This window comes from Ursus americanus, chromosome 23, assembly GCF_024610735.1.
Source record: "Ursus americanus isolate L20-20 chromosome 23, mUrsAme1.1.p, whole genome shotgun sequence".
NCBI classification, from domain to species: Eukaryota; Metazoa; Chordata; class Mammalia; order Carnivora; family Ursidae; genus Ursus; species Ursus americanus.
The window spans coordinates 31,323,995-32,453,766 of NC_142149.1; the positions used below are offsets into that span (position 1 = coordinate 31,323,995).

General features: G+C 40.0%; 16 protein-coding genes, 8 non-coding genes and 5 pseudogenes across 61 annotated transcripts; 10 read left to right on the plus strand and 19 right to left on the minus strand.

Annotated features, from left to right (window-relative positions):
• Positions 1-215: 215 nt before the first annotated feature.
• On the minus strand, positions 216-64,388 carry RNF43 (ring finger protein 43). 3 transcript variants are annotated; one of them, XM_087854539.1, is made up of 11 exons: positions 63,758-64,388; positions 62,048-62,686; positions 18,668-18,766; positions 16,845-16,967; positions 9,749-9,823; positions 9,517-9,648; positions 8,814-8,918; positions 7,540-7,701; positions 6,908-7,010; positions 4,930-6,276; positions 216-2,505 (listed from the first exon to the last, which is right to left on the minus strand). In XM_087854539.1, the coding sequence occupies exons 2-11, from the start codon at positions 62,297-62,299 to the stop codon at positions 2,462-2,464; spliced, it is 2,442 nt and encodes an 813-aa protein (XP_087710665.1). In that variant the 5' UTR covers positions 62,300-62,686; positions 63,758-64,388; the 3' UTR covers positions 216-2,461. The 3 variants fall into 3 exon arrangements, with proteins under 3 accessions (XP_087710665.1, XP_087710664.1, XP_045629081.2); XM_087854538.1 differs by having other exon boundaries at positions 62,048-64,388; XM_045773125.2 differs by lacking the exon at positions 18,668-18,766 and having other exon boundaries at positions 62,048-64,388.
• A 45-nt stretch (positions 64,389-64,433) lies between these two features.
• HSF5 (heat shock transcription factor 5) lies at positions 64,434-109,254 on the minus strand. The gene is given in 7 exon segments (XM_045773366.2): positions 64,434-68,885; positions 88,740-88,917; positions 91,049-91,570; positions 94,045-94,142; positions 102,744-103,118; positions 108,568-108,995; positions 108,997-109,254. Coding segments are annotated over 7 exon segments (1,869 nt in total). The 5' UTR covers positions 109,194-109,254; the 3' UTR covers positions 64,434-68,814.
• A 990-nt stretch (positions 109,255-110,244) lies between these two features.
• MTMR4 (myotubularin related protein 4) lies at positions 110,245-134,132 on the minus strand. 5 transcript variants are annotated; one of them, XM_045773253.2, is made up of 19 exons: positions 134,111-134,132; positions 132,622-132,660; positions 128,892-128,981; positions 128,423-128,539; positions 127,806-127,888; positions 125,867-126,027; positions 125,654-125,750; positions 125,360-125,473; positions 124,297-124,493; positions 123,941-124,069; positions 123,389-123,500; positions 122,725-122,920; positions 122,307-122,492; positions 122,048-122,218; positions 121,752-121,906; positions 114,940-116,338; positions 113,069-113,179; positions 112,748-112,836; positions 110,245-112,526 (listed from the first exon to the last, which is right to left on the minus strand). In XM_045773253.2, exons 2-19 carry the CDS (start codon positions 132,622-132,624, stop codon positions 112,349-112,351), a joined length of 3,588 nt encoding a protein of 1,195 aa, XP_045629209.1. In that variant the 5' UTR covers positions 132,625-132,660; positions 134,111-134,132; the 3' UTR covers positions 110,245-112,348. The 5 variants fall into 5 exon arrangements, with proteins under 5 accessions (XP_045629209.1, XP_045629208.1, XP_045629211.1 ...); XM_045773252.2 differs by lacking the exon at positions 134,111-134,132 and adding an exon at positions 133,836-133,968; XM_045773255.2 differs by lacking the exon at positions 134,111-134,132 and adding an exon at positions 133,027-133,804.
• A 1,432-nt stretch (positions 134,133-135,564) lies between these two features.
• Positions 135,565-158,653, minus strand: SEPTIN4 (septin 4). Of its 7 annotated transcripts, XM_045773377.2 has the most exons (14): positions 157,081-158,653; positions 156,387-156,431; positions 155,002-155,009; positions 141,446-141,739; positions 140,950-141,043; positions 140,427-140,513; positions 139,800-139,923; positions 137,272-137,406; positions 137,042-137,159; positions 136,851-136,952; positions 136,569-136,665; positions 136,318-136,480; positions 136,053-136,152; positions 135,565-135,782 (listed from the first exon to the last, which is right to left on the minus strand). In XM_045773377.2, exons 1-14 carry the CDS (start codon positions 158,636-158,638, stop codon positions 135,723-135,725), a joined length of 2,985 nt encoding a protein of 994 aa, XP_045629333.1. In that variant the 5' UTR covers positions 158,639-158,653; the 3' UTR covers positions 135,565-135,722. The 7 variants fall into 7 exon arrangements, with proteins under 7 accessions (XP_045629333.1, XP_087710666.1, XP_087710668.1 ...); XM_087854540.1 differs by lacking the exon at positions 155,002-155,009 and having other exon boundaries at positions 141,446-141,746; positions 156,386-156,431; XM_087854542.1 differs by lacking the exons at positions 155,002-155,009; positions 156,387-156,431; positions 157,081-158,653 and adding an exon at positions 146,684-146,765 and having other exon boundaries at positions 141,696-141,739.
• Positions 158,654-171,746: 13,093 nt separating this feature from the next.
• Positions 171,747-260,029, minus strand: TEX14 (testis expressed 14, intercellular bridge forming factor). 7 transcript variants are annotated; one of them, XM_087854546.1, is made up of 32 exons: positions 259,894-260,029; positions 231,322-231,436; positions 228,084-228,249; positions 226,285-226,421; positions 222,726-222,807; positions 221,318-221,448; positions 220,047-220,160; positions 218,907-219,030; positions 215,355-215,533; positions 210,466-210,617; positions 208,635-208,825; positions 207,729-207,879; positions 205,609-206,519; positions 202,598-202,704; positions 200,246-200,371; positions 199,955-200,043; positions 198,187-198,468; positions 197,227-197,327; positions 195,301-195,420; positions 193,498-193,564; positions 191,048-191,129; positions 188,256-188,318; positions 187,421-187,548; positions 186,387-186,592; positions 185,057-185,153; positions 183,531-183,605; positions 180,270-180,347; positions 179,423-179,522; positions 176,102-176,194; positions 173,880-173,989; positions 172,566-172,617; positions 171,747-172,110 (listed from the first exon to the last, which is right to left on the minus strand). In XM_087854546.1, the coding sequence occupies exons 1-32, from the start codon at positions 260,027-260,029 to the stop codon at positions 172,074-172,076; spliced, it is 4,602 nt and encodes a 1,533-aa protein (XP_087710672.1). In that variant the 3' UTR covers positions 171,747-172,073. The 7 variants fall into 7 exon arrangements, 6 of the variants coding, with proteins under 6 accessions (XP_087710672.1, XP_087710673.1, XP_087710669.1 ...); XM_087854547.1 differs by having other exon boundaries at positions 205,609-206,522; XM_087854543.1 differs by lacking the exon at positions 259,894-260,029 and adding an exon at positions 231,837-232,299.
• Positions 232,087-232,301, minus strand: LOC123777203 (small nucleolar RNA U3). Its single transcript, XR_006775597.2, has one exon. It is a non-coding gene; the product is annotated as a small nucleolar RNA U3 (small nucleolar RNA).
• Positions 242,021-242,189, minus strand: LOC123777207 (small nucleolar RNA U3; annotated as a pseudogene).
• On the minus strand, positions 246,842-247,056 carry LOC123777205 (small nucleolar RNA U3). Its single transcript, XR_006775599.2, has one exon. It is a non-coding gene; the product is annotated as a small nucleolar RNA U3 (small nucleolar RNA).
• On the minus strand, positions 255,035-255,251 carry LOC123777204 (small nucleolar RNA U3). The gene has a single exon (XR_006775598.2). It is a non-coding gene; the product is annotated as a small nucleolar RNA U3 (small nucleolar RNA).
• A 3,022-nt stretch (positions 260,030-263,051) lies between the features above and the next one.
• On the minus strand, positions 263,052-263,215 carry LOC123777229 (U1 spliceosomal RNA). Its single transcript, XR_006775619.2, has one exon. It is a non-coding gene; the product is annotated as a U1 spliceosomal RNA (small nuclear RNA).
• A 3,559-nt stretch (positions 263,216-266,774) lies between these two features.
• LOC123777224 (U1 spliceosomal RNA) lies at positions 266,775-266,938 on the minus strand. Its single transcript, XR_006775614.1, has one exon. It is a non-coding gene; the product is annotated as a U1 spliceosomal RNA (small nuclear RNA).
• An 8,417-nt stretch (positions 266,939-275,355) lies between these two features.
• LOC123777213 (U1 spliceosomal RNA) lies at positions 275,356-275,519 on the minus strand. Its single transcript, XR_006775606.1, has one exon. It is a non-coding gene; the product is annotated as a U1 spliceosomal RNA (small nuclear RNA).
• A 7,676-nt stretch (positions 275,520-283,195) lies between these two features.
• On the plus strand, positions 283,196-318,853 carry RAD51C (RAD51 paralog C). Of its 2 annotated transcripts, XM_045773339.2 has the most exons (9): positions 283,196-283,393; positions 285,742-286,000; positions 286,562-286,728; positions 288,639-288,772; positions 300,843-300,974; positions 308,667-308,733; positions 309,584-309,644; positions 317,366-317,426; positions 318,386-318,853. In XM_045773339.2, the coding sequence occupies exons 1-9, from the start codon at positions 283,276-283,278 to the stop codon at positions 318,497-318,499; spliced, it is 1,113 nt and encodes a 370-aa protein (XP_045629295.1). In that variant the 5' UTR covers positions 283,196-283,275; the 3' UTR covers positions 318,500-318,853. The 2 variants fall into 2 exon arrangements, with proteins under 2 accessions (XP_045629295.1, XP_045629296.1); XM_045773340.2 differs by lacking the exon at positions 309,584-309,644.
• Positions 309,651-317,350, plus strand: LOC148107975 (pancreatic progenitor cell differentiation and proliferation factor pseudogene; annotated as a pseudogene).
• An 87-nt stretch (positions 318,854-318,940) lies between the features above and the next one.
• LOC123776952 (large ribosomal subunit protein eL32 pseudogene) lies at positions 318,941-319,735 on the plus strand (annotated as a pseudogene).
• Positions 319,736-338,211: 18,476 nt separating this feature from the next.
• PPM1E (protein phosphatase, Mg2+/Mn2+ dependent 1E) lies at positions 338,212-529,813 on the plus strand. The gene is made up of 7 exons (XM_045773545.2): positions 338,212-338,807; positions 505,409-505,527; positions 511,901-512,100; positions 515,944-516,132; positions 518,701-518,844; positions 519,069-519,162; positions 524,584-529,813. The coding sequence occupies exons 1-7, from the start codon at positions 338,356-338,358 to the stop codon at positions 525,639-525,641; spliced, it is 2,256 nt and encodes a 751-aa protein (XP_045629501.2). The 5' UTR covers positions 338,212-338,355; the 3' UTR covers positions 525,642-529,813.
• Positions 406,133-406,205, minus strand: TRNAR-CCU (transfer RNA arginine (anticodon CCU)). The gene has a single exon. It is a non-coding gene; the product is annotated as a tRNA-Arg (tRNA).
• TRIM37 (tripartite motif containing 37) lies at positions 527,288-663,046 on the minus strand. 6 transcript variants are annotated; one of them, XM_045773543.2, is made up of 25 exons: positions 662,592-663,046; positions 660,553-660,654; positions 648,869-648,909; positions 646,701-646,817; positions 642,905-642,992; positions 641,063-641,185; positions 639,533-639,656; positions 638,488-638,555; positions 626,353-626,477; positions 620,633-620,683; positions 619,199-619,280; positions 612,201-612,277; positions 601,031-601,210; positions 597,803-597,917; positions 596,671-596,889; positions 595,269-595,405; positions 583,524-583,609; positions 574,353-574,547; positions 567,545-567,853; positions 558,604-558,732; positions 558,063-558,252; positions 549,505-549,641; positions 540,214-540,324; positions 538,870-538,948; positions 527,288-527,562 (listed from the first exon to the last, which is right to left on the minus strand). In XM_045773543.2, exons 1-25 carry the CDS (start codon positions 662,610-662,612, stop codon positions 527,559-527,561), a joined length of 2,910 nt encoding a protein of 969 aa, XP_045629499.1. In that variant the 5' UTR covers positions 662,613-663,046; the 3' UTR covers positions 527,288-527,558. The 6 variants fall into 6 exon arrangements, 5 of the variants coding, with proteins under 5 accessions (XP_045629499.1, XP_045629500.1, XP_045629498.1 ...); XM_045773544.2 differs by lacking the exon at positions 527,288-527,562 and having other exon boundaries at positions 537,755-538,948; positions 549,505-549,623; XM_045773542.2 differs by lacking the exon at positions 527,288-527,562 and having other exon boundaries at positions 537,755-538,948.
• Positions 663,047-666,716: 3,670 nt separating this feature from the next.
• On the minus strand, positions 666,717-697,615 carry SKA2 (spindle and kinetochore associated complex subunit 2). Its single transcript, XM_045773327.1, has 4 exons — positions 697,482-697,615; positions 679,789-679,875; positions 671,731-671,907; positions 666,717-667,357 (listed from the first exon to the last, which is right to left on the minus strand). Exons 1-4 carry the CDS (start codon positions 697,512-697,514, stop codon positions 667,289-667,291), a joined length of 366 nt encoding a protein of 121 aa, XP_045629283.1. The 5' UTR covers positions 697,515-697,615; the 3' UTR covers positions 666,717-667,288.
• Positions 697,616-698,050: 435 nt separating this feature from the next.
• Positions 698,051-722,326, plus strand: PRR11 (proline rich 11). Of its 9 annotated transcripts, XM_087854552.1 has the most exons (12): positions 698,051-698,155; positions 698,842-699,092; positions 702,271-702,326; positions 707,575-707,707; positions 710,518-710,668; positions 711,156-711,278; positions 714,014-714,280; positions 715,442-715,540; positions 715,905-716,017; positions 717,621-717,680; positions 717,770-717,866; positions 719,913-722,326. In XM_087854552.1, the coding sequence occupies exons 4-12, from the start codon at positions 707,580-707,582 to the stop codon at positions 719,979-719,981; spliced, it is 1,107 nt and encodes a 368-aa protein (XP_087710678.1). In that variant the 5' UTR covers positions 698,051-698,155; positions 698,842-699,092; positions 702,271-702,326; positions 707,575-707,579; the 3' UTR covers positions 719,982-722,326. The 9 variants fall into 9 exon arrangements, with proteins under 9 accessions (XP_087710678.1, XP_087710677.1, XP_087710679.1 ...); XM_087854551.1 differs by lacking the exon at positions 702,271-702,326; XM_087854553.1 differs by lacking the exon at positions 702,271-702,326 and having other exon boundaries at positions 698,842-699,046.
• Positions 722,327-725,314: 2,988 nt separating this feature from the next.
• SMG8 (SMG8 nonsense mediated mRNA decay factor) lies at positions 725,315-730,775 on the plus strand. The gene is made up of 4 exons (XM_045773502.2): positions 725,315-727,097; positions 727,791-727,936; positions 728,430-729,302; positions 729,719-730,775. The coding sequence occupies exons 1-4, from the start codon at positions 725,339-725,341 to the stop codon at positions 729,914-729,916; spliced, it is 2,976 nt and encodes a 991-aa protein (XP_045629458.2). The 5' UTR covers positions 725,315-725,338; the 3' UTR covers positions 729,917-730,775.
• Positions 730,776-739,054: 8,279 nt separating this feature from the next.
• GDPD1 (glycerophosphodiester phosphodiesterase domain containing 1) lies at positions 739,055-789,339 on the plus strand. Its single transcript, XM_045773439.2, has 10 exons — positions 739,055-739,293; positions 752,504-752,546; positions 768,235-768,370; positions 770,614-770,659; positions 776,204-776,322; positions 776,845-776,934; positions 782,046-782,179; positions 786,656-786,715; positions 788,224-788,275; positions 788,677-789,339. Exons 1-10 carry the CDS (start codon positions 739,152-739,154, stop codon positions 788,797-788,799), a joined length of 945 nt encoding a protein of 314 aa, XP_045629395.1. The 5' UTR covers positions 739,055-739,151; the 3' UTR covers positions 788,800-789,339.
• Positions 789,340-832,606: 43,267 nt separating this feature from the next.
• On the plus strand, positions 832,607-894,122 carry YPEL2 (yippee like 2). 4 transcript variants are annotated; one of them, XM_045773681.2, is made up of 6 exons: positions 832,772-832,906; positions 842,159-842,298; positions 852,568-852,881; positions 884,577-884,620; positions 885,583-885,691; positions 889,346-894,122. In XM_045773681.2, exons 3-6 carry the CDS (start codon positions 852,765-852,767, stop codon positions 889,433-889,435), a joined length of 360 nt encoding a protein of 119 aa, XP_045629637.1. In that variant the 5' UTR covers positions 832,772-832,906; positions 842,159-842,298; positions 852,568-852,764; the 3' UTR covers positions 889,436-894,122. The 4 variants fall into 4 exon arrangements, 3 of the variants coding, with proteins under 3 accessions (XP_045629637.1, XP_045629636.1, XP_087710682.1); XM_045773680.2 differs by lacking the exon at positions 842,159-842,298 and adding an exon at positions 838,811-838,958 and having other exon boundaries at positions 832,799-832,906; XM_087854556.1 differs by lacking the exon at positions 842,159-842,298 and adding an exon at positions 836,897-838,958 and having other exon boundaries at positions 832,874-832,906.
• On the minus strand, positions 879,499-880,518 carry LOC123776932 (glyceraldehyde-3-phosphate dehydrogenase pseudogene; annotated as a pseudogene).
• Positions 894,123-938,153: 44,031 nt separating the features above from the next.
• LOC123777210 (U6 spliceosomal RNA) lies at positions 938,154-938,259 on the minus strand. The gene has a single exon (XR_006775603.1). It is a non-coding gene; the product is annotated as a U6 spliceosomal RNA (small nuclear RNA).
• Positions 938,260-1,004,180: 65,921 nt separating this feature from the next.
• On the minus strand, positions 1,004,181-1,005,103 carry LOC123777162 (ATP synthase F(0) complex subunit j, mitochondrial pseudogene; annotated as a pseudogene).
• A 3,431-nt stretch (positions 1,005,104-1,008,534) lies between these two features.
• Positions 1,008,535-1,056,473, plus strand: DHX40 (DEAH-box helicase 40). The gene is made up of 18 exons (XM_045773269.2): positions 1,008,535-1,008,719; positions 1,009,569-1,009,736; positions 1,010,793-1,010,938; positions 1,012,837-1,012,956; positions 1,013,158-1,013,385; positions 1,013,607-1,013,673; positions 1,014,631-1,014,762; positions 1,024,832-1,024,931; positions 1,026,967-1,027,053; positions 1,027,196-1,027,378; positions 1,031,527-1,031,607; positions 1,032,569-1,032,726; positions 1,047,217-1,047,331; positions 1,047,858-1,047,966; positions 1,049,099-1,049,193; positions 1,052,339-1,052,408; positions 1,052,694-1,052,922; positions 1,055,117-1,056,473. Exons 1-18 carry the CDS (start codon positions 1,008,608-1,008,610, stop codon positions 1,055,254-1,055,256), a joined length of 2,340 nt encoding a protein of 779 aa, XP_045629225.1. The 5' UTR covers positions 1,008,535-1,008,607; the 3' UTR covers positions 1,055,257-1,056,473.
• A 3,522-nt stretch (positions 1,056,474-1,059,995) lies between these two features.
• Positions 1,059,996-1,065,569, minus strand: LOC148107976 (uncharacterized). Of its 2 annotated transcripts, none has more exons than XM_087854558.1 (3): positions 1,065,177-1,065,569; positions 1,062,719-1,062,881; positions 1,059,996-1,060,452 (listed from the first exon to the last, which is right to left on the minus strand). In XM_087854558.1, the coding sequence occupies exons 1-2, from the start codon at positions 1,065,567-1,065,569 to the stop codon at positions 1,062,750-1,062,752; spliced, it is 525 nt and encodes a 174-aa protein (XP_087710684.1). In that variant the 3' UTR covers positions 1,059,996-1,060,452; positions 1,062,719-1,062,749. The 2 variants fall into 2 exon arrangements, with proteins under 2 accessions (XP_087710684.1, XP_087710683.1); XM_087854557.1 differs by having other exon boundaries at positions 1,062,719-1,062,893.
• Positions 1,065,475-1,125,259, plus strand: CLTC (clathrin heavy chain). Of its 2 annotated transcripts, XM_045773744.2 has the most exons (33): positions 1,065,475-1,065,609; positions 1,084,895-1,085,102; positions 1,087,886-1,088,154; positions 1,088,626-1,088,787; positions 1,091,369-1,091,482; positions 1,091,902-1,092,075; positions 1,095,403-1,095,600; positions 1,096,334-1,096,534; positions 1,098,627-1,098,779; positions 1,099,420-1,099,542; positions 1,100,247-1,100,384; positions 1,100,583-1,100,747; positions 1,100,899-1,101,079; positions 1,102,440-1,102,603; positions 1,107,336-1,107,461; positions 1,108,080-1,108,222; positions 1,110,079-1,110,313; positions 1,111,000-1,111,122; positions 1,111,888-1,112,033; positions 1,112,257-1,112,440; positions 1,112,612-1,112,804; positions 1,113,478-1,113,635; positions 1,113,826-1,113,990; positions 1,114,110-1,114,217; positions 1,114,299-1,114,466; positions 1,114,597-1,114,746; positions 1,114,840-1,114,971; positions 1,115,481-1,115,591; positions 1,116,388-1,116,558; positions 1,116,915-1,117,136; positions 1,118,376-1,118,396; positions 1,122,034-1,122,109; positions 1,124,229-1,125,259. In XM_045773744.2, exons 1-33 carry the CDS (start codon positions 1,065,568-1,065,570, stop codon positions 1,124,351-1,124,353), a joined length of 5,049 nt encoding a protein of 1,682 aa, XP_045629700.1. In that variant the 5' UTR covers positions 1,065,475-1,065,567; the 3' UTR covers positions 1,124,354-1,125,259. The 2 variants fall into 2 exon arrangements, with proteins under 2 accessions (XP_045629700.1, XP_045629701.1); XM_045773745.2 differs by lacking the exon at positions 1,118,376-1,118,396.
• Positions 1,125,260-1,129,772: the final 4,513 nt, after the last annotated feature.

The window sequence follows — 1,129,772 nt, forward strand, 5'->3', positions numbered from 1 at the left end:
ATCAGGGACAGCCCCTTTCTTCCCGAGAGCAGTATAGGGTTTCCGTTTGCCGTCCGCCGGAGTGCTGGCTTGTGAGCCGATGGCGCTTAACAGGAGTATTTATTTTTTAAAACTCTTCGCGTACTTTCCTTGTTCCAGCTGATAATTTAGGCTCTGTGCAGCTTTTAGCATTTAGAAAGTTCCTTTACTTGAGAACATCTGTAGGGGATAGGAGATTGTGTCTTTTTTTTTTTTTTTTCATTTCACCTTATAGGAAGCTAGATTCTTCTTTGCTCTGTGGTTCAAAACTGGGCAACGGACAGTGACTACCCCTGTGAAAGCTTTCCTGGAGAAACAGAGGGGAAATGTGCTTTGTGAGGATGGGAGCAAAGGCTGCCCCAGGCTCTGTGGAATTCCTACCGACTTAGCACCGGCTCTTGAGCCTCACAGTAGTCCCCTGAGTAGAGAGCACAGTCATTTGTGTTTATCAGAATTGGAGCTCTGGGATATAAATAGTTTCAGGCCCTGCTGTTCTATCCTCCCAACCAGGCCTCCCAGCTGAAACAGAGCTTCTTCAAGCGGGGGGCCTGCTTCTTGTGCCCATGCCATGCTGTGTTCAGATGGGCTCTGACTGGGGTGAGAATGTTCTTCAGCACTGGATACTTTTCCACCTCCAAACATGCTTTCACTCTTATCTCTGGGGAGCCCTGCAACAACTCAGGGAAGTAGGCCTATTTTATGGGCGGAAAAAGAGAGGCACAGAGTATTTGCCCAAGGTCACAAAGTCACGGAAGCATCACAAATAAGAGTGTGAAGTAAAAGAATAATAATACAGATAACAACTGGACCACAGAATCCAGTCATGCTTTCCCCCTTCCCTGATCTCATAAACCATGCTTTTAGGGGCTTACAAACCAATTCTTGTTGCCTAGCCCACCACTCTGTCCTATCCTTTCATACATCATAGCCTAACCTCTGCCAGAAATAATTTATTTCTGTCAATGTAGAAGATGAAGCTGTTACCCCGAGTGACAGTCATGACAGAACAAAACCACGAGACCAGACCGCATTTATGGATAAATATATTAGCAAATAAATACATTTCTCAACATAGTGCCTGATTCAAGCGTCTTTCTGTCTGGTTCAGAATATAAATACCCATGTGGGTGCCTAGGTGCTAGTTCCCCACTGACTCTGAGGGAAGAAGATTCCCAGGTAGGGTCCTGTGCCCACTTAGCTCCCACATTCACATTCCAAATGGGATAATGCCTGAGGAGCCGGCAATGGTCCAGCTGCCCTGAGGTGAATGTCACCCTCAGGATGCCCCTCAGCCTTTGCCCACTCGGTACCAGCTACCCGGGCCAGATGTCCTGCACGCACAGCCTCTTGCATGCATACCTTCCTGGGTGTCCCTGGCCTGTGTGGCTTATCACGGGACGCTGGGCCTCAGAACCATCTAAACCCAAATGTCCCACTTTGCTTTTCCTTTGTTTTCCCCTGTTCCTCATCCCTGCTCCGAGAGAAAACTCCCAGAGAAGAATTTGTTGTTGTCCTTGTTCAGCTGTAATTCTGTCTTTTCTACCTTCATTCCATCCTCCCTCTTCTAGATGAAGTCCAGCAGAAATCCTTTCTTTCCACCTCCTTTGGGACTTTGAGATAGGCAATCTCCAGGAAAGAATTATTCCCTCCCCACTACCCCCACCCCCACCCCCAAGAGGAACTGGGGCTGCTGGAGTGACAAGGGACTTTGAAAGTCAGAGGCTTCATCCCAGGTTCTTCAGGGTGCTGTACCACTTTAGGGACAGAACTGCACACCCTGGCTTCCCAGAGCCTCCCCTCTGACTTCATATAGTGGATCTGACCATTAAGGACAAGAAGGGAAAAACATTCTCCCTTATGCACCAGGGCAGGTACTGCCTGGAGAAGCTGCAGGGCCTCCCTTTCTAGGGCTCGGCGCTCACCTATGTTCCTGATCCTTTCGCAAAGAAGGAAAATGATAAAAGCCAGGGTTGCTGCTGATGCAGCAGCTTTACCGAAGAGTCAAAGCTGGTGTGTAGGACTCACCCAAGAAAGGAGGTAAGAAGGACCCCATTGGCAGGTATGTCATGAGACTTGGGATGAGGAAGACCTGCTGGGCCTGGGGAAAGGAGCAGCACCTTTATAACACCTAGTTACCCATATCTAGCTTCCTGTTCTCAAAAAACAGCCTTTAGGGGAGCCAGCCCACACAGGTAGTAGCTGGTTGCCTGGCCGGACACCGACTTGCTGCACTGCAGATGCGTTCTGCACACAAGGTCCAGAGCTGGGAGCAGGGAACACCTGCCACCCACCATCACCACTCCTCTTCCGGAGCTCCCAGGCAGTATGGCAAAAAACAGGGCTGTTTTCTGAGGTCCTTTCTTCTCTCAGGAGCAAGACTCTGTGCCAGGTAGGGCCCGAGTCATCCGGCGCACACTCTTGGTTGGAGCTAGGTCTGAGCATCTCACACGGCCTGTTCGCACAGCTCCTCAATCTCCTCTTCTGAGCCTGCGTGTAGAGAGAGGGGAGGAAAGAGGTCACCGAGGGTCAGGCCAGCCTCTTTCCTGTTCCACCTGCAAGTACGGCTGGGAGAGGACCACAGAGAGGGAGGAGCAGGGAATGTGCCCAGAAGGGGCAATTAGACTGAAAGCTGGGAGGGGCCCCAGTTGGGATACAGGGGAGAGAAAAACAAAAAAGCTAAAGAAAGAGAAACATACAGCAATCAGTGTGTTACAAATACTATTCGCTCATTAACCCAATAAACACTTATGAAGCACTTGTGAATCTGGCCTGTTACCATGTGCCACATAGAAGAATAAGCAGGGACCTCACAATCTTACAGCAGAGAAGGTGTGCATGCAAAGGGAAATTATGCAGTGGGACAGGACCGGATCATAAGACCTTTCCTGGAAAAGGGAAAGATCACATTCAAGTGGAGCAATCAGGAAGGGCTTCGTGAAAGCGAAGATAAATGAGCTGGTCCTGCAGAAATAGATAAGAATTGGATTTATAGGAATAGGAAGGCAGCAGAATATTCTGGATTATAGGAACCACAAGAAGTGTTTACTAGGTTTGGCTAAAGCATGGGGCAGGAGAAGGGAAGGGGAAGAGTGAAAAGAAAAGTGGGGAAGGAAGATGGGGGCTCGCTGGTGCTAGAGCCTTGAAGGCCAAACCAGGCTCAGTTTTTCTTTACTGTGGACAAAACAGAGGACGTGGAAATTTCTGGACAGTTTATTTGAGGGAGGTGAGTCTGGCAGCAGCAGGTGAACAGGGTCACTGTGCTGCACGACTCCGCAGAACAGCCTGTATGTGCAGGGCCCAGCCTTCGTGGCCCTCCCTGTAAGAGGGGAGGGGAGAGCTGGGAGGCTCTTTAGGGTTAGGGCCATCATTCTGAAGGAGAAGGTAAAAAAGCTCTCAGGGACGGCGTTAAGAGAACCTGGCGCTGACTGGATTTGAGGAGCAGGGAAGAGGGAGGCATTGGAACTAGTTCTAAGTACGGCAGACAGGGGAGGTGGTGGTCTGGCTCCAGCAGCCCCGAAAGCACACATGTGACAGGGTCCTAATGGATCATCAAACACACGACCAAAGCTTGCTTTACATGGCTCCGTGGAAGCCATGATTTTCTCTACTGTAATTGTGTACATGCCTGTGACCCCACAGACCTGGATCTCCTGGTTGACAAACCATGTCCTCAGAGCCTAGCCTGGAACCTAGCCCATAGCAAGCATCCAATGCAGGAAGGAAAAAGGAGGGAAGTGAATGAATGAATGAATGAATGATAACAGCTCTAGGTCTCGACTGTAGGGTTCCTAGACTGTGAGGTCTTATATTTCCGGACCTTTGGGTTCCCTTTTGGGGTGCCTAGTGATAGCTGTAGGCAAAGAGCTGTGTCATCCACACCATGGGGGAAAGTGGGGGAGGGGTGCTCTGGAGGAGGAAGAGGAGGATTTGAGCAAATAAACACCACGTTAAAATTGAGGATTTACGTTATCACCATTGGTTGTAATACAATTATCAGGGAAGCACTGAGGCCCGAGGAAAATGGGGTTGGTCTTATTAACAAGGGTGCTTAGAAAGGAAGCCTTAGTTGTTCTTTTACCCCAGGGGGAGAGGAGAAAACCTAAGGACCCACAGGGCTGCTGGGAACCACCCATGATCTTTTTTTTTTCTTTGCTTTGCTTTCTTTCTTTCTTCCTTTTTTTTTTTTTTTTAATCATTTACATAGGTCTTCTCGTATGGCCTAGTGTTATGGATATCTGCAATTATTTCTCCTACAAGACCTCATATTGCCTAGGATTACAGCTATCAGTAATTACTTCTCCATGCTCTCCTCAAGAGCAAGGAACACTTCTTGGCCTTCTTTGTATTTAAAGCTGATAATTGGGGGCGGCTGGGTGGTTCAGTCAGTTAAGCACCTGACTCTTGGCTTCTGCTCAGGTCATGATCTTGGGGTTGCGGGATCATGATCCTGGGGTCATGGGATCGAGCCCCACATCAGACTCTGCACTCAGCAGGGAGTCTGCTTGAATATTCTCTCCCTCTGCCCCTCCCCACTCACCCCCCTCAAATAAATAAATAAATACATCTTTAGAGCTGATAACTGAACTGGGTGCACACCTTTACTCATTATTATAATACTGAAACACTTACATTTGAGCTGCTGCCTCAAACCACTGCAAGTGCTTTCTGATGTTTCACCCACATGGCCGCTTCCCCTGAGCCTCCCTCTGGTCTGGCAACTAAAGGAGTAACACCTGGCGGAGTCAGAGTCCTTCAGCCAGCATCCTATGCTATGCCTGTTGTTCAATATTTTGTATGTTACCCCACTGCACCTTCTCAGCTTCTGTCAACCCCTTGTTGGCTGACTTCACCCATTCTGCAATAACCTCTGGTACCTTCTCCAAACCACACTCTCTTCCCCTGCAAACTCACCAGGCTGGGCTGGCGGCACCTGGCAGTGTGGGTAAGGGCACGGCCTGCCCTCTGGGGTGCCAGAACTCCATTCGGAAGGCCCCTCTCCAGGTGGGTGTGGTCCTAGGGACTGGCGTGGAGTCAGACACAACCACACTGGCTGTGAACTTGAGTAACAAGAACCTGGGCTTTCTGGTAGCAGCCTCCTGTCCACGCCTGGAGGTCCAAAGATCAACGGGTGGGCCTCCGGGGACCAAGGGTATGCCAAGCTGGTACTGTAATGGGGAAAAATCTGGCAAGCTGGGTGTGCAGTCAAGTCCTGGGGCCGAGAAGCTGGGGTGGGCTCTGAGAGGCCCCCCCGCCTTTTCCTCTGTGGGTGTCGAACAGGGAGGCTGGATTTCTGCAGATGGAAGAGGCTGCTAGGACTGGGGTTGGCAGCATCAGCTGGGCCTGGGGCTGCCTCCATGAGGGCCCTGGACCATTGTGGGTTGGGGAGCTGCCCTGAAGGGGCCGTTGGGTTGGATCTGGCACCTTGCTGATCAGAGGAAGGTGGCTCTGGCTGGGGCTGTGTCTGAGGAAAGGCAAGCCTGGCCTGGGGGGCCCCAGTTTCTGGGCCAGGCTTCCGGCCATGCCACTGGAAGCGTTTTTTGTAGTGGTGCCGGTGGCGGTGGTAGTGGACGTGGCTGGAAACCTGGGTTTCCCCTGTGGGCACCACTGAGTCCAAAGAACGGGGCCGAGAGGTCACACTAGGCTGAGTCTCCTCCCCCCGGGGCTCCCCTTCCGGGCTGCAGTACACCAAGGGATCAAAGTCACTGCTCAGGGAGCTGCGGAAGGTAGAGCTGCTGCCGTGGATGCCCTGCAGACTGATGTCCGTGCAGTTGACCACCGAGTCACTCGAGGAGCCGTGACAGGGCCCCGAACTGGAGTCACTGGCGGGCCCATCGGCCATGTAGCCGCTGCGTTCTGTGCGGTAGCTTTCTCCAGAACCACTGCTGTCATGAGGCCTGGCCCGGCGTGGGGGTGCTGGGCAAGCAGAAAGGTGCTGCGAGGTGCACCGGAGGTGGCTCAGTCCCCAGCCCTGCGCATAGGGGTGCTGGGCCCCTGCCAGGCGCTGCTGCTCGCCTGGAGCCCTGGGATGTGCAGCTCTGGGGAGGCGGTGGTGCCGGGGGGCCATGCCTGGTTCCTGGGATGTTAGGAAGGGGCCAGGTCGTGGGGGCTGAGCCACTGCGCTCCGGGAAGGGCCCAACAGGTAGGCAGCGGGTAGGTGGTAGTGGGCATGGCCAGGATGCTGGCGAATGAGGTGGAGTCTCCGGCCTGGTTCCTGGTAAGACCGAGAGGGTCCCAGGGACTGAGAAAACGAATCTCCCTCTGGAAGAAAGAACCAAGAGCACAGGTGTTTGACTCCACCGACCTCCTCCGGAGGGTGGCTAGAGCAGCCGTTCAAGCCTACGGAGCCTGCGCGTCCAGTCCGAGTTGGGGGCCAAGGACACTCCTACTCTGCCTGCGCCCTGGCACACCGCGGCTCCTTGCAGCCAGTCTCTCCCTGGGAGCTCCACTAAGCACGTCCACCCTGCTCCCCCCAGCAGCCCTCACGGGAGGGCTCTCTCACTCAGGGCCTCCACAGGCCAGTAGTGCACCTTGGGGTAAATTAGAAAAAGGCTCTTCTTCCTCAAGGCACTTCACTTGCACCTTTTAGGAAATTTTCATATTATCCTGGTCTTGTTATATTAAGATACTTTATTGCCACAAAATCAGAATTATAAATACACAGACCACCGAGATTTAACTTCAACAAAGTTGTCATAGAAATACAAACCATTTTAAAGTAATAAAGAAGCCTACGATGTGAATGGTGCCCCCCTTCATACGAGTCCCTCTAAAGAACTATTAAGGCAAAGCTGCTTTCTCCTCAGCTTCCAGGCAACACCCTTCGGCAGAAGGCAGCCTTGTCCTAGACCCCTCTGGCTGCACACAGGGGAGGGCTCGGCCCACCTCCTACCTACGATGTTGAACATGCAGAGAGGGCAAGTCCGATGCTGATGCAGCCAGGGGTCCACACACACACGATGGAACTCATGGAGGCAGGAAATGACCCGCAGCTCCTGCAGAACACAAGGGGTCCAAACCCAAGTTATCTGTAGCCACAGCAGTAAAACCAGGATTCCCCCAACTCCCTCCCGCCTCTCCTTCCTGCTCTGACCTTCTTGTAAAATACCACATAGTAGAATAGAAACAGTAAGGGCTTTGGTGTCAGGTAAACCTGGATTTTGCCACTCAGCTGCATGACCTTGGGCAAGTTCCTTAACAGATAGTTTTCTGCTCCAAAGCGAGGATGAAAGCCGAACCTGCCCCCACCGAGCGCCGTCAGGAGGCTAAAGTGAGCTCATGCACCTAAAGCACTCCCTGCAGGGCCTGGCACGCGGTACACACTCGGCAAGGACCAGCTCTCTTCCCCTGGAAGACCAGGAAAACAGCCAGACCTCGGGGCTGCTCCTCCCTCTGCCTCACGAGAGATACACAGCACAGACGCAGCCGGAGCACCCGCAGCGGCCTGCAGTGCCTCGCACAGCCTCCCGCTCTCCCCCTTCCCTCCGCAGCCTGGTCACCGAGGGCGAGCAAGCCCGGCCTTACCTGGCCCTCAGAGAACTCCTCCAGGCAGATGGCACACACGGGCGCGGAGCCACAGCTGCTACTGGAGTCCGGCCACTCAGCCCGCGCCCTCCTGCAGCTGGCCCGGTACCTCCTGGTGGCCAGCTGGCTGATGGCCCAGGCTGTTCGCTGTTGAAGGGGATCCTGGGAAGAGGGGTGGGCCTCAGACTAGGGCAAGGGCTCCTCTTCCCCCACCCCGGGACCTCAGTTTGTACTTGGTTCCCAGTCACCCAGTGAGATAGATCATAGGGCCGACTGACTGCCCCTAGGAGTCTGGCCCCTTCGAGCTCACACAGGGCTCTGCCAAGCTGGCCACACCCTCGCACCCACCCCCCTTCATACCTTCTCGCTTTCCTTCCCTTGATGGCCCAGGAGAGAAGTTTTTCATCCAAACACCTGCTTGACATCTTAACTTGGCTATCTAATAGCCCATCAAACTGAATTCCTAATCCCATTAACCACCCAATGACGCACCCATCCTCGCCCCTTGAAACTTAAGTCAGATCGTGGTACTACTTCTGCTCCAAATCCTCTAGCCACTCCCACTTCGCCCAGGGTGAAAAACACAGGCCCTGCCAATGGCCTCAGCAGTCCGGCACACTCCTGTCCCAACCTCCCGCTCTGCCCTTTCACTAGCTCTATTCCGGCCACATGGCCGCCTGGCTATCCCTCAGACACACTGGGCACACTTCTGCCTCAAGGCCTTTGCCTCTACTGTGCTCTCTGTCCGACCACACTCTCCCCAGATATCTGCACATACGACCCCCTCACCCACTGAGGGTCTTTCCTGTAAATGCTGTCCTCCCAGTAAAGCCTTCTCTGGCTTTGCTTTTAAAAATTAACCCTTTCCCTTTACATTCCCTCTTTCCTCTTCTATTTTATTTTTCTCTCTGGAACACACCACCATCCAAAATACTACATAGTTGATTCATTTATTTTGTTTAGTGTCTGTCTCTTCCCGTTAGAATGAAAGCTCCCCCAGGGACGGGATCTTCCTTTTGTTCACTGTGCTACTGCCAACACCTGGACCCGGGCCTGGCCCATACGAGGAGCTCTCTCTCTGCTGAATAAATAAATGAATGGACAATCCTACGTGGAGGGGCTGCTGGAGACCAACAAGTCAGTGCCAGGGTATTTAGATGGAAACGGCTTCAAGAGCATAAGGGCACCTTCTTTCCTCCCTTTTCCCTTCCTGCTCTTTCCCCTCCCCCACACACGAACATGCCCACTTCTGCCAGGGAGCCCGCTCCGCTCACCGGCCTGCTGTGGCGGGGGCGGCACCGGACGCGCAGCACTGAAGCCAGGATGACCACGAAGATGGTGCCCACCACTGTCAGGAGGATCCACACGTCGTAATCTGGCTGCGGGAGTGAGCGGAGGTGGAAAGAGTCATAGCTCTGGAAGGAGCTGGGCCAGTCTGGGAGAAAGTCAGGTGCCCAGGAGACAGATAGCTAGAGGTCCCCTTGAGTCTTCCAGCAGAGGGGACGAGGTGGGGAGGAACGTGCAGGTGGGGTTAGGTGGTGGCTCTCTGCCCACGGGCACTCATAGGAGAGGCTCCTCCAGATGTGCGCTGGGAGAGGTCCTATCTGAAGATCTGTGTGCTTGGGGAAAGGAGGAAATGGACCCCCTGCAGAGCGGGAGCCTCCCAGTGGCCAGCTGCGGGGCATCGGGGGCTGGGGGCCAGGGTTTTATTCAGGCTCTGCTACTCTGCGCCCTGAAACCACAGAGCAGAAAACAACTTCAGAACTCAGCGGGCCTCATCTATTCATTCTGCAGACGAAGCCCAGGGGGAGAAGAAACTTGTCCAGAAGCACACAGCTGGTGGGTGAAGTTGAGCTATAGGGTTTCTAAATTCTCTTTAGCTCCAGGAGTCCCAGGGCTTTCGATGGGAGTTGCCTCAGGACAAAGTGGTGGTGAGAACGGGTGCTAGGGCAGGGTCTGGAGATCTGGCGCACTTACCCAGGTTGGGGGCTCCTTCAGCTCAATCCTAACGTGGGCCTTTCGGTTCTTGTACACAAACTCCATCAGCTTCTCAGCGTCCTTACCCCAGATCAACACCACCGGCCAAGTCAGCCCCAGGGGCTGCTGCAGCTGCATGAGGGGAAAGTGCCCACAAGGGCTGCTGTGTCCTGACTTGTCTTTCCGCAGGTGACTTTACTCCCTCCTCAAACACCCCAGTGTCCCTGGGTACCTGCTCAGCAGCTGCTCGATCCTCCGTGATGTCAAAAAGGACGGCGCTAGCGCCTCGCTCCCCTGCCATCCGGGCCTGCAGAGACACAGCAGAGGTCCCGCTGGGGTCAGAGGAGGACATAGCCCGTCCATGCCCTGGCCTCACCCTCACGCATCTATGCGTTCCGGGGACATTGCACACCCGTAGGTCTGCACGCTCGTATATGACACATGCGAGGGGGCAGTGGGACTAGGTCCCTGTCCTGCCCTGAGCTCACCCAGCTCCCACTGCCTTCAAGGACAACATTCAAGCCTTCCTTGTGTAATCAAGTCAACCCTTAACAAGGATTTAGCAGGTGCCAGGTAGTGGAATAGACTCTAGACCTAAGGACAAATGAGACCTCTCCCGGCTCAAAGCTCCACAAGTCTGCCTTCACTAAGAGCTGGGAGAACAGAAAGCAGGGAATGACCAGCACCCCGAGGGAGTGGGGAAGGGTGACCAGTCCCCAGTACAGAGAGGGAGAAGGGGTGCAAGACAGGTGGAGAGCTCCTTGAGAATAGAGCTGGGCTTTCCAAGGGTCAACCATGCCTGACAAGAGGAGCCTGCAGGGCATCCCCCAAAGGCCCGGGACCCTGCTGCCACCCAAGGTCTCCATGGCAGAGCCCTAGGCTCAGCCTATTTCTTGGTGTCTCTCTCCCTGCCACAGTCTAATTTGCCAACACATTTCCTGGCTCCAATTCAAGGACTTAATGGGGCCCCTTTCCAGCGTTTTGTCCCTGCACCCCCTCCCTGAGGTGGCACTGGAGATTCGATGGGGAGGGACCTGAGGGGCTGTTCCCACAAGGGCACAACTGTGCGTGCATGCTTGCCAAGGCTCCAAGAGCAGGCATGGGACAGCAGAACCTAGCCAGCCGGGCAGAGCAGAGCCAAAAAGAGAAAAAAAAGCAGGAATCTAGCAGCTCTGGGTGTGGGGTAAGAGAAGGGAGATAAGAGCAAGGGGTGGGTGGAGGCGCAAGGGCAAAGGAGCGAGACAGATACTGTCCTGCCTTGGCATCGGGCCGCCCTGCCCGGCACCACCACTCACCAGCCTTTCTCCCCAAAGCAGAGGCTCATCTCGTAAGGGTATCAGGCTGGGGCCTCTTGCCCCTGGGGACCTGCTGAGTCTTTGGGGCTGGGCTGCAGGCACCGAAGGAGTTAATCCCTCTGCCAGCAGTGGTGGCAGGCAGAGGAGCCAGTGCTGGGGCTTACTCACACGCTCAGGCCTTTGATCTCTGCTTTCCTTCCCTGGGGAGAGCCTGTCCGGGCAGGTCTCCTGCCTGGCAGGCCAGGGGAGCGGCTCCTTGCTCCCGTTCCTCACTCCCCAGGAGGCAGCAGGGACCAGGGGCCCCTCAGAACTGGCAGCCTGCAGGCAGGGGAGCCCTGGAAGGTGGTGAAGACTCTCTAGCGAGGCCCCATTTTGGGTCAGGAGGGTAACTGTCCCCCTTCTTCCTTCCCTCCCTCCCTCCCTCCCTCCCTGAGTTGCTGAGGAGCTGGGCTGGACTGTCTAACAGCACCTAGGCCCAGCCCAGGCTCAGGCTCAGGCTCGCCAGCCTAAATGACTGGAAATTCACAAGACTCCAGAGTGGAATTGTTGAAGAAATTGAGAGGTCACAGCCTTCAGTGTCCTCCTGCCCATTTACTCCCAGGAAGTCCAGCCCAACTAGGTGACCCCAGGCAAAGAGAAGCTCTCCCGTTTTCAGAAACCCTCCAACCAGGGTATGGGAGCAGCTCCAGAGAACAAGGAGAGGGGCTCCCACTGCTAATGTCACCGTCTAGGACTTGGCTAAGGCATGAGGAGGTCACCCCAGTAGTGAAAGAATTGAAACTCCTGGACCCTGCCTGCTACCCAGGCCTCATGTTTCTCATGCCCAGATTGAGACCCTACACCCAGCCCAGCCTGGAAGAGCATGAGGGAAGGGCACAGGCTTCCTTCTCCAGAGATTTTCTTAGTCCTCCCCCTCCAACCCCGTCTTTGAAGGATTGGGGTAGGAACAGTGGAAAGTAATTACCCTGATGTTCAAACACCCCAGCCCATTACAGCCCATAATTACAAAGTTGTAAAAGAGATCAAAGAGAGAGTACTGGCCAACAGGACTTTCAAGCAGTGGGTACCTGTGTCCAGAGTTCTAGGAATCAAAAAGCAAGACTTGGGGCCAGATGGCAGCCCACCCTGGGGCTGGAGTTTCCCTCCAGCCACCTGCACCCAAGAAGGTAGGAGAGAGGGAGAGAAAGAAGCACTTCTTGGGAGACTGGAAGCTGGAAGGCAGAGAGGGTGGGTAGGCCTTCTGCATGGGAAGACTGGGCTCTAGAAAAACAATGCAGAGATCTCTTTTGGAGCTGCAAAGAGACAGCCAGCCCCCTTGCTGGCTGCCCAAGGCTTCTAGCCACTGGAAGCAGTGCACTGCGGGAATTGAAGACAACTCCCTGCACCTGTCTGGGCTGTAGGTTTCCTCTCCAGACACAGCGGCAGTCTCTGTCACCGCATCCTCATCAAAGACTGACCGAGGACCTACTGTGCCCAGGGCACCTAGCAAGGGAAGGCCAGGCCCTCTAGAACAACTCATCATCTAGTTGTAGAGACAAGGCATATACATAATAGAATGCTGATAACATTCTAGAGTACAAATGAATGAAACAGACCAGTAGTTCCCACATCTTGTTTCACTGCAGAAAGTCCTTCCCTCCACTCCCCCCCCCCGACACAATCTGACACAAATTTTCAATACACAATAAAAGCGAGCTGAGTTTGAGGATGGGGGTGGAGTTAAGGGCCTTGGTTTCCCCCTCCCCTGAAACCTGGTGTGTAAAGCACAGACAGAGACCCTGGCAACCTGCCAAAATAGAGGTATTTCTACCCCTAATGGGCTAGCTGAGCTGGGCCAGTCAGGCAAGATTCAGTAGAAGAGATGGAATTCATCTGGGCTTGAAAGCAAGGGTAAGAGAAAGTAGAAGGGATATAACCTTTATTGAGGCCCACTCTGCCCAGACTGCTCAGGTTTGAGTCCTGAATTTGCTACCAACTATTAGCTGTGAGGCTTTGAGCATGTCACTTAACTGCTGTATGCCTCAGTTTTCCTTTCTGTAAGCTGGGAATAATAATAGGATCTACTTCGTAGGGTTGTTTTGCAGACTATATAAGTTAATCCACGTAAAGCCTTATAATACTACCTGGTACATGGTCAGTGTCCCGTAAGCATTAGTTATTGTCATATCAGCTATTACTACGTGCTTTGGGTACATGATTTCATTTACTCCTCACAACTCTATAAATAGACAGTCATCCAGTTTTGAGTTGAGGAAACCGAGACTCAGAGAGACCAAACAACGTGCCCAGGATCACATAGCTGATAAGCAATGGAGGCAGGATTCCCGCTCAGGACTTCCGTCTTCCAAGTGCCTGGTTATCAGGTAGTGGTCTTTATGGTAAGAGAGGCAGGGGCTTGTCTCCAGAGCCAGCTGCTTCCACCAGGTAGAAGGCCACTGCTCTAGTCCAGGCATGAGGTGATTAGGGCCTGGGTAATCACAAGGATGGCTGTGGAGTTGCTAATAGAGAAACAGAAACCAATTTGGATGACTAGATGGGGGAGGGGGGTGGGGGCGGTGACAGGAACAGAAGAGTCCAGAAAAATTATGGTGAGAGTTTCAGGGAAGACCAAGAGAGGTACCAATGAAAGAAAAAACCCCAATTTTGTTAACTATAAAAGCATGGGATGATGATGCCAATGAGGACAATAGTGATAACTGTGATCATTTGTTGAGTGATTCCTATATGCCTGGCATGGGGCTGAGAGCTGCCATCTGTACTGTCCCATTAAATCCTCGTAACTACTTTATGATGTAAGTCCCATTATCATTCCCCTTTTACGGATGAGGAAACAAGAGGCCCAGAGAGGTGAGCTAAAATGTCCAGGTCACACTGAGGGGCATAGGAGATGTCAGGCTTCAGGGCCAGGGCTGTCTAGCTCCAGAGCCCCAGCTCTGTTGACCCTGATGACACCATTAACACTAACTGATTGAAGTCAGCAATTTTCACACTTTTATCACTAAAACCCACCTTTCCCCTATGTCTCCCACGAGCCATATAGTTTTTACTTTTTAAATTTTCTTTAAAGATTTTATTTGAGATAGAGAGTGCGTGTGCTCGAGAGAGAGAGAGAGAGAGAGAGAGAGAGAGCAGGAGCAGGGGAAGGGCAGACGCAGAGGGAGAAGCAGACTCCCTGCTGAGCAGGGAGCCCAGCGTGGGGCTCGATCCCAGGACCTGAACTGAAGGCAGACACTTAACCCACTGGGCCACCGGGGCGCCCCGAGCCATATTTTCTTAACATTTACCAAACTAACTGCCTTTATTATGTACAGTTCATTTTCCTGGGAGATAATCTGTAACCAAAAGCAACAAATAAACAGTTCAGTTAAGCCTGTGGGGCATATGAAATCTTAGAAGCAGCTCCGAGACCTCCATTACTACCTTCGCGGACCTCCTCCGGGCCAGGGGATCCCAGGGAGGAGCTGCTTGGCGAGGTCGAAGGACGAGGCCCGAGGGAAGCCTTGGACCCCAAGGCCGGGAGCACGCGGGGCAGAGCAGGCTCACAGCGAGGAGCCAGCGCCTGCCCAGCCCGGTGTGAGGAAGCTGAGGCACGGGCGGCGGAGCGAGCGTGACCGCAAAGGCTGTGGGAGAGAGCAGATCCCAGGGCAGCAGCCAAGGCACTTCTTCTAAACCCCTGATGGATTTTGTTCCGGTGTTTGTTTTAGCTCAGGCACTGTTTGGGACTTGACACACATCATTTTTAGCCTCACAATGATCTCCGGGGGAGAAAATCAAAGTCCCATCTTACGCTGGAGGAAACAAAGGCGCCAACAGGCCGAAGTGCCTCAGGGAGCACCGACCACGTGTTCCTCTGGCCACGGGTCCTATTTCTCCCCCAGGAGCGCGATCCTCCCGCGTGGACGGCATCCTGGGGGGGCCGGGGTCCGCAGGTACCCGCAATCATACAGTGCGTTCTGAGCCCCTCTTCCCCCACCTCTCCTGCCCCGCCGCGGCCTTGCACGCACGCACTTACGTACGCAGGCACGTACGCACGCACGCACGCGCTCTCTGCCCTCACACTCATGCTACCAAACACTGGGCGCGCGTCTACCCAGTGAATACATGAATGACGTCTGCCCATATTCTGTAAAGCAAGGGAAATAGAAGAGCCAAAAGCAAGGTAGCTTCAACCTAACAAAATTCTGCCGCCATTAAGGACCCACATAGTCTTTTTTTTTTTTTAAATTTATTTATTTTTTGAGGTGGGGTGGGCAGAGGGAGAGAGAATCCTGAAGCAGAGTCCCCACTAAGCGCGGAGCCCAAGGTAGGGGTCTCCACGTGGGGCTTGATCTCATCACCCCAAGATCATGATCTGAGCCGAAACCAAGAATCGGCTACTAAACCAACTGAGTCATCCAGGTGCCCCAAGACCCACACAGTCTTGCATAGAAACCACGCTCTCCCCTCTTCCAGGTGTGTCCTGGCCCCCATTTCCCACATCCTCCCGTGGCCCCTCTCTGCATCAGCATGGCCAGGCTGGCAGAATATCTTCACCCATCTGTGGGGTCACATTCGAATCCTGCTCACATCCCTGCCCCCTCCGTGGCTCGCGTAAGAACCCAGGCTGTTTCCTTGAGACTCCAGGCTCAGGAAGCGGACCTCAGGAGAATCAGGAAACCCCCAGGGGGATCTGGGCCTGAGTACAATGAGCAGGCGCACAGGCTGGGACGGGCCGCTTCCTCTTTTACCGCACCGAGGAGCTGGACCCCTTCCCTCAAGTCGACCTGAGTATGCCGCACAGAATCTAACTACACTCTGGCTTAGGTCACCATGAGAATCTTTTCATATACATTCAGTGTCCCCAGCCAGAATGGGAGGCAACAGAGCAGGGAGATTAAAAGCCCAGGTTTGGGAACTAGACAAGACTCAGTTCAAATCACAGCTCTACCCCTTCCTAGCTATGTAACCCTAGCAAGTTACTTAGTTGTTTTTCTCTCTCTCTTTTTTTTTTTTTAAAGATTTTATTTATTTAACAGAGAGAGACAGCCAGTGAGAGAGGGAACACAAGCAGGGGGAGTGGGAGAGGAAGAAGCAGGCTCCCAGCGGAGGAGCCTGATGCGGGGCTCGATCCCATAACGCCGGGATCACGCCCTGAGCCGAAGGCAGACACCCAACCGCTGTGCCACCCAGGCGCCCCTCTTTTTTTTTTTTTTAAGTTTCTTTATTTTTTTAGTAATCTCTACACCCAAGGTGGGGCTCGAACTCACAACCCTGAGATCAAGAGTGGCATGCTCCACTGACTGAGCCAGCCAGGCGCCCCAGTTACTTCAGTTTCCTGACCCTCACTTGCCTCATATGTCAAATAGAAAATAAAAACGTCTAGCTTTCCTGACTGTTGCGCAAAGTAAACGAGATAATATATAAAGAATGTGTCCCACCTGGCCCACAGTCAGCGCCCAGAGAACAGTAACTAACGTTAGAACAGGGATCACAAATGCACGTGGTCATTTGAGGACCTTTGAGGCAGCAGGCCAGGCAGGTGCACGGCAAACTGGAGAGCCCAGGACAGTGGCGAGGTGGCAGCTGCTGCCAGCCCCAGCCAGCGGTGCCCCATGGAAATACGGAGCCACTGATCTGCAATCTTGGAGGAAGAACGTGAACGGTTTACGGATAGGGCAATGGCTTATGTTTCTGCTATTCTTGCATATGTTCAGTTAATATCTCTGACAGGTGGAAAAGCCCTTCAACTGACCCCTCCTTGCTCTGCTGCTGGGCAGGGGAAGGGGTTTAGGAACTTCCAGATGGTGGGGGAGGTTATGGGGCAGGTAGCATGTCCTAGATGACAGTCAGAAGGGTCTGCTGGGAGATGATGGTTGGTGGGGAAAGGACAGAGGCCTGAAGTTCCACCCGTCTCAGACCCATCATGAGTTAGGAAAACCTGAGTGAATTGGGCACATGATTCCTAGGCGACAAGGGGACAGAGAACAAAGGTGCCCCTCATGGCCTGGAGCTGGGTGAAGTTCAGAGTGTGTGTGGAGTCAGGTGTGAACCCACCTTGCTGGCCAGGGACAGGCAGGGGCGGGGGGCCCGTTGGGGACTCTCCAGCTTGACAATGCTGATGAATCCAGGCTCCAGATTGTCGTCATCACTGGCATTGCACAGGTACAGGGGGTGGGACTGCAGAGAGAGGCAGAGAGAGAGGTTAGGGAGGCCCTAGGGGTTAGCAGTAAGCTATGGGAGCCAAGCAATTGCCCACTGTTCCAGGGAGGGACCAGGCAGGTCTCCTAGTGCTATGAAAGAGTGGGCCTTCTTATCTGATGGCCTCAGAGGAAGCTAGTAACCATCAGTTGTCATTTCAGGGGTACCAGGGCCAAGAATACATGGAGGTGGGAGGCAGGTAGGCAGGAGGGTGTCCAAAAGGGGGACCTCCATGAAGAGTCTGCTGCAAAGCCACTCCGACAACCCTCACACTGCCCCAGCCTCTCTCCCCTCCTACTTTGCCCACCTGCTCCAAAACCCCAGGCTAAGAGCCCACATCAGTACCTTCAGAAGCTTGCTTTCCCTCCGTGCCCTCCCAGGGCAGTGCTGGGTGCTACCAGTGCCTCCTGCCTCCTCGGGGTGCCCCCTGAGATCCCCATCTCTCATGTGGCTTGGGTCTTCGCACTCGGTGCTGCCTCAGTCCTCTCAGTATCTCCCTTTGTCCCTGCCCTGTGCCCATCCTGAGATGAAGCAGGGCACGGGCAGGGAGAAGACACTACTTGGGAGTGAGGCGTGGCTAACAGCCTTGAACCTCACACTTCCTAGGAGCTTGTCCTGTCCTCAGGAATGATGCAGTGGAGAGGAGCCAGCCCAGCGCCTCTGCTCTGAGGGTGTGGCAGGGCCAGTCCAAGAACCTGTGCCCCTAGCCCAGTCGGTGCGGAGCAATGAGTCAGGGGCAAGTGGGCCCAATGTGTGCAGACAGGAGTCAGGAGTGCCCTTCTGTATACTTGCTTGTCATTCAAGGTGACTCAAATGCCCACTTGAATCTAATTTTCCCAGAGTGCTGAGAACACAGTATGATTTATTTGGCCCTAGATAATCCTATGGGCCAGAGGTTCTTATGTGCTGGAAGCCCAGTATATGCTGCAGAAAGGGGATTTTGTATGAGGGAGGTGCAGTTACTTCCTTCTCTGCTGCTGCTGAAGTCTAAAGGACTTCCAGAAAGAACCATCAGAGGAACCAGAAAGCATTTTGAATTTATGAAGATGACAATGCTGATGATGGATTTAGGAGCCCAGTCATTTTTTGAGGGCACTTTCATGCTATTTCTTCTCACTGTGTCACTGCAGTCCCTTGAACATATTGGGTTCTCAAACACATATACCACCTTGCTTTGAATTCTAGCCTTTTGAATATACATCTTTGGGCAGGGGGTGTTGAGATAGGAGTGCCATTCTTGGTCCCAGAATTTAAGGAGTACTAGTCTGGTGGTGATCAAAGTTTAGTGTGGGAGAAATGTTATGAACATCCCCCCACCCACCCCCCAAAAAGGCGAGGGCCCAGGTTGTTCTCACTTCAGTGCGCCTGTAGCCCCTGTCTCAACAAGTTCCATTTGTCTTGTCTGTCTGCCCATTTGCCCAACCACACATCCCTTCATTTCTTCAGTCTACCAACACTGAAAGCCTCCTTGGTGCCAGGCACTGTACGATCCACTGGGGAGTCAACAATAAATAAGATAAGCTCTTCGCCTTAAAGAAGCTCAGAAGACAAGTGTACACACACATTGTATTGTGATGTTATGACGCAGGTTCATTCAAGGGCCTGTGGGAGGCCACAAGAAGGCGGGACTAACAATCCTATGTGGGGGGGCAGCGGGGACTGAACAGGTATGTACTCACCCACTGGATCCCCAGGAAGGGGAAGGTACGTTCCTGGCAGAGGAAGCAGCCTGTGCCCGGCATCGGCAGGGGGCTGGGAGGGACTGCAGGCAGGTAGGTCTGGTGGGGAGGGGAAGGTAGGAGACGAGGCTGGAAAGGTCAGTATGCACCAGACCAAGGAGCAGAGACTGCAGATCTGCATTTGAGAAGGATCACCCTGGTGCTGACAGAAAACTGTCTGGTGTGGTAAGGAGGCAGAAGTCAGCTGTTCCCACAGAACAAAAAGGTGCTAGATCCTTCTTCAGGAAAGGCAAATTGCAGCCATGGGAGTCTACCGCTTTGCTTGCTCCCCTACCACGACCCACGGTCAGCTTTCTTCAGAGAACTCCAACATGCCTCTCACTGACCAGGGGGTCAACTGAGGGGGAAAGTCACCTCAGAGAAGAGTTGTTTGTAGAGAAAGCTATGCAAATATTTAACCACCCCTCTCCCCCCAGACCTCCGCAGAGGGAATCAGCGTATACTAAGCAGTGCTCTATTGTAGGGTGCCTCTGATGAGATGCAGGAGAAGAAGCGTAGTGTCAGAGTCACCAGACTTGTCTGGTCCTGAACAAAAAGCTATGGAAGAGGGAAGGGGAGGAAATTAGCTATTAGTAAACGCCTCTTGCATACCAGGCCCTCTAGATGTTATCTCACTATGAGGTAGCTGTGATCATCTCCATCTAAAGAAGAAAATGAAGCTTGAGGCACAGGGAAGTGAAGGTCACACCAGATTAGAACCCAGCTCTATCTCACTCCAGCCTCTGGAGTCACGTAACTTCAAATGAACGCAGAGTCAGCCCTCCATTGTCCATGCTAATGATGATGACGAGAATGCTAGAAACTACTGTCTCCATTTTAAACATGAGGAAACTGAGGCAATAAGTGGTTAAGTAACCAGCAAGGAAGAAGTCAAACTTTCATTACTGCAGATGACATGATACTATATGTAGGAAACCCAAAAGACTCCACCAAAAAACTGCCAGAACGGATACGTGGATTCAGTAAAGTCACAGGATACAAAATCAACAGAAATCTGTTGCATTTCTATACACCAATAATGAAGCAGCAGAAAGAAAAAGTAAGAAATCAATCCCATTTGGGGTGCCCGCGTGGCTCAGTTTGGTTGGGCGTCTGCCTTCGGCTCAGGTTATGATCCTGGGGGGTCCTGCGATTAAGCCCCATGTTGGGCTCCCTGCTCAGCGGGGAGCCTGTTTCTCCCTCTGCCCCTGCTTGTGCGCTCTCTCTCTCAAATAAGTAAATAACATTTTTAAAAATAAAAAAAGAAATCAATCCCATTTACAATTGCACCAAAAACAACAAGATACCTAAGAATAAACTTAACCAAATAACTGAAAGACCTGTACTCTGAAAACTATAAAATGCTAATGAAAGAAAATGAAGATGACACAAAGAAATGGAAAGACATTCGCTCATGGATTGAAAGAACGAATGTTGTTAAAATGTCTATACTACCTAAAGCAATCTACAGATTCATTTATTCTTTTTTAAAGATTTTATTTATTTATATGACAGAGAGAGAGAGAGCATGAACGGGCAGAGGGAGAGGGAGAAGCAGGGTCCCCACTGAGCAGGAAGCTTGATGCAGGGCTGGACCCTAAGATCATGACCTGAGCTGAAGCCAGATGCTTAACCGACTAAGCCACCCAGGCACCCCAGCAATCTACAGGTTTAATGCAATCCATATCAAAATACCACCAGCATTTTTCACAGAGCTAGAACAAATAATCCTAAAATTTGTATGGAACCTCAGAAGATCCCAAATAGCCAAAGGAATCTTGAAAAAGAAAAACACAGCTGGAGGCGTCACAATTCTGGACTTCAAGTTATATTATAAAGCTGTAGTCATCAAAACAGTATGGTACTGGCACAAAAATCTTTGACACACAGGTCAATGGATCAGAATAGAAAACCCAGAAATGAACCCACAAGTATATGGTCAATTAATCTTTGACAAAGCAGAGAAGCATAACCAATGGGAAAAAGAATGTCTTTTCAACAAATTGTGTTGGGAAAATTGGACAGCTACATGCAAAAGAATGAAACTGGACCACTTTCTTGTACCATACACAAAAATAAACTCAAAATGGATTACAGACCTAAATGTGAGACCTGAAATTATAAAAATCCTAGAAGAGAGCACAAATAGTATCTTCTTTGACATTGGCCATAGCAACTTCTTTCTAGATATGTCTCCTGAGGCAAGGGAAACAAATAAAAAGTAAACTGTTCAGACCACATCAAAATAAAAAGCTCCTGCACAGTGAAGGAAACAGTCAACAAAACTAAAAGGCAACCTGTGAATGGGAGAAGATATTTGCAAATGACAGATCTGATAAAGGGTTAGTATCCAAAACGTATAAAGAAATTATATGAGAGAGAGAGAGAGAGAAACAAATCATAAGAGACTTATAAAGATAGAGAATAAACTGAGGGTTGATGGAGGGAGGTGAGCGGGGGATGGGCTAGACGGGTGATGGGTATTAAGGAGGGCACTTGTGACGAGCGCTGGGTGCTGTATGTAAGTGATGAATCACTGAATTCTACTTCTGAAACCAGTATTGCACTATGTGTCGATTAACTAGAATTTAAATAAAATTTTGAAGGAAAAATAAGAATTTATACAACTCCACATCCAGAAAATGAATAATCTAATTAAAAAATAGAAGACATGAATAGACATTTTTCCAAAGAAGGTCTACAGATGGTCAACAGACACATAGGAAAATGCTCATCATCACTCATCATCGGGGAAATGCCAATCAAAACCACAATGAGATATCACCTCACACCGGTCAGAATGGCTAAAATCAACAACACAAGAAACAATAGGTGTTGGTGAGGATGTGAGGAAAGGGGAAGCCTCTTACACTCTTGGTGGGAATGCAAACTGGTGCAGCCACTGCAGAAAACAGTATGGAGGTTCCTCAAGAAGTTAAAAATAGAAATACTCTACAATCAGCAATCAACACTACTGGGTATTTACCCAAAGAATACAAAAATACTAATTCAAAGGGATACATGCACCCTGATGTTTACGGCAGCGTGATCTACAATAGCTAACTTACAGCAACAGCCCAACCGTCCACGGATTGAAGAATGGGTAAAGAAGATGTGGTGTATGAAGACAATGGACTATCATTCATAAAAAAGGATGAAATCTTGCCACTTTCAACAAGATGGATAGATCTAGAGGGTATAATGCTAAGTCAAAGAGAAAGACAAATACCATATGATTTCACTCATATGTGGAATTTAAGAAACAAAACAAATGAGCAAAGGGAGAAAAAGAAGAGAGAGGCAAACCAAGGAACAGACTCTTAACTGTAGAGAAGTGATGGTCCCCAGGGGGGAGTAAACGAGTCCCTGAAATACTGGTGGTGACTTCCAGGATTCTGTCCTAGGCCCTCCACTCTTTTTACTATCCATGCACCCCCTGGGTGACTTCAGCCAGTGCATGGCTTTGGTTTCCACACAGAGATCACTGATTACATATGTGCAGCCCGGACGCCTCTTGAGTTCCAGACCAAATGTCCAACACGTAGGGCCTGGACGTTTCTGCCTGAAGAAACTTAAGTGAGACATCTCGAACTCTGCATGTTTGAAATTGAACTAATCATTTTACCCCTCAAAACTGCTCCTCCTGTGTTCCCTATTTTAGGGATTGGAACCACTAGCCACCTACTACCCAAGCCAGATGGTGTCCTCCTAGCCTCCTCTCTCTCCTTCACCCCTACCCCTACTACCAACAGCCACCGATCACCAGATTCTAACAATTCTATCTCCCAAACATGTCTCCTATTTGTCCTTTTTCCTCCGTTCCCACTCTGGCTACTCTAATCAGGCCGCCATCACTGCCGTTCCAATTTACTGAAATAACCTCTTAACTGGGGTCATCTCACCCTTCTCAGTTCTATACACTGAAGCCAGAGTGATCTAAAATGCTAACCTGAGTGTGTCACTCTTCCACTTTAAGCTCTTAAAAGGCTTCTCATAGCTCTTGGAATAAAGTCTGTATTTATAAACACAGCTTAGAAGGCTCTGCCTGGTCTGGGCTTACCATGCCCTTCCCATACTTCTTCCCCCATTGCAACCCATGGTCCAGAAATAACGTGTTTCATGTCTCCAAACACTTTTGGCATTTGCTGCTCTGTCAGGATAGGTCAGAGGCCTCTCCTCTGGGCCCTCTTAGCACCCTGGATTCCCCTCATCACAGACTCGTGCAGTGGTATTTCGGTTGTCTGCTTACTTCCCTGTCCCCCCAGGCTATAACTGACCCCACGCCCTTCAGTGCTTGCCACACAGTAAGTACTCGATCAACATTTTTTCTCTTAAATATTAAAGGTCTACAAGCAGATATCTAACAGTGAACTATAAAGGCAACACAATGCACACCAAAACTCTGATAACGCCAGCTTTGGGAGAGGATTTAGAGAGAGACAGTGAAGAGAGACTTTGGTGTTTTGCTTTCAACATTTCCATCATAGGATGATATACCAAGATATTAATTTGAGTTTTGCTTTTTTGCTATCGTGGAAGGACAGAAAAGAAAGAGAGCTATTTATATTTTGTTCTCTGTCTTTCCTCTCCTGCCATTCCAAGAAGAGAGCCTCTCCGTCTGTTTCCCTACCTCAGGGGCACTTGCACAAAGCTAGTGTTGCTAAAGTCCTACCTTCCTGGCTTTTGTGAAAGACTGAGCTCCTTGAGGAAAACTGAGTGTCCTGAAGGCAGAAAGAAGTGTGTATGGAGGGGGGCATTGGAGTCCCTGGAATCCTAGGGAATTGGGGGCGGAGCCTGGGGATATGCCAAGTTGTGGGAATCGGCAGACTGGGCCCCAGGAGCAGTAGACCCCAGAAGGCTGGGCCCAGGCAAAGATGATGCACTTCCATGGATTTCAAAGGACCACTTGTGCCTGGACAATGGGCACATTTGTGGTGACCAGTGTGGACAAGTAGCAGAGGGGTCTCTCAGATATTTCTGTTCAGCTGCTTGGTGAGGGGAAGCTCTCAAGAAAACATATTTCTTGTATAGTCATATTTGTGGCATGAAAACCATACTCACTACACTTTTTTTTTTTAAAGATTTTATTTATTTATTGGACAGAGAGAGAGACAGCCAGCGAGAGAGGGAACACAAGCAGGGGGAGTGGGAGAGGAAGAAGCAGGCTCCCAGGGGAGGAGCCTGATGTGGGGCTCCATCCTAGAATGCCGGGATCACGCCCTGAGCCGAAGGCAGACACTTAATGACTGAGCCACCCAGGCGCCCCCTCACTACACTTTTGTATGGTTTGACTCTTTTACAGTAAGTAAGACTTTTTCGAGTATTCTCAGATTAAAAACAAAACCAAAAAAAAAAGAAAGAAAAGAAAAGAAAAGAAAGAAAGAAAGAAAGAAAGAAAGAAAGAAAGAAAGAAAGAAAAGAAAAAAAGAAAGAAAAAGAAAAGAGAAAAAAAAAAAAGGGGGTCATTCAACCAGGACACTGTTCATTACCTAGCAAAGCAGTTTTAGTCTTCCTTGGGTGTGACACGGACTGTCTTTGCTCCCTCCTCCAGGGGATTTTCAGCTGGGAAGAGGGCCCCTGAGAAGAAAATAGATCCAAAAGGTCTCCTAATAAGGAGGTGTCACCTGTCCTCTCAGTGACACCAGGAGAGAGCCAAGAAAAGAGGCTTGTAGCATTCAGGGAGGGTGTGGCTGGGGAGGGCCCCTGAAAACTCGATGGGCTTGAGGATTGGCTATCTGTATCTTCCCAAAATGTCAAGAGTTGGGACACCCTGTCCCAGATGCTGCCATGAGGGGCAAATGAAGAGGATCCTGAGCTTGCTCCTAGGGTCCAAGCCACTCTGGCTGAGTACTCAGCTTTGCACATGTATTTTACACACCTATGTAAAGACATGAATACTGTCCTTTAGTGGTATATGTTGTACTTCCTTATTCTTAGATCTGTTCTCTATGTCTCTGTCTTCCTCCTTCAACTTGTTGGTTCTGATTTTCCCCCCCTCCCTTCCAAAATAGACCTAAGTCTCCAATTCTGGCTCCATCATTTGCCTGTGTGGCCCTGGGCAGTTTACTTAACCTTTCTGAGCCTCACATTCTTCACCTACAGAATGGGATATTTTCATGAAGACAGGGGATAATGGATAATGGATAATGCCTAGCACCGAGCCCAACACTCAGTAAATGCTCATTAAATGGTAGTTGTTTTATTATTGCATTTGCAACAGTAAAATCCCTCCTCATTGCTGGAAGGGACCAAGACCTTTCTGAGAGCTACTCCCTTGGTGATTGTCAACAGTGCCTCTGAATGCCAGTGTTCTACAAGGCGCAGTCTGGGACAGCTCATTATCCACGGTCACTTCCCTCCTGTACTCAGCCCTCCAAACCCCACTGAACAAGCTCTTCCAGTTCTCAGCCCGCCTCCTTCCCATGAAGGAGGCCATGTGATCTCATTACCTCCTCACAAAGGGCATTCCAGGGCTCAACCGAGCCCCAAACTTAATGCTGGTCTTTCTTTATCCGCGGCATCTCCTCATCTTAGGGTGTGTGCTTTTGCAAGCAATTCTTTACTGTCTCTTGTTTCCAGCCACCCTCCTCCCCCCACCTCTGCTGCAATAATCTCTTAGTTCTCTGATTCCACATGCGGACCTTCACCCAGGCCTTGGACAGGTAACTTTACTGCCTGCTACAATTTTGCCTTTGTAATCAGGAACATTGGCCAGGCATCAAAGGCACCTTTCTCCCCATTTCCTCTTTTCAGATTTTATAATCAATCTCTCCTGTGCAACCTCCATTACCTGCACTTAGAACTACCTCACTCTTATCTCCAGCAGTAGGACACGCCAGTATCATAAAGCCAAGCTCCTGCAGCTCCGGAGTTGGGAAACACGGATCGGCCTGAAGTGGCTGCATCCTGCCCGCAGCACCAGAATAGCCTCGGAGGCCCAGTTTGGTCACCTTGTCCTTTACTGAAAGAGGTCAATATTCACAACCACAGTGTGGTTGTGTGGTTGGATCCTAATGGTGATTGATTAGGCTTGGATTTGGAAACCTCCAGACCTCATTCTCTTCCTTACCTTAGCCTGTCACTACTGTCTTTGGGATGGCCAAGTTTCCTACTGAATTAAGCTGGGAGGCTGAGAAATTGTCAAAAGGAGTTTCCCTTTACTCTGTTAATTTTTTTTTGACAAGGAAAATGTATCCCTGCTTAACTGTGTAATTTTTTAAGGTACAAAAGAAAATAATATTGGTGGGGCTAGAGAAGCACCCCCTTGGGCTCCCAGCTGAGAGTGGACTGGCAGAGAGAGGATGGGTGACAGAAGACTCCTGACAGAGTCTTGTTAAAAGAAGTCATTGCAGAAGAGCTGAGGTCTCAGCACAGGTGGCAGATCTCATTTTCTGGATCTCATTTGATCCAGAAAACCTCCCAGAAGACAGGTAAGTGTTGGTGAGCAAGAGTTCGGACAAAAGAACGGAAATGATGTGCTGGCTTCCAACAGGAAGCAAGGGGACAAAGTCTGAGAGGCGAAAAGAGCTCATCAAAAGTCCAGCCTGAGGTCCTTAGTATTTGCTGAAAGAACTAATCAAATTTCATTTGAATCCAGGGGCCATACAGTTTGTAAAGAGATGTGAATTGCTAATAGATGGGCCTGGTTCATGCCTCCAAGGGTCCTTCAAAACTTCCTTTTTACAGCTGAGGAATATGAGACTCAAGTCACAGACTGCCCATGGTCATACAGCTAGTTAGAGGAGGGGGAGGTCTCCAGAATCCAATCCCAGCACCAGGTGTATGCACTGGGAGGTATTCTGTGCGGTACAGCAAACGTTAGCCGAGTATGGCAATGCATGGATGGAAGGGTTCAGGACCTCTAACTGTAGAATGTTCAAACTTGAATCCTTCTTAGCAACAACACAGAAGCAAGATCTGTTTGCTCATCTTCCCTCTGGGCCTCGGCTTTTTCTGCCCAGCAGCCCCAGCCTCCTTTCTCTCCCCTAGGGCTTATCTCATCTCTTCTCCTAGCCACAACAAAGGCAGCCAGACCCAGACACTGCTCAGAGATGCTTTCCCAGGGAATAGTCCATGTTTGTTTAGGATGAGAAAGGTGAGTCCTGAAATTAGAGGTCACAGAAGCTCGGATCCAAATAATGGTCATTCAGCCAGACTACAATCTCCCTCACTGTCTTGCTCCACACTAAAGTCTTCATTCTTCAGCTTTAAAATTCACCTATCCTCGTCCCGGATCCTGGCCAAGCTTCATGATGTAAATGGACCTCATAACACTAAAATGGCCTCCACGGCGGGCTTTTCCTGACCCCACACCCTGCTTGGCATCTATGGGTGGGTGGTTCACAGGGTCATGAGCAGAGTCATGAGCAGGAAGAAGGGAGGAGAAAAAAGAAAGAGCTAACTGTCTAAGTTGCTTTCGAAATAAATTGATATCAGAGTAGAAGCTTATGTGCAATAATCAGATAGAGAAAAGGAGGAAAATCTCAGCCTCCCAAGAGGCAGAGCTACTGTCCGTTCCATTCTCACACAGAAACAGGGTTTGTTCTGACTCAGCCCAGAATGACCCCTGGTTACAGGGGCACCAGGAAGCTATTCACGAAGTCGGGAGCAAAGGAGAGGGAGCTCACCAAATATCATTTCAGTTACATCCATGCTCTTTAGAAGGAAAGCTATGAAATAGGTTGCCAAGGTTCTGAGGCCCATGAAGGTCAAGCTCTTAGAAGACACCCTAGTCATGCAGTTTGAACTCCTTTCCTCCACCAGATGAGGAGCTCAGGGATCAAAACTCTAAGAATCCTACACTAAGAGGTCCTGAGACGTCAGCTGAGTTCTGCCACTCAGTTAGTGACCACTGTCCCTGGAAGACCCTACCACCTTCACTGACCTCCATCCTTCAGGAAGCACCCCTTGAGGCCCCTCATTTACCTAAGTCTTGTTAAAAGGAGTCATCGCAGAAGAGCTGAGGTCTCGGCACGGGCGGCAGTGTTGCTAGGGAAATACCCGCCCTCTCGTTTCCAGGATAAGGGTCTAAGGAGGCTTCGGCCAGGGCCCTTCCTGGGGACGGCCTTCACTCTCACCGCAGTGAGGTAGTTAACAGCACTCCCACAGGCGCTCCAGCTTGGCCCAGTGTGCCACAGGGTGAGGACAGCCTCGACACAGTCTGCTTTACGATTCTGCTGTTCTTGCTGTGGCCAAACTCATGCCAGACTGGAGGAATTTAGAAACCTGCTGGAACCAGGTAGTGGCCTTGTCGTTATTGTTTTTTAAGTAATTATCTGTGTTAAGATTTTACTGCTGAAAAGGCCAAAGACTAAAACCAGACAGCCTTTGGGAAAAAAGACCAAAGAAACGAAACTTGAGGAAATCAGATTACTCACTTCAATACGCCAGAGGCAGATCAGGACTACCAGCAGAGCTACTCAAGCACTGCTGAGGCTGGTGACTTTAACGCAAGAGCGTGAAATAGCTCAATTAATCTGGTTATTTCACACATTCTATGTCTTTCAGGCCTAGTCTGCTGCTCAGAGGTTGTAGGGATTTCAAGTTGCCCCGCAAACTCTGTGCCAGCCGTCCACAGCCTGCTTGCCACAGGGCTCATATGTCCTTTGAGGGCAGATACTCTATCCAGATGGGCCAGCCCAACTAAATCTATGCTCAGGTTTTAACTGTCACCTTGTGAGTGCGGATGGGAAGTTATGGCATTTGCTTGGCTGATCCCAGGCTCCAGCTCCTGGGCAGTAACACACAAGACTGCATTTACGCTGGAAAGTGAGCGGGGAGAAAATGGAGCCTGCGCCCGTGCTTTGTAAAGAAGCAATAGAGAGGGTATAAGGTAGTTGCACTAGGAAATTATATTAGGAGGAGAAGGACGAAATTATTCAAGGCAGCAGCCAACTCAGATGCCCAGAGTCTCTCCTCAGAAGCCACTGGGGGTTGAGATCGGGCCAAGGAGGCTTCTGTTCCGAAGAGGCAACAGTCAGAAGAGGCTTGTGTTGGAGACAACCCAAAGGCTCCAGCCTGACTGCTGACAGCCCTCTGACCACAGCTCTGAATCCCTGTCCGTGGGGTGGCCCTGGGGAAGCGGCCTGCTCTGGGGGGACTGTTTAATGATTTGCCAGTAAAGAACAAGGCCAACAGACTGCTGGCAGGGGCCTGGATGCCACAGGAGAGTAGATTTTTACCCCCACCCACGGTGGTGACTTCCAGGCAGGAGATAAAAGAAAAAGTGAAAGATGGTGTCGCGAGAGGCTGGAAAGGATCGCATCTGGGAATCAGCACTCACTGGGTCTCCGTGGATAGTGCCTGGGTATCTTGGCACTGGTGCCAGTTGGTATTTCCATCCTCTGAATATTTTAGTAATTCCTCACAGCACATCTCTTGGGCTCCGAGGAACTCAAGAGTAAGATCTATAAGAGGCCTCTTCTGGCAGGGTTCTAGCATTAAAGAGAATGAAACCAGAAAAACATGTCTTGGCTCTTAAGTAGTCTTTTACCAAAAAAAATGTATGAGCTGGGAAAGTAGTTTGGTTCTCTGCTAAATTCCTATTACTTTCCTCTCATGCGCCTTTCCCTACCTCCTTGGCTTTACAGAGAAAAAAAGTGGCACCTCTCCTTACCCTGTGAGCCAGTCTCCAAGGTCTAAGTCCTGCAGCTGGCCACCTCTGTTCACCCTCAACCTCTCAGTCCAGTCCTTCTGTAATCTCCTGAGCAGACTTCAGTCCTCAGAATCAAACACTTTCCCCACCAGTCCCCTGAAGTGAAAGATGCAAAATTCTTACACAACCTCTTACAGTTGAATCAATACAGCGCCTGGGTCTTAGATTTCAGTAAAATATTAGTCCTTTTCTTCTCCCTCTAAAGTAGATTCTGAGCTATTTCAAGCCAGGAACTAGGACTTATTCATCACTGAGCATAATGCCAGGCACATAGCCCATGTGAAGAAAAACACACATGCATGTAGAATTACCTGTTTTAATAAATGGATGTGAGATCAAATAAATTTGGTGGTTTCTTTGTCAGTTGATCAGGATATGCTTATTTTCATATTTCTGCTTTCTCTTCGAAACCTTCTGTATACTCCGTGTAAGTTTAGGTTTTAAAGTCAGCTTTACAGTATTTTGACCTCTTAGCAAGGGAGAGTTTGCTTCCTTCCTTTTATATTACTCCTAAATCTCCTCCATAACCCTCAACAAAAGTCACTTCTTTAAGGAAAATCTTCCTGCGTAATTTGGACATCCCAGTTCCTCTTTTATTGTCTTTCCTCAGTAGCAATGTGCTGGGTTGAACATAATCCCTAATGGGAGAGAAAGCACCCCCTGTAAAAAAATGGAGTGGGCTCCTGCTCTCAAGAGACTAAAGCCTAACTATAAATCTATGGCCATGCACACGCACACGCACACGCACACGCACACACACGGGGGGCTCAAGGCCATTTGTCCAACCACACAGGGAATGCAAATTCACAGATCACAGCACACCCGCACGGAGACAATGCAGAGTGAATGGGCAGACTAACTTACTCTTTCGATATTATTTTGGAAGTGCCCTCTTGTCCTTTTGGGTCCTTTTGTCTAATCTCCCAGATCTGATGGGAAGCTCCTTCAGGATAGGAACCAATTAAGAGACTATTAAAAACAATTTTATTGATCTTTTTATCCCTACAGTATTGACTCAAAGAAACTCTTGGCCCCCACTAGCCTCAGGCCATGGTATTGGCTGAGTGTCTCTGGTGAGCTTCAGTTCCTACCAAGATCTTATGAGAACTCAGGCCAGTGATCTGCACAGAAAAGGTCTGGAAAAGGTCTGGAAAAACTCTGAGCTGATTTACTCCTGACAGCACTCCATATTTTTTCTGAGTGGGTCAGATTAACATTAAATGAAATAACATATTTAAATAACATTTTTCTTACCTTAAGTGGAATGAGAGATGAATTCTATTTCTTTTCTCCATCCTTCTACTCTGAAAAGCTGATGTGTCTGCAGCCCAAATTTTAAAGGCTTCAGCTGAAGAGCCACTTGGTATCATCGCCTTTCCTGTTTCAGCTTCCCCGCAGCCTGCTCAGTCCTCCAGCCCACTCGGGGCCTGAGGATGTAGGCAGGCCACCTCACGCCAGAGGTGCTCGTATGCTCAAATATTCCAAGCATCCCTTGATTCGCTCTTTGTGAACTATGCATTCTTTGTTACTTCCTAATTGCTCAGACCTCTTTATTTTTCTTGTTAAGCGCAGATAGTAAAAGATATGAAAAGATAATCAAGGTGCTGATACATGGAAGAGGAATCTTCTCAGTTATCAGGTTGGCTCTGCTGAACAGAAGTTCCTGTTTGCGTTTGTCAGGACATTTGGAGAGGTGCCATCACCAGACTTAGTGGGTAAGGGAAGTACTTGGTTAGTTAGGAAGGAGCGGAGCCAAATTTCTGGGTTGAGAGTTCACGGGCAATCCGGATCAATAGCAGCACTTCTGATTTGTACACTGTTATCAAGGTACAAAGCAACACTACCCTTTGTCCTTTTTATTTTTACTCTGCTAATGGAACCCTTCGCCCTGAATTAAGACTATTATTCGGCTTTGATGTTGCGTCTTATATTAGCAAAGTACTTTACAATCCTTCATTAGCTATTTTATTCTCCCTTTATTAGTACCACCCATTTTACAAATTAGGTTGAAGAGACAACACAATGCATATTGGGCTCGCAACCAGGAATCCCGAATTCTGGGCATGGATTGCATGTATTAAATATAATGAAAGGAGATGTGGCAGACCATAGGAAGAGCCACAGAGTAAAGGAAATAAAAGCACCAAAATTCTAAGAGCCTTCTTGGGAACTAAACCTCCAATGATTTAGAGCAAGACCTGAAGTGTGCACTCCATTTTGCCAGCAGCAAAACTGAGAGCTCTCACTAGCTTAAATTTAAAATGTGATCACCAAACACATCTTTCATAGGAAAACAGTTCTCCTGGTTGACCAATTGCCTCCATAACAGAGTTGAAAGCAGGGGGGACAAAGGATGGTGCCAGTTGTTTTAAAAGAAATCGGAATGATGCTAAAGCAAGACAAATGCCCTGACTTCCTTCTGACTTGTTGAACACCCCTTCTTGACTCTCCCTGCTTGCTGTTCGTGCCGTAATGCTGCTCTGGCTCTTCCACTCCTCTGTCCCTCATCTGTTGCCAATGCCTTCCTCTTCTCTTCTTCTTCCTTTCATTTAAATATAAGGAGAAGCAGGGGCACCTGGGTGGCTCAGTCGGTTAATCAGTTAAACGTCTGCCTTCTGCTCAGGTCATGATGTCCTGGGACAGAGCCCCCACCCCCTCCCCACTGGACTTCCTGCTCAGCAGGGGGTCTGCTTCTCCCTCTCCCTCTGCTGCTTCCCCTGCTCGGTGCTAGTTCTCTCTCTCTCTCTCTCAAATAAATAAATAAAATCTTAAAAATAAATAAATAAATATAAGGAGATGTTCTCTGATTTCCATTACCTTTCTTCTGGGGTTCTTATTCACTCCAGCATCTTCACAAATTCCAAAATTTGTCTCCCAAGTCAAATTATCCTTCACTACAAAATGCCTGTTACACATTATTTCTTTGAAGTCTTTCTGGTACCTCAAACTCAAATATACCAAACGTACATATCATCTTCTTCCTGCACTCCACCCTAAACCAGTAACTTCTCTTAACTCATCTGTTCTTGTTAATGGCATTGTCATTAGAGACCCAGGCTGAGCACCTCAGAGTCATTAGGATCCCCCCTTCCTGCAGCCAATCACTCAAACTCCTCTTTGGGAACCGACCTTCTCTATGTCCCTGGAATCTGAAGCATTACAATAGACTTTAACTAGTCTGCAGTCTCTCGCCATTCTAAAGCTCTTTCTATATCTCTGCAAGAGCAATCTTCCTAAATAGAGCCCCAATCATATCGTCCTGTTCAAACACCATCAGGGACTCTCCACTGCCTTCTGAATTAAATTCAAACTCCTTAGCCTACCAAATCAAGGCTTCAGTGCTCTCTGCACTGGCTTCGCAATCAGACGGCCTGGTTTCACATTTCAGCTCTGTCACTTGAAAGATGTGTGTGACTTCGAGTGGGTACCTTAACCTCTTGAGTCTTGGTTTCTTTATGGGTAAAAAAATGCAGGTACCACTACCCACCCAAGAATATCATTGTAGAGATTAAATAACATATTTAAAGTACCAGCATTTCCTGTACGTAGTAGGCACTCAAAAACTATTAATTCCCTCCTCTTCCCCTCTGCTTTTTCAGCTTTATCCCCACTTCTCTCCTAAATGTACTGCTTGTCCAAACCAAACTGTCTTACTCTTCTCTCACGTCCTCTTGGAATGCCTTTGCTCCTAACCTGTCACTTTTTAAAATGCTACTTATCACTCAAGGGCACATTTTTCTTTGCTACCTTTCCACGAAGAATCTCTTCTTCGTCTGAAATGTCCCAATCAACTTGTTTGTATTTATTGTGTGGCACTTTTCACCTTCTGCTTTAGGTTCTTACCTACTAAATTGAGGGCAGGGTTTTCTTTATATCCCACAGAGCACAATGCCCTAATGTAACAGGCAACTAATAAATACAGGCTGAATTAATATTGAAAGCTTGTGCTTTTGGTCTCCCGAGAGTCCATTTGCTTGTGATTCATACTTCATGCTGAGAACTCTTTAGAAATAATCTCTGGCGGGATATCAGAATTTCAAACAACTTTAACAGAGAAGCTGAGTCAGTCTAGAATTAAGTTCAGTCCTAGTTCAGCCAACAGGAATTGTCTGGACCCTGTTCCTCATTGAGATATCATAATTTGGCAATTTGTGAACCATGGAGCTCATTTGAATAAATTCAGATAAGAACATATCTGTTTAGGAATAGGCAAGCAAAAATGCATGATACCTATAAAAAATCAACTACTGTGAGGTTGACAATGACAATAGCTTCACTGGCATAGGGAGAAGTCCCCCAAAGCCATCTGGTTTCATAGGTTCTGACTGTGGCTCAGCTACAAGGTAATGATACCTTACTCTGGCTTTCATCCAATCCATTTCCTCTCGGCCCAGTTAGTAAATGGGTAATTATATGACATCAGCCACCATGGGGCGGCTGGAACATAAGGTGGCTTCATGGTGCCGTATAATGTGGCACCAAGTTTCTGAATCACCAGCCACAGGTGCGTCGACTCTTCCCCCCACCCCACCCCACCCCCATAAAAATCACCTTATCTGATATTGCTGTTGACACAGTGACTACGTTTAGGTTCTGGGCACTTTCCTTTGCTTCTTCATAGTGTTTGTTCGGGTGGGTACCGCCGTGTAGCCTATGAGTGAGAACTCACAGTGCGGGAGTGATCGCCCGGTCATCAAGCCATGCTTTTGCCTTTCGGTAGGCTTACTTCAGAAAGGAGCAACGTATCTAATTGCTCAGTTCACACCTACCTGAAATACTTCGAAGGCTGAACTCCCTTCCCAGACAAATACCTAACTGGTACAGTTGCTCTCTGTCACTAAGTTTGATTCTTAGCCTGGACGCTATCAGGTCTATTTCTGGGGTCATCTTTCTCCCTAAAATAGCAGCTGCTACAATTTCTTCCCAAACCCTATGTTGCAGAGAAGACCAACAGCTCCCAAATGCTCCTTGTCAAGATACAGAGAGTCACACAACGCTGCTATTGAGTAGGATACTGGCTGGGCACACGTGAAGGTTTGCCCCATGGGCACATCAGCATGGGCCTGAAATATGGCCTCTTAGTTCGCAAGTGTTTGATGAACATCTGTCTTCTTCCCAAAATTATGTTAGATCCAGCCCAGGGCTTATAGTCTTCCTAGGGAGGCAACACGTGAGCACAACTAAATGGTGGCGTAAAATGGGATACGATCAAGTGTCACCTTGCGCGGCACAGCCAGTAGGTCCCGCAGGCTTTGTGGCGGTGATGAATCTTAAGGTAGCCTCTAAGGAAGACTGAATTGAATACGATTTGAATAAGAGAAGAATAACCACATACGTAAAATGAGGGCATACAGATCCATAGGCTCTGTCAAATAGATTTGGGGAACTTCAAGCTACAGCCTTGAGAAAAAACATGGGGCCAAGTAAGGGGAAAAGTAGTGCTCTTTTTTTTTTAAAAGATTTTATTTATTTATTTATTTGACAGAGATAGAGACAGCCAGCGAGAGAGGGAACACAAGCAGGGGGAGTGGGAGAGGAAGAAGCAGGCTCCCAGCGGAGGAGCCCGACATGGGGCTTGATCCCAGAACCCCGGGATTCCGCCCTGAGCCGAAGGCAGACGCTTAACGACTGAGCCACCCAGGCGCCCCAAAAGTAGGGTTCTCTACCAGTTTCTCTCAAGTCTCCAAAGTACAAGAAGACTTATGTGACTGAAAAGTAGACCCGCTGAGATAGTTTAGATAGCTGAGGTAGGGTCATATTGTGAAAGCCGCTGAATGCTGAGATAAGAGCTAGACCTTGCTGGCAAATGAGAAAAACGAATCACTCTAAATTCTTAAGCAAGGGGATCTCATGATAACAGTATTTTAAACACAACTGAGTCTCAGAGTAAAAACTATAGTGGAATGAAAAGAAACTGAGGGTAGGAAAGCCAGTTAGAGAGCTGTTCCAGGACCTAGCATGGCACCCTGAGAGCTTGAGCTCTGGTGGCAACAGTTAAAAGGTGAAAGGAGGAATCACAGAAATTATGAAGGAAGTGTTGAAAGTACTTGCTGACAGACTGAACTATAAGAATAAAGGAGCTAGGGGCGCCTGGGTGGCACAGCGGTTAAGCGTCTGCCTTTGGCTCAGGGCGTGATCCCAGCGATCTGGGGTCGAGCCCCACATCAGGCTCTTCTGCTATGAGCCTGCTTCTTCCTCTCCCACTCCCCCTGCTTGTGTTCCCTCTCTCGCTGGCTGTCTCTATCTCTGTCAAATAAATAAAATCTTAAAAAAAAAAAAAAAAGAATAAAGGAGCTAAAGGTTCTACACCTGGAGAATTAGTGGGGGGTGGCGGGAGAGGGGGGAGGTGCTTCAACCCAAAGAAGAATATTGGAAAAATAAGTTAACATTGCACAGGGAAAATTAATTTGTTCTTGGAAATGCTGAATTAGAGATGAACATTTAAATCCTATAGGCAATTTGAAATAAGAATCAGAGTTTGAGGGACGCCTGGGTGGCTCAGTCGTTAAGCGTCTGCCTTCGGCTCAGGGCGTGATCCTGGAGTTCTGGGATCGAGCCCCACGTCAGGCTCTTCTGCTGGGAGCCTGCTTCTTCCTCTCCCACTCCCCCTGCTTGTGTTCCCTCTCTCGCTGGATGTCTCTCTCTCTGTTAAATAAATAAAATAAAATAAAATAAAATCTTAAAAAAAAAAAAGAATCAGAGTTTGAGTGAAAGGACAGGACTGGAGACACAAATCTGCCAAATACTGTTTATGTCTTCAGATTTGGTACTATTGCTATAACATTTTAAATATTACATTAGAAAAAGTTAAAATGGCTACATCAGTGAATCCAATTAAAAGAAGAGCTTGTGGTAGTTGGTTCGCTTGAACTAGTCCCACTGCAACAAATCCAGAAGGGATGGGGCTGTGCAGCCTGCCTCACAAGAGTGAAATCCCCCTCACTTAGCTTCTAAAATCATCTCATGTACAACCTAAAAGGTTCTGTGGCTCAGGGAAGTGGAGAGAAGAAAAATGAAAACTCCCAAAGGCAAGGCAACCTTGAAATCTTCTCTTTGAGAAAAACACAGAAGCTAATCAAAAGCGTTGGTTGCATTCTCCTTATGTCCTCTTGCTGGTTCTGTAGGCCAGCTAGTAGTTCTTCTAAAGGGAAGCTCCCACAAGCTACCTGCTGCTTGAAAGAGTCAGTAAGCCATTTGCCAGGGACCCATAGGTAAATGATCTAGCCTTCAGGCCACTTAGTCCCTGCAAGTAGGACAAATTCTCTCATCACTAAGTGTTCACTTTCAGGTAGGAAAGCCAGGATGCAAGCAGGATGCTGTGGATATCGGTTAAAGTCCTCATGGTTCTAAAGGAGGCGGTAGCCTAGAGCAGTGGGTCTCAAAATCTGGTCCCCAAGACCCAGCAGCAGGAGGACCACTTGGGAATTTGTTAGACATGCAAAATTTCAGGCCTTACCTCAGGCATAGGGAATCAGAAACTCTGGGGATAGGGCCCAGCGATCTGTGTTTTAACAAGCCTTCAAAAACTGACCCTGATATACCTTAAAACCTGTGAAGCACTGGTGTAGAGGGACCAAAATGACTCCAGGCAGTTGCCTTACTACATGCATAAGGAAGAGGATGAGGATGAGAAGCCAAAATTCAAGAATGATTATTTCCCAAAAAACAGACTATATTCGGGTAGAAGAGCAAGGACTTCCCCCACTGTTTCCTCCTGTTCAACCTTACTGTAAGTGACCTCCGGATTGGCCAGGGCATTGAATTGGGTGGATCAGATAGCAAGCGGCAAAGCTTCCTTGTGTACGTACCTTATACATTTTGTGTTTCTACAACTCTACTGTATAAATGTGATTTAACACGTCCTTTCAAATAGCCACTCTCCTGTTTACCATGAACAAATAACAAGGCTGAGCAAATGGTAAAGAAACTTGGATTTGTTTTCTCTAGTGCTTGTTTTCTTCTAAAGGACTTGATTTCTTTTTTTAAGACTGAGCTGGGTTTTTTCCCTATGAATTAGGGGAAAGTATTAGTCGTCCTGGATAACAGAAAGGGCTCACCCTCAGCCAGTTGGTAAGTCGGGGGCAGAACACAGGAGGGAGTACAAGTTACGCATCCTCAAGCCACGCCTTCTCTTTTATATCCGTGCTCCCCTAACGCTACATTCAGAATCAGCAAAGGAAACCCGGATAGTAAGTCAGAAACAAACCCCAAAATATGTAAAGGGAATGAAAAGGTGATCCAGAAAGCTGAGCAAAATGGAAAATGAAACAAAGAAAACAAAGAGGCCCGAGATCAGAGCTTTCTAACTAACCCGGTCAAGCTCCCCCACCACCCTGGCTTTTTTTCTGGAAGAATGTCTTATGGCTGTATCCTTTTCCTCCAGTTGAAGTAAATGAGGCAAGTGTCAAGATACTGTTTAGTAGAGAAAAAGAATCTAGCTGCTTGACACTTGGGATTCTGGTGTAAGGGGCAAATTCTGGGGCTTTGGCGCTCACCTTGAATACGATGAGTGCAGGATTTTATTTCTCTCGTTCACTTAAAACCTATGGCCGGATCTAACTGTTGCTCCTGAGGTACCATAAGCTGCTTCAGCAACGATAGTTAAAACTAATCTGAACATCTTTAGAAATACTCATCAGGAATGGGTCTTCCTCAGTGAAGATGCTTAGAGTAAGCTGTGCTCGGTATCAGGATGCCCCGTGGGAAGGCAGGTCTCCTAACTCCACCTCTACAAAATCCTATTCATCAGAAAAATTCTAAAAGAGGCTTAACATTCCATTTACTATATGCCTACAACACTCAATATCTGGCTAGCAAAATTAGTGATTTAATGAAAAAGGCAAAAGAAAATTGATGAGAAATATGAAAGAAAAGAAACTAGTAAAAAGAAAAGGACTGAGAAAAATTCTCTCACGGAACTGGCAAGGAGTTTCCCTGATCACTTTTGTCCACACTGCTGTTCTTTGTCCTTTCTGTGAACTCCCACAGAAACTCACTGTATGCCTTAGCTGGCACTCCTTACAAACTCTCATGATGGTAGTTATCTCTAGTATATATCTAGTATTATCTTAAGGTCTCAATTAGTAAGCACCTTGAGGGCAGGATGTCTGTTATCTTATGCTCCTTTGGGCCCTCTCCAGGGCCCAGCATTGTACCTTGTGCTTGGGGTCCAGTACTACTGAATAACTGTGGAGCTAATGGGAGACATGGGGTATACTAGAGACCAAAGCTGGATTCAATGTGGAGCAAAGGAGCAAAATAAAAACATCAATGATGGGCTTGTAAAGGTTTCAGAACATGAATGTGGGTAGGAAAATTGAGCTGAAAATGAAATTTCTAATCTCTGATGATAATTCCTTCCCCACTATGTATTCCTGGTCAAGGTCTTCTTTCTTTCTTTCTTTCTTTCTTTCTTTCTTTCTTTCTTTCTTTCTTTTCTTTTCTTTCTTTCTTTCTTTCTTTCTTTCTTTCTTTCTTTCTTTCTTTCTTCCTTCCTTCCTTCCTTCCTTCCTTCCTTCCTTCCTTCCTTCCTTTTTCTTTCTTTCTCTTTCTTTCTTTCTTTCTTTCTTTCTTTCTTTCTTTCTTTTCTTTTCTTTCTTTCTTCCTTCCTTCCTTCCTTCCTTCCTTCCTTCCTTCCTTCCTTTTTCTTTCTTTCTCTCTCTTTCTTTCTTTCTTTCTTTCTTTCTTTCTTTCTTTCTTTTCTTTTCTTTTCTTTCTTTCTTCCTTCCTTCCTTCCTTCCTTCCTTCCTTCCTTCCTTCCTTCCTTTTTCTTTCTTTCTCTTTCTCTTTCTTTCTTTCTTTCTTTCTTTCTTTCTTTCTTTCTTTCTTCTTTCTTTCTTTCTTTCTTTCTTTCTTTCTTTCTTTCTTTCTTTCTTTCTTTCTTTCTTTCTTTCTTTCTTTCTTTCTTTCTTTCTTTTTTCTTCCAGCATCAGCCAGGTGCAGAACAAAAGAAAATGAATGATTTGGTTATTGCTCCAATGCTGAAAGTTTGGAAGTCAGTCAGTCGGAGCGGGTTCCATTGTACGGCCCTGCACGTCTCGGGCCTTGGTGGCCATGCACAGAGCACTGTGCTTCCCATCGCCACAGTGGGGGCCAACGCTGGACGCCCGGCCTCTAAGCAAGAGAGATGAAAGGCTTCTTCTAATGTAATAACTGACGGCCTCTCAGTGCCGTTTGAACTGTTTACAGACTGAGTTAACGATTACAGGCTATGTGTATCTTGGCCAGGTGCCCGAAATTCTTACCCACCCGTCAGATATTATCAAAGAGCCCTTCCATGCCTGGCTGGAGTCCTTCCAAAGCACCTCACAGAGATGCCGACACAAAAGGAGTGTTCAGAATGCGCTCTCTCTCCTGAGGCCGGGGCAAGAAAGTAGAGTATCAGGCATGAATTAGGTGCTGAGGGGGCAGTTTCCAGGCCTGCTCAGGACTGGAGAAAGGGTCAAGGTCAGCACTGAGGCCAGAAGAACCGGATTCCTCTCTAAGCAGTTTAGGAGGTGGAGGTAAGTAAGAGTCTTCGCTGCAGGCAGCTGGAGGTTGAGGAGAGTAGGGAAACAAGACCCTTGAAATGAAGCAGAAATCTGCACTACCACATGAAACAGAAGCCCCTAAGATGTCACATCCGCAAGCCTGGATTTCTTATGGCGCAGCATACAGAGGGCGGAGGGAAGTACGTTGTTTTTTCTGAGAGCAATACACACGTTGAAAAAGAACATCATCTCAAGACCAACAAAGAATAAGAGACTTCAAAAATGACAGTAAATAAAGTTAAGGGAAGCTAAGAAGACGCCTCTTTATTGAGGTGAGTCTCAAGAGACCAAATGACATCTGCTCGAGCATTGTCAAAATGTTTTTCACAAAAATACAGACAGTTAATCATGAGATATAATGGAAAACTGGCTAGCTTACGACTGAAAAAGAGACTTAACACCTAGAATGCCCGACAAGCTTTCTGGGGGCAGCAAATGTCTTTTACTCAAGCCAGGGAACACCAAGTCTAGTTATTATTTAACTATATGCTAACTTGTGGACTCCAAAGGAAGATAGCAGGGACTTTCTGCTCTTTCTTTATTAAGTACCTATTGGCCCCTGAATACATTTGGAAGTGGAGTGAATGGCACCCCCCACAACTAAGTCTTGTAAATCTAAAGTCAATATATAAGACACTTGCACATTCACTCCAGAACTTTTATCCTTACCACAACTCTCTCAAAGAGGAATACCTGTCTTCAAAGGCTAAGGAAGGGTTATATGGCTATTTGATTTCCACACATGGCCTCAGGAGAGAATAGACATTACATAACTTATCACAAAACGCTCTCACAAGAAAATTTGGGGATAACACATGCAATTCATATTCTTCTATCCATATATGAATATAATCATCATTATTACATTGCGTTTCCTTGAATTTTCTTTGCAGCCTCGACTGGATATGGTTGTTCTGTTCTCCTGTCCCAACTTGCTGAGCAACATTGCTATTTTGGAGCAGCTGGTGACCTACCCTGTGCCGCGGGGGATAGGACATCGTGTTAGAAGATAATTCTTCACGCTGTCTACCTTGAGGTGGGGGTGAACTGGACATTACTATTTTGATTGCAGTATAGATCAGGAAACTGACCTGGTTTTTGAGACTCATGGTAATGCTTATATTTTCTACAACAGACCACAACCCATGTGCATTTACCTGCACAAGGCTCGACTAGAAACACAACTAAATATCGATGACTTGCTTCAAAAAAGCACTTCCAACAGTCTCTAGACTACTGTCTATGTGGGGATACTCTTCTCTCCTGGGGTAAGATTAGATAGAGGTCAGTTAGATTTTTAGAATTAAAAAAAAAAAAAAGAATACAAATCAAAATCTTGTTTGCACTGAAATTGTAGAAAGAATATGACTCAGTGGTAAACTTGAGAGGTAAAATTATAAAAGTAAATCCCATCAGTTGATGTTGGATTTTATGAAGAAATTCCAGATAATCCCATAGAATTTGGCCCCATAATCTCATAGAAAATAGCTTCAAAGAAGGAAGAGAAGATGCCAATAGCCTCTCTAAATAGGTGGTTGATACCAGGTAGAATGAAAAGAAGTAATGCACCGGATATTGTACAAATGAAAATAATTTAGAAAATCATTAGGAAACAGAAGAAGTTAAGTGTACAAGAGTCTAAGAACTCAGGATGATGCTATTGCAGTTTTTTGGGTTTTTTTTTAAAGATTTTATTTTTATTTATTTGGAGAGAGAGAGAGCAGCTCAAGTGGGGAGAGGGGCAGAGGGGGAGAGACAGAGAGAGAGACAGAATCCTCAAGCAGACTCCCCACCCAGCAGTAAGCCCAACGCAGGGCTCAATCGCATGACCCTGCGATCAGGACCTGAGCTGAAATCAAGAGTCAGACACTCAACCGAATGAGCCACCCAGGTGCCCTTGCAGGTTTTTTATGCAGAAACAAGATAGTTCAACAATCCTCCTCAACCTGGGTGGTCGAGAGCACACCGGCAGTACTTACTATCCACTGCTTACAGCCCTTTCTTAGTAAAAGAGATTAATACACAAGAAGTTCAAAGCAGGCCAACTAAAGGATAGAAAGACTTGAGATGATTCCCAGGGAAGGGCAAGGGCCAGGAAATGAGTACTTTAGAGGACACCAGGAAGGCTGGAGTGTTACCTCTCTAGCCGTTGGACTGCTCCAGGTGCATGGGTTCCACTGGAACACCAGCTGTGTCTTTGCACTTTAGGAGTCTTGGGGGTAGGGAGATGGCCCTCTTTCATCCTCCCAACTCCTCTCACCTTCAGGGTTGTGCAAATCTATGGAGGCGCAATGGTTTGGCTATTTTACAGAGATTCCAGCTTACCTGGAGAGCCGACACTCTACCACAGGGTTCTCCAACGTGGGGCATGGTGCTGGGCAGGCAAGTATATCAAGAAGAAAACAAAGTTCCTTATCAGTTTTCCATATAATAGGTTTACTTGGACAGATTGACAATAAATGGAAAATAGATAAGAAACACCAATTTCCTTCTTCACAAGATTACTACTACAACCTCTGTGCCTTCACTACTTAGTAAAACTAGCAAATATTAAACAGGATCTGAAATTCCTTTGAGGGAAAATATAAGGTAATGGCTTTAAGGCCGCCAAATGGTCTGTCACAGCACGACCTGCCTAGCCAAAGACCGTGGAAAGGGCAGCGTCAATGTGAGGCAATGTAATGTGCTGCTAAGTTCCCTAGCTTTAAACATACATATGACTCAGTGATTTCTGATTAGAGCTCTGGAGCCGCGGTAGGATGCGTCCAAACCTACTATCATAGCAACAGCATGAAGGTATTCCTTCTTTATGAAAGACAGTTTATTATTGTGCACACTTGAACTCCTGGAGACATTCACACTTCCCTGACAAGTAAACCTAGGATGGCAATGAAATCAAAAAGCTATGAAACACAAAAATCCGAGAAACATTCTTTTGGAAGGAAGATCATGTAACTTAGTCCCTCACCATAAAGATCAAGTATTAAACAAACTCAAAAATAATAATAATAAGAAGAAGACCGGTTCTGCCGCTTGAGAAAGAAAAGAAATGTGGTTTCCCCAGCTACAAGTGTTCTAGATGATGCAGGAACTGCTGCTTAGAAACTACTCTCTAAACAAACTGCACAGGGATGACTAGAAACTTCATCAGCATGTCACCATACAATTCTCTAGGAAGCCGCTCTCCCATTAAGGATGGAGAAAACCACAGATACTGGGATCTCAGTTCTTCTCTTTCACTTGCTGTCTTTTGTAATTTTCTCTAAAATCTAAGATTTCATTGGACAGGGAGGAAAAAGGATCTTTTTTTCTGATGGGAAGACACAGCTGTCAGCATGTAACCCGACGTGCAGTTGCCTGTTAGCGCGGCCTGCAGAACAGTCTCCAGATGAAAATGGCAGCAACACACCAACTTATTCAACACAATTGTGAGTGAACATATACAGCGAATCTGGTGCACTACATGACATACCAAGGAACAGGCTAGGTCATCAAAATCCCAACCTACAATAAGACCAGCATAATGTGGAGGATACAAAAGTGGTAGCAAAATTTCACAGTGAGAAGAGACTTTTGACAGTGGGCACAGATTTTTTTTTTTAAAGATTTTATTTATTTATTCGACAGAGATAGAGACAGCCAGCGAGAGAGGGAACACAAGCAGGGGGAGTGGGAGAGGAAGAAGCAGGCTCATAGCAGAAGAGCCTGATGTGGGGCTCGATCCCACAATGCCGGATCACGCCCTGAGCCTAAGGCAGACGCCCAACCGCTGTGCCACCCAGGCGCCCTACAGATCTTTTTTTAATGACCCCAAAATGAAAATGAGGAAAACGTCATAGAAGGACCATTATGTAGGTAAAAATTCTTTTTTTAAGGGGGGAGGGGCAGAGGAAGAGAGAGAGAGAGAGAATCTGAAGCAACCACAACCCCAGATCACGACCTGAGCCGAAATCAAGAGTCAGATGCTTAACTGACTGAGCCACCATGGTAAAAATTCCTAAGGAGAGAGACAGTCCACACAACTAGGGAGAGATGAGCGAGCAGAAATTAACAAGAAAGAGAAGAAAGCCAGCTCCAACACGCTGAATCTGAGACAAGGCTGAGACAGTGTAAAAGACATCAGTTTGAGGTTAGAATTGATCATTTTCTGCTAAGTAAATTTAACTGCAATTATGGGTGGAAGAGCGCGGGTGTCAGGGAAAAGAACACAGGGGGGAATGTCCTAAGGTTATCCATTTTGCCTGTGACCATCCTTTCTCTCAATAGGCAAAATTTCAAAAGCCAGGTAAGTAATTTGGCTTTAGGGTCTTGAAAGGCAATTATTTTCAGAGACTGGTCCAAGGTTTGCATAGAGGAAGTAGCTTCCCCTAAAGGATGGAAAATAAGTAGAATACGTGCATATATTCTATATCCCATATATATGTTCTATGTATAATATGTATATTCTATATATAGCATATACAATGCTATTTATAAGTACATATCTAATATATATTATTCATTCTAATCTAAACACTCATTTTCAATCCTTCATGTGTATATAGACACAAACACATATTATTACCATTATTAGTAGTTTCAGGATGGTTGCTTTTGCTAAACATGATGTTAATTTCAAATAATTTTCTATAGTGGTTGGCATAATGTATTCCATCCTCCTATCCAATTTTCTGTAGAATCTGTTGAGTTTCCTCTGGTTCGGATGAATATTTTCAATCTTCTTCTACTTTACCTTTCTTTGGTGAAAGCTAAGCTTAGAAGTACAAAAATCTGTGTGTGTAGAGATGCAGAAATTGAGGTTGGGATTGAAAAAAAAACTCAGCTGAAAAGCTAGAAAGGAAAAAAATATATGTGTGTATACAAGCAAACTTTATTGTAGAATAACCATTTAAAATCTAAAACGAATAAACAACTCATCAACTAGGGTTGCCTTTTCTTTTCTTTTTAATGAAACACATAGCAACCTCACGAACTAAAAGGGAAGACCAATGGCATTAAAAAAAGAAACTGAGCATTAATTTTACTCAATTCTTAAATATAGCTGCCAATCAGGGAAGAGAATATTCTGATTAGCACAAGTCCTTGAAAACAGAAGGCACAAAATAAAAGTTTGTGATTTACTTATTTTGCCAAGGACCAGAAGGAAGTCTTTTAAATTTTTTTTTAAACTTTATTTTATTTATTTATTTGACAGAGATAGAGACAGCCAGCAAGAGAGGGAACACAAGCAGGGGGAGTGGGAGAGGAAGAAGCAGGCTCATAGCGGAGGAGCCTGATGTGGGGCTGGATCCCAGAACGCCGGGATCACGCCCTGAGCCTAAGGCAGACGCTTTAACGACTGAGCCACCCAGGCGCCCCTAAAATTTAATCTGTACCATAGAAACCCTTTCTAAAACATATTGGTACATTTTCCTGTCTAAATACATTATAACTGAACATAGTTAGTCTTTATTTTTTATCTTTGATATAAGGATATCATCATGATCATTTTTAGCATGAAATAATTTATATTCTGAAGTATAGGAGATTGGCTGAACTTACTATGGCGCCCCTAGGAAGTTCGTATATTATTTGTTTTTTAGATCCTTTATATCTGCTTCTTCCTTTTAATTTATCTCCAACTCATAAACATAATACGGATGGATATCCCAGTTTATTTGGTATTTATTCTAGTTGGTGAAAATTTTCCTATAAAACTCAGGAAGGAATAGAATTGGAAATAAAAATTCAAGTGATCAGATATTAAATTTGCCATCAGGGGCGCCTGGGTGGCTCAGTCGTTAAGCGTCTGCCTTCGGCTCAGGGCGTGATCCCGGCGTTCTGGGATCGAGCCCCATATCAGGCTCCTCCGCTGGGAGTCTGCTTCTTCCTCTCCCACTCCCCCTGCTTGTGTTTCCTCTCTCGCTGGCTGTCTCTCTCTCTGTCAAATGAATAAATAAAATCTTTTTAAAAAAAAAATAAAAATAAAAAAATAAATTTGCCATCAAGATTACCAAACTTGAACAATAAAGGTATCCAAAGGCAGAAACCTGACTATTTATTTTTTTTCAAAGGTTTTTATTTATTTGAGAGAGAGCGAGCGCTGGCGCACACACACAGAGGCACGAATGGGGGGAGGGGCAGAAGGAGAAGCAGACTCCTCACTGAGCAGGAAGCCTGATGTGGGGCTCGATCCCAGGACTTGAGCTGAAGGCAGATGCTTAACCGACTGGGCCACCCAGGTGCCCCCAACTATATACTTTAAACACATTTTCAGACATTCTACCCATAGAAATGGAGGCTAGCAGACATTCATTCTTAACACCCTATTACTTAGCATTTCAAGACTTTGTCCAACAGCGTCAATAAATGTATAAAGATATCAAGAGGTAAAGGTCAAAAAAGAAATCATGAACATCAAAAAAGCCCGCTGGAAGTGACCCAAAGCATCACATGCTGGGCTTTCCTTTTGAATGATAATAACAATGATACTGAGTGTTTATCCACGCCTTCATTTCAAAGAGCTTCAAATGCTTCGCAGACATCTCTCACTAATCTTTATTCGGCCTGGGGAAGAAAACAGATTTCCCCAAGAAGTACCTTCAGAGAAGGACTCTTCCCAAAACCAATACAAGGGAAAACATTCGCCCCCTCATCTTCCCCACACACACTTGTCTCCTGACTCCCACTATGTCGCACTGTGATAGAAATGGATTATAATACCATGCAAGTGTTGAAAGGGTAATAATGGTAATTCAGTTTGATTCTAAAAGAGTTATAAGCTACGTGTGTTTAATCACAACAAGGAACAGGTAAGTAGAAAAGATGAGAAAACCCATAATTACCCGTTATCCCATTATTTACTTGTGTTGGGGAGAGACTTCAAGCTGGTAAAGTCACAGTGTGGAATACAGATTTTTCCACACTGCAGAATATTAGTCTCTGAGATGCCTCAGAGGTTATCTTTACCCAAAAATGATTTCCAGGCCACAAATACCGGATAGGTGCTATGACTGAAGCTGCTTATTCTCATTTTGATCTAACACTTCTCAGATGGGGACAGGGAGTCTCAGGGACTTGTGGGGTAATTTCCAAGCAGGCTAGAGAAACTTATCTGCTGAGCTTCAAAGAACAACATGTTGGGACCAGCACAGCACAAGTATAATGAACTGGGTGAATTAGTTCCCTTCACAGTCCTGACGCCTCTCCTCCTACCCCTCGGAACACAGCTGCGAAGCTACACAGGAAGCTGAGCGCTTCTGCGTTCTGAGCAGTTGTTTCAGGGTAGCAGCAATTGTAAGGATACTCCACAGTTTCAGAAAGGGAAAATGTAAGAGTGATAGGTAACGTGGTTCTAGGATCCCTCTGACTCTGAGTAGTAAAAACTTAGGAAATTAGCTATTTTGCGTCGTGTCAGTGATCACCTCACTGACCCTGGAAGGAAGCTAATGGGCTCACCAATATGGACCAGCTACTGTACCAAGGTCCAGGGAGGGCAGGTGATTCACTGTGGCACAAGCAAGGCAGTGAGAGAACCTAAGTTCCCACCCTAGAACTCACGCGCCATTAGTCGTTGTCTGATCCATTAAGGCTACCTGTTACTGCCTTATGGTAACGTTTCATCTGCCCTTTGGCCCGCAGAATTTTGAATCTAAAACACTGTCTTTTTAGCTACATTAAAAAACAGAAATAGTCTTATTCCTAGTTATTTTAGGATAATACCAAATTGAATTCAAATAGGTTAACTGAGCTTAAATCAATAACCCTCAAACTTAATGATTTTTTTTTAATTTTTTTAAAGATTTTATTTATTTATTTGACAGAGAGAGACAGCGAGAGAGAGAACACAAGCAAAGGGAGTATGAGAGGGAGAAGCAGGCTTCCTGCTGAGCAGGGAGCCCGACTCAGGGCTCGATCCCAGGACCCTGGGATCATGACCTGAGCCGAAGGCAGACGCTTAATGGCTGAGACACCCAGTCACCCCAATATTTCTTATAGTAATTAGGTGAATGAGAAAGAGCTCAAGTCTAATTACTGTTAATAATAACAATACCTTATATTTGCAATTTTCAAAGACAATTCTCATTTCATTTCAGGTTGGTAGACTATTACTATTATCCCCATTTCATTTTATTTTTAAAAAAGATTTATTTATTTATTTATTTGAGAGAGAACAAGCACGAGTAGGGGGAGGGGCAGAGGAAGAGGGAAAAAGAGAGGGAGAGAAGCAGACTCCACGCTGCGTGTGGAACCCAATGCGGGGCTCAATCTCATGACCCTGAGATCATGACCTGAGCCGAAATCAAGAGTTGGACATTTAACCAACTGAGCCACCCAGACCTATTATCCTCATTTTACTCATGAGGACGCAGGCTCAAAGAAGTTAAGCATTTTTCCTCTAGGATCAGAGCTGAGATTAAAACACTACTGGGGTGCCTGAGTAGCTCAGTTGGTTAAGCATCAGACACTTGGTTTTGGCTCAGGTGATCTCAGGGTTGTGATCTCAGGGTCATGAGATCGAGCCCCACATCAGGCCCACATTGGGCCCCATGTTGGGCTCCATGCTCAGTGTGGAGTCTGCTAAGCTTCTCTCTCCCTCTCTCTCTACACCCCTGTCTCTGCACATGCGCTCTATCTCTCTCGCTCTCTAAAATAAATAAATCTTTACAAAATCCAAACCAATACACAAGACTACTGAGAGCTCTGTTCACTGTAGGATGTTGTCACTCACTTTAGAACACCCTTAATGCCTTATTATTATATCATTATATGTGAATATTGTGCAAAGAGCACTATTTGGTAGGGAATATTATTTTCAATTATCTGATTGGTGACAGAAATTATGTTCTTAGGCCAGAAGGCCTTCGGTTGTACATAAAGTTAGAACATAATGAAGCAACTCTGCCTTAAAGGAGCCCAAGATATACTCTGATAATTCAAAAGGACAACGTCCTCATCACGGAAGTTAGATGGCCTCCAAAACAATTGCCTAATCAAAGAGCGTTCAAATGGTGACCTACAGGGTAGCTTACATTTCTGGGAAATGGAAAAAGAAGCAGGGACGAATGGTAGATTCTTCTCCTGAAAAACACTGCATGGTGTTCTGACTTTGGAACTAATGTTCCTGATGTCTTTTAAGGAGATCATATTCTCCTTCATGCTTACCAGAGGCATAATTGCGCAAGACAATGTCTAAATAATAAATTACCAAACGATCCATCATCACTGGTAGATCCTGACAAAAATCTTGAAAACCAGTGAACCAGAAAGCTACATCTCCTCCGTTTGATAAGCAGTAAAATAATCATTGGATATAATGCAAAAGACTACTAGTAGTACCAGTCCTCCTTAAATTGGGACATCCATGTTTTTGGGTATATGCGCCCACTGTTTGGGTGCCAATTACTATAGTTTCTGGGTAGAGTTTGGCTACAGGAGAAAATCAGATCTTCTGGCAGCACTTACAAGGCAGGTGCAGTCATAAAGAACTTGACTTTTGATTCCATTGTCTCTGCCAGGACAGGTGGTTTGGTAGAAGTATGGAATCCTGCCAGACAGGCTCCAACTCAAACTTCCCTTTAGAAAACAAAACAATAAAAATGGAAACAAAATGCCAAAACCTGTTCCATGCCTTTAAGATTGATATTGCTGGAAAAACTAGGGCATTTCATATAATGTTATTAATTTGGTTCAAGTATCCATCAACTCAGGAGAAATAAGATTATGATAATGGAAGGTTGCAGGTTAGGCTCTTCCCTTACAGTTCAATTCCCTACTCCCCTTTATAAACTTTTAAAAGGGACATTCTTAAATTTCAGGGAATTTTACCCATATATTCTTAGTGTAACCCCCCCCCCCCAACTGTAATCGAATACCAGTAACACAGGCAAGTTAGTTTAACACTGCAGAGAGGAATAAAGGCCTCTGGCAAATCCTGCCTCCCACGCACATCCTGACTTATCTTCCTAGAACAGACTAGTGCTCTTAAAATTTTGTGCGAATGTCAGCTGATGATTCCTCCAAAGAAACTGTCTTTTCTCTAAAAACCTAGAGCATATTAGTTTAGAACAGAGTAAAAATATGAAGGATTGTTTTTGGTGGCGAAGATAGGCAACTGACATTTTTACCAGGTTTGTCTTCAGGGCAAGACTTTGTGATTGACGATGTAGGCCCCTAACCACAAGGACACCACAAGAAGGCTGTGAGGAAGAGTGCTCAAAGAATCCTTGTGGGGGCACTGGAGCTGCCACTATTGGAAACTGTGAGCATTTTTGGTGTTCCTGGAATTCTATTTCCAACCACTACTTTGTGGTTGCAATGAAGGGACAGAAGAGATTGGAAGTCTCCTAGACCAAATACTCTCTTCTGCTCATAACCACAGAGCCAAGATTAAAATAACAAGAATGTACTTTGTCCAGGGCATAACTCTGCCTCAATCTGTCCTATCCATCACTTTATTTTTTCTAATTCTTGTTTTTGTTGTTGTTAATCTACTCTAGGAAGGAAAGTCAGATAATCTATCAATGGATTCCAGAAAAGCTTGGAAAAATTCATGGATTCAGAGGATATTTAAGAAGGAGCCATAATCTCTTAGAACAATGGCCTATAAATGTCCCGACTGCAAGAATCAAAATATTAAATTAATCATCGTTCTGATCCAGAAAATAATTTCTTAAAGTTACAGTGTTAATTCTCCCTAAATAATAAATGGTGTATTCAGGCCCCAGAGATGAGGCTGTGAAGCTAGTATTTAACATGGTTGTGCCTCTTTATGCCTGAGTCAATCAAACAGTTTAAATCCAGAAGTAAGTTCCTCCTTCATTTACCTGCCAAGACCTGAGTTCAGGCCCTCAGGGTGCTGAGGTTTTCCTTTGTGAGAGAAAATGACATCATCAACACCTCAGAGACAGCAGAGAATGCAGGGAATGTGGCTCCCGACATTGGTGATATCATCAATGGCCCTGGGAGAAACCCCAAATTCCCAAAAAGTTGAAGTACTGAGGGTTAAAAAGATTTTTTTGTTGTTTCAAGTTAACTAGTAGATCCTCACGTTTCCTGATATCGGGTTTTAAAAGGCAGGTAGAGTAAGAGCCCTTCTTCCAATAAGAACCTGAAGAACCGAGCTACAGGAATTAAGTCCAGATAGAACTGTTCATCTCATCCGTATCTTACTGGGTTACATCCAACCAAGGAGGAACACACTTAAGTTATATTAGGCTCTTTCCCGACTCTGAGATGAGTATATTCTTTGGGGAGACTTGCTAATGTTTGAGTTTGCATTCAAAATAAATTCTAGGCACTCACATAATCCCCCAGTCTCCTCCAAACTTTCTTTGATGTCCGACAACTAAGGACAAGGATCTTTGATTATAAAACAATTTCTTTGGTTGGAAGAAAATTCTTTGCAGGGCGTGAACAGCAGGAGAAAGAAAAGATTTTTCTGAAGTGCAAACTAGTTGGAAACCCCCTGGGGAAAGAATCGGATTCCCAGTCTTTGAGAGGACCGGGCCTGCCTGTACAGGCTGCGTCCGCCGCAGGCCTGTGAGAAGGCGCTTTTGTGTCTACTGTATGGCCCTCAGCAACAGCTCGGCAGCCCTTCTCTTTTTTTTGCCAGCGGAAGTTTTCCAGCTCTGGGGGATATACAATACAGAAAGTCACGGTTTAATAACAAGGCATAGTTACTAATCAGATGGCCCCATTTCCACTCCTTCCCAGATGACTCCACATGCTTACAGACTAGAGCTCTATCCCCTAGCCCCACACGGGAACACCGACCAGCTGCTCTGAGATCCTTATTTCTAGCGTAATTATTCCGCTTGTCTCTGATAATTCAACTTCACAAAGTGCTTCAGAATCAGACACATCATCCTTTTACCGCTATGGCCCAGACTGGCTCTAGGCTATCTATGGCTTTTCCAAACCTTTCCCGAGGTTCCGACTGCTATGGCCCAGACTGGTTCTAGGCTATCTATGGCTTTTCCAAACCTTTCCCGAGGTTCCGATTCACTCAGATGTAGGCTCGTGATTGAAGTCAGTGTGGTTTGGTCGCGGAGACACCTTGATGAAGAATTTAGAATAGAGGTCCTCAATCCACTACAGATATTTTAAAATATAAATCTCCAGAGAAAAGCTCATTTTTGTGTCTTTTAACTGAATGTAAAGACAGTATAGGACCAGAGGGCTGGGAGCGCACCTGAGTCTGATGCTCCGTTTTGCTACCAATTTGTTGTGTGACTTTGAGAAACTTGGTCAGATTTTTTGCACTACCTACCAAATAATTTTTTTTTTAATTTTATTTATTCGACAGAGATAGAGACAGCCAGAGAGAGAGGGAACACAAGCAGGGGGAGTGGGAGAGAAAGAAGCAGGCTCATAGCAGAAGAGCCTGATGTGGGGCTCGATCCCATAACGCCGGGATCACGCCCTGAGCCGAAGGCAGACGCCCAACCGCTGTGCCACCCAGGCGCCCCCCTACCAAATAAATTTTATCTCAGGGAAAAGAAATGAATAAGCAAGTTACATGTCCCTTTAATACAATGTCTATTTCTAGGGCAAACATAAACTCTGTTTAGAGCTAGAAAGGATCTTAAAGATTATTTTTTTAAAGATCTTATTTATTTATTTGAGAGAGAGAGAGACAAAGAAAGCGCACATGAGCAAAGGGAGGGGCAGAGGGAGAGGGGGCCCACTGAGCAGGGAGCCTGATGTGGGGGCCTGATCCCAGGGCCCATGCAGGGCTCGATCCCAGGACCCCAAGATCAGGACCTGAGCCAAAGGCAGGCACTCAACCAACTGAACCACCCAGGTGCCCCAGGATCTTAAAAATTATTTAGTTACCCTACCAACTGTACCCCAACAGATGATAGGTTATATGACTTACTCTCACTTTTTAAATGGTCATAAGGCACCTATGGACTTTTCATATACCCAAAGGGGACAACTAAATTCCACATAATCTCTAATGGTAATAAAAATATCTGATGTATAACCATAGAGTTTACTAACTTCGGAACAGGTAATAGCCTACTGTCGTTGTCATAGCAGACACGTACATTCTTCTAGAGTTAGCGTCTATATCCCTCATAATATACTAAGTCACAACACATTTTAGAAAATGGAAATAACAGATACTAATGACTATAGTCAATAGTTTTTTAAAACCTCAGCATTAGAAATAAATTTTGCTGAATAGGGATTGACAGGGCTTTCTTGTACATTTTAGAAAGTTTGCAATTTGAGAAGAAAACCATGGTGTTTATTTGAAATTCGAATGCAAATGCAACAGATGAGCAGATGCATACAGGACTATTTATCCAGGCAATGCTATAACCTATACTTAACTGATAACAGGGGAAATTAGAAGGTATGACTATCTGGCTTGCAGCTGTCCTCTAGCTTTAAGCTACTTGAAGTTGCCTGGGTTAAAATCCTATGTTCTTTTTGTTTGTTGTTTCTGCAGTCCTAGGGGACTATGAAACAGAACTACCACAGTCATTTGAAAGACTCCCGAGAGAATCAAAATCGGCATTCTAACGCATCCATGCTTGCACCTCTTGCTGGCATTTATCTCGCACTGTCTTCTGCTGTTTTCCTCAGTAGGACTAGGCTAGCGTGCTGGTCTTTGTATTCCTCAGGACCTGCCACAGTGTTTGGCACACAGTAGGAAACCCATATTATAAGACATTGAGAGAATCCAGTGCAGCCCCCAGTCCCGGTAAGGTTCTTGGCCTAGATTTCATAAAAAGTCTCTACTGCTTTGAGGAGACAATCCAGGTCAACAGGCTATCTGGTATACAGTGATTTTACAGCAGAATAAATGACATAGGCACCATGCAAAGTAACGCTAAGTTGCGGCAAGGTATTTCTTGTTTTTTCACTTATTTTAAAGTATGCCTTCTGGTTGACTAGGGATCAAAGAGGAAAGAGACCCTCTGGCAATCTATAATATCTTCTTAATGGAACGCTCAGGGGGAAATCTCTGCCAACATCTGCTTTTTAATCTCCCTGCAATGACCCAAAAAAAGTTTAAAATAAGTAAACAAGGTTTGCTAAAAATGCTGGCCAGCAAGATATGGCAGTAGATTGGCAGCTCTTTGGCAAACTACTAATCTCTTTATTTCTTCATCTGTAAAATGAAATGATTGGATTAGGTGTTTTTTCTAGCTTGAAATGTGATGATTATATTTTACAAATGGAATAGCCTGCCCTGTATTTTACCCTAGGTATGGAAAACTGAATAGGATTTAATTCTAGTATAAGGCCAATAAAGTCCTTCACAAAGTTTTAAAAAAAACTTGGCCACAGTAAATTCAGATTCCAACATGATTCTAAGCAGAAGATACAAAAATGAAAGAACCTGAAACTTGAATCACATAAAAGATTTCTTTCTTGTTCTTCTTTTTCTTTTCTTTTTCCTTTTTTTTTTTTTTTTGAGTGGATAATTCACAAGCCTGTACAAAATGGTTTACGGAAAAAAGAATGGGAATCCATAATCAGTTTTTAGGAAATAGCAAGATCAATAGGCATAAAACATAAAGCCTGCAGTCTCATCCACATTATTCTACAGAAATAACAACAGGGGGGCACCTGGGTGGCTCAGTCGTTAAGCGTCTGCCTTCGGCTCAGGGCATGATCCCAGCGTTATGGGATCGAGCCCCACATCAGTCCCCTCCGATAGGAGCCTGCTTCTTCCTCTCCCACTCCCCCTGCTTGTGTTCCCTCTCTTGCTGGCTATCTCTATCTCTGTTAAATAAATAAATTCTTGAAAAAAAAAAGAAATAACAATAGGAACAGTATTTCCCAATTATCATAGCTGATAATTATCAAGCTGATCCTTGTCATATGCCAATTTTTACATCTGAGGTCATCTTAGGTCAGGCCAACCTTCTTATAACTGCATCATAATATTGTTGTCTATCTGACAGTAATGTATACAAACACTTGTTTTTTGAAGATTTGATTTGTTTATTTTAGAGAGAGAGAGTATGCGTGAATGGGGGGAGGGGCAGGGAGAGGGACAAGCAGACTCTACACCAAGCACAGAGCCCGACAGGGGCTCAATCTCAGGACCCAAAATCAAATCAAGAGTCAGCTGCCCAACCAAATGAGCCACTCAGGCGCCCCTATACAAATGCTTTTTAAGTTAAATAATCTGAGGGTAAACTTGTTTTGAGAATTTGGTAATGTTTCTTGAAATAACTGGGATTATTCTAGGATAGCAGCCCGTAATCTGGAGCCCTTAGATCCCTATAGCTCAAAGACTCTGAACTCCCTGAGATTTTATGCAAAATTGTATGTTAAGTACATGTGGTCAGCAACTTTTCTCAAATCCTCAAAGGAGTCTGTGACACCAAAAAAAAAAAAAGATTAAAAACCAGAATTGGGAATCACAAGCTTAAGGACTAAGAAGGTGAGTTTCTTTATATATATGCCGATATCTTATAATCACAGATTTAAAGTAGTACCCCAATAAATCTTTCTTGGAAAATCAGAATTTCCTAAAAAGCAGAGGTTGAGCTATCTATTAAACCAAATAAACGCTGTGTAAAAATGCTGTGTAAAGGAGCACCTCAAACATATTGATTATAGCCATGTTCACAATCTGGAAGCAGCAATCAAGGAGATACTATGCTGTCCGTAAGTCAGAGGAGTAAAGAGCATGTTATATCAAACCCAAAGCACTCAAAATAATTGACCTCATAGTATACTTGGAAATGTGATGACATGAACAAATCTGTTTCATCCTAAAGTTATCTCCCAGCTATCAGAGTTACTCAGCACCACCATCATGTTCTGTACATTTATTCAATAAATACTTACTGAGTACCTATTAGGTCTAAGGCACTAAGTATATATTAAGGCACTACTCCCAAGAGAACTAAAGAGACAAAAATCCCTATTTTCACAGAGTTTATATTCCACCGAGGGGACAAAGACAAGTACAGAAGTAATATATTACTGTATGTCACGTGGCAATGTTTATAAAGAAAAACAAAGCAGGGAAGGAGAATATGACCAGGAGGAAATAGGAAGAGCCCTTCAGAATAGGACAGTCTAGGAAGGCCTCACTGAGAAGGTATATTTGATACTTGGGGGTGACATCTTAAAGATTACGAGAAGAAAAATACCTGGGGTATAAGTGGGACTAACGTGTGGAAAGGCCCTGAGGTGGGAGTATGCCTGGCTTACCTGAAGGACGACAAGGAGGTCAGAGTGACTAAGGCAAAGCGAGGGGAGAGGAAGTAAAAGGTCGGGGTGCCAGGCAGATCCTGATGGGCTTTACAGGTCGTTGTAAAGACTTTGGCTTTTGCCCCAATAACAGTGCGGAAAAGAACAATGAATGCAGGTCAGAGCACGGGCTCACAGGGCTTTTTGAGACATAAAGTTGGCAAACCGCTTCACCAATAGTTTTTTTGACTGAATCATTACACTGAGCAACATAGGCCCAAAGAGAGTAGATACCTCAGCCTTTGACAATATTTTAGCTTTTTAGAATTCCCAATCCATATAACTGATCCCAGAGAAATGCACGTCCTTGGAAACCTTAAAAATTGGATTACTCGTCTATCTCCTGCAAAGCAGATTGGGTCCATCTCTGTGCAACTTTGTTCCTGGATCATTTATTTGCTTTCCATCCACCATTATGTTTCCTTTTCTGTAAAATAGAGTAAATATCACTTGTTCTTATTTGGCTTGTGGGTATTTGTGAATCATTTTAAGCTTCTTGGAAGAAAACTACTTTGTAAATTCAATGGAACATCATTATCACATTCTTCTCTAACAATACCCTGCTCTACCAATTCTGGTTCCTAACAGGACATTTACAATGGTACAGTGCTCATTTATAACATCTTTTCCCTCTACTGTACTTAGCAATTTGAAGGGAATAAGAGAAAAAAAAAGCGCAAAAAAAATTCCAACACTTCCCAGTGAATAAAATGTAAAAGCCCTTCTATTAAGAACAAAAACAAACAGGGCGCCTGCGTGGCTCGGTCAGTTAAGCATCTGACTCTTGATGTCGGCTCATGTCTTGATCTCAAGGTCATGAGTTCAAGCCCTCCATCGGGCTCCACACACGGTATAGAGCTACTTAAAAAACAACAACAACAAAACCCAGGAGCTCCAGAAATGTCTTTAATATTGTATAAAAAGTAAAGTATGGCTGGGGAGCCTGTGTGACACGGTTGGTTAAACATCCGATTCTTGGTTTCAGCTCAGCTAATGATCTCAGGATCATGAGATCGAGCCCCGTGTGAAGCCCCACATCAAGCCCTGCGTTGGGCTCCATGCTCATCACAGAGTCTGCTTAGGATTCTCTCTCCCTCTCCCCCTCCCCCTCCCCTGCTCACATTCTCTCTCTCTCTCAAATAGATAATCTTAAAAAAAAAAGTAAACTGTGGCTAATTTTTACATAAAGAAAATTACAACACACACAAACCCTTTACTGTAAAAACCAAAGAAAAGTCTACCCCCAGAATCAGCTAAATAGCCCAATAGGTGTAATAGCCAGAGGTACAGTTCATTTATTGCCTCCTATTAACCACAGCGATTTATGAATTTGAATTTACAAAATATTTGCTGGATTTCCACAAGAAATAAAGAACTATTACGTGCACAAAGCTGTTTGATGGGTGCTTACAAAAGAGGTATCTTCTTAACTTGAAAAATTATCGTTAAACATATTTTGTAGCTTCCTTCTCTCCTCTGGGCGCCAGGCTTCTAACAACAAAGCCAAGTCAAGAGAGCCTCTGAGCTGGGACTGAAGAAGGCAAGCACCTAAGACTGTTAGTGCACACAGCGAAAACTATGTCTGATAGTGTACTTCTGACTCCGTTCCAAAGTCAATTATAAATTAATTGGATTTTCTGCACCTCCATTAATATAAATAACTGAGGGTTGACTGTGCCTTGAATATTTATACTTCTTTTAAAGGCAGCCTCAAAACAAAATCCCAAAACTTTGAAATCTCTGCTTCCAAGGAGCTCCAACTTGTGCAAAGCAATGCATATGCTATTTCAAAATTTATGATGTCAGTTTCCTGTATTAGATAACTTACCACGGTCTGTTATAAAATCAATAGAAAGATAATGAAAGTTATTACATAAAAAGGTAGATACTGATTAAATCAACATTCTGATTTACAAATATCTTTGCAAATGAAACACAAATGAAAGAAACAGAAGGAAGACAGAGATCATTAGAAATCAGCAGGATATTGGGTATTCTGGGTCAACCTCAGAAAACAGTACTCATCATTTTCATTCCTTTCTAGTCTGGAAATAAATGAATCATGTATACAAAACCCACACTGGTGTTCTGTTCATCTGTGGCATTCTTTGATATACAGAATTTTAGAGCTGGAAAAGCTTGGGCTCTAGGGTTCAAGTTCCAACTGTGCCACCTACTAGCCACATGACCTTGGCAGATAATAACACTTTGAGTCTCAGTGTCCTTATCTGTAAAATGTGAAGAATAAAAGTATTGTACTTTTCTCACAAAGTTCTTTTGAGGATGCAATGAGCTAATATATGTAAAGTGAACAGCACAAGTTTGCAATGCACTATTATATTTGAATCTCTCATTTTTATAGACGGGGAATCTAAAGCCTAGAAAGGTAAAAACCATTTTGTCCCAAATCACCCAACTACACAGTTACAGAGTCAGAGCTAAAAGTCGAGCCCCTTGAGTCACAGTGTAGTCACTTTGTCAACTACAGTTTGCTAAAGCATTATCTCTCTGGCTTTGGCCAAAACTTTAATTATAAATATTTCTCTCCCTCCAAAAATAATTCATTTCAGGCCCTGACTACAAATAAAGCAAAAATGCGAAGATAAGGACAGCTCCGCGTTGACTAGTAGGTAAATCAAGGGGCAAGCAGAGACATTGCGCAAGGGGGAATTTGTCCAGGAGGTGTGCACTGCTAGTGGCCAGATGCTAAACCACCACAGTTGCCACTGTAGGTCTGAAGCCTCAGGACAGTACATTCTAATCTCGATCATAACTTTATCCTAGAGTCTAAGAAAATCCAGGACAACCCGCTGAGCAGGAAGAGTGTGACAGTCAAAGAACTGTTGACCTCTCTTGTGCTACGCTACAATCCTCTCGCTCTTTTGCGTCGACAAAAAAGATTGATTTTGAGTTGTCCTTCTGAGTGACATTTATAAATAAGGAACAAGACTTGAAAAAGAAAATAGGACTGTAATCATTTATAGAAGTGGTAGCAACAATATTAACAGAAATAATAGAAACAAACCTTGACGAGAGGTAAATAGGCCAGAAAACTGGACAGTTAGACAATGCATAAGCTCTACCACATTTTCCACCTACAGTGGCATAAACCAGGAGAAAAAAATACATTCAAATGAAAAACAGAAACAGTAAGAAGTTATAATCACTATCATTTGTCCTTTTTATCAGACACAGACAAGGAATTAGGAGATCCGGAAAGTTTCCGTGACATGGATTAATTGAACAAAATGTAAAGAGATGTCAGATTTTCTGAAACTCTATGGGAATTTCAGAAACCACAACAAGGTTACTATTTTTTTTAAAATCACTGTTCTTGTACCTTTACATTTCCCAATGCAGAGCATCCCCAATTTTACAAAGGCCTGACATCTTTGGAGACAATCAAACTTAACAGGCAGCTAGAATAATTCTTGGACGGAAGGATACAGAGAATTATCTAAAATTCCTCAAAGCCAATAGAGAAGACTGCCTTTGGATCTGTGACCCCAGGGTACAGCTATCTATCAAGCAAGCTGAAGTGCAGCAAAGCACGACTCTGGGAGATAGAAACTTCAGTTACATGGAAGGCTTGGTTAACCACAGTTGAGTAAACCTGAGCTGCAGTGTAATCTGATAAGGAACAAACAGCATGGATTCTAGAAGTGTAAACCATGTGTTCCTAACACACTAGAGTTCTTTGAAAGAATTAATCAAATAGCAGATAAAGAAGAACTGGTGCATATCATCCAAAAGGCTGTTTTTGTATTTTTAAAATAAAGTCTCTCCTAAAACTTTGGTAACTATTGTGGATTAAAATTTGATTAATAGACAATAAACCAGGACCAATACTGAAGGTATCCAGGGATTAAGACTAGGTTAGTGTACAAATTTATTGATGACCTAAAAGAAGCTTATGTGAACAGAAAAAAGTGAAGAAAGACTAAAAATTGCCAATGATGCAAACCACCGTATAATAAGACATGAAAGCCCTTGTTAAATAATAGATACAATGAAATTCCCTCTTCACAAAGTAAAGAAACAACATTTTTAAAAAGTTAATGGCTAAAAAGAAAAAAAAAAAAAGAATTGGCAGCATTTACCAGAGTAAGACAAAGGGTAGAATAAGCAAAGATGTGATAAAGATTGGTAAAATAATGAATGCAAACAGAATGCCAGCTAGTCTCTGTTATATGCCTTTTTCTTTCTGAATACACAGAGCTTTATGATAACAGAAGACAACACATTTAAAATACAAGGGACACTATTTTATGAAGCATATAATTAACCCACTGAACGTGCTGCCACAGGACATTAATAAGACACAAAGCTTAGTACGGCTCCCAAAGACCTCAGAGATATCAAAATACGGTTTTATAGTAAAATTACTTATGGAGAAAAATGAAAATGGAGCAAAAACCTCATGCTTCATGGCATCAGCTAGGCAAGGTCAGGAAGAAAGTTTCCTTTCCAGTTACAATCAAAACGATTTGTGATTTCAACTTTTAAATATTCCTAATTCCATCCTAGAGTTCAGATTAAATGAGTAGACTTTAATCCAAAAATTCTTTTGCCATTTTTTCCAGATACATTCTTTTTGCCTGTTTATTTTTCTGAATAGCCAAGTCCTCCATTTCATCTAATTCTTCTCCCACTTCATTTATCCCAGTTTCAAAATATTGCCGAAAACGTGACCATGAAGAACCACAAAATCATACACATAAAAATGCATGTTTGGAAGAGTTCTATAATTTGTTAAACTTTCTCACCTTTTTTAAGTAGACAAAAATTTGAATTCATACAATACTTTGGTTCTGTCCACATCACGCGATTAAAATCTGAGGCTAGGTATGAAGTAATCATATTTAATAAGATTTTAACCTATGCCCAAGAGCTACAACAAGAAGTGACCTTTTACAATATGAATTTTAATCAATAAGGAACATAATTCTATGGAATAAGAAACTAGAATGCCACAGTAAAAATGTACAGCCCTTTGGGCTCTATCTTCACCATGGGGAATGAGCAACTCATCTGTGAAAAGCTATGGCCCCAGTCAGTTCATAAATTCCATACATAAAGAATAGGCTATGAATGAATTATCGACAAAATTCACAGCCTGAAAGCCCAAGAAACTGTGTCTGAAAAGCTTCGTGGGTCAATTAAAAAAAACAGATGTTAAATTAAAATTCCTTCAAAAATAAAATTATGTGTAGACAAGACCAAAGGAGGCAAGTTTACATCTTGTGTCCATTTTGTAATGCAGTCCTCTCCATTTTGGGCTTAGCAATAGGGTGCTACACGTGGTATAAAGCCAGCCGTAGCATTCAAGCTTGACTGAATTTTAAAAGTGACACAGTGATCAAATACGCTCCAAGGACATTCTAGAATTTCAGGGTGCTGCTGACCATTGTAACTTCCTCACGATTGTATGGTAACAGATGGTAACTAGACTTATTGTGGTCATCACTTTGTAATGCATACACTATCAAATTATTATGTTGTACACCTGAAACTAAATAATGTTATATACCAATCTTACTTCAATAAAAAAAAATAATCAACCGCTTCAGTGTTCACTTCAAATTTAAACAGACTATAAAGTACGATCCTCATGTCAATTAAATACAAGTCCACATATTTCATCTACCAAAAAATAGTGTCCAGAATACGTCACTTGCAAAGGATGGCCTTATTACGTGGATCTAAAATGGCAATGTAATGTCAGAGTTAAAAATAACCAGATGATCTTCTAAAATGTGGAATTTTCTATGCTTCTTCTTTAGCATAAAATAAGGATTTGTTTTAGAACGCCAATAAGGCAGTATCCTTAAAAGACTAAACAAACAGAAAACTAAACAGCAGAAGCTCTTGTATGGTATTTGGTTTGAGAGACAAAAGAAGAAAGGCATAGTTCGAACAGATGGGAAGTGAAATATAATAAATTATCCTTACCTGCATTAATTTTCCTTCTGCTGGAGTTATTTCAGCAACACCAGCAAAAACACCTTCCAAAGTGAGATTCAGTTTTCCTGTGGGGTCCATTTTCAAGGGGATCACTTTGATAATAGCTTTCTGCTCCGCGGATCTTTCCGACTCCACCGCTGCTGCCGGGACCAGTCCTGTGCGTGCGAAGCCTGCCTGCAGGGTGGCCATCAGCAGCCAGGGCCAGAGGGCAGCCGGCTGCAGCTGGTGGCCACCACTCATGCTACCAGCCGCAGCAACGCGCTCCAGCCACGCATACTGCTTCCACCAGCCAGCTCCAGATGCAGCTTCTCAGAGCCAGACAAATGGAGGGAAAGAACTGATGCTTCAGTTTCTGAAAGCCAAGTCGTAGTGTTGGCCCTTCCTTTCTTTAAATGAGTATATTTCCAAGAACAGGTGGCACTCCTGCTCTGGCAGGGCAGACGGTGTTTTCAGCCCACTTCTGCTGCAGGTCTGTCATTTTCTCCCATCTTCACTGTGATTAGGAAAGATCTCACCACTTCTCTTTGGAATTTCCAACTTTGCTTGAGGTGGAATGTCACATCCTGAATCTTTATTATGTCAGTTCACTTGGTGCTGGTCTTCCATATGCATCATGTTGCTGAACCACTAAACCCGATGTTAATGAACAAAACAAGGCAAAGTAAGTAACGAAGGCCATGCGTCGAAGGTGAGAGTGAAAAACGCCAGCTCGGAAAATGAGGAGTTGGTCCGTTTTAAGCCGCAAAGTTTGTCAATGGTAAAAGACTAAAGATCACAGGGGGGAAAGGTGTGTGTTTTTTTTTAATGGAGAAGGAAAGGGTACGATACTTCAGGCTACACCTTGAGAGATGTCCAGGGATGCTATAACATGTATTCATAAAAGTTTCCACATTAAACTGTATTTCAGTGTAACCAAAGTTCTAGGCCCATTGCATTTATAATATACTTTTCATGAAGTTAAATATGCTATCATTTTTAATGTTCTATCTAAGTTTGCCCATAAATTAGATGCTAATTTATGTCTTCACAGATTATAGGATAATCCTGAGTATCACTGCCTTTTCCAATTTTCAGAATTAGAAGAGTATTTGAAAAGGTTAGCTTTCCAATTATTTTTCCCAGTTAAATGATATTTCTATCTTTATTTTCCGTTCTGTCTTAGGGATTCCAGCTTTTATGCTCCTGCTTGAGAATGCCAAGCGCTTGGATTTCCCATGAGATGTTTTTGGAAACTACTTTATTATCCAGATCTTATAATCTGTAATTTTCTACGTTCTTAAGTAAAACAAAGGACTATTCCTAACACGTTTTCAAATTCCTTGAGGGGGTGGGGAATATAAGATAGGGGGAGTAGGGAGGTGATTAGTCTACAGGCTCTAAGTAGAACATCCTAAAAAAGTAAAAATAAGCCTGAGTAGAGTAGATCTCTGCTATTTCTAGGCACAGCTGAGAATTTGGGTCTTTTTACAAACAAAATCTTAGTTCCAAGATATTAAAAATGTGCACCCTTAAGTAAATATAAATGCACTTCAACCACAAAGCCCGCCGTGTTCAGAGGTCAAATTAAAAAAAATCTTATAAAGTCTTCAGAATAAGTGCTGAAAAGCCAAGCAACTGAACATGAACCTGTTATATAGATACTTCTCTTTTGCTGAGGCAGAGGGAGAAAAATAAGAATTTCAAAAGAAATCTGCAAACCTGTTGCGCTGTCGGGCCCACCGGAATCCACGGGGGTGAAACAAATTCAATTATGCTTTTATAGGTCCTGCTCAAAAAAAGGTTTCAACTGCTTAACCAAGTACAGCTCATTCTTCCACCTTCTTACTCTGCAACCAGACCAGGGGCCCCACACTGCAGGTAGGTGCCGAGAAATTCCGCAGCCTGAAAAAATAATCCATGCAGGTCAAAGGCAAACATTGACTCCAGGCTTAGAGCTACTGTTCCCAAGAACTCTAAAAAGCACTTATAGAGGATCCAAAATCATTTCTGAAATCTCCTTTCTAACAAAAGTTCTTTTTCTCCCCGAACAGCGTATAAAATGATCAAATCTTGAGAGAGAAAAGGAGCAAAGGAGCAAATACATCAGCAACAATTCACTACCAGGAACACAGAAAATCCCAGAGGGAGAAAGCAGTATCTCTGAATCATGGATGGGCTTGGAAAGTTCGGAAAGATTCGAGTGCTTCCCTTCCAGAAAGACAATTCTGGATCAACTCCCTAGAGGAGGAAGCCTGTGGTTTGTAATTGGTGTTCTAGCTCTGACTCCCTCCCCTGGGACTGCAATCACGCTCTCTACCTGCTGACACAAAGTGAGGGTGGAGCAGCTAAAGGCCCCCACCCCCACCCTCCCACCCCCGCCCCGCCCCTCCTCCTGGCGAGCTGCTAGGGCTAGGGCTGGAGTGCGCGCACACTTACTGAGCCAGGCACGTTCTTCTGCTCTCTCTGCTCTCTCAGCTCCTCTACTCCCTCTATTGAGCCACAGCCAAACTGCACCCAATTCAAGGCTCAGTCACTTTCTCTAGGTAAGCAAGCTACGAGTAAATCAAGTCCACTCAAACAGATATCTAAGCAGCTTCTGCACCCAAGAGAACATACATGGTGGTATGAGGAAAGAAAGAGAATAAAATGGTGAAAACCCAGAACATGAAAGAGCAGACACAAGATTTTTTGCAAATATGAGTTCAGAAGGGTTTCTGCTCTTCTCGGGTTTTAGTGTCTATAAACAGCACGATGCTAGAATAGTGATCCAGTGCTGTGGTCCTTATTGCTGTCTCAAGTCTGCTACCCCGGCAAGAACCCTGTCTGTTTCACACATAGTTTTTCTTCAGCTTTTGCTTATTTAAATTCAGTAGCTCTTTTCTAAACTGTGCCTGTATGGAGCTTTTAGATCAGGGCGACACCAGAGGTCTGGAACCTGCTGTTTTCTTCTCACATCTTTGGAGAGTGAAATACTATGGATCACACCTGTGCCCTCAATGTAAGATTGCAAGTAAGTCTATGTCGTAAATATAAGCAAAGGGGTAAAATATATATGCTTCATGAGAAGCATGGAGGCAAAAGGAAAACCAATGTTTGGCTAACTACCACAATCATGAACTATAACCCTTTTAGTTACCTTGTCATTAGAATGCAAAAATTTCTAATATTTAATGTTTCTACAATTTGAATTTTCAGATTTACCAGATTATATTTGACTGTGTCCATTTTATTTTTGACCTATCGCCAATAGTATCTCCAAACTGTACAAATGTACAGTGTGAACGTGGTTAACACTATCGAAGTGTACACTTAAATTGTTTTTACACTTAAATTTTAATTGTGGTCAGAAGCATAGAAGATTAAAAAGTGTTTTAATTGTACAAATGAGAGTATACAAATTGATCATCTGTAAAATGTGGATAACAATAATTGCATTGTAGGTTGGTTATAAAACTTAACTGACATAATGCCTCTGAAAGCAAAAAAGTATGAGTGCTTTCTCCACCTTGAGCATCTTTCCCCTAAAGAAGGTTTATGGGAATAGTTTTAGCATTTTAGGCCTAATAACTGACATAGAGCAGAGAAATAAGCTCTAAAATAAATTCTTAATTTAGCACGTTTTCTTTATTGGTTGGACCGTAAGAACATAATGCAAGTATAGACCTTTACAGCTCTTGTCAAAAGAATTTTTCTAAATCTTCTATGGTTTTATATTTTTTAATTTTGTTTTATGTATATTGTGTAATAGTATACATAAATAATGCAAAATATACATCACCGTATATTTGATAGATGCAAAAACATCTGTAAACAAAAAGTGACCTACCTATGGACTTGCCTCAGCTGTTCCTGCTTGAAACTTGCAAAGGAGTTAAGAGAACTAAACAAACCTAAGAGTTAATATACACACTTAGTTGAAAGAAGGAAAAAAGTATAGATGTGGTTGCTCTCTCTTGAGAAACTCCAAGATCTAGGAATGATGATAATATGTATCATGAACCTGGGCATCCCATGAGATACTCAGGATCAAACCAAACAGCGCTATGTAGTTTATCTCACTGATATACTGTGCTTACTAGGTCACCAGAATTGACAAGCAAGAGAAATTATTCTCTGGCTTATCCCTCAGGGGTTGATATACCACAGCTTCCACAGAGACGTCATAAAGATGTCATTACTGTGGTAATGAAAGGCCCATCCATCTCACTGACACCTGCTACCTAATCTTACCCATGAGAATGACCATCTTTCAGGATCTATTTCCACATCTGGACTGACTAAAGTTACTGAAGACTATTCATCCTTTTACTTAAAACACAGGTTTCTATAAACAAGTCCAAGAACTGTCCTTATCCCTAATGGCATTTTAAAGATTCAATCTCTGTTCAATTGCAAATGAAAACAAAACAAAACAAAACAAAACAAAAACACGCTGACACTTCTTTTAAAGTTAGATTCTCTGAAAAAACAGAATGCATTCTCTTTTAAATTTTGCTATTATTAATAATAGTCATGACGACTGAGATTTCTATTGATCACCAATAAAATAGTAAAAACAAGTAAGACAAGTCCAGTTGAAACACTCACTTTATTGTTGACTGATTGAAATTTATCGTGCTTAAGGTGCTGAAATACTGAGGTGCTAGTCAGAAACCTTGTTAGTATGTGTCCGACCCTACTGGCTAATTCACACAAAGATTTTATTTTATCTTTTGCCATTTTTCCCAAGTCAGTGATGATAGCTTTAGTTGATAGGTAGCAGGCATGTGAGTATAGCAGGAGATCCAGCTCCTTAGTCTGTTGTATTCATATATAAAAAAGTTTGGAAAGCTGATAAAGGTATTTCATTAATTAAGCCTTAAAACCACTGAAACCAAATCCATGCCAAGGTTTCTGCTTGACACATGTTCCTCAAAAGATATTATTTCTCTCAACATATACGAAGCTAAAAAGGCATATTAAGGGAAGGAATGTCACCTACACAGTTTATCAGCTTCTCAACATGACAGAGAAAAGGCAAAGTTCCTTCATTTGGAAATTGGGTCTCCTCTTCACATACTCTGCCAAAATACATAGTCTGGCCAAAAGATGGAGGAGGCTTGATAATTTGTTCATCTTTTAAACCTTGCTAATAAAGATGAATAAATGCCCACCACATGGACATCAACTAGTCTAATCAGATGGACCAAACACGTCACTTTTCAGAACCTACTTTCATATCTAAACTGAGTCACTGCACACCAATACAGAACTCATCCTTTTCCAAAAAACTACTATCTCTGTAACATTTCTATGGTTTGACATCATTGGGAAGGCACAATGCAATTTAAGAAATGAATTGTTACACCCACAAAGAGTAGCATAGTATTTATGTCGTATCACTAAGTGCCTTTTCTTTTTAATTAGTTTCATATTCCTAGGCTTTCCTTTTGTTCCTGCAATTCTTATTAGGACAACTGAAACAGAATTCAATAAGAAAGTTCTAGCCGGTTTAAAAGACTTTAAAATCAGAACGTTCCTTGCTGTCATTGGATGAGCAAGTGAGGGATCAACCACAGAAAGAGGACACCCAAGATACCTCTCCTAAAAACCGGTCCCACAATCCTATTTGAATTTAGAATCCTACACAGGGGATAAAATAAAAATGTTATGGTCTATCCCACAATCCAAAATTCTTTCAGAAGCTTAAACCGGACATAAATTATTAAAAATGTCAGAGGTACAGCTTCTGTTAAATGACTACTAATCAGTTCTTCCCAAAATTGGCACACAATGTCTCATACGGATGAGAATTTATACATACTGAATATAAAAAGCTAAAGCAAGAAAAACGTCAAATCTCTTAATGTTTTTGTTCACACATTTTCCCCTTCAAAATAAATATCTTACACACGCATCCTTTATCCTTCTATCCTGCAATATTAATAAAAATATAAGGCTTTAAAACTTTTAAATCTACCAGCATTTATAAATATAATAAACCAGTTAAATACTTTTCTTTAGAAGATATTTAAATAAGTGGATATATAACAAAACCTTCTTACCATTTATGATAATGTATCATTAAAATTAAAAAAAGACATGAAAATAGAAGAATGCTCCCGTTAATATAAAAGAATCAGGGGCTGTTAAGTGTGATGGATGGTCCAAGTCCGGATGCCTTGCTTTTGAAACAGAATGCTGGGTTAGGAAGTAAGAGCATTTCCTGGTTAATCACTTAGAAAATTAGCTCTTTCTCAGAGTTTCTTCCCTGTAATTCCTGACCCATTTAGACCTGTGATCTTGGTGACCTCACATGCCTTTGTTTCTCACACAATCTTCTCTAAAAGGATCACACTGTGACTTGAAACAGATAGACTGAACTCCCCACTGGAGTTGTGCTGACTACGGGTTGAGAGTGGCAAGACAGCAAATCAGCGCACACACACAGATTATTCTCCAGTACATGGATGCAGCAGTTTTTAGATGCTTCTCGACTGTAACAGAAGGCCAGGACTTTTCATTTGAAAGGGATCTGGGCTGCAAAAAAGAAAAAAAAAAAAAAAAAAAAAAAGGCTGCTTGATGTTTAGTAGTTTGTCAAGGTAAATAATCTGAACTGAACAGCTGTAGTAAATACCAAAGTCCCAATTCTCAATTAACAAAATTCTCAATTAACAAAACAAAAATACTTTTTTTTCCTTAACAGAACTGAAAAAATCCCAACAGTGTGTCATGTGCAAGGCTAGTCTGCCTCCAGCTACAGCTAGTGCACGATGTCACATTTGTCATCCATTCCTCACTCTTTTAATTCTTCCTCCTTTGGAAAGTGCTCCTGCTTGCAGGCCACGTCCACCAGCAGATGAAGATCTAGAAAGAAAGAAAGGTTTGTTTACTCACTATTAGTTTCTCGGACTGTAGAGTTCGATAGATAAGTCTTCAGACAAGAAGAACAAGTTGCTCGTGTTTAAATGTAGAATTGGATCTAAAATTTTATTATCTCATCAGATTCTCAGTTTTTGGTCATTCCTGTACCTCTAAAGAACACAGGTGCAGCCCAGTTGCTAACCCAATGAGACCAACAAAGCGTACAGTTTATATCTTTTCAGTGATGTGGCTGAGCCTCTTTTCATTTCAACTGCCTTTTATTATCAGTGAAAATTTAAGGAAAAGTGTCAAAGGGATCAAAGTGAAATATACACACACAAATGAAAATTCCTTTCTTTGATTCTATAACAATGAGTGGGTGGGTGGCTCATGGGAATATAAAAAAGTCATGCCTTCAGAAATACAATGTTAAAATAAGTAGTCACTACTTTTCCAAAGTTGATTGACTCCATAAAATTTCCACTTACTGACAACACAGCTGCTCTCTTGTAGAAACACCTATCTGAACTGTCTGTAAAAAAGACACATACCCTTCATGGAAGTCAAGGGACAAAGAGGGTTGGTTCACCAAGAATGGAAAGAACTAGGGGCGCCTAGGTGGCGCAGTCGGTTAAGCATCTGACTCTTGGTTTCGGCTCAGGTTGTGATCTCTGGATCGTGACCTCAGGGCTCCGCCTCCAGCTCTGAGCTCAGCGCAGAGTCTGCTTGGGTTTCTCTCTCCCTCTCCGGTACTAGATTTTGTAATACAAAAAACTAAGACCGTGTATAGAAGTAGAGCTAAAGAGCCTGAGTAACACGGGCAGAAGTAAAAAGATCCTAATGTGGCTGCTAGACTCAAGCTAATTAGTTTACAACTTCTAGAGCAATATACGTACTTCTGGTTTATAACTTCTAGACCAGGGAGCACTTTCAGGTTTGTTTTGAAGCTTACGATTTTGCTGTAGTAGCGCCTGGGAATTAAACTAAACTATATAGCATGAGTCCTTTATTTAATTCTAGACACAGATTTTTATCATTACATTTCTAGAACATAGCTTCTGTGGGATTGACCGACAGAGCGGGCAAGAGAGCTGATTCAATAAAATAATCCTACCACCATATTTGAGAAAATCTAGAAAGCATATGGAATAGTAACTAATTTTTGCCATACTTTGTAAAAGGGAGACCAGACACTAGGGGCAGGTGAACTCATCTGGTGAACTACACTACAACCTATCCATAAAGAACAAGTGATTTGGGGCGCCTGGGTGGCTCTGCCTTTGGCTCAGGTTATGATCCCAGGGTCCCCAGATCGAGCCCGCATCCCTGCTCAGAGGGGAATCTGCTTGTCCCTCTCCCCCACTGCCCCCTGCTGGTGCTTCTCTCTCTCTCTCTCTCTCTCTCTCTCTCTCTCTCTCTCTCACTCTTGAATAAATAAATAAAATAAATCTCAAATAAAATCTTAAAAAAAAAGAGCAAGCAATTTATCCAGATGAGCATCTTATTTATCACTTAAAACTCCCTTCTTGTACATCCATGATCACAGCAGCATCATTCACAATGGCCAAAAGATGGAAGCAGTCCAAGCGCCCGAGGACGGATGAATGGATAAACAAAACGTGGTACATACATACAGTGGAATGTTAGTTAGCTTTAAAAAATTAGGAAATTCTGACACATGCTACAACATGGCTGAGCCTTGAAGACATTATGCTAATTGAAATAAGTCAGTCACAAAAAGACAAATACTGTATAATTCCACTTACACGAGTACCCAGAGCAGTCAAAGTTATGGAGAGAGAAAGCGGCATGGTAGCTGCCACGGGCTGCAGGCGATTATGGGAGTTACTGAAAATGGACACAGTTTCAGTTTAGGAAGATGAAAAAAGTTCTGGAGATGGATGGTGGTGACGGTAGTGCAACAATGTGAAGGTACTTTAATCCACTGAACTGTACAAAATGGTTAACGTGCGAAATTTTGTGTTATGTATAATTTGCCACAAAACAGTGCTTCTTTACAGTCTATATAATAACAAAAAACCGTACTGTCTTTTATTTATGTAACATCTTTTTTTTTCAAGTAGTTAAAATGCATTATCTTAAGGTCATTTAATTAATCCTGAGGAGTAAATTGGTGCCAGGAGCAGGAACCTCTACTCTAAGCTATATGGTTAACAAGTAAAGCCAGTGGTTTCTCAACCTTGTGCCACATTGGAATCACCTGCGGATCTTTTAAAAAATACTGAGGCCTAGGGCTCCTACCGCCAACATTCTGATTTAATCGGTGTGGGGTGCTACCTAGGCATCGGGATATCTAACAGCTGACCAAAAGATGTAGGAATAACACCTAATTATGAACATTCTCTAAACACCTCAGCTCCGTATCAGAAGAACAGGCCATATGGTAATAGGACATAGTAAAGGTAAAGGCTAGTAAAGCCACTAGAGATTCCACATGGGCAGGCAGACTGAAGAATAGCACCGATAAGCCCTCTGTTTTTTTTTCCCCAGTGAACAAATATCACTGATATCACGCTTATTAAGACTTTATCATATTGGGGGCGCCTGGGTGGCTCAGCCGTTAAGCGTCTGCCTTCGGCTCAGGTCATGATCCCAGGGTGCTGGGATCGAGCCCCGCATCAGGCTCCCTGCTCGGCGGGAAGCCTGCTTCTCCCTCTCACACTCCCCTTGCTTGTGTTCCCTCTCTCGCCGTCTCTCTCTGTCAAATAAATAAATAAAATCTTAAAAAAGGAAAAGACTTTATCACATTGATAGGTTCAAATGATGGAAAAGAATACACCAAAGACAGGCATGTTTAAAAAAGCAATGGTCTGTATGGCTCTATAACAGCCTCAGAATGAGTTATGTAAAGGAGTGTGCACAACAAACCCTCTTAACCTTAACGAGTGGGCTTTAAATTAGCATTTGGCACGCAGCTTCTAATAACTAGCACCTAAACATAGTAATTTTGTTAAAGTGAGCTTCCTTCATTAACAAAGCTGCCAGTCAAGGAGTCAAGAGTATAGAGACCAATAAAAATACAAAAAGACATAGACTAGCCTGGTGCTACTAGAGGTTTATATGACTTCATTTAGAAGAGAAGCTTGTGTACTCATCAGAGAAGGTAAGTATTTGGGGATTACAGGAGCTCAGCTGGTTGGAGAGCTGAAAGGCCTTGAGGGACAAGAGGCTGCATCTACTTGTTTGGGAATGTTAATTCCCACCGAGAGCACCCTCTAGGGTTTAGGGATTATTATCTTAATGAAGTCTCCTCCATAACCCAATAGCTACAAAATGGGAAGTCCTTTCTTTAGGAATGAATTGAACTTTGCTTGTAAACATTCACTTTCCCTTAACCAGAAAGTAAATATCCCATCAAAACAGGAGTATAGATTTTACCATAAGATTAATATTTGGCTATATCCAGTTTAGGGTGATATCATTACAGAAATTGGTGAAACATGACTGAATCTAATTTTCTTTACCCCTGGTATTTTTGATCCCAAACGTATTTCCTGAAGTTAACATGTGCTCAAAAAGCCTACACACAGCACGGCAATGACTGTGATTGACAATCTCCTTCTAACAACACACACATCTATTAAAGTCAATACAATCTGGATACTTAATCAACTTGAAGTCTCTTACTTGAAAAAAAAAAATTCAAAGAAAGCTTGAAATGTGAGAAGATGCTCCTACTTAAGCAGGGCAGACACATTTTCAAAATAATTCAGTTCCAGAAGGGCACTGAGAAATCCTGGAATACAGGATGCCCCTCTTCAATGGGATATTGAGCAACACAAAGACATTCCAACAGTCAATGTGAGAATCATAGTATTTCAGAATTTGGAGGCAAAGCAGTCTTTAGAGGTGAGTTCATGAAATTTCTTTATTTTTATCATAAATAATGTATTGTGGAAGTTGAAACTTTGTTGAGGGGAGATACTTCTAACGATAGTGACAGTTGAAATTTAAGTGATACTTTAGGAATTTTACATCTGGTTCCTATCATTACTACTTTAATCTTGGAGTTTAATATCAAAATAAAAAACATTTGGTCATCTATGAGAACTAAACTGAACACTAGCCGACTTTGAGGCCTCCTTAGTACCTCCTTACTCTCTTAAGTAAGAGAGCTTCTCTGCTCATCAAGACTCAGAAGCTAAGGACAAAACTTTCTAATACAGGTGCAATAGACTAAATGTTTATCTCCCTGAAATTCATAGGCTGAAACCTAACCCCAGTGTGATGGTGTTAGAAAGCGGGAACTTGGGGAGGTCAATAGGTCATGAAGTGGAACTTTATGAATGATATCAGTGCCCCTGTAAGAGATCCCAGAGAGCTCCCTCATCCCTTCAGCCCTGGGAGAGACAGCAGGAAGATGGCCGTCTATGAACCAGACAGCAGGCTCCCACCAGACACTGAATTTACTGTGCCTTGATCTTGGGCTTCCCAGCCTCCAGAACTGTGAGGAATACATTTCTGTTGTTCATAAGCTAGCTACTCTGTAGTGTTTCTGTTATAGCAACCTAAACAGAATAAGCCACAGAGGAGGCAAACTTGTTCTGTAAAGAGCCAGACAGTAAACATCTTTGGTTTTGTGGGCCCTATGGCCTCAATTACAACTGCTCAGCTCTGCTGTTGTAGTGTGAAAGCAGTCACAGACAATACATAAATGAATGGGTGTGGCTGTGTGTTCCAATTAAACTTTATTTATTACAGACACTGAAATCGGAATTTCATATCATTTTTACGTGACATGAAATATTTTTCTTTTGGTTTTCCTCCAGCCATTTAAAATGTAAAAGCCACCTTAGCTTGCAGGCCATATAAAAAAACAGGCAGTGTGCTAGATTTGGTTCACAGGCTACAGTTTACTAACTTGTAGCACTCACTAGGGCTATAATCAAGAGAGATTGAAACAGAACAGAAGATTTCATCAAATAGAATATTGTTGTAATAGTTGTAAAAAAATTATCTTTTCCACAAGAAGATATACAAATGGCCAAGAAGCATATGAAGAGATGTTCAACATCACTAATCATTAGGGAAATGCAATCAAAACCACAATGAGAAAACACTTCACACCTACTAGGATGGATGTAACAATAATAAAAATAATGGCTGTAACAATAATAAAAAGTGGAAAATAACAAGTGTTAATGAGGATATGGAAAAATAGGAACCCTTGTACATCGCTGTAGGCAATATAAAATGGTGCAGCTGTTATGGAAAATAGTTTGGCCAATAGTTAAACACAGAATTACCATATGACCCAGCAATTCCACCCCTAGGTATATACCCAAAAGACCTGTAAACAGATACTCAAATACCTGTACACGTATGTTCACAGCAGCACTATTCACAATAGCCGAAAGGCAGAAACAGCTCAAACGTCCATCAGCAGATGAATAGATAAATGAATTGTGGCATATACATATGATACAATATTATTTCACCATAAAAAGAAAGTTCTGATACAAATGCTACAATTTGGATGAACCTTGAAAACATTATGCTAAGTAAAATAAGCCAGACACAAAAGGTCACATATTGCATTATTTCATTTATATGAAATATCCCAGAAGAGATAAATCCATAGAGACAGAACACAGATTGGTGGCTGCCAAGGGCGTAGGGTAAGAGGCAATGAAAATAACTGCTTAAGGAATATGGGGTTTTCCTTTGGAGTGATGAAAATGTTTGGGAGCTAGATAGAGGTAAAGGTTGCACAGTATTGTTACTATACTAAATGCCACTGAACTCTGCACTTTAAAATGGGTAATCTTATGTTTCGTGAATTTTATCCAAAAATGTATATTTTCTTATTAATTTGAAATGACCAGACAAAAAGACAGGGGAAGCAGAAAATGGCTACAAGAAGTGAAATTCATAACCAAACATTCCTCGGTTTTAAATGTCAGAGCATAATAACAAGATATGAAATGGCATCTTAGTAAGATAGACACGATTCTTGGTACCAGAAGAATAGAACTGTAGAGGACGCTACAGTGTCCCTGTCGTACTGAGCGTGGTCCAAGCCGAAGGCATTGTTCAGTAAGTACTTGTTAAAAGAAACCTGAGGGGTGGTTTGACTCCTCATATGTTTAAGACTTATCTTTTGGTGGCTAATTAAAAGATTGCTCAGAGAGACAGAAAGTAGAATAGTGGTTTCCAGTGGCTGGGGGGTGAGGAGGACTAGGGAGTTATTGTTTAACGAGTACAGAGTTTCAGTTTTGCAAAATGAAAAGAGCTCTAGAGACAGATGGTAGTGATGGCAGCAGCACAATGTGAATGTGCTTAATGCCACTGAAGTATACACTTAAAAATGGTTAGGATGGTAAACTGTAGGGTATGTATATTTGACCACAATTTTTTTAAAAGACTGCTTTTTTCCAAGGATTTTTTAAATCTTACATCAGTAAGAGTGGGGAAAAAAGCAATTCATTCGCTAACAAACACTGAGTGCCACAGCTAACCCCTAGGTGCTGAGGATACAGCAAGTAACAAAATGAGTCCTTGCCCTCATGGAACCAACCATCAAGGGGGAGAAAAAGAATAAACAGAAGATGTCAAATAGTGATAAGTCCTATAAAAGAAAACCAAAAAGGGATAAAAAGTAGAGACTGAGGGAGGGCAGGACATGGGGAATAGGGTGCTATTTCAGATAGCACGGCCAGGAAGATTTCTATGATGAGCTGGCATTGGAGGAGAGAACTGAATGAAATAAAGGAGCCAGCCCTGTAAATGTCTGGGTGAAGCACATTTCAGGCACAGAGAACAGCAAGTGTGAAGGCAAGAACGTGCCAGGTGTGTTCAAAGACTATTGAAGAGACTGCTGTGGCTGGAAGAGATGAGGGGACGCGAGGTGGGAGAAGATGAAGTCAGAGCAGTTGCCATGAGCCAAATCACTCAGCATCTTGCAGACCATAGTAAGTAAGGATTTTTAGAGTTTATTCTAAATGTGATGGAAAACCACTGGAAAAATTTAAACAGGGAAAGAATTAATGTTTTAAAAGGATGATTCTGCTGTGTGAAGAAAAGGCTTTCGGGGCCAGCAATGGAGCAGGAAGACCGGTTAAGAAGCTACCGCAATCATCTAGGCAAGAGATGGTAGTGCTCGGACCATGGTGATAGCTTGCAAGGGTGAGGAGAAATGGTCAGATTCCGGATCTACACTGATGTCAAGCTGACAGAAGTTGCTGATGGGATGGATGTGAGAGAAGAGAGTCAAGATTTTTGGCTGACTAGAGGTGATTAGAGGTACTACTTCCTAAAATTAGTAAAATTGGGGAAAGGATGGAATATTCTAAGCTTGGAACACCTGTGAGACATCCAAACAAAGAGGTAGCATAGGCAATAACGTATGCAAGTCTGGAGTTCAGAGGATTGAGACTTCAGATATAAATTTAGGAGCCATCACTATAAAGATGATAATAAAAGCAATGAGATTGGTTGGGATTACCTAGGAACTGACGAAGAAGAGAAGAGGCCCAAGAATTGAGCTCTGGGACTCATCAATAATTAGAAGTCAGGAAAGACAAAGAAGAGTCAGTAAAAGAAACTACGGAGTGGCCAGGAAGGTGAAGGAAAACCAGGAACGGGTGATACTGCAGAAGCCAAGCGAAGAAAGTACTTCAGGAAGGGTGAAGTGGTCTGTTCCAATGCCACTGAGGCCTAGTAAAATGGGGACTGAGAACCTGATAACATGGCAGTCAATGGAAACCTTGACAAGAGCAGTTTCATCTGAGTAACAGGAATGAAAGCCCAAATGAGGAAAGGATATGCTTTCAAGGAGCTTTTCTCTAAGGGAGACACAAAAATGGAGTAATAGCTGGATGGAGGTATGAATGAAGGAAAGGTGAAAGAATTTCTTTTATCATAGAACCTACGACGGCATGTTTGTATGCTGATGGGGATTAGCTTACATAAAAGGTGAAGAGTGATTATTAAAAAGTAAAGGGGGATAACTGTAAGTGCTAAGTCCGTAAGTACACGGGATTCTGTACACGAATGGAAGGATGGGCCTTTTCCCATTGTAATAAGAGGAAAGGCAGACTGTAGGGTTACAACTGGACGTAGACTGATAGGGTTGCTGGTGGGAAAATATGAAAGTCCTCTTTTAGCTGCTTCTATTTTCTCAGTAAGAAACAAGGTTACAGCTAAGAATGTAAAGAGGACGTTGGAAGTAGAAGCAGAAAAGATATGGTAGAGTGGCTTTGGAAAATGGGGAGTATACTAAGGAAATATTATAGGATGCTGGCAACACTGGGAGCCCACGTGAATTTAAAGTGACATCACTCATTTGAAAAATATTTAACAGTAATAAACATAATAATATATATTACGAAAATGATAATTATTGCTAAAATTCCATTGCTACCATGTGCTGACTACTCAGCACTATACCAGGCTGGTTATATGTTTTATATCATCATCATTATCTTCATTTTATAGATGAAGAAACTGAGGTTCAGTAAAACAATATACCTAAGATTACCATGGTAAATGCTTCCAGATTTTAATTTAGAATTTTTATTTAGGAGTGCCTGGGTGGCTCAGTAGGTTAAGCGTCTGCCTTTGGCTTAGGTCATGATCCCAGGGTCCTGGGATTGAGTCCGCATTGGGTTCCCTGCTCAGTGGGGAGTCTGGTTCTCCCTTTCCCTCTGCCCCTCCCCCTCACTTGTGCGATCTCTCTCTCTCTCTCAAAATAAATAATAAAATTAAAAAATCTTTTAAAAAAAGAATTTTTATTTAATTTAGGTTTTAATTTTCATGTAGGTTTTTCTAAAACCCAAAGCTTTCTTCCTACCAACTACGCATACTGCCTCCAGTAGACAGTACATAAATCTAACACGGACTTTGGTTAAGGTCCTCTGATCCCACAAAACCCTATTATACAGCCATGTTTTCATAGACCATTAGGTTAAGTTCTATCAAGGTAGAATAATTTTATACTTCATTAATTGTATTTCTGCTTACATTCTCATTACAAAAGCTAACTTTTTAGCAGAGGTTCTAGTTTAAGCATAAGTTGTTTACTCCTTGCCCCTAATAAATGGAAATGTGATTAGATGTCCTAATAATGCCAATATGTCACAACTCTTCTTTTTCACAGCCAAGGTCACTTAAGACTCGGCTATCAACATCACCGACCAAAGGATAAGATTTTACTTAGGGGAAAAAAAACCAACATGAAGAGTTAATAAAGATAATTAATGTGTTAATTATTTTATCAGTTACACTTATAACAATAATAGTGAAAGAGATGAAATTATTATTTTAACAGCAGGTACCAGAATTCCTCATGGAGAAGTTACCGTCTTTGTAGAGACTGTATCTTGACAGGTTGTTTTGGGTGGGGAAGATAAGGCCTCAAAGACACTAGGAAATAAATGAAATACCTAACTTCTCTCCTTAAGTAAGAAAAAAAAAAAAAAGACCAGAGAAGAGAAGGTATAGGGCCAGTACAAGGGAAGACAACAACGTGGTGAAGGCCATAGTGATTAGTGACAAGAAAGGTGAGAAAGTGGTAATGTGACTGAAGGCCTTTTAAAAAGAAAGGTGGAGGGGCGCCTGGGTGACTGGGTTGGTTAAGCGTCTGACTCTTAATTTCAGCTCAGATCATGATCTCAGGGTCATGAGACTCCTTGGACTCCAAGCTCAGGGTGGAGTTTGCTTGTCCATCTCCCTCTGCTCCTTACCCAACTTGCTCGCTCTCTCTACCCCAAATAAATAAAATCTTTTTAAAAAGTGAAAACATAAAAAGAAAGATGGATAACATTCCATTTAAAATTATTGGCAGTATTCTAAATGCAAACCCTTTCTACCTCTCCTTCAGAAAACTGTTGAACACATACAAATGCCTAATGTAAATGCTTGGGGGAGGGTGGAAATCAAAGGACGAGCGCTAAGTTCTACATCTGGTTACAGCATGGAGCAGACAGGAGAGAAGAGTTGTTAGAGGTGAGAAATGGATGAACTGGAATTACACAAACAGAAACTTTAAACGCCACTGTAAGCCCTAGAAATTCTACAAAATCTTGGAAAAATATATATTTTTTAAAGATTTTATTTATTTATTTAACACAGATAGAGACAGCCAGCAAGAGAGGGAACACAAGCAGGGGGAGTGGGAAAGGAAGAAGCAGGCTCATAGCGGAGGAGCCTGATGTGGGGCTCGATCCCATAATGCTGGGATCACGCCCTGAGCCGAAGGCAGACGCTTAACCGCTGTGCCACCCAGGCGCCCCTGGAAAAACATTTTAGGTGTGGGATGAGTTTAGCTTGAGTCAATCATATCTAAACCTCAAAAGTCAGGTTAATAACTGGGATATAGGGGCGACTGGTGGTGCAGTCAGTTTAGCGTCTGACTCTTGGTTTTGGCTCAGGGTCATGAAATCAAGCCCTACATCAGGCTCCACGCTCAGCATAGAGTCTGCTTATGTTTCTCTCTCCCTCTGCCCCTCCCCACTGCATGCGCTCTCTCTCTCAAATAAATAAATCTTTAAAAAAAATAGCAACTGGGATATAAATATTTTTTCAAAATATTCTTTAAATTGCCCATTCTTATTATCTTAATGCTTTTATACTTATACCATAGGAACACTTTAAAATATTTAAACACTCTTTAATATTTTTTCTTTTTTCTTCAATTTAAAAAATCTAGAAAACACAAAAAGGGAGTGAAAATTTCCCATAATTCCACCACTGTGTATATTCATACACAAATTGAAAGGTAAAAAAGTACCTCTCTACACCTCCAATTCTACTTTCCCAGAGGTAACCGTTGTTACATGAATCAGTTTTATCATATACTTCCCTATTTTTTTCTATAATTATATAATATATGCCTTTTTTTTTCTAGAAAGGAGGTTGTCCCAGACATACTGTGCTGCAACGTGCTTCATCCACTTAACATATTATGAACACTTACTATCTTTCCGAATAACAACATTATCAAGCTACTTTATATTCTTAAATGGTTGCACAGTATTTCATTACGTTAATTTTTCATATCTAGGTCCCTCTTGTCAGGCATTTATGCTTTTTCCAATTTTTTTGCTATCATAAATGACACAATAGTAAACTCTATAGGAGAGATACCTAAGAGTGGAATTCCTAAGTCAAAGCACACAGGAGTTTTAATTATTTACAGATAATGACTAATTGCCCTCCAAAAGGCTATACAAATTTATATTCCAGTTACATTATAGAAAAGTTTCCTTTTTTCCTAAACTTTTTTTTTAAATTTTTTTGTTGTTTGTTTTTGTTTTGTTTTTTTTAAGGATTTTATTTATTTATTTGACAGAGAGAGAGACAGCCAGCAAGAGAGGGAACACAAGCAGGGGGAGTGGGAGAGGAAGAAGCAGGCTCATAGCGGAGGAGCCTGATGTGGGGCTCGATCCCATAACGCCAGGATCACGCCCTGAGCTGAAGGCAGACGCTTAACCGCTGTGCCACCCAGGCGCCCCACATCATTAGTATTTTATTTACTTTTATTGGGTTGCCTTTTTCTTATTGGTTTGTAGAAGCTTTTATGTATTATGAATACGATACTTTATATTTTGTTGTAAATATTTTCTTGGTCCATACAACAGAGACTTCTAGTTGTCTCCTAATATTTATTCTCCTTTTAAATCATGGTGGTGATTAAATGGGCAAGTGGTCCCCAGCTAAAGACGACATTTCCAAGCTCCCCTGCAGCCAGTTTGCCCGTGTGACTAAGTTCTAGTCAAACTGGTGTGAGCATAAGCGATGATTATGCTCATAAAAGGAAAGGGTATTTATAGCAGGCTGCTGGCTGACATACTGACAGAGTGGTGAGCTGTTTTTAACCACGCAGTACCTGAAGGGCTACCAGAGCGAGTGCCACGTCGGCTCTCGACAGCTTATTCTCAGACTGAGAAGAACAAGCTTCTAAACTGCTTAAGCTACTGGTTTTTTGTTTTGTTTGTTACAGTAGCCTAAGTTATATGTGGACTAATACAGAATTTGGAATCTAGAAGTGAAGTGCTGCTACTATTCAAATTAAAATACGTGGTATTGGTTCAGTAGTCAGACAGCAAGTAATTAAGATACAGCAGGCTAGAACACTGATGATCTTTGTAATCCATATCAAAACATTTGATAAAATTGTTGCTGTGATACTCTGGAAGGCAGACCACATGCCAAGTAACCACAGGGGGAAAGGCTGACAAAAATTCACAGTCCTAAAACAAGAGATGAACTTGTAGAGGTAGCCAGAGTACAAGCAGAGATGGAAGGGAGTGTTTCTCTGCCTCTGGTTGGTAACCTATTGTCTAGAGTTCAGTAATTTGGATTATGCACCCAATTGCTTCATTATTCCAACTTGAAATAGCGGTAAGAGGTCCTCAAGCTTTTCTCAAGTACTACCGATAGGCAATGAGAGAGAGCTCTGTGGCAAAGATCAGATTAAGGATGCTATCTTTCCAATGAAACCCATTCTTTTAGATGATCTCAATATAGGTTCCATTAGGTTGAATGAAGGGGATGGGCAAAGTATAGACAGTAAGTAAAATACCAGACTTGTCAGGTTTAAAAACTACCTAAATGAGATCCCTGTTATAATTCACATCTGGAAAATGACCAAAGGCAAACAAAGCAGTAGTCTTTTCTCTTTTTTTTAAAGAATTGAAATTCCAGTTAAGTAACAAGCCTGGCCTGCTAAGATGTGTGACTGTTCAGACTCTGAAGTAATCCTCAGGCCTTTTAGATACACTCTAGCAAAAGTAGGCAACAAAAACTGGATTGCTCCAAAGAAATGTATGCTTCAGAAGTCCCTGTCTGGCTCAGTCTGTAAGGCATCTGCCCCTTGATCTCAGGGTTGTGAGTTTGAGACCCACATTGGGTATAGAGATTACTTTAAAAAATAAAATCTTAAAAAAGAGAGTGAAGAAAAGAAATGTATATTCACCAAGGACCACATCAACATAATGATTTGTATATAACAATAACGTGTACCTTTTTATTGCTGAGAAGTATTCTGTTGTTGTATGGATATACTGTAATTTGTATGTAATTCGTAATTTGTGAGGCGTGTATCTTTAACTTAATTCTTAAGAAAATGCCAAATGGTTTCCAAAAATGGTTACACTATTTTTTAATTGCCACTAGCAATGTATGAAGAGTTCTAGCTGCCTCATCAACACTTAGCATAGTCATGTTTTTTTCTTTAACCATTCTAATGGGTGTGTAGTGATATCTCATTATAGTTTAAATCTGACTTCCCTAATGATTAAACATGTTACATTTCTTCACATGCTTATTGGCCACTTGTATATCTTTTGTGAAATATCTGTTCATATATCCTTCCCATTTTTGAATTGCATTGTAAGAGTTCTTTCTACATTCTAAATATGTCCTTTGTTTGATATATGCGTTGTCAATATTTTCTTTTCATTTTCTTAATGTTGTCTTAATGGTGTCTTTCAAAGAGCAAAAGTTTTATATTTTGATGAAATCTAATTTATCAATCTTTTTCTTTTTTTTTTAAAGATTTTATTTATTCATTTGACAGAGATAGAGACAGCCAGCAAGAGAGGAAACACAAGCAGGGGGAGTGGGAGAGGAAGAAGCAGGCTTCCAGTGGAGGAGCCTGATGTGGGGCTTGATCCCAGAACGCCAAGATCACGTCCTGAGCCGAAGGCAGACGCTTAACGACTGAGCCACCCAGGCGCCCCATCAATCTTTTTCTTTATTAATCATTGTTTTTTTGTGTTCTAAGATATCTTGGTCCACTCCAAAGCTTTTCCTCTTATTTTTCTTCAAGAAGTTTTATATGTTTGGGTTTTATATTTACGTCTGTAATTCATTTTAAGTTAATTTTTATTTATGGTGTGAGATATGGGTCAATGCTAATTTTTGTTGAAAAGACTTTCCTTTCTCCACTATATTGCCTTGGCACCATAGTTGAAAATCAATTGACCACATATGTATGGATCTATTTCTGGATTATTTTGTACCATTCATCTATATGTCTATCTTTTCTTTTCACCAATATCAAATTATTTTAATTATTGTAGCTTTATGGTAAGTCTTGAAATCAGATAAAATCTCCTCTAGCGTTTTGTTCTTAAAGATTACTTTGGTAATTCTCTGGCTTGTGCATTTCTTTTTAAATCTTAGAATCAGCTTGTAACTAAAAAAAAAAAGTCCACTGGAATTTTGATTGGGATTGCACTGAGTTTATGGATCAATTTGGAAAGAACTGTCACTTTAAGGAAATTGGATCTTCTTATCCATGAATATGGCATATCTTTCCATTTATGTCTTCTTTAATCGCTTTCAGCAAAATTTATAGTTTTCAATTTTGTTCAATTTATTTCTAGGTATCTTACGATTTTGGTCTTACTGTTATTTTTTAAATTTCATTTTCCAATTGTGCGCTGCTAGTTTAGAAAAATACAATTGATTTTTGTTTATCAATCTTATGTCCTACAACCTTGCTAAATTCATGTATTGGTTCTAGCAGTTGCTTTGCAGATTCCCTAGATTTTTTTTTACGTAAGTAATCATATCATCTGCAAATACTTTTACTTCTTCCTTTTCAATCTTTATGCCTTTTATTCCTTTTTCTTGCCTATTGCAATGGTAGGCCCACCAGTACAATACTGAATGAGTGGTGAAAGTGGGTATGCTTGCCTTATTCCCAGTCTCCAACGTACATAGTTTAGTCATTCACCATTAACCAAAATCTTTGTTATACTATCTTAGAGATGTTATTTATCATTTGAGAAATTTTCTACTATTCCTACTTCATTGAGAGTTTTACTATGAGTAAGTGCTGAATTTTGTCAAGTGCCTTCTCTGCACCTATTGAAATCATCATAGAGTTTTTCTCCTTTATTCTGTTACTATAACAAGTAACATTGTTTAACATTTGAAAATCGATCAAGCCTTACATTCCTGAGACAAACTCTATTTGGTTGTGGAGTATTATCCTTTTAAAATATTGTTGGACTCAATCTGCTAATATTTTGTTAATGATTTTTGCATCTATATTCATGAGGATTCTACTTTAAGAAAAGTCTTTGATAACCAATTCAACTTCTTTAATAGATGCAGGGCTATTCATCTGGCTCTTGTGCGAATTTTGTTAAGTTGTATTTTTCAAAATACTTGTGTCTATTCCATTTAAGTTGTGTTCACTGATGTAAGACTGTCCCCAGTATTCTCTTGTTATCCTTTTAATATCCATAAATTCTAAGGTTTGTAATCTCTTTTTCATTCTTGATAGTTATGATTTGGGTTCTCTTTTTTCTTGATCAGTCTAGCTAGAGGTTTGTCAATTTTGCTTATCTTTTCAAAGAGCCAGTTTTATATGTTAATTTTCTCAACTGTTTTCTATTTCCCTGATTTCTACTCTTATTTTTATCATTTCCTTCCTCATGTTTACTTTGGGTTTACTTTCCTCTTTTTTTTTTTTTCTAGTTTCTTATAGTGAAACTTCAGATCACTGATTTTAGATCTTACTTCTTTTCTTTTTTTTTCTTTTTAAGATTTTATTTATTTATTTGACAGAGATAGAGACAGCCAGCGAGAGAGGGAACACAAGCAGGGGGAGTGGGAGAGGAAGAAGCAGGCTCATAGCGGAAGAGCCTGATGTGGGGCTCGATCCCGGGAACACCGGGATCACGCCCTGAGCTGAAGGCAGACGCTTAACTGCTGTGCCACCCAGGCGCCCCAGATCTTACTTCTTTTCTAATACTACCATTTAAAGCTACACATTTTGGGTCACCTGGGTGGCTCAGTTGGTTAAGTGTCTGGCTCTTGGTTTTGGCTCAGGTCACGATCCCATGGATTATGATCTCATGGGTTGTGAGATCGAGCCCCACATCTGGCCCCACTGGCACATGCGCACTCTCTCTCTAAAATAAATACATCTTCCAAAAAAGAAATAAAGCTACACATTTCATGCTAACATTGTTTAAATGCATCTTGCAAACTGATATATTTTCATTATCACTCAGTTACAAATATTTTCCAATTTTTCCTGAGATTTTATCTTTGAGTTATGAATTACTTAGAAGTATGTCATTGTATTTCAGATATTGGAGGTTTTCCTAGGTATTTTATTGTCACTTATTTCTTTGTTTTTTAAGTTGTATTTATTCACCTTAGAGAGAGAGAAAAAGAGCATGAGCAGGAGAGGGGAAAGAGAGTTTCAAGCAGACTCCACACTGAGTGCAGAGCCTGTCATCGCAGGGCTTGATCTCATGACCCCCGAGATCACAACCTGAGCTAAAACCAAGAGTCAGACACTTAACTGACTGTGCCACCCAGGTACCCAATTGTCACTGATTTCTAATTTAATTCTGTTGTATTCAGAGAATACACTTTGTATGATTTTAATTCTTGTAAATTTATTGAGACTTGTTTTATGGCCCTGTATATGACCTATCTTGGTGAATGTACTATGTGCACTTGAAAATAATGCATATGCTATAGTTTTTGGCTGCAGTGTTCTATAAATGCCAATTAGATCAAGGTGGCTGATTATGTTTTTCAGATCTCCTATGTCGTTACCAATATTTTGTCTTGTTATTTCATCAATCACTTACATAGTATGTTAAAATATCCTACTATAGGGATGCCTGGGTGGCTCAGTGGGTTGAGCATCCAGCTCTTGGTTTTGGCTCAGGTCATGATCTCATGGGTCATCAGATAGGGCTCCATGCTCAGTGAGGAGTCTGCTTGAGGATTCTCTCCCTCTGCCCGCCCCCCACGCACGTGCATGTGATCTCTCTAAAATAAATAAATAAATCTTTTAAAAAATCCTACTATATTGAGGAATTATCTAGTTCTCCTTTTGTCAATATCTGCTTCATATATTTTGAGGCTCTTATTACACAAAAACACTTATAATTGATATGCTTCTGTGATGAACTGTTCACCATATGATGCAGACCCCTTATAATGCTCTGTCTTAAAGTCTGTTTTATCTGATATTTAAAAATAACCATTCCAGCCTTCTCATAGTTCCTGTTTGCATGTTGTATCTTTTCCCATCCACTTACTTTTAACCTACACGTCTCCTATAGGCAGCCTATTTTAGGAATTTGCTCTTTTATCCATTCTAGCAATTTCTGCCTTTGAATTAAAGTTTTTAAGACCCTTTACATATAATCATTGTACTGGCTGAATTTGGGTCCACCATTTTTTTATTTGTTTTCTGTGTGTTCTTTATTTTCCTTCCTTTTTTCCCCCTTTCCTGCCTTCTTTTGGATTATTTCTATTGTGTTGGTGATTACCCTAAAAACTACATTATGTTCTGATTCATCAAAGCCTATATTAGTCAATACATTTGCCACAGTTTCCTTCTGCCTGAAGAACACCCTGTAGAATTTCCTTTAGTGCTGATCTGCTGTGGCACATGCTCTCAATTTTGTGTTTATCTAAATATGTTTTCATCATCTTGCCTTCATTCTTGAAAGATCTTTTTGCTGGTAGAGACTTCTAGGATTGCAGTTTTCTTTCAGCAAAATGTGATTCCACCCTTTTCTGGTTTCCATTGTTGCTGTTCAGAAAGAAGCTGTTAGTTTAATTCAGGTGTTGGCAAATTATGACCTCTGGGTTAAATTGGGCCCAGCACCTGTATTTGTAAATACTGCTTTACTGGAACACCACCATAACCATTCACCTGTGTATTCTCTATGGCTGGTTTTGTGTTACAAGGGCAGAATTGAGAGGTTAAACAGATCATACGGTACTAGCATAAAGACAGACAAACAGACCAATGGTCTAGAATAGAGAAGCCAGAAACAAATGCTCAGTTATATGGGCAGATGATCTTCCACTAAGATGCTAATAAGACCACTCAATGGGGAAAGGACAATCTCTTCAACAAATGGTGCTAGGAAAACTGTATATCCACATGCAAAAAATGAAGTTGGACTCTTATCTTACATCATATAAAAAAATTAACTCAAAGTGGACTAAAGGCCTAAGTGTAAGACCTAAACTATAAGACTCCTGGAAGAAAACATAGAGGAAAAACTTCATGACATTGGACTCGGCAATGATTTCTTGGATATGACACCAGAAGAACAGGCAACAAAAGAAAAAAAAAAAAAACACAAAACACAAAAAACAAAACACCCAAAAAACCAAAAGAACCCAAAAACAAAAAACCAAATGGGACTACATGAAACTTAAAAACTTTCATGTATTCAAGGATACAATCAACAGTGATTGTGAGTAGAATATTAGCTACATTAATTAATGTGTGACCTAATATTTGCTTTTCTTTGTGAACAAGTTACTTATCCTCTCCAAGCCTAAGTTTCCCAATCTTTAAAGTGATGACAATACCACTTTCGATGTTTGTTTATGGCAATAAAAATGGGTATGCAGTGAATATTAGCTCCTGTCCTTTTCTAAATTGCCTTCAAAGTTTATGCCATTGTCTTAAACATTTTCAGTGGTGAGAAATCTTAATCTTTCATCATGGATTGGGCCATATATTCAACGAAAAGTGACTGTACAAGCTAAGTTGAATAAATAAGATGAGTGATCTAGATAGTTCTTCATCTAAAAGATGTTTTGCAGAAAGAACCCTATGAGTCTGAGCAAGATCTTGATCATATCACTATTAGTTTACTTTTTGGAGAATTTCTCAGAGAAGTTCTCAATATTTTTCAATTTTTATAGGCCAAAACGATTGTCTGACCTGATTAATGCTACCTGAATTACATGCTTCTGTCATGCATACAATTTGAGAATATTAAAGTTGGCCACTGGAGACTTTGATGACTTGTTTTTGGATCACATAAAGAAACATGTTTTATTAGATGTTACTATTTTCTTTAAAAATGGTTTTGTCCAAGTGCCTTACAACCAGCAGAACGGGGGCGCTCGGGTGGCTCAGTCTGTTGAGTGTCTGATACTTGATTTTGGTTCAGGTTATGATCTCAGGATCATGAGATTGAGCCCCGTGCCAGGCTCCATGCTGAGCGTAGAGCATGCTTAAGATTCTCTCCCTCTGGTGTCTGGTGGCGCAGTCGGTTAAGTGTCTGACTCTTGGTTTCGGCTCAGGTGATGATCTTGGGGTGGTGAGATGGAGCCCCGTGTCGGGCTCTGTGCTCACCATGGAGTGTGCTTGAGACTCTCTCTCCCTCTGTCCCTCCTGCTCATGCAATCTCTCTCTCTAAAATAAAATTTTTTTAAATTATCTTCTTCTCCCTCTGTTCATCCTGCCCCCAATCTTGTGCACTCCCTCTCGCCCTCTCTAAAAAAAATTAAAATAAATAAATGAAACAGTAGAACCAACTCTATGTGCCTAAAACAATCATTAATTCTGGGTTCTTACAAACCATAAGAAAAACAATCCCACTGATACAAAGTCATACTTTATGCTACCTTTATAATGTGCTCAGGTTAATGTCATTGCTGACCATCTAATTCTTTTCTGCCACAATTTAAGCACATTTGCTCTTGTCCTACAGTTTGTTAATAAGAGAACAAGTAGATCAGATCAATAATTACAAAGTCTTTGGCACCTGAAGCAGCTATTAAATCACCCTTCATCCTTGCCTTCTCCAAGTTAAATTACCCAAATTCCTTTGCTTTTACTTAAAATGCTTTATCTCTTTGAAAGCTCAAATTTGCAATAGTAGGAAAATACATGCAATACTAGGAAAACAACTTTTACAGACTTTACAAGGATAATTAAGAAAACATATAGAGTTAGAATTACAGACATGTAAAAAAAAAACAATGTGGTAAGTATAATATAATTACGAATAAAAAATGAAGACTCAGAAAAAACCTGTCATTCATATATTAATTCTACAGCATGGTTCTAATTCTAGTACTCTAGAGCACAACAATCCTTACCAGGGGACTTTCCTTGCTGTGAGTTGCTTCTTCGCTCTCTGTATCTGGCTGGAGTGGATAAACCTGTGTCTTTACTAGGCTTGCTAGCAGGCCCCATTTCTGAAATAAGGAATCCCATCTGTTCTGAAGGCAAGATATTCTCAGGTGGATTGGTCTGGCATTTTATACTGGCATCCACCTAAAATATTAAACCCACTCATTATTCTGAATCTACCCCAAATATATACTAAAAGTTAAGATATTTCATCAGAGGAGTTCTATTATTGAAACATGACCCAACAAACATACCTGTAAAAGGCTTTCCATTCTTATGAGGGATACCACCTTTGATTTTGTTGAACTAATCTGAATATTCAGTAGTAGGGTATATAGTCCCCATGTATAAACCATTGAAATGCATATGGAGCTAAAACATTTACTTATGATCAGAGGAAGATTAACCATGAAGCTTGTTGATTTTTCTTTTTTTTTTTTTTTTTTTGGTAAAATTCACACACACACAAATTTACAATTGGTTAAGACCACTATCTTTTTCCACTCTAGTATCCCTTCCATCAGATTTCCACCCCTATTGGTAATATTGAAATGGTTACTGGCATAATCCTGTTGAATGATGTCAGTGGAACTGAGGACACTTTACTCTACTAATTTTGCATTCTTTGTCTTAAAGAGTTAAAGAGGTCCTCAAAATTGTATAAGCTTCAGCCCCTATAAAATCTCGATCTGTTCTACTTATGAGATTTGAGTTTGGAGTTTCTAAGTTTTCTTTGGAATGCAAATCCCTTCATCAAGGTGACCAACTTCTGAAATACTCTTATTTCTCTGAATTTATTTTAAATAAAACTATGTAATGAAATAAAGCTAAAAGTTAAAAACATAGCTTTTAAAAGCTCTGATGTTCAAATATATTTTTTAAAGATCTTGAAAGTAATTATCTGAATGCAATTTTAAGGTATGAAATCTAATATTTTGGATGTGATTATGAAGGAACAAAAACAAATTTTATGTTCTTTCCAGTCATATTTGAAACACAATGGGCCTATCTTTGCTCTACTGAATTTATAATATTATTTTAACACATGATATAATGGGTCTCAACGGTTGGGCTCAAAAAGGACAATGAGTTGATAGATACCTTAAGACATTTGGATCTAAAATTAGAGCTAAAAAAAGAATGCATTAAAAAAACACAACTGTCAAAAAGTTATCTTAGGAATCTAATAGTGATGATATTTTCCATCCCATTAAAGAAAATAAAATAAAATATATATATAATATAAAATATACATATTTTAATAAAATAAAACATACATATTTAATTTAATTTTGGATTTATATATACATATACATGATTTATATATACATTTACATGTATATATATATATATAAAATAAAGTAGAGAAATATAAGTTAATTCACAAAGAGTGATTTTAATTTAGGTGTACTTTTATTTAGAACCAAACTTCATTCATTTTCTGGCCATAAACCAGCAGCAGTAAAGAAATTAGCTTCTACCCTCAGAATATGTCTCTCAAACTAGAGTCAGAATTCTGCTTTAAGAATGTAGATAACCACAAAAAGAATGTAGATATTAGTAATGAAATTCAAACACAGTATGCTCATAAGTCAAATGAGAACTCAATAATGCTGTAAGAAAGTATGAAAAGACCCCTAACCATCTCCTTACCCCCATGCTACAAATGGCTAGGAAAATCCTGATATTATCTGCCAGATAAACCATTCTTTCTGAGTAGTGGATTTTAATCAGCCAGGCACACCTAGTCCATCCAAATTAAGATAGGAAGCAAAACTCAAGGGGTGCTTTTAACATGAAAATAAGTTTTATACCATAATGTTCCTACTGACTCTAGAGGTTGACTTCAGATCATTACAGAGTAAGAAGATGTCTGGGGTTTAAGGTTACTTCTTTCTGAATTTTTGTGCATTATCACTGGGACATGATCCTTCTGGAAAGCATAATGGGACCACCTGGGTGGCTCAGTCGGTTAACTGTCTGACTTTGGCTCAGGTCATGATCTCAGGGTCCTGGGATCGAGCCCCATGTCAGGTTCTGCACTCAGCCTGGAGTCTGCTTGTCTTTCTTCCTCCCCTCCCCACACCCCCAGTTTAGGCTCTGGCACACAAGTGCTCTCTCTCTAATAAACAAATAAAATCTTAAAAAAAAAAAAAAGAAAGCATAATGAACTGGTAATAAACCCAAATAAAATGTGAACAAACTTTCACTAGAATGGTCTTTAGCAAGAAGCACTAGCACTCTGAGCTTTTTTAGGATTTTTTCTTTGCCTTACCTGGTGTGTGCTGAATGGTAGCCCTTCCTGCACAAATACTACTGAAGATGGAGATGGATTATGACTTAGCTGCTCCTTCAGTTTGACGTGAGCTTGTTGGATGGCTGCAGGTTCCTGCATTGCAGTATTTTCAACAGGCTGAGCTGTGTGGATGGTGTAGATGTACTCAGGTGACTGTGGCAGAGAGCAGGTAATTGCTTGTTCTGATCCAACTACAAAAGATGTAATATCTGAGCCTACAGGAGTAAGTGGCTCCAGCTGGCTAGCCTGACTTGTGGAAGATGGATTGCTGTTGTTTGAATTAGCTAGGACATGTTGGCCTCTGTTAGACTGAGATGTTGGGCACTGATTCTCAACAGGCTCCACCTTCACCATCTCCAATTTAGGGGAGGAATGCAACTCATCTACTATCTGAAAAACAGCCTCTAGGTTTACTTCTGTCTTTTTATTTTCATCAGTAGCACTGCAAGGCCAATTAGAAGGCAGAAATTCAACTGGATAGGAGGATTGCATTGGAGGATTCTGGGAAAAGAGAAAATAGGACTGTTTGGATAGAAAATTGAATATGAGATTAAGAAGGAAAGCAGCAATGTTTAGGCTGATAAATGTTAAAACAAATAGATTACATTTTAACTAAGGCTCACTAGGAAAACTTGAACACCAATCAGCTTTTCAGCAATGGTAGCTTCAATTCTATTGTTAACATTTACTTAGTGACTAATAAATGTCAACTGCTATGCTAAGTTTAATACTGGAAAGGACCAATAATTCTCAGGGTTAAAGTATACAAAATCAAAAAGCTATAGTACCCAAATACCTATTTGCTGATAAAATGTCTATACACCCAATTCTTCCATAAAATTGACAGACAAAAACACCACTTATATCTATCATATACTATTTCAGGAATGTAGTAGGAAATTTCAAACACAGGATGCTCACAAGTCCACCAATGCTTCTACAGATTCAGGGGGAGGTACTGACATTCTGTTCCAAATGATCTGGGAAAAAATGGATGGAATATCGAATGTCCTTTGGTTCCTGAGATCATTTATTTTTAATAATAAAATAATAGATTTAAAAAAGCTGCCACTTTTAGATGTATTCTTTATATCTTTAAGATGTATTCTCTTATACATAGTACTTTGCACACAGTAGGCATTCAACTACATGTTTGGTGATAAATAATCTCAAGTTATGAATATAAAATACTGAAGAAGAATAATTAAATAAAACATGTAATGGGTTGATGTTGCCAAATACACAGCAAAGACTGGGTCAATTATTCAAAGGACATTAATACCAAACAATATAAATTTCAATGGTTTAAGCATCAAGCTGCTTTACTCTAGCCAATAGCGCCATTTATTGAGTTCTTACTATGTGCCAAGCACATGCAAAGTACTTTATATACATTATTCCATTTAATCCTCTCAAGAGGTCTATAAAAGGTGATCATTTCCATTTCCAAATGATGAAACTGAAGGTCAGAGAAACTGTAATTTACCCAAAGTCACAATGAAATAACTGACAGATCCAGGTTTCAAGCATAGGTTGCCTGACCCAAGAGCTCTTACTCTTAACCATTACAGTATAATGATCATTCATGCACACTCTCATCAATATCTATGATCCAACGAAACCAATTTCATTTATTTCCAGAATCACACCTAAAATATGTTCTTTTTTTTTTCATTTTAAAAATGTTATGTCCTGGGTGCCTGGGTGGCTCAGTCAGTTAAGCATCTGCCTTCAGCTCAGGTCATGATCCCAGAGTCCCTGGATCAGCCCTACATCAGGCTCCCTGCTCAGCAGGGAGTCTGCTTCTCCCTCTGCCACTCCCTCTGATCATGCTCTCTCTCTCTCAAATAAATAAAATCTTTAAAAAAATGTTATGTCCACCTATCTTTATTTTCTTGTAACAAACATGTATTGTCTTTCTAGTAAGAATATTTCGAAGGATATACTAAATAATTTAAAACATAAACATAATCAAGACATAAACACCATCAGAGTATTTCCAGTATCATCCAAGGGAGAGAGTGTCTAGATCCACAAACAAGAGCACGAGATATGTCCCCTTGGTGAAGATGAACAGACTGGACTATCATGCTTGGTGGTACCTGCCATTAACAATGTCCAACTAAGTCCCTTTGCTCTGATTCTACACTCTTCAAACAACAATCTGATTATCATTTGACTTCCCATGTAATTTTCTCAAAAAAAAAAAAAAAAGGGAATGTTCGCTTCAGTACTGGAATGCCATTGGTAAGATATTCTCTTAAAAATAGAGGCTTTCTCAACTACATGATATCAAAGGCAAACACATAATTCCAATCTTCAAACAATTATAGCATAAAACTACAAAGCAAGGAATTTAATCTTATCCCAGAAATAGCAGTCTAAAACATTTAAACCAACGCAATTGCTTTCCAATAAATAATGAGAAAATAACCGAATTATAGTGTTAACAATATGGGGGCAAAAGGGATCACCACTTAAGTTTCTCATTTTTTATTTCATTTTTCCTTTCTCACTAAAAAAAGTAATTATCTGTATCATCTTGGAAGAAACTGTCATTTGGTGACTTACGTACTTTTAAGGTTTATCTGGTATTCATTTTGCCATAGAAGAGCCTGGAACAGCAATGCTCAAACTACCTTTCAGGAATGAGGAAAACGTTCTCAGTGTTGTACAGTTTGGTAGCCACTAGCCATATGAGGTTTTGAGCACTAGAAAGGAATTTTAGATTTTATTTCATTTTAATTAAATAGCTACATATAACTAGTGCCTACTGTTTGGGACAGCACAGGCCTGGAAGAATCCTCAGATATCATTTATATCAACTCCCTTTTTTTTAGAACTGAGAACACTGAAGTCATAATCCACAGTGACCTCTGGCTACTCATTAAGATAAAATTACACTTTAAAACTGTGCAAGGTCAATAATACGCCACGTGAAGTACAGAGTGCGTCCATTGCTCCAAGAATCTTACCTGGAAGTAGTTGCAGTGTGCATAGGAAGAGGCAGTGGGGGTGACACAACTACTTAGAGCATCCATGTGGGTAGAAGGAGAGCAGCACTGCAGCACAGCTGGGACAGATTCAAACAGAGAAGAGTCAGCAACCACAATTCACCGCTGGTGGCATTTTAGGCACTACCTTCTTTCAACTTGGAAAGAAAAATTCCAAAAGTTTTCCTTTGTGGATGCAATAAAATTATATTTATTTCAATTAGGTGCTAGTATTTGTTGAAAACAACGTGGTAAATAAACTAATTTTAAAAAATTACTTTAAAGGGTTATGTCTACTTTTCTAAATGATTTCTTTAGCACCTAAACATTTTGTTACCTTTCTAACCAAACATTTATGCTTATTGAAAGTAATTTCATTTTACTGAAAATATCAGAACATATTTGGAATTCCAAAATAATTGCTTCAATCATTTTAATAGTAACAAACATTTGGAGGAGGGTGTGTTTTAAGGATAAAATAAGTGAAATACTCTTCAAACATTCCTACCATTATACAATGTATCTAGTAAAATCCAGACAAAAATGTTTTAGCCATGTAAACAAATGGTTAAGAATTTGAATCCAAGAGCCAGACTGGCTTTGGAGCCCAGTTTTAAAATTTTACTAGCTGTATAAACTTGAGCAAGGTTAATCTCTTAGGGCCTCAGTTTCTGCATCTTAATAAAATAGGGATAATAATAGTACATACCCTACTATGTTTGTTGTGAGGAATGAATGAGCTAATATGCATAAAGCACTTAGAACAGTACTGGCATACAGTAGGCAATCAAAAAATGAATAGCTAATGCTGCTATTATTTTAACTAAAGAAGTATATTTTCCAAGCTTTCTCTTTATAGTTAGGATACCATGAAAAGATTAACTCTTTGTACTGGGATAGTTATACTTACAGATGCAGTCTTAATAATAGGTTGAGTCTCCTCTTTTCCAGAGAGAGACTCTCCAGAACGAATGAGAATCAGTTATAACACATCACACCTTTGGATTAAACAGAGGATGACATTTATTGAGCACCTACCATGTTCCAGGCACAGTACTAGGTGCTTTACATATATTGCTTCATTTAATCCAAACAACAATTGAATGAGGTATTAACATTACTTTACAAAATTAAGGAAACTAAAGCTCAGAGATGTTAAATAATTTGTTGAAAGTCACAAAGCTAATAGTGACAGAGCCGGCAATCAAACCAATACAAGTACAATACTTCCCTAATCTTTCCTTCTTCCTAAAATGTTATAATTTAATTTTACTAGAACTCCACTTGATGAATATATATTTTAAGTTGTCTTTATTATAAGGCGGCAACTTTCTATGTCCACATTTTTAGTATTTTGTGTATGCTAATAAAATTACTAAACAATCTTATTCTATGATCTTGGAAAGTAAATTAGCCTAAGGATTATAAAATTTCATTGCAATGTTTCCCTATCTCTCTATTATTTTTTTTTTAAGATTTTATTTATTTATTTGACAGAGATAGAGACAGCCAGTGAGAGAGGGAACACAAGCAGGGGGAGTGGGAGAGGAAGAAGCAGGCTCATAGCAGAGGAGCCTGATGTGGGGCTCGATCCCATAACGCCGGGATCACGCCCTGAGCCGAAGGCAGACGCTCTAACCGCTGTGCCACCCAGGCGCCCCAATCCCTATCTCTCTATTATTGACAACTGATTTTTAAAATGTCAGAAGTTCACGAAGGTATACTAGAAATAAATATTTTCTTTTGGGGGGAAAATAAATATTTTCTAATATCATATGCAATTTAAGCCATTAAATTCTGCACATGAAGGAAAAATTTGAAATAATGGACAAAATTCTAGTTTAGATACACATGTAAGGGTTGATGTTTTCTGAATTATATCATTTTAACAATTCCAGGGATTAAAAAAGTCAGACATCACTAAGATGGCCACATGAAATTCATGCTCTTATCACTAAGCAGGCTCTTAACACTTTAACATTTGGAGATTATTCAAATATACAATTTCAATGTTTTGGATTTGAATTTGATTTCCCAGAATATTTGAAAGCATAAGTATCCTGGGAAAGAACTTAAATCCAAAAAGGAAAACACCAAGGAGAGGTCTGCTGGGTTTGCCAAAACTCTGAAAAGCACTGGGGCATTTTTCTAGAGTTTTAACAGCTAAGGAAACCCTAGCCCCCTAGTGGCAAGAAAAGACAGTCAGCAGCTGCAGGTTTGCACTCATCAGGGTACCATGAAATAGTATTTCATTACAAATAAATCAACGGAAGGTATTAGGTTTATTTTTCTGATATTGTTCTGATTCCACCGCTTACACATTTTAAGTTGTTGTTAAAGTGTACTTTAAAATAAATTTCTTGAATAAATAAAGTAAAATATACGACAGAGAGTATATTAATATACAGCCGATAGCTGATTTGGTATCTAAGGAAACAGCAAAACGGTGAGTCTTTTTAAGTGTCCAGTAACAAATGGAAAGGGGGACATGCAAAGGGGGACATGAATAGATAATCCGAAAAGATTCCTCAGTGGCTATTTCCTTACCAATGCAGTCATACTTTGTACAGTCAACAAAATAGAACAAAGTAAGATACTAGGAAGTTTACCGAATATGAAAAACCTAACTATAGAAATGCAACTGTGTGCTTAATACATGACAAATTAACCCAGTGTATATTATGAAAGCATTGTGAAAGCACTGACATTTATAAAACTGAGTTTATCACTATATCTTAAGGCACATTCATCTGCATAACGATCTTCCACTGTCTTCCTGAAGGCAGTATTCACTTAAGGCATTACATTGTACGGAGAACGAAGAACTGGGAATAATGGACAGAATTCTATTTCAGATATAAATATAATAGTTAATGACATTTTTAAAAACAATTCTGGTAATTTAAAAAATCCAGGAGTAGGAGTGCCTGGGTGGCTCAGTCGGTTAAGTGTCTGCCTTTGGGATCGGTCCTGGGATCCAGCTCCATGTCAGGCTCCCTGCTCAGCAGGAGGCCTGCTTCTTCCTTTCCCTTTGCCTCTCCCCCTGCTTGCACTTTTCTCTCCCTCCCCCCCCCACCCCGGTCAAATAAATAAAAATAAAAATCTTAAAAAAAAAAAATCCAGGAGTACTAAAAATTACCTAACAGTAAAAATTTTCACTCCCACTGTGGGTTAGGAAAACAACTTCATACTCCTTTATCCTATGGAGGTAATACAAATATATAATTAAAATGTTTTAGACTTGAATCTACTCCAGAATCGTACAGTGTCAACAGAGAGAAAATGCCCAATATAAATGCTCAACAGGAAAAACAGCCTAATAGTAAATTTAGTTTCAAGAAAAGTTACTACACATCTAGAACCCCAATACTTCCTCACTTATAGTAGGGTAGAGATCTATACCCAAAAAAAGTGAAGACAGGCACTCAAATATATATTTGTGCAACCATGTTCACAGCAGCATTATTCACAATAGTCAAAAGGTGGAAGCAACCCCGTGTCTATCAACAGATGAATGGATGAACAAAATGTGGTACATATATACAATGGAAAATTATTCAGCCTTAAAAAATAAGGAAATTTTGACCCATGCTATAGTATCAATGAACATTGAAAACAGTATGCTTAATAAGCCAATCACAAAAGGGCGAATATCGTATGATTCCTCTTATATGAGTTTCAGACAGTTGTCAAATTCATAGGGACAGAAAGTAGAATGGTGGTTGCCAGGAGCTGGGGGGAGAGGGGAGTGTGAAGTTAGTGCTTAATGGGTATGGAGTCTCAGTTGGGGAAGAGAAAAAAGTTCTGGAAATGGAAGGTAGAAATGCTAGTACAACAATGTGAACGTATTTAACGCCACAGAATTGTAGACTTAAAAATGGTTAATATGGTAAACTCTATGTTATTTATATTTTACCTTAATAAAAAGAAAGGCAAATATAATTGTGCTTTTGCTTAGTTTCTTCTGGCAGCTAAAGAGAACTTCCTGTCCCTCTTGCCATAAGAACAAAATCGGGCCTTTTCAAAGAAACTGACAATAGAGGCTACCTGAGCACAAAAACGACAGCATTCAAAGCTCTTCTAACTCCAGGTGCTGTATCTGTTTATGTACACTATATAGAATTAAAAGCCTAAAAGAAAAATCTTTAGAATTTAAATGTACTTTAAAACAATAATAGGGCTGCCTGGATGGCGCAGTCAGTTAAGCATCCAACTCTTGATCTCAGGGTTTGAGTTCAAGCTCCTCACTGGGCTCCATGATGGGCATGGAACCTACTTAAAAAACAACAGAAACCCACAATAATAAGCAATTCTTTTTGCCCAAGATTCAAGTCAAAAAAAATTTTTTTAAATAATGATACAATATGTATTTTTTCAATAAAAAATAAAAACATCATATGTACCTTGCAGAAGTTGTATATTCTTAAAAATTACTGTATTTAGACTTTAGGATGTTAATATGTAGGTTCATTTGAAAGACAGCTTTTAAAATACTTTATGCTTTCTATGTAAATAGTATTTTAAATTTTATAAAGTCTATTTACATACATTAAATTCATTTAATCCCTGACCTGAACTACTATTGCCACTTTATAGGAAGGGAAATTGAGGAGGAGTGTCATGAAATTATTCACTGAAGATCAGGTTAAATGATTAACTACAAAGCTGAGACTAGACTTATTTCATTCCACTCAATACACTATTTACTAGGAAATCATTATAGCCAAGCACTATGCTAGGCAGAGGGCTATACAGAAATGAATTAGAGGCAGCCCCACTCTTCAGAGGCCCCAAACCGGACCTCCCACTCTAGCAGTTGGGACTATGTTCTCACAGCTTGGGTAGGATGAGTCAATAATGCGGGGTAGTCCCACTGCCACAGAAGCATAGAAGGGTAGGTCCCTCCATCATTTTCTGTTGTCTATCCTATCTGGGAGTAACTAACTCTGGGGAGGAGACATACTAGGAAAGAGTCTCTCAAAAGAAAAAACAACAAGTCCCTCTCTATATGAGAGGCAGGCATGTAGCAGAGCACCATGACCGAAAGAATGGACTCCTGAGTCAGTCTGACTGGGTTTGTTCGCCAGCCTTGCCTCTGACTAGTTGCGTTTCAGTTTCCTAACCTATAAAATGGGGATAATTAAATTTCTAACCTTTAAGGTTGCTGTGAGGATTAAATGAATTGATATTTGGAAAATACTCAGAACAATGCTTGGTCATAGTGACTGCTATATAAATAACATCAGAGGGAAAAAAAATGAACCCGAGATAAAGAGAGACTAAAAAGAGTCAATCAATACTGGATCTACAACATTTTGTCTTTGAAGGAGTGATAAGAGTGGAAAAAATGTAGTGAGTTAGGCAAAGAAAACAGGCGCTTCAAGAGGGGAATGACGAACGTAAGCACAGATCCGGGTGAGTCATTTTATGAGTCAGTCTGCCGGCAGTTTTCCAGTCTCAATCTTTGGCTTTACTAGAGAAATTGATTTGTAAAATATCACGACATTCAAAATTTACTGGTTATACTATTTGAAGACCAGATCCAAATTTATTATTAATACAATTTTTAAATGAAGTCAGGTGTTGCTGCTACTAATTTTGATCCAAACCTCAAATCCTTGAAAAGGATTCAAGTTGGACCATTATTCCAAAATTAGTTCCTTCGTTATTACTTGAAGAGCTGGATTTGGGAGTGATTATTATCCTGCCTCTGAGAATAATATTCTATTTAACTTCGGAAAAGTCATTTGTAACGTTCTACATAAACAGGTACTCACTAAATATTGGCTCGGCTGCTCACTACGTTTTGCTTCCTTCACCTAAAATTTGGAGGAATCAAATACTTCCACAGTATTTTTATGGCATTTTCTTTTCCATAGCAAATCTTTTATATTTAATACAGCCTTTTATTTATATAGTACTTCAGAATGTTCCAAGCAGTTTTGCTTATTACACTATATCATAGACCTACTCTATGTATTAGATGTCATCATGAATAAATGACATTTCTTATTCTTCGAACCTCAGAAACATTATAGACATTTCAATTATCCTATTAAAGAAGACAAAACAAAAATTCAGGTAACGTAAGATTCTATTTCACATGCCCTGTAAGCTATCGAAACAACAGCAGCACCTATTCTTTTAATGTCTCTTTTCTAGTTCTTACCTTGAACTCTTGGAGACAATTTTTAATTTATAATTTTACATCCAAGCTAACATAAAATGTTTTAAAAATAATACATCTTAAATCATAATTTAACAAGTAGTATTTCTATAATGAATGAACATCATTAACTATTTGTAGTGTTTTCTGGTACATAATACATAAGTGGTTCTCATAAAATTTGGAGCCAGGTTATTTCCGAGAGGATTGTCTGGAACTTGAAATACATTTTCCCATAGAAACAACATCACATAGGCTAATTTGGCTCCTAATCCAGATTATAACCACCTGTACCATAGTGTATGACTAATAGTAATATAGAATAACCACCCTATCTAACATGTCCATAGGAAAATGCCTCCAAAATTACAAATTGGAAGGTTAAGCACATTTCTACATCTCTCTTGCTGCAGTTCTTCCAAATTGAAACTCCCCAGAAGCTTCCGAGTCTTTAGTAGTTTGAGGAGGGGGGTTTGGAAGGAGTTTAGGCAAGGATTGAGAAACACTGGTAAAAGGAAGAAGCTAGGGGTATTAGCCAGCTGATGGGCTACAGGACGGAAAGCAAGTGTAAGGAAGACACAGACTGTCTCTATGTATGTATATACATTCTATGCATACCTGGAATGCGGCTGAAATTATAATTTAGATAGTAACATCTAATCTGTTTATTAAAATGTTGAATTAAACTATTCACTAATAAAAATCTGACCCTATTTGTTGCTATACATAAGATCTAAAACTTCGAACATGAATTTAGTCATCTTCTATTTTTCAAGATCACACAGACAGTTTTGTTTTTCAAAGAAGTAGCTGAAAATCTGGAAAAATAGTAGACTTCAACCTTTTTCTATATAGGAAGGCCAAAAAAAAAAAATTTAGATTTCTAATAGGCAAAATGAATAAAAGTGCCAAGTCACCCTTAACCCACATACTTCCTTTGCCTTTTCCTTCTCAACTCCATCCACCCAAACAGTATATACCTAAAAATATAGAAAACCCAATCTAATTTAAACTCCTATTATTTTAATATTAAAATAGGAAATATTTTGGGAAAATAAAACAATCCCTTTTACTGCTATATTTTGGTAGAATGCAATAAGCTGATAATAAAAGAATACGATTGGATGTTACAGCTAGAAAATAGTGAGTCCTGTTACAAACAGAAGTTACCGGCTTTATAACTCGTAAAAGTCAACAATTATTTTATTTCCTTATCAAATTTACATTCCTTCCACTTATTTTAGCTTTTGATTTCCTCCTGCCTGGGAGAAGCGGTCTAACAAAATACCTCTAGAGATTGCTTCCAGATCCACATATTTGAGAAAATTAATACTCCTAGAGTCTTAACAAAGGAATGCCCTCTTTCTACTCTCTCTGGTCTTTTCTGAAAGCCTTGACCCTTGTCTTATTTCCATTGCCCCGTTCTGTCACTCAGTATGAAAGCACTCTTCACGATGAAACACACCATGACTACATGGTACATTTGAATGGAAAGGAAAGGCTATTATCTTGCAAAACTGTACCCCTCCCAAAAGACACTCCCCTCCCCCCAAGAAGCTAAACATGTGGTCACTATCATAAGGATTCCTGATTAGTGGCTTGAGATCTACAGTATGTCTTCAATGACCTTGGCTGAGCTTTAGGTCAATTGTCATTATCAGGTTCTCTTCTCTGCTACTCCCCACTTCTTAGTTGGCTGGGATTAACACTGCAGGGCCTGCACTGTCAAATCACACCATCGTGTTTTAAGAAATTGAGAGTATGTTCTTTTATTAAACGTCCTTACTGATACACTAAAATTATTTCATTATGAGGTAATCTCACCTATAACATTCAAAAATACAGTATATACAGCTGACCCTTGAACGTAAGCTTGAACTACATGGGTCCACTTATACGTGAATTTTTTTGATAGAACACAGTATTGTAAATGTATTTTTTCTTATGATTTTCTTAATAACATTTTCTTGTCTCTAGCTTATTGTAAGAATACAGTACATAACACATAAAACATACAAACTATGAGCTAATCAACTCTTAATGTTATCTTAGGTAAGGCTTCCAGTCAACAATAGGTAATTAGAAGTTAAGTTTTGGGGCAAAAGTTATACAGTTTTTCAACTGTATGGGGGTCAGTACCCCAATCCTGCATTGTTCAAGGGTCAACTATAATATGTATGTGATTTTTTTTAAGAAAAGAAACAAAATATTGCACCAGCAGCGAAGTTAAGACAAGGTCCCAACGTACTATATCCTAATTTCATTACATAGGACACATTTCAAAGATACAAAAGTTTCACCAAAAACATATACTTTTATGTACCCATCAGAATTTTCACAATCCTTAAGAACACAATGAAATTTTATATATTGCTTTAAAAATATGCCTCATGAGGAAATTTTGACATTTCTTAGGTGCATATTCCTATTTTTAAGCATGCAGAAATGCATTAAAAATATAAATGTTCATTATAAAGTACTTTAAGAGAAGCCACCGAACTTGAATTTCTCCTACCTGTTGGATAGTAGGCTTGGGAGTACTGCGCTGAGGGTGTGTAGTTACTGTATTTTTGGGAGGAGCTGACCATTGTTTGAGGACCTTGCTGAACGTGTACGGATGTGGCGCTGGGCTGCAGGGTGTAGGTAACCTCAGTTGGAAACCTCTGCAGTACAGGAAATGGAACCCCTTTATCTGAAAAAGTGGGAGACGTTTCCACTTGTCCCGGGTGCATTCCAAGGGAGTTCTGCCATGTTCTAGGAGGAATCGGGGTCCGATCTAAACCTTTCAGAGGGAAAGTACTGTGGTTGTGGGATGAAGTCGATACGTAGGAGTAAGGAGACAAACTATCTCGCCGGAATGACCGGTGGAATTGTCCTACAGCCACTGGTCCTGCATAAGAAAGGAAGAACACATTTACTAATTTTACATTATACCACTGGATGTAGTAACCCAAAAGTCACAAAATATGAATATGTTGAATTCTCAGCCATTTTTAACACAACAGAAATTTAGTTCTGATAAAAACAAGCTCAGAATCCAGAATACACATAATAATCCTAAGAAAATAATCAAATAAGCTTTTGCTTGGTTCTCAATATTACTGTCATAAGAGACAAAGTAGCTATACTCTAATATTAAGTCAATTGTTAAAATAAATTCAACGTTCAAGCCTTTTATAGACGATTCAGTCATCTTACATTTTTTACCTCAACTGATTGACCCAGATTTTTCCAATCTGTAAGCTACTTCCTAGAAGTTTTAGAAATTCCATTTAGTCTTTCAAATCATTTAGAAACCTTAATAATAGGCACGAAAGTAAACACTCAACTGTATATATAAAAGACATGTGTACATCAAAAAAGAACGATAACACAAACCAAAAGACAGTTAATGTTCTTTACTCCCCTGCAGTTGTTTTGTTTGTTTGTTTGTTTTTATGATAATCTCTGCCGAAAAGTCAGGCTTGAAAACTTTGACTCAGTTGTCTTCTTCCTTTCTTAAATTAATCAAAAATTTTCCATGGCCTTTTGTTCTTAAAGGATCTCCAGTAGAGTCCCTTCCTAGATATCAGCAGCTCTCAAACATTGATTTACATCTGAAATCACCTGAGAGTTTGTTAAAAATCCACACGCTCAGGCCCAAAGATTCTGATATTTGCTTTCTCTTATCTAATAAGGTAGAAAGGAATTAAAAAGTGGAGACGATGAAGAGAAACGGCAATACTATGTAAAGAGGAAAAAGAAAACACGCATTTTTCAGACTGTAATTCTTGAACATAAAGCTAGGCTAATTTATTCCCAGGAAGGCGTCATGTATTAAATTATGTGGTTCACAAATTCCTTTCAATTTGTTTTATTAAACGAATCTATAAAACAGAGGGAAACTCTAATTTATGTGCTACTCATCTGTTAAACTACGTGGTAAAAGATGGCACTCAAAAACCTACTTTTCCAAATATTTAAACTGCAAACCCATTTAACATGTGTAAACATCTTTCATTCTATTTCTTTGATGTTTAATTTCCTCTAAAAATAAAGCATTAGGGGGCGCTGGGTGGCTCAGTCGGTTAAGCATCCAACTCTTAATTTTGGCTCCGGTTGTGAGTCCTGGGATGGAGCCCCACAGGGGGCTCTGTGCCAGGTGTGGAGCTTGCTTATAAACTCGATCTCTCTCTCTCTCTCTCTCTCTCTCTCTCTCTCGGCGCCTGGGTGGCTCAGATGGTTAAGCGTTTGCCTTTGGCTCAGGGCATGATCTCTGGGTCCTGGGATCGAGCCCCTCATCAGGCTCCAGGATCAGCGAGAAGTCTGCTTCTCCCCCTCCCTCTGCCTCTCTCCCCTGCTCATGCGCGTGTGCTCGCTCGCTCTCTCCCTCTCTGTGTGTGTTGGTCTCTGTCTCAAATGAATAAAAAAAAAAAAAAAAATCTTAAAAAAAAATTCTTTCTCTCCCTCTGCACATCCAATCCACTTGCTGTCTCTCTCAAAAAAATAAAATAAAATAAAAATAAAGCATTAGGAGCACTCCTAACCACTTCTGGTTTGGCACTGCCTGATTCAAATCAATTTTCTTAAAATAAACTCTTAAAAATGATAAAAATTTTAAAAGGAATAAAGCATTTACCAAAAACAAATACATACATACTTATATACACAAAAATTCTAGAGCCCTGGAAATCAAGAGGTCTAAACCTCATGGGGAAAAAACTCTTAGTTCAGAAGATTGAATGTATTCAAATGATATATACCTCTTAAAAACTGCTTTTCCTCTTTTCCTCTAAAGTACAAAAAATAGTTTTAACGGTATTTGACTAGCAATTCTATATGTATACATACTTTGACCTACCAGTACAATCCTTTAAGACCTAAAGTAACATTTTTTGCTCTTTAGAACAGCTGTTTCTGAGGTCTAAAACTACCCACCACTTGAGTCCTCCTTGGATTCTTCGCATACTACAACTACATATCGCTGCAGTGTGCAAGAGTTAACACTTCTACTTTTCTTTACAGTTAAGCTGTTAATGAATCTGCAGATTGTCAATAACTTAAGCAGCTAATTCCTTAATTACTTTGATTTCTCAAATTAAAATATAAATTCTACTTCTATCACAATAAACTCTTAGTGATCGCCAAAACACAGATTTTTAGACGCTGCTAACATAAGAATGCTGATAGGATTAGAAAGGCATTCCTTTGCATTTGTTTTTTTAAAATAAAGAACTAAAACACGTTCAGCTCTTATTTACTGTTAAGGGTTATCTCATAGGTTTCTATTCTGACCAACTTCACAGAATATCATCTACATGTTTTCAGAACACCTTCAAGATATATTTGGCAACGTTTAAATCCAGAATTCTGGAAATGCAAGGCAAGATGGATTTCTGTTCTTAAAAATCCTATTCCTTCTATATAAATGAATCTGAGCTAATCAATTCCCAGGAAAAACTTGCCTCCTGCGAGCTTGGTATTCCCAGGCCAAAACAGATTATCTACTATTTCTCACACTTGTTACTTAATTTAGAAAGTTTTAACAAATATTGTTAACAAACACTGTAAAATAAATTGCCGCTCAAGAGCAAAATAACAAAAGTGGACCAAAAAAAAAAAAAAGGGAAAAACATGTGATCTTCATATTTCTTATCAAGTACATTCCTGAAAGGTGCACAAGACAGCTAGTTCAAAGGATCTAGATAAGACAAGTAGTTACTAAAACAAAGGAGTCTATTGTAAAGAAAAAAAAAAAAGAAGTATTCAAACCATAAGCTGCAGTAGAACACAGTAAACAAAGTAGAAACTGAAAAGCAACAGTATAGTCAGGCATATAACTAATGAAAGAGTCAAGAAGAATAAAAATTACATAAAGACAAATAGAAGAGCCAAGGGCTTAGAACATAGAATTAAAACAAACAAAGTTGGCTCAGTATTTTTTTTTTTTAAGATTTTATTTATTTGACAGATAGTGAGACAGCGAGAGAGGGAACACAAGCAGGGGGAGTGGGAGAGGGAGAAGCAGGCTTCCCTCTGAGCGGGGAGCCCGATGCGGGGCTCGATCCCACTATCCTGGAATCATGACCTGAGCTGAAGGCAGACGCTTAACGACTGAGCCACCCAGGCTCCCCTGGCCCACTATTCTTGAACTTACATCCCGCCCACACGAGTCACTCAATTGCCTAGTGAATCAAGCCTATGGTATAGACAATCCACAAATGACAAACCTTCTGCACATACCAACAGGCAGACCAGTAAAAAACAGTAAATGCATGAAAACTACAATGATCTAGTTATGTCGATTGATGTATTATTGATACTGTAAAAGTATGAATTAAATTTGTTATTCAACAAATAATCTTTAAAGTGCCACCCAACTAAACTATAAGTGAAGAAAATCAGACCATAGGCAGCCCCTGTATTTCTTTAATTAAAATGGACTCTATCCGGGGCTCCTGGGTGGCTCAGCTGGTTAAGCATCTGCCTTCAATTCAGGTCATGATCACGGGGTCCTGGGATGGAGAGCCGAGTGTTGGGCTCCCTCCTCAGCGGGGAGTCTGCTTCTCCCTCTTCCTTTGCCCTTCCCCCAACTCGTGCTGTCTCTTGTGCCCTTCCCACCACTTGTGCTCTCTCGCAAATAAATAAATAAATAAATATCTTTTTAAATAAATAAATAAATAAAAATCAAAGAAAATAAAATAGACTCTATCCTTAGAATACAACTGGGTTTAACACTGGTGAGGGAAAAAGTCAGAGAAGTGAAAAAAGTGAGCAAGACCTTCTTTTTATGTATGCACATATATGTTTCTCTGTTTGAAGTGGTTATCCTATTTCTCCCAAGAACACACTTCCCAGTCTTTTCTCCATATGCCCACCAGATACACAACCTGAAAAACAAATATCCACGTCAGAGATTCTGCCAAATGTATGCCATGGTATTATCTCCATTGCCTTTCCCCATTCAATTCCCCACCAAAATCAATGGCCATCACATGGAAGCAGCTTAATACTCCTTTAGAATTCCTTTAGAACATTCCTACGCCACTGCTATTTTTCCATCTTGTTACTAGAACTCTAACCTAATCCCTTATCTTCTAAACTCCACAGACACACAAGTTTATAATCCCTTATCTTCTAAATTTCAAATAAACAAAATGCTGTCTCATTCATATCCCTGGGCCTAGGTTAAACTGAACAAAGAGCTAATTTCATTTGTATATTTTTTAAGTTTCCCATAACTGAAAAATAATCCTTACACATTATGTTAAATCCAAATTAACATGGTGAAAATGTTTCTACTGAAGGCAAAGAATGAATTCTCATTATTATATCCAGTTGCTGTCTTGGAATACTGCCTCATATCGTGGATTCTTTAAACAGAGAAGGAATATTGCCACCCTCACCTTCCCAGAAGAGGGGGAAGAGCACCAGAAATCAAGTTGATAGTTTTCTATCAGAGAATTTTTGAGCTCTTAGTAAATACACAGTTATATAAAGTTTTTTCAATACCAAAAGGTGTAGAGTGAAAGAGTCAAAGATTGTAAATGTGAACTTTCTAAAATTCTTTTCAACTACAACTTGACAGTAAAGAAAACCATTTTTGCCTCATGTTTACCTAACCATAACACCTAAGTAAACATCAGCTCTAATTAGTTACAATGAACAAAATGTTTAGCCAATTCATTGTATGCAGGAACAACATCTTAAGACAATTAAAAATATTACTGTTTTTGCTCTTAAGATATATAAACAACGTCGACTTTTCTATACTACGATTACTATCAGGACACCTCTTCTAAGATTTCTTACGTGTGTCAAAGGGGTGGAAGATGGCCGGTCCCTTCAAGGACACACTTCCACTCGAGGTACCTTGTTCACTTTCCCTCGGTCGGTATAAACGTTCTAAGTTTCCTTGGCTGTGGCTCTGTTTCTTCCTCCCTTGACCATCATATTCTTACCCTCTAGAGCAAGGGAGACCCTTCGGTGTTTCCTCCCGACCTGGAGCTTCGACAAAGGGCTACTTATTCTAGACGTTCAAGGTAAGGTAAGGGTCTCAAGAAGGTAAATGGCCATGGAGGCTTGGAGTTCAAGAGGGGCCGGGGAGAGCAGAAAGCCTACAGCAGAGGTCCCTTCGGCCGCCAGTGGGCAACTAGCCAGAAGGGACTCGACGCTTACGGCCTCTTTGGGGGGACCTGCTGGCGGAAAGGGGTGCTGGAAACGGTGGAGGTGACGTGGCTTATTTCTCCGGAAGCACAGCAGCAAGTGGATCACCTCACGGGGCAGGATGTGCGGAATGCCCTCGCAAGTGGCGGTTGCTCCCTGGCGCCCCATGTGCCCTGCCGCGGGCGAGGACTCACCGTGCGGCTCTGGCCGGGGCCCCGCGGGCGGCGGCGGCTCCTGGGGCTGCAGCGGGGAGGTGGAGGCGGAGGCCGAGGCCGAGGCTGACGTGATGAGGAGCCTCTGGAAGCGGTTGGGCGGCCGGCACGGCACCTCCAGGCCGGCCGCCAGCTTGGCCTTGTTGGCGCTGGTGAGCCTCTTGAGGTGCACGAGCAGCTGCGGCTGGTCGCGGCGGAAGTGCGGGCTGTGGAAGTGGTGGAGCGGCCCGTCGCCCGCCGGCCCGCCGCCCCCTGGCCCCGGCCCGGGCCCCGCCGCGCCCGGCCCGCCCAGCACCACCTTGCGGAAGCCGTAGAGGTTGAGCTGGCGGATGAAGCTGGTGAAGTTGGTGGTTTTGAAGAGCTCGGGCTCGGCCCCGGCGCCCCCCACGCCGCCCCCGCCGCTGCCCCCCGCCGCCGCCGCCCCCGGCCCCGGCCCCGGCCCCGGGCGGGCTGAGCAGCTCGGCCTCGAAGAGCGGCTGGTCGATGAGCAGCCCCTCGCCACGGCCGTCCCAGCGGATCGAGCGGTACCGGGGACTGTTCACCAACCGCCACAGCTTGGCGGGGAAGTTGTTGGGGTTGATGGGGGTGGAGAGCAGCGCCTCCTCCATCGCCCCCGCCCGGGCACTGGGATTCACCCCGCCGAGCCTGGCTCTCCCACCCCGTTCTCGATCCCCCCTCCCACTCGTCCGGCCTTCGCTGCGCCCTGCCCCCCCCCTCCTGCCTGCGCCGGGGCCGCCGCGGACCCTGGGACCGTTGGAGCACGAGCCCCCGCCGCGCCTTCCAGCGCGGCCAATGGGGCCTCGAGTTCCCGCCGCGCGGGCCGGTCGCCGCACGAGCCGACCCGCCTCCTGGACGCCGCGCCGCAGGCCCGCCCGACGCCGCCGCGTTGAGCCCAGCCGCGTGCAGCAGCGTGGGGCGCAGCCGCGCCAAGTCGCGTTCCCTCGTTCCCTCGGCGGCGTCCCCGAACCGCCGGACTGGGGCGGAGTTGCTGCCCACCAGGTAGGGTTAAATCCTGCAAAGAAATAAGCCCGATTATCCGGCGTGGACTACGAAGATTCGTGTTTATCACCACAACCAGCGTGTGGGGATTTCGAATTCTGAGAGTGTGCACTTGGCAGTTCAAAGGCAGCCATTCTGGAGAACAAAGGGCCTAACTCTACAATCTGAGGAACTATAAGTACACGCTAACAGTTGAATTGCTTGTCTAAGATAAAAGTGGCGGTGGGGGCATGGCATCCCGAGTGAACGAGTCACCTTTTGGATAGTACCATTTTATGTGTTTTTTAATGGATCTTTTTACGGCAATATTTTGCTGAGGACAGGTTTACTGAGAACGGAGGTGCCTATGAGGAGGGAATCGGAAGAATATAAATATAATCCTGTGTGCCTGGTCATCCAGCTGGTGCAGTTTTAGACATTCAACAGAAATAAACCTCACATGAGATAGGATACAATTCTACAGTATCCGTAAGGACAAATCCCTATCCAATGCATAAATAAGAATATAGCAGGTGCTATGCTGATTAAAGAAAGGTCCATTTAGAAATGGAAATGGCTAGGAGGAAGGAGTATGTTTTAGTCCTTTCTTGTGGTCAAAGCAAAAATGAGTATTAAGTTTTCTTAGAAATTAAAATGAATAAAAAGACCCAACAAAGCAGCACTAATATAGAGATTTTATTTAAATTGTATTGAGTTTTTACAGCACATTGCATGTTTGTCACAACGCAACTGCACAGTTTGGATTTTTGGCCACATCATGTCACTTACACCCACAAGAGCTCTGAAAGGAGTATTTGATGAATACATCTGAGCTGAGAGCCCAGAGTCTCTCTCCAAGGCCATGCAGTATGTTCACTGATGGGACAGTCCCTTAAAACAGCCACACAAAAGTAGACAGATACAGTCTCCTCCAATGTTACCAATCTTACTCCCCCTGAAAATGGGCAGAGTGAAGTGCAATGAAAGTCAGGTTAATTAAAAAGCCACTCGCAACTGGCAGTAAATTTTAATGATTGAGAAAATGCTTAGGAGAATTTTACATATCAGAGATGAGGAATAGTTTGTTACTTTTTCAATGATCTCAGGAATTTCCCAGACACAAATCTCCATTATTCAACTCCATTTAAACGAGAAAAAAGTTCTGCTAGGCTGACCTAAATACGCCAAAACTTTTTAGGTTACATCCATGACAAGTATAAAAGCACAGACGCTTCTCTGTAGGACTAAAGAAAAGGTCAGGACAAATAACAATTCTTGTTCTAAATGCAGATCCTAGTTATTTTCAAATGAAAATTTTATTTCTAGGAAGCAACATGAAAGTAGCAGCTAGACAGACAGCTACCATAGTTTTAAAACAGGATAAGCCTAAGTGTAATTCACCTTTTATACACCAATGGATTAAGGAAAATGTATAAAGGAAATACTAGTGGTTTCATTATAGGTCAAGGAGACTATATCTGTCCCAACCACAGTACATGGCTATGTCACTGTATCTTTTGGTTAAGTGCCACTGGTACATATTAAGATGAAACAAAACAAAAACAAAAACAAAAAAATAACCAATGTTTGGTCCAAATGGACACATTTTCTCTCCCAATTTTGGTATCAAGGCTTTATTTTCTTCTGTTTGGGTTCCATTGTTAAGTGCACAGAAATAGACAGCAGCATTTGTACTGAAACCCTCACATACCAAACAGCATATTCTAGGAGGTAAAAACCAAATGCTAAATTCTACCCTCAAGGTGTCAAGTGTTCAGGATAAGAAGCAGTGTGACCCAGAGGAGGCAGCAGCCAAGGGAAAGACAACATGAGGGAAGTGGGCAATGGAACAACAACAAAAAAAAAACCATTGTTTTATTTTCATGCCAGGAGAGGATCAAGGTGTAACTCCTGTGTTAGCACCAGGACAACTAGGAAAAGTCAGGCGCAAAGGGCAGGGCACAATCAGCAAATATTTGACAAGGATCATTTCTGCTTTTCCCTTCTCATTCTTCACAGTGCATACCTCAAGAGCTGCCACTGAGTAACAGAGACTACTGCCTTCACAGCTCAAAATAGCTGATTTTTGCCAGAACCGAACATCAGCAGAGTTTTCCTCTGCTCCCAAAAATGTCTCACTCCTTAGAACTGTCCCTCCAAGCTGAATATTCACTGATGCTGGCTGATGAGCCAAGTGAAAAATACAGCAAAACCTCCACTTGCTGAACCAGTCTTTAAACCAAACTCCACAGAAAGAACTACTGCAACTAGAGGGAGCGCCTCTAACGACTGAGCCTTCATGCACAGACACAGAGCACAGAGGAACAGGATATAGTTCATTTCAAATAGGATAGGAATTCCTATCTTATATACTAGAATCTGCTTTTTTCAAGGTGGAGGAGAGATGGATCTGTTTATCACTTGGAGTTTGGTTATACATATGCCTTTCTATTGCTGTTTGGGGCACATCATCAGGCAGTATCTATGAAATCATCATCTTGTGACCCCAGGAGAAAAGCGGGAGGCACCAACTCAACATTAAGCTTCCAGACTCTGGGTCTGGATCCAGGACCATTACCCCAAGGTGAGGCTCTCACCAGTAGAAGACCTCCTGCCAAATTGGAATTCCTCTGCTCCAGTCTCATGGTACCAAGGAGGATTTCTCAAGACGGTATCTTTGAGCTCTGTGATTTCATGAGCCATACCAAGGAACCTTCAAAACTACACCTGAAGCAGATCCTCCCTTCAAACCTGCTAAAATTGGACAGGTCATCTCCTCTGGCATTCAGCTGGAAGCTGTAGCAATGGGTTTCTTCAGATGTTGGCTCATGAGTTCCCTGGCACGAGATACTTGGATGTGTTCGTAACACGAGTTACAGACGAGAACTGGGTCATAGAGTTGTTGATCAGGAATGGGCAACTTCAGGTGGCAGCAGGTAGCACAAAACACATTCCCACAATTTCTGCCAAAGCACAAAGAGGGTAGAGTTCATCAGAAATGCCCATATACCGAGAACGAATGATACTCGAAAAGGCCTTACATGAGTAAATAAAGAGAAAAGTTGGCCGAAAACAAAAAATCGTCCCTATAAAGATATCTCCGTTTTCAGATTAACTCAATTTAGCTCACATATATGTATGTCACTGCTTTATGAGCCATACAGAATCCTACAGAACATCTTACCTGCAATGGTGTCTTCGTTTGGCTAACCAGAATTCACAGTCACAGTTATAGCAATGTGATGCCATATGGTCTGGAACCCAGCGAGTCACCTAACAGAAGGCACAAGGAAAAATTCCAGGTCCTTGTCAACCAACTGGAAGAGCAAGACTGCAACAAGGAAAGCATCTCAGGAGAAAACAACCAGGTCTGTCTTTCTGGTTGGCCACTACTTGCCTAAAAAGACAATCATCTAGGAGAAAGCTCCATCTATAGCATGTCACTCTTCTCTGAGACATATGAGAACTCAGTGCCTCTCGTAAGTATGCGTTTGCCTGCACATACCTCAGTCTCTTTCTTATCAACAGGTTCCCAGCTTGCTTCTGAAAGGCAGTCCTCACTGTGATCAGAGCCAAAATCTTCTATATCACTGCCATCTGACTCCTTCAAACATGTCTGAAGAAAAGGCAAAGATATCAATGTCCACGATCACTGGCCTTTACTGTTTACTATGCATCAGGTACTATTCTAAGTACATTACACGCATGAACTTCCTTAATCCCTCCCAAGAAGCTTATGATGTATATTATTATTATTATAAATAAGGAAACTAAGCATTAAGAAAGTCAAGAGACAGTAAGTAGTAAACTGGAATTTAAACCTAGTACAGTTGACCCTTGAACAACACAGGTTTGAATTGCATGGGTCCACTTGTATGCAGATATTTTTCAAGAAATACAGTACAGTACTATGTATTTTTTCCTTCTTATGATCTTAGTAACATTTTCTTTTCTTTTCTCCAGCTTGCTTTACTGTAAGAACACAGCATACAATATATCTAACATACAAAATGTATGTTAATTGACTTTATATTATCAGTAATGCTTCTGGTCAACAGGAGGCTATTAGTAGTTAAGTTTTGAGGACTCAAAAGTTACATGTGGATTTTTGACTACATGAGAGGTTGGCACCCAAACCCCTGCATTGTTCAAGGGTCAACTGTACTTTGGCTTCAGACCCATGTTTTTAACCAATATGCTTTATCACAGCATGGAAATATTTCTCATTATATTCTACACCAGGGGCTCACAAACTATGGCCCATAGGCCAAATCTAGCCCACTGCCTGTTTTTGTAAATCAAGTTTTATTGGAAGACTCATTTATTTACGTATTGTCTACGGCTGTTTTTGTGCTGTAACAGCAGAGTCGAACAGGTGGGACACAGACTGTATGTCCCACGAAGTCTAAAGTATATAACATATGGCCCTTTATCAAGAAAGTTTGCTGACTCCTGTTTTAAATCATCACCCTGAATAGTAAGAAGTTATTAGCCCTGAACATCCCATCCCAGCAAGCAGGCAACAGGCCAGTGGGAATGTCTTAACAGAAGGGAAGTGCCTGTGTTCGTGACAGGATACTGTAGCCAAGGAGCTGACTCCTAAAAGCTCCCCAAGAACTGTGCCCAAACCGGAGGGCTCCCAACAGCAAAGCCTAGACAGTTCTCATCATCTCTCACTTGGATTACTCCAAAACATCTTAACCAGACTCCCAACCTGGGTTTCAACTGCCTCATCCACTTGACACACTATCGCTAGAGTAGTATTCTTAAAATACGGATCCGATCATGATAGTGGCCAAAAATTGTGCTGCCTTGAGGGTAGAACCCAAACAAGAAGGGATCTCGAGCTGACCTTTCCAATCCCTGTCTACTTCTCCAATATCAGCTCCCACCTCACTACCCAACTCCCTCCCTCATGGCCCCAGCACACCCGTACATGCATATACACATGCACACACACATATACAAACACACACACACACACCCTGCCCCTCTGTTCAAGCCATCCCATTGGAGTATTTATTGCCTTCATGCTTTTGAGAATGGTATTTCCTTTTCCCTGTCTACCTAGCCAGATATGACAAATTCTTCAGCACTCAGCTCAAACATTATCTTCTCAGGAAAGCCTTCGCTCTACCCCAGCCCCCAACACCTGATGCGTCCTTCCACGGTAACACTTAAGACCATCATTCTAGTCGTCTTATCTCTCCCAATACACTGTGAGCCCCTTTAGAGTGGAGACTATGTCCTTCATCCTACAGCCCAACCACCTAACACAGTGGCGCACAGCAAGTACCCAGTGAATAAATGTTGAATGGATGGAAGGCTAGATGGACAGAATAAACGAACAGATGGATAGCAGTGGTGAATACTCACGAAATCATCCTCATAGTCCATGGGGGGCTCTGCTGGAGGGGCACAGCAGTGACGGATATCCAGCCTCATCTGAAGCTCACGCACTTGTCGACGTAGCTGCTCCACCTCTTGCTTGTACCCTGCTTCGATTTGCCGTAATCTATGCTGGATCACATCCGTGGGAAAGGGGAGTCCATCATCATCCAGGTAGAGAGGAGGCACTGGAGAAGGGCAGCTCAGTGGAACAGGCTTTGTGCTGGAGACCTGCTTTGGATGACCGGACAGCCACATCCGGTTATTTTTTCCTCCTGGACCAGTACAGTGTCCGTTGGAATGACTAGAACAGACAGGTGACTTCATCCCTTCTCTCTGAGCCCACTGGCCCCCAAAGCAGGGCCCTGTTGCCCGCACCTGCTTGTTGCTTGACCTCTTGCTACAACAGCCATAGGAAAGCAGCCGCCGAGGGGTGGTCTCCCCACTTGGGAATGAAGTCACCATCCCTTGGAAGCTGTCCCAGTTGGATCCTAAAAAAGAGAACTCACTGATCTGGCTCTGAGAAATTGGCTTTCGGGCCAATTCCAATGGCACTTTCCCAAAGCGAGGATTTTCCAATAACTGCCCATTCCTATGATTCCCTCTTTTGCCAGTGTATTCCTCCTTTTGAATCAGATCTGGCACAGAACTGGGCTGCTCCTGGTGGGAGATACTTGCCCCAGACCCCGGGGGATCTTGGCTGAGGAAGTCAGTGCTTGGCTCTGGAGGAATTTGGCAGGTAGCACTCGGTGGGTTGCAGAGGGTGCCCAGACTGTGATCTGGAGCACGTCTGGAGGGCACATCTAGCATGGAATCTAGCAGGGCCCGTTGGGGGACACCTGTAAGGGAGTCCTGGGAAAACTCAGGAAAATCACAAACTCCATTACACTTGTTAGAAACAACTTCAGAGAGTGCACTGCCAGCTTCTTTTTCAGGACAAGGTTCAGGTGGCTCCTCCGTGCCATCTAAAGTCCTACTCAGCTCACTGTGGGCAGGAGGGTCTGGAGCTGGTGCCTTAGTCTCTTCCAGGACTTTGATCTCAGGATCAGAGATGTTGCTTTTCATCTCCTGGGGCACTGCAGCACTAAGCAGTTTGTAACTTGGAGAACAACTTCCATGACTCTTGAAAGGTTTATTGCTCAAGTAGTCTTTCTGGCTGCTGGGCAGAGGGGAAGGAAGACCCATTTCTCCTATAGTCTGCTGAGGACCTCCTACCCCAGATTCCACGAAGGTCTCTGATTCCTCAGGATTGCTATGCCAGGGCTCCAGGCCTACTCTGGCCTCCTGACAGTGGTTATTGAGGTTCGGGTCACTGGATGTGCGAGTCAGGGGGCTGCTTGTGTCACAGGCAGAAAGCAGATCATCCATAGATCTGGTTTTAGGTAATCTGGAATAACAAACACAACGTCTCCAGGTCAGTAAATGCGAGCCACCTCCAATATATAGAATCAGACCATCAAAGCCAGAGTTCATAAGAAATAACATTTAAGATTACAAATAACCAATGTTCACTGCAACAAGTCTACTGTGCAAAACGTGAAGGACATGAACTCTGTCTTCCAGAACCCAAGATCTGTCCCCAGCTTTTATCAATCTTCACTCTCCACAATCTCCCTGGGCAATCTCAGCCACTCCCATGATTTCAATGCCTTCTATGTTGATGTCTTCTAAACCCACTCTGCCAGCCAGGACTATACCTGAGTCTCAAACCTAATGTCCAACTGCGTCCATCATATACGGTAAGACAGAAGACAATTTTGGAGCTAGATGATATTGATTCTGACACTGATTATGACCACATAATCACATATGACCACAATTAAGTTATTTAACCTTTCAGACATGTGCTTTCTTCCTCTATAAAATGACCATCATAAATTATACCTTATAGAGATGCTATGAGGACACAAAGTATAGGCAGCCAACAACAAACTTACGGACTACACTCACGACTTGTCACTTTTACTACTTTCCTTATTATAAATGCTCCCTTCATCACAGTAGAAACTTAGACAGCCTTTTACAACCACTTAGCAGCAGTGCGTGCCTTGGAGTCCTAAGTCACCATGGAGACTTCCCCAAGTATAAAGCACTCAAGAGTTCTAGAGGCATTCGTGCACACCAAATGGGTAACAGACATTTTCAAGAACATCTGATTTTTAACACATTTCAAAAGTCCTTACAGCAACGAAAGCTTCAGGGAAACTTGCCAGGAAACAGTGGAGACTTAACCAGACTCCTATTTTCAGATGCCTCAGTCAGTCCAGCCCATGCAGAAAAATTCCTCAAAGATTGACTTAAAATACGGCTGATTCTTTTTTAAGTGTTTGGTTTTTGAAACGTACTATGTTTTTTAAAGATTTTTATGTGTGATTTTACTTTTCTGATCAATCTTGATTTTGTTTTGTTTTGTGGTATAAAATTCCAGGAAGCCAATAGCAATGCTTATGATTACAGTCTTTGGGGTCCCATAGCCTGGGCTCAAATCCCAGCTTGGCGATTTTTTAACTATGCGAACTTAACTTCTCTAAGCCTCAGTTCCCTCATCTATCCGAGAAAGGTAATAGTACCTACCGCTTAAAGCCATGGTAAAGATTAAACAAAATAATCCATTTCAAAGCTCACTGCTTAGTACTTCCCATATTGTTCCACTTACTGTTTACTTGTTTATCTCCTGCTTTGAAAGTGCCTTGAGGGCAGCACTGTGTCTTATTTGAATCCCCAGCACCAGCCAATCAAACAATTTGAAAAATGAATCAATGAGCTTAAAACCTAACATCAAGTGTCCACTGCTAGGTACCAACTGAATGCAACAGACCATTGGGGTTCAATATTTGGTGTACATTAGGAGCTCCTACAGATCTTCCAGATACCCAGACAACCAGGCCCACCTAAGACCTATGAATGAGAATGGCCAAGAGTGAGAACCAGACACCTGTATTTTTAAAAAGTACCACAGCTAACTTTGTCTTTTTTTTTTTCCTTTTTTTGTTTTACTTTTTTATTATGGAAACTTCCAAACATAGAAAAGTAGAAGAGTGTGAAGACCTCCCATGTACTCTTGACCCAAATTCAACAATATCAACAGTCTCCTATCTTCCACCGCTTATTCCTACCTGCACAAAAGATTTAATCAATAATGCTGGTTAAGGGGCACCTGGGTGAGTGAGTCAGTTAAGCTTCCAACTCTTGGTTTCGGCTCAGGTCATGACCTCAGGGTCCTGGGATCGAGCGAGCCCTGTGTTGGGATTCTCTCCCTATCCCTTTGCCCCTCCCCTTGCTCACACATGCATACTCTCTCTCTCTCTCTCAAATAAATAAATATAATATTTTATAATAATAGTAATAATAATGCTGGTAGAGACAATAGTGCCTGAGGAGATTAGAACAAAGACAACTCATCCTGCTAGGGTGGTCAAGGAAGGCTACACAGAGAGGGTAGGATTTGAGCTGGGAATAGCAGAATGTGTTGGACTTCAATGGCAAAAGAGAAAAGAGCGTAGGGCATTTTTGATCTAGGGAAAGGTAGAACCGAAGGTAAGTCAGGTCGGGTGTTAAAGCACTTTTTACTCGCGCACTACTTGGTCCTCCAAATCCCACTCTCCATCTCGAATGGCCTATAGCGTACCTTCTCTTTGCTAATATTTCAATCCCAACCTGCCTGTCTCTCCTCCTCCTGCCCAAACTGACTCTTCTCAACTTCCCAGTGTCTTTGGGTTGGTACCAATATCCACCTATTTTCTAAGCTCAGAGACTCCTCTACTCTTCACTTCTACCCTCCCATTCAGTCACTCCATAGTCTGCTAATGACTTCCCTACAGTGTCTCTGACTTTAATCCTTTCTCTTTTCCAAACTCTTCTCTTCATATCTGAATTACCATAGTGTTGGCTGATCTCTATGCTTCCAACTACCCACCTCACTGACTCATTCCCCAAAAATCACAATGACTTCCTACAATAACTTACTATTGACAACCGAATCTAAATAAATTCCTCAGGATACTGTTTAAAGCCCTGCATGAACTATCCTTTCTTTCTTTCTTTCTATTCCTCAAAATGGCCCCTTCCTAACGCCTGCCAGCTCTAGAGAGGTTCTACTTTGAACTATCTTTCATGTATCCAATTCCTTTGGACCCCTCTCCACTACCTTGTTACCAAGCTCACAACTCTCTTTATTCCATTCATTTGTTTGTTCATTTAAGCATTTACTAAAGCACCTATTATGTGCCAGGCCACGCTAAATGCTAGAGACACAAAAAAGCCAAGGCTCCTGCCTGGTCTTCCATGAAAACTTCTCTAAGTAAACAGTCATCAAATGACCCCTTTCTAACTTCTCATTTCTCCCAATAGCTTTGAACTACACACATTCTTATTTGCTTAGATGTTAACTTAGAACTGATCTCTAGTTGTCCTATGTCTGTCTTATAGCTTTTAAAAAGTATCTTAAATAGGATTAATATCGTCTATTTCTTTGGTACAGCCCACAAACCTGTACAGTACTAGGCAGCTAGTAGTTATTAAAGAAACTTTGACTGAATTGAAAAATTAGATATTGGGGCACCTGGGTGGCTCAGTCAGTTAAGCATCCGACTTCGGCTCGGGTCATGATCTTGGGGTCCTGGGATCGAGCCCCACATGGGACTCCCTGCTCAGGAGGGAGTCTGCCTATCCCTCTGCCCCTCCCCCTGCTTGCGCTTGCTCTCTCCCTCTCAAATAAATAAATAAAATCTTTATTTTTTTAAGATTTTATTTATTTATTTGACAGCACAAGCAGGGGGAGAGGCAGAGGGAAAGGGAAAAGCAGGCTCCCCACTGAGCAGGGAGTCCCACACGGGTCTCGATCCCAGGATTCCGGGATCATGACCTGAGCCAAAGGCAGAAGCTTAACCAACTGAACCACCCAAGCACCCCAATAAATAAAATCTTTAGAAGATAGAAAGAAGAGATATTAGTTTAAGGCAGTGACTATTAAATGGGTGATAGAACTTATTCAGAATTTGATAATAAGTTCTGGGCCCTCTCCCTGGAAAAGTAGACCTATGAACCTATACCCAAATTCTGCGTAGTTTGGGGAAGGAAGAAAATCACAGAATTCCTGAAACCTGTCCATGGGCCCCTGACCATGGACTCAAAACCCTAAAACCAATAATTTAGGGGTTTTTTGTTTTCCTTTATAATATTCAACAAATAATTTAAGTTATATTTTAACTTTAAGAATCCTCCACCAATAAACAAAGATCAAAATTTGAAATGTACATATCCTTCGAACCCAACATTTTCATTTCTAGGAATTCATCTGGCAAAAATATTAGCACAAATGTAAAGATAACACATACAAGGTAATATTACTGAACTGTACACTTAAAAATAGTTCAGATGGTAAATATTACCCACAATTGTTTTAAAAAAACATACACATAGTTAAGAATGTTAATTAAAGCACTCCCAATAACAATTAAAAAAAACAAACAAACCAGAAATCACCTAAATGACCAATAGGAAAATGGTTATGTAAGTTACGCTACAATCTAATGTTGGACTGTTACATGCGTCGCTAAAGCACTAAAAGAGCTTTATATGTGCTTTAGAGGGGTGACAGCCTAATGCGACGTGGGAAGAACAACTTGCAGAACAGTAGGCAAAATATGATTCTGTTTTTGCATCTTAAAAATGTTTCTTTTTTTAAGTTATTTATTTATTTGAGAGAGAGAGCATGTATGCACATGGGAGGGAGGGGCAGAGGAAGAGGGAGACAGAGAATCTCAAGCAGACTCCCCACTGAACACAGAGCCAAGTGCAGGGGTCGATCCCATGACTGATGCTGAAATCATGAACCTGAGCGGAAATCAAGAGTCGGAAGCTTAACCGTCTGAGCCACCCAAGTGCCCCAAGAAAGTTTCTACATGCAAGTCTGACAGTATGGCTACATCTATGTAGAAATAAACATCTGGAAGGACAGGCACCAAAGTGTTAGCAGTGGACGCCTTGGGGACACGGGTCTGAGAGGGAGGACTTTCATTTTCTACTTTTACATTGTTTGGCTTTTTTTTAAATAGGAACATGCATTATAATGTAACCAACATCCATTCTACTTTCCCCAAGTACTTACCCAGAAGATAACTTAATTTTTATGTCCGCCTTTAAATTTTGGCCTTTTTCTGAGGGAGAATGTGAAGGCCATCCCTCTTTTGGGAACCCACTGTCCTGAGAATCAGATGCTTCTGGAAGCTACTGCTGCATATAGCAAAGGTCATTGCTAAGATAGCAAGTGCCTCCATGTCTTCTATCAGTGAACATAAATCAAGACCATTCCCACAAACCTTCCTGAAATAGTCCTTTCTGTTCTGTTTTCCTCTCTCCTGCTTGACTATGTCACATAGGGTGAAAGCAGCTCCAGGAAAGAAGGGAACCAGTCTTATCTTAAGAGAGGACCTTGAAAACACACAGAGTGTACTTCAGGCTAGCTACAAGTTCTGGGCCAAGTTTCTTCTTCAACTGAGTCAAGAAGTTGCTTTTAGGGGCGCCTGGGTGGCTCAGTTATTAAGCATCTGACTCTTGACTTCTGCTCAGGTCATGGTCTCACGGTTGTGGGATCGAGCCCCACGTTGGGCTCCCTGCTTAGTGGGGAGTCTGCTTGAGAATCTCTCTCTCCCTCTGCCCCTCCCCCAATAAATAAATAAATCTTTACCCCAAAAAAAGTTGCTTTTAAATATCTTATAAAATAAGGAGAACATGAGGGGTGAGACAAAGCAATTGTTGCCTTCCTGGCAGAGAGAGAGAGCAAGAAGGACTCTCCTTACCTGTCCAGAGAGCGGCCAGAAAACTCCTGGCTCTGAGCCACCGGGGAAAGGTAAAGATCCATGGTCTCCTCCCCAAGTGTACATGGAGACGATGCTGGCAAATAAACAGCCGTCCAGAGGTGCAGGGCCCGTACGTGACACACAGGATGCAGGACCTAGGGAAGCAGCCCCATACGAGTGTTTTGTGAGCTGTTCCAGGACCCTCTTCCTTCTCTCAACCCACATTCTCCCCACTTCTCAGCCTGTTCTCCCTGTAGGTCTCCAACAGCACCGACGGGACAAGGGTTGGGACTTACCATGTCGGACCCAGGTGTGTAGAGGAAGTTATGAAAGTTCTTATTGCCGGCTCGCAGGAGAGCCCACACAGAGCAGGTCCGCTTGTAGATGTTGCGCTTCTCTCGCTCACAGGGGTTGTTGGCCAGGAACGTGCCATAGAGGCAGGAGTACGTGTGCTGCACCAGTTTGACCTAGAAGGCCGAGAAAGTTTGCACCTGGGAGCCTCAGCCACCTTCCCCCCCCCACCCCCCAACCCTGGTCACAGGCTTTAGGACTTACCAGGAATGCTTCATTAAACTCAAACAGGCAGGGGAACTGCTTGAGCAGCTGATGAACAGAATCGAGCCACTGGAGGAACACCGGGCATTGCTCATTTTGGTCCTCTGCATTCTCCTGGTGGCCGCAGCGATCTCCAAACTTGTGCCCAAAATCTAGCCAGTCAGACTCTACTAAAACTTGGAAGCCCTGCAGAAAAGAAAGTCCAAGCATAGGGCCCTTCTGGAAGGGCTAGTGTGCTACTCCTCAGGGGATGCCCAAAGCAGGGAGCTGGCAGCTTCAGAGAAGAGAACTGATCGTAGAAGGGGGCTCAAAGCCACCAACGTCCTCTACTGAAAGATCCCCCAGACAGATCCAGAGGGTCCAACACCTTCCCCACCCCCTTTTCCTCCAGTCTTTCCCACCCAACCCCACTCAGTACCTCCAGGGTCCTGTAATATGGGTCCAGTAGTATCTTGGCCAGGGCTACGATCTGCGGCGTCCGGTCCCAGCCGTCTGAGCAGTGCACCAACACGGGCCGGCCTTCCCGGTCTACGGTATTAGCCACAAGCACGGCGGCCTTGAGCATCACCGACAAGTGCTGCAGCCATTTGGTGCTCTCCAGGGCTGACAACCAGCTACACAAGAGCAGAAATCAAGTCTGTCACCAAGGGCGCCCACGGCCAGCCACACCGAATGAAGTCCCCAGTGAGGGCTGGAGCCAAGAGGTCCAGTCTGTGGCCTTTCTGCCAGGAGCTCTCTGGCAGGAAGGTAAAGAAGACAAGATCCGAGGCACACAAGAGACTCGGGACCAAGGGAGGAACGGGAAGCATCGCGTGCACATTTAGCCACCGTTCCCCAGCTCTCTGTGTGCTTTAAGTAGGACATCGGATCCAAACCAAAGGAACCCGGTGTACTGTGGCCGTTCCAAAGTGCTGGCTGAGGAGCAGAAGATGTGCTCCTGGAACTGGCCCACTGCACCAGGCCCTCGGGTCTCCTGCACCTCCACACTTCCCATCTCCCTAGCTCATCTTGTAAGAACTAGAAGAACTGAGTGAAGGTCAAGACGAGGGAGGACGGAACGGGGGCAGGCAGGGACCACCTACTTGCTGGGATCAGGCATCTGGCTACACACAGCCCGGAGGTACTGGAAGCTGTTCCGGATGGCATGGATGTTGGCCATTCCCATGAACACGACCTCACAGTTGGGGTAGTATTCTGTAGACATACAGACGAGGGTGGAGCATAAGAGCGTGTCCTAGAAACAGGCATCCAGAACAAGAGTAGTCTCCACGGACCAGGCTTCCCAGGCTGGGCGGACCACTCAGCTCTGGATACTCAGCTGCCATTTACTCACAGTAGAAATGAGGATATTAATGACAAATGACAGTCATGGTACTATAGTAATGACAGCATACAGTAAACTCTCAGTATACGGTAGCTGCTCTATGGCAGTAATTTTTATTATCATCCCCATTTTACAGATAAGACAATAAAATTTAGACAAAGCAAATGAGTCACAGCTAGTTAACTGGCAGAGACCTGATTCCAAGCCAAGTTTGTTTGGCTCTTTCCACTACACAAGCTGCCCCCAAGCCCCTCTCACCGAAGCCACCCAGAGCACAGACCGGCTATGGACGGCGGGGGAACAGCAGTACCTTCGCACTCACAGCCTCCACCCTTGGCTCGGTTGGCCACTGCTGCCGTGTAGGATCGAGCGTCCAGGATCAGCAGCTTCTGAGGGGCTGCTGTGCTCTCCACTCCAGAGCATGCAGTCAAGGAGGAATCTAAACACGCAGCAGGGAAAAGGCCCTGGGTCAGCCAGCCCAGCCTCACCCTACCCCGGGACACACTCTTCCAGCAGAGAACATACAACTGGAGACCCCTGCCCTCCCGCAGCCTCCCAAAGGGTGCTGTCAGCCTTCTTCCCATCCTCTCACAGGGGGCTCCCTGAAAGCCAATGAGGCCAAGGTGGGGGCTCTCCAGGGGATCAGCACCACCCGCAACACCTTACCAAAGTCCGTGTCACATGCCTCGCTGGCATCACTATTCCCAGTGCTGAGGGAGCCCCCAGTGGCCCTTGTCCCCGGGTCCAGGGCGCAGGCTTTAGCGATGGACGTGACCAGGTACTCATCATCAGCATTGCGCCAGCCCCACCAGCTGATCTCCGGCTGGCTGCAGCGGGCAATTGCAGCCCCATTGCGTAGGTGTCTGACAAAATGGAAGAAACCATCATGCCCTTGCCGTTTGCAGCCCCCACCGACCCCCCAGGCCTACTACCAAGGCCCCAGGGAGCCAGACCAAGATCTCCAGAGCCAACAGGGGCCACCAGTTCACTCAGGCGATGCTATAAAAACAACCAAAAGCCCTTGACATATCTAGAGGGCTTTACAGTTTACAAAGCGCTGTCACACACATTTCTCAAATGCTGTGTTCCCAAGGTGACCTTGACTTCTTGAATCTGTACAGCACCTGCTCCAGGTACAGACACCCCCCTGGAGAACGAGCCTAAGCCCAGAGCGGAACAACTCCAAACCTCATAGCTACTATCTGTCTCACTCCATTTTAGCTACAATGTTCTAGTGCAGGGGAATCGGCAAGCTTTTTCAGTAAAGAAACAATAAATGTTCAGCTTCACATGTCACAGCCTGTCTCTGTCACACATTCTTCTTTCTTCTTGGTTTGTTCAAAAGAAAACAAATAAGCAATGCTTTAAAAATGCAAAAATGATTCAGAGCGCTGGGCCCTACATAAAACAGGCTGCAGGCTGGATTTGGTTCACTGGGCAATAGTTTACCAACCCCTGTTCTAATGCAACGATTTACACACACAACACTGTACACAGGTTAATGCAACATTTTATACACACACACACACATCCTCCAAAAACATAAAGTGAATGTATTCTCCAAAAGTCTGGTCTTTAAAAGAAAAAAGCTGAGGCAGTTTTTGACTGGAAATTATTTCATTAACTGCAGGGTGTCAATCCCCAGTCAACCAGGCAAAATCTCCACTTTTGACTCTTTCCTTACTGCATAAAAAGTGTCCTCCCTACTTCCTGTCCCCTACTGCCTCACCTATACACAACCACAGGGATCCGCTTCCAGGAGCGGAAGGAAGCCACGTTCTCCAACTCTTTGTCTGTGATCCACACAGGAACCAGCAGCTTCTGGGGGTAACTGGGGCACAATCTGCAAAGAGACCAGATGGGGTCACCAAGGGAGATCTAAGACCTGTGATAACAAGATCCCCAGGGATGGCTTTGTGGGAAGAGAGACCAGGAGTCCTCCTCTCTCACAGAACCAGGGGCTTGGCCCAGCGAGGTCTCAGTCTGGATTGGTATTTTGGTTCTCCACCCCCTGCCCTCTCACTTGTAGTTGCTGTTGATGTGGGAGACTCTCCAGACATTCTGCAGATCAAAGCCCATCCTCGTGAGCTCAGCCTCCTGCCGACATCGTATGTGCTCTCCTGCAACACAGCCCCCATGCCTGCCTGTCAGCATTCAAGTGCACCATGTCCGTGGGTGGAGGAGGGTTAAGAACCAAGAGATATGAAGTCTCCCAAATAAAACAGCCTGGTCTTACCTGGCTGACACAGGTGGGTGTGCTGGTCCTCCTCAGTCAGCCCCAGGCACCAGGCATGGTAGGCGAAGGCAAAGAGGTCTTCAGGCTTGGCAGGTCTCGCCGTGGCCCGGCTTAGCCGTGACAGCCACTCTTGGCACTGCTTGAAAGTGGAGAAGTGGCACCTGCCAGGCAAGAAGCCACAGAGTGAGACAAGACGCAGGTGTGCCTTGGGGCCATAAGGATCAAACATAAGGCCACAGGAAGGCTGTGGAGAGGGGAGGCTTTAAAGCAGGAGGTAAGGCATGGGGACCCTGGGGAGGACCAGGGATACTGGCCAACACCCAAGAGAACTTATCTTTGTGACAACTGTCTTCCCAGGAACTCTGGTCCTTGGGACACACTTATCCCTTTGAATGGGGCCCTACCATTTCTTGTATCTAAACTCCACCACATGTCCCTCAATGTCTGGTACTCCGTGTTCTCTCGTGACTCCTGCTGCAGGCAGGAAGTCCTGTTCACACCATTCCTGTCTCCTTGTTTGTTCACTTCCGCTTGATAATGCCTCCTCTCGGCCAAGCCACATTCTCCTGACACTTTGAAGACAGTTCCAATCCCCCCTCTTCTTTGAAGCCTTCCCAGCCCACTCCATTTTACAGACCCCTTCCTCTCTTAGTCTTAATACGCTTAGAGTATTAAACAGTAAGTTTTCCCATAGCATATTGCCACCGTTAAGTCTTCCTTCAGCAACTAGACCTCAACTCCCTGAAGGGAAGGCCACTGTGGATTCTCCTTCTGAATCCCTACAGACCTGAGCACCTGACAGGCTCTAAACCAGACGCTCTTTTAATGATCCTTGGAGTTGTTCCAGACTCCTCTTTCTCTCATATCCAATCTGTCAGCAAATCCTGCATCTTTCCCTCCAAAAATCTGAACGCTTCCCGCCATTTTGGCTACTGCCACCCTAGCCAGGCCACCATGCTCTCTCACTGGGCTAACTACAATAGCTTCTTAACTAGTCCCTCTGCTTGTGCCCTGGCCTTTGCACCTGACCCCCCCTTCCATCTATTCTCAATAGAGCAGCCAGAGCAATTCTATAAAACATTAATCAGATCATATCCCTCCTTTGCTCAAAACCCTGCAGTGGTTTCTCATTTCCCTCAAAGTAAAAGCTAGTCAGTGTGATACTTTGATAGCCCCCCCTTACCTCTCAGATCTTATATCCCACTACCCTCACCCACATGCACTCCACTCCAGCTACACTAGCCTCCTTGCTATTCTTCCAATATGCCAAGGTACAATACCCATCTCAGGGCCTTTGCACTCACCGTTCTGTCTGGCACCCTCTTCACTCAAATATCCACATGGTCACTTTCTTCAGGTCTTGACTCAAACGTCACCTTTTCAATGCAACCTTCTCTGATCCTATTGTTTGGAGCTACGACCTTTACCCCCATAGCACTCCATATCCCCTTTCCCTGCTTTAGTTTTCACCTTTACATTTACTATCATTTAACATATTTTACTCATTATTTACTGCTGGTAACTACCCATTGGAATATAAGCTGCATGAGGGCAGGAAGTTCTTTCTACTAGTTCCCTGCTATATCCCCAATGCCTATACCAGTCTGCCATAGAGGGCTCAATAAATGTATGTTAAGTGAATTAATAAATGAACCCATAATCATGCAAGTGCTGTATGCCAATCCTAGGCACCTTCACATTCGCTACCCTCCTTAATCCCTATGACAATTCTATAAGCCATGCACTAACCCCATTTTTTCAGATCAAGATACTGTGGGTCAGGAAACTGACCTCCTAACCGAGACAGGGTTTCTACCTTTTCCTCCACATGGGCAAAGTGAGGCAGTATTTTTCCTTCTTGCTTCAGAGAAACCCTGCATCACAGAGGACTGGGCAAGACTAGGGCCAAAGGACCTGAGTGGAGCCCCACTGTTCTCACCTCACCACTTTGGAGTCCTTGCAGGCAATGTGCAACTGGAACATATCACGGCTCTCCACACTGTCAATCATCCGGAGGGGGACCTTTAGAGGAAGGGCAAACTGAAGCTCAGATCCCCACTCTCATCACTCCTCATGCCCACCCCGGCCTAGAGGCTGATATCCATACAAGGAAGGAAGCTGACATTTACTGAGGGCCAGTTAAGTGCCTGGGAACTGTGCGGGGTCCTCTACATATGTGACCTTAAAGAATAATCACGAGAACCCTGTAAGGCAGATATTTTCACACCAGATTATTCGGGAGGAAATTGAGCCTCAATTCGGTGGCTTAACTAAGGCCACACAGTTGGTAAGCGGCACTTGTCCCCAAAATGCCACTGTGCCCCTGAGAAGGGTCAGCAACAGAGTAAGGGAAAGAGAAAAGAGAGGAAGGAAGAATAAGACAGAGGCAGAAAGACAGACCCACAGCCAGAAGAATAAAGCAGGAAAACAAAAAATTAGCAAAAGAAGGGAACCCCAACTTTTTGGAGACATGATCAAGTCCAGCACTGGAGCAATTCCACCTTGAACCAGGCAGGGATTCTGCCTTGGGTGTGGGAGAACAAGACAGGAACTCACGTTGATGACAGAATCTTTGAACTTGATATGTAGCCGGTAGTTGGAGATGGCAATGAGGGCATCGGCTGCCCGGCCCAGGAACTCCACTCCCTCACCCTGCAGCACTGTAAAGGGCACCTGTCGGGGGGCAGAGGAACCTTCAGTCCAGAAGTGAGTCACCCCTTCATACCCCTCCCCAAACCTGACCTGTGGGATCGCCTCTGGAAAAGCTGGGCCAAGGCAAAACAGAAGAGTCCTTTCCACGGTAACATCACCAGGCAACAGCTGTACAGGAAAGCTGCCTTTCCTTCCCTGGGGCCAAAGGCTCCTTAACGCAAAGACAGATTCCCCTCCCTCTAGAGACCCGGAAACAGGAAGCCAAAGCCCCAGTACTAGATCTCCTTGGAGATGTTTTTGGGGGGAGGGAAGGAAAGGTGTTTTTAATTGGGCAGAACGCTCCACCCACCCTGGGCCCCCAACTCCTCCTTACCTGCAGATTCTCCTCCTCTTTCACTAGTTCCTTGGGGGGGAACAGATCCTTGGCTTGGATGTACTCCAGGCTGGGGGGCCCCTCCTCACCCTGTGGGGAAGGCCTCAGCCCTAAGTCACCAGGCTCCACTCGGCCCACCAGACCTCATTCTGCTCCCCTCCCCTCAATAAACCTGCACACACCCCATACACACTTATAAAGGTTTGGTCACCTGAGGACGGAAAAGAGGCCTGGCTTGGTGGGAGGGGTGAGGTGGAGAGGGTACTCAAGCCTATTCAGCCTAAGGGAAGAGTAAGGTCCAAAGAGGAACTGGGAATCTGCGCTCCTCGAAGAGCAGCAGACCGAATAGAACCAAAATTTCCCAAATGGAAGAAGAGAGAAAACTAAGAAAGACAGAAAACAATGTGAAGGTAAGACAGAAGTGGGAATGGGAAGTGCTGCCCTAAGAAAAAGGAACCAGGTGTGGCAGCTGGTTACAGAGACAGGAGGGAAAGCAGGCACCTAAGGCCACAGACACTTCAATCTGGTAGGTGAAGAAGACAAAGAGGAGTGGGTTGGGGGATTCAGTCCCATGCCTCTAGAGGGCCTTCATGGATGCTTTCAAAAGCAGGATGTGTTTTGGAGCTGAGCTTATCTTCCAATTAGGCCCACACTGCTAAAGAGCCCCCATCACCTACCAAGCAACCTGCCCTGCCGGCTGATCAGAGGGGAATTCCTAAGGAATACCCACAGCAAGCAGAAGTAACTCCTCTCCCCACCACCAGGGAGGGGTGAAGAGGGGATCCACGGGTCTGGGAGAAACCAGAAGACCCAAGGAAGGCCAGGGGAGAGAAAGAGAGAGGAGGCCTGGCAGCCACCCACGGGGGGGGGGGGGGGGGGGCGGGGTAAGGAGGGGAGGGGTGGGAACATCTGAGAGGACAGATGGGGAAAGCTGGGAAGGAGAATTAAGCCAGAGGGGGGAGGAGGGGAGGATTGGGAATGATGCAGAGGTACGGAGCCCTGCAGAGGCAGGGAAGATGGAGAAGAGAGGCTGTCTGGGGGACAGTCAAGGAGAAAAGACTGGCGTGTCAGGTGAGGTATGGAGTGGTGGAAGGGGGAGGGGACTGGAGCCAGGGAAACAGCTCAGACATCCTGTGCTCCCCAAATGGCCCCTAACATCCCAGACCAGCCACATTCCACATCCCCAGGCAAGGATGCTGCGGGTGGGACCAAGATGGAGAGGCGGAGGTAAAGGGATGTACCCCTGCAGGGCGGGGCCTGGAAATCTGCAGTCAAGGGCAGTGGCTGCGGGGCCAAGATGGGTCACAGAATTTCCACCCCCCGGCTTTCCATAATCTCCGGCACCAGAAGATGAAAGCAAGTCCAAGAAAGAAAAGGGAACCCCCCCTCCCCTGCCAGGGGCCTCAGGAAGGGGGATGGGCTAAAATTCGGAATCGCAAGGCCTGGTCCTGGGCGGGGCTGCGGGTGCAGCAAGCACTGGGACCCCCAGGCCCCCGCAGACCAGGCCAACACTTACGAAGCAGCTGAGCATGGAGCAGGAGACACGGGCGGTCAGGCTCATGGTCGCGGGCGGTCTGGGCCAGCACACATGTCCCCGGAGCTGCTGCGCTGCCCGCCAGTGCCAGGCGCCCGCCGCATCCCGGCTGCGGGGCCCGCCAGGTGCAGCCGCGGCGACCAGGAGGTTAGCGCTCTGGCGGCGGGGCCTCGGCGCGGCTCCCGCGCGCCTCTCCCCTCCTCTCCACAATGGAGCGAGCCCGGCTCCGCCCTCCGGCACGAGCGCGGAAGGGAGGGGAGCCAGACGACGGGAGCGCCCCGGGCCGGGAGAGGAGGGGGGTGTGGATCCTCACGGCCCCGCCCACCGCTCCAGGCTCCTCCCTCCTCGCGGCCCCTAGGCCTTGCGCGAGGGCGTCCTCAGGGGACATCTGGGGGCTTTCGCAGTTTGGGCTGCGGGACTGCCCCCAGACCGCGTGAGAGCGTAAAGCAAGCCCTCCTACATCTTTTCATTTCCCATATTCGCAGGTGAGCCAGCCCACACCCCTCTCTTCACACTCTGTCCCCATGCCCTCCCCATTCTGAGTTCCCCCAGTGCCCGTCCTGAATTCCCAAGATAAAGCTCACCTACAGTTTCAAGACTACCACCCACCATACTCCTGACCACCAATGTCCTCCAATCCTGTGACGTCACTAAATCCCACTCCCTTTTTTGCCCCTTAGAACAGACCCTGGTCTATGCCAGGTTGGTCACTCCACACTCCTGAAAGGGAAGTTCTGTAAGTGTTTTATTTCATGACCCCTGCCCAACCCTACTCCTCCAGCTCCATCTCTCCCTTGTTTCACATCCTCTGACATCTGGATAAGAAAGTCCTTCTTGGAGAAAAATTTTTTAGGCTGGGAAAGAGAAGACTGGAACTACGAACCACAAAAGCTATGCAAAAACAAAACTTGATACCCAAGAGTAGGGTATGGAGGGAGTTGGTTAGAAGGCCAAGGAATAAAGAGCAGTCAGGCTCAAAGTGTCACCAAGAGTCACAGAAGGAGCTGGTCAGAACCCCACACTTACTGTGCCTGGTAACTTTCAGAAACCAGAGCTTTGGTTTTGCTGGGGGGAGGGAGGGCGGGGGGGAGGGGAATAAGAGAAAACCTGACATTGTATTAAGCATCTATGATGAGCCAGACAGGTTTCAAACATTATCTCACTAAAAACTTTCAACTCACCAAGAATTAACCTGTTTTGCTGGTGAGAGGTCAGGCTTAGAAAGAAAATATGCGAGTTACCTAAGCTATTTAAGTGGTGGTGCTAGGCTAACTCTGAAGTCCATGGTCTTTTGGGAGAGTCACAGAAGAAAAAAAGGAAGGGGGCTATCAGTTGGTGGGGACCAAGACCAGCAGGCTTTCTAGGAAGACACCAGAATCACATACCCACATGCCTATGGAGGGAAGGAGAGAGTCCTCTCACCAACTGAATTCCTTAACCTGCACAGGGGACGCCTGAAGAAACTGAAAAGATACAGCCAGAGCAAGGACCCGGTATGGGCCAGGGCCTGCAACTCTCCACTCTCTTTTCATCTCACTGCTTCCGCCTCCTAGTTCTTGGGGGTTAGGTAAGGGGTTCCCTGAACGTGAGGTGAGAGAAGGGCATTTACAGTTAATGGAAGGTATACAGGATCATTATCACTCCCACCCCTGTGCAACCCAGTGATATTCTGGGCCCCTTGAGGCTGCTATCCTACTATATATCCAGTCAGCTATTGAGTGCAGTAGATTAAAAGACAGCAGCATCTTAGAGCTGGAGAAGCCCCACCGTTTTGGTGGAGTCACTCCTAATTCAGCACCCACAATATTCAAGCGGCCCACTAGGAAGTGCAAGGATCTTGAAATAAAGGAGCCCTGGTTTTTCAGACCAGAACAGAGAGCTTCAACCAGGGCCCCAAGAAAAGCAAGAGAAGGGCCATTATGAAAGGCTAAGAGAGCCAGTGGTAGCATAGGGAAGGTATGGCATACATAGCATGTGCGGGAAAAGACTTCTAGAGGCTTCCTGTCCCAGTGCTGTATATTGGCAGATGTTTTGCAATCTAAAGAAACCCTAATTTATTTCCAGGAGAGATGAACCTTTTAGAGGCTGAACAGAGTAGCATGGAGCTCAAGGTCCAGGAGGGGCAGAGCAGCTTCACAGAGAAAGACAGGAGGATTACAGGAAACACAATGGTCTGAGGAAAGAGAGAATACTCACCATTCTACTGTGGTGAGGGTCCTGGCTGCCTGCTTCTTACTGTAAAAAGACAGAAATGTAAGATTAAAGAGCACCATTAACATTACCTTAGAATCAGCCAATGCCACACATCCAATCCTAACCTCTACAGCGAATTTCACAGAGAATCCAGCCTCTCCACAAAGTCCCCGTGCTAGACAGAGGCGATGTGAGCTACGTGGGGAGAAAGCAACAAGTGATTCTGCAGGGCATGGAGTCGGCCACAACGTTCTGGAGCAGGAGTGAGTGTCATCCAAGATTATTCGGCAGAACTCAAAGAGTCCTGATTCCCAGACCAGAAAGAGAAGAACGCTCCAAACACGTTCTTTTGGGGAAAGCAAAAGAACTGCCAACTCTGAAAAGAGAGACTGCCCAACCAGGACTTACTTCTGGCCCTGGAGGGACATGAATCCACAGGAACTCTCTGCAGCCTCTAAATCTGGGAATAGCACACAACTGACCTGTTTACTGGGGGCAGAGTCCAGAGCAGAGGACAAGAGGGAGGGGACCACAACCTGTGAGCAGAATGCCTTCTGGCAGCAAGACTGAATAGGTCCTGCTGAAAGTATCTGACGCCAAGTGGGGTGCAGGTTTGTGGGAGGAGGCCACACAACAGGGACAAAATCAGGCCAGCCCGGGCCTCAGAGTCAGTACCTGTCAAATGGGCCCAAGAAACAGAAATTCAGGATGGGCTTCCTTGGCCCACTTAGGGAGCCAGGCCCAGGTTTTACTGACACTTTCCTTCATGCCTGCTATCCGAGCTCAGGAGCAGTCCAGCAGTACCCTGCGGAAGGCTGCAGGAATAAAAGCCTTCATCTGTGGTCCTGCCTGCCTCCCTGATCACAGCCCACCCTTCCTCACGGGGGAGCCAGCAAGAAGCAAGCCAGAGGTGCTGCCTCACCGCCCACTGGCACGCAGCCTCAGGGAAATGGAGGGAGGGAGAGGAAAAGGACCAGGCCTGGGATGCCCAGGGCTCCCGGACCAAGGGGATCTGGCCCCCGGGGGAGGGGGGGCGGGCCAGGCTGGCAGAAGAGCCCAGGTGTCCAGGTTCTAGAGGCGGAGCCTAAAGATTCGGAGGCGGGGCCCCGAATGACAGAGGGCGGGGCCCATGAAAGCCGGAGGGATTGGGGCGGGGCGGGGCAAGACGCGGTCGTTGCGGTTCCCAGACTGGCAGTGCACGGGGCACGGTGACTCACCCAGGCGGCGTCCGCCCGACCCTCCGAGGCCGCGCTCTCACCACTTCCGTCTCCCCCAGCTGCCGAGGCCGCGCAGCTTCGACCCCACCACGGTGCCTCTTTCCCCAACCAATCGTATCTCCGGTCTGTGCCCGCCCTGACCAATAGCCACACCAAGCCCCGCCCTGCCCCCACCACGCAGCCGCCGCCCTCACTCTTCACTCCGCTCATTGGTCAAGTAGGGCAGACGCCCTCCCAGCCTTTAGCCTATCGAGTGCCGGAAGACAAGACAGTACCTGGAGGGAGGAGGCACGGCCCCGGAGAGGAGGCTCGACCAATGGGAAATCACAGCGCGTCCCAGCACCAGCCAATGAGAGAGCAGTAAAAGGGGGGTGGCTGGATGAAGCTCCAGGGGCCGGAAGTGGGGGTGGCTGTCGCCTACTGGTAGCGCAACCGGAGGCGGAGCCTTGTGGGGGCACAGGCCTTACAGCCACTTCCGGCGACGACCACGCCTTGGGTGTAGTTCTCAAATAGATCCCGTTGGCGCCTCAGTTTATCGATTTCCAGTTTTGGTTTCGCTGCGTTCATGTCGTCCCAAACCCGGAAAGGGAGAAAAGACCCCGCAAGCTAAGAGAGGAGGGAGGCCTGGGCGCGAGGTTCTGTCTTCGGTCTTCTCCGACTGGAGGCGGGAGGGTTTCCTCTCTTCTGCGTGGTGACGGGTTCCTCCGACCCTTACTTCGCATCAGCGAACCGACCCTGCCGTCCTTCAGCACCTGCATGGTGCCGTCAGTCCCGAGTAAAGATCTCTCACTTGAGAGAGATGAAATCTGGATCTCAGATTGCCACTAGCTAGCGGCGACCTCCTGGTCTGTAAAGAGAGTGGGAACAGGACTCACCCAGCTCTTTGCTCCTCCCTTTCTCTCTCCCCTCTGGGGAGCAGGAGCAGGCAGCATGGCGGAGGGTGGCCGCTGGAGGTCGCCGTGGCCATGCGGTACCACCAACCCGGCAGAAATAGAGAACCACTGATTCAGACTCTCAACCGGTAGCTTCTCTTTAGTGGTTGGCCTGAATGCTTTAAATACCAGGCCCCAAGGCCAAAATGTCTTCACTTGTCTCTGTTTACAGAACATTGGAACTTTTACTACAGCTGGTAAATTCCAGCAAAACCGGAATCTTGCCCGTGTTCACTGCTTTAACTCCAGGGTCTAGAACAGCGTCTGCAACTTAACAGATGCTTGATATTTGTTACACGAATATTGAACTCTTCCAGGACAACGATTGTACTTTACTCATTCCCAGCACTTACTATAGTGTCTGATGATCACAAGGGTTTCAGTATTTGTTCAGGCTTCCTAGAATGCTGAGCTTAATTCTGTATATCCCTTTCCCCAAATCAGGGGAAATAGAAAGTCAGGAGGCTGCATGCTGATACCATGTTTTCCCAAGAGCAGATATCAGATCCAAAGCTTCTATAGAACTGAAAATACCGTATGTGGAAAAGATGGAGAGAGGATCAGGCCCCAGTTAGAGAGGCGGGATAGATGTGGTCAGTACGATGGAGAGGCCAGGTTGGGTTCTAGGCAGAGACTGAACCCTGTCATAAGAGAGGAAAGTTTCCCCAACTCCCCCTTTCCTACTAAAAGCCGGAAACCAGCACCCTCCTTCAGCACCCTTTCGAAGGTGGATCCTAGGATCTTCTTGGTCTCCAGAAGGTAGTAAACATACAGACAGCGACACCAGAAGGCAGCTATAGATTTGTTAAACTTTATTTCCTCTGAGTCTCTGGGGAGGCAGCAGGGATGTAAGGCGAAGTGGCAGTAGCTGCAGGGGCCTGAGCAGAGCTTGTGCTGGGAGGGGCTGGCTGGGCAGGACAAAGAGGAGATTTAAATATCCAGGATTGAAAGCCAGCTAATGGGTCTCCTTCATCTGTCTTTGGATTTTGTGCAGCATCTCCTGCATCCGCCGCAGCTGGAATGGGCACAGACAGCAAAATGGGGCCTTTTAGAGTCCCACAGTGTTAGGGAAGTGCCCCCACACTCTGATCCCTTAGCCAGGGTCATGGTAGTAGCCCAGAGGTGTGATGGAGACCCTGGGTAGAACAATCAATCCACCAATCCAGGACCCAGATAGGTACCGGGGCCAGGAACCTTCTTACTCCCAAACCAAGAAATACTGAGGTTTATAATTAAGCAGGAACCCTCCATGCTGTCAGTCCCTACCACCCCATACTGCTCTCACCTCCTCATCTTTCTCTCGGATCAGCCTCTCCGTTTCTGGATCTGTCCCTGGTGGGACAGCAGGGATGGGGAAATCGGTACCACTCTCTCGAGTCAGTTTGCTGAGGGGAAGGGGGAAAGGGGCTTGGTAAGGCTAGGGGGACCCCTGCTTGGACTGAGCCCAAGGCCTGTAGAACAAAGGAAGAGCTTGCTCTCACCCAAGGCTGCACTTGGGATTCCCCCCCACACCCCGCCCCCGCCAGCTCTGTCCTGGCTTCTGGCCATACTTGCGATTCCTTTCTTTCACCACCAGGCGGGTCATGCTCTGGATGCACTGCGCCCGGTAGTTCTCATAATGTGTCTCCCGCGTCACATCCTTCAGGTCCTGCATATGAGTACGCACCAGCATTGTCCTCAGCTTCACAAAGTCGCAGTGTCCTGGGTTTTCCACTGCATAGCAAGGCTAGGGGTCAGCCAGGAGCATAGGGAGAGCCGCTGAGGGCAAGGAGATACCCTGGTCACAAGCTCAGTGCTTTACCTTCCACGATGCCCCAGGGGTAGAGCCGGCCCCGAACTCGCCGCCCTCTGGCCTCTACCACAGTGTTGCTGCCAATTACAGCAAATGGGATGCTTTCCTGGAAGAAGTTGAGGGGGCCTGTCAATACCCCCCGCTCTCACCTGTTCCTTTCCACCTTTATTTGTATTTTCTCTGCTTCGTTCTAGGAACCAGGGTCCTCTCCCACCCCTTAAAAAGAATTCTACTTCCCTCTTCTGCCCCAAAGAAGCAAGATGGAAAAGGGGTGCCTTGGGGTGGCCCCACCTTTAGGGCTTGGTCCTGTAATTTGAAGTCCTCATCCTCATCAGAGTCACAGTCTGGGAACTGATAGACCTTGATTCCAAAGCGCTCAATCTCCTCTCGGATCTGGCAAACACATGAGGGGCCCACAGTTCTGGAGACCCCGTCCTTTCCGGAAGCCCACCTGCTCCCCCGCCCCCACCAGCTTCCCTCACTTTGCGTTTCTTGCGCTCCACTTCAGGAGGTGTCAGCGTGTCCGCCTTAGCCAAGATAGGCACGATGTTGACCCGCTGATGCAGGGCCTTCATGAATTCCACATCCAGGGGCCGGAGCCTGGAGAACAGGGATGTGTGACCACGGGCGAGCGGCAGCCCTGCCCTGGCGCTCTCAGACTGTTCCCTCGGCAGCACCTGGTGGTGTCAGGAGCCTCAGGCTCAGACCGTACCCGTGGCCGAAGGGGGAGATGAAGTACAGGCAGCAGTGCACCCTGTTGTCTTGGATGTTCTTGCGGTTCAGACCACTCTCGTCTCGGAAATACTGCTCAAACTGCTGGTCGATGTATTCGGCCACAGGCTTCCAGCTACGGCAGGGACAGACAAGCAGAGAAACTGTGGGAGTGGGGGCTGCCTCAGGAGCTCTGGGACTACAGAGTAGCCCACGCCCTGGGCAGGGTCCTCAGGGCTCTGTTAGTCCCTGGCTTGCCTTCCCACATCTTCAGGGAGGTACCTGGGCGCGGCGGGGATGTATCTCACCTGTCCCACTAGAAAACCCGACTAAACACACAGGCCAAGTTCAATAAATACTAGTTCGATGAGAGGAAAAGACCAAGGTGAAAACAAATCCAATAAGAATAAGGCGCCTGCAGGTGAACGCCAACTGGAAGCCAGGGCGGCCCTCAGTCGGGTTCACAGTCCAGCCCCAGAACCTTTGTTCATGTGCTTCTACCGTCGCCTCCACCTCTCTAAACCACCCCATCCTTCAAGGCCACGGCTAAGAGCTATCTCTTCCAGTGTACATCAGCGCTCTCCCCTTCTCTCCACCACACGGTGAAATCATACATGTTATAGTCAAGAGCTCCAATTGTCAAGTCTTTTGCTCTTCTGTTACTTAGCTTCATCCTCACTGACAGGTGCCTGATAGGTGGACACATAAGCATCGTCACTTTCATTTCGTGCATGAAGGAACTAAATCTACAGCAGCTAAGAGACAATCCAGATCATTCTGGCTAGCAAATTCTCTACCCAGCCACGCCCTTGACCTTCTGACTCCTCAGTGTGCTTGCTGCTACGCTACCTGACCTCTTTCCTAACTTGACTTGATTGCCACACATGTGAGAGAACTGCTGCCCCCACCCCCCCCCACTACCACTAGACCATAAGCCTCTCAGCGACCAGGATGACACATACTTGTTCTGTATCCCTTAAGATGCCCAGCACTGGCTGGACACCTAGTGTATGCTCAATAAACTCCTGCTGGTTGACTAAACAAGCATATGTGCAGGCGCACTGTATACCGTGAGGCCGAGCAAATGAATTATTATCGTTAGGGAAGGGACGAGGAGGTAAGTAGATTGATTGAAGGTGGGGATGCTACTTGGTAGAGTAGGAACCAGGTGCTTGTTGGGGTAGAGTTTCATGGCAAGCCCCAGGTGCTGAGACATATACCTAGCGATGATGACACAGAGGCCCCCTCGATCCATCAGGAATATTTCCATCAGAAGACCGCGTACAGTGCCAGCACAAGACTAAAGAAGAAATGCCCCCTCACCCCCCCCAAGGCTAAGACTCTGCAGTTGAAGACGAATCCGTGTGCTAAGCCAAAATCACATACAGTAATGATAAAGCATGTCATGGGGATCCAGAGCACAGAAAGGTCTATAAGGGTCTGATGAGTCTGTGGGGCAATTACCCAGGGTCAGCTTTCTGGGTGTGCCACCGGTGCAGTCAGCACAGGGCCCTGATCTCAGAAGGACCCACCCTTGGTTTGCTTCTCTGCTGTGGCCATCTTGAAATTCATCATCATTTTCAACAGGCAGCCCCGCCCTTATATTTTGCACTGGTGCTGCAATTATAATCTTAAAATCCATGAGTGTAATGTAAACAGCTCTTTACTTTTGTTTTTAATGCACATTCACATGCATCATTCAGGGTGATTTTCAGATCAACTGGGCAAGGTGGTAAGGGCCAGTATCTTTCAGCTGAAGAAAGAGGAATGCAGTCATTTGCTTGAGCCCTCACAGTTACTAAATGCTGAATCAAGGTCTGAACTCGGTCTAGTGGTCTTAGCACCCCTTGCCTGACTTCATCAAGGGCACCACCTCCTCTCCTGTCTTCATCATTCATTCTCCTTCTCATCTACTCACTTGGGTCTGACCATTATCTAAGCATCCTTCCAGTTCCTGAAAAAAGAAAGTCAAGGATGATGGCATATGTGGCAAAGTCACCTGTTCTTCTAGCCTAGAGGGTTCCTGTAGTTTAAACAAATTTCAACCCAATTGTCTCCCCTTCACCTCTTCTTTCTCCTCCTCACCCCTTCCTCAAGGCACTCTCATTCCTTTAATAAAAGTGGTTTGTGGCACCTAGAATGTGGCTGGTGAAAGAAAAGGAAGGAGGGAGGGGGGTGTTTATTGAGCAACTACTAGGTGTCAGGCCCTGTGCTACTTGTTTTCACATGGGTTTGCTTTTTTGAGGCTTTCTTATCTTGTGTCTTCATCCCCATTATGGAATTATAGGTCAGAGTCAGAAAGGACATTAAAGAGCATCTATTCCAACCCTTTCCCTCTCATTTTACAGGAGGAGACAGCCGCTCAGTAAGGGCAGTGGCATGCTCAAGGCCACAAACTTTCCTCCTGAGAATTTTGGTTATATCTGTGCCTGTGGGTGCACCCGTGTGTGTGTGCGTGTGTGCGTGTGTGCGTGTGTGTGTGTGTGTAATACGAAGAGGGAAGCTGGGGCTGTGCTTGGTCAGACATACCACTCTGTGTTGTTGACTGCATCCCCAAAACCCGGTGTGTCCACAATGGTGAGCCGCAGCCTCACACCCTTCTCTTCTATGTCCACTGCATGTTTTGTGATCTCCACAGTTTGCACGATCCGTTCTGGAGAAGGGGGAAACTGAGGCCAGGGCGAGGGCAAGGACCTGCCCAGTCAGGACAAACCACCCACCCCAACCAGCTTTGCTGCCCAGACTGCCTCATCCACACTGCCCCCCTTCCCACCCCAGGCTGCCTGGGGGCCTGTTCTCTGGGAACCAGCAAGGAGCACATTTCCCAACACAGGAAATGCCGGTGGCTGTTGGCTCTGGCCCCAGCCTCTTCTCTGCTCCCGGCTCTTTTCTTGGATTCCTGGAATCCTTTGGGGGTCAGAGACTCACTCAGAGAGAAGGATTCTGGTCCCTGCCCTGCTTCGGCACCCAACTCTTTAGGGAGCTGGCTGGTGGGCTGCCAGGCTAGATAGGCCTATGGAGAGATGCCGTCAATCCCTCTAGGAAGCCATGGTTTCCTGCCTGCTGGAGAAGGCCCCAGCCCCCAGGGTCTGGCATGGATTTGATTTCCCAGGTCAAGTCTACATGCCTGTCTTCATGCCCCTCTCCTTTCCTTACCTTCGGCACTGAGTAGTTTCCGGTCCCGGTACAGATCAGTGAGGAAGAGGCTATTGACAAGAGTGGACTTCCCCAGGCCAGACTCTCCTGACGGGGCAGAGAGGACAGAAGATAAGAGCTATGGCCAAGAGGCAACCCCACTAGAACAAGGTATGGAGGGAGCTGCTTTCTTATCTAATTGGGAAGAGACAAGCAACCATAGCATTTTAGAGCTGGAAGGAAGCAGAGAGAACAGCTTGTCCAGCCTTCTTATTTGAATGAGGCCCAGCGAGGGTAAGAGATTGCCCAAGGTTACACCGAAAAAGGCATATATTAGAAAGCTGTTGATCAAGTGTTCTTTGTACCACTCAGCACCCTCTCACCCCCCACATGTATACTTTTGGCCACCCACAGCTCCTGGGTATTTTGCAAAAAGGCATAGCCACTAGCTGCTTTCTCCTTCCTTACCCATACCCCCACCCCACATATATACCATCCCCACCTGCAACACCCCCTACCCAGCCCAGCCCTTCCCCTGCTCTACCTGCCACCATGAGGGTAAAGTCAAAGCCCTTCTTCACAGACTTCCGGTGAACTTGATTGGGGAGGGTCGCAAAGCCCACATACTCCTTGTCGTCCTAATGGACAGGAAGGCAGAGTGCATCAGAGCGAGAGGCAGGAAGGGCCCCAGGACCCAACACCAGCCTTCTCCCTCCCTCCTAGGTCTCTGCCCCCACCCTAGAGCAGCATGGTCAGACTCCTTTGAGACCCATCTGGGGCCACCAGCTAGGCTCCTGCCCCTACTAATATCAGTTTCCAATGCACATGAGAGTCAACGCCACAGAGCTGGGGCTGACACAAGACAGAGGGGCCCCAGCTCAACATGCACGCGTGCGTGTGCGCACACCTACACACACACACACACACACACACGCACACGTGCACGCACACACACACAGACACTCGGGATCTCTCTGCTCCCTCCCTGGGTCTTCCTGCACCAGCCCACTGAAAGGCCAAGGCAGGGCTGGCAGCTCTACCTCAGAGGAGTCATAGGGATCAAGCTTGCCCCAGGGGCTGCGGGGCCGGGCTGAGGGGCTGAGAGGGGCCGAGGCAGAGAAGTACTGCTGGCTGTCAGAGGCCTGGGGCCATGAAGGGGGTCTGAACTCCAGGTCATCCTGGCAGAGGTCCGGGGCCTGGGGCCTTGGCTCCAGGACTTGGGGCCTGGACCCCCAGATCTTGCCCTCTGGCTGGTGGCAGCTCTCGCTTCCTGGGAAATCCTTCACGAACTTGTTCAGTTCTGCATCATCCGTGTCCTCCAGGAAGCGCTTGATCTGGGGGTTGGAGGGTGGGGCGGGGTGGGGTGGTGGGTAGGTGGCACAAAGGGGAGAATGAAGGAGGAAGACCGGAGAAGGCGAGAGGGAGAGAGAGGAAAGCGCTTGCTGTTAGAAGGGAAAGAAACTGCACTAGCAGCTAAGCCAGAGGAAGTGTTCCCCATCCCTCCTTCACCTGCTCCTGTGCCTCCCCAGCTGCGACGCCAGGAGAGACCCCAGGATCCAGGAGCAGCCCTGGGCAGCCCCCAAAGTCCTTGCAACTGCTGTTGGGATCTGAGTACTCCCGTCCTGACGCTCCCTCTTAACAGGGTGCTCACCGCCCTGCCCTTCCCGGGGGTCTGGCCAAGCCAGGGGCCAGGGACTGCCCTAAAGGCCAGGAAGCCAGACTGAATAAGGGGGAGCAATAGAGGCGTTAGAGCTGAGCGGAGGTCATGGTTCAGGATTCAAGGAGAGTGGCAGACGGTCAGGCAGAATGGGGCAGGGGCAGGGGCAGGGGCGGGAGGGAAGTAGGGCGGGGTGAAGGGAGCTGCCGGGCCCCAGGTAAATCAAGGGCCAGCAGGGGGCTCTGTGCCAGCCGGCACTGCGGGTCAGTGAGCTCTAACACCGAGGCTCAGACTCTACAGGAGGCGCGTACTTCCCAGGGCTCACCGCAAAGAGCTCAGTAGAGCCCATCGGACCCCCCTTATCCAGACACTGTGCCACACCTGCGCCGAGGCCCCAGGACAGAAGGGTAAGCCTGCCAGTGGATGCTGAGCTCGGGGAGCAAGGGAGCTGGGACGGACCCAGTGAAGGAAGATAGGAGGACACTAGGCTGCTGACAGCCCCTGACTAGGGGGGACACACAGGAGGAAGCGCCCATTGTCTCTTGCCCTCTCTGCCTGGGGTAAGCTTCAGCCAGCAGTGCAGGAGGGGATCTGGCCTGAGCCATGATGGGTAGGCAAAGAATGGCCAGCTCCTCTGTAGAGACCTGTTCCCCCCATCTCCAACTTGGACAAGAGGCCGCTTCCCCCCCCCCCACCCATCAACTCAAGACCCGAAAACTTCCCCTCTCCTTTGGGAGTCAGCCCCCTTTGTGGAGTGCCTGGCAGTGCTGGGCTCAGCTCTGCCTCACAATACCCACATGCCACCTCCAGACAATGGACAAGGGCCGGCTTCAGCAGCTGACTCACTCTCTGGGGACTGGCCAAGCCAGTGGGGGCTATCCCAGACCACTGTGGAGTCCCGGCCAGGGTGAGGGGAGATAAGATGGCCAACCTCCTGCAGGTCCCCAGTTTACAGAAGGAAGAATTGAGGGAGGCAGACATGCACATTGCCAGGTTTATGTCAGAGGAAAGGGACTGAGATAGAAAGGCTGCAGGGAAAAGTCCCCTAAGAACTACCTCCAGGCTGTCATCTCTCACGTCCCCACACCTGCTTGTAGCCAGTCTCCAGGGCCCGCCTGGACAGAGGGAAGGAAAGAGGCCCTTTAGCTGGCAACTGGAACCAGCATGTGGGGCTGGGAACTGAACCAGCAAAAGAGGCTGTCCTGAAGCAAGCCTAACAGGCTTTTCTCACCCATAATATTTGTGGGGTCCCAGGGGAGTAACTGTCCATCCTAGTTTGTTTGTTGTCCTAGCATAGTGATGAATTGTGCCCCTTTTCACTCTCAAAGTGTCCCAGCTTGGAGAATTCATTATATGGCAACAGAGAGGAGATGGGGCTGGAGCTGAGGGGGATGGGGTACAGCAGGTCTTGTTTTCTGGCAGTTCGAGTCTGGGGAATTCCAGGAAATCCTGCCTCTCTGCATAACCCCACAGTGACCCAGCACTTGGTCCCAGCGAAAGAGAGAAGACTGTCCTCCACCTGGTTTCCCCAAGGGCACTGAGCAGAGGGGCAGCAGTTAAGGGAGAAAAGAAGACACTGATGGGGACTCCTACCATCCCCCATCTTCCATAGTCACCAGGAACCAGCATTCCTGGGTTCCCTGCCAGTCTTGGCTGCTCATCAGGAGGGATCCACAGGGGCTCTAGACAAGGAGTCAGGACACTAGGGTCTTCACCTCCTATCTGTCCTCCCTCACCCCCAGCTTTCACAGTGACCAAATCATTTTTTGACTTTGAGCCCCAATCCCCATCAAGGCAGGGGGAAGACAGGTCAGGTCCCCCCCATCTCCCAGAGTAGCACCTTACCCCAGCTTCAGTCCTGTCCTCGGGGACAGAACTGCCTTGCCATCCCAGTGAGCGGTCCATGTCCCACGCTTCGGACACCCTGTCGGCAAGCTCTAGGTCTAATTTTATCTCCCAGGCAAAGTTCCTCACACACAGAAACAGCTTAGTCTCGATGCTCTTGTTGTAATCCAGCTTCCTGGCTTGCTCCTTTCCCTTTCTCTTTGACCCCCCCTGTCTCTGTCAGGGGCCAAAAAAGCCTGTGGAATGTCGTTCCCCACCCCCTCCTCCTCCCTTTCCCTTGGCTCCCACCCTCCAAGGACAGCTCAGCTGCAGCAGGATCACTGTTTCTCTGCAGTCCCCTCCTCCTCTGATTGGCTGTCCCATGACGCCTGCCCGCCGCCTACCCCGGTGGGCACAGCACCAGCCTCCCCAGTCTGTCTGCAGCACAGGCTCTTGATCAACCTGGCCTCTCCTATTAACCCCCAAGGACCTCGAGGCCTGCCAGAGGGTTGTGAGCTGTCCCCAAGGTGACCTGGCCTATCAGTACCTGGGGACAGCCACCCAGGAGACTCCACTCCCAAAGGACTCCAATCTCTTTCACCGTAACTTTAAGCAGCGCTGAAGTAGGGTGAGAGGCCTTATAATCCCCTGGAAATATGTTCTCATGGGGACAGCCCTGCTTTTCTTTCCAAGTGTCCCTTTGTGTTTTCCCAGCAGAGAACCCCACTGTCTTCAGGAATCTGCCCCTAGATTTCCCTGCAGAGTCCCAGCCACAGGGGCACTCCGCCCACCCTAGGATACCTGATCTCTGACTCATGAGGACCTTCCAGAGAATCAGTGGAGGAGCTGCTAGCACTTAGTCTCTGACGGGCATGAGTTCGGGCCCAAGGGAGGCTGGCATCCCAGAGGCTTCAGAGTTGCCAGTTAGGTGGGAGACAAACTGAGGGGCCTGGCTGGGAGTGTGCACATGGAGTCAGAAGACCAGTGTTTCAGGTTTGGCCAGAAACAGCCTCTGTGATTTTGAATATTATCTTAATTTCAGGGCTTAATGTCCAGTTGTGGATGGCCCTGTCTTGACTCCCAGGAAGGCTGGGGAGAGATACCTCAAGCTGTTTTTGAACTGAGGAGAGATGGTACATTTCAAGTCACAGGGTAATTATTAATGTGGCCTGTCATTCTTTTCCCATGCAAACTAAAACCCCATTGGGCTCCTGGGCTGGGGAGCTCTCCCCACCTTACCCACTGACCTCCAAAGTAGCTGGGACACTGATCTCCTTTCAGAGAGAGACCCCTTATAGACCAGTCTGGCTTGACATGAATCCATCAGCCTAAGACATGAGTCTAAAGGGCCTACAGCCGAGGACTCTGGTGGTTGTGGGGTATCTTTTAATTAGAGAGCAACAGGGTGGCTTCAGCCAAGCTGAAAGCACCAAGACCTCAGCTGAACTGAACTTAGTGTGTGGCAGAAAAAGCCCCTCTTGGTCCCTGCTGGGCTTGGCACTGGGGACAGTCAGTGCTCCTCCAGGCTTCCAGCACTGGAACAATCGCTGAGTCCATACCCATGTGGGGAGAAGGGGGGCAGGGATAAAGACAAGCACCACTTGGCCTCTCCCAGGAACCCCCCTCTGGGGAAGGTCACAAGGTCACCCAGACTTCCTAGCCAAGGCTTGGGCCTCAGCCTGGACACAGCTTGAAAGACAAAAGCCCAAAACGTTGGCCTTTTCAGACCTGGAAGCTTCTGATTCCAGTGGGCCCAGGGAGTTCCCTTCTGGAGGCTGCCCACAGCCAACATCCTGTCCCATAGGCTGGTCACGGATCTCCTGCTTCTGTAAACAGCCTGTGCGTCCCAGTGCGGAGGGCAAAGGCTGGGGGGCTTCCAAACTGGGAGGGGTGGCTGGCATGGGTCCTGGAGGCCCTGACCCCCGGCATGTGTCTGTGGCAGGCTCTGGCAAGGATGGCAGGAGAAGAGCTGGCACCCTTACAGCCAGACATCAAAGCTTCCCACCTGAGGGCCCCAGGAGGCTGGCTGGGGTGACTATTTCTCCTCCAGACATGTGGCAGGAATGAGCTCCCCCACCCACCACTACTGCAGAGGGACCCCGTTTGGGAGTGGGGGAGTGTAGGATGCAGCAGGAGGAAGATTCCCCATGGTTCCTATCTCAGAGGCAGAGGGATAGAGCTGATCCCACGGGTAGGATGGTGGGCTGGGCTTCCCTCTCTCAGGGGTCCCCGGGCAGAGGGCGCAGTGGGAAGAGCCTGGGAGCGGCTCTGTGCCAGGCTGCAGGAAGGAAGGCCCAAGCGTCTCACCACCCCTCCTGGGGAGGCAGGCAGTGTTTGTAGGCCTCTTCTGTGTGTTTTCCAAAGGAAGTTGGTACTGGCCCCTGAACCCAGGCTAGGTGGGTGAGGAGGGGTCACCCAGGTAACAGCTGACCCAAGCAAGGGCGGGGGACCCTCAGCTCCGCCTGTCGCAGACGCGCCCTCCCCAGCCCAACCTGCGCGTCTCTGCTGGCGCCCCCCCACCCCGCCACCTCCGCCCAGCACCGACCCAGCCCTCGGTCCAAGAACACCGGCAGCACCCCGGGGTTCGGGGCCCGCTCCGTCGCTGCTCGGATCTGAGGGCGAAACTTGGAAGCGGCGACGTAGCGCCGTCCACCAGCAGTGTCCGCCTGTGCCCGCAGCCGGAGACAGCACCTCCCGCCCCGCACAGCCAGGGCTGCAGAGCCGCGGGTCCCCGCGGAGCCGCCGGGAGCAGCGGGCCCTGAGCGCCCCGGCCCTGCCCCGCGCCCGTGCGCCTTACCATGGCTGCAGCCCGGGTCGGGCCAGCTCCGCCTGGACAGCGCCCGAGCGACCCGCGGCCGGAGCTGCGAGCCGACCTCGCCGGACCGCCGGCCCCCGCCCGCCGCCCAGAGTGCGGACCGGCCGGGGGCGGGGCCTGGCGGCGGGGGCGGGGCGAGCCGGCCCGGGGGCGGGGCCTGCCCTCAGAGATCTCGGGCGCCCGCCCGGGTGCCGGCGGCCCGCGGTGGGTGGTCGGTGGGGGTGGGCCTTGCAGCCCGAGACCCCGGGAAGCGCAGGGTGCGCAGGGGCGCTCAGGACAGCGCTGCACGGGTCACCTGGCTCTTCCTTACTCAGCGCCTAAGAGTGACCTCTTCAGGCAGCACATCACAGTGGGGGCTTGAGCAAATCCCCAAAGAAAAAGGAAGGGCCCACCTGGCATCCCCAGGAGGAAATGTTTTTGGAAGGAGAGGGAGTTGGCCCCATGAGTTGGGAGGGAAACCATTCGTTACCAAAGGTTTGCGGAAAATGCCCCAGCAGATGTCCAAGTTAAAGGATTGACCCTACCCACTCCGCACCTCCTGCCGTAGAATGTCGGACGCCTACCTTTACCCAAGCTATGGAGAAGACAAGAGGTTCCCTTCCTGCAGGACCCTAGATTAAAGATTAAAGAGGGTTTGCTGCATAAATTATCCAGGGACCATCTGCTGGAAGGGTGGAAGGGAAGAGGCCTAGTGGCCTTTAAGGGGCAGTAGAGCCTTGTCTGGGGCTGAGAAAAGTAGGAGGGCCTCGGGAGAGGCCAGCCCAGGCCTGAGCCAGTTCTGTGCTGGGCAAGCAGGTGAGATGCTTTGGGGACAGATGCCCTAGCAGCTTTAGAGGCATTAGAGGCTCAGAAGGGTCATAGCAGCAAGGGAGAAGTAGATGCTTAGAGGGTGGGGAATTGGTAGGGATTTCCTGAGCTAATACAGGTCTGAGCTGGTCAGGCTTCTGTGGAAGTTTCCAGAAGCATGCCTCTCTCTGACTCCCAAGAGCCTTCCTTCAGGGCAGGCTGACTGGCCTGACTACACATTAGACAAAACTGAGGCCCACGCACAACATGGCTCTCTCTCTTGGTAGAAGGGCCAGAGCCTCCCTACCCTATTTCAGTCCAATCTGTGACCAGTGGTCATGGTTGGGATCAAGTTAGAACTTAGCAGAGGGAGGGAAAGGGGCCTAGGTATGCAGATGAGACCAGGCTCAGAAAACATGGCGTGGCTATTGGAGATGTTATTGGATATTTGGCACTGGTGGACTGAAGAATGGAAGGGGGAGTGCCATTGCTTAAAGAAATTGGGGGCATTCATAAGCTAGCAAGTTGAGGAGAAACCTGCCCAGCTGGGTGACCTTGGGCAGCTCACTTTACCTCTCTGGACCTCGTTTCCCACACCAGAAAATGAGGGGATTAAACTAGGATAGGGGTCAGCACCTTGGCTCGGATAAGAGGGAACCTCTGAAGGTATAGAGTAGTTCCTGGAAAAGGCCTGGGCTAGATCAAGAGATCTGAAGCTGTACTCAGGAAAACAAAGACATGAAAGAGTTTCTTTAGAAAAAAGCCAATGGCTATTGGAAGGCTGCAGAAGTAGCAGCAGCTGCTGCCGTCAGAACCAAACATCCACTCGGGCTACACAAAGCCCCACTGTTGGGAACTAGCTGTAGGCCACTAGTACTCATGCGTGCACTCATAAGACTACCTCTTGGGTGCCTCCACTGGCATTCTGCACGGGGGTGCTGGGCCAAGGGGAGAAAACCTATGTTAAGGAAGACAGGCCCCATCCCAAAGCCTTGTTTTCCACAATTAGAAGTTCCCTCCTCCCCGCCAGCCCTGGCTGTGGTCCAAGAGTGGACACGGACACATCTCAGAAAGCAGCTCAGCCAGCTCATCCTCAGCTGCGGCTGGAATCCCGGCTCTGCTCTGGCACCTGCTGCTCAGGCCCCAGCAAGCCGTGTGTCCCCTGAGGCACGTTGGTGCCAGCTTGGTTGAGGGAAGTGAGCCCCTAGGCGAGGCCTGGGACTGTGGAACTCACCCCTAAGCCAAGACTCTTAGGGTCTTGGTGCTTTAGTACCTTCGTAATTACTGTATCAGAGCCCGACAGGAAGCATGCTGGGCTAAACAAGAGCTAGAGGCAGACTTTGAGCCATTCCACCTGCACAAACCTCGAAGGCTAACCCTGCCACGCTCTAGGTTTCTGAGAGAACTTGGCCTACGCTTAGGAGCCCATGCCAGCTTTGGTGATTATCTCACTGCCTGAATGTCCCTCCCCTCCCTAGGCCTCTGTTTCTCCCATTGAAAGGTAGGCTTGGACTCCCCACAACTCCAGCTCTCGTGTTCTGGGTCGGTGCAGGTAGAGTCTGACACATGGGGCGGAAGTGGGGCCGAGATGGAGCAGCCGTTGTATGAGTCACTGACCACTGAGTGTCCTCCCCACCTCCAGTTAGCATGTGGCCGGCCAACCTTGCCTCAGTGCCCCTCAGCTCCTGGAGCTCTGACTCTTCCTTAAAATTCAACATCCCACCAGGAATTGATATCCTGGACTAGAGTACAATTTCCCAGGCACTGCAGGAGTGGGGGTACTCAGGTCAAGGCTCTGGTGAGTGGACACTTTGGTTGGCACAAAGCCTGACTCTCCTGAGAAACTCAGATCAGTGCACACCTCCAGCCCACTGGCCAGGGCTCCCTCTGCTTTGGTCAGGCCAATGTGAAAAAACTCCTGCCCTCCCCCCATTGGATCTTTCCTGCCTACCCACAGGTGAAGATTGTGTGGCACTGAACTAAACAAGGATGCTGCACGTGGGCCAAGCCAAGGCCCAGTTTCAGAAGCCAAGAATAAATAGTGATTACCACAGGAAATCCGGATTTCAGATCTGTATGACTAGCAAAGGTCTGGGTAACAGAGTTTCTCTTAAGTGGTTCAAGAACTATTTGTACCTCCCTTCCTTCAGAGGTGATGAATCACTGAGGATATAGTCCAAGGGCCCTAGTGGGGCCAAAGGGCTAGCACTGGGTTGTGTCTTTCAAGGAAACCTTAGCTAGTCTGTCCAGAAAGGTCTGTGGCAAGAAAACAAAACACGCTAAGCCCCTCCCCTGCTGCTATGTTTCCCCAGTGTCCCGGGATCCTGGGGCCTGACATGTGGGTGGCCAGGCCAGGGAGCCTGTGTTTCCTGGCACCTGCTGGATGGCTGTGGTGAGGGGCAGTTCTGGAGCCAGCAGAGGGCTAGAGGCCAGCCAGAGGGCCTTTCCAACACCTTCTCTGCAGTAGGGCAGGGCACAGGAGCTGAGAGATGGAAGGGACTTACAGAGGCACTGGAGTGTGACCCCCTTCAAGAGCCCCCACCTCACCTCCCAGCTTCTTCTTGAATACCTCCCATGGCTGAAGACTCACTGACTCTACTGCCCTTCAGTCTTTGGGCAGTAATTTATCAAAGGTCTTCATCATACAGAGACAAAATTTGTGTCTACGTGGACTTCACCCTCCCAGCGCCTTTATACTAGAAGCTTTGCTATCTCATTTCACTAGACTTTGTTTTGTTCTTCGATGTCCACCCCCTTTCAAGTAACCCATCTGTATACTTTTCTCTCCCAAACTAACCAAAAGGCCCTCAAGGACAGGGAGTATGTCTTCTATTTTAACCTCTACTCATTTCAATTCAGTGAACATGTGATGTAATGTCTTCCCGGATGACCAGGCCTCTGCCCCCAGGAGGTGTCTGATCAATATGAATTGACTGAAAGGATTCATTGATCAGTTTTCCACTCTGATTTTTGGAACACAGACAAGCCTTGAGGCTCTGGGCTTCACTGACCCATAATTTGCCCTTCATTCTGGCTGCTTACCAGCTCATACTCACCTCCCAGCCTCATAGTTCACATGCAAAGACACAAATGTTACCCTCACTAAAGCCTTTCCCTTCATAATCTGTGATATCTGACAGTACTGCTGAAATACTGAGAAGTTACTTCCCAGGAAGATGTGGCTGTGGAAGAAGGGTTTCTACATCGTGTGTGAATCCCTAGGGCAGGATGCTCCCTAAAGGGCTCCCAGTTTTGAGGAGCCAGCTCTGAGCCTCAGTTTCTTCATCCATGAAATAGGGAGAAAAAGTCCACCGCATGAGGCTGCCGTAGAGTCACTACGGTAACACGCTTAGAATGGTGTAGCCACTAAAATGATAGCTATTATTTCAGCTAATGAGAAAATTATCAACACCAAATCAGCAACTGTCAGCTGTCAGAATGTCAAATGCTTTCCCTCCGAAACATGAGGAATGTGCGTGTGTAATGGGTGTAGAGGCATGGCAGAAGAACCTGAGACTAAAGTGACATTGGAATGCCCATGCTGCCACCAACTGTAGAGTCAGCCTCTCCAGCTAAATGGCACTCCAGTCTCTAGAAAGCAGGTCTTGGTTTCAGACTTACTGAGCCAAATTCCCAAGAACAGCCATTGTGGAGACTCCAGGAGCTAAATGACTTTGCCTGTGGTGGGCGTGCCGAGGAAGTGGCTCTGGCCAGCCCTGTCCTCCCACCTCAGTGCCAGAGCCCGGGCTTCTCTCAGGAACTGCCTCACATTCTGTCCCCCTCCTCCGGGCGTTCCTTCAGCCCCTAAGGTGCAGCTGTCTCTCGCCTCTCCCCTCATGGCAGCTGGGCCAAAGGCAGCTGAGCAGAGGAGGGCAAAGGGACATGGTCATTTCTGTCACTCAGGATAACCTTCCTGTGGCTGAGCAGCTGTCCGGGTGGCTTCTGTGTTACAGATTTTCTTCCTCACCCAAGGATGCTGCCGGCCCTCTGAAGCTCCCTCATCTGCCCAGTTCTGCTGTTTCTCCTCTTACTGGAAAAACCCACCAACTCAAACACCACCAAGCTAGTCTGGCAGCAAGATACAACGTCGGAGATGGGTTCCAGGCAGGCAACCAAGGAGCTTCTGGAAACACACCAGAGAGTCCAAAATAAATGTGGCAGATTCTTCCCTATGTGGGATCATTCTGAGAAGAACAGAAAACCAAGGGATTCTGGCCTAAGTTCTGCCGTCAAGCCCAAGAGAGAGGCTTAGGACTTTCCTGCCCCCATTTCACAGCAGAGGAACAATTTGCTCAGGTCTCACGGTGCAGGCAGGATGTCATCCCCCTGCCCTGTGCTTCCAGTGGCTCCTGCTGACGTACACTGCACCCGAGCCTGTCCTGGGGCCACCATTCGTCCTAGTTTGCCCAGGACCAGTAGGCATCCCAGGACACAGGCTGCTAAACCAGGCACATCCCAGGCAAACCCCGATGAGTTGGTCAACCTAGCCTGTCTCCAAAATAGCAAGTGTGGGTCAGAGGTTACCAGCCTCCCATTCAGCTCTGGACTTCGCTGCCCATGGTAGCTGGAAATGAACAAGGCACCGTCTGACAGGAAAAGCAGCTGGGGCAGGGGTCAGGCTGCTATGAAAAGTCCCCCAAGGTGCCCTGCCCCATTTTCAGCAGCTCTGCTCCATTCTTTCAATTCCCTCTCTTTTCAACTATAAGCCTCTGTACAAAGCAAGAGAAAATGAGGGCAGTGGGAAAGATGGTCCTAGGGTTCCTTTCAGATAGCCCACCTGCCGGGATTCTGTTAACACCCCCATGAATGACCCTGCATTCCTCCTAGACTCTGGATTTTTCTCTGTCGAGGAAGTCTACCTGAGCAGAACTTCCCCAAGGCTCAAGAGCCAACAGGAGGCTAGCCATACAATCCCCAGAGGCCAAACGACATGTCACTTTAAAGACACCGAAGTCGGCCTTAGGTATCACTGAGATGGCCTCACCTGGTTCCTGGCCTGTTTTCCAGAGTTGGTTTCTTGCATAATTGATAGAGATAGAAGGGAGTAAACCACCTTGTCTGCTGACAGCCTGAGAAGTCATTTTCAAGGGCAAGTAGGTTAGGCGCCTTGAGGACCAGGGGTCTTGGGGCCAAGGCAGCCCCATCCATCAGAGGCGTTGCAGCCCTTCCCATCAAGAGCTGCTTTATCCCAAGGAATTCCCCAGAGCTGTGTGAGAAGACAGCCCCAGCTGACCCCGTAGGGGACCTTCCTGTTGAGCTCCTGCTAGTTCTTTTTTTTTTTTTATTTTTAAAGATTTTATTTATTTATTTATTTGACAGAGATAGAGACAGCCAGCGAGAGAGGGAACACAAGCAGGGGGAGTGGGAGAGGAAGAAGCAGGCCCATAGCGGAGGAGCCTGATGTGGGGCTCGATCCCAGAACACCGGGATCACGCCCTGAGCCGAAGGCAGACGCTTAACCGCTGTGCCACCCAGGCGCCCCTAGCTCCTGCTAGTTCTGATACCAAAAACAAAACCATTAGGAATGTTTCCCTCAGTCCAGCATAACCTTCTCTGGGGAGATTCCAGCCCCTAGTGTACCAATCCAAGGATGAGAAGCATCTATAAGCCCTGCTCCTTAGACAAAAGGGCCTTGAGGAGTCACTTGGGAGGGACTGACACTTGAGAAATGGTTGAATCAGCCTCTGTCCCCAGCTGTGGACCCAGAGGGCTTGTGAAGCTCAACAACAGACATGCAGCCGTCCACAAGCCAGGAGCTGTGGCTGGCCACCAGAGAACTCCTGCCAGGAATGGACTCTGGAACACACTCTACAGTCAACCCTTCCCAGATCAGAAGAACCAGATGCCTCGGGCACCAGCACCACAGATTCTCTATTGTGGCATGGCCTGTGGGCCCTGCTGCCTGGAGGACAGGCTGGGGAAGGCCTAGAACTCTCACACTTGGAGAGGAGTCCTCGCTCTCCTCCATGCCACCTCACTTCCAAAGAGCCAGAGAACACCAGCAGGCCAAGCTAGTCTCTCCCCAGCTTCTGGGGAGCAGCCCTGCTGCTGAACAGGGCTGGAGAGCTGCAATTATCGAGACAGGATAAGAGCTATTTTGGGAAGGAGCCGTCCTGCTGCCAAGGCTTTTGACTTCCTAAACTAAAACAAGATGCACCAAGAAAGGGGATGAAGGTGGGGGAGAACAGGGAGGAACTTGCTCAGTGAAAACCATCATATCCCGAATGAGGGAAAACACTAACCCCTTCCCAAAGGTACGTAAGTGCATCAAAGGAGCGAGCAAGGGGCTATTAAGATACCCCTGGCTTTGAGAAGGGGGGTGTAACTTGACTCCCCACCACACACACACATCCCCTGATGACTCCCTCTCTCCCAAGATCTGGTAAGAGCACTTATTCAGGCTGCTGCGTTTATTTGGACTTTTGAGCACAAACTATTTCATATTGTTGTTTAAATGTTTCCTGTCCATGTCTTATCTCCCCAACCAGATGGTAAGTTTCTCATGGCCAAAGAATGTGTGCGCTCTGAGGTTCAATGCTTTGCCCGCCAGGAGTGCCTAGCAGAGTGCTAGGCATCTGAATAAAGTTGTTTATGGAAGGAAGGGATAGAGGGAGGAAGGAAGGAAGAGAAGGGAAGAGGGAGAAAAGGATTTACAGTCTTGCATGGAGGTAATCTCTACAAGTAGCTGTTCCCACCCACAGCAGAGCTCAGGGCACGGGGCTGAATAGGAAGCCATGGCAGAGGGGGTGGCAGCCACATTTCTGGCACCTCCCCTTCAGCTGTTTCGTTATCTGAGCTCAGGTTGTCCTGCCCCACCTCCCTTGTTTGTCTTCTATGTGTAATTAACTGTCCATCCTGGGCTAGGCCATGGATGGGACCCACTAGAAGCCATGCTAGGCTTTGGGTAAGGGAGAGATAGGGTGAGAGAAAGAATGGAGGCAGGAAAAGCTCAGACTATCTTATCAAACATGGGCCAAGAAGAACTAAAGTACTTAGAGGAACAACGCACTGTGAAATCAGGACACTCTTTGTCATATTCAGGACACGGGGCTGCCCAGAGCAGCGTTCACCTTGTGCCTTTCCAAGTTGAGGACTCAAATAGTGTGTAACCCAGAAAAGTGTTCCCTTTCTGGAGTGCCCTAGGCTGGAGAGATGAGAGCCAAGTGGAGACTGATCCAATGTATGGCTTCCCAGACAGCCTTCCCACAGAGCACTTGGCAGGATTTATCATCTCTCCAGGGCTGCAACTAGCTCGTATAGCGCCTTTGTGCAAATCTGCCTCTGGGGAGATGCAGCCCCACAAGTGCACAGTATGGCAACTGGAGCGCAGGCTAGATTTCAGCCCCACTCGCCCTCTCAGTTAGGTGCCCTTGTGCGTGAACAACTTGCCCAACCATAGGGAGCAGTTCTGTCTGTCTCCCTCCGTTCCTACTTCCATGAGAGGTTAAGAGAGGGACTTGGATAAGGGGGAGCCCAGGAAGGTACTGGGAGTAACTTTCCAGGAGTGTTCTTACCTCCTCATCTGTCATAATGGAGAAGTAGAAGTCGGGCATTCCCAGGGGGCAGCAAATGGAATTCAGAGAGTACCAACAGGAGGGGAAAAAGAGAATTTTACTAAAGATGTTCAGTGGACTTGGGCATAACCTGGCCCAGCATCCTTCCTAGCGCAAGTGGCCCAAAGAGCAATAGCTACCATTTACTGAGGGCTCACTGTTGCCAGGCACCATGCTGAGTGCTGGTCAGTCCTTATAAGGACCTAAGAGGTTGCCATTGTTCTCATTAACAGGGAAGCTAATTATCGGAGAGAGAAAATAACTTACCCAAGGTCATTGTGAGAAAATAGACACAGGGCTCAAACCCAATACTTATAACTCGAGTCCATGCTCTACTAAACCTCAACTTTATAGAGCTTTGCTCCCTTTGAGGGGCAGGGATGCCCTTCTCTGCTGTTTGCTGCCCATCACTTAGAGGGCTTATGCTGGTTGGGACTGGATTGCATTCCCAGGGCTCTCTCCTCCCCAGGAACTTCCTCATCCAGAGCCCTGGCCTCCCTCGTGCTCACAGACTAAAGCATATTTTGGGCTACAACATTCAAAGCAGACACTCCTTGCTACTAAGATTCACTAAATGAGGCTTGGTCCCCACCTTCCCTCCCACTAGAGAGGTCAAGGGAACAAAGTGGGAGGTGGGGTGTCTGGGGACACTTCTCTTAAGGATCCTAGAGTTGGGGGTGGCTGGCTGGCTAAGCTGGTAGAGCATGCAACTCTTGGTCTCAGGGTTGTGAGTTCGAGCCCCATGCTGGGTGTAGAGATTACTTAAAAATAAAATCTTAAAAAAAAAAAAAAAAAGAAAAAGGATTCTAGAGTTGGCTATAGGACCCACTGATGGCCTCAAGGCAAATGCCTGACATTCCTGGAGACACTACTGGGTAGCAGCCAATGCCTCCCAGGTCCAGCTATGGGGGCTTGAAGAGAGTTCTGAAGAACCAGAAAGAGACAAGAGGAGACCCATCAACCTGAGTTAGTGCGGAGTCAGCCCTGAGGAAGACTGTGAAACAGGTAGTTTGTCTTGGTGACTTGTTTTTTGGTTTTTTAAAAAAATCACATGAGAGGTAAGTCCAGCTGAACTGAAAGGCATGGGCTTAAACTGTTTTCCATTCCAGAAGTGACTACTTCCCATTGAAAGGAGGCTCTTGAAAATGAAAAAAGTTCTAAGTCCCAAAAGAATGACTCTAATGGTGGAATTATAGACAAGAAGTTCCTCTGCTTCTTCAAGTCTAACCCCCAGTATGTACGGTCCTGATAGACCTAGTTCTATAAATATGTAGAGGTCACCCTCCCACCTGTCCTACTGCCTCCCAGACCCCTACAATGGATCCATAGGGGGGAAAAGCACAGACCTTTTAGCCACCAGATGACACGATTGTACATTTCCTCAGAGACATCTGAAAGTAATAGAGATTGTTGCTTTTTTTCACTCTGTGGGATGTGCATCCCTCCCCCCACTACTTAACATCTCCCTTTCTACCTCCACATTTCTCCCCTCATAGGTGCCCTCAGCCCTTGATTGTCTCCAAGAAGCCCCTGCAGACTAGGACTAAACTCCCCTCTCCCTTTTCTCCACCCTCTTTGTACCACTATTAATGCCTTTCCCCTCTCGGAAGTCTGGGTCCTTGCATGTCTATGCCCTCACCTTCTCCACCTTGCGGTCAAAATATTTACCTGTGAATCTTATTTTCTTTACTAGTCCTTACCAGCCCTCACCCCAGCTCAGTTCTTCATTTCCATTCTTGGGAAGCACTTCCCACCCTGAAAACCACTCTCTACTATCTTCCATTGAAAGGTTAAGCAGCGTTGCCTGGAAAAGTCAATGCCTGATGCCAGCCCAAGCATCGTCACCGATGTCATTAGCTTGGAGCTCAGAGAAGCTGGCAGGGAAGGAATGGACCAATGGGCTCAAGGATGGGACTAGCTTTAGCACTGGCAGGAGGGCAGCTCTGAGGTCCGGAATGAAGAAGGGGCCTTTCCTGCCCACCCTAAAATCCCACCTCACTAAATTGGGACTGCACCTGGGCAGTCTGCTTCTTCACATACCCAAGAAGAAAGCACTAAACCTTTGAATGGGTTGTTTGGAGGTGCACTTGAGGGCCTGTGGCACTTCCCTCAATGGTGCCTGGTTTGGAGACTCCCTTGGTAATGATAGTGGTGGTGGTGTTGCTGGTGCTGGTGGTGGTGATGGACTTGCCCTCTCTCTCTGGAACATCATTTCCTCACAGAAAGGACTTGAGTCCATTTCAAAAAAGGACAATAAAGGATCTGGGGGAGGAGAGGACTTATACTCAAAATCAGGTGTTGTTGGCCGGCTTTGGGGTGTTTCAGCTTCAGGATTGAGTAAGGTCCACCATGAGGAATCAGGCCCATACCTGGGTAAGGACCGAGGGGGTAAGGGCCGAGGGGTCAGTTCCAGTTCTACATGGGCAGAGGGCTTTCGGGAGGGTCCAGGGGACATGCAGACACTTTCTGAAGGCCTTTCGGTGTGCTGCTTATAGCTGTGCTCTGGAGTGACAAACGTAGGTTTGGAGGGGCTCTCAGACACTGCTCGAGCTGTCACACGGGGTGCTGAGTATAGTAACTGTCCCGCTGGGGAGATGGTGACCCTGCGGCCAACCTCGCTGTTTCCTCGGGTTGAGGACCTGAGGTTGGACTCTACTTCTGATGATATTAAGACCTTTGGGGAGGGCTTGATGTCAGCATAGACAGAATGCTTGCGGATAGACTCAGGATCTGGACGTATAGAAACTCGGTGTCCACCATCCAAATCCTTAAGGATAGAGAGTCTGAGGGATGATTCCATGTTCATATTCCTATGCAAAGACTTGGGTTCTGTATAGATTGAGTTGAGACGACTCATTTCATACTCTTGGCCAGGGATCCTTCTCTGGGCTGTCCGAGAGTCTGCACTGACACGGCCACTGCTATGTTCTGGGCTACAGGGTCTCATTGAAGATCTGATCTCAGTAGCAGTCAAACCCTTTCGGATGGGCTCAGTTTGGACTGCTTCATCCTTTGGGCAAACCAAAGTCCTACGGCGAGTTCTGACCCCTTGTGGGTACCGGACCTTGGAGGGTGGGTCGTCTTCTTGTAAGGTTTGTAAGTTATCCTTCTGGTCTACAAAACTCAACCGGCGAGAGGATTTGGCATCTGGGATTAATGAGTAGCGATTACTGATGTCACGCCCTGGCTTGCTCTCACCCCCTCTTCGTGTTGATTCATCTCTAGATGGACTAATGTTCCGATGCATCTGGACAGCATGGGAAGCTGTCTGAATTTGCTGGCTCTTTCGATGAAGAGAGGGATGGCGGTATGTTTCTGATTTTGATCGAGTCTCATTTCCTCGAGGGGTGGGTGTTCCAGCAAGGCCAGGCCCTGCCTGGGGGGAGCTAGATCGAGGATAATCTGATGTTGAATAGAGAGTGGTGAGATGCCCAGGTTCTGATCTTCGGTGTGGCGGAGGGCTTACGGGGGCTGTAGCACTTCGTGAGCTCGAGGCAAGAATGTGCCCTTGTCCCCGCTGAGGAGATGTGTTAGTATCCTCAGACCCTTTTGGTGCTGAAACTGCTACCTTGGAGCCAGTTTTATTAGTCTTGACCATCCGATACACTGAGCTCCTCTGGGTAGATCCCATATTTTACCGGCTGGCTTGTATTGAGGGTCTTAATGAAGTCTGGAAATTTACCCTCAGTTTTAAATGCTTCTGTTCTTGCACTCCCACAAAAGTGGCTGTTATTCTAAGAGTGTCTCAAATAGTCCCCTTAGCTACCTGCCTGGTGATGTCATAAAGGAAGGAGCTTCCTACTAAACATCCTGGCACACAGCCACAATTTTTTTTAAGTAGACTCCATGCCCAATGTGGGGTTAGAAATCACGACCTTGAGATCAAGAGTTGCAATGGTCTACCGACTGAGCCAACCAGATGCCCCTTCAAGCAACAATTCTTCAGAGAATCTCAAGCAGTAATTGCAAGGAAACTGAGGATTTGTCTTTGCAGTTGACACCACCAAATCTTTGGCCAAGTTCTTAGCAAAACCAGATTTTCCTAGTACACAGAGAAGGCTCCAGACTCTCTTTTACTCTCCCCAGATTCTAGGAATTCCCAGACGCATCCAGAGAAGGACTCGGGCTTCTTGTCCTACTAAGACAAGGCTACTCAACTCAATCACTCAGTGTTAGTCCCAGTTTTAGTAAGATGCAAGTACAAAGTTGTCCCAATTTAGTTTGGAACTGCACTGTATAAAAGTTAAAAAAAAAATAGAGCTCCAGGCTTTTCTAGGTTTCAGAGGTGGTTTGGTTGACCCTGGGGTAAAAATCCAGATTGCTCAAATCATTAATTCTCACATTCTTGGCCCAGGAGTGAATGTAGGATTTTAGGAAGGATTTGGAGTTAGTTATTGGTTTCAATCATAAATGACTAGTTGTGCACCTTAGACAAGTTACTTGACTTTCCTGAGCTTTGGTTTCTTCATCTGGAAACCAATGTCTGGTAGGTGTCAAATAACAAACGTTAGTGTCCTTTCTCACAATCCTCTCCCCTCAGCCATCCTAATTAGATGGATTCTGGTTCTTTCTTGATTTGCATCTTGGATGACCATTCTGGGTGAGAGACAGGATCATCTTGATTTCCCTTTCACAGGCTCCTCTCTACCATATCCACATCCCACTATTGACTCTGAAGGATCATCGTGGTTATCTGAGGGTCAGATTCATTGTTTGTGGATCTTTCAATTCACCTTGATTAAAGACAAAGTTGAAACGAAAACCAACATATTTTTAGGTAACAGGAATCTCGATAGACTGAGAAACCTTGAGCTACTGACACAAGTCTTTAGAATATAAAACACTTGGCTAACCATTATATCTTATTTTACAGGAAAGGATAAAAGTAGAAGAATATTTACAAGTCAGATATCTTGAAAATACTAAGGGTAAGCCAGGTTGAAGTGAAGACGGTTCCTATTAATAATTATTTGATATCTATAGTTATAAAATTGAGACTGGCTGACTTGAACAAAGCTTTCCTGTGAGATTCTACTTTCTTCTCCTTTTCTTTTTTTTTTTCAAAGAGAGAGAGGGAGGGGTGGGGAGGGACAGAGGGAGAGAGAGAATTTTAGCAGTTTCCACTTCCAGCGTGGCCCGATGGGGGCCTCGATCTCACAATCCTGACATCCTGACCTGATCCGAAATCAAGAGTCAAGATGCTTAACCCACTGAACCACCCAGACACCCCTGAGATTCTACTTTCAATGCAATGACTTATTGATATATAACCTTTTTTTTAAAAAGATTATTTATTTATTTATTTGACAGAGATAGCCAGTGAGAGAGGGAACACAAGCAGGGGGAGTGGGAGAGGAAGAAGCAGGCTCCCAGCAGAGGAGCCCGATGTGGGACTTGATCCTGGAACCCCGGGATCACGCCCCGAGCCGAAGGCAGACGCCTAACAACTGCGCTACCCAGGCGCCCCATATTGATATATAACCTTTAACCATGAGACTATAATGCTTATTTGTTTGCCTGGGAAGATTATATTTCTCTTTATAAATTTATTGAGAAAGTGAATTTGAATTTCCCTATCAACATGTAATATTAAGACTGTTATCACTTTTTTGATCTTATTAAAATCAGCTCAGTTGTTTAACTGTTTGTTTTCTCTTAATATTGGGGAAAATATATACATTTTCCTTTCAGTGTTCAATTTCAGTATAAGTAAACACAAAAGGGTGATTTTTGCAGAAATGTTGCAAAACACACAGAATCCTGATATTTTCCTCATCATAAATAGTCTAACTTGAATCAATCCGTGCGTGAGTCACAGGTGGGTTCTTTGAGGGTGATCCTCCCTCACTTCTCTTGCTTTTCCTACTGGCAGGGGTATGATGAAGATAAAATGTGATGACAGGTGTAAAAGCGATATTAAACTATTTTATTTTTAATGGAAGGCGTATAGCAAGTGACAGGATTGCCAGGGATGGCCACTTGGTTGATGGGCTCTGTGGTAGCCTGTCTCCAGATGGCCCCCAGTGGTTCTCACCTTTTGTGTAGTCCCCTCATTCTGAATCAGGGCTTGCCTTCTGTGACCAATAGAATATAGCAGAAATGATGGTATGTGACTTCTTTTTTCAAAAAGGTTTATTTATTTAGGAGTGCCTGAGTGGCTCCGTCATTTGAGCAACCAACCCTTGGTTTCGGCTCAGGTCATGATCTCGGAGTCCTGGGATGGAGCCCCACAACGGCTCCACACTCAGTGGGGAGTCTGCTTGAGGATTCTTTCTCTCCCTCTCCCCTCTCCACCCTGCACCCCCTGGCTCACACTCTTCTCTCTCTCTCTCACTAATAAATAAATCTTTATTTGAGAGAGCAAGAGCACAAGCAGGAGGGGCAGAGGGAGAAGAGAGAGAATCCCAAGCGGCCTCTGCACTGAGTCCAGAGCCCAATGCAGGGCTTGATCTCAAGACCCCAAGATCACGACCTGAGCCAAAACCAAGAGTCAGAAACTCAACCCACTGTGCCACCCAGGTGCCCCAATGGTATGTGATTTCTGAAGCTAGATCATAATGGCATTGCACCTTTTGCCTTGGTCTCTTGGATTGCTCACTCTGGGGAAAACCAGCTGCCATGTGGTGAGGACACTCAATGGGAGACCCAGGTAGAAAGGAACTGAGGTCCCTAGTTAACAGCCAAGATCAATTTGCCAGTCATGTGAGTGAGCCAAATTGGAGATGCATCAAACTGTAACCTCAGGAGAGACCCTGAGCCACAACTGCCCAGCTGAGCCACTTCAGAATTCCTGACATATAAATACTGTTAGAGACAATACATGGTTATTTCTGGGGCACCTGGGTGGTTCAGTCAGTTAAGCATCTGCCTTCAGCTCCAGCCGTGATCCTGGGGTCCTGGGATGGAGCCCTGAGTCAGGCTCCCTGCTCAGGGAGAGTCTGCTTCCCTCTCTGCCCATCCCCGTGATCATGCTTGGGCTCTCCCTTCCTCTCCCCGCCCCTCTCTCTCAAATAAATAAATAAAATAAAATTAAATGGTTATTGCTATTTTAAGTCACTAAGATTTGGAGGTGACTTCTTATGTAGCAGATTATGTAGAATCGATTTCTCTAGCGTTGACTCTCATTAACCAAGCACAGAGCCCAATATATAAACCAGAATAGCAATTTACTAATATACTTTGAGACACACAAGTATGGAGCGGATTGAAAAGCCCCGTCATTCTCTCCCTATAGACAGACCAACTTCAAGAGGAGGAAAAGTTGCTCGATGAACATGGAATTGGATCAGGAAGTTAGTATGATGATCCACAAGAGGGCAACACCTGTCACAGAGCACTAGACATAGATAGTGCACCCCCCATACACACACACCCACAATGCTTTGGCTGAGCACCCACTCCCTGTGTCTGGCTCCTATAACATCATTTTTCTACGCTTTACACTAACTTTTCCTTTTTTGTTAAGCAGTTTTTCTTCAAGTGAATCCTAATAAATTTGACTACATTTATGGTTACTTAATTATAATGACACTGTAGTTCTGCCTCCAACTGATTTAAGTATTCCTAAACCCCTTCTATTCTCCAAACTGAAAATAGCTTAAAGAGAATTATAAAAAGTTGAAATCACCTGAAATGACCATTTTACTACTTTAATAAGCATCTTTCTAGATATCTATGCATTTGTCCCATGTAGACATTTATTCACACATTTTCATGGGGTCATAATGTACCTACTAGCATACTACTACTAGCATTAGTGAGTAATTTGTCATGGACACCTTTCTGTGTCAGTAAATCTATATGACACAATTTCTAATTAGCCCACTTATGGTTGTTTCATAATTTAAAAACATTATTGTGGTAAAACACACATAACGTTTACCATCTTAACTATTCTGAAGTGTATAGTTCAGTGGTATTAAATACATTCACACTATTATGCAAACATCATCACCATCCATCCCCCAACTCTTTTCATCTTGTAAATTTACCATTTTAGCCATTTTTAAGTGTACAATGCATTGTCATTAAGTACATTAACAATGTTATGCAACCATCACCACTCTATCCATTTCCAGAACTTTTTCATCATCCGCAAAACTCTATACCTGTTAAACGGTAACACCCCAGCCCTGACAACCAGCATTATACTTTCTGTCTTTAACATTTGGACTACTGTAAGTAACTCGTATAAGTGGAATCATATGGTATTTTCTTTTTGTGATTGTCTTATTTCACTCAGCATAATGTCCTCAAGGTTCACCTATGTTGTAGCTTTATCGCAGAATTTCTTTCCTTTTTAAAGCTGAATAATATTCCATCGTATTTACATTTTGCTTATCCCTTCATCCATTTATGGACACTGTTGGTTCCACATTTTAGCTATAAGGCTGCTATGAACATTGCTATAGAAATATCTGTTGGGAGACACTGCTTTCAATTCTTTTGGGTACATACTCAGAAGTGGAATATATTGCTGGGTTATATGGTCATTCTACTTTTAATTTTTTGAGGAACCGCCATACTGCTTTCCACAATCACTATACCACCTTACATTCCCACCAATAGTGCACAGGAGGTCTAATTTGAAAACATTTTTGCCAACACTCGTTTTCTGTTTTTTTCCATAATAACCATCTTAAAGAACATGAGGTGGTATCTCATTGTAATTTTGATTTTCATTTCCCTAATAATTGATGTTGAGCATCTTTTCACGTGCTTACTGACAATTCATGTATCTTCTTTGGAGAAATGTGTATTCAAGTCCTTGCCCAATTTTGAATTGGATTGGTTTTTGTTGTTGAATTTTAGGAGTTCTCTATATATTCTGGATATAAATCTTTATCAGATATATGATTTGCAAATTATTTCTCCCATTCTATGGGTTGCCTTTTTACTCTGTGGATAGTGAAATTTTAAATTTTCATTAAGTCCAACATGTCTACTTTTTACTTTGTTGCCTGTACCTTTGATGTCATATCCAAGAAATCATTACCAAATCCAATGCTGTAAAATTTTTGTCCTACATTTTCTTCTAAGAGTTTTATTGTTTTCAGCCTTAGATTTAGGTGATCCGTTTTGAATTAATTTTTGCATATGGTGTTAGATAAATATTAGATAAGAATCTCATTCTTTTGGGGCGCCTGGGTGGCTCAGCGGTTAAGCATCTGCCTTCGGCTCAGGGCATGATCCTGGCGTTCTGGGATCGAGCCCCACATCAGGCTCCTCCGCTGGGAGCCTGCTTCTTCCTCTCCCACTCCCCCTGTGTTCCCTCTCTCGCTGGCTGTCTCTCTCTCTCTGTCAAATAAATAGATAAAAATCTTAAAAAAAAAAAAAAAAGAATCTCATTCTTTTGCATGTGCGTATCCAGTTTTCCCAGCATCATTTGTTGAAGAGATTGTTCTTTCCCCAAGGTCTCGGCATCCTTGTCAAAAATCATTTGACTGTATGTACAAAGTTTTTTTTCTCGGCCCTCTCTTCTATTCCATTGATCTACATGTCTGTCTTTACACTAGTACCACATTGTTTTGATTACTGTAGCTTTGCAAGTTTTGAAGTCAGGAAGTGTGGGTCCTCCAATTTTGTTGTTCTTTTGTAAGATTGCTTTGGCTATTTGGGGTCCATTGAGATTTCATATGAATTTTAGGAAAGATTTTTCTATTTCTGAAAAAAAAAGTCACTGAGGGGGCAACCCTCTTGGGTTCCCTCCCTCCTCAGGAGCTTTGTACTATCACTTTGCTAATGCTCAATAAACCTTGCTTTGCTGCCGACCACTCTGTCTGATCTACCTCTCCATTCTTCAAAGCAGCATGACCAAGAACCACAGGCACCAATGGAGAAAAAAATTCTGCAACAATCCCCAGGTCCTGGAATTGAGTTCTGCCTTGGACTCCTTGCTCAGAGGGGAGCCTGCTTCTCCCTCTGCCTGCGGCTCCCTCTGCTTGTGCTCTCTCACTTTTTCTGACAAATAAAATCTTCATTTTTAAAAAAGTCATTGTGTTGGGGCGCCTGGGTGGCACAGCGGTTAAGCGTCTGCCTTCGGCTCAGGGCGTGATCCTGGCATTCTGGGATCGAGCCCCACATCAGGCTCCTCTGCTGGGAGCCTGCTTCTTCCTCTCCCACTCCCCCTGCTTGTGTTCCGTCTCTCACTAGCTGTCTCTATCCTGTCAAATAAATAAATAAAATCTTTAAAAAAAATAAAAATAAAAAAAATAAAAAAGTCATTGTGGTTTTGATAAGAGATTGCATTGGCTCTATAGATTGCTTTACGTAGTATTGACATGTTAACAATATAAAGTCTTCCATTACATGAACATGGGATATATTTCCATTTATTTGTCTTCTTCAATTTCTTTCTGCAATGTTTTGTAGTTTTCATAGTACAAGTGTTTCACGTCCTTGGTTAATTCCTAAGTATTTTATTGTTTGTGATGCTACTGTAAATGGAATTGTTTTTGTAATTTCCCTTTCAGATTTTTTCTTGTTCACATATGGAAATGCAATGGAATCTTGTGTATTGCCTTTGTATTCTGCCACTTCGCTGAAGTCATTTATTGGTTCTAACAGTTTTTTGGTGAAATCTTTAGAGTTTTCTACATAATAAGTTCATATCATCTACAAACAGATACAGTATTTACTTTTTCCTTTCTAATTAGGATAACTTTTCTTTTCCTTGCCTAAGTGTTCTGGCTAGAACTCCAATACTATGTTAAATAGACGTGGTGAAAGCAGGCATCCTCTCTAGTTCCTGATTTTGGAGGAAAAGATCTCAGCCTTTCAATACCATTGGGTATGATATTTGCCATGGGTTTTTCATATGTGGCTTTTATCATATTGAGATAGTTTCCTTCTACTCCTAGTTTGTTGAGTGTTTTTGTCACAAAAGGGTATTAACTTTGTTAAATGCTTTTTCTGCATCGAATTAAAATGATGATACTTTCTTTCCTCTTCATTCTATTGACGTGGCATATCATAACAGCACATGGGATTTTCATACTTTCAGCCATCCTTGTGTTCCAGGAATAAATCCCACTTGGTTATGGTGTATAATCTTTTCAATATGCTGCTAAATTTTTGCTAGTATTTTGTTGAGGATTTTTGCATCCATGTTCCTATGAGATACTGATTTGTAGTTTTGGGTCTTTATCTGGCTTTGGTACCGGGGTAATGCTGGCCTCAGAACGAGTTAGACAGTGTTTCTTCTTCAATTTTTTGGAAAAATTTCAGAAGGATTGGTAGTAGAAGGATTGAGATATTTGGTAGAATTCACCCGTGAAGCCATCAGGTCCAGGGCTTTTCTTTCTTGGGAGGTTTTGGATTACTGATTCAATCTCCTTCCTAGTTACAGGTCTATTTGGATTTTCTCTTTATTATTAAGTCTTGCAGGTTTTGTGTTTCTAGGAATTGTTCATTTCATCTGAGTTATTCAATTTGTTGGCATACAATTGTTTATAGTACTCCCTTATAATCCTTTTTATAACTGTAGAATCAGTAGTATTATCTCCACTTTAATTTTTTTTTTTAAGATTTATTTGAGAGAGAGAGCACGTGCACTCTTGCAGTGGAGAGGGCCAGAGGAAGAGGAAGAATCTCAAGCAGAATCTGTGCTAAGTGGAGTCCGCTGTGGGGCTCAATCTCACTACCCTGAGATCATGACCTGAGCTGAAACCAAGAGTTGGACACTTAACCGACGGCGCCACCCAGGCATCCCCCCACTTTATTTTCTGATTTTAGTAATTTAAGTCTTCCTTCTTTTTTTCTTAGTCCATCTAGCTACAGGTTTGTCAATTTTGTGATCTTTTTGAAGAATCAACTTTTGGTTTCATTGATTTTCTCAATTGTTTTTATATACTCTATTTATCTCTGCTCTGATCTTTATTATTTCTTTCCTTCTGCTAGCCTTGGGTTTAGTTTGTTCTTTTTCTAGTTCCCTAAGGTATAAAGTTAGATTGTTGATTTGAGATCTTTCTTAATTTTTAATATGTTTATTTTTTTAATCTGTGTGATTTTTTTTCTTAACATATAATGTATTATTTGTTTCAGGGGTACAGGTCTGTGATTCATCAGTCTTACACAATACCCAGTACTCACCACAACACATTAACCTCCCCAGTGTCCATCACCCGGCCACCCTATCCCTCCACCCCCCTCCCCTCCAGCAACACTCAGTCTGTTTCCTAAGATTAAGAGTCTCTTATAGTTGGTCTCCCTCTCTGGTTTCGTCTTGTTTCATTTTTTCCTTTCTTCCTCTATGATCCTCTGCCTTATTTCTTAAATTATACCTACAAATTTCCCTCTTGGCACAGCTTTTGCTGCATCCCTAAGTTTTAGTATGTTGTGTTTTTGTCTTCATTCATCTCTAAGTATTTTCTAATTTCCTTGTGATACTTTTTATCCCTTGGTTGTTTTAAAAATGTGTTATTTAGGGGCACCTGGGTGGCTCAGTTGCTTAAGCATCTGACTCTTGGTTTTGGCTCAGGTCATGATCTCAAGGGTCATGGGACTGAGCTGTGCATCCAGCTCCACATTCAGCAGGGAGTCCGCTTGAAGATTCTTTCCCTCTGCCCCTCCCCCCACTCACATTCTCTCTAAAATAAATAATCTTAAAAAAAAATACAGCTCCCTGGAGCATAACGATATCTTGGGGCGGGGGGAAGCATAGGGGCGCCTGGGTGGCTCAGTTGGTTAAGTGTCTGACTCTTGATTTCCACTCAGGTCATGATCTCCGGGTCAAGCCCTGTTTCAAGCTCTGTGCTCAGCATGGAGTCTGCTTGTCCCTCTTCCTCTGCTCCTCCCGCTCTGCACTCATCACTCTAATAGGTAAAAATCTTTTTTAAAAAAGTGTGTTATTTAATTCCCACGATTTTATGAATTTTCCAGTTTTCCTTTTGTTACTAGCTTCTAGCTTCATCCTGTTGTGGTCAGAGAAGATACTCTGTATGATATCTTTTAAAATCTATTGAGACTTAAGTGGACTAACATATGGTCTATCCTAAAAAATGTCTGTGTGTACTTGAGAAGAATATATATCCTGTTGTTGTTGAATAGAGTGTTCTGTGTATGTCTGTCAGATCTAATTGGTTTGTTGTGTGACCTCCTCTATTTCCTTACCTCTCTCCTGTCGGGTTGGTCTATCCATTATTGTGAGTGGGTTTTTGAAGTCTCCAATTGTTATTACAGAATTGTCTATTTCTCCTTTGAATTTTGTCCATTTTTATTTCCTATATTTTGGTGGTCTGTCATTAGGTACATAAATTGTTATACGTTCCCTACTGAACCTTTTATTAATATATAACGTCCTTGTTTCTTATAACCTTTTTTGATTTAAAGTCTCTCTTGTCTAATATTAGTATAGCCACCCTGCTCTTTTGGTTACTAGTTGTATGGAGTATCTTCTTCCATCCTTTCACTTTCAATCTGTTTGTGTCTTTGGATCTCAACTGAGACTCTTACAGACAGCATTTAGTTAGATCATGTATTTTTATCCATTCTGCCAACCTGTGTCTTTTGGAGAGTTTGATTCATTTACGCTTATTACTGATACTACTAATACTGATATTACTAATTACTGATAAGGAGGCCTTATTTTTGTCATTATGTTATTTATTTTTTGTTTTGTTTTGTTTTTTTTTAAGATTTTATTTATTTATTCAATAGAGACAGCCAGCGAGAGAGGGAACACAAGCAGGGGGAGTGGGAGAGGAAGAAGCAGGCTCACAGCGGAGGAGCCTGATGTGGGGCTCGATCCCACAACACCGGGATCACGCCCTGAGCCAAAGGCAGTCACTCAACCGCTGTGCCACCCAGGCGCCCCTATGTTATTTGTTTTTTTATATGCCTTTATAGTTTTGTCCCACATTTTCTGCATTATTGTCTCCTTTTGTATTTAGTTGATTTTCCGTAGTGAAATGTTTAAATTCCCTTTTCATTTCCTTTTCTGTATATTCCATAACTATTTTCTTTGTGGTAACCATGGGGATTACACTTTGCACCCTAAGTTTATAACATCCTAATTTGAATTTATACCACCTTAACTTCAATAACAATCAAAAACTCAGGGCACCTGGTTGGCTCGGTTGAGCATTAGTCTTTGGCTCAGGTCATGACCTCAGGGTCCTGGGATCGAGCCCCGTGTCTGACTCCCTCCTCAGCAGGGAGCCTGCTCCTCCCTCTCCCTGTGCCCCTCCATCACCCCTTCACTCGTGCGCCAGATTTTGGTACATGGGCAATTTTGACTACAACAGTTACAATGGTTTGTAACTGAACTTTTTGTTTTCTACATGATTTAAGAGATGAATACATTTAAAGAAAGAAAACAGTTATTAGTATAAAAGCTAGGGTTACTATAACTTTGGTTTGTAACTCCAAATCTTGGTTTATTTTTTACATGATTTAGGAGACTAATGTATTTTTAAAAATTATTAGCTCATGTTTTTGGCCACACTTTATATAGAGATGCAATTGCATAACATCAACAACTGAAAGGGGAGGAGATGGAGCTATAAAGAAACAGGTTTCCATTCTGATGTCAATACCATATTCTGTTAATTACTGCAGCTTTATACTATGCTTTCATATCTGGTAGAATACATCCCTCCTCTTTGCTCTACTTTTTCAGTATTATTTCCAAATGTCTGTTAAGTCACATGTTTATAGAAGATCCTTTAATTTTACTTCACTATATAATTAAGCATATTCAGTAGGAAAGTGGATTTTACTTATATTACTCCCAGAGGACCAACTTATTTCTAAGTCTTGAGAGGGACCTCACTAAAACCCCTTTCTTCTCCTTCTTCTTTTAAGGTTTATTTATTTAAGTAATCTCAGCACCCAACATGAGGCTCAAACTCAGGACCCTGAGATCAGGAGTTGCATGCTCTTCTGACTGAGCCAGGCTGGTGCCCTTAAAACCCACTTCTAATAGCAATATATACAACATTACCATTAGCATTCAGGAAAGGGCAAAAAGTAATGCACTTGGGGGGAAAAATAACGACTGAAATCTAATCTGGAAATTTCTAATAATCCAAATTCCTAAGGGGAAAATTTCATTCAATAGTGAGCCGACATTGGGGCACCTAGGTGGCTCAGTCCATTAAGTGTCTGCCTTCGGCTCAGGTCATGATTCCAGGGTCCTGGGATCAAGCCCCACATCAGGCTCCTTGTTCAGCAGGGAGTCAGCTTCTTCCTCTGCCTCTTCCCCTGCTTGTGCTCTCTCTTTTGCTCACTCTCTCTCTCTTTCTCAAATAAATAAATAAAATCTTTAAAAAAATAGTGAGCCAACATTTAACCATCTCCTATGTGTCTGGAACTGTTTCCATATTCTCTGCTTCCTCATACTGAGGAAAAATGAAGGATTCAGTATACTCCAAAAACTCAGCACCAAACCCACAGAACAGATGTGAGGATGGGGGACTAAGTTCATAAAGGATATATCACCATCAGTTTTAACCTAAAGTTAGCTCTTGGTTCACTTCCACAATCCTTATACTTTGCTTAGGGCACTCTTGAACCACAGTCTCAGGGAAAGCTACTATGTTTTACTGTAAGTTTGCAATTATGTTTGCTCCAGTATGATCTTGGGCAGGTCATGGAACCCTGCACCTAACAGTTGCTCCATAACCAATAAACATCATCTACCAACATTATTATTGTTAATGTTGGCCAATATTACATAGTCACTGGCCAGCTAGAAGAGTCTACTCTACTGACATTGTAGACAAAAGATTACAAATCGTATCTGTGGGAGTTTACGTAGGACTTGTAGCCTTTATGAATACTAACAGATAATGCTGTGATATCACAACTCACTATTTCTCATGCTATATCTGCTATCAGTCCTTATATTTTTACATATGTTGGTTCTGTCTCACCAATTAAAGGTTTATGAGAGGAACGACTATATATTACAAGTCTCTGTTTCCTCCAAGTTTCTTATACATAGTATTATTTGTAAAGTAATTTGCTTTGGTTTTCTTCTGGTTACAACGACAAACAACTCTCTCTTGCTTCAAAATGGTCAAACAGATTTGTACTTTCCTATTTTATTTGTGCAGGGTAAAATTCTGTGGTGCTAATAACTGTATGAATAGGACCATCCTCAAGAGGAACAATTCAGTTTTCAAAAACAAAAGACCTATTATTTATTTGCTAAGAATAAAATGTTAGCTGGCTAGTCCTTCACAACAGCACACAGCTTCTAAGAAAAGGTTTTCATTCACATGTGAAGGCTCCAAACTTGAGGTAGATGAAGGTATATCGCTCTTCTAAAAACCAGGCTAGACACGTGTATGCATCTGGCCAGTAGTCACTAGAGGCTGAATTAGAAAAAAGGTTGTGATCTTCATCTTACCACAATTTCATTCCTCTAAGGCACTAATGATGTGAGGCAGGTATACAATCTGAAATATACAGAAATGATGTTTGTTCACCGTAAAGAGTTCAAAATATCTTGGGCTTTTATTCCTACCTGTACGTTCATGATGTAAGTCAATTGTAGCTGGAATGGGAATATGGCAATCCTAGCCAACAGGAAGGCAGTATTTCTGTTCTAAAAATACAGACAACTGGTGCCGGTTTATATGAGAGATGGTAGCAGTAGCTGCTTATATGTCAAACGTTGTAACAGAAATTGAAGCCTCTTGGGTGGCAGTTCCTCTCTCAATAACTAAAACACAGAAATATCTCTTATACAGCTAAAACCTAAATGGTATTAAAAGTAAACATTTTATTATATAACAGGAGTTAAAGTTTTCAAAAATCTTAAACAACAAAACCAAAAGCCAGTCTGCAAACAATGAAGAAATCTTACAATAAAAGCTACCTTTCAATTTTCAGAAATCTGAACTAAAAACAAACTGTTAAATGTGCTGCAAACAGACGGGGCCAGTGGTTCTGTCTACCGTGGCGGCCGAACAAAGTGTGAGCTACGGAATCCCTGCCCTGCTGGTGACTGAAGCAGATGAGGAGAGGCGGGAGCTCACAAGCAGGACACTCACACTCAGGCCAGGAGTCCACCTATGATCCAATTCCCATCAGTCTGACAAGTCACTCTGATCCAGCACGATTATCCTGTGGGTGTATTTTTTAAAGAACAACAACAACAAAAGAGGAGTTTCAAGTTGGTGTACATGTTTTTTAAAGACACAAACAGCAGTTTCTTTCTATTCAACTGAATTCAAGGGAAAGGGATTTTGATCTTTTTATTCAAAGGAGATAATCATGGGAATGCGCAATGACTGCAAACCAACTGAGAGCAGCATTCTGTCCTCCCTCTGTCTAAACTGCTCTTGCACTGACTCTACTGACTACTTCACCAAAGTTGGCATGAATTTCACCTTATATTTTAATGAACTATTAACATTAACAGATAAAAAACTGAGCAACTCTGAATTCATTATCATTTAAAGAAATTTATCAGTAACTTTATCATTAATATTTATTTAGATGCTGGTGAATGTTTAAAGCCTGCTTCTGTTGTCTACAGACAGTGAACTTTGACCTAGAAGTATAAGCCAACTCATTACCTGGATGGTTCAGACCAACCCAGTCGCTTCCAAAAACAGGGTTTTAGTTCCTCTTGATGAAATATAGAAAGAAGAAAACACAACCAGATTACTGTCTGGGTCAAAGGGGGCCAGTATTCAGAAGTCACATTAGTGTTCTCTCTCTAGTTTAGGGTGGACTGTTTTACCAACCACAGTTGTTTTCTTCTAAGAGAGAGAATCTTCCTAAAAACACGGTTAATGGGCTTCCCCTCCTAACATTCTGCAGCTCCCTGTCACAGCATCGGACACTAATGATGCTGATTCACAAAGTCCCTGCATTATGTTCTCGGTGAATTCAACACTAGCTAAATGCTCACACACTCTGGGCCCTGTGCCAGTCCGGGTCGCAGAGGAAATCAAATGCACCCCCAAGCCCTTCAACGAAGTGACTATTTACACAGGTACAGTCAGAGTTAAGGGAGCAGACAACGCATGGCAAGACATCCAGTGACTAGCAGCCATGGGAGGCCATTATCACTCCAAAGTCTAAAGGGACTGGGGGGGGGGGGCGGCGGAACAGTTACTGGAACCCAGTGACAGCTGGAACTGAGAAGGACAAGCTGCCTTACAGAGGCTGTGTTTCTGGAGGGACACCACTTCTGTGCAGAGATGAGGTGTTGGAAGAAGGCAGGCAGGGGAAGTAATACCCCACCTACTCTTCTGCCCTCTTCCCACTGACCAGTGGGAAGCCTGCTGGCCAGAAAGCCCAGGAGATACAGTCCACAAAGCACAAAACAGGGCAGAGAAAGGAGGAGAATGAGAATGAACCAGGGAAGGGATGCAAGGGATACCAGATATTCTGAAAGAGTTAATATTTCTAACTTCCTAAAAGTAGGAGGAACTTAGATATAGGAGGGTGTCATATGTGAATGACGCCTAAGGCTCTGTCGAAATAGTTTTGGAATAAGATTAATTTATACCTTTCACATTACTTGTAGACTCCATATAAATTCCACAGTTTATGATTTCTTATCAGATTCTGCAGCCTCTGTGTGAGCTAAATTTAGAACTCTTTTGAAGACACTAGACAATTAGAAGCAAAACATCTTTCCAGACAGTGTGCTAGATAGGATGATGAGACTGGCCAAAGGCTTGCTTTAGAAATAGAATTGGATGTTGTTACTGTTTTGTGATGAAGCTATGATTGGCAATGAACAGAAAACGTGGGCTGAACTACAGGAGAAGAGCATAGAAGGATTATGTATAGCATCTGCGAAACATTTCTAAATAACTCGGATGCTCATCACAGCCCAAGGACTCCAGGCTACATTATAAACAGTCATTCATTCATACCTTCTTCAGAAGTTCCTAAAAAGCTGTCTGATTTCCTCCTCTCTGATTTGATCCTTTCTTCCCCTTTTCTCTTCTTTTCACCAGCTTCTTCATCCTTGATATTTGCCTCCCTTCAATGACAATGATTTTGAGCATCAAACCATATGCATGATGGCCAGGAGAACAAGACTGCTCCAAAGGAATCATAATAGGTAGCACTAGTGGCCAGCATTGGCTGGTGCACTATCATGCACATTAACTCATTTAATCCTTATTACAACTATATGAGGTAGTTACCATTACCATTACCATCCCCATTAAGTGATGAGGAAACTGAGGCACACAGAAGTTAAGTTACAGGCCCCGTAAGTCCGACCTAAGCCGCCTGTCTCAGACGCTGCTCTCAGCCTCTAGCCTATATTATTCACCTCCACCCAACCCCCACAAAGCATTCCACTTATGTTCTAATTGGTGTCCTTTTTATAACCACCATTTATTTTATTACCTTACTTCATGTCCTGAAACTCTCTCTGAAGTATCTCTGACTGAAGTATCTAATGACTTAAGACCATGTCTGCCAAACTAGTAAGCAGAAAGCATCTCTCCCACTCAACTGTAAGCTCCTGAAGGGCAGAGACACCCTACCCTCTGCTTCTCCAGCACAGCACTTGGCTCACTGTCAGTGCTCAACAGATGCTGGCTCAACCAATTTGACACTGTTTAGGGATTTTTCTTCTGTTTTCATTTGCTAAATATTCAAAACAAAATATGTGAAACAAGAGAGAAAATAAAGCCAGGTAGAGCAAAAACGACGTTTTCCCTCCTAACCTCTCATCGCTAATAGAATCATAGGCTCTAGCATTGGAGGAAGCCTTCGGGGTCTCTTCCACCTCCGTCCAAATGCCCGGACCCAGGGTTGTCTAGCCTGTGCTTGAGTGGGAGGAGCTGTTGGTCAAGGGAGTGTAAAGGCAGTTGTCTTCTCTATCGGATAGCAATGGCTCTTAGAAAGCGTGTGCTTTGCAGAATAAAAATACCTTACTCTGCAGTTTCTAGTCACTAGCTCTGTCCTTTGGGCAGAAGAGAGTAAGCAGACTCTCTTCACTTTACAGTATCTCGGGTATTTGAGGGCAGCTATCAAATTCTCCACCCCATCTGTGTTTCTCAGGCTAAGCCTCCCCAGCTTCTTCAGCTGTTCTCATAGGACATGGTTGCCATGCATCTGACTGTTCTAGGGCCACCTTCTTCTGTTTGTCAACATCCCTTTTAAAATATGGCACCCAGAAAGACATCCCACCCTGTGTCCTAGGAGTCCTCTCTCTAGCATGAGACATCACCTTGCCCCAGACTATACGTCTGTTCAGAATCAATGTTGCATTGACCTTTTTAGCAACTACATCAAACTGAGAATTCATGGAGTCATTATTTATGCCCTCTTCAAGAAAAATTTCTTGAATTCTTACCATGTCTCAAAATGCATGCTAAATGCCAAGCATATAAAAATAAGACACACTTCCTCCCTTCAATGGAACTCCAGTGAGGAGGATCTTCCAATAAAAAATTCTCCATTAGGTCAGATCCCTCACACTGTACACATCTCAATGCTCACTTTCATCTTTTAGAGGAATCTAACATTTCCACCTGCCAAGACCATTTTGAATCTACAGTCTATCACCTACCACATTAGCATTCATTCTGAGATTTGTGTTATCTAAAAACTTGATAAGCATGCCTTTTTTGATTTAATTCAAATGGCTGGTGAAAATGTTGAAGGTGACAAGGGCCAAGGTACAGCAATCGCAGAGGCTTCTCTGTATACTGATATCAATCTGCTAATCAATATCTTGAGTGCTGTGGGTGGTTGGAGGAAGAGGGGCAGACAGGAGCCAACGCTGGCTTAACAACAGCAATGTAATGACATCGCCAGACACTCATTCTTCAAGGAGCTGAGGTATTTTTTTTAAAAAACCTAAAATCTAGGGGCGCCTGGGGGGCACAGCGGTTAAGCATCTGCCTTCGGCTCAGGGCGTGATCCCGGCCTTCTGGGATCGAGCCCCATATCAGGTTTCTCCACTATGAGCCTGCTTCTTCCTCTCCCACTTCCCCTGCTTATGTTCCGTCTCTCGCTGGCTGTCTCTATCTCTGTCAAATAAACAAATAAAATCTTAAAAAAAAAAAAAAAACCTAAAATCTAGACCTCCTTTCTGAAAAGTAAGAAAATGATCCCCTGATGGGAGAACAATAACCTTGTAGAGCCTTCGGGGAGATCTTGTAGCTCCGTGCTGTCCTCAGGGGGCTGTAGCCATCTTTCTAGGTCCTCATCGAGAGTAGAGTGAGCTCTGTCCAAGGGCAAGCAAAGACAATTGAGACAATCCTTGTCCCATGTCAAAGAGACACAGTGTTTTAGAGTGGGAAAGGCCCTTCAAACCTGCGCTTTCACTGTACACATGAGAGCTCGGTGAGATTGTAACTAGAGTAGCAGAGTTCACTTAGATCCGATTTAAATGCAGACCCAGACTCTTCTTTAGCTCCTTGATCAAAAGCCTCAGCACCCATAAGAATAGTTACCTCCCAAAGTCCCATGCTAGACAGTCTCAGTTCCAGGTCATTAAGTCAATTTCCACCTGAGGCTAGAACTGTATGCTCATTCCTACAACTTTTTTGGATGAAGAACTGCCTCTGAGGCTAGAGGATGCAGAGAGTGCTTTCGGAAGGCCTGAAAAGTCCCACCGTGGGCATCTATCTGTGTCCAGCACAGCCAGCCCTTTTGGGAAACAGTAATACTAGCTAACTTTTGATCACAAGCAAAGCACTTTATAAAGTGCCAACCAAATTTAACTTGGCCTTTTTGAGCTAATCTTCTTTTGCTTAAATAACGGTATACATTTTTACTAAAGGTGTTTTGGGGAGATGGAAGGGCTGGAGTTACATCATACATTATAGAAAAAAGATTTATTTTTTTAAATTATTTTTTATTTAAAGATTTTATTTATTTATTTGTCAGAGAGAGAGCTTGCACAAGCATGGGGAGCAGCAGGCTCCCCGCTGAGTAAGGAGCCCATTGTGGGACTTGATCCCAGGACCCTGGGATCATGACCTGAGCCTAAGGCAGATGCTTAACCGACTAAGCCACGCAGGCATCCCTAGAAAAAAGATTTCTAAAAATTTTAAAAAGTATTTATCTTCCTCCTCCTTTGCCTCTTTGTCTTTTCTATCTCCCCAGGACCTTCCTTGCAGGTCCCAGGGCTCCAGTCTCCTCCTCCACTTCCCAGACCTTCCCTTCCAGGTCTCTTTCTTTTCCTTCCTCATACAGAATAATTTAGCCCTTGAAGAGTGTGACAGAAACTGGATTCACTACCTAAAAGGTATTCATAGCACTCTTCTCCCTTCCCTTCCTCTTCTATAGCAGATAAAAAGCTAAAAACTCAATTTCTAGTCTCCCTTGCAACTGAGGGTGGTCATGCATCACATTTGGCCAGTGAGATATAAGTGGGCACTACTGGGGAGGACTTCCGGGAAAGTTCCTGCTTTCCAGGTAAAAAGGGGCAGAATCAGAATATTCCTTTGCCCCACCCTTTAATCTCTGCTTGGTGTGTGGACTGCAGCCATCTTGCAACCAGGAGGTAACAAGCCTGAAAATAAAGGTCAACACGTTAAGGTGGCAAAGCAGGAATATCCAAAGAGCCTAAGTCCCTGGTCGCATCACTGAGCTGCAATACCAGGTATGCTCTGCCAACCGGGGGGACTGCCTCTTGTTGTGTGAGACAAACTCATCTAAGCACAATGGTGGGGTTTTCTATCATTTGCAGCTGAAAGAATTCTGCAGGCTACCCTAAGGATCCACAGGACCAGGATTAGGATAAGGTGAATGGTACAAGGGTAGATTCGGATCCTCTTTTTCTTCAAAATTTAGACATTTTGCTCAACGTGGATTTTTTTGGCATCAATTTTCATTTAAAAAATATTGCATTAAAATAATTTATCTTGACTCCTGCGTTTTTTGGTGTCTCCTTCAATTTTGTGCCCAAGGAGTGTGTCTCATTCACCTCATGCCAGTCCTGGCCCCAAATGACGGTTAGGACAAGGCAAGAGAAGTTGAAGGCACAAGAGGTGAGCTGAAGTGGTTTACCTTACAGCATGGGTCAAAGGAGAGCTCTGAATCAGGAGTGGAATGGGGTTTCTTGAGGCAACCTTGTGTTTTTAGACTCAGCTGTCTGGATGATTGCCCCCTTTTTCTCTTATTTGGCTACAAAGATCTAAACATTCTCTTCCGACGCCTTTAATTGAAACATTTTTGAAAAAAGGTGAAACCTATGTTTGCCTCACAAAATGAAGTAAAAACAAACAAAAACAAAAAACGACTAGAAAAAAAATCCTATTAAAAAATGGGCAAAGGACTTGAACAGTTATTTGTCCAGAGAAAATATACAAATGGCCATGGACCATATGAAAAGGTGCTCAACATCACTCATCACTGGGGAAATGCAAATCAAAACCACAATGAGCTATCACCTCCCACTCATTCCATTAGAGTGACTACTATAAAAAAAAAAAAAAAAAAAACCAAAAAACAGAAAATAACAAGTATTGGCAAGGATGCGAAGAAATTGGAGCTCTTGTGCACTGTTGGTAGGAATGTAAAATGGTGCAGCTGCTGTGGAAAACAGTATGGTATTTCCTCAAAAAATTAAAAATAGATTTACCATGTGATCCAGCAATACCACTTCAGGGTATGTGTCCAAAATAATTGAAAGCAGGATGTTCAGAAGAGATATTTGTACACTCGTGTTCATAGCAGCATTATTCACAGTAGGCAAAGGTGGAAGTAACCCAGTGTCTACCAATAAATGAAAGGATAAACAAAATGTAACACACACACAGAAGAATTCAGCCTTAGAAAAGAAGGAAATTCTGGGGCGCCTGGGTGGCTCAATTAGTTAAGCATCTGCCTTCAGCTCAGATCACAATCCTGGGTCCCAGGATCGAGCCCCACATCAGCTCCTTGCTCAGTGGGGAGCTTGCTTCTCCCTCTCCCTCTGCCACTCCTCCTTGCTTTTGTGCTCTGTCAAATGAATAAAATCTTTACAAAAAAATGGAGGAAATTCTGACCATGTTGCATGGATGAACCTTGAGGATATTACACTAAGTGAAATAAACCAGTTACAAAAAGACAAATACTGTATGACTTCACTTATATGAGGTATCAAGAGGAGTCAGACTCATAGAAAGTAGAATGGCGGTTGCTAGGAACTGAGGAAAGGGGGAATGGGCAGTTGGTTTTTAATGAGTACGGAGTTTCAGTTTTGTAAGATGAATGAGTTCAAGAGATCGGATGCACAACAATGTGAATATACTTAACACTACTGCACAGTACACTGGAAAATTCATGTTATGTTTATCTTATGACGATTACAATTAAAAGCAAAAAACTTTTAGGAATAGGGGCTATTAGAATAGTATGAAGATAGACCTTTCCTTCCCGTCTTATTGGTCAATACCAGAAGAAAAACTAATACAAACTAATACAGTATATTAAATCCTTTCAGAAGTCCAGCTTTTTCTGTTACCTCTCTGTATCCTCTTCTAGATCCTGAGTTTCTTTGGTCCAAAGCATACTGCTATCTTCTTTTTCACAGTGAGTTTCTTGTTCTTCTAAGTGCCTTTGATCTAAAAACAGTTGAAAGACTTAATTAGAACAACATCAAAAAACAATTGAGAAAGCTGCCTTAAAATGGAGTGTAAAAAATTAAGGCTAATCAGTGGTCCCTGAAGTATGCATTGCACGACTTCTTCACAGGAGAACCAGGGACCAGGTGGCAGTCTGCAGGGCGCCTGCACTCACAGCAGCTGCTTCTGGGGTCTTGGGAGCTCTCTGGTGCCAGGTGAACCAATAGGAAACCTTACCTGTGCCAAGACTCAAGGGAGACAGAGGAAGCAGAGGAAAGAAAGGGCACATAGAAGAGGAGGCAGGAGACCCTGAAAACAAATTGCCCAGATTTACTTTGGGGGACTACCCTGTTCTCACTTGTTAGCTGTTTCTAGGTTGAAGCCCTAAGGAAGGAATTTGGGTGGGGAAGGGTAGTACCCTTTAACGTATGCCAAGCATTTCTAATGCTATCTCATTTCATCCTGCCAGCAGTCCTCTGAAGGGAAAGTTTGCTCAGTATCTTACAATGCAGCAGGCACTGTGCATAGCGCAATTGCGTACATCAGGAGGTAGGAATTATCATCCCCATCTTACAGATGAGGATGACTGAGGCTCGGAGACATTAAACAGTTTGCAGTACGAAAGTGGCAACCGAGGTGGAATTGTGCCTGACTTCAAGGTCCACAGTCCCCCAGATGTACCAATGTGCTGTTAAGGACAGTGTTACAGCAAGGACCTGATGAAAAAGATCTGGGTAGTTGGCTTACCATTTGCAGTGATGCCCAGATGACTTGCTGTGTTCTCCCCCAACACTGTGGATGAGGCCTGCTGCTGCTTCAAGTGCTCTGTCACAATAATACAAAAGCAGAACACAATTTATTTCTTCCTTTACATATCACACCATCTCTAGGGCAGTGGTTCTCCAAGGGGGGCCCTAGGATCAGCAGCCTCAGTATACTTAGTTATACTCAGTATACTCTGACTTAGATATGCAGATTCTCAGGCCTCATCCCAGATCTACTGAACCAGAAACTCTGGGGGTGGGGCCAAGCAATCATATTTTACAAGCCCTCCAGGTGACTCTGAGAGCTGATAAAGTTTGAGAACCACTGGTCTAGGGCATTCAATCCCCTCCAACACTAAAAATAAAAACAAAAATGGTAACGATAGGTCACATTTGCAGAGCCCTATGTGGCAAGTACTTTAACTTACACACATTCATTCAAGATTAATGTCTCCAATCTTCACAACAACCCTACAAGATTGATCATGCGATTGCCATTCCTATTTAGCAGATGAGGAAATGAAGGTAAAGAAAGGCTGGGGGGGCGCCTGGGTGGCACAGCGGTTAAGCGTCTGCCTTCGGCTCAGGGCGTGATCCCGGCGTTCTGGGATCGAGCCCCACATCAGGCTCCTCCGCTGGGAGCCTGCTTCTTCCTCTCCCACTCCCCCTGCTTGTGTTACCTCTCTCTCTGGCTGTCTCTATCTCTGTCGAATAAATACATAAAATATTAGAAAGAAAGAAAGAAAGAAAGAAAGAAAGAAAGAAAGAAAGAAAGAAAGAAAGAAAGAAAGAAAGAAAGAAAGGAAGGAAGGAAGGAAGGAAGAAAGAAAGGCTGGGGACCTTGCCTGGAATCACACAGAGAGTAAAATGCAGAGCTGGGATTTGAACCTAAGTGGTCCAGCTCTAAGATCTACGCACCTAATCTTTATTTTATCCTCTCTCAAAAAGTGTGGAACAACATCAGAGCAACTTCCAATTTTGCCCATCTTTAGGGCCTATATTTCATATTTTTAACCTAGTTTATGAAAAGACAGAAGGCAAAGAATATCTATAATTTCCAGTTCCTAAAGAACTGACCACAAGACCAAGACAAGCATCTGCTAAGCCCCACGTACTGCTTTGCATTTGTTAGTTGCACAGTATGTTTCAAGTGCTCCCCACAGCAGAGCAGGGAGATTGCTGGAAGGCAGCACGCACAGGGACGCCGGGTTCACTGATGCAGCCCTGTTGTGCACAGGCACAGGGCGCTCTCTTTCTGCCGGTCAGGAAGCATGCCCTTCCTGGCAGCTCCTAAGCATCCAGGGGCCCCATTTGATCATTTCAAATAATTTGAAATAAAAAATCCATTTTTTTATCCGTAGTAAAAGTAGTCCCTTGTTGATCTTAAAGGATCATCTATATCCTATGGTTCTAGAGGATCCTTCCCTTTAGGCTGTCGTCGGAAGCCTAGAGTTTTGGATGTGGGGTCCTCCAAAAGAACAGGTGTCAGCACCAGGTCACTCCCCAAAGCGTTCTTGAGGTGGGACAACAGAATGATGATACAAAATAATTGTGTGAGAGTGCCCATTATTAGTGCCCTCTCGCTTTTGTCTTTCTGGGAAATTACTGACCCATGTCAAAGTATAGATGTCACCTAGAAACCTGGTCCAGATAATTCACATAAGTAAAATGAGGGAGGGTTTCTGCAGAGTGTACTGGGGTACAGCTGTGCCATGAGTCTGGAGCCCAGGAGGAAGCCTGTTAACAGCTGCTGAAATGGGGGAGTCCATATGGTGACTGAGAAAGAAGACAGCAGGATCCAGAGGGAAAGTATTGCTAAGGGCAAACTGCAAAGGTACCTACAAATACTTCCTTAAGTCATGACCAAGGAACAAATGACACTGAGAATTTACCTGAGCTGGACATGTGTAGGTGACCTCTATTCTTTTTTTTTTTTTAAAGATTTTATTTATTTATTTGACAGGATAGAGACAGCCAGCGAGAGAGGGAACACAAGCAGGGGGAGTGGCAGAGGAAGAAGCAGGCTCATAGCGGAGGAGCCTGATGTGGGGCTCGATCCCATAACGCCAGGATCACGCCCTGAGCCGAAGGCAGACGCTTAACCGCTGTGCCACCCAGGCGCCCCGGTGACCTCTATTCTTATAAGCAGCGGTTCTATTGCTATACTAAGAAGGGCAACTAGAGAGGAAGAATTTGCAAAGACTCCCTGGGGATTTCTAGAGAAGGAAAGGGTGTGTGGGGGGGAGCCCTAAGAGCTTAACCTAACCACCCTGTGACCCTGTGGCACTGGGGGAGAGCTGTGATGAGGTGAGAAGGACCTATGAGCACAGAAAAAGAAACTAAGGAAGGTTCTGGCAGTTCTGAGTGGCTCCACCCTAGTTCTTCAGACCCACAGTCAGGGGCTTAGGGTTGTGACAGCCATCCACTGAGTCAGACCACATAGGTCTTCATTTACCTCCCTCTTCCTGATGAGACACAAACCTCAGAGACCCTGAAAACCAGCTGGTTCATCTCAGGAAACTCTCCAGAGGCCCCATACCAAGAATTGGGCCATCAGAGGTCTGACAAGATGTGCCCTCTCAGGGGAAGGGGCTGGTCAGCCAGGCTGTCAAGAAGAGAACAGTCGGGTCTTTCCTGGATGAGGAAAGTACCTGCCCCAATGCTTCCATTTACTTTCAGCATTGGCTCAGCTGGGCAGCGCCAGCCAACGCAGCCGATCCAGCTGATCAACTAAAATTGAGCTGGTACAGCTGGGTCTCTGTCTGAAATGGAAAATTCTGGTCTCTTTAGGTCTTGTGCCACTGACTTCCCTGCCCCTGGAAAAGTGGTTCATCCATGATGCCAATACCTTTAATACCCTCTGCTAATGGCAAAACTGAAAGTACGGGATGTCTTGGCCTCAGTAGCCAGACAACAGGCCTCCAAGGTATGGCTGGTTTGGTTCAAAAAGGAAGTGAAAAATTCCTTTAATAAAAGAATTTCATCATAACAAACCACTCAAATGTTGTTATTTCTCTTAGAATCATTACCATAGGCCCTTTAAGTAACAAAGTGACAACAGACACTGGCTAATTACCCTGGCTAGGTTTCAGTAGTAGTGCAAGGCCCATTTTATTGGAAAACTGCTCCTTCCTGAATTGTGCACCTTCAGTCAGACCTTCTGAGGGTCTTCTGTACTAGTGTTTACACCTGAGACCGTAACGAGCAGGGCCACGGAGCGCATTCGGTGCTGAACGTCCCTTACCGATTTCGTCAAGCAGCTCCTGAGACGGCGGCGGGAGCTCATCAGTGCTGCGCTGTGAAATGGCTTCTACTAGCGCTTAAAAAAGATAAAGGGGGACATGACTTAACACCTTCCTGGCCCTGAACTGGATTGTCGCGGCTTCCACACAGACTTGACTTAAGACCTCTCAACAGTAAAACAGACTAAGGCAGGGAGACAGCCTTTCACATTAGCAGTGCTGGTTGAGATCTCCTCACATGAGAAATGGTGAACTCCCTTCTTTACTACAAACGCTTTCCTACTTTGCCCCTGATGCCGGTACTGCTTCATCTGTGGCCTTTCCTCCCCAAGGATATTGGGGTAGGTGATGTACAAATTCTCACGGAGCGGCTGGGGGCCCAATATGGAACAGGGCTCCTGGAGGGATACAGAGGCTCTGGACCACTCAAAATGAACAAACCATAAAGTGGGGGGGTCTTTCCCTATAGATTGTCAGGCCAGGAGATACAGAAGCAACCATTCTTTGGGCCTTTCCCTAACTGCTCAGTTATAACACTAACGAAAGCCCTCAGCATAATTCACAAAATCCAAGAACTGTACCAAAACATAAGACATTAAAATTAATATTGCAGGGGCGCCTGGGTGGCACAGCGGTTAAGCATCTGCCTTCAGCTCAGGGCGTGATCCCGGCGTTCTGGGATCGAGCCCCACACCAGGCTCCTCCGCTGGGAGCCTGCTTCTTCCTCACCCACTCCCCCTGCTTGTGATCCTTCTCTCGCTGGCTGTCTCTATCTCTGTCGAATAAATAAATAAAATCTTTTAAAAAAATTAATATTGCAAAAGCAATACACCTCAAGAGCTGTTAACATTCTCGTACCTTTTGATTTGAAAACCATCTCCTAAGAATCTATCCTAAGAAAGGGATCAGAGGTACAAAGATTTCTGTACAAACGGCAACAATTAGAAAACAATATAAATCTTCAACATAAGGGCATGGTTAAGCAACATACGTAGAATGGGCTATTATGAAGCCATTACATATATTTACAAATAACTTCAACTGACTAAGGGGAAAGACTCAAAATATAGCATCGAGGAAAAAAAAAAAGACCAGAGCTGACAACACAATTTTGATCTCGACTATGCTAAAAATATATACATTTTTGTATATTTCTAGAAATATGAAATTAGAGGGGTGCCTGAAAGGCCCAGTCAGTGAAACATGCAACCCTTCATCTCACGGTCATGAGTTTGAGCCCCACACGTTGGGCAAAGAGTTTATTTAAAAAAAATAAAATAAAAAAGATACATATCAAAATAGTACAAGAAGTTAAAAAATGGTGGTAGAATTAATGGTAGTTTTTTTAAAGCTCTTTTTAATTCTCTAAGTTTAATGAGTATGTTTTACTTTTATAATCAGAGGGAAAATAGCACTTCTATTTCAATCTAATGTAGCATCAATGATGAGACTAAGGCTCCTTTGAATCGGCTTTTTTTTTTTTTTTTTTTTGCATTTTGGTTCTATTTTGATATTAAACACAGGGTACCTTTTGGCAGGCTCCTCCTCTGGGTGGCATGGGACAATGCATCAGGTGACTTAGCAATGCTGGAGGAACTGGCCCCAGTAAATGCAGACAATCTTTTCTATAAGTAAGACACAAATATGGTAATTGACACGTGTATTAAACTCAAAAGACCCATGCAGTTCAGTCATTTCCAAGATAAAGCCTGTGTTTCACTGATGGAAGAAGCCACTTGTTTTGTTGTGTGAGTCAAACTCATTCCAATGGGGGCGACTGGGTGGCTCAGTCCTTAAGTGTCTGCCTTCTGCTTGGATCATGATCCCAGCATTCTAGGATCGAGCCCCCTGCTTCTCCCTCTCACACTCCCCCCCCCCCCGACCTTGTGTTCCCTCTCTCTCTGTCTCTCTGTCAAATAAATAAATAAAATCTTAAAACAAACAAACAAAACTCATTCCAATGGCCCCTCCTCTGCAATCCCTTCTCACTCTTTGCCTCCGCAGTACCCAGCACCTACCCCTGTGTTGGATCACGCCAGCCTTTCTCACTAGATGGGGAGCTCCTCCGGGACAGGGACTAGGTCTATCTTATTTATATTTGGATGCCTTTATAGAAGAGGGCCTGGCGGGCTACCTGGCACTTAGAACCTGCCCAATTAACAGATGGTTGAATGAAGCATAAAGTTCTTTACCTCCCTACTTCAGAGTGGACCTTTTGTGAGTCAAATGTCCAGAGAAGATGACAGTTGGTTTTTAATTGAGGGCCAAAGCAAGTCATCAATCTGCCTATAGAATGGTCAACAGATTTTTAATGAGCAGTGTCAAGTAAGGAATTTGTAGTTTTCTTGAAGAGACTATACATATGAAATATGAGGGAGAGAGAAGAGGAAAAATACAACAGCAGGGAGAGAAGGAGGAGGAGAGGAGAAAGTAGTACACAAATATGTGTTTTTACTGCAGATTATTAGTTCAGGAGTTCAGAGAAGGTGGAGATCAATCAAAATGCTCAGGGACCAAGCAGAGGGGGCATCAAAGAAGCAGAATTCAAGCCTCCTCAAGTGAGTAGGATACGTGTAGACAGAAAGTACACTGCAGGTGAAGGTATATCATAAGCTATAGCAGTTTGGCTCTTTAAAGAAATTGCCAGACATTATCTCTTGTGGGTGGGGGGGAGGAACAAAAACCCAAGATCTAGCTTATAATATAGACTCAGAGACAAACCCCAAGGAGGCCTAGAGAAGATCCAGCTTATTTCTTGCTTTCTTTGTAAAATGGACTTGGAGAAATCTTCATACTTTGGATACCTAAGGCCTTTGGGCTGACTCCATGAGTATGACCAGCAGAGTCGGTATACTTACAAGATCAGTCAGTCTTGAAGGGACGGTTTCAGAGGAAGTAAGAAAGGAATCTAGGCTCTTTCCTTTCTCTCGAACAGTTGAAAATCTATCAGATGTAGTTTGGATAGATTCTTGACTGTTCCAGCACGAGGTAGAGCCTGTTTTAGTCTGAAATGTGATACTTTCAAGGCAGTCTTTATACCGACTGGCAGCTGAAGAACTTGACCCTGTAAAAAAAAAAAAAAAAAAAAAAAAAAAAAGAGGGCAATTAGTGTCCAAATCCTTTACATTATTTAAAAACAAAAATACAAAACTCTATATCTATACCAGGGATTCTCCAAATTGTTAATAACTAAAATAACTGCTGATATGAGACATAGCTCTTCAAAGTATATTTTAAAAAAATGACAGTCTTTGAACTTGGCCACCAAAATAAAGGGAGATTATTTGAACTACAAATATACTGGAACTAAGGACACCAGAGAGAGGCTATTTGATGTTGGCTGTTGAGGCTGCAGGACTCAAAACCACGTATGTTTAAGCATGATGGGTTTTGAATTACAAACTCCAGAGAATCCAATGTATTTGCACTAAATTCACAGTACAAAATACAGTTTGCATTTGCGTGTCTCTGCCACCAAAGTAAAAAAATTCCCTATAGCTGCTTAATAACCACCACCACCAACCCCTGCCTGGCCCCCCAGTGGATTATCCCCTTCAGCTCTGGCACTAAAGGGACGCCTGGGTGGCACAGCGGTTAAGCGTCTGCCTTCAGCTCAGGGCGTGATCCCGGTGTTATGGGATCGAGCCCCACATCAGGCTCCTCCACTATGAGCCTGCTTCTTCCTCTCCCACTCCCCCTGCTTGTGTTCCCTCTCTCTCTGGCTGTCTCTATCTCTGTCGAATAAATAAAATCTTTAAAAATAAAATAAAATAAAGAGACACCTCTGCACTGTGAGGAAACACCTGCCCATCTGTTTTCATGGGCTGGCTTCCCAAAACTAGTGGGGCAGGAACCGTTCTTCTCCACACACACTTCTCCCTGCAAGGATTACCTGGGCTGAGCGGAGTGCTGACACTTGTAGGTGCGTGGTTTATTTTGGGTGTTTTGCATGAGGCTTCCTTAAAAGAACCATCTTGTCCATAGGAGATACTAGACAGGTCTTGAATGTCTGTCAGTGATCTAAGAAATTAAAAGCACAAAGTAATTAGGAGATGTTAAGAAAAATAAAACAATATATTCCCAAGGGGTACTTTTTAAGGATGCTCTTGATAAGAATTTTTAGTTGGCATTAGGCCAGAATTAGACTATCTAGAATATCTTATGTATCTGAAAGAGAATATAAGAGAATATCCTAAAAAGAGATACTAACTTTAAACATATCTCAGCAGCTAAAAATAAACTATTTCCACAGATGAAAGTATATTTATGTGGAAAACAGATTTCATCTACTTCAAGTGTAAACTTATTAATATCATCATCATCATTACTATCACTGTATTTCCTTGATTATAAGATGCTATTAATCTAGGGGTGCCTGAGTGGCTCAGTTGGCTGGGCGTCTGCCTTCGGCTCAGGTCATGATCCCGCGCTGGTGGGACTGAGCCCCACATCAGGCTCCCTGCTCAGTGGGGAGTCTGCGTCTCCCTCTGCCCCTCCCCCACATGTGTGCACATAAGTGCATGCACACTCTAAGAAATAAAATCTTTAAAAAAAAGATGCTATTAATTTAGATCATACCATAGCAGCTTTTTGCGAAAGCAGAAACACGCTCACATTAAATGTATACATAAAACTGGGAAGAAAGTATTCTCTTACAAATAAGGAAATACTATTCCCCTAAAACCAAGACTACACAGCATCCTTAGGCAACCCTTTGGTGGCCCTACATGTCTTTGTCTTTCAGCTCCTTTGGTGATTCCTTTAACGTCTCCTCCTGTTCACCTTCAGTACTGTAAGAGAGAAAGTGAGAAAATTATATGAATCCCCTGTCAGCAGAGTGCACTGACCTGGTACAAGGGACCAGTTTATCAGCCGTGTGAGAAGCAGCAGCAAGGGCACTAAGCTCAGAAGTGGAAAGTAGGTTCTGGTCCTGGGCCTGCCACTGACTAGCCATATGTTCTCAGGCATGTTTGGGCCTTGCTCTGGGCCTCAGTTTCCTCTCCAGAGACTGAATAAATACCCTCTAAGCGTCAGCCCATCTGAAATCAGCCAATGATGCTATAGACAGTGAGAAGTTCCTGAGGAAATCAAGAGAGCACAGGAAATCTGCTGGGGATGGAGGCTGGAGCAAAGGGCATAGCCGTCGGGTCTTTCCAACTGTGAGACAGCTTCCTGCATGGATCATCAGGCGAGGCCAAGAGAGACTTATGCCAAAAAATGACCGGAAAAGAACACTGAAGACAAACTTAACCTGTTTCTACTTTAACCACTATCTAGGATTCAATTTCAATATCTGTTGAATACAAACTATAAGCCAGATCCCATGCTAAATTCTTCCATGTTTTCATATTTTTAATCTTTGCAATATTCCTAGGAAACCAATGGTACAAAGGAAAGAGCACAGATTTTGGATTGAGTTGTGACTTTATTAATTCTGTTCACTGGAGTATTTGTTTCTCTTCCAAGCATACAGTAGGACGGCACTTTTCGGCCCTCCTAATTTATATAAATGGCTGCATGGCTTCTTTTAACCAGTGAAAGTGATTCACTTTCAGGCAGAAACCTTAAGGACAGCGCACAATTCATATTCCCTTTTTCCTGCCTCAGCAATCAAGGAAACACAAGGTTGGGGTCTTCCTCAGTCTGGCTCTTGGATAGAAGGTAATATAGCACAGAACGCTCCTAGCCAATCCACAATGGACATGGAGCATGAGCAAAAAATAAATTTTTGCTGTTTTAAGCCACTAAAATCTGGGAGTTGTTTGTTATATAGCATGATCTAGCGTATCCTGACTGATATATCCACTTACTAACTGCAGCCTTAGAAAAAATAAACTTCGCTTTCCTTATTTACAAAATGGAGATAACAGCATATACTTCAGAGGGCTGTTACATAAGTTAAATTTGAGAAAACTGAGTACCTGGTATATAGTAGCTGCTTAGGAAATACTAAGCTATAATTATTATAGAAAAAAAAGTTGAGAACTAGAGATAGGGAAAATAAATAGAATGTTATGGTATCAGGCACTTTACACCTATTATTAGTTTTTTTAATTAAACTTTTTAATTTGAGGTTACTGCATATTCACATGAAGTTTAAAGAAACATACTTTACCCATGTAAATAAAGTAAATGCATTTTTTTCCTGAATTTTTGCCAACTCAGATTATTATTTTCATTCCCCAGAATTTCCCTTGGTCTGGTCCAGAATAAGAAATAATCTGAATAAACAAAGTGCTTCCTTATTGGGTTTGGATTGAGTGCTGAATGGTAACATCTTGCAAATCTATAGAACAATGTCGCAACCAAGATACCCACATTGATACAGTCAAGATACAGAACATTTCCACCACCACAGGGATCCCTCATGCTGCTCTTTTATTTTTTTTAAATATTTTATTTATTTATTAGAGAGAAAGAGAGAAAGGACAAGCAAGGGGAGCAGCAGGCAGAGGGAGAAGCAGACTCCCCACTGAGCAAGGAGCACTATGCGGGGCTTGATCACAGGGTCCTGGAATCATGACCCGAGCTCAAGGCAGATGCTTAACTGACTGAGCCACCCAGGGTCCCCTCATGCTGCCCTTTTGTAGGCATGTCTACTTCCCTCCTACTGCCTGCCTCTACCTTATCCCCTGGAAACTACTCAAATAATTTTATAATTTCAAGAATGTTATATAAGTGGAATCATACAGTAAATAACTTTGGGGGATTGTTCTTTTCACCCAGCACAATTCTCTGGAGATATATCTAGGTTGTTGCATGTATCAATAATTCATTCTCTTTTATTGCTGAGGAGTATTCCATAGTATGGATGTACTAATCTGTTAAATCATTTACTTGTTAGACAACATTTGGGTTTCTGGTTTTTGGTTATTACAAATAAAGTTGCAAAAATAGGAAAATAAATAAATAAAGTTGCTATAAACATTCATGTATGTGTTTCTTTTTTTAAGATTTAATTATTTATTTGAGACAGTGAGAGAGAACACAAGTACGAGCAGGAGGGGCAAAGAAAGAGGGAGAGAGAGAATCCCAAGCAGACTCCATGCTCACGACCTGAGATCACGACCCAAGGGGAAACCAAGAGTTGGATACTCAACCAACGGTACCATCCAGGCGCCCCTACGTATATATTTTTATATGAACGTTAAGTCTTCGTTTCTCTGTAATTAATGCCAGGAGTTATATTATTACTTTCAATCTCTATGTCAACATTCTTTGTAAGGATTCTTATTCCTACTCTACAAATGGGGAAACAGAAGAGAAGGGTTGAGAAACTTGACCAAAGTCACAGGGATAGAAAGGCAGAGTCAGGATTTGAATACAGATAATGACTTCTCTTCACAATCCCTCAGAATCCTGCTGAACAAGTCCTAAGAAAGCTAAGACGTTTAAAGCTCATTTTTATGACATGCTGGCTAAAACATTTGAGCACAAGCAATATATAAATATGGGATATTATCATTATTTAACATTACTTCTGTGAGTCTGAAACTGTGAATAAAATATTAGCACATACCTTCGTATAGGTTGGAATGGAGACCTGGTCAAAATTTCAGCATTCCTTCCAAGGCTTTTTCTCATCTGGAACTTTTCTTCATCTGAAAGAATAAAGTAAATACATTTTTTTCCTGAATTTTTGCCAACTCAGATTATTATTTTCATTCCCTAGAATTTCCCTTGGTCTGGTCCAGAATAAGAAATAATCTGAATAAACAAAGTGCTTCCTAATTGGGTTTGGATTGAGTGCTGTAGGAGAGGTTTTGCTCTGAAAGTTTATTTTCCTTGCTCAGAGGGGGTAACTACATTCTGACACTCAGAATACAATCAAGCCATTTACTGGCCTTTCAATTATAACCACTCAGTTATTTCTGGAGACAAATGTTGTTTTGTTTTTTCAGGAAGGCAAACTGACCTGGTTCCTGTCAACAGACACCAGGGGGCGTTGAAACCAAGAACTGTTTGTTCACTGAGGATTCCAAATAAAAAAGACCATTAGCTGAGCATTCCCAGAGGGCTAACGGGGCCTCTTGGCCATCAGACTCCACTTAAAGCATGGGGGGGGGGGGGCGGGGGGACACGGACATGACACGACTAATTCAACTATTTTCTATTCTCCTTGACCTCAAGTGTCCGAAGTTACTCCCCACCAGTTCTCAGTAAGACACTTTGCAGACCTCAGGGCAGACAGTACTAACTACCCATTTTCCTTCCCACCACTATACTGCTCTGATTTATGGAGAAGGGGACAGACAGAGCAGCCTGCCCCCTTGGCAAATGCTCATGATCCCCTTGCCATTCCTTAGGAACACTGGTCTGGTGGGCAATGGGGAGGCCCACCAAAGCAGTGTCACCTTTAGCAGGTACCAAGGAGGTCTGAAACCCCACCAGTAGAGAAGCACTGGGGTTCTTCTTCCCATGACCCTCTTTGAAATACCTAGAAAGCATAAACACCTAGAAAGCATAAAGGAATTCCTAATAAGCACAATTAGAGCTGGAGGAACACTTAGAGATTTTAGAGTCTCTCTTCTTTACTTTATACAAAGGGAGGGTGGGGCTCTGGGGTAAAATGACTTGCCCAAGGTCATGCATGGGGGGAAAAATCAGTGGCAGAACTGGGCTTGGAACCCAGCATGTGTCCAGTTGTTACCCGTGGCATCACCTGGTATGGAAGGGGTTTATGTCAGAGCCCTATTGGAAACGGGGAGAGAGAAAGGCCAAAAGCAGGAAATGAGTGGAAATCAGAGGCTTCTTCATGTACTTCAGATGTCTGTACCAAACTCGTCCTGGATTTCTGACCTACCTGCCCCACAACTTCTCTATCCCACTCAACCCTCTTCCAAACAGAAGTGAAATGGCTACATGCAGGCAAGGCTCACAAAGAACGTGATCATGGGTGGAGGCTCCAGAGAGAGAAGTGGACAACCCAAGACGCAGGTCTGGGGACTTTTAATACATGTTGTCCTGAGGATTTAACTGCTCATCTAAAAGCTTATTGCTTCTTAAAATGGTCTTGGCTGCGACAGGGGCATGAATCAGGTTAGAGACAGAAGACAGCGTGTGCAGCAGGAGGAAGGGAGTAAGTTCAGAACCCAAGCACACCATGCCTGGGTTCAGAATGTCGAGACATGACCACAGACAGCTACCTGGCTCAGTAGGTGCAAAACTCTGGCTTTAAAATAGATGGCTGTATACCATAAAAGAGTAAAAGTGTACAATTTTTTAAATGTCTGTATCAGAACCAGTGGTTCACTTATATCTTATCTTGTGCCACACCCAGGCTGCTGATCCAAGGTTAACTTCCCACGTAACGTAACGGAAAGCAGTTGCTGAGTTATATAGAACCCAAGGCCTCCCAAGGGAAGGATGTTATGTTGACTGTGCACTATTGGCTGTTATTAACTCCTTGCCAAGATGCTAAGCCAACAAAGGAAAATGTCTTTTGGGGTGGAGAAGAACATGAAGATCAAGTTCTAGTTTTTGTTGTGTGAATAACCAGTTGTATGGCCTGGGCAAATCCCTCAAGTCAGCTCAGTGAAGATAACCAAACACCTGTTATGTGCCACAAAGGGGTCAGAAATCTAATGAAAGACTAGAGAAGGAAAAGAAGAAGGAGAAGAAGGAGAAGGAGGAAAAGGGAGGAGGAGGGAGAAGGAGAAGAAAAAGAAGAGGAAGAAGAAGGGGAGGGGGGGAGGACAGGGAGAACGGAGAGCAGCAGCAGCAAGCACTAAACATATGCTCTAAGAATGCAAGGGGAAGTACAGATAACACAATATGTGGCTGTCAGGAGGCTGGTGAGGGGCAGGAGACTCATTCTAATGAATGGAAATCCCTGAGCCTAGGTTCCCTCATCTGTAAAATCAAAGGCCTGGAGGAGATTATCTCTAAGGACTGTTCCAGCTCTAAAGATCTGTCATCCAACAGAAACTGAAGGCAAGTGAAAAGGAATTTGCTTTAAGAGCTTATTACCAGAGCCTGGAGGTTGGGCAAACGCATCTTGTATTCCTTCAAAGTCCTCTTCTATGGGACTTGAAGTCTACAAAAGAATAAAAGAGCAAAGGAAGAAGGGTCACTGGAGGCCGACATATAATCAAAAGGTAGAAGGAGAATTTCTTGATGTTCTTAAACCTTGAAAATCTTTATAAGGTTCCTGCATCTTTAATAGAAAAAGAACAAACCTGTTTCGAAGACATTAAGGATCATTTGTACTTTATGTTCCTCCTCAGCAAGCCCTCCCCTGCCTCCCACTGTGAGGAGGAATTGTGTGACTTTTCCCTTCTTTATGTCATTATCCCCTCCTCTTCCCAACCTTCCAACAAAGATGTTTTGATTCTTAGGACCTTCATCAGGAAAGCCTAAGAAAGTTGGGGGGGCGCCTGGGTGGCTCGGTCAGTTAAGCGTCTGCTTTTGGCTTAAGTCATGATCTCAGGGTCCAGGGATGGAGCCCGACATCGAGCCCTGCAATTGGGCTCCCTGCTTAGCTGAGAGTCTTCTCCCTCTCCCTCTGCCACCCTCCGCTGGTTCGTGCTCTCTCTCTCTCCCTCTCTCTCAAATAAATGAATAAAATCTTTAAATAAATAAATAAATAAATAAATAAATAAATAAATAAATAAAATAAGGAAAAAAGAAAAGCCAAAGAAGGTTGCAAAATGGCCCAGACTGCAAAGTTACTTTCTGGGGTGAGAAGTCAAAATACTGGTTCCTTTGAGAGGGTGCAGTGACTGGGAGGAGACCCCCGGGGTGGGGGGGTGTCTTCTGGAGGACTGCTTTGTATCTTTTTATTAAAGATTTTCTTTTTTTTTATTTTATTTTATTTATTTATTTAACACAGATAGAGACAGCCAGCGAGAGAGGGAACACAAGAAGGGGAGTGGGAGAGGAAGAAGCAGGCTCACAGCGGAGGAGCCCGATGTGGGGCTCGATCCCATAACGCCGGGATCACGCCCTGAGCCGAAGGCAGACGCTCAACCGCTATGCCACCCAGGCGCCCCTATTAAAGATTTTCTTAACATCCCAGTCTGCTCAAGTAAAATCAAGAACAGCTGAAGGATTAATAATGAAAAACTTCTCTGAGTTATTAGAAGTGCACAATAGTGTAAATGATGCTTTTGTTGCATCACTGAATTCTTGTCAGTCAAATGTTGTGTTTAAGACATACAATCAATCCTCCCTTTCCTCCACCCCACCTTCCATATTGGTAAAAGGTCCAAAAAAGGTGGCAGGTTAGTAGGAAGGTGAGGCAGTAATTATATAAATAAATAAGAAAATCCAACCAGCTTCATTTTACAAATGAAAATACTCTGTGCAAAGACGTGCTTGCCAAAGCTGGGCTGGTTCCCGAGAAAGCCCCACGCACTGCCCAGCACCATATTCATGCTGAGCCTGGCTTCTGATCCTGGCTCCCTGGACACGGAAGCTTGGCAGGCCAGGGCTAATTCCCTACATGTGCCGATCACCACTTCTTCACACAGAGGAAGAACGGCAGGCCTTCTTCTCTTCTCCACAGGAAGAATAGGTGAATTAGGTAACATGAAGAAAGGTGTTTTGAAAAAAAGTACAAAGTGCTGTACAAACACAGGAACCACCGTTTTGGGAGAAACTGCACATGACCTTCCATTCTCAAATATCTTATTTTTCAGATGTCTTTTCAAAACATGAAAACACTGCTAAGTTAACATTATACACTTTCATGTGTAAGCTATTTTTCCTCAATAAAAATAACTTAAAAGGAATAAGGCAATAGAGAAAGCTGAAAAGTACTGTGGTTTTTACCTCTAGAGCTAAGTTTTCTTGAGCAGTCGAGGAATAAAAATATTCATGGTCTGGAGTTAAAAATTCATCTGTTATGTCCTCAGAAGATTCTGGTGAACAAGTTGATCGCACGGACTGATCCTATTAATAATGTAGGAGATCACTTTTAGGTTGGTGTCCATTATAAACAAATCCCTTCATAGTTGGATGCTGTGTTAATAATGGGGTTAGCTAAAATTACCCAGCAGTCAGGGTTGACACTCCCTGAGCCAGCCCTCCCTGCCTGCTTGCACACCTGCCTCTGCCCTCCTTCCCCACAGTGAGCTGTGAACCCCGTGCAGCAAGTGAGGCAAATGACAGTCCTGAGACTCATCACCCTCATCGTTACAATGGAGGGAGAGGGAGCTGGGCAACCTTTCTGCTCTGAAATTCTAAGAAGAAAGGCCCTAGACAACTCAAGCTGGGACTGAGCTTGAACAGCCACAGATGGTTCGTCCTCCAGACGAGGAAGCTGAGGCCGCTCAGAACTGAGGAGTCCCATGGGTGTTACAGTTTAAAAGCAAGCGAAGGAACATGATGTTAAAAATAGCAATGCAGGGGTGCCTGGGTGGCTTAGTCAGATAAGCATCTGACTCTTGATTTTGGCTCAGGTCATGATCTCAGGGTCCTGGGATCCAGCCCCACTTCTTTGGGCTCCAAGCTCAGGGGGGAGCCTGCTCCAGGATTCTCTCTCCCCCTCTGCCCCTCCCCCACTCATGCCAGCTTGTGCACATGTGCACTCTCTCAAATAAATAAATCTTCTGAAAAAAATAGCAATGCAATCTCAATAAGAAAAATACACTTGAAAATTCAAAAGTACCAGTTAATTCTTCAGCATCTCTGTTCCACCCTTTCCTTTTCTGCTCGTTTCTCCATGTTCAGGCCCTGATCCCCACATGGGCAGGCTACTAGCTCCTCTCCACACCTTCAGTCATCTCTTTGCAGAGGTTTTTTCATTTACTTCCTTGGATGCTGCTTTTGCCACACACTTGATCTTCCCATGCGCTTGGCAGATGCTCCCCTTTACCTCTCATATCAAATTGAAACTTCTCAGATAAGACTGGCCTCACATACCCTCACCACTTCCCTGACAGACTTGCTTCTCCAGCCAAGCCAGTATGCTTAACATGGCCTATCCTTCCAGCCCCCATGTGAGAAAACGAATAAATTGTCTTAAATTATCCTTGTGAGTGGTTTGTGTGCTATGATTAAATTCAACAGTATGTTCGTTGAAAGACCTTAAATGTTATCACAATTGTATTTTTATATTACTTCATTTTTAGTTGCTGTGTATATTCTTTAAGTGGTTGTGTCCTCGTATCATAATGATAAAAGATTCTGGCTCCTTAGCCTGGCTGGACTGTGGCCCAACTTGCATGCCTCAAGGGTGTATTAAACCCCTGAAGCAGGGCTGGAGCCTCAATGCATTGATCCTGCTGGGGTGCGGTTGTCAGGCATGAACACATGCCTTCCACTGAGAGCTGAATTTGGGTCTTAGAGGACATTCTAGGTGAAGGCACTCTCATCACAACACTAGCCTTGCTCTTCCTACTCCAATCAGACCTCAGTCACCTGCTGGCCATGAGCTTTGATACCTGACCTCACACTGCACTTCCAGAGTTGGTCTTATCTATCCAACTAGACAGGAAGTTCCAGGGCTTCCTGAAGCTGACATTTGCCTGTGTTCTGCACAAGCTCCAAGATACAGTGTGCTTTGAGTTGAACTGACTCAAAAAGTATTTAGGCAGGGAAGAAAGACTTCTTCATTCATGTCAGAGGCATGAGAGCACATACTTCAACAAAAAAGAACTACTACAGATATTATTTCACTGGCATAGTACGTAACAACTCAGTTCTACTTTATTAGGTCCTTGGGTTCAACCTGGCTCTGCAAGCCATATTACTTACGCTGTAAGATTTCTCAATAACCACAGAGGCATCAGAACTTGCTTGAAAGACTTCATTGTGCTCTGGATGCTCATTTTTTCTGGGAGACAGGTGCCCGATACCTAATGATTTTAACACAACCAGGGCCATAGTCATTCAGTGATATTTAGATGGCATGGAAGGGGAGAAGAGCGGCGTGAGTGAAGAGATGTGTGACTGTTCTGCCAAGGGTAGCCATGTCCCATTTGTCAGGTTCAGTCCAGAAAGCAGAGACTGTTAGTTTGGCCTGGCCCCAACACACGGTCCTGTATCATCAATCCTTTTGCCCATGCATTCAAGAACATGCTTGAAAAGGAACAGATTCTAAAAACTGAAAGTACCCAAGCCAGTAGATTTTCTACCTAAGATAAGTGATAATTTTAGATGCATCTTTCTTTGACTTGTAAACAATCGTGAAATAATATTCCATGCCCTGCTTGCAAGCAAACTACCAAGTGGAACTACATGGCCTTCAGTCTTAACCTATAAATCTATAAAGTAATGACAGTCAATGCCATTTGCCTCTAGGTTCTTCTGGCACAGAATCTCTGGGAGCCAGTGGAGTTTTTCTGGCTTAAAATGCAATGCAAGGAAATGGGCAGTAGGGAATGGGCATCTACCACTGCACTCAGGTAAGAAAGGTTCATCTCCCTGCCAGCTTAGAGCCAGAACGGGGTCACTGTATAGAGATTATTTTACTTCCTTTGAGCAAATGGGTCTGCTCCAGTAACAGAAAAACTCACGAATCTTTGGACTTCTTTACCTTCAGGAAGGCCAGTGGAATCAAAAGAGAATGCTGCTTTCCCCTGCAATTCAGGGTTCCCAGAGAGATGAGAAAAGAGAGAAGACCAAGCAAAGGACATATGCTAGGAGGCTTACTTATTTTTGAGAGCTAATAACTTGATAGAGCTCACCTATCCCAGTTCCTCCAACTGAACTTACTGGTGAAGCTTTGAGGCCCAGGCTGTCTGCCACGCTGGTCACTGTCACGGTCACTGTTGTCCATTCTGCCACACTTGCCATATCCTCCTGGCTCATCATTTTTCCTGGGATACTCTACAATGCACTGCCAGCCCACCTTCTCAGGGTCCCTTAGCAGGGGCTGCAGCAGGGGATCAGGCTCATTTTTAGCCTCACCCTCTAAAGTCACACTACTCTGAGGATGCCAAGGTGGTACCGCCAGCTGCCCAGTAGCTGCTCTCTCTGCCATTTCTTTCACTTCCACTGGAGAGAAGGGAAAACAGCATTTAAAATGAACATTGGAAACTAAAGCTTTTGCTTCTTAAAGAGCTATATAATACTTTCATAGTTGCCTTTTTAGAAATGCATCATACATACTTGCTCTGTTTGGCTTGAAGGAGAAAAGAAAAGAGAATTGGTAACACAGGGAAGGGCAGAATTTCAGTTCATTTCTGAATTTTGGAATGGAAGGTAGAAGAAAACTTGTAGATAGACCTTCTTGTTGTGAAGATTTTATAAGAAAATAACATCTGCAGCCCCCAGTCTGTAGAGACTAATGGAAAGGATTCTATTTGAGTTTGTCTAGCATCTTTAGACTATGCAGAGCTCATATTATGGGAGTGTGTGTGTGTGTATATATATATGTTTATATGTGTATCTGCATAAGCATGTCTTCATTACAAATGTTCTATACTTTTGCTTATGTCATTTAACATTAGTATTGAAAAAACATAGACACCATATCCTTTTAAGCTTCTAAAACTGATATAAAAGGAAATGCCCACAGGATATGCAAAAGTGACACTTCACGCTCTCTACTTTCATAATGAATGTTGCACATTAAATTTCCACTGTGGAGGCGCCTGGGAGGCTCAGTCATTAAGCGTCTGCCTTCAGCCCGGGGTCATGATCTCAGGGTCCTGGGATGGAGCCCCACATCGCGCTCCCTGCTCTGCTGGGAGCCTGCTTCTTCCTCTCCCACTCCCCCAGCTTGTGTTCCCTCTCTCACTAGCTGTCTCTCTGTCAAATAAATAAAATCAAATCTTAAAAAAAAAAAAAAAATTCCACTGTGTATTGTTTTGCTACACTTGTTACATAATATGTGTGTGTGTGTGTGTATATATATATATGTATATATATATATAAATGTATATGTATAATATGTGTAATATCCATTTTGTATAATATACATCCACATATGTATAATATGTGTGTGTGTGTATATATATATATATATATATATATATATATATATATATATATATAAAATGGAAATATTTCCTATAAAGCCTAGAAATGAAAAAAGTTTTTCCCAGAAAAACAAATCACTGAACAGAACAGTATACACAGTGGCAGGCTTGACAGTCTCTTTTCTTTGGACTACTAACACAAAACATGTTCATTTAAACAATGTTAAAAGACCCATCTTAATAAAAGCTTATCTTTCCTACGTGGTAAACCAAAAAACGAAGAAGGAGAAGGAGGAGAAGAAGGAGGAGGAGAAGAAGGAGGAGGAGGAGAAGGGGGAGTGGGAGGGGAGGAGGAGGAGAAGGAGAAGAAGAAAGAAAAAAGCATTTCCTTTCTGCAATTTGTAATCAGAAAGGCCTTGCTTTTAAACTAGAATGATCCAACAGAAGAAAAGAACGTGGGAGGCTGTGCAATATGGGCTGTGTACTTAGAGGTAACAAGCAGGTTAGAAATATACTTTAAATTTCATTTGGCCCAACAGAACCTATGACTCTTTACTCACTTTTCCATTTTAAATGTACCTCTCCATCATCTTCATTATTTCTTGACTTTGCGTTACAGATTTCAGAAGATACAGACTCCATACTGATCCTAAATTATATAGGTTTGGGGGAAGGGGAGCAGGGTGGACACAAATACACCAGTTTGCTCAAGTTCCTGACACAAGCCTAAGCCCACCAGCCCACCCAGAGACCAGCCCCTACTCTCAGAGCCATTCCTGGGGCTGCACTGACTCCTGCCTACCACCAGAGAGCCCCAGACTCCCCAACGTCCAGACCACACGACTCCTTACCTAGTAGAGCCCTGGCCAGGGCTGGATGATGCGGGAGGTCCCTTGGGGTGGCTTGGCACAGTGACAAATGCACTATTAAGCTGAGTCAGCATGGTTCGGGCACTGGACTCTTTAGGCCTTCCCTGGCTAAGAAATGAAAGGACTGGGTTAGAAGACCTCTAAGGGTTTTTTCAGCTTCCAAGTTCAGATTTCATGATTCTAAAAGTACTGAAAAATTTTCACAGGAAGAAGGAACCCACAATTGAAACCCAGTTTCACCAGACAGACTTCTGAGCCCTAGAAGAGCCCCCCCACCCCAACTATGCCACAGAACACAGGTGATGGTTCAGTAACTGTTCCTGCCCTACGATCAGAATTCTCCAGTAAGAGGCACACCTGCATATCAGTGAGAGCACAATAACTAACATTTGCAAACATGGCCTTAAGGCACCAGGGAGCCTGAAGGACTTTCAGAGCTCTTCAGCCTAGTCTCACTGAGCTCTAGACCCTACCTGCCACTAACCAGCTGCCTGCCTCTGGCATACTTCAATCTCTGTGGACCAACGTTTCCTCATCTGAAAAACAAGGGAGTCTTTCTTCCTCTACATATCCATGATCATACAGACATTTCATCGTCTATTAAAGTAACTCCTCAAAAACATGTGACCTGTGGCATAGGTATGAATTCCTCGTTATCTTGAACGTCCCACTTGCCCACTGGACCAGAACACAGAGAGGCTGCCGAACTGGAAAGGTCAGATCTGGTTGGCTTCTTTAAAGAGCAATTTGGCAGCAGCTATCAAGAATCTTTAAGATGTTTAAATCCTTTGGCCTAGTAACTCTGCTTGCGGTAACCTGTCAAGGACATAATCCAGAGTGCAGAAAAAGTTTCACTAACAAGTCACTGCGGCCCTATTCAAAATGGGTAAAAGCAGGAAACAACCTAAAATTCAACAATGAGGGAAATCCAACAAGTCCAAATTCAGAAGATGTTTTCTTTTTTTAATCTTTATTTAAGTAATCTTTACACCCAACATGGGGCTCAAACTCACAACCTTGAGATCAAGTGTGGCACACTCTTCCAACTGAGCCATCAGGTGCCCCCATCCCGCGATGTTATTTAATAATGTGGGATAATGCTCTTGTTCTAATGTAGGATGAAAAATCAGGATATAAAAGCAGCTATGTGGGGGCACCTAGGTGACTCAGTTGGTTAAGCTTCTGACTCTTGATCTCAGCTCAGGTCTTGATCTCAGGGTTGTGAGCTCAAGCCCTATGCTGGGCTTCACACTGGGTGTGGTGCCTACTTATAAATAAATACATAAATAAATGTAGCAATATGCATATAATTATAATTTTATCTTTTAAAAGCATACAAAAAGACTAGGTGGATTGGCAGCAAAATGTCAAACTTTTCTTTGATCTGTGTTTTGTTCTTTTGAGGGAACAGGGTGAATGGGTGTAGCAGAGGCCACAACTATGGCTTTGCTTTGTCATCTAATGGCCTTACTGTCACCCCATCTGCTTCTCTCAATGATGTGAGCTCTAACCCCTTCGATGCCAGTTAGTTGGTTCTCTAATAATTCTCTCTGTAAAGGTAAACTACATTGAACTAAAATGTCTGGGCATTTTCCTTGGTTCTCCCTAGTGGACACATTTACGAACTGAGTGTCAGTCACCACTGGGAGAGAGACAAAAAATTACGTTTTTCCCAGAAGAACTGACTTCAAAACCATGGTTTAAAGCTACCATTTAACCACAGAAAAGGAAAGCTGAAATTGTTAGATTAGTCTATCTTGAAACACAATTATTGGCCCTATAATAATTGCTCCTATGCAAAATAAAATTTGTTTTCCCTAAATTCTTAAAAATTCAGTGTACACATATGCTTTCCTTCCTATGATCTGTGCTGAAGCCAATTCATTTCACTGATTTGGCTGGAAATCAGAGGCTTCACTGTAACAGTTAAACTGTTCAACCCCTGCTCTGGCGTCAGGGATGCTTATTTTGAACCCTGTTCCAAACAGTTTGGCTTCTGGAGCACTGACAAATGGAATACCTGGCATTTCTTTTTATAAGAAGAACAATCCGGGCAGGTTTGGAAAGGCAAGGTGCTTTGCTTTTGACAAATGATGAGTTCTGTCTGATTAACCTGCCAGCTCCTTTACCTTTGATGTTTTCTCCTACAGGTTTCCGTTACACAGCTCTTTCCACTCACCTGAAGGAGAAAACCTGCCAAGATCTGTTTCTGTGTCAGAATTCTTCATCACTCACAGTCTCTTTGTCATAAGACACATGAAGATCATTAAGGGGCTTTGGGGTCACACAGGAGTCTAAAGGCATGGTGACACAAAGAACAAAATGTTAACCCACCTGCTGGTATTGGGGCTCCTGTTTCTTTCCAAACTCCGCTTGGCTCCTTGAGTGGGCTGCGATTGTTCACTTGTGCTCTGTTTTCCGGGCCCACAAAAAGTGGGCAGCTTAAAAAGCAGTAAACATGTTTCAGTGCTTTAATGAAGGAATTCCTCTTCACTCTCACATTCTATTTTTTAAGCTATTCTTACTAATTATGCAGAAATAACCAGACCTACTAAGATGATTTCCCTTTGCACATTTCATTTCTAGTAACTCATCTCTTGGCTGGAGGTCTTTACACAGAAATGTTGGCCCCCAGAAACCCAGTCCAGACTAGGAGCAGACAAGACAGACTTCAAAAACCCACTAACTTTCAGGATGCCTGGGTGGCTCAGTGGTGAAGCATCTGCTTTGGCTCAGGTCATGACCCTGTAGTCCTGGGATTAAGCCCTGTTCAGGCTCCCTGCTCAGTGGGGGGCCTGCTCCTTCCTCTCCCACTCCCCCTGCTTGTGCTCTGTCAAATAAATGAATAAAATCCTTTTAAAAATCCAATAACTTTCCCCTATATTATTATTAAGGCAGCAAGCTTTGTGGCAGGAGCCTTGGGCCTTGGGTTCTAGTCTAATCCTTACTCAAAATAACCTAAGAGAGTCTTCTGCTTCAGCTCCTTCATCCACAAAACAGGGAAAATAGTATCTACCTGAATCCACCCGTGGGGATGTTATAAAAATAAGACACAATAAAATAAAAGCTACAATACTTTGGAAATAGAAGAAAATTAAATTAAAGCCCATGTATTTTATTCCAAAGAGAAAATTCTGGATCTGCTTAATCTGATTTTAACAAACTTAGTTCATTATATTTCCTAACCTGCAGCAAGTTAAGGCAACAAATGTGGTGCGCTGGGATGGCGGCAAGATGCCCAAAGGTGAGAGGATGCATAAAAATGGTCATAAGCTCCCTGAAGTATGAGCTCCAGAGGCCTTTGTGTGGGGACAAAGATTCCTTAGCAGGGGCTGAAGACAACAACTTTATTATAGAGCATCAAATAACACATGTTCTGAAAAATGTCATGGTCACCAGGGAAAGATTAGACTATATTGAGAAATGTAGTCAAAATAGGTATTTAGAATAATGGGAAGTTTGTTAATGTTTTCATTTGGCACGATTAAAAATTTAGGAACTGAGAAATTAAAGGAATGACCCAAGGCACCAGGCATATAAATGAGGCAGGCCTTGGACCTTCTTGCCCAGCCCAGCCTTCAGTTGAATACAGTCAAGGGAGTGATCCCGGCCCATGCCACATGGAGTAAAAGAATCGTCCTGGTTAGCCCTAACATATTCCTGACCCACAAAATTGCAAAAAATAATATATCACTGTTATTTTAAGCCACTAAGTTTGGGCTATTGTTGTTACTACACAGCAACAGATAAGCAAAACATAATATACAAGAAAAGTTATTTCTAATAGTTTTCTAGCAAATCTGAATTTTCAACAGAAACAGAAATATTAGTCTAAGTAAATTCTTTTTGCCTTCTCTTTATACAAAAACAAATGCCAGTGCTTTTCCAAATGTTTTAAGCGAGGACTGCAGTCTCACTGAAGTTCAGCAAGGCACAGTGAAAGCACAGCAGACAAGGCATGAAGAAACCTGCCCTTAATCAGCCGTGGGCCTTGGCAGTGGCACGGTAAGGGCTGCGGGTGGTGGGAGTTGTCTGCCCTGTGCGGGCAATAAAGGGATGCACTAGAGGTGGAGAAGTTTAAAACTATAATAAAACCCACTAAAAGCTGACCAGCTTTTTATCACCACAGGCCAGCAATCCTAGATAACTTCAGTGATAAAATCCTTCTCCTAATGGGGCTGACCTCTCCTATCCCAACCTCACCTCGGGAACACCTGGACCTTAGGAAGGTTAAGCCACTGAGCTTGAGCCTCACACTCTGTAAAATGACGGGGCTGATTGTCTCTAAAATTCTGATTCAGGAGACAGCCACAATGAATCACGGAACACTACGTCAAAAACTGACGCTGTACTGTATGGTGACTAACATATATCATAATAAAAAATTAAAAAAAAAAAAGAGAGACAGTCAGCTCTCTATATGTGACCTTGTTCAAATTCATTAATTTATTCATTCCTTCAATGACCATTTATCAAGTACCTTCTGTGTGCCAGGTACCCCTACAAGGGCACAGAATGAGTAAGACCCAGGCCCTTTAGGAGCTCATGCAGGAGCCACTCTGCAACCTCACTAAGCCTCAAGCTACACCTCCTAGAACGGTTCCCGTGGTGTCTTCTCACCTCCTTTGAGGTGTCTTCTTTGATGACCAGGCCCCTCTGTCCCACACTGGAGCTACACGTAAGTACAGCCTGTAGCTCAATCATCATCATACCCCAGGGTCTAACGTATAGCCTCTGGCTCTATACATGTTTACTGAATGAGTGAGTAAATGAATAAACAATTGAGAATGGGAATTAATACCTGCCCAAAATACCATATTTAGTAAGTGAATCATGTAAAATTGTCAATACTTGAATATTCTGACCTATAAAACAGCAATTTCATATGGTCCAATCTGATGCACAGGATTTATAAAGAAGAACATGGGCTGTGTGTTGGGTTTGGAATGAGAGATGAAGAGTATCTACCTTCGAATCCCTTCCTAGAGGCCTTATTTCCCAAAGCCAAGAGGACCCCTCTGAGATGGTTATATTTATGTCAGTCCTTGCACGGGGGTTGGTGCCATGCTGACCCATGTTCCAGATCCTGCTCATGTAGCCCTGCCTCCTACTTCTTTTTTTTTTTTTTTTTAAAGATTTTATTTATTTATTCGACAGAGATCGAGACAGCCAGCGAGAGAGGGAACACAAGCAGGGGGAATGGGAGAAGAAGAAGCAGGCTCATAGCGGAGGAGCCTGATGTGGGGCTTGATCCCATAACGCCGGGATCACGCCCTGAGCCGAAGGCAGACGCTTAACCGCTGTGCCACCCAGGCGCCCCACTGCCTCCTACTTCTTAGCTGTACCTGATGGCTCTTCTCTGACTGATCTCCAGTGCTTTCTTCAGAGACTTGGGTGACAGGTTTCCAGCCACAGCCACTTCTTTTCCTGGACCTTTTGCCAAAATGTCCCCCTTGAAAATCTTTCACTATGGAAGACCTTGTCAGGGTTAGACAACGGCCACTGGTGTAAGGCTGCTGGCCTCCTGGAAGCTGCACAACAGGAGGTACGTATCTGGAAGCTGGTGGGCCCAAGGCTGAAGGGGAGTCAGAGACGTTTGCAAACTCCCTTGAGGAAGCCCACCAAGACCTACACTCTTCCTGCTCCTTCTGTATCATCTCAAGCTGACCGATCTTTCGCTGGATGTTCCCGAGCAGATCGGCATTCTGCTGCATTAATGTCTGTGAGATCTTTAGATTCAGCACACACTTACTGATGTACTCCTCAGTCATGCACCTATCGCTCACAATGCCCTTGGCTTCTCTGGCTGGCGCAGGCAGGTCGGGGGAACTAGGAGAACCATTTTGCCAATCCCAGTCCTCAAAGGAAAGCTCTGTGCTGGCTTCTGAAGAGCTCTCGTCCTCATCGTAAAAACAGCATGCCTCTCTCTCCATCTTTTCCAGCTCTTCTTCCATGGACTTCAGTTCATCTGCCTGGCTTGGTCCAGCCCCCTCAAAGGATGAACCGGCTCCCGGGGGCTCCTCCTCATCAGCTCCCCTGTCCAGGCAGCCTGAGTAGATCTCATTGATTTCGAAGCTACTGAGGCTTGCCTGACCTGGGCTGGGGCTCCTAGCCTCTTCTGCCACAGACCCAGCAGGAGAAGCAGCATGTTGGTTTGGAGTCTCCTTGGCCATCATACTTGAATCTAGAACCCGAGGATCTGGTGTTGCTTTCTCGGTGGGAGAAGGGGGACCCCTGGGTGAATGAAGTCGACTGCCTGCTGGAAAGAATGACAACATGCCACTGATTAAAGTGTTCACATGCAGCAGCTAAGCAGCCTTGGCATGCTGCTCAAGTGCAGTGAGAACAGAGAAAACAGCTTTTTATTTTCCCATTCCCTTCATAGGTGTGCAAGACTACCAGATACACTCATGGAGGGTGTGAGGGTATTTCTAACAGATGAAAATTTCCATTTTGACATGAGTTGAGGTAGAAAATTGGGAAGAGATCAAACCTTGGGGAAAATGTTCTAAGTTTAAGTTATAGTGTGTTCAAAACACACATAACTGTCAGGACATGGAAATTACCGACCCCTAAATCTTAAGGACTAAATCCACAGTTTTTTTTACATACACAGGAGTTTGAATATTCATGTCAGTTAAAGTTATGCTCTTGGTGAGTATCTGATAAAAGTAGCCAAAACACTTCCCAAGAGGCCCCTGCATTACGGGAAGAATCATAATTCAAAAAATAACACCAGAGCTGACCACCCATCCCCCCTGGTTGATGGTGTATAGCTTGCAGAGAACAGGACAGAGGAGCCAAAGTAATGAGAGTTGGGGGGGGGGGTCTTGCCATTCTGGAGGCTTCCAGCCCTGTCCAAAGAGAGACAGAGAGAATGGTCACTTGGCCTGGATTCCAGTGCTGTAATAAGCTCTGGAGTCCTAAGCAAACCTCAACTTCTCTGGCCCTTAGTTTTCTCATCAGGAATATGAGAATATTAAGCTGGATAATTGCAAGGTCGTTTTTAGCTCTGAATTCTAAGATTTCTAAATGTACTAAAAAGCTTTAAGGCTATAGGAAAAGGCTGGAGGGAAACATCAAAATATTAACAAATTATTTCTAAGTGGCAGAATTAAAATGGTAAGTAATGTTCTTCTCTGTATGATTTTGTTTTCTATAATGAACAGGTAATAGTTTTGAATCTAAAAATCACCATTTTTATTTGTGAAGCAATTAAATCAATTCCTAAGAACATCATGCTAGAAATAAACTAGTTGTTACTGTTTAGTTCTGGATCCAACCAAGGTGTACATGGAGCCAAAAAAATTTAACTTAGTAATTTCAAGGACCTTGACCTCCCCTAAGGCATCCACCATTTCCAAGTGTAAGTGACGCGCAGTGCGGAGGCGTTGATTGGTTGTAGCTGCAACTCGCATAGCACAGTCATGTCCAATAATGCTTAACCTGTGGGTTCAGGCCATACCCGTTTCCTTCAGCTCTTTTATTTCCAAGTTAGGGGTCTCTTTCAGATGTTCTGAGGTCAGTCCTAGATAGACATTGACATCAGGATGGAGTTCATATCTCTGCCCCTTGGGGCTCTCAGTTGGCTGAGTTCTCTGGGTTCCAAGAAAATCCTTTAACAAGGGAAATATTATTAAAGACATATTTATAATCATCTGAATGTCACTGTTTGTTTTTTTTACGTTTATTATTTAAGTAATCTCCACACCCAATGTGGGTCTCAAACTCACAACCCTGAGATCAAGAGTCCCATGCTCTTCCAATTGAGCCAGCTAGGCGCCCTGACACAGATGTTTTTGAAACAGATCTAGGTATCAAATACATTCCCTCTTCCTCCTGTTGGACAGACTGACTATAACTCAAATTAGCTAATTCATTGTTATTATCAATATTTTTAAAATAATAACAATAGGGGTGCCTGGATGGCTCAGCCAGTTAAGCATCTGGGATCCTGGGACCAAGCCCCATGTTGGGCTCCCTGCTCAGCAGGGAATCTGCTGTCTCCCTCTGCCCCTCCCTACTTGTGTTCTCTCTCTCTCTTACTCGTTCTCTCTCTCAAACAAAAAAAAATCTTTAAAAATAAAATTAAGTTAAATTACATAATAACAAAAGCTCCCAGTCACTGAATCGCATCATGTGCCTATGCTCCTCTATGTGCTGACCTTCCCCAGCCTCCTTCATCAATTCCCTGTTGCTCTCACCAAGTGAAGCAGTTAGGAGTTCCTTTTCTGGGGAGCCCAGAAAGGGTGTGATGAAATGAGAATTTCCCAAACTTCTTACAACTTGATCTCTAGCTTCTTCCTGATCTCTAAGCCCCTACACCACTGTGATGAGTAAGCTGAAATAAACTAACAGCTTCAGAGCTTACCTTTAAGTCATTTTTCAGAATGTACCGGATATCTTGAAGGTTCATAATTCGGTCTTTCTGCTTGACTTGGATGCCTGACTTAACAATATCATAGTAAGGTTTTGGAAGCCTGACGTCAGCTTCTAAATAATTTCCCAAGACTACAGCTTCTTTGATAACTGAGCCATCTAAACCATTCCAGGGTATGTTATCTGTTAAGGAAAAAGTCATAGGAAAGAGTAGCATTAAATCCTACTAGCATTAAGAAATCATGTTTAAAAAAAAATCAGGTAACAATAGGTAACCTTAGTCAAGTCACTCAACCCCTTTAAATATTAATTTCTTTTTATAGAAAAAACTGCCTGTAAGTCCAGTCATATAAACAAGAAGGCCACTTTACCCATTTACGAGGGAAATCCCTGCGGCAGAGATAGGAAGAAGTACTGTTGGCATCATGTGCGCGTGGGCTCCCTGCTGGCAGACCTGGGCACCACAGGGGATGTGTCATGGCTTCAGGATGGGTAGGCCAATGCATTCCTCTCATGGAAGGTGTGGTTTTGCCTCCCAGCCTGTAAACACTGCTAAACGGAAAGGGACTCTCACTTACCCCCTCAGTGAATGTGGTTTTACTGAATGTGTGTTTGTGTGTTCCCCTCTCCTGAAAGATTCCTTGTGTCTTCAGATATGTGATCACTTCCTTCACATTAGGGTCCTGCAGGTTTGGAAGGGCTTCCACGTCTTTCAAGTGACACTGCTTATATACACAAGGAACGCTAGGTGTGTTTGATTTCATAGTTTACTTCTCTAAGGCCAGTCTTTTCCCCTCATTTACCAGTTCTTCTTTTAATTTTTTTTAAAGATTTTATTTATTTATTTGAGAGACACAGAATGAGAGCAAGAGACAGAGCACGAGCAGGGGGAGGGTCAGAGGGAGAAGAAGGAGAAGCAGACTCCCCACTGAGCAGGAAGCCTGCCAATATGGGGCTTGATCCCATGACCCCCCCCATCATGACCTAAGCTGAACTGACTGAGCCACCCAGGTGTCCCTCATTTACAAGTTCCTTAAGGGACATCTCTCAGAGACCCCTAAGCATTGACAGCAATATTCAGTTTAAAAACTTTGCTTGGGGGGCACGTGGGTGGCTCAGTTGGTTAAGCAGCTGACTTCTGGGGCACCTGGGTGGCTCATGGGGCACCTGGGTGGCTCAATTGTTAAGCATCTGCCTTCGGCTCAGGGCGTGATCCCGGAGTCCTGGGATCGAGCCCCACATTGGGCTCCTCCACTGGGAGCCTGCTTCTCCCTCTCCCACTCCCCCTGCTTGTGTTCCCTCTCTTGCTGGCTGTCTCTCTCTCTCTCTGTCAAAGAAATAAATAAAATCTTTAAAAAAAAAAAAAAAAAAGCAGCTGACTTCAGCTCAGGTCATGACCCCAGGGTCCTGGGATCGAGCCCCGTGTCAGGCTCTCTACTCAGTGGGGAGCCTGCTTGTCCCTCTCTCCCTCTGCCTGCCCCTCCCCCTGCTTGTGCTACACGCTGTCTCTCTGTCAAATAAATACAATCTTTTAAATAAATAAATAAATAAATAAATAAAAATAAATAAAAACTTCTCTTAGGTTAAATGTATTACCATTGACAGGATGATAGGTGGGCTTTGCTAAGTCTCAAAGAACAGGTTAAAAGAGAAAGACTTCTGGGACATCATCTCATATCTTCCATAAACACAAAGAAGTTTCCTTGAAGCAATCTTTTTCTTTTATGTCCTGCATTTTCATAAAACTAAGTAACTCTTGGGGGAAAAAAAATCCAACCTAAGAACAGAGACTCTGGTCACAGTCAATGTGTTCTTGGATCTACCTGTTAAAATTTCCTGTATGATCATAGAAAAGCTGTAAATGTCCGACTTCACTGTGGCTGCCTTCTGTAAGATCACCTCTGGGGCAGCCCAGTTGTACAGCTGGGTCGGCAGGGGCACTCGAGTCAGGTCCCTGTGTACACGTCCATCTTGGCTGCAGGAGGAAACACAAAGTCAGGTTCATGTCTTAAAGGATCGTCGTGACCATCATACAGTCCATTTGTGAAACATCTGCTCTGAACACCGGCAACCTCCTTGAGCTTCTAGAAACCCAGCTAGACCCTGAGCTAACCCTTACCGCCTGCTGTTCCAATCTACCAGAGTGGGCTCTGCCCACCCTCACCGCATCTGACTGTTCTCTCTTGCTCATTCACTCAAGTCACAGGGGCCGGCTCTGAGTTTCTCCAGTACGTCACCACTTCAGGTCTTTGCACTGCAAACTGGCTTCTTCTGTATGGCATGCTCTACCCAGAGCTCCCACGGTGACTGGCTGCTTCTTGTAACAAAGTTAGTAGCTCAAAAATCACCTCAGAGAGGCCTTCCCTGACCACCTAGAGTCCTATTTTACTGGCTTCAGAGCACTTATTTTCTGAAGGTTTGTTCATTTATTTACTGTTTATTTTCTTCTCCCCTCTGCTAGAGTCAACTCCATGAGAAGAGGCACCTTATCTGTCTTTTATATCACGTATAAAACTTACACAAAGGCTTCAACGCCTACTTTTGAATAAATGGGGATAAGACTCTTTCAAGACCACTCCTCAAGCCCCATCTGCTTTATCAAAGTCTTGTGGGACTCTTCCAATTCCTCGTGATTGTTTCTTTTCTAAACTCTGCCCTCTTGGGAAAAAGCCTTCTCAGTCCAGCACTCAAAAGTTTCACTGATTGGCTTGAAAAACTCAACTTCCCAACTAGATTCCTTGAGAATTAAGTCAGAACATCCTAAATGTCTCTTGGGCCAACAAGAGTCCTCAGGGTGAGGTCAGCACCGAATTCTGTCTACAGCTGTCAGGAGCATCTAATGAGATCTTGTGTGTGAGCCATAAAGCACTATACAAGTAAGTTATTAACATGAATGTCATGGTAGGTATTTGGTAAAGACTGTGAAAGCTAGTAGATCGTTTTTTTAAAGATTCATTTATTTCAGGGGCACCTGGGTGGCCCAGATGGTTGGGCATCTGCCTTCAGCTCAGGTCGTGATCTCCAGGTCCTGGGATCAAGCTGCATGTCAGGCTCCCAGCTCAGTGGGGAGTCTGCTTCTGCCTCTCCCCCTGCCTCTCTCCTTGCTTGTGCTCTCTCTCAAATGAATAAACAAAGTCTTTTTAAAAAATGAAAAAAAAAATGAAGATTCATTTCAGAGAGAGAGCATGTGCTGGGGGGGGGGTGGCGAGGGAGCGGGAGAGAGAGAATCTTAAGCAGAATTCCTGCTAAGCGTGGATCCTGATGTGGGGCTCAATCTCATGACCCTGAGATCATGACCCGAGACAAATCAAGAGTCAGACATTTAACCGATTGAGCCACCCTGGTGCCCCAATAATTAAATTTTTTTTAAAAAGCAAGTGATCAGAAGTTCTTTGCTGGTCTGGCAAAAGATAGATTTGAGGATGGGATGGGTGTCTCAGACTTTCAGCAAAATTCCCTAAATAATATTTTTTTCAGCAGAGCTTTTGGTAGATGATAGTGAGTCCAGGAAGCCATCAAGTTAGAAAAGTTGGTATTGACTTTTTGGTTGTATTGCTGAATAGTTAGGTGTGGCCCAGTATAGTATGAACAGCCTAGAGGCATGTCAATATCATATTAGTATCACAGGAAAAGCAATGGAGTGTTTTACTCTCAGAGATATACTCTGAGGACCTAGCATGCTTGACTCTTCACCTTGTGGGGTGATTCTTCAAGGGAAACACTCACCTACCTTCCCAGGCCTTTCAGGCTTATCTAAGGCTCTGGTAAGGGACAAGTTACTTACAACCAGCATTTATATTCTTTCTACTTCCACTCACCTTCTTCTCTTACAATTCCCCTTACTTCTCTGTTAAAGCTAGTTGCAGCGGGGGCGGGGGGGGGGGCTTCTTTTCTGGTTGTCATTCTGGGACAGTTATTTTTCTAGGCTTCAGCTCTGACATCATTAAAATTACATTTGGCTATGGCTATGTGATACCACTTGCAAGGTCAATTCCAGTTTTAAAAATTCCATTAAGAAGGAGTTGAAGAGTAAAAAAACTGCTGTATCATTTTTATACCACGAGATGGAGTGATACCCTTGACAATGACATTCAACAAACCAACCAGCCCAGATAGAGTGTTACCAAAAATAAATGTGGAATTGAAAGTTATTCTGGATTCTTGGATCTCAGCTCATGTTATCAGTTGCAAAGAAGGGTATGCTGTTGTAGCTGTAACTGCTTGCTGATTGACGTCTCTACCTGAAGTTCCATTCTGAGGTCAATAAATCCAAAAGAAAACGCAACCTAACTACTCAGTTACCTCCCAGCGCCTTACCTGACCAATCTGTGGACCCCAGCTCCTCAGTGCATCTCCCATTTTTCGCTTCTATTCTGATTCCTTAGTCACCACCAGGCCCTGCAGTACAGCCTCCTAGCTGGACTTCCAACCCTTAACTTCCAATCCATTCTGCCCCTATAGCCAGGAAACATCCTCTACCACTTTGTTCTAGCCACAGCTGGGTAACTTGAGACCATCTCTTCCCCTCCCTGGGCCTCAGTTTCCTCATCTGTAAAAGACAAGTTTGGGCTGAGCCATCTCCAAAGTTCTATTTCACTCTAGGATTCACATTTCTATTGGAGAGCTCAGGCAGAGGAAACAGTCATGCCTCCATGTTAACAAGAGATGGCGCTCCATCACCAGCAAAATAGCTTGGACTCCACCACAGCCTTCCTGAAAAGCCTCTGCTGTTATCAAAGGCAAAAATGTCCAAACCCCTTAGCTTCTACTGTTCCTGCACACATAGCCAAAGTGCTCAATCCCATTCTGAACCATTTAAAGTTCTCCCATCATCTAGACTCTTCTGTCCACTTAACCAACATTCAACTGAGCACTTACTATGTGGCAGGCCCTGAGTGGACAAGGAACATGCAGAGTCCCTGGCCTCCCAGAGGTTACCCTCTGGTGGGGCAGACACACTTGGCTGCGGAGGGCTGGAATACGCAAAGTGCTGTGGGGTCCAAGGCTTCAGTATAGGCTTCATGGGTGTGGTGGGTGCTTGTGCCTGAGGTGAGTTTGAAAGGATAAACAGGCGAGTGCCAACTATTCCAGACGCAGGGAGCAGCACCCAGAAATGGCCAAGACTGAAAGCGGCTTCAGATGCCCAGCAGGGAGTGGGAAGCAACAAGGCTGGCACTGTGGGCAGAGCCCCACCTTGGATGGCTTCCATACCCTGCAAAGTGCCTGGACTTAATCTTGTAGGCAACGAGGTTGAAACTGGAACTAAGCATGGACCAGATTTCAGGCTGAGCAGCTTGACTGGAGATAGTACTCACATGGAGAACTGCTGCAGTCACATCCTAACTGCTCCCCTGCCCCTCTCTTGTCCCCTCTCAGCCCCTTCTTTACATGCAGGAGCCACAGGAACCTTCTTAGCCTGTCAATCATCCATAACACCATCTTGCTCAAAAAAAAAAAAAGGAAAAAAAAAGCCCTTCATGTCACCCCGGTGTTCTTAGGGTAAAAAATTCAAACTCTTCACCAAGGCCCATGGGGGCCAAATACAACCAAGCCCCCTGACTCTCCTCCGCAGGCAGAAGGACTAGGGGCATACGCAGTCTGGGAAGTGAGTCTTTCTGTTTCATTCATTCAAAAAACATATGTTGAGCACTTACTATGTGAAGGCCTGTTTTAGGCATTTGAGATACAGCAGTGGATAAAACAGAAATCCCTGCCCTCACAGAGCTTTTCACATGGTGAGAAAAATACATGACAGAGTAGACGAGGAGCAATGACCAGTGAGAGACTCTGAAACAAAGCCTCAGTGACTGGGGAGTAGGTGGGTGCAGGGCTGAGCAAGAGGTCTGCCCAATGGCTGAAGCTTCACAGCGGAGCAGAACCAACAACGGGCTAAAGGCCCAGAGCTGTGGAAGGCAACAAGGAAGCACAGGAGAGATCCTCTGCCTTCCAGAGCCCAGGGACAGGAGATGGGAGGTACCCCCAACTCTCAGGAGGACTTTGACTCCTGCCAAACAGGAAATGAAGCCCACCCACCAACCCTCGAATGAGGGCGTTGTTTTTGTCTCTGTCCCCTCACTGCGCTGAGCCCCTCAAGGGGAGGAAATGCCCTTAGTGCCTACCCAACCAACTACCTGGCCCAGGAGTAGGAGGAGTGACCGATTGTGAGGCTCATCAGCAGCCATCACCTTCTCTCTCCTTCCAGGATGCACAGCTATGACACATTTCCCAGCCTCCCTGCAGTGAGGAGGGGACTACAAAGCGGGAAGCAATGATACAGCCACTTCAGGCTGGCCCCTAAATACCATGTGCCCCTCCAGGCTCTCTCTTCACTGAGCAGCAGCACAGAGAACACAGTGGGGGACTGAGGCTTGGGGACACCAGAACTATAGATGGGAGGAACCTGGAACACAGTGGGTGCCCCCCTCCAAAACACACACGACACTGCAATGTGAGTGAGAAACACACCTTACTTGTGTTAAACCACTGAAAATTTTGAAGTAGATAGAGCATTTACACATATTGGCTAATAGGGGCCCTTGCTTGTTAAACGTTTATTAAAATGAGAATGTCCTGAGCAGAAGTAACTTCCCCAAAGTCCCTCTAACCTTGGCAGACAGGGCAAGACATTTGGGAAACCTCTTTCCCCAACGATGAACAATTCAGCCCACCAATGAGGCCTGCCCAGACAAGATTCTTTCTCTACAACACCCACCTTTCCATCATATATTCCAGGTTGGTTAGCCTTGCTTCCCCTGTGGAGACGATGTGGACGGCGTAGGAGCTGAGGGAGCGGTGGATAAACCCCCGGGAATGCAAGTATCTCAGGGCGTCGGAAATCTGGAGCAGCAGGTGCACGATCACCTCCATGTGCAGCACGGGGAACTGGGAGCGCTGGAATCAGGGGATAAAACTGCCAGGACAGGGACTGGGCCCTGGATGCTGCAGAATGCTTTGCAGTTTCCAAAGCCTTTTCAGCTGATCCTCAGAGCTACCTAGAGTCCCCATTTTACAAACGGGGAACCTAAAGCTCAGGGAGCTGACTGGCCTCGAGTCCCACTGACCCAGGGCCCTCCGGCTCCAAAGCTGGACTCCTCTCCCTGAACTGAGCCACTTCACACCACAAAAAACGGGCAGAATGTTCTCAAAACCTGGTATGTGTTTCCAGGGTGGGCTCACCACCACCATACCGCCACCAATGAACCTGCCCTGCACCCTGCACCCCGCCCCATTCAAGCCTGTGCTGCTTGGGAGAGCCTGGAAGCTTAAAGGACCAGTCCAGCCCCGGCCCCAGTGAGATGACTGATCCTAAGAGGAAAGAAATTCACTCACATCAATGTATCTGGCTGATTAAAGTCACATTGGTCTCTCCCCAGAGAAATGGTGTTCTTTTGAAAAAGAACTTATTATTGAAGTATGGTTGACATACAATGTTGCATTAGTTTCATGTGTACAACACAGTAATTCAACAATTCTAGATGTTATATAATGCTCACCACAGTAAGTGTAGTCACCACCTGTCACCATACACTATTACTGACTACATTCCCTACGCTATACTTTTCATCCCCATGATTTATTTTATAACTGTTAAGCTTGTACCTCTTAATTCCCTTCATTTTGCCCATTTCCCACCTTAAGCCCCTCCGGCAACCACGAGTTTGGTGTCTATATTGTAAGTCTGGTTTTGGTTGGTTGGTTGGTTGTTTTTTTAGTTTCCACATACAAGTGAAATGATATATTTGTCTTTCTCTGTCTGACTTATTTCTTTTTTTAAGATTTTATTTATTTAACAGAGAGAGAGAGAGAGGGAGAACACAAGTAGGCAGAGAGGCAGGCAGAGGGAGAGGGAGAAGCAGGCTCCCCGCTGAGCAGGGAGCCCAACGTGGGGCTCGATCCCAGGACCCAGGGGTCATGACCTAAGCCGGAGGCAGACGCTTAACCAACTGAGCCACCCAGGCACCCCTGTCTGACTTACTTCACTTAGCATAATATCCTCTCTAGGTCCATCCACATTGTTGAAAATGGCAAGACCTCATTCTTTTCTTTTATGGCTGAATAATATTCCATATGTGAGATATATATCTCACATTATAATAATCTCATGTTATACATATGTACATACATATATCATATATATTATACACACATATATACATGTCATATATATTATATAAACATATATACACACACACACACACACACACACATATATATCTCTCACATCTTCTTTACCCATTCATCTATTCATGGATACTTAGGTTGCTTCCATATCTTGGCTTCTTGGCTATTATAAATAATGCTGCAATAAATATAGGGGTGCATATGTCTTTTTGAACTGGTATTTTCATTTTCTCTTTTTTTTTCTTAAGATTTTATTTATGTATTTGAGAGAGAGAGAGAGCACGAGCAGGCAGAGGGGCAGAGGGAGAAGCAGATTCCCTGCTGAGCAGGGAGCCTGACATTGGGCTCTATCCCAGGACCCTGAGACCATGACCTGAGGTAAAGGCAGACGCTTGACTGACTGAGCCACACAGGTGTCCCGGTATTTTCATTTTCTTTGCATAAAAACCTAGTAGTGGAATTGCTAAATCATATAGTTGTTCTATTTTTAATTTTTTGAGAAATCTCCTAGCATTTTCCAGTGGTTGCAGCAATTTACATGCCCACCAACAGTGTACAAGGGTTCCTTTTTCTCCACATCCTCGCCAATTTTTGTCATTCTGATTCTAGCCATTCTGACCGGTATGAGGTGAGATCTCACTATAGTTTTGATTTGCATGTCCCTAATGATGAGTGATGTTGAACATCTTCTCATGTGTCTGTTTGCCATCTGTATGTCTTCTTTGGAAAAATGTCTATTCAGGTCCTCTGTCCATTTTGATGGGATTATTTGGCTTTTTTTGTAGCCAGCTGTATAAGTCTTTTATGTATTTTGAATATTAACTCCTTATCAGATATTTCATTTGTAAATATCTTCTTCCATTTAGTCGGTTGCCTTTTTGTTTTGTTGATGGTTTCCCTGGCTGCACAAAAGCTTTTTATTTTGGTGTAGTTCCAATAGTTTATTTTTGCTTTTGTTTCCCTTGCCTGTGGAGACATATCCTTAAATATGTTGCTAAAGCCCATATCCAAGAGATTACTGCCTGTGATTTCTTTTAGGAGTTTGATGGTTTCAAGGCTCACATTTAGGTCTGTAAACCATTCTGAGTTTATTTTTGTGTATGCTGTTAACAAAGTGGTCCAACTTCATTCTCTGCATGTGGCTGTCCAATGTTCCCAACATCTGATAAAGAGACTCTCTTTTCCCTACTGTATGTTCCTGCTTCCTGTATTGCACATTAACTGACCACGTAAGCGTGGTTTTATTTCTGGGCTCTCTATCCTGTTCCCCAGAGAAATGGCATTTTAAGGTAATGCCTTCACCAAATGACAAGAGAGGAGAGGGGAGGGGAGGGAAGGAGAAATGACACTGCAGGAAGTCCTCAGGCAGGAGGAAAAGCTAGCCATTTTGGGGAAGGGCCCGTCCTGGAGGGTCTCTTCTCATTCCTGCCCAGGGTCTTGAGAACAAAGTCATGGAGGAAGAAAAGCAAATGCTCCAGGACCTCTCTGAAGCCACATCTCAACCCAAAGCACACTTCCTAGGGAGTCTGTGGGCCCTGGAAGATGTTCCCACAAGGAAATTTGAAAAGCGAGAGGGAGTGGTACAGGTCTGTATATAAACAAACCTCTCTGTACAGCAAAGGTCCTGAAAGGCCCAAGTGAAAATACAGGGAATTAAAGCCAGGGGTTGGTGCATCTGGGTGACTCAGTTGGTTAAGCAACTGCCTTTGGCTCAGGTCAATGCAGCGGAGCCTGCTTCTCCCGCTCCTTCTGCCTGCCACTCCCCATGCTTGTGCACATGTACTCTCTCTCTTTGTCAAGTAAATAGATAAAATCTGTAAAAAATAAATAAATAAAACAAGCAAGCAAGCCAGGGGCTGCTTGATTACAGTTAGCTAGAAATGCATCTGTTTGTTTTCTGGGTCTGTTGAGCTCTTAGAGTTCTGATGAAAAAACAGGACAGACAACAATAAAATCACACTAATTCCAAACAGGTGCTTATCAGCCTTAAATGGTGCATATGCAGCCCTAGAAAGTAAAGAATAACGAGGTTTATCTTCCCCGCATACATAAATGGAAACTTCACTGCTGGGGTAGGGGTAAGAGGGCAGTAGGGAGAAGTGGGGAGGGCAGCAAGAGAAAATCCTCAGAAACAGCCATTTACCCGTTCATGGAGGACACCGAACAGTGTGCCGACAGTGATGCGCTCATACACAAGGCGGGTCTTCTCTAGGTCCTGGGACAGGCACACGGCCATCAGCTGCAGCAGGTGGGGGTGCCGGAGCTTGCTACAAAACAAAAGCAGCTTCAGATGCAGAGAGAGAAGGAAGACATGAGGAAAAAATGGGTACTTTCCTTCCTTCTAGGCTCTTTGAACACATTCTACACAAACACCATTTGTACATTATGTCTTTCTAAGAAAACAGGATGGGTGGGGGTATGGGGGTGGGGGAATCTATGGTCTCTCACTGATCGGACCCTGAGGGCTCAGAGTCACCAGTAACAACGACAATGTCACCATGGGCTACTGATCACGGCACTTTACACACGTCATCCACATCCTAGCAACCACCTGTAAGAAATATATCATTATACTCATTTTTGAGATAAAGAAACCAAGGTCAGGGAGATGTGAGGAACTTGCCCAAGGTCACACATCCCTCAGTCTCATGTCAAAGTCCACATTGTGTACATGTGCCCGTCCAGCTTCCTTGGGTCCTTTACGCTGACTTCCCCTTGCAGGGTCTGAGTGGCATACTCAAGGAACTGGGTCCATTCACTCAGCATTCCTGGAGTGAAACCATGAACCAAGATCCTGCCTCAGCAAGAGCTGAAGGGCTAACCCTGGAGCCAAAGGAAACCTAGGGTACTAAGGTACACCCAAGGGCACGTTCTCAATGGCAGAGACTCAGTTCCTCAGTTGTGTGGATCCCATGCACAGCCATGGTCTATGAAGCAGGTCTACGAAGATGTCCTGATGGGTACAAGGCCATAAAGGAGAAGGGCCTTGGGGGGTTGCCGGACAGAGGCTGGACCATCAGAGACATAGGTTATGGGAAGTCAATCAGCTAACAGAATTAAGCCCCTCACCACCACCATCCCCACCTCTCAGGCTATCCATTAATTCCCCCTTCTCTCTCTTGGTAGCCCTTGGCCGTCAAATGAACCCATTCCAACAGGCAAGAAATACTGCGGCTGAGGGGGCTGGTCTCCACACCCCAGGGACAGTATTGTATAGCCCCGAACCTGGGTCTGTAAAGAGACCTGGACTGTAATGCACCAGGCCCCTGGACTTCCTTCTCACCTGCTGTGTTCCTGCTCCGCAATTAACAGGTCAGCCAGCCTAAGTTTGCTGCAGTGAGGGTGGGTGGGGAGATTCAGCTCCTTCACCGTGACCCTGCTCCCATTCCACACCAAGCTACAAGGACAGGAGAAAGTGTGAGCAGCAGGGAATGAGCAGCTCTCCCAGCCAAAGACCAGAGAAGCAGTGTTACATAGAATCTATAAAGCACCCCCCACCCTGCACCCTTGAGTCCTCCCTTCCCTCCCTCTCTCCTCCTATCCTTACCCCCATATCCTAAAGTTCCCGTGGGGAACTTAGTATAGGTGGTAAGAAGTCACTGAAGGATTCAAGGGAGAGAGTGACTCAATCAGGTCTGCATTTTAGAAAGACAACAGCACCAGCAGTGTGGGGAATGGTAGGAAGGGGTGTCAGAGAATGGGGGGCTGGCTAGGAGGCCAGTCTGGGTGAGGGTTACTGATGACTTGGACAAAGACCACAGCAGTAGGACAGAGAGGAGGGAGGATCTGGCTACAAATCTGTGGCACAGGCAGGAAACAAGGGCTGTATCTGCAGGAGGCACAGGGCCTCAGGAGGCTGGCAGAGGCCTTTTTGGAAGAGTGTTTCTTTGAGGCAGGGAAGAAGCATCCAGGTTCAAGGAGGGCAAGAGACCTTGGCCAGGACAACTCTCAGGACCTGCAGGGGCCAGGTCTCTGAGGACTGAGAACACCCCAGGGACCTTTGTCATAGCCAGATCCCCTTACTGTTGCCCCTGCTGCAGTTGGCTGCTGAGAGCTGCAGCTGATGCCGGTTCTGGCTTCCATGGACCTCAATCAATAGCCTCTGGCCTACATCAGAGGCCAGACATCACTACTAAGCTGCCTCAAACTCTCTAGAAAACAGAGAGGTTAGAACAGCATCATGAGTAATCTTTTAGAGGAGGCGTTCTCAATGGGGTGGAGGTGGAGGGGGTGGAATCTGGCAATGTCTGTAATACTCTGGTTGTCACAGTCACAACTGTGGGGAAAGGGGGTCAGTGGAGACTGCTACTGGCATCTAGGAGTAGAAACCAGAGATGCTCTTAAACCTCCTACAATGCACAGGCTAGCCCCCAATGACAAAGGATACCAGCCAAAAACATTAATGGTGTCTGGGCTGAGAAACCCTAATTTAGACATCTGTTCTTCACGTTTCCTTGCGTTGGAGGAGAAAGCCTCCACACACAAGGGAGTCACATGAAGCTCACCCTTCCTGCGGGACTACATCAGACCTCCCACAGGCCAGCTTCTGCTTACTTGGTCATGACCATGTATGGGCCACTGAAAAAAGAGAAGGTAGGCTCATCATCAGCTTGAATCACTTCCTTTTCTCCGATTACTGGGAGAGATCCTAGGTAGGCCAGCTGTGCTCCCCCTGTGAGATAAAACTGAAAGCAGAGCACAGCTTCAAATCAAGGGGAGGAAAAGAAAAATGCCCCAAGAATCTGGTCAGCCAGCTAAAAATAACAATAGCTGCTACTGACCAACTTGCTGAACTCCCTTATGCTCTGGACACTATTCTTTAATTCGTACTATCTTTAATCTGCCTAGAAACCCTGCAAGGTTTTAACAGTCTTTCTCTTTGACTAGTGAGGAAACCAAGGCTCATGAAAAGAGCTCAGACGCCTGTCTGAAGTACCAGGCTGAGGCTCAGGGGCCTCTTGTGGCCCCCACAAAACCCTGGCCCGCATGCGACCAAAGACAACGCTCCTTCTCCCCCCTCCCCAGCAAGGCTGCCTTGGCACAACCAACAGACGCAGGGCTAGAGACTAAACTGTCAGCAAGCAGCACCCAGACACCCAGCTACATGCCCAAATGTCTCTTTTTGATGGGCAGAACCAAGAACCCAAAAGATACTATTTTCCCTCAAAACATTTCTCAGTTCAAAATGTCAATTCCTTAGGGGCGCCTGGGTGGCGCAGTCGTTAAGCGTCTGCCTTCGGCTCAGGGCGTGATCCTGGCATTCTGGGATCGAGCCCCACATCAGGCTCCTCCACTAGGAGCCTGCTTCTTCCTCTCCCACTCCCCCTGCCTGTGTTCCCTCTCTCGCTGGCTGTCTCTCTCTGTCAAATAAATAAAATCTTGAAAAACAAAAAAAAACCCAAAATGTCAATTCCTTAAAGGCATTCCAACAAAAACTTATGGAGGGCAAGTCAATCACAAATAAGACCCGAGGGTGGGAGGGTGCCTGGCTGGCTCAGTCAGAAGAACCTGAGACTCTTCAGCTCTTGGACTCTTGATCTCCTGATCTCAGGCTCCTGAGTTCAAGCCCCACACTGGGTGCAGAATTACTTAAATAAATACATAAATAAACTTAAAAAAAAAAAAAACCTGCACAAATAAGACCCGGGCGTCAGTGTAGCTCTCTACTTGTCTTCAAGGAGACAAGTCTGGGCCCTCACTGGGAATGAATTAAAGGATCATTTTCTAAATTCCCCAAATGTAGCCCAAGGTCAGTCAAGGGAACTTTCTGGGGCTTTCTCCATTTTTCAGTAAGGACAAGAGCACTGAGGGGTCTCTGTCCTGCAGCAGTGGTAAAAGAAGAGAACTACTTCTCTGGAGAGGATAAGGAAGGAAGAGCTGCACAAAGTTGGGGTAAGGGCCCAGAGCCAGGTGGCTCTCCAGTTGGCCCCGAAAATGCTGGGTGTCCATGGCAACCTCTTACCTTCCCAAAGCCAAAGCTGTAGATATTTTGCGCAGAAATGACTCCAGCTTTAAGCAGTCGATTAGGAGAGCCATTAGGGTTTCTAGAAATAGTTTTAAATGGAAGAAAAGTTAAGAATTAACCACCCATATCCAGAGGAACAATGCCGAACCAAGCTATGAAAATATATAGTTCATTTTGTCTTGACTACTTGACTTTTTATGATGGAACTACAGGTGATATAATAGCCAGCCTGTGAGAGGGCCCTGTGATTTCTACCTCCTGGCAATTCTGCCTTTGTGAAACCCCTTACAGGTCAGATAGGGCAGACCTGTTAGCCCACTGGACACTGAAGAAATGACGGAGTGGTTGAATTCCAAGACTAGATCCATCAGGGCTTCTGTTCTGATGATGCTCTGATTACAGTGGCCAGCTTCCATGCTGTGAGGACACTCAAGCAGCCCTATGGAGAGGCCCAACACTCTCTCCCAATTTGCCAGCCATGTGAGAATGCCATCTTGGAACTGGATCTTCCAGTCCCAGTCAAACCTTCAGATGATAAAGCCCCACCTGACATCCTGACTACAACTTTGTAAGAAACCCTGAGTCAGATCCATACAGCTAAGCCATACCCTGAGTCCTGACCCAAAGAAATTGTATGAGATACAAGTGTTTATTGCCATTTGAAACTGCTAAGTTTGGGGGGGTTGGGGTCGATTCATTATACAGCAGTAGATAACGAATCCAGACGGTCAAAGCTGGAAAGAATCAAAACATATCTTATTCAACTTTTATGTTTACAGATGGGACAAACGAAGCCCAGAGAGGGGGAACCTGCTGGCCTGGGCTCACAGAGTAGCAGGAGGGACCAGACCCTGATGCTGCTCATTCCAGCCACTGCTCTTCCCACATACCACACCCAAACCACCACCTGCACACTGGGGCTCCCATTAACTGAAGGCGTCTTGAAGGGAGCGGCCTGTATTTCTTTCACTCCCAGAGGCTGACGCAGTGCCACGCATGCAGCAGGTGCTCAGTTAATGCTTTCTGATTCAGTAGTTTAGGCTCAGACTGAAGGACAAAATATTCTGCTACTGCTGGAGCCATGTTCCCTTCCTCAGCAAATGGCAAAGGAGCTGTGGGTGACAGAGTGTACCCATCCTCACCCCATGTGAGCTCTGTGAGGCTCCATGTGCCCACTTTTCATGAACAGAAGTAAATTCTTTACTTCTGCTTTCGGGAGTACTTTTAGGCTCTATCTCCTTGGCAACTCGGGCCAGGCTGTCCCTTCCGCACTTTAAGCTGCTGTGAGGTTTAAGTGAGGATCCGGGGGATAGCAACTGTTTTCATGCGCAGGGGAACAGATTCTGAGGTGGCAGCAAGGGCAGGCCTCCCCGCTGACGTGGCTCCCCCTTCCCACCTGGGGCCACCTGCCTGTGTGAGTGGCTCCTGGGGGGGGTGGGTATTAGCGCTGTTTAAGCAGAGGAGCCCGCTGTTCCCCAGGAGGGACCTGGGCAACAACTGCACTCAGACCAACCACATCTCTTCCTCTTTTACCTAAATTCCTCAGGCCACGTCTATGTAAGCGAACTCAACTGGGTGGAGGGGAGAAAACAGACTCCTGTTATCTACCACCATAGAACCATGTGTTCTTCTCAACTGAGTGCTTTGCTTTGCTTTTCCCCAACGAGGCTCTGTGTAAACGCCTATCTGTGAGGAGTCTTATCTGACATGGCCCCACTCAGATCTGAGAGGCCAGTTCTCATCTCATGGACTCATGTGCTCTCTTTACGTTAAAAAAGCGGGATGTGTGTACTTCCACTCTACTTTCCGTTAGGCACTCTGCGGTCCAACCCCATAAAAAGAATAACGTTTCATCTAACTATAAAGTAGATGCTACATCAAGATTAGTAACTTAAGTTTTTTAAGTTTCTCAACACTTCACTTTGATTTTCCTTGAGGCTGGCCCACCGTCCAACAGGCCGTGAACGGCTGGTAGTGAGTGAGACAAACACAGGGCTTGGCCTCTTGGTGTTGTGGAATTGTATAAAATTTCTGGACATGAAAGACTCCATTTTGAAGTTCCGTCTTCCTTCCTAACTAGTGAACTCCTGAACTGGGCCAGAAGCAGCAATGGTTTTACAAGCAGTTGCCCATAAAATTCAACAGAACAAATGGCATTTACTCCATAAAACTGTTGGTATGAACTTTAAGATAGAATAGTTAACGAATGCCTACCAAGAACAGTTTCATTTGATAGCACCAATAAAATAGAGAATAATCAAAAACAGTTCAAGCAGTTAGCACTGGTGAACAGGTTTTTTTCCCTCTTCTCTTCTTTATCTAAGTTATATAATTACCCTCTCCTTCTTTCTCATAAAAAAGGCTCATTTTCCTCACTTTTTGGTTGCTACCAGAATCTGTGCTCCGTGAACTGCAATTCTGAGACCCCTAAATAAAAGGCCTTTGTCTCTTGTTCAGTTTTACCTCCTTTTCTCAGTTGGCAGTGTTCAGTCTTATTAGAAACAGGGAAGAACATATGTAAATAAAATCACTGCAAACTGGGACAAGTCTCTCCAAACCCTGAACGAGGGAGCTCCACACAAGGGGGAGTGGCAGGGGCAAGCAAGGAGGGGCAGGAGTTGAACCCAGTAGGGCCTCCAAGGTCAGATAAGGGATTTGGGAGTTCATCCTGATAGCTATGGAGAATGCCCAAAAGGGTTTTTAGCAGAGTGGCACAGCTCGATTTCCATTTTTAAAAGGCTGTTCTAGATGCTGACCCACAAGAGTGGCAGCAGGAGGAGCAGTTAGGAGTAACTAGTCCTCGAGGGAATTAACTCATCTTTCCTGAAAAGCCAGTGATACACAGCTCATCGGAAGAAAACCAGGACTTGCTCAGGGAAGGACAGGAATGGGGAGCCCGTGAGGGTGTGACAAGTATAGCAACCCTGATTACAGAAAGTGATGCCATCAGACAAAATCAAAAGGGAAAGGATTCCGATCATAAAAACCCCAAGTCCATAAAGCCCTAAGACTTTAAAAGAGCTAGGTAGTTAAGCATGGAAAGAAGCCTGCGCCTGCCTCCTGCAGCTGTGATGGGGGCAGGGAGGCTGCCCACCCAGCGAGCAGCAGCTGTCTCACACCAGCTGGAAACAGACCGAGGAAGGTAAGCTAAGTCTTCGTGTTCTTTTGCAATCTTAAGAATAAAGGAGCATTCTTTCCATGGTTTGGGAGATGACACGGAAGCCAGCTGGCTACTCTGCTGAGGAGTTTTCTGCTGGGCTGCTCAGACCTGCAAAGTTCTTTCTTTGCTAAGCACTAACCACAGGGTGGTTCACACTAGAGCCTAGAACTCATTTCCCGCCCCCCCACTTCCTGCGTGGGGGCAGGGTGGCCGAAGGTGCTCTTCTGGCCACTTCTGCAGCGGCCACATTCTCTCTGTCAGAGTTCGCCGCTGAGAGTGGGCCAGATGCTGGATGGGACCAACGTGGAAGGAATCTTGGTGGCCCACACTGCAGGGCTCCTACAAGGAAGGCTGGGGTGATGCCAGATAGCCCACTCCGCTCAAGACAGCACTCACCCCTGTATGAGACCGCCAAACCGGGGTGGGCTGCAGATGAGCCGCTGAGGGGAGTCGATCTTCTTCAGGAGGTCATAGGAGAAACCCTGGATGATGGCCTGCATGTGCGAGGCACAGCGCTGCATGAACTCCACCATCTGCAACACACCATGAAGACGTTCAAAGCTGCAGAGAACTAAGAGCCACCCTGGCCTTCCGTGGACCTGGGCAGTCTGACCTGAATGATCTGAGGAGCCAGGAGCCCCTGACAGGGAAATCTCTGGAAAGAATAGTACCCAGGTGGTTTTTTACAGGTATGGAACGTTTCCAGGGAGGTGATTTGGCAATAATTTCCTCCAACTCCCTGGTTCCTCAAAAAGTTGAAAATAGAGCTACCCTACCACCTGGCAATTGTACTACTAGGGATTTACCCCAAAGATACAAATATTGTGATCCTAAGGGGCACAAGCACCCCAATGTTTATAGGAGCAATGTCCACAACAGCCAAACTATGGAAAGAGCCCAGATGTCCATTGACCAATGACTGGATAAAGATGTGGTATATATATACAATGGAATACTACTCAGCCATCAAAAAAAATGAAATCTTGGGGCGCCTGGGTAGCGCAGTCGTTAGGCGGCTGCCTTCGGCTCAGGGCGTGATCCTGGCATTCCAGGATCGAGTCCCACATCGGGCTCCTCTGCTGGGAGCCTGCTTCTTCCTCTCCCACTCCCCCTGCTTGTGTTCCCTCTCTCGCTGGCTGTCTCTCTCTGTCAAAATAAATAAATAAAATCTTAAAAAAAAAAAAAATGAAATCTTGCCATTTGCACCAACATGAATGGAACTAGAGGGTATTATGCTAAGCGAAGTAAGTCAACCAGAGAAAGACAACTATCATACGATCTCACTCATATGTGGAATTTAAGAAACAAAAGACAGGGGAAAATAAAACGACGAAATCAGAAAGGGAGATAAACCATAAGAAACTCTTAATCATAGGAAACAAACTGAGGGTTGCTGGAGGGGAGGAACTGAGGGATTGGGGTAACTGGGTAAGAGGGCACGTGATGTAATGAGCACTAGGTGTTATATAAGACTGATGAATCACTGAACTCGCCCTCTGAAACTAATAACACATGTAGAATCCAATCTACAATCCATATGTTCATTAATTGAATTTAAATAAATTTTTTAAAAAAGGAAAAAAAATTTCATCCAACTCCCTCCTTCAACAGATGAGGAAACTGAGGCAGAAGGAGCAAAATTACTTTACCAAGGCCAACAGCTAATGAGTTGGAGAACCAGAGGGAGGGAACGGAGGACTCTGCCCTTTTCCCTCCATGTGCTCAGTATCGGGTCTGCACTCTATGCTTTATATTTGTTATGTTATTTAGACCTCATCTGAACACATCACACCTGCCAGTGTGTGGCCTCAGCAAGTTACAAAATGTCAACAGGCCTCAGTTTCCCCATCTGTGAAATGGGGACAATAACAGTACCTACTGACAGAGTTACTGTGAAGATTAAATGACTTACTATTTAATTCAGAACATCTGATGTGTAGTAAGCGCTAGTTAAGGGTCAAAATTACAACTGTTCTCTCTCCTCACTGAATGGATGACCAAAAAGGTTCACTAGAGTTGTCTGAGGTTTTATAGCTGGTTAACTTGCTTCAACCCAGGTCTCTATATTTAGCGCCAATGGCAAGGCCACTGCAAGGCCTGTGCTGTCCCCAGGCTCAGCCCCTCCCTGCCCCCTGGGCCTCTGACTCCCAGCTCGGTCGGCCTTGGCTGCAGCTACAGAGTGGGCCCAGTCTTACCGTGGTGCTGCGCTCCTTCCCTGCCGTCAGGGCCCAGGTCTGAGGGTTTCGACCCTTCTCGTCATGGAGTCGAAGATCACCCCCTGCATCCAGCAGTTTGCTGAGGATCCACTGATTGCCTGAAAACGCTGCTGCATGAACAGGAGTGCTTCCATCAAAGCAGCGGCTGGAGGGGGAGGTGTTAGTATCAGTGTCCATAACACTCCTCCCTTCCACAGAGTGGGGCAGGGGGATTCAATGGCTGACACAAGGCTCCCTTTCTACAAAAGCACCCTTTGGGAGGAGGATTATAATACCATTTGTGAGGCTGTGCCAATAGGAGCTTTATAGACATCCCCTTTTTCCACCCTTACCTCTACCCTTCAAGGTGGTATCATGTTCCAATTAATAGATGAGGAAACAAAAGGGCAAAGCTGAGATTCATACCCAGGTATGGGTCTGGTTCTAAATCTGGTGTTCCTTTTCCCATTGCCCCTTGATACTGGCTGCTCTGAAACAATTTCTTCATGTCTGTAGTGTCCTGGAGTCAGGGTGGTGAAGCACAGCCTAACCAGAGACATCTCTTTAATGTGAGGATGTCTCTATCTCCCAAACCCTACAGTAGAGGCCTGCAAAACCCTGGCACCAGCAATGTGATTAAGAATCTACAACTCAGGGGCGCCTGGGTGGCTCAGTCGTTCAGCATCTGCCTTCTGCTCAGGGCGTGATCCTGGCGTTCTGGGATCGAGCCCTGTATCAGGCTCCTCCGCCGGGAGCCTGTTTCTTCCTCTCCCACTCCCCCTGCTTGTGTTCCCTCTCTCACTGGCTGTCTCTCTGTCAAATAAAGAAATAAAATCTTTTTAAAAATAAAAGAATCTACAACTCAGGGATGCCTGGATGGTTCAGTCGGTTAAGCATCTGCCTTCAGCTCAGGTCATGATCCCAGGGTCCTGGGATGGAGCCCCGCATAATGTCCTCCTAGAGGTTGAAACTAGAGGCCTGCAGAGTGACTTGGCAACCCAGAGGCATGTTTTATTTGGTCTATACAGTGTTTTAAAAAGGAATTTAAAATAATGGACATGGGGTACATGTGTGGCTCAGTAGGTTAAGCATGCAACTCTTAATCCCAGCTCAGGTCTTGATCTCAGGGTCGTGAGTTCAAGCCCTGTGTTGGGTTCCACACTAGGTGCACAGCCTACTTTAAAAAATATAAATAAATGGACAATATTTAACATTTCGAAGATTTCACGTTAAAAATTCGGATTTTCAGGGGCACCTGGGTGGCTCAGTCAGCTAAGCGTCTGCCTTCAGCTCAGGTCACGATCTCGGGGTCCTAGGATCAAGCCCCACGTCAAGCTCCCTGCTCTGTGGGCAGCCTGCTTCTCCCTCTCCCTCTGCTCATGTTCTCTCTCTCTCTTGCTCGCTCACTCTCTCTCTCTCAAATAAATAAATAAAATCTAAAAAAAAAAAAAATTGGGATTTTCGACCTCTTGGAAATTTAGAAGATCTGGCCTTCCTGGCTCCCTTTCCTACCCAGGAGCAACAAATGCCTAACCCTTCTTAGAGATAGCCTGTGCCCACTGACTCCACTTGGTCCCGCAGGCATCTGACTCTGTGAGTTCAACACATTCCTGCCATCACAGCATTTCCTTTGAGCACTTGGTAATACAACCTCCGCCCCAGAAATTTCCCTTTCACCTTGATCAGGAAGATAAAATTTTAAGTCACATGAAAATGGTCCTATCACAAAATATAAAGCCAAGGGGTTTGCTTTCCCCTCTTTGACAATATCCTTTCCTACATTCCCCTGGAATCATGAGGACTTTTTTTTTTTTTAAGATTTTATTTTATTTATTTGACAGAGATAGAGACAGCCAGTGAGAGAGGGAACACAAGCAGGGGCAGTGGGAGAGGAAGAAGCAGGCCCCCAGCGGAGGAGCCTGATGTGGGGCTCGATCCCATAACGCCGGGATCACACCCTGAGCTGAAGGCAGACGCTTAACCGCTGTGCCACCCAGGCGCCCCCATGAGGACTTCTAAAAGAGAAAAGTCAAACTGAGTTCTTAAGGCCTGGGCTACCGGTCTCAGTTCTAATCATTAACACACCATTATAGGCCAGTCACTTAAATTTTTTGGGCCTCAGCTCCCTAACCTAGAATATTAAATGTTTGAATGATTTGCTCTTTAAAGAGTCCAGCTCTCAGCCTCCACAAAACTGACATAATTGCAGATGAGTGGAAAATGCTGCATTTTTGCTGAGAACTCCAGGGATTCCCGGTGTGGCCTCCTACAACACTGTTACCTGCAAACAGGTGAGCCAGCCCTTTCTTTCTGAGCTTTGAAATTAAACATTGATACTAGACAGGAGAGTGTATGTGAGTCTAGAAGGAAGCAGCAAAATGTTCACTGTATTAATTTATATCTGGGTTATAGAATTCTAATACCAATTCGTGTTTTTTCTTTATACTTTTGCAAGCTTCCAAGTTTTCTCCCACTAAGCAAGCACCCCTATAAAAAACAAAGAGCAAAAGAAAAAAAAAAAACCCCAAAATCTCCTGACATCAATAGTTTTTCTTCTAAAAGTACATTAAACAGGGCCTCCTTGTGTAAGATGGGAATGCTATTTTATGACTTAAATGATCATATTCTGGAATTCCTGCAGAAATCAGCTGGAATCATATTAAGTGTTCAAAATCCGTTTCTGGTTCTGTCCAATACGAGCTGTAAAAGCACCTGCTGTCCCCTCCCTCTCGAGGAGGTGATTGTGAAGATCAAGTGAGCTGGTGCCTGGGAAAGCCCCAGGAAAAGCAAAAGTGCTACACTGTTCCATGTTAAAAGCTGGGCCAACTGTTAAACTCAGATTCTTTTGGCCACAATTACAAGGGCAACGCAAGTGATCCTGATAAAGTGATGCCAAGTATATTAATGAACTTGGTTGGTGGGTATGTTAAATTGTTTAAGTGAATCATTATATATATATACATTATATATAATTACAAATTATAACCTGGGATGGAAATATGTAAACTGTACTATTTAATAAATAACAGTCAAGTTCCCCTTATTTCACTGACCTAATAAAACTGCTCAGAAAACTTTATTAGCAGTTAAAAGTATGCTTCAACATAGCTATGCAACTGTATTTTATTGATATAAATTAGTAAAGCCTCTTTTAATATCTTCTCAAATTGTTTTCCAAATGTCCCAACTCATTTTAAAAAACATACTATTTTCTAGATAGCAATATTTTTATACTTACTGATTTGGATCCGATCCATAATCCACCAGAACGTCAACTAATTTCGTAAGGCCTAATAATGCTGCAACAAAAAGTGCAGTCTGGCCCAGGGAGTTAACTGCATCAACATAAATTCCTGCAAAGTAAATGCAAAGATCAAGTATCAGGAGACTTCCTAAGATAAAACTAGAGAAGTTCATACAGGAGACAACTAAAATTCCTTTCCACAATACTTTCATATATTAATAATAAATGTAAACTTTTCTCAAAAAGGAAAAAAAAGGCTTCATTAATCCCACAAACATAAAAGAACACAGATCATCAACTAAAACACAACCAACATTTATTTATCAAAAATATTTTTTACAAAACTTGCAAAAGAGTCGCCTGAGTCAGTGGGTTAAAGTCTGCCTTGTTTCTGCTCAGGTCCTGATTTCACTGTCTCTAACTCAACCTCAACCCGCATTGGGCGCTCTGCTCAGCAAAGACACTATGCTACTCATTCCTCAAAAAACAAAAACCATATAATAACTCACCAGACACAATTTTTGTACACCAAAAAGTCATATAAACGCTACAAGAGTACAAATGGGAAAAAAACACCCCCCAAAAACACAATATCTACGGGAAAAAAAACAAACCCCCAAAAAACACAGTATCTACAGAAAAAAACACGATTCAAAAAAAAAAACCACACACAAAAAAACACTCTGCAGCGAACGTTGTTTCAACAAAATACACTACATAAAACACCTTAATCTTCTCGTTTACCGCATATAAAGAAAAACCACTCAGACTGCGTCCTCTCCCTCTCACTTCCCCCGAAGGAGAAGAAGAACGATCATCAATGGTAATTGACAGTTGCATAAGCAACATCAAGAACCAGCTTCACGCTCAGGAGAGAACACTGCGCCTCCTCCTCGTGGTTTCGGGTACTCTACACGTTCAGAGAAACTTCTCTAGTAACAAACTATAGAAATGATCCCTGAAAGTATAGTCTTAACTTTTTGCACCCCGACTTTCCGGAGTGGAAGAAACCCATATACATTACACTGATGGTGACTTTTTTCTTGTCACTATTTTTTACAAATGTAGACTAGAATGTGTTTTCCAAAAAACTGTTCCATTACCAAAGTTCGACAAAGCGTTTTTGCACATAATGCAAATGTAAGAAGACATGTCATGTTATCACTTTAATTAACATATGGCTGATAAACAGCCAATCGCACGACATTTTTCCCCACCCTCCCCGTTGCCCGGCAGTTCCGACTCGTCAGGGTTACGGGGACTGTTGACGACTACAAAGCGCGCCGGAACTCCAGGACGCGCCTCAGTTTAGACCGACAGCGGGAGAGGAATCCTTTCTCGCAAGAAAAACGGAAGTGGGTGATGAAACGGATGACGCAAAGACAGAGACTTTGTAAAGCACTCCCGGTTTTTAAACTCAATCCCGTGATCTGAATACTAGCCATATAAATGTTCTTTTGGATGTTTTTTTTAAACAAATCAAGATATTTTTATTTACATAAAAAGTGTGTTTAAACAAAACAATACATAATTCTGCTTAAAGCGTCAGGAGCTCTCAGCTCTTGGGCTAAAGACAAAACTCCACATAGCCTACCAGGCCGTCCATGGTCTGGCCCCCACACCAGCTCTCCAGCCTTATCTGGCACCAAATTCCCTCTTGCTTCAGCCAAACTGAACTTCAGCCCTTTTGCTCACCATATTCCCTTCTGCCACAGAACCTTTGCACAAGCTGTTCCCTCAGGCAGGAATTCTCTCCCAATCTCTTCCCCAGCTTAACTGCAGTTCATCATTATGACATCTGTCCAAGTGTCATTGTCTCAGGGAACCCTTCCCTGACCTCCTTAACCAGACCCAACATCTTCTCTGTGTGATTATTTGACTTACGCCTGCTCTTTGCATGAGACTATGTTTCAGAAGGGCAGAGCCTATGAAATGACCTTGTATACCCACAATATCCCAAACACCTGGTACTAAATGAATGAATCCAAGCAAAGGTGTCCAGTGCAGAGAACTGGGCAAGATAGGGGTCCTTAACATTGTAATCTGTCATTTTAAAGCCATGGGGGGAAACACGCCACAAAACATTCTACCTATTTAAAATAGACAGCTGAGGATGGGGTCCCGAGGCCCACTAACATCTTAAGGGGCAGGCTGAAAGGACAAAGCCAAAAAATAGGGAAAGAAGGAAACCAAAAGAGAGAAGGGGAAAACCTGGAACAAATGGGTCATAGTGACAAGGGAGATAAGAATTTTAAAAAGGGGGGCGCCTGGGTGGCACAGCGGTTAAGCATCTGCCTTCGGCTCAGGGCGTGATCCCGCTGTTCTGGGTTCGAGCCCCACATCAGGCTCTTCCGCTATGAGCCTGCTTCTTCCTCTCCCACTCCCCCTGCTTGTGTTCCCTCTCTCGCTGGCTGTCACTATCTCTGTTAAATAAATAAAATCTTTAAAAAATTTTTTTCAAAAAGGAGGATCAGTCAACAGCATCAGACTGGAGAAATCCAAGAAGGGTCAGTGTTCTTGATGAGACCAGTGCTAGTGGGGTTCACATTTCTCACTGCTCAGTTCTCACTCTGTTACAAGTATTTGTGGCATGTCTTCTTCCCTACCAGACTGTGTCCCCTAACCTTCAGGGCAGAAACTGCCAAATTTATCTCTCTTCGGTGTCAGGTAAACTTACTTGACCTAAGCAAGCCTAAGAGTAGAGAAGAGCAGCAAAGAACAACGTGGGAGGACAATTCTCCATGGATGGCTCCTGTGTCTCCATGTCAGGAAAGTAAGGCACTAACTGCCCTGTGTTCTAGACTACATTTTGAAGATGTTTGTATACCAAACTTTGGAATATACACTATCTTCCGTTAGAGCAGAGGGAAGGCATACTTACTGTCCATTATAATAAAGATAATAACTTCTTCTGGAGCAAAGGATATATTGTCCGTCATAGAAGATAAGCTCAGGGTGCGTCTGCTGTAAAGCAACCCACCACATGTGCAGTGTTATATAGCTCTTTCCATGGCTCTGTAGAAATTAGTGCTTGAGGAAACAGCACCAAAAAAGCTAAAGTCTAACTACTGTTGTTGCTATGAGTAATAAACTATCCCTTAATTCTGTGACCCAGGAATCTCCTGTCTTCTGCCTGCCTCCATATACCTGAAGCAGGCTAACTTATAAAATCACAGATTATTCATAATTCTTGATAGGAAGGAACTACCATTTAGGGAAGCAGATTGGTTAATTCCTGGAGCTCATAAAGTAAAAAATTAAATCAACCAGGGCCTCCAAAGGCTTAAGGAAGCACTTAGGGAGGCAATGACCAACAATTCTTGAGAAGACACAGATGGCTGCAGAAAAAAATAGGTTGAAAACCACTGTCCCCACAATTTACATAACAGCCCTTTGGTGTTTTCCTAGTAGAAATCACTCATTCAACAAATATTTATTTCAGGCCAGCCCACTGTAGCCATGTTGTGAGCGATATAAAGGTGACCAAAATAAGTCCCCCAAGAAGTAACCAAAGGCAGCTTTGACATGGTACAAAGACTGACTAGAAAGGTTAAAAGACCTGGGTTCAAGTGTTGAAGTCCTAATGACAACCCTTTTTAGCCTGGAGCTTCCAGATGGGTCAGTCACTGGGCCTCCTAGGAAGCAAGATCTGATATTAATAATAACGACGTGTGCCAGGCACCATTCTAACGCAATCCTTACAACAGTACCATGCAATAGGAGGAAGGTACTATTATCACTGTTTTATGGATGGAAAAACCTAGATTTAGAGAGGGTAGGCAATTTGCCAGAGATCACACAACAATCTGGCTCCAAAGTCCCTGCACTACAACATACTGTCTCTCTCCCATCCAAATTCCTCAGCCTTGCTGCTCAGAATTGCAGAAGGCTTTAGTCACTAAACAATGCTGTCCATGGCATTAAACACAAAGGGGAGATAAAGTATTAATTTCTGAGAGTAGGAAACCTAGATAGCTTTGGGAGAAAGTGGAATGATGGGGTGTAAAGGGAATGAGAGGCTAAATAATGTGTGTATAGGAAGGATGGGTATTTCACCCTACTCTGCAATATTCAATAAACCAACAAAATGGTGCCTGAGTTGAAATAGTGGGGAAAAAAACTTCCTGTGATGCTTGAAAAAAATAAAAAATAAGAAAACATTCAGAACTGGAGAAGAGGTGGGAAAACAGACACTTTCCTAAATGCAGTTAGGAGTGTGAAGTGTTACAATGTTTTTGGAAAGCAATGTGGCAGTATCTATGAAAAGCTAGACCCAGAAATCCCACTTTGAATATTAAAAACCCATTACGTAGGGCGCCTGGGTGGCTCAGTCGGTTAAGCGTGGGCCTTTGGCTCAGGTCATGATCCCAGAGTCCTGGGATCAAGTTCTGCATCGGGCTCCCTGCTCAGTGGGGAGCCTGCTTCTCTCTCTGACTGCTCCTCCCCCTGCTTATAGTATGTGTGCTCTCTTGCTCTCGCTCTCGTAACTAACGAACTAACTAGCTAAATAAATAAAATCTTTTTTAAAAAGTAAATATTTTACTTTTAAGTAATCTCTACACCCAATGTGAGGTTTAAACCCACAACCCCAAGACCAGGAGTCTCATGCAATACTGACTGAGTCAGCCAGCCACCCCTTTTGGGAGTTTTTTTGATTACTGATTCAGCTTCTTTGCTGGTTATCAGTCTGTTCAAATTTTCTATTTCTTTCTGTTTCACTTTTGGTAGTTTATATGTTTCTAGGACTTTATCCTTTCTTTGAGGTTGTCCAATTTGTTGGCATACAGTTTTTCATAATAAGGTTCTCTTATAATTGTCTGCATTTCTGTGGTGTTGTTATTTCTTCTCTCTCATTTGTGATGTTACTTGAGTCCTTTCTCTTTTTTCTTGAAAAGTCTGACAAGAAGTTTATCCATCTTATTGATTTTTTTTTTCTTTTCTCAAAAAACCAGCTCCTGGAGATGCCTGCGTGGCTCAGTTGGTTAAGCATCTGCCTTCGGCTCAGGTCATGATCCCAAGGTCCTGGGATCGAGTCCCGCATCAGGCTCCCTGCTCAGCAGGGAGCCTGCTTCTCCCTCTACCTGTTTCTGTCTTTGTCTTCTGCTCCCCCTGCTTGTGCTCTCTCTCTCTCTCTGACAAATAAATAAAATCTTAAAAAAACAAAAACAAAAAACCTAGCTCCTGGTTTCACTGATTTATTCTATTGTTTTTTTAGTTTCTATGTCATTTATTTCTACTCTAACCTTTATTATTTCCTTCTGTCTGCTGGTTTTCGGTTTTCTTTGTTCTTTTTCTAGCTCCTTTAGGTGTAAGGTTAGGTTGTTGATTTGAGATTTTTCTTGCTTCTTGAAACAGGCCTGTATTGCTAGCAGCTTCACTCTTAGAACCACTTTTGATGCATCCCAGATGTTTTGGACTTCTGTGGTTTCATTTTCATTTGTTTCGCCTTTTTTATTTCTTCTTGTATTTCCTGGTTGACCCATTCATTGTTTACTAGCTAATCAAAACAGTGTGGTACCGGCACAAACATAGTCACAGATCAATGGAACAGAATAGAAAACCAGGAACAAACCCACAACTATATGGTAAATTAATCTTCAACAAAGCAAGAAAGGATATCCAATGGGAAAAGGACAGTATCTTCAACAAATTGTATTGGGGAAACTGGACAGCAACATAGAAAAGAAAAAACTGGACCACTTTTTTTTTTAAGAGAGAGAGTGCACAAGCCAGAGCAGTGGGGGGGCAGGGGCAGAGAGAGGAAGAGGGAGAGAGAGAATCTTAAGCAGGTCCTACGCCCAGCGCAGAGCCCAACACAGGGTTTGATCTCATGGCCCTGAGATCATGACCTGAGCCAAAATCAAGAGTCCGACGCTTAACTGACTGAGCCACCCAGGCACCCATGGAATACTTTCTTAAACCATAGCAAAAATGAATTCAAAATGCATTACAGACCTAAATGTGAGACCTGAAACCGTAAAAATCCTAGAAGAGAGCACAGGCAGTAACCGCTTTGACATTAGCTGTAGCAACTTTTTTCTAGATATGTCTCCTGAGGCAAGGGAAACAAAAGCAAAAATAAACTTTTGGGACTTCATCAAAATAATAAAACTTCTGCATGGTGAAGGAAACAATCAAGAAAACTACAAGGCAGGGGCGCCTGGGTGGCACAGCGGTTAATCGTCTGCCTTCGGCTCGGGGCGTGATCCCGGCGTTCCGGGATCGAGTCCCACATCAGGCTCTTCCGCTATGAGCCTGCTTCTTCCTCTCCCACTCCCCCTGCTTGTGTTCCCTCTCTCGCTGGCTGTCTCTCTCTGTCGAATAAATAAATAAAATCTTTAAAAAAAAAAAAAAAAGAAAACTACAAGGCAACCTACAGAATGGGAGAAGATAGCTGCGAGTGACATATCTGATAAAGGGTTAGTAATCCAAAATATATAAAGAACTTACACAACTCAACGCCCAAAACCCAAATAATCCAATTTAAAAATGGGCAGAAGACATGAATACACATTTCTCCAAAGAAGACATCCAGATGGCCAACAGACACATGAAAAAATGTTCATCATTATCACTTACCAACAGGGAAATGCAAATCAAAACTACAATGAGATATCACCTCATACCTATCAGAATGGCTAAACTCAACAACACAAGAAACAACAGGTGTTGGTGAGGATGTGGAGAAAAAGGAACACTGTTGCACTGTTGGTGTTAACGTAAACTGGTACAGCCCTCTGGAAAACAGTATGGAGGTTCATCAAAAAGTTAAAAATGAATACCCTACAATCCAGCAATTGCTCTACTGGGTATCTACCCAAAGAATACAAAAACACTAATTCAAAGGGATACATGCACCCCTCTGTTTATAGCAGCATTATTCACCATAGCCAAGACATGGAAGCAGTCCAAGTATCCACTGATTGATGAATGGATAAAGAAGATGTAGTATATATGTATGTATGTATATATATATATATATATATATATACAAAGGAATGTTACTCAGCCATAAAAAAGAATGGAATCTTGCCATGTGCAACAACATGGATGGATCTAGAGGATACGATGCTAAGTGAAATAAGTAAGTCAAAGAAAGACAAACACCATATGATTTCACTCACATGTGGAATTTAAGAAACAAAACAAGCAAAGAGAAAAAAAGAGAGAGAGAAAGACAAAAAACCAGACTCTTAACTAGAGAGGACACACTGGTGGTTAACAGAGGGGAGGTGGGTAGGGGTGGGTGAACTAGGTGATGCAGATGAAGGAATGCACTTGTGGTGATGAGCACAGGGAGATGTATGGAGCTGTTGAATCACTACTGTACACCTGAAACTAATATAACACTGTATGTGAACTAACTGGAATTAAAATAAAAATTTAAAAAAAAGATATTCAAATACAGTGTTTAGAGTGAGGAAGCTTACATTGTGGTAACACACAAGAAACTTTTTTTTTTCACATGAAACAAAGAGTGGAACAAAGCAATAAGCAATAAAATGATTGAACTGTCAAATCCACTGCCTAAAGTTTTGGCAATACAAAAGAACAAACAAATATTATGAAATTTTAAGGACTTAAAAACATGAGTGTCCAGGTTCAAAGACCCCACTAAGTACACATCACAATGGAGGTACACAGATCTATGCTGAAGCATTATCATGACATTTAAGACCAGGGATAAAGAGAAGAACATTAAAATCTCCAAAAAAATCAGGAATCTGAATGGCATCAGGGTTCTCAATAAAAAGATTGAAAGCTAAGAGACAAAAGACTAGCTTTAAATCCTCGAGGAATTTATTTCAACCTAGAATTTTGTGCCTTCCGAACTATCAATCCGGTATGAGGATGGGGGAGAACACTTTTCAGATTTTCATATTTCTTTCTTTTTTTTCATATCTCAAAGTAATTACCTTCAATGCACCCTTTTTCTTTGTTTCAGTAAAATGTAAGAATGGACTAAGATAGAGGAATAGAATCCAAAAAAGACAGCTGAAACCCAGGGTAAGGGAATTCCCAAAGTGGTAGCTGAGAGAAAAACATGGGTTCAAGTTGTTCTAGAGAAATGGCCGTCCAGCTTGGTGGCTGTCTCCACCAGAAGAGTGGAGAAATGTCTTCAAGAAAATATCAAAACCAAGAGATTATATATTTGACATTGGAAAAAGATGTACAGAAAGTGTTCTGAAGAGTTATTAAAATGTGTGGCAGGAGTTCAATGATTTACATAAAGCTGAGCAATAAGAGTCCATTTAAACTCCAGGTAGTCTGAAATTAGATTTGCCAACTTTGCAGCTCCTATCAGATGTCTGCTTTTTATTTTTTAAATTTTACTTATTTGAGAGAGAGAAAGAGTAAGCAAGAGAGAGCACAAGCCAGGGGGAGAGGAAGAAGAAAAAGCTGAGCAGGGAGCCCAATGCAGGGCTTGAACCCAGGGCCCTGAAATCATGACCTGAGCTGAAGGCACACGCTTAACTGACTGAGCCACCCAGGCATCCCAGATGTCTGCTTTTTAAAGAAGAGATTTTTCAGACTTTGAGCCCGAGACTTTCAGCTCCTAGGGACTGTGGCCACCATTTTCATTTCTCAAAGCAGTAGGAACTCTTGGGTCCTCTTTCACAACTGTTAATGATGTGGGAAACAAAGGCAGAAAAAAAATCATTAAATTTCCTTACTACTACTTACAGTCCTTGGACAAGTCCTTGAAACAGGCAGAGTGACATTCCTCTAGGGACTCAACTGCCTCGATGTTATTTAGTATTTTGCTAAGGGCAAAAGGCAATCCCAGCCTGAGCGTTCCCTCCCCCAGGATCTTGTAAGTCTTCTTTTCTTTTTTTTTTTAAAGAATTTATTTATTTGAGAGACAGAGAGAGCACAAGCAGGGGGAAAGCGAGAAGCAGACTCCCTGCCAAGCAAGGAGCCGGATGCAGGGACTTGATCCCAGGACCCTGAGATCATGACCTGAGCAGAAGGCAGATGCTTAACCGACTGAGCCGCCCAGGCGCCCCCTGTAAGTCTACCTTAACATATAAAAATTCCTTTGGAAACTTCCTTTATCTCTAAAGCCCCCAAGATAAGTGTTGGCAATCATCCCCCAAGCACATGACCCACCAATATATATCTGAAGGGTTTCACGACTAAGGTTTTATTAGATGGCAATAAATGACCTTTTCCCAACAATAGCTAGCCCCCTCAGGGTCCTGGAAACCTTGCTTCCAAACTTCCTTAGAGACTTACACTATCCCTAACCCCCTCCCAACCTGAAAGTATATAATGGGCCTCTCCTCATGACCCCATTGCAGCTCTTTCTGTCCACGGGTCCTGTCCCCGTGCTTTAATAAAACCACCTTTTTGTACCAAAGACATCTCAAGAATTCTTTCTTGGCCGTCGGCTATCATCTTTCCTACATCATTAACAGTGGAGCTGTTGCATCAAAGCACTCAGCTCTCTCCCATAGGATCTGTCAGCACCAGAATCCTGGAGCTGTGGACAAAGTCCAGTACAACGGTGCTGAGTCTGGGTGTAAATGGTTTTGATGAGGGAGCAGAAGGCAAGCTAAGCATAGGCAGAGGCTGACACCCCACAACACCCCCCCACCTTGAGATATAAGTGACATTTCTCAGGCACTCCTGGTTGCCCTAAAGCTAAGGAAAGGAAAAACAAATAGTTAACCTACAGAGACCACAATCCTGCAAGACCTGAGTCTCCCTCAGTTTACAAATGTCTTAGCAATCTACAAGAACAAAGCATTCCTATCAATAACCTAGATTCTGGAAGGGAATGTAGATACAATTAAATGTATGTCCTTAGAACCTGCAGCCCCATTGACAGATATTTGAAGAGGGCAGAGTGTAATGTTCCTCCAGGAAGCTCCCAGCTGGCTTACTGTTAATGCCTTACTAGAGGGGTAAACAACCTTAACTTGAAAATGGTGAGGCCTCAGGTATCCTGTGAGTCTTCCTTAACATATGAAAGTTCTTTCGAAACCTCCCTTTTTCCTTACCTCCCCCAACCCCATAGTATATAATCAGGCACCCCTCACAACCCGGGGCAGCAGCTCTTTCTGCCCAAGGGTCCTGTCCCCATGCTTTAATAAATTACCATTTTGCACCAAAGACTTTGTCGGCGCCAGACTCCACCCCACTGAACCTCACCTATACTCCAAAACCCCATCAGTTTTACCTGGAAATGACCAAATTATTTAAATGAGTATGTGTTTATACTCAGATTCATCCGGGCATTTGGTGGAGAGTATAAAAATAAAGATGGAAAAGGAATGGAAATACTGTCAGTAGGAAGACATCTTTAATTCTCATCCCTCCCTTTCTTCACTCATTCATTCAACAAAAAAAACACAACAACTCTGGGGTGTCTGGGAATAAGGCAACTAAGCAAATGACTCTTGATTTCAGCTCGGGTCATGATCTTAGGGTTGTGAGATGGAGCCCCTCATCTCACGGGGGAGGGGGGGCGGGGGTGGAGTCTGCTTAAGACTCTCTCTCCCTCTGCCCTTCCTGCTCTTCCCCCTTTCTTTAAAAAAAAAAAAAAAAAAAAAAAAGCCCCACATGCTGAAAGTAAAAAGGAACATCTCTTAAAGAGAAAATAAAACACCAAAATGCCGTAGACAAACCAGCCACTACTTACAGAGCAAGGTTAATAAAATGCTTTCTATTAAACCAAGGGAAAACAGAAACCCCTCAGAGAGTGTCCCCTGTCTCTTAATGCCCCAAAGGAGGAAAAGAACTATCATCAACGGGAGAGAGCAGCTAGCACCTCTCCCTCTTGGTTTTGGGTACTCTACACATTCAGAGATACTTCTCTAGTAACAAACCATAAAAATGGTCCCTGAAAGTATAGTCTTGACCTTGAACTCGCAGTCTCTGTTGGGTCTATGGCAGCCAGACAATCTTTACTAATGGCAAGATAGTTAGCCCATTTCTCATTCTACTGGAAAAAGAGAAAGAGGCTTTGTGATACAATCTTTCAAATACTATCACTTAAAGATGCATTTTAGTGTTTTAAGCGGAAATGCAAGACTGAAAAAAAAAACTAGGGCGCCTAGGTGGCTCAGTCAGTTAAGCAGCTGCTTTCGGTTCAGGTCATGATACTGGAGTCCCAAGATCGAGTCCAGCATCTGGCTTCCTGCTCAGCGGGGAGTCTGCTTCTCTCTCTGTCCTTCTCCCCCACTTGTGCACTCACGTTCTCTCTCAAATAAATAAAATATTTTTAAAAAAATTAGTGGCCACACTTAATTAACGTAATACTGACTGACAGCCATCCAAAGCCTGCATCTTTAAAGCCTAGGAGGCATTCCCTCCGCAGTTCTAGTAAAGCAGCCTTACCCCTGAAAGCTAAAGGAAATGACAGGCCTTAACGTTTGCTAGTGAGAAGCAAGCTGGTTCAAGTGATCAGTAAACAATAGCAGTTGCATGAAATGGCTGCCCTAAGAGTTTGACTTTCCAATGCTGGTAAATTAGAGACGGGGTACCATGACTGTGTCAGGGAGGGGAACTGGGTGGCTGAGAACCAACGCCAAGAATCAAAGCCTTTGGGGTTTTGTACCATAGTTTGCACTACCTGTTCACACTTTTTAGTATGTATATATGTATGTATTTTTAAAGTAAATTCAATGCCCAAGGTGGGGCTTGAAACTTGCAACCCTGAGATTAAGAGTTGCATGCTCTACTGACTGAGCCAGCCAATTACCTCACCTTTCGAGTTTTTAAAATAAAACCAGTTTGGTGGACTTAACATCATTACTTTGAAAGAGGACTTTTCCGGCCTCCATTTTCACCTCAAACTTTTTTTTTTTTTTAAGATTTTACTTTTAAGTAATCTCTCCACCCAACGTGGGGCTCAAACTTGCAAACCAGAGATCAAGAGTCACATGCTCTACTGACTGAGCCAGCCAGGCACCCACGACCGTAAACTTCCTAAGTTTTTTGTTACAGTTATCTCTTAAGCCAGGCAAAAGACCCTGCGGAAAAAACATAACCTATTGGGAACCAAAACCACTCCCTCAACCTACTCCCTGAGCCAGCAAGACCCCACCCAGGGCTGCCTCCACAATGATCCCTTTAACCTTCACTGCCTACCTGCATGTACCCACCCACTTTTGCCCTCCATTTTCTTTATACAAACCTGGAAGTATTTTGGGCATTTTGGAGATCTTAGACACCTGTTTCCTGTGGTATTTCACAGTGGTGAGACAGCCTCACTGAAATAAATTCCTTTCTTGTTCTACCACCATTTGTTTCTCTGCCTTTGGGTTCTGTCGGCGACAAGTGGCTGAACCTGGTCTGTTTGGGAATCCCCAGAGCCAGGTATTCCTGCACCCCTTACACCCCTGTGCGCCGGCTACAACTTGAGTGCCAACTCCTAACACTGTTAGCTGCTATTTATTGAGGGCTTGCCAGGTACCAGGCATCATTCTAAGTGCTTTACATATTAGATAAATGAAATTGTCATCCTAGTCTTATGGATGGAGAAACTAAGACACAGAAAGATTAGGTAACTTGCCAAATGTCACACAGCTGTTAAACAGCAGAGCTGGTGTTACCTTAACCATTATCCCACTTTGCTATTTGCTAAAATAGTATTCTAGGTCCTGAGCATACAGAGGTATGGAGGTGAGTAAAGGTCCCTACTCTCACTCTGAGTTTACACTCTAGTGGGGGAGAGAGAAGACAGCAACAAATACCCAAGACAGTGTTAGATAATGAGGCATGCCAAGGATTTTAAATGTTGAAACAGAGAGAGATTGGTGGCTACTTTAGATTTGGGTGGTCGAAGAAAGGCCTCTCTTTGGAGGTTACATTTACACAGAGAAAACAACTAATGCAAAGATTCAAAGAAAGAACAAAATGGTATGTTCTGTCAACTTGAAGACAGAAAGCGTAAGGGTATGAGGGAGAGGGGAGGTGCAGGCAGGGGCCAGATATCTGAGGGTTTTCTAGGCAAGGGTGAGGCCAAGGGAGTCTGGATTTTAAGTGTGAAGGGAAGCCACTGAGAGGTTTAAACCTGTGAAGACCAGTTTTGAGGCCACTGCCTCAGGTGTCTGTGGGAGAGATCGTGCTTGCATTTGGGTATATGTAGCAAGGAAGGAGAAACTTGGGCTGTTCTGGAAGTCGAGTCAATAGGATACACTGATGGGCTTGGTGAGGGAAGGTGAGGGAAAGAGGTTTCAAAGGTGACAAGTTAGTTTGTGCCTGGAACAACCTGGTAGACGGTGATGCTAATAGGGAAGACTGTGGAAAAGACAGGGGTTTCTCATCTAAGGGAAGGGCTTTTTCAGAATGGGGGAAAGGAGCCTTCAACCACTATACTTGCTTTATCTAATTTAACCCTTACAACAATCCCGTGTGTTGATGCTATCACTACTACATCTACCTATGCTAGAGGGACAGACTGAAGTTAAGAAATTTCCCCAGAACCCACAGCTAGTAAATAGCAGACCAAGGCGTCAACTCCAGAACATACGCTTCCCTCACAGCCCAAAACCTTTAAAGACGACCAAGAACTAATTTAGGGCTCAGAGTGAAAGCTTGGCTACTATAGATCCAAAAGGAGAAAATCAAGGAGGAAATACATGGCAGGTAGCTAGAGTGGAAGAAAGAGAAATTAACTGTGATCTGGGGAGGTACTTCCAAAATTCCAAGACCAGGAAGCAATCTCAAAGCTTCAACAGCAGGGAAGGAAAGGAAGCACACTCTCAGGAGATCTGTCTTCCTTCCTTCCTCCCCTCCCATCCCCTCCCCTCCCTCCTTTCTTCCTTCCTCCCTTCCTTTCTTTCTTAATTTGATTTCTTTTAGGTTTAAGTAATCTCTACATCCAATGTGGGGCTCAAACTCACAACCCCAAGATCAAGTCGCATGCTTTTCCTACTGGGCCAGCCAGATGACCCTTTTAAATTGTATTTTTAAGAATCTCTATACCCAGTGTGGGGCTCTAACTCACAACCTTTGAGATCAAGAGCCACATGCTACACCAACTGAGCCAGCCATGCACCCCTCAGGAGATACCTTTTTCACACCTGCACCCTGGAATGATTATTTCATTCCCTCTTTTTTTTTTTTAAGATTTTTTTCTTAAGTAATGTCTAGACCCAACATGGACTCGAACTCACAACCCTGAGATCAAGGGTTACATGCTCTACTGACTCAGCCAGCCCAGCACCCCTCATTCCTTCTTTATTCTCATCTCTCCTATCCTTCCTCACCAGCTTCCCTAAGCAATGATTTTGCCTCACACTTGGCACAGAAATAGAAGCTATCATTTGAAAAACCCTCACTCTGGTCTCATTACATGGACAAACCACCTACATCTGCACTCCGCATCAACTCTGGCCAACTCAAAGGCCTGTCCTTGGGAGATGCTCTCTCCTAAATCTCAGTTTCTCCTGCTCTACCCAGTCCTTCCATCTGCACTTAGACTTGTTCTCCCATCTCTAATTCTCCCCTCTCCCTATCTACATCTCACATTCTACACCACCACCACCACCACCACCACCACCACCCCCCCGTGCATACCTACCCGGATACTCTCCATCACAGCTTGATCTCCTGGGAGCTCTTTCCACCCAGGGGCAAGCCCTCACATCCCTTCATTGATCAGCCCATCCCAAACCAGTTTCTATCTCTACCACAAGACCAATAAAGTTACCACTAAATGCCATGGATACCTTTCTTAATCTCTCATATGTTTTCTACACATCTTCCTTCCCTTGGCTTTGATCAAGCACATTCATCTGGTTTCTGTCCTGTTTGGCCGCCCCTTCTCAGTCTGCTTTGGGAATTCTGTTAAAGGTCAGAAATTTCTAAATGTGCCCTAAACTGAACTCTACTATCACTTCCCACTCCATTGCCCTAATTCAGTTACTCCTCTATTCTCCCCATCTGAACATAGGGAACCATTTGCTCAAGCCTGACAACTATCCCTCACTCATATCTATACTGAATCAATCCCCCAAGTCCTGCTACTATTAAATATCTTTCAGATCTAGTCAGACTCTCTTTTCTCCTTCACCACCACTACCTTCCCTCCTATCTAGATGAATGCAATAGGTACCCAACCAGGCCTCACACTTGCCACCTCAGCCCCGGCCCCAACCACCACAGAGCAGATCAACACCCTTAGAACTGTAGGGGAAACTATCTCAGGCTCTCTAAGTGCTATGACTCAACACTTCTAACACTTCTTTCATTCTTCTTTACTTTCAAGATTTATTATATAAAACTCTTAGAACTACATTTTTACTGAGAAGGAAAAACAAGAAGTGGGCTATTCCTATTAGTGCAAAAACGACTTGGACACTTCATACTTCAATAACCTTAAAACACCCCAAACAGTTGCCACGGGAAAAAAAAAACAAAAAAACAAAATAAGTAGTTACTTTCCCACGCTAAACAAGAAAGCTCTCAACACACTAAGAGTTCCTATAGTGCAAGACTCACTGAGACATTGCTAAACCCAAAAAGCTTGTCTATTTTTAACAACAAAAAAAATCTACCAAAAACCACTCAGACGGTGTCCTTCCCCTCTAACTTCTCCGGAAGAGAAATAAGAACGATCATCAACGACAAAGGGCAGTTATAAGAACAACACCCAGAGCCCAATTCACGCTCAGGAAAGGACACTGCGCCTCCTCCTCGTGGTTTCGGGTGCTCTACACATTCAGAGAAACTTCTCTAGTAACAAACTATAGAAATGATCCCTGAAAGTATAGTCTTAACGTTGAACTACGCCCCTCTGCTAGGTCTAGGCAGCCGCACACTTTTAGTTGATGGCGACATTTTTCTCACGTTCTTCATTTTCAGAAATATCACATAAACATATTTTCAAAGTATTGTTTTATGCACCGCATTTTAAAACATTCTGAATACTCTTAAGAGTCTTTTTCCTTTAAGAAAACTAAGTCCTCTAGTTCTTAATTAGCCTATTACGGACCAACAGCCAATCAGAAGTTCTTGTCTTTCTGACGCTAACACTTCCAGACTGGCTCAGGATAAGGGTGCGCTGGGGGCGACAAGTAGTACCAGTATCTCGGGTATTACACGCCCCGTCTTTGGGCGGGATTTTTTTTTTTTTTTTCCCAAACCTCTAAGACCCTAAATTTGGGAAGCTAATAGGTAAATTAATTTGACATTGTTACTCTGAGACCATCTACTGGTTACTCACTTGTGTGTGGACCTGAGGGGCACACAATGGACTCACCGGGGTAGGTTTTCTTTTCTTTCTTTTTTTTTTTTTCTTTTCAAGACTTTATTTATTTGACAGACAGACAGCGAGAGAGGGAACAGAAGCAGGGGGAGTGGGAGAGGGAGAAGCAGACTGCCCTCTGAGCAGGGAGCCCTACACAGAGCTTGATCCCAGGACCCCAGGATCACCACCCAAGCAGAAAGCAGACACTTATGTGAGTCACCCAGATGCCTTTCCTTCCTTCCTTCCTTCCTTCCTTCCTTCCTTCCTTCCTTCCTTCCTTCCTTCCTTCCTTCCTTTCTTTTCTTTCTTTCTTTCTTTCTTTCTTTCTTTCTTTCTTTCTCTCTCTCTCTCTCTCTCTCTCTCTCTCTCTCTTTCTTTTTTAAGATTTTGGGTTGCTTTTCAAAACAATGTATCCAGGTGTGGAGAGCAAAATTGAGTCTCTCATGTCAGGCAGGGGCCTGTGTCAAGCAATGAGGCAAGCAGTTAAGGTACTGCAGCTAGAAGATCTCGTCCAGACCAACGTCAGCTGATACCCTAGAACTGATAACAAGTAGAACCAGAGGAGGTCTGCAGAGACCCAAAACTGATTAAATCCCTTAAAAAGGGAAGGATTTTGGCAGGAAACTGTCAGATTCTTCAGACCTGACCCTTCTATGTTTGACCGCTTGAAAAAGGCAACTGCCCCTGACGGCTCTGCTGGACTGATCTCCAAAGAGCACCGAGATCCTTCACTGCTTGAACATCAGAAATAGTTAAGTGCAGGGGTACCTGGGTGGCTCAATCGTTAACCGTCTGCCTTCAGCTCAGGGCCTGATCCCAGTCCTGGGATTGAGCCCCACATCGGGCTCCCTGCTCCACTGGGAGCCTGCTTCTTCCTCTCCCACTCCCCCTGCTTGTGTTCCCTCTCTTGGGGGCTCTCTCTCTCTGTGTCAAATAAATAAATAAAAAATATATTTTTTAAAAAAAGTAGAAATAGTTAAGTGCAGAGAGCTGACCCGGACCAGACCGAGGTCTGTCCTGCTCTGTGTGCTGGGTAAGAAGCCGAGCTTAATCCCATGGCGAATCGTCATTGCATCTGGAATCCTGAATCTGCTTTGCAATTGTGATTTGACTTTGCTTTATGATTGAATAAAGCTGACACTGTGGAAAGACACAACTTGTGTGTGAGCCTTCATAGCATGCTCATGACACCAGGCCAGTCTTACATGGGGGAATGTGGAAATTTATTTTGAAAAGCGATTTTGCCCTCCATTTTTTTAAGGTTTTATTTATTTATTTGAGAGAGAGCATGAGCGGTGGGGAGGGGCAGAGGGATAGGGAGAAGCAGACTGCCCGCTGAGCAGGGAGCACGACAAGGGGCTGGATCCCAGGACCCCAAGATCACGACCTGAGCCAAAGGCAGATGCTTAACCAACTAAGTTACCCAGGTACCCCCATTTATTTTTTTAATTAAGGAAAAAGTAACAAGTGTAGTGTGGTTACTTTGGGAGTTTTGGGGGGTGGGAGGGTCTGCTTTAATTGGTAATTATGTATATTTTCATATTGTTTGTAATTTTTAAATCTTAAATTGTATCACCTTTATTTTAAATATCATCGGTCAATCTAGACAGAGAGCACAACTTTTTTAGTTTTCTTCTTGGTGCTGCTCAGTATTTAAATAAATAAAATTCAATCTAAATAAGTCTTATATTATCATTTTTTTTTAAATAACTTGCCAGGTGAGTCTGACAGGTTGCACACTTCTACCCTCCCCCGCCAAAAAACGGACTTAAATGTGATTTCTCTTGTTCATCAAAAAAGAAACAAACATAAAAACAGAAACAAAACTAAAAAACCCTATAATTTCTCCAGCACTTTAATATGTTCCAGGCCTTTTACTAAACCCTTCACATAGATGATCCCATTTCATCTTGGAACTAACCCTAAGAGTTTGAGGAAATGGAAACTTAGAATGTTAAGTGACTCACCCAGGCCACAAGGATGTCTCCTGCTGGCCTTGAGCACTGACATTCCACCCTTCTGTATCTTTTAAGTCCTTACCTCCTTCCATGTAACCCACAGAAGAGGCTTTTTGTGTTTTGCCTAAGACTAGAACAAGGTAAAACTTAATAAACTGATCTGACTAAAGTAAACCCATAAGGAAAAAAGTAGGCAGTAGAGTACTGGGGGAGGGGGGCAGTGCAGAAGTTGCAAAGAGAGGGGCGCCTGGGTGGCTCGGTTGTTAACCATCTGCCTTCGGCTCAGGTCCTGATCTCAGGGGAGCCCCGCATAGGGCTCCCCGCTGGAGGGGGGGGAAGGGCTGCTTCTCTCCCTCCCTCTGTGTGCTTCTCCCCCTGCTTGTGCTCACTCTCTCTCTGTCAAATAAACAAACAAAATCTTAAAAAAAAAAAAAAAAGTTGCAAAGGGAGAAAAGGGGGAATCCAGGGTGCAATGTCTGAGGAGCAGCGAGATATCATTTAGGCATTTCTTACAAATGCTAAGGAAGCAAATCATAGGGCTGCCATTCCTGAGAAAGGGTGACTGGGGATGAACTACTTATTGATGGGAGTCAACTAAGCAATCAGAGGTGCTATGAAGAGGAAAAGGCTAAGAATACACCCTGTGTCCTGACTAGAAGGCCCTTTGGCCATTTCCTGACAGACAACACCCAAGTATTTGCCCAGTGAATAGCACTCAGCAACTCTGTGACAGATCAAAAAGAAAAAGATCCGAAACTCCTGTCCTCAAGATTACTAATAGAGTGAGTCACCAACTGGGTACTCAGTGACAAGCTAGGACCCCCTAAAGGAACCTGAGACCTCACCCTGCATATCTCACATTCATGTGATACACACACACACACACACACACACACACACACACACACACACCCTACTTCTGAGCACTAAAAAGAGAGTAGGGTAAAAGCGGGGGGGGGGGGGGGCGTGTCCCTTAACTACAAAATGTTGAAATAAGGAATTGGACTAAATAACCTGCTTTGAAAGTTCCTTCTAGCTCTGATGTTCTCAAATTGCCTTATTCAATACTCTCAACACCTCTACGAGGGAGGTTATTATTATTACCCCTGTTTTACAGACAAAGAAACGGAGGCACAGAGAACCTTATTAAGAAACTTCTGTTTGGTCAGCAACAGTGCCAGACCATGTCTGACACTAGCATGCAGCACATAGCAGATGCCAGACCTCAGCTGCAGATCTGCCGGACATCTAGTTGACTGACCTCTGGAGACCTCTTGAATGTCTCAAAAGCACCTTGAATTCAACATGTCCAGGCTAGTCTTGCCTGCTCCCTAAAACTAGGCCTCTTCCAGTTTCCTACTTCAGTGATGCTACCACTGCCCACCCGTCCAGCGGCACAAACCACTGTTCAAAATCCCAACCAGGAGCACAAAACAAGGGTCATCTCTGACACCTTCCTTCACACCAACCTGTCATAAGGCTGATGATTTACCTTCCACATACCTCTCAGATTCCTCCACCTTTCTTCACTTCTACTATCTCCCTGGCTGGTCAAGTGATCATCTTTCAGCGGGACAGAGCTTAACCTACACTCACCATTGCCCTTCTCCAATCCGCTTCCCAAGCAGTGGCCAGGTTTCCTTTCAAACTTTTTTTTTTAGGTTTTATTTATTTAAGTACACCCCACATGGGGCTCAAACTCACGACTCCTAGATCAAGAGTTGCCTGCTCCTCCAACTGACCCAGCCAGGTGCCCCAGGAAGCGTTCTTTTTTTTTCTTTACTTTTTTTTTTTTAAGTAATTTCCATACCCAATGTGGGGCTCAAACTCATGGCCCTGAGATCAAGAGTCATATGCTCTTCTGACTGAGCCAGCAGGCACCCTCCCTTTCAAAGTTTAAATCCAATCATGTCCCCTTTGAGAAGCAATTCTCTGTTTCTCTCCCATTTCTGCACATCAGCTTTTGTTCTGGAGCATCTTCTCTAGGATGTGTGTACCGTGACCAGGCTTGAGAGCTAGAGACAGTGTCTCCCTCCAGAGCAAAGAGCAGGTTTGTTTCCTATCCAATATAATAAAGACTACGTCTCCGTCTGGGGACAATGGCAGGCAGGTGTTTGCCCATTATAAAAGACACAGTTTCCCTGCTCTTGGGTCTCCAAAGCCCCTCCTCTGTCTTGCAGTCTATGTCGTGTGGAGGCAGCACTTTGCCCTCTTTGCGTCACCCTCTGGGAACTGGGGCTCCAGTATAAATATTACAATACTTTAGCTACTGCTACTGTTGGGAATAATCAACTGTCCTTTATCTCTGACCCAGGAATCTAGTATCCTGTGCCACCATCCACAAAACTGTGACAGGCTGACTTGGCAGCTTGCAAATAGAGTAGAACCTCAGATCGTGACAGTTACCTTACACACGTGCCTCTACCCCGCTGAAAATACTTCACTGGCATCTCTGTGCTCTCAGGAGGAAGGTGAAACACCTCACGATGGCTTCTAAAGCCCTATATATCTTGGCTCTCCTCTTGTCTCTCCAATCTCATGCTTTAGCTCACATCTCCAGTTCTCGTTGTCCCATACTCACCCACTTTCTTGGAGTTTCTCATATTTGTGATGCTTCTACCAAAGAAGACCTTCTTGCCTATTGTTACCTTTGCTAGAAATGCACTTTCTTGCCCTCTTTCCCTGGTTAACCTGTGATACAATAAGAAATATATATTTTGGTCTTCATCCTGACTCCTGACCAGAGCTCCTAAAACTTTTGTAATTTCCTAAGCAATAATGGTGCTAGGAGCATCTTTTGTTTTAATATTTAGTCTTTGACCCTGGTTCTTGACATATCTCCTGGGTGATAGAAGTATCTTTTCTTCTGATGAGACTACTCTTCATGGGATTCAGGGTGGAAGTTGGTCACCAGAAGGTAAAAGCCAAGATTAGAGGCTTGGAACTTTGAGGGGCACCTGGGCGGCTCAGTCAACTTAAGCGTCCAAATCTTAATTTCAGCTCAGGTCATGATCTCAGGGTCATGAAATCGACCCCGAGAGACTCTGCACTGGGCGTGGAGCCTACTTAAGATTCTCTCTCTCTCCCTCTCTCTGCCCCTCTTCCGCCTCTTGGAAAAAGAAAAAGCAGCAGCTTGGAACTTTGAGCCCCACCCTTGATCCTCTGGGGAGTGGGAGAGAAGCTAGAAATGTGGCTAATGATCTGTTGTGTTTGTGTGATGAAGCCTCCAGAAAAATTCCTGAAGTATGAGTTCGGAGAGCTTCTGGGCTGGTGAACACATGGAGGTGCTGAGGAGTGTGGCACACTTGGGCTGGGAACGTAAGCTCCACACCCCTTCCTCATACCACACCCTAAGCATCTCTTCCTCTGGCCATTCCTGAGTTGTATCCTTTTACAATAAACTGCTGATCTAATAAGTAAATTGTTTTCCTGAGTTCTGTGAACTGTTCTAGCAAATTATCAAACCTGAGGAGTGAGTTGTGGAAACCTCTGGCTTGTAGTCAAGTCAGATAAAGTTTTGTGTAACCTGAAGACCTACTACTTAGGTCTGGTGTCCAAGGTGTTGGGCAGGGGAGTTTTGTGAGACTTGAGTGCTTAACATGTGGGATCTGATGCTATCTCCAGGTAAACAATGTCAGAATTTAATCGAATTGTAGGACACTCACCTAGATGAATGGATAAACTGCGGTACCTTGAAACAATAAAATATTATTCAGCAATAAAAATGAATGAGCCATGAAGCTAACAAATGACACAAAGGAACTTTAAATTGCTAAAAGAAAGAAGCCACTCTGAAAGGCTACATCCTGTATGGTTTCAACTATACGATATTCTGGAAAAGACAAAAATATGGAGACGGTTAAAAAAAAAAAATCAGTGGCTGCCACGGTTCACATAGAGGGATAAACAGGAGGAGCATAAAGGATTTTTAGGGCAGTGAAATTACTCTGTATGATACTTAATGGTGGAAATAACATATACCCATCAAAAACCATGGAACTATATAGCACAAAGAGTGAATCCTAGTGTAAACTATGAACTTTCGTTAATAATTTTAAAAAAACTATGAACTAGTGTAAACTATGAACTCTAGCTCAATATTCACGAGCATTAAAACTATACATTAAACCTGTGGTTTCAGGGATATCTTACTCAAAACACAGATGAAGTAAATAGTGGGATTACCCACTGCAAGCAGACCCAGAACTGAAGGGTGAGATGCCTGGTGCGCCAGTGAATGATTTATGAACCACGTATCTTCATAATGTAAAATACTGATAACAGGCCTTAAAATGACTAAGCATGTATTCCCCCAGGCAGACCATTAGAGTTTTCTCAGGAAAAAAAACAAAAAACAGAAAAGGAGAGGAAAAAATAGAAGCCCTGGGGGGGGGGATATAAAAAGACCTCCACCTGCACCCCCCAGGGGGCACGCTGAGTCTACTTTCAAGCCGACTCCCCACTGAGCAGGGAGCCTGATGTGGGGCTTGATACCAGGAAGGACCTTCGCCACCCCAGGCTTCCCTGTACAGCACAGTATAGTTAATAATACTGTACTGAATATTTAAAAGTTATTAATATTATCTTGAATGTGCTCTGGGCTCATCACAAGGGAAAATCTCTGTAACTATGTATGGTGGCATGTTAACTGGACATTGTGGTTATCATTTTGCAATATATACAAACATGGAATCATGTTGTATAGAAACTAATATGTGTGTGTTTTTTTTTAAAGGTTTTATTCATTTATTAGAGAGAGAGACAGCCAGCGAGAGAGGGAACACAAGCAGGGCGAGTGGGAGAGGAAGAAGCAGGCTCCCAGCGGAGGAGCCTGACGTGGGGCTCGATCCCAGAACCCCGGGACCATGCCCTGAGCCGAAGGCAGACACCTAACGAGTGAGCCACCCAGGCGCCCCAGAAACTAATATAATGTTTATGCCAATTACAGCAAATCTTTAAAATATTCACAATCAAAAGTTAAAATTTAATAGAAAACTTAGCAGTAAAAGTCAATAGCCCAGAGAATATTACAAACTGAAGAGAGACTTAAAAAAATATCAAGGATTAATTTAGAAGGTCCAATATCTGCCTAAAGCAAGTTCTATGAAGAAGACCTGAGTGTAGTAAAGGTGGAGAGAAACAATTTATATATGAAATACAATTAAGAGGCGTCTGGGTAGCTGAGTCAGTTAAGCCTGAGGCTTTTGTTTCTGAGGAAAGCTTCCCTCTGCCCTTTCCAGCCCACGCTTGTGCTCCCCTTCTCCAAAACAAAAACAAAAACCAACCCACAGAAAAGAACAAAAATCAAAAAACAAAAACCTAACCTCTAAAGATCAGTTACCACACATAAAGCACTTCCTCTCCACACAACCAAGAAAAACACAAAAAAAGCAAACTCCCACTAAATACCCCCCCAGAATCGACAGACACCTTTTTCAAAAAAAACAAAAAAAATTTCTTACCACTAACAACTATACCTAAATCAATCACTTAGACTCAGGTAGTGACAATACACCTAACGTTGTAACCAACCAAAATTATTGGAGAAACCACTCAGACCACGTTCTTTCCCTCTAATTTCTCCGGAAGAGAAATAAGAACGATCATCAACGACAAAGGGCAGTTATAATAAAACAACACCCAGAGCCAAATTCACGCTCAGGAAAGAACGCTACGCCTCCTCCTCGTGGTTTCGGGTACTCTACACATTCAGAGAAACTTCTCTAGCAACAAACTATAGAAATGATCCCTGAAAGTATAGTCTTAACGTGGAACTCCGCCCCTCTGCTAGGTCTATGGCAGCCGCACACTTAGCATTCATGGCGACATTTTTCTCAACTCATTTGCTTATTCACATACATTTTCTTTTATATTTCATAACAATTCGGTCAAATAGCAAGTTCAAAACACCATTTTTTGCCTGTAAATCTTCCAGCAACACTTAAATCAGTAACAAGCCTTATTAGCATGCGGCTTCCTAGCAGCCAATCACACACGGTATGCCTCTGACTCCAACCCGGAGGGACCGGTATTGCCCCGCCCACCTGGGGGTCCCGGTCGCGTCGCGTCGCCCCACTAATAGGCTAAGAAAACGCTGTTGACGCCGCTGGTCAGCGTTGGACCCCCTCTCGCTCGCTACAAAAGTCCACTGACTTGGACTAGGTTTCCATCGCCTTGAAAGAGGCATGAGGAGGAGGCAAAGAGACAGGTAAGAACTGGTGTACACTTCTAATACTACATAATAATCATAACCATGATGATTTATTGAATACCTACCTGATGACAGGCATTTTAATCTGTTGTTTCACTTCATCCTCTAAACAACTGAACAAGGATGTCATTACTTCCTCATTCTCACAGATGCAGGCTATGAGGTCACACAGCTGGGGAAACCACTGTGGGAACCTAGGTGTATATCTGATACTAAATCAAGTCCGGATTCTTTCTGGTAGGCCAAACTGGTCTTCCTCAGGAGGTCTAGTCTCCAATCAAATCAATTTCTCTAATAAAGCACTAAATACATCATCACTCAAAGTTCAGTCCTGAATGTTGAGCCTTCCTGGCTTGTACAGAAGCAGCTTTCCCGTTTATGTGTGCCAAAAGTTAATCCCAGTTTCTCCTCAAAGAACCTTATACATGAACCACCTTATACATGATGTGTGTAACTGTCTTCATCACTTAACTCTTTTTTTTAAGATTTTATTTATTTGACAGAGAGAGAGACAGCGAGAGAGGGAACACAGCAGAGGGAGAGGGAGAAGCAGACTTCCCGCTGAGCGGGGAGCCCGACATGGGGCTGGATCCCAGGACCTTGGGATCATGACCCCAACCGAAGGCAGAGGCTTAATGGCTGAGCCACCCAGGCGTCCCCATCACTTAACTCTTGTAAAAACACTTCCACCTCACATCTTACAGGATGCCAGGAAGCACAGTGCCACGTGGACATGCACATGGTTTTCTGAATCAATATTTCCACATTTTTCAGTGCTTTGTAGTAACATGACTAATATAACCATCGGGTTCATATCATCTAACCACTTCTAACAGAATCTCCTCAGAGTCAGTCAAATGCTCTGTACTTAAATTCCGTCAGAAAGGGACAGTGTTTGGGCAATCTGCCCCAGTCTGAGATATATCCCCTGGTGTCAGAGCACTTTCTTGTATCTTGAAATTAAAAAGTGCCTTTCAGGGGCGCCTGGGTGGCTCAGTGGTTAAGCGTCTGCCTTCGGCTCAGGGCGTGATCCCAGCATTCTGGGATCGAGCCCCACATCAGGCTCCTCCGCTGGAAGCCTGCTTCTTCCTCTACCTCTCCCCCTGCTTGTGTTCCCTCTCTCGCTGGCTGTCTCTGTCAAATAAATAAATAAAATCTTTAAAAAAAAAAAAAAAAAGAAAGTGCCTTTCAATCACTTTCACCCAAGAGCCTGTCTCTGGTCTGGACCCTTCCATATCTAACACTTTTCCATTCTCCATTCCTCCAACGTTTCTAGGAACCCCTCACCATCCATGCCATGTGCTGGTCTCTTAAGAGCAGACTCTCCAACTGCATATGGGTCTATCACTCCGGCACATTCAATTTTTTTTTGAAGATTTTATTTTTTTAAGTAATCGCTACACCCAATGTGGGGTTTGAACTCACAACCCTGAGATCAAGAGTCACATGCTCCACTGACTGAGCCAGCCAGGTGCCCCCAACTCACTTTTTTTTCTTGTTAACATCCTGGACTAAATAAAGCTTCCTCTAAGAGGTTTCCCTTGATTACTTCCCAGACAAGGAGGCTGAGATGTACCTGCTGTACTTTTTTGCCTCCTGCCCTTCTGAGTACTTTAATTACTTTTATGTCTGCTTCTTCTGCTGGATTATACTCCTGGAAGGCAAGGCCACACATCTATCCTTAGTGTTCTTTTTTTTTTTTTTAATATTTTATTTATTCGTCTGACAGAGAGAGCACAAGCAGGGAGAGCAGCAGGCAGAGGGAGAGGGAGAAGCAGGCCTCCCAATGGGCAGGTTGCCTGACACAGGGCTCCATCCCAGGACCCTGGGATCATAACCTGAGCCAAAGGCAGATGCCTAACCAACTGAGCCACCCAGGCGCCCCAGTCCTTGGTGTTCTAACCCCAAGGCTCAATTAATATACGTGTAATAAAAAAAATGAATAGTCTGGGTTGAGGTTCTGGAACTCAGGAACTCATCTTTTGGGCTTTAGAACTCATATAATCTATATAACTGAACTAAGTAGGATACAATCAGGAAACAATTTTTTCCCTTTTAATGCCCTCAAGTACACTCCTTTGGTTGGCTTTTCCTTTCCCTCACTGGAGAGGCATCTCAGGCAGATTCCATAGTCTTCAAGTCACTTTCAGGCCTTCAAGCACAGTCTCATTTCAGGTAATAAACTGTCCAGTCGAAATCAAAACCTCTTCCTTGCTCTTCCACTCCTCTGATTTCAAGGCTATTTCTGGCAACTCCAGAGCTGGAGGGGAGGACCAATAAGATGACAAGGTGCAAGGCCTTCAAACGTAGCTGATCCTCTTTGTAGCTTTCGGCTTCTTCCTAATGCCTACTCTTCTGTGGGAGGGGTTAGTGGGCCCTTCAGGTAACTCCACTCCACTTCACAGCACCCTAATGTGGGCCAGTGTCCTCTCCTGCTGACTTCTTGTGTTTCTCAGCCTCTGTTGCAATTCTTCCTGTCTTCACAGGTGAGGTCCTTTAGATGGCCAAGCTACCCTCTACAGAGTCTACTTACCCCACTAACTGGTGCAAGTGTGTAGCTAATCCAGCTGCTGGTCTCTTATGTTTACCCAGTCATCAAAGGCTGCTTTAGGAAGGAGGCAGATGGCAAGGCCCTCCTGACCCTTAAATTCCAGGTAACATGCCAGGTTCTCTTCACACCACCTTGGTGGCAGCTGGCGTGGGCTGACACTTCTACTATTCAGCAGGCTGAACAGGCTCCCAGCTACCCTGCTTGCAAGTGCTACAATTCTCTCCATGAGGTTCACCCGAAGGACCTCTTATTTGGCTTGAAGCTGGGAAGGAGGAGGAAAGCCACGGTTTTCAATTCCTATGAATGTCTTTTAAAGAATCTTTTCCCCTGACACCCCCACCACTACCCCACTGCCTTCTCCTATGTAGGCCTGACGTGGATGATGGAGTTAAAGATCCATTTTGGCCATCCCCTAAGAAGCCCTGCTTTAGACTGTCGGGGAACTTGTTACCTTGTCACCCCTTGTTCTCCACCCTGAGGCTTTAGATGAAATTCCAGACACAGATGAAATCCTGCTTCATATCCAGTTATACCTGTCAACCCCATCCCCCGTAGCTTAATGGTAAGAATTTGAACATGCAGAACGTTCAGATGTCTAAGATATAATAAATGTTCTAATACTCTGCTTTTCACACTGGAGAGTTGGATAGAAGACACTAGAAGTCACAGCATACCTATGCTGAACATCCATTTTCATGTTAACACACACATGAATGTGTTATGGAATAAAATGCAAAATTCTGAGGCGGGGGGGAAACAACAGGACCTTTCAAATAAGTTACTGAACTCACTATGAGCTACCTCATCAATAGACTCTAGGGGTGGTACATGGAAACATTTGGGAACTTTCTGAGTGAATTATTTTGTGGGATAGTTGGATCCTGCAAAAATTGGAGTTACCTTTCTGGAAGTCCTCAGGAATGCTGCTGAAATAAATGGAGAAACACTGCAGAGAAATTAGGCTACCCTGACTGTTTCACAAACAGCTGAGAGAAGCTTCATAAACCTCTCTTTATACTAAGAAGGAAGAGGGGGAATTCAGCAGGACTTCCGGTTACTCCAGGAAAAAAAAAAAAAAAATGCAGGTCTGGATCTGTAGATCAAGGGCCAAATGCCAGCAGTTTTGTCCATGTAAGGTTTAGTGTTTGATTGCCTGAGCTACATTTGCTATTTCCACCTGCCTCATAGGCTGAGCTGCCTGTAACATCCAGAAAAAAAACAAAAAAACAAAAGAACAAACCCCTGGAAACAAAAGCACCAAGTCCCTGGGAGGAGCAAAGAAGGGGAGAGCTGTGAAAGCTGGTCTCTTCACTCCACCACAGGCTTTGGAAGACTCAGTAGATGGTGTAGATTAAAGGAGAAAAAGGAATCAATCACGCAGAATTAAAGGTGGGTGGCTGGGGCCTGAGGAGAAATCTTAGGAGTCTAAAAGCTGGAAGACCTTATGGTTCCCTACAAAAAACAAAACAGTCTCCAAACAACAATTTAAGATCTCTGTTAAGCAGTATGAAGGGAACGTCTCATCTCTAAGCTTAACTTTCAATTTCCCCAAGAACTCATAGCTTTATGATGTACCTGATTTTCCTTCCAACACTATTCAGAAATGTGAACCAAGTTGCATCTGCAATTTTAACACAGTGCTTACCTTTCTTAAGAATCTTCTTCACTTTCATATAGTTTCCTTGTTTGACATACTCATGAAGCTGAGCTTCCAAAGAGTCATTTCTTAAGGAACCAAGCTGAACGGGACAGGGGACTGAAAGATGAACAGCCCGAGACATCCTAATTGAAAAGAAAGAAACATGCTTATTTTAACTCAATCAGAAATGCAATGAAGCAACTTAGATTCTTTCACATTTCTTTCACATCTTGTCCACTTTCATTTATAATGAACAGAATTAGGGGAACAATTACTGAACTTCTACAAGATTTTTTTTTAAGATTTTATTTATTCATTTGAGAGAGAGCATGAGTGGGGTAGAGAGGCAGAGGGACAGGGAGAAGCAGACTCCCCGCTGAGCAGGAAGACCGATGTGGGACTCGATCCCAGGACCCTGAGACCATGACCTGAGCCAAAGGCAGACACTTAACTGCCTGAGCCACCCAGGCGCCCAAAACTCTACAAGATTAATATTTATTCTCAATATTACTGGTGAAATTGAAAAACTGAATATATTTAGCACTAATTCTCTGGACCAAAAAGAGATGGCTACTGGGAAGTAAAATTAGAAATATACATGTTTGTGGGGGCGCCTGGGTAGCGCAGTCGTTAAGCGTCTGCCTTCGGCTCAGGGCGTGATCCCGGCGTTCCGGGATCGAGTCCCACATCGGGCTCCTCCACTGGGAGCCTGCTTCTTCCTCTCCCTCTCCCCTGCTGTGTTCCCTCTCTCACTGGCTGTCTCTCTATCACATAAATAAATAAAATCTTTAAAAAAAAAAAAAAGAAATATACATGTTTGTGGTATCATTAAGAAAACTAGGAGCCTATTAATTTTGAAAAGTTCATACATAAGTGCAGTCACTATGTGGGGATATAGAGAGTATAAGGTAGTGGGTTAGGTTCACAGTTCAGGCTCTGGTCCTGGCCCTGTCACCTCCACCTCCTTGGAGAAATTATGTAACCTTGATAGACCTCAATTTCTTCATCTGTAAATGGAGAGAGTAATAACCAGAGGGTTGCTGAGGGCCTTAAATGAGCTAGTATGTGTAAAGTGCTTAGAACTGTGCCCGGCACCAAGCCAGCTCTGTGTAGTTGTTAGCTGTTAGTATGCACAATAAAATCCACGCAGAGAAATTTTTACTTTCCAAATATGGCATCCACACCTGACCATCATACAATCAAGTGTTTGTGGTATACCTGCCATGTGTCCTCAAGCGTGACCGGTTTGACACCTAAAATTGGATCCCTGCGATCACAATGCTTGGTATAGCAGGGCAGACATGAGGTGCTATGTTGGTGCTCCATAGACAGGGGATAAGAGAGGGAAGCCCCGTCCACAAGAATCAGCAAACATGCATGCCAGGGGCATAACTGTTACACGGAGAGACACAGAGGGTGTGAAAAGAGGTGAAGCAAAAGAAAAAGACAAGAAGGCTAACACATTTGGTGGGTCTTCACCAGCCAGAAAGCTTATGTCAGAATTTCTTTCCTTTTTAAGGATGAATAGTATTTTGTTTATCTACTTATCCGTCAATGGACACTTTGGTTGGTTCTACCTTTGACTATTGTAAATAACACTGCTATGGACATTTTAGTGTACAGTATCTCTTCAAATCCCTGTTTTCAATTCTTTTGGGTATATACCCAAGAAGTAGGATTACTGGATCACATGGTAATTCTTTTTTCTTTTTTGCGGGTGGGGGAGAGGCAGAGGGAGAGGGAGAGAGAGAATCCCAAGCACACTCCACACCCAGTGCAAAGCCCGATGTGGGGCTTGATTTCACAACCCTGAGATCATGACCGGAACTGAAACCAAGATTTGGATGCTTAACCGACTGAGCCACCCAGATGCCCCTCACATGGTAATTCTATGTTTAATTTCTTGAGGAACTGCCATACTGTTTTCTATACTGGCTACACCATTTTACATTCCCGCCACCAGTGCACAAAGTTTCCAGCTTTCCAGTTCCTCACCAACACTCGTTATTTCCTGGGTTTTTTTCCCCTTTAAAAAAAAGGAAAGAAAAGACTGACTTATTTGGGAGACAGAGAAAGAGAACCGGCAGGAAGGGCAGAAGAAGAGAGAATCTCAAGGCTCGATCCCATGACCTGAGCTGAAACCAAGAGTGGACGCTCAACCCACTGCACCACCAGGTGCCCGTTTTTTCCCTTAATAGCCATCTTAATGATTCCTGATCTCTTTAAAGTTTTTATTTAATTGCATTTTCGCAAATACATAACTATATTCTTGATATGGGAAGTTCAAATAATGGGGCACCTGGGTTGCTCAGCTTGTTAAGTGTCTGCCTTCAGCTCAGGAGGTGATCTTAAGGTCCTGGGATGGAGCCCTGAATACAGCTCCCTGCTCAGTTGGGAGTAGACTTCTCCCTTTCCCTCCCCTCCCCGCCTCCCACCACCCCCACCCCCACCCCCACCCCCACCCCCACCCCCACCGCTTGTGCTCTCTCTCTCTCAAATAAAATCTTGAAAAAATAAAGTTCAAATAAAACACATAAAACCGAGACCCACTTCAGTGTCACAGGATTTTTTCCTAAAGCTAGAATACACACATCCCTTGAGGACCAAAGCATGAATTGCGCTATTTACACACTAACAGTCACTCCCACACTAACATTCACTCCCTTAGTATTTCTAGTCTTTTTTTCCAATAACCGTCAGAACTTATTCTAAGAAACTAGTCTCTAGGGAATGATGGGCCTAAAATGCTATCTAAGGTTCGAAATCCACACTGGAGGAGCAAGGTCAAAGTCCAACATCTTTTGTTTTATTCTTTTTAAAAATTTTTATTTATTTGAGAGAGCACAAGCAGGAGGACAGGTAATGAAAGAAAGACAAGCAGTGGATTTCTCACTGAGCAAAGGTAAGGTCCGCTAGATCCCAGAACCCTAAGGTCATCATCACAGGTAAAGGTAAATCTTCAAATCTGCGGCTCTCCAGACATTCTCAGGTAAAAACTTTGTAACAATCCTACTTCTTCAATTAATCTGCCTTCCGGCTCCCCTAAAGACTCAATTCTTCCACCCCCAGAAACAACAAGACTCTAATGCCACAATCAATTTCACAAGAATCAAAGCGTTACAATTACTGGACCACAGCAGTCTGCTTTTTAGAACATTTATCATCAGGGGAAAGCGCGAACGCAGTCCCCCACTACCACAAATTATGCGGTCGAGTTTCCCACATTTGGGGAAATCGCAGGGGTCAGTACATCCGGAGTGCAATGGATGAGCCTCGCCCTGGGAAAACCACCTTCGTGATCATGGTATCTCCCCTGCCAGGTAAGTATGAGTTACAAAGTTTGCCTGGCACTTCACCCTTGTCCTCAACACACTATACAGTCATGGTCAATTACATTCCGAGTTCTTTAGGCTTTCGGTTACAAACGCCAAGGTTATTTACATGATATTGACCAGCGCACACCAGTGGCTATGTAGTGGAAACTCTAAACTCTACCTCCTGAAGAATGAACTTGAACACGCAGCCACTGCGCCCTTCATCTCCATATGCCCGCCTCTTGTCTCTTGTCGTCACTCTTGACGTCACTTAGCTTGTTGGAGAAATGGATAAATTCGTTCTAGCTATGCTTCGCAGCGATTTAAAAAGACGGTCACCAACAGGTGTAGCTGGGGGTGGTTTTTAAAATTCTTTGCCTACGCGGGCGTACGCAAAACTTCCTGTGTGCATTTGTTACGAGTCTGAATTCTGCGCGGCAGGGCAGGGCAATTTGGAGGGCGGTGGCCTGCAGCCGCGGAGGGCAAGACAGCACAGTCGGTTACACTGGTCTGAATCACTGTTCATCTCTGGGATAGGTCATATCCTCAGTCTCTCTCAGCCTCCATTTGCCTAAGTTGTAAAGAAATAATACTGCCTGCCTACCCCCACAAGGTTTCTGTGAGGACGGAATAAGAGAATGCAGGTGAAATGCAGCTTCAACGCTCCCCCCCACCCACCACCCACCGCCAGCCACGCTCCAGGACAGGTGCCTTGTGTAGTTGGGGAATCAAAGCTGGCCTCCCCAAGATTCGAGTCTGCAGTTTTCCGCACAAAGGGAAGCGCATCCGGCCTGGATTTGGTAACAAACCGAGTGCCCCTCCCTTCATTTTAGACAACAAAAACAGAGGACACTTTAGGGTTTTTTTCCCTTTCTGCCCTTGCTGGCTAGGTGCTCTACGGTGTTTGCAGGAACTGTAGTATCAAAAGCTTTGATGGTCTAGAGGCAAAACTTTACCTCTGCCCTGTTAGCATCTCTGGCTGGGCGTGAGAATTAAATTGGCATCGACAGTTTAACAAGATAAAAGCATTAAAAAAATTTTTTTAAATATTTATTTGTCAGAGAGATAGAAAGCACTAGCGGGGGAGCGGCAGGCAGAGGAAGGAGCAGGCTTCCCGCTGAGGAAGAAGCCCGATGGGGAACTTGATCCCAGGACCCTGGGATCATGACCTGAGCTGGAGGCAGACGCTTAATCGACTGAGCCACGCAGGCATCCCCAAAACATACAAAATTTAACATAAATTTATCCAACACAGAAGCTCTTAAAAGGAAATGAAGACCCAAAGCAATGGCAGAACTAAATGCTTTCATATTAGGTTGAACAAAGACAACTGTGTTTTGTTTCTGCTTTTGTCTTTGGTTTTTCTTTTTCTTTATTTTGGGCAATTATGGAAAAGTAACATATATGGGGGGGTTTACATAGACATGAATTCTTTTTAACAATGTGTGTACAGAATTCTCTCAGGTTTGACTCCCCTTCTTTGGGAATATTTCTTCCCCCCTGATCTAAGGAGGATATCTTTTACATGAGAGTTTTATCTCCTGATCTCAGGAAGAAAAGGGTAGATCAGGACCTACGGTTAGATCTGCTGTTTTTGAAGTGCTTTTAGCTCAAAGGAATCCTTATGCCAAAGTGGCATATTTGGGGGTGGCATATTTTGCTACCCTTCAATGGTATTTCCCCTCTTAGTACATATGATTTTTTTAGTCATCTCTGAGCACAACGTGGGGCTTGAACTCACAACTCCAAAATCACAGTCTCATGCTCTACCAACTGAGCCAGCCAGGCACCCCAGAACATGTGATTTTTTAAAAAGCTTTGCTTTAGAGCGCCTCGGTGGCTCAGTCAGTTCAGTGTCCGCCCTGGGCTCTGGTTGTGATCCTGGGGTCCTGGGACTGAGTCCCATGTCTGGCTCCCTGCTCAGCGGGGATTCTGTTTCTCCCTCTTCCCTTCCAGGAAAGCATAAGTAACTCTCTACAGCCACTCTACAAGCACCCTGGGTTGCTCGTAGCTGAACCCATTCACTCCTGACACACACTGGCCCTGTCTCTGCAATATAAATCACAGTCATGCTATTCAGACATTTGCTAGATAACATCATCCACAAAGTGTGACCCGGCCCACTTCAGTTATATAATATCATTTTGTTATTGAACTACCTTCCTAATTTCATTCCAGGAGTCTTGATTTCACAGAAGGAAGACAAAATTTTGGCTGTTTTCATGGTATCCATGAATGCCAGGCTGGCCACAGCCCTGAGACCCCTCTAGAATTATTTGTGTCCCCCACAGATTTGATTTCACAGGTACTCAGAGACTTTTTGCTATTCTGAGGGCTGCACTGTCTACTCCAGTCTCTTCGGCATTCACTAAGTATTTTTGAATTTCTTCAAGTGCTGCTAATGATTAAAAAAACAAAAACCTATTCTCAAGTCATTATACATATGTAGTGCACACTTCTCACAGCCACCTAAGCTTTTAATGTGGCAGCCACTAGCTTAAGCACTAAGAGAAATAATGTAGAGATAGATTCTGTGGTAAGATCACAACCTGTAGGGAAAACAGATCTGCCCGCCAGAACTATACAAAAAGTGGTGAGAACTAATAAAAAAGTCAGGTTCAGTCAAGACCACCTAATGATTTTGAAGGGCCTACACACCTTTGCCTTTGTGGGACCCTTCCTCATTAAAAATAAAAATAATGTGACTGCACTGATAAGATGAATATATTATTATATACGAAATTTCCTTCCTTTTTTAAAAAAAGTAAACTCTACTCCCAACGTGGGTCTCCGAACTCAGGAACCTGAGATCAAAAGTCAAATACTCTCCTACTGAGTCAACCAAGCACCCCCTAAATGACATTTTTTTTTCCCTAAGATTTTATTTCTTTGAGAGAGACTGTGAGAAAGAGCACAAACAGAGAGAGGGAGAAGCAGACTCCCTGGACTTGCGATCTCAGTACCCTGAGATCATGACCTGAGGCAAAAGGCAGACCCTTAACGGACTGAGCCACACAGGCGCCCCTAGGACATCTTCCACCTAAAAATTCACTTTTTTCTGTGGTTTAAAAATGCTATTTAGGCGCCATGCCTACAGTACCTAAATGTTTAAACAATCCTGAATTCGGTGGCGGTTTGGGGGGACACCAGGTAACTTCACAAAAAAAAAGCTGAACACTGAAGTAAGTACTCTCCAAACATAGTGAAGAAAAACCAGTCATTCCCGAGAATTCGGCAGGTGAATTTTATGGAAATTAACACAACAAGGCTTTCCTAGAATATAAAAACAAGGTAGAAACACAGACCACCCAAACACAAAAAAACTAGAAAAAAAGTTTGAAATAAAATGACAGAAACCACTATTAGAAATAAACTTACCTTACAAAATACAAAACAATCTTCGGAATAAAGTTCACTTACTCTCACCATGGAAATACTACCACTAAAACAAACAAACAAAAAAAGCCAAAAACGGTGCCAAAAAAAAAACAACTCAATAAAAAAAAAACTAAATACGAACTATTACACATAAACGCTACCAACCACCCAACGCCTTTCTTTAGACCAACCATACAGGGGAGAGCGCGAACGCAGTCCCCCACTACCACAAATTATGCAGTCGAGTTTCCCACATTTGGGGAAATCGCAGGGGTCAGCACATCCGGAGTGCAATGGATAAGCCTCGCCCTGGGAAAACCACCTTCGTGATCATGGTATCTCCCCTGCCAGGTAAGTATGACCATTAACCAAACACAGCAATACCCGCTGCTGTACACACCACTCTAAGGTTGGGGTCACTTCTGAAACGACTCTAATTGGCCTTTATCTACAAATAACGACACTCAAAACCAAATTTTCGTACCACATATCTTAGTTTTGGGAACATAATCATGCACATCTTTTCAGGAAAACTCGGTTCCCAAAGGCCCTGAGTCCTGAATCTACATACTCCACCTCACGGCATAACGTCACGCGCGCTCGGCCCGGCAGAGCCAGCAGCTGCGCCCCCTTGAGGCTGGCTTGCAGACCGGTTTCTCCTCCCATTTGCTCCAACCTAATTCTCCTGACAAAAATCCATCCCTCTCCCAACTTTTGGCGTAGCCGAAGGTCTTCAGATCTCCCTGTGTGACGTACTCTTCAGCAAACGAACACAAGTGAGCTTTTAACCGCAAGCCAGCTTAGCTTCAGGCTCCACACCAGCCCGGCACTAGTTCCTCCTGTTCCAGGAGGTGGAGGAACAAGGGTTTCCAGGAGAAACTGTCCTGGCTACGTGTTAGCAGGGTGTACTACAGAGCAAGAGTTTTGGAATCCAAGATTTTGACTGAAATTCAGTGTACACGCTGCACGACTCTAGATGGGCTTCTATCTTCTGAATCTCTTCTTCAGTTTGTACAGAATGGGGAAGAACTATTCAGTCAGACCTCCCACCCAGCTCAGGCCCCAGACTTTGTCTCCTACCCCTCCCTGCCCATGGTCTGTTAGTAACACCTAGCCCCTAACGATGAACTGCTTTCCTTGAGAGCAGTCTAGCCTGTGCCTATATTGCTGCTTTTCTTTCTGCCTGGCATTCAGTTACCTCACCCACTAGACTGTGGGCCTCTAGAGCAGGGTTTTTCTTGTTTGTTTCTTTTAAAATAGTCAAGACAGCACGACATATAATTACTGCACATATTATTTTGCCAACTAATTTTATTCTCTCATTAAAAATATATAGGAAGCATGATTTTAAATTTCTGCATCTCTGGAGCTCACTGGAAAAGCTCAGATGAAAACTTAAAACATTTACTGAAAAGAAAATGTACGTACACATTCCAAAGACTGAATGCTGAGACCTCCCTCTCATATTCCATTTGGTTTCCAGGACCCTGGCAACTAAGCCTTTACCTTCTAGGATACTGGAAGTTTCCTCTAAAGAATGTAATCACCATAAAACAAAGTCCCAAAGATGTCGGCCATGGGCTTTCAGAAACACTACTATGAAAATTATTCTGCAGGGAAGTAGAAAGGCCAAACACCTCACCTTGGCCCTCAGAGCTTCCAATCAACTTGTTAATATAATTTTAAATTTCTTCATGACAGTCCATCTTAAGAATGGCCCATAATTTATATAATCGTTCCCCTGTTGCTGGACACTTAGGTTGCTTCAATATTTCACTACACTAAATAATTCTGGGTGATGCGTAGAGATGGTATATTGAACATCTATAAAATAATCAAGGAACACTGAACCACCAAGAATGACCAGACGTCTGATGAAAGCCTCCAACGTGAAAGCTAGTAGCTAAATCAACCAACCAAAAGTAGACAATTTGGAGGAAACAGATTATGCAAAGGGAAGAAAACTAAAAACAAAAATAAAAACTATCACTAAAGTCCTCAGAGAGCTAAAAGACCTTGCATCTGAAAAATAAGTATAAGAAACTATACAAATAGGGGCGCCTGGGTGGCGCAGTTGTTAAGCGTCTGCCTTCGGCTCAGGGCATGATCCCAGCGATCTGGGATCGAACCCCGCATCAGGCTTCTCCGCTGGGAGCCTGCTTCTTCCTCTCCCACTCCCCCTGCTTGTGTTCCCTCTCTCGCTGGCTGTCTCTGTCAAATAAATAAATAAAATCTTTAAAAAAAAAAAAAAGGCGATACAAATAGAAAATAAGAAAAAAAGAGGTCTTAAGTATGATTGCAGAAGTAATAAATTGAATATATGCATTGAGCAAAAAATATGAATAGATGGAAAACAAAAAAATTTTTTTAATTAGAGGACCATTGTAGAGGTTCTAAATTTCAAAATATGGAGAATTCTAGAAAATTAAAAATAAGGAGGGGAAATCACCAATGAAATAATGCAAGAGAATTTCCCAACATGAAAGTTTCCTGGTTGAAAGGGCCCTTGTTGGGGCGCCTGGGTGGCTCAGTCACTGAGCATCTGCCTTCAGCTTAGGGAGTGATCCCAGAGTCCTGGGATCGAGCCCCACATCAGGCTCCTCCACTGGGAACCTGCTTCTTCCTCTCCCACCCGCCCTGCCTGTGTTCCCTCTCTCTCTGGCTGTCTCTCTCTCTGTCAAATGAATAAATAAAATCTTTAAAAAAAAAAAGAAAGGGCCCTTGTCAAGCGCCCCATAAAATGAACGACAATATGACAAACTAAGGCATATCATTAGGAAATTACAGAATAATAGAAAGAAGATGATTCTTCAGCTTTTCCAAGAGAGAATTAAAGGTTAGTCACATATGTCACATTAAAAAGATCAGGAATCAGAAAGCCTTCTCAGTAACTTTTGGAGAGCAGAAGTCAATAAAGTGATGTCTTTGTCATGATGAAGGAAAATGTTAACTCCAATACAGAATATGATTCCCATTTAAACTACTACCTATGCAGTAGGGTAGTAGGCTAGAAGACTGACGGGTTTAGGGGCTCCTGGCTGGCTCAATCAGTAGAGCATGCGACTCTTGATCTCGGGGTCAGGAGTTCAAGCTTCACATTGGGTGTAGAGATTACTTAAATAAATAAACTTTTTAAAAAAGTTGATGGGTTTACATAGGAGAAAAATAGAAGTAGACAGATCTCCAGAAAGAATATCTGGTATGACTTTCTTTGTAGAGAACAATAGGCTATTGGAAGGTGTGGGAACAATTAGGCCATTCCCAACTGAGGGAAAAGTAACCAAGTGAAAAAAGGTAAAATTAAACAGAGAAAAAAAACTAAAAAGAGAAAAAACAAAATTAAAGGAAACTTAATGACATTCGGTGACAACACTCCGTGGTGCATAATGTTTGCATGAGAAATATAAATACTGAATATTGATTTAACCAAGTGATTTAATCAACTGGTTTTAAACTATATTAGGAAAAATAGAAAAAAGATGGTGGTCCAAGAGAGCTAAATCCTCCTTTACTATTTTTTTTAAAGTAAGCTCTACGCCAATGTGGGGCTTGAACTCATGACCCTGAGATCAATAATCGCATGCTCTACTGACTGAGCCACCCAGGCACCCCACTATTTGAGTTTTTAAATGAAGTGTATATGTTACTTTGAAAGAAAATTCAAAAGTATGTTGTGCAACATCCGTACTTTGGGTCTGTCATCATTTAGTTTTAAACAAAGTACCAGAAATAGTACTCAGGTGACTACATTTAATTAGCAGGTAAGTTTTACACTTAGAAGCCAACGAGATTGTATTTTTACATACCAGGCCCCTGGAGATAAACTTTAACCTGGTCAGATTGTGAGAATTAGGAAGGGACTGGAAGTACAGGTGCACAAGGATTTGTTCTAGGAAGCAGCAGCAAGAATTAAGCATGGAGGTGAGCTAGATCTGGGACCTAGGAAGAACCAGAACATACCATACCCTGAAACTGAAACATAATCAGCAGAATAAAAAGGTTAACAGTTGTCTGCAGACATATCCAGTTGCCAGCAATACCTTCTCAAAGACATAACTAAGAAGCTTTTTTTTTTTTTAAGATTTTATTTACTTGTCAGAAAGACAGAGAAAGAGAGCACAAGCAGGGGGAGAAGCAGGCTGAGGGAGAAGCAGGCTCCCCACTGAGCAAGAAGCCCGATGTGGGACTCGGTCTGAGCTGAAAGCAGACACACAATTGACCGAGGTGCCCAGGCATCCCAAGAAGCTTTTAAAAATACCCAGATCTGGCCGACTGGCTCAGTCGGTGGAACATGTGACACTTGATCCTGGGGTTGTGAGGTTGAGCCCTACATTGGGTGTAGAGATTATGTAAAAAAAATAAAATCTTAAAAAACAAAAACAGAAACCCAAGGGCACCTGGGTGGCTCAGTTGGTTAAGTGTCTGCCTTTGGCTCAGGTCATGATCCTGGAGTCCTGGAATCGAGCCCTGCATCAGGCACTCTGCTCAGCCAGGAGTCTGCTTCTCCCTCTCCCTCTGCATGACACTCCCCCTGCTTGTGCTCTCTCTGTCTCCATCAAATGAATAAATAAAATCTTAAAAAAAAATACTCAGATCTAATCCTGGTGTAGTGTCCTATAATAAAAGAGAGCCGAAATTATTCTGCATAATTGTTAACTGTCTCAAGTAGAAAGGATTAACTGAAGTGGTCTCCTCCCTCCCCAGGGCTCAGAAGTCCCAAATGGCTGCATGGCAGATGAAAATAGCTATTTAAGAGGGTAATATATCCGGGTTATTTTAACAGCCTCAAGAGTCCAGAATTCAAACGGACCCAGAGAATAACAAACCAGCCAGAAATAAACCTTAATCCTCCTTTCTCACAAGAGATAAAATCAGGAGAAACAACAAAGAAAGTTAGCATACCAATTCCACAAATTAGGTTTACTTGCTTGATAAAAATAGAGAATAACAGAAAAAATGCAGAATAACAGAATATTATTTAGCAATGAAGAGGAATAATAATATGTATTAATGATTAATATATGTAAAATAATAATAAATGTATCAGTATGAAAGCTCAAAAACATTATGACATGCAAGAAGTCAGACACAACACACTCTTGACTATTCCATTTTATATGAAATTTCTAAACAAGGCAAATCTATAAGAGACAGGAAGATCTGTTGTTGCCTATGGCTAGGGTAGGGGCATGGGAATCAGGAGCAACTGGGCACAGGAGAATTTGGGGGCGGTGGTCATAAAAATGTGCTAAAACTGGATTGTGGTAATGGTTGGCCAATTGTGTAAAATACTAATAGTTAAACCAAATGAGTGAATGTTATGTGTATATTATACTCCAATAAAGCAGTTAAAAATGTCAAGAAAAAGAGCTGTTATCTTTAGAAATACATACCGAAATCATCATGGCTGAAATACTATTATATATGGGATTTCCTTCAAAACAGGTTTGGGGGTTTAGGATGTGGAGGTATAAATGAAACGAGATTGGCCTTGAGTTGATCATTGCTGAAGTTTGGTGTGGCTAAATGGGAGAATACTATATCAATCTATTTTAGTTTACATTAGACGTTTTTCATAATATAAAGGAGACCATCCTTTCCCTAATGATTTTAGTACACTGAGATGTTGATACCCTGGCCTCCCCGTTTGTGAATAAGAATGCATGGAGAGGAGGGGCAGGAGGTACAAACGGCTGGATTCTATATTTAATAGGTGAAAAAAGAATCAAAGAATTTAAAGAATTAAAGATTCATTCATACAGATCAGATTTAGGGGTCATATTTTTCTCCTTTCTTTCTTCTCAAATCACACATTCAATCCACAGTCTTTATCGTTTTTCTTAAAAAAATAGTAAGAATCTGACCACTTCTCACCATCTACAGTGCTACAACTTTGGTAAAAGCCATTCTCATCTCCTGCCTAGAAGACTGGAGTAACTTAAATCATCTCCCTTCTTCCAATCTAGTAACACAGTAGCCAAGTATCCCGCTAAAGCCTAAATCCAATCGTGTCACTCTTCTGCTCAAATAACGAATCTAACCTAACTCTGAGAAAACAGAAGAGAAGGAAACATTTCCCACTGTCCCAATTTTTTGTGGACAAGAAGTAGGATTTATTGGTGGGTGTAAGGAGGGGCAGTGCTGAAACCCTCACACAACTAACACCATTGGCCTTTTTCTGTCCCATGTGACACCAAGAATCTTCAGTGGTACACACAAGGGAAAGACACAATTTATTTTATGAAGCCAGAATTACTCTGATACCTAAACCAGATGAAGACCACGTAAGAAAAGTACAGACTATTATCCATCATGGACATAGATACAAAATTACTTAAATTCCTTTAAAACTGCAAACCAAATCTAGCAATAAACAAAAAGGGTAATACATCACGATCACGTGGGGCTTATCCCGGGAATACAAAGTTAGTTTAACATTAGAAAATCAAGCCATATAATTCATCATATTTACAAATTAAGAAGTAGTTGCAGAAAAAGTAGTTAACAAAATTCAGCACCCATTTATGATTTTTTAAAAAAATGTAGCAAGCTATCATTAGTTTGATAAATGGTAACTATGAAAATCCTATAGCTAATATACTTCATGGTGAAAATCTTTCTTCCAGATAAAGAACAAAACAAGAATACCAATAGAGAGAACAGATTGATGGTTGGTTGTCAGAGGGGAGGAGAGCAGAGGGTAAAATGGATGAAGGGGATTAGGAAGTACAAACTTCCAGGGGCTCCTGGGTGGCTCAGTCATTAAGCGTCTGCCTTCGGCTCAGGTCACGAACCCAGCGTTCTGCATCAAGCCCCACATCGGGCTCCCCGCTCAGCGGGAAGCCTGCTTCTCCCTCTCCCACTCCCGCTGCTTGTGTTCCCTCTCTCTGCCTCTCTGTCAAATAAATAAAATCTTAAGAAAAAAAGAAATACAAACTTCCAGCTACAAAATAAATAAGTCATGGGGATGTAATGTACAGTATGGGGAATCTGGTCAATAATATCGTATTAACAATAATATTGTATTAACTTTGCTGACAGATAGTAACTAGACTTATTGTGATGACTTTTTCACAATGTATACAAATGCTGTGCACCTAAAACTAATCTAATATTGAATGTCAATTATACCTGAATGAATAAAAGAATAAAAGAAAATGAAATTTCAAAATACTATTTGTAAGTGGCAAATACTTCATATTTTCCTACCACTCACATTTCTTCCGGTCTTTGCTTCTATCACTCTACGTAGTCTACAACAATATTAACAAATTCCTTTTTTTAATGATTGGAAGGGGCAAAATCCTAACATTTTCTTTTAAAACCCAAAGGTCTTGCTAATATCCTTATCTTTCCAAGTGTGGAGCTAACAAGTAATAAAGAGATGTGATTTAAAATTACCAAGATAAGGGGTGGGGTGCCTGGGCGGGTCAGTCGGTTAAGCCTCCGACTCTTGGTTTCACCTCAGGTCTTAATCTTGGTTTAGGGTCATAGGAGGGAGCCCTGCTTGAGTTTTTCTCCCTCTTCCTCCCTCCATTCAAGCGTGCACTCGAGCTCTTTCTCTAAAATAAATAAATCTTTAAATAAAATTACTAAAGGAACTGACCGAAGAACAGAAAATTGTTCCATAGGGGCGCCTGGGTGGCGCAGTCGTTAGTCGTCTGCCTTCGGCTCAGGGCGTGATCCTGGCGTTCTGGGATCGAGCCCCACATCAGGCTCCTCCACTCGGAGCCTGCTTCTTCCTCTCCCACTCCCCCTGCTTGTGTCCCCTCTCTCACTGGCTGTCTCTCTCTGTCTAATAAATAAATAAATAAATCTTTAAAAAAAAAATTGTTCCATAAATAAAAGGATAGAGGAAGGCATGTTCTGGGATCCTCAGTATAAACCTCAGCACAAACATTATTGAGGCAACTATGAGACAGCCGAACAAGTTTTACAAGTAGTACTCTGGGGGTCACCTGGCTGGCTCAATAGGTAGAGCATGCCAGTCTTGATCTGGGGTTGTGAGTTCAAGCACCATGTTGGGCCTAGAGCATACTTTAAAAAAAAAAAAAAAAGTGCTCTGGGGAGAAGAATGGGGCAGGGTGAGAAAGGGTGGATCAGGGAGTGTTATTCAGGTTGAATCTTTCTGTATGATGGTTTCACATCCATAGTGCTACTTTAATAAAATTATTTGGGGGTAAAAATCAAGGTCTCAGAGAAAAACACTTTCACTAGCAGAGATTATACTATAGTCCAGTTCCTCATTTTCGGGAAAATCTTAGATTCCAGCTCATGAGACATCACTAATTACTGCACACATCCTTATATTATCATAGATAATAGAATGATTACAGAAAGCCATATTGATGAACTAAAAGCCAAGCAGTAATAAACGAATCATTTAAGTGCAAGTTACCAATGAAAAGTTCAAATGCAGTCCCCCTCTACCAAAAATCATGCAGCCCAGTTTTCCATATTTGAGAAAATTACAAAGATCACATCTAGAGTACAGTAACAAATATATGCACAATGTAAACAACAAAAACACACATTCTAAGCTTAGAATTTATGACTTAATGACACGTTCTACAAGTGCTGGTTTTCTTGACGTTATACACTAAGTAACATAATACACCCACAGAAAACATCAGTGTCTTAAAACCAGGCACTGATAAAAGTTTACCTCACTTGAGAATATTAACACACACTTACACTGAAAAACACACAAAAACTCCCTACAACAAAAGTAAACATGCAAAACCTGTAACACGTTCTATTTTTAAAACACACAAATCAGGGGAAAGCGCGAACGCAGTCCCCCACTACCACAAATTATGCAGTCGAGTTTCCCACATTTGGGGAAATCGCAGGGGTCAGCACATCCGGAGTGCAATGGATAAGCCTCGCCCTGGGAAAACCACCTTCGTGATCATGGTATCTCCCCTGCCAGGTAAGTATGAGTTGTAAAGTTTGCCTGGCACTTCACCCTCAGATTAAAGGCACTCTTAACATAGGGTCAACTTTTCTCATGCATTCTATCGGTCCCGTTCCTTCTGAAATAGAGACTTTCCAAATTATATGTCCTATGCAGCAATATTTTGTATATCTGGATATTGCCAAAATCTTAGGAAATATATGCCCATTGTAAGCACGACCAGCAGTCACTGCGTTTATCTACATATTCCACACCCCTTCTGCTGATCTCATTTAGCGCTTCCTACTGCCTAGCTACTGGTGCTGTTCGAATGAAATTTAAAGGTAAAGACACTCTACAGATTTAAAGAAAAACGACATAAATTAGTTCCTTCTTTCAAGGTGTAGGAGTTAATGATGTCACTGGTGTCTGGCGCAGTTCAGCAAGCCACGTAATTGAAACGTCAAGTCTAAAAAGATTAAATTTGGCAAAACTAGGTATGAAAATCCAGTCCGTGTATTGCTAAAAACGGGTTGTTCAAGGCTTCAAGCACAAGTACAAAATATGCTCTCTTTCAAATACACAGCAAATCATTACCCTTATTTGATAAAGCAGTTGTATAAACACTAGTTCTAATTCTGAGGCAAGCTAACTAGGCTAGCCTCAGGCAGCGCCCCCTTCCTACACAGACGGTTGGGGGAAGCCCCAGGGGTCTTCAGAGCTGGAGTGTGACGATGGTCCACACGACTGGAAACTGCCTGCTGACCAGAATGTCTCCCTTCCCTAGCATCAATAAATTTCTAAGTACCCTTAACCCCGCCCATCCCCCATGCCAACTCCCCTGTGTTCTACACTACAAGCCGTCATCCATTTCTTTCTCATGGGTGAAATTCAGAACAAGACTACTGGAGACTACATCCTACAAGAAACTGCCCAGCCCTCCTTGACTCATATTAGACCCTTAAAAAAGAGCAAATTCCGTCTCAGGCAATGGTTAATAATTCCAATATTTCATATCCATATGAAATTATTAGTCTTAATCCTATCCCTCCTTTTTTTTTTTTTTAAAGATTTTATTTATTTATTTGACAGAGACAGCCAGCGAGAGAGGGAACACAAGCAGGGGGAGTGGGATAGGAAGAATCAGGCTCCTAGCAGAGGAGCCTGATGTGGGGCTCGATCCCAGAACGTTGGGATCACGCCCTGAGCCGAAGGCAGCCACTTAACGACTGCGCCACCCAGGCGCCCCAACCATCAAATAACTCTTAAATTCAAACTGCCATTCTCAGATTTGTGACTAGCAGTGCTTTCTTTTTTTTTTTTTTAATTTATTTATTAGAGAGAGAACATGAGAGAGAGAGAGAGATCACAGCAAGGGGGAGAGGTAGACAGAGAAGCAGGCTCCCCACTGAGCAAGGAGCCTGATGTGATGCAGGACTCCATCCCAGGACCGTAGGATCATGACCTGAGCCGAAGGCAGATGCTTAACCGACTGAGCCACCCAGGCAGCACCCTTACGAATATATATTTTAAATTAAATTACCTGAGTTATAAAGTGGGAAAGAATGTACAGACGTTTATAGCACCATTATTCACAACAGCCAAGAGGTGGAAGCAACCCAAGTGTCTATCCACAGATGAATGGATAAACAAAATGTGGTATACACATACAATTGAATATTATTCAGACTTAAAAAGGGAGGAAATTGACACATGCTACAACATTGATAAGCCTTCAGGACACTATGTTAAGTGAAATAAAACAGTCACAAAAAGACAAAAACTACATGATTTCACTTCTGTAAGGTATCAAGGGTAGTCAAACTCATAGAAACAGAAAGTAGAATGGTGGTTGCCAGTGGCTGAGGGAAGGGGAAATGAGGAGTTGCTGTGTAATGGGTACATAGTTTCAGGTTTGCAAGATTAAAAAAGTTCTGGAGATCACCTGCACAACATTGTGAAGATAATTAACACTATTGAACTGTATGTAAAAATGGGTGAGATGGTAAATTTCATGTTATGTGTATTTTACCATTTTTACAAATTAAAAGTGGGCAAGGGATATAAATGAGATAGTACAATAAGGTACATTTGCCCAATAAAACTATATGAAAAAAATTTTAACCTTTCTTAGTAATAAAAGATAATAACCAGTTAAAATCAATTATACCTCAATAACAAAGGGGAAAAAAACATTTAAAGACTCTGAAGGCCAGTGTTGGGGTGGAGATGGGAAAATTAGCCCTCATATGCTGTGAGTAGGAGTATAAGTGGTACAAACATTTGGCAGTATGATTCAAAGTGAAAATGTGTATACTCTCTGACCCAGGAATTCTACTTTCAGAAATGTATCGAGAGAGAGACAGAGACAGAATGCTATTTCATCACAGCAAAAAAAACAGGAAATAATTCAACTGCACAGTTATAGGCCAGATTAGAAAGATGGGCTTCAGGACAGAACGTATACAACCACTAAATTTAATTTTCCAAATAATCTGTAAATACACAGGAGAAAGCTTCTGACAAAATATTCAGTGAAAAACAAAAGATATACAAATTTCTTCACAATTTGACCACAAATGTGTAACATACATTATATGAATTTGTAGACAGATTAAAATAAACCAAAATGTTAACATCATTTTGTGTAAGTTAAATAGAAAATTTATGAACCAGTTTTATTTCCTTCTTTATATATTCTATATTTTGTTTTTTACAAGTATATACTTCCTACCAGCTTATATTTTTCACCATATTTAAAGTACAAAATAGAAAAATATACAGAGGGAGGTACAGGTCAATCACCTAATCGTCCATTCTTTTCACAAATATCTACTGAGCACCTACTAAAGCCATACACTGGGCTAGGGGCTCTAGGAAAACAACAGGGAGTAAAATCCACATGGTCCTGCTCTACTGAAGCTTTCTATCTATTCGGGGAGATGTACATTTAATAAATGATCACACAGAGGCATTTGCTGCTGTAAGAGCCTTAAAAGGGAGACTTGCGTCTTACCAAGAAATCTGGTCTGTATCCTAAGGGCAAAATGGGAAGTGAAATGAGCTGAAATATAGAACTGTACTGTAGAAAGAACATTCTGGCTGCAGCATGGGAGAACAGACTAGAGGGGAGAAGACAAGATGCAGAGACCAGCTAAAAGGATCTTGAGTACCTACAAGCAAAATGGTGGGAGCTTGGCCTAGAGGAGGAGGCATGAACAGAATCAAGATATGTTAAAGAGAAAATTGATAGGATCTGTGTATGCATTGAACACAGGGACTGAAAAGGGAAGGAGGTATTGAGAATGATTTCTAGGTTTCTAGTCTGTGCACATGAAGCATGGATATTCAACTCATGGAGGTAAGGAATACAGAAAGAGGACAAGGTTTTGGGAGTGGGCTGAAGAAGATAAATGAGATAGGTTTAAAATATATTTTTTAAAGATCTTGTTTATTTATTTGAGAGAGAGAGAGAAAGGGGGGGCAGAAGGAGAAGCAGACTCCCCACTGAGCAGGGAGCCTGATGCAGGCTCCATCCCAGGACCTTAGGACTATGACCTGAGCTGAAGGCAGAGGCTTAACTTAACGGACTGAACCACCCAGATGACCCTGAATTAGGTTTAAGATAGGCTGAGCTGGAGGGGCACCTAGTGTATCAGCTGGTAAAGCATTTGCTTTCAGCTCAGGTCATGATCCTAGGGTCCTGGAATTGAGCCCCACCTTGGGCTCTCTGCTCACCGTGGAGTCTGTTTTTCCTTCTCCCTCTGCCCCTCCCCCACACTCATGTGTGCGCTCTCTCTCGCTCTCTCTCAAAAAATAAACAAAATCTTTAAAAAAACATATAGGCTGAGTTGGAGACCTTTGCCCTGTCCAGTAGGAAATCAGATATTTGCATTTGGAGGTGAGAGAACAGGGCAAGGCTAGAAATATAAATTTAAGAATCGGGTGCCTGGGATGCCTGGGGCGCTGGGGTGGCTCAGTCTTTAAGCATCTGCCTTCAGCCCAGGGCATGATCCCAGGGTCCTGGGATCAAGCCCCGCATCGGGCTCCCTACTCCGCTGGGAACCTGCTTCTTCCTCTCCCACTCCCCCTTGCTTGTGTTCCCTCTCTCACTGGCTGTCTCTCTCTCTGTCAAATAAATAAATAAAATCTTTAAAAAAAATCGGGGTTCCTGGGTGGCTCAGTCAGTAAAGTGTCTGACTTCTATGGAGGTCATGATCCCTCATGATCTCAGGGTCCTGGGATTGTGCCCTGCACAATCCTGCATTGGGCTCTTCTCTTAATGGGGAGTCTGCTTGTCCCTCTCCCTCTCCTTCTGCCCCTTTCCCTCCTAGTGCTTTGCCTCTCTCTTAAAATCTTTTTTAAAAAGTTTTAAAAAAATCATTGGCATATAGTCTCTGAACTATGAATAAGATAGCAGAGAGAGACAGAATGAGAGAACAAGAGAAGAGAAAAAACAGAATAATCAGCAAAAGGTCAGCTATGGGGTATTAAAAGAACTGTAACGTTTCAGGACCAGGTTATGAAAGATGAGCTTCCAAGGGAGACAGAAAAGCCAGATTGACATGAAAGAAATCAGGAGTGTGGCATCACAGAAATGAGAAGGTTTCAAGAGTTTGTGGACAACAAATATTGATCTCCTACTATGTATAAGGCTTTGTACAATTGATATTGATACTCCAAATATATGTGTCTGAGGCTTTAAGTTTTATCACAACCACCTTTAAAGCCACAGCTTGATTCAAAGTTTTTTCTCAGTCAAAACAGCACTCATTTTTCTCTCCATTTCCAAGTCCACTTAAACATTCAAGGTCACCAATTTTAGAATTCTGTATTTTTAGGTTAAAAGAAAATAAATTTCTCCTCAGCTACAAGAGAAATACTCCAATTACTCCTCTCCCGCATCTCTAGAAAATAGTCCATTTAGCATGAAAATATCTCTTTATTTGAATACTGAGGTTAACTATAGATATTGGCAGAAATAGCTCACTCCTACCCTTAGTATCTTATCTAGATCGCAATGAAAGCCAGAAATACTCAATAATGATCCTGGTTGATGATAGGCTCCACAAGGCAGAGATTCTGTCATTTGCCCCGTCACCATCCACATACCTAGCACTTAATAAATATTTAATCTTGCTTAAATGATCTAATCTTAATAATTTTATCCAGGAACCCAAGTACACTGTTCACAGGATTATTGCGAGCATCAAGTTAAATGAAATATGTAAAAGCACTTTCCTTTGACACTTTACAATGGCAGGCACTTAAAAAATGTCTCACAGCATTAGCACGTTACCGAGCAAGCTGTTTAATAAAGCTGTACTCAACTGAAGACACATATAGAGTATTTTAAAATGGAGAAACTAAAATTATGTACCTTTTCTGTGCCTAACACTTTATATTTGTTAATTTGATCTTTCCAATAATCCCATGAATTATTTTCTTTTACTTGCAGGTGAGGAAACTGAGTAACTTGCTGCAAGGCTCAAAGTTGGTAATTTCCAGAGATGTGATACAAACCCAGATTTGTAGGACTCCAAGGCTCATGCTCATCTGTCCATAGCAGTGCCTCTCAAACTTTTTCATCAAGTAACCCCAAATTGCAACGGAAAAACAAACACAAAACATATTCCTAGGCGGCTCTGGGAGACTATTGGGGTATCCAGTTTAAACTGGATCTTTCCAGGCACCTGGGTGGCTCAGTCAATAGCTGTCTGTCTTTGGCTCAGGTCATGATCCCAGGGTCCTGGGATGGAGCCCTGCATTGGGCTCCCCACTCAGCGGGGAGCCTGCTTCTCCCTCTCCCTCTGCCTGCTGCTCCCCCTACTTGTGCTCACGCTCTCTGACAAATAAACAAAATCTTAAAAAAAATAAATAAATAAATTTGATCTTTCTTCAAAATCTTATACTTATTCGAAAATTTATTTTTGTTTGCATTTTACTTAACAATATATTGTTTATTTACTATAAAATATTTTAAATGGCTTACCAGTTAAATCATTCAATTCTTCCCTCTCTAAAAAAAAATTGAGCGAATCTGACACCATAGGCAGGTGTACCTTCCATAAAAATCCCATAGTTTTGTTTTGTTCTTGGTGCCTGGCCTCATAAACCTGGATCCTAGTTTGAAAGCCTGACTATAGAGCACACTGTATTAAAGAAATCTGAAGAATGATGAGAATACAATAATTATAGACAACTCAAGGCTCAGAATAAGATATTAATAACACATAACTGTATGACTACAGATAGTCAACTACTTTCTTAACCCTCTACTGCCAGTGAAACAAAGCTCTAAACACGATTGATTCCACTGAATTTGAGCAAACTAACTGAAGCACTAACTTTGAATATGTTAACACCATTTCTTCTTCACCCAAGATCCTGGTTGCTTTATAAGCATAAATCCTCCCTGCGGACATTTATGTTATGCCCACTGTGTGCCCAGAAGTGACTCATATTAGTAGTTAAGCAAGGTATTGAGTAGCAAACAATCCACATTTTGACCAGTCCTACCAGACTTTTCCTGTCCTCCAAATGGGGGATAAAACACTTCTCAAATTCTTCCCCGCAAACCCCCCACCCAAAAGGGGCTCCCAATTTGGAGGTAGTTCGGGGTAGAAGAAAGAGTACCAGGTTTTAATTCTGGCTTGGAGAAAACTATGCTGTAAGCTTCTGTGTCCTTGTTTTCCTCATGGTACGGTTGTGAGCATTTGAAATGTGTGGGATTTGCTAAAGTGCTCAACATATGTTTCCTTCCTTAGATCTTAGATACTTAAAGGGCTCTGATTTGCAATATTTAGGGAGCTCCTTTAAGCTAGGGAAAAAAATTTTAAGGCTAAGGCTAAGAATCTTAACAAATGTAGTGAACGAGTTACTCCCCAAAAGAAATCACATTCACTTAGGCAAAGAAAGACTTTGTAACCCACCTTCCAAACCGTCTCAATTCCCCCAAAGTCCTCTATTTTATAAGGCGTCCCTTCTCAACTAGGTACCAGAGCGGGAGCTCTTGCGTAGCCCAATTACTCCCTCGGGACCGGGAGCCCATGCCTAGCCCACTACGGGGACATTACTTGCTTACTTTTCCAGGTACTTCTTAAGTTACGCAGGCCGTGAACCAACGGTCTCAGAAACCACCATGCTCCAGACTGGACTCGCGGGGAAGGCGTGGGTGGGTGCGGGGATTGGGCGCCTAGCGCTCTCCGAGGCGGTGGGGGGCTGGCCCACAATTCCTCGCGCGGGCGAGGCCGAGGGCAAGGGCGGGAAAGGCGAAGGGGGAAAGCAAGGGGGACACCCGACGAGAAAAGGTGGGAAACTGGAACCCTATAATGGAGAAGCCGATTATTCCTTATATGACCATTTCAGACCCCAAACCGGTAATTGGTTAGTGTGTGCGTTACCCCTACTTGGGGATAGATCCTTCCTATTAATAACCTTGAGGTTCCACCCACCAGGCCAGGGCTGAGGTATGTAGGTGTGGCGTGTAGGGCCTGGCTCTCCATTTTGCAGTCTCCACCCATCTTTTTACTCTCAGGATGTATGTTTGAGGGGGAAACCCTAAGTGAGATTTGTAAGAATCACAACAGAAATGGTGCGGGTGCGAGAAAATACAACATTCCTCCTCAGAGGGGCCAAGCCCCAGGCCGCGTGCAGTCAGGCCAGAGACTCCGCCCCTTCCGCCTTACGTCTCACGTCACATGGCGCGCGCGCGCTCGCGCGCGCCGGCGTACAAAATTAAGACGGGGGTTTAGGTACTCTGGTTACGCGGGACGGAGCGCGTAGGCGTCCAGCTTTGAAATGCAGCGGGACTTAGTGAGCTTCCCGCTATCCCCAGCAGTGCGGGTGAAGCTGGTGTCTGCAGGATTCCAGACTGCTGAGGAACTCCTAGAGATGAAACCATCCGAGCTCAGCAAAGGTAACGACTCCTGACGGCAAGTTGAGGCACACGGGCCGCCGTCTGTGCCGCCTCCATCTCGGTTCTTCCGCCTTCAGACTTCCACCCAGTCTCCGCCAATTTCCTCCGCCCAAGGCTGCATTTGCAACGTGAAACCGCTCCTTGACTCCAATTAAACATGGTGTGAATGGTTAGAGCTATGGTCCTGAAAACATTTACTAATTGCTTTCTCTACTCGTGCCTGCTGAATCCTGCTGAGGATTACCTAATTTATTACTCAAAAGAACTCTGTTAACGTGGATTATTATGTCCAATATACTGATGAAGGAAGGAACAGATGCTTGGGAAGGTTCAGTAACTTTTCATGATGTCTGAGCTAGGAAATTGTGGAGTCAGGATTGGTACCCAGACAGCTGGTCTAGTTTTAGCTGTTCCATAATCCAAAGGGCCTGGGATTACATTTGAGAAATGGAGGACTCGTGATAGGACTAGAGACACTAGGCGAGAAAGGGAGCAGAATCCTCAGCACCTGGAGAAAGCAATAGAAAGAAGACATTGCTTCTCTTCTGTAATTCGCTGGGAAAACAAAACAAGAAACCCCAAGCCTCTCATTCCGGAACACTGTAGATTATACATTGGTGGGAACCCCTGTATCATGAGGTGTATACAAAAATGAAGCTGTCTGCAGTCAGTCTCACTGTACATACTACACGGCCGTGTGCTTTGAACTGTTCTTAAGATAGAAAATTTTAAGCCCTTGCCCTTAACAATGGAAAATAAGGAGGTTTCAACTTGCCACTCTAGAATAAATGTTGTAGACCCGTTAACTGTTTGTTTTAAATCTTACACGGCATACTGTTTCCCAATGTTTTGGTTGGTTGGTTGGTTTTAAAAGTTTTATTTATTTTTTTAGAGAGAACTAGCAGAAGGAGCTGCAGAGGGAGAGCGAAAAGCAGGGAGCCAGATATGGACGTGATCCCAGGACCCTGGGATCATGACTTGAGCAGAAGGTAGACGCTTAAAGTACTGAGCGACCCAGGCACCCCTGTCTCCCAAAGTTTGGTGGGCTCTTTTTTCTCTCAACAAGTTGGTTTAACAGAAAAAAAAAATGAGAGAATCTGCATGATAATGATAGCTAACAATTATTGAGCGTTTTGGATAGCCTCGGTATTCTGCCCACCATTCAACGTGTATTGTCTCTGCCCACCATTCAACGTGTATTGTCTCATTCCCGTTTTACAGAAGAAAAGATCTGAGGCAAAAAAAAAAAAAGTAACTCGCCCATACTAAGTAACTTCATAATAAGTGGTTCAGTCAGGGTTTACAAACCCAAGAAATCTGACTCCAGAGTTTAGGCTTTTTAATTGGATAGGATTTTCCTTTCCTTATCACTACTATTGTCTTTTATTAGTGCCAAATTTATATTCATATCCTAACCAAATCAGGCACTGACGTATCAAACTCATAAGTGATGTCACCCTCACCTTTCATTCTTTTCATTAGAAACTTGTTTCGTAATTGCCATTTTCTCTTCTCAAGCCATATTGTCTGATAGAAATGATATTGTATAGTTGAGGAAGCATAATTGTATTGTTTAAAATACTTGTACATCAAATAATTTTATTAAAAATTTTGGAGTGATATGTGAATTTTTCATGGCACCGTTTCTATGAAGAGTTTTTATTATGAATAATACATGCACATGCACTTCATTTTTTTTTTTAAGGTTTTATTTTTTCATTTGACAGAGAGGCAGCCAGCGAGAGAGGGAACACAAGCAGGGGGAGTGGGAGCGGAAGAAGCAGGCTCCCAGCAGAGGGGCCTGATGTGGGGCTGGATCCCAGAACGCTGGGATCACGCCCTGAGCCGAAGGCAGATGCCCAACAACTGCGCCACCCAGGCGCCCCATGCACATGCACTTCTTAAAGTTAAATCTTGTTTTAGGCAGTTAGAGGCCATTGTCATTCTCTTCTGAAAAATAATTTAGATGCTTTGTTAGCTCAAGATAACTATGACTTCATAAAAGCAAAAGGGATAGTAAAAGGACTGACTGGTGGTACATTTTTATTTCTACCTTCTGAGATACTCTTGTAGGTACCCATATACTTTAGAGGTTTAGGTTTCTGAATTCTGTTTTTGAGGTAATAAATCTTTGAAGTATGTAAAAACTAAGAAAACATAGATGAATGCCTTTATTAACTTGAAAAATTCAATAGTTAATGGAATGTTTTATTTTTATGTTTCTTTACTCTTGACATCACTCTTGTTATCTAAAAATTAAAATTAATGAAGACAACCCAATAGCATGTTAAGACTTAAATTTCTAAAATCAGGATTTGGGTTTTTTTTTTTTCTTCTTTTACTTTCAGAAGTTGGGATATCTAAAGAGGAAGCCTTAGAAACTCTGCAAATTATAAGAAGAGAATGTCTCACAAATAAACCAAGATATGCTGCTACCGCTGAGTCAGGCAAGAAGTGTACAGCACTGGAACTTCTTGAGCAGGAGCATACCCAAAGCTTCATAATTACCTTCTGTTCAGCACTAGATAATATTCTTGGGGGTGGAATACCCTTAACCAAAACAACAGAAATTTGTGGTGTACCAGGTGTTGGAAAAACACAATTATGGTAAAGTAAAATGTTCCCCTCTTAACGGTAGACTTAATGACATTTTATGTAAGTAATAGAATGTGGTGCTGTGGGTCTACATTCAGGAGACCAAAAAAGCATGTATGTGCCCTTAATTTTTTGTGTGTGTATGCATGCACATCAAACAAAAATCAGTTTACAATTTGTGTTAATTCAGTACTCCATCTTTAAATTGATATAATTATTTTGGTATCCAAAAAATTTTTTTTGCAACATTGTAATGTGATCATTAGGGTAAGCAGGTAATCTTCTATTTTATTATATAATTAATTCTTGGGAATATATTTGAAGGTAGGCTTAGTATAAGAAAGGGTTTCATTCCCAGAGGCCTAAAAACCACTAAAAAGTCCTTAATCATGGTTTTATGGGTCCACCCTCCCCCTAGTCCGAATATCAATTGATTCACATATATTTGGAGCAGAAAGTTAGCCATTGCTGTTTGCCTAATGGTGGTACCTAATGGGCGGTGATGTGGAGTTTGAAAAACACTGCCTTAGATGATTATGATAATGATTTGGTCATTCAGCTTTCTCTTGACAGTATGCAGTTGGCAGTAGATGTGCAGATACCAGAATGTTTTGGAGGAGTGGAAGGTGAAGCAGTTTTTATTGATACTGAAGGAAGTTTTATGGTTGATAGAGTGGTAGACCTTGCTACTGCCTGCATTCAGCACCTTCACCTTATAGCAGGAACACATATGGGAGAGGGTAAGTTAGCAAGTGATTCTCTTTTTCTCTATAATAAAAGTAATTAGCATTGGTACCTCTCTAGACTCAGGAAGAAACCATTTGGAACATGAAGCTTAATGACTTGACAGTGTCCTAGTGTTAAACTCTCAGATCTTTCTTTTAGACTTGGAAATGCCACAACCGAGACTGGCCTTTTCTTCTCCTTTTATGGCCCTCACTTCTTATTCTTTTTTTTTTTTTTTTTTTTTAAGATTTTATCTATCTATTTGAGAGAGAGAGCAAGAGCAAGCACAAGTCGGGGGAGGGGCAGAGGGAGAGGGAGAAGCAGACTCCTAACTGAGCAGGGAGCCAGAGGTGGGGCCTGGATCCCTGGACCTTGAGATCATGACCTGAGCTAAACGCAGATGTCCGGCTGACTGAGCCACCTAGGAGTCCCACCGAAGGTAGCTTTGAAAAACCATGTTGGAAATATTTAGAACATTAAGCCGATTGACCTTAGGGGCTCTGAGTAGAATGTAATTAACTTCATGACTGTGTTAAGTTTTTTAAATTGTTGTCATGTAGAAATATTGTTTGATTTTTTTAAGAAAATATATAAAGGTAATTTCAATTTAAATAAATACTCAAAGGTATTCAAGTTCTTACCCTTTTACTTTTAAATTAAATGGTTTCTGGTTTGACTGTTTTAGTTTATTTTTTGGGTGTGCAGTACTCATTCTTTAATTACTTATTTACTTATTTTTAAATATTTATTTGAGAGAGAGAGCACAAGCGAGGGGGAGAGACAGAGAGAGAAACAGACCCCCTGCTGAGCAGGGAGCCCGATGCAGGACTCTATCCCAAGATCCTGGGATCATGACCCAAGTGGAAGGCAGACACTTAACCAACTGAGCCATCCAGGTGCCCCTAAGTGTCCTTTTTAACTAATGACCAGTTTATCTACTGAAAGTCCTTACAGCTACCCATGTCACAATGTATATTTATAATAGTGTCTTAACCTTACTGTGAATATTGTACGTGTAGCACTGGGATATAAAGTTTTTAATGATTGCTGTGTGATTAAGCTGTTATTTTCTGGTTAAAAATGAACTTTTATATTTTTTGATAGGCAGTGCTTTCTGAAATTTAATTTCTTGTGGTTTATTTTTTCAAAACTTAAGTATATTTTGAAGTGCAGTAATTTTTAACTGTTTTCTGTCTGAAATATGTATAAAACCAAACTGTTTTTTCTTTTTAAGATTTGTTTGTTTATTTGAGAGAGCACGAGCTAGGGGGAGCGGCAGAGGGAGAGAATCTCAAGCAGACTCCCTCCTGAGTGCAGAGCCGGGTGAGGGACTTGATCTCGCGACCCTGAGATCATGACCTGAGCCGAAACTGAGTTGGATGCTTAACCAACTGAGCCACCCAGGCCCTCCCCCCCCCAAAAAACTGGTTTTTTAAAATATATATAATCTAAGGAGAATCTTATATTGTTTCTACTTAAAAATCAAATTATGCTACATTAATAATGGAAAAAAGTTACCATAAGGGAAAAAGATGCTTTCTTTGAGCATTTTTCCTTTTAACTCTTAATTTGCAGTCCTGTAAAAAAAAAAAAAAAAAAACAAGAAAAGAGAAGTTCCATTATCTTCTATTAAATGGAAGCCAATAACTAGAAATATGAAAAGGCAGGCATTAAAATTCTAGTTGTGTATGTGTATAAACAATTTCTAGATAGCCTAGCATGTAAGGAAATAGTGGCAAAGGTGAAAATAAGAGGTCAGGAATTATACAATGATAGTTTATAGTAATTTTGTTATCTTTCAATTAAAGTGAAGAGTTGTGCTATTCACAGTGAAGCATTTTGTTATTCAAAGGTATTGTTTTCCTACAATCACCAATATATCAAAACAAGTAAAACTATTTTAAGATTGTTTTGTTTATTCTAGAGCACCCAAAAGCTTTGGAGGATTTCACTCTTGAAAATATTCTTTCCCATATTTACTATTTTCGTTGCCGTGACTACACAGAGCTATTGGCACAAGTTTATCTCCTTCCAGACTTCCTTTCAGAACACTCCAAGGTATGGCTCAAACTACTGAAGTACAGCTAACCTTTGGAATATCTTTGGAGGTGTCGGATTAGCATGAAAAATAAGTAAATAGTATAGTGGCATAAGCCTGTTCAAAAATGTCTTTCTTCCTTGTCCTACAATTTACTTATATTTACACATATTTAGCATATATACATATTTAATTTATGCCCAAAGTAAGAAATTGAAATAACACAGAAAGAGATTCTGCCTCCAGTAATGGTGGAATAGCTTCTACCAAACTCTTTAGAAAGGTATAAAATGAAAAAACTTCCCTTCTACGGCTTCCTAGTACCTCTCCCTAAAGTTGACCACTATTAATTGTTTCTTGTGTCTTCTCAAAAAAATTTTTATACATGTTGCAATATCTATCTACCCATTTTTAGTTATTTGTTAGTGGGATAATACTGTAATATGGTTCTGTACCTTTCTTTTTGCTTAGTGTTTTGCATGACTTTCTATATCACCACATGTGGATAAACCTCATTCTTTTTTTCAGCTACATAGTATTTCATTTTAAGAAGGTGCTTTTGCTGTTGGTGGGAATGTAAAATGGTACAGTTGCCTCAAAAAACTGTATCGTGGTTCCTCAAGAAATTGAAAATAGAATTACCCTATCATCCAGCAATTCCACTTCTGTATTTATCACCAAAAGAATTGAAAGCAGGGTCTTGAAAAGATATTTGTAAACCTGTGTTCATAGCAGCATTATTCATATTACCTAAAATGCGGAAGCAGCCCAAGTGTCCATTGATGAATGACTAGCAAAATGTGGTATACACATACAATGTAATATTATTCATCCTTAAAAAGGAAAGAATTTCTGACATATGCTACAACTTGGATGAATCTTGAGGACATTCTGTTAAGTGAAATAAGCCAGTCAAAAAAAGACATACTGTATGATTCTACTTATATGAAGTGTGAAGAGTAGTCACACTCAGACATAAAATAGAATGGTGGTTACAAGGGCCTTGGGGGAGAAGGGGGAAATGGGCAGTTATTGTTTAATGGGAATAGAATTTTAGCTCTACAAGATAAATGTTCTGTGTATTCTACATTTAAAAAGTCGGGGGGAAAAGACTAAGTACCTTAATTTATTTAACTAATCCTCTTATTGGTGGTCTTTTAGATACTATTAACAATGGTTTGGAGATAATCCTTATACATACCATCTTGGGGTACATTTTTAAGTATGTTTATGGGATAAATCCTTTTTTTTTTTTTTTTTAAGATTTTATTTGTTTGAGAGAGAGAAAGCAAGCATGAGCTGGGGGAGGAGCAGAGGGAGAGGGAGAAGCGGACTCCCCACTGAGCACAGATCTGGAACTCCATTCCAAGATCTGAGATCATGACCTGAGCTGAACTCATATGCTTAACCAACTGAGCCACCCACGTGCCCCTGTTTATGGGATAAATTCTAAGTATGGAATTATATTAAAGAATATGTGCATGTTTAATTTTGATAAATATTACACATGACAGAGACTCTCTTTGGCCAAACTTCAGTCAGCCTCCTCTGAGCCTTTTTGAATAAGCTTTGACCTTCACCCACATCCTGTCTTTGGCCTGACCAATCCAGTTCATTATTGTGAATAATGCTGCTGTGAACATAGGGGTACAATAGTAAAGAATCCTGTAAATTAGTTTAGAGAGAATCTCCCACTTTTAATTTCTGGTCACCCTTGATATCTCAAGTTCCTCATTCCCCACTTTCAGTGTTATGTCTTTGACCTGCCTATAGCAAGAATTCTATTGGGTCACGTTAGCAAGAATCCTACTCTTGATGTCTCCTCCCAGTAATTTTCCATTCACTGACACTCACCCGGCTCCTTGGCTATAAATCCCCACTTGTCCTTGTTGTATTTGGGGATAAGCCCAACTTCTCTTCCCTATTACAAAACCCCTATTGCTATCTTCTTGAATGAAGTCTTCCTTACTATTTTAACAGGTGTCAATAACTTTTTTTTTTTATTTTAACACAAATTGCCTTTCAAAAAGTTTGTACCAGTGGGTCAAAAACAAGACTGAACTATATGTTGACTACAAGAAACCCATTTTAAGGGTGCCTGGCTGGCTCAGTCAGTGGAGTGTGGGACTCTTTTTTTTTTTTTTTTTTAAAGATTGAGAGAGAGAGAGAGTGCAAGCACGAAGGGGCAGAGGGAGAAGGAGAATGTTAAGCAGGTTCCACTCCTAAGTGGGGCTGGATTTCACGACCCTGAGATCATGACCTGAACGAGAATCAAGAGTCAGACGCTTAACCAACTGACCTACCCGGGTGCTCTAAGTGTGCTTAGAAAGCTCTTGATGTCAGGGTTGTATGTTAGGTGTAGAGATTACTTAAAAAAAATAAAATCTTTAAAAAAAACCCACTTTAGATATAAAGATATCTGTAGATTAAAAGTAAATGATCAGAGAAAGATCTACCATGTTAACACTAATCAAAAGAAAGTAAGAGTAGCTATATTTTAAAGAGTAGACATCAGACCAAGGAAAGTTATCAGGGATAAAGAGGGACATTACACAATGATAAAAAGGTCAGTTCCCCCAAAAGATTTAACAGTTTGTAACATGTATGTGCCTGACAACAAAACATGAAACTACATGAGGCAAAAACTGATAGAACTGCAAGGAGAAATAGATGACTTCACTATATTTGGAGTCTTTAGCAGCTAATAGAAATGGGCAGATACAGCAGACAAAACCAGTAAGAACATAGATGAACTCAATAACACCATCAAACAACTGGATATAATGGATATCTGTAGACTACTTTGTCCAATAACAGAATATATGTTCTAAGTTCATGTGGAACTTTCATCAAGATAGACATTTTCACAGAACTATCAAATCTCCCACCTGTTCTCCTAAGGGCCCATTTATCTTCCCAAAAGTCATTTGTTTTCCTGTAAATACCCTTTCTCCATTCTGTGAATTTTCTTTTCATTTTCTTGACAGTGCCTTTTGATACACAAAAGTGTTAAATTTTGGTGAAGTCCAAGTATCCTTTGGTTGTTGCTTACGTTTTTGGTGTCATGTATGAGAATCCATTGCCAAGGGGCACCTGGGTGGCTCAATTGTTTAAGTATCTGACTCTTGATTTTGACTCAGGTCATAATCTCAGGGTTGTGAGATTGAGCCCCACATCAGGCTCTTCGCTGGGCATTGGAGCCTGCTTAAGGTTTTCTCTCTCCCTCTGCCCCTCCTGACTCATGTGTGCTCTTTCTCTCTTTTATTAGTTTTATTTTTTTAAATATTTTATTTATTTGAGAGAGAGACAGGACACAAGTAGGGGGAGTGACAGGCAGAAGGAGAAGCAGGTTCTCCACTGAGCAAGGAGCCTGATGCAGGACTCCATTCCAGGACCCTGGGATCATGAGCTGAGCTGAAGGCAGACACTTAACTGACTGAGCCACCCAGGCCCCCACCCCCCTTTTTTTTTAGAAAGAAAAAGAATCCATTGCTAAGTCCAAGACAATGAAAATTTATTTTTAAGACTTTGTAGGGGAGGAAAAAGCTTTCCTCAACCCTCTTACCATTCCTGGCTGGGTCTGAAAATTAAACTGACAAAGGCAGAGTAGCAGGAGAAAAGCACATACATATTACTGAACTTTCACATGTACATGGGATCCTTCTACAAAACAATAAAAACACAAAGAAGTGACTAGAACAGGAAGCTTTTATACCTTTTAGGCAAAAACAGTAAATTTCTGAAGAATTGATAAGACAAAGGGGTTTGAGCTAGAAGTGGTAAATTGTGAAGTAACTTGGAAGATAATTAGTTTAACAAGGTTTGTTTTACCTTCTCAGCTCTAAATTCCCTGTCTGTCGTGATAAGGGTGTCTCCTTTTCTGATAGAGGGTATCTTTCACACAAGAAATTTATCTCCTGCTTTCTGGGAAGAAGAAAGAGACTAGGAGGTCAAAGTAACCTTCCTGCTTCTGTTGCTTTCTCAAACTTCTACTTAAGATTTTCAGTATGCCAGGGGCATCTGGGTGGCTCAGTCGGTTAAGTGTCCGATTCTTGGTTTTGGGTCGAGGTCTCAGGGTCTTAGGATGGAGCCCTCTGTCCAAGCCCCTTGTCGGGCTTTGTGCTTAGTGTGGAATCTGCTTCTCTCTCTCTCTTTCTGCCCCTCCCCCCATGCATGTACACTCTGCATGCTTTCTCTCTCTCTCTCTCAAATAAGTAGTTAAAAAAGATAATCAGTGTGCCAAGTTGCCAAATTTTGGGGTAGCATGTCCTGAACTCCATCCAGTTTAATAGCTTTAGCTTTTTTATTTGGGACTTTGATCCATGTTGAGTTAATTTTTTATACGTAGTCTGAAGTAAGTGCTCAGCTTCATTTGTATGCAGACATCTAGTTGTCCCAGCACCATTTGTTGAAAAGACTATTCTTTCCCCATTGAATGTGCTTAGCATCCTTGTTGAAAATCCGTTGACCATAGATGTGTGGGTTAATTTCTGGACTCTTCTATTAATGTATATGTCTGTTCTATGCCAGTATCACACGATTTTGATTAGTAGCTTCATAGTATGTTCTGAAATTGGGACATGTGAGTCTTCCAACGTTGTTATTTTCAAGATTGTTTTGGCTATTCAGGCCCCCTTGCAATTCCATCTGAATTTGATCCATATGAATGGAGTCTTGTTTATTTCTGCAGAAATGCAGTTGGAATTTTGATAGAAATTATATTGAATCTGTGGATTTAACCATGGTATAAATCCTTTAAAAAAAAAAAAGATTTTATTTTTAAGTGATCTCTACCCCCAACATGGGGTTCAAACTCAACCCTGAGATCAAGAGTCACATGTTCAACTGACTGAGCCAGCCAGGTACCCCGTATTTCATTAAATTTAATTAATATACCACTATATTTCATATATTTTCCACTAGATGTATTACTGGCTTATAAATTTTGAAATAATTGTCCAGCATTTCTTTAGTCACTAAAAGAAAATGAGAATATAGATCTGCTTTTTTTTTTTTTTTGGTCTTGCACATTTATTTATTTACCAAATATTTACTGAGAGTCTACTTTGGCCAGACACTATTGTATAAATCCTTTTAATATGCTGCAGGGTTACATTTGGTAGTATATTTGTTGAGAATTTTTGCATCTGTAATTGGTCTGTAGTTTTCTTTACTGGTGATGTCTTTATCTAGCTTTGGTATCAGTATGATACTGGCTTCATAGAATGAATTAGGAAGTATTCCCTCTATTTTTAGAAAAGTTTGAGAAGAATTGGTATAAATTCTTTTTACTTATTTATTTATTTATTTATTTATTTGAGAAAGAGAGAGAGAGCACAAGCAGGGGAAGGGGCAGAGGGAGAGGAAGAAGAAGACTCCCTGCTAAGCATGGTGCCTGATGTGGGGCTTGGAGCTCTATCCCAGGACCCTGGGATTGTGACCTGAGCTTAAGGCAGACACTTAACTGACCGAGCCACCCAGGCACCACTGGTGTAAATTCTTTAAACGTTTTATAAAATTCACCAGTGAAGTGGCACCTGGCTGGCTCGGTCAGTACATCATGTGACTCTTAATCTCGGGGTTGTGAGTTTGAGCTCCACAATGGGGGTAGAGTCTACTTAAAAAAAAAAAAATCTGCCAGTGAAGCTCTCTGGTCCTGGTCTTTTTTTATTGTTGTTAGAAGGCTTTTGATTACTGATTCAATCCATTCTGTTTTTCTATTCTTCAGACAGTTTTGATAGTTTGTGTATTTCAGTGAATTTGTTCATTTTACCCAGGTTATCTATTTTTTTTGCATACAAATGTTCATTATATTCTGTTTTTATTTCTATAAGGTTGGTATAGTGTCCCCATTTTCATTCCTGATTTGAGTAATTTGAGTTTTTGTTTTTGTTTTTTTTTAAAGATTTATTTATTTATTTTTTTTTTTTAAAAGATTTTATTTATTTATTCGACAGAGATAGAGACAGCCAGCGAGAGAGGGAACACAAGCAGGGGGAGTGGGAGAGGAAGAAGCAGGCTCATAGCAGAGGAGCCTGAAGTGGGGCTCGATCCCATAACGCCGGGATCACGCCCTGAGCCGAAGGCAGATGCTTAACCGCTGTGCCACCCAGGCGCCCTAAAGATTTATTTCTTAAAGAGAGGGTGGTTGCGAGCAGGGGGAGGGTCAGAGGGAGAGGAGAGAGAGAATCTCAAGTAGACTCCCCATTGAGTGCAGAGCCTGGAGTCCAGAGCCCAACAGGGGCCTCGATTCCTCGACCATGAGATCATGACCTGAGCCAAAATCAAGAGTTGACACTTAACCGACTGAGCCACCCAGGTGCCCAAGTCTTCTCCCTTTTTTTTGTTTGTTTAAAGGTTTTTCAGTTTTGTTGATCTTTTCAAGGAATCAACTTTGGATTTCACTCATTTTCCCCATTGTTTCTTTCTTGTCTTATTTTGATTATTTCCACCTAATTTTTTTAAGATTTTATTTATTTGACAGAGATAGCGAGAGAGGGAACACAAGCACAGGGAGCTGGAAGGGGAGAAGCAGGCCCCCCGACAGAGCAGGGAGCCCAATGCAGGGCTCAATCCCAGGACACCAGGATCATGACCCGAGCGAGCCGAAGGTAGATGCCCAACGGCTGAGCCACCCAGGCATCCCTCTTTCCACCTAATTTTTATTACTTCTTTTGTTTTGCCTTCTTTGAGTTTAGTTTGCTCTTTTTTCTAGTTCCTTAAGGTACAAGTTTTGAATATTGGTTTGAGATCTTTCTTCCTTTCTTTCTTTTAAAATATAGTCGTTTAGAGCTCCACATTTCCTGTGGAGCACTACTTACACTGTATTTTATAACTTGGTATATTGTGTTTTTATATTCATTCATCTTTAAGTATTTTCTAATTTCCCTTGTAATGTCTTCTTTGACTCATTCGTTATTTAAGGATGTGTTGTTTAGGGCTACTTGGCTCACTCAGTTGATAGAGCATGTGACTCTTGATCTCAGAGTTGTGAGTTTTTTGTTGTTATTTTGAGGTTTTTATGTTTGTTTTTTTAAAGTTTATTTAAGTAATCTCTATACCCAATGTGAGACTTGAACTCATGACCCCAAGATCAAGAGTTGCATGCTCTTCCAACTGAGTCAACCAAGTGCTCTTGGGGTCATGAGTTTAAGTTAAGCCCCATGTTGGGTGTAGAGATTACTTAAAAAAAAAAAAAAAAAAAGAGTGTGTTGTTTAATTTCCATTTATTTGTTAACTTTCCAAATTTCCTTCTGATGCTGGTTTCTAATTCCATTCCATTTTGGTCAGAGAAGATACTTTATATATGATTCCATGTTTATACATTTATTGAGACTTATTTTGTTACCTAATATCTAGGTCTATCCAGGCAAATGTTCCATGTGCACTTGAGAAGAATGTGTATTCTGTTGAGTGGAGCGTTTTATATATATTTATGTATCTGTTTCTTTTTTTTTTTTTTTTTTTTATGGGTCAACCTTTATTGGTGAGCAGGCAGGTGGTGGGTGAGTCAGGACACTGGGGAGCATCTGGGGAGGAGGTTCTGCAGTTGCCATCACAGCATATAATTGCTACATCTTCTTGATGAATTGAGCCTTTTATTATTATACAATTTTTATATTATACAAATTATTATTTATTGTTACCCTTCTTTGTCTCTTGTAACAAGTGTTCTCTTGAAGTCTCTTTTGTCTGATATTAGTATAGCCACTACAGCTCTGTTCTGGTTACTGTTTCCAGGGAATATCTTTTTCTATCCTTTCACTCTTATTTGCATCTTTGTTTTGTTTTTAAGTTTTATTTATATAAGTAATATTTACACCCAACATGGGGCTCAAGCTCATGACCCTGAGATCAAGAGTCACATGCTCCTCCAACTGAGCCAGCCAGGTGCCCCACTTAATTGTATCTTTGGATCTAAAGTGAGTCTCTTGTAGAAAGTCTATAGTTAGATCATTTTAAAAAATCCGTTCTGCCAGTCTGTGCCTAAGTCTCTGACTTAGGATGGTTCGACTTACAAGTTTTTAATTTTAATTATTTATTTATTTATTAGTCTTAAAGATTTTATTTATTTATTTGACAGCGCACACACACGAGCGCACGCACAAGCAGGGGGAGCAGCAGAGGAAGAGGGAGAAACAGGCTCTCTGCTGAGCAGGGCTCAATCCCAGGACCCTAGGATCATGACCTGAGCCAAAGGCAGGCGCTTAACCCACTGAGTCATGCAGGCGTCCCAAGTTTTTTAATTTTACAGTGGTGCAAAAGTGATACGTATTCAGTAAAAACTGTACATCAGATTTTGATCTTTTCCTAGGCTAGTGATACTCTGTACAGTACTCTTCCGTGATGCTGGACAGTGGCAGCGAGCCACAGCTTTCCATCAGCCATGCAAGCACGAGGGTAAACAAGCAATACACTTACAACCGTTCTGTACCCATATAACCATTCTATTTTTTACTTTCAGTACAGTATTCAGTACATTACATGAAATTTTCAGTGCTTTATTATAAAACAGGCTTTGTGTTAGATGATTTTGCCCAGGTGTGGACTAATGTAAGTGTTCTGAGCATATTTAAGTTAGGCTATACTAAACTATGATGTGTGGTATGTTAAGTGTATTAAATGCATTTTCGACTTAACAATATTTTCGACTTGGTGTGGGTTTATTGGAGTGTAACCCCAATGTAAGTTGAGGAAGATCTGTATCTTGTTTCTCAATTTCTTCATTCCTGCTTTCTTTTTTGTTAGGTATTTTCCAGTGTACCGTGTTGATTCCCTTCTCGTTTCTTTTATCATATATTTTTTAGTTATTTTCTTAGTTGCTCTGGGGATTATGATTAACATCCTAATTCATAGCGGTCTAGTTTAAATTAATACCAAATTAATTTCAACAGTATACAAAAACCTTGTTGCTTTATAGCTCCATTTATCCCCCTTTATGTTGTTACTGTCACAGATTACATCTTTATACATTGTGTGACCATCAATATAGATTTATAATTATTTTTTCTATAGTTGTTTTTTAAATCATATAAGAAAATAAGAGGGGTTACAAACCAAAAATACATTAATGCTGACTTTTAGATATGTAGTTACATTTACTGGTATTATTTATTTCTGTGTGTGGATTTGAGTTACTGTCTGGTGTTCTTTCATTTTCAGTCTGAAGGACTCTGTTTAGCATTTCTTATAGGATAGATCTACTAGCAATGAATTCTCTATCTGAATGATCTTAATTTTTTTTTTAAGTAGGCTCCATGCTTGATGTGGGGCCCAACATGGAGCTTGAGCTCATGACCCTGAGATCAAGACCTGAGCTAAGACCAATAGTTAGGCACTCGACCAACTGAGCCACTCAGACACCCTGGGAATGTGTTAATTTCTGCTTTATTTTCGAAGAATCCTTCTGCTTGGTTGACAGTATTTTTTCTTTCAACAATTTGTATATATCATCCTATCACTTTCTGGCCTTTGGGAACCACAGTGGTTCCCAATGAATGAATGAATGTATAAATGAATAAATATACACACACACACACACACAAAATCTGATTCTTCTTACCTCTTAATTGGCATGCTGGTAAATGCTTAGTGCCTGGCTTACCTGGAAAAAAAGTGTATATACATATATACATACATAAGTTTATTATAAAGTTGCTGATATAAAAGAGGTATAGCACACCATTTACAAATAATAATAAAACGTACAATACTCTTTATTGCAAATATGTGTAGCCAACTGGGTCTTACAGAAAGCTTTCATTGATTTGATTTTTCTATTGATGTTAATTTTACATAATAAGATTCACCATTTATTTATTTGAGATTTAAGATTCTGTTTATTTATTTGAGAGAGAGAGAGAGAGAGAACACATGCACACAAGTGGTAGGGGAAGGGAGAGGGAGAAGCAGATTCCCTGCCGAGCGGGGAGCCAGACTGGCAGCTCAGCTCGATCCCAGGACACCGAGACCACTACCCAAGCCGAAAGCAGACGCTTAACCAACTGAGCCACCCAGGTGCCTCCAAAATTTACCATTTAAAAGTGAACGATTCAGTGCAGTTAGTACATTCACAATGTTGACAACCACTACCTTTAGTTCCAAAATGTTTTTATTACCCTAAAAGGAAACTCATACCCTTTAAAGAGTTGCTTCCTTTCCTCCCTCCCCGCAAAGACCCTGGCAACCACCAATCTGTATTCCGTCTCTACAGATTTACCAATTTTGGATATTGCATATAAATGGAATCATATGATACGTGATCTTCTTGGTCTCGCTCTTTTATGTAGCATAATATGGTCAAAATTCATCTGCTTTGTAGCTTGTACCTGTACTTCATTTTATGGTAGAACAGTATTCTGTTATATGTATACAGCACAGTCTGTTTATCCTTGGATGGATATTTGGGATGTTTCTACCTTTTGATTATTGTGAATTGTGGCTGCTATGAACATGTATGTACATACATTTGTCTTAGTACCATTTTTAGTTCTTTGGTGCATGTACCTAGAAGTGAAATTGCTGGGTCATATGGTAATACTGTTTAATTTTTTGAGGAACCACCAAAATGTTTTTTCATAGTTGCCGAACAGTTTTGCATTCTTACTGCCAGCATATGAGGTTTTTCTTAATTTTAATTTTGCTAAACTTATGCATCTATATTTGACCTATAGCAAAATTATACTACCAGTGAGCACTTGATTGCTGTCCAATTCAAAAGAAGTTGCTCACCTTGTTACAAACAAGTACTGTTTTAACATGAATGCTGGTTGATATTTTTGTTTATGTTAACACATGTGATGAAAGTGAAACAGCAAAGGTGTATTTTTTTTAGTTGAAGTATAATTGATGTACAATATCCTGTTAGTTTCAGGTGTACATTGTAGTGACTTGATATTTTTACACATTATGAAAGAATCCCCACTATATGTCTAGTTACCGTGTGCCACAATACACAGAAGTATGTGTGCATTTCCTTATATGTGGGCTCTCTTTCCGTCCTAGAGGTACTTACCCAGGACTCAGTTCTGTTGCCTCCCTTTTCATTGACGCTTTCCCTTACATCTAGTCTAAGTTAGCCTCCCTCTACTTTATCACCTACTTATTCATCATCATTTCACCCAGTTTCGTCTCTTTATAAACTCCTATCATTATCAGAAATTATTCGTGTATTTGTTTGCATGTTAATTGTCCTTTACTCCGCTAGAACGTAAACTCCAAGAAAGCAGGAACCTTGTCTCTTGTTCTCTGCTGCCTGGAACAGTGACTAACATATAGTAGGTATCAATAAGCACATGCTGAATGAAGGAATGAATACTCTAAATAAATTACTTAGACATGGGGTCATCAAATCCCCTTCTTTAGTCTAATCCTTTTTAGATAGAAAAATATATAATCTCACACGTTTTTTTGGTTTATATTTGGATTAGTTTCCAAATTCTGTTTGTTCTTGGATGTGAGGTTTATATATTATTCTAACGTCACTGTAGGAGCCATTATTTGGATTATATTAGAAATGCAACTGTCATGAAAATGTTTATCATCTATAAGTGAACCTCGATTGGATTTCAAGACAAACCTGCCTCATGCTGAATTCTATATTACAACATTTTGTAATGATTAGTTGCCTTATAGTATATTTAAAATTAAGGAGGAAAAGTATACGAAGAATTTGAAGTTTTTGAAGAAGATATAATAATTTAATATTTGAAGAGTTTTTTAAACATAAAAAAATCTCGAAGGTAAAATTGAAATATTGAAAATTTGTTTTACTAAGACTTCAGAAGTTCTTTTTATCAGTGTAAAATGCCTCTGTAACGATTGTGTATAGTGGTAAAATATAAGAAAATTATAATTGCTTCTTTATGTTGAATTACTTTTTCAAGTTGATAAATTATCAAACCAGAGTACATTTTAACTTTTGCTGATTAATGCAGAAAGCATTGGGTGAATACATTTATTTTGGAGAGTTAGAAATAGAACTCTGGATTTTAAGGATTTTTTTTTCCTGCAGAACATGCTTTTGGGATGCCATTTTTAAAATTTTATTATTAATACCAAACCTAATATCATTATCTCTTCTGTATTTAGGTTCGATTAGTGATAGTGGATGGTATTGCTTTTCCTTTTCGTCATGACCTAGATGACCTATCCCTTCGTACTCGATTACTAAATGGCCTCGCCCAGCAAATGATCAGCCTTGCAAATAGCCACAGATTAGCTGTAAGTATTGTTAGCAGAGCATTTTATAATAAAGTCAAGCTTGTATAAAATATCAATATCTAGAAATAGCTAAATAGAATTTGACCAAAAGCACATAATACAAACACACAGTTTTGGATGTAGTTTTTGTTTGATTTTTAGGAAAAAATAATTCCAGTCATAAGTGTTGTATATCAGTTTTCCTAGAAAATAATAAGCATAATCAAGATGCCATATTTTAAAATGGACTTGTTCGATAAAGAAATGCCACCTTTGGTAATTGCAATGTTTGAGGGGTTTTTTGGTCTAAATATACTTGATGTTTTTCAGGTAAGCTCTTCTAACTTCCCCGTTTTTCTTTTACTCTGTGTCTTTTAGTATTACATGTTGTATAGTCACAGACTCAGATAGATAGAAAAATTACATGGTGTGAACATCCTAGATGTTTGGAGGTAGAGTGAACTCTTCTAGATTTGAAATGTGAGGTTAGATAGGAAGATAAGTTTGGAAGTGATGAGACAGAAAGGAGTGAGGTAACGACTTTTTTTTTTTTTTTAAACTGCCTATTTGCCATCACTTTCCACTCTGCAACCCCGTGCCACATCTCACACCAATACACACACTTGTCCAGGAGGGAGATGGGAAAAGATCAAGCCACTTAACTTAATTTTCTTGTATTTATCCTGACTAGAGAGTCATTAGTGCATATCTGTAATATAGCATAAGTAGATAAATAATTTATCTCAAAACATACATTTTTTCTTTTGAGTTTTTAGATTTTTTTTCCATATACTGAAAAGTATAGTCTCCTGTGTTTGAATCATTTCTTGTATTAATTTGTAATTTAGCATTCTGTTAATGTCAATGTAGAGCCCCCAGTAGGGGGCACTCAAGACTAATGGGTTCCTTAGGTTTGGTTTGGTTTGTTTGTTGAACAGAAATAGCTTTATCTATTCTGATTAAAAAAGTAATCTAAACAGTAACATGGAATATTATGCAGTGTTTAAGAAGAATAATGTAAATATACACGTAATAACACAGAACAAGATATATTCAGATATATGATTAAGTAAAAAGATTCAAGTCGCATAACAGTATATTTTATGTGATCCCACTTTTGAGAAAAATAAAAATTATATATGTGCATTTATATTTATATATATGAACAAAAAGATCTGAAAGGATTGAAATGTTCATAATGACTTCTTCTAGAAATAGGATTTTGTGGGCTTGAGGGCATACTTTTACCTCTTTATAAATTCTTCTTTACTTGATTTTTTTTAATTTCCCAGTTACAATATGGAAGCATTTAGGACCTTTGATAATAAATACATTTCACAATTTTAAGTATATATACTTTCTGTAAAAGAAATTCTAAACAATCAAAAGTGTAGAAAGTAAGTGAATTATCTTTTACACAGAGATGATTATTCTTGAGTTTGGTGTACCTATTTTTCCAAACTTACTAAGTTTTTTTTTTAATTTTTTGTTTTTATTTTAATGTTATCTCTACACCTAACATGGGGCTTGAACTCACAACCCTGAGATCAAGAGTTGCATGCTCTACCGACTGAGTCAGCCAGGCGCCCCTATATAGACATATTTTTTAAAGTAAGATCATATTATGCTTGCTATTATACAAAGCAGTTTTTTGTTTTTCGCTTAATATTTTGTGAACATTTTTCCATATATGCTACTTAATGAGTGTACTTATCAGCTTATATAGTGTTCTATTGTATGATTATAGCATAGGTTTTTAATCACCCCCCCATTGTCTTTAAAGTTGGCTTCAGGGGCGCCTGGGTGGCACAGCGGTTAAGCGTCTGCCTTCAGCTCAGGGCGTGATCCCCGCGTTATGGGATCGAGCCCCACATCAGGCTCCTCCGCCATGAGCCTGCTTCTTCCTTTCCCACTCCCACTGCTTGTATTCCCTCTCTCACTGGCTGTCTCTATCTCTGTCAAATAAATTAAAAAAATAATAATAATAATAATAAAAAAAGTTGGCTTCAGTTTTCACATTTAAAAAATTGTAGTCGGGACGCCTGGGTGGCTCAGTCGGGAGAGTGTCTGCCTTCAGCTCGGGTCATGACCCCCAGGGTCCTGGGATCGAGTCCTGCATCTGGCTCCTTGTTCAGTGGGGAGCCTACTTCTTCCTCTGCCTGCCTCTCCCCCTGCTTGTGTTCTCTCTCTCTCTTTGTCTCTGACAAATAAGTAAAATCTTTAAAAAATTAAATAAATAAATAAATTTTAAAAATAAAAAACTAGTCGACAATTTATATATGCTTTTTTGCCCATTTATCTAGTTATTTCTGGAATTATTAAGTCAAAAGGATATCTCTGTTTTTATTTTTATTTTTATTGAGGTATAATTTGACAAACAACATTATATAAGTTGTTTTTTTTTTAAGAGTTTTTTATTTGAGAGAGAGAGAGGGAGAGCGAGAAAGAGCACAAGCAGGGTGAAGGGCAAAGGGAGAAGCAGACTCCCCACTGAGCAGGGAGCGCAGTTAGGGTTAAGGTTAGGCTTAACCGACTGAGCCACCCAGGTGTCCCAGCAGAAATGTTTTTTTAACAGCTTTATTGAGATTTAATTAGCATACCATAAAATTCACTCTTTAAATGTGTACATTTCAGTGGTTTGTAGTATATTTACAGATTTGTGCAACCATCACTGTCTAATTTTAGAACATTTCCACCACCCCCAAAAGAAATCTGATGCCCATTAGCCATCACTCCCCATTGCACCTTCTCGTCAGCCCCTAAGAACCATTAGTCTGCTTTCTGTCTGCATGGGTTCATCTTTTCTGGATAGTTTATATAAATAGAATCATTCAGTATATGGTCTTTTATGTCTGGCCTCTTTCACTTAGCATAATGTTTTCAAGATTCATCCATATTTTAGCATATATCAGTATCCTTTTTATGACTGATTAACTTTGCGTTTTTCTTAATGTATCACATTTTCCTTATTCATCAATTGAAGGACATTTGGGTAATAGAAGTATTTTTAAAGCAGCGAAGTTCATAATTTAAAAGTGATTGTTACTTCACTAATTTAAAGATTTGTTCTTTAGTATCATGGTAAACCCAGTGCTTTTGCAGAGGTCATGTAATTCTTCTATAAGTAATTGCTAGACGAGAAAATTCTGATTTTGGAATGTTGGGAATTTTTTAACAGTTGATAAGCCAGTACATGGTTTACATTTTCCTGGAGAGGTGTAATGGGTAAATTAAATCCAGGTTTCCCTCACTATCCAAAAATAGAGCATTCTAAGGAAAACCTTTAGTAAGCCAAAAGGCATAAAATGAAGAAGCAATTACCAGGAATTTATATGGAAAATTATTTTAGTGTTCCCAGACTCAAAAAATAACTTTTCTCAGGCTTTTCTGATACCTTAGTGCAGATGTTGCTAAAGAATGCACAAAGTAAATCCGGATAAAGCACAGATGCTCACAGACACAGTTCAAAGCTCCGGCAGCTTAATGCTAAGATGCTGAGTATCATTCCCACAGAAAGGAGCGTGGTGATGCTGCTCTCCCTGCCTGGGTGCACTCTGCCTCTATAACGGTTCTCTGCAAAACAAATGCTGAATACTATATTTGCTTTTCACTTTTTTTTCGTAAAAGTGAAAGTTCTCTTTAGATTTTTTTTTGGTTAGCAAAAAACAGGTACATATAGGTCTTTCATAAAAGTGAAGTGGCATAACGGGAATTTTTGAAAAGTAGGGGATACCTGTACCCTGTAAACTGGTGCTGTCTGATAGGACTGTCCGGGAAGATGAAAATGCTCAGTCTAATACAGCAGTTGCATGGCTGTTGAGCACTTGAGAAATGGTTACTGCTACTGAGGAACTGAATGTCTAATTTTAATTTAATTTTTAAAAGCTGTGTATGTGCCTAATGGCTGCAGAATTGGATGGCGCACCTCTAACCAAAAAGCGATAGTATAAATATCCCAGTTGTTAGAGCTTAAACACTTGGTAGTCTGTAAAGGGTATTATTCTGCGTGTTGGGGATGCCAGTGAGTCACATATTTCAGTTGATTACCAATTTAAATTCCTGCTTAGCTTTTTCTAAGATGCCCGATGTGAGGTAATACATGGGGAAGCCGCTGTGGCACTCAAGGGAAGATCAAATGATCAGCCTTGCAAATAGCCACAAATTAGCTGTATTATTAGCAGAGAATTTTATAATAAAGTCAAGCTTGTATAAAATATCAATGTCTAGAAATAGCTAAATAGAATTTAACTAGAAGAAAGTCATGTCACCCAGTTTGGGCCTAATTGAAACCTAGATGGAGCACAGTTTTCTCCTTTGTAGACAAACAAAAATTTTAGGGTGTTATCAGTGCAGTGGGAATAGCCAAACATCCTTTTCTTTCTCAGTTTTCTTATGGAACTGATACCTTTTTCAGAGTAGGTACCTTTTCTCATTGCTTTTCATAGAAATTCTTTATCATTGTCAGCTTGCAATAGTATCTGTCATATTTCTGGAGGGAAGATCTGTATTGGAAGAATATTTAAAATTACTCTTTCTGAAGAATTTGGGGCTGGGAGGGACCAGATAATCTTATACTGTATTCAGTCAGCCTTAAACACTCTTTTTCTCTACTTTAAAATTACTGTCCTTCATTTTGAGGCAAGGGAAACAAAAACAAAAATAAATTATTGGAGCTACATCAAAATAAAAAGCTTTTGCATAGCAAAGGAAACAATCAACAAAACTAAAAGGCAACTTACTGAATGGGAAAAGATACTTGTAAATGATATATCCAATAAGGGGTTAGTATCCAAAATATATAAAGAATTTATACAACTCAGTGCTTATAGGGCAGAATAAATGTCTTTTGGCTTTAGGGCAGTGTAAAAAAATTTATACAGTTCAATACCCAAAAAACAAATAATCCAATTAAAAAACAGGCAGAAGACATGAACATGCATTTCTCCAAAGAAGATGTACAAATGGCCAACAGACACATGAAAAGATGCTCAACATCACTCATCATCAGGGAAATCTGAATCAAAACCACAATGAGATACCACCTTATACTGTCAGAATGGCTAAAATAAAAAACACAAAAAAACAGCCAAGTAAGTGCTAGCAAACATGTGGGGAAAAAGGAACCTCGTGCACTGTTGGTGGGCATGCAAACTGTTGTGGTCACTGTGGAAAACAGTATGGAGGTTCCTCAAAAAACTAAAAATAGAATTAACCTATGATCCAGTAATGCACTACTGGATATTTACCCAAAGAATAAGAAAACACTAATTCAAAAGGATATGTGCACCCCCATGTTTATAGCAGTGTTATTTATAATAGCCAAGATATGGAAGCAGCCCAAGTGTCCATTGACAGATGAATGGATAAAGAAGATGTGTGTGTGTGTGTGTGTGTGTATGTGTGTATATATATATATATATATCTCCAGACTCTTAACTATAGAGAACAAACAGATGGTTGCCAGAGGGGAGGTGGGTGGGGGAATGGGTGAAATAGGCAAAAAGGATTAAAAGTACATTTGTCTTGGGGCACTTGAGTGGCTCAGTCGCTTAAGCATCCGACTCTTGGTTTAAGCTCAGGTCATGGTCTCAGGGTCCTGGGATCGAGCCCCATGTTAGGTTCTACACTCAGTGGGGAGTCTGCTCAAGGATTCTCTCTCTCCCTCTCCTTCTGCCCTCCTCCTGCTTGCTCGCATTCTCTCTCTCTAAAATAAATCTTTAAATAAAGAGTACACTTAATGAGCACTGAGTAATGTATAGAATTGTTGAATCACTATATTGTACACCTGAACGTAATATAACACTACGTTAACTAAACTGGAATTAAAATTTAAACATAACAAAAAAATTACTATCTTTCAAAACATGGAATCTTTTCTATAGGTCACTATTTAATCCAAAAGAATCAGTACAATTTTTAGCCTTGAGGGCCATCTTTGAGTAAAGCAACACCTATATCTATTATCAGACTAGTATAGTTATAATTTGGGGTCATTTGACCTGATTACGGGGTTTTATTTTTTACCACTTCTCTGTATTTTGTTTATGATTTTAAGTCTTTTCTCATAATTTTTGCCTCCGTTTCTTCTTTTTCCTATAAAACCAGAAATGGTAATAGTGTATTTTTCTCTTTCCTAAAAATGCAAACAGTGAGTTATTTATTAAATATCTCACACTCGAGGTGAGTTCTCAACACTTGCTACAACATGGACGGCACTGGAGGAGATAATGCTTAGTGAAATAAGTCAAGCAGAGAAAGACAGCTATCATATGATTTCTCTCATCTATGGAACATAAGAACTAGAATGATCAGTAGGGGAAGAAAGGGATAAAGAAAGGGGGGGTAATCAGAAGGGGGAATGAAACATGAGAGACTATGGACTATGAGAAACAAACTGAGGGCTACAGAGGGGAGGGGGGTGGGGGAATGGGATAGACCGGTGATGGGTAGTAAGGAGGGCACATATTGCATGGTGCACTGGGTGTTATACACAACTAATGAATCATCGAGCCTTACATCGAAAACCGGGGATGTACTGTATGGTGACTAACATAATATAATAAAAAATCATTATAAAAAAATAAAAATAAAAAAAAAATAAATATCTCACACTCGAGGCACCTGTGTGGCTCAGTCATTGAGCATCTGCCTTCGGCTCGGATCATGGTCCCAGGGTATCTCACACTCTTTTGATTAAATATATTCTAGAGAGGCAACAGTGGTAGAAAAAACAAAAACACCAGACTCAATCTTTCTAAGCTTCTGATTTCTCATGTGTTAAACTGGAATAATAATATCAAAAAATATTGATAATAATACCTCATTCATGGAGTTGTGAAGGCTAGATAAGATAATGAAGGTAAAGCACTTAGCATAGTTTCTGGCATGTATTAAGTACTCAATAAATGTTTATCACCACTGCTGATACAGCTGCTGTTGGTCTGGTGGTGTTTTGTTTTTAAGATTTTTTTTTTTTTAAGATTTTATTTATTTATCCGACAGAGAGAGACAGCCAGCGAGAGAGGGAACACAAGCAGGGGGAGTGGGAGAGGAAGAAGCAGGCTCATAGCAGAAGAGCCTGATGTGGGGCTCGATCCCATAACGCGGGGATCACGCCCTGAGCCGAAGGCAGACGATTAACCGCTGTGCCACCCAGGCGCCCCTGTTTTTAAGATTTTATTTATTTATTTGACAGAGAAAGAGATAGCACAAGCAGGGAGAGCAGCAGGTAGAGAGAGAGGGAGAAGCAGACTCCCCGCTGAGCAGGGAGCCCGCCTCAGGACTCCATCCCAGGACCCTGGGATCATGACCTGAGCTGCAGGCAGCCGCTTAACTGACTGAGCCACCCGTGTGCCCCTGGTCTGGTGGTTTCTACTGGCTTATCCAAAACGTAAATTTTAAAAGTGAGGTTTTTCCCATGCTCGCAGTTATGAAGTTTTCATACATGATCTCTTTACACCTTTATGTATTTGTTATCTGTTATATTTTTATTCTTCCATTTTCACAATTGTTCTTATTTGTTAAAAATGTTTATGTTCAATAGAATCATGTTTTCAGATAATTTTATGGGCAAATTAAAAAAAAATTTATCAGAATAGTTTTCATTACCTAAATATATTTTTCTTTAAATTGTATTCAGAATACTAAAATCACAGGACTATTTCCTTGGTAATTTGGGGTAGAGATTCACCTAATTTTCTCACTTTTTTTAAGGTACTTTTAACTAATCAGATGACAACAAAAATTGATGGAAATCAGGCCTTGCTGGTTCCTGCGTTGGGTGGGTAATTAATCAGATAAGCATTTTTTAAAGTTTTTTATTTATTTAAATAATCTCTACAGGCAACATGGGGCTTGAACTCATGACACCAAGATTAAGAATCACATGCTCTTCTGACCTAGCCAGCCAGGCACCCCCAGATAAGGATTTTTAACTTAACACATTTTTTCAGCCTCTTTCATGCGATGCTTGTTGAGAACTGTAAGCTCCATGAAAGCAGAGATTGTATCTGATTATTCACTGATAAGTCTTAGCATGGAGCACAGTACCCTTAGATACCCACTCATCCTTTCAGTTATTTAACAAATATTTATTGAGCATCTACTATTTGTTAACTATTGTTAGGTACCGAGCATATAAATATTCATTAGATGATTCTTGCCCTCAGAAAGTCTTAGGCAGGAAGAAGGGTGAATCCATTTAAATAGAGATCACACTACAGCGAATAGACTTATGACTCCTTCTAACCTCAGTCATGGTTTTGTTAGGACACAGTGCTTCGAGATTTTTCTTTTACTAAATTCTTTAAGAATATTTTGTCAGAATTTTTGCTTTTCTTGTAGCCAGAAATATGTTAGTAGGTCTGATGATATGGAAGACTGACAAAATGTTGACTCAAATTATAAAGTTTTCTGAAAGCAAATAAAGGATAATGATCTTCAGTATTTCCACAGATAGGTAAAAATCTAATCTCAGGATGTTACTCATGTGTACAAGGGGTTTTGAAAGTATAAGTATATTCTCGTGTTAAATTAGGTAAAATAAAACTGTTTTGGTCAGGGGCATTCTGAGAGACTTCTAACCTTGTCAGTAAGGCAGTATACAGTTGTTCTGTTCTTGTTCCCACCAGGGGAAAGTTGGGGACATGCTGCTACAATACGACTAATCTTTCACTGGGACCAAAAGCAAAGGTCAGTATAGAAACAAGCTAATAATTCTGAATATTGGGTTAATTACACTGAAGGGTTGTATTTTCTTAGATCTACTCCAGTGGATGAAATCTACAGTGACTCAAAAGCCGAAAGCTTTTGTTGCCTTGTCCTCAATCACCTAGAGAAAACATAGAAACATGTTGTTAAACTGCACATTTAGCTAACATAGGAAATTCTTTGGAATATTTAAATGATGGGGTGCACTTGAAATGAGTAGGTGGCCAAGGAATGCTCCTTCTAAACCTCTTTGAAATCAAGTTCCATTTATTAGCCTTGCAGGAGGTGGGTACTTTGTGTTCCTAGAAGGGATTGAAAGAAGAAAATCAAGACAAAAGGAAAATTTTCTGAGGTTAGCTTTAGGACTAATTTATGTGGAAAATGGGATGGCTTTTCTTAGTTGCTTAATGTATTTCTTATATGAAATTGTATCTATTTTTGTTTTCTTTTGTATTTTGCTATCCTACTTTTGTTATCCAGTTACTTACCTGCCTTCTACAAGTATTGTTCTTTAAAATAAAACTATGACAGCATGAAACCTTTGTATTTGTTTTTAAAGCTGCTGAGCAAGTGAACAAACCAGCTTTCATTTTCTTTAAAATAGGCAAATGAAAGCTGTGGCGTCTTTTATTCTACATTTCTAGAAATGACAAATATATGCCAGCCCCTCTGCTTTGAGATTAATTTGTATAACTGAAAGAACTTAGTTTGGAAATGCTCTAATGAAAGGGAGAAATTGAGAAAGCATGTGGGCAAAGATGGAAAAAAGGGTTGCTTTGGGGTGCCTGGGTGGCACAGCGGTTAAGCGTCTGCCTTCGGCTCAGGGTGTGATCCCGGCATTATGGGATCGAGCCCCACATCAGGCTGCTCTGCTGGGAGCCTGCTTCTTCCTCTCCCACTCCCCCTGCTTGTGTTCCCTCTCTCGCTGACTGTCTCTATCTCTGTCAAATAAATAAATAAAATCTTTAAAAATAAAAAAAAGAAAAAAAAGAAAAAAGGGTTGCTTAAATATATCAGGTTTGGTCAGTGATAATTGTCTTAGTTCTTTACCTACATTTTTTTGTTCTCCAAACTGAAAAAAAATCATGCCTGACCAAATTAGGTTTTACTTACTCTGAGCTCATAGCAGAATTTATTACACTTACATACATCTTTGGAAACTCATTCATGTGGTTTGTATCTCTTTTAAAAATAGCATTTCCATGGGGCACCAGGTGGCTCAGTCGGTTGAGCGTCTGCCTTTGGCTAGGGTCATGGTCCCGGGGTCCTGAGATGGAGCTTCGCCCTCTGCCTCTGTCTACCGCTCTGCCTGCTTGTGCACGCGTGCGCGCTCTCTCTCTGTCAAATAAATAAATAAAACCTTTTAAAAAAGTAGCATTTCCGAAGAGCTCAGGTAACTTTTTTTTTCTCATAACACATAGTGCTTTACAATTGACTTCCATCCCCCAGTTCTGTAAATAAGTCATTGTATTCTGGATCACAAAAGGAATTCTTTCCTCAGCAACAAACCCTATTGTAAAGATTTGGTAACAGTTCTCCAGATGAGAATCTTTTGAACATATTGCTTATACTTTCCCAGATTTAAGTTTTCTGTAAAGTGCATCCCACTGTTCAAATGTTTTTAGGGATTCTCCTTGAACTCGTATATAGTAGTAGTCATCCACTCTTATTCTACTATTAAATATTCACTATTAAAATACATCTAAAAAATAAGAAAAATAATATGAGCAAAGCAAAATGTTTCATCTTTTAATGCATTCATCAGAAGGAGATGTTTGCCTTCTTAGTCAAATTCCAGAAGTTAGCATTGGTTAGGTACCCATGAGATCAGAAAATTATGCTTATTTTTTAAGAGTTAAACATTTTGTGATTTTCAGCTTCTTACTCATCCTTTCCAAGAAAGTGGACAATGGTGTTGAACACAGACATTGAATTAGATTTTTTTTTAAGATTTTATTTATTTTTTTTGAGAGAGAGATAGCGAGAGAGAGCACGAGAGGGGAAGAGAGGAAGAGGCCAACCCCGGGATCATGACCTTAGCCGAAGGCAGATGCTTAACCGACTGAGCCACCCAGGTGCCCTGAATTAGATTTAGGGGAACTCTGTTCCATAACTTTTTTCTATATCCCAAACTACCATTTTAGAACTGCTTGCTTATGATAGGTATTTAACTGGGAAGTTTATATACAGCATTTCATATAATCCCTTCAATAACTCTTTGAAGGATCTATACCTACATAGAAGTGAGAAGACCAAGGCTTCCCAGAAAGATTAAGAGTAATTAATAGCTACTACCTATTGAATTTTTATTAAGTGCCTTTTATTGTGCTAAGCATTGTTTATTTGTTTGTGTATGTGTGTGGGTATATATATATATTTCATTTTATTTTCCAAATAACTCTATGAAATAAGTAGTAGCATCCAAATTTTATAGCTGACTCCATAATAGGGTCTGTTTCTTTTCCTATAATTGCTCTTTCTATAATGTAATTACAGTATTGTGTTGATTGCCAGCAAATCTGAAAGTATGGCTCTTATCCTCCTTTTTAGATAAAATCCTTTTTCTCCAAACTGTTTTTTCCCCCCAGGCTGGGGATATATGATAAGTAATGTGCATATTTTATTACAATCAAAATAAGTTGATCTCATTTAATGGAATTAAAATATTTATTCATTGTTTGAAACCAGGTATCTTTTAAAAAAAAAAGAAAGTTATCTTTAAGTCATTGAAGTTGTATGAAAGCTCGTATGTGTTTTAAAATTTAGTTTATCTTGAAAGGACAAAAATAGAAATTCACACTGGGGAAAAGTAGTTATAAAGATGAACACTTCCAGTTTGAGCAGAAAAGTAAAAACCTTGACTAGCCAAATTTATATTGAGAATTGAACCTGAGTGTCCCATCTTATACTCCAGTCCCCATCTTTCACCGGAAACACCTGGCTTTTACTCTTTGACTAACAATGAAATGACATCCCAACAGTTATTCAAATAAGTACTTTTGTCTCTGTCCTGTATATTGTGAGGGTTTTCCTCCAGTTTGCAATTCATGATAATATGAGGCTGAAATTGTTCAGAATTATATCACTCTTTGCCAAGAAGATCTGGTGGTAGAGTGGAGTAATATATCAACACCCCCACACAGTGTTTCATATGTGTGCTTAGCTTTAGAGCACAAATTGTGCTTCTGTCTTATTTCTTCCTGACCCAAACTGTGTAGTTCAGCCATATGTTAAGCTTCATCTCAGCTGCGGCCATGAGCCAAGTGATTCTTTGGTTTAGTTTGTTGTTTAAAAAGATGTCTTAAGATGCAGATATGAAATATAAAATTATTTTATTTTTACTTAGGAATTTGAGGAAATTTTTCACCCTGAATATTTAATGCCCACTTGACTTTAGGATTTTTAATAAACATGTAAAAGCTTCTTTTTTTTTTTTTAAAGATTTTATTTATTTATTTGACAGAGCGAGAGACAGCCACCGAGAGAGGGAATGCAAGTAGGGGGAGTGGGAGAGGAAGAAGCAGGCTCCCAGTGGAGCAGGGAGCCCGATGTGGGGCTCAATCCCAGGACCCTGGGATCACGCCCTGAGCCGAAGGCAGACGCTTAACGACTGAGCCAGGCGCCCCAAACATGTGAAAGCTTCTTAAAAGCTTATTTACTTTTTTTTTTTTTTTTTAAAGATTTTATGTATTTACTTGACAGAGAGGGAGGGAGTGAGTGCAAGTAGGGGGAGCAGTAGGCAGAGAGAGAGGGAGAAGCGGGCTCCCCGCTGAGCCGGAAGCCTGCTGCGCGACTCCATCCCAGGACCCTGGGATCATGACCCAAGCCGAAGGCAAACACCTAACGACTGAGCCACCCAGGGACCCCAAAAGCTTATTTACTTTTTAATAATTTTCTCAGAATATTCAGAGTATTGGGTATCTTTTTGGACATATGATGATATAAGGTGATTTAGATACTAATTTTTCAGAAGGTTAGTTAAATTTTGTTTTATTGAATCAAAAAGAGTGATTTTTTAAAAAAAAATAAGGCCGGTTAAAATACACCATGCTTCTATCTTTCCGTTATTTAAATATATATGTATATTTTTGAAATTTTATTTATTTTTATTTACTTTTTTTTTTAAGTAATCTCTGTGCCCAAATTGGGGCTCCAACTTAGAACTTGGAGATCAAGAGTTACATGTTCTACCAACTGAGCCAGCCAAGCACCCCAATTTTTCTGTTATATTTTGTATTAAAGATAGAATTATCTACACTAAAGCATTGTAAAAATTTATAATCTCTGTCCCTAACACAACTATTCTCATATTACATATTACACAACAAATACTTCATTTTTGCCTATAATTACAATTACAGAGTATATGACGTTTTGGATTCTGCTATTTTTGTCCCAAAAGTACAAATCTAAAACATTAAGCTAATGGACTGTGATCTCTGATTGCTTCTCTTTTTTATTTTGAAGATTTATTTATTCATTTGAGAGAATGTGTGTGTGTGCCAGAAGCAAGGGGCAGAGGGAGAAGGAGAGAGTCTCATGCGGGCTTAGCGCTCAGTGGGATTTGGTCCCAGGACTGTGAGATCATGACCTGAGCCGAAATCAAGAGTCAGATACTTAACCAGCTGCACCACCCAGGCACCCCTGATTGCTTCTCTTTTGAATTGTGGCTGAGTAGAGGGGCAATTTCAAACTTTGAAGAGTAACATCATAAACCAAGGTGTCCTTTTTGAATTGTCTTTGAAAACAATCCAACACTCCTCCCACCTCTGTTGTGGAGCAGCCTTCCAGGGCCTCCTCTGCAAATGGGCTCCATGGCCTAGCATCCTGGTCCCTGCCACCCATGATCACGTGCCAAGGGCCATAAGGGGTTACTGCCAAGGTTTCCACCAGTCCACAGGTGACAACATGGCTGCTATCTCCTCCAGCAGCTCACTCATGGCTGCTTACAGCTATTACCAGTACATCCTGTGTTCCACTTCTGGTAACAGCTCCTGTACAAGTGCACCCATCCCTCACCACCCTGGTCTCCGCAAGGCTGACTTGGGTCACTGGTGGGCAAGGTTCTTTTTCAGGATGTCCGATTTCCCGTTCATTGCTACAGTGTTGGAGTCCCCAGAATGCTCAGAATCTCCTCAGGCCTCCAATAGCACAATCACCTGTGACTTGGCTCTGGAAGCCATGAGGAAGCAGCCTGGTGACCAGCCTGGCAAAGCCAACACTAGGCCCCAATCCTGAGTGGCCACCACCAGCCACCAGGCTCATTCAGGAAGTACTAGGCGCATGAGAGCTCTTCTCCCCTCCCGGTAGGCTAAGCAGGCTGCAGTGAGCAGAAGCAGTTGGGTTCTTTTATATCAAAACAGCAAAACACCAAAAGGGAAGTTGAGAGAACCCCATTGTTTACTGACCAAGCCACACTCAAGCCTTCCTGACACCCTGTAACCATGTGCCTCAAACAAAGTAGAAAATAAACTCCAAGCATCCAGTAAAAAAAATCAACATCGTATTGTATGTAAATAAGTGATCCTTTTAACTGTGAGAGATTGTGATTTTTCTCTAAGTTAGAATCTGCTTTTTGTGCAGTTATATCAATTTGGGGGGGATATGGTATTCTTTAAAATTTAAATTCAATTAGCCATCATATGGTACATTATTAGTTTCAGATGTAATGTTCAACAATCCATTAGTTGAGTATAATACCCAGTGCTCATCACATCATATATCAGTATTTTATTTTTATTTTTTTATTTTTTAAAAAGATTTTATTTATTTATTTGACAGCCAGCGAGAGAGGGAACACAAGCAGGGGGAGTGGGAGAGGAAGAAGCAGGCTCTCAGCGGAGGAGCCCAATGTGTGGCTTGATCCCAGAACTCTGGGATCATGCCCTGAGCCGAAGGCAGAAACTTAACGACTGAGCCGCCCAGGCGCCCCCATATATCAGTATTTTAAAAACTGGTAAATTGTGGGGCACTTGGCTGGCTCAGTCAGTAGATCATGCAACTCTTGATCTTGGCATTGTGAGTTCAGGCCCCACATTGGGTATAGAGCCTACTTAAAAAAAAAAATTTTTTTTTTAAATTAGAGTGTAGTAAATTGTACATATAATAAAATGTATCACTTTAATCGTTTAAGTGTACAGTTTAGTGACATGCAGCACATTCACATTACTGTGCAGTCATCACCACCATCCATCTCCAGAACTTTTTCATCTTCCCCAACTGAAACTGTTCCCATTAAATACTAACCCCTATTCTCCCCTCCTCCCCGCCTATGGCAACCACCATTCTGTCTTCTATGAATTTGACTACTCTAGGTACCTCATGTAAGTGGAATGACACAATATTTGTCCTATTGTGCCTGGCCTTTTTTTCACTTAGCATAGTTTTCAGCGTTCACTGTTACATATGACAAGAACTTCCCTTTACAAGATTAAATATTCCGTTATATGTATAAACTACATTTTATTTATCCATCCCTCCGTCAGACACTTAGGTTGTTTCTGTCTTTTGACTATTGTGAATAAGTTATATCAGTTTTAAAGTAATTTTGAAATGCACTTTAATAGTTTTTGCTTAGAAGGTGCCTGGGTAGCTCAGTCAGTTAAGCATCCAACTCTTGGTTTCAGCTCAGGTCATGATCTCAGGGTCGTGGGATTGAACCCCACATCTGGCCCCATGTTCAGTGCAGAGATTGCTTGAGATTCTCTCCCTCTCCCTCTGCTCCTCCCCTTGCTCTCTCTCCTCTCACTCTCTCTCAAATTAAATAAATAAATAAAATCTTTTAAAAAAAAAAGATTTTGCATAGGCCAGTTGGCTGGCTCAGTCTATAGAGCATAAGCCTCTTGATCTTGGGGTCATGGGTTCGAGCCCCACGTTGGACATAGAGATTACTTAGTTAAAATTTTTTTAATAATTTAATAAAAGTTTTTGCTTATATTTGTTGCTAGTACAGTATTTGAGCAAACTTAATAAGAGCTTAGAATTTTATATCTAACTACTTTCAACTTTCAATTTTATATTACTTTGTACATAATAAGATTCTACCTAAACAGACCTTGTTCTGTCATTACAGTGATTCTTCTGGATATAATCATTTTGAAAGAATGTGTCTTCCTTGCTTATTTGTACTAGTATGATATGAGTATGTGCTCCTCATTTATAGCCCAAGAAATTGTCTTAATACTTCTATCGTAACACACAAAAAAGTATACAGTTACTTCAGAAAGTTGGAAAAACATAAAGAAAAAACAATCTTTATCTTGTAATAACGACTTAACTTTTTGATTGTAGTTTTCTAGTAATTTTTCTATATATGTGCATTTACTAACTTATAAATGGGGGCTCATACAGCATAACTTAATATATTATTATTTTCTTATCTCATTAAATATTTTCTTCCACTTTATCTTCTTAAGCATCAGCAGTATTTTGTCATGTAGAAATTTATTTTGAATTACTCATTGGATGTTTAGGTTGCTTTAAAATTCCACTTATATAAACAACTCTATTGTTATATGTAATAATTATTATATGCATACATATAGCTATTGAGTCTTTTGATATTTCTTTGCTTTCTGTGTCCTTAGGGAACAAAACAATAGAATTGTAGTGAAAAACTATAAATTTAAATGATTAAATCAGTCATCTGAACTAATTAATTAAGATCATGTATTTGTGTATATTTATTCTTTTTCTCTAAGCAGGTTGGCAACATTGTACAAATCACCAAGCCAGAAGGAATCTACAGTACTGTTTCAAATCACAGTCAGTATTATTTGATTAGAGTGGGGTTTTGGTGTTGGTGGGCAGTAATTATCTGAAGAGAGCATTTACAAATTGCTTCTGTTAACTTCTGTAGGCAGCAGGCATATTTGAGGACAGCTTTTGATGCTTAGAACATTATCCCCAAAATAGTAGTATATATACAGAATATTCTAGTGACAATTGGACTGAAATTTATTCTTAAGAACAGAGGAAATACTTATTTGTAGGCTAGTGTGTTCCATGCCATATGTAATGTCAGGATATTAAAAAATTTTAAAGTGAAAGCTGTTAAAGATTTTCCAAGAAAAAATACTAACATTACTCATTTTAATCTGTAGATATTATAGATCTATCATAGCCACCAAATATATCCTGTTTTAAAATGTTAATTTTCCTATAATTTAAAATCATAGAACACACTTTTTTGGCTGAAATATGCATATTTATCAGTGGTATTGAGCCAAATATATTCTTGGCATCTCATTTTTTAAGGACCGAAACAGAAATAGAGATTCTGAAACCGAATTATTGACTTAGTCTTTGTACTGCTTAGGTGCATTTAAAGTATACTAATTGGAAAACTAAATTTAGACTATTTAATTGTGAAAATAAATTTGTAAAGCACCTAAGTAATTAGTACATGTTACTTCCTTTTACTCGTCAATAGAGTCACCATAAAGTTTGTTAAGATTTTCTTTTAGAGTGCATTTTTATAATGCATTGTTATTTCTGTGTGTGTGTGTATAAACAATGTATAAATAAATACAGATATAAAATACGCTAGTACAGCTTTGGCTTGGACACCTATTCATGAGGTTTAACCTCTTCATTTGCAGTGGTTAATAACCGCTGTCTCAAGAATAAAGTAGCTCTTTTATCAATTACTTAAAAATATTTGGAAAACCAATCGCTATTTTAGGTGTTCTTAAACCATACTTCTGTATTTTTTTATCTTCCAGCCTCAGGGATTTAGAGATGCTGTTGTTGCTCCTGCATCTTCTTTGCAAACAGGTTCATTGAATTCCCGGAAACGGTCACGAGAAGCAGAGGAAGAACAGGAATCCAACGACTAGTCTTACAGTATGCGTATGTGTTGATACTGTGAGATGTAATATATACAAGCAGTAGACTCTTTACTTTAAAATATAAACACTATGGCATATATGAATCAAGAACATATGAAGTGAATGTGGAAAACATTAAATGAGTATGATTCTCTGAATTTTTCTAAAGCAGTTCTACAGTTATATTTTGCCCTGTTTTCATTTTTCGTAACAGTCAGCAGAGATGATACAGGTATTGTATTTTTGCAAATGTGGAAAGCTGATCTCATGTGGCCAATCTGAATTGACCATTGATACTGTTTTTTCCTCTTTTCTTTGCTAATTGCATAGAAAAATCTTAGGAAGAAAAGATTTTTTTTTTTTTCATATTCGTGTTGGGTTCTCCTCTTTAAATGTAGTTTTGGTAATTCTTAAAAATGACCTGTTTTGAGCCATCTCTTACTTGGCATCATGGCTGCCCTCAGACCTCTGGTAAAGCCCAGTACCATTAAAAAGAGAATCAAGAAGTTCATCCAGCACCAGACAGACCGAAACGTCAAAATTAAGCACAACTGGCAGAAACCCAGAGTCATTGACAATAGGGTGCACAGAAGATTCAAGAGCCAGATCTTGATGCGCAGAACTGGTTATAGGAGCAACAAGAAAACAAAGCACATGCTTCCCCGTGGCTTCTGAAGTTACTAGGCCACAATGTCAAGGAGCTTGAAGTGCTGCTGATGTGCAGCAAGTCTACTGTGCAGAGCTTGCTCACAGTGTCTCCTCCAAGAACCACAAAGCCACTGGAAAGAGCAGCCCCGCTGGCCGTCAGAGGCACCAAGCCCAAAGCCAGGCTGCACAGTCAAGAAAATGAATAGACAGCTATGTGCTCATTGTATTTGTGTTAATAAAACCATAAAACCACAAAAAAAGAAAAAGCCTTGTTTTTACTGTTACAAAGAAAAGCCAGCACTGTGAGTCAGCATATTAGGATACAAATTTTAGATGACCAATCAGATTTTAGTGACCCCAATCCTAAATCTAAGCCATTTGCTTCTTTTTAATGTTATTTTATGTTAAGGGAAGGACTTTGGAGCCATTACCCTATCTAGAAATTGTCTAGAACATTCATCTTCCAGAATAGTCAAGTCGATAAACTCACAATTATTTATTTCTACACTTTCGAAACATGGTGAGATCCATTCTAGAATTCTAGATGTATTGACATTTTCCTTTGAATAATCTTGAAACTGCTTGAATAAATTAAAAATTTGGATTCTTGAGTGGTTTTAAAATCATCTAAAAATGTTTTGGCACCTGATTCTTCTTAGTACTTCTCAATTCATTCACAAAATTTACTCTGGTTCCCAGTGGAAGAAAATTATTTAAATAATTCAGTATTATATACTGTGACACCATGTTCTCCAGATTTTAGTGTCAATTGGTATTTACTGTCCCAGACTGAACACTAAATTCATAAAATTTTTAAAATACAATTATTCTGTAATTGATTATATATAGAATAACCATAGTTTGCCAGGACTTTTTTGAGAATGAAAGTAGACACTGCTAACAATTACACCAGGACAGTGGACATAAATCAGGACCATCCCAGGCAAATCAGGCATATGGTCATCCAATTATATAAGACTGATTTCAAAGGACTAATTTAGTGTAGGATGACTGATTGTAATTATTTTTGAGGTCTTTAAGGCATATATTTTTATTAATGCAGCGATTATAAAACAATTACCCATCATTTTATATTCTCTCTGCTCAGATCATAAAATCAAGAGAGTGAGGGGGTTGTAAGTGATAACTATCAGTGTTACTAGGCATCAGAACTGTAGGAATCTCATAAAGCATCATAACACTGTACTTTAAAGAACTATAGGACCTGGAATATAGACAAAGCCAAGTGTATTTGTTTGCAACTCTTTTAGGTAAGCTTTATGTAAAATAACCTTTCAGGGCGCCTGGTGGCGTCTGCCTTTGGCTCAGGTCCTGATCCCCAGTCCCCGGATCAATGGAGCCCCACGTCCAGCTCCGTGCTCAGCAGGGGGTCTCCCTCTCACTCTCCCTCTGCGCCCCCCCCCCGGAATAAATAAATAAAATCTTTAAAATAGCCTTTCAAAGTCGTCGCTATTGCTAAAAAGGTAATTATTTTCCTAGTTAGAATAAACACTTAAATCTTAGTCTGCTTGGGCTGCAATAACAAAATACCATGAACTTGAGCAACAAAATTTTCTCCCAGTATTAGAGGCTAGAAGTTGAAGATCAGTGTGCCAGCATGGTGTGGTTCCAGAGAAGCTCGTAGACGGCCGCCTACGTACTGAGTACTCACAGGGCCTTGTCTTGGTGAATGTGCATGGAGAGAGGTCTTCATCTTATAAAGTCACCAGTCCTATCATATTAGGAGGACTTCACCTTTATGACCTCATTTAACATTACCTTCTAAAAGCCCTATCTCCAAATATAGTCATACCGAAGGTTAGGGTTTCAACATGAATTTTGGGAAGGGAATTCAGTCTAGAAATACAGGAAATTTAAAATATGCACACATAAAATTTTAAAAAATTCTGTTGTTACCTGCTTTTTAAAGAGCGTAATATATCCTCTTGTGCTCCACATAATTTTTCAATGATAGTTTTTAATGGTTATGCTTAATTTTAAACTTCTTTTTGGAGTTTGAGTTATTACTATATTTTTTAGTGTTATAAACAAAGCATACAAGTTCCTTTTTTTAAAGAAGTTGAAATGATTTGTATTAATTTTCCATTGCTGCTGTAAAAAATTACCACAGATTTAGTGGCTTAAAAGAACACAAATTTATTATCTTACGGTTCTGGAGTCTGAAATCAGTTTCACAGGGCTGAAATCAAGGTGTCAGCAAGCTTGCATTCCTTCTGTAGAGTGTAGGGAAAATCTATTTTCTTTCCTCTTCTAGCTTCTAGAGGCTGCCTGCATTCTTTGGCTCATAGCCCATCTTCAAAGACATAGGGTAGCATCTTCCAATCCCTCTCTGTTTCCAGTCTGTTTCAATTGCCTTTTTCCAAATCTGTCTCCTGCCTTCCTTTTATAAGGACACTTGGGATTACACTTAAGGCTCAGTCAGATAATCCAGGATAATATGTTTATCTCAAGGCCCTTAATCACATCTGCAGAGTCAGTTTTGGCATGCAAATTAGCATTCACAAATTCTAGGATTTGGTTGTAATTGTTTTGGGGGAGCCATTATTCAGCCCCTGAATTCATGTGGTAACATAATTCAAAACCTATTGATCTTTTGATGACAAACATATACATTAAAGTTTGGAAAGCACTGGGACAGACTTGTTAGCATTTTTAACTGTATTCATAGATGGTCATTTCCATTTAAAAGTGAAAGGGAAAAAAAGGATACAAAAAGAAATGATATTCCTTAGCTTTTTGAAAGTTTTATTTTTCAAGGACTCATTCTTTCTTAATTATAAACTATATGTAAGTATAAATTATCCCCCCAGTCTCTTCTGTTTTAATTCATGATGTGATGGAATATCTGTCATTCCACAATTTATACATTTGCCATCTAATGCCACCAGTAAATCAGTTAAGGTCTCACCTCCTGGCTAACCAATGATTGCATCCATCTTTCATTTTGTGGTTAGTCAGTGTGGTAACTCCGAAAGATGTATATTGCCTTTTACTCCTTTTCATGCCACTGCTCTGATCACCCTTTCTGATAATTCATTTATACACATATATGTATTTGCACACACACAAAAATTTATTTCCACAATATTTGTCATGTCAACTCCATGTTTTGGAATGTCCTGGCCACGGTTAGTACAACACAGGCCATTAATAGTCTAATTTAAAAGTTACTCATTCTGGAAAGAGTAAACAAATACTAACAATTCAGAATCGCTCTGCTCTGAGAAGCCTTTTCCACGTTAATGCACTTGGAAAGTAAGTTTGATTTCAAAAAAGTTATTAAAGGTATAAAATATAATAAGGTACAGAATTAAAAGCTCAGGCAACCTAACTCAGGATTTTGGTTTGGTTTTGTTTTATTTTCAGGATAGAAGCTTAACATTTCAATGCAATGATTATAGACTTTTATTGCTAGAGGGAACCTTAGAGATAATCTCATCAGTATCTTCAATGCATAAATCTATAATTTTTCAAACATGCTATTTTTTTAACTAATTCTGTCCTAGTTTTACAAACATTTTATCCTTTTTTGAAGTATTTTTTTCCCCAGAGTATTATAACTTTTAGTTTGAATTTGGGGGGATATATAACTTAAAGCACTCATATACTGCCTCATGATTTTCAAACACTTTTACATTATTTAATTTGATCCTTGTAGCAAGTCTGTAAGGTAGATGGCATTGGCTGGCACATCTGTTTTCATTCCTTCTATCCATCCGTCCATCTAAAGCCTAACATATACACACTTAACTACTTGTTGAATGAATAAATATTTCAAATAAGATCTAGAATAAATTCTGTTTTTCCAATGGTCAGATAAGAACACCACTTGTCATGCATAGGTTGATGTTTCTGAGCATTTTTTATTACTGTAAAATGTATATAATTTAATAGTGGTGTTGAAAATTTTGACTTTTTATTAGTATTATTGTTTCTTAAGTAAACTCTATGCCCAATGTGAGGCTTGAACTCATGACCCTGAGATTGAGTCATGTGCTCTACTGACTGAGCCAGCCAGGTGCCCCAAAGTATTTTTTTACTTTTAAAAAATTGTGATAAAATAGATAAAAAATTTGCTATTTACCCATTTTTAAGTGTATAATTCAGTGGCATTAACTACATGAACAGTGTTGTGTAGTTATCAGCACTATTTTTTTTTTTAAGATTTTATTTACTTGACAGAAAGTAAGAGAGCACAAGAAGGGGAATGGCAGGCAGAGGCAGAGGGAGAAGTAGGCTCCCTGCTGAGCAGAGAGCCAGATGTGGGGTTCAATCCCAGGACCCTGGGATCGTGACCTGAGCCGAAGGCAGACTCTTAACCGACTGTGCTACCCAGGCACCCTTATCACCACTTTTTCTAAAACTTTTCATCACCCAAACAGAACCTCTGTACCCTTGAAGCAATAATTTTCCATTCTGCACACTGCCGGCCCCCACCCCTCCCCAACAAGCTCATGGTAATTTCTAATCTACTGTTTCTATGAATGTACCTATTGTATGTATTTCATGTAAGTGAAATCATGCAACGTTTTTCCTTTTGTGCCTGGTTTATTTCATTTAGCATGTTTTCGAGGTTCATCCATGGTGTAGCACATAGAAGAACTTCATTTTTATGGCTGAACAATATTCCATTACAAGTATATACCACATTTTGTTTATTCATTCATCTCTAATGAACATTTGGGTTTGTTGGGATTTTTTAAAACATTCATTTATTTATTTGAGAGAGAGAGCACACGAGGGGAGGAGCAGAGGGAGAGAAGCAGATTCCCCTGAGCTTGGAGCCCCACTCCAAGGGTTTGATCCCATGACCCTGAGATTATGACCTGAGCTAAAACCAAGAGTAGGATGCTCAACTGACTGAGCCATCCAGGCGCCCCTCATTTGGGTTGTTTCTAATAGTGTTTGGTTTGTAACATTTTCTGTTTCCTGAAACTTTTATTGACTTTTATTGTTTATGAAGTTTGGGACGGTTGATTTGTCTTTGGAATATTTTCCAACTGTTCCTACTAGCTTAAATTTTAACCCCAATAAATTTACTTTCATTGCTTAGATCAGCTATTTTTGTTTTCTAATAACCATATTTTTTTAAAAAAGATTTTATTTATTTATTTGACAGAAAGAGACAGCCAGCGAGAGAGGGAACACAAGCAAGGAGAGTGGGAGAGGAGGAAGCAGGCTCCTAGCGGAGGAACCTGATGTGGGGCTTGATCCCAGAACGCCAGGATCACGCCCTGAGCCGAAGGCAGATGCTTAACGACTGTGCCACCCAGGCACCCCCACCGTATTTTTTTGTTGTTGTTAATGATGTTCCTACTAAAATGTTTACATCTAGTTATCAGATTATAATGTGGTAGAAAAAACATAGGAATAGAGTCAGAAAACCTGCATTCTAATTTCAGCTGAGATGTTAATAAGCCATGTCAATTTTGGCACCTTTATTTTCTCATGCCTTTCTCTTATGAAACAATAATAGGACCAAATGATTGCTAAATTTATTGTTGGAAATTTTGCGTTTTCTACTTTTGTAAAGGCATTATCTTTTTTAAAGATTTTATTTATTTGTCAGAGAGAGAGAGCGACAGAGAGAAAGAGAGAGCACAAGCAGGAGGAACGGCAGGCAGAGGGAGAAGCGGGCTCTCCACTGAGCAAGGAGCCCAATGTAGGACTTGATCCCAGGACCCTGGGATCATGACCTGAGCCGGAGGCAGACGCTTAACCGACAGAGCCACCCAGGCGTCCCTGTAAAGGCGTTATTAAATATTCAGTTTAAATGAGCAATACTAAAAAATATGGAAAAGAGTGACATTTACACATTTTTTATTTTCAAAATCAATAATACTAGGGATTTTATTCCAATACATTACATTTCAGTTTTGAGACATTATGTTGAAATGTTCTATTGCTTTAAAAAAAAACATTGAGTTACAGAAGAGAGGCTGGCTGTTCATAATATGTATTTTTAGTTAACGTCAGTGCCTAAATTTACCGTTACTGTTAAAAATTTACAGAACATTTTGCTCCCTCAGAACTGATTTTGGCATCAAACATGTTGACAAGATTTCGTGTATTTTCAACCACAGTATAATCCTTTGTCTGTTTTCAGATTTAGTTCATCATTGACATTGGCCTTTCTGTGCTTCAACTATCCATTTGACTCTCACTATCCATTTGGCTCTCCTAATGTGTACTAAGATGTGAGTTTTTAAGCGCACCATTACTCTGATAATGATTTTATGTGTAGCCTGTTTTATGAGAATATAAAACTTCGGTTCTCAGAAAAGCTTGAGAACTCATGGAAATGTGTCCTGCCTATTTCAAAATTTAAAAATTAATACAGATAAAAGACAAAAGCAAAGCAGCAAAGAGAATTTGTATTAAGAAATCATATAAACCAAGGCAAAGAGAAAGGCATACTTGGTTATATAACTTTTGGTCTAATGATAAGAAGCATACGAGTTCTTCGAGAGAAAAAATGATTTTCCGGTCTTTCTTTTTTATTCGTTTTCAACTAATTTTTAAAAAGTAATATTTGCACAAGATATTAAATTCAATGAAAAGTAATTCTTCTTTCCTCCCTTGTCCCTTAGTCACTTAGTACATTTTTAGGAGGCAACCATGATTAGTAGTTTTTTGTGTGACCTTCCACAGCTATTCCATGTATCTAAAATATATTTTTTTCTTTATCACACAAATTTGTACCTTATTGAATTTAACAGTACAAATAGAATTTTCTCAATTAAAAAATTGATTTGTGATATTCCATTGTGCAAATATACTATTATTTAATCATTCTTTTATTAATGGATATTTAGATTGATCAAATTTTTTATGAAGACATAAGGAATTGGTCAGAGTGTATATGCATTTAAAATTTTGATAGATGTTGCCCAAATTATCCTCCCCAGAGACTACTAATTTATACCCCCACCAATGATGTTTGAGAGTAATTGTTTCTCCACATCTTGACAACACAATATTTTAACTTTTTTGTTAATTTGATAGGTTTATAAAAATGACACCTTGTAGTGTGATACTACATTTTCTTGTTCTTTTTTTTTTTTTTTTATGTGGTTGGACATCTTTTCATTTACTTTCATGTTACTTTTTTTTTTTTTTTAAGTAAGCTCTACACCCAACGTGGGGCTTGAATTCAAGATCCTGAGATCAAAAGTTGCATGCTCTACCAACCGAGCCAGCCAGGTGTGCCTATTTACCCTATTTCTTTTCCTTTGAAGTGGCTGTTCATATTTTTTGTCCATTTTTCTATTGGATGGTTCATCTTATTATTCTCTAAGAGTTCTTAACATCTTAAGGAAGGCATCAGGCCTGTATGCCCTATATTTTTCCCAGTTTGTCTTACTTTTTGCCTTACAGAAGTATGATTTTTGTATAGCCAATTTTTCATCATTATTTTGTTTCCGAGTGTTGTGTTCTATTTAGAACTTCCCATCCATGATTATTAAATGCTCTCATTTTTACTTACAGAATTTTCAGAAAGTGTTATTTTATGTTTAAATCTTTCCATTTGGAATTTATCTATATATTAGCTGTGGTCTTCAAGTATACACAAGTTCATTCTTGATTTAGGACCTTTATACCACCTTTTCTGCGTTTTCATGTGGTTCAGGTTTAGTTCAGATTTTACCTCCCTGGCGAGGCCTTCCTTGACCATCCTACACAATGTTGACCTCTCTTCTTTTGCTACTGTCACGATAATCTAATTTTATTCATTGCATTTACCACTGTCTGAAGGCATTATTTATTAACCTATTATCTAACTCTCCCAGTGGACTATAAGCCACATGAAAGTAGGGATCTTATTCACTAGAACAGTATCCCTGGCACACAACTGGCTTTCAAATATTTAATGAAAATGGAAGTGCAACATTTATAGACTTGGTTATGCTTTCAAGGCTGCCTTGAGTTGCTTATTTTAGATAAAGTACACTGATACTATGGAGGAAGAAGCACTTTATGAATTTATTAAAAACTGGACTTCTCATCATTCCTTTCCTTTTCTAACCTGGCTTTTATATTCACTTGTTCACTATTGTACCAAAGTTGTAGTCTCTAACGTTCAATAAAATTGATGAGTTGCAGGCCTTTTCCCCTTTCAATCCTCATTCTTTAAGCAACAGTTGGCACTTCAAAACTCTCTTCCCTTGGCATCTCATCCTCTGCCTGAATTGGAGACTCCTTTAATGTACACTCATAGGGTGTTTTTTGATAATCAACATGCCTGTCCCCTTCTTAATATATGTGCTGCTGAAGCGAGCGCATGTCTTCTTCTTAATAGCTCCCCGTTTTCCTTTTGCACAGTGTGTTTCCCATTCTTAATTTATGCAGTCTTAGTGGGACTGTAAATTCTGGTGTCTTGCCCCCTCATTTGTGAAGGGTAGGCAGGGAACTCAAGCCAAGTCAATCATGCTCCTGCCCCTATACCTTGAAACTTGAGTGGAAGACCCAGGACTGGGAAAAAGTGATTGAAATGCATTTATTTTAGCAGCAATGACTGGATAAGATAGTTGAAGTGACCCTATTTCTCCTACTTTATTAGCTCTCCCATAAATTGTTTCTTTGTTTAAATCAGCCCAAATTGACTTCTGTTTATAATGAAAGAATACCTTAAAATGTTCACTTTTCTCTCCAACCTTGGAAGAATTAACCTAGTTCACCCATCTGTCACCCAGTTCCCCTCCGGTAGCCCCCAGTTTGTTCTCTACTTCACTTCTCTTAATTTTAAATTCTTTCTCAAAGACCTACTCTCATAATGACTACATGTCTAATCAGTTACCAAATTATTAATTCTATAAGAGATATACTCAATGTCAGCAAGTTGTACTCTAAGAACTTGGAGTTTAGAGAAATAAGGTTGCTCTCAGAATTAAACTATGAAATCCTTAAGACCCTTACTAGTAGTAGCTAACATTTGTCGTATGATTGCCACATGCCAGGGACTATGCTAAGTCTTTTACATGTATTAGTTTAAAATAACCCATTCAATAACTTTGTTAGGGGTAGGTATTTTTATCCTCAGATAAGTTTCATCTATTAGGATTCTTCAGTGGTAAATAATGGAAACTTACTGGCAATTTACACCAAAAAGAACTTATTGAAAAGACATTTTAAAAAACTTAGAGAAATGATAGGAAGGCAGAAGAAACCAACGTGGAAATGCATGATCTAGTTAATTCCAGAGCATCAGACAGCAAGGACCATGAGAATGGTTTTATGGTAGGAGCCCACTGAGATGAATGAACTATCACCCTTCTTCTATCCTTATTTCTTTCTCAAAATTCAAAGTCTGGGGAGACAGTATTCTGTTGACCTAACTTAGATCAGTGTCTGACCCTAGAATGTGATAGAATCTGGGAGAGATCACTAGAATTATCTTTGGCTTGAGTAATAGGAGGCCAGGCATCCTATCCAAACTACATAAAATGGAGGAGAGGTACTGCCTCAAAGAGACTGAGATGCTGCTGGGAAAGTGAAGTGGTATAGCTGCAGGGTAACCTAAAACAAGGAATGTACATTGTAAATTACAACTTGCTCAAGGTCATACCATTAGGAAACAGCCTATCAGAAATTCAAAAGAAGTCTAACTCTAGAGCCCATGCTCTTAATTATATTAATGAAGTGGTTCTCAACGTGGGATGATTTTATCTCCCAGGGGACATTTGGCAGCGTGGAGATACTCTGTTCATCACAACTGTAGGGATAGGTGCCATTGGCATTCGGTGGGTAGAGATCAAGGTATGCTGCTAAACATCCTAAAATATGCATTACGCCTTCCAAGAAAGAATTATATGACCCAAAACATCAATAATGCTGAGGTTGGAAACTCTAACCTGAGAAAAGATGGCATGGGCCTACATTCTTAAAATGTGTTGATCAGAAGAAGGCTTGGTAAACACTACAGTATGGTAGAAAAGAGAGGGTCAAAATGGAGCAGGTTTCTATGTAACTACTCAAGCCCTGTTCAAAGGGTTGAGGGTCCTTCTTAGATTGGTCTTGATACCTGATTCTTATTTTAGAAATGATTGCATCAGCCTATCTCGGTTTGATGCTATTAAATATCTGAAGCACAGTGAACTCTTACCTGATTCCTACATCTAAGGCACATCAATTATCAACATGTTGATAAACTGGATCCTAGTTACTTTAGTTTCAGCCAGATCAGTGTAAATGTCTGGTCTTGATGGAAGTTAATTGTTCTCATTGTAAATTTATGTTATTGTTATTTTTTTTAAAGATTTTATTTATTGATTTGACAGAGAGTGAGCTGGAGAGCACAAGCAGGGGGAGTGGCAGAGGGAGAGGGAGAGGGAGAAGCAGGCTCCCTGCTGAGCAGGGGATGATCCCAGGATCCTGGGATCTCGACCGGGGCCGAAGGCAGTTGCTTAACCAACTGAGCCACCCAGGCGCCCCTATTATTGTGATTTTTATACATCAGTTTCTTTTGAGATTTTTTAGTTAACATCCATCTGTGTAATTAAGGTTGGAACACTCACACTTCTGAACCTCCAAGTTCAAGTTGCTATACTTTGTCATAAATTCATGCAGGTGATTGTCACTATGGTAGTCTTAGAATATTCTTTGATACTCTTCTCTTCAGGAGGTGGGATGTATTTTTTCATCCCCTTTTCTTGAATCTGAGTGGGCCTATTACTGCTTTGACCAATACTGTACCACAGAAGTGATGTTATTGATTTATGACACCATTTATAAAAGGCTATGCACCTTCTGTCATATTTACTGGAACACTCACTCTTAGAACCCTGAGCCATCACGTCAGAAGTCTGACTACCCTAAGGCCATCATGTTGGAGATGTTATGTGTAGGCATTAAAATTGATAGGCTCAGCTAAGCACCCAGTTAACAGCCAGCTTCAACTCTCAGTTTGGCAACACAGTCAAATTAGTATCTTGAAAACAATGTACACGTTAGTCATTTTTCACTCAATTTTTCCAATATAGATGAAAAAAGTATAATTCAAGTGAGTCCCCTTGGACATCTAGTCCATTTGAACCTTCAGATGACTTTATACCCAACCAGCTGCTATCTGACTGCAACCTCATGAGACCTACGAATGAGAACCACCTAGCTGAGCCCAGTCAACTAACAGAGCTGTGAAATATTGTGGGATGGTTTCTGTTTTAGCCATTAGTTTTGAGGTGGTTTGTTACGCAGCAATAGATATCCAGAACAGCCTTTTGTGAGCCTCCCCGGGTAGGTTGCCAGCTCTTTCCAACCTGTGTCTTTAGGCGCTGCCTTAGAATTTCAGATTTTCCTGTACACTGTCTTTCAGCTTTTTCTGTGCATTTTCATTTCCAATGACATCATTCACTTCTGTGTTCTCATGCTCTCCCTATTGCCCAACTGATCTTTCAGCCTTCAATCTCTTCCCTTCAATCTACCCTGCACTGATCTGAAAGAATGTTTATATATCAAATTTTCTTAGAACACAGTTTTTAACACGTTTCTTTCAAATTCAGTATTTTTGTCAAAACTGGGAACAAATTATTGTAATTCCATCTCCCAGTACAGCTTAGATTTAATTTTGACCTTTTCCTAGGCCCATAGGCTTTATACCTTAAAGACTCATGAAATTATTGGCATACATTTCCAGAGATACAAAATTTCAAAATCTTATATAATTTAAAAAGATATTTGAAAAGTAATTTTATACATGAAGGACCCAAGTTTATTTTGCATAAATATTTTGATTGCTGCCTTTGTTCAAATAACTGTTGAACTGTTATTTAGGTACATGGAGGTTCATCAAATCTTAATAGTCCTCAACTTGCAGGATTACTAGAAACCACGTGTGCTATATTGGTGCCAGATATGTCATTTATAGATCACTCTTTCATAAGGCAATAAACGGCTTCATATGCCTAAATCATTTCCTTTCTGGAGAAGATGCATTGTGTCAGCATGGTTACCATGTGTGGTAATTGATAATGTCCGTGCCACATGGCTTACTTCTACCCTTGTCCAACACAGCTATTCTACCACCTATGATTACCATATGTTACAGCACTCTAGGTTAATGGAATCATTTCCATCTTCCCTTCTAGTCACAAATGTCATTATGGCTCAATTCCATTAGATCCACACTCAACAAAGAATAAAGTGTTCGGAACTCTCTGAGCATAGAAGACACCTTTGTGAGGTTTTCATATTTAGTTGCCTGCTTCATTTTTATTTTAAAAAGCAGTTGGATATTTTGAGGAATGCTCCAGAGTGGGTCATGCACATCAGCTGACTAAAAAGAACTTGATCAATATCACTCACAATTCTTGCATGTATTTACTCTAAGTAAATATATAAAGGGAATTAAAGATTAGATGATAATAATAAAAACCACCATAAAGCACTTTTTAGTTTCCTTTGTAAAGTGAAAACTAGTAGCAAAATATTGAAGTGGATTTTTTAAATAGAGTCAATTCATTTTAGAAGAACCATTAATTACAGAAGGAATATACCACGTTAGCCATTTACAGTACCTTCATCAGAAATTGCCGTGAACCCCTGCCTGCTTCCTCTTTCATAAGTATGTCATAGTAAGTTCACAAATAATTTTGGTTCCTCAAAGAACTATGCTAGATAAAAACAAAGATTACTCTCAGGAGTGGTTGAAACGTTAAGAAAAAAGAGGCTGTTTGGGGGACTTCTTTGCTTGTTAAGACCAGTGAAATAGTGCATGTAGGCCTGTTATTACCTGATGTGAATTTTAATTTTGACAGCTTTGGACTGTTGCTGCAATATGACCGATTAGTTAGCAATAGAAAAGGAATAAAAATTAATATGGCAGTCATTTTTGGCAGCAAATGGGGATTATTTTAAAGTTATTGATTTAGAATGAAACAGATGTAGCTAGAGTATATTGTGGAGAAAGGAGGAAGAAATTCTTATTTGAAAACACTTCCATGTGCTCAGTTTTTTCAGTTGTCAGGTATTCTATTGCTCCCTACTGGTCAGTTTGACAACACAACTGAATTAATATCTTAGCAAGTACTTACATATTAGCCCTCCTTCCATTCAATTTTTAAAATATGAATGAAAAATTACACATTCTTATATTTACATTTTAACATTTAAGGCCTGGCCTTAAACATTTTACTAGGTACTAGCTCTGAGATTATATTTATATATTTTATTGTTACTACACTTTTTCAAAAATATAAAAACATTTGTTTTATCATTTGAGATACGGCATCAATTTCAAATTGATAGCTCTTTATAATTAGCAATAATAAAATTGAGGCTTTTCTGGAGATATTTTTTTTTTAAAGATTTTATTTATTTATTTATTTATTTATTTGACAGAGAGAGACTGCCAGTGAGAGAGGGAACACAAGCAGGGGGAGTGGGAGAGGAAGAAGCAGGCTCCAGCGGAGGAGCCTGATGTGGGGCTTGATCCCAGGACACTGGGATCACGCCCTGAGCCGAAGGCAGACGTTTAACGACTGCGCCACCCAGGCGTCCCTGGAAATAATATTTCTATTTTTTGCCTATAAAGAGATAAAACAGGCATACTTTAGAGTAGACAGAATAGTCTACATTTGCATAACCAATAAAATATTAACTGAAGATAAGTTGAGAAATAGATTTTTCTTAGTTACAAGTACCAGTTATTTACCACATGTCAAATATTTTATTAACTTTTAAAAAATTAATAGACTTTATTTTTTGTAGCAGTTTTAGATTTACCAAAAAAAAGGAATGGAAAGGATGGAGAGTTCCCATATATGCACCCCCCCCCAGTTTCTCCAATTATTTAACATCTTCTATTAGGTAGGTACATTTATAATAATTGAGCCAATAATTGAGTCAATTCATTATTAACTAAAGTACATAGTTCACATTAGGGTTCACTGTGTTGTGCATACTGTGGGCTTTAACAAATGGCTAATGTTATATATCCACCATTATCGTACAGAATAGTTTTGCTGCCCTGAAAATCCTGTGTTCTATCTATTCATCCTTTCACACTTCCCTTGAACCCCTGGCAACCTATCAAAACTTTTAATTCTAGGAAATCATTTACTGCTAACTTCAAGTAAGCTCACTGTTCCCAGAAGCAACTTTGAAGATCTAAACTTGCTTTAATGTCCACTTAATCCTTTTGTAGTTATATTATATATATAATCCATTTTATAGTTCTTTAAAGCTGTATTTGTTATTGTATCAATTGAGATCAGTTAAGAAATCAGAGGGAATAGAATACAGGGAATTGGTTATACAAGCGATAGAAGGGCTGAAAAGTCAAAAGGGAAGGCAATACAGTCTTCTTTGGACTGCTATAACAAAAATATCATAAACTGGGTGGCTTACAATCAACAAAAAATATATTTCTCACAGCTTTGGAGGCTGGAAGATCTAAGAGCAGGGTTCTGCCAGATTCAGTGTCTGGTTATAGAAAGCCCTCTTTTTACTGTGTCTCACGTGGTGGAAAGGAAGAAGGGTCTCTCTTGAGCCTCTTTTTTAAGAACACTAATCCTATGATCATGACCTAATCACCTCCTAAAGCCCCACCTACTAATATCGTCACCTTGGGTGTTAGGATTTCAACATATGAATTTTGGGAGAACGCAAATATTGAGTCCATAGCAGGCAAGATTAGCAAGCTAGAAGCCACTACCATCTCTAGGCTGATGGACAAATGGAAGATGATGATGTTTCTGGAGCTCAGAGACCAGTGTCATAGGCAAAAGTTGGAATTTCAATAAACATATTTAGGGGGATCAAAGTTACCAAGGATATACAGCAGGCATTAGAACTGAGACAGGGGATAGGGAATAAATATCATGGTTTTCACCTTTTCTCCCACCTTCCAATTTCCTGCCAATGCCTCCCACTAAGCAAATTTCAGCTGGAAGTCAACTGTCAAGGAACCTGGTGAACATAGCCTGAAAGGTTCAGCTTCCCTGTAATACAGATGGAAGCGGGGAGAAGGAGTGATATGAGAACAAAAAGGACAGGGACTAACACATTAATCAATTCTGTTTAACTTTTTTTTTTTTTTAGATTTTATTTATTTATTTGAGAGTGAGCAATCGAAAGAAAGGAAGGGAGCATGAGTGGGGGAGGAGCAGAGGGAGAGAGAGAAGCAGACTCCCCGCTGAGTAGGGAGCCTGATGTGGGGCTCCATCCCCAGACTCCAGGGTAATGACCTGAGCTGAAGTAAGATGCTTAACCAACTGAGCCACCCAGGTGCCCCTATTCTGTTTAACTTTTAAAATCAACTTTATTGAGGTATAATTTACTTATAATACTGTTACATAAAATGTACATTTTAATACTTTTTTTTTATTAGGCATGGAGCTCAACATGGGGATTGAACTCATGCCTTGAGATCAAGACCTGAGCTGAGATCAAGAGTCAGACACTTGGGATGCCTGGGTGGCTCAGCTGGTTAAGCGTCAGACTTTTGATTTCGGCTCAGGTCATGATCTCAGGGTCCTGGGATTGAGCCCTGTGTTGGGCTCCATGCTCAGTGGGGAGTCTGAGGATTCTTTCTTTTCCTCTGCCCCGGCGCCCCGCACTCTCAAATAAATAAATAAATAAATAGAGACACTTAACTGACTGAGCCACCCAGGTGCCCCACTTTAATAATTGACAAATGAGTATACATATGTGACCACCCAGTCACGATATAGAACATTTTAATCCCCCACCCCCTCCAAGTTCCTTTTTACTCCTTTGCCATGAATCTCCCACACCACCTCAATTGCAAGCCACCACTTTAGCCTGTTCTAGAATTTCATGTAAATGGAATCATATAGTATGTACTCTTTTGTGCCTGGATTTTTTTTCACTCAGCATGTTTTTGAGATTCATCTACTTTGTGTTTATCAGTAATTTCTTTTTACTACTGAGTAGTAGTCCATTGTATGAATACACCACAATTGGTTTATACATTCACCTATTAATGGATATCTGGGTTATTTCCAAGTTTGAGCTATTACGAATAAAACTACTGTGAACATTTATGTACAAGGTTTCTTGTGGTGTGTATGTATATTTGGTGGGCATGTTTTCATTTCTTGTGGGTAAATATCTGGGAGAGGAATTCCTGGGTCATATGATAAGAAACTGCCAAACTCAACAATTCTTTTTTTTTTTTTTTAAGATTTTATTTATTTGACAGAGAGAGAGACAGCCAGCGAGAGAGGGAACACAAGCAGGGGGAGTGGGAGAAGAAGCAGGCTCCCAGCGGAAGAGCCTGACGTGGGGCTCGATTCCAGAACTCCGGGATCACGTCCTGAGCCGAAGGCAGACGCTTAACAACTGAGCCACCCAGGCGCCCCATCAACAATTATTTTTTTAAGATTTTATTTATTTATTTCAGACAGAGAGCGAGTGAGCAAGCATGAGAGTGGGGGAGGGGCAGAGAGAGCAGCAGGCTCCTTGGCTGAGCAGGGAGCCCAATTCGGGGCTCCATCCCAGGACCCTGGGATCATGACCTGAGCTGAAGTCAGACGCTTAACCGACTGAGCCACCCAGGCGCCCCTCAACAATTTTTTAAAACAATTTTATAGATATCATCATTACTGTGAATGTCCATGAAAGGACATTGTGTATTTCCTCCAAAGAGCTAAGGGTTAGAAGGAGAGCAATTCTTATGAAGGAAAAAAAAAACCTCAAAAAATTTAAATACCCTTGGTACATGCACTTTCATAGCTCACTATTTTTTAATAGGTAGTAAGAAAGGGGATTAGGAAAGTGTAGGAGAAAAGGAACTGAAAAGGAAAGTAAAGCAATGCAAAATAATGACTAAAAAGACTTCTTGACAATGGCAAAATCATCCTACACAGCTGCTCTGAGATCCCAGCACTGCTGTCAGCAACCTTCTGGCAAAGCTACTCTGTCAAATGAATGTAATAGGATCCATATTTGTGAAGGAATATCTTTATTAATATAAGCAAACACACCTCTCATTTATAGTAATATAGAGGTGTGGGCTTTTTCTTTTACTCTTAGTAGTAATGTTTCTCCAACATATAACACTTCCCTTTGATATGTGAGTTGAGTCATAAATTAATGTCACAAATAAATGTCATCTAGATGAGGGAGGCAACTACATGACAAAGTAGGAAGGTGTAGCTTGAAATGAATTGTTATAGTTGACAGCCACGTACTCTTGAACTAAATGACATTACGTCAAATTCTGAGATTTTTAAACAGTTGTTGGAAGGTAAAGTTGTGGACATTTAGGTTTGCAGCCTTAAGTTTTGCCAATCTTTTCTAGACATTCTGAAATGGAAATGAACAGGTGGATTGAAAACAAAGACAAACGAGGAGTTTAAAGGCTTTCTTGGCATCTCATAGAAAAGTTGTTCTACACTGGTGATATTTTAAACAAAACACGTATAAATACATTTAGCTTGTCTGGAAACAGACTTATTTATTGGGTCTTTCCATTTACCTTTGAGACAAAAATAAATAGTTATAGAGGACTTATGTGCATTACTCACTATATGCTTTCTATCATGTATTATTTAATCTTGAACTAGGAGAAAGAATGGATGTCTATTTTACATGATGCCATAATGTATATTAGTGAGCTCAACCCACTTAATCTTAAAATAACAGTATCAGGTCAGGGATTTAGAATACAGTATTATATGAAAACAGTTGGCAGGGAGACTCCTTCTTCTTCCATTAATAGCCAACTAGAAATGGTATTTCAGACCCTAAATCTAACTAAAACCCAGAAACAATAAATGGAGAGGATGGGGTGGATAATTTGTGAACATGTTTTTCAAAGTAGAGAAAGAATCACTATGTTTCTGCTGAATTATACGTTGCCATGGACATGGCAGTATGCAGTAATGATGCTATCATCTATACAGCTGTAAAACAACACAGCTTCTTCTCCCAACCCCCTCAGTAAGGCTTGAAAATAATAGGTTTGTGAGTAGTTTGGTAAGAAAATTAGGATCATTTAAAGTCGTTTCAGTTTCAATCTAAGAAAGAAAAGAGGCTTGAGGGATGGGGAAGAAGAGCAAAGAAAATGTACAAAAAGTACATATTATGTAATAAAGTATAATATGTATTATGCAGAGACTACAGAGGGGTGTCTTGGAATGCTGGAAAACTAATGGCTTTGCAGTGAAAAGACCTGGATTTTAGTCCTTGTTGCATCACTTGTGTGTGACCTTGAGCAAAGTCACCATATCTTTATGGCTCAGTTCCCTCATCTACAAAATGGAATCATAGTGATAATGATGTCTTCTACCTTGAGACGTTATTGTAAGGATTAAAGGTATGAAAACAACTTGTAAACTATAAAGCCCTATAAAAATAAGGTTTTATAGACATATTGCAGAAGCAAAGTAGAGTAAAGGAAAAAGGTTCTAGAAGGCTTTGGAGGCTGACAACCTGGGTTCTAATTACAATGCCACGGCTAGTAGCTTTGAAGCCTTGAAGCAGATAGATATTAATCTTGTTTCCTATCTTTGAGAAATGGGGATAACACCATTTTTTTCACTGAATCAAATGAGACAATATATGCAAATGAACCTACCACTTGAAAGGTGTTTGATAACCCTTTCCCCCAAACTATTTATTAAATTAGTGTCATCAACAAAAGGTGTTGACACTGTGGTCTCTTTCAACAAATACCTACATTAAGGCAACGCAGGGACAGATAAGGAAAACTGAGGTAAATCCAATCCAAGTGGGAACCAACAGCTAGACTTGGAGATGGCTTAGTTCACTCTTACTCACTTGAGGCTAGGGTATCCATACAATAAAGATATGCAGAGTTGGAGAGCGGGCGAGTCGAGTGTCCTTTCGACTTCGCGGGCTCGACGGGAGGGACCCTGATATTCTTAATTAGAGCCGGTTGCCATGGCGACAGTCTCTAGGCAGCGTGGGCTGAGCTCTCCGGAGGGCTGGAGGGTGGGCCGCTGCCGGACCCTGAGCGCGCGCCCGCCACTAACTTTCCCTCCAGACCCGAGAGGGGGCGGCGCGCTCCGCCCCCGCCCCCGGGCCGCGCACGTCCGCGCTCGGCAGCGCGCACGCCTGCGGGAGCCCTCTCCAGGCAACCTAGTGCTGATCGCTCGTGCCGGTGCGGCCGTTAACAGCCTTTGCGGGAGCCCGAGGCTCGAGAGCAGCCCCCTCCCCTTCCTGCATTCCCCCCGCCCCCCCACTTCCCGGTCGGCCCTGGGGTATGAGCAACGATGGCCGGCTGTAGCCCTGAGGAGAAAACTTACCGGCGCTTCCTGGAGCTATTCCTGGGCGAGTTTCGCGGACCGTGCGGCGGCGGCGAGCCCGAGCCGGAACCCGAACCCGAGTCGGAGCCCGAGCCCGAACTGGTAGCGGCTGAGGCGGCCGAGGCTTCGGTCGAGGACCCCGGCGAGGAGGTGGCCACTGTAGCCGCGACGGAGGAGGGGGAGCAAGAGCAGGAGCAAGACCCCGAGCCCGAAGAGGAGGCGGTAGAGGAAGAGGCGGTGGCGGCGGCGGAGGGCGAGGAGGAGGAGGCGGCGGCAGCCCGAGGGCAGTCGGCCGTGCCGCCGCCGCAGCCGCAGCTGCCGCCTCTGCCCCCGCTCCCGCGGCCGCTGTCGGAGCGCATCACCCGTGAGGAGGTGGAGGGCGAGAGCCTGGACCTGTGCCTGCAGCAGCTCTACAAATAGTTAAGTAGCGGGGCTTGGCTGGGGGTGGGCCCGCTGTCTCCGCCGCGCCGGCCTCGACGCGGCTCTCTCGGCCCCTCAACTGCTTTCTTTTCCTCTCTAACCCCCTTCATCCGCGCCTCGCGCCGTTGGAAGCGCCCTAGCTGCTCCGATTCGGGCGGTCGCTGCGAGCTGCCCACGCCCGCCTCGGCCCCTGCGCCTCCTGCCTGACCCGGGAGCCGCCCCCGGCGCCCTCCCGCCGGCCCCGGCCCCTTCTTCCCGTTGTACTTCGGCCGCCCACTTCTTGCTCCACTTGACAAACACCCTTTTCCCTTCGTGCTTCGGGAGGTCCTTTCTTCCAGTCTTACGAGCTCCCTCTTCTTACCAGCTCCCTTCTTCCTCTTGGAGGTTTCCTCCCACCCGGGTCTGTCTTTTCCCAGTCTGAGTCCCCTGTTGTTTGGCGGCGAGACGCGACTCCTTTCTAGGCTGAGCTGCGAGGTGCCTCCTGCGTAACCGCAACAACAATGATAATAATACCGGCCTTATAGCCACAGGAGGAGAGACTGGAGTAGATATTCCTTAGGCTCTCAGTGTTGAAAGTGAAGAGGTCTTTAGATGGCTTAATCCACGGAAGCCGAGTATCTTAGTTTAAAGATATTTGATAACTCATCATTGAGAGAGATGGGAAGGAATTGAGAGGGAAGGGTAAGCACGTTTTTACGAGCGAGTCTTCAGGTGAAAGACACAGAATCGGAATTCGTTAAAGTGGAAACGTCTGGGTGGTTTGATGAAATTGCAGTTAGGTGCAGTATTTTCAGTCCATTAAGTAGATGGGGTAGGGGAGAGAAAGCAGATGGCTTAGCCACACAGATGAAAGTCTAAAATAGAAAGGTCAAGGCTTTGCCTTTCATCCCAGTTCTGGTTTTTATGGGCTTGAAATAGAAACGGTTTACAATTGCGTTTCATTCTAAATGGAATTGTTCTGAAATGACCGAGGAGAATACTGATAAGTCTCTGAAAATATTGGTGAAAATCTGAGAGTCTCTTGGCATTTTGCTGATAGTTGTATTGAAAGGTGTTACTCTGGCCCCCCAAAAAGTTTACTGCTGCAAGATTCGTTGCAATTAAGTTCAAAGCCTGACCTAAAAGAAGGGCCTGGAAAGTAAATGTCAAGTCTTCATTCAATCTGACAGACACCTGATCAACTCATTCTTCCAGTTAAAGCAGAAGCTTATCAATAGGGGGAAAGCCTTTAATCTATACGCTGGAGAAGAGGACTGTGTCGATGTCCTACACTTAATAAGCTATTTAAAATTTAATTTTGAAATACTATCCGATTACCAAAGTAATACTTTCTGGGAAATATAAAAAATAAAATGGCGTGTTATACCACCACCAGGGATAAACAGTATTAACATTTTAGAGTATTTCTTCCTAGTGTTTGTAAACTATCAGAGAAAAAGGCTTATGAAATGTCCTTTTTAAATACTAAATAAAGACACTTAAAACTTCCTGCTTAAAATAAAATGGAAATGTTTACCAAAGTGAAGGAATTTATCTCAGCATCAGACTAATTATATTTTGGTAGTTCTTACCTTTACAAATGCAGTGACAATTAAAGAAACACATTTAAACATTAGAGAAGGTTCATTAAAAAGAGTCATTAGTTTTGAACAACCATGAACATTTGCCATTCAAGGTTTTTTTAAAGATGGGATCTATATAAAGATAAGATGGTAAGTAGATGTGTTTTTCTATATGGAAAGGAAGCAAGATTAATTTCAATATACGTAAAACTAGAAAAAATATTCAAATGATAAAATGGCCATTTGAAAACAGAAGTTTGGATTTGCAGTAAAACTAGCAAAGTTAGAAAATATTATTTCACCTTAAATCAGAGATTTCATCGTTTTTACTGTGTTTTGTGCAAAAGCTATTAGCCTGTTTTTATTCAGATATAAAATGGCTGGCTTGTTTATGTAAATTATCTTTAAGCTCCTTAACAGATTTAAAAAAGCAAAGAAAACCTTCACTGTGTAAAAAATATATTTTTAAATTAACACTTATGATTTTCTTTAATAAATAAAAAATAATTAAATCAGTTAGTCACCAGAGTCAATACTGAAAGACACTGTAGAGGTAGATCTGTTTTCTGTCTCAGCAGTTTATTTTACAGATGAGAAAAGTGGATCTAAATTCAGATATGACAAATTATGTACAAGTAATTCTGACATTTCTCAAAATAATCTCTGAACCTCAAAATTCTCCTTTACATATATGAAATGATGCGTCCTCAAAATTCTTAGGAACTATTTTGAAATGATTTTGATTAGAAATATGGTGAAATTGCTTATTTGGGGAAGGTGATTTTTTTACCCCAAAATATTTTCTCAAATAACCACTCACTCTTTATCTTGGAAATCTGTAATATACTTCAAAAACTCTGTCATACTTGTCAAATGGTGCTGAAATTCTTAAATAGAATTACTGGAACTATATATTCACCAATTTGATAATTGGGACTAGTGTAAGAAGAAAATAACACTGCATTTAATACCAGTTTTGTAAGTCTCTAGTGTGTATTTTCTGTCAGGATTTTAGAAATATACAATATGTAGCTGCTAAACAAACAGATTCTCTGAAGAAAAGAAAGGTGCTTATCTTCTGATTACTGTTTTATGTATACACTGGTTGAAAATTAAAACATAGTGAATGTTTTTCTCAATATTTTGCTTCTCAAGAATTTTATAATAGGAACAGCAGATATAGTTAACATCCTTCATTTTGGTAAACTCAAAGTCAGGACTAACTTGAGATAAGCAGTTACTTAGATAAGTAAAGGATCAAGATTTAAATGGACAAAATACAGTTATAATTAGCAACTTAAAAATTGTTCAGAGTAGTATTTGAGATAAAGCTTTTGCATTCAAAATGGGAAATATGTACTTACATATTTCTCTACTAGATAAAAAAACATGTAACATTTTGAAAGAACAAGAACAACAATTTGAAAACTCATCTCCTTGAATGAGAAAGACCGCTACTGTGGACTATAAATACCTTCTTAAGGAAGGTATTTCCTTGAACATTTAAACACTTTTTTTGTTTGTTTATTAAATGTTAAGAATCAATAAATGCATGAAATATTTTAGAACTGTTTTACTGAATTGATCTATTGCCAATAAAAAGCTCCCAATAATTTAGAACCTTCAGCTGCTAATATAAAAGGATCTGTTTTACTTTAAGTTTAAATATCCCCCAAGAGGTTAAAATAAATATCTTCTAGTGACGTAGTATTAGGCTTTCTGAGGTTAATGAGAGAATCTCTTTGAAAAGATAGAAGAGAGATATTTTATAACTTTGAAATAATTTGCAAATAAAAGTTTATAACTGATCTTATAGCAGATGTGAATATGAGGCTACATGCATAGGTTACATGGGTCAATACTGTGCATATTATTTGTCTATACTATACTGGAGATAAATCTATTTGTTTTAACCCAGAAGAAACACCTACTCTGAAGTCTTTACTAGAGCTCTATGTCATTACGTTTTTAGAGCAATTGTTTCCTTAGTTATTCATTTAGTCTTGGTTGGTCTTCTTGAGGGGGAGACAGGTATTCCAGCAGCCGGGTGAATTTAAGTAGTTCCAGATAGTGTTGAGGGGTGGGAGGTACTTTTAAAATTGCTTGGAAAAGAAAATCTTTGGTTTTAGGCACTAATAATTCAGTTATATTGAATTACGTCAATCATTAGTAAGTTTGAAATAGGTCAGAAAATGATTAAACTTTGTCTCACTTTTACGTATATAAATAGAAAAATACATGGATGCAAGTTTTAAAATATTGTTCATTTAAAACCACCTTTTTTCTTAGTACATAATGTTCACTATAAGAAGTGGAGAAAATTTTCATTAGCAGAAAGAAGAAAAAGAATTTCAAGCATTCATTGTTAACCATAGTTTTCAGGTTTTATTCCTGTTTCTCAGGCTGCTGCTTTTCTGTGAATTTTTATAGTACTCTACCGTCCCTTTAATATTGATGTTTCATCCTTAGTCTTTTCAACTCTGGTGACTTATTTGTTTGTAGTCAATATCAATTTCTCCCATGACTTTGGTTATTTGTTATTATGCTTGTGGTTCCCAACTCTATCTCCATCTCTGCTTTGACTGCTAATGGAACAGCTTTACCTAAATATCTAAAAGGCTTCTCAAACTGTTCACCTAATTCAATCTTCCAGCTCCCTCTGTCTCCCCCAGAAGAAGCAAAACTAAAACCTGATTCTCTTTCTGGTGGGTCCATTCCTGATTTCTCTCTTACCCCTCACATGCAATTAATTTTGCCTTGTTAATATCTCATAGTTCTGTCCCTCTCCATTCCCACTGTCATTGTCATCTTTTGCCAGTCTTACTCTTCTCTAATATAGTCTCCCCGGTATAGCCAAAGCGATTTCTTTGGAATCTAGATTATGTAGATTGTCTAATTGTCAGCTACTACTTAAACATTTTTACTCTTTTCCCAGAGTTAGCCAAACTGCGAGTTTAAAGGCACAATCCTCCAGACTACCAAGTCCGCCCAAGCCTTCTGACCCCAGCTGCAAGGAGTTAGGGTCCAACTACAAAGAGGGAAAAGTCCACACAAGACCACCCTCACTTGTGACATCAACTGTAAGTTTAGGGGTTTCTCAAAACCACTCCCAGATTTGACAATTCACTAGAAAGACTCACAGAACTCCCTGAAGGCTATTATAATGATGGATATTGTTCATTTTAGGGAAAAGATACAAATTTGAATCAGCCAAAGGAAGACATGCATGGGCACAAATGTGAAACTTCCATTGTCTTCAGCTTTGAAGACAATGCTCCCCTCCCCAGGATTGATGTAATACACATAGAGTATTCCAGCCCAAGAAGCTCACCTGAGTTTCAGTGTTCAGAGTTTTTATTGAGACTTATTGATTGATTGGTTGAACTGGAGGTCAGGCTGATACCATGTGGTCCAAGGGGCTTACCATATATAACACTCCTATTACTCCAGAAATTCCAGGGTTTAAAGGTTACCTTCCAGGAGCCAGGGACAAAGGTCAGACCTCTCTTTGGGCAAGACCAAATTCTTTACTGTATACCTTCATCACTTATCTCTCCATTGCCCTTCAAATAAAATCCAAAGAATGCTTTATAATCTTATCCCGTCAGCCTCATCTCTGAATTACTGAACACCTACTCAATCCTACCTCTACAGCTGTAGAAACTACACTTCAGCTATTTTAGACTACTAATACACTAGTTTGTACCGCGTTTGCTCTTACCTCTGCATCTTTGAATATAACACACTATTCCTTCTGCTTGGAATACCATGCTTCCTCACCCCCAGCCTGCTCTATCCAATCTCTTTCTTACCCATTCTTTAGGTCTCCATTTAAGAACACTTTGTTCACCATACCCACAGTCATGAGTTAAGTGTCTCTTCCATGTGCCCCTCTAGAAACGCAGTGATTATTCCCCTTGTAGCACTTGTTTTGATTGATTTGTTATTTTTTTTGTCAACAAATATATATCTTTTACTAGAGCAGTGGTCTTCAGAGTGAGGTATACCCAAAATAATCCATTGGGGCAAAAGAAGAAAATATTAAAATCTATTTTCATACAAAATATACAAAATATGAAATTGTATACAGAATATGAAATTAGGAACAATTAATATTTGATGTGTTGATTGAGATTGGCAGTTCTGTATGACGGTTGATTTCATGTCGAGCGTGGTACATAACACTGATGAAATGCAAGTTTCACAGGTTAGAAAAGTCAACTGTGGTACCCTCCCTCCAACTTTCAGAACACTATGAAGTATTGCAGTTTACCTGCACTAATGGATTTATTGATTATATTTCCTGGTTTTAACAACATTAATCTTCACAAAATGGATATTTGGCTTTAAAAATTCCTGTAAAGAAATGGCAGATTGAATATAATATTTGTAAGCATAAGAAACAACAAAACTTGAGAGCCTATGCTTCCCCCATATTTAGTTACATTAAATTTTTTAATTTTTATTTTTTAATTATTTTTTCCCACCCCTATGTTAGATTTTTTTAAAAAGATAATACAATCTTATCTGATTAGAAACCAACAAAAATGGATTTATTAAGTAGATTATGTGAAATAATGAAATACAGGTTAGTCAAAGAAATACTACTAATGAGGGGTGCCTGGCTGGCTCAGTCAGTAGAGCATGTGACTCTTAATCTCAGGGTCATGAGTTCAAGCCCCACATTGGACATGGAGCTTACTTTAAAAAAAAAAATAGCAAAGAAATATTACTGGTGAGAGTTGTGTATGTTCAAATGTGCAGGTGTGTATGCATGGGTGTGTATGTATTAATTTATAAATATCTGCATACATATGCATACATACATGTGTGTGCGTGTGTATGTGTATGCATGGTTCTCCAAATATTTTGGTAGGGTGCCTGAACAAGTGTTTGGAGGCAATTGCATTAGATTATTAGCTACACATTTGCTATCATGTTCCTAAGTTAATAATGAGTGGTCCACAGACGACACACAAAAAAATATTTGCTGATCCAGTGAATGAGCTGAGATTTTTAAAAAAGATAGTTCTAAAAATAAATACATATAGTTCTTACTATTTATTTTAATTTTTACTTTTTTAAAGATTTTATTTATTTGACAGAGAGATTGAGCACAAGCAGGGGGAGCAGCTAGCAGAGGCAGAGGGAGAGGGAGAAGTAGGTTCCCGCTGAGCAAGGAGCCTGAAACAGGGCTCCATCTCAGGACTCTCGGATCATGACCTGAGCCGAAGGCAGTCGCTTAACCAACTGAGCTACCCAGATGCCCCTAGTTCTTACGATTTTGAACTGCTTCTAAAAAAACTTAGTGCAAAAATTTTAAAAACTTAATAAATTTTGATATGTTAAAACTTTTTATTACAGAAAATTTAAAGTATATAAAAAATAAAATAGTGCACTTATTACCCAGCCTTAACAATGATCAGTTTGTGGCCAATCTTGTTTCATCCTTACCTCCAGACATCTCACCCCACCTCCCATTATAGCCTATGTAATTTTAAAATGAATACTCAGTAATTTAATCACAATTCTGTTGGACATTTTAGGTGTTACCAATTTTTGGTTACTCTAAGAATAGTGTGATGTTCATAATTTGAACAAACTTTAATTTCCTTAGAGTGTATTTCTGGTGTTGGGTCTCTGTTAAAAGATATTTACATATTTAAGGCTCTTGATATATAGTTTTAAAATGTCCTCTAGGGTTTTACTTGTATACTAAGCAGATATGTATAAGAAAAAGATTTTTAGTACTATGAAATAATTTAAACATTTACAAAATAGAATAATAAAACAAAATCCAGTTTCAACAAATGATCATAATTAGGATTATTTTAAGGAAATAAAAGATTTCATATGGAATTGAAGGCTTTGTTTTCACACTCTTCTCTGAACCCATTCCCTTTTTTTCCCAGAGGTAATCTGGGAATTCTTGGAATGTATCCTCCTTGGAATGTATTTTTACTGCACGTGCATTTGTATGGTCTCAATATATGGTGGGCTTTTTAATTTGTTTTTGGTTTTGTAACTAGCTATCTTGAAAAAATTTCATGTTATATACAGATCTGGGTTTCTTTTTTTTTTCATTTTAGGTACTATATAGCATTCCATTGTCTGATTGTACTATGACTTATTTATCCAATCTGTTGACAGACATTTGGGTTGTTTCTAATTTTTGTGTATTATACACTATATTAGTTTAATACTAGTTGCTCTAATGGGTAAGTCCTGAAATCTCAAAAGCTTAACATAGTGTTCATTTCTTGCTCACAGAGTAACTTTCAGTGGAGAAGAAAGGGCTGTGTTCTCTAGAGTGATTATTGGATCCAGGTTAATAGAGGGTATGTCACCTTCAACCTGTGGTTTCCAAGGTTGCTTTATGCATCAACATTCATCCAGCAAACACATCAATAGAGAACGGTTTGGAGGTTTTTAGCAGCCAGTCTTTAGAGCGGGCAAATATTCTTTTCACTTTCCATTGACTAGAATGCAAGTCATGTTGGCACCACCTGTGGTCTATATTTCACAGCAAATAGGACTGAGAACAACTCTACACTATGGAAAAAAAGAACATAAAATGGTGGTGGAGAAGCTGACATTCTCTGCCCTACAAATAATTCTGCAGTTTGGATATGTCTCCTTGTGCATATTCATAGATTTCTTTGGTACGTACCTAAAAGTGGAATTGTCAGATTGAAGTTACATACACTTACTTTGTTAGATATTGCCAGATTACTTTGTCCAACTTCATTGTATGAGAGGTTTGGTTTGTCCATGTTCTCGCTAATTGAAGAGGACACTTGCCTAAAAGTCTAGACCAATGCTTTCCAATAGGAGTATAACTGAACCACATATATAATTGAAAATTTTCAGTTAACCATATTTTAAATTGAGAAGAGGTGAATTTAGTTTTAATAATTTATTTAACCCACGGGGCACCTGGGTGGCTCAGTCGTTAAGCTGTCTGCCTTTGGCTCAGGGCATGATCCCAGAGTCCTGGGATCGAGCCCCACGTCAGGCTCCCTGCTCCGCTGGGAGCCTGCTTCATCCTCTCCCACTCCCCCTGTTTATGTTCCCTCTCTCGCTGGCTGTCTGTCTCTCTGTCAAATAAATAAAAAATCTTAAAAAAAAATTTAACCCAATATATCCAAATATTATATATCAAAATACATTACCATTTAAACATGTAATCAATATTAAAATATTGAGTTATGTTAAATTTTTATACCAAGTTTTCAAAATCCTGTTTATCTTTTACACTTCTAGCACATCTCACTTTGAAATGTCACACTTCAAATAGAACTGTAAGAAAGAAAGTTTTTGTTATTAAGTCTAAACCTGTGCCATTCAATATAGTAGCCACTAGTCTCTTTAATTCTTTAACACATTTCTGACATTTAATTTCAAAGTCATATTTAAATGGAGGAATAGCAAGCTGAACTTATTTTTCCTACATTTCTTTCTATGACAAGAGAATACTCTGATTCAGATTTCAATGAGCAAATTGTTAACTTCTCCTCAGAGTATACAGGGGGATAGTTTTCTGTTAGTCTTCTATTGTTGTGTAATGCGTTACCAGAACTTAGTGGCTTAAAACAACACCCATTATTATCTTACAATTCCGTAGGTCAGAAGTCCAGGAATGTTCAGCTGGGTTCTCTGCTTAAGGTCTCACGTCAAGACAAAAGTGTTGGCCAGACTGGACTTATCCAGAAGCTCAGTGGAAGACTCCACTTCCCAAGCCTATCCAGGCTGTTAACAGATCGAGATCCTTTTAAAAGATCTGAAGTCCTTATTTCCTTGTTGGCTGTCAGGTGGGGGGCTGATTATCATTCCTAGAAGCCACCCATATTCCTTCTCACATGGCCCTCTTCATCTTTTTTTTTTTTTTTAGGTTTGTTTATTTATTTATTTAGATTTTATTTATTTATTTGTCAGAGATAGCACAAGCAGGGGGAGCGGAAGGCAGAGGGAGAAGCAGGCTCCCTGCTGAGCAAGGAGCCCAGTTCGAGACTCGATCCCACGACCCTGGGATCATGACCTGAGCCTAAGGCAGCCGCCCAACCGACGTCCCCCCTCTTCATCTTCAAACCATTAATGGCACATCAAGTCCTCATGCTTCAAATTTCTCTGGCTTCTCTTGCTGCCAGCCAGAGAAAGCTCTCTGCTTTTAAGTACTCGTGATTAGATCAGGTCCACTGAGATAATCTGTTTTAAGATCAACTTGTCATATAATATAGCACAATCACAGGAGTGATATTTCATTAGTATCCACAGATTTTTTTTAATTTTAATTTTTTAATTTTTATTTTTTTTAGAGGGAACACAAGCAGGGGGGGAGAGGAAGAAGCAGGCTTATAGCGGAGGAGCCTGATGTGGGGCTCGATCCCATAATGCCGGGATCACGCCCTGAGCTGAAGGCAGATGCTTAACGGCTGCGCCACCCAGGCGCCCCGGTATCCACAGATTTTTAACGTGGTTAGAGTGGGGAATCTTTGGGGGACCATTTTAGTAATTCTTCATACCACAGTAGAGAAGCAAGATGGCAGAACATTTTAATTATTTTGTTTAAAGGTCTTTTAATTCCACTTCTAAATGAAAGCAAAATACTTTACCCATTTCTTTTTATCCCCATTTCCACAGACCTGGTTCAAGTTTTCATCAGCTCTTGGCTGGCAGTAGCATTACTCTAAACTGCTGTTTCTTCTTCTGCATTTCCCTCCCTTCAATCAGTTTTCCTTATAGCAGTTGTCTGGCCTCATCTTGCCCCACCTCTGCTTGTGCTCAGTAATTATGTTTCAATCACAGTGGTCTTCATTTACTTCCCAGAATCTGCCATGCTCTGTGCTAAGGGCCTCTGTACTTCTGGTTCTTTTTTTTGTCTAAGCAACTTTTCCCTTTCACTCCAACTACCCAACTCAACCATTAGGTTTTAAGTATCTTTTCTTCATAGAGCTGTTTCCTTACCTGTGGTCTAAATTAAGACTTACTTTTGGTTTTCATAGCATCCTCTACTTTTTCTTTATATCCATTTATCACAATTTAATCATATCTATATATATATAGATACAGATATATATAGATATATACAGACATGCATGCATTAGTTGTTTAATGTGTCTTCTCCAGACTGAGGGCAACAGATAAAGAATGTTTTGTTGCTCTTTGTGTATTCAGCGTGTAGTACAAGTCCTGGCCCATAGTAGGCGGTTATTATTTGAATAAATGAACGAATCGTTAATTTTTTCTCTGCTCAATCTACCAGATTGTTTCCTTTCCAGATTTTTATAGGCCTATTCTCATTTCCTTCTTTCTCTTTGTTATTACTTTCTTTTTCTCTCCTCTGAATGGCAGAGGAGCTTGGCTTCATATTTTGTTATTTTTAGTATGTTTGTTAACATTTTCAACTAGCTGCAGAAATATGTTTACGGTTCTCATTATTAACACTCCACAACTTTGTAAATGAACATTTTCAGGGGCTTAAAAGAGTTTTCATTTAAATTCTTTGAGAATATTGTTCACATGACAAGTTTGAAGAAGAAGAATACTATGTAGAGAATAATGAGCTAGTTAAAAGGTTGAGAGAATTCTTTTTTTTTTTTTTTTATAAAGATTTTATTTATTTATGTGACAGAGAGACAGCCAGCGAGAGAGGGAACACAGCAGGGGGAGTGGGAGAGGAAGAAGCAGGCTCATAGCGGAAGAGCCTGATGTGGGACTCGATCCCGGATCGCCAGGATCACGCCCTGAGCCGAAGGCAGACGCTTTAACGACTGCGCTACCCAGGCGCCCCGGTTGAGAGAATTCTTAATTTCTTGTGTGTGTTTTTTTTTTAAGATTTTATTTATTTATTTGACAGAGAGAGAGACAGCCAGCGAGAGAGGGAACACAGGCAGGGGGAGTGGGAGAGGAAGAAGCAGACTCCCAGCAGAGGACACTGATGTAGGGCTGGATCCCAGGACTCTCGGATCACGCCTTGAGCCGAAGGCAGACGTTTAACGACTGAGCCACCCAGGCGCCCCTCCTTGTGTGTATTTTCACTTAAGACTTTACCTTCTGGTATATAGCCCTAAGGAAGACCAGTCCATTACTTCTTATCTTAGTTTAAGTCATCAAAGAAAAGAATCAAAGACCAGTCTGCTGGTTAGAAATATCAAACATAATATTTTCCTGGTGACTTGATTCCATAATGATGTGTATATATATATAATACTATATATATTCCATAACGATGTGTATATATATATATATATATATACATATATATACATATATATATATATATATATATATATATATATAGTATTTATAAAGTTGTGTTTGAGGTATGTGATACATAAAATTCTTTCTTAGGCCAAAACTCTAGAGGGCAAGAATCATGTTGCAAACATGTTCTTAATTGAACCTAGCAAGTTATTACATAAATATGAGAGGTGACAGTCATTAAATCAGGCTATCACTGATTCTGCAGTAAAAATGACCTCTGAAGTTTTGGGATTTGATTTCTGGCAATTGTGAATATTTATCAGTTCATAGAGCCTGGTTTAAGGCAGCTTATAAATATAGTCTCTACTATTACTTGGATTTGTCATATGCACAATCTTCGTATATACTGTTAGAAGAATAAAAATATCTTCAACTTTTTAAGGTCATGGAAAGTTAACTGTGCATTTAGAAACAATTTTCTGTCTTTTAAAACAGATAAATATGAATTTGCATTTAAATGTTCTTTGCCAGGATATTCTCTAATCTTTGATTGATAAATATAAATATCTTTCTATAAGACTTAGTTAACAATGTAAACCTGCAGAGAATCAGCATTATCTGCACCTGAAATAATTGTGGAACTAGTAGTAGTTATAAGCCACTGCTGTTTCTGTTGTTGCTACTACATTTGTTGAGAGCTTGTCCAAGCACTGTTTTATTTGATATTAGGTTCTATTATTAGCCCATTTTGCAGATGTGAAAGCCAAGGTGCAGAAAGTTTAAAGAACTTTCTCAAGTTTCCACCATTAGTGTTGTCACTAGGACGTGAATCAGGCAGACTGACTTGAGAGGTTAAAGCTTTGAAGTTCATTTTGTGATTTTCATGCTATGTTACAAACATATTTCTATAGGGAAGAATCTCAGTGAAGATACAATTCAGTTGCTTGAATTTTGTCTACTTCTGTTGCTTAGTTCAGGCTCTCTCTCTCTTTTTTTTTAAAGAGAGAGCAAGAGCCTGGGGAGGGGCAGAGGGAGAGAGAAAATCTTTTTCTTTTTCTTTTTTTTAAAAGATTTTATTTATTTATTTGACAGAGAGAGAGACAGCCAGCAAGAGAGGGAGCACAAGCAGGGGGAGTGGGAGAGGAAGAAGCAGGCTCCCAGCGGAGGAGCCTGATGTGGGGCTCCATCCCAGAACGCCAGGATCACGCCCTGAGCCGAAGGCAGACGCTTAACGACTGAGCCACCCAGGCGCCCCAGGAGAGGGAAAATCTTAAGCAGGTTTCATGCTCAATGGAGAGTCCAAAGCGGGCTCAGTCTCACGACCCCAAGATCATGACCTGAGCTGAAATCAAGAGTCCGACGCTTAACCAACTGAGCCACCCAGGCACCCCTTAGTTCAGGCTCTTATCGCTTCTTGTCTTGATTACTTTAGTAGCCTCCCAACCATTAGTCTCTTCCCTCTAGTCTAGCCTCACTGGATTTTCTAGCACAATTGAATTCACTGCATTTCTCTAAAGATATATTATTTCTTGCCTGTCTGCCTTTGTAGGTGCTGTTTCTTCTTCATAGGACATCTACTTTGCTGGGTAACTATAAACCTCCCTTTTGAGGGAGAAAGGGTAGTTGGAATTTTATTTCACCTTTGACCTAAAAAGCCCATCTTGCTAAGGTTTTACCTATAAATAAAGGGCAGTCTAGATTTTTGCATTTAGGGCATCTGGGTGGCTGACTTGGTTAAGTGTCTGCCTTCGGCTCAGGTCATGATCCCAGAATCCTGGGATTGACCCCGCATCAGGCTCCCTGCTAAGCAGGGAGCCTGCTTCTCCCTCTGCCTGGCGCTCTCCCTTCGAGTGCTCTCTCTCTGTGTCAAATAAAATAAATAAAATCTGTAAAAAAATTTTTTAAATATTTTTTAAAATAATTTTTTATTATGTTATGTTAGTCACCATACAGTATATCCTTAGTTTTTGATGCAGTGTTCCATGATTCATTATTTGCATGTAACACCCAGTGCACCATGCAATATGTACCCTCCTTAATACCCATCACCGGCCTATCCCAGTAAAAATTTTTTTTGCATTTAATATTTTCCGGAACTCTTGCTTCTAATGAAAGAAAAGACTAACCATTAGTGCTGCTTATTAAAAATATAACTTAGTGTATAGTTCATAACAATGGCAAACAGACATATCACTATTCACTCACTAAGGTGCCTGGAGATATTTTTTTCCCATTTTGTACTTGACTAATCCTGCCAGTCTTTTCAGATCTTTCAATTTCATTATTAATTATTGAAGTAGCCAAGGACACCTATTTATGTAAGTTTATTTAGATAAACCTATACAGTTTTAATGCCTAATGTAGTAGTCATCCACTCAATATAGTATTTCTTTTGGAAAGAAATTTTAAAAAAATTCTTTTAATTAAAAAGAAATATTTTTGCTCAGTATGCAGTCTGTATTAATGTCATATATTCAGCACGTGATCTTCTAACAAGCCAGTGAAGTACATGCTAGTCATTAATAAGCAGTGGATTATAAATTAACAGAAAGCAGTGATCACTTGTATTGTAGAAGTGTCATGGATTACAGTTGCATGGGGCCGTATGCTGTAACATGGTTTTGGAATCATTATCATTGTAAAATCATTATTCTTTTGCATAATGCATTAAAAAATGGCTCAAAGTAAAGCTTGTCCTTCAGAATCAGAACACCATGTTATATATTAAAATATCAGTTTATATTTAACACATAATACTAAAAAATAAAACTATCTTTGACTGAAGGAAAGGAGGAGGAAATAGGACAAATGATATATCAGCTTCTAGTGTAGTTCTGTAAAAATGTATTGAAGTTAAAATATTTTGAAGATCAAATATGAAAGCATTTTCTCAGAAGGAGTTCTTATAAATACTCTTATTCGCCAACTAATTAAACATTAAATGGAAAAGTCCATTAAATATTACATTAACTAATTAGTATATCTTTATATTCTTACATAGGTTAAAATTACCAAGCCATGAAACTGAGTTTCTTCTCATTTCCCAAAGGACTATAAAGGGCAATTTTAATTAAGCTTTGCTATGTTAAGAATTTCCTTGGTTTTAAAAAGTGATTTATTATAACTTTTCTTAAGTGGTTGTCTAAATAAAGATAGCCTTACGTGTGGCTTGGTAATTTTATGGTTACTATATACCCAAAAATTATGTGTATTCGGTTCCCGAGGCATATATGACCAGCAATATTCAAGCAAGGTATTGAATCATTTAGTATTTTCTAATATGTATAAGTAACAGTAAATCCTAAAAACAATATGATTAGAGTTAAAAACAGTATCCTTTTTTGAAGCTGATATTAATGGTGTCTCTTTTCTTTACTTATTCACTTATTTTCCACCTCATTACAGAAAAGATTTCAAGTGGCAAATTAATTTTACCATAAAGGAAGTAATATTTATTTAGTCATCAAAAATGTTTTTTGATGACTATATGCCAAGCACTGTGCTAACTGCTGCTTATACAGAAGTAAAATATATGTTCCTTTCCTTAAGAAGTGTGTGGTTTAGAGGAAAAGTCAGACAAGTTAACCAGCAAGTACAGTACAGTGTATCATAAAAATTGTTAATTCTGTTATGTATGAGGTGATATACTAAGCATGTTATATATATGCAGTTATTTTCTATTTTTAAATCAGGAAATTAATGTTTAGGTAACTCCTCCAGGGTCACATAGTAAGTGGTGGAATCAGAATTTGAACTCAGGTGTATTTGACTCCAAAGCTTATTATCTTGCTGCCTCTCTATACTGATAAGAGTTAAGACACAGCGATGAGAGGGGACATTTTATGGGGACACTGAGGCAGATGTGCCACTCCAGGCCATTAGATTGTGGAAGGGGGATGTTTACATATTTAGAGATTAAAAGACTAAATAGGAATTAGCCAAGAGGAGGAGGGAGCTGAAAAGCATTCACATACAAAGGCATAGAGATGAGTAAGCATAGCCCTTTTGGGACTTGTCTGGCTGACTCTTATTTCTCTGAATAGAGAAGGGTAAACCTTAAGAAAGACCAGAGAAGTAACCCAAAAGTCATTCACTCATTCATTTATTCAGTCAATATTGGGCATTGTAGACTTTGTATTCACTGCATCTCTGGGAAGATATTGAATTTTTAAAACTACAAGTTGTAGAAATGCCACTCATATTTAACAAAATGCCCCATAATCAGGAAACAGAAGAGCCCTATGCTTTTTCTTCTGCCTTGTAATTTGTTTTATTTGGCTTTTAGAACAATGGCTTCTAAATTGTAAAATTTCTCTCTCTCTCTCTCTCTCTCTCTTTCTTTCTTTCTTTTTTTTTTTTCTGATCATTTCCTCTCGTCATGCTACCTGATGCCAACCTGTGTGGAGATTTTAGAACTGAAGACTGCCTAAAGTGTTCTCATTTCAACTATGCTTAAATCCTATTTTCTTCCTAAAGATTTATGAAAGGATAAGTATGTTTCTCTGTATCAGTATCTACTTGTGAATTTATTGTCAAAGGATAAATAAATACTAAAAGTACTAAAACAGATCCTTTCAGAGACATATTTGGAGAGATAGAAGCACATCAAGCTGCTGGGCTGATATACAGGCCAATACAAGACCATAACCCTGATTAGAAATATAAAATTTAGGAAGTATGGAATGGTTTTTCTGAGTCAGAAGGAGTGATGTTTATTATTAGATACATTTATCATTAAGTGAGAGAATTATTAATTTCTGTCTTTATAATCTAAAGACATAGCCTTCAACACTTATTTCATATTCAATGTTATCTACAACTAGAATTTCCCAGAGGTCAGCTGGGAGTAATTATTCTCTTCCCTGAACTCCCCAGTATTTTATCTGTATCTTTTTAGAAGACATTCAATAATTCCTTCCTTTTTATATGTTATTTATATGCATGTTTTATCTCCTCTGTTAAACTGAATGTACCTTCCTTAAAGCAAAATTCATGTTTGATCATAGTACTAAGCTTTGTGCATATAAGACACTGAACTAATATTTAGTGAATTAAAGTACGGCATCCATATCATAAATGAAACCATTAAAACAGTGTTTCTTACAGTGTTGGACATGAATTACCTACTTCAGAATCATCTGGAATGTTTTGTAAAAAATGCAGGTTCTTGTGCTCCTGCCCATACCTACTGAATGAGAATTTCTTTAGGTTCCAGGAATCTTGTTTTGAATAAAAACCCCAGGTAATTACGATGCACATCAAAGTTTGAGAACCCACTGCATTAGGGAGAATGTAAGAATCTAAATTAAAACTGAGGTTACATGAGGGGCGCCTGGCTGGCTTAGTCCATAGAGCATGCGACTCTTGATCTCGGGATCATGAGTTCAAGCCCCACGTTGGGTGTGGAGCCTACTTAAAAAATTAATAAAAATAAAATAAAATTGAGGTTACATGAAAGTGCAAACATGTCTAATGTTAAAAATAAACATTTCATACAAAGGGCATAAAATATGAGAAATAAAAAATGAACAAGAAGATTTTTTCAATGCAGTTTTTCTATGTCAGTGAAGATCAATGTTCTGTGTTTTGGAACTTTCAGTTTCAAAAAGCATATTTAGATGTAAATAATTTTGATTATTAATGACCATGTTTTATGAATACATTTGAAGTAAAGCACCATCGTTTTATAACTAAAGACTAAGAAAAGATGCATCGAGTGTTCTAATCTGCACATTCTTGTGTTGCTATATGCATAGAAGGTGTTTAGGGCATGACTTCATGTAATGTAGTTTGGGACTAATAGTTTTATTGTAAGAAAAAGTGGTGTAGATAGCATTTAATGATATATGTTTTTCCTTTCTTTAATAATACGTTGTGTTTTAGATTTACTTGTCAGTGAATGTTTTTATCTGTGATTTTTTAAAATATGCAATTGTTGATAGAATGCCGGTTATCTTGGCATATGCACTGTTGAAGTTGATAAAGGATAAGTTGTAGGAAGCAAGTTCAATATAGATTTTCATCCAGGTAGTTCTTTTATTTTTAATGTGATATATAATAGTTTTATAAACTTAAGCTGTTTTTGCAGTAGTAATAAAGATAAAAAAAATAAGGCTGTAGGGCACTGGTCCAATTATTTTGCATATATTAATTCACCTAATTCTTACAACAACCAAATGAAGTGGGCACTGTTATCAACCACACATTCATTACACGTAAGGAAACTGAGGTATCGAGTAAGACAGTTGTCCAAGTTCACACAGCTGGTAAGTGGCTAAGATATGAATCCATATGGTGTAGCTTCATAGTCAACACTCAGCCACTTTTACAATAATGTTATTTTTTAAACTAACAATTAATTTGATTTTGTCTTAGTCATTATCAAGAGCATTTTACAGAAATAAGATGACAAATGTTTCCGAGTAAAAATTTTAGACAAATTCAGCCTACATCTAAACATTATCTTTTAAAAATTGTCTTAATGCTATTTTTGCTTTTACTGGTCATATGTAGTAATATTGAGGTTTCTTAAAATTAGTTGGATGTCAGAAGATTCTTTTAGTGTGTCATTTTGGTGTTTATGACTACAGTAGACGATCATTTGTAGTTAAAAAAAAAAAAGTATGTGTGGGAATACTTACTTTCAGCACTGATTGACCCAAGTGAAAGTCAAGTAATTTTAATTTTTGGAAGCTATTGGAACACTTAACAGATTTTTATGAAATAAAAAAGCTAGATAAATTTGCATAGTGATGATTTAAAATTTATATATACAATATGTTTAATATATATTCTTTCTGATAAAGGTTACTATGAAGTTTTTCCTCTACAAAAATTGCATTTTTATTGATGTTTCTGTGGTACACATGAATAAAATATTTGTTCTTGATCTGTGTGATTTCCTTATTTTTAATTATATAAATTAGTCATTTTAGGTGTCGTTAATTGCTTTGTTTCAATAAATGCTGAGGGTGTTTAACCAACTTGTAAAAATATCTAATTTATGAATGCTGTATATTAGGCTGTATTTTAACATGTTAATTTATGTTTAAAAAACATTAACTTTGTTTAAAAGGTTTAATTGAATACCACCAGCTTCTGTTATTATTGGGACAGCTCAAAAGAAGAGGAGGCCTAAATCAGAGTGAAACCCAGAATGGAAAAATAAAGAAGAGAGTTTTTTACCCATAGAATAAAGGCTTCTAGAAAGAGGAGGTGGGCTATAGGAATCTTGAATAAGATGATCATGGGTATGCTCGATTACATGGCTCATTTTTTTTAAAGATTTTATTAATTTATTTGAGAGAGAGAGAGAACCTCAGCTGGGGGGAGAGGAGAAGCAGACTCCCCACTGAGCAGGGAGCCCAATGTGGGGCTTGATCCCAAGACCTTGAGATTATGACCTGAGCCGAAGGCAGACATCTGCTTAACTAACTAGAACCATCCAGGTGCCCCTATGTGGCTCTTAATAGCATAATTAAGATATTTTAATTTTTTTCAGAGTAAATTTATAATCTAGTAAATTGAAAAGCAGTACGAAGATTGAATTATCTGTGGAACTCTTAAAGGAAGGGTCACTAATTTTACATGGGAAAAGGTATTTCTTATAACTTTCATCTCTTGATCTATATTTTGTTAATAGTGGAAAAAACATCATTTTTTTATGAACAAGATGTTTTTTCCTCTAAATTTGATACAAGTATGAAACTTACTCTAAATATTTAAGTTTTTTTAAATAAAGGTTTTATTTATTAGTGAGTGCGTGCACAGATGGGGTGGGAGGGGCAGAGGGAGACTCTGTGCTGAGCAGGGAACCCAACTGAGGGGCTAGATCCCAGGATCCTGGGATCATGACCAGAGCCAAAGGCAGACGCTTAACTGACTGAGCCACCCAGACACCCCAATATTTAAGTTTTGAAAAAATGTAAATCAGAGATTTGGTTGTGCTACTAGAGTACCATTTTACCTGATAGCTAGGAGGAGTCAAGCATAGTTAAGAAGAGTGCCTCTTAAGTACCTTTAGAAGAGTATATAAGAGATTTAGTAAATATTGAAAGAATGATAATGTCCTATTTCTCAAATAGAATTTCAATTTACAAAGAAGTTATTCTATATGTACTTATTCTATTCTATATAGTTTTCTACTAGTATATAAGCTCCATGAAGGCAGAGACTTTATTTTGCTCAGTATCCTATCCTTAACACCTAGAATACTGAATGCTTAGTACATAGTAGGTTTTCAATAAGTACTTGATGAATAAATGGATATATGTTCACACATTTTTAAAATTGTGTTAAAACATATAACAACATGTTTTGAATATCATTTTTATTTCTGATTAAAGACGCATGCTCATGTAGTAGGAATGTTTGAAACCTTATGAAAAAACAGAAAAATTACTTGTATTTTGCCACTTAAAATAGCCATTCATTAGGAATATTTTTCTCTAGTCCTTTTTAATGTAAATATATTTATAACTAACTTGAGATCATACTTACATATATGATATATATAGTTTTGTGTGCTGCTGTTTTCATTTAACACTTTTTTTTTTAAAAAGATTATTTATTTATTTGACAGAGATAGAGACAGCCAGTGAGAGAGGGAACACAAGCAGGGGGAGTGGGAGAGGAAGAAGCAGGCTCATAGAGGAGGAGCCTGACGTGGGGCTCGAACCCGGAACGCCGGGATCACGCCCTGAGCCGAAGGCGGACGCTTCAACCGCTGTGCCACCCAGGCGCCCCTCATTTAACACTTTCAAGTGAGGATTTCCCTTAAATGTTCCTTGAGAACAGAATGTGAAAAGATTGCTAAGGGTCTAAGTGTTGTTTTGCTCAAAATCCACAGTAGTAAATACATTTTACTTTGTGATTAAGACTACACATAAATACTTAATTGTATTAAAAAATTGTAAAGCAGTAGTTACTAATGCTATGTGGTCTGATTTTTTTTTTTTTGTATTTTATTTTTTTGAAATAGGATTGTCACATCCTTCCCTCCAAACTGATTTTGCATTTCAGTAATGAGTTGCAGCCTGAAGTTGGAAAAGTGCTGTTCTATTGTATGAGTATTCTGTAATTTGGTAATGCCCCTTTTATTTTGACAAATTTGGTTTTTTCCAATTTTTGGCCAGTGGGTATAAGTATTTAAAAGTGTGTGAGAGCCTGTTTACCAAGTAATTCATGCTGGTTGTAATAAATTGTTGCTAAAGTGATACGATGTAAAAATCTTTATCAGTTTGATATATGTCCTTTCATGTTTCCTTTTTCTTCATGCAAAAATGAGATGCATTCTTAAATTATTAAAGTTATTTTTATGGCCCCCAGTAGAGTTTAATAACTTTCCTTACACTGGTCCTGGACATTTCGTGTTTTTATTAATTTTCCCACCAGCTTTATTGAGATATAATTGATACAATATAGTATAAGGTTAGGGTGTACAACATGTTGATTTGGTGTATTTATAAATTGCAAAATGACTTTAAGATTTTTCTGTGCATTCATTCATGATCACCATAGTAAGTTTGCTTACCCTCTGCCATCACACAAAGTCAATACAATACGATTGACTATATTCGCCATGCTGTGCATTACATATCCATGCAGTGGCCATCCTTATACATATATCTTTGTGCACATGTGCACATTGAAAAATGTCATTTAATTCTTCAAATTATCCTTCAGAAAGTTTATATCAGTTTGTACTATGTCTAATAGTATATGAGGGAAAAGATTTCCCCATGCTGTTAACACTGGATATTTTCTTTTTTTTTAAAGTAGTATAGTTGACATACAATATTATATTAGTTTCAGGTGTATAACATAGTGATTTGCCATTTATATGCATTACAAAATGATTACTACATTAAGTCTAGTTACCATTTGTCACATACATAGTTATTACAATATTATTGACTACATCTCCTATGTTATACTTTATATACCTAGGATTTATTTTATAACTGGAAGTTTGTGCCTCCTAACCTCCTTCACCTATATCACCCATTGTCCCACCCCCTCCCTCTGGCAACCTCCAGTTCTCTGTATTTACCAGTCTCTTTTCTGTTTGTTTCACATGTAAGTGGGATCATCTGATATTTTCTTTCTCTGACTTACTTCACTTAGCATAGTATTCTCTAGGTCCATCCATGTTGCAAATGGCAAAAATTCATAATTTTTTATGGCTAAATAATATTCCATTGTATGTATACACCTGAATATCTTTATCCGTTCATCTATCTATGGATACTTAGGTTGCTTCCATTTTTTTGGCTATTGTAAATAATTCTGCAGTGAACATAGGGATGCATATATCTTTTCAAATTAGTGTTTTTATTTTTTTGGGTTAAATACCCAGAACTGGAATTGCTGGATCATATGGTAGTTCTATTTTTACTTTTTTGAGGAACTTCTATACTGTTTTCTGTAGTTGCTGCATCAGTTTACATTCCCACTAACAAGTGTATGAGGGTTCCCTTTTCTCCATTATCCTCATCAACACTTGCTGTGATTTTTTTTTCCTTTTAGCCATTCTGACAGATAGGAGGTAATATCTCATTGTGTTTTTGATTTGTATTTCCGTGATGATTAGTGATGTTAAGCATCTTTTCATATGTCTTTAGGCCATATATATGTCTTCTTTGGAAAAGTGCCTATTCAGTTCCTCTGCCCATTTTTTAATTGGCTTGTGTCTTTTTTTGGTGTTAAGTTGTATAAGTTCTTTATATATTTTGGATATTAAGCCCTTACTGATATACCATATATGACAAATAGCTTCTCCCATTCACTAGGTTGCCTTTTTGTTTTGATTGTTGGTAACACAGGTATTTTCAACCTCAGTTTTTGCCAATCTGATGAGCAAAAATACATCTGTTCAATTTGAATGTGTGGGTTTATCATCTTTTCATTTGCTTATTGGCGATTTGTATTTTTTCTATGAATGCTTATTTATATCCTTTTGTATTTTTGTATTTATCTTTGTTATTGATTTGTAGGAAATCTTTATGTATAATGGATACTAGTCTCTTGAGTGTTATGTGCTGCAAATGGCTTCTCCCAGTCTATAAATTATCTTTTGAAACTTTATTATTTTTAAAGATTTATTTATTTATTTGAGAGTGCATGCACTGAGGAAGAGGGAGAGAGCCTTAACCAGACCTGCACTGAGCACAGAGACTAGGGCTTGATCTCATGATCCTGAGATCATGACCTGAGCCAAAACCAAGAGTTGGATGCTTAATTGGCTGCACCACCCAGGTGCCCCATCTTTCAAAACTTTTATGGAATCTTTTTCTGTATTCAGAAACAAGAATAAGGAAGATAAATGCCTACTTAATATTAATAGCTCCTACTTTGTTTCCATATTTTCTGTCAAGGAGAATATGCTGTAATAAAAAAATACCTTAGTAAAAGGAGAACTCAAGTCCAATATAGTTGAAATTAAGAAAGCATCTAATTGTTCAATATGACTTTGTTTCTTAACCTGAATTAATTATATCTGAGGATGCTGTGAGAATTTGTAGGTGAGAAAGCTAAACTTTGAGGAATTATTGAGATTAGGAAGAATGGAAGTGAGCAACAAGTAAGGACATAGACAGCATATTAATCAAATGCACAAATGACACAAAGCTTGATTTTTATGCAATTAGGAAGTATATAACAACAAGGACTTAGGGTGACTGGGTGGCTCAGTTGGTTAAGCATCTGCCTTGAGCTCAGGTCATAATCCTAGGGTCCTGGGATGGAACAACACATCTGGCTCCTTGCTCAGCGGCAGCCTGCTTCTCCTGCTGCTGCCGCCCCTCCTTGTGCATTCTCTCTCTCTCTCTGTCAAATAAATAAATAAAATCTTAAAAAACAAAACAAGGACTTAATAGATTGGTTTAGATAAGAAATTTAATATATATAATGCTGATTTGGGTTGAAAAATCAGTTGGAAGAACTGATGAAATAATCTAATGGGAACATTTATGACAAAGGGAATGTTACTGTTGGTAAACTTAATATGAATCAGAAGCATGATTTCCCTGCCAAAATTTAATTATTACAGTTTTCTAAAGAACAAAGGTTGGTTAGGCCACACCTGGCATGTATTCAGATTTAGGTACCCCATTGGGGAAGTTGGCATATGTCCGAATGACAGTAGTATCAGCTTTTTGTCATGTGGTAAAAGGATTAGACTTAATCTGAGCTATAAAGTAGCTCTGGGACCAAAGATAATAGATGGAAGGATGAATTTTCTAGTGTCTACAAAACAACAGGCTGCCTTGAGAGGCAGTAGTGTGTATGTGCTGTATTTGAGAAAGGTTAATTTACCACCTTAGTAAGGATGCTATAGAGAGCTGTTTTTTGTTTTGTTTTGTTTAAGATTTTATTAGAGCACACAAGCAGGGGGAGGGGCAGAGGGAGAAGAAGAGAGAGAATCTCAAACAGACTGGGCGCTGAGCACAGAGCCTGACATGGGTCTCAGTCTCCTTACCCTGAGATCATGACCTGAGCCGAAATCAAGAGTTGGACTCTTAACTGACTGAGCCACCCAGGTCCCCTGCTATAGAGGGTTTTTTGTTCAAATGAGTTTTGATTGTATTGGTTTTGCATCTTTTCATATACTTTTGCCCATTTATATATCTTCCTTGGAGAAATAGCTATTCAAATCCTTTACTATGTTTTACCGGGGTTACTTTTATTACTGAGTTTTAAGAGATCTTTATATATTTTGGACACAAATCTCTTTTAAGTTTATTAATTTATTTTTAGTAATCTCTATACTCAGCATGGGGCTCAAACTCATGACCCCTAAATGAAAGCTCATGCTCTTCCGACTGAGTGCCCCTGGATACAAGTCTCTTATCAGATATATGATCTGCAAATATTTTTCTCCTTTTCTGTGGGTTGTTTTCACTTTATTGATGGTATCCTTTGTGCATAAAAGTTAAAAAAAATTTTTTTTAAAGATTTTATTTATTTATTTGACAGAGAGAGACGGCCAGTGAGAGAGGGAACACAAGCAGGGGGAGTGGGAGAGGAAGAAGCAGGCTCCTAGCAGAGGAGCCTGATGTGGGGCTTGATCCCAGAACGCTGGGATCATGCCCTGAGCTGAAGGCAGACGCTTAATGACTGTGCCACCCAGGCGCCCCAAAAGTTTTACATTTTTATATAGTTCATTTTATGTATTTTTTCTTTTCTCACTTGTGGTTTTGCTGTTGTCTGACTCAGGGTCATGAGGATTTACTCCTATGTTTTCTCCTAAGGGTTTTATAGTTTTAGCCTTTGTATTTAGTTCTGTAATCCATTTTGAGTTAATTTTCTTTTCTTTTTTCTAAGATTTTATTTATTTGAGAGAGCAACAGAGACAGAGCATGAGTGGGGGGAGGAGGCAGAGGCAGAGGGAGAGGGAGAAGCAGACTCCCTGCTAAGCAGGAAGCCTGACGCAGGGCTTGATTCCAGAACCCTGGGATCATGACGTGACCTGAAGGCAGACGCTTAACTGACTGAGCCTCCTAGGTACCCCTTGAGTTAATTTTCATGTATGGTAGGGATAAGGGTCTAACTTCATTCTTTCACATGTGGATATCCAGTTGTCCTAGCACCGTTTATTGAAAAAGTCTTCCTTTCCCCATTGAGTTGTGTTAGCACTCAGATTTTTAAAGAAATGGTATAATGTGTATTTTTAATAAAAATATAAAATCTATGGAAGAGGGAGAAAGTAATGCATAGTTCTTCCATTCTTATCAACTTCACTAATTCGTGTATTCCCTTTAGTCCCCCTTCCATAAAATACAAATTTTATAGAATTGCAATTATAGTATACTAATTATTTTGCCTTTTTCACTTAATATATGAGCATATGATACTTTCCATATTGCTATATAGATTATAGATTTCCAAATTATTTCTACTTTTTTTTGAAGATTTTGTTTATTTTAGAGAGGCGGTGGGGCGGAGCAGAGGGAGAAGGACAAGTAGACTCCTTGCTGAGTATGGAGCCCAACTTGGGCTTGATCTCAGGAGCCTGCGATTGTGACCTGAGCTGAAATCAAGAGTCAGATGCTTAACTGACTGAGCCACGCAGGCACCCCCAAATTATTTTTTTAAGATTTATTTATCTGAGAGAGCACGAGAGAGCACAAGTGGGAGAGAGAGAATCTCAAGCAGACTCTGTGCACGGCATAGAACCTGATGTGGGGCTCTATCTCATGATCCTAAGATCACAACCTGAGCCAAAACCAAGAGTTGGACACTCAAACAACTGCACCACTCATGTGCCCCTTCGAAATTAGTTTTTTGGTGTTTCCTAATGTTCCATCTGCAGGCTATATTTAATTATTTAGAATATTTTGGTTTACTCTATTTAAGTAACATTGCACTTATAATCTTTGTGCATAAACTATTAGCCTTCCATTGGATAATCTCCTTAGATAAATTTCTGGAAAGATTTCTTCCAAACGTATACTGAAAATCAACTAGAGACTAGTTATATAATTTCGATTTGGGGAATTCTGGTGTGTGTGTGTGTGTATGTGTGTGTGTGTGTGTTGCTGTTGGCTCATTGACTATAACAATGATACCTCTGACTGTGGGTCAGGAAATGTGCCAAATAGTTTATGTGTATAGTTGTATTTAATTCTCCTACAAAATCTATTACATAAGAGATTCAAGGCTCAGAAGTTTGGTAACTTGCCCAAAGTGGTTTAACTAAGAAATGGCAAAGAGGGCATACAAGGCTGTGTGACTCCAAATTCCACTGGCTCTCAGATTGGGGATAAGCAATTACAATGGCAAGATTCCTTCACTAGTAAACTGTATTAGGTTGGGTAATGTGGAGAAGTTCTCTGAATACACATGACTTGTTAAATATCAATGCATTATTGGCCCCAAATATGTTTTTTTTTTAATAGGAATTTAAAGACTGAGATTTTCCCTATAGATTTAATAATTTATTATTCTTGGAACCCTTGAACTAATCATATTATTTTGTGTAGCATTGCTATTCCTAAGGGTCTAGAGAACATACATAACCAATACAGAAATTGTTTCACTCAGGTGCCTGTTGGCTCAGTTGGTTAAGCATCCAACTCTTGATTTAGACTCAGGTCATAATCTCGGGGTTGTGGGATTGAGCCCGGCCTCTGGCTCTGTGCTCAGCAGGGAGTCTATCTTCTCTCAACCCCTCTCCCTCTGCCCCTACTCCCACTCGTGTGCTCTCTCTCTCTAAAAATAAATAAATCTTTAAAAAAATTGTTGAACAAATGCTCAGTGAACAAATGCTTTAATAAGAAAGGAAATGGGAAATGAATAGAACTCTTTAAATATAAATCCAAACTTCTTGATATTGTAAAGATAAATTTTAGTGTTTCGGGGAGAATATGCACAATAGCATTTCTGATCAAGGCATCAAAGTCCTATATAATGTATATTTAATAGTGTTCAGCTATTATAGCTATTTCAATTGTAGAATTATTAAATGTATTTAGTATTTGAAATAATTATCTACAACTCATAATTACTGCTGTAGCCTGAAATATGAAGAGGAAAATCACAATTATAAGAATAAAATGGTGCTTAAAAAGAAACAGTAATTTTGAAATGCTACTAGTCTGAAAAAAATGGCTTCTGTCACATTCAAAGATAGCCGTTTTCTTTAAAGCATGAAAATGCCAGTTCTTTATACAAACTCATTCCCAGTTTCTATTTTTGCAGTCTTTCAGCACATCATTGCATAAAGTCTTTCTTTCCTTGATTTTCATCCAAAGAGACTATTTCCTCAAGATTAACAAGGCGACTGGAGTTATTTGTATGCCCTAGACAGAAGAATGAGCCTCTTCATAGTACTCTTTTATCAAGGTGTAGCTTCAAGAGGGATTCATATGTAATTGTGAAAGAATAATGGTACATTTACTTAGCAGAAGCAGTCTGTTTCACCAAATGCCAATTCCCTGAATTGCTTCTTTTTAACTAGAGTTAGTTGATCAGTTTTCATGTTCTTAGTAACATTTAAAAGAATGTTCGATTTGTTTTTACTCTAGTTCCTTGCTGCTGTTGAGAATTTTTCGTATTCAAGAATATAATTGCAATGAATGCATTATCAGTGAGACTTTTAAACTTTAAGCCTCATTCTTCCTTTCTCTGCTTCTCAGTCTCTGGTGGCAGTAGCAGGGAGTTAGGGCAAGCAAACTGAACATTCCTTTATATGCTATTATGAAGGCAAATCCTATCAACTAAAGAGTTAAAGTGAATTCAGCCAATTGGCCTTTAGAGAAAATGATTTCTGGTAAATTTACTCACGGCCAATGACCCAGAGCTCACCCAACCAGCCAGATCATTGGAATTAATCTTAACAATGAGAGGGCAGATGCTTCAGTTATGTTGCCTTTGTATCCTCAAAATTTAGAATTTTCATAACAGAGCACAAAATGGACTGTCAAACCTATCATATAAAATGTACCTCTGTTTTGAGCAGAAAGACTGCCTGGTAAAAGCAATTAAGTGATTTTCTCTCTCTTTTATGACTATAGACTTTTACATTTCTGATCTCATATTCCCACTAGAGCTCAAGCCTATTATTTCCATGAGAACATAGGAGACATACTCACTTTTCATTTCAGTTTATTCAAATCAAGATTCTGCCTCTTTCCTCATCAAGTAGCACCCCTTTAGAATTTCTCATAATTTTCTAATTCTTTTCCATCCTCACTTCTATTCAGTTATTCCCCACTTTCATTCTGTCACTTTTTGAAATGTGTCTCAGATTCTCTTTCGGTTCTTACTGCAACCTCCTTAGTTCAGTTGTTCATTACTCTGCCTTCTGGTTGTTTTCCTGCTTACATTCTTCTCTCTTAGTATAAATTTACACTGCTTTCACTGTGTATCTCTCTGAGGTAATCCCAGGAACTGTGCAAAATTCACTAGCTAACCTCTGTCTCACTGTACGATGTATCAGAAAAGAGTCAACTGTGATCCTGTAGTGCCCCCTGCAACCCCACCTCTGGCAACCACCAATCTGTCCTCTATATAAGTACGTTTGTTTTGTTTTTTGTTTTAAATTCCATATGTAAGTGAAATCACACAGTATTTTTCTTTATCTGACATATTTTTCTTAATGCAGTGCCCTCAAGATCCATCCATATTATTGCAAATGGCAAGATTTCTTTTTTTATGGCTGAATAATATTGTGTGTGTGTGTGCGTGTGTGTGTGTGTGTGTGAATGTATACACCACATTTTCTTTATCCGTTCATCAGTGAATTAGATTAAAAATTAAAAATTAGATTGCTACAGTGTCTTGGCTATCATAAAATAGTAAATCATGCTGCATTGAACATGGGGGTACATACACCTTTTAAGTCAGTGTTTTTATTTCCTTAGGATAAATACTCAGAAGTGCAATTCCTGGATCATATGGTAGTTCTACTTTTAATATTTTGAGGAACCTCCAACCTGTTTTCCATAGCGGTGCACCAATCTACATTCCCACCGAGAATGTAAAGTGCATAAAACTTACCTTTTCTGCACACCCTTACCAACACTTGTTGTCTTTTTGATAATAGACTTTCTAGTAAATGTGAGGTGATAGATCGTCATTTTGATGTATCTGTTGGCCATCTATGTTTTCTTCGGAAAAATGTTCAGATCTTCTGCCCATTTTTACCTTTTTTTAAAAAGATTTTATTTCTGAGAGAGAGCATAAACAGGGGGAGGGGCAGAGGGAGAGGGAGAAGGAGACTCCATGCTGAGCAGGGACCCGATGCAGGGCTTCATCCCAGGACCCTGGGATCATGACCTGCCAAAGACAGATGCTTAACTGACTGAGCCACCCAGGCTCCCCTCCCTCCCTCCCCCCTTTTCCCTCTTCTTCCCTCCCTCGTTCCCTCCCTCCCTCTCCCCCCCTGCTTCCACTCTCGGTATGGAGCCCAGTGCAGGGCTTGAACTCACAACGTTAAGATCAAGAGTTGGATGCTTAACCAACTGAGCCTCCAGGCGTCCCAAAAGAGAGAGGGAGAATCATTCTATCTTTTCTTTTTTCTTTTCTTTTCTTTTCTTTTCTTTTCTTTTCTTTTCTTTTCTTTTTTCTTTTCTTTCTTTCCTTTTCTTTCCTTCTTTTCTTTTTCTTTTCTTTTCTTTTCTTTTCTTTTCTTTTCTTTTCTTTTCTTTTCTTTTCTTTCCTTCCTTCCTTCCCTCCCTCCCTCCCTCCCTCCCTCCTTTCCCCTTAAGTAGTCTCCATGACCAGTATGGAGCCCATTGCAGGGCTTGGACTCAAAACCCTGAGACCAAGACCTGAGTTGGTCAGGAGTCAGATGCTTAACCTTCGGAACCACCTAGGCATCCCTCTCTGCCCATTTTTAAATTGGATTTTTTTTTGCTGTTGAGTTGTAAGAGTTCTTTATATACTTTGGATATTAACCCCTTACTAGATATGTGATTTACAAATATTTTCTCTTATTCTATAGGTTGCCTTTTTGTTGATGGTTTCCTTTGCAGTGCAGAAGCTTTTTAGTTTGACGTAGCCCCACTTGTTTATTTTTGCTTTTGTTGCTTTTGCTTTTGGTGTCAAATCCAAAAAATGATCTTCAAGACCTATGTCAAGGGGCTAACCACCTGGGTTTTTTCCAGGAGTTTTATGGTTTCAGGTCTTCCATTCAAGTCTAACCTGTTTTAAGTTAACTTTTGTTTGTGGTGTAAGATAGTGGTCCAGTTTCAGAGTTTTGCGTGGTTTTTTTTTGTTTTTGCTACCAGAGAGTAAATTTCTTAAAGGTGGGCACTATAGAATTCTCATTCTAGCATAATGTATGGTGGTTCTTGGGTACTTGGGAAATTTTTATTGAAGAAGTGAGATATTCAGCAAACACTCACTGAAAGCTTATTATGTGCCAGATACTGTGGTGTACGTAGCATTGAAAAAGGCAGATATATATATATTCCTTCCCTTTGTATACATGCATGCTATTTTTTGTGTCAAGAAGTAGAGTCTAATTATCTTTTTGAATCTGGGCTGTTCTTAATACCTTGACCAAACGAATGTGACAGAAGTGATGTTTTGGAACTTTTGAGACCAAATCTTAAGAAGCTCTGCAGCTTCCACCTAGGTCTTTTAGAATATTTTCTCTTGGGATGATCCTTCTCAAAATCCAACCACTATATTATGAGAAACTCAAGCCACATGGAGAGGTCTTGCGTAGGTGCTGCACAGCCCCAGTTGAGTTTTGATAGCATCACCTGGGTGCGTGAGTGAGCCATGTTGAACATCCAGGCCAGTTGAGCCTTTATTCATTTTATTTTATTTGTTTTATTTTATTTTTGAGAGAGAGACACACACACAGAGAGAGAGAGAGAGACAGAGACAGCATGGGGAGGGGGAGGGGCAGAGGGAGAAGCAGACTTCCCGCTGAGGAGGGAGCCCAACTCAGGGCTCAGTCCCAGGACCCTGGGATCATGACCTGAGCTGAAGACAGAGGCTTAGCCCACTGAGCCACCCAGGCTCCACCCCCCCCCCCAACTTGAGTCTTTAGATGACTTCATCCTTCAGTACCATCTGACTGCAAGCACATGTGAGAAGATAAAGTGAGAACTATACAGCTGGGCATTGACGAGAGAGAGAGAGAGAGAGAGAGACAGAGAGAGGAGAGAATGAATGAATGAATATGAATTGTTTTATTGTTTTAAGCTGATACATTGCTGCATTTAGGAGTAGCTTGTTAACACAGTAGTAGGATAACCCAAATAGAAAGTATCACAGATTACCAGATTATGATAAAAACAGGAATGAAGGGAAAACCTAATTTAGATGATCAGAGAAGGCAGCCTATAACTGTTTAATAATGTTTTGTCTTTCCTGCTCAACTGTACATTTCATGAAGGCAGAGACTCTATCTCCTGTTGTTAGCTCTATTCCCAGTACATGGCATATGTGCTTTGTATCTGCTGCAGTAAGGATGAAGAACTTTTATTAGATTCTCAAAGAAGTCTATAACTCCACAAAGGTTAAGAATTACTTCACTAGCAGAAAAACATTCCACGTTCTATAGGAATGTTTCATTCTGTTTAAGCACGAAATTCCAGGTTTTCTGGATTGATGTAATATGCACACTCAGGACCTATGTGAATGGGGCAGTATTTTCCTTCCAGAGGTCGCAGGTAAGCACTGAGCCTTTGAGCTTTGGGAACTTAATCATAATAGGCCACACCACATACGCAGAGGTTAGGCAGGTGATGAGAGGGACTGATGCCAAGGAACACAGAGGTGGGCCTACCTCCTGAAAGAAAGCTAAGGCTCAGATGAAATCTGTTATTCTGTCAATATTCTCTGTCATCCTTACCCATTTTATTTTCCATTAGTCCCCACATGAATTTTCTGCCTAACTTCATTTTAATGTGGTCCAGGAAGTAATTCTCCATTCTGGTGATACCTAACAGTCTTCTTTTTTGCCTCCCTCACCACACACCATTTTTATTCCTACCTTTGCATTTTTCTTTGCATGTGCCTTGCCCTTTCCCTACATTAGACTTCCCCCTCCTTTCTACCTGTGTATATCTTAGGGGAGCCATTTTAAGTCCACGTCCTCTCTGAAATGTTCCTAGAAGATTCCAATTTAAGTATATCTCTCTCCTTGAGCTTTTATTTTGCATTTTTTCTTTTGAGGTTGTGACACTATATCCTACTTTATACCACAATTGATTGTTTACAATTTTGTTTAGTCTCCCCTATGTTTAGAGTTATAAATACCTTGAGCAATGATCATTTTGCTATACATGAATTTTACTACCTTTTCAGTAGCTGTTTAATAATTATGTTGGCTTGGCAGATACTCTTCATTCTCCTGTTTTTAATTCCATTTAAACTTGGTTCTCATATTTCTTCTGCTTGAACTTTCCTGTTTAACTCCCTATCCTTACTGTTCTCTACCTCTTTGCTGATTCTTATGATCAATTTCTCTTTATTGGTAGATAGAGATATAAATATAATAGTGTACATATGTACACATCTGTTTATCTGTGTTTTGTATGCCAAAACCATGCTGTTTTATACTAGTTTAGTTTTATACTAAATCTTGGAATCAGGTAATGAAAGTCCTCCAACTTTGTTTTACTTTCCAGGATTGCTTTGGTTTTCTAGGTCTTTTGCATTTCCTTATAAATTTTAGATCAGATTGTCTGTTTCTGCAGTATTTCTGGTGGGGATATAGATGGGATTGCATTGAACATATATAGATTAATTCAGGAAGAATAAATATCTTATTAAGTCTTCATCCACGAACATTATATATCTCTCTATATATTTAGTTTTCAGTGTAGAGGTCTTGCATGATTATTATTGAATTTATTCCTAAAAAAATTTTTTTAATGTAAGCTCTATGTCCAATGTGGGGCTTACTCATGACCCCAAGATCAGGAGTTGCCTTTTGTACCACCTGAGCTAGCCAGTCACCCCATTCCTAAAAAATTTATAGTTTTTGAAGCTATTGTAAATACAATTTTAAAAAATTCTAGTTTTCTTAATTGTTTACTAATATCTAAAAATGCAGTTGATTTTTGTATGTTGATTTTGTTACCTGCAACATAAACCTATTAGTTTTAGTAATTGTTTTGTACATTCTTCAGGATTTTCTGTGTAAACAAATTATGTCACATGTGAGCAGACAGTTTTACTTTTTCCTTTCCAATATTTATGGTTTTCCCCAACCCCTTTGCCTTGTTGCATTTTCTGTAACTACCAGCATAATATTGCATGGAATCGTAAGAATGAATGTGCTTCTTTGTCCTTGATTTTAGGGGGAGAATATCAATATGTCATTAGGTATCATGCTAGCTGTAGATTTTTTTATGTGTCCTTTGTCAGATTGAGGAAATTCCATTCTCTTTTTAATTTTCTGTGTTTTTATCATGGATGTATATTAATGTTGTATATTAGATATAGATATAGATAGTATATTAAACACTATTTAAATGGTTGTATCTTTGTGTGTGTGTGTGTCTTTTATTCTAATACAATGAACTACATTCTTTTGGAGGGCACAAGGAGAGGGGGAGAGAGAATCTTAAGTAGTCTCCATGCCCAGCATGGAGCCCAATGTGGAGCTCGATCTCACGACCCTGAGATCATGACCTGAGCCAAAATCATGCTTAACCAACTGAGCCACCCAGGCACCCCAGTTTGTTTTAGTTATTTACATATTTGTTCATGAAGAATATCAGCCTATAATTCTCTTTTTTTTTCTCTTTCTCTCTCACCCCTCTCTCCATGCATGCCTCCTCCCCCAGCCGTGTCGTCTTCTTTTGGTAACATCTCTGGTTTTATTAGTGGGTTATATTGACCGGATGAAATGTTGAAAAGTGTTCTGTTCCATTTTCTGAAGGAGTTTGTATTAAGATTGATGTTCTTTTTTTTGATAGAATTCACCAGTAAAACCATCTTGGTGTGGAGTTTTCTTTTGGGGGAGGTTTTGTTTTCTTTTTGTTTTTTGTTTTTTTTTTTAAGATTTTATTTATTCATTTGTCAGAGAAAGAGAGAGAAAGCGGGAGAGCGGCCGGCAGAGGGAGAAGCAGGCTCCCAGCTGAGCAAGGGACCCTATGTAGGACTCAATCTCAGGACCCTGGGATAATGACCTGAGCCAAAGGCAGACCCTTAACTGACTGAGCCACCCAGGTGTTCCTGTTTTTGTTTTTTAATTAAAAAAAAATTTTTTTAAAGTAGTTTCCACACCCAACATCGGGCTTGAACTCACAACCTTGAAATTAAGAGTCACATACTGACTGAGTCAAGCAGGTGCCCCTTGGGGGAAGTTTTTGATAAAAAAAAAAATCCAGTTTCTTTTCTTTTTCTTTAAGATGTATTTATTTATTGATTTCACAGAGAGAGAGAGAGAGAGAGAGCGCAGAAGCTGGGGGAGTGGGAGAGGGAGAAACAGCTCCCCGCGGAGCAGGGAGCTCAACACGGGCTCCATCCCAGGACCCTGAGACTATGACCTGAGCCAAAGGCAGATGCTTAACTGACTGAGCCACCAGGAGCCCTTCCGTTTTCTTTTCTTGATGGTGTAGCTAAGATGTTACAAATTTTGTTGACTTTTTTCAAAGAACCAATTTTTATTAATTTTTTCCTGTTTACCTAATTTCTACCTCATTGATTGCTATTCTTTATTATTTCTTTGCTTTTATTTATCCTGGATTTACTCTGCTTTTCTTTTTCTAGCTTTTTAAGGTTGAGCCTTAGGTCATTGATTTTCTTTTTTAATATAGGCATTTAAACCTCTAAATTGTCTTCTAAATACTGCGTTAGCTGCATCCCACAAATTTTGATATGTTTTATTTTCATTACCATTTAGTTTATGATTTTCTCTCTCTCTTTTTTTAACCTACAGGTTTTTTTAAAGTATGTTGTTTAGTTTCCAAATAATTAAGAATTATTTTTGGCTATCTTATTTTTTTTTAATTTAATTACATTGTGGTCAGAAAGCATACCCTATATGATTTCAATCATTGTTTTTTTTTCTTTATCTTATTTATTTATTAAAATTGAAGTTTTTTTTTTTTTTAACATATAATGTGTTATTGGTTTCAGAGGTACCGGTATGTGATTCATCAGTCTTATATAATACCCAGTACTTATTACATCACATGACCTATTAATGTCCATCACCCTTTTGCCCCACCCCTCTATCCCCTTCCCCTCCAGCAACCCTCAGTTTGTTTCCTATGATTAAGAGTCTCTTATGATTTGTCTTCCTCTCTTGTTCTGTCTTGTTTTATTTTTTCCTCTCTTCCCCTATGATCCTGTTTTGTTTCTTAAATTCCACATATCAGTGAAATCATATGATAATTGTTTTTCTCTGATTGACTTATTTCACTTAGTGTAATACCCTCTAGTTCCATCCACATCATTACAAATGGCAAGATTTCATTTTTTTTTTGATGATTGAGTAATATTCCATTGTGTGTGTGTCTTCTTTATCCATTCATCTGTTGATGGACATCTGGGCTCTTTCCATAGTTTGGTCAATGCTTGCTTTTTTTTTTTTTTTTTTAAGATTTTATTTATTTATTTGACACAGAGAGAGATAGCCAGTGAGAGAGGGAACACAGGCAGGGGGAGTGGGAGAGGAAGAAGCAGGCTCCCAGGGGAAGAGCCCGACGTGGGGCTCGATCCCAGAACTCTGGGATCACGCCCTGAGGCAAAGGCAGACACTTAACGACTGAGCCACCCAGGCGCCCCCAATGCTTGCATTTTAAATCACTGTAGAAAATAGTATGAAGGTTCCTCAAAAAATTTGAAATAGAAGTACCATATGATCCAGTAATTCCACTACTGGATATTTACCTGAAGAAAATGAAAACGCTATATTTATTGCAGCATTATTTAAAATAGCCAAGATACAGAAGCAACCTAAGTATCCATTGTTAGATGAATGGATAAAAAAGGTATGTGTCTACATAATTTAATATTATTCAGCCATAAGAAATAATGAGATCTTGCCATCTGTAACAATATGGATGGACCTACAGGGTATTAGGCTAAGTGAAATAAGTCAAAGACAAATACCATATGATTTTACTTACATGTAGAATCTAAAAAATAAATAGACAAACAACAGAAACAGAATCATAAATACAAACTAGTAGTTGCCAGAGGAGAGAGGGTTGGGGGGTGGGCAAAATAGGTGAAGGGAATTAAGAGTTAGAAACTTCCAGTTATAAAATAAAGAGGGGTACCTTGGTGGCTCAGTTGGTTAAGTGGCCCGCTCTTGATTTTGGCTCAGGTCATGATCTCAGGGTCCTGAGATTGAACCCTGCTTTGGGATCTATATTCAGTGGGGAGTCTCCTTGGGGATTCTCTCTCTCCCTCTCCCTTTGCTCCTCCTCCTGCCCTTGCACTCACACTCTCTCTCAAATAAATAAATAAATAAATCTTTTAAAAAATAAAATAATAAAGTAAATAAGTCGCAGGGATGAAAAGTACAGCACGGCAAATATAGTCAATAATATTGTAATAACGTTGTATAGTGACAGATGGTAACTATACTTGTGAGCATAGCTTAATGTTTAGAATTGTTGAATCACTCACTATGTTTCAACCCGAAACTAATATAACCTTGTATGTCAACTATGCTTCAATGAAAAAAACCCCATTTTATATCATAGTATATAGTATATCTTGTTAAATATGCTATGTGCACTTGAATGTGTATACGCTGTACTTGTTGGATGTAGTGGTCTATAAATGTCAGGTCAAAGTGGTTGATAGTATTTTTCAGATCTTATATGTTTTCATCGATATTTTTGATCTGATTATTAAGTGAGAGAAGGATGTTAAAATTGCCAGCTATGATTATGATTTTTGTATATTTCTCCCTTTAATTGTGCAAGTTTGCTTCACATACTTTGAAGCTCCTTATTAGACACCTACATATTTATGATTTTTGCTTGTTCCTTATGAATTGCTTATATTATCTTTGAGATATCATTTCTTTTAAATCTCTGGTAATATTCTGGCTTGAAGACTATTTTATTTGATGTTAATATAGCCACTCTAGTTTTTTTTATGCTTCATATCTTTTTCCATCTGTTTATCTGTGTTTGTGTCTTTAAATTATGTCTCTTATAGACAGCATATAGTTATCTTCTGCTTTTTAAAAATTATGATATTGGTTGCCTTTTTATTTGGCTTTGTTAGTTAATTTACATTTAATTATTTAAATGGTTGGGTTTAGTTCTTTTATTTTACTTTTTTTTTTCTTAGTATTTTCTCTGCTCATTGTTCCTTATTTCCTGCCTTCCTTTGTGTTAATATTTGTTTTTAGAATTCCATTTTAATTTATGTATTAGCTTTTAAATCTATGTCTTTGCATTATTTATTTAGTATTGATCCATGGATGACAGTTATAGCCTTAACTTTTCATGGTTTACTTAAAGCTAATATTCTACTACCTTGTGTTAAATATAAGAACTTAGCAATATAAAGTCCATTTACCCCTACTCACTGTCTTTTTTTTCTTTTTTTTAAGTAAACTCTACTCCCAACATGGGGCATGAACTCACCACCCTGATATCAAGAGTAGCATGCTCTACGGACTGAGCCAGCCAGGCACCTCCTCACTGTCCTTTATGATATAGTTGTCCTGTGTATTATATTAAATGCCTATTATGAACTACTAATACATTGTTAAAAATTTGCTTTCAGCAGTCATTTGTATCTAAAGAAACTTTAAAAAAAAAGATTTTATTTATTTATTTGAGAGAGAGACAGCGATAGAGCATGAGCAGGGAGAAGGAGAAACAGGCTCCCCACTGAGCTGGGAGCTAGATGTGGGGCTTGATCCCAGGACCCTGGGATCATGACCTGAGCCAAAGGCAGATGCTTAATCTACTGAACCACCCAGGTGCCCCAATAGTTATCATTTCTAATGTTTATCATTTCTTTCAGAAGTTCCAAATTTCCTTTTTCCTTCAGCCTGGAGAGCTATCTTTAGCATTTCTTGGAGTGCTGTAACAACAAATTCTCTTAATTTTCATTTATTTAAATTTTTTCTAGTTCTTTTGTCATTCTCAAAAGATTTTCCCGAGATATTAACTAAGGGCTAATTGGTTTTTTTTTTTTTCCTCTTTGAAGACATCATTTCATTGACTTCTGGTCACCTTTGTTTTTGATGAGAAGTTATCAGTCAACTGGATTGTGTAATTTTTTTTTTTTCTGGCGGGTTTTAAGAGTTTCTCATCATACTTGATTTTTATCAGTTTGACTATGATATACCTAGATGTGGTTATCTGTGTATTTCTTCTGCTTGGGGTTTAATTAAGCTTTTGAATCTGAAATTTATGTCTTTCACCAGATTTGGGGAATTTTTAGTTATTATTTCTTTAAATATTCATCTGCTCCATCTTTCTCTTCTCTCTTTTTGATTCAGTAATTAGGTATGTTTTATACCTTTTGCTATTAGCCACGGAGGATATGCCCTCCGACTTCCTGTTTTATTTTCCTCTTACCAAAACATTTATCTTTAACTAGGTTTAATTGTCCACTAGGCAGCCTTTAGTGAATTATATGTAGTTTTTCACTATTTTCATAGATCTTTACAAGACATGGAGGTAATAAGAGAAGGAGGAGGGCATGTCAAGTGCATAAAAGTAGTTTTGACTTTACATGTTATGATTCACTTAAATTTTATTAGTATTATAATAAATTTGATCTTTTAAAGCTAGGCCATCTACCTTTTCCAGTTTACAAGTATTATGATCAGGGATGATAATTTTATAATACTCAAAAATTCTTTGAGAAAATATTAAAATACATTCTTTTATAGATTCTTCTTGCCATTGCTCTCGAATGGTGCCATCCATAAAAACACAGATCTAGTTGTAGGTACAAATACAATTTTGTTCCAGTTATTTTGTGATAATATATAACTTTATCAAAATACCTCTGAAAGGAAGGAAGGAAAGTTAATTTACTAGTAGTGTTACACGTATTGGAAAACAATGTGCACTCACATTTTCTGTTCATTAGGGATCTGGGAATATTTTTTTCTTTTGATATAAAGAGAGCAAATATCATTGGGTCTATGTAAAATCATTGCACTTATATTTAAGAATAGGTAATCTAAAGGAATATGACTTACTTAAGTATGGATCCAGATCAGTTCAGATAACTTTTTAGGATGAGGCTCAGAGTCACCTCAATTTGACTTCTCAGATAAATTAACATATTGATCTTGACCATAGTCTTCTTGTAAAAACAAATTCAAATTGTCAAATGAGTGATATGACTCATATCCCATTCCTTAAAGAAGTATGCCAATTATGAGACTAACTAAACATTAAAAAAGGATTCGTTTTTCTTTTCAATATCGTATGTTTTCAATAAACAGCACCTAGATTTCTGCATAATGTGCTTGTTTTGGACTCTGCAAATGCAACAGCATAGGTGTGAAGAGTCATTTTATACAGTAGTCCTCCCCTATTTGCAGTTTTGCTTTCAGTGCTTTCAGTTGCCAGCAGTCAACCACAGTCCAGAAGCAGATGATCCTCCTCCTGATGTATTGTCAGGTCAGTCGTAGCCTAATGCTACATCAAAGTGCCTGCGTCATTCACCTCATTACATCTCATCACTTAGGCACTTTTCATCTCACATCCTTAGATGAAGAAGGCTGAGTACGGTATAGTAAGTTATTTAGAGAGAGAGAGATATTACATTCATATAACTTTATTACTGTATATTGTTATTCTATTTTATTATTGTTAATCTCTTATTGTGCCCAATTTATAAATTAAACTTTGTTATCGGTATGTATGTATAAGAAAAACATATGTAAGATTCAGTAGTATCCACAGTTTCGGGCATCGACTTGGGGTGTTGGAATGTATCCCTCACAGATAAGGAGGGATGACTGTAGTTTATTAGGATGAGAATTGGTAATTCATTCTGTAAATATATTGACTATGATTTTCAATGAATGGATTGACATCAAATACTTGGTACTTATACTGTTACATTTTCTTCTTTGTTAACTTATGTCATTCTAGCTTGTCTTCCCATCTGTGGAAAATACAATAGGATCCAGAATCATGGTTTCAGGAAGGAAAATCCTAAATAAATGTATAATATGAGCAAAATACTTACCATTATTAGTGTTAAGTCCCCTTTTCTGGCAGGTATGTGAAGAAAAAGCTATACAAAAATGTAAAATTATGCTCCCCTTTTGGAAAGGTCTCACTACTTACGAAAGAGAAAGGTAGAATTTAAAACACATAGAATATGTTTTCAGTAGAAAAAAATTAAATTATTTGAATCAAGACCATTTTCTATATGGTTTTTGTTATAAAACCCCTAAGTACTAAACATCATAATTTCTGACAGGAGCAGTTCTTGTGTTAAGTTTTGGAGTTTAGAAATATTCACTACGGTACCTGCCTGGCTCAGTCAGTAGGGCATGTGACTCTTGATCTTGCGGTCATGAGTTTGAGCCCCATGTTGGGTGTGGAGATTACTTCAAAATAAAATCTTAAAAAAAATTAAAAAAAAAGAAATATTCACTACCATGAATAGATCTCATCAAGGACTCATATAGATAAAAATGCCATTTCTGTAAGAAAGATGCATTTAATCTGGTGATAGTTTTTGATGTCGAATGGTAGGAAACATTTATTAAACTATTAAATAAATAAGACTGTCCTACATCACTAGACCTTTAATAAGCGTTTTCTTTTTTGTCCCCAACCCTCCACCCACCTCCCCTCTGGCAATCATCAGTTCTCTGTATTTAGGAATCTTTTTTCTCTTTTTTTTTTTCTGTTTGTTCATTTGTTTTGTTTTGTAGATTCCACATGAGTGAAATCATAAGGTATTTGTCTTTCTCTCATTTATTTCACTTAGCATTATACCCTCCATTTCCATCCATGTTGCTGCAAATGGCAAGATCTCATTCTTTTTTATGGCTAAGTAATATTACATTGTATATGTATGCTTTCTCTTTTTTAATGTATACCTTCTTTGTCCATATTATATAATATTATATTAATATTATATATTATATATATATGTATGTGTATATATATATATATATACACACATATATATATAATCTTCATCCATTCATCTATGGATGGATACTTGGGTTGCTTCCATATCTTGGCTGTTGTAAATAAGGCGGCAATAAACATAAGGGTGCATATGTCTTTTCAAATTAGTGTTTTCATTTTCTTTGGGTAAAAACCCAGTGGTGGAATGAGTGGATCATATGTTTTTTTTTTTTTTTTAAGATTTTATTGTTTACTTGACACAGGGAGCGAGCACAAGCAGGGGGAGTGGCAGAGGGAGTGGGAGAAGCAGACTCCTCGCTGAGCAGGGAGCCTGATGCAAGACTTTCCCAGGACCCTGAGATCATGACCTGAGCTGAAGGCAGACGCTTAACCGACTGAGCCACCCAGGTGCCCTTGGTATTTCTATTTTTAACTTTTTGAGGAAATTAAGAGTCGTTCTTAGTGGCTGCTCCAATTTGCATTCCAACCATAGTGCAGGAAGGTTCCTTTTTCTCCACATCCTTGTCAACACTTGCTATTTCTTGTGTTTTTGATCTTAGCCATTCTGACAGGTGTAAGGTGACATCTCATTGTGGTTTTGATTTGCATTTCTCTGATGATTAGTGATGTTAAGCATCTTTTCATATGTCTTTTGGCCATCTATAGTCTTCTTTGGAAAACTGTCTATTCAGGTCCTCTGCCCATTTTAAATTGGATTATTATTTGTGTGTGTCTGTGTGTGTTGAACTGTATGAGTTCTTTTTTTTTTTTTTTAAAGATTTTATTTATTTATTCGACAGAGATAGAGACAGCCAGCAAGAGAGGGAACACAAGCAGGGGGAGTGGGAGAGGAAGAAGCAGGCTCATAGCAGAGGAGCCTGATGTGGGGCTTGATCCCATAACGCCGGGATCACGCCCTTAGCCGAAGGCAGACGCTCAACCACTGTGCCACCCAGGCGCCCCTCTTTTTTTTTTTTTTTTTTTAAGATTTTATTCATTTATTTGAGGAGAGCAAGAGTGCATGAGCATGAGATAGCACGAAGAGGGGGGCCAACAGTGGGAGAAGGAGAAGCAGGCTCCCCACTGAGTAGGGAGCCTGATGATGTGGGGCTCAATCCCGGGACCCAATCCCAAGCTGAAGGCAGGTGCTTAACCAACTGTGCCACCCAGGTGCCCCTGTAAGTTCTTTATTATTTTGAATATTAACACATTATCTCATATATATCATTTACAAATATCTTCTCTCATTTTGTAGTTTGCCTTTTCATTTTGCTGATAGTCTCCTTCACTGTGCAAAAACTTTTTATTTTGGTGTAGACCAAATAGTTTATTTATTTATTTATTCATTTTTTAAAAGAATTTATTTATTTATTTGACAGAGAGAGACAGCCAGCGAGAGAGGGAACACAACACAGCAGGGGAGTGGGAGAGGAAGAAGCAGGCTCCCAGCGGAGGACCCCGATGTGGGACTTGATCCTGGAACACTGGGTTTACGCCCTGAGCCGAAGGCAGATGCTTAATGACTGCGCTACCCAGGCGCCCCCCAAATAGTTTATTTTTGCTTTTGTTTCCCTGAGGAGACATATCTAGAAATACATTGCTAATAAGGCTGATGTGAAAGAAATTACTGTTTATGTTTTCTTCTTTTTTTTTAAGATTTTATTTATTTATTAGAGAGTGAGCAAGAGAGAGCATGAGTGGGGGTGCTGCAGAGGGAGAAATAGGCTCCCTGCTGAGCAGGGCTCGATCCCAGGACCCTGAGCCAAAAGCAGACGCTTACCTGACTGAGCCACACAGGCGCCCTGTTTATGTTTTCGTCAAGAGTTCTATGATGTCAGGTCTCACATTTAGGTCTTTAACCCATTTTGAATATATTCTTGTGTATGATGTAAGAAACTTTTAGTTTGTTCAGAGTTTCCAGTTTCATTCTTTTGCATGTAGCGATCCAATTTTCCCAACACCGTTTGTTGAAGAGACTTTTTTACATTGTATGATCTTTCATAGATTAATTGACCATATATGCATGGGTTTATTTGTGGACTTTCTGTTCTGTTCATGTTTTTGTGCTAGTACCATACTGTTTTGATTACTATAGCTTTGAAGTATATCTTGATATCTGGAATTACGATAACTTCCGGCTTTGATCTTCTTTCTCAAGATTGTATTGGCTCTTCAGGGTCTTTGTGGTTCCATACAAATTTTAGTAGTTATGTATTCTGTGAAAAAAATTTTGGTGGGGGGTAGAGGAGAGGCAGAAGGAGGGGGAGAGAGAGAGAGAGAGAGAGAGAGGGAGAGAGAGAGAGAATCTTAAACAGGCTCCATGCCCAGTGTGAAGCCTGACATGGGGCTCGATCTCACAACTTTGAGATCATAACCTGAGCCAAAATTATGAGTTGGATGCCTAACTGACTGAGCCACCCAGGCGCCTCTGTTTTTGGTATTTTTATAGGGATTGCATTAAATAGATGGTTTTGGGTAGTATGGATATTTTAATAATATTGGTTCTTACAGTCCATGAGCATGGAATATCTTTCCATTTGTGTCATCTTGAATTTCTTTCATCAGTGTTTTATAGTTTTCATAGTACAGATCTTTCACCTCCTTGGTTAAATTCATTTCTAGGTATTGTACTATTTTTGATGTAATTGTAAATGGAATTGTTTTCTTAATTTCTTTTTCTGTGACTTCATTATTAGTGTATAGAAATGCAACAGATTTCTGTATATTAATTTTGTATCCTGTGACTTTACTGAATTCATGTATCAGTTTAGTTTTATCAGTTTAATTTTTTGGTGGAGTCTTTAGGGATTTCTGTATATAGTATGATGTCATCTGCATACAGGGAAAGTTTTACTTCCTCCTTACAAATTTGAATGTCTCTTACTTCTTTTTCTTGTCTGTTTGCTGTGGCTAGGACTTTTAGTACTATGTTGAATAAAAGTGGTGAGAGTGACATGCTTGTCTTATTTCTGATCTTAGAGTGAAAGCTCTCAGTTTTTCATCATTGAGTATGATGTTAGCTATGGGTTTTTCATGTATGACCTTCATTATGTTGAGGTGTGTTTTCTCTAAATCTGCTCTGTTGTGAGTTTTTATCATGAAAGCATGTTGTATTTTGTTGAATTTTTTTCTGCATTTATTGGCATGATCGTATGGTTATATCTTTTTTTAAGATTTTATTTATTTATTTGAGAGAGCAAAACTGAGAGAGATCAGAAAAAGAGAGGGAGAAGCAGACTCGCTGCTGAGCAGGTATCCTTTGTGGGGCTCGATCCCAGGACCCTGAGATTATGACCTGAGTTGAAAGCAGATGCTTAACTTACTGAGCCACACAGGTGCCCCATGTGGTTTTATCTTAATCAATTTTTTCTATCCTAATTTTTAACAAGAAAAAGTAGAAAATCAGAGTGGTAGATACTTTTCTGTTTTTAAGAAAAACAACCTGTGCTTTTATCTTTTATTTTTTAAGTTTTTTTTTAAAGATTTGTTGTATGTGTCTAGTTTTAAAACTTTTAGTTCAGAATTTCCTTTGTGTTTCCATAGCCTCCAAAAAGAAATATTAGATAGTGATAGGAGCCATTATAATGGAAAAGTCATGAACAAGAGCCTAATATGAGATAGACATGTCACCTCTATCAATGTAGTACTGGATTTGGCCCAAGATAATAGTGGACCAGTTAGCTAACTTCCTTAAACCTCAGCGTCTTCATCTGTCAAGTAATGATAGGATTATTGTGAGCATCAGGTGTCAAATTATATGCAAGGAAACTTAGCGCAGTGCCTGGCATATAGCAAGTGCTTATTATCATTAAAGATTTAAAATATATCATGCTTTATTAGTAAACTAAAAATAAAGTTGCTATATTTTCAAAATTAGCTCAATGATTTTCAGTTGCATTTCTTTTATGGGCTGTATGTTAAAGCATAGAAAATGTAAAGATAATACTATAATGATGCAAAGATGATGCTTTTGTCATTTATATATGTATGGTTGAAGTAAGATGAATTGTTCATACTAAGCAGGAAGAATTTTTATATAAAATGATCAAAGTAAGTGCCACCTGACAGGACATGACAGGGAAAGAGAATCAATAGGATATATCAAGTATCAATTAGTATATATTTCATTAAACTCATTTAACAACCTTCTGAAAGTAGGAAGTATCTCAGTTTTGCAGATAAGCAAACAAACATTAGGAACTAATATAACTTGCTAAAGTCACACAGCTTATAGCGGCAAATTGAGGATTCATACCAATTGACTCCAAAATCTGTATTTCTGTTGTTTTCTTAAATTTCTCATTATGCTTTATTCTTATGTCTTTGTGCATTAACCTATCTCAGGAAACATTAAGCATCATACTTATTTTCACTGATGACTAGAACTATTCACCAACTTTCAGAAGTAAAACTGTGTCCATTTCCATTTTATAATATAGTTTCTATTCACAGATTAATTTTTATGTTAAAAGTATTCTTTTAAAAAAAATTTTTTTTAAATTAACATATCATGTATTCTTTGTTTCGGGGGTACAGGTCTGTGATTTATCAGTCTTACCCAACACCCAGTGCTCACCAAAACACATACCCTCCCCAGTGTCCATCACCCAGCCACTCCATCCCCCACCCTTCTCTCCTCCAGAAACCCTCAGTTTGTTTTCTAAGATTAAGAGTCTCTAATGGTTTGTCTCCCTCTCTGGTTTCATCTTGTATCATTTTTTCCTCTCTTCCCCTATGATCCTCTCTCTGCCTTGTTTCTTAAATTCCACATGTCAGTGAGATCATACAGTAATTGTCTTTCTCTGATTGACTTATTTTGCTTAGCATAATGCCCTCTAGTTCCATCCACGTTGTTGCAAATGGCAAGATTTCATTTTTTTGATGATTGGGTACTATTCCGTTGTATATATATGCCATATCTTCTTTATGCATTCATCTGTTGATGGACATCTGGGCTCTTTCCTTAGTTTGGCTATTGTGAACATGGCTGCCGTAAACACTGGGGTTCAGGTACTCCTTTGGATCACTACATTTCTATCTTTGGGGTAAATACCCAGTAGTGCAATTGCTGGGTCATAGGGTAGTTCTATTTTGAGGAACTTCCATACTGTTTTCTAGAGTGCCTGTACCAGCATGCATTTCTACCAACAGTGTAGGGGGGTTCCCCTTTCTCTGCATCCTTGCCAAAATCTCATTTCCTGACTTGTTAATTTTAGCCATTCTGACTGGTGTGAGGTGGTGTCTCATTGTTTTGATTTGTATTTCCCTGATGCCGAATGATGTTGAGCACTTTTTCATGTGTCTGTTGGCCATTTATGTGTCTTCTTTGCAGAAATGTCTGTTCATATTTTCTGCCCATTTCTTGATTGGATTATTTGTTCCTTGGGTGTTGAGTTTGATACGTTCTTTATAGATTTTGGATACAAGCCCTTTATCTGATATGTCATTTGCAAATATCTTCTCCCATTCTGTTGCTTGTCTTTTGGTTTTGTTGACTGTTTCCTTTGCTGTATAAAAGCCTTGTATCTTGATGAAGTCCCAATAGTTCATTTTTGCCTTTGTTTCCCTTGCCTTTGGAGACGTGTCTAGCAGGAAGTTGCTGTGGCTGAGGTTGAAGATGTTCCTGCCTATGTTCTCCTCTAGGATTTTGATGGATTCTTGTCTCACATTTAGGTCTTTCATCCATTTTGGGTCTATTTTTGTGTATGGTATAAGGAAGTGGTCCAGTGTCATTCTTCTGCACGTGGCTGTCCAATTTTCCCAACACCATTTGTTGAAGAGACTGTCTTTTTTCCATTGGATAGTCTTTCCTGCTTTGTTGAAGATAAGTTGACCATAGAGTTAAGGGTCCATTTCTGAGTTCTCTATTCTGTTCCATTGATCTATGTGTCTGTTTTTGTGCCAGTACCATACCGTCTTGATGATTACAGCTTTGTAATAGAGCTTGAAGTCCGGAATTGTGATGTCACCAGCTTTGGTTTTCTTTTTCAACATTCCTCTGGCTATTCAGGGTCTTTTCTAGTTCCATACAAATTTTAGGATTATTTGTTCCATTTCTGTGAAAAAAGGTGATGGTTTTTTCATAGGGATTGCATTGAAGGTGTAGATTGCTCTAGGTGGCATAGACATTTTCACAATATTTGTTTTTCCAATCCATGGGCATGGAAAGTTTTTCCATTTCTTTGTATCTTCCTCAGTTTCTTTCATGAGTATTCTATAGTTTTCTGAGTACAGATCCTTTGCCTCTTTGGTTAGATTTATTCCTAGGTATCTTACAGTTTTTGGTGCAATCGTAGATGGGATCGACTCCTTAATTTCTTTTTCTTCTGTCTCATTGTTAGTGTATAGAAATGCAACTGATTTCTGTGCATTGATTTTATATCCTGCTACTTTACTGAATTCCTGTATGAGTTCTAGCAGTTTTAGGGTGGAGTCTTTTGGGTTTTCCACATGAAAAGAGTCTGCAGAGAGTGAGAGTTTGACTTCTTTGCCAATTCTGATGCCTTTTATTTCTTTTTGTTGTCTGATTGCTGAGACTAGGACTTCTAGTACTGTGTTGAACAGCAGTGGTGATAGTGGCCATCCCTGCCATGTTCCTGACCTTAGGGGAAAAGCTCTCAGTTTTTCCCCATTGAGAACGATATTTGCTGTGGGTTTTTCATAGATGGCTTTGATGATATTGAGGTATGTACCCACTATCCCTACACTGTGAAGAGTTTTAATCAAGAAAGGCTATTATACTTTGTCAAATGCTTTTTCTGCATCTACCGAGAGGATCATATGGTTCTTGTCCTTTCTTTTATTAATGTAGTGTATCACATTGATTGATTTGCTGATGTTGAACCAATCTTGCAGCCCAGGAATAAATCTCACTTAGTCGTGGTGAATAATCTTTTTAGTGTACTGTTGGATCCTACTGGCTAATACTTTGGTGAGAATTTTTGCATCCATGTTCATCAGGGATATTGGTCTGTAATTCTCCTTTTTGGTGGGGTCTTTGTCTGGTTTTGGGATCAAGGTAATGCTGGCCTTATAAAAAGAGTTTGGAAGTTTTCTTCCCATTTCAATTTTTTGAAACAGCTTCAGAAGAATAGATATTAATTCTTCTTTAAATGTTTGGTAGAATTCCCCTAGGAAGCCATCTGACCCTGAGCTCTTGTTTGTTGGGAGATTTTTGATTACTGCTTCAATTAACTTGCTGGTTATGGGTCTGTTCAGGTTTTGTGTTTCTTCCTGGTTCAGTTATGGTAGTTTATACGTCTCTAGGAATGCATCTCTTTCTTCCAGATTGTCTAATTTGTTGGCATGTAGTTGCTCATAATACGTTCTTATAATTGTTTGTATCTCTTTGGTGTTGGTTGTGATCTCTTCTGTTTCATTCATCATTTTATTTATTTGAATCCTTTCTCTTTTCTTTTTGATAAGTCTGGTCAGGGGTTTATCAGTTTTATTAATTCTTTCAGAGAACCAGCTCCTACTTTCATCGATCTGTTCTGCTGTTCTTTTGGTTTCTATTTCATTGATTTCTGCTCTGATCTTTATTATTGCTCTTCTCCTCCTGGGTTTAGGCTTTATTTGCTGTTCTTTCTCCAGCTTCTTTAGGTGTAGGGTTAGGTTGTATATTGGAGATGTTTCTTGTTTCTTGAGAAAGGCTTATAGTGCTATATACTTCCCTCTTAGGACTGCCTTTGCTGCATCCCAAAGATTTTGAACAGTTGTGTTTTTGTTTTCATTTGTTTCCATGAATTTTTTAAATTTCTTCTTTAATTTCCTGGTTGACCCATTCATTCTTTAGTAGGATGCTCTTTAGCCTCCGTGTATTTGAGTTCTTTCCAACTTTCCTCTTGTGATTGAGTTCCAGTTTCAAAGCATTGTGACCTGAAAATATGCAGGGAATGATCCCAGTCTTTTGGTACCGGTTGAGACCTGATTTGTGACCCAGGATGTGATCTATTCTGGAGAATGTTCCATGTGCACTTGAGAAGAATGTGTATTCTGTAGCTTTGGGATGGAACGTTCTGAATATACCTGTGAAGTCCATCTGGTCCAGTGTGTCATGCAAAGCCCTTATTTCCTTGTTGATCTGCTTAGATGATCTGTCCATTGCAGTGAGGGGGTGTTAAAGTCCCCTACTATTATTGTGTCATTGTCGTGTGTTTCTTTGATTTTGTTATTAAGTGGCTTATATAATTGGCTGCTCCCATGTTAAGGGCATAAATATTTACAATTGTTAGATCTTCTTGTTGGATAGACCCTTTAAGTATGATATATTGTCCTTCGTTATCTCTTATTACAGTCTTTGGTTTAAAATCTAATTTGTCTGATAAAAGGATTGCAACCCCAGCTTTCTTTTGATGTCTGTTAGCATGATAAATGGTTTTCCACTCCCTCATTTTAAATCTGGAGGTGTCTTTGGGTCTAAAATGAGTCTCTTGCAGACAGTGTATCAATGGGTCTTTCTTTTTTATCCAATGTGATACACTGTGTCTTTTGATTGGGGCATTTAGTCTAGTTTACATTCAGGGTAACTATTGAAAGATATGAATTTAGTGCCATTGTATTGCCTGTAAGGTGACTGTTACTGTATATTGTCTCTGTTTTTTCTGGTCTATGTTACTGTTGGGCTGTCTCTTTGCTTAGAGAACCCCTTTCAATATTTTTTGTAGGGCTGGTTTAGTGATCACAAATTCTTTTAGTTTCTGTTTGTCCTGGAAGCTTTGTATCACTCTTCTATTTTTGAATGACATCCTAGCTGGATAGGGTGTTCTTGGATGCATATTTTTCTCATTTAGTACCCCGAATATATCATGCCAGTCCTTTCTGGCCTGCCAGGTCTCTGTGGATAGGTCTGCTGCCAATCTAATGTTTCTACTGTTGTAGATTACAGACCTCTTGTCCCAAGCTGCTTTCAGGATTTTCTCTTTGTCTCTGAGATTTGTAAGTTTCATTATTAGATGTCAGGGTATTGACCTATTTTTATTGATTTTGAGGGAGGTTCTCTGTGCCTCCTGGATTTGATGCCTGTTTCCTTCCCCAGATTAGGGAAGTTGTCCACTATAATTTGTTCCAATATATCTTTTACTTCCCTCTCTCTCTTCTTCTTCTGGGATCCCAATTCTAATATCGTTTTGCTTTATGTTGTCACTTTTCTCTCGAATTCTCCCCTCATGATCCAGTAGTTGTTTATCTCTCTTTTTCTCAGTTTCTTTATTCTCCATTGTTTTGTCTTCCATATCACTAATTCTCTCTTCTGCCTCATTTATCCTAGCTTTTAGAGCCTCCATTTTTTATTGAATCTCATTAATAGCCTTTTTGATTTTGACTTGGTTAGATTTTAGTTCTTTTATTTCTCTGTAAAGGGATTCTCTAGTGTCTTCTATGCTTTTTTTCAAGCCCAGCTGGTATTTTTATAATCGTTATTCTGAATTTTAGTTCCAACATCTTACTAATGTCCATATTGATTAGGTCTCTGGCAGTTAGTACTGCCTCTTGTTCTCTTTTTCGAGTTGAGTTTTTCCATCTTGTCATTCTGTCCAGAGAAGAATAGATGAACAAAAGAACAAAATACTAAAAAGGCAACAACAACCCCAGAGAAATATACACTAAACAAAACCGAAGAGACCCAAAACTGGGGGTTGGGGGGGAAGAATATAATCCGACAAGTGAGCAGAATGGAGCAGTATACTGGATTCTGTGTGTATTTTGGTCTGTTTTTTAGAAAACTAGATTCCAAAATTGTAAAGAAATAAAAACTTGTATATGTACAAAAATAAAATTAAATATAATGAAAGGATAGAATGTAACTGTAAAAATGGAAATAAAAACAAGAAAAAACAAAGGAGAAAGAAAAAAAAATAAAAAAGGAAGGGGTATAAACAGACAGGTGAACAGAACAGGGCAATACACTTATCTCCTGAGTGTATTTTGGTCAGTTTGGTCAGTTTGTCTCAAAATTGTAAAGAAAGAAAAACTTACATATACAAAAATAAAATTAAATACTTTGAGAGGATAGAATGTAAATGTAAAGATGAAAATTTAAAAAGACTAACAAAACAAAAAAAAAGGAATAAGAGAAAAAAATAGAATATTATCAAGTGGGTAAATAGAACTGAGCCATACACTAGATTTGGGGTGTATTTTGGTCTGTTAGAAGAAACTGCACCCCAAAATTTTAAAGAAAGAAAAACATATATATATACAAAAATAAAGTTAAATACAATGAAATGATAAAATATGACCTCAAAAATGAAAAAAGATTTTAAAAAAGGAATTCATAAGTTGGTCGAGAAAGGAGAGAACAATTTTAAAAGAAAAGGAAAAAAATAAAATTAAAAATTAAAGTTGAAAGACTAAAGAATCATGGGGAAAAAAGCCATGAATTCTGTGGGCTGTATTCCCCTAGTGTTGGAGTTTTGCAGTTGTCATTGACCGGGAAACTTGGTCTTGGCTGGATGTTCTTGAACCATCCTTGCCAGGAGCCCGGCTAAGTAATCTGCCCTGGTTTGCTCTCTGTGGCTTTTGTTCCCTGAAGGCTTTCTATACAGCTTTAGATTATGAGAATAAAAATAACGGCCTCCCAATCTCTGGCTCTGGAGCTGAAAGTTTGGGGCCCACTCCTCAGTGAGCCCTCAGAGAAAAGCAGTCAATCACTCCTGTCTCCCTGGTCTCTGTCCGCACTCTGTGCTCACCTGGCCTGTGACAGAGTGTTTCTATCTCAGGCACACGACCCCGTTTGGAGTCTCCATACTCAGACTCCTGTGGTGTGCTCCCGCGCCGCTCTTCCCTGGGGAGACGGGGCGGGGGGGAGGTGTCTCCCCGGTTCTGCCGCTTGTTGGGTTCCTGCTCAAAGAGGGGTTTATGGCAACCCCAAGCTGAGAGCCCACTCCTGGGCTCACTCTTTGCAGCTGGCTTCCCCACTCCGATGCCCGAGGGCTCTGCTGCACTCAGGCACTCCTGGTCTTCCTGTGACCCTGATGATCCTGAGACTACACTGCCCCAGCTAGGGTTCCACACCCCCCCCCCCTGCATCCCTGTTTAGCCACCTGAGCAATGTCCCTTACCAGAGCAGACTTCTAAAAGTTCTCATTTTGTGCTCCGCTGCTCTATCACTTGCCCGTAGCCAGCTGGCAGAGGCTCCCTCTCCCTTCAGTCTATCTTCTCATATATCACCTTGGATTCACTTCTCTGCACGTCCTGCCTTGCAGAAGGTGGTCGCTTTTCTATTTGTAGAGTTGCTGCTATTCTTTTCTTTCATCTACGGTTCAGTTCGCAGGTGTTCAGAATGGTTTGATAGCTATCTAGCTGAATTCCTGGGACCAGATGAAATTAAGGCCTCCTACTCCTCCACCATCTTGGATCTACTCCTGTTTTTTTATTACTATAGTTTTTCTGAGAAAATTAATATCAAAAATGTAAACTATGTGGAAAAAAAGCTCTAGATGTAAAGTTAGTTGTTGACAATACAGGGATAGAATTGAAAGTGTGATAATAAATGGTAAAAAATATAATGCAGAAAAAATTCAGTGTATGTGAGTTTCTAGCCTTCTGTTCTTCCTCTGTGTGCTAATGACAGTTCTGCCTTAGCTAATTCAATTTTTTCCCTTTCTTCTTCTAAGGAGGCCTCAACATATGTCAGACTAGGTCTTGGGGGATTTGTGATATAGAGTTGAGAGACAGGGGTGAGGTAGAAAGAATATGAAAGTAGCCACTGCAGGATAGTCTATGTATATTATTCCATGTTTTCCAGTTTGTACCCTGTCATGGTCATATTAAGAAAAAAAAACCTTTTTAGTGGAGGTCTTCAGATCTTAGAGTGAATGTTGGTAGCTTGATACAGTAGCAGCATTAGAAAATGCTTTATGTTGATTATTGTTAAACTTGGATACGTAGGGAATTACTATGTTATTCTCTCTACTTTTATATATGTTTGATACCTTTTATAATTAAAAAAATTTAAGAAAGTGTTTTAGTGAACATACTTGATTTTTAGGCTCTCCCTCCAATCCTGGAAGTCAGAACTATATCTTGGATATTATTGTTTTTATATTCCAGAGTGCTTTACACATAGTAGGTGTTTAATAAATAAGCATCTGAGTTGAACTGAATGTAAGATTTAGTTGCTTAATTTTAAATGTAAGTAATGTTTAAGCAGCAATTAGTATATAAACTAAAAATACGCTTTTTTGGCTAATTCTATCAAGGTGAGAAAATATGCTGGAATTAGATGGTGATGATGGTTGTAGAACTCTGAATATACTAAAAACCACTGAATTATATACTTTAAATGAGTAAGTTTTATAGTATGTGAATTATATCTCAATTTAAAAAAGAATGTAAGAGGGGTGCCTGGTGCCTGGGTGGCTCAGTCAGTTAAGCATCTGACTCTTATCTGAGCTCAGGTCTTGATCTCAAGGTCGTTAGTTCAAGCCCTACTTAAAAAAAAAATTATGGGCGCACCTGGGTGGCTCAGTCAGTTAAGTGCTGGACTCTTGGTTTTGGCTCAGGTTGTGATCTTGAGGTCGTGGGATTGAGCCCTGCATGGGGCTCTGCTCTCAGTGGGGAGCCTGCTTCAGATTCTTTCTCCCTCTCTCTCCCTCCTACTCTCTCTCAAATAAATAAATCTTTAAAAAATTTCATTAAGAAGGAATGTAGGAAAAATGCAAAGAGAAGCCATAAATTGGGAGAAGATAGTTTTAACACATATAACTGATAAAAGAAAGAACTCCCACAAACCAATAAGGAAAAGACAACTCAGTAGGAAAATAGGCGAGTAACAGGAATAGGCATTTCACAGAGCGGAAACAAGAATAGCCAAGAAATTACCTTAAGAAGATGCTCAACCTCATTAGAGACCAAAGAAATGCATATTATAAACTCAACGAAACAAAATTTTTATACTTACTAGATTTGCAGAAATTAAAGAGTTGGATCACCCCAAGTATTGGCAAAGATGTAGCAGAACAAGAACCCTTATACATATACATTATTGGTGAGAATGTTAACTGGAAAATATTTTGGTATTATCTGGTAAAACACTTGCTATTGCTTATGGTTTTGATATTGGGCATTCTGACAAGTGTGAGGTGATATCTCACTGTAGTTTTGATTTGCATTTCCCTGGTGATTAGTAATGTTGAACATTTTTTCCATTGTGTCTTTTAGCCATGTGTATGTTGTCTTTGGAGAAATGCCTGTTCATGTGTATATGACACAGGTTTTTGTTTTATGTTTTTAAAAAAATTTTCTATAGTCCTAGCTTTTTTTTTTTTTTAAGATTTTTTTTCCATTTATTTAAGAGAGAGAGTGAGAGAGAGAGAGAGACAGCATGAGTTGGGGGGAGGAACAGAGGGAGAGAGATAGGCAGACTCCCCACGGAGCAGGGAGCCCAACTCCCGACTCCATCCCAGGACCCCGGGATCATGACCTGAGCCGAAGGCAGATGCTTAACTGACTGAGCCACCAAGGCGCCCCTATATGGTCATTTTTTAAAAACATTTCACATGTGCTTGAACAGAGTGTATATGTTCCAGTTGTTGGGTGCATGCTCTAAATATGATCATAAAATAAAACTTTGTTAATTATATCATTCAGCTTTTTAATATCCTTACTGATTTGTCTATTAGTTACTGAAAGATGAGTTAATTTCTTCCATTATGATAGTGGATTTGTTGATTTATTGATTTATTCACTTAATTCTATTGATATTTGCTTTATTGTGGAGTTTTGCTATTAGGTACATACAAGTTCAAAATTTTTATGTCTTCCTGGTGAACTGAACCTTTCATCATTATGTAGTGACCCTCTTTACCTTAGTAATACTTTTTACATAAACGTTTATCTTACTTGGTAATAATATTTCTAACCAGTTCATTTGGTTAGTTTTGTCTGGTACAATTTTTTTTTAAGATTTTTATTTTATTTATTTATTTTTTTAAAGATTTTATTTATTTATTTGACAGAGAGACAGCCAGTGAGAGAGGGAACACAAGCAGGGGGAGTGGGAGAGGAAGAAGCAGGCTCATAGCGGAGGAGCCTGACGTGGGGCTCGATCCCATAACGCCGAGATCACGCCCTGAGCCAAAGGCAAACGCTTAACAACTGCGCCACCCAGGCGCCCCTAAGATTTTATTTTTAAGTAATCTCTACAACCAATATGGGGCTCAAACTTATGACCCTGAGATCAAGAGTCACATTTTCTACCAACTGAGTTAGCCAGGTGCCCCTGTGTGGTACAATTTTACTCATCCTTTTATTCTCAATTTTTTTTCTTATAATTTAGATATGTCTTTTAGGAATACATACAGTTGGATTTTAATTTTAAAATACCTAAGCTGATAAACTTATTGTAGATATTTTATACTTTGTTACTACTGATATAGCAAGTTTTTTTCTATCATCTTTTATGTTTTTTATTGTCATACTTTTTTCTGCTGCTTCTTGTTATTCTTGTCCTTTCTGTGGTTCTTCTCCTGCTCCACCTCTTTCCTCCTTCCTCCTTCATTTTCTTTTTTTTTGTCCTTCCTTAGAAGTTCCACACTGTGTATTTTTTTATTGATTATTCTAAAAATGTTAACATGTATATTTAACCTAAAATCCAAAGTTAATAATATTTACCCAGCTTCCTTATACGAGAAGGACTTCTTTCTTTCTTTTTTTTTAAGTTTATGTATTTATTTTTAGTAATCATTACACCCCATGTAGGGCTCGAACTCATGACCCCAAGATCAAGAGTTGCATGCTCTTCTGACTGAGCCAGACAGGTGCCCCTGAGAAGGCCTTCTAAATGTTTAAACTCTGATAATTTCCTTAAGGATGCATGTTTGTTGTCTGATGTTTTACTTCTGTTTTTAATTTCGTTCTACAAATTAAGCATCATTGTTATTTTATACAATTGATGTTTGTTTAGGTTTATTCGTGTTTATCTTTTTAAAATTAGGATTCTATCATCTCAAGATAGATCTTCTAAGTTTCCTTCTTTCCTGAAGTACATTCTTTAGAAGTATATTTATTTTTTTTATGTTTTTTAAAGATTTTATTTTTAAGGAATCTCTACACCCAGCACGAGGCTCAAACTCACTACCCTGTGAGCAAGTTGTACACTCAACCAAATGAGCAATCCAGGTGCCCCAGAAGTATATTTAAAGAAGTTTTCTTAGTAATTAATATTATCAGTTTTTGTTTCTTTGAACATGTCATTATTTGCTCTTGCACTTTTAAGATAATTTTCCTGTGTATTGCAACTCCAGGTTGATTATTTTTAGCTTTTTAAAAACTATTCTTCTGCCTTTTGAGTTCTATTGTTGCTTTGGAGAAGTCAATTGTCAGTCTATTTATCAGGTACCTGTCTTTTCTCTCTTGTGGCCTCTAAAATATTTTCTATGTCTTTGGGCTTTTCTAGTTTCACTGCAATCTATATAGGGTGGTCTTCTTTTTATTTGTCATGCTTCTGATTTGTTAGGCTCCCTGAATCTGAGAAACGATAGTTTTCAACAAGCTTGAAAAATTTTTAGCCATTATTTCTTCAGATATTGCCTCCTGCTCATTCTCTGCTTTATTCTTCTGGAGCTCTGAGTAGATGTATTAAGCATTATTACTTTGCTTCCTTGTGTCTTAACTTCATTCTTTTATGTCTCCATTTTGCATTTGAATAAATTCTTCAGATCTCTCTTCCAGTTCAAACTGCAAATTCTCACTTCAGGTTCACCTACTCTGCTGTTTAACCTGTCCACCAGGTTTCTAATTTTAATTATTTTATGTCCAATTTCTACAAATTCTATTTGGTTTCTTCTCAAATCTGCCTACTCATTTAATAGGGTCTTGTTCCTTAGTCATATTTTTATATCCTTTCTTGTTTTCATGAAATGTTATTCTGTAGCCAGTAATTCCACTGTCTTTGTGGGTCAAACTCCTACATTTATTATTTCTGCTGACCCTCAATCACAGTAGCTTGCTTCATATATTTTGTGATTTTCATTGTGAATTTATGTTCATTTATCTCAAGGTGATTTTCATAGGTTAGCCAGCATTTTTAGGTGACACATTAAGAGGGTTTTTTTTTCAGGGTAATATTCTATTTGCCTGAAATGGAAGCTTGGAAATATTTAAGCTAATCAATTGGGAAAAAATAGGAAAAATTATGTATAGCAACATAAAGTGGGACTTTGCCTTTTGAAATAGAAATTTTAGAATTTATTCTTCGCAATGTTATGTCAAAAGTGAATCTTCCTGGCAATCAAATAGCTTTATATCTTCAAAATCTGTTATTGTTTCTTATACATTGTGCAATCACAGTAAAATTAATAGGAAAAAAATGAGGCTTTTTAAACTGTGGGCATCTGTGAAATGTCCTATAAGTGAAGTATCTCTGTAAGACATTACTATTTATTGATTAACCAGTATATAGATTTATGATGTTCTTGTCATGGTACAATTTTGTTTTACAGTTCATATCATTGACTGGAGAAGAAGAAAAATAAGGTCTTATTAATTAACATTATCCTTTGTGATTAAAAGATGAGGAACTAAAGATAAAGGCAGGACAGATGTTACATAAATCCATTTTATTGTTTTCTCTAATTTCCCTAAGAATGAGAATTTCTAATATTGTCTGTTCAGCATATTTGTGATGCTTATTCATAGCAAAAGATACATTTCATATTAGTTTTACATTTTGTTGTAAGAAAATGGTAGAAGGTTGAAATTTCATTGTTTTTATCTGCATGTAATATGCTCACCTCAGGTGATTTATTTACTTTCCTACATGTTTGAGGGATAAATAGCACGTATTGTTTTACTCTGAAGGTTTCCTTAAGTCTTTCCAAAATGAGTGGAATATAATTCACCAAAAATGAAAAATAAGCTCCTCTTTATTCCCTTCAATTTCTGTGGCTCAATCTTAAGGACCAATAATGTTGCCCCACCCCTTTTTTAGGTAGTAGTTATAATAATTTGTGATATAGCAATGATATGAGAAATATTTTGAATCATTGCCTGTAAGCTATAATGTCCATTATTATTCTCAAGTTATTTCCTGTGTTTATTTTTTCCTCCCCCAAAGGAAACCCAAGCTCTTTTATAGAAGAGATGGTGTCCTATTTTGTTTATCTATCTATCTATCCTCTTTTTTTTTTTTTAAAGATTTTATTTATTTATTTGACAGAGATAGAGACAGCCAGCGAGAGAGGGAACACAAGCAGGGGGAGTGGGAGAGGAAGAAGCAGGCTCACAGTGGAGGAGCCTGATGTGGGGCTCGATCCCAGAACGCCGGGATCACGCCCTGAGCCGAAGGCAGACGCTTAACCGCTGTGCCACCCAGGCGCCCCTATCTATCGTCTTTTTGTCAAACTTCAGGTCTATATAAATCTCCAGCTTATTTGAAGTACTTGTACAATGGAATCATTTTAGCCCATTTCTCACGAAAACTTCGTACCTTGGCATTTCTCTTTATCATAGAAAAATTGTGTACATGGTAGAGAAAAGCCCAATTTAAGCTGACTTAATGAAACCTCTGTATTTGTGGAAAAACCCTAAGAGGTCTTTCTGGGCTCTTTGCTTTTTGATAAATCCAGATTGTTCCTTATCCCAATTAAAACAGTTACAGAAGACTATATTGTAATTAACTAATCCTATCATTCTTGCCAGGATAGTAGGGGCTGTTCTTTGTGAACACATTCTGCTGCCAACAGCTGAGTTGGAACATTGTGTTTATTTGTGAGAGGATTTGAGTATGAACAATTTGGTCTAAAGTTAAATGAGGGAATGATTCTGTTGGTAAACCTGATGAAATCATTAATCTTGATAAATTATAGGGAGGAATTCACATTTAAAGTTGAATATCATACTGAACATTGTAGAAATTGAAAATTTCATTTACAAGAGTTTTCTAGCTTTCCTCTTGCTTTTTTTGAGCAGTAGACAGATGTACTGGAGGCAACCTAGTTTGGTATGATAAGCAACAGATTGGAACATAGAGCAGAGCTAGGTGAACAATGTATGGAGTCCAATGTATATTCACTATATACAAAGAACTTTGATAGACACTCTAGGAAGGAAGGTTGAGGTGGATGTAAGAATGAGTAAGCAATCTTTTCTTTTCTTTTCTTTTTCCAGTGGGGAGGGGTAGAGGGCGAGGGAGAGAGAGAGTCTGAAGCAGACTCGGTGCTGGGCGCAGAGCCTGACACAGAACTCGATCTCATGACCTGAGTCAAAACCAGGAGTCAGACACTTAAGTGACTATGCCAGCTAGGTGCCCCAAAATTGTTTCTTAAATAATGTAAAATCTAGAAGGAGAAATAGATCAGTGAGTAATAGAAAATAAAATGAAACAAATGTTAAACAGTGTTTTCAGTTAACATGTGATAGGATAATGTAGGAAAGAGCAATGAAGATTGATTGTAGACTCAGACAAAGTGTCACTAAGAATGTGACATTTAAGTTGATTCTAGAAAACGAGTAGTATTTGGACTTATGGAGTATGTTGGGAATAGGAGTGTGAAGATCATATTTTAAGGGATTGGTAAATATGGAGGCATGCATGGCTAAAGCCCTAATTTTGTGGGAGGTTAAACAAGAACATAAGGCCAAACTGTATGAGTGTTTAATTTTGACTTTTAATATTAATAACAACATTTCTCTAATATTTTTATGCACTTATCTGAGACTTAAAATAACAGCTATGGGAGGTATTACTACTATCCCCATGTATACATGGTCTTGTGTGATTTAGTGGAAAGATCTGGATCTGAAAGTTGTATTTGTCACTTAAAAGCTACAGGACCTTAGACACATTATTTGGTATCACTGAGTATTAGCTTTCTTATCTATCAAATATGAATACTTTCTTTAGTAACTTGTTTCAGGGCTGTTGCATAGGCTGTGCACTGCATCATTCCAAGGGTGGCATTTGTACAGGTTGAGATTGGCAATACATATATATTTTAAGATTTTGAGAGAGAGAGCAAGCACGAGAGCAAGTGGCAGGGAGGAACAGAGACAAGGTGATTCAGCACTGAGTGTAGAGCCTGACATGGGGCTTGATCTCCCAACCCTGAGATCATGACCTGAGCTGAAATCAAGAGTCAGACACTCAACCAGTTGAGCCACCCAGGAGCCCGTGGCGATATTTTTTGTAAAGGGCCAGATAGTAAAATTTTAGGCTTTGCAGGCCATAAGGTATCTGTCATAACCTATCAACCCTGCTGTTATAATATACAAACAGCCACAGACAATATGTAAACAAATGGGTGTGACTGTATTCTAATAAAATTTTACTTATAAAACAAGTGTTGGGCCAGACTTGGCTCCACAGCCCAAAGTTTGCTCACCCTTGACATAGACCGGTATGTGAATGGTACACCCTTGAGTTGTGTAATTATGTGGCACAGGTGGTTTAAGGAATAAATTAAATGAGCTATAAGAGATATTTATAGGTGCAGAAATATTTTTAGCTTAGTGCATGTGGATGGTAAATGATAAGTCCATCCCCTTTCCTCTCTTCCTATTTATCTATCTATCTATCTATCTATCTATCTATCTATCTATCTATTTAAAGATCTCTATACCCAGTGTGGGGCTTGAACTCACAACCCTAAGATCAAGAGTCATGTGTTCAAGAGTTCTACCAACTGAGCCAGCCACCCCCCTCTCTCCCCTCTTGAAGTTATTGCCATTGGTTTATTGGATAAACCACTTAAACCTTTGCCCTCAACTTCAGAATTTTCAGTAGGAAAATAAAAACTTCCCTTCTACCAAATTAACTATAATTACGTCTTTGAGTTACTGTGAAAATATATAAATATTGTTTTGAATTCTTTTAAATCAGTGTTAACTGTAAATTATGGCTGAGACATTGTTGTAACTGAGTACCACCGTATTCAGGAGTCTTAAACACAATGCGATAGGGAGCTTAACTCTGGAAAACAGTATGGAGTTCCCTCAAAATGTTAAAAATAGAACCACCCAGCAATTGTACTACTAGGTATTTACCCAAAGAACACAAAAATACTGATTTGAAGACACATGCACCCTGATGTTTATAGCAGCATTATCAACAATAGCTAAATTATGGAAAGAGTCCAAATGTCCATTGATCGATGAATGGATAAAGAAGATATAGTATATATACACAATGGAATATTACTCAGCTATAAAAAAAGAATGATATCTTGCAATTTGCAATGATATGGTTGGAGCTAGCATGTATTATGCTAAGAGAAACAAGTCAGAGAAGGACAAATACCATATGATGTCTCTCATATGTGGAATTTAAGAAACAAAACAGATGAACATAGGGGAATGGGGGGAAGAGAGGGAGACAAACCATAAGAGACTTAACTATAGAGAACAAACCGAGGATTGATGGGAGGGGAGGTGGGTGGGAATGGGCTAAATGGGCGATCGATATTAAGGAGGACACCTGCTGTGATGAGCACTCGGTGTTATATGTAAGTGATGAATCACTAAATTCTACTCCTGAAACCAGTATTACACTATATGTCAACTAACTAGAACTTAAATAAAAACTTCGGAAAAAACAAGATGGGGAGCTTGAAGCCTAAATTGATGGTCCTGATTCAGGATCTCATGTGACTTGTGTTCTTTTGTGTAAACTAGATTTTTTTCACCTGGAGAATATATATACTGCTTTCACATATGGTAATAGTACTCTTCTGATTTTGATCTCCATCACATAGTCTTTGTCAGACTGCCACTATATCATTCTTTTTTATTTTTAGGATTTTATTTGAGACAGAGCATGAGCCAGGAGAGGGGCAGAGGAACAAGCAGACTCTCAGCTGAGCAGGGAGCCTGTTGGGGGGCTGGGTCCCAGGACTCTGAGATCATGACCTGACCCAAAGTCAGATGCTTAACTGACTGAGCCACCCAGGCACCCCTGCCAGTGTATCATTCCTCAAGTTAAGTTAATAATTGAGAAAAACCACATATTCTTCTAGAGATATCCAAGAGCAGGGAAAGTATGGGTTTTCTCTTGCTTTTACTCAGTTGTAGCTTTGTTAATGCTATTCTTTTCGAAGAATATTTTTGAGTTTTTTTTTCTCTCAGTGCTTTGAAGAGTTTTTGTATCAGATTATGTAAATCAAATGTTGATTATTAGGGCTGATTTTGACATTGCTTTTGGGTCTCGGTTTAGGGATAATAAGTTAATTGCTCTTTATAGTATATTATATGTTAATTGTTGTGAGAAGATAATGATGTTGAATTGCCATACATAATTTTGTTCTCCCACTCTCTTTTGGCTAGTGTGAATAATGCTGCTATGAACTTTGGTGTACAAATGATCTCTTTGAGTCCCTGCTTTCAGTTCTTTGGGGTATATACCTAGGATTGGAATTGCTGGATTATATGGTAATTCTGTGTTTAACTTTTTGAAGAACCACCAGACTTTTTCACAGTGACTATACCATGTATTATGCTTTAGCAGATAGTTTTGGAAGGCTTTTTATTACCTTATTTTGAAAATGCTTACTATTTTCATCTTAACATGAACATATGAAAGTTCCTTGGAGTTTTACAAATGTGTTATCATTTGAGGGCAATTACATTTTTAGGCTTGCCTTTATAGTATTTTTCTCTTTTTCATCTCTCTAAATTTGAAGCATTAAATACTGATTTCTTTGTCCTACATTCACTGAGAAGCTAGAAAAATTCTTACATTCAAGCAAGCAAAACATGCTATAAATAAGTCATACCACATCTCAAACTGGTTAACACTAAGGATTCCCAAGCATTCTAAAACTTGTATGATAATAAAACACTCTAGTTTGCTTAACTCCTAGAAAATACTTGAGTTTCCTAAGAAGAATAAGCTCTAATTTTTTTCTAAAGTTAGTTCTGTACTGGATCTAGTCTATTTTCGGTACCTTACTTAAAAAGTAAATAACATTAAACAGGAAAAAAAGAGGAAGAACTTAGTAACACTTGAGTTTTATTCAGACCCTGTGCTAAGTATGTTGAACACATTCTCTAACCCTCACAACAACGTATATGGTATAGGAACTCTTATTTTTATTTTTCAGATGAGAAACTTGAGGCACACAGAGAGGTTAAATAAGTTGCCTAAAGTCACACAGGTAACAAGTAGTGTATTCATATTTAATTCAGAACATCTTTACCCGAAAGCATATTTTAATGACTGCTTGTTGGCACTGACAAAGATAATAAATACATCTTCATTTCTGTCTTAAGGAGTTTATTAAAAAAGATGAACCACTTAACATTGTAGGGTGCAGGGGAAAAAGATAATTGGATCTTAATTACAGATATTTGAGGGCTACCTGTTTCCATATACAGCCTTTAATTAGTGTAAGCTTTTAATATAGTCCCCAAGTTCACTATTTTCTTGGTATTTCATGCACTGGCAACCCACATATGAACCAATGATAATTAGGCCATCTAGATCCTGGGTAAAATTTATACTGATGGTTACCATCTCCATTTTGTATTTTGTCATTTTGTAGTGGCTTTTCTCCTACTTTCTTGAAACTTACTTTCTTCCTGGAAAGACCTCTTACATAAGCACCATAAGGACAGGAATCTTTGAGCATTGCCTGGTATGTAAGTGTTCATTAAATCTTTGGTGAATAAATATGTAAAAATCTGTTTTCTTTATAAATCCTTATCAAATAAAGTGGCAGAATCTTATACTCTAACAATTGTTATGGTTGCTGATCTGTGCCCCCTAATTTTCCATAGACATTCTTCTAACTACATGTTTTTCCTTGAATATGTAAGAAACAATATAACACAGTGATAAAGGACATGGATTTTGGTGTCAGACTTGGAATTAATTATGTGACCTTGAGCAAAGTCCTTAACCTTTCAAACCTCAAGTTTCTCATCAGGAAAATGGGGTTAGATAATAGTGCCTACCTCACAGGATTGCTGGGAAGATTAAAGAAGATAGGATATGTGATGTGCTAAACTTAACACAGGGCCTATTTTAACATGGGCTAAATGTTCTTTTTCTGTGTTATATTATTTGGGATTCAGCTGTATAAGACATGATCAGTGTCCTAAAGGAATGTACCTTTTAGGCTACAATAGGTAATATGTATATACATGACTTTAAAATACTGACAAAATGGGGTGCCTGGGTGGCTCAGTCAGTTAAGCGTCTGCCTTCGGCTCAGGTCGTGATCCCAGGGTCCTGGAATCAAGCCCCACATCGGACTCCCTGCTCAGTGGGGAGCCTGCTTTTCCCTCTCCCTCTGCTGCTCCCCCTGCTTATGCTCTCTCTCTCTTTCTCTCAAATGAATAAATAAAATCTTAAAAATAAAAAAATACTGACAAGATATCTGAATAAGCTAGAATGAATAAAATAGGGACTGAATACACATTAGTGACTATTTAAAAATATATTTTTGACAAAAATTGTATATATTTGTTATACATCATGTTTTGATGTATGTATACATTGTAAAATAATTACTACAGTCAAGCTAATTAACATATTCATCACCTCCCATAGTTACTACTTTTGTGTATGGTAAGAACACTGGAGATTTACTGTCATCAAATTTCAGGTGTATAATATATTATCATTAACAGTAGTCAACATGCTGTACAGCTGGTCTCCAGAATTTATTCTTCTTATAACTGAAAGCTTAGACCCTTTGATCAGTATCTTCCCCTTTCTCCTACTCCCAGCCTCTGGTGAGCACCATTCTACTCTGTTACTTGGACATCAACTTTTTTTTTCATATTTCACTTAGCATGATGTCCTCCAAGTTCATTTTATATTGTTACAAATGGCAGGAATTCCTTCTTTTTTAAAGTGGAATAATATTCCATGTATGTGTATGTGTGTGTTGTATGTGTGTACATTTTCTTTATCCATTCATCTATCCATGGATGCTAAGTTGTTTGAATATTTTCGCTGCTATAAATAATGCTATAGTGAACATGGGAGCGCAGGTAACTATTCAGGATAGAGACTTTATTTCCTTTGGATGTATACCCAGAAGTGGGATTGCTGGATCATATGGTAGTTCTTTTTTGGAGGGGGGGATTTGGGATAAGGGGCTGAGGGAGAGGGAGAGAGAGAATCTTAAGCAAGCTCCATGCCTAGTGCAGAGCCTGACGTGGGGCTCAATTTCACAACCCTGAGATCATGACCTGAGTCAAAATCGAGAGTCAGACACTTAACCAACTGAGCCACCCAGGCACCCCTGGTAGTTCTATTTAAATTTGAAAAAATTTTTAAATTGAGGTATAATTGCCATATACCATTGTGTTGTTTTTAAGTACACAGTATAATGATTCGATATTTGTATACATTGTCAAATGATGACCACAATAAATCTGGTTATTACCTGTCATCATACAAAGTTAACTTTTAGATTTACTTTTTTGGCAACTTTCAAGTACGCTTTACAATGTTACTGGCTATAGTTACCATGCTGTACTTTACATGCCTGTGACTTGTTTATTTTATAGCTGGAAATTTGTACCCCTTGGCCTTCTTCCCCTGTTTTGCCCACTTCCCAGTCCTCCTCGCCTCTGGCAATCACCATTCTATTCTCTGTAAATATGATTTTTGTTTTCTTTGTTCATTTGTTTTATTTTTTTAGATTTCACATGTAAGTGAAATCATAGAGTATTTGTCTTTCTCTGAATGAGTTTTTTGCTTAACATAATTCCCTCAAGATCTATCCATGTTTGTTACAAATGGCAAGATTTTATTCTTTTTTATGGCTGAGTAGGCATACACATGCACGCCTCATCTTTATTCATCCATAGATGGACACTTACGTTGTTTCCTTATCTTGGCTACTGTAAATAAGGCTTTTTTTTTTTTAAGATTTTATTTATTTATTTGACAGAGAGAGAGGCAGCCAGCGAGAGAAGGAACACAAGCAGGGGGAGTGGGAGAGGAAGAAGCAGGCTCTCAGCGGAGCAGGGAGCCCGATGTGGGGCTCAATCCCAGGACCCTGGGATCATGCCCTGAGCCGAAGGCAGACGCTTAACGACTGAGCCACCCAGGTGCCCCTGTAAATAATGCTTTGATGAACATAAGGGTGCATATATCTTTTCATTTTCTTCAGGTAAATACCCAGAAGTGGAATTGGTGGATTATATGGTAGTTCTATTTTTAATATTTTGAGGAACCTCCGTATTGTATTCCATAGCAGCTATACCAACTTACAGTCCCACCAATAGTGCATGAGGGTCTGCTTTTCTCCATATCCTTGTCAGGACTTGTTATTTCTTGTCTTTTTGATACTAGCCATTCTGATTGGGGTGAGGTGATAATCTCATTGTAGTTTTGATTTGCATTTCCCTGATGATTAGTGATGTTGAGCATCTTTTCATGTGCCTGTTGACCATCTATATGTCCTCTTTGGAAAAATATCAATTCAGATCCTCTGCCCATTTTTTAATTTCACTGTTTGGGTTTTTGCTGTTGAGTTTTATGAGTTCTTTATATATTTTTGGATATTAAGCCCTTATCAGGTATATGATTTGCAAATATTGTCTCTCATTCATTAAGTTGTCTTTTCATTTTGTTGGTGGTTTCCTTTGCTATGCAGAAGCTTTCTAGTCTGATATAGTCCCACCTGTTATTTATTTATTTATTTATTTATTTATTTATTTTTAAAGATTTTATTTATTCATTTGAGAGAGCAAGAGAGTGCATGTGAGCGAGGGGAGGGGCAGAGGAGGAAGGGGAGGGAGAGAATCTCAAAGAGACTCTGCGCTGAGTGTGGAGTCCATTGCGGGGTTCCATCTCACAACCCTGAGATCATGACCTGAGTTGAAACCAAGAGTTGGATGTTTAACCAACTGATCCAGCCAGGTGGCCCGGGTCCCACTTCTTTATTTTGCTTTTCTTTCTTTTGCTTTTGGAGTCAGATCCAGAAATTCATTGCAAGACACGTGTCAAACAGCTTACCGCCTATGCTTTCTTCTAGGAGTTTTATGGTTTCAGGTCTTACAGTCAAGTCTATAATCCATTTCCAGTTAATTTTTGTGGATGGTGTAAGATAGCACTTTAGTTTCATTCTTTTTTTTTTTTTTTTTTTTTTTGGTAAATAAACTCTATGCCCAACACGGGGCTTGAACTCATAACCCTGAGATCAGGAGTCACATGCTCTACCAAATGAGCCAGCCAGGCACCCTTTAAGTTTCATTCTTTTGTGTGTAGCTGTCCAGTTTCCCCAACACTATTTATTGGATTCTTTAGTGTTTTCTATATATAAAATCATGTCATATGCACATAGTGATGGTTTTACTTTTTCCTTACCAATTTGGTAATGTTTTATACCTTTTCCTTGTCTGATTGCTGTAGTTAGGACTTCTAACTACAACTACTTCAGCTTACAGGATAAATGTTGAATAGAAGTGGTGACAGTGACATCCTTGTCTTGTTCCTGATTTTGAAGAAAAAGAGTTCAGCTTTTTACCATTGAGTATGATTTTAGCTGTGGGCTTGTCATTTATGGCCTTTATTATGCTGAGGTATGTTCTCTCTATACACACTTTGTTGAGAGTTTCTATCATGAATGGATGTTGGATTTTGTCAGATGCCTTTTCCATATCTATTGAGGTGATCATATGATTTTTATCCTTCATTTTTAATGTATATTATATTGATTTACAGATACTGAACCATCCTTGCGTCCCTGAAGTAAATCCCACTTGATTGTGGTGAATGATCCTTTTAATATGTTGTTTAATTTGGTTTCCTAATATTTTGTTGAGAATTTTTGCTTCTATGTTCATCATGGATATTGACCTTTAATTTTCTTTTTTTCTGATGGCCTTGTCAGGTTTTCATTTAAGCCTAGTGCTGGCCTCTTAAAATGAGTTTGGAATGTTCCCTCTTCTTCCATTTTTTCAGGAGAGTTTGAGAAGGATTGGTTTTATATATTCTTTGTCTTATTTTTTTTTTAAAGATTTTATTCATTTATTTGACAGAGAGAGACAGCCAGCGAGAGAGGGAACACAAGCAGGGGGAGTGGGAGAGGAAGAAGCAGGCTCCCGGCGGAGAAGCCTGATATGGGGCTCGATCCCAGAACGCCGGGATCACGCCCTGGGCTGAAGCCTGGTTTTATATATTCTTTGAATGTTAGTAGAATTCACCAGTGAAGCTGTTTGGTCCTGGACTTTGTAAGTTGGGAGGTTTTTGATTACTGATTCAATTCCTTACTAGTAATCTGTGTATTTAGATTTTCTACTTCTGATTCAGTCTTGGAAAGATCATATGATTCTAAGAATTTATCCATCCTTTCTAGGTTGTCCAGTTTGTTGGCATATAATTTTTCATATGATCATATGTCTTTTATGATCATTTGTATTTCTGTGATACCAGCTGTAACTTCTCTTTTATTTCTGATTTTATTTATTTGAGCCCCCCTTCCCTTGTTTGGTCAGTCTAGCTAAAGGTTGTCAGTCTTGCTTATTTTTTCAAAGGACCAGCTCTTATTTTCATTGATTTTTTTTTGTTTCTAATTCATTTATTCACACTCTAATCTTTATTATTTTTTTCCTTTCACTCTGGGCTTCCTTTATTCTCTTTCTAGTTCCTTTAGGTGTAAAGTTAGATTATTTATTTGAGGTTTTTCTCATTTCTTGAGGTAGGACTGTATTGCTATGAACCTCCCTCTTAGAACTGGTTTTGCTGCATCCACAGGTTTTAGTATGTCATTTATATTTTCATTTATCTCTGGGTATTTTTTTTTAATTTCTCCTTTGATTTTTTTTTTGTTGTTGTTGTTGACCCAGTGGTAGTTCAGTGGCATGTTGTTTAATCTTCATATATTTGTGGGGTTTTTTTCCACCAGTTTTCTTCATTGTAATTTATTTCTTCCTGTTTTTTTTTTTAAAGATTTTATTTATTTATTTGAGAGAAAGAGCTGAGTGTGAGAGAGAGAGAGAGAGCGAGCATAAGTAGGGGTGAGGAGCAGAGGGAGAGGGAGAAGCAGACTCTGCTGAGCAGGGAGCCTGATGCAGGGCTCGATCCCAGGACCTTGGGATCATGACCTGAGCTGAAGGCAGATACTTAAACAACTGAGCCACCTAGGAGCTTTTTTTTTTTTTTTTTTTTAAGAGAGTGAGCAGGGGGTGGAAGGTTGGGAAGAGAGAGAGGGAAAGAGAGAATCTTAAGCAGGCTCCACACCAAGTGTGGAGCCCAGTGCAGGGCTTGATCTCACAACCCTGAGATCATGACCTGAGCTAAAATCAAGAGTTGGATGCTTAACCAGCTGAGCCACCCAGGTGCCCCACTTCTTATAATTGATTTCTATTTTCATGCCATTGTGGTTGGAAAGGATGTTTGATATGATTTCAGTCTTCTTAAACGTATTCAGACTTTTGTGGCCTAACCTATGATCTGTTCTGGAGAATGTTCCATGTGCACTTGAGAAGAATGTGTATTCTGCTGCTTTTGGGTAGAATGTATACCTATTAAGGCCATCTGGTCTATGTATTGTTTAAGGCCAATATTTCCTTATTGATTTTCTGTCTGGTTGACTTATTTATTGATGTAAATGGGTGTTAAAGTTCCCTACTATTATTGTATTGCTGACCATTTCTCCCTTTAGGTCTGTTAATATTTGTTTCATATGTTTTGGTGTTCCTATGTTTGCTGTGTATAAATTTACAAATATTATAAAATCTTGTTGGAGTGACCCCCTTTATCATTAGTAATGCCCTTCTTTGTCTTTTATTATAGTCTTCACTGTGGTGGGTTTTTTTTTTTTAAGGATTTTATTTATTTATTTGACAGAGAGTGGGAGAGAGAGCAAGAGAAAGCACAAGAAGGGGGAGTAGAAGTGGGAGAGGGAGAAGCAGGCTCCCCACTGAGCAGGGAGCCTGATGCAGGGCTCAATCCCAGGACCCTGAGATCATGAACTGAGCTGAAAGCAGATGCTTAACCAGCTGAGCCATGCAGGTGCCCCCATTGTTGTTTTTTAAATTTTTTAAAATTTTTAATTATTTTATTTTTTCAATCAGAATTTTTTTTTAAAGATTTTATTTATTTATTTGACAGAGAGAGAACACAAGCAGGGGGAGTGACAGGCAGAGGGAGACAGAGAAGCAGGCTTCCTGCTGAGCAAGGAGCCTGATGTGGGGCTCGATCCCAGGACCCTGGGATCGTGAGCTGAGCCAAAGGCAGATGCTCAACTGACTGAGCCACACAGGTGCCCCTATAGTCTTTGTTTTAAAGTTTATTTTGTCTGATAGGAATACAGTTACACCAGTTTTCTTTTCACTTCCATTTGCATGAAATATCTTTTGCATCCCTCACTTTTAGTCTGTGGGTGTCCTTAACATCTGAATTGAGTCTCTTGTAGCAGAATATAGGTGAGTTTTGTTTTTAATCCATTTAGCCACTCCATGTATTTTGATTGGAGGATTTAATCCATTTACACTTAAAATAATTATTGATAGGTATGTACTTATTGCCATTTTGTTAATTACTTTCTGTCTGTTTTTGTAGTTCTCTGTTACTTTCTTTACCTGCTTTCTTCCCTTTTGGTTTGATAGCTTTCTCTTTAATGTCTTGTTTAGAGTCCTTTCTCATTTTCTTCTTTGTATCTATCATAGGTTTTTGCTTTGTGGTTACCATAAGGTTCACCTATAACATCCTATGTATATTTTAAGTCTATTTTAAGTTGATAGCAACTTAAATTTGAACTTATTCTAAAACTCTACGTTTTTTTTTTAAATATTTTTATTTATTCGACAGATAGACAGCCAGCGAGAGAGGGAACACAAGCAGGGGAAGTGGGAGAGGAAGAAGCAGGTTCATAGCGGAGGAGCCCGATGTGGGGCTCGATCCCATAACGCCGGGATCACGCCCTGAGCCGAAGGCAGACTCTTAACCGCTGTGCCACCCAGGCGCCCCAAAACTCTACGTTTTTACCACCTTCCTCCAATGTTTTATGCTTTTGATGGCACATCTTAGAAAACTTTTTATTTTATATATCCCTTAACTAATTATTGCCCTGTGTGGATTGCGTGTTCCTGCCAACTTTGGTGAGGCAACTGGAGAATGCAGGATGCAGGGCATGCTCATTGGCTTCAGTGATGCAATGGGAGAGTGCCTTGTTACCATGTATCCACCTGCTTTAGCAAGGCTACAGAAGAATGCTGTACCCACTCATGCTCGCTGGCCGCAGCCAGGAAGCAGGGGAGGGTTGCAATAGCCCCTACACACCAGCTTCAGCAAGACAGCAGGAGAATGTTATGGTCACTTGGTGTTGGTTGGCCCCAGCCAGGGAGTGCTTCAACTGCCTGCTCTTGACAGCTTCAGCAAGGTCACAGGTTACTGCCTGACTGCTTGCCTTTGCCTGTCTTAGAAAGGCAGCGGGAGGATGCTGCATCTGTGCCTGTCCACCTGCCCTAGCAGTCCAGCAATGCCTCTTTTTTTGAAGAGTCCCAGTTGTCCCTTGCCTTTCTAACAGATGTGTTAAGATTAGCAAATGAGGGGTGCCTGGCTGGCTCAGTTGGTAGAGCATGCAACTCTTGATCTCAGGGTGGTAATTTTGAGCCCCACGTAGGGTATAGAGAGAGCCCCACGCTCTCTCTCTCAAATAAATAAATCTTAAAAAAAAAAAAGATTAGCAAATGAATCTCCTTCACATATAGTGTAGGTGCTTTTCAAACTGCTGCTTTTGTGCTGGTGACTACACAGGAGCCCTTTAAAAAGAGAATCTCAGTTCTCTACAGCTTTGGGTCCCTCAGATGTAAGCCCCGTTGATTTTCTAAGCTAGACATTTTAGGAGCTTGTCTATCTTTTGCAGGTCCTAAGGGTTAGAGTATCTGATGTGGGGTAGAAATTTCTTGCCCCTCTTGGAGAAGCTCCAGACTTGTGAGATGCCTCTATTGTAGGTTACCTGGCCAGGGGTAGGGTTTTTGGTGAGATTGTGTCTCTGCCTCTCCTACCTGTCATTTTTTTTTTAAGATTTATTTATTTGAGAGAGAGAATGAGCACAAGCAGGGGGAGGGGCAGAGGGAGAGAGAATCCTTAAGCAGACTCCCTGCTGAGCATGATCCCCATGCTGCTCCATCCCAGGACCCTGAGATCATGATCTGAGTCGAAACCAAGAGTCAGACACTTAACCACCTTAGCCACCCAGATGCTCCCAAGTTCCACTAATTTTAGATAACAGATTATGGTGTTGTGCGAACAATGAACTATGAAGACTGAATGGGTACCAAATTCTGTGTTATAATAAAGTCATAGTTTAGTCTGAAACATTTAACATTGTGCTTAATTCTAGTTGTAAGATATGTTTAAAGTATAAGTGTTAAGCAATCCATGTAAATGATTACATTATATTTAATTAATGTTAGGGTCCTTTAGTTAAACTTTGTATTTTTATACTCAGGGAGGAATAAGAAGTTCACTAGAAAAAGAAGCTGTTACATTTATAAGTTTTTTTTAATTGAAGAATAATTGACATACAATATTGTATTTGCTTTGGGTATACAATATAGTGATTCAATATTTATATATGTTACAAAATGGTTGCTTCAATAAGTATAGTTACCATCTGTCACCACATAAACTTGTTACAGTATTATTGACTATATTCCCTATGCTGTGTATTATATTTCCCTGTCTTTCTTACTTTGTAACTGGAAGATTGTATCTCTTAATCCTTTTCACCTATTTTATCCATCTTCCCACCTCTCTCCCCTTTGGCAAACATCAGTTCTCTGTATCTATGAGTCTGTTTCTATCTTGTTTTGTTTTGTGTTTCAGATTCCACACTTAAGTGAGATAACACAGTATTTGTCTTTCTGTATCTGATTCCTACATTTAAGTCCCCTTTCCAGTGGGTACCACTCAGGGACCAGAATGTCATGCATCTTTGGTATGGATGTACACACTTTAGGTGTTTGATTCAACTTGGTTTAGGGCAGGGTGAGTACTTTCCCAGTGTAATAGAAATGGATTCCCTTGATTGAAGAGCAAATATTAGGGGCTCAGGAAACTAGTAGAAGAGATGGAAATAGAATAATAAGTGCAGTCTTCTTCAGCCCTGAAGGGAACTTATTTTGAGAGTTGATGGGATTGGTGAAAGTGTTTTCCTGGGCTTACTAACTCTTTACTAGCTTACTAACATTATTGTTTGCTCGAGGCAGGGATGGGAGTGAGTTGAATTGTATTAAAACAGTCCTTTCCCAAATTTCTCCCTCATTCTGTTTGAAATTATACCAATTATTCAAGAGTTAGGTATCTTTTACTATGAACTAGTTTAATCAACTGGCATTTCTGATAACTAACTGAAATGCATCAAGGTAATGAGATTTTGAAAGGTGGTTAAGGGAAAAGTAAGAGAAATTTTAAAGCACTTATAGCATAAGTTGTTGATGAAGGCAAGGCCTTAAGTGGGAGTTGAAGTGGCCGTGTCAGGGAGGCAGAAGACAAACATAGCCCACATAGAGATGAGGTTTACTAAAAGAGAGATGGAAAGAAAGATATAATAATGGAGATAAGTCAGTAACAACAGCAATGAAAGTAAAAAAGAGATCAAAGAAAGGAAGCACTGAAACATGGCACTGAATAAACAAGTATGTGAATAGGAGCAGGCATTATAAAACAGGAGCAGCAGTGTGGAGTGTTTAGTTAGAAGTAGAGTTGCTAAGTCTGATTTTTTTGGAAAGAGAGTCCCAAATCTATCACTCTCTCTCTCTCGCCCTCTCTCTTTCTTCAAAGCAAGAGAGAATATGAGCCTGCTTCTTATTTTGTTATTGGTTTAGCTGATAATTATGGTTAGAACAACTTCTAGGTATTTGCTGTATTGTTAACAGATAGGAAGGATATCAGAGTTGGAGACAGTTTCTATTCCCCTTCTTTTCTGGCCTTATACTGTGATTGTTTCCAAAACGATAGTGTGTTTATATAGGTGTAGCCCATAGGCATTTGTAAAAATGTTCTTTGATTAAGATAGTTCATATTTTAAACACTGATTGGTCATGAATAGGAAGTGAAAATTTGGATCTAATAGATGGTTCTTTCCTGGAATACAGTGTGCTTTTTTTCTGTAGGGACATTCTAACAAGCATAAGTTCAAGCCTCTGGTTGATAATCAAAACTGTATCAGACAGGTCTGCCATTTTACAGGACTTGCTGTTGGAAAATATAGATTGTAATTGATTCTGTTGTTCAGGGTCTGTAACAACTGCAGGCTGTCAAAGTAGTTGCCCTACTGTTTCTGTCACTTACAAAATGGTGAGGCATCAGTGTTGTGAAAAAGGTATGTTAGGAGAGTTGAGTTCTGATTATTCTTGCTCTTCTTGTCTGACCTAGGACAAACCCTATGAGCCTAATTTTTTCTGATTTTCAAAATGAGAATAATTCTCTTACCTATGTCAAAGCATTATTTGTGCATCAGATAATATGGTGTATGTGAGCATTTTTTAAACTATAAGGGCAATACATAAAAATAAAGTCTTATCCTCATTTCTGTTACCCAAGGAGAATTGTTTCTAGTTGAAGACAAGCTGAAATGGGCATTATTTCTGTCCTATTAGCACTTCTGACAAATTGTTCAAGGAATGGAATGGGCAGGAAAGAAGTTATAAAAGTAATGGGAAAATAATCATGTGGGTACTTGCATGAAAGGCAGACTTACTTGAAATTCCAGGCACAGGAATGGTTTCTTAGGATTGTGATTACGCTATTCTCTAAATGATTTAGGTGAAAGGGAGAAGACCTCATTTAGTAATTAGATACACTTTATAACAAAATACAACAGTAATGAATGTAGGAGAATGGTTCTTTTTTTTTTTTTTTTAAGATTTTATTTATTTATTTGACAGAGATAGAGACAGCCAGCGAGAGAGGGAACACAAGCAGGGGGAGAGGGAGAGGAAGAGGAAGAAGCAGGTTCCCAGCGGAGGAGCCTGATGTGGGGCTCAATCCCTGGACTCCGGGATCATGCCCTGAGCCCAAGGCAGACGCTTAACGACTGAGCCACCCAGGCGCCCCATAGGAGAATGGTTCTTAAACATTTGTAGTTATCTTTTGGAATCTGGAAATAACATTGCCACTATTATTTGGATTGCCTGTTGTTTGGTTCCTAATTTTTTTTCCCCTTAGGAAATTGTTTTGTATGTTATTTAATTATTGTGAAACAAATTATTGTAAAATTAAACATAGACTGATTAAATATAGAGAAGGTGTGAAATTTAATTTTCGTACAAATTAATAGACTATGCCCAAATGTACTGATTCATTAGATACTATATATGCTTTTAAAACATATAAATTATAGTTGGGGAAAGAAGTTTGAAAGGAGATGAGCACATAGATGAAAAATCTCAATCCAGGGAAGAAAATGTTTGTAACAGTTAGCATTCAGCACATTTATTTGTACATAATTTAAAGCTTTTTTTCATGGGGATAAAAACTATAGGTTGTTCCAAATATAGCAGTCTTAATCTGAGTGATCTGTTGAGCCAAGCACTTTCTGAGACTTTGTAGCTTGGGCACAGATCCTATCTAAGTAGCTTCTAATCAACTGCTACGTGCTGCAGAATAAACCTTTTATTTTTAGATCCTCAAAAACTCATACCAGTGAAGACAGGCATTTCCCCAGTCTCATTATTATTAGTCATTTTAATAGAACCAATTCATTAATTTTAAAAAAAGAAAGGGTTGTGTTGTAAATTAGTTCTATTTTTTCTTAATGAATTTGTCTTAGCTGCTGAAAAATGTTTTACGTAAATGCTAGTGTTTACTTCTTTGTGTATTGTTTGTATTTTCAACTATGAAGAGAAGAAATTTATTTTAAAATAAGCATATTTTAATTTAGAAAAAGTTTGACAGTTTAGAAAGCTTGGTGTTGACACTGATATTTCTTTAGGAAAGAATGCAATGAAAATGCAATAATTTTCCATCTTGACTTCTTCTATATAGTTTATAGTAAATTTCTATATTTAAAATATAGAAATGTTTTACTTTTAATGGTCCTGACATTTTCCTCAAGTTTATTCAGAGTAAATGAAAATGCTTTAGTGTCTTATAAAACAAATTTAGCTGGACAGATCCAGCTGTTGTATTTATAAATAGCTACAGATGTCTGCAGCAATAAAGGGTTTACTCAGGTTGTTATGGCAACTAAAATTCAGCAGAACCTCAAAGATAAGCTATTTTGAAGGAGGGGAATACATTAAAGCTACAGTTAATCCGATTATACGATAAAAATTATTGCTTACTATCATTTTAGAATGCAAGAGAGAAATTAGTTTCAACCTGTCAATGTAACTTTCCTTAATGTACAAAATTTCTGTTACTAATTTATTGTCTGTTTTTTTATACTTTTAAGGATATTTTCTTGTAGTGGGTCATGATGGATAGCGCTGACCCATTTAAATTCTCTGTCTTCTTGTCCTCTTTGTGATGAGTTGAATGTTTAAGTCTGCTGACTAGGATTGAGGGTGCATTTTTGAGACCACAGGGTATAGCAAAGCCTGCACTGGGCTTCAAGTCCATGATTTTACTAATGTTTTATCCTCCTGTGAACTGACCAGTTTAAATCTTTTTAAGATTTTATTTATTTATGTGACAGAGAGACAGCCAGCGAGAGAGGGAACACAGCAGAGGAGTGGGAGAGAAAGAAGCAGGCTCCCAGTGGAGGAGCCTGATGTGGGGCTCGATCCTGGAATGCTGGGATCACGCCCTGAGCCAAAGGCAGATGCTTAATGACTGCGCTACCCAGGCACCCCCAGTTTAAATCTTTTAAGGCCATTGAAATAAGTAGATCTTTTCAGAGATTGTTACACAGTAGGTCTGAGGGTAGTACATGAGAATCGGTAGAGTTTTAAAATAATTTTTATCTTTATTCAGTGTAGTACATGGGCAAAATTTTTTTGGTGAAGTGAAACAGTATACTACTGTGTATGTAAACCTTATAATAAAAAAGAGCCATCTTTTATCCTATTCTCTATACCCAAATCCTCCTTAGAGGCAATTATTTTTAACTCTTTTAGTCATTTCTTCTGGGATTTACCTCTGTGTCTCTAATGAATGTTTCTATTGCTGTTTCTTGCTTTTTCAGTTTTAGTCATTAACTCTTTGTTTTCTACTCTAGAAAGTGAAGATTTTTTTTTTTTTTAAAGATTTTATTTATTTATTTGACAGAGATAGAGACAGCCAGTGAGAGAGGGAACACAAGCAGGGGGAGTGGGAGAGGAAGAAACAGGCTCATAGTGGAGGAGCCTGATGTGGGGCTCGATCCCGTAACGCCGGGATCACGCCCTGAGCCGAAGGCAGACGCTTTAACCGCTGTGCCACCCAGGCGCCCCTAGAAAGTGAAGATTTAATAATTTCATACAACTGTTACCTCTTTCCCTCCAACTCGCAATATAATCATACCACAACTTTGAGTTATAGGTCGCAAGTTAAATCTACTATGCATAATAAAGAAAATACAATTTTTAAAAACTTTTATTTTGGGGCGCCTGGGTGGCTCAGTTGGTTAAGTGTCCAACTCTTGATTTTGGTTCAGGTCATGATCTCAGGGTTGTGAGATCCAGCTCTGCATGAGGCTCTATGCTGGGCGTGGAACCTGCTAAAGATTCTCCCTGCCTCTCCCCTACATGTGCTTGCATTCTCTCTCTTTCAAAAATAAGTAAAATAAAAACTTTCATTTTAAAATAATTTTAGACTCACTTGAAAGTTTCAAAAATAGGGACACCTGGGTGGCACAGTTGGGTGAGCATCCGACTGTTGGTTTCCACTCAGGTTATGATCTCAAGGGTCATTGGATCCAGCCCCATGTCGGGCTCCATGCTCAGTGCAGAGTCTGCTTAAGACTTTCTCTCCCTCTCCCTTTGCCCCTCCCCTCTGCGTGCTCTCTCTCTAAAATAAATAAATAAATCTTTTTAAAAAAAGTTGCAAAAATAATACAGAGAATTCACATGTACTCTTTACTCAGCTTCCCCTGATGACAACAGATTAGATGTCATCGGTACAAGTGTGGAAAAAAGGCAAGGTCTTTGCTAAGCCTACATTTCAACAAATAAATGTGAATAAGGGAATAAAAAGTCCAAACTCAAATTCATGTGAGTACAAATGATGCAAATTTATTACTACCTGCATCTGTGTGTATACATTTTGTTAAGATACTGAAAATAGGGGGCACCTGGGTGGATCAGTCGGTTAAGTGTCTGCCTTTGGCTCAGGTCATGATCCCAGTGTCCTGGGATCCAGCCCCACCTTGAGCTCCCTGCTCCATAGGGAGCCTGCTTTTCCCTTTACTGCTCCCCCTCCTTGAGCTCTCTTGCATGTGCTCTCTCTGTCAAATACATAAATAAAATCTTTTAAAAAAGGGGCACCTGGGTGGCTCAGTTGGTTAAGCGTCTGCCTTTGGCTCAGGTTATGATCCCAGGGTCCTGGGATCGAGTCCTGCATCAGGCTCCCTGCTCAGCAGAGAGCCTGCTTCTCCCTTCCCTCTGCTGCTCCCCCTGGTTGTTCTCTCTCTCTCTCTCTGTCAAATAAAATCTTAAAAAAAAAAGAGAAAGAAATCTTAAAAAAAAAAAATACTGGGATGCCTGGGGGGCTCAGTTGGTTAAGCATCTGCCTTCAGCTCAGGTTATGATCCCAGAGTCCTGGGATTGAGTCCCACATCAGGCTCCCTGCTCAGTGGGGAGACCGCTTCTCCCTCTGCCTGCTGCTCCCCCTGCTTGTTCTCTCTCTCTCTCAAATAAACAAATAAATAAAATCTTTTAAAAAAAAGATACCAAAAATAGGCTGAATACATTATATAATGATAGTATAATTACCAGAATAAAAACTAGTATAAGTAAATACCAATATAAAAACCAGAAAACAGACATTGGTACAATGCTATTAACTAAACTAAGACTTTATTTGGATTTAATTAAATTTTACACACATTCCTTTTTTTTCTTTTTTTTTTTGAGAGAGAGAGAGAAAGAAAGAGAAGGCGCTCAGTGCAGAGCCCGATGCTGGGCTTGATTTCATGACCCTGAGATCATGATCTGAGCCAAAACCAAACCAAGAGTCGGATGCTTAATTTTTAAAAAATTTTTTTCCATATGGTGACTAATATAACAAAAAAAAAATTATAAAAAAATTTTTTCCTGCTATATAGTTTTATGAAATCTTATCACATGTATAAATTCATACAACTATTGGGGCGCCTGGGTGGCTCAGTTGTTGAGCGTCTGCCTTTGGCTCAGGGTGTGATCCTGGTGTTCTGGGATCGAGCCCCACATCAGGCTCCTCACTGGGAGCCTGCTTCTTCTTCTCCCACTCCCCTTGCTTGTGTTCCCTCTCTCGCGGGCTGTCTCTCTCTCTGTCAAATAAATAAATAAAATCTTTAAAAAAAAGAATTCATACAACCATTACCACAGCTAGCTTACAGAAATCATCAAAGAAACTCCCACATGCTATCCGTTTATAGGCATACCCCAATTATAACCCCTGGCAACTGGTGATCTGTTTTCTATTACTGTAATTTTGTCATTTTAAGAATGTTATATAAATGGGATCATGTAATATGTGACCTTTGGGATTTTTTTGTTTTGTTTTGCTTTTTTTTTTAGTTTCAGGGATAGAATTTAGTGATTCATCAATTGCATATAACACCCAGTGCTCATTACATCAAGTGCCCCCCTTAATGCCCATCACCCAGTTACCCCATTTCCCCCACCCCCCTGCCTTCAGCAACCCTTAGTTTGTTTCCTAGAGTTCAGCATCTCTTATGGTTTGCCTTCCTCTCTATTTTCATTTTATTTTTTCTTCCTTTCCCTATGTTCATCTGTTTTGTTTCTAAAATTCCATATATGAGTGAAATCATATGGCATTTGTCTTAGGATTGTTTTTTTTCAAACTCAGCATAAGCCCTTAAGATCCAGCTACACTGTTATGTGTATCAATAGTTCATTTCTTTTTTTGTTGAGTAGTATTCCATTGTAGGAATTTACCATAGATTTTTATCCGTTTATCCATTGAAGTTTTTTTTTTTAAGGTTTTATTTATTTAACAGAGAGAGGGAGTGAGCACAAGTAGGGGGCGTGGCAAGCAGAGAGGGAGAGGAAGAAGCAGGCTCCCTGCTGAGCAAGGAGCCTGATGTAGGGCTCGATCCCAGGACCGTGGGATCATGACCTGAGCCGAAGGCAGATGCTTAACCAATGGAGCCACTCAGGCGCCCCTTAACGGACTGAGCCACTCAGGCGCCCCCATCCACTGAAGGTTATTTGGGTTGTTTCCAGCTTTTGACTATTACAAATAAAGCGACTATGAACATTCATATACGGGTTTTTGTGTGAACATAAGTTCTTAATTCTCTAGGGTAAATACCGAGGAGTGTGATTGCTGAGTTGTGTCATGTTTGTTTAACTTTATGAGAAACTGCCAAACAATTCTCCAGAGTGACAGTACCATTTTACATTCCCACAAGTAACGCATGAGAAATCGAGCCTATTGCTCCATGTCTTTATTTTTTTATTTATTTTTTAAAGATGTTATTTATTTGAGAGAAAGAGAGAGAGAGCACACACAAACGGTGGGGGGTGACTGAGCCACCCAGGTGTCCCTTGCTCCATGTCTCTAACTGGTATTTGTATTTGTTTCCTAGGGCTGCCATAACAAATCACAAACTGGGTGGTAATTTATTCTCCCTCAGTTATGTAGGCTAGAAGTCAACTCAAGACATTGGCAGGTGGGCGCCTGGGTGGCTCAGCCATTAAGCGTCTGCCTTCAGCTCGGGTCATGATCCCAGGGTCCTGGGATCGAGCTCCGCATCGGGCTCCCTGCTTGGCGAGAAGCCTCCTTCTCCCTCTCCCTCTCCCCTTGCTTGTGTTCCCTCTCTCGCTGTCTCTGTCAAATAAATAAATAAAATCTTTAAAAAAAAAAAAAGAAAAAGAAAAAGACATTGGCAGGGCCATGCTCTCAGGAAGAAACCATCCCACTCTTTGTCCTAGCTTCTAGTAGTTGTTAGAAATCCTTGGTGTTCCTTGTGTTGTGGCAGCATAACTTCAATCTCTGCCTCTGTCTTCATGTGCCCGTCTTCCTTTATGTAAGTGTCTGCTTTGTGTTTCTGTGTGTTCATATGATCTTCTTACAGGGATACCATATTTGGGGCCTACTGTAATCCATTGTAAACTCATCTTAATTAATTACATCTGCAAAGACTCTCTAAATATGATCACATTTTAAGGTTTCAGATAGACATGAATTTTCAGAGGACACTATTGAATCCACTACAGTATTGTCTGCATTTTTTGTTTTAGCTATTCCAATAGATGTAGAGTGGTATCTCATGGTGGCTTTGATTTGCATTTCTATGATAGCTAATGTTCTTGAACATCTTTTCATGTGCCTATTTGCCATGCATGTATCATTGTTGGTATATTTTTTGCCCACTTTCTAATTGGGATGTTTATTTACTGTTGAGTTTATAGAGTTCTTTACGTGTTGTGGATGTAAATACTTTGTCAGATATGTAATTTGCAAATATTTTCTCCTGATGTGTGGTGGTATCATTCACAGAGCAAAAATTTTTAATCTTCATAAAGACCAACTTTTGCTTTTATGGATTCTACTTCTGGTGTCATGTGTAAGAACTTCTTGCCTAAACTTAGGTCACAAAGAGTTTCTCCTGTATGTTCTAGAAGTTTTATAGTATTTAGATCAAAGATCTAATTCGAGTTAATTTTTATATAAATTGTGAGCTTTGGATCAAGGTTCAGTTTATTGCCTAGATGACTAATCATCCCAACACCATTAAAAAAATACTTCCTTTCTTCATTTAGTTGCTTTTATGCTTTTGTCAAAAATTAGTTATCTGTATATGGGTGAGTCTATTTCTGGATTCTTTATTCTGTTTTATCGATCTCTGTATCTATCTCTCTTCCAATACCACTGATTTCCATTACTTTTATATACATAGTCTTTTTTTTTTTTTTAAGATTTTATTTATTTATTTTAGGGGAGGAGGGGCAGATGGAAAGACAGAAAAGTCTCGAGCAGGCTTTGTACTTAGGGCAGAGCCTGACCTGGGGGCTTAATCTCATGACCCTGAGATCAGGTCCTGAGCTGAAACCAAGAGTCAGATACTTAACCGATTACACCAACTAGGTGCCCGTATACATAGTTAAGTCTTAAAAAGGATAGAGCGATTTCTACCATTTTCGTCTTTTTTTTTTTCAAAATTCTTTTAGCTATTCATTTCTTTGCCTTTCTTTTTTTTTTATTTTGTTATATTAGTCACCATACAGTACATCCCCAGTTTTTGATGCAATGTTCCATGATTCATTATTTGCATATAACACCCAGTGCACCATGCAATATGTGCCCTCCTTAATACCCATCACCGGCCTATCCCGATCCCCCACCCTCTCCCCTCTCATGAAGCCCTTAGTTTGTTTCCCAGAGTCCACAGTCTCTCATGGTTCATTCCCCTTCTGTTTACCCTTCATTCTTCCCTTCCTTCTTCTACTGATCTTCCTATTTCTTATGTTCCATTAATGAGTGAAACTATATGATAATTGTCTTTCTCTGCTTGACTTATTTCACTTAGCATAATCTCCTCCAGTCCCGTCCATGTTGCTGCAAATGTTGTGTAATCGTTCTTTCTGATGGCTGAGTAATATTCCTTTGTATATATGGACCACATCTTCTTAATCCAGTCATCTGTTGAAGGGCATCTCAGCTCGTTCCACGATTTAGCTATTGTGGACAATGCTGCTATGAACATTGGGGTGCATATGGCCTTTCTCTTCACTACGTCTGTATCTTTGGGGTAAATACCCAGTAGTGCAATTGCTGGATCATAGGGTAGCTCAATTTTTAACTTTTTAAGGGACCTCCACACTGTTTTCCAAAGTGGCTGTACCAACTTGCATTCCCACCAACAGTGTAAGAAGGACCCCCTTTCTCCACATCCTCTCCAACATTTGTTGTTTCCTGCCTTGTCAATTTTTCCCATTCTAACTGGTGTAAGGTGGTATCTCAAGGTGGTTTTGATTTGAATTTCCCTGATGGCTAATGATTTTGAACCTTTTTTCATGTGTCTGTTAGCCATTTGTATGTCTTCATTGGAAAAGTGTCTGTTCATATCTTCTGCCCATTTTTTGATTTGATTATTTGTTTCCCGTGTATTGAGTTTGAGAAGTTCTTTGTAGATCTTGGATACCAGTCTTTTATCTGTAGTGTCATTTGCAAATATCTTCTCCCATTCCGTGGGCTGCCTCAGTTTTTTTGACTGTTTCCTTGGCTGTGCAGAAGCTTTTTATCTTGATGAAGTCCCACAGGTTCATTTTTTCTTTTTTTTCTCTTGCCTTTGGAGATGTGTCATGAAAAAAGTTGCTGTGGTCAATGTCAAAGAGGTTGCAGCCTATGTTCTCCTCTATGATTTTGATGGATTCCTGTCTCACATTGAGGTATTTCATCCATTTGGAGTTTATCTCTGTGTATGGCGTGAGAGAGTGGTCAAGTTTCATTCTTTTGCAAATAGCTGTCCAATTTCCCCAGCACCATTTGTTGAAGAGACTGTCTTTTTTCCACTGGATGTTTTTTTCAAAGATTAGTTGCCCAAAGAGCCGAGGCTGTTCGTTCCAGTTCTTTGAAAAATGTAATTGGGATTTTGATCGGGATGGCATTGAAAGTGTGGATTGCTCTGGGTAGCATAGACATTTTAACTATGTTCATTCTTCCAATCCATGAGCATGAAATATTTTTCCATCTTTTTGTGTCCTCTTCAATGTCTTTCAAGAGTGATTTGTAGTTTCTAGAATATAGATCCTTTATGTCTCCGGTTAAGTTAATTCCGAGATAACATATGATTTTGGGTGCTATTGTAAATGGAATGGATTCCCTAATTTCTCTTTCTTCAGTCTCATTGTTTGTGTATAGAAATGCAACTGATTTCTGAGCATTGATTTTGTATCCCACCACATTACCGAATTGCTCTATAACTTCTAGTAGTTTGGGAGTGGATTCTTTTGGGTTTTCCATATAGAGTATCATGTCATCTGCGAAGAGAGACAGTTTGACTTCTTCTTTGCCAATTTGGATACGTTTTATCCCTTTCTGTTGTCTGATTGCTGTTGCAATGGCAAGAGTGGGCATCCTTGTCGTGTTCCTGATCTTAAGGGAAAGGTTTTCAGCTTTTCCCCGTTGAGAATGATATTCACTGTAGGTTTTTCATAGATGGTTTTTATGAAATTGAGGAATGTACCCTCTATCCCTATACTCTGAAGGGTTTTAATCAGGAAAGGATGCTGTATTTTGTCAAATGCTTTTTCTGTATCAATTGAGAGGATCGTATGGTTCTTGACTCTTTTCTTGTTGATATGATCTGTCACACTGATTGATTTGGGAATGTGGAACCACCCTTGCATCCCAGGGATGAATCCCACTTGGTCTTGATGGATAATTCTTTTACTGTACTGTTGGATCCTATTAGCTAGGATCTTGTTGAGAATTTTGGCATCCATATTCATCAGGGAAATCGGTCTGTAATTCTCCTTTTTCAAGGGGTCTTTGCCTGGTTTGGGGATCAAGGTAATACTGGCCTCATAGAATGAGTTTGGTAGTTTTCCTTCTGTCTCTATTTTTTGAAACAGCTTCAGGAGAATAGGTATTATTTCTTCTTTGAATGTTTGGTAGAATTCCCCGAGGAATCCGTCAGGCCCTGCACTCTTGTTTTTGGGGAGGTTTTTGATCACTGCTTCAGTCTCTTCATAATTAATCGGTCTGTTTAAATAATCAGTTTCTTCCTGTTTCAGTCTTGGTAGTTTATACGTTTCCAGGAAGGCATCCATTTCTTCCAGGTTGTTTAATTTATTGGCATAAAGCTGTTGATAGAAGTTTCTAATGATCCTTCCTATTTCATTGGTGTTGGTTGTGATCTCTCACCTTTCATTCATACTTTTATTAATTTGGGTCCTTTCTCTATTCTTTTGAATAAGTCTGGCCAGTGGCTTATCGATCTTATTTATTCTTTCAAAGAACCACCTTCTAGTTCTGTTGATCTGCTCTGCTTTGCTCCTGGTTTCTAATTCATTGATCTCTGCTCTAATCTTGATCACCTGCCTTCTCGTGCGTGGGTTAGGCCTGTTCTTCTGTTCCAGTTCCAGCTTCTTGAGGTGAGAATATAAAAACTGCATTTTAGATTGTTCTGTTCTTTTGAGTGAGGCTTGAATGGCTATGTATTTTCCCCTTAGGACCGCCTTTGCCGTGTCCCATAGGTTTTGGACTGATGTGTTTTCATTTTCATTGGTCTCCAAAAATTGTTTAAACTGATTTTTAATTTCTTGTTTACCCAATCATTCTTGAGCAGGCTGGTTCTTAGCTTCCAAGTGTTTGAGTTTCTTCCAAATTTTTCCTTGTGATTGAGTTCCAGTTTCAAAGCATTGTGGTCTGAGAATATGCAGGGAATAATCTCAGTCCTTTGGTATTGGTTGAGACCTGTTTTGTGACCTAGTATATGGTCTATTCTGGAGAAAGTTCCATGTGCACTCGAAAAGAATGAGTATTCTGTTGTTCTGGGGTGTAGTATTCTATATATATCTATGATGTCCATCTGGTCCAGTATGTCATTCAAAGCTCTTGTTTCTTTGTTGATTTTCTGCTTAGGTGATCTGTCTATTGCTGAGAGTGGAGTGTTGAGGTCCCCTACTATTAACGTATTATTATCTCTATGTCTCTTTATTCTGGTTAAGAGTTGGCTTGTGTATCTAGCTGCTCCCCTGTTGGGGGCATAGATATTTATAATTGTGATATCCACTTATTGGATACGTCCTTTAAGAATAATATAGTGTCCTTTTGTATCTCTAACAACAGTCTTTAGTTTAAAATCTAATCTGTCTGGTATGAGAATTGCTACCCCAGCTTTCTTTTGAGGTCCATTGGTATGAAAAATGGTTTTCCATCTCTTCACTTTCGGTCTGGATGTATCTTTAGGTTCAAAATGAGTCTCTTGTAGACAGCAAATGGATAGGTCATGTCTTTTTTTTTTTTTTAAGATTTTATTTATTTATGTGACAGAGAGACAGCCAGCGAGAGAGGGAACATAGCAGGGGAGTGGGAAAGGAAGAAGCAGGCTCCCAGAGGAGGAGCCCGACACGGGACTCGATTCCCGAACGCTGGGATCATGCCCTGAGCCGAAGGCAGACGCTTAACGACTGCGCTACCCAGGCGCCCCGGTCATGTCTTTTTATCCAATCTGCAACCCTATGGCGTTTTATGGGAGCATTTAGGCCATTCACATTGAGAGTGATTATTGAGAGGGATGATTTTAATGATGTCATGTTGCCTGTGATGTCTTTGTTTCTGTAGATTGTAAATTTCTGTTCTGTATCACTTTGGGGCCTTTTTACCTTTATAGAACCCCCCTTAATATCTCATGTAGGGCTGGTTTGGTGGTTACGAATTCCTTCAGTTTCTGCCAATCCTGGAAGGTCCTTATCTCTCCATCAATTCTGAATGACAGCCTTGCTGGATAAAGGATCCTTGGCTGCATGTTCTTCTCAGATAGAATTTTGAAAATACCCTGCCAACACTTCCTAGCCTGCCAGGTCTCTGTAGACAGGTCTGATGTTATTCTGATATTTTTCCCTCTGTACTTGAGGATTTTCTTCCCCCTGGCTGCTTTCAATACTGTATCCTTGGATCTAATATTTGTGAATTGCACTATGACATGATGTGGTGTAGGTCTGGTCTCATTGACCTTGGGAGGGGTCCTCTCTACCTCTTGGACACGAATGCTTGTTTCCTTTTCCAGATTAGGGAAGTTCTCAGCTACAATTTGTTCAAATATCTCTTCTAGACCTCTCTTTTTCTCCACCCCATCGGGGATGCCAATGATTCTGACATTGGAACATTTCATTGAGTCAGTAATCTCCCGTAATCTACATTCTTGAGATTGGATTTTTTTGAGCCAAGTTTCTGTTTTAACTTTCTCCTCTACCATCCCATCCTCCAATTCACTAATTCGTTCTTCTGCCTCATTTACCCTGGCCGTCAGAGCCTCTAGTTTAGACCGCTTTTGATTCATAGCATTTTTAATTTCTGCCAGATTCGCTCTCATTTCTGCCCTTAGAGAGTCTGTATTCTTGTTAATATTTTCGTTAATATTTTTTTTAAGCCTACACATCATCTTGACCATTGTTACTCTGAACTCCATTTCTGACAATTTGGTTATATCCATATCCATCAGTTCTGTGGCTGAGGCCACAGACTCACTGTCTTTTCTTTGCTGGGGGGGATTTCTCCTCGTCATTCTGATGAGGAGAGGTTGCAGGGATGCCCAGAGCCCAAATTATTGACCAAGACCCAGGCAGTGTGCACTTGTTTTATAGGGACCTTAGGGATGTGGGCTTCTTGATTTTTCAGCCTGCCTTCTGGGGGAGGGGCCTGCCACACTGATACTCAGGCAACCCTGTTTGGGTAGAGTTGCCCTGTCCCCTGCAAGGGGGGATGGGGATGGGCACAATGTGAGCTGGTATTTCTGGGCTTTTGTTCTCTGGCGGCTTTCCCTGGCGGTTTTCTGTGACTCTTCTGAGAGTCAGAGCAGCAGTGGCCGTATCCTAGCCTCTGTCTCAGAACAGAGAGATCTCAGTCCATTCTCCACTGAGCTCTCTTGGCTACTTTAACTCTGTTTCTGTTGGTGCTGCTAAAAACCCTGCAGTGTCCTGGGTTGTGCACCACAGCCGCTCTCCCAGCCCTCACTTCCAGGGCAGGCACATCTCTGTCCTTTGTGCTTCTAACACTGCCGGTCGCCCCCTCTTCCCGCGTGTGCTCCCGAGCTCCCTGTTTCAGTGTAGTTCGCGTGCTCCAGAGCACTGGTTTTCAGTCTGGTCACACATGCGTTCCCGAGCTCCCGGTATCAGTCCAGTTCCAGTGAGCGATCCGGAGCTCCGATTTTCAGTCTAGTCGTGAGCACGCTCCCGAGCTCTGGGTTTCAGTCTAGTTTGAGTGTGCGCTCCAGGGTTCCGGTTTTCAGTTTGGACGCGCGCAGCTCCCGGTTTTAGTCCGGTTCCAGTGAGCACTCCGGAACTCCGGTTTTCAGTCTGGTCACATGTGTGTTCCCAGGCTCAGGGTCTCAGTCTGCTCTCTCGCAGGTGCCGCTCCGGGAGTCTGACCCGCTCCCCAGTGCAAGTGGCTACTGCTTCCTGGTGCCTGAGCGTGTCGGCTCCCTCCCCCTTCCGTTTATCTTCTGATATCTGTGCATGGATTCAGGGCTCCCTGCTTCGTACCTCAATGTTCAGCGCTGGAGATGTTTGTTTGTAGAGATCCAGATGTATCTTCCCGTGTCTCAGGCTGATTTCGTGGGTGTTCAGGATGGTCCGGTAGATATCCAGCTCGACTCAGGGGACCAGCTGAGGAAGGGGTCCCCTACTCCTCCGCCATCTTTTCTCTTCCTTGCAGAAAGTGGTCGCTTTTCTGTTCATGGAGTTTCTGCTACTCTTTTCTTCATTTTCCAGTTGTGTTCCTAGGTATTCAGAATGGTTTGGTAGCTCTCTAGCTGAATTCCTGGGACCAGACGAACTTTAGGTCTCCTGCTCCTCCGCCATCTTGGATCTTGGAACCGTCAGTTGTACATCTCCAGTTTTTGATGCGATGTTCCATGATTCATTATTTGCATATAACACCCAGTGCACCATGCAATATGTGCCCTCTTTAATACCCATCACAGGCCTATTCCAATCCTCCACCCCCCTCCCCTCTGAAGTCCTCAGTTTGTTTCCCAGAGTCCACAGTCTCTCATTCCCCCTTCTGTTTACCCCCCCTTCATTCTTCCCTTCCTTCTCCTACTGATCTTCCCATATATATTTTAGAATGAGCTTGTCTGTATCTACAGAATACCTGGTTAGGATTTTGAGATGAATTGTATTAAGCCAATTTCAGATCATTTTTGAGAGAATTGACATCTTTTCTATGTTGTCTTGAACTTAATGAACATGCTGTGACTCTGCAGTTATTTAGGCCATCTTTTATTTCTTTCATCAGCATTTTGTAGTTATCAGTACACATATCCTGTATGTGTTTTGTTAGATTTATAACTATTTCTGTTTTTTTGCGTTATTGTAAATTATCTTGGAAATGTTATTACCTACAGTATTGTTGCACCTTCCTACTGTGGTTTTTAATTTTATTAAAAAATATTTTTATTTTCAACGAATTTTAGACTTATAGAAAAGTTGTAAAAGTAATATAGCATTCCCTTATATCCCTTACCTCACTTTCGTTAACATGAACATTTTATATAACCATAGTATAATTTTCCAAAACATAAAATAAACCCTGGTACAATATTATTAAAGAAGCTTTATTATTCAAATTTGATCAGATTTTCCACTAATTTTTTTTCTGCCCTAGGATCCTATCCAGCATCCCGTGTTTCATTTAGTTGTTATTTCTCTAAGAAAAGAAAAGAAAAAAGAAAACTACTCCCTGGTAAAGACAGATGCTGTCAGTGAAAGACACTTCTTATATACTATTCCTTCATTGCCTATAATCTTTTATGTTTTCTAAAAATGTTTTCAACATTATTTTTTATTGTTCATCATCATCTTTGAAATTTAGTTCCTAAATTGAAAAATTCATCACTAAAGTGTAATAGCTATATACTAGCTATAGTACCAAATTAGTGAAAGTTAGATGAATTTGATAGTGATGGAACTGTAATCCATTTTTTTTTACTTTAAATATCAAATCAATCATATCCCTTAGTGTTTTAGCACTAATGAAAACATTCAGCAGTGTTTTAGTTTTTTACATTTATCATTTTAGAAAAAATTGGTCTTGGAGGTTAGTAGACAAATGATTCGAAATTCCATTATGAGTATCACCCCAAGAGCTTTGGATAAGGGACTGTGTAACTATCATTCAATTTCTAGAATGGTGTCTGCATTTAGTGTATGGCATAAAACAAGCAAGAAGCTTGGAGTAACCTTGCATTAGGAAGCTGGACAAATGAAAATGAATAGCAATTTGGGCATGTACTTAAGATTTAGTTACGTCATACTCATTCAGTTTTTTTGTTAGATATGTAGCAACTTCAGCCTTCAGCATTTATTATTAGCATTATAAGGTTTTGGAAAGGAAATAAGAATTTACAATATTCTTCTTTGACCATGCCTCTTAGGGCCTTTATATAATGCATAAAGATAATAATAACAGACTTAGAAAACATTTTATGGAAATCTTCTATTGTGCTATTCATTCACATTAGTTTTAAAATAAACTGTTGTGTACTTTTTTTTTTTTTTTACTCTTTCTCAGTGTACTATTTTTAAAATTTAAATTCAGTTGCTTAACATATAATGTATTATTTGTTTCAGCGATATAGGTCTCTGATTTATCAGTCTTATATAATACCCAGTGCTCATTACAACACGTACCTTCCCCAGTGTCCCCATCCCTCACCCCCCTCCCCTCCAGCAACCCTCAGTGTGTTTCCTAAGATTAAAAGTCTCTTATGGTTTGTCTCCTTCTCTGGTTTCTTCTTGTTTCATTTTTTCCTCTCTTCCCCTATGATCCTCTGCCTTGTTTCTTAAATTCTACATATCATGAGATCATATGATAATTGTCTTTCTCTGGTTGACTTCTTTCGCTTAGCATAATATCCTCTGGTTCCATCCATGTCATTGCAAATGGCAAGATTTTATTCTTTTGATAGCTGCATAATATTTTTTCAAATGAAACTTTAAGCATAGAATTAGGACTTTCTTCTTCTACTGTAGTTTTGTTGGATTTATATTTTGTTTTCGCAAATGTAATATTTTCCCATTTGTCACATGGACAAATTTTGTTCTGAATAAAAAAAGTTTTAACAAAACTATTCAATATGTAATAACTTTATATTTTAATCTTTAACATTTTAGTATATACTAACAGACACTTCACTCTACATGCATCACATGTATATCTCTATAGTATGCTTATCTGTTTAAAAGTCAGAAGTGTTAAAGATAGCTTCTAAAGCATTGCAGAGGTGTGAGAAGGTGCTCACCTTATTACCTAACTCATGTTTGAACTAAAACATATTACTCCTCATTCCTCATTATAAAAACAATAAGGAGACCCTGCCTTGGTGGTCACAAGATTCTCTCACAGTCACTTGCTTTCTGTCCAGCTTTCAATTCATACTTCCCACCCAAGATGGTCATATTTTGACCCTACTTAGCCTCAGAAGAAATGAAAAAAATTTCAGTGATTTTTTTCTCTAGCTCTTCATGAATATTGCAGTTACTTCAAATTTCGGCAACCTATAGCCCTACCTCTTCAACCACCTTTCTGGAAAATGAACTATTTTTTCCTGCTTTAAACACGGAGAATCCAAAAACAGGTACCAAATGCATAAAGGCAATATAAAGGAATGGCATATAATTTTCTAAATATTTTGATACTTACTTAAACAGGCTGTTTTATTTTTTTATTTTTTATTTTTTTATAATAATTTTTATTTTGTTATGTTAGTCACCATACAGTATATCCTTAGTTTTTGATGTAATGTTCCATGATTCATTATTTGCATATAACACCCAGTGCACCATGAAATACGTGCCCTCCTTAATGCCCATCTGTTTTAACATCCTGTTGACAGACAAGCACTTTTATACAAAATGCTTTTCCTGGGTTGTTACACAATAACCATATAGATTTTAGAAAATGTCTCCAAATACTTCACCAAACATAAACAGTCTTAATGGTAAGTTGCTCCAGTGAAATTTAAATTGCTCTTAATATGCTGCTGATGACTTTAATTCTACTAAGAGAGTGACTTGAAGATGATTTACCACACCTACCCATAGAATCCTCTGAAATATAGAATATTCTTATTCAGTAATCAAAATATAAAAACAGTGTAGATGAGTGTTGGGTAAGAGGAATCAGTGCAATGTTCATTCTTTTCCCCCACACTTTCTCAGATTATCTAAGTATACTTGGTCAATTCTTACCTTTGGAAATTTCACTTTTCCAGTGTACAAATAAATTTTTCCTTGCATTTTTCTTTATTTTTACTTCAAGTCTTTGAAATGCTCTAATTTCATGGATACATAATTACATTAAAAAAAAACATTTATTTTAGTATTTATTTATTTATTTAAGATTTTATTTACTTATTTGACAGAGCAAGAGAGTACAAGCAGGGGGAACAGTAGAGGGAAAGGGAGAAGCAGGCTTCCTGCCGAGCAGGGAGCCCAAGGTGGGGCTCGATCCCAGGACCCTGGGATCATGATTCAAACTAAAGGCAGACGCTCAACCATCTGAGCCACCCAGGTGCCCCAAAAAAGATTTATTTATTTTAGAGCGAGAGAGTAAGAGAGTGCGCATGTGAGTGGGAGGAGGGGCAGAAGGGGAGGGAGAGAGAATCTGGAGCAGACTCCACACTGAGCGCAGAGCCCGGTGTGGGGCTTGATCCACAACCATGAGATCATGACCTGAGCCGAAACCAAGAGTGGATGCTTAACTGACTGAGCCACCCAGGCACCCCCATAATTATATCTTTATTAGATGAATTTATGCAGTTAAAAAAGTCTTAGAAGTGGCTTACAAAGTTCATAAAATAAATCAAGGCAATCAAACATGAGATAAAATGGTATTTAAATATAAGAATAGAAAAACTATTAAGCGTAATGTTGATCAGCATATAGAATGTATATATTAAGATCCTAAATGCTTTTGTGGGATAATGTATCTGAAGGTACAAAGTCTAACAACCTAGAACTTAGATATTCAGAAACATTTGGCTTAATTCTCATTATTGCTTGGCACTACTTTAATTCCATCTTCTTTAATTTACTTGTTCTAAAAATATTCATTGCACACCTAGTATATGTCATGTACTGTTAAGCACTGGGGATAGAAGAGTGAACAAGACAGACATAATCCTTACCCTCAATGAACTTATATTCTAGTGGGAGAGGCAGACAATAGACAAAATAGTTAGATAACTACAGGTGATAAGTGTTTTGAGCAAAATCAGAAGTATTAAAGAGTTACTTGGGGTAGAGCTACTTCAACTTGAATAACAAGAAAGGTGTTAAGAAGGAGCCAGCTATATAAATACTGGGGAAAAGAGCATTCTAATCTGAAGGAACTAAAGTGCAAAGGGAATAAACTAGGTGAGTTCAAGAGTCAGAAATAAGATTTGTATGACTGGAGCTTGCAAATGAAGGGGAGAGTGGTAGAAGAGGGGCAAATAAGTTAACAGCTGCACATCATAGGAAGAAAGTTTCTACAGAAGTCAAGGCAACGACAACTACCAGGAAAGAAAATAAGAATTCAGAATTGTCACAATGTATTATTTAAAATTTCCAGTTTTCAACAAAGAAAAGTATAAGACATCCAAAGAAACAGGACAGTGTGAACCATACTCAGGGAAAAAACCAATCAATAGAAATTAATTCAGATGTTGTATTTAGCAGATGAAGATTTTAAAAACCACTATTATAAATATGCTCAAATAATTAAGTCATTAAACAAATAGAAAGTAACTAAAAGAATCAAATGGAAATTCTGGATTTGAAGATTACAGTAACTGAAATGAGTTCACTAGATGGGATAAGAGAGGATTTGAGATTGCAGAATGAATTGGTGAATTGAAATAAAGATCAAGATTAATTATCCAGTCTGTTGAACAGAGAACAAAAGACTGAAGAATAATGAACAGAATCTTAGAGACTTGTGAGGCAACATCAAGTGTGTGCCCATACAAGTGTAATAGGAGTCCCATAAGGAGAGAACAAGTGTTTAAAGACGTAATAGCTGAACACTTCTTTTTTGTTTGTTTTTTTTAAGATTTTATTTATTTGAGATCACAAGAGTGAGTGAGATATAGAGAGCGTGAACTGGGGGGGGGGGGCAGAGGGAGAGTGAGAAGCAGGCTCTCCACTGAGTAGGGAGTCTGAGTTGGGGCTTGATCCCAGGATTCTGAGACCATGACCTGAGCCTAAGGCAGATGCTCAAATGACTGAGCCACCGAGGCGCCCCTGAACACTTCTTAAATATGATGAAAAACATTAATCTGCAGATCTAAGGAGCTCAGTAAACCCCAAAGCCCCAGATAAGATAAACACAGAGAAATCCATACCTACATGCTTCATAGTCAACTACTAAGAGACAAAGACAAACAGAAATTCTTGAAAGCAACAAGAGAAAAATGACTCATGTATAAAGAAGCAACAAAATATATAATAGCTGACTTCTTAGAAATGGTGGAGGTCAGAATGGCATATTCTAAGTACTGGAGGAAAAACACTGTCAACTAAGATTTCATATCTAGCAAAATTATGAAATGAAGACATTCCCAGATAAGGACTGTGAGAATTATAAGAAATATCAAAAGAAGTATTTCAGTATTTCAGACCATAATTCAAATCCACCAGAACACAAATATCAGGAATGGTAAATATTTAGGTAATGTAAAAGATGGTGTAAATTTATTTTTTCTCATTTCTTCTCCTAGTATCTAATATAAAGTTGTATAAAACAATAATAAATTATTATAAAAATAATTATATTGTTTGCTGAGTATATAATGCATATAGATATAGCTATTATATAAATGACAATAGTAGGACAAAGGAGGATAGAGCAAATGGAGCTATATTATAGGTAACTTCCTATATTTTACCAGAATTAAATTAGTGTTAACAGTAAGTAGATTGTGATAAGATACATATCAAAATCTCTAGAACAACAAATTAAGAAAAATAACTCAAAATTAGAGTTTAAAAATCAGATAAAATGGTATATTAAGAAAACTAACATAAAAGTAGGCAGTAACAGAGGAACAGAGAACTTAAAAGCTATAAGACATATAGAAAACAGATAGCAAACATAAATCCAACCATTTCAGTAATTACATTAAATGTGAATAGACCAAACTCTACAGTTTGGAGGGTGGGTGTTTTTTGGTTTTGTTTTGTTTTTTTTTTTAATTAAAGTCATTCAAATACCCTGGAATAGGTATTCCTGAATTATGGTGCTTCAGATATTAACTAATTGCCTTTAGAGTATGGATCCATGTTTCTCATAATAGGGAGTGAGGAGAATGTGCTATTTGTAAATGAGTAGGATAGTTCATTAGGGAGGACTCTTATAAGTTATAGGATATTTAGCATCCTTGAATTCTGCCTATAAATACCAGTGACATTCCCCATGCCTCACCCCCCAGCTGTATTTTAGTAACAAAAACTAGCCCTCCACATAGACATTTCCAAATGCCCCTTGTGGGAGCATACCACTGCCCCGTTACCATCCTGTTTAACCTCCAACATTATTGAAAAGCAGTAGAGCAGATTTAAATAAACCATCTCACTGTACTCTAAAGTATTTTAAAATAAATCACAGATAATATAACAAGGAGAAAAAGAACACATGTAAAAGTCCTGGGAACAAAATAGCTTGTTATGTTTGAGGACCTGAAAGGAGATTGATATGACTAGGATATTAGCAGATTTAGAGGAAGGTAGCATATGGTAAGAGTGAAGAGAGAGGGAGGGTTCAGACTATACAGGACCTTTATGACCATGATAAGGTTAGATTTTATTTTAAGTGCATCAGGAAGTCACGAGGATTGTGAGTGACATGATTTGATTATTGCTCAGGTAGACCTATATAGTAATGGCTTTCAATATTTTTTTTAAACTTCAATCCACAGTAAGTGATATAGTGTGGTTTAGTACATACATACACATGTGTGCACACATACACAAATACAATGGAAATAAAAGTTTTATGAAACTTAATACATGTGATAACTTTGACATTTACATTAATTTTTAAAAAATATTGTTTACGTAAGCACCAGTTTTATATGGAAGTGTTGAATCACTATATTGTACACCTGAAACTTACATTACACTCTATGTTAACTAACTGGAATTTAAATAAAAACAACACTGAAATAAAACATCAATTAAAGAGGGAAATTTGAGGGGTACCTGGGTGGCTCAGTCAGGTAGGCATCCAACTCTTGATTTTGGCTCGGGTCATGATTTCAGGGTGGTGAGATCCAGCCCCACCTCAGGCTTTGCACTGGAGAATGGAATCTACTTAAGATTCTCTCTGCCCCCCAACTATAGAAAAAGATAGGTAGGTAGGTAGGTAGGTAGGTAGGTAGGTAGGTAGGTAGGTGGGAAGGAAGGAAGGAAGGAAGGAAGGAAGGAAGGAAGGAAGGAAGGAAGGAAGGAAGGAAGGAAGGAAGGAAATTTGACAGTTTGGACAAAAGTATGAAAGAAACATCAAATTTCTTGAAGAAGTGCAGGGACCTCCAGAATTGCAGAAAAAATTTGTCATATATGCCATGAAGGAAGCAAGCGAGATTTAAAAGACAAGACTTAACAAGGCACCTTGGAAAGGTGCTAGAAAAACTAGAATCTGACCACTTTCTCAACAAAGATAATCATACCCTAAACTTATAATCCCATTATTGAAATGATCAATGAGAAACCAGAATCAGTTTGCTGTCCTATAATGCAGCCAGATAATGTTGATGCCTCTTAGCATGTGTTAGTTAAGAAAATTGTCTTTTTTTTTTTGAGAGAGAGCATGGAGGGGAGGGGCATAGAAAGAGGGAGAGAGAGAATCATAAGCAGGCTTGATGCCCAGTGTGGGGCCTGACATGGGGCTCAAACTCATGACCCTGAGATCATGACCTGAGCCAAAACCAAGAGCTGGCCACTTGGGGTGCCTGGGTGGCTCAGTCGTTAAGCGTCTGCCTTCGGCTCAGGGTGTGATCCTGGCGTTCTGGGATCGAGCCCCGCATCAGGCTCCTCCGCTGAGAGCCTGCTTCTTCCTCTCCCACTCCCCCTGCTTGTGTTCCCTCTCTCCCTGGCTGTCTCTCTCTGTCAAATAAATGAATAAAATCTTAAAAAAAAAAAAAAAGAGTTGGCCACTTAACTGACTGAGCCACCCAGGTGCCCCAAGAAAATTGTCTTCTTGAGCCTAAGAAAAAGCATTGGAACTTCGATGTTATAAATTTGTTAGTTAAAGCTGGGCATTTGCCTTACCAATGCATTCAAAAGGAAAAATAAAATAAAACCATTGTTCACCGATAAACTGATTTTATAACCCATAATGAGTTGTAACCCTGTATTTGAAAAACATGGTTAGTATGGTATGTGTGAATAATATATATTTTTTAATTTTAGGGAAGCCATCACTGAAAAATTATGAAGGGATTTTGAAGATAAATAAGACAGTTCAAATATAATATAATAATTTGTTCTAGAGCAAAGGCCATTGGTATTCAGTAAATTCTAAAGAGGAGTGAGGTAAGAAAGTCTCTCTGGTCAATGGGAAAATATTTCTGGGTCAAATATCTTCAATTCTGCCTCCCAACTAAGGGAGTTGTCTCTGAAAGCAAAAGTTGACCCACTATGTTCTAAGTATATAAGAATAAAATATTTATTTAGATTCTATGTTAGTATCCTTCTTCCTGACCTAACAGGGATCTCATATATAATATAAAAAACAATAAATTACTGTATTATATCAGTGATTTCATTTCTTTTTAATTGGATTGTTTTTTGGGTGTTAAGTTCTTTATATATCATGGATATTAACCCTTTATTGGATATGTCATTTGCAAATATCTTCTCCCATTCTGTAGGTTGCCTTTTAGCTTTGTTGATTGTTTCCTTTGCTGTGCAGAAGATTATCATTTTGGTGTAATCCCAATAGTTTATTTTTGCTTTTATTTCCCTTGTCTCAGGAGACATAATCAGAAAAATATTACTACAGCTGATGTCACAGAAGTTACTGCCTGTGTTCTCTTCTAGGATTTTTATGGTTTCAGTTCTCACATTTAGGTCTTTAATTTATTTTGATGTATGGTATAAGAAAGTGGTCCAGTTTCATTCTTTTGAATGCTGCTGTCCAGTTTTCTCAACACCCTTTGTTGAACAGATTTTCTTTTTCCCATTGGATATTCTTTCCTGCTTTGTTGAAGATTAATTGACCATATAATTGTGAGTTCATTTCTGAGTTTTCTGTTCTGTTCCATTGATCTATATGTTTATTTTTGTACCAACACCATACTGTTTTGATTACTACAGTTTTGTAATATTACTTGAAATCTGGAATTGTGATTATCTCCAGTTTTGTTTTTCTTTTTCAAGATTGCTTTGGCTATTCGGGGTCTTTTGTGGTTCCATACAAATTTTAGGATTGTTTATTCCAGTTCTGTAAAAAATGCTAGTGGCATTTTGATAGGGATCACATTAATGTATAGTTTGCTTTGGGGAGTATAGATATTTTAACAATATTTGTTCTTCCAATCCATGAGCATGGAATGTCTTTCCATTTCTTTATGTCATCTTCAATTTCTTTCATAAGTGTTCTAATAGTTTTCAGAGTATAGATCTTTTACCTCTTTAAGTTTATTCCTAGGTACTTTATTCTTTTTGGTGCAATTATAAATGGGATTGTTTTCTTAATTTCTCTTTCTGTGGCTTCATTATTGATGCACAGAAGTGCAACAGATTTCTGTATCCTGAAACTTTGCTGAATTCATTTATAGTTCTGGTAGTTTTTTGGTGGACTATTTTGGGTTTTCTATATATAGTATCGTGTCATTTACAAATAGTGAAACTTTACTTCTTCCTTGCTGATTTGGATCCTTTTATTTCTCTTTGTTGTCTGTTCAGTATAGCTAGGACTTCTAATACTATGTTGAATAAAAGTGGTGAGAGTGGACTTGACCTTAGGAAAAAAGCTGTTAGGTTTTTCCCCATTGAGTATGATGTTCACTGTGGGATTTCCACATAAAGCCTTTATTATGCTGAGATATGTTCCCTCTAAACCTACCTTGTTGAGGATCTTTATCATGAATAGATGTTGTACTTTGTCAAATTCTTTTTCTGCATCTATTGCAATGATTATATGGTTTTTATCCTTTCTCCTATTGATGGACATATCAATGTTGATTTGCAAATTCTGAATCACTCTTGTAACCCAGGAAAAAAATCCCACTTGATCGTGGTGAATGATTTTTTTAATGTATTGTTGGATTTGGTTTGCTAGTATTTTGTTGAAGATTTTTGCATCTATGTTCATCAGAAATATTGGCCTGTAGTCTCTTTTTCTGTGGTGTCTTTATTGGGTTTTGGTATTGGGTAATGCTGGCTTTGTAGGATGAATTTGGAAGTTTTCTCCATCCCCTCACTTTCAATCTGCAGGTGTTTTTAGGTCTGAAATATGTCTTTTGCAGGCAGCATATAAATGGATCTGGTTTTCTCATTAAACATTTTTTAAATTTAAATATTTGTAGGAAATAATATTTCTTCTTTTCTGAGTATCAGTTTCCATAGCTGCAATTACCAAAGAGCTGACCCTCCTCACACAAATGTATATTAAATATTTAAGATTAGATCTAAAGGAGTTCAGAAGGATCTGGCCACATGAGGTGTGTGGGGGCAGGGGTCCAGATAGAAAGGTTAAAGCTCTGAGGTGATAGAAAGCTGCTACTGTGGTTGAAGCTTCATAGATGAAGAGGGTAACCAGATATAAAGCTGGAGAAGTTAGGCAGGAGTCAAGTCAGACCCTCATAGGGCCTTTGTGACTTCTACAGGGAGTTTGAATTTTTTTTTTTAAAGCAAGGAAGTAACATGATCTGATTTACAATTTAAGAGATCAACTCTGGCTGCTATGTGAAGAAGGAATTGTAATTCTAGCAACAAGTTTTAAGAACTACTTATAAATTAGGACCTTAAAATTCAAATTGTAAACTATATAGGTGAATGCCTGGCTTCTACTCTGAAGCTCTTTAGTAAAATTTCCTTGAATAGCACATAGTAGATGTTAAAAAAAAAAAAAAAGATAAATAGGGGTGCCTGGGTGGCTTGGTTGGTTGTGTCTGCCTTTGGCTCAGGTCATGATCCCAGGGTCCTGGGATCGAGCCCTGTGTCGGGCTACCTGCTCAGTGGGGAGCCCGCTTCTCACTCTCTCTCTGCCCCTGCTCATGTGCTCTCTCTCTTGCTCACTCTCTTTCTTAAATAAAATATTTAAAAAAAAAACCCATATTTTATATAAAAGTAATAATAGATAAAACTAAAGTACCCTTTATCTTCTCCCCCCATCTTTGTCTCGGGATGTTCATAAAAGGCAACCTCTTATGAATATGGTGTATGTCCTTCTAACTCATAATATGAATATTTCCAAAAACAATAGAACTGCCTTCACCTTAGCTGATTTTATAAACATAAAAATAGAAGGTCTGAAAGAATGCTCTGTAAATTTCTTTTAGATTAGTAAATTAACATAGCAAGATGAACTTGAGAAACAATATTTTTCACCAAGTAGCTCAGTAACTACATAACATGTGTGTTAAATAACGTATGCTCTTGGGGCACCTAAGAGGCTTAGTCGGTTAAGTGTCCGACTCTTGATTTCAGCTCAGGTCATGATCTCCAGGTGATGAGATTGAGCCCCACATTGGGCCTCCCTGCTCAGCAGGGAGTCTGCTTGAGATTCTGTTTCTCTCCCTTTTCCTCTCTCTCTATAATAATTAAATAAATCTTTAAAAAATAATATATGCTCTCTGTATCAATATTAATTTGTTTAATTAGCAGCAGGCAACTTTGAAAAAAAAAAGCTGGGGAAAAGAACCTATGCAGGAAAGTAGGCTTTATTTCTGTACGGCAAAGGAAACAATCAACCAAAACTAAAAGGTAGTCTACAGAATGGGAGAAGTTATTCACAAATGACATATCTGATAAAGAGTTAGTATCCAAAATATATAAAGAACTTATAAAACTCATTACCCAAAAAACAAATCATCCAATTAAAAAATGGGCAGAAGACATGAACACACATTTCTCCAAAGAAGACATACACATGGCCGACAGACACATGAAAAGATGTTCAACATCACTCATCATCGGGGAAATGCAAATCAAAACCACAATGAGATACCACCTCATACCTGTTAGAATGGCTAAAATCAAAAACATAAGAAACAAGTGTTGGCAAGGATATGATGGAATTTTGCACTCTTGTGCTATTGGTGGGAATGTAAACTGGTGAAACCACTCTGGAAAACAGTATGGAGGTTCCTCAAAAAGTTAAAAATAGAATTGCCATATGACACAGTAATTGCACTACTGGCTATTTACCCCCAAAATACAAAAACACTAATTCAAAGGGATACATGCACCCTATGTTTATAGCAGCATTATTTACAAGAGCCAAATTATGGAAGCAGCCCAAATGTCCACTGATACATGAATTGATAAAGAAGATATGGCATGTGTGTGTGTGTGTGTGTGTGTGTGTGTACACACACATATGTATAATGGAATATTGTTTAGCCATAAAAAAAATGAAATCTTGCCATTTGCAATGACATGGATGGAGCTAGAGTATAATGCTAAGTGAAGTCACTCAGTCTGAGAAAGACAAATATATGATTTCACTCATGTGGAATTTAAGAAAGCAAACAAAGGGGGGAAAAGGCAAACCAAGAAAATGACAACTATAGAGAACAAACTGATGGTTACTAGAATGGAGGTGAGTGGGGGGATTGGAGGTGATGGGGATTAAGGAATACATACATCGTGATGAGCACTGGGTGATATATGGAATTGTTGAATAACTATATTGTATACCTGAAACTAATATTAACACTGTATGTTAACTGTACTGGAATTAAAATTAAAAAAGGAAAGTAAGCTTTAAGGTGACCAAGTAGCTCAATAACTTAGTAGCAATATCTCAATAACTAAATACACATTGAGAAATGTGTAAAAAAGTGAGTCAGAGGGTTTTCCTTTCTTGCTCTTGGCTGAACCTGTTGTTACATCTCACAAATTTACTTTGATCCTTCTTCTCTCTGTTTTAATAGAAGCAATACTTTTTCATTGTTTCAAAATGAACAGGTACTGGGGCGCCTGGGTGGCTCAGTCATTAAGTGTCTGCCTTTGGCTCAGGGTGTGATCCCGGTGTTCTGGGATCGAGCCCCACATCAGGCTCCTCCGCTGGGAGCCTGCTTCTTCCTCTCCCACTCCCCCTGCTTGTGTTCCCTCTCTCCCTGGCTGTCTCTCTCTGTTAAATAAATAAATAAATAAAATCTTAGAAAAAAAAATGAACAGGTACTATATATACTATACTTGTTAATCACAGTGTTTCAGGTATTGCCATTTTGAGTCCCACATGGAAGAACAAAGTTCATTTTGCTAAAATTATTATCAATTCTCCAAATATAAGTTGTCTTACAAATACCAAAAAAAAAAAAAAAGGCTTACATCCTAGAACATAATTTTATAGAATCCTGTGCATCTTGTTTTAAACACTCCTGTGATTTTCATGGACAATCACAGTTGACTGAACAAAGAACTATATTTAGTACCTTATTTGGAAGTGACTGTAATTAAGTCTGTTTTAGTTCTAATCATTACTAACCCCATGGATAGTACAAGGAAGAGGGAAAATGCAGCTCATCAAAAAAGAGACCCATGAGATAGGATACAGCTAGTTTGAATCCTAATGAAAAATTCCAAGGGTGTCAGCACATCTGCACTGTCATTAATGAGAGCTGTTGTACAAAGATCTTATCTAAAGAGAGGGACTCTATGGAGTATCCATGACTTTACATCACTTCAAAGAAAAAAAAAGAGTTTATGTTTTTCAGCTGTTGAGATGTTATTATACCTCGTTCAACTGCATAATGAATGCCATAGTTTGTGATTTAAATGTATTATGCCCTTTTCTCAATACCCAGAGAGGAGAGGGGTCCATATAGCATTTTCTGGGTTCCATACATGAATTAAAGGGAAACTTTCACAATGCTCAGAGCTCTTGATGTCCTGTAGGTGAAGGAGAACGTCCTCAAATTGCTTGCAGCAGGAACCCACTTAGGTGGCACAAACCTCAGTTTCCAAATGGAGCAGTACATCTGCAAAAGGAAAACGGATGGCATCTACATCACAAATCTGAAGAGAACCTGGGAGAAGCTTCTGCTGGCAAGTCATGCCATTGTTGCTGTTGAAAAGCTGGCTGATGTCAGTGTCCTGTCATACTGGAATACTGGCTGGCAAGCTGTGCTGAAGTTTGCTGCTGCCACTGGAGACACTGCTATTGCTGGCCACTTCACTTCTGGAACCTCCATTAATCAGATCCAGGCAGCTTTCTGGGAGCCATGACTTCTGGTGGTTATTGATCCCAAGGCTGACCACCAGCCACCACAGAAATGCCTTTTGTTAATGTGCCTACCATTGCTCTATGTAAGACTCTCCACTGTGCTATGTGGACATTGCCATCCCTTACAACAAAGAGCTCACACAGTGGGTCTGGTGTGGTAGATGCTGGCCTGGGAAGTTCTATGTATGCATGGCACTCTCTCCCATGAACACCCATGGGAGGTCTTCCTTGATCTGTATTTCTCCAGAGATCTGAAGAGATTGAAAAGCAAGAGTAGGCTGCTGCTGAAAAGGCTGTGATCAAGGAGGAATTTCAGGGTGAACGGATTGCTCCCAGACTTGGAAGCAGTTGACTGCTCTCAACCTGATGTCACAGATGGGTCTGAAGGTGTAGAGGTGCCATCTCTGCCTTCACAGCAGTTCCCTACTGAAGACTGGAGTACTCAGACTGCCACTGAAGAATAATTTGCAGCTACCACTGTCAGGCCATTGAATGGGTAAGAACAACCACTGAGTGGTCTTAAGCTGTTCTTCCACAGACTCTTAAATAAAATGAAAATAAGGTTGATGGAAAATAGCAGTTTTTAAAAGTTGGGAAAATGTATTATGAACATGAGGGGTTTTTTTGCTTCAAAGATTTTGTTTTTGCCTTTGTTATGCTATTCATTTAATAGTAGGTATATTTGTAGTTTGTAGCATGTTCTGTAAGATTTCATCTCTAAGAACACGGGGTGTCTTGTTGGCTCAGTCAGTAGAACATGAGACTTGATCTCAAGGTTGTGCATTCAAGCCCCACATTAGGCATGGAACCTACTTAAAAAAAAAAAGATTTCATCTCCAAAACCAAAAATTTTATATTTATGTACAGAGATAAAATTTGTATAAGATAAAATTTCTACAGTCTTGACTAATTTTTGAAGGGATGTTATTCTTATTATCCTTAACTTTTAAATTGAGTTTTAGAGCATTTTTCTTGTATTTATAGACAAAGACTATGGTCTTCATTTTATCAGAAAATTAGGAAACATTTTTCTATATTTAATTGCCATGTTGCTTTGTTTTTGGCTTTCTTGCAGATAACCAAAATGTCAGTCAGTAGGGAATTCTGTAATCTGAGAGTGATATTTTGAAATCTGCTATAATGATATATTGATATATTTTTTTATCTTTTCACAGAAAATTGTGAAATACTGGTAAGCTAAAAATATTTATTCATGGGTAGGCTACTTGTTATTTCTAGTCTTCTTCCTGAAATGTAAGGAATTAAAATTTAAACTGTTACTTATGGAATAAGTCAGAAACTGATACCTAATCAAAAGACTGAAGATAATTAAGACATTATAATGATTGAGCAAGCTGAAGAAGAGATTGTAAAATTATTAGATGTTTTGACAAAGTGGTTGGTTAATTATATTTCCCAAATGAAATTTGTGCACATTGAATTAAATGACTACTTAATATTTCTAAAATCTATGGTATTTGAATTTAAGATATTTTAAATAGATACAATATGTTTGGTTTTTAAAATTTGACAGTATAGTAAAAATTGCATAACCAACCCAAGTAGCCTTGGCACATCATTGGGGAATGTGAAGTTTTTTTTCTTTTTTCTTTTTTTTTAAGATTTTATTTATTTTTTTAATTTTTAAAATTCATTTAAACTTAATTAACATATAGTGTATTATTATTTTCAGACGTAGAGTTCGGTGATTCATCAGTCTTATACAATACCCAGTGCTCATTACATCATGTGCCCTCCTTAATACCCATCACCCCATTACTCCATTCCCCCACCCCTCCCCCTCCGGTATTTATTTATTTGAGAGAGGGGAGGGAAGGCATAGAGGGGGGGAAGGGAAGGGAAAAGAATCTTGAGCAGACTACATGCGGACCCCTAATGCAGGGCTCAATCCCATGACCCTGAGATCATGACCTGTGCCGAAAGCAAGAGTTGATCGCTAAACTAAGCTACCCAGGTGCCCTACTTTTTTCTCATTGTTAATGAAAAGGATGAGATTTTCCTAAAGGAAAAGAAAAATGGAAAATCAAGATATTGTTTTTAAATTCTCTTGTTTAATTTCTGTTTTTCAAAGAATAAATAGCTGGCTCACATGTACATTTCTAAATTTATCACTTCCCCACCAAAGAGATAAATACATCTTCATAGTGATTTATAGACTGCTGGGAGTTCTCTGGTCTACATTATAGAAAACCTCAGTTTTTGAACAAATCATATCTTAAGAGTTTGTTTTGAAATTTATTTTAGGATTTTTAAAAAGATTTTATTTATTGATATGTCTCAGAGAGAGAGAGAGAAATAGAGAGTGAGCACAAGCAAGGGGAGAGGCAGGCAAGAAGGAGAAGCAGTCTTCCTGCTGAGCAAGGAGCCTGATGGGGGACTCTATCCCAGGACCCGCGGATGATGACCTGAGCCAAAGGCAGACGCTTAACTGACTGAGCCGCTGAGGCATCCCTATTTTAGGATTTTTAATGCATTTTTCCCCCTAGAAAGTGTTGTAAATGGTAGCACTTCTGGATACAGTGAAAAGAATTTTGGAAACTCATTTTTTCTAATTTTTTGTCAAAACTCCCAATTTTCTTTTGCTAACACAGTTTTATTCTTAGGAATAACAGTTTACAAACAGAAAAATGGAGGGAGCTTTTGTTTTTAGTAGTTAGATGATAGTGGAAAGATTATGATAAATAGAACCATAACAAATAAAAGAGTTTGATATGTGAATTATATCTCAGTGAGGCTGTTATCAATAACCTCTACACTCAATGTGGGGCTCGAACTCATGACTCTGTGGTCCAGAGTCATGTACTCTACTGGCTGAGCCAGCCAGGTGTCCCTGTGAAGCTGTTATCAAAAAAGTAAAATAAGAAATAAAAGTTTGAAAGGGAGATTCACTTCTTGTGACCAAACTTCCAAGTAAGGAAGGAGTGACTTTAGATTACTTAGTTGTTTGTATTTGTTATGATAAATATGCCAAGCAAACATCAATTTACTAAAACTCAGTAAGAGACCTTAATCTGTTACCTAGGGAAAAGAGACACAAATGGCCAAGTACAGAATAGGTAATTATTTGGAAACTAAGACTATATCATGAGTTTAGAGATCAGTTTAGAGAGTCATAAAGTATAGCTTAGAAAATATGAAAACTGACTTTTGCTGTTCAAATTTGGGGAACAAAGTAACAGATGATATTTAATTCATTTCTTCTTTTAGTAATTTGGTTGAATATTGTTACTAGATAAAGAAATGGTAACGTGAAACTAATGAGTTATGCAAAAAAGGTGCCAACGTATAATGATTTTATTTTCTCAATCTTTCAACATATTTTTCTCTTTTTTCCTTCAAGACTCTTGTTAGAGGTGACAGCAGAATGTTCTTGTAATAATCCGGACTCTGGAATTTGGCAGATAGGTGCTAAAATGCCTTTAAACTACTTAACTTTACTCTTTGTATAAATATAATTTTTAGTGGAATATCTTAAATTAAGTATTCTAATTATGTTGCAAAATGTGCATTCAAGGATTTGTCACAGAATTACAAACACACTTCGAAAACATTTTTTTAAAGATTTTATTTATTTATTTTTAGTGGCTGGGTGGCAAGTTGGGGAGGGGCAGAGGGAGAGGAAGAGAGAGCATCTCAAACAGACTCTCCACTGGGTGCAGAGCCCAATGCAGAGCCCGATCCCACGACCCTGAGATCATGACCTGAGCTGAAATCAAGAATCTGATGCTTAACTAACTGAGCCACCCAGGTGCCCCCACATTTTGAAAATATTTTAAATGTACTTATTATTTTTAATATCTTTGAAAAAAAATACTACTTGTAATGCTTTGCTGTTACCTCTGATTTTTGACTATGCAGTTAAAATCCAAAATTAGGAAAATTATTTAGGAAAACAAGGTTAGATACTGAAATAAATAAATTTTTTAAAGATTTTATTAATTTATTTGAGAGAGAGTGAGCAAGCACGAGCAGGGGGAAGGGGCAGAGGGAGAGGGAGAAACTGATTCCCTGCTGAGCAGGGAGCCCGATGTGGGGCTCACTTCCAGGACCCTGGGATCATGACCTGAGTAAAAGGCAGATGCTTAACTGACTGAGCCACCCAGGTGTCCTGAAATAAATTAATGTTTTAAAAGATTTGGGCTTCAGCTTTATCCCTACACACATTTTCTGTACTCTTGGACTTAAATGGAAGGTTAGTGTTTTCTTAGTTAACAGGATCAGGAATATGAAGGTTCCTGCAGAATTTTAGACCAAAGTGTAAACATCAGAACTTTACCAGAATATAGAGCAGTGAGAGTCTGTGATAATCTTTTTTTTTCTTAAGATTTTTTATATATTTATTAGAGCGTGTGGTTACATGAGCAGGGGGAGGGGCAGAGGGAGAGAGAAAAGCAGACTCCCCGCAGAGCAGGGAGGCCAACCCAGGTGGCCCATTAGGAAAGAATCTGGTGGTATCTCCTGAGCATGTAATCTTTTGTCTAGAATCAGACTTCTTAAGGGTGTAATTGTAGAGAGAAAATTTCTCTACTGATTCTGTTGTGAAAGAGTTGTCTTTTTTTTTTTTTTTTAAGTTGGTGATAGTCTACTATTTTTGGCTCTTAAAAAATATATATGTAATATATAAAAGTATATATATTTCACTTTCTGTAGATTTTATTGTCAAGTGCTTTGGAGGTGACTTTAATGTACTCAACAAGTAGAATGTTTACAGCAAGTAAAATCATTATAATTGAGTCTTGTTTTGTTTTTGAGATTCTAATTAAGGAAAATATTCCTCATCTACTAAGTATTATACCAATCCTTTTTTGTTTTCCTTTCACTTCTTCCCCTTCTTTTCTCTCTTTAAAAAATTACACAAATGGGGGCTCAGTTGATGAAGCATGTGACTCTTGCTCTCAGGGTTGTGAATTTGGATTACCACACTGAGTGTAGAGATTGCCGAAAAATAAAATAAAATAAAATTACACAAACGTAATATATGAAGACATTTTCATTGTAAAAAAATTTTTAATGGAAATATATACAACAAGAAACAAAATGTTCCCTTTACTTTTTCTTCCCAACTCACTCCCCTGTCTAGAAATTACCATTTTGATATGTTTCATTCTACATCTTTTTTTAAAAATATTTACATACTGTTTTAGATATGGAAGATTTTAGGTTTATATTTTTAAGTAATTTCTACACCCATCAATGTGGAGTTCAAACCCCACAACCCTGAGATCAAGAGTTACAAGCTCTACTGACTGAGCCAGCCAGGTGCCCTAAATCCTGTTTTATATACAGAAGCATATGGTGTGTGTTTCCCCCCCCCTTTTATGTAAATGGGGTCATACTGACCGGGTTTTCAGCAGCTTACATTATTTTTCAATAATGATTCATTATGGAGATCTTTCCAGAACACTAGTACCATAACCACTTCATAGTTTTCCATAGAGGTTTGTTTATTTAACCATACTAATTGATTGGACATTCAGGGTTTTTCATTGTCAACAAAATTTTCAGATTTTTATTTTTGTCTACTTTCTTTCTCTTTTCTCTCAGCTAAGGCTGAGAATTTCTTCAGCTTTACCTTCCTCTTAGATTTTAATTTTTGCTATTACATTTTTAATTTATAAAAGTTCTTTTTTGTATTCATTTCTTTTTTATTGAGATATAATTGACATATGACGTTATATTAAGAAACAAAACAGGTGAACATACAGGAAGGGGGTAAAAAGAGAGAGGAAAGCAAACCATAAGAGACTCTTAACAATAGAGAACAAACTTAGCTTTGATGGAGGGAGGTGGGTAAGGGATGAGCTAAATGGGTGATGGGTATTAAGGAGGGCACTTGTTATGATGAGCGCCAGGAGTTATATGTAAGTGACAAATCATTAAATTCTCCTGAAACCAATATTACACTATATGTTAATTAGCTGGAATTTAAATAAAATTTTGAAAAAGAAAAGAAAAAAGAGACCCTATTATATTAATTTCAGGTGTACAACATAATAACTTGATATTTGTATGTTTTACAAAATGATCACCACAGTAAATCTAGTTAACATCCATCACCATACATGGTTAAAAATTTCTTCTCTTGTGATGAGAACTTTTAAGATTTACTCTCATGGTATGTTTTAAAAATACAATACGGTATTATTAACTATAGTCACCATACTGCTCATTATATCCTCACAACTTGTTTTATAAGTAGGTATTTGTACCTCTTGACCATCTTCATTCATTATGTTCACCCCCTGCCTCTGGCAACTGCCAGTCTGTTCTCTGTATCTTTGATTTCGGATTTTTTGGCAGGTGCAGGGGTAGTTTGATACCACACATAAGTGAGATTATATGGTATTTGTCTTTCTCTAACTTATGTCACTTAGCATAATGCCCTGAAGGTCCATCCGTGTTGTTGCAAATGGAAAGACTTCCTTTTTTGGGGGGGAGGGTTTGAATATGTACATACACGTGTGTGTGTGTGTGTGTGTGTGTGTGTGTGTGTGTGTATTATATCTTCTTTATCCATTGATCCATCAGTGGATACTTAGGTTGCTTTGGTGTCTTGGCTGTTGTAAGTAATGCTGCAGTGTATGTGGGGGTGCATGTATCTTTTTTGAGTTAGTATTTTTGTTTCGTTTGGATAAATACCCAGAAGTGCAATTGCTGTATCATATGGTAGTTCTATTTTTAATATTTTGGGGAACCTCCACACTATTTTCTGTAGTGGTTGCACCAATTTACATTCCCACCAATAGCGTACAAATGTTCCCTTTTCTCGACATCCTTGTGCATACTTGTTATTTCTTGTCTTTTTAATAATAGCTGTCTGACAGTTGTGAGGTTATATCTCATTGTGGTTTTAATTTGCATTTCCCTGATGATTAGTGATGTTGAGCACCTTTTCATTCACCTATTTGACATCCGTATGTCTTCTGCAGAAAAATATCTATTCAGAATCTCCTCTTATTTTTAAAATCAGATTTTTTTAAATTTTTATTTTTTGGCTGTTGAGTTGTTTAAGTTCTTTATATATTTTGGATATTGACCCCTTATCAGATACATGATTTGCAGATATTTTCTCCTATTCAGTAGGTTGACTTTTCATTTTGTTGATGGTTTCCCTTATAGTACAGAAGCTTTTTAGTTTGATGTAGTCATACTTGTTTATTTTTGCTTTTGTTACCTTTGTTTTTGGTGTCAAGTCCAAAAAATTATCCCTGAGACTGATGTCAAGGAGCTTACTGCCTATGTTTTCTTCTAGGAATTTTATGATTTCAGGTCTTACATTCAAATCTTTAATTCATTTTGAGTTAATTTTTATGTATGGTGTAAGATGGTATCCAGTTTCATTCTTTTGCATGTGGCTGTCCAGTTGTCCCAACACCATTATTGAAGAGTCAGTTCTTCCTCCATTGTATATTCTTGCCTTCTTTGTTACAAATTAATTGACCATATATGTGTGGGCTTATTTCTGGGCTTTCTATCCAGTTTTATTGATCTATGTGTCTGTTTTTATGTCAGTACCTACTGTTTTGATTACTATTGTATTATAATAGCTTGAAATCAGAGCCTATAATGCCTCCAGCTTTGTTGTTCTTTATCAAGCTTGCTTTGGCTGTTTGGCTCTTTTGTGGTACCATACAAATGTTGTAATCGTTCTACTTCTGTGAAAAATACTATTGGAATTTGGTAAGGATTGCATCGAATCTGTAGATTACATCTGTAGACTGAATCTGTAGATTGTATTGAATCTGTAGATTGCTTTGGATGGTATGGACATTTTAACACTATTAATCCAGTCCATGAGGGTGGAAATCTTTCCACTTATTTGTGTTTTCTTTCATCAGTGTCTTACAGTTTTTAGTGTACAGGTTTTTCACCTCCTTGGTTAAATTTATTTCTGGGTATTTTATTCTTTTTGATACAATCGTAAAAGACATTTAAAAAAATTTCTCTGATAGTTCATTGTTAGTATGTAAAAACAGATTTTTGTGTATTGATTTTGTATCTTTTTTTTTTTTAAAGATTTTATTTATTTATTTGACAGAGACAGTAAGAGAGGGAACACAAGCAAGGGGAGTGGGAGAGGGAGAAGCAGGCTTCCCACCAAGCAGGGAGCCGGATGCAGGGGCTCAATCGCAGAATTCTGGGATCATGACCTGAGCTGAAGACAGACGCTTAATGGCTGAGCCACCCAGGTGCCCCTTGATTTTGTATCTTGCAACTGTAACTGAATTCATTATTAGGTCTAACAGTTTTTTAATGGAATATTTTAGGGTTTCCTACATAAAATATCATGTGATCTCCAAACAAATAATTTTATTTTTTTTAATTTGGGTACTTTTTATTTCTTTTCTTTTTTGCTTAACTGCTCTGACTCAAACTCAGCATCACATTGTATAAAAATTAGGGCGCCTGACTGGCTCAGTAGGTGGAGCGTGCAACTTTTGATTTCAGGGTTGTGGGTTTGAACCCCACGTTGTGTGTAGAAATTACTTAGAAAAAAATCCTTAAAAAAAATGGTGAGGAGACTGAGGCCTGGAAAGAATTAGTGAGTTGCTTAAGTTAACACAACAGGGCCAGGATCCTAAATGAGGTTGCTTGACCCCAAGTCCCACAGTGTTTCTACTACTGCATGCTACTTAACGGTCCCTTATAAGGAGTGCAGAGCCCTTTGTGTAAATGACCTCTCCCATGTCAGGTAGGAAGACAGTGCGTTTTGTCAGCCTTTATACCATATTGTGCATAGTGCTTTTGCCCACTTTATGTTATTAGAGCCTGTAAGTAGCCCCTCGTTTGTGAAAGCTGGCATGCTTTTCTTCCTGATCTTTTTTTTTTTTTTTTAAGATTTTATTTATTTATTCGACAGAGAAGAGACAGCCAGCGAGAGAGGGAACACAAGCAGGGGGAGTGGGAGAGGAAGAAGCAGGCTCATAGCGGAGGAGCCTGATGTGGGGCTTGATCCCACAACGCCAGGATCACGCCCTGAGCCGAAGGCAGACGCTTAACCACTGTGCCACCCAGGAGCCCCTTTTCTTCCTGATCTTAATAGAGAAGTTTTTACTAGTCTTTCACTGCTGAGTATAATGTTAATCGTGGGCTTGTCATATATGGCCTTTATTATGTTTAATATGTCCCTTCTATACCCACTTTACTGATAGTTTTTATCATAAATGGATACTGAATTTTGTCAAATGCTTTTACTGCATCTATTGAGATGATCGTATGATTTTTATCCTTTATTTTGTAAATATGGTGTACCACACTGATTCATTTGCAAATGTTGAACCATCCCTCCATCCCTGGAATAAATCCCGCTTGATCATGGTGTATGAGTCTTTTAATGTGTTGTTGAATTCAGTTTGCTAATATTTTATTGAGGATTTTTATGTCTATGTTCATCAGAGATATTGGTCTGTAGTTTTCTTGTGGTGTCCTTATCTGGTTTTGGTATCAGGATAATGCAGACCTTGTAAAATGAGTTTGGAAGTGTTCTTTCCTCTTTTTGTTTCGTTTAAAGTTTTATTTAAGTATCTCTTGAAAATATTTTTTCTTAAAGTTACCTTTGCATGATTTCTTTCTACCAGACTGCTTTGTATTCTTTTGTTGCTTTTGGTTTCTATCTTCCACATACAGGCTTCTTTTTGGTATCTGATCGTTTTAGCTTTCTGTGGCTAAATGCTGACTGGGAAGCCTAAGCATGCAAATAGGACTTGTCAAATTTGAGTTTTATTGTAGGATAATTTGGTTGGGCCATTTGTTAGGGTAACTTCTGATTTGGATTAATCAAAGAAGAGCTTTCTAATCTCCTGTCTGGTTCAACAGAATGTGGAAAGAGGCCTGCTTTATATATATATATAGAGAGAGAGAGAGCGAGCGAGAGAGCGCACACGCTAGCACGCACGCACGCATGTCGGGGGGTGGCAGAGGGAGAGAGAGAATCTCCAGCGGACTGCACGCTGATCGATCACATGACCCTGAGATCAATGACCTGAACTGAAGTCAAGAGTCAGATGCTTAACCCACTGAGCCACGAATTCAGCATTCACTTATGCATAAAATCACTTAATCCCCTTGTTTTTTACTATAGTCCTTATGCCCTCAACAGCGCCTGGTATCTCCTAATCAAGAGACCCCTGTTTTACCCTCTCTAGGGAATAAGCTGTAGACTTATGCCAGAATTGGGAAGTTAGGGAAAGGTAGCCACCTAGGGATGTGGAATGGAGGGAGGGGATCGAAGGATCCACCAGCTTCTTAAACAGCTTTCACCCAGTTTTTCTTATTTTATCCATCTCATTTGCCACTCACCCCCAGTTCTACAAGTACCTAGTGTTGCCAGTTTTTGTTCATTTAGAGAATCCTTTGGTATATATTGGGTTTGTTCTCAGCTTTCCTCACTGTCGGTTTAGAACTTAAGTCACTTGCCATTCCATCATCTACTTTGGTTGCTCTTTTTCTTCCTCTCTTTTGATTATGTACTTTTAAAAATTCCTTTCGCAATTGTTTTAGTGGGGTTTCTGGAGGGAGCAGATTGAATGTGTTCAATCTGACCTCTAAACCTGGAAGTCCCATATTATTTCTTCAACAGAGAGGCAGCTATATGCAGTTGTTAAGAGTATGAGTTATGGCACCAGACTGCTTGGGTTTGAACTCAGGATCTGCCACTTACTAGTTTTACAGTAGCCTCTACATTCCTGATTTTCCTCATCTTTAAAACATTATTTAATAATAATACTTATGTCATACAGTGACCAAAGAATTAATTAATTAATTAAAAATATTTAAAGCACTTAGAGCAATGCCTATCACATACAGTATGCCCTTAAAAAGTATTTGCTGTTACTATTTTCTTTCTTTTTCCTGGTCTCTTTTCCTGCAACTATTATTGGTCAAAAGTTAATCTCACTAGACTGATACTAGAACTATCTTATCTTTTCTTTCATATTTTCCATTTCATGTGTAATTCTTTCCTGGGGATTTTTGTAACCTCAGTTTAAGGCCTTTTTCAGCAATCATTTTAAATACCAAATAGCTTTTTTAATATCTGCTTTTAATCTTTCATGATTTCCTCACATGTCGGTGACCCTTGGTGGTTTGTATATATTTTAAACTGATTAAAAGCTCTTTAGAAATAAGAAGGCTTATTTTAGGTAAGGCTTGCTTTTGGATGTTAGGACAGAGACATAGTCATGTGTCACTTTGAGGAGAACTTCTCTCTGGGATTGTTCATTTTCTCCAGAAAAGACCTTTCCAGTTTTTTCCTGGGCACTTAAATGCAAATGTCCTGAGATGGTGTTGGGGCTAGGGGTGGGGTGGGGTAGAGAAATGGTTGGAGGAATTAGAATTCTATCATTTGGTATTTCAATAAATGCCTTTCTTTTCAGTTCATATCACCTCTACTCTCTATGCTGCCTAGTGTCTCCAAGTCTAGAATATTTGTTTTCAATGTTTCTAGAGGATAAATTTCCATTCTCCCACCAGGGCTGGAGTGTGTGCACTTAGCTGCTGGCAGTCTGTGTGTAGGACCAGGAAAGGGAATCAACAATCATACACAGACTTTCATCCTATCTTTTCACTTTGTGCTTCCCCTCCACCCACTTGGTACTTCCAAGGTGTGGGCCTTTCCCAGGTTCTTGGCGGGGTGAATTGACTTTTCTCATCAGTATCCCCCTGAGGTTACAGCATCTTTCACCCTGATAAATCAGGTACCACTCCCCTATTTGCTCTCCCTTTTCCAGAAATGTATTAAAATATTTTATCCATTTTTGCCTTCTGTTTGTTTCCTTGTGGATTTAAACCTTTTAATTTATTTTGATGTCTTTTTATAAGGGGAGAAGTAAATGCATTCGCCTAATCTGCATTTTTTTTTTTTACCAGAAATCATCAGATGAATGTTATTTTAAAAATATTTTATAATTGCTTTTAGTTGTGTTAGAGGTTGCCTCTAACACACCTCGGGGAAAAAAAGAACAGCTTTCTTTAGATGTGGAGCCTGGCTGCTATAGACTATACTCTCTTTATAAGCAAGTAGTAGTGAACCAACTCAGGTTATAGGATCCAGTGGAAAGAGTTTGAGTTCCCACAGCCAGGGCAGGTTTCTCTACCTACAAATAATTCACTGGTGTTTGACTTTTCCATTTCTGTTAGGAATAGATTTTACAATTCTATTTCCTTTTCTTCCCCTTTTCCTCTTACCAGCTCTAATTACTGGCATCCATTGAGGACTCTTTTCTGACACATAAGAAAGATAGAGTCTCACCTGGGCACACTCTAAATAGTATGTGGCATCCATATAATGGAATATTTTTCAATAAAAAAGAAAGTGATATGTTTGTACAATGGAATACTATTCAGTGATAAAAAGGAACAAACTATTCATACATGCTTCAACATGGAACATCTTCAGAAACATTATACCACGTGAAAGAAGCTGATGCAAAAGGTTATATAGTTGTGATTCTATTTATATTAAATATCCAGAAAATGCAAATCTATGGAGACAGAAAGTTAGTCATTTTCTGGGCCTGAAATGGCTGATATTGGAGAGGCTATGCATATGTAGTAGCAAAAGGTATAGGGAGCTTTCACACTTTCCCCTTAGTTGTTGTTGTTGTTTGTTTTTTGTTCGGTTGGTTTTCCTGTTAGAGAGAGAGAGCACAAGCTGGGGGAGGGGGAGAGGGAGAGGGAGAAGCAGACTTCCTTCACTGAGCAGGGAGCCCGACACGGGTCTCGATTCCAGGACCCTGGGTTCATGACCTAAGCCGAAGGCAGACACTTAACTGACTGAGCCACCCAGGTACCCCCTTTCCACTCAGTTTTGCTGTGAACCTAAAACTGCTCAGAAAATTGTCTATTAAAAATGTAAATTTACAAGGTCTTAAAAGAGGAATTACACTTTAAATTATAAAAATATAACCACCGTATATATAAAGCTTTGTATCCTAGCTAGCAAAAAAAAATTTTTTATTCAATATAATTAAAATACAGTGTTACATTAGTTTCAAATGTACAATATAATGATTTAACAACTCTAGGGGTGCTGGGGTGGCTCAGTCGCTTAAGTGTCCGCCTTCAGCTCAGGTGGATAATCTCCAGGTCCTGGGATCGAGCCCCACAGCCCTGCTCAGTGAAGAGTCTGCTTGTCCCTCTCCCTTTGCCCTTCCCCCCTGCTATTGCTCGCTCGCTCTCAAATAAATAAAATCTTAAAAAAAACCCCACAAACCCACAGTTCTCTATATTTCTCAGTGGTCATTGAGATAAGTATACTGTTTCACCCATCCTCCCATCTGCCTCCCTCTGGCAACCACCAGTTTGTCTGGGTTTTTTTTTTTTTTTTTTTGTCTCTTTTTGCTTTGTTTTGTTTCTTAAATTTCACATATGAGTGAAATCGTATGGTATGTGTCTTTCTCCGACTGACTTATTTCATTTAACTTAATACCCTCCAGGTCCATTTGTTGTCACAAATAGTACAATCTCATCCTTTTTTATGGCTGTGGTAATACTCCTGTGTGTGTGTGTGTGTGTGTGTGTGTGTGTGTGTGTGTGTGTACATCTGTCTTCCTTATCCATTCCTTATCTACTTTCTATTGATGGACACTTGGGTTGCTTCCATATCTTGGCTATTGTAAATATTGCTGCAGTAAACATAGGGGTGCATGTATCTTTTTGAATTAGTGCTTTTATTTTCTTTGGGTAAATACCCAGTAGTGGATTACTGGATCACATGGTAATTCTAGTTTTAATTTTTTGAGGAACCTCCATACTGTTTTCTACAGGGGCTGTACAAATTTGTTTTCCCACCAACAGTGCACGAGGCTTCCTTTTCCTCTACATTGTTGCTAATGCTTGGTATTTCTTGTGGTTTTTATTTTAGCCATTCTGACAGATATGATGTGGTATCTCACTGTGGTTTTGATTTGCATTTCCCTGATGATGAATGATATTGAGCATCTTTTCAAGTGTCTTTCGGCCATCTCTATATCTTCTTTGGAGAACTATCTATTCAGGTCCTCTGCCCATTTGTTAGTTGGGTTATTACTTATTATTATTATTATTATTATTATTATTATTATTGTTATTATTTTGGTGTTGAGTTGTAGAAGTTCTTTATATATTTTGGATATTAACCCTTTATTGGATATATCATTTACAAATATCTTCACTCATTCAGTAGGTTGTCTTTTCATTTTGCTGATGGTTTCCTCCACTGTGCATAAGCTTTTTATTTTGGTGTAGGCCAAATAATTTATTTTTGCTTTTGTTTCCCTTGTCTGAGGAGATACATCTAGAAAAATGTTTCTGCAGCCAATGTCAAAGAAATTATTGCCTATGCTTTCTTCTAGGAATTTTATGGTTTCAGGTCTCACATTTAGGTTTTTAATCCATTTTATTTTATTTTTGTGTATGGTGTGAGAAAGTGGTCCAGTTTTATTCTTTTGCATGTAGCTGTCCAGTTTTCTCATCACCCATTTGTTGAAGAAACTGTCTTTTTCCCATTGTATATTCTTGCCTTCTTTCTCATAGAATAATTGTCCATATAAGACTGGGTTTATTTCTGCACTCTCTATTCTGTTCTGTTGATCTATGTTTCTGTTTTTGTGCCAGTGCCAAATTGGCTACCATAGTAGGTAGCAATTTTAGGTATATATTACAACATTAAATTATCAGTTTTTAGATTACCTTATAAGGTTTCAGGTTTATTGACCTTATAAGTGAGACCTTTTAAAATAATTATTTGGATTCATTTCACTCACTCATTAATTCACCAAATGTTTATTGAGTACGTTTTCTGTGCCATGTTCTATTCTATATCCTAAGGATACAGTAGTGAACAAAAAAAAGGGCTCTACTTTCAAAGAAATTTAAGTTCTTTTTTTTTTTTTTTTTTTTAATTTTAGAGAGGGAGAGAGACAGAGCATGTGGGAGCAAGGGGAGAGGCACAGGGAGAGGAAGAGGGAGAGAAGCAGACTCCCTGCTGAGCACGGAGCCCAACATGGGGCCTGATCGCACAACCCTGAGATCATGACCTGAGCCCAAATCAAGAATCAGATGCTTAACTGACTGAGCCACCCAGGCACCCTGGAAATTATCAGTCAGGTGGTTTTGATAACTGTTGTGAAAAAAAATAAATAAATAAAGCAGGATAAGGCACTAGAAAATGGTGAGGTAAGGATGCAAAGGGAGTTTGCTATTTTTTATGAGGTGATCAGGGAAGGCCTCTCTGATAAGATTAAATAGAAATCTGAAAGGAATTAGCCAGAGGAATTAAAAAGTGCAGAGATGGGAGCATCTGGGTGGCTCAGTTGGTTGAGCATCTGACTCTTGATCTCAGCTCAGGTCTTGATCTTAGGGTCATGAGTTCAAGTCCCATTTGGTTCCACATGTGGAGCCTCATTAAAAAAAAAAGTGCATGGGGCGCCTCGGTGGCTCAGTCGTTAAGCATCTGCCTTTGGCTCAGGGCGTGATCCCAGCAGTCTGGGATCGAGCCCCGCATCAGGCTCCTCCACTGGGAGCCTGCTTCTTGCTCTCCCACTCCCCCTGCTTGTGTTCCCTCTCTCGCTGGCTGTCTCTCTCTGTTAAATAAATAAAATCTTAAAAAAAAAAAAAGTGCAAAGATGGTGAGGTGAGAGAAACAGCAGAGAGATTTGTGTGACATGGAGTAAGATGAAAGAAGGAAAGTATAAGAAGACAGGGTCAGAGAGGTGGCACAGAATTAAATCAAGTAGGGTCTTATAAGCCATGGTGAGGATTTTGTCTTTTTCCCTGAATGAAATGGGAATGTAACAGAGGGTTATGAACAGAGGAAGAACATGGTCTGATTTACATTTTTAACAGATCGCTCTGGTGCTATGTGGAAACTTGAGTATGTAGAAAAAAGGAGAGCAGTTAATAGGCCAATGCAATTGTCCAAGTGAGAAATAATGCTGGCTTAGACCAAGGAGGTAATCTTGGAAGCAGTAAGAAGTGCTCAGGTTCCAGATATACTTCAAAGGAAGAAATAATAGGATTTGTTTATGTGGTGTATGAGAAAGAAAAAGAGTCAAGGATAAATCCAAGGTTTGTGGCTTGAGCAATTAGAAGAATGGAATTGCCATTTACTAAGATGGAGAAGGCTTGGGGAAGAACAGGCTTAACAGGAAAATCAAGAAATTGGTTTTTGACAAATTAAGATTATGGTACTTTTGGAAGCAGAAATATTGACTATGTATGGTTGGATATAAGAACCTGAAGCTCAGGGGGCACCTGGGTGGTGCAGTCAGTTAAGTGTCCAACTTTTGGTTTTAGTTAGGTCGTGATCTCAGAGTCCTGAGATCAAGCCCCTTGTCAGGCTCAGTACAGAGTCTGCTTGAGTTTCTTCGCATCTCCTTCTGCCCCCCACCACCACATGCACTCTCTCTCTCTAAAATAAATAAATCTTTTTTTAAAAAAATAATCTGAAGCTCAGAAGAGTGGTATGACTTAAGATACAAATTTAAGCATAATGCTATTAGTATTACTATCTGTACATACAATGAAATTTTCTGTTTTAAACAATGATTTTCTTCCTCATTTCTTTCCTATACTTTTTCTTAGAATTTGAAATGATCAGAAGACTTTTATCTGTTAGCATTGTCAGTCTCAAGAGCTTCTGAAAGCTGTCTTCCCAAGCTACAAATGGATTTTAAAATGTGCAATATGTAATTCTTAATTGTTAGACCATTGAGTATAATTTAAGAGGTGCAGGCCATTCAGTGAAGTTGGAAAAGGTGGCATTATGACTTTGAAGTGTAGCATGTTAGACAGATATGGATTTATGGTATCATTCTCAGTCATGACCTTAGTGCCTGTACGTTCTTTTAGGTACATTTTAGTTTTTCAGTTTCTCCATTCTAGTGAAAGGAAATGTAAATTTTTGAATTATATACCTCACAAAGTTATTGGAATCATTATTAAAAGAAATGGTAATGTTAAAAAAGTCTTGGGGCACCTGGGTGGCTCAGTCATTTGGGCGTCTGACTCTTGATTTTGGCTCAGGTCATGATCTCGGGGTCATGGGATCAAGCTCCATGTGGGGCTCCTCACTCAAAGGGGAGTTTGCTGGAGAATCTCTCCATTGCCCTCTGCTTCACTCTCTTTCTCTCTCAAATAAACAAATACATATTTTTTAAAAAGTCTTTATAAAATACTAAATAATATGCTTTGCTTGTTCTACCTTTCTCTAAAGATTAACCTTATAGCAACATGACTGTTTAGGGATATTACCTGCTTTTTTTGTTTATTTGTTTTTTAAGATTATGAGCTAATGTGTGTGTGCAGTCATCCATGTTTTTTGCTCATTGGAATCACTTTAGGAGAGTAACAGTTCTATTAACTTTTAAAAATCTTTAAAAATCATCTTTTTTTCTTCTGCACAGTTTCTACCATACTGCTTTTGCCATTATCCATAATGCCTCTTAGAAATAACTAAATCAGTAGAATTATGCCACATCTGCTTCTGTAAATTTCTACTCCATGTCTTAAGTGGTTACAAGTATATTAGCTATTTGTAAGTGAGGTCTTTTTTGCCCTACTAGAAGCCTCAAAATACCTCATAATACCATGCTATTTAAAGTCTTTAAAGACTGTAAGTATGCATAATAAGCTGTCAGTTATCTTCATTATAGTTGATTATTCATTACTTATTCAAGACAAGGTACTATGCTGTGTATATCTAATCAAAATAGTCAGTGGTTCCTATAAATAAATCTTATTCAAAGTAACGTTTTGTTAACTAGTGAATACACACACATGCATACACAGTAGAATCAAGTGCAGTTGATTCTCATTATTCACAGTGGTTATGTTCTATAAAGTCACTATAAACACTGAATTAGTGAGTACTGAACTATTTTTCCTAGGGGAAATACAGAGTTAGGTTCCTGTGAGCCTCTGGTCACATTTTGTCAACCAATCAGTACAACCTTGTTTTATGTGTGTTTCTGCTTAAAGGTCCTTATTTAATTTTCTGCTTAAAGGTCCTTATTTAATACATAGTTGATTCATTAACACTGAATGCACGGCACTATAATCATGCCTGAATGAAGGTTATTGAATGCATGTATTTTCTCCATAAGGTACACCACAGCCTTCATATGCTTAGGAACACCGGATAGCACTACACTTAGAAACTATTTTATTTTATTTTATTTATTTATTTTTTTAAAGATTTTATTTATTTATGTGACAGAGAGACAGCCAGCGAGAGAGGGAACACAAGCAGGGGGAGTGGGAGAGGAAGAAGCAGGCTCCCAGCGGAGGAGCCCGATGTGGGGCTTGATCCCTGAACGCCGGGATCACGCCCTGAGCCGAAGGCAGACGCTTAACGACTACGCTACCCAGGCGCCCCTGGAAACTATTTTAAACAGCAAAATCATCGACAAAAAGCACAAAAAATGAGAAAAACATAGCACTAAATAGACTGAAAAGGACACTTGTTTACATTAGGAAAGGTCAAATAAGAAGGCAAGAATGAGTGTTGCCTTGTTTGACCTCACCTGGGATCATGTGCTTCAGGTAACTCAAATTGTTCATCATTCTGTGTATGTCCATGAATGACTGCAAAAGCACTGAATTCAGGGTTACAAATAAATTTTACTGAGTAGGTGGTTTACCTATACAGGCTCTACAAATAATGAGGAGACCAACTGTTTACATATACATTTTTAAATTCCTGCCGGAGACACATTTTCTTCTGTTGACCTTCTACTTATTATTCAAATCCCAGCTCAAATGTTACCCTATCTCTGAAGTCTTTCCCAGCAATCTTAGGCAGAATTAGCATTCCCTCCAGTACTCACAGAGTGATCTCATATCATTTTGTAGACTCCTTTTTATAATGTTTATCACATGTCAATTCTTTGTCAAGATTCTTTAGACTGTGAGCTCCTTAAGAACAAGGTCCTTTTCTCATCCATCTCTGTATCCTTAATACTTAACACAGGGTCTGTCACATAGTTGAATTTAAATAAATTTTAAATGAGTGAATCAGTTAACTTCTCTGCAAATGGATTTATATGTATTATTTTAATGAATCTGTCTTAATTAAAAATTGTAGACTGGGGCATCTGGGTGGCTCAGTCAGTTAAGCGTCTGCCTTCGGCTCAGGTCATAATCCTGGGGTCCTCGGATGGAGTGTCCTGTGTTCCGTGTCCTGCCCCACTTCCTCCCCACTTGTGCTCTCTCTCACTCTCTCTTAAGTAAATCTTAAAATAAAATAAAATAAAAATTGTAGACTATATGACATGGGAATAGTACACATTTTACACCAGTTAACATCTCTTGTTACCTCTATTTTTGTTGATTTTTTTTTCATTTGGATGAAGCTGCTTTATTTGAAAAGGAATGTATAATGAACCAGATAATCAATTCTTCCATTACCTTTTAAAGTTTCTATTCAAAGACTTAACTGAGCACAATAATGCACTAGACTCTGTATCAAACTATCCCAATTCTAAACTGCAGAGGAGAAAGTTTATACTCAGGTAAAAATTAGGATATGTATTTATGCCAGAGTTTGATTTTGAAATATTCCAAAAATATAGACTGGTATTGAAGAAATAACAAAGCAAACACTCATATACCCGTGACCCTATTTGTCATATTTAATGTTTGGCCATATTTATTTAAAGATTAAAAAAAAACAGCATTCTTGATCCAAGCTGAAGGCCCCTACATACCCTTCTTTAATCTTGCGCCTACCTGTTCCCTCCCATTGTAGCCACCTCCCTGAATTTGGTATTTATTTTTCCCAGCTAAGCCTTAAATGGGTGGATTTAAGGATGCTAGGAATCCTTTAGTGTTTTTTTGTTTGTTTGTTTTAATAAAATACCATTCATTTAGCCTAGCATGTGGGATGTGAAGCATTTCGAAAGGAGTCATCAGTCTCTGTCTATGTCTAGGCCTTTCTAGGGAACACTTAATGAGATTTTTTCTCTCCCACTCCTTCAGATGTTTTGTTTGCAGTCCCTGAGTCCAAATTGTACATTTATCTTTCAATATTATACTTATGATGATGATGAACTTCTTATTGACAGCCACAATCAATTCTGCCCATAAAACCATCGTTGTTTTGCTTCCAAAGAAAAACTTTATATTTCAAAATGTAACCGTTTCAGTCATTCTGCTGTAGGGGTTGTGAAGTACAAATAATATAAATAACAAATGATGAAAAATGTATATTAAAATACATTAGAAACCTACAGATCCATATTGGTGTTTAGTTGAATAACTTATATTACAAATTCATATATGCAAGAAATATAAAATTATTTTATTTCCCATAAATTAAATTTGACTTTGAATTGCCCAACCTGGTAAAATGGGGATTCATATCAGTCATTATGGGAGCACATGGAGAAGAACGAGGTTTTCTTCCTTTCCTTTCTTTCTTCTGCCCAGTTCAAGAATCTGAGTCTGTCAACAGAAAAACAAAGGGGGTGGGCCCACGTCTCTGCAGTTTATCATGGTAATGACTGGTATCTTTATTAAATAAGCCCATGTGTTCCTTAAAGGAAGTGACATTACTGATTTTTGGCCAAGCTTGTTCACAAGAGTCCCTGAGATTTTGAGCCCCCAGGACCTAGAATGTAAGTTCCCGAGATGCTCCACATAGCCATTTTCTTCTGTGGTCTTATCATTTCCTTGAAGCACAGTCCAAGAGTAGAATTCAAGTCTCTGCTATTCCTGATATTGCTGAACTTTTTCCATTCCTTGAGTTGAGGAAGCTTTTTCCCATTCCCTGACAGCCCTCAAAAACTTTGCCTTTAACTCAAGGTTCCAAAAAGAAAAGTTAAAATGTAGATTATTCATGAGTAACTTCTGTTTTCCACTCAGTAGCTCAGATGTTCCATAAATAATGGAGCCCAAAGACCTGTTTACCTGTTTAGAAGGGGGAAGGGAAAAAATAAGTTGAAAATAAAATGCAAATTAAAATCTTAATAAATCACCCTGCAACTCTTACATGTACATCCATAGACATACACATGCTACCCCATCTTTATGCCTAGGGCTACCTCTGAGTTGTTCAGTTTTTATTGAGCACTGGTAGGAAGAGGCTCTAGATTATTACATATGGATCTATATTATGAATAATTGAAATATGAAAATATGACTAATAAAATGAGCAACTTGGATATTATATTTTATCTCTTATTTGCTATAAAAATAAAGCATCCTGTTGCATAGGCTTTTTTCCCCCCTCAGTTATTTAAAAGGTAATCTGTCTCCCAAATAAAATATATCATAATTATGTATTTTCAATACACATTAAAGAGTAGTAAAGTACCACAGACCTATAATGAGTCCTAAAAACCAGATCTGGTAGTAGTATTATGACTGTTACTTGAATTTTAAGTCATTTCAAGAATACTCAACAATAATTATTGAGACCCATACTACTCTGAGAGCTGAGATAGAGAATAAAGTTGATTATGATATGTCTTTACCCTCAATGATCTTGAAGACTAATGAAAAATATAGGAGTAAATCAATAATAATAGTATAATAAATGAAAAAGATGCTATCAAAGTATACAAATGGAAGGAGAAGAGTCAAAGAAGGCTTTTTTTTTTTTTTAAGGATTTTATTTATTTATTTGACACAGAGAGACAGCCAGTGAGAGAGGGAACACAAGCAGGGGGAGTGGGAGAGGAAGAAGCAGGCTCATAGCGGAGGAGCCTGATGTGGGGCTCGATCCCAGAACACTGGGATCACGCCCTGAGCCGAAGGCAGATGCTTAACGACTGCGCCACCCGGGCGCCCCCAAAGAAGGCTTCTTGAAGAAGGTAATGCTTTAAGTGAGATTTTAGAGCCCAGAAAGGGTTGTTAACTAAATAAAGAAGAAAAGAAGAGTAGTTCAAGGTGAGGAAGTGGCATCTGTGAGTTTGTATTAGCCTAAAACAATGTAACACGTCGTTATGTCTATACCTCTGCCGTGTAAGTGGTTCCATATGGCTGGAGCAAAGGATGCATGAGAGGAATTGGTTGAAGGCAGAAAGACAGCGCAGGCCAGATATGCTAAGTTAGGGTATTTCAGGGCCTTTTGCCTTCTGCTCCAATAATCTTAACACTGAAGACCTCCTTAGAGAAATAAAAGCTGGACGAAATTTATTATAATGCTTCTCTTTATTATTTTGTTAAGTTTACCTTGACTCTTATATAGCACATTGTAGGTTCCCATAGTGCTATCATATGGAGGGATTATTTCTTAGCATCATAGTGACATTTAATAAGAGCCACCTTGATATTTTATTACCTTGTTGCTAATTTATCTGTTACTTTTTATTTAACATAATTTTACCAAACTACTGACAAATGTGTTATAAAGTAATTGAAGTCATGGTGTTATTAGTCAAAGAATGGAATACATCGAGAGGAAAAAGTGAAGAAAAGCAGTTAAAAGAATGATTTTTTTAAACAGCAAGATCAATTATAGACCTACACTACAAAATTTATGTGAATACTTTAGAGTTATTTTGAATAATCAGTTATTCTACCCTAACCATTTGATCACCCTTTTTATGTTAGATAATGTAGCATTCTACAGCTAAACAATGCCAAAAACATCTTGGGTACTGTAGAATATTTTGAAACAATGTAAATATATGGAGAGAGATGATTTCCTGATAGGAGCAATTTTTTAAACAGGAGCTTATGATTTTATGTTAGATTTTTCAGTAGGTTTCTGTGAGAACTGAAGAATAGACTTCTTTCATAGTTAATGGTGTTATTAGAAAGACATCAGATTATCTTGGCTTTCCTGATTAGCTGAGTACCAAGCAGAGAGAAATCAGTAATGTTCTCTTGACTTTCTTGAAGTGCTTTCAGATAGTTGTTAATCAAAAGAGAAACTTATTACAAGAATAATAAAATATACCTTTTGCTTTTCAATCCAGCAGAAGATAGCAGTAGCACAGAAAACCTTAAACACAGGGGGCGCCTGGGTGGCTCAGTCGTTAAGTGTCTGCCTTTGGCTCAGGGCGTGATCCTGGAGTCCTGGTATCGAGCCCCACATCAGGCTTCTCTGCTGGGAGCCTGCTTCTTCCTCTCCCGCTCCCCCTGCTTGTGTTCCCTCTCTCGCTGGCTGTCTCTCTCTCAGTCAAATAAATAAATAAAATCTTTAAAAAAAAAGAAGAAGAAACCTTAAACACAGGAAAATGAACACAAAGGGAATCCCCTACCAATCTCAATGGGTTAGGAGAAATTGTGTGTAAAAAAAGAGAGAGAAAAGAAATTGTTTAAATAATACATCTCTAATGTTTTGAAACTGTACATGCTTCTATGCCACCTCCCACTGATCTCCGCTCTGTTGTTTTCTTCTAAATATTATGCATTTTCCCCTAGACCTGATTATTTTAAAGATAGCTCTAGCAATCAGGTACAGTCAAATGTCATATAATAAAAATCAGTTACAACTGGGTAGTATTTTAGAACTTAAGCCACTGAAAAAGGTGATATAACTGTGTCTACCAAGAAGACTAATAATTAGCCTTTGTTCTTGTCCAAAAGAAGCAGGGTTAATGTCTTTAACTTAGTTAATTTAAAGACAGTGTGCCCACTTCTCTCATTGTAGCTAGTGGGAAGGCGAGGGAGATCATAGCTATGATGCTGCTTAAACTAGATAAAATGGTAGACAATGTAGATAGAGTGAGAAACTTAAAATCCCTAGGAAACAGAATAAAAATTGATAGCTCAACTAAATTTCAAGAAAATGTTTATGTTCTTCATTTTACATTTTGTATGTCTTATCTATGTGTATTTTATGTTAGGTAGAACAACAACAGCTGGAGTTTTTATTCTTATATTTACTATGATTTTTATAATGAACACTATTAATGTTTTATAACCCAAACAATGAGGATATTTCCATTTTGAAAAAAGATGACAGTTTAAACTGACATAAAACCTTTCTCTTCTTTTCAATTCCATATAAATCAAAAACTTTAAAATAGTTGAAGTACAGTAAGATCATTTGAGATTGAGACATTTCTCACTTGTTCAGCAAGTAGATATAAAATTTGCATTGCCAAAAATCCTAGTGCCTCTTTTTTTAAATGGCACTGGTTGCAATGACTTGTTAGTCAGCAAACACCTTTTGCCACAGCTAAGGAGCAAATAATAATGATCACTTAAATTTATAGTGCTTGAGGTACATCAAATATAACATAGTTGGTTTTTATTATTATTTATATCAAACTGGAAGGGATGACTATCAACTTTTAATTATTATACTGTGAAAAAAATGTCATGAAGGTGATTTTAGTTCATATATAAAATGCGATGACTTTATCTCCCCCTTTTTCTAAAATTTTATTTTTAAGTAATCTCTACACCCAACATGGGGCTCAAACTCAAAACCCTGAGATCAAGAGTCACATGCTCCACCAACTGAGCCACCAGGCACTGCTATTTCCCCTTTTTGTATCATCTACAATGATATGTTGCATGGTATTAACTGGTCTGATATGTATTTATAGGTCAACCTGAATTTGCTTCTGTAGGAATATAATTGCTTAACTATGCTTAATATATGGATTTATCTTTCTCTAGGCACTCACATGAAAAATAGCAGTTTAAGTAACTGCTAATGAGCAAAGATCATCTTAGCTGCCAAGGTGTTACCTCTGCCCCAAAATTTCATCATTACCAGAAATTGCCCGCCTCCAAAATTAATACATCCTATTCATTAGCTATACCCTTCTATTCTCCAAATACATTTGTTCAGGTACACTACTGCAACCGTTCCTTGATTTCATTAATATCTTCATTCTGTTGGTTCTCTTTTATTTTTATTTACAAATTTATCCAACCTAGATTTTACCATTCTTCCTTATAGTCATGTTCTTGTAAATACCATCAAGTCCTTTGCCCTTCTCTCTCTGTATATCATCAGCTTAGCAAAACCCCAGGCCCTCCACTTTCTCTGGGACCATATGCAAACAATTGAGCATTACTAAAGAAAAATCCCATAACCAGGTTTGTAAGGTCACTGTAAAATCACGATTAACCTCAACTGAGTAGTCACTAACTCATTTTCTCTAGTAAGTTTACTCTCCTGCATTCCATAATTTCTACTTTCTTTGCTCAGACCTCCAGATGCCCTCTCTTTCTTCCTTACTGAAGCTTGCTTCATAATTCATAGAGAATATAAGGAACTATCAAATGAAAATTTCCTCTTCTTCAGGCTCACCTATATCTGCATCCATCTTCTTCTACTGTCCTCTTCTCAAAGACTGACCCCTCCACATATGACCACACATTCCATCATTTTCTGCTTTCTTAGAGAACTAATTCTTTTGGTTAGTGCCTCTTCTGTATCTTTAGCTGCTGCTGCTGCTTTTTTTTTTTTTAACTGAATCTTTACTATCAGCATTAAAAATATTCCTCTAGTCTCTCCCATCTTAAAAATCCCTCTTCCAAATAGTATCCATTACACTTCATTCTCCCTTTATAGGCAAACTTATAAAAAACTTAAATTAAAAGATGTGTCTCCATATCTTCACTTCTCAGTCTCTTTTTAATTTTGAAAAAATAATGTAAAAGTTTTATTTTGGGGGGTTTCCTGGGTTGCTCAGTTGGTTGAGTATCCAACTCTTGGTTTCAGCTCAGGTCATGATTTCAGGGTCATGATATCAAGCCCTGCATACAGCTCCGCACTCAGTGCAGAGACTGCTTGAGATTCCTCCCTCTCCCTCTCCACACCAACCCCCCCCCCAGTGCTCATGCGCTCTCCTCTCTCTCGTGAATAAATAAAATCTTTTTTAAAAAAAGTTTTATTTTGATGAACAGAAATTTTTGTCAACTTTGATATAGTCAAATGTGTCAATAGTTTCCTCAACAGAGTTTTTGTGTCTTGTTTAAGAAAACTTTGTCTACTCCAAGGTCATGAAAATTGATTTTCTAATTTTATTTTTTTATTTTTTTAAAAGATTTATTTATTTGAGAGAGAGAGAATTAGTGCTCGAGTGGGGGAAGGAGCAGAGGGAGACAGAGGGGGAAGCCGACTTCAGGCTGAGCATGGAGCCTGATACCAAGCTGAATCTCATGACCCTGAGATTATGACCTGAGCCAAAACCAAGAGTTGGGAGCTTAACCCACTGAGCCAACCAGGCACCCCGATTTTCTAATTTTAAACTAATATTGCGTCCTAGAATAATTTTATTTAATTTTATTTAGTTTGCTAATATTGTCTTTTGGCTTTTGCATCTATGTGAATTAGTGAGATAAACTTGTATTTTCTTTTAATGTCTCAAATTTTGTTGCATTTTGGTTTCTAAGTTATGATTGCTTTATAAAGGGACTTGAGACCTTCCTGTTTTTCTGTTCTCTAGGAAAGTTTATATAAGATTGGTGTTCTTTTTTTCTTAAATGTTGGACTTAATTGTTAAAGCCACCTGGCCTGGGCTTTTTTTTTTTTTTTTAATTATGGATTCAATTTCTTTTTTTCTATCTCTTTAAAAATTTCATTTATCTTTTAAAGAATCTTTTAAAAAAATTTTTATTTATTTATTTAATTATTTATTTGAGAGAGAGAGCAAGGGTGAGAGAGCACAAGTAGGGAGAGTGGCAGAAGTAGGCTTCCTGCTGAGCAGGGAGCCAGACTGAGGGCTTGATCCCAGGCCCCTGGGATCATGACCTGAGCTGAAGGCAGACGCTTAACCGACTGAGCCACTCAGGTGCCCTTATTTATTTATTTTAAAAGTAAACTCTACCACCAAAGTGGGGCTCAAACTTACGACTCCGAGGTCAAGAGTTGCGTGCTCTATGGACTGAGCCAGCCAGACACCTCATGGATTCAATTTCATTAATAAAGTCTTACTCAGAATTTCTATTCTAGATCTTCTTATAGACATTTTGATAGGTTACATTTTTCTAAGAGTTTATTTGCTATCAGTTTTCAAAGTTATTGGCAAAAGTTTTTCTTAAAATCCTTTTGGGTATTTTTGAATCTGTGACTCATAATTCTTTTTTTTTTTTTTTAAGATTTTATTTATTTATTTGACAGAGATAGAGACAGCCAGCGAGAGAGGGAACATAAGCAGGGGGAGTGGGAGAGGAAGAAGCAGGCTCCCAGCAGAGGATCCTGATGTGGGGCTCGATCCCAAAACGCTGGGATCACGCCCTTGGCCAAAGGCAGATGCTTAACGACTGAGCCACCCAGGCACCCTATGATTCGTAATTCTGTACCACTTTTTATTCCTGATATTGATAATTTATGCTTTCTTTTTTCTACACCAGCGTTCATAAAACTTATTAGTCTTTTTTTATTAGTCTGTTCATAGCCGTGATCTTTGTTGTTATGTATTTATTTTTTCATTTATTCTTTTTTATTTCCTTCCTTCTACCTTTTTAGGTTTAATTATCTGTTCTTTATCTTCTTGAGATAAATGCTTAGAACATTGATTTTTTTTTTTTTAGCCTTTCTTCTTTTCTAATCTATCTGTTTAGACCTATGTACTTCTTTTCGTATGGCTTTAACTGTGTCCCACAAATTTTGGTATATAGCATTTTATTTTTAAAAATAATCTCTATACCAACATGGGGCTCAAGTGCACAACCCTGAGATAAGAGTCATTGCTCTACTGGCTGAGACAGCCACGTGCCCCGGTATATACTGTTTTAATTATCATTAGTCGTGCTGTTTTGTTTTCCATTGTGATTACATTTTGAGTCATTTGGAAGTAACTTATACAATTTTCAAACAAATGGTGATTTTCTAGTTATCTCCTAAATATTGATTTTTAGCTTAAGTTCACTGTGGTATGAGAACATACTATGTGTGATTTCCAGTTGTTGAAGCCTGGTTGAGGTGAGGAGAATATCCATGTAGAGGGGCAGTTTGATGCCAGGTGTTGAGGGTATCTGCATGGGCAGGTATCCATGTAGAGAGATGACCCAAATAGGATAAGGAGGACATCTGTATAGAAGGGAAGCCTGGCACGAGGGGGAAAGATACTTGTGTAAGATCATAGAAGCAGTAGCTCTGTTTCATTGGGGGGATATCAGAGCCCAAACGGGGAAGAAGGTGTCCACACAGGGGACATCTTGGCATAGGTTGTGAAACAGGGCATTCTGCCATTGATTGTCAGCTCCTGAGTAGGGTAAGGAGGATGTCCAATTATGGCAGTGGTCTGGTGGGAGGTATCAGAGCCTGAGTGTGATAAGGAGGGCATCTATGTGGGAAGGTGGTAGCATCGTCACATCATGGATGTTAGAGGCTAAACTAGAGTGAGGAGAGTATTTGCAGAGGGTAAAAGCTGCACTGGTCAAGTGAGGGGTATTGGAGTCTAAGCAGGGTGAGGAGAGCACTGGTGCAGAGTGGGGTGGGATGATGGTAATGGGGAATTCATTACATGTAGGAGGATTGCTCAAATAGGTAAATACTAGGGATAACAGGAGCCAAGTTTCTTAACTGTTGGAGTAAAAGATATGGAAAGGAAGAAACCTAGAATGGCTTTGTAGTCTTAAATTGGAATTAGAGATATTAATGTGAGCACATAGTTGTCTATATCTAAAGAGATAGATACAGAAATAGAGATGGAAATGTGCATGTATATATGTGTGTGTTTGTGTGCACACACACATATATAACATACATATACATATTTTCATACATGTATTCTTTAGCTCTGTCTACTGAGAAGGCCTGGGGGTAGTTCTGTCCAAAATCAATGAGCACAACTATTGCCAAAATACGAGTTTTTAAATACCATTATCCACTAAACAAAACCAGAGTTCTTTGGAAGTATTGCTGAGGCCAACCTGAGGTAAGGGTGTTGTACAAGATGATCCAGTAACATCTTGAGCCTAAAAGTAAGAAGGTGCTCAAAGAAAGAGGAAAGATGTGAAAAAGACAGAAATGGCTATTTTTTTTTAAAGATTTTATTTATTTATGTGACAGAGAGACAGCCAGCGAGAGAGGGAACACAGCAGGCGAGTGAGAGAGGAAGAAGCAGGCTCCCAGCAGAGGAGCCCGATGTGGGACTCGATCCCGGAACGCCGGGATCACGCCCTGAGCCGAAGGCAGACGCTTTAACAACTGCGCTACCCAGGCGCCCTGTGAAATGGCTATTTTGAAACAAGATCAGGCAGTATCTTGTAAAATTAATCATATATATAAACCTAATCAATATTCAGCTTTTATATCTTCAAATATTGCCTCTTCCTCAATGTTTCTTTTCTCCTTCTGGAAATCTGATTAAATGTTAGACCCGCTCTATCATCCATGTCTTTTAACTCTCTCAGATTTTTCATCACTTGCTTCTTTGTGTTGCATTATGGAGAATTTTTTTTTCCAGGTTTATATTCCAATTTACTAGTGTTCATTTCAACTGGATTTATTCTGCTCTTAGACTGATCCATTGAGTTTATGTTTTTGATTTCTAGAAGTTTGGTTTGATTCTTTTTTTTTTTTTTTTTTTAAAGATTTTATTTATTTATTCGACAGAGAGAGAGACAGCCAGCGAGAGAGGGAACACAAGCAGGGGGAGTGGCAGAGGAAGAAGCAGGCTCATAGCGGAAGAGCCTGACATGGGGCTCGATCCCAGAACTCCGGGATCACGCCCTGAGCCAAAGGCAGACGCTTAACCGCTGTGCCACCCAGGCGCCCCTGGTTTGATTCTTTTTTTGACAAGTTTGTTCTTAAATTTTTAGATCTTTGATTTTTTAAAAAAGATTTTATTTATTTATTTGCCAGAGAGAGAGAGAGCACAAGCAGGGGCAGTGGCAGGCAGAGGGAGAAGCAGGCTCCCTGCTGAGCGAGGAGCCCTCTGCAGGGCTGATCCCAGGACCCTGAGATCATGACCTGAGCCGAAGGCAGACGCTTAACCGACTGAGCCACTCAGGCGTCCCAGATCTTTCAATTTTTTAAAAAAGATTTATGAATTGGGCGCCTGGGTGGCTCAGTTGGTTGGGTGTCCAACTCTTGATTCCAGCTCAGGTCGTGATCTCATGGGTTGTGGGATCAAGACCTTTGTGGGGCTCTGCACTCGGTGGGGAGTCTGCTTAAGATTCTCTCCTTCTGCCTCTCCCCCTACTCATGCACATGCTCACTCTCTCTCTTTAATTTATGTATTTATTTTAGAGAGATTAAGAGTGTGCTGGGGCAGGGGGGAGGAGCAGAGGAAGAGGCAGAGAGAAACTTAAGTAGGCTCTGTGATGAGCAACAGAGCTGAATATGGGGATCGATCTCAGGCCTGAGCCTAACTGCACCACCCAGGCACCCTAGATCTTTAATTTTTAATTATTATATTTTTAACTTTCAATTCCAGTATAGTTAACATACAGTGGTATATTAGTTCCATGAGTACAATATTGTGATTCAATAATTCTATACTTTGCTCAGTGCTCATCATGGTAAGTGTACTTTTAATTCCCAGTCACCGATTTCACCCATCCCTCCACCCACCCACCTACCTTCTGACAACCATCAGTTTGTTCTCCCTAGTTAAGAGTCTGTTTTTTGGTTTGTCTCTTTTTTGTTGTTGTTCATTTGTTTTGTTAGGTCTTTTATTTTTTAAAACATAGTAAACATAACTCTTTTATAGCCTGAACCTAGTAATTCACATATCAGACTTTGTGGTCCTGCTCTCTTTTGTTTCTACCGATTGTCACTCCTGGTGAGTTTTTTCTTTGTGTGCTTTGTAATTTTGACTGTGAGCTGTAATTTTGCTTGAAACTTTATGTGTGAAAATTATTTGAGGCCTAGGATGAGAACTAGATTTATCCAGACAGGATTTTTAGTTTACTTCTGTTGGGTGCTCTAGTGATACTATCAGTCTAGGACAACTTTCAACATTAAATTCTAAATAAAGTGAAATAATTCAAGCAGAGAAAGACAATTATCATATGGTTTCACTCATATGTGGAAAATAAGGAATAGAGCAGAGGACCACAGGGGAAAGGGAGGGAAAACTGAATAGGGAAAAAAATCAGAGAGGGAGACAAACCATGAGAGACTCTGGACTCCAGGAAACAAACTGAGGGTTACAGAGGGGAGGGGGAGTGGAGATATGGGATAACTGGTTGATGGGTGTTAAGGAGGAGGGCATGTGTGGTGATGAGCACTGGGTGTTATACACAACTAATGAATTGTTGAACACTGCATCAAAAACTTATGATGTACTATATGCTAGCTAACTGAACATAAAATGCAAAAAATAAAAAAATAAATTCTTAGCATAAATTTTTTCAGACTTTACAGATGATGTGAATATGAGTTGTAACCCATTGTCTAAGCCACACTGAGATTATAAATCCACCAGGGGACTTTTTTTCAAAATTTAACATGACACATATTAGAAATATATTAGGGTGTGGGCACCTGGGCGGTTCAGTTGGTTGAGTGACCAACTCTTGATTTTTTCTCGGGTTGTGATCTCAGGGTCATGGGATTGAGCCCTGCATCAGGTTCCACACTCAGCGCAGAGTCTGCTTGGGATTCCCTCCCCCTCTCCCTCTGTTCCTCCCTCAAGGCACTCACTTGCTCTCTCTCTCAAATAAATAAATACATTAAAAAAGAAGAAGAAGAGGGGCGCCTGGGTGGCACAGCGGTTAAGCGTCTGCCTTCGGCTCAGGGTGTGATCCCGGCATTATGGGATCGAGCCCCACATCGGGCTCCTCTGCTGTGAGCCTGCTTCTTCCTCTCCCACTCCCCCTGCTTGTGTTCCCTCTCTCGCTGGCTGTCTCTGTCTCTGTCAATAAATAAATAAAATCTTAAAAAAAAAAAAAAGAAGAAGAAATATATTAGGGTGCATGTATCTTTTTCAATTTGCGTTTTTGTATCTGTTGGGTAAATACCCAGTAGTGGAATTACTGTATCATATGGTAATTCTATTTTTAATTTTTTTTTTAAATTCAAACCCTTGGGTTAAGGGCTGACTTTCAATAGATTGCAGCAAGGGATTTATTTTTAGTTTTTTGAGGAATCTTTATACTGTTTTCCACAGTGGCTGCACCAGTGTCTTCCTACCAACAGTGCCCAAAGTGTTCCTTTTTCTCCACATCCTCATCAGTACTTGTAGTTTCTTGTGTTTTTGATTTTAGCGATTCTGACAGATGTGAGGTGATATTTCATTGTGGTTTTGATTTGCATTTCCCTGATGATGAGTGATTTTGAGCATTTTTTCATGTGTCTGTTGGCCATCTGGATGTCTTTGGGAAAATGTGTGTTCATGTCTTCTGCCTATTTTTAATTGGATTATTTGGTTTTTTTGTGTGTTGAGTTGTGTAAGTTCTTTATATATTTTGGATACTAACCTCTTATTGGATATATCATTTGCAAATACCTTTTCCCACCCAATAGGTTGTCTTTCTGTTGATTGTTTCCTTTGCTGTGCAGAAGCTTTTAATTTTGATGTAGTCCCAGTAGTTTATTTTTGCTCTTGTAGCCTGCAGGGGACATATCTAGGAAAATGTTGCTATAGGAGATGTCAGAGAAATTACTTTCTGTGCTCTTTTAGGATTTTTTCAAATGCCCAATTTTAAATCATGTAATATTTTGCAAGTTACTTATACTTTCTGTGCTTTAGTTTCCTCAACTGTAGTCATATCTATCTCATAGAATTGTTTTGAAGATTATATGAGGGGCACCTGGGTGACTCAGTAGGTTAAGCATCTGGCTTCGGCTCAGGTCATGATCTCAGTGTCCTGAGATCAAGCTCCACATTGGGCTCCCTGCCCAATGGGGAGCCTGCTTCTCTCTCTCCCTCTGCCTGCTGCTCCTCCTGCTTGTGCGCACACTCACGCTCTCTCTCTGCTAAACAAATAAAATCTTAAAAAAAATAAAGATAATGTTTCTTTAAAAAAATCATATGAGTCATTACATGGGAAGCACTAAAAGTAGTGTCAGTTGTTAGCTGAACATTTAGTGGAACATTGTAAAAGTTTAATGAATGTTAGTTGGCTTCGCCCCCCCCCCCCCCAACTGGAGGGAAAGAGAAAGCTGAACTTAGAAACAAAGTAAAACATATTTTGAAGAGCTAAGAAGTATCACCTCTTAGAGGAAACTTTATTAGCTATCTTTGGTATTTCTATTGTATCCAGTGCGTGAGTCTAGTCTTACATTTTATCTGTTTAACTGGTGTATCCTTCCCAAAAGACTAATATTCTCAAGAGGAGAAACCCTATCCTATTCATTAACTCATTCATTCATTCAGCCAGTCAACAGATATTTCAGTACCATCTATATTTCAGTACCAGGCACTAGAAAGATAAAGTCCCTGCTTTCACTGAGCTTGCATTCCAAAGGAGGAAGCCAGACAATAAACCTAAACAAATACGGTGATTACATATTTTGATAAAAGCTATGCCAGAGTGGAGGTTAGGTTGCTGGGGTGGCAGAGCACAAAATAGGTCTTCAGTAACCTTTTTCTTTTCTTTTCTTTTCTTTTCTTTTCTTTTCTTTTCTTTTCTTTTCTTTTCTTTTCTTTTCTTTTCTCTTCTCTTCTCTTCTCTTCTTTTCTCTTCTCTTCTTTTCTCTTCTTTCTTTCTTTCTTTCTTTCTTTCTTTCTTTCTTTCTTTCTTTCTTTCTTTCAAGATTTTATTTATTTATTTGACAGAGATAGAGACAGCCAGTGAGAGAGGGAACACAAGCAGGGGGAGTGGGAGAGGAAGAAGCAGGCTCATAGCAGAGGAGCCTGATGTGGGTCTCGATCCCATAACGCCGGGATCACACCCTAAGCTGAAGGCAGACGCTTAACTGCTGTGCCACCCAGGTGCCCCTTCAGTAACTTTTCTTGAACTAATATATAAGTATAGAAGATAAGAAAGGACGAGTTAATAGTTACTATTTACTATAAGTATAGTACTAAATACTGTAGCTCTGCCCAGTAAGTACTATATATTAATTGTATCATTTAATTCTCACAGTAGCCCTGAAAGACCCATTTTACAGATGAATTAAAGGCTCAGGAGTTTAAATGACTTGTTCAGGGTCCCAGGTAGTAAGTATCAGAACACAGATTTTAATCCAGAATCAAAGCTAATGCTTTTATTTCTACCTTTTTTTAAATTGAAGTATAATTAACATTTATATTATATTATATTATATTATATTATATTATATTATATTATATTATATTATATTATATTATATTATTATAACATTGTATGGGGACACCTGGGTGGCTCAGTAGGTTAAGCCTCTGCCTTCAGCTCAGTCATGATCCCTGGGTCCTGGGATGGAGCCTTTCAATGGGCACCCTACTCAGAGGGGAATCTGCTTCTCCCTCTCCCTCTCCACCCACCCCCCAGCTCATGTACTTTATCTGCTCTCTCTCTCTCTCTCTCTCAAATAAATAAAGTATTTTAAAAATATATATTTGTATATATGTTAAATATGTTATATATATATAATATGCTTTTACCTTTTAATGGAAATATAATTAACATATATTATATATTTTGTTTTATATTTTATAGTTATATACTGTTATTACATGTTATATATTATATATGATATGTATTATGTTATATTAACATGTAATATATATTATATGTTAATTATACTTCAACATGTATATATACAACATATAGATATGTTATATATTGTTATATTATTATATATTGTTATCCATTGTTATTATATAATATATAATTATATGTTAATTATACTTCAAAAACAGTATAAATAAAAGTATATATAACGTGTGTGTGTGTACACACACACGTATATATTTTAAAGATTTTATTTATTTGAGAGAGAGAGCAGATAAAGTACATGAGCTGGAGGGTGGAGGGAGAGGGAGAGGGAGAAGCAGATTCCCCTCTGAGTAGGGAGCCCATCGAAAGGCTCCATCCCAGGACCCGGGGATCACAACTGAGCTGAAGGCAGAGGCTTAACCTACTGAGCCACCCAGGTGTCCCCATACAATGTTATATTAGTTTCAGGTGTTTAACATATTGACTCAACAGTTCTCTACATTACTCAGTACTCACCACACATAGTGTAGTCACCATCTGTCACCATACAGCATTATTATAATATTATTGACTATATTCCCTGTGCTGTACTTTTCATCTTTGTGACTTTTTTATAACTGGAAGCCAATGCTTTTAATTATGATTTAAGAGCTGGTAAATTCTTCTAGACAAGCAGCTGATTTGGGAGAAGGGTGGGGGTATGCCTAGGAGAAAACCTTTTGGATTTGGGGCAGAACTAAGTCTGTTGAAGATTAGGCCTATAAAGCAGATTCAAAGTGCAAAAATACCAGCCAGTAGGAAAAAAAATTACTGGCCTTGCTAGGAGTAATTTCTCCGTCCTCCTATCACCTATTGATTAGGACTCTAATGTTCTACCACTTGCTCTGTATAATTGGGCAAGATTCTTAATCTCTTTCAACTAAAATTTCTTATCTGGCAAATAGAGATGATAATACCTGCCAGACCTGATCAAGTAAAATACTGTAGACGACTTGTAAACAGGAATGATGTTTTAATTATTTAATGGACATACTGCAGGGTGGTCACTGGGTTGTATATTTTTCTGTGTTCCACAGTACAAAAAGGGATCATCCTATGGCATATTTTTGCAGGTCCTTAGTAAATATTGGTTGAATAAATGAATGACTTAATCAGGCTTTTTAGCTATTATGATAACCTGCAGCAAGAACATGTAAGCTGGCATAGCTTTTTTAGAAATTTCAGGTATCTTGATAGTTTTGAGTTCACCTGAGCTATACTGTATCTTGGATCTCAGTTGTATTAAAATAATTTTTTGCTTCTGAGAATCCATTTTATTTCATTTTTAGCAACCTTGCCTGGTGCTTAAACAGTTTGGTAAAGAGTGGGAATATGATATAGTGGAAGCATTTGGCTTGCTGAAGCAAGAATGCTTTGGGTTTGTGATGTTAGCTGTAGGTACAGATGAGATACCATGCCAGATGCTGTACAGTATTTGTTAGAATTTCTAGATTTTAATATGACTATCAGAATTAAAACTAGTTTTAGGCTTTGGTCTTCCAAGTTAAAATCTAAAATTAAAGAATATAATATGATTTGGCAGTATTATTTTTTGAATAACATATGCTACTAAATCTGAGAAATTAGTTTTAGAATAGAAACTTTCATATTTAAAAATATCACTATTTTAAAGTTGTTTATTTGAGAGTTTCATCTCCAGAATGTACATATTTTAAAAAGAAGCTTTACTCTCCTGCATTGGCCCTGATTATATTAAATACTTTTCTCTACATTTCTTCCTCCTATTTTCATTGAAACACAGGAATTAGGGGATAACATTTAACCACCTCCCTGTGTACTACAGAATAGTGTAGGTCTTACTAAAGAATGGAGTGGGCCTTAGGACCAGATGAAATAAGCAATAATCCACACATGATTTCAAGGGGTTTGTTTGAAGGCTGTTCTGTTCTATTTTTATGTACTTCTACTAGTTAATAATGCTATCTAAAATTATAACACCAGAGGTTTATTCCTTTGGTTTAAGGTTTTATTCTTGTTAAGATGCAGACATCTGGGGCACCTGGGTGCCTCAGTCAGTTAAGTGGTTGCCTTCGGCTCAGGTCATGATCCTAGAGTCCCGGAATTGAGCCCTGCATCGGGCTCCCTGCTTAATGGGGAGTCTGCTTCTCTCTCTGTCCCTCCCCCCACTCTCTCTCTCTCTCTCTCTCAAATAAATAAATAAAAAATAAATAAATAAATAAATAAAGTCTTTTTTGAGAGAGAGAGAGAGAGAGAGAGGGAGAGCATGAGCAAGGGGAGGGGCAGAGGGAGAGGGAGAAGCAGCCTCCTCACTGAGTAGGGAGCCCAGCGTGGGGCTCTATCCTAGGACCCTGGGATCATGACCTGAGCCTAAGGCAGACACATAACTGACTGAGCCACCCAGGGGCCCTGAAGGATTTTAAAAATCTGTTTTTAATATGAAGTCATCCAGGGCAACCCTCTCGGGTCCCCTCCCTCTTCAGGAGCTTTATACTCTATTGCTCGATAAACTTTGCTTTGCTGCCCACCAAAAAAAAAAAAAAAAAAAAAGTCATCCATTCTAAGAAATACTTAACTGAGTGCCTACTGTATACCAGGTGCTGTTCTAGGTGCTGAAGATAAAGCAGTGAAAAAAATTGCGCCTCTGTGGAAGAGGAGGAGGAGATAACATAGTATATTCACAAATAAGTTATAAGAAATAGGATGAGCAGTTGTTTTTATGCAGAGTGGGTAAGAAAATACTCTTTAATAATGTTACATTTGACAGAGACTTGAAGATGAGCCATATGAATATCTGAACAAAGCGGCTGATGTAATGGCATGATTGGTGTGTTTGAGGACTTAACAAGGAGGCCAGTATGGCTGGAGTGGATTGAAGAAGAGTAGAATTGTAGGAGATGGTCAGTAAGGTAATGAACAGCCTTGAGGAGATTTTTAAAAAATAGATTTTTTTTGTTTCGAATAATTTTTGATACACAGGAAGCTGCTAAGATAGTATTCCCATCTACCTCTTTCCTAGTTTCACCTAACATTAATATCACCATGCAAACTAAGAAACCAGCATTGGTAAGGTACTATTAATTAAGCTCCAGACTTAATGTAGATTTCATAGTTTTTCCACTAATGACTTCTTCCTGTTGCAGGATCCAACCCAGGATGCCATATACATTTAATCATATGTCTCCTTAGTCTCTTTTGATCTGTGACAGTTGCTTACTCTTTCCTTGTTTCCTATGACCTCAACAGCCTCAAGGAGCTCTGGGCAGGTGTTTTATAGAATGTTCTTCAATTGGGTTTATCTGATAATGTTTTCCAAATGAGTAGACTGGGTTTTTAAGAATACCCAGAAGTTCAGTGCCCTTTTCCAGGAGGTGAAGCTAACTCCAACCTTGCCTTGAGGGCTGACTTACTTACAAATTAAAGAGTATAGAGAAACCTGGCAATGTTGTTTTAACCCAGTGATTAATATTACCAATGGTAAGCTATGTTGATATGATTTGATGAGTTGAACAGATTTTGATATAGAGATAACATGTGAGAAGATGTGATTTTTGTAAAAGCTTTGCCCACTATGATTTTCCACAGACTGTACTTCCTAAGAAGTATACATAATCTGTGGTAAAGTTAATTTAAATCTAGAGTTTTGACATTTTTCCTTATCTTCCACAGTTACTCACTAGCATCAAAGATTGCTATTTTGGGGGCGCCTGGGTAGCGCAGTCGTTAAGCGTCTGCCTTCGGCTCAGGGCGTGATCCCGGCGTTCGAGGATCGAGTCCCACATCGGGCTCCTCCGTTGGGAGCCTGCTTCTTCCTCTCCCACTCCCCTCACTGTGTTCCCTCTCTCACTGGCTGTCTCTCTGTCACATAAATAAAATCTTAAAAAAAAAAAAAGATTGTTATTTTGTGGTGTATATATGTGAAAGAGAGAGAAAGGAGAGGGTGGCAGGCTTTGTCTGCTTGTGCCTGTTTTGGTAGTAACCCACAAGCATGTCAGTAGTTGCAATGACTAAAGACTATGTAGAATCACATAGGTCAGTAGTTTGTTAATTTGTCAAAGTTCTGAATTTCACATCTTTTTAACTCTCATTCAACTCAGGGTTGGCTGTATTATATCCCAAATAGTTTTATTTTTGTTGCAAATTTAAGGGACTTTAAAAGTGTTTATTTCTATTAGAATGCATTGTAGCATACCTATTTTGCAGTGTGGGATGGAATTAATATTGGATGAGTAGACTGAAGGTGTGTATTCTTGGTCCTGTCACATTACTTTCCAAATATGACTAGTTCATTTAACTTATTTTTCACATTTATGAAATGAGAATAATCGTATCTTTAGCTCTGCCTTCTCCTTAACATAGACTATCAGAGGTGCTCCATGTAAATAAAATTTAAAGGCCATTACATAGTTTGGGGGGAAAATAGTTTTAAGTTAAATATTCCAATTAAGCAACTGGAGAAACTTAGTATAAGGTTGTTTTAAGGATTAAACGAGATCATGTACATAAAGACAGTACCTGGTACATAATAAATTCTCAATAAACAAAATATCTGGGGTGCCTGGGTAGCACAGTCATTAAGCGTCTGCCTTCGGTTCAGGGTGTGATCCTGGCGTTCCGGGATCGAGTCCCACATCGGGCTCCTCCGCTGGGAGCCTGCTTCTTCCTTTCCCACTCCCCTGCTGTGTTCCCTCTCTCGCTGGCTATCTCTCTGTCACATAAATAAAATCTTTAAAAAAATATATGATAGAGGTAGAATTTTCTATTGCTCCATTTTTCTGATTCTGTTTAAGAAAAATAGTTAAGTTTTGTTCATTCTTCATAAGCCTTTGATAATTTCCTGTTGCTAAAGAAATTATAACAGAAGCTAACTAATCAGATGTCAGGGATACTATAGAGAGAATCCCTACCTGCAAACTGATGATTGACTAGATGACTTCTATGGTTCCTTCCAATTCAATGATTTTTTTTTTTAAAGTAATTTCTACACCCAACGTGGGGCTCAAACTCATGACCCTGGAATCAAGAGTTGCATGCTCTACCAACTGAGAAAGCCAGGTGCCCCTATGATTTTATGTTTTAATATCTATTATACCTATCTCACAGGGTTTGATAAGGGTAACCAAAATAATATATGTGAAAACCCTTTGTAAACACAGAGTACCATACAAATATGTCACTAATTATATTTATATACCACTAATTAGCTGGTTAACAGAGATTCAATCAGTAACTGTAAAAACTGTCTGTATACACTGGAAATTAAAGGATACACCTGATGTGTTCAGATTTTTTTTTTTCTGGTGAAACCTAAAGTTTACTGTTATTATAATTGTTACTCTTGTTGTCTATTTGTTCATGTTTCTTTTCCTAGCTAGACAATTATAATACTTTTTAATATAGCATACGTTCTCCTATTTCTTCCAGTCCATTTACTCTTATGTCAGTTCTTCCTAAGGCGATGCCCAGAGATGTTGCTATGCGTAAGGTTATAATTCAGCATTTCCATTAAGGAGATGCCTTTCCAAAAACCATTTAAAAATAGACAGTAACCCTCTGCAATCAGATTCACTCAGCTTGATGCCACTACTCTTGGTCGAACTTCAGCAGCACAGAACCAATTTTATGGTGACTTCAAAGGAGAAGCTAGAACTGGAAAGTAAAATTATTTTGAAACCTGCTATAGTGTCTACTGCCAGTTATTTCTTCTCATTATGAAAATAATACATACTTTGTACTATTCTGCTGCAAAAAAATGTTTCACTACTCATCTTTTTTTTTTTTTTTTACATTTTCTTCAGTTTTCATTTACTGATCCTACCAGATCATTTCAAAGTCAAATTGTAATTTAATTTTCTGTTTCCCTAAGGGGTAGCATTTAAAGAAAATTGCAGCTAATTACTCTATCCTTAGTCTGAATTTTATTTTACCACTATGAACAAAGGCATTTTCCTAGATATTTTTCATATAATTCCTGAAAATAGTTTCGCAGATCTTTCTCAGTATCAAAAGCCAGGCTGAGATTCTTATTTTTGTCCCTGGTTGCTGTGTTTTGTTACTTAGCCTGACAAGCATTCCTATTTCTTTTCTTTTTTCTTTCTTTCTTTTTCTTTTTCTTTTTTTTTTTCTTCTTCCCTAGTTTATTTTCTGAATTTAACAGTGGGGAATCCATTTGACTGTGCTCACAGCAGGTAATAAGTACTGTGGTAGTCACCGGATTGGTTTCTTTGGATGGTTAAAAGAATGAAAGGGTAATGAAGCTTTTCTGGAGCTGCCAACTGTACTGGGGGTTTGGTGCATTTTTAAGGCTTATTTAAAAATAGTTTCTTCAGAAATTGAATTAATTAACTGGTAGAATTCCTGAGGGCATATTCCCTTATCTGGTAGAGATGACTTAGATGACTGAGATTTGTATCAAGTAGAAGAAAACCCTCTTTTATGTAAGGCTAGAATTAATGTTGTACTATCTCATTCTGAATTAAACATTAAATTTATGATTTTTAATGGAGTGCTTTTTTATCCATACTTTAAATAATACATACTTTAAAAAATGCAGGCTTCTAAAAAACTGAAGAAATGTTTATTCAGATACTTTTAAATATTCAGATTCAGCCATGATCTTTGCTTCTTGAACCCCAAATCTAAATCTAGATAAAATACAGAAAAGCCATTGTTTTTACGAGCTGTGGTTATGATGTCTAAAATTTTTTCTAAGGAAACTGGGATGTTGTTATCTCTAAGACCTAAGCCTTCTAATTGAACCATAAAGGAGAGAGAGCAGAACTATAACCACTTCTAGTCAGTCCTGGACAACCTAGTCAGAACAGTTAACTAAGAAAAGGAAGTAAAAGGTACCCAAGTTAGAATGAAGAAGTAAAATGATCTGTTTGCAGATGAAATGAGTTTATATTTAGAAAACCCTAAAGATCCCACAAAAAAACCTGTTAGAACTAATAAATGAATTCCAAAAAGTAGCAGGATACAAAGTGAACATACAAAAATCAGTTGCATTTCAATACATGAACAATGAACAATCTGAGAGGGAAATTATAAAAACTATTCTATTTAAAATAACATCAAAAAGAATAAAATAGGAATTAGTCAAGAGGCGAAAGACTTGTATAATGAACTACAAAACATTGCTGAAACAAATTAAAGAAGACATAAAATGGGAAGACATCCCATATTCATGGATTGGAATACATAATATTGTTAAGTTGTCAATACTACCTAAGGTGAAATACATATTCAGTGCAATCCCTATCAAAATCCCAATGATGTTTTTGCAGAAATAGAAAAATCTATCATAAAATCTATATGGAATTTCAGAGACCCCCAAATAGCCAAAACAATCTTGAAAAAGAAGAAAAAAATGAGAGGACTCACACTCCTGACTTAAAAGCGTATTATAATGCTACAGTACTCAAAATGGTATGTTACTAGCATAAAGACAGATATATAAACTAGGAGAATAGAATACAGAGCCCAGAAGTAAACCCTTGCATGTATGGTCAAATTATTTTTTACAAGGTTGCCAAGACCTTTCAATAGGTAGGGGACAGTCTTTTCAACAAATGGTGCTGGGAAAACTGGATATCCACATACAATAGAATGAAGTTGGACCCATACCTAACAGTGTATATAAAACTTTACTCAAAGTGGATCAAAGACCTAAACATAAGACCTACAACAGTAAAAGTCCTAAAAAACGTAGGCAAAAGCTTCATGACATTGGATTTTACAGTGATTTCTTAGGTATGACACCAACAGCATAGGCAACAAAAGAAAAGATAGACAAATTGGACTTCATGACAATGAAAAACTTTGTGCATGAAAATACTATTAACAGAGTAAAAAGGCAACCCACAGAACAGAAGAGAATATTTGTAAGTCCTATATCTGATAAGGGATTAATATCTAGAATATATCAAGAGCCCCTTAAACTCGACAAAAAACAAATCCAATTCAAAAATGGGCAAAGGGCGTGAATAAATGTTTCTTCAAAGAAGATATACAAATGGCCCATAAGCACATGAAAAGATGCTCACCATCATCAGGGAAATACAAATCAAAACCATAATAAGATACCACCTCACACTGTTCAGAATGACTAAAATTAACAACTCAGGAAACAACCAGATTTGGTGAGGATGTGGAGAAAGGGGAACCTCTTACACTGCTGGTGGGGATGTATACTGGAGCAGCCACTCTGGAAGACAGTATGGAGGTTCCTCAAAAAGTTAAAAATAGAACTACCCTTTGACCCAGCAGTTGCACTACTAGGTATTTATCCAAAGGATAAAAACATGGTGATTCAAAAGCGCACATGCAGGGGAGCCTGAGTGGCGCAGTCGTTAAGTGTCTGCCTTCGGCTCAGGGCGTGATCCCAGCGTACTGGGATCGAGCCCCATGTCAGGCTCCTCCACTGGGAGCCTGCTTCTTCCTCTCCCACTCCCCTTGCTTGTGTTCCCTCTCTTGGTGGCTGTCTCTCTCTCTGTCAAATAAATAAAATCTTAAAAAAAATTAAAAAATAAAAAAATTTAAATTTATTTTTATTTAAATTCAATTAGCCAACATATAGTACATCATTAGTTTTTGATGTAGTTTTCAACGATTCATTAGTTGCATATCATACCCAGTGCTCATCACATCATGTGCCCCCTTAATGCCCATCCCCCCGCTACTCCATCCCCCCACCCACCTCACTTTCTGCAGCCCTCAGTTTGTTTCCCAGAGTCAAAAGAGTCTCTCATGGCTATGAGAAACAAACTGAGGGCCTCAGAGGGGAGGGGGGTGGGGGAATGGGATAGACTGGTGGTGGGTAGTAAGGAGGGCACGTATTGCATGGTGCACTGGGTGTTATACGCAACTAATCATCGAACTTTACATTGGAAACCAGGGATGTACTGTATGGTGACTAATATAATAAAAAAAATTAAAATAAAAAAAAAGTCTCTCATGGTTTGTCTCCCTCTCTGATCTAGATTTGTCAGAATATATGGACTTGTAATAAATAGGTTTGCTTTCAAATATATTTATTTTTATACTATAGAGGTGTATTACTTACTTTTAAGCTAGCTATATAGTATTATCAGTCTTTTGGCCTCCTTCAGTTACCTTTACAAAAATAATGGAATTTTTGGTGAAGTGTTTGAATTGCAGTTTCTTCACTGTCCTTAGTTTCCCAAAATAGATACATCAGGTGCCTTTGTTACTATAACATTGTCACCTCAAGTAAATTGACTTTTTGGCTTAACATTGAGTAATACTTTTTTCTCTATTTTTTTTTCTCTATCTTTAGAAGGCTCTTGTGTATCTCATTTATCAAGATTATACTTTGAAGGATCATTTTATAGTTGGATGGTAAACAGCTAAGGTGTTAAAAGTATGGAACAGAGATATATAGATGCTAGAAAGGAATGGTAAGGGTACCATAATTCCACACTTCACTGGATGTATAAGTGAGGTACAGTATGACTAAAAGACCTGTTCTATTGCGTCACAGGTCAGTATTCTTTCTAATCTGAATAGTTCCTACTTTCATATTGCTTTCCTGCTAAGGCTGCTGTTAAAATTAGCAAAGGCCAGGATCTTAAAGAAATCAGTCTGGAACTAAAAAAAAAAGTTTGATAAATACTAGATTTTAATATGAAAGTATTTACACTTCATTTTCTCACAGTTCTGTAGGCTAGACGTCCAAGATCAAAGTGTCAGCAGAATTGGTTTCTATTGAGACCTTTCTCCTTGGCTTACATAGGTGGCTGTCATCTCCTTGTGTCTTCACATTGTGTTCCCTCTGTACCTGTGTCCAAATGTCCTTTTTCTTATAAGGACACAAGTCATATTGGATTAGTCCACTTTAATTAAGTTAAAATGAAGTCATTACCTCTTTAAAGACCCTATTGCCAAATATAGTCACATTATAAGCTACTGGTGGTTAGGATTTCAACATACAAATTTTGGGGCAACACAGTTCAGCCCATATACACTACTACTGATACTAATTCTTTAGCTAGGTAAAATTTGGAAGCCAACATTTTTCTTTGTTTTATTTTTAAGATATTATGTAGTGCTGCTGTGCTCAGGGAACTAAAAGTGAACATTTCAAAGGTATATTGGGGCCTCTTCCATTGATTTGCCATGAATACAACTTCATAGAAAATGTTTTAAAGAATAGCCTGTGTTTGTTAAAAAAAACAAAGGTTATCTTTTACTGGAAGGTGATGTAAAGTATGCTATCTTTGTAAGGATATAATGATGAAAATGATACATCTTTTTGGTGGAATCAGTTTTAGGTGTTCACACTTTTTAATTTCACTTACCTTCTGCAATTTTTCCTTTACTACATCCTTAGTCTGATAATAAATTTACTAACTCAATAGTTTATATAGGTTTGCAATTCCATAACATTTCTTGACACATACTGCTGTTGCTGAGTTCCATGATCAAACATTCTCCTTGTTTTATGTCATATTTTTCCCTCATATGACTACCTCAAGCATTTTGTTTTCATGAAATGATATCCTCTATTCTCTTTTCTTTTCTATCACTATTTGCTATCCTTAGCATCCATTCATGAGTTAAATGGAAGTTTCTGCTTTAAACCTAGGATTATTAGGGTATTGAGTATGAAGGTATTATCAGAGTTATCAGATATTAATTAATTAATGTATGACATTTCTCTTTCTGCTTATTTGGAAATATCAAATTTATATGACCATGCCCATTAATATAGGTGTAATAAAAGATTGTCCATTAACTATGTGTTTGATTTTTAAAGTAGAATTGCTTTGTTTGGCAAGAAAAAAAAAACAGAAACAAACAAGGAAGCCTACTAGTATGAAAAAATTTGTTATTCAGATTAGAAGCATTCTGATACTGTTATCAGGACTATTTGACATTTAAGAGAAATTATAATAATTATTATTATGTATTATTGTATTGTTTACTATATTAAGTCTTAAAAAAGGATTTGATTGCAAAGTAAAAATCTCAACAAGGTACCACTACATACACACTGGAATTACTAAAATTAAAAGAACTGACAACACCAAATGCTGATGAAGATGTGGAACAACCAGAATTCTATACATTGTCAGTGGGCATGTAAAAATGGTCCAGTCACTTTGGGAAAAGATCTATAGTTTCTTATAAAACTAAACATACACCTACCCTATGACCCAGCAGTTCCATTCTTCTTAGGTGTTTACCAAGAGAAATGAAAACATATGTCTACAGAATGACTCACACAAGAATGTTTATAGCAGTTTTATTCATCATAGCCCCAAACTGGATATAGCCCATATGTCCACCAACAGGAGACTAAATAAACTGTAGTATATTAACACAATGGAAAGCACTCAGTAATAAAAAAGGAATGGATTATTGATGTACAGGAATATGATTGAATTTCAAGAACATTTTGCTGAGTGAAAGAAGCCTTAAAAGAGCACATGCTCTATGAATCTGTTCATACGAAGTGCAAGAAGTATACCTAATCCAAGGTTGCAGAAGGGAAGCACAGCGGAAGGCTGGGAGTGGTGATTGACTAGAAAGGAGTGAAGGAAATTTCTTGAGAAATGATGATATCCTATATCTTGATAGGGACTTGTCAAAATTTGGTGAAAGTACATATAAGATTTGTGTATGTTATTACATGTGAATTTTACTATAACTTATAAATACTGCGTTCGAGTTAATTGTATACTGAAACGTTTAAACTTTTAAAAAAAGATTTTATTTATTTGAGAGAGAGTGTGAGCATGAGTGTGGGTGGGGAGGGGCAGAGGGAGAGGGAGAAGCAGACTCCCTGCTGAGCAGGGACCACCCCCCCCCCCCCGAAATGGGGCTCCATCCCAGGACCCTGAGATCATGACCTGAGCCGAAGGGCAGACACTTAACCGACTGAGCCACCCAGGTGCCCCTGCATATTGAAGTGTTTAAAGCGAAGTATACTAGGGACCCCTGGGTGGCTCAGTTGGTTAAGTGTCTGCCTTCAGCTCAGGTCATGATCCCACAGCCCTGGGATTGAGTCTCGTATGGGGCTCCCTGCTCAGCGTGGAGCCTGCTTCTACCTCTGCCTGCCTCACCCCCTGCTTGTGTTCTCTCTCTCTCTGACAAATAAATGAATAAAATCTTAAAAAAAGGAAGTATACTGATATCTGTATATTGCTTTAAAACAAAAAATAAGGTGGATTGATCAGTGAATAGGTGGGTAGCAAAACATTAATGGAAGAGTCTAAGTGATGGGTATAAGAATGTTCACTGTAAAATTCTTTTTAACTTCTCTGTATGTTTGAAAATTTTTATATTAGGATATTAAGGGAAAAAGATATTTGATACCCAAAAGCAGTCGCTTCCTTATTTACCTCACAGAGTAAAGCAAGCAAAAACCTCTATTATATTTCTGGCTGGATGTAAGTTTTCACAGAACTCATATGAAACACTGCTGGGGTGTGTGTGTGTGTGTGTGTGTTTCCAGAAGAAAATTTAATCTGATTTACATACTTCTAGGTACATCGATAACCAAAATGTGGCCACTGAGAAAAGTTAAAAGGTCAGTCAGCGTCCAGTCTTTAGCTGGCCCAGGAATGCAAAATAAAAAGGTCCACGTTCCTTAGTCTGTATGCAAAACATGTTTTTTAAAGTGAAAGATCTAGGGAGCTATAGATAGAACACTGCTGGATTTTTTTATTTTATCATGTTATTTTGTTTATATACACCACTGGGAAGTAACTTGTTTATCTAAACTCATCATTTCAAATTCCGGTAAGTTTGGGAGGTCTTAATAAAGGGATAAATTGTCATTATTTTCAGCATTAGACATTTTTCCTCCTACCTCTGTCCTGAGAACTTATTTGAGGTTTTATCACAATTTATGAAAAGCAAGTATCTGCCAGACCGTTTGTTGGAATTTCTGTGTAATCATGTGTGATTAAAACAAAGTAGGAATGGGGGGCCTGTCTGGCTCAGTCAGTGGAGCCCACGGCTCTTAATCTTAGGGTCATGAGTTCCAGCCCCATGTTGGATATAGAAATTACTTTAAAAATAATAATGAAATAAATAAGTAGGAAAATACATCACAGCTTTTCCTCCTCAGTGACTTTTTGGCGACTACAGTTGGTTTTAAACGTATGTTAGCTATGTAGACTAGAAAGGGCTCTACAACCTGCTGCAGATTTTGCCTGGCTTGAATTTTCCTTAGGCTTATTGGAATAATTTAGAGGGCAGGAAGGTGAAATATAAACAGTTCATAAATTTTCGGTTGATTTGATATTAACTCTCAAAATTCCCTAGTTGTTATAAATGTAAATTTAAATAGGGTTTCTAAATTCTGCCCAAAATACATGCTACGCACAAAGATTTTAAGTTTACAGAGAACAATCTGAGGGCAAAATGCCTAATACAAGGATGAATTAGGTAGCATAGAATCCAAGTTTAGAATGGATTTCTCACACATATGTTTTTCTTCTGGAATCACTTCTTTCCCTAATTTATTATGCTTCATAGTTGAATGTATTTGATTCAACTCATTGAATACGCACTCCTTTAAGAGAGTATCATTTTATCTTGTTTACTCCAGAATCAAGATAGAGTTAATGCATGTGTCTCTGTATTATGAGTGTAATTATTACTCTGTCTGAAAAGCAGTTCAATCCCTATTTAAAAAATAAGGGCTCACTGAAGGTTTTCGAATAGAATAATGACATTGTCTGCTTCTCTCAGAAATCACCAGGGTCGGGGCGGGGGGGGGGGGGGATGAAAAAGATAGAAAAATGCAGACTCCATCTTCAGTAAGAGTAGGAAATATCTCTAACACTAAATCACAAAATTGAGTAAGGACTGTCAAATGTAACAAAGGCCAAATGAGTTTGAGAAAACGATGAAATAGGTTGCCTATATTTGCAGATCTCCGTAAAAGCCAGTAGAATATATGTTCCAAAGAAGGTGGTGTGCCCTGAGGAGCAAAAATAAACAATTTTGGAAACATTCATAGGCTGCCAGCAGGAAGTTCCCAGTGTCTAGTTTGGTACCACAAAAGAGGAGAGGAGAAGCTCGGTGAGGAATTGGAAATATACTGTGGTGGGTTTTGTTTGTTTGTTTGTTTGTTTGTTTGTTTGTTTGTTTTTTAATGTTAAGAAAGCAATGTGAGGAAAGAGAACCTGTATATTAGCAACTTGTGGTTGCCAATCTGTTGGCTGGGAAGAAGTTAAGACTAAAATACAGGCATACCTTGGAGAAATCGTGGGTTTGGATCCAGACCACCACAATAAAGCAGGTATCACAATAATGTAAGTAAAAAATTTTGTTTCCCAGTGCATATAAAAGTTATGTTTACAATATACTGTAGTCTATTAAGCATGCAATAGCATTTGGTCTAAAAAAACACCTAGGTACATACCTTAATAAAAATACTTTATTGCTAAAAAATGCTAACCATCATCTGAACTTTCAGCAAGTTGTCATCTTTTTGTTGGTGGAAGGTCTTGCTTTGATGTTGATGGCTATTGACTGACTAGGGTGGTGGTTGCTGAGGGTCAGGGTGGCTGTGGCAATTTCTTAAAATAAGACACTAATGAAGTTGGCCATATTTGTTGACTCTTCCTTTCACAAATGATTTCTCTGTAGCATGTGAGGCTGTTTAATGGCATTTTACGCACAGTAGAGCATATTGGAAGCAGCAAAAAGGAGAATATGCACTTCTGAAAAACATAGTAAGATGCAATCTGGAATTGTGATGCCTCCAGCTTTGCTTTTCTTTTCAAGGTTGCTTTTGGCTATTCGGCATCTTTTGTGAGTCCACACAAATTTTAGGATTGTTTGTTATAGTTCTGTGAAAAATGCTGGTGGTATTTTGATAGGGATTGCACTGAATGTGTAGATTGCTTTGGGTAGTACAGACATTTTACCAGTATTTTTCTTCCAATCCATGAGGATGGAATGTTCTTCTGTTTCTTTGCGTCTTCAATTTCTTTTTTTTTAATAATTTTTATTTTGTTATATTAGTCACCATATAGTACATCCCCAGTTTTGGATGCAATTTCTTTCATAAGTGTTTCATAGTTTTCAGAGTACAGGTCTTCTACCTTGTTGATTAGGTTTATTCCTAAGTATCTTATAGGTTTTTGGTGCAATTGTAAATTGTATCAATTCCTTAATTTCTCTTTCTGTTGCTTCATTTTTGGTGTATAGAAATGTGACAGATTTCTGTACCTTGATTTTATATCCTGTGACTTTTCTGATTTCACGTATGAGTTCTAGCAATTTTGGGATGGAGTCTTTTGGGTTTTCTACAATAGAGTATCATTTCGTTTGTGAAGAGTTAAAGTGTGACTTCTTCCTTGCCAATTTGGATGCCTTTTATTTCTTTTTGTTGTCTGATTGCTGAGGCTAGGACTTCCAGTACCGTGTGAGAGTGGACATCCCTCTTGTGTTCCTGATCTTAGGGGAAAAGCTCTCAGTTTTTCCCCATGGAGGATGATATTAGCTGTGGGTCTTTTGTATATGGCCTTTATGATGTTGAGGTATGTTCCTTCTATCCCTCTTTTCTTGAGGTTTTTTTTTTTTAATCAGGAAAGGATGCTGTATTTTGTCAGATGCTTTTTCCGCACCTATTGAGAGGATCATATGGTTCTTATCCTTTCTTTTATTAATGTGGTGTATCACATTGATTGATTTGCAAATACTGAAACACCCCTGCAGCCCAGGAATACACCCCACTTGATCATGGTGAATAATCCTTTTAATGTACTCTTGGATCCTGTTGGCCTGTATCTTGAGAATTTTTGCATCGATGTTCACCAGGGATGTTGATCTATAATTCTTTTTAGTGGGATCTTTGCCTGGTTTTGGAATCAAGGTAATGCTGGCCTCATAGAATGAGTTTGGAAATTTTCCTTCCATTTTTTGGAACAATTTCAGAAGAATAGATATTAATTATTCCTTAAATGTTTGGTAGAATTCTCCTGGGAAGCCATCCAGCCCTGGACTCTTGTTTGTTGGGAGATTTCTGATTACTGATTCAATTTCTTTGCTGGTTATGTGTCTGTTCAAGTGTTCTATTTCTTCCTGTTTCAGTTTTGGTAATTTATATGTTTCTAGGAATTTATCCGTTTCTTCCAAATTGCCCAATTTTTTGTCATATAATTGCTCATAATATTCTCTTAGTCGTTTGTATATCTGCAGTGTTGGTTGTGACCTTTCCTCTTTAAATTCGTGATTTTATTTATTTGGGTCCTTTCTCTTTTGGGTAAGTCTCGCTAGGGGTTTATCAGTTTTTTAATTCTTTCAAAGAACCGGCTCCTAGTTTCGTTGATCTGTTCTGTTTTTTGATTTCTATATCATTTACTTCCACTCTAATCTTAATTATTTCCCTTCTCCTGCTGGTCTTAGGCTGTATTTGCTGTTCTTTTTCCAGCTCCTTTAGGTGTAAGATTAGGTTGTTTATTTGAGACTTTTCTTCTTGAGTTAGGCCTGTATTGCTATATACTTCCCTCTTAGGACTGCCTTTGCTGCATCCCAAAGGTTTTGAACTGTCATGTTTTCATTTTCATTTGCTCCCATGTATTTTTTAATTTCTTCTTCAATTTCCTGGTTAACCCAATCATTCTTTAGTGGGATGTTCTTTAACCTCCATGTATTTGTGGTCTCTCCAAATTTTTTCTTGTGGTTGACTTTAAGTTTCATAGTGTTGAGGTCTGAAAATATGCATAAAATATGATCTCAATCTTTTTGTGGTGGTTGAGGCCTGATTTGTGACACAGTATGTGATCTATTCTGGAGAATGTTCCATGTGCACTCAAAAAGAATGTGTATTCTGCTGCTTTAGGATGAAATACTCTGAATATATCTGTGAAATCCATATGGTCCAGTATGTCATTCAAAGCCATTGTTTCCTTGTTGATCTTCTGCTTAGATGATCTGTCCATTGCTGTGAGTGGGGTGTTAAAGTCCCCTACTATTATTGTATTATTATCAGTGAGTTTAAGTTTGTTATTAATTGATTTATATATTTGGCTGCTCCCAGGTTGGGGGCATAAATATTGATAACTGTTAGATCTTCTTGTTGGATAGACCCCTTTATTATGATATAGTGCCCTTCTTCATCTCTTATTATGGTCTTTGCTTTAAAATCTAGTTTGTCTGATATACGTATGGCTACTCCAGCTTTCTTTTGATGTTCACTAGCAAGACAGATGGTTCTCCACCCCCTCGCTTTTAATCTGGAGATATCTTTGGGTCTAAAATGAGTCTCTTGTAAGCAGCATATCAATGGGTCCTGTTTTTTTATCCATTCTGATACCCAGTGTCTTTTGATTGGAACATTTAGTCCATTTACATTCAGAGTAATTATTGATAGATATGAATTTAGTGCCATTGTATTACCTGTAAAGTTGCTGTCCCTGTAGATTCCTTTCTAGTCTTTGTTGCTTTTGGTCTCTCTTTCCCGCTCAAAGGGTCCCCTTTAATAATTCTTGTAGATGTGGTTTAGTGTTCATGAACTCTTTTAGTTTTTGCTTCTCTCGGAAAGTCTTTATCTCTTCTTCTATTCTGAATGACAGCCTTGCTGGATAGAGTATTCTTGGCTGCATATTTTCCCCATTCAACATGTTGAATATATCATGCCATTCTCTTCTGGCCTGCCAAATTTCTGTGGACAGGCCTGCTGCTAACCTTACGTGTCTGCCCTTGTAGGTTAAGGATCTTTTGTTCTTAGCTGCTTTGGGAATTCTCTCTTTATCTTTGTATTTTGCAAGTTTCACTATGATATGTCTTGGTGTTGACCTGTTTTTATGGATTTTGAGGGGAGTTCTCTGTGCCTCTTGGACTTGAATGCCTGTTTCCTTCCCCAGATTAGGGAAGTTCTCAGCCAGAATTTGTTCAAATAAGCCTTCTGCCCCTTTCTAGGGCTCCTATAAGGATTTTATTTTGCTCTGTGGAATTGCTGAGCTCCCTAAGTCTATATTTGTGAGCTAATAGTTTTCTTTCTGTCTTCTTTTCAGCTTTATTATTTTCCATAATTTTATCTTCTATATCACCTATTTGATCCTCTGCTTCTTCCATCCTCATTGTGATTACATCCAGCTGGTTTGCTTCTCAGTTATAGCATTTTTTATTTTGGCTTGACTAGTTTTTAGGTCTTTTATCTCTGCAGTCAGGGTTTCTCTAGTGTCTTCTTTGCTTCCTTCAAGCCCAGCTAGTATTCTTAACGACTGTTGTTCTAAATTCTTGTTCAGATATATTGCTTATATCTGTTTTGAGCAAATCCCTGGGTGTGATTTCTACTTGGTCTTTCTTTTGGGGAGAATTCCTCCATCTTGTCATTATGTCTAGGTTTCTATGTTTTGCTTTTATGAAAGCTTGTTATGTTTCCTGCTCCTGAGAGTAATACTATATTAAGAAGAGGTCATACACTGTCCAGGGCCTGGAGCTTCGGAAGGTGTTTCTGGTGTATGCTGTGTGCACTCTGCTATTGTGTTTTGGTTGCTCTTTCCTACAGGTCAGTCCTCTACAGAATTCCTCCTTGCTTGCAGTGGGGAGTGTTTGGACCTTTAACTAGATGTACTTTGTTTGTTAAGGGAAACCTGATTTTTGGAAGGAAAAAAAAGGCTGATCCAAGAAAAGAGAAAAGAAAAAGGAACAAAAGGCAAACAAAGAGACAAACAAAAAAATATAAGCCTGATTCCAAAGAGAAAGAAGGAAAAGGTGGGGGGGGGGGAGCCTGATCCAAAAACTGAGAAAAGGAAACCAACCAACCAACAAACAAAAAACTGTAACCCCAATTCCAAATTAAAAAGAAAGCCTGGTCCTATTTCCACCAGAACTGGAGCTGAGGCTTTGGAGCACTCTATGATCAGTAGACTTGGTACATGCGGGGGCCTGTGTTGGTCTTCTGAGGGAGAGGCCCACTGCGCTGGCTCACAGACCTGCCTTAGTAAAGATGCCCCTACCAGGCACAGGGGGTGGGGTGTGGTGTAAGTGATTCCAGCCTCCACTGGAGATGCTGTGTTTCTTTCTGATCCCTGATCCATGCTGGATGGGGGGTGGTGGTGAGGGGGGTGGAAGATGGCGTTACCCCGCCCTCTTGTCCTAGACAGGGGAACTTGGGGCCACTGCTATTCAGGAGGCCATCACAGAAAAGCAAACAATCTCTCCTGTGTTCCAGGCTTCTGCCAGATCCCTGCCCTCCACCTGTCTGTGCCTGGCCATGGGCATGCCCAGCACCACAGTTCTCCTGTGTTTTTTCTCTGGCCATGGACTGGGATTCAAATCTCCAGATTTTAAAGGATCCGGCAAGGTGTGGACCTTCTCCCTTCCCCCAAGGAGAGCCCTGCAGTGCTGCACCTGGCACTGTCCTGTCCCAGAAAAGCAGTCACATGGCGCATACATGGTGGCTGGAATCTATGATGAAGCAGAGCGAAAAGCTGTGACCAGGTTATCTGCCCTCTGCTCGCCTCCGTCCCCTGCTGTTGGAACAGCACTCGATGCCCAGTGGGCCTTTTATCCTTGGAGAGGCAAAATACCCTCTTCCAAATGTACTCCAAGAAGGGGAGCATTCTCTCCCAGTGCGACCTAGGGGATCCTCACACCACAGTGTCATCTGGAACCCTATGCGCTGCTCTCTTTCCTGGTCTCCCTCTCTCCCTGACTTCTTTCTGGGAAAAGGGCTCCCTCCCCTCTGCGGCACCCTGGCTTTTCTCTCCCCCAGTTCACATCTCTGAACCTCTCATCTGCCACGTTCTCTCCCTCCAAATGTGCAGGTTGTTTTCTTAATCCTCGGATTGATTTCTTAGTTGTTCAAAATGATTCGATGTTGGGGCGCCTGGGTGGCACAGCGGTTAAGCGTCTGCCTTCGGCTCAGGGCGTGATCCCGGCGTTATGGGATCGAGCCCCACATCAGACTCCTCTGCTATGAGCCTGCTTCTTCCTCTCCCACTCCCCTTGCTTGTGTTCCCTCTCTCGCTGGCTGTCTCTATCTCTGTCAAATAAATGAATAAAATCTTAAAAAAAAAATGATTCGATGTTGATCTAGCTGTGTTCGAAGGATGAGGCAAGCCCAGGGTCCCCCTACTACTCTCTGCTTGCTTAAGACTGGCCAATTGTTTCAAGATATTGAAGTAGAATTCCTATTAAAAAGTCATACATTTGAAATTTAAATACATTATCTCTTATAAGAGGGACTACAGTCTACAGCACAAACCATTTGAGTTGACAACAAAAGTATAAATACGACCATAATTCCTTTTGGCCAGTGGTTATCACCTGTTTACTGATACTAGCCTGTTTCATAGCCTACGTGTAAGACCTCAACATTGTTATGTGGAATACTCTTTCATAAATGTATTGACTTTCTACTCTTAAGGAACATTCATTCTAAGGAGTTAGGGAATGGCTTAAACATGTATAAATCAGAAAAACAGAAGTTTATTCATTCAGCAAATATTGATCACCATGTGCCAGGCACTCATCTGGGCATTAGACATCAATCAGTGAAAACAGATAAAAACATCTGCAGTCAGGGGGGGAAAGAATGGAGACATAAACAATAAACCTAATAAGAAATGCATGTAGTATACTAGAAAAGTATAAAGGCTATGCAAAAAGGAAAAGATTTACAATAATGAGAGGAATTACAAGTGCAGGGAGGAGAGGAAGAACCGTCAAAGGAGATTTGAGAAGACAGAATCCTAAGAGTTACGTAAGAGTGTGATGATCTATAGAAGCCTAGAGAAGAAAGTGTATCAAAGTGGAGGGCGTGATGAACAGATAGCAGCCCATCACTTAACAACTCCTAGATGAGTCAGATGGGAGAAGAGACTTTAGGTTTTAGCAACAGGAAGGTCACATTGGTGATATTGACAAGTTTCAGTAAATTTGTGCTGTTTAATTCCTTTTGGTCATGGAGGAAGGATGACAAGAAAGACAGTTACTGCTAAAACTCTCTTCTTTTTGTGGCTTTGTGGCCCTAGTGGTATTTTGACCTTGGGTAAGTAAGTGTGTAGCATCTAGATTATTATTTACAGAAAACTTAGGATACTGTTGGTTTTGCTTGAATGTCATCCTGGTCAGTGTGAACAAATGATTGTTAAGATTACACTGATAGCAGCAATAGGGACTGAGATTTCTGTTGTGAGAACCCCAAACTCAGAGCTGCAGGAACTAGTCATTTGGTAGGTAACATCATTTAGATTCAGAAGCGCAAACTAAGAGAATCTGTGATGTGTGGGCATTACAATCCGTTGACTCCAGGTGGCATTCCTCGAGGTTGCAATAGAAGGAAAGAAAATAGCTCAAAGAGGAAAAAATTCAGCCCTGATTTTAACTCTGTTTAGTCCACTAAGAAAAAGAATATCAAGTCAGGTGGAGACATTGCCTTTTTAATTTTAGTTTAATGAGTTATTCTAGATTTAAAATTCATATGATTAACTTGTTGGTGGGGGGGGGTGCTGGTAATCAGAAATTCAACATTTAAGTGACTGTCACCCTAGCAGGGGTGTACTGAGTAGACAGAATCAACATAACATGAGGGCTGACATGAGGCTGCTCTAGACGAGTCTCTCAAAGTTAATTGATGGAAACTTCCCACCTTCAAGAATTTTTATTACCTTAGCAGTGCTTTGCCAAGACTGCTGAAACACAGCTGTGGGTGCTGTGCCAACGCCCACATTGCCAGTGTCAGGAAGGATGTACTTTTAAACCTCTAATTTATCTAATAATGTCTTTAGTGATTTGTGTAGGTTTGGCATTGTGATGAAAATGCTTCCTAGCCTGGTTTATAATGAGAATTCAGTTTGCAGCCTTAAAATGTATATTGTTTTGATATGCATGTGGAAGATACTAACAAGTCAACTTAGAAAAAGATCTGACTAAAATACTATCCTGTCCATCTAACAGGACTTATTTATGCATGATATTTGAAAATGAATGCAAAGTAAATGTTTTTATGCCAAAATAATTTGTGGTGTCTGCTCTGTACCAAGATGGCGATATGCAGTGCTAGAAGAAAGCTACTTTCAGATTCAATTCCGATCTGACTCATTTTCTTTTTTCTATTGGAAAATGTAGATTGGGCTCTTATCAGCCTATAGAATGGAAGTAGAATAATAAGTTCTTGTAAATAAATATTTTTAAAGAGGTAAGAAATAGTATTCTCTTGTTTGAAATATAAAGCTTCATAACCAGTTGGTGACAATATTGTTATGGTATAAGTATGGCTCTTTAAGAAAACAAGCAATACAAAATCTGAAGGATTCTTTCCTAACTAGTAGATTCACTGCAAGGATTGATTACAGAGTTCAGTTTATGAAGCTTGATCAGAGTCTGGATTTCTGCTTTACAATATATAACATTGAGAAAGTATACACGGTTCAAATATGCGTCTTTAACATAAATAGCTTTAATGAAGTAGCATGATTTATTTATATGACTAAACCTGGAATTGAAGCTAAATGGACCCCTAATTAATGGTATTTCAACATTGTTCAAGGGCTATGCATATAGTTTATGTATGGCTTAGATATAAACTAGACAAGGATTTATTTTTATCTATGAATATATAAAGTCTGTACTTTGATGCCTAAACAAACAAGAAAGTAATAAATTCGTATGCATGAAAACACATTTCCTTTTGTTCTCAGGATGTGAATTGCTTGAAGATAGGAATAGTAAGCACTTCAGAAGTATCTGTTAATATATATAAATAGCAAAGGATCTTTCTTGGGCTATATTTGAGGGCCCTAACATGATTAATTTGACTCTAAAAGAGCCAGTCTCTCAAAATGACACACACTGCAAAAGTCAAAAAATTTTGAATCCTACTCGACTTCAGCAATGTTCTCAAGGTAATAACATTTGTAACCTCAATTCTCCAAACTGCCAAGACTTCTGGCCATTCTGATACTTGCTCTGCGTATTTGCCAAACTTTGAGACCTTTGTGTATCAATATTTTAAATGCTTCTGTCCAGGGCTGTATGAGAAATGATAAAGCAGTTTGCTATGTTATTATCACGTTAGTCACTCCTGGTAATTCTCTTAAAAATGACAAGCTCTAATGATAAGCTTTTATTTGACCTGTATCAAATATTCTGATGTGACTGTGTTTTAAAATATATTTGCAATTCTGATTTTTCAGAAATAATCACTTTCATTTCAGAGTCAAAATCGTAAGAACTTATTCATGCTACGTGTTCTAGCTTTCTGACAGGTAGAGATAGCTGGTGTGGGGGAAGTGTCTAGCTTGATGTTTTATATCTAGTTATTAGTCAGCTACTCCTCCTCCCTACTTCACTGAAAATATTTTCATTCTGTCTGACAAAAAGTAAAAAATTACATTAACTGTGACTAAAAATGTATTGCAGATGACACATTAATGAGACTAATGGTTCTTGCCTTATTCTCTAAAGTTTTCATATTATTACCTTTGGTGAGCCTAGATCCTAGATATTTTAATAATTACACTAAAGATATCTTTTTCTTTTTTGGTAGGGGAAGGAATTCTAGAGAATAAGATTACAATAAAGGTTTTTAGGTAATTATAATATGAATTTTGAAACAAAAGGACCAAGTAAATCTGTAAGTATATACTAAAAGTCCACTTATGCAAAATATTTAGATGTGTCTAGTTAGTCAAAGTAAAGCATGATAGAAAGGTAAAAACAAGCAGTGCTGACAAAGAGTTTATTTAGGTTTATGAGGAAAAATTTTGACTTATCAAGAAAAACTCCGTTAACTTAGCATGAAAGGAGAAATGGAAATATGGCTTATAAAGCATTTGGATTTCAAGGGATGTCATCAATTTATTTCATAATTGCTAAAGGGCAGTGGCTTTCAAAAAAATTTTTTATTATAATCAAGATTCAGTATATACTTATGTACGTATACAGAATACTTAGCCTTACCTCATGTACCCTATTTCCTTCTTAAAAAAATGCTGGTCAGGGACACCTGGGTGGCTCAGTTGGTTAAGCGTCTGCCTTTGGCTCAGGTCATGGTCCCAGGGTCTTGGAGGTCTTGGGATGGAGCCCCACTTTAGGCTTCCTGCTCAGTGGGGAGACTGCTTCTCCCTCTCCCTCTGCCCATCCCCCTCCCCCGACTTGTGCTCTCTCTCTCAGTAAGTAAAATTAAAAAAAAAAAATTGCTGGTCACAATTCATAAATTCATTAACCACTAATGGATTGTAGCCTACAATTTGAAAAATACTGATGAATGATGATAATTTTCTAAATTTTTTTTACCCTTGAGGACTTCAAATGTAAACATTGCCATTTTATCTGTTTCTAAACCACTCAGCTACTCACTTTCTTGGTCTGACCTAAACCTTGTTATCACAAATATTGTACTGGCTCCAAAATCCTTTACACAAGCATCCTGTTCTCAGACTACATACTTTATCCTTCTAGGTTAGGTGCCCAAGTACTCCACTACAGTTGTTTACTTACATTTAGACCATACTGATTTACCATTCATGTCTGTTCTTTCTTAGCCAATTTAAAGTTCATGGTCTAACACTGTAATCACATGCTTAAAAAGATACTAAATTTCAATGTCTCTTCTTCACTTGTTAATACTCACCTTGCAAAAATCCCAAATCTTGATGAACTAGACCATTCTTTTTACCAACACATACCCCAGCACATGGACCATAGATGGAGAAAAATCGTACAACCAGAAAGACTGGTTTTATTTAAAAATTGTCTTAAACAATCTCTAGCACTGACAGCCCTACTCTCTGATATGACTGTTTCATACCTACTTTCTCTTAATCCCTCCTGCCCCATATACTTTCTACCCTCACCACCCAGTTAATAACCTAACCCAATGGTTCTCAAAGTGTGGTCCCTACACCATCAGCATGAACCTCATCTGGGAACTTGTTAGAAATGAAAATTCTGAAGTCATACTTAAGACCTACCAAGTCAGAAACTCTGGAAATGTGATTTCACAAGCCTTGCAAAGTGATTCTGATGCCTGCAAAAGTTTGAGAACTACTGATCTAACCCCATACTTCATTGAGAAGCCATTCTCTAGAATGTGAGCTCCAGAAATGGGTTATTTTTGTTTGTTTGTTTGTTTGTTTTTTAAAGTATAGTTGACATACAGTGTTAGTTTCAGGTAAACCACACAGTGAGTCAACAATTGTACATTATGAAAAGCTCGCCACATGTAGTAACCATCTGTCACCATACAAATTTAGTACAATATTATTGACTATATTCCCAATGCCGTACTTTTCATCCCCATGACTTACTTATAACTGGGACTTTGTACCTTTTAATTCCCTTCACCTGTTTTCCCCACCTCCCTCTCCACTGGCAACCACTTGTTTATTCTTTGTATTTATGAGTCTGTTTCTGTTTTTTGTTTGTTCATTTGTTTTCTGGATCCCACACAAAAGTGAAATCATACAGTCCTTTTTCTGACTTATTTCACTTAGGTCCTTCCCTGTTTTCGTGAATGGCAAGATTTCATTCTTTTTTATAGCTAATATTCCATTATATATATATACACCACATCATCTTTATCTGTTCATCTGTGGATGGACATGCAGGTTGTCTCCTTATCTTGGCTATTGTAAATAATGCTGCAACAAACATAAGGGTGCATACATCTTTTTGAATTAGTGCTTTGGTTTTCTTTGGGTAAATACCCAGAAGTGGAATTACTAGGTTGTATGGTAGCTCTATTTTAATTTTTTGAGGCAGCTCCATGCTATGTTCTATAGTGGCTGCACCAATTCATATTCTCACCAGCAGTGTATGAGGGCTCCAAAGGCAGGAGTTTTTGTGTTTTTTGATCATTTATATCCTGAGCGCCAGAACAGTGCCTGGAACACTGTAAGCCTCAGTAAGTTATTGTTGACTCAAACCTTTAGATGGGAACTCTCTTATTTTCCTACGAAGAAATCTAGAAACCTACCTGCATCTGTACCCATTTTCTTCATTTCTTTTCCAACTGGTGAAAATGCTATCAAAGGTCAGCAATTTCCAGATATGTTTTGGATCTCATCTCTTCTTGCCTTCTCAGGAACTTCACTCCTTTGGCCATCCCCTGTCTCCTGCATTATCTATCAACCTTTCTCTACTAGATTATTTCATCTAGTATAGTCAGATTCTACACCATTCTAAAATAAGAACAAACTGTCCCTGTCCTCAAATGCCCTTTCAGTTACTGCCACACCTCCTTGCCTCCCACTTACCCATTCTAATCTTATTTTCACCTCCACTTTTCCATGGTTCTTAACAAAGTCAATGATTTTTTAAACATCTTTATTGAGATATAATTCACATAGCATAAAAGTTACCCATTTAAAGTATACAATTCAGTGGTTTTAGTACATTCATAATTGTTTAACCATCACTACAATCCAAGATTTAGAACGTTTTTTTTTTTTTTTTTTTAAGATTTTATTTATTTGTTTGACAGAGAGACAGCCAGCGAGAGAGGGAACACAAGCAGGGGGAGTGGGAGAGGAAGAAGCAGGCTCATAGCGGAGGAGCCCGATGTGGGGCTCGATCCCAGAATGCTGGGATCACGCCCTGAGCCGAAGGCAGAGGCTTAATGACTGCGCTACCCAGGCGCCCCAAGATTTAGAACATTTTCAGACTCCGAAAAGAAACCTCGTACCCATCAGCAGTTACTTCCTATTCCCCTCACCCTCTGCCCTAGGCTACTGCTACTGTACTCTTTTTCTGTAGATTTGCCTATTCTGGACTTTTTATATACATGGAATCAGAGTATGTGGTCTTTTGTTACTGGCTTCTATGACCACGATATTTCCAAGGCTTATCCACATTGTAACATGTATCAATACTTTATTCCTTTTATGGCTGAATAATATTCCGTTGTATGAATATACTGCCTTTTATTTATCCATAATCAGTTGATAGATAGTTGGTTGTTTCTACTCTTCGGCTATTAGGAATAATGCTGCTATGAACATCCATTTACATGTTTTTGTGTTGATGTATGTTTTTACTTCTCTTGGATCTATACCTATGAGGGGAATTGCTGGGCTATATAATAACTTCAACATTTTAAGGAACTGCCAAAGCAGCTGTACCAGCTACCAGAAATATTGTTGTGGCCTGTTTTAGAAAAACAATCTGCCATGTCTGTTCTTTTTTTAATTTTAATTTTATTTTCTAAAAGATTTTATTTATTTGAGAGGGAGACAGAGAGAACAAGTGAAAGCACAAGGGCAGGAGGAGGGAGAAGCAGGCTCCCCGCTGAGCAGGGAGCCAGATGCTGGGGGCTCAATCCCAGGATGCTGGGATCATGACCCCACTCAAAGGCAGAAGCTTAACCGTCTGAGCCACACAGGCGCCCCTGCCATGTCTGTTCTGGCCACACAATTCACATCCTTCACACATACAAAATACACTCCCCTCCACCCCCCACCCCCAATAAAGTCTCCCAGAGTTCCATCCCTTAACGGTATCAGGCTCAGGCTAGAGGTTTAGGAACTCAGATCAGGTGCAGGTGAGATTCCTTGGGTACAATTTCTTGACGAAAACTTTTTCAATATAATTCCACTTGATGTGAAAACGTGGTGACTGAAGAAGCAAACTATCTACAACTTTCCCATAACTCCCCAGCATACAATGGTGAGGCGTGAGATAACTTTCCTATTCTAAAAGCGTTTGGAAAACAAGAGGCAATTCTTTTTTTATAATTTCTCCCTATGTAATATACTCTATTTCAATAGTTTTAAATACCATCCATACATTTGTGACTTCCAAATTTCCTAACATCTCTGAGCTCCACACTAGAATATCTAATAATTTTCACTTCATTTGATATCTTCATTAGGATATCTCCCAGATATTTCCAACTTAACATGCTAAAATTCTTGTTTTCTTCTTTACCCTTTGCCTCCACAAATCTGTTCTTTTCCCGGTTTCTCTGTCTGGGTGAATGATGCCACCATTCACCTAGTTGCTCAGACCAAAACCCAGGACTCAGCCTTAATTCTTTTATCTCTGTATTCCAGTAATCACCAAGTTCTGTATTTTCTTTCTTTAGAATATACTCACTTTTTTTCAGTCTCACCTGGATTACAACAATCTCCTTATTGGCCACCTCCTTCATTCTTGCTCCTTTCTGATTCCCTTTGGCACAGCAAAGTCGTAATTTAGTTCGTATGTCTGGTTACGGTGTGCTCTTGCTCACAGCCTTCAGTGATTTCCCACTCCATTTTGAGTGAGATCCAGATTCCTTCCCGTGATCTAAAAGGTTCATATAACTGGCTGTTGCCTGTCCCTCTGACCTTATTCCCTGCCATCTTTCCTCTTTATCCACCATACTTCATCTTCTCCGGGCTTTTTTCAGTTCCTCACACATATCAAGCTCTCAGAAAGGATCTGTACACATGCTGTTTTCTCTGCCTGGAATATTCTCTCCCAACTTCCCACCCCCACAGAACCGACTCTTTCTTATCCAAGACATGGATTCTTGACCATTCTAATTTATTCTCTATTATTCTCTATCACTGTATCCTGTTTTTCTTTTATAAAACTTATCCCAATTTTAAGTTGTATGCTGTTTGTTTACTTATTTATCATCTGTCTCCCTTGATTTCAAGCCCTACTGGGTCAGAGGGCATGTCTGTGTATACCCAGTGCCCAGGCAGCATGTGCCGCACATAATGTGCCCTCGATAAATATGTTGAGTGGTGTTTCAAGACATAATTTTGTTTTGAGACAGATATGTTAATAATTAATTAGTAATGTTAAATGTATTATTTCCTAATTCTTACTGAAATAGCCCTTTTTTCTTTCAGTAATTGCCCTTCCTTTTTGGCTGCTGCTTTAGCCAGAGCCACATCAGATGAAGTCCTCCAGAGTGATCTTTCTGCACATTACATCCCAAAGGAAACAGACTGCACAGAAGGGACTGTGGGTGAGTACCTTTTCTACATTATTTGAAATCTGATTATGTTTACCCACTTGTTGATTATATAGCAGTAGCAAGAGAAAAAAATGCAAATATATATTTCAAACTAGTCAATAAAAGGAGGGAAAAAATACAGGTATATTTTGAAAATGTGATGATAATTAGAGCAAGGGATTAATGTAACAATATTATCAGAATATTAACAGAATAATGCCTAGATAAGTGGAAAGAGTAAAGTGAGAAGTGTGAAGACACAACAGAAAAGATGAGAGAGTGAGGGGAGAGAGTTTGAGCAAGACCTATTTAAAATATTTAGCTTGCCTTTAAGAACCAAGTAAAAAAATCACATAAAAATTCAAGAAATCAGTCGTGATAAAACTTCTCATTAATTATATTAAATTTTATTTCTACCAATAAAGAGTTCTACATGACAACTATGTAACATGTGATTTAATTGCACGGATCACTGTACATCTTTTTTCCAGGCAAATTAAGAGGCTTTATTTATTTATTTATTTATTTATAAAGATTTAATTTATTTATTTGAGAGAGAGCACAAGCAGGGGGAGCAGCAGGCAGAGGGAGAGGGAGAAGCAGGCTCCCCGAGGAGCAGGGAGCCCGATGCAGGGCTCGATCCCAGGACCACAGGATCGCGACCTGAGCCCAAGACAGACACTTAACCAACTGAGCCACCCAGACGCCCCTAAGAGGCTTTATTTATTAATGAAGGCATATTTATTAACATGTTAGCCTTATACATATTTGACAGGGTTTAAAGAAATAGCAATGTTTGTAAAAATTAGGAATTAGTACTCAAAATTGTTAAGGAATCTTAATATTTCACTTTATTTGTTCTATTTTAAGCATTTGCCTGTAAACATGGTGCATAAGGAACAAAGCATATATTAATGAATCAGAATAGCTAGATCCCAGAGAACTTGAGGCAGATCTGTTCTTCCTTTATCTTTCTAGATTATTTTTGACAGAAAATTGGCAAGAAAGGAATTCCTCCTCTTGTTTTTACTGTGAGTAATTGATTCACTTGGAACCAAATTGTTCCAGAGTCAACTTGGATGGAATTCCTGCTGCAAAGCATTGGTCTTTCCTCTGGTACTGATGCATGAAGTGAAAGCCCTGTAATGAAAAGATGAGGGAGATGCGATTCTGCTTCGCTGCAGCCTGGGCGGTGGCTGACTCAGCTCCAGCTCGGTACAGTGACATTAACGACTAATGAGTAATTTACAGCTGCGAGGGGGCGGGTTGCTACTTGGGACAATTTTCTCTTTTTCACACCCTTTTTTATTTTATTTTTCCATTTCAAGCAGCAATTATTTATATACTGATGTTCTGCACTCCCTGCAGAAGGAGAATACTTAACGTAGCAAGACTGAAGTGTAGCCCTGCATGCCCGCTTTGGAATTGAACCCCCGTAAGATAGCAAAGTGGAATGAAGTTTTTTTTGTTTTTTTTTTTCTTTTGGTGGTATCATTGGTCATTCTGATTTTGTTTTTTCAAGAGATTACGCAGTAGTGTCTCCATGCCATGGCTGTGATTCAGAATGATCTATTTTAATTCTAACTATTTGCAAGTCCTTAATCCCTTGAACCCAAATCAGTGTGAACTGCACTGAGGAGAGTCTCTACAGGGCATACTGTGCTTATCCATACATCAGAGTGGGAAATGAGCATACTGAGTAAGGCCTGCTCTCAGTGGCTTAAAGGCACTCAAGTCCCCACTGAAATGCCTTTGTTTCTCAGTTGTTTCCAAAAACAGACTTAAAAAAAAAAAATCCTTAACCTAAAGTTCTTTTCATGTTTACGTCATCCCTACCAGAGTGTTTGCTAAACAGCCTTGTGTATCTCTTGGTACAACTTTAGTTTGGCGGATATAACTCCTGTTCAGACAACCTAAAATCAATTTGAAATACCCCAATGTAAAAATTAAAAAGAAGAAGGGGAAAATTATCACTAACACAGAGGAAATTAAAAGAATTATGAAAACTTTGTGTAAATAAATCTGAAAACCTGGGTATTTTCTAGAAAAATACAAATTAACATACTTTACCTAAGAAGAAAGAGATTAAGAAGATTGTCAAGGAGCTATCTTCTAAAAAGGACAAAGAATAGGTGATTCTCCAGGTGAACATTTTCAAATGAGCAAAGAGACAATTTCAATGCTTTTTAAAATGAATTATCCAATTGCATAAGGAAGAAAAATTTGCAGTGAATAACACTGATGTGAAAACTTGCCTGAAATAAAACTAAAAAGGGAAATGAGAGATCAGTCTTAGTAATCAATGTAAAAAATCTTAAAATATTTGTATATTGAGGACAACAATTCATTCATTCATTCATTCATTGAAGTCCTACCATAAGCTTAGCACTGTGCTGAGACCATAAACAAAACAAAAGTAATATGAGTCTGTTAGCATAATTTATATATTAATAGGTCAAAGAAAAATACCAGAATAATCCCAAAAGATGCCCAAAGAAGCATTTGATAAAATTCAATTATCCATTGCTAATTTTAAAAATATACTTAGTAAAGTAGAGCTAGATGAGTACATCTTGGACTTTGTAAGACAAAATTTGGCTCAGACCAAAATCTAGCATTTATGCATAATGTATACTTAAGAATTTTTTGGTTTCAGGTGACCAGTAACACAACTCAGACTGGCTTTAGCAAAAAAGTATTGGCTACCCTTCAACATATGGGCTACACAGCTAGATTCAGAGCCTCACGTGATTCATCCCAACCTGGCATTTCTCCAAATCTCAGCCATTTTCTTTCTTTGCTTTCTTCCTTTCTTTCTTTGTAAGCAGGCTCCACATCCAACATGGGGCTCAAACCCACGACCCTGAGATCTAGAGTCACGTGCTGTACCGACTGAGCCAGCCAGGTGCCCCTCTTTAATTTTGATTTTATTTTCAGGCTCCATGTGGTGGCAAGATGACTGCTAGAAGCGCCAGGTCTTCATCTGTCCAGGCTCAAATCAAGCAGGAAAGTAAGAGTAACTTCACTCAGTTGCTCTTCCATAAATCACAGGATTCATTCTAACCAGCCCAGCTTGGATTATTTCCAATTCCTGAACCAATCAGTATAGCCAGAGGAATGTGATTGTCTAATTAGGTAGACTTGAGCCGCGTGTTTTACCCCTAGATGCACATGGACTGAGAGTAGAGAAGGAAATGTCTCTGGTAGAAAGAGGAAGGTTTGCTAGGCGTCAGGTAACACATTAAAGCAAAGTTCTGACTCAAAATAGGAAATAAATAAAATAACTAGGAATAAATTCATTAAGAAATATGAAGATCTTGGGGCACCTGGCTGGCTCAGTTGTAAGAGCATGTGACTCTGTCTCCGGGTTGTGAGTTTGAGCCCCACATTGGGAATAGAGATTACTTAAAAAAAAAAAAAAAAAAAAAAAAAAGATCCTAGATCTCATGTTAAAACCCTACTGAGCAACAGAAAAAGGATTTAAATTAATGAAACAATATAACTTGTTCCTGGATAAGACTCAATATGAAAAAGACATCAATTCTTTTTGCAAATTACTTTACAATTTCAAGGTGATCCCAAACACAATGGCAACAGATTTCCCTCCTCAAACTTGGCAAAATAATTAGAAAACTCCTCTGGAAGAATAAACATGTCAAACTACCACGTGACATCTTTTAAAATTAATATTAGATAGGAAAACTAATCTTCCTGATATGAAAACATGTTATAAAGTTATAGTAACTATAAAATAATGGCACCACTGTAGAAATAGAGTGATCAGTGAAGTACAATAGATGATAAAAAAGCATACATTTTTAGTAGTTAATTTATGTAAGTTTGCATATTCATTTATTCAATAAACAACTAATGAGCCCCTGCTATCTGCTAGGTACCGTACTATGACTAATCAAGACCAATTAAGGCACAATCTGTATCTACAGTCTAATTTGGGAAACGTAGAGCATGGGCGTCAGAGTCAGATAGACCTGTGATTGAAAATGGTTTTACCTGTTTGTGAAGCGTTCCTGAGACAGAGGATGTAACACTTGCTAAATGTTATCTATTGTTACAAAATGTGGCAAGAGCTATAGTAGATGGTGTAATGGGAACATAAGGGAAGAAGCAACTAGGAGGGGATAGGAACAGATCTACTGGTTTACTAAATATTAGAGGAAGCTGTCATTGCCTCCCCTAACCAATTTAATCTGTCTAACCAGCGCTGCCCAGTAGACAGCACAATGATGGAAATGTTCTCTACCTGCATTGCCCAGTGTGGTAGCCGCTGGCCATATGTAGTTACTGAACATTTGAAATACAACCAATGTGACCCAAAAACTGAATTTTAGATTTTACTTAATTTTAATTAATTTAAAGTTAAATGGCCACATGTAGCTAGTAAGAAACATGACAGTGCAGGTCTATATAGTAAGAGTAATATACAAGCCAAAGAATGATATAATGTTTCTATTATTTGGGAATCTGGGAACTATCCTGATAGTTAATATCAGTTATTTGTTTCGCCCCCACTCCATTCTCCCTCAGTGTTTCCAAATTTACTTACTGTTTTGCAGTCCTCTGTTGTGATTGAGTCAAACTCACACCTATGCTGCTGCAAAGACCAGGTGGGGTGGAGTGATACAAACAGGTAATCAGGGGTTGAAAGAGAGATTCTCTGGCAACTGACGCTTTAAAAAAATAAAGACTGGAGTGTGTCGAAACAATAAAAATACTGGCTTGTATTTTTTCCCTCTTATACACACCTCCTCAGGTTGTATTTGCTCTCTGAACTTCCTTTCTCTTTCAAATATACCCTTGATTTTCAGTTATACAAAAAACGTCAAGGGGGAGAGCCAAAAAACATGGTGTACCACCTTGTACTATGTTAATGAGGAAAAAAGGCAATGAAAACCTTGAGATAAGCTTTCTGAATACAGTCATTGTTGGAAGAATTTTGAATAAGAAAACAGGTAAATGTAGTTGCAGATTAAAGCAACAGCAGGGAAAGGAATAGAAAAGTTCCTAGGCCATTCTAGAACACAAAGTCTCTTTCCTTTGGGATTTACATTCTAGATCAGAGGAGTCACGTGCAGCCATTGCCCATCTGGTACACGTTTTCTCAGGCTGTCAAGCTATATCCAATTTAGTAAAACAAAAAAAAATTTTTTTTGAAGAATTCTAAATTTTTTACCTGAGACGTAGGAAATCTAAAATACTGGCTTAAGAAAACTTAATCTCCCATTAGTTATTTAACAGCTGCAACTTGAGTAGAGGACAGCTGGAGCAGGGGTGATGTGAGATACAATCTCTTGAACTCTAGTCACTGTTGCCTAAGAGGTTTACACATCTGTCCATCCATCGAGGGATGTAAGTCAGCCTCGGAAGTCAGCTCATCTACTCCACTTGATGGGTCAAGTAGTAGACTTAACAGTCTAGGGTGAAGAATCCTCTAGTTGCCATCTCCTGTGTTCTTTCCAGGGTAACACCCATAGAGTTTAAGTACTTTCTTCCTTAGAGATTTTTAAAAACTTTTTAAAAACTTACCTCATTTTTTAACCTTTTAGCTAAACTATTTAAACTATTGCCAAAAAACTTTAATTAAAAAATTCATCAAATAAGAAAAATGTATAATTTAGTTCCAAATTCTGATCAGTTACAGGAGAGAAAAGTTAGGGAAATGGAGGGAGGTAAAGGAAGAGGTCAGGAAAAAAAAAAAAGACAAAGACAAATGGTATTCAAAATAAACTCTCATTCCCATAGTTGGTAAATAAATGATGTTTTCATAGGCCTTTCATATTCCAGTTGGCTGGATAACTACTGTTAATATTTCAGTCATTTTTTTTTTAAGATTTTATTTATTTGACAGAGAGCACAAGCAGGGGGAGCAGCAGGCAGAGGGAGAAGCAGACTCCCCGCTGAGCAGGAAGCCCGATGTGGGACTCGATCCCGGGACCCTGGGATCATGACTTGAGCCGAAAGCAGACGCTTAACTGACTGAGCCACCCAGGCCCCCTTTAGTCATTCTTCTAAGCAGGGGGAGCTTGGCTCTCCAGATGATAACCATGGCAGCCAACCAAAAGGGAACCAGTGTTCTGAACTAGACAGCAGTGGTCGGAGAACTTTGAGGGTTGGAAGAAATGCAGTCTAGGAGTAGATCCAATCCTGGCCAGAGAGGTTTTCTCCTCATGGCATAAGAATATCATAGTGGCGGCTTCTGGCTGATTTTCTACTAGATTGGTTGTCATTTTCTCTCTTCAGAAGCAACATTTCATTTCTCTTCAGGAGGAACCTGATGAAGGTGACCTACTTCTGTCTTTACCAAGCAGGCAAGTGAAAAACAGCTTGACAAGGCTCTTCACTGGGGGTGTCTGTGTTTCTTTCACAGAAATTGAAACAATGAAATTGGCCCGTTCTGTCTTCAGCAAACTACACGAGATTTGCTGCAGCTGGGTGAAAGACTTCCCTCTCCGCAGGAGACCGCAGCTGTATTATGAGACATCAATCCATGCCATCAAAAACATGCGCAGGAAGATGGAAGACAAACATGTCTGCATTCCTGACTTTAACATGCTCTTCAATCTAGAGGTAAAGGGCCTTTCTCAAGAGTCGATGAGATTAAAAAAACAAAACGAACACCTTCAAGGTCTTATTTTTCTTAAAGAGAACTTCTAATATACCTCTAATAGTATGTCTGGTGGTCTGGAATAGGACTGAAGGCAGAGTGGCATGAATTTGCTGGCACTACACAGCAGAAAAGAAACTATTTTATGTTATTTTGGTTTGTTTATTTACTTTTAAGTAAGCTCTATGCCCAGCATGGGGCTTGAACTCACACCCCAAGATCAGGAGTCACATGTTCTACCGACTGAGCCAGCCAGGCGCCCCGATTTGAGCAGGTAATGCATTCAGATGGTTCAGATGGAAAACAAAAATATCTCTCTTATCCTTTGTCTCAGACGCTCAGTTCCCTTCCATGAAGGCAAGGGAAGTTACCAATTTTTTGCATAAACTTCCAAAGCTATTCAATCAACATAAAAGCATAAAAGAAAACTGCCATATCTCAATAAAGCTGTTTTTTTTTAAAAGGAAACTACAGTACAGTCAGATGGTGTTTATTAAGTTCCCACATTACTATGTTGTTGAAGCAACATAAAACACAAACATAAAAGGATGAATTTCAGACTGAGACAGTTTTCTGATTTCCTGTGATTCTCTTTTTTAAATCTTGGTTTCTGAGATAGGAAAGTAGATGGAATTACATTTCATGAATCTCTGTGACTGACAAATTGGATCATATGAGCCTTGTCAGCTTAATAACCGTTTCGTTATCTTCCTCTTCTTTTTCTATTAACTGTACTCTGTTAGTGCCAGCAGAGGTAGGTTTGTTTCCTCCACCTGTCACTTGCCGCTTTTCTTCACTAAAGTCCATAACTTAAAAATTACAATGTAGTAATTTATACAAAGCACAATATTTCCTTTATTTAGCAACTAAATTTAAATTTTAGCTAACTGTCAAGGTCTGATAAGCAGTGATGGTAGGTTGGTAATTGGTGCTTATGTTACAAAGATAGATCAGCTTTGTTTCCAAATATCTTTAGAATATGTGAATATCCTTGTTTCCAAATGTTACCAGGCCCGTGCAAATGTAACCTTAAATGTTAACCTTAATGTGATAAACAATCCTTCTATCACTACACCCACCTGAAGATTATTGAGGTGGGGTCTGAGGGCATTGTTGCTGTTTGTTGACCTGGTTGGTTTTCATTTTTCTTCAAAATCAGCCCAACGGCCTAACTCAGAAAGGAACACCTTGTTTTAGAGAAACGGTTTTGAAGGCAATTTGGCAACACATACTTAGAGCCTTGTATATTTTCACCACCTTTGAGCTGGTAGTTTCACTTTTAATTTTATATTATAAGGACACAAATGCTGGAAATTCTTACATGTATGTTTTGACATAAATGTCTTACATAACATTTTCAATAATAAACTAGAAATGCTCAAAGTCATATATAGGGAGTAACTATAATATGCTCATAATATGTATAGTACATATACATTTCAAATGTCTAAGTAATACTTAATGACATGGGGAAATGCTAATGATATGATAAATGACAAAAAGCAGGATATAAAATTTTATGTATAGTATAATCCTAATTTTGTTTTATCTAAAAATATATATATATACATAGAAAAAAAGACTCGTATCTGTGAATGGTGGGATAATACAGATTTCTTTCTTTATTAGTTCAAATAAACAATACATCATCTTTGTAACAGGGAAAACTATTTTTTTTTTTTATTTAAAAAGGTATACTAATTTTTTTAAAAGCTCCACTTGGCTGACTTCTGTGTCTTTGGATGCTATATTGTTTAAGAATCTCCCCACTAATCTCACATTGTTTAAAGTTATACTCTCATGGCCTCAAAAAGGTATTATTGTCCCCTCCTTCTTTGTGATGATCCCACATCAGCTCACTCATCATTTAAAAACTGCTTGGATATGCTATTTTTCAATTTTACCCTTATCCTGCCAACTGAATTGTTTAAAAATGAGTACTGCTTTAGTATAGGTAGAAATTCTACATATCAGGACTTTTTTTCAAGATAGTTCTGTTTAATCAGTTAATTTTCAGTGGCATTATAGATGGTATTAATTATTAACTAGTTGTAATGTCTGTATTAGATGTTGATTTCATAATATTTGGGTGTTTTTACTCTATGGACATTTATATTTGGTACTTTTGTAAATATAGTATATATATCCTTTTTAAAAAAATTTTTTTAAGGATTTTATTTATTTATCAGGGAGAGAGAGAGAGTGTGCGTGTGCACAAGCAGAGGGAGAAGCAGGCCCCCTACTGAGCAAGGAGACCAATGTAGGACTTGATCCCAGGATCCTGGGATCATGACCTGAGCCAAAGGCAGATGCTTAATCATCTGAGCCACCCAGACATTCCTGTAGTATACCCTTTAAAAAGAATTTTTTCTGGAATGCCTGGGTGGCTCAGTTGGTTGGGCATCTACCTTCAGCTCAGGTCATGATCCCAGGGGCCTGGGATTGAGTCCCACATCAGGCTCCCTGCTTGGCTGGGAGCCTGCTTCTCACTCTGCCTGCCACTCCCTCTGCTTGTGCTCTCTCTCTTTCCGGAAAATGAATACGTAAAATTAAAAAAAAAAAAATTCTTTTGAGAGAGAGAGAGGAGCAAAGGGAGAGGGACAAGCAGATACCGTGCTGAGCGCAGAGCCCGACACAGGGCTTGATCCCACGACCCTGAGGTCATGACCTGAGCCAAATCAAGAGTCAGACATTTAATCAACTGAGCCACCCAGGCGTGCCTAAAAAGAATTTTTTCAAAACACAGATAGATATACATGTTGTTTTAGTAGTTCTTCCAAATCCCTACCTAACAGATGAGGAAAAAAAAGCACAAGAAAATTATATGATTTACTTTGTATATTTGATTTCTTTTGAATGACAGGGCCTAGACTCATCTGAGTTCCTAGAGCCCAAGGATCAAGTCAAAGCTTGCCCATGAAAATGATTACATACCTTTGTCTAAAGGGAGTCCAGGACTCAGGTGAGAGTTCAGTGAGCTACAGATCTCCTAAGTAAGCTAGATCTGAGATGTACACCTGGAGTTGAAGATAAAGAAGCAAACTACTTAATGGCTTAAATATAATATTGTGATTAGGCTTCCTTTGTCAAGACCGCATTGGTTTAGGAGAGCCTCCTGTGGCAGTTGCCTTAGTGTTTCAACAGTGGGTGGGCCAGGACGTGTGACGCTAAATCTTGGTTTGGGGACGAGGCAAAATGGTTACAGGGCATTTGGACATCTCTGATGCGCTTTAAGTTTGGCTAACTGGTTTAGAGACTCTGTTATTTATGGTGAGTATTCAATGCGACTATGATTTATGAAGAAGATATTACAGTTTAGAAGTATGTGTATGCTTCCATTATCTCTGTATTTTAAACAACCTAACATAATTGGTCTTGTGCTGAAGGCCAATTATTTCCCATTGTTCTCAGTTTCTAATTTTATTAGAATACTTTCATTTTGAAAAAACTACTCAATCCAGAACAGCTTTTGCTCAATTCCTCCTCATACTTTTCTTTCCTCCCCCTTCCCACAACTTGTAACAGCAGTTTTGAAGCAACTGCACGTGGGTGGTTTCCATGGTACAAGACAACTCTCGCTGAGCTAATTGGCCATGGTGTGTTCCAGTGTTGTGTGTGTAGACACAGATGCCCCAGGACTGCAGGTGTTTCAGCAGTCCGTCAGGCGTGTTGAAAAAGAGAAACATTTAGTGTCACTGTCCAGGTGACAAGTGCAGCAGAGGAGGAGAATGGGCATCGGTACGCTGGATTGGTTCATTCCAGTCATGCTGTACCTCATTCCTTAACGTTTGTTTCTCTATTGACAGGACCAGGAAGAACAAGCCTACTTTGCAGTGTTTGATGGCCATGGGGGAGTGGATGCTGCCATCTATGCCTCCATCCACCTGCACGTTAATTTAGTACGCCAGGAGATGTTCCCCCATGATCCTGCTGAGGCCCTGTGCCGGGCCTTCCGGGTCACTGACGAGCGGTTTGTGCAGAAAGCAGCCAGGGAGGTGAGCCATTTTCTCATAAACTCCATCCACGGATGCTCTAGCTAGCTCAACTTGGTCCGTGATCCAGGGGCTATTTTGGGTTTTCTCTTTTGGGGCAGGCATTATTTAAAGTTCTTTCAAGCTGTATTCTTGACCCACAAATATTGGATTCTGTTGTAGTTCTCGTTCCCTCTTCCGGGTTTTAGTGGGATGATATGATGTGCTGTAGAGAAACTCCTAAGTTATAATTTTCTAGAAAGCCCATCCGTTGCTGGATTTGGCAGGTGAGTTTTCGCTTTCTCATTTACCAGCGCCTGTCAGCTTCACACCAGGACCATCTCTCTAGCAGACTTTTGCTGACAAAATCTGGATACGGTGATTAAAACAATGGACTAAAAAGGAAACAGAAGCTGGATGACTCCCATACGCTTGGTTCTAAACGGGCTGGCAGCATTTTACTGTGTATCTCTTCAGGGAAAATTTGCTTGGAGAGCGCGAATCCTTAGATGATTCTTGAACTGATTTTTTCTTAACAGGAAGAAAAGTCAGAGCTCATGTCCTCATTTCTTAAGGTTAATCAGACCTAAGATTTTTACTCTGAATGAATGACAGGGGCTCTATATTAAGATCTGAAAGTAAAAATTTTAATTTAATTATCATTCTGGGCATTGGTAAATGATTAACTACAGTAAGTACTCTATATTCATTTCTAACTGGGGGCCAATACAAGATAATCATTTTAATTTTTCAAAGTAATTACAGAATTATACATATAAAAAATAAGACTCCTGCCCTGTGGATTAAACATTAACTGTTTAATGGACTTGGAAGGAGCAGGGTCATCATTTAATCCATTTCTTTGATTTCATTATTATGCTACATAGCAGTAGTGGTGCTTGGAATCAATGAAACAATAACGGAACTATTTGGTATTAAGGAAACTGTTCTGTATTTCCCGACCCGTACTCCATGTTTACATTAATATGCAAATCCAACAACAGTGACCACTAGGGTCTACATATAGAGGTGGGGCTAGAAAACAACAGTTGTTGACCTCAGACCCTCCCAGAGTCTTGAGGGCTGGCACTGCTCTGCTCTGCCTACCTTGGAGCTACTGGCTGTTGTCATTTGACTGAGGACAAGACCTGGCCCCTGAGAGGTGATCTGTAACCACCAACTTGAAGCTAAGACAATCACTTTGTCTTCCTCTTCTGTTCTATCCTTTTTCCCTCTGTGTCCTCAATATTATGGCTTTTTTTCCTCTGACCACGTTCACCTCGTTTGCTTTGCCAATGATCCTAGTGTCTCAGTCTTGCCAATAGTTCTTTTGAATAATTTAGGTTTGTCTCAGCAGTTACTTTTCTCCTTCTTGTGCTCCCATGTGCTGCTAACTGCTGGGAAGAAAGTAGCTATTCCTGTTGCGAAGCAGCCCTGCCTCCTGTTCTCTCCAGGGCATATGCACTCAAGTGTCTTTATCATGTGTTCCAGGGGGCTGAGTTTTTCAACATTCTGTGTGGGAAGACATTTTATTGGTGGGTGAGGATTTATAACAAACTTTCCCTATATAGGGAAAATGAGAAGTTGTTTTTCTCATTGGCTACAAGGGGCCTTTTACCATCCTTGACGCATTGGTTCTAATTTAGGCCAAGTCCTTGGTAACAGAAAGTCATGCTTATTTGGTGGTGACTCATGTCAAATGGAGATGTCATTTTAGTGTAGTAGTATTGGGGCATTAAGTACACTGCTAACTGAGCTATTGCAGTGCAGTGCCAGGCTGTTCTCTATGGAGTTCCAAAAGCAGAGGCCCCTAAAATTATTGTGTTTCTGGTTTTTTTTAAGTATAAGCAACTTAGCATGCCAGGAAATATATATTATCTCTTGGCTCCTACCTTAATATTCAGAGTATGGGAGCATTTGCTGTGTACCAATCAGAATCTTTGTAAAGCTAGGACCCTCCCCCTGTACAGAGTGTAGGTCAGTAACAAAACAGAGACCAGAACATGGAAATCTTTAAGGGTTGCTGTAGTGGATTGAGCACTGGACTGGGAGGAAAAAGAACTTCAGTTGTTTTGTGTGCTAATGAGTTACCTGCCCTTGGAAAGGTCACAGAACCTGCCATAGTTTTTTTTACAGTACATAAAATGAAATGACTCCTCATCCCTGCCTTGCATACCGTAGATGACATGGGTCTGTGTGGGCACCCGCGCATACATACGTACACATAAAAATGTAGAGAAATAGGAATTGCTGTTTGTTGTGAAATCAAGTTATTAAGAGTCTAGCCCCCAACTAAAATTTTGTGTTAACTATAAATTGCTTTTCGGGGCGCCTGGGTGGCTCAGTTGTTAAGCGTCTGCCTTCGGCTCAGGGCGTGATCCCAGCATTCTGGGATCGAGCCCCACATTGGGCTCCTCTGCTGGGAGCCTGCTTCTTCCTCTCCCACTCCCCCTGCTTGTGCTCCCTCTCTTGCTGGCTGTCTGTCAAATAAATAAATAAAATCTTAAAAAAACAAAACTATGAATTGCTTTTCAATGAGAATTTGAAGTCTCTTTATTTTTACTGACTCTAGTTTTATGTAATTACTTTCAGAGTTTGAGATGTGGGACCACAGGTGTGGTGACTTTCATCAGAGGGAACATGCTCCATGTGGCCTGGGTGGGGGACTCCCAGGTCATGCTTGTGAGAAAAGGCCAAGCTGTTGAGCTAATGAAGCCACACAAACCGGACAGGGAGGTAAGTGTGCTCTGTTCTGGGAGGGCACATGCCACAGCAGCAGGTTTCTAGCTGCTTATTGCAATTACCACCAGTATCTGAACAACCATGCCCACCTTACAGAGGAGTAATAAAGAGACACTTTCCTGGAAGCTGATGAGTTTTGTATCTGTTGTTTACTGTTAAGGTAGATAAGTAAATCCTGAATCCAATTATTTGCTTCTTTCTATTGCATTGCTGTTTAGGATGAAAAGCAGCGAATTGAGGCTCTTGGAGGTTGTGTGGTCTGGTTTGGTGCCTGGAGGGTGAATGGAAGTCTGTCGGTCTCCAGAGCTATTGGTAGGACAAACCAATTCCTTTTTGTTTCTCCAAACTGTCCTTTTCTAGATCATTGTCTCATATTAATTCTGCTACAATAAGGGAAACTGAGATGGTAATTTATATTATCAGAGTGCTTCTTATTGTTTAAAGTAACAATTAGATAATGCCTCTTTTATTTAATTAACCTATTCATTCATATACTTATATTCCATTATTGAAAGGAACTATATCAAGAAATGCAGAACTTATTAGTTCTTTTTTTTTTTTTTTTTTTTAATGGAAGTCTTTACTCTTTGGGACACAAATCTGCTTAAAACTACAGTGATCCTCATTTCATTCCATTTTGGATCACATTTAGCTGAACTCAGTATTTTCAAGAGAATGGAAGGCTCTTCTCCCTATGTTTTTCCTTGCTTATATCTTTGTTTTCATTTAATTATAAAATGACATAAACATTGTACTTTTTAGATGAAACAATTTCTTTAATGTGGAATATAGTGATTTGCCAGATAACGCTAGGGTTTCAAAGAACCTGTCTCCCTGGGAAGGGAGAAGGGGAAGTCAATGAAACCATCTAAAACTTAGAGAGTAAACAGCTGAGCTTAATGGACGAAATGCAAGGGTGTAAGTTCAAAGATAGTCCTGTTTCTATTTTTGTTTCACTTTGGCGCCTGGGTTTATTATATTTTAGGCTTTGTGGCTTAGCTTCATTTTCTGTTTTTTTAAAAAGAATAAATCAGTGTGTGTGCGCCTTTATGGGTGATATGCACGCATACTACAGTTCTTCATTCCCGCCTCCTAAAGAAATTAAATGAAGTAGTCTGACATAGGGATAATATAGATAAATGGAATTCACATGTAATCCCCCCCAATTTTGCTTATCGTTACCAAAATATTCCAGAACATTAACAAAATCTCGAAGGATTGATTCAGTTTCACCAGTGATAGGCGTTCCTCCCACTCTCTGGGAAGGTGCTGGCAAGCTGTGAAGTGGCCCAAATGTGAGCAGCAGAAGGCTGCGAGAGAAAGCGAATGCTGAAAGATCCTGCAAGTGCTTCTGAAAAAATGAGGGTTAGTTTTTATCTCAGACTGAGAGAGTTATTAGGAACTCTGGAATAAGACCCCAGAGGGGAAATTTCTCATTTCTGAAACACACCCCCATGTAGAATTATTTCTGAAAATTCCTTTTGATCTTAGGGTCTTTGTCAGAGTGTCGAAGGTAGCTTTAATGCTTGTCATAGAACCAACTTTACTAGAGAATACTTGCCTTTTCTTGCTTCTAAAAATATAACACAAGGGGAAACTAAAAGCAAGGGGAGAATGTCATTGAATAAGAGACGGTCTCAGAGAGAAGGCGGCAGACTCGATAGAGAAAGTGACTTTTAGGCTGGATGTGGAGGAGAGTGTGTAGGGGAGGAAATTCCAGGGGGAGGGGAGTCCAAGTACAGGGGCATCTGAAAGGGTATGCCATGTTTTAGGAACAGCAGAATGTACAAGAGGCTAGGAGTGATGCAGAGTAAGTGCTGGCGCCAGAACGTGAAGGGGCTCATATGCCAGGCTAAGTAGTCTAGACTCTACCAGGCAAATAAGCAGAGAGGCCACATGATTAGACTAATAAGGTATTTGTGATGACCATACGGAAGACAGAGTAGAAAGCCTAGATGAAATCATTCAGGGGCTATTGATACAGCTTGTTAGAGAGATGAGGGCAGCTCAAAAGGGATACAGAGGACGTATAAGTTGATCAAACAGAAGTGACAGTTTGTGGGGGCAGAGAAAGTTGATTTCCAGGTTTTTGACTTGTGTGACCGAGAAGATGATAAAGCATTTGTAAAAAAGTAGCAGCAGTCTGTGGGGTGAGGAGGAGGGCAGATAATGAGTTCATTTTGGCCATATTTTATATTTTAGATACCTGTGTGATATTTTAAGAGAGAATTCATATGCACTGGAAATACAGATCTGGAGCTGAGCAGAATTCTGAGTTGCAGATAAGAGATGTGGGAACTCATCCCATTTTGGCAATAATATAGCAGTCTATGAAGTGATATTATATATGTTAGTTGAAATTATAGGCTTGGACGGCATTGCCTAGGAAGAATATGTAGTGTGATGAGAGACCAAGGATGAGACTTATTACTTCAGGTAGAAATACACAATGAAGTCATGCTCTCCAGGTTTGTATCTTGGCTGTCACTTTACAAGCTGTGGGCCTTGGGAAATTAATTTCTTTGTGTCTCTCTGTTCCTTGGTAATGTAGGAATAGTAACATTAAATGGCTCGTGGAGTTTTTGTATTCAATGGTATAATACATGCACCATACTTAGAGCCCTGCCTGGCAGTTTTAGCACAAAATGATTAGTGCTATTATTACGTGAAGGAGCCAGTGAAGAAAATCAAGAAGGGATCAGAGATATACAAGTGGGCTATCACAGATACTAGGAGAGGGTTTCTAGGAGTGAGTGGTCACAGGGTCAAGTGCTGTAGAGGTCAAGTGAGACATAGGTTAAAAAAAAAAGACACAGAATTTTGAAAAATAGGAACTAATTGGTAATATACGAGAGAAATGTTTTGGATTAGTAGGTGGAAAAAACCTAGAAAATCAGGTGACAGAAAATGAGCAACAACACAAAAGAACTTGTATAGGTTTAGTTTCTTGGGCAATTTAGTGGTAAAGGAAATAGTGTGGTGGCCTGAGGGAAAAGCTGATTTGGGAAAGGGTCACGTTTATTATTTTTGTTTTTAGGATAAGGAGTTTAGATCAGAGTATGTTTGTAGGATAAAAGATGAGAGCAAGTTGAAGAGAAATTGAAGATGAGAGCAACAGAAGCCAGAGTCCTAGAGAGTCAGGTCCCAGAGCACAGGTCAGCTTTGAGAAGGAAGTGGAGACCTCTTCTTTTGACACAACGGTAGCTGATGTGGTGAATCTGTCTCGATTAAAACAAAAGGGTGGGGGGTAGGAATTGAGGGAATTCAGGCCTGATAAACTTAATTTTCTTTGAAGTGGGAAATTATGCCATCTACCAAAATCCAGTAGCTTAATTGAAAGAGGTGAAGAATGTGAGAATAAAATCGGGGACTAAACAGGGACAAGAAAAAGGACTCCTGAGCAGAGTTCAACTCTACTTAGAAAATAAGCGACACTTAAAGCTTTCAAAACGGAGAGCTTTTCAACTGTTTCTCCTCATGAGCCCTTCAGATTTATGATCCAAGGTTGACAGAGAGGCATGATACGTTTCCTAGCATATGGAGAGAGGAGGCTGAAGATGAAAGGATGTTGCCATTTCTACCATGAAATGGATAATCATGCCCTCCGACCAAATTTGGGGGCGAGATGTCATGAGTCTGACATCCAACGGTAGAGCAGGTGAAGAGCCAGCACTCTGGCAGCACTTTCCCTGTGCAAGTATTTGTATGTTCTGTTCCAAACTAACAGTTGCAGCAGCCTTGTAATTGAAGCACTAAAACAAGATTTTTGGGAACAGTATGACTCAGATCACATTTATTTTTAGAGCTGGAATTCAGAAACTAATAATGATGATAATAATAGTCAGGTGGAGTAGGGGATGGGGAAATTTAGTAAAGTGGATTGATTGGTGGAGAACCCTGAATCTCATGATTGGAAGTTTTGATTAGCTCTCACAGGCTACCAGGAGGCATCAAAGTATGAAACTGATGGAATCAAAGCCATGTTTGAGGGAAGATGGTTCTGGCAACTGTATGAAAAAGACTAGTTTCTTACCTACTGTCTGTTGTTCAGGGTGTCCCATCATGAAACCTGCTGGATAGGGCACGTGGCCCACACTGGTTCTAGCACTTATCTCTAGGGTGCCTATTGAGTTTTCTGGGCCTATCTGAAGATTAAACAGGGATGGGAAATGTTGGAGAGAATCTTATTTGGGTAGGAGAGAACCTAGAACAGATACCAGAAACAGTGATGACAGAACCAGATAACTTATAATTATCTTCATTTTATCATCCCCTAGTCAAAAGCTGTTTTAGTACTGTAGAGAGGACGGTAACTGATGAGGGTGTGGAAGTAACAAATCTAGGATTTAGTTCCAAGCAGTCTGACTCCAGGGCTGGCATCCTTAACCACTAAGCTATATGCCATTACTTTAGAAGTGATAAAACATTTTATAAATTTTAACTACTGTTTCCCAATTATGGTACCCTAATCTAGGAATTACTGCTGAATACTGTTTTCTATGTAAAGAAGTAGTAAACAAGTATCCCTTGTACTAATAAGCTACATGGTTACTTAATAGGCTAGGGACCCTTTGGTTAGATTCTCTCCAAGTACCCAGAGGAAAACAACGAATGTAGAGTTAATGGTTCTAGAAGTACTCCAGATCTGAAAGATCCAGAATGCATTGCAGATGATTAATTTTCTCCATAGTCTGGTGATAGACTGGAGACCTCGGGCCCACACTAGGCTAGGTTTCTGTCTCCACTCCAAGCACCCCATATATAGCTACACGTCACTCCTTAACAGTTGCCTCTGTGTCTTTGCTTATGCTATTCCTTCAACCGAAGGCCCATCTCTGCCTGGTGATAACTAACTTATCCTTCAAGGCCCAGCTCAAATGTCATTCTATAAGTGGATGAACTAAACAAAGGAGAAATAATGACCCAGCAGGGCCTTGGGGGTTCTCACAGTAAGTGGAGAATGAACAACAGCAATAAAGACGGTGGGGGGTGGGGGGGTTCTGATCAGAGACAAATGAAGACAGCAAGAATATGGTAGTCCCCGAAGAGGAGAGAAATGTGGTCATACATTTTCCAGTTGTTCTCTAGAAATTACAAGTAAAGCAGCATTAAAAAGGAGAAAGCAAACTGGACTGGGAACCAAGAGACTTACATTCTAGTTCTCTTGTCTGAATCCTGGGATGTCTTTTCCTGGCTTGAGGGGAGTTGGACTTGATTTTTTTAAAATCCCTGGTAACTCAAACCTTTCTCTGTGCTAGCAGCAGAAAGCTATTAATTTGAAAACAAGGACAGAAAATTAAGTATTTAATGAAGAGAATGACCACAACTTTGGTTTGTTTTTCAATGCGGACTTGTTCTCAAATCTCAAGTAAATCAAACTGAACTACTAGTGAAAAAAAAAAGATCTGTTAACCAACAAAATTTTCCTATGTAACACTGAATTTTTCTAATGCAGCAGCAAACTTAGACTGGACATTTGTTGCCATGCTCGGCTAAGCCTCAGTCATAGCTAGAAGCACAAGATTCAGAGCGTAAGCTAGTGAGAAATCAAGCCCAGTGAATGGCAAGTGTTTAACAGAGAGTAAGGCCTGAGCAGCATCTGATTAACAAAGAACTCAGTAACTAGTTTATAAATTCTTTCCAGTAAATTCAGATCACAATCCAGTAAATTGGCCATAAACATTCTTACATGCAAGGTAGACCCAAATCTGACCTGCTTTCTAACTCCCACAGGAGATGCTGAACATAAGCCATATATCTGTGGGGACGCAGATTCTGCCTCTACTGTTTTGGATGGAACCGAAGACTACCTCATTCTGGCCTGCGATGGCTTCTATGACACCGTGAACCCTGACGAGGCAGTGAAAGTTGTGTCTGACCACCTGAAGGAGAATAATGGAGACAGTAGCATGGTTGCCCACAAATTAGTTGCATCAGCTCGTGATGCTGGGTCAAGTGATAACATCACTGTTATTGTGGTATTCCTGAGGGACATGAACAAAGCTGTAAATGTTAGTGAGGAATCAGATTGGACAGAGAACTCTTTTCAAGGAGGGCAAGAAGATGGTGGGGATGATAAGGAGAATCATGGAGAGTGCAAACGCCCTTGGCCTCAGCACCAGTGCTCAGCACCAGCCGATCTAGGCTATGATGGGCGCGTGGATTCATTCACTGATAGAACTAGCCTGAGCCCAGGGTCCCAAATCAACGTGCTGGAAGACCCAGGCTACCTAGATCTCACACAAATAGAAGCAAGCAAACCTCACAGTGCCCAGTTTTTGCCACCAATTGAGATGTTTGGTCCTGGTGCACCAAAGAAAGCAAATCCCATTAATGAGCTAATAATGGAGAGAAAATCAGTTCACTCATCATTGCCTGAACAGAGTGGTGCTGGAGAGTTTCCCTCTTTTAATTTGGGTTCAACAGGGCAGCAGATAGACAGAATGGAGAGCTTGTCTCCTGTCTGTCCTAGGTTGGAAGATGAACAGTTCAAATTCCTGGGAAAGAGAGTTTCCAGATTGTCTCATTTACGCTATCGTTATTCAAAGAGACGGCACGGATTCAGGTTTAATCCAAAGTTGTCTTCATTTATGTCTGCTCAAGAGCCTTCCTACAAAATAGGCACTAGTCTGTCCTCCCTTATTCGAAGTGGGAAGAGAACTAGGGTGTTCAGAAGTTTTCTGCCGTGGAGGCAAAATATTTGGAAAGGATATAGTGCAAACATGATGAGGAAGCTCAGGAAGAGTGATGATATTCCAGACCCAGGTCTTCCCTGGAGCTATAAAATATAATACTTCCTCCTTAAAGTAGGCTAGCTGGCTCTCCCCCAATAAAAACACCACTGTCAGAGTAGAACCAAGATAGACATTTCTGAAATATATGTGCTTCATTATGAAACCATGGATGGCTCAATTCTTAAATGTAAATAGATCTCTAGGAAACTCAAAGTAGTGTTTTCAATCAATCTAAAAAAGTATTGGCGGTTTCACTAGCAAAATTATATACAACTGGTCCCTGTGATGTGTCTCCACACCTACATACGACCCCCACTTTACTACCCCTTCACATCACTAGTGGAAGCTTGTGAGTTAGTTATTTTAGTCGGGATATCTAGTGTTGAAATCTCAATGCAGGTGAAATCTGGTTTGATGTGCCTAATATATCTATGGAAAACTTAATGCAGAATCAGATTTAGTTGGGGGATGTTCCTCAAAAGACTGGGGACTATGAGGAGAAACCCTCCCCTCTTTTTTCGGTTGGTAAAAGACTAAAAGCCATATGGGTTTTAATTGGTTTCAATGAAAGTAGAAAACTAGTATAAAAGTGTCATATTTTCTGACTTGTGAGGTGGTATATAATCAAAAAGATTTACTGATTTTTTTTCCTGTAACATAAAAGATGATAAAAATTTTCTGAATTAAAAAGTACTTCCTAGGGCTGTGTAGCTATTTGGGAGTTTCATAACCTGTTATGGTGCTTTTGGTGGGATTTTTATTATTTGTCATTTTAGAAGACCACTGTCAACTGGTTTTAACCTATGATGCTATGATGTTTCTCACTGTACCTTCATCTCAGGAATAAAACTGGTTTAATGGAGATGATGTTAGGTACAAATATACTAGAATCAAGTTGCCATTTAAAAAAGAAAAATCAAATAGTATTTGTTTTTTTCTCCCTTAAGTTCACAGACAGCAAAGGCATATACTACTACAAAATAAAAAGTGGCTTCGGAGAATGAAAAATACTGGTTTTAACTTCTCTAAAATTGTTTCCCCCAAGGGAATGAAATAACTGGTGTGAAAGAGGTTGAAAGTACTGCCTAAAGTGAGCCCAGAGGCCAAGTGCAAAGGAGAAGGCAGGTAAACGGAGACTGAGGTCAAGTCAGTTATAAAAGGAGAAAGTGCCACAGTCCTGCCATGTGCCACTGCAGACTGCAGAGAGGACGTCTTTCTCATTTCAGTAGTTACTTCTGTCTGATAACTTGAAGTTGTCTGCTTTTTGCCATTTCTGTAGTTTCAAGCTAGAAGTGTATCTTCAACCAGAGACAGCAAATAAACTACTAATCAGATTCATTCAGTGAAGCAGCCTCTGATTCTCTTGAGAATCATGAATATCACCACATGACCGGATCTTTCCTGCCCTAGTCAGCTATGGACCAGCCGGCTACGGACCAGCCATGCCAATAGATAGGAGTGGCGCCCTCACTTACACCACTGGGGGGCACCAAATGCTCTTGCCAAGAAATGTCCACTGCTTCTGTTTTTACAAAATAATACAATTGTTAATGTGTTAATTTATTATTATTAATGTTAATGTTCCCCAGACCCATAATGGAAACTCAAATTCCTAGACTTTAAAAACAAAAGACCGTAGCATATTCTGGGTGCCAGTATCACTATATAGCAAATAGATAAAAACTTCACTGGCAATGATCAGATTGTTAATCTGTAGATTTTATTTTTAAGAATTTGGATATAAGTAGAGATTTTCGGTATTTCTCTTGATTTTGAAGTCATTTATTCTTTTTCTCAATTCTTGTGATATATGGCTGAGAAGGAGGGAGTAAACATGGCTCCAATTATAGTACCAGAATCTTTTCACCAACCTGATGTTTGACCCCCATACACGGATCTCACTCATATCTGTCATTTTCTGAAGCCTAGATCTTGTTAACAACCCATCAGGTGCAGTGTCAGTTTCAAATCAAATTATCTAAGGAAACAAGAAAACAGGCAGCAGAATATTGGTACACATTATAGTCCAAAGCACTTATCTAAATTAAAATAATTTTTAAAGATTTTCTGTAGTTGTCCATTGCTACTATTTTTGATCAGAATAAAGAAGGTGAAAGATACAAATGATAGGTTTTTTCAGTGGGGAAAAATGGTTGGATGAAACTCAGATGAACACAGACCACATCTTTAAGGGTCTGAATTTTGTAGATCTGACTATATAAGCAGTGTTAATTCCATTTTTCACACCAATAGCCCTCTAGAAAATAAAGCAAAGTAGTTCTAGTGTGGTCAACTTATAAACCAATATTGTGAAAAATAGCAACTATTCATTTGTTCACAACATGCATATTTATAGAGTAGTTTAGGTACCATTTGTAAGGTAAGTCCTTTAAAATTCTAGAATATCAAAGTAGTGGTTATTGGTATGATATATGCTGCTCTTGGTTCTATAAACTAGGTAAAAAGCAGTGCTTTGTGAAATGCAGTGTTATATCTTAATGCCACTGGTGATAGAAAGTAGTTCCCTTCAGTTCAAATCCTGTGCCCTTATTTGCTGCTTGCTAATGTAAGCAATAAGTACCCTTCTAACCAATGGTATCTACACATTCTGTAACTTGTATTTAATGATGGTGTATCTGGTGATTGTAAAAATATTAGACAGTATAAAAGTACATATACTATATATTAACTGTTAATGCTGAGGTAATAGTCTGTGAATTACGTGTTTTGTACTTTAATTGTGTAATTTAGTGGTGGTGGAAATCCTACACTCAATCCTTAAGAGTGATGGTATCCCTTTTTCAATTTAACATGATCTGCATCAATTTGTTTGCCTGCTAAAAAGTGTTGTTAGAATAGGAAATAGTAAAACAAATATAAACAAGAAAGTGTAGTACTCGTTAGGGAAACAGACTTCAAGTTACCAAATGAAGTCATTACAAACTCCTTGTACATTCACTGTGAGTTTCAAAGGGAATCAGTCCCTAACTTAAAGGTTTCCTTTGTTCACTTTCTAGATGTGTACTTTTGAGGGATCTGAGATTTAGCAACATTACAGCACCAAACACCGGGGCAATTAATCCCACTTACATCTGTGCTAAAGAGGATGGTGGAAACACATATGTATATACCTTTTCTTTACCTAGAAGTGCCATCCACTGTCCTTGAATTAGTAAGATTAAAGTTTCTGTTGCATTTAAGTTAACTAGGAGGATCCTTGAAAGTAACACCTTTTCCAAGGACAATGTCAACAATGTCAATGTCAACACTGAGTCTGATTCTGACCACATTTATAGTGGTATAATGTCAACGTGGTGGTATAGTGTCACTCCGCATCTTCACGACAACCATACTCCATTGTTGGAACACTGTGCCAGTAAGAAGTGCAACATCTGACGGGCAGATGAAAATGATGCATAAAGAAGTTCAGTGTTTGTTTACAGATAAAACTGCTGTGGTTCAAGTACTTCCTTCCCCATCAATGGCTTGCCAAGGCTTTGTGAGAAAGTGATTTATAAGTTATTATTTTAGTGTTTAAATATAATTTATTCATTCAATGACCATTCTCGCCTACGCAAGGCCATAAAAGGGGGATACTATAGCTTTGGTCACATCATTATTTTGGACAGTTTTTCTTTGAGTCATAAATTAGCAAAAGAACATACTTTTTTCACCTTTTACCCACTCTTCTGTGAATAGCTTAAAAAATTTTTTTTCGAAATAAGATACCACCAGTATTATTACAAATGACTATTTTCCAGACAAATGGTACTGTGTTGAAAAATAATTGTTACTTCATCTAGCAGCATTTTATCTTCTATTTTGAAGACTATTTATTGTACTAATTAGAAAAAAGGAAATAAGACCGGGAACTCCAGACTGACATAGCAGTTGTTCTGGAAAAGGAACTACTCTAATAAACTCTGATGTATTAGATCATCCACAGATACATCATTGTTAACTCTTATTCTAGGTGCTCTTCGGTGAGAGACAGGCTTTGTTCCCTTGTTCATGACATTTCTCTGCAAAGAATTCTCTATGGAGTGAAGCGAATGAAGTGAATCATTTCTTACCAAGTAAATTTACCAATTTACAAACCTGCTCTACAGCTCACTTTTGAGTTCAGTTGTAATCATGAGTGATCCTTCATATTTTATTAAAACTGTTCATTCAGGTAAGATGTATGTTGAAATTTTGCCAATACCTTAATAAAACCCAGCAATTTAAAACCACGAGTCATTTGTCTTTTCATTTCAAGGGAAGATAATTTACTTAGTGCTAAGGTTACTTATAGCAACGATGACCCTCAAACCAAGCACAACTCCTAATCTAGATTAATTCAGACTCTGCAATGGAAGTCTAAGCAGGAGGAAAGGCCTGCCCATTTGCAGGTGTAAAAACAATTCACCAATCTACCACCCTACACAAGATGTGTCACTTCAACAAAATATATAGAGCCATATGAAAACAAAAAAAATGTGTTCTGAAGACTGAGGAAATCATCAGAACCAGACTCCAACACTTAATGGCCAAAGCAATCTTGAGAGACAACAAAGCTGGAAATATCACAGTCCCAGATTTCAAGATATACTCTAAAGCTGTAGTAATCGAAACAGTACGGTACTGGCACGAAAACAGACCTAGTGATCAGTGGAACAGAAAGAGTTCAAAAACCCACAAGGTTAATCTATGACAAAGGGCAAAAATACACAAGAAGGAAAAGTCAGTCTCTCCAACAAATGGTGGTAGGAAAACTGGACCACACTCTTTACATGATACACAAAAATAAACTCAAAATGGATGAAATACCTAAATGTGAAACCTGAAACCAAAAATAATTTATATGTGGAATCTAAAAAACAAAAAGTAGAAACAGACCCATAAATACAGAACTGATGGTTGCCCGAGGGGAGGGGAGTGGGAGATACAGGCTTTCAATTATGGAATGATTAAGTCACAGGGATAAAAGCTGCAGCATAAGGAATACCATCAGTGGTACTGTAATAGTGTGTGTGGTTTTTTTTTAAAGATTTTATTTATTTATTCGACAGAGATAGAGACAGCCAGCGAGAGAGGGAGCACAAGCAGGGGGAGTGGGAGAGGAAGAAGCAGGCTCATAGCGGAAGAGCCCGATGTGGGGCTCGATCCCAGAACGCCGGGATCACGCCCTGAGCCGAAGGCAGACGCTTAACCGCTGTGCCACCCAGGCGCTCCTATAATAGTGTTCTATGGGGACAAATGGTAGCTGTCACTTGGGAGCATAGCATAATGTATATAGATGTTGAATCACTATGTTGTGTATCAACTATAAGTCAAAGAAAAAATATACAACTCTGGAAAAAAACAAAAACTACAAAAAAGAACCAGACTCTGTTATGACAAAAATATGGGGACAGAGAATTTAAAATAACTATGGTTAATATGTTATGGAAATGGTGGACAATGTATGCAAGATCTTATGGGTGATTTCAGCAAAGAGAAACTATAAGTAGAAATGCTAGAAATGAAAAATAACAGATGATGAATGCTTTGGACTGGCTCATCAGTGGATTGTACTTTGCCAAGGAGAGAATCGGTAAACGAAGATAAATCAACATAAATTACCCTAATTGGAAAAGGCATGTGCATGCACACGTGCGCGTGCAGACACACACAGTGAAGGGAAAACAAAGACAAAACTCAACAGAACATATAAGAGCTGTGGGACAATATCAGTCTAACATATGCGTAACTGGAATCCTTGGAGGGGAAGAGAAAGAATAAGGCAGAAGAAATACGTGAATGATGGCTGAGAACTTCTGAAAATTTAATGACACGCCTCGAACCGTAGATCCAAGAACCTGAGAATACAGAGCAGGATCAACACCAAAAACACACACCTAGGAAAAAGAAATCTCTTCCAGATGGTTTCACTGGTAAATGCTACCAAATATTTAAAGAATAAATAACACCAATTCTATACATTCTCTTCAGAAAGAAAAGATTCGTAAAGGTCAGCATTACTCTGATACCAAATCAGATGAAGACAGAAAAACTAAACTACAGACCAATATCCCTCATGAATATAGATGCCCAAATCCTCAGCAAAATATCAGCGAACCAGTATCACTTATTAGAATGGCTAAAATAAAAAAATGCTGACGCAAGTGTTTCTAGGATGCAACTAGAATCCCTCTATGTTGCTGTTGATAATGTAAAATGGCAGTGCCACTTCTCGAAAAGTTCAGCAGTTTCTTATAAAGTGAAGCAGTACTTACCATGTAACTCACTGAGATGAGTTCTGACATCAGCTACCCGGAGTTAGGCCAAACTTCACAGTTTAAGGGCTAAGTCCTCTCACTTCAAACACCAGCTGCCAAGTTTGGGGCTCCCCAAGTCACCCTCATTTCTGACGAATTGACTACAAAATTGGGGGTTCCCACCAACCTCCCTCAGCTTTGAAAATTTGCTAGAATGACTCACAGAGCTCAGGGAAATACTCTACTTACAATTACAGTTTTATTATACGAAAGGATACACACCAAAACCAGGCAAAAGAAAGGACACAAAAAGTGAGGTCTAGGAGAGTACCCATGTGAAGGTTCCTTGTGATCAGGGCACTTTTTTCCTCCCGAAACAACGGAGGACAATACAGAATACTGCCTACCAGGGACGCTCATCTGAGCTTCAGTATCCCCAGGTTTTACTGGGGTTTCATAAGGTAAGTGTGACTGACTCACTGGCAATGAGGCTGAACTATTCAGGCTGATATGAAGTGACTACAGCCCCAATCCTCTAATCCCATGATTCGTCTATCTAGTGTGCCAGCGCCCGTCCAGAGTTATCTCATTAGCATAAACTGTCAGGACCCACCATAAACAACAAAGACACTCCTATCATTCCGGAAATTCCAAGGACTAAGAGGCTATACCCCAGGAACCAGAGACAAAGGCCAGCCAGGTTCTTTATTACACACCCAGCAATCCCATTCCAAGGCATATATTCCTCTAGAGAATGAAAACTCATGTTCACACAAAAATCTATACACAAATGTTCATAAGATTCATAATCATCCTGAACTGGAAATAACCCAAATGTCCATCAAAGGGTAAACTGTGGTACACCCGCACAGTCAACTACTGCTCAGTAATAAAGGAATGAAGTACACAAGATGGGTGAAACAACAGCATTTTAAGTGAAAGGCTAGCTCTGAATTCTACTTACATGACTTTCTGGAAAAGGGAAAACTAAAAGGACAGAGAACAGATCATGGTTGCCAGCAGTTGTGGGGGGTGGCGGGGAGGATTTGCCTAGCATGCGGGAATTTGGAGGGTGACTGAACTGTTCTGTGTAGTATTATGGTGGCAGATACACATGACTCTGTTATTTGGCAAAGCCCACACACACTGCATTAAACCTCAAAGACTGAATTTTAATGTCTGTAAATTTAAAGGTCAACCAGGATATGTGGGGAGGACAAAATGCAGACTAGAACAGATGAATCTTACTTTATTACAAATGAATCATATAATCACACTGAAGAGGATGGTGCGGAAAGGAACCGAAGTAACTCTGAATCTTAGGACCTAAACAACTTCTGGGAAGCATGTGACATGATACTGAAGGCTAAAAACAAAAACCTGTATGCCAACCTTCTACTGTAGTTGGTAAATCTGTTCCTCACAAGGGTCATAGGTTAACAGTTCTGAAACTGCTTGGTTTGCATATTACAGTTGAACAAGTAAATATACTGTAGCTAATGAGAGCCAGGCTGTTACAGAAAGATATAATAAATAAAAGGAAGGCTAAAATGAGCGCTGTGGAGTTGGGACTGGTATTGTACTTATCAATACAGACTCAGGGTTTGTCTTCTTAAAACATATTTACATATACGTACATACAAAGATCTATAGAGCTGTGTTTGCATAAGTATATAGGTGGTTTCTATTCTACCCACCGAGAAGGACTAGACACAGTGACACGCTAGTCACAGTAAGCACACCTTAACATCCCAATCTTACTTTCTAAATACCACTGTCCAAAAAAAAAAAGAGAGAGAAAAGACATGGTAAGCCTGGAGCACCTGGTGGGGGGAGAGGAGGGAAAGGAGGGGAACTCACCAAAAGGATACAAAAGCTAACCTGAATTTTCAATAGCCAAAACTGGAACAAACTGAACTGTAAAATAATAACATTGGACCATAAAGAATAAAATGAATATCTACAAGTCCAAACTGATAAATAAGTGGTTGAATAAAAAAACTAAATGGGGAAGAAGGGACAACTTTTCCCTACAGAATCTAATAATAAATGTATAAGAAATCAGGGAAAGAGAAAACCATTAGAACACTGCCGTAGTAACTGTTGTAGGCAAGATCCACTGGCGGGCACTAAAATTATTAAGAGATAGGGGCGCCTGGGTGGCACAGCGGCTAAGCGTCGGCCTTCGGCTCAGGGCATGGTCCCGGGGTTCTGGGATCGAGCCCCACATCAGGCTCTTCCGCTATGAGCCTGCTTCTTCCTCTCCCACTCCCCCTGCTTGTGCTCCCTCTCTCGCTGGCTGTCTCTATCTCTGTCGAATAAATAAATAAAATCTTTAAGAGATAAAGCAGAAACAGAATATTTGCATAGTCTCAAAGTATTTGCCCCAAATATTTAGTAATTACAAAGAGAAAAACGATAAATAGTGGGAATCCTGGCAGACATCACCTTGACCAAGTAATTAACATCATCAAAAATAATTATCTGCATTATATAGCCCCTGAGACAATGCACTAAGAAGGGCACATCACCTCTGTGGCAGCTTTTCCAATAATGCTTCATCTCAGTTAAATATGAGAAAATACCAAACAAACCCATAGAGGGGAACAGTCTATAAAATAACTGGTCTCTTTAAAAATGTCAAGGTCATGAAAGACAAGGAAAGACTTAAGGAACTGTCATTGACCGGAGGACCCGAGGGAAACATGACCACTAAATGCACTGTGGGATGCTGGACTGGATCCTGGAACAGAAAAAGGACATTAGTGAAATAACTGGTGAAATCTGAACAAATTCTGTAGTCAACAGTATGGTAAACAAGACTAATTTTCTAGTTTTCATTACTGCTCTACAGTTATAGAAGACGTTAACAAAAGCAGAAGCTGAGTAAGCTGGGTAACGGGCAATGGGAACCCTCTCAAGAGTTCTGTATCTCTTTTGTAATTCTAAAATTATCTCAAAATAAAAAGTTAAAAAATAGGACAGTCTTTAGCTTTTTAATTATTAGGTATAAAAATGCTGGGTTTGGTTCAAGTGTGATGAATTAAAAAATGTACTAGGACCAGCAATTCAATCCACCCTTGCCAGTGGTGTTGAACCTTGAATCACCCACCCTCCCTGAACTGCACGTTTCTCTGTCAAATGGGTATGACACTCAAATCATCTACCTCAAAGGTGACTTAAGGATTCAATGACACAGTTGGTCAAAGCTGTCCAGAAACAGTATGTGCACAATGCAAGCATTAACTACTATATCCTTAGGTCTAAGAGAACACATTTATTAAGAAGGAATTTTCCAGGAACAAATAGGAGATAAAAATACCAAATACTAGGGGCTCCTGGCCGGCTCAGTCAGTAGGGCATGTGATGCCTGACCTCAGGGGCATGAGTTCAAACCCATGTTGGCAGTAGAGTTTACTTAAAAAATAAAAACAAAACTAAATACTGAAATAAGGTAATGGTGGAAGGAAAGACTAAGAGCTACTATGCTCTTCAGCTAAAAGGGGAAAAGTATAAAAAAAATAAGAAAGAAAGAAAAAAAGAAAAGATGGGGACTGTTAGGATATACAAAGTGCCAGAAAGTAGCAGCAGAGTCGAGGAACTCATGAAGCACAGGCCGCAGGAGATGCCAGCTACAAGCAGGGGGGGGGGGGGGTCTCTTTTGAGCCAAATCTCTTGCAGACCGGATCACGAACAACCAATGGGGAGAGGGAATAGGAACTGGTATGTTCTGCTGTGCCTTCTCTCAGTCCCGGCTACCTACCATCTAGCACAGCCAAAGCAGGCGGACCACACCAAGAAGAGGGGAATCACAAGGCTTCCTGGCACCACTGAGGACTCTGGTGCAGACTTAATATATAACATGGCTAGAAACTGGGAAAGGAATTCTATTTTTCAAAGATCCCACTACTAAAAGCTAATAGGTCCTTCATCTTTGAAGAAATCTTTTGGTAGTTCAGGCTTCTTATGATTCTGTAATGGGATAGTAGCTGCCCGTCACCTCATGCCGCAGAACGAAGCACAAAAGAGCTAATCAAATGTTTCATCTTTTTGACTTAAAAATCACGCTTTTTTAAGCCTAAACCTTCTATACTAAGAACACATTAAGTTCCCATTAATATCAACAGAGCAGAGGCCAGCAAATTTTATCTGTAAAGGGTGTGAGGGTAAATATTTCAGGCTCTGGGCCCCATAGGCTTCCTTAGGGGCTACTCTACTCGTAGAGCACAAGCAGCTACTGATAATCCATACATGAATGGACGTTTACTGTGTTTCAGTACCACTTTGTTTACAAAAACAAAGAGCAGTAGGGATTTGGCTCAAGGACAGTAGTTTGTCTACCTAGAGAGAATGCCAGATACTTGTTAACTGAATCCCAAAGCTTCTTCAATGGACTGTGAGAATTTATATATGCTGCATATTTCTTACTATTTTAAAATTCTCAAACAACATGACTTGAAGTGAGCTGGAGCCCAACAAAATAGACACAATTTTCTTCACCACAGAACTGCTTGTGAGTACTCAGAATATTCTCTCCTTTAGCTACTTACCAGTTTGTTTTTGATTTTTGGTAAAACCTGTTGTCAACTTTAATTACAAAATAGAGGATTTTATACCAGGAAGGCAGGTTGAATATCATTTCTTTAGAATCTTGCATTTTTTGCTTTTCAAGAGAAAGATTTTATTCTTAAATATGGAATCAGAATATGGTACAAATAGGTTCCTAAAATACATGAGAATATATCAATTAAGCTCAAAGTATTGTCCCTCCGAAGTTTTTGTGCAACTAAATACTTCAATTTTTCCTTCAGCTGTAACAACCAAAAATAGTGTTGCTGACACAGTGAATTCAAATTCTACCAAATTAAAAGGGTCTCAACCAGCTCTCCATTCATCTAAAATAAGGGCAGCACTCCTGACTGTTTTTATACGTAACTTGAAAGCATAAGAAAAGCCAGAGAAATACTCAAGATCCAAATACACCATGATGCAAACATTATGATCCCAATCTAGGGAATCCAGACTAAAAAAACCCCTCAAGGTCATGCAAATTAAGAGCAAAGGTTAAGAACATTTGTGATTTAAAAACATGTTCCTCCTCCCAATAAAGGCCAGAGGGATGCCTCAAGATGCTACTACGTAGACTAATGACCCAAGAGAATCTTCTAATTAAACCACCCGTGCTAAAAGCATTTACAAGTAAATTACCCCAAATGAATAGTCTTTTCTCAGGCTTTTCTTAGCTCTTAACCGCATGCAGTTTTCCATATTTTGAAAACAAATAGAATTATAAAGATAAATGGGAAAGCACTGAGTTCTATATCAAATACAAGTTAAAGAAAGAGCTGGCAATAGCAAGATATTCAGAGTAGTCAATCGTATCTGTGTTTGTAGATTTCAACTGATGAGTCTCATTAAAAAAAAAAAATCTGATCAATCCTTAAAATGGTTTGCCCTCAACACCAGAGGTGCAAAATTCTTACATTATATCTTCATCCATTACAATGGAATATAGAGCTAAGAGAAAGCTGGATTAAAAAAATGATTTCAACAGAATGCAATGAACAGAAATACATTTCTATCGAACAGACAAGAAAACGTGGTAAAGCATGTATCAGTAATGCCGTAGAGTCCTGCATGGTCAGCCACCTAGTAACTACACAACAGCAGGCCAACACTACGCACATTAGTAAGCGAATGCTAAATTTTCACTTCTGATATGATTATAGAACTTAAGTATTTCCAACTAACTTTTAAGGAGAAAAAGTACCCATATATATTACCAAGAGTCTAAGTAAGTCTCTTAATTTCCCCATGCATTTACTAACAGTCTTATACAGCTTAACAGCCTCTATCATACACAGGCAATGTGAATAAAAAAAAAACCCCAGGGACTTCCTGTCCCACTTTTAATAAATTGCAGAGGCATGATATTTTCTCAAGTTCATTTTATTAACAAAAAGTGTGAACCGTTTTGAACAAAAGCAAACCATGAATCACAGCATCTGGCAAGACATCAGACACGGGAAGTAAGTAAAACAGATGTAGATGAGGCGCCTCTCACGTGTGTATTATATTCATGCTTCCTCAACAGTCTTATCAACTCTCAGTGTAACTTTCACAAACAGTATAGCAGCTCAAACGCAAATGCAGGAGCCCAGTGGAAAGTCTGGCAATTATTTTAGGCTAACGGGGTATGAAAGTAAACATTATACCACAGTTTCATGTAAACCACTGCGCAATCTGTATGAATCTTTAAACGTATTGACACTGAAACCAATGTCCAACTAATGAAAATAAAAAAGGAAAAAAAAAAATCTTAAACGATCTTCCATGTGTTTGTATGACTGGGAAACATAACCAATTCACATGAACTTCACTCATTTAAAATTATATTTGTAAAAGTCATACAACAGAAAGATTGTGCCAATAATCAGTGTGCCTGCACCTGAGCAAACCAGGTAAATAAATTAACTTCAGTCAGCCAACGTACTCCAAAAACGAGACTCGGTCTAGTTTTGCTTTAGTTATTCACATAAAGTATCTACAGGGCAGAATCTACACATAAGTAATTTTTCTGTTTCCTAATTTACAGGCATTAATGAAGCTATAAACTATGATTAAAACCCAGAACATAAACGTGGTCATTTAAACACAACCGAGCATCTAGCCACGGACAGAAGAGCGCCGAGTTAGCGCGCACTGTCTCTACACACGGTGTGGCAGCTGTCGCCGTTCTATTACAGGAAACGAACTGCCTTTGATGGATATACTAATTTACTAAATTAACTGAGGACTACACTGTTAATTCACTGCATCACACAGAATCTTCTTGAAGACACGCTGTTAATTTTTTCCTGCGTACTAATGGCATATACTACAATTATGCTACTTTCTAAAGTTTCGGAATTACTATTTCAGGTAGAGATGATGAAAAAAATAAGACCAAATCTGATTATCTGACAGATGACAAATCTGAGCACCGACTACAGCAAATCTCAGGGTCAGGGTAGCTTGCAAGTCAGTTCTCTTGATTTGAAAATTACCTTCCGCTGTTTCCGTCAGTATTAAAGCTGAGGTCTTCAGGGCCTATTTGCTCACCATCAGGAAAACTGGAATGCGTATCTAAGAAAAAATTTAAAAGCAGATAACAGTTTTTAAAGACCAGTATTTTCCACGTCTTTAAATGATCTTACCAAGCTTATTATTTAAGCGATAAAGATGCACTGGGCTGTAGACAAACCTCTGTCTTCAAGTAATTTGTGATCTGAGTCAAGTTAAGCAAGCACAAGGGGAAAATAAGCGAGAAAAAGTAAAATGTGTAACACCCACAATTAGAAGAGGAAAGGCGCTGCCTAACTTTGTCCTCCTAGGGACACTGTGGGAGCAGCTGAGGAAGGGAAGAGGGAATGAGGAGGAGGTACGTACACTTAAGACTCACTCCGTAAACATAACATGTATTTTAAAGCAAATTAAACTGCACATGCAAATAGCACTACAGACCCATCAGCACTCAAAATAACTTGCCCAAAATTTGGCTGCTTCTTTCAGAAACAGAGAAAATTACTAAAAGTGTCGTAATACTTAAAAATCATCCAATCCTCGGCTCTGTTTTGAAAGATACCAGAACATGAGGGAAATCTGTAAAGTTATAAAGGTAACAACTAGCATGAGCCTGACAGTGTTGTCGTTCCAGGGAGTCCTGCGGAGGAACACTCAGACTGATCATTAAGGTCTCTGGATAAATACTGACAATGGGTGACAGATGATATCTAAACTGTTCATCATTTCACATTGTATGCATCGTATCAAATCATTAGGTTGTACTCCTAAAAAACTGCAAAAATACTAACAATGACTTTCTCTCAGTGAGTTTTATTCCTAAAACTATTTTGGGAGAAGAGGAAATTTAAAAAATGATGCTTCCATTAATGAAATGCATTTCTAAGAAATCAGGAAAAATCTTTTAAAAAGTTACCTAATAGCTAGCTAGTATCTCGTAATATCTGAACCCTCCCCAGGGGTTGACAAACATTTTCTATCCAAGGGCACATAGTAAATATTTAGGCACTGCAGGCCACAAACTGCCTCTGTTGAAAAGTCTTCTCGGTTTTGTTTTTGTTGCAAACAACTCTGTACAACCTAAGAGCCATGCTCGGTCCGGGCTGTACTAAAGCAGGCTGCTGACCCTGCCCCCCAGGCAGCTGCCGGCAGGCATCCCACCAGCCAGAGAACCTAGCACATGTTTTCAGTATTCACCATATAGTTTACCCCATAGAATGTTGTCTCACAAGTGACAATAATTAAAAAAGAAAAAGAAGCAGAAACAAGAGAGAAGCAGCAGCAGCGACGTTTTCCTGATCGCTGTGAAAGGACACCAGGTGCTGCACCTTCATCTGGGGGCTGCGCCATGAAAGAGTCGTCGAATCCCCCCATGCTGGCGTGCTCTTCCTGCTCCTCGTTCTCAGTGTCACATTCAATGTCGCTGTCGCTACTCATTCCTGGCAGGAGAGAAGGGCAGAGCATGTTTCTGACGAGAAACCACCGCAAGTGAAAGGAAAAGGAGGTCTCCTCATCTCCTAAACTGAGATTCCAAGTGAATTTTACACTGGATGCCAAGACCACGTAAGACACCAAACAAACAACAAATAAAGAAGTAACCACGTAAACCTCAGTTCTCTTCAGTTACTTAGAACAGTGGTTTTATTTTTGTTCTCAAAGATTAAAATTGCCCTTTCTACAGTATCTGCAAGTAGTAATTTGAGACCAGTATTAATTTCATTATACTGAGAACTTTTTTTCCAAAGCAAATAGTTTTTTCTAGAGACTTTTAATCCTTATTCAATATAAATGTAACCGCTTCCAACCTAAAACATATATAGACACATTTATACTTACATGTATGTGTGTGTATAAAAAATTCCAATAATTCTAGCAATAAATGAGGTACTATCCCATTTGGGCCTCTAATTTTGTTTTTATGTATATCAGTTGATTTTTAAAAGAAAAAATCTGCAGAAAGTACTTTTGTTTCAACAAGACAGTGATCAAGAAAATCTGAAAATCTTTCTGCTATAAACCCTTATAAATGCTAGAGAAAATATGAACTTAAAATATTAATTTAATAAACAGCCACATTTAAAGGAAAGAAGGGAAGTACACAGGTGCCCAAACAAATAAAGATAAGGAAAACTAATGGGTCAGATGCTACCATCTGATGTGAACATCTTTAACATTCCCTTGGACCCACCATAGAAAGGGAGTGACTGAAACTTCACTCCCTGCATAAAGCTAACATTTTTGTTGAAAAAAACAGACTAGAAAAAGTCTGCCTACTGAATACAGTTTCTTGTCTGTTTCTGCTGGGCTCAGCTCATCTCAGAGCTCAAACTAAGCCCTGTGTGACTAATTTAGGTTTGGGATTTAAAGTTGAGGTTCAAATCTCAGGAAATTAACATAAAAATTGGTCAGGAGCTAGTGTTATTTAAATAAAGTAAATGTAAACTCTCTGGAGGGCAGGTTCTAGGTTAAGATGGAATAAGCACATTCCATCCCATCTTTCCCACTGAACAAAGCTATAAAACCTTGATAGAATGCATGAAGCAGCTATTTTTTTAAATGTCTTTTTAAAAGATTTATTTGTGAGCGAGAGAAAAAGAGCCCCTGCGTGCACAGGCACGCCGAAGTGGGGGGGGGGGCAGAGGGAGAGAATCCTCAAGCAGGCTCCACGCCTAGCACAGAGCCCCGCGCTCATGACCCGAAGATCATGACCTGAGCGAAAATGAAGAGTCGACACTCAACCAACTGAGCCACGCAGGCGCCCTATGAAGCAGTTATTTTAGGACTTTGAAAAGTAAACAGGAACAGGCACACTGATGTAGACCAGAACTTGAAGTACCACCAAACTGGCAGATTTAAATAAAACCCAGAGTCTCATAATATCATATTAAAAATATTCAGGATATAATCTCGAATTACTTTAGCACAAGAAGACCCAAGAAAAGACAATCAACAAACATTAATCAGTGATGGGGCGCCTGGGTGGCTCAGTCGTTAAGCGTCTGCCTTCGACTCAGGGCGTGATCCCAGAGTCCTGGGATTGAGCCCCACATCAGTATTCTCCGCTGGGAGCCTGCTTCCTCCTCTCCCACTCCCCCTGTGTTCCCTCTCTCTCTGGCTGTCTCTCTCTCCGTCAAATAAATAAATAAAATCTTAAAGAAAAAAACAAAAAAACATTAATCAGTGAACACTCTTGAAGCATTAAAAACAAAACAAAACAAAAAACACACACACGAAATACACCTCTCTGGAGGGAAGATTCCACAATCCTTATGGTAACTCATAAGAATTGTCATGGGGGGGAAAAAAGAAAAGATTTTTTTAGGAGTGGGGTAGTTGGGGCAGAAAAATAATCTCAGAAAGGTATGTTCCAATCAAAATTTACAAAACCAATAAGGTAGATAATCCACCTGAAATAAGAGTCAAACAGACACACAAACAGAAGGATAATACCACAAATTTTTCATAAATTGAAATAACGACCTGTTTAACATGAAAAAGGATAAATTTTTAAAAATCACTAGACAAAAAAATAAAAAATAAAAATTACTACAGACTTTCTAGAAACGAAAGATACAGTCATTAAAATTTAAATGTTAAATGTTAATAGATGGATTTAAGCAAGGTTGAAAAAGCGGTCAGCAAATTTAAAGACAGAACCGAGGAAATTAAACAGAATATTAAAGAAATAGGAGATGAAAATTATAAAAGTGACTAAAATATAAGGGAATAAATGGTAATAGCTCCAATCGTGTCAAATAGACTGCCACAGAGACAGCAAAAAATCAGAGAGACACAATACATTAAGAGAAAATGGCTGAGAATTTTCCAGAATTAATGAAACACATATGAACTGAATGAAAATAAAAATACAACATATCAAAATTTGGAGGATATGGCTATAGCAGTGCTTTTAAAAGGAAACAGTGCTTAAAAGGAAATTTATTAAATGCTTACATTAGAAAAGTAAAAGGTCTCAATGATCTAAACATCTACATTAAGAAACTAGAAAAAAAGAGCATATAAACTCAAACCAAATAAAAGAAAGTAAATAAAGAACAAATAAAGTTAACAGGAAAACAACACGAAAAGAAATCAGTGACACAAGAAGGCAGTTCTTTAAAATCTACAAAATTGAAAAGCTTCTAGGCAGACTAAAGAAAAAGGGAACAAAATTACTAATATCAGGAATGAAAGAGGTGACATCACAACAGATTCTACAGACATTAAAATGATGATAAGGGAACAGTATAAACACCTTGATGCTCATGAAATCAAGAACACAGATGAGATGAACAAATCCTTCGATAGATACAAACTACCAAAGGTCACTCAGGTAAAAACAGACAATGTGAATAGGTATTTTAACTACTAACGAAATAGAACTTGTAGTTAAAAGAACTTCTAACAAAGAAAACGGTAGCCACAGATGGCTTTACCAAGAAGAGTTTGTGTAGTACTACTTCTCCCTTAAATATTGAGAAGACATAGGCTGTCTGTATGGACATTTCTGAAATCTCCTTGTTCAGCAAACAAAAACAAAAACAAAAACTTTCCTGCTGTAAAAAGCCAAATGTGATTCTTATAGTTTAGAGACAAAACAAGCTACTTCCATGAAGCACCACCTCCACCTTGTGGCCCTTCATGAAACTGTTGCTGAAAATCCTAAAACCCGGAACTGAAATTTCTAGGTACAGGCACCAGTGTTTCTGAATTCCTGACAGATTCACAAAGAAATGGAATTCTATGGATTCTCAGAAATTCCCAAAAATCTTATTCTTTAAATTCATTTTCAAACTCTTTACTCATTACAGATCTTTAAAACATTAATTTATAATATTTAAAAGAACTCTAGCCTACAGTGAATATTTAAATACTAGAAAATGCTGTGAACATTATTGAGTAGTATTCAAATTATGTAACATTTAGAACTCTTAGCAAGGTTTAGAGCACTATATACAATCACATGTTGAAAATGCCAATTTAGGAATTATTTTGCTTTCCAAACTTCCTGTTTCTTGGAATGCCGCTCATAGGACTCCTATGAAATGTAGTATAAACTTATTTATACAGTAGCAGTCAGGGCCACGAACACATACTTAGGGAGGTTCCCTAGCTTTGTGAATGTAATGAGAAAGAAAAATTGGTCCCCTCACATCTAGGTTAGTAGTTGGCCTACTACTGAGTCAACAGGTCCTGCACAACCCACTACCTTCAGTAACTGACAGGGAGTAAATACACTTAAGGTCAAATACCTGAAATCAAACTAGCTGATGTCAATCAACAGACCATAAGCTATTTGCTGTGCCTTGCCCCATATATTGCAATGTCTCCCCACTAATACCTAAAGCAAACTAGTGATACTTTACCAACTCTAAGAAGTCTGAATATTAGACCTTTCTTAATCTCACCAGGTGTCAATAGGTTTTCATACAACCGGGTGCCACTGATAGTAATTAAAGATACCATTAAATGTAAGATGCCACAGAGATGTTAACATGGAAAACAAAATCTGCATCTTACAGTTAAAAGTTAGAGTATTTCTGTATCAATTTATGCTAGGGCTCTTTATACCGTACTTACTTCGAACTCCCTTATTCACAGGTGCTCAGATTTCAGATGCTGGGGAAAGACATGAACCACCTGCTGCGGCAGACACTACTGCTCCACCTGCCCCGCTCCTGTCTAAAATGGAACCTTGCTACTGTTCAACCATCTCCCCTCTTCCATGTGGCCATGTGGAATGGGTCAAGGAGGGGAACCAAATGTTTAGACTTTGCCAAGTTTCCTTTTTTTGGCAGTGATTAATGAGATAAAAGAGGACGTTAGGAAGTTGCTAAGGTGCTCTGACAAAGGTTTTCCTTGTTGATAGAGATATACAGAATGAAATAACCCTCCTGTATTCCCAGAATTTTATTCTGACTCTATATGAAGTTTGAAATTGCAGCAGCAATCTTGCCATCCTGAGGGGGCTAAGCCAATTCACTGAGAATGGCAGTGTGAAAGACGGGGGGAAAATGAGTTCTTGAGGACATTAAACAGCTGTTTTCCAACCCTGAAACTGCCCTACCACAGTTAGGGGAGACTTCATGTTAATACAAGAGAGTAAAATCTTTTTTGTTTAAGCCAGCTGATTTGAGTTCTTGTAACTTAGATTAAAATCTCTCTTTTGGGGGAGGGGGCGGAGGGAGAAAGAGAATCTTAAGCAGGCTCCACACCCAGCATGGACTCTGATGCAGGGCTCGATCTCATACCCTGAAATCATAACCCGTGCCAAAACCAAGAGTCAGATGCATAACCAACTGCACCACCCAGGTGCCCCAGGTGCCCCTTCTATTAAAATCTCTCTTTTTTTTTAAAGATTTTATTTATTTAGTTGACAGAGATAGAGACAGCCAGCGAGAGAGGGAACACAGCAGGGGGAGTGGGAGAGGAAGAAGCAGGCTCATAGCAGAGGAGCCTGATGTGGGGCTCGATCCCATAACGCCGGGATCACGCCCTGAGCCGAAGGCAGACGCTTAACGACTATGCCACCCAGGTGCCCCTCTATTAAAATCTCTTAACCTGTATCCCAAAAGGGATCAGTTATGGCATAACATCAGACTTTGCATTCCTCTTTTAGTTTAAACAGCTTGCCATTAAGATTTGTAACAGGCATACCACGGCTTTTCCCTGGGATGGGTGGATGGATATTCTTGACTTAATTGAAAGGAGATCTGTGCTACTTCAATAGGACTCAATCAGGGCATACGCTCCAGTTTTAGCCTGAACAAGGAAGACACTGATCTACTTCAGGAGTCCTGCAGGGAGGGTATCAACTGGCAGCAGCAGCAGGGGTGGGGGCGGTGTCAAGGTTTTTAGTATCAGGCCATTAAACACAAGATTAATGCAAGGTTGTCCTATATGGTCCCACTTAGAAAGAAAAAGGCCTGCTGCTGATGCGTGACATGTCTAAGAAGTCATATTTCATCGATGCACAAAAACATTTAAGAGACCACCTTAGTAGGGGCGCCTGAGTGGCACAGCGGTTAAGCGTCTGCCTTCGGCTCAGGGCATGATCCCGGCGTTCTGGGATCGAGCCCCACATCAGGCTCCTCCGCTATGAGCCTGCTTCTTCCTCTCCCACTCCCCCTGCTTGTGCTCCCTCTCTTGCTGGCTGTCTCTATCTCTGTCGAATAAATAAATAAAAATCTTTAAATAAATAAAAAAAGAAGAGACCACCTTAGTAGTCCCAAATTCCCTGCGAGTAACACAAACAATGCCTTATTTTAAAGTTTCTTCAGACAGATGTGACAGAGACAGACAGACTTACCTATAGTCACCTGACACAGAAAATTGTCTCTTAGGAATTCTGCTCAAATAAAGAGCCTTGTGTTTCCTAACCATGGATACAAGACAAACTCACTCAACTTTCTACCAAGGCGTATTGGTGTGAAAAATAAAGGTCTCTTGAGAATTGCTTCCTGCTGATAGAATAATACCGCATCTGTGAGTAAGGCCCCATTCTTCTCTCACAAAGTAGATTCGGAAAGGCTCAGAGCTCTTACTGTCCACTACGCTCCCTTCCTCCAGCCTTATCAGTTAGTCTCCTTCTCACCGTCTAGCCTGGGACGCTAATGGTAAACAAACTGTTTAGATGCCAACCAACCACAAGGGTGTACGTCTGTGCACTGCTGACCTGCATGTTCACACAGCGAGTTTTCTTACTCAGTTCTAGGTTCTTTATATCATATCGCTCCTTATAGAAAAGAAAATGTCTTACTGGGTCACAGTGACCAATTCACTCTAAATCTCAGAGTTTCAAGGATTTGAAAGTACATGGCAGATCCCAAATGTTGCCAAGCAAATGCCTTTCTCTAGTTTCTGATAAGCTGTCAATGATTAGCTCTAAATAAGAAACCGATGTCAAAAACTTTCAGGGTTAGGACTGCTAAGATAATGTGCATTTATGAGCTGAAGGCTGACATTAAGTTCAAGTCATCTTCTCACCACAGTGATTTAACATGCTTCCTGCCAGTTTTCCTGCTCCTAGAGTTCCACGTCCCCTCTCCCGCCTCCAAATCCATTCTCCACAACACAGCTAGAACAGGAATTTAAAAACATAATTTAATTATCTCACTTTTTGCTTAGATCCCATTCATAGGACAAAGTGCAAATTTTAGCCAGGACATACAGTGTAACTCTTCATGATGTGTCCTCTGTTTCCACTCTGGCCTCATCTTTCACTAGTTTTCACCTGGCTAATTTGTCCTCATTCCTTAGGATGATCTTTCTAAGGGTGAACCAGGTTAGTTAAGATGACAGTTAAGAGCACTGGCTCTGGGTTCAAATTCCAGCCCTTTCATTTACTAACTCTGTGATTTTGGGTTAAGATAAGTTACAACTCTAGGCTCCAGCCTATTCACCTTATAGGTGAGATAATCAAGATAATAAAGTAACTACCATGTAGAGCTATACTGAGAAAACAAGATAAATCTGGAAAAGTCTTTAGCAGTCTCTAATATATAATGAAGACTTAGTAAATATTATCTATTATTTTTATTACTCCATACCTGGTCTTTGAGCTCCGTATACACCCTATCACAGCACCCATCATTCTCTATTGGCTATTAAATGGTCTGACACCTGGCTGATGGTTTTCAATTGCTCTCCCTGCACCCCTCCCACCACCACCAACACATATCCACCAACATACCTGAAAACTACACCTTGTACCCATTTGTAACTGTGATCTACTCCGGCATGTGCTTCTTAGAGAATGGTCATCCCTGGTTGAGACACTGAACTCAACCAGCGGTTCTCAACTGGGGATGATTTTGCCTCCCAGGGAACATTTTTGGTTATTGTAACTCAGAGGAGGTACTGCTGGCACCTAGTAGTTAAAAGCCAGGGATGCCGCAAAACGTCCTACAACGCACAGGGCAGCCTCTACAACAAAGAATCATCTGGCCCAAAATGTCATGGTGCCAAGTTAAAGAAATCCTGAACTAAACGCAAGCTCAGGAATTACTTTTTCACCAGCATCAAATGCAATGACAGGCAAATTAGAAGCATTTCATAAATGCTGCATGAATAAAAGGGGGCTGTAATTCCAGCACATGCTATAAAAATTTAAGCCACTATAACTTATAATCAATATATATAAGTACATCGAAACTAGCTAATCCCTACAGGTCCTTTCTTTAAAGACTTTTAATCAAAATATTTACATCTTAAGGTTTTAACCATCAACACTTCACTTTAAAAATCCTTTTCATTTAATCTCTTCTACTGAAGTAATGCCGGCTGCCACAGGAGCATCAGCTTAGAAGGGAGTGTTTAGTATTCTTTAACTGAAAAACCTAAAAATGCCACCACACACACACCCTCTCACAGGGCGGCCAGAGGTAAATGGTGGCACCGGCATATACACTTTGTGCTACAATTCATCGATCATTAAAATTCAAATGAGTGCAGAGATGGAAGGTTGCAGAATTTCAGAAAAATGGGGAAAACATTTCAATGCCAAATGTCATTAATAAAGTTGACATCCTTTTCTGCTAATATATAAAAGACAACAATGGCAAAACACACAGCCTTATTTCAAAACACCTTCTGGGGCAGTCAGTTAAGCATTGACTCTTGATTTTGGCTCAGGTCATGATCTCAGGGTCCTGATATCAAGCCCTGTGTCAGGCTCTGCACTCAGCACGGAGTCTGCTTGTCCCTCTTCCTCTGCTCCTTCCCCACCTTCCCCCACTCATGCATGCTCTCTCTCAAATAAATAAATAAATAAATAAATAATAAACTCTTAAAAAAAAAAAACCTCTGCTACTCAAAATTACAGAATGTCTCCTATGCTTTTAGATAAAGAATGATGAACCTGGAAGAACACAAAGAAGAATACTGAAAATCTAATTGAGAATGAACTGCCAGAGTTGAAGTCAGTTACCAAAAAGGATTTTTTTAAATGGTTAAAGTTTGGAATAGTTTTAGAGAGCAAAGCAATTTACAAATATTAATCAAGATTGACTTTAGGGTGCCTGGGTGGCTCAGTCTAACTTCAGCTCAGGTCATGATCTCCAGCTCCTGGGATTGCATCCTGCATTGGGCTCCTGGCTCAATGGGGAGTCTGCTTGTCCCTCTCCCTCTCCCTCCACCCCTGCTTGTGCGCTCTCTCTCAGAAATAAAATCTTAAAAAAAAAAAAAAAAAAAAGCGACCTTAAAAGCAAAGTCCTTAACACTTAATATTATAATTAGTTGTTTTTATGCATGCCTTCCCCCTAAGCCTGTGAACATATCTAATCTCACCTTTGCATATCTAGCAAATTTAAGGCCTGTCATGTAGGTGACTTAACACATTTATTGAATGAGCGGATGAACTATTTGTAGATTCTACCCACTCCCCCCCATAAACCTCCCTTCTAAGTAAGACATGTCCTTTTATGTAGTTAATTATCCACTTTGTCTTCCTCTGTGCTCAGCGTCCTAGTAAATCAAATTCAGTGGCACAATAAATGCTATATTCAGATCAAGCATATTGGATGGTAAAGTCTCAATAACTTATTTAACTACTCCCCAACACCAACACAAAAAAAGATTTTTCCCACCTCCCACCAAATTATGACTTCATCATTCCATACCTTCCTCAGGGGCAGCTGAAGCTCCTTCAGGTAGTATAGGTTGTAATTCCCCAGTTTCAGAATTATTTTCCAAATCAGTCATTTGCATTCCTTCCAGACGACCTCCTTTAGCATTAGCCCTCAAAGGAGAAAACAACCTGATATTTTTGTATAACTAGTCAGTGATAGAATATATATTTTCTTCTTGTCCTGAAACTGAGCATGAAACCAAGTAGGGTATATGGTACTGGTGCTTAATACTAAATTTCAAGTATTGTTTTTTTAAAAATTCACTTTAAGACCTACAATAAAAGGTTAGAAAATGATTGACTGCATCAATGTCAATATCCTAGTTGTGATACTGTATCAGTTTTGCAAAATGTCATCATTAGGGGAAACTGGGTAAGGCCCATAGGATCTCTTTGTATTATTTCTTAGAACTGCATGTGAACATATAATTATCTCAATAAAAATTCTGATTAAAAGACAAAAATAGAAGTCCTAAATAATATGTTCTCATTGATATGGAAAAATGTCAGATACATTACTGAGAAAACAGGGTGTACATTTTGTATGAAAAAAGCTATGTAGTGGAAGTCCAAGATGGCAGAGGAGTAGGAGGCCTATCAAACCATTCTGAACACCTGCGAACTCAACTGGAGTTCAAAGAAAATGGCAGCAACTCTATGAACAGGAAAGCGACCACTTTCTGCAAGGTAGAAGGTGCGGAGAACTGAATCCAAGGCAATATATGGGAAGATAGACTTAGGTAGGAGCGAGCCTCCGTCAGCTGGCTACTGGCAAGTCATAGAGCAGCAGAGCACAAAATAGGAACTTTTAGACGTCGCTCTGATGGCTAAGCAGGGGGTGGAACCCTTGCTGGGACAGTGTGGTTTCAGGACCCTCGGGAAGACTGGAGGTGCCTAAATGCTGCAGAGCTCTCAGGTATCGTAGTGGAGAAGCCGGCTGCAAAGAGTGAGCCGAGCAGTGGGCTCTCAGCTTGGGGTGGCCATAAACCGTGATTCCTGGCACAGTCAGGCCCCTACTCAGGGGCCCAACAAGGGCAGATCTGGGGGAGACTCCCCTTCCTCCCCCGGGGAGGAGCAGCACAGGAGCGCACAGCAGCAATCTGCTGGGTCTGGAGACTCCAAACAGGTCGTGTGCCACAAATAGAAATGCTCGGTCACAGGCCGGGTGAGGACAGAGTGCGGATAGAGACCAGGGAGACAGGAGTGACTGACTGCTTTTCTCTGAGAGCGCACTGAGGAGTGGGCCCTGAGCTGCTGGCTCTTCCCAGGCCAAAGACTGGGAGGCTGCCATGTTCATTCTCATCCTCTAAAGCTGTGCGGAAAGGCTTCAGGGAACAAAAGCCACAGGGACCAAACCAGGGCAGACTACTTAGCCAGGCCACTGGCAAGGGCGGTGCAAGAACATCCAGCCAAGACCAAGTTTATTGGTCAATGAGAACTGCAAAACTCCAACACTAGGGGAATACAGCACATAGAATTCATGGCTTTTTCCCCCATGATTCTTTAGTCTTTCAACTTTAATTTTTTTTAATTTTCTTTTTTTTTAATTATTCTTATTTCCTTTTTCAACCAACTTCTTAATTCCTTTTTTAAAATCTTTTTTAATTTTCATTTTTATAGTCATATTCTATCCCTTCATTGTATTTAACCTTATTTTTTGTATATTTATATAAGTTTTTCTTTCTTTAAAATTTTGGGATGCAGTTTCTTCTAACAGACCAAAATACACCCAAAATCTAGTGTATGGCTCTATTCTAGTCACCAGCCTGATCATATTCTTTTTTTTTTTTTTTCTTTCCCCCCTGGTTTTGGGTCTCTTCTGATTTGTTTGCTGTATATTTCTCTGGGGTCTTTGTTACCCTTTTAGCATTTTGTTCTCTCGTTCATCTATTCTTCTCTCAACAAAAGGATAAAACGGAAAAACTCACATGAAAAAATAGAACAAGAGGCAGTACCAACTGCAAGGGACCTAATCAATATGGACATCAGTAAGATGGTGGAAATAGAGTTCAGAATAATGATTATAAAGATACTAGCTGGGCTTGAAAAAAGCATAGAAGACACTAGAGAATCCCTTTATGGAGAAATAAAATCTAACCAAGTTGAAATAAAAAAGGCTATTAATGAGGTGCAATCAAAAATGGAGGCTCCAACTGCAAGGAGGCAGAAGAGAGGATTAGTGACATAGAAGACCAAATGATGGAGAATAAAGAAGCTAAGAAAAAGAGAGATAAACAACTACTGGATCATGAGGGAAGAACTTGAGAGATAAGTGACAATATAGGGTTAAACAATATTAGAATAATTGGGATCCCAGAAGAAGAAAGAAGGGGGAGCAGAAGGTATACTGGAAGAAATTATAGCAGAGAACTTCCCTAATTTGGGGAAAGAAACAGGCATCAAAATCCAAAATAAAAATAAAAATAGGTCAACACCCCAACATCTAATAGTAAAACTTACAAATCCCAGAGACAAAGAGAAAATCCTGAAAACAGCTCGGGACAAGAGGTCTGTAACCTACAACGGCAGAAACATTAGATTGGCCGCAGACCTATCCACAGAGACTTGGCAGGCCAGAAAGGACTGGCATGATATATTCAGGGCACTAAACGAGAAAAACATATACCTAAGAATACTTTATCCGGTGAGGCTATCATTGAAAATAGAAGGAGAGATAAAATGCTTCCAGGACAAACAGAAACTAAAAGAATTTGTGATCACCAAATCAGCTCTACAAAAAATATTGAATGGAGTCCTCTAAGCAAAGAGACAGCCCAACAGTAACATAGACCAGAAAGGAACAGAGACAATATACAGTAACAGTCACCTTACAGATAATACAATGGCCCTAAATTCATATCTTTCCATAGTTACCCTGAATGTAAATGGGCTAAATGCCCCAATCAAAAGACACAGGGTATCAGATTGGATAAAAAAGCAAGACCCATCCATATGCTGTCTGCAAGAGACTCATTTTAGACCCAAGACACCTCCAGTTTTAAAGTGAGGGGGTAGAAACAATTTAGCATGCTAATGGACATCAAAAGAAAGCTGGGGTTGCAATCCTTTTATCAGACAAACTAGATTTTAAACCAAAGATTGTAATAAGAGATAAGGAAGGACACTATATCATACTTAAAGGGTCTATTCAACAAGAAGATCTAACAATTGTAAATATTTATGGCCCTAACATGGGAGCAGCCAATTATGTTAGCCAATTAATAACAAAATCAAAGAAACACACGACAATGATACAATAATAGTAGGGGACTTTAACACCCCCCCTCACAGCAATGGACAGATCATCTAAGCAGAAGATCGACAAGGAAATAAGGACACACTGGACCAGATGGACTTCACAGGTATATTCAGAACGTTCCATCCCAAAGCTACAGAATACACATTCTTCTTGAGTGCACATGGAACATTCTCCAGAAGAGATCACATCCTGGGTCACAAATCAGGTCTCAACCGGTACCAAAAGACTGGGATCATTCCCTGCATATTTTTGGGCCACAAGGCTTTGAAACTGGAACTCAATCACAAGAGGAAAGTTGGAAAGAACTCAAATACATGGAGGCTAAAGAGCATCCTACTAAAGAATGAATGGGTCAACCAGGAAATTAAAGAAGAAATTTAAAAAATTCATGGAAACAAATGAAAACAAAAACACAACTGTTCAAAATCTTTGGGATGCAGCAAAGGCAGTCCTAAGAGGGAAGTATACAGCACTACAAGCCTTTCTCAAGAAACAAGAAACATCTCCAATATACAATCTAACCCTACACCGAAAGGAGCTGGAGAAAGAACAGCAAATAAAGCCTAAACCCAGCAGGAGAAGAGCAATAATAAAGATCAGAGCAGAAATCAATGAAATAGAAACCAAAAGAACAGCAGAACAGATTGATGAAACTAGGAGCTTGTTCTTTGAAAGAATTAATAAAACTGATAAACCCCTGGCCAGACTTATCAAAAAGAAAAGAGAAAGGATTCAAATAAATAAAATCATGAATGAAACAGAAGAGATCACAACCAACACCGAAGAGATACAATTATAAGAACATATTATGAGCAACTACATGCCAACAAATTAGACAATCTGGAAGAAAGAGATGCATTCCTAGAGACTGAACCAGGAAGAAACACAAAACCTGAACAGACCCATAACCAGCAAGTTAATTGAAGCAGTAATCAAAAATCTCCCAACAAACAATAGCTCAGGGTCAGATGGCTTCCTAGGGGAATTCTACCAAACACTTAAAGAATTAATATCTATTCTTCTGAAGCTGTTTCAAAAAACTGAAATGGGAGGAAAACTTCCAAACTCTTTTCATGAGGCCAGCATTACCTTGATCCCAAAACCAGACAAAAACCCCATCAAAAAGGAGAATTACAGACCAATATCCCTGATGAACATGGATGCAAAGATTCTCACCAAAATATTAGCCAATAGGATCCAACAGTACACTAAAAGGATTATTCACCACGACCAAGTGAGATTTATTCCTGGGCTGCAAGGCTGGTTCAACATCAGCAAATCGATCGATGTGATACACTACATTAATAAAAGAAAGGACAAGAACCATATGATCCTCTCGGTAGATGCAAAAATGCACTTGACAAAGTGCAACAGCCTTTCTTAAAACTCTTCACAGTGTAGGGATAGAGGGTATATACCTCAATATCATCAAAGCCATCTATGAAAAACCCACAGTGAATATCGTTCTCAATGGGGAAAAACTGAGAGCTTTTCCCCTAAGGTCAGGAACATGGCAGGGATGGCCACTATCACCACTGCCGTTCAACGTAGTACTAGACATCCTAGTCTTAGCAATCAGACAACAAAAAGAAATAAAAGGCATCAGAATCGGCAAAGAAGAAGTCAAACTCTCACTCTCTGCAGACTCTTTTCATGTGGAAAACCCAAAAGACTCCACCCTAAAACTGCTAGAACTCATACAGGAATTCAGTAAAGTAGCAGGATATAAAATCAATGCACAGAAATCAGTTGCATTTCTATACACCAACAAAGAGACAGAAGAAAAAGAAATTAAGGAGTCGATCCCATCTACGATTGCATCAAAAACCGTAAGATACCTAGGAATAAATCTAACCAAAGAGGCAAAGGATCTGTACTCAGAAAACTATAGAATACTCATGAAAGAAACTGAGGAAGACACAAAGAAATGGAAAAACGTTCCATGTTCATGGATTGGAAAAACAAATATTGTGAAAATGTCTATGCCACCTAGAGCAATCTACACATCCGATGCAGTCCCTATCAAAATACCATCGACTTTTTTCACAGAAATGGAACAAATAATCCTAAAATTTGTATAGAACTAGAAAAGACCCTGAATAGCTGGAAGAATGTTGAAAAAGAAAACCAAAGCTGGTGACATCACAATTCCGGACTTCAAGCTCTATTACAAAGCTGTAATCATCAAGACAGTATGGTACTGGCACAAAAATAGACACATAGATCAATGGAACAGAACAGAGAACCCAGAAATGGGACTCTCAACTCTATGGTCAACTTATCTTCAACAAAGCAGGAAAGACTAACCAATGGAAAAAAGACAGTCTCTTCAACAAATGGTGTTGGGAAAATTGGACAGCCACGTGCAGAAGAATGACACTGGACCACTTCCTTATACCATACACAAAAATAGACTCAAAATGGATGAAAGACCTAAACGTGAGACAGGAATCCATCAAAATCCTAGAGGAGAACACAGGCAGCAACCTCTTCGATCTCAGCCGCAGCAACTTCTTGCTAGACACATCTCAAAAGGCAAGGGAAACAAAGGCAAAAATGAACTATTGGGACTTCATCAAGATACAAAGCTTTTGCACAGCAAAGGAAACAGTCAACAAAACCAAAAGACAACCGGTTGACGGAATGGGAGAAGATTTTTGCAAATGACATATCAGATAAAGGGCTCGTATCCAAAATCTATAAAGAACGTATCAACCTCAACACCCAAGGAACAAATAATCCAACCAAGAAATGGGCAGAAGACATGAACAGACATTTCTGCAAAGAAGACATCCAAATGACCAACAGACATGAAAAAGTGCTCAACATCACTCGGCATCAGGGAAATACAAATCAAAACCACAATGAGACACCACCTCACATCAGTCAGAATGGCTAAAATTAACAAGTCACGAAACGGACAGATTTTGGTGAGGATGTAGAGAAAGGGGAACCCCCTACACTGTTGGTGAGAATGCAAGCTGGCGCAGCCACTCTGGAAAACAGTATGGAGGGTCCTCAAAAAGTTGAAAATAGAGCTACCCTAACGACCCAGCAATTGCACTACTGCGCATCTACCCCAAGGATACAAATGTAGTGATCTGAAGGGGCACCTGCACCTCAATGTTTATAGCAGCAATGGCCACAACAGCCCAACTATAGAAAGAGCCCAGATATCCATCAACAGATGAATGGATAAAGAAGATGTGGTATATATACTAAATGGAATAGTATGCAACCATCAAAAAAATGAAATCTTACCATTTGCACCTACATGGATGAAACTAGAAGGTATTATGCTAAGTGAAATAAGTCAATCAGAGAAAGACAATTATCATATGATGTCACTGATATGTGGAATTTGAGAAACAAGGCAGAGGAGTATAGGGGAAGAGAGGAAAAAAACGAAACAAGAAGAAACCAGCAAGGGAGACAAACCATAAGAGACTTTTTCCCCCCCATAAGAAACTCTTAATCTTAGGAAACAAACTGAGGGTTGTTAGAGTGTAGGGGGGTAGGAGGGATGGAGTGGTTGGGTGATGGATACTGGGGAGGGTATGTATTGTGGTGAGCGCTGTGAATTGTGTAAGACTGATGAATCAGACCTATAACTCCTGAAATAATAAATTATATGTTAATAATAATAAAAAAAGAAATTATTTTTAACCAAATAAAAACAATATAGCAGTATAACTTTAAAAATGGCATCATCAGAAAATTATTCTTGGTAAATATTTATGTGCTTTAATCAGTTTCAAAATACTCTAATATTATGCCATTGATATTTTTCTGATGAATATATTTTGTTCAATATGGTCTTGTAAGTAAAATTTTTACATATAATTACAATCATCTTAAAGATGCCATTTTAAAGATGATAAATTTTAGAATTGTTTAAAAAAAGCTATATAGTCACAGCTGCTTAAATATGCATAAAAACTGAGAAGACACAGCATATATAAAAAATTAAAAACAGCAGTAATGTGTGTAGGCAGGAAGTTGGAAAACTAAGCAGATGGGAGACAAAGATGGGGAAATTTTCACTTAATATTCTTTTCTTACTTCCAATTTGAACCACTTATTATCAGTATGTAAAATTTTTGCTTACAAACTACTTTAAATCAGGCAAGGAAAAAAAGACACAAGTTAGAAAACACCACATAAGCCAGGCTAGCAATACAATTAACTGTAAAATGAGTGTTATACCTAAGAGCAGCAGATATTTACAGAGGATTTTACAGTCTAGAAAAAAAGTCTCTGGTCATATACATTTAATTGTTATGACTAAAGACAGATATAAATATCTCTACGACAAAATATAAAAGCTAGTTGTAGCTTCAACCTGAAAGGAGTACGTATAAAATCAGGATAGGTAATGGGAAGGAGAAGACAATCCTAATGATTATAACACCTTTCCACTGCTTAAACGAGAGCTAAAACAGAAAACTAAATCATACCAGCTGTTCTTTTACATCTGGTAATTATCCAAACCTTAAAACTGTTTAAATTAGGTAAACTTAGGGGATGTTAATCTCTGTCTAAATTTAATTCCAAGTTTTTTTTTTCAAAGTCTCCAAGGTAGAACTATTCCATTGCTTACACTTAGAAACGTATTTAATACCTAGAAAATAGATCAGCAGATGGATATTAATGGCTCATCTAGCACATTCACAGGCAATACATACCATAATCACTCTATCTTTTTAATGGATGGTGGTTTAATTGACATGGCTGGGATTTGAGTTTATTTTTCCTGGGCGAGAGATAAAGGTCATGACTACCATATAGTATATCCTTTTGAGAAATTCCAACTCTGAGTTTTGAAGACATTTTCATAAGAGAAGAGAAAATAGATGAGATAAAAGTACAAAAGCAGTGTTAAAATAAAACTGCCAGAAGTGCTTTGTTACATACAAAATATGTGTGAAAGACCTATGACATAATACAGCCCAGCACAAATGTCTTTGAAAAGTGTTGAGGACACAGGAGAAACAGAAAAAAAAAAAGCTGATACATACATCAAAACTTACAAGGCAGAATTCACACAAGGTTACACACTTCAGTGAAAATGATCTCTTAAGATAACTGAATGTCTGATACTATCTCATTTGATTCCATTAAGAAAAAAAGGTCTCCAGTGCTTTATAGTTAGATTTTAATACAACAAACAAGCCTTCCATCTGCTAAAAAATTAACAAAGTGGAAATTTATTTTATTCATTATGATGTAGACTTAAAGAGTGTCAAACAAAGCTATAGCTATTACTCTATTACATAAACAAAAGAACTTACCCCAAGGTGACCATTTTCCTCCTTTTCTCAACAGCAGGTAAACCACTGAAAACCGCAACCACAACAGCATCCGAACCCAAAGCCTGACACTGCCGGTCTTCAGATTTTGGCAAAATATCACTGATAGTGTCATGTGTTAAGGCTCGGGGAGAACTGCGCCTGCTCCCAGACTGAGAGCTTCCTGGGGAGCCTATAGAAAAGAAAGGGGATACTCAGAAAGAAGGCAAACAAAAGCTCTCTAGTCTCCACTTTAGAATATCTCCCTACATAAACATTTTTAAACTGCAGGAAAACTCAAAAACAATCAAAAAATATATCCCAGTTTTTTTATGCCAAATATTTAAAATTAAGGAATCCAAAATATGCAGTCTAACGGCTGCATTTTCTTACCAATGGGTCTATTCTCTTGGGAGATCAAGGAACTTTCAAATCAAGTTTCAGCATTGTTGGTGCCTTTGAAGATCTAAATCTATGTACACCATAAGATCAATTTTAAATAACAAACATCTATCCACTGAAATTCTAAACTCTTCAAATTTACCTTCAGATAGAGTTTGACAGTCTCCCTTTGAACGGCTATTTTCCCCAGAGTCTATTGCTCTTCGAAGTGACAGACTACCAGCTACACTGGACCGAGCTGGCTTGGGTGAATTACTCTTCTTATTTGTGGCTGCAAAGACATGTAAAAATATTTCCGAATAAGATAAAAATAGAACAAAACTCACTACCTAGGCAGTCAGAGGAAGGCTAATCTTATGGAATGTATTCTATCTACTGTGTCCAAAAAACCCAGGACACTCTGGTCCCAAATGGTTTATTTGGGGTTTTATGCAAAAGGTGTTCCTACTATGCTTCTTGTGGAGCAGAGTCTCAACAAAACCAGAAAAATATCAGTAAATTTCAAAAGAAAAATCCTGGGGCGCCTGGGTGGCACAGCGGTTAAGCGTCTGCCTTCGGCTCAGGGCATGATCCCGGCGATCTGGGATCGAGCCCCACATCAGGCTCTTCTGCTATGAGCCTGCTTCTTCCTCTCCCACTCCCCCTGCTTGTGTTCCCTCTCTCGCTGGCTGTCTCTATCTCTGTCAAATAAATAAAATCTTTAAAGAAAAAAAAAAAAAAAGAAAAATCCTACCAGATATGAATTCCAATCTCAATGTCCAAGTATTAACAACAAAAATACAACCCCCAAACTACTTGAAAATTGTAAATTACTGGATTAACAAGAAAATCAATGATTTAGAAATAAATCACAAATACAATACACAAGATGTTTGTGGCTAAAACAATTAGGGAAAAAAGTGTATAGCCTTATAATGAATTAGAAAAAAAATGAAACTAAGTGGACTAACATGCACAGACTCAAAGAGATAGAAAAAGAATAAAAATAAATAAAAAGAAAGCAGAAGACACGCATTTAAAGGTAATAAATAGGATCAGCAAGGTAGTAGGACACAAGACCAAGAACTGATTATCTTTTCATAGACCAGCAAAGCACAATCAAGAATGCAATTAAATAAACAATTCCATTTATAATAGCACCAAACAGAATAAAGTACTTAAGAAAAATTTAAGAAATGTAAGACTTACATATTGAAAACTATCACACACTGCCGAAAGACAATAAAGATGAAAATTTTTGAATCTTTGCAATAAACGCTTAATAAAAAAAAAAGATGGGGAAAAAACTGTGTTCATTGATCAGAAGACAATATTGTTAACATGGCAATACTCCCAAAATTGATCTAGAAATTCAACACAATGTCTACAGAAATTCCAACTGTCTTTTTTAAAATTTTATTTTTAATTTTTTTTAAAGAGAGAGAAAGGAGGAAGGTGAGAGAGACTCTCCAGCAGACTCCCAGCTGAGTGAGTGAGGAGCCCAATGTGGGGCTCAATTCCACAACCTGAGATCATGACCAGAGCCAAAATCAAGAGGTGGACGCTTAACTGAGCCATCCAGGAACGCCAATTGTCTTTCTAACTACAGAAATTGATAAGCTAATTCTAAAATTCATATGAAAAGATCCAGAATACCCAAAAACATCTTGAATGGAAGACTCACACTTCTGATTTCAAAAACTTGCTATAAAACTATACTAACCGAGACTGTGTGGTATACTGGTATAAAGACAAAAATATTGATCAACGGAACAGAATTGAGAGTCCAGAAATAAAGCACTTATGGTTAATTTTTGGTAAGGAGGCCAAGACAATTCAATGGACAAAGGGGAAAAAAGATGGACAATAACAAGTGTTGGCAAGGACATGGAAAAATTGGAACCCTCAACTGGGTTCTAATTAGGAATTGGATGGGAATGTAAAATGGTACAGCTGCACTGGATACAGTTATGGCAGTGCCTCGAGAAGTTCCCCTATAACCCAGCAATTCCAATTTTAAGCATATACCCAAGATAAATAAATACATATGTCCACACAGATATATGTACATGAATATTCATAGCAGCATTATTCATAATAGCCAAAAAGTGGCAAAACACTACATGATGTCCATCAAATGATGAGTAGGTAAACAGAACATGGTTCACATATACAATGAAGTTATGATTCAGCCATAAAAAGGAATGAAATAATACATGCTATAACATGGATGACCCTTGGAAATGTTATGCTAAGTGAAAGAAGCCAGACACAGAGGCCTCATATTGTATGATTCTATTTATATGAAAAGTCCAGAAGAAGTAAAATATATAGAGAAATAAACTAGAGGTTACCAGGGGTTAGAGGAAAGGAAAAATGGAGAGTGACTGTTCATGGGTATGGAGTTTTTGGGGAGAGGGTGATGAAAATGTTGTAGACAGTGTTCTAGATAATGGTGATCATTACATGACTTTGTGAATATATTAAAAACTGTTGAATATGTACACTTGAAAAAAAGATGTGAGAAAAAATTAAGACAAATTTTTCCACTACAATGTATATATAAATTATAATACAGTCCTTAACCAATAATGCATTCTGTTAATGCACTATTAAAACAGAAATAAAGGTAGAATTTAATGTAACAAAAAGGCAGAAGAAAGTAGATGAAATATATCTAAGAATTAGGTCTTTGAAGAGACAAATAAAATGGACAAGTTTCCAGCAAGTCAAATCAAAGGGCAAAATAAGAAAACACATATAAGCAAAATAAGAGAAAAAGTTTAACAGCCCATATTCAGAGGACTTTTTAAAATTTAAGAGACTAGCATAAGTGGCTTTATGCCAATAAATTAAAATATCTAATAAAATGAGTAATTTTCAAGGAAAATTAATTATGGAAACTGGTTTAAGGAGGAGAAATATGAGACCAATAAACACACTGAAATTAAAAGGTTGTTAAAGTTCTGTCCCTGAAAGAACTACTAAATGATTTTATGAATGAATTTCATTAAACTTTTAAAGAGCAGATAAGATGTTAAAATAATTTCATAGACAGAAAAGGACAAAAGCTTCTGAATTTATTCCATAAGGCTGGCATAAAATTGGAATTCAAATGGATGAAGGATAATGTAACAAAAATATAACTCCATTTTACTTATGACTACAATAGTCAAGAATTTGAACTAAAGTATTAGCAAACTGAAATATGGCAGTACATTTTTAAAAATTACAAATTATCAAAACCAAGTAGGATTCATTCTACTATTTCAAGAATGGTCATCATTAGATAAAGAATGTAATTCTTTAAAGTTAAAGTAATCAAACAAAATAATATGATCATTTTGACAGATGCCAAAAAAGCATAATTCTATACAACTTCTTGATAAATAAACAACCTCTTAGTAAATAGAAAAAAAGGTAGTTTGGTGCAATGGTGAAAGCCATTGGGTCTGTGGTTCAAGTTCTTGGCTCTCCCAATTACCACTGTGAAACTCTGAGGATGATGTTTAATGCCCTGTGCCTCCATTTATCCATCTGTAAATTGGGGATAAAAATAACTTGCCACAGAGTTGTTGGGATTAAGTGAGTTAATGCACATGTGACTTAGAATGATATCCCACACAGACAGTGGTACTTATTGTACATAGTAATTATTAGCAATAGAAGGATGTATCTTTTAGGTTGGTAAGAACTATTAAAACATATAGCAGGGGTGCCTAGGTGGCGCAGTCGGCTATGCATCTGACTTGGTTTCGGCTCAGGGCGAGATCTAAGGATCATGAGATCAAACCCTGCGCCCAGCTCTGCACTCAGTACGAAGTCTAATTGAGATTCTCTCTCCCTCTCCTTCTGCCCCTCCTGCTCCTGTGCTCACACTTTCTCTTGCTCTAAAATAAAAAAATAAATCTTTAAAAAAAATATATAGCAAATTTTGTACTTGAGAAAACGAAAGGAATTCTCTATTACTGCTATTAGTTAGCATTGTTCTGAGACCCTAGCCTAGACAATGAAAAATGTAAAGTAAATAAGCAAAAAAGAAATGAACTATAATAATTTGTTGATAATATGATCACCTACTTAAAAATTCAAGATTTGACTGAAAAACTCAGAATTTAAAAATTTCACTAGGTGGGCTGAATACAAGACAAACATGTAAAAACCAATAGTATTCCTACAAGTGACAAATAATTAGAAAATATTACGGGGGCAGGGGAAGAAATCCCATTCACAATAGCAACCTAAGTTATAACCTATCTAGAAATGAATATAACATACAGAACTTATATGAAGAAAACTAAAACTGTGAACTATATATAAGAGATGACCAGAATAAATGGAGACAAATACCATGTTCCCAGATGTTAATGCTTCAATACTGAAAAAATGTCAATTCCCCAAATTAAATGTAATTAAATCCATTAAATAATGCAATTCCAGTCAAAATGTTTTTCTGGAAGAGTAAATGTGCAAGAACCATCAAGAATATTTTGAAAACAAAAACAAAAATGAAGGCAAGTCAATCAGTATTACAAACTATGAAATATAGTAGTTAAAGACACCACAAATATTCAGGTAACAATATCAAATTGCTGTTTTTGCAGGTCAAAAATAGTTGCATGTTGGCAATTTCACATGATTTAACCTCTATGAACGACTTAAAACCAGAACAATGCAAATAAGGGAATTTGGTCTATTAATAAAGGGTGCATTTCATATTGTTGGACAGAGTGGATTCTTCAAAAAACATGTTTCTTTTGGGAAAAAGAAAATACCTGAACTTACCTCACACACCATCATGAAAAACAAATTATATATGGTATAGTGACCTAAATGTTAAAAAGTTTTAAAAAAATACTGTAAGAAAACAGGGGTCATTTTTATAAACTTGGGAGTCAAAGGCCTTCGAAATAAAAACATTAAACCCAAAAACTATGAATACTATTAATAGATCTAAAATAAAAAATTTAAAACTGTCAGAAAAATAAAAGCAAGTGGCAACAGGAGAGAAGTACTTGCAAAAGTAGGTAACAAAAGCTTTTTGCAAAAGTCCATCTAAAGAGCATTATTTCTTTTTGTTTTAAATTGTCATTTCCTTGACAACTAGATTGGGTTGAGTATCCTTCGAGATGTATACTGCCCATTTGTATTTCTTCTTACGTTAACAGCCTAATCATAACCTTTACTTCATTTTCTATTGAACTGTTATGCTTATTTTAGGAGAATTTTAGGTATTTGGCAATCATCCTCTCCTCTATTCATCTCTACTGGATTACTGCCACCAGTATCAAGCATTAATATATCCCATTTTAATAAACACACAAATAGCCCAGAAATAAATGCTCACATATATGCTTAAATGATTTCTTTTTTTTTTTTTTTTAAAGTAATCTCTACTTCCAAAATGGGGCTTGAACTCACAACCCTAAGATCAAGAGTCACACACTCTACTGACTAAGCCAGCCAGGCACCTCTTTAATGATATTCAACAAGGGTATCAAGACCATTCAATGATGAGAGGAAAATCTTTTCAACAAATGGTGCTAGGAAGGCTGATGATATCCACACATGAACAAATTTAAGTTGGACCCTTACCTAATACCACATACAAAATTAACTAAAAATAGATCCAAGACATTTATAAATATAAGATCTAAAACTATAAAATTCTTGGGGCTCCTGGGTGGTGAAGTTGGTTGGTTTAAGTGTTAAACTCTTGGTTTCGACTCAGGTTGTGATCTCAGAGTTGAGCCCCGCATGGGGTTCCACACTCAGCACAGTTTCTCTCTCCCTCTCCTTCTGCCCCTCCCCCACTCTCCCAAATACATAAATCTTAAAAAAAAAAAAATAACAACAAAACACCCCTACAAAACTCCAAGAAAACATAGGGGAAAAGCTTCATAACATCAGCTTTAGCAATGCTCTTTTGAAATATGACACCAAAGCACAGGCAACAAAAGGGAAAAAAAGATAAAACAGGACTTCACCAAAATTAAAACCTTTTACCATCAAAAGATAAAAGCAACAGAGTGAAAAGGCAACACGCTGAATAGGAAAAAATACTTGCAAATCATATATCTGATAAGGGATTTTTAAAAAAAGATGTATTTATTTAAGAGAGAGCACACATCCATGCGCACACGTGTTGGGGCAGGGGGCAAAGGGAGAGGGGGAGAAGAGAAACTCAAGCAGGCTCCCCACTGAAACCAGAGCGCAATGCAGGGCCTGATCTCACAATGCTGGGCTCAATCGCATGACCCTGAGATCATGACCTGAACCGAAATCAAGAGTCAGACGCTTTATCAACTGAACCACCTAGGCGCTCCATCTGATAAGGGATTAATATCCAGAATACAGAGAACTCTTAAAACTCAAAAACAAAAAGCCAACCCAGGGCACTGGGCTGGCTCGGTTGGTAGAAGCTGTGACTCTGACTCTTGATCTCGGAATCATAAGTTTGAGCCCCACACTGGGTATAAAAATAACTTAAAAATAAAATCTTGGGGGGGGGGTGGGGAAGAAAAAAAAAACCAACTCGATCCATTTCAAAAATGGGCAAAGGATCTGAATACACAGTTCTCCAATGAAATGAAAATATATACAAATGGCTGATAAACACTATAAAATGTTCAACATCACTGATAAATGTGAATCAAAAGCATAATAAGACAATAAAATACCACTTCACATGCATTAGTATGGCTATTATCAAAGACAAAACAAAACCACAAAATTATAAGTGATGGGGAAGGTGTGGACAAACTGGAGCCCTTGTGCACTATTAGGTAGGAATGTAAAATGGTGCAACCTCTATTGAAAACTGTATGGCAGTTCCTCAAAAAATTATAAACTGAATACCATATAATCCAGCAATTCCACTTTTAACGTATGTATGTCCAGAAAAATGGAAAGCAGGGTCTTAAAGAGATCCTCATAGCTGCATTATTCACAATAGCCAAAAAGTAGGGGCCAGTCCAGTGTCCATCAAAGGATGAATGGATAAACAAAAAGTGGCATATACATACACACACAATGGAATACCATCTAGCCACAAAAAGGAATTCTGACACATGCTACAATATGGATGAATGCTGAAGACATTAAAAAAAAAAAAAAAGCTGACACAGTTGGTCAGATACTCCTTTATTTATTTTTAAAGATTTTATTTATCTGAGAGACAAAGAGAGAAAAATCACATGCAGGGGGAGCAGTAGGCAGAGGGAGAAGCAGACTCCCCACCAAGCAGGGAGCCTGATGCAGGACTCAATCCCAGGACCCTGTGATCATGACCTGAGCCGAAGGCAGACACTTAACCAACTGAGCCACCCAGGCTCTCCAAACCCTAAAGACATTATGCTAAATGAAATGAGCCAGCCACAAAAGTGTGTTTCCACTTATACAAGGTACCTTGAATAATCAAATTTATAGAGACAGGAAGTAAATAGTGGCTGCCAGGCACTGGGAGGAGGAAGAGTAGAGAGCTATTGTTTACTAGGTAGAGAGATTCAGTTGTGCAAGATAAAAAGAGTTCTATGGATGGATGGTGGTGACGGTAGCACAACAATGTGCATGTACTTTATGCCACTGAACAGTACTACTTTAAAAAGGTTAGGACAGTAAATCCTGTTTAACAAATCGTGGTAAATTTCTTTTAAAAACTGAACACAGACTGGAGTCAGCATTTGGGAGTCAACAATATCAGATACTTGTTTAAATGGAGTTTAAATGGAGAAGAGAAATTTTGGCTCTGGGGCACTTTAACCTTTAAAGGCCTGGTAATGAAGGGGAGGCCAGTAAAGGAAATTATGTGACCCCATAAGCTTCAGATTTATGTACCATTCACCTGCCTAGAAGACATTTTACTAAGATAACCAAAGACATCTCAAACCTAACATGTTTAAACAAGAATTCTTAACTTCCTGCCACCCCCCAACCCCCACACCAGCTTTTTCCTTATTTGATTTGCATCTAAATTAATGATAGTACCAGTCACTAAGTTGCTTGGGACAAAAACTTAAACATCATTCTTAGTTTTTTTTCTTTCCCTACAACACTATCCAGTCTTTCTTATGAGGGTTGTGGAAAAGAACTGAGACCTCTTGGTCTAAAATACCATTGTACGTAATGAACTGACTTCTCTCCCATGTATCTAGAATAGTACTAGTTATGCACCATCCTTGGGAGAATTAACAAAGATGGGAACCTCGGACAGGAAGGGATGCTAGACTATGAGCAAGTCCACCTACCCACTGTCGTAACCGTATTTCACACACACTATTGTTATAGTCACACACACTGTTTCACACAACTCCCATTCAAACCTTCAGACCCTTCTCCATATAGCAAGTATGTAATCTCTGTAAAAGGTAAATCAGATCATAAACGATCTCCCAACCCCCATTTTCATTCTCTAGAGACTTTCTCCTAAAATGAGAATAAAACTCAAACTCCTTATCCTGGTCTTACAAGTCCATACCTGATACAGAACCTGCCTACCTCTCTGCCTTATCTTCTAGTACTCTCCCCTCTGCTTTGTTCACCATATTCAATCATACCAGTATTCCTTCGAGCTTTCAAACATGCAGAACAGCAAATCCTTTATCACTGCCTTTGCATTTTCTGTTCTATCTACCCCTAACAACATGTCCCACTGATTTTTGTATGGCTGCTGCCTTCTCAACCGTTAGGTCTCGGTTCAAATGTTGCTTCTCAGAGACTTTCTCTTACCACCCTAACCTAAGCAGCACACTCCTCATTTTCCCATCCCATTCCTCTGTTGTTTCCTTCACAGTACTTTTTACTAACTGAAATTATCTTTATTTGTCTACACATTTTAATGCCGATTCCCACCACATGAATATACAAAAGTTAGATCCAACGGGTTAAGGATTGTCTTATTTATTGCCCAGCACAAAATACGCAATCAAGAAATGTTATCTCTATATAGTAGAAAATATACAGTCAGTTTTGAAAGGGAGAAAAGGTTGTATATATAGTCTTATAATTCGTTGTAAGAGAGATGTTTAAATATTATTCTGAAAATAACCCAATCTCTAGCTTCCCAAATGACACAGAGGGAAATGACACTAAAAAGATCCACTTACAGTTTCGTATGTAACAACCAGCAACTGAGGATTTTGCCAGGAGCTCCATTCCCAAATCCTGTAATCTGCCAGAGTTTTCAGTTCCACAGGCAGCCAGAGCTGCCTGGTCAGCAGAAAAAAGGCTTGCCTGCATATCCCCACAAGCAGCATTGCTGCTTTTGATTTCTGAAAGTGTATTCTTTACATCAGTTTTCATACATCGAACTTCAGCCATCTGAGTTTTGAGTCTTTTTAGCATCTTTAAATCAGAGGGAACTCGCCACATTGCCTGCTGCTTCCTTTGGTCTTTATCTTTTCGAGAATATGATGCTTTAGAGAGAAAGTTACAAGTCATATTAATATAGACTTCAACACTCATGATAATGTCAATATAAGCAAACTTGATGTGTAAAAAAGCTGAGGTGCTTTAGGTGGTATTAATCATAAAAGCATGTATTAAATTCCATTAATGAAAATAAAGATAGATACAAGTATCCTAACTTTATTCACACCTTCAAAGTTAGAATCTGGGTCACATTATAACCACTCAAATCTGAATTAGTTATTTAATTCTAAAAGTTTAAGAAAGCTGCCCTACTGCCTATGCTTTCTTCTTTATGTCTCCATTTTCCTCAAATTTCCTACACTGAGCTTTTATTATCTTCATTAATTGAAAAAATGAAACAACCACCCCAGAAGCCAATCAAATATGCTACACATAGTATGTACAAATACATATATTCCAACTAAGTTTAAAAAGTTGTCCAATGCAGTTACAGCTATTAAGTCCCACGGAGCATCATAAAAGAACAGCTTCCTGTCACTGAGTCTTTGCAGTCTCTAAAGTAACAATGTTTTCACTCTTCCCAGAGAAAGCAGCTATTTCTCAATCCACCTCCTCACCCCACAAATATTAAAAGGAGAGGCATATTTTGAATATCAAAGAACATTATGACTGACTCAAAGCAGAAAGAAACCAAGCCCTACAAACAAAAAATGGGGGACCAACAGGCACTAACTAGAGAAAGAACAAGTCATTATTAGCAGGAATGACACCTTAACTTGCCTACACACTGCAACAACCTTCTACCATAAAAGAGGAAGTACAGTAAAAAGCAGACATTGTAATGTGTTCAACAGTCATTGCCCCACTTCTAACTTACCAAAAGGACTCAGATTGTATCTGGTATCAGGTGGTGAGCAGCAATGTGCTCAAAGGACCCTCCTTTGGCCCCAGAGCATATGGGTCCAGGAATGGTCTAATAAACTCATTCCTCTGACAGTGTTTAGGGAGGGTACGTGACTCACTTCCAGCCAAAAGTCTTCTGGGAAAGATTCTCCTATCTTAATAGATTTTATTGTCTCTGTTTATTTAAGAAACATCCACAAAGAGCTTACTGAATTAAATTAAGTCATTTAGTTCTTTCATATCAATCCTCTGAGGGAACTAAATTCTATTTTTCTTTTCATTTTATGGGGGGGAGGGCAGAGGGAGAGAGAGATCTTAAGCAGACCCCACGCTCAGCACAGAGCCCAACATGAGGCTTGATCCCATGACCTGGGGCAAAATCAAGAGTCGGACACTTAACCGAATGAGCCACCCAGGCACCCGTAAAAAGAATTTTCTATAAATGAGGTAAGGAGAGATTTTAGAAATCCAGGATTTGGTCTCAGATCTACCATTTAGTTGCTGTAACTTTACAGAAGTCCACCAACTTCTGAGTCCATTATTTATTTGTAAAATGAAGACAATAATATACACCTAATGGGGTTGTCATAAGGCTCAAAAAACTCAGTGTTTATGAAAGCATTCTGTGGTGTAGTACCCATCCAAACCCTTTCCACCAAGATGTCAGAAATTTTTCTAAAACCCTAATCAGATATTACTTTCCTGCTTAAAATCATTCATGAAAGCACCAGCGTGGCATCTGAGGCCCACTATCTGAGGCCCTTGTCTCTCAGTGGCTTTAATCTTTTACCTCTACCCCAAATATATCCCAATGTTTTGGTATTACTTGCAACTCTATAATACACAGGCAATGCTATATCCCACTTCTATACTTTACATGTGTCCTATTCCCTTCTCTTTTACCCCAAACCAAAGGAAATCTATTTCGAAATGTCTACTCCTTCAGGCACCTAAACCACCAACTGCCTCTGTTCTTCCAAGTCATTTTTACCTAATTTTTCATAGTACTTGGAGTATACTCCTATTGCAGCACTTGTCACATTACAGTAAGGAAGACAAATATATAGACTGTGAACAGCTTATGGTGGAGATTACATCTTAGTGATCTTTGTATTTCAGGCCAAACAACTTATGGCATAGAATGTTCAAAATGTTTTGCTAACTAAAATCTTGCACCCCACATCTACATGGACTTAAATATGAAAATCTGTATTAACATACATGGTTCAGTTTATTATTACTAGAAACTGACAAAGATTCTAAAAAAGTAAAAATCGCAGATGGGAAAATACAAAATAAACAAACCACCTTCATCTGATAGACAACTACTGAGCCTGTTTCAAATGCTAGGCATTGTGTTGGGCAGGAAATACAATAGTGAACAAGATGAACCCTCGGTCTTTGTCCTCACAAAGCTCACAGTCCAGCTGGAAAACTGAAAAATAATTTCAGTACCATGTGATAACCGCCAAGACAGGAAAGTGTGATGAGATCTTATACCATAGGAACCTGACAATTTAATACTGCACTGAGAATAAGGCTTCTTGAATGTGCCAGGTTACAAAGTTAATTAGAATTGTCTGTAACAATTCTTTCATATCTGTTCAGTTATGGCCTTCAAGACTGACAGTTCTCTAAAGCTTCTTCTCCAGACTTCAGCATCTATCAATGCTACCACGATTCTGGTCACCTAAGTGTCTTCAGAGTCCTCCTTACCACATTCCATTCATTTGCCAAGCCCTATAACTCTAACTTTACGACATTCCAAATATTACCACTGCCATGCTACAAGTAAAATCTTAATTATATATAGAGTAAATTACTGTATTCCTTAGAGGTTAAGTATAACTTCTATAATGTCAGAACATTCTGAAGACCTTACCTCAGATCCACATATTTTTGAGCATACAATGATTGAGAAAATATCCAGGAATGTATGAATTTGTCCTCTCATACTAGGAACCACTGAAATAAACTTCTACAATAGTACTCTCATTAAACTTCCATTTCTGATAGTTATCTGAGTACTGCCAGCTTTCTAAAAGCAGCTTTAATCAAACCATTCCTAAACTGCAACAACGGCTCCCCAATGCCCACTATGCATCATTCCTCAGGCTAGCATGCAACACCTTCCACAGAATAACCCCACCTGACTTCCTATTTCTACTTACCATATGTACCATAAAATCTGTCATTCATACCCTGATGCCCCTTAAAATGCCCCTTTTACAGTACAGTGGTTAAGAACATGAGGGGCGCCTGGGTGGCTCAGTCGTTAAGCATCTGCCTTTGGCTCAGGGCGTGATCCCGGCATTCTGGGATCGAGCCCCACATCAGGCTCCTCTGCTGGAAGCCTGCTTCTTCCTCTCCCACTCCCCTGCTTGTGTTCCCTCTCTCGCTGGCTGTCTCTATCTCTGTCAAGTAAATAAAAACTCTTAAAAAGAAAAAAAAAAGAACATGAACTTGCAGTGAGTCTGATATATAATAGGTTCACTCAATATGTATTGAAAAAATGAATAAGAGGAAAATAAAGGAATACTATGAACAACTCTACGCCAACAAATTTTTGATAACCTAGATGTAATGGACCAATACCCTGAGAGACAATCTGCCAAAAATCAAAGAAGTAGACAGTATGAAGAGGCCTATATCCACTTTCTATTATCTCCAAGAACAGAAGCAGAGGAAGTACTTCCAAACTCAATCTACAAGGCGTTATTCTAATATCAAAACCAAAGACATTACAAGAAAACTACAGACCGGTATCTCTCATGAACACAGATACTAAAACCCTCCACAAAATATTAGCAAATTGAATCTGACCATGTATAAAAAGAATTGTATACCACGACTAAGTGGGATTTATCCCAGGTATGCAAGGCTGGTTTGATATTCAAAAATCAATAAATGTAATCCATCACACATCGTATCAATAGATGCAGAAAAAGCATTTCACAAAATCCAATATTCACTCATGAATTAAAAAAAAAACCAACAACAACTCTTAGTAAACTAGGAATAGAGGAAAACATCTTCAGCCTGATAGACAACAGCTATGAAAAACCTATAGCTAACATCATACTTAATGGTGAAAACCTTGAATCTTTCCCACCAAGATCAGGAACAAGATATCCCCTTTCACCACGCCTCTTCAACACTGTACCGGAAGTCCTAGCTAAAGCAGTTAAGAAAAAGAAAATGAAAGGTATACAGACTGAGAAGGAAAGAATAAACAAAGAACCAAAATAAACACTGAAACCCAAGCAAGCATTTAAATAAAAAGAAGGCTGAATCTTTCTGCAACATTAGTTTTTAATATCTTCTTGCAGACAGTTGGTTTCCTTGACTCCATTTTCTTGGTTTCTCTCCTTTCCAAAGGCTCTTTGATCTGGTTCATCTTCCACAAACTCAGTAAAAACAGACCTTCACCAAAATCATGTCCCTGGCCCTTTTCTCATTAAAATTTTTTTTTTAAGATTTTATTTTTATTTATTTGACAGAGAGAGAGAGACAGCCAGCGAGAGAGGGAACACAAGCAGGGGGAGTGGGAGAGGAAGAAGCAGGCTCCCAGCAGAGGAGCCTGATGTGGGGCTCGATCCCAGAACGCTGGGATCATGACCTGAGCCGAAGGCAGACGCTTAACGACTGAACCACCCAGGCGCCCCACATTAAAATTTTCTTAAAACTCTCTCTTCTACAATCTTACTCCCTTAGTTTTAATTACCCAGTACCACCTCTAGGCAAATAATTGCCTATATTCCAGTTCTTAATTTTTAGCTATTTACTAAGCATCTCTACTTTGATATCCCACTGGCATGTCAAACTCAAGATGTTTAAAGCTTGCTCTTCCTATTATTCTGCCCTTCTTTTACAGAGAAAACTAATTTTTGGATAACTGAGATATTCTGTTTATGGTTTGCATTCATTTTTCCAATGACACTGAATACTTTTCAAAAACATGATTCTACCTACCTATTAAATATGCATGGCTAAACTAGAATTTTTCAAACATAACTGTATTGTTGGATATTTTCAAACAACTCTGTTTTCTCTTTGGGATATACTCCTAGAAGTGAAGTTACAGGATTAAAGGATAAGGTATTTTAAACCTAGTACAAAAATTTCCTTCAGGGTTGCCTCAGTGGCTAGTTGGTTAAGCGTCCGACTCTTGATTTCGGCTCAGGTCATGATCTCAGGGTTGTGAACTGGGCCCCACATCGGGCTCCATGCTGGGCATGGAGTCTACTTGAAATTCTCTCCCTCTGACCCTCTGCTCCACCCGCTACTTGCGTGCACATGCACCTTCTCTTCCTCTCTTAAAAAAAAAAATCCTTCATAAAAAGGTTAAACCAATGTACACACCCACCTGCAGAACCACAACTTGTCTGTTTCACTGTGTCTTTGCAAATAACACAGGTTATAATTTAAGCAAAACCTTTATCAAGGTGTTGATTTTTTTTTTTTTAAGTTATTTCTTGGGGCACCTGGTTGGCTCAGTTGGTAGAGCATGTGACCCGATCTCAGGGTTCTGAGTCTGAGCCCTACGTTTAGTATAAAGATTACGTAAAAATAAAATCTTTTTTTTAAAAAGCTATTTCTTTGTTGATCGCAAGAACTATATGTGATTTTTATTTTCCTTGTAATTTCCTACATTTTCCAAATTTTCTACAAAAATACCTAAGAATAATGTAAAATTAGATGCAATGTGATACATTTATAAAAGTACAATAGAAAAGGTACTTGGATCACAGATAAAAGGCAACTATTTCATAACATGACTGAAGACAGTCTTTCAAATTAAGGACCCAGACTTTCAGGAAGTACATCTTAGAAAGAAGAGGCCTAAATAACCCAGGCTCTGAGATCACCCCCAACTACAGCAGCTCTGTGTGTTTTCTACACTGATGCTCTGCCTCAGACTTTGATAAATGAGTTTTGCAGCTTTAAAGAAGCATCTAAATCACTGGTCTAAATCACTGCTTTGATTTCTGTAATACTATTGTTTAGGAGGGTAGGAAAATATTGAGTATATATTAGAAAGTTTTCTAACAAAAATGGTGTTTAAAATTTGGCATTTACAGGTAAATCCTTAGCTGTTCAAAATGACCATACCTAAGAGTTTCAAAAAGTCCAGGTTTGACTATACATCTAATGTGTGTGTGTGTACACATCATATTACAGTAACAAAGATATAATTTCTAATAACCTTTGCGAATAAAACACTGATGCTAATTGGTATACATTTTTAGGCTACAGAACATCAAAGCATGAAACCATCTTTTTCTATATTCAATTTAGACACAGTTCCACTTAGGGTATTCATGCAAAACTCTTAAGTCCATTCACAAAGAGGACAACTGTGTTTCATACAAATCAAACTGTCAATCAGACACAATCTAAATGCCCAATCAAAAACAAACATTTTAACAGGCATTATGACGTTATTGCACAAAACACTACTGAACAATAATGACCAAAAAAATCTGATTAATGTAAATGTCAATTCTGTGACATACAATGAAAAACCACTTTGCTACAAAAACATCCTGTGTTCCAACACTTAAATGAGACACTTGGATTAAAATCAAGAGTTCTTCTCAAGAATCACAGAAAAAAGTGAAATTATTGTTAATATTTTACCTGTGGGCTGCAAAAGTGAAGCAGGTGGGCGAGGCTGTAAGCCCCACAAATTTTCCATACTGCTCCGGTCCTTGAGGTCCAATAAATGTATTAAAATTAATGGGTCAATGTCTAATAAACTACTGGTAGCAGCAGAGCATAAATGCGCTCTTCTTGACATTCTGCTACTGGCACCCACATAGCCATGGTTACTACCTGCAAAAGAAACAGAGATGTAGAAAATGCATGCTACAAATCTGCACAAATTTAATTATACTTAAAAGAAAAAGTAAATAGGTTAGTGTTGTTTGAATACTTGTCTATGGACCTGTCTCTTAGGAGTTGGTGTGTCAATATGATAAAAGCAGAAAGGAGAAACCAAATTGCCAGAGAGGTGAACACAAGCATAGTGACTAAGCACTGGCCTCATTACTATCCAGAATTCAGGAGGAACCCTCAAACCCCATCCTTAGCCCTAGAAATAAAAAGGTAGTCATACACAATATATGCAACCAGGGGGATGAGGGTGAAGAAAAGGAGAATATGTCCTATTAACCCAGTGGTCTTGAAAGAAAGGCAAATCCCCAAGATACCACAAATTCCAAGAAACTAGATACCAAAATAGTAATCTTCTCGAGGAATTTTCAGACTGAAACTTGTTAACGACTGATGAACCGGATAGACACCTGTGAGCAATGTCATATCTGTATCACCTATATTTAACTAAGCTCCTTAAGCTAAAGAAACCATTTGACTTTTCCCTAGTGCCTAGGATAATACCTAGCAAATATTAGGTATGGAAATGGTGGTTAAACTGACCTCCTTCAATGAAACTATTTAAATATATTCTAAAGAAACCTAAAATTCAAAAGTGTTACATGCAACAAAACCTTAAAATAGATAATACAAAAATAACACAAAATAATCAGATTTTGACTATTCATGAGTGTTTCAAAGAGATCTAAAAGGAAGTAACTTGGGGAAAAAATTCCAATTATTCAGAAGCTTCAAGCCAATTATTTACTTATATGTGTTTCACCTATAGTCATATCCTCACCATTTCTAACTTCTTCCTCTTCCTCTTCTGAGGACATCATCCCACTGCAAATTTCTCTTCCCAGACTCAGTACTCCATGCAACGCCTTTTAAAAAATAGCGGAAAACTCCCCTTTTCCTCAACTGCTACAAAGGTGCTCAGTGCATCCAAGGAAGGCCACACTGGCGTGAGGCTCTCACTTCATTTGGGGACTAGCATCATGCATGGCAGTGCCACTCAGCATTCACCTGCCCCACGGCCTCCATCTCAGGAGCTCACCTGCATCTACTTAGCACTTATCCTGCAATAATGATGAGGTGACAGCCATGGAGGATAAGACCAACGTCCTCATTAAAGTAGCCGGTATAAATGTTGAACCTTTCTGGCCAGGCTTGTTTGCAAAGGTCCTGGCCAATGTCGGTATCAGGAACCCCATTTGAAACACAGGGGCTGGTGGACACCAGGACACCAAAAGGTCCTGGCCCCTCTATGGCTGCTGCCCTAGCTGAGGAAAAGAAAGTAGAAGTAAATAATTGGAATAAAAAACAAAAAACAAAACCAACAAAAAACTATCCGCAACAAGAATAAAATATGGTTGTGGACAGAAGGAAAACAAAGAAAAGTGGAAGTGAAGAAAGAAGAATCTGAGGAGTCTGTCTGATGATGACATGGGCTTTGGTCTGACTGAACCTCTGTAATGTGTTCAAGAGAAAGCTGAACTCTTAAAAAAAAAAAAAAAGGAGAAAACCATCCCCTCTTCACCTTGTACCTGTCTTACCCTTTTTCTTTGCTCGGAAGTTTCCAAATCAGGCTGCATTTGAGAGGAATTTTAAACATTACAGATGCTAGCTCTACCACAGATGCCTGAGTAAGATTACTGGAGTGGGACCCAGGATCTTTTTCTAAAAAGCTGCCCATGTGGTTCTAACTGGGTAATAAGTTATTTAGTAGCCCTGTGCACTGTATCTACTGTCCTGATATCTGGTTCTTCTTTAGAAATAGAAGTTGCCCATTTAACACTAGCACTCTCCTATTTTTCGATGTTCTTCCAGGCCTTACTTTCACCAATGAACAAAAACTCCTTTCCTTTGTGCTTCGTGCCCTTTGGCTACTCCCTCCCTCCCATGTTCCCATCCTTTCTACTCACTATCCACAAGCATCAAAGACTTGAGCATCTATTTCAGTTTCCGTTTCTCGGAGCTGATACTGCCATCATTCTGGGTGTGTTGTGTAGGTCTGTCCGTCTCATACAAAGTATACAGCCTAATAAATGCTCACAAAATAATGGTACCCCCAAGTCCCCCCATCTCCTAAAACTGCTCACCAATCTTCCTCTCCAAAGGTAACCTTCATTCTGCATTAAACACCATAATTTTGCCTGTTTTTGAACTTTATATAAATGAAATGATACAGTGTGTGCTCTAACATCCTGCTTCTTTGTTCGACATTATGTTCATGAGATTCACCCAAACTGCTGCACGGAGCAGTTTACTCATCTGCATCATCGCTGTGTGGCATCCCAGTATCTGAATATATCCCCGTTTCTTTCTTTATTCTATGTGGAAAGAACATGGGTTGCTTCTAGTTTTTAGCTGCTAAAAATAAAGCCACTGAAATTCTAAGTAGATAAACTGCTCTTGAAGGTCACATGAAAACAATATAAAACACCTCATAAAAAAGCAAATTAATCAGTGGCAGGTTCCCTGCCTCCTGAGCCAAGCCCCTGCTAAAATGGTACACTGATCTACCTCAGTTCTTCATCTCATCATAGTGCCTGTATGCAGTAGCATGACGCCCAAGGTCCTACACAGTCTAGTCCTAAACTAGCTTTTTCACAGCTTTTACTTTGTTATAAATTACATTTGTTTTTCTTAAAAAACATACACATACAGACACACAATGACAACACCTATAAAAGAATGATGCTGCTCTAAATACTCTTGTAAAAATCTACTGGCAAGCCTTGGCTCACACAAAGGCATGTGTATGTTCAGCTTTAACACATATTGCCCAACCATTTCCCAAAATAGTGGTATCAATTTTCATTCCTACTGGCAAGGTATGAGAGTTTCCATCGCTCTACATGCTTGCAACATTTAGTATTGCCAGTTTAAAAAATGTTTTTATCTATTAGCTGCTACAGTGGGTGTGCAATGGGATCTTATTGGATTTTTATTTGGCACTTCCCAAAAAAATAAAGAAAAATGAAGAGTCCTAGAGATCTGTGGAATCTCATCAAATGTACCAACATACATATAATGGGAGTCACAGAAGAGCAAAGAGAAAGAATACAGATCAAAGAAAAATGACTGAAAATTTCCAACACCTGATGAAAGATGTTAATCTAACACATCCAAGAAGCTCAGCTCAACAAACTCTATGTAAGATAAATAAACTCAAGAGATCCATACTGGGACACATCATCGATTTGCATTTCTCTGATAAAAGAGGTTGAGTACTTTTTAAAATGTGCACTGGCCATCTGGATAGCCTCTTCTGTGAAGTGTCTATTCCAGTCTTTTGTCCTTTTTCCCCCCCCAGGAGGTAGTCTTACCTTTTTCTTATTGATTTACAGAAGTTCTTTATATACTATGAAAGCGTTTTAGAAATTTTTAATTCGTTTATTCTGTTTAATAAAAGTTATGTTTTTTGAAAATAAAAAAATTAATGCATCTTTCTAAAACAGACTACACACCTGAGATCTTCCAACCAGTTAGATATTATGGGTCAAGAGATCAACACATGATTGTCCCACAGGTCTCTCAAAATCAACACTGATCAAACTGATTATATTATGTTTTGCTCCTGGACTATCTTATGTAAGGGCACAGCCTAACCTAGAAACCTTAAAGAATCATCCCCACATATCCACCAAATCCATTCAGTTAGATTCCCAAGTCCTATAAATTCTACTATTTAACAACTTTCAACAAATTTCATCTCCACTCCTACTATTGCCTTATCTTAGGCCCTCATAATTGTCCCTCCTGAAACATTTCAGTAGTTTTCTAACTGATCGTGTCTTTTAATTCATCTTCCACTATGTAACCAAATCTCACCACGTTTCTTTTAAAGGCCTTTAATGGTTCCACAGAATAAAGCCCCAAATCCTTAGCCTAGCAAATGAGACTTTCTATTATCTGATTTTGCTTCTTGCTTACCAATCTCATATTGGCCTGCCCCCATACAAAGTCTCAATTATTTGAAGTTTCCAAAAAGAATAATGCTGCATCTTTCCCCTGGAATGTCTTTGCTCTCTTATCTCATTATTTCCCTGCTCCTCTAATGAACTCTTAGGTCTTCTTTCAAGAACAAAATCAAACATCACTCCCTTTCTAAAGCCTTTTTCACCCATTTCTAATAAGCTGTTCTATTTTTGGTGTCACCCTGTATTGACATTTATAATCACAAAGTTCTGTAATGACTAGTGCTACATTCTCATTTTGGAGATGATGCTCACTCATCTCGTAATCCCAGTGAACAACACAATGCCTGATAACTAGTGGGCATTCATTAAACATTACTGGAACAAGTAACCTTAAAAATCCTTAACCTGAGGGATACCTAGGTGGCACAGTCAGTTAAGTGTCTGCCTTCAGCTCAGGTCATAATCTCATGGTCCTGGAATCAAGTCCACACTGGGCTCCCTGCTCAACGGGGAGCCTGCTTCTCCCTCTGCCTGCCACTCCCCCTGCTTGTGCTCTCAGTCTCTGACAAATAAATAAATAAATAAATAAATAAATAAATAAATAAATAAATAAATAAAATCTTTAAAAAAAAAAAACCTTAACCTGAAATAAGTAACAAATATTCTAATAACCTACACACTGTCAATTTACAAGTATGCTATATTGCTAGAATTTTTTAGTTCTCAAGTATTAGAATGTTTCATTAATCACACATGTGAGGCAAATATAAAGTTGATGTGGCTCAGTTGGTTAAGCGTCTGCCTTCGGTTTAGGTCATGATCCCAGGGTCCTGGGATAGAGCCCTGCATCATGCTCCCTGCTCAGCACACAGCCTGCTTCTCCCTCTCCCTGCCACTCCCCCTGCTGTGCTCTCTCTCTCTCTCTCAAATAAAGAAATAAAATCTTAAGAAAATAGAACGATACTTTTTATTTAGAATACTTTTTCAGAACATAATTTTAAGCATTAGTTTTTCTTGTAACTAAATGAAAATAACTGAATAAGCAATTCCTGAGGGAAGAGGCACCTGAATCATTAAAAGTTATTTCAAGCTATAGCCTTATTTAATACAACCTATACAACGATATTAAGTAAATATTATTTTACCTCATACCTAGCTTCTGTTTAAGAAAGATCTACTTAATGGACAACTTAACGTCTTAACTGACACAATTTTTTAGATGATAGTATGGTTCTTAAATATGAATCACAACCGGCTTGAAATGGACCTTCCATTATTAACATATAACAATTCATTCCACACTCAGCCCCACCTCACCCTTAATTCTGCTTTAGTTTTCTTTATATATTAAAACTTTTCATTTTACAATAGTTTTAGGTTTCTAGAAAAGGTGCAAAGAAAAATCAGAGCATTCCTGTAAATCCCATGATCCACTTTACCCACTGTCAATAGCTTTCATCACTATGGTACCTTTATCACAACTAATGAACTAATATTGGTATGTTATCATCAACTAATAAATTCTGTACTTTATTCAGATTTCATTAATATTTCCCAAATGTACTTCTTGTGTCCCTGGGTCCCATTCAGACTATCAAATTACATCATTTCTCCTTAGGTTCCTCTGATCTGGGGCAGTTCCTCGGAATTTTGCTTTTGATGACCATGACAGTTCTGAAAAGTACTGGTCAGATATTTTGTAAAATGTCCCTCAACTGGGGTTCATGTGGTGTTTTTCTCATGGTTACATTGTGTTTATGGGTTTGGGGAGGACAACACCACAGATGTAAAGTACCATTCTCAACAGACCATATCGAGGGTACATGCTATCAACATGACAACATGGATGATGTTAAATCTGATAACCTGGCTAAAATAATGTTTAACAGGTTTCTCTGGTATAAAGTTACTTTTTTCCTTTCTAGACTGTATTATAATGGAAGCCAGTCACTAAGCATAGCCCACATTTAAGGGTAGGGAGCTATGTTCCACCTCCTGAGGAGGCGGTATCTAAAGAAATCTACAGTTCTTTTTATGCGTACTGTCTTACATATCTTAGCTATCTGTTCATACATTAATTCACCTTTAGATTATAAAGTACTTAAGAGTAAGTATTTTCATTGTATTTTCCAGAAATCCTGATACAGGCATTCAACAAATGTCTACAAAAATTTAAAATTCCTAAAAGCACGTAATAAAAATTAAAGGGGTATGATTCACTAGTGTATCCTCAGCACCCATAATTTAGTGTCTGGATTATAACAGATCCTCAAAAACTATTTATTGAATTAATAAATTACAATTTCAGAATTACAGAACATAAGCATCATGAGAACACAGATGCCTTTTTACTCAATACTATAGCTCCAGATAGCAAGACAGTACACAGTGCCAGGTAAGTATCCAGTAAAAATATCTGGTGGATGAATGAATAAAGTAAAAAATATAACTTTCTGTTTACCCATTATCCGGTATGTGTAAAAATGTTTCATATAAGAATTTCCCTATGATACAGTTTAAGAGAGGAAATGACAGATTTAACTAAGAAAAACCACGCTGCAAGGCTGAAAAATATTCACTAACCTTGACTCAGAACACCCATCTTCCATTTTATACCAATACAGCTTCTGAATTTTTCTATGCTATTTAAATTTTGAAAACTACACTCAACACTTAGTAAAATAAAGTATATTCATTCAGTATTTATCTGAAAAATATTAAATGATCCCTTATTATACTGTGTTAAATGCCAGGGATACAAATATTAAGATGCATATTATTTCTTGGCACAGTGCTTCATGGCGCTCAGCGATAAAAGGGAAAATAGGTAGCTAAATAAGCATGTTTTAATTTATATTCTAATAGGTTAACTTGAGAGAGCAGGAAAAGATATGCAGGGCACACAGTTGAGGAGGGCTTCCAGGAATAAAATACAACTAAAGTGAAGAAGAAATAGGAGTTGACTATGCCTAGCATGAGAAGATAGAAGGAACATGTTAGGAAGCACGTTTGAGGAGAAGCACATTTCTTTCCTCTGGGCTAAAAAATGACACAGGGGAGTGTGAGAGAGGTAAGTCTGAAGAAGTGTGTAGGAGCCACCATATGAAAGGCCTTCTGTACCATTAGCAAGTTTGGACTTTATCCTTAAATAAATGGAACCCAATAAAGAGTTTTAAATTAGAGAAGTGACATGATCGGATACAAATATGAAGGAAAAAAACAATTCATTCTGAACTCTTAGCTGTGGGAGATAGAATGGAAGGGAACAATAATGGATGCAAAGAACCCAGATGGGAGGCTGTTTTGAAAGACAGTGGCCTAGGAATGGCAAAGGAATGTGAAGTAACAAATGAATTCATGCACTGTTTAGGAGGCAGAATCAACATATTTGGGTAATGTATTAAAGGCAGAGTTTGAGCAAGAGGAAAAGATGAAAAATGTTTAACACTATCAATCACTAAGATGATGAGCTATTACTGACAGGCAGGATGGCATAAAAAGATGATGATTTCTGTTTGCGAGATGCTGAGTCTGATAACATCAAAACCCCAGACTGCTACATGGATCTGGAAGTCATGAGAAAAATAAAGGCTAGAGAGAGAACTTGAAGAATAATCAGTATATAGATAGAACTGAAATATAGGCATAAATGAGATCACCTAGAATAAAGTGAGGAGTAGGAAGAGTACAAAGTATGAGTGGAAGTGGAAATGCTTGAAGACTAATGTTTAAGCAGTCTTCAGTGATCCAAACATGCTATACAATATGCCGGTGTTTGTACCAAGTGCAACATCAATAAAGTAGAAGCAGTACCAAGACAGCTTATAATTCTTCTAGCCAAGATTTGCATGCTTAATTAAACAGGTCCATGGGGCACCTGGGTGGCTTTGGCTCGGGTCATGATCCCAGGGTCCTGGGTTTGAGCCCTGCACTGGGCTCCCCACTTGGCGAGGAGCCTGCTTCTCCCTCTCCCTCTCCCTGCTGCTCCCCCTACTTGTGCTTGCTCGCTGTCAAATAAATAAATAAAATCTAAGAAACAAAAACAAACAAACAAAAATAAACAGGTCTAAGAACACAAAAGAAACATGCAGTACTTGAGTCACTTCATCCCAAGAGAAGCAGGAGCAGTGCGGTCTGGCAAAAAAAATGTCGTCCAAGAAAAAGATGATGTGAAGTTCTAGTCTGGCTCTACCACAAACTATGTAAGTAATCGAAGCAATTAAAGTTTATTCCGTGCATCGTAAGATGAGCTCTCAAAAGGTCCTCTGTGGGGCGCCTGGGTGGCTCAATCGGTTAAGCAGCTGACTCTTGATTTCAGCTCAGGTCATGATCTCAGGATCATTGGGACTGGGCCCCACATCAAGCTCCGTGCTCATAGGGAAGTCTGCTTGGGATTCTCTCCCTCTCCCTCTGCCCCTTCCCCCTGCACGCATGTGCACACACACTCTCTCAAATAATAAATGTTTAAAAAAAAAAAAAGTCTTTCGTAAGTCACATTCCATGAATCTACTCAGATTATTTTATAGTCAAATTAGATATACAAACAGACTTATGTATCATAAAAGGGTAGTATATGATTGTAGAGAAGACCATGAGCTTTGGATTCAGACAAATACAAAACTCTAATCCCTCTCTTTCATTTACGAAATTGTGAATGACAGAAAGTTGCTTAATTTCTCCACCAATCTGTATAGTTATAAAAAGCAGATAATATTAAAATCTATCTCACAGAATATTGTAAGTTAATGAGATAAGGTACACATGAAGTGCTTTTGCACAATGCCTGGTACATAAGAATACCTACCAAATGTTAGCTATTATTACCATTTCAAATACACTCTAAGATACAAACACACACACACACACACACACACACACACTATATATATATATATAGCACTACCAATACCACGGGCCATGTAGAGCAGTGGCTGCCATATATTAAAATATGATACAGTCAGAGAAGAGGAAAGAGAAGATGCAAGCTGGTGCATCTTGGCCTCTGTACCTGGTGGTCCTGCAGCAGCTGCATCTTCCATAAGTTCTCCCTCTTCTAATTCCATGTTGTTGTATTCCACATCATTTTCTCCAGACCTAACAATATAAAAAATTCATCATTTCTATAGAGTAGGGACAATAAACATTACTGGTCACACCTCAATTAATTTTATAACAATAGTGCAGAGCTTTCTCCTATGAAATAAATAGATTTCTCAATACAAAAATGAGGAAAAAAAACTTTTGTTATTGCATGTATGGATACTGTTCATGTTCAAACTACCTTTTAAAAATACTAAGACAGGTTGGCAACATCTAATTTTTAAAATGGAAGATCTGAGAAACACTGTAAGCAAAAGAAATTATATCTTCAAAGATTCTGTAACTTAATGGTAAGAAATTAGGCTTAAAACACTACATTTTAATGGGGCGCCTGGGTGGCTCAGTCGTTAAGCATCTGCCTTCGGCTCAGGGCGTGATCCTGGTGTTCTGGGATCGAGCCCCACATCAGGCTCCTCTGCTGGGAGCCTGCTTCTTCCTCTCCCACTCCCCCTGCTTGTGTTCCCTCTCTCGCTGGCTGTCTCTATCTCTGTCAAATAAATAAATAAAATCTTTAAAAACAAAAAACAAAACAAAAAAAACACATTTTAAGGTTAAAAAAAGATGATCGAATTATTATATATGATTAAATACTGTTTTCTTGGGGCACCTGGGTGGCTCAGTCAGTGAAACATCTGCCTTTGGCTCAGGTCATGATCTCAGGGTCCTGGGATGGAGCCCCACATCAGGCTCCCTGCTCACCGGGGAGTCTGCTTCTCCTTCTCCCTCTGGCCCTCCCCACTGCTCGTGCTCCCTCTCTATCTCAAATAAATATATAAAATCTTAAAAGAAAATATTTTCTTAAAATGATAGTTCAGAAAGAGGGTGTTGCCTCCTACCAAAGTCTTCGAAGTCTCTTCTATCAAAAAACACTATTACCTTTTATTTGTAATTTAAAAATTTTTATTTATTTATCTATTTAAAATAAGTTCTATGCCTAGTGTGGAGCTCATACCTACGACCCTGAGATCAAGAGTCACGTGCTCCACCAACTGAGCCAGCCAAGTGCCTATTACCCTACTGTAATGACAAAGTACTATAATATGGAACAGCACTAATCAGTGCTAGTTTGGGGTATTTGAAGAAGTCACGAGATCAATTCCCAGCTTAAGGAACTCTGCAGACCCGCTCCATTGACACCGGTAAAAATTAATTTTAAAACAGTCATCTAGAGTCTCTGGAAATGGTTCTAAGAGCATACAGCAAATGAAAAAACTCATCCAAAAAATGTGTTAAAATCTGGTAAAAACAGTGAGTCCGAGGTACTTAAACAAGGACAACCTGTTCCCTCTTCCCCTCCCAATTCAGTGACACAGAAATTCCACTCTTTAGGTCAGGTAAATGCGGTCACATAGGGGGATACCTTTCTTCCATCCAGACCCAAGGCTTCACCTTGGGTGTTAACATACTGAGAATACTGGGGCCTGAATCAGTATGCCCCAATTCACTCATGAATGGAGGTCCTAGGCATGAGAAGACTAGCTGAGAAGATCTCAGGGTATAGTCTCTAACTCCCCCACCCTCACTGGTTCAACTACTAAAATGGGAGAAATTAGCAAACTCTGTCCCCACTCTAGCTTCAGAGCTCTGACTCAGAGATTTTTCCTGGAGGAGGAAACAGGCTGAAAAACAGCCACACAGAAATATACAGCATAAAAAAATACTCTCAAATGGAATCAGAAAAAGATAAAAAAGAATTACAAATCATGGCAGCGTGGGACTTACCTCAGGAATGCCTAGTTGGTTTAAAATCCAAAAATCCAAAAATCCAAAAAAGTTAACATAGTAGATCATGCTAATAGAATAAAGAAAAACTACACAATCATCTGAATAGATACAGAAAGATAATTTGACAAAATCCAATTTGCTTTCACAATAAAAGCATTCAACAAACCAGGAATAGAAGGGAACTTCCTCAACCATATGAAAAGCGTCTACAGAAAACCCACAGCTAACATCATACTTAATGGTGTAGTTTCCCTCTAAGATCAGGAACAAGACAAGGATGTCCACTCCCACAGGTTCTCTTCAACATTCTACTGGACACCCTAGCCAGTGAACTTAGACAAGAAATAAAAAGCATCTAGTAAGGGGGTGCCTAGGTGGCTCAGTTGGTTAAGTGTCCAACTCTTGATTTCCATTCAGGTCATGAGCTCACAGTTGTGGGATTGAGCCCCACATGGGGTTCCACACTCAGCGCTGAGTCTCCTTGAGATTCTCTCTCTCCCTCTCCCCTCACTTACATGCATGCATGTACTCTCTAAATAAATAAATCTTTAAAAAAGTATCCAGTAAGTAAAACTAAGTCTGTTTACAGAAGCCATATTGTATACAGAAAAACTTTAAAAATTGACTAAAAAATGAATTGGCAAGGTTGCAGAATACAAAAATCAAATGAATTTCCATATACTTGCAAAGAACAATCCAAAAGGGAATTTCTAAAAAATAAATTAATTAATTAAAAATTCCACTTACAATAGTATAAAAATAATACAATACTTAGGAATGATTTAACAAAAGAGGTGTTAAACATATACTCCGAAAACTACAAAACACTGCTGAAATATTAAAAACTTCTGCTTGGCAAAAGACTCCTTAAGAAGAAAAGACAAGAGCGCAGGTAAAAGGAAGATGGTGGAGGAGTTGGAGGACCGTAGGTTTGCCTGTCCCATGAATACAACTAGATAACTATCAAATCATCCTCAATACCCTAGAGATCAACCTGAAGACTGGCAGAACAAGTCCACAGCTAAAGGTAGAGAAGGGGTTACACAGAAGAGGTAGGAGGTACAGAGATGCAGTTTGGGAGAGAAATGGATCATGGTCCCTGTGATGGGAAGGGAGTGGCAGTTGTGCAAAAGGGTGAGAAACAGATTAACACACAGGAGAGCCCACGAGGGGAAGAAATCCCCATAGCAATTGACTTAGGAAGTGAGAAGGGCCCAATTTTGTGAGTTCTTGCAACCAGTGGGCTTAAAGCCTAAAGTTCTAACGGTCAGCAGGCTGGGAAGGGATAGAACGCAGAGGGCACTGGGGCATTGGGGCTGATCTTGGGAGAGAAGGCAGGCAAACAGCCCATGGACATACAGAGTAGAAACAGCAATCTGAAGAGTGTCTGGTGCACACAGTGGGGAAGTTATTTGCTCATCTCAGCACCTATGCCAGACAGGTAGCATTCATTGAGTAACCCCTCCAAAAACAAAGAAACTGGCTGGCGCCATTTCCTTCTCCAGCCCCTCAGCATAAATAGAAAGCCACCTGCAGGAACTAGTACAGCACCAACACTCGCCACCTAGCTTGCTTACACCAAGCCCCCTACCCTAGTGCTCCGGAAGAACCGCACTTCCCAGTCATGCTTCCATCAGTCCCAGTGTGGTGAGCATCATCTCCCAGAAGACCAAACCAAAGCCCTGCCCACACCATGCCTCCTGAATATACAGTCTTGCCAGGCCTCAGTTCCAGTGGTGGTGGCAACAGGTCTCATTTCACAAGCACACCAGAGCGCACCTAGTTAAAACATGCCACATTCAGGTCAGGGACCAAACACTACCCACAACAGAAAAAGAAAGCATCTGCAGACAACTGGCCTAAAGAAAAGCACCCATGACACAACAGCAGAGTGCATGCAGTACACAATGGAGACACTCATGAAAGCAGCAGGCCCTGGGGAACAGGGGACACCACAGTGCAGGGCTCTACAGGACCTCTTCTTCATAAGGCCATTACCCTCAAGAACAGGCGACACAGCTGGCTTTCCTAACACAAAGAAACAGGCAGAGACATAGACAAAATGAGAAGACAGTGGAATTTGTCCTAAATGAAAGAACATGACACAGTGATAGACCTAAGCAAAACAGATGTAACATGCTTGCTGGAGAATTCAAAGCAATGATCATAAGAGTATATTAACTGGACTTGAGAAAAGAATAGAGGACATCAGTGAGACCATTAGCACAGAGATAAGGAATAACACAGCAGAGATAAAGGGCTCAGTAAATGAAATGAGAAACATTCCTGATGGAATCTGATGGAATGAAGAATAGGCTGGAAGAAGCAGAAGAATAAATTAATGACCTAGAAGACGGAGTAACATAAGTAATCAAACTTAACAAAAGAGAAAAAATAATTATACAAAACAAGAACAGACTTAGGGAACTCAGTGACTCCATCAAACATAGTTACATTCGTATTACAGGAGTCCCAGAAGAACATAGAGAAAAGGGAGCAGAGAATTTATTTGAAGAGATTATAGCTAAAAACTCCCCTAATTGGAAGAATGAAACAGATTTCCAGAACCGTGGGCACAGAGAACTCCCATCAAAATCAACAAAAACATATCCACACCAAGACATATTATAATTAAAATGGCAAAACAGGGACACCTGGGTGGCTCAGCCGGTTAAACGTCTGCCTTTGGCTCAGGTCATGATCCCAGGGTCCTGGGATCAAGTTCCACAACAACGTCCTTGCTCAGCGGGGGAGCCTGCTTCTCCCCTGCCTGCTACTCCCCCTATTCGTGCTTTCTCTCTCTCTGACAAAGAAATAAATAAATTTTTAAAAAACTAAATAAAAATGGCAAAATACAGTAATAAAGAAAAAATATTAAAAGCAACAAGTCAAGAGGTGTCTGGGTGGCTCAGTGGGTTGAGCACACAACTCTTGATTTCCGCTCAGGTCATGATCTCAGGGTGCTGGCATCCAGCCCCATGTCGGGCTCTGAGCTCAGCATGGAGTCTGCTGGAGATTCTTTCTCTTCCTCTCCCTCTCCTCCTACTCACACACTCACTTACTGTCTAATAAATAAATAAATCTTAAAAAAAAAAAAAAAAGGCAGCAAGTCAAAAGAAGATAGTTACATACAAAGGAAACCCCATAAGACTGTCAACAGATTTTTAAGCAGAAACTTTTCAAGCCAGAAAGGAGTGGCAAGATATATTCAAAGGGCTGAATGGGAAAATTCTGCAGCCAAGGATACTATATCCAAAATCAGAATATAAGGAGAGAGAAAAGAGTTTCCCAGACAAACAAAAACTGAAGGAATTCATAACCAGTAGCCCTGCAAGAAATATTGAAGGCAACTCTTTGAGTAAAAGGGAAAGACTGAAAGTGACAGTATGAAGTTAGAAAACACAAAAGCAGTAAAAATGAGTATTTCTGTAAAAAATCAGTCAAGGACCTCACAAAATAAAAGGACGTAAAATATGACACCATACATCTAAAATATGGGGAGGAGTAAAGAATACATTCAAACTTAAATGACTATGAACTCAATATACACTGCTATATCCAGAAGATGTTATATACAAACCTAATGGTAACTACAAATCAAAAACTGTTAATAAATATGCAAAGAAAAGAAAGAAATCCAAACATATCACTAAAGAAAACCAGAAAACCATGATACAAAGACAAGATCAGAAAAAATCTTGAGAAACAACCACAAAACAAGTAATAAAATGGTAATAAATATGTATCTTTCAATAACTACTTTGAATGTAAATGGACTAAATGCTCCAAACAAAAGACCTAGAGTGACAGAATGGATTAAAAAAAAAGAAAGACCCATCTATATGCTGCCTACAAGGGACTCATTTTAGACCTAAAGACACCTGCATATTTAAAGTGCAGGGATGGAGGGGCACCCGGGTGATGCAGTTGGTTAGGCATCCAACTCTTGTTTTCGACTCAGGTCATGATCTCAGGGTTGTGAGATCAAGCCTCACGTCAGGCTCTGTGCTCAGCACACAGTCCCCTTAAGACTCTCTCTCTCCAGGGGTGCCTGGGTGGCTCAGGTGGTTAAGCGTCTGCCTTTGGTTCAGGTCATGATCTTGGGGTCCTGGGAGAGAGCCCCACGTTGGGCTCCCTACTCAGCAGGGATTCTGCTTCTCCCTCTCCCTCTGCCCCTCTCCCCTGCTCATGGTCTCTCTCTCTCAAATCAATAAATAAAATCTTAAAAAAAAAGAAAACCAAAACCCTCTCTCTCCATCTCCCTCTGTCCCTTCCCCCTGCACTCTCTCTCTCAAATAAATAAATAAATCTTTAAAGTGAAGGGATGGAGAAACGTTCATCATGTAAATGGATGTCAAAAGAAAACCAGAGTAGCAATACTTGTAGCAGACAAAATGAACTTTAAAACAAGGACTTTAGGGGTGCCTGGGTGGCTCAGTTGGTTAAGCATCTGACTCCTCATTTTGGCTCAGGTCATGATCTCGGGTCAAGAGACAAAGCCCCGGATTGAGACATTGAGCCCTGTGTCAGACTCAGAATTGGGCATAGAGCCTGCTTAAGAGTCTCTCTCCCTCTGCTCCTCTCTCTCTCTCTCTCAATAAAAAACAAAACAAAACTGTAATAAGAGACAAAGAATGACATTATATAATAAAGGCGACAAGCCAACAAGCAGATACAACTACTATAAATATTTATGCATCCAACGTAAGAGCAACTAAATACATGAAACAGTTAATAACAGAAATAAAGGAACTAATGGATAATAATACCATAACAGCAGAGGACTTTAACATTCAAATTACATCACTGGACAAATCAGCTGAACAAAGGAAACAAGGAAACAATGGCCTTGAATGACACACTGAACAAGAGGGATTTAAAAGATATATTTGGAACACTCCATCCTGAAACAGCAGAATACATATTCTTTTTTTTTTTTTTTTAAAGATTTTATTTATTTATTTGACAGAGATAGCCAGAGAGAGAGAAGGAACACAAGCAGGGGGAGTGGGAGAGAAAGAAGCAGGCTCATAGCAGAAGAGCCTGATGTGGGGCTCGATCCCATAATGCCAGGATCACGCCCTGAGCTGAAGGCAGACGCCCAACCGCTGTGCCACCCAGGCGCCCCAGAATACATATTCTTGTCAAGTGCACACGGAACATTCACCAGAGCAGATCACATACTAGACCACAAAACAAGCCTCAACAAATTCCAAAAGATCAAAGTCATAGCAAGCATCTTTTCTGACAAGAACGCTATGAAACTTGAAGTCAACCAAAAGAAAAAATCTGGAAAGAGCACAAATACATGAAGTTATATAACATGCTACTAAACAATGAACAGAACAACCAGGTAATAAAAGAAGAAATTAAAAAGTTCATGGAAACAGGGGCGCCTGGGTGGCTCAGTCGTTAAGTGTCTGCCTTCGGCTCAGGGCATAATCCCAGGGTCCTGGGATTGAGCCCCGCATTGGGCTCCCTGCTCCCCTGGGAGCCTGCTTCTTCCTCTCCTACTCCCCCTGCTTGTGTTCCCTCTCTCACTGTGTCTCTCTTTGTCAAATAAAATCTTAAAAAAAAAAAGTTCATGGAAACAAATGAAAATGAAAACACAACAGTTCAAAACCTCAGGGACACAGCAAAAGCAGTTCTAGGAAGAAGCTTATAGCAATACAGACCTACTTCAAGAAGCAAGGAAAATCTCAAACAACCTAACTACACCTAAAGGAGCTAGAAAAAGAAGAACAAACAAAACCTAAAAACAGCAGAAGGAAGGAAATAATAAAGATTAGAAATAAATCATATAGAAACCAGAAAACAATAGATCAGATCAATGAATAGAGCAGCTGATTCTTTAAAAAAAAAAATCAATAAAATTGATAAACCTCTAATCAGACTTATCAAGAAAACAAGAGAAAAAACCCCAAATAAATAAAATCACAAGGTGCTGGTTCAGTCGGTAGTGCATTCGACTCTTAATCCCAGGGTCATGACTTCAAGCCCCACGTTGGGTGTGGAGCCTACTTAAAATAAATACATACATACACACATACATAAAATCACAACAAGAGAAGAGAAATAACAATAAACACCACATACATAAATAATTATAAGAGAATATTATGAAAAACCATATGCCAACAATTGAGCAACCAAGAAGAAATGGATAAATTCCTAAAAACATATAACCTACCAAAACTGAAACAGAAAGAAACAGAAAATTTGAACAGACTGATTATCAGCAAAGAAACTGAATTGTAATAAAAAAAACTACAAATAAACAAAAGTCCAGGACCAAATGGCCTCACAGGTCAATTATATCAAACATTTTAAAAAGAGTTAATACACCTATTCTTCTCAAACTACTCCAAAAATAGAAAAGGAAGGAAAACTTCCAAATTCATTCTATGAAGTCATCATTACCCTGATACCAAAACCAGATAAAGATACGACAAAAAAAGAGAACGACAGGGGGTGCCTGGGTAGCACAGTCAGTTAAGCGTCTGACTCTAATGGTTTCAGCATCTGACTCTTGGTTTCAGTTCAGGTCATGATCTCAGTGGTCCTGAGATGGAGCTCCATGTCTGGCTCTGCACTCAACAGGGAGTCTGCTTGAAGATTCTCGCCTTCTGCCCCTCCCCCACTCAAAAGCATGCACTCTAATTTATAATAAAATAAATAAATCTTAAAAAAAAAAAAACCCACAGGCCAGTAACTCTAATGAACATAGATGCAAAAATCCTCAACAAAATACTAGCAAACTGAATCCAACGATACATTAAAAAAAATCTTTCACCACAATCAAGTGGGATTTTTTTTTCCTGGGTGCTAAGTGATTCAATATTCTCAAGCCAATCAATGTGATATATCTCATCAATAAGAAAAAGGATAAGAAACACAACCATTTCAATAGACACAGAAAAAACAATGGACAAAGTACGACATCCATTCAGGATAAAAACGCTCAAGAAAGTAGGTGTAGAGGGAACATACCTCAACATAATCAAAGCCATATCTGAAAAACCCACAGTTAACATCATGTTTGATGGGGAAAAACTGGGAGCCCTTCCCCTAAGGTCAAGAACAAAACAAGGATACCCACTCTCACCATTATTATTCAACATAGTACCAGAAGTCCTAGACACAGCAATCAGCAACAAAAATAAATAAAAGGCATCCAAACTGGTAAGTAAGAAATAAAACTGTCAGTATTTGCAAATGACATGACACTATACTCAGAAAATTTTAAAGATTCCACCAAAAAACAATTAGAAGCAATGAATCCAATAAAGTTGAAGGACACAAAATTAATACAGAAAAATCTGCTGCATTTCTATACGCTAATATTGAAGCAGCAGAAAGAGAAATTAAGAAAACAATTCCATTTTTAATTGCACCAAAAATAATAAGATACCTAGGAATAAACCTAACCAAAGAGGAGAAAGACCTGTCCTCTGAAAACTAGAAAACACTGATGAAGGAAACTGAAGATGACACAAAGTAATGGAAAGACGTACCATGCTCATGGATTGGAAGAACAAATACTGCTAAAATGTCTATACTACTCAAAGCAATCAAAATACCAACATCATTTTTCACAGAACTAGAACAAAAAATCCTAAAATTTGTAAGGAACCACAAAAGACCCCAAATAGCCAAAGCAATCTTGAAAAAGAAAGCAAAGCTGGAGGCCTCACAATTCTAGACTTCAAGTTATACTATAAAACGGTAGCAATCAAAACAGTATGGTACTGGCATAAAAACAGACACACAGATCAATGGAATAGAAACCCACAACTATAAGGTCAGTTAATCTTTGACAAAGCAGGAAAGAATATCCAGTGGAAAAAAGTCTCTTCAACAAAAACTGGATAGCAAAAAAAGAATGAAACTGGACCACTTCATTATACCATACACAAAAAATAAATTCAAAATGGATTAAAGACCTAAATGTGAGATCTAAAACCATAAAAATCTTGGAAGAGAAGACAGATAGTGACTTCTTTGACATTAGCCAAAGCAACTTTTTTCTAGATAGGTCTCCTGAGGCAAGGGAAACAAAAGCAAAGATAAACTACTGGGACTACATCAAAAAAAAAAGCTTTTGGAAGGAAACAACAAAGGAAACAATTAACAAAACTAAAAGGTAACTGATGGAATGAGAGAAGATATTTGCAAATGACATACTGGGTAAAGGACTAGTATCCAGAATCCATAAAGAATTCATCAAAATCAACATCCAAAAAATAATCTAATTTAAAAATGGGCAGAAGACATGAACACATATTTCTCCGAAGACATACACATGGCCAAGACACACATGAAAAGATGCTCAACATCACTCATCAGGGAAATAAAAATCAAAAGCACAATGAGATGCTGCTTCACACCTGTCAGACTGGTTAAAATAAAAAACTCAAGAAACAACAGATGGTGAGGACGTAAGGAAAGGGAAATCCTCATGCACTGTTGGTGGGAATGCATGCGGGTGCGGCCACTGTGGAAAACAGTATGGAGGTTCCTCAAAAAGTTAAAGGTAGAACTACCCTATGATCCAGCAATTGCACTATTGGGTTATTTACCCAAAGAATACAATAACATTAATTCAAAGGGATACATACACCCGTATATTTATAACAGCATTATTTACAACAGCCAAGATGTAGAAGCAGCCCAAGTGTCCACGGATGGATGAAAAAAGAAAATATGGTGTATATGTATATACACACACATATACATACACAATGGAATATTATTTAGCCATAAAAAAGAAATGTTGAAATTTCAAACAACATGGATGGAGGTAGAGAGAATAATGCTAAGTCACTCAGAAAGACAAATATCGTATGATTTCACTCATATGTTGAATTTAAGAGAGAAAACAAACGAGGAAAGGGGAAAAAATGAAAGAGAGACACAAACCAAGAAATAGACGCTTAACTATAGAGAACAAACTGATGTTTACCAGAGAGGAGGGTGGTGGGCAAAGGGAGATATTTACAGTCTCAAAATATGTCCCCACAGGATATTTGTTAATTACAAAGTGAAAAATCAGTAATTTTAGAGTAGAGAAATCTGGCAGACATCACCTTAACCAAGCAATCTAAATTAATCAATTGTAATGGGACAGATAAAAGACATGTGCCCTCCTGCCACTCCCTCATAGGATGCTCCGAAAAGGCTCTATCATCACTTCTTTCTTTAGTACTCCTGCCTAAAGTGCATAACTTCAATTTCATTGTGCGGAAACACTCAGAGGACTCCCAAATTGAGGGACTTGCTACAAAATAACCGCTCTTTCTCAGAAGTGTCAAAGTCATTAACAAAAAATTTAAAAAAAAAAGATGTGACCCAGATTAAAGAAGATTAAGAATAAAGAAATTTAACTAAAAGCAACATATGATACTGGATTGGATCCTAAACCAGACAAAGGAAACCAATGGCAAATTTTTAAATGGTCATAGATTATAGTATTACATCAACATTAATCCTGATTTTGATAACTATACTGTAGTTACATAAGAAATACAGTTGTTTTTAGGAAGTACACAATGAAAAGTATATTCACCTAATCTCGAAAGTCACAAAAAAAAAAAAAGAGAAAAGAGGAACACAATAAAATATTAACACTCGGGTAATTAATCTGGGCAAAGGGAATATGGGAACTGTTATTTAATATTTTTGTGACTTTTCTTAAATATGAAATAATTGCAAAATTAAAAGTAAAATGAAAAACTAAATCTCATTTTGGAACCCAGAAATGAGAGGGAAGAACCTGATTGTCTTTCCTTCAAGTTCCTTCTTTATATAAGACACTTTATAGTAAGTAAAAATGCTGAATATCCCCACCTTTAGGCCTAAATTAGTTAACATGCTTCTAGTAATTACCACTTAGATGCTTTATAGTGGGTAGTTAATGTGAGATACTCACATAGTTTCTTCATCAATGTCATTTTCCTCTGTGTTACTTGTTGCTGTGGAACTGGCAGAGGAACTGCTGCCATCAAGGTGATTCACTTCATCTTCCCCAACAAGATCCAGATCCAGATCTCCATCTGAAAGTTCATGCTAGATCAAGGCAAAGAAACAAGACTTCTATCTCAAATGTTTTTACTCAGTTGATCATCTGATCCAGCTGATGGACCAAGCACCAAAAAAGAATGTAATCATCCGAATTTTCAGCTCCTGTGCAGAGGCAGCTGGGCCCTTTAGAGAAAATCATACAACTACATCTGGTTCCACTAATGACTTATTGCTACCATTTTCAGCTAGGCCTTCAGTGTCTCTGGAAATGCTTCATATATTCCATGTCAGCTGCCAGTAAGGCTCTTCACAAGGTAACATTTCAAACCATCACTCCTTTAGTCCTACCTAACCTCTAATACCCTCAAGGACATCATAAAACTATCATCCATATGCACAGAAAAACACACTGGTTATTAATGTAAATATCCCCCAAATTTTAGCTGCCCTACCTGCAAACCCCACCATGCCTTTAATTCATCCTATCAAAGGTTAACTGCTTCACCTGAGTGCTCCACTCCAATCACTCTTATCTCCTTAAATGGTTTGTCTTATCAGTACCTTAACCTTACCTCTCTGCACTGGCTCCCTCATTTTAACCCATACTTGATGTCTCCCATCTTAAAAATAACAATTACAAAAAAACAAAACAAAAGAACACAAAAAATACCCCATCTCTGCATCACTGTCTTTAAACAATAATAACCACTTCTTGAATTCTCATTCTGGTGGTGGTTTAGCTGGGATAAAACCTGGCTGTCTCCCAAATTCTACATCATTCTACCCACATGTGCAAAAATAAAGTACTAGTTTCTGTGAATGGAAATAGAATGCATTTTAATTCCACAATTTATATAGTTTCCAGAATGTGCATCAGTTTATTTTGCAGAATGTACAGTTTTCTACAATAAATTTTAGAACCTTGCAACACTTAGATTCAACAACTTATTAATATTTACAGAAGAGCATACGCTAGTAATGAAAATAAATGGACAAGACTTTTAGTACATTGATACATATAGTATACATATGTAGAGTACTCTATATATTCTATATTGGAAACCATAATCTTATTCCCTTATAAAACACAAAAGGAACCTAAAACAAATCTAATTTGTTATATAATAAGAGTGGGGGGAGGGACATGAGAATGGGGGAAGGGACAGAGAGAGAGGAAAAAGAATCTCAAACAGACTCCCCTCTGAGCATAGAACCCAACATGGGGCTCTATCTCATGCCCTGAGACCATGACCTGAGCTGAAATCAAGAGTCGGATGCTTAACCAACTGAGCCACCCAAGCGCCCCTTACATGATAATCTTCATTCTGAATCTTCTCTTCCTCTTCTTCATCCTCTTTGACCTCTCTTATAGAAGCTGTAGTAGGACCATCCTGGAGAAGCATATCAGTGCATGACACAGACTTCTTAGCACGTGCCTCAGGAGTGTCATCATTTTGCGGGCTAAGATGATTATCTGGTGGTGACAAATCTCTTGATTTCTGAGTTCGAGACAACTCAATAGTAAGTCTCTTTTAAAATAATAATAGCACAAATAAACATGAGTCAAAAGCAGTGCTTCACTGGTACAGTAAAAAACATTTTAAGTAAAAAAAATACATCCAGATGTCCTAAAACTATTTTTCAAACCATCTTTCTCACTCCCTCCTGGTTTTGCTTAGAAAAATCTATGGCAAAAAAAACCCTGCCTCCTTTATTCTCATTCTTCTTCTCACATCCAGCCTGAGCTACACATACAATTAGCAAACTGTACAGTGAATAGCAGTTTTAAATAACATACTTAACATGAAAATCTCTCCAAGTATGTGTTCATTCATACTTTCCTCCCTCATCTATTAACCATTCTCAGCCCTTCCATCCTTCCACTCCATCTCTATTTCCACTGGCAGAAAGAAACATTCCTTATATAATTTAGTTTACCACTATAAGATAAAAATTCCTTAACTGATCCTCCCCAGGCAGGGCTCAATTCAACAATAGTGAAAATTCAAGACATGGTAATTTTCAATTAGTCTACAGCTTAGAATCCTTTAAATTCAAGATAGCATGGAAAAGAGAAATACTCAAATCACCGAGAGAAACACGAAAAGTTTACCTCAAATGAGAGCAGCACTGTCCAATACAGCTTTCTACAATGATAAAAATGTTCTATGTCTGCAGTGCCCAATACAAGCACTTGAAATGTGGCTACTGCAACTAAAGAACTGAATTTATTTCAATTAAGTTCACACAGCCACACGTGGCTAGTAGTAATGAACTAAAAGTGCAAAATTAGAGGCTCAAAGGTGCTATGTAGGGCAAGAATAAGGTAACTGGACTTTTCTACAAAATTATGAAAGAGTAATATCCAAAATTTAATTACAAATGTAACAGGCCAGTAAGACTATGAATATGAAACACTAAACCCATATGCTTTTTGCTTACCTCTTTAAGGTTATTTATTTGTTGGATATAGCTAGTTTGTGCAGCTTCCAATTGAGTAATGTACCAATGCTGGTCCCGGCATTTTTGAAAGAAAGTTGGTGAACGAACCTGAAACCTTAAAAGAAGAGCTGCACTTGAAACATGTTCCAAACAGAAAAATATTATCAACCAAGCCTTGAATCTGTAACTATAAATTCTATCATTTTAAGTTTATCTGATTACATTACCAGGCTAAAATTCAAAATGAACTCAGTTTATACATACAGTTTACAAATTATAATGACATAATGTTCTGAAAATTTATCTTCAGGTGAGCTATCTAAACACAAACTATACTTTCCTAAAGAAATAACATTACACATCATGGTTAAACTCCCAAACTACTAAAGCATATTATTATAGTAATCTAGATCAAATACCATGTTGATCACGAGTTGGGAAGACGACCACGCTAGGGGCGCCTGGGTGGCGCAGTCGTTAAGCGTCTGCCTTCGGCTCAGGGCGTGATCCCAGCGTTATGGGATCGAGCCCCACATCAGGTCCCTCCACTATGAGCCTGCTTCTTCCTCTCCCACTCCCCCTGCTTATGTTCCCTCTCGCTGGCTATCTCTATCTCTGTCAAATAAATAAATAAAATCTTTAAAAAAAAAAAAAAAAAAAAAGAAGACCATGCTATGAAGGAAGGAGGAAGCTAATGCTTTCTTTCCCCCTTCCTTACTTAGGTCAGACCTTACAAAAATAGGCAAAGTTTGTTTTAGACACTGCTCTTTTTCCACTTTCATCTCATGTTCCCATATTTCTTATCCCCAGTAAAAAAAAAAAAAAAAAAATCCCTTAAAGGATCAACTACCTGGGACTGCTTTACTGTCCCCCAAAGAGTCGCATGCTCTAAATAACCTATATTCCCAACCCCTCCAGATAGCAGCTTAAAATCAGCTCTCCATATGGCATATTTCAGCTTGGGTTAGGGAAAAAAACAAGTATATTAAGGGATCTTAATGGATAAATGATAGGATCTCAATCTATTCAGAGTTATCTGTACTTTTATTTTTACTTATTTATTTATTTTGGTGGGCTGCAAAGCAAGGTTTATTGAGCGATAGCAAAGTGATAGTTCAAAGCTCCCAAGGAGGGAAGGGACCCAAGGAGCTGCCCTATCTGTACTTTTAAAACCCTAATACTTACTAATGCAAAAAAACCTCTGCCCATGTCAGATAAGCAAACTTGAGTCTATTCATAGTGAAAAACTCTATAGCAATATGTAAAGAGATTTCTAAAGAATGGAAGAGTCCCAAGAGGCAAGACTAACTTGGAAGCCTAAAAATCATCCTTCCAGTCTTGCCACCGTTATGTTAAATATCATTCCATTTTTTTGTAGGATTTTACAGCCACTATAGGAATCTACTGACCATCTAGAGTTATCTGCAGCAGATAATGATTTTCAGGCAAAGATACTCATGCATTAGAGGACAAAGATTATTCACTCAACCACTATCCTAAGTGGATACTGCCCAGTCAGTATACATTGCTAAGACTTTCAAAAGGACATTATCTTTGAATAACTAATTGACTATAGTTAATTCTGAACACTACTGTTAGTATCTGTGTCATTAAAACAAAAGCAAGCATCAGGTAAAATTCCTTAACTTATTCATTTAACAAAAGGAGAATAAAATACATACTTATTCATATGTAGTTATAGAAAAACCTTAAGTAACTTTCTTTTTTTTTTTAAAGTATGCTCCACACCCAGTGTAGAGCCCAACTCGGGGCTTGAACTCATGACCCTGAGATCGAGACTTAAGCTGAAATCAAGAGTTGGACACTTAACTGACTGAGCCACCCAGGCACCCTTTAAGTAACTTTCTAATAAGTACATATAAAATTCCACCAGAACTGTCAATTGAGGCTTAAATTTTAAGCAATCTCTCATTAAGTAAATATTATGAGTAATAAGATAATTCAAAGCCACCTCTCCACGAATCCTACAGCATTTTCTACTGCTATTATAGCAATATCTTGTAGAATAAATTGTTTTTATCTGCCCATTTCATCTGGAGTTTCCTGAGAACAAAATCCATGTCTTATTCTTTCTTAATATTAACCCACTGCCAAGCGCAGACTCAGTAAATGTTGCTGAATAAAGGATAATAAAACATCAAAACAGGAATCTGTTCCTGTCCTAATATTCAAGTCTATCAGGAAAAGTTTTGTTATAATTAGGGATGGCTAGAAGTTGGGCTACACTGAATTAAAAAAGGGAAACTCTATCGCACAGATTACCACCAAAAGATTCAACATTACTATGACTCCAATAAGGAGAGAACTAAGGAAGGCAGGTCAAAGTGACAGTTGAATAATTTTGCAATCCTCTCTATGGTTAAAGTGTGGAATAGCAACAAATTATTTCTTTTGGGAAATAATTCTTAAAAATAAACATTATGTAATGATGCTCCAAAATGTCTGACTTGTAAAGGGTACAACTTGTTAAGGGTACAACATTAAACATGGCCATTGTGGTTTTGTAGTTAGCGTTTACATTGTCCTTTCTTGCAAATAACACACCAACTACTATCACTTAGTTTGTTTTCATCAATTTTCATCTCTATTCCCTTACTTTTAATTTGCTGTTATCTAGAAGAAACTGAAAATTATTCTGTGAGTTTAAGCTTGTAAAACCAGTCACCAAAATATACAATGTCAAATGAAAAAAAATAAGCACTCGATCCCTATTTTTGTATTTCCAAATGGTGAGGTTGCTAGAAGCTCACTAGATAAATATATAGAACATTATTTATTGGAGGCAGTAGTTTCCTTTTTATGGAATTACTAACAAGATGCCAAACACATTTCTAAATCATATTACTACACAGGGCTCCTGAAATGAAATAGTTAAAAACATAGTAAGATTGTAATTAGTATAAATTTCAATATTCATCTCTGCTAAATGAATAAACCTTTTTTTGAGAGAGAGAGAGAGAGAGAATGTGTGCACGTGCATGAGTAGTTGGGGAGGGGCACAAGGAGAGCGAGAGAATCCTAAGCAGGATCCATGCTGGGCGGGGCTTGATCTCACAACCCTGAGACCATGACCTGTGCTGAAATCAAGAGTCAGACACTTAACCTACTGAGCCACCCAGGCATCTCAAATAAATAAACTCTAAAATAAAGTTCTGATGACATTATTCCCCCATGATAAAAACAACGCTATCAAATGTTTCTTATTACCTTAAAATCACTGTATCATTTTGTCGATTCAAGTATCCCTCATTTGCAAGTAAATCTAAACGGAAAAATCTATTATAACCCCAGCATTCTCCAACTTCAAAGTCAGATGCAAATTCTCGAATGATATTTTTGGTAGGATCATTGCAGGACTGATGAACCATCTCTACACGATACTCATATCTAAAATTGAAAAACAAACTATTAATATAGAGTTAATAAATAAGAAGAGAAGACAGACATATCAAAACACTGAGTAGGTCATTAAGTTATTACCTGAGAAGAAATTTACTGATATATACAGTCACTTTTCTTTCAGAAATGACTGTATCATTTATAAAGACACCAGTTTTGTGAATGGGCTACCGTAACATGATTGGCACTAGGTCCTTTTTTCCTCTTAAAAATGTTTACTAATATAGTAGGTTTAAAGTAGCACCTCAAAAAATAAATTTTGTATAAAACAGTACTTTCAAAGTTACTTTTGTTTTTAGCAAAGCTATATATTTTTCCACATATTCATTACCTGTATTTCCTCACATATAAATATTCTGCCATCCCCACTGAGGTTCACCCCCATGCAATTATAAAGTAAATAACAATTTTTTTTTAAATACTATATTATTCCAATTCAAGTTTGAATAAATTGTGTTCAGAAATTCAAGCCTACAAAATTTTCTAACTGAAAATAAGTAGACATTGAGAATTCCAATATACTCAGATTTCCATAACTTATATTACATAAAACTCCAAAGTCTTCAAACTCATTTTTACTAAGAAAGCCCTATTATTTAAAGAAGACAGAAAAATGAAAAAATAAAGATAACCAGAAGGAACACCCAACAGTAGCCATAAAGCTTACCTTTTTGGTGAAGACACATTTTTAAAAGAAAAACACAATAGCTTACAACCTGCTATTTCTGCTGGCAAAAGTAAGGAAAAAAATTTCAGCTCTTTACCTACAGATACCAGATGTGAGAATCTCTTTAAGTACTGTCGAATGGTTTTTATATTAGTATCACTCACAATACATCATCAAGATTGATGGCACAAAGAACTAAGCAATACATAAGTTGTGATATTTTGTCCACTTCGATTTTAAGGTACTCATGAAGCTAGCTCTGTAGTATAAAAGGTACCACTAAACATCCAGAAATAAACCCAAATATCCATGCTCAATTGTTTTTGACAAGGGTGCCAAGATCATTCAATGGGGAAGAAAAAGTCTCTTCAACAAAAATGGTGCTGAGAAAACTGGATAGCCACGTGCAAAAGAATGAAGCTGGACCCTTACCTAATTCCATATACAAAAATTAACTCAAAATGGATCAATGACCTAAATATAAGGGCTTAAAACTATAAAACTCTTAGAAGAAAACACAGGGGTAAATCTTCACAAATTGACTGAATCTGGCAATGCATTCGTAGACTTGATTCTAAAAGTATGAGCAACAAAAGGAAAAAACAGGCAACTTGAACTTCATAAAAAATTGTACACCAAAGGACACATCAAGAAAGTGAAAGGACAAACCTGCAAAATGGGACAAACTACTGTCAAATACTATAAATCATCTGATAAGAGTTCAAGCATTCAAAATATATATAGAATTCCTATAATTCAACAACAAAAAGGCAGGCAACCCCATTTAGAAATGGGCAATGGACTTGAATAGACATTTCTCCAAAGATATAGAATGGTCAATAAGCACATGAAAGGATGCTCAACTTCACTGATCATTAAGGAAATGCAAATCAAAACCCCAATGAGATACCACTTCATACTCACTGGGATGTCTCTAAAATATAATTAAAAATGTAAAATTATTAAGTGCTGGTAAGGATGTGAAGAAATATGAACTCTCATATGTTGCTGGTAGGAATATATTAATGCAAGTTAAATTAGCTACAAAGCATCTCAACCCCAAACTTAGATAAAACTAATACCTTAAATTTGAATATTTCAACTTGGAGTCTTTGCTTCTATCAAACCGAAGGTCCAAATAAATATGACAACTGTTAACTTAAAAATTTTAGTATTATTACATTTACTCTCCCAGAGAAAGTTCAACTCTTTATTTAAGCAACTCAGAGAAATGCCCTTCTCTAAAACAAGGCACTCAGCAGACTATTAAGAGTCAATTCCAGGAACGCCTGGGTGGCTCAGCCGGTTAAGCATCTGCCTTCGGCTCAGGTCATGATCCCAGGGTCCTGGGATAGAGTCCTGCATCGGGCTCCTTGCTCAGTGGGGAGCCTGCTTCTCTCTTTGCCTGCTGCTCCCCCTGCTTGTGCTCTCTCTCTCTCACAAATAAAATCTTAAAAAAAATAAAGTAAAATAAAAGTCAATTCCAGAATGTCACTCATATGCAAATTTTCTCTGAAAGCCTATACATGTATATGCTAACACACACCTCTAGAGATACTTAAGCATAATGAAATTATGAGAGTACCTCTACAGCTCCCAAGTGATATAAAAATCTACTACAAAAATCATCTACAATGATTTAAGTTTTTATTCCGTATTTTGGCAGTTAAACTACTTTACTGTTCAACTCTGAATTCCATAATTGAGTGACATTTTAATATTAATAAAAAAGTATTCAAACTCCTCTCTAGGCTTACTGAAGTGTTAAGAGAATTCAGAGATAAGAGGATGTCATTTTATCAGAATAGAAAGGTCTCACTGAGGTATTTAGATAATATCTAACAAATATACAAATCCTAATCTTTTTTCAACCTTAGTATCCTGGCTAATATTTCATTTTCAGTGATAACGTTATAGTGTTTGTAAGACAATGTGAACTTTAAGTTCCTGAAGTGTATGTGGTCAACAAAAGCACAGAAATGAAATCAGTACCAAAGGCAACAGAAATATCACAAAATCTACATTACCAGTAAGAGAAAAAGGAGAAGCTTCCCAAGGCAAGAAACAGAGGTAGATTAGAAACAGCTTAATCAAGAGACAAGGAGAGCATCAACATGGATGGAACTGGAGGGGATTATGTTAAGTGAAATAAGTCAAGCAGAGAAACACAATTATCACAGATTTCACTCATATGTGGAACATAAGGAATAGCATGGAGGACATTAGGGGAAGGAAGGGAAAACCAAAGGGGGTGAAATCAGAGGGGGAGATGAACCATGAGAGATTATGGACTCCAGGAAACAATCTGAGGGTTTCAGAGGGGAGGAGGGTGGAAGGATGGGGTAGCCCAGTGATGGGTATTAAGGAGGGCACGTGTTGTAACGAGCACTGGATATCACAAGCAAATAATGAATCATGGAACACTACATTGAAAACTGTACAAATGATATACTGTATGGTGGCTAACCTAACATAATAAAACAAAAGAGAGAGGGAGAGACAAGGAGAAGCCCAAGATTTAATGGTAGCAACAGGGACATGAACAAAATCCTACAATCACTGAGCTTCTTATAATTCTGCCCATAATCAACCACCTTCCAATCAAAATGGCTGATTTCAGAGAATCAAACAGAGCCCAGTAGTTCAGAACAAACAGTACAGAGACCAAAAAATCTGTTAAACAGATTGCTGTTAACCAATGCTGATCTTGAGTGAATAATTTAACTAAGCCATCACTGTATTACCATCTGTGAAATGGGACAAATAATATAACCTATAGCTTAACAAGATGTTGGTAAAGCAAAGTGAGTTACATAAAGCACAGCGCTTGGTGCAAAGTATATACTTAGCAGTTAGCTGTTAAATTAATGATACAGATGATTCCACTGTTCAGATCATACAGGACATCTGGAGCAGAGCTGTAACTAAAACATACTTATACTTCGAAGGCCAGAATCCTTCCCATATTACTAACATTATTCATAGTTTGACTCATCAATAGTGGCAAGAATATTCTGCATTAAGGTTAGTCTATGCCAGAGGTTGTTAAAGTGTAGTTTGTATGCCCCTGGGGGTTAGTTCCTATATGATCCTTTTAGGGATCCAAAATGTCAGAACCATTATCATAATATTAAGTTGTTTGTCCCTTTCATGTGGACATTTGCACTAATGGTACAGAAGAACAGTAGTTAAAAATGTACCAGTAGTCATTATATTATTCAGTGCTACACACTTTCAGACAGAGAAAAAAATGACAGTGTCTCTCAGGAATGTCTTTGATGATGTAGTAAAATTGTTAACTGTTATTAAACCTCAACTCTTGGTATCACAAAATGGGAAACACACATAAAGTATTTGTGCTGCAGAGTGATATACAATAGCTATCTTGGGGACAGAACTTCAACTGAGTTGCAAGTTAATTAGTCACATTTTTTTGTGAAACATCAAATGAAAGAACAACACAATTGTAGATATCTGGCAGAAATTTTCTGGACCAAATTAAGGAAAAAAACTGCCAGTACTGGTTGTCAATGACAAAACAAAAGCTTTCAAATAAAATATCATAATTCTGGAATATCTGTATGTGCTACATGAGCTTTAAAAGCTTTCTAATACTTCAAGACTCACCTGATGAAAATGGTAGTATCAATGAATGTAATTCTTTGATATCACATAGTGAAATGTGTCAACTGCATATTTAGTAAACTATTATTTTCCAAATGATCAATACATGAGTAAAAGATCCATTCAAAGTACAAGACAGACCAATGGAGTTTTTATTGTTGTTTGTTTTTTTGAGTAAACAGCTTTAATGAAGTTAACAAAGAAAGCTAAACATATTTGAAGAGTACGATTTAGTATAAAGTATACAATCTGGTAATTTATATGTGTACACACACACACACACACACACACGCACACATATACATACCCATGAAACCATCACAATCAAGATACTACTGAGAGATACATCCTCTCCCAGCTTCCTCTGCCTTCTGTACTTCCCTCCCTTACCCTCTCCCTCCCCCTAACCCCAGCCCTGTCTTTCCCTCCATCTCCAAACCACCACATATCTGCATTCTGTCACTACAATTCACTTTGCATTTTTCGAGAGTTTTACCTAAGTGGAATCATATACACGCTCTTTTTCTGTCTAGTTTCCTTCATGAATAATTCAAAAGGTATTCATGTTGTTGCACATATCAACAGTTCATTAGTTTTTACTGCTGAGTGGTATTCCATTGTATGGACACACCAAAATTTATTTATCCATTCAGCTGTTGATGGAAATTAGGGTTGATTCTATTTGGCTACTACAAACAAAGATGCTATAATATTTGTGCAAAGTCTTTGTGCAGACATATATATAGTTCCTTTTCTCTTGGGTAAATGGTTAGGAGTGGCTTAACTGAGTCATGTAGTAAGCATCTGTTTAACTCGTTAACAATCACAAAATAGTTTACAAAAGTGGTTGTATCATTTTACATTCCCAGGAGGAATGTACAAGACTTCAAATTTCTATGTATTCTTGCCAAAACTTGGTATCTTTTTAGTTTTAGCCATTCCAATGGGATATAGTGGTTATCATACTGTTTATACATTTCCATTTTCCTAATAATTAATGCACTAGGGTATATTAGTATCGTATTGATTATAAATTTCTATTTCCCTAATGACCAATGCTATTAATCATCTTAAATAGGCATATTTGCCATCAATATATCTTCCTTAGTTATGTGACAAATGTTTTGTCCACATGCGTAAGGGAGCTTGTTTATTTTTTTTATTGTTGAGTGTTGAGAGTTCCTTACATATTCCAGATAAAAGTCCACGCAATTTGAAGAAGAGAACTTTATGGTTCTCATGAAGTCGAATGTGTTCTTTTATAGATGTGCTTTTGGTTTATAACTAAAATATCATTGCTTAACCCAAAGTCACAGATATTCTCCCAGAAGTTTTATTGTTTTGGAATTTAAATCTAGGATTACAGTCAATTTTCAGTTAGTTTACATATATTGTACGAGCTATGGATACGAATTTATGTGTTTTGCATACAGATATCCAAGCACCAAGACTATACTCCCTCTATAGCATTGCCTTTGCATCTTTATCAAAAATCTGTCTTTACGAATGTAGGTTTATTGCTGGACTTGTAGCATATTCCATTCATGAATTTTTCTAACCTTATGCTAATACTATCCTATACTAAGTTAATACTGTAGCTTTACTATAAGTCTTTTTTATTTGACAGAGAGAGGAGAGACTGTGCACAAGCAGGGGAAGTGACAGGCAGAGGGAGAGGGAGAGGGAGAAGCAGGCTCCCTGCTGAGCAGAGAGCCGGACACGGCTGGTTTCCAGGACCCTGGAATCACGACCTGAGCTGAAGGCAGATGCTTTACCGACTGAGCCACCTCGTATTCTGCTTTGATTGTTTCCTTTCTTCCGCTTACTTTATCTTCTTTTCTCTAGGTTTTTTTTTTTTTTTTTTTTTCCCTAAGAGGGCAGGGGAGGGGGAGAGAATCTTAAGCAGACTCCTTACCTAGTGCACGAGGCCGAAGCGGGGCTTGATCTTACAACCCTGAAATCACAACCTGAGCCAAAACCAAGAGTCAGATACTTAACCAACTGAGCCACCCAGGAGCCCCTTTTCTCTAGGTTTTTAAAGTAGATCACTGATTTGAGACCTTTCTACTTTTCATTTATGCAGGGGTTAGGGGAACTTATCCCCACATAATCAAAAATGTGAGTATGATTTCTGACTCGCTGAAAACTTAACTAATAGGTCACTGTTGACCAGAGGCCTTACCAATAACATAAACAGTTGATTAGCACATATTTGGTATGTTACACGTATTATATACTATTTTCTTAAAGTTAGAGAAAAGAAAATGCTAAGAAAATCATTAGGAAAAGAAAATACATTTACAGTAATATATTGTATGTATCAAAAAAATCTGCATATAAATGAATCTGCAGTTCAAACCCCTCACAATTCAAACCCATGTTGTTTAAGGGTCAACAGTAAATTGGCATTTTATTACTATAAATTTCCCTCAACTTACTGCTTTAGCAGCACACTATGAATTTTGATTTAATTTTCATTTGATTCAAACTACTTTCAAAAAATCCCTTTTGATTTCCTCTTTGATCTAGAGTTATTTAGAAATGTTTTACTTCCAAGTATTTCAGATTTTTAAAATACGTTAATATCTAAATTGATTCCACAATGGCAAGAGAAGATACTTTGAACGAATTGAATCCTTTTGAATTTACTGAGGTATGTTTTATACCCCAGAATATGGTCTATCTTGGTAAATAATCTGTGTGCAACTTCTGCTACTGTTTGATCAGTCTATAAATGTCAATCAGGACAGGCTGGTTGACAAAGTTCTTCAAATGTACATCCTTGATGATATCCTGCCCATCTGTTATATCAATTAAGAGAAGAGCTTTTGTCTATTTCTCCTTGTACTTCTCTTGCTTCATGTACTTTGAAGATCTGTTTCTCGGGCATAAACATAAATAAATGTGCAGTATTGTCATATGTCCTCTTCATTAACTGATCTTTTTATCACTATGAAATAAACTTCTTTATTTCTGGTAATATTTCTCTGAAATCTAACATACTTTTGACTAGTACTAGTATGGTATATCTTTATATTTAAAGTGCGTTTCTTGTGGGCAACATAAACTTGAGTTTTGCTTTATTAGCCAATCTGACAATCTCTACTTTTTAACTGGGTGTTAGACCATTTACATTAAAACATTTTGGTATTCATCCTATGTTTATAATTCCATTTTATCCCCTTTGTTGCTTTATTAGTTATATGCCTTTGTCATTTTAGTAGCAGCTTTATAGTTTATGGTTGTTGTGGTAGGCTGAATATTACCCCCTACCCCAAGATATTCACATCCCAATTCCTGGGAAAAAAATGGGAGCATACACCTGTGATTAAGCTAAGGATCTTCAGATAAGGGAACTATCTGAGATAATCCATGTAGACCCTAAATGTAATCATGAGTGTAATTTTAAGAGGAAAGCAGAAAAAGTTCTGACAAAGAAAAAAAAAAAAGACAAGGCAGTGTGATCCAAGGCAGAAATAGGAATGATGTGGTCATAAGCCAAGGAATGCTGATGGTCCCAGAAACTAAAAGTCAAGGAATGGATTTTCCCCTAGAGCCTCTGGACCTAGTACAACCCTACTAAAAACCTGATGTGGGGCTAAAAATCGTTTTTGGATTTCCAGCCTCTAGAATACGAGGGAAGACAATTTCTAATATTTTAAGTTGCCATGTTTGCGCTAATTTATTATACAGTAGTATGTATGTTTAAATCGTCAGAGTCTAGCTTTGTTACTCTATCACTTCACATACGGTGTCAGAATCTTCTATTTCCATGCTCTACCCTTTCAGCCTTTACGCCATTTATTGCCGTGTACTTCAATATATATTATAAATTCCAAAATAAATGTTATCGTTGTTTAAACAGCCAATTATCATTTAAAGTTATTTTCATAATGGACGATTTTTTTAATTAACCCATGCAATTTCCATTTTTGGTACTCTTTATTCCTTTGTTTAGATTCAGAAGTAAAACTGGTATTATTTTTCCTTTTATCTGAAGCATGTACTTTAATATTTCACATATTCCAGGTATGAAAATACCTTTATTTTACGTTATTTTTTAAAAGGTATTTTTGCTGAATACAGAATTCTAGGCTGATATTTCTTTCTTTATTCCTTTCAAGATGTTGCTCTGCTATCATTTTACTTGTATTGTTTCCAGTGAGAAATCGGATTTTGTCCTTATCTTTATACCTCTATAAATAATTTTTTTCACTGCCAGTTTAAGACTTCCTGTTTATCTTTGGTTTTGAGCAGTTTGATTATGACGTGCTTTGGTGTTTTCATCATGTTTGATGTGCTTGTAGTTGACTGAGCTTCCTGGATCTGTATGTTTCATCTCTTCATCAAGTTTGGGAAACTTTCACCATTCTTTTTCTTCCCATCTCCCTGTTTGAGGACTCTAGTTATCTACACATTACGCTGCTTTAAGATGTCCTACTGTTTTAAAATGAATTTTTTTGTTTCATTTTGGACAGTTTCTACTGCTATGCCTTCAAGTTCATTAATCTTTTCTTTCACAATATCTAATATGGTCCATGTCACCCAGTGTACTTTTTATCTCAAATATTTTCAAGAAGTTCTATTTGAGTCTTTTACATCTTTCCTATCTCTACTCAACTTTTGAAAAAATGGAAAAGTTATAATTGTCTTAAATGTCTTTCTCTAAGAATATAGTTGTCTTTTTTAAGCCATACAGAGATTTCAAAAAATGGAAAACAAGTTTTCTCATCAATTATTTTGCTTTAGAAAGTTATTCAATAAAATTTTATGTAATATGCAATAGGTTTATTTTTAAGAATAAAAAATTAATTTGTTTTAATTTCTAATTCAGAAAGCATCAGCAGAAATAACCCACATAAAGAAAAATAGTTCTTGCTCAATTTAGACGGATTCTTCTCCCCATTAGTGATTATGTTTTCCTGCCTCTTACCATGTCAACTAATCCTTGACTGAACACCAGATATTGTAAATCTGACTTTGATGGGTAGTGGATATTTTGTGACCTTATAAATATTCTTGAGCTTTGCTCTGGGATGCAGTTTAGTTACTGGAAACAATCTGATTCTTTCAAGTCTTGCTTTTATCTGTCAGGTGGATTAGGAGCACTGTTCAGTTTAGGACTATTTGTTCTCCACTACTGAAGAAAAATTTCCTGAATACTTTACTTAGTGCCTCATGAATTATAAGCTTCTCCATTATAGTGGTGAGAACAGACAGTTACTACACCTTATGAGCACCAGGCACCACTCCCTCTAATCTTTCAGATGGTTTTTTTCCCCCAACCTCAGGTAATTTCCTCACACATGTGCCCTGATCAGTACTCTGCCAAATACTTAAGGGAGCCCTCTACAGATCTCTGGGGTTCTCTGTGCAGCTCTTCCCTTTCTGGAATTCCGTCCAATACATTCCAGCTGCACTGGTATTCCTGGACACTCAGCCCTGTCTCCTCAAACTCAGAAGTCTATCAGACTCTACCTCAGTTCTCCCTCCCCATATTACAGCCTGAAAAATCTCTCAAGACTGTAAGCTGAGGCAGTCATACAGTTTATTTGTCTATTTCTTATCTCTAAGGGATTGCTTCCATTTGTTGCCTCATGTCCAATGTCTAGAAAATGTTGTTTTTCTTCTTTTTCTTTTTGGTTGTTGAAGAAAGGGTTATCCCCCTGTTACTCCATTATAGCCAGAAACAGATAATCTCATGCCGAACCAACAAATTTTAGTGCAAGAGAATAAAATAAAATTCACTGACATGGCTCTAGATTTCACATTACAAATTATATTTAACGAATACAACTTGTTCAACTTTGGCGTAATATCAAAAATAATTCACTATTATCTAAAATTGTTTTTCTAGATGTTCCTCCTTAACAAAAAGTAGATTATAGTGGTTGCCAAGAACTGGGGAGAAGGGGAATGGGAAGTGACTGCTAATAGGTTTCTTCACGGAGTGACGAAAATGTTCTGAAATTAAGTATCAGTGTTAGTTGTAGCACTCACTGAATATACTAAAATCTACTGAATTGTACACTTATTTATAAAGTCAATTTTATGGTACATGAATTGTACCTCATCAAAAAAATCAGTTTTCCTAACTACCCATGATAATCAAAATCGGTGAGGCCAGATTTTAAACATATACTTCAACCAAAACAAGTTATTGCAACAAAATGAATATAGAAGCCAACATTAGTTAGGATCCAGCTCTCTTTCTTAAAGCCATACATTAAGAGAGTTCCAAAAAATGCAAAACAATACAAGTTTTCTTACCAAATATTATTTTGCGTTAGAAAAATAGGTCTCTTTCCCAAAAATGTTATTTATGTTAGTATACAATAGATTTATTATTATTTTTAAGTGAACTTACAAAATTTTTTAAAGTTTAAAAAAATTTTTTTAAGATGTCTCAGTTTTAATTTCTAACTCTGAAAATATCAACAGATATAACCCATATTAAAAAAAAAAAAAACCTCTTTGGGGTTTGCAATAAAATTTAAGAGTGTAACATCCTGAGGCCATATAGTTTGACAACTGCCAGTCTGTGCCACCACAGTATGCCAGGGGTTCCATACTAGCACACATCTTAACAGACATAACAATATAATAATTAACAATAGTTAATAAAAAATCCTAAGAGGAATGTATGTAAAGGCATACTAAAATTTGTTATTTAATTGCATGTCTTACTTGGAAGTTTCAGGTAAGCCAGCTGACAGTTCCAGAAACACAGATAAGTAGTAACCACGAACAACTCCATTTCCATCCTTAAAAAAAGGAGAAAGAGTCAACTTACTTCAATAACTAAAAAAAAGAGATGTTACACAAATACAAACTCTAGATCAATGTAAACATAAAAAATTAAGCCACAACGAAACAAACACAGATTAATATCTCATATTTGGACTGGGAAATACTTCTAAGCTTAAAAGCAGTAGCAGAGATTTAAAAAAACCAACAGATTTGAGTCTATAACAATTTAAATCATATGTACATTAAAAAAAAACATGAAAATATTAAGGCATTCAAACTAAGGATGTTGTCAACAAATATGATAAGAGTTAAGAGTTCTAACATATACAAACTCTTAAATATCAGCCTGCAAGAAAAATAGAATACCCAACGAAAAATACAAAAAAAAAAAAAAAAAAAAAAAACCCACAAAATCAAAAACAAAAAACTCTACTAGGTATGAGACCAAAAAAATATTTAAGACCCAAAATGAGTAAAACAGAAAAAGGTAACACTTGATGTTTAAAGTAATTAAATATAATTTCTCTATAATGTCTACATGTTAGGATTCCATATAAACGTCTGTCTGAAGATTAAGAAATTGTGTAAATTTCTGTTACAGAGATCTTTAGAAAGATACTAACTCCCCTCTTTATTTCTTCAGTACTTTACTCATATGCCTACCTTTTAAAATGATTATCATCATTGTAACTACATATATAAACATCTGTTTCCCCAACCAAACTGTGAGGACTGAGGGAATGATTCTTATTATTCATCTCCAGCGTCTATTGGGATATGACCACAGAGGAGTACAAGTACTTATTAACCCCTTCATTTCTAGGTTACTTTGCTCCAAAAAGTCCTAAGGAAGCTTTCAGGGTTAGACAAGGTAATTGTTCAATAAACACTAAATAATAAACAAATCATCAGTTAAGTGAAAAAAGTCAGACACAAAAAATTATATATTGTATGACCCCATTATATGAAATTCTGGAAAAGCAAAACTATAGTAACAAAAACAGATCAGTGGTTGCAGAGGGGCCAGGAAGGGAGAAAAGAAAGAATTAGTTTAAAAGATGAATTAGGTAACATTTGGGGGTAATAAAAATCATGACTGTGGTAACCATCATATGACTATATATATTTGTCAAAACTTGCCAAAGTTGGTAAGTTTTATTGAATATAAATTATATCACAAATTATACTCATTTTAAAAATCAATTTAAGAAAGTTATTATAATTTGGGGCACCTGGGTAGCTCAGTCGGTTCAGCATCTGACTCTTGATCTCAGCTCAGGTCTTGATCTCAGGGTTGTGAGTTCAAGACCGGCACTGGGCTCCACACCCAGTGTGGAGCCTACTTAAAAAACAAAAAAATAAAATAATAATAAAGATTAAAAAATAATATAAAAATCAAGAATCCTTGTTCAAATGGCTGGATTCTTTTCTTCTTCTAAATTACACTACTAGAACAATTTCCCTGGAATAAATTAACAATTAATAAAAAGGAATAAACATTTTTTACTTCTGATCTTATCAGCTAATAATAGAAATTTCTTTTTTATTTTATTTTTATCATAATTTTAAGGAAAAACTTTTACTATCTTACGTACATGCCAGCTACACCTCTAACAAAATACTAGCTTTAAGATTTTTTGAAAGGCAGAGAATTATATATACATATATATATATATATGTATATTTTTAGATTTTTTAAATTTGTCAGAAAGAGAGAGAACGCACATGCACACAAGCAGGGGGAGCAGCAGGCTCCCTGCTGAGCAAGGAGCCCAATGTGGGCCTCGATCTCAGGACCCTGGGATCATGACCTGAGCCGAAGGCAGACGCTTAACAGACTGAGCCACCCAGGCGTCCCAAAAGGCAGAGGATTCTAGAAAGACTGCAGCAATGGCAACGTAATTTATGCAAATCTCTAAATTTAAACAGAAAACAAACAAAAATAATTGGACAGAAAACCCAAAAGCTCACAAAGAACACTTACAACAAAACTAGATGACAGATTATCTCCACAATTCCCAAAATACAAGCAGATAAAGATACGTCAATTACAACCATTAAGACCTGTAGGATATAAACATCTGCATGGGACAAAAGAGAGGGAAGCTACGGCGCATCTAATAAACCAGATAACAGGGAAACCACAAAATGGCAAAGAGCCACTGAAAAGCCTCAGAAAGCAAAAACGATAACTGAAAATGGAATGAGCTGCTCAATGGATTACCAATGGAGTAGAAGGGCGCCTTACATTAAAAACTCTGAGAATTAAATGCAGTCAGGTCACTCTAAACTCTTGTAAACGAATACACAGGCCTTTCAAGACAGGTCACAAGATTACAAAGAAAGTGCTAGAAGTGAAATAAAAAGTAAACAGCAGAGAAATAATAAAAACAAAGGAAGGAGAAGGGCAGAGCCAGTACATCTCTCAGAAAGCAAAGCATATTTATTTTTGATTGCTTTATCACACTGGATATCCTCATGCAAATGAAATTGGGTCCCTACTTCATGTACAAAAATTAAATCAAAATGGATCAAAGACCTAAATGTTAGTCCTACAACTATAAAACTTTTAAAGGAAAACACAGACAAAAAGCTTCATGACATTAAATTTGGTAAGGATTTCCTGGCTATGAAACCAAAAGCAAAGACAGACAAATTGAACTACATCAAAGTTTAAAACTTCTGTGCATCAAAGGTCAAAAGAATTAAAAAGGAACCTACAGAATGGGAGAAAATATATGTAAAACATATATCTAACAAGGGGTCAATATCCAGAATGTATAAAGAAATTCCACAACTCAACAACACCTAAATTTTCAAATGGGCAAAGGACCTGAGTACACATTTCTCTAAACAGGATATAAAAATGGTCAACAAGCATATGAAAAGATGCTCAATATTAGTAATCAACAGGGAAGCACAAATCAAAACCAAACTACTACCCCATGCCCATCAGAATGGCTACTATCAAAGAAACAGAAAACAAGTATTGACAAAGGGAGAAACTGGAACCCTTGTGCACGGTTGAGAGTGTTCATCAACAAATTAAAAACAGAATTATCATTTGATCTAATTTCACTTCTGGGTATACAGCCAAAAGAACTGAAAGCAGGATCCTGAAAAGCTATTTGCACACCCCTGTCCACTGCAGCATTATTCACTATAGCCAAGAGGCAGAAGCAACCCAAAGTGTTAATCAACAGATGAATGGATAGGGACACCTGGGTGGCTCAGTTGGTTAAGCATCTGCCTTCGGCTCAGGTCATGATCCCAGGGTCCTTGGATCGAGTCCCACATTGGGCTCTTTGCTTAGCAGGGAGCCTGCTTCTCCCACTGCCTGCCGCTCTCCCTGCTTGTGCTCTCTCTCTGACAAATAAATAAATAAAATCTTAAAAAAACAAAACAGATGAATGGATAAATGAAGTGTAGTATATACACCGGAATGTTATTCAGCTTTAAAAAGAGAATTCTCACACGTTATAAAGTAGATGAACTTTGAGGGCATTATGCAAGTAGCCAACCACAGAAAGACAAAAATACTATGATTCCACATATATGGGATCTCTAGAGCAGTCAAATTCACTGAAACAAAAAGCAGAGTAGTGGTTACCAAAGATTGAATGGAGGGAGAAATGGAAAATTATCGTTTAATGAGCACAGAGCTTCAGTTTTGAAAGATGAAGAAGTTCTGGAGATTGGCTGCACCACAATGTGAATATACTTAACACTACTACATGTACACCTAGAAATGATTAAGATGGTAAATTTTATGTTAAGCATTATCTGCCAAAATAAAAAAACAGACTAAGGAGAATAATATCCTTACATGAATGAAAACATTCCAGAAAAATACACTCAAAGAAAGATCAAAATTGTAACCCATTTCAAAACAATTTAAAAGACACTAAGAAAATTGTATGACGGCCCATAGGAAGGAAAAAAAAACATGAAAGAATAACACAAACCAGAATTAGAAAAACTCAGAAATGAGGTGACAGAAGAATTAGAAATACAAGGTTATTTAAGAAATAAAGACTCAACTAAAAGAAACAGGAGAGCAAATAAGCAGAATAGTTCTTATCTTAAAAAAAATAAGTGAACAAAGGAAAATTTTTCAAATGAAAAAGAAATGAAGAGCTAGGAAGATTAGAGAGAAAGCAATAAATACTGAAGACAGGAAAAGCTTCAAAATACAGATAACACAAGTCCCAAGAAAGAAAACCAAAGAAAGGAACATAATAAATACTTAAAATTATAATTAAGGAAACATTTTCTTGAAGGGGCGGGGAGAAAAAAAAAGACCTAAATCTACATACTGAAAGAGCCTAGCATGTAATAATGACCCAAAACAACTAAAACATATAATAGTAAATTACTAGACTTAAAAAAAAAAGATTATGTGGGCACAAGGATTAGTTTATAATCAAACTGTACCTACAGAAAATTGCATTAAATACTTGAGATGGCCAATGACAGAAAACATAAGCTAAGGATTTTATATCCACGAATACTGGCTCTACAGTATATAAAACACACTGTTTTCAAAATATAAAAACTCAGAGAACAAGATTTGGACATCGAAACTCCTACCTAATGTGGCAGAAGTGCGGGAACAAGGGAGTATAAACACAATAAAATTTTAAGCAGTTCTCTGTAATCAAATTGATGGTAGAATTAAGAGTTCCTATCCTGAGATATTTGTGTATCTATAAGGTAAAATAAAGCAAATGATTGACTGATTGTGAGATATTCTAATTTTATAATTTCCAAAGGATTCAAGAAGTAGGATTCCTAGAATGGAAGGAGACACAGGTGTAATATAAGAGATTTAAGTAAAAAACACTCTATAGTCCTGAATTTGAATTGTAAATGTGAGCATTGACTCGAGCTATTTTATCTTTAAAAAATACATAAATATCCAGAAAAAAAACAATATTCAATTATATAGCAATTTTGAAGTGTTTGAATATTTTTTTCTCTGCTGAGATCCCTGGAGCTTATCCAATTCAATTTTATCCATACTCCCATCTGGTTTTTCTCCAACTATTCTCTTTGGCCTAAAAACAAATAACCAAAAAAACCCTATAATGTACATGACTAATAATGAACTTTAATATAAACTAGGACTTGGGTAATAATACGTCAATATAAGCTCATCAACTGTAACAAATATTACCACTCTGATAGAAGATATCTTGATAATGAGGGAGGATGTGGGGCCAGGGGGCATATGGAACTCTGTAGTTACCATTCAATTTTGATGTTTAACTTAAAACTGCTCTAAAAAATAAAGTCTATTAAATAAATTTCAAATAAATAAATAAATAAATAAATAAATAAATAAATAAATGCAGATGTCCCCCTTTACAAATACCCCTACACATTTATCTATGTATTTCCTACCTCTGTTCACTAAGGAGGCCTAGAAACTATGACCAACTTGGTAGAAACAAGCATTCCCAGCAGTCTGGTCTTGAAATACCATTTCCCCACTAAAAGGAATCAGGGCTCTTTGAATAAAATGGCCAATTCTATATATGGAGTAGGAAACGCACAAGATGAGCCTAGACTATCCTGCCATGGAAGAGAACAAGAACGCTAACTACTATAGTCACTACTAGGGACTTTTAGGGTCAGAGCAAAGTGACAAGCCAACTTGAGGAAATTATATATGTATAAATCTGAGTTCATAATGACATTTAAAAAAACTTAATTGATCACTTCCAGAAAATAAGGAAAACTGGTAAATAACAGGAACAAATCCTATATCTTCTTTATAAACTACAATAGTGGGTAGCCAAGTAATGGATAATGGGAAGCAAATGAAAAACAATAAAATGAGAATATCACTATTTTATAACTCCCAGTGAATTAACAGATGTAGGCAATAAGCACCCATAGCAGCCAATATCACTAAAAGAGAATCAACTAGACATGATGTGATAAAAGAACATGATATTGCTTATGCCCTTGCAACCACAACCAACTATATATCCCATTATGCCACTGCATCCAGCTGCCAATTTACAGAAAACACCTAGGTCAAAGAAACATACTGAAATGCACAGTGAGTATGTAATCAGCATAGCTGTATTTTTGATGGCTGTCTATATTTTATTTTTATTTAAAAAATGATATTTAGGGGTGCCTAGGTGGCTCAGTTGGTTAAGCAACTGCCTTCAGCTCAGGTCATGATCTCAAAGTCCTGGGATCGAGCCACACGTTCGGTTCCCTGCTTAGCAGGGAGTCTGCTTCTCCTCTGTCCTGCCCCCAGCCCCGTGTTCCTTCTCTCTCTCTCAAATAAAATAAAACCTTTAAAAAAATAAAAAATAAAAAATGGCTTTTAAAACAAGAATTTTAAACATTTCTTCTAAAGATAAATATCTTCCTAGAAGCAAGAAATAAAATTCAGTAAGGTCTAGGTTCATACTGTTCACATTTAACTCATTTTTTGGGTACACTTAGTAATAAACCCTATGAAAAAATATAATGCTGTCATTAATTCTTTACTTCACTAAAAAAGTGAAACACGAAGCATCTCTCTACCTGTTATACGGGATGCTAATTTATGAATTGCTTAATAAAACCACTGAAATTTTCAAATTAAAAGAAAAAAGTGGGGGCAGCTGGGTGACTCAGTCAGTTAAGCATCCAACTCTTGATTTTGGCTCAAGTCATGATCTCAGGGTGATGGGACCGAGCCCCACAAAGGGCCCTGCACTGGGTATGGAGCCTGCTTCAGATTCTTTCTTTCCCTCTGCCCCTCCACCCCGTTTGCTCTCTGGCTCGCGCTCTCTCTCTCTCAAAAACAAAAACAAAAGCAAAAAAAACTAAATGAAACAAAAAACAAAACAACAACAAAAAACCCAGTATGCTACAGAACCCTGAAAGAAAGACCTTAGTTTCAAAATTTATTAGAACCATGAAAAACTTACTGGGTAAACTTTTAACCTCCAACAAAGTCCTGACACTTGAAGAGGCGGACTGTAAACAGGGTCTGCTCTCTGACGCAAAGTGCTGAAGTAAAAGAAAACCAACCAAATCCCAAGATCAAAACTGTTGTGAAATTGTGAAATAGCAACAGGCAAAACCAAACTCTAACCACTCTGTTACTTATTTGCAGTCATAATAAGTAAATAAAGGTGACTGAACAAATTAATATTCTGCTGTTATAAATTTATATATACTTACATTCTGAAACAAAAGAAAATTTAATGATACCAAAATATTCAGCAGTATCTTTTCAGTTTCAGGTTTAAAAAATCCCTCAAAACTGTGACATTCAAGGGGGCACCTGGGTGGCTCAGTCGGTTAAGTGTCTGACTTTGGCTCAGGTCATGATCTCAGGGTCCTGAGACTGAGCCCCACTTTGGGCTCCACACTCAGCTGGGAGTCTGCTTGTCCCTTTGCCCCCCTCTCCTGCTTTGTGCACGCACATGCATACATGTGCTCTCTAATAAAATCTTTAAAAAAAAAAACAAAACACAAAACTGTGACATCCAAGGGAAAAGGAAAATACAAAAATAAAACTAAGTGTCCTGAATTTAATTGCCACCTCAACAAGCCGTCTTTCACCATTAAAGAAAAAAATAATGTGTTTCTTCCTCACATCTCTGTAATACAATTATCTTTTAATATGGAAAAACTTAAGAAATGTGCTAAATCTTAATATATGTGGGGATATTCTCAGAAAGCTTATATTTTAGCCACAGAATTATCCCATAAGAAAAGACAAATGGGAAGGGAGATAAATTCTCACAGTTTGGCCTTATATTGATGGTTATCACCTCTGGGAATTTCTCTCCCCATGGAAACGCCTTTTATATCTTGGTTCTCCATTTCCAAACTATCTTTGAAGACAAGTCCCTTAAGACCTCTGTGTTTTAAGATCCTTGCTTCTAATCTTAGAGAAAAAGCAGTGAAAGCTAACAAAATAACATGCAAGTCACAAAGCCTACAAATTTCTTACAATTATATCCTCTCATCCATAATTTCTCACTTTCAGCTAAGATAAATGGACTTCTTCCCACCCCTCTTATTTCTGAGGATGGGTGGCAGGGGTCAATAACCTTAATAATCCCCATTGCCACACCTTAGCAAAGGCTAAGTGGACACTTTTCTTAAAAAAAAAAAAAAAAAAAAAGGAAAAAAAAAATGGTTCCTTTTCCCAGGCTAAAGAAGCAACCTGTCCTGAAGATATAAAACAATCCGGACAAACGACGTATATGTTTCTAATATAAAATTTGTTTCTTCTAAGATTACACACTGAGTGACACAGTTCATTAGGTCTATATCCTACCCGGGAAGGACACCTTCCTGGCTCTTCCTTAGGTATACATACAGAAAACCTGTTGTCAAAAAACTCTTACCTGAAATTCTCTAGAACAAAAGTTGCTGAATCATAAGATGGTACTAATTCACTAAAAAGAAGCAAAAGGCAAAACAATTATTTGGCTTATTAAGTTTAAACTTTCATTTAGTTAAAAACCAAAGTTAAGTCCCTCGGTAATATCTTAAAAATGTTGTTAAACTAAGTCCCTAAGAAATATTTTTTAATCCTTATTAAGCATTAACATTAAATCAAACGAATTCATAAACCATCAAAAGCTGACATCAAAAGTTCACAATTAGAGACCCAACAAATACTTCATAAAATAGTTGAGGTTTTTTTTTAAAGGCAATATATGATTAAGTATTAAAATGAACATGAGATTTTCAAAAGTATTCATGGAAACAGGAAAAGGAAGAAATGGGTGCTTAGGCTGGGAACCTAAAATATGAAACAAATATAAACAGGTTTAAAAAAGTCAAAAGAAACAGCAAAAGACATCATAATAAATCTCCAAACTTCCTTCTCTAGAACAAATTATGAGGAACACTGACATTTTTAAATACTTTAAATTCTTTAACTACTCTAAAACTACTTTGTGAATATTTACTAGCAAATAAATCCATACCATTTTATAGACTAAGAATACATAATCACACGGGGGCAAATAGAGTGGATGAGCACATTAACAGTTTCTTGGCAAGGCAAGATTACTGTAGGCAACTTTAGCTCCATACAGACTTCTCCAAAAAGAACTGAACTATATATAACACAACCACAGGCTGTATCCTTAGATCATGTGAATAGTCTATAGCATTGTCATTCGAACACCTCAAAAATTAGAGTCAGTAAAACATGTATGATAAAAACGCTATCACAGATAGTATTATAATATACAGTATTAGATATTTAGTAAGTAAAATCATACATTTAACAAAAAGATATACTGCAAGCCATTTCACTACATCCTCAGATATATCGTCTAAAGTTCAATTCATGAAAATTTGTTATTACCCAAATAAGATACAAGATAACATCCACAGCATTTTCACATTGTGATGGTCCCTAAAGAAAGTAGCGATTTAACAGTGAAAACACAGCATAGATTTAAAAATATATTATTTTGGGAGGGGTGCCTGGGTGGCTCAGTCAGTTCAGAGTCTGGCTGTTGATTTCAGCTCAAGTCATGATCCCAGGGTCATGAGATTGAGCCCTGCGTCGGGCTCTGCACTGGATGTGCAGTCTGCTTGAAATCCTCTCTCCCTTTGCCCCTCCCTCTCGTCCTTTGAGCACACTCTAAAATAAAAAATCTTTAAAAAAAATAAAAACACTATTTTTTTTTATTTTACAGTAAGTATGTACAGATAAATAGCTTGTATTTTTTTCACCGTAAGTAGATGAAGTTTGCCCTGCAAGAGTTAACTGATAGCTACTATCCTATTAACAAGCACCCCTAACCATATCCCTAGGCAGCTATTAGCTTTTCTTAGAAGATTCATACTTCTCATTCCCAGATGTTTGCCTGGTTAATCTCTACTATTCCTTAGAAGTCACAGACCACTGCAGGTCTGCTCTAACTTCTCTCCATTATATGCTCTTCTCACACTCAATATACATAAACCCCGATAACTAGGACCAATGTAATTAGTACCTAGGAAGCCTACCTGGAACCATAAACCTAATCAGAGCTCCAAGGAAGTCTCCCCAGGATAGTTTTCAAATTTGGTCAAGTCATGATATGCTTCCGGTTATAATTTCATGCAACTTCCAATCATACCAGTGTTGGTCAGTTCTCCCACCAAATTCATAACATCTTTCATAATGTTTTTCCACCATATCCTTAATATCCAGCGTGATACATTTCCTTTGTTTTTGCTCTAAGACCAGACTATCGTTATCATATTTTTATCAGCCATTAAAGGTCAAAAGGGTTCACCAAAACACAAAATAAATAGGAGATGACATTTTTAACTCAGAACAGCGGGGTGGAAAGCTTAGGAGCTAAGGAGCTAAAATAGATTGCCAAAGCTCACTAACCAAGAGAGCTAAAATAGATTGCCAAAGCTCACTGCCCTAGCTCTCACTCGCTGAGAGAAAATGATCACATTCAGAGCACAGAAAACATCTACCAATCCTAGGGTACTGTGATATACTACATATGTATAATTTTTAGGGAAACTTTTTGAAAAATAACATTGTTAACAAATTAGTGCTATGGGCAACATTAAGCAGGAGGCTATATTACACAGTCGACCCTTGAAAAATACAAGTTTGAATTGTATAGGCTCACTGGTAAGTGGATATTTTTCAATACAGTACTATACAGCACATGTATTTTCTCTTATGTTTTTCTCTTCTCTAGCTTACTTTATTGTAAGAATACAGTATATAGTACATACAACATGCAAAATATGTGTTAACTGACTTTATGTTATCAATAAGGCTTCTGGTCAACAGTAGGCTATCATTAGTTAAGTTTTTGGGGAGTCAATTTTATATGTGGATTTTTGAATGCTCAAGGGCCAGCATCCCTAACTCCCACATTGTTCAAAGGCCAACTGCAATTGAGTTAACAAATACTAGATTTTAATATACAATTCTCTACTATTTAATATGAAATGTATATCCTCTTCCATGGCTCCTGTGTAGCACGTACAACAGTACTAAACATACAGATGGTCTTAAATAAGTACCGCTGTACTTGCTCAGTAACTTTATTCTTCATTGTAGCTCCACCATGAGTCATCAACTAATGGAACTTAAGGCAATCCAGTTCCATGATCACAAAGCTTAGGAACATTCATCACTGCCTTTGCACAACTAAAATTTGATCTGTAACTTAATGTCAATAAATGCTGGCCTTTCTTATTTGGCTCTCTCTCTACTATGCTGATTCAATGCATCCACAGATGAATACCAGCTTCCTGTATACTGCAACCTATAAACTGAATTTCTACTAAAAACTATAGTTCAGTTACAAGCCAAAATTTCCAGTAAGGCAGCAATAAGCATTACTGGGGAGAGAGAGAGGGTCCTAAGGTGAACTTTATCCATGAAAAGCTCCTTAACTGTCATACTTTTTTGTTTTTCAAATTTTTGGTGGCTTCCTCTTTATTGATATTCCTCCTACCTTCGCCCCTTGCTCCCTGCCTTCCCAATTTCAGTCCCTTACATCTACACCCAAAAAAGAAGGTAAAGAAAAGGAAGGGACTGCTGGGGTTCTGAGCCACTTGGGTAGTTAGGGAACAGAAAGCAAAATAATCCCTGGATGTGAGAGAGATTGACAAGAAGTCTAATGTAGAGGTGCCTGCCTAACGAGCCGCTACAAGCACTATCAGCGTAGGAGTTTATCTATATCTACAGTTCTCAAACTTTAGTGCAGGATTACTCAGGATGCCCAAGATTCATTTTCTGGACACCACCACCACCAGATTGTCAGGGAAAGGGCCTGGGAATTTGCATTCTGGACAAACACACCAGCTGGTTCTGATAAGTGATCCATGCACCATACTCTGAAATGAAAAACATTTACCTTTATATATGGTATTTATGTCAAAACTTACATTTCATTCCACTGGTGATGGAATGGTTCAGAAAAGGTATTCTTTAAAAGTGAAATGACTGACCGTGTCATCAAAGAGGCAGCGTTGGGATACTGGTGAACATCCTTAGTTCACCCAAATCTACTTAAAGATAGCAAATACCAAGTCCTTTTAATAATATTCAGTGCTTGATTAAAATTGGAATATTATACCTGGTTTGTTAATTCAGAGAGAAATGAAGACTTACCGGTCAGTGAGAACTACCTGAGTTCTGGCTGTCAAAAGAATTTTCCCTTTTGTTTATAGGACTGTGGGTGGTCTGGTTATGCCAGTGATTCTAAACCAGGGGAAGTTTTGCTCCCAGGAAGCATTTGGCAATGTCTGGAAATATTTTTGTCACAACTGTAAAGGGAAAGGTGCTACTGGGATACTGCTAAACATCTTACAATAAACAACATAGCTCCCTCAACCCCACAAAGAATTACCCTGACCCACAATGTCAAGGTTGAAGAACCCTGGCTTGCACTATATAGTCTAGAACCATCAATGCCCTGTGGCCATCAGAGGGCATCACATATTAAAGAAAAAAGGCAGTTAAACATATAAACATTTTTAAAACAAAGGCTATTTCCTAAAGGTACCACAGCTCTCAACATACTAGAAAAACTTGGCAATATTCTACAAGCCATCTTTAAAGTCTAAGATGGACAAAAATCTGTCATACCAGTATATTTTTATCTGAGGCAGTGGTTTAACCTCTCATCTCAGAAACTAACTAAGGAGATTTAAAAAGAACAAAATATAAATGTCTAGCTATACCCAATGTTATGGACTGAGTTGTGTTCCTCAAAATTTGTACATTGAAGCCCTAACCCCCAATGTATTTGGAGACAGGGCCTTTAGGGTGGTAATTAAAGTTAACTGAGGTCATAAGGGTGGGAGGGACCCTAACTCAATAAAGCTCATGTCCTTAGAAGAGGAAAAGACACCAAACCCTGATCTCTGTGCTTGAGAGAAAAGGTCTTACAAGGATGCAGGGAGAAGGTAGCTGTCTGCAAGTCAGCAAGAGGCCTCATCAGGAAATCAAATTTCTTAGCAGCTTGATCTTGGACTTCTTGCCTCCAAAACTGAGAGAGAGTAAACTTCTGTGTAGTAACCACCCAGTCTGTGGTATTTTGTTATGGCAGTCCAAGGTGACTAATCCATCCACAGAGGTTTTATTTCAAACGACCTGAGGTATATGAGGCAGCACTGGTAATTTTCAAAAGAATCCCAACTGAATATACAGCTAATGTGAGGAACCACTGCTCTAACACCACATGCTTGAAAGAATATGCTGTTTAAAAGAATTCTAAGACTGCCCCAAATAAAAACTAAAAAGATGCACAGAATGCAACCAACTGTTTCCTCCCACTACCTTTTAGGATATGAAGGTAACACCATGTCACTTTCAGAATCTTTTGGCATTTCATCTGTTTTCTGAGTTTTGCTTCTGGCAACGTATATGTAAACAATGTGTTAGTCACTGTGTAATGAGATACAAGTAAACTCAAAAGGTAAATAAAAGAGTGAACATACTACATCATGGATAGACCTTGAGAGCATTATGCTAGGTAAAATAAGTCAGAGAAAGAAATACCATATGATCTCACTTATATGTGGAATCTAAAAAAGGGGTCAGAAGGTATAAACTTACAGTTATAAAATAAGTCATGGGGATGCACTGTACAGTATGGTGACCATAGTAAATAACACCATACTTCATATTCCAAAGTTCCTAAGAGAGTAGATCTTAAAAGTTCTCATTACAAAATAAGTTTTATAACTATTTATGGTGAGAGATGTGAACTAGACTTAAGTCGTGATCATGGTTGTGTTGTGATCAACTAATATAAAGTTACTGTCAGTTATACTTCAATTTAAAAAAATGAACAGATACTGATGAAACTGAATTGGGATCAATTCACAAACTACAGAAGGTGACGCTCTAGGAAGAAACTAACTCCCAATCCAAGATCCTCTCTTTACAATCAAGTGTAAGTCCACCAGTATTTTTTTAACCAGATTTACATGCATAACTAAAGTTCACCAGACCACATCAGTATAAATAACACCCTAAAAAATCATGGAGTTAAGAAAAATAACATTCTTTTGAAATGAGTATATGTATTTGCACATAAACTTTAGGTGAAAATCAAGTTAAAAAACTATGTCATACCTGGTAAAGTCTGGTGGAACAGGAGTGGTAACAAAGGATGCCATGGGCTTTCGATGGACTTGCTGAAACATCATGAGGATCTCTGAGCTCTTAGAGATCAACTCACTCTTACTACAAGACCGCAGCTGTGTGAGGAAAAAAATGGAATAAACAAAATTTATATTTAATGGCATCTCAAAATCCTCAATAAAGAATAAAAATAGAAATTATTTTGGTTAGGGGCCCCTGGGTGGCTCAGTTGTTTAGGCGGCTGACTCTTTGATTTCAGCTCAGGTCATGATCTGGAGGCCCTGGGATCGAGCCCTGTGTCAGGCTCCGCACTCAGGAGAGAGCCCACTTGAGGATTCTCTTTCTCCCTTTCCCTCTGTCCCTCCCCACTGCTCTCATGTGCTCCTCCTCTCTCTAAAATAAATAAATCTTTAAAAAAAATTATTTTGGTTATATGCTGAAAAAAATGAGATAAAGAAAAATAGAATGACTTTCAAAGCGGTTTTGAAAGTTAAGATTCTACATAAGAATCTATATAAGGTTGTTTCCATTCTCACAATAAAGTCATTGAAGAAGGGTATTTGATTTTAATGCATTTTTTTCTCCTTAAATATTAGCATAAATCCAACTTCAAGCAACCACAGATATATTTTAGACTGGCATAGTAAAGCTATTATGTATATTAACGAACAAACCTCCATCAGTCAATAGCCTTCAAACAAGGATTTCTCAAATTGCATTCCAGGAGGGAGAGAAATGTTAAGATGTAACAGACCCAAAAAAGTCTTAACCTGTATCAATTTGGAAAACACCACTTTATGTAGTGCCAAAGGTGAAACGGAGAAGTTCAATTTTAGTAAATTAAGTATGGTAGTTAAAAAAACCTTTCTATTCAAGACAACCCATTTGAAGTCCTAATTCTGCCATGCACTAATTATATGACTTTCAGAGTCTGTTTATCTGCAAAACTGGAATAATAATATCTACTGATGCTTGCTTCACCGGGATTGTTACAACAATCATGAAGCCATATATGAGAAAGCTTTATAAACTGTTATAGACTAAACTGTGTTCTCCATCAAACTCTTATTTTAAGTCCTAACCCCTAGTAGCTCAGAGTGTAACTATATTTAGAAATAAGGTGTTTAGAGGAGAGAGAGAGAAAGTAGCCCTCTGCAAGACACACCTCAGGGGAAATCAAACCTGTCGACATTGATCTTGGACTTCCAGCCTCCAGAACTATAAAAAGAATACATTTCTGTTGTTTAAGCTTCCTAGTCTGTGATATTTAGTTATGGATCTCCTACCAAATTAATATACTACCAAATGCCATATAAATGATATTCATAACACTCACTATAACTAGGTTTGTATCTTTAAAATGATAATTGTTTATAGCTCATGAAGAATATGACTGGTATCATATGAAAAATATCAAAACTTATAGCTTGTATTCAAGTATTTATTGAATGCATATTATGACGATCCTTCCTTGATCCCATTTCCTTCAAAGATAATTCACTCAACTGAAGTTTATTATTGCTATACACATATTTCCACATGTATTATGTGTTTAGGAATGTCCTGTTTTTAGACTACATAAATACTATCAAGCTATGTCACAATGTAGCCTACATTTTCCACTTACCATTGTTTGATATTTGTTTATTGAAATTTATAAATCTACTCATTTCAGCAGTTTTAAACAGAGTATCATTGCATGAATACAGCATAAGTTATTTTTTTCTATCAAAAGGACAATTGGGTTGCTTCTCTTTCTTCATTATTGAAAGTAACTCCAGAGCGAAGACCCTTGTGCACAGTTCCCTGTACACATACGCAAGTTTCTGTCTTGATATATGACAAGAATCCCAACTTTTTTTTTAATCCAGGAGTATGTTGGCTATTTGGGACCCCTTGCTCTTTCATATTAATATTGGAATTTTACCAAATTCTGAGAAAATTCGTGTTGAAATAAAGATGGAATGCACTTATAGAATGATATCAATAGTATATTTGTAATATTGAACTTTCCCCTAGATAAATATACTGTAGTCCACAAAATGTAATAGGCCACATTATTAAACATAACTATTTTATGTGCCATTAAGAAAAAAAAGTCAATAAATCATGGCTATATCAACTGTTAAGACACATCCCATTTCAAAGATAGTATAACATGTATCTGAGAATTTATGAAATACAGGATATTTCTTCATTCAATTCTCTCATTTTATAATATTGTCTACAAAGGTCTTCAATAGGAGTTCCTGGGTGGCTCACTTGGTTAAGCGTCTGCCTTCAGCTCAAGTCATGATTTCCAGGTCCTGGGATAGATCCCCACGTTGGGCTTCCTGCTCAGCAGGGAGTCTACTTCTCTCCCCCCCCCCCCACTCTTCCCCACTGCTCATTCTCTCTCTCTCTCAAATAAATAAATAAAATCTTAAAAAAAAAAAAACGGTCTTCAATGTCTTTTATTAAACTTATTCAAAATTCTTCATTTGTTACTATTATGAATGGGATTTTTTTTTAAAGATTTTATTCATTTATTTGACAGAGAGAGAGACAGCCAGTGAGAGAGGGAACACAAGCAGGGGGAGTGGGAGAGGAAGAAGCAGGCTCCCAGCAGAGGAGCCTGACATGGGGCTTGATCCCAGAATGCTGGGATCACACCCTGAGCCAAAGGCAGATAGCTTAACAACTGAGCCACCCAGGTGCCCCTGAATGGGATTTTTTTCAATTAAGCTTTCTAGCTGATTATTCCTTATATATGAAAACACTATTGATTTTTATGTCTTGAACGAACCAAGATTAGCTCACTAAAAAGTTATATACTTTCTATGGAGATAACCACAGCCTCTGCAAATAATGAATTTTATTTCTTCCTTTCAATATATTTATACCACACTTATGGTCTTATTTAATACACAGGACTGGGGCCGGGGTGTCTCAGTCGGTTAAGTGTCCAACTCGTGGTTTGGGCTCAGGTCATGATCTCAGGGTCGTGGGATCAAGCTCACACCAGCCTCCATGCTCAGCGGGGAGTCTGCTTGAGATTCTCTCTAAAATAAATAAATCTTTTAAAAAGAATACACAGGACCAATACACTCAGAAGTGAAGCAATGACAGGAGGCAAACCCTGGATTCTTTATCAGAGAGAGTCTCATGGTTTTACCATTTAGATTGTTTCCTATAGACCTTTAAAATAAAGTTACTGTAGTTCCCTTTTATTCCTGGTTTGTTAAATAATTTGGCCACGAATGAGAATCAAATGTAATAATACTTTCAAAATCATTATCCTATTTTCTATTTATATATTCATGTGGTTTTGCCCTTTAATCTTGAGTTACAGTCAAGAAGATTTTTCTGACAACGAAACATTCCTTTCATTTCTTTGATTAACCCCACCCGGTCTTGCTTTTTTTTTTTTAAGATTTTATTTTTACATAATCTCTACACCCCAATGTAGGGCTTGAACCCACAACCCCAAGGATCAAGAGTCGCTCCACCAACTGAGCCAGCCAGACACCCTGGTCTTGCTTTCTTGTTTGTTTTCAAAAATACCCTACTGATTTTTGTCTGCTAGTATATTTTTAAGATTTTGGCATTTAGTTTTCAATAAAATTGGGCTTTAATTTTCTTATATTGTTCTTATGACAACTGGTTATTAATGTTACGTTGTCTCAAAGAATGGTACGTAGCACTTCTGTATTTGCTAAGAAAAAATTATTTATGATAGACAACAGATAAAGATTTAGTAAAAATTTTCCATTAGTCTGAATCTGATGCATTTTGAAGGAGACTTATTACCAATAAAATTTACTTAATGTTTCTTGTTTTAATTATAGACATTCTATGGGTGCCTAGGTAGGCTCTATCACTTAGCTCAGGTCTTGATCTCAGGGTTGTGAGTTCAAGCCCTGCATTGGGCTCCACACTGGGCATGGAGCCTACTTAATTAATTAATTAATTAATTACATACGCTTAAGGGACTCTCGATAACTACAATTTCCTAAATATTATCCTCTTCATAGATTCTACCTCAATAAAGTTGCTCATATTTGTAAAGCACATAGAACACTGTCTATAGTAAGCACTATATAAACATTTACTTTTAAAAATTACTTTTATTATTTAAATTTCTACTGTTATCTGTAGTCCAATTCTTCTTCCCAATATAATAATGGACACTTACTTCATTTTTCGATAACTTACTAGACTATCTATTTATGTTTCTTAAAAACTCAATATTGGGTATGCAGATACTCCCAACTATTTCATGGCACTCTTTAGTGAATTTCATTAATATCTTCACAATTTCTTTCCATTTTATGCTTCTACACTATTGTTCCTTTACTGGCTTCTTCAGTTGAACACTTCACTCATTTATTCACAATTTTCTTAAACTGCATTTTAGACTAAAAGTCTCCTTCTAAATATCCCTTAGCTATGTCTGGTATTTTAATAATTTATCATTTCTTTCTTTTTTTTTTTTTTTTAATATCTTATTTGAAAGAGAGAGAGACAGCGAGAGCGAGCACAAATGGGGCGGGGGAGTGAGAAATAGGGAACAGGGAGAGTGAGAAATAGGCTGCCTGCTGAGCAGGGAGCACAATGTGGCGCTCCATTCCAGGACCCTGGGATCATGACCTGAGCCGAAGACAAAAGCTTAAATGACAGCCACCAAGGTGCCCCAGTAATTTATCATTTCAATTGCAATGTCCTCTTTAACTCAAGGACCATGCAGATATTTAACACTTCAGTGTGTATTTACATACATATGATTTTTAAAATAATGCTTTTGTTTTTGATGTCTACCTTAACTATACTGTGGTCACAGAACATGTTCTTTATATAAATTTATGAAAATTTATACATGATCAAGTATTGAAATGGTTTCATATGGACTGAAAAAGAATATGTATTCTCCATTTCGGGATTCAGGGTTCCACACATACCTTTTAGATAAAACAACTTAATTTTTTTTTCAAATATCCTCTATTCTTAATCTTTTGTTAGTTGGTGCTATTAGTTTATCAGCTAATTAATCACTCACTATAGTGATTTTATCAAAAACTTGTAATTCTGTCAGTATCTGTTTTGTGTTTATCCTAGAATACAAAAGCATAACTGTCTTATCTCCTTATTCTTAAGGTAGAAATGTTCCCTTTTTGTCAGTGTTACTTTTCATCACTAGTAGTGCTTTTTCCCCCACTTTAAATTCCTCATCATTCCCTAGATCTAAGTCTTATTAAGTAGACCACTGTGGGATTTTCTTTAGTTCAGATTAATCCATATACTCAAGATAAAAAAAAATACTCGATTCAAAAATGACCAAAATAGGGAACAAGAAACTGACAGGACAAAGAGAGTACAAGCAGCAAGATGTTAGACTCAAACTTCACCACATAGAAAAATACGATGAATGTGAACATCCTAACACCCCAGTTAAAAGTCGAAGATTACCCAACTGGATTGAAAAGACCAGAACCAATTGTATGCAGCCTACAAGACACAGACTTTAAATATTTAGAAACAAATACATTAAAAATAAAATGACAGAATAAGATATGTCACAGTTGCACTGGTTAAAGATAAAGCGGCTTTTTGTAATCAGATTTCGAAGCAAAAAATGTTATGAGGATAAAGGTCATTTCACAGTGATAAGGGGAACAATCAATCATGAGAATCAACGATCCTAGATGTTTAGGCCCCTAACAGAATGGCTTCAAAATACACGTAGCAAAAACCGATAGAACTGCCGAAAGAAAAGACAAATACACAACTGTTGCTGAAAATGTCAACAGCCCTCTCTCAATAATAAAACTAGACAGAAAATTCACAACAATATAGTAGACCTACACAACATCACCAACCACCTTAACCTCATGACATTACAGACTATCAGAAAAACCCCCCAAATATTCAGAAACTAAGTAATACTTCTGAAGGACCCATGGGTCAAAGAATAAATCACAAAGGAAAAAAGTATTTTCCTTTCCAAATATCTCAAATCAATAACGCCAGCTTCCGTCTTAAGATTTTAGAAAAAGAGCAAATTAAACACAAAGCAAAATAAAACAATGAGATCAAAACAAAAATCAATAAAAAACAAAAACAACTGAGAAAAACCAAAAGCTATGTCTTTGAAAACATCAACAAAAATAGATATCCTCTAGCCAGACTGATCAGGGGGAAAAGACACAAATTACCATTATCAGGCAAGAAAGAGGTGCTAACACTGCATTCTACAAATGTTAAAGGATAACAAGAGAATATCATGAATTTGGCACCAATAAATTTGGCAAATTCTAATGAAATAATTCCTTGAAAGACACAAACCACCAAAGCTCACTCAAGAAATAAGTAATAAAAGGGCACCTGGGTGGTTCAGTCAGTTAAGCATCTGACTCTTGATTTTGGCTCAGGCCATGATCTCAGGGTTGTAAGATTGAGCCTGCTCCGCACTAGGTGTGGAGTCTGCTTAGGATTATCTCTTCTTCTCGCCCTGCCCCTCTCCACCCCACGAGCTCGCTCTAAAAAAAATAAAATAAGTAATATAAACTGCTCTATATCAATTAAAGAAACTGAATTTGTAGCTGAAAACCATTCCACAAAGAAAGCAAGGCCCAAATGTCTTCACTGGTGAATTCTGTCAAACATCTAAAGAAATAATACCGATTCAACACAACTTCTTCCACAAAACTGAAGAGGGCATCATTTAAAATTCTTTGAGGCCATCATCAAGATTAAAAGTCTCTGCACAGCCAAGGAAACAGTCAGAAAAACTAAGAGGCAGCCCACGGAATGGGAGAAGATATTTGCAAATGACACTACAGATAAAGGACTGGTATCCAAGATCTACAAAGAACTTCTCAAACTCAATACACGAGAAATAAATAAACAAATCAAAAAATGGGCAGAAGAAATGAACAGACACTTTTCCAATGAAGACATACAAATGGCTAACAGACACATGAAAAAAATGTTCAAAATCATTAGCCATCAAGGAAATTCAAATCAAAACCACACTGAGATACCACCTTACGCCAATTAGAATGGCAAAAATTGACAAGGCAAGAAACAACAATTGTTGGAGAGGATGTGGAGAAAGGGGATCCCTCCTACATTGTTGGTGGGAATGCAAGTTGGTACAGCCACTCTGGAAAACAGTGTGGAGGTCCCTTAAAAAGTTAAAAATTGAGCTACCCTATGATCCAGCCATTGCACTACTGGGTGTTTACCCCAAAGATACAGACGTAGTGAAGAGAAGGGCCATATGCACACCAATGTTCATAGCAGCAATGTCCACAATAGCTAAATCGTGGAAGGAGCCGAGATGCCCTTCAACAGATGACTGGATTAAGAAGTTGTGGTCCATATATACAATGGAACATTACTCAGCAATCAGAAAGAACGAGTTCTCAACATTTGCTACAACATGGACGGCACTGGAGGAGATAATGCTAAGTGAAATAAGTCAAGCAGAGAAAGACAACTATCATATGATTTCTCTCATCTATGGAACATAAGAACTAGAATGATCAGTAGGGGAAGAAAGGGATAAAGAAAGGGGGGATAATCAGAAGGGGGAATGAAACATGAGAGACTATGGACTATGAGAAACAAACTGAGGGCTACAGAGAGGAGGGGGGTGGGGGAATGGGATAGGCCGGTGATGGGTAGTAAGGAGGGCACATATTGCATGGTGCACTGGGTGTTATACACAACTAATGAATCATCGAGCCTTACATCGAAAACCGAGGATGTACTGTATGGTGACTAACATAATATAATAAAAAATCATTATAAAAAAAAAATTACTCTAATAACAAAGCCAGACATACTTTGAGAAAAGGAAATTACCGTCTAATATCACTCAGGCGCAAAAATGCAAAAATTCTAAACAAAATCTTACTTAATCCAATACAATAACGCATTAAAAGGACAATACATAAACCAAACCAGGGTTTTTATCCCAGGAGTACAAAGTTGTTAAAATATTAAAAAAAAAAAAAAAAGTTAATGGGACATCTATGTAGCTCAGTCGGTTAAATGTCTGCCTTTGGCTCAGGTCATGACCCCAGGATCCTGGGATGGAGCCCCGCATCAGGCTTCTTGCAAAGGGGGGATCCTGCTTCACCTTCTGCCTGCCGCTCCCCCTCCCTGTGCACACTCTTTCTCTCTGAGAAATAAAATCTTCAAAAAAAAAGTCAATCCATTTAAAGAATGAAAACAGAAAACCAAGTGATAATCTCAATAGATGCAGAAAAAGAATTTGACAAACTCCAACATCCATTCTTAAAAAAAATTCTCATCAAATAGGAACAGAATTCCAAACCCTGATAAAGAATATCTACAATAGGGGCGCCTGAGTGGCTCAGCTGGTTGATCATCCAACTCTTGATCTCAGCTCAGGTCTCCATCTCATAGTTGTGGGTTTGAGCCCCACACTGGCAACCAAGCTGGGCGTGAAGCCTGCTTTAAAAAAAAAAAAAAGAAAAAAGAAGAAGAATATCTACAATAAATCCACTGCTAACATCATACTTGAATCAACATTATACTAGAAGTTGTGGTCAGTAAAACCTGACAGGGACTTAAATAAAAAGCAGATCAAAAAGAAAACTCTCTATATTCAGATAACATGATCTCTCTGCAGGCAATCCCAGGAATCTACAAAATAGCTACTAGAACTAATATATTTAGCAAGATTGAAGGATATAAGATCAATATACAAAATCAATTACATAAGCACAAGAAATCAGAAATTAAAATTTTTTAAAAATACCGTTTACTATAGCATCAAGAATTCTGAAATACTGAATAAATCTGACATAAAATGGGAAAAACTTGTATCCAGAAAACTACAAAACACTACTGAAATTATAAAACACCTAAATAAATGGAATCTTCATGAACAAAGACTCAGTATTAAGATGTTACATCTTCCTAAAATGATTTATAGATCCAATGCAATTTCAATCAAAACCCCAAAACTCTTTGGGTACAAATTAACAAGATGATTCTAAAATTTGTACAGAAATGCAAAGAACCTGGAATAGCCAAAGCAACGCTAAAAAAAAAGAAGAGCGAAGCTGGAAAGCTAACATTACCTGTTTTATTATAAAGCTATGGTAATGAAAACAGTGTAGTACTGTCATTAAAAATAAATAAATCAATGGAACAGAATAGAGCCCAGAAATAGACCAATGTATATACGGACAACTAATTTTTTAAAAAGATGCAAAGACAATTCAGTGAAGAAAGGCTGGTCTTCAACAAGTGCTGGAAAAAATGGACAACCATATACAAAAAATAAAAAAATAAAAAAACTACCTTGAATCCATACCTCACATTAAAAGTAAATAAATAATTCAAAAAAGACCATAAACCTAAATATAAAATCTAAAACTACAACTTTTCTGCAAGAAAACACAGGAAAACATTTTATGATCTTGGGTTAGGTAAAAAATTTCTTAGCTATGACACCAAAAGAACAAATTGATAATTTATACCACATTAAGATCAGAACAGACACCTCAACAAAGAAAATATAAGATGGCAAATTAAGTTCAAGAAAGGATGCTTAACATCATTAGTTGTGAGACACATGCAAACTAAAGCCATAATAAAATACTATCACACTCCTATGAGACTAGTTAAAATTCAAAAGATTGAGTATATTACGTGTTGGCAATGATGTGGAGGAACTGGCACTCTCACAGACTACTGAGGGAAATATAAAATGGTATGATCACTTCAGAAAATAGTTGGCAGGCACTATAAAGTTAATCATACACCTACCAATTAACCAAGCCATTCTAGCTAGGTATACCTAAGAGAAAAGGAAATATATGTCCATATATAAATTTGCACATGAATGTTCATTACAACCTTTTTTGTAACAGCCAAAACAGGAAGCAACCCAAATGACCATAAACAGTTGAACAGAAAAACACAATGTGGCATATGCAATACAATGTATACACACACACACAGAAGGGGCACCTGGCTGGCTCAAAGGAGCGTGGGACTCTTGATCTTGGGGTCTTGAGTTTGAGCCCCACACTGGGTATAAAGATTACTTACGTAAATAAATATTAAAAACAACAACAACAAAGGAATACTACCCGCAATTAAAAAGGAAAGAACAATTGATATATGAACGAATTGCAAAATAATTTTGCTGACTGAAAGAAGTCAAACATAAAATAAGGACATAATATATATGATTCCAATTATAAACAACTCCAGAAAATGCAAATTTACCTATGATAGAAAGCAGACAAGGGGGTTGCTGGGGGAGGAATTGTGGGGAAAAGCAGGAGGAGAATTTATAAAGAAGCACAAAGAAATTTAGGGAGATAATGAATATGTTCACTATCTTGACTATGGTGACAGTTTTACAGGTATATACTTTATCAAAATTTATCAAGTTACACACTTTAAATACATGCCAATTATTGTCAATTATTCTTCAATAAAGCTGTTAAAAAAAAAAAAGAGCACACAGATCCCCAGATCCCTGCCCCTATACCACCATAGATGGTTTAAATTTGTCCCAACACTCCAGCAGAAAGGTGCTAGTTTATTCTCTGGAAGCGAAAAACAGTCTCTGGACTAGGGGAACATGCACAATTAAAAATGAGAATATTAGAGAGAAAAACAAGAATCTTTAAGTAAATATTCACATGCTGAATTCTATTAAGCTGTCAGTCAAGTGTAAAGACTGAATAAAAATACTTTGAGACATGCAGTCTTGAAAAATTTATTCAGGGGCACCTGGGTGGCTCCATTGGTGAAGCATCTGACTCTTGATTTCAGCTCAGGTCATGATCGCAGGACTGAAATCGAGCCCTGAGTCGGGCTCCACCCTGGGCATGGAGCCTCCTTAGGATACTCTCTCTCCCTCTGCCCCCCACCTCCGCCCTTCTCTTGCTGTCTCTCTCTCTCTCTCTCAAAAAAAAAAAAAAAAGAAAAGAAAAATTTACTCTGAAAAATTTTCAGGAAAACTAAAGGAGAATATGTGATACCAAAACAAAAAGAGAGAGGAAACCATGGAAATCAGGAAACATGGAATTCGACCCAAGAAATAAGTAAAAAGGGGGACCTGTATGGCTCAGCCAGTTAAACATCTGCCTTTGCCTAAGGTCGTGATCTCAGAGTCCTGGGATTGGCCTGGTGTTTAGTTGAGCTCCCTACTCAGTGGGGAGTCTGCTTTTCCCTCTTCCTCTGCCCCTCCCCCAACTTGCGCACTCTCTAATAAATAAATAAAATCTTTAAAAAAAAAGTAAATGGAAAGAAGTAAATGGAATCCCCAGGATGATAATTAAAATAATCACCTGAGGAAAGAGCTATGTATTAGGCAAAGAGAGGAATTCAAGAATTCCAAAACCAAAAATAAGACAGATTAATATGTCAAATATTATGTAACGCTATACACTTTATTCGTTCCCTATGTACTTCATCCCCACCTACCCCATTCTTCTTCTTCTTCTTTTTTTTTTAAGATTATATTTATTTATTTATTTTTGTCAGAGAGAGAGCACAAGCAGGGGAAGGGGAAGGCAGCGGGGAGCCCGACACGGGGCTCGATTCCAGGACCCTGAGATCATTACCTGAGCCGAAGGCAGACACTTAACCAATTGAGTCACCCAGGCATCTTCCCACCTACCCCATTCTATGAGGGCAGACGTTTTTGCCATTTTGTCCACTGCTGTGTTCTGAACATCTAAAAAAAATGCCAGTTATATATTTGGTACTTAATAAAAACTTCCTTAACAAATAAAAATGTTAATTTTACCATAGGAATCACTACACAATTGGCAACATCCTATCTCAAAGTCACGACTTAAGTCACAATGTTAGAAGATTTTTATCTTTTATAGATTCACAGATTTCTATGGGCTATTCCCCATAAAAAATAATTGCATTCTTACAAAACAGAGTATATCTTATTAATTTTATCTTGTTCCTAAACATGATGAAGAAAACATGAAAAGAATCAGCTGATTCCTATTTCATAAAAATTTCTAATATAGCACATAGATCTCCCAATCTTCTGGTCTTACATAATTCTGTTCAAAAAAATAATCTTTTTAAAGCCTGTGGATAGACTTGATTTCATTATATTTATTATTTCATCACCTGGTGCTCTACTTCCTGAAGTAAGGATTCCAAGAGCTCTGTTTCTTGTGTTAGAGATGTCTTCTGACCTATTGAAAAACACAAACACCAACACTCAGGCTCACTACTGGTTAAGAATGAAATTAACTTTCATTGAACATAGTCAATAATAAGGAATCAACTTCAACTAAACAGAACTTCACTACAGCTACCCTAAAAAATTTTCCAGAGCTTTAAAAGGCTCAATCTAATATTGCAGTAGCTTTGACAAGGGGATTTCAGAATCAACACTAACTACAATTTTAGACAAATTCCAATTCAGGTCTATTAAATTCATCTAGGAATACACAATGAAAATATATCCTGTAAGGAAATTAATGTTATTATTTCTTCCAAAGAAATATAAATATCTAAAAAAGTACATTTTTTACTCAATCACCTCTTCTGAAGTAACACTTCCCCAGAATTTAACTGTGGCTTGAAAAGAGGAATATAGTAAGTTGGCCAGATGTTACATTACATGTCAGCAAACGGTATGTTCTTTAAACATAAGAATCTGTTTAGAAAGAGAGAGCGAGAAGAAAGAAAGAAAGAAAGAAAGAAAGAAAGAAAGAAAGAAAGAAAGAAAGAAAGAAAGAAAGAAAGAAAGAAAAGAAAGGAAAGAAAGAGAAAGAAAGAAAAGACCACACAAAAATAGTCTCAAGAAGCTGGAAAAACACAGGAAAAGGGAATTATTATTACGGAATTACTATAGAGAAGGAAGAAACTGCGTTACATGTTGGGAAAAAAAAAAAAGATGATGACAAGGCAGGCATGCCTGCCAAATCAGGCCATTTTCTTTGGAAATCACTAAAGAGCTAGAAGCATACATACCCATGAGATTAGCAGAAGTTATATCGATTATGTGGAATGTTATTTGATACAGAGGAACATTTAATAGGTGAAACTTCTTTGAAAGCTATCTTTTCCTAGCCTCTAACAACTCACCAAATTTTACTCTTTCAAGGCTGAAACTCAAGGAGGCTCAAAGCCCTACATTATTCCAACAGCGTAGGAAAACACTCACCCATTAGTGTTATGAGCTTATTCTTCAACTGTGTGTCTAACCGTGCAATCATCATCTCCACTGCATTCCTGATTTCCCGAACACGCTCATCTTTGGCATTTCGAACAGCTTCTACATTTCTTTCCTAGAAGATAAACAGGTTAAAAAAAAAAAAATTGAAGAGTTTTTAAAACAGAAGCAAACAGACATTAGTGCAATCACTGCAATTATTCTTAAAGTCAGTTGATTTCCTCTTTAAAAGTTGCAACCCAATAATACTTTTTAATTGTTTATATGTCACAGGAAACTCACTGCTTTAAAAAACTGTGCACTACGAATCAGGAACAAAATCCTTAAATGTAAACAAAGCATAATAAAGTACATGCTCTTTTAACAGTGAAAGATATGTAATTAAAAAATATTGGTTAGATAACATATACAAAACACATCCTCAAAGCCCCAGTCATATCTCTGTCAGAAAACCACTACTCAAAAATAAAAGAGTATACTGATGCCAGGTTCACATCATGCAAAACCCTAAAACAAATGAAAAATTTCAAAACCCGTATCTACTCTAGTTTACAAAGTTTTAAATTTTTTTCAGAAGAAAAAAACCCCAAGATTTTCAAAGATTGCACAGTACATTGCAGATTTCATAAAGCATATCACCAAAAATAGAAAGCAATCTTTTCTATACTTATTATAAATACAAGCAGTGAGAATTTCTATGTTACAACACTCTCCCTAAAGACCAAATTATGCTGCCAAGAGAAAATAACAGGAAATTTAGGTGAAGTCCAAAAAGAAGCCATTCAACTTGTTTATATTCCAAAATTACTTTGTAGGTAGCATACATGCAACTCAGAAACATTACTTTTTGTATAAGAAATGTTACAAAACAATGGTTTGAGTCTTGACTCCTGAAAGGGTAAAATTAAGACATCTTAAGTTACGGATGGTCCTCAAACCTCACTAGTTACAGCTATCATTCTGGCAACTTTAAACAAAATATATTCCAAAAGTATATTCAGTACTTAAATGTTTGAAACTTATCACATTTCCCCATATAAATAATATTATAAATGGCAAACACCTCACCAAAGCTGTTTGACCCATAAAGTATCTGAAGAGGAGGGTATTAAATATTACTCTTTCAATTCTGTAGAGTTCTAATTCAAAACATCAGAAATAGTTCATTCACTGGTAGCAAAAACACTCCCAAAAGCTGAGGGTCCAAAGAATGAATGACTTAATGACTTTATAAAAGTCAATATTGATGATTACTAACTCTCTATCAAACAGCCTTATTTAACACATTCATTTTCTATTTCTGCATAAGAAAAGGCATTTCTCTGGCTCCAAATGTGGAACAGGCCAGCGGTGTGGATACAAATTTTCAGCTAGTCTGAAGTTGGTGAAACTGCCTATAAATATATCTTACCAGATTTTCAAATCTTGATTTCAATGTAATTGATTTATAGTATAAAAAGAACATACATTACATAGGCTAGACTACACAATGGATAATGATCTTTCAGTAAGCAGTCTTACCACTTCTTGAACTAAGCTGATCAGTTCCATGAGACGCCGACGAAGTTTGGCTACCTCTTCGTTCACTTTAGTAACATGCTGCTCATAAATTTCTGCCAAAGGTTTAAAGGTATGTCCACCATGCTATTTAAATTAATAAGAATAGTTTTAGAACATTTTCTTTTACCTCAACCATTTATACTTCTTTATTAAAACTCCATGGATGCTAATAAACTGGTAAATATTTTCAAATGAATTTCTTTTGGCTGTCTTTACTTTGTTAAAATCAACAAGAGCTTTCCTAAAATCACTTGGCCCATATATGAAATCCTTAAAGAGTGCAGATAAAGAACTTTAGCAAAAACATTTATACTTATCTAGAACTCTGTACTCATTAGAAAGAACCAAAATCTTTAACCACGGCTTAAACCATCTGACACAACTTTATTTGCCACTCTCTTCTTGGTCAGCACTAGCCTTTTTCATGTTCTCAAAGTTCTTTTCACTAGGCCTTTGCAAAATTAACTCTTTCTTGGGTGCATGGGTGGCTCAGTTGGTTGAGCATTCAACTCTTGATTTCAGCTCGGGTCATGATCTTGGGGTCATGATATCAAAACCCGCATCGGGCTCTGTGCTCAGTATGGGGTCTGCTTGGTATTCTCTCTCCCTCTCCCACTCGTGCTGTCTCTCTCTCTAAAATGAACAAATAAATCTGGAAGGAAGGAAGAAAGGCAGGGAGGGAGGGAAAAACTGTTAACAGGCAAGTTCTTACTAGAACTGTCTTGTTCAACCAAAGCACCCAACCATGATCTCTAAGATAAAAAAGATATAGATTTTTGCATATCCATTTAAATATGGAAAAGAATGTTTCCATTACTTCTTACTAAATCCATTTAAGCACGAAATTGTTTAATGTTTCCATTACTTCTTACTAAACCCATTTAAGCACTAAATTGTAAGAATTCAGTTTTTTCTACTCATCACCTTAGTTTTCACATCTTAACAGAAAACTCTCTACTCTACTTGGCTGAGCTCTACTCAACCAAGCTGCCTGTCATTCTCTCCCTAAAATATGCTGAAGCCCAAAGAATGATCAATTTTTTTTTTTAAGCAGGCTCCACACCCAGCAAGGAGTCCAACTCAGGGCCTGAGCGGAGATGGATGCTTAACCGACTGAGCTACCAGGCACCCAAGAATGATTAATTCTTACTGCTAACAGATACGTCTAGTTGTCTAGCAACTTCTGCTCCCTCTGTAACTAACTCTCCCCGCTAAGAACCTATTGTGTTTATTTTCAAGCCTATTTACATTAATCATACCTATAAGTATACAATTAAGTACTAATTAAACAAAAGATAAAACTGTGAAATAAAAAGCTGTTTCCAGGAACACTAACTTGGATGTTTTAGACTTGATAAAAGGTACGATGCCTTAAAAAACTACTTTTGAATTAGAATGGAAAAAGGAAAAAAAACAACCATAAGGATCCAGATGTTTGCATTCATATTGTTTCACAAATATCTAAAGTTGTTGTTCCATTTTAAAGAAACCCAAACTGGAAATTGCGGCCAGGACATCAGATCAATTGGCCTTTAATCAAAGATAAGACTTTGATCCTACAACAAAAGATTTGGAAATGAATATACATTTTATATGTTTTCAATTAAAGTAATATATTTATGTAAGAGGTGCACATTCCACATCAACATCTCCCACAAAGTTAGGCTGTTGTATGATACCTTCTGCTATAAATCAGATGCATTTATTTTTCATTCTATAAGCAGAGTAAAATAATATTATTTTCTATCTAAATCAAACAAGTATTTCTAGTTAAAAGTAATATGCTGAATTTTTTCTGCTCACCATTCCTCCCCAAAGTGCACACTGATGGCAGATACACTTCTTACAAGTCCAGCAAAATACACTAAGTTTTTCATGGTGATTTTCACATCTATATATCATGAAAAGAAAATATAGTTTAAATTAAATAAATTAAAATTATAACATAATTACCTCAACAAATTCCTAAGTTTGGGAAATAGGTCAGTCAATTTTAAACGATTATATCTCAGGAAACAATATAAAATGCATTCTATGCTTCTATAAATTAAGCTAAAAAATCACATGTGGACACAAAATTTTTTTAAGTATTGTTTTCATTAATTTATAAAGACTTTACAATCATGAAAAATGCAGACTAATTTCTAAAGAAAATATAAATACAACATCATTTTCTAGCATCACTATAGATAAGTTCTTTCTTACTACATTTTGAGCAAATCACATGAGCCTATACCTACACGAACATGTGTGCATATACAAAAAATTTGCCCAACATGTGGTCAATGCTAACAATAATCAAGACACATGCAATTGTATAATGTAATACCATATCCTCATAAGAAGTGAACAACTCAATTTTAAAAAATGAGGTTCCCCTTAAAATGGATATCCACATGTAAAACATGAATTTGGACCTGGTTACGAACCAAACTACATCCTTCCCAATTCCTATGTTGAAGCCCTAATGTAAATGTATTTGGAGATAAGGTCTTTAAGGAGATAATGAAGGTTAAATGAGGTCATAAGGGTGGTACCCTAACCCAACAAAAGTGGTCTGCCCAAGAAGAGAAAGGTACCAGAAGTGTGCACAGAGAAAAGGCCCTGTGAGGACACAGCAAGGAACAGCCCTAATCCAAGTCAAAGAGAAAGGCCTCACCAGAAACCAACCCTCATAATACCTTGACCTTAAACTTTCAGCCCCAAAACCATGAGAAAATAGATTTGTTATGTAAGCCACCCAGTCTGTGGTATTGCTATGACAGCCCTAGCAGACAAACACCTTTAGCTTTTATCACATGCAAAATTTAACTCAAAGTAGGTCAAAGACCTAATCAAAGATAAGACTTTGATCCTACAACAAAAGATTTGCAAATGAATAGACATTTTATATGTTTTCATATGACGTAATTCTTAGAAGAAAACACAGGAGAAAAGCTTTATGATATTGGATTCAAAATTATTTCTTAAACATGACACCAAAAGCACATGCAACAGAGACAAAAATAAATAAACTGAACTACATCAAAATTTAAAACTGGGGGTGCCTGGATGGCACAGTCAGTTAAGCATCCAACTCTTGGTTTTGGCTTAGGTCGTGATCTCATGTTGGGCTCTAAGCTCAGTGGGGCGTCTGCATGAGGTTCCCTCTCCCTTTCCCTCTGCCCTTCTCACTTGTGTGCTCCCTCTCTACAACACATAAATAAATCTTAAAAAAAATTAAAACTTCTGTACATCAAAGGACACAATAAAGTGAAAAGGCAGTCTATGGAGTAAGATACTGTATTTGCAAATCATATATCTGATAAGGAGTTAATATCCAAAATATATAAAGAACTCCCACAACTCAACAACAGAAAAACAACCAAACCCCCCCCAAAACCCGATTAAAATATGGGCAAAGGACTTAACACTTTTCTCCAAAGATGTACAAATAACCAATAAGCATTATGAAAAATGTTCAATATCCAAATCATCAGATAAATGCAAATCAAAACCACAAGATATTTCCTCATACCCATTAGGATGGCTACCATCAAAAAAATTAAACAAGTGTTGGCAAAAATGCGGAGAAATTGGAATCCTGTACACTGCTGGTGGGAATGTAACATGGTGCAGCTGTCACAGAAAACAGTATGGAAGTTCTTCAAAATATTTAAAACAGAATTCCATATAATCCAGCAGTATCACTGCCAGGTATATATCCAAAAAAGGGGTGCCTGGCTGGCTCAGCCAGTAGAGTGTGCAACTCTTTTTTTTTCTTTTTTTTAAAGATTTTATTTATTTATTTGACAGAGAGAGTGAGAGAGCACAAGCAGGGGGAACAGCAGAGGGAGGGGGAGAAGCAGGCTCCCTACCGAGCAGGGAGCCCAACGAAGGGGCTCGATCCCAGGACCCCGGGATCATGACCTGAGCCAAAGGCAGACACTTAACCATCTTAGCCACCCAGGCGCCCCAGAGTGTGCAACTCTTGATCTTGAGCTCCACATTGTGGTGTAGAGATTACTTAAAAATCTTAAAAAGAAAAAGAAAAGAAAAAAGAAAAAAAGAAAGAAAAAGAAAAAATTGAAGGCAAGGGCTAGGAAAGATCATAGCAGTATCGTTCAAACAGCCCAAAAGTGGAAGCAATCCAAATGTCCATCAACAGATGAATGGATAAACAAAATGTGATACATATACATGATGGATTATTAATCAGCCTTAAAAAAGGAATGAAATTCTGATATAAACTACATTATGTAAAGTCAAGGAAGACAGTAGCAAAAAAACAAAATTGTATGATTTTACTTACATGAGTAATCCAGAGTAGTCAAACTCATAGAAACAGAAAGTGAAATGGTGGTTGCCAGGGTTGGTGGAAGGAGAAATGGGGAATTATTATTTAATGGGTAGAGAGTTTCAGATTTGCAAGATGAAAAAGTTCTGGGGACTAGTATACAATGTAAATATATTTAACACTGCTGAACTGTAAGCTTAAAAACGGTTAAGAAGTAAATTTTAGGGGCTCCTGAGTGGCTCAGTCAGTTAAGCGTCTGCCTTCGGCTCAAGTCATGATCCCAGGGTCCTGGGATGGAGCCCAGCATTGGGCTCCCTGCTCGGCGGGGAGTCTGCTTCTCTCTCTCACTCTCCCTCTGTGCTCTCTCAAATAAACAAATAAAACTTTAAAAAAAAAAAAAAAAAAGAGACACACTGTTGCATTTCTTAAAAAGCTTCTCACTAGGGGAACTTAGGTGGCTCAGTTGGTTGGGTGTCCCAACTCTTCATTTCAGCTCAGGTCATGATCTCAGGGTTGTGAAACTGCCAGACTGTGTTATGCTCCTTGCTCAGTGGGGAGTCTGCTTTTCTCCTTCTCCCTCTCCCTATGCCCCTCCCCCTGTGTGCTCTAATAAAATAAATAAATCTTTGGAAAAAAAAAGCTTCTCACTAATGAAGTACACTGAGCTTAAATACCTTAACAGGTCTACATTTTATATTTCTCATTTGTAAGTAATCTGAATACCAAAAGGAAATTAATAAAAGTGTAAAAAACCAGCATATTAGATACTACCTGGAAGCTCATTTAGCCTGATTTTCACACTACCAAATTTAGAACACAGCTTTTATAATATAGGAAATTTATCAGAACAATTCTTTATCAATGGCCTATATACACCTTCAGCAAATCGAGGGAAGATGAGCCAGCAGGCATCTAGCAGTTCCACTTCTTTTATGAGAAGTTCCCATAAAAGAAGCCAATCAAGAGTCAGAAGGGTTTTTCAAAATAGTGATACCCACACCATGCCGGAAGAAAAATACTTAAGTGTTGTTCACCTATAAAATGAAAAAGAAACTTTGAATAGTGTCATTAAAATAACATATGGTAGGGGCATCTGGGTGGCTCAATTGGTTGAGCACCTGCCTTTGGCTCAGGTCATGATCTTGGGGTCTTGGGATTGAGCCTGGAGTCCAGCTCCCTGCTCAGCAGGGAGCCTGCTTCTCCCTCTCCCACTCCCCCGGCTTGTGCTTTCTGTCAAATAAATAAATAAAATGTTTAAAAAAAAAAAAACATAACATATGGCAACATCTATCAAATACTTGAACAAAGAAACTGAAGGCATACTTGTCCTTTTCATTTTCTTCATGTTTGGTGAGACTGCAGAGTTGGAGAGTATCAAGCTGCTGTGTTACTTCTTCTGCCCAACGACAGTTTACTAGTTCTCGTAGCTGGAGTGGAGCACTGGAAAAAAAATATGTACATATATTCTGATTCAGGAATTTGAGACTATTCTTTAACATAAACACATCCCAAAGGTAATCATGTGAGATGATGAGTGTGTTAATTAAATCAACAGAGGGAAACTTTTCACGATGTATACATACATGTCAAATCACCACACTGTACACTTTAAATATCTTACAATTTTATTTGCCGACTATACCTGAAAATATTAAAAACACAATCACCATATAATCCAGCAATACCAAATCTGGGTATATATCCAAAAAAACCGAAGGCAGGTCTAGAAAAGATGTCACCCATGATCATAGCAATATTCACAATAAGCTCAAAAGTGGAAGCAATCCAAATGTCCATCAACTGATGAATGGATAAACAAAATGTGATACATATACATGATGGAATATTAATCAGCCTTAAGAAGGAATGAAACTCTGACATATGCTACAACACGCATAAACCTTGAGGACATTATACAGAGTGAACGAGAGGACAGTCACAAAAAAAGAAATTATCCAATAAACCCATTCCTCAAAACAGAGCTAACAATCATATTCATACCATATTACTATTAAAATAATAGCAGACTCAATGAAAAGTATGGTTTGCAACTTATTTTTACCTTAATAGGTTATTTACAAAAAAAAAATTCAGATTACAGATTGAATTCTCAATTCCTCAGTCTAAATTATACTGTCCGAAATGATAGCCACCAGACACATGTGACTATTTAAAACTCAAATTAATTAAAATTAAATAAGAATAAAATTTCATTAAAGTCACACTAGACAAATTTCAAGTGCTCAATTGCCATAGGTACCTAGAATTGGACAGCAAAGCTATAGAATATTTCCATCATTACAGAAAGTTCTATTTGATAGTGCTGATTTTCTTAAAAGTTAATATGAAAAAGTAAACAATACATGATGAAAATGGGCAATCAAATGAGGTGAAGAGGTAGATAGTATAAGAAAAAAGAAATACAGGTAGCTAAATGTTTCAAAAGATGCTCAGTATCAATCATTTTTTAAAAAGCATATTCAAAACAAAATGCCTTTTTCATTTAATCGAATGACTAAAAAGACTAATAATAATCAGTATTGGCAAGACTGTGAGAAAAAGGCAATTTTGTATCTATTATTAGGAATGTAAAATGGCAAAAACCTTTCTTTCAATGTAATCTTGCATCATTATATGAAAAAACCAAAAGTAGAAACCACCTAACTGTCTCTGAATGTAAGCATAAATAAATCAACATATCGTCAGAGTGGATTATTATGCACACTTCTTTGAAAATGACACATATGTACATATCATCAAGGAAAGCCCCACATATTTTACATGAAAAAAAACCTCCAAAATAGTATTATATCATTTGTGTGTTTTAAGAAAAAAATGTATATGTATACATATCAGTATACTCCTAGAAAAATGTCTAGAAAAATAGATATGAAATCTAACCATTTCTTTTGAAAGTGTTATTTAATGAAAAGATCAGGCAGGGAGTATCAGAAATAGAAGACTTTTTATTTTATTTATCTGTATTAATTAGAAAACTTCAGTATCAGGGACGGCTCAGTCGGTTAAGCATCCGACTATTGATTTCAGCTCAGGTCATGATCTCAGGGTCATGGTTTGAGCCCTGTGTTCAGCTCACGCTGGGTGTGGAGCCTGCTTAAGATTCTCTTTCTCCCTCTACCCTCCCCCCCCCAGCTCATGCAGGTCCATGCTCTCAAATAAATCTTTAAAAAAAGAAAATTCTCTCCCCCATCTCCCTTTACTCTCCCCCCCCTAAAAAAATAGAAAACTTTTAAATTTTAATTATAAAAAGTTGTTACACAATGTTTCTCTAAAAGAAGGTAAACAATGTATTCCATTCTACATAATTCTGAGACAGATAAATTAGTTTGCATTTCTTTATCTAGACAGATTGCTTATTTTCTTTTCAACTATATTCACAAAGAGGAGAAATGTGGTAGGATGCAGAACAACTCTAATCCCATCACCTTACTATTTTCCAAATTCACAAATAATCAGAGCGAAGCACTTACCGGCAATGAGGACACTGAGCTCTCTGCTCTGTCAGCCAGCGCTAAGGAGGCAAAAAATTAGATTTTGATTTTAGAAACATCATTACTTTAATTTGTACATACTGAATACTTACATACCAAATTTAATGAGTTTAACTCTCTAGTGCCTGTATTAATTATAAAGGACTTATAGAAATAGCAAGCAATCAATCTACTATCTCCTTCTCATTATCATCATGACGGGGACAAATTTTCAAAGGGACAGAACTCATTCCAAAATAGTTAAGAAGCTATTTTCTCATAGGAAAGAAAGTGATCCTAAGACAATCTGGATTCCACAAGGAAGTTGCAGATAATCTTCACAAAAACAATGATACAGTAACCACCACTCTAAAAATAAACCAGTGAGCTGTCTCTCTCTCTGTCAAATAAATAAATAAAATCTTAAAAAAAAAAAAAAAAAAAAAAACAATTTCTAAGGGGCGCCTGGGTGGCACAGCGGTTAAGCGTCTGCCTTTGGCTCAGGGCGTGATCCCGGCGATCTGGGATCGAGCCCCACATCAGGCTCTTCTGCTATGAGCCTGCTTCTTCCTCTCCCACTCCCCCTGCTTGTGTTCCCTCTCTCGCTGGCTGTCTCTCTCTCTGTCAAATAAATAAATAAAATCTTAAAAAAAAATAAAATAAAATAAAAATAAAAATAAACCAGTGATGATTTACTTCTAACTAACCTCTCATAAAATCCCTGAGAAAGTCTAAGATGATATTAAACTCCTTTCTGAAAAGTAAACTAATTTTGAAGAATATATAATATTGATATATAAATTAGACCTAAAATACGAATAAGCAATACAAAACTTAATGTCTTAAAAGAGTTCTATAGTTCAGTAATATGTGCATAATTTGGTTTCTTCACAGTTATAAAAAGCTTTTACAAGAGAACAATATCTCTACTAAGCTTCAAATTTTAATTTAATCATTTGAATTATTACCGGATAGGGAACAGTTTTATATCATACACAAAGGAGATACTAAAATTTTCTGAATACGTTTCCAAAAATAATATCTTCCCGGTTAAATATTAAATGTTTTACTGACTAGTAAATGTTTCAAGGTAAGTATCTATAATCCCATACCTATATACTCGCCATGGCTGTTATTTCTATTTATCCCTTTCTACTTCTATAAAAGAACATAAGCTTTCAAAGTTAAATAATTAACTCAGAAATGAAACTCCCAAGGAAACCTTAAAGGATTATAAAAGATAAAACATAATAAAGAAAAGGGTATTTCATAGCAAAGAATATATAAAGCTGGAAGAAAAAGGAAATAGATACAAAAGGATTTCTCTGTTCTTAATAACCTTGAAGATCATTTCTTTGGTCCCTCAGCAAACATAAGATTTGGGTCGGGTTTCGTCCTCTCAAACAATGCTCTGCTAAATCCATAGTACCCTTTTCAGCCCACACCCCTCTAGTGTCATCTTCTACCTCAATCTAGGGGACCCTAACAAGGTTAAGCCTTTAGGTATATTTCCTTTCTGCGCCCAGGATATTCTTCAACACCTCTCTTCAACTATATTATCCCTACTCATCCTTTAGATTTCAGTTTATACATCACTTCCTCCAGAAAGTTTGCCCTGACGCTCTACATAGCAACCTGTACTTCTCCCTTCACTGTGCTTATAACACTTTATTACACTGACTTATTTGTTGGGTCTCCTCTGCCCTACTATACTATAAGCTCTATAAAAGTTGGGACTGGGGCATCTGGGTGGCTCAGTCGGTTAAGCATCCGACTCTTGATTTCAGCCCAGGTCATGATCTCAGGGATGTGAGATGGAGCCCCATGTCAGGCTCTGCGCTCAGTGTGGTGTCTACTTGAGATTCTCCCCCATCCCTCCCTTTCTGCCCCTTCCCCGCCCCCACCACTGGTACGTGAGCTCTCTAAAATAAATAAAATCTTAAAAAAAAAAAAAAAAAGGTTGGGAGTGACAGGGAGTGAACAGTCCATATTTTTATTTTTTATTGGGGGGAGAGAGTGTTTCTTTTAGTAACCAGATTCATGCTGTATGCATCGTTCTCTGACGTGTTTGTTGGAGATGAATTAGTGTCACTATTTGGGTTGCTTCATTCTGCTCTTATAATTATGCCCACTTGAGCATAGGAGCTGGAATTTGAGGGGAAGAGAATCAGTTTGAATCCTTGTCATTCTGAGGTGAAGGTGTGTTGGACTTGCATTAAGTAGGTGGCAGGCAGTGCATGCTGACTCAGGCAGAAGGGCAGTTGGACTGTGGATTTGGGACCCACAGGCCGATGGCATCATGTGTGATAGGAACGTGGCTGGTTTTGCTCCTGGTCATGAATTCATTTAACTTTTTTCTGGGGAACTCTACTTTTCCTTCTATTCCGAAAGAAAGCCCTACTGGATAGAGTACTCTTGGCTGCAGATTTTTTCCTTTTAGCATTTTGAATATATCATGCAGCTCCCTTCTGGCCTACAAAGTTTCTGCTGAAAAATCCACTGATAGCCTTATGGGGTTTCCCTTGTATGTAATGCTTTCCTTTCTCTTGCTGCTTTTAAAATTCTCTCTTCATCACTACTTTTGGCCATCTTGTTGACTTTGTGCCTTGATGCAGAGCTCTTCGGATTGGTTCTGCTGGGGGCTCTCTGTGCCTCCTGGATCTGGATTTCTCTTTCCTTCCCCAGATTCAGGAAGTCTTCAGTCATTAGTTCTTCAAATAAATCTTTTGCCTCCTTTTCTCTCTCTTCTCTTTATGTGATCCCTATCATGCGAGTGTCATGCCTGACAGTGCCTTCAGCCATTACTTCTTCAAATAAATCTTATGCCTCATTTTCTCTCTCTTTATGTGATCCCTATCATGCGACTGTTACGCTTGACAGTGTCGCTTAGTTCCCTGGGTCTATTCTCAGTTTGTGTATATTTTTCCCCTTCTCCCCTTGCTCAGCTTGATTACTTTCCATTACTCTGTTCTCCAGGTTGCTGATCCATTCTTTCACTTCCTCTTGCTTGCTATTTATTCCAGTTGGTCTATTTTTAATTTCATTTAGTGAGTTCTTTATCTCTAATTGGTTCTTTTTTAGGTTTCCTATCTCTTTGTAGAGGGTCTCATGGAGGTCCTCCACTCCTTTGTCAATTCTAGCGAGTATCTTTATGAGCATTATTTTAAATTCACTCTCAGACATATTACTTATTCCATTTGGTTTAGGTCTCTTGCTATGATTTTGTTCATTTGGGACATATTCCTCTGTCTCCTCATTTTGTCTATTACTGTGTCCATTTCTATGTGTTAGAAAAGTCAGCTATGTCTCCCACACTTAAAAGCAGTGGCTTTATGAAGAGGCACTGTAGTGCCCCACAGTGCAATGTCTCCTCTTCACCAGAAAATGATGCTTCAAGGGTGTCTCCTATATGTGTTGCTACAGGGGTGTCCTACTGTTGTGGCCGAGCTCTGTTTGCCTTCAGTCCAGCCTACAATGGCTCTCCACCTGTTGTGGGCAGAGTCTGGTGCCTGTGGTGTTAGTGGGCCAGTCTGGGGCTGCCTTGGGCTTGAGTTGAGTAAGACCAGGTGTTTGCCAGAGATGAAGTAGCAACAAACTGCAGGGCACTTTCCCTGTGTTGTCCCCTGACAAGCTTTTATTGGTGGGGGGGCCTGCAGTCAGACCAAGTGCCTCCCCAACCCACTGCTGGGGTTGCAGTCAGACTGGTATGTGGTTATCGTCCCCTCTCCCTGAAGCAGGACTCACTTTGGAGTGGTGCTGGCCCTTGTCTGGGCTGCTTGAACACAGCCAGGCTTGTGGCACTGCTCTGATGGGATCTTGCCAAGAGCTAATCGAAGGGGATGGATCCTCTTTGCTGTGGCGTCTTGTGTACATCCAGCTGCGGGAGAGTCTGTTCTGCAAATCCTCAGATCGCCCTGTGGGTTATTTATGCCAATGTGGGTGTTGTCTAGGTGGCCAGCTATAAAAGGTGAGCTCAGGATCCTCCTATTCCGCGATACTCCCAGCAGCCTCTGTACTAATTTTTAAATATGCCTCTCCATTCCAGTCAAACCAGGCTTATTGCTGCACTATACACCACTCTTGGCATACTTCTGTATTTGCTAATATGTCCCTCCCTCCATGTGCTGTCCCATGGGAATGTCCACTAATTACGTCCACAAAACTTTCCTACCTATCCCAGGTTAGTGATCTTTCCCATCTCTGAATACTTGTGGCATTTTTACCCTATACTCCATAATCTAACTTAATCACAAAACAAATATGGTAATTTTAATACTTTGGGAAAACCAGTATTTCTCCCAAACCAAAACCAAAGGTAAGAACCAGTGATACAATATTAATGTACAAGGATTACTGAAGAAAATATTATAGTATAGCAATGCCCCATATTCAATTTAAGAATTTCTCTCCTTAAAATGGAAGAATCACAAGCTTTAGACAATATTCAGAACTGAGTCTGACTCCCAGCTCTGGCACTTAAAGGCTACATGACACCAGACATGTGACTGACCTCAAGTTTACTCACACGCAACAAGAGAATCAACATACCTACTCTGCAAAATTGTGCTAGGGAAATTCTCAACAACAGCCTAGCAAACTGAATTCAACAGTATATTAAAAAAACTAGATAGCATGACCAAGTAGGAGTTACTCCTGGAATGCAAGGATAGTTCAACATACAAAAAAATCATTCAACAGAATACATCACATTAATAAAATGAAGGAATAAACCCCTACGATCATCTCAATTGATACAGAAAAGGCCTCTAACAAAATCCGATATCCTTTCATGACAAAAACACTCAAGAAAAAGGAAAAGAAGAGAATTTCCTCAACTTGATAAAGTCCATACATAAAAAATCCAGAGTGAGTATCATACTCAATAGTCAAACAATAAAAATTTTTTCCTTAAGATCAGGAAAAAGACAAGGATGCCCATTTTCACCATTTCTATCCAACACAATACTGAAAATTTCACCAAGCACAATTAAGAAATAAAAAGCATCCCAACTAGAAAACTAAAATTATTTGTTTGCAATGACATAATCTTGTCAGTAGAAAACCACAAGAGAACTGTTAAAGCTAATAAGCAAATTCACCAAAGTTGTAGAACACAAAATCAACATTTAAAAAAACCACTTACATTTCTATAAGCTAGCAATGAAGAATTCAAAGAGTAAATTAAGAAAACACATCCACAACATCAAAAAAACAACAAAAAAAAAAGGTAAAATACCTAGGTATAAATTAAACCAAGGAGTTGGAAGATTTATACATGGAAAACTACAAACACCACCGAAAGAAATGAAAGAAGTCCTAAATAAATGGAAAGACATCCTACGTTCATGAATTGGAAGATTTAATATTGTTAAACTGACAATGCCACCCAAAGCAATCTACAGAATCAACATAATTCCTATCAAAATCCCAATGATGCTTTTTACAGAAGTAGAAAAACCCATTCTAAAATTCAAATGGAATCTTAAGGGACTCCCAAATAGCCAAAACTATCCTGAAAACGATCATGTACACCTAAAACTTTATTTCAATCATATCTCAATTAAATATATATATATAACTCATATTTCCTGATTTGAAAATTTACTACAAAGCTACAGTAATAAAATAGTAGGTTACTGGGGTGGCTGGATGGCTCAGTGAGTTATGTGTCTCACCCCTGATTTCAGACTGAGTCATGATTTCGGGATCATGAGATCGAACCCCACAACAGGCTCTGTGCTCAGCAGGGAGTCTGTCTGAGATTCTGTGTCTCCCTCTCCCTCTAACCCTCACCCTACTCACATGCTCTCTCTCAAATAAAAATAAATAAATCTTTAAAAAAAGTGTTCATAGCAGTTTTCTGTATAAATGCCAAAAACTAGAAGCAACCCCTATGTCCATCAACAAGTGAATGGATAAACAAATTATGGCATATGCATACAACAGGCTGCTACTACTCAGCAATAAAAAGGAATACTATTGATCCACACAACAAAGATAGATCTCTAAATAATTTTGTTGAATGAAAAAATCCAGACACATGAGAGAACATACTGTAAGATTCCATTCATGTAAAGTCAAAAAAATGGGACACTTGGGTGGCTCAGTCTGTTAAGTCTGTGCCTTCAGCTCAGGCATGATCCCAGGGTCCTGGGACAGAGTCCTGCATCAGGCTCCTTGCTCACCAGGGAGCCTGCTTCTCCCTTTGCCTGCCGCTCCCCCTACTTGTGCTCGCTGACTCTCTGACAAATAAAATCTTAAAAGAAAAAGTCCAAAAAATGCAAACTTACCTACAGTGACAGAAAACAGTGGTTTTCTGGGAATAAGAGAAGTAGAGGGAGGGATTATCAAGAGGTTCAAAGAAACTACTGGGGATTACAGACAGATATGTTCACCACCTTGATTGTAGTGATGGTTTCTCAAGTACATACATTTGCCAAAATTTACCAAACTGTACACTTTAAATATGTGCAGTTTATTATATGTCACTTTTACCTAATTTTTTAAAACTGCAAAGTTAAAAAGAAAGTCAATAATTATAGGCGATCATAAAATGCTACCAAAGCTGAAAATCAAGAAGGGGTAAAAATAAACAAACCACTGGCTAAGAAATATGGAGGCAAAAAAATGGGAGAAAATACAAAAATAAGAACAGGTAATGAAAAAGACTCAGGGCACCTGGGTGGCTCAGTTAGTTAAGCATCTGCCTTCGGCCAAGGTCATGATCCCAGGGTCCTGGGATCGAGTCCCACATTGGGCTCCCAGCTCAGCAGTGAGTCAGCTTCACCTCCCTGCTCCTGCTCTCTCTCAGATAACTAAATAAAATCTTCAAAAAAAAAAAAAAAAAAGAAAGAAAGAAAATCAACTGAGAGTAACTGGAAGGATGAAGGAGACCTAGCCTGAAAATATAGCCAATGTTCCCACCTTTTGGTCTATGTGTATGGAAGTACTAGAGAGTCATGGGTAGAGGACTGGCCTGGGAGTGAGTCCCGTGTCTTGGTATGTCACCAACTCCCACGTGACTTCGGACAAGTCTATTCATGGGTCTAGACCTTACTCTGTTTTATTCAACGACACAAGTATCTGGTCTGTCATGGATGAATTTCCATGGTCAAATGAACAGAGATGGCATGGAAAAGAGAGAAAGGAAAGGCATATAATAAATAATATTACAATTTGGTTGTGTGGAGTGTCCAAGCTCAAGGACTTTGCTCCTGTAATTACCCACCGTCTCTCCAGCATCATTAATTATTCTCTCTCTACTCAATCAGTCACAATGAGATATAAACCTAGACCCACTGCCTTTTTTTCCCCTTTATTACAAAATTCTGAGAATTTTTATACTTGCTGTCTCATTTGCCTCCCACTCCCTACCATCAAGCTTTTGTCCTAATCGTTCCACTGAAACTACTCATCAAGATTACCAATGACCTACACATTCTCAAATACAATGGTCAATTCCCACGCTAGAACCATAAGATACAGTTAACCTACTCCTCTTTGAGACAGGTTTTTCACTTGAATTCTGTGATGCTTCAGTTATGACTCCTTGTTATCCATTGCTGAATCCTCCTCCACCTGACCTCTAAATGTTGAGTGCCCCAGAGTTCAGACCTAAAAAATCTTTTCCCCAGGAGGTAATCTGGTGATCGCATCAGGTGCCTAAATACTATCTATATGCTAATAATTATCTCTAAACCCCCTTCCTCAACTCCAGATTCTTATTTCCAACTGCCAACATCTCCAGTTAGATGTATAATAACCCCCTCCCAAAATAAATCAAACCTGACATATTTAAAAACAAAACTTAGAGGCACCTCGGTGGCTCAGCTGGTTAAGCATCTGCCTTTGGCTCAGTACATGATCCCAGGGTCCTGGGATCAAGCCCCACGTCGGGCTCCCTGCTCAGTAGATATTCTGCTTCTCCCTCTCCCTCTGCCCCTCCCCTCTGCTTGTGCACTCCTGCACTCTCTCTCAAATAAAATCTTAAAAAATAAAAATAAAAACTTGTACATCTATAGCCTATCCAATCTGTCTTCCCCAAATTTCTTCTATCTCAGAATAACAGAAAACCATTAATTCATCCAAATGCTGTATAAAACTTTCCTCATATCCCATCTTTAAGCAAATCCTTTGGCTCTACCTTCAAAACTTATCCAGAATTGCCCTATTTTTCACCACCACCACTGTTACCATTCTAGTCTAAATCACCATTCACCCTTCACTAATAAAGCACATACCAACTGGTCTCCTCACTTCCTCTCCCCCCTGCCTGCAGTCCACTTTCTACACCACAGCCAAAGTGATACTTTTTAAACATTAATTACTTCGTATCATTCAAAAGCTTTCAATGGCTACCATCACAGTTAAAATAAAATCCAAGGTCTTTACCAAGGCTCCAAGTTACATCTCCAAACTCATCTCCTTTCCCTCTCCCTCTGTTCACTCTGCTGTAGCCAACTGGCTTCTTTGCTATTTCTCTCAGTGTCTTTGCCTCTTCTGACTTCTCTGTCTGGGACTTTTCTTCCCCCAGATATTCACATCATTCCCACACTTCATTCTGGTCTCTGCTCAAATATCATCTCCTCAGAGACCTTCCCAGACCACTCTATCTAAAATAACTAACAACCTGCCTGTATCCTCCTCAAAGTCCCCACTCTATACCTTATTCAGTTTCATTTTTCTTCATAGCACTTACTGGTATCTAACATATGTCTATTTACCTTTTTGTCTATAAACCAACTATTGAATAAGTCAACTTCCTGGAAGTCAATGCTTAACTCCAAGTAGGGATGTAATTAATATTTATTGAATGAACAAATACATGAATCGTACATTCAGGAACCAAGAAAGCTTTAGAAAGAAAGATTAGAACCAGATTATCCAAGTGATCTGAATATAAAGCTAATATTTTAAGGGATTAAGGTAATGAATCTGAGGCTTCTGAGAAGGAAAAAAAAACAATGACATTACTAGAAAACATAAATATGGCAGCAGGATATAAAATGAACCAGAGAGAGAAAAGACTCAAGATAGATTAAAAGGTAACTATAATTATCTAAACATGAGATAATAAATGTCTGTATTTCTCTACGAGGATGGTAATAATAGAAATGGATAGGTACTGGGGCACCTGGGTGGCTCAATCAGTTAAGCGTCTGCCTTTGGCTAAGGTCATGATCCCAGGGTCCTGGGATCGAGCCCTGCATCAGGCTCCCTGCTCAGCCAGGAGTCTGCTTCTCCCTCTGCCCCTCCCCCTGCTCGTGCTCTCTTGCTCACTCTCTCTCAAATAAAACCTTAAAAAAAAAAAAAAAAAAAAAGGATAGGTAGGACAGATACAAGTGACAGCAGGAGATAATAACTGACAAAACTTAAAAATCAGTGGTGTAAAAGTTTTCAAGTTTGAGTGACTGGCAGAACAGAACAAAAAGAAGGCAAAAAGAATTTGAAAAAACAGGATTTGATCTGGAACAACATTCAAGATACTGGAGGGTCAATGCCGAAGAAATTGATTCAAAAGCCATACACACAGAATTCATAGTTAAACCTGCAAGAATAAATCAAATTTCCCAAAGTAGATGAAATTTTCCCAAACACTTCTAAGTATAGGATGCCAGCAGCAATATTTAAAAAATATATGGCTTTAAGGAGAAGGATGAAGAAACAAAGAATCAATAAGGTTTAAGGTAATATCCACAGGGCATCCATACACTGGACCTTCATCAAAACAGCTGAGTCCAGACACAGACTCTACCACTTAATTAACTACGGTGACAGAGGCCAATTACCTAATTTCCATAGTTTCAGTTTCACTGTTTATAAAACAAATAATGACAGGTTAGTTGCTATTTTTTTTTAAAGATTTATTTATTTATTTGACAGAGACAGCCAGCGAGAGAGGGAACACAAGCAGGGGGAGTGGGAGAGGAAGAAGCAGGCTTCTCCTAGAGGAGAAGCCTGATGTGGGGCTCGATCCCAGATCGCTGGGATCACGCCCTGAGCCGAAGGCAGACGCCCAAAACTGTGCCACCCAGGCGCCCCAGGTTAGTTGCTATTTTAACAATAAAAGTTTAACACCTTACAAGTGGATCGTACTTTACAGTTTCTTTTTATTTTATTTTATTTTATTTTATTTTATTTTATTTATTTATTTGACAGAGAGGCAGAGAGAGAGGGAACACAAGCAGGAGGAGCGGGAGAGGGAGAAGCCGGCTGAGCAGGGAGCCCGATGCAGGGCTCGGGAGCTGAGCAGGGAGCCCGATGCGGGGCTCGATCCCAGAATGCCGGGATCATGACCTGAGCCTAAGGCAGATGTTTAAGGACTGAGCCACCCAGGTGCCCCTACTTTACAGTTTCTAAATTACCTTTCAACTTATCTCATTTAATGCCACCACCAACTTATCTCATTTAATGCTACCACCATCCTGTGAGGTAAATCTTGTTACCTCATTCTATGACTGAGGAAACAAGGCTAATAAAGACTGAGTTTCTCAGTTTATGAGTGGGAGAACTAGGATGATATGTAAACCTAGGTTTTCTGCACATAGTGTGGTAGCAAAGAAGACAGGCTCTAGAGCCAAACTTCCTGGATTCAAATCCAGCTCTGTTATTTGCTAGCTGTGTGACTGGAAGCAAATGATTTAAGTCTTCCAGATATTACTCTTGACAAAGGGATATTTATCTTCCTTAGGCAGGAATAAGGAACCACAGAGAAATTTTGAGGTGAAAAGCATGTTAGATGGCTTTGATATTCTCAGTAAAGGACATAACCTACTAAGAGTAATGTGGGCAGGAAAGGTTTCAACTGTGATCTACACATGTGCTTTTGAATCCTCCGCCCCGCACCCCCTCTCCCCCGCAACACACCAAAATAAATTCTTCTGTTTCACATCTTAGGCTTCCTCACAATTTTGGTTGAGGGGCTCACCTACATTCAGTTTCAAATCCATTGGATTATATTAATCTCTAAAGTCTCTTGTATCTATAAGATTATAGGATTCTCATCTTAGCCTCTGAACCCATTACTAGCTTTTTCTTCATCTTACCCATCAAACAGCATAAATTCTCCCTCCTCTGAGTCTCACAGAAGTTTGTTAGTGCCTCTTTATACACTATACCTTCTTCAATATCAACAGAGTCCATTCTCTCACTTAGATTTAAGCACCTTCAGGGCAAGCACTTCATCATCAACCTTAGAATTCCTCAACCCCAAATACAACGCAGGCAACCACTTTACAAGTACTTGTTAAATTATTTAATAATGTAAATATACTAAAATTACAGTGGGTTTTGGGGTGCCTGGATGTTTCAGCCGGTTAAGCGACTGCCTTCATCTCAGGTCATAATCCCAGGGTCATGCTTCTCCCTCTCCCTCTCCCTCTGCCCCTCTCCCTGCTTGTGTGCTCTCACTCACTCTGTCTCAAATAAATAAATAAATAAAGTCTTTAAAAAAATTACGGTGAGTTTTGATTTCTAGACATTTCATGGCAGTTATCACTTGATGATTATTCACCTCCATAGTACTAAGTAGTATATACTGATGGTCTCCCTATTAAGGAACATTCATTTAAGACATTTTTTAAAAAGGGCACGGAATGTAAAATATGAAAAAGATAAAGAAAATGGTTAATTTTCACAACATGTCATATATATTCTAAGAGCATGTAAAAAGAAATACAACTTACCCTGATACAGCTGAAACAACAAAGCTTAGAGCAATGAGGACACAGGCGTGCATCCCGCAATTTCTCCATACAAATGAAACATCGGAAAACCTCGGCAATGCTCTGAAAATAAAAGATGTAAGGTTCACCAGAATTAGATTACTGAATCAAAAGTAAAAAGCATGCTTAAAGTTATTCCCTCAACATTTACATTTATTTTGAGCTGTTATCATCTGTTCTAATAAATTCCACATTAGTACTTGGGTTGGTCAAGGTCCAGGGTGCCTCAAGACATCCCTTGGAAAAAGTGCTTTCTCTTTTCTAAGCTTCACAATGGTTAAGGAAAGGACATGAAATGCAAACACAGACTTATGCACAAATATTTCCACTAAGGCATAAATTATAATGCCAAGAATGCAGCTGTAGCCCAAATTTCAAAATATTAAATGACAGTTAACAACAAAAAAATTAACATTTAACATAGATTATAAGTCTCTAGAAATACTTCTTGAATTATTTGATACAGAAAAAATGCTTATGATGTATAACAGTAAAAAAATAAAGGTGGGGGCACCTGGGTGGCTCAGTCTGTTAAGCTTCTGCCTTTGGCTCAGGTCATGATCCCAGAGTCCTGGGATCTAGCCCTGCACTAGGCTCCCTGCTCAGCCGGGAGCCTGCTTTTCCCTCTCCCTCCGCTCCCCCTTGCTTCTGTCTGCGCTCTCTCTCTCTCTCTCTCAAATAAATAAAATCTTAAAAAAAAAAAAAAAAGAAAGAAAGAAAGAAAAGAAAAGGCGGACTATATGATTGAGTGAACAACATAAACTTTTTACTTGTCCTGCAATTTCCCCAAGGGGGGTGAATTGCTTTTAAAATTTGAAAAAAAACAAAAAAAGTTTAGAAAAGATACATATCCTAATGGTAGTATACTTTCACCAGGAGGGAAACTAATTCAGAATCCAGAAATCCGGGTTTCTGCCATGATGCTCCAACCAATTAGCTTATTTGAGCCTGAGATTCTGCCCCTATTGAGAATTTTAGTGGTAGCCCCATGAAGGCTTTGCGAAGAAGAAAAAACTAGGTAAATAGAAGAAACAGTGTTCTTTGCAAGCCTCAGATGAATCCATTTAGGAAGTAACTGACAAGAAAACAATTAAATGTAGGTTATTGTATATTTCCAGTTTATTTTTACCATACTCACATTTATTTTTACTACATCCCAAGAGAATTAAACGCTCCTAAACCAAGACGACGTTACGAAACCTTTATAACACTTTCGCACGAGGAATTAAGGAGAAAATTATTCATGAGTCTAATCATGACTCTGCAGAACAAGAAAGAACCTGTGAGATGCAGACGCTGGCGGGGGATGGACAATAACCACTCGTGAACTACTTTCAAGTACAGTGCCCAGTAATATAGTTGCCGCTTACCAAGGAGCAAGGATTCAGTATCAAGAAGGTTCAAAATTTGACAATTATTAAATAATTACGTCCAACAAGCATTCTTTATGTTCCTGGCCTTTATGCAAATATCCCAACCACTTGAAATCACAACTCACAAGAGTCAATTATAAAAGAATAGTTTGTTCTGGAAAATCACAAATAGGTCAATAAAAGTATATCTTCGTTCAATTTAAGAAAGGCAGAAGTCTGCAAAAGGTACCGGTGGGAGGAAATGATTCCATTTGGAGGGAGTTCTGGATCCCCGCATGAACTCGCAAGAACGGGTAGCGAGCGCACCGCATGTCTAATGAATTTGCAGTTTTGCTCTGCCCAGGCTGTAGTTTGCAAAAACCCTCTGGGAATGAGTACTGGTGCCAAGACATCCAGAAAACGTCCGGAGACGCACCACCTGACTTCGGGAACGGTCAGAACACAAGGCACCTGGTGGGCTGCAGACCGAACACGGCGTCCTTCGCACTCAGCCAGCCTTCACCACAGCGGCAGCGTCGGGGTGGGGGTGCCCTACTAGAGGGAAGACTCAGGCAGGGTGCCCCAGATAAAGAACGCTCAGCGGGTGGCGGAGGGAAACTAACCACCACCCTTCTCAACCCGCCTCACCTCCACGCTCTGTTCATCCATTGCCTCCGGCTCTCGGCGGGGACGTCGCCAACCCGCGGAGTCTGTGGTCGGACCTACTGGGCGCCGGCCCGAGGTCTCCAGGTCAAATCGCCGACGAGAACAGCCCGGCGTCCACGTCAGGGGGCTCCGACGACCGCCCCACTTGCGCGCCCCATCGCGTCGGGTTCGGCGCCAGCTACCCCCACTTCGCCATCTTTATCCGCGCACCCGCCCTAGGGCGCAGTGGGAGAGGCGAGCGGTGGCCACAGCTCCTTCCTCACCGCTAAGCCGCCAGCCAGCAACCGCGAGGCAGCCTCGCACCACGTGACACGGGCGCGCGCTTAGAGAACTGCGGCTAGAGCCCGGCGGCGCTGGTCTCCCGCGAAGAAAGTGCTGCAGGGAATTCGCAAACACCAACGGTAACCAGGGCAGCTGAAGGCGCGGCGGCTAGGGAAGGCGCGCTGCGCATGCGCGCAGGACGCAGCGTTAGGGGCGCGGAGTAGAGAGAGGCGGGCGCTTAGTTCCCGCGGTGCGGGGGCGCACACGAGATTTGGATGCTAGTTGCCGCAGGGCCGCGTGCCTTTGGCCCCAGTCTAGCGCAGGCGGCTGAGAGCTTGGCGCTTATGTCTGCGTTGCCCGAACGAAGATATACTTTTATTGACCCCCACTCCCCGGGAAGGGCAGCGCTCCACTGATCTCAAACTTTAGCGCGCCAAGGACTGGAACCACCTGAAGTGCTGGTAGCAAGCTGACTCCGCAGCCACACCCTTAGGTATTCAGACTCCGTGATTCTAGGGTGCTGTTCCACGAAATCAACGTCTTCGCTGATTTGGCCCGGTGGCTTGTGGCCCGCACCTTTGAGAAACCGTGGTGTATAGGATTCGTGGCTGGTGGTTCTTTCCCTGGAAGGAAGTCCAGGCTGTCAGGTTTTGAGCCGCCCCACTGACTCAAAGCTCCAGATTTTGTGAAGCTTAGAGCGGTATAGTTTCTCATCTCAGGGTTGGGAGAATGGAACCAAACTGTAGAGGTCAGATCCACACCACTCCACACTGCACCTCTTGCCGCTCGAGGTGAGCTGTCACTATGGGGCTACGGAAAGTGCAAGAAATGTGTTCAGCTTTCCTATGTTGGCGTCTTCTTTATACAATTTTCTGTCGTGGGAGGTCTAAAGATTACAGGAATTGAATGTGTGACAAAAAGGGCTTACATCAAATTCTTAATTTGTATTTAATTTTTCCTTTCTGATTTATTGCAAACTATTACACTTAACCCAATCTAGAGTGCATATGTAAGAAGAATCAACAATAACCTAGAAAGAAGTTCTTAAGTATCAAAGGATTTGGACTTTCTTATAGTGGGCAACAATTTCCTTTTTACTACGGGAGGCATGGACAGGAATGTAATTTAGTAAGATTAATCTGTGACTGAAAAGTTCTTTAACTAGACATTATTTATGGTCGTAATGTTTGCATGCCACCATTTGTACTAAAACGCCCTCAATTGTACACTTTAATAATGGTTAATGGTTGATTTTGCTACGTGAATTTTACCTGAATTAAAAATATTATTTGTGGAACACAGAATTGTACTTGGGATTCAAAGAGTAGTGAGAGGGGCACCTGGGTGGCTCAGTTGTTAAGCGCTTGCCTTTGGCTCAGGTCATGATCCCAGGGTCCTGGGATCCAGCCCCCCATCGGGCTCCCTGATGATCAGCCAGAAGCCTGCTTCTCCCTCTCCAACTCCCCCTGCTTGTGTTCCCTCTCTCGCTGTCTCTGTCAATAAATAAAATCTTAAAAAAAAAAAAAAGTAATGAGAAGTGAAAAAAATAACACAAATTACTACATGTGATAAATACTAAGTTCTTGTACTAATAGATATATTTGCCCAACCCAAAAGATGTTTAAATTTATTGCAGTAGTTCTTAATAGTGAAAAACTGGAAAACCTGTACAATTAGGGGTCATTGGTTGCAAACCACAAAGTCAGATTCTGGCTAACTCAAGCAAAAAAGAATTTAGTTGGAGGGATGCTAAGCTACCACATGGAGTTGGGAAACCTATGATCTGTTCCATCAGAATTCCTTAAGGGCCAACCTATCTGCCTTAACCCACCCCCACCCGGATAAATCTAACTTGTCTATTATACAGTGCCTATCAATGCCTATCGATAAGAAAATTGAAAAATCATGGTTAATCCATATATTGGATTACAGCTGTTCAAAAGAATAGATGTGTGTCATGAAAATATCCAAAATATATTTACAAGGGAAAAAACCTAAGTGCAGCTGCAGTACAATGTATGGTATCAGCTTATTTTTGTAAAAAAAATTATTTTTAATTTGTATATATGTACAAACATATGAGAAGACTGCAGATAATCTTTGAAGAATAGACATATTTTTTAATTTCCTAAAATAAATTTGTATTAAAATTAATTTCTCTTACAACTTAAGACATAAAAACACTATAGTCACATAGAAAATAATTACCCAGATGAGAAATAAAAGACCTAAATTAGGGTAGTAAGAGTGAAGATAAAGTGGAGGTTGGATACTATGAACATTTCAGAAAGATTTTATTGACTAAGAAGATAAAGGGATGCGAACTTTTTAATTCCAGGTAACAGAACAGTGGCCATTGACAAAATCAGTAAGTACTCTGGACATGATCAATTTGAATATTCAGGTAGACATTTTTATTGCAAATATGGATCTAGATCTAATGGAAGAAGTTATATTTGGGAATCACCCACAAAGAGTCAATAAATGAAGCTTGGGAAACAAATGAATATATACAGAAGTACACAGAGAACAGTTTTAAGGGGGCTGAGGGAAAGAACTAACATTTAGAAGACAACTATGAAGGAAGTCACAGAGGAAAAACTCCAGGAACATGTTATGACCTCTTTGTGATACTATTTTTTAATTCCACTAATCAACATCACATCCCAGAGCCATTCCAGGACAAAAACTTCCTTAATATTAACTGCCCAAGTACTGAAGAAAATGTTACTGAAGTGTGACTTATTTCTCTGATATTTGAAAAAGGGGGGGGTTTCTGTTCTTTAAATATTCAAACTACACAGTACAATTTCAACTGAAGCTACTCTCCCAACCCTGTTTATCACCTATTACAAGTTTGTCAATGGGCAAGTAAAATGCTCAAAACAAATTTTTAATTATATGAAAGTATAATTCAATAACCTGCAGAACTAACATTTGAAGCATTTTTCCTAGTCTTTTCAATGCCTCATTTTTATTACATATACAGAAACATTCACTGAAGGATTACTAATCAAACTCACACACTTTACCATTTCATTGTGCTTCCAGCCATCCTGACACACAGAAGTTAAGTGATTTGCTCAGGATCACATAGCTAGAATTTATTTATTTTTTTTTTTAAGATTTTATTTATTTATTTGACAGAGATAGAGACAGCCAGCGAGAGAGGGAACACAAGCAGGGGGAGTGGGAGAGGAAGAAGCAGGCTCATAGCAGAAGAGCCTGATGCGGGGCTCGATCCCATAACGCCGGGATCACGCCGAGCGTGATGACGCTCAACCACTGTGCCACCCAGGTGCCCCCACATAGCTAGAATTTAAAATCTGCTATTTACATCTCAGACTCCAAAGCCCAATCTTAATTACAAAACTGCAATCTCTGCTTCCCCTCCCCCCCCATTTAGCATAACTTCAGCATTTCCCAGAACATTAAAAGTAGTAAGTAACTGGCAGCTTCACCTCTTATTGTATGGATACACCATGATTTATTTTCCTATTTACCTGCCATTAGCCAGATATGCGTGTGTACTGCTAGTATAAATAACCCTGTGATTAACATCTTTGTATCAAGATCTGTCCCTATGATTACCTTATTGCCAATAGTTATTTAAAAATCATATTTAAAAATGAATAAGGAAATACACATACACACACACACACTGGCAAGTAGGAGTTGCCAGTGATCCTCTGACTTCAGTTTCTCAGCTTTCATATAGAATGAACAATTACAGTAATACAGGCTAAAGGAGAACAAAGGTAGTACTGATATACTATAGGGACAGTCTAAAACAGCATTTGAAAGCACAGTTCATGTTGCTCAACATTAGCAGGAAGAAGGAATAGGAAAAAAAAAAAGTGAGGCTATCACAGAAAAACCAAATTATAATTACTGAAGTTAGCTTTTGTGGAGGAGTATAGATCACATATATTAGCAGTCTCATCAATAATGTGACCATTATCTATAATCAAAATTTTCAAAAGTAAAATTATATACATATATATATAATTAATACAAATATTTTTTCTATCCTTTAATTTCCAAAGCATGCTCATTCACATCTGACTGATAGGACATATATCCTTTCATGATAGGCCAGGACATCCATGTTATCCCAATGACACAAAAACGGATGCCAAATAGAGTTATGTGACTTCCTTGCTTGAAATTATAAGACTGTGTGTGCATATATATTTTTAAATCTCTTTATTCCCATTCCATCCTTTTGGCTAAACTTCCTATACCTGCCCTTCTTATAGTACCCTCTCTTGTGAAAGCCATCATTATCCAGTCACCCCAATCAAATCTTCTTCTCCATCCCCCCACCTCTAGTCATCAAGTGCTAACAAGACATCTTCCTATATCTTTCTGGAATGGATCTCTTCTCCATCAGAATTCCCTTTTGCAAGTTCATTTCTTCAGAAGTCTGACATGAAAGATTTTAATTGCTCTGCCGCAGTTTTCTCTTCTTTACTCAGTGGTGACAGCTAGAAAGCAAATGACAAAATCTTTATTTCAAAATCTTTAAAACATGTTTAATTTAGTTAACTTCTGCTTTTTTATGTTTCCATAACGTCATACTATATCTGTGATCACAAATTTAGGAAGGCAGGGAAAAAACAGATATTTGGCTATCTATATACAAGGTACTTTTAATGTCTGAGCTTTCAAAGAACTTGCAATTAAGTTGAAGAAATAAGACCAATAAATCAAAGAGTTTAAGGACTGTAATTTAACAAAACTAAAGAAGTCACGTTTGAATGCCATATTCTAAAAGCATTTTGAAAAAGAAATGTGAACAAAATAGTCTGGAAGTTTCCTCAAAAGTGGAGACTTGAGCTAAATTTTGAAGGATGATGGAGATATTTTTAGCTGCAAGTAACAGGAACACATTTCAAAATGGATAAATAATAAGAAAATTTATTATCATTGCACAAAAAATACAGAAAATTTATTATCATTGCACAAAAAATACAGGACTGGCTTATTCAGCAGCTCAATGTAAAGACTCAGTTTTTTCCCCTTATCTAATATGCTTGCTGGTGGCTTTATTCTCAAGACATTGGAAAAATGGTCTGAGCAGTGCTAGGCATCACATCTATACACAATGTTTAGAAGAAGAGAAGTTTTCTTTTCCCACGGGTCTCTCAGCAGTGAGGAAACTCTTTTTTTTTTTTTTTTAATATTTTATTTATTTATTTATTTATTTGACAGAGAGAGAGACAGCCAGCGAGAGAGGGAACACAAGCAGGGGGAGTGGGAGAGGAAGAAGCAGGCTCCCAGCAGAGCGGGAGCCCGATGTGGGGCTCGATCCCAGAACACCAGGATCACGCCCTGAGCCAAAGGCAGACGCTTAACGACTGAGCCACCCAGGCACCCCAGCAGTGAGGAAACTATTAACTTCCTACTTCCAAACTTTCCCTCCTCACACGTCATACAGGTTACAAAGCCATTCCTGAACCAACATTAGTTAAAGGAAAATCCATTCCTCTTGCCAGATACAACCCCAGGAAGCTGAGGAAAGCACCAACTTTGCCTCAGGCACAAGTGAGGGATGGCACACTTACTCAAGAAAGTCGGTATCCTACTCGGCAGCAAGGGAGAACAGACGCTGAGAAAACAACCCAGCAGACAGTATCCACTAAAGCAGGGAGAAGCAAAAGCACAGGGACAAAGAAAAGCCAAAAGGAAGATTATAAAGGACTTCCATGTAGCACTAACCAACACGCTAGCTAAAACAAAGGGTTAATGGGGAAAGGAGGTACAACATGAAGAATCAAATAGTTACAACTCTGCCTAACTATATAGGTCATCTCTGGAGAGACTGCCATCTGGAACACACCATAGTCTCTAGAGCACCACTGTCCAGTAGAACTTTCTGTGATACTGAAAATATTCTGTATCTGTGCTGTCTAATCAGTAGATGAAGAAATGAATTTTTAATTTTATTTAATTACTTTAAATTTTAATTTATATAGCCACATGAGGCAATTGGGCTGCCCAGCTGGTTTGGCTAATTAAGCCAACATTTACCAAAAATGTTCACATGGATAAAATGAAAAACAATTATATGCCTTACTGCAACCCAAATTGTTACAGAATGTCCCTCTTTTTTTTCTTTTAAGATTTTATTTATTTATTTGAAAGAGACAGTGAGAGAGGGAACACATGCAGGGGGAGTGTGAGAGGGAGAAGCAGGCTTCCCAATGAGCAGGGAGCCCGATGTAGGGCTTGGTCCCAGCACCCTGGGATCGTGACCCAAGCTGAAGGCAGATGCTTAACGCTTAACGCTTAACGGCTGAGCCACCCATGCGCCCCCAGAATGTCCCTCTTCTATCTCAAAAACAGGAAATGGTTCTGGAAAGACTTTGTTTTCTGTGAATCCATGTTTCCCTTCGTGATAACTGTTCAAGAGATTTCAGACCATCTATTTCATAAACTTTCAAAGAATTTTTCCAGGAATTAGCCAATCCAAAGCTTGTAGAAAATTTTCTTCCTTAATAAAAATGTTTCAGAGCATCAGAGAAATATCACACATTCTTTGTTTTTTGTTTTTGAGAGAGAGAGAGTGTGTGCACAAGGGGGGGTAGAGAATCTTAAGAGGGGACATACCAATAAGAGCCCAAGGTGGGGAGCTCAGTCTCATGACCCTGGGATCACAAACTCAACCAAAGCCAAGAGTTGGATGCTTAACTGAATGTGCCACCCAGGCACCCCATTCTTTTTTTAATGCCTTTTGAATTTTGTTTTAGGGGTTTGTTTTGCTAATTTTTATTTTGGAACAAACCTGGTCTTTTTTTTTTTTTTTTTTTTTGTCTTTTGGTGGTCAGCTTTATAATTAAGTATATTCAAACCTTAACATCTTAGGGTGCCTGGATGGCTTAGTCAGTTCAGCATCCGACTCAATTTTGGCTCAGGTCATGATTTCCAGGAGGAGGGAGGATGGAGCCCAGCATTCCCTCTGCCCCTTTCCCTGCTCACACACTCTCTCACTCTCTAAAATAAAAATAAATATACCTTAATGTCTTCATATTAACTAAAAAAGATAAGGAAATTAATATGTATTCCCTTCATTTCACCTCCTTTTCTGTTCTCATCTCCCTATTTTTTAGTATTATCAATCCACGTGCTATTTTTGAATATTATCAATTCAAATATATTTTCTATCATTGCAAGTGAAAAACCATGCACCTTGATAAAGATCATAGCAAGATAATACCTGAGCAGCTTTACTTTCTATTTGCTTTCTGTCATCTATACATAAACAAAGCACCATTTGCCCTAAATAGGCTTATCCAATTCTTGTTCTTCATGTTCCCAAAATAATTTTAAAGGCCCTTTTGGTTATTTTAGAAAATTTCAGAAGCCTGGACTTAAATCTAGCCTTTGGCTTTCTTAAGTATTCTCACAGTTCTGTCCCTATGACTGATACACCTCATTTTATACTTCCGTTATGAGGTCTACCTTACATGTCCTTTAAACTCTGAGCTCGGGTGCTTAGGCGGCTCAGTCAGTTAAGTGTCTGCATTTGACTCAGGTCATGATCCTAGGGTCCTGGGATCAAATGCTGCTTCACTGCTTCAGGCTCCCTGCTCAGCGGGGAGTCTGCTTCTCCCTCTGCCTGCCGCTCCCGCTTCTTGTGCTCTCTCTCTCTCTAAATATATATATCTAAATATCATGTATGCATGCCCATAGCAGATAGCTTTTGTGGAATGCCCAGATACAGTTCCTCAATACAGCACTCTAAGAAGCTATTACCAGTTAATTGATTAGAGCTGACACCAGAAATAACCTATTGGCCATCTTTCGTTCATATGATTAAGCCCTACTCTGATTCCAGCTACATACACGCTATCTTTTCTTTTGAAAGCCCTCAACTTTGCCTTAATAGTAAATGAAAATTTTACCAAATCCTTCACTAGGCTATTTAAGATCACACTGCCTAGGTCAGTAGGTCACATTGGTTTTTTTTAACTCCATCATATCTGAAGAGTTTTACACAATCAATGATAGAGGCTCACAATTACAAGGATTTTCACATGAAATCAGAAGGGGATGGGGAATGGAGGGAGAGAATGAAAGTCAGGCTTACCCAAGCTCACCAGCCCAATTTAATAAAAGAAAACTAAAACACTGATAGAGATGCTTTCCACATTTCTCAGTTCACTAGTTCTTACAGGAACTACAAAACTGGTAGATTTAATAACCATTAGCAAGTTTTCTCTTCTAACATGACTATATAATCCAAGATAGCACACCTCTTTATTAACCATGTCAAGTCCACATGCTTATTTTTTTTAATTTTTTAAAAAGGATTTTATTAATTTATTTGAGAGAAAGGGAGAGAGAGAACACAAGTGCAGGGGGAGGGGCAGAGAGACAAGCAGACCCCATGTAATGTGGGGCTCGATACAGGGCTCAATTCCAGGATCCTGAGATTATGACCTGAACAAAGGTCAGATGCTTAACCAACTGAGCCACCCAGGTGCCCCCACATGCTTATCTTAAAACAAAAGAGCTGTTATACTTCAGGAATCAAGAAAATCTTATTTCTAGCAACAGTTCAAACTGACTGCTGAATCTCAAAAGTTAATGGGGATTTATCTTTCAAAAAGACACTCTGAATTGGGGTGCCTGAGTGGCTCAGTCGGTTGGGTGTCTGCCTTTGGCTCGGGTCATCATCCCAGGGTACTGGGATGAGCCCTGCATCAGGCTCCCTGCTCAGTGGGGAGTCTGTTTCTCCCTCTCCTTCTGTTGCTCCCCCTGCTTGTGTGCTCTCTCTGACAAATAAATAAAATCTTTAAAAAAACAAAAAAAAAACAAAACTCTATAAATCCAACTTGTCAATTGAAACCATTACCTCCAGGTCTGTTTGTTTTTGTAGTTCTTGTATCACGGTCATAGTCTTATTGACAGTAGCACAAATGCGGTTCTTAGTCTCTTTCTGCTCTGCAGCAATTGGTTTAAAGCGTGCATGCAAAGTTTGATATCGAGACTTTATTGCTGACAATTCCTTTAAGAGTGTAACTGGATTTTTCTATATCAGGAAAAAAATATATATATGTATATTAAATCATGAAAAGGAAAAATTAAGCTTCTTTTAAGAATTAAAATATATACAAAAAAAAGAATTAAAATATATACAACACCATCCAGTTAATTCTACCATCCATTTAACTGAACATAATATTTAATTATGCAACTCTGTAACAGAGGATGGGAGGAGGGGAAAAAAGAAGTATAAAACTAGATCCTATTCTCAAGGAAATTTAAGCTTAGTTACAGAAATAACCCACACATGCACACAAAACAGCAATATTTAAATAAGCAAATAAGGTCACATTAGAAAAAAAAATAACATAAGATACATAACATTTGATAAATATTTCACAATAATTACATGGTATTTTAACAATACAATTCTAAATACTATTCAGAAGGTGATTAAAGGAACTATTTTGACTTGTTCTTAAAGAATAAGATAATTTAAAACTATTTATCATAAAATTCTTAAACATACTGTCATAGGGCTAAAGTATGCAGAAGTACCAATTAATTGACCTCACTATACAAATTCATGCCAACTCAAGCAACATTATAAGTTACATTGGTTTTTCAAATTCATTTTAGAATATAAATAATCACTATTCCATAAAAGACATTTGTAAAGGGTCCTTTCTGCCACTTGGTAATTTTCATTCCCAGATGGTTCCTTAGCAAACCCCGTAATACTCACTATTCCAAACATTCTCCACCCCTCCAATTCCCATGCACTCCTTCTTGACACAAGACCTCATCAACTACTATACCAAGAAAACAGAAACACCTAATAGAAACTCCATCTTCCTGCCTTTTCAACCAAAAAGGAAAACATCTATGGACATTCTCATCCCTGCTCAGCCCATAGCACTACCACTATTATTGTTGTTTCATCTCCAAATCCTCCAGAACCTTCAATTTCCTTTATTTCTATAACCTTTTCAATATCTCCCTTTGCTTTTTTTTTCTTTTGAAGTTTTTATTTATTTATTTTTAATAATCTCTACATCCAATCTGGGGCTTGAACTAACAACCCTGAGACTGAGACTCACGTGCTCCTCAGACTGAGCCAGCCAGGCACCCCACAACATCTCCCTTTGTATAGACTTCAAATATGAATAGATCTTCCCTATGCTGGGGGGAAATTAACTCCTTCTCTTGACTCTGTTGTCACTTCAAAACCAGTTTCATTCTTCTCACTCCATCTCCACCAACCTTCTAGGTCCTATGATAATATACTTCCCCAATTTAACACTCCATACACTACTATCTTTTGCCAAATTATTGTAAACAATCAAAAGGTAGGCTTGCCAAATAGCATATAATTTTGATACCCCTCCTTAGACCGCCTCTCTTATTTCCTTCTTGTTCCTATCTTCTTAAAATGGACTCTTGATTTCTATAAAACTATACTATCTTGGTTAGCCTCCTACTCTTCAGATTATCTCCAGAGGCCCTATCTCACGGCTGTAGCAGAGACTTAATTTATGGCCCTCTATTCCCTGTTTCCTTGGTGATTTTTCTTTAAGTTTCTGGTGATAGAAATAGTAAATAAAGATGATTCTCACATGAAGGGAAAAAGAAGAGAAAATCTAACTTAAAGACTGTTGAAATAATTCTGCAAGGAGTGATCAAGAAGTATAGCATGAGCAATAGAAGTAGGAAAGGAACAAAAGAGAGACCCCATGAAAACATTTAAAAGATCTTAGTTGTATATTTGATATGGGCAAAGGAATAACAGATGACACCAATTGTATCGCACGGTATATAAAGGAATGTGTATATCAGATGCCTTCTTGGGTATCTACTCAGTGTATGCCCCAATGATATTGAGACCTCTGAACCTCAGAGCTATATTTCCCAACATGTTTCTAGATGCTAGACATTGTATTGGATGAACGAAATACAGTAGAAACTGAAAAATACAGTCCAAAAAAGTCCGAAAAGATAGGGGGTGGGAAACACAAAAATGAAAAGAGGAAAGAAAAGATAAGAAAAATGGAGAATAGATCCAGGAGGTTCAATATCTCACTGATGGGAAAAAACACAGAAGAGGTTTTCCTCTGAATATTCTTTTCTTATGAATATAAAACGTAAGTAAAGTTATGAGATTTCAAATGAATGAGAAGACCTATACCATAACCATAAAATGACCATAAAATTTTATAGCATGGATAAAATATTCTGAAATTTCTAAGAAAGATGGATTCAGGAAGGGGGGAGGGTAAAATAAGAAGAGAAACACAATTAGAATGGCATCAATTTCTCAACAGGAACACTGGAAGCTAAAAAAAAAAAAAAACACAAAACAATGATGTTAAAATTAAGAGAAAATAATCTCATCTGAAAATCCATACTCAACCAACCATCCATCAACTAAAAGATTAATAAAGGTTAAATAAAGGCATTTCCAAACAGTCAATATCTCAAAAAGTTAGCTTTCTATGTACTCTTCCTCAGGATATGCTTCACCTGATCAATGAAATGAACCAAGAAAGAGTGAGACATGTGATCCAAACCAGGAGTAAAGCAAAGGGAATTACTGAAATAATGGTAAAGAAATCCCAGAAGCACAGCCACACAGGAGATCTATAGAGCAGGATACATAGCACTGGGAGGCATGTGAAAGAAAATGAAACTCAGGGATCATGTGATGTGTCTGACAACGTTGACAAGAGTTTTACAGTTCTGTTAGAAAAGTCTGACGTTAGGGTCCTTGGGTGGCTCAGTCAGTTGAGCGTCCGACTCTTGACTTTGGCTCAAGTCATAATAATCTGGGTCCTGAGATCAAGCCCTACATTGGGCTCTGTGCTCACCTGGGAGTCTGCTTGAGATTCTCCCCCTCTCCTCCTACCCCTCCCTTGGCTTGCACACTCTCCTTCTTGAATAAATAAATCAATCTTAAAAAAAAAAAGTCTGACTGAAATAATGATACATGCATAGAAAAACTAAGCAAGTTGAAGTGAAAAAAAGAAAAACAATTATTAGCTCCAGAAAAACAAATTGTATAAAAAAGGAAAAGCAAACATAGTAAACTGATAAAAGCAATATTGCACAGCAATATTTGCACAATAACTGCTATGGTCTGAATATATTTCTCCAAAATTCATTTTTTTTTATTTCTTTTAAGTTTACTTTTTTTTAGTAATCTCCACACCCAACATGGGGCTTGAACTCATTATCCTGAGATCAAGAGTCATACGCTCTTCTCACTGAGCCAGTGTCAAAACCATTTGTTGAAACCTAACCTCCAAAGTGATATAATTAGGAGATGAGTTGTTTGGGAGGTGATTACATCATAAGGGCAGAGCCACCATAAATGAGATAAGTACTCTGATGGAAGAGGCCCCAGAGAGATCATCCCATTCTGCTATGAGCGTACAACAAAAAGTCTGTGACCCAGAAGAGGGCCCTAACCTATCTATGCTGGCACCCTGATCACAGACTTCCAACTTCCAGAACTGTGAAATTAACTTTCTGTAGTTTATAAGGTACCTAGTCTGTAGTATTTTGTTACAGCAGCCCAGGTGGACTGAATATGGATATAACAAGAAATTGTGAAGATGGCAGTAAGTACGGGTAGTATTTAATCTTTATCTTCCATAACAAGAAGTTATTTTAATAACAACAGCTAAAATATAGTGCATACTCTGGACCAAACTGTTCTAAATACATTATATATATTACTACTTTATATCTATGAGCAGATAGTAATATCCCCATTTTGTAGACAAAGAAACTAAGGACAGAGGTTAACTGATTTGCATAAATCACAATGCAGATCTCGGATTTGAACTAGAATACCCAGTATCCAGGAATTCAATTTCAGATGGGGGGTGGGGAGGATAGCAGCACAAGCATACTATTTAGAAATATGGAAGCGAATACAAGAAGATGCCGAAATAAAGTGGTGACCTAATTGGGGGTGGTAAAGTATGAAACAAGGAGTTACTCTTTAACTATATGCTTTATACTTCTGTGACTTTTCAAACTATTTACAAAAATTAATTTGACAAAAATAAAGGTTTAAAGTTGGGAGGCAAATTGGTATGAGGGTAGAGGAGATCAACTGTGAGGTGATAGTAGATTATGCAAATATAAATGACCTTATACATATCTAGAATGGAGCTCAGTTGTGAACTTCCCAGAGACCTATACATATAAATCAGAAGAATGATGAATTCCCCAAATACAAATTCATAGGAAAAAAAAAATGTGACAAGAAATAAATTCATAGGAAAGAAATGTGGCCAGTATACAAATCCTTCATGATCTACCAATCTAGGAAAAGAAAGAATTGTTGAACAAGGCATAAGGAATAAATAGCCACAGAGCTAAGAGTTAGGATAGGGTAATTAGGCAATTACTATACAACATATTGTTGTGACATTAACTGGATCTAATAAACCTGATATGGCAATGATGAATTCAGGATAACTAGATTTTACAACTAACCACCAGACCACAGAAAAAAGGACTGTGCACATAGATTGCTTTGTTTGAGTGACTGGCTTCTCAGGAGCCGCTGTGTTCTTTTATTATGTTAGTGTCTGTAAACCAGCTGCACTTTATGTAATTTTGTGCCTGTAACACTTCAATTCCTTAGGGTTTTATTTATTATAAGTGGGTGATCATTTATGATAGGTCATAAGAATATACAAAATGTGCTTGGGTAATGATAGTGCTAGTGATGAGGGAAAAGAAAAAACCAACACGGGGGCACTCTCTCTCTCTCAAATACATAAAATCTTTAAAAAAAAAAAAAAAAAACTCTCTCCTTCTCTTTCTGCTCTCATTCTCTCTCTCTAATAAATAAATCAATCTTAAAAACAAATAAATAAAAAACTCCCACCAAAGTCCAAGACCAGATGGATTCACAGGTGAATGTACCAAACATTTAAAGAGTTAATACCTATTTTCCTCAAACTATTCCAAACAACAGAAGAAGCAAAGCTTCCAAATACATTCTACAAGGCAAAATCTACCTTGATACCAAAACCAAACAAAAACACTACAAAAAACAATGAACGCTACAGGCCAATATCCCTGAAGAACATAGATGGAAAAATCCTCAACAACGTATCAAAAACCACATTCAAAAGTATATTAAAAGGATTATTCACCAATCAAATAGTATTTATTCCAGGGATGCAAGGATGGTTCAATATCTGCAAATGAATCAATGTGATATACCAAATTAACCAAATGAAGGAGAAAAATCATATCATCATCTCAATATTACAGAAAAAGCATATTGTATATTACAACATTCACCATCCATTCATGATAAAAACTCAACAAAGTGAGTTTAGAGGGAACATACGTCAACATAATAAAGAGCATATATGACAAACCCACAGCTAACATCATACTCAATGGTGAAAAACTGAGAGCTTTTCCTCTAAGCTCAGAAACAAGACAAGGATGTCCACACTTGCCACTTTTATTCAACATAGTACTGAAAGTCCTAAACACAGCAGACAATAAATAAATAAATAAATAAATAAATAAATAAATAAATAAATAAATAAATGGCATCCAAATTGGAAGAAGTAAAATATCATTTGCAAATGACATACGTTCCACCAAGAAACTATTGGAAGTAATAATTCAATGAAGTTGAAGGACACAAAATTAATACAGAGAAATCTATTGCATTTCTATATACTTACAATGAAACAGCAGAAAGAGAAATAAAGAAAACAATTCCAGGCGCACCTGGATGGCTCAGTGGGTTAAGCATCCAACTCATGATTTCAGCTCAGGTCATGATCTCATGCATCACGAGACTGACATACAAATGGCCAACAGACACATGAAAAAATCCTCAATATCACTAATTATCAGAGAAATGCAAATCAAAACTGCAACAAGACAACACCTTACACCTATCAAATTGGCCAGCATCAAAAAGACAAGAGGGGCACCTGGGTGGCTCAGTCAGTTAAGCATCTGGCTTCAACTCAGATCATGATCCCAGAGTCCTGAGATCAAGCCTCAGGCCAGGTTCCCTGTTCAGCAGGAGAGTCTGCTTCTCCCTCTCTCTCTGCCCCTACCCCCACTTGTGCTCACTCTCTCTCAAATAAATAAATAAAACCTTAAAAAAAAAAAAAAGACAAGAAATAACAAGTGTTGGTGTGGAAGTAGAGAAAAAGGAACCTTCATGCACTGCTGGTGGAAATGCAAATTGGTGCAACCACTGTCAAAAACAGTATGGAGGTTCCTCAAAAAACTGAAAATAGAAATACCATATGATCCAATAATTCCACTACTACTGGGCATTTACCCAAAGAAAATAAACACACACATACACAAAAGAAAGCAAAAACACTTTTTGAAAAGATGTATGCATACCTATGTTTATTATAGCATTACTTACAATAGCCAAGATATAGAAGCAACCTAAGTGTCCACCGATAGATGAATGGATAAAGAAATGTAGTATATACGTACAATGGAATATTATTCAACCATGAAAAGAATGAGAGCTTGTCATTTGGAACAACAGGGCTGGACCTGGAGGGTATTACGCCCAAACAAAATAGGTCAGACATAGAAAGATAAATACCATATGATTTTGCTTATATGTAGAATCTAAAAAACAAAACAAATGAACAAACAAAGCAGAAACAGAATGAGAACAAACTGGTAGTTGCCCAGGGGAGGGGAATGAGGGGGTGAGCAAAAAGGATGAGGGCAGTACATGGTATAGGCTTCCAGTTATGGAATGAAAAAATCATGGGATGAAATGTACAGCATAGGGAATACAGTCAATTGTATTGCTACGGTATTGTTATAGTGTTATATGGTGAGAGATGGTAGTAGCTACAGTTGTGGTGAGCATAGAGTAATGTATAGAGTTGTCCAATCACTATATTGTACACCTGAAACTAATGTAACATTGTGTATCAACTATACTTGAATTAAAAGACAATGTTGTTACAGGGGCATGAGGAGGGAAAAACACATTATTTTAATTTGTACTTCTACCAAATCCAAAATAATTCTTAAGTACATAAAACGTTTCTCAAAACTATATTTCTTATCTGCTGTCAAAGATAAACAGTAATGACATAAGTAGTCAATTAATGTTAACAGACAATGCTTAACAATTATTTGCTTTAAAAAAAATTGTTGGGGTGCCTGGGAGGCTCAGTCAAATGTCCAACTCTTGGTTTCGACACAAGTCATGATTTTAGAGTTGTGGAATCAAGCCCCGTATGGGGCTCCATGCTCAGCAGAGAGTCTACTTAAGGATCTCTCTCCTCTCCCTCTCTCTCTCTCTGCCTTTCCCCCAGCTCTCTCGCTCTCTCTCAAATAAAGAAATCTTTTGAAAAAATTTGTTTTTATCTCCATGGGCATGTGTACATGTAGTTATAATTTTTATAAATGGAGTTAATATTTCTTTTTTTTTTTTTCTGGAAGTCTGGAGTTAATATTTCTAATCAATCTAAAGTTAGAATAACTAAGCATATAATTTTATGCAAAAATCATAGTTCCTATAACAAATTTATAGTATATCATCATCTTCCTCAGAGTATCACGACTGCCATGGTTTCTCCCTTCTTCTTTAACAACTCCTCTACAGATATCTATATTCTCTTTCAGAATTTCAGAGGCTTCCATAGTGGTTTGTACCCTTGGATTCAATAATTCTTGATTAAGCATTAAAAAAACTAAAGAGTAGCCACAAATTTCCTTGACTATGGGTTTAATCTCTCTACTACGCTGTGACCAAGCTTCCAAACACAAAAATATTTTAAGATTCTATAAATTTAGTATTTATTAATTTAACTTATAATATACTACTATTAGAAATACTATCAGAAAATCTTTTAATAAAATAATCTGTTAGAAATAGATTTCTTTGGCGGATTACCTTGCCTTCTGTATCAGGATGATTAGTCTTGATTTCATATTCCAGCCTGTACTGAATGTAATCCAGATCAGAGTCAGCTTTCTGGAACTAAAGATCAGCACAAATAATTTTTTTGTGAACCAAAAGACATATTAATAAACATGATACTGTTAACTATTCTTTCTTTTTTCCTTTTATTTTTTAGTATTTCAATAATGTGAAATATACTAATTTTGGAAATATGGAAATAGAAAAGTATATAAAACCTCCATCATCTGTAATACCCATGCTCTATTAAAAATTTAAAAACGAGTTAATATTTTGAAAGTTGTTTCTCTTGCATCTCTTAAAATTAAGACACCAAGCAACCACGGTCACATATTAAAACAAGAACTAACAATGGTTTCCAAAATTCCCAGGCTTGACACTCTTATCAGTGAGGCAGCGTTTTTCTACCTTTGGTAGAAAATGTTCAAGCTAAAACACAGAACAAATTTGTTTTCAGGGATACCTGCAATTTTACCATTATCTGCAACCCCATTAAACAAAGAACTACAAGTATTTCCCACACAGACCAAAATTAGAGAACTTAAAGAGACGTGAATTATACGTGGAAAGCTACATACACTACAGGAATAGCAGTCTAAATTACCCGTGTACTGAGGTCCCAGCATGGGACCTTGATCTGCAGTAAACCCCAAAGGGAGAAAAAAAGGGAAAAACTGCCACAGGCTGTAAAATACGTGTGTGCATACATACAGAAAAGTAGGAAAGGCTATAGATCAAAGTGTTAAAAGCGGTGTATCTCTAAAAGTGGTATAAAGTACTCTTAATTTTTGGAAATTCTGCATCTTTTACATAATCTTAAACATGTGTTACCTTGAATTTATCAGGGAAACAACCATGGTCCTTTGAGTTTACTATGGAAAGCAAAACAGGGTTTCCTCAGGGATGGTCTCCCCATTCCTAGCTGACAACCAAGAAGACTGCTTTGGGGAGAGGGTTCAGACTTTACCATGGGCTTAGGCTCTGGACTAAATATTTGTTCTTGAAATTTTGAAGCCTTAGTGGAAAGAACAAAAGCCAGCAAAAACTGTTATAAGTAGTTACCAGGTCTAATGAGAAATGACATACAGATACTTTTCGTTATACAAAAGGTAAACCAAGAGTTCTACTTTGGAGGGTAGAGTAAAACAAAATGGCTCTCAGAAGTTAAAATGAAGTCAGAAGCTGTCAAATTGAACAGAGTATTAGAGATACACTAAAGCTTCTATCTCCAATAATTTCTCTCATTACTGGCCTAAATTAGAACGGAATGCTTTGTGATTACCAAAATTCTATCTTTATAACGAAATACTTTTGGAATAGAAACTGAAGAAAAAGAGAAAGTCAGTTTTTATTTTTAATTTTTTCTAAGAATCTGTATCTGATTTGCATCTCTAACAGCAGAGAGTTGCTGTGAACCAGAAAAACAAATATAGAAGTTCTTAATTAAAAACAGTACTTAAAAACAAAACAAAACAAAACAAAATGGTACTTAAAATGTTTTTCAGAAAAGGGCACCTGGTGTTGAGTGTTCAACTCTTGGTTTCGGCTCAGGTCATGATCTCAGGGTTGTGGAATCCAGCCCTGAGTGGGGCTCTGAACTCGGCATGGATTCTCTCCCTCTCCCTCTGCACCCCCCGCCTAAAAATAAAATAAATAAATAAAATCTTCTTTTAAAAATGTTTTTCAAAAATGAAGGCTTTTCGTTTGCTCATGTAATTGTTAGATTAGATGCTATGATTAAATTATCCAATAATTAGACTTCATTAAGCAGACTAATAATTACTACATATGTAGTCAGTTAAGTGTCTGACTTCCACTCAGGTCATGATCCCAGGTTCCTGGGATCAAGCCCCAAGTTGGACTCCCTGCTCAGAATGCTTCTGCCTCTACCCTTCCCCCCTCCTCGTGATCTCTCTCTCAAATAAATAAAATCTCTAAAAAATTAAAAATTAAGGGGCGCATGGGTGGCTCAGCCATTAAGTGTCTGCCTTCACCTCAGGTCATGATCCCAGGGTTCTGGGATCCAGCCCTGCATCAGGCTCCGTGCTCAACAGGAAGCCTGCTTCTCCCTCTCACAATCCCCTTGCTTGTGTTCTCTCTCTCGCTGTCTCTCTCTGTCAAATAAATAAATAAAATATTTTTTAAAAATTAAAAATTAAAAAAATAATTACTACATATGTATGTGTACATATATAAAGAAAATTCCTGGGGCACTGGACTGGCTCAGTCAGTGGAGCATGCGACTCTTGATCTCAAGGGTCCTGAGTTCAAGCCCCACATTGGGCATGGAGCCTACTTAAAAGAAAAAAAATTTTAAGTAAAAAAATTAAAAGAAAGAAAATTCCTGTTGGCATAATTTCCCATGTTGGAATACGCTCAGGGATTAACACTGCCTTTACATAAAAATGGCATAGAAACCTATATTAACATTTGGATGGAGAGTATGGGGAAAGGGACAAGGGAGAGGGCAAATCAAATTATTAAACAAAGACTATGCATTCAAGACTTGAATTGTTTAATTATTGAAAAAGACTGCAATTCCACAGCTTTTTATATAATTCGAGACGTTATTTAACAGTCTAAAGCATAAGTTTTTAAAAAGATTTTATTTTTGGGGCGCCTGGGTAGCTCAGTCGTTAAGTGTCTGCCTTCGGCTCAGGGCGTGATCCTGGAGTCCTGGGATCGAGCCCCACATCAGGCTCCTCTGCTGGGAGCCTGCTTCTTCCTCTCCCACTTCCCCTGCTTGTGTTCCCTCTCTCGCTGGCTGTCTCTCTCTGTCAAATAAATAAATAAATAAAATCTTTAAAAAAAAAAAAAAAGATTTTATTTTTAAGTAATTTCTGCAGCCTATGTGGGGCTCAAATTCAACAGTGAGATAAAGAGTTGCGTGTTCAGGGCACCTGGGAGGCTCAGTCAGTTGAGCATCTGACTCTTTATTGCGACATGATCTCAGGGTCATGGGATCACACACACACCACCACCACCACCACCACCTCCCCACCCCTCCACCCCCCACCCCCGTGCCTTGAGCTCCACACTCAGCAGGTAGTCTGCTGAATTCTCTTTCCTTCTCCCTCTGCCCCTCCCTCCCACCCTAAAATAAATAAATCTTTAAAAAAAATTTTTTTTTAACGGGCAGAATAGGGGCATCTGGGTGACTCAGTCAGTTAAGGGTCTGCCTTTGGCTCAGGTCATGATCCCAAAGTCCTGGGATCAAGCCCCGCATCAGGCTCCCTGCTCAGCAGGGAGTCTGCTTCTCCCTCTCCGGCTGCCCCTCCCCCCTGCTTATGCTTTCTCTCTCAAATAAATAAATAAAATCTTTTATATATAAAAGAATGGAATATTATTTGGCCATAAAAAAGAATGAAATCTTGCCACTTCCATCAACATGGACAGAGCTAGAGTATAATGCTAAGTGAAATAAGCCAGTGAGAGAAAGACAAATACCATATGATTTCACTTGTATGTGGAATTTAAGAAACAAAATAAATGAACAAAGGGAAAAAAGAGAGAGAGAGAAACCAAAAAACATACTCAATTATAGAGAGCAAACAGATGGTTACCAGAGGGGAGTGAGGGGGATGGGTGAAATAGGTGAAGGGTATTAAGAGTACACTTTTATCCTGAAGAGCACTGAGTAAAACACGGAACTGATGAATCACTATATTTTACACCTGAAAGTAATACAAACCTGTATGTTAACTACACTGGAATTCAAAAAACAAACAAACAGAATCTCTATTCTAGGAGCCCTTAACTTATTTATGAAACAAATTCTTAAACCTCTGTGTGTGTGTGTTTGTGTGTGTGTGTGCATGTTTAAAGATTTTATTTATTTATTTATTTATTTGAGAGAGAGAGAGCAAGCAATAGCTGGGGGGGTGGGGGAGACAAAGAGGGAGAAGCAGATTCCCCAAGGAACAGGGACCTGGCTCAATCCCAGAACCTGACCAGAAGGCAGACACCCAACCGACCGTGCCACCCAGGCACCCCCTATGTGTGTTTTTTAACTTGAAATTTTAGTTCTGCTTAAAGTCTAACTGCTTAAAGTCTTTGGGAATCCCATATTCCCAAAGACCATTTAATAATGTCTTCTTTTCAAGAGAGCTGTTTTAGCTATGGCTTCCTGTAATACCTGGAGGTCCACAATGTATTAAAATCATTAAATAGTATCAATAATAAGTGGTTCCTGCTTTTAAGTAAGTTATATTTTAATGAGATACCAAAGAGTGTGCTTCCAATCAATGATAGGATGGAGTCAGCTATATTTTCAAATATGTTTTAAACCAATTGTTAAACACAGGCACAACTAAAAATTAAATTACATAAATTTACCAGTAAACAAATTATTAAAAACAAATATATACTCAAAAATTATAACTTCCTAGTGATTTTACTATATTTTACTATTATATACACTCTTGAGATCTATCATATGTATATAGTGAAACTACTGTATCATGTGCTACTGTGCATGTCTTCCCAACTCTTTCAATGACATCATGCTGGTAGCTTGCAATTGGCCAGGGTGGGAATATTTACACCAGGGAAATTGGCAAATGCTAAAATTCAGGATTTCGCACCTCCTCCTCCCCCTAGCTCCATTTATATATATACTTACTTCTGCTTTCAAAAGATTTTTTAAAATTCCCATCCCCCTTAAGTAATGTGCCAACATTTTTAAATATTTAAATATCTGAAAATATTTCAGATTTAAATATCAGAAAATATTTAAATATTTAAATATCTGAAAATAAATATCTGAAAAATATTTCAGAAGATAAATTGAATTCTAAACAGACTTTCGAAAACAAGGGGAGGAGGGAATGGGGATTTATCATTTAATGGGTCCAGAGTTTGAGTTTGGAAAGATGAAGAAGTTCTGGAAATGGGTGGTGGTTGTGGTTGTACAAGAATGTGAATGTACTTAATACCACTAAATTGTAAACTTAAAATGGTAAATTGTGTTATATATATTTTATCACAATTAAAAATTTAAAAAAAAACAAAGACAGGAAAAACAGCTTGAGAGTAGAATGTAATCCTCCATGAAGAACTGAACAGAACATTTCATGATAATACACAGGGAAAGTATTTATTAGTGAAGTTAGTGGGCTTGGGAATAAGCAGGGAACAAAAAAAGATAAAAGGATACCAATGCAATGTTGAAAAATAGAAAAACACTCAAGATTTTCTGGTTTGAACCCTTCATTTTATAAATGATGAAACAGTCTAAGTATTTGCCTCTAGTTCTGTTTTCATAACTATGTTTCTTATGCTGTTAAATTAAAGTCTATACATAATATACAGAACATTAACACCAATAAAAGTCACATAGATGGGGGCGGGGAATGTAAAAGACTTTAGCTAAAGTTAAATGTAAAGGTTTTTTTTTAAGTTTTACATCTTAATATCACTAGTTAGTCCATTAAAAAATTCCCTCTGAACACAACTGGTAGTATGATCCAGAAAAAAGAAAGTAAAAGGATTGAGCTACACGGTAGAAGTTCTAGCCCTGGTATCACTAACAAGCTATGTGGCCTTAGGTAAGTCTTCCATCTCTCTGGGTCTCTTCTACTACATGAGAGAGTTGGGAATCTAAGATCCCTTTCAACACTAATATTCTATTACTTAATAATACTACAAATAAACCCAAGTTTAATTTACCACAATGTTAAAATTTAGAAATGATAAATTTCCTTCTTCTAAGATATTAAAACTTGACATTTGAGTTTCAGATTTTAATATTTATATTAAGAATTAACTTGTACTATTTGTTTTCTTCCTAAACAAAGATGACTGTTGCTTCAGTTTTAGCTATATAGTTTCTGCAACCTGCCCATTGTTCTTCCCAAACACCAAAACCCTATAAGCAATATTGCACTACTCAGAGCTATTTACACAGCAGAGACAATATCGATAGGGTTCTAGGATCTGGTCAAAAACAGAAAAATTTTTAGTCACATGGTGGGAAATTTGCTGACCAATGCCTATAGTCTCCAAATTCATTAGCGTCTGATTAAGGGAACAAACTGATGCCGAAAAATTTCATTCACAGCCCTCCTCAGTTTTAAATGTGCCTCTTAAAGCCTAGTTAACAGTGAGGTTGTTATTTAATTAACAACTTTAGCTACCTATCTTATTTTTAGGAGCATTAGAATATTTAAAATAAAATTAGTCAATTTTTTTAGAGTGGGGCGGGGCAGAGGGAGAAAGAATCTTAAGCAGGTTCCGTGCTCAGTGCTAAGCCCAACGTGGTGCTTGATCTCATGACCCTGCCATGACCTGAGCCATCAAGAGTCAGACACTTAACCAACTGAGCCACCCAGGCACCCCAAAACTAGTGAATTTTTTTGAACCCAAGACATTCCTAGTTCAGAAGCCAGTTTTCTTCTAATCAGTAATAAGAATAAATGGAAACTTTTATACCCATCTTACAAGTGATAAATAAAATATGCAATTTATCTGGGAAAGTCCATTGAAATCAACATTAAAGCCACCCAAAGAGCCAAATTACATTCTGCCAATTGGTCATCCTTGGAAACAGACTGGACTATAAGGAAGATACTATATAAACAGGAAAAGGAATAGTTTAGGAAATAATTTTGAGTTTTAAAGTATGCTACATATTACATAAACATATAATATTGTGTCCATTATACTAGTTTTTATTTTAATCAGCTTAACACTTTATACCACTCAACTATTTGAAAGCAAGGAGAAAAGACTACACAGCAACTTTAAAATACTTCCTTTTTACAAACAACCTATAGATTCTTACTGCCACAATTATGTTCCACAATAATCTAAACAACCTATAGATTCTTACTGCCACAATAATAAAGAACCAGTGCTCTAAAAAAGCAAACACATCCTTATGTAAGCGAGTTTGCCTCAACAGCATCAAACCACAAGAAAATGAAGAAATATGGCAGTCTTGTCTATGATGAGAGAAGTTGGTAGAAGTACACTCTAGACTCAGTAGCTAGGCTTAGAAATACATTTTCCATAGAAACACTGTTTTAAGGGAGAACTGGGCATCTTAATACTTCAGATCTAGGTTAGCAATATTATCAACCAAAGAAACTAATACTTAACGAACATACCCCTTTCTTTACATTCCCTTCTCTCCAATGCAAATTTAGAAACACCTTTATCTACTCTCATTTTATTTTGTTCATGGCTCTAGCTTACCATTTCATTTATTATATTATAATCGTTTGTCTGCTTGACAGTTGTCACCACTTGATTTCAAATGTTTTGCTGGCAAGAGCCCTGTCTTCCTTTTTGTATCCCCTCGTTTTTAATATACAGCCTAATGCTCAATGACAAAAAGGAACTGATGAAAGAACATTCATTCCTTTGAAGAACAATCTGGGAACCCAACCACCCTCTAAAGCCTGTTTTAAGAAATATTAAAAAAAAAAAAAAAAAAAGCAAGCAATAAAGTTCCCAACAAGTTGAGGGCCACCCCAAATGTATACACAATCACAATTATTTTTTGTGTATTTCTACTGGAGGGTAGAACTATTATCTAGTCTCTTCCAGACAGAACACATGTCAATGCATGTCTGGAACAGATAAGTACTAACATGCACATGCACCAGGTTGCACGTTATTTCCAGCAAATAGCAACATCAAAGCAGAAGAAAGTGAGCAGAAGCTCCAAGTTCATCAGTTCCTAATCTGCAGGCTTTTATGAAACAATTATTAGAGTAGTATACATAAGCAAGCCCCTGCCTGTAAAAGATTGGTTTTATCAGTTGAATGTAGTCTAACTTTTTTAAAGCTTTCCACATCTTAGGTTACTTATGTTAATTGTGCTATGGACACATAATGGACTACCGGGAGAGATTTTCATAATATACTGGGAACAAACCTGGTTTAGAAAAAATACATGCGCCTAGGTGGTCCAGTCAGTTAAGCATCCCACTCTTGGTTTTGGCTCAGGTCATGATCCTGGTGCCATGGGATGGAGCCCCATACCAGGCTCTGCGCACAGCACAAAGTCTGCTTGAGACTCTCTCTCACTCTCCCTCTTTCTCTAAAATAAATAAATAAATCTTAAAAAAAAAAGGAAAAATACTTAAAGATATACCTGCAAAAAAAAAAAAAAATCTAAACTATACAACATAGACATAATACTTATAGAATTGGAGGGGTTTTCTTTCATCTGTCTTCTAATTAAATTACATGTATAATAACTATTTAAAGCAAATTTTTTAAGTGTAAGTGCATTCTGTTACTAAGTCACTCTTCACTTAAAGATCATTGGGGTTGGGGCACCTGGCTGGCTCAGTCAGTGGGGCATGTGACTTTTCAACTCAGGGTTGTAGGTTCAAGCCCCATGTGGGGTACAGAGATTACTTAGAAATAAAATCTTTATTAAAAAAAATTTTTTAAAAGATCATTGGGGTTTCCCAATGCCTGTAGAATTAATTCCAACTCTTAGTATAATCCTTCACAAGATGACATTAACACGCTCCCCACAGATGCTTCACATTTTACACCTCAAGCCACACTGAATTTCACTGTCCCAAATATGCCAGGCTATTTTTTAAAAAAACTGATCTCGAATAGTACCTGGCAAACAGCACAGTTCAAATATTATATTGTGTTAATATACAGAGAAAAATATTGTGTGATAGATTATAATATTGTATAGTATGTGTATATAAAATACTCCTGATAAATCATCTTAAAATTATAAAGTTAGAAAATGTCATCAATATGATAAAACATCTTCATTCCCAAATTACAGAACACAAAATAGTGGACATATTTGAAACAAAAACTTAGTATAACCTTGAACAAGTACATGTTTGGCAGCAATTCTTACATATATACTGAAAAGGATAGAAGATTAATGATGTGAGGTCACTCAATTTCAACTACTTTCAACCTCTGAATAGTAGATATTCTTTTCTTCTTTTTAAGATTTATTTATTTATTTTAGAGAGAGAAAGAGAGAGCACGAGTGGGGAGGCAGAGGGAGAGGGAAAGGGAAACCCAAGCTGACTCTAGGCCAAGTGAAATGTCGATTCTGTCTTAGTGTCAATGACAAGGTAACAAAGATTGCCAAATAATCTTAACATCTGTACTCCTAGATCGAGCAGGGGAAAAAATGGAAAGTACAGTAAGTACTAAGAGATGGTCTGCTTTTTTATCATTCAAAAAGTGTGATTGCTTTTGAAACCCAAATGCTAAGCATATTGCTGGGTACAGAAAAGACAGATACTGTCCTCTCCTTATTTATTTATTTATTTATTTATTTATTTATTTATTTATTTATTCCTCTAGTACTAGCCCGCCCAGTAACATTTACTAAAAAAAGTATGAACTACTGTCATTTACAATTAAGCAGATTGAGTGGGGAAAGGCGGCATTTACAAAAGTTATACAACTCTCATATTTCCTAACAAAAATAAATTGTTCTAAGGAGTTAAATGTATTTTACAATCACTGTCACTACATGAAAATTTTAGCAAAAACTGAGATTATTTCCACATTTATAAAATGAGAAAAACACTGAATCAAAGAATCAAAGATTGACTTATTTGAACTTTTAAAATGTTATATATTGAGACAAATTAGAAGTATAACCTTTTGAAGTCTACTTGAGAATAAATTTTATTTATCAGAGATATTCTCAATATTGAAACTCTGTACTATATTTGGGTAACAAAGGTAAGATATTTTTTATTTGTTTCAAAACTTTTACTTTGCTCCAAGGAAGAAAATTTCTCAGTTGGTTTTAAATGAATTGATATACATGGTCTTTCACACCCTACTATTGAGATTGAAGACGTGTTCACATCAAAATACAGTTCAAGGCTAAAGAAACCTTCCTTCTCCTCACCATCTGGTAAATTTTTTTATTCTTATTTTACTAGTATATAATCTTTTACCCAGAAAACGTAATGGTTGTACAAGCTCTCAGATAGAAAGAAAATTCAATGATATATCTAAAAGGAAATGTATTACATTGTTATCAATTCACTTTTTTTCTTAAGTAGCTCCATGTCCAATGTGGACTTGAACTCAAGACCCTAGGATCAATAGTCACATGCTCTACTGACTGAGCCAGCCAGGTACCCCTCAATTCACTTCTTTAGAGAAAAGAAATGAGGTCCTCAAATTAAGCAGTTTTCTTCCTTCAGTCCCTCGCCATGTAATGTCCTACCTGATTAAAAAACACAAAAACCTACCCAGTGCTTGAACTGCCAACCAGAGAATGGTAGGAAATTAAAAGCCAAAGAAGAGAAAAACAGCCACACTTTAGGCCAAGAGAGATAACTCAGATTTTAAATATATAAAATTTGGGAATAAAATGGTTTTCTTAGAAGCAGTCATGTCCTTCATTCCCTACCAAATGATGTCCTTGAGTCTATGCCTCATATCTCAGGTATCTTTCTTCCCTCTGGTACCCATTCTTCTGGCTTTTAAATACATTTGCTTAACAAATAGCTTACTTTTTTCCTGAAATTTCTGAAATTTATTCAGAATACATGTTATAACAGTTCTTGCTCTAATTTTAAGATACAGAGCAGTAGTAGAAATCACACTAAGCAGGTTATGAAAAATTTATAAACAAGACCTATACACTGAAAACTACAAAACACTGTTGAGAGAAATTTTAAAAGACTTAATAAATACAGAGATAACATTCAAGCATCAGAAAACTCATTACTGCTAAACTATCGATTCTCCCTAAATTGTTCTCTACATGCAACATGATCCCAACCAAAATCCCAGCAGGCTTTTTTTTTTTTTTTTTTTGGAAGAAATTCCAAAAAAAGCTTATTTGGAAATGCAAAATAATTTAAAAGTTTTAGAAAACAAGAGCAAAGTTTGAGGTCTTACACTAGATGATTTCAAGACTTACTCTACAGAGACAAACCATTAGAGACCTAACTATAGGAAACAAACCGAGGGTTGCTGGAGGGGTGGTGGGTAGGGGGATGGGGTAACTGGGTGATGGGCATTAAGGAGGGCACTTCGTGTAATGGACACTGGGTGTTATATGCAACTGATGAATCACTAAAATCTACCTCTGAAACAAAAACAAAACAAAACAAAAGAAAGACTTACTATAAGGTTATAGCAACTATGACAGTATGATATGACATAATGGAACAAAACAGAGTACAAAAATAAATAGACCAGGGTGCCCGGGTGGCTCAGTCAGTTCAGTGACTGACTCTTGATTTTGGCTCAGGTCATGTCAGGGTTGTCAGCACAGTGTGTGCTTGAGATTCTCTCTCTCCCCCTCCCTCTACCCCTCCACTCACTCACATGTGCACCCACACGCTTTTTCTCTCAAATAAATAAATAAATAAATAAATAATATCTTTAAATAAATAAATAAACCAGCCCATACATTCACATTCAACTGATTTGTTCCAAAGGAGCTAGGGTAATTCAACAGGGATCTGATAGTCTTTTCAACAAATGGTACTAGAACAGAGGAATATCCATATGCAAAACAAATAAATAAATGAAAAGACCTTCTACTCTTACTTTATACCACATACAAAAATTAACTCTAAATGAACGGAGATCTAAATGTAAAATCTGGGGCACCTGGGTGGCTCAGTCGGTTAAGGGCCCAACTCTTGGTTTCAGCTCAGGTCAGGATCTTGGGGTCCTGGGATCAAGTTCCATGTCAGGTTCCATATTCAGCAGGAAGTCTGCTTCCCCTCACCCTTCTCCCCTCCCCCTACTCATGCACACTCTCTCTCCCTCTCTAAATAAATAAATAAATCTCTAAAAATAAAATAAAATAAATGTAAAAACTAAAACTATAAATCTTCTAGAATAAAACACTTGTGACCTCGAGTTAGGCAAAGACTTCCAAGATAGAACACAAAAAGCATAATCCATAGCAGAATAGATGTATAAACTGGACTTCATCGAAATTTTTTATGTGACAGGGCAAGTAACAGAAAAATTAAAGGACTCTTGTAATAGTTAAAAAGACATCTCGGAGGTGCCTGCGTGGCTCAGTCAGTTAAGCAGCTACCTTCGGTTCAGGTCATGACCCCAAGGTTCTGGGATCCAGCCCCGCATCCATCTGCCTGTGCATAAGAGAACCTGCTTTTGTCCCTCCCCGCTGCTCATACATGGGTGCTCTCTCTCTCTCTTAATTAAATAAATAAAATCTTAAAAAAAAAAAAGACAAATATCTCAATTTGAAAACAGGCAAAAGATTTCAACAGATATTCACTAAAGAAGATATTCCAGCTACAAATAAGCACATGAAAAGATATTTAATATCATTAGCCATTAAGGAAATGCAAATTCAAACTATAAGCAGATACCACTATACAACTATTTGAATAGCTAAAATAAAGAAGACTGACAGGTTGAATGACTCTTGGTTTTGGCTCAGGTCATGATCTCATGGGATTGAGCCCCACATCGGGCTCTGTGCTTTGTGTGTAGTCTGCTTGGGATTCTCTCTCTCCCTCTGCCCCTCCCGCTGGTGCTTGCTCTCTCTCTAAAATAAATAAATCCTTAAAAAAAAAAAAAAAAAGCAGGCTGACAATACCAAGATACCAAATGTTGGTAAAGATTTAGAAAAACTGGAACCCTAACTCATAGCTTTGGTAAATATTTCAGTGGTTTTTTAATGAGATGAAGCATACATTTTTATCATGCTACCCAAGAGAAATAAAAACATTATATCCAAACAAAGACTTACACTACAATGCTTATAACAACTTTATTCATAATAAGCAAAACCTGGAAACAACCCAAAGTTCACAATCTGGCAAATGGATAAATAGTTTGTGACGGTCTATACCAATGAAATACTACTCGGCAAAAAAAATTGTCCAACTACTAATATGTACAACAATGCGGATGAATCTCAAAAGCATTGTGCTAAGTGCAAAAAGTGAGGGACAAAAAACTTCAAACGATAAATGATTCCATTTATGTGAACTTCTAGAAATGGCAAACCCAGAGATCAATGATTGTCAGGGAGCTTGGGAAGAGGAGGCTGACTGCAAAGAGTCATAATGGAATATTAAGTGATAAAAATGTTGTATGCCACGTCCGTGGTCGTGGTTACATGATTTGTCCACATTTGTCAAAACTCATCAAATTGGACAACTAAAACTAAAATTGGTAAGTTTTATTGTACGCAAATTATACCTCAAAACTGATTATAAAAAAAAGTAATGGATTCACACTTTATTTCATTATTACAAAAAAGAACTTTAAACAAGCACTCTTAAGTATGAAATTCAAGCATAAACAACATAGCACACAAAATTAACACCAATTAAGATCTGGGGCAAGTTATCATATGAAATACACAGCAGAGATTGTTTTCATCACTTACTAATTCACCTTAAAACTCAATTAAAGAAAACCTAAGAGATGCCAGAACCTATCCAAATCTGTTACAGAAAGAAGAAAAATACAACTACTCATTTAAACAAGTCATAACAACTTCAGCTACAAAAAATGTTATCTCAATGTGTTTCATAGTGCATTAATTACCACAGCTTTTTTCCAAATCATAACTTCCTAAAACATATACTTAGGGTAATAAAATTATACACTTTTCAGCAGCAAAGATTGTGGTAAATTACTAACAGATACTGAAGAAAGATGTAAGGCAAGAATCAAAATTCTGGTGTGCATTCTGCTTTCAGATGCTTTGACAATACTATTGCACTGCTAGCTGTAAAGTACAGTAGTGCAATAAAGTCAGAGCATTCGTTAGCAGAAATTGGTAGGAAAGGAACACAAACACATCTTGCATCAGCTGAAGCTTCAGTGTGAAAAGAATTTAAAGAAGGGTTGCCATTTTGGACAGAGACATCCAAAACCTAAGAACATGTATATCAATGTTAAAAAGAAAGAACTGAACTTAAATATCAACATAATAATTTTCTGATGACTAACCTATGATTAATACTTAACAGAAACATACAGATAGGAATTTTGTAAATATGTCCTAAGCTTCAGAAGTTATTAACATGGGTATTAATAGCTTATGACTAGTATTAACAACACCGGTTATAATTACTACTAAGGCAAAATCGTGCAAAATACGTGTTTTGCTGAGATGTTTTGGTTAGCTCCCCCACAGCAATTGACTGATTAAGTAAGAATATTGGAGAAAATGAATGAAAAGTAAAATAAGTTTCCCAATCTCTAAATACCCAATCTATCTTTCTGGAATCTAAACTACACTAAACTCGATCCCAGGGTCCTGGGATTGAGCCCCACATCCCACATCAGGCTCCCTCTCCCTCTGCCTGCTGCTCCCCCTGCTTGGGCTCTCTCTGTGTCAAATGAATAAATAAAATCCTTTTAAAAATAAAATTAAAAAACTACACTGAGCTCTAAAAAGCTCTTAACCGTCTTATGGCTTTTTATCTCAAAAGCTTACAGACTCCCAGGAAATTAATGTGTCCTAAACGAGACCCTATCTAAGGGAATATTATGGTAGGGGATTTTAAAATTTCAGTTAACCCCTAAAGATCTTAAACATAGGAGGAAATCATCTCCATTTCCTTCAAACACAAAAACATCAAGGAGGAAATAATAATGGTACAGGAGGAAGTTCTGAGATTTAGGAATCAGGTTTTCTTGGATTCAAGCCAATTATCATTATCCTAACCTTTTAATTGGTAAGAAACCATTTAAAAGTCAGATGTAAACCCAGTAATAGAAATAGTATCATAGCATTACATTGTACTTTTGTGCACAATCACTAGTGGTACCACAAAAGAACACTAGACAAATGCCACTCAACCAGTAAGTGAAAGTTAAAAAGTTAGAGAACAAAGATTACCCTATAATGAGATTATTCCCCCATGAATAATGTTGATTGATGCAAAAATACTTTCCATTACTTCACGAAACTTTCTTTGAACAGTCTAGTTCAGCTATTTAGATTCAAACCTCTAAAAAATAAACTCAAATTCAGGACAGCTGGAAAATGAGTGACTTGACCTCAAATCCTAAGGCCATGTAACTCAGGTATTAGAATAGTTCAACTCTGCTAGTCAAATAGCAGGTTTTAAAGACAAGTACTTCAGAGACAAATGTTTAATTTTCTGAATTTGAAGTTAATTCAAACAAGAAAAATATGAAATATTTTTAAAATAAGAGGACCAGGCTGTCTGCAAAGTGAGAATAAGTACTTTCTTTTCAATGTTAAATAGTATGCATTCTCTTTCACTTATTAAATTTTCAACATTAGTTCCTCAACAAATCCTTTATTTAAGTAATGTAGAACCAAAACTCAGAGGATTGTACAGGAAATCATTTCTTTCCAATCTTAGAAACTAAACCAGTTCATAGAACATTTTAAAGCACACGGCAAATCTGAAGATGAGACACACCATCTTTTACTATCCAATCAATAGAAAACAGTAATAACAAAACTATAATAGTTCAAATACATTTTTTAAACCCTGATGATTATGGACACAAACTAATAACTTGAGGGGGGGGGAGGCTACCTCTAGGTTACCGGCAAGTAATTTAAGAAGACCCGCAATCTTCTCTTCATCTCTTATAAAGAATTTTTTTAAAACTACCGCATCATTCAAATACCTAAAAGTTTAAGAGTCTGGCTACCTCACAATTTTCTAAAACCTTTTTTCAAGATAGACACTTAAACATTTTCTTCTTAAATTAAAATGTGTTCAATCTAAAAAAAAAAAAAATCCTGTGAGAATACTGACTCTCATGCAAAGTCCAAAAAAAGGCTTAATTGGTACCTCAAAAATAAACAGCCAACTTGAAGGGGGAGAAAAACTGTTAAAAGCAGAATAAGTACCATTTAGCATCTTAAAATTAGGCAGAGGGGCGCCTGGGTGGCACAGCGGTTAAGCGTCTGCCTTCCGGCTCAGGGCGTGATCCCGACGTTATGGGATCGAGCCCCACATCAGGCTCCTCCGCTATGAGCCTGCTTCTTCCTCTCCCACTCCCCCTGCTTGTGTTCCCTCTCTCGCTGGCTGTTTCTATCTCTGTCAAATAAATAAATAAAATATTAAAATAAAATTAGGCAGAAATATCCATCAAGGGAGGATTCAGAATAGGGAAAAGGGCAAGACAGTGGTAAACATTTACACCTGTTGACAGAATCAAACTGGGATACTTGACATGTTTTGGGGTCTTCTGTTTGTTTAAAGACCATTAATGATAAAAATAACAAAACTTTGAACTAAAAGTTCATTATTACAGGTTTGGAAAGCAACAAAAACTTCTTCCTTCTTCACTGCCATCCTCCCCCCCCCCCCCCGCCCCCCGCCATCCTCCCCCCCCCCCCCGCCCCCCGCCATTCCCCACACACTCCCACAAAGAAAATTAAAACTCAAAATTGTTAGAATCAACTGAAAGCCTTCAAGTCAAATTTGTATATGACAGGCACTATAATTCATTAATACATCAGAAGAAAATAATTAGATACATCAAGCTCTCACATTTTCTAGAGGTGGGAATTGGGATGAGGGTGTTACTCAGTTTCTTCCAGGATCACTACAAGTGCTGATGTTGAAGTGACCCAAGGTTCAGCTTGGAGAGAGCAGCACTGGCACAAATGATACCTCAGTTGTAAAGCCATAGTATGGTAAGGGGAGGTGGAAAAGAAAGATTCGGGCTTTTTTACTTGATTTTGTTATTTTTCTTTAACAAAAAACCGACAGGAGTTCAGTGATGGGGGCGTCCTCCAAATTCCACATTTTAAAGAAAGCCAGCCCAATTCACACATGGTAATCCTAGGGGCAAAGGACTGAAGATAGAACAAGGGGAACTAAGAAGAAAAAAGCGCGGGCGATCAAGCTGGTAGTCTAAGAATGGGAGGAAGGGAATAAAGAGGGCAAGTGAGGGAAGGATCCATAGTAGAAAACTAGGACAGCCCTTCAGCTTGGCGCCCCCGAACAGGCCAAGCAGCAGCGGGAGTCCTTTCCAATTACGCGCCCCCGCCCCCTACTTTCATAAATGAATGAAATTCGGCAACTCAAGAGCAGGGTGCTTTCCATGTCCCAATTCCTCCCGTGCGTCATGAAAGGAGCTCGAGGTTCAGGTCCGCATCGCTCACACCTCTCCCCCATCCAAGAACTGCCACCTTCAAGCCAAACAGAAATTGATCTTGGGGCTTCCTTGGCCGCTAGGAAGTTATGCACTCAAGTCAAAACCTTCCTCAGACTTTCTCAGCCCGCCTTGGAGAACGTGAACCGCTCTGCCGTAATGGGATTTCTCTCCGCCCCCCTCGGTTTATTCCCCACCCCGCCCTCCATCCCCCTTTCTGGGAGTGTGAACGACCTCTCCCCTTCTAAGGGCGTTTAGGGATCATTCCAGGCACGTCTTTTGGGGGGAAATGCACAGAACGCTGTCTTCAGGAGCCACAGCTCCTTGAGAGGCGGAAAGGTAAGGGCAAGGAACAAGGAATTCCAAAGGCCCGGCTACCTCAGCATCTCCCGCCATTTCCCTCACGAGTTTCCCGGATGTAACCCCTTCCCCCGCGGCGGTTAAAACAGACCAGGCGGCGGCGACTCCCTTTGATACAAGAGGAGGGAACTCGAATATGGTCCAGCTTCTGCCGCCCATGGTTTCCGGCGACTCAAAATTGCATCCCGCCTTGGAGGCCATCCGGGAGAAATAAAGTACCCAGTAGATCTCCTTCACTTTACACTCACCATCAGTTCCAGCTTATCGACCTCCGCCTCCATGTTGAATAGTTGACATTCCTCAGACCGCGGCGGTGCTTAAGCCTCAAACCGTACTAGCACTGAGGGTCCCTATTGGACAGCTGTCACTCAACGTCTCACACTCATTGGTTCCTGCGCTTCACTGGCGCCCGCCCATTGGCGACTGGGTAACGCCCCTCCACATGAAACACCTTCTCCAGTTGGGCAAAGACACAAAACGCTGCAGGAGGATTGGCTGTTGTACACTTTTTTTTTTCCATTGGCTGCACCCTCATCTCTACTTTCAATTTCGTAGTTCGGACTCCGCAGAGAAGAGCTTGCGATTGGTACAATCGGAAGAAGAGCCAACCAATTACACAAAAGCTTCCACAAACAGCACAGGGGACGTGACACACCTTCTTAGGCCCCCTGCTTCCCCTCCCCTTCGCTCCCGCCTTCCACTTATTCATACTAGAAGCGCCTCAGCTTTTATTGGCCAGCGAGTGGTTACCTCTTAGCCAATCACAAATTAGACTGTGCTCCTACACTACCGAGAGAGCGAATCGCGGAGAGACCTTTGCTATGATTGGTCCCTCCATGATAAGGTTTTAATTTTAAATTTTTCTTTATGGCGAGGGAGAGGCCACTACCCGGACTCCATCTAATCCCGGGCTCTCAGACTTGTAAGTGCAAGGAGATCTCCCTTTGTTACCTGGGCTCGCGTCTTCAGTAGCTGGGCCTGTTGCTGCTTGTGTTCTCAAGATTTACGGAGGTGGGGACTTTGGCTGGACTCCGGGAGATGAAATTGGGAAGAGGAGGTTTGAGGTTGGGTAAGAAGTGCTCGCCCTGGCTCCGCCCTAACCATACTTATATTTAATTAACGCTCTGCAAAATACGTTTTGGAGCAAAGCATCTGCCTTCCTTTTGCATGTTCCTTTAGATCTTTGCTATTAAGTGTTGTCCGGGGACCAACAGCATCTGCATCAGTGAGGCGCTTGTTAACAATGCAAATTATCGGGCTCCACCCAGACCCACTGAATCAGAATATGAATTTTAACAAGATCTCCCACTCCCAATGATTCTTACGCACGTTAAAGTTTGAAAATATACATTTCTTGACCGGCAGTATTACCATGTTCCTAGATACGCTCTTAGTATCGTCAGACGTTTTGTGAGTGTGTCAATTTTTAAAAGTGTGCCCTGTTTATTTGTGCTTAATACTGTGTTGGACTACGTTTTAGGGAGCTGCAATCTCTTCAGAGAAAGACAGGAACTAAAGCAATGTTGCACTGCGTAAAACAAAATTAAATACAATCAAGTACCAGAAATAGCCCTATTTTTTTAAAGATTTTATTTATTTTTTTGGCAGAGCCAGAGACAGCCAGCGAGAGAGGGAACACAAGCAGGGGGAGTAGGAGAGGAAGAAGCAGGCTCCCAGCGGAGGAGCCTGATGTGGGGCTCTATCCCAGAACACCAGGATCACGCCCTGAGCCGAAGGCAGACGCTTAGCCACTAAGCCACCCGTCGCCCCCAGAAATAGCCCTATGAATGTTCAAGGGTAATGAATTGAACTGGTAATGGAAATTGATTAATTGACTGCAAGCTTTTTATTGGAAAGTGGTAAGAACCTACATTAAAATGTGTTTTTAGAAGAGGGTAATAAAATGCAAATGTTATTTTCATTGCTGCCACAGTTTTGGAAGTACCTCTGACCAAAAGCCCTTCTGTCTCTGGGTGGAGTTTTAATAGAAGCAGCAGTGCCAACTGAGTAATATAGAATAATACATATATATATGTATATATAAATATAATTTAGAGTATATATATATATACAATATAGAGTATATATATACAATATAGAGTAATTCTTATTCTATTATTTATATATATTTTATATATATAAAATAATATAAAATATAAATTTATATTTTACATACACTTACATGTAAATTTTATATATATATATATATATATATATATAGTGTATAATATGTATTATACACACCACCTATACAGAAAGAAAGTTAACAGATAACAATTGGGGAGTCTAGGTGAATAATATATGAGTATTTTTTTTGCAGAATTAACATGATCTTTTTTTATTTTTTATTTATTTTTTTCTGGAAGTATAGTCGGCACACAATGTTACATTTGTTTCAGATGCTGACATATGAGTATTAATTATAGTATTATAAATTTTCTCAAGATTTGAAATTTTTCAAAATAAAGAGTAGGGGAAATAGACTATATATCAAAAATAAAAAAATGGGAAAGATGGCAAAGGCAACTGAAATCAGGACAGAAAGGGGAGGGGTGATAAAAAGAAACAGGATGAATTAATCAGATAAATGTTTCTAATTCATGTATATGAATATATGTATATAAGTGGAATATATATTTCATATATTTAATATATATTTAATAAATATATTTAATATTTAATGTATTAATATATGCATTTTCTATTCTATAGTGGAGTATCCTAATTTCCTCACTTTTTGTGTGTGTGGTAGTATAGGTTGTTTTTAATCAGCTTGTGTAGGACTCTTTAGAAATTTGAATGCACGGGCATTGGAACAACCACAGGAAAGGGATAGAAAGATAAGGCCCAGTTTTAGAATGATGGTACTCTATTTTTCTAGCTAATAATATATACCAGAGGTTAACTGTCAAATACTACTATAAGGCTTATTATAGTTAGAAACAAACAAACAGCGACAGTCTTCTGAATCATTTCTCTCTAATCCTGACTCCCACTTGCCAAAAGCAATACTATCCATTCTTGTAATTGTTTCCGGTGTTTACTTCCATGTTTCTAAATGACATGCTTACAATACTATTCCTTTTCTTTCTCTTCCTCCCTTCCTAACTTCCTTCCTTCCTTCTTTCCTTCCTTCCCTTTTCTTTCTTTCTTTCTTTCTTTCTTTCTTTCTTTCTTTCTTTCTTTCTTTCTTCTTTCTTTCTTTTATTTTCTCTTTTTCTTTCTCTTTCTTTTTCTTTCTTTCTTTCTTTCTTTCTTTCTTTCTTTCTTTCTTTCTTTCTTTCTCCTTCCTTCCTGCCTGCCTTCCTTCCTTCCTTCCTTCTTTCCACTTTTAGAGACTTACATAAATTTAGACAACTACTGGGACACCTGGGTGGCTCACTTGGCTAAGCATCTGCCTTTGGCTCAGGTCGTGATCCAGGGTCCTGGAATCGAGCCCCGCATTGGGCTCCTCATTCAGCGGGGAGCCTGCTTCTCCCTCTGCCTGCCTCTTCCTCTGCTTGTGCTCTCTCTCTCTGACAAATAAATAAATAAAATTTTTAAAAACAAATTTAGACAACTGCTGATTTCCACTTTCTCTCCTATCCTCACAATATACCTATACCATTCAATGTTTATGCTACTAAATATGGTTTAACAGCAGAACATATAGTGTTACTATGATTACATTTTTTTGGACATTTTTTCCTAGTCATTTTTAAATGTTATTTTTTAAACATTTATCATAATTTGACCCCAGCTTGCCAGAGGAATGGTAAACTCAGCTCAGAATGGTCAATACACTAGGTAATTTATTGATTTCCCTTTTTTTCCTTAGAGACAATGTTACTGAAGCCTGCTATCAATCTTGTTCACTTCACCGGCTGTGTGTGCCAGTGAAGACTAGAATCAGCAAACTACTGTTTTTGTAGGTCTCGTGAGCTAAGAATGGTTTTTACAATTTGTAATAGTTGAAGGAAAATCAAACAAAGAATAATATTTTGTGACACATGAAAATTATATGAAATTCACATTTCAGTGGCAATAAATAAAATTTCTTGAAAAAAAAATTATTGAAACACAGCCATGCTCATTTAGGTATTGTCCATGGCTGTTTGGGTGCTACAGTGGCAGAGTTGAGTGGCTGTAATACAGACCAGATGGCTTACAAAGCCTAAAATATTTATTATCTGGCCCTTTATGGAAAAGGTTTGCTGACCCCTGCCCTAGGCCTGCTGCCAAGCTGTCTTCCAAGAACTTGTGGTCACCATTATCCTGGACATTGTCATTGTTTATCTTAATTCTGTGCTCACACTTGACTGAACATTTGGCCAGGTGTGGAATTCCAGGATTGAAAACATTTTCATTCAGAATTCCAGTGTGGCTGTTGGGAGTGTGATGCTATTCTCTGCTCAGTCCTCTGTCTCTATATTGTTTTCTCTCTCCTGAAGCCTTTGAATCGCCTCTTTTTATTTTTTTAAGATTTTTATTTATGTGAGAGAGATTATAGAGGGAGAGGGAGAAGCAAACTCCCCCGTGAGCAGAGAGCCCAATGCAGGGCTCGATCCCAGGACCCAAGATCGGGAGAGCTAAAGGCAGACACTTAACCAACTGAGCCACCCAGGCACCCCTCCACTTTATTTTTGTGATGTCATGCCTCAATGTGGATCTTCTTTTATTCATGATACCGAGTGGACCATTTCAATCTGGAAATTCAAGCCCTTCAGTTCTAGAGAATATTTCTGTATTGTTTATTTGACAAAATTCTCTCCATTTTTCTGTTTTCTCCTGAAAATTTTCTTTAATAAAGATTTTATTTATTTATTTATTTATTTGTTTGTTTGAGAGAGAAATTGAGAAAACAAGGAGGAGGAGGGGCAGAGTGAGAAGCAGACTCCCTGCAGAGTAGGGAACCTGATGTAGGACTTGATCCCAGGACCCTGAGACCCTGAGCCACCCAGACACGCTCTCCTAAAGTAATACAACAGTTAAAATATAAAAGTTTTAGGCCATTTTGGGGAGACCCTAATGTCAGTATCTATATGTCCTTTTTCTCAGGTGAGCTAATTTCCCCAGAGCGGAATCTTCCAGTCTTCTTCAAGGGGAAACAAAAGGTATGGGGGTTTGAGTCAGGGAATTAAAACAGGTGGCCTGTGTTCTGGGAGCTGAGCTGAGGAAAGGGATTGAAAAGTCTTACTTTTCAGTTCAGGATCATCCCATATCTTCTGAATGATGACACATGCCTCGGCTATTGCTAAGCCTCATGGCCCCAGTTCAGCACCTCTATGGTTCAACTTCTCCAGAGAATAAACCTATCTATCATTACTGGAGAGGACATAAATGCCAGGAGCTGCCTGGCTACAAAGGACTGGAAGACAGACTCCAGAGGCCAATCCAATCCTTATAAAAATTTAATTAATCCTATTCTAACCCCACCCCAAACTTTCAAGGTTCTAGTGCCTTCAAGTCTAGAATCCTCTTACTTAAAGTTTCTGAGAATTGTCTTGCTTCCAGTTGGCTTCCCTACCACAGGCAGTCAAAGCTCTACCTTCTGCTCTGCCAACACATCCATCTGCTTTCCATTTTCCATAATTTGTTGACATTCATCATCTCCCATAGTCTGCTCCCATTCTTTGTTTTATGGGTTTATGGTTTTTTTATTCCTTTACTGACCTTACTTTTTCTGTCTCCTTTTCTTTCTCTCTTTCTTTCTTTCTTTCTTTCTTTCTTTCTTTCTTTCTTTCTTTCTCTTTCTCTTTTTCTTTTTCTTTTTCTTTTTCTTTTTTTTCTCTCTCTCTCCTTCTTTCTTTTAAGTAGGCTCCATGCCCAGTGTGGAGCCCAAGGCAGGGCTTGAATTCATGACCTGAGATCAAGACCTGAGCTGAGATCAAGAGTTGGATGCTTAGCCAACTGAGCCACCCAGGTGCCCCCCCCCTTTTCTTTAATTGAAGTAGAGCTGACACACAAAGCTACATTAGCTTCAAGTGTACAACGTAGTGATTTGACAACTCTATACATTATGTTATACTACCACTCCTTGAGGCAACTGGCTGGCTTAGTCTGTCGAATGTGTAACTCTTGATCTTGAGGTTGTAAGTTTGACCCCAATTTGGGTGTAGACATTTCTTAAAAAAAATTAAAATTTTTAAAAAAGAAAGAAAAATACATTCACCACTCCTTTACTGCCTTTTTTTGTTATGTTTCAGAAGGGTTTGGACCAATAGTGTGCTAATAAATGTTTAATAGATACATATGCATAATTTTATTATAGATTTACTGACATTGGGTAATAATAAAATTATTATAAACAATAATAAAATATATACAATGCTTTTTTTTTTTTAAGTAAGTTCTATACCCAACATGGGGTTTGAATTCACAACCCTGAGATCTAGCATCACATGCTCTAATGACTGAGCCAGCCAGGCACCCCTATGATGTTATTATAAATTTCATATGCAGTTGATTCTCAGATAATACTATTGTTGATTTTTACAGACTTCTTGTATCCTTAGCCAAGCTATGGTCCAATTTATTTTTTTTTAAGATTTTATTTATTTTTTTATTTTAGAGAGAGAGAGCAAGAGAGGGGAAGGGCAGAGGAGAAGGGAGAGAATCTCAAGCATACTCTGAGCTGGGCATGGAGCCCACTTGGGGCTTGATCTTACAACCTGGAGATCATGACCTGAGATGAAACTAAAAGTTGAACACTTAACAGACTAAGCCACCCAGGTGCCCTGCTATGGTTCCAATTTATAAACAAGTATAGTCCTAATAGGAATGTCAGTTGATCTTTTCATTTACTCTGGAATATGATAAAGCAAAACATAAAGATTTATAGTGGAACTTCATTTCAATTATGTAAGCAACTTGTTTGATGAATCAAATAATCATTTTCAAATACCAGAATATTCCTCAATTTTTTTAATGCTTTTCACAATGTAACAACTACAGACAAGATATGCACTTCTTAAAAAGATTTTATTTTATGTATTTGAGAGAGAGAGCCCACGGCCACACACGAGCAGGAGGGATGGTGGGGGCGGGGGGAGAAGCAGACACCCCGCTGAGCAGGGAGCTGGTCATGGGGCTCCATCCCAGGACCCTGGGATCATGACCTAAGCCGAAGGCAGATGCTTAACCGACTGAGCCAACCAGGTGCCCCCAAGATAATGCTTTTAAATCCAATCTGTATTATTAACATCTTCTTTAAAAATCTCTCTTAAGAATCAACAACATAATGAATCAAGCTGTGATTTGTGGTGTTTTTAATATCCCTGATGTAAATACTCCCATCATAGCCAATTTCAGGTTTTCAATGTGAAATCACTGAATGTGGAATTGGAAAGAAATGAACATTTTATAGCATTTTCGCTATATAGATACAATAAGGTAAACAACCTCAAGAGCATAGATAATAGTAAAATCACTAGGAAGTGATGAGTTTTGCATCGTATTTATTACCACTGTATTTATTTTTTAAAAAGATTTTATTTATTTATTTGTCAGAAAGAGAGAGCAAGAGCAAGAGAGAGAGAGCATGAGCAGGGAGAATGACGGCAGAGGGAGAAGCAGACTCCTCACCGAGCAAGGAGCCCGATGTGGGACTCCATCCCAGGACCCTGAGATCATGACCTGAACCGAAGGCAGACACTTAACCAACTGAGCCACGCAGGCATCCCTTTATTACCATTTTAAATATAAATCATCTAATTAAAAGTTTCTATAATTTAATTTTAATGGTGGATGTGTTTAACAACTAACGCACAGAGTTCCTGAAAATGTATCAGTTGTCGCCAACCCCAGCACACCATTGGAGTGGAGATAAAGGTATAGAGCCAATCTACCAAGTTTAAACCAGAATGTCCAGCTCCTTTCTAAAGTCTATTTTTATAACTGAGGGATTGGCAAATATAGGGAAAAAACAGGCAGGCGGCCAGTTCTCTGTGTCACTTTGATGTCTAACAAAAGACATCAAAGGAGAGAGGGAACAGAAGGGGGGAGGGCTGCATAGGGGCAGATGGAAGACAAGGAAGAGGAGGTTACCATGGAAGTCTCTGTTTCTGGGGATTTCACCCACTGAACTCTGGACCTTAGATAGAGGTTCACAGTGACATCTCTCCACAGAAAGTCGTGGGCATAGATTTGATGAGGTTTAATCTTTTTTTCAGGGAACCGCAAGATTGCTGTCTTCTCTGAGGCTCTCCTAAACATCTTCCTTCAGAGCATTTTTGTTTTGTGTTATTTTAAGTTTGTTTAAAAAAAAATCAAGGAATCCTTTAAACATCCTTTGCATTTAATGATCCTTGCTTAGGGGCGCCTGGATGGCTCAGTCGGTTAAGCATCTGCCTTTGGCTCAGATCTTGATCCCAGGGTCCTGGGATCGAGCCCCTCATCAGGCTCCGCTTCTCCCTCTGTCCCTCCCCATCCTCCTCCCCACTTTTTTTTTTTTTTAAGATTTTATTTATTAATTTGACATAGAGAGACAGCCAGCGAGAGAGGGAACACAAGCAGGGGGAGTGGGAGAGGAAGAAGCAGGCTCCTAGCGGAGGAGCTTGATGTGGGGCTCGATCCCAGAACTCTGGGATCACGCCCTGAGCCGAAGGCAGACGCTTAAGGACTGCGCCACCCAGGCACCCCACCCCCACTCTTGCTCTCTCTCATTCTGCCTGAAGCTTCACTGTGCCACCCAGGCGCCCCCTCCCCACTCTTGCTCTCTCTCGCTCTGCCTGAAATACATAAAATGTTTTTTAAAAATTATAAAAAAAAAAAAAAGATCCACGCTTAGCCTTCTTTCATTATTTCAGCAGGAAAGAGAAGTAATATAATACAAGTGAAATCAGCTAACAATTTTTTGGTTTATCTCCCATGCCTCTAAGAACAATTAAGGAAAACTCTGCTAGTTTGAGACCTGGCATCAGTTCAGTAAGATGTTATCGAGAATCTTTCCTCCTAGAAGGACTGTTGATATATGCACTGTCATCCATTGCCATTAGGGGTGCCCTCTGCAAGACCAAAGCTCTTGGAACTACAGTAAGCCACTTCTGAGGTTTTTCAACCCACAGCCAGTAAAAGGAGGTTCTTCAGCCAGTGCAATCTGAGAGCTGAGCAAGCCTAGAGCTGCATACCAAGTATTGAAAGGTTACTGGGTGAACAAAAGTGGAATGAATGTGTACTTTAAAGGCCAATTGTTCCTATTCAGATGTGAGTTTGAAGGGAAGGAGGCCCAGCCCTTGAGACCATTTTTAGTTCTGCGGCTTGAATAACATCTTTGTTCCTCAGGTAGCAACAACAGCGACCAGCAAAGCCCTTCTTCACATCAAACTAGCTCTGACTTAATTTTCTTCAGAAAAGGATCTAGATTAAAATCTAAATACACTAGATAGTGTTTTAAAATGCTTTAAAATAAATGTTTGGAAACATTTGGGGTCTTAGATTTGGGGGAACTGCTATTGCATCGTATGTCACCTATTCAATCAACTGTTGCCGCACAGAGTGTTAGAACATGGTCTTCGGAGAGTTATTTATTTACTGCATTACATTGGGCAAATCATGTAATCTTTCTATGTCTCAGTTTATTCTTAATGTAAAAATGAGAATAAAAATCTTCTTCCTCAGGGATAAAATCTTGCAGGGTGGTGAGGATTCACTGAGAAAACGTATGTGAAGGTGCCTAAAAGCAAATGGACGTTCAATAGTTAAATTTGTTTCTTCCCCCCCCCCCCCCAAATTGTTTCTTCCACTACCAACTCCACCTATCACAGTGGGTGTTCAATAAATGTTACTGGAAAGAAACTTCTTTTAATAACTAACCCAACTCTAGCCCTTTTCTCTCTTATAAGAAATGGGAATACACTTGACTTAATGAAGAAAAACAAGACAAGGAAAACGAAATTAGAGAGCAACGTAATGCCAAAGCCAAGTCTCTAAAGATACTTTAAATCTGGGTTTAACTTTTTCTTCACTTCAGGGGACTTCTGGGATGCTGGTTGCGATCTATTTCCTTTTTTTTTTTTTTTTTAAGATTTTATTTATTTATTCGACAGAGATAGAGACAGCCAGCGAGAGAGGGAACACAAGCAGGGGGAGTGGGAGAGGAAGAAGCAGGCTCCTAGCGGAGGAGCCTGATGTGGGGCTCGATCCCATAACGCCGGGATCACGCCCTGAGCGGAAGGCAGACGCCCAACCGCTGTGTCACCCAGGCGCCCCTGGTCGCGGTCTATTTCTTAACCAAAGTGGTGGTTACAAGGGTGTGTTCATGTTGTGATAATATATTAAACTGTACAGTTAAGATTTTTGCATTTTCTATATGTATATATTATTCTAAAATAAAAAATGTAAAAAAAAAATTTTTCTCTACAGAAATCATGCCCAAGTTCAAGCAACGAAGAAGAAAGCTAAAAGCCAAAGCAAAAAGATTATTCAAAAAGAGAGAAGCCTCTCACTTTCAGCCCAAGCTAATTACACCTCCTCCTCCACCACCCTCACCAGAAAGGTAAGTGTGGAAAAGAAAAAAATACTAAAAATCTGATCTGTTAAGGATAGGGTTACCAGAGTTAGCAAATAAAAATACAGAATGCCCAATTAAAGTTCAGATAAAAAATGAATATTTTTTAATACCATCGCACGCAACATTTACAGTATACTTACGCTAAAAAATTATACGTCCCTCATCAGAAATTAAATTTTGACTGAGCATTCTAAATTTTTTGTGGTGACCATAGTTTAAGAGTTTAGGGGTGCCTGGGTGGCTCAGTTGGTTAAGCTTTCTGGCTTCAGCTCAGGTTTTGATCCCAGAGTTGTCCCCTGGGCCCCCTGCTCAGTGGGGAGTCTGCTTCTCCCTCCCCCTCTGCCCCTCCCCCTGCTCCTTCTTTCTCTCAAATCAATAAATAAATAAAATCTTGGGGGGGGAGTTTATGGGGTGCCTCAGTGGCTCAGTCGGTTGAACATCTGTATTCGGCCCAGGTCATGATCTCGGGGTCCTGGGATAGAGCCCCGCGTCCCTGGGCTCCCTGCTCAGCAGGGAGGCTGCTTCTCCTTCTTCCTCAGCTCCTCCCCCCACTTGTTCTCTCTCTGTCTCTCTCAAATAAATAATCTTTAAAAAAAACAAAAGTTTAAAAGAAGTAAAAATCACAAGAAATTGTATTGGAGATGCACAGAACTATTTTCTCCTTCCCTAGTCAGTTTAATTGTATAAATCTGGTAACTAAGTGATGAAAGAGAGGTATATAACTGGAATTTAAATCTTAGTTTTGGTAAAGTTTTGTCAGTTATTCTCTGGGACGCAGATTTAAATGTGTTACTGAAAGAGACTGAGTTATAGGACGCCTAGGATACCGGGTTTCACAATGACATACTTTATACATTTTGTTGTTACAGCTCTCTTTACAGAAAAAAAATTAATTTTTTTTATTTACAATTTCTTTCTTCCTTCCTTTCTTTCTTTCTTTCTTTCTTTCTTTCTTTCTTTCTTTCTTTCTTTCTTTCTCTCTTTCTTTCTTTCTTTCTTTCTTTCTTTCTTTCTTTCTATTTTTCTTAAAGATTTTCTTTATTTATTTGACACAGGGTGAGGGGGAGAGCAAGCACAAGCAGGAACAGAGGGGCGGAGGGAGAATCTGGCCCGCCGCTGAGCAGGGAGCCCAATGGGGGGTTCTGGGGCTCAGTCCCAGGACCCTAGGATCACCATCGGAGCCAAAGGCAGCCGCTTAACCAACTGAGCAACCCAGATACCCCTACAGAAAAATTTATAAAATAAACTGGCCCTCAAAAAGCATTAACCATGATATTATCCTTAACCCATCTCTGTTTCTCTTGAATATTGAAATCGGCTCCTAACTGGCCTTCCTGCTTCTGCCCTTGCCCCTCTGCAGTGTGTTTCACCACAACAGTCAGAGTGAGCCTGTTAAAAATCATGTCATATTGCCCCTCTGCTTAAAACTCTCCAATGTCTTTCCTGGGGCGCCTGGCTGGCTCAGCTGGAAGAGTGCATGACTCTTGATATCGGGATCGTGAGTTCAAACTCTATGTTGGGTGTAGAAATTATATAAAAATAAATAAATAAAAACTCTCCAATGTCTGCCTATGTTAGAGTCAAAATTAAAATCCCTTGATGACCCACAAGGCCATTATGATATGACTTTGACATTATCTCCTAATACCCTACCCTTCAGTTTCTCCATCCTAGCCATCCTGGCCTCCTTGCTATTCCCTAGACACCTCAGACAAGTTGCTCTCTCAGGCCTTTGCATTTAATATTACCCTTGCCTGGAATGCTCTTCTCCCAGATATTTGTGTTGCTAGCTTCTTCATTTTTTTTTTTTAAGTAGGCCCCATGCTCAAAGTGGGGTTTGAACTCATGACCATTGATCAAGAGTCGCATATTCTACCGACTAAGTCAGCCAGGCACCCCTGTATTGCTAGCTTCTTTACTTTTTTAGGCTTTTTTCTCAAACATCACTTTCTCAGTGAGACTTCCGTAGCTACTCTACCTAAAATTTCACCTCCAGGGCGCCTGGGTGGCTCAGTCGTTAAGCGTCTGCCTTTGGCTCAGGTGATGATCCCAGGGTCTCCGGATTGAGCCCCGCACTGGGCACCCAGCTCAGCGGGAGGCCTGCTTCTCCCTCTCCCACTCCCCTTGCTTGTGTTCCCTCTCTCGCTGTCTCTCTCTCTCTCTGTCAAAGAAATAAATAAAATCTTTAAAAAAATAAAAATAAAATAAAATTTCACCTCCACCCAACATTTCTCTCTTGCTCTATCCTTTTCCTCATAGTATTTATTCACTAACAATCCATATATGTTACTTATTTACTTACTTTTTTACCTTTCTCCCAAGACATGTAAGTCAAATAAGGGCATGGTTTTTATCTACTTTGTTCATTATTGAATCCCTGATGCCTCTTTACTTACTATTTATTTTATTTACTACTATTTATTTATAAAATAAATTGTTGCATAAGTATCTCTTGGAACTCTAGAATTTAATGGAAAATTTGGCTTTAGATAGTCTCTGCTCCTGAGTCATACTATAAAACTAGCTTGTTATTTTATTTTTTAAATATTTACTTGAGAGAGAGATAGCAAATGATGGGAGGGGCAGAGGGAGAGAGAGAATCCCAAGCAGACTCCTGCTGAGTGCAGAGCCAGATGTGGGGTTCAGTCTCACGACCCTGAGATGACAACCTGAGCCAAAACCAAGAGTTGCATGCTCAACTGACTGAGCCACCCAAGCGCCCCGTAACTAGCTTGTTATTTAAATAGAGCTGTTGTTCCAACTCAGGAGTTTGTTTGGTTTTGTTTTTCCTATAGAGTGGTTATTCCTTCAGCAGACACATCCCTTAGCAGAAGCTGGCTAAGACCATCCTGGAACTTCAGATTTCCCAATATCAAAGATACCATAAAACTTTGGACAAATAGAGTGTGGTCTATGTACAATTGGTGCCAGAACTGCATGGCCCAGGTATGAGTTTGACATACCCATTTTCAGCAATATGGTTTTTCTACATACTTGGTATGTGTATTCACATGTGCGTGTCTTCAGGTCAGCACAACACTCAGGCTAAGCTCAGGTAAGATGAAATTGCGGGGTCATGTATGCCTTTGCTTCTGTAAAACATACATCAAACCACTTTCTTTTCCCTTTTTTCCTGTCTTGATCATGTTGCTTAAAGAATTCAAGTTTGTGAGGGGCGCCTGGGTGGCACAGTCGTTAAGCGTCTGCCTTCGGCTCAGGGCGTGATCCCAGGGTCCTGGGATCGAGCCCCGCATCGGGCTCCCTGCTCCACTGGGAGCCTGCTTCTTCCTCTCCCACTCCCCCTGCTTGTGTTCCCTCTCTCGCTGGCTGTCTCTCTCTCTCTCTGTCAAATAATAAATAAACCCTTTAAAAAAATTAATAAAAATAAAAAAAACTTAAAAAGAATTTAGGCTTGTTTATTTTTGAATTTCAGAGTTTAGAAGTATTGAAAGACACCATCTTTCCATCCCGTTTCTGCCACCGAGAACTTCACCGTCTAAAACAACGGTTTTGCATTTTGGAAAGTGAATTATGCAAGCTCCAGGAAACACTGAAGGTTGGTATTGTTAAATAAAAAAGAAATCTTGGGGCGCCTGGGTGGCACAGTGGTTAAGCGTCTGCCTTCACGCTCAGGGCGTGATCCTGGCGTTATGGGATCGAGCCCCACATCAGGCTGTTCCGCTATGAGCCTGCTTCTTCCTCTCCCACTCCCCCTGCTTGTGTTCCCTCTCTCGCTGGCTGTCTCTATCTCTGTAGAATAAATAAATAAAATCTTTAAAAAAAAAAAAAAAAGAAATCTGGAATTAGGGAAGGAGGGCAGGGGTCATCCCCCATAGGAATCCCAGCGTGCTTTTACCAGAAGGAGGAATGGCTACGGGCAAGTGCTAGTCTTGGGCCTGTTTGCCCGCAGATCTGTTCCTTAGGCTTCAAGGCTCTGCTCTGCACTGCACTGGGGCTAACCCATGCAGGCTGTATGTCCTAAGCTCCATGTCACCTGGTTCCAGTTGTGCTTGGCTAATGGAAGACACTGATGAGACATTGGTGGGGGTGTGAAGGGAGTGTGTTTTTCCCCTTTGTTCTCTGCATTGGGCAATTTCTCTGGTGATGGTTGTTGTTGTCTCCCTCCCTCCAGCTCCCTCCAGGTAAGTCTACCAGGTTTCTTGATTCTCTGGCTCAACCTACCTCTAGAGATCTGGTTATACTGCTCTTCCTTTTGTCCCTCCAGCCTCAGAGTATTCATGGCTTTTTGCATTTGCTAATCTCTGGGCTGCCTCAATGTCCCCTGTGTATTTTCAGCTCTTTCACCATCAATATAACCAACTCCCCACATTACCTTCGCCCTCTTTTAAATACTCAGGATGATTTCTATTTTCTTGACTGATAGAGGCAGAAAAAGCCATAAATATCCACTGTCTCCAAACTCCCCTAAGCAGGGCCCCTATTCTCAATGTCTCAAAAAACAAACATTGCACTTGTTGGTTTGCAGTGAAGCTTCTGCGATTACAGCCCTTGTCCCAAAATTTGTACCTCAAGATGAATTAGACAGGAAGAAAGGCAAATCACCTTACTCCTCTAGGCCTGAGTTTCCTCTTCTAAAAATGAGGATGATGTCATCTGTGGTGGGCTGAATCAATGGCCTCCAAAAGATATGTCCAAGTCCTAATCCCTGAAACCTATAAATATGACCTTATTTGGGGAAAGGGTCTTTGCCCATGTAATTAAGTTACGGATTTTTTTTTTAAGTAATCTCTACGCCCGACATGGGGCTTGAACTCACGACCCTGAGATCAAGAGTTGCCAGGCACCCCTTAAGTTAAGGATTTTGAGAAGAGGAGATCATACTCTATTATCTGAGTGGGCCCTAAATCCAATAACAAATGTCCTTATAAAAGAGACACAGAGCAGAGCACACACAGAGGAGAGGAGGAGCAGTGGGAGCACAGGCAGAGATTAGAGTGATGTAGTCTCAAGCTCAGGAATGCCCATAGCTACCAAAAACAGGAAGAGGCAAGGAACAGATTCTTCCCTAGAGCATTGGGAGGTAGCCCAGCCCTGCTGTCATCTTGATTTTAGACTTCTAGCCTCCGGCACTGCGACAAAATGAATTTTGATTGTTTTAAGCCACCCAATTTGTGATAATTGGATAAAGCAGCCATAGGAAACGAACACACCATCTTACTTCATAGGTTATTTTTCATTCCCCAGGGCCGCCATAATAAAGTAGCATGGACGGGGTGGCTAATAGAACAGAAATTTACTTTCCCACAGTTCTAGAGCCTAAAAGTCTGACATCAAGGTGTTGGCAGAGTTAGTTTCTTCTTAGGCCTCTCTCCTTTGTCTTCTCACTGTATCCTCAAATCATCTTGTCTCTGCACACACATCCCTAATGTTTCTCCTGTATGTTCAGATTTCTTCTTTATAAGGACACCAGTCAAATTGGATGACAGCCCACTCTAATAGCCTCATTTTAACTTAATCACCTCTTTAAAGGCCCTGCCTTCAAAGGCATCCTGAGGTACTAGGGTTAAGGCTTCAACATATGAATTGGTGGGGGAGGTGCTGGGGGACACAATTCAGCCCATAACATTCATGTTCCATCCACTTGGCCTTTTTATCAGTCCTTGAATATACTACATTCTTTTTTTTTTAATAAGATGTTATTTATTCGAGAGAGAGAGAATGAGCAGTGGAGGGGGGAAAGAGAGAAGCAGACTCCCTGCTGAGCAGGAAGCCCGACTCAGGGCCCTATCCCAGGACCCAAAGATCACGACCTGACCTGAAGGCAGACACTTAACCGACTGAGACACCCAGGTGCCCCGAATATACTGCATTCTTGGCTGCATTAAGTATTTTTCCCTCTGCCAGGAACTCTTTCCCCAGACCTTATCTCCCTTGAGACCTGATAAATTACAATTCATCCTTGAGCTTATGGCTAAATACCAATCTCCAGGTTTATCACTATTCATGCCCACGGCACACTTCATTGTTTTCACTGAAGCATTATTTTATTTTGTACTGGGGGGGTATGTGTTTAATGTCTGTCTTCCTTACCAGACTGTCAGCTCCATGATGTAACAGACAGGGTTCACATGGTACCCACAGTGCCTGGCATATTGCACACACAGAACAAATATATGAATGAATGGGCTTGCGATAAATGGGAAAATATTAAAAAACACATAGTTGATTGAGAAAGCATTCAGTACACGGTAGCTATTATCTCAATGCCTCTGAGCCGCAAGAACCAAATTGATCTGTTATTCATTTGCCAAATGTAATGTTTTCTTACAGACTGTCTCGGAAAATTCTTCCTGCCCAAGCTGTGGTCAAACCTGTCACACAAGTGGTAAACTCACAGATGTGCCTGCCGGTGTGCTAACCACGCCTGGAGACTCCCGACCTGTGCTTCCTCCCACACTGCCACAGCCGGCCGCCCATCTTCCTCCTCTTCCTCCACCGCCACCACCGCCTCCCCCTCCCCCTCCTCCTCTGCCTCCCCCTCCCCGGCCTACAGCACCTGTGCTGCTCAGAAACTCCGATCGCACTAAAGCACTTCAGGTGGGACACAGTCTAGTAATGATGGGTTTGGGTCAGTGTATAATGTAGTAGTAAAGCAAAGGTGGCCTTTTTAAGACGAGACTAAGGGTTTGGAGAGGAAAGCTGCATTTTTTTTCCTGATTCCGTATCTTCATTATGTCAATTACTACGTTCTTAAAAACCCAGGCCTGTGGGAACTCACAAAAGCTGGATTTAGAGAGAAAAGTGATGATTTTTTTTTTTAAAGGATAAATGAGTGAAAGCCAAGAGATCGGAATATTCCTTATGGCTTCTCAGAATATCTTTTTACCAAAAAAAAAACCTCCCTGAGAAACCAAATGAAAAACAGAAGGTGGCTTAGTGAGTCAAGTCAGAATAAAAAGAGTTGGTGGGGGGCGCGCGTGGGCGGCACAGCGGTTAGGCGTCTGCCTTCCGCTCAGGGCGTGATCCCCGCGTTCTGGGATCGAGCCCCACATCAGGCTCCTCCGCTATGAGCCTGCTTCTTCCTCTCCCACTCCCCCTGCTTGTGTTCCCTCTCTCTCTGGCTGTCTCTATCTCTGTCAAATAAATAAATAAAATCTTAAAAAAAAAAAAAAAAGAGTTGGTAGACCCTAAAGTATAATGTCATTAAGCTGAAGGACCAGTTTCCATTAATTACTTATCCACCAAGGGAATATCTGTGAGTCACTAAGACAATCATGACCCTATTTAAAAATCTGCTGAATTTTCACCCCAGATATATTTGGTTTAAAATGGCTGGGTTAAATCCAGAGCCTATTATGTCTGCCATAATGCTTGTCCTTCTGACTACACATTCTTGTTCTATGGGAACTGAGTCAACTTTTTAGGTAATTCAAGCAAAACTCCACCTTGATTTGAGGAACTCCTTCAACTCCTGTCGTATAATAACGACTCCTGAGGAAGATGCATGGTGGCAGGGAACTAGCTCATCTCTTATTTCCTGTCAGAGCCTTACATTTTGATGAATACTTTGCAATAGCATTAATATCTGTGGGTACTGAAAACAGGATCATTCTTGGTTGAATGAAAAGAATTTGATAGGTTCCTAGGGTAAAATAAGAGTTAGTTTTTCACTGAGTCTTTAAAAACTAGATTTGGATTTGTATTTGACTAGATATCCTAGTTACAATTTGAATTCTAACCTCTCCATGTCATTTTAAGGCTGGACCATTAAAAAAAGATGGACCCATGCAGATAACAGTTGAAGATCTACTGACTGTGAAATTAAAGAAGACACAGTGTTTTGATGAAAGGAAGAAGGTAAGATGTCACTGACCATACACATGGTCTTTCAGCTTTTAACCTGGTTGTCCCTTTCTGGAAAATAAGCATAAGTCCTATGTACAGACGCCATTCTGAGGTAAGTATTTGATGTTTTATTTGAGTAGTTTTGGATCTCCTCAACAAAATGTGTAGATGGCAAAATTATTTAATTAGGCAGTTTTATCGACCAACCATTGATCTAAAGAAGTAGAGACATATTTTGAAGCTTTGAAATAAAAATTGAGTAGTGGATATATCTTACACATACCCAGCATTCAAGTATTCATTGTTGCAGCATGTTTACATTTTGAATGATGTTTTTAAGTGTGTCTTTTGATACTGTCTCATTTTGTGATTAAAGCTTGTACCATCACCAAAGGCACAGCATCCACTAGTTACTGTCTCTGACCTGCAGCGTGTCACCCTGAAGCCCAACTCCAAAGTGCTATCAACTCGAGTTACAAATGTCTTGATGTAAGGAACTACACTGTGTTATGCTCTACTGTTACTTAAAAGAATGATTTTTTGCTTATCTCTAACTTTTAAAGTTATATATGCTTATGGTAGAAAACTGGAAATCCACAGAAAAGTTTAAAAAAGAAAAACGGGGGCACCTGGGTGGTTCAGTCAGTTAAGCATCTGCCTTCAGCTCAGTTTGTGATCTCAGAGGGGAGTCTGCTTGTCCCTCTGCCCTTCCCCCTGCTTGTAGTCTCTCTCTCTCTCAAATAAATAAAATCTTTTAAAAAAAAATTTTTTTAAAGAAGAAAACAAAATCATTCAAATAACTGTATGATTGAAGATAGCTACTATTAACATACTGTTGTTTATCATTCTAGTCTTTGTGTAGGCATCTACTCTATTATTTCCATTTCATTGTGCTGTTTATTATAAGATACACCATTGATGTAATAGTGGATTTGGGGGCGGGGGTGGCTCGGGGCGCCTGGCTGGCTTAGTCAGTGGAGCATGGGACTCTTGATCTCAGGTTGTGAGCTCGAGCCCCAGGCTGGGCACAGAGATTACTTAAAAATAAAAGTAAAAATAAAAATAAATGAATTTGGGAGGAAAAGAAATAATATCAAGAATTTTTTTAGGAGCACCTGGCTGGCTCAGTTGGAAGAACATACAACTCCTGATCTCTGGGTCGTGAGTTTGAGTCCCATGTTGGGGATAGAGTTTACTTAAAAAAAGAAAAAAAAAAGAATTTTTAAATCAGCCCAATTTCAGAAATAATAAAATATGAGAACTAGTATGTCTGTCTTGGAATCGATGAAATCTGTGTGTGTGTGTGTGTGTGTGTGTGTACCTGTGTATAATCATACTGTACATACAGTTAAGGCTTTTCCCATTTAATGTGTCAAGAACTTTCTCCCATCTTATTAAAAATCAGTTTAAAGCATCATTTTGACTTTTTCTTCTTAAGATTTTATTTATTTATTTGAGAGAGAAAGCATGAGAGAGAGTGAGAGCACAAGCAGGGGTGAGGGGTAGAGGGAGAAGCAGACTCCCCACCAAGCAGGGAGCCCGATGTGGGACTCCATCCCAGCACCCTGGGATCATGACCTGAGCCGAAAGCAGACGCCTAACCTACTGAGTCACCCGGGCGCCCGTGACTTCTTCAGTATACACAGTTTATTATATGCAAATTTCATAGATAAACTCTTGTTCTGAGACATTTAGGTTGTTTATGATTTTTTATTTCTAACTTTTCAGTGAACATCCTTGTCCATCATCTGTGTGCATAGCTGAGTCTTTCCCTAAGATGGATTCTTCTATGTATAATTACTGCATCAAGCCATATGACTTATTAGGACAATTTTATCACTTTATGCTCCTATCAGCATCTACTGCTATTTTTAAGTAGGCTCCATGCTCAACATGGGGCTTGAACTCAAGACCCTGAGATCAAGAGTCACACACTGTACTGACTGAGCCAGCCAGGCGCCCCTCTGCTGCTATTTTTTAATGTAACAAATAGAACTACTTTCTAGGACATTGCCTATAGAAATGGCTGCTTTGCTTTGAGAAAGATGATAAAATCTGGCAAGCTCTAACTTTTATATCTTTATTTCATCAGTACCCCTGGTAAAAGCCAGATTGATCTGCGGAAACTACTTAGAAAAGTTGATGTAGAGAGGTAATACACTCTCTTATCTTTATGCTTTTTAAATCCATTTGAAAAGTCAGCATAAAATACAGCTTCTAATATTGTCAATATCTTTGCAGGAGCCCAGGTGGAACCCCACTTACCAATAAAGAAAATATGGAAACAGGAACTGGGCTGACTCCAGTAATGACCCGGGCCTTGAGGAGAAAGTTTCAGGTAAGCTTTTAAGAAAAGAAAAAAAAAAAAAAAAAGTTTCCTTTTCTTCAAGATCATTTATTTAGAATCATATAATCTAAAGGATCTTTCTTATAATAATTTTTAAATGGTACCTTATGCTTTACAAAACACTTTCATATTTAGGCTTTATAAAATTCTGTGACATAGCTAGCATTATCATCTCTACTGTAACCATGAATATATGGTTTTATTAATTACTTTAGATAAGTATTTATTAAGCATTTCCTACATGCCAGGCACTGTGCTGGGGTACCAGGGATATGGTGGTAAGCAATAACAGACCTAGCTTCATTGTCTTGGAGCTTTCAGCCTAGTGGGGAAAACAGACATTAATTAAATAATCACATATTTGTATAATTCTACACTGAGGTAAGTACTATAAAGGAAAGGAATGGGGTTCTGTGGGAACCCATAGAGGAACTTGATCTAGCCTGGGTGATCTAGGAAGGATTCCCTTAGGAAGTGATGAAGTGAGACTTGAAGGATGAATAGGCGTTAACTACGAAGGGTATCTATGGGATAAGGGGGTGGGCCCACCATGATGTCTGAGAGGAAAGAGCTCCAGGCAAAAAGAACAGCATAAAGAGTCTCATGGTGGAGGGATCATGGCCTAACTGAGAAACAGAAAAGGGGCCAAAGTAGCTGTAAGAGAGAGCAAGTCTGACGGTGGTGAAAGACAGGGATGGAGACGTAGATAGGGATCAGATCATGCACAGTTGATAGGAAAAGTGTTGGCAGCTTTCTTCTTTGCCACCTACACGTATGACCCATACACCAAAATCCAGTATATCAGTGGGGCCTGATGTGATTTCTTCCAAACCCTGTTTGTCTGTCGTCTCCCCGTTCACCTCTATCACTGGATCTGTGGGGAGTAGCCATCCTTCTGCCACTCCTACCGGAATGCTGGGACACGGGGCTGCTGGCCTCTTTGGCTATGAAACTTATATTTCCATCTTCCTCTGGCGACAGAGACACACCACAGACTTCACTGCGGACACTTTGCCAACCCAACACTGTCCTCCCTTTGTTTCCTCATTACGAATCAGTGCCTTTTGCAGACAGCTTGGTTTCCCTGTTGCCAATAAACTTGCCCCCCCACACACACACTACACGGCCTCCTTTGGAGGTGTGGCCACATTCCCCTTCCCTCCTTTTGGAGCATCCAGCAGGGAGCCTACCCCCAGAGCACATTCCTTGGTGATACCACATGAATTATGAAGGGCAGGGGCAGAAGGGAGAGGCCTCACTGAAACACTAAGCCCCTTCCTTTCTTTGTTCAGCTCTGGGATTCTTTTTTGTCCCTGCCCTATCCCATAATTACTATAATGAGTAATATGGAAATAAATGAAAATACGATAAATAATAAGCACACATACTGAGCAACAACATCAAAAATCCCAGAAAAGATCTCTGCCATATGAGGTATTCGCCAAAATCTACTTAGTAGGAGGAAGTTTTTGTAAAACTGTTGTTAGACAAAGAATGATTCCTCCCCCCCCCAGCCCTTAGGCTTCCTTTTTCCTTTAAGTCTGAAGCAACTGTATAAGTTAGGTTTTGCATTTGGTAACAAAATTTGCTTTTGCATCAGGCAACAAAAATCTGACCACCGTGGCTTAACCAAGTAGGGGCTTATTTTTCGTACCTATTCCCTTGGGAAGTAGGCAGCCCGTAACTGGTGCAGCAGCTTCACCGTGTCATCCCTGCACTTCCGTCCTTAAGGTGTGGCTTTTATCCTCACGGTAAAGAATGCCTACACCTCCTGAAGCCCGGTGTCCACATTCTAGGCAAGAGAAAGAGAAAGGCAAAGGACAAAAGGGTGTGCTAGGTAAGCTACCCCCCATCTCTTTAAACAGGGGCCATCCAGGAACTTCTGATTATATCAGAAAAACTGGGAAGAGTGGTTTTTAGAGGCTGGCTACATTGCTGCCCTGAACAAAATCTGGATTCTGTTCGTGAGGAAGGAGATCTGTGTTGGCCACAGGAACATAATTCATATTATAATTGGGACTCTTTTTTTTTTCATAGATGGCTCACCCTAGAAGCCCAACTCAAACTCTGCCACTTTCTACAAGCAGCTTTGATGAACAAAACTGATGCCAACTCTGCCAGACACCCCATGATGATCCATAAAATACACAGATAAAATCACCCCAACCCTTTTTTTAATGTAGTAGGGTATGTATAAATTATTATACTAATATATAATTCCATTTGAAGAATTAAAGTATGTGCAGAGCCCCCATACATACTGTGATATAAAGTGGGTACTTGGGTGTTTTTTAGTTTGCATGATCAATAAGAGAACAGATGGAAAAATGCAATCCTCAAAGTGACGTTTATCCTTGAATTACCCAATTTAGGTTGGACAGGTTGTTCAAATTTAACTAGATAACAAACTTATATTCAATAGGCACAGTTTTGACATTAAGAAAATAACCTGATTTGTTAAAAAATAAAATGAAATAACCCGATTCCTTTTCTCCTTGCGTGTTCTCAGGTAATTAAAAAGAAAAGTAAAAGTATTTCCGACTGTAAAGCTAGTACATTCACTAAGTGCTACAGACTTGATCAGTAAAAAAGATGCTCTAGATTTGATTTCTGTTTACTGTAAACAGTTAAGAGGTAAGACCATCCCCCATCCCAACCCAATTAATTTCCAAATGGATTTGAAGGAAAATGTCCAATATAACCTTAAAAATTAGAATGTACCATTTCTAGCAGCTAGAAATGATATTTAGGTAGTCATATCTGACTCGCCGAAGGCTGAGATACTCCTTTCTTTGATATTTTCTGTCCGCATTCATGCAGCTAATTATGTTTTACGATGATCTCAACATGAACCTTGTATTTTCCACAGTGGCCTGCCAAGGATTATCTGAAGTCCATGGCAGATTCTCTGTGAGACCTAATTCCTATCCTCATCAGCCTATAGCTTCAGTAACAGTAATAATGAACACCTCACTGGATTTTTGTTCTTTCCTGCCAGCCCAGGGTTGCCAGATTTAGCCATTATAAATATATGAGAGCCAAATTTGAATTTCAGATAAAAAAAATAACTTTTAAATATAAATATGTCCTGTTAAACAATGGATGGGTTTGGTGTTTTTTGGTTTTTTGTTTGTTTGTTTAGTATTAGTATGTCCCAAATATTGTAGGGAAGCTATATATTTATACTAAAAAAGTTATTCATTGTTTATCTGAAATTCAACTTTAATGGGGCATTCTTTATTGTATCTGGTCACCCTATCGGTCAGTCCCCTACAAAGTTGCCAAGCATTCCTGGGAGCCCCCAGCTTGTCAGACATGTCTGCTTAGTGGTGCACACAATTATGGCTTCAGCCAGGATCCCCATTACTAATGTGTTATGTATCACAGAGGAAGGGGAACTCTCAATTGGGTGAGTTCCTGTGACTGAAGGTGCAGGATTAGCTTTGATCCCCTGCAGTTCCAAGAATAAGGGTAGCAGCTGCTCATGGATAGAAAGCAAGGTCTTTCAGATCTTCACCGAACTTCCTAGCCTGACAGGAAGCAGCTACACGATGATATCCTTGAAATATCATCATTTTAGCATAGGCTACAAAAGATATTTTAGTCATTTCCCAGAAATGCCTATGTTTCCACAGATAAGTACTGCTTTGAGATGCCAAATAGAGTGTTGTGGAAAGTCACCAGACTGGAAAGCAGACCTAGGGACGATGTTTTGTTCTTATGAGACCCACATTTATATTTACAAACACATTTATGAATGAAAATTAAACAGGTAATAAAGTTAAGAAACATACCTGCTGGGGTGCCTGGGTGGCTCAGCGGTTAAGCATCTGCCTTGGGCTCAGGTCATGATCTCAGGGTCCTGGGATCGAGCCCCTCGTTGGGCTCCCTGCTCAGCAGGAAGCCTGCTTCTTCCTCTCCCACTCCCCCTGCTTGTGTTCCCTCTCTCGCTGTCTCTCTGTGTCAAATAAGTAAATAAAATCTTTTTTAAAAACCCCAAAAAACCATACCTGCTTCTAGTTTAAAACAAAAAACAAAGTCTGCTAGCTACATTTATATTATATAAGAATAAAAGGAATGATCACTGAGAATAAAACATTTGAGTATCTGTGACAATGTTTTATGGGGCATCCTGTGTACTGTCTCAGTTTAAATATGATGATTTGATCATTCTTATGGAATAAATGTTCATTTAAAAATGCTATAGAAATCCTATATATAAACATTTATAAAGCTGCTATTGCCATTGTACCAGTATTAAAATGTTTTCTACCTTGTGTCTTTTACTAATTTTTATGACAGGTTTTATATTGTACCCATTTGAGAATCCTGTAAATGCTATGGCTTCATTACACTGTTGCATACTTCCATTGTTTATTTTCAGACTGAATAACAACAAGACAATACAAACACCAGGGTCCATCTGGTTAGGTTTTTAAATAAAGAGCAATAAAAAACCTTTGGTTTTTCTCGTTTAATTTTTTGTACTAGAAATGTAACACAGAAAAGTACATAATACATAAATTAACAAATCATAAAGCAAATGTTCATGTAACCACAAAGAGATATTACAAATGTCTTTAGAAGCCCTGCCCATCTCCCTCCCCTAACACAATCCCTTTCTTCAAGAAGTAATTACTAATTTGCTTGTTATAATAAATATGTCCTTGCTTTTACCCTCTAAATACACATCCCTAAATGCTATGGTTTATTTTGCTTGCTTTTGAACTATACAAATAGAATCATACGTTATATATTTTGTTTCTGCCTTCTTTCAATCAACATTTATTTTTAAGTTTCTACCATGTTATTGTGTAGTTCTATAGATTACTTATTTTTATTGTGTGAATATAGTTAATCATTCATTCTATTGTTAATGGAAATTAGAGTTGTTTATAGTTTTGGCTATTATGAACCATGCATGCCATTATGAACATTCTTGGATATGTACATATGTACAAAAATCACTCTACGGTGTATATCTAGGAGTAGAACTACTAGGTTATGAAGCATGCCTATTTTCTAGATACTGTCAAACTGGTTTTTCAAGTGTTTGTACCAATCCATGGTCCCTTCAGTGAAGTATAAGAGTTCTTGTTGCCCCTGTTTTCTTCAAGGAAGTGTTTTCTATTTGATTTTTCAACATTTTGTTTACTTGGGAAATCTGTACAATGTTTATGGTTAACATACATTCATTTTGCCTGGATTTATAAGCCCAAGAATTGTTAAGATGATTTTATATCAGCAAAGTCACATACTAAACAGCAAATAATACACATGGTGAGGATCACAATGTAATTTATATTGACAACAATGTAGAATTTCTCATTTTAAGTTGGACTTTCAAAAAGAGATAGAATCTGGGGGCACCTGGGTGGCTCAATTGGTTAAGCATCTGCCTTTGGCTCAGGTCATGGTCCCAGGGTCCTGGGATCGAGTCCCTTGTCAGGCTCCCTGCTCAGCAAGGAGCCTGCTTTTCCCTCTGCCTCAACTCCTCCCTCCTTTCACACTCTCTTCTCTCTCTGTTTCAAAGTCAATAAAACTCTAAAGAAGAGATAGGATCTGAACGTGTAGAAATAGAGAGGGAACAAGCAAAAATCAAATAGACAAATTTTTTTAAAATACGTTAAAAAAACCCACTCCTACTCTTTTTTGAATTCTTGTTAGTAAATAAGAGTTGGTTGAGAAGCCAAGTATAGCTTAATTTATTAAAAACACCACCACCATGGACTTAGGGCTCCATCCTTTCTTTGAGAATTAAATGAGATAATTCTTTCCCCCACCACAGTTTTATTGAGATATAATTGACATATAACATTGTATTAGTTTTAGGCATATAACATAATGACTTGATATATGATACTGCAAAATTATTTCCACAATAAATAAAGATAAAAAAGGATGAAAAGTACAGCATTGGAAATATTGTCAATAATGTTATAATAATTACAGTGACAGATGGTAACTACAGTTATGGTGAGCATTTCATAATGTATATAATTTTTGAATCACTATGGTATACACCTGAAACTAATGTAATATTGTATGTCAACTCTGCTTCAATAAAAAAGTAAATTTAAACAAATAATAAAGAGGATGTCTACCCAGAAACCTGCACACAGATGTTTGTAGCAGCTTTATTAATAATTTCCAAAACTTGGAAGCAACTAAGATGTATTCTGGTAGGTAAAAGGATAAACTGTGGTACATCTAGATAACGGAATATTATTCAACACTAAAAAGGAATGAGCTATCAAAGCATGAAAAGACATAGAGGAAACTTAAATGCACATTACTAAGTGAGGAATCCAATCTGAAAAGACTAGGTACTGAATAAGTACAACTACATGACACTGTGGAAAAAGCAAAACTATGGAGATAGTAAAAACATCAGTGGTTGCTAGGGGCTGGAGAAAGGAAGAATGAATATGTGGCACATAGAGGATTTTGGGGGCAGTGAAACTATTATATACAACACTGTAATAGTGAATACATGTCTTTATACATTTGTCCAAACCCACAGAACGTACAACACCAAGAATAAACCCTATTGTTAACTATCAATTTGGGGATAATAACAATGTGTCACCCAATGTAGGTTCATAGATTATAAGATAGGTACCATTCTGGAGCCAGATGTTGATGGGGGGGGGTGCTTGTGTGGGGGCAGAGGTTACAGTGGAACTTTCTGCTCAATTTTGCTATGAACCTAAAACTGTTTTAAAATAAAAGTCTAGCAAAAAAGGGGGGGGGATAAAGAAATAAAAGTGAACAAATTCTAATATGTTTTAAACATTTTAATATACATTTTAACATTTGGTATATATTCTTCTGAGAAAGAGAAATTAATTTTTTTAGAGCCTGTACTCCATAAACCTTTCCAAACCACTGGCTTTCTTTTACACTGATGTGAGTGAATTAAATTTCTTTAGGAATAGTGCAGAAGAAAGGAAATCTGTTCACCTACCTTGCTTTGCCAGGTATCTCTAGAGCTGTGTTTCTCAGACTGTAGAGTGTGTACAAATCATTAGGATTTAGTTGAAATGCATGTACTGACTTAGTAGGTCTGGGTTAGGGCCTGAGATTGCATTTCTAACTAGCTCCCACTTGGACCTGCAGACTACCCCTTCCATAGCAAGTTTCTAGTTTAAACGGAACCACTTTTCTATTTTTGCAAGAGTCACTTGACCAACTTCTTTTGCAGTGTTTTTGTATTATTTGGACTACAAACTATCTGTTTCCAATTGTATTTTTAATCTCTCAATTCGTACAGTCTGGCGTTAAGGCAAATCTTAAACAAGCTGCGGCGTAGCAATAGGGACATGGCGAAAAACTAGGAGGAGCGGGAGGCGGAACCTAAAGTGAGAGGAAAGCAGGAACTGAAGAAGCGGAGGAGGGATTTCGAAAGTGGACGAAAGCCGGTTGGGTTTTCAGGGAGGACCGGAAAGAGAAGTCTCAGCACCATGGCGGGTCCTGTCAGCTTGCGAGAGCTTCTAATGGGAGCTTCATCCTGGACCGGCCCTGAAAGTCCGGAGGGATCCCCTACAGAGGGCGGAGGGAGCGTGGCTGGTGGACCCGAGCCACCTTGGCGAGAGGATGAGATCTGCGTGGTGGGAATCTTCGGCAAGACGGCTCTGCGACTGAATTCCGAGAAGTTCTCACTTGTGAACACGGTTTGCGACCGACAGGTCTTTCCCCTCTTTCGCCACCAAGATCCTGGGGACACAGGGCCGGGAATCAGGACCGAGCCTGGAGCCGTCGGGGAGGCTGGTGGAGCCGGAGACGCTGGGGCTGGGACGGGGGATTCGATTCGGGGAGGTGTAGCTGCCGCTGAAGGTAACCGAACTGAGCCGGGCTCCCAGGACTACAGCCTTCTGCAGGCCTATTACAATCAGGAAAGCAAAGTTCTTTATCTTCTTCTCACTTCCATCTGTGACAATTCGCAGCTTCTGCGGGCTTGTCGTGCCCTTCAGAGCGGGGAAGCCGGAGGTGGCCTCTCTTTACCTCATGCAGAAGCGCACGAGTTCTGGAAGCATCAAGAGAAGCTGCAGTGTCTCAGTCTACTTTACCTTTTCTCCGTCTGTCACATCCTGCTTCTGGTCCATCCCACTTGTTCCTTTGATATCACTTATGATCGAGTATTCAGAGCCTTGGATGGACTGAGACAGAAAGTACTGCCCCTCCTCAAAACAGCCATTAAGGATTGTCCAGTTGGCAAAGACTGGAAGCTAAACTGCCGACCTTGCCCACCTAGACTCCTTTTCCTCTTTCAACTCAATGGAGCCCTCAAGGTGGAACCCCCTCGGAGCCAAGACCCAGCTCATCCAGACAAGCCCAAGAAGCATTCTCCCAAAAGAAGACTGCAGCATGCCCTGGAGGACCAGATCTATAGAATCTTTAGGAAGAGTCGTGTCTTGACTAATCAGAGTATCAACTGCCTCTTTACTGTGCCTGCCAACCAAGCTTTTGTGTACATAGTTCCGGGAAGTCAAGAGGAGGACCCAGTAGGCATGTTGCTGGACCAACTTAGGAGTCATTGTACTGTGAAGGACCCAGAATCTTTGCTGGTGCCTGCACCCCTTTCTGGGCCCAGGCGATACCAGGTGATGAGGCAACATAGCCGACAGCAGCTTTCTTTCCACATTGACAGCGGCAGTTCCAGTTCTTCGGGACAGCTAGTGGATTTCACTCTTCGGGAATTTCTATGGCAGCATGTGGAGCTAGTCCTAAGCAAGAAAGGTTTTGATGACAGTGTGGGCAGGAACCCACAGCCTTCCCATTTTGAACTTCCCACTTACCAGAAGTGGATCTCAGCAGCTTCAAAACTATATGAAGTAGCTATTGATGGGAAAGAGGAGGACCTAGGGTCTCCCACTGGGGAGCTAACATCTAAGATTTTAAGCAGTATTAAAGTCTTGGAAGGTTTTTTGGATATTGACACCAAATTCTCAGAAAACCGGTGCCAAAAAGCTTTACCCATGGCCCATAGTGCCTATCAGTCAAATTTGCCTCATAATTACACAATGACTGTCCATAAGAATCAGCTTGCTCAGGCTCTTCGAGTGTACAGTCAACATGCTAGGGGTCCAGCCTTTCACAAATATGCCATGCAGTTACACGAGGACTGCTACAAGTTTTGGAGCAATGGCCATCAGCTCTGTGAGGAGAGGAGTTTAACTGATCAACACTGTGTACATAAATTTCACTCATTACCTAAATCAGGTAGCTAAATATCTCAGCATTTTGAATTCAGAACTGAGCTGTGTTTTTATTTTTGTTTTATTATTATTATTATTATTTTAAGTAATCTCTTTGCCCAATGTGGGGCTCAAACTCGCAACCCTGAGATCAAGAGTTGCGTACTCTACTGAGTGAACCAGCCAGTCACCTCTCTATTCTTGTTTTAAGAGAGCGGCTGTTCACTATGTATTGATATTTTTTAAAAAGCCCTACAGAAATTTAGTTGCATCAAATTTAAGTTTTCTGTCCTGCTGTAAAAAGAAAATAACAGCTGTGCCTACTAATTATTTTCTTGTATTTAAAGGATGAACCATAGGGAATTAGTAAATGAGAACTGTTATAAATTCTCAAAAATTTCATATTAACATTTTTATCTTGGAGTTTTTTTTTTCAACTAAAAAGAATACAATGAGATGTAAGGTCACCATGATGATGATAAAATTGTCTTAGAAAACCTGAGACTTTAGATTGAAACTATATGTCATTTTATGTATTTTCAGTTGCTTTTTCGCTGTGTGTATTTAGTCAAGGTTTTGTGTTTTTGGTGGGGTTTTTTTCCTTCTCCTTTCCAAAGTACTATTTGGAGAAATTTTGGGGTTAGATGCTATAGAATGGAAAACAAATTTGACTCTGCATTGTGTGTGTGGAATTAATAGTGAGTGTTATGTTTTCCAGGAGAAAAACCAGAGGCAGATAGAAATCCTCCTGTGCTGTATCACAATAGCCGAGCTCGATCTACTGGTGCCTGTAACTGTGGAAGGAAACAGGCACCTCGAGATGATCCCTTTGATATCAAGGCAGCTAACTATGACTTTTATCAGGTAGACTCTAAATTTTTTCTCCTTTTTTTCCCTCCCCCCCCTTTTTTTGCTTAACTACCATTTAAGTAAAAATACGTATTTTTCAGAAGCAAAGTATATAGAAAAGTAAATGTGACTGGAGTGTGATCTGTAGACAAGGGAAAGTTCTTTATATGTGTTTATTTGCTTACCCATTAATTGTTTATCTTGTTTTTTAGAGTGAAGAGTGTTATTTTATTTTTTATTTTTATTTTATTTACTTATTTTTTTAAAGATTTTATTTATTTGAGAGAGAGAGATAGCGAGAGAGCACTAGCAAGGGGCAGGGAGAGGGAGAAGCGGGCTCCCCACTGAGCAGGGAGCCTGAAGTGGGTCTCCATCCTAGGACCCCAGGCTCATGACCTGAGCCGAAGGCAGCTGCTTAACTGACTGAGCCACCCAGGCACCCAGAGTATGTTATTTTAAATGAAAAGTTCACAAGGTTGTTTATTTTATTCTGTTTCTTCTTCTATAGCTTCTGGAAGAAAAATGTTGTGGAAAATTGGATCATATCAATTTCCCAGTATTTGAACCAAGTACTCCAGATCCTGCTCCTGCCAAAAATGAATCTTCTCCTGCCCCTCCAGATGCAGATGCTGATAAACTTAAAGAAAAAGAACCTCAAACCCAAGGAGAGAGCACAAGCCTGAGTTTAGCTTTGAGTTTAGGCCAATCCACAGATAGTTTAGGTACCTATCCAGCTGATCCACAAGCAGGAGGAGATAATCCAGAAGTTCATGGTCAAGGAGAAGTAAAAACTGAGAAGAGACCAAACCTGGTTGATAGACAGGCATCCACAGTTGAGTATCTCCCAGGCATGCTACATTCAAATTGCCCTAAAGGTCTCCTACCCAAATTCTCCAGCTGGTCATTGGTTAAACTAGGCCCAGCTAAGTCTTATAATTTTCATACAGGTTTAGACCAACAGGGCTTCATTCCAGGAACAAACTATCTCATGCCTTGGGACATTGTCATCAGGACTAGAGCCGAAGATGAAGGAGATTTAGACACAAATTCTTGGCCTGCTCCAAATAAAGCTATTCCTGGAAAAAGAAGTGCAGTTGTAATGGGAAGAGGAAGACGGAGAGATGACATAGCTCGAGCTTTTGTGGGGTTTGAATATGAAGACTCTAGAGGTCGGAGGTTTATGTGCTCAGGACCTGACAAAGTAATGAAAGTAATGGGAAGTGGGCCAAAGGAGTCCGCTTTAAAAGCCTTGAATAGTGATATGCCCTTATATATTCTGTCATCATCTCAGGGTAGAGGGCTTAAACCACATTACGCTCAACTTATGAGGCTTTTTGTTGTAGTTCCCGATGCTCCTTTGCAGATAATACTAATGCCCCAGGTAAGAAATACGACCTTTTCCATCCTAAAAAACAAAGTGCTGATGCTTGTTTTGATTGGTTTTAAGTGCAGGATAATATCAAAGTAATTATTTCATTAAACAGGTCTAAATTTTAAATACCTTTTTTACCTAATATTCTAGTTCTTGAAAAATAAATCGTGAGTGTGTTAATCAGTTCACACTATCAACTCACATTGTTTAGTTCAAAGGCAGAACTTCAAGTTAAAATTCTGTGGAAAAGTAGGATAATATTTGAGACTAAATAATGTAATATTGAATATGATTAGAGTTAGCAGTGTACCCATTACCTCCTTAATCTTATATGGTCTTTGAACCTATTGTTTGTTTAGGCATTTATCTTTCCGGTGTTTCTTATTGAAAAATGTAAAAATAAGTACATTACCTTTATTTTTCAGGTTCAGCCAGGCCCACCACCGTGTCCAGTATTCTACCCAGAAAAACAAGAAATCACTCTCCCACCAGATGGGCTCTGGGTTTTGAGATTTCCTTATGCATATGTGACTGAGAGAGGACCTTGTTTCCCTCCTAAGGAGAACGTGCAGTTAATGAGTTACAAGGTGCTCCGCGGAGTTCTTAAAGCAGTAACACAATGAGTGTTCTACAGCCAGTTCAATCTTAAAGCTGGTGTTTGGTTTTGGTGTTTATGGGGCTGGGAGGGGGGAGGTTTGTTTTTGTTTTTGTTTTGGTATGTGTGTGCTGTGTTTTCTTGAATTCAGAATGTGCTTTGGTTACAGGAATTCAGTATTGGGACAGTAGTCCCGCTGTTTCATGATATTATTGATATTTATTGTAAATGGGCCTACAGCTTGCTAATAAACATTGGTTCTTCTAGAAAAGGACATAAAATACCTGGTTGATACCTCCATTTTCTTTTGTTTCTGTTTCACTGTTGATAATAAAACATGTTTCTATCATAACTGAATGTTACATAATCACGTTGAGCCAAAATTTTGTTTTGGTTAAAATGATGTTTTAGCTGGGATTTTTCCTTAAAATGCCACTCCTGAAATTATCTTCAAAATAAGATGATCCAGTAGGTTATCTGGTAATGGTATGAGGACTTGATTGCAAAAAAAGCCCTATTTTTTGTCTCGCAATTCTGGTACTTAAGTTAGACTGTTTTGTTCTTACTATTTTATTCCTGGACTGATGAGAGTCCAGGAATAATTTGAGAGATATATTTTAAATGAATGCTATCTGAACTAAAACTTTTTTTTAAACTTTTTTTTAAGACTCTATTTTTAAGTAATCTCTGCACTCAGTGTGGGACTCCAGCTCTGGAAATTAACTTACATTCTTCTTGCATCTCATCCTTATTTTTCATCCTTTTAATTTTTCATTCCTTGTATATCAGTTTTAACAATCACGATTGCTTTTGTACTGAGCGTGTTTTTTGGTTGGTTTTATTAAATAGTGCACTACATTTGGAAAATACAGCTAGATTGCTCTGTAGGACATGTATTAATAGTTGTTTGTTTTTTTAAGGATTTATTTATTTTAGGGAGAGAGAGAGTGGGGGGAGGGGCAGAGGGAGCCAGAGAGGGAGAGAAGCAGACTCCCCACTGAGTGTAGTACCTGACATGGGGCTTGATCTCATGACTTGAGATCACCTGAGCTGAAACCAAGAGTCAGATGCTTAACCAAGTGAGCCACCCAGGCACCCTTGTTTTGTTTTTTTCAATAGCCTATGAGACTTGAGCAACAGGTTGCATAAATTTGTAGGTTAAAGGAACTGTAACAAAGTAGTTTGTAAGAACAAATAAGGTGTCAAAAGAGCAAACTTGTGTCTTTTTTTTTCTTTGTTTCTTTTTTGATGTCATTCTTAGATGGAAAAATTTTACATTCCTGCTTAAATTCATGATTTTCCTTATTTTTGATTACAGAAGCCACCCGAATTTGGATTTCTGTAGTTTTTAAATATAAAATTTTTATGCTATTTGTATTTACAGCCTGCTTAAAAGACAATTGCAGAACTTCTTCATGTTTTTATCCATAAATTGGTTTATAAACTGTTGCATTAGAGAAATGTGGACTATGCAATTTGTATTGCTTACTGCCTTTCACATTAGTGATATAAACCTTATCCAGCAAATTTCCAAAGTGATGATTTTAAAGAAATTATATTTTTTCTGTAGCAGCACTTGCATTGTCCTTCGCTTAGCAGATGTTTCTTTTTTTTTACTGAGATATAAATGGATGATTCAAAATGATTTTTTTTAAAGAATCACTAGGTCAGAAGGGACTTCACAGGATATCCTTTGGTCTCCTGGTAGGTCTGCTGTGTCTATGAAAAGTTGTATAGAATTTTAGGAAGTAGGGGCGCCTGGGTGGCGCAGTCGTTAAGCGTCTGCCTTCGGCTCAGGGCGTGATCCCGGCGATCTGGGATCGAGCTCCACATCAGGCTTCTCCGCTAGGAGCCTGCTTCTTCCTCTCCCACTCCCCCTGCTTGTGTTCCCTCTCTTCGCTGCCTGTCTCTGTCAAATATAAAAATCTTAAAAAAAAAAAGAATTTTAGGAAGTAAATAATATCTTATTCAAGGAGTGCTTATTATTTAAAGGACTAATATGATTAATCTTTCTGTCATGTAAATTGTTATTCTGATTTTTTTTTAAAGATTTTATTTATTTATTTGACAGAGATAGAGACAGCGGGCGAGAGAGGAAACACAAGCAGGGGGAGTGGGAGAGGAAGAAGCAGGCTCATAGCGGAGGAGCCTGATGTGGGGCTCGATCCCACAACACCGGGATCACGCCCTGAGCCAAAGGCAGACGCTTAACCGCTGTGCCACCCAGGCGCCCCCTGATTTTTTTTAATGGCTTCACTTGTTGGGTTTTTTTTTTTTAAGATTTTTTATTTATTTATTTGACAGAGAGAGATCACGCCCTGAGCTGAAGGCAGACACCTAACGACTGTGCTACCCAGGTGTCCCCACTTGTTGGTTTAGATAGGTTCCCTATACTACTTAAACAGGGAATCTGTATCTTAGTTGAAAAACAAACAAAAAACTTCCAAGGCACAGTAAAACAAAGAAAATGAGAAAAATGGGACTAGGAAAGCCTGATTCACAAAAATAACAATAGCTACTCTTTACTGAATGCCACAGAATAATAATAGCCATTTCCTGAATGTCCACTTGTTAGGTATTTTACTAACCATTTTGCATACATTGCCTCTAATCCTCAAAACATTGCAAGATAAATCTATTTTACAGATCAAGAAATTAAAGTTTGAAGTGGTTAAATAATTTGTCCAAGGTCACATAGGGAGTAGCAAAGCCAGAATTTAAATCAAGGACTCTGATTTCAAAGCTGTACTCTTCCTATGTCCTGCCTTCTTAAAAAATATAAGATTGAAAACTGCATGTCAGTTTCTCCAACTGAATATTTGACTCTGGTCTTAAGACTTGTTAATGCTGAGTTTTTGGGGTGCTTGGGTGGCTCAGTCAGTTAAGCATCTGCCTTCAGCTCAGGTCATGATCTTGGGGTCCTGGGATTGAGTCCTGCATTGGACTCCCTGCTCAGCATTGGACTCCCTCTGCCCCTCCCCCTGCGCTCGTTCATGCTCTCTCCATATCAAATGAATAAAATCTTAAAAAAAAAAAAAAGACGTAATGGGGGAGTTTTTAATGTCAGAAAAAGTGGGCATGATACCTACAAAACATTTTAGTTTCTTTTAAGACTATGAATGTTGATTCTCTCTAAACTGTATTGCATCTTTATATTATACCATCTCTTGTTCCAGATTTTCTCCTGTAAAAAATAGTGCTATAGTAGATTGAAGCCAAAAAGAAAAAGATTCTACCGCTTAAGAAACCTGGACAAGGGGCGCCTGGGTAGCCCAGTCGAGCATCCGACTCTTGGTTTCAGCTCAGGTAATGATCTCATGGGTCAGATGGATGCAGCCCCATGTCAGGCTCTGCACTCATCAGGGAGTCTGCTTAAGGAGTCTCTCCCTCTGCCCGCACCCACTCCCACTCTCTCGAAAGAAAGAAAGAAAGAAAAGAAAGAAAAAGAAAGAAAGAAAAGAAAGAAAGAAAGAAAGAAAAAGAAAGAAAGAAAGAAAGAAAGAAAGAAAGAAAGAAAGAAAGAAAGAAAGAAAGAAAAGAAAAACCTGGACAATTTACTTAATTCTTAGAGTGTTGTTTTCTCTAAAATGGTAATGATTACATAAATAAATAAATTAATAATAAAATGGTAATGATAATTACTATTTATCACAAAGGGTATTTGTGAAGAGTAAAAGAGTATATATAAAGCCCCTAAGAGAGGGCACATAAATTCTTGATAATAATTACATTTTATCTTGAATTTACATTTTAATGGTGTCCCATAATTCTAACAGTTTTGGAGATGGTGAAAACATTTTGGTTAGTTTTAGTCCTACCTTTTATAATCAGGTAAACAGTGTCTAGTACATGCAAAACCCTATGGTAAGCACCATGGCCATGACGTGTAGCAGTGTTGTAGACTTGATTTGTACCTTTCCTCTTGTACCTTTCTGTGGTCTTTTAAACCTGATTTAATTTTTGTTAGTTTGTTTATGCTTCAGATACAACACCCTCTCAAATCCTTTGGCCATTTCCCTCTCCTTTCTGTCTCCTACAACTTTGTGCCTGTCCTAAGATGTGGCAAATAGATCTGCACTCAGTTTTTGGAATGCTGCACAATTGTGAACAAAGCTAATAGTTTATGTTTAATTTATACTCTGAATTATGTTTATTGGCCTAAGTAGGCACAGCAGCTCACTGGGTTGGTGTTTTGAGAAGTAGTTTACTGCATCTCCAAACATTGGATACCATATAAAGCTTTAGTTTGTTGATCTTGTAAAATGAGGATAATAATTCCCTTATCTACCTCGAAAGATAACCGTGGTTCAAACTCTTAAAGTTGTGTTAACTGAAGTCCTTTATAAACTCTTATAAATAGAAAGCATAGTTACCATTCTTTGTTTGTAACTGACCTCAGATCCTATTACATTCTAAATACAACGTAACTATTTTCCCCCAAATCTTTCCATGCTAAAAATAGTCCTGGGGGTGCCTGGGTGGCGCAGTCGTTGAGCATCTGCCTTTGGCTCAGGGCGTGATCCCGGCGTTCTGGAATCGAGCCCCACATCAGGCTCCTCCACTGGGGGCCTGCTTCTTCCTCTCCCACTCCCCCTGCTTGTGTTCCCTCTCTCGCTGGCTGTCTCTCTCTCTGTCAAATAAATAAATAAAATCTTAAAAAAATAATAAAAATAAAAAATAAAAATAAATAAAAATAGTCCTGCCCATAGGTATAGCAATAAAAATCATTTTCTTTTCTTTTTTTTTTAAGATTTCTTTATTTATTTGAGAGAGAGTGTGTACATGGCAGGAGGGGCAGAGGGAGAGAATCTTCAAGCAGACTCCCCACTAAGTGCAGAGCCCGTTTCGGGACTCCATGTAGAGCTTGATCTCAGATCAACCAAGAGTTAGAAGCTCAACTAACTGAGCCACCCAGTTGCCCCTAAAAATCGTTTCTTTCTCTTTTTTTTTTTTTAAGATTTTGTTTATTTATTTTTATTTATTTATTTTTTATTTATTTGAGAGAGAGCACAAGCAGGGAGGAGAGGCAGAGGGAGAGGGAGAAACAGACTCCCGCTGAGCAGGGAGTCTGACTTGGGGCTCCATCCCAGGACCTTGAGATGATGACCTGAGCCGAAGGCAGTCACTTAACCAACTGAGCCACCCGGTTTTTCTATTCAAATGGATATAAGACAAATTTCTAAAGAGTAAATTATATGCTATGGTTCCCTTTTATTCCAGTCTTAGAGGACTGTCTTAAAACAGTTGATTATTACTTCCTTTCTCCAAAGTTATATACTTGAATTTCCAGTAATTTTTATCTTTGATTTTATCCTAGCTGTTTTCTCAATATAAATGTAAGAGTACCTAGTTTATAATCCCATTTAAAACATTGTTTTTGTTTATGAACATACCTTTGTTGTTTTTGTAAAACGAATATATAGTTAACTATATCTGTAATTTTGGGGAAGAAGGCACCTGGGTGGTGCAGTCTGTCAAGTGGCCGATTCTTGGTTTTGAGTCAGGTTATGATCTCAGGGTCCTGGGATTGAGCACCAAGTAGGGCTCTGCACTCAGTGTGGAGTCCAATTGGGATTCACTTTCTCCCTCTCCCTCTGCCCCTCCCCCACCTCATTCGAGAGTGTGTGTGCTCTTTCTCTCTCTCTCAAATAAACCTTTTAAAAAGAATTTTTTTAAAGATAAGAGTAAGTTACTTGAGATTCCACTGCTTTGCCAGTACTCTGCCAACCACTTAGAACATTTTAGTGAATATCCTACTAGACATCTGTATGCATATATGTACATGAAGATATGTATTCAATTTTACATAATTGCAATCATAGAATACAAGAATACACTTGTAATGTACATTTTTTCATTCAACAACATGCGGTAGACATTTTTCCTGTCAATAAATAAAAGTCTGTTATTAATGGCCACATCATTTTCCCATATCATTTACACAATCTGTCTTTTATTATTTGATATTTGGGTTCTTTCCAATTTAGGGTTCCTACAATGATGGAACACCATGATGCTTACATATGTCTTTTTCCTTTTTTCTGGATTTTTTAAAAGATTTTATTTATTTAAGAGAAAGAGAGTGAGCATGAGTAGGGGGGAGGAGTCAAGGGAGTGGGACAGGCAGACTCCCCCCTGAGCACAAAGCCTGACATGGAGCTGGATCCCAGGACCCTGAAATCATGACCTGAGCCAAAGTCAGATGCTTGACCAACTGAGTCACCCAGGTGCCCCACATGCGTATGCCTTTTATTAATAGTTGTGAACTTTTCTTTGCAGAATAAATGGTTAGATTTTGAATTGATGGGGTAAGGGATATATACATTTTGCATTTTGACACATATTGCTAAATTGCCCTACAGAAAGTTGAGCCATGCTCTAGCCTGATATCAGATTCCCATTGTCATAGTTAGGAATCCTGATGGCAGTCCATTAATCCAATCAGCACCAGTTTTCTTATTTTGAATAATATCTCAATTTAATTTATTAATTCCTTCAGAAGTCTTGGGTAATTATCTCTGACCCCAGTGTTATATATTCCTACGCAGTTGCATCTGCTATCTAGAGCACTCATGATTTGGGCAATGCAGTTGTAGATGGGATTTAAATGACAACCTAACGAATCATTAATTAATCTTTTATTTTTCAGAAGATCAATACTATCTTCTCCAACCAATCCCTTGAACTGACTTAAAATTGGTGACCTTGTTATAACACCAGCTACTAGCTATGTAGATTTGGGCAAAGTACTTAACCTCTGCAGACATCAGTTTTTTCTTTACAGTGGAACAGGCCAGCGATCTCTGATACACTTTCTTTTTTAACATTTTTTCTCCCTATGATGATTGTACTAAATTCCATTCTTGGTTTAAATAATGTCATATTAACTTTGGTGGCTCTTATAAATTTGACTCCTTCATCCTCGAAGACAACTCTGGTCATATTGGTGTAATTAAAAAAAAAATGCTTTTCTATAATCATTGCTTGCCTGTTTTTGCAGTGGTTTCAATTTTCTTGGACCTCCAATAAGGTATATGTGGTCCTTCTTGGTTACTTATTTTGATAATTATGTATACTTTTCCAAATTTGTTGGTGATACTTTTAATGCTTTCATTTTACTTCATTAGATCCTCAAAATGCCCCTGTGAGGTTAGATACTGTTATCCTCATTTTACAGATATAGAAACTGAGGCTTAAACTAAGTAATATGCCCAAAGTCACTCAGTTTGTAAATGGAATAGCTGTATCTATGAGTTCTAACTTCAGAGCTCTATCTACTAAGCCACAGGTACCTCTATTTTTGAAGTTTAAATATTCTTAGTTACATAGATTTTTTTCCCAGGTAATATTTATCATATACATGTTTTTATTCCCATTATAAATAGTAGTCACTGAATTTAGAAAAAAGTGGCTATCAGGTGAGATTTTGGTAAAGGGAAGCAGAACCATGCACATCAGCTGGTACATAGGATATAATTTGACAGCCCTAAACAGATACTTTCCTTAAGGCCTAACAAGGCAATATTTTTCTACTCATGAGTTTCCTTAAAATGTTTTAATTTAAAAAGTGTGGTTATATTTGGGAATTTTTATACTTAGTTCTTTTTCTTCTATAAAGGCTTTACCATTTCTCTGGATATTTTGATATTAGATCAAGAAATAGACTTACTGTGGTGGTAAAGTGATTCAAAAGTGTTTTTCAGCTACTTTTTAAATTTAATTTTTATTTTTAAAAAGATTTTATTTTATTTATTAGAGAGAGAGTGAGCAAGAGAGAGAGCACAAGCAGTAGGAGGGGCAGAGGGAGAGGGAGAAGCAGGCTCCCCGCTGAGCAGGGACACCCCCCCCCCCCCATGTGGGACTCGATCCCAGGATCCTGGGATCATGACCTGAGCCCAAAGCAAATATTTAACTGACTAAGCCACTCGGGGACCCCTCAGCTACTTTAAAATATATATATATATAATTTATTTATTTTTATTTTAGAGAGAGAGCACACAAGCAGGGGGAGGAGCAGAGGGGGATAGAAAGGGGGAAAGAATCCCAAGCAGATTCCTGCTGAGCTCGGAGCCCAATGCAGGGCTCTATCCCACAACCCTGAGATCACGACCTGAGCTGAAACCAAGAGTCCAACGCTCAACCCACCAAGCTACCCAGGTGCCCCTTTTTCAGCTACTTTAAAAAATATAACGTAGGCCACCGTTTTCTAGAATCTTAATTGGAAAGAGGACTTCAACTATCTCTATTTTGACCTCAAACTTTCTAATTGATAAATTCTTTCCAGCTTATCTCTTAACTCAGGCGAAAGATCCTGAAGGCAAAGCATAACCTGATGGGAACTGAAATTACCCCCTTAAGCAATAAGGACTCCCCTGAACCAGCAATACCCCACCCATGATTGACTTTAAGACAGTGATCAATTTGACCTTCACGGCCCTCCTCCTGCGTGTAGCCACCCACGTTTGTCCCACATTTTCCTTATGTAAACCTGCAAGTATGGATGAAAGGAAAACTAGTTCGGCCTTCTGGGATTCAGTTACCTATCTAAGACTTTAAGTAATAACCTATAACCTTGTCAACAAATATTTCTTGACCGCCTATCTTGTATAAGGTGTGGGATTGCATTTTCACAGTGAAACGAGAGAGGAGTTTGTCCCTCAAATATTTGACTGATAAACTAGTACCTCTTATGGTATGTATAACAATTGGGAAAACTCTATCTTGGCTAGACAAATAGATGGGTTTATTATTTGTTTTAGCAACCTTAGCTCCTTCATTGGTAACAGTTCTTTGTACTTCCTAGAGTAGGGGCTAAGATGTGCCCTGGAATCTCTTCTTTTTTGATTTCCAATTATGTCAGGCCTTCCTGAATTCAGGCTATCTTCGAATAGCCTTTTCTGCCTGAGTGATGGCAAAGGCACTGGCAGGTTTCCCAGCTTTCGCCTCAGTTTGGAGCTTTTCTGAACCACTGCGGGTTCTACCACAGAGCTAGGTGAAAAACGCTCACTACCGGACCTCTGCAGGCTCCTACCCAGCAGCCAGAGCGCGCCTGCGTACCGCAGCCCCTTTGTTGCTCAGACGCTTGGGGTCTGGCTGCGCCTGCGTGGAGGGCTGGCGCCGACAAGTGCGCTGCACCGCTGGCACCGGCTGGGGGCGAGCAGACCTCGAGCTGCTGCCGCTGCCGCCGCCGCCGCAGCCGTTGCGACCGCCGCAGCGGAGTTCAGAGGGCCCGGAGGTGGGAGACTTGCCACACGGTGGCTGAGATGTCGTCCACCGCGGCTTTTTACCTTCTCTCCACCCTGGGAGGGTACTTGGTGACCTCATTCTTGTTGCTCAAATACCCGACCTTGCTGCACCCGAGAAAGAAGCAGCGATTCCTCAGTAAACACATCTCTCACCGCGGAGGTGAGAGGGGTCCCCAGATCCCGATGGCGGAGGTGGGGGAGGTTTTTTTCCCCCACTAGAGCTGAGGGTCCTTTAGAGCCCTACAAAAGGCTGGCGGGTGGAAATGCGTGAGAGTTTGAGGAAGAATGGTGTATGCGAAAGAGGGCTCCCTGGAGGTGAAGGCGATGTGAAGGGGAGGTCTCCTGAGGGGAAGATAAGGGGTCTTGAGACAGAGCCATGGTGGGGATCTGTCGAGTGCACCGGTGTCAGGTATTCTCTGAAGGAGGAAGGACTAGGGTGAAAATTAAGGGTAGATGGAGCGTTTCTCGGCAGATGGAAGGATGATCGCGAGGTCCCTTCCTAGCAGCGAGACACAGACGGGTGGGGGGAGCGCGGAGCAGAGCCGGGGTACCCCGCGGGGGAACCGGAACAGACTGCTCTGAGCGGAGCCACTGGCTGAGCTTGTAGGGAGATCCGGGGCGACGAGCTTCGAGGGTTGAGGAACTGCGTGAACCTGGAGCGTGCTGTAGCCTGGTTGTCTGCAGTCCCTGGGGGCTAGTTCCCCCACCCCGTCCCCCTCTCTGAGCACTGATAATTGAGAAGAGAGGGAAACCTGGTCACTGACCTGGGGACACTTCCCAAGGTCACAGTTAGAGCTTGGGCTGGATTGGGACAGAAATTGGAGCGTCCGGGTTCTTAAGGCAGCAAACCTTGCACCTGCTTTTTTTTTTTTTTTTTTTTTTTCTTTTTTAGCTCCACCTGCACCTCAACAATGACACTTGGTTTTCCTAAAGACAAAAAGATGATATAGTTTATGACAGGACTGTATTGTTTAAAGAAAACAAAGAAGTTATTTCTTGGAAAAGTATCTTACTAAAAGGAGCCTAGATAGTCCACCCTGTAATTTCCCTTTATTTCATTTCAAGCATGATGCACAAAATGCTGTGAAATTGAATTAAGTCAATCAATTTTAACTGTTCTATACAGATGAATGTTAAATTAGGTTAAAACTGCTTGGAATTTATAGTCTAATTCTAATACTTGGTAAATTCTAGGAGTTTACACTCTAAAACTTGATTTAGTGCCATGACACCTTTTCCGACAAGAATTGGCCAGGAATACAGTTTTAAGTATGACAGAAATACATTAGTATTCTTCTGTATAATTTGTACAATTTTATGTTAAACATAGTTTTACAGCGTGACTTCAGTAGTTACGCTAGTCTTCTTACTCATGAAAAGAATCAAGGGTCTTAAGAGGTCTCCGGCTAAATGCCATGTAAATGCTTATTTGATACATAGATACTTGTTTGGAATTTTTTTTTAAGCTTTTTTATTTATTTAAGTAATCTCTACGCCCAACATGGGGCCTGAATTCACCACCCTGAGATGAGGAGTTGCAAACTCTTCTGACTGAGCCAGCCAGGAGCCCTGTGTTTACTGATTTAAAAAAAAAGAAAAATGTGCTTACTAAAAACCCAAACCAAAACAAAACTAGATCCTCTAAAGAGCTATCTAAACTGTCATTGTGGATGATCTCAATTTTATTTTAGAAGAAATACATGTTAATTTTTGAATTTTTGTGACACTCCACAGGTGAAAAAAAAAACTGGTACTCCATAGAGGTTAAAAAATGTGTGCTAGATCAATGTAGCCAGTATCAAAACCAGGATAAGCTGGATCTTCAGTTCTCACTTACTGTCAGAAATACTTTAAAAATATTTTTCCCTAGATATAAAGTCATTTTCAGTTGTTTCACTTTCACCCCTTATATAAAAATAACCATTTGCTATTTGCAGATATGGGATCAGTATTTGTATATTCAAAGATACATAACAAACAGTCATAAGAATCTTGTTAAATAGACTTGACTCTATTTACTTGTATGATGGTCCTAATGCACCTATGTTCCTATGTTGTTAGTGCTTACTATGCATTTGTTGAGTATGTGCACCAAATAATACAATTAAATCCAGAGTAATCGAGGATATATTTACTAAAAATACTTTGTAACTCAAGATACTAAGTCTCTGGAAAATAATAGTCGAGGAAGGAGTTATCTCCTTGCTTACTTTTTATTTTTGTCTTGGACACTGCCAACAGCAGCCACTAGTCTCTCTGTGTATATTACTAACATTTGGGCTAATTCTCTATTGCCCTAACTTCGAATACCTGATACTTCGCGTAAACCAGGTGTATGACCATTCCAAGACCGAAACATTGATCAATGTTACAAAGTATATACACCAGCATTGCTGTAACTGTATGATGTCTGCATTACCACCTGGGTCAGATTCTGGACCACTAGTTAGCCTTGGGAAGAAGACTTAGTTTTCTTATCTTATAAATGGGGTCTGTTTGCCTTGCTTGTCTTTGAGTTATTAGGAGGATTAGGTATATAAAATGCACTTTGAAACTGTAAAATTGTTTAGAAATATAAGCATGGCGGGCGCCTGGGTGGCGCACTCTTAAGCGTCTGCCTTTGGCTTAGGGCGTGATCCCGGCGTTCTGGGATCAAGCTCCACATCAGGCTTCTCGGCTAGGAGCCTGCTTCTTCCTCTCCCACTCCCCCTGCTTGTGTTCCCTCTCTCACTGGCTGTCTCTCTCTGTCAAATAAATAAATAAAATCTTTAAAAAAAAAAAAAAGAAATATGAGCATGGATACAGGGATCCACATATGTATTTTATAGAACTTTGAGTTGATTGAGAAGGAATAAGATCACCCTATACTTAATGTTTTCAAAATTTTAATTAACATATTGGCTTTTGCTAAGATTGATTGTCCTTGAAAGAGGAAATTAATGTTTCAAAAATTAAATGCTGTAGGTTTGTTCTTGCCTCTTTTGAGCACACATTGTATTACATTATATTGTAATAGGATATGTTAATACATCTGCTTCCCTTACTAGACTGTGAGTTCCTTAAGGGGAGGTTTCAGATTTTATTAATGCTTCTGTCTCTAGCTTCTAGTGCAGATCCTAACATAATTAAAATAATAAATTATTGTCTGCTAATACTGCATGCTAGATCCCTCCCATGTATTTCCTAAATTTATTTGACCAAGAACATCTTTTATAACTATAATGTATTGATGGAACACCAATCAGATCAAAGATATACCCTATGAATCAAATGGAGAGCAAGCAATATTCTCAAAGGCCATTTTCTTAATTTCTCTTTGAAAGCATGAATTTTATTAATACTTTTTCCAATGGCATAAGTAACTCATGTTCATTGTAGAAATTTGGAAAATATAGAAATGAAAAAAGAAAAAAAATAGTTCCTAAAACTTTACTATCCAGACATAATCTCTGTTAACATTTTGAAGTATATCCTTTAAATACCTATTTTCTGATATTTGGAATCATAGTGTATATAAAGATTTTATTTATTTATTTATTTATTTATTTATTTATTTATTTAAGACACACACAGAGAGAAAGACAGAGACGGAGCATGAGCAGGGGGAAGGGGCAGAAGCGGGGAAGGGGCAGAAGCAGGCTCCTCGCTGAGCAGGGACCCCAATGCAGGACTCCATCCCAGGGCCCTGGGATCATGACCTGAGCTGAAGGTAGATGCTTAACCAACTGAGCCACCCAAGCACCTCCTGGAATCATAGTGTATATACATTTATTTCAGATGCCAACTGAGTTGGCTAGAGGTATGATTGCAGGGAAATACGGAAATAACATACTCTAATACTCCTTAATCTATCTCCATGAGCCGAACGGTAGTAAGCAACAGGCTTAAAAAAAAAAAAAAAAAAAAAGTCTATGTGTTAGGGTTCAGTGGCCAAAGAATAAAAAAAATCTCCAACCCATGAAATCCCCACCTTCCCTCTTAATCGTTAACCCTTGATCTTGAGACAGAGTATTGTCACAATCTGGGTATCCTACCACAGAATGATTTGGTAAGTAATAAGTTTGAGGCTAAGTTTGCCATTGGACATTGGCTGCTTCTGGGTCCTGAACTTTAATTGGATGTTCAAGGAAGAAATTGAAGCATCAGTTTGAGTCCCAGAAGTGTCACTCTGCAGTTGCATCCTGAAACATGTTCCATGTCAGGGTAGCAGTTCTTTCTCTTCTTGTTCCCTCACTCCTCTTTTCAGGGAACTCTTCCTCACTTTTCAATGAGGACTTTTTTTCTCTTCTTTTCTTTCTTTCTTTCTTTTCTTTTTTTTTTTTTTTAAGTAATCCCTACACCCTAAAGGGGCTCAAACTCACAACCCCAAGTTCAAGAGTCTCAAGCTTGGGGCACCTGGGTGGCTCAGTCGGCTGGGTGTCTGCCTTTGGCTCAGGTCATGATCCTGGGGTCCTGGGATCGAGCCCCTCATCAGGCTCCCTGATCAGCGGGGAGTTTGCTTCTCCCTCTTTCTCTGCCTCTCCCCCTGCTCATGCTCTCTCTCTGTCAAATAAATAAATAAAATCTTTATTAAAAAAATAAAACAGTCACATGCTCTTCCGACTGAGGCAGCCAGGTGCCCTTTCAACAAGGACTTTTCTTTTTTTTTTCTTTAAAGATTTTATTTATTTATTCGACAGAGATAGAGACAGCCAGCGAGAGAGGGAACACAAGCAGGGGGAGTGGGAGAGAAAGAAGCAGGCTCATAGCAGAAGAGCCTGATGTGGGGCTCGATCCCACAACACCGGGATCACGCCCTGAGCCGAAGGCAGACGCTTTAACCGCTGTGCCACCCAGGCGCCCCCTCAACAAGGACTTTTCTTCATTCATTTCCTCAAGTGATCCACTCATTCCTACTGACACCTTATTAGCAATGAAATCGTTTATCATTTTTTTAATAGTACTTTCCTGCTTAAGAAAGCAAACTAAAATGTACTTACTTTCAGCAATGGCTAAAAGATATATATGTCTTAAATTGTATACAAATTTTGAAAAATTAAATATAAAAATATCATTATAGAAAAATTATTGAAATTATGACCAGGTACATAACAAAAACCACTTACCATTGAAGAGAGCATACATGTGGTAGTTACCTGGTAAATGCTGCCTGTGTATCAATATGCAGTTTGAATATCCTTCTGTGCTATTGATGTGTTTAATTTTTTCTTATACCTGTAAATACAGATTTCACCAGTTTTTTTCCTCTCGAGATACAGAAACAAGTCTGCACTGTTCCAGGGAACCCATATTGAGAAATGCTCTTAGTATACACCATCTCTACTCCTTACAAGCTCTTTATGCTCTTATGTAAATCATATATACTGTTTCCAAGGCACACTATAAATGTTGAATGAACAAATGAATTTAGAAATAAGGAAGGGGCCACCTGGGTGGCTCAGTTGGTTAAGCTCCTGACTCTTGATTTCAGCTCAGGTCATGATTTCAGGGTCTTGAGATTGAGCCCTCATGTTGAGCTCTGTGCTGGACGTGGAGCCTGCTTAAGATTCTCTCTCCCTCTCCCGTTGCCCTCCTCCCTGCTCGTGGACTCTCTGTCTTAAGAAAGAAAGAAAAAAAGAGGAAGGAAGGAAGGAAGGAAGGAAGGAAGGAAGGAAGGAAGGAAGGAAGAAAGAGAAAGAAAGAAAATGAAAGAAAAAAAGGAAAAAGGAAAAAAAGGAAAGAAATGAAGAAGGAACATATTTTGTTGCTTGATTTACTGAATGATTTCATTTTGAGTTGAGATAGGATCATATCTCACATTAGGATGTGTTCTATTTGCACTAAGCTGTCTTTTCCACTATCAGAAAATATTTAATTTTGAAGGTTTCTTTGCGTGTGGCTGATGCACATGGTCATATTTGTCATTGGTTTTATAAACATCACCCATTTATCATGTATACAAAGATGTTAATAATAGTGGTGGTTAGAGCATCTCTATAAAACAACTCTAAAATGTTTATTGGTATATAAAACATTTGGGAGACAAAAAGAAAACTAAACAGGTATTTCTTTCCTTCACAGTATTTAAATCTAATTAAACATACAAAAGAGAGTGTTTCCTTTACTTTTCCTATCCTATCAGAAATTAACTGATCATGGGGCACATGGGTGGCACAGTTGGTTAAGTCTCTGACCCTTGGTTTCGGCTCAGGTTGTGATCTCAGGATCATGAGACTGAGCCCCTTGTCAGGGCCTGCGCTCAGCGTGGAGTCTGCTTGAAACTCTTTCTCCCTCTCCCTGTGCCCCTCCCCCTGCCCTCTCTCTAAAAGAAAGGAAGGAAGGGAGGAAGGGAGAGACGGAGGGAGGGAGGGAGGAAGGAAGGAAGGAAATTAACTCATTACGAAGTAATTATGAAGCACTATATAAGAGAGGAAAAGTTAATATAGAATGAAAACGTGGGAAGTATACAGTGAAACTATGAATAAATAGAATTGGGACTTTTCAGAGAAGGATTTGTCAAAGTGAAAAATGTGAGCTGGAAGAGGGAGGCAGTATGATGTAAGCAGAGGAATTATAAACATATTAGGACAACATATAAAATCTGTGACACTCTTCTCTTTCCCATTTCATAATTTAATAACTAATTAAAAATTAAACATTTGTTTCTATGTCAGATGATGATTTGCAAAGCCAGGCATTGTTTAAACTGATTATTGAAGGAAAAGGAAAACTGTGGCAAGCACGCTTCTATTAATGATAGGATAACTGGAAAGAAAAGGAGTTCAGATAATTTCATGAGACAAGAGCTACCACCAAATAATAATTCCTTAGAGAGGAATAGCATACTTTTTAATTAGTCCCTTGGTTACTCTCCAGGCTTTCACCATATGGATCTAATAGGTAATTTGTGGGTGTTATCATTGTGGAATTTATCTTCAAGCTTTATAAACAAGAAGAATATGGGAATAAGGACCAATATGAATAACTTACCTGTAAAACTGAAATAAAGGTGTTCTATGAATGGCAGCATAGAAGCTGGTAAGAGCATGGGATCTGAAATCATACAGCTCATGATTAACTCGTAGTTCCCCTCGTTGGCTATGTGACTGTACCCAACTTTTTTCTGGTTGTGGGGTTTTTAATGAAATGATATATGTGTGTGGCTTCTATTAATATCTTGATTGTCTTTTCATTGTTTTATTTAATACTGGCTACTAATTTCATAAACATAAAATCAAAGATCTTAAGTAATAATGTTTTCATTCTTAAGCTGCTAGGTTTAAATGAATAACAATTAAAATTAATATGGAAAGCAGACATAAAAGACAAATATGCAGACTTTGTAAATATTAGTAAAATTTGTATTAACTGTGGGAAAATTTATTTCAGAGTACTGAATCTCTATCCTATTTTTTCCTAACTCATTTTCCCCAAACCAGAAGATCATTTCAATTCAAATATAGGCGAAAGTATTAAGAGTCCATGAACCTAACACCCAGATACAAACAATTACCATCATGTACTCGCAGTTTTTAAAAAAAGGAAGTTTCACTTAAGAATATATTTGATATAGTAATAAAAATTATTTTATTAAATTTCAACTGTTGAGTATACATAACTTTTTTTTTGAAACAAATGTCTTTTTTTTTTAATTTAATTTTAAGTAAGCTATACACCCAGCATGGGGCTTGAACTCATGACCCTGAGATCAAGAGTCGCATAGTCTACCCACTGAGCCAGGCAGGCACCCTGAGTACACATAACTTTTTTTTTTTTAAGATGTTATTTATTTGAGAGAGAGAGAGAGCATGCAAGCACATGTGCATGAGTCGGGGGAGGGGCAGAGAGAGAAGCAGACTCCCTACAGAGTAAAGAGCAGACATGGGGCTGGATCCTGGAACTCTGAGATCATGACCTGAGCTGAAGGCAGATGCTTAACTGACTGAGCCACCCACACATAACTTCTAATATTTTGTGTGACAAAACTGGAAGTACATACAAAACACTTGTTGCATATCAAAGTACAATGGTGACTGTTTTGAGGAAAAGCACTTGTGCAATCATTTGAATTGTGAGCTGAATTCGCCCTTATTTTTTCCCCAGAACACCATTTTTACTTAAAAAAAACTGAAACTGGTTATTCAGACTTGAGTGTTCAGCAGATACATTCTTGAAAATTATAAAATGAGTCTGTCATTAGAAGAAAAATAAGCTAAGGCAGTGCCAATGATTACGTTTGAGTTTTCAAGCAAAAATTAGAAATTTGGAAAACTTGTATCTTTCACTGCGAGCTTGATAGGCTTCTTAAAGATTTCCCTGATGAGGTATTAACAAATGTGATTTAAAAAAATATTGTATAGTGAAATGTGTCGGTATTTAGAAGATCACCATGATTCAGTGAATGAGTATTTTCCATGATAGAAAGCCATGCATGGGTGAAAGATCTAGTCAAAGTTCAAGATGGACTTAGGGGCGCCTGGGTGGGTCAGTTGAGCATCTGACTCTTGATCTCAGCTTAGGTCTTGATCTCAGGGTCGTGAGTTTAAGCCCCGCTGGGCATGGAGCCTACTTAAAAAAACAAAAAAAGTTTAAAATGAACCAATGGATTTTCATTTAATAAAGTATGAAAAGGTCATTCATATGGTTCAGATTCCACATTGCAAGTAACTTTTAAGAAACTACCACTTGTTAAATTTTGGTGCAGTATCAAAAAAGAATCTTTCTTTTCCAACTACCTATCTGTGTGAAGGTCGATACACATACATAAAGCAGATATGAGAATGTAGCTGCCTTCCGTAAAGCATTAAAGAGATTTGCAAAAATGTAAAATAATGCCACTCTTCATTAAATATTTATGGAAGATAGTTAATTTTCAAAAAATGTTATGCTGGGGCACCTGGGTGGCTCAGTTGTTAAGCATCTGCCTTTGGCTCAGGGCGTGATCCCGGAGTCCTGGAATCGAGCCCCACATCAGGCTCCTCTGCTGGGAGCCTGCTTCTTCCTCTCGCACTGCCCCTGCTTATGTTCCCTCTCTCGCTGGCTGTCTCTCTCTGTCAAATAAATAAATAAAATCTTTTAAAAAAAAATGTTATGCTAACCAAAAAAAAAAAAAAGTTATGTTAACATATAATGGGCTTATTACTGTATAGTTTCAAATAAATAAATTAAAAATTTTTAATATTGGGGGCAGTAGAGCATGTAACTCTTTTTTTTTTTTTTTTTTTTTTATTTGACAGAGATAGAGACAGCCAGCGAGAGAGGGAACACAAGCAGGGGGAGTGGGAGAGGAAGAAGCAGGCTCATAGCGGAGGAGCCTGATGTGGGGCTCGATACCATAACGCTGGGATCACGCCCTGAGCCGAAGGCAGACGCTTAACCGCTGTGCCACCCAGGCGCCCCTGAGCATGTAACTCTTGATTGCAAGGTTGTGAATTTGAGCCCCACCCTCCCTTTGGATGTAGAGATTAATTTTTTTTTCATTTTTACTTTTCAATTTCTGTTATGTATTTATAATGATAATCCCATATGATCAAGGGGTGCCTGGGTGGCTCAGTCGGTTAAGCATCCGACTCTTCATTTCAGCTCAGGTCATGATCTCAGGGTGGTGAGATGGAGCCCGGCCTCAGGATCTGCACTCAGTGTGGAGTCTTCTTGTCCCTCTCCCTCTGCTCCTCCCCCTGGTCACGCTCTCTCTCTCTCTCTCTCTCAAATAAATAAATAAAATCTTTAACCCACATAGTCAAAAGCTCTTTGAGGTACTTAGTAAACGAATCCCAAGACCAAAATAATTGGGAATTAACAGTTTAAGGCATTGACTGTAAAAAGAATCATTGTAATCTGAAGTGATAAGGAAGTACTACATGGAGGAGTTGAGAATAGAATTCATTCTGGTGTTAAGGTTAAGAAATACTGGGAGGGTGTGGTGAAGAGAATGTTCCAGGCAAATGCCATGTTTTGATTTTGAGTCTCCTCTCTATTTTAAAAGTAATGCATATTCATTGTAGAGGGCTTGTAAGACATGGAAGAATGCTTATTAGAAATCATTTGTATTCCAGCCACCTGGAGATAACTGCTATTTATTTGACTTGTTAAGTTTAACTACTGACTGCTTTATTGTGCCAAAAATCAAAGAAAATGGAAAGAGACATAAGTCAACTGGAAGGAGCTAATGATATTTATTTGACTTTAATCTCCTGGTGAAGGTGGAAGGTGGTGTCTGCCAGACTTCTCCATTGTGAAGCTACTCTTTTTTCCTTTGTAAAGAATAAGTACTTTTGTAGGGCGGTTCTTTGAAACTACATAAATATCCCATTCCTCATCAGACTTTAAGTCTGTTTATTAAAATGGGCTCGGGGCGCCTGGGTGGCTCAGGTCGTGGTTTCGGGGTCTTGGTATCGAGCCCCACATCAGCTCCACACTGAGGAGTCTGCTTCTCCCTCTCCTTCAACTTGTGCTCGCTCTCTCTCTCAAATAAATAAATAAAATCTTTTTAAAAAATAAATAAAATGGGCTCAACTCTTTCTTTTCTTTTCTTTTCTTTTTTTTTTTTTTGGAAGGAGTCAACATCTGTTACTGCCATTATTTTGATACTAACATTGTCCCAGGTTTGGCCAGTGAGAGCTCTAAAATGGCTTCTTTGTCCATTTGACTTCCTTGGTTAATAAGTTAACAACAAGCAGTCAGTAGTTTAACTTATTTAACCTACTAATAACCATTTTAGTAGCACTATTTATCTTTTTTGGTCATATTCTAGAGTGTTTTGCTCTTGAATGTTGATTATTTGAATATAACATTTCCACAGTTTTTGATTAAAACACCAACTAGTTTTTTGGGTTTTATTTAGAGAGGAAGAAAAAGAGAGAGAGAAAGGAAGGGCAGAGAGAGAGAGAATCTTAAGCAGACTCCACACCAGTGCAGAGCCCTACACGGAGCTCAGTCTCACCACATTGAGATCATTACATGAGCCAAAATCAAGAGTCAGAGGCTTAACCAACTGAGTTACCCAGGTGCCCCAACACGAACTAGGTTTTTAAAAGTCATTTAACCACACACTTGGGTGGCTCAGTCGGTTAAGCATCTGCGTCTGGCTCAGGTCATGATCCTGAGATCCTGGGATCAAGCTCCACCTCAGGCTCCCTGCTCTGCGGGAAGCCTGCTTCTCCCTCTCCCCCTGCTTGTGCTCTGTCAAATAAATAAATAAAATTAAAAAAAAGAAAAAGTTATTTAACCTCAAAAGAGCATTTACTTTTTTTTCTAAAGAGCACTTATTTTGACAAAAGCTATAATCTTCAGATTTACTTCATCTGTTTTCTATTGTGCATCAACTGTAGTAACTAAAGTAAACCTAAAATCAAAGTGGGTATTTTTTTTCACATGGGTATTTCTTTCTCTCTACTAAACTATGGAACTCTAGAACATTCCAGTTAATGTATTCATTTCTTCATATTTTGTGTTTCTATTGATTATTAATTAGGTTGCCTAACAATATAAAAGAAGAAAATATTAATACTCTCACAAATAAGTCCAGATGGTATTGTATGTGAAACATTTTAATGCTAATACTTGAACAGTACCGTAAACTTGAAGTGTTTCTTTTTGCTAAAAAGAAATTGGCTGTTTTTCTGAAGTATTTGGAAAAGTATTTCCCAAGTGTTTTTCCTGTGCATTCCATTAATTATTTAGTAATACTGAAATCTTTTAGTTTTAAAAGATTCTAAAACTTATGGCTAGCATGTTATGTTAATTGAGTCTACCTCATCTATATAATATTAGATAATTAGATACTTTTTATCTGTGTCCTTTTTGTCATTCCAATGTTATTCACTCATCAGTCAGTGGACATTCACCAAGCGCCAGTTACTATAATAGTGGCAATAGTAATGATAATAATTATCCTTTACTTTTACTGAATATTCGCTATTTCATTAAATCTAATGCTGTTAGTTATAAAATGCACATTTTCTTTTCTTTTCGAGGTGGGGGATGGACAGAGGGAGAGAGTGAGAATCTGAAGCAGACTCCACCCCCAGTGCAGAGCCCAGGGCATGGCTCCATCTCGGGCTCCTGAGATCATGACCTGGGCCAAAAGCAAGAGTGGGACACTTAACTGACTGAGCCACCCAGGTGCCCCTAAAATGCACATATTTAATATGCTGCTAAGAGACAGAAAATCTTGCCAAATAAACTATTACACAGCATCCATTGTAAAATGCACCGTAACTTAAAAGTTGTTAGAAACAGGAAAACTCATTTTTTGAATTCATGACCTAGGGCACCTGACATGTAAATTCATTTAATTACACCAATTCTATGAGATAGGTGCCATCTTTATCCTCATTTTTTTTTTTCTTTTTTAAGATTTAATTTTTGGGGGGGAGCATCTGGCTGACTCAGTCAGTAGAGCATGTGATTCTTAATCTTGGGGTCATGAGTTTGAGCCCCACTTTGGGGGTAGAGTTTACTTAATAAAAAAATTTTTTTTAATTCTCTTTTTTAAATGTAATCTCTACCCCCAATGTGGGGCTCAAACTCACAACCCTGAGATCAAGAGTCTCAGGCTCCACTGACTGAGCCAGCCAGGCACCCCTCATTCTTACAGATAGGGAAGCTCGGCCCCCGAGAGGTTTTGTAACTTTCCCAAGGTCATGCAAATATCAAATAGATCTGAGAGCAAAGATCCTAACTCCACCTTCAACTACTGCACTGTATTGCCTTCAACCAAAGGGATTAAAACCAGTCACCACTTCTTAGTAATTCATAGAAAAGGAGTCAGTTTAATAATTTATGATATAATATGATAAATTCTTATTAGAGCGATGCATAAGAGAGTATGGGGATGTAGAGGAGATGGTTTAACTGTTTCTGGGGAGGTTTATATGTACCAAGTCCTCTTCTGTCTTTCCTATGACAAGCAGATATTGTAGCTTAAAAAACATGTTTAGGTTCTAAACTTTCTGTGTTGCTGTGGCTTTGCTTTAATCTTTGATTCTTCCTGGTGCAGCCAAAAAGCAACTCAAAATATCATTACACTCTTTAAAAAACTTGTAATGTCTACACAGTATATAAACATCAAGATTCACTAGATGTATCTTATTAAAGTGAATTTCTGGAAAAATTAAAGAGTTCAAATTAGGGGTGCCCGGGTGGCTCAGTTGGTTAAGCATCTGCCTCCAGCTCAGGTCATGATCCATCTGGGGGTCCTGGGATCAAGCCCCGAGCCCCACTCAGCGGGGAGTCTGCTTCTCCCTCTCCCTCTGCCCTCCCCCCCCCGTCCCTGCTCGTGTGTGCATGCATGCTCTTTCTCCCACATAAATTAATAAAAATCTTTTTAAAAATTAAAAAAAAATTTTTAGTTGAAACAAGCAAGTAAATGAAATTTAATATTTTCACAGGTGCTGGAGAAAATTTGGAGAATACAATGGCAGCATTTCAGCAGTAAGTATAGAAAAAGCTATTCTTTTATAGTTTAACTTTGAAGTGGTGATGATTCACAAAGTGAAGATAGTATACATGTTGCATCCGCTTGTGATACTTGTTTCTATTTTATTAAAATCCCCCTTTTTTTTTAATTTAGCTAGTCTGAAGTGTTACAAAGAGTGTGTAGCTTCTGCATAACAGAAAAACTAGATCAGAGTTGTGGGTAATCAAAAGATACTATAGTTCTAAGGCTGAAAGAAGGGGTTTGTAACAAGGAACGCACTGTGTGTAATGCTAATTAGTCTTGGAGAGAAAGAGAAAAGGAGAAAATGAAACAACTGTTAACACTGGTTGCTGTTTATGAATAGGTTTATGTGTCTGCCCTGTAGTTCTACAGACCTGAACCTGTGATCTGGTCTTTTCTTGTTTGAAGCCTTATGAGTGTTGGTCTTATTTTTTTGAATAAGGTAAATTAGATTTTCCCCCATGTTTCAGTTATTCATATCTCGTATAGATCTCTTTTAGAGCACCTCACGGAGAAGCCACAGGAGAGACAGGAATGAAAGCTGATTGATACCTTGTTTTCCGTCTTAGAGTAAATGATCATCATTAGTCTGTGGTGATGGTGAACACTGTTTTCTTTTCCATGAAAAGTAAGGCAGAGGATATGAAGTTAAACTCCATGGGAGACATTTTCCATATTTAGTAAGAAAAATATTTTCTTATATATTTGTTGAGCCATTTTTATGCATACAATTGGGACTGAGAAATCAGAATTTGGCTTAAGTTTTTGTTCTGTTTCTCATCATTTAAAGGTACCTTAGAATTTCGGGGCACCTGGCTGGCTCAGTTGGTAGGGCATGTGACCCTTGATCTTGGGGTTGTAAGATCAAGCCCCACATTGAGCATGGAGATTACTTAAAAATAAATAAAATAAAAATAACAAAGAGAGTTTATTTTTCCTGTTATCAGGTCCAAATGTACTGCTTCTCCATATTCTAGTTTCATCTGAATCCTATCCTCCTGTGTTTGCCTTTGCTTGTTCTTCCTGTTCTCTAATACAACGCCTTTAACTATAATCCCCAAATTTTCTAAAGCTCTAAAAATGCAAACACTTTCCTCCTGTCTGTGGAAAAAAAACCTTTCCAGATTCTGAAACAAAATAATTTAAATTAAGTCAAAATAAAAATAAAATAAAATAAGTTACTTTTAAGTTATCTTCTCTACTGAGATCATATATGTAGCTATCTTTAGATATATATATATATAATATAATGTATAAATCTAGATATGTATAGATATATATAAATCTAGATATGTATAGATATATATAATATATATAATGTGTGTGTGTATATGTATATATATAATTTTATTTGTGCAGTTTACACTGAGACACATACACACATACCTCCCTTCATATACTATGATTTATCAAATATTTGTTCCCTGGGATGTAGTGATATATATTGCCTGGGGGAAAAAAATGCTTATAACTTTGAGTGATCTTAGCATTCTTTATATTTAAGGTATATTCTTTTATAAGTTTTTCCCCATATTTTTTTGTTAAATTTTTTCCAACCACCCTTGTTTATGAAATTAAAATACTCGATTATATAATAAACTGTTTCTAAGAATGGTACATTTGTATAATAAATTATTTCTAAGGATGGGGTATAAATATTTTTATCTTTGAAGATTTTGATCATCTGAAAAGTTTTTGGTAGTCAAAGAATGTCTTACTTAGATGGTTTTTACTTGCTAGATACATTTCCCATCTTCAGCAGCTTTTTGTTTTGTTTTTTTAAGATTTATTTATTTGAGGGGCACCTGGGTGGCTCAGTTGGTTAAGCAAATGCCTTCAGCTCAGGTCATGATCCTGGAGTCCCAGGATCAAGTCCCGCATTGGGCTCCCAGCTCAGCAGGGAGTCTGCTTCTCCCTCTGACCCTCTCCCCTCTCATGCTCTTTCTCACTCTCTCTTCTCAAATAAATAAATAAAGTCTTTTAAAAATTTTTATTTATTTGAGAGAGACAGCTCGCAAGTATGTGTGAATGGGGGAGAAGCAGGGGGAGAAACTCTCAAGCAGATACCCCACTGAGCATGAAGGCCCAGTTCCCATGACCCTGAGACCCTGAACTGAAATCAGGAGTCTGACATTTAACCAACTGAGCCACCCAGGCACCCCTTAATTTTAACCTCTTTTAAAAATTTGTTGTTGGTGGTGGTTTTGTGTTTTATCTTATGCATCAGTGCTCTTGCTATCAATAAATACTTTTGTTTTCATTTACAACTATTCTATTAGTTCTTTAACTGCTAGGATACCTAGGAGGTTTTTGTTTTTAATACCTACTTTATGAGGAACAAGAAAAAAGTCATGTAAACATACTATTTTCACAGTACAGTATATTAAAACTGTGGAGTTATAATACCCCAATTGGCAAAAGACAGATACTGTGCTTAAATATGGTATATCTTTGATAGGATAAGTAGTTGAGGGAGAAACAGTAAAAATATAATGAGCAGCTAAAACTTAGATCTCATTTATGTGCGTGTATAGATAAACACTTCACGAAGTATACATATTATGACATGGAAGTGAAGACAAGAAGATATTAGAGAAAGTATAAATAATTGGTAGGGGAAGCCTGGTTAAGATTGACCAGAAAATTGAAAAGATACTAGGACTAGAAGAGTTATCATTTGGTACAGAGGAAGAAACTATTTTTATTATTTTTTAAGATTTTATTTATTTGAGAAAGAGAAAGTGAACACAAGCTGGGGGGAGAGGCAGAGGGAGAGGGAGAAGCAAGACTCCTCTGCTGAGCAGGGAGCCCACCTCAGGGCTTGATCCCAGGACCCTGGGATCATGACATGAGCTGAAGGCAGATGCTTAACTGACTGAGCCACCCAGGTGCCCCAAGAAACTGTTTTTAAAACGTGAAATGTTTGGGGCACCTGGCTGTCTCAGTCCAGAGAACATGCAACGCTTGATCTTGGGGTTGTGAGTTCAAGCCCCATGTTGTATATAGAGATTACTCAAAAAATAAATAAATAAATAAATAAAATAAGGGGGTAGGGGAAAAAACATGAAATGTTTGAGATTAAGATGTGAGGGTATGTAGACGAGATATATCTAGAAACTGAAAGGACTTTAAGAATGTATGGAAAATTTATTCATTATAGTTGGTCTAAAGAAATAATTAGGACTGGGGCACCTGGGTGGCTCAGTCAGTTAAGCGTCTGCCTTCCGCTCAGGTCATGATCCCAGTGTCCTGGGATTGAGCCTCGCATCAGGGTCCCTGCTCAGCAGGGAGTTTGCTTCTCTCTCTCCCGTGCCCCTTCCCCTCCCTCTGTCCCTTCCCTGCTCATGCTCTCTCTCAAATTAATAAATAAGATCTTAAAGAAAAAATTAGAAAAAAAAAAAGGATTAGGACTGAAGAGAAATAATTATATCTCACAATTTCTTCCTCCCTCCCTCCCTCCCTTTTCTTTTTTCCTCCCTTCCTTCCTCCCTCCCTTCCTTCATTCCTCCCTCCCTTTCTTTTCTTTTCTTCTTTTCTTTTCTTTCTTTTTCCTTCCTTCCTTCCTTCCTTCCTTCTCCTCTCCTCTCCTCTCCTCTCCTCTTTTTTTCCTTTTCTTTCTTTCTTTCTTTCTTTCTTTCTTTCTTTCTTTCTTTCTTCTCTCTCTCTCTCTCTCTCTCTCTCTCTCTCTTCTTTCTTTCTTTCTTTCTTTCTTTCTTTCTTTCTTTCCTTCTTTTTATATGTCACAATTTATAAAAAGTCCTGTAATGTGGTTTACAAAATGCTTTCACAAACACCTTAGGTTATGAACATAGCTCTTCTGTGATTCCTTTGAGAGCAAGAATCCTTCCATATTGATCTCTCAAGCCCTGACACCTAGTTCTGACGCTAATAGACTCTCACTAGTTGCTTACTGAACAAGATATGGAATGGGGCACTTCAGAACAAAGCAGAATATTAACAGAAGACAAATGAAGGAGACAGAACCCCATCCTTAATAAGCATAAAACCTAAAAACTAAGAAATTGTACTATACACACACATACACACAGAGTCACTAAGCCCTTGAGTATGTAAAATCTAGCTCTTAAGAGCTAATAAAACTAGGTTATTAAACCAGGCCGCCTTTGTAAATACCCATAGGACAATCTGATCCCCGTGGTATTAACATGAATGGTACAAGAAAGAAACAAATTGTTTTAGCAGTGCTGGAAGTATAAGTTGGCAGACAGTCAAAGTAATTAATCAGTGACCTGGTTCTCATGATACATTTTTCAGAATATCTAATTAATACAGTACTAATTTCTCATCTATGAAATGGGAATAATAACAAACCTCAGTGGTGCGAGGAATAAATGAGATTCAAAAAAATTCCTTAAAATAGGGTCTGTTATTTATTTATTCATTTTTGGACTTACTATTTTTAATTTTTTCCAAATTTTTATTTAAATTCTAGTTAATTAACATGTAGTGTATACGGTCTGTTTTAAACTGTTATGTATTGTTTCTGTGAAATTTCAAGTAATTTCACATCTTTTAGAGCTAGAGTTTTTATTTCTTTTTCTGGTAATGTTGAAGCCTTGGTTTTCCTTTTTCTCTGTTTGTAATCAGCTTGTCAGAAAGTCAGCTATATTGGGGCATGTGAGTGGTTCAGTTGGTTAAGTGTGGGACTCTTGATTTCCACTCAGGTCATGATCTCAGAGTCATGAGATGGAGCCCCTAGTGGGGCTCCGTGCTCAGCAGAGAGTCTGCTTGTGATTCTCTCCCTCTCTCTCCCTCTGCCCCCCCCCCGCCCCGCTTGTTCACACTCTCTCTTTCTCCAAGATAAATGAATAAATCCTAAAAAAAAAAAAGAAATTCAGCTATAAAATATCTGGTGCTTCAATTGAAGTAGATGCATATTATTATTTATGGGACATTTTGAAGGCCAAAGTGATAAAAATTCCTTTTTCTGCCTATGTTCTAGCTATCTATGTATCAAATTTGGGATAATTTTATTAGTATAATTTACAGATTGTCCTGACTGCACTTACTTACTATTGCTCTAAATTTTTATTAGCTTATTGATGAGAGATGAGCATACAATAAATAGAAAATATTTTTTATATAATTCCTAAACATTTCTAAAAACAGCCAACATTTTAGCTGAAGGCAAACTTCAAACTTAGAAAAATTTCTTTTGTAAAATGTATAAATTTTTTACTTTCATTTTTAATTTTTTTAAATTGACGTTTAAAATTTTATTTATTGTGCTTGCTTCAGCAGCACATATAATAAAATTTTCTTTCTTTTTCTTTTTTTAAGATTAAATTTCTTTTTTTCTTAATTTTTTTAAAGATTTTATTTATTTATTTATTTATTTATTTGACAGAGAAAGAGAGAGCCAGCGAGAGAGGGAACACAAGCAGGGGGAGCGCGAGAGGAAGAAGCAGGCTCCCAGCGGAGTAGGGAGCCTGATGTGGGGCTCGATCCCAGAACTCTGGGATCACGCCCTGAGCCAAAGGCAGACGCTTAACAACTGAGCCACCCAGATGCCTTTCTTTCTTTCTTTCTTTCTTTCTTTCTTTCTTTCTTTCTTTCTTTCTTTCTTTCTTTTTTTCTTTTCCTTTCCTTTCCTTTCCTTTCCTTTCCTTTCCTTTCTTTTCTTTTCTCTTCTTTTCTTTTCTTTTCTTTTTTCTTTTCTTTCTTCCTTTCTTTCTTATTTTAAGTGGGCTCCACACTCAGGAGCCCAATGCAAAATTTTTAAAATTTTATTTATTTTTTATTTATTTTTTATTATTATTATTTTTTTAAGATTCTATCCATCCATTCGACAGAGATAGAGACAGCCAGCGAGAGAGGGAACACAAGCAGGGGGAGTGGGAGAGGAAGAAGCAGGCTCACAGTGGAGGAGCCTGATATGGGGCTCGATCCCACAACGCCGGGATCACGTCCTGAGCTGAAGGCAGACGCTTAACTACTGTGCCACCCAGGCGCCCCTATTTTTTATTTTTTTAAAGAGTTTATTTATTTATTTGAAATAGAACACATGTGAGAGAGAGAGCATAAGCAGGGTGGAGGGGCAGAGGGAGAGGGAGAAGCAGGCTCCCTGCTCATGACCTGAGCTGAAGGCAGACACTTGATCCACTGAGCCACCCAGGCATCCCACAGAATTGTTTTTAAATACAGGAAAATATAGATAACCCCCTGCTCTTACTCCCCTTCACATAGTCATACAAAAAAGATAACAAAAGAAGGTAAGATATGCACATGACTAAAATCAGTAATAGCAATTTTTTTAAGCTATATAAAGGATTTTAGGATTTTATTTCAAAACTGTTTGCTGGGGGGCGCCTGGGTGGCACAGCGGTTGAGCGTCTGCCTTCGGCTCAGGGCGTGATCCTGGCGTTGTGGGATCGAGCCCCACATCAGGCTCCTCCACTAGGAGCCTGCTTCTTCCTCTCCCACTCCCCCTGCTTGTGTTCCCTCTCTCGCTGGCTGTCTCTATCTCTGTCAAATAAATAAATAAAATCTTAAAAAAAAAAAACAAACCTGTTTGCTGGCTACATATTTTGCTGACAGTTTCTACATTTCTTATTCTTTTTTAAAAAATTGAACACCGTATGATAATAATATTTAGGGAAATTTAAAAATACAAAAAAGTAATCCTACCAAAAATTGTTTTTGTTTGCTTATTTCTTTTTGCATTTTATTTTTACACATTTGTGGTTCTAGCAAACACACAACTGACTAATAAATATTTCTGTTTTAAAGGTGGATATCCTTTAGAAGAGGACACATAAAGTTAGTTATTTACATCTTGATAAGAATTACATTAAGGAGCCAAGTTAGTTTGTTTTAAAAACATCCAGAAACTTTTACTCAATTGCCAAAACTTTATATCTTAATTGATATATTTTTATACAAATTTATATTTGTATTTTTATATTGTGTGTTTCAAGTTTAAGTATAAAACAGAAGGTACATTCACCCCACTTAGGAGATCACAAGCCAAATAAGAATCATGAGTGCTTATGTATTTAAAAGGATGTTCAGTTTTTCTTAGATTAAACTCCTGCTGTAATTCATTCTATTGGTGATGAATAAATTGGTGTTCAAAATGTTATATTTTAGATGCAATATATTAATAATGGAAGTATCCTTATTTTGCCATTTTAGAAGTTTATATTCTGAAAACAAATGATTCCAGATGCCTGGATGGCTCAGTTGGTTAAACCTCTGCCTTCGGCTCAGGTCATGATCCCGGGGTCCTGGGATCAGTCCTGCATCGGGTTCCTTGCTCAGCGAGGAGCCTGCTTCTCCCTCTGCCTGCTGCTCCGCTTGCTTGTGCTCTCACTCTCTCTCACCCCACCGACAAATAAATGAATAAAATCTTTAAAAAAAAATAACAATTCAAGCAATCCATGTGAAGTAAAAAATTGGCCAGCTCAAATCTCTAATTCCATTCCCGGAAATACCACTTATTAGAGGTAAGCACTGTGACGATTTGGCCTCTATCTTTCTAGTCTTTTTAATATATGTTTTTAAACTACCCTTCAAGTAAAACATTATTTTTCCAAATTAAACAAAATTATTTATGAACTTTATTTTACATCAGTAGAATCATACCATACCTACTTTTTTCATCCAGATATACTTCAAAAATGCCATTCCAGGGATGCCTGGGCGGCTCAGTCAGTTGAGCGTCTGCCTTCAGCTCAGGTCATGATCCCAGAGTCCTGGGATTGAGCCCCACGTCCGGGCTCCTTGCTCAGCAGAAAGCCTGCTTCTCCCTCTGCCTGCCGCTCCCCCTGCTTGTGCGCTCTCTCTCTCTGACAAATAAATAAATAAAGCCTTTAAAAAAAATGCCATTCCATGTGAATATTTTTTTCTTTTACGTGTAGTACTTACCATGGATATGATCATCACTGATGATCATTTAGGTGCTAGCTGGATAATAATTAAAATTTAAATAGATCTCTAATAGATAAGTGAAACATGGCTTCATTCCACTCATTTAGAAATGTGTTGGATACCTACAATATACCCAACATCATGAACATTAGAAAGTATAGAGCAGGCATAGGCCTTTCCTCTCTAGGAATTTAATCTAGTTGTAGAGACCTGACCTCATATAAAACCACTAGTAAACAATTTAAGTGCATGAGAACATATTGCACAAACATAATTTATCTACTTTTATATCTTCTCACCCTATTCTGCTCACCACAGCTCTTACTCCTTCCATTCTTGAATTTTAAAAAGAAAAAAAAAAAACTTTCTAAAACTTTCTCCCTGCTTCACTCACGTTTACTTTTTCTTCGTCTTGAAATGTCACCCGTGGTGATTAGTGGATAAAGAGCTAGGTGGGCATTTTACATATACAGAGTGTTTTAAACAAACACCTTTGGAGTACCAGCGGTGCAAGGTCCTGTGTCTAGGCGCTAGGAATACAACAGTAAACTAGACATAGTCCACAAACCCTTTGCTTAAAGAACTCCTGTCTCATTGGGCAGGGAGGAGATAAATGGATATATTCAAAACAGCATGGTAAACACTATGACAGAGTAAACAGGGGGTACTATGGGAAGTCCTGGCAATTTAGCAGTATGTAAACTGGTGACGCAATCTAATCTGGGGGGATTGGGGAAGATAACCTGAAGTGGTGGTTTCTAAGCTTAGACCTGAAGGGTGAGTAAGAGTTAGCAGATAAAGGGAGGAAGAAAAGCTTAAAAAACAAAACAGAACTATTATTGTGTGTATATAATATACATTCCATAAAATGCACTAAGTGTACAGCCCAGTAAATTTTAACATAACGTACATACCTTTGTAACCATCACCCAGATAAAGACATAGAACATGTCTAGCACTCTTGAAAGTATCCTTGTGACCTTTCCCAGTCCACATTACTTGCCCCTAGAGAGCCATTATTCTAATTTCTATTCTGATAAATTGATTTTGCTTGTTCCCGATAACATAAATGTAATCATACAGTATTTACACTTTTGTCTCTGGCTTTTCTTTCTTCAGTTTATATCTGTACAATTCATTCATGATGTGTGAAATAATGTTACCTGTTTTTTTAAAGATTTTATTTATTTATTTATTTATTTATTTGAGAGCGAGAAAATGAGAGAGAGAGAGCGAGAATGAGCAGGGGGATGGGCAGAGGCAGAGGGAGAAGCAGGCTCCCCACTGAGCAAGGAGCCCAGTGCGGGATGGGACTCTGGGACTCGATCCCAGGACCCTGGGATCATGACCTGAGCTGAAGGCAGATGCTTAATTGACTGAGCCACCAAGTGCACCTGTTATCTGGTTTTTAATAGCCAAATGCATTCATCCCTCTCAGATATATACTTAGCAGAAGTGGAATTGCAGGATCATAGGGTAGATCTGCATTTATACCTTTCAAAGTGATCGTACCAACTGACACTCATACCAGCAATATAGAGTTCCAATCCTCCACTGTATTGCTAATTTCTTGTCAGTCCTTTTAATTTTAGCCATTGTAGTGGATATGTAGTGGTATCTCATTGTGGTTTTGATTTACATTTCCCTGTTGAATTTTGATGTTGAACATCTATTCATGCACTTACTGGCCATTTGGAAATCCTCATCTGTGAAGTGCCTGTTCAAATTTGCATCTGTTATTTTATGGTATATTGTTTTTCTGCAAAAGACATTTCAGGCAAAGAGAGTATTGAAAGAGTGTGGGGCTGTTTGGAGTGTAAGGTACAAGATGGGGAGGAGGTGTAGAGAGCTAATATTATCATCACTGTTTTGCAAATAAGGAAACTGAAGCATAAAGAAGCTAAATAACTTGCCTAAGTAAGTGGCAGAGCCAGTGTCTGTGCTCTTTATCCCCAATTTTATTGAGATATAACTGACAAATTATACTTCAAGTATACAAGATGATGATTTGATATGTGTATACATCGTGAAAGGATTCTCACCGTCAAGGTAATTAACACATCTATCACCTCACATATTTACCCTTTTTTGGGCAGTGTTTGTACTCCTAACCACTGCGATATTCCCTTTATAAAAGTCATAGGATCTTGAATGTGAAAGGGAAACTTAGAGGTCGTCTGATCTAATCCTTTCAATTTTTTTTAATTAAAAATTTTTTATTTTATCATGGTAAAATATATATAACATAAAACTTACCATTTTCACTGTTTTTAAGTGTATAGTTCAGTGTCATTTAAATACATTCATGTTGTTATCTCCAGAACTTTTTCGTCTTTCCATACCAAAACTCTGGACCCATTCAATGATACTTCCCTAAACCCCTTCCCCTCAGCCCCCGGTGACCACCATTCTACTTTCTACTTCTATTAATTTGATTATTTTAGGTACCTTTATATAAGTGGAATCATTAAATATTTTTATTTTTGTTTTTGGCTTTTTTCACCTAGCATAATGTCTTAAAGATTCACTCACTCATATTGTGGCATATATCAAAATTCCCTTCCCTTTTTTTTTTTTTTAAGATTTTTAAATTTTTAAGTAATCTCTCAACCCAACATGGGCCTTGAACTTACAACCCTGAGATCAAGAATCACATACTCTACCAGTCAGGCTCCCCAGAATGCCCTTCCTTTTTAAGGCTAAATAATATTTCTTTGTAGGTATAAACCACATTTTGTTGGTAGATAGACAAGTTGCTTCTGCTTTTGGCTATTATGAATAATGCTTCTATGAACTTGGTTGTGTAAATTTTTCTTTAAGTCCCTTCTTTCAGATCTTTTCTGTGTGTATCTAGAAGTGGAATTGCTGGATCATATGGTAAATTTATGTTTAATTTTCTCAAGGAACTGCCATTTTATATTCCCACCAACAATATATAAGGGTTCCAATATCTCCATATCCTGGCCAATACTTTTTTCTTTTTCTCTTTTCTTCATTTTTTTTTTTAATAATAGCCACCCAAATGGGTGTGAAACAGTGTCTTATTGTGATTTTTTTTTTAAAGTTTGTTTGTTTGTTTGTTTTAAATAATCTCAGCACCCAATGTGGGGCTCAAATTTACAACCCCAAGATCAAGAGTTGCACACTCGTCCAGCTGAGCCAGCCAACTGCCCCTGTGATTGTGGTTTTGACTGGATTTCCTTAATGATTAGTGATCTTTCCATGTGCTTATTGGAATGTCTTCTTTGGAGAAACTTCTATTCGAATCCTTTCCTTATTTTTTTTTTTTTAAAGAATTTATTTATTTATTTGACAGAGATAGAGACAGCCAGCGAGAGAGGGAACACAAGCAGGGGGAGTGGGAGAGGGAGAAGCAGGCTCATAGCAGAGGAGCCTGATGTGGGACTCGATCCCATAACGCCGGGATCACGCCCTGAGCCGAAGGCAGACGCCTAACCGCCGTGCCACCCAGGCGCCCCTGAATCCTTTCCTTATTTTTGAATCAGGTTATTTTGTTGTTAAGTTTTAGGAGTTCTTTATATACACTGGATATTAATCCTTTATCACATAGATGATTTGCATGTGTTTTCTACCATTCTGTAGGCTACCTTTTTTTTTCACTTAAAAAAATTTAAATTCAATTAATTAACATATAATGTACTATTAGCTTCAGACATAGAGTTCAGTGATTCATCAGTCTTATATATTACCCAAAGTCCATTACATCACATGCCCTCCTTAATGTCCATCACCCAGTTGCCCAATCCCCCCACCCACTCCCCTCCAGCAACCCTCAGTTTGTTTCCTATGATTAAGAGTCTCTTATGGTTTGTGTGGGCTACTTTTTTACTTTGTTGATTGCATCCCTTGATGCACAAAGGTTTTAATTTTGATGAAGTACAGTTTGTCTTTTTTTTCTTTTGTTGCCTGTGCTTTTGGTGTCATAGCCAAGAAATCATTGCCAAATCCATATGGTGAAGTTTTCCCATGTGTTGTCTTCTAAGAGTTTTTTCATTTTAGGTGTTATGGCTAGGTCTTTATCAATTTTTAGTTTATTTTTTGATATGGTGTTAGGTAAGGATCCAACTTCATTCTTCTACATGTGGATATCTAGTTTTCCCACCACCATTTGTTGAAAAGACTGCCTTTCCCCCATTGAATTGTTGAAAATCATTTGACAATATATGAGAGAGTTTATTTCTGGACCCTTTATTCTGTTTCATTGATTTACATGTCTGTCTTTATGCCAGCACCATCTTTTTTTTTTTTAATTCTTATTTTTATTTTTTTTTTATTATAAGAATGTATTTTTTATTATATTATGTTAGTCACCATACAGTACATCCCTGGTTTTTGATGTAAAGTTCGATGATTCATTAGTTGCGTATAACACCCAGTGCACCATGCAATACATGCCCTTCTTACTACCCATCACCAGCCTATCCCATTCCCCCACCCCCTCCCCTCTGAAGCCCTCAGTTTGTTTCTCAGAGTCCATAGTCTCTCATGCTTCATTCCCCCTCTGATTACCCCCCTTTCTTTATCTCTTTCTTCTGCTATCGATCTTCCTAGTTCTTATGCTCCATAGATGAGAGAAACCATATGATAATTGTCTTTCTCTGCTTGACTTATTTCACTTAGCATTATCTCCTCCAGTGCCATCCATGTTGCAGCAAATGTTGAGAAATCATTCTTTTTGATGGCTGAGTAATATTCCATTGTATATATGGACCACATCTTCTTAATCCAGTCATCTGTTGAAGGACATCTCGGCTCCTTCCATGATTTAGCTATTGTGGACATTGCTGCTATGAACATTGGGGTGCATACAGCCCTTTTCTTCACTACGTCTGTATCTTTGGGGTAAATACCCAGTAGTGCAATGGCTGGATCATAGGGTAGCTCAATTTTTAACTTTTTAAGAGACCTCCACACTGTTTTCCAGAGTGGCTGTACCAACTTGCATTCCCACCAACAATGTAGGAGGGATCCCCTTTCTCCACATCCTCTCCAACAATTGTTGTTTCTTGCCTTGTCAATTTTTGCCATTCTAATTGGCGTAAGGTGGTATCTCAGTGTGGTTTTGATTTGAATTTCCCTGATAGCTAATGATTTTGAACATTTTTTCATGTGTCTGTTAGCCATTTGTATGTCTTCATGTGTCTGTTCATATCTTCTGCCCATTTTATGATTTGTTTATTTGTTTCTTGTGTATTGAGCTTGAGAAGTTCTTTGTAGTTCTTGGATACCAGTCTTTTATCTGTAGTGTCATTTGCAAATACATTCTCCCATTCTGTGGGTTGCCTCTTAGTTTTTTTGACTGTTTCCTTGGCTGTGCAGAAGGTTTTTATCTTGATGAAGTCCCACAGGTTCATTTTATCTTTTGTTTCTCTTGCCTTTGGAGATGTGTCATGAAAAAGGTTGCTGTGGCTGATGTCATAGAGGTTGCTGCCTATGCTCTCCTCTAGGGTTTTGATGGATTCCTGTCTCACATCGAGGTCTTTCATCCATTTGGAGTTTATCTTTGTGTATGGTGTGAGAGAGTGGTCAAGTTTCATTCTTTTGCATGTAGCTGTCCAATTTTCCCAGCACCATTTATTGAAGAGACTGTCTTTTTTCCACTGGATGTTTTTTCCTGCTTTATCAAAGATTAGTTGCCCAAAGAGCTGAGGGTCCATTTCTGGGTTCTCTGTTCTGTTCCATTGGTCTATGTGTCTGTTTTTGTGCCAGTACCATTATGCCAGCACCATCTTGCTTTGATTACTGTAGCTTTATAGTAAGTATTGAAATCAGGAAGTGTGAGTCTTCCAACTTTGTTCTTTTTTTTTTTTTTAAGATTTTATTTATTTATTTAACAGAGAGAGAGAGCACAAGCAGGGGGAGCAGCAGGCAGAAGGAGAAGCAGGCTCCCTGCTGAACAGGTAGCCCAATGAGGGACTCGATCCCAGGACCCTGGGATCATGACCTGAGCTGAAGGCAGACGCTTAAACAACTGAGCGACCCAGACGCCCCTGTTCTTCTTTTTCAAAATTGTTTTTACTCTTTGGGTTTCCTTGAGATTCCATATGCATTTTATAGTTTTGTTTTGTTTTGTTTATTTTTATTTTTATTTTTTTAGTAATCTCTACACCCAACATGGGGCTCAAACTCGCAACCCAAAAATCAAGAGTCCATGCTCTTCCAACTGAGCCGGCCAAGTGCCCCTCAGGCATTTTAGGATGGAATTTTCTATTTTTGCACAAAAACTTTTGCAAAATTATTGCGATTTTGATAAGAATTACATTGAATGTATAGATTCATGTATCTTAATAATATTAAGTGTTCTAATCCATGAACATGGGATGTCTTTCCATTTATGTATATCTCCTGTAATTTCTTTCACCAGTGCTTCATAGTTTTCATTGTACAAGTCTCTTACTTCCGTGGTTAAGTTAATTCCTAAGTTTTTTGTTTTGGTTTGGTTTGGTTTGGTTTTGGTTTGGGTTTTTTTTGGGGGGGGAAGAGGCAGAAGGAGAGGGAAAGAGAGAATTTTTTTTTTAAGTTTTATTTATTATTTATTTGAGAGAGAGAGAGTGAGAGAGAGCATGAGAGGGGTGAGGGTCAGAGGGCAAAGCAGACTCCCCACCGAGCAGGGAGCCTGATGCAGGACTCGATCCCAGGACTCTGGGACTATGATGTGAGCTGAAGGCTCAACCAACTGAGCCACCCAGGAGCCCTGGAAAGAGAAAATCTTAAGCAGGCTCCATGCCCAACACAGAGCCCGATGTGGGGCTTGATCTCACGACTCTAAGATTATGACCTGAGCCAAAATCAAGAGTCAGACATTTAACTGACTGAGCCATGCAAGCACCCCACTTTTTTATTCTTTTTGATGCTATTATAAACGAATTGTTTTATGATTTCCTTTTCACACATCATTCATTGTTAATGTATAGAAATGTAACTGATTTTTGTGTGTTGATTTTTTTTTTTTTAAGATTTTATTTATTTGAGAGAGAGAGCGTGCACAAGTGGGGGTGTGGGGTGAGGGGCAGAGAGAGAGAGGGAGAAGCTGACTCCCCGCTGAGCAGGGAGCCCAACACAGGGCTCAATCCCAGGACCCCAAGATCATGACATGAGTCAAAGGCAGACGCCCAACTAACTGAGCCACCTAGGTACCCCGGTGTGTTGATTTTTTTATTCTGCAACTTTAGTGAGTTTATTAGTTCTAGCAGTTTTATTTGTGTGTAGATTCTTTAAGATTTCTACATACAAGATCATGTCATCTGTGAACAGAGATAATATTACTTCTTCCTTTCCAATTTGGGTGCCCAACCCCCTTCTTTTCTTAATTGCTCTAACTGGAATTTCTAATCCTATGTTGAATTAAAGTGACAAAGGCTGGCACCCTTTTCTTGTTCTTTAATCCTATCATTTTATAGATGTGAAGATGTAGGCCTAGAGAAAGGCGTTTACTTGCCCAGAGTTATACAGCAAGTTCATAGCAAAGCAGGAAGTGGCATCCAGACCTTTTTAACTTCTTTCCATTTCCAGTATTCTTTCCATTATATTAGGTTGATAGCAATATGGATAGCTGATTATAGAAAGGGGCAACATGATTCTCTTATTTTGTGTTTACTTTAGAATATGACATCAATAAATCATAATAGATGACAGTGTAGAGAAATTTTAGTGTTATGAGATGTTTTGCTATTTGATTTGTAACTCCTAATTTTTACATCTGATGCATATAATGTAAATTAGGTTTACGTAACTTTCAGAATGTTATTATTCTTCTTTGCATTTCTTCAGTGCAGTTACAATTGGAACTGATATGCTGGAATTGGACTGCCATATCACAAAAGATGAGCAAGTTGTAGTGTCCCATGATGAGAATTTAAAGAGATCAACTGGGGTCAATGTAAACATCTCTGATCTCAAATACTGTGTAAGTAAAAATGCATGATAAACTAATATCTAGTAGATATTAGGGCCTGTAGGATTTTTAAAAGCAACGAATCCCAGACAGTGCTCTAATAAATAGTAAAAAATAAATGATAGTGATTAAATAATGAATGTCAAAGGAAATTATAAAAACCAATCTAACTTCCAGTGAGGATTTATACTCACTTCAGAAATCTGTGGATATATCTTTGGAGACTTATAAGTATTTTAACAAAATTACCAAAGTCTGCAAATGTAAAACTATTGGAGTTCAACTTGCTTGAAGTATTCTACAATATATTTGATTCAGATTAAATATATGAATTAGTTTTAGTCTTCAAGTATAGGAAATCTGATTTTAGTAGTTTACATGCCATTATAGTAAAGACTGACAAATGGATGGAAAATAATGCTTTATTTTACCACCTAAAGAAAACTTCTGTTAACGGGATACAATCTGTATGTGTACCCTGTATGTTTTTTGCCTAGTTGTGATCCTACTGTGTATTATATATATTGTGTTTTTGAACACTTTAACATTATGGCATGATACACATTTTTCCATGCTTTTTTAAAAAAAGATTTATTTATTTTAGAGAGAGAGAGTGAAAGCAGGGGGAGGGGTAGAGGGAGAGAGTGAATCCTCAAGCAAACTCCCTGTGGAGCCCGACGTAGGTCTTGATCCCAGGACCCTGGGATCATAACCTGAGCCAAAACCAAGAACTGAATGTTCAACCAAGTGAGCCACCCACACACCCCTGCTTTTTCTTTTGTTTTTTAAATAGGCTTTAGTTTTTAGAACGGTTAATTGGTTCACAGCAAAACTGAGCAGAAAGTACAGAGTTCCCACATAGCTTCTGACCCTACACAGGTAGTTTCCCATCAACATCCTGCACCAGAGTGGTACATTTGGTACAATCTATGAACCTACACTGACACATCATTATCACCCCAAAATCCATAGTTAGCATTAGGGTTTATTCTTAATGTTGTATGTTCTTTAGGTTTTAACATATGAGGACATGTAGGTTTTAACATATAATGACGTATCAACTATTCCAGTGTCATACATAATAGTTTCACTGCCCTAAGAATCCTCAGTGTTCTGCCTGTTCATCCTTCCTGCCCCCCGGTCCCTGGCAACCACTGATCTTTTTATCGTCTCCATAGTTTTACCTTTTCCAGAATGTCGTATATTTGGAATTGGGTGGTATTTAGCCCTTTCAGATTCCATGCTTATTTTTCATAAACATTTCAAGTGACTGCACTTTCTCCATTGAGTGGATATAGGGTTATTTTTAACTGTTCCTCCTCTGTCGTTGGGCATTGGAATTAGTTCTCAGTTTTCCCCATTAGAGATAACACTGCACTGAACATCTTCATGCATAAAGATGAAGCTTTCGCTATATTTATATGCTTACATAGAGTTTTTAAAAGATATTTAGGAAGGCATATATATAAATATATTTATATTTTCTGAAAGTATCTATATAAAAATAAAAGTTGTCTCTATTTGTAGTATATGTGCTGCCAAAGCAAACACAAATTATTTCTGTTTTTAAAATTATTTCCCTAAATAAACTCTCAGCAGGGAAATTATTGGCTAAAAGATTAGGACTATTTTAGTGTCTTAATATATATTGAAAGTTGTTATTGCCAGCTTGCTTTCTAGAAGTGTTGAAGAGTTCCAAAATCTGGGGCACTGGGCTGGCTCAGCTGGTAGAGCATGCAACTCTTGATCTTCGGGTTATGAGTTCAAGCCCCACGTTGGTCTGAGATTACTTAAAAATAAAGTAAAAATTTCTTTAAAAGTTCTAAAATGTGGTGTTAGAGGAATTCCCATTTTGCTGTACCCTTACCATTATTGGGTATTATAACTATAACAAAAATTTCCTAAATTTTAATTTTAATTAGCATTTATTTGTGAGTTTAAAGATTTTTCTGTATGTTAGTCATTTCTTAAAATTGTCTATTCTTGACACGTGTCTACTGAGATATTTATATATTTATTATTGAGAAAAGGTCCACATTAAATAGTACAGATTTCTTTGCTTGTAACTTGTGAAAGTAAGGAGTTATATGGTTAATTTGCTGTTCAGGATGTTCGGCTAAAGCGTGCCCTACGTAAACGTAGGTAATGGTTTTATTCTTTTATTTTTTGAAGAAGCAAATCTTTGTCTCACTGTAAGACACTAAAATACTTCTAAATTTTTGAGAGCTAACTTTTTTCAATCGTATCTTTTAAAGGAGCTCCCACCTTACCTTGGCAAACTGGATGTCACATTTCAAAGAGGTAATATTTCCCATTTGCAGCTTACATATTTACATTAAAGTGTATTCATTTACACTGAGAATTAGATATACATGTGTGTTTTCTTCTGATAGTAAGTTCCAGCTAAAAGTACTGCCCTCAATACTTACTCTCTCAGACCTACAAATCTGAAATCGTGACCCTGAGATGAAGGCTGGAGATTTAACTGACTCGTTCTATTTAAATTTATGTACAGTTAATTTAAGCCTGAATACTAATTACAAGAAACCCAGATATTATTAGGGCTACTTTGCAATTCTGAAGCTTCAAATTCTAGAGGATTACTATAACTTGTAGTAATAATCCATCACAAGTATATAAGAAGAAAAGAAAAGAAAAGAAAAGAAAAGAAAAGAAAAGAAAAGAAAAGACAAGACAAGACATTGGAAAGACCCCCTTTCGGATCCTTACTGATTCTGTAACATTTGATTTTATGTCATTTCACTGCTCCCTATCTTAAATTATTAGAGAGAATCCTATTACTCAGATACAACACCCATTTCCTGGTCATTGTCCCTTTGTAATCATCAGCATAGCAGTTTTCTCTCTCTTGAGCGAGTATTTCTCACAAAGGAACATGTTCCTCGGCCCAGCTTGTTGGATTTGTTAGAATGGAACATGTCAGAATGGAAAATACACCAGCTGGAGATACAGGTCCCTGAGCAGGTACAGGGTCCCACACTATCACGATTCAGCCTCATGTTCTGAGTGATTCAGATGTAACTCGGGAAAACTACAAGATGCTACATGTTCTGGTCCTCAGTGTGGCATGGTTTGCATATCGTTAAAACCTTGGTCAAACGTCAAGGATCTAAAGAACTCTAACTGCTCTGTGAACTAGATTTAAAATTGGTCAGTATCATTTCTCCTTGATTGGGAAATTTAAGAAAGCCAAATAAGAATCAGAAAATTGTTTAAATTAGTTATTTCTAAAGGATGTTTAGATCTGAAAATTGTCTGATTTTACTTTCCAGGTAAGTATCATTAAGCTGTGTTGGTTTGCAGAAACATTTTTTTGCATTCTTGTGACTAACAGGATTATACTTGCCAAGCTGTTATATTTGCGCCAATTATGGATTTGTGAAAGTTAAAAACATTTCATAAGTCAAGGTTTTTTTGTTTGTTTTGGGGGGTTTTCGCTTTGTTTTGTTTAATTTTTCCCCTTGTAGAGCGAAGCCAAAGACTCACAAAGATTAAAAGATCCTTTGAGGAAAAAAATGTTTTAATTTTTGTTTTCAGGTTTTATACCTTCCTTCCTTTTTTTTTAAGTTTTTGTTTATATACCTTTGTCATAAAGTCATAAAACTTTTGAATATGCAGTGACCTTTGAGACCATATAATTCTATCTCCTCCTGTTTTAGATATGGAAAATAAGGCCTAAAGATGTAAATTAACTTGATTAAGGTCATACAACAAATAAATGACAGAGCTAGGACTAGAAACTAGGTCTCCTTCTAACCAGGCCAGTGTTCAGCTGCACTATGCTGCCTCTCCATCTGAAGAGTTTCTCTCTCCCTCTCTCTCTTTTTTTTTTTAATTAACTAGGTTCCTTGCCCAACATGGGGCTTGAACCCACAACCCTGAGATCAAGAGTCATATGCTCTACTGACTGAGCCAGCCAGGTGCCCCTAAAGAGTCTCTTCAAATGCCTTACTAGTAGCAATACCATGTACTCTCAAGTTTTAGACACCTATAAAAGTAATTAATTTTTGTTCATATCGCATTCAGTTTATCACAATTAAGACTCTGCCTCAGATATGAAGTTTACTGCATTTGAAATAGGCTAATATATGGTCCTGTAAAAGCTCGACTCAGATTAGGCAGATAGTTGTTCTTTTTTTTTTTTTTTTTTTTTGGTCCTATTCCCTTGCTCAGAACTGTTGCTTACTTTTCTTTAAATACTGGAGAGAGAGAGCGAGAGAGAGACAGACTACCAACTCTCAGAGGAATACAGATTTTAGGCCTCTTGCTTTCTTTGTGATTCACAATTTTACTGAAGAAGTAATTTTTTTAAGGTGCTTTGATGTGTCACAGGCTACATTAAAAAATAAATATAAAGAAAATATAAAAATGTAAAAAAAAAATGTGTTAACCAAAGGGTTTGTTATTATCTATCTTGAGTACTTGAAAGTAGCCTTTTTTCATGAAAAATACATAATTTGGATAATCTAGAGTTGGCCAGAATAATCAGTTTTAAAGTTCTAGCACGTTTATAGAGGCTACTTCATTCATTCCATCACCCAGCACATCTTACAGCATACTCCTTGCCTATCCCTCTTGTTTTCCTCTCTCTCTCTCTTTGTAGTATTTCCCTGGTGGTTATCTTCTGCCCTGAAAAATACTGGGGACAGACTTCTCTCTCCAGCTCATTTTCTACCTTCTATGCTGGCTGAAGCATCTAATGTAAATATCTTCACATCACTTTAGCATGCGTTTTTTTTTTTTCTTAGTTATTAACATAACTTTAATTTCCTTGTTCCTCCCACTATTAGATGCAATATTATTCTTACTGTATAACATTCCAAAGTTAGTTTTATCTGTTTGACTTTTTTCTAAGTTGATCCTTGCAAACATCTTACGTTGGTGTAACAATTGCCCATGGCCATTTTTTTGACTGCCAAATTAATTTTTCCACACTTAACAAGCTAACAAAATGTTTACTTAACTAAAACAGCTCTGTTTAAATGGAGTGTAGTGATAGAGATGTTCTGTATTTGCACTATCAGTTATAATAGCCAATGACCACATGTGACTGCTGAACACTTAAAATGTGGCTAGTCCACCTCAGGGACTGAATTTTTAGTTTTATTTAATTTTAATTTAAATAGTCCTATGTGGCTAGTGGCGAGTCATTCCGTGGTTCTGCTTCTCCTGGGTCTTACCTTCTTTCAGTGTAGATCTGTTTTGTCCTTGTGGCAGGGAACATGATCACTGACAACTCATTCATATCCCGCCTGCACATTGACCCAAGATTAAAAAAGCAATCTGCCCTTTGAACTTCAAGGGCAAGTTCTAGAGAAAGACACTGATTGGCCCAGCATGGGTCATGCGTCCATCCTTGAGATATTCACTGTGGACAAAGAAATAGGCTATTAGAATAGACCAGACCTAGGTCATATGCTTGCCCATGAGAATAAAGGGGGAGTGGGTCCTGTTTCTGAGAGCCCAAACAGAACAACGGGAATAAAGGTGATGCAGTTTTCCAAGGGAAGGAGGGGTGCTAGGTAGGTAAAAAGCCAAATTCTTATATATTAACATAATTTTTTTAGTTCAATTCGGTAGTCTACAATAAGTCTAAACTTAGTTATAAGTGCTAGAAATCCATCTCAAGATAGTTCAAAAGAAATTTTTTTTAAGAATTTTTTTTTTTTTTAAGAATTTGGTTCTCTTAACTAAAAAGCCTAGAGGTTCTATGCCTTCAGATGTGACTAATTTCAGTTGCTCAACTAGTAATTAGTCTCTATCTCGGTTTCTTGGTCTGGTCTCATTTATGTTAGCTTTGTTCTCAAGCACACCTTCAAGACATGAAGGTGGACTCTGACAACATCAAAAGTACACGATGTACTCAGCTGAGGACTTCAGGAGACCTCTCTTCATGTTCACAGTGTTACTCTTAAGGTCCATGTGCTCTCTTGGTGGCCAGGGAGACAGAGCCAAAGGATTGAGAGTCTGTCAAAATGATCCAGAGCCCCATCTGAATTACAAGGAGTGGTAAAAAGGCAATAGGAATGGAGTACGGAACAGATAAAACAGTAACACATTTTTCCTTTTTTTTTCTCATTTGCATGCTGCCTCTTCATATGAGCCTTTAGTATAAATAATTTTTTGACATGGGTTTAATTTACTTTGTTGACACGCTTTGTACAATGAAGATGAAATAAAGGATCGGTTACTGTTTTGTTATTCACGTAGTAGTGGGATTGAAGTTTCAGGTGGAAGGGGAAATCTTATGATACTTAAATAGCATGCATAGTATACTCTGTAAATGACTCAAGGCAAAAGAGATTAGGGAAGGAATAAAGAAAATAACTCTCAGGAAAGGTAAAAAATGATTAAAAATCCTATTCTAATTTTTTTGTGACTCAGTTTTCTTTGAGTAGCTGCATTGATAGAATTCTTTTAACACATTCCTGAATTAGCATGTATTTCCCTTGCCTGAACATACATATTCTCTATCTCTGAACATTTCAATGGTGATATCATAGCAAAACTTTCCAAACAACCTCACTATCCACTAGTAGAGTATAGGGGATTTTTCCCCCCTTATACCCTCTAGGTTCTCACCAAGGATCTGTAACAAAAGAGAGATTAACAAGAGAAGAACAAAATGAGTTTATTAATATATTTTATCGTGGGAGAAACTCAGGGAAGAGTAACTCAAAGGTTGGCTAGAACTTGAGTTTATACAGCATCTTTAAAAAATCCAATACCTTTTCAGAGAATTGACAAGACAAATAAAAAGGATTTTGAGTTTCTAGGGTAGCAAATCATGGGAAGATAAATATATGGGTGAATGATGGAAGATAAAGGCCAGTCATTAGTTGGTTATGCATAGTTCTGTGGTGCTGATAAGGGTCTAAAGTGGTTGATGATTTACGTTTTGTCCAAATTTAAGTCTTTCTAGCCAGATGGGAAAGACAGAGCGCTTTTCTTGTATCTGCTTCATCTCAGTTGCCTTCAGTTCAAAATCATCCTTACGCCAAAGTGGCATATTTTGGAATGGCAAACTCTGTTACCTTTCTGGGGGAATGCTTAATTTAAATAATTAAATTGTTGCATAGCTAATTAATGGAGCATTTTAAAACCATTTAAAATAATAATTATAGAATAAGATTGGTGGGTTATAATAATGTCAGTGTCATGGTTATAATATTGTACTATGGTTTTACAACAGGTTATCTTCAGGGGATCTGGGTAAAAGGCGCACTAATCTCTATTTTTCTTACAACTCCAAATGAATCTATAGTTTTTCATAAAACTTTTAAAGTCATAATTCTAAATTATAAATATATATTTTTAAAAGATTTTATTTATTACTTTGACAGAGAGAGAGACAGCCAGCGAGAGAGGGAACACAAGCAGGGGGAGTGGGAGAGGAAGAAGCAGGCTCTCAACGGAGGAGCCTGATGCGAGGCTCGATCCCGTAAGGCCAGGATCACGCCCTGAGCCGAAGGCAGACGCTTAACGACTGCACCACTCAGGCGCCTCTAAATTATAAATGTATTAACATGCAATATTTATTTTGTACGTACGTAAAAAGGTCAGGTTAAGATCTGTAGGTACACTATAAGTCTATTAAATTATGCATAGGAAAAAAGTAAAGAACGTATACTAAATGGTCGCAATGGTTATATCTAAATTGTTGGATTTTAGATGACTTTCTTTTTCTTCTTCTTTTCATCATTTTGTAAATGTCCTATATAAAAACATACTATTGTGAAAACAATACTTTTATTTTTTTTCCTTAATCATCGAAAAAGTGAAAGTTATCTTTTAAAAATACCTTTAAAAATCTTGCTTTCTCAGCTTGCCAATGTGAAGGAAAAGATAACCGAATTCCATTACTGAAGGAAGTTTTTGAGGCCTTCCCTAACACTCCCATTAACATCGATATCAAAGTCAACAACAATGTGCTGATAAAGAAGGTACGTGAGGCGTTGCCTCTTCTGGGTGTGTTGCATCGGATTTCACATTAAAATAAGGCTAGATAGAGTAGGTGACTTCATAGACTGATAAGGTTCAAGGAAATGTGATACTCCAGGGATCAGTATTGTTTTAAGTAATGTCCTGCTAGAAGAGATCATTTAACTGCCGGAAGACCTATTTTCAGAGTAAGCTGTCCTGTCCCAGTCGTGGATAAAAGCGAGCTCCTGTGAGCCAGTTGTTCTGGCATCGATATAATTAACTTCTTCAAATTTACTTGCTTCCTTTGTAATTCATTTATATCAAATGACTAAACAGTTACATTCCATTAGATAAATCATAGAATGGTAAAATGTAAGTAATTGCTTATATTTTATAAAATAATGTGAATTCAGATGTTGTTTCTTCCTGAAGTTCATTTTATTCACTGGCAGAAGGTCAGTTGTAATCCGTTTTTGAAGTGAAGTAACGTAGGTGGATTTATCAATAGGCACAGGCATAAACTTTTGCATTTTTACGCATAGGTTTCAGAGTTGGTGAAGCAGTACAGGCGAGAACACATAACTGTGTGGGGTAACGCCAGTTACGAAATTGTAGAAAAGTGCTACAGAGAGGTAAGCTTCGGAAATGATAGAGAATGACCTTCCTTGCTGTTGTTGTGTATCTATAAATGTTATCACAGTAACAATCTTTAAAAGTATCTTATTTCCAAGCCTCGCTACAAAGACAGATGGTCTGGGTGGAAGCACCTAATGAGAGGTTTACTAATAGAGGTAATGGATTTAATAGAAATAATGTGCTTGGGCTGGCTCACAGAATTCTTATTTTCACATGCTAATATAAGTTGTTTGCCAACATTTTATTATGTACTTTATGAAACAAATATGATTCCTGTCTTTTAATGTCTGTTTTTTGTTACGTTATTGAAATTTGTGTGTAATTTTAAATTGAGGAAAGGATTTAATCCTTCAACTCTACAGTTTAAGCTTCTTTGTTCCCTACCTCCCAAATAGAATTCATCAAATTAAGCCAGGATCATACTTATCAGGTGGTCTATAAAAGTAGGGCCATCTACCCACTGACATTTTTCTGTTTGAAGAAAATATATCTATAAAAAGTTAATTTGATATATTTTGACATGGTATGCTAAGCCTCTATAAGCAAGTTTAGCTATATACTATCCCTGTTATAAGTATAGCTTATGTACTACAGCAAGTATAGCTAGGAGAATATGAAATTAAAAATGTTAAAAAACCTTGAGCATTAAAGACTCTCTCTTCAGAATACAAGTGGTAGTGCAGAAGAAATACTGTGACACAAATAGCAATTCAAAATACAAAGATTTCTTTTGGGAAGGCCTTCCTTCCTAGCAAAGAAGGCGAAAATATAGATCCAGAATTGGCACCGTTATAATTAAAAGTACAATTGAAACCCTCATTAAGGCAAGTAAGTTTTATTTATGTGCCACAGGCTGTCTGAGATTCCAAGGTAGCTTGTGTCCAAAAGGAGAAAACAGAGTGATCATTGGGATGAATGGCTTCAGATTGCTAAGAATTAGTGCTAAGTCTTTTCTGTAACTAATCATTGTCGGATGGTATTTTCACAAGTCATTAAAAGTGCCCGTACTGGAGGCCTCATGACCTGCTGGTTGTTTTACATCATCCAAATGTTTAAAAAAAAATAAAAAATAGTGATAACGGCAAATGCTGGACAAGATGAGGAGAAGCTGGATCTCTCCTACATTGCCAGTGGGAATGTAAAATGGTACAGCCACTCTCTTCATCGGTTGGGTAGTTTCTTATAAACTAAACATACACTTACCATATTAACCAGCAGTCTCACTCTTGGGACATTTATCTCAGAAAAATGAAAACTTATGCACATAAAAACCTGTATATGAATGTTTATAGCAGCTTTATTTATTATAGTAAAATACTGGAAACCAACCAAAATGCCCTTCAGTGGGTAGGTGTCTGAAAACTGACATATCCACATGATAATACTATTCAGCCATGAAAGGAAATGAACTACTGATACCTTTAATAACCTGGGCTGTCCTAATCCTCAAAGACATTTTACTTAGAGAAAAAAATAAACCTCAGAAGCTTACATACTGGAATCTCTATCTTGAACACCTGAAACTAACACCATATGTTAATTAACTGGAATTTTAAAAAAAATTTTAAACAAAGAAACAAAAAACAAAAACAAAACAAAAAGGTTACATACTGTATGATTCCCTTTATGTAACATTCTCAAAACTATACACATGAAGAGCAGATAAGTGGCTGCCAGGGGCAGAGACTGGGGGTTGGGTAGAGAGTGGGGGCAAATACAACAAAGAGGTAGCAGGAGGGAGTTCTTATGTGTGATGGAATTGTTCTGTATCTTGATTGTGGTGGTGGTTACATGAATTGATACACTGTTAAAACTGCACTAAACCAGGGTGCCTGGGGTGGCTCAGTTGGTTAAGCATTTGCAGTTGGTTGGCTCAGGACATGATCTTGGGGTTCTGGGATCGAGCCCCGTATCTATCTCTCTGCTCAGCAGGGAGTCTAGTTCTCCTTCTGTGCTCCTTCCCTCGTTCTCTTTCAAATAAGCAAATAAAATCTTTTTTTTTTTAAAAGCTTTTATTTATTTATTTGACAGAGATAGAGACAGCCAGCGAGAGAGGGAACACAAGCAGGGGGAGTGGGAGAGGAAGAAGCAGGCTCATAGCAGAGGATCCTGATGTGGGGCTCAATCCCACAACGCCGGGATCACGCCCTGAGCCGAAGGCAGACGCTTAACCGCTGTGCCACCCAGGTGCCCCGCAAATAAAATCTTAAAAAAATAAAAACCACACTAAACCAAACACATGCACAAATGAATGCAAAATTTTTAAAAGTGGTGAAAACTAAATAAGGTCTATAGTCTGATTAACAGTGATATGCCAGGCCAGGAGGGAGAAGGAAGGAAGGAAGGAAGGAAGGAAGGAAGGAAGGAAGGAAGGAAGGAAGGAAGGAAAGAAAGAAAGGAAAGAAAGGAAAGAAGGAAAGAAAGAAAATAAAACAAAAAACCCCAGTGATAGACCCGTGTCAAGTCCTGGTTTTGATACTGTACTACAGTTACATCAAATGTTACCATTTGGGAAAGCTAGGTTAAGGGTACATGGGACTCTGTTTTTACAACTTCTTGTGAATCTGTTGTTTCAAAATAATAAGTCCACTTTTGACCCAGAATCACAGAACTTTTCCCTTGATTCACATATTTTTCTCGAAGCCTGTGGCTTTCTGTCATTTTAGAATTTAAAAACTCCAAAACGTCCTGCAGTAATTTTTGAACATCATAGTAAAAATGTCTCAATCATATTTGTTCTTCACATTATGAACATGCCATATAATTAAGTCATGCATATTTTTTTTTTAAGATTTTATTTATTTATTTGACAGAGACAGAGACAGCCAGCAAGAGAGGGAACACAAGCAGGGGGAGTGGAAGAGGAAGAAGCAGGCTCATAGCGGAGGAGCCTGATGTGGGGCTCTATCCCAGATGGGATCACGCCCTGAGCCGAAGGCAGATGCTTAATGACTGCGCCACCCAGGCGCCCCTAAGTCATGCATCTTTCACAATTCTTAAAGTATGATTTATAAGAATTCTGCATTAGCCCTTTAATTCCCAAATGCTTGAAACTAAAAATATAAAAACAAAAGAAGAATGGGGCACACCGTGGGGAGGGGAAAACATGTGGCCCTCAGTCCCACAAAATGACTTTTAATTCGTTCTTACTTAATGCAGTTCTTAAGCTTGGCTGTATGTTGGAATCACCTGAAAAGTCTCAAAAAAAAAAAAATACTAATGCCTTGGTCCCATTCCATAAATTCTGTTTATTTTATTCAAGTATAATTGAAACACGATTGGTATTAGTGACTCCACAAATCTATACATTATGCTGTGCTCCCAAGTGTAGCTACCATCGGTCACCATGCAATACCATTGCAGTACTATTTACTGTATTCCCTACGCTGCATCTTTTATCCCCATGACCTGTTCATGCCGTAATTGGAAGCCTGTATCTCTCACTCCCCTTCTCCCATGCCCCTACTCCCCTCCCCTCGGAGAACCATCAGTCTGTTCTCTGTATTTATGGGTCTGTTTCTGCTTTTTGTTTGTTTTTTCGTTTTGTGTTCTAGATGCCACATATAAGGGCAATCATATGGTATTTGTCTTTCTCTGTCTGACTTAATTTCATTAGCATCATACCCTCTCTCAGTCCATCCATGTTGCAAATGGCAAGATTTCCAGATGTTCTAATTTAGAAGCTACAGAGTGGCCCCAGCTGTTATGTCAGTGGTGGGCAGGCATACCAAACCCCGCCCTCTCCCACCCCGGGCAGCCTGGCATGGCTTTCCAGAAGTACCAGTTATTGTTTTTAGTTCTCTGGGTCCAAAGTTGTGTAAGTTTTGGGGGTCGGCCCCAACCCTGTTTTTCCCGTGAGCTCTGTTATTCTTAGTGCATGAATTTGCAGAAATCAAGTTTTTCAGGGACTCATACAATGTCCACCTGTACGAGAAACACCAGTATATAAATAAGCCTAAAATGTTACAAAGCATCCTGTGAACACAGGGGCAAAAGAATCCTCAAACTAACTTACTCTTTTTTTTTTTTTTTAAATAAAGAAGTGGGTAATTTAGAGGTAATATTTAAAATAAATTACTTTTCTGCATGACTTTTTCAATATATTACTTTTGTATAGAAAAAAATCAACTTCAGGATTCGTGGATGGCTCAGGCGGTTGAGCGTCTGCCTTCCGCTCAGGTCATGATCCCAGGGTCCTGGGATCGAGTCCTCCATCGGGCTCCCTGCTCAGCAGGGAATCTGCTTCTCCCTCTGCCCCCCTCTCCTGCTTGTGATCTCTCTCTCTCATGCTCTCTCTCTCAAATAAGTAAATAAGATCTTTAAAAAAAATCAACTTTACCATAGTTTCTGTTTGTTTTAAAGACAAATATAGGAGGGGCTAGGGGGATGGGGATATGAGGGGCTGTTTACTGAGCACAGAATTTCAGTTTTACAAGATGAAAAGAGTTCGTATATGAATAGGAAGTTTGCATTCTAAGGGTTTTGGGATCTTGAACACATTTTACGATAGAAATCTAAAATGGTGGCTAGATTCTTGGACTAGCTTACGAAATCCTATTTATATTTGATGCAAAATGTAGTTGAAAGATGACATATTTGCAACAGTGTTTATATTTTATCTATAGGTATATCAATATCATATCCTGCTTAACTAATATATAACTATATCTACTGATAGGAACACCTGTATTTCTATATATGGATATATATGAATAAATATAGATCCTTAGTTACATATTTTTTGAATGGGAGTCAAGGTTACTGAATATTTCATTTCTTCATTTCTTTATCTATTCCATTAGGTTCAGTACTTTTACTCTCTAGCAATAAGCACTATCACCAACAGACAGAAGTGATGTTGCAAGCAGAGAACAGGGAATAGAGAAATTTGAGTATCATCAATTAACAGCATAGGGCTCCACGACGATCCTGACCCACTTGGCAAGGACTAGCCCTTTTTAAGTGTGGTGGGTTTGGAGATGGATATTGATAATCCAAGGAGTACATTTAACAAGTGTCCAGATGGTCTTGGAAATTTTGAGGATGTGAAAGAATCCTCTTTATTTGAGCAGTTGTAAAGTAACATGATATTGCTTGTGTCTTTTAGAATTCAGATATTCCTATACTCTTCAGTCTACAACGTGTTCTGCTCATTCTTGGCCTTTTCTTCACTGGCCTCTTGCCCTTTGTGCCCATTCGAGAACAGTTTTTTGAAATCCCAATGCCTTCTATCATACTGAAGTAAGTGGTTACTCTGTTTTCATCAGTTATTATCATAGGGGGACTAAGATCAAGGCTCATTAATATCAATATAAATGACAAAGAACAGATTGCTATAGGGGTGCCTGGCTGGCTCAGTCAGTAGAGCATGTGACTCTTGATCTTGGGGTTGTAAGTTTGAGCCCCACATTGGGGATTTAAAAATAAAATCTTAAAAAAAAAAGAAAAAGTATAGATTGCTAGATATTTACATGTTGGATTAACTGACCTGTATTAATAATGCTTTTTGATATAATTAAGACGCATTTTTGTAAAATGAATAATATAGGATTATAAGTATCTCATCTGGACCCATTTCAGGTAACATGACTTTCTGTGCCTGTGTACTCAGAAGTCAGGTACAAAGAATTGAACTTAACTGTTGAAGCTTAATAATTCTTTTATTCTAACATGTAATAGCAATTGCCCTCCAACTTCCCTAACTTATTTATACCTCATCACAATATGCAGCTGAAATTCCACTAAACTCCAAATTCTTGGGGCACCTGGCTGGCTCAGTCAGAAGAGCATGCGACTCTTGATCTCAGGGTTGTGAGTTCAAGCCCCATGTTGGGCCTAGAAATTACTTAAAAAAAAAAAATTTAAATTAAATGTGATCTCACCTGCATGGAAACTTTTTTCATCCCCAAACAGAACTTTAAAAGATCAAGCTGAACGTTAGTGCAGCAGTCATTAGGAAATATTGGTAAGAGAAACAATTTGGTCGGTACCCTTGTATTCAGCATTTATGTTTCACGCTTGTTTTCCAATTTGAGTTTCTTCGTGATGAGCATGTTTATTTTATCTATTCCCAATTATATTTATGGACAGTCTTTGTAGCTATTTCTCAGACAAAACAGAAATCACTTCTTGCCTACAAAGAAACCATTTTCATTTGCTGGATTAAAATGATTCCTGACCATTTATTCCTAAAAAGTACTTAGGCTTCCTCTGGCTTGGCATGGACTGTTGTCCTCTCTAGCTTATCTCCATGTGTTCCTTTTAGAAGCAGGTATTACTGAAATACAGACAAATGAACAAACATCATAGAATTAATCTTTTCTCTAAAAAGTAATTGTGGATTAAGACAAGGTAGTATATTCTGTGTGTTTTATTTTATTTTTTTTTAATGGATGACAGTGGGTACTTCCTAAGACAGCATATAATTTGTTTAACCAGGTAATTAGTGTTTGAGATACTAAATCCCTGAGATTCCAGAAGTTGCAACCCATACTTCCCACCTAGGCTACAGTTAGGGAAAAGAGGATTTTATTTAGAGAGCTAATAAAAACTGAATTCAGAGAGAAAGAAAAAAAAAGAATTTAAATGTGGAGACTCAGAATTATTCCTATAGACAGGAGGAATTAGAAAGAAAACAAGAAGTGAAGAGCCAGGGGGAATGGAAATCACTGAGTGCTGTTAAACGTAGAAGCTGAGAAGTTTTTGTAGTAGAGAGGCTAACCAGAGATTTGCTGTGGGTACAACCCAAAGTTAAATGGCACGGGTAGCTGTGCTGCTCCAGGCACCTGAGGAAATTGAAGAAGAAACTCAGCATAGGTCCAAAGGTCATATATAGAAAAGGTAATTAAAAAGAACAGGGCCTAGGTTCAATATTTGCAAATCAAACAATGTGCTACATCACATTAATAAAAGAAAGGATAAGAACCATATGATCATTTCAATAGATGCAAAAAGCACAAGACAAAGTACAACATTTATACATAATAAAAACCCTCAACTTAATAAAGGCCATATATGAAAAACCCACAGTAATGTCATCCTAAATGGGGAAAAACTGAGAGCTTTTTCCTCTATAGTCAGGAACAAGACAGGGATATCCACTCTCACCAGTTTTATTCAACATAGTATTAGAAGTCCTAGCCACAGCAATCAGACAACAAAAGGAAATAAAAGGCATCCAAATAGGCAAGGAAGAAGTAAAACTTTCACTATTTGCAGATGACACGATACCATATGTAGAAAACCCAAAAGACTCCAGCAAAAAACTGCCAGAACTGATAAACAAATTCAGCAAAGTGACAGTATACAAAATCAATGTACAGAAATCTGTTGCATTTCTATAAACCAATAATGAAGCAGAAAGAGAAATTAAGGAATCACTCCCATTTATAATTGTACCAAAAACAGTAAGATACCTAGGATAAATCTAACCAGAGAAGTGAAAGACCTGTACTCTGAAAAGAAATTGAAGATGACACAAAGAAACGGAAAGACATTCCATGCTCATGGATTGGATGAACAAATATTGTTAAAATGTCTATACTACCCAAAGCAATCTACACGTTTAATGCAATCCATATCAAAATACCACCAGCATTTTTCACAGAGCTAGAATGAACAATCCTAAAATTTGTATGGAACCACAGAAGACCCCAAATAGCTAAAGCAATCTTGAAAAAGAAAAACACAGCTGGAGGCATCACAATTCTGAACTTCAAGTTATATTATAAAGTTGTAGTCATCGGAACAGTACTGGCACAAAAATAGACACACAGATTAATGGAACAGAATAGAAAATCCAGAAATGAACCTACAATTATATGTCAATGAATGTTTGACAAAGCAAGAAAGAATATCCAATAGGAAAAAGATTGTCTCTTCAACAAATGGTGTTGGGAAAACTGGACAGCAACATGCAAAAGGATGAAACCGGACCACTTTCTTACACCATACACAAAAATAAATTCAAAATGCATTACAGACCTAAATGTGAGACCTGAAACCATAAAAATCCTAGGAGAGAACATAAACGGTGACTTCTTTGACATCAGCCATAGCAAATTCTTTCTAGATATGTCTCCTGAAGCAAGGGAAACAAAATCAAAAATACACTATTGAGACTACATCAGAATAAACTTCTGTACAGCGAAGGAAACAATCAACAAAACTAAAAGGAACCCATGGGATGAGAGGAGGTATTTGCAAATGACAGATCTGTTAAAGTGTTAGTATCCAAGTATATAAAGAACTTATAAAACTCAGTACCCCAAAAATGAATAATCTAATTAAAAATGGGCAGGAGACATGAATAGACATTTTTTCCAAAGAAGATACACAGATGGCCGGCACACACATAAAAAGATGCTCAACATCATTCATCATCAGGGAAATGCAAATCAAAAGTACAAGGAGATACGACCTCACACTTGTCAGAATGGCTAAAATGAAAAACTCAAGAAAAACAGGTACTGGCAAGGATGTGGAGAAATGGGTGAATCCTCATGCACTGTTGGTGGGAATGCAAACTGGTGCAGCCACTGGGGAAAACAGTAATGAGGCTCCTCGTAAAGGTAAAAATAGAACCATCCCACAATCCAGCAATCATACTATTAGGTATTTCCCCAAAGAATACAAAAATACTAATTCAAAGGGATATAGGCACCTCGATGTTTATAGCAGATTATTTACAATAGCCAAGTTATGGAAAACAGCTCAACTGTTCATCAATAGATGAATAGATAGAGAAGATATGGCATGTGTGTGTGTGTGTATGTATACATGTATACATACACACACACACACACGCAAATGGAGTATTACTGAGCCATAAAAACAAATGAAATCTTGCCATTTGCAATGACATGGATGGAGCTAAAGAGTATTATGCTAAGCAAAATAAGTCAGTCAAAGAAAGACAAATACCATATGATTTCATTTATACGTGGAATTCAAGAAACAAAAATGAGCAAAAGGAAAAGAGAGAGAGGCAAACCAAGAAACAGACTCTTAACTGTGGAGAACAAACTGATGGTTAGCAGAAGGGAGGTGGGTGGGGGATGGGTTAAACAGGGGATGGGGATTAAGGGGTGCACCTACTGTGATGATCACCGGGTGATGTATGCAGTTGTTGAATCACTATATCGTACACCTAAAACTAATACTACACTGTATGTTAACTAACTGGAACTTAAATAAAAACTGAAGGAAAAAAAAAAAAAAAAAGAACAGGACCCAGGACTTCAAATATTGAAAAAGGAAGAAAAAACATGCTGTTAGGGTTTTTTTAGTCACATTCTTGCCCCATATATCTTTTAATTTGTAGTAAAGTTTGGTTGTATGTTAAGTTTACTATACACTAGAGCTCACTTCAGCAGCCCATATACTAAATCTACTATCTACCAGGTTATAGCAGACCAAGTGAGAGAAAGAAGCTTTACCAAAAAAGAGAAGAGATATGAGTCCCAGGCACCCAGGGTCTAGAAAGATAACTTCCATTATTTTTTTTCACCTTTGAGTAGTGGTGGCAAAAAGTCTCAAAATCAATAGAGAGAGAACCCAAATGGGCTTTATTTTCATTTACTTTTTTTTTTTTTAACAAATATTTTTAAAGCGCATACTAAGTGCAAGGCAACTGTTTGTTTTTGGACTCATTTTATTTTATCACACTGATCTCTTCCTGTGTTTCTAATTTATGATTCAAATTTTATTTCGCCTCAGGCTAAAAGAACCACACACTATGTCCAGAAGTCAAAAGTTTCTCATCTGGCTTTCTGATATGTAAGAATTTTAGTTTCTTGATCTATGCGTTATTGTTTTAGCTATCTCTATGAAACACTATGCTGATAATTGAGAGCAAGCTTTCTACATGTGATTTGTAACAAGGTCACTATGAGCACCTACTGCGTAGGTTGGATGTATATGAATCATTTAGAACTACTTTAATTACTAGTCACAAAACCTTAAGAGGAATCTTGAGAGAGAGTCTCATCCAGCTTCAGGAGAAAACTGAGTGCCCTCCTAACCAAAGGTAAATGATTAACTTAGAGTTGTCTAGCTAGTGAGTAGAAGAGGTGGCATGTATAACCGTTCCCTTCTACCTACTTGCTGTTTTCACTAACCTGCAGTCAAAAACATGGTAGAAAGAAGTGTGTATAGCAATACAAGTATATGTAAAAGTGTATATTGACTGGTGGCACATTTCTCTGAAAAATCTGCACCAAGATTTGTTTCTTAATGGCAGACAGGAAGCCCCACCTTTATGGTGGGCATCTACTTTAATGAAATTACATTCATTTCTCAGACATGTTGAGTTTAATTTTAGGTAAATACTACAATGCTGTGCTGTATTTTGCTTTAAAATGGGACTCAGAATGCTTAAATAATAATCCTAAATCACAACCTTTTAAATTACTAGCTTCTCTTTCAAAGAGTTGGAAAACTAGTTTTATCTTTTCACTGTGCCACGGGGTTTATTCTTTTTTTGCTTTATTCCTGATTTAATTTCTGGTTTTCAAGGATGCATTTTTAATTGGTGTTAAATGCATATGATTTTTAGTTTTGTTATTTCATCATTTTAATAGACATAAACAGAATAGAAATAATATGTGTAACTTTCCAGTATAGTTCGTTCCCATCATGCTCAAGTGATTTATATTCTAAGAGTTCACTTTTTTTGTTTGTTTTGGTGCAAAATGGTGGTTTATTAAAGCACAGGGACAGGACCCGTGGTCAGAGCTGTTGCCTAAGAGTTCGCTTTTAAGTCAATTATTTAGCACTTTATAAAAAGTGCAGTTTTCCTATTTATAGTGTAATTAATGGACATTAGTTTTCTAAGATAGCACATGAAAGACTAATCCATTATGTAAATGAACTATGATATTATGGAACTTGGCCCAAGTTCACTGCCTTATTTTAACTTAGAAAGTTAGACTTCTTAGCTCCCTCTCACTTGTTATGGTGTCAACAGAGAAAGCGAGGAAGCCTCTTGTCTATGGAGTGGCATCAAGGAGATTGGATCTCCCGAGGATCTAGTTACAGAAGGAATAGAAAGGAGGTTCTGGTAGTCCACCAGCAAACAGCCAGCAGTGAAGGGAGATCCAGCATTTAGAACATAAATGCATCCACTGCAGTTATTACTGGAGGCCATTGCTTTATTGCTGCTTAAGCATTGGGATTAAATTCAATTAGGAATTATAAACTCTAAATGGACAAAATTAGGACTAAGGACTAATAGTCCTTAGTTAGAGCTAAGAAGTATCTAAATCTGTTCTGCTTTTCTTTTCCAGTTTACTAATGAGAAAAGCCTTGTTTGACCACCTCACTGCCAGAGGCATTCAGGTAAGTTTCTGGAATGATGCCTTTTGGAAACAGTGTAGCTCACCAGTCTAACAGTAGTTGTAAAGGGCAGGAACTTAATTTGGTTCCAGCTCTGATGCTGCTGCTTTACTTTAAGATCACATAAGATCTTAAGCTGTGCTTTACATTTCACAAGAAAGCATTGGCATTTTAGCAGCTGGAGTCCGCTTATGTATAGGTGAGAATACCTGAAGCCAGAGGGTGGGACAGTGTATATTTAATGAGTAAAGTAAAAAAAAAAATTTTAAAGGGTTCAATGATTTCCTAAAATTACAGGTTTAAAAGGTTGTTTCTAAGTATGCTGAGATTGTAGTATATAAAGGCTATTATAAAAATAATTTTCTGTTTTAACCTTTCATACTTCTCATGCTTCTGATTTTCAGGTGTATATTTGGGTATTGAATGAAGAACAAGAATACAAACGAGCTTTTGATTTGGGAGCAACGGGGGTGATGACAGATTATCCAACAAAGCTTAAGGACTTTTTACATAATTTTTCAGCATAGAAAAGGAGGTACTCAGAAGCAAAGAAAAGATGAAAAGACCTAAAGAAAAAAACAACAAGTTTGCCATCATTCCCTAAGCCATTTCCAGAATGGTAAAGGTTTAATCATTTAAGTTTTTATTACCTCATTTTTAAGCTTGTCTGAGAATGTAGAAACTATATATTGTATATTTATTTTAAAGAATATTGCATATTTTACATTTGTAAATAGTTTGTTTAGAAAGATAACTGGTTATGAGATATAAGTAGAAGATTATTGATCAAGAGTTCTGTATATGATGCAGTATTCTACTATTATAAGTAATTGTGAAATCAAAGACTATTGGATAAATTTGGTGTTAGCCTTCACTGGAATAAGATCAACTAATTAGTAAAGCAAAATTATTGAAGGCCGCTACAGCCATGCTGAGTTGTCTCGTTATTTCTAGGTACATCTTAGTTTAAAAGGAAAGAAAATACAGTGGGAGGAGAGTTTAGAAATCAGTGAGAAGCTCTACATTGTTAACAGAAAGCAGACTCAAAAAGAAAAAAAAAAAAAGAACTGAGACTATGGATCAGAAATAAAAACTGTAGACAATTAGATTTCTTGGTTGCTGTTGTTAGCGGGGACATTCTGTTTGGAATCTTCTTCAGGTGTCACAGTGTTGCCATGTCCTTTCTTTTTGGAAGACATTAAAATTGGACTTACTAAATGTAAATTAAGACAAGACCCAAATAGTCATATATTTGTGTTTCCTCTAAACATTATGTTTCCTCTCAACAAAATTTTCCTTCTTTTGGTGATGACTAACTGTTTGGGCCTACATCTATATTTTAAATAATGTCTTGAATCCTAATAATCATATGAAACTGACAAAAGTACATATCATTGTTTTTAATACGTACTGTATAAACCACCTGTTCCTGACCTTTAAGGTTTAATTCTTCTGAATATTTAAGTGGAAGCAGAATTTCTCAAAACATTAGGCATCACTTTCTCAGCTTTCCTGATATGACTCCATGTAAATCTTTTTCTAATCTTTTTGACTAATTTTCATTATCTCTTTGGGAGGTAAATACACTCTGGAATAACAAGGGTCTTTAACCTAGATTGCATCTCTCACTTGGAGCCCGCCAGCTAGCCGCAGTGAAGGATGACCATACTCCCACCTGTCCCTTGATGACATGAATAACATTTGCGCTTTTTTTGTTTGTTTGTTTGTTTAAACTGTAATAAAGTTTTACAAGAACAAAATAAGGGTTCTTCATTGCTTTTTTGCAGTTGTAATTCCAAATATGCTTTATAGATTTTGGGGGAGGCAGAATTTAATGAGGTGATAAATTGATAATGTGAGTAAGCACACCTGAGATTTCTCTCTAGAGTAAGGAAAGCAAAAGAAAATATGGAAACACTCTTACGGTAAGAAATTGCGTCTTGGCATCTGAACAAGTGCCTTGGGCAGGTAATCCATTAAATCCGTCGTTTTCACTTTGACTCACTATACTTCATGGTTATAGTTGCTGGGGATTATTTTGATCACTTTGATATGATTCTTTTTGTTATTTCTTCTTTTTGAATTTTGCTTTTTTATGATTCAGAGCAGTTCATATTACAGGGCCAGCATATATTTTGTGTCAAGCAGTAGAATAGATAAAGTACCCAATATGGTAAAGATGTTTAGAAAGTCATATTTTAAAAGTTTGCTAATTTTGGGATGCCTGCTGGCTCAGTTGGTAGAGCATACAATTCTTGATCGCAGGGTTGTGAATTTGAGCCCCATGTTGGGAGCAGTTTACTTAAAAAAAAAAAAAAAGTTTGCTGATTTTCATAGTCAAGGTGACTTTTATTCGCTTAATATAAGTATATAGTATCTATAACAGGAGAGTTGATATTCATGATCAGATAACATCTCACTACTGCTTTTCTGATTGGGGCATCACATTTTATCTATCTACTTATTTAAAGTAATCTCTATGCCCAATGTGGGGCTCCCCAAGATCAAAGAGTCACATACTCTACCAACCGAGCCAGCCAGGATCCCCGGGAACATCACATTTTTTTTAAAGATTTTATTTATTTATTAGAGAGAGAGTGGACTTGTACGCAGGAGCAGGGGTGGGGGGTGGGGCACTGGGGGAGAGAGAGGGAGAAGCAGGCTCCCCGCTGAGCATGGAGCCCTACATGGGGCTTGATCCCAGGGCCCTAGGATCATGACCTGAGCCGAAGGCAGACGCTTAACCAACTGAGCCACCCAGGCGCCCCACGGAGCATGACATGTTAAAAGAGCTTAAACACTCTTTCATTTTGAGATAGCTATTGCTAGGCATAGTGAACAGCATGGTGGGAAAGTGAGAAGTGGTGACAAGACGTGATTAGACCCTTCTACTGGGATGAGGCTGGCAGTAAGCATGACAGGCCTAGCTATAGGTCTAGTCCGGCCTACCAATAGGAGCCCAAGTTTATGGCAAGAGGCAACAGTTGGCCAGGCGTTTTAGTAAGCAATTGGGATGAGGGTGTTTTAATATGAAGTAGTGAGAGCTTCCCTGTAGGACTGAAGTCCTGGGCCTGTTACCAAGGCAAAATAGAACACAAGGTACGAGAACTAGGACCCAGGTCTTAGAAAGAAGCTCATTTAATAGAAATGAAGAACAGAGTGATAACACTGGACTAAGTTGGTACTGAGTCCCAGAACTATTAAACCTCTCGTTTCTAGCCAGGACTGGTTCTAGAAATGGGAGTGGGGCCCTGACAACAGGTGGGCATCTATGAGCCACAACTGTGGAGAAAACTGGCTGCAATGGTTTGGGAAAAGAGAACTTAAAACATAAATTGTAGAATCTTGTAGTATGGGAAATCATTAACAGAATGGTTCATAACATGGATGATTCTGCTTAGGGCTGTGCAACATGGTGGTGCTAGAAAGGTGCATTTAAACAATATACGTGGAGGGGCACCTGGGTGGCTCCGTCGGTTAAGCATCTGCCTTTGGCTCAGGCCCTGGTCTCAGGGTCCTGGGATTGAGCTCCACGTCAGGCTCCCTGCTCAGTGGGGAATCTGTTTGTCCCTCTTCCTCTGCTCCTCCTCCCTGCTCATGCTCTCTCTCTCTCAAATAAATAAATAAAATCTTAAAAAAAAAAAAAAGAGTTCCAATTGAAGGAAAGTCATGAATGCCAGGTTGAAGAGTTTGTTCTGAATAGAACCTCTTTTATTTTTTTTTTAAGATTTTTATTTATTTATTCGATAGAGATAGAGACAGCCAGCAAGAGAGGGAACACAAGCAGGGGGAGTGGGAGAGGAAGAAGCAGGCTCATAGCGGAGGAGCCTGATGTGGGGCTCGATCCCATAATGCCGGGATCACGCCCTGAGCCGAAGGCAGACGCTTAACCGCTGTGCCACCCAGGCGCCCCCGAATAGAACCTCTTTTAAGTAGGTGGCTAAACTCAAGACTAAAAACAAGAACCGAAACTGCTAGGCAATAATATGACATAATCACTTCAGTACCAAAAGGAAAATGTAATTTGCCGTCAGACCAGGCACCAAAACAAGATCAGAACTAAAGCAGTCAGATCCAGGAATCAAAGATATCAGAATGCTGAGAGCAAACCAAGACAATTCCTAAAGCCATGAGTGATGTCTAGCTTTTCTAACTCTTACATAGCAGACACACTGGAGAGTAGGAACATCCTACAGTATGAAGGAAAGATACAAGCCTGTGTCAGAGAACAGTCCAGAAATCAGGTCAGAAGGCTAACCAGATCCAGTTGATCTTAAATTGCACAAAAATTAATTTGGCAATAGTCTACAGAAGGGAGACTCTTGCAGCAATCCAGGCCTGAGGTAACAAGGGTCCAAAGGAAAGTAGTGGCAACGTAAGTAGGGAAACAATGAATCTACGTTTCTCTGAAGGGAAGAATTAGTAAGAGTCGGTGACTAGAGCTTAAAAGGAGAAGGGAAAGTCAGTACTCATTCCAAAGCTGTAAGAAAATGGGGAACTCGAAGAGGGGAACCAGTCTGATGGTAAAAATGATGACTGTGTTGAGCTCTTTAAAATGACAGAGTTTGAAATGACAGAAAGACATCTGAGTGGCTGTGCTTTAAGTATATTAGCCCTTGGAGGAAAGGATAGTTGGAGAAATAAGATTTAGCAGTTTTGTATGCTTTATAGGGATGATTTTGCAAAGCTAGTACTTTAGAGGTGGTGTTAGTTCCTTCTCAGTATTCTACTTGCAACTCGAATAGGTTGCTATGCCATACATTGGTCTCGTTTGTCCAGTGGTTTTAAAATTTAGATGTAGGGTTTCATCATAAGATAACAAGATGGGGCCTAGATAGCTTCCGCTGGGTGAATGGGGTGATTACGCTAAGAGGAGGCTGAGCAGGTATAGCTCTGTGTTACCCATTCCCAATTGGATCAGAACTGCTCCACTTTTATTCTGTTTCACATGTGAGTTCCACATAAGGTTTGATTTAAAATAGGAGTTTTCTGCAAAAAAAATTTTTGGCTCTTATAATCTTTGATCTAAGAACTTTTTCCCTTTCAGGCTTGAATAGAACCTCTCTTTCCTTCTTCCCTCCCTCCCTTACTTCCTAACTCACTCCAAGCCTTTTTCTTTTTCTTTTTTTAGATTTTATTTATTTGCGAGAGAATGTGTGTAGGTGCAGGGGTGGGGGGCAGGGGAAGTGGGGCAGAGGGAGAGAATCTTAGACTTCGCACTGAGCTGAAATCTTTTTCTTAAGGTTTTATTTATTTATTTGAGAGAGAGAGAGAGAGCGCACAAGCAGAGGGAGGGGCAGAGGGAGAGGGAGAAGCAGGGAGCCTGACGTGGGGCTCAATCCCAGGACCCTGGGATCATGACCTGAACCACCCAGGCGTCCCTGACACTATGTTTAAATACATACTTTCATTCAGAAATTCCAGTGCTAGGAATAACATCCTAAGAAAATAATAGGATAAATGCCCCAATGGTAACTATGCAGAGTGAAAAACTGGAAACAATGTAACTCTGCAACATTAAGGAACTAGTTAAATTATAGATACATACAATGATCTCATATTACTGTTCTATATCTACTAATACCAGATATTATTCAGTGAAAAGACTAAGTCATAAAGTTGTATACTGTGTGAACAAAAATATACATGTTCATTTTAAAACTGAAATGATATCAAAGTTTCAGTTGTGATTTTTATGATAATGGGATTATGAGTGACTTAATGTTACTCGTCCAGTTTTCCAGCTTTATCTACAATGAAGAGACATCAAATCTAATTCATCAAAATTAATGAAAAATCACTTAAAAATAAAAGCCTGTCCAGCTACTGTAGAATTGTTTGTGTCCAGGGTCTTAGCAGGAGACTCCTCTCCAAATCTGGCTTGCTTTCTTTTTCTCTTTCTTTTGTCCTTTTCTTTCTTTTCTTTCTTTCTCCCTTTCTTCCTTCCTTCCTTCCTTCCTTTCTTTCTTTCTTTCTTTCTTTCTTTCTTTCTTTCTTTCTTTCTTTCTTTCTTTCTTTCTTCTTTCTTTCTTCTCTCCTGGCGTTCTTTCTTAAGGAAAGAAACCTTTGGGCAGACAGCCTCTCTACTGCCCTGCCCACTACTCCCTTGCAGTGTATTCAGTAAACTTCTACTTCCTTTGGAAAAAAAAAAAAAAAGAAAGAAATCTTTAACTGCCAACTTGGAATTAACCGAAGAATCCAGGTTTCCTGCTTAGTCAACAAATCAGGAAACAGATTATGGCTTTGCTTTGGAAATGATCCAGAGATTGGAAATGCATAATTTTAGGGAATTCATAATTTCACAACTCAAAGACATTTACTTGTTATTAATTTTTGCTCTATTCCATTATTTCTCACGGTGCGTAATTTTAGAGGTTTTTACATGGTTATGATATATTGTATAAATACCTTTACATCTTGTGGTTTTTTTCCCACTTCATATAACATGAACAGTTTCCCATGTTATAAATTCTTTTAAAAATATGGAATGCTGGGGGCCCCTGGGTGGCTTAGCCGGTTGGGTGTCCAACTCTTGGTTTAGGCTCAGGTCCCAATCTCATGGGTTGTGGGATTGAGTCTAGTCGGGTTCTGTGCTCAGTGGGGAGTCTGCTTGAAGATTCTCTCCCTCTGCCCTTCCCTGTGCACACCTCCCTTGCACGCACATCAGCGTGCTCGCTCTCTCTCTGTAAAATGAATAAATCTTTAAAAAAAAATATGGAATACTGTTTAATCAAGTAGATGGGCCATGATTTACTTAACTATTACCCTGTCATTAGAAATTGAAGTTGTTTCTAATTGTTTATTAGTATAAATAATGCTGTGGTGGACATTCTTAGGTACACCTCATTCCCCCACATCCAATCATGAAATCCTAGATATCGAATCTATTTACTTTTTCCCAGCCCCACTGCCACCATCCTAGTACAAGCCACCATCCCCTCTAGACTGAAGGGGTACAACTGCTTTCTTTTTTCTAATTTTAACGTAATTTATTTTTGAATAGGTAATATAGTCACTGGTTCATAGAATATGAGAGGGTATACAGTGACATTTCTCTTTCCTCCCATCCTCCAATCACTGGATTCCCTCTCTGGACAAAATAGGAAATTGATGTTGTCATTCATTTATGCAGTAAATATTTATTGAGCACCTCCTGTAGGTTAGTCGCTTAGTAGTTCTGGGGGTATGGTATAATAGTAAGCAAGAGAGACATGGTGTATAGGCTCATGGATCTTACATTCTGTTTGAGAATTTAAACAAAAACAGTGAACAAATATGATAACTTCAAGTTGAAGCAAACATTCCGAAAGACACAAACAAGGACTGCAATGAGAATAAAGTCGAGCTTATTTCAGGTAAATGGTCAAGGTAGGCCGCTTTGAGGAGGTGGCATTTACACTGAGTCTAAAGCAAGAGGAATGAACCATGCAAAGAAAACGAAGACTGCTCTAAGCAGCTGGAAGAGCTAATGCAAAGGCCCCGAGGCAGGAAAGAGCTTGGTGGGCACTAAGAATAAAAAGAAGAGGAGAGAGAGAACACAAGTGGAGAGACAAGCTTTTCATGGGAAGAAGGACTTTTCCTCCATTGTAAATGAAAAGAATCAAGGTACAACTAAAAACAGGGCTTTATAGTTTGGGCAGTGGGAAAATCAGAATTTTCATCCAGTGGTTTCTAATTTCTCTATGACAGCTGAGCCAAGGTCTTTGCTAAAACTGAGAATGGAAAAAGAGGTACAAAAGTCTTGAGGAAAGAGAAGGCTTTCTGTCATAGTCATCTTTGGGAGTGGGAATGTGTTCCTATTAGAGAAACAGAGCGGGGTTCCTGGGCTGTTCTGAGGGCTGATTTGAGGCTTGAGATTCTGTATTTGAAATGAAATCAATCAACTTGGCTGTAATTTCTGGAGTCATTCACTAAAGAGTTGACCAAGAGAATAAAACAAAAACAAAAACAAAAACCTCTTGAAGAAGTGGGTAGGGAAGAAGAGAGCAGAGAGTTAAGCCTTAGGATATGCTCAAAGAAGACAAAGGAGGTGTGGTCTGAGAAACAGAAGTAGGAAAGTACAATGTCCTTGATCCCATGAAAATAGAGATTTTAATAAAGAAGGTGGTTATCAGCAGTGTCCAGAATAGGACAATGAGATCAAGGAAAGCAGGGGCTGGGCGAGGATGACTGACTGCATTTGGTTTCAAAGGAAGCCTCCTTAACTATGGTTCATTTATCTCTATAGCTGATAGAACTTATGGCAGATTGCAAAAGAATGAAGAGGACTGAATGGTACTAAATGAGGCAAGTAAGGGCTCCTGGGTGGCTCAGTCGGTTAAGCATCTGCCTTTGGCTCAGGTCATGATCCCAGAGTCCTGGGACCGAGTCCCACATCGGGCTCCCTGCTCACTGGGGAGTCTGCCTTTCCCTCTGCCACTCCCCTCCACTGTGCTCTCTCTCTCTCAGATAAATAAAATTAAAAAAAATAAATGAGGCTAGTAAAAATCAGCCATTTATTCAAAGGAATTGGAGAACCAGGACATTTGAAAAGGTGATGTGGTATCAAGTGGGTTATGTTCTTTTTTCTTTTTTTAAGATTTTTATTTACTTAATTGACAGACACAGTGAGAGAGGGAACACAAGCAGGGGGAGTGGGAGAAGGAGAAGCAGGCTCCCACCAGAGGAGCCTGATGCGGGGCTCGATCCCAGAACCCTGGGATTCATGACCTGAGCCAAAGGCAGACGTGTAACGACTGAGCCACCCAGGCGCCCCTAAGTGGGTTGTGTTCTGGATGGGGAGGCTTATTAATGTATGAGAACAACAGGGAAGTCGTGGAGAGACCTGGAGAGACTGAGAGAGAGAGGACACATGAGCAAAGATCTCTTTCAATCAAGACTGAATGGGTTGTAACTCATTCAATAAATGTTTATGAATCCCTGCCATGCTGGACGCCTGGCTTACAGCTGTGAAGCACACAGAATGACTCCTGTCCTCCTTAGTGTTTATGGTCCAGTTTGTAAACAATTGAGCTAAGGGAAAAGGAGGAAGAGGTTATTTTTTGTTGTTGTACTACAGTGAAGAATGGGAGTATAAAAACTGGGACGTTGGGATCCTTGGGTGGCTCAGTCGGTTAGGTGTCTGCCTTTGGCTCAGGTCATGATCCCCAGGTCCTGGGATTGAGCCCCATGTCAGGCTCCTTGCTCAGTGGGGAGCCTGCTTCTCCCCCTCCCTCTGCCGCTCCCCCTGCTTGTTCTCTCTCTTTCTCTCACAAATAAATAAATAAAATCTAAAACAAAAAACAAAAAAACAAAAAACAACCTAGGATGTTGGGGCGACCACGTGACTCTGTTGGTTGAGTTGCGTCAAGACCTGAGCTGAGATCAAGAGTCAGATGCTTAACCAAGTGAGCCACCCAGGTGCCCCAAGAGAAATCTCGTATTAAAAGGACATCAGTCCTATCAGATTAGGACCCTACCCTTAGGGCTCCATTTAACCTTAGTTACTTCCTTAAAGGCTCTACCTCCAAATATAGTCACACTGAGGGTTAGGGCTTCAACATATGAATACTGGGGGCACAATTCAGTCCCCCTAAAATTCAGGGGAGTCCATAACAGGTGGGGATGGGGCAAAGTGAGAGAGCTGGAGATCGATTATGTGTGGACAGGAAATTTAGTATGGCCCAGAACTATCAGAAAGAAGCTGATGTTTATTTCTTAGTTTTCTAGGATAACTAATTGGAGATTTAGACAGCCTATACCAAACAAGCCCATAGACTGCTAGAGAAAAAAAAAAAACCACTTTTTCAAACATTTAAATTCAAAATAAGCTCAAGTAACAGTGATGTGAAAGTTTGTATTGCTGAATAACGGTAATATATTACATTTATGTAAGTATTTAGATTTTGTTCATTTTTTTTTTTAAAGATTTTATTTATTTATGTGACAGAGAGACAGCCAGCGAGAGAGGGAACACAGCAGGGGGAGTGGGAGAGGAAGAAGCAGGCTCATAGCGGAAGAGCCTGATGTGGGACTCGATCCCCGATCGCCAGGATCACGCCCTGAGCCGAAGGCAGACGCTTTAACGACTGCGCTACCCAGGCGCCCCAGATTTTGTTCATTTTTATATATGTTCTCATGTATTTTTTACAACAACCTGGTAGAGTAGGTTGATCAACATTCCCATACTTGAAACTGAAATTAGGGAACTGACATGGTCACCTAGCTAGAACTGGTGTGGCTACGTCTTAACCTTCCCACTCACTCTGATTTTTCTAGTTCGTCTTCAATTCACCATTCAATACTGAGAAAAACATCAAAAACCAGGTCGAAGGGAAGGTTATAATGTGATACTATGAAAAGTGAACTTTCTAAATAAAAGCTACAAAGGAGAAAATCTCAGGCATCTGGGTGGCTCAGTGGGTTAAGCAGTCAGGTCACGATCCTGGAGTCCCAGGATTGAGTCCCACATCGGGCTCTCTGCTCCGTGGGGAATCTGCTTCTCCCTCTGACCCTCCCCCATCTCGTGTTCTCATTCTCTCTTTCTCAAAGAGATAAAGATCTTCTAAAAATAGGAAAATCTCCACATGTCAAATGCATTTATTATTCTCTGACATGGCTTCAACAATATTGGTAGTACCATGGAAATGGGAATCGATGGTCGATATCCCTATCAGTAACTGATCCTATTGACAGTGGGAGCAGATGGAAAACTGCCACCACTTTTTTGAGAATTGAGAAATCACAGATAAAAACAAAAAGTAATTTAATATTTGTGAGTCTAACATCCAGAATTGACAACCATTGATATTATATGAGTCTTTGTTTTTTCTTTTTTTAAGATTTTTTTTTTTCAGTAATCTCTACACCCAACCTGGGGCTCAAACTTACAACCTTGAGATCAAGAGTCACATGCTCCACTGACTGAGTCAACCAGGCACCCCTGAGCCTTTGTCCTTTCTAACGGAAAAAATAAAAACTTACAGACAAATGTTATCTAAGTCCTATTATCAGTCTCATTCTTCTTCCAGTTTGGCCAATGGGAGAGAGTGAAGAGAGAGATTGGTATCGATTTTTTCTATAAAATTGCTTTGGGTGGGGAGGTGCCTGAGTGGCTCATTCAGTTGAATGTCTGCCTTTGGCTCAGGTCATGATCTCGTGGTCCTGGGATTGAGCCCCACATAGGGCTCCCTGCTCAGCAGAGAGCCTGCTTCTCCCTCTCTCTCTGCCGCCCCCCCACTTGTGCTCTCTCGCTCTCTCTCTCTGCCAAATAAATAAATAAAATCTTTTTTAAAAAATTGCTTTGGGCTGACTGAGTCCCCTGACTGAGGGCAAGCTTATTTCAAGTTGGCTCTGTCTCCAGGACTCTCTCCTTTTAGGTGCCAGTAACAGCTCCCAAGATTTCTACATTTCATGGGTTAAAGAGCCTTGGGCATTTGACTATCCTTGTTTCCTCATATCTTTGTAAATGATCTCTTATTAAACAATACTCAAATTATTCTAAGTTGAGTATGAATCTGTTTCCTGCTTGTCCCCTGACCAATTCACCTGGGAAGCTAGCCAAAATGCAGATTTTCAAGACTTTTTCTCCCTTTCCTTTTATTAACTCACTTAATTATTCATTCATTCAACAAATATTTGAAAAAAACACACAAATATTTGAGTGCCCCATGTGCCGGCACTGGGCAAGGTGCTATGTGTACAGTGGTAACAAGACACATGGGGCTCCTGGGTGGCTCAGTCAGTTGGGCGGCTGGTTTTTTTTTTTTTTTTTAAGATTTTATTTATTTATTTGACAGAGAGAGACAGCCAGTGAGAGAGGGACCACAAGCAGGGGGAGTGGGAGAGGAAGAAGCAGGCCTCTCACGGAGGAGCCCGACGAGGGGTTCGATCCCAGAACGCTGGGATCACGCCCTGAGCTGAAGGCAGACGCTTAGCAACTAAGCCACCCAGGTGCCTTGAGTGGCTGGTTCTTGATTTCAGTTCAGGTCATGATCTCAGGTCCTGGGATAAAGCCCCACATCCAGCCCCACATCAGGCTCCGTGCTCAGTGGGGAGTCTCCTTGAGGATTCTTTCTCTCTCTCCTTCTGCCCCTCTCCCCACTCACATGCTCTCACTCTCTAAAATAAATAACTAAATCTTAAAAAAAAAAAAAAGACATAGTTCCTGCATTTGGGATAAGACTAGCAATAAAGAGGCAACTTATATATGGCGAATTATGATGTGATTGAGGGTTAAGGGGGCAGGGGGCAACTTCAGATTCATTGACCAGGGAAGGTCTCTCCGAGGTGACATTTCAGCCTGAAGTATGAGATACAACATGAGGGGAAGAGTGTTTTAAGGCAAAAGAAGTGCAACAAGTAGGAAAGTGCTTGGTGTTTTCAAGGAGAAGGGAAACCAGTGTGCTCGGAGCCAAGTAAGCTGGAGATGCAATGTGAGGCTAGAGACCTAGGCAGGAATCAGATGTATAAAGGCTTTTCCCACAGGCCACGGTAAAGAATTTGCATTTTATTCTAGGTTCAATGAGGAGCCATTAAAGGGTTTTAAGCAGACAAGTGATGTAGTATGTTTGTAAAGATTGTTCTTCCTTCTGAGTAGAAATAGATTGGAAAAAGCAGAGATGCAGCAGTGGGAGTGGAGATGGTAAGATGTGGCTGGATTTCAGATCTATTTTGGAGGTAGAAGCAACAGACTCAGTGGGTGAAGAAAAGGGAAGAATTTTAGGTTGATTGGGAAGCTTTGCTTATATAACTGTAAGAGTTGGGTGGCAGAGCCGTTGACTAAAATGAGAAAGGAACATATTTCTGGAGGGAATATGAAACGTTCTGAATCAAGTGACTCTTTGGGAAACACTATCCAGAGCATAGGTCTGGATGCTTTAAGCTGTACAACATAGCTAGACAACTCCAACCCTCCTTTGGAAAAAGGAATGGAATTAACCTTTATCCAGCATCTTTCACACCTATCATCTTATTTAATCTTTATCACAGTCTTGTGAAATAAGTGATTTCATCTCTGACTTATAGATGAGGAAACTGGACCTCCAATGGGTTGAGTGACTCACACAAGATTGCACAGCTAGTGAGAGGACAAACCTGATAAGCAAACCTAGTTCTTCAGAAACCAGGATCAACACTGTTTTCACCACACAACACTGCTGTTCACAGGCTGGCTCTTTCTCCCTAACCATAAGTCACTGAACTTCTTAAATATGACCATAGGAAGGGTGCAGCAAAAAGGAATTAAGGGGCACTTGGCTTGTTCAGTCAGTAGAGCATGGGATTCTTTTTTTTTTTTTTTAAGATTTTATTTATTTATTTGACAGACAGAGACAGCCAGCGAGAGAGGGAACACAAGCAGGGGGAGTGGGAGAGGAAGAAGCAGGCTCCCAGCGGAGGAGCCTGTTGTGGGGCTTGATCCCAGAACGCTGGGATCACGCCCTGAGCCGAAGGCAGACACTTAACAACTGCGCCACCCAGGTGCTCCGAGCATGGGATTCTTATTTGCAAGGTTGTGCGTTTGAGCCCCATGTTGGGCGTGGAGCCTACTTTTAAAAACAAACAAAAACAAACATACAAAAACAATCATACTGGGTCTCATATAATTGTTTTCCTTTATCTTCCAAGCAAGAGTTTTGAATAAACAAATTAATATTTAGTATACGTCAGGGCTGGGCCCCAAATGCTGTATGGCGTTACTCAGAGGATTTTTTTTTCAATAACTCTTTTTTTTTTTTTTTTAAAGAGCACATGCGCTTGTGACCAGGGTAGGGAGGAACAGAGGGAAAGAAATAGAATCTTAAGCAGGCTCCATGCTCAGTGCAGAGCCAGACGCTGGGCTCCATGTGGGGCTCAATCTTACCACGCTGAGATCATGACCTGAGCAGAAATCAAGAGTCAGATGCTTAACTGACCCAGGCGCCCAAGGAATTTGAGTTGTAAGAAATTCAGGAGCTTCACCTTTTCTGTCCTCTGTGATCTCTGAGGTCAAATACTGAAGCTCACCAATGATGAAGCTATAATTTTGTGTACTTCAGTAAAATTCAGATGAACTCTGTAACTCCTCACAGAGTCATTCCCAGTTAGTCCCTTCTTCTCTGTAGCTGATTCATTTCCCCTTTTCTTGGGTATTCCCACAGTCATCATTTTTAGGTCATGTGATTATGAAATAAGAAATATGTAGGCAGCTTTGCAAAATGAAACAGGATACACCCGGCCCTATTAATCACTTAGCGCAATCTGAATTTAACCTATCCAAAACTTAGATAAATGATATCATCATGGAAGAAAAATACCTCTTGGCTCAGGTGGGAAATGCTGAGAAGAAAAATAGCAATATTTTTCTCAGGAAAAAAGGATGTCTTTTTCTAAATTCATCAGTTTTTGGAATTTCTCCCAAATAATTTGTTTTAAAAAGTTACAAGAACAGGGGTGCCTGGGTGGCTCAGTCAGTTAAGTATCTGCCTTCAGCTCAGGTTATGAGCCCCGTGTCGGGATCCCTGCTCAGTGGAGAGTCTGCTTTGCCCTCTCCCTTTGCCCCTCTCTCTGCTCCAGCTCGCTCTCCCTCTCTCATATAAATAAAATCTTTTAAAAAAATAAAATTTTAAAAAAAGTTATGAGAACAACAACAACAACAAAGTCACAATCATTAGAATGGCTACCATAAAATTTTTTTCAGAAAATAAGTGTTGATGAGATTGTGGAGAAAGTGGAACCCTCGTGCACTGTTGGTGGGACTGTAAAATGGTGCAGCTGCTATGGAAAAATAGTAGGGCAATTCCTAAAAAAAAAAAAAAAAAAAAAATTAAAAATGGATTATCCTATAGTGATTCCACTACTGGGTACATATATAAAAGAATTGAAAATAGGGATTTGTCATCAAGATACTTGTACACCTATGTTCATTCTTCCCCACAGTCAATGGGCAGAAGTAACCCAAGTGTCCATTGACAGATGAATAGATAAATAAAACATGGTATACATATCATGGAATATTATTCGGCCTTAATAAGGAAGGAAATTGGGCAATTTGCTATAACATGGATGAACTTTGAGGATGTTGTATTAAGTGAAATAAGGCAGTCACAAAAATACAAATATTGTATGATTCCACTTATATGAAGTACCTAGAATAGTTAAATTCATACAGACAGAGAGTAAAACGGTGGATGCCAGGGACTAGGACAGGGGGGAATGAGGAGTTTGTTTAATGGGCAGAGTTTCAGTTTTGCAAGATTAAAAGAGTTCTGGAAATAAACGGTAGCGATGGATGCAAAACAATGTGAATATATTTAATACCACTGAAATTACACTTAAAAATGGTTAGGATGTGGGCACCTGCCTGTCTCAGTCGGTAGAGGGTGCCACTCTTGATTTCTGGGGTTTTGAGTTTGAGCTACATGTTGGGTGTAGAGATTACTTAAAAATAAAATCTTTTTTAACAAAATGGTTAGGACAGATTAAATAAAGATATGGTTTAAAAAATAAGCTCAAAATAAATTTTTAAGCAATTTCTGGTGGTGGATAATTAGGATTTTCTATCTATAGAGTCATTACAGAGGTTCTGCCTATGGCTGTCCAGTTTTCCCAACACCATTTGTTGAAAAGACGCTTTTTTCCATTGGATATTCTTTCCTGCTTTGTCAAAGATTTGTTGGCCATGTAGCTGTGGGTCCATTTCTGGGTTTTCTGTTCTGTTCCACTGATCTATTTGTGTGTTTTTTGTGCCAGTACCATACTGTCTTGATGATTACAGCTTTAGATGACTACGAATATAGCTTGAAGTCTGGAGTTGTGATGCCTCCAGCTTTGTTTTTCTAAGATTGCTTTAGATGTTTGGGGTCTTTTGTGGTTCCACACAAATTTTTCCATAACAAATTAAAATGGTAAATTTTATGTTATTGTGATTTCCACAATTTCAAAATTTCTTTAAATTCTTTTTTAAAGGTATTTAGAAGGCCTAGTAAGACCTTGGCAGCTATCTTCCTTGGGAAGACAAATGTGTATTTCACCTGTCTTTTAGAATTTGAATGAATGAAAATATTTTATATTTTTAATATTTTTAGAATTTTAGCACTTTTCCATCCCCTATTCTAAACATACCCAAATAGGGGCACCTGGGTGACTCAGTTGGTTGAGCATCTGACTCTTTTTTGTTTTGTTTTGTTTTGTTTTTTGAGAGAGAGAGTGAGCATGGGGTGGAAGGAGGGGCAGAGGGAGAGGGAGAAAGAGGATCTTTTTTTTTTTTTAATCTTATTTGTTTCAGAGAGAGAGAGTGCACAAGCCAGGGAGACAGACCAAGGGAGAGGGAGAAGCAGGCTGCCCCTTGATGTGGGGCTCGATCCCAGGACCCTGGGATCATGACCTGAGCCAAAGGCAAGACGCTTAACTGATGGAGCCACCTAGGCACCATGAGAGAGAGAGGATCTTAAGCAGGGTCCATGCCCATCAGGGAGCCTAGTGCAGGGCTTGATCTCACAACCCTGAGGACATGACCTGAGTGGAAATCATGAGTTGGATGTGGGGCACCTGGATGGCTCTAAAATAAATAAATAAATAAATAATAAAAAAACATACCCAAATAGAAATACTTCTATCCGCAATAGAAGAATATTTATTCTCTAATTGTTCTCTTCTAATGATTGGGAGCTCTCATAGCCATGGAAAGCAGACCTTGATGCCCACTTTGGTTTGCAACTCAAATTCCCTATGCTTTGCTTCTTTGCCACCTTTAATCTACAAGAAAAGCCCAATGAAATGGTCATCTTGTTGCACCAGAGTTAGCCCTATCCTGATACCACCATTAAAATGATTACACTTTGTTAATGAATGTGATTTTAGTGTCTTTGTTCTAACTTACTCTACTTTTTCAGTACATGTCTTCTGGTCTTCAGGAAACGTCAGAGGGTAAAAGTGTTCTGTTTTTTAAATCCCAAAATTATAGGTACCTGTAGAGGGAAAAAAGAAATGGTTCTTTCATTCCTCATCCAGTTCCACATCCCAGAGATGACAATCGTCTGTCATGTGTTCAGAATATTTTCAAGAATAAACAAATCACTCTGTTTTTAATCACAAATAATATCATACTATTTATATTGTTCTATAGCTTATTTTTCTCATTTTGTAATCTATTCTATGTTATTTAATTATCCAAAGATATTCTATTCACAGGATATTTTGAGGCATTAGTGAAAACACAGTGTAGGCTACAACAGCGGATTGTGAAGGATTTTCATGATTTTTTTGTCTTGCCACTTCCTTATCCCAACAGTGAAAGCTTTCACAATTCAAAGATTTGATATGACTAATATCTAAACATGAGCTCTGGTAAAACAAACTTAAAATCTGGCAAATTGCTTTTGAAGAGGTCTATAGGCAAACATACAAGTTAACGAGCTTTACTGTATTTTGAATTTCTGTTGTCTTTCTTTAGGGTTCTTGAATCTAATTATTAGCACTAATTCCTGAAAAAGCCCTATAGCCAACAGAAGTCCTGTAGCCTCACTCATACCCTATTTCCAACTGGGGTTGATTGCTTCTTCTTGCAGGAACTTCTTTGTTCCATGTTCTTCCTTTTGCACTCCATTTGAAATGTTGTTCATATTTTGCTACCTGACCTGTACTTCCCTATGCAACTGGTATCTGGTTTAGGGTAAAGTCTGAGATTCTGCCAGGCTTGGTAGAAATAACTTCTATGGGCTGCCTGGCTGGCTCAGTCAATGGAGCTTGTGATTCTTGATCTTGGGGTTGTGGGTTCGAGCCCCATGTTGGGCATAGAGATTACTTAAAAATAAATCTTAAAAAAAAGGAAATAACTTCTACGATATTTCTGACATATAGTCACTCAGATTCTAAGTGGAAATGTCAGTATGTACTCTATCAGCAAAATCTCAAGGACTGGAGGAGTATTCGCAATAATTTTACTGTAGAAGATCTGCACTGTGTTTCTACATCATCAAGATTAAGAGACTTATATAAAAAAAAGATTAAGAGACTTATGAAACATAACACCCAGATGCATCGTTCTGGATTAAATTCTGGTTTTGATAAGCCAGCTGTAAAGGCCATTTGGACATTGTTGAAATCTGTATATGGGTATTAAATGAGATGAACAATTACTGAAACGAATAGGTCAAGATCACTAAATTGAAGCAGGTTGTAAAGCAACATGTATACAATCTCATTTTGGTAAAAATGCAAGTATCTATATATCTCACCAAAGAAAAAATATCTCAAAGGAATATACAGTAAGATAACCTTTGGTTGTGTTAGTATGTTTTTATATTTTCTAATTTTCTACAATGCTCACAAACTGATTTTATAATACAAAAAGCTAATTTTTTGTTTGGAAATAAAAACTACAGTTTCTAGAAAAATACAAATTTGAATTAAGCTCATTATAAAGATAGTATTTCAAACCAGTTAGAAAATGGGATTATACATATGGTATTGTAACACCTGTTAATCACCTGGGAAATAAAAAATAAGAAAGAATCCCTGCCACATATCTTATTACAAAACAAATTCAAAATGAAGTAAGATTTAAGTGTCAGAAAATGAAACCATAAAAGGTTTTTTATAAAAATTGGGGCCCCTGGGTGGCTCAGTCAGTTAAGTGTCTGCCTTCAGCTCAGGTCATGATCCCGGTGTCCACATTGGGCTCCCTGCTCAGCGGGGAGTCTGTCTCTCCCTCTCCCTCTGCCCCTCCCCCCATCCCATTCATGTTCTCTCTCTCTCTCTCAAATGAATAAAATCTTTAAAAAATATAGGCTAGGGGCGCCTGGGTGGCACAGTCGTTAAGCGTCTGCCTTTGGCTCAGGGCGTGATCCCAGCGTTCTGGGATCGAGCCCCACATCAGACTCCTCCGCTGGAAGCCTGCTTCTTCCTCTCCCTCTCCGACTCTCCCTGCTTGTGTTCCCTCTCTCGCTGGCTGTCTCTCTCTGTCAAATAAATAAATAAAATCTTTAAAAAAAAAATAAAAATAAAAAAAATATAGGCTAAATTAATGTTACATTGTAAAAGCTTTTCCTAAAAAAAAATCTAAAAGCAAAGAAGGAAAATATATATATACGTTTGACTATATAAAAAATGAAATCTTTTGGATATATGATATATAAATTATATCTCAATGAGCTATTGAAAATTTGGACCATATATCCAAAAATACTCAAAAGACTGGGAAAAATATTTGCAGCACATAGGATAGTTGAAGGGTTAAGTTCTTTATTTTATGTAGACCTCACCCAAATGAAGAAAAGATGAAGAATCCAAAAGAAAGAGGGGCAAATAATATAAATAGGCCAGTTAGAGAAAAACACAAAACTTTGATGTTTGTTGTTGCTTTAAACCAAAAGTTTAGAATTCATCCGTGCTGCTTCTCTTTTCCAGAGCCTGTGATCCTTACTTGGTCTTTTAATTGCCTGATACCTTTGCATTGTATAGTCTGGTTGGTTGAATTAATTGGAACCTGAGTTAATGAGATACCAGCGTGACTTCTGACCCCCATTAGAATATGTCACTTCTTGCTGAGAACTGTTTCATATAAGAAAGAACAGAACTGAACCCTGGCAGTGCCTTGCAAATGTGTGTCATTTTTCACAGGAAAACTGAGAGAAATGGTACGGCTGGTTCGTTGCAAACTGTTTAGAAAACGTGAAGCACCATACCCAACTGATATCGTGGATAAAAATATCTTCAAAATAAAAGGCACCAACATTATCAGCCTTGGAGTGATTTTTTTACTTAATATGCACATTCAATTTTCTTTAGTTAATACACATATGTGGAGTGTCTAATGAGTATAAAACTCTGTGGTTGGGCCCTACCATCGGGGAAAAGCATAGAGAAAGACTTAGACTAAGAGTTTAATGGTCCAAGGACAGTTTCTAACTTGGCATTTTATATTCAGTTACTACACTAATATTAATCTAGAAATTCTGTAAAAGTTGCTGTGGAACAGCTGATATTTCTATGGTAAAATATTCCTTCAATCAAAACGAAGCATCTTCTGCGCACCAGGCACTGTCCTAGATGTTGCAGATTTAAAAAGGAATAAGATACAGTCCCTACTTTCGAGAGAGATTGGTGGGAATGTAAGAGGCACAGGGGTGCAAGAGCACCTGGCTCCCAGGATCCCAAACAGACCAGGTGTGGCCACTCACTGTGGACAAAATCCAAACACAAAGAGAAAGGTAGTGGTGAAACAAGAAAAGAATTTATTTCAATGAGGCCAATACCGGGAAGACAGAGGACTAGCGTCTCAAAGACCGTCTCTAAAGTGCCAAAAATACTTCCGAGTTTATAGAAGGAAAAAGTGGGACAAAGGACAGTGGGTACATGCAGGTGGGCAGTAAAGGTCAGGTCATCATTATCTTGGGGTCAATCACTGGCGATATCTTGCTGGCTCAGGGCAAGGGGGTAAGGGATGCTTTGCCTGAAAGGTCTTGTGCCTGAATTTAGAGGTAAGCTGGAAAGAAGAACTTAATCAATTAGAAAGTATAGACTGAGATCAAAATGGAGGTAGTTGAAGTCCTCTTTCAGGAACTTATAACTTATAAGGCATTTCTGTATATATTTCCTTCCTTGATTCTTATAGAAGTTCTGCGAAGTGGTCATGAAAAGACAGCAGCTCAGAGAGTTCCAAGAAGTGCCCAGGTTGATTAACAGGTTTTCTGATGGCACAGCTCATGATATATACAAGGATTAATAGTTAGTGTCTGAACTTGGAGAGAACCTGGAAATCTGACTTATTTCTCTGTATTTCCTTTCATTCTTATAGTAGGCCAAAGGAAACTTTCATTCTTCGCCAGAAGTGCATTTGTGTCCAACATTTTGGAGAACCATTCATGTTCTGGCTATTTATCTTTTGAGACCACTTACGCAATAATCTTTAAAAGATCTTAAATGATAGCATAACAACTCCAAAGTACTCTTGGGATTTTTGTTTTTGTCACAAAACTAAATAATTTCCAGTACAGCACAGATTTCTTACATTTTTCGTCTGCAATGTGTAGTGTAGTTATATGAATTCACTTTCCCTTTGGGTGTTACAGTCATATACAAAAATCCTTATTACACTGAGCTTCTGTTGTGAAGGAAGCTCGTCCTATTCACCTCTGCTCTTTCCCTCTTTCCCAACTTGGCGAAATGTGTATGAGGTACACGATCAATCCTCATTAAAACTTCGAGTTGAAAAGAGAAAGAAAAGAGAAACTGAGTTATGAAAATTCTTTTTGGATGGATAACAACAACATTCTTCAGGGTTTATATTTCAGATAATTAATTAATCCCATATTTGCAATTAGAAAAACCAGCTAGGGGACCTATGAACTTCTTTTAGTATTTTGGGAATGAAGATCACATAACTTTCTTTGTGTAAGTAAGAGCATTCTGGTTTGGGTTTTGTTTTGTTTTGGTCAGGATTTTCTTCTCATGTAATCAGCAGTCTGAAAAACACTTGAAGGGGAAAAAAGCTTTGACTGCAGAATAGGTAATCTGGAGGTTGAGCGAGGTTGTAAGCATTGACTCTGCTTTTACTGTCTGATGTCAGCCAACCTGAAAGAGGACTTCAACTACCTCCATTTTGACCTCAAACTCTTTAACTGATAAAGCTCTTCTTTCCAGCTTATCTCTAAACTCTGGCAAAAGACCTTGCAGGCAAAGCATCCCTTACCCCCTTGCCCTGAGCCAGCAAGATATCGCCAGTGATTGACCCCAAGATAATGATGACCTGACCTTTACTGCCCACCTGCATGTACCCACTGACCTTTGTCCCACTTGTTCCTTCTATAAACTTGGAAGTATATTTGGCATTTTAGAGACGGTCTTTGAGACACTAATCCTCTGTCTTCCTGGTACTGGCCTCATTGAAATAAATTCTTTTCTTGTTTCATCACTACCTTTCTCTTTGTGTTTGGATTTTGTCCACAGTGAGTGGCTGCACCTGGTCTGTTCGGGATCCTGGGAGCCAGGTGCTCTTGTATCCCTGTGTCCCGGCTATGGTACCACAAAATTCTGTTCAGTACCACAGCTTGAAGAAAACATGAGATAGAACAGCCAACTTTCTTCCTAAGCATGCGCAGAGAGTTTATTATGATGTATTCATGCAACAAATATTTGGGCACTCACATGGTGGAGATTCTAGAGACACAGGAGCGAAAAACGCATGCAAGGTCTCTGTTCTGAGAATCCATTCTGCAAGTTTTAATCCAAACGCGTGCGGGTTGACTGAATCCCTGTTGTGTATTATCGGACTCTAAGCAACCTTTTCTCTTTCACTAACTCTCCATGGAAAAGAGCAATGTAAGAGCAGAAAATTTGAATAGCATCTGATTCTAGCTGATTAAAGGGATTAGTATCCCTTTCCTTTCTTGGAAAAGTGATCATTCTCCTTTCTACTGCCTGGAAAAAAGGAATGCCATGTACTGCAGGTAAAAGCTATATACATGCAACATGAACCAGTTTTGCTTCTGTGCTTTGCCGTTTCCAAGATGTGTCCTCAATTGCATTTTGGAAATACAAGTTCCTTCAACTGTTATTTCTATCTTTTACACTTCTGTGTGACATCAAGCAGGGAGTTGGAACACTTTGTCTGGGAAGGACTAGACAGTACATTTTTTAGGCTTTTCAAGCTACAGGTTCTCTGTCCCAAGTACTCAATTCAGCTGTTACAATGCAAAAGCAATCACAGATTCTACCTAAATGGATAAGTAGGGCTTTGTTACAATAAAAATTTATGGACACTGAAATTTACATTTCACATAATTTTCACATATCACAATATATTATTCTTCTTTTGATTTTCCCCCCAACCATCTAAAATGTAAAAACCATTCTTAGCTTGTGGGCCATATAAAAGGTGAGATTTGGCCCATGAGTCATAGTTGGCCAGTCCTTCATATGAAGGACTGCTTAGTTCAGTTAATTAGGACCTGGTGACGTGGCCCGGGCTATGGATTTAATCCTCACATGAATGACTACATCAACTTTAAACTGGTGAACCTGTTGCAATTTCAAGTTCTACCCTCAGTTCTGGCCAGTGGCTTGAAGATGTGGGCCCTTAGTTGTCACCAGGAGAAGCCAGTGAAAAATGCCACTTCCTCATGCTTTCATTTCTAGCAAAGCTTACCGATGATTATTCACACTTTTTCTGTCACTTGAAAGTTTTCCACTTTTTCAAAGTAAGGTGACACAATAGTTGCGTGTTCTTCTCGCTCTCTTATTAAGGCAGGAAAGGCAGAAATCTATCTTGTCGTGTAGAAAAACTGACTTGTAACCATTTTGGATAATTCTGAGAAAGTGAAACAGCTGTGTTGAGCGTATTTAATACTAATTTTGAGCTTTTTATTGACCAGGATCATTTCATTCTGTGAATGAAGCAAGTCCCTTAGGAATTCCCTAAGCCATTCCCTTAGCTTTGCTCTTGCACTGAGAAATAAGAAGAGTATTTTTGTTTCCTGTTTAGGTCATTTCCAAGAGCTTTTGTAAGACTTAGAGCTCTGTTTACCTTAACTAAGCACTTCAGATAGCTTTGTGCTATTTTCTTATGAGACAGCATTAGTTTTCCTGACCTAGATTCCCTTGCCTCTTTCACATCTCTTAATTCTCTGCTTTTGAAATGGCTTTGTTTCTGAGGTAAAGCAACTGGCCACAGGGCATTTGTAAAGTGTATAGAGCCCTCAGAGGAGATTTATAAACAAAGACAATCTTTGTCAGTTATAATTGTAAATTGGCTTAAATTCTTCCAGGAGGAATGATTTCTTGATTACAATGTAAGTAGGTTCAAGGCTATTCCAGCAAAGCTTTGTCACGCGGGCTATTTCTTAAACTTGATGTTACTACATTAAGGTTTGAAGGAGTGACCCCTGCTGGATTCTCTGTGTGATCAATTATATCAAAACGTTTGCACAAAAGACCCATTCTGCTCAAGTCTGAAAACCCGGACTCAGGCTTGATACTCTTTCTTGTATCCCAATCCCGTCCAAGAACCCTGTCATGTCTACATTCAAAACGTATCCAGAATTGGATCCTTTCTTATTTCTTCATACAATGTCACAACCCTGACCCAAGTCCAAACCAGCTCGCTCCTGGATTACTGCAAAAGCTCTCCCTGCTTCTCCCCGCTCTGCTCTCCCCTGCTCTTCTTCAGAGTATTCTTCACAAAGCAGCCAAAGTGGTCCATTTAAATCTTAAGTTAGATCACATCTGTCCTCTTTTTAAAACCCTCCAATGATTTCTTCTCTATCTCAGCATAAAGCCAAAGGCCTTAAAATGGCTTACTTTAACCTCCCCAGCCCCCATGTCTCTTACCTCATCTCCTATTACTCTCTCCATTGCTTACTCAATACCAACCACACTGACCCCTTTGCTTCCCTGACAGCACACTTCTGCCTTGAAGCCTTTGTACTGCTCTTCCAGAGGCAAGATATTCCAAGCAGAGCATACTGCTTCAGGTCTGTGCTAAAAGTCACTTAACAAATACACAGAATGGCTAAAATGAAAAAGACTGATACAATTAAGTGTTGACAGGGATGTGAAGGAGCTTGAACTCCCATACATTGCTGACAGGAGTGTAAACTGGTTCGATCACTGTTCATCATTAATTACTAAAGCTAAACACATGCCTACTCCATGACCCAGCAATTCCACTCCTAGGCAGATACCCAAGAGAAATGAGTACATACACCTACCAGAAGACATTCACAGCAACTTTATTCATAGTAGCCCCAAACTGGAAGTAATCCAACTGTCATCAAGGGGAGAATGGATAGGAGCACCTGGGTGGCTCAGTCATATAAGTGGCTGACTCTTGATCTTGGCTCAGGTCATGATCTTGGGGTCCTGGGATCGAGCCCTGTGTTGGGCTCTGCACCCAGTGGGGAGTCTGCTTCTCTCCCTCTCCCTCTGCCCCTCCTCTGCTCATGTGCTCTCTCTCTCTCTGTAAAATAAATAAATCTTTAAAAAGAGGAGAATGGATAAATTGTGAATATAATCATGAAATGTAATACTATATAACAATAAAGGGGACAGCTTCCTTTATATGCAACAATAAGGATTCATCTCACAGACATTATGTTGAGTGGAAGAAGCCAGACACAAATGCATACAAACTTTAGGATTCCATTTTTTTGAAGCTCAAGAACCCGTAAAACTCATTAGTGGTGAAGAAGTCAGAACAGTAGTTTGCTCTTGGTGGGCACTGACTGGGAAGGGGCACAAGAGAACCTTCTGGGATGCTGTAAATGTTCTGTTTCTTGCCCTGGGCTGTGGTTTTATGAGTGTGTGTAAAAATTCATCAAGTTGTGCACAGCTGTATAGTTTACATACTTTAGAGCATGTATGTTTACCTTGATAATTAAAAAAAGAAAAATACCTCACACCAGTCAGAATGGCTAAAATCAACAAGTCAGGAAATGACAGATGTTGGCGAGGATGCAGAGAAACGGGAACCCTCTTACACTGTTGGTGGGAACGCAAGCTGGTGCAGCCACTCTGAAAAACAGTATGGAGGGTCCTCAAAAAGTTGAAACTAGAGCTACCCTATGACCCAGCAATTGCACTACTGGGTATTTACCCCAAAGATACAAATGTAGTAATCCGAAGGGGCACCTGCACCCCAATGTTTATATCAGCCATGTCCACAATAGCCAAACTATGGAAAGAGCCCAGATGTCCACTGACAGATGAATGGATAAAGATGTGGTATATATATATACAATGAAATATTAGGCAGCCATAAAGAAATGAAATCTTGCCATTTGCAATGACATGGATGGAACTAGAGCGTATCATGCTAAGCATAATAAGTCAATCAGAGAAAGAAAATTATCATATACTCTCACCGATATGTAGAATTTAAGAAACAAGGCAGAGGATCATAGGGGAAGAGAGGAAAAAATGAAACAAGATGAAACTAGAGAGGGAGACAAACTATAAGAGAGTCAATCTCAGGAAACCACCTGAAGGTTGCTAGTGGGGAGGATGGTGGGGGGATGGGGTCACTGGGTGATGGACATTGGGGAGGGTATGTGTTGGGGGGAGTCCTAGGTGTTGTATAAGACTGATGAATCACAGGGGCGCCTGGATGGCTCAGTCGTTAAGAGTCGTTAAGTTCGGCTCAGGGCGTGATCCCAGCATCCTGGGATGGAGCCCCATATCAGTCTCCTCCACTGGGACCCTGCTTCTTCCTCTCCCACTCCCCCTGCTTGTGTTCCCTCTCTTGCTGGCTGTCTCTATCTCTGTCAAGTAAATAAAAAAATAAATAAATAAATAAATAAATAAATAAATAAATAAATCTTAAAAAAAAAAAAAAAGACTGATGAATCACAGACCTGTACCCCTGAAACAAATAATACATTATATGTTAGTAGTAAAATTTAAAAAAAAGAAAAAGAAAGCAAATTAACTTAACTAAAACAGCCTTTTCTACCTTCTCATCACTTCTCCCTCTTTTTCTATTTTTATCCATAGCACATATCACCAGCTGACATATTTTATATAATTAATGTATTGCCTTATTTATTATCCCTCTCTCCCACCAGGATGTAAGCTCCATGAGAGGGAGGACTAGGTTTCATTTACTGCTGTATCTTCAAGCTTAGAACAATGCTTGGCACATAGAAGATCTCAATAAAGACTTGTTAAATAAATGAATTGCTATATTGTAGTTTCAGCTCTGGATGTCCTTACAAATCAATTTTTGTCTGGAACATGAGATACTCTTCTTTCCCTATAATCAGCACTATGACTAATTAACAAACTGCTTACAGATTGTGAAATGGGCTTGGGGACAATGATGTCAATCTTTGGGTGGAGTTGCAAGGTTTTATTGACAAAGACGTTAGCTGAGTGACTTCTGTGCCCAAAACTAAGAAGGCAGAAGAGCAGGGGATGTCGGTTCATATTTCTCACTCTCCCAAGATTGTTGAGTTGTTCAGTATTATTTTCTCAGAACCTGGAAAAGGAAGATAAATAAGCTATTGTCTCCCTAAGCAAAATTGCTTGTGCTATAGTTGAGATTTTTGACCCTGGAATCAGGTAGGAAGAATGTAGACAAGAGAAATGAAATGGGTAGAGGATTTGAGAAGTACAGGGGCATGAAAACAATGATAAGTGAAAGTGCCACCTTTTCATCTATAAGCTTAATCATAAAGGTAGGACCTGGCATGGTTGGAAATAACATTTATCAAGTACTTGTTATTAAGTGTTTAGTATTTAATAGGTTTTTCTCACTTAGTCCCTGAAACAGGCATTAAGGTAGGCATTGTTAGCTTTATTATTTTATTAGAGGTCAGGAAACTGAGGTTCAAAGAGTGACAAAATTTGTTCACAGATGATGAGTGGAAGAGCTGGCATTCCTACCCAGCTCTGATTTCAGAGACAAGATCATCTTCCTACGAGGCAGTAACTCCCTCCTCTGCATGCCCATGGTTATTACTATTTGTGCCATTCATGTTTAATCACAGCATATTTCACCACTTTATTACTTATTGGATCTCATCACTCTACTGCCTGTAGGTTGAGCTCCCTATGGCACGCAACACCCTTCACAATCTGACTCCCCACGTCTTTCCCGTCTTCTCTCTTCCCATTCCAAGCCATCCTTGGTGACAGAATAATATTTGTTGAAAGCTAGTTCTTTTATTTATTTATTTATTTATTTATTTATTTATTTATTAATTACTTATTTTTTTAAAAGATCTTAGTTATTCGTCAGAGAGCGAGCGAGCACACGTGCACACGTGAGATTGAGAGAGAGAAGGGGAGACAAGCAGGGGGAGCAGCAGAGGCAGAGGGAGAAGCAGGCTCCTCGCTGTGCAAGGACCCTGACGTGGGACTCGATCCTCAGACCCGGGATCATCACCTGAGCCGAAGGCAGACGCTCAACTGACTGAGCCACCCAGGCGTCTCAAGAGAGGAGTGCACCATGTGAAGACAGAAATGCAGAGAAAAGACAGCTGTGTGGCTGTGGAGGCAGAGACTGGAGTTATTTATCTACAGTAGTGCCCCGTTTATCTGTGGGGGGTATGTTCCAAGACCCCCTCTGCATGCCTGAAACCACGGATAGCATTGAACCCCATAAAAACTATGTTTTTTTCCTGTATAATACATACCTATGATGAAGTTTAATTTATAAATTAGGCACAGTAGGAGATTAGCAACAAAGGCTAATAATCATATAGAACAATTATAACAATGTGATGTAATAAAAGTTACGTGAATGTGAATCTCTCTCTCAAAATACCTTATTGTACTGTACTCACGCTTCTGGTGGTGACGTGAGACGCTACCCTGCTGACGTGAGGAGGCAAAGTGAGGGGAATGGCGCAGGCATGTGACGTCACGCTGGTATCTATGGACCTTCCCGGGATCCGTCAGGAGCCTCACCTGCTTCCCGAAGGCGGTTGACTGCCAGTGACTGAAACCACAGAAAGTGAAACCATGGATAAGGCGGCTTATACTACTGTATAAGCAAGGAATGCCAAGGATTGCCAGCAAACAACACAGGATCAAATAAAAAAGGCAAGGAAGAATTTTCCCCTACAGTTTTCAGAGGGATCGGGGCCCTGCTAACACCTTGGTTTTGAACTCTTGGTCTTCAGACTGTGAGACAGCACATTTCTTATATTTTAAGCAGCCCACTTTGTGGTATTTTGTTATGGCAGCCCTAGGAAAGTAATACACTATTATTGGGGAATAATTAATATGAATAAGAATATATGTTCAAGGATACTTTTTGAATTATTTATTTATTTAAGTCAGTTAATTAACAAATAGTGTATTATTAGTTTCAGAGGTAGAGTTCAGTGATTTATCGGTTGCATATAAAACACAGTACCCATTGTATCACCTGCCCTCCTTAATGCCCATCACCCAGTTACCCAATCTCCCACCCACCTCCCCTTGAATTATTTATAATTATGAAAATTTAGAAGTCACCAGAATGTATAAACAATAGCGGAATCATTAAATGAAATATTTTTGTAAGGTGTCAGTAAAAATCACATTTTTGAAAATCTAGGTATATGTTTCACAATATAATAGTAAGTGAGAAAAGGCAGGAAATAACACTGTATATTCCATATGATTCAAATTTCATTTTAAAAATCATAAATAATTACATATTTATAGAAAAAACTGGTGGTAAATAGTCTTTTATTTATTTAAAGATTTTATTTATTTATTTGCCAGAGAGAGAGAGCACACAAGCATGAGCACAAGCAGGGGGAGCTGCAGGCAGAGGGAGAAGCAGGCTCCCCCCTGAGCAAGGAGCCCAACGTGGAGCTCGATGTGGAGCTTGATCCCAGGACCCCGGGATCATGACCTGAAGGCAGATGCTTAACTGACTGAGCCACCCAGGTGCCCCTGGTGGTAAATACTTTAAAGGGCTAATAGTGGTTAGTTTTTTTTCCTATAATTTTCTACAGTTATAGCAAAGTATGATGTTAGAAATGTCAGAAAGAGTAGACAGTTTGTATAAATCTGATGGTCTCCAGGATAAATATACAAAGACAAAAAAAAAAAAAAAAGAAAGAAATTATATGTATGTAGTTTTACTATTTTATTATTACATGTATCCAGTTTATACTATTCATTTCTCCACACAGGTGGGACTTGTTTTACTCTGGAAATACAGACTACTAGCCCAGAAGGTGGCAAAGACTTTCAGGCCCAAGCCTTTGTTTCTTAATGCAAAACCCAAAGTAGAGGCTATCAATTTGACTCTTATATTTTGTTTTCTTTATATTATAGCCTATGCAGCCCAAGAGAAAGCACTTAAAAGATTCTAATGAGAACCAGAGGATCTATGTTCTCAATTGAAATGCTCAGTTATATTTAGGGATTACAAAAGTGCCTGGCAATGAGTGGAACCTCACAGGCCTGCAGGAGAGAAAAGAAGGGCCAAATGGAGACATTTACGGAAGGGGGGTTGGGGTGCCATAGCTGCAAGTGTGGTGGGCACTAGCAGGGAAGAAAGGCCGAAGCCCAAGCCGTCATCATGCAGCTGAAGGCTCTGAATAATTGCCACTAATAGAAGGTACATTCCTTCACTTCACTGCAACTTCTCTGAGGAGTGATGAAATCCAAGGCCTTTCTCTCTCTCTCCCCCCATACACACTTTTTCCTGGTGAAAGTGATCTGAAAACATTCTTTACCTACAGATTTGCATTTTTAGGAAGATAATTTACGCATGAAAGCAACATAACCTAATAAAAACTTATTCCTGGAGCACCTGGGTGGCTCAGGTTAAGCATCTGACTCTTGATTGCAGTTCAGGTTGTGATCATGCCGAGCACAGCGGGGAGTCTCTCCCTCTGTCCCTCCTCCCACTAATTCCTAATAATCAAGCTAACCCTAAAATGACTTGTGGGGTCGTAGTAAAAATGGTCACTTTTTAAATATGGTCCCGTTTTGCATTGCCTGTGGCATTGGAAACTGGTACAGTGTTTTAGAAACATGACATGACAATAAGTATCAAGAGACCTAAGGAAAACAGAAAAAAACAAAACAAAAAAAAGAATAACAACAGTAATTTGTCTATTTGCCATGATCTATACCATGTACTTGGTATACATAATTTTGTTTAATCAATACCACAATCCCCAAAGGATCAGGAGCTTAAGCAAATCATTCAAGTCACATAGGTGGTAATGGACAGAACTGAGTTTTGCACCCAGGTTGCCTAATTCAAAATTCTGTGTTCTTACCCATTCTGTGTTGCCATATACTGTTTACATCTTTGACCCTAAGAATTGGACTCCTAGAAAGGTACCCTTAAGAAATACTTTAAAGAAAAACACTATATTGCAATGTTAGAAAAGAGAACAATTTGAAACAATATAATTGTCTAACAATAGAAGAACGGCTATAGTATGGTTTACCTTCAAAATGGATTATCACAGACTTTGAAAAGATAATGGAGACTCTAAGGATATGAAAAAAATCAGTTTTTAAAAAATTATCTGAAATGAAGTGTTTTATCACATAATCACCTTCTCAACATACTGGCCCCAGTCCAGTTTCTTTCTCTACCTGCACCTCTTCTGCTCAGAACAGCTTTCCATTTATCCTTTGCTTCTTCTGTTCAGCTCCACAGCATGAGCTCTTGCCACTCATACTCATGTGAACAAGGTTGACCCAAATAGAAATTGCACATTCCCAGAAGTCACTTGACCATTTCTTCTGTGCTGTGACAGTGTTGAGCTGCACATTTTATTGAAGAATTTGTCCTCTTTTTTTTTTTTTACCAAACAGGGTCTTCTCCCACCCCATTATAACAGTATTCCTTTGAGCATAGCTGTAGCTTTATACACCTGTATATTGCCGTTGACCACAAGGCTTCTCAACCTCAGCATCCTTGGCCTCTTATTACTGGATGTCAGCATCATCTCCTCCCGAAAGTGTGACAACTAAACACATCTTCAGATATTGCCAAATGCTCCCAAGGGCTGGGGGGCAAAATCCTGGTTGAGAAACACTGGACTGAAGGAATGTCAGTGGCCTAAGGTGAGAGCCTGTAGTTGGCCAGTTATGCCCTAATATAACCACAAGAGGTCTCCCTAGACCTCATTATGGTTCTGCTCTGCAAACTATGGGGCTATGGCCACCATCAAATAGGTTAATTGTCATGACCAGGTGGGTGGTGACCGCAAAAGGTTTACAAACAAAAGCATTGGCTCAGTCTCCCGTGCAGAAAAATTCCAAATAAATTATGTAGATATTCCATCCTAGAGGACAGGAGTATAAATCCCGAAAGTGTGCTGTATGCAGTAACTTCCTGCCAAAGAATACAGTATTGAAAGGGGAGTGCGGAGTAGCAACAGTGGAGAAAGCTGACAAACAGGATCTCAGCCAGGTGTTGGAAGTCAACATCAACACTGATAAATCATATTGATAGTATATCCCCTTGAAATGATGTGATAAAAATGGCACTTTACCTTCGCGATCTTCCTCCCCAAGCCCCATAATCTCAGTCTGATCATGAGAAAAATATCAGACAAATTCCAGTTGAGGGGCATCCTACAAATGCTGGACCAGAACTCCTCAAAGCTGTCAAAGTCATTAAAAACAAGAAAAGTCTGTCCTGCGGGGGCCTCCCTGCTCAGCGGGGAGTCTGCTTCTCCCTCTCCCTCTGCCACTAGCCTCCCCCCCCTTGTGCTCTCTATCTCTCTCAAATAAATACATAAAATCTTAAAAAAAAAAAAAAAAGCAAAGAAAGTCTGAGAAACTGTCACAGCCAAGAGGAGCTTGGAAACATGACAACTGAACTTCAGGTGGTGGCCTGGATGCGATTCTGGGCAGAAAAAGGACATTAGGTAAAAATTAAGGAAATCTGAATAACTGTGAACTTAAGTTAATAAAAAAGTATCGGTAGTGGCTCATTAAATTGTAACGATGTACCACACTAATATGAAATGCTAATAAAGGGGAACTGTGTGCAGTGGCAGGGTTATATGGGAACTTGGTACTCAGTTTATTTTTTCTGTAAATCTAAAACTGCTCAAAATTAAGTCTCTTAATTTTTTGAAAAGCATCTGATCAAGAGCTGTCTTGGTAAAATAAATGAGAAAGTTTTTTAATGGTGGATTTTCTACGATTCTGATTTTTAATCTAAAAGGAATCATTTGGGGACACCTGGGTGGCTCAGTTGGTTAAGTGTCTGCCTTTGGCGCAGGTCATGATCCTGGAGTGCCAGGGTGGAGGCCCGAATAGGGCTCCCTGCTCAGCGGGAAGTCTGCTCTCCCACTGCGCCTCACTCTGCTCTTATGTTCTCTGTCTCTCTCAAATAAATAAATAAATAAAATCTTTAAAAAAATAAAAGGAATCACTTGGGGACTATAATTAGAAATGCCACCAACATGAACCAATCAAGCCCCTCACTTTATGCTGCAGTATCAGGTAAGAAAAGCAAAGATTGATACTGAAGACAACTTAATAGAATAAAGGAGCCCAAATACTTAAAAAAAAAATTCTTGGAGATTATTTCCATACTAACAAGTAGGTAAATGTGGCACAATTGTATAATGAGAATATCAACCATTATATCTCATCGATACCTCTTTGAGGTTGGTGCTATAGTCCAGCATTATATTCAGCTGAGGAAGATTGAGTCTCAAAGAGATTATGTATTTGCTCAAGATCATGGAGCTAGTAAGCAGCAAAACTGAAATTCAAATTTTTACATCTGACTTTAAAGTCTTTGCTTTTGACTCCTGTGCATGATTTTCTGCCTATATTTGGCAGCCGAGGCCATTAACCTTCACCGTAGAGTAAGTATTACATAATTAAAAGAGTGCTGAGCAAAAAACAGAAGTCTGGGGCCTCAGTCAGCTCAGGATATCAATTTCTTTACCAGAAAATCGTGGATAATAATACCTGTCCTGCTTACCTCACAGGGTTATTTTAAGAGTCAAATGAAAGAATATATGAGAAAATGTCTTGCAACCTGTGAAGTGTGGCATTGTATTAACACATTTTTACTTCTGCAGCTTTTTGCAAACATGTCTGTGAGCTAATTGCAAAATGGAATGTGAGCAGATGATTGAAGGGAGCTTCAGAGCAGAAGGCTTACAAGAGAATTGTGTCAGCTTCACATCTTTCCTTTGAATGTAAGATCTCAGGTCTGTGGTCTCGTTGCAGACTGCACTTAACACCTGGGGAGCTTTCAAAGGCATCGGTGCCTAGGTTGTTCGGCCCCAGGCCAATTAAATTACAATTGCTAGGAATAGGGCACCTCAGTGCTATGTTTAAAAGGCTCTCTCAATAATTCTAATATGCAAGAAAGGGGTGCCTGAGTGACTCAGTCAGTTAAGCGTCTGCCTTCAGCTCAGGTCATGATCCCAGGGGTCCTGGGATCGAGCCCCACATCAGGCTCCTTGCTCAATGGAGAGCCTGCTTCTCCCTCTCCCTCTGCCCCTCCCCGTGCTTGTGCTCTCTCTCTCTGTCAAATAAATAAATAAATAAAGTCTTTAAAAAAAATAATATGCAAGAAAGGCTGAGAACTGCCATCCTAATTGAACTGAAGTCAGCCCAATTCCATGGGCTTCCTGCCTAGGCTGCTCCTCACTCCTTGAAATTGCTGGAGTTGGAATATTACCATCAGGCAGTGAGGCTAAAGTAAAAGCCTGGTCAGCCAAGCTGCTCGGACAGCTGATGATATTGTCATTTGACTAAAGGAAATGGATCTATTTCAGTTTTATTCAAAGAAGGAAGAGTCCAGAGGGAGAATGCTACAGAGGTCGGCTCTGCAATTATTTAGCACTCTGCCACAATCACCAGCCCGGCTAGCAGAGAGGCTGCTCCGAAGTCTTTGCAAACTTGGCTCTGCACGTTAGTTTATCTTGGCTATCATGCTGTCTGAGGGCCCTTGTTGAGATCCTGGGCCTTGGTGCCCGGCAGACCAAAGCAACAATCAGCTTACAAATAAGCGAATTAACAGTGTTCAAAACCTGAGGCCATAGAAGAAAAAGCTGTTGAGCAAGAACAACATTAGGTGTGTTACAGAATTAATGTAATTCAGAGCTAGAAAACCCCTTTTAGAAACAGGCCCAGTTTCCTAAAAGACCCTTCAGGGTCTTCGGTGAAAGAATTTAGCTTCCTGCCAACCACTGCCAAGAGAGAGTACTGAGAAGGAGAAGTCATCTGGGGGGACTGAGGGTCCTTGTCACCTAGGGTCTGGGCATCACCTTAAACCCAGGAACTTATTACGTCGTAACACTCAGAGGTGAGCAGTCTCTTGGGGATAAACCCACATTAACCAAGCTCACAAGAAATCCAATACTGAATTACACAATGACCAGACATTAACACCGGATGGTACATTCTCTACTTGTAAGAAAGACAACATTTTGGAATCACATTTGAACCATAAGCTATACTTGAAAGTCAAGGATATAATTAAGAAATTAGTTGGGTGATCATTAAAGATGGTACCATCAAGCTATCGTAGCTGGATTCATTCCGTCTCTCTGTAAGGGTGACCCGTTAAGTAGAATGAAATACTCCAGACTCTGGCTGGGCACCTTCGGTCTGGATCACGTGGCAGAGCCCCTGACAAATTCTTGCTCTTCAGCGGTAACTTTTTCAAACCAGAGATCTCCAAACTTCTTTTCTGGTTGTGTGTTCCTAACAGGAAAAAAAAAATTGTAATCTATTTTTTCAAATGATTTGCAGATAATTTTGATTTTTTTTGGCATCATCTTCTTGTCAGACCTGACAAGAAGGTTATTGCTTTTACCGAATAACGTAGCTGACAGCTTATATGAAAGGTAAGAGAAATGTCAACCCTGCCATTTTATTGTTTGCTCGTGCTTTAATTATTAGTAATATCTTTAATTTGTGGTTTCTTTGCAGGAATTTTGTTAGGCCCTTGTCCATTTCATGAAAGTCAACTAAGTGAAAACTGAAAATTATGTTAACATAATATAATCTGTAAATCCGTTGAACGGGGCTTAGTAAACTGCAAGGTGCCACACGCTATGTATGCTGAGAGGCAAACAGTGAGGTGTACTGTCAACCCTGCAGTTGTGGAATTCCCATTCTTCTCTGGGATACCTCAGTAATGAATGGGGCTATTCTTTAGACAATGTATAATACAGTGCATTCACTCAGAGCCTAGAATATTTTACAGCTTTAGATACAATAGCAATATACAGTAGTTCTTAGAACAATAGTTTTAAGTTCTAGAACAATAGTTCTAGAAATTACACCCTAATCCTTAATTGGATATGGGCACTCTTAAATCTCGATCTACCCATTTGCTGACGAGGTGAGTCTTTTGTGTAGATGTTCGATATCTTTCATCATATTTTGATTCTGCTTGTTGTTATGCCCTGAGGGAGACTATATCTCAAGTTTTAGGGGTCCCTAGGGACTCTCCTGCTCTGTAAGAACCACAAAATGAGTACGAGGGAGCCACCGTTATCATTTTACCATTAGGAGAATGGTTTTATTTAAACTCAGAAGCAAAACAGCTGAACAGAGAGTTAATTTGGTTGAAAGGATCAGGATGAACTAATTTTGTACCTCTGTCTTCAGAGATTTCACCTACAGGGCTTCTCAGAAATGGGAAGCCTTCCACAGAGTTTGAAAATTACAGCTCTAGAACATTAAAAAATTGGTTGAGTTGGAATATTGCTATAATTAGTGCTGTGTTATAAGTAAAACCGCAGGAACTAGAGACAAAGGAGATCCCCTGTACAGTTTGCTTGCAATGAATTAAGAACAACAACAAAATTGTGATCCATGTTTTATCCTAAGGATATTATAGCATAGAGTTTTAAAATTTGGACTTCATAGTCAGACAGCATTGGGTTTTTCTTTTTATTTCCTCCACAGAGAATTTAATTTTATTTTTTAATAGGTAACACATACACATGATACTAAATGGTAAGGCTTCCTCCCTTCCCTGAGCTCCCCTCCCCTAATTCTCCCCAGCAGCAACCAGTTACAAACTTCCTGTGCATTTTCCTAGAGGTAGTAAAGGCGTATCAAAACATACTTGTATATATATTACATGTACATATATATTTTAAAACAAATGGTAGCGTGCTTTGTACAATTGTTCTGCACTATGCTTTTTTTTAAACTTAATTTTTGGAATTCGTTCACTCTTTATTCAATATATATTTATCGAGCACTGTGATAGATTGCAATATTGTTATCTACTTCTCATGATAGGGTTATACATCCTACTCTCTTTGACTTCGGAGGCTCTTCTAGTTAAAGAAGGTATAATATACTTCTCTCTTGACTTTGGATTTGGCCATATTTTCTTTGGCCAACGGATTGTGGGTAGAGGTGACAGTGTGTCATTCAAAGTGGAGGCTTTAAGGGGCATCATATGTTTTCATGTACTTCTTGTACAGCAGTGGTCCCGGTTCCTAAATGAGAAGATACTAGAAGCCTGTCTAAACCTAATATGTGACCCTCAGCCTAGAGCCGTGCCCTACATATCAATGAGGGGAAAAAAAATGTTTTGGGGTCACAGCCAGAAGCAAATTAATGCTGCTATGTGCTGTGCTCAGACATTTTTCTAGGTGTTTAAGTTCATCAGGGAATCAAACAAAGATCCTCACCCTCATGGAGGATCTACGTATAGACCTCCTTTTATTTTTTTTAAGATTTAATTAATTTATTTATTTGAGAGAGAGGGAAAGTGCACCCAGGGGTGGAAAACAGAGGGAGAGAAGCAGACTCCCCACTGAGCAGGGAGCCTGACATGGGGCTGGAGCCCAGGACCCCGAGATCATGACCAGAGCCAAAGGCAGGGGCTTAACTAACTGAGCCACCCAGGTGCCCCTAGACCTGCCTCTTTTTAATGGCTGCATAGTATTCCTTTGTATAGAGGTATTGTGATTTATTTAACCAGTCCTATATTGATGGATTTAGGTAATCTCAAAGCATCAGTCTCAAAGATGAAAAGCATATTTATAATTCAAATGCATAGAAAGCATATATTCAAGTTTTATTTAACTTATAATGAAGAACCCACCTGGATGACAGAGTTGGTTTGAAAGAGAATATGAGGGATGCCTGGGTGGCTCAGTCGGTTGAGCATCTGACTCTTGATTTCAGCTCAGGTCATGATCTCAGGGTCATGAGATTGAACCCTGAGTTGGGCTCTGTGCTGGGCATGGAGCCTGCTTAAGATTCTCTCCCACTGCCCCTGCCCCCTCTCCCCGCATGCACACACACACTGTCTCTCTCTCTCTCTCTTAAAAAAAAGAAAGAAAGAAAAAAGAAAAAAAGAAAAGAAAAAGAATCTGAAAGTTGAAAATTGTAGTCAGTGGATAAAAAGAAATTCTTTTTTTAAAAAAAGATTTTTTTATTTTATTTGAGAGAGAGAGAGCAAGCAAGAGGGGCAGAGGAAAAGAATCCTCAAACAGACTTCCTGCTCAGCAGGGATCCCAAAGTGGGGCTTGATCCCAGGACCCTGAGATCATGACCTGAGCTGAAACCAAAGGTCAGATGTTTAACTGAGCCACAGGCACCCCCAAAATTGTTAATTTTTATGCAAAACTGGCTAATGGCCTACAGGATAAAAATAGTTTTTGAGGTTTTCTTCTGTGGAACAAAAGAAATAATCATCCCTCATTATCCGTTTTAGAGAGTTGTAAAATGTCTGGGCTTTCATCAACTGCAAAGTTACATATTCCAGAGAGAGTTTTTGCTAATACTAACCATGCTACATATCCTTTTATATTCATTTTTGTGCACACATGTGAGTGTATCTTAAGGGTAAGTCCCTCGAAGTGAAATTTCTGAGTATATTAATTTCTACCTTTGAGAGAAGTTACCAAATTGTCCTTCATAGAAATCAGACCAATTTACCTCACTATGAACAACATATGAATGGCTGTCTCTTCATATCTTCTCCAACACAATGTGATCGAACATTTTACCACCTGCCAATCTGATAGGATAAAAATAGCACCTCATTACAATTTCAGTTTAAATTTTTTCTTGTTATGACTATGATTGAATATTTTCTTCATATCTTTACAAGTTATTTCTTTTTCCTCTACCATGAATTGTCACTTCATATATTTGCCTTCAGAAATATGAGCCCTTATCCATCACATGTGTTCCAAATTTTGTTTTCACAGTTTTATTTATTGATTTTTTGCTTTTTATTTATTTATTTTTATTTTTTAAATTAACATATAATGTAGTATTTGTTTCAGGGGTACAGGTCTGTGATTCATCAGTCTTACACAATTCATAGTACTCACCATAGCCCATACTCTCCCCAATGTCCATCACCCAGCCATGCCATCACCCAGCCACTCCATCCCTCCCACCCATCTCCACCCCAGCAACCATTAGTTTGTTTCCTGAGATTAAGAGTCTCCTCTCTGGTTTTGTCTTGTTTCATTTTTTCCTCTCTTCCCCTCTGATCCTCTGCCTTGTTTCATTTTCACAGTTTTAGACAGATTTTTAAAAAATCCTAGCTCTACTGTTTACTAGCTGTGTGACCTTGGACAAATGCATTAACATCTCTGAGCTTAAGTTTACTCATCTGTTAAATAGAGATAATAACATAGTCCTCAATCCCATATTTGGAACCCTGAGAGAGATTTTTAAATTCTACGAGCTTTCAGTATGTATACTTTATATCACATAAAACCCTAGGGAGCGTGAGCTCTTCAAGCATTAATAGTCCTACAAGAAACATATGAATATACTAGATGGGATTAATGAAGCCTATGAATGACCTCATATCAGTTGAAGTTTGCCATCAAATGAGCTGCATCAATTTCTTTTTCTTGAAAAGTGGAGCATGAGAAAATTTAGAAAACTTAAATATTAGTTTGCCGAAAGTTAAAAATTGCGCAGAAGAGAAACATCCTCAATGGTATTGTAACCAACTGGGAGATACAACCTATTGATTAGACATAGTGAGACTAGCCCACATGGGAAGGACAGGGAATGAAAAGCAGCTCAATGAGAGTGCTATTAGTACCTTGTGAAAATAAAGGAAGAAAAATATAATTGCTTGTATCCTGTCAAGTGTTTTTTTTACCCTGCAGATTTTACTTATTGAATACTACTGCTCTGTTATTGTTTCATATGAGTTCTGCCAAACTCACTTTTGATTTTCAGAGCTTTTTGGAATTTGAACTGTGCTGCAGGTATATAGAAAGGTGGGATCTTCCTTCATCAGGTTGTTGTGAAGATTGGATTAAATGAAACAATGCCCGTAACCTGTCAATACCAGCTCCTAGAACATAAATAAGAGCAAGATAAATATTATTGTTACTCTTGTGTTTAAGACGGAAGTGTTAAGCCCTTACAACTCTTGTTTCCAGGCCCATTATCTTGGCATAGGGTTTTGCTTCGTGCGGTGGTTTGATGTTCAGATGAGTTTCCTTGTAAAGGTGACTGAGATATTTGAGGAGAAGAGGAGAGAAGCATTTTTATTCTTTGGAGGTGTAGAAGAAAGAAGGTGAATGGACTTTGAAGCCAGATAGATCAGGGTTCAAATTCCATAAGATCAGCTTTAAAAAAAGCGAGAGAGGGCGAGAATTGCCTATCTTCCAGGTTGTTTTGAGGATTAAATATAACTAGACAGGATAGAAACTGCTCTGTACACATTACGTACTGAAAAATGATGGTGGCTGTTTTGTTAGAGTCCGTTCAGGAGGGCTTAGGTACACCACTTACCCACTTACAGTCCAAAAAGCATTTAATCAGCCACTTTCATGACTGAAAATGAGGGACTTGGACAAGGATCAGAGAAAGCATTTATTGTACATAAAGAAACAAAGCACTGTTACCATGATCTATCCACAGGAAGATGGCAGCAGGCCCTCCTCTGTGACGTAATGTCATGGGATTTAACTTGTTGGGGGAGGAGGGGGTACAATAAAGCCTGGGAGGAGCCTCTTCCCCTCCCCACACAGGCAGAGGGGAATGTTTTCCCAGGTGATATGGTAGTGTGAGAGCCTGTAGTTTAGCCTCCAAGAACTTTCTATTGTACTGTGATTTTAAAATGCAGGTTGCCCCTCTTATTATAGAATATCCTTGAAGTTTCAGGATTAATGTTGTCATACTACAAAGTAAGAGTACATCTGTTGATCAGTATTCTCTGAGGACGGACCCTATCCATTCCTGCTTGGATCCCTACTGGATTCAATTCAGATACAAACCTTGAGAGAGGGCCTACCTTGTGTCAGGTGCTGAAAACACAATGACATCTGATAAGGTTCCAGCCCAGGAGGGACTGGCAGAAGGATGGTAACTGATAACTCCTAATAGGGAGTGCAGAGTGTTGAGTGACATAATAGCACCATGAATAAAGTGCTGTGAGGGCATAAGGAGAAAAAATAAATTTTTCTAGGGAGGTTAAGGGAAACTCCTCCAAAGAAGTGACATTTGATCTGATCTTTGGCCTGAGTCATTCAGCAAAAGGCTGTGAGATGGAATGATGAGAGAAAAAAGCAGAGGGGGAGGGGGGGTTAAGGAGAGAATAACATTCCAAGTGAAGCAAACTGTGGGGTCAAGGGATTGAGGCAGGAGGCATATTCATTCATTTGTTCAGTTATTTATTGAACAAACAAATACCGGTTGAACGTAGGATACTCTTCTTGGCATGGGGAAAACAACAGGAAGCAAGACAGACAAGGTCCCTGATGCTGTCATGGAGTTGCACTTTAGAGCTGGATGGGACAGAGACAGAAAACAAATAAGTGAACCCGGTATCTTCAGAGAGTGATATGCATTATGATGAAAATAAGATGGGAAAAGATATGATAGAGAGTACCCTTGGGGGGAGGTATGAAGATTGGGTAGTCAGGGGGCCTCTCTGGAGGAGGCATTTGACCTGGGAACCCAGTGGCAAGGAGGCAGCCTTCTGAGGCAAAGTGTTTCAGGTGGAGGGAACAGCAAATAAAAATACTATAACAGGCCTAGGCTTGGTGTATTTGAGGAAAAGAAAGGCAGCCACCTTGACTGGAGCAGCCTGAGCAAAAGAGCGATAGGGGAAGACCAGGGAGGTTGGCAGACCTGGTTAGTAGGGCCTTATGGGTCATCGTAAGGAGTTTGTTTTGAAAAAGTACCATTTGGTGTTGTGTAGAGAATGCATTGGAAGCAGGGAGATCAGTTGGGAGGCCGTTGCTTACTCTATGCAAGAGATGCTGGTGGCTCCAAGCAGGTGATAGCAGCAGAGACAGACGTGTTCAGAGCAAATACACATTTTTGAAGTAGAGCTGACAAGACCTGCTGACGGATTGGTGTGGCGGTGAGGGAAAGGAGGATGTAAACATACCAAATGCTACGACGTGGATGTGCAACAGTGGGAACATGGGATTAGAGAGAAGCAGCTGGAAAAGAATGGCTGTTAAGGGGGCACCTGGGTGGCACAGTGGTTAAGCGTCTGCCTTCAGCTCAGGGCGTGATCCCGGCGTTCTGGGATCGAGCCCCACATCAGGCTCCTCTGCTATGAGCCTGCTTCTTCCTCTCCCACTCCCCCTGCTTGTGTTCCCTCTCTCACTGGCTGTCTCTATCTCTGTCGAATAAATAAAATAATAATAATAATAAAATCTTTAAAAAAAATTTAAGAATGGCTGTTAAGGCTTTGGGAATGAATGAATTTGGCCTCACACAGAGGAGACAAGTGTACAGGGCCACTAACAAAGCCAGGCCAATAAACTGTGAGGCCAGGAACCTCTCAAACTTTTACTGCAAGGGTTTTTGTTGTTGTTGTTGTTGTTTTGTTTTGTTTTGTTTTTCAAGAACTCTCTGGCTAAATCTGAACAAATTTATGTTTTTCCCTACATTCTCTCCATCTCGTTTTTTGGCTTACAGGAGAAATATCTGTCTGTTCTCACACACTCTCCATTGGCCCCAGCTTCTCTCCTCGGTAGATTCTTCAGAATACTCTCACCTAAGTCAAGCAGGAAGTTCTGCACATAATACTGAGTGTGTATGTACTGAGGGGCACGGAGAGGGGCTTGCTTTCAGAGAGAGACAGAAGTTGCTTCTACCACTTTGTTCCACTTCTACCTTCATGCTTAGCAAACTCACCGTCCTTGGCCCTTTTGACTGGGAGGAGGCATGATCAGGCTTATTAAATATTTTTTTGTTGTCCTTGGCGGGCTGGCTGGTTCTATTGTCGCCTGGTCCTACTGTCCTGTTCCCTTCTTCTGTCCACGGCATACACACCACAGGCCTGCAGGGGTCCTCAGATCTCCCTCTGAACCACTGCACCAGGCTTGTCCTCCTTAGCTAACGTTATCTTTTATTTAAACAGAAACAGTAGCCACCAATCTTGTTACATAACATCCTGGTATCCTAGGGTGTTAAACCGATGCAGCATCTACTGTTGGGGGGTGTTGATCTGGCAACACAAATATTCACTAGGAGAATATTGCTGAAATGTTGTAACAAGTTTGACTTCCTGGCCTGCCTTAGAATTTTGGAAGGGAAGGGACTTTAGAGATCATGCTATCTCAATCTTCTTTGTTTTCAACTGTGAAAACGAAGGCCTAGCGAGACAAAGAAATTTGCCCAGAAGGCACGTCAGGGCTAGAAATCAACTTCTTGATAATCTAAAGAGTCCACCACATTTTACTTAAAGGATTGTTAAACCTTTCTTGATCATGATTCTTTCTTATCTGAAAAGCTTTTTTTTCCCCCTCCAGCTTTAGACTTTCCAAGTTTGTCAAATGTGAACATGTGACAGTGATCTGGTGCTCCTGCTTACACCCAAACTGCAAATTTGAGACTGATACATATGTAATGAATGAATTTGAGGTATTTTTGTTTTTACGAACATCTTACTGACATTAGGACTGGATTCACATCCAACCATGCAAAGTAACTGAACACGATACGAATGCAATGTGTAGTAACTAAATCAGATGTATCTTAAAGACAGCTGGGTATAGTTGCAGGTGAAGTTAGAGCCACCTGGGGATCTACCCCAGTTAACATTCTCAGTTTATGTGCAAACCAGTATATGGAAGGGGGTGGAATTAGCTGTACCTCCAGGCACATCTCAGATCCTGAGAGCTGCTCAATAAAACATGGGGCTTCCTACTGCTCTCTGAGGAAGTGCAGAACTTCAGTGGTGAAGTGAAAAGGCTGGGCGGCTCTGCTCTCTTCCCCTCACCCCTGCCAGCATTCTTTCTCAAACTGACCTGTTTTCCTGCAGGGAGACTGCCCCACTCCACCCACCTGGTGCCTTCCTGGATTTCCTGACTGCCTGGGCTTATTTTTTAACCTTCTTTTCCTTGAAAAACACTGATCCAGAACGTGGGCTCCTCCCCTCTGGTCACTGACCATCTTACTTTTCTAAGCTAACCATCTGCATTTCCCTTCATAAGCTCTGGAAAATCAGCAGCAATAGGGGGCTGGGCGCCTTCCAATTCCCCTACCACATCTTTCCCACTTTTAATTCGCTGAAATTACTGGCAGAACAGAGAAAAGTGGAGAAACGCCTTGTTTCTGACTAGGGCCTGGGCTGGTTTGGCATTATCTTATTCAATTCAGCTGGCCGGGGTCCTGACAACCTCTTCAGGTAACTTAGACTCTGAGTTAGAAATGGCTAAGGTGTAAGGAGGGAGTTACTGTCTTGGCCCTACCAGTCTAAGTACTATACAGCCTCCCCACTCCTAACCCTAGGTTCTAGGAATCCCAGCCTTGACCTGGGGACAAACCCCAAACGCAAATAAACGGTCTCCTCCCAGGCACTGAAAGCCAACCATCCTCATCACTCTCTCTGTTCCTTGGGCCAGTTGCCCTGTTTACCCAGGATCCGCCGGCTCAGCCGCGGCGGGCCAGACCCAGCACTCGCTGCACTCCCCGCACCCCAGCCCGGCCAGGGCAGAGGGGTGGGGGGTGGGTGGTTGGGGAAGCGGGGGGCGGAGTTCCGTCCTTCGCTGATTGGCTTGGGGCGGATGGGCTGCGGCCGTGCCGAGCCAACCCGCGGCGTGTTGCTATGTGCTGAGGCGAGGGGATAGGCGCGGGGGCGCGTCCGTCACAGGGCAGCCCCCGGCCCCGACCCGGAGGGATGCGGAGTGGCGGCGGCGGCAGTGGCGGAGACTGTGGCTTTAAGAGCGCGCCCGGAGCCCGGGAGCCAGCCGGGCGGTCCTTCGCTGCTGCGCACCCCGGCGGAGCCGAGCCCTGCGCTGGCCGGACGGGGCAGCCTGCTGCCGGGTAAGCAAAGCTGGAGCGCGGCGCGGGCCGGGCGCGCGTGGGCGTGGGGCGCGCTGTCAGCGCGGACGCCTGGCACCCAGCGCCGGGCACCGGTCCCGTCGCCCCTCCGGCCCGGCCCCGGCGGAGCGCGCGGCGCCCTCTGCGCTGCGCCGCCGAGGCGGGGTCCGGCGTGGGGTCCCCGTGGGGGCCGCGGGCGCAGGGGGCGGGAAGCGGGCCGCCGGGGCCACGTGACCGGTTTGTTTACAAACACTGCCGGGCCCCGGCGGCTGCCTGCGGAGGGACCCGTGGTGGCGCGGGTGCCCGGGTCGGGGTCGGGGAGTTGTGCGAGGAGCCGGGCAAGTCTAGAGTGCGTGGTTTGGCGGATGGGACTTGGACACCGGGTCGCTGCTGCTTCTCAGCATAGTTTCTGCGGGCTCGGGCTCCGTGGGGGTCGGTGGGGTGTTTCGAACGCTTCCAGTCTCCGGCCGGTGACGCTGGGTCTCGGCTGGAGAGACTGGGTTCGGGGGCGCAGCCCTCGGGGCCCCCGCCTGTGGGGGACTGGCAGCCCTCGAAACTCCCAGGAGCGCTTGGCCGGCCCTGGGACGAGTAACCGCAGCCGAGTTCCTGCCTGGCAGCTTCCCGGAGCCTCCCCACTGTCCTTGCCAAGGGGGTGGGCGCCGAGTTGTCTTCTGCCCGACGGAATGTAGGGGCCTCTCCACCGAGTACCTCCCAGGAACTGGCGCAGAGGGGCAGCCCCGACCTCTCACTCCTTCAAGTTCACCCTCTTTGGCCGCTGACCTCCTCTGGGTGTCTTGACTCAAGTGGTGGCTTTTCTGCCGTTGGGGGTTGGGGTAACCACCTGTTCTTTTGGACGAAGCCCAGGAGACTGCCACCTCTGACTTCACTCTCAGCTTACAAGCACTTAAAAAGCCAAGTGAGTGAGAGTCCTCCGTTTTTCTCCGTCCCAAGTAGCAGACCCTCCCACAGTCCCACCGCCATGAACCACACACGAAACTGCTCCTGGCTTTGCTGGGGTTTTGGCTGTTTCGGCCTTCTTGTCAATTTGCTGTCTTGGAGTCTTGAGGCTCTTTTAAGTGTCCTTGCTGATGGTGCGTCTAAATGCTAACAAGACATCTAGCTATTTATCTTCTTTGCTCTTCCTCTCTTGTTCCTTCTCTTCTGGTCCAGCAAGATGCGGTTGCTTGTCCTAGAGCGTTGGGCAAGCAGGAAGTTGTCTCTTCTCTGTACCCCATTTGGTGATAGAACATGGGCAGAGCAAGGAACGTAGGGGTTTTAGAAGTTAAAGTGACTTGCCAGAGGTAACTCCTGTCACTGGCTCTGGGGAGGGTCTTGACCTCACATGGTTGATGCTCTTCGATACTCTCCTGGTTGTGGGAACTCCAGGCCTTGTAATCGGTGGGCTTGGATGACCACTCCCTAGCTTTCCTTTGACTTCATCATTGCCACAGGATACAAAGGTGGGCTGAATCTGCGTCTATTCCTCTTCTCGTTTCCTTAGCACTTAAACTAGGCTGTCTTGGCCCTGAAGGGGAACATTTGTAATTCCTCTGAACTGTGATATGAGTGGCTATGTAAGTCCTTTACCAAGGAACAGGTCTAGCCTGAGGAGAGTTGTGCAAACTTCCCCTTTGGCACCATCCCTTATCCCCAGCTCATGATGAAGGTCTCAGGCAAGAGTGGGGGCCTTGGGCTTATACCTCTCCTTAATTTATTTGCCTTATTGGTTTAGGGTTTGATAATAGAATTTCTGGGATCTGTCTTGGTATCTTACGCTTGAACTAAATAAAAAAGCTTGAAGTGAGGGGTGGAAAATGGAAAGTAAAACATCATGCACAAGAGTACTGTTTTCCTTCTTCCCTCTAGGAAACTGGTTTCAAACTTTGAGATCCAAAGTAAGGAATACCTTTTACATCACTGCATTGAGGTCCACAGCTGTGATAAGTTCCAGGCAACAATTGCCCTCCTACCTGCAGTGTGCTCTCTATATAGTTTTTTCTTCTTAAGTAAACAAACAAACAAACAAACAAACAAACACCCCAACTACTGGTCATGGCCTTTTAATTTGATTTCTTGACCAAATGGGTCAATGGTTGATGGCCCACAGTTTAAGAAACATTGCTCTAGGGCAGAGGTCCTCAAACTTGAATGTGTGCAAAGATGACCTGAATAGTGTTCAAAAATGCAGTCTGTCAGTCCACTCTGGAGATGGTTATTCTCAGTGGGGTGCATTTTTATTAAGTGGACCATGAGCTTGTGATGCAGGTGGTCAATAAGAAACCCTGGTCTAATGGAAATTGGGGGCAATGAACAATGAAAGGCATTAACTCAATATGAAGCATGCAAAGCCTTAGTCACGTATGTGACCTACTCTGCAAACCCAAGATCACTCATTTGCTAGTCACACTAGCCTAGGCTTTGAAAAGTCCAAGTTGTTTGCTTTGAGCTGCTGTGAGGGCTTGGCCATAAGACCCCCATCCCTCCCACACCACCCTGCCCAGTCCACTTGAGGGCTGCTGTTTCAGTGTTCTGTATGGCTGGATGTTTCTAGGTGCGTGGGGTTGGGGTTGTGAGTAGTGCTGATGAGTATGCTGTACTATTCATAGATTATTACAGTCATTAAAACAGTGAAAATTCAGATAGTTTTGAGGCGGTGACATAGTTATTAGGCCTGGGGTTTTAACAATTGGCTGGCAGAAAATGTTGATATTTCAGAGCTGGGTATTCCAGGCCATGTGGCCTGGGGGAGGGCAGGCAGGCTGGTGATTTTGTTTGGGAGTATGGGGAAGTCAGGGGTTTGTCTGTCACAGTTGTTAAAAGAAGAGGCACAGGTTCCCCTGGCCACCTTGCCTACCTCAGCCTTCGTTCTTTCCTGGGATGACATCTTGGCTTCTATGTGCAGGTCAATCTTGTCAGTTACCTCTGGCTCTACCTTCAGGCACAAACATACACACACCTGATGAATCCACGTGTTAGATGTTTCCCTCTTACTGAGTCCAAACATGTTGGTAAAAGAAATTTCCTTGCATTAATCAAAGCTGCATTTAGCTTCAAATAGAACTCAATCCAAATTCAAATTCAACAATGGTCCTTCCTGCCAAAGGTATGCTTTATGTGGGAATACTAACTGTAGAATTGTTGAAATGAATAATGTTCATTTTGGTCAAGCCACTCACATTTAGGATGGTTAGTTTTGAGCCTGTAATAAAAAAGAAAGCAACAAATGGATGGCAAAGGATAGGATATCCTAGTATAGAAAAGGAGAGGGAAGAGAAGTCCAGGGGGGACTCAAATGGAGAATCAGGATCCGTTTCCTTTGTAAATTATCTCGGGCGTTTCCCTAGGGTCCATCCACAAACCACTAGGTGCTCTGACAGGTGCATTCCTTCAGCATGAAGGGGTCTAAAGCTGTGGAAGGGGAATCATTTTTTTAAACTTGAGCCTCCAATTATGGAAAGCCAGGGCCTGCAGGCTAAAGGTATTTGTTAGAGTTGATAGTTTTCAATGATCTTTTCCTTAACAGAAGACGAGAGATTTGCATCTTTAAAGGACCACACCTATGGGGATTTCCCTGAGATTTGGGAATATAGCCCCCAGAGGGTTTAAAATAAATGAGATTATGCTATTCAGCCTGTTTAAAGTTTTCCAATGGCTTCCTATTGCATTCAGACATAATCCAGCTCCCTTCCCTGTGGGCATTGTACATCCTGTCCCCTTCCCCCAGCCTCTCTTCCCTCTTCCCCTACAGGTCTTTACCTGGTCCACTTGGCTTCGGTCTGCTCCAAGTGTGCCAGCTTTCCTCAGGTTTCTAAAACATGGAAGGTTTGTTTGGTCATTGTTTTGTCATCCAGAATGCCATTCTCCAAATTTTTACATGATTGGCTCTCTCACTTGGGTTTCAAGAGAGCCCCTCTCAGGACAGTTATCTAGAACAGCTCCTCCCTTCCCTGCCCCTCAGCCTCTCTTAATCCCCTTAACTTTATTTTTTTCAAGGCACTTTAATACCATCTGGAAATACATTGTCTCCTTGATGGCTGGATTGGAAGCTTGGGAGCGTCTGTCTTGCCGCCTGCTGACAGTACCTGCTGACAGGACCTGGCATGGGTAGCTCTGGATACATAACCTACTGCAGAATGAATGAATGACTAAAGAGAGCCAAGGTTTTGAGACTCTTAAGAGTAGGAAGTAATACTTTATTTCCAGGAGGAGAAGAGGAAAATGATTTTTCTCTCCCTCTTCCTGGGGTGTGATAGTGCTCCCTTGGAATTTATTTCAGGATTTCCGCTTTTCACAATATTTTTTTCCCCTTTTATAGTTTTTAATGGGTCTCCAAAAGTTCCGTTGTCATTCTGTTCTTAATAAACAACTCTTGCCTCCCCCAGTACCTTTATTTTGTTTTCACTCTTCTGACAAATAAGCATTTCTCCCAGTAATCACATTTCATTAATACTAGGAAGCACTATAAGTAGGGCTAAGAACCTGGGCTTTGGAACCAGAAAGATCTAGATAATTAGCTCTGTGACCTTGGACAATTTGTGAAAATTCTCTAAATCTCTGTTCTTTGTACGATAGGGCTAATAATAGTTACTATCACACAGAATTGATGGGAAGACAAAATGAGAGGATGTATAGGAAACCAGGCACAGAGCCTGGCACATAAGCACTTGCTGTTAGCCTTAATGTATTTATTTTAGAGAGAGAGATGGAGAGAGTGAGTGAGTGCTGGAGGGGGAGAGGGGCAGAGGGGCAGAGGGCGAGACTCTCAAGCTGACTTCGGCCCACGCGCTCAGCCTGACTTGGGTTTCCATCTCATGACCCTGAGATCATGACCTGAGTTGAAACCAAGAGTCCCACACTTAACCGAATGAGCCACCCAGGCTCCCTGCTGTTAGCTTTTAATAATAACACAGTTAGGTTTCCCTCCTCTCTTTGGCAGGAATTCCCAACCCATTGATTTGGGAGTGTGCAGTAAGAGGGAGAAAACCACCAGAGCTTAAATTAGTGCCAGTAAATGAAGACCAAACATGTCCCTTAGATCTATCAAGACTAGAGGGGAAGTTAGGAATCATCTGATCACAAATTGCTGCCCAACTTTTGATAACACGCATGTGGAAGAAGTCATGGAAGTTTTTGGATGGACATGTTGTCTGCCTGTTCCTCTGGCCATTCTTAGTTTTATCCTTGGATTAAGCTGGGCAGTCTGAAAGCTGCATATTTGGGCCACATCACCTCAGCCCCTCCAGAATAATTTTCACTGAGATGAACTTTGGTGTCCTTCCCTTTGCTTTCACGGAGGGACACAGTCCAAAACAGCTTAATAATGCTACTACATTTCTCAAGGGTTGATGTTGCTGCAGCCTTAAACTACAATTTCACTTAGTAGTACAATTTCACTTAGTACTTTAAGTAGTTAATAGGAGAAATTTCTTTCAGGAACGAGGGCCAGAAAAAGCTTTGCCTCTCCTGAGGAACAGGCATGATATTTCTTTGTGGACGATTGGTAATGTATAACTGATCATGTTTCTCTTTTTGCTTTGGGTTCCAGGAAGCACAGAGCCAAATCTGTGGCCTGACTTTGGTAACTTTAGGTCCCCTCATCCTAATTTTTTCCTTGTAATTTCTAGTTTCTCTAATTTCAGGTTAATGATTTATAATTCTTTTTTAATTGGATCGATTCTGACCTGGGTATTAAAATCATTTCAGATTTTACATTTTAGAGATACAAACATTGAGGCTCAAGTAAGCTAAAAGGACTTTTGCTTAAGACAGAGCTAATTAAGGCAAAACAGAGACTATAAACCATACCTTTTGTTTTTCAGGCCCAGGGTTCTTTCTACTCCTGTACATTCTGGAAGAATGTCAACTCCTGAATAAAACCCCAAATAACCCATAATGTCTTGATCCTAGGCAAAGCCTACCGCCTCTCCGTGATGAGGCAAAGGAACATTCTGCCAGTGAGGTAACAACACTACCACTCACATTCCTGGTTGGGTCAGCAGCCCTGTGCTCTTCTGTTTCCTGAGCTACAGCCTTCCTCTATGGTCTTGAGAATGTGGTATGTCCAGATTTAGTGGTTTTGATCTGAAACTAGATTGCCAGCTGAGAATGAAATTAGTCCCTAGTGTCTGGAGTTCCCTTGTCTCTTTCTTGTTGGGGAGGGAAGGCTTGATATCCAGATGGCAGTGCCACTGAGGCTCAAACAGGGTCTTCTGGGCATGGACAGGAGCTGAGTTTGGTTCTACTGAAGAAAGTGGCATTATTTTATCTGATAAGAAATTTAATCATAGGGGCGCCTGGGTGGCTCAGTTGTTAGGCGTCTGCCTTCGGCTCGGGGCGTGATCCCAGGATCCTGGGATCAAGCCCCGCATCGGGCTCTGTGCTCTGCTGGGGGCCTACTTCTTCCTCTCCCACTCCGCCTGCTTGTGTTCCCTCTCTCACTGGCTGTCTCTCTGACAAATAAGTAAATCTAAAAAAAAAAAAAAAAAGGAAATTTAATCATAGGAAATATTGACCTTCCCAATGATTTGTTTTGTTTTCCTATGCTGTTCTGGTTGTGAGTACCTGGGGCAGGAGAGGATAGGCTTGGAGCACATCCTGCCTGAGTCAGTAAAATTTTGATTCCTATTTTGAACTACAGAAGAGGAACCTCTGGCCTACGGCTGAAAATGAACCTTGGTTTTGCTTTATTTTCCTGGCTAATAGTAATTCAACAGATAATATAAGACCTTTGGGAGATAAAGATGGGTTAAGATATGGCCCCTTCCCCTAAGAGCATATACTCAGATATGAGTGATAAAGGCATATATGTCAATAACCAGAGTATAAGGTATAAAGAATTTAAAGTCATTTTGGAAATACAGAAAGAAGGGTAGGCGTTTTGGAGATGGGGCTGTGAAGAACAATGAGGATTTAAACATGCAAAAACACTCCAGGGGGAACAGTGTATGCAAAGGCACAGAGGTATGAACCTAAGAGGTAATGTATGGGGAATGTTCGGTAGGCACATGAAATGTTGGAAAGGGAACATTGGGATTTTGCTCAGGCTACTATTGCTACAGTTTACTTACTTTTTTCCCCCAAATTTTATTTATTTATTTTCTTAGCATCTCTACACCCAACATGGGGCTTGAACCCATGACCCCGAGATCAAGAGTCCCATGTTGTTCTGAGTCAGCTAGGCACCCCACTATTGCTACAGTTTAGAGTAACTCCATGGAAATGGATTGTTGCTTCCATTCACAGAAGAAGTCTGTGAACAATGGTTAGTTGACATAGATAATAGGCTTTCTCAAAAAATGGGACTATCCCTAGAGATTCTCAAACCTGGCTGCCCTAAGAATTTCTATTTCAACCAAAGGCCTGCAAAATCAGAATTTTCAAGGTAGGGAATCAAATAAGAGTAAGCAAATAATAACCCCCCACCCCCCAAAATTTCCCAAGTTTTTTTTAAGGTAGCCCACCCATACATGTCTGAGGTCGGGAAATCACTGAGATAGTTGATCTCTTTAGCAGAAACCAACTCCTAAGCATCCTTGACCTTTGGCCTCCTTTCCCTCACTGTATTTTTGCCACTTCCTTTTCTTCTCTTGTTTGTATCGCCACTGCATGTGTCAGCCATTATATTTGCCTCCTGTTTATCTTTTACTACGTTGGTCTTTTGTCTGTTGAGGGACCCTCCCTAAATTGATCCATGGCCAGATGGACCATAAAGTAGGAATGAATTCTCTTTCAGTATTTGTTGTATTAATGGTATAAACATGTGTACTATGTATAAATGCAAATTAAATAGGGCTTTTGGTTAGTTTTGTTTACGTGATTCTTTTCCCCTCATCCTTAAGGAAACAAACTATCACTACATATGACTACCACCTTAAAGCTAAAAACACCTTAGCAGGAAGATATGACAGGAACTGAAAACTGGCTTTTTCGTATGGATCTGTTGTCCTACCTTCTGGTTGAGGTTATTCCCTTCCCTCATTTGTTTTCTCATATTTCTATAATTAAAAGTTGAAGCAGTGAGCCAACCCTGAGAGTTTGAAGATGTTTTAAGAGAGCTTGACATTTTTGTTTGCATTATAATTAGTTGACTTAGACTCTTCCTCTGGAAGATATTCTGCTTGTTGCTCTAAAGGGCTCAAGGACCGAGGATGCCCGTCTTCAGACTCTTCTCTGGCTCATCTGGGTTGAAGGATCCATGGGGGGTAGGGGAGGCTGTTGTCCCGGGATTCAAATTCTGCTTCTGGTACTTTCTAGTGGAGTGATCTTGGGCAAATTGTTTAACTTCTTGAACTTTTTCCTCATCTTTCAAACAAGCGTAATCATCATAATGCCTGCCTCTCTGGGTTGTTGTGAGGATTAATTGAGATAATGCATATCAAGTCCTTGGCCCCTCATGGGACCATGATAGGAAATTAATAAACTGTAGAGTCCTGGAGTCTTACGACAGTTGCTGGAGGGCCTCAGATGACTCCTCCTCCCCTCTTCCCCTCACTTCCCACATTCCTTCCACCAACCTTTCTGAGCTCTTACTGCAAGCCAGGCTTTGCCCTGGGTATGAAGGATGATTAACCAGATGTGGTCTTCGACCAGCAATGGCTCACAATCTAGTGGGAAAACTGACCCATAAACAACCAGCTTGGTGAATGGTTCTTAAATTATATGAAAAAGCTGCACTGGGCAATGTGCATGGAGCCCCTTGATGTGCCAGGCCTGAAAGGAAAAGAAGTTACAATTCTTCCTAAAATCTAACTTGCATTCCCGTAGCAGGACAAATCCAGAAATCTGCTCTAGTATCAGTCTTTCTCCCATCCTCCTCCTTTTCTTCTTCAATAGATGGCAATACTAGATGGCAGTTTAATAATTCGTAGGACAAAATACATCCATCTTCGAGCTGAGGATGCTTGGGACTTTAGACATACAGGCATCCTTTTGAAAGTTGTCTGCCCTTTTTTTCCCTCTCGAGTTGTTAAGTTCAATTTCCAAATTCCAATTGTGGAGAGGCGGGGAGCCCAGCCACAGATGTCAGAGTCTAGAGTTCTGGATTTATTTGAATTGGGAGATTAAAGTGAGGACGCCAAAGGCCTGCTGACAGCTGAGCAACAGAATTGTATTGGCAGATTGGGGCGGGATGGTTTGTAACTAGTTGGGGCCCCAGCTGTGCCCTGGGGGAGCAGCAGTTAAAGAGAAATCAAGGTCACACCGTGCCCAGGGTCCAAAGACGTTCATTTATTCAGTAAATAATATTTGATCTTTCAGAGTGTGAGATACGACAATCAGATAATCTCCCCAGTAAAATACAACTGCAGCTGTGAAGAGTGCTCTGTGGAAGAGGAACCTGGGTAGCGGGCATTGGTGGAGGCTAAGGGAAGGGTTCCCTGGTGAAGTCATTTCTGAAGGTCAGCTGCCATCTCTTACCTTGCTTTCTTTTTTTTTAAATATATTTTATTTATTTATTAGCATGAACAGGGAGGGAGAGGGAGAAGCAGACTCCCCACTGATGAGCAGGGAGCCTGATGTGGGGCTCGATCCCAGCACTCCGGGATCATAACCTGAGCTGAAGGCAGACACTTTAACGAACTGAGCCACCCAGGTGTCCCCAAAATGTTGTTTTCTTGATACATGTAAATGACTGTTTTTACGTTGTGGTTCAAGTGGTGCCCTGTCTGGGGGCAGAGGGATGGACCCAGTCCCTCTCTGGGGTCCCAGATGATGAGAAAAATGTATTTGTTTTGTTTTAACCAGGATTGTCTTCTCTGAGCCTGGCTAGATAAAAAACAAAGGACCCATGCTGAGGGCAGCAGTCTCGGGGGGCTGGAGGAAAAGGGCAGATCTGGCCTTGTTTTGAACATGGAGTTGAGAGGCAGGGTCGAGGGACCCCTTTCCTTGCTGGCCTGAACCAAATCTGACAGTTCATTTTTCTCCTCCTCAGACTGCCCTGGGGGTTTTGTGGGGACCACCCTGGGAGAAAGAAGCTTTGTGGGTTAGAAGTCTGAGGGTTTCTCCAGGGGTCAGAAGTCCATGCCAGTCTGGGGAGGGTCCCTTGGGAAGCTGCCCAGTGGCACACAGATGGTGTGAAGGGCCAGGCGAGGTGAAATGGGAAATGTTTCTGCCATCAGACAGCACTCAAGTAAAGGCATTGGAGGGCCTTGTCATGTGTCACATTGGAGCCATGGCTCCACAGTACTGAGTGTCATGCTCCCATCTGCCAGCCCAAGCGAGTTGACGTCACAGGAGTTTGCTGGCTTTTTAACTTTGTGGAGCGTTAATGGTGTGTGAGTCCCATGTAATGGCCAGATTTAGATATTTTAAATGTACTGGCAAGTGTTTAAGTAAGATTAAAAATATCAGCTTTGCAGGGCAGCACAGTTTCACTGATGGTCACTCGTTTTACTCAGTTAATTACCATTTTTAAAAAAGTATTTTATTTATTTGTCAGAGAGAGAGCACAAGCAGGGGGATCAGCAGGCAGAGGGAGAAGCAGGCTGTCCGCTGAGCAAGGAGCCCGATGTGGGACTTGATCCCAGGGTTCTGGAATCATGACCTGAGTTGAAGGCAGACGCTTAACCAACTGAGCCACGCAGGCATCCTATCAGTTAATTACCATTTATCAAGACTCTCCAGAGGGGAAAAAAGACTGATGTGCCTGAGACTAGGAGTCCTGGGGAAACCAAGGGGCGTTAAAGACTGGCTTTGAACTTCAGGATGCTCCCAGTCTGGGAGACAGATGTGAATAGTGTGATGGGACACCATTCGGAGAAAAGAGTTTTTTGCATGCTGGAAAAAGGGGGGCCACCACCTCTGCCTAGGGTCTGACTTGGGTATTAAGGGATGAGCAGGCATTTACCAGGCGGTGAAGATAGGTTAAGGCTTTGCAAGAGGCTGAACCAACTTGGGAAAAGGTAGTGAACAAGCTGGGTCTGCTGGGGAAACAGGTTTGGAGTGAGGTGGGAAGGTGATGGTGAAGATAAGGAGAATCAGCCCAGTTTCTTGGTGCCTCCTGAGGGGTTGGACCTTGTCCTATAGGCTGCTAGGAAACCACTGGAAGTTTTGAAACATGAGAGATGTGATCAGATTGTGTTGTATAAATAGAATTCTAGAATGTGCTGGAGAGGTAAGAGCTGAGTCAGGGAGACCAGCTTAGGAAGCCATCACGTGAGTTCAGAATGAGGGAGAGTAGGGCTCACATAGTGCTGCTGGCCGTAGCTGTGAAGATGGTTGTGGGAGACTGGATTACAGAGCCAGGACCATCGGTCCCCTAGACAGAGTATGACGTTGAAGGGAGAGAGACTAAAGGGTCTTGACTGCTTTGGCAACTGGGCCTTCAGAGAGAAAGGAACAGAATTAGCGTGAAGGTGGTAGGAGCCAGGGGAAGGGGAAAGATGGTGCTGGCTTTGGATGCGTTTGGTTTGAAGTGCCTTCCTTTAGAAAGGGATCCTTTAGAAAGGGATCCAGGCTTCAGGGGCGGGAGGCAGAGGTTTAGAAGACTTGGTTGTGGTTGAGGATGTCCATGGGGAGCAGGCAGTCAGGCACATGGTAGAAGCACCTCCAAGGAGTCGGAGGAAGGAAGAGCAGCCAGGAGATGGAGGCCTAGAGGGAGCGAAGCGGGAGAGGCACCATGAGGTGCAGAAGGGAAGAGTTTAAGGGAAAAAGTAGGCTGAACCAACCACAAGAGAACTAACTGAATGCAACACCACGGCCAAATAGTGTTAACATTCAAAAGTATTAGTGTTTGGACTTGGCATGTTGGAGGCTGCCCATGTTTTTGTAACTCAAAAGCCTGGTTGTGATAAATGATATTCATGGAGCTTTGCCAGAAGGTTCTGTAGCTCTTCCATTCCTCTCAGAGCCTATATCACTGGATCCAGCCAGATCATCAGAAAGCCGTGTTCTTGGGCTGCCCTGATTTGACCCCCACATAGAGTCCCTTTTACTGAATTGCCCTGTGGTGTTAACTGTTACGCTGTGCATTTTCATGGAGGGACCTCTAAGAAACAGTCTTGCAAGAAGAGTTTTATGGTAGGAATGGTTGATCTGTGCTGAGGATCTTGTCTACTGGGTTCACTGCTCATCATCTCCTCTGCAACCACCCACAAGAGAAATGTCTCTTAGAAAATCTGTAGCTTGAACAACCAAGATTTATAGGAACTGTAAATCTTGTAACTACTGATTTTCTTTTCTGCCTTGCTTACTGGGGAGCTCAAAGCCAAATACACAGTCGAAATTCAGTAAATATCTGGCAACTTAATAGCATGCGTTTCTCTGTCCTGACTTCCTTGTGTTCTTCTCTTTTTCTTGCTGTAATTTCTTCATCTGTTTTAAAAGTATTGTTTATGTTTTTGTAAGTTACCTTAAATCCTTTTTGGAGTTGGGAGTTGTGTAAGAAAAAGAAGGAAGCCATTGATGAACTTTGGTCAAGTGTCCTTGGTAATGAATCTTCAGACAGGTTGGGCTTTTTACATTGTTTGTTTTTTTTATTGAAATTGTAGAAACAACCCAAAGTAATATCTGATCTCTTCATAGCCAGCTAGTAACAGCTACTTCTATCTGATATTTAGTGAATTACATGCAAGTGTCAGGATGTTCACCTCTTCTCTATGTGGACACGGATGCAGGCCTCATGTGGGGACCTCCCCAGGCAGAGTACTGCACTAAGGGCCATGTGGTAATATATTGCTCTGCTAACAGATGTTGCAAAGGCACCGTCCAGCAGCCATTTCTGAGTGGACTCCGCACGATTAACATGTTCTGTGACCTCGATGAAATCAAGGTCTTAACCACAGTGAAGGGTGGTGGGTGGATAGTGTGCTCTGGGGCAGGATGTGGCTGGCAGAGACGACATTACAATGTGGAATCAGGACTTTAAGAGCCGAAGGATCCTAGAGCTCATGTGGGATTATCATCTGACAGATAATCCCTGTGAAGTCAAGACTAGGCCCTGTGTCCTGGGTACAGATGAATGGCTGGCTTTGTTTATGAAAGAGAGTGGTTCCCTGACTATCCACGCTGTCTTTTATCATCATCTGGATGAATTTGAAGTGAAGTACCCCCTGGGTCCGGTGCTCTACAGTGGGTAACTATGAAATGATGACAGTGATTTTCCTGTGTGCCTTGCTCATCAGCCCTACGGTAGTTATAATAGGGGCATTTCAGTAAAGTTTTCAGTAGTGGCCCCATCCTGGGAGTAGTTGAGTCAGTGTGGGCCGCAGAGGTGACTTTTCCACTGTGCTAAGTGATGGAGTGGCCTGTTGTTTGGAATGATACAGCAGTCAGATCCCCCACTAAGCCACAAAAACCTGCTGACACCACAGTGTACCTTTAAGTGCATTAATTTAGGCCCCAACCCTCTGCCCACCAGGAGTCAGCATGGGAGACAGAATGCTGCTCATTTGGGCCTAGGAGCCATTCCCGCACTTTCTCTCCCTTGCTGGTGAGGACGATTACAGCTAATGAGGGTTATTGAATGCTAACTCAGGCGCCAGGTGCTCTGCTGAATGCTGCTCCACTTGCAGTATCTCATTTGATTCCTTTTGTCTCCTCCATGAGGTAGGCAGTGGTGTTACTCCTCTTCAGGCAACTTGCCCAGTGGTGATACAGCTAGTGAGAAAAACCGAGCCTGGACCCCAAGTCCGTCGGCCTCTAGATCCTGTAATCCCTTAGAGTGGATGACACCTCCAGCCACTCACCTGATCGTCCAGGGAAACTGGGTCTCTTGGCTCCCTGGTCTGGGTTCAGGATTCTGGTGAGATTAGGAATGGGGAAGGAGGACCTTCCTCCTGGGATAGAGGCCTTCCACAGACGTTGTGTCTTTTCTGCCTCCCAGTCCTAGAAATGGCTCATCTGGTCCTTTACCACTGCCCGCCTTTTATTGCCTCTAATCAGGACTTCTCCCTTTCCCAATACATGTATATATGTAACCTAGCCCCTACAAAGGCAAAGAATGGGCCTGGATGTCAGTGATTTGATTAACACCCAGGACTTAGAACATCTTCTGTAGCCCAGAAGAACCATAGTTCTGGGCATCTCGGCACAAGATCTGAGTGGGGGCAGTCGCGGAGAATAGTATTTCATGGGCCTTGGGGACCCAGAGTAGCTTCGCCTCCTACCTCATTATTTGGATGGGGAAGGGAGGGGCCTCAATCATGTCTGCTACCCACACGGGTGTAGGACAGGTCTAGTCAGTAGCCCCATGGGACGCAGAGGGAGTTCAGTTCAGTAATGGCTGCTACCGTATGCTGTGTGCTGTTGAGTTCAGGGAGTACAAGAATGTGGTCCCTACCCTTGGAGCTTACCTCTAGTAGAGGATACAGAGGCAGAAAAGGATAATTTTAGTTTCCATAGGATGAGAGTTAAGATAGAGGTGAGCCCAGAGGAAGGACCAATAAGCCCCATGTGGAGGTGGCATTTGAGCTGAGTCTTAATGGACAAGTTAAAGGGCCTGGTGAGGAGAGGTGGGAAGGATGCCTCAGGCTGAGGGAATGGCATCAAGGAAACTGTGCAAAGGTATATAAAGTGTGGTCTATTAGGGGGAACTAAAAGAGTTTGGTTGCCAAATTGGGGCACTTAGGAGAGTCCCTGACACATGGTAGACCCTTAAATGTCAGTTTAAAAGATGGGAGTGTAGAGGATGAGGTGGTAGAGAAGAGTCTGAAGCAGTTCGTGGGTGTCGATGGTAGATGGTTGTCAGTGGTGACACACACTCGGAACTTTATTGTGCACTTACTGTATGCCAGGTGCACATGCTGGGTATTAGCTTAGTTAATCCTCACAGAGCCTTATGAGGTTGATATTATTATTCCTATTTTCCTGTGAGGAAAGCATGGTCCAGAGAGGTTAAATAAACTTTCCCAAGGTCACACAGCTTGTATAGGATAAAACTGAGATTTGAAACCCCTGAGTAAGTTTCTAGAACCCATCTTCTAAACCACTGCCCAGTATTGCCTTTCTGAAGGCCATGAGAGTGGTCATGGTCAAATCTGCTTTTTAAGTAGGACTGGCTAAAAGGCAGAAGGTGGATTTCAGGGGGAAAAGAGGCCTGCTAGGGCTGTGTAAGTCAGAGATGGGATGTTCTTGGTACTCCCCTAGGGCCTGTGAGAGCATGGCCACTGAGGAAGCCACCTCTTAGAAGGACCTAAGTAGCAATTAGGGAAACTCTCCTATGGCTCCTCCAGTGTCGTCACCTCCTGTCTCACCTTGAGAAGTCAGATCTAGGTGTGGAGAAACGTCACCCCAATAGTATCATCTCCTGTGATGCCTGAGGACAAGCCAGAGTGTCCTCATAGAAGTAGCAGTGTAACTGTCAGGCCTCCTTTTTCTTTTTCTTCCTTTTATAAGCAGCAGCATGTTTTTTTTTTTTTTTTAATTGACCACTAAGGGTAATAATAGTTGTAACGGTGGTGTGTATTGCGTGTCTGCACTGTGTATGCTCGGACAGCCTCTCGTTTGCTGCTCATAACCCTGCGTATGTTGGTATTGGTTGGGGGCACTGAGGGTCCAGTGGTTGGATAACTTGCCGAAGGTCACTGAGCTAGAAAGGGGTAGATGCGGTTTGTGATTCCACAGCCCACTTCTTTTCCAGGCAGTCTTTGTTCACACTCCACCACACACTCAACAAAAACAGCAGTGGGATGGTCCCCTCCTGTGGCTAGAGGTGTTACTTCCCCTAGTGAGTTCCACCTTCTCAGTTCCTTTTCTTTTTTTAAGATTTTATTTATTTATTTGACAGAGAGAGAGGGTACCCAAGCAAGGGGAGCGGCAGGGAGAGGGAGAAGCAGACTCCCTGCTGAGCAGGGAGCCCAGTGCAGGGCTCGATCCCAGGACCCTGGGATCATGACCTGAGCCCAACGCAGATGCATAACTGACTGAGCCACCCGGGCGCCCTCCCCTCCTCCCCCCCCCCCCCCCCCGCAGTTTCTGTGGCCCCTGTCTCCCACCTCATTCATCCAGTTCCTTTATGGCTTACCTAGAGCATCCGTACTTCCTATCCCTCCATCCTGGGGACACGAAGTTTCTCCTTTGAGTTCCAGCTGCCATTGTGGCTCCTTGTGGAAAAGGCCTGTCAGGTGAGACAGCCAGGTTCGCTGTGTGCTCCCTGTGCTTCTGGCTCTCAAAGTGCAGTATCTGAGGCGTTTGTTTTTAATCATAATAGTTCACATCTTTGCTTTCCATGCTGATCAGCAGGAGCAGCTGGGGGTGGTAGCAAATCTTCCTTTAATTTCCACTGTGATGGATTATTGCTTCACTTAAAATGGTGTTTAATTTGTACATGTGCCCTGAGGCTTTTAAATATTGAGCTCATTTGATTATTGTTGGAAATCAATTTGGACTCCACAGTACGTTGGACTCCACGAGTTGGACTCATGAAGCCCCATGGAGCTTATGGCCCCATTACAAGTACCAGAGTCCAAAAGTCAAAATGTGGTGAGTTCTGCAGCCCCATACCCTTCATTTCTTCCTTTGAAGAAAAAAACTCAGGGGCACCTGGGTGGCTCAGTTGGTTAAACATCTGACAACTTCAACTCAGGTTATGATCTCAGGGTCCACTCAGCAGGGAGCCTGCTTGTCCCTCTCCCTCTGTCTGCCCCTCCCCCTGCTCATGCTCCCACTCTCTCTCTCTCTCTCAAATAACATCTTTTTAAAAAACTTAAAAAATAAAAAATCCGTCTATTTTACCTTCCTTCCTAAGGATTGACTCAAAGAAGCAGCTTTTAAAATTTTCCCTTAGGAGGGAAGAAGACAGAGGTGATTATTTTTCAGACCAAGCTGTCATCTCTTTTCTGTGACAGCCTACTCTCTCTCTTCTCATGCACGAGGACCCTCTCTTGATAATGCTTCAGCTTGCTTTCTACTCAATCCTCTCATTGCTTCCAGCTTGCCCTGTCGTGGTTGGACAAGATGCATATTTCAACAAGCCACTTTTTCTTTCCTTTCTTCTCGGGGAATGCGTTCCATTTTGGATGCCTGTGAATTCTTGTGAAAGAGGGAGAGGAGCAGAGTGACCCTGGAACAGCAGAATCTCATGCCGGCTGGCTAGGCTCTCCTGGTTTCTCCAGCACCAAGCAGATTGGGACGTTGCTTATGGGGTCGATTCTTCTCTTGTCTTTTTAAGTTTAGAGCTTTGGGGTGTGATGAATGTATGCATGGGTGTGTGTTTGTATGTGACATGTTCACATTTAGGACAGACCATAAATGCTTCTTCCTCAGAAGGTAGCTTTGAACAAGTTTCGGAATTCAGATTTGAAGCTGAGCATAACCAGAAACCCCTGCCTGCAAACTTTTTTTTTTTTTTTGTTTCCTACAGAAGAGAAGTGAGAGAAGAAATAATTCTACTCTGGGGAAATGCATAATTTAGAAGCTGTCTGCATGTATAAGAAAACAGACTCTGTGGCTGCTCTGTAAACCCAGACTGGCAGCCAGGGCTCGTTGTTTCCTTTTCTTCCTTTAGTGTTTGTATAACACTGATGGGACCCATTCTCCGAGTGCTCCCCACTGGGCAGCGAAGGCTGTAGACTTCAGAAGCTGGCCTGGGGCAAGCTTCCAGCTCGTTTCCCTGCCTGTCTTTCCTATTCCTTACCCTGACCTACCACCCCTTCGTTTCCTGGAGATACTGTCCTTCCTGAGAGCGAGACAGGGAAAGTTCAAGGGTATTTCAGGAAACCTCAGGGAGGGTAGTTGGCCCTTTCTACCACCTGTAACAGCTCAGTGCCCTCAACACCCGATACCATTGCTCTACCATGGGCTTTGGTTTGACCACACTAACTCACTATCAGAGGATGTCCAGGGTGAGAAGGAAGGGCTCTGGACCCAAGGGGTCATGTGTCTTCCTTCCTCATCTCCTGTTATGGCCAGGCCTAACTCTGAGGCAAAGCTGGGGAAACTAATTCTCCCTTCCATATTCTTCCAAGTATTTCTGTAATGTTCAGTGTCACCTGATTTCACATCTTTAAAAAAAGCGGTGGGTGGACCAAGCAGGGAAGACACTATGCCTGGCCACATGTAGGTCTGAATCCCTTAACAGTTGGACGTCTCACGTGTAATTGGTCACCCTGCGTGGCTCAGGACCGCACATGGGACATGCAGGGTAAGAGTAGTGACCACTGTTATCCTTCAGCCTAGTGCTGGGCAGTGTTGTTGGCCACTCAGGAAGATGTACAGAGTCCCAGGGGTACAGTGACTTTCAGTGACCGCTGTGGTGGGAAGAATGTCAGAGAGGAGGACAGCATCCAGCGTCCCTTTGGAAAGATTTGGTTAGTAAGGTTTAGAGGAAAAAGAGAACTATGATTTGCAGCTTTCTCTAAACATCCAGATGGATCCCAGACATAATCCAGCAAAGAAGATCTGATTTTGTTTGTCTTCCTCCCCCGTCTCTCTAAATAATTTCATCTTCAAAGCATGATACAGGCATTAATTAACGCTGTGACTCTCCTGGGAGGTAGGCAAGTGGGAACACCACCCCTGTTACTGAAGCCCAAGGAATAGGCAGGTCCAGAAGCTTTAGGCAGGGAAGCCAGAGAAGCAGAGTGTGTATTGGACCTTGGGGCTTTGCCCTCAGACCTTTCCTTGGACATAGCCCGGAAACCACCCACTTTCTCAGTGTCCTTGATTCCCAGTAGAATAAAATTGCTGAGGCAATGGCAGGAGAGATGTTTGGTGCTGTGGGATGACTAATGGAAACTTTGAGGGTTGAGGACAAATTCTGGTAAAATTCACTGTCATTGTGAATTTTAGATGCAGGAATCTGATTATGCCATTTGTTTCATTCATTTGCTTGCTTGCTCGCTTTTCAAACAAAAAAGTACTGAGCATCTATTTCTGGGCAAGGTATGGCAAAGGAAATCATTTCTCCCAAAAGAGCTGGCTAGCTTTGAGGGCCCCTGTTGGTTGGGAACTTGATCCTTGTATCATGCTTAGTCCCAAGCAAAGAGTGGTGTGGGGTTTGTTACCTCTGTAGGTGGTGGGTTTTTTTTTGTTTGTTTGTTTTTTGCTTTTTGTTTTTTTTAAGATTTGATTTGTGAGAGCATGAGAGAGAGCAGGAGCAGGGGTAGAGGGAGAAGCAGACTCTGATGAGAGGCTGAGCAGAGAGCCTGATGCGGAGCTTGATCCCAGGACCCAGGGTCCTGGGATCATGACCTGTGCCCAAGGCAGCTGCTTAACCGACTGAGCCACTCAGACACCCCTGTAGGTGGTGGTTTTAAGTGTTGGAAGACTCCTGGCATCCGGAGATGGATGAGAAATACATACGTGACTGTTGATACAGTGACTTTGTAAAGGCTAAACTTTTTCATTTAGTCCTTCATCTTGGTTGGCTCAGAAGAAGAGGCCTGTTAGGAGTCTTCTCCCTGGGGCTATAGGTGGCCCATCCTTAATCCTGGCCTCTTCTTGGGTTCCCTAAGAATGGTGATCTTGCCAGTTTCTGAATGTTGGTGGAGGGTACCTAGGGTAACTGCTGAGAACCCTGGGTTGAGAGCCTCCAACCCTGGAAAAGAAGCAACAGTGGGATCTCCAGTAGTTTCTTTCTCATAATTGGGCATCTTGGCAATGATGGTAAGAAACAGACAAGGGGTATTTCTTCCTGTAAATGTCCTCTCTTGGGTGGCAGTTGGATTCTACTTGATTGCGGAAGCCCTGTTCCATCAGCTAATGATATTCCCCTTATCTTGGCACTGCAGGCTGCTGAGAACCAGCCCTCGACCTCTGCGTGAGGGTCCTTCCTCTGAAGACATCACCAGTGTGTGGAGCCTGCCCCACACCCACCCCCTGCCAAACCACGGCCTTTACCTGTGTCTTCCGGTGTTTCCCGTGCGACCCATCCTGTGGGAGTGCCTCGTGGGCCACTCCAGAGTTCACCCCACGCTCAGCAGCACCAATGGTGAAGATGACAAGATCCAAGACTTTCCAGGCATATCTGCCCTCCTGCCACCGGACCTACAGCTGCATTCACTGCAGAGCTCACTTGGCCAATCATGATGAACTCATTTCCAAGGTACATGTTCCCTGTAGGCCGTACTTTCCCTCCTCTGTGTGGGGGTACACTCCTGGCTCATAAGGTTGCATAGGCTACAAGCTCTCCCAAAGAGACCGGGATATTTACACTTTATTTTTTTGTCCAGGGAGGGCTAAGCTGCATGGCTGTCTCACTCAACTGAGAAATAACTTTGAGTTGGAGGGAGGGTGTACTAGTTTAATTTGTAATGTTGGAAATTAGATGTCATTCCTGTTGGAGGCTGAGGGGCTGGTGGCTCGTAGGCCCAGAGGGGGGCGGGGCTGAGGAGCGATTGGAACCTTTTACTTGGCTGGCTTAGCTCAAGTTGGAGGGTGAAAGCCATGCAGAGTGCTGCCTGCCTGGAAAAAGGACTCTAGGAAAGGCTGTAGGGGCAGGATATCTTGCAGGGGGGCTTCTTAGCTGAGATGAGAGGATATTGCCTTCCAAGCTCCCTGGGAAGGTTATAAGACTGTTGAGTTACTAAAATGGGTGGCCTTTGGGGAAGACCAAAAGTGGCTTGGTAAAGAGCTGACCCACTGGCTTCGGGGATCTTTAGGGCTTCTACATGGGGTAAAATATGGTGTGACACTTGATCATAATCAGAAGAAAGAATGGAACCCTATTTTCCCTGAAAAGCTTTAGCAACTGCTTCCTAAAGTTGGGTTGGGGGGATTGTTAATCAACAAACCCAATATTCCAGTTGTGCAGTCCAGGAACTGGCTCCTTTAGGCAGCATTTTCAGGGGAACTCCCTCCCTCCTGGTCCTAAATTCCCATGGGAGGGGAAACAGGTTTTACTAGGCTGCATGAAAAGGAGAAAGAGATCATGGGGACCTTTTACCTTTAAAAAGCATCCTTCCTCAGAACCTGGATTTCATGCCATTAAAATAAAAAAACAAACCAACCTTTATACATACCCGGACTAAATTAAAGAACTGTTAAAAAAGGTGGCATCACTTTTCCCTGCCTCTGGCTCGGTAGTCCCAGCCAGAGAGGGGTGAAAATCAGTACTTGTGGAACAGTCCTGTCCAGCTGGCTGATCTGTCAGGAAGTGAAGGAGGCTGCTTGGACAACACGTCTGTGGTTGTGGGGCTTCTCACATCAGGACTGAGGACAGAAGTCCTCCTCCTAGGCCTATTCCAAGCTCTAGGGCTACCACAGAGCTTGAACCCTGGAGCCCTCAGGGTCTTGGCCTCTGGCCTACTTTCACTTCTTTAGGCTTCTGCTAATTACTCTCCTTTATACCATTTGTGTTCCGGCCAGCCTTATATTATAGCTTCCTTCTCTGTCAACGGACTCATCTTGTCTCAGATTCTTCTTGAATCTTGTGGGAACCCCTCAAGTCTGGAATCTTGGATGTGGGGAGGCTGTGTCAGTGAGGGAAGAGAGGAGTCAGTCCCCTCTGCTTTGGAAGGGGGCCTGCAAACTTGGAGGCAAAATGTGAGCTGTCCTATTTCTGGAAATCTCCAGAGAAAATGGAAGCCAGGACATCTTTTTAATACCAGGAGGAAGTGCTATGTATCATAAGAAATTGAGGTAACAATAAAATGTATTCTAGCACCTTCTATGTACTAAAAACTGCTACTTGACACTTTATAAATGTTATCTCACTTAACCCTCGTAAGAAGACTTCAAGGTAGGTGACGTTAATCATATTTTCTGGATGGAGAAGTTGAGACTCAGACAGGCTGTCCAAGAATGCAAATTGTAGGCTCGAAGAAGAGAGAGCAGTTTCTTTGAGCATGTTCAAGATGGGTTTCTGGAAGAGGTAGTATTGAGCTGGGCCTTGTAAGATGGACAGAGGGACCATGAGGAGCTGGTAGTGGCCTTCAGTGTTGATGTTTGAAGCCTGGTATTCAGGGCCGTGGACAATCTGGCCTTTCTGAGTGAGGTTTCTTGCCAGTTCCAAGCACTTGGAACTAAGCAGCATCCCTGAATATGCAGATGGGGGTATTTCAGGCATCTGTGCCTCAGCCAACAGCAGCCCTTTTCCTTCACCTCTTTCCTCTCTCCCAGGAGCTTTTCTACATCCTCTTTCACCTGGGACGACGTCTCCTAGTTTTGTATCTCCCCGGTCAGAACCCGACCCATGGCCAAGAGCTCACTAAATGATCGGATAGGTGGGTGGAGCGTGAGCCTTGGGAGAAGACAAGTGATGAGCAAAAAAAGTCGTTCTTGGCCTCATGTCCTCCTTCCTGCCCCTTCTGGGGCAGAAAGGCTCATTCACAAGGCCAGGCCAAAGTCAGCACAGGCTTCAGTTTCATTGGCTACAACCGGTGCACAGATGGGGTGCATTAGAGCTTGATGATTTAAAGAGTTGGGTTAAATGCCTGGCTGTGGGGAGGGAACGAGGGAGCTGTGGCTGGCACTGCACAAAGATTCCTTTATTTCACTCCACAGCCACCCCCGGCGTTAAATAATCTATAGATTCTTAGGCAGGTCTTTTTAACGGAAAGATCATTGCCCCAGCCCCCTCCTTGGAAAATGGGCCTTTCTTTTCATTTTGTTTCTCTCTTCCATTTAAGAAAGTTCAGGGAGAGAATGTTTCTCCTGTTCTCGCCTCTTGACATAATCTCCTATGCGGTTTCAAAATCTGCCCAGTGGGAGTTGGGAGCTGGGAAGCAGATAACTGGAGCAGCAGTGTAATTAAATGATACTTTGTGCTTGTAATAGAGCCTTTCATCTGGAAGCCTGACATTCCGTTGTTTGGTTTAAAAAAAAAAAAAAAAAGTGAGTCTGACTTCATGATGGAGAAGGCAACACAAAGGTCCAGAGAACTAAAGCTCTGAGTATATGGCTGGTAGAGAACTGGGACAGAAGCAGGACTTTGGGCTGTCATGGAAATGTGTAGCTGTAATGTTTTGAACAATTAGGGTCTCTACTGATGTGGCAGAAAGAATCTGGCACTAGCCTTTCTGCCTTCCCAGCTTGCTGTACACATCCAGAGGCCTCATTGCCTGGAATCGACTGTGCAACCTCTGAGTCTCAGTTTCTCACTCATAAAATGAGTGAAGTAATATCTGCTGCTGCGTGTCCTGCCTAGTGGCTCGCCCTTACTGTGCGCTTACTATGTGCCATCCCCATTACAGTCTGGTGAGGTAGGCATACCTTATTTGAAGGTAGGGTGAGGCGGTTTACCTCATTGGGTTTTTATGAGACCGGATGAGATCATGGGTGTGGGGGAGTGGTTGGCAAATCACAAAAGCTCCTATGCAAATATAAAGTAGTCCCTTTGCTCCTTTTGGTTTTGCTGTCCAAAGGGGGTCTGGGGATCGTGGAGGGGATTGTTCTTGCCTGATCCCAAGCAAATTTGGTCTAGCCAAGATAGTTTCACTTAAGAACCTGGAGCCCAGGAGTTGGATTTCTCAAAAGGCCGTAGAAGCAAAGTTGTGTGTGCACAAAGGTAACAGAGCATTTTCTCTGTAGGATGGGGGTAGGGGGCCTCTTGGAATTGATGACAGAGCTATCTAGGGAATGTGCTGAGACACCCTGCGTTTTCTTTCTTAGGGGTTGTTGTGGTCTAGATGCTGGAGTGTTCGCATGCGGAGGTATTTTAAGTTGGCACGAGGAATTGCTCACATTGTTGTTTCTTGCTTAATGGTGCAAGCCCCATTATAAAAATATACTTTGGTTATAAAATAATAATAGTTTCAATTGGAACAGCTAGTTGCCCCAAGCGAGAACAATCTCATGCTCAGTTCAGTGGAAACTAGCTGTTATGGAAAACTGGATCTTCACAAAGCTTTTCCACGACAATTTTCTGTCTCTGTGATCCTTCCTTTGCCTTTCTCCTGCTGACCCATCACCCTTTGAGGGCATTGTGGAATAGGCTGTTTGGGAATGGTGAATTGGATTAATCTCTCACAAACTCACTGTGGGGATGGTGGCTTCATTCCAAGACACAGTTTGCTCCAGTCTTCTGGGGCCTTGGAGGGAAGGTGGTGTGGGGGGCTGTAGAGTGGGTGCAGGGGGAAGGCAGAACTCTTTCTACCATCCAAAGCTGTATAAATTATTGCTCTGTCAAATCCTCGGGTCAGATTATCTCCTGGTGACAAATAGGCCACGGGCAACTCAGTGACTGGCCTGAGCTTCCACAGCCTCTGAGCCAGACTTCTCTATCTCATACCTCCTCACCTGTGCTCTGTGTGAGGAGCTCTGGCTGTTTCCAGGCACCGGGTGGCCTTCTGAGGCTGGGAGCTTATAGAAGGACAGTTCCTTTTGTTCCCTATCAGGCTCCATTGGGCTTACAGTAGTAGCATTTTGGTTTTCCCTGTTTGCCTAGATGTAAGATGCAGCACTGTTCTGAGAGAAGTGGCAGGGAGGAAGATGTTCTGAAGCCGTGTGTTGGTCTCACGGCTACCGAGAGGCCCACTCTGCCCGCCATTTCCCACCTCTGCGTCTGAGCACTAGTGTTCCGCACCAGTGATTCTCAAAAAGACTTGCACCCCTAACACAGTGGCTTGGAGGTAGTAGACATGGAGGGGTGCTGGTATGGAGGTCCAGAGATCTGTTCCGTCCTTTCCATTCTACTTATCTTGGATGTGTTTCTCTTAATTTACACCACCCACCAGCTTGTCATTAATGTATAATAAATATCCTGGAAAATTGTTGTAAAAAATAAATACAAGAATAAACTTTCTAAAAAGCCACTTATTCCTTTCTCTCTGAGTGTCTTGAAAATGTCATAGTGAAGTTTGGATTGTATGTCACATCAAGCGGCATAATTCACGAAGAATGTGTACAAGAAGAGGGTGTGGATCTTGAAGGGCGTTCTGAGTTTTTCTGACTTGCAAAATATATGTTGAATTCTAATTTTATGAATTGAGAGATTTTTGGTATCCAATGGATATGTGACAATGATTTTTACAAAAACTATAATTCAGTAAAGTAGTCTTTCTATTCCAGTAGGAGGGGAAAAAACCTAGATTGTATGTAAACCTATAAATGTGTATATCATAAAAAGTGAAAATTTTGTTTCTAAAATAGTAGGACCTACGACTTGTACCAAGAGTGACTGAGGGGTTTTAAGAAAAACCAGCTTGAGAACAATCATGCTGGTAGGACCCACACCATTGTGGGTACCTTTGCTTTTTTTTTGCAATGTTTGCAAAACATTGTTGAGTGTTTGCTGGTTTCCTAAAGAGCATTTCTGAGGTACGACAAAGACAAAAGTGATAAATTATGGAAGAGTTCCAGAGTAAGCCAATAAGCCCCGTTTACAAACATATTCAGTCTGTGTGTGTTTGTTTTTGGTTGTTTTAGTAGCCTCCACACCCAGCATGGAGCCCAAAATGGGGCTTGAACTCAGGACCCTAAGATCAAAACCTGAGCTGAGATCAAGAGTCCGGACACTTACCCGACTAAACCACCCATGTGCCCCCACATTCCATCAGCTTAGCTTTTGGGGAAAAAATGACATATCTAACCTAAAATTACTGACTTCTTTTCCCCAACTATCTGACCTTCGAAAGCCCTAATCTTCTAATGAAGTGTTATTTCTGAAGGAGGGCAAAAGGGTTATCTGTTGGTCCCTCAGGAAGGTGTGACAGGTGAACCAAGTCTATACAGAAAACCTGTAAACAAAGGGATATGGTTAGATGACAGTGTTCCTTGATGAAAAACTATTTGGAGCTGTAAGGTGTTATACCTTCTGCTGTCTTCTCTCCGTGGGGACAGAGATTGAATTACTTCAGGGTGAGATAAGCCGTAAATTAGGCTGGGATAATTTGTATGGCATGATTGTTCGAACATGGAACCACCATAACTGGATCTCAGAGGCCTCTGGCTTATGTGGATAATGGCAGTGGGCACTGTGCCTATACTTGCTGTTCTGTCTCATTGGCTCTGTTCTGTCATTGCCCATATACTAAATATGCACTCTGTGTGTGTGTGTGTGTGTGTGTGTGTGTGTGTGTGTGTGTGGTGCGCGCATAGCACCCTAGTAGGTATTAGACTATTACCCTCAAGGATTTTATCCTCAAGGAACTTGGACTCTAGCTGGGAGATAATAGGTTCATAAGTCATCCCTTCTTGAAGTTTGTATTTCACCTTAGGTTTATCTTCGAGCAGTTATCACAGTGGAACAGTGCATGTCTCCATTAGCTTGTGAACTGCTTAAGGAGATATAATTGGTGATACCATCTTTGTTTCTCTAGCACTCCACACAGCTCCTGAAGACTGCTGTAGGTTTTCAGTGAATATACGAGTGAATGACTATTAGTACTCTAAACTGGAGAGACAGACATAGAGTGTCTTAACTTGGGGGTCCGTGGACTGGCTTCAAGGGATCCTGGAAATCGTATGTTTAATTCTGTGTGTATGTCGGTTTTTCAAGGGAGGGTTCCATAGCTTTCTTCAGGTTCCTCAAAAGGTGGTTGAATAAAACCTTAAGGTCCATCTGGGAAGACCTGGTAGAAGAAGTGACTTTGAGATGTCCCTTGAAGCAGGAACTGAGACCTGTGGAAATACAGGTAGAAATGGATCGGGCAGGGCCAGTAAAAAGAGCAGCGTGAACAACGAAGTGGAGGCAGGAAGCATGCGGGGAGCAGCCCATTCTATTGGGTTAGGTATTGAGGAGCTGTGTGAAAACAGGAGGAGTAGGTTGAAGCCAGATTTCTGGAAGAATCGAAGTCCTGAAGTTACATTGCTGGCAGTTGGGTGCCACTGAAACTTCTGAGCAATTAATGACACGACCAGAGCTTTGCTTTGAGATGGCAGATGTTGTCGCGGTGTGGCTGGGGAACTGCTGAAGAGAGACTGGAGATGGGGGAACCGGTGCATATGCATTGCTGTGGCCTGTGGGTGTTTGGGGCACATGATGGTTGTTCAGTGAAGATTTGTTGAGCATTGCTTGAGGAAGAAATACAAGCATTCTAGGGTTTAAAAAATTCTGTCATTTATAGGCACAGGAGAGGAATTGAGTTCGGGAGGTCACGCTCTTTGGATGGGAGGCAGACCCATCCCATAGTCATGCCTGCTACCTGTGAAAATTAATGTAGGCAGAAGTAAAATTGCTCACCCATTTATTATCAGGGGAGCTGCTAGGGACCAAGTCTGGTGAATCATCTGTGTTTTTTGCTGCAGACTGCAGGCAGCTGGAACATGAATCTGCTCAAATGTGATCCTTTCTATGTGGTTGCTTTAAATACCAAAAGGAAATGTTGACTTGAGCTATGAGGCGTACCCTGAAAATTAACTCTGTGGTTTGCAAATGCCAGTAAGGTTCCAATCATAAGATTGGTTTGTACATTAGTGTCTTGGCATTCAGTAAGGATGCTGATGATTGCAAACTTGTGTACTTACTCAAAATCCAAAGGAACTCTTTTCAGCAGGGTGTCTTCTCCAGGGAACAAGCAGTAGGTGCAGGACCCTCCCCCTATATTTTTATTTGAGCCCCAGCACTCGGTCTGTCTCTGGAATGGTAAAGCTGCTCCATTGCTGGTTCAGCTGTTTTGTTTTTTGGGGGCCTGAACAGAATCCACCGTCATATTCTGGTTGTTCAGTTCAATAATATTTTTTTTATTTCAAACAGCATGCCAGGCTTTATACGGGGTGCTAGGGATAGGGAGATGAAGTCACCGTGATTCCTGTACTTACCCTGTTATCTTTGGGGTGCATGGGAATATAAGGCTCACTGTGGAGGGCAGAAGACACTTTTACAGATGTGATTGTGTTGGTGTCCTAAAAAACACAGGATGAAGAATGTACATCACTGCTTAACTACTATTTATCGAACATCTGTCATGTGCTAGGGATTCCTTATTACTCCATCACTTAACTTACAACATCCCTTCAAGGTGGGAATTAAAGTGACTTGCCTAAGGTTATAGGTTACCAAGTAGCTGTGTGGAATACAGATGTAAATAGGTCTATGTGCTCTTTACCATAGCTTGACAGTCATACCTAGGTAGCTCCTTTTGGCATCAACTATTTTCTTTTCTTTTTTAGATTTATTTTTTTTTTATAGAGAGAGATAGTGAGCACGTGCCCGATGGGAGGGGAGGGGCAGAGAGAGAGGGAGAGAGAATCCAAGTAGACCCCGTGCTGAGCATGGAGCCTGGTGCAAGACTGGATCTCAGAGCATGAGATCATAACCCGAGCAGAAACCAAGAGTCAGACGCTTAACCCTCTGTGCCATCCAGGCTCCCCAGCATCAGCTGTTTTCTGGTCTCTCAGTAATGTTGGTGATAAATCTACCCTGTCTTTCCTCCTATCATTTCCCTTGCCTGAAGAGTCCTTCTCTCTTTCTTTGTATTCACTTTCTACCCATTCCTGAAGAGTAGTTTAAGTATTTTCTAGGATGTTTTGCTGGACTATAGGATTCCCTCCCTCTCCTGAACTCCTGTGGAAGTTCACTGCCTGGTTGTTCACTTGGCAATTAATAATGACTGGCTTATAATAATAATGGTCTGTGTTATTGTGGTTACATGCACTTTTTACACATAATTGTCTTGCTCCCTAATAAGATTCTAAATGACCTGGAGTCAAAGACTCTTCAGAATGTTCGAGCTAGAGGGGCCTTTGAACTTGGGTTTTCTACTTCAGCTCCTCATTTTACAGATTAGGAAAACGAAGCCCAGAGAAACTGAGTGCCTCTTGACTTTGTACTTTGCCACCTCCTCTCTGCCACACCACCTACTGCCGTGCACATAACTGGTGCTTGTATATGCTGGAGGCAGGCCTGGAAGAGAGGGCTGATGGGGGTAGCACGAAAGTATCAAGCTGTATGATCTTGGGCAAGACCATTCTTTTTGGCTTTCCTGTTTCTTCAACCACCCAAATGAGGCATTAGATCAGACTGTCATTAGAGTAGGTGACCTTCCACCTCTCCCATCTTCTGCTTCTCATATAGCAGCAGCAGATGATACAAGGCGGTATAACTTAGCGGTTAACAATCTAGTCTCAGAGCCAGACTACCTGGGCTCAAACCCTGACTTCCTCACTTAGTAGTTAGGCAAGGTGAGCCACCTCTCTATGTCTTTCTTAATGCCCTCATTGGGAAAATGGGAATAATATTAATACTAGATACCTATAAGATTTTTGAGGAACTTAACGGAGGTCATCCATATATAATACTTCTCACAATTCCTGACATAATAGGGAATGCTCCGGAAAGGTTGCTGGTGGTTACCTATGCGTATTCTTTAAGCAAAACCAAAGTGGCAAACATAACCAGATGCTGGCTCCCCTCACTGTCCTGGTGCATCGGCTCCTTCCTTCTTTCCGAGTCTCAGCTATTACCTCTTAGCTATACCGTTGCCAGTGGTCTTCTGAGACCTCTAGAATCATCGAATGTCTTGTTCCTTGTAATTCCGAAGGGACCAGGAGGTCCCTGGAGATAATGAAATAATCACAGTAGCCTCAGCTCTCAGACAGTGGTGGGGTTGGGCTTCCCTGCAAGCAGCTCTGAGGCCACTCTAGAGTTTAAATGGAAAAGTCTGCCCCTGCCCCCTTCCCTTCTAGTCTGTCAGGTGGTGATTTTTCCTCCACCCCACACAGCAACCAGTCACAGAGACCTCAGACTGCTGTGAGCACAGCCCAGGCAGCCTTGGGTGTTGGTGACAAAGCCAGAGAATTGCTTGTCAGTTTGGTTCACCCTGTGATGCTTCCTGGTGGGGATGGAGTGAGGTTCTTGTGAAAGAAGCCATTTTCATTATTTTTAAAAAACAAAGCCCGAAAAGAATCTCTGATACCTTTGTTTCCAAAGCACTCAGCTAGCTCCTGAGGGGAGGGTTTGACCTGGTGACACAGAGTATTGTCTCTGAGGTCAGGGCTGTCAAGCCAAGGAGAGCTTTAGCTCTGGGCTTCCCTCCCCTCCCTTGCCTATTGCTAGTGGCTGGACTGTGACTCAGGGGCAGAGGAGGGAGGAGGGGAAGGGAGGAGGAGATGGCTCCACCAGCTGCCGCTAAAAACAACATCATCATCTAATCAGTCTGTGAACAACCTCCCCTCCAGACCACAGTGATGTCAAGAGGCAAAGCAGGTGGCACTGGCTCTCCCCTCCCCTGTGCCCCCCAACACCTTTGGGCCTTTGAAGGGACCACTTATATTGTCAAAAAGGAAAATGATGTAACTTTGGGGAAAACTCCTTTTCCTCCCTGTTAGGGCTGCTCCCACCAATAGCATGTGCTGTAACTCGAACTCTCTGACAGATACATGAGGGGACAGAAAAGTTTCTCCTTGCGGAAACAAAAGATCCCAGAGTGAAACCTCCCGCATTAGACCCTGCGGTTTGTTCCGCGATTCGTGAACTCCTCTTACCTGCTGGAGATCGGGAACACAGTGGCACACAGGTTTATGCTCTGCCCTCACCCAGCTTGTGCCCAGTACCCCTTGGTCAGTGGAAGGTCCATTTTCTGAAGAAGCAGCTGGTGGCAGTACAAGTGGGGATCCCCATCCTAAACCTGGTCCCCAAGGCTGTCCAGGGCAGCTGAGAAGCCAACATTTCCATACTGCTTTCCGTCCAGTTTGCCTGATTTTCATGAGCTTCCTAGCTGTGCACAGCTTTTTCCCTGACTGTCACGGTCCTCCACTGCAGTGTCAGCCTGGGCTATCCCAGGCAAGTAAAAGTGCCAGCTAGGCTCTTGAAGTTCAAGGTGGCCAGTGAATTAGACCCGCTGTTCTCTGATGTGGCTTTGGAGGAATGTCTGTTCTCAGGAACAGGCCTCTAACCCTTGGGTGGTGGTTGCTTTGTTTACTTCTGAAAACTGCAGTTTTACCCTCAGCCCCTCCCCTCTAGATGCAGAATGTTCCAAATGACAGGTAGGGCTCTGGAGAGCCCTTTCAGGTTGCCCCCAGACAGATTCACCCAGGCAGCCGAAGGAGAGAGAAACAGGAGAAACCAGACTTACTGGAGCTCCTTAAGCTCCAAGTCCCCATATTTCTTGATCCCCACTTCAGCAGGAGAAAGAAAAAGCAAAGTGTGTATCTGTGGGGGAGGAAAGCTCCTCCCTGTCTGTCTCCTCCTCTGTAAAAACAACAGGCCAGTCTGCCCTAGGCACTGTGGGGGCAGGTGCTGGGTAAATACACAAGGAAGGAAAGCCGATAAGATAAGGTCTGACAAATCTAGGTCACCAGGCTGCTGCCAGGCACCTGTGTGACTGGTCACCTTGAAACTGACAGGAGGGAGGATGGACTTCTGTTCCAGGGTGCAGACAGGCTCACTTCCCAGGCCTTCGTTTGTTCCTTACTAAACACTTGTGAGCACCACTATATCCCAGGCTACGTGCTAGGTGTTTCAGGCCCCTGTGTGTGTCTGTCAGGCAAAAATCTCCTCCTGGATCCCAGGCCTGTAACCGGTGCTAAAAAAAAGAAATGACATCATGCAAAAGCCAGTTGGTCCACTAACTTCCAGGGTGGGGGCAATCAGTCCCTTGGTAGAAGGGAGGGGCTCTTTGGAGTCTTCGTTCCCTCTGCCTTCAGCTAAATCAGGGGTCTGCAGACTTCTGTGAAGGCCGGGTAGTAAATATTTTAGGCTTTGCTGGCCATATGGTCTCAACCACCCAACTCGGCAGCCGTAGAGAATACATAAACAAACGGACATGGCTGTGTTCCAGTTAAATACTTACGAAACAGGTGAGAGTCTCAATTTGGCCCTTATGCATGATTTGCTGATTCCTAGGCTGCAAAACAGGAATGAGTGTTGTGAAGTGAATGTTGAAAAAGTGGGTTTATGTGATTTCAGGAGGATTCTAAAACGAACACGGAGGTTACAGTTGGTCTGGATGGTGTAGGAGCCGATGTGCCGTGCCTGCTCATGGACTAGCCCCGTGTGACGCTCTGGTGTCAGTTAGCTGCTCAGGCCAAACTTGGGCCTTGGCCATTGAGCACCCCCAGTTTCCCACCAGAGGTTCCAAGGTGACGAAGCCAGACGATGTGCATAGTTTCACACAGTGTCATCACTCTCATGGGAAAACCACGTGGGGCCCTGCAGACAGAGCGTCCACAGCATCATTTTAAAGCCCTGAGTGAAGGGTTAAGCCACCTCTGCTCGAGGCCTGGCTCTGCCGCTGGTGATTCAGTGTGTCATCCAGTAAGTCATGTCCCCTCTCTTGACCGTTCAGCACGTACTGAACACTACTGCGCGAAGCACTGGGGGAGCAGCAGACACATGAAAATGTTTGCCCGTAAGTAGCTTATGATCTAGTGGGGAAGACAGATAAATTATTATAAGATGTAGTGAAACACAGGCTTTGAGGACGTGATTGCTCAGGATGCTGTAGGGGCAAAGAGCATGATGAGTTTTTTCCTAAGTGAACAGGAAAGGGGGGGTTTATTCTGAGCAGAGGCAGAGAAGTAGCCCAGAGGAGATCAAGCCTAAGGAACCACAGGAAGAGATGGAGAGGGTTGAGAGGAGGATGCAGGAGGTGACCAGGGGTGCATTGCACAAGGCCCAGAAGGCCCGGCTAAGGAATTTAAATTTTAAATTTTTTTAAAAAAGATTATGTGTTTGTTCGTTTGTTTGTTTGTTTATTTATTTGACAGAGAGAGAGACAGCCAGCGAGAGAGGGAACACAAGCAGGGGGAGTGGGAGAGGAAGAAGCAGGCTCCCAGCAGAGCAGGGAGCCCGATGTGGGGCTGGATCCCAGGACCCTGGGATCACGCCATGAGCCGAAGGCAGACGCTTAAAATGACGGAGCTACCCAGGTGCCCTTAAGGAATTTAGATTGATTTGTATGCTGTGGGGAGCCATGAAAAGCACTTTCAGGCAAGGGAGTGATAGCATTTGGTTGAGATTAGACTAGACTATTATAACATGGCCTGTTTCATAAAATCAACTTCTCCATCTTCTAGAAACTGTATATCCATGAGCTTTGTATGGACAGGAATGTTGATACTGTATAAAGTTAATAAACACTGATAATTAAACCAGTGCTGTCATTCATAGGCAGGCTTGATTCCTCCCTGGTGATGCCTTCAGTTAAACAGCAGCCAGATAAATCATTGGCAAACACCGAGCACCCATAACTGAGAAGAGGGCCTTTCAGAGTTCTCTGGTCTGCTGGGCCAGGTATTCCCTTTCGCGTGACCCTCTTGGCTGGCTTCCTGAAGCTCACTGAGTCATCATTACGTGGCAGTTGCAAGCCCACATTTATGAGTTTTTCTGTTACGTTCAAGTGAGAACTGAGTTCCAGAACTCACGCGGCTTGTGGTGTAGGCATGGGGTTTGGGAACAGGGCAGAGTGAAGGGGAGATAGATGGCTTCTGCACTCTTCCTGTGTGTGAGCATACACCTGAATGTGGTGGAAACTGGCATGAGAAAATGGGGATTCTTGGGCACAGATTCCCAAATCTGACAGCACATCAGAATAACCTGGGATAAAACATGCCTCTCTTCAGGACCTACCTCCAGAAATTCCTATTCTGTAGGTCTGAGTGTGACAGGGAATGAAGGCCCTGTCTAGGGGAAGGAAACAAGCCACTTCGGGATGCAAGATTTAAGGAGGCACCCACTCTCAGGGCTGTCCAGGTGCAGGGGCAGCACCTCCGAGCAAGGCCCTTCTTAAAAATGCTGTGCTTGCTTCCTGGCTTGCCTCCCCCCTAGTCCCAGCCTCCTCAGCTACTTTGAAAGTAGCCAGGGCTTGCTGTCTACCTTCCAGCCCTTTCCACTCCCTGAAGGCACGAAGGGTGTGTGTATGTGGTTTTTGTTTTTTTTGTTTTTTTCAGGATTTATTTATTTGAGAGAAAGCCCAAGGCAAGCAGATTGCCTCCCAAGCACTGAACCAGACCCCGTAAGTGAGCCACCCAGGCACCCCACAAGGGGTGGTTTTGACTAACATTTGTTTGAAGAAGGAAAGAATTCTTTGGAGACCTTCTAGTAATGATGATAATAGTCATCATTTTCCTGAGTGCTAACCAAATATTAGCACAGTGCTGGGCACTGTTTATGTGACTCGCATCTTTTGTCTCATACCTACTTGGGGAGAGATGTACCACCATTGTGACCATGCTGGGAGGAAGAAAGTGAGGCTTAGCCAAATTGAATTGATCAAGGGGACCCAGTTAGGAAATGGTAGAACCAGAATTGGAATTCAGGCATGACCCGCAGTTCATACCCCCAAGTGCTCTGCCACACTAGTTCTTGCTCTAAATTAGCAGAGAAACCCAGCCCTCCTGCTCTCTTGGTGCTTCTCAGGCTGTATGCCTGGCTCTGAAATTTCCAGGTAACCCTCTATTCCTGGGGTTTCGAACTTGCACCAAATATGGCACCCTGTGGTCTCTGGTTTTTTGTTGTTGTTTTTGTTTTTAAGATTTTATTTATTTATTTGAGAGAGAGTGCATGCACAAGCCGGGGAGGGGGGGGAGTGGCATGCAGAGGGAGAAGCAGACTCCCCGCTGAGCAAGGAGCCCAATGCAGGGATGGGACTCCATACCAAGAGAAAGAAAGAAATGTTGAACGCCTGGGTGGCTTAAGCATCCGAGGGATGGGACTCGATCCCAGAACCCTGGGATCATGACCTGAGCTGAAGGCAGATGCTTAATCTACTGAGCTACCCAGGCACCCCTGTTTTTTTGTTTTTTTGAACAGGGTTTTTTGAGCCATAGAGCCATGGCAAATGGGAGGGGATGGAGAAAGAGCATAGGTGATTCTCAGCAGCGGCAGAAGAAGAGTTATTCTTTCTTAAGCTGTTTACTGATTAGCTCCTTTTGCTCCTGAAACCAGAAAGAAGAGGCACTCAAGAGTCAGCAGGGCTCAGAAGGCCTAATTAATTTGTGGTCCAACTGGGTCAGGGAGAGTGACCCTATGCAGTGGCTTTTTTTTTTTTTTTCTTTCTTTCAGGGGCATGTGTGCTCCAGCTCAGTAGAGCAGAGTTCCACAGCGCTGGGGGGAGGGATTCCACCCTGGGAGTTAGATCTCCTGTGAAACACATGTCTGCCTATTCAGTCCCTTCCTCCCTGACCCTCTGGCTGGGCTCCTGCTGGTGTTCAGTTGCCCCAAATACTCAGTCTCTTATTTCACATCGTCAGGCAAAGATCCCACAGCCAAGGTGCCCTTTCAGCTTAGCTTTCCCATTGGCTGCTCTCTGACAGATAAGCTCCTAAGAGGAGGGAAGAGGGAGGGTAGAGAGGTGGGTAAAACCTGGAGCAGACCCCTTTGTCCCTTTGTCATGCGGCATAATGGGTCCTGCAGCTCCCCAGTGTCGTGTTTGATGGGGCAGGCCTGGGGTGGTGATGGCTAGCCATCCAGCCCCTGTCTGTTATTGGTAGATGGGACTTCACTTGGCAGAGGCACAATTGTACATATGCTTAGACTTTACGTTAGGGCGGAAATTGGAGGCTAAAAGTTTTTAAGTGTCAAGAGACCAGGAAACTGTGTGTTTGATGTGTGGGCTGGGAGAATGCCGGGGCTCCTGAGCCAGGCTCTGTTTCTGCATGATCCTCCATGGCCTTGCCTGACACCCTGTCTGTCCAGACCTTGCAGACGTGTTTCAGTCCTTGGGCTGGCTGGAACTGAGACGTGAGTGCTGCTACTGGTCAGGAGGGGGAAGAAGCCAGCGGACAAAATGTTCCTGGGCCTGGATGACCAGCCACGGCACAGACCGAGTCCCTGGGAGCTGAGATGAAACCTTTCCTCTTTCTTTAGCCAGCCCCTATCTTGAGTAACAGATGAGTTACTTCCAGATGAGCTGGTTTTAATTTACCTTTTTGAAGAGATGCACTTGAAATAAAAATGAGCAGGAAGTTTGCACGGTTAGCTTTGCCTGGCTCACTGCTGTAGGGAATGAACATGTACTCCTAGACTTGCACATCTTCTCTCTTCCCGGTCGTCTGCAACAAGTCCCTGGAACCCGCGTGTAGGGATTATTACGTTATGTGGAGTTAGTTGATATTTCAGACAGTCAGGAAATTTCCTCAAGATGAGGTCCTCAGCTGTGGCCTCCAAACACAACCCTGCAGGTAGGTGCCAGCATGCTAGAACCCAAGAGTGGGGCATGGATGGATAAGTTGGTCTTGAGTATCCAGAGACTGTTTTAAAATGTGTACAGAAAGGTAGCAATTAAATGTTTGTCTTGGAATAAGCCTGGCCTCTGCATTCTCCCAGGAGCCCTCGCCTAGGGAAGATGATTAAAAATAGATCTGAGTAGCACTTCCTGCTTGGCAGATGGCTGATAGCAAATGCTAGAGCTTGCAGCTGACCTTTCCTTTCTGAAATCTGCTCCGTGTTTCCATGATGCTAATCGAGTCCCTCTCTAGACCTAATCAAAGAGCTGGCTGCAAAAAAACAAGGTTTGCTGTCCTGGCTGGGCTCAGTTCATGGAGCAACTTGAAAGTGCTGGAATTTAGATGGAAACACCCACTCTGTGGTCCAACTGGCTGGTCCTTGTTTAAAAACTAACAAGTTCTGCTTTCAAATTTGCTGCCCGGTGCTGTTAAGGATCCCACACCCTCTCCACCCCCATCAGTAGGGGAAAATTAGTGGAAAGGGGAGTGGTAAGAATGCCCTGTGTTAGATATGTGCACAATAGACAATGCTTACACTCAGCCAAAAGAGAGGCAGGGATTTCTTGAGACTTGGCTTCCAGGAGTGGTTCTGTCCCCATCAGCTGTTGTCTTTCCTCACTTATGAAACACAGATAATACTTGAGACAATGCCCTGAGGTGGTATCAGACTATGGAGGACACAAGATAGAGTTGCAAACATCTAGGGACCACTGCTGAGTTCTCATGGAGTTTTTAGCCTCTCCTAGGAAGGAGATGGGGATGGAGATGGTCTTGCTGACACTGTGCTAAGTGCTCTTATTTTTCAGTGGGAAAGCCCCCCCCCCCCACCTCTATCAGCAACCCTAGAACGTTCTCATCCTCTTCAGTTCCATCTGCATTCTCAAAACTCTTTTCACATCCATAATGTGTCACAGTGGTATACATTGTTTGATACATATTTTGTGTATTTTAGTCCTGTTTTCTAGTTAGCTAAATTATAAGCACCTTCAGGGCAGAGCTGGCTTGCTATGTTCTTGGTGCCCAGCAAAGTCTGGGACATAGCTGCTCATTAGGTAGTTTTTGACTTGTAATTATGGAGGCACAGTATTCCTCATTATGATATATCACAGGATTCTAAGCAACACCCTTAGTATTGGACATTTAGATTTACCCCCAGTTTTTGAATCGTAGACTACATTCATGTGACACAAAACTGTTTTGCTGGGGAAATGATTTTCCAATGCTTGATATTTCACAATGTGCCTGGGGCTTTTGTGTTGGCCAGGGAAGAAGGTTGAGCACCAGAATATGTGAAAAGGATTTAAGTCTCTGTCTTCAGGATGAGAGTCCTAAAATAGGAATTGTCAGATAAGATAGGCCAGCTGATGAACAGAAAAGACTTTTTATGCAGATAAACAGGAAGTTTAAAAACATGAGAGAAGAGGTCTAACTCTGAGTCAGAAATGCTGGTTTAATGTGTGAGGCGTTTACTCTCTTGAGAACGTGGACTCACAGAATGTTCACCCTTGGAAGAGACCTTACTCAACCCCCTCCTTTCACAGATGATGCAACTCCCGGTTCAGAGGATCAGGGATCTGCCCAAGGACATCATGCTGTTGGAGGCCGACGATCTAGCCTTGTCTGGCAGGGGTGGGAGTGAGTGAGCTGGTTATTCTGACCCGGTCATGTTCTGTTTCTAGAAGGAGTACCTGGAATCACCAGTGCCCAGCTTTTGCACTTTGGCAAGCACCTTATCCTCATTTATACGCTCTTGTCTCCTTCATAAGAGCCTTTTGGCTGTGACTTCTTCAAGCCCCACCATGGCCCTCTTAAATAACGTTGCCTCTTCCTTCATTACTATTTCTTATAACTCTGCTCCTAAGCCCAGTCCCTTGGGTGGGGGCGGTGGTGTATGAACATAGGGGTTAAATGTAGCTGTATGCTACTGTGCTCACTGGAGGAAAGCCTGATGCTGGATAGCATCCTCAGTGGGGAGGAACACGTTAGTTAACATACTGTAGTGTGTGCCACCTGAAATCCAGTTGTTTAAGGCCCTGTGCTATGATGAGCATTTCCAGGAGAGCAAAGTGTTGAAGGTGTTTCGAGAACACCTAATAGGAAATGAAAAATGAAGTTTAGAAGATAGTGGTAAACTTGGTAAGGGTACAGCCAGGCCACATACAGAAATTTGAAGGAAGTTGTGGGGGAGTGCCGCCATTTATGAAAGCCTGTCTGTGCCAGCCGCTTTACTTTCTGTGAGGTGGGTATTGCGATCCCATTTGGCAGGTGAGGAACTTGAGGCCAGAGGGGCGAACATACCCAAGAGCACATGGTAGAGAAAGTCTTACAACTGGGAATTGAATCTGGTTCAGATTCTTCCATAATTCTTCCATCATACCAAGCTTACTAACCTGGGAGGAGTTCCCCCAGTACAAGGAAACCTTGATGTGAGCAAGATACAGCTTTAAAGCTATCACTGGAAGTGTTATTTGGCACTGGAAGATATAAAGAATGGGACATTCAGGGAGCTCTCAGGAGACAGAGTTCAGCTCATACAAGGAATTTTTGTAGAGTCAGAGCGACTGGAAGTAGAATGGGGCTCCTGGGGAGGTAGCAAGTTCCCTATCCCTGGAAGAGGTTTGGTAGAAACGTGGATAAGAGCCATGTATCTGATGAGTGGCTGATCTGTGGAGATCCTTCAAATCCCAATAGTCTCTGAAATGAAAGCTGGACAAACTTGTATGTATGTCTTGTTTTGTCTTGAGATCCTCTGCTGTACCCAGACTGTAATCCACTCTATGAGATTCCTGCAGACTGCAGTTAGTTAAGTCTGTCTTTCTTTTTTAACTAACTCCCCAAGCATTTTTCTGGATTCTCTGCTCATTCTTTGCCATGACGACCAGGTGCTAGAGAAGGGATTTTAAGGGGCTTCTTTGCTTTTAATTACTTTTTTCCAGAGGTTGTGAAATGAGAATCATTCATTCAGGAGTGAGCTGGGAAGGCTGTTTTCAGGCTGGGTAGCAGAGAACATTCCTTTGGTGGTCTTCAGTCAGCGTTAAGCATTGCAGGTTTATAAATTTAATTTTTACCTCTTCACTCAAGAGCGGCCAAGCTCTGGTGAAGCAGTTCACCTAGCACAACTCACAGGAATTTAATTGGTAGACCAGAATTGTAATTCATTAATTTACAGTGGAACAGATATTCCTGAAAGCTTGGACTGTGTGTTGTCTTCCTTGAAGGTAAACCCACTTGAGTGAGAGAATTAAATTTAGGCAGTTGCTAAGTAAATATGGAATCAGAGCAGAGGAAGTTGAATAGCCTAAGAGATTTTCATCAATTCTGACAGCTTGATCCATCCTTCTTCATCAAAAAGACAGATTTTCCAGGTGAACACACTCTAGAAAAATCTTGGGACTTGGAGTCAAAAGCTATAGATTTATGTTCTGACCTTGACTTACAAGCTATGTGAAACTGGGAAAGTCACTTGAACAGCTCTGGGTTTCGGTTTCCTCTGCTGTTTTAGAGATTGAATGAGTTAATGTTTGTGAAAGTGCTCTGTGTCCTCTGATGTCCTATATACATGTCAGTATTAGTCTAACTGTGTTAGGCTCCTTTCTCTTAGGGAGTCCCTTGGACAGCGTCCTTGGTACCCCATCTTCATTCTCCCCTTGACTAGTCTGTAGGTTTTGTCCACTGACATCAGATATCTTTTGTGGTATAAGGACATTCCATCTGCCAGTGTCCAGTTGGCTTTGGAAACAGAAGTGTAGGTTGAAACAGAAATCCAAGAAATTGGTATTTGTCCTTCCCAGGTATGTTAACTTGCATTATCTTTTTAATTTTAGCAGCTCGTAGTGAACTATTTTCAAGAACCTGGTGGTTTTAAGAGAAATTGAGTTCCATTATTTCAGCCCCCTTGAAGTTTTAGTTTTATATTTGCAGTAAATTGCAAAGGCCCCCGGTATTAATCACTGCCTGCCGTTACATTCTGATTCCTCTACTTCTACCCTCTTAACTCAGAAGCCAGTCTCGCTGAACAGACCTAGTGAGGGTGACATGTCCAGCTTTCTTCTGTAGAGGATGGGTCTTGTCTGATTACAGGAACCCCTGCTCTTTATCTTTTGGAAGAATGTGAGTTTTCTGGGCCTTTTCTATGGAGAGCAAGGAGCGCAAGGAGCAAATGCAGGATGTTGGGCTGCCAGCATCTGTTTTCCCACTGGCTGCGTGTTTACATTGCCATCTACTGTCCTGACCCTTTGCCACAAACTGGGGAATCTTATCTGCTCTTGGTTCAATAGAGAACAGGCCCACGGCCCCAAACCACATCTGAGGCTCTTAGAACAGCTGGGAGAGGTGTGGAAGAGGAGCTGTGGGGGTCTGTGGTTGTAGGGGGTTTGGAAGAGAGTCTGGGGAAGCTCTGGTAAGACAGCCCAGCCCTTCCAGGGTAGTCCCGCATCTCATTTTAAATCCGGAAGGCTCGTGGTGGTGAAAGGAAATAAACATTTAAGTGCTGTTTCATGAGCCAGGCACTGTGCGTTCATTGAACACAACATCCCTTTAGAACAGGTCCTTATGGAATAGGCGTTAGGTTCTCCCTTTTTTAGATGGGGCCCCGAGGCTCAGAAGGATGCAGTGACTCGTTCAAGGTTACACAGCTTGCTCCAAAGCCTGCATCCTTTCTACTGAACAGCTGGCAGACACAACAGCAAGGGAGCAGACTTTGCAGGCTCTTTCTCTGTTCCGTTCTCAGTGTCCCTTCCATTTCTCTGGTCTAGGTCCATCCCTAAAAGCAGCCTGTTTTCATGCAGGTGCACAGGAAGGTGAAGTTGAATGGTCTGATCGTTAAGTGCCTTAGATCCCAGAATATCCCCCTTTAAGCAACAAAACCTGCCGCCCAGACTGCTCAGCACCTTTTGTTTTCGCCTTGGTTCCTGGCATCATTTGCATCATGTATGCTCCCATGCCCTTGGAATTTTATGACTCCACACAGCAGATATTTCCTTCTCGAGAGCCAGTCCCTTCTCAGCCCCTCCCTCCATCTGTTTAGGGAATGTGAGGGTGAACTGAGACCTTCCAAAGCTCAAAGTCAGGGGACAAGGGCTGTAGGAGGCCATACTTCTGCCCCTAGGCAGCACACATGGCTTCCTAGTCCATCTCAAGGTTTCTAGACAGATCTGTGAAAGCTTTTTGTAATCCATAAACACACATAAATGGCTTTGTTCTTTCCTCATCTTTCCTAGTGACCCGTGTCCTCGTGTGGAAGTCCTACAAAGTCAGGAAATTCTTCCCTGATAATTAACCCAAGTCTCTCATTTCCATTTATGTCCATTTCCTCCTCCTCTTATTGCAGAGAAAATGGAAGAAATCCCCTTTACTCTTATTTTCCTCTTAGCTAAAGGTTTACTGGCTCTAAATTGCACTTGGGTTCTGATTCTGGAAGTTTTCATCATTTTCATTGTTCTTTATTATCTCCCTTCCCACCTTCTCCATATGCTTCCTCAAGGGTGAAATCCAAACAGGATCCAGTATTACTTTGCATGGGTTTCAGTTCTTTGGAGTGGAGCCTGTGGCTTACCCTGACCCTAAATGGGAAACTCCACCGGGCCTGACCATGGATGGAGAAAAGAATGAGAAAGAAAAAAGGACTGACTGGGCCCTCCCCAGCAGAATGTCAAATCTGCTGAGGCAGGATGTTTAGCCAGCATCCTAAGGGCAGGGGTTTTGCTAACCCTCCTTTGTATCTCTACCTAATGCTTCTGCTGTCTTCTTGCTGAGATGGTGTATAATATAGTATATGGTGCCTTCAGCAAATACCTGGAGACAGAGAGTAGATTTGTGGGCAGGGGGGCTGGGGCAGGGTGTGGAAGATGACTGGTATAACGACATGAGATTTCTTCCGGAGAGTGGTAATGTTTTGGAATTATAGTGGTGACGATTGCACAACCTTATGACTGTATCAAGAGCCACTGAGCTGTATACTTCTAAGAGGATGACTTTTATGGTAATGCGAATTACATTTCAGTTAAAAAGGACTCAACTTTATGTTTGTACTAATAAGTTCTTTAATAGCTATATAATAAAAAGAAATTGTAACAACAACAAAATATATATAAAGCCTTGAAGTTTATGAAGCACTTTCTTTCATCACGGTATCTCCTTTATTTCTCATAGAAAGCTGGTGTGAGTACTGTTTTATTGTGCCCATTTTGCAGATTAGGAAATCAAGTCTCAGAGCAGTTAATTGGCTTTCTCAAGTTAGTAGTGTAGCTGGTACATGGCAAAGTCAGGACTCATACTCTGGCAATCTGCCTCTTTGAAGCCCGTGTAATTCACACTGCCTGTGGATGGTAGGTGGGAGAAGCAAGCACTAAGTGCTTTAAAGGATTCACAGAATATGACTGGAAAGGATCCTGGGGAGCTTCAGCCTCATCCCTCCATTTTTATGGAGATGTTGAGTTGCAAAGAATGAAACCCTTGCCCTTTGTTTTACTAGTAGGGAAAGGGGGAGATCAAAGTCACTGAAGAAAAGGATTTTGAAAACCCAGGTAGATTAGAATCAGCCTTTTCATCTCTCTTTTCCAGGCTCCTAAAAGGGCCAAAGAGGAAAGAGAGGGAACTGGCCTTCCTTTTACTCTGGACTTCATTTACCTTGTTTTACTTATAATCCTCAAAACCCCTATAAATAGGCATGGTTTCCATTTACAGACACAAAAGATGACAAAGCTAAGAGAGGCTGAATATTTCTCCCAACGTCAGGTAGCTAATAAGTTGTAGTTGTAAAACCAGGATTTGCTCCTGATCTTCTGATGCCAAGGCTAGATCCTTTCATCATACACAGATAGGCACCTAGCTCCCAGATAGCACAGCTGGGTGGGCAGGTGGACATTGCTTCCCTCATCTCTCTGCACCTCCTGAGGCACATGCTCCATTAAAAATGGTTGACCTTTGGGCGCCTGGGAGTTGCAGTCTGTGAAGCATCAGACTCTCGGTTTTGGCTCAGGTTATGATCTCAGGGTTGTGAGATGGACCCCTGCTTCGGGTTCCATGCTGGGTGTGGAGCCTGCTTGGGATTCTGTCCTGCACCCTCTGCCTATCTCTCTCCCCCTCTCCCCCCCCCCCCCGCTCCATCTCTCCCACCCCCTTTAAAAAAAAGAAAAAGGAAACGGTTGACCTTCCCAGTGAGAGTAGAGGGCCTAAGTTGGAGAGGCTCTGCTTCATGCTAGGAGGACTTCATGCCTGAGTCTGCTCAAGGGTGAGGACCTGTGCCTGTTCCGGGGGGGGGGGGAGGAACCCACATGTTTGCTCTTTTGCCACCTCCCCCCTGAAAAGTATCCATTTTCAGTGGTCCTCCTACTTTTAAACGGAATTGTTGCCTTCAGACTTTCAAAGGGGCCAGAAATCAGTGGTTTTGGATACTAAACAGGAAACTCAAAGCCCTTTCCGTTCCTTTGAGCTGGCTGGAAGGGCTGGGCCTGGAACTATGACTTTCCTTTAAAGGACAGAAGAAAAGTGTTGTGTAATTTATTTAAAAAAAAAAAAAACCAACAAAAAAACCTTTCCTGGAGTCCTGAACACCAGCCTTGGTTGATACACAACATGGAAAAGAGCGGTCTTGTTGCCTGGCAGTAATGACAGAAACAAATATGTCTGACAGTCTGTTTGGGATCTCCTGGTCTGAAATTCTGTTTGCTTCATTCTAATTGCTTCCTTAACTTCCTTTCAGTCTCCCCACCTTTGGTACCACCCTCACTCAAGGGAGTGCCAGTCTGTGCCTGGGTACGCCAGGCTGGGCCGGGCCCCACAGGATACAGTGACCCAGCCGGGGCTATTCTCGTCTGTGTCTCTTTGCAAGATGCCTGTTGTTCTCAGTGGCTGTTTTTCCCATCGTAAATGTTGCCTTGGCAGAGGCCCAGAGTGGAAGCCATGGTGGAAGAGCTTCCAGAGATCTGTCCCAGGAAATTCAGCAGGTCCTGAGAGCCAGGCTGAGCCAGCAGGTTCACCGTCACCCAGGAGCGTACCTGAGGAGACGGTGCCTCGGAGACAGCCCTTTGCAGAGTGTGGGCCTCGGCCAGCGCGCTTTCGTGGAACAGGCCTGGAGGACCCATAGTGGCCCTGGGCGGGACCTCTGGGCCTGGCTGGCATTTCTCTTCTCTGCCATGTGTCCTCCCCATCCCCTACTCTCTAGGAATTCTGGGCTATGCCAGTCTAGAGGAAATTACTTGTAGGCCCTGCCCGGAAGCAGACAGAAACACTCAGAGTGGTCTCCAAACTTTCAAAATCACATATTCCGACTAGTAAAATGTTTGAGTATATATTCCTAATATATGGTTACTTGTAAGTGGTTTACACGTACTGCTATGTAATATATACATTATAAAGATTTATTGAAAGAAATGATCAATAATTTAAAAGGGAGAAAGAACAATTATAAATTGGTTTCAAATCTTATTTATTGAAGGTATGTGATTTAATATGCTCTTTTAAAAAAATTACTGGCTTATCACTTTCTGATATAGTAATTCTGAGGTATGTCCTAATGAGAGTATTTTTCAGTACTTTAACAATTTCCCTTGCTGAAAAGTTCTTACAAAGAAAGGTAGATTCAAATGCAACATTAGCATGTTTGTGCCTATGAAAATCATGATCCCCATTTACCCAATTACACAAACGTTCTCGCGGGACTTTGCAGTTGGCTCTTTGTTCGGCATACTTTCGAGTAGATTAGGAAATTGTTTCCTAATTGTCTAAATACAGAAATACAGTGTACAGATGGGAGATTATAGAGATGGCTTATTTTAAAATTTTTATTGGATTTAAAATTAAAAAAAATTTACAAAGTAAAATTCACTCTCTGGTATACAGTCCTATGAGTTTTGATAAATACTTGGTCTTACAAGCACCCCCATAATGAAGATGACAGTTCTGTCTCCCCCGTCACTCCTTGCAGTCAAATTCTCCCCTTACCCATAACCTTTGGTAACCACTTACCTCAGCCTGATGCCTTTCAGATGCATGTTGGTATGTATCAACACGTGGTTACTACCATTATATGGGAGGTATCGTTTTATCCACTCACCAACATTGTTTCCAGTTTGGGACAATTATGAATAAAGCTGCTGTAAAAACATTCTCCTGCAGGTTTTTACATGAACATAGGTTTTCATTAAACTTGGGTAAATGAAACCCCCAAACTCCCGTCCAAAGTGGCTACACAGTTTTGGGGTGTATGAGGGAGTTCAAGTTGCTACACACTCTTGACAGCACTTGGCTTTGACAGCTTAAAAAATTTAACCATTCTAATAGGTGTGTGGTGATATCTCACTGTGCTGGGGTTTCCCCCCCCCACTTATGACTACCATTTTGTTATAAAGGATGCAACTCAGAAACAGCCAAATGGTAGAGATAGGTAGAGCAAAGGGTGAGGGTAGAGGGGAGGGTGGCGCCTTCCTGCCCTTTCAGGGCACAAAGCTCACTTTGATGTGTTCACCAACCTGAAAGTTCTCAGAATCTCATTGTTCCAGAGATTTTTGTTTTGTTTTGTTTTGTTTTAACTTTTTATTTAAATTCAGTTGATTAACATATAATGTGATACTTGTTTCAGGGGTAGAGGTCAGTGATGCATCAGTCTTTTGTAACACCCAGTGCCCATTACCTCACGTGCCCTCCTTAATGTCCATCACCCAGTTACCCTGTCCCCCTACCCCCTCCCCTCCAGCCACCCTCAGTTTGTTTCCTATGATTAAGAAGAGTCTCTTACGGTTTGTCCCTTTCTGGTTTTGTCTTGTTTCATTTTTCCCCTCCTTTCCCCTATGAGCCTATGTTTTGTTTCTTAAGTTCCATATATGAGTGAGATCATATGATAATTGTCTTTCTCTGACTATTTCGCTTAGCATAATACCCTCTAGTTCCATCCATGTTGTTTCACATGGCAAGATTTCATTTTTTGATGGCCGCATAATATTCCATTGTATATGTATAGACCATATCTTCCCTATCCATTCATCTGTCGATGGACATCCGGGCTCTTTCCACAGTTTGGCTATTGTGGACATTAATACTATAAACGTTGGGGTGCAGGTGCTCTTTCGGATCACTACATTTGTATTTCTGGGGTAAATCCCTAGTAGTGCAATTGCTGGGTCATAGGGTAGCTTTATTTTCAACTTTTTGAGGAATCTCCATACTGTTTTCCAGCGTGGTTGCACCAGCTTGCATTCTCACCAACAGTATAAGTATAAGAGGGTTCCTCTTTCTCTGCATCCTTGCCAACATCTGTCATTTCCTGACTTGTTAATTTTAGCCATTCTGACCCGTGTGAGGTGGTATCTCATTGTGGTTTTGATTTCATTGTGTCCTTAATTTGCTGAGCATCTTTTCATGTGATTATTTACCATCGATTTATCTTTGGTGAAGGCTGTTCAAATCTTTGGCTCATTTTATTTTTTATTTAAAAATGTTTTTGAGGTTTGTTTTGTTGGGGTTTTTTTTGGCTGGGTAGAAGTACACTTTATTGATGATACATGACAAGGTAGGGTTCCCCGAGTCCCTCCCCTTCTTCAGGGGGTCTAGGATGGAAACTGTCTAGAGGTCATGAGACTCCCACTGTGTCAGGGGACAAGTTGGGGCAAGGACTTCCCAGCAGCTGAAGGCCTCTCTCTTCCTCTCGCTCTCCCTTGGGCTGGTGGTCCAGGGGGATTTTACTCCCCGGAGGCCATGTGGACCATAAGGTCCACCACCTGGTTGCTGTAGCCAAATTCATTGTCATACCAGGAAATTAGCTCAACACAGTGGTCATTGAGGGCAACGCCAGCCCCAGCATCAAAGGTATAAGGGGTATCACTGTTAAAGTCGCAAGGGACAACCTGGTTCTCACTGTAGCCCAGAATGCCCTTGAGGGGGCCCTCTGATGCCTGTTTCACCACCTTCTTGATGTCATCGTATTTGGCAGCTTTCTCCAGGCCACAGGTCTCAGATCCATGACTGACATGTTGCAGGTGGGGATAGGAAGTCCATGCCAATGAGCTTCCCATTCAGCTCAGGGATGACCTTGCCTACATTGATGGTGCCAGTAGAAGCAGGAATGATACTCTGGACAGCCCCTCAGCCATCACGCCACAGTTTCCCAGAAGGGCCGTCCACAGTCTTTGGTTGGCAATGATGGCATGGACTGTGGTCATGAGTCCCTCCGCAATGCCAGAGTTGTCATGGATGATCTTGGCCAGAGGGACCAAGCAGTTGGTGGTGCAGGAGGCATTGCTGACAATCTTGAGGGGGTTGTCCTACTCCTCACGGTTCATGCCCATCAAAAACATAAGGCATCAGCAGAAAGTGGCAGAGATGATGACCCTCTTGGCCCCACCCTTCAGGTGAGCTCTGGCCTTCTCAGTGGTAGCAAAGACCCCAGTGGACTCCACAACATATTCAACACAGCATCACCCCATTTGATGTTGGAGGGATCTTGCTCTTGGAAAATGGAGATGAGTTTTCCATTCAAATTTCTTATTCTGAACCTTGAGTGTGCCGTTGAGTTTGCCATGGGTGGAATCATACTGGAACATGCAGACCACGTAGTTGAGGTCAACGAAGGTGTCACTCATGGTGACAATATCCACTTTGCCAGAGTTGAAAGCAGCCCTGGTGACCAGGCACGGAATACGACTAAACCCATTTACTCTGACCTTCACCACTGTGTCTGGGGGATGTGGCTGGCACTACACCAAAAGATCTCATGTCTGTTTGAATGGGTTAGGAGCAGAGAGGCTCTTTCGCTCATTTTAAAATTGGGTTTTTGTTCCTTATTGTTGAATTTTGAGAGTTCTTTGTATATTTCAGGTACAAGTGCTTTGTCTATTATATGATTTCCAGATATTTTTTCCCAGGCTGTGGCTTAACTTTTCTCTTTGTTTTTCAGAGTAAGTTTGAAATTTTGATGAAGTTCAATTTAGTAGTCCTTTTCTTTTATAAAATGTTTCTGTGGCAGGATCTAAGAAATTTTTTCTAACACAAAGATTTCCACCTGCATTTTCTTCTAAATATCATTTGTTTTGAATCAATTTTTTGTACAGTCATATCAATTCTAAACTACAAAGATCATATAAAATGAATACATTGTCAGATACCAGGTCTCTCCATAGCATAAGTTCCTTTTGAAAAGAGGTTATATTCCCATTCCCTGTTAAAATGTCACCTATACTTTGAAGGGACAGATTTTATGGTTTATTCTTTGGAAAATACTGCAGAATAAGAGTACCATACTACTGCCAGCTACTTCTTACAGCGAAGGCCAGAGAGTTTGGAATGCTCATCTTTTTACAAAAGAAAAATGTAGAACTTCTTTACGTTTTTAAATACTTTGAAGTAAATGAACCTCTTTGTGGTGTGCTGTCCTACACAAAAAATTGTAAGGATCCTACTGTTTAAATATCCTGTTTTTTAAGATTTTATTTATTTATTTTAGAGAGAGAGAGAGATAATGAGCAGGGGGAAGGAGCAGAAGGAGAGGTAGAGAGAGAATTCTCAAACACACTCCCCTCGGAGCCTAATCTCAGGACCCTGAGATCATGTCTGGAGCTGAACCGCCCAACCGACTGAGCCACCCAGGAGCCCCAAATATCCCCCCACCCTTTTTAAGATTAGTCTCATTATTGACATTCTGTTGCACAGAAACAGCAGTATTCACAATATGCTGAAAGTAGAGACTGAAGGGGACCACTATCGCTGCTAGACGCACAGTGAGAGCCCCACACTTCCTTCTAGATACCTGTGCACACATGACGCTAGCCCAGGGAAGATCCCTGTGGCAAATCTCTATGACTGTTTAGTGACACTTCTTTTAAAGATAAAAATAGAAAATAATAATAACAGAAAGAAAGGTAAAAATAGGTTAAAAATTCAGTGTTTTTTCCCTACCCTGATTGTCTTACATACCTTCTGGCCATTCCTCTATCCCGGAAAGTCTTACCGTGCTGCTGCTCAGCCTGTATTCCCAATTGTCTCTGGGTGTGGTAGATCTGTGTGTGTTTGGGAAGTAAATGCCTTGTCCTGTTATAAATGGTAGAGCTATGTTGCTTTGTGTTGTCACCTTCCTGTCTGCTTTCTTCTAGAATTTGTTTTCCCATAGCCACATTCTTCTAAGCTGCAAACTTGAAGTTCATAACAGGTGTTTCTTAGAAGATGATGCTCCCGGTTATCCATAATGTAGAACCAGGAATTACAAGAGAATGTAATTTTGGAGCTGTAAGGGGCTTGGGAGGTTGACTAGTCCAAATCCCTTATGAAAATCAGACCAAATATAAAGGAACTGTGGTAAATCCGTAGAATGGAATACAACTCCGCAATAAAAAGGGAATGAGCTTTTTAAAAAAACAAAACCAAAACCAAAAAGATATTTATTTATTTGAGCGAAAGAGATGAGGGGGGAGAGAGGGATAAGCAGACTCCACGCTGAGCACGGAGCCCAACGCGGGGCTCGATCTCACGACCCTGAGATCATGACCCAAGTTGAAACCAAGAGTCAGAAGCTTAACCGACAGTGCTACCCAGGTGCCCCAGGGAATGAGCTTTTGATAAAATGCAACAACGTGGATGAATCTTGGAAGAATGATTGCTCTGTGAGAGAAGCCAGACAAAAAGCACTATGTACTATGTGATTTCATTTATAAAAAGCCGGAGAGTACAAGTGACAGTGACAGCAGTGGCTGCTGGTGGATGAGGAGGGAAGGGAAGGCAATAAGATGAAGAGGGACAAAAGGAAACTTTTGGGTGTCACGGTCTTGATTGTGGTGATGTTTTCACAGGTAGATACAAACAGTGCACTTTAAATAAGTACAGTTTATGACAACACTTACACATCAGTAAAGCCACCTAAAGAAATAAAGGAAATTAGGGGCAATTCCCCAGTGGAGTAACTATTTAATAAATGCCTACAGTGTGCCAGGTTCATGTGCTCTGGTCTAGGGGTTCAGAGAGCGGGAAGACTTGGCCTGTCCCTTCAGGGAGCTCACAGTCTAGTGAGGGAGTTAGAAAATAAACATAAATTAGATCCAGTATGTTCAGTGCTAAGAAAGAGGAACAGACAGGGGACAGGAGGAGTCCAGAACGTGGGTGCCAATGGGTGCCTCTTCCGGGGGAGGTCAGGGAAAGCCTTACGAAAGAGAGGAAACTGAGCCAAGGCCTGGCATTGGTGAGGTGGACAAGCCTCCCCATCTGAGGGAACATCCTGGGCAAATGGGTGAAATGCAAGTTCCAGGAACTGTGGTGGTTTGGCCTAGCTAGAGCAAAGGACACCGTAGTGAGAGACCGCGGAGGTTGGTGAGGCCAGACGGTGAAGCCTTGGCTTCCTTGCAGTGCTAGGTGTCTTTCTGCTCCAGGGTTGAACTAACAGGTTGTCTAAGTCCACGGTCTGTGTCACAGGGACACTGTCTCTTCCAAACACTCGGCATAGACCTACAGGTTTTCAAGGCTGGGACACTCCTATTCCTGCTTATTCTAACCTGGACATTCTTACGTTCCCCCAGGAATGTTTCAAAACCCAAAGGAAAGAGCTGGTTTCAGTCTGAGCGGCTGCTGGGGAACATCTGCTTGCCCCTCGGAGCTCCACCTGGGCGCAAAGGCCTCTGGTGCATTTGTGTGTTGGAGGCAACCAACGATCCAGCTGCCCCAAAGGCAGTTTTTCCACAAGTCAGAAATTTTGCCTTTCTTTCTGGCTGGCGGCACTGATCCCTAAAGTCCTGTATTTCTGACAATGGCTGTCTGGTGTGCAGTGATCTGTGTCCTGTCTGGTTCTCTCTTACCCTCTGGTCCTCTGTTAACCAGTCACCACTGGATTTCTCCAGCCACTGAGTAACAGAGGTCATGGGAGAGTCCCTTATTTATTTGTTTGTTTTTAGAGTGGTTTTCAGAGAACACCAGGATGTTTGGTTCAGAGTACGATTCACATTAAAAATGCAGGCAGCAAAGCAGAACACGGATGGCTCATGTCAGGCAGACATTTCAGTGTAACCAGAGGAGGGAAACACGGCGAGGGCCTGTGTTAATGGAAGTCGAAGCCAAACTGCATGGCAAGCTTTGGCTCACGTTTCTCCTGTTCCCTGCCACCCTTCAGCCGGAAGAGAGCAGCTCATATTTAAGCTAGAATTTAAAATGGGATTGCTGCTTAATGAGCATTCCTGTGATCTAGAGATCAAGTTGCTTACACCTCAGGAGAGCTCCCATGCTCCCATCGAGGAGGATTGTTACTGCGGGGCACTTAGGATCTACAAGAAGTGAGAAGTGTAGGTTTGGTGGTTTATTCTTTCTTGCCTTGGGGATTCTTTGCCATCTTCTCAGGGTTGGACCAAGAGGGCAAGCAAAGTGCTCACACTGGTTTCCCTAACCAGCACGAGGAAAGCTGTGGCCCCCACAGATGCCTGAAATCAAGTGGGTCCAGCAAAGGCCGGTGTGGATTATCTTGGGTGGGTTAAAAAAACAGACGGTGTCAGGAGGGAAGAAGTTTTCAATGATACTGTGGAGTTTGGTTTTTCTATCTCCTCACCTGGGCTGGTGAAAACAGTCCAAGTGTGGGCCGGCCCAAGCTCTGTAGCTCTGTTTATTCTCTCCTCTTGTCCTCCCCCGTGCTAGCTGCCAGCTTGACTATTAAATGGCTCAGGGCCTTTTTCTTTTTTTTTTTCTCTGTGTCAATCCTTGGAAGGTTATGATTATTGCAATGTGGGACTGGTTTCCCGAACGGGTGGGTGAAATGGATATCTAACTATCGATTTGTTTTCTTGCATTTCAGTCGTTTCAAGGAAGTCAAGGACGAGCATACCTCTTTAACTCAGTGTGAGTGTCTCTGGTAATCCCTGGTTTGGTGCAAATTTTATCCGGGGGGAGGGGGGTGGGAGCACCACTCAGTGGTCATTCAACAATGGCCCCTACCCCTCTTCAACAATAAAAGCCCTACGAAACTTTACTCTCCACAGTAGATAGCCAATTATCTTTGGGAATTTTGGGGGGGGGCAGCATCTTTGGCTAAAAATAATACATTTACTACCCACAGTAGGCACATCAGAGGGCTGTAGCCTCATAGGGAAGAAGTTGAAGTTCTTCTGAGAGCCTCATCGTGGAGGCTTCATAACCAGATCTAAGATGAGTCATCCGGGAAGAGAGAGGAGGTCGAGCAAAAGACACAGAGATCGCAGCAGGAGCAGCGGCTGGAGGAAAAGGCCCCGTTAGTAACGAGCCTTCCCCACTACAGTCGTGGCCTATAGGGCTCTCATTTATAGCCTATCCCCTGGGAAAGGAAGGTGATGCTCGCACAAGTGTGATGAAGTGTGAGAAGGGCAATGGTGCATGTTGAGCTGGAGATAACACAGGGCTCGTTCAGTCTTGTAATCAGGACAATACTCTGTGGATGTCATGTTTGACATCTTCGGCTGCATTTCGTCCTCAGTAAGCTCTGAGCTGAGGACCCGTGCTGATGGCTGTGGCCATCAGTTGGTCCCCTTAGGTTACAAGATTAGAAGCATTAGTTAGAAACCTTCCAAGCAAAGTCTCAACCATAAAGACTGTTTTTCATAGACTCGGTCAGAACTTGCAGATCTCACATGCATTTCAATGGAGGTGTTTCCACATGGCTACCTTTTAGGGGCTGTTATCACTTTGGGTCATAAACAACGCCGTTCTCAGCGTTGGCTTCCCGTGAGGTGTCCGTGCTCAGTTATTTTCTCGCTGCAAGCTCAGCTTGAGCGACCGAGGATGAATGTGTGACTAACTACCCATTCTCTCTCTGTCCCTTGGCACAGAGTTAATGTGGGCTGCGGGCCCGCAGAAGAGCGAGTGTTGCTAACAGGACTCCATGCAGTCGCAGACATTTACTGTGAAAACTGCAAAACCACGCTGGGCTGGAAATATGTGAGTACTGAAGAGTCTGGTCAGTGGCGAGAGGGTGGTGAAGGGAGTAGCTGAGAGCCTTGTGCTGGAAGATTGCTTTCTTCTCCTGGCTTCCTGTGACCTTGCGGGATTATCTTAGTCCAGGAACAGGCAGCTGGACCCGAAGAGCAGTTCCTGGCACACTCCTATCTGCCACGTTCATTCTTCTCTTTTCTCTGACAGTCCCCTTCTCCTCCTCGTTCCTTTGCACCTGCCCTGAAACAGCTAAACACGCACACACACATACACACCTGCTTTACAGTTTAATAATAGTAATAATAGCACATAACATTTCCACAAACCTACTGTGTTCCAGGCCTATATTATTTTATTTGATCTTCACAGCATCCTTAGAAGGTAGGTCATATTTTATTCCCTATTTTATGGATGAGGAAACGGAGAGGCATAGGGAGGTGAATAGCACATCCGATGTTACCTAGCCATTACATGGCCAAACCAGGATATAGGCATCCAGGAGTCTCACTGCTGAGCGCATGCACTCTGCTCCAGTGAATGTGTCTGAAACATCTCTCAGGTCCTAGGCCCTGTGCTAGGCACCATCAAACATGTTAATGTCCACTGTTAGATATAGTCACGGCTGGACTCTCCCTCCTGTTCATTCATTCATTCCTTCGCTGTTTAACTCAACAGACAGAGCGAGCAGTCCTTCTCCAGGGTGAAAATAAACTTTTGTTGTTATTGCTGGTAGATATATTTATTATTGGCAGATATTTTCACGTGCTTTTTTCTGCCTGGTCATGGTGGGGATATTGAAAAACGAGTCTTACTGTCTCTGGGAAGACAGTTTATTCCATGTAAAATGCCATAAATTCCCTGTCCTGTCAGTTGCCCTGGGTCAGTGTGGGGCTGGCTCATACGGCCTGTGGTTAGTTAGCTGTTAATTAGCTTCGGAAGAGCCCCGAGGAGTCGTCCCAACTGCCCGCAGAGTCAAAATGACGTGCCAGTGTAGGTTTGTTGATTGTGACAAATACACCACTCTGCAGGGCTCCGGGAATGGGGGAGGCTGTGCGTTATGTGGGAGCAGAGAGTACAGGGGAAACCTCCTTGCCTTCTGCTCCTTTTTGCTGTGAACCTAAAACTGCTCTAAAAATACGAAGAAGTCTGTTTAAATAAAAAAGACGTTGAGCAGAAGCCCGACATGAAAGTATGATTCCATTTAACCAAAGTTCAAAAACGTGCAAATCGTAACTGCCACAGGTGGGGTCTGCTACAGAGCAGCCTTGCCTTTAGATCCCATCTTTCACACCTCCCTTGAAATGTTCAGAATTAGAAGGAAACACCCTACGTGGCGTGTTTCATGATGCCAAGATGGTCACAGATCCCTATGGTTTCCCTGATTGCTTCTTGTGGGAAAAACTAGCCTTGGCCTGTTTTCCCCTGTATGGCTGGTGGCCCCCTCTGGGTGATCTGGGGGCCACAGTTCTGGTTTTGATTATTCAGAAATGTTCTGGCCTTTGTTTCCCCAACCTCTTGCTCATCTTACTCCCTTGACGATGTGCAGGATTACAGAGAGAAGGTAATTCTGAGTTCGTTGGTTTTGCTCCTTCAGGTAAAATGATTCACGCCTTTGACAAAGGTTTATTTAAAGCCTTTGTGTTGGGTACAAAGTAAACTTGATCTAATACTTGCCCTTGGGGGCGTTTACAGTCATGATATCAGGGAGGAAAGCTACAGGGAAACAGACAAAACAGCTTGACGGGCATAGTGATATGCACAGGACAGTAGAGAAACCCCATCTCCCCCAAATATTTATTGATTACCTCTCAAGTCTCAGGCCAGTGCTCCAATCTTTCATTCCATTATTTCTTCTGACCCTCACAGTAATCCTGTGAAGTACTTTTAATTATCCCAGTTTTGTAAATGGAAACTTTGCAGTTGTAAACGCAAGTGGTTAAGTGATGCTTCTGGGGCCAGGGTTCAGTCTGGGGTGTTTCTGCAGACTCCAGAGATAGTGTTCTGTCCACTGGAGTCCAGTTAGGACATTTTGCAGGTGCCCTTTGGCTTGGGGCTTCGGGGCTGTTGAATTTTTTTTTCTCTTGGCTTTTTTTGTTTGTTTGTTTAATAGGGATATATTCTTACTTTCCTAGTTTTCTTTTTACCTCCCTGCTATCGTGAACACACTACCACCACGGAACAATAGGTCTTATTCTCAAACCACATTCCTCTGTTGCGTACACACACACACACACACACACACACACACACACACACACGGAGCTGAGGAATAATGAAATGTCAGGGAAATGACTGCTGAGTCCACAGCTCTTGCGTGTGTGTGATGTGTTTGCACATTCTCGCTCAGTGCCCCTCCCCTCACCTCTCCCCTCTCCACTTTGTGGAATGATTCCTCTCTCAGCAAGAGGCTCAAGTGTGAGCTCTTGTTCGGAGACCCAAATCCCCGGAGCTCTAGGAACAGAAGACAGAGTTCATACAAATGCTGCCCAGAACCTACAGGCAGGAGGGTTGAGTTGCTTACTGAGTTGGAAGACTCAGAAAAAGAGCTGATGTCCGTGCTTCTGCACGTCGAGCCCAGACGTCTGACTGTGATGACCAGTGTTTTTCATATAATAAACCAAGATGTTCTTATACATCTGCGTCGGGGGATAAAATACCCTTTGAGCCTATACCTATACAGGGCTGTTTCCCCCCGTGGGGCTTATTAGCCTGCAAGCCCACCCACAGTGTTGTAAATTTAGGATGGTAATCTGCCAGGTGGTTTCTACTGCATTTTCTCTCTGGAGGCCTGGCAGCTGGGTGGGGCGTGAGGGCTGCCAGGTTTTTCAGCCTGGAGTTCATGTAGCTCCTTTCTCCCTGGAGAAAGGCAATGAAGGAAAAACAGACTTAACACACCTGACATAGAAACAGCAAGATAAATAAGAGACCTGTTTGGCCCCACAATGCTTTGTTCTGTCCCTGAGTGTCTTTTCTCTAAGTGTAACAAAGTAAAGTTGAGGATTATGCCATAGAAACTTCATGGATACATCCATAGAGCACATTTCTGGTTAGCATTCGAAACCAAGTTCCCCTAAGATTTTTACATGCACACACAGTCACTCACTCACTCAACAGTTACTGAAGACCTGTTATCTGGCAAGCAGTCTTCTAGGCATGAGGGATACTGCAGTGAACAGAATAAATGAAAACCTCTGCCTGCCATGAAATTCGTGTTGTGGTGGTGCGAGCCAGTAGGCACAATAGATGTGCAGCTTGTACTGTGTGTTTGAAAATGGTAAGTGCCATGGAGAAGAATGAAGCAGGGAGAGGGAGTTCTGGGGTGGAAGTTGTGCTTTTAAAATAGAATAGTAGGGAAAGACCTTACGAAGGTGGTGACATTTGGGCAAAGCCTTAAATGAGCAGAGATCCTGAAGAAATTCTATTGTAAATATTGAGAAGAATGTTTAGAATATTTAAATTGCAAAATATTGAAACTCTGTTGTAAATATTGAGGAAGTCCTGGTGCTGCCTCAGAGCCGGACTCAGTGAAGGGGATGCGGCGTGTCTGAGTGGCGGGAATTCTCTCAGCCCAGGTGAAGCTGGTCCTGATCGCTCCATGGCTACAAGTCACCTACTTGCTTTGGTCATTCAGTGTCTTTTCTCTTCCTTTGTGTCTCCTAGGAACATGCCTTTGAAAGCAGCCAGAAATATAAAGAAGGCAAATACATCATTGAGCTAGCACACATGATCAAGGATAATGGCTGGGACTGATCGGAGGGTATCCGCCTAACCCAGTGTCCACGTGAATGCCATCCAACCGAACATTCTACCCAAGCGCGAGAGAGTGACTGACCGCTTGGTTCCATCCATTTAGGGGCCTTGCCATCTGGGGCATTCTCCCACCCTGACGCCGTCTTTCTGGGGACCGGCCTCTAAATCGCTGTCTCTCTGTCTCTTTGCTTTGTATCTGTTTGTGAGTTGATCCTGGCTTCTCTCTCTGTTCTAGTGTTGGCGGAAAACAAAACAACAAAAGGAACAGATGCCTGACCGCATGGCGGCAGCCCACCTTGATAAGGGCCCTAGGGCCCACGTAAGAGTTGCCTGATAGCCTCTTGTCAGGAAAGCAGTGGCACAGCACGGGGGTGTGAGGAAGAGGGGAAGGGGGAGCTTTGAGGGTCCCAGGGGTGGGCAGGGGATGGGCCATTAAGAGGTAGGAACAAAATTGTGCTGCTTCTGGAGTCCTGGTAACTTAGGCTTGAAATAATCAACTTGTCTAAAAGGACAAAGAGAAAAAAAAAATACCTCATGACTGCATTCTCTCTGATCAGAAGCTTCTGTTCCTGACACCGACCATGCCAGGTTAGCATGTGAGTGCAAGAACTGGCCCTAACTCTAGGGGGGTCAGGGTCCTGGTTCTGGGTTGAGTTGGGGGTGTCGTGGAAGCAGAGAGTGAAAAGCCCAGGTGGTTTTGATAACTCTGATGCCTCACTGCTCCTTCAGGTAATCTTTGCCTCTTCAGCCACCGTAGGTGAGAAGAGGGGGATTGCCATTTGCAATGGGTGCAAGATCCAAACATCCCAAAGGCTTTGGCCGCCAACCAACTAAAATCAGTAATTGAGGAGGACAGGGAACAAAGGGGGCGGTAGTTGGGGAGCTCCTGCAGAAATGGCTCAGATACTGGGCCAGAAAAAATAAAAAGTAGAAGCAGTTAGCAATTCTGACTGTCTAACCTTTTTTCTTGACCCTTAGTAAGAGAAGAGCCTTGTGGCAAGGAAGGGGGTGTGGTGGGGCAGTGCTGGGAATAGTTTAGATTTGAACCATTACAGGTTAGTGCATCTTTCCCCTTTGGTATATGCAGTGGCTTCAGTGAGAGCAGCAATTCTTTGTACATAGAGTTTTGGGTGTTTTTCTCCAGTTCTATCATTGTAGATTGTGGAAAACAAAGTCCCAAGGCTTCAAGCTTAGTGATAACCTGGCCGGTAGATTCCTCATGCCCCTACCTGTTCTCCTTGGACTTGAATGCTTTGTGTGGAGAGAAATGGTCAGAGTGATCCAGCAGCGGGGAGGGCCTAGATATGATTTCCGACATCAAGTTACAAATTCCAATATTAGCCCCTGCCTCCCATCTCGCAAACCAAACCAAAGTTCAGAGAACAAATCCTTAATAAGGCTCATGAAAGAAAGGAGTTTGTTACAGTTACCCAGCACTGTGAAGTGTATTCTCCCAGCAGTTCAGCCAGTACACGGTGCACGACCGAAACTCATTTCACTGAGTTAACTTTATTGCTTAGACCGAAAATGTAATTAATGTTAAGATATATGCCGATTATGTTAGGTAATTCTCAGCATCTCATTCTCTAAGTAGGCTGATCCTATAGGAAAATTCACCTTAAAGGTCATAGAAGAGTTCGTTTGTAGAGGTAAAAATCTGTAAAATTTGATTCATCAGGATTCAAGCAGCCAACCAGGGACATTTCCAGAATTCAGACAAATTCCCGTAGGGAGGGAGTCCATGGTGGAAATGCCTTTTCATGTGTCTGTGGGCTGATCGCAGGGGGGACCTGAGCTAGGCGTGGTCCTGCCCTGGACAGTGACGGACGCAGGACTGAGGAGAAGCTGGGTGGCTCCAGGTTTAGCAGTAGACCGCTTTTGTAACACAAAAGGATTCTTAGATATTGAATCTTGTTTCCAGAGGCTTTTTACCACATTTTTTGGTACTTTAGCAACCCTGGGAGATTAAGTGCTCCCCACATTACTAAAAAGCAGACAGGTTCAGAAGTATTTCATTTCCGCTCCCAGAGAAAAAGCTCTTCTGGCTCCGCGGGCCAAGATCTCAATAAAAAGCATTTTCAACTTTCACATTCCTAAGCTGGCTTCCCAGCACAGAGATCCTAGATCCCCGATTCTGTCTGCCCTGAAGGTAGCGGCCTTCACTTAGAGATTTTGATTAGTCCCTTTGCTCAGGGAATGTCCTGGCTGTTGATATTCCTTTCCATAGAAAGAAAATGGGGGTTAAGCACGGGTAGGTGTTTTGTCTTTGAGACTGAAAATGGAGTGTGCTGACATAGAAACCAGACACGGGGTGCCCTAGAATTTTCAAGGGGCAGAGGAGACCAATGTGCCACTGTTCTTCCTTGGGGATGAGACCTCTGACTGTTGCATGGATCAGAGCAGGCTCCAGTTAGACCCAGGTTCTGGTTTTTTGGTTTTTTTGTTTTTGTTTTTGTTTCCAGTTCTTTACCCATTGAGCATCCAATGGGTGTGTGGCACCATACTTGGTGCAAAAGATCTGAGTAGAATGTTGGTTTTTCCATAACTACAGGGGGAAAAAAAACAAAAACTCATTAGGCTTTCCCTTTGTGTCAATGAAACCAAAAGTGCTTCTTATAACTTAGCTCCATTCGTGGCTTGTCTACCTAACACCTAGCGGTATTGGAGAGACTGCAGCTGAGTGATGGAGACACATCAACTCATGGCCTCAGTCAGTTCCTTCTTTAATTTCCTCACCAAATTATTGACTCAGAGCATAACCAAAGACCTCATCCATTCACCCCTGGCGAGTTCAGGGAATTGGAGTTCGACGGTAAAGCCTAGGCAGGAAGCAGGGAGTAGAGCGGGATGCAGGAAGAAGTGAGAAAGGGAAGGCATGAAGTTCTATACCTCAGCCAGCAGCTGGCTTCATTTGCAACCGAAGTCCAGCTGGCAGACTCTCTAGGTCCGTCTCCCCTGTGCTGTCCTAGGTCATGTGGCCTCGGTGGCCCTGGATTACACCCAGACCCCAGGATGTTAGTCTCAGGCTGCTGATGGGTTGATTTGACCTGAATCAAATACAGCCAGACCTGATGCCCACAGACTGTCCGCTGGGCCTGACGGAGTGCTGCCCCGACTCCGAGACAGCACGATCATGGAGATCGGAGAGAGTAAATCTTGACTGGTGGGTCAGTGTGTGAAAAAGAGGTGTCCCCTTTATAAAAAGATTTTCAAGTGGATATATATATATGAAAAAAAAGTTGCTTGTGAAATATACTTTTGTAAATAATATTTAATTTTTTAAATAATATATTTGGTGCTGTTTTCTCAGATCCCCTGAGAGCACTTTTTATTTTCATTTTTAAATTCTATGGTTTCCTCTGCATTTCTTGAAGTATATTTTAAGGGAAACGGTGATCACCAATATACTCTTTTTAAAAAAAAAAGGTCTGTATCACTTTAGTCTGGATAGAGGCAATAAAGCAATGGCTCTCTGCATTTTTTTCCCCAATGGAACAGACTCTGCAGTACATTACCAGGTTGATAATTGAAATATTTTCTTGCACCAATACTGGCTAGAAAAGAAAATAAATAAAATCAGATTTAGTAACAACTTAGTGATTCCTCGTTGGAAGAATTTCCAACAAATCGGAATCTTGTTTTTAATGCGTGTGCGTGCGTGTATGCCTGCGTGTGTGTGTGTGTGTGTGTGTGTGTGTTTGTGTGTGTGTGTAAAAAGCACTTTGGACCGTGCCTCCTTTTTTCTTTTTTTATTGGGGACACTATACCTACAGTTTACACCTTGGGCACATAAGGCTTTCTTCTCTTTCTCTCTGGTTGTTTTGTTTCTGAGTGGACCAACAGCACAAACCATGAGGAATTTATTTTTCTGAGCGTGGAGCTATTGCTACTTTGCTCCTTTTTCTTTGTGTGCTCAACTTTCCCAGATTGTAAAGGAAATCTGTTGTTTGTGAAGATCAAGCAGAGTCAAGTCTGTGTGTTTCTGAGATGTGCGTGTGCTCCTTACGTACCCCAGGGTCTAGTTGTGGTAGAAGCCACATCGTTCGCTGGTTTGGGTTGAAAGCACATCAGTAAAATAATACACATACCTTGTAGGTAAATAGTTTATTTTATTTTAAGGTCAGATTGCCTCAGGTTCAGGAGAGGCTGGGAAATCAACTCTTGAACACAATCAACTTAGATATTTTAACAAAGAGTCTGCCTCGAGTGAGAAAACATGCTAGTGGTTAAGGTAGAGGAAAGAGATGTTTTATTTCCTTAAGCAAAATACAGTCATGAAATCTGCCAGCAGTGAAAGGTAAAGCCAAGAAGAAACAAGCTATTCCCATCACCAACTTCGATCTGCCTGTATGTTTTTATATAACATTTGGTGAAAGTGAGAGTCGGTTCCCTTTTCCAACCTGCAGAGACGATCTTTCAATACGGAATCTGTCTATTTATGCTTGTGTTTACAAACTGTGTTTGTTGGGTTTGGGTTTTGTTATTTTCCCTATCTTTTTTTTGTGTGTGTGTGACATTTTTCAGGTCACTTTGCTTCAATAACAAAGATAATTATTTTCAAATAATTTGTCTTCACCTTTTCCTGTATTTGTACATAGCGATTCAGTATTAGAGAAAAGTGCATTGTTTCTGTCATATTTCCAATCTGTGTTGGTGCTCATTTGAGAAAATAAAGTTTTCAAATATTCGTCGGAGGGCTCATCTGTCTTAATTGACCTAGCATGTTTTATCTTGACTTTTAACATTGAAAGTAACTCAAAGCCTGTAGGAGGTCATCTGTCTAACCCCGTTCACAGAGCTCGACTGAGACCCTGCAATCCTGAGGGGTTGTTTGCTCCAAGGACAGGTGGCCAATTAATGAATAAAAATCAGGTCTCCTGCTTATCTGGAAATGCTTCTCTTATCTTTAGATATCAGAAATGCCTGAGTGACCTTTAGGATTTCTGTCTACTAAACCCCATATTCTTAAACTCTGCAAACTTTGTTTATACCAATTTCTTTTGGGGAAATCGGATTGCATCAAGTGAAGAGATAAAAGAATTGTAAAACCACAAAATTAGGTCACAAAGAGGCAGCATTATCTCGGAATAACTGGCTAACAAAGGGAAAGCAGTAGTCACAGTTCTAGTATATGGAAAATCAAGTCTTCTCACTCACCGAACAAATATTTATTAAACATCTGTTAGGTTCCAGGCACTGGGTGAGGCAGTTCAACTGTTCTAATAAATCGGCTGTTTTTCTTTTCCTCCAGTATCTTCCATATGCATACCTTGCATAGCCAGTCAGCATATGCACTTTTGTGTTCTGGTGCCTTCGGTTAACAGACCAGGTATTTTTGCCTAGACATCAACTTTTTTCAAAAGCTTGCCTCCACAACTTACAGCGTTCTCACTTTGTATAGGTAACTTAAATAGTGAAGAAAGAGGATATTAAAACCACACAAATGTGTGTGTTTGTGTGTGTTCACATTGGTGAAAGTATTTTAAAAGCCTATTCTCTAGGGGCGCCTGGGTGGCTTAATGGTTAAGTGTCTGCCTTTGGCTCAGGGCGTGATCCCGGCTTTCTGGGATCAAGCCCCACATCAGGCTCCTCTACTGGGAGCCTGCTTCTTCCTCTCCCACTCCCCCTGCTTGTGTTCCCTCTCTCGCTGGCTGTCCCTCACTCTCTCAAATAAATAAATAAAAAATTAAAAAAAATAAAGCCTACTCTCTATAAAATAAGAAATACCTTTTCTTCTTCCCATGAATTTTCACCTACCCATTCTGGGCCGAGCTGCAGTTGACTTTGATTTGTCCTTGAGTGTATTATCTTGTTCCTGTGACCTGTTTTGCTTCAGTGGAAGTGTCTGTTATCATTTCATTCTTGTTTGCCTTTGGCAGCCCGGGAGGAGAGAAAAGATAACATGTGCGGGAGACAACCAGTTCCAAACCAGCAATCCTTGGGTCCTCACCCTTCCAAGCTCTTAACACCCCTGCGGCTGTCCAGAGGATCAGGTCGGACCCTGGGTAGGGTGCTTTGCCTACGTGACCTCACTTAAGATCATGAGGCACTTCCTCACATCATCCCAGGAGTCCTCACCACTCTATGGGAAAGCAATGACAGATGCCAATTATTCCCATTTTATAGATGATGCAGTTGAGGTCAGGAAGGTTTCATGGGAATGACAGGGTCAGGAATCATATAGCCTGGCTTCACTGCCCTATATTCTTTCCCTGCACTGTGTTCCAAATGTCAGCCTCTCTCTCCCTCCAGCCTTTTTAATTCTTGGGTGGCTTCACAGGACACTTTTCTCAGTCTGCCTATCGTGACTGCTTAATATGTAAGGAGTCAGGGAATGTGAATCAGCAAATTAACATAAGCAGAGCTACAAAGGTCACTGCTACCTGAAAGGTATTGTATATTCCTCAGCTGAATGTAAGCTGGGCTTTGTTGGTTTTTTAATACTCTGCAGTAGATCATATGTGTAATCCTTGGCCCCTTGATTAATAGTAGGTGTTTTAACAACTGCTTGGTGAATGTTGAATTAATGTGGATTCAAAATCTGTTTAATATGTTAGTATCCCTAAGAGGAGAAGAGAGGACATTAGCATTGAATGTTTCCTGCATAAGGTAAATGGTTACATCAGGAACAGTTTACTATTTGCATGCATTTATTCAACAAGCATTTCTTTGGACGTCTGTTGTGTGCCTAGTCTAGTCAGGAAACTAACCCCAGGGAGCAGAAAATCAGTGGTACTAATTGTGCCGAGTAGGAGAACAAAGGGTTATGCATGGCCCTCCCTGTTGGCCAAATCTCCAGCCACATCAGCCACCGCCCTCACCGGCAGCTGTTTCCTGCAGAAGCAATTGCTCATAAACCCTTTCATCTGAACCTAGAGCAGGGCAAGGGCCATCTCTGGCGTTAGTGCACCTGGTTTCAAATACTGGTTTCACTTAGAAAAAAGGTAATCTACTACAGAAAGGGCTTAGCCCAGTGCCCGGCACATAGTACGGAGTCAGTAATAAAGTGGTTGTTATGATTACACAGTGCTGTTTTGAATTGGGAGTGGGATGAAGTAGGCTATTATATTTAATCTTTATGTACATTATTTAATTTTGCAACATTCCTGTGAAGCAAGTACTCCCGTTTTACAGAAGACAAAACTGAGGTTCAGAGAGTAAATAACATATTCATGGAAGAGCTGGGATTTTTATTTTATTTTTATTTTATTTTATTTATTTTTTTAATGATTTTTTATTATATTATGTTAGTCACCATACAGTACATCCCCGGTTTCCGATGTAAGGCTCGATGATTCATTAGTTGCGTATAACACCCAGTGCACCATGCAATACGTGCCCTCCTTTCTACCCATCACCGGTCTATCCCATTCCCCCACCCCCCTCCCCTCTGAAGTCCTCAGTTTATTTCTCATAGTCCATAGTCTCTCATGTTTCATTCCCCCTTCTGATTACCCCCCCTTTCTTTATCCCTTTCTTCTCCTACCGATCATCCTAGTTCTTATGTTCCATAGATGAGAGAAATCATATGATAGTTGTCTTTCTCTGCTTGACTTATTTCACTTAGCATTATCTCCTCCAGTGCCGTCCATGTTGCAGCAAATGTTGAGAATTCGTTCTTTCTGATAGCTGAGTAATATTCCATTGTATATATGGACCACAACTTCTTAATCCAGTCATCTGTTGAAGGGCATCTCGGCTCCTTCCACGATTTAGCTATTGTGGACATTGCTGCTATGAACATTGGGGTGCATATGGCCCTTCTCTTCACTACGTCTGTATCTTTGGGGTAAACACCCAGTAGTGCAATGGCTGGATCATAGGGTAGAGCTGGGATTTTTAAACTCTTGTTCTGATTAGAAGCCCCCCCGCCACCACCACCACAGACCCCCTCCATTCTGTGGCCCCAGCCTGCCATTCAGGAAGCAGGAATAATCACCAAATAGGAAACTTGCGGGCAGATCAGACCAAGCACACACCCAAACTGTCATGGCTGTCCTGTGGACTCCCGTTTTATTCTTTTTTCATGAAATAGAAAGTCTGCCTTTTCCATTGGAAGCCAGGAGCTCAGAACTGATGAAGGGTTGAGTTGTATCATACCTTTATTTTATAGGGTTTCAGACCTGTTGAGATGGCAGGGCTATGATTTGAAGAGGAAAAAGTGTTGGCTTTCAGTTGTTCAGACTGATAGATGGAAAGGAGAACCATCCCCATGTGGAAGTGACTAAAGTATCCTAACATACACCACCATCTCTGTGGGGACGTTTGGGGGTAACTCTCCAGGCCAGCTTGGAACAAGCCAAACATTAATAAAAGTTCACGTGGCAGGAAGATAGTTCTGATCTCCCCTCTCCCCCACCGAGGTGATAATGGGATCATTTTGTTGAGAGACAAGATAGCAGGGAAAGCTGAGTTTTTCAAGGCGTTAGAAAAATAAGTTGAAAACTGTGACAGAACTAGTGAGTTATATTTATTTTGAATTAAAATCATGCTAATGGTTTATTCCAAGCTTAGAAATTACCAGGGTCAAGTAGAAAGAAGGTTGGCTTTGGAGTCGGACAGATGGGGATTTGAAGCCTGACTGCATGCTCATATATTGATCACTTGGAGGGAGTCCCTGCAATTCTCGGGACTAGTTTCTGTCATCTGTAAATTGGGGATACCAGCAACCACACTCAAGTTATTGTCAGGATCAAGTAATAGCCATAAAGTGCCTGGATCAAATAGGCCTTTCCAAGTGTCACTGCCTCCCCCCACTGCTGAGCACTGTTAGCACATAGGGTAGTTAGGATCCAGAATTCATCCCTCTAACCCACCTCTACAAAGGAAAAAAGTCGTCAACACCTGATCATGGGCCTGGGAAGTAGTGGACTGACATTAGAACCTGGCACCCAGGTGATCAGGCCAGTGGTCCCTGCACCGCATTACTTGCTTTTAGCTCTAGGGGCTGAAGATTGATGGAAAGGAAAAAGGAAGGGCATCAGCTGGAAAAACATGCTTGAATTTTAGAATCTTGTTTGAGAATTTTTATAGTAACCATCGATGGTCTTCATCAAGCATCGTGTGCTCTTTGTTCTCGCAGTCTGGTCTTGAGACGCGGGCACCATGTGGAAGGAGAATGCTCTCCAGTCTCACTCCCCTGCCCAGCCTCTCCTGGATGGACTGCCCGCCTCTAACTAGTTCTCCAGAGCAAGGCCCCGCCCGTACAGCCAGCACGCAGGGGTGTTTTATTTATGGCTTTAATAATGGAGTCTCTTGGGAAAATTTTGGTTTCCTATTCCCAGAAGCAAAAATTCATCCACAGAATGTTCTTAAAATTTAAGAATGTTTGTTTTTTTCTTACCACGTTCTTTGAGCCACCTTAATAGACTTTAACGTGTCCCTTCACAAAAGTAGGATAATTTGAGCTGTCCTTCCTCTGCCTGGTATGATCTGTACCAAACCGGCACCGTGTCAAAAATTCAGAATATAGGTTGATAATGCTGCTGATGACATAATCCTATGTTGAACATGCTGTGTTTATGACCAAAACTGCCACCAACCCAGCAGGAGCTTCTTTTAGCTTCGTCCGGTTCCCCGTCCCTGATTCCCACGGCCACTGGAAGAGCAGCACCCACTTCTCCTGGAGGCACTCAGGCTGGAAGTTGTTTCCATGGTGACGAGACAGACCCAAGACTCCGGTTTCATTTCATTTTAGATCTCAATGATCTTATAAAGAAATAGCACCAGTGAGAATGCCAGCCATCTGAGGGAGGAGGATTGAAGAAAGGAAGAGCCACTGACCTTCTGGGACCCTGCCTATCAGAAGAACTCCTGTGGGAGTTTCTGTTTAACAAGGGGGTGTGGGTAGTCATCTTGCAAAGGAGAAGTCAGAGTTACCACAGAGATAACTGGTTTGGACCTGTTGTGTCCAATGCATCAGATATTTCATCTTGTCTGGGGTGGACCCAGGTTTAGCCTGAGGGAGACCTGCCCAAAAAAGTTTTGCCATGAGGCAGGTAGAACTCAACATTGAGAATGACTGTAAAGATGTTTTCCGCCTGTGGCCAGGACACTAACGGGCAGGTGGGCAGTAAAACACAGGCTTCCGGGGTCGATTGAGCTCTGTGACCTTGGATAGGCTGCGTACCTTTTGAGGCTCCGTGGACTGACCTGTAAAAGAACTAAGTGTGACAATGTGCCTCGAGTGCTGAGATGGAGCCTGGCACCCTAGAGCTAAAGAAATGTAGGTGATTGTTGCCAGAGTCGTGGTGAAGTAAGCGGGAAAATGTATGTGAATCACGGGACAAATGAGAAGAATCCTAGTAGGATGATTTATAACTATCCTTTTTCTTTGCATGCTTTTTCTAAGCATATTTTAGTTTATATTTCTTCCTATTTGGCAAATAGTAAATATCCCCAAAGACAATAACTTACACATTCTTTCAACGAGTCTTTATGAGCCAGACTCGGTGCTAGAGATGGACAGGATCCTGCCCTCGGGGAGTCTTCTCAGTCCCTTCGGGAAGTACTTGTTTAACGAGGGGGGAGTGGGTAGTTGTCCAGTGAAGCGTAGGTCAGAGCCACTACTGCAATCACTGGTTTGGACTGGAAAGTACAGTTACAGAGAGACTTCCCAGAGGCCCCTTATTGTCTGTCTTCCAGTAGGTCCCTCCAGCTCTTGACCCAGGCCTGTCCTGTGGTCCTTGCCAGATTGTATTGTCTGACTCCTTCTGGGGCTGGAGCCCAGACTCCTCGCAGTTGATCACACTAGCAGCTCAGTGAATGTTTGATGAACAAATATTCACGTGCATGTAAGGATGGTCATTGAACAAAAGAATTACTCCTTTCCACCCCAACCCAAGAGGAAACTAGTAATATTTATTGACTGTTGTGGGGGGAAGAAAGATTGTTTTAGCTTTTACCTTCATTCCATTGGAAACAATAAGGCAAATGAGAGAGAAGTTTAGAAGATAGGAAAGGTCACTAAAGCAGGTGTGTTTCACATCTCACAGTGGGAGTGAAGGTTCTCAAATGGTTTTGTTCAGTCCAACCTGAGTACAAGGGGTGGGCAGCTTGGGATGGCTGGCAGTCATTCGTGTAATAGCAAGGAAAAGGGTCTCTCTACACGGGATGTGTTGGACAGAGAGCTGAGCAAGGTTTTGGGGGCACAGACATGAGTCATTTCATCTGGCTGGTCAGAGGGTGATGTGCAATCTGCTGTCCATGGAAAGTCCTCAGCAGTGAGGCCATATATGGACTCGCTCAGTCACAGGTTGGGCAGTCAGTGAACATGGGCTCTAACCCTTTCCATGGGTTTAACCTTTTTGTCTCCAGACCTCACTAATCTCTCTGACCATTTTCTTTCCCTCTCTCATCCCTATCTCTTTAGGGAATCCCTTCCAAGTGAGGGATAGAGGTGGGCACATCTTGCTTTCATTTATGGTATTTTTTCCCAAATGCTTTGTTCTTGCCTAGAATCTTTTTTTCTTACCTTTGATGGCCTAGGATTTTGAAACTCAAAGCCAAAGAAATACAAATAGTTTTTCAAGTCACATATAATTTACAGACTGTAAAATTCACCCTCTTGAGGTGTAGAGTTCTGAGTTTTAACAAATGAATAGTCGTGTAACTAAGCATCACAGATAAGATACAGAATAGTTAAATCATTTCCAAAAGTTCCTTCATGTCCCTTTTCTAATGAGCCCCCTCCTATCTCCGGCTTCCAACCATCACTGATCTACTTTCCATTAATGTAGTTTTGCCTCTCCCAGAATGCCATATAATATGTAACCCATTCAATCTGGGTTTTTTTTAAGATTTTATTTATTTATTTGAGAGAGAGAGCGTGTGCACGACCAGGGAGAAGGGGCAGAGGAAGAAGGAGAAGCAGACTCCTCACTGAGCAGAGTACCCAATGTGGGGCTTGATCCCAGGACCCTGGGATCATGACCTGAGCCAAAGGCAGCCACTTAACCAACTGAGCCACACAGACACCCCAAACTGTCCTCTTTCATAATGCTTTAACATAATACTTAGAGATTCATCCATGTTATTGCATGAATCAGTAGGTCATTCCATTTTATTGCTGAATAGTATTCCTTTGTACGGTTATACCACAGTATGTTTATCAGTGATGGACATTTGTGTTGTTTCCAGTTTCTGGCTATTAGGAAAAAGCTGCTATAAACATCTATGGACAAGTTTTTGTGCATATTATGTATATATTTTTACTTCTCGGGAAAAATCAGATTGCTGAGTTATATGGCAAGTGGCTGTTTAAATTTAGAAGTAACTAACAAAACTTTTTCTAAAAAGGTTGTGTTATTTTGCATATCTACTAGCAGTCCATGAAAATTCTCTTTGTTTATTTTTCAATTTAGTCATTCTGATATATTTGTACACTCTCACTCTCTTTTTTTTTTTTTTCCTGATTTCTACTGCCACATTCCTTCCATGGGATAAATGTACAGAAATTCCTATCTGACCAAACAAGGAAAAGAGCAAGGAAGAAATTTAAAAGTGGCTTTATATATTAAACAGAAATATCTTTTGCTTTGTAAGAAAACATAAAGACAAGAATGAAAAAATGGAAGAAGTAAGAAAGCAAGTGTTGGAAAGGGGGACCCAGGTATAGGATCTCATAAGCTCTCCAAAGTGACTCCTTTTAGTCATCCATCTAGGTAGGAAACAGTTTGGCCAAATTTTCTGATTCATTCGTTTAGAAAAATCCGCTTCTGCTCTGGGCATAACTCTTGTGTTCTAACCTAGTCTCCTTTAAACCAGAAATGGGAGCTTTTGCAGAAAGACAGCTGGGTTGACAGCATTGCTAAAATAGCCATATGTAAAATAATTATGAAGGATTGCACATTCAAAGGAAAACCTCACCCTTGATCCCAAATTATGTTAGTTCTTTGGAAAGTGATTTGCCATGAAGCCTTTGAAACCTTTTGAGGAATCATCTTGTTCTTTTCCTTGTTACTCCTCATTCACTTCATTGGCACACACATTTTCAAGATAATCTTGCAATTTATAATCATGGCCATTTAGGTCAAGGCCCCAGTAAAACTCTTATGACCTCTAAAAGAGGCTGCTAGAATCAGCATCTAGAAAACTGAAATGGTGACTACACCCCCTTCCTTCTGCATACGAATCGAAAGAAGGCATTTCTTCCAGGTGTGTATGAAATACACACCAGGGTATCTATTTACCCAGAAGTTGTTCCTTACACTCCTCTGTGTGCCAATAGGAGGAACAAAACACCCTGAGTAGTCTACCCCAAGGTAGACCCCAAGAGTGTCTACATCCTGCTGCTTTTCCTCCTTCCTTCCTTTTGCTGTTTGTATCTAGAACTGCCTATACCAGTGACCTCTCTTTTTCCAAATGCAAGAGAGAGCAAGAAGGGAGAAGGATGGGAATTTTGAAGAATTGAGGTAATCTGCTGACTGGTTGGCAATGCTTACTTTTGGTTTCTAGGCAATAAATCATAACTTACAAGCAAAAGGCCACTCCTGGTTTCAGCTACCATCTGGATCCATATTCCCCAAGGCCCTGTCTCCAGGGTGACCCAGTACTATAGTAAATGCAAAACCTGCTGAAATTGAGTGTCCATGTTTGAGAACCAGACTCCAGACATTTGGTTCAAAGAGTGATGGTGACACAATGGGGTCAGGTGAAGCTGTCAGGAAAATAGCTACTAATAATAGCTCATATGTATTGAGCATTAGCTCTGTGCCAGTCATCAAATGCTCCACGTGTTCTTTTTTTCATTAGCCTTCCAATTAACCCTATAATGTAGGTCCTATTACTAACTTAGTTTTAAAGTAAAACAAAACAAAAAACTGGGATGCCTACCTGGCTCAGTCCGTGGGTCATGTGACTCTTGATCTCAGGGTTGTGAGTTTGAGCCCCACAATGGGTATAGAGATTACTTAAAAATAAAAAAATCTAAAAAAAAAAAAGAAATAAAATTAAAAACACCCTGAGGCTTAGTGAGATGGTGACTTCCTAAGGGCCCCCACCTAGCAGATAATAGATCCAAGTCTTAAACCTAAGTAATGCGATCCCGGGGTCTTCATTCTTAACCACTCTGTAGTATAACTACCATTAGAGCCCCGTTGCAGTACAAATCCCCAGGTAGGTCAGTGTGACAATGGGAAAGTGTGAGAACAAAATGTTTTCCAGATTTTAAAATCTACTTGGAAAATCAATTCATTTCAATAAGTTGTTCATTTATCCCTTTAACAATGATTTTTGAATATGTATAGATGCTGGGGATACAACAGTACAGGATAATTATGGTTCCTGCCCACATGGACCTTACCACCAGGAAGAGAGAGTTTGTAAAGAGAAAATTGCATTAAAAAAATGATGGATTTCATCAGAGAGATGAAGGGGCAATGCCAAAGAAGAGGAAGAGGTGCCTGAATCTGGCTGTGAGAGTGAGAAAATGCTTCATAGAGGAGGCATCTTAGGAGCTGAGTCTCAAAGAAGAAAGAGGAATGACGAATGGAAAGGTACGTGTGCATCCAAGTGCATAAGGGAGGGCGCAGTGTTGCACCCAGGAGACAAGGAGGAAGCACTGTGAGTGGAGAGGGCAATCCAGCCCCACTGTTCCAACCTGAGAGAACACATGTTCGCTGATGCCTGCAGAACAGAGTTCAAGGTAAACAGCAGGAGAGGAGGAAGAGGCTGCATAAGGTGGGTGAGGCCAGGTCTGGAACAGACACATGACATAACCAGGTGGGCATCAAATTCCAACTTGGTCAGTTACGGAAGGAAGGACGAGAGAAAGGCAGACGCCTAGATGGGAACACGGAGGTAATTTAGGAGGACGTAGTAATAGTGCCGATGAGAAAGGATGCAGTGCCTAGCCAAGGGAAGTGACTGTGGGGATAGAGAGGATGAGATGAATGAGAGTATGACTAAGGCCGAATCCACAGGACTTGAGCGTTGTTCGGGGAGGTGGCATGGGGCTTAAGTACACAGGCTGTGGTCTCAGACAGCGTTGATTCCATACGCTTCCTAGCAGTGTGACTTGGCCAAGTTACTTAAGCCATCTGCCTCAGCCTCCTTAGCAATAAAATGAGGATAATAATAGTATTTATAGCATAGGGTTATGGTGAAGATCAAATGAGATCCATGTGCCTAGAACAGTGTCTGGCATAGTAAGTGCTCAACAGATTTTTTCTTTTCATTATTTTAGTGATAAGAAGGGAAGGATCTAGGCTGGGCCCCAGGTTCCTGACCTGTGTCACTGTGCCAACACGAAGTAAGTGTAGGATACTGTCCTTGAGAAAGCCGTGGTCCAATAGAGCACCTACTAGAAACACTGTGGAACTGAACCTAATAGGCCACAACCAAGATTCGCTCTGCTTGTTTAGCCGTGGAAATAAAAAGTGATACTTCTGAGTAGCACCAGGTTCCGGGCTGCCTGACTCACAGCAATATTTTCTGCCTTTATTCTGATCACGTTTCCCCAAAGATATTTTTCAAACATCAAAAATATTTCGTGTGATCCTAATGCTCTGAAAGTCATCCCAGGTCATTGAAAAAGGTACTGGAAATGCTCTCTGAGAAGATAATTTCTATAAGTTGACATATATATGTGTGTGTGTGTATATATATATGTATGTATATATATGTGTATATATATAAATTTAACAAAGCTTTCTAGAACTTTCTATGTTTTTCCCCTAGACACTTTAGTATAAATATTTTCAATAAGTATGTTGCCTTCCATCCATCCCCATCCATCCATCCATCCATCCATCCATCCATCCATCCATCCCCACCCATTGATCCATTTATCCACCCACCCAACCTTCCATCCACTCACCCCTCCATCTACCCATCCACACTGTGTGATATACTGATGAGGAACATAGAATTTGGAGCCGGGCACACCACTATTAAGCTTTACTACCTAGTAGCAGTGAGACCTTGAGGCTGTCCTGTCACCTCTCTGAACCCAGCTCCTTGTTTGTAAACTGAGGATTCAAACAAGTGTCTCCGGGGGCGCCTGGCTGGCTCAGTCGGTAGAGCTTGTGACTCTTGATCTCAGGGTCCTGAGTTCAGGCCCCTTGTTGGGCGTGGAGTCCACTTTAAAAACAAACAAACAACCCCACCAAGTATCTCCTCAGAATTCTCCTGGGAGGCCGAAATGAGACACTGTAAAGTATGGAGCGCAGCACCGTGCATGTACCACCACTTGATTACTGGTCACTCCTTTGAGTATTCTGCAAGCCAAGCACCATGCCAGGCACTGAGCATACAGCAGTGAGCAAGAGGGGCCCTGGCCCCATGGAACTTTCAGTCTAGAGGAGGAGAAAGCTATGAATAAGTAATTTCTCCCAAACAATTCCATCTCATTATACAGCACTACTCTCCTCCCAGTTTATCAGGTTCATAATTGAGGCGTCATCTTTGAGTCCTCTCTTTTCTGCCAACTCTCACCCCCATGTCTAACCCATAGGGAAGTCTTTTTAGCTCTGCCCCTAAAACATATCTCAAATCTGGCCCGTTTTCACCATCTCCTAGGCTACGACCTGGTGCGAGCATTCATCTATCTTTCCCTGGACTCCTACAACAACTTCCTTAGCTGTTCTCCCTACTTGCACTCATGCCCCTTAACAACGTATTTCCAAAAACAGCCACAAGGATCCTTTCAAAGCATAAATCAGCCTTTGCTGGTCTTCCACCTAAATGCTTCAATGAGAATGAAAGTCAGCCTTCAAAGTCCTACATACTCTTCACCTGCAGCGCCGTTGCCCACAACCACGTGGAAATTCTTTCTGTACCTTGAATGCATCAAGCTTGTTTCTGCTCAGGGACTTTGCACTGAGGGCTCCACTGCTTAGGATGCTCTTCTCCACATCCTCCCATGCCTGGCTGCTTCTCGCCCATCAGTCTCCGGTCAGATGTCGGTCTCTGGCTCAGCTCTGGCAACCACACCTCATCACCCCCGCCCCCCCGTCACTCTATTCTCTAACCTTGTTTTATTTTCTTCATATCATTTCTCTCTCTCTCTGTCCTCCCTTCCCTCCCTCCCTTTCCTCCTCCCTCTTTCCCTCCCCCCTCTCCTTCCCTCCCTCTTCTATTTTTCTTTCTGTCTTCAATCTCTACATATAGCTGGTCTCATGAGGGACAGGACTTTGTCTTCTCACCTCCATACCCATGTGCCTTGAGTGGTACTCAGCACATAGTAGGTGTTCCATAAATATTTTTTAAATTAATGATTGAATGAGTGAAGTAATTCCAGTAAAAAAATGTGTGATCATAAGAACAATACTACTGGGGCAGCATGGTGACAGCTGCTCAACGATGTATTAGAAAAGATTCCCATCTGTCTGAGAGTTAAATTCAGTCCTGCCTGATAGCAAGAACTTGGACTAGAATTTTCTCAGGATTTCTTCCAATCTGAGATTCTGGGATCCATGCCCTTCACCATGTCCTGAAGTGTCCTTTCACCTGGTTCTTAGCAATACACAGATGAAAAAGCTACTGTGGCCAAGTGGTTGGTGGAAGGAAGACCTGGCCATCATTCTTAACAGAGCAATCAATTCCCTTCCTAAAAGAGGCACTGCCAAAATTCTACACAGGTTATTTTATAGCTGATAAAATAACAGACTCCTACTGGTAGTGTACCTAGTACATAACCGTTCATCTGGTGTACTTCTGGACTAATTCTTATACCGACTCTGCAGAGTAGATAGTATCCTTCTCATCTTGCATATGCAGAACCTGAGGCCCAGAGAGGAATCCTTACTTGTCTAAGGTCACAAAGCTGGTAATAAGGGGGGCTGGGATTCAAACCCTGGTCTGTCTGGCTCTGATGTCTAGGCTGGTTCCACAACAGTCCAGAGGGTCAAGCTCCTTCAAGTGGGGAGTGGATGGTGTGGATATGGACCTAGCTAATGCTAATTTAGGAGAACAATCCGACATAAAGAGTTCTAGAATGAAGTCTCTCTTGTGAGCCTGCTGGCCCCGCAGGAATGGCGAGTTTTATCTCCTGTAGGTCAGAGCAATTTGGCATCTGGGGACTCAAGGGCAGGACTATAGGGCCCACAGAGAAAACTGTTTTCAAAGACAGGAAGGGCTTCCCTGGGCTGTGTCAGGGAGGTAGTGTGCTCAGAGTGATGAGCATATGCTGGGGGACAGGAACAAGGAAGAGGTGGTAGCGAAGCAAAAAGTGTTACCAGAAAGGCCCTGGACAGAAGACAGATGGGTGTGGGGGTGGGGGAGAAAGGGAAGAGAAGTAAATGCATCCACAGCAGGAGACTTGGGAGGATGGTTTGTAGCCCCTGCCCTTCTCCCAGGATGCTCTTCACGGCATCCCTGGCTGAGATACACTTCGTTCTTATTAGAGCCTTTCACTAAGAGACAAGGGAACGCAGCTGAGCAGCGAGGGAAGACCTTCATGGGCAACTGCCACTGAAACCCCAAGTCCTTAAATGTCACCACCTCAGAGAGGCCTTCCTTCATCTAAATGAGACACCCCTCCCCCCATGACTCTCTATTACTGTACCTGACACTTCTTCCAATAGCATTTCTCACAATTTGTAATCACGTATTTATTAATTCTCATAATCATTGTCAGGCTGTCCCCCTCGGGCAGAGACCCTCTTTGTTTTATTCACCAGTGTCTAGTCAGAACCTAGAATGGTGTGAGGGAAATATTTAAGAACTATTCTTTGCTCTGCTGAAGGGGTGAATGTTGTCCAGGTGGCTGATCCTTAAATCCGGTGGTCTTTGTGGCATGTGAATAAATCATGGTGTACCCGTCCCCCTCAACAGGTGCATGTAGGTAAAATCAGATTAGAGTTAACACCAAGGATAGGTTCAAAGCAGAATTAAGGATCGCTATCCAAGAGTTGTCAGGGGAGGTCTTGCTCCTTGGCCTACTGAGGTGAAGGGAATTCTGGGCTGCTTTTATGGAAATGAGCCTAAGTCAATTTCGCCCGGCTCTCTCCGCCCCTACACCAGTCCCCAGTCAGTGCCCAGCTGGGGGCAGATTGTGGTGGGGCAGGTCACGCTAAGGCTTGCCCCACTTCGTGCTGCCGGGAGCTCTGGCTGGCTCCCATCAGATATATGCCGGCTGTTGGCAAGAAGGAAGGAAGCAAGCTGTAGCAGGAACGAAGTCCACTCCCTCCCCCCAGACTCAAAGCCGTCGGCTGAGGGAAGCCAGCTGGTACCAGGCTGAAGAGACCATTATTTGCCACCTAATAACAAGTGTTCGGGGGGTGCCGGCAGATTATTTCTCAGCAGCTTGGAAAACAGGGTGTGCATGATATTTTGTTTCTCCTTTGGCCTTGCTGATAGCAGAGTTCACTCGTGAGGTTTGGTTGACCTGATTCTTTTCAGGGAGACCTTGAAATATAGATAAGCACACGAGAGTGGGACAGACATATGCCGCTCCCTGTCCGTCGCCTACCGGTTCTTCCTGATGCCGTCCTTCGTTTATGAACTGTGATCGTTGTTCCTAGGGAAGATAAATGGAGCCAGGAGACTCCTCACTGTGGCCTCAGCAAGATGCACTACAGGCCACACTGGGCCTCAGTGTGGGACTTCTAAGTGGTATGAATCTAGAGAAGGGAAGTGGAGTTTGGCTTGTTCCTGTGAGCCTTCATATCAGAGATGTTTACGTCATGGGCCTGCACAGTTAGAGACGCTGGTCATTTTTGTCCACTACTCTGAGAGGCTTGGATGGCCTTGGTTTGCCCTCATGTTTCCTGCCTTTTATTTTTCTGGAAAGAAAATTAAGAGTTTATTAATCACCTACTATATCCCAGTACTGAACTAGGCATCTTTTCCAAAGTTGCCTCATTTCACTTGTACGAAAACCATTTTGGGAGAGATTATTATCCGCTTTATATGCATGAGAAGATGGAGGTTCAGGAAAGTAGAATAAATTTACTAAGACCTCTCAGCCAAGAGGCTGAGTCATAATTTGAACCGGGGGCATCTCACCCCTAAACTTGCGTGTTCTTCCCATGCTGGGTTCACAAAGAACACAAATGCTGGAACACATAACAGGGTGACCTGACTACATTGTAAATAGTATGAATCTAACACTAAACATTGTTTTGCACATCTGCTTTTAGTGGGGAGACACAGAGGGGGGTAGCCTGAAAACAATTTCTTTCCTGGGGTTCAGCCTGCTCTCAGCACCTCGTCCCATCCAATCAGAGCCTTTCTAAGAAAGCCACCGTGTTATTATTATGTCAAAGAAAAGGTGACCTCGGTGGGTAGCTTGGACCAAACCCCAGCTTGGACCAGAACTTCCGTCCTGGGTAGCTGACTCTTTTTTATTGCATAGGAACCACATTTTTGCAGCCCTGTCCAGGAATATCTGCAGGAATCAAGGCTCCAATAAAATGAAAGTACCCTGCATGCTTGTCTCCTACCCTAAACCGGGGCAGCTTGGCACGACAGAAATCCCAAAGCAGTGACTTGTCCTGGAGGCCAATGATGTAGTCACCCCAACCTATATCCAGCTTCTCCTTCTGCAGAAAACAAGCCCTTAGCTCTGCCTTCTGGGACCGAGTGTGAGCTCTCCCAGCCCTCGGCAACCCAGTTCCAGGAAGTTTGCTGCTTCCTTATTTGAGATGTATTACTAAACTGTAATCATACTGTGAGTGGAGCCAGCCAAAGCAGTGGCTATTAATAGGGAGGTGAAGAAAGCTGACTCAGGAGGAGGCTGACTTAGGCTGGAGGGGAGAGCCTGGCCACCTTGGCCTACAATCTTCAGCGAGAGGTCAGCAAGAGAGACAGACCTGAGCTCATTTTGCTCCTGGGCCGGAGTCAGCATGATCTGGATTTCTCAACTTTGGAAATAGAAACCTGAGGCGGTCCTGATCAAAGGGATATGCAGCCGTCTTTCCCAGGTCCTTGGGGAGTCTCTGAGCCCTGAACACAAAGAGCTTAACTAGCTACGATGCTGCAGAGCTGTAACTCTTCCCTGACAGGGTGATGTGGAATGGGCCGTGGGGGGCTACCTTCTGCAGCCTCCCTCAACCGAGAAGCCGGTGCTGACCCAGCCCTGAGCCGGCCAGAGCTCCCCATTGGCAGGGATGTCAGAGGAGGGAGATTCTATTTCTGGCTTCTTGATAAGGCTTGGGGAAGTGGGTGTTACAGAAAGGTGCAGGCAAGAGGTGAAGGTCCACAGCGAATGAAGGGCATGGTGCAGACAGGCCTGATAACGTGGCAGAAAGTTTCCATCATTTCAGTTAATGTGGTGCCTTTCTCAGGGGGTTAAGGCTTCAGCCTTTCGGTAGACGCGCCATCACCTAGCAGCTGGAAGCAGGAGAGATCCCCCCATCTGGCCCGTGCTGTGCCACAGGAACTGTGGAACAGAGCTGCTCCCAGACGCTGGGTTCAGAGTACCCCTGACCCCATACCAGGCGTGGAAACACGCTCTGTATGCTGCTTCAGTTAGTCCTCACCAGCCCCAGCAGGTGCGTAGTATCACCTCTCTTCTCAGAGGGAACAAGTGAGATTCAGAAAGGTACAGTGACAGTCCCAGGGCTAGAAGGTGGCAGATAGGACTAAAACCCAGGTCTGTCTGCAGCCTGAGGAAGAGCCAGGCTGCAGTAAGCTGCCTTTGTGCCCACGGCACATCCCCATCTTTTCCTTCTACGTAGACCCAGCCATCCCTGCCTCTGGCGCTACTCCAGTGTTCACACCGAGTCCGGTGAGGGCAGTCTCTGCGTGTGTTGCTGGGAGGTGCTGTAGTCTTCTCACGGTTCTTTCAGTTGGTTAGGCATGTCTAGGTGTGTTTCCTCAAGGTGGGAGATGCATTTTGGTTTCTGGATCTCTGAGGAAAGAAGGTCAGGTGGAGAACGGATGTGGAAGATTTGTTCCTGTCCCTCCTAAAAATATTTACTGAGCACCTTTTCGGCTCAGCTCTGCATGGCTTGGGCACTTTCAGACTACAGAAAAATTTAAAGACACTATTGATGTGGCCTTTTTCTCTACTATTTTTCACAAATCCTAGGGACTATCCACAGGGGTAGATCTCTTCAATTATGCCGGTGTCATAATAAATACCTCAGACACTCAGGTGTATCCATCGAATACTTTTTCATGGAAAATCCTTCCACTGATTATCATATGGGTCACTTCCTGAACCTGAGAGAGACCCCCAGGACCCCAGACCCCAGCTCCTAAGCTCTAACAAGTTCATGAGGGAAGGGAGCCCGATGTGGGGCTTGAACCCAGGACCCTGGGATCATGACCTGAGCCGAAGGTGGATGCTTAACCAACTGAGCCACCCAGGCGCCCCTGGTCAATTCTTTTTTCTTCCTTTTTGGAAAGGCAAGCAGATAGCCTAACAGTAATAATGGTCAGAAGACAGGTGGCTGCATCCAGGTGCAGACAGCTGCCTCCTCTCGCTGTAGTCAAAGTTAGTTAATTCCCACTGTACCTGGAAGTAGGTCACCTGCAGGTCTGTGCTGAGGCCTGACCTGGCTGTCAGGGGAAGGCATTTCTAGCCTGGCTCTTGGTGTGCTGTCTTGGGCAGGCGGGTGGAGAAGGGGGTATTTTTCACCTTTGCGTGGGATTGTCTCTCCTGTTCTCCTCCCGGGAGGTGACCATTTTCAGATCTGTGGGTGGGGAGGAAAAGCTTCTCTTCCAAAAATAATCTCTTTCTGCAGTGGGGTTTGAAGCTGGACCAAGCTGCTAATGCTATTTTTACCCAGCTTGCAATTCAGGGTGTAAATAGCAACTCTGGCTGTTTTTTCCCACAGCTGACAACAGAGTCAACCTCTTCAAGGCAGAGGCATCCTGGCATTTTGCACAAAGGAAACAGAACAAAGGTTGTTTTCGGGCCCAGGGAATGATCCTTGACCATTAGGTTAGTATACAAACAGGGCTGGTATCGCCATGGTTGTGCTGTCCCAGGCACCGCTGTAAACTCCAGGCCCCATGATAGCTCCTCAGCTGAGGCCAGTTTAAAGAAGCACGATGTGGAATCACGAGGGAAAGGCAGGCCCATAAATCTCGGCCTGAGCACGCTGAGGGTTCTGGGAGCTTGAGCAGCTCTAGGCTCCAGCTGGCTGTCCCCCTTGCCCTCCCTCCTGCATTAGCAAGCGTTTCTTCCAAGGTCGCCCCAAACGCACCAGGTTAGGAGCTGAGGAAAGACAGAAAAAACACCTCCTCAAGGTTGTCCAGATGACAGAATGTCTCTAAAAATAGATGCCTCCCGTTTCTCAAGTGACTGGAGACCCCACCTGCTTGAGTATTAGGAAGTGTCATTTAGATGTCATAGTGAGAGGACTGGCTCCCTCCATGTTGCATATGAGCAGAAGCTGTGAGAAGCTAACCAGAGCCTTGGGTTATGTCTCCAACTGGCTTGGGTGGGCTGGGAAGTTCAGTTTCACAGAGGACCCCTCATTGGTACTGCTGATGAGTGGGGTAAAGCAGCAAAGATGGAGGTGAGCTCATCACAGTTGGCAATTCCCTGTTGTTTCTCTTCCGGGGAACAAACATACTTCACTGGCTTTTTCCTGAGGCCAATTTTCTTACCCAAATCTTTCCCTGGGGCCTTTGGACTGAAATTAGAAAGGAGCTGTGAGTCAGCAGGAATGCCCTTCATTCTGGATTACACAGCAGCTCTTCATGGAATTGCCCATTCCCTTCCTGTAGGCACACAGTAGTCAATCATCAATCAATAAGAGAATTTCTCAAATATCTACCGCATATCAGAACTGGGCGTTTAGGCACACGGTTTAAGTTTCAGGTTCTTCCAGCCGATGATGTGTGGGCTAAGAAAGGGATTGGAGGGCAGGTAAGTGGCTGAGTAGCCCCCAAATTTGCTTTTTTGGAAGTGGTTTCTGTGCGGCTCCTTGGAATTGATTGTGGGCCGCTGTTAAATTGCAAAACTCACTGCCAGTTATCAATAGCTAAAGTGGCATCGGAGAGCTTCTGATGGTAAAAATAGGGGCAGGTAACAGATGAGAAAAGAGCTTTGCATTTGAGAAGAGAAGATGGGAACATATTGTCTCACTCTGCTGTGTTGTGGGTTTCCACTGTTAGCTTGGGTTCTCTCCCAGAACTGGCCAGCAAAACCTACTTAGTGTGACCTCTAGCAAAAAGTCCACCAGGGAGCTGGGCAGGATGAGATCAAAGCTTTGACTTAGCAGCCAGAGGAGATCCGTGCAGGGTTCAGGGTATCCTGGTTCTCGCTGTGCTCAGACTCACATTAAACAGCCAACACTACAGTTTTCAGTAAAACTTGTTGAATTTTAAATGTACCATTATGTTGATCTGGTAATTCATCTGTCCACCAAACTTCAAATTTACAAACAATGGGTTTTGGGGAAATCCTCTTGGAGCCTTGATCGTAAATGTTTACCTTAAAAACAAAAACAAAAACAGCCCAAAAAACGGAAACAGGAAAAAGTGCCCTCGTGAGTGAAACCAAAATCAAGTGTTTTTAAAATTAAAAACAGTCATTTGCTAGACTGACCGTTTGTTTTGAAAAATGCTCCCAGCCCCAGCCTTGACATTGGGGAAATTTGGAACATGGTAAGAGACTTCCTGTCTAGTATTTCCCTGGATTTCCTGGAATCCAATTTGAAGTACCGTTTCCCCTGTGTCACCAAGGAGTTAAACTTTGGCTCTGCTCTCCTGGTGACTAATAGGTACCGTGTGGCTCTGAGATCAGCGAGAAACTGACAGTCAGTGTGGGAAGTGTGTGAGGTGTCAGTGCTCTTGAAATGCCTTTGATGGGCATGGTGAGGAAGCACAAGGATGTTTGCCACCTAGTGCCCCTGATTGTGTGATTTTAACATTAATTTTTATCTCTTCCTGTGAATTTTGCATGATTTTTAAATGAAGATCTCTGACTCCTTCTGGAGCTTGATATTACCATACTGTGCAAGTTATTCTGTGGAGAATGGTACTTTAGACAGATAATTCCTCTACTTTGAAAAATAATCTGTTTCGATTGAAAACAAGGCAGAATCAACTGACCTGACCAAATCAGACCTGACAAGGGTTAGGGAGACTTGGTCTTCCTACTCTAGCTGTTTTCATCCTTGTGAAAGGAGCCCAATTAGCATAACACTCTTGGCTTCTCTCCATCCCCTCATTTTTCTCTGGGAAGGAGGAGTGGTTTCATGTGGCTGGTGAGTTTGCAAGGAGAAACTGTGTCTTATACTTTCTTCTCTTCCTTTCTTCTTGGGGGTCAACACTGCTCCCCCAGGGTGAGAAGAGAAGGCCCTTCTGGCCCATCTGCCTATCATTGAGTGGCCACGTCTGTCCAATTCTGAGCTTGAATGTTGGAAAGCTCATTTGTCTGACAGTATCAGCCACATTCTCTAATATCAGTTTTATTAGTAATAAAGGTTATTTTTGCTCCTAATCTAGCTTATGATGGTCCTCTACTTCAGTTCAAAACTCAGAGAGAAGTGGGGGGACTGTTATGTTGGGGCCTCTAAAAAGACTGAGAGACTTCCTTTTGGCTAGAAAAAGCCTAGTGTTGAGGTAAGACCCTGGCTTCCAGGTCCATGTCACTACTTTCCTGTAGGACATTAGCTTCTTTAGGGGCGCCTGGGTGGCTCAGTAGGTTAAGTGTCTACCTTCAGCTCAGGTCACGATCCCAGGGTCCTGGGATCAAGTCCCACATTGGGCTTCTTGCTCAACGGGAAGCCTGCTTCTCCCTCTCCCTCTGCCTGCCACCCCACCACCCTGCGTGTGCTCTCTCTCAAATAAATAAATTAAAATTAAAAAACAAACAAAAAAAGAACAACGGCTTCTTCAGTAGTCAAATGAGTAAAGGGAGTTTCTAGAAGGTGTTCCTCCCAGCTGGAATGTATCCATTCAAAACTTATTTATTGAATGCCTACTATGTGTCCAGGGTTACAATGATCAAGATAGATACGGTCTTTGCTGTCACAGTTTGTCATCTAAGTAGGGTGTATCAATTAGAAAGTTTAATGTTCTGGGGCACCTGGGTGGCTCAGTCGTTAAGCATTTGCTTTTGGCTCAGGTCATGATCCTGGAGTCCTGGGATCAAGCCCCACATCGGACTCCCTGCTCAATGCGGAGTCTGCTTCTCTCTCTCCCTCTGCCGTTCTTCCTGCTCATTCTTTCACTCTCTCTCTCTCTCAAATAAATAAAATCTTTAAAAAAAAAAAAAAAAGGAAAAAGAAAGTTTAATGTTCCAAGTGGTGAAGTAAAACAACCTCCAACAGGCTTAACCAATAAGAGAATTTATCGGCTCACTGGGGATTCAGACACAATTTGATCCAGGACTCGAACAACAGAGATCCATTTCTTGGTTCTGCTTCCTCTGGGTGGCTTCATTCTTTTGTCACCGCATGATGCAACGCCTCCTCTCTCCTGCCAGCTTCAAGCTCTTCACTATGGCTGCAGCGGAAATAAGACCTACCATTTACCAGGCTGAAAAGAGTCCAAGTCCCAACCTTCCCTGCAAACTCCCAAGGTCCACTCTGATTATATCATTTTAGGTCACGGGAACCCTAAAGCCGCAACGGGGCTCAGTGTGAGAGGATACATGGATGAGCTGATAGCCAGTGGAACTCATCCCCAGACGAAAGAAAGTTGGGCCCTTCCCATGTGGCTCAGAAATTTGCAGACCTATTAGGAAGAGAGAAGGGGCAGCAACCAATAATTGTCCATGACAAAAGGAAAAGACAATAAATACAGGATAATTCTGCTGTGAGGGAAAAATTCAACCTGCAGAAAACGTAGACATTACATTACTACCTGGTGAGTCAAGCACAGGTCTGGGAATCCAGAGATTTGGGTTCCAGATTCTGTGCAGCAACCCTATATACAACAGACCCGTAGGAAAGTTCTGGAGGTTAGTAGACTTTGCTTCTTGATCAGGTCCCTTAGGAACTGCGCTTGGGTTGGATTCTCCAGCTCTGTGATTGCTTTTCTCTTTTTGGAAAGGAGAATGACATGTGTCTGAGGGGAACGCTGCACTGATCATTGAGGCACTGTCCACAAAGTCGCTCAATAAGCCCCAGCTATCTGTTAGCATGTGCTTGCTATCCTTTAGTCTTAAGGATATTCAACCAGTGGTTTAGGGGCTAAACATTAACCACACTGGGGCAGATCAGCAGGGCGGGAGCTGTGAGCCATGAAGATACACAGGCCTTCAGTGTTCTAAGTTCAAAACCTCTATGTGAAACAAGATGCAATCCAAGCGAACTGAAAATGGACCGAAGTGCAGTCAGACAAGCCGGGTAGAGAGGGTGCTTTGGCTTAGTACCAGAGGTAGTGCTTAAGAGGTAGGAGTGTTTGCCAAGCAACTCGAAAGCACCAGTGGGGCCTGGGTGGTCCTTTAGGTCTTCATTCGGCAAACATGTGGGTACCTTCTGTACCAGAATCTACAGTAGGAGCACATAAGCAGCTATGAGGTCACCCCTTTTACCCTCCTTAGAAAAAGAAAGGCCCTCCATTTATAAATAAGTAAATTATTATGAGTCCAGATTATTATACGCAATATCATATATATTATATGAACTAAAGGTCTATTACACCAGAGGCAGAAGGTAGAATTAGTGTCATTTGGGGGTGGAAGGTGGAGAAGGAGTGGGTCACGACAAGTGAGTCCTGCTTTAAGGCATAAACAAATGTATACGATTAAATTGAAAGATTACAGTCAATTACATAGACTTTTTTTTTTTTTTGGTCTCCCAAATAAATATGACCCAGTCTCCTGAACAGCAGTTTATGTGCACCTTTCTTTCTTTCTTTTTCTTTTTCTTTTTTAAATTTATTTGACAGAAAGACAGCCAGCGAGAGAGGGAACACAAGCAGGGGGAGTGGAGAGGAAGAAGCAGGCTCCCAGCAGAGCAGGGAGCCCAATGCGGGGCTCGATCCCAGGACTCCAGGATTACACCCTGAGCTGAAGGCAGACGCTTAACGACTGAGCCACCCAGGCGCCCCTATTTGGACCTTTCTTACTGCTCTTATTCTGACTTCTATCACGGTCAGTTATTCATTCAATTATTTGGTCAGTCGCTCATTGGACATTTAGGGCATGCTTGATACACACCAACTACTATGTAAAAGGCCAACATACAAAACAGAGTGAGACATGGTCGCTGTATCCTAGGAGCTCAGTCCTGGAGGGGAGGAGGCATATAAAAAAATAATGATAATACTACGTGAGAAGCGCTCACAGAAGCATACACTGAGAGCTTTGAGGTGAAGTTTTCACAAAGGAGATGATACTTGAATTGATCTAAAGATAACAGGAATTTTCTAGGCTGAAATTTTAGAGCATCTGGAAAGTCCCTGCAGGAGGAGCCAGCATGGTGTGCTGAGGAAATGCTAAGGAGTTTGGCCTGGAAGGATCTTAAGGTACGTAGGGAGAATTTCAGAAGAGAAGTGGGGTAAATGATAAGTCACGTAGAACTTTGTAGCTCTCAATGTGGGCTTTGGACTTTATTTTATAGATAAAAGGGATTTATGGTTGAAGGACTAAGTAAAGGAAGGACAATATTAGGTTTGGGCTTTAGAAAGACATTCTAGCAGCAGTCTGCAGGAAGGGTTATCCTGGGGAGGGACTGGAGGCAAAGAAAGCAACAGGAAGGTTCTTTCAATAATGTAGATGAGTAGTGATAAAGTCTTGATGGTTGAAAAAGAGGGAACAGAATGGGTTCAAGGAAGACTGGAGACATTGAACCAGTAAGACTTGATAATTGATAGGGGATGATGTCAGAAAGGAAAAAGTTAAGACTGACTTAGGAATCAATAGCCTGGGTCGATAAGGAAATGAGGGTTCCATTAACCAGAGTAGCTAGTAGAAGAAGAACAGGTTTGGGAGGAAAGATAAGAACATATTGCCTTTAAGATGTGTGCATGACATTCACGTGGGCAAGCTCCGCTGGCTATTAGAAACATCTCTCTGGGGTTGACAGGAGAAATGGAGACTAGAGGTTGACCAGGGATAGGTGGGTGCTGAGACCATGAAATTAAATAGCACAGACCAGGCCACTAAAGGGCAAAGATTTTGAGGGCAGTAGGAGTTTGACCATCCGTACAGCCCCTGGCATAGTACTTTGCATAAAGCAGGCAGAAACTATGTAACAGTCTACAGATACATAAGTATACCAATTTGGAGGTTGCTAGTAACACCTAGATACCCTGACACCTCCAATTTGGAGCCTCTGTAATTTTATAGACTTATTTTAGGGCCAAACTGGCAATAAGAAGAATGCAGTCAGCATACTAATATTCAAAGAGATTCTAGCCTTCCACTAAATTCCATTAAAAAAAAAAACTACTGTTATCACCATGTGTATTTCTTTGCATTTGGTCTTCCAAAGGATACTATAAAATGAGGAAGCTGGGGTAATACAGCTTATCAGAATTAGGGGAGTTTAGTTGCCATTGCTGGAACACAGAAACTGGTGTCAGTGTGTTTGACCTTTGGGAAAGTCATTCTGAGGGCCACGTCATGGTGTTTTAGGAACTAAGCAATGTCTTCTTCAAACGTCACACAATGTTACAGTTCTTTTGCATTTGCTCATTCTTTCAACAAACAGTGTTTGAGCACTTCATATATTCTAGACATTGTCCTGGGGACAAAGGACATCTTCCCACCCCTCAAAGAGTCCACAGTCCAATACAATTAAAATATACTGTGAGGTATTATGATAGGTAAGCTCTGTGTGCAGCTGAAGGCAGAGAGAGACAACCAGGCACAGAGGGGAGGAAATGAGGGTGGCAACATGGTTAGAGAAGTCTTTTCAGAAGAGACAATGCCTGAGCGAGGTGATGCAAGGAGGGGACAAGGTTCCAGATCAAGAAGAGAGCAACTGTAGGGGCGCCTGGGTGGCTCAGTCATTAAGCGTCTGCCTTCGGCTCAGGGCGTGATCCCGGAGTTCTGGGATCGAGCCCCACATCAGGCTCCTCCACTGGGAGCCTGCATCTTCCTCTCCCACTCCCCCTGCTTGTGTTCCCTCTCTCGCTGGCTGTCTCTCTCTCTGTCAAATGAATAAATAAAATCTTTATTAAAAAAAAAAAAGAGAGAGCAACTGTAAAGGCAAGGAAGAATAGAATTCATTGTGGCTGAATGGGAGGGGAATGGCAAGAGACGAGCTAGGAGAGGTGGAGAGGGACCTCATCAGGCCCTGATAAGCCCCTCTATGGAGTCTGAACTTTTAGCCTGAAAGCAGTGGATAGTCACTAAAGGATTCTTATGGAGAACTCCAGAACTCTTGTGCTTTTAGTTTTTGCCTTATTTCCCATTCTCCCTCCGTCCGTCTCTCTGTTTTGACAGCTTGTCTTCCTTCCTTCCTGCCTGCCTTCCTCCTTCTTTCCTGTAAGCATGATTTTGGAAATTGCAGCTGATCTGGCCTATACCTAAAGGGCAAGTGATTTATTTATGTTTTGTCCATGCTTGGGCTGAAGAAAAGGAAGGGGTTGTAGATCCCGGAGACCTGAATTTTGATGGTAGTAATAAGCAAAGTGAGAGGACCCCAGAAATAATTAATACCACCCAGAGACTCTCCTTTTACCCAAACCCGGAGATGCCTATGTTCAGTTTTGAGGAGGGGGCCATTACCTGCAAGGTGTGGACAGGAATCTTGACTGAAGAGAGATCTACACTCTTGCTACTTAAAATGGGGTCCCTGGACCAGCGCAGTCAGCAGCAGCACCTGGAGCTGGTTAGACAGGTGGAATTTCAAGCTACAGCCCAAGCCTACCAAATCAGAATCTGTATTTTAACAAGATGCCTAGGTGATTCCCATACACATTCAAGTCCGAAAAACCCTGACCTACAACATAGGAAAACTGCTTATCTGGTAAATCTTATGTCACCATGTTGCAATCTGTGCTGTTTTGCACGGCTGATTGATACGTAATCATTTTGTCAGCCTCTATGATTATAAATTTATCTCCCAAAGTAAACTCAATCAAGGGTTAAACCACTTGTGCTCCACTGAACATTTCCAAGAAATCTCCTTGGAACCAATGATGTTGAGATTCTTTTAAATAAAGGGTTTGCTCTCTGACTATTGGGTAAAAGATTCATTTTTTCCCTTATTGTGACAAAATATACATAACGTAAATTTATCATTCTAACTATTTTTAGGTGTGCCGTTCGGTAGCAATAAGTACATTAACATTGTTGTGCAGCCATCACAACCACCCATCTCTAGAGCTCTCTCATCTTCTTAAACTGAAACTCTGTGCCCATTAAGTAATAAATCCCATTGCCCCTTGCCCCGGGCCCTGGAAACCACCATTCTACTATCTGTCTCTGAACTGAACTCAAGGTGCTTCATATAAATGGAATCGTACAGTATTGTCCTTTTAGTATCTGGTTTATTTCACGTAGCATAATGTCTTCAAGGTTCATCCATGTTGTGCTTGTATCAGAGTTTTCCTTCCTTAAAAAAGGCTTCATGACATTCCATTGTATGTATCTACCACATTTTCTTTTTTTACCATTCATCCATCAATGGACACTTGGGTTACTTCTGTTTTCGCCATCGTGCGTAATGCCGCTGTGAATACGGGTGTGGAAAGCTGCATTCCTGTAATCAGCATTCATAGCAGGCACGCAGCTCCCCTCTCCCAGCATCTCCACATTATTTCCTAGAGGTGTGCCACGATAAACACAAAATTCACAGTTAATGGATGTTCTTAATGAGTTTTCTTTAACATATCAAGTCTCTAGTTGACTCCTCATTAGGAAAAGGGAATTTGCTGTTGTTGGGAATGAAATGTCTGTTTCGTTTAGTGTCTCCGTCTGGGAGCAATGGCCTCCTGAATATAAACTCGGAGCCAGAGCCAAGACATTAATCTGTGAAGCTCAAGTATTGATTTGGTGATGCCATTCTCTTCCCCTGATGCTATTCCTATCAACTCAAATTATCTCTGTGAATATAGGAACCATTTTTTTCCTCGGTGCACTGGGCAGCTGGTGACAAGCTGCTTGCTGATGGGCTGTGACAGAGATGAGCAGTCAGCTGCTGCTGGGCCATCAAGGTCCTCCCTGCCAGTGTGGCTGGTCAAAGGAATTGGCAGCCCTGAAGCCAAGGGGCGGACAGACACCCACTTGGACAGGCTCGGGGCTCCAGCCTGATTTCCGTGACCCCCAACAGCGCTCAGAGAAGGGGAAGAGCCCCTGAGCTTATGGTGGAATTATTCTAGAGCATTATATAAAGGGGCGTTATCTCCTCAGATTAATCATATCCCTTTTCTGGAGTCCCCAGTTGCCTTGAGCGGCGTCAGGGAGCTGGCGGGACACCTTTCACTCAGACATCCAGTGGGGGCGCTCTTACACTATCCATTTCAGGCCCGCTGTGTTTCACCCCTGGGTCAACTCTTTGGGTTATCAGAGATGTGTGTGAAGAAGAGAGGGTTACGATCACACCAGCTCATTTGGAAAAAAAACACTGCAACTCTGGATTTCATTTTCTGTGCAATCACTTTTGCTTTGTAACTAAATCTAGCCGTAAAGACGGGAACAACACAAGTTTCCAATTTTCATGTTAATTCCTGGCCCTCGAGGATGATTAACTTTATCTAGAAACTGAAAACACATTTGGGCTAATCTTTTATGGGATCTGATTAAGAGCTTTACGGCGAGGATTTGCACCACATTAGAGAGGCTCAAGCAATTTAGGAGAGTGCACACGTAAGCAGTTTCCTTTTACCCGATTATAAAAGAAGAGCTAGAAATCATAGCCAACTGCACACGAAAGGAAAGAGTAAGGACTGGCCTGTTGAATCCAAAGGAAAAAAGTTTGCATGTTGGTAAGCACATTTCACCGAAGACTTCCCATGAGAACCACTGCCGAAACCAAAAGACATAACATGTGATGAGGTTATATGCATGTGGGGCCACAGCAGCATGTGATGTCCTTTCCAAGGAAAGTCTGGGGACCTGCAGAAGATCATAAAATATCTGTAGGCCACTGCCTAGAATTTACACCTTGCGTCCTCCCTGCTTTTATCCTGATCGCTCCACTTGAAATGCCTTTCCCTGTCCTTTCCCTCTCCATTAATACATGCTTATCAAAATCTCTCCACCCGACACCTCACAGACTGACACCTCTTAGCCGTAATCGTTCTTTTGCACCCTTTCAAAATGTGTGTGTTTTGGACGCCTGGGTGGCTCAGTCAGTTAAGCATCTGCCTTCGGCTCAGGTCATGATCTCAGTGTCCTGGGACTGAGTCCCCCATCGGGCTCCCTGCTCAGAGGGGAGTTTGCTTCTCCTTCTACCTGCCGCTCCCCCAGCACGTGTTCTCTCTCTCTCTCTCTCACACAAATAAATAAAAACTTTAAAAAAATAAAAATAAAAAATAAAAACACCAAAATGTGTGTATTTTATATGTCCTAGGGCAGCCTACCTGGCATTAATGACACATTTCTTAGTGGTCACTTTCAAGACATTTTTCACCTGTGGGGTTTCCGCTCCTAAACTAGACTGTAAGTTCTTTGAGGTACAGGCTGCTTGAAGGTGTATATCTCTAAGGTGTCCTAAAGCAGGGCTCCTCAAACTTCAGTATGCGTGGGCATCATAGGGGATCTGGCTAAAATGAACACGCTGATTCAGCAGGAATGGGCTGGGCCTGAGATTCTGCATTTCTGACCAGCTGCCTGGCGTTGCTGTTGGTTGGAAGACCACCATTAGAGAAGCAAGACCCTAAAACACCCAGGACGGTGCCTCAACGGAAACAAGTACAACTCTGTGTTGGTAGTAGTTCCCAACCAAATTCCCCTTGTGAGGCCCTGACCGCTCCAAGGAAATGCTGCCTCACGGTCGAAGGTAAGTCCTCTTCCCTTCGGTCATGACACTGCCCTCTAACTGAAGCCTGAGGATGTGATTTTGTTATAATGCAATTGTTTGAATTTGTGTCTAAATTCGAGGAGTATGAGTGGTTTTACTAATGCCATTTGAGAGGACTGGTGAATTATTTGGGTGTGCATGGCCCAGCCCTGAAACGCTAGGCCACTCTTGATAAGGGCTACAATTAGCTGATCGCATAACCGAGAGCACACGCTAGCCTGCATAGAGTGTGGAGAGCCATAACTCCCCTTCTGCAAAAGGGGCCCTCACTTTTCTCCCAGATGGGCTAAGTAGGTGGAGGCAGAAACCAAGCTTACTTTTGTTGACCTGTGTCCAGTAAGGTCTCTGTTTCCTATAAGTCCTGCTCAGTCAGAAGCAAAGAGCTCCACCTTAGTTTTACCTTCAGAACTAGGAAAATCAGTCTTTATACTAAGCAGACCTCAATAAATGCTTTTGACCCAGGAGGTTCACACTGGGAGGATTGGAGGGCACAAGACGAGCTGCAGACATGCCTGACTGGTCTCACGGCCTGGCACGGATAGGAGGCCAGTCCAACCTCTGAGGACCTCGGTGTGGGTATCGGTAAAATCAAGGTGTTGGACTGGAAGCTTCTTATCAGTGCTAAGAGTCTGTGCTTCTGGTCACCATATCAGGGAAAGGCCCAGGAGACAAGAATTCCGCACTTGGCTACATGACAGCACAGTGTGACTGGGAACCTCTTGGCTCACTCGTATCCTCTTGCCGGTCTCAGCCCCGGTGCTTGTCCTGACCAGGCGCTAAGTTATCCTTTCCTAGACAATTTGGTGCCTCGCACCCGCCAGCCTGGTATAGAAACGCTTGAAAAGATATGCCCTGTGCTGCCACCTAATGGCTCCAGTTCTCTCAAGGCGATTCTTCAGCACCATTTGGCTATTACAGAATCTCTAGGCCTTTTATAAAACAGAATCCACCAGCGATGAGAACCTAAGAGGAGAGAATAAACATAGGATACTTGCAGGTGCCACTTCATCCCGGGAATCAGGGGCTATGACTGTAAGAACCATAACTTTTTTTTAAAAACTTGGTGATTTCCTCCTTGTTATTTCCTGTCTGTTTCCCTGTAATGATTAACAGTAAAACTCTAAAAACAAAAAGGGCCAAGGTGTTTGTTTTCAAGGGCAGCAAGGAAGCAAGGAACTGGGGGAGACAGCACTCCAGGGGTTGGGGTCAACAACTCCAGGGGATGGAGTGGGTGGAAAGAGCTGAATAGCTGGAAGGAAAGCAGGTTGAGTCCTCAGGCTCATTTGAAAAAGGAAAGAGGGGGTGGAATAAAGTTGTGTTCTAGTAGGAATGAAGGTAACGTTCTTAATAGCCTTGTCATTCTTTCCTGGTTTGTCTTCAGATGTACCAGTCTATTTTCAATCCAAGAAGATGAAGCAAATGGATAGCTGTTGACTAGTGTTCTAGTTCAGGGGCCTTTGTAGGAAATGACACTCCCAGAGTGAAGGTCCTAAATACAGTGTCTACAGAAGGGCCAGGTGGATAAGGTGCCCGGCTGGGGTCGGCCACGGGTAAGACGATCGTGAGTGGAGGACCGTGGGGACCTGGGGAGCACTTACCCCGTCTGGGGAGGCAACAGCTGCTCAGCCCTAGGTGATTATGGCCCCCACCAAACTGTGTGCTCACATTGCCTGATCTTTCAAATCTTTAAGAGAAGCTGGAAATTTAGATTATTATGTGAAGCGTCCTTATTTTTAAATGTTGGCAACTAATGCTACTTTTAAAACAAACAACGGCAACATTGTGTGGGCCAAATAAAACATGTCAATGAGACATATTTAGCCCAAAGGCCAACTCTTTTGAAAACTTGGACCTGGAGCAGTTTGTATTCTGGAATCTCAAGGCATTAATAAGCTCCTTGTGAGGCATATGGTCTGTCAACAATAGCAAACTACAATCAAACAAGCAAATATCGGATAAATTGGGGGAGTATAAAATGCTTTGCGTTTGGATTTGTTGGTTGGTTGATGTATCATATCCAGCTGAAAGCCTTGGATATATTCATTCAATAAATCAAGAAGCATTGATTGAGCACCTAATAGATGCTAAGTAATGATAAGTTACACCTTTTCTGTAAAGGGCCAGATTGCAAATATTTTAGGTTTTGAGGGCCAAATCGTCTCTATCACAACTACTTGACTCTGCCAGTTGTAGTTACAAAGCAGCCTAGGACAATACATCAACAGATGTGCATAGCTGTGTCCCAATAAAACTTTATTTACAACAGGCAGCAGTCCAGATTTGGCCTATTGGCTATGGTGTGCCTCTCTCTGATCTAGAAAATCTTAGTGAATTTGAAGCCTAATGCAACAGTTTTCTTTAAGGAAATCTACATGTTTATGCTTTGCCTGTCAGACAAGGAATTTGGGGGGATATCGCTATGGTTTTTAAGTTATATTTGTAAGTAGTTTACCCCAAATATTTCTCTGTTATCATTTAGTGTAATATAAGCTATCATAATTATTCTATAAACATAAACAAGTGACCCTAAATGTTGGAAATAATGCTGGTCCAACCAAGCTACTGAAGTTAGTTTGGCAAAACTGTCTGAATATGAATTTAATTTAGGATAATTTTTCAGAAAGGGAACCATTTACATGAGAGAATATTGAATAGTTGACTGAGCTAGTTATCTTAATGGAGTGATTCAATTCCTGTTTTGATTGCATGTATAACTGTTGTGAAGAAATAACATAAAGCTGACCACACCTGCTTGTCCCGATTCCTATGGGACTTATTAACTACGTGGAACTTTCAAAAAGATGTTATAAAGAGAACAAATGAAGCGATATATCACTTTTATCTTTATATTCTCAGTAAGTAATAGTACATAGAAGATGCACAAAAAGTTTTGCCTAATGAATGGGAGGCAACAGACTTCGGTTGGCCATGGTAACTTCTTTAGATGTTACTTTTGTGGAATATTAACTAAAGATACCTAGCTATTCACACACCTGTAGATACTCTGTATTGGGCGCCAAAAGCTTATTGGTAGCTCCCTTCTCCTTCACCTTCTACTATGGACTGCCTTGCAGGGAAAGGGACCACGTGTTCCAATTCTGGCCAACAAGATACAAACATAAGTATCTGCTTGGGGCTTCTGAGAACATTTCCTGATAGGGACTGATTCAGTTTGACCTCTTATCCCTTCCCTCTTCTTCCTGACCTAGAACACAGATACGATACCTTAGAAGTTCAGTAGCCATCTTGTAACATGGGGACAAAAGCAATGTCACTGAGCAGCTTCATTAGCCCTGAACTGACCACATTTGGGTTTATTACATGAGAAGAAATACAGTCCCCATGGGGTAAAGTCATTGTCTGGCTTTCTATTACTTGCAACCCAACCCAATTCTATCTATTTGGGGGTTGCTTCGAGTTTCCTTCTATTCTTATACTCCATCAACATTGCTTGGAAAATGAAATTTCTGGCACCCAATTTAGTTTTAATTTTCTGACTCTTCCTGTTCCATTTTGAAAAGTTGGGTTAAAGACATTTAAAATCGTGTTACAAAACTCGAAATAATTTATAAAGATCAAAATTCGTTTGTATTCTTAGGAAGAAGTCTTATTACAATGCATCAAGTTCAAAGAAAATGTTCTACAACATAGCTTCTAAGAATATCAAAGGTATTGTCAACAGATTATTTCTGAACTTGTTTTAGGTAGCAAACACTTTATGCCAACACACTATCCAAAAAGTATTTAACAATATGTGAGTATGGTCTACTTTTTAGAGTTTCATGGTCCCTAAACCATCATATTTTGTGCCATATACATTGGCTGATAAAGACCTTACAAATCTTGAATTTGAGGAGGACCCAGTTGCCAAATTTTGGGCAAAATGGGCATCAAAAAAATTATTGATGATAATGGATTATAACACACTAAATGAAATGTAAAAAAAATCTATGAGTTCACATTGATTCAAAAGCATGCCAGCTAGTAAATGCAGATGAATAATGGAGTTTGCAGCTGCCAATATGCTAATTGCTTCAGGGTACCATCATTAACAGATGTTCACACTATTGAGTGAAAGGATGTTAGGGAACGAGATAATCACATGGCTTCAAAGTAGCATCTCAGAGATCAGTTAACAATTCCAAAAGGAAAATGTATCTCCTAACCAAGCGATCCAGCTTTGGCATCACCAGTTAGGTAAGACAATGGGCAGCCTTCTGATCCTACCCACTAAGAGGTACACAACACCCCCTATGCGGAATTCTTGCCTGAATCTAAACAAGGAAATAGGCAAATCCAGAATTTGGAAGAAAAAAAAAACCTGTATCTAAACAAGGAAACAGACAAATCCAGAATTTGGAAGAAAAAAAAACCTGTAAGACGACTAGCTTAAAATGTCATGGAAACCACCAAAAGGCTGGTATGAACTGATAAGAAAACTGAAGTTCAGAGAGATTAAGGAATTGCCCCTGCCCCCTTTTTCTTGACTAAGAGGGAGTGAGCAGGTAACAACCAAATGCAATGTGCAAATCTTCATTAGACAGCACGCGAGAGGAGGAAAATGTCTGCTTATAAAAGACATTTTTAAAATCTTAAAATAAAAAGGGGGGGGGGATGCCTGGGTGGCTCAGTCCATTAAGTGTCTGCCTTCAGCTCAGGTCATGATCCCAGGGATCAAGCCCTGGCATCCGGCTCCCTGCTCAGTGGGGAGCCTGCTTCTCCCTCTCCCTCTGCCTCCTGCTCCCTCTGCTTGTGCTCTCTCTCTGTCAAATAAATAAATAAAATCTTTTTTATAAAAAAAAGACTGTTTTTAGACCATTGGAGAAATTTGAATATAGAGAATATATTATATTCAATTGTATTATTGAATTAATGTTAATTTTCTTAGGTGTGATAGTAGTGGTATTGTGGCTATCAGAATGTTCTTTTTCTAGAAGATCCATATTTTAGGCATTTAGGGGTGAACTGTCATGATGACTGCATCCTACTTTCTTTTTTAAGATTTTATTTTTAGGGGCACCTGGGTGGCTCAGATGGTTAAGCGTCTGCCTTCAGCTCAGGTCATGCTCTCCAGGTCCTGGGATGGAGTCCCATGTCGGGCTCCCAGATCAGCAGGGAGTCTACTTGTCTGCTTCTCCCTCTCCCTCTGCTCTCTCCCTGCTTGTGCTTTCTCTGTGTGTGTCTCTCTCTTTCAGATGAATAAGTAAAATCTTTAAAAAAAAAAAAGATTTTATTTTTAAATAATCTCTACACCCAACATGGAGCTCGAACTTAACAACCCTGAGGTCAAGAGTCGTACACTCTGGGGTACCTAGGTGGCTCAGCCAGTTAAGCGTCAGACTCTTGGTTTTGGCTCAGGTCATGATCTCGCAGTGGTGGGATTGAGACCCCCTCAGGCTCTGTGCTAAACAGAGCCTCCCCCTTCTGCCCCTTCTCTGGTGTGTGCGCTCTCTCTCTCTCTCAAATAAGTAAATAAAATCTTAAAAGAAAAAAAAAAGAGTTGTATGCTCTACCATCTGAGCCAGCCAGGCACCCCTGCATCCTACTTTTTTTTTTTTAAGATTTTATTTATTTATTTGACAAAGATAGAGACAGCCAGCAAGAGAGGGAACACAAGCAGGGGGAGTGGGAGAGGAAGAAGCAGGCTTCCAGAGGAGGAGCCCGATGTGGGGCTCGATCCCAGAACCCCGGGACCATGCCCCGAGCTGAAGGCAGACGCCCAACGACTGAGCCACCCAGGCATCCCCCTGCATCCTACTTTTTAAAAAAGTATGGGTGTGTGTGTGTGTGTGTGTGTGTGTGTGTGTAGAGGCAAGTGTGGCAAAATGTTAATAATTGGTAACTTTATGTAAAGGATTTAGGATGTTTATGAAGCTATTCTTTTAACTTCTTTGGAGGTTTAAAACTTTTCAAAAAAAGACAAAAAACGTCTTGGACTTCATATTATACCTTGGAATTTCAAGAGTGTTGTCGTGACCAATTGTCATAGTCACCTTCTGGTAGATACTAAGATATGCTAACTAGACATCCTGATGCAAGGTCTAGGTGTCACATAAGGATTATCAGTAAAAAAAATTTTTTAGCGCTGATACAAGTCAGACACTATTTTAGGCAACTGGGATACTTAAATGAACAAAACGGCAATCTCCTGTCCTGTAGAGCTTCTATTCAGGGAGGTGTGGGGGGGGTGCAGACAGACAGAAATAATGAACATAGTAAGTAGGTAAGTAAATTGTGCAGTACTATGGAAAAAAATAGTAGAGGAGGGGTTGGGGAGAAGTTGGGGAATATTAAAGTGGAGACTTAGATACATAAATGAAAGGAGTGCAAAGATTGATTTAAGGGATATTGAGATGATGTCCAAATTTTCTACACTATTCTAGGATATACTGGTTTGGTTTCACTTGAAGAATCCTGTTCCTCTTTATCCCACAAAGCCATTTGAGTTGTATTGCAGGCAGACTAAGCTGAATCCCACCTAGGGTGATCACCTGTCCTGGTTTGACCAAGGGATTTCCCAAGAATGGGACATTCAGTGCTGAAATTGGGACAGTCCTGGGCAAACTGACATGGTTGGTCACCCTAATATTGCTAATTACCACTTGTGTGACCTCGAGCAAATCATTTAGCTTCTCAGAGTCTTGGTTTCCTCATCGATAAGAAGGAGATTATATACAGAATGGATGAACCTTGAAAATACTATGCCAAGTGAGAAAAGCCAGACACAAACTTCATATATTGTATGATGATTCCATTTATATGAAATTTCCAGAATAGGCAAATCCATAGAGAAAGCAGATTAGTGGCTGCCAGGGCCTGGAGGGAGGGGGAAGTAGGGTATGACGGCTAAGGGGTATGAGATTGCTTTTTGGGGTGATGAAAATGTTCTAGAATTAGTAGCAGTTGTACAGCTCTGTGCATGTACTAAAAAACCATTAAATTGTACATTTTAATGGGGCAAATTTTATGGTATATGAATTATATCTCAATAAAGCTGTTATTTAAAAAATTCGGTAACACAGCATCACCGTATAACCAACAATTCCACTCTTAGGAATAGGCAGATTTATAGAGACAGAAACAAAATTAGCAATGACCTTGGGCTGGGAGGAGTGGAGGGAAATGGGAGTGACTGCTCCTGGGAATGGGGTTTCTTTTTGGAGGGATGAAAATGTTCCAGAATTGATTGTGGTAATGGTTACACATCGCTGTCAGTATACTAAAAACTATTGAATGGTACACTTTAAGATTTTATTTATTTATTTGAGAGAGAGAGCTCAAGAGCAGGGTGAGGATGGGGTGGGGGGAGAGAGAGAGAGAGAGAGAGCACAAGCAGAGGGAGCGGCAGAGGGAGAAGCAGGCTCCCCGCTGAGCAAAGAGCCCAATGCGGACTTGCTGTGGGACTCCATCCCAGGACCCTGGGATCATGACCAGAGCCGAAGGCAGACATTTAACCAACTGAGCCACCCAGGCACCCCTAGGAGGGCCAGTTTCCTGCAGATGGAAACTACGCAGTCACACAAGACCCCCTACTTGGAAGAGCCCCACATTTGGTTTAACACTCTGCTGTCACTGTCTTGAAATTCTTAATTTCTGAATGAGGTGCAGGTGCCCCTCATTTCCATTTTGCACCGGGCCCTGCACATTTTGTAGCTGTATCGAATCCACCTTTGTACCCCCAGCATTTAGCATAGTACCAGTGCTCAGGGGGGTGTTCTCTTTCCCAAACCCGGTACCCTGAGACTCTGCTCAGAACAGCGCACTGACCTTCAGCACAGATTTATCCAGAGTCTCCTGTGTGCCGGGAAGCGTGTCAGCAGCTGGGGACACGGTGGGGAGCCAAAGCGGGCAGCAGGCAGCGGAAGGGAACTGCTCAGAAGGAGGCTGTTCCCACAGGTGCATGTGCCCACCTAACCGCTTGTCTCAGACAGCAATGACAACATTTGACTCATTTGTACTTTTAGTTCGAGAAAAACACATCACCTTGAGATCCTGTTTTGCGAGTTCTGCTTTATTACAGGAACTAGACTCTGATGAATGAGGATGGGACTTCAGTTCTTTTCCACGGTGTGAATAAAAAGTCAACTCTGCCTTTTTGTGGTCTATCACATTGACATCTATTGTGAAAGAGATCTGTTAGCACCTTTTAATTAAGTTTCGTTTCTATGTACGAAACACTAAGCAAGGCACTGCTGCTGATAGGAAGATTGTAGCTGGATCTTTTTAAGCTTGTCACACGAGCTCTTTGGATAGTCATTCTGGTGGGCTACAACGTCATGGGAAGTCAGCGGAGAGCAGCAGTCAAGACTCTGAAATTCCTCCTGATAGACCTGCCTTCCACTTGCTAGATGTTCTTTATTATGGTGAATTCCAGGGGCAATTCCTTAATCTCTCTGAATTCAGTTTTCTAATCAGTTCATACCAGCCTGGTGTCAAAGGGCTCTTGTAAAGATTCAGTGAGATAGGGCACAAATGAGAGAGTGCACGCCTAACTTTTGGCACAGTGTCTGGCACTTAGTAAGAAAGCCACAATAAAAAACAAAGCCTAAAACATCCTGTAAAACTGTGTTGTTCTCCATCTTAATGGCTCAGGAGGACTGTTCCTGGCACACAGCCACACGTCATAAAATAGCTCTTCCTGCAGATGCTGCTCCATCAGCTTGAGATGAAGACAAACGATTCTAACCGGTATCCACCTAACTCTTTAAGTCAGTGAGGTCCTCTTCCTCCCTCTCAGCCTTGCTGGGGACCCCACATCTGGCTCCCACGCTCCCGGGCAGAGTGTCTCTTCGGAGGAAGGCTCAGCAAGGGGGCTGGAATGCCTGGAATTGCTGGTGGGGCCACCGGGGGGATGGAGTTTGACCTGTCCTCACACCTTTAGCTTCTCTGGAACCTGGAGCCCACATGTCCCAGGCTCAGTCTGCACATCGAGCACCCAAACACTTGGGTTCTCTCCCACCACCACCCATCATTGGCCAGTCATCGGAAGTGGTTGCCACCAAGAAGAGGGGCATGACCCCAGGGCAAGGCTGCTTTCTTCAGCTGAGGAAGGGCAATTCTTGGAGAGATGATCATCTGAGAGCTATCAGTTGACTCTCCTCAGTCCTGAAGCAGGGAATCGAGGCAGGCAGCAAGCCACACCATCCACGACAGTAATTAAATGGTAGGCATTTCTGTTCTATATCCCAGTCACTTCTGGGACTTCTGGAATGAGGATGGATTGGGGGGAGGATAGAGAATCACGAGATACGCCATCAAATTTCAGAGTCGGTTATCTGGGAAATTCACTGAAAACTGCACATGTTACAGTTACGTGTACTCAACCAATCTTAGAGTTGATCCAAGCAAAGAGTTTCTAAACAGATACATGAAAAGTACAGAGATGTCTTTTTTTTTTTTTTAAGATTTTATTTATTTATCTGACAGAGACACAGCCAGCGAGAGAGGGAACACAAGCAGGGGGAGTGGGAGAGGAAGAAGCAGGCTCATAGCAGAGGAACCTGATGTGGGGCTCGATCCCATAACGCCGGGATCACGCCCTGAGCTGAAGGCAGACACTTAACCGCTGTGCCACCCAGGCGCCCCCAGAGATGTCTTTACCATAAAATACCCACCACTTACAAGATTGTGTTTGCTTTCTTTTAAAATTTGTATTGTTGTATAAGCATAATGTTCATATAATCAAGAAACAGAAACAGAAAGGACTTGGTTTCTGGAAATTGACAGGACTGGGTTTGATCCCAGCTCTGTAACTTATTCTCTGAGTGACTTCTATATAGTGACCTGTGTAGTGAAAGTAATATTACCTGCCACACCGGATTAATGAGAAAATGTACCTAGAATACCCAGCACATTCAAATTTCTTAAGTGTTTCTTCTTCTTTTCCTCCTTTTTCTCATTATTATTATTTATTCTGCATTTCCCTGTCTGAGCCCAGGAAAAAATACTGGGTTCTTACTCTCTAATTACTGTTCCAATAATCCACACATATAGTCTATTTTGTAGCACATTGATGTGTTTTTTTTTTGTTTTTTTTTTTTTAAGTATTTAATGAAATTCTCATCCTATATCCATTTTATGATGTTCCCACCTCTGGCCCTAATTTGACAATGAAGTGAGGTCTCTTTGTTAACAATTTTTTAAAAACATTTTTAAGATTTTATTTATTTGTCAGAGAGAGAGAGCACAAGCAGGGGGAGTGGCAGGCAGAGAGAGAAGCGGGCTCCCCGCTGAGCAAGGAGCCCAACGTGGGACTCAGTCTCAGGACCCCAGGATCATGAACTGAGCCAAAGACAGATGCTTAACCAACTGAGCCACCCAGGCACCGCTCTTTGTTAACAAATTTTAGTGTCATGTGAAAAACATGTTCACTAGGAAATCTTCTAACTGACCTCAATTCTATGGGCTGTTGCATCTCTTAACACTGAGTAAACAATGGGGAGATTTAAATCACTTGGCCCACTCACCAGTGAAACTGTTTTCAAAGATCATCTCCATTTCATTTCCCCAGTAAGTAAAAACTCTGTCGGCTGAGGAGATCATAGCCCTATTTGGGAATGTCCTTGAGATCTTATATGATTAGGATTAACCCTAAAGGCAACACTCACTGTTTGAGAGGCATTGTGTGATATAAATAAATCAAACACAGATCTGATCTTCAAGGAGTTGGAAATTTTATAGAGATATGATGTGTATATAAAGAAATTAATACAGAACGCCTGGGTGGCTCAGTTGGTTAAGTGTCTGCCTTTGGCTCAGGTCATGACCCCAGGGTCTTGGGATCGAGTCCAGCATTGGGCTCCCTGCTCAGTGGAGAGCCTGCTTCTCCCTTAAAAAAAAAAAAAAGAAAAAAAAATTAATACAACATAGAAAGCAGTAAATGTCTATTATGGACTGAGTGTTTGTGTTGCCCCAAAATTCATATGTTGAAATCCTAACCCCCAGTGTGATGATACCAGGAGGTGGGTCTTTGGGAGGTCATTCAGCCCTCACGAATGGGATTAGTTCCTATAAAATTAGTTCCTTATATGTTAGTTCCCCAAAGGGTTCTCCTACCCCTTCTGCCATTAGAGGACACAGCAAGAAAGTGGCTATCTATGAACCAGGAAGTGGCTTCGCCATATTATCTTTTGGCAGCTTGATCTTGAACTTCCCAGCCTCCAGAACCATGAGAAATAAAATTCTGTTGTTTAAGCCAGCCTGAATGGACTAAGACAGTATCATAAAACAAATACAGAAAAAAAACCACAGAAGTTCAGGAAAAGATTTATTTCAGACTGAGAAAGCTAGGAAAGGCCTTGTGGAAAAGGAAACCCTTATAGTGACCTTCATACTTGGGCCTGAAGAGATGGGAAAAATTGGACATGAAGAAATAAGAGTGTCATGGAAAGAAAAAATTACTACCAGTATTATAGAAAAAAGAAGTGTTGGTGGGTGGCTTAGTCAGTTAAGCCTCCGACTCTTGGTTTCAGCTCAAGTCATGATCTTGTGGTCATGGGATGAGCCCCAAATCAGGCTCTGCGCTCAGTGCCGAATCTGCTTGAGATTCTCTCCCTCTCTCCCTCTGCCCCTCTCCACTCGTGTGCATGCGCGCTCTCTCTCTCAAATAAATAAATAAATAAATAAAATCTTAAAAAACAAAAAAAGTGATGGTGACAGTTTCCACGTCACAGGAAATGCTATGATTTCCTCTTTGTTTTAGGAAAAACAATTGATGGGCCTTTTGGTTGCAAAAACCAAGGTCTAGGGCAAAGAGGAAAAGTAGAAGTCAAGAGGCAACTGAATTGCCCTGAAGAATCCAATAAACTCGTGTCTCCCTGGAGACAGAGAGATTGTTCCAGAGTAAAATGATATTGACTTCCTTTTGAGAGGCCCCAGGGCAGGAGTTATTGGGGGGCTTAGAACTAGAAGAAGTAAAGAGGCAATGAGATTCTATGAAAAGAGCACAGTCAGCAATAGGGCTGCAGGTTGTGGGTCATGAAAAATGGCCAGTAACTAAATTCCCCATACCTGGAAGAGCCAACCAAGTTCAGCATCGGCAGTACCTATCAAACACCTCCAGTATCCCATAGACTTCAGTGGAAGTTATTGATTATTCAACAACTGTCTATTGTAAACAAAACTGATCAGGCTTCTGCTCTCATGGGCTTGCGATCTATGGGGGGACACAGACAATAAATCGATCATTAGACAGCAACAATTGTTTCACACAGCTTTAAAGTAGGTTGATATGATAGAGAGTGTCAGTCACTACCTAACACAGTGGGCCAGAGAAGGTTTCTCCAAGGACATGATTTTATGCTGAGGTTTGAGCGACAAGCAGGAGCCAGGCAAGTGGCGATAGGAGGAAAGAGCATTCTAGGGAGACAGCTCAGCTAGTGCAAAGGCCTTGAGGCTGGAACAAGTTTGGCTTTTTAAAGGACCAAATGGCCAAGGGGCTGGAGCATCAGTGAGGAAGAGGTTAGGGAGCAGGCAGTATAATTGGAGGTCGCTTTACCATGAAACCAATGGAATGGTGCTTTGCAACATTTCGATAAACAAGTGAGAAGCTATAGATTCCTGATTTGGATATTAGGGCAGGTTCTCTTGAAATCTTTACATTTATTTATTAAGCTGAAAAAATTCAGATTAAAAACTAGTAGAATCTGAAACAAAGTGATTAACACAGTGGTAAACACTCCGACATGGAGAAGTGAATGAAACAAAAATTCAACTCCTATGGAAAATACTAGTGTTAGTAGGAAGAGACAAAACTTAAATAAAAGTAATAAACTTCTAGATTGTTTGATGATCCAGTTAATGAAGATGAGGGAATCATGGGAACTTATCATTTTGAGTCCTTGCTGATTTGACACAAACTATAGATGTCAGGAAAGTAATGCAATACTCAGAACTTACCACTCAAAAAGGACTCCAGCAGCAAACCGGTTAAATGGTTATGGCCAAATCAAAGAATACTTAAGATTAACTTTTAGTAAGAAAACACAAAATGCCCTGAAATATTAGAGCTCATCTGTGATAGAAACTTGATAAAGGTTTGACCAAATTTGACAAGAGTCCTAAAGTTTTACCAAAGAAACTCTTCTCCCTAAAAAAGATCATAAAAAACAAATTTTAACAATGATGCTGGAGGAAAGAGGACTGATCTTTATATCCTCTCCTTGGAAAATTAAACTTAAAATGATACTAAAAATTACTGTCACATAAGGAGACAAAGTATTTGTAGCCAAAGCAAGAGTGGGAAAAAGTATTATAGTTGTATTAAGCAGTTAATTCATAGAAATATGATACTCTGCTATTTTTCTGAACTTTATATTTGTAATGTTTAAACTTTTATAAACATGAAATTTTGTGGTTGCTTCTCAGATTCAAAATGCATACTCATTTCAATTTCTTTTCTTAGAAATAAGAAAGGACTTCTTGAATTCATTATGTGAAATGGATTAACACAGACATTGAATTCCAGATTAAAATGACACAGATCTAGCATAAGTTATTTATTTATTATCATATAAGAATGATTAAACTATGTATTTTTTTCATTAATTAATTTGTAGCTAAAACAAGTGACATGTAGCTAGAACAAGTGTTTTTCACTAGGATCATGATAAAATGCACATTATTTCTCAGCAAGGTCAGTGAGCGCACATACTGTTCAGGTGCTTTCAATTTGATTTTCAATTGTGATTTTTTTTTTTGAAAAGTCTACACCCAGGACAAGTATATTATATAAGTTTTAGACCCTACAAAAAACTTAAATCTGCCCCTGGGTATAAAACCCAGCTATAGCTTTGTTAGCTAAGGGAAGGATTTAGATTTTCTTCTAGGTGTGATGGGAAGCTATTCAAGGGTTTTGATTAGACAAGTGACATGAGCTGTCCTACGTTTTTAAAAGATTGCTGTGGCTGCCGGGTTATATGGAAAGTGGGGTCATGGAGAAAAGGGGCTGTGTTCATGCTTATGGAGACGAAGTGTGGAGTATGGCTACATTATTCTTCAAAAGCCGGGACAGGGTTTCAGGGCTGGAGGCGAAAAGCCCCAACTGGGAGAAGGTAAAAAAGCTCTGGGTGAATTCAGAAATATGGAGGAAGGGATTGAATTTCCTATAGGAGGGGGGCTCAAGTTAAGGGAACTGTGACCTGTGAAGGCTGGAGGACTTAGGGACGTGGGGAATACATGATTGGCAGGAAGAATAAATACACAGAGCAAAACAGGACACACACGGGTAGAGGGACAAGTGAGAAATTGGTTGGACTGAAACAAAGGGGAATAATCACAAATAATAATCAACAACAATAATAATAGCTTACACATCCAGAGTGCTCACCGTGGGCCAAGCACTGTTCTGTGCCTGTATTAACCCATCTATTTTAGGAAGATGGGCTGCAGTCAGATCATGGTACGCTCTGTGTGCCAGGCTAAGGAATGTAGACATATTTTACTGACTGTGGGGAGGTTTTTGAGCAGGTGTTGTTATGAGGTAAAAGAGAAGAATCAGAAGTGCTTTGACAGGGGAGCCTGAAGCCCCCCCCCCCTGAAATTTTGAGAAACTATTTGTGTGAATAGCCATGTATTTCTTTTGGGGGGGGTCTTTTTAAAATTTAAATTCAATTAATGAACATATAGTGTATTATTAGTTTCAGAGGTAGAGTTCGGTGATTCATCAGTCTTACATAATAGCCCGTGCTCATCACATCACGTGCCCTTCTTAATGCCCATCACCCAGTTACCCCATCCCCCCACGCCCCTCCCCTCCAGCAACCCTCAGTTTGTTTCCTATGACTAAGAGTCTCTTATGGTTTGTCTCCCTCTCTGATTTCGTCTTGTTTTATTTTTCCTGGGTTTGTTTCTTTTAATAACCAGAACCCTGCTGTATGTGTTGTTCTCTGATGTCCTTGTTGGAGATGTTCTCGGCCTAGCACACTCCTTTTATCCATTATATGTTCCACAGAATTACAAATACAGAACGCTTCACGAATTGGCGTGTCATCCTTGCGCAGGGCCACGCTCATCTTCTCTGTATCGTTCCAGTTTTACCATACGTGCTGCTGAAACGAGCGCAGCCATTTCTTTCTTTTTCTGGGGAGAGCCGGTAACTTCCTATCTTAAAGGTGTCTGAGACTTCAAAAAAGGCTAAGAATCACTGAGTTCGCAGTTTCAAGCCTACACGAGCGGCAGCATAATAGTAGCACTGGAAGAAAAGGGGGTCCCAGGGAAAGAAGGAAAAGAGGTGGGGTTGGCTGGAAGAGCAGACACGATCACTTCCCTCTGCGAACTACTGCTCCGACCCACGACGCTGTCGGTGAATCTTCCAGTGGGCGCTAGAGATGGAGAACCCAGCCCTCCAGAGGCTGTGAGCCGCAGCTGCAGTCCTGACCTCCATCACAAGCTGGAATTTAAATGACATTGTCAAGGAAAACAGAAAAGAAGGCCAAGGACAGATCTTGGAATATATTTAATCTGTCTGCTGTGCCTTTTCCTAAGTGCTTTCTGACATTATTTTTCTCTACCCAGGAAACTCACATTTTGAACTTGAGTTCCTAAAATACATTAAATCACACTGTGGAGGGGCAGGAGGGGATGAACATAATGACTACTTATGTGGTTCACGTCTCATCTGAGGAAATTATCTTTTCAAAATGATCGGGTGCACCTGACCCTGTTAGAAAGAGTGTGGGTATTTTTGAGCTAAGTTAGGAAGTGTGTAGGATAATTGTTATCACTCAATGTTGGAATCTCAGGAACCCACAGAATTTCTCCTTTCCCTGGAGAGGAAGAAAAAGATACTTGTTACTCTTTCCCTGCTCATACCAGGAAAGCTACTTAAAATATTTTAGTCGATACAAATTGATAGCTTCTGTCTTCAATCAATGGCCCCAACCCAGCTATACTACTGTGTGGAAGTACCTCAAAGAATAGTCCGCATTTTCCCAAAAGTTTGTGGAATTTTGTGTGGGTATGTGATTTCAAGAAGAAAGGAGCAGCAGTTCCAATCTGTCACACCCAGAAACGACTTAGTTGTCAACATCATGGAACTTTGTAGAAGCAGTAAAATGTCCAACATGTAGTGAACACTTACTTTTTACCAGACACTGGGTTAAGGCCATATATTCATTATTCATTTAATCACCACAAAAATCCCATAAGATAACTTTTGTTTACGGGTCTGATTTTATGGACAAAGAAATTGAGGCCTAGTCAGCAAAATTCATGTTCCTAACCACTTTCAGACTATTCCTGCTTTCCTCTGGGGCAGGACCCATCTGCAGACCTTCACGCGGCCGCAATCCAGCCTTTGGGCCTGGGCCATCCATTCAAGCGGGCAGTCGTAAACACCCTTAGATCTTCCGAGGTACACGTTAACTCTGCTTACCTCGGCACCCTTCTCCCTGGCTCTGAACTTTGCCTGTCCGGATCGAAATGACCTCACTTTCGTGGGAACTTCAGACATTCCTGGCTTCCCTTAGAAGGCAGCTAGGTTTGGCCCCACTACCTACAGAAGTTGGGGGCACCACTAAAGAAACAGGGACCTGGATTAAACACACCCCCTGAAGTGAAGCCAGTCCTAAGAAAACACTCGGCTTTTGCAGGCAGACAGCAAACACACTGGCAGATTAGCGATAGGGAGCTGTACGCCCAGGGGTGAGAGGGAGCTAGATCGCTGCAGGGGAGCATCTAGATAGGCAGGCCTCGGGGTTGTAGGGCGGAAGGCACAACCCAGAATATCAGAGGCTTGCTGGTGGGAAGGTAGCCCAGTGAGAAAGTCCGAAAGGGTCAATATGTAAGAACCAAGACAGGTGTCATGGGATGGGCTTTCCCCACCTGTACCCCCTGTTACGGGTTGAATTGTGTCTCTTCAAAATTCATAGAGTGAGGTCCTAAGCTCCAGGACCTTAGAACATGATCTTATTTGGAAATAGGGTCCTTATAGATGTCATGAGTTACGATGAGGCCATTATGGGGGGCCCTACTCCAATATGACTGGTGTCCTTACAAAAAGGGATAATTTGACACAGACACACACACAGAACGTCATGTGAAAGTGAAGGCGGAGATCAGGGGGATGCTTCTACAAGCCAAGGATGCCACAGAAGGCCCGCAAACCCCAGAAACTAGGAGAGAGGCACAAAATGGAATCTTCCTTACAGTCCTCAAAAAAGCATCAATGCTGCTGACACCTGAGTCTCAGACTTCTAGCTTCCGGAACTTCAAGACAATAAATATCTGTTGTCGAGGCCACCCAGGTTGCGAGACTTTGTAACAGCAGCCCTAAGAAACGAACACACTCCCTTTCTCTAAAATTGTAGCTCTGTTCCATTCTGCTTCTGGCCCATCTAGTCCTGGTTTCCTGAACCAAGTCCTCAGAGGGTGGATGGAAGCAGAGAGCTTTTCAATTGAAATGGCTCCTGCAGAGTTTGCAAGGGACGCAGAGCTCATCGGAAGTCAGCGGGCAGAGTGCTCTGGGTACCTCCAACCCTGCCTTTACACTGTGAGGACATTCTGTCCTCTGTGCACTGGAGCTTAAGGGAGGGGGTCCCCAGTGTGGAGCTGGGTGCTCTCTCAGAGATCAAAATATTCAACCCCAAGTCTGGAGCATGGTTTTTGCTTAACCTGGTCCTAGAAGTCTTTGTTCTCAGCCTCTCTCCCCTTCATCATTATCAGGCTGTTACCAATTTGCCTTTCGTCACCTGATGAAGGCAGCAGGTTTCCATGGTTACCTACAAGCACGCAGCCAGGTGTCATTCCTCGGAGGCCGCAGGATAAAGCAAATAACAGACTCTCTGGCACAATAAAAAGGACGTGGATCCAATGATCAAAATGGGGTCCTGGGGGCAACTGGGTCTCAGAAGCACGTCAGAAGCCCAGGAATGAGAGCTGGGTATGAGGGCAGAGGCGGAACAGCAACCCTCCAGTAAGTACTTCCGGCTGCCGGATGCAGAGCCCTTGCTACGACCCAGGGGCTACACCACCTACTGTGTGCACATTATTTCCTTTTGGTCCTTGTGACTAAAGCCCCCTGTTTTATCAAAGAAGGAACTGAGTTTATGTGATGTATTAAAGATCTCGCAGCTGGTAGGTCAGAGAGGATTTGAACCCAGGTGCGGACTATCTGCCATCTAGCCCTGCAGGTCCGCTCTCTGTTCTTCTCCACCCCGCAGGCTGACGTGCAGGGCTACACCAACAGCCTCCCTTGCCCCTAGCTCCAGCTGAGTCTGTTACTGGAAAGCCCTGCAGAGAAAGGGGGGAGGAAAGGAGAGGCTGCTGCTGGCTGGCTCTGCCCCAGGACAGCTGCCTTTCCAGAATCCTCTTCCATTTTCTCTCCTTGTGTCTGAGTCTTGGGCTGCTATTCTTGGCAGTTATTGCTCTATCCCCTGTGTTGCCTGGGACCACTCTTTTATAGGAAACTCCTTTATAATCATCTTCTTTCTAATGAGACCCTGAGTACGACAGCAGGTCTGACAGAGTGCTAGTGTCGAGTCCTGGAGTGTTGGGACAGTGCTCCTTACACCCCTGCAGTCTAAGGACAGGATTGGTCTTTGAGATTTGGGGCTGTGGGAAGACATGCTGGACCGGAGGTGGTTGTCCACTGGTTTGAGGGGTGCGGAGAGGGCCAGAGCACAGACTTAGAGAATTAAGCAGGGTCTGGTACTCACCTCTAGGGACTGTCACTTCCCGCGTGGCCTTCGTGTCCTGGCAGGTCCCTAGTGTTGAGTTACGACCATGAGTTTAGCTAACTGTACATTCTGAGGGAACAGTCCCCGCAAGACTGCTCTCACTTCAGACACCAGCTACACTCTTTGTGGGTTCCCAGGACCAGCCTCACTTCAGACCAGCTGGCTATGCGTTCAGGGGGTCCTATGACCACCCTCAATTCTCTAATTTGCTAGAACAACACACAGAACTCAGGAAGAGCTATACTTATGATTACCGTTTGTGTTTGTTTTTTTTTTAGATTTTATTTATCTATTTGTCAGAGAGAGAGAGCACAAGCAGCGGGAGCTGCAGGCAGAGGGAGAAGCAGGCTCCCCACTGAGCAAAGAGCCCAATGTGGGACTTGATTCCAGGACCCTGGGATCATGACCTAAGCCAAAGGCAGTCGCTTAACCGACTGAGCCACCCAGGTGCCCCACTTACGATTACTGTTTTATTACAGCAAAAGAATACAAATTAAAATCAACCAAGGAAGAAATAGAAGGGCAGAGTCCAGGAGGGGTCCAAACATAGAGCCTCTGGTCTTCTTCTCCCCATGGGGTCATGGAGTCCTGACCACGATGTGTGACAGTATGTTCATAACGTTACCAACAAGGGAAGTTTATCCAAGACTTTAGAGTTTTTATGGGGCTTGGTCATATAGTGCCTGTGAGATCAATGCAATTGATGGGCCATTTCCAGAAGAGGATTAACTTGAAATCAGGGTTAGAGTTAGGCATGAGATCTTAAGATAAAAGTGACTTTGCATAACATTTGAAGGACTGAAGTACAAGCTAGTGGTTATGATTAAAAATGTACTGGAAATAGAGAAAAAAATATTGACCTTGGTCTTTTGGGGCAGTAGAAGGTCAGTGCAAGTGGGTGAAAGAGATCTTTGTTAAGTCTACAGATTAAATACGAGCTGAAATAATTCTGTGTGATGTTTTTTCTGACCTGAGATAAACTTCACTCTGCAGCTCTTTTTTTTTCTTTATTTTGCATATTATATGGACAACTTATCCCTTTATTTTTAGTTTCATTTCTATTTTTAGGTTCATTTCTATTTTTATACATGTAATACACGTATATAATAGTATGATAGTCGCCTAAAGTTTTCTAACAAAAAATCAGTCTCCTGCCACATCCCTCTATGCCTCCCAGTTCTACCGCCCAGAGGCAATCACTTCAATTCTTTTAGCTGTTTTTTTTCTAATATTTATTTCTCTTTCTAAATAGAATATTTTGTTTAACTTCTTGACTGACTGATTTTAGATACAATCTACTGACTCGCCACCATCGTAGATGAGGATTTTGTTTCTCTGGACCAGCTTTCCCATTTCCCTTTTTCCTATGTTCCCTGCATAAGCACCTCAACACTTTTCGTTGTACCAAAGGCAGTGTTTTCGTTATTATGGCCAAGCAAATGCTGTTGACAGACAAGCCAAGCTGCCTTCTCAACCACGCCTCCTTTATGCAACAGTCTTCAGTTACCCTATGTTAAAAATTGCGATGTGTTTTCCTTTGCTTCCTTGTCCATGAACCCATCCAATTTTCCCCAAACATTTCAATACGCCGCCATCATCTACATACCAACAATGTGTCCCAAATATCCGCATATGCCACTTCCACAGTTTTCCCACAGCTCTCCCAGAATCTTCCTTTGTGCTCCTGTGTAGACAGAATGTTCTCTGGAGCTGTATACAGCTGCCAATCTGGAAATTCCTAGCCTTTTATTTTCATGTGTCGTTAAAGTGTAAAAAAAAAAAAAAATCCCACTGCTATACACTATACATTCTAAAGTGTCTTTTTCATAATAAATCCCTATTTGAATTTTAAATATTAATCTAATAACTCACTGTTTTGAAAACTAGAATATGAAAGAAATGAATGAGGCATTTCTTCTGCCATTCTGCTTTTTCTATTCTAACTGTATCCTTGGATAACCACATGGTAGGTAAAGAAAATTTCTCTTTATGGAACTTGAGATAACAAATGATAAAAGCATCTTTGAAATAAAATATCACCATTTTGTAATTCTTTTTTTTTCTTTTTTTAATGTAGTCTCCACACCCAGTGTGGAGCCCAACGCGTGGCTTGAAGTCATGATTCTAAGTTCAAGACCTGAGCTGAGATCAAGAGTCAGACGCTTAAGTGACTGAACCACCCAGGCGCCCCACCATTTTGTAATTCTCTTTTTTTCTTTTTAAGATATTTCTTGTTTATTTGAGAGAGAGGGCACGTGTGCACGTGCAGAGGGAGGGAGAAGGGGGTAGGGAGAGGGAAAGGGAGAGAATCTCAAACAGACTCCATGCTAACCACAGAGCCCCATGCAGGGCTCAATATCACAACCCAAGATCATGACCTGAAACCAACTGACCGAGCCACCCAGACGCCTCCCCATTTTGTAATTCTTTTTTTTTTTTTTTTTAAGATTTTATTTATTTGTCAGAGAGAGAGCACAAGCAGGGGGAACAGCAGGCAGAGGGAGAAGCAGGCTCCCTGCTGAGCAAGGAGCCCGATGTGGGACTCGATCCCAGAACTCTGGGATCATGACCTGAGCTGAAGGCAGACACTTAACTGATTGAGCCACCCAGGTGTCCCCCAATTTTGTAATTCTTTTTTTTTTTTTTAAGATTTTATTTATTTATTCGACAGAGATAGAGACAGCCAGCAAGAGAAGGAACTCAAGCAGGGGGCGTGGGAGAGGAAGAAGCAGGCTCATAGCGGAGGAGCCTGATGTGGGGCTCGATCCCATAACGCCGGGATCACGCCCTGAGCCGAAGGCAGACGCTCAACCGCCGTGCCACCCAGGCGCCCCCCCAATTTTGTAATTCTTAACAAACTAACGGATGTAGTCACTGAGCATCAATGACTGCTGATGTCACAAAAAGACAACCAGATATTATGTGCCTCCCAGTGAAAGAATTCAATGCCACCTATAAAATAGTGTTGGCAAAAAAAAAAAAAAACAAAAAAAATCAAACTTGAATCTGATTAAGCATTGATATCCAATTACCAATATCCAGAAAATACAGATAACAATTGAAAAAAAAAAAAACAAGTAAAATTGCACCACAGGTTGCAAGCAGCAAAATCCAGATTATGAAAAATTTTAGAGCAAATAACCCAGTTTATTCAACTAATAAATTGCAAATAATAGAAAAATGGGATGGCAACGGAATTTAAAATTTAAGGAGATTTAAAAGACACGCTAGCACATTGCAGTATATGGTCCTTATTTTGATCCTGATTCAAACACATAAAATTATGACATTTATGAGACATTGGAAATTTAAATGCTAAATATTTGATTATATTAAGAGATCATTGTTAATAATTTGGGTTGACCAGATTGTTAAAAAAAATTGTTATCTTTGGGGCTCCCGGTTGGCTCAGTCGGTTAAGCATCAGATTTGGATTCAGCTTGGGTCATGGTATCCTCTGGAGTTGGGATCCACGCTCAGTGGGGAGTCTGCTTGGGATTCTTCCTCTCCCTCTCCCTTTGCCCATCCCCCTGTTCACAGGCGTTCACGAACTCTCTCTCAAATAAAAAAAAAAGTCTTATCTTTTTGAGATATATATGAAAATAATTACCTAGAAGCTCTCTGAACCCTGTATTATTGGGGATTTTTGTGGAGGCTTCATCACATACGCATGATGGATCTTCTCTGGATTGGAGAATGGGAGGGGGGAGGAGGGGCTGAAATTTCCAAGCCTCTAATCATGGCTTGGTTTTTCTGGTGACCACCCTGGAACCCACCAAGAGTCACCTCATTAGAACAAAAGATATTCCTATCATCAAGGAGATGACAAAGATCTTTGGAACTCTATGTCAGGAGCCAGGGTCAAAGACTACATGTTAGAACAAAAAATTCCTCTCCTGCCTCCTATTTATGAGAGTTTTGGGAGTTCTGTGTCAGGAACCGAGGGCAGAGACATAAATATATATATTTCTGTCAATATATATTTTGAATCAGGATCAAAATACATATATATATATATATACACACACATATATATACATATATATACACACACACACACACACACACACACACATATATATATATATATATATATATATGTATTTCTTTTTATTTCACAGTAGAGTATTTCCGTAAAATGGTATCTCAACTTTTAACATTGCGATACAGCCTCCAGGTTTTTGTCATGATGGTACCTTATTAAAAATAACAGCATCAGTGATCCCAATAGTTAACATTTATGGAGTCCCAGGCACTGTGTTAAAAGCTTTCTATGCATTATCTCATTCAGTGCTCACCACAGCCTTATGAGGTTGATATTATTATTGGCTCTATTTCATAAATGAGGAAACTAAGGCCTTATTTCAAGTCAGTGGAAAGTCCCGGACTCCCACCCAAGGATATTTAAGTGCAGAGCCTGTGCTTTTAACCTCTAAGCTATCTTTCCTCTAAATTAGGAAATTAAGTTTGAGCAAGATCATTTATTTGTTTATACAATTGCCTTGTTCCAGAAAGGATTTCAGGCATCTGGTTAAGTCACTTGTCCAAGATCCCCCAGACAATAAGTGGCAGAGCCAGGAATCAAATCTCTTTCTCTCATGAACTGTATAAACCAAGTGAGATAACACAGACGCAGACCGACATCATATATTTCCTCATAAACATGGGAAGGGGAAATGGGGACATTTTCTTTGGCTGGTTTTCATTTTCATTCTGGTTAGACATGTTCTCAGCATTAGAGTTCCTTGCTTTATCTTTAGAGAAAGAATGAATAGGGCAAGAGGGATTCCAGAATAACAGGACCAAGCAGTTCTGACATGGGCTGCCCATGACAAGTTGATGGAAGGAAAAAGCGTGAGACTATGGTGAGAGACGTGCTTGGTACATGGCAGACAACCTGTAAACACGGTTTGGTAAATACAATCTTCAGGAGGAAGGGAGGGAGAGAGAGCAAAGAGAGGAGAGAATAAGGAGACAAAAGAGAGGAGCCATGCGTTCAGGGAAGTGGGGAGAAGGCAAAGTGGTGGGGTGGCGGGGGGCGCTTATACCTGTTTGAGTGTGAGAATAAAAATTTGGTCGTGCAGGGTTTCAGAGAAGAAAAGTATGAAAGAGAAACACCACCAAAACAGCCATTTTTTAAAAAAACACATATCCTGAAAATCACTTATCTCAACTCGAGGACAGTGCCCACAAGTCTGAGCAATTGAGTTTTGTCAATCCCTCTGGATCCTCTCTTCTTGAGTCTGTAGCATTGTCCTTCTTAAGGCTAATACTTAATCCATTTTTTTAACCCGTAAGACTCAGTGCACTGGGGGTTGTATAAAGAACAATCTTTTCTTGGCAATAACTTGAAAAATAAATAGAATGAAATACATACTCATTCCTTTTTTGTATGCCTCAAAAGTGGAACATTCATTTGCTTTCAGTTTGAATTATTATAAAAACATCGCAGAACTTGTTCTTAATCTTTTTTCCTTTTCTTTTTTTTCTTTATTTTTTCTTTTCTTTTTCTTTTTTTCTTTTTTTTCTTTTATGAAGGAGCCTGTCTCAACTTAGTATCCTTAACCAAACATGCTTTAGTCTCTGGCTATAAAGAAAATACAGTTCTTTTAATAGCAGCTCTTTTGCTCTGGCTGTTCACCGAAAGCTAACTACGAAGGCAAGAGGCATTTGAAACTTCTCATTAAGAATCATGATGTTTTTACTGAAGTTGGACTATGCCACTTGGATAATGTGAAACAGAAGTCACTTATGGAGAGGCAGGGACAGGAAGAGGAAATGGCTGACCTATAACTAGAGTTCTCCAAAGGTGGTGGGTACATTTATTAATCTCTTGGGACCTATATTCAGTCAGCAACTTGAGCTGCCTAGCACGTGTGTTGAGTAATGTTTAACTCGTTATAGAGTGCACGTACAGGAATTTAACATCGCAGAAATTTATTTTTTCCCCCTCCGTCCTCTCTAGACATTTCCTTTTTTACCTAAACTATGCAAACAACATTCAAAAAAAGCAACTCAATTCAGGCTTGTTGGATAGAATCCTGTGGAATATTGATCATTAGAACTTCTCTTTTGCCACCAGACATGGACAAAGAATCCTCTGTTCTCGTAAATTAATCTAGGGCAAAGAAATTTCCATATCTCTTGCGTTTAGTTCAGAGTTGTTCCTTCTTTTTCCAAAGGTGGCATAAATGTATATATTTATTTTTAAATATATGTAATATATTTTTTTAATGTAAGCAATTTAATCTTGTTTTCAGGATTCAAAAAACACTTCTCTGAGGTAATTGAAGAATTGCAAATTCTGCAAAGTAAATGACAAAACAGTGATGTTCTAGAAATATATAGAATCATGCAAATAGTAGAAAATGTATCATATGATTGCCAATGGCTAAAAGCCTGACCTGCATTAAATGTAATCCCTCACTGACTATTTCATGAAGCCTCAGGTCCCATGCAAACACCAGCCCTGACACAAATGCAACAGAGTCACACACGTATTAGAGTTAAATGCCCAATAAAATGCTTTGAGACCTAGAAGATATGTGCCCTGATACTATTTTTAAACATTATGACTGATAAGACATTCTCAGCTCTGAGAAGCCTTGAAAGAAAAATGACTCATCCCATAAAGGCATTTTTATAAGGGAAGTGGATTTAGAACATAATGGTTACGTTTAGTCTTTATAAAGGAGATAATTTCATGAAGAGTAATATGATATTTATAACAGCATCATTGTCAATTAAATTTTGTAAAGAGTAAAAGTGAATCAAAGGTCCTTGGTGAGCAAAGAAAGATGAAGTGGGAGCTCTATAACGGGGTAGTTAGCGGTGAGAAGACAAGAAGAAACACAGAGGAAAGAGTGTACTAATTGTTGCAGTTTTTTGTTTTTAATTCCACTGATGTTTAGATGGTATCCCAGCATCGCACCAGAATCAAAGCCCTTAGGATGATATAAATGTATATAAATCCAGGTTTCTTACGGCCAAATCGTCTTGTGGATTTCATTGTCGCCTTTCTTTTTCTCTTTGGATTACTCATCTCATGTGCTAGTTTCTCTTCTGCAAAACTTCCTTAAGATTTTGTTTTGTTACAATGTTTGGTTGGTGACCTGTCCTTGAGAGACAGTTGTTTACTACATTCTAAAAAAGCCACACACAAGGAGTGTCTCCATTGTTCTTTGGTTACCCATTCCCATCTATTCTAATTGTGAACCAACTTGTTTTTCTATTGTTTGCAGTCTATAGCCTCGTATACCCTTCATTACCTTCTGAGGATAATACAGGTATTGTAAATGTCAGAAACATACGTAAGGAATCAAACTCCATTGTATGATACATTGTGCCAAGAATGTATTTTTCACACACATGGTGTGTTAGTGAAGAAATAAAACCTTGAAAGTAAAGTGTTTTCTATTAGGCTACTTAATATAGAAATGGTAGGTGCCCTGGGGCAAGAATTAATTGATGTTTAGGCATAATTTAGTGATTTTTAATTGAAACCTGGCTTATTTTACAAGTGCAAATCTGGGAGCTAAATCACATTTGAGTCTACGGATTTATGACTGGAATAAGTTTATGCTGAATTAGCTTTTATGAAATGTGCTTTCTTAGAAAAATAACATTAGCTCCAAAATATATGTTCTTTGGTCGCTTTATTGCACCTAAAACAAAATTACTGAAATTTGACAATGGCATAAAACATTTACCTTAATTAATAATAGCACATATTTGAGAGTAAAGTATGTTCAATAATTGTTTCCTAAGATCCCAGCATCTGGAAATGCATTCACAACATCACCTGACCAGCAAACGACTATTTCATTTTTAGGACTGAGAAGATGAAGCTTTATCCCTTAATTATGAAGGCTATGTTTTACTGAAACTATTCAGTAGTCTCCCTTTGCCCGCAGTTTTGCTTTCTGCCATTTCAGTTTCCTGCAGTTGGCTGCGATCCGGAAGCAAATGATCCTTCTGACAGATTCTCAGAAAGTCCATAGCAGCCTAGCGCTCTGTCACAAGGCCTACGTCATTCACCTCGCTTTGTCTCATCACGTAGGCATCTTATCTCACATCATCAGAAGAAAGGTAAGTATAGTGATGTGGGAAACAAAGGCAGAAGAAAAATTATTAAATTTCCTTACTACCTACAGTCCACTGACAAGTCCTTGAAACAGGCAGAGTGACATTCCTGTAGGGACTCAGCTGCCTCAAGGTTGACACTTTGCTAAGGACAAAAGGCCATCCTAGCCTAACAGCCCCCCTCCCAACAATCCTGTAAGTCTACTTTAACATATAGAAATTCCTTTGGAAGTTTCCTTTATCTCTACCCCCCAAGATACGTGTTGGCAATCATCCCCCAAGCATATGGCCCACCGATATACATCTGAAGGGCCTCATGACTCAGGTTTTATTAGACGGCAATAAATGACATTTTCCCAGCAATAGCTAGTCCCCTCAAGGTCCTGGAAACCTTGCTTCCAAATTCCTTAGAAACTTACACTATCCCTAACCCCCTCCCCACCTGCAAGTATATAATGGGCCCCTCCTCATGACCCCAACACACCTCTTTCTGCCCATGGGTCCTGTCCCTGTGCTTTAATAAAACCACCTTTTTGTACCAAAGACGTCTCAAGAATTCTTTCTTGGCAGTTGGCTTCAAATCCTAACATCTTTCCTACACCATATAGTACAATATTTTGAGAGAGAGAGAGACCACATTCACATAACTTTTATTACAGTGTAGTGTTATAATTGTTCTTTTATAATTAGTCTGTTATCTTCATCTTACTGTAAGTCTTAATCTTACTGTGCCTCATTTGTAAATTAAACTGTATCATAAGTACGTGTGTATAGGCATACTGCCATCTTATTGCACTTCACAAATATGGTGTTTTTAACACACTGAAGGTTTGTGGCAACCCTGTGGGGAACAAGTCTGCTGGCTCCATTTTTCCAATAACATTTGTTCACTTTTTGTCTCTGTGTCACATTTTAGTGATTCTCACAATATTTTGTTCTTTCATTATTATATTTGTTACAATGATCTTTGATTGGTGATTACCTCACTGAAAGCTCAAATGATGGCTAGCATCTTTTTAGCGATATTTTAAAATTAAAGTGTATACTTTTGGGGGCGCCTGGGTGGCTCAGTGGGTTAAGAATCTGCCTTCGGCTCAGGTCAGGATCCCAGGGTCCCCCCAGGCCTCCCAGTGGGCTCCCTGCTCAGTGGGGAGTCTGCTTCTCCCACTCCCTCTGCTTCTCTCTCTGGCTTGTGCTCTCTCTTTCAAATAAATAAATAAAATCTTCAAAAAAAATTAAGTACATGCGTTGGGTTTTCTTAGACATAATGCTATTGCACAGTTAATAGACTACAGTATAGTGTAAACATAACTTTTATATGCACTGGGAAACCAAAAAATTCATTTGACTTGCTTTATTGCAATATTCCCTTTATTGTGGTGGTCTGGAACTGAATCCACAATATCTGCAAGGTATAGGAAAAAACATGGTATATATAGGATTCAGTACAATCTGTGGTTTCAGACATCCACTGGGGGTCTTGGAACACAGCCCCATGGGTAAGGGGCGGTGGAGAGGAAACTACTGCAGTATATTGTTATAAGGCCTATTTTCCTTGTGAGCATCTGCTTTGTATTTTCATTCATTCCTTGGAGTTTGTAGTTTGGTAAAACACAAATGGCAAATATATTTATCTAAAAAGTTAAGAAAAAATAGATTTCATGACTCTTCTAACTCCGCAATTGGAATTTTAGAAGATGAAAAGGAAAGTAAGTGATAAATGCTAATTTTTTTTAAGGATAAAAGAACAGAATGCCTGGCTCATTTACTTCTAATTAAGACCTCCGTGAAACCATAAAAATGGAAATGTGCTTATGTAACCCATTGGAAATCTAACCAAACCAGAATAAATATCAGCCCTTGCTGGATATGTCAATATAGAGTTTTACAATATAAGAAAAGAAAGAGTGACCAAACTAATGAGATCCAATGGTAATTTCCTTTTCTTAAAATAGTTTTTCTCTACCACATACAACTCAGAAAACTTTGCTTACGTACCCAAATGAATTAAGTTAATATCCACAGATAATGGTTTGCTTCTTGGTATTAGGGGAAAACAATGGTGAACACATTGCACAAAGAAATTTATTTGTTCATTCACCCACAAAATCATTCAGCAGCTAGAGTGAGCCCAACACAGTGCTCAGTTTATCCAAGTGCCAAATGCCTAATGGAATAGGGTGAATTATCGAGCTTCTCTGCAGCGAAATGATCAGTGTATCTGTAGATTGCCTTTCATTTTCAATTCATTGTTTCATTGAAATTCATATTCTTTTAGACATTTTCTCTCATACTGAAAGCTAAATATAATTTTTTAGAAAGAGGTTAATTTTAGATCTTCCACTGTATAGACTCAGTCTGAAAATGTTGTCTTTCACATTGTCCCAGGTGAATTATTCCATGTTTTAAGGTCTGTGTTCTGAGGCTGTCAGGCCTTTATCAAAGCCTTATTTAAGCCACTGTCTGTTGAAAGGGTTAGTGAGATAGCTGTGAATGTTAAGATCATGTGGGTCAGTGTTATTACTTTGATCAGAGATTTTTGCCCAACCAAGAGGACTGAATTTGACATCTATTCAAAATAATGGATCAGTTGGTGGCAATATATACTCTTCTTTCTGGGTTATCTGCTTATGTACCCGTCACTGCTAATCTCTCTTTTTGGTCTAAAAAAATTAGATTTCTTGGCATCCCTCTGGATCCTTCCCCCACTGCCTGCAATAGTCTTTGTTAGTATTCAGATAAGACATTCTAGATTTGTTATTATTATTATTATTATTATTATTTAGTTTAGAGTTGGACCCTCTTTTTTTTTTTTTTTTTTAGATTTTCTTTATTTCACAGAGAGAGAGAGAGACAGCCAGCGAGAGAGGGAACATAGGCAGGGGGAGTGGGAGAAGAAGAAGCAGGCTCCCAGCAGAGGAGCCTGATGTAGGGCTCGATCCCAGGACTCTGGGATCACGCCCTGAGCCGAAGGCAGACGCTTAACGACCGAGCCACCCAGGTGCCCCTGGACCCTCATTTTAGCTCCTTGATTTGAATTCTCTAATTCTGGTGAAATAGGATTCTCCAGTATTAAATCAAGATGTCTCCAGGGTAACAGAGCAGAGAAGTGGTAGGATATGGTAAATAAGGCTGTGAGCCATTTCAAACATTATGTGGAAAGCAAGCAACGAGGAATAATCAAAGGCACCTAGAATTTCAAAGGAGGGTACTCCTTGAGTGAACATATATTGAGGAAATAAAATGCATGTAGAACAGAGCCAGGCATATTATCTTTTGTGAAACAAAAGAAGGGGGAAATAAAAAACATATTCATATTTGATTAAGTTTGCATGAAGAAACACTGGAAGAATAAACCCAAAACAATGAAAATTGTTATCCATTAAGTAAAAGAGCTGGAGTGGGGCAAGGGAAGGAGTGGAATCTATTCATGGTTGCCGTTTTGTTTAGTTTTGACTTTCGAATCATGAAATACAAAAAACCCTTGGAAGATGGGGAGCCTTAATCAGTAGATCAGGATCTATAAAGTTATCTTTAGGTCTTTTCAGTGGGATCCTCAGGCCAATTGCTTCCACCAGGCCCATGAAGCTCCAACCAACTTCCCAATCTTGCTGAAGTACTCAATTTTCTGCAGCCTCTAGTTGTTTGTATTGATGCAGATGTCAGAAAACCCAATTCAAACTCATCTAAGCAAAAAAAATAAAAATAAAAAATAAAAATTGAGTGAGCTAAGCCAAAAAGTCCAGACATAGATTTTCAGGCACAGCTTAATTCAGGCATTAAACTGCAGAATACTGGCATCCAGTCATCAGCTCTACTGCCTGAGTTAGTTCTGTTCTTATAGCTGCCAGTGGTCTCCGGCTGCTACGAGCAATCACTACCACCACAACAACCAATTACAGAAGAAAGACCACCTTTTCCTCTAAGAGCTCCGGTAAAATTCCCAGACTTGAGTCTCGCGGGTTTTGATTGGCCTATTTTGAATCAAGTGCTCATTTCCTAATCGAAGAGTTAGCGTGCTACCGTTGGCTGAGCTGAGGTCACGTGCTGCGCCGTGAGCCCAGGAGGGAAGTCAGCTCCCTGTGCAGTGTGTTGGGGGAGAGGAGAGAAATAATCCCCCAACGTGAAACCGGGGTGTATTGTCAGGAAGGGATGTTAGATGCTGGACGGTAAAAACACTAAATGTCTACCCCCCCCCATCCTTTAGGGACTTTACTCCTAGTGCTACTCCTACCAGACATCTCAACTTTTGGGGAGACAACCAAAAGTAGCTTTTTCAAAGAGATTTGAGACTCCTGAACTAAAATGAGTTTCTCTCTCTAAACCAGGCTGTTCAGAGAACATTTTACTTTTGAAATTGGGTCAGAAAAATTGCTATTTTAATCAAGAAAGAACAGAAGTTAAATAAAAATCACTTAAGTCCCAAAGACTGAAGTTTATGAAAAGTTAATGATGAGCAGTGTAGTAGAAATGTCTTTCTTGAGAGAGACAAGACAATAAACTATTTTTGTGTTATTCTTTTGTTATAAAAGCTGGATAATTATTTGGGCCTTTAAACCGTCTTTGTATTTCTGAATGATGAGCGTAGCCAAGCTTTAAATAAATAAATATTCCACAAGGAAAAGACTGAAAGGAGGCATTCTTTCCAGGGGAGGTTCCCTGTTATTCCATGGCTGGTCTCAATTAGCTTTCTGCCGCCGCTACGCATTAGTGAAAATGGCAATGGGCGTAAAGAACATGCCCATAGGTCTGTGGAAGATTTCCATTTTCTCTTCGTTTCTGGCACCACTGTGACACGCCGGTCCAGCACACATAATCAGTTGGAGTGCATGAATAAAACTCTACTATATATAGGATGAGTGAATTCCAGGATGCAAACTATATATAGTTGAGCTAAATAACAAATTCGGTCTCATGTTACTCAGCTTGGCAATGTTTAAAACATGAAACAGTTCTTTCCAGTCACTCCTTGTTGAATGCTGGTCCTTACTGGTGCCTCCTTTGTGCACCCTTACTTTCAGCTAGGCTGTTTTTACGTCTGTTTCTGGACTTCTGTCAAGTAGTCGCTGTTTCTGTCTGACTGCCATGGACAGAAATGGTGCTAGCATTGCTCGTCAGGAAGAGCTCAGGGCAGCCATGTGGCTGAGGAATTGCCTGGGATCCTTTTGGAGGTTACTTGGAGGGTGCTGATGGAGACTACAGATGCAGGGTTAAAGGACTCACCCAAAGCTATCTTTTTGTGCTGCCATGACCTATACATATCTTTTCGTTGTTGTTGTTGTTTTTGTGTGTGTGTGTGGAAACTGCTCATTCTGGCAGGCACTTACCCAGCCAATTAAGTAAAGCCCATCTGACAGAAAATCCCTATTTTTTTTTTTCTCTGAACTGCCAATTTCCATGAGCAGGGCATTGAGGGATCCTATGAACATTTGTTTGGACATTGGGGATGCCAACATGAACAAGATGGTTCTTCTCAAGTGGTTCATGGTCTAGACTGGAGTGAGGGTAAAGGGACACACAAAAACAAAAATAGGATATATGCAATGACTGATACTTTAATGGTACCTTTAAAAGTTACATTGTGGGCAAAAGGGAAGGTTCCATTTACTTCAGTTCACACTCCCTATTTGAATCTCCTCTCTCTAGTCTGGAGCAGCTCGTACTCCTTTTTTCTCCCACATTCAGCTCACTGAACAAATCTTTATTGAGTATCGGCTCTGTGCTCATTGCTGGGGCTGCAGCTGTGTTGGACTCTTACTCCAGTTTGGGAATAAGATAATAAAAAAATAAACAAGATATTATATAGTGATAAAACAGGCTAAGGGATAGATAGAGACTGGGGAGGGGGCGCATAGGAGGGGAAAGGTTGCAACCATAGGCGCAGAGATCATAGAAGGCCCATGTGAGGAGGTAACAATTAAGTGAGACATGATTGGTGAGAAGTTTGTTGTTGTTGTTGTTGTTTTGTTTTTTGTTGTTTTGTTTTGTTTTTTTTGATTGGTGAGAAGTAATCAGCACATAGGGAGATCTGAGGAACAGACTTGCTCTCCGGTAAAACTGGAAGGCAAAGACTGTAAGCAAGAAAACGTTTGGAGTGTTTCAGAAATGGAAAGGAGGCCAGTGTGACTAGAGCCTACAAGGATGGGAGGCAGTGATGGGAGCTGAGGTCAGAGAAATCAGTAGCGGCCAGATCGTGAGGTCTGGGAGATCTTGGTGGGGTATTTGAATCTTATCTTCAGTGCAATTTGAAGAAGGGGATATACTTTTCCAGTTATCAGGTATATGTGTGTCTCATCCAGGGCACTCTCTTCAGCATCTAAAGGAAACAGAATTAGTAATTACAAAACTGGCTACTTGGTGAGCACAGAATTAGAGCGAAGGTAAATGAAAGGTCTTGAGAGACATTCGACACAGGCTACCGATGGGTCCATACCATTGGGAATTTTCCCTTTTGAATGTCTGGACATTTGTGAGCACCAGGTACACTACATTCCCTTGAACAGATTTTCATTCCCCAAGTTTCCCTGTTTTTTAGGGTTGACGGGAATCCCTGTCCATTTGTCTCTCTCTCTATTTTTTATCACACTGTCCCCTTTCCTCACTTTCACAACTTTCAATATCGTGAGGATCCTCGGTTTACAAATAATATTTAATCACCACCAGAATCTAATCCAAAGCCTATTATATAATGGATCCTCATAGGAAGTATATAGTTATGTCATATTCCATCCATGGTTAGTGAATGATTGTTAGAATCAATCCTAGAGAGTGAGACTTCCTGACTTGGTCTTTTGGTTTAGGGGTGAGTCTTCCTTTCAGGCTTGTCACCCTATGATTACTGACCATAATGTGAATAGGCTTTAAAAAAAATTTTTTTTAAAGATTTAGCTCCAGTATAGTTAATATACAGTGCTGTATTAGGTTCAGGTATGCAGTATAGTGATTCAACAATTCTATGCATTACTCAGGGCTCATCATGATGACTGTGCTCTTAATCCCCTTCACCTACTTCACCCATCCCCCCGTCCACCTCTCCTCTCATAGCCATCGGTTTGTTCTCTAGAGTTAAGAGTCTGTTTTTTTGGTTTGTCTCTTTTTCTTTGTTTATTTTATTTTTTAAATTCCACATATAAATGAAATCATACATTATTTGTCTTTCTCTGACTGACTTATTTCACTTAGCATGATACCCTCTAGGTCCAACTATGTCGTTCCCAATGGCGAGACCTCATTCTTTTTTATGGCTGAGTAATATTCCATTGTATATGTATACCACTTCCTCTCCTCCTCCCTCTCCTCCCCCTCCTCCCCTCCTTTTCCTCCCCCACCTCCTCCTCCTTCTCCTTCTTCCTCTCCTCCTCCCCTTTCTTCTTCTTCTTCTTCTTCTTCTTCTTCTTCTTCTTCTTCTTCTTCTTCTTCTTCTTCTCCTTCTCCTTCTCCTCCTTCTCCTTCTCCTTCTCCTTCTCCTTCTCCTTCTCCTCCTTCTCCTTCTCCTTCTCCTTCTCCTTCTCCTTCTCCTTCTCCTTCTCCTTCTCCTTCTCCTTCTCCTTCTCCTTCTCCTTCTCCTTCTTCTTCTTCTTCTTCTTCTTCTTCTTCTTCTTCTTCTTCTTCTTCTTCTTCTTCTTCTTCTTCTTCTTCTTCTTCTTCTTCTTCTTCTTCTTCTTCTTCTTCTTCTTCTTCTTCTTCTTCTTCTTTTCTTCTTCTTCTTCTTCTTCTTCTTCTTCTTCTTCTTCTTCTTCTTCTTCTTTTCTTCTTCCTCTTCTTCTTCTTCTTCTTCTTCTTCTTCTTCTTCTTCTTCTTCTTCTTCTTCTTCACACCACATCTTCTTTATCCATACATCTACCCATGGACAATTGGGTTGCTTCCATATCTTGGCTATTATAAATAATGCTGCAATAAACAGAGGGGTGCATATATCTTTTCAAATTAGTGTTTTCATTTTCTTTGGGTAAATACCCAGTAGTGAACTACTGGACCATATGATAATTCTATTTTTAACTTTTTTGAGGAGCCTCCATACTGTTTTCCACAGTGGATGCACCAGTTTACATTCCCACCAACAGTGCACGAGGGTTCCTTATTCTCCACATCCTTGCCAACACTTGTAGTTAATATGAATACGTTCTGATGTAAAATAGAATATTTACCCAAGTTGTCCACCTAGCAATTTTAAACCCATATAAAATAAGTAGAGTAGTGATTCTTCTTTTGGGAGCTCATCTGCTCATTCATTCGTGTACATGGAGCCCCAGGCAGTGCAGTAGGCACAAGGGACAGAACAGATGTATGATGTACTCCTAGCCCCAGGGGCTGATAAAGCTTTTATGTGTATCTCTGGTCCTTAAAATGAGCAAACTGTCCACTTACAAGCTGTCTACTTATAACTGCTTGGATTTACATGGTGTGTTCTCCATGTACCTTACAAATATGTCTTTAATTAACTTCCCAAGACTAACAGCCACCGCAGCTCCTGCTTTCTCCTCTCTCCTCTCTCTTCCTCCTTCCTGCCTCCAGAACTCTTGCTGCTGTTGCCATGACAACCAGAATGAAAAGCCTTGGAACTTGATCTTTTGCTATGGGTGCATGCCTCCCCATAACGACATTATTGTACATCAGCCGACCGGACTCTGGGGGCTCTTCTTTAAATATACCATTAAGTCATGTTGAAATTGGAACTTTAGAGGCAAGATTATCATGGTATTTAATCAGGGACCTAGGAATTCTCAAATCTTGTTTTCAACTAGCATCTCTTTCTCTGAGGTCTTCAAAGAAAATATGTACACTAATGACAAAGCAAGGTATAGCATGCTTTTTACTAAGTGCGGCTTTCTGTCTAAATCCCAGTTGGCTTTCTAGTGAGTGCATCTAGGCCTGATGGAGATGGCTTTTGGCCTAAGCCAGGTTGGTCTGAAGAAACAACTCAGATCTGTCCTCTGAGCCCCAGGTCTGCCTCCTGGACATTTCCCCTTGGATGACTCTTAGGCATCTTCACCTTATCAATCTTTCTATCCCTATTCTTCCCCTAGTCTTCCTCTTCTCAATAAACAGCTCCACCATTCAGCCAGTGGCCCAAACCAGAAACCTGGGTGTCATCCTTGAGTCTTCCCTTTTCCTGGCCTGGCCCCATCCCTGATCCTTATCAAGTCCTGTCAGCTCTATCTCCAGCACAAAACTGGAAGAGGTCTGCTTCTCTACATCTCCACTCCCACCTCTTTAGAACAAAACGTAGTCATCTTCTACCTGGATTGTAATAGGATTCTGACTCTTCTTCCTGGTTCTACCTGGCTTTTTCCTTCCATAGAGCAGCTGGAGTGAGCTTCGAAAAAGATAATTGTATCACTTGGCACTTTGTATCACTTGGCTTCCCATGATACTTGGAATAAAATCCATATTCTTCACCTTGACCTACAGGGCCCCGCCCTGAGCTCTCTGAGCAACCTGTCAAGCTGGCCTCTACTCCAGTCACACCTTTCTTCCTTCCACTCCTCATGTGGCTGGCAAATATCTGTCTTTAATTTCCTTTGAAGTCAAATAGCTGCCGTAGGTCCTGGTTTTCCCACCATGCTCCTTTCCCCACCCTGAGCCTTTATGCTGTCAGCTCCTTTTGCCTGGAACACATCTACCCTTTGCCAGCTCTTTTCCCAGTGGCTGCTTCCTCCTCAACCTTGAGGTCTCAGTTAAATTTCACCTGCGCAAACCCTTCACCTGCACAAACCCTTCACCGGCCACCCTCTCCAAGATTGCCCTCCGCTAACAATGATCCTCTGTGAGTGCATCCTCTTTATTTCCTACATAATACTTCCCAAAACATAGAACCATTTTGTTTACTTGTTTGTGTATTTACTAAGTTTGTCTTCCCAACTAGGAATGTCAATTCCTTGAAGGCAGGGACTGGATCTGTTTTATTCACAATGAATGGCACATAAGAAGAGCATAATTAGTTAGATACATGAATGATCCTGCCTGAAATTCTAGCAGCAACTTCTGCAGCCAGGAAAGAAATAAGAAACTTTTTTCCATTCTTCTTTTACTCTCTCAGTCAGGGTCTTGATGGATCATACAAATGAAGAATTTTTTTGAAAAATATTCTATTTATTTATTTGACAGAGAGAGTGAGAGAGCACAAGCAGTTGGAGCAGCAGAGGGAGGGGGAGAAGCAGGCTCTTTTCTCAGCAGGGAATCTGATGCGGGGCTGGATCCCACACAGGACCCTGAGAGCATGACCTGAGCTGAAGACAGCTGCTTAACTGACTGAGCCACCCAGGTGCCCCCAAATGAAGAAATTTTAATGAAGGAATTATTAACTGAGACGTGGGCAAGGTTATGAAAGCCAACACAGGATGTGGAGATACCAAAGACTAGCGCGAGCATTGAGTGATTATACCCTCAAAAGGAGGGGGGGGGGCAGGGGGAGGGAATGAATGGTGCTCCCAGAGCCCCGAAAAAGCTGGAGCTGTGGAGGAGGGGTCACCCAGCTAGAGACGTAGTCTGGAGAGACATAGCCAGAGTGGCAGCAGCTAAGTAGGACAGTAATAGAAGAAATACCCAAAGAAGTACCCATCCTCCCTCTCCTCTTACTCTCTCATCAATGATCCATGCCCTTCCTTGGCTGAAGTCAACTGAAAAGCAGCTGGCAAGGGAATGCAGGTGAAGGAATCCATTTGTGTAGCCCAGCCGTTCAAAGCACAGAGCTGGTGATAAATGGAGAATAATCAGCAGAGATGTTGACTCCTAGCAACTGGAACTCGGGCCGGTCTTGCTCGTATGACTTAGAGGTCAATCGTATTTGAAGTTTATGTTTGGAATTTAACTACCATTTATAACATCATGCCTAAGGAAAAACGATTTGGATTTCTAAACAACCAACTTACTAATAAACTTGGGAACATAATTCACTAGGGCGTTGGAGCCTGCCTTTATAGTGAGCACGTGGGCGAGGTGTTTTTATTATTAATAAGCATAGCAAGGCCTGCTCAAAAAAAAAAAAGAAAAAGAAAACTCTTATAATCGTATTTGGCCACCTCATAAATCAAATTATGGAGCGTTTTGATGATATACACAGTATCCTCACAAAATACATGGGACCAGTATTTGACAAATTAGATTTCTAGGTCTTGTCAAACCAGTTTGACATATGAGAAAATATAGCTAGAATTTTTTTTATCCTGAGTCAGAAATCCTTAAGGTCTTTGAGTTCCAGTTTTCATCCTGCTCTGAACAGTTGCTGTGTGAGAGTGTCCGTTTCTGGCTCTTTTGGTCTGCAAATAGGAATTGTACCCTGTTGATTTTAGGGATCTTGGTTATCTTGGGATTTTCACAAGTCTTACGGACTATGCTGGGGGAAAAAATAAGAAGTGAAGTGCAAGTCTTCTAAAAGCTGACAATGCAGCTTTGGGGGAAATGTCATTTCGTCTTTGTGACTTCAGCACTGGAAGTTGGGGCTGGGTTGCATAGCTGGCGGAATCATAATGTCAATATACAATTCCTCTTTAAGAATCTTCATTTTAGGGGCGCCTGGGTGGCTCAGTCGTTAAGCGTCTGCCTTCGGCTCAGGGCGTTCCGGGATCAAGTCCCACATCAGGCTCCTCTGCTGGGAGCCTGCTTCTTCCTCTCCCACTCCCCCTGCCTGTGTTCCCTCTCTCGCTGGCTGTCTGTCTCTGCCAAATAAATAAATAAAATCTTAAAAAAAAAAAAGAATCTTCATTTTAGAATATGACTTGAATGCTCAGATGGCTATATTGAATATCTCAATAGGAGCAGAGGGGCCTTACGACAAAGAGGCAGCTGCCCAATATATTGTATCTTTGTTAATTAAATGCCAGATCTGTGACTGGAGCTCCATAGCCGCAAACAGCAACCTCATTTCCAATTAAGTTCTCTCTTTGCTTAAAATGTTCTAAATATTGGAAACAAGAACTACCAATATTTAATAAGAATGTCCCCCACTTTGTCTACTCTCTGCACTGTGTAGCAAGAGAGCATGCAATATATTTATTGTGTTTATTGATTTATTTACATTTACAAAATAATAGAATGCCAGTTTAAGAGAGGCTTGATTGTGTCTTTCCACAGTGTAGAAAAGAGGCAAATTATTCTAGGCTTTTAAATATTTGAAACACAGAGTAAGGAAAATTCAAATCTGCCTGTGATTTCCCTCTGTTCTGAGATTCCACAGACAGAAAATCCTCTCCTAAAAACTATATACTGCATGGCACTGAGCCCGAGGGAAGCAAAGCAGGGTGGATGGCAAAGAGAAACATAAACGCAGGGGAAAAATACTTGGAGAGCCACTCTTTAACAATGAATATCTTAATTAAATCACCCAGGACCTTATTCCATAATGCTATGCACCAGGTGTTTCTGCCTCTATCTTGGTGCTTGGCATCATTCCCCTTTCGGAAATGACACATACTGTCGGGGGGTAGCCAGCTGAAACACACATCAACATAATGTGCAATGCTATTCAAATGTGGGTCTTTTTTTCAGTGTATATATTAAAATGGCCTCATTTCTTTCACTATGTGTGGACTGACCTTAATGAGTCACCTAGGATAAAGGGTGAAGTAGAAATAAGTCACTTCCACATTTATTGACACGAAAATACAGTAACTGGAGATTTATGGAAACTAAGCTTAAGAAATGCAAGGCATTTACTGGTTTCTTTCAGAAATCTCTCAGATGTGGGAGAAGTATGTGTGAGATTTGGGCTTTCGTTTATCCAAATATGAGGATTTTTGTCTGCTAGAGTCAAGCGACTGATAGTAGATGGAAAGGATTAGTGTGGATCTCATTTGGCAGCCTTCTCGGTAGAAACCCATATGCTCTCTGACATTGATTATAATTATTTTTCCGTCATTCCCAGGTTAAGTTCTTAGTGGGAATATGAGCCAACTCTCTCCCTAGGAAGGCTCCTGCTGTGAAACCATCTTTGGCAATGAATCTTTAACAAAAGATCAGGAACTTGACATTTCTTTTTAAGCATGAGAAAGAAATGTGTGCAATGCTGGAAGCAAATTTAGGGATAGAAAGAGCTTCTAAACGGTTGCAGGGAGGAGCAGTGAAACAGGAAGAAACATTACATGATATGCCAGTGGCTTTATTTTTGCAAAACAGCAACTAATGACTAGGTATGGGATATGTAGGCTATATAATGTTACACTTTAATGTCTTTTTAAAGTAGAAGGCGGTTGATGTGGTTAATTGTTATTTTGGACCAGGTGTATCCTTATGATTTTTTTTTTTAAAGATTTTATTTATCTATTTGACAGAGATAGAGACAGCCAGCGAGAGAGGGAACACAAGCAGGGGGAGTGGGAGAAGAAGAAGCAGGCTCATAGCGGAAGAGCCTGATATGGGGCTTGATCCCACAATGCCGGGATCACGCCCTGAGCCGAAGGCAGACGCTTAACCGCTGTGCCACCCAGGCGCCCCTATCCTTATGATTTTATATTCAACTGAGTTTCAAGGAGATTGTTAGGACAGTAGTTGAAGCAGAAATTTAGGGTGATATGAGAAACAGAAAAGGCAATCGTTCTGGTCCTAATTGACTAGACCTGCAGAGAGTTAAAAAAAAAACACAACTTTTTTCAGAAATGGCATGTACGTTCAAATTTGTGAATTTATTACTCTGAGTTGCAAGGTGGATTCTTGGTGGGAAGGTTAAATAAGTACTCAGTATGCTTCCATGGGGTGAGAATTTTTCATCTTCACACTGCCCATCTTCGGTAAGGAAATTGCTTCAAAATTAATTTAAACAGCAACAGATGCAAAAAATGGCATGGTGGTCAAAAAATTACCAAATTAAACATAAAAGGGTGTCAGCTTCTCTTCTAAAGGATGGCTATTTCTACCTCACGGCTTAGTGCACTGTAATGATTGGTTTCCCCCATTAAAATCAAACGCAGAATATAATTAAGTAAATCCTTCAGCTTGTCTTTTAAAATTCCACTAGCTGAAGGACTCACCGGAGAAGTAATAAGTACTTTAATAAATGCCTTCCACTATAAATTTAGTTCAGATGTGACTTAAAGTCAGCTCAAACCTCATCACAGGCACTTTTAGCCACTGGACTGATAAATATTTTTTTTTTTTGCTGAGTTAGACTCTTTTGGATAAAGTTCCTATTGGTATTCCTCTTTCTACCTTTGTGAAAACTTTAGCCAAAATAGATGTATACATGTTTATACATGAGAATGAGATTAAATGAAAAGTTTTGATTTAAAAAGGACACCACATATTATTGAAAACTGAAATGTATCACAGTAATGGACCTGTGCGGCTACATCAAAATTCATTGCAGGAGGATAAATTACTCACCCTTGTAATAGGGTTTTTAGATATGGAAAATGTCTATTGTTCTTCATGTTTTAACATGTAGATTTACATTCAGTTACAAAATCACAATTAAATTTCTATCTCAAATCTCAATTGTTATTATTATATCATTAAAAAAACCACATCTCTAGAAATAATTATAATTACTTGTCCTTGGGGGTCTATTTTTACCTTCTTGGTTTGGCATACCACTGCTTCTTTTCTCACTGCAGGTGAAGATGTTCATCATACTTGGAAAAAAGCTAATCACAATTCTCCACTGCTCGGCAAATGAACATAGCCGCCAGGATGGAAGAATCCTCATTCATAGTCTGCCTCGTCTCTTCCATTAGCATAACAACTAACACTTATCAAATGTGCAAGGCTGTCTGCTACACATTTTACATGCATTCTCTCATTTAATTCTCATAAAAACCTTAAATATATTTAAGCCCCCCAACAACCCAATGAGAGAGGTAATGATATCCTTAGTTATACTGAGAAAACTGAGGATTAGGAAGATTCAGTGGCTTACCCAAAGCCATACAGGGAGGAAGCCCATCTCTTGCAACCCTCTGTGTCAGTTGTGTCTTCCAGGAAGCGGACACTGAGATGGAGTTAAGAGTGTAAGGAGTTGATTTTGATGACATACCTGTAATAGAAAAAAGGGGGAGGAGGTAGGATGGGATGGGGAAAGCCTCTGGACCCTGATGTGAATCTGCCACTTGTGAAAGGAAAGCAGGAAGGAAATAGGATCGAACGAGGAGACACTTGGAACACAAGTTTTGGCCAACTCACTTGGAAGCGCTGGCGCAAAGGTTGACACTTAGAGGAGATCTGTGCTGGGCAGAGAGTCAGGCCCTAGTACTCCCACCAGGTTCAGTTATTGCCTAGGGGCTATTCAGGAAGATCATGGCCTCAGCTCAAAAACTGAGGTAGGGTCTGCAGATGGTGCCCCTGGAAATCATCAGCTAATTGCTCTCCTTGCAGCTGGATGGAAGTTCTTTCTTGAAGGGAGATCCAAGTAATGCATCTTCCTAACTGTCACAGTCCTCCCTTTCACCATCCAGATCCACTATTTCATTCACATTTGTGGATCGGCTCCTCCAGGATTCCAGTGGATCTTTCTTCTTGCCCAGAAACTTAGAAGAGGGGGGTTAATAAGATGAACTCTAGTCCTCATCACTGCAGTTGGTCTTGGGACCACAAGCGGTACTCATCCTCTCCCCTCTCCCTATCCATTCTAAATGTACTTGCCCTTAGCTATCATCTCTACTGGTCTCGTGACTTACCTGGTGGTGGAACACAACCTTCATTTCTGAGGGATCTGACCACTGGTGACCATGCCTTTCTCCAGCGTTGGTTGCTGCACTTATCCATACACATTCTTAGTTGGGCAAGGGGATACCATAAAGCACCCAGGTGGAATGCCCGGGTTCCATACATACTCCTTCTTGCTTCCATTTTGTAACAACAGTCAGTTACTTTTGCCAAGATGGTGAGTCTTCTTGCTTGCTCATCCACGGACATAGGGATTAAAAGTGCCCAGGCAGTAGCCATAGCTTGTAGTTCAAGTGGAGCTCTTGCTGATTCCGCAATGCTGACTTTTTATTCTGGCAACTGCTCTGAGCCTCCTGCTCTCCACCCTTGCTTTCTTTGGATGAGGCATGTTAAGCAATGCCCACATCGGCCGCCTATCTATTCTGTCCCTCGATATGCCACATTCTAATAACCATCTCCACAACTCTCATCAAATCAGGGCCCCTTGGCTGCCATTTCACTTTGCTGGTCATTACAATAATTGTGGAATTCCCACCCACCCCCAGCCTCAGCTTATGGTAGTTAAGTGGTGCCCCCTGGTCTCCATTGCTTCAGGGCCCCGTCAGGCCCACTTCTGTCAGTGAGCAAAGCCCTGTCACAGTCTCTCCTACTGGCAGCCCTAGCCACCACTGAAATTCTTACTGATGCTGGTGCTTCTCTCACTAGCATATTCCTGGTAGCTCTGACAAATGAAGCATGCTCTGGGTGTAAGGAATATACATATACATAATCTAATTCTTTGGTCAGTTGCCTGGCCTCACATAAAACGTCTATTCCAACATGTCTACTTCTCTCACAGAGAGAGCAGCAGGCAGAGGGAGCGGTAGAAGCAGGCGCAAGGAGACTGATGTGGGACTCATGTCATGATCTCAGGGTCATGAGACTGAACCCCGTGTCAGGCTTTGTACTGGGCCTGCAGCCTGCTTAAGATTCTCTCTCCCTCTCCTCTGCCTCTCCTTTCTCCCCCTCTAGTTAAAAAAAAAAAGTGTGTGTTTTTTTTCCATTTGAGTAGAGTTGACACACAATGTTATATTAGTTTCAGGTGTGCAATATAGTGATTCAAGAACTTTATACATTGTTTGCAACTTATGGAAGCAGCCCAAGTGTCCATGGATAGATGAATGGATAAAAACGTGATAGAGGATAGATAGATAGATAGATAGATAGATAGATAGATAGATAGATAATTGATAGATAGATATAATGGAATATTATTCAGCCATAAAAAATGAAATCTTGCCATTTGCAATGACGTGGATGGAGATAGAGAGTATAATTCTAAGTCAGAGAAAGACAAATACCATATGATTTCACTTATATGTGGAATTTAAGAAACAAAACAAATGAGCAAAAGAAAAAAAGAACAGAGAGAGAGACAAACCAAGAAACAGACTCTTAACTCTAGAGAACAAACTGATGGTTCTGAGAGGGAAGGTGGGTAGGGGATGGATGAACTAGGTGATGGGGATTAAGGAGTACACTTGTCATCATGAGCACTGAGTAATGTATGGAATTGTTGAATCTTTATATCGTACACCTGAAACTAATATGACACTATATGTTAACTATACCGGAATTAAAACAAAACAAAACAAAACCTCTATACGTTATGCTGTGCTTACCACAAGTGTAGCTACCATCTGTCACCATGCAACACTATTAAAATACCAGTGACCATATCTCCTATGTGGTACCTTCTATTCCTGTGACTTATTCATTCCGTAACTCAAGCACGTATTTTCCACTCCCCTTCATTTTGACCATTCCCTCACCTCTCTCCCTTCTGTCAACCATTAGTTTGTTCTCTGTATTTATAGGTCTGATTCTGCTTTTTGTTTGGTTGTTTATTCATTTGTTTTATTTTTTAGATTCCATATATAAATGAAATCGTATTATATTTGTCTTTTCAGTCTGACTTATTCCACTTAGTGTAATACCCTCTAGGTCTAGGACGGGTAGACGCTGGTGGCACCACTTTCCCTGGACCTACACCTTCCCCTAGATCACCCTGATCTGAATCTTAAGGAAGGCACCAGAGTTCAGTGGAGCAGATACCAAGGCTTGGAAAAACTGCCGATTTGTTGGGATCAAAGTATTAACCTCAGAAGGTTAGCTAGGAAGCTCCTCAAGGATCTTGTAGGCTTAAAGTAGGTAAAGATTATAGTTTAAAGGAGATTGGTCTTTAGTGGGGGAAAAATGTGCTGAGTGAGAAAAGGTTTAAAAGGGGATGGGATAACTAGTTGGAGTGCAGAATTATTCTGGATTATCACTTAAGCACCCTGGGCATGCAGCCAAATCTCTTGGGTTAATATTTCTTCTCCTTTTTTTCCAGGATTAGGCAACAGCATAGCCTTCTGTCATTTTGCTTTCTTTGTCCATTAAACAGTCAATAGGTGATAACCTGCTGCCTCTCTGGACCCAGAATATTTGGCTATCCTCTTACCCTTAGTGATACCAAAAATCAATGACATCTTGGTATTGATGTATTAATGCTGGGCATCTTGGGGAGGGGAGATGCCATGATGGTGAATGAAGCTCTAGAGCCTTTGGAAATCAATGCTCATGTCCAGGTACTAAACATTACAAGATGCTAAGAACTTGAAAGACATATATTTAGAGAAAACCTCCAAGGACAGACTTCCAAATAGGGACAAAGTTCATATTAGTATGCCACTCTTTGAGCTCTCTTGATGATACTATCTTTTGTCATGAAATGTGGATTATTATAGTGATAGGGTAAGAGAAGCTGAATCAGAAAGGATTTTCATACGCTTCAAGGAAATGGCTCAAAGCATCACATTGCAGATTCCCTTTTTGTACTTGGACTTCACTGGGGCAGTAACATCTCCCAAGTTACTAAACCTAACTGGTCTTTGTTCTCATTACCTCTTTTATTTAGCACTTCCTTAATATTAGACATCGTGCTAAGCGTTACATATATTATTCCATTTGCTTCTCATGGAAATACCTGAGACAGGCACCATGAACATTCTCACTTCGTTCTGAGAAAATTGAGGCATCATGCCAGCATCAGTAAGACCTTGGTGGTGTGTAGCTTCTGGATCATGGGAAATAAGTGACTAGCAGAGGGGTTCAGGAGAACAAACACCGTTAAGAGCAACTTAACAAAGGCTAAAGCATAGTTATGAAATAAGAGGATGCAGAACTCAGAAAAGTGCTTTCCTAATGTTTTTAGGACTCTTGTGAGAAATAGATTAGATTAGACTTTCTAAATTGGATTTTTCATTTATTTATATTTGACTCTTTTCCATAAGTTGGGCACTATATTGGTACTGGGAATATAATAATGAACAAATGCAGTTCACAGGCTATTGAAAGATCAAACAATGGTAATAGGAGAAGAGCTATAATATAGAGCAATGTTCCCAAAACTTTTCTGAAAATGAGAATTCCCTGGGTGACTTGTTGAATGTACAGATTACCAGGCTTCTTCCATGGAAATTCGGAGGTCCTGTAATATGCTTTTTAACAAGCAGCATAGCTGAGTCGTATATTCAGGAAAGTTCGGGTATGTGTGCAAGTGCTTTTAGTGATCGAGGCTGGAGAGTTAAGGATGGCTTCACAGAGAATGGGATAGCTAAACAAGAGGTGTAGGGACGTTGGGCGCCTGGGTAGCGCAGTCGTTAAAGCGTCTGCCTTCAGCTCAGGGCGTGATCCTGGCGTTTTGGGATCGAGTCCCACATCGGGCTACTCCGCTGGGAGCCTGCTTCTTCCTCTCCCACTCCCCTGCTGTGTTCCCTCTCTCGCTGGCTGTCTCTCTGTCACATACATAAATAAAATCTTAAAAAAAAAAAAAAAAGAGGTGTAGGGACAGGAGCCATTCCATTCCCCAGCAAGGGGACCCTTGTGTTCCAAAATGTGAAAGTGTGAGCCAACACTGACCTACTTAGGATAGCAATTAGACACCACTGGGGCACAAAAGATGCAAAAGGAAGTAGCCTAGGCTAAGGCTAGAGAGAAAGTTGGTGGTCAGATTATGATTCTGGAATGCTATGTGAAGAAATTTAGATTTTAGGAGATTTTCAATGCTATGAAAAATGTGTATTTGGGGTACTTGGGTGGCCCAGCCGATTAGGCATCCGACTCTTGATTTCGGTTCAGGTCATGATCTTAGGGTTGTGAGACTGAGCCCCCCACCGGCTCCACAGGGAGTCTGCTTCTCTCCCTCTCCCTGTACCACTCCCCCTGCTTATGTGTGCATACCCTTTATCTCTCTCTAGCCTTTTAAATAAATAAATAAATCTTGAGGGAAGAAAAAATGTGTATTTAATCACAAAGTATAAGGAACTTTCTATATTTTTTTTTTTTAAGATTTCATTTATTTATTTAGAGGGGGAAGAGATGGAGGGGGAGGGAGAGGGAGAAAGAATCTCAAGCAGACTCCCTGCTAAGCACAGAACCAGCCACCGGGCTCGATCTCACGACCCTGATATCGTGACCTGAGCTGAAATCAAGAGTCTGACACTCAACCAACTGAGCCACCCAGGCGCCCCAATTCTCTCATTTTAAATAGGAAGCATTTAAAAATATTTTCCACTTCATCTTTAATTTGGTTTAGCTCTAATTTTGTAGTCTGGCCCAATATCCTGTGATTATTGCATCAAGACAATGAAATGTTGCAAAACAATCCTTCTTTCATAAAACAATTAAGTTTCTAGAAAAATAACCCATGTTTTTCTTTTGTTCTGTCACTTCAAGTCTTCATTGTTGAAAACTTTCTGCTTTTAATGTTTAAAAATCTATTATTTTAAAATAATTTTATCTAAAAAATATTCTACAAGTATTATTTTAAGATAAAGCCTTGGATTAAAAACTTATTTGGATATTTGTGACAACTAAAGCAGAAAATGTCAGGCTTTAGAAAAAAATGGCTTTGGAAAAGCAATGTCTTTGCTGAATGTGGACATATGCGTTCTTTATAAGAACAATTTATATTAGAATCTATTGTTATTTATACAAATTTTAATTGAGTAGAGAACTGTAAGTCTGACCAGTGAAGTTTTGTGAAAAGATTAATTCATTTTAGGAAAAGAAGTAAAATTATTAAACAGAAAAAAGAATAATTTAGAAAAAAAATAGTGTAACTCCATTAGCAATTTGGATTCAGGCAGTTTATCCAAGGAAGCGGTTATTTGTAGGTGTGAAACTGGGGCAGATGTGAGCAGGCTTCATTTTCTCTTGTAGGGTCATCTTAGAATGACGAGTGGTTGAAGTAAAACAGAAGAATCGAAAACATCATCTGGGTGAGGAGTTCTTGACTCTCATTGTGCATTGAAATTACCTGAGACTTTCAAAAAATGCCCTTCCTCAGGTCCATCCCTTTATCCCCACCCCCACCCACTCTTACTCATTTGGGTCTGGCGAGGGGCCCAGCATCAGTACTTGTGTGCATGTGTGTTAAAATATACAAAACACAAAATTCGCCATCTTAACCCTTTTTAAGGGTACAGTTCAGTAGCATTAAGTACAGTCATAATGCCATGCAGCTGTCACCACCATCTACCTCCAGAAATTTTTCATCTTCCCAAACAGAAACTGTACCTATTAAAAAATAACTTCCCATTCTCTCCTTCTCCCAGCTCTTGGTAACCACCGTCTTACTTTCTGTCTTTATTAATTTGACTACACTAGCTACCTCATGTAAGTGGAATCACACAGTATTTGTGGTGTGTGTGTGTGTGTGTGTGTGTGTGTGTGTGTGTGTGTGTCTGGCTTATTTCACTTAGCATACCATCTTCAAGTTCCATCCACTTTGTAGCTTGTGTCAGAATTCATTCCTCTTTAAGGCTGCCAGCATCAGAAGTTTTAAAACTCCACAAATGATGTTAATATCCAGAGCTGAGACTCATCTTGTCCAACTCCCTCCTTATTCAGATGAAAAAATTTGGGTTCAGAGAGAGGAAGTGACATTGACTTACCACCCACTTATTCATTATATATTTACTGCCCAGCTACCATGTTCCAGGCACTGTGCTGGGTACAGTTAGGCTCACACCAGGCTGAGTAAACTTGAACTCAGATCTCCTGATTTGAACACTTTGGACAACTTCACAGGTTCTCCTGCTATAAGACACCCTTCCCTTATGTTTAAAAAACTGCAAATTTCAATAGTTAGATGTATTATTTTCCACCCTGGGGCTATTTTGGGAACCAATTTTTAATATGCTTTTCTGTAGACCTCTATTTAGAATCACTTTATTTTCTCTAATTATAATCAAAGTTAAATATAGTAATCATGAGTCAACCCACACTATTAATTTAGTTGGGAACGGCATCTTTAAGTTTACCCTCTATGCCAAGAACTACCTGGTAAATAAAAACATAGCAGAAAATCCTTAAAATGCTATTTCTCTAAAAGATGAGTGGGAAACCTCTAGCTTTCAATTTAATTTCATCTGGCCATGGGACACATCCAAAGAATTTATGCTTGAGGCCATGAAATTATAACCTTATTTTAAAGCATATAATAGCAATACCCTTAAAATGTATTCTTTGTGTAATAAAAATCAGTCAATAATGTCCAAAAAACAAATTTAAAAAGCACACAAAAGGAACATTTCATATTTCTTTATAGATAAAATCATGAATTGATTTTACTTATACAAATTTTATATAGTGATAAAATATATATGACATAAAATTTACCATTTTAACCATTTTTAAGTGTATAATTCAGGAGCAATACATACATCACAGCGTACTGTAACCAGCACCACTATCTATTTTCAGAACTTTTTCATCATCCCAAACTGAATTCTACACCCAGTAAATTATAACTCTCCATTCTCCACTCGCCCCTAATTCCTGGTAACCCACTTTATGCTTTCTATTTATGAATTTGTCTATTCTACGTCCCTCCGATACATGGAATCATATAGTATTTGTCTTTGTGTCTGGCTTATTGCACTTAGCATAATGCCCTCAGAGTTCATCCATGTGGTGGGATGTGTCAGGATTTCCTTCCTTTCTAATATTCCATGATATGTATATACCATATCCACTTATTTGTGGATGGATATTTGGGTTGTTTCTACTTTTTGGCTATTACAAATAATGCTGCTATGAATGTGGATGTACAAATGTCTGTTTCAGTCCCTGCTTTTGATTCTTTCATGTATATGCCCAAATGAAATTGCTGGATCATACGGTAATTCTATTTTTAATTTTGTGAAGCACGGCCATACTGTTTTCCATAGAAGCCGCACCATTTCATATTCATGCCAGCAATACACTAGGGTTTCGACTTCTCAATATCCTTCCCACTTTTAGTAAAATTTCAGTCTTATTTATATAAACTTTATTATATAATTCTTAATACCAAAATGTTTTTAACCCCCTCATCTTTAATTATTCGCATTTCTAGGTTGCATGGTCCTTTCTCAGTCCAATATAATGTATATGGTGGCTAACTGGACATAATAAAATAAATAAATAAATAAATAAATAAATAAATAAATAAATAAATATTTAAAAAATAAAATAAATTCTTCTTCTATATTAAACATACTTTCTCTGATTATAAAATATATTCTCATTGAAAACCTGCAATTCATGTAGTCCATATTTCTCCAGGTTTCACCAAGCTGAGAGGACTGACAGGGTCACATTAACAGTAATATCTGAAATTCTCCTGCTTCTTGTTCCCGGGCAGATCTGTCCTCCTCTTCTGCCCTGTCTGAGATATTCCTGGAAGTCCTCCGGAAGTCACCCTATGAGCTTGGGTAGAGTCTCTGGTGTAATGACTTGGGACGCCACTGGAGGGCAGCAGCTCCCTCTCACCCTTGACCCCAGCCCCGGAGAGGATGCTGCCGTCAGGTCTGCAGCATTTCGAAAACAGAAAACTCTCCAAGTGCTGCGTGGCAACTATACAAAAACAGGGGGTATTCCTCTTCCATAGTTTTGGCCACACTTCGTCACCTGGGGTTCATAGAGTCCTGTGTGGGAACGTGAGCACAAGTCTGAATCCATGATTAATAACTGAATGAGAAAGTAAAAAAAAGTCCATGACAGCCTGTAGCTGGCAGCTAATAGCTGACCGTAGTGTTCCCCCACTGAAGATAAACAGTTTCCACAGAGTAACAATCATTAGACAAGGTCACTCTGTAACTATGGTGGAAAGGACAATAAATGACCACACCATAATCCTATCTGAACGTGGACAGAGTGAGGACATTAAGCAACCATGAAAATAAGCAAATTCTCCCGTTCCCGCAATGAGTGACTCCAGCCTTGTAGGTAAAATTTAGATAACCAATCATGGAATTGCCCCTGCTTCTTGACAGAACGCAATCTAGAGCAAACCCTTGCTTCCCCCCAAATCAACCAGCACAAACCCAAATCCTGACAAGACCCTCCCCATTGGTTCCTAACCTAGACACCCCCAGGTGTTTAAGGTGGCATGCTCCCTTGCTCCAACAAGCTTATAAACCCAAGTTGACTTGACAACAGTTGTATCACCTGTGGCTTTTTGCTGGCAGGTCATTGGGACCACTCCTCTTCACATTGTCTTCATCCCCCTTCCTCTTAAAAACACTCTCATGAAAAAAAAAATCAAAAAAACAAAACAAAACAAAAAAACATTCTCATGAAAATTGATGCCTGCAGAATGACTGGGTTTTAGGTGAAAAAAAATTTTTTTTCTGTATTTTCTGAAAACTTTGCAATGAACCTGGAATGCTTTTATAATAAAGGAGAAAATTATACCTTTAACATAATACAACTCATTTGCTCACTACTCCATTGGTAGGGAAACTTTGAAAAGCCCTATAATTTTCTCCTTGGCTTACACATGAAAATGAAGTACTGTACCCCTTCTCTTTGTCAGTTTTCTCTCTCTCTTCATTTCTCTTCACTTTTTACTCTTTAAATGTTTTTTCTTGGTTCACACACATATTTTCACTTCTTTTATCCCATTCTTCCCTCTGTAAGCTGTAATGTTAAGTGTCCGTGCGCTCTCAAATGCAGCTTCTGGGAGAGATGGCTCCGCTTCCTTCTGCCTCACTTGGAAAAAATCACAACTTGATTACAGCTTTCTTCCCTATACTATGAATGGGACTTCAAAATACTGCTCTAGACAGCACTCCAGGTAGCTATGACTGACATCCAAGGGCTTGACCTGCTAGATAAAAATGGCTTGTCATCTCCTGACACACATAACAATCTTAAAAACTAAATTTCCCCCCCTTTCATAGTTTATGATCACTTCACCTAGGCTGGGATAATACTCTCGAACAGTCCTTAAAGAAAATGCTATTGCAGGGGTGATATTTAAACTACTTAGATTAGGGATGCCTGGCTGGCACAGTTGGTTAAGTGTCAGACTCTTGGTTTGGGCTCAGGTCGTGATCTCAGGTCATGATCTCAGCCCTTGTCAGACTCTGCGCTGAGCGAAGTCTGCTTGACACTCTTTCTCCCTCTCCCTCTGCCCCTCCTCCCCTCAAATAAATAAATCAATCTTTAAAAAAAAATAAACTACTTAGAGTAGAAGAACAAATGTGTTCATTTTTCTGGTTCTCTACATTACTCATTATAATTAGGAGCATGTAAGAAATGCTGCTGATTATGAATAGATCTATCTTATCCACTATAATGAGACTTTCATATAATAATAAACTGTTTTCCTTTATTAAATCTTTTAATTCCTAAATTTGTAATGAGTAAATTTTACTTACTGAGTACCCGCCAATTAATTTCAACCAAAGAGATTTTTTAGAGCTTCTACAACTACATTTAATATTTCACAGTCATGCATCTCCTCTTTTATGTTTCCCTCAATAAATCGAAGTTGAAGCTTTTGTAACTTGTCAAAGCTTCAGTCCTGGAAAATGCATTTCCCAGACTATCTCAAAGGAATGCATAGGAACCATTTTGGCTTTTAATACAGAGCCCCATACAATATGACCACTAGAGACAGTTCCATTTTTCATATCTTCCTGTTCCTACTGGCATTAGATTTTTTTTTTAAGATTTTTTATTTATTTATTTGACAGAGAGAGACAGCCAGAGAGAGAAGGAACACAAGTAGCGGAAGTAGGAAAGGAAGAAGCAGGCTCCCAGCAGAGGAGCCTGACGTGGGGCTCGATCCCAGGACGCCGGGATCACGCCCTGAGCCGAAGGCAGACGCTTAAGGACTGCGCCACCCAGGCGCCCCTAGATTTTTTTTTTTTTTTTAATCACTGAAAAGCTCACCACTTCTCTCAGTGTCGGGGCCCAGATGAAAATCTTTGCAAGTTCAGAGAAAGCAAAAGTATTATAAATAAAAATCTCTGATAGAAATGGAAAAGTATTAATAAGATCCATTTTTCCTCTGTATTGTTGCATTACTGAGGCATATCTTTATTCTGATCAAAAAGCCTAAAAGTTTTTAAAAGATATAGAAAAAGGAACAAGCAAATAAATCAGTTTTGCCTTTTCTTTTTATTTCATTGATAATTATTATATTCATTTATACTTAACTTTGTATATAACCAAAGTAAATACTTTTCAGAAGCTTTCCATGTGCCATGCCCTCTTTTCAGAGTCTCATGTGTATTAACCTGCTAATTCTGTAGACAACCCTAAGAGATTAATATTATTCTTATCCCTATTTTTAAAATGTGCAAACTGAACCACAGACTGATTAATAAATTACCAATGTTGCCCAGCTAAATATGTGGTAAAGCTAATACGAAACTCCAGAAATCTGGCTCTCATTGCAGTAACTTCTCCGCTGGATACAATCTCCTCAGATAGCAAGTCGTCTGCCACCTGCTTCCCTGATCCAAGCTGGGCCAACCTAGGTCAACTGAACACTCCCTTCCTATAATTCCTTTTTTTTTTTTTTTTTTTTTTTTTTTTGAGAAAGAGAGAGTATGTGCACTCAGGCACCAGTGAGCAAGGTAGGGCAGGGACAGAGAGAGAGGGACAGAGGAAATCTTAAGCAGGCTCCACACCCTTCACAGAGCCCCACTCGGGGCTCGATCCCGTGACCCTGAGATCGCAACCAGAGCCGAAATCAAGTCAGACACATAAGCAACTGAGCCACCCAGGCGCCCCTTGTAATTCCTGTCCTAAGCCATGGGAAAGGGCTGCAAACATTTGGAGTCTGTGTATCCCAGATGAGAGGATATCCTGACAGTACCACCTGTGCCACAAGCTTTCCCGCAGTTCTTGCCTCTGACCATCTAAATCTGCCTTGTTTCCAGTTGAATCCAAGCCTGTTTTTTCAGGCTTCCAGTGGGTTCCGTAAGCTCATCACATTAACTTCCAATAAACTCTCTTCTGCCTGAGTTGTCAGAATTAGTTTCTGTTTCTTGAACCAAAGAATGCTAATAGATACCATTGGAAGTTAGGCGAGATGTCTATCATTTCTTTAAATTCTCTCCTCACTCACTTTACGCTCTCTCTCTCACGGTACTAGCGCTACACACGAGGGAGGTACCGAGTCATTGAGAGGGCTGGCTCTGGAGCTCAGCTGCCTGGATTCGATCCTAGCTCCACCAATTACTAGCTTTCTACCTAAAAAATGGGGATAATAATAGTACCTACCTCCAAGGTTGTTGTGAAGGTTAAATGAAGAGAAACATAAAGTGCTTCGAAGAGCATCTCCCTTATAGTAAGCACCCACTGAATGTTACCTTGTTTTATCATCATCATCTGATTTCTACTCTAATAAAATTATTCCAATTATAAATGCAATATACAGTAATACTTTTAATCCACCATTAAAATGTAATTCTCCACATTTTTAAGTAAGGTGTTTTTTAATTTAAGAATCTCCAGAAAGAAAATTTCTGAATAAATCTGTATTTGCAAAAAGATGCACTTTGGGATTTTAATACATACTCTACCTAGTGAAATATCTCTTCTTATTTTAGCCAGTTTCTGAGAGACAATGCTGCAAATATATTAATTTTTCATATAAGTAGGTGAGTATCTATAAACATTGCAATAAATCTTCATTCATGCTGAAAAGATAATCTTGACATCTGTGTAGATAAAGCCACTTCATTTTATTTTATATAATTAATGAAGTTTAAAAATATGAGTTCTGAGTAAATTTACAGGAGTTTTTTTCTCTGAGAAGAAGGTTGAATTCACTCTGGGCTTTTCCGGTATAGCTATAGTGGATGTGTGATCACCAGATTCGTGGATTAGCTAAGTGAGAAACATACATTAAATTATTATTTTCTGGGGCGTCTGGGTAGCGCAGTCGTTGGGCGTCTGCCTTCCGCTGAGGGCGTGATCCTGGCGTTCCGGGATCGAGTCCCACATCGGGCTCCTCCGCTGGGAGCCTGCTTCTTCCTCTCCCACTCCCCCTGCTGTGTTCCCTCTCTCGCTGGCTGTCTCTCTGTCAAATAAATAAATAAAATCTTTAAAAAAAATTATTTTTTTCTATTGACCTGAATTATCTTAATTGGCTCCACTGAACTTGTTAGATAAATACTCAGCCTTCGAATTGTCTTTCCTGTTTAGAAGATCAAAGCATGCACGGAGAATGGCTTTTGCTAAAAAATTCAGTTCCATCTAAAATAAAGGCAGGTATCTGTTAAACACCGCCAAGGTTAAGCTATCACTGCATGTCATTGTTTTTAAATTTCAATTCCAATTATGAAGCTAAAATGAATAGGTGAGAAAGTTCTCATCAGGAAAAATACCAAAACAAATACACAGGACAGAGAAATTTAGAGGTGTAGAGATAATGTGAGAAGCAAAAGAAAACATAAAAAATAAAACTATTAAAAACATCCTCAGAGAGATAAGGGAGGATATGCATTCATGAAATAATAGCGTCCTTGGAAATTGGAAATATTATAGCAGAAATAAAAACTGTAATAATTGATTTGGAAGGTAAAGTTGAAGAAAGAAGGGGGAGAACCCAATTGGAGAGAGAGAGAAAAAAAAAAGTATAGAATCATTGCAGAACGTCCAATTTCTTTTTTAAAAGATTTTATTTCTTTATTTGAGAGAGAGGTCACGAGCAAGGGGGGTGGGTAGAGGGAAAAGGAGACTCTCAGCTGAGCAGGGAGCCGGATGCGGGACTTGATCCCAGGACGCTGGGATCATGACCTGAGCTGAACACAGAAGCTTAACCAGCTGAGCCACCGTAGGCATTTTTTTTTTTAAAGATCTAAATTTTGGGGCACCTGGGTGGCTCAGTCAGTTAAGCACCCTACTCTTGGTTTCGGCTCAGGTCATGATCCCTCGGTCGTGGGATCAAGCCATTTATGTATGTATGTATGTATGTATGTATGTATGTATTTATTTATTTATTTTAGAGAGAATGAGAGAGCATGTGAGTGGGGCAGGGGAAGAGGAAGAGGGAGAGAGAGAATCTCAAGCAGACTTCACCCTGAGCACAGGGCCAGACATGGGGCTCAATCTCATGACCCTGAGATCATGACCTGAGCCAAAACCAAGAGTCCACAATCAACCAACTGAGCCACCCAGGTGCCCCTGTCCAATTTCTACTTAAAATGTGAAGACCTACAGGGCAAGGATTTTGTACATTTTGTTCACTGTCTAAGACAAAGCCAGACACGCACTAGGTCCTTAGTAAGTATTTTTTAATGTAAGGGGTTGGAGAAATAGAAAACAGGGAAAATAGAAAGGAGAAAATTAGCAAAGTACAAGGACATTCTCAGCATGGTAGGAAATCAATTTCCAGAGTGAAAAGATCCACTTACCACAGGAATGGGGAAAGACCCACATCAAGATACATGATGGTGAAACTTTAGAATGCCAGGGACAAACCTGACAGAGAGGAAGAAAAAACCCATGTAAAGGATCAAGAGTTAGAGGAGCTTTGAATTTCCCAAAGCTGGAACTATGTTAGACACCAGTTAGAAGTTCTCATCATATGATTTTTATGTTCTTTCAAATGCCTGATGATACAGAGAAACTCACTTCATTGATGCCCAACGACAGACAGTAATTCACTTTAACATCATGCAAGATTAGTCCTTACATGCAAGCATGTACAAGTACTAAATTCTTTCAGAACATTGTCATCAAAGATGATCAGAAAAGCAAGTTCATATCTAAAATTGTGTGGCTTGATTTTAATTCCCTGGTGCTAAATTAAAATTAAACCCATTAACTATTCAATCTGTTTTATATGCCCTCATGGCATGCAATTGCAACAAATAGACAATGGAGGCAAAAAGTGAAAATTAAATAACACAAAATTGATTCTCAAATATCCCTCCAATAAAGTAGAAACTAACAACTTACCTCTGGTCAGTATTCATGGGGCAACCGTGGCTAGCAACAGTGCCATGAGACTCCATGTGGTTGGACTGTTCATTTTTTGGTTGTTTTTCCTTTTTTAAGAGAGAGAGAGTGAGCGAGCAGTGGGGGAGGGGCAGAAGGAGAGAGAGAATCTGAAGCAGACTCCCCACTGAGCAGAGAGCCTGATGCTGGGCTCCATGCCAGGACCCTGAGATCATGACCCAAGCCAAAATCAAGAGTCAGGTGCTTAACCAACTGAGCCCTCCAGGTGCCCCCTGACTTGTTGATTTTTCAATGTCTGCAGCCTTTCAATTGTAAGTGACAGGAACTCCACTTAGTCTAATTTAAGCAACAAAGAGAATGCACAGGCTCCCAGAAATGGGAAGTCCAGGGAATAGGGCCTGCTTTGAGCCTAACTGGTTCTAGAAGGCAAATCACGTCATTAGATCCTTTCTGCATTTCTCTTGGTGTCTCTCCATCTTGCTTCTCTTTTTTTTCCTGTGTGGCTTCATTTTCAGTTAGGCTTTCTTCATACAGGAGCAAAGATAACCCACCAAACAGCCCAGGTTTATCATATTCTCACAGCGAGCAATTCCTAAGAAAAGAGGGCAATTCTTGTTGCCCCAGGATTTACATCAATCTTTGGAGAGAACTTAGATTATGTCACCTGCTCCCTCCTGGACCAAGTGTGTGTCTAGGGGAATTAAGTACTCTGATTGGGCAGCCTAATTCATAAGCCTTTTTAACTGACAAGCCCACCAGAATCCTGTGGAATGAGAAAGCAATAACTTTCAAATGGAAAAGATGGAAGAAGTCTCCCCCGCTCCCAAAAGGGACAGATGGCTGCTTGCATGAGATTTCCCCCTAGAAGTCAAAGTTCTTCATGCTATAGAAGATGAAATAAAATTCAATGGTTTTAAGAAGAACACACTTGAGAAAATTTGTCCCTTGAAGTGATGGATGGCTTACCTAGAATTTCATAAGGACAAAAATTCAACGCACAGCATTATGTACATTACTGGAGGTATGTTTGTATTTTTAATTTGTAAGTAAATGGTGCTAGATTTCCAGCTTGAAGTTGAAGCCACATCTTTATCCATACAGCTTCACACAGAGGGGCACATCTTGGAGATGAATATAAGATCTCAACTTATTCTTATCCAAATGTGCCCAACATTGTACATAATATTTGTTGATCATGATATTCTCACAGCCCTGGGCTCTTCAAATCAGATGTGGACTCTACCTCTTTTAACAATATCTCCCTTGTAAAATTTGATAAAGCTCTGAGACCTGATCTGATCAAACACACTCAATTAAACTTGCATAGTAAATAATCTTTCCTTGTATCTGTCAGAACCTGCCTGACTCCCCACTTCCATATCCTCCTTCTCTCCCTATATAAACCTGTCCCCTAAAATAAATCTCAGCTTCTGAAAGCCACTCCTGCCTATCACCCAGGAACTTGGCACAAAAATTTATTCTATTAGACCAACTCTAACCTCATGTTCCAATAATTGGGTGTCTGAATTTTCTCCAAGACCACACTTTCTGGTAATCAGTTCTTGTAACTACACCTTTGTCTGTTCCCTGTGCCTGAATCCCTGACTTAGAAACCTGCCGAGAACCACACTCGTCTCTAGGCCTGAAGGCTCTGCCTTGTTCTTATCGGTCTTTGTTCTTATCATACCTGCACTGAAGGAATGCACTATAACTTCAGCCTGAATACCTGGAGATCTACCTGGAAAAGCATTCAACATCTACCATCTGAGACCTTCCAACTTCTTTGTATGGAACCCATGCTTTCTTGGATTGTAGCCTGCTGTCTTTTATACCTTCTGGAGATAAACTTAGTCCCAGCAACAGGAGCTCTCTCTGTCCCTTTCAATGCTTTTTTTTTTTTTTCCAAGTAGGGGTTTGAACTCATGACTCTGGGATAAAGACCTGAGCTGAAATCAAGAGTCAGACACTTTACCGACTGAACCCACCCAGGCGCCCCTCAATGGCTTTTTACTTCAGTGGGGGAATTCACTTCCAGTTCTCACCTTCTTTACACCTCTGCAGACAAGATTATTTCCTGTTCTGCTGCATTTTCTCAATATCCTGAGTTTTATTTTATGAGAAAGTTACTCTTTGAGAAGAGTAATTTAATCGAGTGCTGGTAGAGGACGGTCATGCTGGATTGTAGCAATTTTTACACTTCTTTTGTGCTGTTCTTGTAAAAATAATTTATCCTTAACTTTCCTTACTGTTCTGAATTTTGTCGTTTTTGTCTCTTCAGTATCCTTGGTGTTGGAGAATTAACCCTTTCTAGTTCATGGGACTTTGAATTACAATACTCTGATAGCCTTGGCCTCATGGGTGGCCCCATACCAGGATCTGACCAATTAGAGTCCCACCAGAGTGATTGGTTCAGAAGTTAGGACTGACCAAGGATGGTCAACCAGAGACCTTCCCTAGAATTTGACGCACACAAGTTTAGAGAGAAAAGTGGGAGTAGTTATGCTGTGATGTAGGCCTAGGTTACTGGGGCTATTCCCAGGCACCAAGAGGGCAAAGGCACCAACAATGAAGATATGAAGCCAAGGTATGAAGTGAGAGAATGAAGCCAAATGGAGATGAGAAATGAGAGGCAGAAACTTTTGATTTAACACATATTTCTGTTCTTCCCAGGATGTGAGCCAATAAACCACTTTTTTTTTTTTTAGCTTAAGCTAGTTTGAGTTGAATTTTGTCTTTGTAATTAAGAGTCTGAATTAATAGAACTCTATTTCAAGATACTCACGTATCTAACCAAAATCCACCTGCTGGAGGTCTGGGGTTGATCTCTCCCCTCTCTTCGCCTTCAAGTTCCAGCCCATTAGAAAGCAGATCTAGGGAGGGTTTCCTTGTAAACTCTGCTAAGGTAAAGTGGCTTTAGCCTGAGGCTACATTGATGTCTCTCCCAACTCCCCTCTTACCTAGGCCTTCCAAATCATCTCTAGAGAGCATGGGGTCTGCAAGAAGGACAATTCCTCAGTCAGCAATGCATAGGTCATGACCTATCTCATAAACCCTGTCACCAGCAGAGCGTATCACCCATTGTTGATGGTGTAAGACTCTGGACCCCTTTTTTTAGTGCGCACTGTTCCTGCTTCCAATGGTTTGTTCTGATGTCACTAATCACAGAAGCCAGTCTTACCCGATGGTGTATAAAAAGATGGTACCCTCAGGGAAACTCAGGAAATCAATTTCTACCAATCTTTCTTCTGTAGAATGTGAAGGAGAGTCACCCTCCTTTTTGGGTTTTTATCTCCCTTCCTCTCTTCTTTTTTTTTTTTTTTAAGATTTTATTTATTTATTCGACAGAGATAGAGACAGCCAGCGAGAGAGGGAACACAAGCAGGGGGAGTGGGAGAGGAAGAAGCAGGCTCATAGCGGAAGAGCCCGATGCGGGGCTCAATCCAATAACGCTGGGATCATGCCCTGAGCCGAAGGCAGACGCTTAACCACTGTGCCACCCAGGCGCCCCTCCCTTCCTCTCTTCTTAGCACCTCACCATAGTTCCTCCCGTATTATTCACAGTACCTTACTCATAGGGGTTGGTTTATGGCTCAGAATGGACCACTCAAAACCCATCTCTCAACTTCCTAATTGAATTCCAACCTCTTGTGTCCCCTTCCTCAGAAGCAACAGTACCTTCATATCCTCAGTTATTTTTTCCACAGTTCCAGCTGCCCATGGCCAACCGAGGCTCAGAAACAGATGATCCTCCTGACGGATAACCGGAAGGCTCACAGTAGCCTGATGTTACATCACAGTGCCTACATTATTCACCTCACCTCATCTCATCACGTAGGCATGTTATCATCTCACATCATCATGGGAAGAAGGGTGAGTACAATACAATATTTTGAGAGAGACCACATTCAATAACTTCTATTACAGTATATTGTTGTAATTGTCCTATTTTATTATTAGTTATTTTTGTGAATCTCTTACTGTGCCTCATTTATAAATTAAACGTTATCATTGGTATGTATGTGCAGGAAAAACACATATGGTATATGGGGTTCAGTACTATCTGTGGTTTCAGGCATCCACTGGGGGTCTTGGAATATATCCCCCACGGATAATGCCATCCTCAAAACCACTTCCCTTTCTCAAGGCCTTCATATAAGCTCTTCTCCTCAATGGAATTTCTTTTCCCGGTCATCTCACTTGACTAACTTTTTGTCTTCCTTTAGACCTCAAATATGACTTCCTCGACTTAAATATTAGCTCCTCTGAGAAGTCTTCCCTGCTAGTTCTATTCAATCTAGGACTGGCACTGTGATGTCCATCTCATCAATCGTGTTTCACAACAAAAAAGAATAATCACTCCTCATCGAGCCTAGCATAAATGTACTTAGGTCTAACTGTTTCTTCCGGTCATTTCCATATGAAGGCTCCCATGTCACATAAAACTTACATTAAATGAACTTGTGTGTTTTTCTCCTGTCACTCTGTCTCTTTGCCGTTTGATTTTCAGATGCAGCCAGGGGCCCTAAGAGGGTCGAGGAAAACTTTATCCTCCCCTACCCTTGTAGAAAATAAACATGAGAGAAAGGAGTCCCCTTTACTCTCTCTAACCTGCAACATGAATGTACCTGACATTCCTTGGCCCTCTCCAACTCCCTACAGAGGCCGTTGTCAAATGCCATCTCACCCAAACCACAGAAATCTTACTGTAAAAACATTAATGAGTAATAATTTTTTACTGAGGGTTTCAAGGGGGACAGAGAAGTGGTTGTAATATACCACTAGCAGCACCGTTTAAGAATGTCTGAACATTTTTCTCTCCCTAAAGTTACTCAAACATCAACCTCACATATTTCTCTTTCTCAACTCTATTCAACTTCCCTCTCTGTCTTGGACACTCTCACTTCTCCTCCTCCTCTTTCTCCCCCAAGATCTTCCTCTTTGGGTCTCCTTTCCTTCCTAAAGTGAAACAAGTGGCTCTCTTCTGGCTTCTTTGGCTTCAATCCCCAGCTTCTTAGTAGGTACTCTGAAGAAAGGCTTTTCTCATGATACACCAATCATACAACATGGGACAGAGAAAGGTATCCAATCATTTTTCTTTTCTTTTCTTTTCCTTTCTTTTCTTTTTTTTCATATTACTTCTGTTTGAAACTGCACAAGGGGGGAAATTATTTGAGTATGCAATACAATAGAGAATATACCAAAATCTGAAGCCTTCAAGAGTGTCTGTTGGGGCACTGAAAGGATTAAATGATTTGCCTTGGCTTTTGTACTTTATTGGTGCCCCAAACAACTAGTTGTAAGTCATTAACAGCTCAACTTGTTAAGGCTTCTCTGTATACATCCTAAAAGAATGCATTGCAAATACCCTCTGTGATTTTTAACCCGGTCGTGCTCTCTCGCTTAAGGTGTCCTTTACTGTCTTCCTGATGCAGCCTCTTTCTGATTAAAAAAAATGTATCGCTGAATCTTTGTCTGAACGAGTAAGTGCTGAGGATGCAGTATCCTGACTGTAGGTCTTCCTTCCTTTTGCTGTGAACCGTATGAATGTAGGTCTAAGGACACTGAACAAATTTTTCAGCATTGCACCATTCATGCAAATGTTCAATGTCCAACCAAATATCTAATTCTACATAGGACAAAAATAGATGGAAATGTGTTATTTGTGGCTCAGCTTGGCTTGCTTTTTTGACTTAGCAAAGAACTGATTTCATTTTTGTATTCTGCTCTGTTCTCTACAGTGACTTAAAAACATAGTGTAGAAACTTCAAAAAAAAAAAAAAAGGTCTGTTATTCCCAGTGGCCCAAAATGGATATTTGAAAAAGTCTGAAAGCAAAATAGAATGCAGTTTACTGTAGTGCTGCTTTCAGTATAATTTATTTCTTTGAGGGGGGGCAGGTGTGTTAAAGAATCATACCGTTTTTTCACTGGTTATAAAAGCAATATATGTTTGTGGTGACGATAGCATAATGTATAAAGAAGTTAAATTACTATGTTGTACACCTGAAATTAATGTAACATTGCATGTCAACCATACTCAAATAAAAAATTTTTAAGATACTCTTAGATAAAAACATCATTTAAAAAATTTTAATTCCAGTATAATTAACATACAGTGTTATATTAGTTTCACGTGTGCAGTATAGCGATTCAACACTTCGATACATTCCTCAGTGCTCATCATGATAAGTGTGCTCTTCATCCCCTTCACCTAGATAATCACATCATTAATGAATGAATAGCAACAAGTTAATAGATTCAAAATATATTGCATAATCTCAAGTGAGGCACTATATAAAATGTTGGAAATTCTTGAAATTCTACATATATGAAATAAAACTCAACTGGTGACTATTTTCATATACTATCCATTATTTATTATTGTCACCATAAATCTAATTTTATCTTTTTTAACTCCACAACTAGGCAATTGTGGCAGACTGTTATGTTAGTGGCCCTCAGAAACTGTATATTTTGGGGGTGCCTGGGTGGCTCAATCAGTTAAGGGTCTGCCTTCAGCTCAGGTGATGAACTCAGGATCATGAGATCGAGCCCCACATCAGGCTCTCTGCTCAGCAGTGAGTCTGCTTCTCCCTCTCCCTCTACAATCTCTCTCGAAAATAAATTTAAAAAATAATTTTTAAGAAAAGAAACTGTATATTTTGGTATAGGCATCCTTATATAATCTGTCACATCAGCTCAGCATGGCCGTGTGATTTAGTTTGACCAATGTGGCATGGGCAAGCATGGTACCAACAGAGGCTTGAGAACTGCTCGCACTTTGGGACTTGTCCTCTGAATTCTCTTTTAGAGCCTTGAACCACTGTGTACCGATGTCCAGGAACTCTGTCATAGCATCCACATGGAAAAACTAGGATGCTCAGTTAGCCCCGAGACGTTCCAGCCTCTCAGGTGAGGCTCCATGAAGAAAGGAGCCACCTTGAACATTTCAGTCCGATCAGACCCCACAGGGAACAGCAGAAGAGCCACCTGTGCCCAGAATAATTGCAGAATAACTCAGAGCAAAAATGTGTTATTTTGCTTAAGTCTTTAAGTTTGGGGGCAATCTCGTGCAGCAATAGACAACGGAATCAGCAATATAATTGTTTTATAAGCAAATAGTTGTTTATGTGCATTTACACGTATGCTAATTTATTTGCTCACCTTTAAAAACCTGTATCATAGTCCTTTCTTATAGAATAGTTTTTCTTCTTCATGAAGTAAATTCATTTGAAGATTTTTGAAAAAGCAATATATGTTTATTGTGAAAATTTATAAAAGACATGAAATAAAAATCATCGGTAAAAAAATAAAATCATCGGTAATCCCCAAACCCAAAGATAGTCACTAATAATGCTTTGGGATATTTTCTTTCAGTATTTTTTCTATAGGCATGGCTAGTTTCAAGGGCATGAAACCTGTGCAGTCACACAGGACTCATGCTCAGAAGAGCCCTACTTTTGGTTTAAGGCTCTACTATTGCTATCTTGGAATTAAAAATAGTTTTTTATCAAGACATATTGCATTTCATTTTACACTAGGCTCTGCAAATTATGTAGCCAGTTCTGTCTACAGACATATACAGATTATATATACATATATAATATATTTATAACATGTCATTAAAAATCCAAAATTCTTTGTAAATGTTCTTTCTAATACTTTCATAAAATTTCATCATATGGAAACCGTCATGTATTTAGTTATGTTTCTATTTTGGCACCTAGATCATATAACGTTTTATACTGTTATGATGAGGAACGTCTTTTCATATTATTTTAAAAAATGTATTTCTAATTATTTCCTTAAACTAACATCTGAGAAGTAAAACTAAAGGGATAATGGGATTTGAACATTTTTGGAACTTGGTATCTAAATCGCCAAATAGCTTTTCAGAAAGATCACTACTACCAGCAGAGTGTAAGAAACTCTCTCTTCATACCCTCAGCAGCAGAGTATTACAATTAAAAAGTATTTGGTAATTGAATAAGTTAAAATATTATCCAGTAATTTCCATTTCTTTGACTACTAGTAAAGGAAGATTTTAAAAAATATATTAGTCATTTTTATTTCTTCTTGGAATTGCCCAAGAATGCAAACTTCTCTATATGGTTTTTACGGCCCTTTGGGTCCTACCACTCTAGCTTTACCTGCCCATCTCTCTCCTCATCCCCCCCCACCCACTCTTTTCTAATTTCCAGCCATACTGAATTTTATTTGGTTCCTAGAAATTTGTCATGCTTTCTCTTGCTTCTGGCCCTTTAAATATTCTGTATACTATTCTGGACATCTCTTCCTATATCTTTGTCTGGTTAACTTCTATTTGACCTTCAGTTCTCAGCTGAAACATTACTTTCTTTGAAAGCCTTCTCCGATCCCTAAATTAGGTGGGGTGCTCCCAAATCATCTTGCTCTTATTCTTTTTCTTTTTCTCCTTCTTTTTACTAATTTTTTTTTGCAATTTTAGATTTATAGAAGAGTTGCAAAGATAGTATAGAATTTCCATATACCCTTCGCCCAGCTTCCTCTAACGTTAACATGGTCACAGCTGTGACACATTTGTCAAAACTAAAACTGAACATAAATATGATACTATTACCCAAACTACAGACTTTATTTGGATTTCACTAACTCTTCCACTAATGTCAGTTTTCTGTTTCGGGATCCAGTCTAGGATACTGTATTACATTTAGTCACGTCTCCTCCTTCTCCTGTACTTCTTATATTATAGTGCTTATTACATTTTATTCCAGCTGCCTCACCTTCTAGAATATAATCTCTGTGACAGCAGGGACTATGTACTTCTTACCATTGCATCCCTAGTTCTTCTAGTATCCATAGTAGGCAGGGGCTGCATATGACTGCATATAAGGCAGGGTTTTAAAAAAGAATCTCTTGGGGCACCTTGGGTGGCTTGGTTGTTTTAGTGTCTGACTCTTGATCTCAGCTCAGGTCTTGATCTCAGTGTTGTGAATTCAAACCTGGCATTGGGCTGCATGCCCAATGGAGATTTTCTTTCTTTTTTGAGAGATTAAAAAAAAAAATCTCGAAAAAGAGAGATCACCTTCCATTTAAGCTCTTACACAGTCTCTTATATTATGGTACATTTTCTCAATTGTTTTATTTAGAACAATAAAATAACATTCAAGGGACACATATTAGCCTGAAATGACCTCACTGACAGCCTGGATGCTTGTAGAAATCATCTGTTTGAATCAGTAAAAATGGAGGCAAAGACATTGAAAAATATTTAGTTATTTGCATTTTAGGGGTTGTGACCTCACAGTTGTAAGGGCTGGATGTCCTTATAAACAAGGCTTTTAAAAAGAGATGAGGGGAAACCAGGAGATGGAGACAGAGGACAAAGGCTTATTATAAAATTCATTTTATTTTTATTATTTTTTAATTAAAATTTTGTTAGTTACCATACAGTGTAATATTGGTTCCTGGAGTAGAATTCAGTGATTCAACACTTACATACAACACCCAGTGCTCATCACAAGTGCCTTCCTTAATGCCAATCACCCATCTGGCCCATCCCCCACCCACCTCCTTCCATCAACCCTCAGTTTGTTCTCTATCTTTAAGAGTCACTTATGGCTTGTTTCCCTCTCTGCTTCCCCCCCTTCCCATATGTTCATCTATTTTCTTTCTTAAATTCCACATATGAGTGAGATCTTATAGTATTTGTTTTTCTCTGATTGACTTATTTCACTTAGTATAATACACTCTAGCTCCATCCATGTCATTGCAAATGGCAAGATATCATTCCTTTTGATGGCTGAATAATATTATATATATACACATGTATATATATATGTATATATATATATACACACACACATATATATATATATACATACATATATATATAATTTGAGGGTCATATATATATATATATTATTTGAACCCCCAGCCTACAAACTCAGCCCAAGCCTCAATTCCATGACCATATCTATCCTTCAGACACATACTTTCAACATTCAATTGAGATTTTCTTTGTTTTTTAAGGTTTTATTTATTTATTTGTCAGAGAGAGAGCACAAGCAGGGAGAGCAGCAGGCTCCCCACTGAGCAAGGAGCCTGATGCGGGACTCGATCCCAGGACCCTGGGATCATGACCTGAGCTGAAGGCAGATGTTTAACCGAGTGAGCCATCCAGGCATCCCAATTGAGCTTTTCTTAATAGCCCTTGTTAGAGTTATAGTTGTAATTATAAACTCCATGAGGACAAGACCCTGGTCAATTTTTGCTTACTTTTGTATCTCTGACTTCTAGCAAAGTACCTGACATAGGTAATTTGTAAGCACCTGTAATCAGCTGGAAAGAAAAAATTAATGAGCCCTTTCAGCAAGAGTGAATTATCTACCTAGTGGGGTAATAGGGTAAACTTTAATATTTGTGCTTTTTGTTTCTGGGCACCCATGAGGAGTCCTGCCATCATGAGACTTGACCATCTCAGCTGGTTAAGACCATTCAGCTCTACAACTCTGAGATCAAATACATGTCCAGCTTAAGTGAAGTTTTATTTGGAGATCCTCATTTTTAATAGCATATTAGTCATCAATAACCGACATCGCTGTCTGAGTCTCCACCTAATTTCAACCTAATAATTACCACGTGGGAATTCTTCCCCAAGTTCTCCTGGCTGGGGTCCTTCTTCCGACCTCCCAAGTTCCTCCCCTAGTTAAGGACATTTCAGGTACCCCACTTGGAAATGAGGGCTCACTTTCTAGAATTTGTATCTGACATAGAGAAGGACCATAAAACTCTGTGCACCATGTACTTCATAAAATCTCCTTGGAGAATAAAGAGTCTCTTCTCTGTATCTTATTCAGTTCTGTAGCTTGTGACCCTTCTATACGCGTGAAGAGTAATTCGGAGTTACAGAAAGCTGTATCTCCGTTATATAGAAGGAGTTGCCAGATCTCCGTTCTGTGTACTTCATATAATCTGTTTGTGGAGAGAGCTGAGTTAACAGCGATTGTATCTCCCATGGATACAATGCTCTGTGCAGTGTGTCCTGCCTATAATCTGTATGGGGAAAGCGATAAGAAATTGTGTTTTGTGGTTGCCAAAAGGGGAGGAGTGGATGAAATAGGCGAAGGGGATTAAGAGGTACAAACTTCCAGGTCTGAAATAAATAAGTCACAGGGATGCAAAGTACAGTATAGGGAATATGATAAAAAATATTATAATCACTTTGTCTGGTGACAGATGTAACTACACTTATCATGGCAGAGCATTGTGTAATACATAGAATTTGTCAAATCACTGTTACACACCAGAAACTAACATAATAATGTCAATTATACTTCAATTAAAAAATTAAATTAAAATGATGCATCAAAGTGTTAGAGGAAAAACAAAGGTTGTGTCTTGCACATAGAAGCCATGATGTTCTATATCCCCCAGGCTACTTCCTTACTCTGTCTACAGGCCTAACCCAGAGTTCCAAGCCCATAGAACTCTTCATTCCCTAAATACTCCATTCACATCTTCTTTCTCTTTTTCCCTGAAGGTTCATAGCTGTCCTTTCAAAGATCACGGAATTAAAAAGAAAACCTCCCTTCTTTATTTTTTCATAGTATTATCATCATCCAACATAATAAATATTTTATTTGTTCCTATAATTTATTGTCTGTTTCCCTTCCCCTTGCTAAAGTGTATGCTGCAAATTTTTGACTGGTTTCTTCATTGTTGATGGTCCTAGTGCTTAGAACGGTGCTTAACACATAGTAGGTGCTTAATAAATATCTGCTGTTGGAATTAATAATGCCTAATCTACAAAATAGAGAACATTTAAGATTAATTATATCTTGCATAGGGTTTAAAGTAATTCTTCACTTCAATTGCTGAGCAAAATTCTCAAAGTTAAAAAAAAACAACAACAACCCACTGCTTTGGAAGAGAATGTAGACATGTGGAAGAAATGAGGTGCAGAATTAGGGAATTTAGACTGGAAATAACACCAAGGAGTGAGCACTTGGAGACAGGCTAGATATAGCTACATATCACACATGCGGCTGGAGCCTTTGTTGCTAGAAATAACTGCCCTGAATAATTTCTGGGAGTTTATGTCATCACTGCTCTGCTTGGCTTCACCTGCCCCCAGGTGTTGGGCACTTGGCTTGCTTCCTTGCCAGACAGATATTAAGAGATGATAGCAGAGGGGCTCCTCAGTTGGTTAGGTGTCCGCTTTTGGCTCAGGTCATGATCTCAGGGTCCTGGGATGGGGCCCCACGTCTGACTCCCTGCTCAGCAGGGAGCCTGCTTCTCCCTCTCCCTTTGCCCCTCCTCCCCTGCTCATTCTCTTTCTCTCTCTCTCAAATAAATAAATAAATAGAGAGAAAAAAGAAACTTTTTTGAAAAAAGAGAGCCATGATAGCAGAGTCAAGTGCTTTATAGCCATGGGAATGGGGTGAAGCAAATTACTGGGGCTGAGGACTGGGTTTCCACAGCAGTTTTAGGAACCTGGTCCACCTGACTGGACCGATGCAGGCTCTAGCTTTCCCAGCAGCTTCTTGGAGAAGCCAGTTAGCACAACTCAGAAATGCATGGGAGAGGAATCTTTTGCCCTTCTTTTCTTCCCTCCAACAGATTGTTCTGAGACCCATACAACCTCTCCAGAGATGCCTCATATGAGCAAGCGACCAGCTTCAAGGTGCTGTGGCCCTTGCTCCCTTGTTCTTCCTTCCCCGAAAGTGTACTCATCACCCCTCTTCACACACCCCTAATACACAATAAAAATTAACTGTCTAAATGTTGTCTTAGGTTTTTTTCTAGAAAACCTGGGCTAAGACATAGAGAAGAGGAGTTGTCACAATTCAGTTTTGGAAAAATTGTGCAAAACATAACCATACTTTTGAGCTCAAATTCTTCTCCTGTGTGCCTTACTGCAAAAAAGTATGTTTCTACTTCAAAATAGTTAAAATATTAACCTCTAGGAAAAATCAAATAACCACAAGGTAAAAAATTGGTGGAATTTCAAGTGAAGACTAAAAGACATGGAGATGAGACATTGCAGTCAGAAAAACCTGTCTAGAATTCATTTTCATTCATTGATTCATTCATTCAACGAAAAAGTATGAAGTACTAAACTAGGTGCTGGAGACACAATAGTGAACAAGACACATGGGTCCCACCCCAAGGAGCTTAAATACTACTGCAGGAGACAAATGACAAACAAATAAATATTTAACATAATGTCAGATGGCAATAAATGATATGAAGAAAAACAAAGAGGAGGGGATAGAGAGTGATGAAATAGTTTTCAGGTAGCATGGTCAGGAAAGGCCTCTGTGAGGAAAACCTACGCAGATACCTGAGCAAAGTCAGAGAGGTATTCAAGGAACAGTCTACGGATTAGCAGCCAACCATGCACATGCATAAATGGTTAGATCAGCTTTGAGCTGAGAATAAATAAATAGAACAAGGGAAAGAGAAAAGTTTTTGCCTTTCTTTTTTTTTTATCTCAAAATCATCTAAGCATGAAGCTCTCCTAAATTCCTCTCGGTGGCTGGTTGTATTTTTAAAATTAACCAACTTAGCAGAAATTGAAGATACTTCTTCTTTCTTCGGTGTAAGGTTATTTCTAATCTTAGTGAGCCCCACACTTTGCCTGATATTGCTGCTGTTTATTCATGCACCTCATATCCATGTAATATGGTATGTATTTTGAAAGCAAAGTCTATATATTTTCAGCATCACATTTCTTGAAATATCTAGCACAGTGTCTGTTACAGAGTAAGCAAATAATTATTTGCTGAATTAAAATTTTTATTTTTAGTACTACAGGTAATTTTTGGACAGAATCATCTGACCCCTCAAATTTCCTAAATTACAAATAAGTGTTTAGTTTAGTCTCTTTGAAACTATATTTACGCATGCACTGATTTTTATTTTTTTTTTTAGAAAGTGCTGGTGCATGTGTGTGCGTGGGCAGTGGAAGGGGTGCAGGGGAGAGAGGGAGAAGGAGAGAGAAGCAGGCTCTATGCCCAGCACAGAGCCCACAGGGATTGATTCCTCAACTGAGATCATGGCCTGAGCCAAAATCAAGAGTTGGGAGCTCAACCAAATGAACCACCCAGGTACCCCTGCACACACTGATTTTTTAAAAAATAAAGTATCTCATCTTGGACAAGTCTACCTAACCTCTCTGAGCCTTAGTGTAGAGCAAGAAGGAATAACAATTCTTATTTGACAGTACTTGTTGGTGTGAGAATTTTTAAAAAGACATAGTACAGGGCCAGACACCTGGTAGTATTTAATTGTTGGTCATTCAATCAAAAAATTAGGAATTTTCAAAGTTGATGTAAAACCAGGTTATCTGATCATACAAGAATGTGCTAGTTATCTGTTAACAGCATGTGTCATTAGTTATTTCCCATGAAGAAACCATGATATTATCACAAGGTTCTTTCTTTAATCAGGTTTGTTGAGATAATTTACATGCAACAAAATTAATCAATTATTAATCTATAATCTTTGATGAATGCATATGGTTGTATAATCAACTCCACAATCAATATGTAGACTATTAACATCACTGTAAAAAAGTTCTCGTATGGTCCCTTTGCATCCAGTTCCATCCTTCCACCCCCAGACCTAGCAACCACTGGTTTGTTTTCTACAAAAGATACTTTTTATTTATTAAGCGAATATTTATGAAGGCCTTCTATTTGGAAGCCCTTGAGTTGGATACTTCATAGAATACAAAGATAAGACATGAAGTTTGTGTCCTTAAATAGCTTAAAATCTAGACTAGTTTTATATAATTTTGAGATTACTTGGCTACAAATAATATGGAACTGAATTTCAATATGAATTATGCCTACTAATGAGGAATAAGAAGAAAAAGTATTGCAAACGATTCCCTAACTTTTAGTACACCGAGCAAAGTAATGTACCTTTATGAATGCCACTAATTATGATTTCTTTTAAAAGGCACAAATTTATGATTGCGTGATGTTCCAGATAATTATTAAAAAGTAAACTATTTTTTTTTTAAAGATTTTATTTATTTATTTGACAGAGATAGAGACAGCCAGCGAGAGAGGGAACACAAGCAGGAGGAGTGGGAGAGGATGAAGCAGGCTCATAGCAGAGGAGCCTGATGTGGGGCTCGATCCCATAACGCCAGGATCACGCCCTGAGCCGAAGGCAGACGCTTAACCGCTGTGCCACCCAGGCGCCCCAAAAAGTAAACTATTTTTAAAAGCAAGCAACATAGGGGTGCCTGGGTGGCTCAGTCATTAAGCGTCTGCCTTCGGCTCAGGGCGTGATCCCGGCGTTCTGGGATCGAGCCCCGCATCAGGCTCCTCTGCTGGGAGCCTGCTTCTTCCTCTCCCACTCCCCCTGCTTGTGTTCCCTCTCTCGCCGGCTGTCTCTCTCTCTCTGTCAAATAAATAAATAAAATCTTAAAAAAAAAAAAAAGCAAGCAACATACATACAGGAAAAAAGTGCAGAAATCAGCTTGATCTTTCCAGGTTATTTAATCAACTTAGACCAGCTTTCTGACCAATACAGTAAAAAGACAACGTCCTAAATAAAGCCTTTTGGTTTAGATAGAATAATTATGTCTTTGGAAGAAAGAAAGAGATAAGAGAATGATGCCCTGCAAAGGCTCACACAGAATTTGGGGGATAAGTAGTGAGAAAATGGATGGCACATTAAAATTCATGAGGAGATGCCATTTAAGTTCCATGAATAACAAAGCGATTATTATGCAGGATCAGGTTTTTCTTTCATCATTACAGAAAGACACAAAATCATTATTGTGATCTGCCATGTGTTTTTCCTTTGTTATCAGATGCCGGGACAAGCCTATTAAACGTTTTGTGTTACCCAGGGGAATGGTCACAGGGGTGAGTAATGGTGGTCTTGGTGCACGTGGCTTTCTATGGTTCTGATTGTTAAGTGTATTTAGACCAAAGGAAAGGAACAAATTAAAAAGAAGGGCAGAATGGCTGGGTGGGCATTTTCTTGTGGTTACAAAGAACTGAGTCTATTCTTAACCTTACTGCGTCTTGCTTCATGCTTTACTCTTGCCAATTCCAGAATAGACAAAGCTGGTATTTGCATTTGGAGCTTCCTTGGTCAATAAAATGGGGACTACAGTTCATTTCAAAGGGTGTAATACATGCGAATTGAGAAAGGGCGTAACATCAGGAGAAAAAACAATCTGGAAAAATACTCCTACAAACATTCATATAGTGGGGTCAAAAATTTACCCACACTGTAATTCCAATATGCAAAGAATATATTGCACTTTATTTTCTTCAATGAACATAATTTTCCTTGCAAGCTTCCATCGTGTGAGCAAACAAACGGACAAGCAAAAACCCCCTAAATTTTAGCTTGTCAATTGTCAGTACTGAATAATACATTTTCTTTTTTAGTTTCAATTGTCAGTACTGAATAATACATTTTCTTTTGGGTAGGTGCAAAATCTCCCACACCTCTTCCTCCTTATCCTTGCTTCTCTTCAAAATACTGTCTGGCTGTATTGAAGGATTTGTGATCTCATGGTGTCAGGGAGAGAAGAGGCCTCAGACTCCTGTGGGGTCTCAGGATGCAAATTTGTCCTTGTGGCAGAATGGCATCTCTGGACTGCTGGCCGTTGAGGGCCCCTTTGAGATGTGGCAGGTCTTACCTGGCCTTCAGGGAGTGTGCTGGTATCATCCCTGGGTCTGCGGTTTCGGCCATTCTCTCTAAACACTGCAGCTTCTTAGCTTCCATGAGACACTTCCCCATTTCTGCACTTTCTCACCAGCATGCTCCTGGGAGGCCACACAGAAGCCAGGTCCACTGCTTCCAGCCAACGCATCTATGCACGTCTCTCTGTCACTACTGAGCAATCACGGTAGCGGATGTTGCACCAAGTCAGATAGAAGCAGGGCATGATGCATTGTCTCTTCCGTTTTCTCCTGGTGCTCTTTAACTTATCTCCCTCCTCTAGAAAGTTGCCCTAGGGAAGAACACTTAAGTCACATGGCTCTAACTCTTCTTTTCCCTTTCAGGCTCACCCTCTACCCTCTACCTTTTCTTTCTAAATAGGCTTTCTCCAATTCCTCTGCTTCACTAGGAGGTGGGCACTATATGGCTCCATCTTAATGGCAGACAGGGCATCTTTTTTATGGCATCTGTGAAAGACACTATTAGGAGTGGATCCTGATAGGATAGGGTAAGTTGTCTTCACCTGCAAGACAGCTGGGAACTGGGGTTTACAGAATACTGTTCTAGCTTCTTTTCGAGGGAGCATTAAATGCTCCCTTATTATATATTGCCATGGTGCTCAAAAATTATGACCATCTAGGACAGAAAAATGAAATTTGTGATTTCATATTTTAGGCTGCTCATTAGTTAGGCTTTTTATGAAAGCAGAATTTCAAAATGACTTTCAAAAAAAATTCCTATTTGAAGCTTGAGATGGGTTACGTTGAGGAAGAGTGCATTCCAATTTTTATTTGGAGGACTTTGATTCCGTTTCTTTTTTATTTGGCCTTGTCCTTTCTTCTCTGTCTTCTCAAGCATCAGAGAAAGATTAATCTAATATTCCCACTGACAAAAGACCCACATTGCCTTGAACCTATGGATAGTGAGAAAAACCAAAAGATGGAAACAACAAAGCTCGCAGAAGAGATGTATACCTTTTATATGCCTCTATTTCTCTCCTTTCTTTAAAAAACACCAAACATTGGCAAAGGAAGTGTTTTGGATGCATCATACGGAAAGAAATTGTCTTGGATCTCAAGGGTCTTCTACCTTCAACTTTTCTACAAGCAATTAAAGGGTCGTAGAGATAACCAGGAAGACATGGTATGGTATAGTGCCTTTCCTGTAAGCTGTGTTTATAGTTGGTGTGGAAAGACAATTTTGTAGTCTCCTTCAATGTCCTCATACCCAGTGAAAATATGTAACTATTTATTTGCACAAATAAGCTTAATTACCTACATTTTTCTGTGAGACAATGTTTTGGGAGTTTTTAATGTAGAGTCAATATTTCAGATATATAGAAAAGTATAGAAAATAGGGGCGCCTGGGTGGCACAGTCGTTAAGCGTCTGCCTTCGGCTCAGGGCGTGATCCCGGAATCCTGGGATCGAGCCCCACGTCAGGCTCCTCTCCTGGGAGCCTGCTTCTTCCTCTCCCACTCCCCCTGCTTATGTTCCCTCTCTCGCTGGCTGTCTCTCTCTGTCAAATAAATAAATAAAATCTTAAAAAAAAAAAAAAGAGGGGCACCTGGGTGGCACAGCAGTTAAGCATCTGCCTTTGGCTCAGGGCATGATCCCAGCGTTATGGGATCGAGCCCCACATCAGGCTCCTCTGCTATGAGCCTGCTTCTTCCTCTCCCACTCCCCCTGCTTGTGTTCCCTCTCTCGCTGGCTGTCTCTATCTCTGTCGAATAAATAAATAAAATCTTAAAAAAAAAACTAAAAAAAAAAAGTATAGAAAATAATGTGGTAATCATCTATGTATCCAACAGCAAATCTTAACATGTTGCCATATTGTTTCAGATTCTTTTAAAAGAAACACAAATTACAAATGTATTTGAAACAACCCTCCATCATACCTTTCCTACTTACCATAGGTAACCAGTATCCAGAAGTTAGTATGTATCCCATATTTCTATAATTTTACTATGTAGGTATGTGCCTATAAGCAATGCTATTATTTTTTGTGTTTAAATTTTTATTTAAATGATATTATGCTGTAGGTATACTTTTGCAGCTTTACTAATACAGTAGAATTTATTTCTACTATCTTATTTTGTGTTTCCCATTTACCATGCTTTTTCTTTACTTTCTTTTCTATACTTTCTTGCCTTCTATTGAGTTATTGAGTGTATCTCTCATCTCAACTGCCTTGGATGTTATATTAATATGTATTAGTATTTTAAAATATTAACTTTTATTTATTATGGGATTAAAAGGAGTTTCTCTGGTAAACAGTTGTGGTTTCAGGTTTATTTACAGAAAGCTTTATGTGACACAGAAAAAGTATCAGAAAACAAAAATTGCTATTTCCTTATAGGCTTATACAATTTTAAAATTGGTCTTTTCTTCATTATAATTATAGATAGCCTTTAAACATTTTTTTATTGGTTTTATCCATTTTCCTTGGACACTTTCTCTTTGTTGAGAAGTTCATGGTTGTCAAGTATATTTTCTTTCTTTTTTTTTTAAGATTTAATTTATTTATCTCAGAGAGACAGAGAAAATGGGGGGGGGAGGGGCAGAGACAGGGTCCTGGCTCTCTTTCAGGACCCTGAGATCACAAACTGAGCTAAAGGCCAACATTTAACCAACTGAGCCACCTAGGTGCCCCTAGTATATTTTCTTCATAGTGGTAAAATCAACAACTTACTTTGCTTCTCTTTTACATTTAGGAAAACAATATACAATTTCATTTTATTTATTCAATGTTTACCTTTAAATTTATAGCATGCACATTCAACTGGGTCTGAGATATTGTCAGCCTCTTTTGAAAAATACACAATATTAGAAGATTCATCCTCCCATTTTTTCTATTATAATATTTTGGTTTCACCTTTTCAAAAATCCTCTCATCCTAGAAGTATTTATCATTATTGCTTTTTAACTCTCAACATTAATTTAGATTTACCAGTATTTTTACTAAGTTGCCTGGTCACAATTTGTACTTATGGAAAATCCTTTTTCCTGGGTTCAATTTCCCTCATCTTGAAGAACACACGTGAGTATATTTTAGGCAACGATTTATTACTAGTAAACTATTTTAGTATTTGTCTGTAATATCTTGATTTCGGTCTCGCTCTTGAATGACGGTTTGAGTATGGACTTCTTGATTATTTTCCATTAACAATGTAGTGATGCCTACTATTCTATTGTCTTTTCTCCTCAATTTTTGTTGATGAGAAATCTGCTGGTAATGTATTATTGTTCCTTAGTAGGTAATCTTTTTTATTTAGTTGCTTTTAAGATTTTCTTTCTTTCTATTGTGTTCTGTGTTTCACTTTGTTTAGGTGTATATGCTTATTATTTTTTCCTTTATAGGGCTCAGAGATTCTCTACTCAAATATTACTTTTTTCCTACTCTGTCTATTCCATCACTCTGGAACTCCATTTAAACATATAGTGGGCCTTTTTATTCTATTCTCCATATCTCTTATTTTCTTTTTCATATTTCCCTTCTCTTCATAGTTAAGTGCACATTCTAGGTGATTCCCTCAGCTTTGTCTCCTACTTCATTACTTTCTCTTCATTTGTTTAAACTCCATTGAGTTTTTAATTTCAATGAATACTTTTTTATTTTTGAATGTTTAATTTTATCATTTTTTCTATCTTTCTGTTTATTTTTATAATGTTCTCTTGTTTCATTATGGTTTCTATTCTTTTATCTTTTTAATATTTTAAAACACTTATCTTATGTCTCCTTAGGATTTTCCTATCATTTCTCGTTCTTGGGGTACAGTTTTCCTGTTTGCTGGGTTCCTGATCTCTCTAATGATGGTTTATTTCTTCATGTGATGTGCACTTTTTGTTGTTGTGAACACATCTTCAGTAGCGTATGCTAACTCTATGGAAATTATATTGCACTCCGAAAGTATCCTCACAAGAGACTGTCCCCACATAACAGTTTTTAATTTTCCTGCAGATTTGCATTTCCTATCTGTTTCTAATGTCTAGGGATTTCTTTTTCTTATGTTTTATCCAGCATATATAATTTTTTGTTGCATAAGGCAAGACTGGACCACTCAGATTTGATTCACCAGTTTGCTGAAAGTCCCATGTAGTGAAAAAGTTGAATTTTCTGTCTAATTTACAATTGAATGAAGAAACATAGCTAATTTAATGTAAAGCAAAAATTATGTGTAAGTGTAAATTCTTAGAATTATCAACTAAAATGTCAGCATTTTAGTAATCCTTAGATTACTAAATTAGATTTGTTTCTTTTGTCTAGATTATGTTTCCTTCGTGTGTGTGTGTATTTACTTTGTGATGAGATGTGTAAACCCAGTGGCACTGGATAAAGCTTGGCAGTATTTTGTAAGAATTGGGTTTAATTTTGCTTAGTCAAATTTCATGTACTAGATGGAAAAGCACTGAAAATGAAATTTTAGATAAAAGCCTACTATTGCAGCAAATATCCACATTTAATAAGTAGGAATAAAGCTAGTGACACATTTCATAAGGGGGCCACACACCGTTGGCAGAAAGAGCAATGGCCTGGAGATTTGGAACGCTGTACCTTAGGCTTTGCTCTGCCTCTTTCTAGTTGTATGACTTTGGGCAACTCACTGAAGATCTTTGAGTCTCAGTTTCCTCATCTCTAAAAAAGGGGGGCTGGAGTTTAAAATTCCATAATTCTAGACAGTGCAGAGATAGATAGTGTCATTTGAAAATGCCTTGAAATCCTACCATTGCCAAATAAAATAAAATAAGAGGTAGAGGAAACTTGACACAAATTGCTCTTTTTAAAATAGAGTGTAATATTTGGAAAATAAAGTGAAAAAAAGGGGTGGCTCAGTCAGCTGGGCTTCTGCCTTTGGCTCAGGTCATGATATCAGGGGCCTGGGATCGAGCCCCACCTCCCCTGCTTCTCCCTCTCCCTCTGCCTCTCCCCTGGCTTGTGCTCTCTCGCTCTTTCTCTCTCTGCCAAATAAATAAATACAATCTTAAAAAAAAAAAAGAACTTCTCTTTGGATGACACAATTAAGAAAATTAAAAGACAAGCCATAGACTAGGCCAAAATATTTGGCAAACCACATATCTGACACAGGACCTGAATCCAGAATCTATTAAGTAACTCTCAAAACTAAATACTGAGAAAATAAGCAACCCTTCCCTCTCTCACACAAGTTGACAGAAGACTTGAATAGACACTTCATCAAAGATACATGGACTACAAGTAAATACATAAAATGATGGTCAACATCATTGCCATACGGATATTCAGATTAAAAGCATAATGACATACCACTACTACCTATTTGAATGGGCAAAACAAAACAAACAAAAAACCTGATAATACCAAGTCCTAGGAAAGGTGTAGGGCAACTGGAATTCTCAGACATGGCTGGTAAAAGTGCAAAAGTCTCCAGTCCCTTTGGAAAAACAGTTTTGTAGTTTTTTATAAACATAAATTTATCATTTAACCCAGCAATTCCACTTCTAGATATATACCCAAGAGAAATGAAAATGTACAGTCATTCAAAAACCTCTATGCCAATGTTTGTAGTGACTTCATGCATGATCACCAAAAACTGGAAACCACATAGATGTCCCTTAACTAATGAATTGATAAATTGTGGAATACTACTCAGACAAAAAGGATTGAACTATTGATGTACAGTACAACTACATTCAACCCTAGATGAAACTCAAGGTAATTATGCTGAATGAAAGAAAAAGCCAGACTTAAAAAGAACACATACTATATAAGTCCACTCATATGACATTTTGGAAGAAGCAAAACTATAGAGACAGAAAACAAATCAGTGGTTGCCAGGGCCTAGAGGTGAAGAAGAGCGTTGACCACAAAGGAGCACAAGGAAATGTGTTAAAATGATGAAGTGTTTTATATCTTTATGATAGCAATGGTTACAAACCATATGCACTTGTCAAAATTCATAAAGCTCACAACTATACACTAAAAAAAAAGGGGTGAGTTTTACCATTTGGGAATTATGCCTCTGTAAGTCTGACTACTATCAAAAGATGTATAAAAATGCTGATCACAGATTTTAATGTTAATACTTAAAAGTAGAAGCTCCTTTTAGGGGGACCTCACTGGCTCAGGTGGAGGAGTATGTGACTTTTGATCTTGGGGTCATGAGTTTGAGCCCTACTTTGGGTGAGAGATTACTTAAAATAAATAAATAAACTTTAAAAAGTATAATCTGGGGCGTCTGGGTGGTGCAATTGTTAAGTGTCTGCTTTCGGCTCAGGGCGTGATCCCAGCGTTCTGGGATAGAGCCCCGCATCAGGCTCCTCTGCTATGAGCCTGCTTCTTCCTCTCCCACTCCCCCTGCTTGTGTTCCCTCTCTCGCTGGCTGTCTCTATCTGTGTTAAATAAATAAATAAAATCTTAAAAAAAAAAAAAAGAAAAAGAAAAGCATAAGACTTTTAATCTTGGGATTGTGAGTTTGAGCCCCAAGATGGGTATAGAGATTAGTTAAAAATAGGATCTTAAAAGAACTAAATATATACAGATTTTAATATAATAATATAATATAATGTTAGTAAGTAACCAAGGTTAGTAATTTTTTACCTTTTTTTCACTTTTTGATTTTATGAGTTAAATGTCAATGAAAAAATTGTTTTTCAGAGAAATACTACTGTTTCATTTTTCTTTCAAATAATATTGATTCTAAAGTTTCAAATAAACCCAGCTTGCCACCTTCAGGCAAGTGAAAGATTTACAGAGACTATGACTGGAGATAGAATATTAATTTTGTAGATTTCTCAATAATCCTAATTAATCATATTTTGATCACTCCATTATTTGTGCCTTTGTGAGATTTCCTTTAACTAGGATCCCTCCCTGGCATTTACTGGAATATTCCCAACTTTCAAATCTCAATTCAAAGGCCACTAACTCCAAGAAGCCTTCCCTGATTATTCTAGCTAGTTTTTCCTCTTCTAAATATTTTATCTCCTTGAACACATGTAATGTCATTGAAGGTAGGGATCATGTCTTACACATATTTTTATGTCTCTGTATGGCTATTAAAAAGGATACATGTAAGAGTTGTGTATTCTGATGTTTGCTGAATGAATACATGAATGAATGAATAGGAAGTTAGAGTAATCATTGAGCCTTCTTTTGAAAAAGACATTATTTTACTAATAGAATAATGGAATTCTACACTTTTATTCAAGATTATATGCATACGTGTAAAGCATCAATTTTCATTGACAATGATTAGAAGTGTCTCAATCCTTATCGATCTCTCAAATTATATTACTGACGAATGATTTAATGACTGCTTGGTGAGGGGCTCTGTGATACTAACTCAGATCTTAATATCTGGGCACCAGAAACATGAGATTAAAAAGAGAAGAAAGTGTGATGATTTCTCTTTTAATTTTTTTTATATGAGATTGACTTAGACCTCTGAATACTTTTTTTTTAAAAGATTTTTAAAACAAATTTATTTACTTGAGAGGGAGAGAGAGAGAAAGAGCAAGCATGAGTGGGGAGCTCAGGAGGGGCAGAAAGAGAGGGACAAGCAGACTCCCCACTGAGCAGGGAGCCTGATGTGGGGCTTGATCCCAGGACCTGGAGATCATGACCTGAGCTGAAGGCAGACGCTTAACAGACTGAGCTACCCAGGTGCCCCCCTCTTTTTAAAGATTTTGTTTATTTACGAGAGAGAGAGAGAGAGAGAGAGAAAGAAAGAGAGAGAGAGAAGGTGCACAAGCAGGGGGAGGGGCACAGGGAGAAGCAGACTCCTGGCTGAGCAGGGAGAAGTGTGATGATTTCTTTCACCTTGGACTGAAAGGTGGATACCTCCCTAAGTTCTATGATATGACTATCTATCATTTTCCTCCAAATCTACAAATTGCTAACATCTTACAGGCATGTTAATAGAATATGTAACAGTGGCATGGGGTCCACCACCACAAAACTCACAGAAAAATTCCCAATTGTTTCTGTCTAGTTCTACCTAGTATAGGGAGTGAGGTTCTTTTTTATACTTCCATTCCCTCCAGAATGTACAATGTATCAAGACTGCTAAACAACAAACTGGCCATAGGTTTTGTTTTTTGATTTTTTTTGTGGTGCCTCTCAGTTACATTTATTCATGCTACAAAGGAAACAACATGTCTACAAGCGTACAAGTCTTCCCATATAACAGAGTTTGCTGAGATTTACAGCCAGACTGATGTTCCATCTGATGTGTACTCCAAGTAAAGCTCATTAATGACCTGAAGCAGGTGCAGGACTTGAAGCTTTCAAAGCTTTACTTGTTTTATCAGCAATCCTGATTTTATAAACGATGAAGCCCATCAACCCCATTCCTACCCAAATATCCTCGTAAACTTGCATATAATAGGACCTCATGGGCACTCAAACATTTTTAACAAGGCTTTGGAGCATCTCGGCACAGGACCCCTGGCTCCAATCTGCATGGCCAATGACTTGGAAAGGTCACTTTGACTGATTGATTGATGGCTTTTTTTTTTAAGATTTTATTTATTTATTTGACAGAGATAGAGACAGCCAGCGAGAGAGGGAACACAAGCAGGGGGAGTGGGAGAGGAAGAAGCAGGCTCATAGCAGAGGAGCCTGATGTGGGGCTCGATCCCACAACGCCGGGATTACGCCCTGAGCCGAAGGCAGACGCCTAACCGCTGTGCCACCCAGGCGCCCCTGATTGATGGCTTTTAAAGATTATTTATTTATTTATTTGAGAGAGAAAGAGAGAGAGACAGTGTGTGTGTGTGCATGTGAGGGGGGAGGTGCAGAAGGAGAGGGACAAGCGGACTCCCCATTGAGCAGGGAGCCCGATGTGGGGCTCGATCCCAGATCCCAGGACCCCGAGGTCATGACCTGAGCCCAAGGCAGAAGCTTAACCGACCGAGCCACCCAGGTGCCCCTCACCTTGATTTGCTTTTAAGGGAGGAGGGTTCCACATTTGAGGATGGTTCATCTTCTTGAATGCCTTCCATTAGAACTTTCAAGCCTTTTTCTCTTGCTCACTTTGAGGGCTCTATTCCTTCTATTATTTCTCCTTTCTCATTACACTCTTCTTTCTCTCTTCCGTCTTGCTAGGTCCAGTCCTAGCAGTCTTGAGAGAAAAAATAACAATTCTTCATGCTCAGGAGGCTCTGGTCTTGGCCCTTAGGTCAGCAGTGTCTTTGGATCTTTATTTCTGCTCTGGTGAGGGCTGGAGAGGAAGAAAGGCCCTTGGTTTATAAGTAAGAGAGAAATAGGGAAGGAAAATACAGAGAAACAATCAGATTCATATTTGGGAATATAAATCTGCCACAAATGCAGATTTATAATACTACCTTAACTAAAAGTTTGTTCTGTCTCTTCCAACCCTAGATCCTTTCTCAAAATGTGAACTCACTTTTTCTCCTTCATCAGTACCTCTGTGTTTCAACTCTCCTAAACACACCTTCTAATTGTACCTCAATGATTTCATTGACCAGGTCTCTTTAAAATCATCATATATACACTGCAGCAGTGGCATCTTGTTCTGGCTATTCTTTTCTTTCCCTTTCATTTACCTTAGTTGATTCTAACCAAACATCTCCAAATGCATTAAGCATATTTTCAATTTGCTCTCTTATTCTCTTCTCACCCACTTACAGTCTGGCGTCTTTCTGCCTCTCTTTACCAAGACAACTATTGTTTTGGTCAAATTCATGAATGAAAAAAAAAAAACGCATGTACTTTGACACCATTTCTCACTCTCTTTTGACTTCCTGTTGTAGATTAGCTTTCTACATATCACTACTGGTCTGGTGTTTATAACTTTCTGGATTTTATTGTATTAACATCTTTGATAAATTTTCTTATGCTCCAGTAATTTCTTTTAAGTTGTAACATCGATTCTATAGTGTCCATTCTTTCCTGAAGATGATTTTAAAATCCTATTCCATTTTCGTAAGTCTCTAATATTGAGCCTCCTTCCTTTCTTTTGGATGCTCAGAGACAAATTGCTTGGATTCAAAAACATGTTGAAAGACTACCTATGAAACAGCAGCAGAGTGCAATTAATACTTCTCACACTTCTTCAAATATCACATCTTTCAGGTTTTTCTTGTGATCCAAAGATAACAGGAAATCGATTCAATGTTGCTTGCAACACTAAAATTTCTTCTTAGATTCAACCCATTTCCTCCCCTATTTTTACTGTCTATTTGTATCTTGTTTGCCATTGTAATTTGTAAACTCACTGGGCAGGAAATGATTGTTGATCTTTTAATTTGGAGTAGCCTGGAGCAAATGGCTATTAATGGTAACATGTTTCAAATGTCCTTGGTTTTAAAATCAACAATGTTAAACCTCTGAGTTTTTCACTTTTACTTTTCTTCATTCTCAGTTTGAGGGGTTATTTCTGGATACCCTTATTAGGTGATTCTCAATCAAGAATGGAGCCATTCTACAATAGTTGACTTGCAAACATTGAAAGAAAATATGTTAGGCACCAAGATTTAGATAATTTAGATAATTCCATCTCCCATTACAGTATAGTGGTTGTTCATGTGGCAAATCCTGGTCCTACTGCCTCTCTGTTTTGTTGTCTTGAGCAAGTATGTGAGCCTTGACTCTCTCATGTGAAAATTAGGTGTAATAATAGCCTATCTCCCTGAGTTTTTGTGAGGAATAAATGAAAAAATTCATATTAAATGTTTGAATATTAAGTGCTCAGTAAATGTTAGCTATCATTGGTCTGAAATGATTGTTCATTTTCTTATAATGTGACTTCGAAAGAGCCACCATGTACTAAAATACCTTGGCCAGTACTAACCAATACTTTGCCTGTACTACAAATATATTTTAGCTTTTTTTTGGTTTGTTTTCCTGATTTGTAATATTTTGAATTTCTAACAGAATCCAGAAGGTTGGGAGATTCCTTTAATGGATGAGAGAAAGCTGAGATGTACTCCTATTGCCAGGTTTATTCCTGTAGCTCCCAGGTTTTGGAGATACAGAGCTGTTAGCTGCATATCATTTGGTATCATTCAAAACCCAATAAACTTATATTTTAGGAGATGTTAATCAGTCCCACGTAAAAGCAGTTGGTACATTTTTAATGAGCACAGAAAAATCTTGGAGTCCAATGACCTCTTTTGAAGCCTGATCAGATAGGAGCATACTGGCCTTTAGTTAATGGTAAAGGGACAACTTTGAGTTGTCTTCTTTGACACTGTTGGTTAATTCTAATAGTGGGGATGGTCGAAAGCCCAATAAACAGTCTTCTAACATTGATTTTGTTACAATTGACATTTACAAAATTGGAAGGTTCTACAACAATGAGATCTGCCCCCCAAAGTACCTTTTCTGAAAAAGTCGCCCCACCTCTGCTGCATTTGTTTAACTTTTCTGCTGTTGTGGTTTCCTAGAAATCCATACCCATCAAGTGAGCTTAATTCCTCTGAAGATCAATAATTCACTCACCATCCGAAAAATTCAACAAGTATTGATGGCCCATTCTGAATCACTTTGCTGGGCTGAGTGTACCGTGGTTTTCTAAGTTTCTGTTCTAGTTAGTTAGGGGAAAGGGGAGTAAAATAAATTGAAATGGAGGGCCCCATGGTGGAAATGAACAGCGTGTGGGACGTAAGCTTTGGACAGAACTCGAAGTTCGGCTCTGCAACTCAGTAGTTCTGAAATGAACAGGTCATTTCAGAATTAGCAAGGTGAGAATGTGTTGCGGAACGATGCACTCTAGGAAGGTTCCAGCTCCTGGCAAAGGGTCACATCACGTTAGGTGTGTGAAGGCAGGACAGGGTTACAGTAGCTTAGAAAAGAGGTGTCACTTGGCTCTCCTGCGCACAAGAGAAGTAGGAAGGGGTCCTTCCGACCTCTCCCCCAGGCGCAGCGCACACCTGCACAAGAGAGGAAACCCTCCGGGATGGGCCCTCGGCTGGTGGCCCTGCCGGGTCGCGCGGGGCAGGGAAGAGCTTTCCGGCGGCCGCGCGCCACGTCACCTAACAGTTCCCCCTCCCCTCGTTCCAAGTCGCACGCGCGGAAGTAAACACCTCGACGTCATCAGGGCGCGTCTTCGTCTTTCCCCTCCCATCTCCCCAGATCGGTGGACGTGCTCACCTCCGCTCCGGGCCAGGTCTATGTCCCGGTTTCCCGCCGTCGCGGGCAGGGCGCCAAGGCGGCAGGAGGAGGGTGAGCGGTCAATAGACCTTCAGGAAGAGCGGCCTTCGGCTGTTTCCATCGCTGATAGAGGTGCGGTCCGCGGGACGTTGCGGAGGCCAGCGGGAGTTTCGGCATGGGGGTTTTGGGGGGATAAAAGTGCGCCTTTGGCGGGCAGAGAAAAGTGGAGAGGAGACCGCAGCGTTCTCCTCGCCCTCCAAGCCAGAGGCGAACTTTGCGTCCAATGAGCACTTTGGTCTAGAGGGGGGCGGTCCCAGATCCAAGTTGGGTGAAAACCTTGCTGGGGGACAAAAAAGTGAACCCCAACGCCTAGACCCGTTCTCCTCTTAAAGAGGCTTATAAAGCCTTTGTTCTCTATCCATCCACCCCCCCCCCCACCTCGTCGGGCCGCCAGCCTGCCTTTGGGTATGGTATGAAGGGAGCCAGTTTCCAGGAGCCAGTTTCCATGGTTACCCACCACTTGGCCTTCTGGGATATCAGTCACTCTGAACAGGGACCTAACTTGAACCATGAATCAGAACAAACACAGGTGGCTTTTTTTTTTTTTTTTTTTTTTTTTTTTTTTTAAATTCAGCTGAGAGTTTCCTGCTGTGTTCTAGCTTTTGGTCTGTTATTTAATAAAATTGGGTTTTGCGCTTCTGTATAGGTATGCTTGCAAATACATGGCTTGTGCCAGGCTTAGTTTGTCAAGTACTCTGAGTCATGCATTAGCAAATCCTCATGTTGTTAGATTTTACTAAAAAGTTGTTCTAGGCTTGTAAACCCTCGCATACAAATCGGACATAGATGATTTACCTGAGAAGTCATGGATCGATCCCTTCCCGCCCTAAAATTCTATTGTCTTTATTCAGTTCTGGGAAATTGAGTCAAAGATATCTTTACAGTCCTTTTAATTGCACAATTGTTTTTCTGTTATTACAGAAGAGAAAGGATGCACATCACAGGAGGGAGGAACTACTCCAACTTTTCCTATTCAAAAACAAAGAAAAAAGCTTATTCAAGCTGTGAGGGAGAATTCATTCCTTATTGTTACTGGAAATACAGGAAGTGGTAAAACAACTCAACTCCCAAAATATCTTTATGAAGCAGGTAATTTTATTCGGGGATGATATTGGGAGTATTTAAAAATATATTCTCTTATAAGCTAATAGGACTTCTGTATTGCACAAATACCCACCATTTGTTCTGCAGTCCCAGTTCTTCTCTTGGCACATCCTCCCTACATCTTCCCTGCTTTTTTATGGTCTTATTTCATATTCAGGCATTAATTCAGATGATGATTTTTCCATTTTTAATTACCATAATAATCTCAATTATAGGTTGGTATTGATTCTCTGCTATAGAATGAGGTAATTTGCAGTAGACTGTTAACCATTGGGTATTGAAATAATTTACAGGAATATAGTGATATCTATTGCTGACATTAGTATTTCTTGGTTCTTTTCCCAGAGTATTATCAGGTAAATATTTATTCCCTGACTTCATAACCCAAGCCAGCTAACAAATTACCCTTAAAGTGTCTTTTCCTTCAGTATGGTAAAACTTAATATCATAAGGTTGGTATGGAGTGAAATTATATTGGATGATACTCATATAAAAAATAAAAATTTCTTAGCTGGTATTAACTTATTCTAATGCAACAAATCTAATGTGCCATTTATTAAGACATACCGCTATTTTACATACTATAGAAAAAATACATACTACATACATACTAAAGAAAAAAATACCATCAACTGTAAGACACATCTATCTTTCAGAGATACTAAAATGGTAGAAAATGAATCTGTGAAAAGCGGTATATTTAAACTTTTGTGACAAAAGTAAATCTTTAGGAAGTCTGTGAAATTTTATGGATTCCTAAGAATTAAACATCTTTGGCTTACTCTTTAAAGTAAATCTTCAGACTGAAATTGGGGGGAAAACCTAATTAAAATACGTATATTTTGAATGGAAAATATGTATTCTAATTTTTTACTACTACTTAAATTGCCATGGTGCATTTGTAAAACAGTATGTTGTTAATTTGCAGAGTTTTCTTTTGGAAACACTTGGAACAGTTTGTGTTGATTGGTCCAAAACAATTTCGCTCTAATTGGAAGCAATTGTTAACAATTTTGTGTTTTTTACCTCTGGTTCTGATAGGGTTTTCACAACATGGTATGATTGGTGTGACTCAACCACGAAAGGTAGCTGCTATATCAGTTGCTCAGAGGGTTGCTGAAGAAATGAAATGCACTTTGGGATCCAAAGTAGGGTACCAAGTTCGTTTCGATGATTGCAGCTCTAAGGTACAAAAGTTTTATTGCAGCTTAAGTCCTGTAAACTTACAGAAAGATTGGAGAAGGTTATGAAAGATTAGAACTTCAAATTTGCATTTATATTTTAAAGAAACAAAGCCCCAGGTTAGAATTAATTTTTGTTGTCCATTGTTAAATGATTTAGCTCTGAAGTGTCTAGTAATTTTACTCTTTTCTCCCTTCTCAATTAGTTTATAAATGACAGCTATGTTTATTTTTTTAAGGATTCTCTTATATTTTTTAGCTGTAAGAATCCTGGACCTGTAACTTACATTTGTATTCTTTAAAACAATTTTTTGTTGTACTAAAATATATATAATGTAAAATGTACCATTTTAACCATTTTTAGGTGTTACATTTCATTGGCATGAGATACATTTACAATGTTGTGTATCCATCAACACTCTTATTTTCAGAATGTTTTCATTCTCTCAAACAGAAACTCTTATCTACTAAACATTAACTCCCCCATTCTCTCCTCCCTCCAGCCTCTGGTAACTTCTATTCTACTTTCCGTCTTTACAAATTTGCCTTTTCCAAGTACCTCATATAAGTTGAATCATACAATATTTGGTCCTTTGTGTCTGGATTGTTTCATTTAGCATAACGTTTTCAAGGTTCATCCATATTGTATATTTGTATTCCTGAAGTCACTGGAAATGGACAACTTAGCAAAGTCAGTAAGCAAGTATTTATTGAGTATTATCTGTATTCATGGCACCAACAAGTTTAAAATTGTTTTCTTTTTAATAGTTAATGGTTCTAGGGATGCCTGGGTGGTTCAATTGGTTAAGCGTCTGCCTTCAGCTCAGGTCGTGATCCCTCAGTCCTGGGATTGAGTCCCACATTGGGCTCCTTGCTTGGAAGGGAGCCTGCTTCTCCCTCTTTCTGCTGCTTCCCCTGCTTGTGCTTGCTCACTCTCTCTCTCTGACAAATAAATAAATAAAATCTTAAAAAAATAGTTAATGTCATAATTTACATTCCTTCAGGATTTTTTAATCCTGTACCAAGTACAAAACAATCCCTAATTAAATATGGTCCCTAATAGGAATGGCCATCAGTATGGCACATGGCACACAGTGACTCCCCAAAATACTATCTTTGCATTCCTAATGGTTACTGCTGGGGAGTTTTCTTTCTTTTTTCTTCCCTTGGATTTTATGTGTATACTGTTGTTAACTTCTAGCTTTTGGACCTTATTCTCACCTTGTTTTAATGCTAGTTGACAGTTTTTGTTTTTTTTTTTAAAGACTTTATTTATTATTTATTTGCCAGAGAAAGAGTAAACACACAAACAGGGGGAACAGCAGGCAGAGGGAGAAGCAGGCTCCCAGCTGAGCAAGGAGCCCAATGTAGGACTTGATCCCAGGACCCTGGGGTCATGACCTGAGCTGGAGGCAGATGCTTAACCGACTGAGCCACCCATACATCCCTGACAGACAGTTTTTAAAATAAGCAAATAGGGAAGAAGGTAGTGAGAGGAAATTGTGCACCTATTTCCTCTGCCTTTTCTCCTGAGTCCTCTAAAACAGTGGCTGAGACAGGGAGGTGGATCCCATTTCATTGTTGTTTCCCACAACTTGCTCATGGAAAGCCATTGTATTATCTTACCACTTTCCCCAGACTACTTTATATCTCCTTATTGGCCCCTTTTGTTGCTTTATCCCAGAACATCCACCTTAATTCCTTATCTCTGTCCCTGTATAGATCACAGCTTTTACAATTTGCCATCCTTGTTATTAGATTAATTTATGTACTTTTTTATTTAGTCACGTTAGGTGGATCACTTAATGTTTGCGCATTTGGGGGGGAATTTAGTCTGCGAAACAGGGGTGAATTTCTGTAACACTATATATATAAGTTGATATACTCTGCTGTTTGAACATTAGGAAACCGCAATCAAATATATGACTGATGGATGTTTACTGAAGCATATTCTGGGAGATCCAAATCTTACCAAGTTCAGTGTCATTATTTTAGATGAAGCCCATGAGAGAACTCTAACTACAGTGAGTATTTTAATATGCTGTTTATTTATTAGTTTACTTATTTGGGGTAGCTTTTACCATGTAGAGAATTGCCTGGTCTTACTTACATTTTAAACTATTGAAATAGGAATTCTTTGGTTAGGAACGCAAAATATTTAAAATAAGTTGGTTGGTAGGTGTACTGGTGACTTATTAGAAATTTACTTTTTTTTTTTTTTTCAGGACATCTTATTTGGTTTATTGAAGAAGTTATTTCAGGAGAAGTCTCCTAATAGAAAGGAACATTTGAAGGTCGTGGTGATGTCAGCAACAATGGAATTAGCTAAGCTCTCTGCATTCTTTGGAAATTGTCCAATATTTGATATACCTGGAAGGCTTTATCCAGTCAGAGAAAAATTCTGCAATTTGATTGGCCCACGAGACCGAGAAAATACTGCATATATTCAAGCGGTATTACTTGGCATCCTTTTTTTTGTCTTTTTTTATAGTTATGATTCTAGCTGATTGCGTAGTTCAGTAATTCGTTTGTTCCCTTTTATTTTAATGGCAGCCCTCATAGGTCCTAGGACTTCTGAGAACCAAATTTAATTTTTCTGTGGAATAAGGGGAGGTGGTTGGGAGTGGGGGACTATATTTCCATCAGTATATTATGCTTGTGTTTCTTACTTTAGATTGTGAAAGTGACCATGGATATCCATTTGAATGAAATGGCTGGAGACATCCTGGTTTTTCTGACTGGTAAGCATTCAGTATCAGGTTTAAAAATTTCGCTATTTGTAAGAGCGGAATGTGGCACCACAATAGAGTGTTACTTTTGTTGGGAAATCTGGGCTTTAACTCATGTTGCCTTAGCTTTGTGTGATTATCTCAATAGTTTTAAAAATTCTATCTTATATAAGACATATAAGATAATTCTATACGCCCATAAAAACTGCCAGTCTTATTAGTAAACATATGTAAAACACACTGACCTTTTAATAAAAAGATATTAAATGGTAAAGTATTAATATTTTTATTAGTCTGTCTTATACAGAGCTGTTACCACACTAAACAGTCCTGGATCTGAATGCTTAATTCCATTATTTCAAAAGACATCCTACTAGTTTATTTCTTCTTTGAGTGGTGGGATGGTACTGTGTGATAGCAGTGCATAAGGTGTTGAATTCATGTCTCATAGACAAGCCTTTTTTGGAAGTCAAAAATAGATTAATTAAATCCTAAACTAGTGTGATTCTTCAATTAGCAGCATCCTACTAACAGAAATGAGTCATTTCATCGCTCACCTCCTACTCTGCCTTGTACTGAAGTCAGAAGTGAGACATTGTAATGGTCTCTGCCTTTTTCAGGTTACTTACGTATTTTGAAATACACCTAAATGCAGTATCTCCCGGACTATATTCTTCTATATTAATGATTAACTTTACCGAGTCTTCCTCAAATACTGTGTTAACAAGATGAAAGGCTTGGAGATGATAAACATTTTTATTCCTGTAGAGGTTTAAATTCCTTGGAAACTGGTGTTCTATTTTTAATGCTATTGTTGAGATTTGGTACAATTTGTGTGTTCATCTTCTTTAGAGCAAATGAGATTTAAAATAGCTATTATGCAAAAATAATTTTAATCTGGAAGGCTTCCCCCCCCATTCTTAATTTTGCTGTTCAGTTGCTGACGTTATTTTCCCTCCCTCATTTCAGGTCAGTTTGAAATTGAAAAAAGTTGTGAGTTACTTTTTCAGATGGCAGAGTCTGTTGATTATGATTATGATGTTCAAGATACAACTCTGGATGGTTTGTTAATATTGCCATGTTATGGATCTATGACAACAGGTAATTCCTCACTGGAATAGAAAGTTTGACTAATTTTTAAAAAAAATTTATTGAATAATCACATATGTACAGAGTAGTGTACAGATCCTAAGTGTTTAGGTCAGTTAATTTTACGAACAACTCATTTTGGTAACCAACACCCAGATCATGAAATAGAACTCTAAGGGAACCAGCATTCCTTGAGAGAAGTGATTTTTTTCTCAAAGTCTTTTCATATTCACTTTTTCAAGAGCCTTGCCCCCCCCCCGATATTGTTTAAGAGTGGGCTGTGTCCTCTCTCAGCAGAAAAAAAATATTGTTAGTAATTTTTTGAAATTAGGACTATAATTTCTTGATAGTAGTACCATAAGTCAGACCTAATTTAGCATTGCCAGAGAATTTCTAGAAATCATATACATCCAGGTACATCTGAGACTAGACACAGTGGATTGTTTTCTTTTGAAGTAACACACAGTCTACTTTTCAAGAATGATGCTGTTCTTTTGTGATTTCAAAGAGCAAATGCAAACTCTTATTCTGATATTTATTCATAATAAATATTGTTGAATTAGGTTTAGAATTTGTTTGGTAAAACTACTTTATTTTGGAATTTGATAGGTAAAACTAAAGGGAAGTTATTTAGAGTTTGACTGTGATTAGCATTTAATGTAATGTAAAAAGCATTTGAATGTTTTTATGCTTTATTTATATTTTTGGGTTTTTTTTGAGTAGTGGTTCTTAATCTTATATTAACAAAAAAAGTTTAGGAATGTGTGTTTTGGTAAATAACCATAGACCACGTGCTATTTTAGAAATCTCTTTTGTGATGATATTAGGCCCTTGCCCTCCATGTGGAAATCTATTTTTAGGTTTTTGTATCTTTAAGGGAATTCTTAGGGTCATTATTAGATATTTAAGGTTCTCGGGGCGCCTGGGTGGTACAGCGGTTAATCGTCTGCCTTCAGCTCAGGGCGTGATCCTGGCGTTCCGGGATCGAGTCCCACATCAGGCTCTTTCGCTATGAGCCTGCTTCTTCCTCTCCCACTCCCCCTGCTAGTGTTCCCTCTCTTGCTGGCTGTCTCTCTCTGTCGAATAAATAAATAAAATCTTTAAAAAAAAAAAAAAAAAAGATATTTAAGGTTCTCATTGTTTTCTGGAGATTTGATCCGCTGGCTCCTTAATAATTTACTTTGCTAACTGCTGAGGTAATTAAAAACTCATATGGTTGCTTTGGTATTAACCATTAACAGTATAAATGTATTTTTCTATATAAATAATTTCATTCTTTCCTTTGTTACTGTCACATTAAAATGGCATGCTGAGTCTGCTATTGCTTCTTGTTTAATGGCCTGAAATCCAGTTTTTATACTATTAAAGGTTGCGAATGACCTCCTGTTTCTCAAATCTCATGGCTTTTTTTTCATTAGTTTGTATTTTGATTTTGTGATAACAATAAGTCTCCTTAAAATGCTGTCATCTGGGATAATATTTAATTACCTTATTCTCCTGACCACTTTTTCTCTAAGTGTGCTGCCCTCCCACCCTTCCCAGCCTTTGTCCCTCTCAAAATGTGACTGTTTTGTAAGGTTTTATCCGTAGCTTGCTGTTTTCTTAGAATTACCTGTTTTGAAGAGGTTGACTGTCTCTAGTTAAATCTCACTTCTGCACTCTAGAACTCCTGGGTCTCCTCACAGGGCTTTTTAGTCTGTGCATCATATCATCCTAGATCATTCAGTCCAAATAAGTGACAACTTCTACGGCTTTTTTTTTTTTTTTTTTTGTCTTGTCCAGATCATTCATTCTCTTTCGTTTTTCATTGTCATCATTAAAGTTGGGATCCTCAATTTGCTTTCCCGAGTTGTTAACATAACCTGCTAACCTGTTTTCCCTGATGTAATTTACCATCCTACCTGCAGTGGTAAGCATCATCTTTCAAAAGCACAGCTCTGATTGTATCAGTTTCCTGTTGGGTATCTCAGCCATTCCCTATTACCAGTTGAATTAAAATGCTAACTTAATAACTTGGCATTCATTGTCCTTCCAGTGTGATTTCAGCCTGCTTTCAGCCTTAATTCCCAGTGTATGAGATTTTCTGTGTTGGCATATATATATGAATGGTAAAAATGTAGAGCTCGCTGTCAATAGAGCCATTACTGAAGGGTTTCGTTTGTTTATTTTAGTTTCCCTTCTGGTTCCGAGGGCTCCATAGAGGTGAGCTACTGGTAATCCATTATGAGCATAATCATATTTATGGGAGCAATTTCTAACAATGCAAAGAGGTATTCAAATAGAGTTGATGAGATACTGAGTAACGGGTGAGGTGAAGTTGGGAGTAGCAAGTTCCTCGGATATTAGGCTTTTTTTTAAAGTCTGGCTAATACAGTACAGCACTTATTTTCTTTATTATTGCTACTTCAGGTGATGGGGAGAAACACTATTATAATGTTATTTTCTTTATTTCCTATTATGTCTTAGGAACATAAAACTCGCACTTGGGAGTGAGGAGAGGGAAGAAGGGTTTCCTGCTTGTGAAGAGGGTTCAAAAATGACTCAGACCTAGGTTTAGTGAATAAGTGAAGATTATGGCGTGGATATGTTGTATTTGCTTTTATTTCTGGGCTAGCCATGAGGGTGGCTGACTGTTTTAAAGGGACATCTTAAGATATCACAATTGATGGGGTGCCTGGGTGGCTCAGTTGTTAAGTGACCCCAGGGTCTTGGGATCAAGCCCCGCATCGGGCTCCCTGCTCTCCTGGGAGCCTGCTTCTTCCTCTCCCACTCCCCCTGCTTGTGTTCCCTCTCTCGCTGGCTGTCTCTCTCTCTGTCAAATAAATAAATAAAATCTTAAAAAAAAAAAAAAAGACATCTCCGTAATTGACATAAAAAATTCTCAACTGTCAATTGCGAAGAGGTGCTATGGTATCCCTTCTACTGCCAAGATTATATGATCCCACTCCCTGGGCTGAACTTCTAACCCCCACCCTTTCCACAAGCTCAAAGTGTAGGCAGTATTTTTTTATTCCATTTCTTTCCACATCTTTTTTTGTGACAACATCTGATATTTCCTTAACTTGAACTCCTCCTTTCCCTTTTATTCTCTCCTCTTACTGGCTGAAATCCTGCTGTTCCGTTTCACGAGTGCAACCACCTCTATAAAAACCTTCCTTGGTTTCCCACCTCACAACTGGTGTTGATCTCTTCTTCATTTAAACCTCATTGTGCTTTGCTGCATCTCTTGTGGCACTTAACACATTCTACCTCGTGTATGGATGTCTCATCTCCTTCTGAAATTGTGAACTACTTGAGTAGCATGTGTTGAAAAAGTCCTGATTAGATGTTTGTTAAACCGAGTTCCAGATTTTTCACTTTCTGCTAGACATTCTGTTATGTCTTGTATCAAAACGCTAGCTGTGTCTAGAGCCTTATTCTTGTTTCCCTCAAACCTTTTTGCTCTTCTGACTTCCCTCTTTTGTTCAAGATTTTGCAAGTCTTCAGGTGTACTGAAATATACCTGTTACTTCCTAAGCAACAAATATTTGCATGGAATTTGACTCTTTTAGCACTAAAAGTAATCATCTAAATTCAGTGCTTCTTAGCCTTTTTAGAGGGTGGAGTCTGAGATTCTTTTTAAAAGATAATGAAAGCCGTGGTTTCTTTTCCTAGAAAAATGCGCATTACCATGCAGGTCACATGGTAAACCTGCATTTTATAACTGGTTATCTATTCAGTTGGGGGTGAAAAAATAGTACATGTGTTTTCAGAATACATGAAGAAAAGGAAAGGAGCTTTACCTTATTATTTTAAAAGAGGAATACTGCATATTTAGATTATTGCGTTAATCCAAAAGTAGTTTTATTTCTGTTTTCTTCCTGCAAAATAAAGACATTATCTCACTTTGGCAAGTACCTAGAATTTGGCTTTGTTGGTGATAATTTCCTTAAATGTTAAGATTAAAGATGAGGGGGGAATAAGGCTAGTGAGCTTCACATAAAAACTTTTACTCTGTCCAAATGGGAAAATTTTTCTGTTATCTTATAAAGCATACATAGTTGTAAAGAGTACATAGTTGTAGAGTATGTAGTTGTAAAATAAAATCAGAAAAGTAAGAAAGATAATTAAACTTAGATCTCACCAACATGGTTAAATGATAATCACTATTAATATTCTGAGGTATATTGTTCTACTATTTTTTATATATTTAAATATATTTTTATTATTTAGCTTTTTCTGACAAAAAATGGCATTTTGTTATATATGTTCTTTAATGTTTTTCTCTTTAGCCCTTTGTAGAAATTTTTAAAGTGTCGAAAAGTACAGAAACAATCCATTTCCCACTGTGCAGAATTAACACAGTCTTAGTGTCTCCGCAATTTTGCTCCAGTTTTCCTTTAAGAAAATCACTCAATTAAAGAAAATACATAGTTTCATTATAAAGAATTCAAGCAGTGTCCAAAGTTACAAAAGTAAAAGTAATCACCCCAAGTTCCTCCATACAAAAATAACCAGATCTCTGTGTGTGTGTGTGTGTGTGTGTGTGTGTGTGTGTGTATGTACATATGGAAGGATAAGGAAGTAAATAGGTGGGTTGATAGAAATACTTTTTAAAAGTGAGATTATACGATTAGTTGCTTTTTAAAAAAGTATTTAATTTTATGTGAATTTACTTAAAGGAATTGTTAAACATCAAGTAACTTTCTTTACCACATGAGAATTTGATATAAAAGGTTGCTTTCAAGTCTAAAAAGATGAAAAATTTTAAGAAGTTGAAGTTAATCTCTTCTTTTTAGACCATGTGTGATTGGAGATCTTATCTGCTGATTCTTTGATTTGAAAGTTAATTAAGTACTTTGACTCTTCTGTATCTTTCTCTTCTGATTTTTTGTTAGTTATTTTTACATTGTTTAGATGTTTATCATCAATCCTTTTACCATGGTTTTTCCATTCTTAGGTTACTTTTGGTTAATTTTCAATTTCCTGGAGTTTGTTAACTTTTTTTTCTTTTATAGAAGGGCTCTTGAGTGTTCTTTTTTGGTATTACTCTTCCATGTTTGAGAATGTCTTGCTTTTGCTTTTATACTTGAACTATATCGTGGCTGGGTTTTATGTTCTTGGGTCACACTTTCTTTTCCTTAGAACTTGGTGGATGTTGTCCACTTGTCTTCTGGCACTGAATGTTGCTGAGGAGAAGTTTGAGGCCCTTTTTTGTAAGTGATTTGCTTTTTCTGTCTGCCTGAAAATTTCTCTTTTTTAAAAAATTTCTCTTGATTTTTAAAGTTCAGTGGTTTTAATTAGGATATTTTTTGGTGTTGAGTATTTTATATTAAAATTTCCTGGAATTTGATGTGCTTTTTTAAAAAATCAACTTTATCGGGGTATAATTTACATACAATAAACTATGCTTGTTTTAAGTGTATAGTTAGTGAATTTTGACAAATGTACATACCTGTGTAATGACACCACAAACAAGATGAACTTTTCCGATGTGTTCTTTTGATCTGCAAATTCAGTTCTTATTTCAGGGAAGCTCTTTTGTGTTATATCTTTGAATATAATTTTTATGTATTTATTGGTTTCTGTACTTCAGGGATACCAATTATTCTTATGTTGGATTGCCTGTCTTCCATATTTTTTTAGCTTCCTTCTAGTTACTTTTTCAGTTGCATTTACTGATTATTCAAGCCTTTGTCAGGAATTTGATTTTCAGGTGTGTTACTGAGAATTCTCAAGATACTTTTGACTCACCCAAAAATAACTTCTTGGGGGCAGAGGGGTACAGTTTGAGCCAAGCAGTGTTGTACTTCTTTCTTTTCCTCCAGAACTGTCATCTTTCCCCCCCTTTGATTGACAGTTTCTGTTTATTACTTTAAGTTATATTCCTTTTCTTCTCTTTATCTCTCCCTCTTTCTCAGAAAAAGTTCTGCTTTGGAATCTTTTTGGGGGACTTTGGGACAAGATATTCTATGAGGAATTTTCATTGGCCTTAACATACAATGTGTCATATGCATTAATCTAGGAGCGTTACTTCATTATGAGTGTTGAGTGGTCTCCCAGTATCCTTGTTTCTTGCTAGACTTTGGACGTCTTCTTTGCCTCTTTACCAACCCCTCGCCCTCGCCATCAGTAACATCCTAGGACCATACTACATCTTGGTGAAAGTATTCCATTTCCCCTTGCCTTCCTGGATAGTGAAAATGTGCTTTAGGATATATTTAACTTTTTTTTTTTTTCCAAACCTTTATAAACAAACATAAAACTGGTATGTGTTAGAGTGCCTAGCTGGCTGGGTCAGAAGAGCACGTGACTCTTGATCTCAGGGTCGTGAGTTTGAGCCTCACGTTGGGTTTAGAGATTACTAAAAAAATAAATAAATAAACTTAAACTGGTATGTGTTTATACTTGGGGAATATGGTATTAAAGTATATGGGTGAAATGGAAATGAAATAAACATGAGTCTTGTCAAAATAGCAGTTTCAAGACTTTTTAATTGATTATAGTGAACAAAATGGTAAATGAAACTGAAATTTTGCTTAAACTGAACACTCAAAAAACTAGGTATTTTTAGAAATGGGTTGGTTGAAAAAGACTTGATTATAGATAAATACGTTCAGAAAGGACATTTTTAATTTATGTAAATTTTTAGTGTAGTGCGGTAGAAAGGATGTTAACTTATTTATATAATGCGTTTTTTATTTATCAATTCATTGAACTCTGTTGAGCATTTTCTTTTTTTTTTTTTTTTTTAATGATTTTTTATTATATTATGTTAGTCACCATACAGTACATCCCCGGTTTCCGATGTAAGGCTCGATGATTCATTAGTTGTGTATAACACCCAGTGCACCATGCAATACGTGCCCTCCTTACTACCCATCACCGGTCTATCCCATTCCCCCATCCCCCTCCCCTCTGAAGTCCTCAGTTTGTTTCTCATAGTCCATAGTCTCTCATGTTTCATTCCCCCTTCTGATTACCCCCCCTTTCTTTATCCCTTTCTTCCCCTACTGATCATCCTAGTTCTTATGTTCCATAGATGAGAGAAATCATATGATAGTTGTCTTTCTCTGCTTGACTTATTTCACTTAGCATTATCTCCTCCAGTGCTGTCCATGTTGTAGCAAATGTTGAGAACTCGTTCTTTCTGATAGCTGAGTAATATTCCATCGTATATATGGACCACAACTTCTTAATCCAGTCATCTGTTGAAGGGCATCTTGGCTCCTTCCACAATTTAGCTATTGTGGACATTGCTGCTATGAACATTGGGGTGCATATGGCCCTTCTCTTCACTACGTCTGTATCTTTGGGGTAAATACCCAGTAGTGCAATGGCTGGATCATAGGGTAGCTCAATTTTTAACTTTTTAAGGGACCTCCACACTGTTTTCCAGAGTGGCTGTACCAACTTGCATTCCCACCAACAATGTAGGAGGGATCCCCTTTCTCCACATCCTCTCCAACAATTGTTGTTTCTTGCCTTGTCTATTTTTGCCATTCTAACTGGCGTAAGGTGGTATCTCATTGTGGTTTTGATTTGAATTTCCTTGATGGCTAATGATTTTGAACATTTTTTCATGTGTCTGTTAGCCATTTGTATGTCTTCATTGGAAAAGTGTCTGTTCATATCTTCTGCCCATTTTTTGACTTGTTTATTTGTTTCTCGTGTATTGAGTTTGAGAAGTTCTTTGTAGATCTTGGATACCAGTCCTTTATCTGTAGTGTCATTTGCAAATATCTTCTCCCATTCCGTGGGCTGCCTCTTAGTTTTTCTGACTGTTTCCTTGGATGTGCAGAAACTTTTAATCTTGATGAAGTCCCATAAATTCATTTTATCTTTTGTTTCTCTTGCCTTTGGGGATGTGTCATGAAAAAGGTTGCTTTGGCCGATGTCGTAGAGGTTGTTGACTATGTTCTCCTCTAGAAGTTTGATGGATTCCTGTTGTTGAGCATTTTCTGTGGTCCAGACATTGTTCTGGGTCATGGGGATATGTCTTGAATAAAAGAAAATCCTTGTTTCATGGAGCTACACTGTAGTAGAACAAGTAGATCATAAATAATGTATAAACATAATTTGAACTACAAAGTAGTGTTAAAACTCCTTTGAACCATCTGGAAGAAATGAACTACCTAAGTCCAATACCTAAAAAATAATTCTTAACCAAAGTTAACTATAAATCCAAGAGAAATAGGTCTTTTTGGAATTATTTTTGTATTTACCTCAAAACTTTTCCATAGCTGCCTTTCTAGCACTTTTTCACTTGTGAAATTAATTTCTGAATAATGTGGAAGAATAGGCACATTACTCAACTTGTTTCAAATTTGTCTATCTGCAAATCTTAGCAAGTCACCTGACCTCTCTGGCATTTAGTTTTCTCTATAAAATCTAGTTATCTATAAAATGAGATGGTTGGACTAGTTCCATGATTTTGAAACTGTGCTCATCTGTGCCACTCCTTTTCTCCCTTACAGTGGTTCAACTTTGGTTTGTTATGTATACTGGGAATACATGGATCTTTGAAAGATTTTGTTTGAGAATAGGTTTTGTACTTTATTATTTCAAAACAGGTTTTGTTAAGATTTTCTTGGCTATTAAAAAGAAAACAATTTGAGATTGCTCAAGTAGAAAAGATGAATTTTCTGAACAAATATGGGCATATCTTGTGGAAAACAAATACAGCCAGGCATTTAATTTTTTTTTTCTTCTTAAGGTATATATGTACTTACTGTTCTAATGTATAATGTACAATAGTAAATATATGTAACAGTTTAAAAAGATGTTATGCAACATATAAATAAAAATGCTAATAGTTTCTTTTCATACCCCCAGTAGATTGACTTACATACTCACTGGAATGATCACTCCTAATTTTTGGAGATTATTGAAGTAGAGTGATCCACCCAAACAAATCCCTTGCTTTGAAGTTCTTGATCTCTATGCACTTACGCACTCTATAAGTGATCTTTTCCTTCATCCCACTTAAGCCACCCATTCAGAAGCTTCCATCCTAGATATTGTCATTACCATCATTTCTGATCTCAGTTTTAAACATCTTTCTGATGATTACTTCCTGTTTTTGCCAAATACTCTACTGTTTGTATTTCAACAATTTTCAGAATACATTGACACTTGTCCTTTATCAGCCTTCACTTAAACCTTCTTTCACCCATACTGTAATCATTTCCTTGCAAACATTCTTAACTCTCTTGTCTTATTTTGTGCTTAACCTGGCAGGAGAGCAAGTCTGGCCAAATCTGTCTTACTACTTAGTTTACACCCGGTCCCCTCAAGGCCTGGGAAGAGCCAGGATCCCAGAAATACTCTTGTCAACTTTCATAGCTAATTCATTATTTTCTTTTTGGACTTCCCTTCATGTACATTAACCACTTCCTTATGGTTCACAAGTTCATTTTTCTTCTTTGCAAGAGACTAGTCTAATCAAATAGAGCATTTCTTGGACCTTATTCCAAATTCTAGGAGAATCAGATTGCCCCAGTTTGGGGGAGATGTTTATCTTTGGTTCCATGAACTATGGCTGGAGAAGCAAGGTACTATAGTACAAGCATTGCTGCTGGGGTTCACTCTTCAGAATGTGTGGGTAGGGGAAATGGGTGTGGTGTTACTTGCTTAGAGAGGTAACCATCAGAAAGACACCCCAAAAAGTGAAAACCACTTAGCTAATTAATCTTTAAGGTAGAGAGAGGTCCATAATGTGTAGTCCATGGATGGGCTTCAGTGAGTCCCTGAACACCCTGAATTTTTTGAAATGTGTGTGTGTGTGTGTGTGTGTGTGTGTGTGTATGTGCCTTTTAATGGAGAAAAGGACCACAATTTTAAAATATTCTCAAAGGGAGCTATGACCTACATAAAGGACTCTGCTATAGGGTTTATTTTAGCAATAATAATCTGTGATTTAATGGATCTAGTAATGTTAGCAGTAAAAGGTGAGGCAAAGATAAATTTTGCTATTTTGAATTCAAGATAATTAAAGAGGTAAAGGAAACATAACTTTTAATGAAAAGAAGTAAGTTTTTCAAAAGTGGAGTTTGACAAATGCATGTTGTAAATTAACATTTTCTCTTTACATGTATTTTAGATCAACAGAGGAGAATATTCTTGCCACCTCCACCTGGAATTAGAAAATGTGTCATATCTACCAATATTTCTGCAACATCTTTGACAATAGATGGAATCAGGTACAACTTTTAAAGTTTCTTTTAAAGCCAAGGAAGCCACTTAGCTTTGAGTTTGCTCCTCTGTGCCCTCCACTAATTTCCTTCCCACCTATTTGTAATCCCCTACTATTTTTTATAATTATTGTTTGCCATGATTAGGAAATGGAGTAGGAGGAGGTACACATAGTATTCCTGATCATACTTTTTAACTACTTGTATTTGGCAATTTGTGGCTTTCTCCTCCCAAATTTAAGATTATTTGTAATGCTTCATGGGTTTTATTATTCATTATTCATTGAATAGAAAGCCAAAGCTGGGGCGCCTGGGTGGCACAGCAGTTAAGCGTCTGCTTTTGGCTCAGGACGTGATCCCGGCGATCTGGGATCGAGCCCTACATCAGGCTCTTCCGCTATGAGCCTGCTTCTTCCTCTCCCACTCCCCCTGCTTGTGTTCCCTCTCTCGCTGGCTGTCTCTATCTCTGTCAAATAAATAAAGAAAAAATCTTTAAAAAAAAAAAAAAAGAAAGAAAGCCAAAGCTGTTTTTCTGTACTCATTATCAGCGTATACTTGATATGATATTCCCTTCTCATCTGGTACCTCCACTTGGTGGAGTTTTATGTCCAAGTGTTTTATGTCCAAGTGTTTAGCTGAAGGTAGTGTTTCTTACTTTTCACCCTTTTGTGAAATAAACTATGATGTGAGTCTCTTATTTTTTAATGTAATTGATGATGCCATCAATTTTTGAGTAAATTTAGTGAAGAAACACTGGGAAATTTTAAGTCTGGACTGATGGTTAATGTGAAGTTCTTTTAGTCTATTGAACCACAGCCCTTTTGGATATTTATCTTTTATCCAGTATATTTTATGTCCTTAGCTAAAAGTCTGTCTGTCTGTCACAGGAAGGCTGGACCTGAATCTCAAAGATCCTATATCTTTCTTTTGGGTAAAATGATCACCCAGATCTAAGAGGAAGTTTAATTTCCTTTGCTTTTCTCCTTTACTTTAAAAATAATTATTTCACTAAGGGCTTTCACTTCTTTGGAGTAAGTTAACCTCTGTAATTTTCTGTTTCCAGCAAAGGCAAAAGTCATTAAATATTGTGTTTTGGAATGTTCCCTTAGTGAATGGTAGACTTACTACTATTCCTAACTTAGTTTTTTACCTGACTTGTTCTCTGTTTTGTTGATTTAAATGGTGTTATTAAAGGCTACCTGGAATTAGATTCTAAACCTATTAGAGTGGTCTAAAGGTGACTTTCGAGTTTGTTTTTTAGAGGAGAAATTCACATAATATAAAATTAACATTTAAAAGTGAATAATTAGTATTTAGTACATTTACAGTGTTGTACAAACACTAACATTACCTCTATCTACTTCTAAAACATTTTTAATACCCCAGAATAAAATCCTGTACCCTTTAAGCAGTTACTCCCCATGCCCCCTTCCATCCCAGCCTTTGGTAACCACCAGCCTATTTTTTGTTTTTATGGAGATCCTATTCTGGATATTTCATATAAATGGCCAAACAATGTGTGACCTTTTGTGTCCGGCTTCTCTCACTCATTGTGCTTTCAAGGTTCATCCACATAGTAGCATGTATCAGCACTTCATTCATTTGTATGACTGAATAATATTCTATTATATGTATATACCATAATTTGTTTATCCATTTATCCCTTAATGGTTAATGTACATTTAGGTTATTTCTACCTTTTGGCTCTTACGAATAGTGCTTCTGTAAAAATATGTCTACAAGTATCGGCTGAGCACTTGTTTCAGTTCTTTTGGGTATACACTTAAAAATGCAATTTCTGGGTCATGTGATAATTCTGTCTTTAACATTTGAAGGAACCTTCAAACCATTTTGCACATTGGCTTAATCATTTTACATTTCTATTAGTGATGTACAGGGGTTCTAGTTTCTTGACTTCCAAGTTTCACGTTTGATGTAAAAGTCATCATGTAGTTGTTAGTTTGGTAGAAAAGGAGAATCCAAAGTGGCTAAAAATCAACAAGTCTTATTTTCTAGAAACTTAACTGATTTTCATTTTTCTTAGATATGTGGTAGATGGTGGCTTTGTGAAGCAGTTAAATCACAATCCCAGATTAGGGTTGGACATCCTGGAGGTGGTTCCAATTTCAAAGTAAGTCTCTATGTCAAGCTTTTTTGTTCAAAGAACAGTTTGTTAGGTCATTTTTAACTGGTTTGGGGGTATGATGTTAACTACTTAGGAAACTTACAGTACATTTTGCGGACTTCTGGTTTTTTTTTTTTTTCTTCTAAAGGAGTGAGGCATTACAGCGAAGTGGCCGAGCTGGCAGGACTTCCTCAGGAAAATGCTTTCGGATCTATAGTAAAGATTTTTGGAACCAGTGTATGCCTGACCATGTGATTCCTGAGATTAAGAGAACTAGTTTGACATCTGTAGTTCTGACCTTAAAGTGCCTTGCCATACACGATGTTATAAGGTATGTAGACAATTTGAAAAAAGAAAAATTTGTTAGGATGGAGCCAGATTATTCCTCAGAATTCTTTTGAGGTATTTGACTCCTACATCCCCCTCATTTTGAGGTTTAGCTAAACCCAAATAAAAGGCTTCTTTGCAGTGTTCCCGTGGTTTGATTCCTTGCACCTATTTTAACCTTGGCCTAATGGGGTGCTTCATGCTGATGTTTATTTGGATCATTTAGTGACCACTGTTTATCTGTAATGAAAGGTATATGATGACCCTTATTCCAATCAGAAAGTGGTTTTCTGGTAGCATCTTTTGTATGACCAGCACTGTAGAAAGTACTGTGAGAGATACAGTAATACTCTGTGGTATCATTTTGCCTTCACTAAACCTAATTTATATTAGGAAAACAAGATTCAGACACATGAGAGAAAGAATGGGACAGCTGTTAAGTTACTCAAATGTAACTATATAATTAATTGGCATAGGATAGAATATTGTTGTAGGGGCTTGAAATTTCATATTACACATGGTATAGGAAGTAATGAAGGAAAATACTGTTCTTGGTCTTAATTTTAGTCTAAATTGTCTGCAAATGTGAAAGTGTCAGGAACCTAGGGAGGAGGTGACCGTGCATTCTTTAAATTCATAAGAAGGGAAATAATTACTAGGTATATCTAAATATGTATTGTATACTCTTGGAAAGCCAATTAATAATATTTTTTGGATAGTTTAAAAGAAGAGATTTTCTAAATGAGAATATAAATCTTTGAAAGAGGAAAGCATATAATATATGAAATTCTAGCTATAATCATGAATGATACCAATGAGAAAAAAGAATCATTTAAAGAAATCTAAATGGCTAAGCAGAAAGCTTTCAGATGAACCCAGATTTTAAAATAATATTCGTGATATGATTTTTGTGAATAATATGTAATTACAAAGCAACATATAATCAAGAATAAATATGTATTAGAAAATAGGAATAATATGAAGAGTGGCATATAATTAAGAATATATATTAGTAAAGTAGGAATAATAATTACTTAACATCATCTGCACTGAGTTATTTTTCCATCTTAAGTTTCAAGACTTAGAATGTACTAAAGGTCCCCAGAATGCTAGAGACAAAAAAAAAAAAAAAAAAGATTTCTCCTCTCTCTCTCTCTCTTTACGATTTTATTTATAAGTAATCTCTACACCCAGTGTGGGGGTCGAACTCACAACCCCGAAATCAAAAGTCACATGCTCCACCAACTGAATAGCTGGGTGTCCCTCTCCTCTCTCTTTTTAATATGTTTGTAGAATAAGGAGAAATAGAGCCAGTATTATCTTGCAGATTTTGGGTTATCTAAGAGAAATTATGCAGAACAGGTTGCCAGAAAATTGTGAGAAATACAGATGTTTTGATTTATTCATTTAGGAAAAGGGCAGAATCTGGAAACAACTGCCCAGTATGCTTGAAATTGATCTTTAGCAAATTCTAGCAGAGTTTATTAGAAAAATGGTTTTAGAGAATTTAATGGTGACTTACAGTAATCCATATGAATCAAAATAGTTCACAAAGAATATGTCATAACAAACCATTTCCTTTTCAGTTTGAAGACAGGACTGTCCATGTATCGGGTACACCATAAAAATTTATTGAGTGAAAACCTAGTGTCTCTTGTTTTCTACACAGTTTATGATAAGATTATATCTACCTATTTATTATGTATCTATTGTATCTATCTTATCTTTGTGAATAAGGATGACAGTACTGCTGAATATAGTTGCCAAATAGCCAAATCCAGAATGTATTGATTAATTGCTTAGCATAGCCTAGGTGGAGGTTTTGCTGATAGTATGGTGAACTTTGCTCTTTCCTGGTGAGCATTTTCAAGGAAAATATTAAAGATATTGAAGTCATGGTTATAGATTGCCAGAAAATATCTTGCTATCTAATCATTAGATGATTAAAACTGGAAGATTTAGAATGATCTTAATAGGCAAAAATCAACAAGGCAAAAGTCTGAAAGGTTACATCTTATATTCTTTGTTTTGGTTATACATTAAGGAAATACATGTGGAAAAGATCTGAAATTATCAGATCACCACAACTTAGTATGAGCTTACAATTATTATTCTGTTTAGAAAACTGAAAAATTCCTACTGGCATAGACTTTAGTTATATTAATAGACTGCAATGTCCAAATGACTGAAACCATAGCATTCCTTTTCTGTGTTGGTCACTCTGCATTTGGAGTTCATTTATGGGTATCAGCACATTTTCTGAGGATTTTGACAAGCTAGTATTTCTGAAAGACGGTGATTAGGTATGGTGGGTCTCTTAGAAAGCAAATAATACAAGGAGTGCTTGACAAATTTGGTAATTGGTATAATCAAGGGAGAAAAATAATGGTAGTTTTTACAAATCTTAAAGGGCATTCATGTAGAAGGGGAAGCTGACTAGTTTGGTATTGCTCTAGGACAGGGGTCGAAAACTATGGTCCAGGCTCACTGGCTGTTTTTGTAAATTAAATTTTATTGGAACACAGCCATGCATATTCATTCATGTATGATTGCTTTTACTACAACAGCAGAGTTGAATAATTGTGACAGAGACCATATGGCCTACAAAGCTAAAATACTTACTATCTGGCCTTTTACAGAAAGTGTTTGCCGACTCTTGCCCTAGAAGATACCAGGACTTGTTGGTACAAGTTGTAGGAAAACTGACTGTAGAACAGTCTACAAGATTTTTGTTTATTTGTTTTTAAATAGAACTGTGAATGGACTGGAATGGACTTTTATGTAAGGTATTGGACCTTTTGTCCTTTGTTGGACTTTTTCAAGGTGAGAAATTGGAGTAGATGATTTAACCATCTCAAGACTTATGGTGGAAAAAGTAATCCAGTGCAGATAATATTAAGTAATTATTGTTCTTAATAAGACAATGTGTATATATATATTCAGGCTTGGTTATATGCCACCCTTTGTGAATATTATTGTCTCATATTCACTAATAGTATTGTGGTTATGTAAGAGAATGTCTTTATTTTCTAAGATTTTATTTATTTATTTATTATTCATTTATTTATTTTAGAGCGAGTGTGCATGTGAGCAGGGGGAAGGGCAGAGTGGGAGGAAGAGGAAGAGGGAAAGAATCCCAGGTGGACTCCGCACTGATTGTGGAGTCCGATGTGGGCCCCATCTCAGGACTCTGAAATCATGACCTGAGCCAAAATCAAGAGTGGTACACTCAACTGACTAAACCATCCAGGCACCCCTAAATTTTCTTTATTTTCAGAGGATGCATGCTGAAGTATTTTGGGGGTGAATTGACATTGTATTTGCAACTTGTTTTCAGATCGTGCAGGAGAAAATAAGAATATACATACAGCGAATTGGTAAAATTAATCAAATATACTTATCGTTTTATTAAAAGCCATATTGAAGTGCTATTTATCAACTTGTAATGTTTGCCCACTTTCAATTTTTCCCCACTGGTTTATAAAATTGTAATTAAAATTGTGGGCTACAGAACAGAGTAGATTTGACCTTGTCTATGAAGAATGGGACAGGAATAAGATAGGTAGAGAAGAATGGGGAGTGAGTGTTACAGCTAAGGGGGATCAAAAAGAAGTATTTTTTGAAATAGGTAGAAGAGTGATTCAGCACTGAGTTCTACTCCTGAAACCAACATTGAACTGTATGTTAACTAACTGGAATTTAAATAAAAATTTAAAAAGAAAAAAAAGAAGAGTGTGATTCAGAAAAAATAATTTCCTCCTTTGCTGAATGCTGATCATGATCATAGAATGCTTAGGAAAAAAAAAAAGAGGAGAGAGGAGGGCTTGAAAAAGAGAAGTAAAACCTTTTAAAGAAATTTTCAAGTCTGTATAAAATCTTAAAATGGTCAAGGAATGGGGTGCCTGGGTGGCACAGCGGTTAAGCGTCTGCCTTCGGCTCAGGGCGTGATCCTGGCGTTATGGGATCGAGCCCCACATCAGGCTCCTCTGCTATGAGCCTGCTTCTTCCTCTCCCACTCCCCCTGCTTGTGTTCCCTCTCTGGCTGGCTGTCTCTATCTCTGTCGAATAAATAAATAAAATCTTTTAAAAAAATAAAATAAAATAAAATGGTCAAGGAATGGACTCTTATTCATATCTCATTTAAACACACAGGTTTCCCTATTTGGATCCACCCAATGAGAGACTCATTTTGGAAGCTCTTAAACAACTTTACCAGTGTGATGCTATTGACAGGTAAAACAACAAAAAAGCAACCACAACAGATGTTAATCTCTTTCTGTTTCATTTTATTATTTTAAAAGTTTTTTATTTTAAGTAAACTCTGTGTCACACATGGGGCCCAAACTCACGACCCCAAGATCAAGAGTCACATGTTCTACTGAGCCAATCAGGCACCCCAATCTCTCTTTATTTTATTTATTTGAGAGAGAAAGAGAGGGAGAGAGAGTGCCAGGGGAGGAGCAGACGGAGAGGGACAAGCAGACTCCACGCTGAGTGCAGAGCCTGATGCAGTGCTTGATCTCATGACCCTGAGATCATGTCCTGAGCCAGAATCAAGAGTTGGGTGCTTACCTGACTGAGCCACCCAGGTGCCCCTTCAATCTCTTTTTCAAATAGGGTTCTTAATAGTTTCCTTTATCAGTAGAAAATGATATGTTTGAATTGAATGGATTGTTTTATCTGAAATTAGAATTTCTCCTCAGTTTTTCTTTGGCACAATTCTGAATTTAAAAATGATATGATAAAACTATGTTTATATTTGGTATTATTTAACAAGTAATTTTTGAGTACCATTTCAGCGCCAGGCTTTAAGCTGGGTATATGAAAATAATAAGAGAGCCAGAGTCCTTGTTTCCATGATTGTACAATGGGGAAAGATTTGGTAATTATCATTCTCCTACTTCTTCAAGGATGTCCTCTATGCTTCTGCGGAATTTTTTGTCTTTTATTATAGTACTTTATTCTGCCTCATTGTTTAGTTTTTTTTAATATATTGGCCCTTGAAAGCAGAGAATATATCAGCTTTATGTTTTCTTTTATCAGTGATTTAGTGTGTCATGTTTCTTATATTGAATTGAATTTCTGGAGTTGATTTAAGGTAATATAAACTATATCTGACTTATTCTGAATGATGAACATTTCATTTGTACTGTCCCAAGATAGAAAGACTTAAGAACCTTTTCTTTCTATTAAGGAGTGGCCATGTGACCAGATTGGGTTTGTCTATGGTGGAATTTCCTCTCCCTCCACATCTGACATGTGCAGTAATAAAGGCTGCTTCTCTGGATTGTGAAGATCTGCTACTTCCAATAGCAGCAATGTTGTCTGTGGAAAATGTCTTCATTAGACCAGGTAAGAAGTTTATTGATGAGTTTTTAAAAAATTAATAGACTATAATTTTTAAAGTAGTTTTAGCCTTAAAGAAAAATTGAGGATAAGTACAGACGCACACAGTTGCCTCACGATTAACATCTTCCATTAGTGTGGTGCATTTGTTATTATTGATGAGCCAGTATCAATACGTTATGATTAACTAAAAAGGTCACTGTATTGTCTATTTGGGTTTTGACAAATCTGTAATGATACATTTCCACCATTACAGTAATATACTAAATAATTTCACTGCCCTAAACATCCCCTGTGGTCCACCTGTTCATCCCTACATCCCTTCCCCAAACCCTTGCAATTACTGGGTTTTTTTACTGTCTCCATAGTTTTCCCTTTTCCAGAATGCCACATAGTTGGAATCATACAATACGTAGCCTTTTCAGACTGGCTTCTGTCGCTTAGCAATGCTCATTTAAGGTTCCTTGTCTTTGCGGCATAATAGTTCATTTCTTTTTATTGCTGAACAATATTCCATTGTATGGAATTTATCCAGATGTATGGGACATCTTGGTTGCTTTCAAGTTTTGGCAATTATGAATAAAGCTGCTGTAATACATGCACAGGTTTTTGTGTGGACATAGGATTTCAACTCACTGCTGAGTTATAGTATAATAATATGTTTATATTTGTAAGAAATTGCTAAACTCTCTTCCAAAGTGTCTGCACCATTTTGTGTTCTCACCAGCAATGAGTCTGAGAATTCCTGTTGCTCCACATCCTCACCAACATTTAATGTTGTCATTGTTTTAGATTTTGACCATTCTAATAAGTGTGTGGTGGTATCTTGTTTTAACGTGCAGATCCCTGATGATATATGTTAACCATCTTTTTATATGCTTATTTGCCATCTGTAGTTTTTGTTTTTGTTTTTGTTTTTGTTTTTTGGTGAGGTGTCCATTCAGGTCTTTTTATTTTATTATGTTATTTTATTTTATTTAAAGATTTTATTTTTAAGTAATCCCTTTACCCAATGTGGGGTTCTACTTATAACCCTGCAATTAAGTCGCATGCTCTACCAACTAAGCCAGCCAGGCATTCTCAGGTCTTCTTAAATTGGGTAGTTTTCTTAGTGTTGAGTTTTAAGAGTTCTTTGTATATTTCAGATAACAGTCCTTAATCAGGTATGTCTTTTGCAAATATTTTCTCCAAGTCTGTGGTTTATCCTCTCATTCTTTTGACATTGTCTTTCATAGAGCAGAAGTTTTTAATTTTAATGAAGTCCAGTTGTCAGTTACTTCTTTCATGGGTCATGCCTTTGGTATTATATTTGAAAAGTCATCACCATACCAGGTGTTAGGTTTTCTCCTATGTTATCTTCTAGGAATTGGATGTCCATTTGTTCTAGCTCCATTTGTTCAAAAGGGTATCCTTTTTCCATTGAAATGCCTTTCCGCCTTGTTAAAGATCGTTTAACTATATTTGTGTGGGTCTATTTCTGGGCCCTGTCTTCTGTTCCACTGACCTTTTTTCCTATTCTTCTGTCAGTACCACACAGTCTTGAATATTGGAGCTTTATAATAACTCTTGAAGTTGGATAGGGTCAGTTCTCTGACTTTGCCCTACCCCTTCAACACTGTTTTGGTTATTTTGGGTCTTTTCCCTTTCTCTATAAATTTTTCAACCAGTTTGTTGATACCCATAAAATTAGTTGCTGGGACTTTATTTGGGATTATGTTGAATCTGTAGATCAGGCTGGAAAGAACTGATACCTTGACAGTATTGAGCCTTCCTATTCATGTACATGAAACATCTCTCCATGTATTTAGATTCTCCAGTAATTCCAGCATTTTTTATTACCATATATCTAGCCTCATGGGACATGAAACTGAGGATAAACGAATTTTACATTTTGTTACTCTTTAACTTAGTTGTTTGAAATAGAGAGTTTATAGTGTTCCTGGCTGAGACTTAATTTCCTTTCACTGGTAAAGGAAGATAGTATGGTGGACCTTTGCCCTGTTATAGGACATTAGTAATATATTAACTTTTCTTCCCTAGACTGAGAAGAAGTGGAAGTTCAGCCCTTGTATCCTAAGAGAATTGTTTTGAGGTTCCCATGTCTTTAAACTTCTGCTTCTTTCCTTTCTTGGTGTGTCAGTATGGACACAACTTACTTCATCTCATAGCAGTTTTAACTTTCTTCTAATGGGGGTGGAGGGTCACAATTTTTTTTAAAAAAGAGTTTCTGGGAGAGCCTGGGTGGCTCGGTCAGTTAAGCTAATGACTCTTGATTTTGGCTCAGGTCATGATCTCAGGATTGTGAGATCAAGCCCCCATGATGGGCATAGAGCCTGCTTAAGGTTCTCTCTCCCCCCCCGCCCCTCCCCCCTTGAATGAATGAATGAATAAAAGAACTTCTTTTTTTTTTTTTTTTAAGACTTTATTTATTTATTTGACAGAGATAGAGACAGCCAGCGAGAGAGGGAACACAAGCAGGGGGAGTGGGAGAGGAAGAAACAGGCTCATAGCGGAGGAGCCTGATGTGGGGCTCGATCCCACAACGCCGGGACCACGCCCTGAGCCGAAGGCAGATGCTTTAACCGCTGTGCCACCCAGGCGCCCCAATAAAAGAACTTCTGAGTAGACAGTGTATCTTGCCTGGAGCCAAGACCAACAATAGTGTGTGCTGTCATACTAGCCATATCCCTTTATAGGCTGTGAGTGTGTGTCCAGATTGATCGATTGATTGCCAAGACTATAATGGAGGATACATTTTTCTATAAAAATACTCTGGTTTAATCAGTGTGCTCCCTATCCCCAAAAGATTGTAGTCTTTTTTTTTCCCTCCCCCCTAGATTGTAGTCTTCAGTGTCAGAATTTTGGTTCTAGTAATACCCCTAAATACAATTGTTTTTTTCTAGCGAAGACGAATATGCAGGGGCTCTTGGGTGGCTCAGTTGGTTAAGCATCAGCCTTCAACTTAGGTCATGATCCTGGAGTCCTAGGATCGAGCCCTGCCTCTGGCTTCTCACCAGGAAGTCTGCTTCTTCCTCTGAACTTCCCCCTCTCCTGCTCACTCTCTCTCAAATAAATAAATAAAATCTAAAAAAAAAAAGACTATATGCAGTAAATAAGGTTGGCTGGGTGGTGGGTAGGGGATAGATGAAATAGGTGAAAGGAATTAAGAGAAACAAACTTCCAGTTATAAAATAAATAAGTCATGGAGATGAAAGTACAGTATAGAGAATGCAATCAATAGTATTGTAATAATGTTTTATAGTAACTACGCTTACTGTTGTAAGCACTGAGTAATGTATAGAATTGTTGAATCACTATGTTGTACACCTGAACCTAACGTAGCATTGAATGTCAGCTATCCTTTAATAATAATCTTTAAGTAAATAAGTTTGGCTGGGTTTCAAAGCTAAAAATACTCTAAAAACTATTAAAGAGTATGGAAGTGAGAGTCAAGAGATCAGGGTTCTAACCTGACTCCACTGCAACCTAATTATCTATTGGCCTAGTTTTTCTGGACTTCATTTTTCATTTGTAAAATCAGGGAGTTAGATTAGATTAGGGTGATCCAATCTATTGTCTTGTAAGACCAGAAAAAGGAACTGGCTTTCCTCATTGGAATTTTTAAATAGATGAAACCACTCCAGTGTTTTTTTTTTTTTTTTTTAAGATTTTATTTATTTATTTGACAGAGACAGAGACAGCCAGCGAGAGAGGGAACACAGCAGGGGGAGTGGGAGAGGAAGAAGCAGGCTCATAGCAGAGGAGCCTGATGTGGGGCTCGATCCCATAACGCCGGGATCACGCCCTGAGCCGAAGGCAGACGCCCAACCGCTGTGCCACCCAGGCGCCCCGAAACCACTCCAGTGTTAGCTCTTTTCTTTTTAAATTACCTTTTTACTATATTACAATTTCAAACTTACAGAAATGTTGAAAGAATAGTAAAGGAATTCCTCTATACCTTTTACCTAGTTTCAGCAGTTTTTAACATTTTGCTGTATTTGCTTTACTATTCTTTTTCTCTTTCTCTGTTTCTCTCTGTATATATGTATGCATTTTATGTCTTTTATAGAGTCATTTAGGAATGTTACACCCCCTTACCACAAAGTATTGATAATGTATATTTACTAAGAATAAGGGCAATCTCTTATTTAACCATAGTACATTTATCAAAATTAGGGAATTTAATATTGACACAATACTATTATCTAGTCCAGAGTCCATATTCAAATTGTCCATTGTCCCTAGAATATACAAAAGTAGTTTTAGAATTTCTAAGATACACCACTGTCTGCTGACAGTTTTTATTTATTTATTATTATTTTTTTAAGATTTTATTTATTTATTTGAGAGAGAGAGAGACAGAGTGAGTGAGAGCACCACTTTGGAGGGGAGGCAGAGGGAGAAGGAGAAGCAGACTCCCCCACTGAGCAGGGAGCCTGATGTGGGGTTTGATCCCAGGACCCCAAGATCAAGACCTGAGCCGAAGGCAGATGCTCAACCAACTGAGCCACCCAAGGTGCCCCTACAGTTTTTATTTTTGAGGTAAAATGTACATGTAGTGAAATGTATAAATCTTAGGGGTATAATTCAATTAATTTTGCAAAGTGCACATACCCATATAACCCATACCCCTGTCAAGATATGGAACAGTTTTATCACTCTGGAAAATTTCCTCAGTGCCCCTTCGCAGTCAGAATCTAGCTATCCCACCTCCCCCCCCGCCCCCCAGTCAGCCATTTCTCTGTTATTTTCTTTTTAAGCTTGGCTTTTCTGAAACTTCATGTAAATAGACTTACATGTACTTTTTTGTGTTTGGCTTCTTTTGGTCAACCAGAATGTGTTGAGATTCATCCATGTTGTATTTATCAGTGCTTTGTTCTTTTTATTGAGTAGTAATTGCACTGTATGAACATACTACAATTAGTTTTTTTTCCCCATTATCCTATTGATTTGAATTGTTTTTTGTTTGGTGCTATTTATAAATACAGCTGTTAAGGGGCGCCTGGGTGGCACCATCCATTAAGCGTTGGACTCTTGGTTTCAGCTCAGGTTGTGATCTCAGGGTTCTGAGATTGTGTCTGAACTGGGCTCCAGGCTCAGCACAGAGTCTGCTTGTCCCGCTCTCTGCCCCTCTTCTCCTCCCACCCCACCCTCTTGCGTGTACACACTCTCTCTCTCAAATAAGTAAATCTTTAAAAAATACATATATAGCTGTTTTGAACATTCCTGTGTAGGTCTTTTGTAGATGTATATTTTCCTTTCTCTTAGGTAACTATCTAGGAAACAAATTGCTGCATTATTGAGTAGGCATGTGTTGAAGAAATTGCCAACCTTTGGGTGCCTGGGCGGCTCAGTAGGTTGAGCATCCCATTTCGGCTTGTCCTGGGATCAAGCCCCCTCCCCCCACCCACCCATGCAGCCCTCTATCAGGCTCCACACTCAGTGGGGAGTCTGCTTGGGATCGGGATTATGTCTCTCCCTCTGCCCCTCCCCCTGCTCACATTCTCTCTTGCTCTCTCTCAAATAAATAAATCTTTAAAAAAAAAAAAAAGAAAAGAAATTGCCAGCCCTTTTCCCAAAATGGCTATACCATTTTAAAATTCCATCAGCAATGTTTGCACCACATGTCTTCCTCAACATTTGGTGTTGCCTTCATGTTATTTTATACATTCTATTATGTATTGGTGATCCCTCCTTATGGTAAAATTTGCATTTTTCTGCCGGCTAATCTTTTTGTGCATTCCTGTGATTATTGGCCATTTATCTGTCTTCCTTTGTGAATTGTCTGTTAAAATCTTTTACTCAGGTTTTAAATTTATTAAAACATTGTGGAATCTCAGAGTTTTTAATTTATTCTGGATACAAGTTATTTGGTAGATATGAGTTGCATGTAGTTGTTCCCACTCTGGGCTTTTCTGTTTACTTTCTGAGCAATGGCTTTTGATGAGGGGAATTTTTGAATTTTGATAAGTTTAATACATCAGCTACTATTTTTGTGGTTACTATCTGAATGCTAAAAGATCTTTTCCTGTCCCAAGATCATGAAAATATACTTCTCTCTTATATTTCTATTGATATTTACCTAAAAGCTTTACAGTATCGAGCTTTTAATAAAGTTAGTACAGTGATCCACTTGAAATTAAGTTTTGTGTATGGCATGAGGTAGAGGTCTAGGTTACTTTTTTTCTCTGTGAATATCCACTTACTCCAGCACATTTATGGAAGAGATTTCTTTCCCCACTGAATAGCATGGCACGTTTTTAGAAAATCTATGGACTATATATGTGTGACTCTTTCTGGTTTTTATTTTATTCCATTATCTGTTTGTTTATCCTTATGTCAGTGCCACTTTGTGTTGATTACATAGCTTTATGATAAATTTTGAAATCAGATAAGTCTTTCAACACTGTGTTCCTTTTTCGATACCTTGGTGGTTTTTCCATATTCCTTGCATTTCTATACAAACTTTAGAATCAGCTTATCAGTTTTTTCAAGAAAAAGCCTGCTAGAATTTTGATAGGGATTGTGTTGAACCCTTTATTCTTGTTGCTTTTGCTTAACATGTCCTTGATGTAGATGATAATATACATCTTTAATCACAGTTTACTCAATATTTTATTGCCGCTTGTAAAATACAGGAAACCTTGCAACAATTTATTTCCATTCACTCCTCCATCATGTGTGCTATTGTTGTCATATAAATTACATTTACATACGTAGCAAACTTCAAATACAGTATTATAATATTTCCTTTAAACCTTCATATGTCTTTGAAAGAAGTTGAGAAGAAATGAAAAATTAAGGCCATTCCAGTACTGGAAGTAGAAGGTCAGGTATTGGTTTAAAATTTCTTTTTTCTTTTAAAGATTTTATTATTTATTTTAGGGAGAGATAGTGCACGTGCATGCATGCCTGCCTGTGCTAGCAGAGGGGAGGGGCAGAGGGAAAGGAAGAGAGAGAATCTCAAGCAGACACTGCTGAGCATGAAGGCTGAGGCCATTGTAAGAATCAATCCCACGACCCTGAGATCATGACCTGAGCTGAAACTGAGTCGGTTGTTCAACCAACCAAGCCACCCACACGCCCCTGATTTTAAAATTTTTATTTAGAATCTTCTGTCTGTGGATGGATTGTTGACTCAACTTTTTAGCTTGTTCAGGTCTTAGGGGTTTTTATTTGTTTGTTTATTTTTAAGATTTTATTTTATTTATTAGAGAGAGAGAGAGCACAAGCAGTGGGGAGGAGCAGAGGGAGAGGGAGAAGCAAACTCGCTGCTGAGCAGGGAGCCTGATGCAGGGCTCGATCCCAGGACCCCAGGATCATGACCTGAGCCAAAGGCAGATGCTTAACCAACTGAGCCACCCAGGCGCCCAGGTCTTAGGTTTTAATTATGTGTTCTTTGTTTTTTTGTCAAGTCCTTGAGTTGGTTTTTGGTATCTCGAAGGCCTTTATTTGGGACCTACACTTTAGGAAAATGTTATTTGAAAGTGACCTATATTTGTAGGCACTCAAGGAAAAGGGAGTCTTCCCTTTGTTAACCTAATACTTGGCGTTAGATATCTGTGGACATATTTCTGACTCTTTAGAATATTCAGATAATATAGCCAATAGGAATATGTCTTATATTCTGTGCTTTGATTTGGTGAGTTTTTTTTTTTTTTTTAAGATTTTATTTATTTGAGAGAGAGGGAGAGTGAGAGGGAGAAGCAGATTCCCTGCTGAGCAGAGAGCCTGATGCAGGGCTCTATCCCAGGACGCTGAAATCATGACCTGAGCTGAAGGCAGACACTTAACCTACCGAGCCACCTGGGCGCCCCTGGTGAGATATTTTTGATTAAGTCTTGCCTTTGTGAACACTTGATGTCAATCATGTTAATGGATATGAAACATGAATTACCCCCAAAGCACTAAGGTAGCTCAGAGATTCAGCACTTCTAAATTCCACAGAATAAAAATGCAACTATAATGCAGCAGTGGCCTTTTCTATTGTTACGTCAGACACAGGATTGAGTTTTTTTCCCCTTAGATACTGACCTAGGCCTCTTTTTTAAAAAATAGGTAGTACATAGACGCCTGGGTGGCTCAGTCAGTTAAGTGACTACCTTCAGCTTAGGTCATGAACCTGGGATCCCAGTCCCCTGCTTTGTGGGGAGTCTATTTCTCCCTCTCCCTCTGTGCCTCCCCCTGCCCATGTGCCCGTGCGCTTTCTCTTTCAAATAAATAAAATCTTTAAAAATAAATAAAAATAGGTAATACATGAGGTGTTATTGTCAAATATGTTACATTTCTATGTTGATAGGCCCAACAGCACAACCTTATAGATAATGTTCCATGCAATTTCTTTTAAAATCACATAAGGGGACATAATAGAAGAAATAATCGTACTCTCTTTTTTATTTACCTACATATTTACTTTTAGCAGTGCTCTCTTTCAGTGCCATTCAGATTACTGTCTGGTGTCACTTCCTTTCAGCCTGAATAACTTCCTTTATTATTTCCTGTAAGTCAGGTATGCCAGCAATGAATTCTTTCAAGTTTTGTTATCTGAGAATGTCTTTATTTTGCCTTCATTTTGAAAGATCATTTTACTGGATATAGGATTCTTAAATGACAATTCTTTCAACACTGTGAATAAATATATCATCCCGCAGTCTTCCAGCATCCATCTCATCTAATGAGAAGTCATTTGCTAATTTTATTGGCATTCTCTTATGCATAATAAATCGTTTTCCTTTTGCTGCTTTCAATATTTTGGCTATATTATGAGTCTGTGGGTCGTTTTGCTTTTATCCTACTTGGAGTTCATTAAGCTTCCTCGATTTGTAGATTAATGATTTTCATTAAATTTTGGAATTTTTCAGCCATTATTTCCTTAAAATTTTTTCTACCTCTTCCTCTTCTTTCCTTCTGGCAGTCCCATTATACAAGTGTATGTTCGTGTGCTTAATGGTGTCCCACATTTCTCTGAGACTGCTCATTTTTCATTGTTCTTTTTTTTTCTCTGTTCTTTGGATTGCATAATCTCTCTTGATCTATATTTTGCTGATTCTTTCTTCTTCCAGCCCAAATCTATTGAGCCCCACTTCACGAAGTTTTCGTACCAGTTCCAGCAGTCAGCTACTGGTTGGTTGCAGGTTGTACTTAATATCTTTAAGCTAGTGATGTTTTCACCCTTTACTGTTGAATCTGTGTTGTGTGGTTTGGAGACTGTTTTCACGGTTCAGTTTGAGTTTGTCTTGTATTCAGCCATAGACCAGGGGCTCAGATGTTCCCTTTCCTTTTGTACCTCCTCAGAAGTTACAGCCTTGGCGATCTGCATAGTCTTTCAGAATGTCAGGACAACTATGGGTTTAACTGGTTTCTCTGATCTTTCTGTTAAGGTTTTGGCCTGCCTTTATTTCTTGGTGGTCTGCCTCTAATGGTAACAGATTAAGCTGTTAGTCTCCACTGATTGCTAGCTGATTGCGGTTGTTTTTGACAGTGCTCTTGGGGCATAAATTACTCTATAGTCTGATCCAAATTAAGTTGGGCACCTTGGCAGGGGCAAAGTATTGCTGGTTTTTAATAGTGCTTGTCTCTATCCTCTCCTGGGAAGAAACTGTGCTGTGGAGCAGAAGCTGGGAGGTTGGAAATGGGCTCTTCACTGGCTGCCCCACCAAGATCCTCCCTATGGAGCAGAAGCTTGAAGTGGGAGGTGGTGGGGACTGGTGCTTTGGTTACCACCACTGCCCAGTATACATCTTCCCCAGCATAAAGCTTGGTGAGATGGCATCTGTGGATATTCACCGTCTGCCAAAAACAAAAACAAAAACCTGGTATAGCTCTAGGAAACTGGGAGTAGTGGGAGCTACCACTAGAACAGCTGAACTCACTAGAACAGCTCTTCTGCAATACAGAGCTGTGAGGGAATGGAAAGCTGTAATTCGCGGTCATTGGCTGTTCCCCCATTCATTAGCTGTTCGGCCTTGATCCTCCTTACAGAGTAGGAGCTGGAGGTGAGGGAAAGGCTGCCACTTTCAGGCTGCTAAGCCCTCTGGAATAGTTCTTCCACACACAAAGCTATGGGGGGTTGAGTGCAGTTCCTACCCGAATGTGATCCTTCCTTCTGTTCTTACTGAAGTCCATAGACTCACTCAGTCTCCGAAGACTTTGAATGTTTGGTAATTTTGACCGGCTTTTAACAGATGTCTGTCTGGGAGAGAGGTTTCACCTAACTCCTCAAATCATCATTTCCAATATATGTACATGGTTAAAAATTCAAACACTACACAAAGAGTTAAGTGAAAAGTAAGTCTTCCTCTCCTAAACATGTCCTTAGGTCTGATTCCTAGAGGCAACAATTGCTACCAGTTTTTTGTTCATAGCTCAGATACTATGGCCTATATATAAATATAAAATTAACTTTTAAACCTGGATCATGAAGAACTTTAGCTGCTATAAAATGTAGCTTTAGCTTTTGAGCTTGTGACTTGCTAAGATCTTGTTACACCCAAAATATTTATTGGCTTTCCAGCTATTTCTATAAGTATTCGTAGTCTTTATAGGTTAAGCAGTCCTTTCTGGCTTGGATCTTTGTAGATCACCTTATTTATTTTATCATATACTTACTGGTAAAACTAGGTAGTATTCTCACATCTAACATTAAATTAAGATTATAAACATCAAGATGATCATACTGTCAACATTTTCAGTGATCTGTCTTTTGCTGTAGTAAACTGTATACACGTCTGCTAGTATAGATATTGTTTCAGAAGTCTGACAATAGAGTGAGAGCTGTTAAATATTTTTTAGGTGGTAAAAAGCATTGCCTTAAAATGGAACAAATTTAAAATAACAACACTGGGTTGCTTCTAAAGTCTTTAATTATGGTAATTGTGACATTTTTAGAAATAAAGGGCACTTATGTGTATGTGACACTTGTGGCTTTATTCCTCTGTTTCAGCTCTGAGGACTGTTATTATGATTGAAATCCTCTGTGAAATAATTTTGTTTTCTGTTTGATTGCTATATAGAAAACTATTGAATTATGTTCCCAAATGGAGAAGTTCAGCTGATACAACCTTGTTTTGCTGTTTCACCTTGTTACTTACAGTTCTTGCTTCAGTAGCTTCTATTTGCAAGACATAAAACTGATAATAGAATTTCATCTGGGAAAAGATAATAAATTAAAGAAAGTGACAAGTCTACTGAACAGTAATTAAAGATGGATAGTCAGACTGTTGTTTAGAGAATAAACTTGCTGAGATTGTGGGAACTGTGTGTGATACGGGTTTTGATTTTCCCATACATATCCCGAATTTATTATAGGACTTCTGCCTGTTTTAATTTTAATTAATTAGATTTTGGTGGGGGTGGGGGAGAGTCAGGGAAAAGGAAAAAAAATATGTTATCTGTTCTCTTGACTTCGAGGATGGTGGAGGAAGAGAGACAGAGAGAAGGTAGCAATGTGGGATGGACAGCCAGGGAAGCAATATGCTCTCTACATTTTAAAAAATGTGAGCAGGTAGCCACTCTAAACAACAGGGAACCAACACTAACCATGCAGGGTTAATCTTCAGAAAATATGAGCTGAGCTTAAAATTGTAATCTACGCTAAAAGTTGTTGCAATTTTACTGCCATTTTAATAAGGAATGGTAAGCCACCTGTGTAAATTATGCTAGTAGGTATTACAGCCAAATCAAATGGTTGGCTAGAGGCAGAGAAAGGAAGAACTGAGCCAAGGTAGGAAGCTTCTCTGAGGCTTTATAGCCCAGGGGTCCAAAGCAGCTGTGGTGCTCTACATTTCTATACCAGGAAACACAATTCAAGAATCCAGGAGCCCCTGCCTGATAGATAGGCTTGTCTCTAGTGTTGGGAGCCAGGACAGGGTAAAGCTCAAGTCTAGTGCAGTTTGACTTTTGGCATAATAACTTTTGGGCCATGGTTATTCAGTGCTTGAAATTAAATGTTTTGGGCTTAAAAATCAGTTTCCCTGAGTGGTTCAGAAAATGGGAATTGTATTTTCACCTTGGTGGGGCTGTTTGTATGGCCTGTAATTAATCATATTCTCTCTCCTTTTGTCTCTTGCTGCTTCCTTCAGTTGTTACCTAGGTAACAAAGGTGGAAACTACTTAAAGCCTGGGATGAAAGACATTTTATCTTCATGAGCGTTTTCTTTAATCAGATTGCTTTCCTCCTAATACAAGGGACTGCTGCTTTGCAGGTTCATATCGTAGTCTATATAAGTGCTGCTCTCTAGTATCAGGCATCATAGTGCCTATGCTAAATCTAGTTGTGCTGGGTATACTGAAGGAATAGGAATTGTGGTATGATGTGGTAGAATGAATGAAGGAGCCCTAGGAAATTTTGAAAAAATGTGGGACTCTGAAAGAAATTTAGCTTGGGTAAAGTACTATGTGGGGAACTTGGGCAATCAGAGAACATATCAATCTTAAGTGGGATTGGGTCAAAGTCAGTAATAGATAAATCTCAAAAACATAATGTTGAGCAAAAGAAATCAGACACATGAAGTATATTTATACAAAATTTAGAAACAGGCAAAACCTTCTGCAGGGTTAGAAGTCAGGATATGGTTACCCTTGTGGAGGGGAATAGACAGTTTTTGGAAGGAGAGCAAAAAGAGGGCTTCTGGATGCTAGTAATACTCTTTTGTTGATTGGGGTGTTGGGTATATTGGTATGTTGTGTTTGTTAACATTGAGCTGTACAGTTATGACCTGGTAGTTTTCTGTATGCATGTTTTACTTCAATATAAAGTTTTAAAGAAAGGAAAGGAAAAGCTTGTAGTAGTTCAGTTCTGCTCACATGGTAGTCCTGTCTAATTGTCCTTAATTAGGAATTGGATAAATAGGGACTGGTTAAATTGTGTTATGTTCCTTATACCTCTGGGTATAAGTATATAATGTAGCTATTTTGAGAATGAATAATTTTACATGTACTGACATGAAGCCACTATTAAATAACAGAAGTTTCAAAACATATAACCCATTTGTGTAAACATAAACCATCATATACATACACTGGTATATACATAGAAAATATCTTGAAGGCATCAGGGAGATACAAATCCAAACCCCAATAAGATACCACCTCACACCAGTCAGAATGGCTAAAATTAACAAAGTCAGGAAACGACAGATGTTGGTGAGGCTGTGGAGAAAGGGGAACCCTCCTATACTGTTGGTGGGAATGCAAGCTGGTGCAGCCACTCTGGAAAACAGTATTGCACTACTGGGTATTTACCCCGAAGATACAAATGTAGTAATCCGAAGGGGCACCTGCACCCTAATGTTTATAGCAGTAATGTCCACAATAGCCAAACTATGGAAGGAGCCCAGATGTCCATCGGCAGATGAATGGATAAAGAAGATGTGGTGTGTATGTATTTGTGTGTGTGTGTGTGTGTGTATATATATATATATATATAATGGAATATTATGCAGCCATCAAAAAAAGAAATCTTGCCCTTTGCAACGACGTGGATAGAACTAGAGGGTATTATGTTAAGCAAAATAAGTCAATCAGAGAAAGACAATTATCATATGATCTCACTGACATGTGGAATTTAAGAAACAAGGCAGAGGATCAGAGGGGAAGAGAGGAAAAAATTAAGACAAAACCAGAGAGGGAGACAAACCATAAGAGACTCTTAATTTCAGGAAACAAACTGAGGGTTACTGGAGGGGGGGGGGGGTGGGGGGATGGGCTGGCTGGGTGATGGACATTGGGGAGGGTATGTATTGTGGTGAGTGCTGTGTATTGTGTAAGACTGATGAATTATAGACCTGTACCCCTGAAATAAATAATACATTATATGTTCATAATAAAAATTTTTTTAAAAATTAAAAAAACAAAAACAATAAAAAAGAAAATATCTTGAAGGACACACATTCAATAATTAACAATGGTTAGCCTTGAGGATTGGTTCGTAGGTAATGTGACAAAGTGGGGAATGTTGAACTTTTTTTTTTTTTTTTTTAAGATTTATTTATTTATTTATTAGAGAGAGACAGCCAGCGAGAGAGGGAACACAAGCAGGGGGAGTGGGAGAGGAAGAAGCAGGCTCCTAGTAGAGAAGCCTGATGTGGGGCTCGATCCCGGAACGCCGGGATCACGCCCTGAGCCGAAGGCAGACACTTAACGACTGAGCCACCCAGGCGCCCCGGGAATGTTGAACTTTTACCTAATTTTTTAAAATGTGAACATGGGTTACTCTTATGATCAAAACAAACTTAAAAATAAATTCTAAATACTGTTTTAAAAGCAAATGTATTGGGAGAATTATTGTTACTATTCTGATTAAATCTCCAAAGTGTGGTTAAAAGAAGAAAAGGAGTTGTAGGAGCAAATTAGAGCCCCCCCCCCCAGAAGAGTTAATATAGTTCTACCTTATTCCACTGCAGATGATGAGGCATATTCTAATGACCTTGAGTAAACAGAGTGAATATAGGCATTTGATGTAAAGCATAACAAAATTGCCCCTGATTGTCATTTTAGTTGATCCAGAGTACCAGAAGGAAGCAGAACAAAGACATCGAGAATTGGCAGCTAAAGCTGGAGGATTTAATGACTTTGCAACTTTAGCTGTCATCTTTGAACAGTGCAAATCAAGGTATGTGGAACAGTTCTATGTACTAGAAAGTTGTCAGTTTGAATATAGCTCCAATATGTATTTACTATGTGACTTTGGACAGTAAGATTCAGTGGGGGTACCACTGACCTCAAGGTATTTTGTGAACATTTGAGATTTGTCTATGCCAGGGGGCTGTTACTAAGTAGGCATTTATTATATAGTATTCTCTTCTTTCTTCTCTCCCTAAACCTTTCCTGAAGATGACCTTATAGAATTTTGGTTCTGTAGAAGTAGCTTAGATGAGAAAATGATTGGGTATATTTGTTATGTATATGTATAAGAAGAAATTCATTTATAAATTATTTTTTAATTCACTCAGAGGCACCTACATTAGTTTTTTCAAATTCCTTTAAGTGCTTTCTCAGTAATTGGACAGGTGGGGCTTGATCTCATAACCCCGAGATCAAGAGTCATACTCTCTACTGAGTGAGCCAGCCAGGCGCCCCTGTTAGACTGTCTCACTTATAGAAGTTATTTTCAAGATACCAATATTTTTGTTTTACAGTGGAGCTCCAGCTTCGTGGTGCCAAAAACATTGGATTCATTGGAGATGCTTATTTTCTGCATTTCGTGTTGAAGCTCAACTTCGAGAACTAATCAGGAAGCTTAAACAGGTAATTACTATAATGATCTTATCTTGAGTAGCATTTTGGCAAGATTCTCTGAGTACTGTCCCCCAAACTATGGAAATTATGAGGTGTTCTGATCTCTGGCTTGTAGGAATAGGCCCCATTTCTAACTGTGTGTGAGTACCAAGCACTGTACCTTTTATCCTTTGGGGAGGTTCTTTTCCTGGTCTTGGGTAGTTTCCTCACATTTATATGCTAACTAGTCCTCAGCTAAACACTTGTGGAGACCCTTCTGTGAATCTCTGGAGTTCTGTCTCTTAGTTCTCTTCTCTCCTGAACTCTTGGCCTGTGAACTCTAGCCATCTTAGTTTTCTGGACTCTCAGCTCTTTCTCTTTATGTTTTTTTAATTCTTTAAATTTTTTTTTAAGATTTTATTTATTTATTTGATAGAGAGCACAAGCAGGGGGAGTGGCAGAGGGAGAGGGAGAAACAGAACAGAAGCTGAGCAGGGAGCCCGATGCAGGGCTTGATCCCAGGACCCTGAGATCATGACCCGAGCCAAAGGCAAATGCTTAACTGACTGAGCCACCCAGGTGCCCCAGCTCTGTCTCTTTAGCTCAGGGAGTTTTCCAGGTTCCACTTGGGTTTTTCCTTCCTTGAGCCTTCATACAGAGTCTCTCTCAAGGTTGACTGTAGCTGGGGCAGTCATTGGGCTTACTTCATTTATTTCCCATACTTTATTTCTCAGAGATCACTACCCTTTATTGCTTGATATACAGTGTTTTGGAAATCATTATTTCACATGTTTTGTACATTTTTGGTTGTTTCAAGGAGAAGAGTGAATCTGATCTCTTTTTTTTTAAAGATTTTATTATTTATTTTTTTATTTGAGAGAGAGAGAGCGATTGAGGGGAGAAGCAAGGGGAGTGGGACAGGCAGACTTTGCACTGAGCACGGAGCCTGTCATGGGGCTCAATCCCACAACCCTAGAGATCATGACCTGAGCTGAAATCATGAGTCAGACACTTAAACGACTGAGCCACCCAGGCATCCCAAATCTGATCCCTCTTCTAATTGGCCAGAAACAGAAGTCTCTAGAAATGTGTAGTTTTCAAAATAAAAGATTATTTCATATTATTCTGTGATATTACCACTGTATATATATTATTTCTGTAGCAAAGTGATTTCCCAAGAGAGACCTTTGAAGGCCCTAAACACGAAGTACTACGAAGATGTCTTTGTGCAGGCTATTTCAAAAATGTAGCTCGAAGGTAAGCAATATGAGCTTGAGAAATGGATAAGAAATACTACAGTATTTGACTACAGTGTTGAACTATTTAATATTAAAGATTGATGATTTATTTAAGCTCTGTGATTATGATGACATCAATTACAATGACTCCATAATTGTCACTTGTGCAGAGGGAACTGCGGTGGCTCCGAGTGGGATATTGGAGCTCAAGTTTGGTAAGAGGGAGTTTGTAGAACAGCTGTCTAGCATCGGGTATCAGCACCTAAGTTGAGTGATAAGAGTTTTTTTGCAGAGGGGTGGCTCTGTGGAGTATAAAAGACAAACATTTTGAGCTGAGCATGGCATTTCTGAGGAAGAATAGCTTGGTGTGGAGTGTCAGCAATTGAGCAGGATGGGGAAAGCCCTCATATGGGAGGTGTTCACTGTTGAGTTTAGAGTCTGAGTGTAGTGAGAGAGGACATCTTCTTAGGGAAAGGAGTAACAAAGGTGATGATGAGAGACTCAATATACAAAGGAATTGATCCCATAATTAAATATATTAAGGAATGGTGGTGAAGGGAGTATTAGAAATACTGAAAGGGAGAAAATGAGAATGAGCCCTATGGTGTTGGATTGGAATTTCAGGATATCATTGTGAACTTACAGTTTTCAATATAGTTAGATGGATGGATAGATAGATATGGAAATAAAAATAGATGTTACTGTGTATATTTATAATATGTATTTGTATATGTGTAAATATTTATATACAGATATACCCTAGCTCTGAGATGGACTGGGAGCAGTAACACCCTAACAGCAATGAATATACTTAGTGCCCAGATCTTGACTTGCGACAACCATCTGCTGTGTAAAGGACTCAGAGCTATTTGGAGAAATAGAGGTGGGAAAGTACAAGATGAGCCTGGAACATCTTATTTTGCCAGCAAGCAGGAAGTGATCAATGAGGTTGGAGACCATGTTAGAAGGACACTGGATCGTCCCGGGAAATGGGGCGTGTCACACAGCTCACGTTCGTGGGGAACCTGGTGCTGAACCATTCGTAGACGACCTGCTTCTGGGTCGGGGTTTCGTTCGTAGGAGAGCAGCTCCCTCACTACGATCTATTGAAAGTCAGCTGTCGACACAGGGTTTGAAAAATAACAAAAATAAAAACAAAACAAAACAATAATAATAAAACAAAAGAAAAAAGTACACTGGAACTAGCTTGACTAGGCCCTAACTGATCCAGTATAGGACATTCTAAGCATCAAAATAAATGATAGTAATGGATTATATAGCCCATTAAATAAAATGTGAAATCATGGGTCTATAGTCATATAAATTAATGAATGAGTAAATTAAAAGTTTAATGTCAAATGGAATTAGTTCAGCACCTATCCACTGAAGTCATTAATTACAAAGGGAAAGGGGAAAAGTAACTTTTCATGGAGAAGCCTGGCAGATGCTACCCAAATGAAGCCTTCAAAGTGAACACCATCAGTAATGAAACAAATCGAAATCATGTTCTTCCTGATAGGATATAATGAAAAATACAGCTTCACTTCTGTGATGTTCTTGCCAAAGATGCATAACCTAAATCTAATCATCCTGAAACAAACTTAAATTGAGGGACATACTACCAAATTACTATTCAAAAAGCCGTCAAGATCATGAAGGTCAAAGAAAGACGGGGGGAGTATGTCAGATTGAAGGGGCCTAAGGGGACATGAAAAGTTAAAATTAGTACTTGATTCCGAATTGGATCCTTTTTTTTTTTTTTTGGAGAATGAAGTTCTTTTTTTTTTTTTTTTTTTTAAGATTTTATTTATTTATTTGACAGAGAGAGAGACAGCCAGCGAGAGAGGGAACATAGGCAGGGGGAGTGGGAGAGGAAGAAGCAGGCTCCCAGCAGAAGAGCCTGATGTGGGGCTCCATCCCAGGACTCCGGGATCGCGCCCTGAGCCGAAGGCAGATGTTTAATGACTGAGCCACCCAGGCGCCCCCTGAATTGGATTCTTTTGTAATAAAGGATATTATTAGGACATTTGGATAAAACTTCATTGGGGTCTGAGGATTAGATGTTAGTCATGTATCAGTGTTAATTCTTGGTTTTGATATTATGGTCATGTAGGAGAATGTCCTTGATTATAGGAAATACACACTCAGATATTTGTGGATGATGGGGCATAAGGTTGGCAACTAACTCAAATGGTTCGAGTAAAAGAGATTTGTACTATATGATATATAAACAATTATCGTGCAGTCTGATCTGAGTTATGGGAATGTTTATAAAGTATTATAGGAAATCATCTGTGGTAATGATTGAACTAGGGCTAATATTTTGACAAGTTTTTGAAATAACATTTATGTAGGAAAGTATAGAAGAGAATAGGAATTTTTTTAAAAAGACTTTATTTGAGAGAGAGAGTGAGCTTGAGTGAGAGTAGGGGAATGGGGAGGGGGAAGAGTTGGGGGGAGAGGGAGAAGGGGGCTCCCTCCAGGGAGCCCAATGCGGGGCTCAATCCCAGGACCCTGGGATCATGACCTGAGCTGAAGGCAGACGCTTAACCAACTGAGCCACCCAAGTGTCCCAGAAGAGGAATTTAATGTTAAAAACATGAATTAGAGAAATGATAGGTGCAATGTTCTAATTATCAGATTTTAGAATAGTGAAAATTACCTCTTTAAAAAGAGATGTATCATACTATAAAGAACACTGTATTTAAGTCAGAAGACCTATGTTTGGGACTTGCTTTCAGCATACATTAACTCTGTGATCTTTAGAAGGCTAGTTGATTTATTTGAATCTCAGTTTTTACTTCTTAATAAGTGACTTGCTCTCAAAACTCACAGGTTGTTTTGAGGCTTTATTATAAAATCATTTTGGAAACTTTAAAGCACAAATACGATATTATTGTTAATATTATTACTTATTAACCTGATGTCTGTACTTAACTGAAATTACTGTTTAGGTTGTATGTAATGAGAAGTTGTATCATTATTTAAGGAGTTGATAGAAAAGTTATAGTGACACTTGAAAAAGTTTAAACTTATGCTTATAACACTCTTTGTGGTAGAATGTATTATAATTGCTTATTGTTAGACTTGGTTCTACTTATTTCATTGTTTTACTGTTCTTGTCTTTATTCTTTGATGTTTTTTTTTTTGGTTTTGTTTTTTAGATCTGTTGGGAGAACGTTTTGCACAATGGATGGGCGCGGAAGCCCAGTTCACATTCATCCTTCCTCAGCAGTAAGCGCCTTATTATTATTAAAGTGTCCTAGTTTTAATAAAGGAAAGAAATTTGTAAAGGTGTAGGACTAAGTCATGCACAAATGTCTTCTACTTTTCACTTTGAGGTTAAATTTAGCATATGTCTTCATTACATTAAGCTGTAAAGTTTGGCCCATGCTCTCAGTTTTATTGAAGAATATGGGAATTAATTCAGAAGAGTTTGGGCTGTTAGTATGCTGCTGGTCAAATGTGGAATGAGGCAAGTTACTGAGTTGTCATCCTTAAATGAATTCTTTTGTATAGCTTCATGAACAAGAAACCAAACTCGAATGGATCATTTTTCATGAGGTATTAGTTACCACCAAAGTCTACGCAAGAATTGTGTGTCCAATCCGTTATGAATGGGTGAGAGACCTGTTACCCAAGTTGCATGAATTTAATGCACATGATTTGAGCAGTGTGGCCCGACGTGAAGTGAGAGAAGATGCAAGAAGGAGATGGACAAATAAGGAAAACGTAAAGCATCTAAAGGGTGAGTCTGTCACTTGTTCTAATGATATAAGTCCAAGGAGCGTAAATGTCCAAATTCTCATATAATTACAGAAATACTGTACAGAGCGTAGATTCTGGCTCTGTCTCCTCAGAAAGCTAAGAGTTGTCATGAGTCTCAGACCTGTTACTTTGACTTCCTACTTTCCTTCCAGTTAATCATGTTTTCCTTAACCCCTCTGTCCAACAACATTATTAATAACAACAGTATCTGTTGAGCTTTTACCATGTGCTAACAACTGGCATTACCCCATTGAGTTTTTACAATAACTCTATGAGGTAAGTACATATCCCCATTTTATAGATGAGGAAATACTTAGCAGTTACAATAATTTGCTGAAAATTCCATAGCTAATAATTCATGAGTCTGGATTTTGAATCCAAGGAAACTGACTCCATGGCCTATACTCTTTATTTATTTATTTATTTTTTTATTTATTCAAGAGAGAGAACATAAGCAGGGGGAGCGGCAGAGGTAGAGGGAGAAGCAGGCTCCCCACTGAGCAGGGAGCCCAATGCAGGACTTGATCCCAGGACCCTGGGATCATGACCCTGAGCCAAAGGCAGATGCTCAGCCAACTGAGCCATCCAAGCGCCCCTCAGTGGCTATACTCTTAATCATAATAGCATACTGCTTCTCAGTAGTCCTTTGCTATCTTTATTTTGTTTATAAAATTTTATGAACTATTACTTCAGAACATCTTTTTTTTTTTTTCTAGGGTTTTTTTTCCTGTAAAATGTTAGGTCCCTAGTTGGGAGGCATAAAAGTTATCCTGAACTAGGACAGAAAGTTTAATTTTCAGCTCACATATGCAAAAAGCTTTTCAGTAAAGCTTTCAGGGGCTGATTTTTTTAAAATAAGATTTTATTTATTTAATTTTTTTTGAGAGCGAGGGTGAGGGGGAGAATGGAGGGAGGGGCAGAAGGAGAGAGAGAGAATCTCAAGCAGGCTCTGTGCTAAGCTAGGGCTTGATCTTTCAACCCTGAGATCATGACGAGTCAAAATCAAGAGTTGGTCACTTAACCCACTGAGCCACCCAGGTGCTCCTAAGATTTTATAAGGTCAACTTGGGGTGGAAAGACCAATGCCTTTTAAAAAATAGATCTGTTGCAATCATTGGTTGTCAGGAGCTGGGGGTGAGAGAAGGGGTTTGACCACAAAGGGATAGGAGGGTATTTTGGGGGTTGAGGGTTCTGTCTCTTGATTTTGGTCACAGACTATAACGTACTTGTGAAAATTCATAAAACTGTACACTAAAAAGGGTATATTTTACTGTAGATAACTTATACCTTAATTTTTTAAATGAAAAAAAGAAAAAAATACATAAACTATACAGCCTCATACCAAAAATTTAAGATATATAAAAGATAGAGAAATGTAAATACAGATATCTGCTGATGGTTTTCACCAGCATTACCATTCCCCCCACAATATATATTGTCATGAAGACCTAACAATATACAACTGGCCAGAAGAAATGAGGGTCATGTCCTCTGCATTTAGTAACATTTACTCATGCTCTCAGCTAGAATATGTCTAGTTCCAAGAACCCATGTTAATTCTCATACCAATGCAAGAACTTAAGAATCTAAGGCAGTGGGGTGCCTGGGTGGCTCAGTTGGTTAGGTGTCAGACTCTTGATTTCAGTTCAGGTGATGATCTCAGGGTTGTAAGATCAAGCCCTGCATCTGCTCCACAGTGAGTCTGGAGCCTGCTTGGGATTCTCTCTTCCTCTTCTGAGACTGATTGATGGAGCAAATTGTATTATCCTTTTTAACATCATGAGAAATAGAGTGGTAAGGAATTTTGCCCAAGATCTGGAAGAGTCTTTAGAAATGTAGTGTTTTGTTGCAGTGTATAACTGTACTACATGTTTGAGGTAGGGTCATTTATTCTAACATTTAGGCCTTCGTGCTTGCATTTCTTTCTCTCTTCCTTTTCTTCCTCTTCTCCTTTCCTCTCTTTCTTTCTTCTTATTTTTTAACCATAGACCACTTGTTTCTTTTGAAAGGACAAAATTTAATTTCCTTTTTTTCCCCCTTAACATTGAAAAATCAGGGCATCTCCTTCTCTTAACATTTCTTGTACTGAGTTTCACAACTAAAGTTTTACTGGATTAATTTGTAATGTTTTCTTTTCTTTTTTTAATTTTTTATTTAATTTGTAACGTTTTCAGATGGAATCTCAAAAGAAGTCCTAAAGAAGATGCAAAGAAGAAACGATGATAAATCCATATCAGATGCACGTGCTCGTTTCCTTGAGCGAAAGCAGCAGAGGTCCCAGGATCACAGTGACACACGGAAGGAAACAGGCTAAGCAGTGAATCCTCCAATTCAGGAAGTAGGAAAAGCAGCCAGGAAACGTGCTTTTACTTTGCCATTTATATCAGACAGCACTACCCAGAGGAAGTGGTCAGCAGCTGTTGTTAGCATACAAGCTAAAAACAAATCTAAGTTCATCAATACTAATAAATGGAATTTTCAAAGAAAAGATTGAGTTGCCATTGTCATAGGCAAGGATATATGAAACCAATGAAAGACAATACATGTGATATTTTCCTCACTTCAATTTTGCTGGCCTTAACTGGTGTCAAATGCTGTCATTGAGATATTTTCAAAGAACATTGAATTGTATTTAATCAGCGTGTATTCCATTTGCATTCGAAGCATTAAAAATTATTTTCCTTAAATCTCTTTAAGGCCTTCTTGTTGCTATTAGAATAGTATTATATCAGGTTATCAGGTATGTGACCATTTCCTTCAGAAGGCTGAATATAAGAGGTTTTTACTCAGCAATACTTAGATATCTAACCATTTAATTGCTACAGAGCTTTATAGATATTTAGAGAAAAGACTTAATTAGTAAATAAGAAAATTGCCTATGGCAAGTTTCTTTGTTGAATTAATATTAATCCTTAAATTGATTTTTCTGGGATTATACAAATTCCTTTTTATATAAAAATATATTGTTTAAAACAGTAGCTATAGCCATTAACCAAAGGACAGATGATATATACACACACACACACACACACACATATATATATATACACGTATACATATATATATATGCTGTTTTTTTTTTTTTTAGCTGTCCCTACATACTTGTATCAACACCGTGTATGTAGGTGTGACAGTGTTTCAAACAGCCCCTCCACCTGGCCTACTCTCTTGCCTCCAGCTGCTTGGGTAGGACCATTTAAACATCTGTTACACTGATCTTGAGATGGAATTTTTTCAAAGCAGCCAACACTACATCACCAGTGTTTCAAATTGGAACCTTGAGGCTAGTTAGTATCACACTCAGGCCACACTCAGCACTTGCCCACTCTGTTGTTTACTGCCTTGTATTCTAGTTATTTGTGTATTTGTCTGTCTCCCCCCACTAGATTATACGCTCCTTGTGGGCAGGGACTGTGTCTTTCTCATCTTTGTATCTTTCATGGCACCTAGCACAGTGCTTTGCACATAGTAGTCACTCAATGTTTGTTAAATAAAGCTATTAGTGTCATTAAAATTCAAAAGGTAGTATAATGTGTGTTTTTAGATAATTTTTGTAAAAATTAAGAATCTAAATTTTTTATAGGTAACTGACTCTTTTGCAGTTATTTCCTTTGGTGTCTTAAAAGTTTTCTGTTCAATATTAGAAACTTGAGCCTTTAACTGAAAAATCACATAAGGACCCAAATCTGTGTGTTTGTTCTTAAAGTAAGGTGAGTGATGATGGTTCCTCTAACATTCCCAGCATTGTTTCTTTGTCCGTTGTAATCTTTAGTGCTCTTGACACTATTTCAGCACATAGTCTTACCAGTTCTCGTCTCAGGTATATGTATCAGTGTATTTTCTTAGATGTGGTAGGGGTGTATGTGGATTCTTAGAATAAATGCCCTTTCATTTCAGTAAATATTAACCACACATTCTAAATCTATAGTCGTAGTCAGATTTCATCAGTTGTCCCAATAATGTCCTTTATAGCATTTTCCCCCAATTCAGGATCCAGTCAAGAATCCTGTACTGTATTTAATCTCTTTTAGTCTGGAAAATGTTCTCAGTCTTTCTTGGTCTTTCACATTTAAATTTTTGAATAACATTTCTGACATTTTTTAGTAATATAGGCTTAAATTATTATTCATTTCTTTTTTAGAGGGGAGGGAGACAGAATCTTAAGCAGTGCAGAGCTCGATCTCAAGACCCTGAGATCATGACCTGAGCCAAAATCAAGAGTCAGATGCTCAACCAACTGAACCATCCAGGTGCCCCAGGCTAAGTTATTTTATAGAACGTCCTCAGTTTGGATTTCTCTAATGTTTCCTCATGGTTGGAACACATAGTGGGAATTCTATGACTGGAGAACTGCATAAGTAATACCAATGTCTTTCCTAAGGCATCAAATATGGAGGTACATGGTATTTGCCCGTTATCGGTGGCATTAATTTTGATTACTTGGTTAGGGTATTTTGATTTCTTTAGTGTAGTTACTCTTACTATTAAGAAGTAATTTTGGGGAGAGATATGTTGAGATTATGTTAAATAGCCTATTCCTCATAAATTATCATCCTCTGGATTTATCATCAACTGATGATTCTTGCCAAATCAGTTTTATTTTTATGGTTGCAAAATGCTGATTTTTCCCCCTAATTCTTTCCTATATTTGTTGGCATTATAAGAAAGAGCTTTCTTTGAAGAAGAATTTCCAGTAAACAGATGGATGCTTGGCGTAGCATAGATCAAGACAGAGAATTAGAAAGCCCAGGGGCTATTTGAGAAGGGTGGCAAACAATCCAGTTTATTTGGTGCATAGAGTATATGTAGGATAGTAATAGGCTAAAAATGTTGGCTGAGAACAGATTATACAAGGCTTTGAAAGCCAAGCTATGGAATTTGAACTTATTTTGTCCTATATGAATATATTAAAGGAGAATGACATCATTAAAGCTTTAAGGTAATTGTGACAATAGTTGCTGTAAAAATAGTTGATTTGCACTGAGAGAGGCTGTCCATAGGATGAGAGGAGAATACTAGATCTAGTTAAGAAGGTGGAAGGAGCCTTGGAGGAACGGTAGTGGTAATGGACAAATTTATTCTTTAAAGAATGAGGATTCACCTTCAAATTACTAAATGAAACAAAACAAAAACAAATGAAGACAAATGTTATCATAGAAAAATGGTCAAAGGACATGTTTTCTCACAAAAGAGGAAACACAAATGGTAAGACAAGGTACTGAATCTTACTAGTAATTAGGGAAATCCACTTTAAAACAGTGAGATGCCATTCTTTTTCATCAGATTGGCAACAATCAATATGCCTGAAAAGTGTTGGCACAGAATAAATTGCTCCTATTTTAGAGAACATTTTGACAGTATCTAGTAAAGTTGAACATGTGCATAACCTATGACCCAGCAAGCCCACCTTTAGATTTATATCCTAGGAACTCTTTGGGATTATATAAAATACTCTGTTCCTCATGAAGTTTGACTCACATAGATTTAGCATCATTTGATGACTTGATGTTAAATACATTTAAAAAATATTAAATACAGCATTCATAAAAATGTTATACTCCATTGTTTCTAATAGCAAAGAAATTGAGAACAATATATATGTGTCAATTGGGAAATGGCTGAATAATTGTGATATGTTCTTATGGTCAAATTCCACACAGCGGTGAAAAGTGATTTTTGAGACTCCTGAGGCCTACTCTTAAACTGCTTTGCAGAACAGGTGAACCAGTTTGCATTCCCAACAGCAGTGTCATAAAGTGCCTGTCTTACTGTAGCCTGTAGTTGTTCAAAAAAGTCTTCTAATTATAGACAAAAAAAGGCTCATTATTATGTTAATTTACATATTTAGATATTCAGCTCTTTTTCCTTATTTTCAAACTGTCTATAAGAAATAACTGATTTGAATTTGGTGAGGCCAGACAGTAAATATTTTAGGCTTTCAGGCCAGTCTCTCTTTAAAGTACTCTGCTATTGTAGTATAAAAGCAGCCATACACAGTACATAAACAAATGGGTATGGCTGTGTTCCAATAAAACTTTATTTGTGGACAATGAAATTTAAATTTCATGTAATTTTCCAATCAGGAAACATTATTCTTTTGACTTCACTTCTTTACCACTTGCACTTTAATCCAGGAAAGCTACTTTTCACATACCCATTCTAATTCAGATTATTTCATTTGTAAGAAAAGATCTTAATTTCATGAAATATCTGAGATTTTTCTGGCTTTTATTTTTCTTTATAGCAGAGTTGATAGGATTGAACATAATGTTAAGCCATCAATAAATTTAAATTATAATCTTTATTCTCCCCAGAATTTTCAAAGTAATCTATATTACTTATCTGTTCCTTTAACCTTAAAATATGAAAAATACAAAATTCTCTTGTGAAAGTATTAAAGATTTTCAATTCTTTTTTAAAAAGATTTATTTATTTATTTTAGAGAGAGTACACGTGGTGGGAAGGGCAGAGGGAGAGAATCTTCAAGCAGAGTCCCCACTGAGTGAGGAGCCTAATGCAAGGCTTGATCTCATGACCCTTGACCTCATGATCACCACCTGAGCCAACCCAAAAGTCAGACACTTAACTGACTGAGCCACCCAGGCACCCCCCTCCTTTTTTTTTTAAGTAGGTTCCACACCCAGTGTGCGGCTTGAACTCAACCTTGAGATCAAGAGTTGCATGCTTTACTGACTGAGCTGGCCAGGCACCCCAACTGTTAAAGATTTTCAAAGAAAATAATCACATTACTTGTCTAGATAAAATCTATATGTTTCTTAACCTAATATTACTTGGTGATCAGCTAATACATAGGAAATGAGATGGGTTAACCCAAAATACAGCATAGCATCCAGTTTGGTGCCTTTTGTATATGATAGATATTTATAAATGATTGTTGTGCTAGCTCCAGGTATGATTACTGACAACATACGTTGGTCCAGGCTTTGAATTAAATAGGTGGTACAGTCAATAAATGTTATAATAGCTTAAGAAGTAGGATAAATAGATTTTAAGCTGAGTTTTTAAGGCAGAGTAGGACTTGGACTAAATTAAGAAAGGAGAGAGAGTTTGTGTGATTGAGAGAGGAACCAGAGTTAAACATGGAAAGAATATTAGTGTCACCTCGAGAGGAGCTTTTTTGAAGTATTTTTCAGTTTCCAGTCTGTAACTTTGGCTAACATTAAGTAGGTCAAATGAATAATTTGCCACTCATTCTTGCAGACAGAAAAATTTGAAAGTTGGCTTGGACTCAGGTTATCCTTTTACAGCATATAGCACTTAGAGACTGCCATTGTGTGCCAGTCTGCTACTCTATTTAGTTACCTTTCAAGAAATGGAATTTTTAAGCGCTCCTCAATAATGAGTATAATCTCATCTCTACATCTGATTTGATGGTTTAGCTAGATAGCCCAAAAATACAGAGACGGTAAAGGGCTGTCCTTATCAGGTTAGTTTTTATTTTTACCCTAAAGGGAACTTTTCATGCATCTTGGTGGTAAGAGTGCTGGCTCTGAAAAAAAAAAAAAGAAACTTAAATCAATAAATGAGGTAGGCTTATATGAATGCTACATATTTTTCTTTACTGGAATGTTATAGAACGTATGGTTGTGTAATTGTATACTGTACAACATTAAACTCACAGTTATTTGGAATGAAAGCAACCAGAAAAGGAAATAACCAGGTTTTTGGTTCGTTTTACATCATCCACTTTCATCGGTCATGACATGTTAAGCTAAGTCATTTTTTAAAAAGTAATTTGTAGGGGCACCTGGGTGGCTCAGTCGTTAAGCGTCTGCCTTTGGCTCAGGGCCTGATCCCAGGGTTCTGGGATGGAGCCCCGCATTGGGCTCCCTGCTCTGCTGGGAGCCTGCTTCTTCCTCTCCCACTCCCCCTGCTTGTGTTCCCTCTCTCGCTGGCTGTCTCTCTCTCTGTTGAATAAATAAATAAAATCTTAAAAAAAAAAAAAAAAAGGAATTTGTAGTGTGTCCTAAATTTGGTACATATTCAGATCAGGCTGCATATGTAGATGTACTTAAAAAACTTCACAGTGATGAACCTGAGGACTTTAAAATTCAGAATTGCTTTCCCAATATAAAAAACCGTTTAATGAAAAGATTTTAACATTGAGTATTTAATTTTTCATTGTATGTACTGTAAGGTATTTATTGACCAAGTAAATTCGATTATACTTCCTTGAAACTTTATTATTGAGTTAACCAAAACTTTTGTTTACCAGATCTCAGTTTTTAACCATTCTGTTCTGAGAGTTTACTACTATAAGAAGGCTGCATATGTGCATTGCTACTAGAACTATCCCTGGAGTGTGACAGAATTTTAAGATTGCTGAGAAAACATGTTTGTGCGTCATGCCTTGCTTTGGAGACAGTAATAACACTAGGAGATGAATAGAGAGAGTTCTACATATTTAGAAAGGAAGGAAAAAAATAGCCCACAGCAATCATTCCAACATCCTGATCTTCTTCAACCCTTCATTGTATAGAACTTCTCAAGCTTCTAGTGACTTTAATTTTTGAATATGAAGGGGTTATGGTGACATGCATCTGACTCCCTATTGATCAGCAGGGTTATAACTCTTCTGAGTTTATCTGTCCATAATGCTCTGTGTATCACTATATTTGAACCAACTTTTCTAAGATGACTTTTTAAGGTAATGTTATGAGCCACTTTATTCCTCTGCTGGAATCTGATTTAACCTTTAGACAACATGGGAGGGGCCTATATAATATGACTAGATTCCAGATTGTATTCCCACAGGGCTGTCTTGGGGATTCACTTGGAACATGCTCAATTCTGACACAGAATAAAGACTCGTTATAGATCTTATTTGCTGTCCATGATACATTATAAAACTTGCCTGTATAAATTAGATTTAGGACAAGCCTGAGTAAGTGAATGATACTAAGTATAAATTCAGGTCCATCTCATACCAAAAAGGCCATGAAAAATTTTTTCTGGCTTTGTGTTTCTTTTCAGGTGAGCTTTGCCTATAATCTGTCCTTGTACAGGGCCAACATAAAGTGGGCACTGTGGGTTGACTGATACTTGAGTCAGTGCTTTTGCTATGCTGCTCTTTATCCAAGCCTGTGGGATTCACATCTGTGGCCCTAGGGGGCTGAGATCTTTCAAAGCTGCTGTTTAAATGGCAAAACCACTTATCTTACTGGGTAAGGCTAAAGTATATCCCTCTTGGTTTCATTAAAATCTGATTTTTAAATAATTGGTACAGTGGGTTAGGCTTAAAGTTCTGCTTTAAAATTAATCATCTCTTAATGTTTGAGAAATGTCTTTACTTTGTGGCTTTTGTAGCTAAATCCTGCTGTTTTCAAAAGGTCAAGTTAAAAGGCAGGGGCCTTAATTTGGGGGCTGCTTGACAATAAACAACTATAGAGGAATCTGATGAATGTTCTTCTGAGGTGTCATTCTCACTGACATATATATATTTTATATAAAACATATTGTTATATTTTACATTATATAATTTCCTGGCATACAATATAAAGTTACGGGTACAGTAAAGGTTTTTTGTATAGGTTTTGAGAAACTGACACTCCTCAAAATAGCGTATGAGCAGTGCAGTTTTTGCTAATGGTGCTTGCTGTGACTCAGAGTGAGGAACTACTACAGAATATTCTGATAAAAATAGCTTCAAATTGGAAGAATTTGACCACTTTTATTAATATGGCTACTTACTAAAATATTTTCTGAAACTAAAAGCTGGGATGATAATACATTAATAGCAGTAGAGATAGGGGCACCTGGGTGGCTCAGTCGGTTAAGCATCTGCCTTTAGCTCCGGTCATGATCCTGGGGGTCCTGGGATTGAGCCCCACGCTGGCTTCTCTTAGCAGGGATCCTGCTTCTTCCTCTTCCTCTGCGGCTCCCCATGCTTGTTCTCCCTCGAGCTCTCTGCCAAATAATCTTAAAAAAAAACTGCAGTAGATGTATTAGAAGACATTGTCATAGTTAGAAAAAAACCCTAAAACCCAGCATTTGTTTTCTGATTTATAAGGTTATTTATCTTCTCTAACTTAAGGTAGCACCTGAAAACAAAGTCATTTGATTACTGCTCAGGTAACTGGAAACAGTGACTCAGCCTTCAGGACATCTAAACGAAGGATAACCTTTCCTGCCTTTACACCATTGCAGGAACAGCTTACTACCGTGAAAAGCTCTCTTCATTACCTCAGCCAAAATTATTGATCTTTAAGATGCACAGGTTTGGGTTTTAATGTTTATCCTCTGGATCATTTTTCCTCTTGAAAAATTTTAGATTTATTGATTTGAAAGATACAGTGTTCAAAATGAACTAGTAAGTTGTAATCTATTTTTCTTCTAAATGACTTCTGAAAACAATACATTACATTTCTATGTGTGATGACACAGCACTCATTAACAGAACCTCAGTGCACTTTTAGTTAGATATTCCACACACTCAAATATCCAAGCTAAAATCAATTGCTTTGGGAATTCTAAATGTACTTAAAATTATAGGTCTGTATGAAAATGCAAGACAGTTATTAACAAATTAAATATTGGTGGCCCATTCATGATATAGCTCTTGCATCCCAGATTCTGAGATCAGACATGTAACCCGATTAAGCAACTGCTTTTACTATAATAAAACAATAACTCCTTTAGATTTTTAATTTAGAATTTGTCTGCTTCCAAAAAGGATTGAAAGAGCTACTATTAAACTGGAATTAGAAATGTTATTTCAAATGTTGCAGAATACAGAACATCTTCAAGCATCTGGCTTAATAAGACAAAACACAATTTTGCCTACCATAAATATTCACTCTTATTCTTTGCATAACAGCCTCTGTCTCCTCTCTTACCTGCCAAAGATTCTTCTCTCATCCTAAGTATGTGAGATATATTTTGGGGAAAACATTAAAAGCAATTTAAATGATTAAGCAAACTTCTCTAAGCAAAACTGCTTAACACACAAAATTACTGTATATAATAGGGTTTTATGTTGAACTGAAAAGGGCAGAAAAAGAATTACTGTGTACTTGTTTTTCCTTATGATCTTTCTGGAAAAATAGCCACATTTCTTATAAAGATGAAAGGCACAAAACTAAATTCTTAAAACTTTTAATGCATTTGTGCTATTAATGAAATATTACAGCTTATACCTTAGCAATAAAGTACTGGGAAGGTTACTAATCGATAATAAATATTGTAGTTATCTTAATGTTGTTGGAAAACAAGATGCTCCAGCTTTTAAGCACTTACATTCCCAATACTGCTAATTCACTGGCAATGTTAAGGTGGTCCCACTGAACTACACCGCTAATAGATAATCCGTTTTTCCAAGAATGTATATAGCCACACCTTAGAAGAACCTCAAGGGTTTCAAGCCTCCCCGTTAAACTCATTATCGAAACCTTTAAGACTCCGTATTTGATGTGGCTAAAAAAATCCTCCTGCCACAGTTTTGGTCCAATTCTGTAGCACAGATACAATACTCAAAGTCTCTAAGTCTATACTAGCTAGACCCACATCACATACATTTCCGCCAAAATGTCCGTAGAAATAAGAAAAGCTATCACAAGGCCAGCTGAGACACTTCATAAATGGCCTTCACTGTCCTTTGAGCCAATTATTTAGGTAACATACAAAGAAATTGCTAGTTCTAGTTAAAATCCAAGCGTCAGCTTCTCCAAGCGTCAGAAGGGTGTGCATAAGGGAAGGGAGGATCTTAAACCTCATTTCATTCCCCCTCCCTGAGACGCAAGAAACCACCCACGGTATGAAAGTAGGCGGGGGAGGAGTGCTGCAGCCGGCTGCCAAGAAAGCGCTCTGCAAGGAGGCCGTTTCCCTGAGTCACGGAGAGGGCGGGAGGCTGGGCCCATTTGCCCACGCCACGTCCTCTTCGTAAGGGACTCAGTTTAAATAGGCAGGGCCCAAAGGGAAAGGGAATAGCACCGCCATTCCTCAAGGCGGCCCAACAGCCACCACATTCCCAGGAGACTCTGCATGTCCCGAGAACTCGCTCCGCATTCTGCCAGCAATGAGGCGACCCTTCCCGACCAGCATCACGTGCACCCGGAAGTACGTGGGTGGGACCTAAGCGCCCACGGAAATGACGTCGGTCACCGCTAGTCGCATGATGTGGCAAAATGCAAAAAAAAGGAGCGGGGGGAGGAAAAGCAGGAGTCTGGGGAAAGTGATGAGTCCAAAAAAGTAGTCCCTTCGAGTCCTCTAATTTACCCTCGTGGCGCAGCAGTAAGCGATGCCCTCGGCGCATTGCGCCCCGAATTCCTGCGCCCCACTGCACCGCGGCACTCCGTGGAGGGGTACATAAGGCGGAGGGGGTGAGGTGACTTGGGCGGAGTTCTGTCGTCGGGATCCCTCCGCAGGGCTCAGCCGTTTCCGGAGTCTGCGCTGCGCCCGGTTCCGCCATTGCGGCTCTCCCGGACCCTGGAGCCTCCGCCCCCGACCCGAGCTCTTTCGTCTGCCTGCCAGTTTCCTGCGTCCCCGGAGAGTATCTTGCTGAGCCCAGCCTCCCCCCTCCCCCTTCTCCTCCTCTCCCTTGGAGAGCCCGGGCAGCCGCTGCCCCGCAGCCCCAGTGACAGGAGGAGACCATACACCCGACAGCGCCATGGCCCAGATTCTGCCAATTCGTTTTCAGGAGCATCTCCAGGTGCGGCCGGGCCCGGGCCAGTGAGGGCTGTGGAGAGGGTGGTAGGAAAGAAGAAGGTGGAGTCTGGGCCCAAGTAGAAAGAGTAGGATCGGAGGGGGATGGGTATTGGTGCTTGGGGTAGATGGAGGATGGGGGCGCTATCTTGGAAAGCTTAAGAGTTAATGATGTGGGGCTTGGATAGAAAGGACGAGAGTCGGGGTGCAAAGGGCAGCGAGACCAGGCCTGGGTTCGAGGGCCTCTATTTTCACTTCCTGGGTGGTAGGAACTGCGCATTCTAACTCCCTCCCCTTTCGCCGTTTTATTCAGTTCATTCATTTGGGTAGATTGGGCGGGGGGGGGGGGTGCAATTCTCCCGCGTTTCTTCCAAACCAAGGATTTTCATCCCCTAGGCCAGTGCAGATTTGTCACCTCCCATTGCTCCTCTTCCCTTTCCCCCATCGTGTCTGCACCCAGCAGTTGTGGGGCGGGTGGGCTGGGGAGGAGCAACCTTTTTTCTTCCTCCCTCTGCGGCTCTCAACTGGGAAAGGCACCTTCCCCTGGGGGTGGGGGGAACGGCGGCGACTTGTCTCTTGCCATCCCCGAGGCAGTAGGAACAGGTCACTGAAGGAACAGAAGGAGAACAGAATGGGGGAGCATATTTCTCAGGGCGGTGTCAGTCTCAGAGTGCCTGGGGTCAAGGTCCCTAGGGGTACTCGTCTTTTTTTTTTCCTTTCTTTTCCTTATTTCTCTGGGGATGGTGCGGCTTTTATCCCCTCTTTCATTTTAGGAGGTAGTAAAGTTATCCAGAGGTTATCTTGGGGTCTGCTGGAGTGTAGCAGGTAGACATGGGCTGCCTCTCTTAGGATTGCATGGAATTGAATTGAGCCCTGGAGATAGAGCACACCTGCCCTGAGATATGCAAAGTTATTTGGTCAGTAATTGGCTTCCTTTTAGTAGGTTCTAGAGTTCTTTCCCATGGTGCATTTTCCTGTAGGCAACATACTGTCTTATCTGGCAGTGTGCCCGTGGCGGGCCGAGGCAGATGATCATCGGAGGGCTTGACTGAATTAAGCCTCTTCTGAGCTGATTTTCATAGTTCACCAAGCCTGGTTTTACTTTGGCTGCAGTAATTTATTCATCTTAATTTGCTTTCTTCCTAAATACTTCCTTAAAGAGGCTTTCCTCAGCTCAAATCTTCTGAAGGCCTAAATTCATAATGATAAAAGATGCTGCAGTTTGACATGGCATTAATATTAGTAACCTACTGGACACTTTACCATTGAAGGCTGTTTTATTTACTTTCTCCAGTTGATAACATAAAGGATTCTTATTAATAAAAAGGTTGAATATGAATATTTAGGCCATCAGTAACGTAACCTCATGTTTCTTTACAGGTATTATCATCTTTGCATGAGCAAGAAATTTTTTTCCTTTAAGTCTTGAAATGTAATGAATAATAAATCTAAAAAATAAGTAAAACACTTTCTTCGGTCATCTGTGATTTTCAGATAACTCATCTGAAGTAATGGAACACTTAAAAAAGGTTAAAAAAATCTAAAGTGACAGTGGACATAAAAGTTACTGTTCTTACTCAATTCAAGTTTTAATTGCTGTGGTTATTTCTGTTAGAGTGAGGTGTAAATGAATGTAGAGGTTTAGGAAAATAATATTTTTGAGTGTGAGGGGAAAGCACAGGCTCATCTCAGAGTGTTTCTGAAATATCTTTCTGCAGACAAATGTTTGCAAATTATAAACAGAAGCATGTACAGTTGCTAGTTACAAGGCAGAAGTATCTCCAATTAGTAAACCTTCTTTCTTGACTAGTGGTGGTTTGGGCAGTAGCTTTTCATTTCTATTATAGAGGAGACAAGAATTAAGAATTATTAAATATTCCCAAAGACTGGAATCCAGCCTTGTCACTAATTGAAGACAGATTTAATATGGGTATGATTTCTGAGTTTCTGCAAATACTCAAGTGAAACCATTTCCTTCTGAAATAATTTGAGGATTTGAGTATAAAGCAGCTTTGCAAATGTATTTGAAGAATTCAGTCATTTTTTGGTAGTAATATGCCATTCCTGAAGTTAAGGTTGCTAGTGTGATTGTATACTCCAGCTGATAATGATTAATTGTGCAAAGAGCCCCAATCACTAACCTCTTCCAGAATATCTCCTAACTTCTCATTTTTATCCCTTTTTAAAAAATTAATAAGGATTATTTTAATTGGTATCTCAGGTCTTTATCTGAGTTCTGCCAGTTTGCTAAGTAGCAGAAAACTTTCTGAAACACTTAGGATAAAAATTGGGAACAAGAATTGAGGAACTTGAGTGTAGAGTTAGCTTTTGTGAAAGTTTCTAAAGGTGAACTGTAAATTTGTTTTTAACTATTCTGACCAACTGAAGTATCTGTCATCAAGGCTTGGAACTACATCAAATGAATGTTAATATTTTAAGTTATAAGTTTTTGTTTTTTTTTTAAAGGGTGATAGTCAACAGATGAGTGCCTGTTTGAACAAGAGATTACTAGAGTTGCAGATTCTAAAAAAAAAATTCCTAGACTATACATAAAATGTTGCTTGCAGTTCTCAATTCTTGGCACATTAAGTTTCTTTATGCCAAGTGACACATTCTACTGTATTCCCAGGTTCTTGGGTTCTCCCCACCCTTTTCTTTTTCCTTTGATCCATAAATGCAGGCATGGAATGTGTTGTGAGTTGAATGGTAGGGGTTCTTGCTATGGCTATTTTAATTTGCACAGTGAAAGCAGTGCTCAGTATTACTGTGATATGCTACATGCATAACTGTACTGCCTGGAGAGGCAGGCATACTGCCTGGAATTCTGCTACAGTCTAAGGTGGGAATGGCTTCCAAGTTGAAGATGTATCATATTTTTCAGAATTTTCCTAATGGTCAGTTTACTCAGCTTAAAGGGGTGTGGCTAATTCTAGTGAATGTGCTTTCACTCTGTTTAGGAAATAAGACCCGGAACTCTGTGTGTGTGTGTGTGTGTGTGTGTGTGTGTGTGTGTGTAGAACCACTGTCATTTTCATTTTACTGTGTAGTGCAATACATGATTTTAGAAACCATAACCTATAATATTTGAATTACATTTAACAATATGTTTTTCCTGTCACTGTGACTGATGTGTTTTTTCCTTTTGAGAGTTCCTGTCCAATAGAACTTTCTTCTGGGGCGCCTGAGTGGCTCAGTTGGTTAAGCATCTCATTCTTGATTTTGGCTTAGGTCATGATCTCAGGGTTGTGAGATGGAGCTCCACTTGGGCTCCACACATGGCGTGGATCCTGCTTAAGATTCTTCCTTTAAAAAAAAAAAACTTTCTTCCATGAGGAATATTTATACTAATTACATAGGGATAGTGAAATGTGGCTTGTGTGACTGAGGAACTAAGTTTTTACTTTTATTTCTTTTTTATTAATTTAAATGTAAATGGCCACATGAGGCTATTATCTATGACACTGGACTGCAGGATTAGGGGCCATACTGATGGACTTTGTAAGAGTGAAGGTTTTATCTGATCATCCATATTTACTAACTAAAATTAAAACGTTATTTGAAAGTCTTAGTTGAAAAAAATGTGTTAGTTGAATATTGCTGTCTCTTTTGGGACATGGTGGTGGTGAACAGTGACTAGTGAGTGGAGGGAACAGCGGACTTCTTGTGAGAGCCTGTTTTTCCCTGTGACTGTGGCTTGGTGTTTTCAGGTCTTAATCCCCCAGACATTGTTATTAAATAGTTAAAGAAAGTGAGACTCCACCCAAGGGGACACTGTCAGAATAGGATTTGATCCTGGGTCTTCAGACACAAAATATTTCAAGGAAATAGAATGGCTTTGAGAGAAGTTTTACAGTATCTTACTGTGCTTTTTCAAAAACTGTTGGATTTTGCTCCGAGAATGTTCTAATTTGACCCAGAATGTTATAATTTCAACATGTAAGGAGTATACAATTTTCAAATGAGGTATTTTACATTCCTTTTTTAGGGTACTGATTTTTTCAAAATCTGATGTGTATTTTACACAGCACATCTCAATTCAGAACCTATTTTCATTGAAAATTTTTTATCTTTGTTTAGCTTTCATAATATTTACAGTTGAAAAAGCAGATTTGCGTATCTAAGTTATTCCAAACATAAGTTTTCCATACTTGAATCCATTATCAGTTACTATTTTCATTATTTTAAATTTTAAAATCAGTTACAGTAACCATATTTCAAGTGCTCAGTATCACCTTAGGCTTGTGAAATGTCGTTCCACTATTGAAGAACACAAGGTTAAGACTCTTTTTCTCAGTAAAATAGGACTAGTGCCTCACAAAGTTACTGTAAAGGTCTGAGATCACGTATGTGGAAGTACTTGGTGTAGCACTTTAGGAACATTAATTGTTAGCTATGTATAGTACATTTTATTCATGTATCTCACAACCAGTGACAGAGTATTTTATTTGCAGACCTAGGTTTTTATGGTTTATAAATATTTGAGATTTGAGGACTTAATCATCAGCTGTGTTGGATTAGGGACGAAGTTGTGAACAATATGGACTATAAATTGATAAGTTGGCAAAGGCTGTCCACACAATTGCAACCATGGATGTTATTCAATGTTCGATTCTGTGCATGACTTAATACAGATATTCATATGATATAAAACTGATCCCGCTCTGACTGTCCAAAAGAAAGAAAGCTTTTCTTTTTCTTTTTTTTTTTTTTTTTAAGATTTTATTTGACACAGCACAAGCAGGAGGAGCAGCAGAGCGAGAGGGAGAAGCGGGTTCCCTGCTGAGCAAGGAGCCTGATATGGGCCTCGATCCCAGGACCCTGGGATCATGATCCAAGCCGAAGGCAGGCACTTAACCGACTGAGCCACGCAGTCGCCCCGAGAAAGAAATCTTTAAGCTACTTTTTTTTATTATATCCCATGAGCACTCGCTGTCTGCCGTTGGTGCATTTTTAATTAATGTTCTTTGGTCAGATATATTTGAGAAACTTGATTATATCTGATCAAATACCCACCTGGAATGCCAGTCAGACCTTTGCTAGTGTTATATATGTCCTTCTATAAGATGGTAGTGTTAAAGTGAATGTTCTCACTTAGGTGGGAAATGAGTCATAACTAATATTTCACTCCTTTATATTAGAATGAGGTTATGTCTCTATTTACATACACGCCATGCTAAAGCTCCTTCACAAATCAACTTGTAAACCATAGCAAAGTTTATAGCTCTAGATGTTTTTTCCCCCTTGGCCAAGTGCCTGTGGCTAATGCTCTTAACCTGAAGGGATGGCAGGAGGGTTGGATCTGAATGCATTATACAAAACCCATCTGTCAGATTTGGATTTTGTCTTCTTTTTTTTGTGTTATGAGAGATATAATTTATTTTGTCCTTACTTAGAGGGGATAACTATTCATCAAATCTCAATTGTCCTGACATCTATAATATCAAAATTAATTCACCATTTTAGCTTTTTTGAGTACCTACTGTGGGTCAAGAACACTGCTAAATATTTTATGTTCATGATCTCATATAATTATCAAAAAAATCCTGTCAGGTAGGTAGGGTTAGCCTTATTTTGCACCTGAGGAAACTGAAGTTTTAGAGTCACATAGCTAGTGAGTGGGTGGTCAGACTTTAATACTTGGTCTTTTCGCAGTGTGGCACATTGCCTCATTTGGTGAATGATCTGTATAATTTGAACTGCAAAATATAGCAAAGTTTGTTTGCATCTGTGTTGTGATGGTCTTTGTACACATTCTACCAGTGATTTCTTTTTAGGTCGATAGTTTTTAAGATTTTATTTATTTGAGAGAGCATGAGCGGGGGTGGGGGGCGTGGGGGTAGTGGCAGGCAGAGGGAAAGGGAGAAGCAGATTCCCCGCTGAGCAGGGAGCCAGACACAGGGCTTGATCCCAGGACCCTGAGATCATGACCTCAGCCGAAGGCAGATGCTTAACCAACTGAGCCACCCAGGCACCCCTCAGTAGTTCTTATATTATGAGAAAAGTAGGGGCCAGTGAACCAACATTTGATTTTCTATACTTCAAATGGTTAGATGATGTTTTTAAAGGGCTTTATTCAAGTTCCCACTAGAAAATTGTGCAGAATGATTGGGATCAGGTTAACTTGTAATGAGAATTATCTTTATCCCTCTCATAAAGCTGAACTTCTCAAATGTGTCTATGGATTTTTTCTAAATGACAGGAAAGTGAATGTGTTCCAGTCTGAAGCCACTTAAGAAAGCAGGAAACTTCTTTCTATTTTACTGTGTTTTTCATGTTTTTGTGTTTATACTAATATAAAGCTTGAATAGAATTCTAGGAAAATGGTGGTGCTTGAGGTGGGGTAGAAGGAAAGTGGGAGTTGAACATGTTTGTTCAGTGTGAATAGTATAACCATGGAGGGGAAAAATGGTTACAAACTTGTAGGGTTGTGCTTTGGAGGCAGAACTACCAGTAATATTAGTACTTCCTGTTCTGAATCATTGGGTAAATAAGGACTTTTCTTTAAGTTCTGAAGTAAAGCTGATTTTAAAGCTTATTTCTGAAAGAATAGGGATTGAGTGCATTGAAACCATTTTGCCGCAGTAAAAAATTTAAATTCTGCTGTGTGCTATTGTAGAAAATGTCTCAGATGTTTAATCTGAACTCTATTTTTATCTTTTTTCAACTTCCTCATTTATTAAGTTAAAATAATACTTTTTGGCAATTGTGAAGTGACTGTGGTGTGTGTGTTTATATTAAGACTTAGCTTATAGAGACATTTAAATATTAGTTCTTAGCCCTGTGCTAGAGGGAAGTCTCCCTTTATCCAGTAGAGTAGAACATACATGCTAAGCTAAAGGAAAAAACTACCATCTACCCAGTTATTGAAGCCAAGATCTTGGACTTACACCAGATTCTTTCCTTTTATTGTCTACATCCAGTTCATTTCTGGAGTAGGAGAGGGAAGAACTCTTAATAGTGATACACACTGGGATCCTAGGGATTGCAATTTCTGATGACTTTGTTCTGAATCTGTATCTATATAGGTAATTTTGTTTTAAACAACACAAATTTATTATCTTAACATTTTGGAGGACAGAGGCTGAAATGAATTACACAGGAGAAAACAGGGTTTTGGCAGGGTTATATTCTTCCTGGAGGCTCTGGAGCAGAATCCGTTTGATGACTCCCATCTACTGACTGTGAGAATCAGAGTAGATGAAAATGGGAATTAGGTTGAGAGTTGCCTACATCTGTTTTGTTTCTTTTCTTTTCTTTTCTTTCCTTTTTCTTTTTAAGATTTTATTTATTTGACAGAGAGAGAGTGAGCACAAGTGGGGGCAGCGACAGGCAGAGGCAGAGAGAGAAGCAGGCTCCCTGCAGAGCAAGGAAACTGATGCGGGACTCAGTCCCAGGACCCTGGGATCATGACCTGAGCTGAACACAGAAGCTTAACCGACTGAGCTTCCCAGGCACCCCATCTTCATCTGTTTCTGAATAGCTGAGAAAGAGAACTTAGAAAGCACCATTGTGGACCCAGTGAGGCCAAAGACTATCCATGTATGCTCAGTTTAGCAAACAGCTGACTTTGGATCACTCTCCTTATTTGAGGATAAATAAGTAGAAAAAAAAAACCCATAGGGAGAACATGGTTTACAAAATTCATGTCTTTCGCCACTCTGCAATACTGTATATTCTTCCCTTTGAATCTTGCAAATCTAAGGTAGTTTTCTTTTTTACCATAAAATATTCTTCAAGAAAGAGTTTCCTTTATGTATATATATTCTTTTAAATGGGTTTCTCGTTTTTTTTTTTAAAGATTTTATTTATTTATTAGAGAACAAGCAGGGGAGGGTCAGAGGGAGAGGGACAAGCAGATTCCCTGCTGAGTGGGAAGCCTGACTCAGGACTCTGTCCCAGGACCCTGAGATCATGACCTAAGCCGAAAGCATACACTTAACTGGCTGAGCCATCCAGGCACCCCAAGTTTCCTTATATTAAAAGCCTTACCAAGTCTTCACATTTATGGAGCCCTCTCACAATTCCGTTTTGAATACTACACTGTTCATTGAAGGCTATCATAGGCTTGAAATCATCTGGATTGATACAAGGTAAATGTAACATATCTAATAATTATTGTTCTCTGGACTCACAATTATTGGACGTAGTAAGGAAACATTTTAAACATCCCTCAAAAACCCAGTCTATTCGGGGTATATTTCTGGAGATCATAATCCAAAAACAAGTGAAAAAAACAGCTCTTCTAATATGCAGATGGAAATTTTAGGCATGTTCTAAAATTACCGTGATTGTTCCATAGTGGATTTTTTTAAAATGCACTTCCTTCAGTGGAATGGAGATGACTTTCCAGTGCTAATGAAAATACTAATGTAAAAAAAGTGCATATGAAGAGTTAAAATGGTTTCTGAAAAACATTTTCAGGTAAACTATTTTATAATTTTGTATATTTATTTTTATGTAGGCTCCATGCCCAATGTGGGGCTTGAAATCATGACCCCAAGATCAAGAGTCATCTACTCTACTAACCTAGCCTGCCAGGTGCCCCTCTAAGTTTATTTTATAATTTTTAATGTCTTTGTAAACTAAGTCAAATGACTACTTGAACTATATATTAAGTTTTTCTAATCCCGAAGAATTTATATTAACAGGGCCAAAGTTCTTTTGAAATTGAGATAAAGTTCATATAACTTAAAATTAGCCATTTTGAAGTGAACAATTTAATGGTATTTAATACATTCACAACGTTGTACAACCATCACCTGTATCTAGTTCCGAAACATTTTCATTGCCCCGAATTCATTCAGCAGTATCTCATTCCCACCCCCCCTCCCATCCCCTGCAACCACTAAAATGCTCTCTCTTTATGGATTTACCTATCAGGGAAATCATATAATAGGTGACCTTTTTTGTCTAACTTTTACTAAGCCTAATGTTTGAGGTTCATCCATGTTGCAGTATGTATGCGTACTTCATTCCTTAATGGCTGAATAATACGCCATTGAATAGATATACTACATTTTGTTTGTCCTTTCATTAGTTGATGGACATTTGGGTTCTTTCCACCCGTTTGCTATTATGAATGAATGGTGCTGCTATGAACATTAAAGTTTTTGTTCGAATAACTGTTTTCAGTTCTTTTGGATATATACCTAGGAGTGGGATTGCCAGGTCATATGGTTTAGAACTGTTTTAATTTTTCGAAGGATTGCCCAACTGTTTTTCGTAGCAGCTGCACCATTTTACATCCCTACCAGCAGTGTATGAGAGTTCTAGTTTTTCCACATTCTGATACTAGTCAAAAGCTCTTTTGAGTGTCCAGGGAATAGTTTACTTGCTAAAGTGAATACCCTATTTGGGCACATAGGGTATTTTTAGTTCTGTTCTCTCCCAAGTTTGTAGCTCTGTCCTCCCTTAAATTGTGTGTCCTGCTTCAGGTTGTATTTCTGTTTCTTCTGAGACATTGTGTATACTCCCACATATATTTGGGCTAGGCATGCATTCTTGTAACCTCAAGGCACCCTTGTAATTGCTATGGGCTTGTTACACACTGAGTAGAGGAGGCCATACCACATTTATTGTAGAATTCTCTGTATTAGTGTAGTGTCTGGCATACAGTAGCTGCTCATTAATTGTTTAAATGTGTGATTATTGGAAAAAATACTGTAGAACTAGGAAGAAATCTTGAGGAAATAAAAGAGTTTTTTTCTACTGGAACTGGAAGAAAACTTGAGAAAACTGTTGGCATCATCTGTGGCATATAAAGAAAACTTGATATGAGTAGAAAGACCCATGGAGATAAAAGGCTGCAGTAATAGAATATATACAGAAGCAGTTGATCCTGGACACAAGAGAATTGCCCCTGTGGAAATCAGCAATGTGGAAGATTAACTTGAATTTTTTGAAGATTTTGAATTTAGAGAGAAATCTCAGAATTAAAACAAGAGGAGGCGTGACAGAATAGGTTACGAATCTAACAACTATAGAAACAAAAATAATTGGAATGGAAGCTTTTTTTCAGACAATGAAAGAAAATGTAACTGATAGAAGGAAGAAGCAAGATTTAAAGGGTTCAGTGTTTGAGACAGGCCTGGGGAAGTTTTAGTACCATGAATTTAAAAACAAAAAAAATCTGCAAGCATCCAGAGCATACCCTGTCCCTGACCAAAAAGTCAAGGTGGTCTTATGTTTTTTAATTTTGAATGTCAGACAGTGAAGCAGTATCTATAGAGCTTGGGGATGGAAAGTTTTTTCCACTTTTTAGAAGACTTGAGCTACAAATTGTACACTCAAAACCCTCTGAGCCTAAAACTTGTTATTTTCCCTATAGGTTGTTACCTTAGTAGTAATGAAATTTGTAGCTTAACACAAAGTAAAGAAAGGCAGTTTCACACAAAAGTAGTAGGTTATAAAATATTGAATTGATGTTAAGTTGCCAAATAATAGATGGTCAGTAGATATTAGAAAATAAATCCTGGTCATTTAGTCATTTTAACGTTTCAGACTTCCTGAATTTGTTAATATTAAATGATTTTGAGAAAGCTTGTAACTTCTTGCTGACTGTTAATTCATTCACTCTGTTGAACTTGGAATTTTTGGCATATAGGTTCACAAGGAAATATTTCAGTGACTGAAATGTAAAAAAATGGTTCTGGTCTTGTAACTTCTAGTACCTACGTGCTGATCATGCTTTAAATGATTGCTCCAACTAGAAAAATTAGCAATAACTGCGTAATGTCTAATTTCCTAGCAGGTCTGTCGGTATAGGGTAGAAAAAGACATGTCTGTGCAGCAGTAGTAGCAGTTACGGGGTTGAGCTGAATCACTGGGCTCCCACTTAAAAATACTTTTTGGGAAGTTGTGTCATAGAATTAAGTTTCTTTGTAACCTTTACAGTTTTAATAGTAAGGAAACTGACCAGATGTTGTAGTTACTTAAACCAGGAAACCAAGCCTTTGGTGTCTGCCTCTGGACAGTCATATCATCCTTTGATGTTTTTTATGTTAAGTCAGCACAATCTTGAACCCTCAAAGTAAGCCTCATTTCTAGTTGTTTGAGAAGAATGTTTGGATAAACTATGACTTTTCGCCCGTCCCCCTACCCCTAACACGCATATGTACACACCTATAATCAGTCATGGCTTTGGTAGCATTCACTTGTTTTGTGCCAGCTGAATGGCATTTATGCAGAAAAGGGCATAACTTTGGAGAGTCTGCAAGATTTGGGGCATAAAAATTTCCTTATAGTCCCCTGCAGCTTGATCAAAATCAGTGTGTGACATTTCATCTAATTATTGGATTGTTTTTTAAGAATGAGTCAAATTTAAAGTTTTTAAATTTTCCAGTCAGTAGTTGGCTACAAGTAGGAAAAATGCTCTTGAGTTTCCTGATAATCTGCCAAAGCTAATAGTCTTACAGTCCAACTCTGGTTCCTTCTTGAATGTAGTACTTAATTTTGGAGGGAGTGACCAGAGTTGCATTCTCCTAAGAGACAGTGATTGCCTCAAAAGCTAACATGGAGTAGAAACAAAGGGTCAGCAAGAGTTAAAGGCATTTTTACTTGCTTGAAATGTGTGGAGCACACAAAACAATGGCCAGTATCCTGTTGATGGAAGAACTAAAGGAATCCTGCATTCTCAGCATTTTTCTTCATTTCCTGTAGAAGCCAGAAACTGCAGCTTTTATTTGACATTCTGCTGGTTTCATAGCTAGTTTCAAGGGCTCCATGAAGTGACTGCTGTCAGCACTTTTTGTCACTGTGATTGATACTAGTGAAGGTAGAGGATGTTTAGGGACTTTTAAAGGAAATTATGCTGAGTGAAATACTTGGGATAGGAAGTTAACCAAATCTTTAGGCACTTAACTTCAAAATAAGTGCATTGAGTGATATCCAAGTATCAGCAGGTCTCTCTCAAATTATTGATTTCTTAACTGTAGTGGTAACATCTATTATCTTTATCAAGATGCAAGATTCATTTACAGAAAAGGTCACTGAAATAGGGTTATTTACATAGACCACTTACAGAATAGTCTCATCTGAAATGTAGTAGCTCATACATACTTCCTTTCCATTCTAACTATCAGATGAAACAAGGAGGAAGGATCTGAAAAGTGTAAAGCCAAGCACTAATTGTGAAGCACAAGTTCTTAGTAATGCTGTCATAAACACAAGTTTTATGGTATTTTGATTTTCAGCTGATACAGCTGGTAAATGAGTCCTGTTCTGAGTTTGCTAGTCGTTCAATAGGAAGCAATCTCCCTGAGTATGCTTCTAAAGAAGGCTGTTTCAGTGAATGTTCCTATTTGATCAAATGTGACAATTGCTGGTTGAAATTAGTAGGCTTAAAGCAAGACTAATATTCCTTTAATTATATGATGTTTGTAGGCACAAACAATTGTGATTGCTGAGACTGCTAACAGAGAGTCTCCTCTTCAGTCCAAGAATTAGGCATTGAAAAATAGCATGGTTTTACTTGGTTGTATTGTCTTCTGCTAGCATTTTCTTCCTTTTTTAATAAATGTATACTATTGGGTTACATATGTCCATAATCCATTTAGTCCCTTTAACAATATTTTCATAGGCTGATCACTAATGTATTCTTTTTTTTCTTTTTTAAGATTTTATTTATTTATTCAACAGAGAGAGAGACAGCCAGCGAGAGAGGGAACACAAGCAGGGGGAGTGGGAGAGGAAGAAGCAGGCTCATAGCGGAGGAGCCTGATGTGGGGCTCGATCCCGTAACGCTGGGATCACGCCCTGAGCCGAAGGCAGACGCTTAACCACTGTGCCACCCAGGCGCTCCAGGCCTCTTTTTTTTCATGTTCTTTGAATAATTTGCATCTTATTACATCTGCACTTCCTCAGTCTTTTATAACCCTGGGCCTTCGCTATTTGAAAGTCTAGTGATTTCTTGAGGGGAAAGAGGCACCCAGATTGAGGAGTTTTTCTTGGTTCTCACTTCTGCTAGTATTGAACTTTGCAGATTTTTTCCCCCCAAGCCTCCTGTGGCTGTCTGGACTCTGAAACTTGCAAGTTCTTTTTCCTGCTTCTCCTTGTCTTATTTGAAATTCTTGTGTAACTTTATCAACTGTTCTTCATGTTTTGCTGGAGTTTAATGTTAAAGAAATTTTCCTTTTCTGTTTGTTAGACTCCCAAGAAAATGTCTGAAAACAATGCTTTTCATTAGTTGTATGTTTTGTGCTTTCCAATACAGTAGACACATGTGACTCTTGAGTACTTGAAATGGGACTAGTGTGACTGAGGAACTGAATATTAGATTTTATTGACTTAAAATTGAATAGCTGCATGTGACCAGTGGCCACTATCTTGGACAGTATAAGTGCAGCGAACCTCTTAGTTCTGATTGGGCAGACATCCGGTATACAACTCCTTTACAGAGCGTAACTCTTACACTTGAATTATATCACTCTTTGGTTTGATTATCGTCTTTACCATTTGAAAGTTGTATTGTTCCTCCCTGCCCTACAGGTAAATTGCCTAGTAAAAATCTATTCCTCACAATTTAATTTTCAGTTTCTGTAACCTTATAAGACAGAATTTAATCCTTTTTAAAAACTTAAAAAAAATAAATTTGCAAGCTTTCATGTAAGACTAGGGAGAGCTATATCCCAGTCATTTAGATTTTTGATATTTTGCAATATTTGCTTTTTTTCTTTTAAACATTTTAGAGAAATTCAAGCTATCATGCACTTTAACTTCTGGTTTTTTTTTTTAAAGATTTTATGTATTTGACAGAGAGCACAAGCAGGGGGAGCGGCAGAGGGGGAGGGAGAAGCAGACTCCCCACTGGGCAGGGAGCCCAGCATGGGGCTCAATCCCAGGACCCTGAGATCATAACCAGCACCAAAGTTAGTCCCTTAACTGACTGAGCCACCCAGGCACCCCTCTTCTCTTTTGTAATAAGTATCTTGGGAAATAGTGTGAGACTCTGTAAATATCTGTCTTATATAACGACACTACAGTTACCTAAGGGAGGAAGTTTCATCCATAAATTTTAGTATCCATTGATGAGTCTTCCCTGAATCAATTATTGTAATACTTGCAGAAGACTGACTTTTTAAAAATTTCATTGGTCTTTTATATTTTTTATTTATACTGGTGTTGACTCCTGATTTCATAAACCTCCTTTAATGTATAATTGTCCTGAAAAGTAATTAGCAGTGTATGTATAGCAAAAGAAGTGCTATCTTTCGGTGTAAGGTGATTGTCACCTCTGTAACATTAGTTAGACATATTGAAGACAAAAAGATGGAAGAGGGTTTCACTCTTTAAGAAAGTTCTTTTATTTGAAGAGCTTAAAGTTTAGTTGGATAAATTGACCTGGAATTGTACGGTATTGGATGATTGGGAAACTCTGGTTTTGGAAAGGTATGGTATAGGTTTGTGTGGTCTTTGAACCAGGTGCCTTAAACTTTTCTGCACGTTGAGGAGAGAAATTCTATGCTTGGTTTACCTTTTACCTTCTTTTTTAGTCTTGAGCTCTTTAGGGCAAAGAGAATTTTTGATGATACTGACCTTATGCCATCTGTTTGCATTAGCTTTCCCAGCTTGCTTCCTCAGCAAAGGTGTTAGAGGCATATTTGGCAAGTTTGTTAGAAAATCTTAATGATGTTCCATGGTGCACCTAAAAATACGAATTAAAATAAAACAGGGTTACTTAGCATGAAAATGTTATGTAGTTTTGGAGATTCTGGTCTCTACCTAACTTTAGTCAAATTAAAGAACAGAATTGAAGGTTTTTAAGTGTAATTCCCTATTTTTTTTAAGGCATTTCACAGTGTCTGAGTAAGTTAAGCACCCAGAGACCACTAATCTATTATCAGTAGTCAAAAGATATTCACACCCAGTGTTTCGAGCAACCTGTAGGACAGCTGAATTAAGCAGATAGTAAAATGTAAATACAAAAAAAGCTGATTTTGAGCTGGCCTAAGTACTGATGTGTTGTGTGTACTAACAGTATCGATTGAGCCTTTACTATGTGTCAGACATTGTTCTAAGTGCTCTGCATTAAATCCTCACAATTCTGGGATCTCAGATGTTTCAGAAGAGGAAACAGATACACAGATTACTGATTTCCCCATGATCATTTATGTGGCAAAACCGGGACTAAACCCAGACATTTTTTTCTTATGAAAAATCCACAGAACCAACCAATTTTGGATGGCACTTGTACTTTATAATCAAAGTTATATATTTTTATACTAATTGTCTACTTGAATGAAGAACCTTCTGTGTTCTCTAGATAATGGGGAATCTGAAATACTATGTCACACTACAAAAATTAAGAATGTAGTGTTTTTTCCCCATAGGCATGTTAATCCAAATTGGGGTGAGAAGGAAAAAGAAACATTTTTGTATTCTTTTTTTTTTTTTTTTTTTAAGATTTTATTTATTTGAGCGAGAGAGCACAAGTAGGGGCAGAGGGAGAGGGAGAAGCAGACTCCCCACTGAGCAGGGAGCCTGACGCAGGACTTGATCCCAAGGCCCGGAGATCACGACCCTAGCCGAAGGCAGGCACTTAACCAACTGAACCACACAGGTGCCCCATTTTTGTGTTATTTCTAACATGTAACCCCAGGACTCTCTAGAGTTTTGAGTTGGCTGATTAACAGTAAATTTGTTTACTGAAACATTTTGGAAACTAAACTAGGCGTAAGTGTCAAGTCCTGCAGTAGTGCCACTTACGGACCAGGACCCAAAATGTAGTTTGGAAATCAAATGAATTGCAACATTCGAGTTGGTTTTCTTTCAAAAGGGAGCAGTTGATAATTTGTATGGTTTTGTGCATGTGCTATTAGTGTTGTTTCTTTTTTTAAGGGAGGATGAAAATCCTCCCTTAAAGTATACTTTGGATATACAAAGCTGTCTTTAAATGGAAAAGCATCTAATTGCTGGGGGGAGAGAGGTATTACTGGAAACATAGGTGGATGACTTTTCATAGTATACCCTTTTGTACTGTTTGAATACTTTGCCATATGCATGTAATAACTATTCAGAAAAATAAGTAACCCCTTTTCTTGGACCTGAGTTTATTGATTCCATATTTTTTTTAATTTATAATCAAAAAAAATTTTTTTGAAGTCAAAATTTTACTGAAAATTTCCAAGCATATAGCAAAACAGAATATCCCCAGCTTCAATAGTAGCAACATTTTGCCAATTGAGACTATAAAAAATGTAGCCAGAATTTGGATATTATTGTGTATTCTCTAAAAATAGCTGTTAAGCTTGGAGACTCTTTTATGTCCTCTGAGTTTGTTAGTGGTTTGTTGCACAGCTTCTGTGGTAGATAGTTCCTATACCATCAGACTTTTATAATTGACTAAGAATTTTTTATGGTTAGTTTATGCTGTTGAAAATAATACCTTTTTAAAAAACATTGTTGCATTTTAAGTTTTTATCTGTACAGATATTAGTAAACATAGTTATCTATAATAACCCTTTTATATGATCTATTTTAAGGATGTACCTAAGTCAAAACTGCTGTTAATGATGGTGTCTTGTCCTTTTACTGTGTGTTGGGGAATGTTTCCCTTTTGAATATGTTGTAGGAAAATACAGGAAGAATTGGTGAGTGTTCTGAGCGCTTTCACTGAACAGTATCACTAGTAAGGAAAGAAAAATCTCACTGACCTTATTTGAAGAAGTGGAATCAAGTATAACTTTGTTAGCTGATAGGAATATGTCACTTGAAGTTCCTGTCACTTACCCTAACAACTGGGAGAAGCTTTTTAGGAGGGAGCAATTTCTTGTGTAGTAGTGTAAATGGGGATTACTTAAGTATGCTTTTTAAAATGTTTAATCGTGTGGAATTGGTGAGAGTGTGACACTTGCCTCTTGTTTAATTTTGTTTTTTAAATACAGCATGTATGTCTATTTCATGTGGAGTATTTTGAATAGCACTAGTACATTCTTGGTAGAGAAGATCAAAAATATATATGCATAGCTTTCTTGGTAGAATGTGTAAATGAAGAATGAGAAAAGAATGTAAGATTATATAGATTGCAAGGAGTGCAAGAACCCCACCCATTTGTAACCAAATCTGCTTTTTCTGCAAATAAAACAGCCCTGAGTCTGAAGGTCGGTGCTAACTGTTGACAACATGCTTTTTTGACTGATTTATTTGGGGACCTAGTTGGGTATAAGAAAGAAAGTTTTTTTGATTTTTCTTTTTTTCTTCTTCTGTCTTTCCTAATAGTTTTCTTTTCTTATAGTTGTACCTGCCTCTGAGGAATAATTTGGGATTCAGTTAGCTACTATTTGACTAACACTATTAATTTTTACTCTTTCTCAACATTGTAGGACTTAAGCTTGTCTTATGTGAATGTTTGGTATAGTGACTTAGAAACATAGAACTCTTATTTTACAAAACAGTTAAGAAGATAATGTGTTGCTTTTACACATAGAGTTCTAGGTGATCTGGGAGCCATTGGAATTTATTCTCCACAACTATTAGAAAGGTAACTGGATTAGATTTACAAGAGTTTGAGGACTGTCCACTCAGAAAAATAGATGTATATACCTCTGAAACTAGGTGGACAACTTGGCCTCCGGAAGCCCACCCACAGTCCCTTTATATGTGGTTGGAGACCTCTTTATCTTCCTTCATTAATTCTGGACCTAAAAGTTACTATAAAGTTAAAGTCAGGAAGAAATGAAAATTAATATTTTATAAAGTTTTATTGTAACCAAATTTATTATAAATTACTTATCTCACGCTTGTATACTTGCCTTGCATTGCAGGGTATACTTGAGTTTGTAAAGCCAGTTAATCTTCTATTTTATTACCATGTTTGTATTAATAGTTAAACAATTGCTTGACTCCTTGCCGTGGTATTCAGTACCTAAGTTACTGTAACTACACATTATAACTGGTTGTGCTTGCAGTCATTGAGGTATAAGAGGAAAGTGAAAGTGAAGTGCAGTCTCTTAATCTTATGTTGTATTTTATTCAGATCCTGGCCTGGTTATAATTAGTCCTATTAGAATTTGACAGAAGAATTTAGATAAAATACAATTAACTTTGGCTCAGCCAGTCCATAAGAAAGTAATGACAGTCGTGGTCTCTGAGGAGGGAATCTGGGTGACTCAGGCAGAAGGAAGACTTGTTCCCCCAGCACTTTTTCATTTTTATTTGTGTTTTGTTCCATGTGAACTTATTATACATTGGAGAAAAGAAAAAAACACTAGTCTGGTCAAGGCTAATAAAACCTTCTGGTAGTTTTTTAGTGGGACTTAATCTGTCATACTATATTTAGTCACCCAGAATATTAATGACCCAGTCTGGTAGAGCCCTCCTTCTAGCAAGTGCCTTTTTATCTTACACACTTAATGGGTTTTCAGACACCTATCTTTAGATCCTCCTTATTTAGCAAATATTTTAATATCTTTTGAGTATACAAAGCAAATCTGATTCCATCATTTTCCTTGTTAAAACCTTTAAGTACCTTCCTTTGCCTATAGAAGACATTCAGGATTCTTACTGGGGTACATTTAGCTCATCAGTCTGGCCCTTGCTTGCCTTTAAAACCTTAATTCTTTTTTTCTGCAAGCCTTTCATAAGTGTGTACTCCCAGTGTTAACAGAAGTACTTGTATTTTCCTTAGCAGATTACCCTTTCACATCTCTAGGCCCTAGTATCTGTTCTTCTTTCTGTTGTTCATTCTCTTGTCTACCTTCCTTGAAAACATTCCCTTAGCTCTGGGCCTTTGACAAGGTCCCTCTTACATATCTTCGTTTTGGTATTTTTTGCAAAGCATTGCTAATTGTTTACTTGTCTGTCTGCTTTTGTTAGTATGAGTTCCTTTAGATAAGAACTCTGAAATTTTAAATCTTTTTATGGTGAATTTTCAGTTTCCTGAAGTACGATGCATGTGAGCAAGTGACCACTAAATATTAAAGGGGTTAAGGGAGGTTAAATCAAGAAACATGGGTGACCTCAGATGCCCTGAGCCACAAAGACTAGCTCTTAGGTGTAGCTCATTCCTTTACTCTTTTACGTACTTGTTCTGCCTCTTAATTTTAACTACTAGTTAATCTCTAGTCAAAACTACAAGGTTATAACAAGATAATTGAATGCCGTATTTGTTGGAAGAATAAAAGAGCCATCATTTGGCTATCAATTGCCTCATTTGAATGAATATAATGGAGTTGTCACTGTTGACCTTAAAGCATTAATGGTTAAAGGAGGATGTGTAATGATGACAATACATGAATGTCAAGTCTTTCTGATTCACTTTGTAACATGATTTATTATGTTTTTGTTTTTTCCCCCAGCTCCAGAACCTGGGTATAAACCCAGCAAACATTGGCTTCAGTACCCTAACTATGGAGTCAGACAAATTCATCTGCATTAGAGAGAAAGTAGGAGAGCAGGCCCAGGTGGTAATCATTGATATGAATGACCCAAGTAATCCAATTCGAAGACCAATTTCAGCAGACAGCGCCATCATGAATCCGGCTAGCAAAGTAATTGCATTGAAAGGTATAAAAGATTGTGGGGATTTGTTTCTTTCTTTTTTTCCCCTATGTTAATTTATTCAGATACAGTAATTAGGATTTACCTTTTTTAGTATGTTGATTAAATTTGGTTAAATCTGCAAAATTAAATCTATTACTAAATTTGATTTTAACTGCTTTCACAACTTGGCATGTTTCTGTGAAATGTCTTGCTTTCTACTCAGCATAGACTATTTGGAAAAATTTTAAGTTTTGAATTGAACGAATTTACATTTTATACCTCCAGTGTGACAAGACTGCTAAAAATATAACTCCATGTACAGAAGACAAGAAATTAGTGATTCATATTCTGGAATAAAATATACTTAATATTAGTACTTAAACATTGCAGAATTTTGTTATGAAGATAAACTTAACATTTATGCTGTGCCTTTTTTATACTTCAGGTGTGTGTTTCATTTAGATTATCAAGTTCTAAAAATGCCTTGAATTGGGTGACTGCCTGGCTCAGTGGGTAGAACATACTACTCTTGATCTCAGGGTCATGAGTCCAAGCCCCACCACGTTGGGTGTGGAGCCTATTTTTTAAAAAATGTCTTAAATTTATACTGATTGTTAAAAGTGTGTATATATTTAGATGGACATTAAAGCTTTGGGATCAAGGGTGTTAGAGTTTATTCAGACTAACTTTTTCTCACAGTAGGGAACTGTACAACCTGACAATCTAAGCAGCTCCAAGAAGCTCATACTGTCTGGGAGCCTATATTAGTTTTTTTCCTTTGAACTGTAGAGTGAGAATGTAATTGACCCTTTAAAACAGAAGTTTGTGGGAGGACTAGGTGACAAGCTGGCTGACTCTAAAAAAGGCATTTAATTGTCTGTATTTTGCTTTGTTTTTCTTCTTGGTAGTAGGAGGAGGAGTTCAGGTTCCTAGCAATTTCTTGATAAATTCGTGGGTGAGTTGTTAAAGATGCTGAGATTTTTAAACAGATTTTGCTTCACATAATTTAAACTTTGTATTTGGTAGTGATACTGATCGGAAATTAAATGCAGGGTTGGAGGCAAGCATAGTCAAATAACTATGTCACCATTACATATCCAAGATAGGAGTTGTTGATCTCGTCTTAAGGAAAGACGGTCCAGCTTTCACCTGGGACCACATGTTTTATGACAGCAAGCTTCTTGTGTCTGTTAAACAATACATGTATTATACTTTAAAGTATTAAGCTCCCTTCAGCCTCCTTAAAGAATTTAGATTCAGATGCTTAGCAACTCTCACACCGCTCTATTAAAAGGCCATCGTTTTATTTTTCTCACAATTCTTTTCTATTTTTAATGTTATTGTTATCTTATCACATTTCTTAATGCTTTCTTATGTGTGCAGATGGTGAGTTATCTTAAATTAGATTGTATTAGTTATTGTCCTGTTATATAAAAAGAATAAATTGAAAAGATGTTCAGAGCATTATAATAATAGCATTATAGAGTTGTGCCTGTATGTCTATGTTACAGAGTTAAGCTGTCATCTTACCCTTCTGCCCAAATCACCCTACATACATACACTCCAACCCCTTTTGTGTAAAAATAAATAAATAAAAGTCTGTTAACTAGGGGCTGGGAAAGGCAGCAAAGGAAAGTCAGTCATTCCCAAATATTGCTTCCCTCTGAAGCCAATTTTAAACCCTTTGCTTCTTTTTATAAACAGGACTATAACTCTAACAATTGTTCAAGTCTGGTTGTGGTTTACATATTGTGTGGGATGGGAATAGCATTGTTTTATGGAAGAAGTTTTTACACATGTGTAAGAAGGGTCATGGTACAAAGCTGTATGTTTTGTGTCCCATTCTGCCAGCTCTCCCTCCCCTCCCGCTATCCTAACAGTTTTTGTTTTTTCAAGAGCCAGATTCTCTGTGGCTCAGGAATGGAGTTTTCCTTAGTCTCTAAGGACTAATCTGGATTAGCTAGCCTTGAGATTGCTGTGGGCTTTGACTCTGTTAATTTAGACCAAATCACTTTTTGTTCTGATGGATTTCAAATTACAAGTATAAGCCTTTGCATCTGACTCCGTGAACTCTTAACAACACTCGAGGCAAATTTCATCCTCTTTTACTAAGTGTTTGCTGTCGTAATTGGATGAAGCTTGAATTTTGTTTGTATCTCCAGCATATTAACAGCATCTGAAACTGTCCTTCTTTGTCTCCTTTTTTTCCAGCACCTCTACCTTTTCCTTTGTATCTTAAACCAATGAGATGTAGCATGTACTTCTCTTATGTGCTTGGTACAAGGCAGAGTTGAAGTAGATCCTCCTCCAAAAGGCAGTTTCCACAAGACTTGGTTGGATGGGGGATGACTACCTTTGAAAGTAGACATTTTCCCTGTGTGTTTGTATGAGATTTGCTTTGTTCTGTGTACCTACAACTAACTTAGTTTATGCATAAACATTCTCAGTTATCAGCATGAAGGCTACAACCTTATTTATCATCACTGTTAAGTCTTCAGACTCATTTTCAGTTGGGATTTAGAATTCTATAGAAGTCATACTATTTATTTTAAAATGTCTTTAGTAGAGATAATGAGATTTGAGTAGAGGTAATTGCTTCAGCTGTAGAGATAGATTGTTGGCGTAGTTTCAGCTATCTCTTCAAAGGTTGCTGCTCTATCAGTGTGACTTCTGTAGTTGGTTATTAGTCTCCTGATAGAGCCATTTTATTTTGAAGTTACAGGTCTTGTTACAGAGATAGTCTAGCTAGATAATTTATCCTGAACTTTGCTTTCTTAATGATTCATAATTCTTAATTTTGTTTTTAGCTGGGAAAACTCTTCAGATATTTAACATTGAAATGAAAAGTAAAATGAAGGCCCATACCATGACTGATGATGTCACCTTCTGGAAGTGGATCTCTTTGAATACGGTTGCTCTTGTTACGGATAATGCAGTTTATCATTGGAGTATGGAAGGAGAGTCCCAGCCAGTAAAAATGTTTGATCGCCATTCTAGCCTTGCAGGGTGCCAGATTATCAATTATCGTACAGATGCAAAGCAAAAGTGGTTACTTCTGACTGGCATATCTGCACAGGTAACAATTTTCTAGGTGTTTAATAAAAGGTATAGAGAATTAATGTGAGCAGAATGTAGTATATTTTGAAATTACATCTTCTGTATTTAGTCCTGGTGAATCAGACTTATTTTGAAAGCCTTTTTTTTGTTTCTTTTTTAAGAAATAAAGCTTACTAGCTTAATGGCTTTATACTGACATACATTTTCAGAATACTCTTACCAAGTGATTCTTTTTTTTTCAAGATACTGTAAAGAAATGGTTGTTTTTGAGGCACATATTAAATATTCATATTAATCTTTAATAAGATAATGTTGGAGCCAAATTTTAAATTAAGAGGTATCAAATCTACATTGAGAGACTAAATTTACAAAGAATTATAAATCCTGCCAAAGGTGATATAAAGCATTTTAATTATTTTATTGGTTGATGACTCTTGGGAGCCATAGATTAATTGGGTCCCCAAACTTTGTTCTCTTTGCTCCTTTGTAGCAAAATCGTGTGGTGGGAGCTATGCAGTTATATTCTGTAGATAGGAAAGTGTCTCAGCCCATTGAAGGACATGCAGCTAGCTTTGCGCAGTTTAAAATGGAAGGAAATGCAGAAGAATCAACGTTGTTTTGTTTTGCAGTACGGGGTCAAGCCGGAGGGAAGGTAAGTTTTGGCTTTGGAAATTGTTTTTTTGTAAGAACTTGTCTTTGTCTCTCTACTAATTTAATTAGTCCTCTAATTTCAAAATAGTTTTCTCCCTTCATTGTTAATTTGTTTTTAATATTCAGATTTGTGGTAACTTTGTTTAAATTCTGCTTCTAGTGATGCTTATCTAAAATAAATAATGTTTCCTAATGATACTTGTCTAAAATGAATAATGTTCTTTAACAACTTTTTTATACAGCTGTTTATAGTGACACTGTATTTTGCTTACCTTTACCAAAGGCCTTAATTTGATGTTTTTCAACTTTACTGTGTATGAGAATGTTTAGGGTTGCTACAGTGTACATTTGTTTGCCTTATATCTAGAGAGTCTGACTCAGTAAGTGGAACCCATAATCTATATTTTAAATGCCCTAGGTGACTGGATGTGGACCAAAAGTTGAGTAATATCTTCTTAAGTCAGCTTCTCAGCCCTGGATGTACATTGGAATCACCTGGACAAATTGAAGTACTTTATATGTTGGGGTTCTTAGTTACAGTAGAAACAAGGCCTGGTTGATTAGAATATAAAAAGTTTAGTGAAAAGATAACGGATAGTTTACAATTAGCTAGGAAGGTTAGGGACCAAGCTTTGGGGAAGAATGAGGAAGAGTAAAAGGAGAATGGGCAGCGCCATATTCTCAGTCAAAAGCCCTGACATAGAAGTCTGCGGACTTAGCTGCTATCGTGACTGACTGCACTGCTGTTTGCCACAGTTAGTACTGCTGACCTGGAAACTCCGTTAGCTGCCGTTGTAACTGCCTGAGTAGAATCTCTGAAGTCTTCCATAAGTAGTTAGAAAAAAAGTTAAGATAGAGATTGTTTGAAATCCATAGCTTCTTAGAGAGGGAGCATATGCATGGAAAGTTAAAATTCTGCATAAAATTTCAGAATAAGAATCCCTGAAATGAGGGATGATCCAGTCAGCCTCTTAATATGACAAAGATAGAAAACAGTGGTATTTAGTCTGCGGCCATACCACCCTGAATGTGCCCAATTTCCTCTGATCTCAGAAGCTAACCAGGGTCGGGCCTGGTAGTACTGGGATAGAAAACATTGGTATTTTGGTCTGAATTGATAGACTTTCACAAAAAGACACGTAAGTTTTAGAAGTCAGATATTATCCTTAAGACCTAAAGCTGAGATATTTTTTTAAAAGACCTACTGGGATAAAACTTTAATGTCATTTTTCTAGTATCTGAAAACCTGTTAAGTGTTCTTGAGTCTATTTGATATGTTGTGCTATATATTTTGTACTCTGCCGTGGCTTTTGGAAGGCAGCTGTGTTCTCTGCAGCAGTCTGCAATGGCTTTTGAAAGAAAACCATTCTTGTCAGTATGGGTAGTTATCCTAATTAAGGATGAGACCCGGGGCGCCTGGGTGGCTCAGTCGTTAAGCATCTGCTTTCGGCTCAGGGCATGATCCCAGGGTCCTGGAATCGAGCCCCATATCGGGCTCCTCCGCTGGGAGCCTGCTTCTTCCTCTCCCACTCCCCCTGCTTGTGTTCTCTCTCGCGCGGGCTGTCTCTCTCTGTCAAATAAATAAATAAAATCTTAAAAAAAAAAAAAAAAAAAAGATGAGACCCTACAATTTTCATATGGTATATATCTTGAAAACCATATTGTTTTTTATTTGAGTCCATTCCTGATATGACTAAGCTAAATATAAAATGCTCTTTTATTTTGATTTTTTTACTTTTCTTGCCTGGTTGATGTGCAGCATCAGATATTTTAAACCAAAATGTTCTCATCCATGGGGTATATGTGATTAGAGAAACAGCTTAGGTGTATACGTTCCATCTGTGTTAGAGTAGATGTATAGGCAGAGAAGAATTTAACAACATAAGTTAGGATTCTGTTTGGAAATAGTAAATTATAATTGAAAGCCATGAGAAAGTACCTTCCTGGGTCATATATTACCATTATGTGCCCTTAGTTTATGGTAGATTGAGGTATGATCCCTCCAGCTATTCAATTAGCTTTTTAAAAGTTTTAATCTCAAAAGAATACATAGGAAGCTACAAAGACAATACAAAGAGCCCTGTGTACTTTACCTTGTTTTTGGTTACATCTTACATGGCTATAGTACCATAGAAAAACTGGAAATTGACATTGGTACAATTGTATCATTCTGTCATTTAAAAGGAATAGATTCATTATATACTATCCTTTCACCACAGATTTTCCCCCTCTATTTCTTTATTGTCACACCCACTTGCACCCCCACCTTCCACAATGTCTCTAACTCCTAATTTACTCTGCATTTGTATAATATTGTCACTTCAAGAATGCTATGTAAGTAGAACTGTATAGCATGTGACCCTTTGAAATTGGCATTTTTTTTCCCCCACTGGGCGTAGTGTTCATGAGAATTTTTTTTTTTAAATTACTGAGGAGTATCCCATGGTATAGTTGTACTATAGTTTAATATTCACTTATTTTAGAACATTTGGGTTGTTTCCAGTCTGGGGCTACAAATGAAGCTGCCGTGATCAACTGCTAAATGAACGAGATTTATATCAATTGTATTTTCTTTTGAACAGTTACATATCATTGAAGTTGGCACACCACCTACAGGAAACCAGCCCTTTCCAAAGAAGGCAGTGGATGTTTTCTTCCCTCCAGAAGCACAAAATGACTTTCCTGTTGCAATGCAGGTATTTTAAGCAAAACAAATGGACTTTTAAAATCTCTTCTCATAACAAAATTAATCCCAAAACTGCTACTCATAGTCGATATAATTTAGTAGTGCTTAGAAAAATACCCTTTATTCGATAGTAAAGTTTATTAGTGAAACTTTGTAAAGAAATATTCTTAATTTTCATGTATTGCATAAGCTGGGTTATCCTAAGTTCAAAATTATGTTTTCTCTTCTATACATTTTATTCATGCTCTTTGTTTACTGTAAGAGCTTGGGATAGTGAATGGCTGTAAAAATGAGGAAACCATATATATTAATTTTTTGTATAAGCCTCTTGTCAAAGTTCTAGAATTTAGTATCTCTAAAATGGAATTGAATTAAGTTTTCCCTTTGTAGATTCATGATTTTACTGAATTGTTGATTTTCTTTATATAGATCAGTGAAAAGCATGATGTAGTGTTCTTGATTACTAAGTATGGCTATATCCACCTCTATGATCTTGAGACGGGTACCTGTATCTACATGAATAGAATCAGTGGAGAAACAATCTTTGTTACTGCACCTCATGAAGCCACAGCTGGAATAATTGGAGTAAACAGAAAGGGACAAGTAAGGAAATCTTGAAACAAATTAAACAGTGAACCGTTAACTTGACTTTTTCTTCCCAAAAAGCAAATGTTTTGGATGTCAGAAGTAATATATACATAAAAATACAGAAGCGTATTTGATAAAAAGTCTCTCTTTGATCCTGACTCAAAGCAAGAAACTGTTTGACATATAGCCACTTAGGATTGTGTTTATCTGTCTTCATTGTCAAAAGAAATGACTCTTGGGTGGCTCTGTCTTTTAAGTGTCTGGCTCATGATTTCAGCTCAGGTCCATCTCATGGGTTGTGGGGTCCAGGGATCGAGTAGGGTTCTGCACTCAGCAGGGAGTCTGCCTGAAGAGTCTGTTCCTCTGCCTCTTCCCGCCTCTCAAATAAATAAATAAATCTTAAAAAAAAAAGGAAAGAAATGACTTTCCATGCAAAGAAACAATTAGGGTCACATTTGACAGGTGGTTTGTTTTTTTTAATAGGGGTTTTTCTCTTCTGTGGTTGTTAAAGACAATCAACTACTGGGGAAAGAATTCTTTCTACTTCTCTTTTTCTCCTAACTCTTTAATTATTACTAAATATTTAATGTTGGAAAGTGATATATTACAGTAGCTATTGCGGGGTACCTGGAAAGTTATCCAATTAGATAGGGAAAATATTAGCTATTGTGAAATTGTCAGAAGTGATCCTTTTTCTGTTTTCTTAGTATTTTAGTTGATCAAAATTATTCCACCAGGAGGTATCTTATTTTCTAAAAAATGGTTCAAAGTTTAAAGCAGTACTGTTACTGATCTTGCCTTTTGCTAGTTTTTCTTCAAATTAGTGTTTTCCCCTGAAAGTAAGCAAAGGACGTAGATAGGTTCCCCCCTCCTTTGTTCTGTTAATTTCTGGGAAATGATATATATGTAAAGAGGCAAATATTATAGAGAAAGGGAAGTCTTTCCCTATCTATCAATTCCCTGTCTCATCTCCATACTTGGTTAGGTGCTTCTGCTTTATGCCCCTAGAATTTAGGTAGCCCTCCTCATTTACATCTATCACATTGAATTACAATTGCTGTTTAACTGCTTCAGTCACTATTCTTTATTAGAAAAGGGGCTTTTCTTTTTATAAAAATTACATTTCTATACCAGCCAGTGTCTTGGCACTAAAACAACTTTAAAAATTCAGTAGCTTTCATTTATTCAGTTGTATGGGTCTCTCTTAGAAAAATCAGGAACGAATTGGCCTTTGGGTGAACTAGGTTAGTGATAATTTTATTATGAGGTTATTAAGCTAAAGACTTCCTTATTTCTGCTACTGTGCTGATATTTTTAAGGTAATAAAGTAGCTGGGAAAATTTCACCATATATGTTTGCCATTCATAACTCTGATTATGAGAATTTTTTGATCATTCTCCTTCCGAACAAATTTTCTGTGCCAGTTGCTTTGAGTAGGAAGATGGGTGTTTATAGTGACCTTAAGCCTCAAGGCATTTCCTCTTGTTTTTGATCACAGTCAATTGCAGCTGGACGTATGCCCTGAAGTAATGAGTTTTTGGTTTCTATTGGTTTAAAAATCAAAAGCAATAAAGAGAACATTATTGCCAATATCTAGCTTAAATTCTGAACTTGGTAGAACTGAGTGAGTACTTCAGAGGTAGAGGAACCTTCTCTGTCCCTTGTAGATATTCAGTACTGGTTGCTAGAAATCTGCTAGAACAGTCTAAAATAGGATAAAGGTGAGTCTGGATTTGGTGTTTGGGGAGGACGAAGGTGTAGCAGTCGTTAGGAAGCTTCAGACAGTGTAATTGAAACCGGATTTGTTCATCTTCCTTATTTTTCCTGGGAACTGAGCACTAAATTAAGGGGCGAGTCTGGAATGCAAATGACTGTAAAGAACAAGTAATTACTTCCTTTAATGTCTTGATTTGTAGTAGAATGACGTGAGGCAGATACAGGATAGCCTAAGCTTTGGGGTAGGGGGGCTCTGACCTGTAGAAGTCAAAGCATTTGGAAGTTAAAATGTCTTCATTTTTCTCAAAATAGAACAGGCAGGGTACACGGTTTCCTGTCTCTTTGATTATTTAGTTCTCAGATTGTGTTTTCATTCTTGTTCGTACTGGGACAGAAATTTTCCATTTTCATTTACTTAACAAATATCAAGCATTTATTGCAGGCAAAACACTGTCTCGTGCTAATAATACAACTCAGGAAAGATATGTCCCTGTCCTTATGTGGAATAGTGACTGAGAAACAGATGAGAAATTATAGTATGAGGAGTGCTGTTGGAATAATGTAAGTAGATTGTAAGCTGAGGTGTATAACCAGCTGTGGTGTTGGGGAGAGGAATGGATATGTAGATAGTGAAGTGAAGGCTCCCTTTCTCATGTCAGCTGATAGTAGTTTAGATTTTAGGCAAGTAGGGCAGCATTCTGTGATAGTGATTTTTTTTTTAGGAGGACTAAGGGTGAGTAACTGTTCTCCAAATAGAACCAGTTAGGAAGTGCTCTTTGCCGATGCTACATTTATTAAGCACCTACTGCATACGTTGCACTATATTAGGTGTATGAGGATTCAGTGATCTCTCCCCTCATTGAGTAAATCTGGCCTCTAGGAGTGTAAATGTAATTAAAATTACTGAAAATCCTTGTTAAAAATATCTTAGAGTTAAAAGGAATATACCTTAAACTTCTTCCAAATGAGCCTTAGATTTCATTTAGATTGCAGAGCTTTTTCATAGTCCTGTAGGTGGTTCACACTACCTCCCAAGAGTCGATAAACCTATATGGAGAGCTGCCTTTCAGAGCTCAGCTTAAATGGGAGCCTTAATCTTTGATATTAACCTTGTTAAGAATGAGTGGGTGATAGCAAACCAATTAGTTTGGACAGTATGAAGATAGTATGAAATAGGTGGTTATTTATATTATAAATATTATATTTATATTATAAATATGGCCATATTTTAAGAATCCCCAACCAAATGGGTTAGCAGCCCTTAGTCTTCTTTCTCCTGGGCTTGCTTTTTTTGAGAGCATGCACGTGCATGTGTGTACAGGAGCAGGGGAGGGGCGGGGCGGGGGAGAGAGAGAGAGACTCTCAAACAGGCTCCATGCTTCAGCACGGAGTCCGACACAGGGCTTGATCCCATGACTCTGAGATCGTGACCTAAGCTGAAATTAAGAAACACTTAACTGACTGAGCCACCCAGGTGCCCCTAAATTTTTTTTTTATGGCAACAAAAATGCAGTTGTCACAATTTCATTAGCTTTATAACTCAGTTGTAAACAGTTTTAAACAAATTTGGTATCATTGATATCCAAATGAATACATTGGAGCTATTCATTAATCTTTAAATTGCAGGTTCTGTCAGTATGTGTGGAAGAAGAAAACATAATTCCTTATATTACCAATGTCCTACAAAATCCTGATTTGGCTCTGAGAATGGCTGTACGTAACAACTTAGCTGGTGCTGAAGAACTCTTTGCCCGGAAATTTAACGCTCTTTTTGCCCAGGGAAATTACTCAGAGGCAGCAAAGGTAGCTGCTAATGCACCAAAGGTAAATAGTTATGGAAATGAAGTTGCCATGATTGGATTAATGTTAATATGTTCTATTTCTAATAATGTTAGAAGTGGAACCAGCTTTCCCCAGAGAAACTAACCTTTTTAGTTTGCATTTTCCTGTAGTATAAGTTACTTGTCAGTGCCTCTAGACTTGGTTAGCTTTTTAAAACTTGGTGTCAGAAGATTATGTAGATCTAGTAAGCCATGATTTACATAGATGTATTAATGTTCAGTTACTTAGTTACAACACTGGTTACCCTCATGAATGATAGTTACTGATTTTATTTCTAAACTTGAAAGCTAAATAGATTCTGTTTAGTTTATGGAAGAAGATTTGTCTGAAATTTAGCTGAATTTATTCTCATCACTTTAGTATTATGTTGGACTGAATTAACACCCTACACCCTGATCAGTATTATGAAGTTTGCACTTAATGTGAACCTGGGACAATAGCTAGCTATAACTACTTTATGATTATGCTGTTCTCTTGCACATTGGCATTGTAATTGGTTTGGTGTATTTCTGATTCTGAATAATCTCATAACCTTGAACCAGACGTGTGACATACATTGATTGAATCTTTGCTATTTAGTGTATGGAAGATTTGGAATTTGTTACATTGGTAAATGAAATCATGCTTTTAAGATTGACCCAAGAGATCCTTGGAGTTATTAGTGTGATGTTGGATCACCTTTAAAAGGAGTCTTTCACATTTCTCTTTCTTAAAGGGAATCCTTCGTACCCCAGACACTATCCGTCGGTTCCAGAGTGTCCCAGCCCAGCCAGGTCAAACTTCTCCTCTACTTCAGTACTTTGGAATCCTTTTGGACCAGGGTCAGCTAAACAAATATGAATCCTTAGAACTGTGTAGGCCTGTACTTCAGCAAGGGCGGAAACAGCTTTTGGAGAAATGGTTAAAAGAAGATAAGGTACATTAACTTATGCTAACATACTTTTGCTTTGATTGTATTTAAATACCATGGTAGCAAGTTAGAAACATCTAGGCTGCACCAGAATGTCCATTATTTACTGCTTGTAGGAATAGAATAAGGACGGACATTGTATGAGATGGATTAGCTTACTACCTTTTGAAAATGTATTTATTTTTTATGGCATGTCGAGATAGGGTATCTTTGTTCAGTTTTTTAAATGGAATCCAGGATTATTGCTGGGTGTTTAAAACTACTAACCTGGAGGCAAATTGCTATCCTTTTGCTTTAGGAAAAGTTTGGTGTGAGATGCTTATTATTTCAGTATATATTCATATTTGTCAACATATGTAACACTCATTTGGACATAGAATATATTCTTGTATCTCACATCCCACACTTGATATGCAGAGTAGTTTCAACCATACAAATACTACATCTTTTAGAAATTCCCAAGTATTATCAGAATTGTTGTATTTGCTACTATTAACAAGTGTTTGGATGTGCAAGGGAAACATAAAATGTTGGATCATTGATATGGTACAAGACATCAGGGCTGTCTAATTAGCAGTGATAGAGATTCCCAAAGTGATTTCACAGAATGTTAATTGGCATTACATGGAAAAATACTTAACTAGTTTCTTGAAATTTATTTAAATGTGAACCTTTAAAATCTGTTCTTAACCAGCTTTCTTTACTGTAGTGTTTCCCTATGCTTTTTATGTTTGCCCAGCAATTTCTTTTTACACAGAGCAGCTAATAGTACTGTGTTTCTTAGAGCACATTGTGGAAAGTGTTGCTTATTTGTAAGGCAACTAACAAATTTAAACAGTTCCTTGGTGGCATTTTTCCTTTCATACCACCATAAAAGCCTTTTTCAACAAAGTGATAATATTGAATTACCCTATCTTAAGCCACTGTCAAGAACTGAGGTGGTACTGTTTAAAATATTCTGAGTAGTGAATAACTTTTAATATTATTGTACCTTTCAGTTTTAGTGTATATTGATAATATTTTTACATTACTAATTCTAAGTCCTTGTTTCTTGACCCAGCTTCTGGCAATCTTATAGGATACTGGAGAATAGTGCTTCAGAGTTGGGATGCTTGGACAGGAGTCTCTGCTGAAGAATAGTTACTAGCCACACTAGCGAGTATTTGAGGTCCGTCCTAATTGTTTAAGTTAAGGGAGGATGGGAACAGCCAAAGTAACTGAGTTGACCTATATAGCTCTGTGAAAGCTTTTTGGGTATCATTACCTTTTTTATGAATGGTCATATGGAATTTATTTATGGTAAAAGGGACACTGGTCAACTCTATACTAGTTAGCATGTTCAGTTAAGAGGTATAGACTCTGGTAGAACTTTTTACTTCTCAGTGATAAATGCTATTTTCTGACATAACCATTAAAAGTAGAAAATCAACTCTAGTATGTAAATCAAAACTCTTAGAAAGCTGTTTTCCAGGTTGGGCAGCTGACTAACTCAGGTTGAATAGTACAGAGGAGGGTATCTGCTTATATACCACCTAAAAATTCTGAAGTTTTTATCTCTGACCTTGTAAAATTAGTATGTTCTGCTTTGTGACCTTAGATCTTAAAGTCAAAATTATAATGGAGCTTAGATCCTTCAGACATAACAGATTATACCTTAATTTTAAGAAGGGTCCTTAGGGTAAGCCTCCTCTGGCTCCTTAAATATTAAATTTTTTTTGACAATATTATTAAAAATTGGATTCTTTTTGAAAAATTGGGGCCATGTGGATCTTATGATCTGAATATTCATAATAGAAGTAACAGGATTCTGCTTTTTAAGCACCTACTTTCCTAACAAAGTAGTTGGTTATATCTATAAGTATGAAGTCTTTTGGGCTTTTTATCCTTAAGTAGGATGTGTGGAGAATTCTGAGACAATGCTGTGAATACAAGATCAGGAGTCTTTACTAACCACAACCCTTGCATATTTATAATATATTCTGGGACAATTGAGTAAGTGCCTGTCATATTAGTTATTATTTATAGTGGAAGTAATATCAACTGCTCATTTGTAAAATAGCTCATGGGTTACTAAACAATCTCTTTTTCCCTTGGACAGCTGGAATGTTCAGAAGAACTGGGTGACCTTGTGAAATCTGTGGACCCTACATTGGCACTTAGTGTGTACCTGCGGGCTAATGTCCCAAATAAAGTCATTCAGTGCTTTGCAGAAACAGGTCAAGTCCAGAAGATTGTTTTATATGCTAAAAAAGTGAGTTCAGTGAAACAGATTCTCAATATAAACTCATTAAAACATTGAGAAATTATCCTATAGGAATGGTCAGTGACTTTAATAGTGAATTTCTTTAAATTTTGAATTACTTGAGAAAGTGTAAAAACCCTATTTTAGCTCTCACATACAGAATTACACTTACTCAGAAATGACATGCTGGGGTGCCTGGCTGACTCATTTGGTAGACATGAGATTCTTAATCTTGGGGTCAGGTTTGAGCCCCAGGTTGGGTGGAGAGATTTCTTTAAAAAAATTGTTTAAAAAAAAATAAAAGGGAGACGCTCTTGCTTGACTCCTCAGAATTTAAGATGTCAGGGGTCTGTTTAACCTGATAGAACAAACTTTGAAATGGTCATTCATTGAAAATAAGTAAGTCTGTTATAAAAATTTATAGCTTTCCATTCGAATGTGTTATCACTAAGGTGTCTATTTGCCTAATATAAACCAAAGTCAAATGGAGCATGTTAAGTTAAAACTGAATTTGTACAGCATGTTAAGTTAAAACTGAATTTGTACTTGCAGTAATTCTATATTAGCAAAATTCTGTTGTAGAAAAAGCCTTTAAATGATATAAAAATGAAACTTTGCAGCAGAGTTGGAAATTTTTGTTTATTTGTAGGTTGGATATACTCCAGACTGGATATTTCTGCTGAGAAATGTCATGCGTATCAGTCCAGATCAGGGACAGCAGTTTGCCCAAATGTTAGTTCAGGATGAAGAACCTCTTGCTGATATCACACAGGTAAAGGCATTAAAATGTATTCTGTAGAAGTTGATTGAAAAAGTGAATGGGGGGTGGATCTGGGTTTAAAGAGCTTTGAAGAAGAATGGGTTAACCTTTCAATTTGTAGAAATTAGAGCTGTGTCTGTCTACGTGCTTAAACCTTAAGTATCTTATTAAAAAAAGAAAGCAAGTTGCAGAAGAATGGATAAGAAGATACAGATACCACCGGTATACAGTTTTAAAACATGTAAAACATACCATCTTGTTCAGAGATGTATATATATATTAAATATATGAAAAATATATGGGAATAATAAGACAAAAAGGATGGTTGCTGCCATTGGGTAAGCAAAGAGATACATATAGGAAGTGGGGCTCAGACTCCTTCAAATTTTGTATATTTTAAATAGTTCATCAACATTTTAAAACTATTGTTTTGATTGTATTCTGCTATTATATATGGTATCTTGAAATATATATATATATATATATATAATTTTTTTTTCTTTTTTTTTACCAGAACTAAAAATAACTGCAGAGGACAAAAAATTATTCTTAAATTATGAAGTTATATTGTACAAATGATATTTGCATCTGGGATTTAGTCTGGCAGTTTTTTTATATGTAAAAGTGATACTTAATTTCATTTACAAATTGTCACAGTATCAAAAAGCAAGTTTTAAACATCTTAAAACAGTTTTCCTTAAATCCTTTTTTTCCAGATTGTAGATGTCTTTATGGAATACAATCTAATTCAACAGTGTACAGCATTCTTGCTTGATGCCCTGAAGAATAATCGCCCATCTGAAGGTCCTTTACAGACACGGTTGCTTGAGATGAACCTTATGCATGCGCCTCAAGTATGTTTTATCTGATTTTTAGTCATGTTTCCATTGTTCTAGTAGTTATTGAGAGCTTTTTAGATGAAGCTATTTGAAGTTACTGTGATGCCTTTACTTTCTCCTTTATTTATTCACTATTGAATCTTTGTAATTGGATATAGGATTATCGATATAAATGGGATATAAAATAAATCTGTCCTATTTGTGGTTTTATAGGTTGCAGATGCTATTCTAGGGAATCAGATGTTCACACATTATGACCGGGCTCATATCGCTCAGCTGTGTGAAAAGGCTGGTCTGCTGCAGCGTGCATTAGAACACTTCACTGATTTATATGACATAAAGCGTGCAGTTGTTCACACCCATCTTCTTAACCCTGAGGTATTGTATATTGTAGTCTCTTACCTACCAGATGGTGATATGTTTGATTGGTATACTGAAAATGTGTTTGTAGTACTGAGTAATAGTAATTTCATTCCACCATTAGGTTCAATATTATTTCATTTATATATTTATCTATTTTGTCCTCCAGTGGTTAGTGAATTACTTTGGGTCCTTATCAGTAGAAGACTCCCTAGAATGCCTCAGGGCCATGCTGTCTGCCAATATTCGTCAGAATCTGCAGATCTGTGTTCAAGTGGCTTCGAAGTATCATGAACAACTGTCAACTCAATCTCTGATTGAACTTTTTGAATCTTTCAAGAGTTTTGAAGGTAATTAAGAGTTTGCGTTGTTTTTAATTAGGAGAGCCAAGAGGGGTATTATGATCTTGTACTGTTGGAAATTCTGTCTTTCTTACAAGCTAAATTTTATGGGACAATTTGAGTTTTATTTAATAAATGTAAACTCTTTTATGTTGGGTTGTAGAGATGTGCAGTGAATGAGACTGTCAGTTTGGATATTTTATAGATGAATTAAAGGCAGAATTTTAAGACACTAATGTATGTAGTAGCTTTGTCATAATTGTATAAAATGAAAATACTATAATGATCAGGTATAATAAGATTTCACACTTCTGTTATCTGACTCTTAAAATGGCAGTGTTTCTAGCCAAGGCAAGGACATTTTGTAACTACCACTATCCACTAGGTTTTCTCAATCTTAGCGCTATAGATAATTTGGGCTGGATAATTTGTTTTGGGGGCGGGTTGTCATGTGCATGCAGAATACTTAGCAGCATCCCTGGCTTCTACTCCTACATGCCAGTAGCAGCTAAAACAGTTGTGATCAACAAAGGTGTCTCCAAGACATTGCCAAGTGTCTGTCTCCTGGAAAGAAAATCACCCCACGTGAGAATCACTGCTATACTGAGTACCAATATAATCACTGTTGGATGACGCTCAGGTTTATTAGCTAAAATTCTGGTCCCCAGTCATCTTTTTTTCCTTTTTTTTTGTCCTGTTGCTCTAGACAGAATAAGATTTCTACTAGTTTACCTACTTTTCTCAGTTTCTGTATATTAACTACGCACGAAATTGATTCTGTTCATTCAAGTATAGTAGCCACTAGTGACATGTAGCTATGTAAATTTAAAGTAATTAAAATTGAACACAATTCAAATTCTTCAGTCACAGTAGCCACATTTCAGGTGCTTAATAGCTGCGTATGGTTTATGGCTACCATATTGGACAGTGCAGATATAGAACATTTTTATCACAGAAAAGTCTGTTGGACAGCATTAAATTCTTTTCATACCACTTGTATTTTTCCTATTAACTGCATATAGGAAAAACCTGCTCTGAGCGTTTAAAATTTCTCAGATGGAACATGGTGTGATTAGCTTTGGTATAGGTAGCTGCCTCCTAACTGCTTCTCAACTACTAGAAAACATTGAATTGTCTGTTCTATAGAGATTAAAGTGAATATTCATTTATTGAACTGATTACTGGATTAATTAGTATTCTTATTGAGCTTTTTGAGCAACCAGTTTTTATTTGGGGCTATTCGATATAACAGTCATTTTTAAATTGAGGTAGAATTGACGTGATGTTTCTTTAATTGCTTAAATATTTTTCAATTCTGTCATTCTCAAAGGTGCACCTATGCTTAATTTCAATTATTTGTCTTTTCAAGGTCTCTTTTATTTTCTGGGATCCATTGTTAACTTTAGTCAGGACCCAGATGTGCACTTTAAGTATATTCAGGCAGCTTGCAAGACTGGGCAGATCAAAGAAGTAGAAAGAATCTGCAGAGAAAGCAACTGCTATGATCCTGAGCGAGTCAAGAATTTTCTCAAGGTAAGTGGTTTTGAGTAATGCACTTTTTGGCTGGATTGAAGATCAGCAGTTTTGCACGGTTTCATCAGAGTTTTTGAATATTTGTTTTCCCTGGGGCACCTGGGTGGCTCAGATGGTTAAGTGTCTGCCTTCGGCTCAGGTCATGATCTCCACGTCCTGGGATCGAGCCCCATGTTGGGCCCCCTGCTCAGTGGAGAGTCTGCTTCTCCCTCTTTCTCTGCCTCCCCCCTCTTCATGCGCGCTCTCTCTCTCTGTCTCAGATGAATAAATTTTAAAAAATACCCTTTTCCCTAAAAGGGAGATTCTTAGCATTCTCAAATATGTGCTGCATTATTTCTTCCAAATTTAATACTCTGTGGTTTCCTTTGAAATAAGGAAGGGAATTGGTAAGTAATACTTAAGAACAAACATCTCTTTAAAAAAAGAAAAAGCACTATGTAGAAAGAATTTCCTTTCTTTCACTTGAATTTTGGAAGAAAAATTTTGAAAAGTGGTTGGAGATTCTCAATGTTACTTTAGAATTTCAGGTATGCTCCTAGTAAAGATTAAGATCAGTTTGCTCTCAGTGTCCTTTTCAGGAGCCTCTATCATATACAAAGGTGTTATCTAAAGGACGTAGGTTTCTCTCTCATTGAATTAGCTTTTCTCTAGAAACTAAATATTAATCATGTGTAATTCTTTAAACTGAGGGTAAGATCTAACAAAACCCCTCAGCTTTGTGACACTAGTTAATAGAGAAGTAAGAACTGCCTGTGTTGTAGTGAAGAGTAATGGTTTAAAGATTTTTAGCTCATCAGAACGTACCTAAGGGCAGTTAAATTTGTTTAATGTTTACTTAACTTTAGCTTTATTCTCATATCTACCAGTTATACTATGAAGAAAATAAAGCTTTAAAATTGGCAGTTGTCAATAAAAATCAGATAAACTATAGAACACATAGATTATCCCTGAAAAATATATGTATTTATATTTTGCATTTAAATTATATATGTGATTCCAGAGAGTGCATATGAAGTTCTTTAAGTATTTTTGTCTTTTGGAAGAATTTTACGTTGAAATGAAAGCCAAAATAATTATTTTGTAATTCAGTAGAAAAAATAGGCTTTTCCAGCTCCTATACTGTATCTAAAATAACGTAGATTATCTAAATCTATAGTTCCTTTTTTTTTTTTTTTTTCAAGATTTTGTTTATTTGTCAGAGAATAAGCACGAGCAGGAGGAGGGGAAGAGGGAGAAGCAGGCTCCCTGCTGAGCAAGGAGCCTGATGCCAGACTCAATCCTAGGACCCTGGGATCATGACCTGAGCCAAAGGCAGACACTTAACTGACTGAGCCACCCAGGCGTCCCTAAATCTAGTTTATTAACTGTTTGCTCCTTTGAAGAATTACTACTGGACTCTAGATTGAACAGCTAAACTCTTAGAGGTTTTAATGTAATGAGGTGGTTAAAGTATAGAAGTTGCCTTATATTTTAGATTAAGAGAGAAACTTTCCGCCATAGTATGGATAGCTTTATATAATGTCTTGGCCATCGTGAGTATTCTGAGTAGCCTGGCTAGTACGATGTGTTCAAACTCAAGTCTTTCTGGTGTCAAAAAGCCCTCCAGATGAGAAAGATTTGATGCTCTATGCTTGACTAGAGTACCCATGACAACAATTCAGTTCCTCCTTTGAGTATCGGTATTGTTTCCCTTTTTTTAAAAATATTACCAGATTTTTACACTGATTCCTTTTTCCTTGTTATTAAGCTCTCGACTGTTAGGCTTCAGTTGTCATTTCTTTAGAATTGGGTTTGTTTTTTTGAGTCATTTATATGTAAAATGGGACTAAATTAACTGTTTTCACTTAATTATGATCTTGAGCTTCACAAAAAGTCCTCTGAATTTTAGCCTGGTGTAACCTTAAGTTGCTTAGCCCCTGAGATCTAATGAGAAGAGGACTCCGCTTCCACACATCACACTGTGAATTAGGGGCAAGTCTGATAGAGTAGGGAAATGGATGTGGATTTTGGGCTTTTAAACTAGTTAGACTTGGTTCAAATTCTGTTTCTGTCATTAGCTATTGTTTGTTCATTCGGTATTTGTCTAGCTGTTACCTCAGGCAAATTGACTAATGTGCCTTAGCCTCCATTTCTCCAGCCAGAAGCTATGTTGATCTAGTCAAGTACCTTGTGTGCCATAGGTGTTCAGGTGATAACCATTGTTAATAAACTGTGTTGGTGGGCCTTGGAAATAAGGTAGAGTCAGCCAACATGTGAACTTTGTCTGTCAGGCAAGTTTTCTCTTTAGTTTTAAGTTATTCCTGACTTTATGAAGGAATTTTAATTCCAGCTTAAGTTAATCTTCAGCCTGAGATGGGAGCTCAGTAATAAGGTGCTACTATTATATTCAACCTTTCACCCCAGTAGTAAGAAGTAGTAAGTACTAGGCCCTTTACTCACTTTCCTTATTGATCTGTAGAATGTAGCTATAATGCTACATCTCATCATCACTGTCATTAAACTTCATTTTGGAGATACTAGCTGTATGATAATTGACTGGTGTTACATGTGAACTGTAAGAAAAATACTCTGATCTTTTAACATTCAAGTACCAGTTACATGTTAGCCACCAGGAATACAGAGATTGGTAGATTATGACTTCTCCTTTAAAGTAGCCTATGAGCAGGATGAAATGGTGTCATTAGCATCATTTGGCTCATGCATTCACCCTGTGGAACTAAAGCATGGAACTGTTCTTTAGACCCATGATCTGCTTTCTACTACCTTTGATCTTATTTCTTTTATCATTTTTCTTTTCTGGTTGTACTTAAGCCACACTGGCCTGCTTGTTATTCCTGAACTCCCTGAACCCTTTCCTGCCCCAGGACATTTGCTTGTGCCCTTTTCTACTTTTTTCTCAAATCTTCATGACTAGAATTCCTTACCTTTGTTCACATTTCTGATGAAATGTGAGAAAGGATGTCTCAGATTACCTTGTTTAGAATAAAACCCATCCCTGTACCTTCTTCACCTCCCCCATGTCTGCTTTATTTTTCTTTAAAACACTTAACATTACAAGACATTGCCTTTTCCCACTAGAACATAAGTTCCTTGAGAGAATGCTGAATGCTTTACTTTGTTCCCTGCTATGTCTACAGTGCATAAGAACAGTATTCAGTATATAGATACTCAGTAAATATTAGTTAAGTGAATAACTTAATGTTTAAGAAAATCTCTGAACCTGTTTATATAATTTCAATTTTGTTCTTAAAATGTTTAACCATAGTAGCTAGAGGGTTAACCTTTTTAGTAAATAATTTAAAATATTAGTAGCATTACTCCCATGTGTGAAATCATGTGCAGATTTAGCAGTCAAGAAAATACACTAGCTTTTATCTACTTTTCACTCTTAAATTTTCTTGGGAAATACAGTATAGTTGTCTTTACCAGCAGAAATCTTAAACACCCATGCATGAGAATAGAACACCTAGGTAATCTTACATTACTTCCAAGTGTATTTTCTAAGTTCTAGAATAAGTATATAATATTTTATGTGTATATTAAAGAGGATAAAGAAGATTAGTGTGTTGATCCGCTAACTTTCTGATGTTCATTTAGTAGGAAAAACTTGGCCAACTGAAATCTTTTGGATAGGCAGATCCAACATTTTTTCTAGAAATGATTGTAGCTGTTAGTGCAGAGTTTCCATGGTGCTAAGTAATACATGCTTTAGACTTAATGGGAAAAATCTGCAGCTGAACTTCCACTTCAGATTTACAGCCAGTTCAATTTTTTTATTCGGAATTTCTCCTGACTCCCAGATTTAGTTTGGTGTTCTCTGAACATTTCATAGGCTGATCTTCAAATTATTTATAATTGGATGAGTGATATGCACTAAACTTAGGAACCATTTTATTTTAACATTGCAAATAATGTTCTCAGTGGCTGTCATTGGGGGAAGTCCTGTCCTGCTTAGTTGTACTTCCTTAGTAGACTGACATAGAGGAATCATTTATTGAGGAATGTTTCACTGTGTATAAATGAATTCCTGATGGAAACTGTTGTTTTTTGTGCTGTACCTTATATCTGTGGAATGTAACAGGACATGTATCAGGTAAATGCCCAGTATAGGTCTTACCTATCTGTCTGTAACATTTGTGTCAATCTATAAGTAGGATTATAGCTTGGTATTTGTAATGGTAAAAGTGATTGGTAATTTAAAGATGTCTTTTCCTTATGTGCTTTTTTTTTTTAAACCATCATGCTGTTCCCTGTAGGCTTCATTGTAATTGTGTTAGAGGCTGGCCACATAGATTGGAATTTTGGGAGGGGTAAAAAAAAATCATTAGTTTGAAACAACTATGAGCCATTTATGCCGTAATTTTTGTAATGTGACTGTAGTTCTTAAGTCAACTCCAAACTCACTTGCAATGTTATTATTAATGAAAGTCCTACAGTGATGAATTTATATCCTAAATGCCACTGGTGGCTCACAAATCTTAATTTGTTACTTTTTTTGGTAAAGGGTATATGTGGAAAGGACTTGGTGTTTTGCTATGAATCTAAGTCCAGCTTAGTAAAAATATAGTGAAACTGGGATGGGCACACACCAGCTACTGAGGCATTTCTTTGAGAGAAGAGCCAAGTTTATGTGAGCCTCCCCCACCAGTGTAGAACAGATTCTCATATTTAACATAGATTTGATAACCTTACAGAAGGGGAAAATTAAGGCTTCTTTTTGTTCTTTTTTCAGGAAGCAAAGCTAACAGATCAGTTACCACTTATCATTGTATGTGATCGATTTGACTTTGTCCATGATTTGGTGCTCTATTTATATAGAAATAATCTTCAAAAGTATATAGAGATATATGTACAAAAGGTAAGTAATGCTTAAAAATACCTTACTGTAACTTTTACTTCTCACACTCTGGAAATCTTCATTCCTTTTGAAACTGTACAAAATGGGAGTGGTCTGCTATAATGCCTGTCAGCTCCCCCCCCCCCAGAATCCTTATTTAGATTAGAATTTTACCTTCATGTTAAGCATAAAACAGAACAGACTCCTGTGGTTGAAAAAGTTGAGTGACCTACATACTAGTTACTTGATAACCCAACCCCTGAGGTATTCATGTAGAGGCGATAGACTTTAGAGCAGTTTTAAAACCATCTTAAACATAGATATTTGAAGCCTTACCTTCTAATTTGAGAAATAGAAAAGCATTTTTTCTGTAATGGTGGCCTTTTAATTAGTCTTCCATAAACATTCTGTGACTGTAGCTTCTTTGAACAGACCTACTTAGTTTAGAGCAATGCTGAGGTAAGTAATTAACCAACCCAGACTTCCTCCTAACATTTTCTGTCTACTTTTAAATTTAGACTCTTGGTTTATTACTGAATTTTTAAATTGAGCTTAAAAGAGGGAAATGAGTTTAATTTTTTTAAAACTCTTTTTTGCTTTGCTTATTAATAACATAATGGCATTTTTTTTTAACCGTAGGTGAATCCAAGTCGACTTCCTGTGGTTATTGGAGGATTGCTTGATGTTGATTGCTCTGAAGATGTCATTAAAAACTTGATTCTTGTTGTAAGAGGTCAATTCTCTACTGATGAGCTTGTTGCTGAGGTTGAAAAAAGAAACAGGTGCAGTACCATTTTAACCTGCCTAAATGGGATAAATTAGTAGTCTCTTTTAGCATGCTAATGGATTAAAAATACAGACTGTCATTTACCTAAAAGCTATTCAATAAAACATGGATTATAATTCCCTGGAGACATCTAATTTAGAAGTGATCAGCTAGCTGTCGTGCTAAAAAAAAATCCGTTTTCTAAAACATTACAGTTTTGTCATAGACGTTATTTACGTGTTTATAATTACAGCTGTGTGGTTTGACTGTATGTTTAATGTAAGCTATGTAAAAAACCTCTTTTTAGTTAGGTATGACACCGTTTTAGTAACTAATTCTTCTCTGATTAATTTATGTCAAGTATAATGAGAGAAAAGAATTCCCTGTATAACTCTGGGTTAAACTGATTTTTAATTTTAATGTGATAATATGAATTCTGAGTTTCCAGTAGAGGACAGTATAGTATAAGTGCTTCTGATATTTATTATACCATGAAGTCTTTTTTAGCTGGGACATTTTAATGAACTAGTGCTTAGAAAGTGTTGATGTAGTAAATGAGGTTGGTGGATTGGTCTAACAGTGGGAAGTTACTCTGGCTATGAAAAGATAACAAGAAAACCTATGGGGTTTAATTTTAACCTGAGTTGGTATAGGTATCCTAGAAATGGTATTCGTAGAATTTGTATTTGAATATTTCAAACAAAAATTTTGTATTCAAGGACAATGGAGATATAGAATATAGTATTGATTTTAAAAGCTTGAGCCTAGTTTGAACTGATTATAGGTCGTAACAATTTAACATTTAGAAAGAGGTTTCAGTTGAGTCTTAAAATCTAATACCTGAAAATGATCTTGTTTGTTTTTATATTCCAAACAAATAGCCAGATAGTTACAGTTAGACAATTTGGTCTTCAATGATAAATTATATTGTGATAAACTAGAGCTGAGTCACTAGTCTAGATGTGCCTTAGCTAATGTTTATTTTTTCAGTTGCCATGGCACATCTGCCTGGGTTGAACTTGTTCATAGGATCATGATTTTTTTGCCTTAATACAAATTTGTGTCTTTACCCTAATGGGAGTGTTTTCCTAATAACTACATGAATTTGGTAGCCAGAATATGGCCTGTTTTTCCTTTGGGTGCTTTTTTTTTTATTTTTTTAAAGTTTGTTTATTTAAGTAATCTTCTCACCCAACGTGGAGCTTGAACTTAATTCTGGGATCAAGAGTTGCATGTTCCGCCAAGTGAGCCAGCCAGGCGCCCCCTCTAGGTTTTAATACTTAAACCGTGGTCAAAAGAGTGTTGGGTCGTCAGGACCATTGAAACATAAGCTGTAGCTTAGTGAAACCATGATCCTATGACTGCTAGAATTATTAAACCCAGAGCTTCTAAAGTCACCAGATTTTGTTCACATTGTGTATTTAGGGTACTGCCCCCTTTGGCTGTAGGTAATGTCTGTAAATTGTGTTAAAATTGTAAGGAACCTTAGGTAATCTAGCCTATTTTCTCCATACGACATTCCCATCTGACTTCCAAACAATTTATCTGAAGTCTGGATATTTTGTACATTTCTGTATCCTATCTAAATAATGTAGCAGATAGGTCTGGGAGATTCTAAAGAGAGTCTTCTATACCTTTTGTGTAATCTTGAGCAAAACATTTAACCATCTCTGAATCTTAATTTCCCAATTTGTAATAGAATTATTGAGAATTCAAAATTATGTATGGGAAAGCATATTATATACTATAAGGTACTTCTGTAGTTAGCATTGTCAAGAGATGTGTTTTTTTAATAATATATCGTGTGGTTTTGTATTGTTGTTTTGTGTGTGTGTACGTGGTTTTTTTTGTTTTGTTTTGTTTTAATACTAGATTGAAACTGCTTCTGCCTTGGCTAGAGGCCAGAATTCATGAGGGCTGTGAGGAGCCTGCTACTCACAACGCATTAGCCAAAATCTACATAGACAGTAATAACAACCCAGAGAGATTTCTTCGTGAAAATCCTTATTATGACAGTCGCGTTGTTGGAAAGTATTGTGAGAAGAGAGATCCACATCTGGCCTGTGTTGCTTATGAACGTGGCCAGTGTGATCTGGAACTTATTAATGTGAGTACTGCTAGCTAAATGTGTACAGAGAGAAGGCTGCATTTTTGAAAACCTGTTGTATAATGTTAGATTAGTGAATTTTGAGTTTCACAGTGGCTTTAGGTAATACAGAGCATTCCTTATAGATGTGTGCTTTTTAAAAAAATTTTATTTGCCGATAATTGTGAATTTAAAGTGGCCAAAATAATAAATTAAGTCTGTATTCACCTATTAACATTTTAAGCCCAGTAGTTTTATCATTTGTGTTCTCATACACTGTCGCGTACATAAATACACATATACACACATATATATGTATATGTGTACATATGAGAATAAGTTGTGTACCTCTTCAGAGTGTATTTCCTAAGACTAAAGATATTCTGTTTTCATAACCACACTGTAGATACCAACTTCAGTCATCTTAACACTGACAGAATAATTTTAAAATCTGTCTTATTCTAGTTTTGTCATTATCCCGATAATGTCCTTTACAGCATTTTTTCCCTTTTAGTCCGGGATTACATGATGAATTTTAATAAAAACTTGATTGTGACCTATTCAAGTTGATATGTAAAAGTGATAAATTTTTAAAAAAATAAAACAATAAACGGTATATATCATAGGAAATAACTTTTAAAACTAAAGTTAGTCTATAAAAAATCTTTACTTTTTACCTTGAAACTAACCTTTAATATCTTATTTAGGTTTGCAATGAGAATTCCCTCTTTAAAAGTCTTTCCCGGTATTTGGTACGCCGAAAGGATCCAGAATTATGGGGTAGTGTGCTGCTGGAAAGCAATCCTTACAGGAGACCCCTAATTGACCAGGTAAAATTGGCAAATGTGTTTAAGGCTCATCTTTTTACCTATGAATAAAACCTTTCCTGTCATCATACCCATATGTACTCAAATGGATCATATTTAACTACAAGAGAAGGCAGTAAAAAAACAGAAGAAAATAAAATTATACTAATATACATATATATTGCACACAAATCATAAATTGAAACATTTTTTAAAATCTTAAAAATTGAAGGTTGTTATATTGGTTCTTAAATTCTCCTGGTAGAAGTACAAATATGGAAGAGAATAAATTGAAGGTTATTTATTTTTCGTTCCTCTCCTAGGAAGCAGTTCTAAGGAAAAATCCCATTTTAGATACAAAGCTTCAGGGGAAAAAATACTTTATTGAAGCACCTGGGAGCCATTCAATTAGCCAAAAATAGAGGAATTACTGGGTCGGTATTGCCACATCTATGTGGTTGAATTCATATTTAGCCATTAAAGTGATAATGAGGAGTGGTTATTACGAATAATACTTTTAATCAGGGAAAAAGAGAGAAATGATATAATTAGGGTGGTTTTGCTAGAGAATGGAAGTACACATGATGTGGATATATGTAGATTTGTGTAGAAAAACCTTCCTGTGGTGAACTTAAAGGTATTTTTCCTCCTTCATTCTTCAGTATTTCAAGTTTTCTACTGAGATGCCAGCTTATTCTTATTAGATAATGTCTTCATAAACACCTTGATTTTCAGTACTTAAATCCCTGTGTATCTATATCTATGTATATCTATCTCTATACTCTGTAGGTTGTGCAGACAGCTTTGTCTGAGACTCAGGACCCTGAAGAAGTGTCAGTAACTGTCAAGGCTTTCATGACTGCAGACCTTCCTAATGAACTCATTGAACTGCTGGAAAAAATTGTCCTTGATAACTCTGTATTCAGTGAACACAGGTATGCTATAAGAAGGGTCCACTGGCTATTTATATTCAGTCTTAAATTACAGCCTGTCAGTTTTGAAAAGGAACAAAGAGATTAGAGGATGTTGTTTGAATTCTGATCTTCTGATACCCTCCTCCTCTCACCCTGCCTCTGAGACAAAAAACTCTTCATAGTCACAGTGTTTGTTCTTTATGACTAATAAGCTTTTGAAATAATGAATTTTTTTTCTTAAAAGGAATCTGCAAAACCTTCTCATCCTCACTGCAATCAAGGCTGACCGTACACGTGTTATGGAGTATATTAACCGCCTGGATAATTACGATGCCCCAGATATTGCCAATATCGCCATCTGCAATGAGTTGTTTGAAGAAGCATTTGCCATTTTCCGGAAATTTGATGTCAATACTTCAGCAGTTCAGGTAGATCTTCAGATTGCCTAAGTTGATTTAATGGATGCATTGTACTGTTAGGCCCAGCATAATTGATTGCTTTGGCAATAGAAGAGCAATAAAATCCTAACTGTTTAAATGTAATTGCTATGTGGCAGGATTCATTCTACTATAACCCAAATTCAAAAATTGGTTGCCTAGGTCTTGATTGAGCATATTGGAAATTTGGATCGGGCGTATGAATTTGCTGAACGCTGCAATGAACCTGCAGTCTGGAGTCAGCTTGCAAAAGCCCAGTTGCAGAAAGGAATGGTGAAAGAAGCCATTGATTCTTATATCAAAGCAGATGATCCTTCATCCTACATGGAAGTTGTTCAGGCTGCCAACACTAGTGGTATGACTTCTTACTTTTATGTGTTTGTGACCTCAGAAAATGGGCCTAAGCTATGATTAAGCTAAGTGTTGAGATACTGGTCTATTCTGAATTTATGTAGGAGTGAGATACTGCATGGTTACTTGTGAAGACATTTAGCACTCCATCTTAGTCCGCATACAGAGGGGCTGCATTTTGTGAACTTATAAATGTCCATAGGGAAGATTAATTTTCTGTTTTGAAATCTCATAAAATTCTTTTTAAGGTTTTATTTATTAGAGAGAGAGAGAGGTAGTGAGAGCACGAGGTGGGGGGTGGGGAGAGGGAGAAGCAGGCTCCCTGCAGAGCAACGAACCTGATGCAGACCTTGATCCCAGGACCGTGGGATCGTGACTTGAGCCAGAGGCAGATGCTTAACTGACTGAGCCACCCAGGCGCCTCTGAAATCTCATAAAATTCTGATCGAGTTCTAATCTTACAACTCTAAGAAAAAGGGAAATTTAGCTATTCATTTGGTCAGTGATAATACAGAAATGTAATAGAAATTTTGCCATTTTAGATACATTTCATTGTTTACATTTGTTATTCTCTATATTGTTTCCTTAGAAAGGAAATTAACAATTCTCATTTACTCGAGTGAAAAGATAAATGTTAGGATGTTAGTGTTTGGATTTATTTTCTTCTTTATACCTAGGAAACTGGGAAGAACTAGTGAAGTACTTGCAGATGGCCCGTAAGAAGGCTCGTGAGTCCTATGTGGAGACAGAATTGATATTTGCCCTGGCTAAAACAAACCGCCTTGCAGAGTTAGAAGAGTTCATCAATGGGCCAAATAATGCTCATATCCAACAAGTGGGTTTCCTGTTCAGATTTTTTTTCAGAGTGTAAAAATAAACTGTTAAGCAACTTTATTAATAGTATCTAACCTATCACAATTGATGATTTCCAAGAAAAAATAATGTTTCTCAGTATTAAACTGAGTTGTGACTTTGGAAAGAGGATTGAGTTTATGCTTACTGAAAATGGATTGTGTTTGTTTCAGGTTGGCGACCGTTGTTATGATGAAAAAATGTATGATGCTGCTAAGTTATTGTACAATAATGTTTCCAATTTTGGACGCTTGGCATCTACTCTGGTTCACCTGGGTGAATATCAGGCAGCTGTTGATGGAGCTAGGAAAGCTAACAGTACTCGAACATGGAAAGAGGTAATCCCACACCAATTTGAGTGAAGAATTAAGATTCTTAGAAATCTCTTTAAATTGACTAATTGAATTAACCAGCCATGTTTATATTTGAGTTTACATAATTGAAATATTTGTTATAGGTCTGCTTCGCCTGTGTAGATGGCAAGGAGTTCCGTCTTGCTCAGATGTGTGGGCTTCATATAGTAGTACATGCAGATGAATTGGAGGAACTTATCAACTACTATCAGGTATTGAACAGGAGTCTTTTATTAATTGAGAGCTATTGCCACAGATAGTCTTATCTTTAATTGTGTATTTCCCTTATTTAGGATCGAGGATATTTTGAAGAACTGATAACCATGTTGGAAGCAGCACTGGGACTTGAGCGAGCTCATATGGGAATGTTTACCGAATTAGCTATTCTATATTCTAAATTTAAGCCACAGAAAATGAGAGAGCACCTGGAGCTGTTCTGGTCTAGAGTGAATATTCCTAAGGTAACCCAGCCTTTTAACATTGTGAGGTGGCTCCAAAGCTGTAACTAAAACTTTAAAAAAGCTTTCCTTTTTTAGGCTTTAGCTAGAATTACAGACTCATATCTAAAGCAATTAAATCTTTGTTTCGTAGGTGCTTAGAGCTGCAGAACAAGCTCATCTTTGGGCAGAATTGGTGTTTTTGTATGACAAGTATGAAGAATATGATAATGCCATAATTACTATGATGAATCATCCAACTGATGCATGGAAAGAAGGGCAGTTCAAAGATATAATTACCAAGGTGTGTATCTTCTTCAGAAGAGAGAGGCTCTAAAAGGAGAGAACTCATTAGGAAATAACGCTTAACTTACATATGGATTTTTTCCCATGTTAGGTTGCCAATGTAGAACTGTACTACAGAGCAATACAGTTCTACTTAGAATTCAAGCCTCTGTTGTTAAATGATTTGCTGATGGTGCTGTCTCCCCGGTTGGATCATACTCGTGCAGTCAATTATTTCAGCAAGGTAATTTAAAAAACTTCAGAACCTTGGGGCGGTGGCTAAGTTCGTTAAACAGCTGCCTTTGGCTTGGATCATGATCTCAGGGTCCTGGGATTGAGCCCCTCATCGGACTCCTTGCTCAGTGGGGGGCCTGCTTCTCCTTGTCCCTCTGCTGCTCCCACTGCTTGTGCATGCACACACACTCTCTCTCTGTCAAATAAATAAATCTTAAAAAAAATTCAGGGGTGCCTGGGTGGCTCAGTCATTAAGCATCTGCCTTCGGCTCATGTCACTATCCCAGGGCCCTACATCAAGCCCCACATCGGGCTCCCTGCTCAGCAGGAAGCCTGCTTCTCCCTCTCCCACTCCCCCTGCTTGTGTTCCCTCTCTCGCTGTCTCTCTCTGTGAAATAAATAAATAAAATCTTAAAAAAAAAAAAATAGAATCTCACAGCAAGGAATTAAGACTTATTTCAACTTTTGTTGAACTTTAAGGATATGCTGCATTTGTAACAAAACTCTTTTATTTTAAAGGTTAAACAGCTACCACTGGTGAAACCATATTTGCGTTCAGTTCAAAACCACAATAACAAATCTGTGAATGAATCACTGAACAACCTCTTTATTACAGAAGAAGATTATCAGGTAAAACCTTTTAGTTCTTGCATATATTCTCAAAACTGAGGTTATGATTGAGTCGTTAAGTTGATAGGTCTTGGGGTAAAAAAAGCCCATTGTCCCTTAGGATTGTAAACAGTAGGTACTTCGATGCCTGGGATCTAAATTTACTGATGTTTTCAGGATTGATAAAGCTGAGTTCTAATTCCAAGTTTGCAGAGTTTTGCTTAGATCATGTCTTAGTTAATGCTTTAGAAAAATATTATGGTTATTTTGTCCCTAAACATATAGATTGTAGGTAAGGTTCAAAAAGTCTCTGACCTCTTAACTAGTCCATAAAACTTACTTGGTATTAAGTGTATTTATTCACTGCTTGTCTTGCCCAATAGCATATTAGTATCTGTCTTTTAATAAACTTTGCCTTGTGAAGAATTTTGCAAACACAAAATTAGAGTTAAGGTTAAGCCAGTTGCCTTTTTTCTTTCTCTTACTATCAGCGTAATGGGTTCAGATCTCATGCTGATCTGTGTTACTAAATATCATGTTTAATTTTAACAGGAGTTTCTCTAAAGCATTAAATTTTATCCTCCAAATTACAAATCCTCCCATTTTCATTACTATTCAAGTTAGTTCCTGATACTGAAAACCTTGGAGAAAATTGTGCCTTTAGAAATTTTGTAGTACCTTTGAGGAGTTTATTGTTACACAATCAGATTGCTGAGAACCTCCATACTTGTTCAGCTTGCAACTTTTTAAATGAAAAATGATGAAACAAATTTTAAACTAAAACTCATTTGGCATTGGATTTTTTTTTTTCTTTAAGGCTTTGCGAACATCAATAGATGCTTATGACAACTTTGACAATATCTCACTTGCTCAGCGTTTGGAAAAACATGAACTTATTGAGTTCAGAAGAATTGCTGCTTATCTCTTCAAAGGGAACAATCGCTGGAAACAGAGTGTAGAGCTGTGCAAGAAAGATAGCCTGTACAAGGTGGATAAAGTTGGTGGGGGCAGGCCTGTTAAATCAAGTACTAGGTGATCTGTCTTAACCCTAAAAATGGTATATTCGAAGTGATGATAGTCTATACAAGTATTAGTAGATGAGAATTGCCTTTAAGCCCCCATTTGAGGGAGATGGTAATTAGTTTCTTGATTCTGGGGGTCATCTTCTGTTTATGTCAAACCTCTGTTGAAAAAGAAAGAATGTTACCCTGTCGTCTTTTCTTTAAACAAATCTTCAGTTTAAATGATATAACTGGGATGTTTTTCTCCCCCTTTGTATTACTCATTTTGCCAGTTTAGTATATTTGAATTTAATGTTTGACCTTCATCCTTTCCTTTGAATAGGATGCAATGCAGTATGCCTCTGAATCTAAAGATACTGAGTTGGCTGAAGAACTCCTACAGTGGTTTTTGCAGGAAGAAAAAAGAGAGTGCTTTGGAGCTTGTCTTTTTACCTGTTATGATCTTTTAAGGCCAGACGTTGTCCTGGAAACTGCATGGAGGCACAATATCATGGATTTTGCCATGCCCTATTTCATCCAGGTCATGAAGGAATACTTGACAAAGGTAATGGTGCCTCTGGGTGTATTCAGAACTACTTAACCTTGAGAATATGTAAAATTCCAAGTGCAGATTTATTTTTTCAAATGTTTTTTCTCTAGTAGAAGTGTAAGTCATTTGGTTGTCATAAAATATTTTTGTTCTCCAGAAATTTGTAATGTCTGACAAATGACATTGAATGGAAAAGGGAACTCAAACATAATTTGTCAGAATGTTTACCCTCCATGTATTTCTGAGGGCGAATAGTGTTATTTCTATATTCTATGTTTGGGTTTTTTTTTTTTTAAAACATCTAATAAAATATTTTTTTTTTCCAGAATAACATCTTCCTCAAATCAGTTCTTATTACACAGATATCCATAACTTAGTAGTGTAGATTCCCTTTTATTTGGTTGCTTCTTGACTTTAATATGTCTGCCTGTTTCTTCTGGGGAAGCAAAATCTATATTCTTAACATCCCATTAATCTCAATATTTTGGTAGCTTAACCCCTAATTTAAAAATATCATAGGTTAATAATTAACATATTACCTAAAAGTACATTAAACAAGCTGTGGGTATAATCATCTTACAAAATTCACTTATCTTAGTGTCCCTTTTTGATGTTATAAATTTTTTTTTTATTCCCTTGATCCACAACGGTTACTAGCTCTTTTACTGTAGAACATTTTAAAATGGTCCTAAAGGATCCATTTGTTAAAGCAAAACATGTTTATTAAAATCAGTTTCACAACTGATCTTTTCAGCATGCCTGACTAAAGGGGGGGAAAAGTACTAATACCCCCAGTATATACCCCTTAGGCTGCCATCTAAGTAGATACCATTGTGTTCAGTTATAATTTTTTAAGAATTAACATTTTTGGTGTAAAAACTGCTTGAAGTCCAGTGTAAGAAAAAACGGTTGCCTTATGCGAGCCATAGATGAGAATAGCTTCTTTTCATGTGCATAATGCCAACTTATGAGACTTGGCTCTAAGCTGCTGTTAACCGAAATGCTGTAAGTTTTACTAGCGATTAAGCTGCTTTCTATCACACTGACTCTAGCATAAATTCTTCCGCAATAATCTCTGAAGTTTAAAAAAAATTCTAAATTTTGCTTCCAGTATGCCCTTTATTTTCACTTTTCTCATGCCTTTTTTAGTGGTTAGATGTTTCTCCCCTAAACCTTTGTTGCTGATTCTACCTTTTTATGCTCAATATGGAATTTGATTTTTTTCTAAGCTGCACCTTCTGAATTCCTTTGCAGGTTGATGCAATAAAGGAAAAGGTGAAAGTTGATTCTTTTCCATCTTTAAGTCTGGAGGACTAAGTCTAAGGAATTTGCATGATTTTTTTTCCTTCCTTTTCTACACTGCTGCTGCTGCTTTTTCCCCCCAATAAATTTTCACTAAAGCCTCTGCAAGTCCCTTGAAACATAACTATGATAGAGCTGTAGGACATTAGTAGATGTTTGCTACTAATCGGCTAATAGGCTTTAGGAAGGGCAGGAGGCTAATCAGTAGTTGGTTCACAGTCTCTCTTAAATATATTATTAAAAACTGAGCATGGTGAGTTTCCATATTAATTCCAAAGTTTCAGGAAATTTCTCTTCCCTGTCAGGGTATCTGGACCATAATAGGATTTTCTTAATATTCTAAATAAATTTAAGCAGCCTCTGGTTTTATTTTGTGAGCTTGCCTGACAGTTGTTGAATTTATATATGTATATATATGCCCTAAAAGGCTTTTTGGGGTTTTTTTTTGGTATTGAAGGACTGTGATCCAGTTTCTGATCTCTTGATTCTTACTAATTTTTTGCTGAAAGTAGATACAAGAGATACTAGCTGCTTCCGAAGAGACTTTCCTCATGTTTCTCCAGGTGTCCAGTTCTTATGGTGCTAGTCCATTTTCAAGAAGAATCAAAACTTTTTTAATCGTGAGAGTAGCTTGCTATAATTGTTGCTAAGCAACATGGATTATTTCCGTGTATAACGAAGCAATATTAACTTCTTCCTGTAATAAGGCACACCTTTGAAGCTACCTAAAATTTGCTCTTATTCATCCGTTGGCTTGTCCAAGGTCAAATTTAGGCACCTTTTGGTTGCTGCTTCCTTCATTGGCTTGTCTCCATCCCAGTATAAATGAAACAAACTTAAGTCTGGTATCAAATTGCTGTAATAAAAGGGTGGGAAGGTAAAGGAGAGTTGAAACAAATTTGAAAGAATTTGGGTGGGGGACAATGCCTTGGAATTATGTTGAACCAAACTGGAATCACCATTGGAACTTAGGGCAAACCTGAGTAAAATGCATTGTGTGTGAGGCCCTTCAGCAGCTAGTAGGCAAGGCAGTTAGAAAGCGTGTGTGTGAAAAACAGGTAATTGAACTGCAGTGTTACGCATTGTTTTAAATCAAGCATGTACAAGAGTCATTGCAATTACATCATACTACTTTTGAAACTCTTAAAGCATTGCTGTGGGCTGTGTGTGTTTCTTGAGAGCCTGTATAGCAACAGTCATCTTCAGATCTCACTTCTTGCTTCAGTACTTTTGCCTTTTTTTCATGCACACATACACCAAAATAACTGACTGCATGTTAACTTTTCCTCTGCAGCATATTGCAGTCTTTGTGGAAAAGCCTTTTACATTATAGTGAATTTTAATAGTACAGATGGAACTGAACTCAGTGACATGCTTACCTGTGATTTTTCTTTTTAAATCCAAGGATCAGAAACTTTTGTTACAGCTCTTAACAAAAGCTTGTGTTCATTAAAGCCTTCTCTGCTTTTCTTTTTTGAGCAATCTAAATTGGGTCAGTGGAAACAAAAATTGGATGTTGCTGTGCCAGAGGCTGTCCCATTATATAGAAAAATAAAAATTTTTTGCTTAATTTGATGCTATTCCTTCAGAGTTATTATTTTTTTGTTTTTTCCCCTATGCCCAACCTGTCTGTGTCCATGCCTGGGCATTGTGATATTTCTTCTCCTAAGTCTTTAATGTATTACTTTAATAGAATGTTTTTCTTGAACATCAGACTCAGATTCACCTCTGACATTAATATTTAAACACGTGTTAACTTCAGATTCTTTTCCTTGAAAGTCTGGAAATGTATTATGCAGTGGTGACTTTTTTTTGGTTGGCGTTTCATTTTTCTTCTATTAACTTGGAAGTTATGTACACTCATCCATGTATTTTTTTATATAACCTCTTTAGCTCACTCTTGGATACTGTTTAGTTAGCAAAACCCTGTCTGACCCTGATGGCACAGAGTGTGCTTTAAAGTATACAGCTGAAGTAATTTTTTTAAGTTTGCCAAATATTGGGTATTTCTCATGGTACTTCTACTCCATAGTTGTTTTTAATTTGATATTGGGGTAATTTGTAACACATGAACACTTAGGCTGTAAAACAGGAAAACAGCATACAAAAGCATAACTAATCCATTTTCCTAGTGTAGATAAACCACATTTTATCTGGAGGTATCTAGGGTGTCTACCTCAGCTTACTTTTCTCAAATTACTCCCTGGTAAACTAGAATGGATTTGATTTACATTTATAATATTTAATACGGGACAATTAAAATATATATAAAATACTGTCCCGACCTCAATAACCTGTGTGAAGACTCACACACTATTTTAAATAGTTTCAAGTAGAAACTAGGAGCTACTTTAACCTTTTTAGGACCTGGTCTTTATAGTTTTTCACTGAAGTCTGCATATCTTTTTTTGTGATTTTCAATATTTGCCTTTTTGAGTAATATGCCATGAATATTCATTAAATGTTTTTCCTGCACTCTGCCCCCCATCTCACCCAGCGCACTTAGGACTTGGAAAACCACGAGTAATAGATAACATCAAAATTTGAAGTTTTAGTTTTGCCTGAAGTATGATAGACTTTTAAATATAGTTTAAAAGACAAATATACTTTAAAATGCAGGTGGAAGTTGTATAGTAGACATCCCATAAGCCCACTCTCCTAATATCATTTCTGTGCAATTCTTCACAGAATTACAGAACCAAATCATGTTAGTCCCAGAACAAATTTTGCAGACTATCTTATTCAGCTATCTTTATACAGACAGGAAATTTGAAGATCAGTGTACTGATTTGCCAGGGTCACTCAACTAGTTTGTGAAGGGACCTGTGTATTCCAGCTCCTTTCTTTCACTTTTTAAAAAAATTTTTTTAAACATTTGGACTCCTACAGTATTAGTTCTGTCTGATACTATCCACTTTTATTTAGAATAGTTAGCATGTAATAGCCACTTCTTTGCTTAATTAAAAGCAAAAAAAAAAAATTCTTCCTCAAGACATTGGGGCAAAAATTAGGCATTCCTACTACTATTTCTACTTCTTAGAAAATAGAGCATTAAAACATGCAGCCTGTCTTTATCTAAAAGATGGAATATGGAGCCACTTTGTGTCTTGAACTTCAGTCCGCACCTGTAACAATTATCAGCAGAAACTGCACAGTTGGCAAAAGATAGCTTATTCCAAATGAGTATTTGTCCAGTCATTAACTCATTTACTTCTTTGAATATCTTTTCCTTTGGGGAGGGAAGTCTTGCCTGGTCATGAGTTCATTATTATTACCTTTGATATGGTCTAAACTTCATTTGAAAAAGTGGTTCCTTCTTGTTATTTCCCTTCCTCAGGCTGGCTGCATCCTAGCATGCCCAGTATTAGCCTGGCGTGAGCTTTTATGGCATTTATAAATCCCTCCTTCCTGAGGGTTTATAATGACAGTGCTAAAAATCACCTTGACTGAACTGTGAACATTGCCATTGAATTTGAGGGGGCCTGAGAATGTTCTTTAGTCTGTTTTATTTTGACAAAATTTAACATACTAAGGCTTTTCCACTTTCTGCCATAAACCTAGGTTTGTAATACTTTCGAGGTGCTAAGTAACATTACATGTTTTTCTCCAGGTGGATAAATTAGATGCTTCGGAATCACTGAGAAAAGAAGAAGAACAAGCTACAGAGACGCAACCTATCGTTTATGGTAATCTCGCTCTCTTTTTAGCCCCACAGAAAAGTAGTAGACAAATGTTTCATTCTTTAAGGATCCTCCCTCAAAACAGAAATATAGTAAGTTTCTAAAGTGCAGAGGGCTCACTGAGTTTAGAAATAATTCTTTTTCTGAAAACAGTCTTAAGCAGACATGGACGTTATTCATTAAGGTCATCTTAAATGCAAAGACAATATTAAAACACAGTCACTTAGGACCATAAATTCAATTTTCCTATTGTCTGCTCACTGATTGATTTGTAAATTACTAAGAAAGAAATATTCATGAATTCAGTTTTCCAAAAGTGCAGAAGGTTAGAGAACATGCCAAGGCTGTCTTTAGTGTGCTTTACATAAAGAGTACATCTTCTCTTTAAGTTCTAACCAGGGCAGAGAACTGGGTTATTTCCATTTGAGAACTTTCCAGAGAGAGAGGATCTTGAGACTCTCAGTGAATATTGAAGGCAATTTAATTTCTTCTTCCATGTACAAGTCTGAACTACTTCCCTTTTCCCTTTCTTGGTGAACAGACTTATTTGAACAATGAATTAGAAGGCTATAAATCATAGCACTATTAACCAGGTGTTCTTTGGAGGAAGGCATAGAATTGTGACCAGCTTGCTAAAGGAAAGAATATCCATATCTATTATGACAGTTATCTCCTTTTTATTATAGATAAAAAGGATTTGGGGAATTTAGAGGACTCTGTAGTTTTGATAAAATTGGAGAAGATAAATTTAAAAGTAGATTAAGATGATTAGATTAAAGCAGGTTAAAAGATTTCGAGCAAGATGTTTGACATATTTGAGATAGGAAGCACAGTAGGAACAATAATACCTTGAGGGGCACGTACTGAATTTGGCTTGTCTTCAGAGTGTTTAAATGGAGAGTCCATCTAGGCAGTTGAAAATTTCAGTATCAAAGTTAAAAGTGATTTTTACAAACTGCTGGTTTCCAAAAAGAATTTGCTCACAAACAGCAGTTTGGTTGTTCACAAAAAAGAGAGCCACGAGGTCACTCGCCTGAGAGAGACCTTGCAGTAGGTTTACATTAACTCGGGGGATTAAGAATACTTCTTTTGTGGGGGAGTGGGTAGAGGTATCATGTTGTTTTCTCCCTTTAAATAAGCCAGGTTTTCTATAGGTTTCTTTATGTGGTCAACCACTATTTAAAATACGTAAGAGTGTTGGGGTGCCTGGCTGGCTCAGTCAGTAGAGTGTGCGATCTTGATCTCAGGGTTGTGAGTTTGAGCCCCACTATTGAGGGGGTAGAGTTTACTTAATTTTTTTTTTTTTAAATGAAGCACGTAAGAGTGTTAACACAGTATTTGAAACAGGTTGTATACTCTAATATATGCATACCTAATGCATATTTGAATGTCTTCTTTTTGTTTTCTCTTAATTATAAGTACTAGATTCTTTGCTAGATATGCATTAGATTACCATTTCATTACTATTTAGATATGTTTAAATCAGACTTCTTTTTTAGATTATTTATTTATTTTAGAGAGAGGAGAGAGCATGTGTGTGAGCAGAGGGAGAGGGAGAGGGAGAGAGAGAGAGAGAATCTTAAGCAGACTCCCCGCTGAGTGCAGAGCCAGCCTTTGGGGTTTGATCCCACAACCCTCCGATCATGACCCACCTGAAAGTCAAGAGTCAGACGCTAACCTACTGAGCCACCCAGGCACCCCTTTAAATCGGGAATTTAAATCTAACTTTAAAAGTTCATCTGTGGGAAAAACACATCGATTAAAAAAATTAAGCTTTTCTGTGCTTATTATATTATCACCAGATATAATGTGTGAATACCATACAGTGATAAGCTTATTGGCAGCCATCTTGCTGTGCATATTGCTTGAAATGAAATGAAATAACATAGTTAATGTAACAGTTCTGTCTTCTGCCCTGAACTGTTGGCTTTTTAGGTAGAACCCTTTTTAAGGTGATTGTCATGCCAAAATTGTGATAATCAAAAAAGAGCCACCACAGAACTCATTCTGAGTTGTGATTTTGTTGTTAGAGTGGGTGAGATAGGAGTATGATAGTCCTATAGTGCTAACAATTTCCCCTTCCTCCTGCCCCCACCTTCTGTCCCTTCATGTTTTTCTTCTCTAGGTCAGCCCCAGTTGATGTTGACAGCAGGACCCAGCGTTGCAGTCCCTCCCCAGGCACCTTTTGGCTATGGTTATACTGCACCACCCTATGGACAGCCACAGCCTGGCTTTGGGTACAGCATGTGAGACAGAGAACTGATTCTGTAGTCGCCTATTTTCGTACTGAAACATCGTCTCTACCCGCTTCTCAGTTTATAACGGGAAAACAGGCACATGTTCTTGTAACCTTTATTTCATGAAGGACTACTTTTTGTTTCTAACTATAAACTCGGATCACCTGTGTTAAAAGCTTATTTCACATTCCGCATCATTTTAGAATTTATTTTCAAAGGGGAATAGTTTCAATGTTTTATTCACTTGGGCTTTTTTTTCTTCCCCCTCATTCTTTGAAGAACTGCTTAATACTCAATCTGTTGTGAAGAACCTGATTTGCACTCTGTAGTGTTTAAAGAAAAAAAAACTCTAATATTGAATCTCTTAAATTTAGTGTATGTAAACAGCTTTCGATATGTATTGTCTAAATGCATTTAAATCTTACTTAAAAGCTACAGCAAAAATATTGGTATATGACCATGTAAGACTGTCAGTGCCAGCAAAGACAACACTAATCAGCATATCCTACATTGGACTGCAGTGCTCTCCAAATTATTTGAAAAATGCATTACAGACAACTTGCCTGACTTTTAAATGAGCATAAAAGACCCTCTAACCTCTGCAGGTTTCCTCATTACGCATATAGAAAATGCTAGTGTGTTTTTGCTCACTTCATATGTAACAGGTGCCCTTATGTTGTGCTGTATCCTGTGCTTTTTCTGTGGGACCATTCCATTCAGGAACAAAGAGCACCATGATTCCAATCTGTGTGTATTTACTAACCCTTCCCTGAGGTTTGTGTATGTTGGATATTGTGGTGTTTTAGATCACTGAGTGTACAGAAGAGAGAATTCAAACAAAATATTGCTGTTCTTCAGTTTTGTTTGTGGAATTTGAAATTACTCAAATTTAAAATAAATTACTGGACTGTGGAAATAACATGTAGAATGGCAGTTTTAATTAAATACCTCTCAAACTTAAACCAAAGAAACCATGGTCGTGGTAGTTTCATATTGGATACTAAGGCTCAGTACGGTGAGGCAGGAGCACAGCGGCGGAATGAGGATTGGGACGGCATGTGGAAACACAGCATTACATCGTGTGCCTTCCTGCAGTTAATAAGGTACGCGCAGTAGTGTGAAGAAAGAGCACTGTAGTGGGCTACATTTCGGCCATCTCCATCATTTGAACCAAGTGGTACCTTAGGTTTTCCTCTAAGCATTTCACTTAAATGTACAGATCATAGATATTATATTAACTTGAAATAAAAGTATGTAAGAATGAATAGCAAGGGCCCCCAAATTATGGATACTTTGATTTTTTTTTTTTTAAGATTTTTTTATTCGACAGAGATAGAGACAGCCAGCGAGAGAGGGAACACAAGCAGGGGGAGTGGGAGAGGAAGAAGCAGGCTCGTAGTGAAGGAGCCTGATGTGGGGCTCGATCCCGTAACGCCGGGATCACGCCCTGAGCTGAAGGCAGACGCTTAACCACTGTGCCACCCAGGCGCCCCTGATTTTTTTTTTTTTTTTTAACCAGTGTTTGAATTCAACCCTTTTTGTTTATGGTTGAGAATGTTACTTTAAGTTCATTTCATTTTTAATCCTCAGTAGATTTAGAGAGCCCTCTACCTGGCCTTCTATTGCCGTATGATTCTCTAGGTAAGGCAAATGACGATAAGCTGCGTGGAAGGCTTTTTTTTTTTTTTTTTAAACTTAGAACCCCTGCCCTTCCCCACTTTTAATCATCCCATCTCTTATTTTCCTATAAAGTATTAGCTGGAAAATCCCTTTTTCTTTTTGGGTTTGTCATAGTGAAAACATCTGGCTGTAAATTTTCTGTTGGATCTCTGCCCCCCACTCCCCCCTTTCCCCCCGGCCTTTCATCATTATCACAGTCATGAGGGAGAATAGCAGTGGTCCCTGGGAGTTCATTCTTTTCAGAGTCAAGTTTTTTTCTTCTGGACCTTTCCTGTACTTTGAATCAGCTGCAGGGTTTTTTCCCCCCCAGTGGAATAATTCATCTCTTTTCCTTAAGTTAAATATTTATCAAAGGTTTTCTTATAACCTTAAGAATTTTTTTTAAAAAGGCTTTTTAATGTCCAGTGATACAGAGTTGCCACATAAACCATGCATAATGGGCTATCGTAGAAAGAAACTGCTGTAGTATATGACTCAGGTTCAAATCCTGAGCAAGCTGAACCTCGGAACATTTCCCTTTTGTGTATGTTAACACGATGAGTACTTTACAGAATGATTTTCAGAAGTATGTTTAAATCACAAAATGCCTACCTACCTGAATACTTGGCAGTAAAGTATTGTATAGTAAGTGGTAGAACAAATTGATAATAAACTTTAAGGTGTCTTCCCTAACATTACTCTGAATAGGATGATGGTGTGAGAGAAGGAACTAAAAACAAAACAGGGTATTAGGAGTTCTTTAACTTGGAACAGGAGGGAAGAAGGGGGAGAAAGACTTAATGGGAAACCCCTCGGGAGGTAAACATGTTTTCAATGATCTTTTGCCCTAGTATCCAAATACAGCCATTGTACCATAGAATCTGATACTTGTTGACAACTATTTCAACATAGACATACAACACAGTACAATAGGAACAGACTGACGTGATCTCCAAGTAGGGCTGCTTGAATTTCCTGTAAATTGATTTAGTCATGTAGACATTCTCACACTAGTGGTTCTCAAACTTAAGATCCTTTTATACTCTTAAATTATTGAAGATCCCAAAGAGCTTTAGTTTAAGTGGAATTGTAGGTGTTGATGTTTACTGTATTAGTAATTAAAACAAATTTTAAAAATTAACTCATTTAAATATAACTTGAACTCATTGCATGTTAAACAATTACGAATCAACCATATTTCTCAAAACAAGAGTGGTATCGCACTGTTGTTTTGGAAGTCTCTTCAAAGTTCACCTTCAAAGAGGACTGTTGGATTCTCATATTTGCTTCTATATTCAGTACTCCATTTTTTTCTTAAGTATGTGAAGAAAGTCTAGCCTCATGAAGATATGTAATGAGGAAAGGAAAGGAGTACTTTAGAGATTTTATTTGTCAGAGAGAGAGAGCACGAGCTTGGGGAGTGGCAGGCAGAGGGAGAAGCAGGCTCCCTGCTGAGCAAGGAGCCAATGCAGGACTTGATTCAAGAACCCTGGGATCATGACCTGAGCAGAAGGCAGACACTTAAGGTTGGTTGAGCCACCCACGCATCCCGGAAAGGAGTATTTTAGTAGCCTTTTAAGATACTTGTGGTTAGTTGAAATGTACAATCTGAAACCATAACACTGAACTTTCTGTGATGTTTTATTAAAATCCATTAGTCTCAGGGCACCTGGGTGGCTCAGTCAGTTAAGCATCTGACTCTTGGTTTCGGCTCAGATTATGATCTCATGGGTCATGAGATTGAGCCCTGCATCAGGCTCTATGCTCAGTGGGAGACTGCTTGGATATTCTCTTCCTCTGTCCCTTCCCCTGCTCTCTCTCAAGTAAATAAATCTTAAAATCCATTAGTCTCTTTACGTTGAATGGATCTTTCACCCATGCATGATTTGTACCCTCATGCATTGGTTACATGGAAAATACTGATTAAGTTGTACAGGTCTTGTAAATATTGACAATTATCTTTTAAAAAATATTTGTGAGGAACACTGATCTCATCAGAAAAATTTTAAGTTTAGGGAAACTTGGGAGGAGAGGCAGATAGAAGTTTTCCAGAATACTGTCAGTTGTTTTCCTTAAAATGATTGGGTCATTTAATTTATGAGGAAGTATCTGCCAAACACCCAGGTCTGGATAGATAACTAGTTTGTCAGTTCTTACAAGTAAAAATCTGTAACAAAGGCTGCTAGTTCAGCTCAGCTCACCAGCTCACAACTCAGCCACACATTTTTCAAGACAACATTCATACTTCAGTGTATACCAGAAGTGTTTAATATTACAGAGAATATTAAGACAAATACAAAGAGTCAAGGGTCAAATTTAATACTTTTTTTTTTGTTTGTTTTTACTGTGAGTATACGGCAGTGAAGTACTACTTGCATAGGTAGGGTGCTCCTGCCTTGATTTGTGAAAAGTGCTAACAGTTTTACCCACCTTCGCAAATGTAAACACAGCAAAAAAGAAAAATGTCTTAGTATTATGAGAATAGTTTTGACCCCATGGAAGTATCTTAAGGACCCTATGGGCTCTGCAGAATATACCCTCAGAACTGTAAGATTAAGCACCCTGTAAAATAAATACTAAGTACAGGCGAACTAAGAAATAAGCATAATGTTTCCAGATTTACTAGAATTTGTGTACAATTCATCTTAGTAGATGTGCCATGACTTATTACAATTACTTGAGTCAGCCACAGCAGGCCATCCTGTTGGGAATGCACTGTCTTTGAACTTGGAGCCATCAGTCTCCGAGGCAAGCCTCAGAAATTACCTGAGCCAGAATCATGCATTTACGATTGAGTTCTCTTTACCTCAGTTACATGCTATTGCATCACTTGAATCTAGTATAAACATTGTTTAGAAACAGTTGCTACTGTGGCATCATTCACAGATGCGATTTCTCCTGTGTTCATATGCCAGTATAAACTCTATAAAATTGACTAAATATTAGAAACTAAGACTGGGTGCAGTAATCTTTAGTGTTCTGACCAGACTCCACTGACCTTAGACCTTAGAAGTTGTGTTACCGTGCTGCTTATGTTGAAGTTAAATGCTAACTAATGCTAATTGCTGAAGTTAACCATGAAGAGTTGGGGCTACTTAACGTGCACCTGTTGCCAGAATTCTCTCTGGCATCACCAGTTCTTTGGGACTTACTCAATTAAGAAATACTGTCAGGATCCCCCTAAAAGAAGGCTTTCATTCCCAGAAGCTATGTAACTTTTGGGAACTGGGACCTCCTTCATATTCTGGGCAGCTGGTGTAACAATAATTACTGGAATTATGTCATGATAGGCATATAAAGATCAAAAGGGAAATAAAGGTGCCTTAAAATAATTGTCTGGTTCCTTAAATTCTAGGTAAACAGTAGGATGTTGGGATGACACACTAACTTCACAATTACTGTAAATTCCTATGTGGGCCCAGTACTACCTTCAAAGTCCATAAAAGTCACTTTATTGTTATTAGGAAAGTTGGGGGAAGTAAAAGGAATTTTTATAGGCCATGATGTAGAAGCACTGCTAAAAACCTTTGGCCAGGGTGGGTCAAGGAAATGAACATGAAGTACTGCACAGGTGGATTATATCAACTGCTATAACACCTCAATTTTGAGACATAAAAAAACCTATGTTAGATTGTAAGCCCATTGTGTGGGGTTATACCATGATCTGTTAATGCTGGCTATCAGTCATCCAAAAAACAGGGCAGGAACACAAACTGCAGTTTGCATCCAATGAGAATACCCTTGAACCCTGAGCCTTCGAGGGGGTACAGCAA

Excerpts from the sequence above, each read along its gene's own strand:
- SMG8 (XM_045773502.2), top strand. The coding sequence starts at position 725,339 with ATGGCGGGTCCTGTCAGCTTGCGAGAGCTTCTAATGGGAGCTTCATCC. Across the intron at positions 727,098-727,790 it reads TCACTCATTACCTAAATCAG|GAGAAAAACCAGAGGCAGAT; the intron begins GTAGCTAAATAT and ends TATGTTTTCCAG. Across the intron at positions 727,937-728,429 it reads CTAACTATGACTTTTATCAG|CTTCTGGAAGAAAAATGTTG; the intron begins GTAGACTCTAAA and ends CTTCTTCTATAG.
- MTMR4 (XM_045773251.2), bottom strand. The coding sequence starts at position 130,452 with ATGAGCCTGACCGCCCGTGTCTCCTGCTCCATGCTCAGCTGCTTC. Across the intron at positions 128,982-130,407 it reads GCTCCATGCTCAGCTGCTTC|GGTGAGGAGGGGCCCCCCAG; the intron begins GTAAGTGTTGGC and ends CCTTCCCCACAG. Across the intron at positions 113,180-114,939 it reads TGGACTATGAGGATGATTTC|ACATGTTTGAAGGAGTCAGA; the intron begins GTGAGTATTCAC and ends CCTTTTCTTCAG.
- TEX14 (XM_087854547.1), bottom strand. The coding sequence starts at position 260,029 with ATGTCTCGGGCTGTTCATCTTTCAGTCCCCTGTCCCGTTCAGCTTGGT. Across the intron at positions 222,808-226,284 it reads TTTGGCGGTCTCATACAGGG|AAACCCTAATGGCTCTCCTA; the intron begins GTGAGTGCTGTC and ends AACTATTTCTAG. Across the intron at positions 221,449-222,725 it reads ACAGCTTTGGCTTTGGGAAG|TTTTATCTCACAGGGGGAGC; the intron begins GTAAGAGGTTGC and ends CTCTGCTTTCAG.
- RAD51C (XM_045773339.2), top strand. The coding sequence starts at position 283,276 with ATGCAGCGGGACTTAGTGAGCTTCCCGCTATCCCCAGCAGTGCGGGTG. Across the intron at positions 288,773-300,842 it reads TCCTTTCAGAACACTCCAAG|GTTCGATTAGTGATAGTGGA; the intron begins GTATGGCTCAAA and ends TTCTGTATTTAG. Across the intron at positions 308,734-309,583 it reads CTTGCTGGTTCCTGCGTTGG|GGGAAAGTTGGGGACATGCT; the intron begins GTGGGTAATTAA and ends TGTTCCCACCAG.
- CLTC (XM_045773744.2), top strand. The coding sequence starts at position 1,065,568 with ATGGCCCAGATTCTGCCAATTCGTTTTCAGGAGCATCTCCAG. Across the intron at positions 1,110,314-1,110,999 it reads GTGATCTGGAACTTATTAAT|GTTTGCAATGAGAATTCCCT; the intron begins GTGAGTACTGCT and ends TATCTTATTTAG. Across the intron at positions 1,118,397-1,122,033 it reads TTGATGCAATAAAGGAAAAG|GTGGATAAATTAGATGCTTC; the intron begins GTGAAAGTTGAT and ends GTTTTTCTCCAG.
- SKA2 (XM_045773327.1), bottom strand. The coding sequence starts at position 697,514 with ATGGAGGCGGAGGTCGATAAGCTGGAACTGATG. Across the intron at positions 679,876-697,481 it reads TCGATAAGCTGGAACTGATG|TTCCAGAAAGCTGACTCTGA; the intron begins GTGAGTGTAAAG and ends GCTGATCTTTAG. Across the intron at positions 671,908-679,788 it reads ATCCTGATACAGAAGGCAAG|AAAAATCCAGTTACACTCTT; the intron begins GTAATCCGCCAA and ends TTCCTGATATAG.
- YPEL2 (XM_045773681.2), top strand. The coding sequence starts at position 852,765 with ATGGTGAAGATGACAAGATCCAAGACTTTCCAGGCATATCTGCCCTCC. Across the intron at positions 884,621-885,582 it reads GCATACCTCTTTAACTCAGT|AGTTAATGTGGGCTGCGGGC; the intron begins GTGAGTGTCTCT and ends CCCTTGGCACAG. Across the intron at positions 885,692-889,345 it reads CCACGCTGGGCTGGAAATAT|GAACATGCCTTTGAAAGCAG; the intron begins GTGAGTACTGAA and ends TGTGTCTCCTAG.
- RNF43 (XM_087854539.1), bottom strand. The coding sequence starts at position 62,299 with ATGAGTGGTGGCCACCAGCTGCAGCCGGCTGCCCTCTGGCCCTGGCTG. Across the intron at positions 9,824-16,844 it reads GCCTGTCCCTGGCCAGCAAG|GCCCGGATGGCAGGGGAGCG; the intron begins GTGGGTTCACAC and ends GTGTCTCTGCAG. Across the intron at positions 8,919-9,516 it reads TGAAGGAGCCCCCAACCTGG|CCAGATTACGACGTGTGGAT; the intron begins GTAAGTGCGCCA and ends TCACTCCCGCAG.
- LOC148107976 (XM_087854557.1), bottom strand. The coding sequence starts at position 1,065,569 with ATGGCGCTGTCGGGTGTATGGTCTCCTCCTGTCACTGGGGCTGCGGGG. Across the intron at positions 1,062,894-1,065,176 it reads CTTACTGCTGCGCCACGAGG|TTTTTTTTTAAGATTATTTG; the intron begins GTAAATTAGAGG and ends CATCTACTGCAG.
- TRIM37 (XM_045773543.2), bottom strand. The coding sequence starts at position 662,612 with ATGGATGAACAGAGCGTGGAG. Across the intron at positions 639,657-641,062 it reads TCAGCTTAGTTCAAGAAGTG|GAAAGAAATGTAGAAGCTGT; the intron begins GTAAGACTGCTT and ends TTTATCTTCTAG. Across the intron at positions 558,733-567,544 it reads TGGTTGTTACATACGAAACT|CCACAAATAAGAAGAGTAAT; the intron begins GTAAGTGGATCT and ends ATGTCTTTGCAG.
- SEPTIN4 (XM_045773377.2), bottom strand. The coding sequence starts at position 158,638 with ATGGTCAAGACTAATAAAACTGGCTCCAAGGTAGCAGTTTCAGCACCA. Across the intron at positions 140,514-140,949 it reads CTTTACCCTCATGGTGGCAG|GAGAGTCTGGCCTGGGGAAG; the intron begins GTAGAGCAGGGG and ends CTGCCCCGTCAG. Across the intron at positions 136,953-137,041 it reads TGGAGCGCAAGAAACGCAAA|ATCCGAGAGGAGATTGAGCG; the intron begins GTGAGGGAAGCT and ends TGTGTTTGCCAG.
- DHX40 (XM_045773269.2), top strand. The coding sequence starts at position 1,008,608 with ATGTCCCGGTTTCCCGCCGTCGCGGGCAGGGCGCCAAGGCGGCAGGAG. Across the intron at positions 1,010,939-1,012,836 it reads TCGATGATTGCAGCTCTAAG|GAAACCGCAATCAAATATAT; the intron begins GTACAAAAGTTT and ends TTTGAACATTAG. Across the intron at positions 1,013,674-1,014,630 it reads CATCCTGGTTTTTCTGACTG|GTCAGTTTGAAATTGAAAAA; the intron begins GTAAGCATTCAG and ends CCCTCATTTCAG.
- GDPD1 (XM_045773439.2), top strand. The coding sequence starts at position 739,152 with ATGTCGTCCACCGCGGCTTTTTACCTTCTCTCCACCCTGGGAGGGTAC. Across the intron at positions 770,660-776,203 it reads GGATGTCACATTTCAAAGAG|CTTGCCAATGTGAAGGAAAA; the intron begins GTAATATTTCCC and ends TTGCTTTCTCAG. Across the intron at positions 786,716-788,223 it reads CTCATCTGGCTTTCTGATAT|TTTACTAATGAGAAAAGCCT; the intron begins GTAAGAATTTTA and ends TTTCTTTTCCAG.
- PPM1E (XM_045773545.2), top strand. The coding sequence starts at position 338,356 with ATGGCCGGCTGTAGCCCTGAGGAGAAAACTTACCGGCGCTTCCTGGAG. Across the intron at positions 338,808-505,408 it reads CTGCAGCAGCTCTACAAATA|TAATTGCCCTTCCTTTTTGG; the intron begins GTTAAGTAGCGG and ends TTTTTCTTTCAG. Across the intron at positions 519,163-524,583 it reads GTCGGTCTCCAGAGCTATTG|GAGATGCTGAACATAAGCCA; the intron begins GTAGGACAAACC and ends TAACTCCCACAG.
- PRR11 (XM_087854550.1), top strand. Across the intron at positions 710,669-711,155 it reads GCCAGAACTGCATGGCCCAG|AGTTTAGAAGTATTGAAAGA; the intron begins GTATGAGTTTGA and ends TTTGAATTTCAG. Across the intron at positions 711,279-714,013 it reads AGCTCCAGGAAACACTGAAG|ACTGTCTCGGAAAATTCTTC; the intron begins GTTGGTATTGTT and ends GTTTTCTTACAG.